The sequence below is a fragment of the Polypterus senegalus genome, chromosome 3 (assembly GCF_016835505.1).
Source record: "Polypterus senegalus isolate Bchr_013 chromosome 3, ASM1683550v1, whole genome shotgun sequence".
NCBI classification, from domain to species: domain Eukaryota; kingdom Metazoa; phylum Chordata; class Cladistia; order Polypteriformes; family Polypteridae; genus Polypterus; species Polypterus senegalus.
The window spans coordinates 216,964,711-218,056,265 of record NC_053156.1 but is presented as its reverse complement, the minus strand read 5'-3'; the positions used below and the strand labels follow the sequence as shown (position 1 = coordinate 218,056,265).

Genomic DNA, 1,091,555 nt, shown 5'->3' with positions numbered 1-1,091,555 from the left:
GTTGTGTCATTTTGTGTCTGGTGTTTAACCTTACGTTTCTCCAAGGATGTACTGTAAATATAAGTTTTATTAGCAAGTCTAAACTGACCTCACATTAGTGAGTGTAAATGTGCACTGTGTGATGAATGGGAGTTTTGACAATTAATGGCTATGAGCTACTGTGGAAAATAAACTAAAATATGACATTATTTTATATAGGAGTTAGTAGTCCTGCAATATGACACCAGAGGTCTGGGTTCAGATCCTACCACAGCCACTTGTGAAGGTTTTTTTTTTGTTGTTGTTCTTTATTTCACTTTATACAATTTCTTGTATTAGGAATTTGTTAGTTTTCACATACCCCTTGGGGTCAGCAATTGTACAGTGCCTCTGGAGCCCAGCAGAGTAGGATCTCTTTTGGCAGTGATGGGGATTCGAGCCAGCAACCTTCAGGATACCAGCACAAATCCTTAGCCTCAGAGCCATCACTCCGCCCTACAGGTACTTCACATCTTAATGGTAAGCAGGTTAAGATGACTGTAATCTGTACATTAGCCTGGACTATTCTATTCTATATAATATAATATAATATAATATAATATAATATAATATAATATAATATAATATAATATAATATAAAGACTGGTGCACTGTCCAGGTCCTGGTTCCAGTTTCTTCAGGAACAGTCTCAGGATAAAGTGGGCTTAGAAAATGGATGGATGGATAATACAATATAATATGTTTATATAGGTTTAAGGAGTCTAAATAATATAACCTGAAAAATAATATATTCCCTTGTTCAATTACAGATAGGCTTTAAATTTCCAATAGAGAAACCAATTACTTTTTCTATGAGTTTTTTCTGCTTTGAATGTAAATTGCAGTGCATGAACAATTAACTTCCTTACTTTTAATTAACTATTGATTGGCTGAATGCTTAACTATGGATTTTTTTGGTCTTTTCAATTGGAGTTTACTCTGATATTGCATTCATCGTGTGTGTTTTTGCTTTCATAAGTAATAGGAAAGGTGCCTGTCAGTGGGATGTCCAGTTTCAGATTAATTCAACCTCATCCCATTCTCCCTAATTTATGCTGTCATTTGTTTAAACCTGTGTAATGTAAAATCCATTTAACTTGTTAGATATCATATTAATTTAATTTAGTCTCATTTTATATAGTATCTTTAATAACAGATGCCAGCCAAATAACTTTACTTGGATTTTAAAGCACATCATCGCTAAAGCAAACTAAGGTTCAAACAACAAAACAGATGTCAGCCCGTGACTTTGCGTTGTGACGTCTGACTCCTTGACAGTCGGACTTTACACTATTTTTCCAGCAACTTTAGTATCAAAACGGCATCCAAAAAAACGTCAAACGTTTTTCTTGGTATTATCTCTTGACACCTCCACCTGTGAATGAGTCCGCCAACTGTTCTCTGAATGTCCATTATGTTCTGCTCTTGATAGGAAATTCACAATTAAATGCAATATTTCAGATAAGGTCTTAGCAGTTTTGTAGCTGTTTTGATTAAGGATATTTAGACTAAAGCCAGTGGCACATTACACAACTTTTAGCCAGGGGGTATGTCAAACTTGATGACTGCAGTTTCTGATCTTGTCACCTGAAGATGTCAGATTACATGACCTGAAATTGAAGAGCACTACTTTTCATACTTGTATATAAAAAATATATACATTCAAGCATAGAGCCCCTTTCTGAATCTGTATTAACCATTATAGGGCTTGTGCTACTGAGATTATATTATCAATACATCTATTATCCTCCAGTATAGGGTACCAATGCATATGATATGATATGATATGATATGATATTTGGTAACACTTTAGTTTAGGTACTACATAAATGACACTACTCTATTACTCATTATTATGTAATATTATGTAGTAAAACTTTAACATATACTTCTTTGGGTCTTCATAACACTTACAAAGTATCAGTAAAGTGTTTATTCATCTCTGCAATTTGCCCTTCTAATAAAACTTCACTTTGAGGTGCTCTGAGGTGGCTTAACTGAGACGCAGCTCTGTTGATATTACATATTTAGTACACCTATGAATCCTTCTTATTAAGTATTATAGAGCATTTGTTAGCATTTCAGTTCATTGATCCAGCATTCTGGGTTTTGAGTCCCATAACTGGTCAGTGTCCTTGTGTCTATGTGGCCTTTCTTCCAGGTATTCCAGATTCCTCCCACATTATCAGGTGCAGGTTACAATATCTGATGATTACTAGTGGACCCCAGTGTGATTGGGAGTGTATGTGTGTGTGTGAACCTTATGATAAGATGGTACCCTGTTAATGTCTGCTTCCTTCCTTACATGCGGTGCTGCAGGGATATGGTCAAGACCCATATTGCCCTGAATTGGATTAAGCAGATTTAACTGTTAAATGATATGTTATATTGTATTATACTTTTAGTCATTATTGGAACCCACTGAATCCTACCTCAGGAGCTTTGGAAATAAGGCAGTAACTACCAGTAGACAGAATGCAACATTTAATTTATGTGTTTAATATTTTCAAACTTTTCCCATACCCAAATATTCCAATAGATGATTTATGTGACCATGTAAGGAGACTCTTCTGCTATTATCAGCTACAAGTAGGGCAGGAACTGTAGGACACACTACAGTAATACATACTGAGTGAATACAGAGCTACCACTTAACCTACTGTGAAAACCTTAGTGATGTGCAAGAAAACCAAAGTATATGGAGGGAACCCAGGCAGACCTTTGTACCCATAACTCTGTGGCTTTGAGACAGCAGTGCAATAAACTGTGTCACCTTTTTTATCCATCAATTTTTTAACCCACTTAAAAAGTTTTAGCCTACTAATATTATATTATATTATATTATATTATATTATATTATATTATATTATATTATTGCCTCGCAGTAAGGAGACCTGGGTTTACTTCCCGGGTCCTCTCTGCGTGAAGTTTGCATGTTTTCCTAGTGTCTGCGTGGGTTTCCTCCAGGTGCTCCGGTTTCATCCCACAGTCCAAGGACATGCAGGTTAGGGGCAATGGCAATTCTAAATTGTACCTAGTGTGTGCTTGGTGTGTGTGTGTGTGTGTGTGCGCGCGCCCTGCGGTGGGCTGGTGCCCTGCCCGGGGTTTGTTTCCTGCCTTGCACCCTGTGTTGGTTGGGATTGGCTCCAGCAGACCCCCGTGACCCTGTATTCGGATTCAGCGGGTTAGAAAATGGATGGATATTATATTATATTATATTATATTATATTATATTATATTATATTATATTATATTATATTATATTATACTAGCAAAATACCTGCGCATCGCAGCGAAGTACTGCCTTAAAATTTTTATTAAGAAGAAAATTAAACCTTTTTAAACTGAGGGAAAATATACCAATAATTATTTGTTAAGGATCTCTTTGTATACCATGTTGTCAGTTCGGCCCGCTGTTTGTAATATGACCAAGCTGTGCACTGAGCTTACTCTTGAGCATGCAACGTACAGTTGGACATGTGAAAAGTAATCTTGTCTCAAATCTCACAGCTTGGATTGCTGCTGTCATAATCGGTTTGAGTTTCATGGTTTGTTTCAATTACGACAATATTTGCAGGACTTGTGCTGAAGTTACATTCGGCATCTGTCAAGCGTTGTAAGCACACAACCGGTTTCATCGATAACATAGCATCACTCTTATAGTGCTCCTGTGTAGTATAATTATCTCCTGTACCATCATCAGTCCACACCTTGAACCTTTCCCAGTCATTCAATACATAAGACACAATGTTCCTCTGGATATTAAGAGTGAGCCTAATATGGCTGTGCAATATGTAACAAAGAGAATGAAAAAGGTAGGTGCCATCTCCGGGCATGGAAACCACTCGGTAAGTGACAGTTCTTTGATCGATGGTGATCACCTCGATAGACATGTTAATGGGGGATGCGGTTGGAATGATAAAAGAAATGGGTACCTGAACAATGTAAAGTAAGTCTAAAATACCTACACAATAACTATAATCGTAATAAATGAACAATAAAACAGCGGAGAAGCCGTGGTTAAAATAAAAAGGCTGTAGTTATCAGCAGGGAGATGTGAATCCCGTGACGAAGCAAGGAAGCGAATGTAGAGACCGGAGCGACGGATGGCCTTATATAGGCAGGCAGCTAACAACGTGGGAGGTGTTGGGATGGGGGACCCAACGCCGCCTCACACGGTGACCGATATATGTACGTAAGTAGGATTCAGTTAGCGCTGGGAACCTGCGTACCAAATTTCTTGAAGATGGGCCCATAAGTAACAAAGACCGTTGGAAAGTTCAATATGGTGGCCGACAGTGGCGTCATACCCCTGAAATAAGTACGTACGTGGGTTTCGGTTAGCGCAGAGAAGCCGCCTACCAAATTTCGTGAAGATGGAGCCATAAATAAGAAAGTTCAACATGGCGGACATTGTCGACCGTTATGACGGTTACGCGTAGAATTTCTAAATGAATCCTGTTTAACTTTTGTAAGTAAGCTGTAAGGAATGAGCCTGCCAAATTTCAGCCTTTTGCCTACACGGGAAGTTGGAGAATTAGTGACGTTGGAAAGTTCAATATGGCGGCCGACAGTGGCGTCATACCACCGAAATAAGTAGGTACATCGGTTTCGGTTAGCGTAGGGAAGCCGCCTACCAAATTTTGTGAAGATGGGGCCATAAATAAGAAAGTTCAACATGGCGAACTTTGTTGACCATTATGACCGTTACGCGTAGAATTTCGAAATGAAACCTGCTGAACCTTTGTAAGTAAGCTGTAAGGAATAAGCCTGGCAAAATTCAGCCTTCTACCTACACGTGAAGTTGGAGAATTAGTGATGAGTGAGTGAGTGAGCGAGTCAGTCAGTGAGGGCTTTGCCTTTTATTAGTATAGACTAGCAAAATACCCACGCTTCGCAGCGGAGAAGTGGTGTGTTAAAGAAGTTATGAAAAAGAAAAGGAAACATTTTAAAAATAACGTAACATCATTGTCAATGTAATTGTTTTGTCACTGTTATGAGTGTTGCTGTCATATATATATATATATATATATATATATACACACACACACAGACACACACACATATAAACATATATACATATACATATATACATATAAACATATCTACATATACACATATCTATATATATATATATACATATACACATCTACATATATATACATATACATATACACATATCAACATATATACACACATACATATACATACATACATACACACATATATATATATATATATACACAGACACATATATACATATATATATACAGATCTACATACATATACATATCTACATATATACACATTATATATACATATCCACATACCCTGTATATATAAACTAGCAGAATACCCACGCTTTGCAGCGGAGAAGTAGTGTGTTAAAGAAGGTACGAAAAAGAAAAGGAAAAATTTTAAAAATAACGTAACATGGTTGTTAATGTAATTGTTTTGTCATTGATATGAGTGTTGTTCTATATATATATATATCTATCTATCTATCTATATATATATATATATATATATATATATATGTTGTTCTCATATCTATCTATATATATATATCTCTATCTATCTATATATATATATTCCCGCGCTTGGCAGCGGAGAAGTAGTGTGTTAAAGAAGGAAAGAGAAAGAAAAGGAAACATTTTGAAAATAACGTAACATGATTGTCAATGTAATTGTTTTGTCACTGTTATGAGTGTCGCTGTGATATATATATATATAGCAAAATACCAAGCGCTTACTAGCGATGTCATGTGTTAAAGAAGTTATGAAAAGAAAAGGAAACATTTTAAAAATAATGTAACATGATTGTCAAAGTAATTGTTTTGTGTATTTGGCGGCAGCGGCACGAAGCTGTTTTTGGTAGCTGCATCAGAAAATGTACCACGACGTCTGACACGCCTCCTTTTTACTGTTTTCTCACAGCTTGGATTGCTGCTGTCATATATACACACACACACACATACATACATACATACATACATACATATATATATTATATATTATATACGCACACATATCTTCATATCTATATATCTATATACATATCTACATATACACACATATATATATATATACATACATACCTATCTACATCATATATACACACACATACATAGATACACACACACAAATTATATATATGTGTGTATGTATGTATGTATGTATGTGTGTATATATATACACATACATATACTTGTGTGTATGTTTGTATGTGTCTATATGTGTGTGTATAGGTTTGGTCACTGAGTGCAAGGGAAAAATAATAAATTATAGTCTATAAGTTATTAAACAGTAAAACATTAACGTTTTAAGAAGTACAGGTACATTGAAATGACATTTTCTATGTGAACGTTCAAATTTGTGCCTCTGGTAATGTGCCTTACCGGCATTTAAAGAAAATTAGTTTTGTGTCCTCTGCAGTGTTAAGAGAAAGGCTTTGGTTTGGGATAAAACGAAAAAAGGTGTAAAGAAAGGAAAGTTGCCTTTTTCTTTTATATAGTATAGAGAGATGTGTTCGCTGACGTTATGATCGCCTTTTGGGCACAGTTGCGGTGGATCTTGTGTAGACTGGTGAGACGTCCCGCCATTAATCGGCTGTGATGGCACTGTCAGTCCTCCACTTCTGTGCGTGTCTTCATAATCCAAGCTGAGGACCTCATAATCGTATACGTGCAAAAGAAAGTGTGAATCGCCTTAATATTATTTTGCCGTGGTGTAGAAAAGGGGTCCCGTGTTTGCACTTGTCTGGGCTATAGCGCAGGGGGAGGATGAAAAAAATTAAAAGTGCTCACTTTGACTTAAGGCAGAAACGCAGTCAGCGTCTCAAAGGCCGGCACAGCTATGCACGCGCGCTGGCTGCTCGACTTTTGCTGGGCAGGAGACCCCAGTTTTTGCAGACACGTTCATGATATCAAAAGTCTCAGTGCTCTTTGGAGGTCATTCATATATATATATATATATATATATCAAAATACCCGCGCCTCGCAGCGGAGAAGTAGTGTGTTAAAGAAGTAATGAAAAGAAAAGGAAACATTTTAATAATAACGTAACATGATTGACATTGTCATGAGTGTTGCTGTCATATATATGCCTGCCTAAATAAGTCACCCTCGCTTTGCTCTTACTTTTTTACCGTTCATTTAATCATGGCTAGTGGCGGAAAAATTATAAAATGGAAGGAGGATGGCTTTACCAAAACAATTATTGATGGCGAATCGATTATTCATAAAGCCTGAATTGGTGATCTGTTTTTCTGTGTTAACCTCATATTTTTTCATACTTCTTCTCAAACTAAGGTGGTAAGAGGGTAAAATGAATCGGGATGCGCTGATCAATGTAATCGGTGTACCAGGAAATCATGTATTGACAAAAGCTCCCCTTTGCTTGTAATGCAAAGTGTGATTAAATGCATTATTTTTTAACACGTTATGGAGCACTTGCGTCGAAGCTTCTCAGCTGTGCTTGTGCTAAGAAAAGGAAAGATTTTAAAAATAACGTAACACGATTGTCAATGTGACCTTTTGTAAGTAGTGCCTGGAGGATTCAGTGTGGAGAAACTCTAGAGACAGCGTGTGTATTAACTTGTGGATTTTTCTGTGAGTATTTGGTGGCAGTCTGACGAAGTTGCTTCGGAAGACGGCTTAGGGCTCATTTATACTTCACGCGACCCGACGCATGCTGCAGCGGACGCTCCTGCTACGCAAGCGTTGAAGTGTTTATACTTGCGCGCGTACTTTACGTAAATCTGGAGGAGTCCACCAGGTGGCAGTGTGAGATATTATCACGGTGAGAACATGTTTGGCTTCTCTGTGTTGTGAATTGCCTAGAACACCTATTAAATTCCGATAACACCTTACCGCAATATCTGTGAAAAGGATGTTTATTGATTAAATCCATCAATCCAGGGATGTGTCCATTCCAACAAGCATTGGGCACGACTGAGAAACAATCCCTGGACGAGGTCTCCGCTCATCGCAAGGTGAATACAAGCACACATACACTAGCGTCATTTTAGCGGCACCAAATCCCCAAATCTGCTTATCTTTGGAAGGAAACCGGAGCACAGTGTGGAATACAAGCAGGAAATACCAGCAACGTAACTCCCTGCGAGACAGCAGTGCTATTGCTCCGCCACCGTGTCACCACCATGTGTGTAATTATTAACAGTATTCATTATTTAAATGAAATTATATGTAAAATGTAACATACACACTTTAATGCATTTCATCATGAAAGTGATATCAAGTATGAATCTAAAGATTCTAAATGTGCAGAGAGTTAGAATATCATACATTTAATTTGTTCTGTGTGGTGATCTATTGCTGCTTGCCGCAGCTGTCAGGTCCAAGAAGCTTGTAGCGATTAAAAACTGGGATGACGTTTACAACGGTCTGCTTTAATGATAAAGTAAACTACGAGGTTAAAGTGGACAATTCGAGATTAAAGCCGAAATTTCCACTTTAATCACAAAATACACGTTTTCACCGTGTCCTTTATTTTTTTCTCAGTGGTTCAAATATAACGCTATACATTATGTTGCTGTTGTTAAGTTGCAAAATAAAAAATTAAAAAGACGACACAAAAGATGGTATGTGAGACTTTTAAAATGTATCGTGTCATTACATTCGGGAACTATCTACATGTGACAGAAAGCCTCTATGCCGATCCTACGGGATGGATGCTTCGATATGGTGAAGCAAAATGCCGACATACAAATGCATTTGTGGTGCTTTTATATTCAAGCGTCACATATTCCCGATCGTAATGACACAATACATTTTAAAAGTCTCAGTGCCGTCTATTTTTTTTTTGTTTTTGTTTTTCTTCAGCGCTCTTTGGGAGCTCTTCCTTCTGTTCTACGTACTCAGGTCACAGCCAGTTCACGTGATTACGTGGGAGCCGTGATGATGTCACACGCAGCTCCGCCCCCCACGGCCATCGAGCTGACGTCCATTGCAGTATATGGAGAAAAATAGGTTCCAGTTATGACCATTACGTGTAAAAGTTCGAAATGAAACCTGCCCAACTTTTGTAAGTAAGCTGTAAGGAATGAGCCTGCCAAATTTCAGCCTTCTACCTAAACAGGAAGTTGGAGAATTAGTGATGAGTCAGTGAGTGAGTCAGTGAGTGAGTGAGTCAGTGAGGGCTTTGCCTTTTATTAGTATATATTATATTATATTATATTATATTATATTATATTATATTATATTATATATTATATTATATTATATTATATTATATATGCTGTGCATGGTTGATTTCTGCCTTGTACCCATTGCTTCAAAAGTAGGCATCATGCCAATATAATATGCATTCTCGGATTAAGTGGGTTTCATGATGCATATTATATTATATTATGTTATCAATCTGGCTTTTAATGTTTGTCTTTAACAATGTTGAAAGACCTTTTATTTAGAGGTAACAGTGCAGGTTTAATTAACTCCATCAGTTTTATTTCCCACTGCTGGCTCAATATGTCAACTTAAACACATCCGGTGTCACCAAATTAAATACTGTATGAAAGCTTGCTTTGAAAGATATGTGACATGATGGCATCTGCATCAACATAATTATATCTTATAGGATGTGTGCAACTTGAATATTGTATAAATAGGGAAAGCCAGTGTTTTGATGGGAGACAACACAATGTGTTGGTACTTTATATATATATACTAGCAGAATACCCGTGCTTCAGCGGAGAAGTAGTGTGTTAAAAAAGTAATGAAAAAGAAAAGGAAACATTTTGAAAATAACGTAACATGATTGTCAATGTAATTGTTTTGTCACTGTTATGAGTGATGAGTGTGGCTGTGATATATATATATATATATACATATATATATACATATATATATATATATACACATATATATACACACACACACATATATACATACATATATACACATACATCCACATATATATACATATATATATATCTACATATACACACGTACATATACATACACACACATAAATTTATATACACACAAATACATATATATATAGATACACACACATATATATATAAACATACAGTATATATACATACATATCTACATATATACATACACACACACACACACACACACACACACAACTATCGTATATGTTTAAGTTCTATTTAAATTATAAATAGAAGGAATTTTTATTTAGTCGACAGAATATTATTCTGGAATAAATCAACTCAAACCTTATAAGTTATAATATTTTGCTCTCCATAAAAATATATCCTGTCTAAATTATACAAGTTAGAAATAAAGTAAACATTAAAAGAACAAACATTCAAATTTCTTTACTCTTATGTAATTTTATATAAAAAATAAACTTAAATTTTAAATATCCCAAAAGATTTTGCTCTCCATAAAAATATATCCTGTCAAAATTTTACAAATTCAAATATGAACATGCTGCATAACAAAACCTGGAAATATAAATAAAATGTGTTCCTTTCAGCAATAACAAATCAAATCATTCAGTTGTCTTTGCTCATATGTCATTTTAGAGCTGGACGCCTGGCATCTTTTTTTGGCAACAGGTTCGTTTCTGTTTGGTGTGAGGTTCTGTGTTGTGGAGATTCTCAAGATGGACTGCAGGTGCTCATCAGTGAGGCGACTCCTGTGTGCTGTTTTGTTAGTCTTCATGACTGAGAAGAGCTTCTCACTCAGATATGTGCTACCAAACATGCACAAGGTTCGAGCCGCATGTAGACGGAGCTGGAGCATTTCTGCGGGAATGGAGTGAATAAACTGTGCGGGCCCTGCTGTATCGTGCTTTGCCTTCAGTGTGCCATTACACTGCAGCTCAATCACCTCCATCTGAATCTGCACAGGTGCAGTTTCCACATCGACAGCAAATGGGTTGTGAAACAACTCAAAATTCTTTTTTTGTTCTTCAAAGTCACCAAAGCGCCGTGCGAACTCAGTGCGCAGTGCGCTCAGTTTATCAGCAAAGTGCGATTTGGGAACACCGTTGTGCCGATTTGGTTCAACATTACTTGGCAACAGGGAAAGTGGGGCAAGTTGCACTGGTGCATTTGTGTCTCCCATAAAAGTAGCTTCACTTGAAATCACTTTGTGATTGTGCACGGGTAAAAATGTCTGCTGAAGTGTCAGATTCTTCTTTAACTCTTCTGCTTTCTGTATCTTGTGCATTGCATTCAGGTCTTTCAGGTTATCTTGATGTTTTGTCTCATAGTGCCGTCTTAGATTAAATTCTGTAATTACAGCGACATTAGCTCCACAAATGAGACACACGGGTTTACCGCCAATGTCAGTAAACATATACTCAGCCTCCCATCGGTTTTTAAAGGCTCTATGTTCAGAATCACCTTTTCTCTCGGCATCATGTGGGTTAGCTTCGCAATAACTTGCAGCATCATAAGCTAGACTTGATTAACGCGGTAAGTGTTCGGCAAGGCAGCTGAAGCGCTGCATTATGGGATCTGTAGTTTATTGTGTTACCAGCGCTTCATATCCCGGGCCATTAATAACAATAATACAGTATATAAAATGATCTCGTGGGCCGGATATAATTACACACGGGCGGATGTGGCCTCATGGGCCTTGAGTTTGACACATATGGACTAAATAGAACTTGAAAAGATATATTTTTTTCAAATGTGATCGTGCAATTCAAATTGAGTTGACGCGCACTACAGTACATCAAACCCGCGTGCTATTGTGGTTTTGCCTGCGTGCCTCAATAAGTCATCCTCCCCTCGCTCTTACTTTTTTACCGTTCATCTAATGAATACACTGAGTATGGTTTTACCAAAACAATCATTGATCGCGAATAAAGTATCCATTATTCATAAAACTTCAATTGGTGATCTGTCTTTCTGCCTTAACCGCATATTTTTTCATACGTCTCAAACCAAGGGGATGCGAGGCTAAAATGTATCTGGGAGTGCACGTACATACTCAGTGTATCCCCTCTCGGGAATCGAACCTCAGAAGCCGGCGCTAGAGGTGAAGCCTCTACTATTGCGCCACGGCATATGGTTTATCTATTTGAGCATAGCAGTGTAATTCAGTTTTTGTTCAGCACTCTTTGGAACTGTTGCTTTTTGTCTGCGCACTGCGTCAGTTCACATGAGCCGCTGAATATGGTTTTATATGTCACTCGCTCGCTTCTAATTGTTTCGCTGCCTTCTTAATTATATAATGCATGTTTTCTTCAGCGCTTTTTGTAGCTTTTCCTAGTTTTCTACGTAATGCGTGATTACGTGGGAGGCAAGATGATGTCACACGAAACTCCACCCCCCATGACTTTCAAGCTCAACTCCATTACAGTAAATGGAGAAAAATAGCTTCTAGTTATGACCATTATACGTAGAATTTCGAAATGAAACCTGCCCAACTTTTGTAATTAAGCTGATAGGAATGAGCCTGCCAATACGGGAAGTTGGAGAATTAGTGATGAGTCAGTCAGTGAGTGAGCGAGTGAGTGAGTGAGTGAGTGAGTCAGTGAGGGCTTTGCCTTTTATTAGTATAGATATATATATATATATTTATCTATACTAATAAAAGGCAAAGCCCTCACTCACTCACTCACTCACTCACTCACTCACTCACTCATCACTAATTCTCCAACTTCCCGTGTGGGTGGAAGGCTGAAATTTGGCAGGTTCATTCCTTACAGCTTCCTTACAAAAGTTGGGCAGATTTTATATCAAAATTCTACGAGTAATGGTCATAACTGGAAGCTGTTTTTCTCCATTTACTGTAATGGAGATGAGCTTGAACGCCGTGGGGGCGGAGTTTCGTGTGACATCATCACGCCTCCCACGCAGTACATAGAAAACCAGGAAGACCTCCAAAAAGCGCTGAAGAAAACATGCATTTTATAATTGAGGAGGCAGCGAAACAATAAGAAGCGAGCGAGTGACATATACTGTACAACCATATTCATGAGTTCTGCTACTTCGGAAACAAAGCACGATGTAAACCTACACTTTAAATTAAGTTCATAGACAGGCTGCGCTGGCGTTTGTAATTTAGTGCCTGCCCATATAAGGCCGTCCGTCAGCGGCCAGCCAATAGCAAACTCCCACTAAATATTCACGGGTGAAGGACTGTGGTTATGGAGAGGAAGATGAGATGGTCAGGGTGGTGTTTGACACAAACTCAGCGAAACTGCGAGAGAAAGTTTTAAGTGCCAGGACTAAGGTAACATTAAATACAGCCATGGACATAGCACGAGATGGCACCAGCACAGCTGGGAACCTTCAATGCATGTACACCGAGCGGCTCACGTGAACTGACGCAGTGCACAGATAAAAGCAACAGTTCCAAAGAGCTGAACAAAACCGAATTACACAATTGAAAAGGCAGCAAAAATATGAAACGTCTGATACATATAAGCATATTCATAAATCCAACTACTGCGGAAACAAAGCACACGTTGGAAAAAGTCAATGTCCCGCTAAAGGAAGACAGTGTAAAAAAAACCCGTGCATGCAGTGTGTCAGGTCTCAGATGAAGAAGAAGACAAGCTGTTTATTGATGCAGTAAGAAACGAATCGATGAATGAAACCTGTTATCTTTACAACGATTGACAAACACGGAATGTAACTTGAACACAACACATCCTACAAATACGAACCTGATTGAAAGAAATAATGATAATCAAATCCTTGATGACAGCAACACTCTAACACTCACAAAACAAATACTGTATATTGACAGTCATGTTACGTTATTTTTAAAATGTTCCCTTTTCTTTTTCTAGCTTTTTTAACACACTACTTCTCCGCTGCGATCTACATACTCAAATAATGGATACTTTATTCGCCATCAATGATTGTTTTGGTAAAGCCATACTCAGTGTATTCATTAGATGAACTGTAAAAAAGTAAGAGTGAGGGGAGGATGACTTATTGAGGCATGCAGGCTGTAGTGCGCGTCAACTCTATCTGAATTGCACGATCACATTTGAAAAAATATATCTTTTCAAGTTCTATTTAGTCCATATGTGTCAAACTCAAGGGCCACGGGCCACATCCGGCCCGCGAGATCATTTTATATACTGTATTATTGTTATTAATGGCCCGTGTATATGAAGCGCTGGTAACACAATAAACTACAGATCCCATAATGCAGCGCTTCAGCTGCCTTGCCGAACACTTACGCGTTAATCAAGTCTAGCTTATGATGCTGCAAGTTTTGCGGCTAGCTCACACGATGCTGAAGAGAAAAGTTGATTCTGAAAATAGAGCCTTTAAAAACCGATGGGAGGCTGAGTATATGTTTACTGAACCCGTGTGTCTCATTTGTGGAGCTAATGTGGCTGTAATTACAGAATTTGATCTAAGACGGCACTATGAGACAAAACATCAGGGTAACCTGAATGCAATGCAGAAGATACAGAAAACAGCATAATTAAATAAGAATCTGACACTTCAGCGGATGTTTTTACCCGTGCACAATCACAAAGTGATTTCAAGTGAAGCTGTTTTTATGGGAGACACAAATGCACCAGTTCACCTTGCCCCACTTTCCCTGTTGCCAAGAAATGTTAAACCAAGTCGTCACTACGGTGTTCCCAAATACACACTTTGCTGATAAACTGAGCGCACTGCGCACTGAGTTTGCACGGCGCACTGAGTTTGCACGGCGCTTTGGTGACTTTGAAGAACAAAAAAAGTCCGTCTACATGCGGCTCAAACCTTGTGCATGTTTGGTAGCACATATCTGTGTAAGAAGCACTTCTCAGTGATAAAGACTAACAAAACAGCACACAGGAGTCGCCTCACTGATGAGCACCTGCAATCCATCCTGAGAATCTCCACAACACAGAACCTCACACCAAACAGAAACGAACCTGTTGCCAAAAAAAGATGCCAGGCGTCCAGCTCTAAAATGACATATGAGCAAAGACAACTGAATGATTTGATTTGTTATTGCTGAAAGGAACACATTTTATTTATATTTCCAGGGTTTGTTATGCAGCATGTTCATATTTGAATTTGTATAATTTTGACAGGATATATTTTTATGGAGAGCAAAATCTTTTGGGATATTTAAAATCTAAGTTTATTTTTTATATAAAATTACATAAGAGTAAAGAAATTTGAATGTTTGTTCTTTTAACGTTTACTTTATTTCTAACTTGTATAATTTAGACAGGATATATTTTTATAGAGAGCAAAATATTATAAGTTGTTTAAGGTTTGAGTTGATTTATTCACGAATAATATTCCTGTCTGTTTTTACCATTCCTACCAAAGATATTTCTGTCGACTAAATAAAAATTCCTTCTATTTAAAATTTAAATAGAACTTGAACAAATACGATAGTTCATAATATCCACGCAGACTTGCACGTAAGAGCGGGAGTCATCCGTTTTAACAAGCAGCGTATTGCACTGATACGAAATAGCTGTGTGTGTATATATGTAGATATGTATGTATATGTATATATATGTTTATATATGTGTTTGTGTATGTATGTATATATATATATGTATATGTATTTGTGTATATATATATGTGTATATGTATAGATATGTATATATATATGTTTATGTGTGTGTGTGTATATATATATATATATATATATATATATATATATATATATATATATGACAACAACACTCATCACTCACAACAGTGACAAAACAATTACATTGACAATCATGTTACGTTATTTTCAAAATGTTTCCTTTTCTTTTTCATTGCTTCTTTAACACACTACTTCTCCGCTGCGAAGCCCGGGTATTTTGCTAGTATACTAATAAAATGCAAAGCCTTCACTGACTGACTGACTGACTGACTGACTGACTGACTGACTAGCTGACTGACTGACTCACTCACTCACTCACTCACTCACTCACTCATCACTAATTTTCCTGTGTAGGTGGAAGGCTGTAATTTGGCAGGCTCATTCCTTTCAGCTTACTTACAAAAGTTAAGCAGGTTTGATATCGAAATTCTACACGTAACGATCATAACGGTCAACAATGTCCGCTATGTTGAACTTTCTTATTTATGGCCACATCTTCACGAAATTTAGTAGGCAGCTTCCCCGCTTTAACCGAAACTGATGTACGTACTTATTTCGGTGGTATGACGCCACTGTCAGCCGCCATATTGAACTTTCCAACGTCACTAATTCTCCAACTTCCCGTGTAGGTAGAAGGCTGAAATTTGGCAGGCTCATTCCTTACAGCTTACTTACAAAACGTAAGCAGGTTTGATATTGAAATTATACACGTAACAGTCATAACGGTCGACAATGTCCGCCATGATGAACTTTCTTATTTATGGCCCCATCATCATGAAATGTGGTAGGTGGGTTCCCTGCGCTAACCGAAACCAATGTACGTACTTATTTCGGTGGTATGACACCACTGTCGGCCTCCATATTGAATTTTCCAACGGTCTTTGTTACTTTTGGGCCCATCTTCAACAAATTTGGTATGTGGGTTCCCAACACTAACTGAATCCTACATACGTACATACATACGTCCATAGCCTGCAGCTCGGTCACTGTGTGAGGCGGCGTTGGTTCCCCCATCCCAATGCCTCCCACGTTATTGGCTGCCTGCCTATATAAGGCCTTCCATTGCTCTGGTCTCTACATTCCCTTCCTTGCTGCGCCACAGGATTCACGTCCCCCTGCTGATAAATGCAGCCTTTTTATTTAATCCACGGTTTCTCCGCTGTTTTATTGTTCGTTTATTACGATTATAGTTATTGTGTAGGTATTTTAGACTTACTTTACATTGTTCAGGTACCCATTACCTTTATCGTTCCAACCGTACCCCCATTAACATGTCTATCGAGGTGATCACCATCGATCAAAGAACTGTCACTTACCGAGTGGTTTCCATGCCCGGAGATGGCACCTGCCTTTTCCATTCTCTTTGTTACATATTGCACGGCCATATCAGGCTCACTCTTGATATCCAGAGGAACATTGTGTCTAATTTATTGAATGACTGGGACAGGTTCAAGGTGTGGACTAATGATGGTACAGGAGCACTATAGAGAGTGAAAAGCTTAAGCCCTTCACTTATGGTTCTGCATGTGAGTTGATGGCTGCCGCTGAATTGTTCGGTTGTCGCTTTCAAGTGTGCCGAAATGGCCAAATATTTTTCACCTTTTGGCCTTTCAACAACCACCTCTTAAACATCTTAGATTCACAGGTGACGATTTCAGTAGTGGACACTTTGATGTTTATGAGTGTTTAAACTCTCAAAAGCTGGATGTGAAGTTATCAGTGAAACCGGTTGTATGCTTACAACAGTTGACAGATGCCGAATGTCACTTCAACACAAGTCCTGCAAATGCTGTCGTAATTGAAACAAACCATCAAACTCAAACCGATTATGACAGCAGCAACTTTTTACATGGCCAACTGTACATTGCATGCTCAAGAGTAAGCTCAGCGCACAGCTTGGTCATATTACAACCGGCGGGCCGAACTGACAATGTGGTATGCAAAGAGATCCTTAACAAATAATTATTTGTATATTTTCCTTCAGTTTTCAAAGGTTTAATTTTCTTCTTAATAAAAATTTAAGGGCAGTACTTCGCCGCTGCGAAGCAGGGGTATGTTGCTAGTTTGTATATATATATATATATATATATATATATATATATATATATATATATACTGTCACACACGCGCATGGGAGGCAGCTAAAGGGCTCGAGTGAAGGCAGTTCTGAGCCATGCCGGGATGTGGCAGAGTGCACTAACTCTCTTTCTCACTTCCCTGTAGACCTAACCCGGGAGGTTCCACCTGTCTCTCTGGACGTCACTTCTGGGACCGAGCCAATGGAGACAGACCTTGGCAGCTCCGGCCCCCCTGATGTCACATCCGGGACTAATCCAATGAATGATGAACACGTGCCCAATCCTTATGACCTCACTTCCTGCCTCCCCTTTAAAAGCCTTCCCTTTTCCCTTCTCTGACAGTCTTGTTTTGGACTCTGTTGTAAGCACTTCAGTGCTGGTATTTGGAAAGAAAACGACTTTTGCAGCCAGGATACCAAATTACATGGGTGGCTGCCCCAAACCTTTTTCTGTCTTTGTCTCGTTTTGTGACAGTGGCGTAGTCGGCAGGATGGAGAAGTCCCAGAAGAGAAGGGGACAGGACCTGCAAAACACCCAGGTGGGAGCGCATCGGGCCGAGTATTCAGGCGGGAGGGTGCCCGTGGTTCGGCGAGACCGGTGCGGGCTCCGCCCCAGCACGCAGAACTAGGCCATCTAGAGAGGCCAGGGAGTGTGCGGGTGGGGCTCACCGAATTGGGCTGCCCTGGAGGGGGGAGACGAGAGGGACTCAGTATGCTCTCTTGGGGGAGAGTGCCTGCCCCCCAGTGAAACCACAGCCCCATTTACCACCTAGGGGTGCCCCAGACTGGCAGGTGAGTGAAATAACAAAGTGGAGGTTGGACCCTGAGAGGCCGACCAGTAAACAAGCCTGGTCCTTATGGGCAAAGTATGGCAGTGGCTACGGCCCTTGGAAAACAAGCCCTACCAGGTCATTGAGCAGGTAGCTTGCTATCTGCTCCTGAAAGCACTTCCCAGGGCTTCACCCAGCCGGTCTGGGGTGCAGTTTACGAACATGTCAGGGCTCATAGAGCTTCTGGAAACACAGAGGGCGGCCTCACACTCTGGGAGAGCAGAACCGTCCTTCTGTCAAACTCAGCCGGGGTATGTCCCAAGACCTAGCCCCTCCCTGTACAACCCGAGCTTGTATCGGCGTCCGCGGCGCCACGGGCACACAAACCGCTTGGAGGCGAGGAGGAATGCAGGTGGAGGGGGAGGAGGGCTTGGTGTGCTCTGACAAACCCGTTGACGGTCCCGCATACAGACGCGTGGTGATCGTTAACGGTTTAAAACTTCCGCTCTGCTCGATTCCGCAGCAACATTTCCATTGTTGCCCGCCGTTTTGTGCTACCGCGACAATGGCTAAAATTCAAGACCAGTATAACCTGTGTCCACGGGGAAACCCGCTGGTACAGGACCGCCGCTTGTGTCATTAGCTACGGAGGGTCAGTCCAGAAAGTAACCGTGGCAATCCTTCCTGATCCTCCACACCCGTGATACTAGGGCGGACTGGTCTGAATTAAAAGCGGTGAGACACATACCACTCCGGGGTTAAGTTGGGCCTCGTTATGGACGGAGATGAACCGTCTCAAGCTGCCTCCACGCCTGTAATCAGCCGGCAGAGAGAGTGAAGCAGCCGTCCTGGCTGACGTGGCAACTCCCGGCCGCCGCAGGCTGACACGCCATCCACCAACGCCGCGGCGAGCGGAGGAAACCACGCCCATTGAGGTCGGCGCTGACCCTCTCTCCGTGTTGCGGTTTCAATTTAAAAGACGCCGGCTTCTTTCAAAGGGAGCAATGGAATGACGACTCCCTGAAGTTTGTAAAAAATGCAGTGGTCCTTGTCAATGGCCAGCGCACTAGTCAGTCGATGCCACAGGGCCCCTACTTTGTGCTAGATAATGACCTCCTTTACCGTGTAGCAATGCATGACGGCCAGGACACGAGGCTGCTGCTAGTGCCGCCCACCTTCCGGCGGCAGGGCTGCGAGCTAGCACACGCCCACCTCCTAGGTGGCCACCTGGGCACCGAAAAAACTCTGGAGCGGATCAAGCCCGTTTTACTGGCCAGGAATTAATGAGGAGGTTCGTCGCTTTGGCGCTTCCTGCCCGGAGTGTCAACTGCGACAAGATTCCTAGGAGGGACCGTGCTCCTCTTGTTCCTATTCCATTGATTGACGTTCCTTCCACAGAATCGGGTCGACCTGGTGGGACCTCTAGAGCCCTCAGCCCGAGGACACAAGTACATTTTAGTCCTCGTGGATTATGCTACACGATACCCGAAGCTGTTCCGTTGCGCCAGCTACCTCTAAAGCCATCGCACGGGAATTACTAGGGTATTCGCGCGGGGATCCCCAAAGAAGTCTTGACAGACCAGGGGACCCCTTCACCTCGGAGACGTTCAAGGAGACTGCCAGATTACTGAAAATAAAGCATTTAAAACCTCGTGTATCATCCTCAAACCGACGGATTAGTAGAGAGGTTTAATCAAACTCTCAAGCAAATGCTGCGTAAGGTGGTCAGCGAGGATGGAAGGAACTGGGATCAGCTCCTCCCCTCGTCCTTTTGCCTATCGGAAGTCCCACAAGCCTCCACGGGTTCTCCCCTTTGAACTACTGTATGGGTGACAACCTCGGGCATATTGGATATTTTGAAAGAAGGCTGGGAAGAAGAGGCTCTTCCCACCACAAACATACTGGAGTATATCGCAGTTACGCGATAGATTTGGAAAGATTCGGCCTGTCCTTAAAAGTCACATGGAGGAGGCTCAAGCAGCACAGGTTCGCTACTACAACCGCTGCACGCCTCTTGGGAGTTCCACCCGGAGATCGGGTCATGGTCCTAGTGCCTACCTCCCACTCTAAGTTGCTTGCCCACTGGCAGGGCCCCTCTGGTTAAGGAGAGGAAGGGACTGGTCGACTATTTGGTGAGTCAACCCAATCGTTGGCCAAAGGAGCGGGTTTATCATGTGAACCTGCTGAAACCGTGGAAGGACAGGGACCCGATCCCTCCTCCGCCAGCCCCGCCACTCTTCGCCACACACACGACCTTAACTTTGGCACAGACTTGAGACCCAGGCAACGGCAGGAGCTGGAAACAGTTATCCGGACCGCTCGAGAGGTAGTCAGTGAACACCCGGAAGGACCTCTCTGATTGAGCACAACATTGTGACAGAGCCCGGGTTGTTGTCCGAGAACGCCTGCACGCCTTCCCGAGGCAAAAAAGGCTGAAGTGGAGCTTGAGATCAAGCGCATGCTGGAACTAGGTGTAATTGAGGAAAGTTATAGTCCCTGGTCCAGCCCCATTGTGCTCGCCGGTAAGCCTGACGGAGTTGGAGGTTCTGCAATGACTTCCGCCGGCTTAACCAAGTCTCCCAATTTGATGCCTATCCAATGCCACGCGTGGACGACCTCCTCGAGAGGCTTGGACAGGCTCAATACCTGACCACACTTGACATGACAAAAGGGTACTGGCAGGTTCCTTTAACGGACTCCGCGAAGGAAAAAACCGCGTTTAGTACCCCTAGCGGACACTGGCAGTATCGTGTCCTTCCATTTGGGTTACACGGGCTCCAGCAACCTTTCAGCGTCTGGTGGACAAAGTGCTTCGGCCTCATAACTCATACAGTGCTGCCTACCTAGATGACGTGGTCATCTATTCCAGCACATGGAAGGAACACCTACAGCATGTCCAAGCGGTATTACGGACACTTGGTGAGGCGGGCTCGGATTAATCCCAAGAAATGTTTCTTTGGATTAAGCGAGGCCAAATATTTAGGCTACCTGGTGGGTCGGGTACCGTAAGGCCACAGTGCTCCAAAATTGATGCCATTCTGAAATGGCCCGTCCATGACCAAGCGGCAGGTCCAAGCCTTTCGGTTAGCGGGTACTACCGCCGGTTTGTACCCGGTTTTGGAGAAGCGCGCCTTGACTGATTTAACAAAGAAGAGGGCCCGAACATTGTGGTATGGACTGCAAAACAGACACTGCATTTGGTGACTTGAAGAAGGCCCTTACGCCCGCACCTATTTTGATGGCACCTAACTTTTCTTTGCCTTTCATCCTCCAGACGGACGCCGGACACAGGCCTGGGAGCCGTGCTGAGCCAAAGTGTCGATGGTGTCAACACCCGCCATGTTCCTGAGCCGGAAACTGTTGGACCGGGAGACCAGGTATGCGCGGTGGAGAGGGAGGCTCTGGCGATTAAATGGGCGATCACTCAGCTGAGGTACTACCTGTTGGGCGGAGTTCACCCTTGTCACGGACCATGCACCTCTACAGTGGATGGCCCTGCACAAGGAGTCGAATCCGCTGGTCACCCGGTGGTTTCTTGACCTGCAGCCGCACAAGTTTTCGCCGCTCATCGCCGGGTGCTCTCCATGCCAACGCTGATGCTCTCTCGGGTTCACGACCTCTCGGTTAGGTCGCCCGACCCGACGGGTCTGGGCTGAGGGGGCCTTGTCACACACGCCGCATGGGAGGCAGCTAAAGGGCTCGAGTGAAGGCAGTTCTGAGCCATGCCGGGATGTGGCAGAGTGCACTAACTCTCTTTCTCACTTCCCTGTAGACCTAACCCGGAGGTTCCACCTGTCTCTCTGGACGTCACTTCTGGGACCGAGCCAATGGAGACAGACCTTGCCAGCTCCGGCCCCTGATGTCACATCCGGGACTAAACCAATGAATGATGAACACGTGCCCAATCCTTATGACCTCACTTCCTGCCTCCCCTTTAAAAGCCTTCCCTTTTCCCTTCTGTGTCAGTCTTGTTTTGGACTCTGTTGTAAGCACTTCAGTGCTGGTATTTGAAAAGAAAAACTTTGCAGCCAGGATACCAAATTACATGGGTGGCTGCCCCAAACCTTTTCTGTCTTTGTCTCGCTTTGTGACAATATATATATATATATATATATATATATATATATATATAATATATATAATATAAAATATATATATAATATATATACAGTCATATGAAAAAGTTTGGGAACAAAATGAATCTGGCTTGTCTAAATGAGCATTTGCATACAACAAGCGACTCTGTTTGTGGCGCGAGTGCAGAAAGGGCTTCTTTCCCATCACCCTGCCATACAGATATTCTTTGTGCAAATTGCGCTGAATTGTAGAACGATGTACAGATACACCATCTGCAGCATGATGTTCTTACAGGTCTTTATAGATGATCTGTGGGTTGTCTGAAGCATTCTCACAATCCTGCACAAATGCCGCTCCTGTATTTTTCTTGGCCTGCCAGGCCTGGGCTTAACAGCAGCTGTGCCTTTGGCCTTCCATTTCCTGATTACATTCCTTACAGCTGAAACTGACAGTTTAAACCACTGAGATAGTTTTTGTAGCCTTCCCCTAAACCATGATACTGAACAGTCTTTGTTTTCAGATCTTTTGAGAGTTGCTTTGAGGATCCCATGCTGTCACTCTTCAGAGGAGAGTCAAAAGGGAGCACAACTTGCAATTGACCACCTTAAATACATTTTCTCATGATTGGACACACCTGTCTTTGAAGTTCAAGGCTTAACGAGATAATCCAACCAATTTGGTGTTGCAAGTAATCAGAATTAAGCAGTTACATGCATTCAAATCAGTAAAATTACAAGGGTATCCAAATTTTTGCACAGCCAGTTTTTCACATTTGATTTAATTTCATACAACTAAATACTGCTTCACTAAAAATCTTTGTTCGGAAAACACCCCAGTAATCAGATGTTCCTAGGAAATGAAAGACGTACCACTGTTATCTTTTTTGTTGAAAGTAGAGTAAATTATTATGCAGGCTGAGAGGGGTTCCCAAACTTTTTCATATGATTTTTTCATATAAATGATATTAGGCCAAGTGAGGTGGAGTATTAACTGAGAAAGTTCATGAAAGCAACAAATAAATATTAAAAACAAACCATTGTAGTCAGAAGTTGTTGTTTATTTCTGCACCTGAAATAATACTTAGCTTCCGTTTCTTCAAATAGCTTCTGTGGGATGGTTTCACTGATGCTATCATCGTAAAAAAAATATCCTTTTATATAAAACAGAGCTGTTAATGTGAGGAGCTATGACAGTGTGTGCCTTTCTGGTTCAAAAGGAATCTAACAAAAAAGTTAGACACCAAAAATTAGGATCCTAGGGTCGTTTTGTAGTATGGTACCTTCCATGCTAAGATGAGTGCACATCACCTAACAACTGACCTCTCCAGTAGACTGTGAACTGACATTCCTTGACATCTCCACCCATTAGCAACTGTTTAGGAACAGGCTTCTCATCAGAAGGCCAGGCCTTAAATGGTGCTGCACAGTTTTAGCATTATCTTACCATCATTTACACTTCATTGTTAAAATAAGGATGGCATGATGGTGCATCCTCACAACTCCAGAGTCCAGTGGGTCACTGTGGGTAGATTGTATGTTTTCCCTCAATTGCATTGTGTCTTTGTGGACCTGGAGAAAGCATATGAAAGGGTGCCTCGAGAGGAGTTGCGGTTTTGTATGAGGAAGTCGGGAGTGGCAGAGAAGTATGTAAGAGTTGTACAGGATATATACGAGGGAAGTGTAACAGTGGTGAGGTCTGTGGTAGGAGTGATGGATGCATTTAAGGTGGAGGTGGGATTACATCAGGGATCAGCTCTGAGTCCTTTCTTTGCAATGGTGATGGACAGGTTGACAGACGAAATTAGACAGGAGACCCCGTGGACTATGATGTTTGCTGATGACATTGTGATCTGTAGCGATAGTAGGGAGCAGGTTGAGGAGACCCTGGAGAGGCGGAGATACGCTCTAGACAGGAGAGGAATGAAGGTCAGTAGGAACAAAACTACATATGTGTAAATGAGAGGGAGGTCAGTGGAATGGTGAGGATGCAGGGAGTAGAGTTGGCAAAGGTGAACTAGTTAAAATACTTGGGTTTAACAGTACAGAGTAACAGGGATTGTGGAAGAGAGGTGAAAAAGAGAGTGCAGGCAGGAATGGAGAAGAGTGTCAGGAGTAATATGTGACAGACAGGTATCAGCAAGAGTGAAAGGGAAGGTCTACAGGATGGTAGTGAGACCAGCTATGTTATATGGGTGGGAGACGGTGGCACTGACCAGAAAGCAGGAGAGCTGGAGGTAGCAGAATTAAAGATGTTAAGATTTGCACTGGGTGTGATGAGGATGGATAGGATTAGAAATGAGTACATTAGAGGGCCTGCTCAAGTTGGACGGTTGGGAGACAAAGTCAGAGAGGCGAGATTCCGTTGGTTTGGACGTGTGCAGAGGAGAGATACTGAGTATATTGGGAGAAGGATGCTAAGGATAGAGCTGGCAGGGAAGAGAAAAAGAGGAAGGCCTAAGAGAAGGTTTATGGATGTGGTGAGAGAGGACATGCAGGTGATGGGTGTAATAGAGGAAGATGTAGGGGACAGAAGGATATGGTAGAAGATGATCCGCTGTGGTGACCCCTAACAGGAGCAGCCAAAAGAAGGAGAAGAAGAAGAAGAAGATGATGGTCTGTGATATTTCAGTTTCCCTCACACACCATAAAATATGCATGTTAGGATAGTTTGACAATCTAAAATGGCCTGGTGTGAGTATGTGCATGAGTGTGGTCTTCAATGGGCCAGTGCCTAATGACATTATTGAAGATGATAATAGATCAATATTAAAATGGAAATAACATGACCTTTATTTACATGAGCCGTCGATTCCTATGATATTTCGACAGTGTAAATACAGTGCATATAAAAAGTATTCACCCCCTTGGAAGTTTGGATCACAGTGGTTTTAATTAGTTTTTTTTTTACACTGATCGACAGAAATGGATTGTGTAATGTCAAAGTGAAAACAGATCTCTACAAAGTGGTCAATAAATATAAAATAAAACAATTTATTGCAGAAATATTCACCTCTTTTGATATGACACACCTAATGCTCCCTAGTGTAGATATTTGGTTTTAGAAGTCACAGAATTAGTTCAATGGAGATCACCTGTCTATAGTCAAGCGGTTTGAGTTGATTGTTGTATACAGTAAATGTACTTTATCTTGAAAGTCCAACTTGTGGTGAGTCAGGATCATGGTCAAACCTACACAATGAAGGCCAAAGGAATGCTCAAGCAACTCTGTGTAAAGGTGTCTGAAAAGCACAAGTCAGGGGAAGGAGACAAGAAAATATCCAAGTCACTGAATATCCCTTGGAGTCCACTTAAATCAATCATTAAGAAAAGGAGACAGTATGGCATAGCTGTAAATCTGCCCAGAGAAGGCTGTCTACAAAAACTGAGCGATCGTGCAAGATGAATACTAGTGTGGGAGGCCACCAAGAGAGCTTTCAGAGTTCTGAAGGAGTTACAAGCTACAGTGGATAACACTGGAGAGACTGTGCAGACAACAATTGTTACCCAGGTGTTTCACCAGTCACAGCTTTATGGGAGAATGGAAAAAGAAAGCCACTGTTATAAAGAAATGCACATGATATCCCTAGGCAGCACATAGTGAGAGGTAAAAAGCTTTCCTGAAGAAGGGGCCTGATTTGCATCAAAAGCTTGCATATTGTAATCTTTTTATTTAGCTAATAAAATGTCATTTTGCTTGACGTCTCACTACATTTATAATGGCTAACATGGTACAACACCCTAGTACTACTAGGCAGCACATGAAAGATTCTGAGGTCAGCTCTCGAAGAAGGTTCTATGGTCTGATGAGAATAAAATTGAGCTTTTTGGCCATTAGAATAAGCGATATGTGCTGCATGTTATCAAAAACACACCATCCCCACAGTGAAGCATGAACCTATAGCAGGCTCTGATAAACTTCTTAGGGTAGAGGATAAAACAAACAGCAACACACAAGGAAACCCTGGAGGAAAACCTGATGCAGTCTGCAAGAAACCTGCACCTTAGGAGAAGATTTGCTTTCCATCAAGACAATGACCTCAAGCATAAAGACACACAGGAATGGCTTAAACTTGGTGAGAAATGGAAAATGGGAAAAGGAAAAAAGGGAAGGAGAAAGGAGGAAGAGAAGAGTTGGTGATAAGAAAGAACTTGGTGTTTTGTGCTTGAATGTTTATTAGCCCACACTATGTTATTCAACATAATACTGTGTGAAGTATTATAATGGTGGCAGTCGTGGAATAATAAGGGGCTCTGAGGCTAGGGATCTGCACTAGCAATCGGAAGGTTGCGGTTCGATTCCCGTAAAGGCAAGGCCCTTAACCTGCAATTGCTGAGTGATGAGTAATGAGAAAAGTGCTATATAAATGCAAAGAATTATTATTATTATTAAACAAATTGATGTTATTGCCCTGGAGTGACTGAGTCAGTGTCCAAATGTCAATCCAATTGGAAATGTATGGCTGGACTTGAAAAGGTTCTTCTCTCACGATCTCCATGCAATTTCAGAAAGCTTGAGCAGTTTTTCAAAGAATGATGGAGAAAACATTGCAGTGTCCGGATGTTCAAAGCTGATAGAAACCTGGCAGATATATACAAAGCTGTTATGGCTTGCAAATGTGCATCTACTTGACTTATGTGATCGATTATTTTTCGTTTTATATTTTTAATTAATTTATGCCATTTTTGCAAAGATCTTTGTTCACTTTGAAATTCAAGAATCTTTTTACGTTGATCTGTGTCAAAAAAGCCAAATTAAATTCACTGTGATTCAATATTGTATAATAATAAAATGTGACAACTTCAGCTAAGGTGAGTTCTTTTTATAGGCACGGTGTAAAAGACAGTTTGAATAAAAAAATTAAGTTTCAATGAAAAAAAATACTGACCTTTCTCACATAGTAAAAACTTTTTTTAAACTGCAGTTAAGCTGCATGTTGCAGCATGCCAACAGAAAGAAAGGTTATCCTTTGACTTACTGCCAGTCAGCGCCCAGCCTAGCCTGTGCCAGTTCACCACAGGCACCTCTTTGGATTTCTTTTTTGTCACACCCTGCTAGTGTCCCTTCACTGCCTGCCACTTTCTAGCGATATGTGGAAGCACCGAAGTGACACGGATGTCTATTGGTTTTCTTCTACAGCTGCCCACAGCTGCCTTACAGCAGCGTCTCTCCTGGAAGACAATGATCACAGGTGCAGCTCATGTTTCCCAAACTGTTTGCGTTATTTTGGTCGCCTCTGTCAGCTTCCTCTAACACTTTTTTTTTTTTACTCCTTGCCCTCACAGCGCGAGGCTGAGTGTTAAAGCTGTCTCCGTTGCTGTGCCATTTCTAATCCCCTCTGTTCCTGCCTTTGTGTCGAAATCCAGCAGGAAGTGTGAGCTGGGCAGACAACAATTAACAAAAGAACTGTGAAGAATACAATTAGCAATCAATAGGAAAAGACAGGCCTTTGTGCCCGGTTACCATAGAGAAGCCAGACAGCCAGGGTTGTGGGATTAGATAGAGACTTTTCTTTCTTTCTTTCTTTCTTTCTTTCTTTCTTTCTTTCTTTCTTTCTTTCTTTCTTTCTTTCTTTCTTTCTTTCTTTCTTTCTTTCTTTCTTTCTTTTCTCCAGAAGTCTTAAGTCCACAAAGCTTTTACTAATCACCTCCCCTATGCAAGCACACACACCTTAAATCCCAACCTTTAGCCTAAAGGCAATTCACATTGTCAGTTGGTCCATTACATATTTCCTCCTTTCATTTTTTTTTCCTGCAGAGGCATGAATTTGTGACATTCAGAACAGAAAAATCATTTCTACACCATAGTCAATTGCACTTCATGCATTCAGGCAAGCAGTCCTTACTTTGTATAGCAGATTTCATATGCAGCATTATTGGTATAATTAGGGTGGAGCCGTGGCTGGATGGAGTGAACTGGATTTAAGCACGTTTGAAAATGTTATCTTTCGTAGTAAGCACCCCCGAAAAATGTCATCTTCATTGTGAGTGCTGTGCTGGGCCCTTACCCAGCCAGGACGCCATAATGGAAGAAATGTATGTAAGAAGGAATAACACAACTGGGATGGGACTGAAATAAAATCCCATATAAAGGGATACATTAATGGATAATGTGGAAGAGGTGGTGCCTTCAGGGCAGTTCCTCCTCCAGTACAGTAGATGGCAGTGCTCCGCTGACGTGGGCCCAGTAAGGATACCCACAGCGATTTATGGGAGTCATAGTTCTGATGGAGTACCTGGGGATTAATAAAGTATCTATCTATCTATCTATCTATCTATCTATCTATCTATCTATCTATCTATCTATCTATCTATCTATCTATCTATCTATCTATCTATCTATCTATCTACCTTGTCGGGGTGCTTGGATGCCACCAGGAGGTGCTACAGAGAGAGGGACTCCCTGCTTCAGGAGGCTTCCATTGAGCGATGCCCCAGTATCAGAAGTACTCCGTGGTCTGATGTAAAAGCAAGTTGTTAGGCCTTCTATGGGGAGTCTGAGTTGGGAGACAGAAGGCAAAGCTCATCTAGAATACAATGTATTCCAAAATTGTGAAAATGGCCTCTGAAAAGTTATTTTCTGAATATTAAAACCTTTATTTTACACCTGGGACTGTTTATTGTGGTGTGTCTGGGGTTTGGGGCTCAGTAGTGCCCCCTGTGTTTTACATCATATACAGTGTTCATAAAAAGTATTCACCCCATGACAGTTATCACATTTTTATTGTTATACAATTCTGTATCTGAGTGGATTTTGTTTTCCTACACTTATTAACACAAAAAAGATTGTTTAATGTCAAAGATACAGTTAATTACATTTCCTTTTTTTCCCTACAACTGGAACACAGGCAGGTGACGTGACTTGCCCATGGTGTCAGTAGTGGGATTTCATCCCACAACCTCAGGCTTTGCAATTGACAGCCTTAACCACTCACTGAGTAGATTGCCATATTAGGAACACCTGCATAGCTTCTTATCAGTGCAATTATCGAATCAGCAAATCATGTGGCAGTAGCAGCATGCATAAAATCATGAAAACACTGATGAAAAGCTTCAGTTTATGTTCAAACACCAGAATGGGTTCTGTGAATGGAATCATATTTTTGATGAGAGTTGCCCAGACTGGTTGGAGCTGAATGAAAGGCTATGGTAACTCACATAACCACTTTGTACAACTGTGGTGAGCAGTAAAGCATCTCAGAATACACAAAATGTTGAATTCAGAGGTGGTTGGGCTACAACAGCAGAAGATCAGGTTGGGTTCCACACCTGTCAGTCAAGAACAGAAAGATGAGGATGTAGTGGGCACTACAGGCTCACCAGGACTGGTCCGATGAATCTTGATTTCTGCTGAGACAAACAGATGACATGATCAGAATTTGAATCCAAACGGCCAACTTGCCTTGAATCAAACGTCCATGCTGAGGTGGTGGTCTGATGGTGTTGGGAATGTTTTCTTGATACACTTCAGGCCTCTTAGCACCAATCAGTCATCACCTGAATGCCACAACCTATTTAAGAATTGTTGCTGACCATGTACATCTCCTCATGGTCACAATTTACCCATCTTCTAATAATTACTTCCAGCATGGTAATGCACAATGCTACAAAACAAAAATCAAACTAAACCGGCTTCACAAACATGCCAATGAGTTCAGTGTTCTTCAATAGCTTTCCCAGTCACCAGATACAAATCCAATAGAACATTTGTGGGATGTGGTAGAATGGGAGATTCACAGCTGACAAATCTGCCTAAATTACATGATGCCATCATGTCAACATCTTAAAGTAATGTTTCTAACATCTTCTGGAATCCATGCAGCGAATAATTGAGGCTGTTTTGAGAGCAAAGGGATTCTTCACCCAGTATTAGTATAGTGTTCCTAAGAATTTGCACAGTGAGTGCATTTTTATGTACAGACCATTTACAGCAAGAGGTTTGTTCAGGTAAACAAAGAGAAGGTGTGGTGGGTACTGAACGTACACCATGAGTTTACAGTCCAACATCTAAAAGAAAGAAGAAGAAGATGGCATTAAAAACTATCGTGCTGTTTAAATTAATGTTTCATTTGTACAAGCTTTTTCAAAAACAACTTCCATGCAGTTGATGTTGTTATATCAAAAGAGTATAAAATATGATGTGAAAGGCCTTTGGTGTTGTAATGTTTTGATGACAAGCACAGATCTCTGCTAAGTTACTCCTCCATACTTTAAAAGGGACGAAGTTCAATGTTTTGTTCAGGCCTAGCTAGAACATTAACCATAATATCCAAGGGGTTCTACGGTGACACTGAGTGTTATGGTCACAGCTCAGTCACTGAACCCCAGCAAGTCCCTCAACGAGTCTTTTTATTCCATTTGTGTCCTTCAAATGAAGCTATAAAAACACAAGGAGGTAATTGATATGATTGCTGGACACCACAAAACTCAAAAAATCCATAGAAACCTTAAGTAGGCCTGACCCTGAAACTCAAGAACAGGCTTACACAAGGCCAAGACTGCAAGTTCAGAAAAGGAGAAGGGAGCCGTATAAGACCCCTGGCTCAATTAACAAAGCAGCAGAGTATCTCAATGATACCGAGAAATGCTCCCCATCTTCTTATGAACTAGAGGAGACTATCTGCCACAGGGAGATCCCAATATTGTCTTCTCCATTTAATTTTTTTTGATAAATGGTGCATTTCCATTTCCTCGATCTTTAGAGAATGCTGTGTTATACTAAGGGGCAATGGCCCCAGATCATCAACTGATTTTATATGTGACCAAGAAAAAGACCCCTTGCCTTCTCGTGTTTCTGTGACAAGTAGCGCCAATTCAACCAATGATGCTCTTTGTTCTTTAAGACACCTTACCTTTTTGATCCTTGGATGTTCCAATTCCACTCTGCGATTGTCTTGCTATTTTATATGATGCTTCTCATCTTCTTGGTCTTTGGAGAAAACTGTATGACCTCAGGCCAAGCTCATCCTCCAGCTCACCTTTGTATGTCTCTTTGTCTCCGTCATGGCCAGGATGGAATCTAGATTATTCCAAAGGCTGAGTTCCTGGATTTCCATGCACAACATGAAAAGCAAATACCAGGATATGAAGGACTGCCTTAGAAAGCTCATACAAGAGTAGTCAGAAAACAAACCAAGGGTTAAAATTCAATCAGAAAGATATTAAAGAAAGAAAAATGAAGTTCAGAAGTTAAATAAATGTAAAGTAGTCTTAACTGCAATTAGAGGAAGTGTGGCATAGTAGTTAGAACTTTGGACTTCAAAACCTGAGGTGGTGGGTTCTGCTACTTAAACTGTGTGGTCATGAGCAAGTCACTTGAGTTTCCTGTGCTCCTATTGGAAAAGCAAAAGAAATATAACCAATTGTATCTCAAATGTTGTAAGTCACCTTGGATAAAGGTGTCAGCCAAATATGCAAATGAAAAATACCCTTCCCTTTACTACAACTAAATTTGGGAAAAGTTTGTTTGTTAGTTTAAAAGCTTGGATGTCAGGTAATGCACACCTCCATCTTAAATAGCATGGCCATGCCATGTCATGTACAACAGCAGCTTAAACTTTTGTGTTTAGAATGGGCATTCTACCAGTGAACAGAATGGATAACACCATTCTACATTTTCACTGTGTCTGGTTTTATTTTTGATCATAATTTTTTAATTTAGATTTTGATCTTCTATTTTTTCTTTATTTTATTGTTATTTTAATGATGTCATCAGCCATTTTCTCTTCATATGTTGTCTCATGGTAATCACCATTATATGTATTTTTGAAGTGATTGTTGTACTAGTGCCATTACTGGCATGTGACAGCGTCATCACTACATGTAGCCAAAATGCCACTACATATGATGTCAGCAGTCTGCCTTACAAAAAATGGTGGCGTGGTGTGCTCATTATACAAAGTCTGGAATAAGCTTCCTCTGTTCTTCGCATTTTGGCAGATGAAAGAATCTTAGGCCCCATCCACACTACTACGTTATCATTTAAAAACACCGATTTTTGTCTTCATTTATGCTGATCATCCACAATACACTGGTGTATTCTTCCGATTAAATAGAATATTTATGAAAATGCTCTCCAAAGCTAGATACTTTGAAAATGTTGGCATACTGTTTCAGTGCAAATGGGTAAATACAAAGATTTCTAAATGCACTCTGAATGGTCCATACTTTATTTCTTCCCTGATTGGATCCTGCTCATTATAACATCTCATTCCCTGTTTAGTTACCCTTCATGGAAGAATATCATATTCTGAGATAGTGTGCATATAAGAATTGCTTTCCATGGCACTTGTTGTGTTGATTACCTGTATGCATCTAAACTGCAGTTTGAGTAATTGTTAGAAACTGTAGTCAAATGACTGCTCACACTGCACAATAGAGTTGGCAGTTGTATATGTGCTCAAACTGCATAAGTATGTTGGGTCGATTGACGTGCCATTACGTGGGTGTTTAGACTATATCTGTATGCTGCACACTCGCTGCATGATGAATTTCAGAATCATAAATGGTGACATCAGATAATTGGCTACAAGAGAGCCTAGTGAAATTCCTGACATGAAAGAAATTCTTTTTGATCCTGCGACAGTCAAATCGTAAAATGCGATCGGTCAATGCAACCACTTTCATAATGCATGTGAAACAATGTGGACAATGAAGTTCTGGAAAACTCAAAAAATCAGTTGACGACTGCAAAACAGGTTTGAAATAAAGCCAAAATTGTACAATGTATGCCCGGTTAAAGACATCTGTACTGTGTACATGCCCGGTATAGGTGGGCAATAGTCTCATATGCATATTGTTGTTTCAAATACTTTTGTAAATGACGTGAAAATGCTAGTGTGGATAGAGATCTTTTTCATTTAAACTAGTAAGGTTTTGACTAGTGCTTCAATTCTTCAACAGCGTTCTTATCTTTTTGTTTTGGATTTGCACACCAGATATTAGACGTTCCATGTTTGTTGAAATGACTCTCCCTCTGTCAGCTTCTTTAATGTCCTAATTTCCGTGTCCCATGTTAAAAATAAAAAATAAATAATTTTTTAGTTTTTCATTAATTTCAAAGAAATTCATAACACCTCTTATTCTTTTTAATGAAAAGAATCACAAGAGCAAACATTGTCAAGATTTCATACCAAAGTCATTACCAAAAGTCTCATCGAACTGTCGACAAGTTCAAAACGTTAACCAGGAAGATATTTTTGTTGCAAGATCTTCACACCAACACTGTTTGTATTACATCTCAGATACCAGGAAGTGTTTAGAGCTGACCTTTATAGCCTTGACCCCAATAGTATAAACAGCACAACACCAGATATCACCCATAGCAACACCAAAGCAACCTGTACAAGAAACCTGCACAAAATGGTAGGGCATCTGAAGTTAAACAAAATGTAATTAAAAATAATGCTAAGAAAATGATTGCACATCTTCAGGAATCCTTCTAGAAGAAAACTAAGGCCAGGATTGAATTCTTCAAGTAATAAAACTCCAGAACACATGTACAGTGGAACCTCGGATAACGAACGTCTCGGAACACGTACAAATCGGGGTACGACCAAAAAGTTTGCCAAACTTTTGCATCTGTTCACGACCACACACTCGGGTGATGAACAAGCCAGTTTCCCTTCGGGTTCGTACGCGCTGATGATTTCCACACATGTTCAGTCTCTCCCTGTACAGTACATTGTTCCCGGTCAGACATGCATCGCGCAGAGGGACTTTACCTCAAAACTAAAATCTCCTCTTCACCCAGCTTCCTGCTCACTTCCTTCATGCCAGAACTCGACTCATGCAAGGTTACTTTTCTTGGTTGTTTATGGTTAGTTTTTGTATAAATTAAGGATTTTTCAAATGTTCATTTTTTTCCCTGTGCTCAAAACTCGTTAAAAAAAAGTGTTTACAGCGAGCGGTTCGTAAGGCTATAGCGTGAACTCTTGCAATGTTCGTTTTCTCTGTTCAAGGTTTTCTCAGTGTTATTGAATGTTTTTACATTTAGTTTACTATTACAGTACACCCCCAAAATTTGCAGGGGTTATGTTCCTAGAGCACCCGTGAATTGTGAAAAAACCACGACTTTTGAATGTGGTTAAAAATGCCTTTTTATAGTTTTTATAGTTTCAACCCTAAATACAGTATGCCTCCAAAGCACTTTAATTTAATTGCAAACTCAGCTTAATACATTACCTAAAAATTACCTTAATACATTACCTAAAAACAGAATGTTAAGGTAAACCCGTCTAATGTACAGTACTGTACTGCTATGTCTCCCGCGGTGCTAGAATGTAAAATACCAATGTTACCGCTATACGTACTGTAATTCATGTAAGCACGTTTTCTTTGGTATGCACTGTCATTTTCTTTGTTATAAGCAGAGTAAATACACAATAATTTCATTTAATTAAAATAAAGTAAAATGTACGGGTATTCACCAATGATGAATGATATTGATGATGATGATGAAGTAGCTTTGCAGTACGATGCACAGGATTTAAAACTCCTCGGGTAGCGCCTCTTCTTCAGGCGCTTCAGGAGGAGTCGATCTTTAAATGGTCTTCTTCTGGTGGGGTTTCGTGCTGGCTTTTCTTTATAGGTTTCAGGAACATTGTGATAGGAAGTAGCTACATTGTCTCCTGTAGCGAACTGCTGATACAATTTCCGTGCTTTCTCACGGATGATGTTACTGTCCAAGGTGATGTTCTTCCTGCAGTCAGTGATCCCCAGTGCCAAGGCAGATTCCATCCTGATGATATTTTTATTCCTTACCTTTTTGGCACTATCACAGAAACTTACAGATACGGTACTCCAGATCACTGCTTCGTTCTTCTTTATGTAGCATACAGTGCTTTCATTAATGCCATAGTGGTGCGCTACTGCAGCATAACTTTTTAGTTCCTGGAGCAAATCCAGTAGTTCAACCTTCTCCTGGAGTGTTTTCAACTTCTTCTGGCGCTTAGGCTCAGTTCCAGAAGCATTAGAAGGTGCAGATCGATTTGATGACATTGTGTGCGTATAAAAATAACAAAACAATAACAAAATGGAAAACACGAGGACACTCAGCTTGAGACACGTCACAAAGCAGCAGTCAATCATCATTAAGGAGAAATGAATAACGCTCTCGGATTGGCTACTTTCACCCTCCCAAACCGCGGTGGTAAACCCACTCACCTAGAGACGCATCACATGCCATGAAAAAAGCCATAAAAAATTGTGGAGGATATTTGCACTTTCCAATAACAATTAATAGTTAGGTTCTAAGAAAAAATCCACGAACGACTGAGTCCGCGAACCCTGAACCATGACTTTGCAGGGGTTTACTGTACACTGTGCATTCTATGATATAATTAACTATTTTGTGCTTAAAAATCTTTAAAAAATATATATTTACATACAGTTTGTACGGTCTGGAATGGATTAATTGTATATACATACAATCCTATGGGGGGAACTTACTTCGGGTCACGACCAAATCGGGTTGTGACCAGAGTTTTGGAATGAATTATGGTGTATTTCTGTATTACACTGTATTATACGCTGTATTATACTTTATTCAGAACACTTAAGGAATTCTCATCAAAGATGTAATGAAAAACATCAATCATAATACATTTTGTTTGCTCCACAAAATTCTTCAACTCTATGGTCTTCACTGTGAGACCCCTGTGATATGATTTAGAGGGTTTGGAAGGTGCTGAGTTAATTTATGCACTTATAGCATTTTGCATTTTTGAATTCATCTTAAGAAGGTTAATATTTTTAATCATTGTATTTAGTTATTATCACACCTCCATTTTGATTGTCATAGGAGTGACCATTTTGTTTAGTGATACTTTCTTGTTTATAGTAACAACATCTTGTTGCCACCTTGTGACAGCGGGAAGTGACTACTTGTGACATTATCACCACTGCAATATAAAGGACAGCAACATGGGTTTTTGATATTTGAGGTTCTGGATTTATTATTCAAACCTTTTTACGGTGTTAGCTACATTAAAAATCTTTCCACGTTTTTCGAGTACAAGTTTGGTTTGACTCCTGAGCTTTTGGCTATAACTCATTTCAGTTTTTTAACCACAAGTTGTCTAATCATTTGCTGATCATTTGTTCACATCTTTTCCCTGCCATTTCTACTAAGGTGAACATTATGGTCCCAGCTAAGCTATTAATTCCTGCCCTGATTAAATCTCCCGTCTCCTCTGCCCCAGTTCCAGTTCAGCCATGCCTGAGGCTTCTAACTTCTTCCCTGAAGAAGATGGCTTGACATAAGGAGTCTATGCTTCCAGGGCTGTCTCAGTTGCTGAGCTTCTTGTTGTCCTTAGGCAAAAGGTCTCTTCTCTCTGTGGTGTGTATGCAGAAGAAACACTGAACTGAGGAGCAGTGCAGAGTGCAACCAATGAATCCAAAGTGGATGGGTCATATTTTGCAGTCTGTGTTTTGGCATTGAATTACACTATTAAACAAATAATGTATTCCTGTAAAGATGGTATAGTGCAGGCACAGTGCATCAGTCATTTCCAAAAATAGAGAACCCTGCTTGGTATTGTGGGTATTGCCTAATTTGTTGGGCTTGTAGTGGCACACAAGACAGCAGATTTAAACTCCAGCATTCTGGACTTAACAGTAAAGTAATTGGCTGAACTGTTGGTCAGCTCTGTACTTCATCTGATAACAAAGGTGTAAATCAGAGTTGAGCTGACCCCTCTGGAAGAACTCCTTCAGATGAAAAAAAAACACCCCAATGAATATTCATTTTAGGCTTGTAACTGCTGACTGAACTGTGGCAGAATGTAACGGACAAAATAACACACCTATAAGCAGACAATGGATCTGTAACTGGAAGCGACCTTGATCCAGCCACCAGAGGTTACACCTCCCTTTAGTACTATTAATCTTTCATCTCTTCTCTCTTTGGGCGAGAAAGCTGATGATCCACTCTCTTTTGGGGAAGCTGGAAACTGTCAATCCATTCTCTTCATGAGGTGAAAGCTGACAATCCGGGGTGAAAAACCACCCACTTTCTGTTGAGCATAAAGCTCACGAACCTTCGTTGACCCAAAAGCTACTCTCCATAGTGCCTTGGAGCTTGATGCCCTGAACTATATATAAGATGCACTCATCCAAGTCAAGCACTATTCCAATGACTGAGCCCAGTCTGAGAAGACTGAGAAGAACCCATTACTTTAAGAAGGTGTCACGCGTGTGTGCATAGGGGACACCTTCAGGGCTTTGGTGATTCTAATTACCAGGGGCTGGCACTGTGTGCTAATGCCTTTTCTCTTCCTACCTGCTGCAGACCAGAAGATTGATGGTTATACCATCAATGACGTAAATTCCGGTGTCTGCCCACCTGGTCCTGCCATTTATTGCCAGAAGAACTAATAAATGGAAGATCTGTCATTTTTGTGCAGTTCATTCTGAAATTTATGCATGAAGAAGACTTCTTCACAATTACGCATGATTTTTTTTTTTTTCTTTTCAAAACCTATAATTATACAGAGTAACTAGGGTGGTGTCCCAAGTCTTTACCTTTGTCGGTCTCTTCTTTTACAAAGAGAACTTGATCATCAACACTCTTGCTCCTATGATGTTCCCATATGAAGTTAGAGAGGACACAGAAAAGAGCCAAATGGTGAGCTAAGGAAGGCAAACCCCACCACACCTCAGACAAAGGATGCACTACCATGCAAGAAGAGACCTGCACTTCCACCCAGAGCAACATAGCATCAGAAATCATAATTGAAATTAGAATTCTAACTAACAATTAAACCATTAGACTATTCTGTGTTGTATATTTGTCTCATCTGTCTTGTGTCCTGTTTTTATATCTATATATTTACAGTTATAATATTTCTTGTCACACGCGGGTGTTTAGGAGGCAGCCAGCAAGCCCTAAGGTGAGCGATACTACAAGAGATAAAGGGTTGATTGTGTGTACTAATGCCTCTCTCTCTCCTTCAACAAAATTAAAGAAGAAAAATCATAACTCCCCCACAATACTTCCGGTTCCGCAAACTTACTACTACCCAACAATCCCATCTCTGAATGCCATTGACGACGTCACTTCCGCCCACCACGTGATGACGTCATGGACAGCTCCAAATAATGAAGTCTCTTCTGGGTCCACCATAATGACGTCACTTTTAGCCCTCCATGGTGAAGTCACTTCTGGCCCTCTATGATGACCTCAATGCGGTTCTGCCCTGATGACATCACTTCTGTCCATCTGTCTGTTAGGATATCATTTCCAGTCTTACTCATTTCCTGCAATGATTTTTCCTATATAAACTTCATGTGCCGATTTCATTTTGTCAGATGCTGTTGTTTTTGATCCATATTGCTTATATTTTCTTCACTTGTCCAACGGACATTATATGGGGTCATTCCCAAACTATTCTTGGAGTTTTCCAGCGTGTTTTATTTATTACATTCTATAATCCCTAAGTTTATCAATAAATTACATTTTTCTGAATCTTAAAGTGAGTGTGCTTCAGATACCTTGGCACAAGTCTAACAGCTAAAGAAAGGTAAAGAAAGTGGGAGGCTAACTGAATTATGTCATTAATTACTGAAACTGACAAAGGCAAAAATTGTAATTAATTAACTGATATATCTATCAATCAATCATTCTCAGATAATACACAATCCTCAAATTATCATAAAAAAGTGTCAAGAAGCCGAACTGGAAACACCATGGTCCAACACTTTAACCACTAGGGCACTCTTACCAAAAAGTAGCAAGATAAAGAAGTCAGCATTAATCTCACTGCTAAAACCTCATTATTTATAGACCCTAATAAAACATCTCAGCTGGGCTTTCATACTGACAAGTGAGCAAGCATGTGTCATGGTGTATTAACACAAGAGGTTTGTTTGATACATTTAGAAACAATTAAAGTGTTTGCAAGCGTCCCACAGTTTACACAGCCTCTCCCCCCAACACCAGCAATGTGTTAATTGGCTTCAAACTTATCTTTGTTTCTAATAAGTGGGACAGCTGCACCATGCGTTGAAATGATGTGCACGCACAAATCAGGAACCCTATAATCTGTACCTGTCTGCCTCAATAGACTCCTGCCAAATCACAGGAAAGAAAAAAAAAATCTTCTCTTTTTGCTCATTCTTTAAATTACGTGCTAGAGGCTTTCCCTCAAAGGCCCAGGTTCAGCCCAATAGAGACAGATGTTCTTATGCCATTTTAGGCTGTAAAGTATGAGGGTTTGGGCAGGGTCTGTGTCTCATCTTGATGCTGATATTTTTTCATCCATGTCATTCAGATGTTTAGTGGACATTAATAATGTTGCAGTTCATGTGCACTAGATGTGTTATACATAGGATGTTACAGGGGTCCAAATGGTATGAGGTGTATTCAGTGGGAAGACCATGGAGACAAAAAGAGGTAGACATAACGTGTCAGCGGATGAATGAGAGATCCTACCATTTTAAAGGAAGAAAAGGAACGCGGAAGACTGTCACACTATAGGCGTTCATTTGGATCTGCTAAGGGGTCTACTTTTGTCTGTTAGTCAAAAGCTGGTGTGGGGGATTATTTGCATCTCACAATTTTGATATGCTGTATATACTCAAGTATAAGTCGGGTCTTGGAACCCAAAAAATTAATCATAAAATCGAACCCTGACTCTTACGCCCATTCAAAAATACGATACTTAATTTTTTTTTTTACATCTTCTTGCCTCCTCCAATCTCACATGATTTTCTCTGACACATCTAATTTTGTTGCAGCAGCGCACTTACCAATTTATTTCACTACTTCAACAACGTTTAATTTAAAACCAGCTTCATATTTTTTTCTGATCAAACGCTCCTTCGTAGATAAGGGATGCTCTTACGATAAAGGTGTATCAGGGTGTGAGACATAAAAAACACAAAACAGTACAAATGTCGCTTCGGAATAGTTTGGGTATTACTGAGTGGTCACGTAGGCACAATACATAGAAAAAAGGCACTGTGCTCCGTGGTTACTCTCTCAGGTGGGTGTTAGCATATCATAATCTCTTGGACCAATAGCGTGGGTTTTCAGCATTTGACTTATGCAACCGATATTATAAAATACTAGAAATTATATGGTAAAATCAAGTCCCGGCTTACCTGCGGAGAACTTATCCACAAGTATATATGGTATTCATTATTGGGTGAATAACCAGTGGCCGACATACTGGCAAGTTTAAAGGGTGAGACAGGAGTAGCTCTAAAACAAATCACCCAAACACCAAAGCCAAATGCTTAGTGCAAAAGTAGAATAAACAAACATTTTATTTATTACAGTCTTTACTTATTATTTGAAAATTCAGGCACATCTTGCTGTGCATCGTCATCTTCCTGCCATAATGTCAGGTGTCATATGGGTCATAGTGTATGTTCATCACGTGCTGAATAATCACACAGTGGCACAGTGACCAGATAAAAACAGAATCTCAAAGGGCAACATGAGGTCATCACCAAAATAGCGTTTAAATAAACATAATCTGAAAATAACGAATAATTCTAATCAATTAACAAGATGAAATTCACAATGACCTTAGTGAATTCCTACCAAATAACCAAAATCTACCTTTGAGAAGCAGAAAGATAAGTAACTTTGCATTATGATATAATTTGTTATTAATTTCTGAAAGGATTTTTGGCATATTTTGTATGGATTCTTTTGTACATATTGTAAGTGTCACACTGGATGGACGGGCATTGCGACCAAAAGAGGAGAGGGTTCCTAACCTGAACAGGAGGCCCCAAATGGACAGATAGACATCCCAGCTGAGAGAGAAGAATGTGGCTTACCCAACCAGGACTCCACAGGTGGATGGATGGACATCCTAGACAAAAGGGAAGGCAAGGGATATTTGTTTCCCATGATGTTAGATAGCAGCGGCCCAGCATATTGGTATCCGGTTGAAAACCACCTGGAAAGCCCGGGAATTGTAGTCCAGAAGCACAGCCCTGCAGATGCCCTCCCTGTTATTCAGGACATCCATGTGACCCGAAAGTGCTTCGAAAAGGCAAAGGCCCTGGCACCAGAAGTATAGTTGGGTCCTCGATAAAAGGGACTGCACTGCCTTGTTCAGGTGAGCCGGAGCTGCGAGTAAGGAAGGTAACAATCGACTGGAGGAGAGCAGTGTGGTAGAGAGAGGAGAGGAGGAGAAAATAAGAGGAGAGACAACTTGTTTTTGGCTTTGTACAAGGTACTTTGTGTAATAAACACCCTTTATTTGAATCCAGGAGTGTCTTGAGTTTAGGGTTTGGGGCTCACTGGCACCCCCTAAACTTCACAATATGTAGGTTTGTCTAGCACAAGGAATCCATGTATGAAATTAGTTTTCAAGTTTAATGAGTAATTAAACCTAAAAAATGTATTTTGTGCTATTACAATGCCATTTTGTTTTGTCTTTGGACAGCACCATTTTGTGGGTCCTGTTGCTCTGTTCCACACTTCTTAATTGATTTCCTGGTTAATTATCCTATTCCTGGGAAGTTTACACTGCAGTTCTTGTTACATGTTCTGGTTTTGGCGACTCTATTTTGATCCTCCTGGTTATGACCTGAGTTTCCATTTTCTGCTTGCGTCTCTTCTTCTGCTCCTACTCCTTTTAAAATGCTAGTGACCCGCCACTAACAGAACACCTTTCTTGTGCTGAATTCCTGATATCATAAAGTTTTAAAGGAAGCTCCAGTAAACAAGCAGTGTTGCTCGAGATCACATTGGTGTTATGGCTGAGAGTTGCTTTAATTATTTTACACATTCCATTGAATTGTTTTTTTTACATATCTCTATGTCTATTTTGGGGCTTCTGAACTCAAGGAATTCAACACTGACCTTTTTCTTCTAGAAGATGTGGTTTACATAATGTAATAGTGTTGATTGGTGCCACCTTTTTAGATTGTTTGCATGGTTGTTGCCTGGGTAATATTACCCAGGATACTCTGGGGGTTTGCTACATGTGACGTCACTGGAGCAAGCGTATAAAGGTCGGAGCATGCATTTCTGGAACATTCGCTATTTGATAATTTTGGGGTTGGTTGGCGATGCTTTCCCTTGTTAACTACAAGTGTTCAGGAGCTTCCTTGATATGTGTACCGATGAGTGTTTGGTTTAGATTCACTGGTTATAAATTCTGCATCTCATCTCCCTGCCTTTCATTATTAAGAAATGCATCTATCTCATTCAGTCAGAGTCAGAATGTGAGCCACAATGTGACCTTTGAGTAATGACCAAAAGAATGAGACTGCAAGTACAAGCTGCCGAAAGGAGCTTTCTCCACAGAGTGGCTGGGCTCTCCCTTAGAGACAGGATGAGAAGGGCAGACATCTGGGAGAGGCTTGAAGAGGAGTCAACTGAGATAGTTCGGACATCTGATACAGATATCTTCTGGATTACTCCCTGTGGAGGTTTTACCAGATGGGTGGACACCTCAGGGATGATCCAGGGCTCAGTGGGAATTATATCTCCCAAATGGCCCAAATACCTTGGGATCCCACCGTATTTGTTGGAAGGTGTGGATGAGGAAAGTGATGGGTGGGCCTCATTGCTAAGACTATTGCCTCTGTAAATAAGTGGTGAAAAATGAATGAATGATTGAATTTTCTGATGGACAAATGAGTGACCTGCTAAACAAGACTGAGAGTAAACAAGCGTTTTGATTTGTTACTTCTGAAACTAAAGATTGTCATAGAAAAATAAAATATCTGAGAAAGGTCTATTGAACTTGAATTTCAACTACAGACACACAGAAGACATCCCATTGCTGCCTGTTTCTGCCTTCTGTTCCATTCATCAGATTACCCACTTAGGCGCTGAGTGGTTTAATGGGTGTCTTTTCAGCTGTTTTTAAGTTAAAACCTTGAACCAGACCCTAAAACCAAGCTAACTATATCTTTTTAGTACCACTGTTTTGTTGTATTTATTTACATTTATTTGCTTAACAGATGGTATTATCTAATGGCCTTACAAAAGAGGTCAAAGTAACTGAGAAAACATTAGTCTGTGGTATTGTTTGGGAACAAGTGTTACAGGGCACGTTACAAAATTGATCATCACAAGTGAAGAGCTCAGAATAAAATGCAAGCTAGCTACACGTTCTTCATTACAAAACCTAACAAAGCCATTATTAGTTACGCAGAAATTCACCAAACAAGAAGGTATTCAAATGTTTCTTAAACACAGTGAGGAAGTCAGTATTTCAAAGGATGGTTGGCAGCTCAGGATTGGAATTTGATGCAACACAGAGGTGGCATCACCAGATGCTGTTCATCAGAAGACCTGAATGGATGAGAAGGAGCATCAGATCTCACAGATGACTCCATATATATAGGTGATGTTCTGTTGACTACCTTGTAGGCATGCATCAATGATCTGAACATAATGCATGATGGTACAAGAAACCAATGTGGTGACATAAAAAGAGTAGTGACATATGCCCACCTTAGCTGATTGAACACTAGATGTGCTTCTGCATTTTGAATCATTTGCTCTGGTATGGTGGCAAATGCTGGTACTCCAAACAGTAGAGAGTTGTGGTAGTCCAGATGTGACAACACCTGGACCAGGAGTTGTGCTCCATACTCTATCAGGTATAGTCTAATCTTGTAGATGTTGTACAGAATAAATCTGCAAGCCAGATGGACAGTTGAAACATGGTCAGTGAAAGATAGCTGGTCATCCAGTCCCCACCCAGTAGTGATCCCTGCTGAACAGAGATGGTGTGCTGAAAAGATGGACAAACTGGGATAACAAGAAGGTTTGTCTTTTCCAGATTGAGCTGGAGATGGTGCTCCTTCATCCAGGTTGCAATTTCAGTGAGACATGCAGAGATTCTAGCTGATAATATGTGATCCTTTGTAGCAGGGGTGTCGAACTCTGGGCCTGGAGGGCCACAGTGGCAGCAGGTTTTCACTCTAACTCTTTTCCTAATCTGTGACCAGTTTTCACTGCTAAGTAACTTCTTTTCCCTTAATTTTAATAGCCCTGTTTTTAAGGATTCAGTCTTCTGAATTGATTTGTTTTATCATTAAATGACAGCCAAACAGAAATAAGATGTGAAACGAGCCAACAGATGACCAGCTAAACTGGGATTTCAAACTCCAACCAGTTTCACTCTAAACAATCTCTTAATGAGAAGCTGATTCTTGCTGTCAATTAAACCCCTTATTTAATTCCATGGCTTATTGCTGCTCTCATTCTGCCACAGCAGACATTTCCAAATCTGTTGATTTTCCCTTTTTTCTAAGAACACTGTCAAAATGTTTTGGTGACCTGAGAGATCAACCTTACTATGACCACCACCTTTCTTGATTTTCAGATATTGTGTGATGGGCACAGGTGAGCTGGTCATGTGGAGGCTTGTTTTGTGTCTCATTATTGTTTGGCTGCTAATTAAGCAAAAAGAGACAACTAAGGGGCCTGAGTCTAATTAATTAAAACTAAGGCAAAAGAAGCTAATTAGCAGCAAAAACTGGTCACTAATGAAGAAGATGGTTAGAATGAAAACCTGCAGCCACCGTGGCCCTCCGGGACTGGAGTTCAATAACAATAAGTACAGCTATGTATCATCGGCATAAAACTGACAAGATAAACCATGAGATTAGAGATGGGTTCTAGTGAGGAGGTGCAAAGAGAGAAGAAACCAGCAGTGATCTTTGGGACACATCCATGCTTGTCTGGTGCACCTTTGACGTCTCTTCTTCTCAGGACACATGGTAGGTTCTGTTCAAGAGTCAAGACAGAAAGCACCTGAGGGCAGTCTTAGTGATCCTAAGGTCAGAGAGGATGACAAGGAAGGTCCAAACCTTTGACCATGTCGCACAGAAGACAAATCTGCAGATATATCTCTGCAGTTGGAATTTGGACAGTGATTTAATAATTTGATTATGCCGGCATTACCATGACACATGTACAAGTGTTGCTCATAAAGTTTTGCACCATATTTTTTACTATTTGTACCTTAATACAGAATTATTTTAACATACTCATAGGATACTTAGATGTAACAATCCTTACTTTTCCCCAGAATTTCCATCAACTTTAACAGTATTATGCAAGTGAGAAACAGGAGCTTGAACCGATCTAAATTATGCACTCACTTTTGCTTCTTCACTTCTACAATAACTTCTCCATCATTTCCAAACCTTCTAATACACACTCCGTTATTGAGAGCTTTTTCTTCAAATGGCATCTCTAAATGCCCCACAGCTGTAAAATTACATTTTGTAATTCTCTGTGAAAGTTCATTACCAATTATTTCTCCACATCCAAAAAATTCAGTAACAGCCCTTTGTTTAAAACACACATTACTGCATGATGCTATTTTGAGGGACAACTGTGCATGTGCTAGGAAACAGATAGCATTTCAAAGTAACCACATTTTAAGTTGCAGGCGTTTCCTGTTAATATTGACTGAAACAAGTGTTGCAAAAATTTTTGGGTAACCCTTATAGTATCCGACAGGATCGAGCTTGTCTCAAAGTCTACTGTTGTCATGTAGACACTTCATCAGCTTCTAAAAGAGACAAATGAAATGTTTGAAACTACATATGGACTTGCTAACGTCTTAAGAGTTTCATCTAAAGCATGAATAAAAAATGTAATTTAGTCATGGTCACATACTGAACTCCTGATACCTCACTGTGACTTCTGAAGCACAGCAAGGAGGGGAGATTTGCTTTATGTCACGTTTCACGGTTTCTTTTGAACCATATGTGTGCTTGGTGTCGCATATGGACACCCACCCCTTTGGCAACTCACAGTCTCTTCCAAAGTACAAGAAGATAAGATTTGACAAGGAGATGAATGACCTACTAATGTCTCGTACACCCTTCTAAAGGATTTGACAAGAATTCCCTGAGATCTTTTGATGCATCACTGAAGTATAGCAATATATTGTAAGAAGATTTGGTTGCTAATGGGCCTACGGAGGTCTCACAGCCTATTCTTGACAATGACATGATGCGTTCAAGGAAATGCTTGAGAGCATTTGGAGCTCTCAGTAATCCTCATAGTCTCCTGTAAGAGTAGCCATAAACTAGGCAATTTTTTCCACATGTTACGACTTAGGAATTTGGATGCCCTTTCATGCTCAATGGCTCATTTGTACTGAGAGTCTGTACTGGATTGGGTGGAGTGGTGGCTCTGAGGCTAAGGATCTGCACTGGTATCCCGAAGGTTGCCAGTTTGAATCCCTGTCACTGCCAAAAGAGATCCTACTCTGCTGGGCCCTTGAGCAAGGCCCTTAACATGCAATTGCTCCAGGGGCGCTGTACAATGGCTGACCCTGCGCTCTGACCCCAAGGGGTATGTGAAAACTAACTAATTCCTAATACAAGAAATTGTATAAGGCGAAATAAAGAACAAAAAAAAAAAAGAGTCAATTGGAGGTAGGATTTCACTATGTGATTTTACAGGCTCACAAAATGGTTGAAGACCTTTTGAACAATCCCACGCATGATGGCTTGGCGAGGTTCATGGCACCTTGAGCAGTTTGATACTGTAAAGAATGATGTGTTTTACTTCATGCTATATGTTGTGTGGCAGATGGCCTTCACTGTATATTCAGGGGGAGCAGCCCTGGATGGTGCAATACCTCCCCCTGGACGATAGATGGCCGCCCCTCTGGGTTGGAGCGGTGCCTCGGTCTCCCGCAGGCCTCCATGGGAATTGGAGTTGGGGGCAGCCCTGTTGGGTTCCGCAGGCACCGCCAGGGGGTGCTGCAGCTGGGACTCCTGAGCCCATATGGGCAGCGTATTCGCTTCACCCGGAATTGCAGCCGGAACTCGGCAATCAACCACCTGGAGCACTTCTGGGTGGACTATAAAAGGGCCCAGCAACCACCACTCAAGGGCCAGAGTCGGAAGGAGGAGGACGAAGCTTGTAGGAGGACTGGTGGAAGAAGAAGTAAGGAGAAGAGTGTGTTTTGGGTGCTTTAGTGGTATTGGGGACTGTGACGGGGAAGATGTGCCCCACAGGTGGAGAAAAATAAAAGTCTATTTATTTTAACATACCTCTTGTGTGAGTCTGTGTCAAGTCAAGTGCCAATATAGCGCCTTTAGTTACAGTGGAGAAACACGCGATCAGTATTTGCGTGATTAACTTGTATCTAATGACAAGCAGACTACGTTCCTTTTTCTAATCTGTTAAAAGTTCAAATTTGCATTAATATCAAGAACTTGTAGCCCCTGTTCAATGTCCCTCAATTTTGCATCTATGAAGATCTAAATTATGATATTTCACTGAAGAATTATCATACAGTGGATGCTTCCCTCATTTCCACAGACATTTCTCAGTGATATTTGCAACTGTATCAGCTTGTATTCATTTCTTGTTGGGTCATTGGGAACTGAAGCACAGGATCAGCTTGCATGACTGTAGATTTAAGTCGTGTAATTTAATTTTTTTTGACATGTTGGAAAACCATCAGGATCTGCAAGCCACTTGGATCAGGTCAATGCCATTACGACCCTTATCAGCCTTCTTCTGCTTTTGTGGCAAGTTGAAAAAAAAATTACTCTGGTGCTTGCAACTTGGGATAAAATCACGTAGTGTACGTTTGCCCTAAAGGAGATGGTGATGTTTTGTTTGGTGTAACACCAAATCTTCATGATGGCTTAAAGTAATTAAGAAATTCTTCAAAGTTTTTCTGCCTTTGCTTTGCTGTTTCGCTTTTAATACAAATAAACTTAAGAAACAAAAGGAAATTAATAACTGCACCAATTTTAAACTTGGCAGCATTTTACTCCTTTCTTGATAAGGTGGTAAATAAAAATAAGTGGTGTCCTGTTCAAAAAAAAGAAAGTTTAAAATAATCAACACCATCCAAGTTAAACCACAGATCTTAAAAAGTGCTGAAAAGTTAAGAACACAGAGATTATTTCAAGAAAGAGGCAAACATCAGTTTATTTTGTTAGGAAATTTTGCTTTTGTGTGCATTTTTGAAAAACCAGCTTCCCCCACCAGCTCCTTCATTTCCCAGACCTCATCACACAATCATGTACTCACCAAACATTTCTTTCAAGCAAAGGAAACCAAAAGCTGAGTAGCTCAACAGCAAAACCACAGTGGCGAAATGGTGAAACTGATATTGGGGCATTTGATGCTCTTCAAAATGTGTTTCTGTATGGCATTCGTGGCAGAGCTTCTTAAATAAACAGATAGCAACCCCAAAAAGTAATTCTCAGATTCCACCATTGCTGACTCATCAGGAGCATTGTGGGATGGATGGACAGCCTGAACCAAAAGTCCAGAGAAAGGTATAGCATTACTCGGTGTTATTTTAGAAAGTGGGCAATTCTTGCATTCTTATCCATAGAAATACATATAAAGATAGAGCATGGATATATATGTGTGTGCGTGTGTGTGTGGCAGGGGGTGAGTGGTGCTCGTGAACATTAGGACAATTTTAACAAGAAAAGGCCATTTGGTCCAACAAAGTTTACCAGTCCTGTTCACCTCATTTTTCCAAAATAATATCAAGTTGAGTTTTGAAGGCTCCATCCATCCATCATCCAGTATCCAACTTGCTATATCCTAACCACAGGGTCACGGGGGTCTGCTGGAACAAATCGCAGCCAACACAGGTTGAAAGGCAGGAAACAAACCCCAGGTGGGGCGCCAGCCCACCGCCTTTGAAGGCCTCTAATTGTTAATTAATTCCATTTGGAAAGGTATTCATGTGAAATTTCAAAAAGGGAGACTCTTATTGGCAGCAAAAGTCTTTACTGAGCTTCCAACCTGTTTCTCAGATATCTTGGACAATGGGACGATTTCTGTTTGTTTGTCAGACTTCTCATGTTCTTATATTTTTAACTTATTTATGTTTGTACATGTCTTCAATCCAACAATTTACTAGTAAATTCCTAGTGTGAAAGGATCTTGTGAATGAAACGTATAGCAGCTTTATAGTTGGAGGTTTATATCTTTTATGGCAAATGTTCCTGATTATTCTTTCACTTTTACAGAACCAGCTGACCGCTTTCCCCTGTATTGTGCTAATATTTTTGAAGAAGATAAACAGGTAGTCCATCCCCTCTCTTTATCTTTTTGGTAAGCTCTTTCATTGCAGTTGTAGAATAGACTATGCTTCTTGTTTGGGTAATGCTTCTAAGTGACTCAACATAAAGAAGAAGTTTAGAGAGAGTCTTCAGGAGACTTTGTATTTTTATATATAAATGTATAACCACCTGGAATTTAACTAAGGTTCACACTGTAGTTTGAATTACTGCCCCGATTTCAGATCACACCCAACATGGTTCTAACTTGGTAAAGAAAATTACTGGCTTTTCTTTCAAAAAATCCACTCCCTAAAAGGGATAGGTGGATTCCATTTTTGTGGCACAGTGAATCAGAGTTGTAATCATGCCTATGGGCACACCCAGAATACTCATCTTTCACTGCCCAGACTGACATATTATCTGAACAACTTAGCACACGGGTTCCAAAAGAAAAGGTCTGCAACTCTCTCTCTTTAAAAATATTTGTAGTCAAACTAAGCAGATGCATTTGGTCAATCCTGGTTAAACATATTAGAATATAATTTTTAATTTTTTTTTTCCCATTTTTTAGGAATGAACAAGCATCAGATCAGATGAGACTTCCACTTTTCTGTATATGCTGCTGAGATATATACAGTGGAGGAAATAATTATTTGACCCCTCACTGATTTTGTAAGTTTGTCCAATGACAAAGAAATGAAAAGTCTCAGAACAGTATCATTTCAATGGTAGGTTTATTTCAACAGTGGCAGATTGCACATCAAAAGGAAAATCGAAAAATAACTTTAAATAAAAGATAGAAATTGATTTGCATTTCATTGAGGGAAATAAGTTTTTGAACCCTCTAACAAAAAAAGACTTAATACTTAGTGGAAAACCCTTGTTTGCAAGCACAGAGGTCAAACGTTTCTTGTAATTGATGACCAAGTTTGCGCACATTTTAGGAGGAATGTTGGTCCACTCCTCTTTGCAGATCATCTCTAAATCCCTAAGGTTTCGAGGCTGTCTCTGTGCTACTCTGAGCTTGAGCTCCCTCCATAGGTTTTCTATTGGATTAAGGTCCGGAGACTGACTAGGCCACTCCATGACCTTAATGTGCTTCTTCTTGAGCCACTCCTTTGTTGCCTTTGCTGTATGTTTTGGGTCATTGTCGTGCTGGAACACCCATCCACGACCCATTTTCAGTTTCCTGGCAGAGGGAAGGAGATTGTCGCTCAGGATTTCACGATACATGGCTCCGTCCATTTTCCCGTTAATGCGATTAAGTTGTCCTGTGCCCTTAGCAGAAAAACACCCCAAAGCAAAATGTTTCCACCCCCATGCTTGACGGTGGGGACGGTGTTTTGGGGGTCATAGGCAGCATTTTTCTTCCTCCAAACACAGCGAGTTGAGTTAATGCCAAAGAGCTGTATTTTGGTCTCATCAGACCACAGCACCTTCTCCCAGTCACTCTCTGAATCATTCAGGTGTTCATTGGCAAACTTCAGACGGGCCTGCACATGTGCCTTCTTGAGCAGGGGACCTTGGCAGCCCTGCAGGATTTTAATCCATTGCGGTGTAATGTGTTTCCAATGGTTTTATTGGTGACTGTGGTCCCTGCTAATTTGAGGTCATTAACTAACTCCTCCCGTGTAGTTCTAGGATTCTTTTTCACCTTTCTCAGAACCATTGACACCCCACGAGGTGAGATCTTGCGTGGAGCCCCAGAGCGAGGTCGATTGATGGTCATTTTGTGCTCCTTCCATTTTCGAACAATCGCACCAACAGTTGTCACCTTCTCTCCCAGCTTCTTGCTAATGGTTTTGTAGCCCATTCCAGCCTTGTGCAGGTCTACAATTTTGTCTCTGACATCCTTGGACAGCTCTTTGGTCTTTCCCATGTTGTAGAGTGTGGAGTCTGCTTGATTGATTGATTCTGTGGACAGGTGTCTTTTATACAGGTGACTAGTTAAGACAGGTGTCCTTAATGAGGGTGAATAATTGAGTAGAAGTGTCTAACCACTCTGTGGGAGCCAGAACTCTTAATGGTTGGTAGGGGTTCAAAAACTTATTTCCCTCAATGAAATGCAAATCAATTTCTATCTTTTATTTAAAGTTATTTTTTCGATTTTCCTTTTGATGTGCAATCTGCCACTGTTGAAATAAACCTACCATTGAAATGATACTGTTCTGAGACTTTTCATTTCTTTGTCATTGGACAAACTTACAAAATCAGTGAGGGGTCAAATAATTATTTCCTCCACTGTAGCAACTTCTCAGACCAGAATAACTGGCTTTGGAAAAAAAAAACAATATTTTGTAGTCTATACAGTATACATACATATACAAGACTCGAGAAATCACAGAAGAGTTGGGGAATGTCCCCGTATAACGTCTGTTGGACAAATTGATCAAAAATAAGTGCCATTGATGATGGAGTGATGAACACAGTGAGTTTTTATAGAAAATAATGGCAGGAAATGATTTTTATAAGAAATTACATCAAATGCAGAGAGTCAGAAATGACATCGTCATAGATGGAACTGGAAGTGACATCATTATGATGGAGCCGGAAGTGGCATCATATGAGAGAGCCAGAAATGGCTTCATTGATGGATTTCAGAGTTAGATGGAAGCCATTTTGGGTGACCAGAAGTGTTGCGGGTGAGTTGTTTGTCTTCTTTGATTCTGTTGACGGAGAGAGAGAGGCATTGGTACATACAATCAACACCTTCATCCCTTCTAATATCACTCACCTTAGGGCTAGATGGCTACTTCCCAAGCACATGTATGTGACAATATGTGTACAGAGGAACCTTGGATTGTGAGCATAATTTGTTCTGGAAATGTGCTTGTAATCCAAAGCACTCGTTTATCAAAGCAAATTTCCCCATAAGAAATAATGGAAACTCAGATGATTCGTTCCACCACCCAAAACTATTCATATAAAAATGATTAATATAAAATACCTCCCTGCATGGGGTTTGCATGTCCTCCCCGTGTCTGCATGGGTTTCCTCCGGGTACTCTGGTTTCCTCCCACAGTCTAAAGACGTGCAGGTTAGGTGTATTGGTGATCATAAATTGTCCCTAGTGTGTGCTTGGTGTGTGTGGGTGTGTGTGCCCTGCGGTGGGCTGGCACCCTGCCCGGGGTTTGTTTCCTGCCTTGCACCCTGTGTTGGCTGGGATTGGCTCCAGCAGACCCCTGTGACCCTGTAGTTAGGATATAACAGGTTGGATAATGGATGGATGGATGATTAATATAAAATGTAAAGTAAAAATGCATAAAACAAATTAACCTGCACTTTACCTTTGAAAAGAATCATGGAAGAGCATCCCAAAGCAACCGCAGGCTCCCAGCACTGTAGCAGTTCGCCATAAAAGCGAATCCGAAAAGATCGCAGACATGCTATAAGCACCTGCCGTTAGTGGGTGATACAAGGAAAATTATAAATGCAGGGCACAGTATTACTTGGCCACTAACCTGAGCATGACCCTGCCTGACTGCTGTGTCTGTGTATAGGAGAGTGGCAGATCACGCTACAATAAATAACTGTGCTGTTCCTATTTCAAGCTGAATAAAGCTGGTGTTGCTAAAGTACTGAGACTCAGCTTCATGTTTTGGGGTGCAAAATAAAGACTCACGCATTAAAACACACTCACGTGGTCACAATGCTATAGAAAACAGTATACGCTCGTATGGATGTCGACAATATGAGTGAGGCACGCCGACTGAGCCCGAGAATGGGAGATGATTACCCACAATCCTGCAGCGAGAGAGAGAAGAACCATAAGCTCAGTCGTGATCACGTGACGCTTAGCAGACAAGGCGTATACATACTACTCGTATCGCAAGACCTCACTCGTTTATCGAGTCAAAATTGATTAATTTTATCTTACAAAACACTCGCAAACCAAGTTACTCGCAATCCAAGGTTTCACTGTATATATATGGACTTTTCACTGCATAGATACCACAGTTGGAGATGTCCAACCATTTTCAGGACCTAGTGGAGCTGAACAGTGTGTCTGAAAACCCTGAGATTATAGAAAGGGTTAAGTAGCCCCAATGGGTCACTTCAAAATCAGGCCCCATAAAGAGCGAAGAATTAAAGAAAACTCCTATATTAGGGAGATTGAAACTCAGGTTGCTTCATTAGCTAAAAGCCTTTTACAGTTTGTTGTCTCCCGAATTAGAGCATGCATGGATTCAGTTGTCATTGCCCATACAGTATTGGAACAAAGGACATATGCAGGGGCAATCTGAAAGATCTGCAATCCAAATTTACACAATTAAGTACAAAACTGAGGTCCAAATCTGATAAGGTGGTCTCCTCTGAAGTTCTTGCTATGGCATGCGCCAGTCCAGGTAAAACTCAAGAGATTAGAAGGTTTTGTGAACAGCTCAGATTTTGGTGTAGGATAGGTAAGGGTATCTATTCTTCCTGAAGTTTACTTACTTGAAAAAGTCAGTAACTGTTACATGGGCTGTATAAGAAGTACTTAGAGATTTGGAAATTGTGTCATCTACTGCAAAAATGAAAAAGGGTGAAATCTAATAAACTGCTGGGGCCAGCTAGCATTTATCGCAGAGTGCCCAAAGAAGTTAGGTGGGGCATGAATAAACCATTGGCATTTATTTTTCAAAAATTTACTGTACATGAGAGAAAATTCTGACATAGAATTTGACTGTTGGTTACTTCTTACATAAATGGTGTGTTTAAAGAATATGAACTACAATTAGATTTAGACCTTCCAAAACTAATATCATATCAATCTGTTATGTACGAAATACTATTTGTGTCTTTTTTAAACTATGTAAAATATGTATTTTATCCGTCTCCATAACTGCTCCTAAGCAGGGTCGCAGAGAAGCTAGAGCCTATCCCAGTAAACACTGGGCAGAAACAGTCCCTGGACAGGCCTCTGGCCCATCACAGGATGAGCACATACTATGGCCAAATTAGCAATGCCAGGTCATTTAACCTGCATGTCTTTGGACTTTGGGAGGAAATCAGAGCACCTAATGGAAACTCACCCAGACACGGGGAGAATATGCAAACTCAACATAGGGAGCACCTTGTTGTGAGGCATTTACCACTGCACTTCTGGAAAAACCTCAGAGAGCTGACAAATGAAGAAGTCTATGACTACCCCAAACGTTAAGCTCAACAGAATGGTCTTTTTATGGAATAGCCAAGCTAAGCAACCACTTGAGGCCCCTTTGTCATTGGACGCACCGACTCCACATAAAGGAGAGTAGTACCGGATCCAGGCTAGTTATACCACTTATGGCAGTGGTTCTCAACCTGTGGGGTGGGCCCCCCTAGTGGGGGCACAAAGTAACAAAAAGGGGGCGCGAAGATGTGAGAAAAAGAAAACAAGAATCAAAAATATGAAAAAAAAACATCTGTTGAAACCAAAACAATTTAACTTAAACTACATGCTGATACTAGAACAATAAATATAGAGTTAGATAAATGTCGATAAAAGTTAAGTAGGTATACTGTAATAAAATATGCATCTACATTTCAAAAAAATGTTAGGGGGGCGCAATTAAAACTGTTATGAAAACTCGGGTCACAAATACTTAAAGGTTCAGAAATGCTGACGTATGGCCCAAAAAACAAGAAACAGTCCAGCTCACCAGCTCCAGAAGGCACCATTGTGTGACTACAGACCTCCATGAGCAGGAGGAAGCAGGGGAGCATGTAAAATACAAAACCATTTATTGCTATTTTCACTAAAAAAAAAAAACAGGCAAAAGTCATAAAGAGAGAAGGCTGGCAAAGCACAGGGAAGGTTTTACCAAACAACACAAAGCTAAATATCTGCATGTCAAATAAAATAGCAGGTAAAAGACTAAAGCTTTAAATCAAAGCAGCCAGAACAAACACCTTTCAAAAGTAGAGTGATATAGCAAAGGACTCTAGATAGACTCTACATTGTATTTCTTTTTCCCTTCCAACTTCCTGTCATGTGATTAAAGTGGGAGGAGTTTGGACAGTTGTCAGCATTCACCTCACCTGCATATGAGGTAGGAGCTGGGAGCACATAGAAAACCACAAGGAGAATAGACAAAGTGCAGTAGGTATCTCATCACACATTCCTCTCTCTTTTAAGGCCATGAGCATCTTTTCAGTGATTTTTCACTTGTAGCCTTCATTTTCATAACCTTAGCTTGGCGGCACTCTAAGAAAAATAAACTTTAGTGTTACTTAGTTTCATTTCTAAGTGCTACATTAGTTTCAGTTTTGATCTATTCTCTGCCGTTGACTTTGATTTTAGATTGCCACAGTGCTTCAGTTTCTCCGTATATTTTTGATCTCCCAGTTTTGACCTTGCCAGGCATTGTCTACGAATCTGGTTCATGTTATTATCATTTAGTCCTTTCACCACTACAGCATCTCAGAAAAGATTCCACCCTACACTGTGAAAATGCTCTCTCACTCTGATTGAAGTCTTTGAAAGCAGCAACCATTGCCTTGTAAATCGCACTGGAATGGGAGCATAGGAGCAGGAGCGAGACATACTTCGAATAAGTTGAATGCATTTCTATTCATTAAAATGATGTTTTCTATTTTAGTACATCCTTGTTTATCATAGTGTCAGAGAGCAAGTTAGAACATCGCCATACTCTGTAAAATACTACTATTACTACTACTACTCATATTTGGCGGTATATTTTTAGAAGGAGAACCATAAACTTCTGAACATGAGAACTGTCAAGATAATGTGACTGGACTGAACATAATTTGACTTTTAAGTATCGAGAGGGTAGAAGCCATCCTCCATACAAGCAGATGACAGTTAGTTCCATTTTCACTCCTGCTTCCATCTGCAATCTCTCTGGCATGGAAGAATGTCTTCCTGTTTTTGTTGCGATGATTCCTGTTGCACTGATCCTTTGAACCACTCGTTAGCGGTACTAAATGTGAAAACTGAGATTCCCAAGTGTATGCGTGTTGTAACTGAGACCTTAATCACAATTTTTTAAGGTCCACGGGATATTTAAAATCCAGGATGTCTTCTCTTTAATTAAGCCTAGGTTTTCGGTTGGACAGGAACTGAACTATTGCTTATTCTATTTCCCCATATAGGGAAGGTGCCAAGGCAAGTACACGTTGTGTAGCAGATGGCGCATAGACACCTGTGTCCTGAGTATTGTTTCCTGCTCGGTTGGTTTAAGGAGAGCCAGTGTTTGTCTTTCATTCTCTGCGTCTGTCTGCCAAGGCCATGCAAGCTCTGTACAGCAAAAATGAAAAGGCTACTCCTCTGCAGTAGAAAAAGAAACAGCAGTAGTGTCCCTAACAAAGTGAGAGCCGAAAATAACCCGCTCACAATCAAACCTGCCAGAGTGTCTATGAGATAATGTCTAATTGAATACACTGAGGCTATTGTACCACTGTCACTAAGTCTATTGTCTGTGCCTTCCATTGGCTCCATGCAATTGTTCTTTGCCATTGTCCTCCCCTGCTCTCACCGTATTGTTATAATTTCATTACTGGGCTTTTGTTCTGTTTTTCTTTTGCTTTTTTTCCCCCCTCCCTCGCTGCCTTTGTTCCTCTTACAGGCGATATGTGTGTGTATTTGTGCTTGAGGCCTTTGTCTGAGGCAGCCTTTCATTCTCTGTATTATTACACACAGAAACTCTGCTGTGCCATTTAGGAAAAGATGCTTCAGGCCGAGAAATGTAAGCGAGGGTGGCTTTGGTGATGACTGGTAGGGAGGGCTGTTGCTGGCAAAAAGGCTAGGGCTCCCCACAGAGGCCAGAAGGCTACATTTCAACAACATTTTGCCCACTGAATTCCCCATTTACAGCTCTCAGTGGGTTAGCAGGACTTGTGTGACTTGAGAGGCTAAACAAGGAGGTTGTACTATGAGGGAGTTTTGCTCGTTCTTGCTAGCCACCCTACTGAATGCTGGTGTTTCCCAATGAATGTAAAGAGCAAAGGATGTAAATTTGTTTGGGAGAGTCCATTCAAGTTAAGAAAAAATGAATGAGTAGAAAGCAAAACGCGAACACCTTGCAGACATTTACAAAAAAATAAGCTATCTATGTGGATTAAGGACATGATCTCACATGTAAGGGGATATGTCACAGTTCATTCAAGTCAAGTCAAGCGGGCTTCATTGTAATACCATCTATATACATACCATGGTACATTATCCAGTAGTATGAAATTACATATCCCAGGGCCACAGTGCAAAACATAGACAATAAATATGACAATGTAACAATACAGATTTGTCGGTAACTTTACATAAGAGAATGTAGAAGAAGAATCAAAATCTGAATAAATCAACTTCATATTGACAAACAGCAATCAGTGAATGCCTTTACATGTGCTTTAATAACCCAGTTATTCATAGAAACCCGATTTCAACAATGCCATATAAACCCTTAATCCGGTTAGAGAAATCTGATTAACGTGTGTAGATTTCTCCAGTAGTCAATCTTTACCATGGTGATGAATCGCCTTTAACCATGGTCAATCAACACTGAAGGATTTTATGGTCTGCAAATGTCTCTGTTAAGCTACAGAGGTGTGCACATGGCTCATCACATCACTCGGCTAGGGATCTGCACCGGCAATTGGAAGGTTGTCCAAAAACGCGAGAAGTGACTCTAGGGCTCTTGAGCAATTGCTTCATTCTGGACATTACATTCATCTGCCTCCAGCCCTGCAAGCAGGTCCTCCAACTTGTAAGAAAAAACTTGGAGATTGGTGACAGGATTGTCACTCCAACCACCGTAAATAAACCTCACGCTGTTCTGGTGTGGTGCTGAGTTGTCACCTGCTGTACTTGGTCCCCAATCCAGGTGGTTTGTAGTGTGGTGGGTGTGACAACGTACTATCAGCTCATGCTCCCAACCTCAGCTGCTTGACATCCTGAAATTTTCCCTCCTAAAGTAAACTTTTTCAAAATAATTCTATCCGACCAGTCTTTGCTTCAAACACTTATCCAGCAACCACAGGTAGATAATGGTGGAAACTTCCTCAAAGGTAAATTTCCTGAGGCTAGTGTTTGGGTGATCAAATCTGTCCTTCTCCTGGCTGAAATAATCTGTCTCAGAATTTCAGAAATTGCTACATTTATGTTGATGAACTAAACGTGCAGTGCTAAGCTCATCAGCACAATCTTGGGTGCAAGGTTGGTGGTAATGTGTTAAAAGTAACGTGTTCATCGATTTTTAATGTTGCTTTGCATCTTTTATTGGGTGTAAGACAAGAATCAACCCTGGGTGCTGATATTTAAAGGGAAGATCCTTGGGCGTTTACTACAGAAAGATGGTACATACCATTTCTTTGTCCTTATATACTAGCTGGCCCAGTCCACAATAAATGGTGAACAGTTGACCTTGCACTTAAATTTGAGAGCTGAAGTGTCATGTAATTGAAGTAAATTCATATGAGTCTAACTGCAGTGCACAATACCTTTAACACCACTCCCAACATAGCTATCCAGGGGCGTCATTTTCAACACTTCCATTTTAAGGTGTTTCTTGCATGCACTAATAAAATGCATTGCATTTTTCATTCCAATAGAGTGTGTACACAGCCAACACTATTGACTAATGAAGGAAATTTTACATAGAAAAAAATGGTAGGGAAATAATCTAGAGTGATAGAGGAACTACTAATGCCATTGTAGCCCACTGACTGTCACACAGAGGGAAGTAACCCAGGTATTACCACGAGGGTCTCAAACTTGGGTCCCGGGAGGCCAGCATGACCTCTTTATAGCTGTTAATGGAATTGGCTATTTATTTACAAGATTTATTCCTGCTCCAGTTTTGCAGCATTAATGAGGGTAGATGACTAGAATGTGTAATGGATTCAACTGAGAATAGTGCACCCTGTGTCATTTTTTTTATTTCCTTTATTAAAAGTTTTCCTTTATTTAGTTAACAGTGTCAGCCCCCATGGGGCTCGGCCGGGCACAGCCCGAAGAGGTAACGTGGGTCCTCCTCCACATGGGCTCACCACCTATGGGAGGGGCCAAGGAGGTTGGGTGCAGTTTGAGTTGGGTGGTGGCCGAAGGCGGGGACCTTGGCGGTCTGATCCTCGGCTACAGAAACTGGCTCTTGGGACGTGGAATGTCACCTCTCTGAAGGGAAGGAGCCTGAGCTAGTGCGTGAGGTCGAGAGGTTCTGGCTAGATATAGTCGGACTCACCTCGACGCACAGCTTGGACTCTGGAACCAATCTCCTTGAGAGGGGCTGGACTCTCTACCACTCTGGAGTTGCCCCGTGAGGCGCGAGCAGGTGTGGGCATACTTATTGCCCCGACTGAGCCTGTGCATTGGGGTTTACCCCGGTGGATGAGAGGGTGGCCTCCCTCCGCCTTCGGGTGGGGGAAGGGTCCTGACTGTTGTTTGTGCGTATGCACCGAACAGCAGTTTGGAGTATCCACCCTTTTTGGAGTCTCTGGAGGGGTGCTAGAGGGCATACCTTCTGGGGATTCCCTCGTTTTGCTGGGAGACTTCAATGCTCACGTGGGCAATGACAGTGAGACCTGGAAGGGCGTGATTGGGAGGAATGGCCCCCCCGATCTGAACCCGAGCGGTGTTTTGTTATTGGACTTCTGTGCTCGTCACGGATTGTCCATAACGAACACCATGTTCAAGCATAAGGGTGTTCATATGTGCACTTGGCACCAGGACACCCTAGGCCTCAGGTCGATGATCGACTTTGTGGTCGTGTCGCCGGACTTGCGCCATATGTCTTGGACACTCGGGTGAAGAGGGGCGAGCTGTCAACTGATCACCACCTGGTGGTGAGTTGGCTTCGATGGTGGGGGAAGATGCCGGTCAGACCTGGTAGGCCCAAGCGTGTTGTGAGGGTCTGCTGGGAACGGCTGGCAGAGTCCCCTGTCAGAAGTAGCTTCAACTCCCACCTCCGGCAGTAACTTCAACCACGGCCCGAGGGAGGTGGGGACATTGAGTCCGAATGGGCCATGTTCCGTGCCTCTATTGTTGAGGCGGCTGACCAGAGCTGTGGCCGCAAGGTGGTCGGTGCCTGTCGTGGCGGCAATCCCCGAACCCGTTGGTGGACACCGGCAGTGAGGGATGCCGTCAAGCTGAAGAAGGAGTCCTATAGGACTTTTTTGTCCTGTGGGTCTCTGGAGGCAGCTGATAGGTACCGCAGGCCAAGCGGAACGCAGCTTTGGTTGTTGCTGAGGCAAAAACTCGGGCATGGGAGGAGTTTGGAGGGCCATGGAGAACGACTTTCGACGGCTTCGAGGAGATTCTGGTCCACCGTCCGGCGTCTCAGGAGGGAAGCAGTGCAGTGTCAACACCGTATATGGTGGGGATGGTGCGCTGCTGTCCTCGACTGACGTTAATGGGTCGGTGGGAGGAGTACTCAAGACCTCCTCAATCCCACTAACATGCCTTCCAATGAGGAAGCAGAGCCTGGGGACTCTGAGGTGGGCTCTCCCATCTCTGGGACTGAAGTCACCGAGGTGGTCAAAAAACTCCTTGGTGGCAGGGCCCCGGGGGTGGATGAGATACGCCCAGAGTTCCTTAAGGCTCTGGATGTTGTAGGACTGTCTTGGTTGACACGTCTCTGCAACATCGCATGGACATCGGGACAGTGCCTCTGGATTGGCAGACCGGGTGGTGGTCCCCTCTTTAAAAAGGGGGACCGGAGGGTGTGTTCCAACTATAGAGGGATCACACTCCTCAGCCTCCCTGGAAAAGTCTATTCGGGGGTTCTGGAGAGGAGGGTCCGTTGATAGTCGAACCTCGGATTCAGGAGGAACAGTGTGGTTTTCGTCCCTGGTCGCGGAACAGTGGACCAGCTCTTCACCCTTAGCAGAGTCCTGGAGGGTGCATGGGAGTTTGCCCGACCAGTCTACATGTGTTTTGTGGACTTGGAAAAGGCATTCGACCGTGTCCCTCGGGGAATCCTGTGGGGGGTGCTCCGGGAGTATGGGGTACCGGACCCCTGATAAGAGCTGTTCGGTCTGTGTACAACCGGTGTCAGAGCCTGGTCCGCCCGTTTCCAGTGAGAGTTGGACTCCGCCAGGGCTGCCCTTTGTCACCGATTCTGTTCATAACTTTTATGGACAGAATTTCTAGGCGCAGCCAGGGTGTTGAAGGGGTCCGGTTTGGTGGACTCAGGATTGGGTCACTGCTTTTGCAGATGATGTTGTCCTGTTTGCTTCATCAGGCCGTGATCTTCAGCTCTCTGGATCGGTTAGCAGCTGAGTGTGAAGCGGCTGGGATGAGAATCAGCACCTCCAAATCCGAGCATGGTCCTCAGCCGGAAAAGGGTGGAGTGCCCTCTCAGGGTTGGGGGAGAGATCCTGCCCCAAGTGGAGGAGTTCAAGTATCTCGGGGTCTTGTTCACGAGTGAGGGAAGAATGGGCGTGAGATCGACAGGCGGATCGGTGCGGCATCCGCAGTGATGCGGCTCTGCATCGGTCTGTCGTGAAAAGGAGCTGAGCCGTAAGGCAAAGCTCTCAATTTACCAGTCGATCTACGCCCTACCCTCACCTATGGTCATGAGCTATGGGTAGTGACCGAAAGAACGAGATCGCAATACAAGCGGCTGAAATGAGTTTCCTCCGCAGGGTGTCTGGGCTTTCCCTTAAAGATAGGGTGAGAAGCTCAGTCATCCGGGAGGGGCTCAGAGTAGAGCCGCTGCTCCTCCGCATCGAGAGGAGTCAGATGAGGTGGCTCGGGCATCTGATCAGGATGCCTCCTGGACGCCTCCCTGGTGAGGTGTTCGGGCACGCCCAACCGGGAGGAGGCCCGGGAAGACCCAGGACACGCTGGAGGGACTATGTCTCCCGGCTGGCCTGGGAACGCCTTTGGGATTCTCCCGAAGAGCTGGAAGAAGTGGCGGGGAGAGGGAAGTCTGGGCCTCTCTGCTTGCTGCTGCCCCTGACCCGACCTCGGATAAGCGGAAGAGAATGGATGGATGGTGTCAGTTTGTTGCCTCAATTATACTGCATTTGGTATTGTATTGTCAAAAATGGAACACCTATTCTTATTATATGCATTGCAAAAACATTCTAATGGATGGCACAATAGCACAATGCAAACATTAATTCGAAATATGCTCAACAGGGTTTGAGAGAGAGAGTGATATATAACACAAAATGCAGTTTTAAATGATGGTTTTATTATTTAGGGAGAAAAAAATCCAAACCTACATGGCCCTGTGTGAAAAGGTAATTGCCCCTTGTTAAAAATCACCTAACTGTGGTGTATCACACCTGAGTTCAATTTCATAGCCACCCCAGGCCTGATTACTGCCACACCTGTTTCAATCAAGAAATCACTTAAATAGGAGCTGCCTGACACAGAGAGTAGACCAAACTATAGAGGATCACACCTCAGCCTCCCTGGAAAAGTCTATTCGGGGTTCTGGAGAGGAGGGTCCGTGGATAGTCGAACCTCGGATTCAGGAGGAACAGTGTGGTTTTCGGCCCTGGTCGCTGAACAGTGGACCAGCTCTTCACCCTTAGCAGAGTCCTGAGGGTGCATGGGAGTTTGCCCGACCGTCTACATGTGTTTTGTGGACTTGGAAAAGGCATTCACCGTGTCCCTCGGGAATCCTGTGGGGGGTGCTCCGGGAGTATGGGGTACCGGACCCCCTGATAAGAGCTGTTCGGAAACTGTACAACCGGTGTCAGAGCCTGGTCCGCCCGTTTCCAGTGAGAGTTGGACTCCGCCAGGGCTGCCCTTTGTCACCGATTCTGTTCATAACTTTTATGGATAGAATTTCTAGGCGCAGCCAGGGTGTTGGAGGGGTCCGGTTTGGTGGACTCAGGATTGGGTCACTGCTTTTGCAGATGATGTTGTCCTGTTTGCTTCATCAGGCCGTGATCTTCAGCTCTCTGGATCGGTTCGCAGCTGAGTGTGAAGCGGCTGGGATGAGAATCAGCACCTCCAAATCCGAGCATGGTCCTCAGCCGAAAAGGGTGGAGTGCCCTCTCAGGGTTGGGGAGAGATCCTGCCCCAAGTGGAGGAGTTCAAGTATCTCGGGGTCTTGTTCACGAGTGAGGGAAGAATGGAGCGTGAGATCGACAGGCGGATCGTGCGGCATCCGCAGTGATGCGGGCTCTGCATCGGTCTGTCGTGGTGAAAAGGAGCTGAGCCGTAAGGCAAAGCTCTCAATTTACCAGTCGATCTACGCCCTACCCTCACCTATGGTCATGAGCTATGGGTAGTGACCGAAAGAACGAGATCGCAAATACAAGCGGCTGAAATGAGTTTCCTCCGCAGGGTGTCTGGGCTTTCCCTTAAAGATAGGGTGAGAAGCTCAGTCATCCGGGAGGGGCTCAGAGAGCCGCTGCTCCTCCGCATCAAGAGGAGTCAGATGAGGTGGCTCGGGCATCTGATCAGGATGCCTCCTGGACGCCTCCCCTGGTGAGGTGTTCCGGCACGCCCAACCGGGAGGAGGCCCGGGAAGACCCAGGACACGCTGGAGGGACTATGTCTCCGGCTGGCCTGGGAACGCCTTTGGGATTCTCCCGAAGAGCTGGAAGAAGTGGCGGGGAGAGGGAAGTCTGGGCCTCTGCTTGCTGCTGCCCCCGACCCGACCTCGGATAAGCGGAAGAGAATGGATGGATGGTGTCAGTTTGTTGCCTCAATTATACTGCATTTGGTATTGTATTGTCAAAAATGGAACACCTATTCTTATTATATGCATTGCAAAAACATTCTAATGGATGGCACAATAGCACAATGCAAACATTAATTCGAAATATGCTCAACAGGGTTTGAGAGAGAGAGTGATATATATATATATATATATATATATATATATATATATATATATATATATATATATATATATATATATATATATATATATATATGTATATATATTGAGGGCGCATCTAGTTGTAATTCCATCCCAAGCAGAGGGTTGGCACTGTTGCCTAATACTTCGCCTCTGTTTCTACAGATTAGATAACCTCCAGTCCATGTGATGCCAGTTCTGAGTTGTTGCCTCCTGGCCTTGCTCCTTCTGGTCTGGTAACCTCTTCAAGGGCAGCACAGCCATTGACTTCTCCTTTTAACCTCTGCCAGACTGGAAGGGCAGGGATCCTCTGGCTCCATTGGCCTCTAGGTGTGGCTTCTCAGAGCTGTGAGGGGAAAAGGAGATAAGATTTTTACAGACAGTGTCCCTTCTCAACTCATTGTAGTACCATATACCTTAGGTAAGTCTAGAAGGTGACCCTTTAACATGTGTGGATATATATGTAGTAAAAGCAAACACAAAGAGCAGATAAAGGATGGTGTTACTACATGTAATCCTGTATATTTTTGAATGGAAAAAAAAATTAAGCAGGAAAAAAGCTGTGTCATAATCGTCACTAGTGACATGATGCCCCACAGAGTTTTGTGGGTTCCATCTTAGAGAGCTCCACTCTAGAAGCAGTTCAAGTGAAAACTGATGTCCTTCCAGTGATGTTGACTTCTATAGCAGATGATGGTGGAATAATAATAATAATAATAATAATAATCAATACTGATGCTCTGTGCAAGAGAGGACAGAGCCGACTATACTTCCTTAGAAGACTGGCATCCTTCAACATCTGCAATAAGATGCTGAAGATGTTCTATCAGACGGTTGTGGCGAGTGCCCTCTTCTACGCGGTGGTGTGCTGGGGAGGCAGCATAAAGAAGAGGGACGCCTCACGCCTGTACAAACTGGTGAGGAAGGCAGGCTCTATTGTAGGCACGGAGCTGAACAGTTTGACATCTGTGGCGGAGCGTCGGGCGCTGAACAAGCTCCTGTCAATAATTGAAAATCCACTGCATCCACTGAACAGTATCATCTCCAGATAGAGGAGCAGCTTCAGCAACAGACTGCTGTCACCGTCCTGCTCCACTGACAGGCTGAGAAGATCATTCCTCCCCCACGCTATGCGACTCTTTAATTCCACCCAAGGTTAAATGTTAGCATTATACAAAGTTATTGTCTGTTTTAACCTGCATTTTTATCACTCTTTAATTTAATATTGTTTATTTTTATCAGTATGCTGCTGCTGGAATATGTGAATTTCCCCTTGAGATTAAAGTATCTATCTATCTATCTATCTATCTATCTATCTATCTATCTATCTATCTATCTATCTATCTATCTATCTATCTATCTATCTATCTAAAAGGAGGGGTAGATGATGAGAAACAGGAAGTGACATCAATTGTCCTCTGGTGAGACCTCCTACATTCTAAGGAAATAGGAATTGCATTAATCTGTGTGTCAAATCAATAGTCTTCTCTGTAAACATTTTAGGCAGACCCAAAAACATGTAACACCCTCATAAACCCATGCATCTCATATACAATATATATATATATATATATATATATATATATATATATATATATATATATATATATATATATATATATATATATATATATATAATGAGGTTATAATGAGGGTAATGTGGGGGTTAGGAGGGTGTTAGTCGTAAAGTTTTATTTATTATGAGGATGTTCTTCTTCTTAAGTGTGCATATGCTGGGTCATGTTCCATGATTTATACACACACAAATTCAACTGGACATACATTTAACTGGAACAATGTACAAGTAAGATTTAAGGCCAGTACTAAAAGTGCCAGAGAGCTGGCTGAATCTTGGCTATCAAACAAAACACTATTAACAGACATTTGGACATGAACCCAGCATATGCAAACTTAAGAAGAAGAACATTCTCATAATAAATAAATCTTTACGACCAACACCATCCTAACCCCACCTCATTATCCTAACCCCCCAACCCCCACCACCTTATTTTGCTATATACTGCCTTTGATTCTTGTATGTCTAATCATTATCCTCTGATGACGGCTCCTGGCAGGAGTTGAAAGCTCAGAAATAAAAAGTACTTTTTGATACGTGATTCATTCTCTCCCTTTGTGGATCTCCAACTACAAATATATATATATATATATATACTAATAAAAGGCAAAGCCCTCACTGACTGACTGACTCACTCACTGACTCATCACTAATTCTCCAACTTCCCGTGTAGGTAGAAGGCTGAAATTTGGCAGGCTCATTCCTTACAGCTTACTTACAAAAGTTGGGCAGGTTTCATTTTGAAATTCTATGTGTAATGGTCATAACTGGAACCTATTTTTTTACATATACTGTAATAGACTGCAGCTCGATGGCCGTGGGAGGCGGAGTTGTGTGTCACATCATCACGCATCCCACATAATTGAGTGCCTGCCCATATAAGGCCGTCCATCAGCGGCAATCCAATACAAACACTGCCGCTAAATATTCACGGGTGAAGGACTGTGCTTATGCAGACGAAGATGAGATGGTCAGGGTGGTGTTTGGCACAAACTCAGCGAAACTGCGAGAGAAACTTTTAAGTGTCGGGACTTAACTAACATTACATACAGCCGTGGACATCACACAAGATGGCACAAGCACAGCTGGGAACCTTCGATGTATGCACACCGAGCGGCTCACGTGAACTGATGCAGTACGCAGACAAAAAGCAACAGTTCCAAAGTTCCACATTACACAATTGAGAAGGCAGCAAAAAAATATGAAGCGTGTGACGCATATAAGCATATTCATAAGTGCAGCTACTGCGGAAACAAAGCACACGGTGGAAAAAGTCAATGTCCAGCTAAACGAAGACAGTGTAAAAAAAAACCCGTGCATGCAGTGTGTCACATCTCAGATAAAGAGGAAGACGAGCTGTTTATTGATGCAGTAAGAAACGAATCGATGAATGAAACCTGTTATCTTTACAACGGTTGACAAACACGGAATGTAACTTGAACACAACACATCGTACAAATACGAACCTGATTGAAAGAAATAATGATAATCAAATCCTTGATGACAGCAACACTCAGTAACACTCACAAAACAATTATATTCACCATCATGTTACGTTACTTTTAAAATGTTCCCTTTTCTTTTTCATAACTTCTTTAACACACTACTTCTTCACTGCGAAGCGCGGGTATATATATATATGTATATATATACCCCGATCTACATACTCTCAAATAGATGAACCACATGCCGTGGCACAATGGAAGAGGCTTTGCCTCTAGCACTGACGTCTGAGGTTTGATTCCTGAGAGGAGGTGCACTGAGTGTGTATGCCTGATGAGCCCAAAATTAGCGAAACACCGGTTATTACTCTTTGCATTATTTGACAGTAAAACTATTTCAATATATATATACACACACACACATACATATATATCAGCGCTTCCCAGTTCATTTTACCCTCGCACCCCCTTGGTTTGAGAAGTATGAAAAAATATGAGGTTAACGCAGAAAGACAGATCACCAATTGAAGCTTTATGAATAATGGATAATTTATTCACCATTAATGATTGTTTTGGTAAAGCCATACTCAGTGTAATCCTCCTTCCATTTTCTAATTTTTTCGTGACTAGCCATGATTAAATGAATGGTAAAAAAGTAAGAGCGAAGCAAAGGTGACTTATTGAGGCAGGCAGGCTCGATGTAGTGCGCGTCAAGTCGATCTAAAATGCGTGATCAGATTCGAAAAAATATATCTTTTCAAGTTCTATTTAGTCGACAGAAATATCTTTGGTTGGAATGTAACTTGAATTTACTCTTTAAATTTCTATGGTGAAGAAAAATTTATGCAATGATGCCTACATTTAACTTACATTCCTACCAAAGATATTTCTGTCGACTAAATAAAAATTACTTATATTTAAAATTTAAATAGAACTTGAACAGATGCGATAGTTCATAATATCCACGCAGACTTGCACGTAAGAGCGGGAGTCATCCATTTTAACAAGCAGCGTATTGCACTGATACGAAATAGCCTGCCCATTTAATTATTTAGGAATGGATAGATAAATTAAGATTTTGTACAAATAATGTTTTTAATTTTTCTTCCTTGATGGATTCTGGCACCCCCAGCAACAGTTGCTCGCACCCCAAAGGGTATATATATATATATATATATATATATATATATATATATATATATATATATATATATATACAGTACAGGCCAAAAGTTTGGACATCCTCATTCAATGTGTTTTCTTTATTTTCATGACCATTTACATTGGTAGATTCCCACTGAAGGCATCAAAACTATGAATGAACACATGTGGAGTTATGTACTTAACAAAAAAAGGTGAAATAACTGAAAACATGTTTTATATTCTAGTTTCTTCAAAATAGCCACCCTTTGCTCTGATTACTGCTTTGCACACTCTTGTCATTCTCTCGATGAGCTTCAACAGGTAGTCACCTGCAATGGTTTTCACTTCACAGGTGTGCCTTATGAGGGTTATTTAGTGGAATTTCTTGCTTTATCAATGTGGTTGGGACCAGCAGTTGTGTTGTGCAGAAGTCAGGTTAGTTGGGCGATCATTTATTTTTCAACAGGACAATGACCCCAAACACACCTCCAGGCTGTGTAAGGGCTATTTGACCAAGAAGGAGAGTGATGGAGTGCTGTAAATGGTCATGAAAATAAAGAAAACACATTGAATGAGGAGGTGTGTCCAAACTTTTGGCCTGTACTGTATATATATATGTATATATATGTTTATATATGTGTGTGTATGTGTATATATATATATGTATTTGTGTGTATATATGTAGATATGTGTATATATATATGTATATATGTATATATGTGGATGTGTGTGTATATATATATGTATATATGTTTGTGTATATATACATATATATGTGTATATATATGTAGATATGTATGTATATGTATATATATGTTGTAAGAAGAGGAGACCAGAGACGTAGAAAGGTTTGGGGCAGCCACCCGTTTAATTGTGGTTTCCCGGCTGCAAAAGTCTTTGAGGCATATTTAAACAGTTGTTACACAACAGAGTCCAAAACAGAACTGCCTGCCTAAGCAAAGGCAGTGAGCTTTATAGCTCAGAGGGCGGAAATGATGTCGTCCTCTGGGCCGAACTGGAAGTGACATCACCCTTGGGGCCGGAACCGGAAGTGACCTCATTCTTGGGGCCGGAACCGGAGGTGGTGTGTCCTTCCTGGAAATGGCGGCTCCTGGTGGGATTTCCCGGGTAAGACCTGCAGAGAACTCAGAAAGAGCGTCAGCGCACTCCCCTGGGCAGATGTATAAACAGTATTGTCTAAGCCCTTCAGCTGCTTCCCATGCACACGCAGTGTGACAAGACTCCCCTCAGCCCAGACCCGTCGGGTCGGGCGACCTGCACCGAGAGGTCGTGGGCCCGGGAGAGGGCATCGGCGTTGGCATGAAGGGACCCCTGTCGATGAACGAGCGATATTTGTACTGCTGCAGGTCAAGAAACCACCTCGTGACCCGCGGATTCACTCCTTGTGAAGGGCCATCCACTTTAAAGGCGCATGATCCGTCACCAGAGTGAACACCGCACCCAAGAGGTAGTACCGCAGCTGCGTCACCGCCATTTGATCGCCAAAGCCTCCTTCTCCACCGCAGCATACTTGGTCTCCCGGTCCAACAGTTTCCGTCTCATGTACATAACAGGGTGTTCAACACCGCCGACGCTTTGGCTCAACACGGCTCCCAAGCCTGTGTCCGGCGTCCGCCTGGAGGACAAAAGGGAGAGAGAAGTTAGGGGAGATTAAGATAGGTGCTGAAGTCAGAGCCCTTTTTAAGTCACTGAATGCAGCCCCCGCTTTATCAGACCATACCACCGTATTAGGAGCTCTTTTCTTTGTCAAGTCGGTCAAGGGCGCCGCTCTCTAGAAACGAGGCACAAACCGGCGGTAGTACCCGCCAAACCGAAAGGATTGGACTTGCCGCTTGGTTTATGGACGGGCCAGGCCATTATGGCTTGCAACTTGGAACACTGTGGCCTCACAGTACCCGCCCACTAGGTAGCCCAAATATTTGGCTTCTCTCAACCCAAGAAACATTTCTTGGGGTTGATGCGAAGCCCGGCCTCTCCCAATGTCCGTAATACTGCTGTGACCTGCTGTATGTGCTCCTTCCAGGTGCTGGAATAGATGACAACGCCATCCAGATAGGCAGCACAGAACGAGTTATGGGGCCGGAGCACTTTGTCCACCAGACGCTGAAAAGTCGCAGGAGCCCGTGTAACCCAAATGGAAGGACACGATACTGCCAGTGTCCGCTAGGAGTGCTAAACGCGGTTTTTCCTTCGGACTCCGTTAAAGGAACCTGCCAGTACCCCTTTGTCATGTCAAGTGTAGTCAAGAATTTGGCTGGTCCCAGTCTCTCGAGGAGGTCGTCCACGCGAGGCATGGGATAAGCATCAAATCGGGAACCTTGGTTGAGCCGACGGAAGTCATTGCAAAACCTCCAACTGCCGTCAGGCTTAGCAATCAAGACGATGGGGCTGGACCAGGGACTACTACTTTCCTCGATCACTCCTAGTGCCAGCATTCGCTGATTTCCAGTTCCACTTCTACTTTGCCTCCGGAGTCTGTAGGGTCGCCACGGACGACACCCCGGTCAGTCACTATGTCGCGCTCAATCAGAGAGGTCCACCTGGTTGTTCACTTACCACCTCTGGGACCGAGCGGATAGCTGCTTCCAGCTCCTGTCTCTGTCTGGGAGATAGCTGTTCACGAAATTAAGGGCACTTACTCGCGAAGAGAGAGCAGGGCTGTCCGGAGGAGGGATCGGGGTCCCTCTCCTTCCACGGTTTCAGCAGGTTTACATGATATATTCGCTCAGCTGGTCGGCGATTGGGCTGTTTCACCAAATAGTCGACCAATCCCTTCCTCTCCTTAATTTCGTAGGGGCCTAGCCAATGTGCGCAGCAGTTTAGAGTGTGAAGTAGGAACCAATACCATGACGCGATCCCCGGTTGGAACTCCCGGAGAGTCGTGCACCACGGTCATACAGGCGGCCTGTGCTGATTGTGCCTCCTCGATATGACTTTTAGTATAGGTCTTATTACATCAAATCTATCGCAAACTGGGCGATATACTCCAAAATGTTAGTGGAGGGCTGTGCCTCCCCTTCCCAGCCCTCTTTAAAATATCTAATAAGCCCCGGGCTGTCTTCCGTATAGTAATTCAAAGGGAGAGAACCCCGTGAGGCTTGAGGGACTTCCGGTAGGCAAAGAGGACAAGGGGGAGGTGTTGGTCCTAATTCCTCCCATCCTTGCTGACTACCTTACGTAGCATTTGCTTGAGAGTTTGATTGAATCTCTCCACTAGCCCATCGGTTTGAGGATGATACACCGAGGTTTTAAATGCTTTATTTTCAGTAACTTGGCAGTCTCCTTGAACGCTTCCGAGGTGAAAGGCGCCTTGGTCCGTCAGGACTTCTCTAGGAATGCCCACGCGTGAAAAGACTCCTACTAGTTCCCGCAATATTTTTAGTGGTAGCCGAGCAATGGAACGGCTTCAGGGAATCGGGTTGCATAATCCACGAGGACGAGTATATATTTATATCCTCGGCTGAGGGCTCCAGGGTCCTACTATATCCACCCCAATCCTGTCAAAGGAACGCCAATAAGGGAAGGGGAATCAGAGGAGCACGGTCCTTCCTAGGAATTTGCCGCAGTTGACACTCCGGCAGGAAATGCAAAAGCGGCGAACCTCCTCATTAATCCCCGGCCAAAAAAAACGGAGCTTAATGCGCTCTAATGTTTTATCGGAGCCGAGATGGCCTCCAAGAAGGTGAGAGTGGGCTAACTCGCAAACCTGCCGCGGTAGGTCCGCTGGACTAGCAACAACTTCCGACCTTCCCCTCATGTTCAGCAACCCGACACAATAATTCATTATCCATGACAAAGTGAGGTCCCTGTGGCATGGGCAAATGCGCGCTTGGCCGTTACGAGAACCACTGCATTCTTTATGTGCTTCAGAGAGTCGCCATTCCACTGTTCTCTTGAAAGAAGCCGGAGTCGCTCTAAACTGAAAGTGCAACTCAGAGAGCGGTCCGGTCTGACCTCAAGGGCGGAGAATCCTCCTCGCTGCCGGGCGCTAGTGGATGACGTAGTAGCCCGCGACGGTCCGGGAGTATCTTCGCACTCTCTTGGCCTACCGCCCCACTCCCTGTCGGCTGATTACACGGTGTGGAAGCAGCTTGAGATGAGTCTTTATCATCTATAACGAGGCCAAAAGCTTTTCGGGAATGCTTTCTAAACTACCGCGTTACTGTCAGACCAGTCCCCCGAGGATTACGGAAACGGAGGATCCGGTGTACCGCCACGTAAGCCAAGGGTTCCTCCGAGACATACGTAACACCGGGCGGTATTGTACGAGCGGATATCTCCGTGTATACATTTTAGACTGGTCTTTTTTTTAATCCATTGTTGCGTAGAATAAAACGGCGAGCAACGACAGACACGCTACTGCCGGAATCAAACAGCGCTGTTATTTATGTCCATTAATAAGAAGCTCCCCGTATGTTTATCCGCCAGGGATTGCTAAGGGCACACAAACAACCCCGCCATTGTCCCCTACGGTCCGCCTTTGTTCCTCGACAGGTCGCAGCCAGACGGCCCGCGACTTCGAACAGGCTCTGGATTGCGTGGAAGGGACTGCTTTAGTAGGACATAGCTCCCGGTAGTCCACAGAGCGGCTGTTCTGCCTCCCAGGTTTCACAGCCGCCTCTGGGTTTGCAAGAGCTGAAGCAGCTCGTCCATAGAATGGAATTCGCCCCAGGCCGGCTGGGCAAATTCCTGGGGTAGCTTTTTAGCAGCAAAAACAGGCCACTTGCTGCACTATTTGTAGGGGTCAACTCAAATGGCCGTAGCCACTCACCCACCTGTTGCCAGAGAGCCATAGCCTGCTCTGACAGCCCTTTGTTTGGGTTAAACTCCCAGTTTATTATTTCTTTCACCTGCCAGCCTGGGGACAACCCATCGTTAACAGGGACCTTGGTCCCGATGGGCAGCTCGGCTTTCCTGCCAAGGAGAGCATACTGAGCCACTCGTGTGTTCCCCAGAAGCCAGCCCACGCCTGTGGGTCCCTCTACCTTCTCCACGAGATGGGTGGTACCCCGGTTATGCTCATGGAGCAGAGCCTGCACCGGCCCTTCCTGACCCTCCGGCACTCCCTGCCCTGAAACTCGCCCCGTACTCACCCACCTGGTTCCATGAAAGTTCGCGGTCCCGGTTCATCGGGACACCATCCTGCCGACTACGCCACTGTAAGAAGAGGAGACCAGAGACGTAGAAAGGTTTGGGGCAGCCACCCGCTTAATGTGGTTTCCCGGCTGCAAAAGTCTTTGAGGCATATTTAAACAGTTGTTACACAACAGAGTCCAAAACAGAACTGCCTGCCTAAGCAAAGGCAGTGAGCTTTATAGCTCAGAGGGCGGAAATGATGTCGTCCTCTGGGCCGAACTGGAAGTGACATCACCCTTGGGGCCGGAACCGAAGTGACCTCATTCTTGGGGCCGGAACCGAGGTGGTGTGTCCTTCCTGGAAATGGCGGCTCCTGGTGGGATTTCCCGGTAAGACCTGCAGAGAACTCAGAAAGAGCTGTCAGTGCACTCTGCCCTGGGCAGATGTATAAACAGTATTGTCTAAGCCCTTCAGCTGCTTCCCATGCACACGTGTGTGACAATGTTTATATATGTGTGTGTGTGTGTGTGCGTGTGTGTATATATTTATATATATATATATATATATATGTAAACAATTACATTGACAATCATGTTACGTTATTTTCAAAATGTTTCCTTTTCTTTTTCATTACTTCTTTAACACACTATCTGCCATATATGTAAGCGGGTATTTACTAGTACATGTATATGTATATATATATATATATATATATATATATATATATATATATATATATATATATATATATATATATATATATATATATATACACAGTATGTATACAGAATATACACACATATCTGCATATATATATGTCTGCCTGTCTGTCTGTGTGTCTGTCCGCTTTTTATGAAAGAACTACTTAATGGATTTAGATCAGGTTTTTTTCAATAATTTCCTTCAACATTCCAGTTGACTTTGTGACTTCTCTCATTGAGCTAAGTATCATAGTTCGGTTGCAGCATAAATTTATTTGCACAAATCCGAGAGACAGGCTGCAAGCTAAGGGGAGGGAGAGGCAGGACCTCGGGAGTAGGGAGCCGGACCTGGCCATCCTCACTCATGTGCCAGCCTCCATTCGAGTCACTCTACCTCTTGCCATGTGTTAAAGCATACCTTGCCTCCACTTATCTAGCGATATCTGTTTGTTCAGACATTATCATCTAGAGATTTGTAAAGAATAACATTTAACGTTTTTGAGAAAGAGATCAGAATTACGTGTGTTTTAGAGGGTACCTGCTGATTGCCAGAGATATCACTTCCACGTGCTCTTCTCCCCATGTGGGGGACGCTCTCTCATCAGAGCTGAACACGATTAGATACAGTGGCAACGTTTGACGTTAGAGCGTACCTACCGTCTGCTTGGCCAGAGATACCTTGCCAACTTTTTACATTTTTGGCAAAAAGATCACAGCTATTTTCTTGCCCCTTTTATAGCAAAACCAAAAATATTGCATATCAAGAGGCCCTCGGATATGAAAGCTATCAATATAAATTCTTCTCAAAACAAATTATTACATTTTTTTTAAATTGCTTTTTCTAATTTGTCCTGTTTCACTACAGCTAATATAATACAATATAAATATACACACTAGTCAAGGCCAGAGCATGCATAATGCTGACTGATTCTATAGTCATATATTGCAGAGGTAACAGCAAATTCCAAAGAATTACCCAGGTCAGAGGATGTGGATCTGAAGTTCTGGAGGTTTTATTTTGGAAAGGAATAGCTTCTTCCATGCTGACATTCATTTCAGTGCACATTTATAATGTATTTGCTTGTACAGAGCTTGCTTTATATGAATATTTACTGTATGCTGAGGCGTGATGCAAAACGCAATATGAATAATACACACAAAGCAGTTAGCCAGTATGTACAACGTATGTGGTATCTGTTGGTATGGAGGCACCACACATACTTGATTACTGACCCAGTAAATGTCAGTCTCATAAAGGAACAGATTTTTACTTTTTACTTGTTTTTCCTTGACTGGCAGTATTTACATTTGGCTCAAGAGCACTCTCTAGAGACCACAAGTGGTATATGTGGTGCTGGACAGATTTACTTACCTACCCAGTACAACTATTGTGTAAAGTAGTAGCTAAGCATCCATATTGTTGTGAGCAGCATTGCCATACTGAGGATCACAAAAATTACAGAGAAGGACTGGAAATTGAAGCAGTAGAGATGTGTCAAAAAATGTGGCTAATGAAATGAGTAGAGTTCAAAACAAAAAAAAAATTTAATGGATAAGCAAACTCCAAAACACTAGATGAGCATCAAAAGTCTGAGAAACAAATCAAGAAAGTCCTGAATACCTAATAAGCTTTTTACTAAATAACATTTTACAGTTATGAAGTGGTTTGATGGTATTCATCCAGAAGCTTGGACTCACGTGAATTTCTTTTTTTTTTTTTTATTAATTTTATTACAATCCATACAAAGCAATCAAGATTTTACAAAAAGAAAAATTGAGTTAAGAACAGATCGATCCCCACCCCTGAGAGAGAGAGCAAGCCAAATAACGTTAAATTTAAGGCTTGTAAACATACCTAATTAAAAAAAAATAAATAAATTCTCTGTGCTTTATGAACTTATTTTAAAATGTTACTGATTAGATCCTGCCATGTTTTGAAAAAGGTCTGTACGGATCCTCTAACTGAGTATTTGATTTTTTCCAATTTCAAATAGTATAACACATCGGTTTCCCACTGACTTAAAAGAGGAGAGTTTGGATTCTTCCAGTTTATCAGAATAAGTCTGCGTGCCAACAGTGTAGTGAATGCAATCACAATTTGTTTGTCTTTCTCCACTTTAAGACCCTCTGGAAGAACCCCAAACACAGCTGTTAATGGGTTAGGAGGGATTGTGAGTCCAAGGCTGTCTGACAGGTAATTAAAAATTTTTGTCCAGAATGATGTTAATTTGGTGCAGGCCCAGAACATGTGACCTGTTGAGGCTGGGACTTGGTTGCAACGTTCGCAGGTTGGATCATGCCCTGGAAACATTTTGGAGAGTTTTAGTCGAGACAGATGTGCTCGATATATAATTTTGAGTTGTATAATTGTATGCTTTGCGCATATGGAGCTCGAGTGAATTCTCTGCATTGCTACTTTCCACTCCTTTTCTGATATATTAATTGAGAGATCTTTTTCCCAGTGTACTCTTGGATCTTTGAAAGGAGGGATTGTAAAATGATTTTATATATTGTAGAGATGGAGTCTAACTCCTTGAAATTGAGCAATAATTTTTCCAGCATGGTTGAGGGTGCAAGATGAGGAAAATCTGGAAGGTTCTGTTTAACAAAGTTCCTGATTTGAAGATAGTGAAAGAAATGTGTAGCTGGAATGTTAAATTTGGAATGTAATTGTTCATAGGATGCAAAGACGTTGTCTATATAAAGATCTCTAAGCAAGTTAATTCCTAATTTTTCCAGATATTAAAACTGCATATGTTTGTGAAGGTTGAAAGAGGTGGTTCTCTTGCAGGGTGCCACAGATAGAAGCTTCTCCGTCTTAAAATGCTTTCTACATTGGTTCCAGATTCTAAGTGAGTGGAGCACAATTGGGTTATTAGTGTATTGCCGATAATGTGTGTTTATTGGAGCACAGAGCAGGGAATACAAAGAAGTACTGCAAGATTTTACTTCTATTGCGGTCCATGCCTGTGTATGTTCTTCTATTTGTGTCCAGGTTCTTATCGCCTGTATATTTGCTGCCCAGTAATAAAACTGGAAGTTAGGTAGAGCCATGCCGCCTTCTGCCTTTTGTCTTTGTAGGGTCGCTTTTGATGTGTGGATGTTTTGAATTCCAAATAAATGAGGTTATTGTTGAATCTAATTGCTTAAAGAATGATTTATTAATGTATATTGGGATGTTTTGAAATAAAAAAAGGAGCTTAGGAAGAATATTCATCTTAACAGTGTTAATTCTTCCAGCTAGTGTGAGATGAAGGGTTGACCATCTATGCAAGTCTTGTTTAGTTTTTTCCATGCAGACTGCGAACTTTTGTTGATAAAGAGCTTTATGTTTACTTGTGATGTTTACCCCTAGGTATTTAAGCTGTTCTGCAATGATAAAAGGTAGGGTGTCTAATCTAATATTATATGCTTGAGAATTCACTGGAAAGAGTACACTTTTATTCAGATTAATTCTGAGACCAGAGATCTTTTGAAATTCTGTGAGTGCTGCTAAGACTGCAGGCACAGAATTTTCTGGGTCCGAAATATACAGTACCATATCATCTGCATATAAGGAGAATTTCTGTTCCAGTCCTTCTCTGATAATCCCCTTTATCTGATCAGTATTTCGACAATGTATTGCCAGTGGTTCAATGGCAATCGCAAACAGCAGTGGTGACAAAGGGCATCCTTGTCTAGTGCCACGTTCTAGTTTGAAGTAGTCTGAGCAAATGTTGTTGATGCAAACTGAAGCTTCTAGGTTAGTATATAGTAATTTAATCCATGCACAAATGTTTGGGCCAAACCCAAACTTCTCCAATGTAGTAAAAAGGTATTTCCATTCAATCATGTTGAATGCTTTTTCTGCATCCAATGATAATAATATTTCTGGGGTGTTTGGTTTAGTTGGTGAGTATATTACATTAAACAGGCGTCGAAGATTTGAAGATAAGTGTCGGCCCCTAATAAATCCAGTTTGGTCTTTCTCCATCCTTCTGGCTATGATTTTAGAGAGTATTTTAACGTCATTATTCAGAAGTGAAATTGGTCTGTATGATGCACATTGTAATAAGTCCTTATTTTGTTTTGGAAAAACAGTGATTAGTGCTTGGCGAAAGGTTTGCGGGAGAGATGTTGCTAATAGGAGTGGAGCTCACGTGAATTTCAATCAATTTGACTGAGAATTTTCATTTGTAAATTAAACTCTTTTTTCACAGTCCTGCCTGAAAAATAAAAAAAAGTATAAACCATTAAAAAATGAAATTTCAAAAACAGAAATGTCAACATTTTGTAAGTTTTTACCCACCCTATTCCACACTTGGTTGAACCACTTCTAACAGCTATTTCAGCATTGGATACGGCTCTGTTCATTTTGCATAATGTGATGTGAGTATGATTAGTCGATTCCTCCTTGTAAAAATGTTCAGACTGGAACGGTGGTGGACAAGAAGTTTTAGGTTTCGCCACAGATATTTGATGGAGTTAAAGTCAGGACTCTAACTGGGACACCCAAGGGCATTCATTCATTTTCTTATTTTTAAACCACTCCATTGTTGCTGTGGCAGTGTGCTTTGGGTCATTGCCCATCTAAAGACAAATTTCCTTCCTACTGCCAGGTTTCTAGCAGAGGGGAGCAGGTTATCTTCCAGGATCTGTCTGTATTGTGGGACCTTCATCTTCTTGTCAGTCCTAACCCGACTATCACTCCTAGCTGTGGAAAAGCATCGCCATGAAATGACGCTCCCACCAGCACCACATTTCAAAGGGGGATAATGTTACCTGGATGATGCGCAGTGATGTGCAAGCCAACAAAACTTTCTTTCAATTTTGCATAATGTTCATGCATAATATTTTGCACGTGTTGTACATTTTGCATAACAGCTGGAGAAATTCTTAGTTTAATATAAGTTTATAGTCTGAGACAATAAAAAGTGAAAATAAATGTAAGGACGGAAAATATTTTCAAGGCATTGTATACAATGAACTCAAAGAATGAAGACCCCTTCACTTTTTTACACTTTGCTATGAGTGCGCTAAAATAATTTAAATTAATTTCCCCCACAGTAAGCAGAAGTGAAAATAAGAATTAGAAAATTTTTGCAAATTTATTAGGAATAAAAACCTGAAATATCACATTGACACAAATCTTCAGAGCATTTGTTATGACACTTGAATTTTTCCTCAGCTGCATCCCATTTTATTGATCATCATTGAGATGTTTCTACACCTTTTTTGGAGTCCACCTGTGGTCAGCTCAATTGGCTGGACATGATTAGGAAAGGGGTGGCATGGTGGTGCAGTGGTAGCTCTGCTGCCTCACAGTTAGGAGACCTGGGTTCGCTTCCCAGGTCCTCCCTGCGTGGAGTTTGCATGTTCTCCCCATGTCTGCATGGGTTTCCTCCAAATGCTCCGGTTTCCTCCCACAGTCCAAAGACATGCAGGTTAGGTGCATTGGTGATCCTCAATTGTCCCTAGTGTGAGTGCCCTGCGGTGGGCTGGCGCCCTGCTTGGGGTTTGTTCCTGCCTTGCGCCCTGTGCTGGCTGTGATTGGTTCCAGCAGACCCCCGTGACCCTGTGTTAGGATATAGCAGGATGGATAATGACTGACTGACATTATATGACAGCCATACTATCCTAAATTTTTCTGATCTTGTCTGATCTCAGAAGCTAAGCAGGCTCGGGGTTGGTTAGTACTTGGATGGGAGACCACCTGGGAATACTGAGTGCTGTAAGCTTGAGGGAATGAATAAAGTATCTATCTATCTATCTATCTATCTATCTATCTATCTATCTATCTATCTATCTATCTATCTATCTATCTATCTATCTATCATGATGGGGCAGTGATAGCACTCTCGGATGTTCCTTGGAGTTTCAATGTTCTTGCCATGTCCATGTGGTTCTCCTCTGGGTTCTTCACTTTCCTCCCACAGTCCAAAGACATGCTAGATAGGTGGACTGGAAATGCTAAATTGGCCCCTGATGAAGTGTGTGTGTGTGTTTGCCCTGCAATGGTCTGGGACCCTGTCCAGGTGTAGTTCTTTTCTTATGCCCAATAACTGCTGGGATAGACTTCAACTGTCCCATGACCCAGCCCTTGATAGGCAGGTTTGGATTATAGATGGAATAAAACGTTTTTGTGTTCTTCAAAGGGTGGCAGAGTGAGTTGCCTCACCGATCCAAATTCCTAGGTTTGAATTTCTCACCTGATCATTGTATGTGTGGCATTTGCATGTTCTCCCAGTGTCTTGATGGTTAGGGTGACTGTGTGTGTGTTTGGGTGGTCCCATCAATGGTCTGGTCCCATTCATTGTTTTTTGGAATAAGCTGCAACTCATGCAGAATCCAGAAGTTTATACAGAGAAGGTCATGCATTTATTCTGTTATGGGCAGGAACTCCATCCAGTGCTGGTTCATACCTTGATATCTGTGGTTCTGGGATAAATTAGGAGAGTTTGAGAACCTTATTTTATGTTGTTCATGTCATTTGTTAATTTATTTTACAGAACGAAAGCTGTAAGCATGCAAAGTAGAAATAATCCAATACTCGACCACAGATTCTTGTTTATTCTATCAATTCTAATCTGTACGTCTTTGGGATGAGAGGGGGACCCCAGAACATCCAGAGAAAGCTTTCCCAGACAAAGGTGTGCAAATCCACCACCCGAGGCTGTAAACAAATCTGGCGGTGCTGCCATTGTGAAATGCAATAAAGAAGTGTAATATTGACGGCGTCTTTAAAGTGACCCTGACTGAAAACATATGGAGGTCTTTGGAGAAGTAAGGCAACAGCGCCAAGAACTGTGTCACCTAAACCGCCCTGTGAGGCACAATAAAGTCTAGAATGTGAGAGGAAAGCGCAACCTTCAAACAGACAATGACCGACAATGGAACTAAACACGGGTCTTTGGGTCTGTATAGCAGCAGTGTGAACCGCAGTGTAGAACCACAAGGCCTCAAACAGCGAGCCTGGCTGGACTGAAGCTGGACAGCAGCACTAACTACTACAAATACACTATAAATAACATGTTGACATGGTGAGAACTAGTACTGCCACCTTCTCCCCCTAACATTTACCTAATTTTTGGGTATCATGGCAGAGTGACAAGCCATTACTGGGATGCAGCAGATTCCAACCTTCCTTTGCCACTGCCCCAGCATAGTGTTACAAGACAAAGAAACACCAGACCCGTGCTGTAAAGTTCATCTGAGGCATTGCCCACCATTCTTTTAGTTAACTTTTCTGGGGTGTAATCTGAAAGAACCAAGTATCTGGCTTTATTGAAAGAGACAGCCACCTGGCTTAAGCCGAGAGAAGCTATTAGAAAGTGCAGCCCCCAGCACAACTGCAAAAGCGGTGCAATATCCAGGAGCCTGCAGAGCAAGAAACCCAAAAGCAGTTTTAAAAGCCACAAGCAGCTTCTCTTCCACACCCTACGTTTGCGGCAGCAGATTAGGAATCTCTTTCTTCTTCTATGAAGGTCTCTCCGTTTCAGCTTCCTCTCTGATAAAGAAAGTTCCTGCCACAGAACTCTTCCTCTCCCCCCCAACCTAACCTAAAGTCTCCCATCCTTGGGTTCATCAAGTCCTATCCCTCCATACCACTGGAGATGCTTATCACACTTCCTCAGCTCAAAGCCTAGCCTCACTGCCAAGGCAAGAAGACTTTCTTTTGGTTTTATTTGCAGAAGAAGCAAAAGGCCCCACAGATGTAAACGTTTTTTTATAAATATATATTTTTTTTCTGCAGATATATAGAAAAAAAGAGTCATATTTAAGTAATTAAATAGAGACGTGTGTGCTCAGAGTCTTTGAATCTCACTTGAAGCTTTGCATTTTGTGGCCCCGTGAATCCTGGCTACTTTAGTGGAAGGTGGCACAGTAGACCACAAGCAGCATTACCATCTTATAGAACACTGGATCCAGGTTCAAGTTTTCAATTTCCTTCATAATTGAGTGAGGTTGCAGCTTACACTGATTGTTTAAAGACGTGTGGCTTGGTTGATTAGTCGATTGATAGTGTGTGGCTTCACAAATTCTAATGAAAAGGAAAAAGATTGATGGACAACTTTTCTAAGTCTCCAAATGAACTCCCACCAGCGCTGCTGCTGTACTGTTTTTCCACCTACATACTGTACACCCAGTGCCAGTGCTCCCTAGGCCAAGCTTATTAGTGCGCCAATCGACTCTTCAGTAGCTAACCTGTCATTTTCTCCCCCTCATGATCTGCGCTCTAAGTGAATGACTAATTCACCTTAATGGTGGCACCAGCCCTGTGCACACCACAAATCAGTAAAATCCTGATAGCCCTGTTCCTCATTTACTGTTACAAATATAACAATACAAGCTTCCCAGAGGGAAAATTCAACAATGGGACGATTCAGAGATAACTTTGTTACCCAAATTTGTTCAAGGGTGATATAATATTGACTTTTACTCTCTTTATATAAAATGAAAAACCAAAAACAAAATCTCTGAATTTGCATAATCCACCCTAATTCGGGGTGTTCATTAGAAATGTAATGGTTCACTTCATGAAGTACAAATACATAATAAACAAGAAAAAGCTGTGTCAGATATTTAAAATATTAACATGTGTGCTTTATTTTAAATGTTTAAGTGATCAAATATTCCCAATTGTAATAGAAATCTGACATTTTTCACCTTTTTATAGAGGTCCATCGAGGGCTAGAGCCCTAGTAAAGAAAAACGACTGCAGTTCCTTTATACCAACAGCAATACGCCTGCATAATACCCCTAATAATACACATAATTTGCATAATACGCCTAATAATAGGCATAATATTCATAATATGACTAATACACATAATATGCCTAATTATATGCATAATATTCATAATACACCTGATAATACGCATAATATGCCTAATAATATGCATAATATGCATAATAGATGGATAGATAGATAGATAGATAGATAGATAGATAGATAGATAGATAGATAGATAGATAGATAGATAGATAGATACTTTATTAATCCCAAGGGGAAATTCACATAATCCAGCAGCAGTATACTGATACAAAGAAACAATATTAAATTAAATAGTAATAAAAATAAAAAAAATTTAAATAAAATTAATGTTAGCATTTACTCCCCTGGGTGGAATTGAAGAGTCGCATAGTGTGGGGGAGGAACGATCTCCTCAGTCTGTCAGTGGAACAGGACAGTGACAAAAGTCTGTCACTGAAGCTACTCCTCTGTCTGGAGATGACACTGTTCAGTGGATGCAGTGGATTATTCATGATTGACAGGAGTTTGCTTAATGCCCGTCGCTCTGCCACAGATGTTAAACTGTCCAACTTTACTCCTACAATAGAGCCTGCCTTCTTAACAAGTTTGTCCAGGCGTGAGGCATCTTTCGTATTTATGCTGCCTCCCCAGCACACCACCACTTAGTAGAGGGCACTCGCCACAACCATCTGGTAGAACATCTGCAGCATCTTACTGCAGATGTTGAAGGATGCCAACCTTCTCAGAAAGTATAGTCTGCTCTGACCTTTCTTACATAGAGCATCAGTATTGGCAGTCCAGTCCAATTTGTCATCCAGCTGCACTCCCAGATATTTAAAGGTCTGCACCCTCTGCACACAGTCACCTCTGATGATCACAGGGTCCATTAGGGGCCTAGGCCTCCTAAAATCCACCACCAGCTCCTTGGTCTTGCTGGTGTTAAGGTGTAAGTGCTTTGAGTCACACCATTTAACAAAGTCTTTGATTAGCTTCCTGTACTCCTCCTCCTGCCCACTCCTGATGCAGCCCACAATAGCAGTGTCATCAGCGAACTTTTCCACGTGGCAGGACTCCGAGTCATATTGGAAGTCTGATGTATATAGATTGAACAGGACCGGAGAAAGTACAGTCCCCTGCGGCGCCCCTGTATTGCTGAACACAATGTCAGACCTGCAGTTCCCAAGACACACATATTGAGGTCTGTCTGTAAGATAGTCCACAATCCATGCCACCAGGTGTGAGTCTACTCCCATCTCAGTCTACTCCCATCTCAGTCAGCTTGTCTCTAAGGAGCAGAGGTTGGATGGTGTTGAAGGCGCTAGAGAAGTCCAAAAGCATAATTCTTACAGCACCACTGCCTCTGTCCAGGAGGGAGAGGGATCGGTGTAGCATATGGATGATGGCATCCTCTGCTCCCACCTACTCCTGGTATGCGAACTGCAGAGGTTCGAGGGCGTGACGGACCTGTGGCCTCAGGTGGTGAAGCAGCAGCCGCTCCATGGTCTTCATCAGATGTGACGTCAGAGCAACAGGCCGGAAGTCATTCAGCTCACTAGGACGTGATACCTTTGGGACAGGGGTGATACAAGATGTTTTCCAAAGCCTTGGGACTCTCCCCTGTTCCAGGCTCAGGTTGAAGATGCGCTGTAGAGGACTCCCCAGTTCCAACGCACATGCCTTCAGCAGTCGTGGCGATACACCATCTGGACCCGCTGCTTTGCTGGCACGAAGTCTTTTCAGCTCTCTGCTCACATGGGCTGCTGTAATTGTTGGTGGGGATGTCTCACCTATGCTGGTATCAGCAGAAGGATGGTTGGAGGATGCAGTACCCCGAGGTGAGAGTGGGTTCATTTGGTTTGCTCTCTCCACGTCTGTCTCGATGGCGGCACCCCGCTTCGAGCTGCAGCCAGTGATAATCTTCATCCCATCTCACACTTCCTTCATGCTGTTGTTCTGCAACTTCTGCTCCAGCTTTCTCCTGTACTGCTCTTTCGCCGCCCTGAGCTGGACTCGAAGTTCCTTCTGCACGCACTTGAGCTCATGCTGATCACCACCTTTAAAAGCCCTTTTCTTCTGGTTCAGAAGGCCCTTGATGTCACTTGTAACCCATGGCTTGTTGTTAGCATAGCAGCATACTGTTCTTACTGGAACTACAATGTCCATACAGAAGTTGATGTAATCAGTTGTGCATTCAATATGCCTAGTAATACACATAATAATACAGTATGAATAATATTCATAATAAACCTAATAATACACATAATATGCTTAATATGCTTAATAATATACATATGCCTAAGAATATGCATAAGATGCATAATATCCTAATAATACACATAATATGCATAATATGCCTAATAATATGCATAATATGCCTAATAATGTGCAAAATATGCATAATACACCTAATAATATGCATAATATTCATAATACGCCTAATAATACGCATAAAACCCACAATACGCCTGCATAATGCCTCACTGGGACTGGAACTGCCAAGTCAGAATTTTTCTCTTTCTTTCTTTCTTTCTTTCTTTCTTTCTTTCTTTCTTTCTTTCTTTCTTTCTAATTTTCTTGCTTTATTGGCATTCTGGTGTGTGTCCAGACTAAAGTGTGTGTGTGTTTATATTTAGTTATTTTTTACTAGGGGGCTTGGCCCCCTGCTCGCTTCACTCGCCCACCCCACTCCCCGCCAACCGGGGCGCGGTACTAACCAGCCACTTCACATCTCTGCCACTCGCGTTGTGACGGGGGTGGGGGCTGAACACACGCTAAGGAGATGCGGTTGGATCAGCTGCTAGCTTAGTCAAGAACTTCTGTTTAAAAGTGTAGCTGAGATTTATTAGAACAACAGTGAATACATAAACTAACTCAGTCAATAAAGAAACCTTCTTTAAAACCGTGCCCATAAATTCAGTGACTTCATGTGTCAAAATTAAATCCAATAAATTAATCAAATTAAAATCCTCACCAATCCATCTTGACATATTTTTTTACCACATCCATTCCTTGTAATGTAGCCCACTGCATCCAGACCTGTGTGTGCCCCACAGACCTGAACTGCCATCTCCCCGCCGCTCATCCAGCTCCTTACTCATCATACGGGTGCCGCTGTGTTGTGGATCTTCCTGACTGCTTATTGTTTCTGCAGCCTTTCTCCACTCATCTTCTCACTACCAATCAGCAAACTTCAGCATAGCCACACCATGGAGCCTCTGCACCAGCCATCAGGCCTGCTCCCTTCTCTATTTCAACAGGGCTGATACTACCTGCCCTGTCTTCCATCCATCCGTTTTCCAACCCACTGAATCTGAACACAGGGGTCTGCTGGAGCCAATCCCAGCCAACACAGGGCACAAGGCAGGGTGCCAACCCACCGCAGGACACACATAAACACACCCACACACCAGGGCCAATTTAGAATCGCCAATCCACCTAACCGGCATGTCTTTGGACTGTGGGAGGAAACCAGAGCGCCCAGAGGAAACCCACGCAGACATGGGGAGAACATGCAAACTCCACACAGGGAGGACCCGGAAAGCGAACCCGGGTCTCCTAACTGCAAGGCAGCAACGCTACCACTGACCCACCGTGCTGCCCCCTGCCCTGTCTTCTGAACTAGAATTACCTTGCACTTAACCGTTCTTGTTTTTTCCTAAACTCCTAAGCACTTATCCCTTCACCTTTACAAGTGCTTTTACTTCACTTTTTCACAATGACAACATACCAAGCAAGGTAAACCAGGCCACTCTCGCCTCATTTATAACCTACTTCAAACATTGACCTGGTCAGCCTTTGAGATTTCTTCTAATGGGCCATGCCTAAGACACCCCTCCTCCAGAAGGCATCGTAACTACATGAATGGACTTCTTCAACTAGATCCACTCAATCAAGAGAATCACTAGATCTCCTTGGAGATTTCTCACCCTATCATAAAACGTGAGTCGAGCAACCTTACACAGAATTTTTGCATCCAAAATTTATATTGTTGGGTAGAGCTTCTGACTGCAGGGCAAGGATGGAGATGCAAAGTAACCAGCAAATCAAATGATTGTCATGAACAAAAAAGACCTGAAGGATCGTCAAACTATTTCTCCATTTCTCAAAAATGTTGTTATTTTAGAGGCATTTTGAATTCAGTGGAGTTTCCCTGCATATTAACACACCTATACCAATAGCCTAGAAGCTTCTGAAAGCCTTTAGAGCAGGCGTCTCCAACACGTCGCTCGCAAGCTACCGGTCGCTTGCAACCCCTTTCCAAGTAGTTTGCCAAAGGGTTAATAAATCCTACATAAATTTGAAAACTTGAGTAGTCAAATAAGGGATGAGCGTTCTTTACAAAAAATCATATCACAATCCACAATTTGAATTGGAATCTATCTTGTCAGTGTGGCATACATTTAAGAGAATATCCAGACTCAAACTCATCAAGACCTAAGAAACACTTTATTTTAAATAACAAACAAAGTTGAATTCAATTGTTCTCTCATTTGTTAGCTAAGCAGAGTTAAGGTACACACCCGAAGCTGGCCTCACTAAAGGCACACTGCATGTTTCTCGGACACGAGCTAATAAATCAGTACCGCAAGCGAACAATGATACGTAGCAAAATGAGAGAAATCGCAAAATCAACCAGAATGTTCAAGCAAATTATAGAAAAAAAACCTGACCTAAATCCATTAAGTAGTTCTCTCGTGAAAAGTGGACAGACATACAGACAGAGAGACAGAGGCTGGATTTTCTATCTTCTTATATAATATGCTACTGAGGCTGTTCGTTTGTCCAGGATTTTAAATCACCTGTAGATCTCAAACCGTTTGAACTATTAACCTGAAATTTGGTAAACATATACAGTGGAACCTCAGGTCACGACCATAATTCGTTCCAAAACTCTGGTCGTAACCCGATTTGGTCGTGACCCAAAGTAATTTCCCCCATAGAATTGTATGTAAATACAATTAATCCGTTCCAGACCGTACAAACTATATGTAAATATATTTTCTTTAAAGATTTTTAAGCACAAAAATAGTTAAATATACCATAGAATGCACAGTGTAATAGTAAACTAAATGTAAAAACATTAAATAACACTGAGACAAACACCCAGGCTCCCTTTTCAGCTGCTCGCTCTCACTCTCGCGCTCACTCACTCACTCTCGCTTTCGCACTCTCTCTCTCTCTCTCTTCTGCACCGGCTTTCTCCTCCTGCTTCCTGCTTTCTCCTGCAACCTCCCGTTCTTTCCTGTTCTCTTCTTTTTCCCTTTAGCCGACTTGCGCTTCTATTTATGAAGAGGCGTGGTAGTCGTGGCAATCAGCAGCTCCTGGGAACAATTACAGATGTGGACCACTTTTCACCTGTGCACTTAGGTGAGAAACGGCCACATCATGAAGTCCTCAGGAACTGCTTCAGCCACACACCACCACGCCCCCTCGGTAAGCCGCGAGTGCGGTGATTATTTATTACTATATAACTGCCCTTTTTGAAGGAAACTGTGAACCCGCCATACCACAGGAGGAAGATGGGTTGAGAGGAGGTTACAGTTTTGAGGGAGAGTCCCTCTGTGTGATGCACCGAGAACAATGTACAGTACAGGGAGAGACTGAACACGTGTGGAAATCATCGACACGTATGAACCGTAAGGGAAATGAAATAGAGCACAAAGAGTTCACAGCGAATGCACAGGGAAAGACTGAACACAAGCAGAAATCATCGGCACGTATGAACCAGAAGGGAAACCGGCTTGTTCGTCAACTGAGTGTGTAGTCGTGAACAGATGCAAAAGTTTGGCAAACTTTTTGGTCGTAACCTGATTTATACGTGTTCAGAGATATTCATGAACCGATGATGATTTTTATTATTCTTTTTATTTTTATTTTATTATATCGTAGAATCAACTGTCGGTGTGCAGCGCATGCGTATGGCCAAATCATTCTTGAGGTAGATTGAAGACTTAAGTGCCAGCTTAAGTGAAAAATTAAGAAAAACGTACTAAGTAATTGCAGGACAAAACAGACTTAATCAGTTTTAATGTAAAAAAGATGCCGACAAAAGAAGAGAAGAAGTGGGCTGCTAGGGTGGAGAAAAGAAGAGCTGCTCAGGAAGCGCATCAACCTCTGAGCAAACGAATGCTAAACGTACAGAGAAAGAAGATGAAAACCATAAGTCAAGTGTACTCACTGCACGTTATCATGCAGTCCGCTGTTACTGGTATTATATATTAGTAAACCTTCACAATACAGTATTGTACATTTAAAGTCTCAACAGCTTTCTCAGCATTTCTGGAGCTTAGTAGAGCCAGATAACTATAAGAATCTTCACCAAGCAGCTCTGAAAATGTCTGCTTTGTTTGGGTCTCCATACCTCTGTGAGTCTGACATGAATGTCATGAAATCAAAGTTCAGAATAAGACTGACAGACGAACATGGAAATGACTCCATAAGAGTGAACCTAAGTGGCTCCACTCCACCATACACCTCTCTTGTTGACTCCATGCAGTGCCAGTCATCTCACTAACTGAAAAACAGATCACACATGCAACTGGACATGTGAAGTGAAACAGCGACATGGAACAAAATAACAAATGAGTAAGTCTTATCTGTGTATTTGGAATTGCATTGTTTTGTTTTGATAGCATTCGTATTTTAATTCAATAGTGTGACATACACTAGAAAGTGCTTACAGACATACAAAATGCACTTGCAGGTGAACTAAATATTTTTTGTGATGTTTTAATCCAAAATGTGAGTTGTGGACATCAAGATTTGGTAAATGTTCAGGCAAAACAAACTTATTCAGGTTGTTTGGGTTGAAATAAGCTATGAGAAGAAACGTTAAAAACATGAGTAGCACTTTTTGTAAAAGTAGCTCTCAGGGGAAAAAAAGTTGGAAACCACTGCTTTAGAGAAGTATTTTTAGTTCAAAGCTAGTTATGCAAAAGCTTCATCACTTCACCATCACCTGCAATAGAGGCATTTTGAATTCAGTGGAGTTTCCCTGCATATTAACACACCTATACCAATAGCCTAGAAGCTTCTGAAAGCCTTTAGAGCAGGCGTCTCCAACACGTCGCTCGCAAGCTACCGGTCGCTTGCAACCCCTTTCCAAGTAGTTTGCCAAAGGGTTAATAAATCCTACATAAATTTGAAAACTTGAGTAGTCAAATAAGGGATGAGCGTTCTTTACAAAAAATCATATCACAATCCACAATTTGAATTGGAATCTATCTTGTCAGTGTGGCATACATTTAAGAGAATATCCAGACTCAAACTCATCAAGACCTAAGAAACACTTTATTTTAAATAACAAACAAAGTTGAATTCAATTGTTCTCTCATTTGTTAGCTAAGCAGAGTTAAGGTACACACCGTTGGCCTCACTAAAGGCACACTGCATGTTTCTCGGACACGAGCTAATAAATCAGTACCGCAGTTTAACAATGATACGTGTAAGCAAAATGAGAGAAATCGCAAAATCAACCAGAATGTTCAAGCAAATTATAGAAAAACCTGACCTAAATCCATTAAGTAGTTCTCTCGTGAAAAGTGGACAGACATACAGACAGAGAGACAGAGGCTGGATTTTCTATCTTCTTATATAATATGCTACTGAGGCTGTTCGTTTGTCCAGGATTTTAAATCACCTGTAGATCTCAAACCGTTTGAACTATTAACCTGAAATTTGGTAAACATATACAGTGGAACCTCAGGTCACGACCATAATTCGTTCCAAAACTCTGGTCGTAACCCGATTTGGTCGTGACCCAAAGTAATTTCCCCCATAGAATTGTATGTAAATACAATTAATCCGTTCCAGACCGTATAAACTATATGTAAATATATTTTCTTTAAAGATTTTTAAGCACAAAAATAGTTAAATATACCATAGAATGCACAGTGTAATAGTAAACTAAATGTAAAAACATTAAATAACACTGAGACAAACACCCAGGCTCCCTTTTCAGCTGCTCGCCTCACTCTCGCGCACTCACTCACTCTCGCTTTCGCTCTCTCTCTCTCTCTCTGCACCGGCTTTCTCCTCCTGCTTCCTGCTTTCTCCTGCAACCTCCCGTTCTTTCCTGTTCTCTTCTTTTTCCCTTTAGCCGACTTGCGCTTCTATTTATGAAGAGGCGTGGTAGTCGTGGCAATCAGCAGCTCCTGGGAACAATTACAGATGTGGACCACTTTTCACCTGTGCACTTAGGTGAGAAACGGCCACATCATGAAGTCCTCAGGAACTGCTTCAGCCACACACCACCACGCCTCGTAAGCCGCGAAAAGCGTGATTATTTATTACTATATAACTGCCCTTTTTGAAGGAAACTGTGAACCCGCCATACCACAGGAGGAAGATGGGTTGAGAGGAGGTTACAGTTTTGAGGGAGAGTCCCTCTGTGTGATGCACCGAGAACAATGTACAGTACAGGGAGAGACTGAACACGTGTGGAAATCATCGACACGTATGAACCGTAAGGGAAATGAAATAGAGCACAAAGAGTTCACAGCGAATGCACAGGGAAAGACTGAACACAAGCAGAAATCATCGGCACGTATGAACCAGAAGGGAAACCGGCTTGTTCGTCAACTGAGTGTGTAGTCGTGAACAGATGCAAAAGTTTGGCAAACTTTTTGGTCGTAACCTGATTTATACGTGTTCAGAGATATTCATGAACCGATGATGATTTTTATTATTCTTTTTATTTTTATTTTATTATATCGTAGAATCAACTGTCGGTGTGCAGCGCATGCGTATGGCCAAATCATTCTTGAGGTAGATTGAAGACTTAAGTGCCAGCTTAAGTGAAAAATTAAGAAAAACGTACTAAGTAATTGCAGGACAAAAACAGACTTAATCAGTTTTAATGTAAAAAAGATGCCGACAAAAGAAGAGAAGAAGTGGGCTGCTAGGGTGGAGAAAAGAAGAGCTGCTCAGGAAGCGCATCAACCTCTGAGCAAACGAATGCTAAACGTACAGAGAAAGAAGATGAAAACCATAAGTCAAGTGTACTCACTGCACGTTATCATGCAGTCCGCTGTTACTGGTATTATATATTAGTAAACCTTCACAATACAGTATTGTACATTTAAAGTCTCAACAGCTTTCTCAGCATTTCTGGAGCTTAGTAGAGCCAGATAACTATAAGAATCTTCACCAAGCAGCTCTGAAAATGTCTGCTTTGTTTGGGTCTCCATACCTCTGTGAGTCTGACATGAATGTCATGAAATCAAAGTTCAGAATAAGACTGACAGACGAACATGGAAATGACTCCATAAGAGTGAACCTAAGTGGCTCCACTCCACCATACACCTCTCTTGTTGACTCCATGCAGTGCCAGTCATCTCACTAACTGAAAAACAGATCACACATGCAACTGGACATGTGAAGTGAAACAGCGACATGGAACAAAATAACAAATGAGTAAGTCTTATCTGTGTATTTGGAATTGCATTGTTTTGTTTTGATAGCATTCGTATTTTAATTCAATAGTGTGACATACACTAGAAAGTGCTTACAGACATACAAAATGCACTTGCAGGTGAACTAAATATTTTTTGTGATGTTTTAATCCAAAATGTGAGTTGTGGACATCAAGATTTGGTAAATGTTCAGGCAAAACAAACTTATTCAGGTTGTTTGGGTTGAAATAAGCTATGAGAAGAAACGTTAAAAACATGAGTAGCACTTTTTGTAAAAGTAGCTCTCAGGGGAAAAAAAGTTGGAAACCACTGCTTTAGAGAGAAAGTATTTTTAGTTCAAAGCTAGTTATGCAAAGCTTCATCACTTCACCATCACCTGCAATGCGATTTCTTCTTTTGTGACTCTCCTGACAGCAAGAATGAGGGTCCTGGCCTGTTTCTCATGGTTGGTTGATGATCTTCTCAGGTGCCTTGTAACAATCCCAGGTTTTGAACATCATTGTCTACTAGTACACACTTCACAAGGTAAAGCATTTCCTCCATGGATAAATGTGTGAAATTCAGATCCTTTAACACCTTCTGACCACAAAAGTCACACAATACGTCTTTATTCATACTTCAGTGCAAACTGATAGACAAGCAGCACCCAGTCACGACTAAGTAATTCTCATACTGACTGTAACTTCAGGAGCAGCAGACCCACCTGATTAAATGTTACAGTGCTGCAAAGTTCAGCAAAATGTCACAAAAAGGCTTATAAATAAGAAAATGTGGATATACTGTGGTAGCAGAGTGGTTAGGGATGATGCCTCATAGCTCTAGGAGACAGAAGTGAAGAAAACCAGGATACCCAGAGAGAAACCCCAACGGAAATAAAGAGTGCAAACTCCACAGAGATGATAACTGGGACAGGATCTGAACCCACTCTCACGTAACACCGAGACAACAGCACTAACCTGTGTGCTACCACGTGGATATGGAGGCATACCCTTTTCAACTTTTTTCTGGAGTCTGAACTTAGCCAGTCAAAGGCATCACAGTCTTATTCTTGGTCTACAGTTTGCTTATTTGCAAAATAAACCAAGAACCTAAACACATTTTAGCTTAATTCACTGTTTATTCCATTCAGAGTTTAGGTCCTCGCTGCTTCATGTTGAGAATGAGCTACACCAGCAATGAACCATTTGTTCTGTGTCTGTCCCATGGTACTGTACTTTGCATTTGATCCAGAGAGACTCTTTAGTCCCATTGTATGAATACTTTCTTCATCCCTGCCTGAAAATACTGGGAAGAGGTCATGCATGAGTGTACAGCTAAGAACTTTTAAAAAAAGATAAAAAAAATATATATATATATATATTATTATTATAATATTATTAAGGTGCCCACACAGCTTGTTGACCTTCATAATAACGTTTTTGATTTGTCTGAGAAGCACTGTAAACTGCAGTACTTTTTATACTGTACACAACAAGTCAATCAACGTCTGCCTCAAAAGAGGACTCTACCAAAGTCTTAGAGTGGCCTGCTATACGAGTCAGAACTTTCAATAATCTTCACTGCTTGCATTGTCATGAAAATAAAAGGTAAGGAGGCTGTGGAGGATCCCTGATATTCATTGACCTGGAGAAACGTTTTCACAGAAATGCCAGCACAGAAAAGGTGGTTGTTGCATCGTTTACAAAAACAGCCAAAAGCTATGGATCGTTAATCATCCTAATTTTGGAAATTACTTTATATACACAAACCCAGCTGATAAACAAGTGTTACCTTGTCTACCAACATCCTGCAACCAAGTGCATTGTCTCAGTAGTGTTGTTATGCACAGCTTACCTCATTGTTGACTACACCTCACACTTGTGCAGCAGTGAATAGTAACTCACTGTAGATAGATAGATAGATAGATAGATAGATAGATAGATAGATACTTTATTAATCCCAAGGGGAAATTCACATAATCCAGCAGCAGTATACTGATACAAAGAAACAATATTAAATTAAATAGTAATAAAAATGAAAAGAATTAAAATAAAATTAATGTTAGCATTTACTCCCCCGGGTGGAATTGAAGAGTCGCATAGTGTGGGGGAGGAACGATCTCTTTAGTCTGTCAGTGGAGCAGGACGGTGACAAAAGTCTGTCACTGAAGCTACTCCTCTGTCTGGAGATGACACTGTTAAGTGGATGCAGTGGATTATTCATGATTGACAGGAGTTTGCTTAGTGCCCGTCGCTCTGCCACAGATGTGAAACTGTCCAACTTTAATCCTACAATGGAGCCTGACTTCTTAACAAGTTTGTCCAGGCGTGAGGCGTCTTTCATCTTTATGCTGCCACCCCAGCACAACACCGCGTAGAAGAGGGCACTCGCCACAACCGTCTGGTAGAACATCTGCAGCATCTTACTGCAGATGTTGAAGGATGCCAACCTTCTCAGAAAGTAAAGTCTGCTCTGAGCTCTCTTACATAGAGCATCAGTATTGGCAGTCCAGTCCAATTTGTCATCCAGCTGCACTCCCAGATATTTATAGGTCTGCACCCTCTGCACACAGTCACCTCTGATGATCACAGGGTCCATGAGGGGCCTAGGCCTCCTAAAATCCACCACCAGCTCCTTGGTCTTGCTGGTGTTAAGGTGTAAGTGGTTTGAGTCGCACCATTTAACAAAGTCTTTGATTAGCTTCCTGTACTCCTCCTCCTGCCCACTCCTGATGCAGCCCACAATAGCAGTGTCATCAGCAAACTTTTGCACGTGGCAGGACTCCGAGTATTCTGTGCTTCAGATGTCTTTACATGTTTATATGATTTGTCTCCCCATATTATGTTATATATACATACATACATTTACATATACATATACAGTATAGGCCAGAAGTTTGGACACACCTCCTCATTCAATGTGTTTTCTTTATTTTCATGACCATTTACAGCACTCCATCACTCTCCTTCTTGGTCAAATAGCCCTTACACAGCCTGGAGGTGTGTTTGGGGTCATTGTCCTGTTGAAAATAAATGATCGTCCAACTAACCTGACTTCTGCACAACACAACTGCTGGTCCCAACCCCATTGATAAAGCAAGAAATTCCACTAAATAACCCTGATAAGGCACAGCTGTGAAGTGAAAACCATTGCAGGTGACTACCTGTTGAAGCTCATCGAGAGAATGCCAAGAGTGTGCAAAGCAGTAATCAGAGCAAAGGGTGGCTATTTTGAAGAAACTAGAATATAAAACATGTTTTCAGTTATTTCACCTTTTTTTGTTAAGTACATAACTCCACATGTGTTCATTCACAGTTTTGATGCCTTCAGTCATGAAAATAAAGAAAACACATTGAATGAGGAGGTGTGTCCAAACTTTTGGCCTGTACTGTATATACATATACACATACACACATACAGGGTATAGAAAAGAATCCCCCGCTTTGAAATATTCCCATTTTTTTTTTTTTTGCTTTACAAAACACACAAACCAATATTGGGCGGCATGGTGGTGCAGTGGTAATGTTGCTGCCTTGCAGTTACGAGACCTGGGTTCGGTTCCTTGGTCCTCCCTGCGTGGAGTTTGCATATTCTCCCCGTGTCGGTTTTCCTCCGGGTACTCCGGTTTCCTCCCACAGTCCAAAGACATGCAGGTTAGGTGGATTGGTGATTCTAAAATTGTCCCTAGTGTGTGCTTGGTGTGAGTGTGTGTGTCCTGCGGTGGGTTGGTGCCATAACCGGGATTGGTTCCTGCCTTGCGTCCTGTGTTGGCTGGGATGGGCTCCAGCAGATCCCTGTGTTCGGATTCAATGGGTTGGAAAATGGATGGACAAACCAATATTTTTTTCCAGCTTTACTTACACAATGTAATCTATCATCCAAGTGAAAGATATCACAGCTACAGTTCAGAAGAATTTTAAAAAACAAAAAACAAGAAATACTGAGATTAATAAACGACCACCCCACTCCTAAACTCAATCAGGTGTAAGTACCCACCATTTCCATTGAAGGCCATGGTTACTGGCTTCCACCTATGATCAATTGTGATTGTGATTAGTGAAGCATAAAAACAGCTGTTCCTGGAGCATTCCCTTGCTTGGTAGTGCAACTAACAGCAAACAGCTGACTATGGGTGGCAAGCCACTTTCAAAAGATCTCAGGGATGGAGTTGTGGACAGACATAAGGCAGGAGATGGATACAAAAAAATCTCAAAGGCTTTATCAATCCCAAGGAGCACAGCAAAGTCCATAATAAAGAAGTGGCAAGTGTTTGGTACTACTAGGACCCTCCCTGGATCCCTCCAAACAGGATGAAAGAGCAAGGAGGAGACTGGTAAGAGAGGCTATCAAGAGGCCAATGGCCACTTTGAAGGAGTTACAGGATTTTATGGCAAAGAGTGGTCATGTGTGCATGTGACAACAATATCACAAGCGCTCCACAATTGTTCAGGAGGGTCACAAGGAAAAGGCCACTTCTCAAGAAAGGCCACATTAAGACTTGTTTGAGCTTTGCCAGAATGCACCATGAAGATTCTGATGCCAAGTGGAAAAAAGGTCTTATGGTCAGATGAGACCAAAATCAAACTATTTGGCCTCAATACCAAATGGTACACCTGGCGGAAATCCAATGCAGCTCATCATCCACAACATACCATACTTACAGTAAAGCATGGAGGTGGCAGCATCCTGTTGTGGGGGTGTTTCTCTGCTGCAGGGCCTGGGGCTTTCGTTAGGGTAGAAGGAAACATGGATGGGGCCAGATACCGTCAAATTCTCTGCCAGAAAGTTGAAGATGGGCAGAATGTTGACCTTTCAACACAACAACGACCCGAAGCACACGGCAAAATTGACCACACAGTGGCTGTAGGAGAAAAAAGTGAATGTCCTCTTGTGGCCCAATCAGAGCCCAGATCGAAATAATAATAATAATAATTCTTTGCATTTATATAGTGATTTTCTCACTACTCAAAGCGCTCAGCAATAGCAGGTTAAGAGCCTTGCTGAAGGCCCATAGAAAATCTGTTGAAAGATTTGAAGATAACAGTCCACCAACGCTCACCATCCAATCCGACTGAACTTGAAGAGTTCTGTAAAGAAGAGGGGGCAAATATTGCTCAATCTAGACCTGCAAAGCTGCATCCCAACAGACTCAAGGCTGTCATTAAAGCAAAAAGTGGTTCAACAAAATATTGACATTGATCCTTTATTAATTTTTTATAATGTTTCTAAACTGTAACTGTGATATGTTTCCCTTGGATGTTATAGGTTGCATTGAGTAAGTAAAGCTGGGAAGAAATATTTTTTTTGTGTGTTTTCATTTAAGGGCTGTAAAGCAAAAAAAAAAAGGGAATATTTTGAAGGGGGTGATTCTTTTCTATACCCACTGTGTGTGTGTGTGTGTATGTATATGTATATATGTATATATATATATATATATATATATATTGTGAACGCTGGCCCCGGCACAGACAGACGGACAGCATATTTTTGCCCAACACACTGTTTATTTACACACTATTTACAAGTTAGAAAAGTCTGCACTCACAACCCCAGCCTTTGGCACTGATTCCCCCAAAGTCCAGGGCCCACAGTCTCTGTGCCTTTGTCCTGGCCGCCTCCGCCCCGCCTCCAGCTCCGCCTGCTTCCTCCCGACTTCCACCAATGACTGGAGGGAGGCGGCCCTTAAATAAGGCTCCCGGATGAGCCCCAGGTGTTCGTCCTTAGCCACGCCCAGCGGGCGGAAGTGTCGGCTGTCTTCCTGGCAGCTCTCCGGTGCCACACAAAGCCCCGCACTTCCTGGTGTGGCGGAAGTGCCGGGCTCCCGGATAATTAGGCACCGGGGCGCCGCCTGGCGGTGGCCACGGGTCCCTACAGGGCTGGGCTTCAAAGCCCTGTACCCGAGGCCCCCTGCCTAACCAGGATGGACGCCCCACTCTGTCTGGAGGAGGCACTCGCCTCCTCCGGTCCTCCAAAGCGCCCCGCCGGGCTCCAGCCCCACCGCAACCACATCGGGATAAACCGGCATCGGGCGCCGCCTGGCGGTGACCACGGGCCCCTACAGGAAGGGCTTCCATGCCTCTACCCGCGGGCCCCAACAGAACCAGGACGGACGCCCCCTCGCGGTCTGGAGGAGGCACAAGCCCTCCTCACGCCCCTAGCCTATGCCCCGCCGGGCTCCAGCCCGCCGGGGCCACAGTGCCCCACCGCTAGCGAGGACACGTGGGTCCAACGGCACAACCCGAAGGGCAGCACGCCCCAGCGAGGGTCCTACTATGTCCCCAGGGTCCAACACGGCACCCTGGGACATCTGTCTTCGCACCCTCGCCAGCGCAAACGCCCCTGTGGTCTGCGCCGCCCGCCTCGCTGTTCCCCAGCGGGTCACCGTGAGGCCTCCCCGGCGTGGAGCACTCCGCCGAGCGCCCGTTCCAGGAGGGCAGGTCCCTGTCGACATCGGCCTCAGCGCCGCGGGCTTCGGCCTGTAAAATAAAGGAACAGAGGGCCAGAAGCACAGCCAGGACACTCACCCCGAAGCCGCCGGTCTCCTCCGTGACGACCGCGTGCTCCTGCCCCTCCGACAGCCCCCAACTTGCCTGCTGAAGTCCTCCGCCGCAGGTTCCATGCCCGTCCCCTGCCGGCTCGGCACCGCCTCGCAGGCAGCTCGCCCAGCCCCCAGGGATCTCCTCTGTCCATCCAGAGGACGGCCCTTCTCCGACGCGCACTCCAGCGCAGCGCGCTCTTCCTATTGGAGGAACCGCATTCACCCTTCGTTCCTCCTTCTTTTCTTGGACGCGCTGACGGTCTGGGTCTGAGCACAGCAAAGCTCAAATCCAGCCCCGCTCTGCGCCCAGGCAGAGCGACAGGAGACAGCTGCAGGCTTGAAGCGCAGGGCGCTAGGACCCAGGGCACTCAGCAGCCCCGATCCTACCAGCCCTTGCGTGTTCGAGCCTCGCCTCGCTAGCCGCCTGCACCGCCAAGATCCGCTGTTGGGAGGTCGCTTACTGGAGCCGGTCGCCCCGTAATCGTCACGGCCATGTTCGGCGAACCCCCACTTGCTCTACGGAACGGCAACACTCACCACTCCCGCCGTGTTCTGCCTGCCTCCGGTTCCAGCGCCGCCCGATCCTCCGCCTCACGCTGTGTGTCTCTCGACGCCGACCGCCATCTCCATCAGCTGCTCACACTGAGCGGCGAGAACACGCAGCAATTCCTCTAAAGACGGCTTGGCGGGCGAAGGACTCCTCCGACACACGCCGAGCCGCTGGTGGAGAGAGAGACAGACGCCGGTGGGCTTACCTGTCCATCAGCTCCACGCACGCCTGCCTCCTCTGGGCAACTCCTCTGGCCCAATCGGGTCTCGGTTTGGCACGAGACTGGCGTTCCTTGGGCCCGCCTCTATCCAATCATCGGCGGGCACGCAAGACACACCGCCAATCCGCGTTTGTCAGCGGGCGGGACCTCCGCCCGCGGCCATCTTGCCTCCCCTGCTCCGAAAGTGCGGAGACGTGCCTCCCTGCGCTGTGGCTGCGGCGATTCCTTGAGCCGCAGCGCTCCGCTTCCGCAGCCTTCTTTGCTGCCGCGCGCGCCGCGCTGCCTACAGCCCGTGGCGCGCCGTGCTCCTGCCACGGACGCGATCCGGTTCGTCCCTCCCTGTAGAAATGAAGGTAAGACCACCCGAGGGGCCGATGAATGCAGGGCAGGGCACTTACCTCCCGGATCCTGCCATGCCGAGGCCCCGCCGTGTGGCCTTCTGTGCTGCCACGCCGCCTGGCTGTCTGTCTCGACAGCGACTGAGCCCGCTGCGCCCGGCGATGTCCGGGTTCTCCTCCTCGCACGGGAAAGTAATTCCGCTGTCCGGTGGCGGTTTCTGGGCGAACGCTCCGCTGGTTGTGCACGGCCGCCGCCGCCAGTGTGTGGGGTCCGCTGCTGCGCCGGGCCGTTCACAGAAATTAATTGTTTGAACTCAGGTCCCTGCCTTGTCCCAGGCGGAGCATCCTGCCGGCTACGCCACTGTGAACGCTGGCCCCGGCACAGACAGACGGACAGCATATTTTTGCCCAACACACTGTTTATTTACACACTATTTACAAGTTAGAAAAGTCTCGTGCACTCACAACCCCAGCTCCCTTGGCACTGATTCCCCAAAGTCCAGGGCCCACAGTCTCTGTGCCTTTGTCCTGGCCGCCTCCCCCCCCGCCTCCAGCTCCGCCTGCTTCCTCCCGACTTCCACCAATGACTGGAGGGAGGCGGCCTCCTATAAGGCTCCCGGATGAGCCCCAGGTGTTCCGTCCTTAGCCACGCCCAGCGTGGCGGAAGTGTCGGCTGTCTTCCTGGCAGCTCTCCGGGTGCCACACAGCCCCGCACTTCCTGGTGTGGCAGAAGTGCCGGGCTCCCGGATAATTAGGCAGCGGGCGCCGCCTGGCGGTGGCCACAGGTCCCTACAGGGCTGGGCTTCAAAGCCCTGTACCCAGGCCCCTGCCTAACCAGGACGGACGCCCCACTCTGTCTGGAGGAGGCACTCGCCTCCTCCGTCCTCCAGCGCCCCGCCGGGCTCCAGCCCCGACCGCAACCACATCGGATAAACCGCATCGGGCGCCGCCTGGCGGTGACCACGGGCCCCTACAGGAAGGGCTTCCATGCCCTCAACCCGTGGCCCCCAACAGAACCAGGACGGACGCCTCATGTCTGGAGGAGGCACAAGCCCTCCTCACGCCCTTCCTACGCCCCGCCGGGCTCCAGCCAGGCGGGGGCCACATATATATATATATATATATATATATATATATACTGTATATATATATATATATATATATATATATATATATATATATATATATATATATATATATATATATATATATATATATATATATATATATATATATATATATATATATATATATATATATATATATATATATATATATATATATATATATATATATATATATATATATACACACACACACATACTTTTTCACATTTTGCTGTGTTGTACTCTTGTACTAATATCACATCCTTCAATATCCCAGAATTAAAAAGCAAAAACAGAATACCAAAAATTCTTGCAAATTTATCTCTCTATTATAATAAAAAAAATCCTTCAATGAGACAAGAATTTTAGGAAGATTTTTTCAAGTCGCGCAAGTTCAGACCTTGGCTATCAGATTTTTTCAAGTTACGCTCTCCTCTCAAACATTTTCAACCACGCACATGGCAATCACACCTCTCATTCGTGTGAATGCTTTTGACAAGCACATTTTCTGCTCTCTCACCTCTTATACATTTTAACGTTTTCCTCACTTGAAATTCTTAATTAAAGAAGACATATTATGTCTAAATCTTATTGAAGATAATCATGAAAGGTTATCAACAGAAAAAATGAGTACACAGGCAATCCTAGCACCGAGAAACAAGGAAATCAAATGAATCAACACCAAAAATGTCGACCGGTTACACTGCAAATTGATTAAATGCATTTCAATAGACTATGCTGAAACAGTTGGTGCTGATCGTGCGGAAGATGAAAACATCAACTTACAATATCCTGAAGAATATCTACAACTGTTAACACCATCCAGTCTTCTACCACATGAATTACTGTAGAAAGAAGAATGTATACAAGAAAGGTAATGTAGTACTGTACATCTTCCGCAGATAACATTACACAACAAAGGAGATCTTGATATGCCATTTGTATTAAAACGTTAACAGTTTTCCATTAGAATAACTTTTGCAAAGACAATTAACACATTTCAGAGCCAAACATTCGAAAAAGTTGTTTTATTTAATAGAAGGATAGAAACAAAATTCAATTACGGGCCGTTATGACTGTGTTTTCACGATGAAAGTCCAAACACAGCATCAAAATTCAATGTGATAGTGAAGAAAATTTTATTCGAAAAATTGTTTTTACTGAAGTTTTACAGTAAAAGTGTAAATGTAAAAAATATTTGTGTGTTAATTTCGAAGCCAAATAGAACAAAATCGTATTACACAACAAATAACTCTAACGCAACATGAAACATAATTTACTTTCAAATTATTACGTTTTACTCTTTTTTAATATGGTTAATTACTTGCTGTAATGTAAAATAGTTCTTATGCATATGTACTGTAACTATTCCCAAGAAAATAGAAATCTTTTTAAATTGTACAACCGCATTCCCACAGAACTGCAAAGGCACGGGGTTGGCGAGCGTAGCAAGCAGGGGGCTAAACCCTCTAGTTTTTTTAAAAAAAAAAAACACATTGTCACAAGTATTCAGACCCTTTGCTATGACACTTGAAATGTGTCTGAAGTGCATCCCGTTTCATTATTCTTGGCTGAGATATTTCTCCACCATCTTTAGATTTCACCTGTGGTCAGTTCAATTGACTGGACACGATAAAGGAAAAGCACCAATTGATCTATAGAAGGTCCCACAGCTGACAATGTATATTAATTAGTCCACAAACCCAGCCATGAGGCTGAAGGAATTTCCTACAGAGCTTACAGACAGGACAGATCAGGGAAAAGCTACAAAAAGGATTTGCAGCATTGAAGGCTCCCAAGAGAACAGTGACTTCCATAATTCTTAAATGGATGAAGTTTGAAACAATCACAACTCTTCCTAGAGCCAACTGCCTAATAATGCATTTTATTTATATAACGCCTTTCCCATGCTCAAGGCACTTACAGAATATAAGAAAGAACGGCAGGGTATACAGTATATAGCATTGTACAAACCAGATAAATAAATAAAGAAGATTACGACAGTGAATTCAGAGAAAAGCCTAACAGACAACACAATTGATGGTCTAGCACACACACAGGTTATATGAGCATCTTGACAGAAAGGTAAACTGAGAGAAGGGTAATAAAGTCAAGTAGAGCTAAAAGCCTTCCTGAACAGATGAGTTTTGAGTTGTTTTTTAAAAGAATTCATGGAGTCAGCTGATCTGATTAATTTCGGTAGGCCATTCCAGAGTCTGGGTGCTATACAGTTGAAGGTCCTGTCACCCATGGAGTTAAGATTAGTGTGGGGCACAACAAGATTGCCAGAATCAGAGGACCTTAGTGGACGGACAGGCACATAGTGATGGAGAAGGTCACTGTTGTAGTTTGGCGTGAGGCTATTTAAGGCTTTGTAGGTTATTAGTAGGATTTCATATTCGATTCTGTAAGACACAGGCAGCCAGTGAAGACGGAGCAGGATGGGTGTGATGTGCTCGCTGCTGCTGGTTCGAGTAAGGAGTCCTGCAGCTGAGTTTTGAATAAGCTAGAGCTGTGATATAAGATTAGAAGGGGCACCTGCCAGTAGCGAGTTACAATAATCAGTGCGGGATGTGATAAAAGCATGGACAAGTTTCTCAGCTTTAGAAAAGAAGAGGAAGGAGCGAACACGTGATATGTTACGGAGGTGAAAGTAAGAAAGTTTACTTATTTTAATGTGATTTATGTAGGCGGAATAGGAGAGGAAGGAATCAAAAATAACACCGAGATTCTTTGCAGTAGAGGCAGGTCTGATGAGATCACCGCCAAGATGGACTGGGAAGGAGCTCATTTTATTAAGTTGCATTTTAGTCCCAATTTGCAGGAGTTCAGTTTTGTTGCAGTTTAATTTTAAAGAGTTCGGCTCCATCCAGGTTTTAATTTCACTAAGGCAGGTTGTGAGCTGAGAAAGCTCTGATGAAGCTCCACTTTTAACATTGAAGTAGAGTTGAGTATCATCTGCATAAACATGATAACCCAGTCCATAGCTACGAATAATATGGCCAAGGGGAAGCATATAAATACAGAAGAGAAGAGGGCCGAGGACAGAGCCCTGTGGAACTCCTTGTGTGACTGGCGCTGAGCTGGATCTGCTGTTGCCAAGACTAACAAACTCTTGCCTATCACTCAGATAGGACTTGAACCACTGGAGGGCAGTGCCAGAGATACCCAGCATGTTCTTCATTCTGGACAGTAGAATGTCATGTCTGACAGTGTCAAATGCTGCACTGAGGTCTAATAGAATTAATATTCTGGTTTGTCCAGAGTTTGCTGCCATATGCAAATCATTGGTTACCCGTAGCAGAGCAGTTTCACAGCTGTGCTGCACACTGAAACCAGACTGAAAGGGTTTCATCAAATTATTAGAGGTTAAGTAATTGGTGAGTTGGGAGGCTACAACACGCTCAAGAACTTTTGACAGGAAAGGTAAGTGGGAAATAGGCCGGAAATTGTTAAGATCGTCAGCATCAAGACCAGACTTTTTTAACATTGAGGTTACAGAAATGATTTTAAAAGTGAGTGGTACAGAGCCAGTGTCAAGGGATGAGTTTATTATTGTTGTAATAGTCGGGATTATGGCACAAAGGCAGGATTTAAGTAGTGTGCTGGGGATGGGGTCCAGTACACAAGTAGTCGGCCTCATCTTACAAAGCAGGTTATTAACAAACGCAGAGGTGACTGGTGAGAACTTGGAGAAGGAGCTGGACGGAGTGGGAAAACAGGGAGAGGTATAAACAGATGATGTATTTATGTTAGTTGAATTATTTAGATCTTTAATTTTGTTACAGAAAAAGTTGAGGAATTCCTCAAAGACTTCAGTAGAAGAGGTAGTTGGGCCAAATGTGGGTTGGAGTAGTTTATTAACTACAGAGAACAAAACTCTTGGGTTATCATGGCCACTTTCTATTATTCTGCCATAGTGCGCGTTCTTAGTTGCAGTTAGTGTTTCTCTGTAAGCTCTTTGGTGGTCAGAGAAAGCCTGGATGTGCACGGTGAGGCCAGTCTTACGTGACATTCTCTCAAGGCGTCGGCCAGCTGCTTTCATAGATCGCAATTCTGAATTATACCAAGGAGCTGAACGTTTAAAGGAAACCTCCTTATGTTTTAAAGGAGCTGTTTTATCTAATGCAGAATGAAGAGCTGAGTTATAGTGGTCAACAAGACTATCTAGTGTTGACGGAATAGGTGCAGACAGTAAACGATCAGAAATGGATCCAGAAAGGATAGAGGGACAAATATTTTTAAGGTTTCTGTAAGAAATTTGTCATTTACAGGTAAGAGGAGATAAAGGCAGTGAGACAGTAAAAAATACTGCTTTATGGTCAGAGAGTCCCAAATCAGTGCTGTAAATGTTGGCAACAGATAGTCCAGAAGTGCAGATCAGATCCAGTATATGACCACCAGAGTGGGTGGGAAAATCAACATGTTGTGTCAAGTCAAAACAGTCCAGTAAGGATAGGAATTCATTTCTCAGTTAAGATGCCTGACCAAACTGAGCAATTAAGAGAGTGAAGGGCCAGAATAAGAATGGTAACCACTAACCTAATGGTCACTCTGTCTGAACTCCAAAGAACCTGTGTAGAGTTTGGAGAAATTTCCAGAAGGACAACTGAAACACTCAGCTACCCTGAACTTTACGGCAGAATGGCCAGATGAAAACATGAAAGCCCAAGTGAGTTTGCAAAAACGCACTTGAAGGAATCTCAGACTATGAGAAATAAGATTATCTAGTCTGATGAAACCAAGATTGAACTGTTTGGCCACATCTCAAAGAGTTAGGTCTGGAGGAAATCAGACTCCACTCATCATCTGTGCAATATCATTCCCACTGTGAAACATGGTGGTGAAATCATGCTGTAGTGTTATTTCTCAGCAATGGAGACTAGACAACGTTGAAAGAAAGCTGAACTGTACAAAGTGCAGAGATATCCTTAATGAAACTCTGCTCCAGAGTGCTCTGGACCTCACACTGGGTCAAAGATTCACCTTCAAACAAGACAATGACTCTCAGCACAAGGCAAAGACAACACAAGACTGGCTTAGGGACAACTCTGTGAGTGTTCTGTGCACATGGACTTGAACCCAATCGAACAATCCTGGAGAGAACTGAAAATACAGTCTCCATGCAAGCTAACAGCGTGAGAGAATCTGCCCAGAACAACGGCAGAAAAACACCAAATCCAGTTGAGCAAAGTTTCACTCCTGGCAGGAATCACTGCCAAAGGTACTTTAACAAAGTAATTGTCTTTTTTATTAATACATTCTGCAAAAAAAAATTCTAAAATGCAGTTTTCATTTTAAGGTATTGAGTACAGCGTGATTGATTTTATTAATCCCATGGTGTTGGGAGGAGAAAAAATGTAAATGGTTTTAAAACCAGGCTGCAACACTTTTAGAATACACTACTCATACACACACTAGATATAAACTTCTCCAAAAAAAAAAAAGGGTAGCTGCCATATGGGGAAATTATATGACTACACACAAAACTGTAGAAGAGAAAAGAAACAGAGATATTAAAACACCCACCTGCTGGCAACTTTTTGCAAGGAGTGGAAGAGTGCAAACAGCAACAGGAAAGATAAGAAAATGGAAGGGAAATCTAATATAACTAAAAACAAAGTTCTAAAATAATCACCATGTTCAAGAAACAGTGAGCCCCAGCATGTCACAGTCCACACAAGAGGAGAAAAGGATGCAGACATAACAGAAAAATGAACGAGCTTGGAACCCGACGATGACCACGTTCTGCTTTTGCTGATTGTGAACAGAGAAATTTACTATAGCAATTTTTCAGGAAATGCTATTTGGAAATGAAACCGTACTAAAGTAACTAAAACTTTAGTGAATTTGTTTAAAAAAAAAAACAATAAAAAAAACAAACACTTCTTGGGTTTAAGTCGGTACAAGAAGTGGGCTTTAGTAGTAATTATGATTAAAAGAACATTTTCAACAAAACAAATTCAATCAGGAGCAGCAGATTATCTAGAAATGGGTAGACAAATTTCAACTTCTGTATTATCGTCACCCGTCCATAATTTCTAATAATTCAATTTCTAAAGCAACCTTGACATAACACTAAATATAAAAGCACTTTTATCAATATATAGAAGGAGGCAAAGCAAGATTGAAACTCCAGGGTCAGTAGTATTCATTCTAGGTTATAAAGAACTGCACCATTTTAAGGACTGGCTGAAATATTCTCTTTTGTTGCCTATATTTTATTGAAATCATTTCTTTATAAAGACATTTTCCTTTTGCCGAATTGAAAATAACTATAAGTGTGTGTTGCTTTGTTAACTGGAGACGGATTCATGAACTTTACTTCACAAAAGCCTATTCCATTTATTAGATGTTTGTTAAGAGCTCTTTCAGTTAATGGAATTAAGATAAAAGAGGTGGGCAAATCAGGACAGATGTATGAAAAAGTACTTCTGCGTGGTGCATTGTTAACACACCTGAATGTTAACATCAGTCACATATTGCCTTTGAAAAGCTTTAGAATTAAAACCATGCAACCTGAAGCTGTATGGCTCCACTGGAGTTCACGTTACAAGAATGGTGACCTTTGATATTACAAGTTTGTCAAAAGAGAGGAGACTGTTCAGTCCATCAAGTTTGCTTGCAATACATGGAGAGCAACCTAGAAAGGCTATCCAGATAAAGACTTTTTTGCTGCTTTACCTTGTACACAATTCATAACCTGCACTTTAAAGAGAGAGGTCAGTAGTATGTTGTGCACTGTAGCAGCCATTTCCAGAAGTTCTCAAACGCTAGTATAATAAATAGTACTCAACACTCATAGCTATGCTTTTCTGAATTAGAGAACATGGTGTGAAGCACCCACACAACTCAGAATTTTCCAATGGCAAACATTGCATAATTTAAAATATACATGAAACTAAACAGAGGAAGATAAAATGATTTACTGGACAAGAGCAATTCCCAAACTAATCAGATAATCCTTAAGGGGAAAAAAAAATTAACATTCAGTAATTTCAACTGATTAACACATAAAACATTTTCTGTGCCTGCAAGAAGTAGTGAATAATAAGGTTCTTTCTTTCTGTATCCACTATATGTGAATTTCCCCTTGGGATGAATAAAGTATCTATATTTTTGCTTTCCAGATTACGTTTAATTACTGTACGGTAACAGGAGATGAATGCACTGAATAGCATCTCTCCAAAAAAATACTGGTGGACATCTTAATTAAAATATGAAGGAAATTTTTTTCCCAAATGTGCTATCCTTACCACTCTGATGGCAAAACAAAAAAAATATGTACATGTACACTGTGTGCACAATTATTAGGCAAGTCGCTAACAATTATTGCAACAAGTACAGTGCTATCAGTCAATCCAAAATGTTAATAAACCTGAAAGTTTTACAAAGGAAATGCGAGTGTGAATATTCTCAGGGGAATACATGTGTGTGCACAATTATTAGTGTGCAGAATTATTACTCAGCTAAAAGAAAAACACAAACATTCCATTTATTTTCATCCGTGAAAGTGAGAATAATAAACAAATAACTTAAAATTTACAAAAGAATTTGACATTTAAAAAAAAATAAAAATAAATCAGTGACCAACATAGTCACCTTTCCTTTTAATAACAAGCATTCCATTCATGGAGTCTGTCTGTTTCTTGATCTATTGACAATCAACTTTTTGTGAAGCAGCAACCACGGCCTCCCAGACACTGTTTGTTCAGCGAGGTGTATTGTTTTCCTTCCCTGTAAATCTCCCGTTTAAGAAGGGCTTTAGGTTAGGTGAGGCAGGGGGCCATGTTGTTATTCTTTAATCTTTAAGGTCTGTACTGGCTAGACACGCAGTGGAGTACTTCAATGCATGTGATGGAGCATTGTCCTGCATAAAAATCATGGTCTTCTTGAAAGATGCAAACGTGTTCCTGTACCACTGCCTGAAAAAAGTGCCTTCATCTTCTAAAAACTGGCAGTAGGTTTGGGAGTTGATTTTGAGTCCATCTTCAACCCGAAAAGGTCCAACTAGCTCATCTTTTAATAATACCAACACCCCACCTCCACCTTGCCGACATCAGAGTTGGAGTGGAGCTCTGTGCCCGTTACTGATCCATCTGGTCCATCAAAAGTCACTCTCATCTCATCAGTCCATTAAACTTTTGAAAAATCGGTCTTCAGATATTTCATGGCCCACTTTTGATGTTTCAACTTGTGTGTCTTGTTCAGTGGTGGTCGGGTTTCAGCCTTTCTTACCTTCGTCATGTCTATTAACACTGAACACCTTGTACAGTGCATCCAGAAAGTATTCACAGCGCATCACTTTTTCCACATTTTGTTATGTTACAGCCTTATTCCAAAATGGATTAAATTAATTTTTTGTGACTACATGCGACACGCAAAAATGTGAAAAAAGTTTTGAGATTTTTGCTAATTTATTAAACATAAAAAAAAATTGAGAAAGCACATGTACATAAGTATTCACAGCCTTTGCCATGAAGCTCAAAATTGTGCTCAGGTGCATCCGGATTCCCCTGATCATCCTTGAGATGTTTCTGCAGCTTCATTGGAGTCCACCTGTGGTAAATTCAGTTGATTGGACATGATTTGTAAAGGCACACACCCGTCTATATAAGGTTCCACAGCTGACAGTTTATGTCAGAGCACAAACCAAGCATGAAGTCAAAGGAATTGTCTGTAGACCTCCAAGACAGGATTGTCTCGAGGCACAAATCTGGGGAAGGTTACAGAGAAATTTCTGCTGCTTTGAAGGGCCCAATGAGCACAGTGGCCTCCATCATCCATAAGTGGAAGAAGGTTGAAACCACCAGGACTCTTCCTAAAGCTGGCCGGCCATCTAAACTGAGCGATCGGGGGAGAAGGGCCTTAGTCAGGGAAATGACCAAGAACCTGATGGTCACTCTGTCAGAGCTCCAGAGGTCCTCTGTAGAGAGAGGAGAACCTTCCAGAAAGACACCCATCTCTGCAGCAATCCACCAATCAGGCCTGCATGGTAGAGTGGCCAGACGGAAGCCACTCCTTAGTAAAAGGCACACGGCAGCCCGCCTGGAGTTTGCCAAAAGGCACTTGAAAGACTCTCAGACCATGAGAAACAATTCTCTGGTCTGATGAGACAAAGATTGAACTCTTTGGTGCGAATTCCAGGCGTCACGTTTGGAGGAAACCAGGAACCGCTCATCACCAGGCCAATACCATCCCTACAGTGAAGCATGGTGGTGGCAGTATTATGCTGTGGGGATGTTTTCAGCGGCAGGAACTGGGAAATTAGTCAGGATAAAGGAAAAGATGACTGCAGCAATGTACAGAGACATCCTGGATGAAAACCTGCTCCAGAGCGCTTTTGACCTCAGACTGGGGCGACAGTTCATCTTTCAGCAGGACAACGACCCTAAGCACACAGCCAAGATATCAAAGGAGTGGCTTCAGGACAACTCTGTGAATGTCCTTGAGTGGCCCAGCCAGAGCCCAGACTTGAATCCGATTGAACATCTCTGGAGAGATCTTAAAATGGCTGTGCACCGACGCTTCCCATCCAACCTGATGGAGCTTGAGAGGTGCTGAAAAGAGGAATGGGCGAAACTGGTCACGGATAGGTGTGCCAAGCTTGTGGCATCATTTTCCAAAAGACTTGGGGCTGTAATTACTGTCAAAGGTGCATCGACAAAGTATTGAACAAAGGCTGTCAATACTTATATACATGTGCTTTCTCAGTTATTTTTAATAAATATGTAAAAACCTCAAGTAAACTTTTTTCACATTGTCATTATGGGGTGTTGTGTAGAATTCTGAGGAAAAAAATTAATTTAATCCATTTTGGAATAAGGCTGTAACATAACAAAATGTGGAAAAAGTGAAGAGGTGTGAATACTTTCTGGATGCACTGTACTTCTGGACACTCCAGGTAGGTTGCAGCTCTGGAATATGACATCACTGGAAGATAATGGGTTCCTGGTAGCTTCATATTTGATTTTTGTCAAATCTTTAGCAGTTCATTTGCATCTTTTTCTCATCACGTTTCTTGCGACCCTGTTGACTATTTGATGTATGATGGTTCTGTGATCACAGCCCAATATCTTAGCAATTTCAAGAGTGGTGCACCCCTCTAAAAGACTTTTTACAATTTTTGACTTTTCAGAGTCAGTTAAATCTCTTTTTTGGCCCATTTTACCGAAGGAAAACAAGCTGCCTAATTATGCACACCTTGATATTGGGTGTTGATCTCCTTAGGCCACACCCTTCCTCATTACACAAATACACATAACCAGATATGCTTAAATTCAATAAGCATTTAAGTTTATACAGTTTGGAGTTGGAATATATAAATAAAAATGGTCAAAATACTCACTTGCCTAATAATTGTACACACAGTGTATGAAAGATGCACACTTTGCCCTAATCAAGTTACATATCAAAATAGTGCAATTATAAAGTTAAAAATGATCAATGACAATTTAAATTAGTTATGTTTTAATATACATAAATGGGACAATATTAGAAAAAGGAAAGTCTGTTCAGTTGGCATCTCTCAAACACACCCCATAACCCCCTAATTGCTTACGAATACACAATGCTCTCTCCTTATTTCTATTCCTCTTCAGTTTTAAGGACAATACTTTAATTCAAGCACCCAAAACAATTTCTGATCTGCATGTTGCAAACAGTAAAGACTAAAGTATACATCACCACCTTGTGGCCAAAATATATTTCTGCAACAAATAAAGATAGACGTGCATTCTTTTGAGAACAAACGTTTTGTGCCTCTCACATAATGCTACAATTCTCATCTTTCAATCCATAACAATGACAGTATGATTTAAAAACTTCCAGTGTTACATTTTTTCAAGAATAAAACAATGCTGCATTTTTTTAGAACTCCTAAACCTAGTGAAAATGTGCACCTTTTTTTTTTTTTGTTTTAAACCATAGAATAACTAAAATTAAAAAAAAAAAAAAAAAAGGAGAACAAATGTTTACTTCTTTTTATGAAATAATTCAACAGTTGTACTATATTTAGTTATTAGTCGGGTGAACATGCCAGATAAAGATCAAGGAAATATTCAAAAATGCTGGTACTGGCTAAAAATACAGTAACTCAAAGTTACTGCTTGGATTTTTATGTAAATCATAAAGCAGTACAAGGAGAATGTACTACAAAACAGGGTAAAGAAAACCAATCAAATGAAGTATTAAAAATAAACCAACATATTGTTTTACTGTCAGACAGAAAACTTAGTCAGGAAAAAAAATATTTCTCTAACAAAGCACTAAATTATCCTAAAACAGGTCCCAAAGAAAAAAAGATTGAAACTAATATCAATCAATAGGCCTTGTAAGTATTCAACATTTCACAATTTGCAGTAAATTATACAAGAGGAGTATGATCCTCATGGACACACAAACACTGGCTTTGATACAGGTTTAATTTGATGCTTGATATTTAAGTAATTGTTGAAACTTCTGTTTGGAATAATACATTGCATTTGTTTGTCTACCTAGACAAAATCTCAAAAGGTTATAGTAAAAAGTAATTTTTTTATTTAAGTGTAAAATTGAACACTCAAAATATCCTACTGTACAAAGCCTCCCCCACAAATCCCACAAAAAAAAAAAAAAACACAAATGCACACAACACTTTCTGCCACTGGATTCACAATTAATATTCTGCATTCAAGGCCCTATAGATTAGTTTGTAACACTCTGTAGAAGGGTGATGTTGTCTCCTTTCAACATGATTCGTCCTGCAAAACAAAACAAGCTTGGTTCAGCATTAAAAAAAAGGAAGCTGACTTTTATATCTTGAAAATACTGTACATAAAATAATGTATATCAACCAGCCCTGTATTTGTGAGAGGGCACATTTTATAACTGAGCATCGTTGTTTTTACCTACGAAAATTCTCTTTTAAGAGGAAATTGTTAAGCTGCAATGTGTCTAGGTTATTTCTTAGTCTATATAGTGGCAAGTTTATAAAAGAAAAAAAAAACCCTGCTTCCTTCAAATTGGCTGTTAAACACAGTTTTAAGTAATTGCAATAGAGGAGACTGAAACAATGATGCTGAAACAAAATGTACGGTAGATATTTTAGTCACATTGTTTTATGCATATAGTTACAAAGAAGTCTTGCAGTGTACATCTGAACCTCTAAATCTATGATAGATAGATTATCTGATTAATTCTGGACATTCCTGTACAGAGGAACTTTAATAATTCAGAACACACAACTTTGTTATCTAATTGATTTGAGGCAATACCAAGCAGTTACTGGGACAAAATATATTTAAAATATACACAACTACTAGGGCTGTCATAATGACTCACCATTTGAATATAATTTGAACTTATTTAAAAACACTTATTTGAAGGCAAAAGCCGATATTAAACTGTAAGAGAACTGTTGTTCGTTTTCCCTGTACTAATTTTGGCACTGGGTTACGCCAGACACAATGCAAAGCTGCAGTACTGTACTTTACTGGTCTGATTATGTATTTCATGTCCATGATTAACCTTTTGGAAATTTTGAATAGTTTTGAATTTTGAATAGTTAGCTTACCACCTTTCAATAGTAAAATGTAAAGTCAGACCCCTTCACGACATAGGGCGTTTTTTTCTATCCCACTGCATTATCAAAGAGCCTCGCTAGCGTCAGACAAAACTCTGCGTTCCACAATTACTCATTTTATGTGACTGCTGGTTTGAGATAGATATAGATATATATAGTGTAATGCCTAAAACAATGAGGTGCAATTAAAAATATTTAGGTCACCTTTATTACAATATTGCTGCATCTGTATAGGAAGAAAAAAAAATGTCAAAAAGCTTTTAATTCTGAATGCTGTGATATTAACTGTATCATGCTGCAGCCTATTGGAAATCTTCAAAATAATAAAACATGTCCAACCTTTGACCTGCCTGCCTTTTACTCTTACTTCGCTCACTATTCTCACTCTGTCATGGTCTTACGAACTGACCCGTATTTATCTTGGACCTTGCCAGAACTGTAAGCCATGAAAAGAAACTTAAATCCATATGAACCTCACATTATAGCATAGTGCTTCGCTACAGTATTAATTCCTCCCCCCCCCCATGGTTTCTCCTCTGCAAAGCATTGCGTGGGTATCGGCTGTATCACTCAGCTGGTGTCCTGGACTACAAACGCACTGGGGCATGTCTTGCTGCTAGCAAGAACAGCTGTGAGGGATAGGAAACTGGGTTAGTGTAGAGTCCTGGGGAAAGCAATTTTTGTGAGGGCACCTCCACAGAAAAAACTGAAGGACGGGGGTCAAGGACAGTGCTTTCTTGCCAAACAAAACAAGCGGTTTTAGACTTGTACACCCAGTCATCAGTGTTACTGTAAACAAGACAGTGGTGAAAATGCTTCCCTTTTATAAGGGGCAGCTGCTCAAGTTTTTAATGGCTCTTGTACTTAAGGAAGAGTTGCCAGAGTACCACTTAAAATTCCCCACCCACTGTTAGGGTTTTTCTTGCTATAGCTTTCTCTACCATAAAAATAAACAAAAAAACCACATAACGTACATGAATGTCCAGAATCGTCAACCCAAGTTTGAATATATTTGAATATTTTTAATTTCAAACCTTGGTATTTGGCCGATTGTACCACCCTAGTACATATATTTATAAATATATAGATGCCACAATTATTGACACTCCTGGTAAAGAAGAAAAACAAGTTGGAGAAAGAAAGAAAAAAAAAAAAATCACCTTTAAATGAATTACAACCTAGTACTGAAAAAAAGATAGAAATCCAACCTGTATTTAAAATAAATGTATACCGAGATAAAATAATCCTTCATCAAGAAATTATTTTTAACAAAACCACAAGTGACACTATTATAGGAACCCCTAGAAATTCATATGAACAAAGTGTAACTGAAGCATTTTTTCATTTAGATCTGACTTGATCACAGAGTGCAGAAACATTCAAACAGTAATCGATGACTTCCTATTTCACTGGGGTATAAATATATGGCCTTCTGCTGTTATGCACCTAAAATCTGGAATAGCCTGCCAATAGGAATTCGCCAGGCTAATACAGTAGAGCAGTTTAAAACACTGCTGAAAACATAGAAAGGTCATGTTAAAGTAATAACACTTCAATTTAATTCTATCCTGATACTCTGTATGTTCAATTTCCTTATAATAACTACTCATGGTGGCTCTAAAATCCGTACTGACCTCTACTCTCTTTTCTGTTTCTTTTTCCGGTTTCAGTAGGTGGTGGTGGCTTGCGTCACCTCCACCTACTCAAAGCTTCATGATGCTCCAACAATGATGGATGGATTAAAAGGCACAACTCTATGTGACCATCATCATCAAGCCCTTCTGTGAGAACCCTAAATCCAAAGAGGATTGTTTCATTTATGTTCAGTAGACCCTGCGTGGAGTTTGCATGTTCTCCCCGTGTCTGTGTGGGTTTCCTCCGGGCGCTCCGGTTTCCTCCCACAATCCAAAGACATGCAGGTTAGGTGGATTGGCGATTCTCAATTGGCCCTAGTGTGTGCTTGGTGTTTGGATGTGTTTGTGTGTGTGTCCTGTGGTGGGTTGGCACCCTGCCCAGGATTGGTTCCTGCCTTGTGCCCTGTGTTGGCTGGGATTGGCTCCAGCAGACCCCCGTGACCCTGTATTCGGATGCAGCGGGTTAGAAAATGGATGAATGGATGGATGTTCAGTAGAATGTCCAGAGGGAACTGGGCGGTCTCATGGTCTGGAATCCCTACGGATTTTATTTTTTCTCCAGCTGTCTGGAGTTTTGTTTTTTCTGTCCCCCCTGGCCATTGAACCTTACTCTTATTCGATGTTAATTAATGTTGATTTATTTTGTTTTCTTATTGTGTCTTTTATTTTTCTATTCTTTATTATGTAAAGCACTTTGAGCTACTGTTTGTATGAAAATGTGCTATATAAATAAATGTTGTTGTAAGGAGGTGCAGAGGCTAAATTCCCTTATTCACTCATCAGCATGGGAAAGATGAGAACACAAAAATGAGGAAAAAAAGTGTAATGACCTCAAAGCAGGGAATGGCAAAAAAAATGCTACTCGCCTGAAAATGGCCATATCTACAGTTAAGGTAATAATGAAAAAGTTGAGTTTAACTGTAACTGTTACCAATTTACGTGGGACAGGACCCAAGTTTATTTTGCCCCCATGCAAAGTGAGTAGGATGGCTTTAAAAAAATATATATATATATATATATATATATAATATATCTATCTATCTATCTATCTTGTAATAGTAATATCTTGGGGTCACCAAGCCTCCATGGAAACAGATTTGGAAGGCATGCCAGAGAAAAAAAACAAACCAACCAAAAAAGCTGTTCTTGTCATTTAACCACAAGCCGCAGAACCAGGAGCTTGCTAAACACTATTGGACTGGAAGTTTGATTTCTCCAACAACAAACTAAAACAGGGTTGTCATTGGATCTTCCAGCAGGACAATGATCCAAAAAGTGTCCAAAATCAAAAAAAAAAAAAAAAAAAAAAATGGATAAAGGAACACAAAATCAAGTTTCTGCCATGCCAGTCTCAGTCCCTGGAACTAAATACCATTCAAAACTTTGGAATGAGCTAAAGAGTAGAGTGGAGGAGAGGACCCAACAGCCTGGATGATACTAAGGAATGGCGTTAGACTCCCTGCTCCATATTTTTCAAATTTATGACCCTGTGTTTGGATTCAGCGGGTTGAAAAATGGATGGATGGATAACATGTTATAGAAAAAGACTCAGGGCTGTTGTATTGGCAAAGGGAGACTGTACAATATATTAAATGCAGGGGTACCAGTATTTGTGGCACACTGGGCTTTTTTAATAATTATTTCTTGAGGGGGATTTTTTTTTTTCTTAGAGCACATTTACTTCACTTAAAGGTTGGATTTCTCTCATAGGACACAGTAGTACAAAAGCAATATTGTTATAAAATACTAGGGACATATTTTATTTGTACAAAACACACATATAAGATATGTTATAGTTTTGCTTCTTTTCAGCTCAAAACTGAAATTACTTATGCATAAAGGTTAATTAGCCGGTTTAATTTCTTTGTTACATGTTACTGACAGTGATGCACAGAATCATATAAATAGAAGACCAAGTTCTTACCAAGTGGTTTCCTTGTTTTTGTTTTCATGTGAACTTCTTCTGCATCATCCAATACTAAATTCATGTATTCATCAAAACCCTACAAATTAACAAATGAACATTAATGTTTAACTCTTGGCTGCAAAAAGAATTCTGCTCTCATCCAACAAGCATATAAACTGCCCATAAAATTTATAAGGTAATTTGCATTTTACTGGCAAAGCTCCCAAGGAAAAAGGGAAGGAATTAGTATTAAAAACAGGTGCTTTTTGGGTGTACCTACCAGGCATAGAACTTCATCACTTTGCATTTACCCTTCAACCAACAGGATTTTGTTATTTCTCACCCTCCACTTCTCTTCCTTCGTATCCTATGGAGTGTAATAAAATGACTTCCAGTTCCCCATCTGCTCTTCTAATCTCTTATGTACTCGGGACTTTGTACCATGCTAAGTTCCCAACCCAGTTTAGGTATTCCCACACTATATTTTTGTTTTAAATGAGCCTTTGGAATTGATGGCTGCAGTGTATTTCCCCACCCCATGGGCACATCTGGGTCTAGAGACATTTATTGATTCTGGCCCCTTCCATTCTATTTACGTTCAAAGCTTCTATTCCTTCTGTCTCATTCTTAAACTACTGACTCAAACTAGTTCGAAGGACATGGTACTCCATTGTCTTGCTCTTCACCCATTGTATAATAGGTTTTACTCCTTAACTTCTGCAAAGAAACCAGTCAATAAACATTATGCTATTTTAGATAAGGCTTCCTACTATCCCATCAACCATCTTGCTGCTCCTCCATTCCCTTGGAATAATATCTAGTCTCCAAAAATCCTAAAGATCAACACATTCAGTTTAAATTTGTACAAGACTTTTATATCTTAACCTCACAAAAGTGTTTTAGCATTGGACTTACTCCTGGCCCTCCTGCACACTATGCTTGTGTCTTCCCTGCAACCTTTATTCACATGTTCTTGGACTGTTCCCCTATAGCTTCTTCATGGTCATTTGTCACTAATTCAATTTCTAAGATTGGGTGTCAAATATGATATGCTTCATGTTTCCTGCTTTTGAATCTATTATCTTTCTCATCTACTGTACACAACGAACTTCTCTCATTAGGCACTGTAGCAGCAAAAAACTCACATTAAAATCACTTGCACAAGCTCAAAAAAAAAAAAAAAAAATCATGCTTTTACAATTTAGTTCTTTAGAAAATCTCAGTGTTCCAAAGCAACATTCAGTGCCACTATCACTAACTAGCTCGTTTGACATGGATTGGATGGACAATTTACTTTTTTTTTTTTTTTCCTTTCTCCTATTCAAAGCAGTGTGCCTTTGTTGTATGATGAGGCTCCTTTTATTACTTCAGATTAGTACTCCAACAGAGAATTTTGCCATTTCAGTGTCTAATAAAAATCTGATCACAAAAAGTAGGTGCTTAACATTTCATCATCAGTTTCGACTTTTAATGTGTGAACTGCATGTTCAATTGAGTGGAGGTCAAGTAACTGACTAGGCCACTGAATAATATTTCACTTCTTTATCTTGAAAAGTGCACGGGTTGCAACATGTTTTGGGTTGCCATGCATCAGTCCTATCAATTTTGCAGCATTTTGCTGAATTTTAAACAAATAACATAGCCCTATACACTTAAGAATTCATCCTGCCGCATGTGTAAGTAGTCATATTATAAATAGACACTACTGACCGAGTTCCACTGGCAGCTATACATGTCCATGTCATAACAGTATGCTTCAGATCATGAGCCCATTGCTTCCCTTCGCTTCCTATTATTCTGATACATACTGAACTTGGCTTATTATGCCCAAAGAATATGCTTCCAAAACTTGACCGGCTTTTCAGATGTTTCGAGGAAAAGTCTAATCTGACCCTAATCTTGAAGTTTAACCAGTGGTTTGCACAGAGTGGTAAACCCTCTGTATTTATTACGTTCATGAAGTGTTCTCTTGATTGTACACATTGACAATGATGTGCACCCCACCTAGAAAGTGTTCTTGACTTGGATAGATGTTGTGAGTGGGGTTATTCTTTACCTAGGATAGACTTCTGCAATCTTTCTGCAAAGTTGTTCTGTGTTCCTTAAGGTTTTTAGGTAGGGATGCTCTGATCAGGTTTTTAAGGCTGATACCGATCACCAATTTCATGTTACTTGATTGGCCGATTCTGCCTTTTTTTCTTAAAACATTTTTAAAAAACCTTTTATGCTATTCTCCTGCATAAATGGACAAATAGAAGCCTTTTGTCCTACACTGAAGTATACTTTTATAATTAAACTATAGACCACCTGTTTTTATTAACAGAATGAAGTTCTGTAGACTTACTGATCAGTGACCATAAAATGCATACTTTAATATGTACAAAAATATATATCTATAATACATACATCATAAGAAAATAAATTGCTTCTCAGAACTACAACCTGTAAAATCAATTATTCTCTAATGTACAGTGCACCCGGAAAGTATGCACAGCGCATCACTTTTTCCACATTTTGTTATGTTACAGCCTTTTTCCAAAATGGATTAAATTAATTTTTTTCCTCAGAATTCTACACAAACACCCCATAATGACAATGTGAAAAAGTTTACTTGAGGTTTTTGCAAATTTATTACAAATAAAAAAAACTGAGAAATCACATGTACATAAGTATTCACAGCTTTTGCTCAATACTTTGTCGATGCACCTTTGGCAGCAATTACAGCCTCAAGTCATTTTGAATATGATGCCACAAGCTTGGCACACCTATACTTGGCCAGTTTCGCCCATTCCTCTTTGAGGCACCTCTCAAGCTCCATCAGGTTGGATGGGAAGCGTCGGTGCACAGCCATTTGAAGATCTCCAGATGTTCAATCAGATTCAAGTCTGGGCTCTGGCTGGGCCACTCAAGGACATTCACAGAGTTGTCCTGAAGCCACTCCTTTGATATCTTGGCTGTGTGCTTAGGGTCGTGTCCTGCTGAAAGATGAACTGTCACCCAAGTCTGAGGTGAAGAGCGCTCTGGAGCAGGTTTTCATCCAGGAGGTGTCTGTACATTGCTGCAGTCATCTTTCCCTTTATCCTGACTAGTCTTCCAGTTCCTGCCGCTGAAAAACATCCCCACAGCATAATATTGCCACCACCATGCTTCACTGTAGGGATGGTATTGGCCTAGTGACAAGCGGTGCCTGGTTTCCTCCAAACGTGACGCCTGGAATGCACACCAAAGAGTTCAATCTTTGTCTCATCAGACCAGAGTATTGTTTCTCATGGTCTGGGAGTCTTTCAAGTGCCTTTTGGCAAACTCCAGGCGGGCTGCTATGTGCCTTTTACTAAGGAGTGGCTTCTGTCTGGCCACTCTACCATACAGGCCTGATTGCTGCAGAGATGGTTGTCCTTCTGGAAGGTTCTCCTCTCTCCAGAGGACCTCTGGAGCTCTGAAAGAGTGACCACTGGGTTCCTGGTCACCTCCCTGACTAAGGCCCTTCTCCCCCGATCGCTCAGTTTAGATGGCCAGCCAGCTCTAGGAAGAGTCCTGGTGGTTTCGAACTTCTTCTTCTTATAGAGGATGGAGGCCACTGTGCTCATTGGGACCTTCAAAGCAGCAGAAATTTTTCTGTAACCTTCCCCAGATTTGTACCTCGAGACAATCCTGTCTCAGAGGTCTACAGACAATTCCTTTGACTTCATGCTTGGTTTGTGTTCTGACATGAACTGTCAACTGTGGGACCTTATATAGACAGGTGTGTGCCTTTCCAATCATGTCCAATCAACTGAATTTACCACAGGTGGACTCCAATGAAGCTGCAGAAACATATCAAGGATGATCAGGGGAAACAGGATGCATGGCAAAGGCTGTGAATACTTATGTACATGTGATTTCACAGTTTTTAAAATTTTTAATAAATTAGCAAAAACCTCAAGTAAACTTTTTTCACGTTGTCATTATGGGGTGTTGTGTGTAGAATTCTGAGGAAAAAAATGAGTTTAATCTATTTTGGAATAAGGCTGTAACATAAAATATGGAAAAACTGATTGATGTGCTGTGAATACTTTCCGGGTGTACTGTACCTATCTGAAACAAGGCTTAATTAAAAACAGTCGTTTTTACCACTTCTAACAAAAATATATACAGATATTCTCATACAATCAATTAATTAATATTGGCAATTAAAAACACTGCTTAAATGTAAACATTCATGCACTTATACATTAATCATTTTACATCATTAATTGCACTACAGCTTTTTCCTGTTAAAATATACATTTACTATATTTATACAGGTGCTTTTTACTTCAGTATATCTAGATATTCGTATTTCTTGAGGTGTAATAAAATATGGATCACCATTTTAATTAAGTACTTGTTTCTTTCCAAAACCTATGCTGTATGACACCGCAACAAATAATAAACATAGTACAAATCTTCAGAAAATGTCTATTGTTTACTGCGCAGCAATTTCAAATTTGTCTTTATCTTTTCTTTGTTAGACATGTAAGCAGCTGCATTTTAAACAAGCTATCTGTCCAAACTCAATTGGTGTCCGTTTCAATTTAACTGTTTAAAATATTTTTTCAAAAAAAAACCTCAGTTTTCTGAAAAGCACACAAAGCAATGGTTTCACATATAAAATCAACAGAAGTTTGTTGCTGTGTGAGGAGGCTGCACCCATTTCGCATCTCTGGCAGAAGCGGCTATGCGGGGGCTGCTCGAAAGCCGGCAAGAGTGTGCGACAGACTGGCTGCCTGGCTGTCTTCACACAGCAGGAGGGCAGCGGTGGCAGTCACAATGCAACGCAATCTGGTTTGTACCTCTTGTCATCATAAATGGCAGTCCTTACACGTTGCAGTAGGTGCATCAGCTACAGGAATGTTGTCAGCACCATGATCAGCTGATGCTAGCACCTCACTTTTTTGTTTTCGATCTCCATCTCCAGATCACTTGCATAAAAATCAATGGCCAGATATCAATGCCATTTTAGAGGTGGTTTGCTCTTTCCTACTCATGCAAGCGCAGAGAAACAAAGTCAGATCGTTTTAGCAAAGACAGTCAAACTGAAACGCTAACAGTGATATTTGTTACCGTTTAAACTTATTACTGTCCTTCACCCGAGTTTCTTTAAAAGCCGACATCCACCCTAAAAGAGTTAAAGGTCTAAATTCCTTAAAGTAGCTTTTCTTGCTGTTTGTCTAGTTCCACAGGGTGACATCTCGGATTACTCCCCCCTAGCCCCCCCCCCAATTTAGTACTCCACTTTCTTTAACACATCAGCTAATATACCAATCGCCTTTTGTTCACTGATAAAACAAGCTCCCACTCGCGGTTTTGTTTATATTGTTGGAACTGTGTTGCAAAAGAAAGGATAAAAAAAAAAAAAGGAATGCTGGCTCAAACACTGCAATACATAAAGGAATACCACAACTAAATTACTGTAAAGTTTAGAAAAACAGGGGCTGAAAAGAATAGCTTGCGAGACCTGTCGTTTTACCGATCAAGTCTTTTTTTTAGTGAAAATCATTCGATTTCGATTAATAGCCAATCGATCGGATCATCCCTGCTTTTTAGGATTATGTTCCTTCTTTTTAAGAGTGAACCAAATTCCTGATTTGGCCATTCCTAATGTCTCTGCTGTCTCTATGAAGGGTTGATTTTTTTTTCCCCCAGCTGCTGGAGAGTTCCCACCAACAGCTTCCAAATGCAAATTCCTCACTTGGAATCAACTCCAGAACTGCTTAGATGTTAATAAAATAAGGAGGGAGCTGCCCACACCTGTCAACATAACCACCAGCGAGTCCACTGTCTAATTACTATTGGTCATTTGGCAAGAAAGGGGAAAACACGTAAGTACTGTAATTCCTAAACCATTCAACCATCCATCCATCCAACCAGTTTAGAGGTAAATACCTTCAAGTCTGCGTTTTCAGCCAACATTCATAATACAGCAACAGTCCTTAGATTACTTCTTAGACAAATACTATTGACTCCTTTTCATATCTCAAATGTGGCAGGAGTGGCACCAAAGCAAATCTACTGGTCTACTATGCAACAGAAAAAAAATGTTTTTGAACGTAATTCTTACTTTTGTTCAAACAGTTGGATTCATGTGTGTACAATACCTAATAAGTAAATAGGCATGCACACGGAGGGCTTTCAATGACTTTGTTACGGAGCTAAATGCATTTTCCTGCCATTGTTGTGGTTCACTGATCAACTTTAAGTGATTCATACATCTTGTCATACTGAAACCAACTCTAAATAATCACTTTAATTCTATATCCTTATGGCAGTCACATCCACCAGGATGAAAATATCTATCAACAAGGCGTGCGGCAACAAAGAATGGTATAACTAGCAAACTGTCATGATGGTCACTATATTTCACTTCAACTGAACATGTGTGTGTGCGATTCTGGAGAAATCTATCAAATGGAAACATCTAGTGATTTCCTTCACTTGTAGAAATGGTGGCAGCTCCCTCTAATTAACATTTAGACACTTGTAGATATTATGACTAAGTTGACTGAAGCTAACCTGTCAGATCCTGACAATGTTCAAATCAAATTATTTTCTTGTTACAATTATTTTTTTAGTTATGTGAATAAGAGTTTAAGATGAAAGAATGGTTGACCTAAAAATAAAAGTAATGTGTTATATGCATTACATGTACACACACATAAGTCCCAATTTCTACACTTTATTCTCTATCATTTTATAGCAGTGTTAAAACTACAAAATGCTGTAGATAAATGTGTGCATTTTACTTACAATGATACATCCTTCTATCCGCATGTTTACTTGCTCATACAGCCACACCTGGATTCTTGATCTCTAGAATGAAAGAAACGTTTGGTTAGTTTTTTTTCCAATCCAATTACTAAATTACTAATTACAAACTATCTTGGTACCCTTATGCTTGTACTATACTCTCCATATGACTTAGTGCATTAAAATTTGCACGTAACCTAACATTTTAGACAAATGACAAACAATGGCAAAAGCTTTAAATTATCATTTTTACTTAATACTAAACTACTTACTAACAAATCTGAAAAGTGAAAGAGGGTTTTTTCCCCCCTGTAATGTTTTTTCATCATGTTATTCTAGGGTATGTTATGCAAAATATAAGCACTTTGTTTTATCCTTCCTACGATTTCATTTGTGTATGGAATAAATACTATAAAAGTTTGACCATTCCAAAGATCAAAACAGTTATTTATGATCAGTATACATAAACACAGCTAAGCCAGATACAGAATTCTGAAAAAAAAAAAAAAAGAAAAGAATATTTCAGCAGAAAAATAAGGACTTTGTACAATCCTTTACTTATGAAAACACAATTTACCTGCATTTCCTCTTATGATCTTTTAGAAAACATCCTTTAGTTTTGACAACAGTTAATTAGAACCTCAAAAAAATGTTATATTTTCAAACAGACTAATAGTCTTCGTCATTCTCACACCTGCTTACTCCAATTCAGAGTAATAATAATAAATTTTATTTATATAGCACCTTTCCTAGAGTAGCAGGGCGCAAGAGCCTATACAGGCAGCACTGAGCAAAATGCAGGAAGAGGGCATGGACATAGTATCAGTTTATCAAAGGGTCACTCACACACATAACTCATAGTTGCACTGGGTCCAAACCTGCATGCTTTGAGAAGACATGGAGGTAACTGGAGTAACCCAGAAGAACACCACAGAGACACATGGAGAACATGCAAACAAGTGCTGGATCTTAATGTAGTATGCAGGTTCTGTACAATGGCAGTTCTAAGCATTGTACACTACTGTGCCACCTAAGCTACAAATATGTTTACTACATTTCAACTATCTGAAATTTCTTAAATATATTCACTTACAGCCTAATTGCTCTTAAAACTACATAAAATTATATTCTGATAGGAAAAAAAGATAAAATAAAACACCTGTTTGTCTCAGTGTATTTTATTTCACATTCTGTAAACTGTTTTGTATTACTCTACTGGTGTAATTTTACCATGTCGAGTCTGGCTTTTGGCTAAATATGAGCGGAAATCTCTACATGCAAAATAAAATAATTATTTTAAGTTAAAAAAAAAGCAGACAAATTATTTGAAAGACTGACTTTATCCACTCAGTTTAAACTACTATAAACATCAGACTGACTAAAGGTATGCCATTTTAAAAATGGCTAAAATATTAACATCAAATTGCTTTTTAAACTATTGGTTTTTTAATACCACTGAAATTTATGAGGCGATCCCCAAATTTCAAAAATGAATTTCAAGCCCTGGAAATGACATTGCACACACCGGCTTTTTGCCATTTTCTCATGAGACCTTGATTGTTACATGAAGAGATGAAGGAGGCAAGGCACATGATCCTAAAACGGTAAGTCAGCTACTTTACTTCATATTTTAGTGATACATATTTACTTTCGGCGACAAAAGCTTGAAACCACAAACACAAGTTTCCTTAAAACACAGAAGGGGCCACAAGTCCCTTGGAGACGTGTGTACAAACAAACTGAACGCTCTTAAAGTCTTTTCAAAGTTATGACGACAAAAAGAGTAATACTTACATTCTGAAGGTACCTGAATATAAGATTCTGAGTAAAAAAAGGTTAAAGAAAAAAAACACTCATAATAAGATCTAAGTGTACAGTTCAAATAATAAGCTATCCATAATAACATATTTATAACCGATTACAATTATTGCAAAAAAAACAGTAGTCGAACATCTCAAATATGTTGATCACTGTTCAAGCCTCTAGGCCACAACTCTCTTTTCCCATTGAAATAATCGGACGGGTTCAACTTTTTTTTAAAAAAACAAAAAGGATACAATGGGCTGCACCATCACTTTTTGCACCTTCTGTCCTTGTCCGCGGTAAGCCATGGTTATAGGATGATAAAGAAACTAACTAGTTCTAGCTTTTCAGAGAGAGGTTCGATAAGCACCCTTTTCTTTTCAGTAGTTACCGCTCGTTCTTTACACGCCGCGTTTAACATTCTATTTCCTTCAAGCAATGACGTCTTTCCTGTTCAGTCGCATGATTGGCATTCTGGGATACTAGAAGTACTTACCTTGTTTTGCAATGGTGAGGCTACGTGCTGATTGGACAGCTTTCGGATTATCCCCACCCTAAATACCGAAAGAAAATAAGAATCAAGTCAGCGGCGGTAGGCGCGTATTGTTTTGAAAACATTGTATGCCCCTCTCTGCTTTTGCATGAATTTTTTATTATCAGTTTGTTATAATATACTCATAAGCAGTGTCATTCCTGGGGTACTACTGTAGCTATTGATTTTCATTTCAACCAGTTAAATAACTAAATGTGCCTTACTTCAAAATTGTAAAATTGTTTAGTTAGTCTTTATATCGTATTTTTCATTCAGAAATACGTGTTTATTTGTTTAAAAAAAGGAAATTTGAATTTTTGCCATATCTTTAAATGTTCCCTTTCTTTTACCATTTTCTTTTAATTCCCCTTTTCCTGTGGAATTTTACTCTTAAGCTTATGCAAATACTGACAGTGGTGGGCAGTACATACACAGGTGCAAATGAAACTAAATGCTACAGGGGAAACAGTTACTTCAGTTTAAAAATCAGTTGTGAGCTAGTTAGAGAAAAGTCTTAATGACCAGAACATAAAATAAAAAAGAGCGAAATCTTAAAGCGGGAAACCGATCAGTAATTAATGTCATGCAAACTTGTGCTTGCTACATTCCCCAAAACATTTTGCAGACCCATTTTGTTATTTCTGGATTGACGCAAAAAAGACAGAAACTTGGAAATAAACATTTTAAATAAAGTTTAAAAGTAGGTGGTGGTTGGGATGAGCACCTGCCGTTAAGGTGGTAAACGGCAACTGAACGTGAAGCCCATTTAGTTTAGCCTTTTATTACTAATTGGCACAAAAATGAATGCAACATTGGAGTAGAGCAGGGGTGTCAAACTCCGGGCCTGGAGGGCCGCAGTGGCTGCAGGTTTTCATTCTGACCCTTTTCCCAATCAGTGACCAGTTCACTGTTAACTTTTTTTCCCCTTCATTTTAATAGCCCTGTTTTTATGGATTCAGTTGTCTGAATTGATTCGTTTCTTCATTAAATGGCAACCAAACAGAAATGTGATGTGAAACGAGCCAACAGATGACCAGTTAAATTGGGCCTACAAACTCTAACCAATTTCACTCCAGCCAATCTCTTAATGAGAAGCCAATTCTTGCTGTTAATTAAACCCATTATTTAATTCCATGGCTTGTTGCTGCTGTCATTCTGCCACAGCAGACTTTTCCAAAACTGCTGATTTTCTGTTTTTTTTTCTAAGAATGCCGTCAATGTTTTGGTGATCTGAGAGATCAACGTTTTAGTGACCATCACCTTTCTTTACTTTCAGATATTGTGCGATGGGCACATGGGAGCTGGTCATGTGGTGGCTCGTTTTGTGTCTCATTATTATTTGGTTGCTAATTAAGGGAAAAGAGACAACTAAGGGGTCTGAGTCAAGTTAATTAAAACTAAAGCAAAAAATGTTAATTAGCAGCAAAAACTAGTCACTAATGAAAAAGATGGTTAGAATGAAAACCTGCAGCCACTTCGGCCCTCCAGGACCAGAGTTCGACACCCGTGGAATAGAGGCTCTGCTTTAGTATTCACTGTGTGTCACTAATCGTCAGTATTTGGATACAAGTAAGGGAGTAAACTCCACAGAAAAACTGATTTTAAAAAGAATATGGTAAAAAAGTTAACATTATAAAGACAAGGCAAAAAATGAAAATGTCTGAGTTTTGTTCATATCTGAATGCAAAACTAACAAAAGAAAAAGACTAAATCCTTAGATCATTTTAAAGTGAGAATAAACCATTTATATATACACTCACTGGCCACTTTAAGTACACCTGTTCAACTGCTTGTCAATGCAAATATCTTAATCAGCCAATCACAAGGCAGCATCTCAATGTATTTAGGGATGTAGACATAGTCACGGCAACCTGCTGAAGTTCAAACCGAGCATCAGAATGGGGAAGAAGGTTAATTTAAGTGACTTTGAATGGTACATGGTTGTTGGTGCCAGGCGGGCTGGTCTGATTACTTTAGAAACTGCCGATCTACTGGGAGTTTTATGCACAGCCATCTCTAGGGTTTTACAAAGAATGGTCTGAAAAAGGGGAAAATATCCAGTGAGCAGCAGCTCTCTGGGCGAAAATGCCTTGCTGATGCCAGAGTTCAGATGAGAATGGCTGCAGAATAGATAGAAAGGCAACAGTAGCTCAAATAACCACTTGTTAAACCTGAGTTGTGCAGAAGAGCATCTCTGAATGCACTACACGTCAAACTTTGAAGCTGATGGACTACATGTAGCAGTCTCAATTTCTGCTGCGACATTCGGCTGGTACAGTAATTTGGTGTCAATAATGTGAAAGCATGGATCCATCCTGCCTTGTATCAATGGTTCAGACTGGTGGTGGTGTAATGGTGTGTGGGATATTTTCTTGACATACTATGGACACCTTATTACCAGTTGAGCAGTGTTTTAAATCCCACAGCCTACATGAGTATTGTGGCTAACCAAGTCCATCCCTTTATGACTGTAGTGTATCCATCTTTTGATGGCTATTTTCAGCAGGAGAATGCACCATGTCACAAAGCTCAAATCATCTCAAATTGGTTTCTTGAACATGACAATGACTTCGTTGTACTTAAATGGCCTGCACAGTCACCAGATCTCCATCCAGTAAAGGGATGTGGTGGAAGGGCAGATTCGCATAATGGAGGTGCAGCCGACAAATCTGCAGCAACTGCTTGTTCTGTTAATATGGACCAAAATCATTGAATGTTTCCAGCATCTTGTTGAATCAATGCCATGAAGAATTATGGCAGTTTTGAAGGCAAAAGGGTGTCCAACCCGGTATTAGCAAGGTGTAACTAATAATAAAGTGGCTAGTGAGTGTACAGTATATGTGAAATTGGTTGGAATGGAGACCCACAGCTTCAGTATTTCTCTAGAACTGAATTTGGGAACTTGAGCATGAAGCATCTTCAGATACAAAATTAAAAAATGTTAAATTATAACTCTTGCATGACTTCTGGAGGTCTAAAACACAAATGTCCCACTTCAGAAAATGTAAATTTTTGCATTCAAAGTTTAGTACATTGTTGTCATCAGGGTGGTATTAGTGGATTTTGTTAGACTCTCACAGCAGTCCAGTGCTTAATGCCTCTAAACTGGCACTGGCAAGATTTATTGCCTGACTGTTTATTGGGACCCAGTCAGTGATTGGTTGCTGCTTTTAAGCAATGCTGCTGGACAGGTTTCTTTAATGTCACACTTTTAGGCATCCTATCTATCCATTCTTCCTGTGAGTAATGTTAGACAAGCTTCAAATAGCGTGCTTAATTATGATTAAAATCATAATGTTGTGAAGAATAAAATGCACCAACCCATCAGAGCACTGCAAAAGTATATGAAAAGAATAATTTCTTCAGTACACTTGCATTATTATACAATTTACTGTACATTTACTTATTTGACATCTTCATTTATGGTAAATTTCAACATCTAAGACACAATTGGTTAAATTTCTTTTGTTTTTCCAACTGGATCTCCGGCAGGTGAAGTGACACTGTCAGTAGTGGAATTTGAACCTACAACTTCAGGGTTTAGAAGTTCAAAGCCTTTTTAGTCTCTGTGTCATGTTCCGTATTCTAAAGCCCAAACCAAGTACTATGGTCTGGTTTAGTTTTTATGAAGCCACATTGAGTTTTAAAATGTGCACTAAGTGATATATAGTAGTGTCAATGTATATTGACATGAGGGCAAAGTAGTTTATTGTTGAATAGTGTAATGGGTCAGATTGTCTCAATGCCTACAATCCAGATCTGGGACAAATAATACAAATTTCCAACAATATCTTTATATATATATTGTCAGGGATGCCAGGGGCCATGACCCGGCCGGGACGCCATGAGGGACGGATGTGGGTCTGCGCCCACCCTGGATCACGTGGGGTCGCCTTCCTGGTTGCTTTGGGGCCACGGGTACAGGGCATGGAAGCTCCACCCTGTAGGGGCTTGTGGTCACCGCCAGGAGGCACCCCAATGCCTTGGGACCTGTTACCCCAGCACTTCTGCCACACCAGGAAGTGCTGGGGAAGAATTAGGACAGCGCCGGAGAGCTGCTGGGAGGACAGCCGGTTCTTCTGCCATGCTGGGCGTGGCTAGAGTAGGAATGCCAGGAACACCTGGGGCTCATCCGGGTCATGTATAAAGGGGCCGTCTCCTTCATTCGAGGCTGGAGTCGGGAGGAGGAAGGACGGCTCAGGAGAGCTATGGAGGCGGCCCAAGAAAGGCATTGTGGCCTTTGGGGTTTGTGTGCACTATTTGGACTGGGTCTGAATGACCAATTGTTGTAAATATATTGTGAATAAACGTGCTTGTGGGTGACATGAAGCGTGTCTGCCTGTCTGTGTCCGGGTCAACTTCCACAATATATATATATAATACGCTACCGTGGCTGTTCGTTTGTCTGTCCTGGATTTTAAATCACCTGTAGCTTGCAAACCGTTTGACCTATTGACCTGAAATTTGGTACACATATAGTATGTGACCTCTACTATCTGCTTTCGGAGTGATGATTGACCTCCAAGGTTATTCCTCTTTTATTTTTATTTTTGTAGAATCAACTCTTGGCAGTGGCCAACAACTACTCTCTCAACTACTCTCTACTAACTTTGCTGTCACTTCCTCTATCTCTTCATATCTTAAGTCTTCAATCTGCCTCAAGAATGATTTAAGTGGCAGCTAGAGTGAAAAATTAAAGAAAATGTACTAAGTATTTGCAACGCAAACACTAACTTAATCAATTTTAACGCATAAAGATGCTGACTAAAGAGAAGAAGCGGGCCAGTAGGGTGGAGAAAAGAGCTGCTCAGGAAGCAGCAAGCACATCAACCTCTGAGCAAACAAATGCTAAATGTACAGAGAGACTATGAAAACTAATGTTTTCTGTTGCCCATTGGCGAGGAGTAAGGGTGCCCTCTATTTGTGAGGTGCGCCTGCTGCTTGCTGCACAGGGAGGAGAGGGGTGAGACGGCGGGATTCTCTGGCTGACTGGAGCGGCATCTAATAACCAGTTCACAAAATAAAACAAAACAAACACAAAAGCACCAGACATTATGATTTAGACTTATGATTTGCACGGTGTTTTCTAAATTCTATCACACCCATATATGCGGGAAGTGAGTGCGAGGGCCCTCGGTGCGCCTGCTTGCTGCTGCTGTGCTGAAGTCTCACACACAACCTATCGAAATTGCTTCCAAATAAAGCACATTTCATTCATAATATTGTCAATCCAAGCCCATTATGGCACAATACATTTTTCCTGGGTTGTGTGAAATCGCAGAAAAAACCCCTATACAAACCGAATCTGCACTAAGGTGTAGGTCTATTAGTTTGCATTGTGGTGATTCTCGGGTTGGGGATGGGTGTTGATACTGGAGTCCAAAATTAACACCGATGGAAGATGGACAAGAAAAGGTCAAAGCCATCAGGTGCTCAGTTTAGAAAAAAGAGAAAAGAGGAGGAGAAACGAGCAAACGATAAAGGTAAGCAGATGTGTCATTGTATAATGGCAGGTATTATGCATGACATGTATCCTGAAACAAGATAACATTAATTAGTAGGGATGGGGAAAACTTCTGTTTACGTTTGTTAGCCACTTGGCTATGATAGTAAACAGTAGACAGACAGTAGACACTGATGTGGATTATTGAATCTTTTGGACTGTGTTCAGCATAATATTAATTAGCCATTAGTTGGAAGAGGTGTATTGTTGATTTGTCTCCTAGTCGCAATGTATGACGAATTATAATGGCTGTTAGCCGTTTGCATACTGTGCTATGCTAAACCGGATGATAGTATTCTGTTGTAGTCTAGCTGACTTAGCAAAAAAATCCCTTACACTATTAGGCTACATTATTTAGGAAAGTTATCTTACTGTGATTACAGAGTAATGCATTGCTTCCAAACACTGATGTTGTGATAGCCTATTCAATATAATGCTTGTTATACATATAATTCTGAATATTTTATAAATTGTGCAAAATGATATGTTTCTTTTAATTATGAAAATGATGCATGCATGTATCAGAGTTTTATATTGGGTTCCTATTCAGGGGCACTTCTGAAATATTTTGGAGCACCCACTGCCACTGCCCAAGATGAGGAGCCATTCACCAGCTTAGCCACATATTTGTCTCCACAAATGTCTGATCCCGAGGATGAAGACCCAATTGCAGCCACTTCAGGTGTGATTGTGTATAGCCTGTGTGTGTTTGTGTGTGTGTGTTGCATAATATTTTGCAAAGACTGTTCGCCACTATGAATGCTGTGTATTCCAAATAACTTGTGTATACCAATGCAAATGTATGCTCATAGAAATGCCTGGAGCTGAACCCCCTGAGGATGAGCTCCTGCCTATGGACCCTGCAAACTGGCCTTCAGATATCACTGACAGCATCTGAATACAGCTGGTTTTCAAAGGACCAAGTAAGGTAGCACCTTTTCCCTAGAAATGAGGGTAATGAAAGAAGTTGCCACCACCAGTATTTTAAGAAAACGCTAGTTAGCGGTGAAAAGATGCCTAGAAGCTGGCTAGTATATTCAGAGAAAAACAGCCTTTTTGCTTCTGCTGCAAGCTGTTTTCTAAAAGACACATCAATTTAACAAGTTCTGGACTGACAGATTGGAAGCATGCAGTTCTCTTCTCACCTCACATGACAATAGTCCTGAACACCATAGCTCCATGAAAGCATGGAAAGAACTGGTAGTGAGGATTAAAAAGATGAAACAATTGACAAACGAGATGGCACTTTGCAGGCTGAGAAAATAAGATGGAGAGCGGTGCTGACTCGTCTCACTATCATTCAATCTCTCACAATAAGAAATTTAGCACTAAGGGGACACACAGAAACATTGTTTTCTCCATCAAATGGCAATTTTCTAAAAGAAGTTGAACTCATGGCAAGGTTTGATCCCATAATGCAAGAGCACATTAACCGTGTCCAGAAAGGCACTTGCAGTCACACCAGCTATTTCGGTCACCATGTACAAAACAAACTCATTGATTTGTTGAGTATCAAGATCACTTCAACAATGGTTGATGATATCAAGCTGGCAAAGTTTTTCTCTATAATTCTAGATTGCAGTCCAGATATTAGCCACACTGAACAGCTGTCAGTTGTGATTCGGATTGTGTCATTACAAGAGAAGCCCCATATTAAGGAGTATTTTATGGGTTTTTGGAAGCTGACGAATCCACAGGGAAACAGGGGAGCTGAAAATTCACTTTGAGGACTACAGAGGTCAGTCATATGACAATGGGGCCAACATGAGGGAAAAAACAAGGGCGTTCAAGCCAGGCTCCTGGAATTGAATCCTAGAGCTCTCTTTGTTCCCTGTGGAGCTCTTGCATTGAATTTGGTTGTGGCTGATGCTGCAAAGGGATTTATTGATGCCACAAGTTACTTTGGGATTTTGTAAAGACTTTACAATTTGTTTTCAGCCTCCACTCAGAGATGGTCCATCCTGAAAAAACATGCTAACATTACACTGAAGATTTGGTCTGAAACAAGGTGGGAAAGTAAGATCAACAGCTTTGAGCCCCTAAGGTACCAAGCATCTGCAGTGAGAGAGGTTTTGATTGAGATGAGAGACCACACCAAAGGCTCAGTCATAAAGATTGAGGCCCAGTCTTTGTCTGAAGAGGTGGGATCATACAGATTCAGCATTTGTACAGTGGTGTGGTGTGACATCCTGAACCAAACCCACCATGTGAGCAAGCTCATGCAGTCTCCCAACAAGCATGTGGATGCAGCTGTCAATCTCCTCAAAAATACAGTGAGAGGTCTCCGCAACTACAGGGAAACAGGCTTTGCATCTGCACAAATGTCAGCCAAGAATGTGTGAGGACATGAACGTAGAGGCTGTTCTGCAACAGAAAAGACAGAGCTCTACAAAGCGGCACTTCTCTTATAAATCATTTGAAGAGCCATTGAGTGATGCCCTAAAGTAGCTGGAGGTGACCTTTTTAATGTTGTTGTTGTGTGATGCTGTAGTGTCTTCCATCCAAGAGATTCACCACATTGGAAAATGTGGGAGAGAAATTTGGAGTACTGACACATTTTCCAAATCTCTTAAATGATGACCTCACTGTAAGGCCCTCAGTGCTACTTTGCTTTTCAGGACCAATCAGGCTTGGATGCCAGAGCTTGCACAGGAGATTAAGAATTTGCCTGACTTACCATCAAAATTTATGACCTCTCTTGAGCTGCTGAACGTTGTGCATGACAGTGAACTCTCAGAAATATACCCAACTTTGTGGACTGCTCTGAGAATTAGTTACTCTACTTGTAACTGTGGCTTCAGCAGAGGGGAACTTTTCAAAACTGAAACTTGTGAAGACATATCTGAGGTCCACTATGTCTTAGGAACGCCTCACTGGCCTTGCCATCATCAGCATCAATCATGCAATTGCTGACCAGAGTTCATATGATGACGTTATTGATGACTTTGCATCAAGGAAGGCAAGAAAGGTCCTGATTTTGATGACAATTATTTCATATCAGTGTGTGTTGTGTGAAGTGCAATCATGTTAATTGTGCAACTTAGGAATGCCTTATTTTAATTGTATCTGCCTTTTATACTTATTTAATATAATAATTGTTATATGTATGACTTATTTTGACTTCTGTGTGTGCTTGTTTTATATTTAAAGTTCTATTTCTTCCAATTTATATGCAAGTTATTATTTATATGTGTAATATATACCCACACACACATACACAGCTATCTATCTAAATTCAGTATGGTTCCAACAACAGTTTTACAATAAAATATGTTAATGTACAATCCTTAATATGTTTTATGTGTCTACACCAGAGAGGATGTTCTACCAGGAACCAAACAGGCTAGGACCGCCCCTGATGTCTGGAATCCTGTGTAGATAAAGCTTTGTATGTATGCAGGGTTAACTGTAAGGGTGCATCCTTCATCGTGAAAATTTGCATTATAATATATATATATATATATATATATATATATATATATCCCTCCGACTCCCACAGCGGCATGCTACGCTACAGCTCTGCCACAAGCATTGAGAAGGGCAGGCTGAACGGTAAGGAGATGCGGTCTGATCAGCTTCTGTCTTTCTGCTGTTGAGCTGCATGTTCTGCTGGTCGCTGTTCATTTAAAAGCCTGTACAGCAGCTGTACTTTTGTCTCACGTGATGTTAGTGTCTCTCCGAAATGTCAATTTGCCTTCCGAGAAGATAACGTGTCGTATCATCTCCTTCCAAGGTTTTTTTTATAATAGAGAAATGTTTATTTATATAAATTAATAGGGCAAATGCTAAACATAACTTTTACAGTCTGCACTGTGAAAAAAGCAGCATTTAAAAGTATGTTAATGATTTTTTTGTTTGTTTGAGAGGCTGTACAAAGTCAAAGTATACCTTTTATTTTTTTTCCCTCCTTTATGTAAACACAGGCTTTGGGAGAATGTCAACAACTTAGATCCTTTGTTTTAAAAAATTCAATCTAGTTTCAATTGACAATGTAGCATATTATGCCTTGGATAAGGGGACTGTTACAGTGTGCATAAAGAAAGTAAATAGCCCCACAGCACTATAGTTCTCCTCAATTTTAACTATGCTTTTAAAGTTGAAGGTCTCTCCTTGCTTTGCCCAAACAAAAGCAACCTCCATGGGCTAAGTAGTTCAGTATTGTCTCCTAAGACGAAAGACATTTCTAAAACTCATGCTCCCGTTTCAAATGGTCCCAGGCAAACAGCTGCTGCATCTGCAACAGTTTTTGGGTGCTGACCGCCAAGCTCCCTATAACACACAGCCCTCACACCAGTCTTAATATTGAGACTTCTAGCCTAGAAGAAGACACTACACAACGATCTTCAGAGATGCAGGGGTTCTTGTTGACATCTTTGATTTTCATCTACTTTGCAACCCTGCCCAGGTTTGTTTCTAGCAAAGTGTCACCTTTCACTTCGGGATGATGCACTGTACATCTGTTCTGGGAATGTAACATGCTTAAAAATGTCAGAATAGCCTTCCACCTAAATATGTATATTCACTGTGGACAAACCACACTTATAAACAGACAATGAACCTGTAACTGGAATAGACTTTAATTTAGTCACCAGATGGTACCCCTTTCTTTAAAAAAATTGGCTCTTTGTTCTGTGGGCTCTCTCTGCAACCTAAAAACTGATCAGCTACTCTTTCTTTGGAGAGTTGGAAGTCAAGTGCCAGTGCCTAAAGTCCAGTTTGAGGCATTACATTAACAAGTAAACCTGGGCCTCTAAATTCTTGCACAGAAAGAATAATGCTTTTTTCCTATGAAGTTGCACAGGATACCATAAAGACCCTTAGAAAAGCACAGCATGAATAAATGACCACTTCTCAAAAAAGGGAGTGCAGTCCAACACAAGTATCCTCCCACTTGAACCTGGAGCAAGAAGAGAAACAACTCCACTGAATATCGGATGCCATCCTTAAAGGTTTAGTTTTGTACAACTATTGATCTGTAACAAGAAAAATTAGAACTCTTAAAAGTAAGCAGCCAGCTTCTTTTGTGTGGTCTGTCTTGTGTATGAAGTCAATGTTGAACATAGTTATTTCTATAATCCTTGTGTTCATCAATAAATGGTATTGTTTCTTTAAATATGTCTGGTTCAGTAACCTTGGTCTAAGTATAATTGACCATAGCTTATCTTCTAGAACAAAAAATGAAAATAATGTAGGAGGCCCTACAAAATTATGTAATTTATCGACATTGCCAAAGGCAAAACTAATAAACTGAAGTTAAAATACAGCGATCCTGCCTTGCAGTGTGAGTGGATGTGAAAAGCCAGTATCACCAGTGGCTGCCTGCACACACGACCTCTCTATCCCCTCCCAAAATAAAACATTAACTCTGTACCACTGTAATGTGCATTCAATAATGAGCCTTTCAAGCTTATTTTTTAATTTTCCTCTTTTTCAGGGCTAGATTACTTTCACATAAAATAATTTCACATTAGCTTTATTATAATACCTCTTTATATATATATATATATATATATATATATACACACACACACACACACACACACACACACACACACACACACACAATTTAAAAGGAGATTTTACTTGCATACAGGACTGGTATAGCATTCTGTTTTTAGTGAAATTATATTTCAGCCATCTGTTCATACATAAAACATTGATCTTGTTCAAAAGGAGCTGCTCTGTACAAAAATTGCCAATTACCTCCATATGAGAATTTGTTAATATTGTACCCCCACATCCCAAGTACTGTACCAAAAGCAGCAAAAATAAAAACATTTTAGCTTTAAAAAAATAGTTTTATTTATATATGATTCAGAATGCACAATAAAACAAGCTGTGTAGAACTGTACAAGAAAACCAAAACAATCCATATGCACACATTACAATAATTCAGGTTGTCTCAGACTTCTGAAATCATAAGGAAAGAATTAAGAGCTTAAAACCTGGCTTAGTATAAGGTCTGTTTCAGCTTGTGTATAGCTCTTCAAGATATTACTTGTATGTATTTCCTTAATCAGCTGCACACAAAAGGATTCTGTAAAGCATTTCTAACTTTCACCTTTTCTTTCTATTAGATTTTGCAGGTGGATTCCCTGAGAAGCTTTAGATTTGATATAGTTTTCTAATAAGACATGTTTCTAAAAAAACATATATACAAAAGTGTGTACATACACACACACACACACAACTTTACAATTTGTAACTTCAATGCATGTTACAGTTAATATTCAACAGGGACCATATGAAACAAAACTACCACAGCATGTTTTACATGACCCAAAAAAGTGACTAATGTAAGTCAAGCATTGTACTTCAACAAAAAGCTAGTGGCTAGTAATGAAGCCTCATACTAAAAAGGGATTGGTCCATAAAATGAGCTACCTAAAATGCTAAGTTTGTTTAATGTCATTACTATACCAGAGAGACTGAAATGCCTCTTTTTAAAACTGTAAATGCATAAACAAACGTAGTGTAACAAATAAAATTAGGCCTAAATCAGAAAAAAAAAATACAACATGGTTAATAACAAACCACAATAACAAATAAATGAATTATTTCACTCACTTAAGAGTAATGTGCTAAATGACCGAGTTTGGAAAAAAAATCTCCAAAACACGACTCCCTTACTTCAAAAGCCTACCGAATTGTATATGTATTTATATGGAAGATGTAAAAGTATTCCTAAATGGGGTGTGAAATCATACACTGATGGAAAAAAAATTGACTTGCAACATCTCCACCCCTTACACCATTCTCCCAAGATTGTCTTAAAAAAAAGGACACCTGATTTTGTTTTTTTTTATCCCTCATTCAAACAAAAAAAAAAAAAAAGAAAAAAGCAGTAGGCTTATTTTATGTATCAAAATGTCTGGTGCCATACCAAGATTACCCCACTGCAACATCTGAAATATTATTCCCTTTGGGAACATAAAATACTAACGTTACAACATTTAATTGGTAAATGTTTACAAAATCAAAATACATGATGCTAAAATTGTAAGCCAAGGCTTCATGGAGCAGTGTCAAAAGATGATTAATTTTAAAAGCCTAAAACAATTAAGGCAGTGCAAATATATACATTCTCATTAAAAAACTGAGAATTTTTTATTTCTTTGTATGTATATTTAACATAGGACTTCTCAAATGAACTGTCACTAGTCAGTTGTAGCACCTCAATTTTTGCTACTTATTCTTATCACCCAAAAATTGGAAAAAGATAAATCCCATTCTGGATGAATTATGGGAGTAAAGATGCACATTTGCTTCAGAGGTTGTTTTCACTTGGGTGTCCAAGTGGCAGCTTCTGCCACTAACTGTTTATTATCTTGGAAAGCTCTAGAAGTAGATCATCCTCTCCCTCTGCTGGGTCTAGCTCAATTTCATCCTCTAGAGGGTCATCGGAGAACTCCTTAATGAACTCTTCAAAGTCATCTACAGCAGCAGGACCCCCTGCCCCAACAGGAACCCGGGAAGAGGCAGAGCTTTGCCTGCGGGTTTTCATCTGGGATGCTGACTTCTGAGAACAGGGGCTGGACATACGAAGAGAAACAACAGCAAAAGTTAGTTTCAGTAAACAATAGCGTATTATAATCCACTCCACCAAAAGAAAAAAGTTCAAGAAGCAAAAACGATGAGGAAATAAGAGTTTTAACAAGCCTTGTTTGGCACGTTCCTTATCTACTGCAAGGCAGGCACATAACAGTCTATTACTGGCAGCAGTTTCCAACAATTTCACCAATTTAAAAACTTTATTTGAAGTGCTAAATCCTCAGCAGTTAAAAAGATTTGACAACTGCAACACACATTTCTCAATATATGAAGCACTGACAGATATGCTTTGGTTGGTATACACTAATGTACTTGTGGGGGAAAAAATTATCCCAGGTCGCTCTTTTTAAAACTGGAAATTTTTAAACATGCAAAATAGCAAAACCTGAATAGCCTATAATCTTCAAATATGCTACAGAAACATTAAGTTATTTTACAAGAGAATATAAAGACAAACTGGTCAGCAAAGTATGCAGAGATATAAATTGTTTCCCAGTGGACAGCTTTAGCTTAACTGAATATTGTAGAAGGTGCTACGTAGCTGGAATGTAGTAGGGCCTTATAAGAGTGCAAGTCCCAACAAGGCAATATAAGTAGCATTGCCACCAAGGTAAAGAACTACAGATTTGTAAGGAGTGCCCCAGCAATAGTAATTAATTAAATTTAATAATAAGCAATGATTAGGTAATTAAATGCCATACACTTATTGTAGAAAAGACCACAACAAACAAGTGCCCTATTCAATGAAGTATGATTGGTGGAAGCAGTGACGGTTCATTACAGTTTCATTAGCTCGCTGCTAGATATTTTTTCAAACAGACAACCTTAGGGTTGGAAATTAAATAAAACAAAAACTCCACAGTGGGTGTAGTAAAGAGTTAACAAAAGAAGCTGCAAAGGAAAAAAACAGCTTTATAAGGCACACAAAACTTAACTTCAAAGTGAATCGTAGGGCATATGAGAACATGAGGGCAACCATTATGAAGGATATTAGGGAGGCAAAAAGACAGCTGGAGAGCAATATATCAGATAAGGAGAATGACTACCCTAAGAGTTTCTTTCAATATTTTTGTAGTAAAATAACAGTGAAGAAAATGAAGTGCTTCAGAAATAGTAAAAGGGAATTAAAAAGATACAGACAGTAAAATAGCAGACATTCTAAACTTGCATTTTTTTGAGGTCTTCACAAGTGAGGAAGTGGAGAACCTCCCAGCGGTAAATGGGACTACTAAAGAGGTACTGTTGGATTTGGAAATTGTAGAGGGAGAAGTACTGCTCAAATTAAATAGACTGAAATCAAACAAATCACCAGGACCAATTATTTACCTTTGAGTTGTTAAGGAGGCTAGCAAGTACATATATAAACCCTAGACACAGTTTTAGAAAGTCACTGCACACTGGAGAGATTCCAAAGGACTGGAAAATGGCAAACATCCTGTTGTATAAAAAGTGTGACCAGGCAGATCCAAGCAACTACAGGCCAGTAAGTTTAACATGCCATGTGCTGCTGAATGTTATCCTTAATAATGTAAGTACAAGAGTTTTTCTGAACAGTCAGCATGGGTTCAGAAGAGGGAGGTCATGTTTTACCAACATGCTGGAATTCTATGAGGAAGCATCAAAAGAATATGATCAAAGTGAAGCATACAATATTATTTATCTTGACTTTCAGAAAGCATTTGATAAGGTGCCACATAAAGAGGTTGGGCATCAAACTAAAAGAAGTTCACGGTGATGTTTTCAGATGGGTACAGAATTGCCTCAGGAGGAAGCAGAGGGTGATGGTGTGAGGAACCCATGGTGTTTCACAGGAGTCACTGCTATGGCAGCTGCTATTTTTAATACTACCTTTATATAATATGATTTAGATAGGAATATAAGTAACAAGCTGGTTAAGTTTCCAGATGATGCCAAGATAGGTGGAATGGCAGATAATTTGGAATCCATTAAATTATTACAGAAGAACCTGGACAGCATACAGGCTTGGGCAGATTTGTGGTAGATTAAAGTTAATATGAGTAAACGTAAAGTATTACACATAGGAAGTAAAAATGTGAGGTTTGAATACACAATGGGAGGTCTGAAAATTGACAGTACACCTTATGAGGAAGATTTAGGAGTGGTAGTGGGCTCTATGCTATCAACTTCCCCAGTAGTGTTCAGAAGCCATCAAGAAAGCAAACAGAATGTTAGGATATATAGCATGATGTGCGGAGTACAAGTCCAAGGAGGTTCTGCTCAAGCTTTACAATACTCTGGTGCGGCGTCTTCTGGAGTACTGTGTGCAGTTTTGGTCTCCAGTGCTAGAAGAGGTCTAGAGAAGAGCAGCTGGGCTAATTTCAGGGCTGAAGGGGATGAATTATGATGGATTAAAAAAACCTGAGCCTTTTCAGTTTAAGCAAAAGAAGATTAAGAGGTGACATGATTGAAGTGTTTAAAATTGTGAAGGGAATTAGTACAGTGGATTGAGACAGTTATTCTAAAATTAGTTCAGCAGGAACACTGGGACACAGTAGGAAACTTGTTAAGGATAAATTTAACACAAAGATTAGAAAGTTTTTATTTACACAGAAAACTATAGACACTTGGAATAAGCTACAAAGTAGCATGGTAGAGAATAAAACTTTAGGAATTTTCAAAACTAGACTTGAGATATATATATATATATATATATTTTTTTTAGAAGAATTATAGGACTGGCAAGCTTTATTGGGCTGAATAGCCTGTTCTTGTCTAGATTGTTCTAATGTTCTATTATTGCAGAGGCACACAGTAAGAGAGGGACATGAGAAACATGTACCCAGTTCAATGAATTGTGATGGGAGGGGACAGTCTATGTATGTATAGATAGAAACGCACACTGAAAATATGAACTGCTTGAGTATGCAGTTAGCTTAGCAGAGGCCAAACTGAAATAATGAGAAGTGACAAAGCACATGTTTGCGTTTACCTTTCTGGAACCCCTGGCTCTCTGGATGCAATTTTCACTGTTTCTGTATGAGCAATCTGTAAAGGAGATATTTTCTGTTGAGGTTCACCCAGCTGTGCTTTTATAACCATGATCTGATGATCTTCAGATGAAACCGAAGAGCCTGGTGCCTGCACAATGCAGCTAGAAGATTCTTTATTTTCCATGGAAGATGCAGCACTGTTAAGAGGCTTGACAGCAGCAATGGCAGAAGGCTGGCTCTCAAGGGATTTGCGTTTTTGAGCGAGTCTCACTGGAGGAGGATTCATTACTGATGGCTTCACATTCAGTTTTGGCCTCACTAAAAAGAGAGAGAAAGAAAAAAAAAAATTTGTCAACCATGCACTCTGCCTAAAGTAAATGCCATAAATATTTTCAGCAGAATTACTGATCTGGTAATTTAATTCAGTGATAAAAGACAAATTTTAAAACATCATCAAGTCGATCAGCATGCAAGATTTTCTTTTGTGAAATAAAATATGAATTATACCTCCCTAAATAAAGGAAAAACTAAATCCGACAATCCAAAGTTAAACACACAAGATATAGAAATATCTTGCACTCCACTGAAAATCTCAGTACTACTTACAACTTTGGTGATAGTCCTACTTGGCTTGTGCCAGTGGAAGATATCATCAGCAATAAACCGCTGATTACATTCATCACTGACAGATGTTACTTTGCCTAATTTGAACCACACGATTATATGAATCTTACATATCACATACTGTACATTGTATATGGATAGGATGTAAATGCATTGTTTACAAATTGCATTTGCACTACAAATTTATGCTTCTTTAGCAGACAGACAAAAATCTGATTCCATTTCCCCATGAAAAATGCAAATTAGTCTGACAACTTCCTCTGTTGTGGAGTAAAAACATGGTAGATGTTGAGAGTTCTGTACACTTCATGCAGGTTTATTGATAATGAAAGTCCACAGAACTAGACAATAGCATATTATCACTGAGAGAAGGACAAGAGAGATGGGGAATGTTTTGTAATGTTGCAGTCAGTCTGGTTGTGTGAAAGAAGTCAAAAGACTGATGGGATAAAACTTCTGCTTGTACTGTTTAAATAACCATGACTGCCAGTACTGCTTCCAAATGCAATCAGTCCTCAGCTATTTGTCGTTTGTGAAAGACTGCAGCTTCTGTCAGCAGCAAAAGACATTCAATTTCAAAAATGTATTCATGTTGAAAAGCATATCACAGTGACATTATGGTATCTTGCCACTAGTGCTAGCTAGCTCTTACACCTTACCAAATCATTTTAAAATAAGCAAACTATCAGTAAGCTAGTGCACAGTTCTGCAGGAAACATCATAAGTTTCCCAGAAGATGAGCTTCCTCAGTGTGATAGTGCAACTAATGGGCCATACGTCCCCACCATTGCCCCTAATGAACTGGACACAGATGGTTACCACCAAAAGTGGTAATCCTTTGTTTTATTCCAGGCTACAACTGAATAGATGAAGGGTGCTATTTGTTGCTTATAGGGCTATAAAATTAGGTAAAACATAAGGTTTGAATATTCCTATTATATATTTAAACTTACGTTAACAATTCTGGATGTTAAACGTACTTTTTTTTTTAGTACTGTATTTTTATAATAGCCGTTGTGGCAAAAGACAGCAAGAACAAATGGCAACAGCAAAAAAAAAAAAAAATCCTGTGGTATGTGGGCATCTGATACTTTAGAGAGGCATCAAAGTCCTTAGCTCCTGCACCTCCATATTTCTTTCAGTCTAGTACTGACGGCTGGATGCGCAAGTCCTTCTCAGGACAGTGAGCTGTTAAAGTAGTCACGGGAAGGAGCTGAAACCCTTATGAGCAAAATATATTGGCACCACACTTTATAACGCTGATTAATATTTTTACATCTATTTTACTCGTGCATCTGCAAAGTGCAAGGAGCTTATGGCAAAGTGCCTTGGGTCACTTTTGTAGCATTCAGCCAGTGACCTGCAATACAAACATATTGCGACGTGTCATGGTGGTGCAAAGACAGCTGTGAGGAATAGGAGGCAGGGCTAAGATGTGGTACAGGGGAAGCACTTTTTGTGAGGGCACAGGAAACCTCCGTAAAAAGAGCTGAGTGACAAAAAAGAGTGATAGTGTTTTCTGTGCCAAAAAGGCACAGGCAGATTGATGAGAACAGTAAGTAAAGTAAAAGAGCAGACAAGAGACGAATAGTTTCATTATTGAAGAGGCATCAAACGGGCAAAGGTAGGGCATCATTTATATCATGCCATTCAGAAAAAAAAGCTGGCTGGCACCTGTGAACTCGCTCAGGAAAGCACGATCATCAAGTCAGGGCACACACAATCTGTCTAATTTTTTTACCCTTTACACAGATGCAGAAATATTTTAATAAAAGTTGGCCTAATCTTTTTTTTTTTTTTTAAATTCCACTTCATTGTTTTAAGCATCATTTTTCAAACCAGCAGTTTTAAAGAGAGATTAATTGTAGAACACAGCATGTTCTTTATAAGTGGGGATTTTGTTGTAATAAAAAAAAAAAAAATCAGCTTTCTAAAAGTTATTTTCCATTTGGTTTAATGAGAAGCATAAAACAGCAGCAAAGGATCTCAGGTTTAAGAGTGAATAGGACCAAAAAATAAATAAAAAATGAAACCCTACAGTTCACATTGAATGTTGCTATTCAAATAAAATTCAAATTTATTATAAACAAGGTTTTATTTGAAGGTAAAAGCTGACATTTGACTGTAAAAGAATAGTTGGTTGTTTTACTTACAATTATTTTGAAACCAAAATTAACAACTCTTTCATGGTATAGATTTGTTTTCTTTTTTCTATCCTATTACTCTGTACTTCAACATACAAGGGTACTTTGAGGCGGGCACTTTTCCAGTGCCACAGAAGTATCATTTTGAATCTGAATCTGTTCCATTCACTCTTAAACCTTAGATTCCTGACTGCTGTTTAATGTTGACATGACCTTCTCATTAAACCAAATGGAAAAAGAAATTATAATTGTGATTTTCCTTTTATTAAACACTTTAAAATCCCTGCTTTTAAGAGACGACACTCTGTGTCCCAAAATGAATCTCCATTTCATGTGCCTCCTATTTTGATACATAATGCCTAAAACAATGATCTGTAATAGAGGGACTACAGTATATCTCCACAAACAACAATGTAATTGGTCCTAGAGGTCAGGGCATTGTGGTCTTGACCAATAAAGGAACTCCCTTTTAGTTTTATATGGGACGTGACAGGAAGGTGGGGAACATTTTTCATTTGTTTTAATTAGCTGCTATGAAAATACAATCCTCAATCATCAGAGATAGGATGCAACATGCCTTACGTATGTTTGCAGTATTAAGATTAGTACTAAAATACTGAATTCAACATCAGTACCAGGTTTTGGACCTCAGTACAGGTACCAAAGCAGTTCCAAAGCAATTAACGGATATACTCCCTGATCCTGCATCAAATGTGCATCAAAGTTCAGGGATGGAGTGGTGGTGTTGCTTCATATCAACAAAGGGAGTTTGATTCCCCAAGTCTACATTGTTTTTGAAGGGGATATTGTGAGGCATTTGGGATATTGGTCCCCCATGAGATTGCGATTGCTTTTAAAGCAAATCAGTCCACTGTGAAATCTCTAGCACATCAAAGCAGACATTTTGCATTTGTATCATACTGTGTACCAAAGGGTGGAGGTGGGGTTAAAAACTAATGTTTACTTCTGGTACTGAAAATACAGAAATGCTGGTAGTGCACCATTTTAAAAATCTGGGTTTTTCTGTACTTTTTCTAGTACTAGTATACTACGTTACCATACATGTTTAACTGGATACTTCAGTCATTAAAATCTCTATGTAGTCTTTATATTTGCTGTGTTACATTATTTTAGTTCATCATAATTCTGTTTTATACAGAATTGGAAATTTTACTTTCTTAAACAAGAAATTTACCTAAACTGTACCGAGATGACCTTTGCACCAACCAGCTCCCTTCTTTTAATAATTCTGAGCTAAGGATTAGCTAAGGATTAGAAATTTCACACAAGACCAGGAGCATAAACACTGCCATACACAAGTATTCAGTCCTTTTCCAAGTTTTCAAATACTGCTAGAATAGAAATTATACCTAATCATCTTGCTCCAGAGAAGCTTTTCTTTAACAGCTTGAAGTTTTCACGAATTAAAGAAATAGTTCTACTACGCTTATGACTGATTTAACATTAGTCTCTGCTAGCGTATTACAACCATGTTTTCAGTACCTAAAAGTCTAGTCACTTTAAGAATGATTGGACACACAAATAAAATAAAGACTAAACAGGACAGCAAGAAGAGTAATAAAAAGGGCAAAGGTTATGGGTACAAAGGTTTTTTTTGCTTTATTTGTTTGTCCATCTATCCATTTTCCCAACCCACTTATCCAAGGCAACAGTGTGTGGCAGATGGAGCCTATCCCTGCAATCAATGGACACAAGGCACCAACACTACCTGGACAGGGTGTCAAAAATTAATTTAATAGACAAGTAATCTGTATCACATTGACCAGAGATTGCCTACAAAAGGAATACTATCAAAATTCAACACCCAAACAAGAATTCATGCAAAGATAATGAGTTTCTCTGGTCAGAATTGCTGCTGATGAATCACTGTATGTGTCATTTGTAGTTTATTTTATTTATTTTTTTTACAGCTATGCGCTGTTGTGAAGAAAGGGGCTGAATGCACCCCAAGAAGATGTAGCCGCTCCCCCAAAACCCCTCTTAAATGGGGATACAATGGGAAACAGCTTTTTTTTTTAACCTTCTCTTTGCTCGATCAGCAGCTGGACAGCTGCTGCTGCCGTGTCACGTGATCTGCATTTCGTGCTGCGCTTAGGACATTTAAAAGCCTGTACAGCAGCTTTCCTTTTGTCTCACTGCCTTGCCTCTCTTCTCTCCCAGACATCCTCAAACGATATTCGATCTCTTTTCACTGTTCCATTATTTCACAAAGTTATATTTTCCGTTTGTTTGCGCTAATGCAATCTTTATTCATTTTTTTGAGACTTTCAAATTTTCCTACTTTCATTATCTCTAAACTGCTCTGCATGTGTATTACAGGACTTACTTCCAAAGGTTGTAAGTATGACGTGACTTGACTGTCTCACAAGACGTGAACGTGTCTCTCTTCAAAGATCATGTCTCATCACAGGAAAAAGTCACGTTGCAATTTTTTTATAATAGAGAGATATGTGGATATCAGATTGGGTTTAAAATACTAAAGAACACCCAAGAGGGAGAACAGTTAGCTTGTGTTTTCAAAACTGTGACTAGATCTTTAACACTAGAATTACCAGAGTCTATGAAAAAACTCACAGATCAGGCCCACCTTAAAACCGTTCGCACCTCTCTGCCAGCGTCCTTTGTCACATAAATGTGCCGATAAAGACAAGCTGCAACCCGCCGGCTTTTCCATCACCCCCACCAACTTAGAACGTGCACGAACTTCTCCCAGCTCATGCCTTGATTGAATATTTAGGAGCGAAGTGCTGGAGTTTTAAAGTGGAAATAATAGATCGTTATTTGGAACACACGTATTCCATGTGTGTTCTGTTACTACAGTAATCTGTATAAACACATTGTTAAAACAGAAACTTTTTCATATTTTAGTAATATTACAAAATGTAGGCATAAACCATAGAATGTGTGAAGCAAGTCCAAAACATCAAATAAACACTTTCACAAAAGGTTCAAGAACAATACAACAGCTTCCATGGCTTAACGGTAAGATTTGCTGACTCAGAGCGCAGCAAGCTTGCTGTGCCTCAGAGACCTGAGTTCGATTCCCCGTTGGAGAAAAAGTGTTTTTTCTTTTTAACTTCAAACGGACATAAAATTTATAAATTGGTATGCATTGTCAGTTGTGTACTTATAACTGTTATTTTTAAGATCCATAACACACAGACAGACAGAGCACTGCGTAATAGAGAGACAGACAGGCAGAGAAGTCACTAGATATATAAATAAATACTGAAAGAAAAAAAGATCAACATGTGCGTTGATCCGGCTGCACAATGCACATGTACTGAAAGAAAAAAGATCAACATGTGCGTTGATCTTGCTGCACTGAATAAGCTCACGTGCTATAACCCCCCCATCTGACTCTAAGTAACAGCACAAGTACATACGCTAAACCATGTTTATGTGTGTACTGTAAAATATTAACAAAAAGAGCAGCTAACTACTGAAAATGGCAAATACAGGAGTGAGTGGGGATCGAACCAGGGACTCTTGATTACACTTGGTTTGTGTCTGTACTTGCGCTGTTACTTAGAGTCAGATTAGAGCGCGTGAGCTTATTCAGTGCAAGATCAATGCACATGTTGATTTTTTTTTTCTTTCAGTACATGTGCCTTCCCTGTTTATTTATATATCTAGTGACTTCTCTGCCTGTCTGTCTCTTTATTACACAGTGCTCTGTCTGTGTGTTATAGATCTTAAAAATAACAGTTATAAGGACACTTGTTCATGTTAATTGCAGTCTCAATTGTTAAAAATTATTTTACAAGGAGCATCCCACATGAAAATATAACGATCTCATTAACTGACAGTGCATACCAACTTATACATTTTATGTCAGTTTGAGGTTAAAAAGAAAAAAAAACACTTTTACCTCCAACAGGGAATCAAACTCGGGTCTCTCAGGCACTGCAAGCCCACTGTGCTCCGAGTCAGCAAATCTTACTGCTAAGCCACGGAAGCTGCTGTATCGTTCTTTAACCTTTTGTAAAAGTGTTTATTTGATGTTTGGACTTCATGCTTCATACATTCTATAGTTTGTGCCTACATTTTGTAACATTTTTTACTAAAATATGAAAAAGTTTCTGTTTTAACAAATCTGATACAGATTACTGTAGAAACGGAACACAAATGAAATGCATGTGTTCTAAATAATGATCTATTATTTCCATTTTAAAACTCCACTTCACTCCCAGATAATCAATCAAGGCATGAGCTGGGAGAAGTTTGTGTACATTCTAAGTCGGTGGGGGCATGGAATAGTCGACTGCTTGCAGTTTGTCTTTATCTGCACATTTACATGACAAAGGGCGCTGGCAGAGAGGTGTGATGGGATTTAAGGTGGGCTGGATCTACGAGTTTCTAGTGTTAATAAAGTATGTGGACCTCTCCAGAGGTTTACTTTCTCCAAGAATGCTGTTAACTGCAGCTTGATTTCTTCATCTGTTGCTAGCTCACCCACACTTAAATTATTACTTACATGGGGGTTTATAACTATATTTATACCCCGTTCTGTGTTTATCATTAGCACTTCACTGTTATTTTTGTAGTTATAGTTATTCTATTATGTTGATATAAATGTGATGTACACTGAGCTTCTATTCAGCAATTTAAGGAGAATTCTTCATTATATGGCAATATTGCAGTGAATTATGACAGAAGCAGCTTTGTGCAGCAGAGATGCTTCAATAGCGGAGATTGGGCATGAGGTTTAAGAGTTAATATCCCTTGAAAGGCATTTTTAAGATTTGTTGTAGAGTAACATTCTGAGAATTATTCATAGGTCTGAATACAATAGTATGGCAATGCAGGAGTCAGATGCACATAAGATTGTCCTATCTCGAGAATTTTAGGTTAACCGTGCAAAAGTGAAATGATTCTAAGCTATTTTTGAAAGCACAGGAAAAAAAAACTACAAGACTTATGATAGCATGTGATTTACCTTTTGGTTTACACTCTGATGCTACTGCTTTAAGCCTTTCCATCTGTGTAATACGCTGAGGTTTGTCTTGATCCTTGCTGGTGCCATTGTCAATTTCTAAACTGGCGAGATTAGACTCCTCACTGTTCTGCACAGAAGCAAGTTGCAATTCAGGACTTTCAGAGTTCTTGCTTGAGGAGGGCTTCTTTAGGTTGACGTTGGGTACCTCTGAAGAATCTTTGGTTTTCTGGTTCTGCTTAAGAAGCACAGGATCAAGTCTCCGTCTCTTGATGGGGCCAGAGACTGTATCATTTGCAGTGTTGGTGGCAGATAAAAGTGTATCACTCTTCATGACAGGGATTGGAGTAGTCTCAGCTTTCTGCATTTCACACCTTTGGACACATGACAGCGTAACAATACCCTTTTTTCCTGGTGTAGGTTCCTCCCTTCCAGAGATTTCTTGAGATTTCCGTAGTCGTTTCTCTCTCATTATTTCCTCGAAGCTTTTGACCTGTACTTTGTCAACTGAAGATGACACCTTCTCATATATACTGGATACCTAAAAACAAACGAGTGGTTAATGGATAGATGTAAAATATATGGTTCTTATATCACCTTCTAGGTCATATTTTAATTGATATTACAAAAATGACATCAAACAACTTTGTTCACTAGATAAACTAAATATGACCGAAAAAGAAAAAAATGAAAATACTTATTTATTCCCTCAGGTGCATTTTAAGACAGGGCTTGAATTTCACATTACAAATAGGGGACCTTTCCCCCAAAATGGCACAATGCCATTGGGGGGATGGGGTTCTCTCTAACTGGAAAATAAATATTGATCCAAATCAATACTAAAAAAATTTCAAACATTGTATCATTGTCACCTAAAATACTGAATACCAATATAATTCAGGATGTTTTTTTCATGCCAGTTCTTCTTTGTTGGGGTTGGTTTATTTGCTGTTTGTGTTTGCATCAATATATGAAGACGACATTAGGTGGTCAACACCACTTATCTCATAACATTTAATGGACAAGACAATTTAATTAAGATATCAAATGCTACACATCTGATGTGTTAATTTTTCAAATCTTGTCAATTTAGGACTATTTCAGAGTTCATAAAATCGTTGTTTGCTCTAATGCTTTCAAGGCACCTTACATAAGTGGCCAAACTTTGCTATTGCTCAAGACTGTATAATAGTCCAATTTGATGCTAATTCAGGATTAAGTGCAGAAATTAACTGCGGACCACATTTAGGTTAATAATGTCTGAAAGGACAAAATTTATTTAATTTTTTTAAACTTACAGGTTCTGTAATTTGCCCAGAAGTCATGTTTTCACATTGTTGTACATTCTTCTCGCTTTTCATAGGTACTAGAAAGAAAAAAAATATAAGCAAGGACTGCAATGTCCAATTCCTTATTTTCTAAGGAAATTATGAAAGCCAAGTTCAAAACAATACTAAGAAGTAACATACCTATAGTCTTGCCAATTCTTAGTATTCGCCTCTTGGTAATGGGTTGAGTTTTCTGATCTTCGCAAGTTACAATTTTTTCTGCATTTCCACCCACAGTGGATGCCTGCAAGCGAGCTGCTTTCTCCTTGCGGATCTCTTCTAGCGTCTTTACTCGAACCTCCTCAGTACATAAAGCACCTTTTTCAATAAATTCAGTTTGGGGAGAAGAGCTTTCACTCTCCCTCTCACTATTTGAGGCCATCAACTCGGCTTGGGAACTTCCAACAATTTTACTGTGTTCTTTGCTGTGTTTCTTAGCATGAAGCATTTCTGAAAAAGTTTTCACTCTATTATTTGGAGAATTTTGGGTTTTCCGCCCAGGAATTTCACCAACTTCGGATGAAGCCTGAGCAGATCTGTTTCGGCTCCCGCTACCCAGTGATTTGGTGGCTTTCTCCAAGAGGATTTCCTCCAATGTTTTCACATGGATTTCACCTTTTGATTTTGCTGGACTGCCATTATCTGTTGAAATGCCTACAGTACAAATCATATTGTGAATGCCAAATGCAAATTGTACACCATTTTCATCCAGAATTAACACAATTTCTTAACTGCTAACCTGTTTCAGCTGTTCTCTCATAAGCTGGTATACCAAGTCGATCTTTGATAGACCTTGAACTTGGACCTGTAAATGAACAAAAATATTTACAAAGCAAATCATTAAAATTGGCTACTATGGTTTTTAGATAAAGAACAGAGGGTACATTTGCAGAAATAAAAAAGCTATAGACATGTAAGTGTTGTGAATGAAGAACAGATGGGCTTAAACTTCACTGTGATTATTTATGGCCCGCTTAAATTGTATGATGCAGTGGCTTGTTTGAAAATAAAAAAAACCACATACCTCCATACAAAGTATCTTGGGATCACTCAGGATCTCTGTCTCTTTAAAATTCCCTTCCACAAGGATAATGACCCTATCAGCAGTGGTTTTGTTAGAAAGGAAGTTATACTAACAGTCCCATGACTAGATGTTTATTGTGATCTACTTTTAACATTCTGTTCAGTTATTAATCAATTTTGTATTTTCAATTATGACAGTTTGGGAAGTTATTTAACCATTGTTCAATTAACTTGACCTTGAACTAAACAATCTTATGAAATTTGCACCGAGAAGTAACTGCCCTGCAGCTTCATAGTCACGCTTTTTTGTTTGTTTGTTTAAATAGAAACATTGTTTTACATAGAAGCAATATTTACGATACTTGTCAGATTGCTGTACTTTTAGAACCTCAACAGACTTCTTTAGCAACTTAAGTGTGTGCATCACAGCTTTGGGAATATTAACTACAAGTGCTAACGCTGCATTAAACACCAAAGCTGCACATCTACAATGCATTACCATTCCAAAGTAGCAGGTAATGCTCAGAACTATACTGTAGGACAAACCATCATGGACAATGAAGCGAACAGAAAATCTTGTTTCACTGCACATTTCAATTTCATTATGAGTCATATTCCAATGTTCTTGCACAGGTACCTGATATACTCTCTAAACACAGTGTATTGCAACATTTACAGTTCAATAAGTTTCTTTCATCCAAGTTTATTAAGAATGTTCTTAATATCTTGCAGTTTCTATGCAAATAGCATGTCAATTTATACTGTGTAAAGGCAGCAGTCTGAAAATGGCATGATGGCAGATTGCTATTGCTCTTTCCACTCAGCTACTGTTACTTGCTCCTAAAGTTGTTTTTTTCTTTTGAGACTCCCGTCAAGAAACAAACAAAAATAATGGTTTTGCAGTTAACTTCAGTCAGTAACAACTCAAAATCACATTGACTTGAGCTTTGATTTCTATGTTCTCCCATGGTTTGTAGTAAACAAATCACTCAAGAAGATGGCCAAATGTATATGTTGATCATACCAGGAATATTCAAAAAAGGTGTTTTACACCATATATGGATAATAACAGGAGATGACAAGGAGTGGTGAAAGGTACCTGCATAAACAAATTTTTAAGCAAACTGTTTTTTGTGCTTATGCCATTTTTCAACATCAAGCATAAGCAACTCTTCTGTATAAAATGTGTGTGTGTATGTATATATATATATATATATATATATATATATATACACATACACACACACTCACACATATACACACACAGTGATCCCTCGCAATATCGCGCTTCGACTTTCGCGGCTTCACTCCATCGCGGATTTTAAATGTAAGCAAGTCTAAATATATATCACGGATTTTTCACTGGTTCATGGATTTCTGCGGACAATGGGTCTTTTAATTTATGGTACATGCTTCCGTTTGTTTGCCCAGTTGATTTCATACAAGGGCTTAGAAGCTACCCAATCAGAGCATGTATTACATATTAACTAAAACTCCTCAATGATATACGATATGCTTCCCGCGCGGTGCTTGATTGTTTGCTTTTCTCTGTCTCTCTCACTCTCTCTGCCTGACGGAGGGGGTGTGAGCAGAGGGGCTGTTTATAGAGAGGCTGTTTGCCTAGAGGATACGGACGCTCCTTTAAAAAATGCTGCTTTATCGCGGTGCTGCGGCATACTTAAAAGCCCAAAAGCACGTATTGATGTTTTGATTGTTTGCTTTTTTTCTCGCTCTTTCTCTCTGACATTCTCTGCTCTTGACGCGCATTCTTTGAAGAGGAAGATATGTTTGCATTTTTTTAATTGTGAGAAAGAACTGTCATCTCTGTCTTGTCATGGAGCACAGTTTAAACTTTTGACTAATGGGTGTTATTTCAGGTCTACAGGGCTCTAATAATGTTAACAGTGCGGGAGAGTTTATAAGGGCTTAAAATATATAAAAATAACTACACAAATATATGGTTTCTACTTTGCGGATTTTCATGTATCGCGGGGGGTTCTGGAACGCAACCCCCGCAATAGAGGAGGGATTACTGTATATTATATATATATATATATATATATATATATATATATATATATATATTTATATACACACACACACACATTCCACTGAACAGATGACCTAACTTTTAATAAAAAATAAAAAAAAAATAAAGTGACAATGGCAATAACAAACAATGTGGAATTTGGAAACTGTAAAGCTACATTAAAGTAGGCAGTGCCTACACTAACAATTACAGAAAAACTGAATTCATATAATTTTTTACAGCTGCAGAACTATAGTACATTAGCTTTAAGTTAGTTTTCTTTTCAAGAGATGAATTACCTGCCCTGCAACGTGCTTTTATTTGACATAATGTACACTTTAGCAACATGATTTTGACTTACTAAGCCAAATATATGTAGTCAAGCAAGTTCATCTTGGATTTAGAAAAATTATATGCATATCAAATTAAAAAAGGTCTGATGCATCTCAGAGTGAATTTGCATAATTATGTAACACCCATTCCATTGTCTAACCCGCTGAATCCGAATAGGGTCACGGGGGTCTGCTGGAGCCAATCCCAGCCAACACAGGGCACAAGGCAGGAACCAATCCTGGGCAGGATGCCAACCCACCGCAGTATGTAACACCTTAAATTTTTTAAACTTCACATAAAAATCCCATACCATCTCAACTCTCTAACAAAAAAAAACAAACAAAAAAAATAAAACAAGACAGACTTCATATCGTTTGATTTCAAATTCCATATATAAAATAATAAATTTCAACTATAGAAAACATTCATACGTTTCCTTTAACAATTTGGAACAAGTTGGCTGTTAAGTTAATCAAAGAAATAGTCAATGGATTGTTTACAAAATAACTGTTATTGGCTGCCCTAGTATTGGTAACAGGTCGTACGGCAGCAACCTACATTTTAGTTGTACTAGCAAAAGAAACACTGTTGACCATCAACAACAGAATCCACCCTGGGGCGGTATACAACAACAGAATCTAGGCCATTACCAATCAATTGTGATTGACAGAAAAAACTTTCAGCAAATAATCAACTACACTATAAAAACATGGCCAAAGAATTGTGGAAACCTGTTCATCACACCTGTATTACCTTGATGGACATTCCATTCTAAAATCCTGGGCATTATCACGGAGTACACCCAACCACCCCCCTGTTGCTATAATAGCCTTCACTCTACTAAGAAGACTTTCCACAAGATTTTGAAATCTCTTGAGTATTTGTGCCCATTCTACCAAAAGAGCATTTGTGAGACTGGCTCACAATCGGCATTCACATTTGTCCCTAAGGTGTTCAGTAGGGTTGAGTTCAGGGCTCTGTGCATGCCACTCAAGTCCCTCCACACCAAATTCATCCAGCCTTGTCATTATGGACCTGACTTTGTGCACAGGGGCACAGTCAGCTTAAACAGAAAATGGCCTTTCCCAAACTCCTGCCACAAACTTCCAAGTGCACAATTCTCTAAAATATCTTGTATGTTGTAGCAATAACAGTAATGTTCAATACAATTAATGAGTTTAGCTCAAACCCTGAAAAACAGGCTTAGACCATTATCCCTCCTCCTACAAACTTTCCTTACAGTCTGCATAGTGCCTACTGTGATGTCCTCCTAGACCCTCCCCTTCAACGGGCTTTACATTCATCAATACGACTACCAAACAATGACGAATTATTCATCACTCCTGAGAACTTGTTTCCACTGTACCAGTCTAATGATGGCCTGTCTTGCACCACTCCTGCTGGTGCATTACATTAAATATAATCATCTTGGACTTGTGTGCAGCTGATCAGCCAAGAAACCCATTTCATGAAACTTCAGCCACACAGTTATTGTGCTGATGTTACATCCAGAGGAAGTTTGGACCTCTGTTGTGTGTAATGGAACAGACAACAGGCAATTTTTATGTGCTATGCGCGCTTCAGCACGACGGTCCCACTCTGTGGTTTTACCTCATCTACCACTGAATGTTTGAGCTGTTTCTGCTTCATAATAATACGACTTACAGTTGACCAGGCAGATCTTGCAGATAGGAAATTTCACATACGGACCTATGGCAAAGGTAGTATCCTATGACAGGCTCATTCTACTGCCAATGTTTGTCAATGGAAATTGCATGGCTATGTGCGTAATTTTATGAACCTGTTAACAAAAGATGCAGCTGAAACACATGAACTCATTCACTTGGACAAAGGGAGTTCCGCTATACGCGTCAGCTTGATGGAGAACTATGAATATCATTGTCACAAGTTCAAATCCTGGATGATATGGCTTTGCTGATCCTCTGAGCTGTGCTATCTATAATTAAGTGTTGCTTACCTGACATGTTATATTTTTATAAATATGTTTAACATGTTGGAAGCTTTATGCTAAAGTATAATGGTAGAAGCCTGTGTGTTATAATGTCAAAAATGTTTAAAGTTATTGTAATAGAGGTTGGGTGAACTATAAATGTTTTTGAAAAATGACCTTGCTGTTCCTTATTTTTGTAGTACCATGATTAATTTGCAGCTGGTTTAATATAATTCTGGTGGTTTGAGTAAGTTTTCTAATTTTCAGCTTTTCAGTCTGCTTAATGAGCATGGACAGAAAATGTAACTCCGCTTCCTCAGTTAAGATGTTAAACTATCAGTTTATACTACAGGTGTTTGTTTAGGGAATTTACTGTTTTTGTGAACAGTGATACTGAAAACCTCCAGTAAGCACATACCTTTTTTAGAAACTGTGCCATCTTCAAGAGGTTCCAGCTTCCGGCCTAGTCTCTCCATGAGACTACGTTTTGGGACTATCTCGGTTTCAGCTGGAAAAACTAAATAAGAAAAGTAAAGTAAATATCAAATCTAAACTCTGATCTCACTGGCCAATCGTATTATCTGACTCAACCAAGTTCCACCATCTAATAAAATCCTTCAGTTGTTTTAAGATATTTTAGACTTGAAAAAGCTTAATTTCATTTTATAATATATGTACAGTTAAATAAGACTTATTGTGTCCACATTTACCTTTTTTGATTACCACACCATCCCCATCAATTTCAGCTTTTCTCTTGCTTAACCGTTGTGCAATGGTGCATTTCACTGGCAGAATTCCTTCTATTGAATGAAAAAAAAAAAAAAAGAAACACTGTCAGAAGGAAGTGCCATTTAAAACTATTACAGATAGATTGTGTGTGTGTGTGTGTATATATATATATATATATATATATATATATATATATATATATATACACACACACACACACACACACACACGTAATGTTTCTGAGGTTAATAACGGATAACCCTCGCCCACCCAACTGCATGCCAACATGGTGCGCCGCACAAATGCACATTTCTCATGTTGTGCCACGTAATTGAGTACGTCACTGCCTTGCTACAAGCTAATGTTTGAAATCTAAAGCCTACCAAAGATAGATAAGATAATACACCTCCCTATCATCTTGACAAAACTCAAATCTTATGTCTTTCTGGTCCACCCTCTTTCTTTTGTGCCCAGCTCATGTTCCACTCTGCTCTGGATAGCATTCCCGCCTTTCCCACTTAAAAGGCACGTGAATTGGGCTTATAGCACAGCTGGAATTAAATTTGGGGGTGGGGAATCATGCAGATGCAAGTTAATCTGTTTGTGACCATTTTTTTTTTCTTTTTACAATACAATCAGAGTTGATCTATTGATATTGTTTTCAAAAAACAACAAAATGATAGATGAACAGATAATGCTTGACCAGAGGTTTGACCTTCCCGCCTAAACGATGTCCTCTTTTTGAGACTTGAAATACCAGTCTGGCTGATATTTGTCAAATACCAAAAATTGTCCAGCAATTTTGTCTTAGTCATTTTTACTTGGTAAACCAACAGCTGACCTTCAGATTTTGCCTGATGCATGTGCAGCCTGTTCATATGTTGTGGCTAGTGTTGCTCATGTGCAGCGCAATTCAAAACAAACAGCAATTTGACTCAACACTTAATAGTTCTTCTGTAATTATTGGCACATACAAATATTATAAATCTACATGTTGATAATTCTAGAAGTATTTAACATTTAGCAAAAAAGCATTCGTTTTGCAGATTTTGAGCAACCAAATGAATAAAGGACATTTGGATAATGCTAACAGAGTAATTCTAGATTTCTCCCACCCCATGGACATTTTTCATATTGTTTGGCATTGTATAGCACTGGCAACCACTAATTTCTGTTATGCTCTACATGAAAATATCCAATTAAAAACTTTTCTCAGCCACCACTACAAAGTACATGGCACAGGTAACATATAATAATAATTTTTAGGTGGAGTATTCCTTAAAATCTTAAATTTTAATAAATAACTCTGACCTTCCTTGGTAAATGAAGAACTCAGGCACACAGTCCTCAAATTCTCTTTCTCCACGGCTGCCTGATGTTTCTCATGACCAGAATTCAAAGAATCCAATCCATCACCTGCAAATTTAGGATAAATAAGCAATAGATACAGTACAGTTTCTTCCCCTTGCAATTATCCCAAATAAGGCTATGAGCATTACGGTTTCAGTAAAAGAAAGGAAATATTGAAAGGATAAAATATTCCAGTTAAAGAAATTAAGTATAAAGAAATAACTGCCAACATAATTATAACTAGTAAAACATAGTTCAAGTAAAATTCCTAAAATGTTTCAAAATGCACACTCCAATCAAGCAAAATACAAAACACAATTAAGGGTAGAACAGAAAGTACCAGTTTTCTTTTGACTCTGTGTCACTGCCTTTTTGAGTCGTAATTCTTCAAGTGTTTTAATACCAAAATTGAAGGTGCTATCTGCAAAAACAAAATAAGAAATTTATTAGATAACCTAACACAACCATGTCTACGAACAACTTTTACTGTTACACCTCTTAATTCAAGGACAAAGACCATATACTCAAACATACCAGCAGTATGATCGCTACAGAACATTGTTTGTGGTGTGCTGTATGTACTGCACCATTCTGGCAAACAAAAGACAAAATGGAAAACATACATTTTACTTCTTTAGGGAACACTGTAAATTAGGAGAGTGTGGTATTTCCCACTTTGCTTTGATATGGGAAGTCCTCTGCTAAAAACTGCAAGCCACTTCTTTCACTGATACACTTCAGCATAAATTAAGTAATCTGGAAGGATGTTTCTGGGTCTCATCCAACAACACATATCACACACAAGTAAATGATATCCAAAAGATGTCTCAGTGTGGCATAGTTTTCCACACATGGATACTGAACACAAAAGCAACAACTCTACTACTGTTAGCACTAACAGACAAAATTTGTAAAAATTAACAACCAAAACGGTTATCCTTGGGTGCACCCAAAAAACTAACAGCAAAATGCCTACTCCTTAACCTGCTACTCAATAATCCATTAAAACCACTAGATTTGTACTCTGCCTGGCATTAACTTCAGATCCATAGCAGGATTCTTACTGCTGAGGGTGTAGCAAAAAGAAATGTTGGAGCAACCCCACTACTCAAGAGCATAATTTAGTAAGGAACATAACTGCAAAAGGCTGTCCAAAATGGAGCTGGATGTTATTGCCGTGAACCTAGACATGATTAAGGACAGCAAGGTGTGCAAGTAATAGAAACCATACCTAAAGCAACACATTAGTCTTGCTGAAAAATGGAGTCAATTTATTCTCAAACGCCCAACACACTTAATTTTCATACTAACAAAAGTGGACCACTGTGTATTGTAAATCCCTTAAGACTATAAAAAAGTACGGCCTACTACCACTAAATGTGAAAACCCAAGAGGTTACTGGTGTTACCTTACTGAAAGTAAAACTGACCTAACCTTCCATTAATTCAAAGCAGTGTCAGTCAAGGAGCTATGTGGAGAGATTAGCAAATATTGATATGCTGGGGAAGAAAAGCAATGGCACAATCAAAGCCCAGACATAGACTTTTATAATGATAAACATAACAGAACTGGAAGGCCAGAACTTTTGCAAGAGTATTTAAAATACAGTCCTGATTGAATGTTTCCTGGAGCTCTTCCTTAAGACTAAAATTTAAAGAAAAAGAACTTGCAACTTTTGAGCCCTTCTCTACAGAAAAAGATCACACCAAGAAAACACAAATGTTTAAAGCTTTTCGTTATTCACCGACGTCTGTAAATACCTGCATACAGTGGTGTCAAAAACTATTTGCCCCTTCCCGATTTCTTATTCTTTTGCATGTTTGTCACACAAAATGTTTCTGATCATCAAACACATTTAACCATTAGTCAAATATAACACAAGTAAACACAAAATGCAGTTTTTAAATGATGGTTTTATTTAGGGAGAAAAAAAAATCCAAACCTACATGGCCCTGTGTGAAAAAGTAATTGTCCCCTGAACCTAATAACTGGTTGGGCCACCCTTAGCAGCAATAACTGCAATCAAGCATTTGCGATAACTTGCAATGAGTCTTTTACAGCGCTCTGGAGGAATTTTGGCCCACTCATCTTTGCAGAATTGTTGTAATTCAGCTTTATTTGAGGGGTTTCTAGCATGAACCGCCTTTTTAAGGTCATGCCATAGCATCTCAGTTGGATTCAGGTCAGGACTTTGACTAGGCCACTCCAAACTCTTCATTTTGTTTTTCTTCAGCCATTCAGAGGTGGATTTGCTGGTGTGTTTTGGGTCATTGTCCTGTTGCAGCACCCAAGATCGCTTCAGCTTGAGTTGACGAACAGATGGCCGGACATTCTCCTTCAGGATTTTTTGGTAGACAGTAGAATTCATGGTTCCATCTATCACAGCAAGCCTTCCAGGTCCTGAAGCAGCAAAACAACCCTAGACCATCATACTACCACCACCATATTTTACTGTTGGTACTGTATGTTCTTTTTCTGAAATGCTGTGTTCCTTTTATGACAGATGTAACAGGACATTTGCCTTCCAAAAAGTTCAACTTTTGTCTCATCAGTCCACAAGGTATTTTCTCAAAAGTCTTGGCAATCATTGAGATGTTTCTTAGCAAAATTGAGACGAGCCCTAATGCTCTTTTTGCTTAACAGTGGTTTGCATCTTGGAAATCTGCCATGCAGGCCGTTTTTGCCCAGTCTCTTTCTTATGGTGGAGTCGTGAACACTGACCTTAATTGAGGCAAGTGAGGCCTGCAGTTCTTTAGACGTTGTCCTGGGGTCTTTTGTGACCTCTCGGATTAGTTGTCTCTGCGCTCTTGGGGTAATTTTGGTCGGCCGGCCACTCCTGGGAAGGTTCACCACTGTTCCATGTTTTTGCCATTTGTGGACAATGGCTCTCACTGTGGTTCGCTGGAGTCCCAATGCTTTAGAAATGGCTTTATAACCTTTACCAGACTGATAGATCTCAATTATTTCTGTTCTCATTTGTTCCTGAATTTCTTTGGATCTTGGCATGATGTCTAGCTTTTGAGGTGCTTTTAGTCTACTTCTCTGTGTCAGGCAGCTCCTATTTAAGTGATTTCTTGATTGAAACAGGTGTGGCAGTAATCAGGCCTGGGGGTGGCTACGGAAATTGAACTCAGGTGTGATACACCACAGTTAGGTTATTTTTAACAGGGGGCAATTACTTTTCACACAGGGCCATGTAGGTTTGGATTTTTTTTCTCCCTAAATAATAAAAACCATCAGTTAAACACTGCATTTTGTGTTTACTTGTGTTATATTTGACTAATGGTTAAATGTGTTTGATGATCAGAAACATTTCGTGACACAAACATGCAAAAGAATAAGAAATCAGGAAGGGGGCAAATAGTTTTTCACACCACTGTATATCCATCTACTATTATCTTAATGTTCTGAATAAGCCATTTTGTATTATTGCCGCAAGCATATTAGCCTGTTTCCCAGCAACTAGCGATGTTCAGATCACAAAACGAAAAGTGAAAAACATATGTAGACTTTCATAAGTTGCCATAAATCATAGTAATCAAAATCCTGGTACATTGTCCTAAATGCTCTTAGATACAGGGAATAAGAAACTTACATTAGCAAAGAGAACGCCACAAAACACACTTTACCTTGTTTTGAATTTCCAATTGACCTTGCTGAAATAAACTGCAACGAATTTGGTGGGTCATCTGATCTTTCCAATCCAGTTTCTCCCTCCTCAGACAACTGATCTGAAAACATACAAAAAAACAGTGTTTTTTCATGGGGAAAATATATATTTTAATCGGTTTCATTGGTGGCCTAAATGTTAAGAATAATTTTCAACAAATTTTAGTATTTACTTAATTCCTTGTTTAATTATATACTTACAACCTGTTCTAAACTCTGTGTAAACATGAGATGACCCGATACCGACTACACTAATTACGTTTCTAAGAAATAATGATGTGAATTGTAAAAAAAAACAAAAAAAAAAAAAAACAAAACAAATTCATAAAATAGTATTCATTTAGGGTACCTGACCTGCAGAGGAGAAGACAATATAACATCCTGCATAACTAAATCTGATGCAAGTATGCTTAACTCAGACATATTTAGCAAAATAGTAAAAGGGTAGAATGGAGTCCTATAACACCTAAGATCTAATTTTAATTACTACTAGGGGGCTTCGCTCGCCAACCCCAATGTTTGGTTTTTATGGATACAACTTTTAAGATTATTTTTTCTTTGAATTGTTGCTATTTCATTAGTTTCACTTTTATTTCAGAACTTCTGTAAAAACAATATTTGGAATCTTTGGAGTCCCAATATGCTGAATCTTTTAAAGGAGGTCAGTGAGACGTGTTTAATGACTCTGTACCATAATTCAGGATGAGTTTATCTGTTTGGAATTTTAGCACAGACAAAACGATCTGCATTATTAGCAGTTGATAATTTTTTTTGCAAAGTAACCTATAAATGCATGTGAGGTAAACTACATTTTTGAAATTCTCTGACTTAAAACTTCAAAGCCTTACAATATTTATATACTTCTGACATATTACCTATGTCCATATATTCGATCTCTATTCGCCTTTTCGTTATTTCTCCAAGTAATAAATTTCTCTTTTTATGCGCTAATGCAATGTTTACTTCCTTTGTTTTGACACTGTCGTTTTTTTCTGCTTTCATATTCTGTATCTTGCCCTGCATGTGTTTCACACCTTTTTTTTTTTTTTTTTTTGAGTCTTTTGAATTCCAGTTTTCATTATCTCTAACCTGCTCTGCATGTGTTTGGCCCCCTTGTTTTTTAACCTCTTTATGACGTTTTACTTTGTTTTCTACTGTCTTATTTCTGACCTCGCTTTGTCCTGCCTTTTTTTTTTGCCCCCCAATGACACCTGGTCCATGGTGATTACTTTCCCTTTTTTGGGTAATAATTTCCATTTGTTTGCGCTACTGTGATCTTTACTTTTTCTATACCTTCTAATTTTCCTGCTTTCATATTCTTTAACTTTCTCCACATGTGAATTGCGCCGTTTTTTTTTTAGCCTTTCGTATTCCACTGCTTTCATAATCTCTACCCTGCTCTGCAAGTGTATAGCGCCAACGTTTGTGAACGTCTTTATGAAGCTCTACTTTGTCTTTTACTGTCTTTTAATTCTGAGCCCAATTTGAACATGTTTTTCTTCAAATTACACTTGTTCCGGGCTGATAATTACTTTCCTTATTTTCTGAATTTTCACCTAGATTATTCGTTCTTTTTTGCTCTTTTTTCTCTCTAATGCTTCTGAGTCTCTTTTCTCCACACTGCTTTCTTTTTCGCTTAGTCGTCGACATTTCATTTATAACGTATTGTCCTTATATGCTTTATATGCGCTGAAACCCTGGATCTGTGTGTGTTCAAATCCTTCACACGACTCAATGTTTTGCTGCCCGTGGTCATATTTGATTTTTGTTGTAAGTAGGGCGTGTCTTGCAAGAATCTCATGTTCTGCGTCATCGCGAGACGGTCCTGGGTCAATCTCTTGGCACAAAGTCTCATGTTTAAGGTCCCCACGAGATGCTCCATGGACATTCTCTTTTGTCTCGCGGGTCTTTTAAGTGTCTTCCGTGATCTTAACGTGAAGATCACGTCTCCCGTCTCTCTCTGCCAGGATTTTTTTTTCTTCTAACCGAGAGACTAGGTTAAATAATACCCCATAAACAAAGAAGAAAAAAAAAAGTAATTTGTCAAAGAAATTGATAAAAATATTTGTATTCTGCTCACGAGTGGCTAGTAATTAAATTGTAAAATCACAATGATTAAACCACCTGTTGTCTCACCCAATGGTCTGCATTATTAATTACAAAACATTAGAAAATCGTGGAAACAGTGTGCAATCACGGGTATCAAGTAGTGCAACAAGACATTTTGGCAATACCACACATTTGTAATACAAATAAAACTATCATTAGTTTGACAGTGCCACAGATTTTTTTTTCACAACATAAAACACCAAAAACAGGGTAGCTGGAAAAATTGTTGTTCGCAAAATGCTAGGAATTTATCAGTAATCAAGTTTTTGCAACAGTCAATGCAGATGGTATAAGTAAAGACAGCATAAACCAATCCACTTTGTTATCGAAATTAATTTTATGGAGGCCTGCACAAATCTGAAGGCTATTCAGACAGCCCTGGGCCCATTCCCTACTAATGTAGTGCACAGCGGGGGAAGAAAAAAAAAATCTATCATGTTCTGATTGACTTACTGCCATTCCAAAATTGGCCAATTTTCACTTCAAACAGTTGTCAATAAATTGGACAATTTCAAAAAAAATTGTTTTTCAACATCTGGTTTTCTAAATTTCATAGTAATTAAGCTGTAGTGCTCCTATATGGGGCATCAGCTGAGTGCTGGGCAGGGTTGTAGGGTCCAGCGGCTGTGGGGCATCTGTTGGTAAACAGAGATTCACTAAACTTGACTTTGCCGATGCTGTGATGTTCAGAGTCAATGAAGGATCTGATCGGGGCTCTCGAGAGACTGCATGAGGGATCAGAGTATCTGGGCTTGCGAGTGTCCTGGATAAAAACCAACATCCAGGCCTTTAATGACCTCTTAGGCAAAGCCATCAGCAGTGTATCTGTTTGCGGAGAGTGTGACCCAAGAATAAGACTGGTCTCCTTTCGGTACTTTATCTCTTTGGAGAATCTTTGGGTACCACTGGTTTCACTTTGAGTTAAATGAGTGGTTGCTGATGGAGTCCCAAATGAGGCATATTACCTGCATTGAGAGGGACCATCAGTTACGGCTCTACAGCCATGTGGCGCGAATCCCCAAGGGTGACCTGGCACTCAGGATCCCCATTGTTGAGGACACAAGCAGCTGGACCAAGCCAAGGGGACACCCACGTAACAACTGGCTGCGGGAGTTAGATGGTCATTTCTGGAGGGTGGGACCGGACTGCATGTCTGCTTGGGGGCTTGTCAACCAGGCTCCCGAGCTGCTTCGTTGTGTGGTGAGTGCGGCAACAATATTGTTAAGAGTGCATGCTCCCCAAGCCTGACCTGACCTGGTGTCATATGAGCAGCTACATAGACTTCAAGAGATCTAAAACACTGGGAATACTGTCCTTTACATTAAGGACAGTGGAATAATAAAGTTGTTAAAAAGGAACCCGAGGAGCCATTCTGTGCATGGAGAGTAATGGAAGAAGTTATCCAGCTAAACTTGCTGTGAAAGTGGGCCTTGCTGGCAAAGCAATTAAAAGAGAAGCTACACTGAGGAGAGACAGCTTGGTCCGCATTGCCGGCAGTAAGTCGAGCCCGTTTCCAATGAGAGTTGGACTCCGCCAGGGCTGCCCTTTGTCACCGATTCTGTTCATAACTTTTATGGACAGAATTTCTAGGCGCAGCCAGGGTGTTAAAGGGGTCCGGTTTGGTGGACTCAGGATTGGGTCACTGCTTTTTGCAGATGATGTTGTCCTGTTTGCTTCATCAGGCCGTGATCTTCAGCTCTCTCTGGAACGGTTCGCAGCTAAGTGTGAAGCGGCTGGAATGAGAATCAGCACCTCTAAGTCCGAGACCATGGTCCTCAGCTGGAAAAGGGTGAAATGCCCTCTCAGGGTTGGGGGAGAGATCCTGCCCCAAGTGAAGGAGTTCAAGTATCTCGGGGTCTTGTTCACGAGTGAGGGAAGAATGGACCGTGAGATCGACAGGCAGATTGGTGCGACATCTGCAGTGATGCGGGCTCTGCATCGGTCTTTCATGGTGAAAAAAGAGCTGAGCCGTAAGGCAAAGCTCTCAATTTACCAGTCGATCTACGTTCCTACCCTCACCTATGGTCATGAGCTATTGGTAGTGACCAAAAGAACAAGATCACTAATACAAGTGGCTGAAATGAGTTTCCTCCGCAGGGTGTCTGGGCTTTCCCTTAAAGGTAGGGTGAGAAGCTCAGTCATCCGGGAGGGGCTCAGAGTAGAGCCGCTACTCCTCCGCATCGAGAGGAGTCAGATGAGGTGGCTCGGGCATCTGATCAGGATGCTTCCTGGACGCCTCCCTGGTGAGGTGTTCCGGGCACGTCCAACCGGGAGGAGGCTCCGGGGAAGACCCAGGACACTCTGGAGGGACTATGTCTCCCGGCTGGCCTGGGAACACCTTGGGATTCTCCCGGAAGAGCTGGAAGAAGTGGCCGGGGAGAGGGAAGTCTCGGCCTCTCTGCTTAAGCTGCTGCCCCCGCAACCCTACCCCGGATAAGCGGAAGAGGATGGATGCTACACTGAGGAGATCAGGCTTTTTTTTTTTTTTTAATTAAAAACGGACATTACTCAAAAGAATATGGACAGTAAACAAGCAACATTTAACTCTTTTAGGGCAAATGTCGACAGGATGGGTTGAGGGAGAATGTCGACAAAAGTCGACATCCAGGAGTAGAGGGCGACAATCAGCTGTTAATGGCGACAAAACTCACTGTTACGTCACAGGCATTCCCTCACTGCTTGGAGGAATGTTAGACTCACTGGCTCTGCATCTAATCCTTGCATATGCGCGAGTTACGGAATGTAAACAAAGGCAAGATGGCATTGACATCTCATAATGGAGTAAAGTGAATGCAGAAAAGAAAATACTCAGCAGACGATGTTTTGTGCATTATCGCCGAGTCGGTTTCGTCTTACTTTAATTCTTATTTATTTAGTCTTTTTTCTCATTCTTCATCATGTAAAGCACTTTGAGCTACATTATTTGTATGAAAATGTGCTATATAAATAAATGTTGTTGCTGATCGGACACCAGCCGATGCCGCCCAAGCCAATCAGCTGCCAGCTGAGCACATTTGCACAGCCGATGCACCTTCGGCAAGGTTCGTGTGGGAGGAATACCCACACATTGATCCGTGGCAGCCAAACTGGCTACCAGACTTCACAAGACAGCATGGCTTGCTGTTGGACACGACATATTACCAGCCGCTGGACTACTGCAGGCTGTTCTCTCCTGAGGCTCCTTTTCAGCTACTGTCAGATAAGACAAACAGGTATGCAGAGCAATTGTTTGAATCGTGGGCTATTCTTGCACTGCATTCTCATTTTTCAAAGTGGAAAACCACAACAAAAGATGAGATGAAGGGCTTTGTGGCATTACAAAGAGAGATGGGACTAGACTGGTGATACAGTAATACTTTAGGGAGCATTGGTCCAAATGTGCTTTGTCCCCTAGTGGCTTTGGACAAGTTATGCCACATGATAGGTACGTGCTGCTGCAAAGTTTTATTCACTTCTGTGATAACCACAAGCAAATCCCAAGGGGTGAGCCAGGCTATAGCCCCATGTATAAAGTTCAGCCACTGCTTGACATTGTGGAATCAACATATAAACAATTTTATCAGCCTGGCTGTGATGTGTCTGTGCATGAATCTATGATAAAATACAAGGGACACATTTTTTTCCGCCAATATATGCCAGACAAGCCCACAAAGTATGGCATAAAGGATTTTGTACTGGCAGAAGCAAACACTGGTTTCTGCCTGAAAATAATTACACATTCAAGAAAGTATTTCTTTCAAAGCGAGAACTGTCAAGTCAGGTAGTGCTTTAGCTGCTTCAGGGCTATGAATACTTGGGTCATGTTGTGTACATGAACAATTCTGGTCATGTATAAAAATTGTCTATGGAGCTACAGAGCAGGGGAATTGGAGCTTGTGGCACAGTGAGGGTGAACAGAAGACACATCCTTCACAGTTGAAGCCAGACAGGCTGACGATGAAAAGAGGTGACATACGGTTTTCATGCGGGCAGAAAACTTGGCATCAGTGGCATGGCATGATGTCAAACGGGTGACTTGTCTCTCTACAGTACACACTAACAATATATGTGAGAAAGTGCAGCAACAGACAATTGAAAAGGAAGCACCAGTGGAACACATATTGTAAGCAGTGCAATGAGGCAAATCCACTGGACTGGTGGAGGAAGCATCATGTACACTTTCCCACTCTAAGTAAGGTGGCAAAAAGTATCTCTGCATACCAGCTACTAGCTCCCCATCAGAGCGGGTTTTCAGTTTGGGCGGAAACATTGTTACATGCCTCAGGTCCTGCCTGAAACCTGAAAAGGTTAACAAGCTCGTGTTTCTTAGTAAGAACAGAGTAAATTCATGTTCATATAGTGACATGACAAGATCGCGAAGATCACCTCATGCAACAGAGTTCTATTTTCATTACAACAATCTGTTGTTTACATTGATAAATTGCACATTAAAATACAGAAGATGCAAGAAATGCACTGTTTAAAATATTATTTACAGTATATATAAAAGAGTTATTTTATTTAGAAGAGATACTGCTTATTTTCTACTTTTAATAAGAAAAACATTGAAAATAATTTATTTTGTTTCCAAAAGTGCAAGTTATTTATTTTTACTTTTTTTATAAGAAGAAAGTGGCTGTTCGTTTTAGGCAATGTGTGCTTTAATTTCAGTTGTTCAACATTGATGTTCAATAAATAATCACAGACAGTAGTGCATTTCCTTCAATTATTTTAAAACCAAGTAATGCACCCTTCATTCAAAAATCTCTCCCTTGTAATATGTGAGCATATTTACTGTACAAAACTTGTCAGTGAACTATGAGGGCAAAAAAATAAAAAAATAATAAATAAAATAATCGCTCATTAATCGTAATCAAGTTAAAATGTTCAATTAATCGAGATTTTGATTTTAGGCCAAATCGCCCAGCCCTAGGAGGACATTTACGATGGTCTGCATTAATGATAAAGTAAACTACGAAGTTAAAGTGGACATTTTGAGATTAAAGCTGAAATTTCCACTTTAATCACAAAATACACGTTTTCACCATGTCCTTTATTTCTTTCCTCAGTGGCTCAAATATAACGCTATACATTATGTTGCTGTTGTTAAGTTGCAAAAATAAAAAAAACGGCACAAACGATGGTATGTGAGACTTTTAAAATGTATCGTGTCATTACGTTCGGGAATATGCGATGCTTGAATATAAAAGCACCACGAATACATCTGTATGTCGGCATTTTGCTTCACCACATCGAAGCATTCATCCCGTAGGATCTGCATAGAGGCTTTCTGTCACATGTAGATAGTAAACAGAGACACTGACGTCACGTTCCGACTTTTAGCACAATGTGCCCCCCGATTTTTTGCTGGTACTGCAACTCACGTACGTGTTGCGTTAATTTCCCGAGTATACCAAAAATAACCAAAAATATCCGCGGCATTTAAGCAGCCATTTGCTGCCCAATCAGACCGGGCTAAAGCTATTACAAAAGCTATTGGGGGGTTTGTTGCTGCAGACATGAGGCCATATTCCGTTGTGCAAAACAAGGGGTTTAAACATATGATACATGTGCTTGAGCCACGCTATGATATTCCGTCGCGCACTCACTTCAGTGACAATATCGTCCCAAATATGTATGAGCAGGAAAAGTCAAAAGTTATGGCTGAACTGTCCCAGGCATCTTCTGTGGCCCTCACTATAGACGGGTGGACCTCCAGGGCAACAGAAAGCTATGTGACCGTGACCGCTGATTACATCACAGCAGAGTGGGAGATATGAAGCCCTGTACTGGCACTTCAGTGCCTATCAAGAGGGTGTTCACAACAGCAGGGGACATAGTTACAGCAAAGAGATCTACAGTTTCCCCAGAAAATGTAGACATCTTTATGTTTTTGAAAAAAAAATTGAAATTATAAGCTCAGGTCTGCTTTGCTTTCTTTCTTCTTTTTTGATGATGTGGACATAAGCTAATTTTTATTTCTCTCTCCATGTTCAAAATAAGAAGGAATGATGCCTTAAATTGCATTTAAAGTTGTTTTTTTAATGTGTCCACATTAAAGGAAATTGTTATCATGCCCTATATTGCACCTTAATTTGTATTTATATAATTGAGTGGAATGAGTCTTGAGTTGAATGTTTTTTAACGAGCAAAAAATACTTAACTAAATAAAAGGAGAGTTAAATTTGTCATCTTTTTTTTTTGATGATCCGAAAATTGATCCGATCCGTGACTTAAAACCGTGATCTGATCCGAACTGTGAGTTTTTTGATCCGACATCAATAAAATTTAGGGCATTCCCTAAATCAACTGTCTGAAGTATCATTAAGAATAAGGAACAAATTGGTGAGCCCAGTAATCGTAAAGGAACTCGTAACCAAGGAAGACACCAACTGCTGATGACAAAAGAATTCTAATTATGGGTAAAGAAAAAGCCCCAAACACCTGTCAAACAGAAACAGACTTCAGGTGCAGATATATCAAGAGACTACTATCCACAGAAGACTTTGTGAACAGTAATACTGTGCCCAAACTACAAGATGAAAACCACAAGTTAGCCAAAGAAATGAAGAAAAAAAAAAAAAAGAAAAACTTTAAAGAGCCTGCATAATTCTCCAAAAAGGTACTGGAGGCAGACAAGGCAAAAACTAACCTGTACCAGAGCCAACTGTAGAAACAAAAAGGAACTGTCCGAGATATAAAGCATACACCTCCTCTGCTTAAACATAGTGATAGAAGTATTATGGGCTTGTTCACCTATGACTGCCACTAGCACACTTCTCTTCATTGATGTAACCTGCTGATAGCAGTTGCACAATGAGTTCTAAGGTGTACAGAAACATCCTATCTGCTCAAGTTCCAGTAAATGCCTCCAAACTCATTTGATGGTGCTTAATCATACAAGATACTGATCCCAAACCTACTGCTAAGGCAACACAGGAGTTTTTCAAAGTTAAAAAATAGAGAATTCTTGAATGGCCAAACAACTCACCAAATTTAAATATTCTGAAGAGAAAACTTAAGGTGAAAAAGCAGGAGCTTAAGATGGCTGTATTAGAGGCTTGGAAGAGCATCACCAGAGAAGATACTCAGCACTTGGTGAGGTCCATGAATCATAGACTTCAAGCAGTCATTGTTGCATATTCCTTGCATGTATAGTAATAAATATGACTGCTTTAATACACCTACCACTGCTATTTCCCAAAAACTATGGTGTTCTGAATTGCAGGGACCATGTATAAAAATTGTCATGTGGTCATTCTACAAGGTGTGGCTAAAGGTATTTGCATATAGTCCGCAATGTGCATTTTAATCACATCTGAATGTGTTTTGTGGAGCAGAGGTATACATCAAGGAAAAACGTGTCTTTGTCCAAAAAATTACTGAGGGCACTGTAAATGATCTCTATACCATGTTTGGGATAGGGCTAGAAATCAAATGGATAATCCCCTAAAAGTAAATCTCGCTAGGTGGGATCTTGGAGATAACCACTGTCCTGTAAACTACCACCTCTAATTCACATCAAAGACTTACTTAATATGAGAACAAGCCAGAGGTGAACAGATGGAACACACAAGACAAGAGCTGCAGCAGAAGAGTGTACACCTTAAAACCGTTAACCACCCAATACCGTTATCTATTTCGTCAAATCGAGCGAGGCAAAAGTTTATAAAATTTATGACAAAAAAAATGCAGGCCACACTTCTTCCTCAACTTTTAAAAGAAATAAACTGCCACACAGTACATTTATTAAAGACAGACAATTGAGTTCTTGATCAAAACATGTGTGTTTTCTCCTGTGGAATTCTGAACTTACAATGCTGATACCTTATAAACATTACTCTGACTATAGATGGGTTTTTGCAGATTACACTGAATACACTTGCATTAGAAGTCTTTTTTGAAAGCCAGAGCATAATAAAAGACACATAACTGGATCTCCAAAGAAAGCAATCAATATACCAATATATTTTTCAGTCCTACAATACTACTTGAAAACAACAGCATAATGGTTCAAACAGGAATACTGTGAAAAGGGGTAATAATGAAAAAAGAAAATGTATACGAACCTATAAATAAATGTACGAACTTAAATTAAAAAAAAAAAAAAAAATGATTACCATCATCATCCTCATCATCATCCACAGGGTTAATGACAACTGGGGGATGAGTAGGACTAGGAACATTCTCGGAATTCTCAGCTTTCATTACCCCACGCAGCTGGGGATTTGGTGGATTTGCAGGTGCAGATGACTGAACTGCAGTTTGGGGGGGTTGCTGCTCTTCCTCTTCTACTTCTTTTTTGGGATGTGCTTTGTAAAACAAAACAAAACATGTATTTTTAATTTGGCATGTCCAGAAAACTTGTTGATACAACTCCATGAAATAATAATAAGGTAATAGGCATCCATCATTGTTTATTTCGTATTTAACAAAAATCAGACTTTGCTTTAGTGTTTTGAGGCAACAGATTTAAAAAAAAAAAAAAAACAAATGAAAATGGCATGAACAAAAATTATAGAACTATTTTGTTGTACAACCTTATCACTGCAAACAACCGATACCTATACCTCTCAATGAGAGTTCAGCACCTGTCAAGTTTCACCTTGAGCAAACTGCTCCAGCTGTGTCACATCTGAAGGGTGCCAGACTGCATGTTTCAGTTCTTTCCATGGATGATCAATAGGATTGAAATCGGTGATCTCAGAAGGCCACATCATAATTATCCAATGGTTTTGTTCTTGGCCATTCTTGGGTGTTTTTAGCAGGGTGTCTCAGGTAATTAACCTGTTGCAAGATCCATGACTTGTGATTGAGGCAGAACTTTTTGACACCGGAGAGTATGTTTCGTTCCAGAATTTCTTGATAGTGCTGAAATTTCATTGTTCCCTGTACAAGCTCAAGGCACCCCATTCCAGAACCAGCAAAGCAGCCAAAAAACAATCAAGCTTCCTTCATGCTTCACAGCTGGTATGGTGTTCTTTTCTTTGAAAACTTCATTTTTTTTTGTATGTCTACATTGAGTAGATTTTAGATGCGCCTTGCCAAAAAGCTCTAGTTTTGTCTTAAAGGATGCACCTTGTCAATATGCATTTTAGTAAATTCCAGTCTGACTGTTTTTCTTTCAACTGTGCAGTCATCCTGTTTCTTCTTCCATTAAGCCCACTGTCATTTAAAAAGCGATGGATGGTACAAACAGGCACTGATGGACCTTGACCATGGAATTCAGCTTGTTATCTCTATGGAAGATGTCTCCAGTTTTTTGTCTACCATGCTCATTATCCTTCTTGGGACCATCTTACTCTTGTGACCACATCCAGGGAGGTTGACTACAGTCCCCTTGGACCTCAAACTTCTTAATATTTGCAACTGTTGTCAAAGGCACAAGCAGCTTGGAGATGGTCTTAACGGCCATTGCCTTTAACAAACATATCTGGTGAAAGGTTTTAGAACACCTCAGTTTTTCTTTTAATCATGTGAACTGCAATGAATGACCTAAAAGGGTGAAAAGGTAAGCAGTAAACTGCAGGAGGTTAAAATTTCAAGTTTAAGGTTAGCAAAAGCTGGAAAAAGGGAATTTTCAAAATATTACAAATGGACCTTATTCAGGGAACAACTATTGGTTACAACCTACAGATATTCTGCAGCAATTAAAGTAAATTAAGCCTTGCAAGTTCCCTCAATTTGCACAGGTGTGCCAACTTCTGTTGATTAAAACCCCGTCTTAAAGCAGAGTTGGAACAGACTGTGTTACTATACCCTCCTGAAGTACAACTTGGACAGTATTACACTGGCATAGAACACATAAACAATGGGAAATTAAAAAAAAAATTACATTTTAGGTCATTCACTACATTTCAACTAATTACACTTTTTAAATTTAAACAAAAAAAAAAAAAAAAGACAAACTGGGGTGTTCTAAAACTTTTGTCAAGCAGTGTACTTGTCTATTTTCTTTCCAGTCTCCTCAGACAACTCTCTCATTTGCTTTCTCTGGTCCATGTTCGTTGTTGGACAAACAAAGATACCAAAGTGACTACTTACCTCCATTTAAATAGGCCGGATAACTGATTGCATAATTGTAGATTTGTCATACCAATTAAAGAAAGCTAGTGTGGAAATGAATGAATAATTGAATTAGAGTGATTTATCTTTTCTAGGGGTACCAACAATGTGTCCAGGGCATCTTGTAGAATAAGCATTAATTTCTCTTTTCACACTTGCGTTACTATCTTGATGACATATCAAACTCATGCAGGTTGGCATGGGACAATTATTCATTTAGTCTCTTTTCATGAGGTATAAAGCATGTTTTCAATGAGCTGTAAGAGTATGAATAAATCTGTCCACATACAAAGCACCAAAGAAAGAAGTAAAGGGCTTTTTAAAAAAAAAAAAATTCATGATTTTTTGCGATTCTGGACTACAATAAGCTGCCAAAAAATTCATATTTTACTTGTGTATAAGCTTGTAGAATATCCAAATTAGGATTTATCTAAATTTAAACTATGTATGTGGAAAGTCATACAGATGGATACAGATTGGATAGAGAAGGGTCAAGACGGCTAACATACCTTTACTTGCAGGAAGAAATTGTCCATTAATAATACGAGGCTTCTCATGGTGAAAAGCACAGTTCACCTTCTGACAACCAGCAGACTGCTTCTCCCAATAGCAGGGGATCTCACTTCGCTTTTTCTGAACACAAGAAAAATGTTTATTTTCCTAGACAGTTTCAACTTTTATAGTAAGAGGTATGCCAAAAGCATACATAAAACATACTACACAATACAATTCTTTAATTGGGCATTCACGATTAATCAGTTATATTTTTACATTAGCAAACATAGCATTTATAATGCATTATATTATCACAACATATTTTTTAGTGCTGCATGTCAAACTCACTTCTATCTCCATGTGCCGAAACTTGCAAACCTTTCTAAAGCAACGTTCTTCTTGCCACAAGGTACATATGGTCTCACTGCCCAATGCAGCAGAGCAGTGACGAAATGGACAGCTGTCACCCTAAAAAGATGAAAAATGCAATTGATCACGTTTCTTCTGGTAATCAAAAATATTACAGCAATTTGTGACTATTTTGATACTTATCTTTAATAATTTCAGATTATAGGATTATATGACCCTTTTTTACTGTGCGATATCGAAGAGATCATAAACTTATAAGACAATATACAAGCAACAGGCAAATGACCTCTCGAGCCATTTAGAAATACACTGAGTATTGCTATTGAGATGACAAAAACAGGAATAAAGGAAAGGAAAAGGATTTTGAGTTCAACTGGTACAAGGCTATCTGTAAATATGGCAATACTTAATAGTGAATTTAACTCTTTTAGGGCTGATGTCGACTTTTGTCAAAAGGAGGAGTTTACAGTGGCAATCAATTGTAAACAGTGACAAAACCAAACTATGTTTTAGTTGGACTCTTGTTGCTAGGAGGAAAGTTAGCTTCATTGGTTTGACCGAGATTTCCGGCGCTCGTGTGAGTAGTAAGGTGCAGGCAACGGCAAAAATGGTACTGACGTAATGGTGAGAGATCAAAGCGAATGGATAAAGCAAAATACTCCGTGGACAACGTTTTGCCTATTATCTCTGAACTGGATTATGAGTTGTCAGACTCCAATTTTGATACAAGAGATCACGACAAACGAGAGGTTCCAGCTTCAGCTGACTGGTCCCCAGCTAATTGTGGTGCTGACAATGTTCACCAGGTAGGTCTGCCACTTAACAATGGTAAGAGGTAGAAAACCAGATTGCAATGCACTGCTACTGTGGCCAGCCACGCGAAGACAGCCTGGCAGCAAGCCTGACGCACATTCTTGGCAAACTGGCAGCCGCAGCATGCGGCAACAGACCTTTTATGTTGGTTTCTGGGTGAAACCATTGCTTTTCAGAAACTATGTTTTTTGGAAAAAAAAAATATTCAGCCCTCAAAGAGTTAATGTGCAAATCCCTGATTAGTGTAAAGGACAATTACTGTCAAAAAAGGGATTACAACAAAAGAAATGAATATTCTCTGTCCAGAACGTATTTCTCAGAGTCTACTAAATAATAATGACTGGGCTTTTTCTAAGGTGAATGCTGCAATTTTGATGAGTGGGTGACATTTCAACCTATATGAGCATTGTACATCTTCTGCATGAACCTAAACTTAACCTAACTAACCTAAACCTTTTTTATTCTAATACAAATCTCAGAACACAGATGTTCTACATATTTTCTATTTAAACTTGCTTTTCATATTAAAAAAAAACCACACACACCAACACAGATAGGATGGTGAGCAGGGGCCAAATCACAGTACTGGCACGCCAGAAGTTGCCTAACCCACCACTGTTATGTAATATTAAATTAAGCATCTCCTCAAATTGATTTTATTGTACCATGATATTTTAAGAACAAAGAAAGCATAAATCATTCAAGAGTTTTCAAAGCCCAATACCTTAGTGCACGTAGAGTAGTAGTAAAAGTAACAATCATTTCCTTGGTTGGACATCACGACTGAGCTTTGGTACAAAATGAATTCCAGGAAATATGAAGATTGCTTGCGGACACTATTTTCTTTAAGGGCTGGCAAGTTTTCTTCTTGAATGACTTCTTAACTTCACCATTAGGCCCTCAGATACCTCCTTTTGGATAAATTTTAAGAGTTATATATATCCATAAAGTCCTACATATTTAGAAATGTATAGAGAAGATGAAATATTGCTAATGCATTAATTTTATAATGAAAAATGAAGTTTAATATATTTACTTAAGCCTCTTTTATTACTGGGTTATTGGGTAGTAACAATTATAGTGGTTATCAAGCAAAAAGGTACAAAACAGCCAGAATGAGATATTAATTCACTGTACAGTACATCAACATTTTGTGATAATGCTCTAATTTACAGAAAATATGCACAAAATGTAGACATTTTTGTACTTAGATTTTGAATATATAAATAATTGAAAACTTTGTAAAAAAAAAAAAAAAAACAATAATAATAATTTGACCATCCTTTTGCCACAATTCAGTTTGCAAGACTTACTTTCTCTCTCATAGAGCAATGTGGTGTTGAAAAAATAAAGACATAAATAAATAATTAAAATTGTCACTTCAAAAATAACCTTAATGTGGCATGAATTCAAACCATAAATGCAATGATTCAGAAAAAAAAAGACTGTGTGCCGTTAACAGCTCTCCTTGCACTTATTTAATTTAAAAGTAAGTTGACCAATGGATTATTAATTTTACTTGAATTATTTAAGAGTAGCCTTAACATTCAAAAACATTAACCACTTATGTCCCACTGTCTAATTATCTGCACTTTGAATTGTCTAAAAAATTGGAAATTATTCTGTCAAATGAGCAAAGTGCTGTTGCTGCTGATTAATGTATAAAATACAAATTGACTTTAGCCCATTCATATAAAATACTGAAGATAACCTTTTAATTTGAACCAAACATGTAACTGAAAAAAGAAGAAATTAAGCATTATTAGTACATACCTGACAAAATACATTGAGATGACAATCCCATTTCAAAGACATTATATAAAAGTTGCTTACTGAAGCAATCGGATGCAAGAAATGAATGTGGAAGTTCAATTTTAAGTAGTCTTATGACTGACGGACAGACTACATACAAGAAGACTACTAGGTTAATCTCCACTTGGTTCAACACATAGAGAATATCACGTTACACACGCAACTAGGCTACACACTGTGCGTTATACTAAAATGGTTCCAAAGTGATTCTACTGAAGAATTAATCAGGAACATTCCTTCCTGCAATTAAGTTGATCACTAACAATAAAAGCTACATGCACACCACAACAATAAATAATCAAGGGTTAAAAACAAATAAATAAATAAATACTGCTTGAATAAACAATTAACATTCTCAGTTACCTGTTTGGGTTCAGTGGGTCCACCCTTTTCAACCCACTTCCAACCAGCTCGTCCTGTGGGCCTGAAGGAACACTCACTCGATGAGTTATATTGACAGAGGCCTTCAAATACTCTTCTATTTTCCCCCACTCCGTCACACTGTGGTGCTGATATAAATCACCAACAAGCTTTCTCTTGCTCATGCATGGCCAGATCTCTAAGCAGCCAAGCAACAAAGGACTTGGAAGAAAAATATGTTCTTTGTATGTATGTTTGTGAGTATGTTGGTGTGTGTTTAAAATGGAGGGTTAAAACTTCACTTTTGTGCTTTTTGTGACAGCACAGTGAAAAAGGCAAGTTTAAAAAAAAAAAAAAAAAAAAATAAAAAAAAATCTCTAAACACAGCCTTCATTAAATGAGTTGTAGGACTGTGTAGAAGAGCGGGAAAAAGGGGGGTGAGGGCTACCAGAAACTTCCAGCAGCCAGACACAAAGAGAAATCAGTTGTCTTCCAAAATATTTTGTAAATAAACATATAATATGATGCCAATCCAATGATCTTCAAGAAGGAAAACAGTTAAGCTTCTTTTACCTAGTGGGGGAAAAAAGAAAAAAAAAAAAAAAAAGGAAAAAAAACAACACTCCCCCTTTCTCAGGATTTTCGGTTAAACACAAAGAAAGTTCCACTGTGAAAGGCAGAAACCAGCAAAATTTAGATTAAACTGGATGGAGTACATTTATAAAACTGTAATAAAACATTAAACATAATTAATATTAAACAATTCTGGACAAGAATTAGCTACCAAAAATGACCATTTTATTATATCATCCCTTTTGAGACAACTCATCTGTGCTTAAGAACAAGCTCAATGGGACAAAGTAAACTCAAACCTAAAAAGTATAGCATAGGCTAATGTACGGAATGAAGTTCTACTTTTCAAGCAAATACTACTATTTCATGCACAGATGTCACTAATTGAGACACAGGAGTGTCTCCTGGTACTATAAAGAGTCTAAAAGCAAATTAATACTGCATTTGTAGGCATCTTTGAGTCTTTGAAAATAAAAGCTGTGATTTATGATCTGTCACAAAAAAACACTTCTACATATAGAAAGCCTCTTCTAATTTGAAAGATGTAGCTTCAAAATGTTCCCAGAATTGTTTTAAAAGTAATGTACAATGATAACTTAATTACACCCAATATGTTTTTTGTAAGCATGTATACAGCTTATTTTCAGTCATACAAAATGTTTACTATTGATCAGTGTTATTAGCCTCCGAATCTTGACAATCAGGTGACAGATGCTTATACATGATGCTCTATATGAAAATGCTGTACTTGCAACCCTGAAAAGAACCAGATTGTAAACTGTAGCCATGAAAAAAAAAGGTTTTCACTGAAAATATGGTCCTCCACAGATTGTTTGTTTTGCTTTCTGAGGACCAAGTATCTGCTGGTAAAACTTTATGAAAACCTAGAATTATCAGTACAAACAGGGGAACCTGAACAATTAAAAGGTTACATTTTTTGGAAAAAGTTAATGCTTACAAGAATGAAAATTATCCTGCTTGTTTTACGCCAGAAATGTGACAATGTTTCCTACTATCCTACAGTAAAACTTGATCAATACACTAAGCATCTTTATCATGTGCTGAAGTGGGCTACCAATGAGACATCTGACAGTCAAGCCCTCTCATTTGGGACCGTTTTATTCTCTTCATAGACTTTATGTACATCCATTAGTGTATCGCTGTACACTTGTCTGTTTTTTTTGTAAAAGCACTCAACTAACAACATTGTTGCCCCTTTGCTTTTACTACCTTTCAACCAGAAAACACAAACACCACAGTACTGTGCAAACATCTTTGGCACACGTTAAAAAAAATCTGAAATGTGCAGATGATTTCAAAAATACTGAAAATGTTCTAAACATCAAAAAGGTACAATAAGGGGCACTTGTTTTGACCACTCTTCGCCTTTAAAGCTGCATCAGTTCTCTTAGCTATCCTGTCATGCAGTTTTAGAAGTAATCTGGCTTGCAGTTTGTTACAAGTGCCTTAGTGAACTTGCCACAATTCTTCTGCACACTTTGGGTGTCACCATTGCTCCGGTCTCTCTTGGGAATCCCAGACAACCTTGTTTAGGGCTCTGTGGAGGCCTTTCCAATTGTCACAGAACTCAATGCTCTTCCAACACCCTAGCCCTCACATTTTTGTGTGTCTCTTGACTTTGTTTCCACTTTGAAGAAGTTTCTTTTTTCCAGTAACTCTCTTGACTTTGCTTCCACTTTGAAAAAGTTTCTTTTTATCATTAATTTGCCCACGAAGACAACTTCTAACAAGACTCCTCTGTACCGTAGATGGGTGTACTTGGGTTCCAGTTGTTTCTGCAAGTTCAGAGCTGATAGCAGTGCTGGACTTTTTCAAATTTAAAAGAGAAGCTAGTTTTATGTATCTCTCATCCAATAAACTCAGTTTCCGTGGCCGACCACTGCGTTTTTGGTCCTCAACCTTGCCAGTGTCATTGTACTTCTTTAAAAGAGCTTGAACAGCGCATCTTGAAACACCTGTCTGCCGTGAAATTTCTGCTTGGGAGACACCTTTCTGATGCAGGTGAACTATCTTGTATCTTGTTGCCATGTTCACTTTTGCCATGGTAAGAATTGATTTGAAGGTTTTTGAACGGATTTGACTTCACATCTGTCACTAATCAGTTTATTTCAAATCAACTCTTTATATCATTGGTCATAAGTAAGGGTTGGTCATCTTTGTTTGATAATGCACTGAGCTACAGGCATAAAAAGTGATAATTTTATCGTCAGAAGTGGTAAAGTTTTTAATGCATTACTTTAACGAAAACTAAATTAACATATTTAATACTTTAGGAGACAAATGTTGGAAAATCTGAAGTTTACTATTTTCTATTGACACACTAATCCATAAGAGGAAAAAAAAAAAGACAGTATTTATTTAAAAAAAAAAAAAAACCCGGTGCCAAAGACGTTTGCACTGTAATGTATGTACAGTTAACATTAAACTACTCAACGATTTCTACTTACGCAATCAAGTAATGCATAGGCTCTTAAACAGTACTCGCTATGCAAGGTTGATACTGTAGGCGAAAACAAACTGGGTTACTAAATTAGAAATTCTAGGAACTTAATGAATACACCTGCATTGCTATATTAATTTCTAAACTTTCGATTTTCAGCCTATTTATATTTCCTTTTTAAAGAGATTTTTTTTTTCAATTTTGGAAACTGGGACGAAATTAGTCAAGAACAGGCCTCGGCTCGTTATACAAAATACGTATACACGGCAGTGATGGGAACAAACACAATTAAGAAAAAAAAAACATCAATCAACTATGAACACAAATATAAGGCACCTTAGATGCATACGTAATTATTACATTTAATGTATCGTTAACCATAACATCAAGAGACAAGGCCCGCCGCCATTTATAGCCGTAACAAGCCCCCTTCAAAATGCGTTAGAGCGGTAAACAATGAAAATAATTGTCATTCTATTCAAAGAACTCGCACTAATTACACTTATTAAATAGCAATAAAGTTACCCGAGTTATTTTTTAATTACTGTAACGCGTGTGTTCCCTCGTGAATATTTGAACAACTCAGTTCCACTCCTTTCCGCTGTCTGACTCGATGTCCTCCCAGAAACTCAATAAAGGCCTGCAAATTGTCAAACACGCATGCGCAGTGTAAAACAGGAAGTGCAATCTGATCTTCTCTTTTGATCGTGTCTGTGGTAGTGAAACGTGTTTGCAGGACACCAAACCAAGTTTTGCTTTTAAGCTAAATGTGCTTTTTTCTCGCGATGCAAAATTATTTTGTATGTAATTTAGAACCTATCAAGGAGACCGAAATGCCCGAAGTCACCAGCTGTTGGTGGCTCCTGTTTTGACAAACAGATTAAACCCCACACTGTCCGTTCTTTTGGGTAGTATGCATCTTAACACAGTCTTGCTAATTTAGGATTACTTAAAAACTCCCAAACCACGCATTTTCGTTTTAGATTGTTATAAACCATTCGTTTCTGTTGAACTTTTTTTTTAGTTAAGATTGCCCCGTGTTTTCAACTTGGTTACAAATGAGTGTTTTCTATTATAAATTTGTTTTAGGTATAGTAATTATTGCGTTTATCTTGCAGGTCAATAACTGCTAGATTTAACGTAGGTTGAATATACATGGGCATTTGTTTTTGCTTTGGCAGAACCCAGCTAGTTCAGCACAGCAAGTAGCTTTAACTGAACAAATTTATGACATTTCAATTCAACTACTTGTGGAGGATAAGGAGCAAGCTGATAGGGTTTTAGATATTATTAAATCCTTCTCATTTGCAACTAGTCAATATCTTAATTTAGATAAGTTTGAATTCCTGTTAAGGGAAATATACATATTATTATCCATACTAATAATATTTTTGTAAAAAGCTGAAATATCTTGGTATCACTGTAATTGTTTTAAAGAGGTAAATAAGTACAACTGCACAGTTAAAATTAAGAAAGCCTCCAGTTTATCAATTGTTATCATGTTAACAATTTGCCTAATTTTGGAAACTACTCCTAACTTTTAACTTTTTTAGTAAAAGTGGGATGTTTTGGAAATGCTGGGTAACAATAAAATCATGAAATAGATGGAATATTTGTTACAAATCTTGCACAATACATGATCAGTCCATTTACGCAGAGAAGCCTACAGCTGAAATGAAAGTGTTTGTAATGTTATGTGTAAAATGCAGCTTTGTAATATTGATGATTTGGGTATATCACTACCAACCCATTTCTCAAGCTTTGCATCAATCTTCCAGCCTTCTTACAAAGTGCAAGGTAATACGTAGATTTATACATTTCTGCAACACTCCACATAAGGTAAATTTTAAAGCAAACTGTGTTTATACAAATCAACACACACACAAAGATCATTGCCCCAAGTGTGGATAAGCACGCAATTGTGAATTGCTACAATTTCAGTCCTTACTTACGTTAACTTGAAGGAGAAACCAGGTGTTAGATATGAAAACATACAACCTGACTGATTCAAATCAGGGTCACAGAGTAAGCTTTGTGTCAGGTGGCTATAGCTTTGGTAGTTGCAATCTTTGTTTTATATTTATAGTATGATGCTTGGGAGAGAAGCAGCAGTCTGTAGGTGGCAAAGTCTGATCAAGTGGACTTCCCTTTGGAAGTTGTTTCTCTCTCTCCTCCTCCTCCTAATGCTTATTTTAAAAACCTTTTAATTTATAGTCTTATTGACTGTGTTATGTAAAATATTGCATCAGTCAAAAATTTTGGACAACTGATAAGTTCCAATGGTATGGTAAATTGTTAATTAAGCTTCTTTTGGCTAGACATGAAACATGCTAATCTTACAAGCATACACACAGGTCACTTTATCTAAGCTTAAACATATACATTCTAAAAAACAGCAACACTTATACTTATTTTCCCAGAATTCTTGTCTATGCCTATTTTACGTACACCGCAGAATTTTATCTACATTCCAAATTTGGCACTCCTGGAGAACTACTTTACACATATTAATAATCTAATGAGGTGTTTTTTTACCTGCCTCCTATTTCAGTTACAGAAATTTTTAATTACATATATGTTAGTTTATGAGCTCTAAAACATAGCTATAGTCTTGATAACACAATATAACAGCCATTATGTAAATAAGTCTAGTCTAGTTGATTATAATGGTGTAATGGTCTTTTAAATTTCTGAGAGAGCTAAGGAAACATCTGCCAACTATGCTGGACCAAATATTGTGGCCAAAAATGTGATCTGAGAGTTGAGGCAGCACAGAGTGAAAAACCACAAAAATACAACAAATGGCCAGAAAATATTAACACATACAAATATAGGTCATTACACTCACAGAGTTGCAATCTTGGAGCACACATTGGTGTGCCATGAAGCAGCAGCATAGGACTGGCTCCTTTCATTGTTTGTGGCTCTGGGAATAGCAGGAACATAAACGTGTCATATGAAAAAGTTTGGGAACACCTCTTAATTCTGTAGATTTTTGGTTATCATTGGCTGAGCTTTCAAAGTAGCAACTTCCTTTTAATTTATGACATGCCTTATGGAAATAGTAGTATTTCAGCAGTGAAATTAAGTTTATTGGATTAACAGAAAATATGCTATATGCATCATAACAAAATTGGACAGGTGCATAAATTTGGGCACCCCAACAGAGATATTACATCAATACTTAGTTGAACCTCCTTTTGCAAATATAACAGCCTCTAGATGCCTCCTATAGCTTTTGATGAGTGTCTGGATTCTGGATAGAGGTATTTTTGACCATTCTTCCATACAAAATCTCTCCAGTTCAGTTAAATTTGATGGCTACCAAGCATGGACAGCCTGCTTCAAATCATCCCATAGATTTTTGATGATATTCAAGTCAGGGGACTGCGACGGCCATTCCAGAACATTGAACTTCTCCCTCTGCGTGAATGCCTTTGTAGATTTCGAACTGTGTTTTGGGTCATTGTCTTGTTGGAATATCCAAGCCCTGCGTAACTTCAACTTTGTGACTGATGCTTGAACATTATCCTGAAGAATTTGTTGATATTGGGTTAAATTCATCTGACCCTCAAATTTAACAAGGGCCTCAGTCCCTGAACTAGCCACACAGCCCCACAGCATGATGGAACCTCCACCAAATTTGACAGTAGGTAGCAGGTGTTTGTCTTGGAATGCGGTGTTCTTCTTCCGCCATGCAAAGCACTTTTTGTTATGACCAAATAACTCAATTTTTGCCTCATCAGTCCAAAGCACATTGTTCCATCTGGCTTGTCTAAATGAGCATTTGCATACAACAAGTGTCTCTGTTTGTGGCGTGAGTGCAGAAAGGGCTTCTTTCTCATCACTATGCCATTACAGATGTTCTTTGTGCAAATTGTCCTGAATTGTAGAACGATGTACAGATACACCATGTGCAGCAAGATGTTCTTGCATATCTTTGAAGGTTATCTGTGGGTTGTCTGTAACCATTTTCACAATCCTGCGCATATGCCCCTCCTGTATTTTTCTTGGCCTGCCAGACCTGGGTTTAACAGCAACAGTGCCTGTGGCCTTCCATTTCCTGATTCCATTCCTTACAGTTGAAACTGACAGTTTAAACCACTGAGATAGCTTTTTGTAGCCTTCCCCTAAACCATGATATTGAACAATCTTTGTTTTCAGATCTTTTGAGAGTTGCTTTGAGGATCCCATACTGTCACACTTTAGAGGAGAGTCAAAGGGAAGCATAACTTGGAATTGACCATCTTAAATACCTTTTTCTCATGATTGGAAACACCTAAGAATTTCAAGGTTTAACAAGCTAATCCAACCAATTTGGTGTTGCAAGTAATCAGTATTGAACAGTTAAATGCACTAAACACTGCTTCACTAAAAATCTTTGTACGGAAAACACCCCAGTACTCAGATGTTCCTAGGAAATTAAAGGCATACAACTGTTATCTTTTTTGTTGAAAGTAGAATAAATTATTATGCAGGCTGAGAGGGGTTTCCAAACTTTTTCATATGACTGTATGTTTGTCTGTGTAGCTACTTAGCACTTTTTCTACATCACAAAGAAGGAAACACCTTAAAAATGGTAATATATATATATTTCATTATTATCAATACTTCACAGTGTCTCCGATATTTTCTTACAGGGTGTGAAGGGCTCCTTCAAGGCATCTTTGGACTTGTAAGTGAAGCACAAGGCTATTAGCTATGTGATGCTGCATGAGAAACTGAAGGTGACAACAGTGGTCAGCGTCAGAATTCATATTCTCATTATAGTCTGCTAATGCTCCCCTCAGATGAAAATACTGCATGTTTTTTATTTTTCTTAACACATGCAGGGTACAAATCCAGCTGGATCAGGCCACTCACGCAAGAGCAGATTGGCAGTGATCTTCCAGTACCCATTCATGACAGAACATCATCAAAGCATCATAAGGCACTGAGAAAAAAAATGTTAAGTGAATTTTCAGGAAAATATTCAGCAAACAAGGTCAGTGACAGATACAGCATGTTCATTACAAAAAATACTTCAACGAATTTCACTGATCAACACAAGTACAAATTAACTTTTAAAAATATCAGAGTATCATCCATCTTCCCATCTTATAAACTCACTGTATCCTGATCAGGGCCACAAGGAAGCTGAAGCCCTTGTGAAATAAAACTGAAAGCTGAAAAAAAGTTTTCAAAATTGAAACTTTACTGGGGTTTGAAGGCACAAACAGAACACCTTGTGTTATCATGAATGCATACTCCCTTAGCTTAAATCATGGTGGTGGCAGGGTTATGTTACTGTGTATGGACTTTTCTTTGCATCATAATTTACAGGTAATACCAAAGACAGAAGACAAAACAGAATGTCTTAATAAAAATCTGCTGCAGTCGGTGACTTGGAATAGTCCTAAATTTCAGTTTGTCAATATGGCAAAATGTAAAGCCAAAAACACAGTAGAGCAGCTTTAAATTATTTTTTTAGAGTACTGTAGATCAGTCAAAAACTCAACTGAAATCTGAATAGCATAAAAGCTTTGAATCATACATTTCAGGTTACACATACTCATTGTCTAGCTCAAGAAGTTTGTGCAGTTTACAATAATGAATGCTTAAAGCTTGCATATTTGTAGTAAATAAAAGACCAAATTTGTATTTTGTAAGAAATACTGAATTATTTGAGAAAGTATTCATGGACTTGGTTACTTTCCTTGATAGGGTTACCCTCAATAGAATCTGTTATCACTTGCTTACCCACCAGTGACCGGAGCAGTCTGGTTTTATGCTTAAGAAGTCTACCATTGACTTCATCCTGGCACTGAGGCTTTCATCTAGTGCAAACATGAGTATTGGCAGTCTTTTGCAGCCTCTGTTGATTTTCATAAAGCTTTGGACTCAGTTGATTGAGCTGCTCTGTGGGACAACCCGAGACTTAATGGGATCCTGCCGAAGTTGTTGGATACCATGCCTGGCCTGTACACTGGTACTGTGAATGATGTGTTGAGTGCAGGCAAAAGCTTTGTCTTTTTCCTAGTTGATTCTGGGGTTCATCAGGGGGTGTTCTTGTTCCTACTCTGTTCAGTGCTTGCATGGACTGGGTTTTGGGCAGGGTTGTGGAGTATCTGAAGGTGAAGAAAGATTCACTGATCTTGACTTTGCCAATGATGATGTGATCTTCATGGAGTCAATGGAGGATCTGATTGGGGCTCTTGAGAGACTGAGTAAGGAGTCTGAATGTCTGCCCTTGTGAGTGTACTGGATAAAAACCAAGATCTAGGCCTTTAATGACCTCTTGGGCACAGCTACCAGAAGTATGTCTGTGTGAGGAGAGAGTGTCGACCTTGGTGAGAGGTTTACTTACCTCGGCAGTGACATTCATGTCTCTGGTGACTCTTCCTATGAAATCAGTAGACAGATTGGGAGAGCATTGGGGGGCTGGTCACATGAGGTCACTGGAAAGGGGTGTGTGGCATTCCTGATATCTATACAAAAGGACAAAGGTCCAAGTATTTAGAGTCCTGGTGCTTCCTGTTTTGCTATATGGTTATGAGATATGAATGCTATCTAGTGACCTGAGATGAAGACCGCACTCCTTCAGTACTGCGTCTCTTCAGAGAATCCTTGGGTTTGACTTGCAGTTGCTCATGGAGTCTCAAGTGAGGCACATTACTTGCATCATGAGGGAGCATCAGTTACAGTACTACGGCCATGTGACGCAATTCCCAGAGGGACCAGGCCAAAGGGACACCCATGTAACACCTGGCTGCGGCAGATAGATGGTCATTTCTGGAGGGTGGGACTGGACCATGTTATCTGCCTGGGGGGTTGCCAACCAGAATCTGGAGGTGTTTCGTTGTGTGGTGGGTGTGGCAAGCACTGTACCACTGCATGCTCCCCTACCTGATCTGACCTGTTACTTTCAATTTACATTTATCTATAGAAGACCAAATATATTCCTGCCAAGCCCCAATGAGATATTGCAAAGAATTATTGATTTGATTACTTTGTTTCATATTTACAGTACAGTTATCTGTAAAATTTTATCACATATTAGTTTTTGTCAACATGAAATACTGAATTTTTCATATCAGGACACAATATAACCTCAAAATGAAAACTAAAAAAACTTTTTTATAGACTAGGAGAGACAAGTCAGACAACCAGGCTGATCTGGCCAGCTAGAGACTAAATGGTTTGCGCATCTTATACAACTGTTTTATAAAGGTCATCTTTGTGTCTCCTTCAATTACATGACTTGATCATTGTATTTTAAGATTCTCTCCACACTTTACATTAAGTACTTTCTAGTAGCCTTCTTGAAACAGGCCATACTTTGATCAACACAGAGCATTTATATGCAAAGCTACAAGGATCTATAAAATGTATACTGTACATGCCAATAGGTCAAATCCCATTGTCACAAAGTGCTCTGGACTGAAAATATAATTTGTTATTCTGAGATTTCATTATAATGGAACATAGGGCAGTATTTTTCACACAGTTGACAACAATGAATGTCAAAGTCAAAGGCAATGTCCATTTTCTTCTTACTAGCATAAATAGCAGCAAGACGTTTCAACTTTTTCTGTAAAATAAATTGCTTTATTTACTTAAACACAGCTCCACGGTGACCACAGCACATATCCTTTAACTTAAAAAAAAACAGAGCACCTTCGGTGATGTTGCCTAATGGACTGACTAGCTCTGTCTGGCTGATGTCTATTCTTTTGTGGGTCACCCTTTTTATTTTAAACCTGGAAATGTTCTGAGTCAGCCTTTTACCTCATTAACCTGGAAAAGTTTTACATAAAATGGTGTTAAACAATTACAGGAAATGAAGGTCACATTAAGTAACAACTGGTAGATGCATAAACTTGTGAGCCCAAAGTTCAAGGACACATTAGATGCAAAAAAACTTGGTGTGCAGGTGTTTATAAGGTAAAATCTCTGCAAATTTATTAAACTTGTTGGAAACTTTTTGAGGTAGCACGAGAGAAGCTCAGCAATCGTAACTTTTGCTGAAGAACGAGCCAAAAATCAATCCTCAATCTGATCAATGTGCTAAGTGAAATCAAACCATACCCTGAGAACCCCAGAAATAAGCAATGGTCTAGCTGCGGTGAGCCTCCAGAACTCCAAAAGTACAGCTGAAGTAAAATATGATTTACAGTTATCCCGCCCCCCCCAGATACGCCCACAATGCCTTCACTTCATACCAACCCTTCTCAAGCTCCGCAGCTACAAGTGTGACAACCATCAACTAAACCAAATGACATAATTTTGCAATATAAGTGGCTGTTAAGTAGAGCTTTTTAAGTAGAGCGATTTTGGGACAAGTACAGAAAAAATATGTGGTGTATTTTGCTGCTTTATTAAGAAAATACACTTTGTTGTAATGAATTTTTCAGGTAAAATGGACTTCATTGTAATGAGGTATTTTTAACATTAGTTCTAGCACTTTTGCCCAGGACCAAAAAAATTGTATGTACTGTATGTATATATAGAAAAATTTAAATATACTTAAAAATATAAAAATATATACAAGATATATACAGCAAATACTGTTAATGTGCAGTGATTTCTCTTTCCATGCCTTTTAACTTATCCCGACTATCCTGATTTCTCATTTTCAAGGAAATGATCTGGTTTTATGCTTGTTTACTACATTCTTTCCTTCCATTTCAGTCCCAGAAATTACAATGATCAAGATAAAGCGGAACAGGATTTATATGGCCAGCTTCTGAATCTAAAACTCAGTGTTTTGAATGTGTTGGTATTTTTTAAAATCATGTTTGTTTACTTCTACCTGCATTTACAATAGCAGTAAGACATGTTTAACAAAATAGTACAGCATGTCAAATCAAATCAGGTATCCAGGGAAAAGACACTGGAGACATCAAATAAAAAAATTATCCTATAATTTTAAAAACCAGATTCTCTTTTGATTCGAGTTATGATTTGCTTACACCTTGTAGATACACACAATAGTTTGACTTATACAACTCTATTGTGAACATGCATATTTTTTAATGACAGTTTCTGTCATCGTAGAACATTTTAACTCTTTATTAACAGAAGAGCTACAGGAAAAGGTATTCCTCTGAATTAATTTTTATCAATGTTGCTCTTCCTTGAAAAAGTGCGTTTTGCTCTCTTCCAGGGAAATCATTAAATTTTTTAGCAGATTGGAACAGTGGGTTTCATCTGATACATACCATAACTTAAGGTAATTTTAATTTTCTTTGTGTTGCCCTTCTGAATGAGCATTATAACATACATCAAATAACACATTCAATGTACATTCTTTTAAAAAAAGTATATTTAACAAACTGTATATAACAATGTAAATGCTAGAGTGAGAGGTGGATCTTAAAACCCACAGTTCATTAAAAAACTTTGACAATAAAACAAATAATTATTGTAGACATGTAAATCTGTCTTGTTGTTTTCAAATGTAAAATAGTACATTTTTCAATAAGATAGATAAGGTATTTTTGCTTCTTTGTCATATTTGTAACATATGTCAACATATTCAGATACAAGTTCTGAAAAGCAGTGAATAAGGCTACTTGCTGTGCTGACCCATTCCTGCACTTACCATGCCACAGTCAACAAGCAACACTCAATGTTACTCAAATATTATGTTTATTATGTAAATAGTGTACTGTAAATATATAAGGAGAAACTTCAGCAAAAACATGCTGGTTATACAAATGAAATAAATCACAGTGCATTAGAAGATGTTGAAATATATTTTTAATTTTACATTTAAATATATAACCTTATTTAATGAAAATAACTGGATGGAAAACTTGAAAACTCAGTATCATTTTAGGAATGCACTGTTTGCACAATATATTAAATGGGATAAACATATCCTTTATAATCCTGATCAAAAATGGAACAAATGGGTTTTATGCGATTGACAATTTAAATAACAGGTTTAACCCACAATAATTAACAGTTTAACTTGAAGGGAACACTAACCAGTTTTATTAAGCACACCATCCATGGATCACTTATATTTAACAAAAAACACCATCAATTTAAGGCTTGTGGCTATGCTCTCTTAAACCAAGGGTAAAGTAAAATGTGCATCAATATAGATTTCCATGGCACACAAACATAGTCCTTGTAGATATAATTTACACCAGGAACGAACTTGAGTATGGATCAACTGCTCTAAAGTAACATAATTCAAAAATACTTTTTTGTCAAAGCAGTAATGTGCCAATGCCCTGCTATCCCCCAACATGCTGAAAGACTATATACATCATTGGCTGATGATTTTTATTATTTTAAAAAGATTTCTCAACAGTATTACATAGACAAGTGCTTAAGTCCATTCATTATGCTTTTCTTCTTTTTCTACATGAAATCATCAGAGTCATTCCCATCCTGTAAAGAGAATAAAAAGCTTAAATAAATAAAAATAAAGGTCTACCATATAATAATGATTCCCTAAATTACCCCATAGCTTTTTGTCACAAAACCAGTCTTGTGTATATTAAAATTAAAGAAAAAATGCTGGAGCACTTAAACCTGTTTATATGAACATAATAACAAAATATTTTAATTTTCATAGACACAATTTACACAAACTATAAACTTTTTTTAAAAAAAGTGAACAAACATCACTCATTAAATTATTCAACCCCATCAAAATATAACAGAAAATTTGTTGTGCCATTAGCCAATCAATAAGTCACATTATCTTGTTTAACAATAAATATCCAACAATACTTATACTGTACATAAACAGTATGAAAATGCTCATACTGTACATAACACGCATAAGAAAAACTAAGCAAAAAAAATCTTTACTTAAATAATCACTACTTTATACTTGTACCTTTGCCAGCAATTTCAGCTTTGGATTTCTTAGAATCAAACCAGAATATAAAAAAATTTGTTTACATTAAAAGAGAGGCTAAGGGCAACATGGATGGAAGTAGCAGCAAATTAAAAAAATAATGGGCTTCACAATGAAGAATGGTCAAACCCACTGAATGTGAATGGAGACAGCTTGGGAATGCACAGTAACCTATATAAAAGACAGACTGAGTACACTTCAGCAAGCTATGCTTTGTTCACTACATGCCATTTACAGAAATGTTCAGATGACTTGTCCATCACAAGCTGCAATATAAAGGAGATGAGTCAAAGTACAGGAAAGTCATGGAGGACTTTGTCTTGTGGTGCACAACCTACAACTCAGCATCAGCAAGACAAAAGAACTGGTGGTGGACTTCCGACATGCCAAGAAGCCTCTGAGACCATTCACCATTCGGGGGAGGATGTGGAAGTGGTTCTGAGCTACAAGTACATGGGGGTTCAAATAAACAAACTTGTCTGGTCTGACAACACAGTGGTACTGTACAAGAAACGTTAGAGCAGACTGTACTTGCTAAGGAGACTCTGGTCTTTTAATGTGTGCAGCAAGTTGTTGGAAATGTTCAACCAGTCCAAAGTAGCCATTGTGGTGTTCTACGCTGCAGTCTCCTGGGAAAGCAACCTAAGCATAAAAGAAGCACAGAGCCTAAACAAATGTATATGGAAAACCTGCTTCATCACAGGGTGAAGCCTGGACATACTGGAAGCTATTGTAGAAAACACAATGATGGCAAAATTGGATGCCATCATGAAATGATTCCTCCATCCCCTCCAGGAGGCACTCTGTTGGAGTACTTTTAGCTACATGGTCATTCCACCACAGTGTACTAAGCAGCACCTCTAGTGGTCTTTTCTGCAAACTTCAATGCTTCCACCCAATGTACTCGTTAAATTTATTTTTATTTATCAATTGATTAATTGATTGGCTGTATTATCTCTACTGTGAGTCTCCTTGTTTTTTATGTTTCTACTGCTGTATTCATTTGAATTTTCCCATAGGAATAAAAATTATCTAACAATAAAAGCAGGGTAACAATTTACAGTGCATCCTGTTCTATGTAAACACGTGATGACAAATTTATATTAACATAGAATATTTATTGTTCAAATAAATTTACACTTTAGAGATAAGAAAGACAGTCGCAATCTACAGCAGTAAACAAGAGGTGATCAAAAGGTTTTCAGCCTGAATCTGAGTTATATTTTGTAGTGCAGAGTTCAAAGATTACCTCATGCATACTAAAACATGTGAATTACAACTTTCTAGCATTTGTGGTTTGTAGTGCTTATTTCATGTTTCAGAACCAATTTAACATAGACCATGAAAACCAAAAAATCAACTATTTTGTTTTTATTGAATTTTCAAGAATTATCTCTCTATTATAATAAAAAAATCTTGGGAAGAGAGACACTTCACCTCCCTTGAGACGAGAGTTTGTGCTAAGAGATTTAACAACGCCCAGGGCTGGAAACAAAAGACAAAGAGTAGATGACAAAGTAGAACGTCAAAGAATTCAAAAACGTTAGTGTGATACACATGCAGAAGTACGAAAATTCGAAAGTCTCAAAAAAATGATAGTAAAGATCGCATTAGGGCAAACAAAAATGCAAACGGAAATTATTACTTGGTGAAATAACGGAACAGAGAAAAGAGATTGAATATATTATTCAGAATTAAACTTTAAATCAGAGACTTGTAGATTGTCTAATTTGTGTTGCCATCAGGGAAAAGTAATGTTTCTTCCCAATGAAAAGGCGTATCTGCGAGAATTAAAAGATTTGTTGTTTGGTGAAAGTGAAATCCTGCAAGAGAAAATTTCAAGACCCGCGAGACAAGACTTTATGCAGAAAGATTTTGAAAAGTCCTGCCCACATCTAAAACATTTACAACCACACACACGGTTCAATCATTTCTTATTTGTGTGAATGCTATTGTCAGACACAGTTCATGTAGAGAGAAAGAAATGATTTTCACTCACGGGCAGTTATATGTTGCGTTGTCATGATGCAATTCCAAGTTTGGCTTTAAACTTTAAGTCGGAGACTTGTAGATCGTCTAATTTGTGTTGCCATCAGGGAAAAGTAGTGTTTCTTCCCAATGAAGAGGCCTATCCGTGAGAATTAAAAGTTTTGTTGTTTGGTGAAAGTGTAATCCACATATGTGAGTGACAGAGACGCGAAGTTGCAGGTGCGTAGTGCACGCAGGGGGGTTGGCGAGCGAAGCCCCCACTACTACTACTACTAATAATAATAGCCCAGTAAAGTCTGAAGCTTTACATTCACATGGTACCAAGTGAGCAATGCCTTATGGCAGCTACCACTATAAGCACTCAATAAATTCATTAATACACAGGAGAAGAAGTAAGAAGTTTAACAATATAAATAGTACTTTTGCAAAAGGAGACATAGGTGCTATGTCTGGCAGTTCTAGCAGCATTGCTAGTTTGGTCACTTATTCCATTAAAGCAATACAGAGAACAATGTGCAGATCAAGATGCGTGAGAAGGTTTTCAACCAGAAAAGAAGCAGTCTGTAAGCACTAACCCTTCAAGCCCAATGCCACATACAGTCACTGAAACTAAAACAATAAGGAAAAGACAACAGTGGACAATTTTTCAATATCAGTAAGGTTCTGATGTGGTCCTATCAATATGCCATTCAGGCCAACACAGAAGCACCAATGACCATAGCCACATACACTTATAACAAGTGTATTAACTTTATAAAGAGATTATGTTTGTTTTGATTACTGGTCAGGCTCAAAATCTTTTGATCTCTTCTTATTCTTCATAGAAAGTTTACATGTTGCTTAGACTGAATGGGGCACATACCTCGTTTGTAGTCATGTTGTCTGATTTCATAAGAGATGAATAACTTCTGCAAAGAAACAAGATAAACATTATTAGGTAATTGCACAGGCTCATGGAATCTAAAGTGCAATAGTAACTATGGCTACAAGTCCTACACTAAAGATTAACATTATGTTTCCAGAGGTACAAAAAGCGCTTTGAAAATAGTAGTGTTTCACAGCAAAAAAAAACACAAACAAACATGAAGCCTTTAAATTGGAAATCAGTGGTTCAAATTAGCAGTGTATACAGTTTACACGTGCAAAAGCAAGTGGCTCAGGAACACTAAACCCATGGAAAGATGCATTTGTCAGTTGACAAGTGGTGGGCTTTTGAAGTGACAACAAAGTTAACATATTATGACTTCACAAGGTTATTTTTGTTCCATTTGTTTACATTACTTTTTATTTATATTGTGTTTTCAACTGCCAATAAATTTTTAGTTTGTTTTATGATGTTTTGCCCTTTATTTTCTCAGAATGATTTCAATTTTGTTTTTATTTTAGCATTTAATGAAAATTAGGAAGTGCATGCTTTGCCTTAACACTAGAATTACCAAAACCTATGAAAAAACTCGTATATCCGTCCCACCTTAAATCCCTTCGCACCTTTCCATCAGTGTCTTTTGTCTTTTAAATGTGTTGATAAGCAGCAAGCAGCCTGTTATCACATTCCCCCACCGCCACACAAAGTTTTCTCAGCTCAAGTCTGTTTACCTGCGTGTCAGTTGCTTGGAGTTGTATGGAGTGAGAAGTCAAGCAAAATGACACCTTTTATAAATACCATATTATTATTTGGAACATATGCATTTCATGTGTGTTCCATGTCTTCAACAATCTATGTAAACACATTGTTAAAACAGAAACATTTTTCATGTTTTAGTAATAACTGACAAAATGTAGACGTGAAGCATATAATGCGTGAAGCCTGAAGTCCAAATATCAAATAAACACTTTCACAAAAGGTACAAATATAACAAAACAAGTGCACCTTTATTCAAGAATATAACTGCAGAAAAAGAATCCGGGTTAGGGTGCGACATTGACACATCTTTAACGTGACTGCTTTGGTGGCGTAACGATAAGAACTGCTGACTGGTAATCAAAAGGTCATGAGTTCGATCCCACATGACTCTCTTTTGAGAACTGAACTGCTCTTATTCTTTCCATTTTAGAATAAAAACATACATTTGATTTGAGTCTGTAACAACCGGTGTAAATGAATGGTATTTGTAAAGGTTAGCGTCGTTTTTTTTATTCAGTTTTATTCTCCCAGTTACGTTCACACTCCCCTCGATCTGACACTGGTGTTTTCACATAAAGACGTGCTATAGCGGAGGTGAACTCAGATGATGACAAGGGTTCTACATCGGAGAAAGAATGCACGTCAGACTTAGAAATATAATTGACATTAATTTATCAAAAAAAGCATGTGTTTTCCACGTTTTCAGCATAAAACTGGGCAATTGGCACATGGATTATGCAAAATGAGTCAGGTGAGATTTTGTTTTCTTTTTTACATGGCCTTTTTTCACATTGTTTGCCATTGTATAGCATTGGTCACTATTGGCTTCTATTCTACTGTAAGTTTTTTTCTCTCCATTCTTCATGTAAACACGACCTTAAAAATCTTTCTTAGCCACCACTACAAAACTACATGGGGTAAGTGACACATAAAAAATATCATTTTTGGGCGTGTTATTCCTTTAACAAAACACTTTTTTTAGTTAACAATAACAACCTTGCAGCCTTACAAAGGTACATTTATTTCTAGTATACATTTAGATAGTCAGTTCAAATGTTCAAAAAATAGATTTTAAATACAAAATGTATTTATATGCCAAAAGTACTGTTAAAGTAAAGAAATGTAAAGTATTCCGAGATGGGAAATTAGTATTATAACAGCTGTGGACTGCCGTTTTCATATTATTCCACAGATTCTTAATGGGGTCTAAGACAGGATTTTGACTGGACAATATGGCAATATTGTCACCTTCCAATCACCAATTGTAAATGTACAGACATTCTAACCATAAATGGCTGTGCTGTGAATGTGGTAAAACATGCTAGCATGCCTCATAAAACAGCCCCATAGATGATCTCATAAAGAATAATAAAATTCAGTGTTGTCACACCAGCACTTTTGCCACCCCACAGAGGTTTGGATAACTAGCATTTAGATCACACTGAAGTAAATGATCAGACTAAGATGGGCCACTCTCTTGTACAAAAACAGTGTGTTTTGCTTTACAAGCTTTACTAGCTTAGGTGGCATATTATGGATGGTGCACCTCATTTCACATTGAAAATAAGAAGCAAACTTTGTTGCGTTCAGTTTAAATGACCTATATGTGTCACACAACCCTCAATCACAAACAGAACACAGGACATTACAAGTTTAAATATACAGTACCAAGAATTTAGTGGGGTTCATTCATGCACAAGACTGAGACCAATATGATCATTTTCTTACCAAAAGCATTAACACAAAAGTCAAGATAACGGAAGGTGATCCCTTAAAACAGTATAAAAAATCTGCTGCCACTAACATGATGACTGATTATCTTTAAAAGACACCTCCACCCAAAAATAATATTTTTAATATGTTACTTACTCCATGTAGTCTGTATTGATGGGCAAAAAAAAAAAAATCTTGTGTTTTTATGCAGAATGAAGATAAATGTATCCGATACAATATAAGTCTATAGTGAGCAATTTTGGATAACAGCAAACACTGTCAAAACATCCATGAAAAAATCACTCATGTCACGTAATCCACACGTGAAGTCATTTGTATGTTCACCAACATGTAATTTTACTGGGACACGGAAAGTTAATGCATTCATTTTTGACATTAATGTGGTCAACTTAACACATTAAAATATTGTCACATCCTGGGCCAAAAACAAAGCAAACGCCTCAGGCAGTGCTTTAGTCAGGGTAGCATTTTTATGTATTTTGTATTTTTAACATTAAGAAACAATAGTACAAATAGCTTAAATGTGTACCTAAAAATTACATACATTCAGTGCCGTATTTATATACTACCTTTAAAATTGTATGAAATATAATTTTAATTTAAAGGTTTAACATTTCATATTACACGTTTCACAATTCAGCAATGACAAAAAAGTTGAATCTAATCTAATGTGAATATGTAGAACTGGTGTTCATTTTCTTTATTTATAAATACTGACATAGGTGCAGGGGAATGTCAGGAAAGGGTTTGGGTTTACAGCAGTCCTGATGCAATGCTAGAGAAAAGTTGCGAAGGTAAAAATTGTGCTCTCTTATCTTCGTTTCATGTTTCTGTAAGAAGATCTAATCAATGTCATATTACATAAATGCTAGATAAGTTATATTTGAGTGGCACTAAAACCAAAATAATTTAGTATCTCTGTATTTAACTCACCAGTCTGTCAGCTAGCTTACAGTGCTGACTGCCTTAATATAATGATAAAATTAAATAAAACAGAACTATAATGATTATCCCCACCTATGATTCAAGTATGCAGAATCTTTGCTAATTTATGCAAAGAACGCAACTTAACCATCTAAGTAACGCACAGTTTTTAAGCGAGATAGCAGCTTCTGAGATGTGTAGGTATAGCAGTGTTTATCAGCCATTGTTCTGTGGGGGCACACTTTTTGTAACCCAAAAATGTCAAGGAACAGCACGATTCTACCAACTATAAAAGCAATAAATCTCTTGGACTAACTAAACTGTCTGAAGAGGCGGGACAATTAAATCAGTCTTCAACTGTACAGATGCATCTTGCGTAATCATTTGAACCGAGAATGATTCAGGCTGTAAAAGTGCTTTCAGTGCTGCTGTACTTTGGAGAAATTATGACTGAGTGTAGGTTTTCACTAATTATGAAATATCCACACTATACAAACAATGAAGACTTTGATGAGAATACCCACCCAGCACTCATAATGAAGAAAATTTGGGAATTAAACTAGAAAACTGTAGTAAAATTTTGGAGAGTTTACATTCCTGACCACTATGTTAGCGTCGATGAAAGTCTCATGGCTTATAAAGGCATACTGTCATGAATGCAGTACGACTTTGATTGATGCTCTGCTGGATCAAGGTTACTGTGTAACCATGAACAATTTTTATACTTTGCCAGAGCTATTTGACCTCTTGCTGCTAGGAAAGACTGACACATGGAACAGTGCATCCTAACTGTAGTGGCATGCCTGATGACTTTATCAGAGCTAAATTACAGTGAGGTGAGCTAGTAGCTTGGCAAAAGGTAATTAATGTACTGAAATGGAAGCACAAGAAAGATATTTGTCGTCTTAGCACTGTACATAATGCAGTTACGGTCACTATACAGACAAAAAGGCAACAAGCATTTTATTAAGCCTTGTGCTGTGGTCATCAACAATAGCATGATGGGCGGCTGGATAGTGTGGATAAAGAATTTACTTTCTATCCTGTTATGCGGAGGCAACAAAAGAAATACTACAAAAAGATATTTCATCATCTGTTGGAACAGTGCATTTGGAATGCATTTGTTTTACACAAACAAGAAGCTGGTGAAAATGTATCTCATGCAAACTTTACATGCCAGCTTGTAGAACAAATCATTGCCGCACATCCACTGTCCACACTACCACTTAAAGAAAGCTGGTTGACACATCACATCGCAGATCAATTCAGAGCATCTTATTGATTATAAACCTTCAACAGAAAAAAAACAGAATCCAATTTGTACTTTGCAGAAAACTGATAAATCTGAAAAGAAAATCCGAAAAGAAACACACTATTATTGTCCCGACTGTGACACTGGATTGTGTTTTTCACTGTACTTTAAGATTTACCACACAAACAACTCATTTTGAGATTATATACTGATTTGGCATCATCAGTAGTATTATTATTAGTTTTGTTTTGGTAATATTGTTCATTTCATACTCATATTTATCAGTACTATTATTATTTGTATCATTACTATACTTTTGAGATTAAAAAAAAAATTCATGCTAAAAAATGCAATGCTTTTTACATGTTTTTTTGGAATAAAATGCAACATTGAGGAGGTTAATGTTTGCTCGTATAAATATAGCTTTTATGATGAATCAATTGAGTATATAAGTAAATTGGTCAGATCACTCCCGAGATGTGGTTTAGTGGGCTTTCTTTCCAAGTTGGACTGTTAGTTGCCTTGTGCTAATTGTAATTGTGACTGAGCGAGCTACTTTTCCACATAATTATCTAAAACCTTTCAGGGACACACATCAGCCCTGTGTTTCACCACATAGTTAGCTGCAGCTTGAAGATAGAACTGGCTGGACTGGGCAGACTATCTGAAAATCAGCATTTAGTCATTCTCACCAAGTTGAAAAGTATCTTTAACAAAGAGTAAGGGTGAGAGTGATTAAATGTTCTGCATGAATGTAACATTTGGGTTAGTTGACAAAATTTTAATCTTTCAACGGAAACTGTAAATAACATATTATAAATCTCAAATATAGCAACTTTCTGCTTTATTACAAATAGTTAATGCTGGATAGATTAGAAGTTAGTTTATAATGAGATTATCTTTTTGAATACTGTATTATTCATTTATTAATCTATCACAGTCCTCATTTTCCAATACAAAAGACAGGAACATTTCTACAATTTCAGGACATATTCAAACACTGCCAGACACTCTGACAGAGACAATTTGAAGAGATCTGTCATCTTATCCTAAACATACATAAATTATAAAGTAAAAGTTATGTTCCAAATGTGCAAAGAAATCTGTGATCATTTTGGGGACAGCCTAGAGAGGATTTAAACCCATCTCTAACGAGCCATGAGACAGCTGCACTAACCACTGTATGGGCTGGGGAGGGGGGAGTGAATATGTGCTGTGGCAGACTGGTTTGTCACGTGTTGTGCACTGTGATGGCATTACAGGTATGCTATGGAAGATCTGAACCACAATGTAAAAAAATTAATAGGAAAACTTTTATCCCCTTATCTGTGGATTTACAGATGGGTCTTTGCAAATGCTGTTGGAATGTACGATTGTGTACTTTGAGTGTGGTGCATTTTGGAAAGCACAAAACTTTTGTTCACAGTTTTATTTTAAATGAAGTCTGGTAGTTAAGTGTTATTTAACTTGCTTCTGTACTTAATACAAAAAGCATCAAAAGTGAATAAATGGCAGGATGCATATAAGTATGTACCAGTTGCAATATTAAATACATTTCTGTACACAACTAAGTTTGAAAAAGTGTATTTCTGTATACATACAGTACTATAAGGTATTTTTTGTGTTTGATATAAACTGCACTTGAAAAAAGTCTACAATACTCTATGCTACAATTTCATAATTTTTCCTAATGTTTTTTGGGTTCTGCTTGAATCAGTCACGTGGCATACAGTGTAATGGGTGAGGTATACAATTAGAAACTGGATTCAGAGTAGCCAATCTCCCATTAAACATTCTTTTGATCTGAACCAGATGATTCCCCATTAAAAATACTGGTGATAGAAACTGGACTCAAAAAATTAAGACTAGTGCATCACTAAACCCGATTTGCTGTTATCCAACATTGGTCATAATTATTTTACACTGTATCAGAAACTTTTTATTTTATCTCCATGCTGCATGAAAACATGAGATTAAAAATTATCTCAGCCATGACTGCAAACTACTTAGAGTGACACAAAAAATAATTTTGGGTGGAGTATTCTTTTAAAACTCTATGACAACACTGCTCACTTATTGTAATTCTTTTAGGAATATTATTTTCCTCCCAAGTACATTTTTTTGCATGATGTGCCACATTTGTATAAATACCTTAATAATATAAGTAAAATCAATTAGAAACTGACAACAGCAGATTCAAATTAAAAACAATAATGATATAAAACACAAAAATATTACATCTTTTTATACAACCTACAGATTGAATAGAGTTCCAACATCATTTACTTCATTCAAGTCAGCTATTAAACAATGAAGCTGAAAGTATCTTATTTTAGTTTGCCATACTGTATACCAATACATTTTAAATACCCAACTTCACAAGAACAAGAGACTGCAATGCTTATTAGTAAAATGTCTAGAACCAGTTACAAATTTAAATGTTGGTACCCAAGTATCTTATTCACTTACATTAACACAGTTGTCAGAGAAAAAGCTGTTAAAACAGTTAGTGCTCACAACTTGCCATTTTATTACTTAATTAACAAGCAGAACATTTTCCCATGATCATTTTATCTCCTTGCTTTAGAAGATGCCTTTACCCAAAAGGACACCTAAAATTCACAGTCCTACAACTACATGAAAACGTGAGGTCCTACATAAGAACTGTCAAGGGATAATTAAGGGGATTAGTGCAACTGCATACATCCAGGAGAGCAGAGGAGGAAGACTTCAAAAATGCTTTGTCAAGAGGAGTGTCATCCAGCAAATCAGTAGACTAAGTGTGGGTGGCTACGTAAAGCCTGTTCGGCCACGTGGAAGTAAGACTTTTATGCCACACTAGTATTAGTTAAAAAATTAACCTACATAACTCATTTCAGTTGAATGAGATGAAGGAGAACAGTTGCTTTTTAATAAAGTACAATATATAGCCACAACAAAGGAATGGATGTTTCACATTTATCATTGGATTCTTATGAATATGGCTACATCACTGTAATCCCACAACTCTTGGTTGATGATCTGGTATTTTAAACATTCATTTATTTTCTGGACCTACTTTCATTTGTAGAGTCATAGATAGCACCTACTCTGTCAGTAAGAAGAATCTGGCTCTTGTTAAGATGCCACACAACCTCCTACACTCACTCAAGGTCAAGTTAAAATAGCCAATCAACACCATGTAAATATGAAAAGCACATGCAGCACATGTAAACTTCCTGTATGCTAAACTGCAGCCCGGAGTCAAATTATAATCTGTGAAGTAATACCATGTTGCTCAAAACATCAATCATCAAATCCCGAAAGGCTTGCATAGTCTCTCACGCAAGATAAGGCAATATACAGTATGCTTGAATGTATATATGCATGAAGAAAATTTATTTTCCTCTCCCTAAATGGAAACTGTAGTAGTTGTGAGGGGAGGGATGGCTGGAATGCCTTCAGCCAAAGAGGAGCAAGGGAGATAGCATACACAGAACATTATCTTCCCTTGACCATCAGGTGGCAGCGCCTCCAGGTTGATGTGGCACCATGAAGATGCCTGCCACTGCTCCAGGAGCCAGAGTTGCGAGGAAGAAGGACAACGGTTGCATGGAGGAGTGGAGGTAGTGAGTGACAAAGAGGGAGAAGAGAAAGATAGAGAATTACAAAGAGTTGATGGCTGTCATACTCAGGGAGCAGCTGTTGCTGTAGCGGATTGGCTTCTTCCGATGGTGTCCAATGTCACTCCTTTCAACAAGCGTATTATGCGACTCACATTACGGCACTCTCTGGGTGCCTTGTCTGTTTTCTCAGTGTATGCACCGACCACAGTGAGTGATGTCTCGACGAGGGTGACATTTTATTCGCATCTACGCTCGGTGGTTGATGGGTGCCCACGAGATGACACTCCTCAGGTCATGGGTGACTTCAATGCAGCCACTGGCACTTACAGGGCTGACTATGAGGACTGTCTTGGGTGGTGAAAGTGGCTCCATGTTCCTTGACTTTGTCAAAGGTCAGGGGCTGCGAATCGCTGGATCCTGGTTCCAACGCCCTGAACCGCACCGTTGGACTTGGTACTCCAATACTGGTGGTACGGTGAAGGAGATCAATCACATCCTCGTGGGCAGATGCTGGAGACTCTTGAAACTGCAGGGTCTACACAGAAGTGCCCAGTTTGTGAATTCTGACCACAGACTTGTTGTTGCTACTTTTAGGATCCAGCTTAGGTCCAGTAGGTTACCACCTACTAGGAAAATGAACCTGGACTTGGCCAGACTCCAAAACCAGGCTGTTTCTAATGAGTTTGCATGCAGTTTGTGTGAGGAACTTTCAGATTTGGGTACAACTGTTGATCCTAATGTGATGTGGGAGACCTTCTGGGACAAGACCCTGAAGATTGCTGAGGGCTGTGTTGGTGTTACCGGTATTCCCAGGAGGTGTTTCATCTTGCAGGGCATCCTGGATATCACTGAGAGGAGTCTCAGCGCACGGCTCAATGGCAACTCTGGTCTGTACTCGGAAATGAGAAGGACGGTTGCGAGGACTCTGAGGGCAGATAAAGAAGCGTTTGCTAGAGGAATCTGTGAGAAAGTGACACATCATCTGTGATCTAGCGACCCACGTCCTACTTACAGAGGAATCAAATCATTACGCACATCTTAATCGGTTCCTCAGAGAGTCGCAGTCAGGGCAGCTGATGGAACAGTCCTTACGGATGACACTGCAGTTGTGACCCGCTGGGCTAGCTACTTTGAGCAGTTGTTCAAAGCTGATACTAGCTAGGACATTGGATATCTCTGGGTCCACAGTCCTTGAGGCTGATCCTCCAATTAGCTGTGAGCCACCAATCTCACTGAGATAGCACAGGTGATTAACCAACTGAGCGGGGGAAAGGCTGCAGGGATTTTTTAAATATATATTTAAAAAATTAAAAATAAAAAATGTTGTCAGTTTATTAACAAACAACTTTAATAGCTTTATATTTCTGTGGGTGTGAAGGGACTGGATGGACACTTAATTTATTCACAATGTGGTAATTAAAATTATCAAAACTTCAACAATATTTAAAAAAAAAAATTAAAATCTAAATAAGATCCTCATGCACAGACAAGTAAAAGACTGCGTAAATTTGGACTGATAATCTTTCCATATAAAAAAATAAGCAGTTATTATTCATAATGAAAAAATAAACATTACGCTAGAGATAATGTCCTGTCTGTTAAGTCTTCATTAGGGGCACATTTGGACACATCTTTCTGGTTAGAGTTCAAGTGAATTACTAAAATCATTGAATGTGCATTGCAATGAACAAAACATTCTGAAAATCACAAACAGACAACAGTAATCAATGGTTGAAGGGAATAACACATGTAAAGGTGATTAATATGAAGCAGTTTCACAGTCTAATTAAAACAAAAAATATCTATGGCATGAAGACATAGTTGTGCTAGTAGTACTTGAAAATGCATTATTTAAATAATTCTCTGTTTTACAAGAGTGTAGATAATTTCTTGTCTTTTGATTAAAAATTTCTTACTAATGGAATACAAGGACACATAATAAGTCTATCTAATAATAGGAGATTATGCTGTAAGGAAGTATTTAAAGTGATTGATTTTATCCACTAGCAATCACTAAGGTACTAGGTACTGTATACAATTTTTCCTCATAAAACTATTGTGAACATCTGTGTATATAAGTAGTATTAATATTGCTAAATGTATATATAACTACTTTTTTCCCAGCTTATAAGCTTGATGTCGGGTGTCCTGTACAGAAAGACCAAGTACAGTTCCTGGTTAAAGGAAAAGGAGAAATTACTAAACTTCAAGCATGTTCTCAATTTTATTTACAGAAAACTGTGGAACTCCTCTAAAGGAATGGCAATGTAAAGACCTTAATTTCCAATGACATACATATTGGACTATACTGCAAATTAACTATAAAACATAACATAGCAAAATATTTATGGAAGCCACTTCAACAGTCGCAGAGGGCTGAAACCTATTCAGGCAGCATTACGCACAAGGCAGGAAAACAGCACTAGACACATCAAAAGTCTTCTTTACAGTCCCATGACAGTGTACACATACCCACACCCAAAATCCTACAGAGGCCAATGGATCCTTTTGACACTTCCATATTTTTTTTTCTGGGAGACGGTGTTAACAGGTAAGTGCTCTTCCAGTTAATTTAAACAAGGGCAGAATTGTGAAAGAAGAACTTTAGTAATTTTTCTATGTTTTAGTGCTCAAATTCTTAATATAACCATCCTTGCCTGAATTTCAAAAGCTTTACTAGTGATGAAACATACTAAAGATAACAGATCCATTAATCAAAAGAAATAAAATAGCACATTTTTATATCCTGTTCCAGCACTTATGTTCGTAGCTTACACTTTACAGTGAGTCTGATTAGTATATAACCTTTACAGGCTGCCTTAAGATTAACAGTGTGCCTATTTTATTTGAAAAAAACAATATTGCATACAATCATGTTGAATTTATACTACAAATGACTTCACAGTCAAAGAAGAAAAGTAGAAAAAAGAAAAAAAAAAGAGGAGAGCAAAGAGTTACCAAAAAATAAGTGAAAATGGTCCTGCCCCCCAATTTGAATGCTTTTTCTAAAATTTTATTAAACCTTGCTGTATTTTATAAAGTTTTAAGCAGATCCTCTAAGCGAGAATTTGATCGTTTCCAATTTCAAATAGTATACTGTAAAGCATAAGTTATCCACTGATTTACAAAAAAGGTGGGTTGGGATTCATCCAGTTATTAAAGGCATATAAGCTATTACAATCAATTTGTTTTTTATAACCGTTCAAAGATTTTTGTCGAAAATGATGTTAATTTGGTACACTCTAAAAACATGTGGCTCAGTTATGCTGGAGCTAAGCTGCAACCCTCGCAGGTTGGATCTTTCTCTGGATACATTTTAAACGAGAGAAATGTGACTGATGAAAGATTTTAAGCTGAATTGTTGAATTGATTTGCACATACAGTATAAAGCTTGAGTGTATTATGTGCATGGCTGCCTTCCACTCCTTTTCTAAGAAATTAAATGAAAGATCCTTTTCCACTGAACCCTATTATTTTTGAAAGGAAGATTATTTGAGGTGTTCTACAGTATATATTGTGGAGATGCTATCTGAGTTTTCAAGATTGATCAGTATTTCTGAATAGAAACAGGGCAGGAGGTATGGAAACTTGAGTAGGTTTCTTTTAGCAAACTTTCTAATTTGAAAGTACTGGAAAAATTGTATTGCTGGGGAGTTACATTTAATGCATAATTAAAATGGAAAAACATAATCTATATACAATTCTCTTTAGTGTTTTAATCCTGGACATTTTCCAAAGATTACATGCTGTGTAGGTTTGAGAGGGTTGAAAAAGATTATAGTGTAGAGCAGCAACAAATAAAAACTACTTTGCCTTGAAGTGCATTCTGATTTGGTTTCATATTCTGAGTGATTGTTGGTGTGCCTTTTTAACAGGAACAACGTTAGTGTTGTACCGGCACATGAATCGACTTTTGAAAGGGCAAATGTTTGTGTCAGAGTTAACATGTGCATGTACCTGACAGAAAACAGCACAGCAAATCCCTTCTCAATGGAACACAACTATACAATGGCACCTACTCCTATTCTAGGAGTGTATGATATGTATAGTCTAAGATAATACCTTAATTGTTGTTTTAACAATGTGCAAGATGAAATTATTGAATATGTCACTCACTTTACAAAAAACAATTAAAAACACGGCCTCAGTGTTCACTGTCTCATATAACCTAACAGGATAGACTACTGCACATGAGTGCACAGTCAGCGCACCACAAGTGAAGCTAGCGTAGCTGCCTAAAACTAAGTGAGCAAACAGCGCCAGAACATAAACAAGCTTGTAATCTATGTCGTTAAATTTAATTGCAAAATTATCTTCACTCCTGTGGAGGTGCCATGGCTTTGAAAAGACTAATGTTGCTTAAAAGATTGCCATCTGCAAACTATGTCATAAATCTTTTTCTGTTCAAGACAGCTTGACAACTAACATAAGAGCATTTGTGAATCACAGTTCCAACCAGTTTTGCTCACACTATTTATTAAGGAAAAAGTAACTTGCAAACATACCCTAAATAGTTTACCAAGTTGCTGCTCATTTCATATTGCTCTTTAGGCCTATACACCACAAAAAAGCAAGATTATCATAGGCAGTGTTGTACAAGTTTACACCTCACAAGAGCTAGCTCAAAGTTCAGTTCACACAGATTAAAATGAATAAATTCACGTTCATAGTTCATCATTTCAAATGTGAACTAGTTCATGGTCAGTTCAATAAGTATTTTTTAAGGAGTGAGAATAAATGACCCATGAGTTTACTTTTTTCAAATCTGCATGCCTTATATTAGGCTATTACATTGTTCTTCAATAAAATACAATTATGAAGACTTTATATATTTAAATACAAGAGAGTTATACCCAGCAACAAATGCATATAACTATATATGCAAATATCCTCTCAGTAAAAAAAGAAATTAAACAGATGCAAGTATACATATAAATTATCGCTCTATTTCCAACTGTGTGACACAAAAATTGCGATTCTGGAACCACCATGTCAGTGAACTAACTTATTACGCTGCTGGTCAAAATTCGTGTCACATATTGCATGTCCAAAAGGATAAATATAAAGTGGTCTTGTGAAGTACATTTTTCTAAAAGTGAAAGCAGAGTTTCACCATGCGCTTGTGTTAGCATGGGGTGCAGCTTAAGCACAAGCAGGCAGACACAGATGGAATGGAGTGCCTATTTGATTTTATGTAATTTTTTCAGAATACAAATAAATGGCAAAAAATTCAAATGAAATACATATTTGAAAAATCCACAGGTTAAGGCAAAACATTTAATCTGGACCTAAACCAGATCCAGAATGTCATATAAAACTGAACTAGCTCACGTTCAAGTTCTTCTCTTGCAAATACGGTATGTTTACCGTTCTTAGAAAAATGAGCTTGTTCAACGAACGCGCTCGTTTGAACTAGTTCATGCACAACACTGGTCGTAGGTCAATGTGAAGAAGTACAAGCAAACATAACTTAGGCATTTTCTCAGTGCATTTTAGTGAGGAAAACAGAAGATAAAAATAACACTTCTGCATGTCAGCCCACATATCGAAGTGTACCCTACAACTACTGGTGGAAAAACCTTAAATATAGATGCACATAAGCCATAAGAAAGCCTGCATTCATTGAGGTGGACAGGTTTCAAAATCATCCTAGTTCAAACCTCTATAGAAGCTTCTTCTGGTGATGATGGAGTAATTCCCTTATCTCTGGTTAACAAGGACACTTCAGCAAACATATGAAAAATAGCAAATATGGGAAAATGCTCATCATGCACAAAAACTTCTAAGTGTAACATATGTAAAATGTTTTCTATATACAGTATGTAGACAGAAAAGGGTAAACAATGTTAATTTCAATAGCAATTACAATGATAGACTCTATTTTAAAACTCTAATAGTTTATTACTTGACAACGTATGAGCCACTCTCCCTCAAGCTAAAAAGAGGTAAGACCAGGTAATCTCTAAATTAATAATGCTCATTCACTAAAGTATAAATGCTATCATAAAACATCTTTATAGAATTACTCTTTGTTACTGGTATTCACGTTTTCTTTTTGCTGCATAAATTATATTTTATATTTGTTTAAAATTATGCTTTGTTATTAGTGATTATTTTAATACAGTATGATCCAAAGTTTAGTTAAATGTATTGCCTATTGTCATATTGTCTATAACTTACTTTTATGTATAAATATTTAATGTTTTGGCAAGTTAGTGCTGATAGTGTTACTATTCTAATGTAGTTTGAATTTATTTGAAAAAAGGTCTTACTGAAAGGCAAAAGCTAACATTCAACTGTAAAACAAAATGTTTGTGTTACCTTGGTCTAACTTTGGCAGCATGCAATGCTGCAGTATTCTGCAGAACTGCAAAATGTTTTTGCACATGCCTTCCACGATTTTGAATGGTTATCCTATTTTCATTAGTACAACACCTTTACCACATAGCTTGGTAAGTTTTTTTTCTTCTATCCTACAGCTCTGTTTTTGATCTAATCTGCTCCAATGTACTGAGAGCAGATTCTAAACATGTCTGCAATATATTAAAAGTATTGTTCTGCATCTAACACATTTTATTCACTCCTAAAACCAAGGTCCTTGAGTGCTGTTTTAGACGTTCTCATTAATGCAAATGGAAAACAAGCAATAAATGTCAGTCTTACATGGCTGCTGACTTAATCCAATGCCTTAAACAGTAAGGCATAATTAAAAACATACACACCACCTTTATTATATTTTTCTGTAACTGTAAAGGAGAAACAAATATTTCATTTAGTTTAAACCCATCAATTCTCCAAGCCATACACTCAACTGGCATCTCACACTATTAACTTCTCAAGATAGTTCACACACTTTTTTGCACCCGCTGCATTTTGTAACTAACACAACCCATGTATCTTGCAGTTTTTTTTTTGTTTAAAAATCTGCTAAATACAGGAAATGCTTAAACATAATTACAACTACACATTTAGTATGTTCTGCTATTTCAATTGTGAGACAGAAATAGAAGAATGGTGTGCTTAAGTAATCATAGGTGATTTTGTGTAGGCTTCAAATGTGCATTATTGGAAATGCCAAGTGTGTCTGGGTTTTCTTTCTTTATGAACATGTCAGTTTCTACACACATAGAATCCTGTTTTTGTGACGGAATGTGTTTTCAAATATTCCTTTTGTTTAAAGTCTGCAGTATTCATTTACGTGTGCTTGAATCAAAAGTGCATCATGCTTTGCAAAGTTACCATGAGAAAAAAAGCAAGAATACTAATAATAGTGTAGCACATTAAGGATTTAGTCTTATTTTCATGGTTTATTTTATGGTTTGCTATCATAACAAGCACTTGTTCACTCAGCCGTCAGTTCTAGATTGAAGACAAGACTTCTGTGCAGATGTTTCTCTTTAATATAATGTACCAACATAAGATTTTGATGACTCATATTTACATAATGATTGCCTGGGTAGCACTATGATTTTTCCTGCTTAGATGGGCTGTTTTTTTCTTGCTGTTGCTATAATAATACAAACCTATATATCACACCCTGAATGTTTAACTCAAGCTCAAATATTTACTTCAAATATTCAAACTTTATGTTTTGGCCTATTTGACAGCCTTATAGGTACTACCCTCTGTGGAGGGAATTTTTTATTTTTTTTTAAAAAAAGTTTAACAGTATTCCACATAACATGTAACCCTATTTTAATGGCTGATTGTTAGCCTTAGCAACTGATGTTTTATGCAAGAAGAGAACCTACAGGACAGTGAGAAACATCTGTGCTTCTCCACCTACCTTAATTCTTCCAGTTCTTTCTTTCTCTTCATTTCTTCTTTTTCTTTTCGTTTCATCTCTTGAATTTGGGCTTTTTTCTCATTTCTCTCTTCTCTGTCTCTGCATTCTTTCTCAGCTGCCAGATCAGGGAAGCGTTCTTCTTTTGTCTTTTCCAACCTGTTTACAATTTCATTTATCTTCTTTTCTACTGCTGTAATCTTTACCTGCAGAGAAAATGCAAAGCACACACTGATGCCAAAATCCATAAAAATCAATGATATTCATGCAATGACATTTGAAATTTATACCAGCAGACATTTTTCTTTTTAACTTAGTTTTATCCAAAGCAAAATAATTTAATCTATATTTTAAATTTGTCTTAAAACAAAACCATAAAACATATCAGAAAATACAGTATTCCCATGGCCACATGATTTCCCTGCTCTCCTCTTGCCTACAGTCAATGTTATATTTGTGCCAGGATCTAAAGTTGAAAGTGATCAACTAGTGGATATGCTAGATAAGCAGCATCCAAATCCCTGAAAGTTTGGCATACTGGGAACACTGCATGTTTTGAGGTTACAGCCAGTCCATTTTGAATCTCCTGACAAAGGAAAAAACACCATACATGCGGAATAGTCCGAAATCCTATCACTTTTGGCAGATTTTTCTGAATTGCTGTAATCAGCATTGATTAAAAGTTCTTCTAGTTTCCCGTTACTCCATAAACCTGATGTGATGAGAGCCAAGTAAACTCGGTGTTAAAGCATTGAGCTGGGCAAACATTAGTAAATGCATATAAATTTAACCAAAACATAGTCTTCTAAGTACCTAAATGTTAGTTACACAGTACTGTTTCTGACAGAATAATCTCTCATGCACAACATCTATAATAGCCATTTGACAAAATAAAAATATTCCACACCACATCAACAAGAAAAGAACATATGCTATGATGCATGTTATGTAGAACATTTTTACAAGCCATGTGTAATGCTCTAACATACATCAGTGTGCTTAAGTGTTTTTCACTTTTATAAAATCATTAGATTCAGAACAAAAAATGCATTAAAAGAGAAAACTCTTTTATTTAAAAACTTTCAAGGGAATATATTGGCTGTTTTTTTTTCTTATTAGTGTTTCAATAACTTTTCATGGGACAGTGGTAAGACAATTTGTGTCCCCCTTTGGAACATTGGTATCACATTTGAAACATTCCAGTAATCATGTATTTCTCCCTCCTTAAATGACTGCTAAAATATATGACTAATAAGGGTTTATAGATGCCTTTTTTCTTTTCTTTCAATAAAACTGGTAAAATCACACTAGGTGCAGGAATTTTATTAAAAACTAGCCTATGTTAGAAAGTCTCTAAAGTGATACTACTTATCATTTATTGTTAAAAGTGTTTTCTAGATACCCCATTATGGCCACTAGGGGGTGCTGAAGCAACCCAAACACAACTCTACAGAAATATGTCTTGGGTTCAAAACTAATACTTTTATTTTACAAAATACATTTAACAGGTTTCCTTTCCATACTGTCAGCACAGCAATATAGTTCTCTCAACTTCTCTCTGGCAAGTGTTGTCCACCTCCTCTCCCAACTCCGACTTCCTGGTTGAAGTGGAAGGCTTTCTTTTAAGCTGCAAAACAAACTTCTTCTGGTACCAACAGGGCAGTCTGATGGGACCACAACTGCCATGCAGCTTTGCAGACATCCATACCGGGCTATACCAAAAGGGATGCTGCCACCCAACATATGGGGTCATGACATGAATATGGGAGGCAGTTTCCCCATTGTCCCTTAAATGTGGTTTCCTGACTGGGAAACAGTCTATTACTTATCCTGGTTGGGATGGTCCATCCAATGTCTCTTTCCTGTATAGTAGCATCTCAGCTGGGTATGTGATTCCCATCTATGGCTGCTGGAATGCCAGTCCTGTTGCTTTTCTCTTCTGTACCATTCATTATGTTGGCCTCCAGGCTAGGTCAGTGAAGGAATTCCATCCCAGTTAGGATGTAGGTCAATCCACTGCACCATAAAGTCTGATCTCTTCAAGTTATAAGTCTTCTTTTTGGGATACATTTGTGTGTTTTCAAAGATTACCTTAAATATTACCATGTTCCTATATTATTACTTAAAGCATCAATAACTTCTGCTTTTTTACTTTGTCTTTATTGTTTGAAAATTTGAGATCCAGAAAGATGTTACTCTGTGTTGTGCTTGAAACAAACTGGTGAGAAAACAGATATTTACCGTTAGAACATTCCAGTTTCTTCTTTTGCATTTCCGGCTGGGGCACCCCAATTAATGTTTGTAAAGTTAAAATCACTTACGATCGCTTTGTCCGCACATCTCTTATTTGACAAAATATTTTGCTATTATCCAAAATTTCAGAAATTGGCAGTGTGTTGCAAACTCCAATAACCAAATCTCTGGCATTCTTCCTTATTGGCTTAACCCAAAGTGATTCTGATATCTTCCACTTTTCCATCTTGTATTTATGGGCATGACTGTTGTTTTTCACATATAGTGGCACACCTCCTCCATTCCTTCCTTGTAAATCTTTCTTGAAGCATATATAGCCACTAATGTCAAAGTTCTCTCCAACACCTGCATTTAGCCACAACCTCTTGATTTCCTACAATATCATAGTCCTAAGTCAATACTGTTGCCTCTCATTTGTGCATTTTATTTTTAATGCTCCTTGCATTGAGGAGTAAACATTTCAGACAAGAAATGCTACTTGTATTTTTGGTCATGTTTTCTTTACATCTGGTTGGCTTTTTTTTATCTGTCTTCATTTCTTCCCAGTCCCCTACAATGTACTTGAAACATTTGAACACTACCTTAAAGATTCCAGATGCTCCTAGAATATTTTCCACTTTCTCCTGCACATGTCTACCATCGCATTAGTAAATAAAATGTTTACAGTGAAGTGCATTACAGTTGCTAGGAAAAAAAATGTTTTAGTTTGCACCATGCCTTATGACTGAATATTACATTTTGTTCATGTGGTGTTGTTTCTTTTCAGATGCAGGATGAATTTTAGAGAGAAAATAACTTATTTGGTTTAGACGTTTATTTTGATTCCAAGTTCCCTGAATTTCTTTCTGCAAGGAATATGCAATGGTCTTTCCAATATCAGTTGTAGGATCAGGCAATGATCTTTCCAATACCATTTGTATAGCTTTTTACAGGAAAACAATGAAATATAAAGTGTCCAGGTTTTCTAATCAGTGTTAAATAATTTCAGTATCATTGGAAGGTTGCCTTTCACAATCATGAGAGGCTGCCATTTCCCCAGACACTTACATCCCTAAACCACAAAACGATGGAACGTTATGGAAAATGCATTAAAAAAAACAAAAAAAAAACCCCAGTGATTCCTAAATTTACTTTGACTTTTATTTTTTAGCAGTTGGTATCTTCAGCGCCAAAATGTCTTTTAAGTGTTGTGAAAAGGAATGGTGAAGGGGTGAATATCTTACCGTCCAAACTTTTTTTAGAATATGTTGCAGGTCTGAAATGCAGGAATGGATGTATATTAACAAGTTAATTTGACCTGGAAAAACATGAAATATATTGGGTTCACACTGTATGCAATGAAATAAAAGTCAATTTAATTTTAGGAATAACTGCATTTTTTATCAGTATTTTCCATACCATCCCAGCCTTTTCTGATTTGGGGTTGTACTTTAAAAAAATATGGTCTTCCAAGAAACTTTCCATGTATATCCACTTTAAAACATGAATATAACAGCAAAACTGGAAAGATTAATTCCATCACAGACTTCTGCCACCCTATTTTTTCAATGGGATATCAGGCCTTTACAAAGACTAGAATCTAAATGAAACCTCTACCTACAACAACGACGCATGACCAATGCAACAAAGATGGTTGGGGGCACTCTGTGATAAGTTTTTACTATTATACAAATAAACGTATTTTTAGACAAATTATAACAATTTCTGACAGCGTAAGTAAGCAACTTTAGCTTACAAGAAACCACAAAACGTTTTGCACAATACAGCATTGAGGGCAATCAGACTACTTCCAATAATAGTCAAGTCTCACTGGAATAGATTTTTGTGAATACACTTGATAAGCACTTATTTAAAATGTGTGAAACCTCAAAGCATGAATCACTACACAGGAACACTCTGTACTTTGAAATGAGCATATTCAGTAAGTATTAAAGCTTTCGATTTATGCTTGGCTTAAAGACTAGTTGACCACAATTGTGTGTTTTTTTATTTTAATAAAACGATTATAGCTTGACTTGGAGCAAGTATTTGAAACAAATGACTGCATACTCCTACTGTGACGAAAACACCTAACCTAAAAACAAATCAATATAACAGAATATGATTGAATGCTGAACACATTAATGTGCCTCAAAAACAAATAATAAACTAAACTATCACTAGGCATTTTTATATGTCAGAAGACAATGCTGTACAATGACTGACTGACTGTGAATTTTTTCAGACAATACAAAAACAAACTCTACAGTTTACAAAATCACTACAATCTTTTGTGCATAACATTTTTCTAGCAACTAGAAAAACTGCTTGTCAGACAAAAATACATAGTAACTAACCTCTTTTTGTACATGAAATCCTATCTGTCCAACATCCATGTCTCCTGTTTTTTTCAAGTTTGTCCATGGTGTATACACAATGTTGATGTTGTTGGTTTTGCAGCCTGTCAAAAATATTAAGATTTACAGAATATTTGTCAATGGCTTATCTAAATTAATAATAAACTTAAAAAACAAACTATACTATTAGTATTTATAACACTGCAAAATTAATGAGCTTTACTGCATAAACTGACTGCAAGCATTTGAACCCCCCACACAAGACAATATCTCTATTTGTAATAAAATGGTAACTATTGTATCTTATTTACTTTAATGAAATAAATTAGAATAGCCATATTAGTACTGCTGCAGTTTAGACAAGCTGTCTCTCCTTACAGAATTAAAATCCATTTTGTTTACAGCTTAGAATACAATACCTTGTATACTGTTGTTCTTTACCAGCTGTGCACAGTCAATCAATACTTCTTTTGGAATATCATCTATTGTTTGCCCCTGCAATAAAGTGTTGAGAAAAGAGCCTAAATTACTGGTATTTTATTAGAATTTAAAATCTTAAAGATTTTAAAATGATTTAAAATAAGTTTTCTTATAAGCTTGACAGTGGAATAACTCAGTAAAGAAAAGTTTTAGAATTCAGGGTTGCCAATTCACTCCCTGGGAAACATGTATGATGATTTAGGACTGTTTAAATTCCAGTCTTTTTCCTCAAAAATTAGGACAAATGAAATTTGTCTATCTGCTTTATTACCAACACACTCCTCTGTACAACTTTGCTGCCATTTTAGCTATTCCTGTTAAGCTTGTCTTTCTTACTAGAAGGGTACTTGTCATTATAAGGCAGAAAAGGGCCTTCCCTCACCTGATCCTATGTGCTGGTGTACTATTTTTTAAAAATATAATCACTAGTACATACAATACCATTTTGTTCAGAAGACTTATTTACTCCTAGACTGAGTTATGCACTAGAACTAGAGTCTGTCTAGCTCTGTAAACTTTCACTGGTCACTTAACATTTTGGGAAGTTCCTAGCCAATATTCTGGGACTGTCCTCCTGTGGTTGCTCTCTAGTTATCTACAGTATTTCCTCATATGGTGCTACTATTCTATGCAGAATGGTTCCTTGATCTCCTCAATTATTACTTTGTTCATATTTATCTTCCTTTTCCTTTTGTATTTTTCATAGATTACTTTTTTCTTTATGTTCAATTTCTGTCAAACTCTTATTAGCCTTGGGTGGAAGAGTCTGGCTAGTACCACTTTTAATGCAAGACTACATTAACTGAGGAATCTTCTCTGTAGATAATAAATAAATAAATAAATAAAGTGAAATCAGTGGCACATCTAGCCCCCTTAACCCCAACAAAGACAGACTGGACATAGGTTTTAGTCCACACAGCACATGGTTTGTTTACAAGTGCACTTTCCAGCACTTGGAAGGTAAAACACCAACACAGTCCCTTTCCTGCCATCTCCTGTCCTCCAAACAGGCTTTGTCCTCTTCCTCCCGACTCCAGCCGTTCAGTCCTGGCAACTGGTCCCTTTTTATAGGGCACCTGGAAGGACTCCAGATGCCCAGTGAACTTCTTCCGGCAGCATTTCCGGGTGTGGAAGTGCTGCCAAACAGGGCCTTGCAAATGTCCATGCACCCCCTGGCAGGGGCAACGGGCTCCAACAGGATTGTGATTCTATGCTCATGACCCGTGGCTCCAATAGAAACCAAGAGGGCTGCCCTCTGTTGGTCTGGGGGAGAAACGGTCTTGGAAATACTCTCTCCTGTGGTCCTTCCATAACCAACCCATCCACCACTATATATAAAAATAAATAATTGTGCTTTTCTATGTTATCCTTTAGCCTATTTGTTTCTCTCTCACTCTCTCTCCTGACTGAAAGGCTGCTTTATAAAAGGGGCACAGTGATGCCTTCTCCCTGCCTCCCAGTTATTTGTGAGGGGTTGGGGGATTTGAGTGTAGGTGGCAGGAAAGACAGCCGGAGAGTTTCTTATATGGTTCATCTTCTTCTTGATACTATGCTGCTTTTCCAATCCAATTTCAATAAAAAAAAATCAGTTAAAAAGAATATGTAGTGGTTGCTAATACCATATGCACTACATATATACAGTACATCCAGAAAGTATTCACAGTGCATCACTTTATCCACATTTTGTTATGTTACAGCCTTATTCCAAAATGGATTAAATTAATTTTTTTCCTCAGAATTCTACACACAACACCCCATAATGACAACGTGAAAAAAATTGAGATTTTTGCAAATTTATTAAAAATAAAAAAATTGAGAAAGCACATGTACATAAGTATTCACAGCCTTTGCCATGAAGCTCAAAACTGAGCTCACGTGAATCCTGTTTCCCCTAATCATCCTTGAGATGTTTCTGCAGCTTAATTGGAGTCCACCTATGGTAAATTCAGTTGATTGGACACGATTTGGAAAGGCACACACCTGTCTATATAAGGTCCCACAGTTGACAGGTCATGTCAGAGCACAAACCAAGCATGAAGTCAAAGGAATTGTCTGTAGACCTCTGAGACAGGATTGTCTCGAGGCACAAATCTGAGGAAGGTTACAGAAAAATTTCTGCTGCTTTGATGGTCCCAATGAGCACCGTGGACTCCATCATCCGTAAGGGGAAGAAGTTTGAAACCACCAGGACTCTTCCTAGAGCTGGCCGGCCATCTAAACTGAGCGAACGGGAGAGAAGGGCCTTAGTCTGGGAGGTGACCAAGAACCCGATGGTCCTCTGTGGAGAGAGGAGAACCTTCCAGAAGGACAAACATCTCTGCAGCAATCCACCAATCAGGCCTGTATGGTAGAGTGGCCAGACGGAAGCCACTCCTTTGTAAAAAGCATATGGCAGCCCGCCTGGAGTTTGCCAAAAGGCACCTGAAGGACTCTCAGACCATGAGAAACAAAATTCTCTGGTCTGATGAGACAAAGATTGAACTCTTTGGTGTGAATGCCAGGCGTCACGTTTGGAGGAAACTAGGCACCGCTCATCACCAGGCCAATACCATCCCTACAGTGAAGCATGGTGGTGGCAGCATCATGCTGTGGGGATGTTTTTCAGCGGCAGGTACTGGGAGACTAGTCAGGATAAAGGGAAAGATGACTGCAGCAATGTACAGAGACATCCTGGATGAAAACCTGCTCCAGAGCGCTCTTGACCTCAGACTGGGGCGACGGTTCATCTTTCAGCAGGACAACGACCCTAAGCACACAGCCAAGATATCAAAGGAGTGGCTTCAGGACAACTCTGTTGAATGTCTTTGAGTGGCCCAGCCAGAGCCCAGACTTGAATCCGATTGAACATCTCTGGAGAGATCTTAAAATGGCCGTGCACCGAATCTTCCCATCCAACCTGATGGAGCTTGAGAGGTGCTGCAAAGAGGAATAGGCGAAACTGACCAAGGATAGGTGTGTGAAGTTTATGGCATCACATTCAAAAAGACTTGAGGCTGTAATTGCTGCCAAAAGTGCATTGACGAAGTATTGAGCAAAGGCTGTGAATACATGTGATTTCTCAGTTTTTTAATTTTTAATAAATTTGCAAAAACCTCAAGTAAACTTTTTTCACGTTGTCATTATGGGGTGTTGTGTGTAGAATTCTGAGGAAAAAAATTAATTGAATCTATTTTGGAATAAGGCTGTAACATAACAAAATGTGGAAAAAGTGATGCGCTGTGAATACTTTCCGGATGCACTGTGTGTGTGTGTGTGTGTGTATATTATATATATATATATATATATATATAAGTAACAGAAAAAAAAATACATTAATTACCAGGTTACATGCAGCACATTTCTTAATTAAGTAATAAGAATACAACCTTAAAACAAAGAATGAACATTGTAGAAACCTCTGACATTATTAAATTAATAAAATACTGGGAGCTTGGTGTCTAGTACTGGATGAGTGATGCATTCTTACCTTATGCAATCTTAAATAAACATGAGCAGAGGACAATTTATCAACATGAAACCTAAAAAGAAAAATATTACAGCTTTAAAAACAAAAACTACACAAAGCTACTTTGAAATAGGATCATTTTTAAAAAGATTGATTTTCTTTTTGTTTTAGCTATATTTATGCACAAAATAAATACTCAATCACTTTAAAAGTGCTAGCAAATAAGTGAGTTGGTCTAAGCCACGATAGTTTCAAGCACAGCCCTAAACCAAACGTCTGTGTAAGCTCTAGTATCAGTGAGCATTTTATGTTTACCAAAATCATTCACACTGTATGAGCACTGGTAAAAATGCCTAGTTTTACTACTTATCTGCTTAATTGAAATAAATTTACCATTTTCTATTTCTCATTTTCAGATTGGAATATTCCATATTAGGGCTTTGAAAAGCTGGCAGAACTGAGCCCTAAGACAGAATCCACCTAAAACTGAGACACACTCACTAACAATTACACTTGTCAATATATCAAAGTCCACAAGCCAACATATCAAACACCTTTAGTGTGTATGAGGTTAATTATTGCACCTAAAGAAAACCTGCACAGAGATAATTACAGCATACATCACAGTGTCTTTGTTGGTATTTGTACCTTGAACTCTTGAATTATTAGATGAACAGTGTGGCATAAAATTTTGCCTCTTAGAAAATGTAAAATGAATCATAATTTCAATGTAGAATAAATGGTTGCACAGCAGTAGTTACCTACCAGATATCTTCAGGCCACCCATATTTAATAAGGTCTTCATCTAAAAAGTAAATTGGAACAGTTTAAAATCAAAATGCTATAAAACAACTATTACCAAACCATTAAAACACTACAAGGAGATCATAGAGACTTCCCTGGGAGCCATACAGAGCTAAGTACACCAGTGCCATTCACCTACAGAAACTGAATTACTTTCACACTTTACAATTAACTTATTTCAAAACAATACTTACACATTCTTATTTGATAAATGATCTGATGTCACATTAAAATTTAAATAACCTTACATTTCACTATTGAAAACCATAGTTTTTCATATCTAAATTGTACAATTAAAAAAGGTCCACTTGCCAAAATGTACCTTTGCCTAATAGTGAACAGTAATTCAAAGAAACTAATCAGGTCATAGGATTGACTTAAGAAATTTAATAAAATGCTCAAATCTCTACTTTGATATAAAACTACAACTGAAACAATTAACTGAAATGTATCACTGCAGGTGTATATTTTAAAGTAGAATCTGACTGCTGTCCAATAGTTAAGAAACATAAGCACCTTGTTTTATGTGCAAATGTAATTTAATAGACTTGCTTTTTCCAATCCACTTCTAGTTGTGAATAATATAGTTTATTTTTTTGAGTTTATAGTAAAGCAAGGCAACATTTGCATTATTACAATTTTACTAGAATATTGTTTGCTACAAATAAATGTTTAATGCAAGTGCAACTACATATATGAACACACTGAAAGAAGACTTGGAAAAGTAAATGTGTTTTTTGGATTATAATGTCATCACACTACACATTTGGAGAATAACAAAACTATATATTTAGAAATTATCATACTGTAGTTTATTGAATGTACCAGATTGTTTCAAGTGTACTTAGATGTATGGTTTTGAGATTCTCTGTGTAATTTAGAAATATACCCATTCATCCACTTACTGAGTCCAATGAACTGATGTTTTTCATTTGAGGGGGAAACACTGAACATGTAATGTAAAATGTGAAATCAATTGTAGAAAGGGAGGCAGTTCATTTCAAGAGTCACTCGCACAACCACATTCACTCATTTTTTTATTCAGCTGTTTTGCAATCCTTGTGTGTGTTTAATGGGGTTTTGTCATTTTAAAACTTCTATGTTTCCTATGTTTCTGTAAAAACTAAATTGGCCCTGGGGACAAATAAAGTACGATCTATTTGAAAAGGTAGCGGTTTTTGAGAAAATCAATATGTGTCATTACTGAAGTGTCTAAACCTTTTTGATGTAACATGATTTCTTTGAAAGAAAATTAGAAATGAGTTCATAAATCAACTGCATTAGGTTTATAATGACTTTACACATCAGATACCTTTTGGATACTTATGTAGAAGGTAGGAGTATAAAAAACAGTATAGATATCTGTGGTTCCTTGGTTATCACTGCAATGTAACATTGGATTCTATTAAAGTAATATATTAGCAATATTTTCTTACTTTATATTAGGGGTAATACACTAATCGCTTTTCCTTTCTCTTTCCATAATTCTAATTTTTTGTATATGTTCCATAAGCACCTCATTTTGCTGTGATGCATTCCATATAAAGTCATACCAGATTGCTGCACAGAACCTAATACAAAAATTAGTATTTCATAACACCTACCAGATAGATATACTGTTAATCAATAACCTTACTGGAAAAGTGATTATTCAAAGACTGTCAGCCTGAATATTATCCATTGAACTGTTGCAAATAACTAGAGTATAACAAATAAAATATTTTTTTGTGTAGAGCTTTGTTTTGACTTGTTTAACATATGGGTAGAAATAGACTAGAAATCTATATGTAAGCTTTATTAACAAAGTGTTTTTTACACATATTTTATACTCTATATAGCTTTTTTTAGTATTGCATCAAGGCATCAAGTGCACAAAACTATTTTTCGTTTAAAGTACATAGCCATCTCTACTAACAGAGAGTGGTACCTGCAAACTGTCTGAAATGTAATCATTTTTGGACTTCCAAAACTGAGTTACAGGCAAAAAGAAGTCGCCAGAATACTTCAACAAGCACACTGATTTTTAAGCCAAATTTTTGAGATGTCATTGCTTGCATTACCAAGAAATTACACATTAAATAAACCAGAAAAAATGATAAATAAGATAAGCCACTAGAGATTAAAAAAAAAGAAGTTTGCCATTTTCCAACATGTGCTTCTTTAAGTCTGGGTTTGGGTTGAGGAGGCCAGAGACCATCTCAGCCCCACTGACCACAAAACAAGTATGAACCACAGACGTGGTGCCCTTCTAAGCACACATACACCCACACTCACTTAAAGAGGTCCAATCAGGTGAACAAATTATAATTTATTACAGGCAAACTAAACTGAGTAATGAAATGTGTTATATTTTATTAAGATGACAAATGTACATTACACATTGGTTAGGAACTAAAGTAGGACACTTACTTTCATATTTGTCTTTCCCCATATAGATCGTGTAAGGAGGTGCCACAACTAAAGTAAAACGAACACAAGTGTATCACAAATGTCTTTCAAAGCTACCAACATATGAACAAAATAAAGTCTTTCACTTTTATTTTAGAATTGGGTTGTATTATATTGCATATACAGCAATAACAACATAAAACAAAACTTGGTGAAAATCTTACGCCGTGAGCCAGATTTTATTTATACAAACATAAAAATATATTACAGACAATAATCATGGTTAAAAAGTACACCTCAACAAACAGTTAAACTATCACATCGCTTTTATAACTGCACCCACTATATACCACTAATACTGTGGTTATTAGTATCGACAATCTCATCTTTATCCTCTTTGCAAGCCATTCCATTACTAACAGATATTTAAAATTAAATGTGGCAAGCCAAGCTGACCAACAGAATTTAGCGAAAATACATTGCTTTTCACGTCAAGCAGAAATTTGAAGTTTTAGATTATGATAAGCCCATGACAATGCTCCAAAAAGTTAAATGCCTGCATACTAGGGTTACATTAAAAAAAATGAAAGTTACAAAGGGTACAAACAAAAAATATGAATATAGAGGTGCCCTCACCATTGCTGGTAAAATAGAAAACCATTATGAGAAAAAGATGGAAAACAAAACACTTATACAAGAACTAATAATTATTGTGAAAACAAGACAAACCGCTCCTGTAAAACTCGTGCAACAACGAACACATTAAAACCGGAAGTAGACCTTCCAATGAAAGGGATGTGATAGTCGCAAAGATCCCTGGGACTTAGAGTTCAACAACGTTAGACGATATAGCCAATACATCATCCAGTCATTCATGCATTTGCTAAATAAGTTTATCCATGGCGCGAATCTGCTGAGCCTGTCCCCAGCTAGCTTAGAGTGCAAAGCTGGAACGACCTCTGCACAGGGCGGCAATCCATTCCAGGTTGAACAGACACCAGGGATCAATTTAGTATCGCCAATCAATCTAACCTGCATGTCTCCTGACTCTAGAATTTACAAGTACTGTTTATTTTATGTGGGTATTTTAGATATATTTCATTTAGGCATACAAGTCTGAAGAATGCAACGCTCGTTATAAGTACCTTGGGTGACTTGACCAGACGTCCCATATTTCCTCGCAGTCTGTTTTTCAGAAAATTATCCCATTTAATTTTTAAAATATAAGAAAAGTGTACCGTTTTTACCATACTGGCTGAACAACATCAACGTGCACGTAACTCCAAGGGGATACGTTCTTCATTTTCAAATAAGTCTAATAACACGGACAGAAACTAAAAGGGGACGAAGTTTGATTGCTTGATTAATAATACGTGTCCTGGTCTGGGGATTTGAAAATCTGGCGAACCTTATATAACCCCGCCATTTCTATTATGTGATACTCTTCTGGTTTCGCTTTCCGCCTCATCCAGTAGTTTTGGTTATTAAACCGCTATCATTAATTTCATTAACACGCTGAAATTAAAGAATAACGAGCAACAGCTCTTAAAATTAAGTATTACAAAGAACAAGTTTATTTGTGTGAAAAATAAGGCAAATTAAAAATAACCTTGCACATTTAAAAAAATATAATAACGCGTCCCCTTCATTTTCATAGCTTACTACCTACACAATTATAATGATATAACAGACTAATGCGCGCCAACCCTGGAAAGTTCTGCCATGACGTTAACTCAGATGCTCTTCCTGGTTTTAGAGGAAGGACAGTCCGATTGGCTAAGAATGAGCCAATAATATATCATTATGTGAAAGTGGACTGTGTTCTACCGCCCAGTTGTTGTTGTCCCTGTGGCGCGCAGTTTGAACAGAAAGTGCAAAAAACCGGGAACAGAGCGGTGTTCTATCTTATGAAAATATAAGAACCGACGAATTACAATCTTAAAGACTGGTAAGAACGTCAATAAAACTAAAAAAAAGAAGATTCAGATGGCATTTTACTAGCCAGTCTTTGCCAGCCTCTGGACTTTTAAATTATTTTGATTCTATCAGTGCGCGTTTATCTGAAGGGAGTATGTCCTTACATTTTAACTGCAATGTGGTATTATATACATCCTATTGACCGGAATGTTTTTATCAGTTTGCATTGCGGTACTCGGTATAACAAGATCGAATATTGTATTGGTGTTAAAATATTCTCATTTGTTAAAAAAAACGCGCCCAATAGCTATTCGGGGGTCTTCTTTAGTTTTGTTAGAAGGGCGGTTGTGATATTCGTGAATAACTCCTGCCCACGTGTTTTGTTTTTTTAAAGCGTTGTGTAACCCCCAAACCATTTTTCGCTTGTTGCCGACTACGAAGAATTTAAGCAAATTGCACAACAATATTTTTTGCTAAAGATACTTGAACATTTTTATCGGGCTTGTCAGTCGATGACAGAAAATCTCATAACGGCAACATTTTAATCACTTTAATGGTTCTGCAGTATTTATGTACGGAATACAAATGACTTAGAATACAATTGTGTTCTCGACCCAGAACTGATAGTAGTGAAAATAGATACGTAATTGATATCCGCCATTGCGGCCTGCTGTAAAGAGGGTAAGAGATACTACACCTTGCATCACTTGGAATACCCATGACCACAAGTGTAACGATGCCTAAATGAGTTTGTAGTTAAAGAATTTCTCGGCAAAGCTACACGACATGTATAGTTAAACGTAGTACACGAACAGGTTATATGCAACTAGCCCAAGCTTATATAGTGGTCCTTGTTTCTGTAGATTTATCTTAACGAGCAACACATTAAGAGCTTATTCGAAGGACTGTAACTTGTGTACAAAGCATACGTTGTAGTGATACGATATTTCTTTAAATCTAAAACGCTTTCGTGATTGCGCTAGTTGCCGTTGGCTTTTTAGAATATAAGGGTAGTTTTACTTTGTATCTTTTGGCACTCAGTACTTATTTAAACGTTTATAATCCAATAATATCAATGACTTTGCTTTCTCTCTGAATCCCTGTTTTCCTGTACAGTATACAGTATGGTTTGGAGAGAGAATTTATTCCAGCAGTGTAAAATGCAAGGCTGGAAGAGACTGAGCCTGATGCAGGCCCGCCACAGGGCATACTAGTAACAGTCAATTTTGAGTTGATTGCTCGTTCACCTGAAGTGAGTTACTTGGGAATATTTTAAACTATGTTTGCTGTAACTCATGTCACAAAGATATTTTTTTAAATTATACATGATATGCCTCATGTATGTATAGTACAAGAAAGCTTTTCTAATGCCTCACCCTAACAGTCCTTTTATCTTTTGCACGGTCTCAAGTTTTCTTTTTGCTTACTCATTCTGGTGTGCATTTGAGGATAGGGATGTCGTTTGTTATATTTATTTATAAGATAGATAAAGTGTTATCCATCTATCTGTAAGTAAATGTGTAAAGCTCTTAAGTATTTTTTTTTTATTAAACTCAGTTGAAATGCAAACTACGTACAGTAATCTCTTCTTTATATTTGTATGTGTTTACATTTCTCTAATAATCTCGGCAATGTTCTGTTTCATACTCCATATCACCATGCATTCAGTATTTATATACTAAACATCATTCTTTTTCTATGACAATAATAGTGACATTTTGTGTATTTAGTATTTATAGTCTTTTTTTTTTAATGCTAAGTGACTGCTCTTTCCTTTTAATGGTATGTTTAATACAATCAATTCAAAATACTAATGTTATTTTTTTCCATTTATATTTTTAAACTTAATATCTTTTTTCAGAATATAGAAACATGTCCTCTTTGGTTACCCCACGGAAAAGGAAACGCAATTTTGTTGAATCAGAGAGGTAGGTCTCCTCTTACGTTTGCAGTATTTGGTATTACTGTATTTACATTTTTAAAGATATTCTTTTAATTGGTAGAGGCATGTGCTACAGCTCTCTTTACAGTATTGTCCAATCCATTGTTGGCAAGTTTCATCCTCCAAATTGTTTTGTGAACCCCATAAGCATTTTAAGTTAAATTAATAGGTTTTTTTTCCCTAATTTAATCCTGTATAACACTAAATTTTGTTTCTCATTTTGTAGCTACATGGAAGGCAATCCAACGAAGAAGCTATTGAAAGATTTTGCATTTCCTCATAGGAAAAAAAAATCTGCTTCAATAAGAAAAAAAGCGTCAAAACTTTCCCATGCAGAAAAGGAAAACTATCCATCCCTATGCCAAATGGCTCTCCCAGACTATCCAATTTCGTCTTATGCCCACTCTGTCTTGACTTCTAGTAACCTATATAAATTTCCTTCTGCTGGCTCTGACAAAGACGATTTAAAAGAGTCTGTAAATACCAGCTCTTTTTACAGTAAAAAATCAAAACAATATTTAACCCCTCTTGACAGAAAGCATCTTAACAAAACTAAGTCCATGTCAAGTGGAGAAGGTGTGGAGGAAAGCAGAATTCCTAATGCCAATAAACCAAACAAAACAAAGAAAGCTAAAAGGACAAGCAACAGAGTTTCTCAAGGTTTGAAATCACAAAAGCCTAAATGTTATAAATTATCTTGCCCAGTTCAGCAGAAGAACATATTAGAACAGGATACATCAAAACAATATTTGCCACCAGGTAATAATCAAAATGAAGTTCAGCTAAAGACATTTTCTAAATTAACCTTTAGTGGTTTGAGTGCTAAGCCTAAGCCCAAGCTTCTAGTGGGAGCTGCCTTTTTTGCAACTGGAAAGAATGCTCGTTTTATGTATAAAAAACCTGTGCAGAAAACCTTCAAACCAAATTTAGGTAACAATAAAAATGCTGAAAAAAGTAATCTAAACCAGTCCTTCAGTTATCTGAGAAATAATGAGAATGAACAACAGCAAAATCAACAGCTACAGTTTCTTCAGAAGCAGAAAGAAAGACTAGATGTAAAGGCTGAAAATGGAGCAAAGAAGGGGCATCTTGACTGTGTAACAAAAAATATCAAAAACCATGAAATAAGTGGACAAAACGTTGTAGATAAAAGTAGCTTGTCAGATGAACATGTGCAGCATGGGAAGACCCTACAATTGGAGAAGGAATCGGATGTATTATCAAAATGTTCTGTCACCCAGCAGCTGAGGATAGTCCTAAAGAAGCTTGATGAAGAATGCCTGTCTAGTTCAAGGAAAGAGAGTGAAATTAAGGTGATAGAATTGTCTTTTTTGTCTGGTTGTGGGCTATAGAAGACTGATTTAACAGATTTAAGCTGGTCATTGAATAGTTTGATAGGATTGGCTTTTTTTCAGAGAAAGTGCATTGCTGAAAACCTTCAGTTACAGCCACATTACACTTGCACTGAGATCATTTCCAGTTGATAGGTGGATGTGAGATGTGGGCAAGGGAAACTTAAAACACAGGTGTGCTTATAAACTGCATTAACAAGACAGCTTGGCTTAAAATCAAACTAGGACCAAGAGAATATGAGGAGGCAATGCCACGTGCTAAAATCTTGATGGGATTTGACTCTATCTGTACATTTTTTTTTTTTTTTTTTTAAGTCAGTACTGTTATGTTACACATTTTTAAAACTGTTTTTGTTGTTTGCAGTGAGTTGTATAACTTAAAATTGGCTTGCTAAGTTAAGTTTCTTTATTTCCTCTTGAGGTATTTTGATCTCCATTCCAGTAAATGTAAAACTAATTGCATTTCATTCTGATATATTAAAATACAAGAAAGTAATTCTAACTACCTTCCAAGAAAGTTTTGAAATTAAAATTTTTGGAAGGCAGGCAAAGAAGTTTGAATTCTTAGGAGAAGAAAAAAATCACTCTATATAAACCACAATTGTTGGAGAGAATCTCTGTTCTTGATAACTATTAGTAAAGTATACTGTACTGTATACATGATTGTATTTCTCCAAAGATTAGTAATACTTTTTTTTTTTTTTTTTTTTTTTCCATATTGTCTCTTGTCACAATTGCAGAAGATAGATATAATAGCAGAGTTGAGGACTTTTGTGTTTATTTTCTTATTTTGATCACTACAAGTTTCTTTGACAGTTAATTTTTATTCTGTACAGGATAATGAAGGCATTATGACACGAGAGTCTGACATAGAGTTTCATAAAGGTATTTTTTTTTGCTTTCAGAATATTTACTGTATAGAGGAAGAATTGTTTTGGACACTGTAAATTTAAGATTGAATTGACTGATAATGAAATTTGGTGAACACTGTGCACTTGCTAATCTTAAGAGCTGATTAGGTTTTGGATAAAGTATAGATAATTCAGCTTTGAGCTTTTTAAAGTTCAAAAATGTTAAAGCTGATATTAAGAACAGCCAAACTACTGCCCAGGAGTACAAAGAATTTGGCTTATACATTTAATACTTTGGAAGAAAGACTTTTGTACTTTGTGAACTTAACTCAAAGTTTGAACTTTGACCTTTTTTGAGTTTTTTAGCACAATAGTCACATCAGCTAAGCTCTAATTACAAATCAGAGTTAGGCAAATTGTAAATCCATATGGTAGTGTGCTGGGCTACTACTTGCAGCTTTTCAAACTTAGTAGTCCAGGTACTCTTTCTGGCAATCTATTATATCGTAGGGTTGGTGTCAACCTGGAAAACCCAGATGGCAACCAGTTATAATAAAGTTTATTTGTAAAGTGTTGCTGTATGCAAGTGCATTGCACTCCATCTTCTACTGCAGTATAAACTCAAGGATGACAATATTTTAATTAACAGATGATAAAAGATTATGTCATGTTGAATCATAGTCATTTTTCAATGTATACAAAAACATTTTAGCAAAATGATCTGAATACTGCATTAGTATTGTCCACTTTAGTGTTCAGGCCTCACTTAGACCCCGGGAATTAGTTTTCCTGTCAAAAACATTACCACTTTGAACTCTGTTATTTTAATGTGCAATGTGCCCTTTAGGGTGTAAAACACCTTTAGTTGAGCACAGCCAGTGATCTGCATATACTGTACATGTACATCAAAATCTACCATGCCTGGACCATCGCAGTGAATAAATAATAAATCCCCTTTTAAAAGTTCTTGTTAGTAAAGATGAGGTTTAGGCCTGAAATGGCATGGTCATACTCTGCAGTGTTTGGCCTAAGAAAGAGGGCGTTTTCAAAACTTCCAGTATACTAGAGAGGGAGGTATTGTTTTCTATTAGGAGCCCAGAGTATATTAATGATGAGATTCTCTAGAAGGGCCTTTTTCAGGTTGTCTGAAGCAAAATCTGTTTGTAATAGTAGTGTAGCCCTCTGATTTCCAAAGGTTAATGACCATTTATTAAGCATTAACTTGTGAATTTGTGACAGGAGCATTTTTAAAATATTCAAACTGTTACATATGTGGTCCATAAGCTGCTGGATGTTTTAGGGAATTTTCTCTGGTGTAATAAGGCCTGTCAGCTGAAAAGAATTACCTGTTCCATTTTTTTAGTCCTAAAATTAGTTTTACAAAGGACCGCTTCTGGATGCTGTCAGAATACAGCAAGGTATGTTTTCTGACTTAGTTCAGATGCTGTCCCCTCTCTGCAGTCATTGCTGCTTTGTGGAGTATCCTCCATATTTAATCAGTTGAATTGTTCTTTCAGCATATTTTTTCTAAAACCCAGCTTGCAATTATGATTATGCTCACTTGTAACTTATTGAAGTAGAAATGAACTGGCTTGCCTTGTCCTTTTTTTAAATCTATCATAAAGTATGTATTCATTATTTATTAACATTTCAGAAAACAATAATGGGTAGCAATTTTTGGAATTCTTCCTAGGCTGTGTCCATTTTAAAGCTAATGCTATTGTTTCACTTGTTTGATTTACAGACTTGCTTTGCAATTTCACTATTTTGCTCAGTAGTCATTGTGTGAGGAGACTCTGGTTACAGCAGTCAGATACACTATAAGAAGTTGCCTTTACAAGCAGTGCCCAGTTAAGATCATACATGAACTCTTTTTTTTAATCCAATAATTTCCAACTCCCACAACCCTGAATTACATTAAGAAAGTTTGATGATACATGTGTGTATTTTGCATTTTAAATATTGAGGAGTGACAATGCATGTTTATAGAAGATGTAAACAATTAAAGTTCAGAAGTTCAATTCCCAGATTATGCATTTGTGCATCTTTCCCCTCTTGATTGTAAATAATTCCCTCATGCATATCTGGTCTGAAAATATTTAAAAACCCAGTTATTTAATCATGTTTCAATACAATAGTGTTTTTACTACTTCAATACACTTTAACCTTTTTATTCTTTCATTCTGTCTGTCTGTTTCTCTCTCTTTTTTTATAAATGTTTTAGTATCACCACAAGCAGCATCTGTTTATCCAATTTTCAGCACTCCGTCATCAGTTCAGAAAAGGTAATATGATCTGGTCTAATGCTGAAGGAAACAATTGTATGACTAATATTTGCAATTTCTCTGGGATTAATAAAGTTTATTTAACCTAAATTCTATCTCCCCCACCCTCCCTGAGTTTCAGAATTGCTTTATGTTGTAAAAATTATAGTATTCTCACTGATGCCTTTCTGCCTATAACCAACGATTTCTTGGTATTTCCATAAGTTATGGCTGTCACATCCCTATATGTTCCAGTCCCTTTCTCTCATAGGCTGAAAATAAAAGGATTTAAAAGAAAAAAATATACCAGGAGAAATCAAACTGGGAAGAGTTTTGAAAACATGTAATATTTAAAAATATTTTGTGAATGGTGATTGTGAAGACTTAGTAACTTACATTCAAGACAGACACAGTCCTACACTGAGCATACTGAAAGTTTCCAATCTATATGACATCCACATTTTATGGATGTAGGCGTTAAAAATGAAATATTGGAAATTTTGGGAAGAATGTATGCCCTGCGTCTGACAATGGGCAGGTTGATATTTAAACCCAGTCTGTCTTAAATTATAATGCTAAAATAAATGTGAAATTAGTATGTACCGGCACCTTTTTTTTAGACTGTATATTTTGGACATTGTTTTGATTTTAAAGTTTGACCCTTTTTTTTGTGGACCATTCAGAGAGAGAATGTTTCTTCTGCTCCAAAATTAATAAGAGGATACCACTGGTCGTCTTGCTTGGTTTTTCTTCTTAAGATACATTTTTGTTTTTTGGAAGCAATGCTGCTCTAGGAAGGAAAAAAACAATGATTTAATTGATATCTTTGATTTGTCTTTTTAAGGAAATGTCAGCCAGGCATTTTGGCTTCACCTGTATTGAACAGCACAACTCCTTTTCCCAAGAGCTCTTTGCTGAAACCAGTAAAACAAACAAAAGCCAAGAAAAAGAAAGATGGGGAACTAGAACCCTCTGATCAACTTGTCATCGTATGTAACTTGTTTCTTTCTTGCTGTATATTCACTACTGCTATTTATTTTATTTATTTATTTATTTATATTCTGACATTGACTGGAGTAGACCCAATTACATGATTTAATTAAATATTTAAGTGACAAGATCTGCGTCATAGAATGTACTACAGTGTACTATGTATTTCTTAACAATGAAATTTCAGTTATCAAGTTGATTTGTTGCAAAGAATACAAATATTAATTTCTTTGAAATATTTCTTGTTCAGATAACTAAACAATTGAATCAATAAAAATAAGAATAATGATGTAATCTAAACCTTCAAGACTATATTTATTGAAATTTTGCACAATTTTTATGATTATAGTAATCAGAATCTCATTTACAATACAATACAATATAAATTGAATGTTCTTCTGTTAACTTTTATTAAGGCATTTTTTTCTATACTGATTAGATCCAATTCATCCTCTTTTCTCAAGACAGTAATAGACATCTTTGTATGACATCTTCAGTTTCTTGGCAATCTGTCACATGTAATACTGCTCATTGTGCATTTTAATTTTGGCCATTTTTGAACTCAGAATTGAACTTTAAGAATACGAGTACCTTGGAACACAAGTGAAGAGAATAACAGGGTTCAACACTGTTAATGCAATTAGAAAGGTTTCTATAATGATCAATTAGCATGTAAACAGGACTAATTAAGGATAAGCTATGGGCATTTACCATTAGGATATTGAAGGAGCTGCTGCTGAAAATGGGGTTTTGTAGCCATATGTAAATAATAAACTAAAAAATAATTTCAAGCATTAATGACTTGGCTGTTTTTTAAATTAATTTAATGGTATCTAGATAAAAAGGTATACATTTCTATCAGAAACACAAATTTTTAGGAGTCTGCAAACATTTAAATGGTGTGTTTTCAATGAACATAATAAGTATACTACAACATGCAAGATAGCATTTTATCACTGTCAGCGTGAATCATCAGGATACCTTTTAGAGCTTGGATTTAAAGGCTGATTGCGATGTTGTGGCTTTGTTATATTATTTATTTAAGAAGTTACAAACATTGAGTAACATTAAACAAAAGATAAAACTGACAAAATTTAAGTTTTTGTTTTTATCAAAATGCTAGAAGAATTTGTTTTTATTGGAAGTTGTAACACATTATAATTTACATTTAGTCAGAGTTGGTACATTTTTACAGACTTCAGTAACTCAGTAATTGCTTCTGACTCTTAATTTGCACTTCACAGCCCTGTTTTTAGTGTCACAAGGGCGACTTACACAATATTAGACAGGTCATTTTAATGTTGCGGGTGACTGCGGTATTTTCATAATTATGTTAGCAGTGATTTATCATTTGCAGTTGCCTTATATTTAGCACTGTTCTAAATAAAAGAACAGGTTGTTAACTTTATGGTAGTAAGGTAAAATTAAAGCATATCTACTTAAGCTGCAATGTATTAGTTATTCTCTTTTGAGTGTTTACCATTCTCTCTCTTCACTGATGGAATGTATATAAAAAATATAACATTTTGGTTGGCTTTGCTTTGCAATATCCACTAAGAATCCACCTCTAGCGCCAATTTTCCTTTAATGGGTAAGAGTATAAGTGTGTCTTTTGCTGTATGCATTTGATTTGATAAATGAAGCTGTGCTTAATCATCCATCCATTATCCAACCCACAATATCCTAACTACAGGGTCACAGGGGGTTTGCTGGAGCCAATCCCAGCCAACACAGTGCTCAAGGCAGGAAACAAACTCCGGGCAGGGCGTGCACACGCACACACCCACACACCAAGCACACACTAGGGACAGTTTAGAATTGCCAATGCACCTAACCTGCATGTATTTGGACTGTGGGAGGAAACCGAAGAACCCGGAGGAAACCCACGCAGACACGGGGAGAACATGCAAACTCCACACAGGGAGGACCCGGGAAGCAAAGCCAGGTCTCCGAACTGTGAGGCAGCAGCGCTACCCACTGCACTACCGTGCTGCCCGCTTAATCATTTAATTTGTCTATATATGCAAACATCATTGCTGAGAACATTTATTGGCTTGAGACCGTAGTTACTAATTCAGTTATTTTAGGCTTTGCATTTATTTGGCATATATAATATTTAATATTAGCTGTGTAAGCTCATGCTGTAAAAAGCCTGGGCTCCTAGAAACCATGGATTCTGGCACTTCAATCAATCAATTGCATTGGTTGTGCGATCGCAGCTAAGCGAGGTTCTCTTTCCTCGGTAGTTTCATTTTGCCATTGTGCTCACCTCGCTTGTGTATTAGTGGCTAAGTGAGTTTCTCTTTTCTCAGTGCTTTTACTTTGATCTTCATGCTGTAGCCTCGCACTTCCGGGCCGGACGGACAGGCACACACACTACCACACACAAATGTTTATATATACGATTATCTTTTATCGAAACCATCCCCTATTTATTTATTTTCCTTTTTTGTAATTGTTTCTGCTCATTACCTGAAGTTAGATTTATGTAATTTTAGGACTTTATGAAGATTAGATGATTATTACTTATTTAAAGTTATTAACTACAGCTTCAATAAAATGTTTTGAATGAATGACCACATTCCATTATTGTGGGGGAAAAAAAATCAACTTAAGAAATTCTAAATTTTAATGTTTTCTTCCCCAGTGTACATAAATACCATTCTCTATGATTAAAGTGCAAAGATGAATTAGTCCTTTTCTTGTCGAAACTAATGTCTATTTTATTTATTTATTTATAAAGGATGCAGGCCAGAAGAATTTCGGTGCTACTATGTGCAGTTCTTGTGGTATGGTGTATACTACTGGCAGTACAGAGGATGAACTGCAGCACACCCAGTATCATCAGAGTATTCTGGATAGAATTAAATTTGTGGTATGTCTCTGTTCATGGGGTTTCGTGGATCCTGTAAAAGTGATCTGTACCAATGAAAATCTTTTTATTTGGGCATCTCAATTATATAGTAATGATGAATCAAAATGCATATTAATTAAATATCTGTATCAGTCGGCTGTAATTTAATCATACTGGTTTTTCATTTGTTTTTAGGGCTGGAAGAAGGAAAGAGTTGTTGCTCAGTACTGGGATGGAAAAATAATTCAAGTCCTGCCTGATGACCCAAAGTATGCTGTTAAAAAGGTACTATTTTATCATCGTGATGAAATATTTTAATTTATAGTATATGGCATAGTAGTGTCACTTAAACGGAAAGCACGTGACTGATGTATATGTTTCTATACAATGCTTGCAAAAGTTTTTAGATTATTGGTCAATATCTGTAATTTTACTGAGTTACAAATCTTATACTGAAATTGTTTTGGTTTTAATAATTTTAAAACTTTTTTGATAAGTATGTCCTCTTGATTATAAAATTATGAGAGCAAATACTAAAGAAAAAAGTGGAAATAAATCATGAACATAGGAAAAAAGATTTTACATTTAAAATTGTTGGTTTTGAATATAGTACCAATTAACAGCAGTAGTTGACCTGAAATTCTGACAGTTTAACAGAGACAATACAAAATATCATTTAAATGATTTGTGGATTGAAGTAATTTTCTTTTTTGTGTGTTGTTGGTTTTTTTTGGTGATCAAATTTTATTGCTGAAAAGAAAAAGAATATTAAAATATCAAAAAGTGATCTTTGGACCAACAACTGTTTTAATATTAAAGAAGCAATTAAGGGTCAACAATCTGAACAGTGGAATAACTCAAATGAACAAGTGTGTTGCTTGAGCAATAATTGCTTCAGTTGGAAAAACATACACTTGTAATTTTGAATTTGAGTTTGTACAAAAACCTGCAACTGCTGTGGCCAATGTTGTCTAGTACTAAGCCAGAGCACCCCTGATGTTAGGTTATCTAGTAATTCAGTCTAAATTGAGATGTATTAAGTGAGTGTGCCCTGCGACGGATTGGCATCCTGTGCAAGGCTGACTCTTACTTTGCACCCAATCTTGAAAAGATACTTTCTTGTTCTTTGCCACTGAGAACTGCATTATGTGATCTCAAGGGAGGTATGGATTTTTGTAATATGAGAAGGTTTGGTGAGAATAGAACACAAAATAGTTTTGACAATTTCTGTTCATGTAATGTGTAATGTTGACATTTGAAGGTCTTAAATCTTTCATCTGCATTTGGATAGCTTCTTACCTTACAGTTCTAATTCTCTTTGGGAACAAATATTTGTAAAAAATTTGGACTCAAGTTTTATTGCTAGAGATATTACTTCAAGGTGGCATTATTATTTATTCCTTTTATAGTTTCAAACATGTCTCTCCACCATTCTCAGCTTATGTAAGATGGAGAAAATTTAGCTAGTATTACATATCATTCAGTCCTAAAATACCTATGTTTTGCTTTTGTTGTGTCTTTCTTATAATGTGAAGAGCAAAAGCGCACTCATCAGACATCTGTGGTTTCATTTATTTATTCTATATATTAAATATAACCTTGCTTGTCACACTCCTGTGATTGTGCTACACCTTTAACTTTATAGATCGATCTATCTATCTATCTATTCATGAGGTATAACGACTATTATGTGATCCTACTTTCTTAATCTACATACTCCTTTTATACTGTATTTGTTACTCTTTATGGATGTTTATTATCCAAAATATAGTTTTACAAGCTATAGTTTGCTTTTACCTCTAGGAAATGCACGTTCAAAAAACCAACTACTGTTCTTAAACAAGTTTAATTGTTTTATTTTGTTTTTTTTTTTTTCCTTCAAAAAGATATCTACATCTGAAATACAAAAATGTATGCAAAGCTGTATTTTACTCAGATACACATTTACATCTTTATATATAATACACTACCGTGGCTGTCCGTTTGTCTGTCCAGGATTTTAAATCATCTGTGGCTCACAAACCGTTTAAACTATTGACCTGAAATTTGGTACACATATACTATTTGATGTCTACTATCCACTTTCAGCATGATGATTGCCCTCCATGGTTATTTCTCTTTCCTAGTTTTATTTTATTTTATTGTAGAATCAACTCTCGGCAGCAGCCAGCAGGGCGGCTGTGCGCCGCATATGTACAGGTGCCATTCTCATCCCTACCCCCTTCGCTGTCACTTCCCCTTCATATCTTAAATCATTCTTGAGGCAGATTGAAGACTTAAATGCCAGCTTAAATTAAAAATTAAGGAAAACGTACGAAGTAATTGCAGCACAAACACTGACTTAATCAGTTTTAACACAAAAAGATGCTAACGAAAGAAGTGAAAAAGTGGACTGCTAGGGTGGAGAAAAGAAGAGCTGCTCGGGAAGCAGCAAGCACATTAACCTCTGAGGAAAGGAATGCTAAATGAGCATTGATAGTTTTCATACTCTTTCTCTGTACAAGTCAAGTATATTTCAAGCTCATTAGTCAAGAAAAACTACTGCTTACTGGGTTTAAGTTTTACTAATGACAATAACAAGCTTAAACATTCCATATTACAAAGTGGCTGATCATAGAAGTGAAGTGAAAAACATTGATCTATAAAATGCTGAAGTTTTGCACAGTGTGTCTGGAGTAACTCAATGCCAAAATTATTGCGGGTAAAACAAACGATATCGGCTTTTGCTTTCAAATGAGATTATTTTTATTTATTTTTTTAAATAAATTTGTATTCTACTCTAATAAGGTTCAATCTGACAGCCTTAGTTAACAGTGCCGTTTGCACTGATTAAAGAATATATGAATGGGCATAAATTGTGGGGGAGGCAACAGAGTTTTTGACAGAAATCTACTATTCCAAATTATTAGACACATTTTTAAAGTGCACACCCTTTCAGCATGACGTGTTTTTAAGGACATCTTACTATACCATTTTCAGCTTTAAACGTGAAGGTCCTTTATGGAGTTATTTTCACATATTACCTTTTGAGCACTTTCAAATGCTTTATCGCAACAGCAATAAAGAAAAACAGAAGTATGTACTGGTGCTATGTCTAATCTCGCCTCACTTTCCCATTATCTTTTGCTGGTGTGGGATTCTAGTGCTGTTTATGGATGGAATGTCAAAGTCCATACATGTCTAACCCCTTTTTAAATAAACAGATCATATTAATTTAAACTAATCATTTAATTTAGGTGTGTTTTTGTTTACTACATAATATTCTAATGCTGTGCCCAAAATTGTATTGTAATACACATCATAAGTAGTCTAAGCCCTCCTTAGGTTTACGTAAGAGACAAAAGGAAAAAACAGTTAAGAACTTTTAGCATAGACAATTATAGAAAGCGACTTTAGAACAAGTTTGATATACAGTATGCACCGCAAAAGAACTATTGCAGGTAATATCTTCTGTCCTTTTAAGTGACAAGTTTTTTGTTAGAGCAAAAGTTATGCCTTCCATTTTCTGTGCTGTAATGGTAAAATAAGTTTTTATTGATATTGTAAATAGCATTCAACAGGTTGTTTTTGTATTTACCTTAATGTTTTTCCAGTAGATAATTTAGGCATGATATAATACATAATAGTAAAAATGTTAATTGTTTGCTAGCAGACATAAACAACAATTGTAAGTAGTTGCTGTTTCCCATGAAATGGTTTAATTATTGAAAATGGAGTAATAACTGGTTTAGGCACTTTTTACCACATTGTTGCTTGGTCACATTTTTGACCAGCTGATTGTAGTAGTATTTAAATTCATTTCACTTGCTAATAAGTTCAACATCCAAATTCCCATGCACATAATGATGTTCTAACAGTAAGGCAAATTAGAAAATATTCTCAAATATGACTCAAATGATGCACTGAAATTAAACTGTTTTTCTCCTAGTAAAGTAAGCTTTATTTATGCATGTGACTTATAAAAAGGATGTAGTTTTAATTTAACAAAACACTATGGTTTTTATTTGTTTAATATTTCCTTTAGTGCTTTAACCACAGAGGTTCCAAAAGAAAAAAAAAACAATAAGCCTTTGGTATTTTTATAAAGATTGTTTAAAACTATTACATTTTTTTTCAGGCTGATGAAATAAGAACACTTGCTGATGAAGAACTTGGGTTCAAACAAGCAACACTCAGTTGCCCTAGCAAAAGCATGACGTACTTGTTTGTGAGTAATGAGAAGACCATTATAGGATGTCTTGTTGCAGAGCAGATCAGACAGGTAATTACTGTAATGAGCAACAGCAAAAGTGCAGTAAACATTTTTTTTTCTCTCCAGTTCTTCAAAGTCCTTTCAAGACAGTCAAAGTTAGGCAGAGTGAAATTGTAGTCAATAAAATTGGCAGTTGGAGAGAGACATTTTTAACAAAAAAAGAAAACTGGAGCTTAAATATATTTATTTGTTTATCTATTTATTTATCTCCTTATTTATTTATTGTTTACCTTTATACTTGTATCTTCAAAAATGAATCAGCTTACCCTTCTAAGATAAGCAAGTTAAAAAAAATGGATGGATTAAAGATTTTTTTACAACTACTATTGACTAAGTGATTTTGTAAATGAATGGTTGTACTGTACTGCTGCCTGTTTTGATAATTTTTTTGGAGAATGCTTATCTTAGAACAATGTAGAGGTGTAAACTATCCTCAGCCCCATAACTTGAGGGCAGTCTAATTCCTATAATATACTCAGACAGACAGTCTCCATTTTGGTATTGAACCTAGTCCTGTTGCTCATACAACACCGAAATTGTCATTTTTCATTAGTGAAATCATTAATCTTGCAAAATGCTTTATGGTTAAATTCACACTTAAAATCCACTTAAAGTCATTCTACATTATGCTTGTGTAATTACACAGCCTTGATGGCTTTTATATTTACAGTTCTGTCTCTCAGATGGTATATATGATTGATTGATATTCTGAGCACATTATATTTCATATTTTTAGGCATTTAGAGTTTTAAATCAACCTGCTGATGCAAATGGTTCCAAGGCAAATGACATCCAGGAGCCTCTTCGAGCCTGGTGTTGCTCAACAAAGCCAGTAAATGCCATCTGTGGAATAAGTAGGATTTGGGTGTTTGGTCTGATGAGACGGAAAGGTATTGCTACCCGCATGGTAAATACACTCAGGTAAATATTCATAACTTGTAAAAATTCTATCTAGTGACTTGCAGTTGATGGCCAGAAAAATGTGTATATTCGACGTTTATGTGAATGGCATGATTGAAACTACACTCAAAATGCATCAGAGAATAAAATGACTGAGATGTACTCTTTTTCTATAATCCCATAAATAATACTGAGAAAAATAAATCCACTAAAAAAATTGCAATTTTGAGTCCACCACAATGTATACAAATTCTTTTAAGACTTCAGAATGGCCATGAAGCATTTCAAAAGCTAGTAATAAATCAAAGGTTAAAGGTGACCTGACAGAGTAATGAACCCTTGGGGAAAAGTAGCATTGAAACTTAAGGGAAATGCCTAGACTTTTGTTGAGTTAACTAGTAGGTCACCTATTGAACAATATTGCTTCTTAGTCACTTGATCTGAATTGTTATGACAGCAATTCACTTCTTTACTGAGTCGGTGATGGTGATGTGCAAGTTGTGATTTTGGGTATGAATTTCAATACAATTTTTAAAAGAAGCTGTAGAATAAGAGAGATGGAATTCTTATCTGGTTCTTTTGCCAATTCCTCTTAAGGCCACTTCTTTGTGAATTTGTGTACTGTATTTCATTAATTGCAGAAATAATTGAACAATGTTTTCCGCATAAAGTAATAAATACGTTCATCACATCTTGAGTGCTGTGAAAAAGAATTTGCCTTTTCCCAGTATAATTGAAAATGTTTTACACTGTGAATGTTTTTCAGATCTTTAACCAAAATCTAATATTAGAAAAGACCATCTTAGTGAAAAAAGCAAATTCCTGTGTAATGTATTTATCTAATGAACAAGTTATTCAGCTGTCACTGTTTGGAAAAAGTAGTTTGCCCTCATTAAATCAATTCACTTAAAGGAGTAATTTGCTAATTGAACAGAGTTGGGCTTGATTATATTAATCCCTGCTCAATATAAAATCTTATTTTGATCCTCATTTCAGTGAAATTGCCAGCACAAACATTCAGCAAGAACATGATGCCACAATCAAGGGAGTTCATAAAACAAGTTGTTTATCTGTCAGTCTAGAAAGGCTTACAAAAAACTTTTCCCAAAAACAAGAATAATTCCAGTAGAGGCTAAAGTTTCAAAATTACTCTGATGGGGGAGTGTCAAAAAATCTTAAAACAGTTTTCTCTTACCTAAGCAAATATCAAGTGTAACCTGACTGGACAAAAATGTGCTTCTCTGGAGAAGTAGCAAGGTGAAACCCATGGTAAACGGGGAGAACATAAATACTACTCTAATTTGTCAGGAAGCACCAGAAAGATTCCCAAATCTATTGGCGAAAATATTCATTAGACAGATGAACCACATGTCGAATATTTTTAAATGACAGGTCTCCCTTTATGTCCAGTGTAAAGCAAACACCGCATTCCACTATAAGAACATTATACCACCATTGTTAGAGTGATGGTGTGGAATGCTTTGCTGCCATTGGATTACTTACTATCATTCTGCTCTGTATTTGAAAATTTAATAAGTCACCTGAAGTATAATTGGGTTGTGCAGCATGTGATAATCCAAAACACAAAAGTATGTCCACATAAGAATGTCTGGAAAGAAGCCTAATATATAAATTTTGGACTTGTAGTCACAGTCCATACCTAAACCCAATAGTAGGGCAATGGCAAGACATGAAACGACGGGTTCATGTTCATAGACCTACCACTGTTTCAGAATTAAAAGTTCTGCATTGAGGAGTGAGGTAAAATTCCTCTACAGTGAAAACATTTAGTTTCAGAAATAGGCAGTAATGGTGGAAACCAGAAAACCAACATCCTTTTTCGTGGCACCATGTTAGTTCGTACTAGCCATCCCCAGCGGTTCTGCCTGCATAGTAGTGAAACAGGGCAAACTGTAAAAATCAATAAACAAACCAGTATCGCTAGCTAAGCCTAGGCAAGAAATACACCAAAACAGAGGTTAAACCGACTTGAACGGAGTCTGGTGCGTGAGTGAGGTGGGCCCTGCCCGGCTCCCTACTCCTGATATCACGATTCTCCCTCCCCTCAGTATGCAGCCTCTGTCTCGGATTAGGCTGAATTTATCGCTCCTGCAAGCGAACTATGATTCTTTGCGCGATGAGAGAAGTGGCAAAATCAACCGGAATGTTCAAACAAATTCTAGAAAAAAGCCAGATCTAAATCCGTTAAGTTGTTCTCTCCTTTGCTAGCTAAGCGGAGGTAAGGTACACACCTCAAGGCTGATGCGTGAGCATTTCCACCTACTGTAGTTCCTAATGTGGGGTCAGGTATCTTTTTTTTCTTCATATATTTTATTACCGGTTAATCCCATTACAAAAATCATAAGCTCATGCTGAGCAGACAATCAAAGGTGTACCTGACCACATTTCTGTTGTAAATGCAGTTATTTCACATTTATTACAATAGAAACAATGTTTGTATAACACTAAGAGATTATTGGATTGCTAACCTATAATTCTAAAATTCGTGGCTGATAAAGTGATAAAGCATTTGATATAATTTTTCATTAAGATTTGCTCAAACATTCTGTGGCTTGAACTAATTTAAAATTTGGAACATTTTTAACCCTTAACTGGATTATCTCTCTCTCTCTCTCTCTAAAGGTTGTATAGGCTTTTTAATTTACAGTATGTACAGTACAAGTCTATTCAAGAATTATATCATTTCAACCTGGATTTCTAGTATTGCAGTATTAGCAGGAGAAAAAAATCTGGCAAAGTAAAAATGCCAAAACTTATTCAGGAACAATATAGTTAAAAAGATACAATTAACATCAAAGAAAAAGAAAATCTGGCTGTTGAAATGAAAAAGCAAGGAATTTGTACACTGAAATAAATAAAATGTGTATATTTTCTTTTAAACTACCACATCTAACATTCTAGTCCTAAAGTGCCTGGCCCCAATGCAGGCTCTATGAAATGCATCACAGTGCGGGCAAAAACCCGTGATGATTGCAGCATAATAAGTCTAAGTTTGGAGAGTTGCACATCTACTTCAAGAGAGGCTGAGTGCCACAAAAGTAGATAGAGATAACAACAACTACTACTACTACAAATGATGTAGCTCAAAGTGCTTTACAGGATGAAAAAAGAGAAAAAAAAGAAAACTAAAAGTAAAATTAGGCAATGCTGATTAACATAGAATAAAAGTAAGGTCCAATGGCCAGGGAGGACAGAAAAAAAAAAAAGAAAACTCCAGACAGCTGGAGAAAAAAAACTAAATCCAATCAATAAAACACAACTCTTAATTATTGAACTGTCTTGTGGTCCACCTAAGTAGCTGCATGTGTGTCTCCCCTTTGCTGATTGGTGTATCATGTAATTTGGGGGCCTGTTATAAGAATTGGCTTATCTCCACAGTCTCCAAAGTTTTTACATGTTCGCCATCCTCCACCTTACACAAATCTCAATTAAGTATTTAAATATCTTTCCCTAACTACTTCCTTAACTATATAAATGTATGCAAACTTCAAAACTTTGCTATGTGTAGAGCACATCATTTAATCATGTTTTATTAAAATAAAATATTTTTTGGTATCTTCTTTATAGTGTTTAAGGCAAACTTTAATTTGCAAATGTTGTTCCAATTCTAAACCACGTTTGTTATGAATCTTGCTCCCTTTACAGAATTTTTTTTTTTTCTAGCAAGTTCTTTGAAATGAATTTTAAAGGCCAAAATGAATATGCATTGTGGTAGTTTAGTATGGTAAAGGAGAAAAATCTTTCTTTCAAAAGCTTTAAACAAAAAAAAAATGATATATAGATATTGAAATTAAAACTGGAGAAATATATTGTACATATTTATGCTTTCTGCCATTGCTGGGTGGGTATATGGCCTTGCGGTTCCAAGCTGAGCACAGTAGATGGTGCAAAACTGTTCTAGGATGGCCGCTTACCACCTTAAGATTCTGGATGCCTGATTTATTCTCCTTATTCACTGTTTTAGTGAACATGTAGCATGTTACCTCTTGTATGTTTAGAACTCTAGTTACGTTAACTATGTTTAATTTGGACAGATCACCATTATGTGATTGCCAAAACTTTGATTAAAAAGACCATATGTGATTATTGGAATAGTACGGTATTTGTTCAGATAACTCGCAAACTGCTTATGTTTCTAAAAATTCAGTTGATGTCAAATGTTTAATTCAGTTTTGTTAGTTTGGACCTCCTGTTTCCTTTTTTATAATAATATTTTTCTTTGTTTCAGAAATACATTTATATATGGATGCCAGTTAAGTACAGAAGAAATTGCCTTTTCAGACCCAACACCAGATGGCAAGCTTTTTGCTACAAAGTACTGTGAAACACCTGAATTTCTAGTTTATAACTTTCTTAGTTAGAATGTATGTGCTAACATTTGTTGCCCCAGAGATGCATTTTCAATAATCCTTGTATTATTTCAATAGTGTTACAAAACTGATGTAGAACTCCTTAATGGCGTTCTTGTCCTGAACTTAGTTATCTGTTAACTTGTATTTCAGACATTTTCAGTCTAGACAGTTATGTTCCATTGATAATGGAAGATAAAACATTAGTATAATCTTTATAAGAGAAATTTTACTAAAGTGAAAAATGATTGATATACATGACAGCCCATACATTGTATGTAATTAACTATTGCAGATTTAACTTTAAGTTCTGCTTATATTGTGCATTTGTAAATTATTCCAGTGTTAATTGATTGTACAGATTGCTCAAGTGGTTGAGGTCTTTGGTGGTTTTATTGCAGTTTTCAAAATGTTTTAATAAAAAGTTATAATGGATATTTTTAAACAAATATACATTTAAGTTTAATTGAAATATAAACTTATAAAGGCTTTATGGGTTACAATTATTTGTTAATAATGACATACTTTGGTTTCACGTAAAACCCTGAAGTTTGAAATTATACCATACATTTATCATTAATATTTAAAAAAAAAAAACATTTTAGTAGTTCTGACAGATTCTGGTTCAGATAAAAATTTTACGCAGATCCTCCTCCCTCTGCTGTTTGTTACCATCGGTGATCATTTCTGTGCGTAGTATTATTTTTGTACTTAACACCTCCTGTATGCAGTAAATGCCACAAGGGGGAATAGTAATCAATTCTCCCGTCAGGAGCCCCCAGTCAGCAATCTAATAATAAATTCAGACATATTAATGAAACGGATACGTCTTCCAAATGATAAAACTTTTGTAAACATTGTGCTTAGAGGGGCATTCCGTTATGAAAACTGATACTCCAGGTCTTCATAGATTTAAGCTGTTTATCAAGCAAAAGTAGTTTCACCTGGTTTTGGCGGGTCATATCATTAAAACTTTGTATGGATCTTTAGAAATACGTTTTTGTTCCAAACTGTATGCCTGCCAAATAAAAAGTATGTTTGCTTTGTGACTTTTGAGTGTATTGTTTAAAATTGCTCGTTCTAGAAGTATTTATACGTATTAATCCAAGTTGTAAGAGAGAGTGGAAATGGAGCAAAACAGGCACTGGAGCCGGAGTGTGTTTTTTTTATATAATAAATAAAGTGGTGACACTGCAGAATATTCTATTAACTCCAGGAAAATGCACTTTGTATTAGTGCCTAAAGAAAACCCTTTGTAGATTTTCACTTTTCTTCCCTTTAGAGCATGCTGTTTATTTATCTAGTATACAGTAACTTTTGTACAGTTGTGTGAAAAGTGCACTTTTTTAACTGAGTTAATCTGGCAGGACATAATCATTTACTCTTCCTCCTCCTCTTCTTGCACCACTTTTCCCAGAGAGGATCGTGGCTGTGGCAGCAGGCTAAGCAGGTCAGCCCAGACTTCCCTGTCCCCCACTACAGATTCCAGGACTTCCTGGGGAATTTCTAGATGGTCCAAGGGAGAGAATTCCTCCAGCATGTCCTAGGTCTGACATCGGCTATCCAGCCTGAAGCTGCTCTGTGTGTGTGTGTCTGCTAGGTGCGTGTTCTTATAACATGTCCAAAGCACCTCATTGGCCTGCTTTTGATGCAATGACTATTCTGAGGCTCTACTGAATTGCTTCTTACCCTATCATGGAGTGTCAGTCTAAAAACCCTGCAAAGAAATCTCTGGTTTTATTGATTTTTATTGTAATTACACAACATTCCATACAAATAGATCATTTTTTTTTACAAAAATAGGATTGAAAACAAATCAACTCCTCCCCTGAGGAAGAGAGCATGGCCACCAGAGTAAAACTTAAAGCTAGTAAAAATAAGTAAATAGATCAATAAGTGAATAAAGATAAATGGAGAAGAAAAAACTACTTCTCCATCTCTCCAGGGCTGAAAAATTGGTTGAACATGAGGTTATTGTAAATGTTAATCTGAGGTTGTATAGGGTGGTCCAGATCTAATTATGCAATTTTCCTTATGCTATAACTTAAGTTTATTACATAGAAAATCAACCAAAAAATTCCAGACCATTGAGAAGTGTGCGAACTGATGACATGAAGAATCGTATCCATGCTGAACTGGAATTGTCCCTGCATAAATCAAAGTCATCCAGACGATCTGGATCTGCATAATTAGATCTGGACCACCCTGTACAATCCTGTGTTTTTTTTTTTGTGAACTGTAATAGCTAAGCTTCCACACATATTATAAGTGAATGCTTTACATGTTTATCATGTAATGTAATTTATAACCTATGAAAATCAAATTTCAATATGAAATATCTTGAAATGATACCACACAGATTAAGAACAGTTTACAGTAAGGGCACATTTATAACCCTATTCTGTTACATTTGAAATGATCCCAAAATAATTTTGTATTAGTTTATCTGATCAGAATAGAGCCATATTACCCTGTGAACATATTGGATGAGATTGTCATCGTCATTTCTTTATTTTGCATTTTAATTTACACTTTTCTAACACAACATAGCAGTTTCAAGTTTTCCATATGCTCTAAAAGCAAATCACTATGTTTACTTAAAATGTTGTTTGACCCTCTTGTCTGTGTAATAATTGCAGCCCATCTTCTGAAGTGATCTATTAATTTGCAATGGGCAGAGTTCTAATGAGAGGTTTACGTGTAATTTTTCTGGGAATGAACACAAAAGAGGACAGAACAGATGAAAACCGCTTTGCTAGTGCACTTCCCACTGTGGTTGAAAAAGGTGACATGAGTCTTCATTTTTGCAGTTCTTCATATAGGTTTTCAGATGACTGAAAAAGTAGAACTCAACATAAAATGTTTTGTAAACTGGGCCAATGTAAACATCACTGTACACTATTACAGTATGCCATGTTTTGTACTAGCTTTCTTTCAAGTTGTTGTCACCATCGGACCACCCTTTGCAGGGAAAAGTAGAGTTAGAAAAAGAGGTGTAAGTAGTGTAAAGTCTCAGAAATTAGCTACGCAAGCTCTCCTACACTCCAGAAACAACACAGAACATATTGCATGTGAGCAGACAAAATGTGTATGCAGGGTCATTCGCCTTTCGGCAGCCCAATGCAAATTGGAATATCAATAATCAATTAGTTTAGCATTTTTTAGTATGATGAAAGCAGAGTTATGAACAAAATTACCATAAATATATTCATGTGCAGTAAATTGTTATATTTGTGCCAACAATACATACTGTAGACTACAAAAAATAAGCTAAAAGGAAGGGTTGTAATAAGTTTAATATCTCACTGTGCTCTGTACAAAAAAATTTTATAAATCCACTAACATGCACAGCTAACACAAGGCCAAATTTAGCACACAGGGGTTCATCCTTCAGAACTGCTAGGCAAGCATTACAAGACAAGAAAGGGACAACTGCAAAATGGGCATTGTACTATTTCTGTGCGTCAGAGTCAGCATGCCATTGGATCTTTTTTTCCTTGTTTGGAATGGCATGATTTACCTAAATGGGGTCACATAGAGAAAGAGTAAAAAGCTTTGGTGCCCGGCGCACCTTTAAAGCCGACGGTTAGATGGGAGATAATGTCATCTGATCCTGAAAATCCTTCTAGCGCAGCAACGAAAATGGCAGACTGTATACATCGAGCTCCTGCTTCGGTAATGGTCTTGTCATGGCTTTCTAGTTTATGCCACGTAAACCGTCATTAAAGAAAGCAAAGTTATTTCTCTGATGTGATTTCTTACCGCCGTATCACTAAGGGAGGGGTATCTCCTTTTAATATTATCTATATACTTTTGGGTAATGTAACATGCCGCAATTACAAAAGAATTTATTCCAACCAGGGAGCTAGTGCCCCCTGCTGGATAGAGAGGTGCAAGTATTACGTGTTTGAAAATGGAAATATGTACCTGTATTTAAGTAAAGCTTATTAGACACAAATACAAAATTAAGATCCTTCTGAGCATTATGACACCATGGAGAATCTGAAAATCCGAGGTTATGCTGTGTGGGTGGTTTGGATTAATTTATGCAAAGCAAACTTATTTTTTGCATTCTTACCCTTAGTATCTATAACCCATAATGTTTTGCTTTTATGTTTATCCATCCATCCATCCATTTTCCAACCTGCTGAATCCGAACACAGGGTCACGGAGATCTGCTGGAGCTAATCCCAGCCAACACAGGGCGCAAGGCAGGAAACAAACCCTGGGCAGGGCACACACTAGGGACAATTTAGGATCGCCAGTGCACCTAACCTGCATGTCTTTGGACTGTGGGAGGAAACCCACACAGACATGGGGAGAACATGCAAACTCCACGCAGGGAGGACCTGGGAAGTGAACCCAGGTCTCTTTACTGCGAGACAGCAGCACTACCAATGCACCACCGTGCTGCCCTGCTTATGTTTATACATTTTGAAAATTAAAAAAAAAAAAAAACTAAAAAGGGGACTACCATTATTTCATTTCATCAAGAAAATTTACAACATGGATATAAAATTTAAATAAAAAACTTTATTTTCCATATTTAAATACATGGTACAAAGAAAACATTCAAATACTTCAAAAGCGCAACTCTGCTTGGAAATACTTTAGAAGTGCACAAGTAAAAATTGCAGGTGCAAACAGCACTACACATAACTGGGGATTTAAACAGTAACATACATTTGAGGGTAGAAAAACAAACACTATTTAAAAACATAGACAAACACTGTCAAATTAATTTAACTGTGGAGTAGTGCATACAGTTATATTTAAACAATAAAATAGTTATACGACTATTACATATTTTCCAGCATCAAATGCAGATGAACAATTAACAGTTTAGATATTGCAGTATATTTAGTGTTATACAGATGGACTAACTGAGATCAGGAACTTCATCCTCCAAGATTTTCACAATCTGGGCTGCAGAAGGACGCATATTTGGATCCTCATTGGTGCATGCCCAAAAGATCTCAATTGCTTTCTGGTAAGACTCATTAAATTCTTCCATGCAGAGAATAGGTCGGGTGCCTAGTGACTCATAATATGCATCTTCATCAAAGTCCTCTTCATCAAAAGTATCTAAGATATGAAAATGGGGGGAGGGACAAATTACAAGGCTACTTAAGGTATATATTTATTTCTCTCATATTTACTAAACTTTCTTAAATCACAAGGTGAGTAAATAGTCACTTTATTTTTTTGCTGTAGCTTACTTTAGTTTCCCTAGACCAAAGCTTGTCTCTGTAAATTGTAGTTTAAAATGTAGCACACAATTGGTTAGATTTGAATATATTTATAGCTTATCATTTTTCACTTCAGAGTTTAAAAAAAAAACAAAAAAAAAAAAAAAAAACAAAACACACATGTAAGAAAGAAAATGCAGATGAGTATGATGTTTGCTGTATATGTGCTGTAAACTGAAAATTCTTGTAAAATATACATGAAAGTTACCTTCATCATTCTCATCATCCCTCTCAAGCATTTGAAGGTGGGGCATACACAGAGTCATCATTTCCCATAATGTTAGTCCGTAAGCAAACACATCAGATTTGTCAGTAATCATACCATCTTCAAGGGCCTCCTTAGGCTTCCATGGTTCAGTTCCAATGTATAATGCGTTTGGATCAGTCACTATAAACAAAGATAAAACAAAGTTATAATTTCAAGTTTGTGACTTTATTCTTCAGTCTAATGCATTTCTAAAAATAAGTACATTTCTTACTTGTTTTATGTGCTCAGAGAAACAGGAAATTAAAGTAAAACATATGCAAATGTCCAGGTATAGAGTCATTATATTACGTTCTTTTGGCCTACATTAATTAATTTCTACAAGGCCTCATCTTTCATTTTTTTAACCTAGCTAACATCACAAAGTAGTAAACAGTTGCATTGCAAGAAGTTATAGGACTATGCCACGTAACAAGCACATAACCACTGCCTATCAAAACATACTGACTGTCTGACACTGAATACAAAAAGGACATGTTTTAAAAGAAAATAACTGAAGCTTATGTCATATTCAGAAATCAGAGAGGACACCAATGACTGATTTATGGTTATGCAACTAAATTATTTTCTTGATGATTCACGAAGAAACTGTGTTCACTGATTTACCTTGCATATTGTCATTTAATTTGAGACAAATTCCAACATCACAAATTTTTATGCTTTCAAAGTCCCCTTTAATCACAATGTTACCAGATTTAATGTCACCATGTAACAATCTCTTCTCATTATGGAGATACTGTTAATAGAAAAAAAAATATGTTAATAAAGTGTACTGTTGTACTGCTATATTTTATGCAAGTAGATGTAAAATTGATAGAATCAGTTTCCGTACAGGAGTTTTAACTATTAACTCCTACAGTAAAATGACGTAAAAACAGTAAAATGTTTATAGAGACGTTTTATAAAGCTCAAGTAAAGCTTTTATCATATCCCAATACTAACACTTCAAAAAGAACACTGCTTTTTAAAATCCACTGACCAAGAACTATGTTAAACATTAAAAAAAATGGCCTTAAGGGAGAACAATATCACAAAGTTGGGTGGGTATGGCAGTATCTCCAGTGTGTATATATCAAGTAAAAAATTAATTCAAGGAAGAAAGTGTGATCACATAAAATACAAATCAAGTAGCAGCAATAAACATTTGTTTATCGTGGAAAACATTTTGACAATGTATACATGCATGCTGATTTAAATACATCCGAGTAATTTACCCAATTAGGACGGAACTCCTATATTATATTTGCTCTTTATAAAGGATAGTTAGATGAAATGTAGGCTTGTTAGGGAGGACTATTTTCTATTGCCATTAGCTAAGCAGGTTTCTTTCTTAAAATGTGCCACAATAGTTGTCTATCAGGTAGGATTGATTTTAACACACTAGCAAAATATAAAGATGAAAATTTTAAAATACTAGAAGATAACTGCAAAATACACTAACCTTCCAATAATTTCAAACTTATGTATCATAACTCTCAGCAAATTGCATTTTTTCTTTCATCCATTTGGGAATGAAGCAGTCAGAATATTTAAATCCAATGTATAAAATCCAATTTATTCTCTTTTACATAGTAGATTTTCAATTTCCATATGCAATTAATTTAAAACTGTTCACAATCAATTTAATTCTATAATATCTGGAAGATTAATCCCAAATCTTAGAATTATGATGTATTTTCTTTGTTTAATTCACTTGTTACCAAAGTCGGAGAACTTTTTTTTTTTTTTTTTTAAAGCTCCAGTAGAGAGCACTGTGAAAAGTGCCATAAAAATACAAGCCTGTATTGTCAGTCTAGTGTTCAAGTGTATGGACCATACAAAACTACTAATGGTTCAGAAAGTATTATAGGATATATAGATCACATAAACATTCAGCAATATGGGTGATAAAAAGCTCTATTCTAGTTTCAGGTCCACTGGAGACTCACCTTTTCCTCAGCAGGCTCTGTACACTTTGGGACCTTTACATACAATAGAAAAAGTCTATACTACGTACAGGTGTAATATGAAGCAACAAAACGCAACCCTTCTCTCTGTTTGCTTTTGATTTTGCAAATACCTCTAAATCCTTCAAGCAAATTTTCTACTTATGCAGTACATTAACAGAATGTAACAATCAATACAGTTTACTAAACATTATGTTGAACGTACCATAAGGCCACGTGCCACATGCAAAGCCACTTGTAAAATAGTAGAGGCAGGAAAAGGACCACCATTTTCTTCCCTTCGCTTCTCTATAAGGTCATTAAGGGAATGCTCTCCACCATACTCCATTGCCAAACATCTGGATCCATCACTAGATGTAGCAAGGGCTCGAAATCCTAATAAATAAATAAAATCCAATGACAATTGCATATGAAATACACCTTTGTGCATCATAATGCACCATTTGGCAGTGCAATTTTGTTATATACAGTGCTGCGCAAAATAATTTGCTTTATTATTTTCTGCATTGCCACACATTTTTCAGAATAGCACAGAGATTCTTTTGGAATTAAGTACCATACAGAGAACAAATAGGGAAGGCATAAGGTAGTGAATGGTCCACGACTCAGTTCAATTAGAGGGATTATACTAGAAACAGCTTTTTAAATACATCAAGTCTGATATACACTCTGCAAAAGGTATAATCTTACTAATAGAGTGAATATGTCAGCACGTTAGTAGGATCAAATGAGTTTCCAAAAAATCTGTAAAAAATGTTAAGTCTAGTGACTTAGAAAGACTGATAGAAAGTTGCTTGATTTTTAGCCTCTGAGACACTGCTCAATGAACATTAGACACATGGTCCAAATAGAAAAAAATTCTTTCCAGAGAGAGAGAGAGAGAGAGAAGCTGGGAGCATGCGCCAGGAGCAGGTAAAAAATAGCTTCCAAAACAAGTTATACGATATATCATGAAATCACCCAAAATCCTGAACTCCTAAATTCTGTATTTTAGCTTAGGCTGAAAATACTTTTTTTTTTTTTTTAAATGTTCCAAGGTTTAGAACTTTGGGGGAAAAAATGCAGTTACTGTATTTCCCACCTAGGCTCATAAGAATTTAGGAGTTAACCTTCTTAAACTCAAAGGAGTAGAAATCAGCTGAAGCCAAGAAATATTTAACATTTGGAATGCCATAGTTGAAGTCTGGATTTAAATCCCATCAATACTTTGTGGCAAGAAACAAGGATATTATGCTTAGAAAACTACAAATGTCACTGAAATGGAGCAGCTTAGCAACTCATTACACAACCCTTAGAAGCTACTTAACCTACCTATGCTCCAATTGTAAAAAATGTATGTAAACACCATCCAACCTCTGCTCCTTAAGGATAAGCTGACTGAGATGGGAGTAGATTCACACCTTGTGGCATGTATCATGGACTCTCTTACAGACAGACCTCAATATGTGCGTCTTGGGAACTGCAGGTCTGACATTGTGTGCAGCAATACAGGGGCGCCGCAGGGGACTGTACTTTCTCCGGTCCTGTTCAATCTATGTACATCAGACTTCCAATATGACTCGGAGTCCTGCCACGTGCAAAAGTTCGCTGAGGACACTGCTATTGTGGGCTGCATCAGGAGAGGGCAGGAGGAGGAGTACAGAAAGTTAATCAAAGACTTTGTTAAATGGTGCGACTCAAACCACTTACACCTTAACACCAGCAAGACCAAAGAGCTGGTGGTGGATTTTAGGAGGCCTAGGCCCCTCATGGACCCTGTGATCATCAGAGGTGACTGTGTGCAGAGGGTGCAGACCTTTAAATATCTGGGAGTGCAGCTGGATGACAAATTGGACTGGACTGCCAATACTGATGCTCTATGTAAGAAAGGTCAGAGCAGACTATACTTTCTGAGAAGGTTGGCATCCTTCAACATCTGCAGTAAGATGCTGCAGATGTTCTACCAGACGGTTGTGGCGAGTGCCCTCTTCTACGCGGTGGTGTGCTGGGGTGGCAGTATAAAGATGAAAGACGCCTCACGCCTGGACAAACTTGTTAAGAAGGCAGGCTCTATTGTAGGAGTAAAGTTGGACAGTTTAACATCTGTGGCAGAGCGACGGGCATTAAGCAAACTCCTGTCAATCATGAATAATCCACTGCATCCACTTAACAGTGTCATCTCCAGACAGAGTAGCTTCAGTGACAGATTTTTGTCACTGTCCTGCTCCACTGACAGACTGAGGAGATCGTTCCTCCCCCACACAATGCGACTCTTCAATTCCACCCGGGGGAGTAAATGCGAACATTAATTTTATTTTAATTCTTTTCATTTTTATTACTATTTAATTTAATATTGTTTCTTTGTATCAGTATACTGCTGCTGGATTATGTGAATTTCCCCTTGGGATTAATAAAGTATCTATCAATAATGTATCCTTTCTTTATAAGTCACCATAAATAAATACATCAGCCAAAGATACAAGTTTATTATATATATATATATTGTGTGTGTGTGTGTGTGTGTGTGTGTGTACGCGTTACATATTCACTTCCAAACCAGATCTCAAATAGTGAACACAGAATTTTTAGTGCTGTAATCCCAATATGTTATTATATGGAAAATGAAATGTAGTATAGAACACATACCAAGGAGCTCGTTCTTAAATAAGTATGGTGATAACAAGTAAACAATAACCTGAAATAAAGAACTTACCAACAATGTTTGGATGTTGCAAAGTTTTTAAAACCTCTGCCTCATCATTTAGCCTTTCCTGGTAGATTTTATCACTTGAACCTGTCATATTGCTATTAATCTTCTTTACTGCCCATGGAGATTGTGTACCTTTGCCTGCGCTATTAAACAAAAACATACAATTTGGTTATCCCATGTGCAAAAGTGATGACCTTTTCAAAATATTTCATTATCATGTAAACTATAAGTAGGCAGCTTGTACAAACATTGAAAAATGATAAGAATTTATAACAGTTCTTAGTAATGATAATTTTGATTTAAAAGAATAATTTAAAGTTAAAACAGTTCTTTTGTAATCGTAGCATCACTGTGTTTTACTGGGTGGAGAATGCATCATAAGCTGCACTCTGCCATTTGTTTTTCTGATGGGCTTAATCTTTTTCTCTCACTCCGTTAACTTTTAATTACACCAAAGCACCCACAAGTAATGGCTTCAGGCTTACTGAGTATCACACATGAGCATGTGTACACACCAGACGGGGCTCCCTAAATTGTAACTACAGTAACTTTGCCCTTTTTAAAATGACTGGATCTAATTACATGCTGTATTCTGATTAGTATATGTTGGGTTTAATTTTATATCAAATTATGTATAAATTTACAACTAAAATATTTTTCTGTAGAAAAATGGAAAAGGAAATCATTTTTGACAAGTCATTTCTGTATTTTAAAGCATGACCAACATAACGGCATGCACTATTTGTTGGTATCTTTTTAAAACTATTTGTGAAACATGCATACAAAATAATGTTTTTGGAAAGACTACCTCTGAAGCAAAAGAAAAATGTTCCTATAGGATTTGTTAAGACTTTACTCAGAAATACAAAAAAATCTTTCAGATGACAATTCAATGTTAAGATTAAAATTGCTTTAATTTATATTTTTATTTTCGACTCCATAAAGCTGAAGTTGCCATTCATAAGGCAAGCCAACATATTTCAAAAGAATCAAAATTGATTCATGAAGACTAGTCGAATGAAAAGAGCTACAGAGTGGAAGATTATCCCACTAATAAAACTTATTTACAGGTAACAACATAATATCAGGAAGTTCACACATACATCCTGCAAAAACCAGCACACATCTTAGCCCACAGATGTTAAAATGTTTGTCATGACTTTACAATTCTTAAGGCTCCCAATGGTAAAGGAAGGCAAGGTAACCTAATTAAAAATACTAAAAACAGCAAAGGAAACTTTAAAATGTCACATAGTAAAAGCAATTGCATGTAATTATTTTAGTACTTGCATTGAATTGAAATTACCAATGCAAGTGATTTTTTTTAATACTTATTCTTTAGTTATTCTGCGACAGTTTTAGATTTGCATTGTAAAGATGAAGGAATGCATACAGTATCTCACAAAAGTGAGTACACCCCTCACATTTTTGTAAATATTTTATTATATCTTTTCATGGGACAACACTGAAGATATGACACCTTCATACATTGTAAAGTAGTCAGTGCACAGCTTGTATAACACTGTAAATTTGCTGTCCCCCTCAAAGTAACTCACACAGCCATTAATGTCTAAACCGCTGGCAACAAAAGTGAGTACACCCCTAAGTGAAAAATGTCTAAATTGAGCCCCAAGTGTCAATATTTTGTGTGGCCACCATCATTTTCCAGCACTGCCTTAATTCTCTTGGGCATGGAGACCTTGTGCTCCTCCACCTTCTGTTTGAAGATGTCCCACAGATACTCAATAGGGTTTAGGTCTGGAGACATACTTGGCCAGTCCAGCACCTTTACCCTCAGTTTGGGGTCGTTATCATGTTGGAATACTACCCTGCGGCCCAGTTTCCGAAAGGAGGGGATCATGCGCTGCTTCAGTAGGACACAGTACATGTTGGCTTTCATGGTTCCCTCAATGAACTGTAGCTCCCCAGTGCTGGCAGCACTCATGCAGCCCCAAACCATGACACTCCCACCACCATGCTTGACTGTAGGCAAGACACACTTGTCTTTGTACTCCTCACCTGGTTGCCGCCACACACGCTCGACACCATCTGATCCAAATAAGTTTATCTTGGTCTCATCAGACCACAGAACATGGTTCCAGTAATCTATGTCCTTAGTCTGCTTGTCTTCAGCAAACTGTTTGTGGGCTTTCTTGTGCATCATCTTTAGAAGTGGCTTCCTTCTGGGATGACAACCATGCAGACCAATTTAATGCAGTGTGCAGCGTATGGTCTGAGTACTGACAGGCTGACACCCCCCACCCCTTCAACCTCTGCAGCAATGAAAATAGACTCATATGTCTATTTTCAAAAGACAGCCTCTGGATATGATGCTGGGCACGTGCACTCAACTTCTTTGGTCGACCATGGCGAGGCCTGTTCCGAGTGGAACCTGTCCTGTTAAACCGCTGTATGGTCTTGGCCACCGTGCTGCAGCTCAGTTTCAGGGTGTTGGCAATCTTCTTATAGCCTAGGCCATCTTTATGTAGAGCAACAATTCTTTTTTTCAGATCCTCAGAGAGTTCTTTGCCATGATGTGCCATGTTGAACTTCCAGTGACCAGTATGAGAGTGTGAGAGCGATAACACCAAATTTAACACACCTGCTCCCCATTCACACCTGAGACCTTGTAACGCTAATGAGTCACATGACACCGGGGTGGGAAAATGGCTAATTGGGCACAATTAGGACATTTTTCACTTAGGCGTGTACTCACTTTTGTTGCCAGCGGTTTAGACATTAATGGCTGTGTGTCGAGTTATTTTGAGGGGACAGGAAATTTACAGTGTCAAACAAGCTGTACACGGACTACTTTACATTGTATCAAAGTGTCATAAAAATGTGAGGGGTGTACTCACTTTAGTGAGATACTGTAGGTCTACACAAACTTATGAAGAACGTTTTGTGTTGTTTTTCCTTCTTTATACTATCATAAACTATCATATTGTAAAGGCTAATAGCCATTATTCTAGTAGCTGCTAAGGCCTACTTTAAAGCAGTAGTTAAATCACAACACTAACAAAGAAACAAACACACCAGATAGACGATTACAACAGAATGTGTATATTACGAAAATGCTTTATCAATGATTTTTAAAATCTGAGAAATAATGTCAAAGCTTTCAAAACTGGTGGAAAAATGCCGATGCCGTCATTAAGATTTTATTAAAGCTGCATATATAAGAAATTATGTGCAAAAGGATACATGACATGCAGTATAAAGGAACCCAATATATTCTGGTAACCTGTACTTTAACATTTATTAAAATAATCCTTTTAGCGACTAATGTGTGTGATAAAAAAAAACCAACACTGTAGTAGGTCATTTGAAGTATTGATTTATTTTACACAATAAGAACATTTCCTTTTTGTAGACTAGTTGTCTCATGGGTTTACTATGCAATATATTCCTAACAGAAAACAAATGCTTGTGATAAGGACTGTGCATTTACAAAATATTTCACTGACCGCTTCATTAAATAGACGCTGACACCAGTTCCATAGCCAAGTTTTTGCATGAAAGGGGAAGCTGGTACAAGAACAGGAGTTCCAAGAGAGCCACCTAAAGATAATTATGAAGAAAGAAAAAAAAAAAAAAAATCACCCTAAAAGTTATGAGAGTTTTACGACTACTTGATTTTATCTTACTAAGTTTCTAGACAAACACAATAATCCATAATTGGTAAAAATAAATAAATAAATAAAAACAAACAAAACAAATATATTTTTACTCACTGTAATATTCTCAAGTCCATTTATCCCAGTTTGGGTTCATGAGGGCCCAAAGCCAACGCATTTCAGATTTCTCACACACACAGACTCGCTCAGAGAGAGTGCTTATAATCTTCAGTTAGTCTAACCTGCACAGCTTTGGGGGCCCCCTCATGCACATGCGTACATTAAACAACTTCAATTTTCAGTTGCAAATTAACACAAACACATTTTGACATTAAAACCAGCATATGCAGGGGAAAACATTGGAACAATGTGCAAACTCCACACAGACAACATGCAGTCAAAGGGCCACTCTTAGTTATTCTGATGTTTACTAATATATCACAATTAGTCCATTTTTATAAAAGAAAACTGTATTTTTATAAAAAGTCAAACACAGGTCAAAACCTAAAATCTAACTGAAACCAAAATATTTGATATTACATACCAGCTCTTAACTTCATATTCTCCTGCTTGCACGGAGTTTTAAAGTTACTGGTTGGCTCCATGAAATTAAAATATTTCAAGCGTCAAATCTCTTGAAAAAATACCTGAAGTAAAATAAACCTAGTAACTATTAAAAAATAAATATGAGTAAAATTGATACATTTAAAACACAAAAGCTTTTGTATTTACATCTAGTCTGATGTTTTATTTAATGTATGTTTTAATCACTGCTTTGTATTCGTTCTCTTTTATTTACATTATACTGTCATTAACTCATGGGAGAGTAAGAATTTCATTTTTGTTCACACAAGGTATTTGAACCAGAACTTAAAGAGGAATACTCACAGCAGATGAGATACATTCAAAGAAACAGATTCTACAATGCCCAGGTAATCACATTATTGCTAATCTTGTATTAGACTAGAGCAGTCACACCACTAAGGCTTAAATTTCGTATTTATTACGTAAAGAGCTCAAGTATTATTCATCTGAAAGGAGGGAAACCATATCACTTGTGCGTTAGTACTTATTTAGTCAATGTGTACATTAGTCTATTACTAAATTTGACCACAAATTTGAAAATGTAATAAAATCATTAGAGCACAAAGGATCGCAACGAAATAGCAGCATTATATTAACAAGTAACATCACATCTCGTTGTGTTGCATTTATGACCAAGCGGATTATGTAATTAGGCTAGGCTGGACGATTTTGTAACCTCTCATTCCCTCCATCTCCTCAGTGCATTAAATCAAATTTGCCATTTAAAAATTTACGATATATCTTTATTAAACTTTCAAAAAATGAATTGCATCGAGCAACATGGTAAAGGTGTATTATTGTCGTTACTCATACATTTTTATTACTGTACTATTTTCACAAATTTTGTGCAGATAAGTATCAGAAGTAGGAAGAATTTAAACAAAATAAAAAACATTAAACATTTTAATGTACAAGCATGTAAACTAGAAGACGAATTTTTTTTTTCTTTTTAAAATAGCGTGTTGCCAGAACTTGGGTGATTTGGGGTAAATAATCTACTGATAATGAAGGGAATGTTGATCCCACTCTACTCTCATGTTGCCATCAAACATCAAAAATAAACGATCTCGACGACATTATCTGCATTTAATAAAGATTTCAAATACTGTACATGTGCTGTACATGACGACAACTTAAACTAAGACTTTTCAATCTCTTTATATAAACCTCTTTATACAAATACAAAACACCGTTACATTTCAGTCGAAAGGACTGATCGGCCTCGTACCTACTTACTGGTTTTATTAAGTTCAACCATACAGACTTCACATGGCAAATTAAAATATTTTTACCAGCCTTTAACACAATTTCCGAATTTTACATTGATCAAAAACAGCAGTGAGGTTTTGCAACAAAATGTCATTAAACATGCGTATAACAATAACATACTCACTTGTAAACTCGACCGAGTAAACACCGCAACGGCAAACGCGCTTAAATTTCAAATAAAAGAGACGTCAACTTAGCAGGCGAGTACGGCGACCGCAAACGGACAAACAGTGCGAACTCACGTCAGTCTCCAACAGACGGCGAAAAGCTCCCTGGAAGGTGAGTTGCTTACATTGATCTCCATCCCCGCGTATCTTTTATCTTTTTTAAGTGGAACAGAGTAGATAAATATTAGCGAATTATAATGCTGTAAACGCTGTATATAGTATTCATCCCGAGCGTGTTTTAAAATCTCACACTCTTTGAACCAGAGAACATCTTACCTGTGTACACTCTGCTATTCAGTAAGCAGCTGGGCTGCAAGTAATGATAACTTTAGTCTCAAGGAATTACATCTTCCATAGCTCTTTCTTTCTTCTTTTTCTTGGGATTGGTTATTACTGCATGCCCATTACTACTAGGATTGGCACATGCTTTGAGTTTTGCTACTCAGTGGGCCACCCTCAGTTAACATTATGTAATTTAAATGTCATGGTTAGCTCATTTTCATAATCTTGATCTGATATGAAGATGCTGGACAGATGGATTAATGAATAAATAGACGTACTTCCTTTCTTGGCTTACTCGTTTCTAATAGCACTCTGCATTTGATTATAATAATAATAATAATAATAAATAATACATTTTATTTATATAGCAACTTTCCCATGCTCAAAGCACTTGATTACTATAGTTCAAATCAGGGCAACATATCCTTTGAGACAATGGTAAGCTTCACACAAAAGTGCTTCTCTTTATTTATGCTTGCAAGACAAAGTGTACCAACAAATTATGATCCCTCCAATGCTCTTGTACACTTATGGCTGCAGCTCAAAACATCCGTCTTCAGTGGATATCTGTCAGAAACTGGCTTGTTCAGTTTGCCTTTATCCAGAAGAGAACATCCTGATGAGCCACCCTTACCTTATAAGACAGAGATAACAAACATGAGAGAGGAGTCTATTGCAGAAGTGCTCTTGTGACACACATACTCCTACACACATAAACTTTATTCCTTCGAATAATGACTTTATTTCTTGATTTTATTAATAATAATAATACATTTTATTTGTATTGTGCTTTATATATTAGCAATCTCAAAGTGCTACAGAGTAAAAACAAAGTAATAAACAAGAGAATCTATAAAATACTTTAACAAAATGTCTTTCTAAAAAGATCAGTTTTTAAGTTTCGTTTAAAAGCATCGGTCAACTGTGGGGCTCTCAGGCAGTCAGGGAGGGCGTTCCACAGCCTTGGCACCACAGATGAAAAAGCCCTATTACCCATGCTGCTGAGCTTGGTTCTAGGGACCTGGAGAGTCTTGGCATGTACAGAGCGGAGGGAGCGCGAGGAAGTATGAGGGGTGAGAAGTTCCTGTAAGTAAAGGGGGGCATGTCAATGAATACACTGATGGGTAAGAAGGGAGACCTTGTACTCTATTCTGAGTGGGACAGGGAGCCAGTGAAGGGTTTTCAGGATGGGAGTGATGTGGTCATACTTTCACACCCTCATCAGGATCCTGGTAGCGCTGTTCTGGATATACTGGAGTCTCTAGATACTCTTGCCAGGAATCCCGATGAGGAGCGCATTACAGTAATCCAGCCTGCAGGAGACAAATGCATGGACGAGCTTCTCTGCATCTGCCAGGGTGAGTGTTGGGCGGAGTTTGGCAATGTTCTTGAGGTGGTAAAAAGATGACTTACAGAGGTGTTTGATGTGGGTGTCAAAGGTGAGTTGAGAGTCCATTTTAACACCCAAATTGGTAACAAATGTGGAAAGAGGAATATTTTGGCCAGAGAAAGTGATACTGGTGAGGGTAGAAGAGCGAAGATGGTGTGGTGTGCCAATTAAGATGGCTTCTGTTTTAGATCTGTTCAGCTGAAGGAAGTTAGGCCTCATCCATGCCTCTGTCTCCTCCAGGCAGGTAGTCAGTGTGGATGTTGGCAGAGGAGCAGTAGAGTAGAGGAGAAAAGCAGTAGAGGAGGTGGGGGTAGTCCTGAGGTAAAGCTGAGTGTCATCGGCATAGCAATAGAAAGATAAACCATGTCTGCTAATGACATTTCCAAAAGGGTGCATGTAAATGGTGTAAAGGATGGGGCCTAGCACAGAGACCTGTGAGACACCACAGGTGACGTTATGGGCGTGAGATTTTGCGCTGCCCAAGGCGACATGCTCAGTTCTACCAGTCAGGTATGATGTGAACCAGTTATAAACATTTCCTGAGAGTCCAATGGTGAATTACAGGCTATGAAGAAGGATGTTGTGGTTTATTGTGTATTATAATTACATTCTTGAGATACTAGTGGGCTACCCTTTTATATCATCTCTTCATTTGCTTATTTTTCAGACCATAAGCATAGCAGTTTCACCTTTATTGTTTATTGTGTCATTCAATTTCTGAAACATTTATTTACAATTTCACTGATAGTAGGGACTCAATGTACTGCTGTTTTCACAGACAGATTTTTCAACCATTTGAAACTAGGTTAATATAATTATGTACCTTAAAATACATTTTCTCATTTTTTGCACCCACTTCTTTATTTCAACGGTTGTAAGAGCTTATTCTGGCACCATCAAAGGTAGGTCAGGAACCCATCTGCAACTGGAGACTAGTTATTTTCAGTTTACATTGATGCCCTTATGTCACAAATGTATTATCAATATTTAACCTAACACACCTGTCTTGAAATATGCGTGTTAATCAGAGAGAAGACACACATCAATATAAGAGATTTTGAGAAATCAGTGGCTTTAAGACCAACACCATGTGAATGGCTTAATCTTTCCATTAGTAGCATATATATTTGCAAGAGTGTAGTATTTATTTATATGTAGGAAATATGTAAAAGCGTGTGTGGGTGTGAGTTTGTACTTGATTGTGTCCTGTAATGAACTGATATCCAGTCCAGTGTTGGTTCAGGATTGGGCAACCCTCAACCCTAGGTTGGAATAAGTGGGTTAGAAGATTGGAGTAGTGGATATATGGTAAAGAGGCACATGATGGATTAGCAACCCATGTATTGCCAGATAATGCTTTATTCTGTCACTGTCTGGATATGCTCTCACACTCCACAACTCAAAACAACATAGGAGTTTAAGTAAGGAATTCATGGAGGCTGAATTTATTTTTTAGGCTTCTGACAAATAAAGCATTAAAAATGTACTGATAATCTTGTGGCTTGAATTGTTAATGAAACACTTAAAATATTTAAATTTGCTGACTTTCCCAATATTTCACCACATTTTAATATTTTCTATAGGTATAATTATTATTACCATAAATTAGATGCTTATTTCCCAGTCCTTGAGACCATACAGTGCTTGTTTTTTTCAAACAGAATCTGTCATCTTATCAAATGCTTTCTGAAAGTCAAGATAAATAATATCATATACTTCTCTTGGATCATATCCTTTCGTTGCTTCCTCATAGAATTTCAGCATGTTGGTAAAACATGACCTCCCTCTTCTGGGCCCATGCTGACTGTCGAGTAAAACCCCCATTTTCTTACCCATAATAATTCCTTTCATTAATTTACCTTTGATGAACATTAAACTTACTGGCCTATAGTTGCTTGGATCTGCCTAGTCACCCTTTTTATATAATGGGATAATATTTGCCATTTTCCAGTCCTTTGGAATTTCCCCTGTGCGTGGTGCTTTACTAAAAATATGCATCAAGGGTTTATACGTACAGTATATGTACTCACTAACCTCCTCAAGAACTCGATGGTAAATGTTATCTCGTCCTACTGATTTGTTTGATTTTCTGCCTATTTAATTTAAGCAGTGCTTCTCCCTTTACAATATCCAAATCACTCAGTACGTCCTTACCGAACCTTCTCAATATTCTCCTGGCAATGTATCAACATAGATGGTTCTGGTTAGAAAATAAGGAATGAGGTTCATTACTCATTCCAGGGTATAATGAAATTTACTGCTTTTTTAAAACCAGTTGTCTTCCATCTCTAATTCCAATATCAGGGATTATTTTATATCAAATTACAGGGCACTGAATACACAAAATCAGCCCCCTCCTATTCCCCCACACCCCCGCTTCCTGGAGGCATTCTACTACTTAAACCAAACACTGTGGGCCTCCTTTTCCTGGCACAGGACATTCTAAACTTGTAGGGAGAACTGTATCCACCCATACTGTGACTCGCCTTACCCCACGCTACAGAGCTCTTTCTGGGCTGTGATTCATCAGCAATAAGAACATGCAGTATATTTCATCAATACAACCAAAAGTATGTATTATTTTCTTTCAAACATTTACATACAGTTACTTTAATTTTCAAAGAATCCATGTTTTTTTTTTTGACACCAAATGAAGGAAAATGTTCCATCTTATTACATTTTGCTACTTATGACTAGGGACTCAAAATTATAAAATAAATGACATCAAAATAATGTGCCATGTGTGTTTTGCATTTGAAGAATGATTCACACTTTCTGCTGAGGCTGCCAAAAAAGTTTGTGTTTTGGATCTAAATTATAATATTATTAAAGCCCCAGAGTGCACAACAATGCCTGAATCAGGGCTTCACAGACAATAAGCTGTAAATAAAAACAGACCTGTAGTAATAGCTTTCCATGTCCTCCGTTGAAAAGTCAATTTCAGATTTTGAAGTTCACACTAATGTTCGAAAAATGAATTTTGTTTTTTTAAAAAAAGCTATGTGATCCTGTTTCAGAGGTTATTAATTAGTTATTTTTTAATGTGACATGGTGGCATAGTGGTGAATGCCAAGCCTCATTCATGCATACTTACCCTGCGTCATGAGTTTCAACCCCACCCTTGATGATGGTCTGTTTTTATTTTGCATGTTTTCCCATATCTTCATTTTCTTTGGAGTAGTCTGGTTTTCCAAGCAAATCCCTAAGATGTGTGTTATAATGATTAGATATTCTACTTTGGTATTAACAGGTATGTGTGTGTATGTGGGTGGCTGCATGAATTGGCCCAATGTTGGACAAGTACCCCTTTCAGAGTTGGATTCTTTCTTGTACCCAAAGCTGTTTGGAGAATGTTGTTATTTTTAATGCTGGTTTAAATAAATAAGCTTGGTATAATCAGATTTTTTGTTTATGATTTCAATCAAATTTTGTTATGTGGCATAACTTTACAGTAGAGTGGTTTGTGGTGGTGCACTGAGTAGCCTCATGGATCCAGTGTTCTGCACTCATACATTTTCCATGATAAGCCTGCATCTGATCAGAGCATCTGTATTAATTTTCCTTTAGCTATTGTGGCTTTCTTCTCATATCCCCAAAGAAATTCAGTTTAGGTCAATTGGCAATTGCAAATTGTGCATGAGTGGCAGCCCATCCTGAGCTAGTTTGTGCCTTGTATCCAGTGCAGCTGCGATAGCCTCTGTCCCCACTCAAAATTAATTGGATTCAGCAGGTTAAAGAATGTAAAGTGGATTTAAAAAATATTCATACCCTTTCACTTTCTTCACAGTTCATTGTGTTGAATAACATTTTAAATGGATAATTTTCCCATTTTTGCCCATCAATCCACACTCAATAATCCATAATTTCAAAGTGAAAACATGTTTTCAGAAAGGTTTGCAAATGTATTAAAAATGGAAAACCCTTTTGACAGCAAGTACAACTTTGAGTTTTCTTGGGTATGTCTCTACAAACCTTACACATGTAAGGATTTGGGCAATTTAAGCCATTCTACCTGGAATGTCCTCTCAATGTCCATTAGATTTGATCACTGGGCCACTCAAGAACAGAGACTTGTCCTGAAGCCACTTAAGTGTTGTCGTGGTTGTATGCTTCAGGTCATTGTCAAACTAAAAGGTATAACCATTGCCCCAGTCTGAGGTTGCATGCACACTGGAGAAGATTTTCCTCAAGGACCTCTCTGTAGTTAGATGTATTCAACCTTCCTACAATTCTAACCAGTCTCCCTGTGCCTGCTTCTGAAAAGCATCACATAGTGTGCTGCTGCCACAACCATGCTTCACCATAGGGATGGTATTAAGCAGGTGATGAGCAGTGCCTGCTCAGACCAGAGTACTTTTTCCACATGCTCTAAGTGTACTTTAAATGCAATTTGGCAAACTCCAAGGGGGCTGTCATATGTGCCTGACTGATGGCATGCTGCTGAGATGGTCGTCATTCTGAATGGTTTCCCTTTCTCAGCAGAGTTACCATTGGGTTCTTGGTCACCTCCCTGACCAAGCACCTTCTTGCCTGGTTACTCAGTTTTTTCCAGACAGCCAACTGTAGGAAGAGTCCTTGTGGTTCCAGACTTCTTCCATTTCACAGTTATTGAGGCCAATGTGCTCCTGAGAATATTAAAATCTTTAGAAATATTTTATTCCTTTGCCCTAATTTATACCTCACCACATTTTAATGTCTGAGCTCTACAGAAAGTTCCTTTGGTCTTCAAGGCTTGTTTTTGCTCCTACATGCAGTGTGAATATTGGGAACTTATATACACAGGCATGTGTCTTTCCAAACGATGTCCACTCACGTCAGTTTGCAATAGGTGGACTCAAATTAAGTTTTAGGCACATGTTAAGAATGATTACAGCAAACAGGATACATCTGCCCATAATTTGGAGTGCCACAACAAAGGATCTAAATAATTATATCAACCAGAGATTTCAGATTTTGGTTTTGAATAAATTTGCTGTTTCTTAAAACATGCTTTTACTTTGTCTTAGTGAGTTATTGAATGTAGATTGATGGGCAAAAATGGCAAATTTAAAATTAAATCTACAACAGAATAAAGCATTCATTAAGAGAAAGGGTCTGAATGCTTTCTGATTACACTGTATGTATTGTCATGCGTGCACATACAAGGACTACCTTCCAGGCTCTGAGAAGGTAAGCAATAACACCTTGGGACGAGACGGGATGCTGGCGCTAACCATTTCTTCTCTCTCAACCATAGTTCAGAGAAGACATCTGAGGATGGCACCTATCCCACAAAGCTAGGAGAACGCTCTGCCCCTTCCACCTGGGACACTTTAAAAAAAAGTGATCCCAGGAAGGATGTGTTCATTTTAGACCTGAACCTCAGTTATGACAGAGCTCAGAGGAAGTGCTGTACCTTTTGGCTGCAAAAACCTTTGTAATTGGAGAGCTGAGAAAACTAGTTCTATTTTTTCCTTTGTCAATGAAATGGGGTTGCACTGCTGGCACCCCAACCTTTCTTTTGGCATCCTTGGTCTGTTCACCTATCCCAGTATCATTATAACTTTGCAGCATGTTGTCTTACATCAGCTCAATTCAGGAAATAAGATATGAAGTAATATAAATTAATACTGTGTAACAAAGGCGCTATATAGGCGCCTGACCCGACACAGATGGACACGGAGGCACATATAAAAACACAAAAGACTTTATTTTTTCTCTTTGGCTGTGGGACACGTCTTCCCCGTGCCACACAGCCCAAACACAGTCCCAAAGTACAAACACAATACCACAACACGCTTTTCTTCTTCTTCTTCTTTTTCTACCACCACTCCTCCTCAAGCTTCGTCTCCTTCCTCCCAACTCTGGCTCCTCGAGTGGCGGTGGCTGGGCCCTTTTATAGCCCACCCGGAAGCGTACCAGGTGTTTGACCACCTGGTGCTAATTGCACTTCCGGGGTGGGGCTGAAGACTCGTCCAGCCGGGCTGTTGGAAGCAGTCAGCCCCCCCTAGTGGCCACCCCGGGCCCAAACCAAGCTGTGGAGGACTCCATCTCCCGATGGAGCCCTGCGGGTGGATGGGGAATCACCGTCGGCCAGGGAGGCTGCCACCAAACATCCCGTTGGAGATATTGGACTGCCCATGGTGGCTCCCCTGGAACATAAGCAGCAGGGGCGTCCCTACCGGACATGGGACCCGGCTGTCTTTCACAGCTGATATATTTGTTTTATGCGGATGTGCAATTATAGAAGGTTTAATCCCATAGAGAATATTCATAGACAATCTTTTTTAATAACGCATTGAGTACAAAAATAATATGGATACAGATTTACTTATTATTGTCATTTTTCACTACTTTTTATGTTCCTCTTTAAACCATGAGCACTATAATGCCCATTAGTAATTCCCATTGTTAGCTTCTTTCTGTTGAGGAATGTAGCCTTGTGATAGACTTAAACATCAAAAATGTACTCCATAATTTAAATGGGCTCAACCAACTTGCTGATGTTCAAACTCATTCAGCTTTTTTAATCACAGTTGAGCACAAGATAGTTTTTACCGGCCTGACTGTAGCTTGTTATATCATAATCTACTTATAACGTATTGACAAATCACAGTCAATTTTCTTTGGTGAAGCAAGCCTAGTCAATTTCAGGTTACACTCTTGTGCACTCCAGGGCAATTTAAAGCTGTAAGGTAATATAACACTCATGCCTTTTAGGAAGTAAGAGAAAGCTGGAGTACCAAAATATAAGGATAATTAGACTCCATTTGGACAAGCCCTGGTTGATACTGTGAGGTTTTCTGTTGGGACACTGTGCCACACATTTAAGTATCTTCCATCCATTATCCAACCCGCTATATCCTAACTACAGGGTCACGGGGGTCTGCTGGAGCCAATCCCAGCCAACACATGGTGCAAGGCAAGAAACCAACCACGGGCAGGGCGTCAGCCCACTACAGATAAGTAACTTTGTTGCCTTTTTTTTTGCAAAAATCTGTGCAGTGTCAATAAAACATACCATAAGGATTAAAAACTGCTTATTAAACAGACTGATTTAAGAAATATTTTGACACTGATGTAACGACATATGCCTGTTCCAACTGACTTGTATTTAAGGGCTAAAGGAGAAATTAAATTCAGCTAATACAGCTATTTTTCTTGTGCTTTATTAAAAAAGATTAGGAAGAATATCCTATGAAGTTAAATTAAAGAAGTGTGCACATTTTAGTTAGAGGCTTATGTAGATCAGTGCATCCTAGATGTGCTAAGCTTGCACGCACAGCAGATTTTACAGAGTTAACTGCTACAGAATGAGTCCTTTATCATTTTAGTTAAATAAAATCTCAGTGAATTATTTGGCTTCTGTGTTTGATCCCCGATGGGTGTTCACAATTTAGAAATATACAGCTAGTTTATATACAATAAATATATGGACTCTAATCATGGTGCAATTCAGTTGACAAGTGAATTGAAATAAGTCATGGTGTGTGTATTTAAATCCTGGCTTTTGAAGTAAAATGTGTCTTGAGTACACCCTATACCCAAATCTACACATGGGAAATGAGTACTGAGTTATCGGAAATTTTTTTTTAAGTTTCACCCCTTCTTGGAATGGTTTCTCATAACAATTACATTAGCATGCCTTTAAGCACATGTGCCACTGTGACCTGTACATTGTTAAGCATCTGTTCTTTATTTAAAGCTTCCTTTGAAGGTTCCCACTGTGTGACTGTTGAACAGATTTACTTTAAACCATACCCTAAAGTTCTTTTTTTGTACATCACACAATTCAAATTGAAAGTTATGTAAAATATCTTTAATAGTGTAGTGTATAGAAGTGCAGAGTTCAAGATTCAGGTAATAATCTGCTTACAGTCTATATAAAATTTGACCGTTCTTCCTGCATCTGTGGGTTAACACTAATTATTCCTCAGAACCCAAAGAAAAGAAGGGTGGGTTGTTTGGTGCCTCTTTATTATTAGACTAGTGTTGTGGAGGACACAATTGACCCTGCAGCGGACGGCCATGGGGCTGATGCTGCATGTGACCTTGTATTGAGCATGTTTGCATAAATGAAGGATGGATGGATGAATGCATAGTAAACCATATATTCTAGCATTTCACCTACGTACCCATCGAACCATATAACTCTCTTTTGGAATAAATAAATAGAGGTGTGACTGGAGTTTACTACAGTCTTCAGTAGTATAAGCCTGGAGGAGATTCTTAATGCAATGCCTATGTTTTAGCTGTCTCTCTACTGCCATCTAGTGTTTCTTCTAATTCATTCCCGGACAAACAAAGATCAAGATCCAAATGAAGATTATATATACAATAGAGATTACTTTTTCTGCCCTTGTAGTAGAAGAAGCAATGTCAGATAATATTTTTAAAGTTAATTGTGCTTTTAAAGATTGTATGTCTGAAGATCACTTTATTTTCTAATTTGTAATAGCATTGATTGTGCATTTTATTTCACATCATAATTGAAGGTTGTAGCTAGTGATATACGAGGGGTGTTCAATTATAAACAGGAGTTTTCATGTTCTGTTCTTATAAATAGAGCAAGGTAGACTTGACTCATTGGACAAACACATGCATATATGAGCTTGTCATTAGTAGTGCTAGCTGCCCTGTGCCCCCCAAAACCCCCCAGCAGGTGTAATCAACATGTCGGAGCAGGTGGTACACAGCAGTGTTGTGCAGCTCATTATCATTCAATTTTTGACAAATGAAGGAGTCATTCCATCTCAGATTTATTCGAGACTTACAAAACAGTTTGGGAATGAGTGTGTCTCTCTCTCTCTCTCAGTCTAGAGTGTATGATTGGTGCAAGTCATTCAGAGAGGGACTATCATCTCTTCAGTCCACTTAAGGAATTTTTAGGAGGGAAGAAATTCAAGCCGAATGAGGAGGTAATTAACGCTGTGCAAGAATGGGTCAACATGCAGTCAAAAGACTTCCACTGTCTGGGGATTAAGAAGCTTCTGAGCACCGAAACAAGTGTATTGCTGTGGCAGGAGACTAAATAGAAACTTCACTTGTGGTAATTTGAATTAATTTAATTTAATGATACCTAAACCACATACACAAGGTCACCCAACACAACTCCAGGTTCAAATTAAAAATTTTTTATTTCCAACCAGCACCTTACCAGCTGTGCACCAGTGAAAATGCTAGCATATAGTTACAGATTCTCTTCTTCCACCTCCATAGTGTCGCCTACCAACTTTGACTCCCCAAGCTGCCAGCTTCTTGTAAACTACCCACAGAATCTGCTTCTGGTGTCATGCCTGGAACACTTGTGGGCTGGGTGGAAATCTGGCATGCAAGGACCCTGACTGGGTTTCATTTCTAGACTCCATTTCCCATGACACCCTGTGGGTGTTGTGATTGAGTTCAGCCCTGAGGAACACTTCCACCTGTCATGTGGGAGGATGAACTGCTCCTGACATACCTGTTTGCCCAATCCATCCATTACAGCCTCCTGACCGGGCAAGAAATCATATTTCATCTCGGCAAGGATTCCTGTCCTTCCTTCATGGTGCTTACAATATATTGTTTTGAACATCTTGCATTCATGAAGGAATCCAGAGGGAAACTGAGAAATAGAAATTATCAAGGGATGGAAAGTATAAAATGAGCAGGCTGAAATCAAAGGGATCAGACTCATAAGACTGTTAAATTAAAACAATTGTCAAAAACATACACTTCAAACCAGAATCAAAACCCAAAAACATGTCAAGAATCTAATACTAACTTCTTTAAATTGCCCATAACTTTCTTTTATTAAAGTCATTTGTTTTTATAGTGAGTAGAATGCACTGGGAGCTTTCAGAGTTCCCACTTGTGATTCTCACCTTGCTATTTCATTGTGTTCACGTGATTTCCAGTCAGATCTTTGAGAGAAATTAAAGATTACTGCTGATTTGGTTCTTGATCCATGCAAAAATCATTTAAAGCATAGTTGTTACTTTAATATAAAGAGTTTAATAAATGTATTAGAGGTATATTGTGTGATACAGTATTCCAATAAAATTTAATCAAAAAAATACCTTTTCTTGTTGACCAAGTTATTTTTAAAATTTTATGTAACTGACTGAGGTGAATGATCAGCATTATGTCACAATGCAGAGAATTCAGGCAACATTGTTTTCTCTAAATAGTCCGCTCAAAGCTTGCACTTTGAAGGGTGTCCATGTGATAGTTCTAATAGGGAAACTTGTATTTCCCATCTGTTCGATAGCATGTCAATGCAGCATTGGATACTAGAAACTGCATGTTGCCATCTTATAGAGCTGAGGAGCAATGCTCTCAATATAATGTTACTGGCAACAAGTTTTTCGACTATAAACAATATGGCTACTGACATAAAAAAATTTCACAAAATGGTGTAACCGGAATAAGAATAAAAAAATATAAACAACCACAAAAAGAAATGTCTCTCTATTGTATAAAAAAATCCTGGGACGAGATGAGACTTTTTCAGAGAGATACTTTCAAGTCCCGGAAGATGAGACTTTGTGCCAAGAGATTTAACCACCCCAGGGGCCAGAAATAGAAGACCAAGAGTAGGTGACAAAGTAGAATGTTTTAAAGAGGTTCCAAAACATTGGCACGATACACATGCAGAGCAGGTTAGAGATAATGAAAGTACTAAAATTCGAAAGTCTCAAAAAACTGATAGTAAAGATCGCATTAGCACAAACAAACAGAAATTATTACTATTACTATTATTATATTGTTTGGATTTAAACTTTAAGTCGGAGACCTGTAGATCGTCTGATTCGTGTTGCCATCAGGAAAAAGTGGTGTTTCTTCCAAATGAAGAGGCGTATCCACGAGAATTAAAAGATTTGTTGTTTGGTGAAAGTAAAATCCACATACAGGAGTAGCAGAGACACAAAGTGGCTGGTGCGTAGCGCAGGCCGGGTGGTTGGCCAGCGAAGTGAGCAGGAGACGAAGACCCCTAGTAAGTTAAAAAAAATAAATAAACAAACTGCACCACAGGTTGCAAAAATCTAGATCCCTGACATATACTGTAAAATCCCATTTTAAAAGTGTAGGTCTGTGTGAACATTCCACCATAAAGGACGAGAAGCTATGAGAAGACATAGATGTGTAGAGGGGACCCCACATATTCCTGGGATGCAGCACTCTGGAGTGCAGCCAAGTTCATGTAAAAAAATGCAGAATAAATATGGGATAATTTAGACTCTCCCAAAATATAATCTTAAAATGATCCACTGAGCACCTTAGTCAAAGACGTGAACACTAGTGATGAGCAAAGACACTGAATTTGCTTTGACTTGAGTCTAACAAAATCATGGAAAGATTAATACAATACAATAGAATACAATTTATTTTTGTATATCCCAACACAACCCACACAAGAAGTGCCGCAATGGGCTTTAACAGGCCCTGCCTCTTTGACAACCCCCCAGCCTTGACTCTCTAAGAGGACAAGGAAAAACTCCCAAAAAACCCTTGTAGGGAAAAAATGGAAGAAACCTTGGGAAAGGCAGTTCAAAAAGAGACCCCTGTCCAGGTAGGTTGAACGTGCAGTGGGTGTCAAAAAGAAGGGGTCCAGTACAATACAATACATAGAACAGAACAGAAGTAATCCTCAATAGAGTATAAAAATAAAAATATTACAAGTACGGAGCAGAATTTAACAGTATAAGATATCACATAATGTGATTTGGACCTAATGAAATTCATGCATTGCATTTAATGGAGAAGGAAGAACTGAATTAGTTTTGAATGGATTATAATGGTGCTGTGGTCTTTTAAGTGTCCCTGAGGCCTAGGAAAAAGTCTGCCAACTATGCTGGATTGACTATTTTAGCCAAATATGTGATCTGAGCTGCAAGGCAGCTGTGCTAACCACTATGCCACTTTGCCTCAAACAACAAGCAGACACAATAAATATAACAAGCAAAATGCAAGAAACAGCCACAAACTAGCAAGAAGTAAAAAATAAGATGGATCATTGCACTCACAGAGTTCCATTCTTGAAGCACACATTGGCTGTGCAATGAACTGGCAGCATGTGGATTGGCTTGATCCATCGTTTAATGCCCAGACACAGCGGGAATCTATTTAGATGTTTAGATGTTCTCCCATCAAGAAGAAAGAAACGCCTTATAAATAGTAAGAATTATATAGTAATAATATTATTGCACAGTGTGTTTTCTGATAAGTGGAGGAGAGAGAAAGGGCTCATTTAAGGCTTGTTTTGAGAAACATGACTAATTTCCATGCATAATTAGCTATGCGGTGCTGCAGCTGCCAGTACACAAGGATAAGTATTATATATCTGGTGGCAGTACTCGTACTACTGCAAGTTTTTGTTTATTTCTTTTTAAAAGCACGCTGGTTCAAAATCTGACAATGTTTCTCAATCTTTGTGGCTTTTGGACCCATATTTACCTTTTATAGTTTCACTGACAACCCACATACAGCAATCAAAGAGCCCTGTGGGTTGAAACGACTGTGAGTTCAACAAATGAGTGGGGATAGAGATGGGAAAAAATATTGCACAGTACCGTGAAATGTTTCAGTGGATGTTTTCAGCACATTTTAATAACTGAGGCGGCATTTATTTTTTTCTCGTTTGCTTGTGACCCAGCAAAGGTTACGTCGGAGATATTCTTACAGTAAGCATTTGTGAAAGTTGTGTGCATGGCTGCTACAGTTCTGTGATATCACGCTTGCATCACAAAGATTCTTGGGGTTCTTGGAAAGAAAAATTTGCTTATGCAAGTCTCAAAGCTAATTTCTAGGAAAGTATTTTACAAACAAGTTCTCCGGAGAACACAGCATACTCACTGAGAAAAACGCTTTGGCGAATTTCTCTGCTTAGCACTATTGAGCACTTTGACAAAACTACAGACCCACAGCTGGGCTTGTCTTGACAACATTTCCCACATGTAGTCTTCTTAAGGGAACGGTTACAAAACCATTTCTAAGAAAAAGGGGCATGATATGAAGGGATTTGATGATATATGACTGGCCTTGAGGTAATATGACATAACACTGTCTCATTTGATGAAACAAATATTTACTTATTGGTTTGAAGGTAGGGACCTAAACCTAAGAAAACTGAACTCACCCACATTATGGAAATATGTTATGGGGATGTAGTATAATGGCAGGGGACCTTTTAGGATAAGAGGACAATCAATGCAATAAAATGCACATAAAGTTTTGAAGAGAACCTGTTTCAGCATGCAAATAATCTTAGACCATGGTGGACATTCATCCTATAAAATGTCAAAATCTTTTAGCAACAGTAAGTTATTTTAGAATGACGAATCACATCAAGCAACAGACAAAATCTCAAGAATTCTTTGAAAATCTCTTTTCAGTGTCTAATTATTCCTTTGTAATTTACCTTGTATTCATATACAGTTTGTTATATTTAATCACTATAAATTGTATCTACATAAACTGAGCATACAGTTTTACAGGTTGTGACAGATAGAGGCGCAATCGCTCCCTTGAACCCCTGTCCACGACTCCAGCACCAGGTAAAAGTCTAAACGAGGACTTTATTAAATTGCCACAGTGCACAAAACACCCTCTCCTCCACAATACTCATAAACAATCACAATAAACACAATAATCCAATCCTCCGACTCCCAGACGCATTGCCACCCTTCCACCCAGCTCAGCTCGTCGTCTGGGTCTGAGTTCCCAAAGTCCTTTTATACCCCCTGACCCGGAAGTGTTCCCAATCCCCAGTCCATGTGATCTTGTATCACTTCCGGGTCAGGTAAAAGTCCTTTTCTTCACCCCAGAAGCACGTCATTCCCCTTGTCCATGTGACTTGGACGTACTTCCGGGGCGTAGGGTAAATAACCGTTGTTCCCCCCTGCAGCATCTCTTAGTGGCCCCCACGGCATCCAGCAGGGCTGTGTATAAAAACTGCATTGTCCATGATGCCCTGCTGGTCCTCGGCGAACCTCCATACTGCAGGGAGGGCTCCACCAGGCGGCTTGGGGGTATTGGCCGGGATAAACAGCCGGCCATACACCACCCACAAGGCAAAGCAAATTTCTATACAGTACAAAGCATATAGAGTGTAACAAGAATTATGCACATATTTATCACTCATTAGTGGTCATCATCCAGCTAGGATTGCACTCAGGCACTCATGCTGTCAGTTGTGAATGCACAAGTATGACCTAGCCGGATTACGCACTGGGCACACTGGAAATATCAGAGTTTTCAGAGTTCTTTATCCATGTTCAGAGCATTCATGTAAATTGCACTAATGCAATAAGAGTATGAAAACAGGCTGCTGGCAATACCCATAGTCCCATGTTCTAATGATTGGAGGGGCCCTAACTATGGTCTTCATCTACTACTGCTTGTCTTTGAGGAACTGCAGTATTGGTCATGGAGTTAATTCTTATTTGGACTTTCGTTTTGAGTATAAAAAGAAAAGGTTTTAGCAGTTGTTTCAGTTATAGGCAGGGACATTGAGACACTTGTGCCTATGGGCCCTTGGAGAGCAAGATCTAGCCACGTGGTTAGCATCCCAGTGATCTAGAGTTTACATTGAGTAGTAAATTAAAACATATGTAAAAGGTTGTTTTAGAATAAGTTACATAGGGTGAGTTAATTTTTTATGGTTACTTAAATAAGACTTTATAATAATTTCAGTGAAATAGGTGCTTAAGCAAAGGTGAGGGAAAGCCAACCTGTCAGTCATGCATGTCTATTATTATTTCTGCTTGAAAAATCATTTTTTGAATAAAAAATTGACAAGATAAATTGTGTAAATTGCACTATCACTTTAGCCGTAAAACTATAACCAAATTATCCTGTAGGGGGCAACAGAGAATTGTTTTGCGCATATTTAGGTACACTGAATATATACATGCACAAAGATGCTGTACATATATACTAACTACAGAAGAGCGCGTGTGCTTTAGCTTTATATGCTTAATGCTACATTAAAACGGGACTCAAATTGGAGATTACGGTACATTATATACTGGTTTGCTATATATTTTAAAGCTTTATAAATATAATATAAACATTTAAAAGGGTGGATTCTTCAGGTTGCAGCTTTCTCTTGGAATCAGTAATCTTTTAAAACAGAACAAATTTAAGTCAACTAGTAACCAAAGTTTAGCCTTGTGTACTATATGAAAACAATGAAATACATTGTGTTTTATAAGCTTTCATAGATCCTAACTGTATACCTAATTAGTTTCAAATGTGCACAGGTATACTGCAGGTAACATTGATGCTGGCTTAATAAATGACATGTGATCACACTGTAGTACAAATAGGGCCTTTTAAGGAATAAATTAGATATCAAGGCACATTAAATAGAATATAAGTACCTTTTTATGTGTCTGCAGCATCAGGAACAGTTAGTCCCTTTTATTTTACTATAATGAACTGAACTGACATACAGTGCCCTTCAGCATGTGAATTATTACCATGGTAATAAAGTCTATGTTATATTATTACGAATTCACTCATACACAATAATGTACAAATTTTAAAAGTTATTAAAGTACAGATGATGTATTGTAAAATTATGCATACACATATACACACTCACTATATATATATATATATATATATATATATATATATATATATATATATATATATATATATATATATATATATATATAGCACCTGCCAAATAATACAAAGAGTACACAACACATTTTTTCTTTTAGCTTCCTCTTTCAAGGATCAAACCTCTGACATTAGTGCCAAAGGCAAAGCCTCAGATGTTGTGCCACGGCAGCTGATTCGCATACTTGAAGAATACCAAATAGGGCAGAACACGTGTCATGTACTCTTTGTGTTATTTGGCAGATACTATATCATATCTATGGTTGCTTCTCGAAACTGAGAGGGCGTGGTGGATGTCTACTGACTGGCAGACTAACCACAAGCATTGCCTGATAGGTAACCACCCAAATATCAGATTGTGATCAGCTCTTTGTGATAGAATAGAATAATTATGTAAAAGTGTTCAGCACAAGATAGAAAAAAGGGAAGACTGGAAGTTGCTAAAATATGATTTTTGAGAATTATTTTGGACACAGTTATGCTAATTTCTCAAAGAAAAGCTATCCACCACAAATGTCTAATTACTCCTCTCAAACTGTAATGTGATAATTTTACCCATTTCTTTCTGGACAAAGTATTTGCATTTCTAAAAAAAAACAAGAAAGTAGAAGCCTTTAGCTCACTCAAAAAACCCTTTGTAAAAAATAAATCTTAATAACTTAAAATAAAACTGACTTAACCAATTGACCACTTTCAAATATTGAGTTGCTAAAGAGTAAAATCATTGTTAGTGTAGCAGCCAGCAGACAAGAGGAATTATTGATCAGGTTGGTCTAACATAATACATGTGTCCATGTCTCTGTATCTTTTGCTTTTCTATGCCCTTTACACTATTATAGAAGTATATGTTGATCAATAAGTAACTGGTTACATTTCGTAATTAGCTGTCTTATATTCATTAAAAGAAGGAAATAACCTACTTATACATAAACTTCTCCATTTTTGCAGGAATGTCAAAGAGATGTGATGAAAAAATCTAAATGTATGTTGGGATACAGTGCTACATTTCATGGCACATGGCATTCTGTTTTTATTTGATTGATGTTAAAGACCTTTTTTCATCTGTAAATCTAATTCCTTTAATTCACCTGACCCATCTGGTATTCAATCATGTAAATATAAATGTAATTTATAAATCCTAGAATGTGATTACAAGAGTTAAACTGTAACATGTTATAGTACTTTGTTGCAGGGAAATGTAATTAGATTACAATAATATGCTACTTTGTACAATATTACAACTCTGATAAAGACAGGATAACAAGAGAAAATGCTGCAAAAACCAGTACTAATAAGAAAACTGATATCATTAATTGGTAAAGCGAAGCTGGGATTTCTGGAGCATATACTGAGGAAGGAGAAGCTTGAACATTTCACAGTGGTAGGAAGGACTGATTGAAAGAAAAGATACAATTATTCTAATTTTAAATAAAAATCACTAAAGGGAGGAATGTCAGACAAAGTGCAGCATTACATAGAAAACGATAAACCTGCAGCCTGTTTTAACTTGCCTAAATGGCAGCCTAGTTGAATTATTTTGTTATCTTGGCCCACCTATATAAGATGCCAGCACTCAGTGTCAGTGTTTGACTACTGTGTACTGGATCTCTTTCTCTGTGTATTTGGTGGGGTGCCTCATGTGGTTGTCTGCCAGAGTACTACACAACAGCACCTTTCACCTTTCTTTTCTCTCTCACTCAGTCTGTCTGTACTCCGTCTATCTTTCACTCTTTCTCCAGACTGTATCTTCTACCTCTTCCAGGTGAGCGGTTGTCCCACTCTTCTATCAATGCTCCTCTTAGTAGACCTCTCTCATACAGGGGACTTTAAACTCCATCTACAGGTTACTCATGTAGTCAAGTATGGCCTTGCATAACAAATGCCAGATTAGATCTCCCTTTAGTTGCTTGCAGTTTACCTGCAACCCTGAGTCTGATCATCTTGAAGACTTGGGCTTTTAAGAAATATATTGAAATCAGTTTTTTGGAATTTCTTTAACAAATTTTTATGTTTGTATGTATGTACAATTTGTTTTTACAGATTATGAATTACTTTAACATCAATCTATAGGGTGGTCCAGATCTAATTATACAATTTTCATTACACTATAACTTATTATGTTTATTACATAGAAAATCACTCAAAAAATCCCGGACCATTGAGAAGTGTGCAAACTGATGACATGAAGAATCATTTTCGCGCCGAACTGGAATCGTCCCCGCATGAATTAAAGTCATCCAGATGATCTGGATCTGCATAATTAGATCTGGACCACCCTGTAGTGATGCCATTTTGTTTTCTGTTTTTCCATTTTGTGCAATGTTTACTTGGCCATGACCATGTTGTTTAGGACTGCTATGCCTGTTGCTTGTCATGTGACATGGTGATCATGTGACCAGCAGCCGTGCTACTTAAATGTGCTGCAGTTCCATGATGAGGTGCTGGATTCAAAGGTGGATCATGAGAAGCCATCAGGATTTAAATCATTTTATGCCTTTTTGTTTCACTGTTTTCATCCTACAATGAAATTGCAGTTGCATTCACTCATATATTACAGTTACCACTGGATTTGTGTTCTTGTGTTCAGACCTGTACCTGTTTGTTTGTGTGATGTTGTCTAGGGTGGGAGCACTTCTTTGTCTGGGGAGCAAACCCAGCTTATCCAGATCTTCACTTACAACTGCAAATTTTACACAACATTCAAGAGACTGCTCCCTGGGGATCTAATTTCATTTTTGGGAAACTGTGGTGTGTCTGAATTTTGTTTTAAGGGATTAACATTTGTCATTATGTGTTTTGTTGGGTTTCTTTTTTTCTCTGTTAGTTAAATAATTACCACCACTGGGGTTATTTGAATGGGTTTCTTCTGCACATTATTTGGTTATGTGTTTCTTTATTCATTATTTATTCAATATATTCTTTATTATTTATTTAATTACTGTGTTACATGTGAGTGGGCGTGAGCTGAGTCAAAGTTGGGGGAGTTCCTGGCATCTGCTAAATAAAATAAAGAAATCACTTTTGTAAGACAATGGAAATTAAATTGCCTCACAGCCACTACAGACCTATGGTGTCATCTCGGCTCACCTGTATAAGATGGTGGCACAGAGCTTCTTACATACATGTATTTAATACCTTTCCTGAAACTCTCAAGAATTCTTCTATTAGTGTTTGTGAAAGCTAAAAGCTGCATCTGGCTTCAGTGTTAATACCTCTTGTTCTCTTGTTTTGACTTTTTTGACAATGGCTTCTGAGTAATGTTTTTGTTTGTTTCTGCTTTGCCATTTTTTGCTGTTTATTTCCTGGTTGCAATCCTCTCTATTTCCTTTTAAATCAAACTCTTATTTTAATAGTTAGTTTCTCAACTACCTGCACTATCTGGGAAACAGCACGGACCTATTCTCTTAAGGTGGTGCATGCCCTCTAAAGGCTAGGACGTAGTGCCATCTTTGGTGTTTCCTACTTGGCTACACTGTCTGTTAATCTTGCCTGTTGCCCTTTAGGGATGATCAGCACACAAACAGCACTTTCTGCTAAGACTTTCTGCATTCCCACTCTGATATACACTAGAAGTTTTCTACTATAAGTGTGTCAATAAAGAGGTGGCCTGACAATTCCAGAAAACAAAAATCAGAAGAGCTAATGAGAGCTGGTTTTATAGTGGTAGAATGGTCACCTGGAGCACGTGACCATACCTAACATTTCACGTGGCCATACTCCCATCAGTGTGTATGCAAGTCACATGGCTAAATCTCATGATGTGGAGGCCATCATTGCTTCCTTTTAACAATGTGACATTGCCAAACAAAATTATTGATAGCAGTGATGTTAGTGTAATAAGTGTATATATTTAATAGTCTACTTTTCTTTCTACTCACATGCACAGCTAACACAAAGCCAGATTTAGAACACAGGAGTTCACCATATAAGAACTGTTAGGCAAGCATTTTAACACAAGACAGGGACAACTGCTAAATGGGCATTGTATGCTATTTCTGTGTCAAACTCAGCATGAAACTGTATCCTCTTTGCCTTGTTTGGATTGGCATGATTCACCTAAGTGGGGGCCTGCATGTGAAGAAAGAGTATAAAGCCTTGAAACATTCCCTGGCACACCTTTGAAGCTGACAGACGGATGGAAGATAACGTCATCGGATCCAGAAAATCCTTCCGATGCAGCAATGAAAATGACTCTACAAATCTCTCTGAACTGGGTTCTTGCCATTGGCTACCTTCGTCTGTTATGCAGCGTAAACCATCATTAAAGAAAGCTAAGTTATTTCTCCTATGTGATTTCTTACTGTCGTATCACTAAGGGAGGGGTATCGTCTTTTTATATTATATCTATATAGTTTTGGGTTATGTAACATGCCGCAATTGCAAAAGAACTCATTCCAACAAGGAAGCTAGCACCATCTGCTGGATACAGTTAGTATGGTCACATGTATAGAGTACTGTACAGTGAAATTATTACTTTTATGTCCAATAGGGCTAGCTGTAACTTTTTTTTCTGCTGTAGGCCAAGGAGAAAATGTTGCTCCCAAATAATGAAATATTGAAGACAATTGCTATGCATAATATTGCAGATTGTAGAGTGGTTTTCCCCTTTGGTGTTTTGCACGAGTCACGCCGATGGGGGGTGGTGGCAGGGAAAACCAGGTGCTGGGCACCAGAGGTCACCCAAAGCCACCCTCTCCCAATGCCAACAGCTTTGTTTATTATAGTTAACAAAATGCCACTCCCAAAAATCTTTGCCACTCTAAGCAACCATGTAGTTTGCCTGTATGGTATAGCCAGCCCTGATGTCCAACCAATATGCAACACAACACGTCACTACTCTCTGCTGCCACAATAAACAAGAATGCCTTAAAATGCTCTGTTGGCTACAAAACCTGACACATATAGTAGCAAGCTTAATAAATTGTTCTCATGTTAAGTAAAATGTTGTCTTCCACTCCAAAAAGGAGACACACTAACACTTTCAGATTAATATGTACTGTATATAGTGGCCACCAAAGAAAGGGGAAAAACCACTTCTGCCGTGCAAATCAAACAAATCATTTTCAAACTGTTCAACTGTTTTTTGTGTAGTTTTATGTCCTTTGGCACTGGATGGATGTCCTGATGTCTAAACTTTGTTTCCTCAATATCCTTTAATGATAAAAGTGGGCTCTTAAAAAGAAAAAAGATTCCTTCAATTTTTCATTAATATTTTTTAAACATGAAATTCACTGTTTATAAAGAAACAGGATAATTCCATCTAAAGAGATAAATGAGTCAATGCTTTTCTTTAATCTGATTAATTCCCTGTCTATGCATATACAGTGGAACCTCGGTTTGCAAGCATAATTTGTTCCAGAAATGTGCTCGCAGTCCAAAGCACTCGTATATCAAAGTGAATTTCCCCATAAGAAATAATGGAAACTCAGATGATTCGTTCCACAACCCAAAACTATTCATATAAAAATAATTAATACATAATATAAAGTAAAAGTACATAAAACAAATGAATCTGCTCTTTACCTCTGAAAAGAATCATGGCTGGTGTGAGTGAGTTTGTAAACTCTTGTGGGATTCCACCCAATGGGACGACACATGGAAGAGCGTCCCAAAGCAATTGCAGTCTCTCAGCGCTATAGAAGCTTGCCATAAAAGTGAATCTGAAAAGATCGTGGACATGCTATAAGTGCTTACCTTCGATGGGTGATACAAGGAACATTATAAATGCACAGGGCACAGTACTACTTGGCAATGACCCTGCCTGACTGCTGTGCCTGTGTATAGGAGAGTGGCAGATCCCGCTACAATAAATAACCACGCTGTTGCTGTTTCAAGATGAATAAAGCTGGTGTTGTTAAAGTACTGAGACTCAGCTTCGTGTTTTGGGGTGCAAGACGGGGACCCACACATCACAGCACACACACCCCCACACACACAGAGTCACAATGCTGTGGTAAACAGTATATGCTCGTACGAATGTTGATTATATGAGTGAGGCACACCGACTCAGACGGAGAATAGGAGACGATTGCCCACGAGAGAGAGAGAGACACACACACACGCACACACACGCATGCACGCGAAAGAGAGAGACACACACACACATGCACGCGAGAGAGAAGAACCATCAGCTCAGTTGTGATCACATGACGCTCATCAGGGAAAGCGTATCCATACAACTCGTATTGCAAGACCTCGCTCTTTTATCAAGTCAAAATTTATTAACAATTTTAGCTCGTCTTGCAAAACACTCGTATACCAAGTTACTCGCAAACCGAGGTTCCACTGTATATTAAATTAATGCACATATACTCATAGATACATGGTAAATCTGTCTATTACAAACCAGACAAATGAAGCTAATCTTTAAAGTAAGGAACATAAGGCAGGATCCAAGTTGTCTGTGAAAGTTAAAAAAATGCATTTTAACTAAATTACCCTACTTACTAATTCCCCTATCATCATTTGATTTTCTGACAAAATGTCCTTAAGCATACTAAATATAACAATTTGAACTTGAATATCTGTGATTATAGTGCTCAGCTGAGCATTCAGAGACCAAGGGGAGCCTAAAGGGTTTTATTTTTATTTTTTATTGATTGAATGCCATTAATAGGCTGGGTGCCTTTACTTATAGCTCTTTGTTGAGTATGTATTAGTTAAAGTTTCAAAGTTTCATAGTTAGTTATTTATTAGTTAAAGCTTCTATCATAGTTAGTTGTAAAATTTTAAAATATCCATTTGTTTCAAACTCATTATAAATGGGGCTATAGAATATATTTATTCACTAAATTTGTAAGCATTGACACCAACAGCATTTTTGTCATATGCGCATGTGAACTACATGGATAATCTGTGTAGTTAACATTTAATAATTGTGATAAATCTACTTCTGAAATAAGAGGCTTCCACAAGAAAAAAGGTTTGGGGACCATCCCCATATAATGTCCGTAGGACAAAGAAAAAGACGTAAACCTCTTTTGTGATCACAAATATAAAACGTATTTGACATTGACAAACAAAATGGAGACGGGAAGTGAGTTGGCAGGAGATGACGTTGAAGCTGTGGGACGGATGCAATGTCATCAAAGGCGGACCGGAATTGATGTGGAAATGGCAATGATGTCATCAGGAGTAGCTGGAAGTAACATCATATGAAGGGCCGGAAGTGACGTCATCTGGGGTTGATGGACGTGATGTTTTTGGCGGCCATCTTTGGAATCCATTAGCGTGTATTTATTTTTCATCCTGTTGTGAAAGGCAGCACTAAGCAACATAACAATAAAGACAAAGATAGGAGAGAGCAGAAATGTCAGGGATAGGCAGGGGACAAAATCAAAAAAGAAATGAAACAAAAGTACCAATGCCTAATAAGCAAAACCATAAACCAAGTTGAAGATAAACATATGAGGTTCTAATTCTTTAAATAATTTTGAATAACTAAACGAAAGACAAAAATTCTCACTATATCCTTTCACTCTAGCTCCCCAAAACACCCAATAGAAATGGGCTTAAGACAGGAATTAAAAGCGAAAGTCTTTATTGTGAGAAACTCTTCCCCAGACGTTTCCCACCACAGCCACAAATATGCACAAGCACAATAAACACTTTAATAAAGCAATAATTTATCTTCTCTCTGTCTTCTCTTGGTCACTGCCTCCTCCTCCACACCTCCCCACAAGCTTTATCCACCTCCTACTGACTCTGGCTTGATGATGTGTGGCAGGCAGCTCCTTGTATTTTAGCCAACCAGGAAGTGCTTTCAATCCTCTGCACATATGGTCTGTAGGGACTCCCCCAATCCTGCACCTCCCCCTGGCAGGCCCTCACAGGACCCAACAGCACTGTCCCTCGGGACTAAAATATTCCAACAGGAACTGCAGGTACCCACGTGGGGATCCAAGCCTGGGGTTGCTGCCATCTAGCATCCTGGTGGAAATAAAGCCCTGTTCAAGCCCTCATCCCTTGTCCTTCCATTCTAAGGGCATTCCACCTGGATAAAGATGGCAGCTGTCCTTCACAATCTACAGTAGAAACTTGAATGTCATGTTAAATATTATTGGTGTGATGACATCACATGCTACACTTCTGCCACTACCATGATGGTTGTAGTGTAGGAATGAGGACCCATCATCAACAACCATGGCTGTGGTCAATAAAAATGAAACAAAATGCTTGGGACAGCTATCAAAAACAATAAACAAAATAGCAGTGTGATTAGTTAAAAAATGATAAAAAATATAAAATGGTTAAAATTACATTATGCATACAGGTTGATTGCAGAAAAAGATTCTCAATGCTCACAAAAACCCACAAAAATTGTAACACTTTGATTTTTAGTGATTAGGCACGACTCATTCTAGCAAACCCTGTTCTACAAGCACATCCTGAGTTCTAAGTAGCTTTTTCTGCCTTAAAAATCAAGCAGGGCTTCAGTCATCAATGCCTGTGTGCTGCCAATTAACTTTGAAGGGAAAATATTAATTCTCTACTAGTTTTCCCCAGCCCCATACTTACAGGAAAACATTATCTGAACTTTGGGGCCTGGAGGTCTTTTGGTCCACCTTTAATACTTTTGCTTACTTAATAATGAAAAAGACAGGCACTCATAAGTCACCTGTATTTTAGTGTTCAATGGGAACATCTTATGATTTCTATGCGGGCACCACTTTTAGAACTGTGATGAGAACAAGTCATTCAACCAAATGAGCTTTTCTATCCTATTGGCTTCAATTGTCTAAAATGACATCAATTTGAGATTTGAAAGTCCCTAAAATCCTACTGTCCACCACACTACTATGTCTGTGTTTCTTTGCAAGAAGAAAAACCTGCTAATATCTGTGTGAAATCTGCCCTTAACTTTCTAACTTTGTTTCCATGTCCTTGTTGAAGAATTTATTTTAAAGTCATACCTGGAATCCACTGCACTTATTCACTTCTTAATTTTAAACACTTTGATTTTGTTACCTCTTAAGCCAGTGGAACATTACATGACCTTTAGTCAGAGGGTTTGTCAAACCTGATAACTGGAACTGTTGCTAATCTTATCATCTGAGGATGTCAGATCACATAGATAGAAATTGCAGGGCGTGACAAATTACAACTTTGTAATGACTTTCCAGCACTATTTCACAATTCCAAAGCACCGCAAGCTTGCTCCTTTTCCTGACAGCCAATAATAATATGATGCCTAACAGCGCTGGTACTGTATGAATGCTTTCTGTTTACAGACAGTTCAGCCACAACCTCAGCTCTTTTTTCTATTGTCGACTCTGTCTTGGCGAGTACAGACAAGCCTCTGTTCTTCATGTGATGTCCAAAACACATCTTATTCCTTGTAGCTGCATTATGTGCGTTGTACCTTTGTCTGATCGTTCATTGGTTTTCAACTCCACCCACTTTGACACCTCCCGCCCAATGGTGTGAGTCACAGACTGGTTGGACTTTGTCACTGAATATTAACTTATTAATCTAATAATTTGAGCTTATTAAAATTAACTAATAATATTAACTTATTAAATTAATAATAACGGAATACACAGTCGTGTAAACAGTTGGTCACAGGAGCACACAGCGACATCCTCTGACTCACTAACATTATGTAAATGGAGTCTGTGACTGAAAATCACTCTCACTATGTAATGGCAGGGCATTTCACTTCTGTTTGCTTAAACTGAAAGAATTCAACTTCTTCAGTCTCTCCTCTTCTCTTCTTCTTGGATCAGCCATAATTTTTCTTTTTTATCAGCCCCTTCCCACTCCTAACAGAGCCTGTTGTCTGTCCACATTGGCATGCAGGTGTACTCTGTCTTCTTAAGGTTTCCTGTAGAACTGTCCTAGTCCTATTAGCTTTGCCTAAATGGTGGCACACATCCCAATTATAAACCACGGCCCATCTAGTGACAGTAGTTACAGCTATCCACACAGACTTTGATAAAGAGTTGGACTGAATTCACATCTCATTTCTTGGTTCTTCTACCTTAACTCATAAGTGTGGAAGTCATGTCTTATCTGACTGGACCTTTAACCTCAGATCAAGCTGAAAGGATGCACTTGAGTAGAAGGAAGGACACTTTCTGCTGTACAGTTTCAGCTGTACTTGACATTTCTGACATTGTATCTATTTCAACACTAAGAAATGTCAGAATGCCAAGAAATCAATAAAATACAGACCTTGCCAGAATGAAACCCAGACACACTATGTGTCGTGGGGTACAAAATCTGTACATTTTGGTTTATATTTTCATTTTATTTTGCTCAAGACAACAGATGAACTACATTCAGGCCAAATCAATGCATGTCTTCTTCACTTTTAAAATACCTGTTCAAGCAAAAGAAGAAGACATGGCAATGGCTCAGGCTATCAATTTCTTTATAACCTTAGAAAGGATGGACATCTAATTATTTTACAACCCGAGAAAGGAAGAAATGCCAACACCTCAGGGAACATCAGAAATGTTTTATTGTTTGGGAAAATGGGCAGTGAATTAATTCATCACATTTACAGCCAGCCAATCAGAACATCTAACAACCACATCTTGCAAAACCCCCTAGAATTTTAGAATAAATATGCTTCGTCTGAAGAGCGACATAGGAGGGAGGAAGAAGAAGGGACGAAGACATCAGGAGTTGAGAACAGAACAACGTCAGAAGAGGGTGCCGGCAACATACGGCCGTTTTCATCTGATCAAACATCTCATGAACAGCTACGAGTACCAGATCACAAGCTGCCTGTGACATAAATCCTTGTCATCTTTACTATTCAGTAAGCTTTTTCTGAAGGCTATATATATCCAGACTTTACTTTCAGACCTATTTTCTATTATTTTTTGTTCTACTGGTATATATTATTCCTGTAATAAATACCATGCTCCTTTTAACTTTCTATGCTTCGTCTTCATGTCTCGAGTAATTGAAGTAATATGGTAGACTTCTTTGAGCACCTGGTGCAGCCGGAGATTTGCCATTACCACTGTGCTGCAAGGTTTATTAAGGCTGAGGGTGAGAGCTCCATCCAATAGTAGGGAACAGTACGTAAAGTAAGGCACTCTTGGCTGATAAATGGCCTATAGTCAAGGATGCTGAGCCTTTGTATGTTTAAATGTATTCTTGGAGACTAAAAGTAATATTTAGGTCTAAGATATCTTTAAACATTGTATGTTGTTTGTGCCAAAAATAAGTAAGTCTCCTGAAGTGATGAGAGAGTGACAGGTTGTGTTATTCCTAAGGCACTTGTGTGGTTTAAAGTTCTAGAGATTAACCAGCTGTGTTTATGTCATTCATAGAGCACTGTTGTGATTAGGGTCTGTGTGTATGTAAGTCTCATAAAGTCCTAGGAGAGTGACAAGTTGTGTTATTCATAAGGCATTTGTGTAGTTTAAAGTGCTAGAGATTAACCAGCTGTGTGTGTGTCATTCATAGGGCACTGTTAAGTTTCTGTGTGTATGCGTATAGCAGTTTATGCATGTGTTAATCTTAAGGTGCAACAGTAGATCAACCCGGGAACGAATCTGATGAGTACACTTACCCCTATGTAAAGGGTAAGTAGAGGGGAATATCACGATAATACACTATGTTACACAGTTTAACTCTGATGGAGAAAGGCTATTTGTTTATACCCCTAATATTCAAGCTGACCAGGATTAACCAAAGTAAATTTAACTGGTGAAAATTTTGGCCTTCAAATGTTTGCACACGCTGACTGAGAAATACATATTGGAGAAAAGATTACAGTTTGCGAAAAAATAATTAAAAGAGCAGAATTCACAGAAAAAGGTCTTGTGGACAGACAAGACAAAGATGAACCTGCATCGGAGTGAGGGCAAGAAGTGTGGAGATAAAAAGGAACTGCCCAAGGTCCATATCACCTCATCTGTTAAACATGGTGGTGAGGGTGGTTATGGCTTGGGCACAGGTATGGAAGCTGCACAATTAATTGTGAGGTGTATAAAAATGTCTGCCCAAGTTCCAGTAAATGCCTCCAAATTCATTTGACAGTGTTTCATCCAACAATATATTGATCCAGGACATACTGCTAAGGGAACACAGGAGTTTTTCAAAGCTAAATAAAGGAAAATTCTTGACAGAGCATCACCAGAAAAGATACTCAATATCTGATGCTGTCTATGAATCACAGACTTTAAGCAGCCATTGCATGTAAGGGATACTCAACAGAGTACAAAATGTAACTGCTTTATTACAGTAACATTTCCTCGATCGCGGGGGTTGCGTTCCAGAACCCCCCGCGATAGGTCAAAATCCGCGAAGTAGAAACCATATGTTTGTATGGTTATTTTTATATATTTTAAGCCCTTATAAACTCTTCCACACTGTTAACATTATTAAAGCCCTCTAGACATGAAGTAACACCCTTTAGTCAAAAGTTTAAACTGTGCTCCATGACAAGACAGAGATGACAGTTCTTTCTCACAATTAAAAGAATGCAAACATATCTTCTCTTCAAAGGAGCGGCGTCAGGAGCAGAGAATGTCAGACAGAGAGAGAGAGAGAGCGTGACAGAAAAGCAAACAATCAAAAAATCAATACGTGCTGTTGGGCTTTTAAGTATGCGCACCGCGATAAAGCAGACGCAAAGAAGGGAGCAATGTGAAGGTAGTCTTTCAGCATTTTTTAGAGTAGCGTCCATATCTGCTAGGCAAACAGCCTCTGTGTAAACAGCCCCTCTGCTCACACCCCCTCCGTCAGGCACGGAGCATGTCAGAGAGAGTAAGAGAGACCGAGAAAAGCAAACAATCAAGCACCGCTTGGGAAGCACATTGTATATCATTGAGGAGTTTTATTTAATACGTAATACATGCTCTGATTGGGTAGCTTCTAAGCCATCCGCCAATAGCGTCCCTTGTATGAAATCAACTGGGGAAACAAACTGAGGAAGCATGTACTTTAAATTAAAAGACCCATTGTCCACAGAAATCCGCGAACCAGCAAAAAATCTGTGATATATATTTAGATATGCTTACATTTAAAATCTGCGATGGAGTGAAGCCGTGAAAGTCGAAGCGCGATATAGCGAGGGCTCACTGTATACCCACCATTGCTTTGTCCTAAAAATTACGGTGCCCAGAAATGGGGGGACCATGCAGAAGAAGTGTTGTAAAGTAAACATGGTGTGACTGAAACGTATGCAAATAATCTTAAATGAAAGTCTATAGTGTACACTTTCATCATGTGTGAATTGTTTGATTTCTAGTTTTAAAGTGTGGAGCTGACAGTTAAATCAAGGAAAAATGTGTCTTTGTCCCATATATAGTCATATGAAAAAGTCTGGGAACCCCTCTTAATTCTTTAAATTTTTGTTTATCATTGGCTAAGCTTTCAAAGTTGCAACTTCCTTTTAATATATGACATTCCTCATGGAAACAGTAGTATTTCAGCCGTGCCATTAAGTTTATTGGATCAACAGAAAATATGCAATATGCATCATAACAAAATTAGACAGGTGCATAAATTTGGGCACCCCAACAGAGATATTACATCAATACTTAGTTGAGCCTCCTTTTGCAAATATAACAGTCTCTAGACGCCTCCTATAGCCTTTGATGAGTGTCTGGATTCTGGATGGAGGTATTTTTGACCATTCTTCCATACAAAATCTCTCCAGTTCAGTTAAATTTGATGGCTGCCGAGCATGGACAGCCTGCTTCAAATCATCCCATAGATTTTCGATGATATTCAAGTCAGGAGACTGTGACAGCCATTCCAGAACATTGTACTTCTCCCTCTTCATGAATGCCTTTGTAGATTTCAAACTGTGTTTTGGGTCATTGAATTGCTGGAATATCCAACCCCTGCGCAACTTTAACTTTGTGACTGATGCTTGAACATTATCCTGAAGAATTTGTTGATATTGGGTTGAATTCATCCTACCCACAACTTTAACAAGCCTGAGCTAGCCACACAGCACCACAGCATGAACCTCCATCAAATTTGACAGTAGTGTTATGTCTGCAATATGTACATTTTACGACAGTGTGTTCTTGTTGGCCGTAAAGTGTTTGGGGTTAGAGGTTGAGTGTCTGGCGGGATTGGTGGTTCGGAAATAAACGCCTTTCTGAGACAAACTGCACCTGTACGCTCTCGTATCGTATGCAACATTTTGGCGACAAGGATGGCTGAATTTTCACTTCCACCACCATCTCCCTTTCTTTCCCTGCCTGGAGAGCCTCCAGTGCCTTGGTCCCGATGGCTGGAGTCTTTTGAAACTTACCTCCTGGCTCTTGACTTGCAAAATGTAAGTGATGCGCGCAAAAGAGCTTTGCTCCTACACTGTCTGGGAACGGAGGGACAGCGCGTGTTTAAGACTTTGGGGAACGCAGCCACATACTCAGCTGCTGTGACTCTCCTGGAGACGCACTTGTCCTGCTCGCAAAGTGTTATTCTCCCCGAATTCTTTTTCGTAAACGACGACAGCAGGCAGGCGAATCGGTTCATAAATACGTGGCCAACTAAAGGGGTTTAGCCAGTTTATGCAAGTTTGGAGACATGCAAGATGAATTTATTAGGGATCAATTGGCTGAGCACACGAACAATCCAAAAGTCCGCGAAAAGCTCTTGCTAGAATCAGATGATTTAAGTCTATCACGGGCAATCCACATTGCATTTCAGATCGAGTCTGCTGCGGAGTTCGCCGCCAAACTCGACACATCTCCTGCATCCTCAGCAGTGACAGGAGACGTGGCTCAAGCACTGCAATTCACAGAAGACTCGGACAACTGCAACGAGGATCCAAGTGTGCAGCTTACGCGACAGCTTCCTCCAAGACCCCAGCGTTTTTGCGGAAATTGTGGCTCTAAATCACACTCCACAAGAGCGCAGAGCTGCCCTGCCAGGGGTCAGATATGTCAGCGCTGCAATAAGGCCAATCACTTCGCGAAAGTTTGGCGTTCCCCTCCGGCATCGTCAAAGCCTGTGACAATTCATAATGTGACATCTAGGCATACATCTTTTAAAACCTGCACAGTAGAACTAGACAGCGTATGTCTTCCGCTTTTGCTAGATACTGGGGCAACAGTGTCTCTGTTAAATCTAAAGACTAAGAAGAAGTTTTTCCCAGATCTCCAGCTATCTGCTCCAGTCACCACTCTTTGTGACTATGCCAGCTCTAAGATTGACATTGTGGGTTCAGTTGAGCTGTCAGTATGCTAAGGTTCTAAGTTTCTTCCGCAATTCACATTTCATGTCTCCCGCCATGGTGCCAACCTCTTAGGCCTGGATCTTTTTAACAGCCTTGGTTTTACCCTTTTACACTAGTGGATCTGTAATTCTTAATGTCTGCTCCCTTGGCAACAGAAGTGGCCATCACTTTTGATGGACTTGGCTGTCTCTCTGCCTTTCATCACCAGCCTTTGCTAGATCTCACTGTGCCTCCTGTCATCCAGCCACCACGCCGCATCCCACTGGCTTTTCGTGACGGGGTATCTGCTGAACTGAAACGCCTCCTAGAGGCTGGAATTATAGAACCTGTTAATGCTGCCCCATGGATTTCCAATTTGGTTGTTGCAAAAAAAAAGTCAGGGGAACTACGAATCTGTGTCGATCAAGGCAGTCATTCCTGACAAATACCCTCTGCCAACATCAGAGGAGCTAACTAAACAATTTTATGGCTCTCGTTTCTTTACAAAGTTAGATCTCCGTCAAGGATATCTGCAGGTGCCACTCCACCCCAGCAGTCGAGACCTGACTGCATTTGTCACTCACATTGGGGTTTTCCGATATACTAGAATGCCATTTGGACTCAGTTCAGGCCCGAGTTGCTTTCAGAAGATAATGTCAACCATCTTGGCAGGGATTCCAGGGGTTGTCATTTATCTTGATGATATAGTTGTGCATGGTCCCACAACCTCTACCCATGATGAGCGTCTCAAAAGAGTGTTTTCAGCTCTGGCCAGGCATAATCTCACTCTTAATGGTGATAAATGTGTGTTTTCTGCACCTTCAATTGAATTTGTGGGTTTCCAACTATCTGCAGATGGTTTAACCCCACTCCAGTCTAACACAGAGGCAATTCAGAGAATTCCAGAGCCCACATCAGTAGCACAGGTTGCTTCATTTTTGGGTATGACTGCATACTATCTACGTTTTCTGCCACAATACTCCTCCACTACTGCACCCTTATGTCAACTTTTGAAGAAAGATGCTCCCTGGGCATGGACTCCAGCCTGCACAGAGGCTTTTCAGTTACTAAAGGCTCAGCTTGTTTCACCGCCTGTGCTGGCACACTTTGACCTCAATAGTTCCACCTTAGTCACTTGTGATGCATCTGGAGTTGCTCTTGGGGCTGTACTGTCTCAGATTCAGGAGGGACTGAGAAACCTGTGGCATTTGCTTCTAGAGCTCTTAGCCCAGGTGAACAGAAATACTCAGTTAGTGAGCGAGAAGCACTGGCATGTATCTGGGCTTGCGAACGGTGGCACATGTATCTGTATGGCCGTGCATTTACACTCAGAACTGACCACCAAGCTCTCACTGCACTGCTTTCTACATCTGGTTCTGGTCACAGGCCACTAAGACTGCACCACTGGTCAGAGCGTCTCCAGCAGTATGATTTTAAACTCCAGTATACTCCCGGGCGTCACAGTGTCGTGGCTGACCTACTCCTCCAGCCATGACTCCCTGCCCTGATTCTGCTGAGCCTGAACTTGTTCAGCTTCTTCACACACCTCTAGAGGCCACAGCGTCACTCCAGAAGCTGCAGCAGGCCTCAGAGCAAGACCCTGTGCTCACTCAGCTTCATACTTTTATCAAGCAGGGGTGGCCTACTCAAGTACCGGCTGAGGTGACGCCATTCCATCGTGTCAAGGATGAACTCACTTGCTGGAATGAAAGCTGTGTTGCTCGTGGTCTCTGCACAGTAGTTCCAAGGTCTCTCCAGGCACGAGTCCTGGCTATGGCACATGAATTTGGGTATTGTCCGTGTTAAGCAACGATGTTGCAACCTTGTGTGGTGGCCAGGGATTGATGCTGATATTGAAGCTCTGGTCAAGGAATGCCCTGCTTGCCTTCTTAGCTGTAAAATGGGTCCTCCATCCACACCCCCATTGCAGCCAGTTCAGTGGCCTGTTAAGCCTTGGGAACACATACAGCTAGACATCTGCGGTGAGTTACATGGCGTTCCACATCATCAGCATTTTCTTATTGTGGCATATGACCTACACTTGAAGTGGCCAGAAGTAGCCTCAGTTGGATCAGTTACAACCAGAGCTGTGATTGAGTTTTTGGAGTCCATTTTTGCTCGCTGGGGGTTGCCAGTGGCTGTTTCAACAGATAATGGTCCACAATTCACTTCTGTTGAATTTACAAGCTTTTTGATGAGTAAAGGAATTCGACACCATCGCATAGCATTCTACCACCCTCAGGCCAATGGGGGGTTAGAGCGTCTAAATAAAACTTTAAAAAATGGCATTAGAGCACATTTGGCAGATGGATGCACATTTCTCTTTGCACTTCTCCAGACATTTCTTCACTATAGAGCTACACAGCACTCAACTACAGGCAGTTCACCTGCAGCTCTTATGATTGGTCGGGAACTTCAGCTTCCACTGGATCGTCTGCGTGCCCAACCAGCTTTGCCCACTGCAATGCATACACACAACAGGGTGTACAAAAGCCAGAATAAAATGAAGCAACATTTTGACAGGTCACGCAGGGTTAAAATGCCAGACATAATTGTATCAGATTGGGTCAGGGTGTGGAGGCCACATCGAGAACATAAGTTGAAATCTTTTTGGTCTTCTCCTTTACAAGTAATAAGCCAACTAGGACCTGCCACATTTTGTCTGGCTGATGGTTCCCGATGGCATGCAAGCCGCCTCCGCAAGGTACCTGCACCACCAGTGCCAAGCTGTGACTCTTCAGGTTTTACGCCAGAGTGGTACGATTCAACTGCAGGATCATTGGTCCCTATGCAGAATGTGGATCCTGAGGTGTTGCAACCTCTGACTGAAACCATCTCCAGACCTGAACGCGTCAGAACTCGGCCAGCCAGATTCAAAGATTTCCTTACTGATTTTCACAGTTAAGCAGACTTTAGAATGACCTTTGGGTTTTGGAAGATGCGCACAAAAAGAAAAAAAAAATACTTCTGTACAATTTCAATTACTTCTGAAAGTTCGAGCCTTATGTTATGTTTTTCTGGGAGTCACTGTATTTGGTGGGGGAGGGGGGAGATGCTATGTCTGCAATATGTACATTTTACGACAGTGTGTTCTTGTTGGCCGTAAAGTGTTTGGGGTTAGAGGTTGAGTGTCTGGCGGGATTGGTGGTTCGGAAATAAACGCCTTTCTGAGAAAAACTGCACCTGTACGCTCTCGTATCGTATGCAACAAGTAGGTAACAGGTGTTTTTTTTGAAATGTGGTGTTTTTCTTCCACCATGCAAAGCGCTTTTTGTTATGACCAAATAACTCAATTTTGGTTCTCAAAGCACTTTGTTCCAAAATGAATCTGGCTTGTCTAAATGAGCATTTGCATACAACAAGCGGCTCTGTTTGTGGCGTGAGTGCAGAAAGGGCTTCTTTCTCATCACCGTGCCATACAGATGTTCTTTGTGCAAATTGTGCTGAATTGTAGAACGATGTACAGATACACCATCCACAGCAAGATGTTCTTGCAGATCTTTGGAGATGATCAATGGTTGTCTGAACCATTCTCACAATCCTGAGCATATGCCACTCCTGTACTTTTCTTGGCCTGCCAGACCTGGGTTTAACAGCAACTGTGCCTGTGGCCTTCCATTTCCTGATTACATTCCTTACAGTTGAAACTAACAATTTAAACCTCTGAGATAGCTTTTTGTAGCCTTCCCCTAAACCATGATACTGAACAATCTTTGTTTTCAGATATTTTGAGAGTTGCTTTGAGGATCCCAGGCTGTCACTCTTCAGAGGAGAGTCAAAGTGAAGCACAACTTGCAGTTGAGTACCTTAAATACTTTCTCATGATTGGACACACCTGTCTATAAAGTTCAAGGCTTAATGAGCTAATCTAACCAATTTGGTGTTGCAAGTAATCAGTATTGAGCAGTTACATGCATTCAAATAAGCAAAATTATAAGGGGAACCAAATTTAACCAAATTTTTCACAGTTGATTTAATTTCCTACAACTAAATTCTGCTTCCCTAAAAATCTTTGTTCGGAAAACACCCCAGAACTCAGATGTTCCTAGGAAATGAAAGGCATACCACTGTTATCTTTTTTGTTGAAAGTAGAATAAATTATTATCCAGGCTGAGAGGGGTTCCCAAACTTTTACATATGACTTTGTGTGTGTGTATATACACACACATATATATATATATATATATATATATATATATATATATATATATATATATATATATATATATATATATATATATATATATATATATATATATATATATATATGGACCCTGCCCAGGATTGGTTCCTGCCTTGTGCCCTGTGTTGGCTGGGATTGGCTCCAGCAGACCCCCGTGACCCTGTATTCGGATTCAGCGGGTTAGACAATGGATGGATGGATATATATATACTAATAAAAGGCAAAGCCCTCACTGACTGACTGGCTGACTGACTCACTCACTCTTTCACTCACTGACTGACTCATCACTAATTCTCCAACATTCCGTGTAGGTGGAAGGCTGATTCCTTACAGCTTACTTACAAAAGTTAGGCAGGTTTCATTTCGAAATTCTACACATAACGGTCATAAATTAAGTTCATAGACAGGCTGCCGCTGGCGTTTGACATGCCTACGACGAATACGATATTCGCGAGATACAAGTTTAATGCGAAGACGCAGGGTATAAAGGAGACTTTTGATCACTTTGTAGCGGAGTTAAAATTGCTGTAACGGAGTTAAAATTGCTGGTGAAGGACTCTGCTTATACAAACGAATAGGAAAGCAGGGTGTAAAGCTTAACTTTAAATTAGGTTCATAGACACGCTGCCACTGGCGTTTGTCATGCCTAAGACGAATACGATATTTGCGAGATAGATTGCACTAGATAGCACAAGCACAAGCTGAGAAGCTTCGATGCATGTACTCCAAGCGGCTTACATGAACTGACTTTGTTCTGGCTTTAACAACTGTGAAATAAACATACATAAACTGGAAGCGTGAGTCTGTGCCTTTTAATAATCTCGAGAGAGAAACATGGTGGCAGTGTAGGTGACAGAACTGTGCCGAAAGTCACGCCAGTTTGCTGTTAAAAGTTCAGGATGCTGAGACGCTCACACGAAAGGAAAATGGAGGGTCTGAGACCGCCTCTGACATTAAGCCTTGATGCTAAAGACCTGGCGAAGTCATGGAGAACATGGAAGGGCGAGTTCAGATTATTCACAGAACTTGCAATGCCGGTGGCAGAGGAAAACACTAAGGTCAGATTATTACGTTATCTTATTGAAGAGAGTGGCAGAGAATTGTGTCAGGCGCTGACCAGTGATGTAAGACCTGATGTGTTAGCCATGAGCTTGATGATACGTAAATTTGATGAACATTACAACCCGAAAATAAACAAAACTGTAGAGAGGTACAGATTTTTTTCAAGAAATCAGGCAAGGGGAGAAAATATAGACAACTACGTCACAGATCTGAGAGTGTTAGCTGGCATATGCAATTTCAGGGAGATTAAAAGTTCCCTTATACGTGACAGAATTGTGTGCAGAAACAGTGATGCAAGTTTAGAGAGGTGCATACAAATATGCAGAGCCACAGAACTGCCGAGGAGAACAGCAGAACAGTCACACGGGGTTCCCTATTCTATACTTCTCCCGGTGCGTCTCTCTAAACCCTTCGTACGGGAACATTATCATAAGGGTTAACAATCCTATTGTTACACCTTCTACGTGCACCCAACCGTCCTTATTACGGAGTCTTCCTTGCTTTACCGCTGGCTGCTTCTTTCCATTCACCTTCCAAGCTCTTTATTTAAACAGTTTTCCTTCTCACTTTTCCGCTCCTTTGCTATCTTCTCCCTTTTCGTTCAAAATATGCGCCTCCTTGCCTTTAGCTATTTGGGTAGTGAACACTTCGATGAATGAAATCTGTTATCTTTACAAGGGTTGACAAACACGGAATGTAACTTTAGCACAACACGTCCTCCAAATACGAACCTGATTGAAAGAAATAATGATAATCAAATCCTTGATGACAGCAACACTCATAACAGTGACAAAACAATTACATTAACAATTTAAAAACGTTGTTTTTAAAATGTTTCCTTTTCTTTTTCATAACTTCTTTAACACACTACTTCTCCACTGCGAAGTGCGGGTATTTTGCTAGTACATATATATATACAGTAGAGTCTCGCTTATCCAACATTCTCTATTATCCGACGTCCCACCACAAAAAAACAAAAACGCATCAAGTTGCCAGCGTGAGTTCATTTTTTCCAGTTACATTTTTCTGTTGTTTTGTTGTAAAACATGATTACAGTGGATTATGTGGCCAGCCCTCTCTGGCCTGTGTGCTTGTGTCTCTTTGGTGCGCGTGTGTGTGTGTGTCTCTCTCTCTCTCTCTCTCTCACGCACGTGTGTGTGTGCGTGTGTCTCTCTTGTGCATGTGTCTGTGCTTGTCTGTTTCTCTCATGCGCGTGCGTGTGTCTCTCTTTCTCTCGCGCGTGTGTGTGTCTCTCTCTCTCTCTCTCTCTCTCTCGCATGTGTGTGTGTGTCTCTTTCTTGTGTGTGTGCGTGTCTCTCTCTCTCTCTCTCTCGCGCGCGTGCGTGTGTCTGTCTGTGTCTCTCTCGTGCTCTCCCTCTTGCTGCACAGGGAATGCACAGGGAGAGACTGAACACTTGCGGAAATCATCGGCACGCACAAACCGAAAGGGAAACTGCTTGTTCCTATACCGAGTGTGTGGTTGTGAACAGAGGCAAAAATTTGGCGAACTTTTTGGTCATAACCTGATTTGTATGTGTTCAGAGACGTTTGTGAACCGAGCCACTGTATTAGGTTTGTAATGTGTAAAATTATAACATAGTTTGACGTTTAATAGGCTTTTTCTTAAAACCTCACATTATCCGACATTTTTTCAAATCCGACGTTCTGCCGGCCCGTTTATGTTGGATAAGCGAGACTCTACTGTATATGTGTATATATACATATATATATATATATATATATATATATATATATATATATATATATATATATATAAAATACCTATATATATATAACTAGCAAAATACCTGCGCTTCACAGCGGAGAAGAAGTGTGTTAAAGAAGTTATGAAAAAGAAAACATTTTAAAAATAACAGTCTCGTTTATACCTCGTGTCTTCTCATTAAGCTTGTATCTCGCGAATATAGTATTCGTCATAGGCATGGCAAACGCTAGCGGCAGCGTGTCTATAAACTTAATTTAAACTTACGGTTTACACCGTGCTTTGTTTCATTAGTAGCTGCACTTATGAATATGCTTGTATGTGTCACTCGCTTCATATTCTTTTGCTGCCTTCTCAATTGTGTAATGCATTTTTTGTTCAGCGCTCTTTGGAGCTCTTCCTTTTTCTCTATGTAATGCATTCATGGTCAGTTCACGTGAGCCGCTCTCTTGTGTGATCTTGCGATGTCCACGACTTTATTTAATGTTAGCTAAGACCCGGCACTTAAAAGTTTCTCGCTACAGCAATTTAAACTCCGTTACAAAGTGATCCAAAGTCTCATTTATACCTCATGTCTTCTCATTAAACTTGTATCTCGCGAATATCGTATTCATCGTAGGCATGACAAACGCTAGCGATAGCGTGTCAATAAACTTAATTTAAACTTACGGTTTACACCGTGCTTTGTTTCCGCAGTAGCTGCACTTATGAATATGCTTGTATGCATCACTCGCTTCATATTCTTTTGCTGCCTTCTCAATTGTGTAATGCGTTTTTTGTTCAGCACTCTTTGGAGCTCTTCCTTGTTCTCTACGTACTGCGTTCACAGTCAGTTTACGTGAGCCGCTCTCTTGTGTGATCTTGTGATGTCCACGGCTTTATTTAATGTTAGCTAAGACCCGGCACTTAAAAGTTTCTCTCGCACTTTCGCTGAGTTTGTACCAAACACTAGACCATCTCATATTTGTTTGCATAAGCACAGTCCTTCAGCTGCGAATATTTACCTTATATGGGCAGACACTCAATTACGTGGGAGGCGTGATGATGCGGGACGCAACTCCGCCTCACACGGCGACCAAGCTGCAGGCTATGGCTGTATTTATGATCGAAAGTAAGTTCCAGTTATGACTGTTACGCGTAGAATTTCGAAATGAAACCTGCCTAACTAAGTAAGCTGTAAGGAATGAGCCTGCCAAATTTCAGCCTTCCACCTACACAGGAAGTTGGAGAATTAGTGATGAGTGAGTGAGTGAGTGAGTGAGTGAGTCAGTCAGTCAGTCAGTCAGTCAGTCAGTCAGTGAGGGCTTTGCCTTTTATTAGTATAGATGTAAAAAAGCCTCACCTCTCATTCGTGTGAATGCTTTTGACAGACACAGTTCTTGCTCTCTCAGCTCTTATAAATTTTTACGCTTTTCTCACTTTAAGTTCCCAATTAAAGAAGACGTATTATGTCCAAATCTTATTGAAGAATTTCATCACAAAGGGTTATCAACAGAAGAAATGAGTACACGGGCAATCCTAGTACTGATAAAGGATGAAGTCAAATGAATTAACGCCAGAAATGACGATCAGATACACAGCAAATTGGTTAAATGCGTATCAATAGACTATGCTGAAACAGTTGCCGGTGACTGTACGAAACATGAAAATATCAACTTATAATATCCAAAAAAATAACTACAACTGTTAACACAGTGCGGTCTTCCTCCGCAAGAAGTACTGTAGAAAGAAGGATATATCCAAGAAAGGTAATGTAGTACATTTTCCACGGCTAACATTACACAACAAAGGAGATCTTGATATGCCATTCATAGTGAAATGTTAACAGTTTCTCATTAGAATAGCTTTTGCAAAGACAATAAATCTCAGAGCCAAACATTCGAAAAAGTCATTTTATTTAATAGAGGGAAAAGAAATGAAATTCAATCACGGGCAGTTATACATTGCGTTGTCACGATGAAAGTCCAAACACAGAACCAAAATTCAATTAAATTACATTTAAAAAATAGTTTTTACTGAAGTTTTACTATAAAAGTTTAAGTTTAAAAAGTATTTGCGTGTTAAGATTAAAGCCAAACAGATCAAAATCATATTACACAACGAATAAATCTAACATAACATGAAACATAATTTACTTCCAAATTATTACATTTTACTCTTTTTTAATATGATTAATTACTCACTGTAATGTAAAATAGCTAGTTCTATTATGCCTATGTAACAATTCCCATGAAAATGAAAATCTGTTTAAATTGTACATTTGCATCCCCATATTATGTGAGCAGTGGAACCGCAAAGTGGCAAGCATGTAGCGCGAGTGAAGCAAGCAGGGGGCAAAGCCCCCTATATATATATATATACTGAACACATTATTAGGAAGACTGGGTAGGGCCTCACTTTGCAGTGTTAGATTGTTTGGAATGATTTTACATGGGTTTGTGCTTGATTGTACCCTGTCATGAAATGGTTTCTCACTTCAAATTTATTCTTGTATTCTTTCCAGTGCTGCAAGAATAGCCCTAGAGTGGATTAAATGGTTTGGAAAATGGAAAGATGGCCATTATCTGGTTTCCAAAAGAATATTTTTTACCTCCTGTCTGATTTACATCATCTCTTTTTCAGGTAATAGGAGCCACTAGGAAAACAAATCCTTTATTGAAGTACAAAGTCATTTATCTGATTTTGTTATTTGAACATTATCACACTTTCCATCATTTATGTAACCTGTTTGTGGTATCTTTGTTTGTTAAAATATTTTAGAATATTTTACCTTTCAATTTATTTGCCATCAGATACTGCATGAATCATATAAATCTGAAAAGATGATGGCAAGCATCTTTGGAGTCGACCTGATCTAGTGGTGTCACAGACCCACTTTGTGCATGCGCACTTGATGTTTCTGCTTTGTTTGTTTGTTTTTTTCTTAGCTGTCTGCACTAATTTATTTAACTCTTTGATCATTCAAGTTAACCAGAAGGTATGCAAGCTAAATTACCTTTAAATACATTTTGGGTGATGAAGGTGAAAGAACAGTTAATGAATATGGTCATTGACTCTTAATTCTAAAAATGGGACTTGGGCAGGAAATGACTCATTTAGAAATTATTTTGCTAAACAAATCTCTGAGCAGCATGGTCAGAGTCGGGGAAGCTGGATAGGCATCCAAATCTGTAAATGCTGAAGCAGTCGGCTGTTGAACTGAATCTAGCAAAGTGAACATCTTATAACTGAGGCAGTGGTGCGCGTCAAAATGTTTAATATAGTTGAGTGTAATGAGCTGGTGGCTCAGCATTTAGCAGCAGTAGCTGTTTGATTTATTTCTGAGTGAATAATTGTCAATGTGTAGTTTTCATGTGCTGTTCATATACTTGTGGGCTTCCTTTGATGGGCTCAATTGTCTTTCTGTGAGCCAAAGGCATACTGTCAGGTAATTTAGCAATTCTTTAATGGTGTGGTACAAATGAACAGTGGCACCCAGTAACAGAGCCGAATCTCATCCATGGCTCAGTTCAGTCCAGTTAGTTTTTGTGTAGTGCAGCCACAGGGTATGGTGACCTCAGGTAACATTTGTTAAACAGAATGCAAATAGTTTGAAGCTGGTTAACATAAATCGAGCCCAGCAAAATCTGTCCAAATATGCTGTTGTAAAAGAAGTAGTCTCAACACACAGAAAAGGTTAGGGGCAGCCACCCGTATATTGTCCCTAGCTGCAAAAGGGTATAGAAAACAAGAATGATGTGCTTAGGTTGAGTTTCAAGATGACCTGATGAGGTTTTGAAAGATGGGGGTTTTATAAGGCCTGAACTGGAAGTGGTGCCTGGCTGAAACCGGAAGTGACATCCGTCTGGGCATAGGGACCGGAAGTAACATCAGTCTGGGTGCCGGAAAACGGATATGACGTTAAATCAGGCAGGTTTTCCCATATTTGGCCTGTAGCAATAACAGTGGTAGGTTTAGTGCCCCCGCCACCCCCTAGCCTGGTGGGTAATTACCTTCACTTGGTCCACTCAGCTCCTTCCTAGTGTAACACTGTCCATTAATTAATTGATGAACTATGGTCAATTTGATAACAGAGGAAGTGGAGTCAGCAACAGCCATCAGTGATTCATAATTATGTGGCAACATTTTCACATTGAGGGATTTTTGCTGTGAGGTGATGTGAAAAATGACAGAATCATTTGCGGAATAATTGCACTAACTGACGAAGAGATTAATAACAGGGTTTAGAGAATGTGCTTATGAAGCTGGGCGCATATAACAGGGATTACAGCATGAGCCTACAGTAGGATAGATAGTCAATGACACATTATAAGTTTCAGTACAGAAGAATTGTATAGCACGTGTAAATTCCATGGTGGACAGATAGGCGTTCCTCTCAAGGCATTCCAGTTTGGTTAGAATTTTTTTCTGGACCCTGCCAACTGGCGGACAGGAAATCCTGCCGACTATGCCAATGTAGCCATAAATGAGCACCACTGAGCCCCAAACCATAAACACAATGGCACCAGAACAATTTTGATCTCAAATAAATGGCTTTATTTGATAACAAGCATCTTTCCAATTGAACATCTGGCAGATCCACACAATACCGTACACAATTAATAAGTTCTGCTCTCCTTCCTTACTCCAAGTGAATTTTGCCCTTTTCAACCATACCTTGGAATGCTTCTAGTACCATCATGTATCGTATTGGAAGCATTTAGAAACCACAGAGGTCCTTCCCCAACAATGCACTCTAATGGCACCCAGGGACCCTGAGAGGGCCACACTTCTAGACTTCAACTCCCATGCAACCCTACAGGTGTCCAATCTGGGTCGTCTTGAGAAGACCACTGCCACCTGTTGTATGGGGGGATGGAACTGCTCCTGACTTCTGGCTTCTGCTGGTCCAGCCCTTATATTCCTCTGGCTCGGGCAAGAAGTCGTTCTTCCTGTCTGCCCTCCATGGCACTTACTTACACATGGTAGTTACTTTATTGTTGGATAACAGGTTCCACACTTCAGGACTCCACATTTAATTCAATATCTTCTCTTGTAGTAATCAAGCTCCCATACAGGCTTGTGTTTCGACTCAGGGTGCAAAGTGACACGACCTTCGAAGACTCTGTGTCAAATGTCTCATTTCTAAACAAATAGCCATCAGACTCATTACAGCTGGTTAGCAAGAGGTCTTCTTTGTAGAAGTGGCCATTTTAAGAGCTTTAAAGTATTTAAAGTCACTCATGCTTAATGTGTCTGCAGTCGGGAGGTGAGTTGTATAATAAATAAACTGGTGAGATAAGGGAAGATAGAGGGAGGGAGAGAAAAAGAAGGTCAGTTTGGAAGTGCAGGAAAGTGGGCCACCCAATCCGGGATACGGGGCTGAACCTCAGTATTGTTAGGCCCAGAGGGGCCACATATTTTTGTTTTATATGCCATTAATTTGCTACTTTGCAAACTCATTCTGTTCATCCCTGCCTTGTGTTTTCTTTACTTAATAGACTTGTACTCTTGTAGTTTCCTTTTCAGTCCACTTCAATGGTGGTAAGGGCATTAAACTCTAAGGAGAGTCGTATTCTTTTGGCATGCTGACATTACATTAATTTCCTGATCTAAATCAGACCATTTAAAAAATGGCTTGTAGCAATGGCTTTATATTAGCCTGTGTCTACATGCAGGTTATTTTGTTTCTTTACAAGATGACCTCTCAGCTGTGGTGTTATTACCACCCTAAAGTCCACTTCAATAATAACCTCCTGTGATTGGTACCCCAAGCGGTTTGGCTCAGTCTGTGTAAACAGATTTTGGCCGTCCATTTTCTATTGAAAGAGAGACGTTTTGCCACTTTTCTTTCAGCTTTTATCTGTAATGGTTATTGCCTCTAACCATGAAGATTGCCATGAATGATTTCTTTTTCCTCTAGCAGAGGTCTAGACAATGAAAATGTCTGCATTCTTCCTGCATATCTCAATGACTAGATCAGGCACGTCATTTATTTAAAACCAGTTCAAATAGAACTGCTGAAACCAATCTCAGCCCATTAGAGCTGGACCTTTGCCTTTTGATACTAACAAGGTTAAGCATTTTGTGTGTTCATTCTTCTTTTACTGGGATCTCACCCAATATTGGAGTGGGTCCTGCTGAACGTGTTTCTAATTTAAACTCAGATGGTTGCAATTTTCATCTTTTCAGATTGCACCTTTACAGTTTCTTTATTCAGCTCTGCACCTGTGTTGGTCTTTAACTTAATGCTCTTGTGTTCAACCTGTCCCATATAAGCACACATACTGTTTATCCCACACAGAGACGCGGTCTACCCTTTCTTCCTTGGAACTTTGATTGTTGACTTATGACTGATCTGGCATTGCGGGTGCAGTCCTTCTTTTGGGATGTTTACAAGATGTTTTGTGTTGCTTGGCATGTGGCTTCTTGCATGGAATGTTTCTGGCACCACTAACTCAGATTCAAGCATGCTGTGTTCTGCATACACCCCAGCACTGAACTGCTGTCTGATGTTTTAATCTTGTCCTGCATGTTTTCAGATTACTATGCTTCACAGTCATTTTGGTCTTTTATTTCATTTTTTAATTTAGATTTTATGTCTTTTAATAATAATAATAACTTATTGTAATATAAATTACAACCATCTGTAACAGCATCTCCTGTGAAAAAAAACTGCAATGTTGGACGGGTGCAGAAGAGCACTTAGGATGAAGAAGACAATAGATAGGTGTCATGATTCAAGTTCTTCTTCTTCTTCTTTCGGCTGCTCCTGTTAGGGGTTGCCACAGCGGATCATCTTCTTCCATATCTTCCTGTCCTCTACATCTTGCTCTGTCACACCCATCACCTGCATGTCATCTCTCACCACATCCATAAACCTTCTCTTAGGCCTTCCACTTTTTCTCTTGCCTGGCAGTTCTATCCTTAGCATTCTTCTCCCAATATACCCAGCATCTCTCCTCTGCACATGTCCAAACCAACACAATCTCGCCTCTCTGACTTTGTCTCCCAACCATCCAATTTGAGCTGACCCTCTAATTTACTCATTTCTAATCGTATCCATCCTCGTCACATCCAATGCAAATCTTACCATCTTTAATTCTGCTACCTCCAGCTCTGTCTCCTGCTTTCTGGTCAGTGCCACCGTCTCCAACCCATATAACATAGCTGGTCTTAACACTGTCCTGTAGACCTTCCCATTCACTCTTGCTGATATCCATCTGTCACAAATCATTCCTGACACTCTTCTCCACCCATTCCACCCTGCCTGCACTCTCTTTTTCACCTCTCTTCCACAATCCCCATTACTCTGTACTGTTAATCCCAAGTATTTAAACTCATCCTCCTTCACCAACTCTACTCCCTGCATCCTCACTATTCCACTGACCTTCTTTTCATTCACGCACATTTATTCTGTCTTGTTCCTACTGACCTTCATTCCTCTCCTCTCTAGAGCATATCTCCATCTGTCTAGGGTCTCCTCAACCTGCTCCCTACTATCGCTACAGATCACAGTGTCATCAACAAACATCATAGTCCACAGGGACTCCTGTCTAATCTTGTCTGTCAACCTGTCCATCACCATTGCAAACAAGAAATGGCTCAGAGCCGATCCCTGATGTAATCCCTCCTCCACCTTGAATGCAGCCATCACTGATTCATGATGGTTTAATTTTATCTTAAGATTATTTACATTATGGTATATGTTCTTTCCTTGCACTTTGGGTGTTACACATGGAGGTTTATTTTTTGTTGTTATTTTTTACATTCTATATTAATAAATATTTTTCATTCTTTTTGTGCTTTCAGTTTGTTTTTTTCACGCACAGCCACTTTAGGAGGTGTTTTGATTACAGTTGGTATGCTCATTACTAGCTGGTAATGCACAAGTTATATCATTGTTGTAAATTGGTATTTTACTTTACAAAAAAATGTGTAAAATACATGTTTTTTGTTCTGAGTTTCAGAAGTCAAAGTTCAGAGTCAGAAGGTGAAGCTCTCGATTTACCAGTCAATATACATCCCTAACCTCACCTATGGTCATGAGCTCTGGGTAATGACTGAATGAATTATTTTACAGGTACAAGAGGCCAAAATGAGCTTTCTCCACAGCGAGGCTTGGCTCTCACTTAGCGATAGGGTGAGAAGTACAGATGTCCAGGAAAGACCCGGACTAGAGCCACAGACCCCCCACATCGAGAGGAGCCAGTTGAGGTGGTTCAGGCATCTGATATGTATGCCTCATGTATACCTCCCTGTAGAGAGAGGTTCTGTGGGTACGGCTAACTAGAAGGAGACCATAGGGAAGAACTACAGCATACTGGGAGGATTATATCTCCCATATGGCCTGGAAACACCTTGGGATCCCACAGTGTGAGCTGCCAAATGTGGCTGCTATAAGACTGTTACCCCCATGGCCCAGTCAGGGATAAGCAGTGGAAAATGAATGAATAAATGAAATTGTAGCCATTCATTTAAAAAAAGAAAGACATTTAATTCCCATCTGAAAGCATGGATGTGTTAGTCTGTTTTTTTTTCTAACGAGTAACTCAATCTGTTTATGCATAAACTGATATAGGCAGTTACAAAATCTATCTATCTATCTATCTATCTATCTATCTATCTATCTATCTATCTATCTATCTATCTATCTATCTATCTTTTTCTTATTAATGTGCAGAGTAGGAGGAGTGTAAAGGGGAGTAGTGGTGGTCTTTGGGTTATAATGAATTGTTAACTTTTTGATTTTCTTATTAATGTGTGGAGTAGGAGGAGTGTAAAGGGGGAGTAGTGGTGGTAGTCTGATATATGCTTTTTTGTTTTATCCTGAATATTGGGCTTGTTTGTCATTTGACTGTGTATATTGTTAATATTTTTCTTTTTATGTTCACAATAAATGTCATTTTAAAAATATCTATCTATCTATCTATCTATCTATCTATCTATCTATCTATCTATCTATCTATCTATCTATCTATCTATTTCTGTTGGTTTAATATTTGATGTGATAAATGTATATTGTCCCTTTAAATGTAGTTCTGTTCTGTTCCTTGTTGTTTTTGGGTGGAGCCTTATGAGGTGTGGCTGCCTTGACATCACTTCTGCTGGCTCCTCCCCCCCCAGCTTGAAAAGTAGCACAGAAGAAAGGAGTCAGTAGTGGTGCATTCTAGTGTGAAGGAGTTTATAGTGAGTTCTGTGTTTGGTATTTTGCTGTAGGATTTTTGGACTTGTTTGCCTTTGATTGCTTCTTTAGGCACATCCTTTTTTTTGTTCTTCAATTGTTATTTCTCTTATCTGTACAAATAAAACATCACTTTATAAAGATTACATTTTGGGATTGTCTTTACAAGCCAGAGGTTTCACAATTTTATCTCCCTTGTAAGACATTTTTGTATTTTCTAGTCTTTTTGAATTTTCAAGGCCAGCTGCCCATTTTAGTTCCTGTTCAGGCTGTAGCGTGCAGGTAAATTTTCTGGGGTAAGCTGGCCTTCAGTGAGCCTTTATTGGGCTAGCATGTGAAAGTTTAGGACTGCCTTTTGTGGAGATTTTTAAAGGCCTCTAAGCATCTACCATGTGTGAAACTTTAAATAACAACCGTGTCTGTTATTGCTTTTCCTGAGAATGTGCAATGAGTTATACAGTATGATTTGCAGAGTTCAAGTCAATGGAGGTTATTCCTAAGGTTCATAATGTATTGATGAGGCAATAAAAAAAACATAGTGGCGCTAGAGAAAGTCCAGAGAAAAGCAACTAACCTGATTCCAGAACTAAAAGGTTTGATGACAAAAGATTGAACCTTTTCAATTTAAGCAAACAGAGAGACATGACCGAAGTATTTAAAATTATGAAGGGAGTTGACTAGTATAGTATATTGAGGCTGTTATTTTAAAATGAGTTCAACAAGAACATGGGGACATAGTTGGAAACTTGTTAAAGGGCAGTTTTTTCACACAGAGAATGACAAACACATGGGTAAGTTACCAAATAGTGTAGTGGACAGTAAGCCAAACTTAATGTTAGTCTGGAGAAACGAGGTGGCTAGGATTGGCGAGCTTTGTTGGACTGAATGGCCTGTTCTCATCAAAAGCTGTGTAATGTTCTAATGCGTGATTTCACAGGAGTGATTGCATAAATGTTGGCGCTTGCATTCCTAAATCATTCGAGATGTGGATAACTTAGTGTAAACATGTTAATTTCTTCCCAGTTAAATAACTTGGAATATTTTGGCATAAAGAATGTTTGGTTTGGTTTGAGTTTTCTTCACATGAACTTTGGCCCGATTTAAAGACTGTGTCTCATCTCTTGATCCATTTTTTAAAAATCTTTCTGCCTCTGCCTAAGAAAGCACACCAGGAAGGAAGAAGGGATTGTGTGTTATAGCGAACTCCCCTTTTTGTTGAATGAAGAGCCCTCACACACAAAATATCTCCTACTTTTAGGAAAAAAAAAAAAAATTATATCAGGAATGGCAACCGACAGAACCTAAGCCTCAATTTGGAGTTTCCAGATGAAATGTACTTTTGTGAATTTATGTTATGGAAGTAAGTAATCACCCAATCAATTTTTCATCAAACACAAAAATAATAGATATTATATTTTAAACAATAATAAACCCCTATAAACAATTCCTATAATCACTATATCTACACAAACCCCTTGAACACTCTAATATATTACCCAGAATTTGGCGCAGCAGTAAAGAAAGCAAAAAAAAAGCCAGAAGGAAAGAAGGAAAAAATGAAAAAGAAGAAGAAATATCCTATTTCTAAACACCCCACATATCTTCTCAATTACATATATCTATATTGCTGCTGGATTATGTGAATTTCCCCTTGTGATTAATAAAGTATCTATCTATCTATCTATCTATCTATCCATCTATCTATCTATCTATCTACACATATATCTAAATAACCAACGGATGCATACATATAATTCCCCCAATTTACCCCAGTCCCTTTTATGTTAACTTTGTCCAAAAGTTTATCTTCACTCGGCCAGGGAAACACTGCAGTAGCACTAGCGACCAATCCTGAGGTGATGCTGCTGAGACTTTTTACTGAACTTATATAACAAGAAGAGATCTCACCGGCTTAGTGTCAGTTCCTTTTGAGGAGGGATGAAAATCCGTCACACCCGGGAGTCTCCGCGCTAGTGTTCGTCCATGGCCGACGTCCGCTTCATTACAGTCAAGACAAGACGTGAACTCCGAAGGTCCTTTTAGGTTTAAAGGAAAACCTATCCGTGCACCCAACAGTCCTTAATCCAGAGTCTGTCTTGAATGCTTTACTGCTTGCAGCTCCTTGCTATACACCTTCTCAGCTCCTTTCCTCTAGTTCACCTTCTACTCCTTCTCGTTTCTTCTTGTTTTTTTTTTTTTCATACGCGCCGCCTTGCCTTTTTAAAGTCATTAACCTTTACGTCACACCAACGTACCGTATGGCAAGGACCCACAGGCGTAGTTTGGCCCCCCAACTCCCCTTAAAGAGATATCCCCAGTAAGTTATTTTATAGGACCCCTCTGAAAGAAGCAAGAGGCGGATCCAGCTAAAAAGTACACAAAAAACATAATATGTGACAATCGTGTGTTAAAGTGGGAGTGGAGATTGCAGAGGGGCCTGGCCCCCAGAGTGTTTACCGTGCTAGAATTTGGTCCTAGGTCACATCTATTTGATAACCCCTAAATTAAAATGTAATGTTTGTAATCTTGTAAGAGCATCTGTTAAATATAAAATAACTAGACATTAAGCTCGTTACAATAATGGGCGCTAGAACAGTAGTGCATAAACATTAGTAGGAACAGTCCATATTAAATGACAAGGAACCTTGTATGTGGCTGTAATATGCGTCACTGTATTGTATGCCTTTAATTTTCTCTCTCAGTAATACTGGTTTGTAGTTCCGTAAAATGCCTGTACTTTTGTCTGACAGTAATACAGTGGAACCTGTGACAGATTTAGGGTTTTCTCAAATCCTTGTACCCTCAGACCACACGTCAGACACCAGGTAAAAGTCCAAAAGATGAATATTTATTATAATAATAAGTGCACAAAGCACCCTCCACTCCCAAATACTCCAATAAACAATACACTATAAACAAATCCTCCAATCTCCCAGACGCTTAGCCACCCTGCCTCCCAACTCAGCTCGTCCGTCTGGGATTTCCCATAGTCCTTTATACTCCTTGACCCGGAAGTGTTTGAGCCCTCAGTCCATGTGATTATCCAGCACTTCCGGGTTGGGAAATTCTCTTTTTCTTCAGCCCGGAAGTATATCATTCCTTCTATTTCCGCAATCGTGAATTAATTCCGGGCTATAAGGAAAATATAAGTCCCTAGGCCTCCCTACAGCGTCCTCCGGTGGCCCCCATGGTATCCAGCAAGGCTGTGGTGAAAGACTCCAAGTTTCCAGGATGCCCTGCTGGAATTCGGGGCCCTTTCATGTTGCAGGGATGGCTCCATCTGGCGGTTTGGGTGTGTTGACTGGGATACACGGCCGGCAATCCCTCATAAACCGAAGAAAATTATCCCCCATAGGATTGTATGTAAATACAATGAATCCGTTCCAGACCGTATGAACTGTATGTAAATATATATTTTTTTAAAGTTTTTAAGCACATATATAGTTAATTATACCATTGAATGCACAGCGTAATAGTAAACTAAATGTAAAAACATTGAATAAAACTGAGAAAACCTTGAACAACAGAGAAAACTAACACTGCAAGAGTTCGCACTATAGCCTTACGACTCGCTCACTAAAAACACTTTTTTTTAAGTTTTTAAGCACAGGGAAAAAAATGAACATTTGAAAAATCCGTAATTTAATAAACAACCAAGAAAAGTAACATTGCAACAATGCATGCGCGCGCCTGTGTGTGTGCCTCTCTTAAGTGCGCGCCTCTGTGTCTGTGTGTGTCTCTTGCCTATGTATGTGTCTGTCTGTCTCTCTCTCTCTCTCTCGCGCCTGTGTGTGTGTGTGTCTCGCACACACCTGTGTGTGTCTGTCTTGTGCGCACCTATGTGTGTGTGTGTCTGTCTCGCACGTGCCTGTGTGTGTGTCTGTCTCGCGCGCGGCTGTATGTGTATGTGTCTGTCTGTCTCGTGCACGCCTGTGTGTGTGTGTCTGTCTCGCGCGCACCTGTGTGTGTGTGTGTCTGTCTCGCGCGCGCCTGTGTGTGTCTGTCTCTTGCATGCCTGTGTGTGTGTGTGTGTGTCTGTCTCTCTCTCTCTCGCTCGCGTGTGTGTGTGTGTGTGTGTGTGTGTGTCTCTCTCGCGCAACGCACCTGTGTGTGTCTCTCTCTCTGCACACACAGGGAATGCACAGGAAGAGACTGAACACGTGCTGCGTGGACCCGCACATGCGCACTTCACCAGAAGACACACACACACGGACACCTGGACGCACACAGGGGTTTTATTAAAGAGGATATGTGGAATTCATTTTAGAACAGAGGCGATGGTGTGACTGTCTACACTCCATATCTGAGTGATCTTCTGGTGGCAGTGTAGACAACACTGTGAAGACAGGACCAGCGGTGGGGTTAGACATGAGCGACATGTGCAGCATCTTGCCTGGGTCGCCTGATCCAAAAAAAAGGTTAAATTATAGGGCGTGCACTTCATAAAGTGTGCAGGATATACATAGAGGGGTACACGCTCTGGAACACTGAGGCAGACAAGATCGTCTAAGTATAATATTATAGACTGCCCACTATGAACCCCACCCAGGGCTTCAACTGGCACTGGAGTGGTCAAAATGGAATACAGTACAGCACAAATGTAATACGTACTGATAAGAACACAATACATATGTGAAAATAAAGCTCCAAAGTTTGTCTGTGTTACTTGCATACTGTAGGTATAATTGTCTTATATATAAACATAAACATCTATGCATGGACGTGTGTGTCTGTCTGTTCGGCCCAGAAGTGAGAGCTGGAGTCGGGGTTAGGGCTCCACCTCTGAGGAAACGCAAGCAAGGCCAGCATGTCGGCAAAACAAAACCTCTGAAGAAAGTCACTCACTTAGTGGCTAATACTGAAGCAAGGCAAGCACATTAGTAAAACAAAACCTCAGAAGAAAGACAAAGTCGCTTAGCTGCTAATACAAAAGCAATGCGAACATGTTGGCAAAATGAAACCTCCGAAGAAAGAGTCACTTGCTCATCTGGTAATGCAGAAGCGTGGCAAGGACATTGGCAAAACAATATCCCTTTTACTTTTCCTCCTGCCACTTATGCACAAGTGAGTCGAGCATGTCGGCAAAAAAACCTCTGAAGAAAGACAAAGTCGCTTAACTGCTAATACACAAGAATGTGAGCACTTCAGCAAAACTAGACCACCTAGGAGAGAGATGCCCAGAGTAGTTCCTTTCAATTACCTGACATCTCTACATTTAATTTCTGTGTGTGACGATTTCAATTGTTTCTAGGACTCCAGGCTTTTTACAGCTAGTATTTTATAAGATTTAGGCCTGGAAAAAATGTCCCAGTCACATTTTATTCTTCCTGAACTGAATGTTAAAATATAAATTATAGTGGAATTAGGCAGAACTCAATAATGTGCGTGCCAAGCGATGTAGAGGCTGGCATTTGACCGCCTTTCAGTATTGTCTCCGGAACGGAAGAGATGAGTCTGTTCAGAGGCTGAAGAATACATATTTAGTTAAAAATTGACTGAACAGCTCGGACAGGACATAAGTTTCTTGGCAGCCCAAGTAAAATATTATGGAAACTGGAAAATGCCTTTTGAGGAATACAATTGCGCCTAAACAATCCTTATTTCTAGAAGCCAATAAAAAATAAAAAACACAGTCTTGTTTTCTGAAAATGTGTAAGAGAAAAAAGATGAAAAAGGTCTAACAAATTCTTAAGTTACTTGCCTCTTAGAAAAAATGAAGTTTATTCCTTATGCCTGCCATGTGAGAGAAAGTACAAGGGAAATAAATACCAAATTGGAAACCTGCATCAGGTGATAATGCCTGTGTTCTTTAAAAAACAGTCTGTTCAAGGATGAAAACAAACTCAGTGGCGTAATTGAATGAAACCCAATAGCTTGTTTTGGTGTCTCTAGAGCCAGGGGTCTTAAAAACATGTTTGAAACCAGCAGACAGGCATTTCTGGGATCATTTGACTTGAACTCAGTCCTCAGAATCATTAGGCTTTTCAATGGAAGTCACTATAAAAGAAATACAAGTGTTTTAGAAACAATACAAAATTTTATTTGTTGTTGACAATACATAAAAAGTAATGTGAATAAAAACATCTCGTCTTTATGGTCTATATTTGCAGTAACATACTAAATTATACAGAGATATTAAAAAAAATCTTGTTTCTTTTGTGGTTTTTTATAAATCAGATTAAATATCTGAAGCAAAGAAAAATTGCTTTGAATAGTTAAACAGAAATATTGAAGTCTTTTAGTGATACAATTTACAGTATAATGCATATTTAATTATCTGCAAACCTTCCATACAGTGAATAATCCAATTCGGATTGATAGAGCTACTTCAAATAAACTCATCACATTTAGGTGTTGTTATACTTTAACATGAAAAAGTTAGACAAATTAGGTAATAATAATTTTACTTTGATTTCTTCAACAACATGGATCTTAAGCATTAAAAACAAAGCTCTTCAGATTGTATGTAATGGCCAAAAAAAAAACTAACACAATCGGTACAATTAAAGAGCACAAAAAATATCTGAAAGACAAGACAATGTCAACTTTTATACGATATATATATATTTTATAGGCAGTGGCGTAGCTAGGGGTGGGTGGAGGGGGCAGTCCGCCCTGGGTGGCACATTTTTGGGGGCGGCAATATTGGTCAAAAGGCTCAGTACAATTCATGTGTAAGCAGCAGGCTTCGGAAAAATATCACTCATGAATAGAAAAAGGTCAAATTCTCTGATCTTTATCCACAAATGCTTCAAAAATAATTTTCAGACTGTCCTTTTGTGACGGCATCAGACAGCAGCAGTTAAAATTTATGAGGCGATAACAAAAATAAACATAAACATTACGGCGGTAATAATTTCTAGGAAGATAAACAACTAATTTACAATTTATAATTTCGTTTCATTATCAATCCGAATGTGTTCTTGCGCACAGAAAACATCCCCACCTATCACTTGTACACTACACTGATTCTGGTTTTCGCAGCTCAATTATATTAAACTAATAATTAGAATACGGCTTATCAGTGCCTTTATACTATATTCTTGTCTAGTTGATGCCTATAAATAATTATATGTGAACATGTATTGCTGTTTCTCTATATATGAATAAATCTATGAAAATGTATCTTAAGTTTTCTCTATACGTCATTTTAATTTTCTATTTAAATAGGTTAACATATTCAGATATGCAGGATGGTAGCAAATTGAAGCACCGGGCCGCTCCGAGCGGCATGAACTCTAGCTACGCCACTGATGAGAGGCAATGCCTGGCTGGTACGAGGGTACCAGGGCACCAAGAAGGCACAGGGAATGGAATGGTCTTTTGTGAGACCTTTAGATGTAAGATAGAAAGCAGAAGGTGCCATGGAAGTCTAATAAGATAGCAGAGAAGTTCCAGGCCGATAAATGACAGAGGGTGCCAAACGTAGGTAATGAGACTGCTTTGCACATTTGACACACTGAACTGCATGGGCTTCGTTCACACTGTAGCTAAAAGTGACTCAGTTTCCATTTTTTGCTCATATCTCATGTATTTTGACAGTTCAAATTAATTTTGCAAGCAATTTAACACTGATATTAGCGTACAGTTATTTTGTCTGGAATGCATCCGTCATGGTTAAAAAAAATAAAAACTTTGTCAGACAAATGCTGACTGCAGAGCTACCTAACATTGGAAATTGACAGCACAAAATGGCAAAGAAGAGAAATAGAAAAGAAAAAAGTCGTAGCTGTTGCTTTGATCGCAGTTATCACTACAGTATCAATTAAACATACAAACCAGTGGGCAGTGAGGAGCCAGAAATGGTTGAAGCAAAATGATGAGTTTTGTGGTACATAGTAGCAGGTTTGACAGCTTCCTTCCGAATGTATAGGGAGATGTTTCATTTCTTATGTTAACATCTCACTGCAAAACTCTGCAAAATACTGGCTTGATATGCGCCATTTCTTTGAGAAATCCTCTAGCCAACTAAGCCGTATTGTCATGCCAAATGCTTATTAAGTCCCCCACCTTGTCTTCTTTCTACTGGCATGCTGAGTTGGCACTGTCTTCCATCCTGATATTCACTACAGAGATATGATTATGGTTACATACTGAGTGATGTAAAATTAGTTAGGGAGTGTAAATATTCAGAAAATTTTGATTCAGGCATTCACAGGACGTATATGACTGTACTGAATTTACAACATGCAAAAAAGGTCAAAGTCCCATCTAAGAAGTGGGGATTCCATGTGGTTTCACACATTAAAAAGCTCAGATCTGCGTCATATAAGTGGAATTGAACTGCAATATGAGTGTAGCCATGAGAACCACTTTTGAGATCAGGTCCTTATAGTGCTACTTAAAGTTTAGAGGCGCAGAAGGAACTCTGACACAAACCTGATCTTCATGTAGCAATAAAAGGACCACCCTGACCCCGAAATTGATTCTGAGGCTTGCCCTGAGGTGAACCAGAGAAAGGCATTAAAGCCACAAAGAAACTGGGGATAGATTGAGTTTAAGGAGGAGAGTTTGGAGGAGAGGCTTACTGGAGGGGGGAGGAAGTCAGGGAGAATTTAGAAAGACAGCACGAGAGAGAAAATGAGGGATAGGAGTCCAAGAATTGAATGAGTTGTGGATAAGTGGTGTAGCACCCCACATTAAACTGATAACCATTCTACTGTCACACATACGCTTTTGCCTCTTTTAAGGTTTTGATACGTCATTTCAGATGCTAGTTTCACATTTGGTTGTGAAATCACAAAGTTCTTTTTCTTTACACAACACCACCTTGGGTCCTGTAACGTAACCACGGTATAAATACGGCACACTGCTTTATCCCTCAGTGGACTCGACAACGTTCAAAGACTTTAGTGATAGTTAGCTTTATTTCCAAGAAGCCTCATTAGGATTCTGTATTTTGATTAAGACTTCATTCAGGCTTTGACTGCTACGTTTAATTTGCCCTTTTGGTTTTCGGGTGCCCTTTCTATTTTCATTGCTTTTCCCTGATCATGTTTTCTTTTGTCTGCCTTATCACCTTTTGTTTCTCTTGTGCTCACAATAACCCCCAGGCACACTGCACATGTACACAGGCCCACAGTGGATAGGATTTTTTTTGGCTTATTGTTTACTTCAAACTGTCAACTCTCTATTGTCATATTCTAGCTTTTTGTGTTTTACAAAATAAACTGACTAATTTAGGTATTTTTGGTTGCTTTAGCACCATTCTGATTACAGACAGACATCTCAGGGATGTCCTCTTCATTACACTCTCAATAAAGATATTTAGCAAATCTGCATTATTCTGTATATTTTCACTACTTATCTTCATATTTATTTTTTATTTCATGCAAAACAATGTAAAACATAAAATTGAATGTCATGTTAGTGGTAAACCTCACAGAGAGCTATCAGCATTTCTGTGTTTAAGGCACATTTTAAGTTAAAATCTCCCTATTGTATATTTTCTGAAAAAACGTATACATGCTATGTGCTCATAGATGCCCACCCTTTTATTAACAGTTCACACAATGCATTAAAATCCATTGATTATGAAGCCTCACCCACTCCACACTCTCCTGTCTAACCCATGCACTCTTGTCATTGATTATGATAAAAACAAAATGTCACATGACATCTTCATTTTAGGCTTTAGCCTGATGCTACCTGGATGAGCTCTGACCCCACCAAACATGGACTGGATGGAGAGGGATTGGATGTGGATGGATGAATGGCTTTTAATGGTATTTCAGACCATCTCAAAAAATGACAATTTGGAATATTTCTGTTACAGAGTAGTACCCAGGCACAAGTTAACAATGTAGTGTCAATGTTAATTGTTTAATTTTTCAGACTTGAGGCCCTTCCTATTGAGGGCCCCCTACTGTATGTGACACTCTACAGCAGGCCAACTATTCAAGTTCTGATGGATTTTTACTTCACACTGAAACTACAGGCCCACAGAGGTGGACGTTTCTCTCACGGATATGTATCATGCAGAGTTTTGTTTTGTTTTCCCCTTCTGCATTGCTGCTAAATATTTTGTATTTGACAGAAGTTTTCTGTGTGCATTATTATGGAGGAACATTTTGGACAAAATTAAATAAATAAACAAATACACAAATATATTGTGAAATGTGATAATCTCTATATTATATAAAAAAATCCTTGGACGAGACAAGACTTTTTGGAGACAAGACTTCTTGGATGGAAGATTTTTTCAAGTTCCAAGAGACAAGACTTTGGCCATGAGATTTAAATGAGTCACGCCCTCCTCTCAACCATATACAACCATGCACATGGTCATCTCAACCTCTCATTTGTGTGAATGCTTTTGTCAGACACACTTCCTACACTCTCAGCTCTTAAAATGTTTTCCTCACTTTAAGTTCCCAATTAAAGAAGATGTATTATGCCCAAATCTTATTGAAGAATTTCATCACGAAGGGTTATCAACAGAAATAATAATGCAGTAAAACAAATTAGTGCCAAAAATGTCGACCGCTTATACAGCAAATTGGTTAAATGCGTATCAATAGACTATTCTGAAACAGTTGGCAGTGATCGTGCAGAAGATGAAAACAACAACTTACAATATCATGAAGAATATCAACAACCGTTAACAATGTCCGGTCTTCCACTGCATGAATTACTGTAGAAAGAAGGATGTATTCAAGAAAGGTAATGTAGTACATCTTCAGGGGATAAAATTAGGCAAGAAATAGGATCTTGATATGCCATTTGTATTAGAACATTAACAGTTTCCCATTAGAATAAAATTTGCAAAGACAATTAACAAATCTCAGAGCCAAACATTTGAAAAGTCATTTTATTTAATAGAGAGAAAGAAACGAAATTCAATCGCGGGCAGTTATACTTCACGTTGATGCATATGTAAAAATTTCCATGAATAGAAAAATCTATTTAAATTGTACATCAGCATCCCCATACATGAGTAGCAGAACCACAAAGAGGCTAACACATAGAGCAGCCCCGGGGGTTGGCAAGCAAAGCGAGCAGGGGGCAAAGCCCCCTAGTATGTAATAAAAAATAATAATTTGTGGGCATACATAATTAACAGTGTTATTAGATATTGTTTTGTTGCTCATTTCTTCATGAATAATTTAGTTATTTCCTTATTTATTTATTTCATTGACATCTCATGCAACATGAAACAAACCTGTTGTGATTAAATACTTTATTTAATTTTACGGTGCTTGCTTATAATGTTTCTGTCAATTTATATATCATTTATGGGCTTTTAATACCCAAGGAATTCATTTTTGAAATTTATTCTGTCAGTCAAGTCTTCCTGAGAAAGTTACTTATTTTTACCGTTATACTACGACACCATTTTGTATTTCTTGTGGACATCACTATATTCTGGAAAAAGCGTTAATAGTTGTCAGGATGATGGTTCCCAGAATTCTCTAAGGTTACACTATGAATGACGTTGTTGATGCACCCATTTAAATATCTGCATGTTTGTTACATTGTATTAGAGTTTGGATAAACTTGTGGTAAATACTTGCAGTTGTTTCTTAATGCTTTTCTGGTTTAAGACTATTTTTCTGAACTGTGAACTACGATTCTTGTTTCAACCTTTTTTTGGTAAAAAATTGGTTTGATTCCTGATATTTGATCCTTGAACGCCTCTGGTTTTTGGCTTTCTCCTAAACAAAAAAAAAAAAAAATCCCTAATTATTTTGGACAGAACAACACCTTGAAATGAAAACTGTCACTTTCACCCATCAAAGTTGAGATAATGGACTCTACAGAGTGCTGTTTTTTTACTGGTGAATTGTAAGTAGAGACGAATTACCCAGTCACAAATATGCAACATGCCTATGAGCCACAGAATACCCAAAGCAAGTGAAGTGAATGCTTACCATGTGTGTCAGTGGCGGACATAAGCAAAAGAAAAAGTCACCCAGATTTACTGTACGAAACAACTACTTTCATTCATGAAGCTGTTAATTCAGGAGTGGGACCCTGAAGCATCTGCTGTAAAGTGGTATTTGACATTCAAAGAGCAACACTTAATTAATAAAAAATGCAGTAGTCGCTAGAGCCCACCCATCAAGATTGGCAGGTAAAAATGACATTTTTCATTTCAAGGAATATTTCATGTTGTGTGCGGTGTCACTAAAATAAATAAATGAAGAAGTAATGAACTAAATACATAAAAAAATAAGTAACAAAACATATTTTATGACACACTTTGTTATTTATGCTCACATATTATTTTGCATTTATTTATATATCATCACATTTCACAAAAAAAGTTATTTGAGTATTTATTTATTTAATGTCGCCCAAAAATTCCTTCATGCATTATTATTTTTGAAACTATTATTAGTTTTTCCTTTGTTAACCTGAACACTAGACAATACGTATTAATGTGACGAGCATTGGATGAATGTTGCTGTGACTGTATGGGGTTTTGGGCTTATGGTGGGCTTAAGACTGACAGGGCATCTTTACTGAAATAGAGGGCTGTTTTTGTGTTCCACCAGGCACACTTACGGGTCTCATAATCATTAAGCTAGATTATGTTGCTCCAACAAGCTGTGTATTTTTCAGCCAAATCCAAAAGTGCAATTGCATTCTTTGTATATTTTAATGTTATTTATTGTACTCACAGGTTTTTCAGTTGAATGAGTAATCGTATTTATTTTATACTGTACTTAGTTATGTTGTATAAATCAACAACCCTTTATAAAATAAAAATTAATAATGATGAATTAGTTAGGATATAGCGGGTTGGATAATGGATGGATGGATGGAATTACTTTTTCCGAAAACCAGTCTCTATTGCCATAGTCTAGTCCCTCTAGGTCTTTCCCTCCTATGCCTGCACTAAACTGGCCTCACACCCGGCCCTCACCCTTCATCTTGTAGGTACTGACTTAGTAAGACAGATCCACATCGCTGTTTCAGGCTGAGCCTGTTCGGGTTATGTGCATAGCCCAGGTGCCAGGTGCTCACCGGTGAACACCTCCTTCAGGCTTGGCTCCAGGAGTGGGTCCCAGTGATCCTATCCCGGTGACGGGGAAATAACTGCCTTTAGTGGAGGAGTTCAAGAATCTGAATGTTGTCCATGAGAGATTAGAAAAGGGAATGTGAGGTCATTGAGTGGATGAGAGTGGCATGTCACCTGTGGTCATGAGCTATGGGTAATGACTGAAAGAATGATGATGAAGGTGCAAGTTGCAGAAGTGAAATTTCTTCACAGGGTGGCTGGGCTGACACTCTGTGTTAGGGTGTGAAGCTCAGTAATTCAGGAAATCTTCAGAGTAGAGTTACTGGTCCTCCACAAGGGTGTGTCCTGAGCAGCTCCCCCAGAGCTACTCTGGGCAAGTAATAATAATAATAATAATTCATTACATTTATATCGAGCTTTTCTCAGTACTCAAAGCGCTATCCACACAGGGAGGAACCGGGAAGCGAACCCACAATCTTCCACAGTCTCCTTACTGCAAAGCAGCAGCACTACCACTCAGACCAGGACACGCTGAAGAGATTAAATCTCTTGATTGTCTTAGGATCATCTGGAAATTCCCCAAAAGAAGAAGACACTGCATTCATATATTGCTTTTCAAGACACTCAAAGTGCTTTACATAGAGAAAGGGGGGCCACTTCAACCAACACCTATGGGCAGCATCCACCGAGGAAGAGCTCGAATCTGTAGCAGGTGACAAGGAAGTCTGAGCTGACCAGCTTGGCCTGCTACCAGCATAACCCTCACCAGGAAAAGTGATTGCAGAAAATGAGTTGAGATGAATTTCCATGAATGAAAATCTTACTGGCCTTTAAAACTAGTTCAGTTTTGTAAGGAATTTTATAATCACTTCACTTACTTAAACCCTAATGATCTTTTTAATGTTGCAATCATAATGCTGTTTTTGTAAGATACAAACTTCAGATTAGTCAAAGGCGCTAAGGACTGTGCCATTGGGCACATTGCAGAAACCTGTCCATCACACTGAAATATTATAAAAAATATCAAAAGCTGTTTCTTGGGCCTGGGTACCTTTGATCAAAAAACAGACAAGTTTACTCCTTACCAAGCAGAAGTTGTAAAGAGGTCAGCATAAATTTGAAGATGAGCCACCATAACCTACCTACTGTACGTTTCTTTCTTTCTTGCTTGTTTGACATTCGAGCCAAGTACTTCAGCTGTCTTTAATGTCTTTTTATGTGAATCTCAGACATGATGTCTGTCTCGAGGTATATTCCCTGAGCTGATACATTGTCCAGGAGGATTTATAAAAACAGTTATAGATCTCTATATGAATTGGTGCTAATCAAGGTTGTCCCAATATTCAGCATTGTAGTAAGGACTACAAATAAATTTGTTTTTAAGAAAATCTAGTAATTATGTAACTTTTTATAATTTGAAAATAAAAATAAGCCTATTAAACAAAATATAGTTTTCAATGCATAACATGGATCAAAGCAGGAAGACTAGAAAGCTCTGGTAATCGATCAATTAAAAAAAAAAAAAACTCCTTGAAAATGCATGAAAAAACTGTCATCATATTCTGGACAATGAAAGAAAAATGGGTAACCTTTTGAAGAAGCACAAAAAAACCAAATACTTCTTGTTTAATCTGATGTATGACTGGTTTTAATCAGAGATTAGTCCTGTCATCCTCTGTTCATTATGGATTGCAGGTGACGCCGGCATCTTCCACGTGTCCACAATTTGTCTTCCCCCAGCCTGCAAATCTGCATTGAACGATTGTGCTTTCTGTTCCGTTGCAGGCAACATCATCCATCCAAATGTAGTCCTTTCCTGAAAAGATAAGACATAAAATGAAGGAGCCTAACTCACAAAAATCCTCAGGTAATGTGACAAAAATATGGCTAACAATGACACATGAACGCAGTATTTACAGTTGTATACTCAGCCATTACACTGCACTGCACACCACTTCCCTCTTGATAGCCATGACATCCCGATCACATTGAAGCAATAACTACAAAAGAACTCCCACCCTCCACCCTGTCTTACCCAGCATCCCTTGTGAGCAGTGCCATTGTGTCATGCATAGCTGTACTGTATATTGTTGTGTGTTTAATCACGGCTGCCATAAAGCAATATGTGTTCAGTACAGTATTCAAGGCAAAGCTTTTATGAATTACTTTGTAAGAAAAGTAATGTATTACATTTACAGGTTCACCTTGGATAATGTAAATTGGGGCACAGATAATCAGAGTTCTACTGTACATAGTATTATAAAATCTTAACTTAAAGAAAAGTTAGTTTAATATGAAAAAAAATACAGAGAAATCCACAATGATGTTTCACATGTAATAGTCTGAAAGAACAATAGCTGTGCTGGCCTGTAATGTTTGCAGAAAAGTCCAGATGTCTGATTTGCTTCTTGCACAATTATTTAGACTGGAGTTTAACATTATCACTCAAGGTTATTTATTTATTTAGGTATTTGGTACACTGTATTAATCCCTGAGGAGAAATGGTCTTTTCTAGAAGTATGTTATTAGTATTATATACATTGCTCTGTTCCTAGATGTACTATTTTGACAAATGTCCTACCCAGACCATTAAAAAAATTTAAATGGCTTGAGGGTAAGCCTTATTTATTACTAGTGTGTGTATATATACAGTACTTTACCAAAAACAGCAAAGTAATTTGAATTCAGACTCAACCACTCTAAACAGAATGCCACCTTCCATTTTTCAATGAATAACTTTTCTAAGTATACCTTTTTATTTTCAGAGTATACTATTTGAACTTGAAGCAGATATTTTCTTTCAGATAACATTTTGTTTTTTCAGTAACAGTTTTTTTGGATTGAGTATTCAGGTCTACTATAGTATAGTAGGCTGTGTTTTCCATTATTTGGTCTTATCCATTATTTATAGTAGTAAAAATACTTACCCATTTGAACATAATGCCCAGATCTGGTTGTTAGAGGATGTGTCATTCTACATACCATATATACTCCCGGATGAGTATTGAGGACTTGATTTTACCGTATAATTTCTGGTATTTTATAATGTCGGTCGTATAAGTCGAATGCAGAAAACACGCTATTGGTCCAAGAGATTATGATATGCTAATGGCACCTGAGAGAGTAATCACGGAGCACACTGCTTTTTTTTGTATGTACTGTATTGTGCATACGTGACCACACGGTAATACCTGAACTATTCCAAAGCGACGTTTGCACTGTTTTGTGTTTTTTGTATCTCACACCCTTGTACACCTTTATCATAAGATAAAGAAGATGATATCTGACAACTTCTTTTTTATGTCGGGCACATTATGCCGGAAATAAAAAAGAAGTCACATATCAAAGTCGCCGTGAAAAGCCGAGTTGTAGCCCACTGTCTGAGTGTCATATGAAAGTTTATTAGGGTACAGAGAAAAAAGGCACACAGTGGGGAAAAAGCATGAAATGTCAACTTCAATCTCGACATTTCCACTTTAATCACGTAGTTTATTTTATCATTAAAGTAGAACATCATAAACTTCATCTTAAAATCGTTTAATTAACCCGTTTCTCAAATCACATCGTAATTAAAGTAGCATGTTAAATGCTTTGTTTTGTATTTGATCTTCTACTCGTATGTGATCTATGTGTGTGAAGCACTACTTGCTTCTTAAACTGGCTCTCTTCCTCCAACTGGACACAGAGTCCATTACATTTGTGATATTACAGCTCTCTGAATAACTAAAATACTGAGATGTATACGTGATATCATTTTTATGATGATAGGAGTTAAAGCACGTTATTAAACATGTGTTTCACTTCGATTAAATAATTTATTGCAGCAGTACTCAGGGGCGGCTCTAGGCTTGTGGTGGCACTGGGCAGAGGAAGAATCCTTCGCCCGCCAATGTCAGTAAGGTAGCTTATGCACAGTGGATGGCCACGTCCGTTGCAGACACTGCATAGCCGCCTCGTGCTAATGACACAAGCGTTTAACTTTTGCCGAAATTTGTCGCTGCGTTTTTAGCTGTGTTGTTATTTTCTCTTTCTGTTTTATATTCAATATATATTGGTGCCGCCCAAGAGTCCTTGCTTTTCTTTCCCCAAGTAACCGATCGCCATACAATCAGCTCTGTAATAGAAGTTAAGCCATCTGTAAGATTAGCGCCGATTCTTCAAAACTTTTAAGGAACATTGAAATATCTTCGTAGTACGTTTAATTATTCTATCCTTAACGACACTCCCAGTGAAGAATATAGATTATTTAAATGAAGTTAAAGTTTTATGTGTATAATTTAATAAACATATTTTGCTGCATTTCACCTTAAAAATGATATCGTCATCATATGTAAATACGCGCTTTATAAAGTGGCCCAGGTTGTGAGATATTATAACTGTAGTGCAAGTTTGCAGTGGGGTGATTGTACTTATAAATACAAACAGTTCTACAAGGTGCACTTGATTGACTGCATTTAAAGTTCTTGGGATTAAACTGTTTCTGAACCGCGAGGTCCGTACAGGAAAGGCTTTAAAACATTTTGCAGTGGCTGAGACAGCGTGTCCTTGAAGCTGTATACCGATAATTCTCTTTCTGATCAGCTGCTGCTGTGATTCACACTCAGATACAGTGATATAAGTACTCCGAGTCGTGTAGTGAGAGTAATAAGGAAAAAGATGATCCGCTGTGGCAACTTCTAACGGGAGGAGCTGAAGGAAGAAGAAGGAGAAGAAGGAGAAGTGAGAATAACAACACTAAAGCAGTTATGGTATTTGGAATACTATGGCTGTTCCCTGGACCATTATATTGTTACAAGTTAATTACAATCAGATGCGTTACACTAATAAACAATATGTGGTTAGTTTCAGTGTATTTATAAAGCCGCGTCAGGAAAATAAGGAGTAACCACACAGGAACAGTAGCACTGCTTTGCGCTGGGTGCCGCCAGTCTGCAAAACCGAGCGGAGAACTTGCGTACGACAAGGTATGAGGTACCGTGGAAAAGTGTGTGGCTTTACGCCAAGTGTAGGTTTTATACATCGCGATTTGAACGTGGAAAAGTTCTTACGCAACATTTCTGTGCGTACGCACCGTTTATATATGAGGCCCCAGGACCTTGGATGGTCTTTGGGTAAACTAGAAGTGCTTGCGATAGGAAGTAATGGCGGGGAAAGGCTTACAAGCCCTATTAACTTACATTGCCTGTGAACTTGAAGTTGGGAAGCAGCAGCGAAACAAGGACTCAACTGACAGGAGGAAGGAAGGTCAGAAGTAAGAGCAGGAATGAATCTGGAAGATTTTGAGCAGGAGAAAAGTGAATGTTAGTTGGTAAGTGAGCCAGCCATCCCACAGTGTAGTCAAGCAGGTGGTTTTGATCAGTTAGGTTTTATTGTTTTACCTTCTGTTTTTTCATAACTTATGTCCTACTGTAATTATGCCTTTATTTATTAAGGAATCACCCTTTTCTGTTTTTTACTTTGGATTCTGTGGTCATAATTTGGGTGTAGTATGACTCTTATATGCCCCATAAAGTCCTAACCTGTGATGGAATAAAAGTAGGTTAAATTAGTATTGTGGACTAATATCCATCCATCCATCCATTATCCAACCTGCTATAACAGGTCACGGGGGTCTGCTGGAGCCAATCCCAGCCAACACAGGGCGCAAGGCAGGAAACAAACCCTGGGCAGGGCGCCAGCCCACCGCAGGTGGAATAATATGGCAAATTATCCTGCTTTTTGTTTTAATTAATAACATTGAAACAGAGACGTGTTATCCTGTGGTGCAAGTATCACCAGCTAGCCACATCTGACCCTCTCTAATAGGAGTACAGAGTATTCCCAGCTGTTTAAAGTTTCATCTTTGCTTTATGCTGTCAGCTGCACAAAACTGCCTTTGTCTTCCTTAAATATCCATCTTTGTTTCCTGCTGAAGTGGTGTTGTTCCAGCTTACCCCAACGTCAAAGTTCAAACAGGCTCTGGCCAAGGTAATCTTCAGAAGGCCAAACCATCAAGTTTGCATTATACCATTGAGCTTTATTTGCCACTGTAGTACAATATTTATTGTGGTCTGCTTACATTCCTTGTGTAACCAAAAGGACAAATACTTTGCCTGGCCTGCATGAAGAGACTGACCATTGCAGCACATGGCTTATCACCAAACAGCCAAAGCCTCCTGATAAACAACCCACTAAGAAATAACGGCAATATCTGCTAGTTAGTCCTAAAGCTCCAGGACTAAAGTGTCTTGAAACTTCAAAGTTATACTTGTACACAAAGTTCACCTTCATAATAAAGTACCTTCATAATAAATAACACTCAACTATATTGTGGTCCTTTTTCATGACATATTCATCTTACCAGGTGTCTGTCTGTCAGGATGTTTGGAAACCAACATGCAAAGAACACTGAATCTGAATCCGATGAAGATAAAGAATTTTATTGACCCATGAGTTCTGGAGTGGAGTTCTCTGTCCTAAAGAGCCACTGCCTGTTCTATCGGTATGAATAATGTTTTTCTGATTCCTGTTTTTAGTTCAACATTACATTCACATTGACTCACGTAGCTAGTGCTTACAAGTGAAGTCAACTTAACTGAGTAAACCTCAGTATGAAGAAGAAGTGTTACAGGACAAGGTTGCAAAACTGATCATAGCAAGTGAAGACTCTAAACCAAACAGAACTACACAAGACAAGTTATTCTTTTCATAAGTACTACAAACCTTTCATCAAATTATTAATTACAAAGATATTTAAGAACAATATAGTCTATAAATGTTTTTCCATTTACTTTCCTTTGCTTAGGACGGCACGGTGGCACAGTGGGTAGCGCTGCTGCCTCGCAGTTAGGAGACCCAGGTTCGCTTCCCAGGTCCACCCTGCATGGAGTTTGCATGTTCTCCTCCGGGTGCTCTGGTTTCCTCCCACAGTTCAAAGACATGCAGGTTAGGTGCATTGGCAATTCTAAATTGTTGCTAGTGCGTGCCCTGAGGTGGGCTGGCACCCTGCCCGTGGTTTGTTTCCTGCCTCGCACCCTGCAGAACTCCGTGACCATGTAGTTAGGATATAGCAGGTTGGATAATAGATGGATTTCTTTGCTTAGCAGACACTTTTATCCAAAGTGACTAAAAACAGAGGTCAACATAACAGAGCAAACATCACTCTAGGGACTGTTAATTGTTACAGGCCAAAGGTACAAAAATGATCTCAAGTGAAGCTTAAAAAACAAAATAGAACCTAGTTACAGTTAGTAGATTACAAAAACTAACAGCTAATATCTGTTAGACAGAATCAGAAATAAACACTTAAACACATGGAAGGAGTCAGCAGCTCAGATGGGAGATGGGCCATTCAATCCACCAGTTCGGAGTTACAGTACACATAAAAAGAGTCTGGACTGAGATAGCAGACCTGAGTGGGCGAGTGGAACCTGACGAGTGTCACATACTGTACATACTGTATGTACCGATCCACTGAATACTCTGTTGACACAGATCAAGTATTTGAACTTCATGTGTGCTGCTACAGTGCGCCAGTGTAGCGACCTGAAAAGAGGAGTGACAAGCACCTCTTTCGGCTGTTTGACTCATCTGCTGTGGCTTAGTAGTACAAGCAGGTAACCTCCCCATGTGTATTTAATCATGTGTGCGTGTATTTAACCCACATAGTAGACATTAAAGAAATTATTACTTCAAGTTGGCCTTTTTGCTGCTTTTCTATAGCATTATTTGAATTGGTTGTCTTCACTTTGTTACTCATGGCCTCAGTTTCTCTCAGCTCTTTTAATAGTCATGCAGTTTACTTTGTTATGGACTTAAGTTTCCAATTTGTGTTGAACATTATGCAAACATTACTGTAATTCTAAATAAAGCATGTGTACTGTCAATCCGAAAGGCTAAAGTGTTTTTAAAAATGTTGTGCCAAACAACTTGGACTCAACTACAGTACTGCTATCTGCAGGACCAGACTGGTTTGCCATCTTTTTAAAGTTTATGCAGAGAACTGTGATTGTTGGCACTGTGGTTTTGTGTTTTGGAAAAATGTTGTAAATGAAATTGGTTGGGAACAAAAACTTTCTTTAAATAGCATTTCTTTAAACAAGTCATTTTAATTTTTAATTCTAACTCTGTTATCTTTGATCAATGAAGGAAATCATCCAATGTACACTCAGCAAAACCCTGTGCATTTTCACTCTCCTGCACTTAACAGATGTTTATTTCAGTTAAGTGAACACTCAGCGTGGCTTTTTCTCCTTTATAAATTTAGACCACCCACGTGAGGTGTGCTGCCAATGACCTTGATCAGAGTATGAAGAGAGCTGTGGGACTCCTGGCCCCGATTTTCAATAATTATTAGCACTCATTACCATACAACCAGTTGCCAAGTCTTTAGTTTGGAAGAGACAAAGAAAATCTGCAGCCAATGCAGCACACCACAGATCAGTCGGAGACAGAGAATCCAGACATTTGACATCTAGACATCTGGACATTTGCTGTGGACATCTGTAGGGAGAAATGCACACTAAAACAACAACAGAATATCAGTGGGGGCAGTTAGCTGCACCTTGTTTATTGAGCTACACATTTCTGGTGACTCGAAGTTGAAACATAGAGATAACATTGAAGGTTGCACAAGAGTGCCTACAAACTGTGATTGTTCATTAGAACTTGTAGTATTACTATTCCATGATGTATGTTTCATTAGTAGCACTGCATAAATTGTATGTTGATGCTACCATAATATCCTTGTATTTGATGTTTTTGTGCCCACACTCCCTGTTTTATCATGTTGTCAGATCACCTGACAGTAAAGGTAATAACTAACCCTTCAAGATGTTTTCCTAATGGAGGATAGGAAGAAATGTCAAAACCAGCTATGTAATTATTACCTGTAAACTCTGACTTGTTTCACTATCTGTATTGTACTCCACATATTCACTCCTAGGGACCTCTCTCTAATGGCAGGCTATGGTGCTGACTGGGACTGTCTTTTATTTCACTCCTTTACTGTAACCCAGTGTTGCCATCAATAGAGGTAAAAAAAAGAAATGGGCAATCTAGTTATTGTCTCACTAGTAATATTCAAACAAAGACACTGACATTATTTTACCAGAAGATTATATTAATTGTCATCAAAAACATTAACAGCAAATATAAGGCGACCAGTAACGGCGTGAATACACTTGACGTGAGCATTCCTAGTTTTCATCCTCTTTCTCTGTACGTTGATCATTCGTTTGCTCAGAGGTTGATGCGCTTGCTGCTTCCTGAGCAGCTCTTCTTTTCTCCACCCTAGCGGCCCGCTGCTTCTCTTCTTTCGTCGATAACTTTTCATGTTAAAACTGATTAAGTTGGTTTTTGTGTTGCAATTACTTAGTACGTTTTCTTTAATTTTCCACTTAAGCTGGCACTTAAGACTTCAATCTGCCTCAAGAATGATTAGCGAAGGTGGTAGGGAATGAGAACGGCGCCCATACGCATGCGCCGCACGGCCACCCTGCTACGCGCTGCCAAGAGTTAATTCTACATTAAAATAATCAAAATAGTAATAAAAAGAATCGCCCCGAAAACGGATAGTAGACGTCACGTAATATATGTGTACCAAATTTCAAATCAATAGGTAAAACGGTTTGGGAGCTACAGGTGATTTCAAATCCTGGACAGACAAACGAACAACCACATGTATTATATAGGAAGATAAAAAGAATCACACAACATGGGTGTCTTAATACCTGGTCCAGTCCAAGTAGGAGTAATAAGAAACATAAGAAATGTGTCAAATGAAGGGAGATTATTCAGTCCATCAATCCCGTTTATTTAGGTAATCACGAAGCTGTCTCAATATCTCATCCAGATACGTATTTCTGAAAGGTTTAACTACATGTCTTGGTAGTTTGTTCCAGATTACCAAAAATCTTTGATTAAAGAAGTGATGCCTGGCTTTAGTCTTAAATGCACTTCCCTTTAATTTCCACCGATGTCCTCGATTACGTGATTCAACCTTAAGCTGAAAGAATGTTGCTGAATCTACTTTATCAATGCCTTTGAGGATTTTAAATACCAGGATTAGGTCCCCAAGCAGTCTCCTCTGCTCGAAGCTGAACAGGTTTAATTCACCAAGTCTATCAGACTGTCAATCAGTCAGCACAAGTCCTGGGATGCACTTAATTCCTCTCCTCTGCAAAACGTGTTGCTATATGTTTCTTGTACTGTGGTGAACAGAACTGCACACAATACTCCACATGCGGTCTTTCTAGTGCATTATATAGTTTCAGCATAACATCAGTTGACTTTTACAAGATGCTGATGACCAATCCAGTCCCAGATGGCTTCTTTTCTTGCAGATTATGGATTCTCAGGCAAAATGAAAAAGAGACAGAGCAAGAAAGAGATATAGAACTCTTTGGCAGTCTCAAATGCATCATGGGACCCCCGTACATCAGCTCCCTGTTTCTTGCTCAAAAATGGTTCCAGAGCGCAGTGAATGCTTCAGACATCATTACCAAAACTTCAAGGTTTATTCTTTGAGATTTGCAGCTAAGTAAGTGAAAATTATATAAAAATAAAAAACCAAAAAACCTCTAAATCCCTGCTTTGTTTTCCAGCTTCCCAAGCATTGCACTTCTGTTCAGCTTGACAAGACTTCAGACAAGCAAAACTCCTTTTACCTGAATTGTTTAAGGTGCTCCCGCCTAATCTTTAATCTAAGTGTAATTTTCTCTTTTTTAAAATATATCACATCCTCTTTTTTGTTACATGTATGCAGTGCAGGTCCTTTCACATACCTATTGCTGTTTTTACTATCTTTAACTATTAACTATTTCAGAGTAATGTAGACAATTTCTTATTGAATCAGAGTTAATGCAAGGTTATACAAATTATGCTCATTTTTTCCTTTACGTTCTTTTTCTACATTATTACATCCAATGGATTTATGTTTTTGGCTCTTTGCATAACCATATACAGTATGAGGTGAGACACAAAAATAACTGGATTGGTAAAAAATATATATTTATTGATGAATTACAGCATTCTAAACATTGTCACCTTCTATATACTCCCCCTCCTGATCTCTACACCACTACATACGTATCTTCCATTGATTGAAACAGTGTTGGAAGTCTTCTTGCTTGAGGCTCTTCAACTGGCTTGCCGTTTCTGTCTTCGCTTCATCCATTGAAGAAAAATGTGTTCCCTTCAGGTCACTTTTGATTTTTGGGAACAAGTAAAAATCACAGGGAGCTAAACTGGGCAAATAGGGAGGATGATCGAGGACAGGAATGTTTTTGTCAGTCAAAATCTGCTTTATGAAAAAAGCATTGTGCGTGGAAGCATTGCCTTGTCTTATCTCGTTGTTCACTTTTTTCACCCGACATTGTCACAGCAACTCGTGTAGCGATTGTTGTGCAAGTACTGACTGGGCTATTCACAGGCTATACTTAGCCAGTCGGCGGTTTGAGAGTGTATGTAGGAGGGGATATAATTCTATGATTCGCATTCAGACAAAATCCAGATGGTTTTCCAGGAAAACCACAAGCCCAGTCCACTTATTTTTGTGTGTCACCTCGTATATGATTTTTATAGGCTAGGTTGTTGTGTGGCCTGCTGGGAAATGTGGTCATTAGAATTCAACAACAAGAGGGCATGGGCTACTGCTTTGTCAGTAGAAATGCCACCACATGTGGAACTGAACAGAATCAAATTGGATTAATCTGTGCGGTGATTGTGGTGATATATTGTAAATGTTCATGGAATTATTTGGATAAAATACGGTAGGTGCAGCTCACAATGCATTTGCCTACAGTTTTTAATTCTGTGTATGTGCACATTTTTCATTTAGTGCCACTTAGTTCATTCAGTATAATAACTGATGTGGTTTCAGAGAGACTGATAATATTACCAAGTGTCTAGAGAAGAAGCAGTGGAACTAAAACTACCTTTGCATAAATGCATTGTTTAATGATCTATTTAATGCTCCCAGAAAGAGTGAAAAACAATAGAACAAAATTAGCCCTTAGTTAACTTCAGTCATTTTTTCCAACAAAAACTACTTGTACCTTTTACCACTGGTACACGAATTGTAGAGCTGAAAAAAATGACATTTTAGGTAGCATAAAAGTTGTGTTATTAACCTTCCTGTAACACAGAAGCTGATAGTCACAGTTACCGCCTATCAACGAGCAGCCAAACCTCAAAGGGATCCAGTGGACAGGAGAATCTACCATACATCGCACCCTACCCAAGGTACGGCATATGAATACATTCATCACATCTGGCAATAAACCAGTGATGGGCAGATAATGTAAGATCTGGGACATGGTGCTGTCCCACAGACTCCCAAGGCCATTGGTCATGACTGTAAGTCTACCATTGAAACAAACTGAAGTGAATCAACTATCTAAATCCAGGAAACTGATACACTGGATGTCCACTACTAGGGGTGTGGGGTTAAGAACAGACAATGAATGGCATATGACATGGTTGAATAAAGAGGCACGAAAAATTGTGAGTTACAGTAAATGGTGAGATAGTGGAATTTGTCACCAATCCTATGTATTAATCTTGTAAATATATTGTTATTTTGCCTACAATTGTTTATTTTTGGCAGTTTTACATTTTTCTGATGCTAACATTCATACACCACCATTTTGTGGGAACTTCTTTTGTTTGGGAACTGTCATTTTATACAACCCCAATTCCAATGAAGTTGGGACGTTGTGTAAAACGTAAATATAAACAGAATACAATGATTTGCAAATCCTTTTCAAACCTATATTCAATTGAATACACTACGAAGACAAGATATCTAATGTTCAAACTGATAAACTTTATTGTTGTTTTGCAAATCTTCATTCATTTTGAATTTGATGCCTGCAACATGTTCCAAAAAAGCTGGGACAGGGGCAGCTAAAGACTGGGACAGTTGAGGAATGTTCAAAAAACACCTGTTTTGAACATTCCACAGGTGAACAGGATAATTGGAAACAGGTGTTTGTAATGATTGGGTATAAAAGGAACATCCTCAAAAGGCTCAGTCGTTCACAAGCAAGGATGGGGCGAGGTTCACAACTTTGTGAACAAGTGCGTGGGCAAACAGTCCAGCAGTTTAAGAACGTTTCTCAACATACAATTGCAAGGAATCTAGGGATTTCATCATCTACTGTCTATAATATCATCAAAAGGTTCAGAGAATCTGAAGAAATCTCTGCATGTAAGCGGCAAGGCCGAATACCAACACTGGATGCCCATGACCTTCGATCCCTCAGGCGGCACTGCATTAAAAACTGACATCATTCTGTAAAGGATGTTACCACATGGGCTCAGGAATACTTCAGAAAACCATTGTCAGTTAACACAGTTCGTCACTACATCTACAAATGAAAGTTAAAACTCTACCATGCAAAGCGAAAGCCATATATCAACAACACCCAGAAACGCCGCTGGCTTCTCTGGGCCTGAGCTCATCTGAGATGGACTGACACAAAGTGGAAAAGTGTTCTCTGGTCTGACGAGTCCACATTTCAAATTGTTTTTGGAAATCATGGACGTCGTGTCCTCCGGGCCAAAGAGGAAAAGGACCATCCAGATTGTTATCAGCTCAAAGTTCAAAAGCTAGCATCTGTGATGGTATAGGGGTGTGTTAGTGCCCATGGCATGGGTAACTTGCACATCTGTGAAGGCACCATTAATGCTGAAAGGTACATACAGGTTTTGGAGCAACGTATGCTGCCATCCAAGAGACGTCTTTTTCAGGGACGTCCCTGCTTATTTCAGCAGGACAATGCAAAGCCACGTTCTGCATGTGTTACAACAGCGTGGCTTTGTAGTAAAAGAGTGTGGGTACTAGACTGGCTTGCCTGCAGTCCAGACCTGTCTCCCATTGAAAATGTGTGGCGCATTATGAAGCGCAAAATACGACAATGGAGACCCCGGACTGAAGTTGTACATCAAGCAAGAATGGGAAAGAATTCCACCTACACAGCTTCAACAATTAGTGTCCTCAGTTCCCAAACGCTTATTGAGTGTTGTTAAAAGGAAAGGTGATATAACACAGTGGTAAGCATGCCCCTGTCCCAGCTTTTTTGGAACGTGTTGCAGGCATCAAATTCAAAATGAGTGAAGATTTGCAAAACAAGTCAGTTTGAACATTAGATATCTTGTCTTCGTAGTGTATTCAATTGAAAAGGATTTGCAAATCATTGTATTCTGTTTTTATTTACGTTTTACACAACGTCCCAACTTCATTGGAATTGGGGTTGTGGTTCAAATGCTTGGATGCCACTTTGTTGTTTGTAGAGACAGCCCCCAGTTTCTAGTCACATGATTTATAGCTTCACTGGGACAGTTGTGATTTTTGAATGAGAATACACATCAGGAACAACTCATTAAAAAGATTATAGTAAATAGTCGCAAACTCCGCTGCTGAAAAGACTCCATCCACAGGTTTTCTTACTGAAAACCAGACCCCCAATTTTCTCTAGTATGTAAACATTAAATGTTTGGGGTTGCTGTGTCCTATTTCTACACACGTATTAGAAAAATCCATAAAGTAACCATGGAAAGAGAAGGAGAGAGAAAAAGTAGCTGAACAGAAGACTTGACACTGCAAGAAAATAGAAAGGTGAAATTGCTGTTATCAATGGTGGGGCTCAATAGCACAAGGTAACTGAATTTAATGATTCATTTGTGTATTATAATTAGTGTGGTGGCAGAAGAGACAGACACACACACAAGTACACCGCCACAGGTACTTGGCTCAACACATATGAGAAGTGCTTATGTTTACTACGATATTTTTCTGTTATTCTGACTATTGAATAACAGTAAATTGAGTTTAGATAGGCATTATGGTCTCCCAATATGCTATATGTTAAAAGGCTGAAACTATATTCTGGCATGACATGTTGGCATTTCCATTTAGACAGTAATATTAACATTTTAGTTTTGTTTAGTCATGCAGTGAGATGTTGGGTATCTCAGATAGAGACGTTATTTGAGCATTTGCATTCTTGACTTTGCAACAGTCTCAATCTTGAATTCCTCATCCTTTAGCAATTTCTTTGTTAGTAAATTGCATTTTTTGATTTTTAGCCTTTCTATTGGACTTTTAGTTTGGTTTAGTGATTTGGTTCTTATTTAGATTCCTGTTAATGACATGTAGCCCTATTTTTGAATACTGTTTTTGAAATACAGGTAGTCCCCAGGTTATGGACATCCGACCTACGACTGGGGCTGCAGCTGCGACACATGCGCCTCAGTAACTGCCGCTCTGTCATCTTCGGCCTGGGGATGCTGCAAGCGGTGGCTGGACGGAGGCTGGAGGGGGGCGATTTCGCTGCCCGCGCAGTGTAGTGTCTCTCGGGTGGCTCCCGGTGGCAAGTGGTTTCACAGCCCACCCACCACACATGGCTGCCTCGTTCATTCTCAGTGGACGGCTGGTAATGCTGCAAGTGTTGGCTAGACGGAGGCTAGAGGGGGGTGATTTCGCTGGTTGTGCAGTGTAATGTCCCTCGGGCGACTCCCGGCGGCAAGTGATTTCACTGCCTGCCCACCACACATGGCTGCCCCGTTCATTCTCGGTGGGCGGCTGGTAATGCTGCAAGCGGTGACCCGGTTGTGGCTGAATGGAGGCCATTGAGGGTGAACGGGGCAGCAGGGGGTAGCATTGTAGTGTTCATCGGATGGCTGCCAATTGAATGGGGGCGATTCGCTACCCGCCTTTGGCTGCACCGTGTTCGTTCTCGGTGGGCAGATGCTGCAGGCAGCATACTGTAGTGGAGGTGACTGTGAGTTGGGCTGGAGATGAACCGCCCGTCGATGCCCCCATTCATTCTCAATAGCAAGCCTGCTTGTACTGTTATGTACATAGCAGGAAGTTGTCTCTTGTCAGTAGATCAGACGTGTTGATGGGTGCCTTCCTGCTGTGATAGCGTGTACAGTGCTGTGCAGAAGAGCTCATCTTAATCTTTTGTCTTCACCCTTCAAGAATGTCTCTGAAACACAAATCTTATGCAAGTGCTGGTGACACAGTAAAGAAGAGAAAAACCATCACCACTGAAAATAAAGTAGAAATAATAAAAGGGTCAGAGAGAGGTGAAACTCCATCATTCATTGGCAGAGCACTTGGTTACATTCGGTCAACAATAGCATTTATAAAAATAATGTGCCTGTTCTGACTTACATACAAATTCAGCTTAAGAACAAACCTACAGTCCCTATCTCGTATGTAACCCGGGGACTGCCTGTATCCTTTTTTGGCTTTGACATTGTTATCTACTCATTTCTATGCATGACACTACATCTGTTTTTTCTGAATAATTTTTGCATTACGGACTAATTGAAATGAACATTATGTACTTCATCATTGTGTCTTCAGTTTAATATAAATAAAAATAAATATACACCACTAAGGAAACAGAGCATAACAAATGGTGAAACAGTATTTGCTTACTGGTAATGGCATTGTTATGACTATCAATTTCTTCCCAAGACAGGAAGTTCTTACACATGAGTCTTCATAAAAAAACTAGACACAATATGTTTTTTTCTCAGGTGTGGCTCCTACATTGGACCAACTTGTATTTCAAATCTTGTTCAAATGCAATTCAGCTCAGTGGAAACTCTAAATTGGCTTTGCAGTAGAAAGTGTCGAGATCTATGCAAATATGCACTTGCATCTTTTTCAGGTTTGGAATCTTCCATTTCTACAAGAATAGTGTCTGTTTTTCAGCAACCAAAGCGTGGATGAACATGATTAAAAGTAGATGGACGTCTGAGTAGTCTGAGCAAATTGGAGTTACGTAGGGAAAAAATGACATTGTTATTTTAAGGATCTGAGCTCACGGGAATGTAAATGACAGAGAGAAGGTATTTGTGTGTTTGGCACTCGAGGAGAATAGCAAATAAAGAGCAACATACTGTGGAGACAGTCCGTTAAAAGACAGGAGTAGAGTCAACAAATCCTGAGAAGGTCTATGTGTACATACCAGGGTTAGCACATGAAGATGATAAACTGCAGGATATTTATTATGAACCTAAAAAGAAATTAATTTAGAAAATAAAACAAGTGATGAGAGACTGACTGCTGTAGATGTCAACAGAGGAGAGTGCAAAGACGTGTGCATTTCTGGTACAGCAGGAAGCAATGAAAACAAAGAAAGACAAGTTCCCTATGTGAAAAATTAGTTTGTGGAAGCAATTATGTACTTTAACATGATTGAAGTTGGATGTACCAAACTGAATAGGTTCATAAATAGTGCTGAAAGTAATATAAAAGGAGTTTGGGGTTGGTCAGGAGTATATATTGATTTTGAAATTATTAAAGTAAAGACATTAATGTTTTTGGTAGAACTGTATTTATTCTAGTTCTTTAAACATTGCTAAGAATAATGCACTGATTTGATTTTACAAAATTCTACTGGATAGCTATCTGGGCCTACAATTTTTCTGTTCTGCAGTGAGTTTATGGCATCTTGTAATTTGGTCAGTTTCACAAGTTTATGAAGCTCTTCTTTATAGAAGAATAGAAGAACAATCATCAAAGCAAAAATATGAAGCAAAAATGAAAATTTAACAATACTAGCTGGCGAATTGTAAACCTGAAATCTAAACAGAACTAAAAATCTAAACACTCTAAATCTTTTAAAGAGAGAATTCACAATCTTGGACAGTGCAACCTAGCATGGCTCTACTGTAGTTTTATACATACATGCCAGTGGTGTAATATGGTACATTTTCCAAGTCAAGACCCCTTGCAACAGTTTGTTGCATTGTGACAACTGTACCACAAAATGGCAGCGCCCATTAGAAAATCAAAATGGTGTTACATCTTTTTACATATATAAAGATAAATAAACTCATTTAGAATGGAATACAAACACAAAAAGAAAGGGAAACCTAGTGCAGAAATATTCAGAGTGACTAGGAAAAATTCAAAATGTCCACAAAAAAATTTGATAAGCCTGAAAAAATTAACACAATCACAACAATAATCCTCTTTACTTCCATCCTTCAATTCTTTAACTATTTTCTTCCCATTCAGTATACTAAAGAACTTGGAAAACTTAGAAATGTATTTATATTTTATACAATGAACACCACCTCAAGACACTTTATTTCCTAAAGGCCACTTTTTCCATCAAAGGCTGGCAGCACAGCGTAAAGGTAGGAATTAATTTTGCCCAGAATGCAGTCCATTCTATCATACACATATACTGTGGTCATACTAGAGCCACCATTTAGCCAAACATGCACATCTTTGGAGATATTAAAACTTACACAAAAATGGAGAGAACATGCAAACTCTACACAGATAATCATATGTGAAACTTTCAAACCCCAGACAGTAATGCCAACTCCTATGACACCAATTATGTAACATATTTTACGTTTATTTTTAACAATTAAAGCTCAGACACATTAAAATAACTTGCTTAAGGGTTGCCATATATACTCGCAGATAAGTTCTCCTGCTGATAAGTTGGGACTTGATTTTACAGTATAATTTCTGGTATTTTATAATGTCGGTCGTATAATTCAAATGTGGAAAACTCATGCTATTGGTCGAAGAGATTATGATATGCTAACACCCACCTGAGAGAGTAACTACGTAACACACTACCTTTTTTTTTCTATGTATTGTGCCTACGTGATCACACGGTAATACTTGAACTATTCCGAAGCGATGTTTGCACTGTTTTGTGTTTTTTGTATCTCACACCCTCATACACCTTTATCGTAAGAGCAGCCCTTATCTACGATGGAGCATTTTATCAGAAGAAAATATGAAGCTGGTTTTAAATTAAACATCATTGAAGTAGCGAAAGAAATTGGTAACAACAAAATTCGATGTGCTTGAGAAACTGATGCAAGATTGGAAAAGGCAAAAAGATGTAAAAAAAATATATATATATATATAAGTGTCACATTTTTGAATGGGCGTATAAGTCAGGGTCTGATTTTATGATCGATTTTTCTGGTTTCAAGACTCGACTTATACACGAGTATATACGGTACTCAGTGAGCCAGAGGTAGGAAAAGAAGCAGTAAACCTCCAACTTGAAGTTCAGCTCCAGCCTAGACCACACTGTTTTCTCCTTACTGACTTGCCAAACTCATAAAAGTTATGAGTGAATTAATTATGAATATTTTTTATCATGATAAACCAATGAATGTACTGTGTTCAAAGAAAAATATAGAATAATAACTTAGTGTACTAAAAGCTTGAGAAGTCCTCCCGTTAGACCACTTTTTTACAATCAAAGGTGGTCCTTTTACAAGCCTTTTTTTTTGTTCTGCCCCTTTTCAGACTTTCCTCAATGTTTGTTAATCATTTTTCACAAGCAATCACTGACAGATCAAAACAGAAAAGCTGTTAAGTCAAAAGGAAAGTGTGTTGCAGTAAGTGAAAAACATTCAAATACACTTTTTATCTTTCTTTTCTGTAATAGTCAATTTGCAGTATAGAAAGCAACCCTATTATTTCACTCTTGTTTGCATCAGTATTGTTTGTTTCTGTCCATTCCATATTTCCTTATTTATCTGCATTTTCTTTATGATTATACACAAACTGATTTATGGAACTGTGACATGTTTCAATGTAAAACCCAGAATCAACTCAGGAGTGAATTTCTTGCAATTTAATATATTTGTTGCTGCGATTAATAAAAATATTGGTTTTCTGCATGTTCCTATAGGTGGAGTGGTGGCTCTGAGGCTAGGGATCTGCACTGGCAATCGGAAGGTTGCCAGTTTGAATCCTGTAAAATGCCAAAAGGGTCTCTGCTCTGTTGGGCCCTTGAGCAAGGCCCTTAACCTGCAATTGCTCTGTCCTGTGTATGACATTAATCTGTATCCGTCCCTGCATGTAGGCCTTCCAACCGGCAGGGAAAAACTTGGGGGTTGCTGGCAGAATTGGCACTCCAGCCACCATAAAAAATAACCTCACACTGTTCCACTCCATCTGAGCTAGTGTGGTGCTGAGGTATCACCCGCTGCATGGCTGCATGGTCCTAATCTGGATCCCGAGTTGGTTTGTCATGTGGTGGGTGCGGCAATGCGCTGTATCAGTGCGTGCTCCTAACCTCTCTCCTCCTGTTAACACATCTGTCAGGTGTCAGACTAGCTTCAAAAAATGTTTGATTAATGATCCAGGATTTATTAAGGATACTAAATCTATTTACATACAATAATATAAAATAAAATAAAGATAAAGGTTTTTCAAAGCAAGAACAGGTTCATATTATTAACTTCACAGAAATACTTGTATGTGTGCAGGCATTTCCTCTGACTTTACCACATCATTGATAATAACACTTTTCTGCTCACATTTACACAGAAGCCCATGGGAGTAATTTATCTTCTCATACTCAAAGGTACAGAATGCCTCTGTGTTAGAATTTCTCTCTGCAGCCTAAATCTCATGTAGGAATTATGCTAATTTCATCTGGAAAGAAAACACTGGTACATATCATTATGCTCAAGAGAATAGCAACACGCTGATCATGGGGTTTCAGGGTTATGTGCTAGTTTTTTCCATGCAGTCACCTCTTTAACTTCAAATCATAAACTGTAACATGACATTAAGTCAAACGTCACGCATCTTTGGCCAATGACTTGTATCCTGCATAACTGTAATAGAAAGCAACCTATTTATTCCTATTTGTTATTTTAAAATTTGTGTGTCTCACATATTAACACAAAACATAATAAATATCTGCATTCCCCATGTCAGGCTAACCAAACACACTTGATGCTGATAAAGGCAGTGTGGTGTAGCAGCTAAGGCACTGGTCCCTAAGCCATAAGGTCAAAATTCAGTTCTTGCCTCTGCTCCACTGTGTGACCTAAGCAAGTCTCTTAATCTTCTCATGTTTGAACTATAAAGGATATTCATAAAGAGTTATAACATATCCATATTTTATAAGTTACCTTGGATTAGAACATTAACCAAATCTACTATACAATAAAAACACTAAGGTCTGTGTGTCCAGTCCTTCAGAGCAATCTGATTGGTCGGTTTGGCTTTCGTGCTGCAACGAAAGAGGAAGTGCAATTGTGAGATGCACATGAAGGAGTATAAGTGTATCAGACACGCTGAGAGAGTCGCCTTCAAAGATGGCAAGAATAAAACCAGATAGAAGATGAGAAAGATGCCTTGCAAATAAAGTGAGTATGCGACGTTGGCTTTACTGGAAGGCACTCAGGAGACAACACATGAGAGGAGAGGCATTCACACACACGTGAATACAGAGAAGAGACGCTGAAGGTACATGTAGGACAAGAAATAACAAATATTTTTAAATTATTCTATTACCCGTCTCCGAAAGGTAACGTGGCTAGTATAAAATAAAATTCCAAGGGGGTATTCATGCTTAGTATTTACAGCATTCTTCCCTACCAGTTAGTCTTTTGAAAACAGTAGGCTTCTAACTCATGCCAACTTTCTAAAGTGAATAACACCTTAAAGGGTAAGTCTGGTACTTTTTAAGTTGAAGTTATTTTTTCACAATCATGGTGTATATTAATTTTCCAAATGAAATTGTAATCTAAAGTGAAGCATATTTTTAAATAAACTAGCTTGCTTTTGTGTTTTATAATGCAGTTAATTGGTACTTGTTCCCCAAATGTAAAATAAATGCTTTAAGCAGGTAAGGGTTCGAAATTAGGAAAGCAAGCCTTCTGCATTTCTGTGGCATGCTGGTGACAACAAAAGTAAGCTGGAAATAATAAATTATATCACAGATTCCTGGTATCATTTTCTCAAAGTAAAGATACATTCCTTATTCACTTATCTGCTCACAGTGGGCATCATGGTGGAGTTTAGACTTCCTTCCTTCCTTCCCTTCACCAAGCTATATTCTGTTTATCATACTTTTGATTCTGTAATTCTGTTTCCTCAGTGGTTATGTTCTGCCATGGCTTGAAATAACAGATAGTTGCATGCTCAGATCATGATTATTTTTTCATAAATGGTGTCTACGCTTTGCCTATTACATTTTGTGCTTTTATTTTACATGGCATATGGAGCACAATTCAAAATGAGTAGCAGTGTCATGAAGAAATGTGAGCATAAGAGTTTAGTTGTACATTTCACACATAACAATAAATCTGAACTGAACTAATTACACTACTCTGGATTTGTAATAAAAAAATTAGTTTTGAAAGAGCCCAGCCACCTGCATGCCGGTCTTTGTATGGCATGTTGTGTGCCTGCACAATAAAAAAAAAAAAAAAAGGCACAGTGTTAGAGCCCAACCTTGATGAAATAGGTTGAAGTGCCACAAGCATATTTATCAAATTTTTTAACACATGATGAGTTACTCTTGATGAGGAAATGGTAATAAAAGATTGGAGTGAATGAGTAAACTCCCTGATACTCACTGAAACCAATCAATCCATAAATAGATGGGGAGCATGTGCAAATTTTATGCAGAACCTGGCTCCGCGACGCAGGAATGACAGCTCTGTGTTACCACTCAGCCTATGCTAAAATGTCTGTATTGAACTTACTAAACTTTAACTTGATTAAAACTAAATGTATACCAATATCATCTGTTCAGTTCTTGTCACTTGAAGGCATGCTACGCGGATGCTCAATAATTCTCTTGCTAGACCACTGAAGCATACACTAGTACTATCGTTTCAGTGGAAGTGAATTATCTTTAAAATAGTGAAAGAATGTGAGTGATTATAAGTGTGACTTTTTTCAGTTATTACTGTCTTGCTGTCTATAGAAAAGAGATAGCAATTCACATCTGGGTATCAAGATTAAGTAATGTCGATAATGGTGCATGGCGATGACTCTCTGAGTTGAATCCACACCCGTGGCCCTGAACGGTTGTTACAAAGGAAGAGGAGCAGTGAAGTGAAGTGTAAATCTCCTTTTAAAATCGGAGAATCTCACTAAAATGTTTTGCTTGTTGCTTTTTTTTTATTATTTTTTTATTAATTTTATTGCAATCCATACAAATCAATCAACTTTTTACAAAAAAAAATTGAGTTAAGGACAAATCGATCCCCACCCCGAAAGAGAGAGCAAGCGAAATGGTGTAAAATTTAAGGCTTGTAAACATACCTAAATTAATAAATTCTCTGTGCTTTATCAGCTTATTTGAACATACAGTATTACTGATTAGATCCTGCCATGTTTTGAAAAAAGTCTGTACGGATCCTCTAACTGAGTATTTGATTTTTTCCAATTTCAAATAGTATAACACATCGGTTTCCCACTGACTTGAAAGTGGAGAGTTTGGGTTCTTCCAGTTTATCAGAATAAGTCTGCGTGCCAACAGTGTAGTGAATGCAATCACAGTTTGTTTGTCTTTCTCCAATTTAAACCCATCTGGAAGAACCCCAAACACAGCTGTTAATGGGTTAGGAGGGATTGTGAGACCAAGGCTGTCTGAGAGGTAATTAAAAATTTTGTCCAGAATAATGTTAATTTGGTGCAGGCCCAGAACATGTGACCCAGTGAGGCTGGGACTTGGTTGCAGCGTTCGCAGGTTGGATCATGCCCTGGAAACATTTTGGAGAGTTTTAGACGAGACAGATGTGCTCGATATATAATTTTGAGTTGTATAATTGTATGCTTTATGCATATGGAGCTCGAGTGAATTCTCTGCATTGCTACTTTCCACTCCTTTTCTGATATATTAATTGAGAGATCTTTTCCCAGTGTCCTCTTGGATCTTTGAAAGGAGGGATTGTAAAATGATTTTATATATTGTAGAGATGGAGTCTAAGTCCTTGAGATTGAGCAATATTTTTCCAGCATGGATGAGGGTGCAAGATGAGGAAAATCTGGAAGGTTCTGTTTAACAAAGTTCCTGATTTGAAGATAGTGAAAGAAATGTGTAGCTGGAATGTTAAATTTGGAATGTAATTGTTCATAGGATGCAAAGACGTTGTCTATATAAAGATCTCTAAGCAAGTTAATTCCAAATTTTTCCAGATATTAAAACTGCATATGTTTGTGAAGGTTGAAAGAGGTGGTTCTCTTGCAGAGGTGCCACAGATAGAAGCTTCTCCGTCTTAAAATGCTTTCTACATTGGTTCCAGATTCTAAGTGAGTGGAGCACAATTGGGTTATTAGTGTATTGCCGATAACGTGTGTTTATTGGAGCACAGAGCAAGGAATACAAAGAAGTACTGCAGGATTTTACTTCTATTGCGGTCCAAGCCTGTGTATGTTCTTCTATTTGTGTCCAGGTTCTTATCGCCTGTATATTTGCTGCCCAGTAATAAAACTGGAAGTTAGGTAGAGCCATGCCGCCTTCTGCCTTTTGTCTTTGTAGGGTCGCTCTTTTGATGCGTGGATGTTTTGAATTCCAAATAAATGAGGTTATTGTTGAATCTAATTGCTTAAAGAATGATTTATTAATGTATATTGGATGTTTTGAAATAAAAAGGAGCTTAGGAAGAATATTCATCTTAACAGTGTTAATTCTTCCAGCTAGTGTGAGATGAAGGGTTGACCATCTATGCAAGTCTTGTTTAATTTTTTCCATGCAGACGAAAATTTTGTTGATAAAGAGCTTTATGTTTACTTGTGATGTTTACCCTAGGTATTTAAACTGTTCTGCAATGATAAAAGGTAGGGTGTCTAATCTAATATTATATGCTTGAGAATTCACTGGAAAAGTACACTTTTATTCAGATTAATTCTGAGACCAGAGATCTTTTGAAATTCTGTGAGTGCTGCTAAGACTGCAGGCACAGAATTTTCTGGGTCCGATATATACAGTACCATATCATCTGCATATAATGAGATTTTCTGTTCCAGTCCTTCTCTGCTAATCCCCTTTATCTGATCAGTATTTCGACAATGTATTGCCAGTGGTTCAATGGCAATTGCAAACAGCAGCGGTGACAAGGGCATCCTTGTCTAGTGCCACGCTCTAGTTTAAAGTAGTCTGAGCAAATGTTGTTTATGCAAACTGAAGCTTCTGGGTTATATAGTAATACAGTATACAGTAATTTAATCCATGCACAAATGTTGGGCCAAACCCAAACTTCTCCAATGTAGTAAAAGGTATTTCCATTCAATCATGTCAATGCTTTTTCTGCATCCAATGATAATAATATTTCTGGGGTGTTTGATTTAGTTGGTGAGTATATTACATTAAACAGGCGTGAAGATTTGAAGATAAGTGTCGGCCCCTAATAAATCCAGTTTGGTCTTGTGATATTACGAGGGGAGCACTTTCTCCATCCTTCTGCTATGATTTTAGAGAGTATTTTAACGTCGTTATTCAGAAGTGAAATTGGTCTGTATGATGCACATTGTAATAAGTCCTTATTTTGTTTTGGAAAACAGTGATTAGTGCTTGGAAAGGTTTGTGGAAGAGATTGGTTATCTCTGGCTTCTGTAAATGTTGCTAATAGGAGGGAGCTAGCTGAGCGGAGAATTTCTTGTAAAATTCTGCAGGGTAGCCATCAGGGCCTGCTGCTTTCCCCCTTGGAGTGACTTTATAGCATCTAGTAATTCTGATAATGCCAGAGGTTTATCAAGTTCCTTCACACTAAAAGCGTCTATTTGTGGTATCTGTAATGTATCCAGAAATGCATTAGATTGTGTATTGTCTTCTTTAAACTCAGTAGTATATAGGGATTTATAGTAGTCTCTGAAAGTGTGCATTATATTTTTGTGTTCGATGATTTTATCTCCGTTCGTGTTAGTGATTACGAGATTGCGCTTCTTGCTTGTGAATTTGTTGAGCTAAAAGCTTATTAGCTTTCTCTCCATGTTCATAGTAATGATGTCTGGATTTGTAAATTAGTTGTTCAGTTTCTTTAGTTGTCAAGAGGTTTAATTCTGAATGTAGAGCCTGCCTCCTCCTATGTAGAGTCTCGCTTGGTAGTCTGGCATGTTCTTCATCTATTTTAGTAATTTCGCTTTTTATCTCTGCTACTTTCTTGGCTTCATTTATTTCTGTGGGAAAGATATGAGATAATCTGTCCTCTTAAGAAGGCCTTAAGAGTTTCCCAGAGTATTCCTGCAGAGATCTCAGGATGTATTTGTCTCTAGAAAGAATTTGATTTGTTTGGATATAAATTCAGTACAATTCTCGTCAGCTAATAGAAGCGGGTTGAGGCGCCATCTGCGGGTGAGTGTATGGGGCTTAGTAATTTTAGCTCCAAGATCATAGGTGCATGGTCAGAAATAACAATAGCATCGTATTTGCAAGATTTAATCTTAGGCAAGAAGTTATTGTCTATAAAGAAGTAATCAATCCTTGAGTAGCAATGATGTACTGGTGAGTAGAAAGAATATGTTCTTGAATTTGGGTTTAAAACCTCCAGGGTCTGATAAGTTGTGATCAGTTATAAACTTTGTAATTATCTTTGCGTGTTAGATGCGTTCCCCTGTGGAGGAAGTCCTATCTAAAAGTGGATTTAGAACACAATTAAAGCCCCCAGCCATTATAACTTTATGAGTGTTCAGATTGGGAATGGATGCAAATAAATTTTGTATAAATTCCTTATCATCAACATTAGGTGCATAAACATTTATCAAAATCATTTTACAGTTAGATAAGTCTCCCATGACCATTACATATCTCCCTTCAGGATCCAATACTACATCTGATGCTACAAATGGTACTGTTCTATGTATGAGAATTCCCACACCTCTAGTTTTCTTTGTAAAACTAGAATGGAACATTTGGCCAGTCCAGTCTTTTGCAGCCGGAACTGATCCTTGCTTAGTAAAAATACTATTTTAGCATTTAGACCTGTTAGGTGAGAGAGTACTTTCTTTCTCTTTAATTCGTGATTCAGGCCTTTAACATTCCAGCTTACAAAGTTAACTGTCCCATCATGGAGACATTGATTCTGAGTTTTTGATGTCATTTTATAGTTTTAACTGGAAGTGAGATTAATTTCCTATTTCCCCTAGAGTTATTGTCATGCAGCCTATTATTATGTTGGTAGTTATAATTATAAAGATTAAGGATAGATTAGGTATAGATCAAGCCTGCTCTCTTTCTCTCCCCTTAACCCCCACCCTCCCTTTTGCCTCCCAAGTGAGGCTAAAACCCACTTCACACAGTCCCAGTCCTCTGACATACCCAGAGACAGAGCACGTCCAAAGCAAAACAAGCCCCATGCAGCGGCGCTTTAGGGTTAAAAATAGAGATATCTATTACCAATATAGTCTAAAAAAGTTTTGCACTTAAAATATATATATATCTTCAGCAATTTTAGTGCATTAAGATAATACACCCAGATAATAAACCCGGGATGGTGTTAAAACTGTGTCCAGAATAAGCATAATAAGTCTTAATGCAGTAATAGCAATAACAATAAACCAAGGGTATGATATTGAACAGTCTGTTTAGGGTAGAGAAAATAATTAGAAAAAAAAAGAAAAAAGAAAAAGTAATAAGCAATAAGCACAATAAAACATAAACAGATAGCGCCCTAGTAATAATGAGAAATAATGAGAATATATGATGATAAAAACCCGTATTTTAAACAAATAGATCAGACAGTAGATTATTAATCCTTGCCATATCATTAACAGCCATGACTCACTATTATGTATCAGAATAGTCCGGGATCAGCTTTCTTAATTCCTTTTCTGCTTCTTCCTTGCTAGCGAAGACATAGAATTGACCCTGCCATTCCACTTTCAGTTTTGCCGGATACAAGAGGCTGTATTTGACGCTGGCTTGCCGCTGTTTAATGTTGTAGAAGGCTGCGCGATTAGTAGCTGTTGCTGGAGAGAAGTCAGGGAAGATACGAATGTGGTTGTTTTCATATATAATCTCTTGCTTGTTTCTGAGGAGTGCCATCACCTCTAGCTTAAATGACAATCTTTCAAAGCGAATAATAAAAGATCTAGGTCTAACGGTATTTGATCCGCGTACACGGTAACGGCTTTCTCCGAATCTGCTTTAAAGTCCTCCCTGATTATTTTGGAAAAAGTTCAGCTGCGAATTTCACAGGGTTTGGACTTTCTCGATTCTCAGGCAGCCCTTCAATTCTGACATTATTCCTTCTGCTTCCATCTTCCAAAGCAACTCTGTCTCCGAGTTTTTTGCATTCGGAGCTGACATTTACTGCTTTTTCTTTGGCACTGGCAGCTAAATATTCTGCTATTTCAATCCGAGTCGTGAGTGTCTCCTTGAGATCCTCCAGTTGATCAGTAAGCATGCTCAGTTTAACCGAGTTCTCCTGAATGTGCTCTTCAATTTTACCCAGCACCTGTCGCAACTCCAGTTGCAGCTCCTATCGCAGTCTTTCATTTGCCCTTACCCTTGCTTTCTCATTTGCCTTCTCGCTTTTCTTTATCTCTTGCATGATCTCAGCGAACATCACCTTCAGTTCAGACAGTTCAATTGTGCTTTCTTGCACAAGCGGCAGGCTCTATTGTAGCCAGTGTCCCCGCTGTTCCCGGCTCGCGTGGAGTAATTGAAACCACGGACTGCAAGGTCTTTTCCAGTTTCAGGTGATTTTCTCCAATCGGCGAGCTATCGAAACCTGCTTCGCTCACGCTCATACATTCGCTCCCCATTTCGCTCTCAGCTGGCGACGATGTGGCAGACCGTGGTCCTGAGGAGTCTGGGCTTTCGTCCATTTGATCCAGGTAAGTCTCTGAAAGGCTGTATCTTGAACTAGGCCTTGCCGATCTTAGCTTGGATGCAGCTTTAGTTTTCGGTTCTTTCGGACACCCTTTCTTGTTGGTCATGTTTATATATGCTTACATATACTATAGCAGTGCCCCTCGGGTTGAATAAGTACAGGATATCTCAGGATAATAAGCAGATAATATGAAAAATAACACTGCTGCTAGCGGAGCTCCACTTCAGACGTCCATCTCTCGCAACAGATGAGACCAGCGCTTTGTTGCTTTTTGTTTCCATCCTAAAATTACATGGATATCCTATTTCTGCAATATGTGTACAATCTCAATAACATGTTAGCCTGAAAAATGGACATATTCTAAATGTTTTAAGGCTTCGTTTAACATTAGTAACCTGGTACCCTTCACTGCCATTATAAACACAAATGTATGCTAATTATTTGTTTAAATACATAAAATAGTCTACACTTAGTCTACCATTACTATGAAGCAATAAGTGTGACTTGAAAAAAGAAACATATCCTTTTTAACCTCAATTTTAAGTTTTTATCTATACATACATAACTTAAACAAGATACAATAACATTCATCCAACAATTATTAAACTCGCTTAGTTCAGTTCAGGGTTGTGGTGGCCTGGAGCCTATCTGGGAAGCACAAGCCACAAAAGAAGGAAAACACTGGAAAGGACATGCATGGGAAACAAGAAGAAGGTTTATATCAGGCTGAGTTGTGTTTTTTTATTAAATAAATTAATTACATATTTAAATACATTTGTTGCACATGAACGTAAGAAATTTAGAGTGCTATTGTGCTTCATCAGCACCAAAATGGTGTGGACTTTATATGAGAGCACAGAGAGTCCTAAATAACCTCAAAAATGCCCACTGCTGGGCTAAACTGTTGTGGACACTAGAGGGCACTGTTGCTCCTCAAACCCAACACAACAGACTCAGGGCACAAGTTAAATGCACAAAGATCTTATTTATTTTAAGGAAAACTCTTCACCACAGCCACAAGTAAGCAACAGGCTCAACAAACTACTGTTCTTCTTTTTCTGTTTCTTTCTTCTCCACTCTTCCCAATAACCTTCGCGCCACTGTGGTTTGTCCCTGTGAGTTCGGTCAAGTCCTCTTATATTATGTCTTATGTTTATGTTAGATGACGTCATTTTGACTCATCATTGGTTGTGTTTAGCAACGTTAAACTTCTAAAAAACAGTTTTTCACTATTTATACACAGTACAGTAATCCTTCGCTATATCGCGCTTCGACTTTTGCGGCTTCACTCTATCGCGGATTTTATATGTAAGCATAACTAAACATATAACGTGGATCTTTTGCTGCTTTGCGGGTTCTGTGGACAATGGGTCTTTTTATTTCCTGTACATGCTTCCTCAGTTGGTTTGCCCAGTTGATTTCATACAAGGGACGCTATTGGCGGATGGCTGAGAAGCTAACCAATCAGAGCACGCAGTTAAGTTCCTGTGTGCTGAATGCAGTGTTAACCAGGAAGTCTCGTCTTGCTCATTCAGCATCAACGTGTTTCGCTGTGTAAAGAGTTAACTTTTGTGCTCTTTTGTGTTTCTTTGTGCATAGTCAAGCCCTTCATTAAGGCTCGAAAATGATCTGCTACTGCTACTGCTTCAGGGTCTGTGCCCAAGCGCCAATGGAAGATGTTAACAAAAAGGTAAACGTTTTGGATTTGTTGAAGGAAGAGAAAAGCTACACCGCTGTAGGATGCCATTACAGCATCAATGAGGCTATGATTCTTTTTATTTAACACTAGAATTACCAGAGCCTACGAAAAAAACTCGTAATTCCGTCCCACCTTAAACTGCTTCTTAAATCCTTCACACCTCTCCGCCAGCCCTTTGTTCTCTAAATGTGCTGATAAAAAGAAGCTAGGAGCAGCCGGCTATTCCATCCCCCCACCAATTTAGAACGTGCACGAACCTCTCTCAGCTCATGCCTTGATTGAGTATCTGGGAGTGAAGTGGAGTTTTAGAGTGAAATAATAGATCGTTGTTTGGAACACACGCATTTCATGTCTGTTCCGTTTCTACAGTAATCTGTGTCAACACATTGTTAAAACAGAAACTTTTTTATATTCTAGTAGTAGATGACAAAATGTAGGCATAAACTATATAATGTATGAAGCCTGAAGTCCAAATAGCAAAGAAACATTTTCACAAGAATAACACAATTGCACTTTTATTCAAACATATAACTGCAGAAAGAAAAAGCCTCCTTAACATGCGACATTGACACCAATTTACTATAACTGACTCAGTGGTTCAATAGATACAGCCCCCGCTTGGGAATCAAGGGGTCACGGGTTTGATCCTGCGCCCCTCCCTTTTGAGAAGTAAACTGTTCTTAGTCTTACTGTTTTAGAAGAAAAACATACATTTGATTTCAGTCTGTAACAGCCGGTGCAATTTATGATCTTTGTAAAGGTTAGCTTTTTTTTTATTCACTTTTCACTCTCTCAGTCGCGCTCAGAATCAATCCATACAACCCCATCTGACACGGCTGTTTTCACTAAAGACGCTATAGCTCTGCAGTGTACCACGATGCATACTAACGCCCCGGTTCTGACACACAAACGCTGGCTGGCTGCCTTCTTCGTATCTCACCGTCACTTGCTTTTCTTTTATTCAGTTTTATTGAGTGTTCCTGCTGTATGCTTTTTCTTTTGCACCCCAGGACATGCAGAAGAAAGAATGGTAAAGACCAACTTCGGCGCTATATGCAATCATCAGACACTCCCCATCTGCCCGTGTCGTTCAAACACAGGAACATATATTGGTGTAAAAGTATAACAAAAGTGCACTTTTATTCAAGTGCACTTTTTCCATCGCCTTTTCCTGTAAGAAGCAGTGTACACACTTCTCTCTATGCTGTGGTTTCTATTACACACCTGAAAGAAAGAGACAATACATATGAACATATCCAGCATACAGCAACATGCGGGACTGGCAGGAACACTCAATAAAACTGAATAAAAAGAAAATCAAGTGACGGTGAGATACGAAGAAGGCAGCTTCACAGCGCTGTGTGTCAGAACCGGGTGGGGGGCGTTAGTATGCATCGTGGTACAGCACAGAGCTATAGCGCGTCTGTATTCTGTTTCTTTTGTACTCCAGGGCACGAGAGGAGAGAATAGTAAAGAGCTGTAAATTCGGGCGCTATATGCAATCATCAGACACTCCCCATCTGCCCGTTGTTTTGTTATACTTTTCAATACTTTTTATACTGCTCAAACTGGCATGCTCAAAAAATACACGTGTAATGCCACGAAAAGTGCACGCAGACACTTCATTTCGCAAACAAAACAAGTGCACTTTTATTCAAAACTACCTGTATAACCGAAGAAAAAAGAAAGCAAGATACAGTAGGCGATTGATACGACATCTTGCATGGTGCAATGCTAAGAAGTGCAGATTTTCATTCCGTGCTATATGAAATCATCACATTCAAATATTAACAGTTCCCACACACCCAAGGACCGTCCTTCCTACATTTACGACACGTGTACTTGTTGCCGTGTACACACCTCTCTGTGCTATGGTTTCTATTACACTGAATGAGCACCTGACACTGTACTTTCTTCCCTGGGGGAAGGTCCCGCATCAGAGAATTTCCAGTTCCTGCATAAATTCACACCCGATCTGACGCTGTTCGTTTTCAAATAATATTGCATTAGTGCGATTATATTTTCACATATATTGTCTCTTTCTTTCAGGTGTGTAATAGAAACCACAGCATAGAGAGAAGTGTGTACACTGCTTCTTACAGGAAAAGGCGATGGAAAAGTGCACTTGAATAAAAGTGCACTTTTGTTATACTTTTACACCAATATATGTTCCTGTGTTTGAGCGACACGGGCAGATGGGGAGTGTCTGATGATTGCATATAACGCCGAAGTTGGTCTTTACCATTCTTTCTTCTGCATGTCCTGGGGTGCAAAAGAAAAAGCATACAGCAGGAACACTCAATAAAACTGAATAAAAAGAAAAGCAAGTGACGGTGAGATACGAAGAAGGCAGCTTCGCCAGCGTTTGTGTGTCAGAACCGGGGGGGCGTTAGTATGCATCGTGGTACACTGCAGAGCTATAGCGCGTCTTTAGTGAAAACAGCCGTGTCAGATGGGGTTGTATGGATTGATTCTGAACGCACTGAGAGAATGAAAAGTGAATAAAAAAAAAAAAGCTAACCTTTACAAAGATCATAAATTGCACCGGCTGTTACAGACTGAAATCAAATGTATGTTTTTCTTCTAAAACAGTAAGACTAAGAACAGTTTACTTCTCAAAAGGGAGGGGTGCAGGATCGAACCCGTGATCCCTTGATTCCCAAGCGGGGGCTGTATCTATTGAACCACTGAGTCAGTTATAGTAAATTGGTGTCAATGTCGCATGTTAAGGCGGCTTTTTCTTTCTGCAGTTATATGTTTGAATAAAAGTGCAATTGTGTTATTCTTGTGAAAATGTTTCTTTGCTATTTGGACTTCAGGCTTCATACATTATATAGTTTATGCCTACATTTTGTCATCTACTACTAGAATATAAAAAAGTTTCTGTTTTAACAATGTGTTGACACAGATTACTGTAGAAACGGAACAGACATGAAATGCGTGTGTTCCAAACAACGATCTATTATTTCACTCTAAAACTCCACTTCACTCCCAGATACTCAATCAAGGCATGAGCTGAGAGAAGTTCGTGCACGTTCTAAATTGGTGGGGGATGGAATAGCCGGCTGCTCCTAGCTTCTTTTATCAGCACATTTAGAGAACAAAGGGCTGGCGGAGAGGTGTGAAGGGATTTAAGAAGCAGTTTAAGGTGGGGCGAATTACGAGTTTTTCGTAGGCTCTGGTAATTCTAGTGTTAAATCCTTCACACCTCTCCGCCAGCGCCCTTTGTCTTCTAAATGTGCTGATAAAGAGAAGCTCGAGCAGCCGGCTATTCCATCCCCACCAATTTAGAACGCGTGCACGAACTTCTCTCAGCTCATGCCTTGATTGAGTATCTGGGAGTGAAGTGGAGTTTTAGAGTGGAAATAATAGATCGTTGTTTGGAACACACACATTTCATGTCTGTTCGTTTCTACAGTAATCTGTGTCAACACATTGTTAAAACAGAAACGTTTTTATATTCTAGTAGTAGATGACAAAATGTAGGCATAAACTATATAATGTATGAAGCCTGAAGTCCAAATAGCAAAGAAACATTTTCACAAGAATAACACAATTGCACTTTTATTCAAAATATAACTGCAGAAACAAAAGCCGCCTTAAACATGTGACATTGACACCAGTTTATTGTAACTGCCTCCGTGGTTCAATAGACTCAGCCCCGCTTGGAATCAAGGTCACGAGTTTGATCCTGCGCCCCTCTGTTTTGAGAAGTAAACTGCTCTTAGTCTTACTGTTTTAAAATAAAAGCATACATTTGATTTCAGTCTGTAACAGCCGGTGCAATTTATGATCCTTGTAAAGGTTAGCTTTTTTTTTAATTCACTTTTCATTCTCTCAGTCGCGTTCAGAATCAATCCATACAACCCCATCTGACACGGCTGTTTTCACTAAAGACGCGCTATAGCTCTGCAGTGTACCACGATGCATACTAACGCCAAACACCCTCAACCTAAAGGCAACCCCGGGTTCGAACACACAAACGCTGGCGAAGCTGCCTTCTTCGTATCTCACCGTCACTTGCTTTTCTTTTTATTCAGTTTTATTGAGTGTTCCTGCCAGTCCCGCATGTTGCTGTATGCTGTTTCTTTTGTACTCCAGGACATGCAGAGGAAAGAATGGTAAAGACCAGTAACTTCGGCGCTATATGCAATCATCAGACACTCCCCATCTGCCCGTGTCGTTCAAACACAGGAACATATATTGGTGTAAAAGTATAACAAAAGTGCACTTTTTCCATCGCCTTTTCCTGTAAGAAGCAATGTACACACTTCTCTCTATGCTGTGGTTTCTATTACACACCTGAAAGAAAGAGACAATACATGTGAAAATATCCAGCATACAGCAACATGCGGGGACTGGCAGGAACACTCAATAAAACTGAATAAAAAGAAAATCAAGTGACGGTGAGATACGAAGAAGGCAGCTTCGCCAGCGCCTGTGTGTCAGAACCGGTGGGGGGCGTTAGTATGCATCGTGGTACAACGCAGAGCTATAGCGCCTGTATTCTGTTTCTTTTGTACTCCAGGGCACGCAGAGGAGAGAATGGTAAAGAGCAGTAAGTTCGGCGCTATATGCAATCATCAGACACTCCCCATCTGCCCGTTGTTTTGTTATACTTTTCAATACTTTTATACTGCTCAAACGGGCATGCTCAAAAAATACACGTGTAATGCCACGAAAAGTGCACGCAGACACTTCATTTCGCAAACAAAACAAGTGCACTTTTATTCAAAACTACCTGTATAACCAAGAAAAAGAAAGCAAGTTACAGTAGGCGATTGATACGACAGCTTGCATGGTGCAATGCTAAGAAGTGCTGATTTTCATTCCGTGCTATATAAAATCATCACATTCAAATATTAACAGTTCCCACACACCCAAGGACCGTCCTTCCTACATTTCACGACACGTGTACTTGTTGCCGTGTACACACCTCTCTGTGCTATGGTTTCTATTACACTGAATGAGCACCTGACACTGTACTTTCTTCCCTGGGGAAGGTCCCGCATCAGAGAATTTCCAGTTCCTGCATAAATTCACACCCGATCTGACACTGTTCGTTTTCAAATAATATTGCATTAGTGCGATTATATTTTCACATATATTGTCTCTTTCTTTCAGGTGTGTAATAGAAACCACAGCATAGAGAGAAGTGTGTACATTGCTTCTTACAGGAAAAGGCGATGGAAAAAGTGCACTTGAATAAAAGTGCACTTTTGTTATACTTTTACACCAATATATGTTCCTGTGTTTGAGCGACACAGGCAGATGGGGAGTGTCTGATGATTGCATATAGCGCGAAGTTACTGGTCTTTACCATTCTTTCCTCTGCATGTCCTGGAGTACAAAAGAAACAGCATACAGCAACATGCGGGACTGGCAGGAACACTCAATAAAACTGAATAAAAAGAAAAGCAAGTGACGGTGAGATACGAAGAAGGCAGCTTCGCCAGCGTTTGTGTGTCAGAACCCGGGGGCTTTAGGTTGAGGGTGTTTGGCGTTAGTATGCATCGTGGTACACTGCAGAGCTATAGCGCGTCTTTAGTGAAAACAGCTGTGTCAGATGGGGTTGTATGGATTGATTCTGAACGCGACTGAGAGAATGAAAAGTGAATTAAAAAAAAAGCTAACCTTTACAAGGATCATAAATTGCACCGGCTGTTACATACTGAAATCAAATGTATGCTTTTATTTTAAAACAGTAAGACTAAGAGCAGTTTACTTCTCAAAACAGAGGGGCGCAGGATCAAACTCGTGACCTTTTGATTCCCAAGCGGGGGCTGAGTCTATTGAGCCACGGAGGCAGTTACAATAAAGTGGTGTCAATGTCACATGTTTAGGCGGCTTTTTGTTTCTGCAGTTATATTTTTGAATAAAAGCGCAATTGTGTTATTCTTGTGAAAATGTTTCTTTGCTATTTGGACTTCAGGCTTCATACATTATATAGTTTATGCCTACCTTTTGTCATCTACTACTAGAATATAAAAAAACGTTTCTGTTTTAACAATGTGTTGACACAGATTACTGTAGAAACGGAACAGACATGAAATGCGTGTGTTCCAAACAACGATCTATTATTTCCACTCTAAAACTCCACTTCACTCCCAGATACTCAATCAAGGCATGAGCTGAGAGAAGTTCGTGCACGTCTAAATTGGTGGGGGGATGGAATAGCCGGCTGCTCCAAGCTTCTCTTTATCAGCACATTTAGAAGACAAAGGGCGCTGGCGGAGAGGTGTGAAGGGATTTAAGAAGCAGTTTAAGGTGGGACGGAATTACGAGTTTTTTCGTAGGCTCTGGTAATTCTAGTGTTAAAAAGTAGGAAAGAAATATAAAATCTACGGCCACAGTGTCCTTTTAAACAGGGTGCAAAACGAGTTGTAAGTGGATGTAATAAGGCAGTAGTCTGGATGGAATCTGCTTTAGGGATTTGGATTGAAGAAGAATAACGGCGGTGCTACACAGTTGCCTGAAGTGGCTCCTTTAGAAGGGCTGTAACTCTCTCCTTTGTTGTGCAGTAAAATTAAACTCATCGTTATCGGACAAGTCATCATGTCATTGTTGGTGAGTAACCATAATTAATTTTCTACTTACAGTACTTAGTACATGTACGTACGTTTAGTGTCACTGTACACACATTTACTGTATACAATTTTTCTTTTAATACTGAAATAGAGCTGAGTATCGTCTGCATAAAAATGATAACCCAGTCCAAAGCTACGAATAATATGGCCAAGTGGAAGCATATAAATACAGAAAAGCAGAAGACTGAGGGCAGAGCCCTGAGGAACTCTTTGTGTGACTGGCGCTGAGCTGGATCTGCTGTTGCCAAGACTAACAAACTCTTGCCTATCAGTCAGATAGGACTTGAACCACTGGAGGGCAGTGCCAGAGATACCCAGCATGTTCTCCATTCTGGACAGTAGAATGTCATGTCTGACAGTGTCAAATGCTGCACTGAGCTCTAACAGAATTAATATGCTGGTTTGCCCAGAGTCTGCTGCCATAAGAAAATCATTGGTCACCTGTAGCAGAGCAGTTTGACAGCTGTGCTGTGCTCTGAAACCAGACTGAAAGGGTTCCATCAAGTTATTAGTGGTTAAGTAATTGGTGAGTTGGGAGGCTACAACACGCTCAAGAACTTTTGACAGAAAAGGTAAGTGGGAAATAGGCCGAAAATTGTTGCGATTTTTTTAACATTGGGGTTACAGAAGTGGTTTTAAAAGTGAGCGGCACAAAGTCAGTGTCGAGGGATGGGTTTATTATTGTTGTAATAGTCGGGATTATGGCATGAAGGCAGGATTTAAGTAGTGTGGTGGGGATGAGGTCCAGTACACAAGTAGTCGGCCTCATCTTACAATGCAGGTCATTAACAAAAGCATATATGACTGGTGACTCAGGTGAGAACTTAGAGATGGAGCTGGATGGAGTGGGAAAACAGGGAAAGACATAAACAGATGATGTATTTATGTTAGTTAAATTATTTAGATCTTTAATTTTGGTACGGAAAAATTGGAGTCATTTCTCACGGACTTCTGTAGAAGAGGTAGTTGGGCCAGATGCGGGTTGAAGTAGTTTATTAACTATCCATCCATCCATCCATTATCCAACCCACTATATCCTAACTATAGGGTCATGTGGGTCTGCCAATCTCAGCCAACACAGGACGCAAGGCAGGAATCAAACCCTGGACATGGTGCCAGCCCACCGCAAATGTATTAACTACAGAGAACAAAACTCTTGGGTTATCCTGGCCACTTTCTATTATTCTCCCATAAAGGGTGTTCTTGGCAGCAGTTAGTGCTTCTCTTCGCTCTTTGGTAGTCAGAGAAAGTCTGGATGTGCACGGTGAGGCCAGTCTTGCGTGACATTCTCTCAAGGCGTTGGCCAGCTGCTTTCATAGATTGCAATTCTGAATTATACCATGGAGCTGAATGCTTAAAGGAAACCTCCTTATGTTTTAAAGGACCTTGATGATGAACATATCTCAAAGACTGAGCCAAGACATCTTGCAGAAAGATCATTTTTTTTCTGCTAGGATCCTTTCAATAGATCATACTTTGTACTCTCCATCCTGTGCTCCATTCTGACATCAAAGCTATCCTAGGAATCTACCAGTAAAGGCACAGGTGACAAAACACAAATAGTTACTGGGTTAAGCATACGTAAACATGACGGCCACACATAAGATATGCTGAGGCTGATTTCACTGAACCATTTAAATACTTGCGTGATGACTTATGAAGGTTCATGACTCTTGCATAACTGTATGGAAGAAGTTTATTAATTTCTAAGGTATCTGTAAAGTAGCTGATGAGTCATGGTGGGGAATTGTTGCGCTCATTTACCACCAGACTTACATGTATGCTCTTCATGTCAAACTTATTGTTATCCACGGTGTGCTGTGGATAATTTGGGGGACACACTTGGTTTGTCTTGGGTTTATTAGACTTTCAAAAACATTAAAGTTTAAATAGCATAAAATCTTTGGAACAATACTGCTTTCCATTTGATGCTAGTTTTTAAGTTTCCATCCACTGTGAAGTTTATGTCACAGATACTATGTGTCTTTGTATTTGAGTAGGTTATGCCATAAAAAAATTAATGTTGAAGTCATTGCTCATCCATCCATCCATCTATCCAATGTTGAATCCACTTAATTTATTCAAAAGGCACATGGTGACCAGTAAGTCTGTGCACAAGGCAGGAAACAACTGTGGACAGGTAACAGTCCATCACAGAGAAGACTCACACGTGCCATAAGAATCTAAACTCACCGGTTAACAGAAGATGTGGGGCATAAAACTATCATACATGGTGAAAAGCAATGCAGACACAGGAAGACACAGCGCCCAGGCCTTGGTTTATATGTACTTTCCTAAAGTTGAGAGCCAGCAATTGGCACAGAGGTAGCGCTGCTGCCTCACAGTAAGTAGATCATGGGTTTACATCTCAGATCCTCCCTGTGTGGACAGTACTTTAAATAGTGAGAAAATCATTATATAAATGTAAAGAATTATTATTATTAATGTTATCCACAGCATGGCCTTGCTATTTACCAAATCTTCATACTTGGTGCTGTTTTATGTGAAACTACAGTTGTGGCCAAAAGTTTTGAGAATGACAAAAGTATTGGTTTTCACAAAGTTTGCTGCTTCAGTGTTTTTAGATCTTTTTCTCAGATGTTTCTATGGCATACTGAAGTAAAATTACAAGCATTTCATAAGTTTCAAAGGCTTTTATTCACAATTACATTTGGTTTATGCAAAGAGTCAATATTTGCAGTGTTAGCCCTTCTTTTTGAAGACCTCTGCAATTCGCCCTGGCAGGCTGTCAATCAACTTCTGGGCCAAATCCTGACTGATGGCAGTCCATTCTTGCATAATCAATTTTTGGAGTTTGTCAGAATTTGTGGGTTTTTGTTTGTCCACCCGTCTCATGAGGATTGACCACAAGTTCTCAATGGGATTAAAGTCTGGGGAGTTATCTGGCCAAGGACCCAAAATTGCAATGTTTTGTGGACGAACAAAACCCCACAGATTCTGACAAAACGATCATTTTACTAATGGTGTTGACAATGTTGTTAAGGTGGATTACATTCTTAATGCTGAGGTAGGCAAACAAACAAATGAAGGCAATTGTGACAAAAGATTAAATAAAGGACTTATAGAAAGTGTCATTTTGATTTTGCCCACTTCAAAACAGTTGAGTTTCCTGAGGCCTCATCCACATGGACCCGGGCACTTCTTAAAACGGGAGTTTTCCTCCTTCATTTTTTAAAAAAAAATTCCATCCACTCGTTCACCGTTTTTAAAAAATCTCCAACTACATGAAAATGAATAAATTCGCTGTGAAAAGCATGAAACAGACATAGATAACAAAGGAAATTTAATTTAGATTATTGTTCATCGCCCTTTTTTTTTCAAATGTGTGTTCAGCATGGAATTTGTGAAAATGTGGGCGTCATGAACACTACCTGGCCTTTTCGTGATGACGTTGTGACGGATAGCCAGTGTCATTACAGGACCAAGGGAGAGACCATATTGGAGTCACTATATTGTCCAAGACACTAGATATCAGACCCCCTGGGTTGTTACAGCACCATGGATCCCCACAGGGCATGTCAGGAGTTGTAGTTTGGAGCAGCCTTGTTGGGCTCCGTGGGTGCCGCCCTGGGGTGCTGCAGGTACAGCTGAGTCATTGGAGGAACCACTTCTGCCACATCTGGAAGGGCAGCTGGAGTAAGGTAGAGAAACACCTGGAGCACTTCTGAGTGCACTATAAAGGAGCTACCTCACCACCAGCTAGCAAGCCAGAGTCAGGAGATGGAGTTTGAGGAGGAAGAAAAGGAGTGTGTTGTATTTGTTGCCGCTTGTGTACTGTGCTGTAAAGTGGGGAGCAAGAGAAAAACGCTTCCCCACCTGGACAAAACATGTGCTATACTGATCTTTTGTTTCAGCCTGTCTGTGTTGGGGTTTGGGGAGCAGTATGCCCCCTGGTGGTCCACAACGTCAATAAATGAGCACTTGTAATTAAAGGTGCCTTGTATGTTAAGAGAAAAACACCCTTTTCTGTTCAAATAATCCACAGAATCTGTGGATTGCTACTTTATTTCTGTATGAGTCCCGGGAAACCCTGCTACAAGTTCCTCTACTTTGGACTCAGTGACAGGTAATTGTATATACACAGGCCCAAGTGGACTGTAATTGTTTCACACACTTGCCTTATTATTTTAGAAACCACCTGTCTTGACAACCCAAAATATGTTTGCTGTCTTGTGTAATCGCCCCTTGCCTGCTAAATAGTAGAGTGTGCACTGACATGCGATCTCATTACAGTTGTCTTTCTTCTGATGTGTGGGTGAAGCAGCTCATTCAAAGACAACAATGATGTCCTTGACAAATGAAAATTCTCTTCATCAACAACCACTTGTCCCACCAACTAGAGGTCTGTGTCGTCTAAGTGTTCAATGTAGCAGTGGCCTCAGTAGTACATTCTGACACCTCTGTTGCTCAATATAGTAATAAAGTAATTGTACATTTAAATGTAAGCATGTTGTCACATACGCGCGATTAGGAAGCAGCCATCAAGTCCAAAGGTGAGTGGTACTTGACGAGGTAGACGGTTGGTTTTGAGCGCTGATATCTCTTTCTCTTTGCCAACAGAAATAAAGAAATAAATGAAGAAATAAACAAGAAAAATAAGAACATTTTTGCCTTATTTCTGGGTTCACAAAATGGCTTCCACAACAATACATGCAACCTCTGTGACGTCACTTCCGGTTCATGCACAGGCTCCTAACTTGCGCTAGCCGGAATGATCATATCACTCCCATTCTGTACACACTGCACTGGCTCCCAGTATTTTATAGAATTCATTTTAAAGTTTTGGTACTTACTTTCAGAGCTTTACATGGACAAGCTCCTGAGTACCTAACCAGTCTGCTCCAATGCCATACAGCTTGCCGGACTCTAAGATCTGGGCAACAGGGTCTTCTCGTTGTCCCACGCACTCGGCTAAAAACCCGTGGGGATCGTGCCTTTCAGTCTGTGGCACCAAGACTATGGAATAGCCTGCCTTGTGGTCTGCGTGGAGTCGAGTCTGTTGATTCTTTTAAAAAACAACTAAAGACATGTCTTTTTAAGCAAGCTTTTAATCAGTGCTGAATAGTTCCAGTTTGTTTATTTATTGTTTTTATTAGTTTTATTTATGTTTTTGTTCAACTGTTTGCATTTATTCTGTATTTGCTGTTCAGTGCTCTGTGACCTTTTGTCTGTGAAGGGCGTTATATAAATAAACTACGATTACTACTACTTCCGGCCATCCCAGATGACATCACTTTTCCGGCCACTTTTGATGACATCACTTCTGGTGAGACCATAATGATGTCACTTGTTATGACGTAATTTCCTCATTTTCTATATAAACGCACTTGAACCAAACAGTCCTTGTCTTGTATGATCAATTTTGATTCATTTTGACTGTTTTTTTTTTCATCTTTGTCCATAGGACAATATGTGGGGTCATTCCCCAAATCTTTTTGAGTCTTCAAAGTCTTTTGTTTTATCACAGTGTAAAAAGTCCTGTTGACAAGGTTAACACCAGCACTACTTTAGCTACGACCGCAGTTACACAAAATTGTTTCATGTAAACAAAACAGATAATGGTACACATACCAACGTCAATCAAAAAAGATACCGCACACACTCTGATGTTACAAGCCAAAAACTCAGTTAAACAGGAAAGATGCAGTTTCCAAACATCTTCACCCTGGAAGAAGTTTTTCAAAAGGTCCATTTTCAGTGACCTAAAACACAGTTTGCATGTGGATGAAAGGCCAAAATGCATGCAAAAAGCTACGTCTTTAAAAATACCCAGGTATGTGTGGACAGGGTCTAAAAAAGATAAGACATGCCTGCCCCTTCTTACAAATTTCTTCTGTGTTGAGATCAAAGTTTAGTCTCTTATCAATGACTGTCCCTAGATGTCTATAGCGCTATCTCCTCTGTGTCTCCTTTAATTGAAGTTGAGAATTGAAGTCCAGAATTCACCCCATCAAGTTAGGGTCCAAATAGAACTGATCAGTTGGCTTATGGGTTGTATTAAAAGCTGACAAGAGATCCACAAATGGCACTCTTGAATGTTTTTTTGATTTTTCCAAATGCTCATATAGTAAATTCAGCAGTGTTACTGTGGCATCCTCCATCCCCACTTTGCTTTGTAGGCAAATTGGTAAGGGTCCAGACAGGTCTGCGTTTTGTTAAGTAGTTGTTTCTTAATTAATTTCTCAAAAGATTTCATGAGATGAGAAGTCAAGGCCACCGATATGAAGTCATTTACTGCTTTGGGGTGTGTGGTTTTTTGCTAATGGAATAATATTTGTCTTTTTCCACAGGCTGAGCACTATGCACAATGGCCAGTTCTGCATACTCATGAAGTCAGCATATTAGGTACCTTGTCCCTGTGTCTGTGTGGGTTCCCTCTGGATACTTCTCCCAGATCTCTATAGATGTAGTTTCTTGACAGACTGGAATCTTACATTTATCCTTTGTGAGTATGGGCTGTGATGGACTGGCAGTCACTCTTACCATGCATCCACTACTGCCCTCTCCAGACTAACCCTGAATCGAACTAAATGGGTTTGAAAATATTATGTTGTCATTCCCAGATCTGTCTAATCTAACATACACCTGGAGCCAATCCCGTTGGCATTCAGAACAAGGACTGAAACAACTCTACACCTCTAAAAATAATGTTTTTTTAACAGCACCGTATGGTTCTTTACTGGGTTGTTTAATTTCTCAAAGAGCCACTGCTTGATAAATAATCATTTCATTTGGGGAAGGGTCCTTTGCATATGAAGATTGGTTATTTGAGCTTTGAAAAACTTTCTAATTTGTAGAAAAAAAAAACCACCCTGAAATCTTTAAGGTATTGTAGGTTGGCTAAGTTTGCAGATGATGCCAGGATAGGTGGATTAGCGCATAATCTAGAATCAACTGAATTATTACAGAGGGTCTTGGAAAGCATACAGGCTAGGTCAGATCGGGGGCATAAGAAGTTTAATATAAGTAAATTTAAAGAATTATATGTAGGAAGTGAAAATGTTAGGTTTGAATACACAATGGGAGGTCTTAAAATTGAAGGTCCACCTTATGAGAAGGATGTAGGAGTTATAGTGGACTCTATGCTATCAACTGCCAGACTGTGCTCAGAAGCCATTAAGAAGGTTAACAGAATGTTATTTTATATAGCACGATGTGTGGAGTACAAGTCCAAGGTTATACTAAATCTTTGAAACACACTGGATAGTCCTCACCTGGACTACTGTGTGCAGATTTAGTCTCCAGGCTACAAAAAAAAAGATGGAGCTAAAAAAAATCTAGAGAAGGGCAACTAAGATGATTTCAGGGCTACAGGGGATTAATTAATGAGGAAAGATTAAAAAAACTGACCCTTTTCAATTAAAGCAAAAGAAGTTTAAGAGAAAGCATGATTGAAGTGTTTAAAATAATGAAATAATGAATAATAATAATACATTTTATTTATATAGCACCTTTCCCATACTAGGTTTTTTATCTTGGTGGAGTAATACATATATATTGCTCTACTTTCCCCTATTGTATTATTAATATGTAGCCTTAGAATGCCTAATCTCACAGATTTACCAATGTTTATAAGGTATTATTGTATATGCCTTATCCCCAACTTCCCTTCTATATCTATAACCTCAGGCAATTAGATGTAGTAAAAAGACAAGCAGGAGTTAAGTTACACATAAAATAATGTATTACTGATAATATTCATAAATAATAACAAAATGCAAAGTACATTTGAATATTGGCAACCATACAACCTGATAAAATGGTGATGTGTAATTCAGGTGGCACACAGACTTGTAGTTACTTAATGTCTCTAGTTAAGGCATCATTGGTGCTCAGTGTTTAGCCACATGTCTGTTCCAAATGGCTGAAGCTGTGCTCTTCATTGTGTTGTCTTCTGTTCATGGTGTGATGGTCTTCTTCAGTTGTTAGCAAGAGAAAGATACTTCTGCATCATCACAGGTTAGCAAGAGAGAGAGAATGTGGTTGAGCAAGCAAATTTATATGTTTTCTGTCCAACCCCCTACAGCCAATAGGATATCATGGTACTGAAAGGCCTCTGAGACAAGCCAATTCCAAACAGCCATATCTCAGACCAATGGGGAAAATAGCACATCTTAACACCTGCAACCCCCCAAGACGTTTGTTAAGCTAACCTGGCTTTATGTGGGGGATGAGAGAAAGACTTTAGCAAAGAAATACTCATCAAACTGGTTTAAGACATATCCCCCAAATCCTGTTGTAAAATTACAAAGAAAAGTCGTAACGGTCAAACACGAATGCCTCTTACCAAAGTAACACTAAATTACATTGCTTCGCCTAAATGACAAATAAAGACATACAAAACATTTATCAAGTTACAGTGGGATGCAAAAGTTTGGGCAACCTTGTTAATAGTCATTATTTTCCTGTATATATCGTTGATTGTTACGATAAAAAATGTCAGTTAAATCTATACTAATAAAAGGCACTGACTGACTCACTGACTCACTGACTGACTCACTGACTCATCACTAATTCTCCAACTTCCCGTGTAGGTAGAAGGCTGAAATTTGGCAGGCTCATTCCTTACAGCTTACTTACAAAAGTTGGGCAGGTTTCATTTCAAAATTCTATGCGTAATGGTCATAAATGGAAGCTATTTTTCTCCATATAATGTAATGGAGTTGAGCTCGATGGCCGTGGGGGGTGGAGTTTCGTGTGACATCATCACGCCTCCCACGTAATCACGTGAACTGACTGTCAACGCATTACGTAGAAAACCGGGAAGAGCTCCAAAAAGCGCTAAAGAAAACATGCATTATACAATTGAGAAGGCAGCAAAACAATAAGAAGCGAGCGAGTGACACATACTGTACAAACATTTTCATGCCTGCAGCTACTTCAGAAACAAAGCACGGTGTAAAACTAAAGTTTAAATTAAGTTCATAGACAGGCTGCCGCTGGCGTTTGTCATGCCCACGGGTAATGCGGGATACAAGTTTAATGAGAGGATGCAGGGTATAAATGACAGTTTTGATCACTTTCTAACTAAGTTCAAATTGCTGGTCAAAGGCTGTGCTTATGCAAATTCCGAGAAACTGTGTTTGTGGGGGGATTGACAGTTAAGGCGGGTGGAGGAGTGACGTCATCCTCCCCCCTCCCATTCACCTCATTTCGCTCTGAGCTGAGCTCCATGGCCAATGCCGTCTTCTGAAGCAACTTCGTCAGACTGCCACCAAATACTCACAGAAAAATCCACAAGTTAATACACATGCTGTCTCTAGAGTTTCTCCACACTGAATCCTCCAGGCACTACTTACAAAAGGTTACATTGACAATCGTGTTACGTTATTTTTAAAATGTTTCCTTTTCTTCTTGATTCATTTTACCCTCGCACCCCCTTGGTTTGAGAAGAAGTATGAAAAAATATGAGGTTAACACAGAAAAACAGATCACCAATTCAAGCTTTATGAATAATCGATTCACCATCAATAATTGTTTTGGTAAAGCCATACTCAGTGTAATCCTCCTTCCATTTTATAATTTTTCCGCCACTAGCCATGATTAAATGAATGGTAAAAAAGTAAGAGCGAAGCGAGGGTGACTTATTCAGGCAGGCATATATATGACAGCAACACTCATGACAATGTCAATCATGTTACGTTATTATTAAAATGTTTCCTTTTCTTTTTCATTACTTCTTTAACACACTACTTCTCCGCTCAGGTAGGCAGGTATTTTGCTATATATATATATGAATGACCTCCAAAGAGCGCTGAGACTTTTGATCATGTGAACGAGTCTGCAAAAAATGGGGTCTCCTGCCTAGTGAAAGTCGAGCAGCCGACTTTATTTGAGGGTTTTCTAGCATGAACCGCCTTTTTAAGGTCATGCCATAGCATCTCAATTGGATTCAGGTCAGGACTTTGACTAGGCAACTCAAAAGTCTTCATTTTGTTTTTCTTCAGCCATTCAGAGGTGGATTTGCTGGTGTGTTTTGGGTCATTGTCCTGTTGCAGCACCCAAGATCGCTTCAGCTTGAGTTGACGAACAGGTGGCCGGACATTCTCCTTCAGGATTTTTGGTAGACAGTAGAATTCATGGTTCCATCTATCACAGCAAGCCTTCCAGGTCCTGAAGCAGCAAAACAACCCCAGACCATCACACTACCACCACCATATTTTACTGTTGGTATGATGTTCTTTTTCTGAAATGCTGTGTTCCTTTTACGCTAAATGTAACGGGACATTTGCCTTCCAAAAAGTTCAACTTTTGTCTCATCAGTCCACAAGGTATTTTCCCAAAAGTCTTGGCAATCATTGAGATGTTTCTTAGCAAAATTGAGACGAGCCCTAATGTTCTTTTTGCTAAACAGTGGTTTGCGTCTTGGAAATATGCCATGCAGGCCATTTTTGCCCAGTCTCTTTCTTATGGTGGAGTCGTGAACACTGACCTTAATTGAGGCAGGTGAGGCCTGCAGTTCTTTAACGTTGTCCTGGGGTCTTTTGTGACCTCTCGGATGAGTCATCTCTGTGCTCTTGGGGTAATTTTGGTCGGCCGGCCACTCCCGGGAAGGTTCACCACTGTTCCATGTTTTGCTATTTGTGGATAATGGCTCTCACTGTGGTTCGCTAGAGTCCCAAAGCTTTAGAAATGGCTTTATAACCTTTACCAGACTGATAGATCTCAATTACTTCTGTTCTCATTTGTTCCTGAATTTCTTTGGATCTTGGCATGATGTCTAGCTTTTGAGCTGCTTTTGGTCTACTTCTTTGTGTCAGGCAGCTCCTATTTAAGTGATTTCTTGATTGAAACAGGTGTGGCAGTAATCAGGCCTGGGGGTGGCTACGGAAATTGAACTCAGGTGTGATACACCACAGTTAGGTTATTTTTTAAAAAGGGGCAATTACTTTTTCACACAGGGCCATGTAGGTTTGGATTTTTTTTCCCTAAATAATAAAACCATCATTTAAAACTGCATTTTGTGTTTACTTGTGTTATATTTGACTAATGGTTAAATGTGTTTGATGATCAGAAACATTTTGTGTGACAAACATGCAAAAGAATAAGAAAGCAGGAAGGGGGCAAATAGTTTTTCACACCACTGTGTGTATATATATATATATATATATATATACACACACACACCTATCTACATTGTATATATATATACACACACACATACATACACACACACACACACACATACATATAATTTGTGTGTGTGTGTATGTATGTATGTATGTGTGTGTATATATGATATAGATAGGTATGTATATATATATATGTGTATATGTAGATATGTATGTATATAGATATGAAGATATGTATGTGTATATATATGTATATATGTATTGACATTGACAATCATGTTACGTTATTTTTTAAATTTTTCCTTTTCTTTTTCATAACTTCTTTAACACACTACTTCTCCACTGCGAAGCGCGGGTATTCTGCTAGTATATCATATAGGAGACACACACAGTGATATTTGAGAAGTGAAATGAAGTTTATTGGATTTACAGAAAGTGTCCAATAATTGTTCAAACAAAATCAGGCAGGTGCATAAATTTGGGCACCACAAAAAAGAAATGAAATCAATATTTAGTAGATCCGCCTTTTGCAGAAATTACAGCCTCTAAACGCTTCCTGTAGGTTCCAATGAGAGTCTGGATTGTGGTTGAAGGTATTTTGGACCATTCCTCTTTACAAAACATCTCTAGTTCATTCAGGTTTGATGGTTTCCGAGCATGGACAGCTCTCTTTAACTCACACCACAGATTTTCAATTATATTCAGGTCTGGGGACTGAGATGGCCATTCCAGAACGTTGTACTTGTTCCTCTGCATGAATGCCTTAGTGGATTTTGAGCAGTGTTTCGGGTCGTTGTCTTGTTGGAAGATCCAGCCCCGGCGCAGCTTCAGCTTTGTCACTGATTCCTGGACATTGGTCTCCAGAATCTGCTGATACTGAGTGGAATCCATGCGTCCCTCAACTTTGACAAGATTCCCAGTCCCTGCACTGGCCACACAGCCCCACAGCATGATGGAACCACCACCATATTTTGCTGTAGGTAGCAGGTGTTTTTCTTGGAATGCTGTGTTCTTTTTCCTCCATGCATAACGACCCTTGTTATGCCCAAATAACTCAATTTTAGTTTCATCAGTCCACAGCACCTTATTCCAAAATGAAGCTGGCTTGTCCAAATGTGCTTGAGCATACCTCAAGCGGCTCTGTTTGTGCTGTGGGTGGAGAAAAGGCTTCCTCTGCATCACTCTGCATACAGCATCTCCTTGTGTAAAGTGCTACGAATGGTTGAACGATGCACAGTGACTCCATCTGCTGCAAGATGATGTTGTAGGTCTTTGGTGCTGGTCTGTGGGTTGACTCTGACTGTTCTCACCATTCATCGCTTCTGTCTATCCGAAATCTTTCTTGGTCTGCCACTTCGAGCCTTAACTTGAACTGAGCCTGTGGTCTTCCATTTCCTCAGTATGTTCCTAACTGTGGAAACAGACAGCTTAAATCTCTGGGACAGCTTTCTGTATCCTTCCCCTAAACCATGATGGTGAACAATCTTTGTCTTCAGGTCATTTGAGAGTTGTTTTGTGACCTCCATGTTGCTACTCTTCAGAGAAAATTAAAAGAGGAGGGAAACTTACAATTGACCCCCTTAAATACTCTTTCTCATTATAGGATTCACCTGTGTATATAGGTCAGGGGTCACTGAGCTTACCAAGCCAATTTGAGTTCCAATACTTAGTTCTAAAAGTTTTGGTTTTGGCCCAAATTTATGCACCTGCCTGATTTTGTTTGAACAATTATTGCACACTTTCTGTAAATCCAATAAACTTTATTTCACTTCTCAAATATCACTGTGTGTGTCTCCTATATGATATATTTAACTGACATTTTTTATCGTAACAACCAACGATTTATACGGGAAAATAATGACTATTAACAAGGTTGCCAAACTTTTGCATCCCACTGTATATGCAAAATCTTACATCACAACATAAATGAATTAGTACAGTGGATCGAGACTGTTATTTTATAATGGGTTCATCAAGAACAAGGGAGCACCATTGGAAACTTGCTAAAGGTAAAATTCTCACAAACATTAGGACGTTTTTCTTTACACAGAGAACCATAGATACTTGGAATAAGCTACCACGTAGTGTGGCAGAAAATAGGACTTTAAAGACTTTAAAAACTAGACTTGATGTTATTTTAGAAGAATTAAGTGGACAGGACTGCTTTGTTGCAAGCTTTGATGGACTGAATGGCCTGTTCTCTTACTACATTGTTCTGAAGGACAGTAACAGGTTAAGAAAAAAAATGACTTAGCCTGTGATACTTACCATACAGTATGCAGCAAGAGCATCTTTGAAATAGTAAACCATCTGTTACCATCTATCCATCCATCCATCCATCCATCCATTATCCAACCCGCTATATCCTAACTACAGGGTCACGGGGGTCTTTTGGAGCCAATGTTACCATCTATGCATGGTTATTTATTGTACAGAGTCTGTTACAGATCTAAATAAATAAAGGTTCCTTCTGGAACCTTCATGTGGGGTCTTTCCTTTGCCATCACTTTGAAGAAACACCCTGGCACCTTTATCTTAAAGAGTGTAGATGAGACATCAGGCATTTGCTAGGCCCACTTATACAAGGAAAGGGGATAGCCAGTGGACATGAAACCCAGAATGCTATATCAGTTAGTTAGCAGTGCTGTAAGCATGTAGCAATCGTAACCGCTATGCTTCACTAACTTTATAGTGATAAATTAACCATGGATTGCATGTCAACCCCAAACTGTCTTCAAACCCCTTTCCACGGTGCCAAAAATTACATCCACTAATAAAAGTGTTTTTTACAGAAATGACCCAGAGAAAAGGTGCAATCCCACAAACTCCCTGGACATATATAGTAAACAAATACCATAAAATGATGTACCCAAAATTATCCCACAATGTCAACTTACTTTATTCTCTTTATAAGATAATCATATGTCCCAATATTTCACTTCTTCAGACATGCCAATCCCAGAATAAAAGATTATCTATTGCTCACTCTGATCCCGATCCCATCCACTGTCTAGTCCATTTCCCCTCAGTGTATCGAGATTCTTCGAAGTGGCCACCCCCAAACTGTATCGGACCTTTGGTGCTCCACAAGAAACAATCCTTTTCCTGGCCTTAGACAGGTCACGTCTTTCCCCTCCGCCATAAAGTTTGGGCTGTTTTTCCTCTCTCTTCCTGCATTTTCGCACTCCTTTTTAATAATGCGTCCGTTTTCATGGCACTCCAGGAAATCACGACAACAGCCCACATATCACAAAGGTCCTCCGTATCCAACCTGCCCATCTTATGCTATAGTTGTGCTCAGACGGAGACAGGATTCACACAGAGAGATAAAGGACAAGCCAGAGCATACATTTATGTAGCAGTGCCACAAGTGGTGCCTCTCAAGTTCATCCTTTTACTACAGAGCATAAGTAACAGATAAGGATATTTTTTAACTCAAAGTGTCTAATTTTGGCAGCTCTTAATTTCAGCAACCACAGAAATGGAATAAAGCCTCAAAAGCTAAAGTCCAAACAAATTGCTGAAACCATTCAACTAAGTGTGAGCCCATTTTAGATTACACTATGAATACAATAAAGTAAAGAAAAGTATTTAATTTACATGTCATTGAGTAATTTCAGCTTCAGGCATTTTCTAATCACATCGAAACAGAACCAGGAGAGCTATTCCCTTGACACTGGATGAGGATCATCTTGGCATACTGCCCTGTACCAGTGTATGCTGTACAGATGAAAAGCCTTCAGAAGAATGATTAACTCTCCAGTATACCTATCCTAAAGACAAACAGGATTTAGGAAAACTATGTATTACTTCATATATCATGATTTGCAGAACATATCAGGTTCCTCTTCTTACTCTCTCATGATCTGTAATGTGAATTGGTGAATATCTATTTCATGTACTTTATAGTATATGACATATTCAGTAGAATGCTTTTGACTGCTCAGGAAAAGTTGGAATAAGCACAGGGATAACATTGCACTGTAGAGGAAATCTCTAAGGAGCAAGGCAGCAAACATATTTTGCATTCTGAGATGTTTGTGTTCCCTTCAATGATTTGAAAACTACACATGCAAATTCCATAGTGATTACAAGTGAAAGTCATAAATTAAGGCAGTAATTGCCACAAGCTGTGTTAATTTATTGTTTTCATTGTCACAACTCCACATAACAGTGTGCAGACCTTTATGAGTAGAATCAGAAGAAACCTTAGTCATTACTGGAAAGGTTCAGTTTGTTTCTTTTTCTGCTTTTCCTGCTAAATTAGGAATATCCAAAGTTTTTTTTTTTTGTATATTACATTTCATTTTGGCACAGAGTCTCAAAAAGCAGCTGCTTTGGGTACGAATAATTTTCTAAATAAAAACAGAAAATTTGAAATTACTGCTATTGTTTAATGTTGTCTCTACCTTCTTTAGTTTATTTTGTTTGGGATATAAGAGAGGTACAAAGTGTGAAATACTGACATTGGCGTGTCTGCTCTTGCTGCTTTTAGTTCTCCGACATTTTCTGCTTGTTTATTCTTTTCATCCTGTGTATTTTCAGACTTCACAATTCGTTTCAAAACTTTCACCTGCTAAACGTTAGTGGCACTGGAACCAGCTAAACTCAGTTAGCTTGGTGAATATTTATTGTTCATTATTTAAACTGAAAGTTCGTGTGGTGCATTGGCTAGCATGAATGTCTCACAGCTCCTGAGCCCTGGGATCAAATCATGGCTCAGTTACTATCTTGAAAGGAGTTTGCATGTTCTTCCCCTGTTCTCGAGCACTGCGGTTTTACTACTTATTTCCCAGTGATTTTCAGTCATAGCCTTCATTTACATAACCTTAGCAAGTTAGAGATGGCTAGTGGTGTGCTCTCTTGAAGGTCTATCATGTAAGGTGACATGCCCATTCACTCACAGTCCATGACTCACTTCCACAAAATCAAACTGGCCCGATTTTCTCTTTAGTCTTAGAGTGGACTCTGTGTGCATGAGGGCTAACAACCAATGAATGCTCATTTAGAAGTGCAATGCATATAATGCAGTGATGAGGAATGAGGAACGCAAGAGTTTTGGAACTCCCAAACAGAAGAGAAGCTCATCTGTCTAATGTATTGTGTTTTACATACCATGACAGATTGGGAAAAAGAAAAAAAGGAGGAAGACTGCAGCAGAGCTCACTGCACTGGTCAACCATTTGTACAGCACTAACTCCATCAAGCAGCAGGCTATTGGTTGTCAGAAAAAGGGGGCGGGCTCAAAGGTATAATAAGCAGTTGTAGAATTTGACATGCCCAACTATTTTCAATGGAAAACTGACAGGGTTCAGCGATGAGATCAGCAACTGCTGTTGGTTGAGTCTGACATGCCCTTTGGCTAGAAGTCGTGTAATGTGACGAGGATAAACTCAGTTGCTAGTTCAGTTCCAACCTGTAACCATTAAGTTATCCTTGATCCACTGGAAATAAAACAAATAATTTGATGTAATTAGCACATAGCTTTCTCAATATTTCCAATATGTAAACAGAGTGAATTTACCAAAATATGTGTAGGATGCAAAAGCACTGAACTATTCACATGTTAAATGGCTTTAATGTCAGAAATCAATTAACATTTTTTACACTAAAAATTTGGACTTAAATTTATGGCATCAATCTAGAATCATTAATGAATTCAACTGTAATTAGGTGAATTTCATATTAATTCCTTTACTTATGGTTGCCTTCATTATTTTTAACATAATTCAGATATTATAACTTAGAGAAGAAGGAACCGTAACACACACCTTCATCACACAGAAAACTCTCCCAACTCATAAATTGAAGATACAAGTTTAAAACTCCACACAGGAATTTTATTTTTTTTTAACTTTTTTTAAAGTAAGTAGATGCCACAGACAGACAGGCATCCTTTTCGTACAATAAGGTTGTAAAACATAATTCATCCTTTTTTGTAATTAGAGTTTAGCTGCTGTGACTATTGTGTTTGAATTTTTTTAACTTTAAAAGCTCAAAGTCATAAATGCGAATATCAGATTTTTTACACTTCTGAGCAGTGGTTTGGCTGGTGTTGTTATCATTGAGAATCTAGAAGGTTGAAACTGTCAGTCAGTCATTTTCCAACCTGCTATATCCTAACACAGGGGTCTGCTGGAGCCAATCCCAGTATGCAAGGCAGGAACAAATCCTGGGCAGGGTGTCCGCCCACTGCAGGGTGTGCACGCGCACACACAAAGCACCATTTAGGATTGCCAATGCACCTAACCTGCATGTCTTTGGACTGAGGGAGGAAACCAGAGCAACCAGAGGAAACCCACGCAGACACGGGGAGAACATGCAAACTCCACGCAGGGAGGACCTGGGAAGTGAACCCGGGTCTCCTAACTACCACTGCGCCACCAAGCCGCCCAGGTTGAAACTGAAAAGTCTGAATTTACCCAAAATGCAATGAACTCTTAACACAAATGCGTTGCATTTGTCCAAAATATTTTATAAAAATCGGTCCATTTGTTCTCAAATTAGTGTCCACAACCACGTCAAAGTGTGTTTTCAAAATATGAAAAAAGTAAATACACTAAAATTTGTAATATATCATGATGTAGTAAGTTAAAATGAACCAGGTTTAAGACATAATAATAATAATAATAATAATAATAATAATAATAATAATAATAATATGCATGTGAAGCTAACTGGTAGCTCTGAGGTATCCTGATGTCAGTTTGTCCGTGTCCTGCATCCATGGTTTGTTCTCACCTTGTGCCCAATGACAGAATTCTGCTCAATGAGCCCCTGGACCGGATTGATTACATCTTAATTTTATTAATAATCTCAACAAAATATAATTTTTTAGCAATAAAAATTTTCAAAAAGCCAGCTCGACTTATTTATTTGTGATTGCTGAATTAAGTGCAAATCCCAATAGATGTTCCAGGGATCTGCATGTAGAAATGTCAAATCCTCCTTATTTTAAAGCAGTGTATAGCCCTTCAAATAGCATTCAATAGCTTAGACTGAAGGGAGATGATCTGTCTAATCGTGATCCAGCCCAGACTTCATACATCTGTCCATTCTCACCTGGTATGTGGTACTTCCCTGAGTGTTCAAGGCAAACTGTTAACACACATACATCTGGATGTCTGATGAATATCTAATTTGGCAGCTGCCACTACTTTTCACTGGTGGTCACTCATCACCAAGGGCTTCATAGAGCAAACTGAGTGCAGTTCACCCTGCAGTGTTCAATCCTTATTGTCAAGGGGCCAAAATCTCTGTCTGCAGAAATGGTACACTGATAGGAGCTTGTGGGCCTCACCTGTGCGCAGGTAAGGAACACTTTGAATTGTCATCTATGCCTGACTGCCTATTGCCGAAAGGCAAGAAATTGTACACAGGAATGGGACGCTGGAATACTTTGCTGCACAAGTTCACATTCACCTGAAGATCACATTTCTTCAATTTGTGAGTCCTTTGAGAAAAGTAAATGCGGCCAAGGAGTATAAGACCTCTGCCAGCTTTCTGCAATGATATCATGCTTTATTCTCCCCCTTTAACATCATTTTTCTCTTGCATCACCTGAACTGTGGACCTTTCGTAGACAATGGAGAACTATATGGTGCTTGAAGGGTCAGAAGAGCAGAAGATGAGTAGGCCTGAATTAATAACTTTAATTCAGTAACTACAAAAGATAAGAGAACCAAACTACCTGGATGACACATAGTGAGAAATAAAAAAAAGGTGAGAAAAACAGGAGTTAGAAGTTAGAAAAGATGACATCCACAAGAAATTCAGAAGGACACAGTGACTCATGGAAATATAGTTAAGAGTCAGTTTAATTATCCCCAGTCCATGCATTGAGTGAATGTATAATGTTTCAGCTTGCTAATATTGTATTCACTGTGCTCATGGAAATTTCTCTTTGGAGTTTTGGGGGAAATACGAGGCAGCTTTTGATCTGTTAACTAATCTGAATAAAAAGCAGTTAAAAATAAATGCTATTTTTGTGAAATATAAAAAAAAACTAAACACATTAAGGGAAAGGTCAATATGATGTCACAACTTTGTTAATTTGGGTAACATCATTTTCTGTGAATTGTCTGCACTGATTCTGTAGTTAGCATGCATACTTGGTTAATACTGTTGTTAGTGCCATCTGAGGCTAAAAAATGACATAAAATGAAATGTCAGATAACATTTGAAACTGTTTGACTGTTTTTAAAGCAGAAATCCCCTCTTTCTTAGGGTGCTAGACATCTTGCTTTCTCACAGCATAAAATATACAGTATTAACAAATAATCATCTGCATTCAAACAACAATTGTGCTGGGCTCACCAATACAGCACCTTATTTTTGACAGAAATAAAAGTGCAATTATTTTAAAAATAACAGTACAGTTTCAGGGGATATTAGTTTTCACACTGATAAGATAAAACCAGTCTGCTTATCTCCTGTTTTCAAACGAAAAGATCTGAATTTATACAAGATGTTGAAGTAAATCTGGAATTAATTGAGGTGTTTGTATTAAAATATAATACTGTAATTCCCAGTATTGTATTGTGCTTTCTGAGAAAGCAATTAAAAGCAGATGGTCTGCAGCCTTCTATAATGTCAGTGCAAAAAAACCTTTTTAAATTTTAATAGCTAATTAATTGCACTTATTTCCTGAAACATATATTATCGGCCAGTTTGGAGGCTTTGTGCATTTGAACTACTGCCTTAGAGTTTATATGCCTGCCCATTTCTGAATGCTTTTTGATTATTCTTATGATTTTGAACATTAATAGTATTATTAGTATTACTTAAAATGCATCATTTTGCTGCAATGTTATTTTGATTCACTATTTCATGGTTATGCTAGTCGGTTTCCTTTACTTTTTCTCTTTGCTCAATAAATTCTTCCTTGAGATTTTCTTATTTTCTGATTTTTCTTTTAGCATTAATTTAATTAATTTAATGTGTTAATTAATTTAATTAACACAAATAATTTTCATTTTGTTTTATATTTACTATGTGTTTTTTGATTTGTTATTTTATTTTACTGATTATTATTGAATTGTCGGTTATGCAATTGTTCGTATAGATGTTATGATTGTTATGGGCTTGGTCCCAGAAATTACATTTTGCAACATCATCATCATGACGATATATAAATGGGAGCCACTGTGAAATTATTGTCCAAGATTGGGGATATTATTATGATCTATAAAAATAAATGTATACATTTTTTACTTATTCTAGCAATTATCTACAACTGTTCTGTATCTAGAATTGGGTTTTGAAGTGCAGAGAATATGAATTTGTGGATGTTTTATTGTGCTTTTTGCTTCCTGACAAGGCTGAATTTTTGTTTATGCTCTACCACGATGCCATTTTCTTTTTGTCACTGGCAGTGAGCATTGTGCTGGCCATTGCCATGGAAATCCATCTCAGAATCTCAGAGATGTGCTTGTTGGTGACATCAAACAAGCGACAGTATACAATAAAGTTCAGTCCCATTAATTACTGGGTATCCAAGCTTGACAGATTATAATCATTTGTTGCCAACTTACGATAACCCTTCTTTTGAATTTGTAGTCATAAATCTCCATTTGATTTTTTACTCTTGTTTTTTAATTGTGTTTTAGGCTGTGAAAAAATATTATTTTTGATTCCCAGTTTTCACCTTGACTTGTATTTTGATTTTCGCGGTCTTGTGATCATTTTCATTTTTTGACCTCTGTTTCTCTTAGGATGAATGAATATTCTCATAAATACATAGTTTGATTTTCCAGGCAAATTATTGCTTTTGGATTCTTTTTTTGTTCTACTTGTTGGCTTAGATGATTGATCTGCTTGATTTTTTGGTTTTAATCCTAGTTTATTGATTACATTTCATCACCTTTTATTTCCTGATTCTTCCTGTTCTCCAGCTGTCTGTCCCAAAACTTTTTGACAAAAGCAGATTTGCTATGCACATGACCAGCACTGTGTGTCCATGTAGCCATCGCACCAAAGATATATAAGATCCAAACTTGTGAACAATTATAACATTTTTCAACAAGTTTCACGAGAATTATTTAGTTAGAGAATAGGATTTTAGTGATGATTAGAGCTTGCACATTCTGTTTTTGACTTTGACTTCTGTCTTAAATTTTAGCTTTGTTTGCTGGAACTTTTTGACATTCTGGAAGGACTCGTGTCTTATTTTTTTCTTTACTCCCCTTTTGGTTTGCTTTATAAAAGTATGTCATCTTCATGTCCTTTTTAGGATTTTTCACAAACTGTCACAATAGTTGTACTGGTCACCTTGTATATTTCCTGCTTAACTTTTCCCTTTTAACCTTAACTTAACTTTTCTAAACAGTACTGCACATTCTAGTTGAATTTGTTGTTTTAAACTGACCTGTTGTAAAATAATTTGTGAATATTCAAGTGTGCCATGTGGTGGGCAGGCATCCCAATTACAATTTGCTCCAACCTTGTGATTAATACAGTGAGGACAGACTCTGAGCTCCTGTAACTGGGCACAGAAATAAGCAAAAATGAATGAATATGGTAGATGAATATTATTCTTGATACATTTTGCATTTACCAAAAGTCTGATGCGTCTGTTACATTATTTTTATACATATGGCTATGATTTTGATCCTGTCATAATACTTTTCCTTTTGTATACTATATATAAGTACCTAAGAAAAAAATGTCTACTTCACTCAAAATCATTAAGCTTCTAGGATTTTACAGGGTTCATATCTGTGCCATGTTTAATTTGGATTAATGATCCTGTTCAAACCCACACATCCTAATGCACAAAACACAGAGAGATCAATAAAAAAGTGGTTAGGTCATGTTGAAAAATATCTAAAAGAAGTTCAAATTTTGACCCCATCAAAAAAACCTTCCCTATATAAATATACAACATGTAGCGAAAGTAAAACACACACAGAGCTATTGTCCACTTTTTATTATGTCCCTGTAGCCCTAAATTTGGATTAAGTGGGTTCAGTAGAAGAACAGATAGATCTCTACTATGGTTAATGTGTTTTAATCACCTTATGAAGGCCAAATGCCTGGCTGACCAACAGAGTGAGGTGGCAGACATGAGTGTATATATAAACATTAATCCATTTTCAAACCCAGTTCACAATTATAAGGGCAAGAGCCGATTCCAATAGACACTGAATATGGACACCGCCCACCAAAGATTTCCCCTAAACTCACATTCACACTTATTCATATAATTGCAAACAATGAACCTAAACTACAATGTACATGCCTTTCGTATGCAGAAGGGAATAAACCTGAGTATCAGAATAAAATGTACCTGAATAGGGGGGAGAAAATTTGTCAGTTCTACAGTCTTGTGTACTTTGTACTAAGAATGAACTTGTCTGTTCTCTTATACTGTCTGTGATCAGTTCTATAAAGTGGGCTGCTGAGAAACAAATCTATTAAGGCTCATATCTGGCTGATTTCAGCTTTGTGTTTGTTCCAAGGCAATACACAAATAAAATGCACTCAGTGATACATCCAGGCCATCAGTCTGTACATCACAAATCTAAATGGACTGATATGCATGGAAACACCATTATGGTAACTTGCGTTCAAATTGATAATAATACGTTAACTAATTAAATCTTTCCCTATCAATGGATGGATCCTGGCTTGTACCCAATACATCCAAGATATCTTCATGTCCTTGTGACCCTGAATCAGCTAAAGGGCATTCAATAATGGATCATAGCAAAAATCGGCAAAAGAGAGTATGTGAAAAACTTGTTTCCATATAAACACTTTTTAAAGTTTTAATTTAACACTGTAAGAGTTCTGGCAATTGGAAGGTTGCCGGTTCGAATCCCGTAAATGCCAAAAGGGACTCTGCTCTGTTGGGCCCTTGAGCAAGGCCCTTAACCTGCAATTGCTAAGTGCTTTGAGTAGTGAGAAAAGTGCTATATAAATGCAAAGAATTATTATTTACAATTGCCAATTTTCTTGTGCGGAATAGATGGAACTAAACCATGTCCTATCTTGTTGAAACAAATAATTTTCCACATGGATTGTTAGTAGACAGTCCAATTTCATGCTTACAGGCAGCAGAGATGGCCTTTACAGTTACATGAAGAGATTTTGTCAGTACATTGTACCTGAATGTCAGAATACAACATGAAATTAGACATCTTGACGTAACTCCACTTATATTAATCAGCTCAACTATCCATGACATTGGCGTAGTTATGTTAGCCATTTAAAACCCAGATTATTCAACTCCTTCTAAATAGAACGGCCCTATTAAAGAAGTAGGAAGGTTAATCAAAAAGTAAAGGCAATTACGCAGTAACCACAACAGATAGAAGCTAATGCAATACAACACATTCACAATGGCTTATGGGTAGTTCAGACACGCACAGCTCAGCACTCTGCTGTTAGTCTAGTTGAAGCCAAGGTCAAATAAACATGGGTGCTCTGCTGTAGGATTGCACCACCATTGAATAACATGCCATAGTGAAATTCCATTGGGCAGACAGAGTGAAACTTGCTGAAATTCACCAAAGTATAGATGTACTCAGTATAGAAATGAAAACAGCACGACTCAATGAAAACATTATGAATGGGTAGAAACAGTTTAAACAGCAAGTATAACCGATGAAGCCTGAGCTGGTCAACAATCAACATCATGCACACAAGCCCACATTGACATGGCAAAGGCCTTGATCAGAGAAGACCGATGGATTGCATTGTCCACTGTTGCTGCACATTTGGATATCAGCTATGGATCTGCACATACCATAGTGCATGAGGACTTGGGGTACTATAAAGTTTGACAAGATGACTACCCAAACAGCTTACTAAATTACTCTGTCTACCCAAAGAAATCTCACTACAATGAGCTATACAGCAGCAGAACGTTCATGTTCATTTGACCTCGGCGTCAGCTAATCTAATGGCAAAGTGTTGTGCTGTGTGTGCTGGAACTACCCATAAGCCAAGTACAGACCTATTGTACATATTACAGTAATATTTATATATTGCTTATATACACATATTAAGTCGAGCAGTTAAAGCCACAAACTCACGGTCAGACTGTGAGGGGGGATATAAAGGAGGAACTAGCAACAATGTGACACTGCCCGTTACGTTAAATCTTCAACTGTAAGACAGCGTCCATGGTCCTTAAAAAGTCAAGTGTTCACTGCATCCCCTCTGCCGCTTGTCTTTTCAGAAGCATATCACACATTTCTTTCTCAGGCTATCTCTTTCAGGGCTGATGTCAACTTTTGTCAAAAGGACAAGTTGATGATGGTAATCGACTGTAAACTGTGAGAAAACCAACTGTTACATTTTAGTTGGGAGTAGATTTATACCTGGTGGCATGGATCATGGACTATCTTACAGACAGACCTCAGTATGTACGTCTCAGGAATTGCAGGTCTGACATTGTGGTCAGCAACACAGGAGCGCTGCAGGGGTCTGTACTTTCTCCGGTCCTGTTCAGCTTATATACATCAGACTTCCAATACAAGTCGGAGTCCTGCCACTTGCAAACGTACGTTGATAACACTGCTGTCGTAGGCTAAATCAGGCGTGGGCAGGAGGAGGAGTATAGAAACCTAATCAAGGACTTTGTTAAATGGTGTGACTCAAACCACATACACCAGAACACCAGCAAAATCAAGGAGCTGGTGGTGGATTTTAGAAGACCCAGGCCCTTCCTGGACCCCATGATCATCAGAGGTAAATGTGTGCATGGGAGTGCAGCTGGATGATAAATTGGACTGGACTGCCAATACTGATGCTCTGTGCCAGAGAGGACAGAGCCGACTATATTTCCTTAGAAGACTGGCGTCCTTCAACATCTGCAATAAGATGCTGCAGATGTTCTATCAGATGGTTGTGGCGAGCGCCCTCTTCTACGCGTTGGTGTGCTGGGTGAGGTAGCATAAAGAAGAAGGACGCCTCATGCCTGGACAAACTGGTGAGGAAGGCAGTTGTATTCTATTGTAGGCATGGAGCTGGACAGTTTGACATCTGTGGCAGAGCGACAGGCCCTGAGAAGGTTCCTGCCAATCATGGAGAATCCACAGCATTCACTGAACAGTATCATCTCCAGACATAGGAGCAGCTTCAGTGACAGACTGAGGAAATAGTTTCTCCCTGTTATACTAAGATTGTTATAATATTAAGAATTGTGTCACTGTATCTGTTTTAGATCTCTTTCAATGTATTTTTCATTCTTTTTCTGTATAACATGCCATGAAGAGCTGAGCCAGCTTTAGCACAGGGTGTCAACTTTCAGAAGTGCTGGGATAGGCAAAGCATAAAGATAGACAAGAACAGCTGTTGTCAGCCCTAAAAGGCCTAAGTGTTATATGATCTGACTGTCTGCTGCTTGGCCTACGTTTGTCTACCTTGTTTGGCATTGTACTGGGGGATATGGACGTGTGGACACAATATAAAAGAACGCTGGAACCTTGCCAAGCTTTGAAGACCTGTGGGAGTGAAAGCGATAGACTCCAACACCACCTCCGTTGTGACAGAAAAAAGCCATTTCTACACGACCAAATCCCCGTGGTTAGAAAAGAAATGTGACTGGTCTTCCCTGTCATTTTAAAGCAACGTAAGCCGCATTAAACAAGCTAAGTATATTCTGTCTTTTCTGTGACTTTGTCGCCGCCTATCGCCGAAAAGAGGGATATCGCCGTTATACTTTATACTTATTTAACTAAAGGGTTATTAAAATGCCGCAATATAAAAGAACATATTTCCACGGAGCTAACACTCCCATCGGAAACACTCCCCCACCCTATGCGACTCTTCAATTCCACCCCCTCAAACGTTAACATTATACAAAATTATTGTCTGTTTTACCTGCATTTTTATCACTCTTTAATTTAATATTGTTTTTTATCTGTATGCTGCTGCTGGAGTATGTGAATTTCCCCTTGGTATTAATAAAGTATCTATCTATCTATCTATCTATCTATCTATCTATCTGTCTATCTATCTATCTATCGAATTGCTAGAAGGAAAGTTAGATTCATTGGTTTGACCGAGATTTCCTGCACTCGTGTGAGTAGCAAGGTGAAAACAATGGCAAAAATAGCACTGACATCTGGCGAGATGTCAAAGCGAATTCATAATGCAAAACACTCTGTGGACGATGTTTTACCTATCATCTCTGATCTAGACTGACTTGTCGGAATCAGATTTCGATACAAGTGATTGAAAATGAATTTGAGGTTCCAGCTTCAGCTGATTGGTCCCCAGCTAATCGTTGTACTGACAATGTTCGCCAGGGAGGACTGCCACTTAACAACACTTAACTTAAAAGGTAGAAACCAGATTGCAATGCACAGTGACTTTGTCCCAGCTACGCAAAGACAGCCTGGCAGCAAGCCTGACGCATATTCTTGGCAAACTGGCAGCCACAGCACGCAGTAACAGATGTTTTATGTTGATTTCTGTGTGAAAACATTGCTTTTCAGAAACAGTTTTTTGGAAAAAATATTCAGCCCTCGAAGAGCTATACTCCTTTTGTTGACTAGAAGGCACTGAAGCCTCCAACATTTCCTCCTTGGGTCAGGTAACGCAGCAGGCCCTTAGGGAATCTGCCTCCTGGTGCCCTGGGGAAACTAACTTGCACCTTTCCAGTTCAAATCTCTAATTTTTGAATGCTGCTACTCTGGAATTTTACTCTTCCAAGGTGACGATCATCTCTTATATGAATATCAGTCAATTTTTTCTTAACCTCCTTCTCCCTTTATCTTAAAAGCTTTCATGATCCCACTTCTAATTCTGCTACAGAAATCCCCCCCTTTTACTGTAGCAGCAATCACAAAATAAATATCTGTGTTATTTCTGTGCAATGGCTCATTACAGATCATCACAGTTTTCAAATATTCACAGCAGCCAATATGCACGACTGCATAGTAACTCTAGGGCTTCAGGGACACTGTAACCATAACAAGTCAGTTGGAGAGGCCACAATTTTCCACATTTTAAGTCATTAAGTAACTTTTAAAGGACTGGGAACTTTTTAATGGCAAGAAGGTGGAAGTACTCTTTTGGTAATAATGAGCCCTGTGGTTGAAGTATTTATAGATGATGAATTATTTGTTATTTAAATTCAAGGAAATAGCTTCTGTTCTGTTCAAGCTATGCAGTGGATTCAGAAAGTACTCAGGCCCCTTTATTCTCTGTACACTTTATTGTGTTGTAGATTGAATTGTAAATGAATGCATTTGATATTTTTGCCCATCAATCTACACTCAGTTACCCATCATGACAAAGTGACAAAATGTTTTCGGAAAAGCTTGTGAAATTATTAAAAATCAAAAACTGAAATCTCTCATTCATGTAAGTATTTAGACCCTTTGGTGAGGCACTTCTAGTTGCTGTCAGGTATGCGTATCCTGTTCGCTTTAATTATCCTTGATATATATCTAGAACTTGATTGGGGTCCAACTGGGCCTAACTGAATTGATCTGACACAGTTTAGAACGGCAAACATGTGTGTACAGAAGGTGCCACAATTCACACTGCATGTCAGGACAAAAACCAACCCATCAAGTCCAAGGAACTCTCTGTAGACTTCCTCTGTGAAACTGTGGTGAGGCATAGATCAGGGCAAGGGTATAAAACCATTTCTAAAGCTTTGAGTGTTCCCAGGAGCACAGTGGCCTTAATAATTGAGTGGCCCAGCAAAGCCCAGATGTAATTTTCACAGATAGTCCAACAGTGGCAGTTTACAGATGTTCCCCATCCAATGTAATGGACCTTGAGAGGATCTGACAGGAAGAATGGGATACACTAACCAAATTCAGGTATGTGAAGCTTGTAGAGACTTACTCAAGAAGACTCAAAGCTGTAACTGCTGCTAAAGGAACTTCTACAAACTATTGAATTAAAGGGTGTGAATTGTTATATGAATGAAAGAGATCTGTTTTGAATTTTCAATCGATTTACACACTTTTATGAGGGACAAAATTTAAAAATTAAATCTGCAACACAATAAAGTCTGAATACTTTTTGATTACACTGTAGCTAAATTGTAATTCCAATTCATCAAAAGCTCAACCATATCTGCCATGTGCTTGTTTCACAGTTTTCTATAAGATGATCTCATTAAACAAAGATAAATACATATATATTGTGGCAGATAGGGGGCGCTGTTGTCCCCTTGAACCCTCAGACCAGACGCCAGATACCAGATAAAAGTCCAAATGTTTGATTTTAATATTTTCAAACGCGCACAAAGCACCTCCACCATATACAATAAATCAATAATCAATGCAATCCACAATAATCACAATAATAATTCCTCCACACCTCCCAGCAGCTCAGTCACCCTTCCTCCCAACTGCTGGGATCTCCCACAGTCCTTTTAAAGTCCTTGACTCGGAAGTGTTTCTCTCTTTCTGTCCATATGACTTTATAACACTTCCTGGTCAGGTAAAACTTCTTTTCTTCAACCCGGAAGTACGTCATTTCCTCTGTCCCAGTGACTAGGACGTACTTCCAGGTTAGATCAGGTTAGATGGAAAATATAAGTCCCTGGACCTCCCTGCAGCATCCCCTGGCGGCTCTCATGTTATCCAGCAGGGCTGTGATGAAAGACTCCAAGTTCCATGATTCCCTGCTGGAATTCGGGGCCCCTCCATGTTGCAGGGATGGCTCCATCTAGCGGCTTGGGGGTATTGGCTGGGATAAACTGCTGGCCATATACCACAATATATACATATATAAACATTTATATATATGTAAAAAGAGAAAGAAAGGAGATATACACACTTATTATGCCAATGTGTCATTATATTACACTTGGAAATTAGCTGTGCACTTTTAAGGCATCTACTTCTGTGTATTGGGCACTGAGCTGATTTTCCGAAAGTGTTACTTCAAGATTCTTTGCGAACTTAGTCAAGTGTGTCAGGCTGTCACATGTTATGTCAGTACTCATGATTTTATTTTACAAGAAGATAACTGTAACCTACAGTTAGGAAATCAATCATTTGTTCTTTTTTTCCAGAACAGGTTTGCAGGAGGCTAGTGGAGCAGCATTGCCTGTAAAGCAGAAACTAACTGTGCAGTGTATGCTCACTGGGATGATTTATAGATACCAGTCATCACATATCTGGAATGCACAGGGAGAACATGTAAACAGCATACAGGCGGTAAAAAAAACAATCGAATTTCCCACCCATATATGAAAGTAATCTGAAGATTATTAATTGTAACACATTTTGAAAGAAAATAAACACCTACTGTTGCATCTAAAAATTCAAACATGAGCATCAGTAGGCTTTGTGCTCAAGGAACTAAGTTACCCAAACTATTCTAGAAAATTTCAGTAATTATTATATCACTCTGATGCTGGGCTTTCTGACCATAAAATAGGTCATTACAATAGCAATTGATGGGAACAATTCATAATTGCAGAATTATAGTATTAGAGGGATTCTCTAGGGTGTCTCTTTCTTTTGCACGTTTTTGTTCAATCAACACATCGTCATCTCACAGGCTTGAGTTTTGAATTGGCTATTTTTCTGTCCAGCCATTTTAGCTGTAAACCATCTTCAAGAAACTGTGACACACAGACAGACACACACTCATCATCGAGAGATCAATATCTTCTATATCAGGGGACCCTAAAACTTTGAGATCCGTCGAAAACAGAAGATTTAAATTTTTGACGAATCTAAAGCCTTTGCTCCTCCCCCATAGACGGTAGGTTAGGATGGGGAAAGGCGCAAAACAATAAAAAAGGTAAGTGAGAAAGCTGAAGACAGAGAAAAAAAACATAATTGTTCAGAATCAAAAAGTCACGCAGCTAATAAAAACTCCAGATGGCATCCTATCAAAATCTGACCTCTAACCCCTGCCTAACACTTGTAATGTAATATACAGTATTTATATCCATTAAACACTAATGGGTTTACAATGTCTGTTACTATACATGACTGGCAGTACATTTTGTCTATGCCAAACACTTTAAAATAACTTTGAGTTTTCTTAAACAGCTTTTTAATATTAAAAAGGCCAGTGCAGTTATTAGTTGTTAATCTCTTACTGGATGTTGCAAAATAAAAGGCCCTAAGGGGCAAGTGAAGTTTTGGTTATTGCTGGAAAGCAGTTGGACACACTTTAAACAATGAATAATCAAGATCACTGCATTTAGAATATTACTTCTTTATTATGTACTTGAATTATCTACTAATGATGGGTATAAAGACTGTAGTATGTGGAGTACATCATCAAGAGTTACTTTAACATTTTTTCATTTTAAATACCATACTTTCTCAAATCTGCCAAATCCAGTTTAGTGTTTCAGGGGTTTGGAGCAGCAATCTGGTATAAGCTGGGAAGCAATTCTGGATGGGGAGCCAAACCACCACATAGGCTATTCACCCACAGGGTCCAGCTTCACTTGCCAATTAACTTAGCCGAAATGTCTTTGGTGAAAGAACTGATCAGGAAATTGGAGTGTCTGTAGAAAAATTTACAGAGACAAGGGAAGAATGTGCAAATTCCACGCAGTGATAGGGACTAATATTTAAACTCAGGATACTATGAGATGACACTAGTAATCAATAAGCATTGCATTTTATTACAAGAAAGGAAGAAAATAGTTAACACAAGCAGATCAAAAGAATCAAAAGTAAATTAGAAGTTTGCAAAATGTTTTAGAATGTAATACAATAGGGGCGGCACAGTGGTAGCGCTGCTGCCTCACAGTTAGGAAACCCGGATTCGCTTCCTGGGTCATTCCTGCGTGGAGTTTGCATGTTCTCCCCGTGTCTGTGTGGGTTTCCTCCGAGTACTCTGGTTTCCTCCCACAGTCCGAAGACATGCAGGTTAGGTGCATTGGCGATTCTAAATTGTCCCGTGTGTGTGTGTGTGCGCCCTGCAGTGGGCTGGCATCCTGCCCGGGGTTTGTTTCCTGCCTTGCACCCTGTGTTGGCTGGGACTGGCTACAGCAGACCCCCATGACCCTGTAGTTAGGATATAGTGGGTTGGATAATAGATGGATGTAATACAATAAGCAAAACTACATAACGTAACATTATATTCTCAAATTCATGCAGCCTGTTTAGCATTATGTTTACCAAAATCCAAAAGCGTTGAACTTTTTTCAAAAACTAAACATTTTCTTTTTTAACAGAAAGATGTAAATACAAAAATGTCACAGTAGGAGAGGTATGTCTAGTGTCCATTGCTGTACTGATGTAGATCTTTGGGTGATATGTTTAGAGAACAATCACCAACATGCATCGGGATTGTTCAAGCAGATGCAAAAGATTTTCTTCAAAATATTTTTTTCTGTTGATTGGACATGACTGGGTAGATTGTCAGTGCCTGACCCACTTGTTTGACATTGCCCATTGTGTTATGGTAGCCTACCACAGCACAAGGCTTAGTGACTTCCACATTACCAGACAGATGTCCTTTTTTATCCTTCCTCTTGATTGAAATACTTTTGCCCATTTGCCATACAGCTATTGCATCACACTACAGCTTGATGCGGCCACATGATTGGAGTCAAATGGCATATCATGGTGGGTTGGTCAAACAATACCGTATTTATCAGTTTTCTTTTGAAGTAAAATCTCAAGCAGTTCATGTGAAGTAAAGAAACGGCTGATTGTTATATAGTAATCTTGGCCAACAAAGGGTCCGGCAGTGACAGCATAGATGATGTAGAGACACCATATCGACTGTACTTGCTATCTCCCTTACCCCATCTACTGGTGTAAAGTATCAAGTTCCAGGTGTACCCAGAGCTTCCTTTGCTCAGCATGTAGAATTTCATATTGAATCGTGCCTGTTTAAATCTGATGTACTGTGTCCACAACAACCTTCCTTTGTAACTTATGAGACTTTCATCAGTATTTACATTATGATTGTGAACATACACACTCTGCACATTTTTCAAGATTGTCTAATACACATCATACAGATTGTAGTTTTAGTGCTGATTGACTTCATCATAGTCACCATTATTAGTAAAATGCAGGTATTTCTTAAAAACTGAAAAACAACACTTACTCATAACTTCCCCAAAATCAGGTGCCAGAAATAACAAATGCGATAACTGGTACCATCTCCAGACTGGTTTACACACTATGCCCAGCAGTATCAGGAGTCTATGTTATCTTCAGTGACTGCAGCAAGCAAATGGTTTCCTGTGACTTTTCTAACACTGCTCAGCCTAGTGGCTTGTTTCATCAACTACTTTCTCCACCAGACTATCATTGACAAATCATAAATAGTCTAGATAATCAGGATCAACAGACATCTTTAGACCAGGCTTACCCACAAACAGGCCAAAAGGAGATGCAGGATTGACAGCAGTAGGATGAAACTGGCACCAAACATAAACACTGAAAACTGCCAAACATTTCAGTTTCACAATCTGTGTTCAACAATCTGATAACCAATTCACATTGTTATCATCATCATTCAATTCAAACAATGGCTCAGCTTCTGTTTGTTCTAAAATTGGCTTTACGAATTGCCATTATGTTTCTCTTTGAAGGCTTCACCACATATATGAATATTAATGATTTACCATAGAGTTACCATAAGTGGTTGAAAGCATAGAATATTCATGATTTTTTGCAGTACAGTGATCCCTCGTTTATCGCAGGAGATAGGTTCCAAGGCCGGCCGCAATAACTGAATTTCCGCGAAGTAGGGACACCATATTTATTTAATACTTTAACGTGTATTTGGATGTTTTTAAACCCTCCCTGTACTGTTTACAACCCACCCTTTTCTCTATTAATAACAGGGACAACTGTTAAGCAATATGAAATTGGTAGATAACTTTACAGTTGCTGTATAGCGAAGTACACATACCTATATATGACGTGATGATGGTGATGAATATGCCGTGCAGTAAAAATGATGACGATGAAGGTGATGATGACTTTTACTGTGCAGCCGATGACTGTATTTTACTTCTCTTCAGACGGCGGTGCCATTTCCTGGGGCATCTCTTCCACGGTTTCCGAAGGTGTATCCATAGTAGTAGTAGGAACTGGCTCTTTTTTGCCGGGCTGCAAAAACATTGTGATCGGCAGCTGCTGCCGCTGCTTCTTTTTCCGGCCGAAGAACAGCTTGTAGGCGGTCATGACGTTGTCGACCTTGTTGCAAAATTGGACCGATCGAACCATATTGTCGTCCCATTCCTGTGACCGTTCTTGCAGATCCTTAGCCAGTCTGCAGCCACAGCCGCGAACTTTCTCCCTTCCTTCAACATAACCAGAAGTTTCACCTTCTCAGCGATCGTCATCATTCTTCGTTGGCGTTTAGGCTCAGCACCAGCCTTGGAAGAAGGAGCACGTTTGGGAGCCATTGCAGGAGGTGAAAATTGAAGCGAAGTTCAACACAAAGAAACCACAAAAAAATCACACACAGTACAGTGTAAAGTAAACCGCTCGGCGAGAAAGCTTGAAGCGAAATGGCCGCGACAGAGAGACAAGGGGAGGAGCTGTGGAATCTGGGCATCAGTCAAAGCACCAATCACGGGCCCAATTAGAAAGCGGGAAGCTGTGATTTGTCGTCTCCCTCCCATGTATCAATCACAGCCCGTGTTTCAACGCACTTAGTCACCGAACTTGTTTTGCTGTTCTTAGACTAGGAAATACTACTACTATATTTAAAAACCCACAAAGTCGTGAATCCACGAAAAGTGAACCGCGAAGTAGCGAGGAATTACTGTACAATGTTATTCCATCCACTATATAGCAACAGAATGCTATCCTGAGAGTTACATCTCACAGCGAACCTGCCTCTGGATTAACCACATTTACACTGAATTCTGAGCCTGTGTTGTCTTTACTTGGTGGTTAGGGTCATTGTCCTGTTGGAAGGTGAACCTTCTAGAGCAGGATTTCATTAAGGAAACAGTATGTCTGTACTTTGCTCCATTCAGCTTTACCTGAACCCTGACTAGTCTCCCAATTCCCGGTGCTGAGAAACAATCCACACCATGATGCTGCTACCACCATGCTTTATTGCTGGAATGATATTGTACAAGTAATGTGGTGCCTGATTTCTTTCAGAGGTGGTGCTTGGAACTGAGGCCAAACAGTACAATCCTGGTTTCTTCTGACCAGCGAAGTAAAACTATTACTTGTTATCTTCTCTGTCTCCTGTATGTTGAGTCCAAGGAGGCTGGGACACCTGATCTCCCTACTAGCTACAGCAAGTGTTTAAGAGGCTTCGGCAATTTTTAGATTCCTGATTTTGATTTTGCAGTTCTTGTTTTGTTTGGATACCCTGTTTGGATTAAGGTACTGGTTTTGATTGGTGTTATGAATTTATTTGATTGGGTTTTGCCTTTTAATGCAAAACTGTTTTTTTCTTGTGTTACCTTATTGTGCACTTTTTAAAAAATGTAAATAAATTCTTTAACTGTTAAAAAAAGTTGGCTTTGCTTGTCCTGGACCAGAGACTTGTAGCTTCTCTGTCGTCCATTCTGTAAATGTATGGGCCTGTGTAGGCCAGAAGCCTGACTTTTGAGTTAAGGGTTAGGTTGTCCAGAGTGAGATCTATTTAGCTTTATTGTTACAGGAATCATAGAAATATTTATCCATCCATTATCCAAGCCGCTATATCCGAACTACAGGGTCATGGGGTCTGCTGGAGCCAATCCCGGCCAACACAGGGTGCAAGGCAGGAAGCAAACCCCAGGCAGGGCACCAGCCCACCGCAGGGTGTGCACACACACACACACCAAGCACACTAGAATCGCCAATGCATCAAACCTGCATGTCTATGGGCGGAAACTGGAGTACCTGGAGGAAACCCACACAGACACGAGGAGAATATGCAAACTCCACACAGGGAGGACCTGGGAAGCGAACCCGGGTCTCCTAACTGCGAGGCAGCAGCGCTACCCACTGTGCCGCCCTCACATATATATATATATATATATGCTACAATTGTTTCTACATTTATTAAGTACAGCATTAGAAAGTAAAATGACTTACTAACATTACTGATGACAAGGGTGTCCACCACCAGATCATACTGTTCAGCTATGGCTTACCACATTTACAAAACGATAAAAGCTTCTTTCTGTTCATATTATGCAAAAATCAGTATTTATGTATAACGTCATAATGAGGAGGCACTTTCCTTTCCAGAATGACATCAAGGAGGACACAATATGCCAAGATGGTGCACTAGTTAAATTATTAAGTACAAAGGATAGGTGAACACAGGGAGATTACAAATTGTGAAATTAATATAATGTAATTGCTATGTTTTTGCTATCTGTTAAGATGTTCCACTCAATAAACCAAGACGAATTAGTTTGATTTGCAATTGGAAACTTAAGGCACCTTGTACTACAAGATGATACTACAAGATGAAGACCATTAAATTTATCTCTACACAAACTGATCTTTTTGTAATTTTTTAAATATTTGTACTGATTTTATTTTAAGCAAATAACATTCCATACAATCAAGCCAAACTTAACAAACCAAAATTCAACCTCCACCCAAGAGAAAGAGAAGACAGCCATCCAGAGCAAACCTTTAAAAGCAGCAAAGAAGGAAGACTATCATTTCCACTGATATAAATGCCTATTCTGAAATGTCATTGATTAGATCCTGACATATTTTAATAAAGCTTTGAACAGATCCTCTATATGAGAATGAGATTTTTTCCAATTTCAAATACTATAGTTTTAAAAATAGTAATTTCAAATAGTATAGTTTTAAGTCAGAGAGTGGGTGGGATTCTTCCAAGCCAGTTTGTTTGTCCTTCTCCACTTTAAGCCCAGCTCATCCGAATGAGTTAGATGTGATTGTGACACAAAGGCTGTCTGATAGGCATTCAAAACTTCATTGCTCCCAGTGGTGTTTGAGCATATCATGACCACTGTTCCAATATGATAAATTTGTGCTTTGCCAGTCCCAATTAAAAAACAAGACTGGATGTAGGGTAGCATTTGTGAAACAATATTGCAATTCGTTGTACTCCTCCAAGCCCACTTTCCCATACAGTGGTTTCTATGTAATGTTCCAACAACTGTCACTTTTAAATCATTACACATACAGTGAAAAAAATGGTCCTACAGTTTGATACGGTAAATCCTCTGCTTTTGCCAAAGGATCTTTTTGTTTTCACCTTGTGTTTAATGTCACTCGTGATAATGTTATATAATACATGAAACAAGGCCACATTTCCTACTGGCAGAATTTTGTATTGCAGTCTGATATAATGATTTTTTTGTCTCATGTCTGTTTAATTGTGACTTATTTCTTATCATTGATGTTTCTTATGGTTAAATTAGTTTTTTAATTTTTGGTGGTGACATCAGTTTACTTTTTTCTTGTATTTTTTTATTTCCTTTGCCACTTTATTCTCTACGTTCAAGTTTATGGTTAAAATCACAGCAGATTTCATTTATCAAGAATTTTTGATGTCAACAAGAAAATGTTTTAAGCAGAAAATATTTTACCCAAAGAAAAAATAATGACACCAACTTTTGTTAATGGTTCTATTAATTTATTAAAATTAGTAAAAGAAACAAAACATCATCAGTTGACTCCGAATGAGTTAAATTAAGGTTTAAAAGTTGATTGTACCTAAAGGCAGCAGAAATTGAGGTCAAGACCAGTGCTTGAAGTGGGCCAGTACTTCCTCCGTGCTAGCAGTTAATGTATGTGTGATGGCATCATTCACAATGCACACCCCATAACCAACTTGTATTCAGAAAAGAAAAATCTGTTCTTTCAACAAGCTTTAACATTTCCAAGGGGGATAAGTTTACATTCCTCCTCTGAAATACTTTCCCTAGATCAGTATGCTTTCATTCCTGTAAGGGGGGAACCAAACCCCTTTACAGGTCAAACAAGTGAACACAGAGCAATTGAAATTCAACTCCAGTCATCCGTTGTGTTGCTCAGTCTTTGGTTCAACATTTCCTTTCATTTGTTTAATAACAAATCCTCTTACCTTGTCCAAATCGTGCAGTTTTATGAACTTCTTTCGCTCCTTTGAAACCCAACATTCTGCAGATAACATCTCCATCTTTTTTGTCCCAGCCATCATCACATACTGTTCCCCAGCTCTTGTCATAAAAAACCTCCACTCGACCTTCATAGGGAGATGATCCATTGACCAACCTTACAACAGCATCGGTGGTACCTGGAAAAACAGAATGTCCAAATGATTGCCAGTTATGACCAAAGCAAATTGTATGAGAAAATATTAGGCCTACATTAAACAATAAATTGAAGTAAGACTTGATATTATGGTTAGATCCCTTATAACTTTGCAACATGCTGAAAAATTATTTCACACTTTTGTTTTTAGTTGACTAGATTACTGTAACGCACTCCTCTCAGGGCTACCCAAAAAAGACATCAATCGGTTGCAACTCAGCTGCCAGAATCTTAACTAGGAAAAGAAAATCCGAACACATCTCTCCAGTTTTAATGTCACTACATTGGTTACCTTTGCATTTAGAATTGACTTTAAAATATTGCTTATGGTTTACAAAGCTGTAAATAATCTCGCTCCATCCTATATTTCAGAAAGCATTTCACCTTACACTCCAAATCGTAACCTTAGATCATCAAATGAGTGTCTGCTTATTATTCCAAGAGCTAAACTTAAAGAAGCGGTGAGGCGGCCTTCTGCTGTTATGCACCTCAAATCTGGAATAGCTTACTGATAGACATTCGCGAGGCTAATACGGAGGAGTATTTTAAAAAACTGCTAAAAACCCATTATTTTAACATGGCTTTCTCATAGCTTCATTTTAGTGTAACCCTAATATTCTGTATATGCATTGAATTATCATTTTTATCATGGCTCCACAATCTGTACTAACCCCTACTTTCTCTGCTGTTCTTTTACCAGTTTTCTGTGGTATGCCACCGCCACCACCTGATCAAAGCCTCGAGCAGTCCCTACATTGATGGATTGAAGGCCAGAGGTCCACATGACCATTATCATCTAATTCCTCCACGCGAAGCCTGAAAACCATGAGGACTGATTGAGATCATTTATGTTAGGTAGAATGCCTAGAGGGAGCTGGGTGGTCTTGTGGCCTGGAACCCCTGCAGATTTTGTTTTTTCCTCCAGCCCTCTGGAGTTTTTTTTTCTTTTCATCAGCCATCGGACCTTACTTTATTCTTTGTTATTTAGTATTGCCTAACCTTATGTTTATATTTCCATATTTTTAGACGCTTTTGTTTCTTCATCTTGTAAAGCACTTTGAGCTACATCATTTGTATGAAAACGTGTTATAGAAATAAATGTTGTTGTGATGATAATTCAACCTACTACACATCGCAACAAAAGTGGAAGCACTACTTGATAGAATTCACAACAAGAAAGTTAATTAGTTAACATTGTAACCCTTTTGGTCATGTTCAAAGATCACACAAAACCTCCTCTTCATTTTTCCAGGCAGTTTTATTTTGACACATCGAAGGCAGGTGACATTGCTGAGTGCAAAGATACAGTATATAGTGAATGGGAGCCTCCCTTGGAAGCTTTGGACATTTTGGTAAATTTATACTTGAGGAATTGGTTTATTGAGTCTCCCTCCTCGATTTTACTGTTAAAGTGTTTTACCAAACACTTTGCACATTGACAACCATTATTCTGGAACTTAAAAATTAAATAATGGTTGTATTCTATCATAATTCATTCTGTTGCCTCATGTGAGAACCTGTCATTTCCATGGCTTGTCCTTTTCAAGTCTGTTGTTATCTTTCTTCTGATCAAAGCCAAGGCACATCTCTTAGTCTCCAGTTGATGTGGCACAAGGGTGTACCCTCACCAACGAGGGTAAGAGGGCTCCAAGGAAGGCTACTCCCTTCACTGAGCAATATAAAGGCAAGCCCACCTAGTGAAATGTCAATTGAGAAAGCAGGAACTCTACCTGACAAGTGAGACATCTGAGAAAAGAAATTTGATAAGAAAGCTCAGAATTTAAAGTGACCCATTCTTCAAGGTCATTGAGACCACAATGTAAATATTAAGAACAATCAAGTGGGCATGGCTAGAATTTTTGAAAACACTTGGTTTTGGGTTTTGGTTTGTAAAGGCTCCCCAAATGAGTAAAATACCTAAATCCTTTACAACAATTTTATGACGGTTATAGAAACTGGAAAATAAACCTGACAACGTGTGATCATAGAAATGTTATCTTCAACATGGAAAAAGACATTAAAACTATTAATCAATACCAAAAGTAAATAAAAAATGTGAAAACACTGCTGTACTCCAGCAGACCTGGCAAGAATATTTGAAGAATTACATATTTTAACTATTCATCCATCTATCCATCCTCTTCCGCTTATCCTGGGTCAGGTCGTGGGGGCAGCAGCTTAAGCAGAGAGGCCCAGACTTCCCTCTCCCCGGCCACTTCTTCCAGCTCTTCCGGGATAATCCCAAGGCGTTCCCAGGCCAGCCGGGAGACATAGTCCCTCCAGCGTGTCCTGGGTCTTCCCCGGGGCCTCCTCCCGGTTGGACGTGCCCAGAATGCCTCACCAGGGAGGCGTCCAGGAGGCATCCTGATCAGATGCCCGAGCCACCTCATCTGACTCCTCTCGATGCAGAGGAGCAGCGGCTCTACTCTGAGCCCCTCCCGGATGACTGAGCTTCTCACCCTATCTTTAAGGGAAAGCTCAGACACCCTGCGGAGGAAACTCATTTCAGCCGCTTGTATTCGCGATCTCATTCTTTCGGTCACTACCCATAGCTCATGACCATAGGTGAGGGTAGGAGCGTAGATCGACTGGTAAATTGAGAGCTTTGCCTTACGGCTCAGCTCCTTTTTTACCACGACAGACCGATGCAGAGCCCGCCTCACTGCGGACGCCGCACCGATCCGCCTGTCGATCTCACGCTCCATTCTTCCCTCACTCGTGAACAAGACCCCGAGATACTTGAACTCCTCCACTTGGGGCAGGATCTCTCCCCCAACCCTGAGAGGGCACTCCACCCTTTTCCGGCTGAGGACCATGCTCTCGGATTTGGAGGTGCTGATTCTCATCCCAGCCGCTTCACACTCAGCTGCGAACCTTTCCAGAGAGAGCTGAAGATCACGGCCTGATGAAGCAAACAGGACAACATCATCTGCAAAAAGCAGTGACCCAATCCTGAGTCCACCAAACCGGACCCCTTCAACACCCTGGCTGCGCCTAGAAATTCTGTCCATAAAAGTTATGAACAGAATCGGTGACAAAGGGCAGCCCTGGCGGAGTCCAACTCTCACTGGAAACGGGCTCGGCTTACTGCCGGCAATGCGGACCAAGCTTTGACACTGGTTGTACAGGGACCGAACAGCTCTTATCAGGGGGTCCGTACCCCATACTCCCGGAGCACCCCCACAGGATTCCCCGAGGGACACGGTCAAATGCCTTTTCCAAGTCCACAAAACACATGTAGACCGGTCGGGCAAACTCCCATGCACCCTCCAGGACTCTGCTAAGGGTGAAGAGCTGGTCCACTGTTCCACGACCAGGACGAAAACCACACTGTTCCTCCTGAATCTGAGGTTCGACTATCCGACGGACCCTCCTCTCCAGAACCCCAAATAGACTTTTCCAGGGAGGCTGAGGAGTGTGATCCCTCTGATATTTTAACTAAAGTATTTTAATTTAAATCAGACTTAATTTATTACAACATTACTTGTGATTATCAGAATAATACAGTGATGGACTGAAACCTCAAATAGGCTTAAATTGGATGTATTATAAAAATATTCATTAATCCTGTGCTTGGCAGATTTCGGAATAAAATATTAGCTCTGTATTAAAGAGTAAGTCAAGTGAGACTCTTTTTAAACACATAACTTGTGGTCTGTGATCAATTTTGTGGTTATGCAAAACAGGGGTTTCTGCGGCAGTGGGGTATATACAAAAATAAAATGATATGAAGAGAAAATAAGCTTTATTTACAGAGATGGTGTACAAACTGGTGCTTTGTCCATTGGCACGTCATATCTACACACAGCTGTTGTAAACACAGCACAGGTAAAGACAGGCGTGTTTCTGTTGAGTTAATGTCCTGGAATTTCAAGGGAAGGCTATGAAAACGTTTCATAGTGCATGAACATATATTATTCACCTTCATTTTCAATAAAGTCTTTAACTCTTTGAGAGCTGAATATTTTTTCCAAAACAACAATGGTTTCACACAGAAATCAACATAAAACATCTGTTGCTGCATGCTGTGGCTGCCAGTTTGCCAAGAATTAGTGGCAGGCTTGCTGCGAGGCTGTCTTTGTGTGGCTGGGAAAGCAGCAGCGGCACTCACGGTCGCAGTGCATTACAATCTGATTTTTTAGTGGCAGTCCTCCCTGGCGAACATTGTCAGTACCATGACTAGATGGGGACCGATCAGCTGAAGCTGGAACTTCACATTCGTTTTCAATCACTTATATCAAAATCTGAGTCTGCCAAGTCATAGTCCAGTTCAGAGATAATAGGCAGGATGTCATCCACGGAGTATTTTGCTTTTTGCATTTGCTTTGATCTCTCGCAAGATGTCAGTGCCATTTTTGCCATTGTGTGCACCTTGCTACTCACGTGAGCGCATGGAAGCTTCTATTGCTTGCACAGTGCAACAGCAGTTTTGAGAGAAACAGTGAAATCAGGAAATAGCACAGGCAGTTCACAATTCAAGCCGGATTCTTAGCTGGGAAGACTAAATAAGTTTAAATAATTAAAGATCAGGATATGTAGTTAGAATGGTGGTTAAAGGACAGAGTAATAAGTTGTAAGCCAAAAAAGAAACATGCAAGCAAAGTAAAAAAAAAAAAAAAAATCACAGCATGTAATTTGTAGTCAGAGGGCAGAAAAAGTTGTCATAACCAGTAAAAGAAATTAAAAATAAGAAAGAAGCTAAAGATTATTAGTTTGTGAATCCAAATCTTGAACTGAACAACCAGGAAATGTAGGATGCTGATTTATATACCATTGTGGTATAATGATGTCATGTGCTGCACACTTCTAGTGGTCAAGTCAAGAAATGGTAAAGCACCAACAAAACCATCCTTAATGGCGGCGCCAATTAAAAAAATAAATTAATGCTGTAGGAGTATGTGAATCATATTTAACACTGGTAAAGACTCATGAAAACAAGTTATGGTGATGAGAATTTTTCTCAGCATTTCCTTGTGGTAATACTCTTTCACGGTGCGAATGATGCCCAAATCCAAAGGCTGAAGAACTGCTGTGCAATTGGGTGGAAGGAATTCAACACGAACATTATCTAAATGCAGAAGCATGTTGTGGGCACCACAGTTATCAATCAGAAGAGGAATCTTCCTTCTGTTCTTCTTCATATTGTGAAGTTTCTGAACTGTTTTGGGACCCCCCAAGGTGCATCCCAAAGTGCGAGAGCAGGGGCAAGCTCACAGCGCCAAGCCGAGATCGCGCTATAAGTGCCCGTCATCGATGCATGATACAAGGAACATTATAAATGCAGGGAACACTATTACTTGGTCATTAACCTGGCCCCGACTCTGCCCATTTGATGTGTGAGTGTATAGGAGAGAACTCCTGCTGCAATAAATAACTGCACTGTTCCTGTTTCAAGTTGAATAGAATGAGACGGGGACTCATGCATCTATCTATCTATCTATCTATCTATCTATCTATCTATCTATCTATCTATCTATCTATCTATCTATCTATCTATCTATCTATCTATCTATCTACTGTGAGGTTTCTGAACTCTTTTAGAGCCCCCCCTCCCCCCCACGGGATGACATGCTGAAGCATGACTGCTGCATCTTTGGAGGATGGATTGCCAATCAAGATCACGCTATAAGCGCCTGTCACCGATGGGTGATGCAAGGAACATTATAAATGCAGGGAACAGTATGACTTGGCCCCTGACCTGGCCCTAACTCTGCCCGTTTGCTGTGTCTGTGTATATGAGAGTGGTAGCTCCACTACAATAAATAACCGTATTGTTCCTATTTCAAGTTGAATAAAGCTAGTTTTGCTAAAGTATTGAGACTCAGCCTCATGTTTTGGGGTGCAAGACAAGGACTCATGAGTCACAATATCCTTGTCAAGTTGTCGCAGCCAGTTTCCCAAAATGTCTTGAGTCATCCAAGCTTGCTGGTTTGCTTTATACTTGCAGGGTGGGAATGTAACACACTTAAAACACTGAGGATCGGTCAACTTGCCAATGACGAGAGGAATAACTTTGCGGCTGCCAGTTGAATTGCTGCAAAGTAGAGCTGTCAACCTTTATTTAATTCACCTTTAAATGCTAAAGTGTGATGCGGTAGCAGCTGGTAGAAGATTCCAGTCTAACTCAGCATTGTAGATGTCTTCAGGCTCATAAGCAGAAATGATTTTCCTGATTTCACCTGCACGCCATTCGTTTGCTTTTTCAATTGGAACTGCAGATTCTTCTACACAGATTGCTTTGGCTTCAATTCTAAAACTATCCTGAAAGTGAGTTAGCCCACCCCAGCTGGCAGTAAAATCTTCGTGGCCCAAGGTTTGGTTTTTTCTTGAATGAGTGGCCCACTAATAGGAATGTTTCTTGAATGAGTATCACTGAACCACATAAAAACTGCTTTTTCAATGTCTTCAAATGCAGCAGTTCACATACGTTTGTGCTGAGGCTCAAGGTTTGCAACCTAAGAGTTTTCTTCTATTTTTGCTTGGTCTTTCATGAAAGTTGACAGTGTCAATGGTGAAATTCTGAATTCACTGCAAATGTCTTTTTTTCTTTTTGCCACAAAAATTTCAAGTTTTTTTTTTTTTAATGTGAACTGTTGTCGTTTTTTCGTGTCTGCCATTTCTATAGGAGAATGACAATGACTTAAATTCCAATGGATGTTTTTCAAATGTTGACGAACAATAAGCAAAATGTATCACTGAAAAAAACAGAAAACAAACAAAAAAAAAAATGACGGGGAAAATTCGAAGAAAGAGAAACATTTACAATGTTCGGGAACCGTTGTGCACAACTGAGCTGTGACCACAGAACTAACTGCTCTGTGGATGTTTCATTCAGGCATTTTTAAGGTCTTTTGGGCACTTTGTTGTAATGAAAGTATCTGCTGAATGTAATTCATAATAATGAGATTTTTATAGACTCTGTCTTATGGGGAAACTGTCTGGACTGTAAAAATACTTTGTTTTAATGAAAAGTTTGTTGTAACGATATTCGTTGTAATGAAATTTTGCCTGTATTACCAAATGATTACATGATCTTCAAAACCCCATGAATTAAATGTAAAGAACTGTTAAAAGTAAAGGTAAACTTGAAAATAATAAAAAATGAAAATCTTAGGTCTGATCATGACACCGTTGCCCAGTTGATGGGGGACTAGACGGCTATGGCCCAGTGAATTTTGATCTATGCTAAGTTAGATATATTTGTTGTCTTTTTTTCTAATATTTTGATCACAAAAAAGGTTATTGGTAGTATCTGTATACTATACCAGTGCTGTCAAAAAAGTACACCACCGAGATAGCATTGAAAATAGGAACTTTCAGTTAGATTTTCAGATAATGAGTGGATTTAATCCCTCAATCTGTGTAAATCATGGACTACCTCAACTGAAAATTATGCACTGCACACATTTCTCTTAAGTCAGATTGCCCACAATATATTCAGGTCTGACCTTACCTAGAAAAGATGTCTTAAAACAACGGCCTTCTTCAGTCACATATGCTGATAATGTCTCCTGCTCAGGCCATATTTGAATACAACCTTTATTTACTTATAAGTCTTGTTTTCACAATAATCTCAAAATTATATCAGCTTTATATGGAATAGCATCCAACTGGACACTACTGCACATTCTGAAGTGTTCATAGATGTGTTGGACAGATGGAAAATGCAAGTTTCAGAGTTGAACATTCCATATGAACACTCTGAGCACTTTGAGTTGGACAATTCAGAGAAAAAAAGGTAACTAATTTATCTGAAAAGTGACATAATGCTGACATTTCACCTTAGTCAATTATATAAAATAAGAAATGTAACCTGATGTGCCAGAAATGCCATTTTTTGGTCAAATTGCATATATTTAATATGTTTGGTTTGTGCTCAATCTCCATAAAAAATACAGTTTATATTAAATTGCTTTTTTATGTAGACCAAATAGCAAATCAACAGCAACCTTGTGTTTCACTGAATAGTCTGTGAACACACTGAAGTGGAAAGGTAGCACCAAACAGTCCGACAGCACATGAATGCAGCATTACACTACACTTCTACCACATCATCTTACTTTGCTCGGTTAGGAGAATCTATTTCACTTTCTAGGGAACAATTCAAAAAATGTTTAGAATCTGGAAGGTGTTTAATCATTGTTGTTCTTAATTAGCTGAACATGCTGAACCATTGCTAACTTTTGAAGATTTCAGTAATTTTAAGTAATGTATTGTAATGAATCTTGAAATCGATACACTTAAAAGGGGCAAGAATTCTTTTCTGAATTAGAAGATGTCAAATACAGTTAGTGTTTTGGGTAAATACTCTTTGACAACTCTAAACATTATATGTGTGTTTCTTGCAATATGCAGTTATCTGGTGTAGAGACGGTTCCTGTCTCGAGTCCAAACAAATGGGGTTGATGGACTGAATGGTCTTGTTTTGTTTGTCAGATTTCGTACGTTCTTATGTTCTTATTTCCAACGCTGCCATGATAGTACAATACAATACAATACAGTTTATTTTTGTATAGCCCAAAATCACACAGGAAGTGCCGCAATGGGCTTTTTAACAGGCCCTGTCTCTTGACAGCCCCCTAGCCTTGACTCTCTAAGAAGACAAGGAAAAACTCCCAAAAAGGAAGTTTGTAGGGAAAAATGGAAGAAACCTTAGAAAAGGCAGTTCAAAGAGAGACCCCTTTCCAGGTAGGCTGGGCGTGCAGTGGGTGTCAAAAGAAGGGGGTCAATACAATACAACACACAGAACAGAACAAATCCTCAATACAGTATAAAAATAAAAATTTTGGAAGTATGGAGCAGAATTCAACAGTAGATGATATCACATAATAAGATTTGGATATTTTTCGAGTCCAGGAGACCTCATCCATCAAGCTACCTCCCCCATTTGGCCATTCCACAGCTGAAACAGTGCTGGGCCAGCCAATCCGAGGAAAGGACCCCTCTTTCCCATGATTCCTGCAATCCTCCATCAGGGATGACTTTACCATAGGCAGGCAAAACAACTTGGCAGTGCCACATTTGAGTACCGAGAAGAGAAACAGAATAGATGAAGTTTAGTATCCAATTATAACTATCATGTTACTTATGTTTTAGTGCTAATGACTGACAACAGAGACGCAGTATGTACAGTTAATCAGCAGCTCTAGTCAGGATATGCTAAACTGAAGTAGTGAGTCTTCAGCCGGGATTTAAAAGCTGAGACCGAAGGGGCATCTCTTATAGAAGCAGGCAGACCATTTCACAGTTTAGGGCCCTGTAACTAAAAGTTCAACCTCCCACTGTTATTTTATTAATCCTTGGAATCATAAGCAGACCGGCATCTTGAGATCTTAATGTGCGCTCTGGTTTGTAAGTCATGATAAGTTCAGACAAGTAAGCCAGACCTTGGCCATTTAATGCTTTATATGTTAAAAGGAGGATTTTGAAATCTGCCCTAAACTTAACCGGGAGCCAGTGTAAGGATTTAAGAACTGGAGTTATGTGTTCATATTTTCTTGTTCTTGTAATAATTCTTGCATCAGCATTTTGGATTAACTGGAGGCTGTATAGAGAACAGTTTGAACAGCCAATGAACACCGCATTGCAGTAGTCAATCCTACTAGAAATAAATGCATGAATTAATTTCTCAGAATCCTGCTTATTTAGAAAGTGCTTTAATTTCCTAGCATTTTTAAGATGGAAGAAACATGTTTTGGACAACTTTGTAATATGCGCTTTAAATGACATGGTAGAATCAAAGAGAACTCCTAGATTGTGGGCTGATTCAGTAAAATTAATGGTGATTCCAAATGAGTTAAATGATGACAGAATATTGTTGTAATCAGTGTCATTCCCTCCAACAATTAACATCTCTGTTGTATCTGTGTTTAAAGACAAGTAGTTCTCATTCATCCACTCCTTTAATTCGCTAACACAAGTAGTTAAAGACATCGGAGAAACTTCATTTGATTTAAATGAAAGGTATAACTGGGTGTCATCTGCATATGAGTGAAAATTAACATTATGTTTCCTAATGAGAGATCCCAGTGGAAGCATGTAAACTGAAAACAGTAAAGGTCCCAGTACTGAGCCCTGCAGGACACCATATTGAACTTCCGTGTATAATGAAGGAGTACTGTCAGCACATTTCTGTACATATTGGAATCGGTTTGATAAATAAGAACTAAACCAAGCGAGCATGGAGCCTGTAAGCCCAACATCATTTTCTAGCCTGTGCAGTAAAATACAGTAGAATGGTTAATGGTGTCAAATGCTGCACTTAAGTCCAACAACATAATTATAATTTCTCTCCCTGTCATTATGAATCTCGGTAAGCAGGTACTGAGATTATTGGGAGAATTCTTTTTAGGATGGCTGTCAGATTTAAACCCTGTCCCATTCTTTTTTTGAGTTAATGCATTCTCATTATTGATGGATACTGTGTTTCTTCATGCTTTCCAAAGACGTGAGTGTTAGGTTGATCTAGTGACTCTAGATTCACCTACTTTTACTGAATGTGCCTTTGGATAGATTTCTCTGTGAAACCAGGAATGTTTCCAGTCCCAGTAGATATGCAGTGTTTCAGTGTCTGAAAAACCTCCGTAAAGGGGTTAAGCATTACACTGCATTTTGTACATGCAAGAAGATGGAAGAACTTAAAAACTCCGCAGAAGAATTAACAGACGTATTCAAAAACTAAGAAACAACTAAACTAGACTAATCTTTTTGGCTTAAGTGAACAATGATTATGACAAAACATGACAGAAGTTTATTATTTTGAACAGAATAAGAAAAGGTAACACCAGCTACTAATTTAAAAATATCAAAGATATTAGGGTTCAACTACAAGTGGATTAAAAGTACATTTCATTAAATTTTAAAACATTTTTTACATAGAACATAGTAGATTGCAATTGAAATGTGGCACTACGATGACTTCCAGATCCATAATATTTCTGAACTGGAAGTAATGAATAGGAATTGACATGTTCTGCAAGGCTGTTCTCAGTCAAACTTATTCTCACTGCATCATCCTAATGCAGACATGGATTAAAGCTATAGCACATTTATAGGATTTGTCTATACTGCTTGTCTTCTAAAGAAATACAAATACCATATGTTACAATGAAGGGAAGGATGACACAAATTGTACATTTGCTGTTACAAGCAAGCCTCTTGTTTACAGTATCTTAAAAGCAGCATGAGAAAAAAATTATGAAAACGATTCCTGTCTGTTTTATGCAAAATGGTAATTGTCAGGATCTTAAACAGCATGTTTGCTTCCAGGAAAGTTTTTAAGAATATTAAAGAAAAAAAAAAAGATCTACCTCCTTGCTATTGTTTCAATGCTAGATTTGCAACTTTGCCATAGTGCACAGTATTCCCACGATTTCTCCCAAAAGCCAGTTTGGACAATATACTAATTTTAAATTCATTTAAATTCGTTTATAATGCCAATGACTTTTTCATGCTCTACACAATGTAATTCTATATCCTCTCAATATACAGTATTCTGCTTATATTATGCAATTACTATGCTTCTTTTATAATTAGATTACATCTATTCTGTTCATTTTGTGTAGGAATTCATAGTGTAAGACTACATGAAACAGACATTAATTACGGTTGTCATATTGAGATGGGCTGATTCTTTTAATCACTCAGTATTCATGGGTAATTTACAGACTTGGTCACTCATTGATTTTGGTAGGATTTACCTGTTACATTTTATTTGCATAATGAGTATGATTGGGTCTAATAGATCTCTTATTACGTTTCATTCAAATTTGAAGCCAACAGATGCTTTAATCTACCTCTTTTCAAGATTTTAATGAATTTACTGTTGCACCATTTTAGGCTGGTAGGAGTTTGTGGGAGTCTTTCTGTGGTGTAGTGGGTCCACGGCTACAAAAGAATGGTGGGTTTTAAATAATCCAATTGGGCCGTGTTAGTCTCCGTGGGTGCGATTGTGCAGCCGTGGGGAGTTGATGGCGTAATTGGGGTGAGTCGCACTTGCATGTGTGGGTGCGATCGTTCTCAATTGCTTAATTGGTTTCCTGCGGTGCGTGATGGAGGCGCTGCACCCACGGAGCAGTATAAGAACAGGCTGGCACAAAGAGGAGGGATAACAGATGAAAAAGAAAAGAGATTGAAGAAAGGCTTGGAGAGCAAGAGTGCATCATGGAGCAGAACCCGCATCGTCACACTTTCTTTATTCATTTTGTTTCATACAGCCACTTCTGTCTTGGTGAAATATTAAAGACTGTTTTCTTCTTTTTATTCTTCTCCTTCTTCACCTATTCCCACTTCTATCTGTGGGTGATGTGCCTGATCAATCTTCTCCATACAGCTTGGTCCCACACCTCCAACCAGTCAGACATTTTCCTTCAGATCTTATTTTACTTCATCAATCTACCTCCACTTTGGCCTCCCTTGCATTCTCTTCCCCTGTGCTTGCATTCCCATCACTCTTTAACGAAAATCAATCACCAGGGGCACTGTTTTTATATCCCATGACTCAACATATCCATAACCAGATCAAAAAAGGCTTAAAGAAGATCCTTGGCACACACCAACTCTAACAGGGATCTTGCCTGTTACCCCAGCACTGCTTTTAACCCAAGTCCTCACTCCCTCACACATATCCTGAACAAACCTGTTCTCTCTCATGCACATCCAGACCACAGTATATGGCACTCGATCACAAGCCTTCTCCAAATCGATAAAAACCATATGCAATCCTTTCTGTACTTCTCAATGCTTCTCTATGAGCTGTCTGAATGCAAAGACTGAATCAGTTGTTCCTCTGGCTGGCAAAAAACCAAACTACTCCTCCCATATTATGATGGTCCCTTCCCTAAGCCTTCTCTTTATAACCTTTTCCCAAATTTTCATTGTGTGTGATATCAACTTTATCCCTCTATAGTTTCCACAATCACTGCTTCTCAACTCCTGTGGTATTCTTTCCTGCAGATAGATCATCTGCATTAGATCCTACAACACATCTATTCTCTCTTCTCCTAAACTCAAACACACAACTGCTGGTATTTCATCTGGTCCTGTTGCCTTTTCATTTTTCATTCTTTTCAGTGCCTCCTTTACTTCCTTCTACCTTACTCTGGGCATTAGCCCTTCATTTAGGATTTCTGTGTTGTTATAGAGTGTCAATGCTATGCTTCTAAGGAGGTTCCTAAAGATTTGTCTTTGCAGTGGGTACCTATTAAAACAGGCGCCCAGGGGGGTCCTCCTTATGTGTTCTGACGCTACACCTTTGCTCTGATGTCATCACCTTGCTCCCATAAAAGATGGCAGAGCACATTACTTTGTCTTTAAACAAACAAAAATATGCTTTGAAATTAATTTTGAAATGTTCTGTATAGGGTGGTCCAGATCTAATTATGCAATTTTCATTATGCTATAACTTATTAAGTTTATTACATAGAAAATCCCCAAAAAAAAAATCCAAAAAATCCCGGACCATTGAGAAGTGTGCAAACTGATGACATGAAGAATCTTCTTCACGCCGAACTGGAATTGTCCCCGCATAAATCAAAGTCATCCAAGTCTGCATAATTAGATCTGGACCACCCTGTACTTTAGTTTTGCATCCTAAAAAAGAGCTTGATTTACTGATTTATGGGTTTTGATGAGCCATTATTCTAATTGTTTCTCGTTTTTCTGTTTACTGACAATTCTGTTTGTTCATTTTATTTATTTCCAGTTATCTCATTTATAGAGCTTGAATATGCACAAAGGGAGGTTCAACGCATCTATTGGGATTTATAAAAGGAAAACTTGATGTGAAAGGTTGCATATATTTACAACAACTCTGATCCATGCGTATGCAACATTTCATACAAACTGGGAAATGACGACACCCTTGATCAAGTAAGGGATATGCAGGCAACCCAGCTAAATGCATAATAGTTCATATCAAAAAGTCGTTATTTAATGTGTGTTGACAAAAACAACAACAGCATTTATTTATATAGCACATTTTCATACAAACAATGTAGCTTAAAGTGCTTTACAGGATGTAGATAGAGAAAAAAACAAAATAAATAATTAAAATTAGGGAACACCAATTAACATAGAATAAAAGTTTGCCTCAAAATAAATTAATTAAAAATAAAATTAATTAAATAATTTGACGTGTCAAATGTGATGAATATGCTGTACAGACGGTATTTTAGTTTACTTTTAAGAGGGCCAATGCTGTGCACTTGCACTGAAGAACTTTTTTGTTTTTTTTGCCACTTTACATCAGCTACATGTTGTGACTTCCCAGGGAAATGGCTGACCAGTCAGGAATATCTCAGCCAAGCTTCACCCCATCAGGCCCACTGTGCTTGAAGCTATTAGCTGACTGAGGAGGCACTACATCCAGTTTTCGTATGGTCTATGTGTACATATATAAAATATAACATATTTTTTCTAGTGCAAAAAGGCAATTTGCCGCAGCATCCAGTTCTCCTTACATAATCGGAGCATTTTACTCCAGTCACATTTCAATAAGGGCACCTAGAGAGAATGAAGCTCTTTTGTTAACTGTACGTTGTTACATTTCATTGAAGCACAAGTCATCTGTGATACCAAGATAAGATTGACATACATACCGTCTCCATGGCCTAGGTCAGATTAATTCATTTTATTTTAAATTAATTTATTTTGAGGCAAACTAGGTTTGGCAGACGTGACATTACTGTGTGTAGTAGGTGGCTTATTGGTAAGGTAAGTGATGGAGTTTTTATATGGCCTGTACTATTCAATGAACAGCAATCATGTATCAGGTGACTCTTCGCTCAGACACTGGCAACTTATGCCTTTCCTGGACCTCAGAATGCAGAGGAGACATGCTATAATGCTGCACATGATCTTGCATACTCAGGTGCGGAAAGCATTCAGATGCTGTTGAACGCAGGTGGCAGGGTCTCGATGCATCATGAGGGAGGCTATTCTATCAGCCAATGAAGCTCTGCAGTATCGAGGCACTTTCATGAATGCATATTTACAAGATGATTGTAAATTGTGCAGAAATGTACATACACAGGTTTTATTATTTTTTTTTTTTAAGTGAATGTATTTTCCTGTTTTTTAGCGTGCGCATGTTTTCACAATCAAATCCACACAAAGTTTTAAAAATGAGGCCCCTGGTGTTGTGCCTCATTAAGCCATGACAATATCTATTATAACTTTTTGTGTAGAGAAATGCTTTCCCTTTTGCATGACATTTACTTTTTCTCAGTTTCCATTGGTGTTCAAGTGTTCATGTTGAAGAACTCATTTTCAAGTAAGAGCTGGCATGCACCATACTAATTCATTTCAAAACTTTGAACATTTCAGTCATGTGATCTCTTTTCTTTCACTTATTCGTTAAGTGTTGTCACACATAAGCGCTTCCACCCCAGAATGAGAGAGTCTTCTGACGCTAACAATCTCTTCTCCTTCCTCCTCTGTAGCCAAGAAGTAATGCCCAAGACGGATGACTGATCCTGCCCCATCACGCAGAGCAAACTCCACCCAGCCCTTTCAGGTCCCAGCTCTATAAAGATGGCCCATTCCCAGAAAGTGGTATCAGATACCGAAGTGACACTAGTGAAGGATGGAGCTCCTGAACACCTACCCAAGTGCTTAAATCTAAGCATATTGCTTTTTTGTTTAGGCCATTTTTTAAAGGGGTTAACAAGATTGGATCCCTCAATTTGTTTGCTTACCTGGCCTACCTTACTGTGGACATAACAATCCGGTAAATCAGAATATTTAGTTTAGATTATCTTTATGAAGTCCTCCAGTTTCTGAATGTATTAATATTAACATTCATTCAGTCCTTGTATGAACTTGATTTTATGGTCACCAAATAATGTGATCTGTACATCTTTGGAATATGCTATGAAACAAATGTATCTAGAGAAAATACACAGCAACACAAGTAGATAAGGTATTGATAAGGAAGAGAAGTGATCCATGGTTGTTGGAGCTGTCGGGCAGCAGTGCGGACCACTTTTGCCATTTCATAAAATTTCCACGATGGAAAGCATGTGTTGCTGCTGCCCGCTATATACAGTGCACATGGACTATATAGAGCTATTTGAGCTATTTAAACATTACATCTTGGAGAACCTTTTCTGCTCCACACACCAAACTATAAACACCTGGATGCAATAGATCGCACAGCTGCATGAAAGGGAAAATAATCACTTCCCACCCTTTCCATGCCTTTCCATGTGTTTATTTTGACTGTGCGCTTTGACTTGGTGTTTACATTCTGCTTTTGTTTAGCCAAGCTTAGTGACAGTGCCTGGTGGTTCTGCTTTATATGGAACACTGACTTCCAGACTTGAAGACAATATGATTGTATGCAGAACAGCGTATTTGCCTTTCATATAAACTTGTAAATGGTCACATGTCACCCTGCATAATTTTTAACAGCTGTCATGTCCTGCTACCTCACTTATATCACAGTTTGTGCCTCACATTTTTATAAGGTAATCATAGATTTTAAATGGAATATTAAAATGTTACACTATGAAGTGGATTCAACAAACGGAAATGAAATTTGAACATCTAATCTATCTCAGAGGTCAACTCTTACCTAAAAAATACCGGCTTCATCTGTCAGATCTTTCTTTTCCGTGTAAATAAATTTCATCTGGGCTAACAGAAAGGGTGAAGGAGTCATCTCTGAAACAACACACACCATCAGGATTATTTCCAGCAAGTCAGAAATGACTTATTTTAGTTCTGGGTTGCAGTCTGTTAATCTTTGCATATCCTTTATAATGTGGCACTGATGTGATCAAAGGAGATACAGCTGGGCCTGTTTATCCTTAAAGAGCAGCCATCAGTAAAGTTTTCATTCAAAGATCAGCTGCAATTGTGTAACAAAGGTGGTCTGATCACACACTCTTTTCTGTACAGTTTTGTATCACTTCTGAAAATCATAAATTACATACAGTATTAGGGCATTTATTTAGATAGCATATTTCACTATAATTATTTGAATACTTTTTAACACATTACCCTCATATAATAGGCAATACAAAACATCTTGCATTCTAACGTCTTTAATTATCATCTGGTTGCAGTTATAAGCATTACTTTACAAACTTATGGCTTTTCAGGACTAGCTGTAAATATATGTTTTGTAGATTTTTATACACATGTTTAACACTAAGCTTTCTTATTTGTCTGTTACCTTGTTTGTTAATGAACATTCATTATTTTTAAAAGCAGCACGGTGGTGTAGTGATCAGTGGTTTCACTCCAGGAAAGTGTGTTGAATCCTGGCCATCTTAATGTCTTCATTTAGCAACTTCTCCTCACATACTGTATGTGTGGGTTTCACTTATGAATACTCTGGTTTTCTTCCCATATCCCACTGTGTTCTGTTAAGCACGGATTCTGATAATGTAGACATTACCACCCCGAGTAAAGAGGGGGTGCTGTTATTAACATTTAATTTTCCATCGGTAGTTCAGAAATTCACTGGCTGGATGACCGACGTCCCAGTTTCCATTTCCACTGCAAAGCCCCACCCTGATATAAAAATCCCAGATCTACCGGAACTGGTTGTTCGTTGATGGAATGGAGTTTGACAAGGATAGATCTGCCCCTTAACGCAACATTTGTTTGCTTAGGAAAAATGCCAACTTTTTGTGCGTTTTCACTTTTCCAAAAATCCTTCTTAAACGGGGATGACTGCCTGATTCACAAATCTTTCTTTCTACCTGATGACTTTCTTACAGTTTTTAAATTGGTGCCATTAAAGTGAGTGAGGGTCTGTGCATAAACACACCTGCATCTTTTTGGGGTTGCTTCCTGCCTTGCACATGATGCTGCTTTGTAAGTTTCTACTGTGCTATGGTCCTGAGTAAGAAGAATAAGGTTTGAAAATGGAAGATTGACTATTTTCTGTGGAAAAAAACATATTCCCTTAATATGCTTTATGAAATGAAAGCTTTTTTATAATTAATGATAAAACTGTGCATGTTTATGCAGGTCACCAATAAATAACTTCCTTGCTGTAAATCAGCTCTAAGATAGCAACCACCATTGTCAGCTCACCTCCATCCACACAATGATATAGTGTGTAGGCCAGGACTCTGGAGCTGTGGGGTAGCAGCACTACCTGTTACACCACCTTGCATCCTTCGGTGGAATTTCAAACATAAATTAAAGGAACCCCCATTTACTTTGTATGTTCCTATCAAAAAATATCATAATAGTTTGCTGGGGAGGCAGCATAAAGAAGAGGGATTCCATAATGCCTGGACAAACTGGTGAGGAAGGCAGGCACTATTGTAGGCACGGAGCTGGACAGTTTGACATCTGTGGTGGAGCGACGGGCGCTGAGCAGACTCCTGTCAATCATGGAGAATCCACTGCATCCACTGAACAGTATCATCTCCAGACAGAGGAGCAGCTTCAGCAACAGACTGCTGTCACTGTCCTGCTCCACTGATAGACTGAGGAGATCATTCCTCCCCAACACTATGCGACTCTTCAATTCCACCCGGGGGGGTAAACGTTAACATTATACAAAGTTATTGACTGTTATACCTTCATTTTTATCACTCTTTAATTTAATATTATTTTTTATCAGTATGCTGCTGCTGGAGTATGTAAATTTCCCCTTGGGATTAATAAAGTATCTATCTATCTATCTATCTATCTATCTATCTATCTATCTATCTATCTATCTATCTATCTATCTATCTATCTATCTATCTATCTATCTATCTATCTATCTATCTAATAGAAGAAGATGACATAATAAAATATGACAATTGACAAACTATTTTTATGATATTATTAGTAGTAAAAAATATATTCATGAGTTTCCCAGAGATATGCAAAAAGTATAAGCTGGACAAGAATTTTACATTTTTTTTGGCGTGGCCATACACTCAATGGAAGGAAGAAATAAAGGAGAAGACAGACACTTGCTGTATCGGACCCAACATAAATCATATCCTTCTACCGAGCCTGCTTTTGCAGTTCCTGTCTCATTCTAAATTTCCACCATAATAACACTCCACTTTCTTTTCGTCTCCCATCTCCAGCTCTTTCTCCACTGGTCTCTGTTTCTCCTTTTACCCAACTAACTTTTTGACACTAATTTTGTCATTGGTAGGATGTGTCTATTAAACTCCACTTGATAATGTTAATTTTAAGAACCAGCCCAGAGCAGGCTTATCAGTTGTCAGGACCGCCAGATCAGAAGTGCACTCTGGGGATCCATGAAAACACTGAACATCTGTAACCTCAATGGTGTCAAAAATTACATAATCTTATGCTGTTGCTCTCTTTATTTTCTGGTATTTTAACCATCTTGACAGATTTCACTATCAACATCATCACTGGCAACAGTACTATTTGCACCATGTGGTAGCAGTTTCACAATGTATGGTGGAGATGTGTGAGAGAAAGCTCAGTTGACATCAACAGAAAGCACCATGCTTTGCATTGCTTACAGCCTGCCCCAGTGCGAACAGTTAACAGAGTTCTCCTTTAGCTCATGCTGATAAAGGATGCTGCTTTTGAGGACATTGTGTCTTTACAGCTAAACACTAGCAGTTGCCGCAGTGAAAATCTGTGATCTGAGATGGCTTGAGGTGTGAGTCCACAGCAATACACTTGGCGTAGATGGCAGGATTTGCAATGTGGATGGGTGTAGTACAGTGGCGGTGTTGAGCAGTACAATGGGGGCTGAGTGAGACAGAGAGCTCACCTGACATCACCAGGATGCTTTGCAATGCTCATAGCCAGCCTTGTGTGAATAGTTAATTGAGATCAAGGAGAATTTTTTTGAGGGATGTTGCAATTCAAGCACTGGCAGTACACTTTGACACTCACATTTCATGAAGTCATTGTGGCTGGGTTATTTAAAGTGAAGCCATAATTCTTGTTTCAAATGAAATGAAAGACTTATCTGCAAGAGAAAGCTAGCTTCCGAAGCAATTCGTTTTGTAAGGTTTACGTTTGAGATCTTCTTCTAGTCCTACTATTCACAAGTTTGTTTTGTCGTTATTCCTGTTTGTCTGACTCTGCCACAGAGTTAATTTCTCTCTCTATTGTTCACAATTTTGTGCGAACTCATAACACTTTATAAGGTCTGATCTTCCACACAATGCCCATATTACTTGTTCACTTTAGCTGGCAGCATATCCCCATCAACTACCAAGTGTTCTGTATGGAGTCTCCCTTACTCATGCCCTAGTTTGCCAACAGTGGTAAACAAAAGAATTTTCTAGTTTTTACTTTCCTCTCTTTGTTTGGCAGTTTTTACACTTGTCCTGTGCCACTTAGATGCCATATATACACATTGGAACCCAGACAATCATCCCCAGTAACATCCATCCATTATCCAACCCACTAAAACCTAACTACAGGGTCACAGGGGTCTGCTGGAGCCAATCCCAGCCAATACAGGGTGCAAGGCAGGAAACAAACCCCAGGCAGGGTGCCAGCCCACCGCAGGGCACAAACACACACACACAAACACCAACACACAAAGCACACACTAGGGACGATTTAGGATCACCAATGTACCTAACCGGCATGTCTTTGGACTATGGGAGGAAACCCATGCAGACACGAGGAGAACATGCAAACTCCACGCAGGGAGGACCCTTGAAGCAAACCCAGGTCTCTTAACTGTGAGGCAGCAGCGCTACCACTGCACCACCGTGCTGCCCTCCCCAGTTACAGTCAGTATAAAATAATATGTAACCCTACACTTACTTCATTTTAAGCCTTTTTTGTAGGGTTACTTTGTGGTATTATTCTCACTTTGCTTTATATTGACTTGATTTTATGTGTCATTTCTTGAAGAATATAAAAATGCTTTCCAAAGCTGTAAATGATCAATTATTTTTTAGGAGGCACATGCAGTCAAAATTTGTACCAACCTTTCCATGAACAAAACCAAAAAGCATAAGAAAGTTATAGTCTGATTTCTTTCCAAAATTTCTATCACTAGCACATCAGAAAATAATATAATTTTTAATAGCTTTGACTAGAGGAAATGGCTAGATTCAAGTGCATTACATCAAATATCAGTTATGTTTTTTTGCAACTTTCAATGTGCAGTATTAACTATTGTGAATAAAGTCAATTATGGACTTTTCAAGCCTTCTGTTAAGTATTTGGTTCGCCATACTTCGGAACTGTATGTAGCCCCTTTAAAAGATACACCTACATGGTACTTAAATGTGAGTGAGCTGTTGTATTCTTTTTGGTTTGATTAACTTCTTCCTCTTCTTTTGGCTGCTCCCATTAGGGGTTGCCACAGCAGATCATCTTCTTCCATATCTTTCCGTCATCTGCATCTTGTTCTGTTACAGCCCTCCTCCTTCTTTTTCGGCCAACAGTAGCCCAATTTCCGCCAGCACCCTGTTGGCTAACAGTACTGGTGGTGGTCGTTGTTAACCCAGGGCTCGACTGATCCGGTATGGAACTTTGTATTGTTGTCCACATATTGATTTGGCAGGATGGTCTTCCTGATGTAACCCTCCCCATTTATCCGGGCTTGGGACCGGCACGAAGAAACACACTGGTTTGTGCAACCCCTGTGGCTGGGTTTGCATCCCTATGGGAAATTTCTGCTACATATAAAGACCACACAAGAACTGTTGCCTTAGCAATTATGAAGTTTCAAAGACAACCAGTAAATCAGATTGCGTTTATAAATCAAAGTTGGATTTTTCTGAATGCTAGTGCTTTTTAATTGAACATTACAGCTCCCAGTGGCATTAGTACCATTAGCTGATCTTTCCCAAATAGTGCCAACAAGAGAGGAGAATCCAAATGTCTACATCTCACAAATACTCAGTAGGTCCGAAATATTAATTAGAATAGTGATTAACAAGAGTGCATCTACAATAAAAGACTCAGTTTCAGTTATCAGACTGCCTGCTTTCTATTAGGATTTATGCGTTCCCTTAGTGTCTGCATGGGCGTGATGGGAGGTAGACCTGTGTGACACATTTTCCCTGAACAAAAGTGCCAAAACAAATGATGTTAAAGAAAAATGGAGCTATGACTTGTTATTAAATGTATTACATTTTTCTGAACTTGATACAGTTTTCTTGGAGTTCTAATCATTTTTGGCAAAGACTTTGAATTTTTGAGAATTTGAGAATAATAATATTTTCTATGTATCTTTCAGGAAACCTTTACTTTTGTTATGTATTTAAGCTAAGGCATATCCTTCTAGGTCATTTCTTGGCACAGATGCCACAAAATGTTGTTAAGGAAAACGGTCTTGAAAGGTGTTGTTATCAGCATGACCATATTTAAAGTGGTGTGCGTGTCCTATGTTGTTTAAGTTTGTGGCCAAAATCCCAAAGCAAAAAACAAAAGTTTTGTGCCGTGTTTCGTTTGATGGATCTCTTGGTATTATAAACTCCAGCTTAAGGTCTCATGTGACTAAGCTTCTTGTTATTCATTTGGATCTGTACTTTTGGTATAGACCTTGGTTTGGCTTTTGACTATGTCTGCGCATTTCTCTCCTGGCCCTTCTTATAAAAATACACTTTGTAGTCACAGTTCTGCTGGTGCAGAACATAAGATAGATAGATAGATAGATAGATAGATAGATAGATAGATAGATAGATAGATAGATAGATAGATAGATAGATAGATACTTTATTAATCCCAAGGGGAAATTCACATACTCCAGCAGCAGCATACTGATAAGGGCTGTCTGTTGTCTATATACAGTAAATAAAGCTATGATTGTCCATCTGTCAGTCTGTATGTCTGAGCATCATTTGAGAATGACTCAAGCAATTTTCACAAAATTTGGTACGTCTTTCTGTCTTTGTCCCCATCACAGTATAGGCTACCTTTTTCTGTCCCCTACTTGACTTTCAGCTTCTTTGAGAAATCTTCCTATGCAACATATTATTTTCTTACATTTTCAATCCGAACTCAAGGATGCATACAAACAAACTGTCGTGAAAGTTTAGTGATAAATTAAAGATAGACCTGCTATAAAAGCAGTGTACATATTGCCTTTGTACTGCCTTATCAACTTCGACAGTTCAACATTTTTGTTCAGGGTACACCATGTCTGGTCTTGCCATTCACATCATATGGAATAAAGTCAGTATGATTTTCTTCTTCTATTTTCTTTTCTATTCATTTTCAAATAATATGCTTTCTAAAAAAAGTGAACCAAGACAAATCCAAGATCTGCCAATGTCAGACAAACGTGTCTGTTGTGGGGCTCTGTAAGCCAAAAACAGCGAAATAATCCATTGAAACTGTGCATTGAAAGTTATACCGTAGCTTTTTCCAGCCAGGCAGTGGAACAGGTCAAATCATTTTCATCATAAGAATATCTCTGATTCTCAGTTTCCCATTTGTGCCCGCTTTGCTGTGACCATAAACAAATTACAAGGTCAGACGCTGAAAACTGCAGGCATTGATTTAAGAACAGATTGTGTAGTTTTATATTGTTTGGCCACAAGTGACGTCAAACAGATCTTTGCTTATACACGCTTCACAACATACAACAACAAATGTTGTTTATAAACTTTTATTCACCTCAGATCACTTTTACATAGCTAACAGCACATTTGTCTTTTCAATTTAATTGTAATATATCTATAAATATAATAATGATATGCAGTATAAAGTGGAAATAGTATTTATTTATTTAATTAAATCAAATCCTATTTACTATTCTGCATTGTAATCTACTTGTCATAGATGGGTAACTCAGCTAGTACAAAATAAACACAAGCAAGGTATAATTAAAGCAATAAAGCACAAAGGAAGAAAAAAGCAGATACTGGTACCCTGAGGCCTAAACACACAGGGTTGATTCACTTTCTATCCAGTCAATGTCTGCCCACACAAATATTGTTGCAAGCACAAAACCACTCTTCCAATCAGATTATTTCTCAGTTAAAGCTCTGACCTCACCACTTCTATCAATTTAAATTCTGTACAAGTAACAATGGAGTAATCCCTGAAACCACTTTTTAGATCAGAAATGCCCTCCAAAAATCCTTATTATCTTTGAATACCGCAATGCATTCCTGGGCTTTGATATCTGGTCAAACGGAAGTGTCTTAGGTCATCTTCCCTTGCCTCTGTATCTCGTGCTTCTTGTTATGTCACCACCTTGCCAAAGTGTGTTTCTTCCTGATACTCTTGTTTCCTCTTACATCCCAAAGATGTGCACGTCAGAGTGCCCATTGTCCTTAAAACTTGCCCCTATATGAGTAAAGGTGTGTGTGACAGGAAGTGTGCCCTTCAGCAGACAGGCATCATTTCCAGGGTTGGCTTCTCTATTTCCCAAATGCCAGTTTCCATATTAGTTAATTAAAAGTGTAAGGTTATAGTTTTAGCACTACACACACAGATGTAATAAAACAATCTTTATCTCTGTGTGATAATTAATTCCATGGGAAGGGTATTATCACTGATTCATTATACTGTTTAATTTTCTTGGTTTTAAAGTAATAAAATGAATTCATTTATATTCAAGTAATAAATTTCTCAAAACTGCTGGGGCCACTCAGTCTGCTTGCTACCTTCTTTACATGCGATGGTAAACCACAAAATTCATATTGCCTCCTATTGTTCATTTGCTGAGTCTCAAATACAATTTGCTAAAAAATGCAAGCAAATGAATACCACCTGCTTTTCAATCGTGATCAAATCCTGGAGGGTTTTACTGCATTCAGTTAATGTCACTGCAGATCACAGAGTCCCTTGGCATTTAGTAACACAAATCTTATAAAACCGTGCCAGCCTGCTGTTATCACTTCATTTTAATTAATTTAGTGAATTTAATAAATACGTATTAACCAATTGTGGTATTTCCTTGAATGCAGTAAATCCCACTGTGTTTGGCTGATCTAACTTGTTTTTTCTCTGGAAGGTAGATTTATAATTTAGAGTCGTAATGTGTGTGAGTGTTGACGTGTGTGTGTTTCCTGCATTCTAACCAATGCTGCTGGGAAAGACTCCAGGGCTGGATTGGATTCACCATTGTGGTACACTATTTCTGTTCATCTAGTTACATACTCTCTTAATATTATTTTATTAAGTGTGCAGTAACTAGTTACTCTGGTGGCAAATAGCTGTCAGTGGTAAAATCACCACCAGAATGGCTCAACAAAGGATAAAGACAGTACCATACTGGCAGGAAAAGAGCAACAGGTAGGCAGGGGCCCTTGGTGGGTTATGAGGATTGCATGGATACTGCATGCCAAAGAAAGGCAAATAGTAAGGACACTAGTACAGAAGTCAGACAATAGCAGTCAGGGGAGAAGCATGTTACTCCAGGATACTTGAGAGTGGGTAACACAGTAGGTGCCAGGTATGCCATAACTCTTTCCATAGAGGGTGAAAGTGAAATTGTGGAGTGCTCCCAAGATGCCACAAAATCTCCTGGTAGCAAATGAGTCAGAAAGGTATTTTTTGTCATAAATGAAGGGAGCAAGCTATCTCTATAGAGAACATAAAGAGAGAGAGAGTAGACCATGAAGCTGGAAGAACCCATGGCTAATAAGAGGGCTCACATCTTCAAATGGGAACAAAGGCCACCAGATGCTGTCCTTTAAGGAGATACCCCTGAACCCACAATTAGACTAAGCTAGGGGGTTAAAGCTATGTTATGGCAGAGTGGTAATGGAGTATGAGAACTGATTAGAGGAAGGATTGTGGGAATGCATGAAGAACAGATAGATAGATAGATAGATAGATAGATAGATAGATAGATAGATAGATAGATAGATAGATAGATAGATAGATAGATAGATAGATAGATAGATAGATAGATAGATAGATAGATAGATAGATAGGGATGCTTGGTAGTTTTGAAGTGGGTACGTGGGTGAGCATCACACTGGTTAAATTAAGTTCAAGAACAGTGTGTGATGACAGTAGGCTTTGTAGTTATTAGTATACTTGCATTCACCTTTTTTGCATGCATTATTAATAATAAAGAGGACATTTTTATTTACTTAGCCTCCTTGGTATTATACCAAGTGTGGAGGTTGACAAGAAAGGTACCCCTGTTCTGTAACATCACCCACCACTTTATTGCAAAAACACCCCTTTATTGCATTGAGATCCAAGGGATCCTCACACATTTTTACTGTTGGAAAGAAAGTTGAAGATTTTTATTAAATTAATTTTTTTTCCCTGAATGTCCTGAGTTTTATATGGCTGTAGAAGCTGATTAATGATATTTTTTTGCTACACTGGCAAACTTGTTACCCACTCAACAAAACAAAAGCATCTTTTTCTACTTTTCCAATGCACCACAACTGTTAATTATAGGACTGTAATGAAAATAAGTCATGTTTACCATACACAATGTGGTGTGAACCATTGCAGTTGTAATAGAATTTATATATGTTTTAATTTTTTTGTTATTTAGGCTTAATTAAAGTAGTTGAACATTAAAATACCGGTATTTGGTTAATTGAGAATAACCACTTGAGTTTGTATCAAAGCATTTAGCAGTTACATTTCAACACAAATTTGGACAAATGAATTATGCTAGTTACGTTGTACCTGTTGACAGAGTTAAATTCCAACATTTTATTGTTTTCATTGTGGGTTTTTTATGCTTATTTGTATGCTTGTATTCACCCTTTTTAATCCATTCTTGTGTGCATTTTCAATAATAAAGACACCACTTTTATGCATTAGCCTTCTTGGCATTATTCTGGGTGTGGGGTCACCAGAAGTATATCCTGTCCTGAGCATTCCCCATATAAAACAAAATCACAGTATGATGTTTGCATTTTCTTTTATTGGTGTGTATGGTGTACATAATATGGTCATTTCCTATGTTATATACTAAATATAATTCTTTTTACCAGGCATGGACTGGGATTAAAGATTGGTACTGAACTTTTTTGCAGACTGGTGCACCTTAGTTGGCTGGACAACAGCCATTCTTGCACCTCTTGAATGCAACTAGAAATAAAATGCGCTATTGATTTGTAAGTAAATTAGTATAGTATACTGATGGTCATAAAAGAATACACTATATTCTTTGTTCTCCTGTTCCTCACTAATTATGCTAAGCCTTTCAGTACACACTGCACCAGTGCATTATATAGTCTGAACATAACGCCTCTTCACTTAATTCAACAGTATTTATTATATAACTTAAGGTTTTCATTGCCGTTTTCATTGCTTCTATACATTGATTAGTTGATGAAAATGTTCCATCAACATAAACACTAAATCAATTTTAGAGGTTGCTTCCTGTATGACAGTGTCTCCCATCTTGTATTTATAATTGATGTTTCTTTTGCCCATGTGTTACACTTGCGCAATTCTATAATAAACTATATTTTCCAGTTGTTTGCCAGTTCTGAATGTTGTCCAGGTCTTTTTGAATTCTTTTTGCTGCTTCCTTAGTGTCTGACATCTTTCCATCTTTAGTGTCATCTTTATAGTTTACTAACTATACCAGAATCAATGGCATTAATATAAATCAGAAACCATAATGGTCCAAGGACAGACCCCTGAGGGACTCCACTGATGACCTCGCTCCATGTGGAGCATTCTTCTCTTATCTGTACTCTTTGTCTCCTGCTGGATAACCAACTGAAGATACAGTCCTGTAGGTTACATCTGATGCCTACAGCTTTTAGTTTCAGAATTAATCTTTGGTGTGGAACTGTATCAAAGGCCTTTTGAAAGTATAGGTAAAGTATGTTGTATGTTTTGTATTTGTTAACTATTTTGGTTGCTTCTTCAAAACAATTTGGTTTGGTAGGACCTTCCTTTATTTTCATTTGGATAATTTTCTACTTTATTTGTTATTATAGTTTCCATAATTTTGCATGGCACAAAAGTAAGGCTTTTTGGTCTGTAATTACCAGGATCCATTTTGTCTCCCTTCTTGAAGATTGGAGTCACGTTTGCTACTTTCCAATCCTCAGGTACTTCTCCTTTCTGAAGTGACTGCTGAAATATGCCTAATAAGGGTTTATAAATGACATCTTTCATTTCTTTCAAAGCAATTGATAAAGTCAGGTCAAGGAGTTTTATTAGTCTTCAATGTATTGATGACTTGAAGCAAATCTGACTCTTCCTTTTTAAAATCTATGAACTCAGAGTTTGTTTTTACTTCTGCATGAGGCATTCCACTTGTTTCTTCCTTTATAAATATTTAGGTGAAATATTTATTCAGTTCATTTGCTATTTCCTTCTCATTTTCAATGGAACATTTTAGATCATTGGCTTCAGTAAACTACAAGAAATAAAATAAAAGACAAATTATTTAACTCTGAGGCTCTCTTGTTAAACAATGTTGTTTTCCTAAATGTCCATCTTACCAATTCACCCTTGTGGCTTCTGCTTAAGGAGTCAAAGTAAATGGCCTGTAGAGCTTACCACTTCTACACTCTCACCCCCTGTAAACATCGGGTTTCACTGCAAATTCAATTTTCATTTTACTCATCACTCCCTGCAGCTATTTAAAAATTGATTCAATGTTTAGTTTTATCATGAAAATGTAAATGAATATGTATATCTTAATTTTGGGATAGAGACATTACTATATTTCAAGTTAATCAATCTATTGATCTGGATTCCAGTGAGTTAAGAAGTCAGCATTTTGAGAACAACAAACAGATAGCAGTATGCAAGATTTAGAGTCAAATCTTAACCTTATCAAGAGACTCTAGTTACTGGTCTGCATAATCATATACACATATTGTTGTCCTCAATGGAGACTCTGCGTGGCTCCATTTAGCTTGGTTACCACTGCTGAACAAATATTATGTAAAGGCCTGTGCTCTCGACTGAATAAATAAGCCCCTTAATTCAGTACAGCTCACCTTAAAGTAGTATAATGTTATCCACTACCATAAGACGAGCCAGGACGTTTCTCTACATGTTTCTGTTCCTTCAGTGACTGAATGTCTGATATATTTTGCTTTGGGACACCCCAGTCCTCAGTATCTTAATGAGAATTTGACACAGTAACAGTATTTGTAAACATGCTCATATAACTACATATATATGCTACTATACAGTAGACTGTATAGCTGCTTCCCATGCTGTAGAATGATTTTTGATATATGAGGAGATATGAAAATAAAAAGGCAGTTGATTTGTGCTTATAAGATAACAAGAACAAAGAAATCATAACTGCCACAAAAAAAAAGCAAATTGCCTAAATGGCAGTATGTTAGAAGGTCAATCATAATGCCAAATCTTTTAGGTACAGATTTGGTATCGAGTGATTTTAACTCTTGTGGAGTACAGCCCGGACACAGACAGGTAGACATGATATTGACCACCACACACATGTTTATTTATAATTATTTATATTCACCAAAGTGAGCACAACCCAGTGCCGCAGCACCAATCACCCCTTTAAATCCAGGCCTCACAGTCCAATGCCTTTCTCTCTGGTCCGCCTCCACTCCTCTCCACCAAGACTTTGTCCTTCTTCCACCTGACTCCAGCCATCGTATGGAGGGAGGCGGCCCCTTTTATACTGTACATGCTCGGGTCCCCAGAGCGGCACGTCCCGCGAGGGCAGGTTCCCAACGAAGCGGGTCCTACTACGTGTCTGGGGTCCGTTCCTGCAACATACAGAAAGACAGGGGCATAGCCACTTCCTTGGACATCACCCAGGCATCCTTCTGAGCCATGCACAGGCAGCGCTCCCCCCTCCAACCGGCACCCTGTGACTTGCCTCTTCGGCACCCCCTCCGTGGGTTCCATGCCCCTCTTTTTAGAGCCGCTCGTGCCCCCATAGCCTCAGCCGACTTCGGGGCACCCCTCTGCCTCCACAGAGGGTGAGCATCCAATGGACGTGAGTGGCCTACCTCACATCCTCCCTTGTCGGAGGAACCGGCATTCCTCCCTCGGTTCCTCACTTTCCTTTGGGATGCCTTGACGGTTTGAGTCTCCTTATGGCAAAGAAAGAGACCCCTTCCCATCTGCATCCCCATAGAATGATGCGAGGCCGCGGCTGACTCGGGGCATAGGGCGCTGGGACCTGGGGCACACAACAGCCCGTGTTCTGCCAGCCCTCTCGCTGTCTCTCCCCTGGTCCTCTCTCTGGTCCACCTCCACTCCTCTCCTCCAAGATTTCGTCCTTCTTCCACCCGACTCCAGCCATCGTATGGAGTGAGCTGGCCCCTTTTATACATGCTCGGATGGGCTCTAGGTGTTTCCCGATACTCCACCGCGGACACTCCCCTCTGTGGCGGAAGTGCCGGCTGCGCACCCGGAAGCACTCTGGGTGTCCCCAGTCTTCTTCCCCCCAGCACTTCCGGGTGTGGCGGAAGTGCTGAGGTCCAGGACTCCAAAGGCACCGGGACGCCCCCTGGCGGTGACCACGGGCCCCTACAGAGTTGAGCTTCAAAGTTCTGTACCCGTGGTCCCCAAAGCAACCAGGGCGGTCGCCCCCACATGGTCTGAGGAAGGAGCAAGCCCTCCTATGGTCCTCCTGGGCGTCCCGGCCGGGTCGCCACCCCAGCCATCTTTGACACTCTAAATGTCATTGTTACAGATTTATAAAAACAAACATACAACAGATGCCCCCACCATAAAGCCATAAACCCCAAATTTATGAAGGATATATGCAAAAGGCATTTTTATTTTTCAGTTAGCTGTTGTAGCTTAATGGACTCCTCCTTTAATCTGTTACTTACCCCGTATTGTTTATAGTGATGGACAAGTAAAATTTTTAATTTTGTGTTTCAATGGAAAAAGGAGACAACTTTTCCTGATATGATGGACTTTATTTGGGTCAGCAGGGGCCAATGCTGAACAAAGAGAGGAGAGGTTAGGAGCACGCACTGATACAGTGCATTGCAGCACCCACCACATGACAAACCAACTCAGGATCCAGATTAGGACCCAAGTGCAGCCATGCAATGGGTGATACCTCAGCACTACACTAGTTCAGTTGGAGAGGAACAGTGTGAGGTTTTTTTTATGGTGGCTGGAGTGCCAATTCTGCCACCAACCCCCAAGTTTTTCCCTGCAGGTTGGAGGATCTACATGCAGGGATGGATGCAGATTAACGTTATATCCAGGACGGAATGCTGAACAAAATGAAACAATATTAATACATTTATGAAAAAAATTTCAAGTTACTTCTGTTGTGTAATCCACATGTCATCATTTCAATAGAGGCAAACTGAATTAACAAGTTAATTAAAAGTGCAGGCTCAGTTATGGGACACACTCTGGACCCCCTGGAGGTAATAGTCTGAATGTAACTGCTAAGTCAGAACGTGCTACTCTTGTTATTTCTCTTTCTTTTCGATTTAACCTCTGGACTCTATCTTTTCATTCTCTCATTCTTTCTACTCGGGCTCCTTTATATTTAAGCAAGCTTAGGCTCCTTACTTACATTCCCCAGAGTGCTAATAATAATAATAATAATAATAAATGCATTTTATTTATATAGCACCTTTCCCATGCTCAAGATGCTTCTGAGAGAACAAGCTGAACCACGAGTGTTAGTACATTCAGGCATGTCCAGCCAATCTCTTCATCCTCACTCTGGAGTCACTCGGCTACGCTACTGTGCACTTATATTCAAACATGAGTCTGCGCGTACTGTTTTTATTTAAAAACTCACACAATGCTATGGACTCCTAAGCACGCTTTATGTCAGACTTAATTTGGACAAAGTAAATTAATGATTGAATGAGTTGAAAGTGAGAATTGGTCCATCCAAGTACTTTCCCCGTGAGGTCCCAATCTTATTTAATATAATCTAGCATAAAATTCTAAAAATATGTTTCAAACAAAAACAAAGTCAACAAAGTTCAGCACCAAATTATAGTAATATATAACACATTTGAATTATGTAAAAAATACAATACAAATTCCTTAATATTTTAGAAATGAATGGATATCTTAAAAGGCATCGTAATTGGACTATTTAGTAATTGCAAACACACATCAACAAGAGAAGTAGAAACAAAAAAGCTGAACCACAAAATAAAATGCAGTGACCTCTATGAAGTTCAAACCACAAAGCTATAAAAAACATCTGGCACTGCAAACACAATGTGAAATATACTTTGAGGTATTTGGTAAACTTATAAAGTACTATTGAGGAGAGTAGTCAAAAACAGAGAAGAAAAAGTCAATAAAAGCAAACAATGGATACATTAGGTACTGCCATGGCTTATTATAGTGTTTGTGAAACAGTACAATAACGGAAATAACTAAAGTACAGGACTTACCAAATCTTGATGTTGTACTACATTTATGAAAATTAGGGAATTGTGATTAAAAATGTGAAAGGCGGGCTCTTCATCCTTAAAGATTTCTTTTTTATTTTTTTCCAGACAACATGAGCAATTTTTAAAATTTGTTTTAGTTTTGTACGATTTGCATGTGAATTTCACTATAAAAAAGATGAAGAATGACCACAGTACATTTTTTCTCACAACAATATAGTGAACTTTATAATGTTACGCAAAAAGTAAGTGTTAATGCCTTGAGGGAAAAGCCAGCAAATTTACAATTATAAAAGGATCAAGAGAAAACAAGTCATAAATCATGTGAAAGTTAATAGTCAAGAATTCAGTCCAATGTTTTGCCAAAGCCTAATCAGTGTGGTGGGTGGCCGGGGCCCTTGCCCAGCCGAGACACCCCTATGATGGAAGGAACGTGGGAGAGGACATATCCAGGGGGCGCCTGGACAGTTCTAGAGCCCTGGACTGCAGCACTTCTGCCACACACGTAAGTGTTGTTGGAAGAGGATCTGGGAGCGCCTGGAGCACTTCCAGCTACATTATAAAAGAGGCTGCCTTGCTCCGTTTGAGGAGCCAGATTTGGGAGGAGGTGGATGAAGTTTGCTGGGAGAGGAGTGGAGGCAGCAGAAGAAGAGAGAAAGAGAGAGAAGAAAGGACTATGTTTGGAGCAAAGAGAAAGTGCTTCCCCACTTGGAATAAAAGGTGTGTGCTGGACAGTATTTGCATCTGCCTGTCTGTGTTGGGTAGGGTGTCTGGTACACCCCCTGGGCATCACATCAGAAATAAAAATTCATAATGAGAAAATAAACTGAAAACTATTTATATTAAAAGTCAAATGTTTATAGGCAAAGCACAGACTACAGGTAAAGTATTTTTATCCAATCTCAGGACTACACAGTGATGACCTTTTATAGCAATGTGCTGATGATGACACACCGTGCATTCCCGGTAGTAAGAATTACAAGTAGAAGATGCAAGTTAATAAAATGGATGATGAAAATAAACACATGTATTTAAATATGTTTCAAATAATTTTTAAAGTGAACAATTAGATTCAGCAAAAAAAAAAGGACGAAGTAAAAAAAAAACATGCATAATGAAATCAGAAAAAAGCAAAAACATAATCCTGCTGTTATGGCCTCCTTGATAAAGAAGCTATCTATTCTAAGAGATTTTTTAGATGTTGAATAAGCACTGAGATTGCCACCATATTTAGATTGTTACTTCTGTGACATCACCAGCACAACGATTGCAGTCATGTGATGATCAAGATGGTGTTATGTAAATAAGGAAAACTAAATTATTGAAATAATTAACTTTGTCAACTCAAAACCGAATGAAGAATAAACATTAGAAATGGAATCCTAATGTGTCAAACCCCAAAATACACAAAACATAGTATAAATATGTCTAATATTGTAATCAGCAGTATGGCAGAAGTGAGATAAGACCTGTGAATCGCTGTTATTGCTAGAAGTATATTTCTGTCCTCACTTAAGTTTACAATCTGTAAGAAGTGACCAAAAAACAGAAACTGCAGCTGCAAGCTGCCTAAATTAGGTTCATAAAATGGCATCCTGTATTTACTTTCTGTGAATGTGTGAAGAATTTAACAGTATTACAGGAGGTTAAAACTCTTTAGATCATGAGCAGGCAGTGGTGGGAGTTTGAGTAATTAGGAAGAGTGACTTCTCAACTTAAATGTCCTCATATTCTGGTACACAGACAAATATAAACCAAGGGGTAGATTTAGGACAATGTGGAGGGATTGCATCCCTTGTCTTGTCATGATTATGAGTTCCACATGTGAGGCCTACAAATTAAGAAACAAAAGCAGGCTAAGACCTTGTCTGAATAGAAGAGGCCCATCCCAAAGCAGCCTGTCCCTACAATGCTACCTGCTGGCTGTGGCCTACACATGTCTAAAAATGGGAAGCTTACTTTAATATTTCAAAACAGCTAAAAAATCCCAGAATTCACAAAAATGCCTTACAATAACATTTTCAAATTGTTGAACTTTATAAATAAAAAACAGAAAATCAATACTCAGAACTAGTGACTAGCATTTCAATTCACTTTATCGATTGGATTCTTTCAAACTACTGTTTAAGTGAATAGATTCAGAGCTCCCCTGATCACATAACAAATCTATAATTTAATATTTTGTTCAGTATTTTGATATACAGTATATCATCGTGTATATACATACAACTGATTTTATATATATATATATATAATTATTTATAAATAATTATATTTGAGTATATAATTGTGTATATTATATACTAGCAAAATACCCGCGCTTCACAGCGGAGAAGTAGTGTGTTAAAGAAGTAATGAAAAAGAAAAGGAAACATTTTAATAATAACGTAACATGATTGACAATGTAATTGTGTTGTCAATGTCATGAGTGTTGCTGTCATATATACACATATATACATATATATATACATATCTACATATACTCACATGCATATACATACATACACACACATATATAAACATATATATACATATACATACATATCTACATATATACATATACACACACACACACACATATATATATATATATATATATATACACTCTTTGGGGTGCGAGCAACTGTTGCTGGGGTGCCAGAATCCATCAAGGAAGAAAAATGAAAAACATTATTTGTACAAAATCTTAATTTATTTATCCATTCCTAAATAATTAAATGGGCAGGCTATTTCGTATCAGTGCAATACGCTGTTTGTTAAAACGGATGACTCCCGCTCTTATGTGCAAGTCTGTGTGGATATTATGAACTATCGTATCTGTTCAAGTTCTATTTAAATTTTAAATAGAAGGAATTTTTATTTAGTCGACAGAAATAACTTTGGTAGGAATGTAAGTTAAATGTAGGCATCATTGCATAAATTTTTCTTCACCATACAAATGTAAAGAGTAAATTCGCCTTACATTCCAACCAAAGATATTTGTGTCGACGAAATAGAACTTGAAAAGATATATTTTTTCGAATGTGATCGCACAATTCGGATCGAGTTGACGCACACCGACGCATCGAGCCCGCGTGCTATTGTGGTTTCGCCTGCGTGCCTCAATAAGTCACCCTCCCCTCGCTCTTACTTTTTTACCGTTCATCTAATGAATACACTGCGTATGGCTTTACCAAAACAATCATTGATGGCGAATAAAGTATCCATTATTCATAAAACTTCAATTGGTGATCTGTCTTTCTGCGTTAACCACATATTTTTTCATACATCTCAAACCAAGGGGATGCGAGGTTAAAATGAATTGGGAAGCGCGCGTACATACTCAGTGCACCCTCTCTCAGGAATCGAACCTTAGACGTCGGCGCTACAGGCGAAGCCTTTACCATTGCGCCACGGCATGTGGTTTGTCCATTTGAGAGTATGTAGATCGGGGTATATATATATACATATATATATATACCCGCGCTTCGCAGCGGAGAAGTAGTGTGTTAAAGAAGTTATGAAAAAGAAAAGGGAATATTTTAAAAATAACGTAACATGATTGTCAATATACAGTAATTGTTTTGTGAGTGTTATGAGTGTTGCTGTCATCAAGGATTTGATTATCATTATTTCTTTCAATCAGGTTCGTATTTGTAGGATGTGTTGTGTTCAAGTTACATTCCGTGTTTGTCAATCGTCGTAAAGATAACAGGTTTCATTCATCGATTCTTTCTTACTACATCAATAAACAGCTCGTCTTCCTCTTTATCTGAGACGTGACACACTGCATGCACAGGTTTTTTTTTACAGTCTTCCTTTAGCGGGACATTGACTTTTTCCACCGTGTGCTTTGTTTCCGCAGTAGCTGCACTTATGAATATGCTTGTATGTATCACACCCTTCATATTTTTTTGCTGCCTTCTCAATTGTGTAATTCGGTTTTTGTTCAGCACTCTTTGGAACTGTTGCTTTTTGTCTGTGCACTCGTCATTTCCGTGAGCGCTCGGTGTACATGCATCGAAGGTTCCCAGCTGTGCTGGTGCCATCTCGTGCGATGTCCACGGCTGTATTTAATGTTAGCTAAAGTGCTAGCACTTAAAAGTTTCTCTTGCAGTTTCACCGAGTTTGTGCCAAACACCACCCTGACCATCTCATCTTCCTCTGCATAAGCACAGTCCTTCACCCGTGAATATTTAGCGGCAGTGTTTCTATTGGATTGCCACTGCCGGACGGCCTTATATGGGCAGGCACTAAATTACGTGGGAGGCGTAACTCCGCCTCCCACGGGCATCGAGCAGAAGTCTATTATAGTATGTGGACAAAAAAAAGGGGTTCCAGTTATGACCATTACGTGTAGAATTTCGAAATGAAACCTGCCCAACTTTTGTAAGTAAGCTGTAAGGAATGAGCCTGCTAAATTTCAGCCTTCTACCTACACGGGAAGTTGGAGAATTAGTGATGAGTGAGTGAGTGAGTGAGTGAGTGAGTGAGTCAGTGAGGGCTTTGCCTTTTATTAGTATAGATTTAGCATGATAATTCACGTGCTATTGTTCTGTTTTTACACGCAAAGCAGGATAAGCATTTAAGATGCTTAATTAAAGTAGGACGTTTTGTTGCAAAATTACAAACAAGAATTGTGTAACTCAATAATTCATTAATGAATGAGAATCATAACACTCATTCTTGGGTAGTGACTTGTTCTCGAATCAAATGAACAAAAATCGTTAGATTGATTCGTGGGAAATGACGTGTTCATGAATTAAATGAGTGAAGAGTCATGATTTAGTCAGCAAAATGAACGAGACTGATGACTTTACACAGGAAAGGCAAGTATGCCCTTTAGCATTCCTGTTGCTACACTAAATTACTTTGTTTGTGATCATGAATCGGGTTCATATGATTCACTGAAAAGATTCGTTCAAAAAGAACAAATTGTTCAGGAATTGCACATCACTATCCACAACTAGGTCAATCTTCCAATTCTAGGTTCTATTTCTGGCTGAGTTATAAAGTCAGAATCACATTGATATCAGAGTGGGCCTGCCTCTTGGTATTCCACCCACAAAGTTCACCTAAAGACATACTGTAGTACATAAATAACATAATAAACAAAATTAAAAGAAATGTCACTAAAATACAAGAAATATCTTAAAACTGACAAAAATAACACTAACACAGAAAAAAAGAAACCTGTCTTGGGAGAATTTGCACATTTCTCAGTGGCAGATGGTAAATGGTGCTGCTGTTAGGGAACTTCATGAAAAAACAAAATTGTTTTTGCCCTTGTGAATATGACAATGTGTCTAAATCGAAATGGATTTTATGTGGGAAAAATTCTAACTTTTGAGATAAAAATATATGGTGTGAGCTCTCCTACTCGCCTAGCTATGTTTAAATTGTAGCACCATGTCAATACTCACTGACACTGAGTGCTAACGGTATTTCACTCTTCACCTCACTCTTTTAAGTAGGTTGCTAGCCTTAGAAGGACAGCTTGCTGTTGCCACACTAGTTGGAATTCATTTGTGACTTTGCTGCTTTTTTAAAGGCTCCATGCAGTTGGCACTCAAGCCGCTAATTTGAGGCTTTCTATATGTTTTAACTTTGAAAACAAAAAAGTAGTTCTTCCTCCTTAGATCTCTTTCCAGTAATACTCCTACAAAAATATTTAGTATTGTCAAAAACAGCAAATACCTCTTTTCTAGTAAGAATTGTCTAACTTGGTTGAAGTTGTTAAAGACATGAAGTCTAGCTCCAAATATTGTTAAAGAACAAACATCAGTATCATACCTTCCACTGCTTATGAACTTATTTTACCAACCACAATTTATCTGAAAACTGTCAGAATTATTTTTGGTCTGGTCAAAGAAGAAAAATAATCGTAACTGTAGTTGTAAAGGATGAATTGATGTCCTATTGAAAGATATGCTACAATTAATATGCTTGAGGCACCCAAATTATGTTAGATGGTCTGTCACTTGAGCAAATATGGACTCCCACAGAGGCCCAAATGTTTTTCTAGGTGGTAATGTTTTATTTGACGACAATCATTTGCCATATAATTTGTAGTACTGTAGTAACTTTCTGTTTTTGTGCATGTGTCTTTATGGCTAATTTGATAATTCTGCATTTCCTATTCTTTTCAGTGCTCTAAGATATAAGGTGGAACGCTGTATAGATAAGGTAATTGTTACTTTTTTGCAGCATACAATTTAAAGTTAACGCTCTTATCTTGCAGGTCCATACTCCAGGGTTTGAATGCCAGGTCCTGATGCTGCCTTTGTGGAGTCTGCATACTCTGAATATGCATTATTCTTGCCCCAGGTTTCCTTCTAATGACATTCTAATGACATGCATGTTGGAAGATTTTTAATGAGTGTTGTTGTGTACCATTATAGTGGACCTGGTGCCCTGTCCAGGGTAGGTTTCTGAGTTTGGCTTTGCACCACCGAATTGAATATTTTGTTACATTAATTCATTGCTGTTGAAGTTTCATTTTAGTTCCTGTAATTACAAACTGCATCCTTGAACTGGTCTGCAGCCATAGTGCAGTGGTGCAGTGGTGGCTGCAGTTTCCATCACACTTGTGAGACAGCCAACTAGGATTTTGTTTACTGTTCACCACAACACCAATCAGCTAGTGGAGACAAGTGGTTGAATGACTGTCTTGCAGCCCAAAGTGATGCTAATGCTTCTGATTAGACTATATTTTCTGATTCTATATAGAGAGTACATGAGAGAGGTAAGGTCAGGATTCTACAAAATCATTGATGGACTAACAAAATTAGTGTTTAGCAAATGAAAATGTCACCTAATCAGAAACAGCCCTAACATCTGGTCAACTGAAATATGCTTTTATGCTACTTCAGTAAACTCCTTTTGGAAGATTTTAGATTCATTCAACCTAATACTCTACAGAGCAAATGTGAAGGAACAGTGGAAGAAATATTATTTCACTACCCTAAATTAAATTCTCTCAACTTGTCCTCAGGACAGGGTTTCATCATGGCTAAAGAAGTTATCATTGATAACTAAGAAACCTAATACTGAGTAGGTGGACATGGTAGTGCACTGACTCTTAAATAAATTGTTTCCAGCTATCTGCTGAGGTGCTGAAAGCTAATGATGTAGAAGGCATTGATACTTATTTTCAGACGTGTACGATTAGGTTGTATTTTCAGGGCTCTCTGAGCACAATTGTTGACTCCTTCTCTCTTTTTGCTTGTTGATTGGATGAAGAACTCTTTGAAGATCGCTTACATCACTTCCTGTCCAAAGCCCAGGAACTCTGCCTCTTCGGCCTCCACTGATATATAACAATGAGACAACCAGGAAGTGGCCATTTATTAAAGAACTTGTAAGTGATGCTGCTCTTCAACAGAAGCAGCCATCTGACTGATGGACGCTGATGGTCCAGATTTGCTTATTTACTTTCTAACAATCATTTTATTTTATTTTTTTCATCAAACATGGATAAGTCATGGAGACTCCCCATATCTCCACCTTTTGTCTTGTTTTACAATATGAACTGGAAAAAAATGTCACACTGCCATTCTACATAGGGAAAGGAAGCTGTTGTGAGCAAAACCATCACCCCTTCTGCATTTAACTTTGACATCTGTTACATCTACTTAGTGAAAATTAAGGATTGCCTTTGCTGAGTAGAAAGAAATAGTGACAGCCACTTTAAATTACCTATGTGTATTATGCTACATATTAAGATGACTTTAGACTCTTATCAACCATGGTACTCAATGGAAATTGCTATTGTCCTTGGGATTTTTCAAGATTATTTTTGACATAATGGAAAAGAATTGCAATGATGTGACCAGCCTGGCCTGTTTTTATAGTATTCTGGTGTATAGCATTTCTGTTTGATCGTTCCCCAATATCTTCTTGGTCAACATTGAGTGCAGTGGCACAATGTTGTTCAGTGAGGTATTAACTGATCAAGTAATGCTGTTTTGCCCCTTGCCGAAATGTTAAATGCCTTTATTTGATCCTTTGAACAGAATTTTATCATCTAAGCCAAGAAATCAACAGCATATCAACAATGCTCCTTACACCTTGTCCACACCAGATGCCTCATGCATAACCGCGTGCATAGAATTTACACTATAACATGACGTAAGCACAAAAGCCGAAATGTGCTTATGTGCAGAAAAATCCAGATGCATAAATCTGTGCATTCGCCAACTTCCGCGTTCTTCCACTCCATAAATCCCAATCAGCGTGAAAAGTAACGCACATGCATGCGCCTTTTGTCCCACCCCGTCTCCTCCCAGAATTACGCCACTTTGAATATGCAAATCAATATAAATAGCCCTTAAGCTCAGGGTTCTGTGAAAAGGCAATGGCAAAAGCAAGAGGGGAAATATAAGAATTTCAGCGAATACCAAGTGGAGGCAAAGAAAAACGTACTAATAGCTGGTTTAAACAGTGGTATAATCAACAAAAGGAAGTTGATCGAGTGACATAGCGTGTTGAAGAAACTTGAAAGCTCAAGTTCACAAAGTCGCACAGTGCCTGAAATAAAAAAGAAGTTGTCACATATCAAAGTCGCCGTGAAAAGGTGAGACATAGCCCACCATCTGAGTGTCATATGCAAGCTTATTAGGGTACAGAGAAAAAAAAAAGGTACCCAGTAGGAAAAAAGCACAAAATGTTAACTTCTATCTCAAAACTTCCACTTTAATCACATAGTTTCTTTTGTCATTAAAGTAGAACATCATAAACTTCATCTTAAAATCGTTTAATTAACTAGTTCCACAAATCCCATCGTAACTAAAGTAGCACATTAAATGCTTTGTTTTGTATTTGATCTTTTGCTCTGTGTCTGTGAATCACTACGTGCTTCCGCTTTCTTTTTCTCCGACTAGACAGAGAATCCATTACATTTGTGATATTACAGCTCTCGGAATAATTAAAATACTGAGATGTATACGTGACATCTTTTTCATGATGATAGGAATTACAGCATGTCATTAAACAGGGGAACATGGTGCGTGATTTTGTGCGACATTTGATGAAATAATTTATTGTAGCAGTACTGTCTCTTTCAAATGTACTAATTTCCAATTCCTGTCCTTACTTTTCTTTCTCCAAATACCCAATTGCCACACAATCAGCTCTGTAATTGATGTTAAGCCATCTGTAAGCTTACAACGACGATTCTTCAAAACTTTTAAGGAACATTGAAATATCTTTGTAGTACATGTTTAATTATTCTATTCATCTATCCTTCTAGTGTCGCGTCAGCCCCAGAAAGAATACAGCACAAGGTAGGATCAATTCATGAACTAGCTAGCGCTGCGGAACCATGTCCTCACATGTTTAATTATTAACAATACAGATTATTTAAATGAAGTTAAAGTTTTATCTATATAATATAATCAACATATTTTGCTGCATTTTATCTTAAAAATGATATTGTCATCATATGTAAATACGCGCTTTATAAAGTGGCCCAGGTTGTGAGATATTATAACTGTAGTGCAAGTTTACAGTGGGGTGATTGTACTTATAGGTACAAACAGTTCTACAAGGAACAATTGATTGAGTGCATTTAAAGTTCTTGGGATTAAACTGTTTTGAACCGCGAGGTCCGTACAGGAAAGTATCTGAAGCTTTTTGCCGTGGCTGGGGCAGCATGTGCTTGATGCTGTATACCGATAATTCTCTTTCCGATCAGCAGCTGCTGTGATTCTCCACTCAGATATAGTGATATAAATACTCCGAGTGGTGCAGTGAGAGTAATATGGAAAAAGAGGATCCGCTGTGGCAACACCTAACGGGAGCTGCTGAAAGAAGAAAAAAAGGTGCAGTGAGAGTAACAATGCTAAAGCAGTTATGGTATTTGGAATAATAAAGAAAATAAAGGAAAATAAAGAGTAACCTCACAGGAACAGTAGCACAGCTTTGACGCAGTCTGCAAAACCGAGCGGAGAACTTGTGTATGACAGGGTATTAGGTACCGTGGAAATGTGTGTGGCTTTACACCAAGTGAAGGTTTTATACATCGTGATTTGAACGTGGAAACGTTCTTACACAACATTTCTGTGCGTACGCATCGTTTATACATGAGGCCCCGGGTATGTATGCTTGTGGTTGGTGGAACTGGATTACAAAGCTTCCTCTACACTATATTACTTGTTGACAGCAGAAATGACACTCAATTGTAAATTATCCTGTGCAAACTAATAAACTGAGAATATGTTAGTCCACTAAAATAAAAAAAACTGGCACACCTTTGTTCATTTGTAAAGAAAGATCTTTAATGCTTATATCTTATCAGCTTCCCTATAACTCATAAAGATGTGAACAAAAACAAAACAAACACCCTCCTATTCATAGTGTCTTTTGATTGCCTCACTTTAGGAAGATGGAGATTTATAATCCGTAATCCTGTTACTGGTTGAATTAGAGTCAAATGACTTCTTTAGAACACACAATAGAAGCAGACCAAGCTAAAGATTTTGGAAGGGCAGCTCGTCCATCAAGAATTATTAAAGTTCTAGAAAAGGACACCAAATGACCTGGTAACCATCTATATGATGTATCTATGACTGTTATGCATTCATGTCAGTATTTTCCAGGTATCCTGGTTTCCTTGTGCATTGTCAAGATGTTAGTGTATGGCTTGTGCAAGGTGACAGTAATTTCGAGAAAAAATGGAATCAGAAAATGCATGGAGAAGTCAAAATTCAGGCAGGGGTCGTAATGTGGAAGACTATAATTAAATAACAAAGCCTGGGATGCATAGCCAAATTTGTGGTCAGAGAAAGAAGTGAAAAGTTATACGTCAAAAAGGATACATTGTAACAACAGTCAAAAAACACAAGACATAAATCATAATTAGAGAGCAGAACAAAATATAACCAGTAAATTCAAAAATTAAGAAAATAAAATGATGCAAGGAGGTTTTGTATATATTTTTTTAATCCGAATTTGGATGATTAGGTACACGAGGTGGTGGCACACTATAGAGACATCATGACACACTGCTTCTGCGAAATGTTTTCCAGCAATGGGACCTTGTGTTCTAGCAGCCATTATCCATTGTGGTGACATCCACAAGGTAAGCAGGATGGTGCCATGAGAGAACAAGAATCGTTTGTTATCAATGTTAAAAACACAAAGAATCAAAAGATGAATATAACCACTAGATGCCTTGGCCTCAGAAACCCAGAAAACCACACTCAAATAGTTTGTAGACACCAAGGAACAGTTGGAAAAAATTAAACGTTAGGTTAGAGCATGGCAGTGTGTGTTATGTTATGTGTCAATTCTGCACTGGCCTGGAGTGACGGTGCACATTTGAGCGCTACAACTGACTTTCATCTCCACCAGCGATGATTTTTTCCCTTTCACCCAATTTTTGAAACACTTCACCCTAAACACAAACAAGAACATGTAGGAATATTATCATCCATCCATCCATTGTCTAAACCGCTGAATCCGAACACAGGGTCACGGGGGTCTGCCGGAGCCAATCCCAGCCAACACAGGGCACAAGACAGGAACCAATCCTGGGCAGGGTGCCAGCCCACCGCAGGACACACACCAAGCACCCACTAGGGCCAATTTAGAATCGCCAATCCACCTAACCTGCATGTCTTTGGATTGTGGGAGGAAACTGGAGCACCCGGAGGAAACCCACGCAGACACGGGGAGAACATGCAAACTCAAGTAAATAAATTAAGTGGATTCATGAAATTAATTTATGGGTATTCAGTATTTATTTACTTAAATCAATATGACACATTTTAAATAAAACTGATCACTGAATTTGCAAAGTCCAAATTATATATTTCTTAAGGTTAATTCTGTCTATGAGTATCTTTGAGCTATAAGTGATAATAATTAATTTAACTAGTAAAAATATAAATAAATATGCAACAATCTCCTGAGAACTGAAAACAAGAAGGAAACTGATATATTCATATGAAATATGCTGGAAACACAAATGTGCCTTGATGCCAAAAACAGATTTTTGCCAGATGACTGCAACTTATATGCTATTCGTCCTGTGCTAATGCAATGGAAATGTAAAATGTAGGTGGGCCTGTTTTGGAAACAGCTGGAGACTGGGGAATGTCATGGGACTGTGAGTTATTTGAATCTATTTAAAAATGATTAGGATGATGTAGGGGGAATTTGGATTGGAAATATTTACACACTATGGATCATGAGCTATAGCATTGGGAAGCTGATGGGAAAGTGAAGATTGATCCTCCCTGACAGATGAAATCTAATCCCAAATGCATGAATTGTATGCAAAATTGGCCCTGCATAACTGAGAATACTTTGTGATATGTTGACATGCTAGCCATTATCAGTCCCTGTGTTGCTTCCCTGAACTCAAGCTTGATGGGAAGGGAAATCAGAAATGAGAAGAATTTAATTCCTAGTTCTGAAGCCACAGATAGGCTTTATAGAAGAGAACTACAGTATCTTTTCTCTTGTCAGTTATGCATGGATTGCTTGAGGATCTTCTGAAGTGTTGCCTGGAACATGAAAACAGGACTGGAAAACCAAATAAAGTGAGATTTTTTAATTATTTATCAAGGCCTTACACATACTCTCAGAATGTGTCTAACAGAGGTGGAGCCATGATGCTGAATAAGGTTGAAGCCTAACATGAAAGCAATTGAACTTACCCAGAGAGGTATATGTCCATAAATTCCCAAGACTAGATATACCTATCTTGAAAGCAATGGTTTCATTTAAATAAATAAACTGAGATGAAATGTAATAAAATTAGCCAGGCACATCCCCATAGTGTGATGCTCATGTGAGCTGACCACATGACTAAGCATCAACTGAATGCTAACTTGGGTCTCCTAACTGTGAGGCAGCAGCTCTACCCACTGAGCCACCAGGCTGCCCTTATAGGTAATATCATTTAGTATTTTTACTATATATTGTGGAAGCCGGCCCAGACACAGACAGGTGGACACGATTGGTTTAACACCCAACACATGTTTATTCATATTTATAAGTGAAACAGCACACAACCCAGTACTTTCATACTCTCATCCCCAAAGTCCAGGCCTCTCAATAATGCCTCTCTTCAGGTCTGCCTCCATTCCTCTCCTCCCGAGCTCTGTCTTTCTTCCTCCCGACTCCAGCCATCAAATAGAGGGAGGTGGACCCCTTTATATCCACCCGGACGTATTCCAGGTGTGCGTCCCTGGTATGGCGGAAGTGACGGCAGTGCACCCAGAAGCACTCTGGGTGTCCCTGGTCTTCTTCTCTCCAGCACTTCCGGGTGTGGCAGAAGTTCTGAGGGTGAGGGCTCCTCAGGCATCTGGGCGTCCCCTGGCGGTGACCACGGGCCCCTATAGGGTTGAGCTTCCATGCACCTTTCCTGTGGTCTCCATAGCCACCAGGGCAGTCACCCCCTCATGGTCTAGACGAGGCGTAATCCCTCCTCCGGTCCATCCGGGCGTCCCAGCTGGGTACCACCCCCAGCCGCTTAGACAGCAGAACAAAATATAACCAGTAAATTCAAAATTTAAGAGAATAAAATGATGCAAGGGGTTTTTATATCTCTATGGCTGTTATGTGCAACCTTTGTTAATATCATTCATTAAAGGCCTGATTTTCTTTTAGCTTTAGCAGGTTATCTTATAAGTTTAAAAATATATACAGTATCTATGCTACTGTTATTCTAGTAGATCTGTAGTTTTAAATAGGCAGGAAGAGACTTGTAAGTCTCTGGTGTGCCCTATGGTGTGTTACATTACATGACTTGAACAATGAAATGTTGGATTTTAGCCTCATGTGGGGATATAAGATGGAGATTGGGGGACAGCAACTAGGTTATCAACTGCTTTTTTCTTTAAATGTATAATTTTCTTGAGATAGTTCAAGTAGTCAGCATTTGAAACTTTTCAATGGCTACTGTATAAGAAAGCATGGCCAATTTTGACTGTTTGACTTCAAAAACAGATGACAAATATCTACCGTATATGAACTCTCAGAAACAAAAGCTGGATAACTTTGAACAAGCACTTGATTTTTTTAAGTTTGAATATCAATGAAAAAACAGTATAAAGCTATATTAATCCTGGTGAACATATTCACATTGTGATAGATAGGAGATGCCACCAAGCCCCAAACTCTGGCCACATGCAACACAAATACAATCACGGGTTTGAAACAGAGGTTTATATTATAAAAATACCTCAAAAATGTTGCTACAAAATGTTGCACAAGCATTTACAAGCATAATTCTTCTTTCTTTCTTTCTTCTCTCTCCGTCCACCTCCCTCCAGAGAGTATTGCCTTCCTTCCCTCCTCCTGACTCTGACTCCACAAGCGACTCCTTTCATCTCAGACTCGGGAGTACTTCCAGTACTAGCACAGGGTCTGTTGGAAGTACTTCGGGTCAGGTCTAATGCCCACAATGTTGGGACTGTAAACCTCTACAGCACCCTGTGGCAGCACCCACGGAACCTAATAGGGCTGTACTCCGTGACTCCAATTCCCAGCATGCCTTGTGGGTATCCGAATGGGTATCTAAGCCAAGCGATGTTGCTGTTCAGCATATTGGGGGAGAAAATATTCAACGGACAACATCTCCCCTGGTCCTCCCACTACACTGGCCTTCCGGTTGAGTAAGGGCTCCTGTACAACCCTGGCTGGGATGTTAGTCCATGTGTGACATCCATTACAACATCTTACTGGGAAGTTAAGGTATTTACAATATGCCTAATATTCTCTCTTTCATCCCCAATACTGGACATAAGCCACAAACTTAAAATGAGTGGAGACTGTAACTGTTGTCACACATGTGTAAGTAGGAGGGAGTTGTATGGACCAAGTGAAGGTAATTCCATGCCAGGCCAGGGGGTGTACTAAACCCTCTTCTGTTGTCTTTACAGACCAAAAATGGGAAAACCTGCTTGATTCACCCTTAAAGACAGCACTTCCAGTTCCAATCGCACAGAAGAATGTCACTTCCGGTTCTGTTATGTCACTTCTGGTCATGGCCTTTAAAGCTGCCATGTTTTGAAGAGTAATTCAGTTCAGTTCGGGACTCAAATCAGTGCACATGAGTGCTCATTCTTTTTGCATCCAAGGACAATATATGGGTGGCTGCCCCAAACCTTTTTGTGTGTGTCAAGGCTGTTCATTTCACACTGTGTATTCAACTCTGCTCTTGACCATCAATCTTCAGAGCACTCAAATAATAATTTTAGATTTCCTCAAGAATCATAAACTGATGGACCCTTTGAGCCAATTCTAGGCAATATTTTTTGCATTAGTGCAAAATACTTAATCAAGAATTTACAAATTTTTATATTTATAACACTTGTTTTGCCTCTGTAGCTATAATGCCATTATTATTTCTAACCATGGTCCTCTTGTCCTAGGACTGCAAATTTAACTCAAATTGGTGACTTAGCCCATTAAATTTAGCAGAAATTTCACAGAAATCCAGTGCTTCTGGAAAACACATAAATCATTATGGAAGCTGGCCCGGACACAGACAGGCGGACACGTTAATGTCATCCAACACACGTTTATTTACACAGTCCATATTTACAATAGTGCACAACAACCCCCAAAAGTCCCCAAAGTCCTGGCCACAACACAGTGCCTTCTTCTCTTTCAGGCCGCCTCCTTGCCTCCTCCAAGACCTTGTCTCCTTCTCTCCCGACTCCGGCCATTGTCTGAAGGGAGGCGGCCCCTTTTATATGCACCTGGATGTGCTCCAGGTGTCCTCCAGTGACCTTCCGCCGACACACCTCTTTGTGGCAGAAACACCGGCTGTGTACCCGGAAGCACTCTGGGTGTCCCCGATCCTCTTCCCCCCAGCACTTCCAGGTGTGGCGGAAGTGCTGAGGTCCAGGGCTCTCTAGGCACAGGGGCGCCCCCTGGCGGTGACCACGGCCCCTACAGGGTAGAGCTTCAAAGGAACCAGGGTGGTCGCCCCCACGTGGTCTGAGGTGAGCATAAGCCCTCTTCCGGTCATCCTAGGTGTCCCGGCCGGTTCGCCACCACAGGCATCTCCAACAGCATATTTAAATTGAAAAAATAATCTCACCTACATCATGACATTTTTGAAGCTGCATAATCCAGACCAGGGTTGCAACAGGAGATGGAAACCTCTCCAAGCTATCATAAAATGCAAGGCAGGAACAAACCCTGGACAGGGCACCAGTCCATCGCAGTTCAAAAATACACACCAAACACACACTAGAACCAATTTATCATCTCCAACTCATGTAACCTGTATGTTTTTGGGCAGTAGTGGGAAACTGGATCACCTGGAGGAAACCCACGCAGACACGAGGAGAACATAATCTCACATATTTCACACAACAACAAACCGCAAACCACCTGGACAAGAGAATTACTGACATTTTAAAAATTGACAATATGCATATGCATAGACTGACAACTTCTACAAAAAAGACTGGCATTACATACAGAATTTAGTCGACTGACCACAAAAAAGGGAGCAACTTAACTTCTCTTGAAATCACGGCTTTCTTGTTATGAACAAGGAGAAAAGAGAAATAAGCTGCTAGCCCAGCAAATGCAAGTCAAAGACGTTCAGAATGCTATTGCAGAATAACTCACATAACTAGAAACAGAGAAATAAGTAACATATTTGAGAAATAATACAAGATGTTTCACACCTTATAATGTTAGAAAAAATTGGGCTCTAACTGGAGATACTTTTGCCAAAATAAAAAATACCACAACTCCAGGCAACATGCACAGACAAGCTGGATAGATGTCTCTCCATGAGCCAGGATTCTGATAAATTCCTACATAACAGGAAAGCTGTAGGCCAAAATGGCTTTTGATAAATTAGACGTATTATTGCTTGCCATGTTCATGGAAACTAGAGACAGTAACCTTTTGCCTAATGTACTATGCCAGGCAGCAATTACTATATTCAACCAAAAAAAATAAAACAAGATTTTTAGAATCCATTGTAAAATACCAATTTCTTTATTGAACGATTAGGATTTATAGAATAGAATAGTAAAAATTCTCCTATCAATAATTTTGCAATATCTAACTGGATTGGTTAAAACAAACTCAAACTCTTCACTAGTATTGAATAATGTATACTTCTGTAGCATCTGGTGTTCCACATCTCAGTATAACTTGGATAATCGAACGAAATATATTAAAGAAGTTATATTACAGATAAGATTTCTCTGAATCCCACATTAATAAAAGTGTAGGTAATTAATTGAACACTTAATGATAACATTAATCAAGTCGTCAACAAATGGATTCACCACCAATCACAAAGAAAAACGGGGGCTTCAAGGCAAGTTATAACTCTAATCAACCCAGTATTGTCAAAAGGATAGGTAATGATTACCCACGCATGGAGGTTGGGAGCATGCATTGATAGTGTGTTGCTGCACCCACCACACGACGAACCATCTGGCTTGGGACCTGAGTGTAGCGGGTGAAACCTGAACACCACACTGGAACAGTGTGAGGTTTTTTATACGGTGGCTGGAACACCAAACCCCAAGTTTTCCCCGTAAGGTGGAGGACCTGCTTATAGGGCTGGATGCTCATTTACGTCATACCCAGGACTAAGCAGTTGCAGGTTAAGGGCCCAACAGTGTGGAATCACTTCTGACACTTACAGGATTCGAACCTGCAACCTTCTGTTTGTCAGCGAAGATCTCTAGTCTCAGAGCCACCATTCCACCCTACCCACTCATAAAACAAAGATAAATATGGGAAATTGGAAATCAGATAACCATCACCACACTCATTATATATTGTATATCATTTGGAATATAGTTCATCAAATAACCAATCCCAGTGTGCAATAAAGCCTTACCAATACATTATTCATAATCAACAAACATTACAACACACAGACATGAGAATTATATTCATGCCACTGTGTAAAATGTCCCGAAACACTCATCACCACTCAAATAGGCTGGAAAGTGTCAGTTCCATCCAATAGACATAGGTTGGCATGACTTTATATCTGGAGCACGACCGTATAATAAAACATCTCCACCTAATTATTGGGATCCCATGTAGTCTACTGGATGATTATGGCAGACCACTGTTATAATTTGACCAGGAGTATAATCTTCAGTGCGTTTTGTAACTTTATTGGTCCTTTTTTGACGGATCTTCTGATCTCAGTATTTAGCCAAAGGTTCTTTAAATTGCAGACTATAACTCCACAAACCAAAAAAAATTATATTATGGACATGTAGCATGTGTAGCTTACACCAATGAAAAGACTGTAGCAGAAGTAGGGTAAAATTTAAAGAAAACATTGAAAATCATGTGATCTAATTAAAATACCAGGCCAGGGCAATGAACTGAAAAATCAAAAAAGCCTTTCTCTTTAGAAGCATGCTATTGAAGTACCCTCCATGGAAGGATGTAGAAAAAATGTAAATTGTAAACTGTAGATCTGAATTGGAATGCTAAAGATCAGCAAAATGTATGTGAACCAGCTGATTACTTCTGACTGCGTTTCTGTGGTGATTCTCACATGTGCACCTCTTGTAGTCTTGACCAGATTGTGCAAAGGACAAATACGAAAAAGGTAATAGAGAAATTGTCACTTGTAATGTTATCTCCTTTAAAGATATTCATGCAACAGCTACATTTCAGGTAGGGGAAATGGCCCATTTTGCTATAACAATGTATCTTGCTTCCACATGTCTGTGGCTGTAAATCAGAGGTATGGACTACTAGATCCCTAATATTTTGACTATGTGAAAATGAAAATAGCGGAGGATCATGAAATAATGAAAGTAAATTCAAAATATCCCAGTGATTTAGGATGTTCCATTGATTGCATTAGAATGTGAAGAATATGTAAGTGAGCAAGTAAGACTAACTGTATTAATGCGACCTCGTGATGACAGCAAAACATGATGGCTGGTTTCCAGCATATTTCAGCAGTTCTAACTGATTTTGATTGATAACCCTTCACCTTGAATCTCTGTATGAAATCCTTAGCACAGGAATGGTATTCACTACTAGTAGAATAAATCTTTCAGTATCTGAAAAATTGTGAGACCAATATTATTAATTAGGGTGTGGATATACTATAATAACTCGTCACATGTAGAAAGGAATTTCTATCTGTAGGTTAATGATAGACTGTGCACATAAAAGTGTCATCTGATCGTCTGATCATCACGTCCAGGAATGAAACATTTTCCTGGATTGCACAAATGACAAAAATGTAGATTGGGATTACAACTGTTAATTGACAAGTGAAACAAACGTAGATCCTGGTGTATACCTATCTGCAGCATGGAGATATTGTTATTGTGCTATCTGTAGAAAAAGCTGGAGTTGAATGGGGCTACATATTCACCTACTTACAGAAATTTGGATTTTTACATAAATTGTGTACATTAATTAAAATAGCATAATCCAGCCTAGAAAATGGAAACAATATAAAGTCAGACTATTTCACTTTAGACCACAGAACCAGTAATGGCTGACCCTAGTCACCAGATTTATTTGCCCTTGCTATCAAACTCCTGTTTATTTGTAGAAATAATCAAGATTCAGGTAACTGTAAAAGAAGGATTTGAACAAAAACTTTCTTTATACAGATGATATGGTGCTTTGCATTAATCATTCATACACTTCACTTCTCTATGTATTTAATGGATTGAAGGAGTTTTATGAACTATAAGGGTTCAAAGTAATCTGAGTAAGAACATATTATATTTCATGTATATCTTTGCACACCATCATAGTCCATATGATCTGTTTAATTCAATTGTCTTGCAGAAGTTCCCGTACTCCAGAATTACAATTACACAATAATTTAAAAACCTATTCAAATTTAATTTTGGCAACCTAAGGGATGGTGTTAACACTAGAATTACCAGAGCCTATGAAAAAACTAGTAGATCCGTTCCACCTTAAAACACTTCGCACCTCTCCGTCAGCATCTTTTGTCCTTTAAATGTGTTGATAAGCAGCAAACTGCAAGCAGCCTGCTATCACATCCCCCACCCCGGACATTTTTCTCAACTCAAGTCTGTTTACCTGCATGTCAGTTGCTTACAGGTGTATAAAGTGAGAAGTCAAGCAAAATGACACCTTTTATAAATACTATAACATTATTTGGAACGCTTACATTTCATGTGTGTTCCGTGTCTACAATGATCTATGTAAACACATTGTTAAAACAGAAACGTTTTTCATGTTTTAGTAATACAGTAATCCCTCCTCGATCGCGGGGGTTGCGTTCCAGAACCGAAAATCCGCGAAGTAGAAATCATATGTTTGTATGGTTATTTTTATATATTTTAAGCCCTTATAAACCCTCCCACACTGATAACATTATTAGAGCCCTCTAGACATGAAATAACACCCTTTAGTCAAAATTTTAAACTGTGCTCCATGACAAGACAGAGATGGTAGTTCTTTCTCACAATTAAAAGAATGCAAACATATCTTCTCTTCAAAGGAGCGGCGTCAGGAGCAGAGAATGTCAGAGAGAGAGAGAGCGTGACAGAAAAGCAAACAATCAAAAAATCAATATGTGCTGTTGGGCGTTTAAGTATGCGCACCGCGATAAAGCAGCTGCAAAGAAGGGAGCAATGTGAAGGTAGTCTTTCAGCATTTTTTAGAGTAGCGTCCGTATCTTCTAGGCAAACAGCCTCTGTGCAAACAGCCATCTGCTCACACCCCCTCCGTCTGGAGCAGAGAATGTCAGAGAGAGTGAGAAAGACCGAGAAAAGCAAACAATCAAGCACCACTCAGGAAGCACATCGTATATCATTGAGGAGTTTTAGTTAATACGTAATACATGCTCTGATTAGGTAGCTTCTAAGCCATCCGCCAATAGCGTGCCTTGTATGAAATCAACTGGGCAAACAAACTGAGGAAGCAGGTACTTTAAATTAAAAGACCCATTGTCTGCAGAAATCCGCGAACCAGCGAAAAATCCATGATATATATTTAGATATGCTTACATTTAAAATCTGTGATGGAGTGAAGCCGCGAAAGTCGAAGCACGATATAGCGAGGGATCACTGTAATTGACAAAATGTAGACATGAAGTGTATAATGTGTGAAGCCTGAATTCCAAATATCAAAGAAACACTTTCACAAAAAGTACAAATATAACAGAACAAATGCGCATTTGTCACCAAAAATTAATCACAAATCTGAAGGATGGATATGGCGCAGCCTAATTTCTAGCTCTACTATTGTGTTACAGTTTATGTTACTATGGAAGGAATCAGAAGAAAATTAAACTGTCTTGGGATGGTTAACTATATGGAAAGGATATGCTGTTCGAACTACTCTCTATGTCCCAGTCACCACTATTTACTGTCATCTAAGCAGAAATTTGATGTTTATACACTTACTCAGAATGCAGTACTCAGAGAGCAGGAGAATTATTAAGGCTATGTTATTACTGAGTCAGTTGCACCTTGGAAAAGCAATCCTATACTGGATTTCCAGCATCCTTAAACCACACAAGTGGTAAGTCGCAGGAGGTACATGATGTTGAGACTTTTAGAGACTTTTTTATTGACAATATCCTTTTACCACCTGTTTCTGAAATATAACCTTTTGTCAACACATTTCTTTTACTACATGCATGTTAAAGGCTTTGCTAAAAGAAATTTGGCTGACAATCTTAATCTTACTTCCATATTTGCTGTGCAGATTATACTAAACATACAGAAAGCATTTTCAAATTATATCAGTTTCACTGCAAATTTCTGTTGTGACTGTTGGCACTGTTCATTGAAGGTACTGACAAACCATTTTTATTAAAAAGAGTGTTCCACATTAAAGGAAAGTCTCTAAAGAGAGGTAAAAACATGGAGAGTAAAGAGATTGATCATCATGATTAAAGGAGGTAATAGTCAACAATAACAGAAAGAGGAGGGCCCCAATCACAGAATTTGTCATCAGCTGACTGTTACTTCTACATCCACCTTTTTAAAAATCTGTTGAGTGCATTCTAGTTTGTGAAGTTTTCTGCCTTGTAAGTATGCTCTTGTAGAAGAGTTAAACCTTCATTTATCAATTCCTAAATCTATTTATACCAATTTATGGTCACATGGAAAAGTAATGCCATGTGTGTGTTTTCGAGAAACTGCAATGAAAGCTGAAATCTAAAAGTTCAGAAACGCTGTTATCAAAAACCAAAGGACTAAAGAATAAACAAAGTCTAAGCAAGAATTAATAAAAGGACAAGATTATCATCCGACCCCAGATGTTAAAACTTCAAACTAAACTGAGAAGTGGAAATCAATGAATCGGTAACCAGAAAACCAGACACTAAGACTAAGGTTGTTTATGTTTTCCAACATCTTAGACAAAAAACTTGAGAGCTTCTTTAAGTTTTACATTGCAGCCTTTGTTCCTCCTCAGAGAAAGCCCTTAGCAGCAGTGCAGTGCGTCCTAGCAACCTACTAACAAAATGCTAAAGTTACAGAGTAGGTAATGTGATGCACTTCAAATTACACAACAAAAATATTTACATTTTTTTTAAATAATTTATACAAAACACATTCAGAAAGTATTCAGACCTCTTAACTTTTTTCGCATTTCCTTCTTTTGTAGCCTTGTGCTGAAATCCTTTCAATTAATTTTTTCCCTCATTGAGCAATGCTCAATACCTCAGAATGACATACCAAAAGCAGGATTTTAGACATTTTTGCAATAATTATCTATCCATCCATTCATACATTATCCAACCTGCTATATCCTAACTACAGGGTCACAGGGGTCCGCTGGAGCCAATCCCGGCCAACACAGGGCGCAAGGCAGGAAACAAACCCTGGGTAGGACGCCAGCCCACTGCAGGGCACACACACACACACACACACACAAACACCCAGAAACCAAGCACACACTAGGAACAATTTAGGTTCACCAATGCACGTAACCTGCATGTCTTTGGACTGTGGGAGGAAACCAGAGCACCCGGAGGAAACCCACGCAGACACGGGAAAAACATGCAAATACAAAATTATTAAAAATAAAAAACTGAAATTTCACACTGACACAAGTATTCTGACCCTTTACTCAGTACTCAGTTGAAGCATCTTTGGCAAAAATTACAGCATGAAGTCTTCTCTGGAGATCTTCTCAAGTTCTCTAAAGTTGGATAGAGAACTTCAGTGGACAGCTGTTTTCGGGTCTCTTCAGAGATGTTCATTTGGGTTCAAATCTAGGCTCTGGCTGGGACACTCATGGACATTCCCATAGTTGTCCCTAAGCCACTCCCATGTTCTCTTTGCTTTGTGCTTAGGGATTAACCTTCACAGCACTGATGATTCTGTACTTTGCTCTTTTCAGCTTTCTCTCGATCCTGAAATCAGTTCCTGGCACAGACTGATGCTGTCACCACTATGTTTCACCACTGGAATGATATTGTGCAGATGAATGAGTGGTGACAGGTTACTTTCAGACATGATTCCTAGAATTGAGGCCAGACAGCTCAATCTCAGTTCCATCAGATCACAGAATTTAGTTTTTCAATTTAAGAGTCTTTTAGGTTCCTCTTTGCAAACTCCAAGTGTACTTTCATGCATCATTTCCTGAGGATAGTTTTCTCTCTGGCCATTCTGCCATAAACCTCAGATCAATGAAGTGTTATAGTAACAGTTATTCTTCTGAAAGTGTCTTGCATCCCCACACAAGTAGCCAGCATGACCATTGAGTTTCTCAGTTACCTTGGGCGGGCAGCTCTAGGAAGAGCCGTGGTTGTTCTAAACTTCTTCCATTTAAGAATTATGGACGCCATTATGCTTAGGGAACTTTCAATGCTGTAGATCATTTTTTGTAGGCTTCCCATTGGTAAGATTTATAAAACTTTTGTACATACAAAAAGAGGATCATAATGTTCATATGCAAAATTCCATGTAAAAGTTAGGATTTTTAAAAGAAAACTTGATGGAAGAACTTTGTATATTTATGGCGACTCTAACCGATACGTACACAACATTTCAGAGAAACTGGGAAATGATGACACCCTTGATCAAGTGGGAAAATGCAGCTGAACCAGCTAAATAACAGATCATTAATAGTATATATCACCAAGCTGTTATTATAATGTGTGTTAACATAACAAACATATTAACCCTTAAAAGTGACAAACGTGGTGTACAGATTTTATTTTAGTTCCCTTTTAAGACAGACAGTGTTAGTAAGGTAAGTGGCTGAACCCTCAGTTTTTCATAAGGCCTGAACAATTCATTGTAACAGCAATCTTGTCATTACATGTGCCAGGTAATAGTCGATATCCGCTCAGATGATGGCACCTTACACCATTCCATGAACCCTAGAATGCAGGGGAGATGCACTACAATGCTGCACGTGCTCAGTTGCAGAGTGCTGCATAGCACTCGCTGGGTCAGGTGGGAGGTTGCACTACCAGCCTTTAAAGTTCTGCAGCATCTGCATATGTATGAGGTTGATTAGCATAGCCCATATATAGTTGTTTCAGGGTGGCTTTCAGATGGGGTTCAAGGCTTGTTCATGTATGCATATTTTCAAGATAATTGGGATTTATTAAGGTAAATTGTGTAGAAATGTGCATATGCCAGATTTAATAAATAATTTTTTTTTGCAATGCTCATTTACCTGTTTTTTGGCATCCACATATTTTCAGCTCAAATCCAAACAACGTTTTATAAAAGAAATCCCAGATCTGTGCCTCGACACAATCCCGTCTCACTTCACTTGAATGTGCAGGCCATACTTGCTCTTGAATGTTACGGACATGCAATCACAGAACATTAGCATCAGCACACATTTATGTTTAGTGGATGTTTAACATCACATTAGATGGAAAGGCCTATAATTGTCTTGCAATTTGTGTGTACTGTACGTCAAATCAGTTTATTACAATAGCTTATGATGCTCCTTGAGTGCTTCTTATTATTTTACCTCACTATGATAGAGAAACACAAACAGAAGAAAATTAAAAGCTGGGACAAGCAAAAGAGGAGGGATTATGGCAATTAACAGGGGGTGCTTTCTAAACCACAAAGTCAGAAAATTAGAAGATGAAGTGAGATGCACACATAAAAAGTTTCAGAAGTCTGAAGACAACAGTTTAGCTTTCTGCCACTCATATTTTCCTACTATTTGTACAGTCAACTCTCTTTGGCCAAATTAAGTTAAATAATTAAGTTATATTTTCCAGCACATCTCACAGACACTAATCTTCACTGAGCTATCATTCAACTGTCTCCAACTATAAAACATTAATCTCTTCTACACCGCATCGGAAAACTCACTAATATGCATAAGCATTTGTTATTTCTGAAAAGTTAATGTTATTTACAAAGCTGTTCAAGTAGAGGGCATTGTTAGCTCTTGATTAAATGCTTTTGGTGGAGTTGGTTGTTAATTGTAAAAAGATGTTCTAGTTTCTCCTTTTTCAATGTTCACCTTCACTGGTGTTTTCTTAGAAAGATTTGATCTCAAAAATGAATAAAGCAATTTCAACTTAATTACCAAGTATGCATGGTAACCAGGTAGCATTTAGGTCCATTTCAAGGAAACGTGTTTAGTTCTTTTTGTACAATCCAAATACCTTGTTGACAATTAGTGTTGTGGCCCTTACTAAAAAAACATTGAAACAGCTATTGGTTGTCCAGGTGATATTCTATCCTCATGTCAATATTATGTGGCTAATTTATACAATGAGGGAAAGACAGCCCATTCACCTGGTTTGTCATCTGCTCTTCAAGTGTCTTGGTGGAGCACTGCATGTTTCCATCCTAGGTTACAACTCTTTCTCCTATATTGGTTGTCCTGCCAGTAGTACCTACTGCCCCCTGGTGGTACCTTTCTTCTAATATCTGTACAGTACACTGACACTACCAGTGGATCACTCCCTGACTTTCTCTCTTTTTTCTGCCTCTCCTTGCCCCTTGCTACCCAGCTTCTGTCTGGTAAGATCTTGCCCACCTTGCAATCCATCACACTTGCATATTCTTGATCCTACAGATAATATAAGAATTTTTAAGAGAGACTATAAGAATATTAATGCACATTTTCAATATACATTAACAGTTCGCTTGATCTTAAACTTGTATCTGGCTTTCTGATCATTAGCTTTAATAGTTCAAATTATTTTTATTCCGTTTCATGAATAAGATAATCATTACTGTTTGTCTGGACCTTGAATCACTCATCACATCTCTAGACCTAATTTTTTTAATAAGCTAGCAGGCCTGGAATGGCCCTTTTTATCTAATTACTTGTTCAGAAGAAATCCTAAGTATTCTAAGAACCCACAACATTAGAATTTGAAAGCACTACAAGACTTAATGAACTGGCAAGTGAATAACAGCTGCATATACAAATAATTATTTTCACACCATTATGTCATTTGATACAACTTGGACAAAATATAATGTAATCCTGGCAAGGTTTCCATAATAATGAATCTGTGACATAACTGAGGTCAAGGAAGAAGGAACTGATCTGCTCTTGCTTTTGTTCTTGTTGTTCTGTATTTCTTCTTTCATTAAATGTAATTCTGACATGTTGGTTGAAACTGTAGTTATCAAACTTAAAATTCAGCTGAATTTTTGGCTCCAAAAACCCAAAGATGTCTCTTTTATGGGTAACATTTCCCGTTTTTTTCCTCTTGTAAGGGAGTGTTTTGCTGGCACAGAACAATAGAAACCCTCGCAGCAGAAAAGGTCCTACACTCGATAGTGTAAAAACAAAGGAATCATTAAGGTGCCGTTTGCCCAGTTTGTTTAAGTCCACTCCAAAAGAGCTTCATGGAAGGGGCAGTAGAATGGGTGAGATGAAAAAAGTTGCAGTCTGGATGAAACATGCACTATTCCCCAGAACTCTAGGAGGCAAGCAACCAAGGCAGTGATGCTTGGTACACTCCTTGTAATGAGAAAAATAAGACAAAATGCCTAAGGTGGAAAAACCTAGTAGATGTTAGAAGGCCCATGGTCCTAGAAATGAACATAATAGGCAAGTGATCAAGCCACCCCACTGGATGAAGAGATGTTTATAACTTATACTGGAGAGTAAGTTTGTTGTTTTGCCTTTTTAAAATTTGCACTCTGAGTTTTCCATGGTCCATGCTGTATGTTGTTCACGATATTATTCCTTTTGACATGTCACAAGTATATATAGAGCAACCCATGATATAATAATTTTGGGTTTTGAGATTTGTTTTGTTTTGATTTCTAGTTTGGGAAAGTCCAAATGGTTATGGTGAAAGATAAGATGACCCTTGCTTATTACCTCAATAATCCTTCTGATCTGTCCAAAAGAAAGACCTTTGAATATTTCTACCACTAGTTACAATAACTTGTCCAATAAGATATTACTTTTGCTATGTTAATCGTAATAAAGACAGACAGAATGGTATGCACTGCTTCTAAAATATTAGGTTACCACCTCCCCACTGTAGGGGGGATGCTCCAACAATGATGGATGGATTAAAAGCCAGAAGTCTACGTGACCATCATCATCAAGTCCTTCTGTGAGAACCCTAAATTCAAAGAGGACTGTTTCATTTATGTTAGGTAGAATGCCCAGAGGGGACTGGGCGGTCTCATGGTCTGGAATCCCTACAGATTTTATTTTTTTCTCCAGCCGTCTGGAGTTTTTTTTTTTTCTGTCCACCCTGGCCATTGGACCTTACTCTTATTCTATGTTAATTAATGTTGACTTATTTTATTTTCTTACTGTGTCTTTTATTTTTCTATTCTTCATCTTGTAAAGCACTTTGTGCTACTTTTTGTATGAAAATGTGCTATATAAATAAATGTTGTTGTTGTTGTAGGTTTACTTTTAGTTTATTGTCTGAAATGAGTAAACATTAAAATATTAAAATACCTTAAGGTAAAGATGTGTTCAGATCACTGAATCCAACCCACTTTTCTCACTCCCCTTCCATATAGTAAATTGTTTAAGTCAATCATGGCCATTATGTATCCACAAGATAATGTGAGATGCCTCAGCCTAATGACTTAACCTTAAACATCTTCTTCACTAAACAGCTGAATATGTCAGAGGGTGTTTTTTGTTAAACTGGTTGTATGGCGTCTATTGGAGAAAACTGATAACTGTTGTCATTATGCTGTATGTTTGACCTAAAGTGTATTTCTGTGAAATTGAATAAAAAAAATTCAATGCAAGTTGCTACTGAAATAAAGTATTTTAAGAGTTACATCTACAATGCACTGTTGTATATGTTGTTTAAACTGTTTTTGAAAGTAACAATTTGAAAGTGTGAATTTCCATAACCGTGCCCTTCTTTGTGTCAGAACTTTTACAACTTTAACCAAATTGCTTCATGGAAAATTTCCATAATAGATGTTTGCGAAGAGCCAGGAATCTACACAGTACTAATTCTTTTCTGGTTCAGTTGCAACAATCTAACCTTCACTTTCAGCTTGTAGTCCATATGGCCCAGAGAGATTCATTGGACCTATTTTGTTTCAAATTTGATTAAACCCTGCTTTTCCACCGCATCATGGGAATTTTGGAGTAATCTGTCATGTATATAAGAAACGCTGTACAGTCACCTCTCAAATGTTCAAATTGTGTTTTATGTTTACAGCTCAAAGCTGTTTAAATATTATTTCACTCAACCATTTTTCCTTTCTGTGTGCTCCTAACTGGGTCATTAGATGTTAAGAGACTTGTTTCCTAAAATGTTTACACTGAATGTGTTACAAGTCAACATTTTCAGTCAAACAATTTATTCTCGTATTTAAAGGCAGCTTGGTATTGTAAATTATTCTGGAATAAGTTCAGTCTGATTAATACCAGTCAATGGGTTATGTTTCCCTTTGCTTTACCTTTCATAGTTTCAAAATAAAATAAAATTAATTGACCACTTTAGGGTTGTTCTGAAATTGTAAGAACTTTGCTTTCCTTTTTTGCAGATTTAGGGGAACATAATTTGATTTGACATATTTTACTCTATTATATTCTTAAGTCTCTTGGTGTTCTTCCAGATGGGTTTAAAGTGAAAAAGGACAAACAAACTGTGATTGCATTCACTACACTTTTGGCATGCAGACTGATTTTGCTAAACTGGAAGAACCCAAACTCTCCTCTTTTAAGTCAGTGGGAAACCGATGTTTTATACTCTTTGAAATTGGAAAAAATCAAATACTCAGTTAGAGGATCTGTACAGATTTTTTTCAAAACATGGCAGGATCTAATCAGTAATATTTTAGAATAAGCTCTTAAAGCACAGAGGAAGCAATTATTTCTGCATTTCCTTTTCTTCTCCATTCATCTCTATTGGCTTATCAAACTCATTAATTTAGGTATGTTTACAAGCCTTAAGTTCTACTCCGTTGGCCATGCTATTTCCCTCAGGGGTGGGGGTTGACTTGTTCTTAATCCTACTTTTTGTAAAAATTGATTGATTTGTATGGAATGATTGCAATAAAATTAATAACATTTCAAAAAAAAAATATATATATATATTCTTAAGTCTGCCCTGGGGTGGGCTGGCGCCCTGCCCGGGGTTTGTTCCTGCCTTGTGCCCTGCGTTGGCTGGGATTGGCTCCAGCAGACCCCCATGGCCCTGTAGTTAGGATATTGCGGGTTAGGAAATGACTGACCAATTGATTGGCTATTCTTAAGTCTGATAGATAGATAGATAGATAGATAGATAGATAGATAGATAGATAGATAGATAGATAGATAGATAGATAGATAGATAGATAGATAGATAGATGCTACTGGAATGATGCAGGTATGTGGTGGCTAGGAAGGAAATAGATAACCAGGAAATGAATAAACTTAAGGGGTGAGAAGGGTACTGTCTAGGATAGGCAAAGATCAGGATACTGAGAGCAGCAAGAAGAACCAATCAACAAAACCAAAACTCAAAGCAAGGAGCAAAGTCAAAGAAACAAAGTAAAGCTTCTATCACTAAATCATTTTAGAGACAAAAAGGAATTACCAGAATAACAAAACAGATGTACATAAAAAATAATTGACACATGTAAATACAATTAAAAACATTTCTAGAAATAAAACATGTATGTTCATGACGCTTACACATTAATGGAAGGTTTTGAGAATGTTAGTGGACCAATCACTATACTCAATTTGACACCATGCAAAAGTCATTAAAAGGAAAATAGAATAGCGGTTTACATAGTACATATACACTTGGTTACAATTTAAAACTATTTATTCTTAATCTGTATAAGAGTTTGGTCTCCATATTACAAAAGGGATTTGACAACTAATTTGAAGATAGTTAACAGAAGAGCTAAAGGACCAATATCAAAAATGCTGGATTTAAGCTGTAAAGTAATACTGATGGGGATGAAAAGTTTTAGGCTACGCAAATCAAGAGAAAACAGAATAATATGTCTGGGAACTGTTTAATGCACCAATAGTAGATTTGGGTTGGGCAATCATTGCAAACCATAACATTCTTAGATGTTAAAAGTGAAGTAAATAACTACTGTATTTTATTGTCAATAATTCAAAATAATAATGAAGAACAAGTGGAGGACCATAATACTCTTATGAAGAATATGTACAAGTATCCAAAATATGCTAGACATTTCAAATTAGAAAAATTCAAAACACAATAACACAACCATAAGACAGTAAAATGACAAAGAGAAAAATAGAATTCATACAGCTAGAAGAGAGTGCTTTTCTTTTATTACCCAACCCTTCATCATACAGCAGTTGCAAAAATTGGATTGATTAACATTATCATTAGAAGTTAATGCACCCAGCACATGAAAAGAAAGGTGTGGGGCAGTGCCACTGGATGATAGCTGATAGCTGTCAAGTCCAGATAAGCCATCTGTGAAAGACTCTTGTTATAATTGATTCCACTTATTTAGCAAACAAGAGAAAGTACTATACAGCAGCACACTATATATACAGTACAGTTGTTCCACTAGGGGGCACTATTGTAGCAACACTCTTTACCTTAAACAATGCCAAGAGGCAAATAAATACAGAAAGTTATAACTAAACACATAAATAGATGAAAAGTGACAAACATTCCCACCAGGGTCCCCAGCCTCTTATAGTATCAAAGGCTGTGTTACTTGTGGGACATCGTTCTGGAGCTCCCTGTACTGTCACTTTGCACACACTCTTCATTCCTTAATTATTTCTTTACCAAACACAACACAAAATATGTCTGGAAATGAAAACTGTCATTATTACCCATTAAAATTGAGGAGATGGGTCACAGCGAATGTTGTTTTTTGATTGGTGGTGGATCCTGCATTTCTATATTTTATATATATATAGTGTATGTACCATAAAACCCCATAACTTTTTTTTTTTACCAAGGGTTAATATGTATAGAACTTCAGACCCTGAAGTTGTGGGTTCAAATCCTGCTTCTTACACTATTACTATGAATAAGTCACTTCACTTGCTTGTGGTCGAACCGGAAAAACAAAGATATGTAACTAGATGTTATAAGACACCTTAGATAAAAGCATCACTCAAATAATAAATAATAATATTATTAGGTCACAGGATTAGATTAGACACATTAGATCAATACCTGCTTTACCTACTGACTCATCTTTAGTTGAAGGTTATTGCAAAACATAATTTTATAGGAAAGTGTAATTTTTTTAATTGAAACTGATAATCAGCTATGCGCCTTTTTTCTAAGTGTTGTGCAGTCCTTACCATGCTGCTCACTCCCCCTCCAAAGCATGAGTTTGGAAGCTGTTATTGTGCCTTTCACTCTTTGGTAATGCATGTGCAACTCCTGGAAATTCCATGGAGAAAATCCCCGTCAGTAGTTGTTTATGTGTTGGTGTTATGTGGCACTCAACACTTCACACTAGCTCAATGTTCGTGTAAGTGTGCTTCATGGGACTTGATATGTCATGGTAGTCTGCTCACTCATTGTTCGTATAAAAGTGCTTTGCTTCACAAGATGAAAGGCAGAATCCATCTTAGAGTGCATGAAGTCAACAGCAAAAAGCATCGCTTACTAACCATTGAGCTTCGCCAAACTTTCTCATTCCATTTTAAAATACGATCACATCTCTTTTCTCCAGGACAGGACAATCCAGGACATTGCCCTATTTGTAGTTGTCTATTAGTGTGGCCTGTCATTTGCATAAAGCAAACTCTCAGCACAGTGCAAAGCATGTACATTAACATAATAGTTACAAATATCAACAAATAGAAAAATGATTGAAAAATAAAAAACGCATGCTGGTTACATTTCTCTTTTTCAATAATGTCAGAAAATTACAATCAAATCAATCAAGAAATTTTTGAGAATTTGGGGCAGTTATTTTTTATTTTGTGTGGGGGAGTTTTACACCTAACTATTCATATATCTAAATGTCCTTTCTTAGAGGATACCTATTGACCTAGATCAACCATCCTGCTACATTTCGATTTTATAACTAAATAGAAAAATGTTACATATACAGTATATATATATATATGTATAAAATATGTGTATATACATAATATATACTCAGCAAAAAAAGAAACGTCCTCTGACTTTCAACTGTTTTTACTTTCAGTAAACTTAATGTGTAAATATTTGTATGAACACTAAAAGAGTCAACACCATAAGACATAAACTAAAAATGTTTCACAATGTGTCCCTGAATGAAGGGAGGCTCAAAATCAAAAGTACCAGTCAGTATCTGGTGTGGCCACCAGCTGCTTGAAGTACTGCAGTGCATCTCCTCCTCATGGACTGGACCAGATTTGTCAGTTCTTGCTGTGAGATGTTACCCCACTCTTCCACCAAGGCACCAAGTCTCTCTAGTGTCCTGCGTTTTTAGAACTGTGACCTTAAATGCCTACTTTCTGTAAGCTGTTAAGGTCTTAACGACCATTCCACAGGTGCATGCTAATTAATTGATTATGGTTAATTGAACATGCATGGAAAACATTGTTTAAACCCTTTACAATGAAGATCTGTAAAGTTATTTGGATTTTTAAAACATTATTGTTGAAATACACAGTCCTGAAAAAGGGATGTTTCTTTTTTGCTGAGTATATATATATATATATATATATATATATATATATATATATATATATACAGGTATATATATATATATATACAGTATATATCTATATATATATATATATATATATATATATATATATATTTTCTTGCATATATTTCTGTACTGTTTTTATTGGCATTCAGGAATCTTGCTTGATGCTTGGGAGCTGCACCAAAATGGTATTTATTGTAAACTAATACAATATACTGTGTATTTTATCTGTTTTTAATTTACTAACAACAGAATAATTATGGGCGACATGGATACATGATTACATCAGTTTTTCTTTCCTACTAACATCTGGGTGCTTTTTTGTTTTAATCCCTTGAAAGAAGGTATGTTTGGAAAGTATACAGATAATAGGAATGAAATAATGAAGGTTCATATTAGTTTTCCATTGCATTATTAACTAATTATGGATTTCCACTGTATATGGTATATTAAATAATTTTCAGAAAAATTCAGTGATGATAGTGGATGGATGAATGCATAATTGTGATTACCAGCATGGAATCTATTAATTTATAACTGTTGGTAATTGTTTATATTTTGGATTACTTACAAAGATGTTAAAATAATTTGTTTCCATTAACACAGTGAAAACTGGCAGAGTGCCTAGCTTCATCAGATCATATTGCAGACATCATATTGGTTTGAATGTGTGTAAACTTAAGACTTACCACGTTCATATCCCAATGAATAGCAGTAATTCTAAATGCATTATAAATTTCTTTGCCATACTTTCATGCTACATATTGCAGGTTAAATGTATTCAAAAATAAATTTTGAATGGTAGCAAAATATTTTCTTTTCTTTGTGTTTACTTGGCATTAGGGTACAGCCACCAAATTATGATGCTATTACTGTGTCACACAAGTTATTGTTACACTCTTTAAATAGTTTTTTCATTGATTGTGCACCTCTATAATGTGCCCTTTTCCCATACTGACATTACCAACCAGGACATGGTGGCGCAGTGGTTAGTACACTTGTTTCACAGTGCCATGAGACTCAGTCTGACTTTTGGCCAGCCACTCTTTTTGACGGATACTTTTTTTTCCCCAGATTCTAAAAACATTTGGATTAGCTTAATCGGTGGCTCTAAATCAGCTCAGTTTAAAGGATTTTGGGTTTGTGCATGTGTGTGCCCCATGATGGGCCGATACCCTACATTTGGTTTAAGTGGGGTGGAAAATGGATGGACAGATGTTCCCAATAATACCTTTCACAAAATAAATGTCAGATTTGGAAATAAACAGTGTGAAAAAGGTTACACTGGGCATTGAAAAAGTGAAATGGTGCCACATTTTATGCAACAACTAGACTGACCCTAACTAAAGAAACTTAATTTTTGATTACTTCAGAAAATACTGTATATCCTTAAATCAGGGTGCTCATGTGGTTTAGTTGAGTTGGGGTGCACTGTACCTTTTAAACGTAATGAACACTCACAGAATATACCCCAAATATACCAAAATATAGGGATAAAACTATTAACGTGTCAAAATATTTAGATGACTCATACTAACACACTAACTAAACATTACTTTGTTACATGTTGCACTCAAGGATGTCTGAGATAAACAATTAACTTATATTACTAAAAACTATTACACAAGCACATTTCAAAAACAGGTGTTTAGAAAAAAAAAAACAGAAAAGAAACATATTTCACTGGAGTTCATATTTTAAAACAATGACGTGAGTTATTGCTTTTCTGTGACCAATTTAGTCTTTAAAACACTTGTATCAACAAACACACGTGCCAGTCTAGCCCCTCTCTTGAACATCTGTTTAAATAGCAGAAAGTTTTAGTGAAGTGTTTTGAAAATGCTTAAACTTGAAGTTGTTGTTTGATTTGGAACAGTCAGCATCATAGTCTACTGTGATCAGATGCCAGAGTCCAAAGGTGTTTTTGGGGCATAGGCAGCACCTACATGGCTCTAGGTAGACATTAGCCACACAGACAATCTCTTACAGAGACACTAGAAATGGCAGAAAAAGAACAACTCAGGATGCCAGTGTGATAACAACATGGGCCGCTAAGACAGTTAGACTGTCCACAGGAGTGAAATCTTGGTGGACTTCAAAGAGGGAGGAAGGGAGAGAAACCTGTTTGGACTGGGAAAGGCAACAAGACCTCAGGTCAACTCAGGCTACTAGAATAGCTCTAGTCTGGTGATTCCCATTGCCAAAAAATGATAATCCAGGGTGCTCAAAGTGTTCCTGGGACTTGACTGGGAATTAACACCTAGGATGATGAGTAAAGTTACAGAATAAATATGGAGTTGTGAGAAGAATTTGAAAAGAAGGTTATACTTTTTCACAGGGGTATCTAGATTTGGGTATCAAAAACAAAGTTGGACACACTGAACACGTTAAAAGTGTATGCATTGTGTATTTTGCATTTTTCTATATGATTTAACATGCATGGGGCACAAGGTATGTTGTTAGTAGTAATGTTATAGATATTTTGATAAGTTTCACTCCCACAAGTTGGATACCATTTATTTCTGTAGAGATAATGGAAGATGGGGATGGGAGGCCGGCCGTCACCTGTCTTGCGTGTATTCTATCTCCAGGTATTTAGACAGATCACTGAAACACAGATAATGAAGTGATGCTTGGAAGGCATAAGCAGTCTGAAAGTACCTATTGCTTCCTTGCAGTGCACCCACTTTTAAAACAGAATATGTTGATAGTGTGAATGTGATTTGAGCAGAATAGAAGTGTGTACAGACGGCTGACATTCTGTCTTTGGTATGGTAACTGAAAATGTTAAAAAATATCCTTGAGCCCTAATATTTGATGTCATACCAGCAGCCATTAAACTGTTAACTCCCATACAAGCATCTGCCTGACCTGTGACTAAAGCTATAATAAGTAAATACCTTGAATATTACCAGAGTGGGGAGGAAAAAAAATCAAAACCAGGCCACACAAAAAAATGTTAATTATTGAAAATAATTTTTAAAAAATGTGAAAGAAATTGTCATTCCAAATTTAAACACAAAACACCTAAAATACAATAACTTCAAGAAATTCTAAAAATTAAATTCAAAATGCAAAACAAACACTAAATCATGTATAAATAATCCAGAAAGCAAAAGCAAGGTCAAAAACAAAGCAAAAAACAAAGAACTAAACAAAAATCAAATGAAATGCTTAACATACCGCAAACCTTACAAATTCAAAAGAGTGCAAGAAGAGAGACAAAAATCTGCCAAAGGAGTGAAAAATCTTTCTATAGTGCTCCAGGTACTAAAAAGATGACTTAACCCTTTAAACTCATTTGATTTAACTGGCTATAACGTGATCACCCTTCACTCAATATTCATGTCCTATCCCTCAAAATAAAGACCAGACATTTCTCTTTCAGAATTAGTTTAGTCATACACCTATGCTGCAGCAAAATTATGCTGCTAAATTCAGTAATATTTATACCAAAAACACTATGAAAGTCATTCTTATTTGCACAGGTGTTAGAATAAGCTTCCAAACTTTAGAAAAGTATCAGTGAATATGTGAAGGTCACCAAGAACAATTGTTTCAACATATCTGCAAGAAATATGCCTAGTTTTACTATTTTGAAGCAGTACAAATATTGAGATTCTTTCTCTTTGCTTTAATTTTTTCAAATAAGTATCCATAGCATATGTATTCGTTATTGACCACTGCCCTACGTATCACTTTGAAGGGCAGATCTTACATGTGTATCCAGGTTACAGTGCCAATACTTGAAAGATTAAAAAACATCTTGACAATAAATAAATAAATAGGGGCGGCACGGTGGCACAGCGGGTAGCGCAGCTGCCTCGCAGTATGGAGAACCAGGTTCGGTTCCCAGGTCCTCCCTGCATGGAGTTTGCATGCTCTCCCCATGTCTACATGGGTTTCCTCAGGGTGCTCCGGTTTCCTCCCACAGTCCAAAGACATGCAGGTTAGGTGCATTGGAGATTCTAAATTGTTCCTAGTGTGTGCTTGATGTGTGCGTGTGCCCTGCAGTGGGCTGGCACCCTACCCAGGGTTTGTTTCCTGCCTTGCACCCTGTTTTGGCTGGAATTGGCTCCAGCAGACCCCCATGACCCTGTAGTTAGGATATATCGGATTGGATAATGAATGGATAAATAAATAAATAAAAAGAATTCTGAAATAAAGTGAACACAGAAAGTGGAATGTGGTGTCATTTGAAAGTTAAAACACCCCTCTCATTTAGTAGACCTCAGTCTGTCCCTTAAAATGTACACAACTGAATTACGATGATCAAGAAAGCCATTTTGGGGCAGGTGTTGCTATGGTACAGTTGCTGAGGGAAGAAAGAAAAACTTTTCAAAGTGGTATTGGGGTATGCAAAATGTGACTTTAATGGCATATCATTATTATTTAACTAAACCAATGTGGGAGTTAATGATTCTATGCAGTTTTTGTAAAATGTTGCATTATTGTTTGGTACCGCCAACCGGTCTTAAAGTAAAATGGGGAGTTTGAAGAGTTAATGCAGTACATGGTGTCTGCTGTCTATTTAAGAGGCATGCTTAACTGCCAATTTAAATAATTAAAAAAAAAAAATCTGTTACTTGCTCCATGTGGTTTTGGAGTGATGGCTGAAGAAAATTATTAATCTGATGTTTTTATTCCTGATAAAATGGGCATCCACATGGAACAACAATGAACAACAGCAAAAAATATCAAAACATTCATAAACAAAATCTTAAATTACCTGTGTCAAATAACCTGCATGTCAGGTATCCACTTAAAATAAAAAGTAATAAAAAATGTATTATCATAATGTCATTCACTATTAGAAGCGAATTCAAGTGGAGTCCTTTTGTGGTTTGCCCCTCAGAGCTGCCTAAGCAGATCACTTCAGTGCAAAACACACCATATTCCAACAAATGGCATAATAACTGCAATGCTCTCTCTTTCTTGTTATTTCCAGTATGGCAAGTCAAAAACATTTAATAATTTTTATCATAGTTATGTTGCTGTTGTCAATCTAAAAATGAGCAGTGCTGACACATATTAACATATTTAGACCAGAAAAAAGGTAGTCTTATGCACATCACCATGGGAGAACCCATAACTGTGTGTGACTGTGATTAATCAGATAGTGAGATTATGTAAAATTGGATGTGGACCCTTTGAAGAATACAAAACTGCAAATGACTGTCATGTGTGAAGGAATGGGTCCATTATACTGTACCTGAACTATAACATGAGATATATTTTTAAATGGACTTTACGCTTCTGTTTGCTGCTGCAATTAATGACTTATAATTGACCACAACTTAGACTTTACTCAGCCCAAAGCTGAGCAGCTGATCTCTTTGTTTAATGATTTAGGCAACCTAAGTCATGTAGATGGAAGCCCAGCAATTAACTACATTGATAAATGATCTGAAAACAACCCATGTTCTGTCCTCTCCATCTCATATTTTTGTGTTTCTTCTCAGTTGTCCCTGCATCTATTTAATTCAACTGAACGCTGAGCCAAGAAATCCTTGCTGCTGAGCACTTTAATGGTGATGTTTCAAGCTTCTGTGGCTTTCTCATGGTGTGTTTCATAATTCAGTTGCAAACGTCTTTTTTGTTTTCATAATAAAAATTCTAAAGTATTTTTGTGTTGTCTGGTTGTTTACTGCCTTGGGTGGGCAGAGGTTGGGGCAGCAGGAATTTGATTAACTTTCCTTGTGTTTAGAAGATATTTAGGGAAGGGCAGAGGGAAATATTAACTATTCAAAAACAAATGAAGAAATAAAATAAATCATAATACAGCACAATGTTTTAAACATTACTTGCTAATTAAAAATGATTGCAGGCAAATTGTAGTGCAAAATAACATCATAATTATGAGAATAATTTACATAGCTTAGTTGAAATATTTTTTTAGTTTGATACCCTTTTTAGAAGGTGCTGGTATGGATAACAAAAAGAAATTCACAGATTCTATTCCTAATTCATTTAGCATGTTTAATGAGTACTTTTCATTTCTCTCTCATATGTTAAGGGTTATTTCAAACTGGACATGAAAATCACTCCCTTTGCCCTTTGTGTCTAAACATATCAAAATCTATTCCAGATGCTTCTCCAAAGAATGCTGTCCTAAATCATTGTGATTTATCATGATGGGACATATTGATGCATTTTCAGTATTATGCAGTGAGCATGCTTAGAAGTTAAACTCTAAAATCCAAGTGCAACACTCCTCAGGTTCTGCAGTCAAATTATGCTCTCCCACCCACGCTGCCCAACCAGTCTTGGCTAGAAATGGTGACATCCATTTACTAGCACAACAGTATCAGGAATGATGGTTGATTGGTATAATATGTATCTGTTGTTTTGTTTCAATGTGTTATTAATTTTTGTGTATTGTTTTGATATTTTATTATTTTCCTTGTTAGTACATTGGTATTTGGTTGTGGCATACATGGCATGATGCCATGAAATGCGGTGCATTTCATCACAATTTTATTTTAAAATATGGTGGTGCTGTCAGAGAAGTGTGAAAAACTTTGACTCAAGCAAAGTAAACTATGAGAACGTTGCACGCAAACAATCAAAACAACCAACAATAACTAGAGAAAATAATTACTGGCTTGATTTATGGTTATGATTCTGGTTAAGTTATCGTAAAGGAATTCTCTTACCACTTTCATGTTGACTTCTAAAAGAAGACTGTAAAAAATGTATCCTGCTTTACTGTTTGTCTCATTGAACACGTTACATGTGTCAGAACTGGGCATGGCTTTGACTGTTCATTATGCCATACTGGTGTTTGGTGTTATAATCAGTCACTGTATCCAGTGGCTGAAGTGAAAAAATGAAGAAAATAACAAGTGGTGGTACTTAAGGTTCTTGTGGAGTCAGCCTGAAGAACGCAATAATGAAATGCATAACTTAGAGTAGCCTGGGTAAGAATGTTTAGGGAGGAATGTGCTTGCAGCATACAGTTCCTAGAGATATGGGCAGGTCAGCATATCCAGTATATTAGTGTTGAGGGGTTGTAAGAATGGCTGGTATGAAAGAAAAAGTGATGATACCCTGAAGAGTAAAACATGGAAGTGCTGGTTGTGCACATTGGTGAGTACTGGATGACTTTAAAATCCAAAACATACTCTTTTCATCTTAAAAATGTTAGAAAATTCAGGCATTTTCTAAATATGCAGGATACTAAGAAATTAATTCATGTATTTATTTCTAATAAGACTAACTACTGCAATGTGGTATTCACTAGCTGTTCAATTCATTCTTTACACAGCTTTCAGTTAATTGAAAATGGTGCTGTAAAAATTACTACAAGAACAAGAAACTACCAACACATAACTCCAGCTCTTAAGTCCTTACACTGGCTTCAGGTTAAGTTTAGGACATTGTGAAAGAAAATTTAATTGCTTGCAAGCTACTAAGGAATAAAAGCTGTTTTATTATAATGGCAGGTTAATCATACAGGCATCTGTCATAAGTCAGGGTGAAGTAAGCTGAACTTGGGTAACTTCCTTTTTAGGAACGCGTCTGTTAGACACGGGAAAGATGAACTTTTCTTCTTTGGGGCTCCTATTGACACGTACACAAAAAAGAAACGGTTGGCCGAATTGATGAAATGAAAGATGCTGTTTCAAAAATAAGGGGGTGGGAGGAAAATTAATATTAAAATCCGATTGAAACCGGAAAACTTTGCTCTTCTCCTTTGCAAAGCATGAATCCAGGTACTCATCTGTGACTGAATAAAGACTGATTGATTGAACTATTCCTGTCATCCTTGTGGGTTACTTTCACAACATATAAAGCCTTAAATGGCCAAGGCCCTACTTATGTATCTGAAGTTTTTATTACTTACAAACCTGGGTGCAAGTTATAGTGCTGGCCTGCTTATTATTCCAAGGATTAATAAAACAACAGTCAGAGCTTGAGTCTTTAGTTATAGAGCCCTGACCCTGTGAAATTGTCTGCCTGCTGCTATAAGAAGAGACCCTTCAGTCTCATTTTTTAAACCCCAGCTTAAGACTCACTACTTCAGTTTAGCATACCTTATGTAGAGCTGCTGATTAGCTGTGCAAAACTGTATCTTTGTTGTCAGTCATTAATACTAAAATATAAGTAACTCAATTTTATAAACTGTTACGAAAGCTTGCCTATTCTGTTTCTCTTATCAGTATCCTCATGGGGCACCTAGTGCCACTGCTCTGCCTGCCATGGAAAAGTCATCTCAAATACAGGAGCTCTGGAATCATCGGGTAGAAGAGTCCTTTCATCTGATTGGCTGGCCCAGCACTGACTCAGATGTAGAGTGATCAATGGGGGGAGGCGGCTTGTTGGATGAGGTCTCCAGGACATCGACTGGGTCTGGCTTGTCTGACTTCTTTTCTACAATCTGCCAGTGATTTTACAATTAACTGATGGGCAGATATTGTTGTTTATTAGTATTGTTAATTAGTTTCTAGTTTGTTTTGGATGTATTTGGACAAATCTCTATCCTTATATGTAATTCTGTATTTAGTGAGTGGTATAATGTATTTTGCCTTAAAAGTTGTTGTGGAAATCTGCATCTGCACTTGGTGAGGTGGGAGATGGGCAAGAATTATTTTGCACTGTTGTCTTGTATTTCTGATGTGGCAATGATAGATTGGCCATCTACCTCTGTGAAGAGGATTACGTGTATTCTGTTTTGTATGTTGAATTGACCCCATTTTTGACATCCATTGCACGCCCAACCTACTTGTAGAGGGATTTCTCTTTGGATTGCCTTTCCCAATTTTTTTTCCTGCAAGATTTTTTTGGGAGTTTTTTTAATTTTGCCTTCTTAGGGAGTCAAGGCTGGGGGCTGTCAAAAACAGGGACTGTTCAAACCCATTCAGGCATTCCTTGTGTGATTTTGGGCTATACAAGAAATAAAATGTTGTTGTTGTTTAAATACTGCAGGAACACAGGAAAATGCGCTGGTATAGAGTACCAAAGGGCAAAAAAAGTGCTGATACAGAGTTCCAGTCAGTACTGGCCCACTTACTGTATCATCCATTTACAACCAAATGCAGATGTCACTACAAGTTTTGAAAGGAGTGTTTCAGAAAGGGTAGATAAGCTTTTATTTGAGCTCACTTGTGATCCTCCTATCATTGTGATCAACACCCAATTTTACTTTAATGGTTTCCAGATATTTTAGCTTGTTAGACAGCGTGTTTTGGCTCCTTGGCTATCTTGCTGTATCTGATCATTGCCTGCTTGACTACTCTCCTTGCCTGCATTTTTCTCTAATTTACAACCTCAAAGATGCTGAAATATTGCCTTGCCACTTACACCACTAAGTGAGCTGCTATGGGTTTATTTACAGAGGAAAGGTGAGGCAAATTTTAAGAATAGTTATCTTCAAGTAAGAAAAAGGTGCACACATGGATCAATAAATAAGGGCAGAACATGCGTAAGCTGGCATGTAACAGAATGTGAGCTGTACTAAATGTCTAAACCTATAAACAAAAGTTAGTGATTGGAGCAATCATAATACCTTTCTTCTGGAACTTAAAACAGCCATGCAGACAAAAAGAGACTCTACAAAGATTTAAAGCAGAAGGTGGCACGGAACTACTTAACTTTCCATTTTACTATTGGGAGGCAAATAAACCTACAATAAAGTTTTGGAAATTGGCAAAAAATATATACTGCTCAAAAGAATTAAAGGAACACTTTTTAATCAGAGCATAGCATAAAGTCAATGAAACTTATGGGATATTAATCTGGTCAGTTAAGTAGCAGAGGGGGTTGTTAATCAGTTTCAGCTGCTGTGGTGTTAGTGAAATTAACAACAGATGCACTAGAGGGGCAAAAAGAGATGACCCCCAAAACAGGAATGGTTTAACAGGTGGAGGCCACTGACCTTTTTCCCTCCTCATCTTTTCTGACTGTTTCTTCACTAGTTTTGCATTTGGCTACAGTCAGTGTCACTACTGGTAGCATGAGGCGATACCTGGACCCTACAGAGGTTGCACAGGTAGTCCAACTTCTCCAGGATGGCACATCAATACGTGTAATTTCCAGAAGGTTTGCTGTGTCTCCCTGCACAGTCTCAAGTGCATGGAGGAGATTCTAGGAGACAAGCAGTTACTCTAGGAGAGCTGGAGAGGGCCATAGAAGGTCCATAACCCATCAGCAGGACCAGTATCTGCTCCTTTGGGCAAAGAGGAACAGGATAAGCACTGCCAGAGCCCTACGAAATGACCTCCAGCAGGCCACTGGTGTGAATGTCTCTGACCAAACAACCAGAAAGACTTCATGAGGGTGACCCAAGGGCCCCATGTCCTCTAATGGGCCCTGAGCTCACTGCCCAGCAGCATGCAGCTCGATTGGCATTCGCCATAGATTACCAGAATTGGCAGATGCACCACTGGTGCCCTGTGCTTTTTACAGATGAGAGCAGGTTCACCCTGAGCACGTGACAGAAGTGAAAGGGTCTGGAGAAGCCATGGAGAACATTATGCTGCCTGTAACATCATTCAGTATGAGCAGTTTGGTGGTGGGTTAATGATTGTCTGGGGAGGCATATCCATGGAGGGTCACACAGACCGCTACAGGCTTGACAAAGGCACCTTGGCTGCCATTAGGTATCAGGATGAAATCCTTGGACCCATTGTCAGACCCTATGCTGGTACAGTGGCTCCTGGTGCACGACAATTCCTGGCCTCATGTGGTGAGAGTATGCAGGCAGTTCCTGGAGGATGAAGGAATTGATACCATTGATTGGCCACCACACTTTCCTGACCTAAATCCAATAGAACACCTCTGGGACATTATGTTTTGGTCAATCCAATGACACCAGGTTGCACCTCAGACTGTCCAGGAGCTCAGTGATGCCCTGGTCCAGATCTGGGAGGAGATCCCCTACAACACCATCTGTCATCTCATTAGAAGCATGCACCGATGTTGTCAGGCATGTATACAAGAACACAAGGGCCATACAAAGTGCTGCGTACAATTCTGAGTTGCTGCAATTAAATTTTGGCAAAATGGACTAGCCTGCCACATAATTTTTTCACTCTGATTTTTGGGGCGTCTTTGAATTCAGGGCTCTGTAGGTTGATCATTTTCATTTCCATCAAACGATGTGGCATCCTTTCGTTCCTAACACATTACCCAGTCTATATCAGTATAGATATTCAGGAGGATTTCTTTTTCCCATTGAGATCTGATGTGTTTTCAAAGTGTTCCTTTAATTTTTTTGAGCAATTTACATGGGCCTGACTTGCAATAGAAAATAAATTTTGTTCTAAATCTCCTTTGTATGACCTGGTCTGTGTTCTAATCAGTACTAACTATCATCAATTTACTGGAACTCCAGTCATCCACCAACTACTTAAAATATAGAACCAATGTAGGACACATTTCAACAAAGGGAAGCTCTTACCTGTTGGTCCTATACATGATACTCACCTTTTTCTGCCTTTTCAGAGCTACTCACTATTAAACCAATGGAAAGGCTAGGGATTGAGACACTTAGATATCTTTATATAGATAATCTATTTGCATCTTATGAACAATTACACCCAGCTACACACTCTTTTCCTATATGCAAATTAGAAATAACACAAAAAAGCAATTTTCCACACATCACACCTATATCTGTCCAATCTACTACTAGTTAATCTTCATGAAAACTGAAGCAACATTACAATACATAAAGGTATTTCAAAGATTCTACTGTTCAATGATCCTAGGGTATGGTGGGAGAGGGAGCTTTAAATTAGTATCTCAGAAAAGAAGTGGAACTCAGCCATAGAGAGAATACACTCTACCATAATTCAACTAAAAATATATCATCAACTACATTTGTCTCATTTAAAATAATCTAAAATACACCTGCGGAATGATCCAATCTGTAAGCGTTGTCCCCTAGTTCCAGCATCATTAAGCCATGTTTTGGGAATGCGTTAAATGAACATAATTTTAGACAAATATCTTTATATACAGTACATATCAGACAGCCTTGTTGTCAAAGTCACTTCTAATTGATTATTGCCAATATAGGCAATAAAGTGCATAGGAATAAATCGATTGTAATATCCTAAACCACCTTACTAGCATGCAGACATTTTTGCCTAAGTGGAGAAATTCCAAACCACCTTTTATAATTCAGTGGGTAGGAGACTTTCTTTTTTATTTCAAATTAGAAAAAATCAAATTCTCTTACAGACAAATAGATAGATAGATAGATAGATAGATAGATAGATAGATAGATAGATAGATAGATAGATAGATAGATAGTTAGTTAGTGAAGAAAAGAAGAGCAAGCACCGCCGCATCCTGCCCTCTAGTGTCCTTGGGGGTACATCATACACTTTTATTGTTTATATGCTTATACTACTGTTTATTATCTTTTTGGGAAACCTAGCTCATAACAGGCCCTGTAGCAGTCCCTGCAACCTTATCGTGACATGTGAGGACTTTTTCAACTAGTGTGATTCTGTCTCTCTCTTTCCTGAAGTACTTTTATTGTATTTTTGGCTGATCTGCTACCTACCTGTTTACCCCCTTACCCTTGTGTGTACAGAGTATATATAAATGTAGACACATATACAGTAGTGGCCAAAAGTCTTGCAAACTTTGCTGTTTCAGCAATTTCTGATTTTTTTTACACTTTTTTATGGAATACTGAAGAACAATTATAAACACTTCATAAGTTTTAAAGGCTTTTATTGGCAAATACATCAAATTTATGTAAAGAGTCAACATTTACAGTGTTGACCCTTCATCTGCATAACCTCATGAAGTTCATCCTGGCATCATGGATGGTGATCCATCCTTGCCTTGTTAGTGCTTGGAGATGATTACAATTTGTGGGCTTCTGCTTGTCCACCAGCTTTTTGAGAATTGACAACTGGTTCTCAATGAGATTACGATCTGGGGAGTTTAATGGTCATGAGTACAAACTTTCAATGTTGTGATCTCCGAGCCACTTCATTATCACTTTTGCCTTGAGAGATGATACTCATAAAGATACACAGATCATCACCAAATTGAACCTGGACTGTTGGGAGAAGTTGCTCTTGGAGGACGTTTTGATACCATTCTTTGTTTATGGCAGTGTTCTTGAGTAGAATTGTGAGAGGGCACACTCTCTTGGATGAGAACAACCCCACACATGGATTGTCTCAGAATGTTTCACTGTTGGCATGACACAGGACTCATAGTAGCATTCACCTTTTCCTTTTCCAGAAAATAGATTTTTTCAGATGTCCCAAACAGTTGAAAGAAGGATTCATCTGAAAAAATAACTTTGCACCAGTCTTCTGCCGTCCAATCCTTGCACTTCCTGCAGAATTTCAGTCTGTCCTTGATGTTTTTCTTGGAAAGAAGTGTCTTCTTTGCTGGACTTCTTGACACAACGCCGTTGTCAAAAAGTCTTTGCCTCACTGTGTGTGCAGACACACTCACACCCTCCTTCTACCAATATTGAGCAAGCTCTGCACTGGTGGCAACACTCTGTAGTTTACTCCTTAGGAGGAGACAGTTCTGGCACTTGCTGGACACTTTTAGCTGATCATTTTGTGCCAGCACCAAAAAAAGTGAAAACGGGTTTTTGTGGTAAAATTAACTTTTTATACAAATAAAGTTCTTTGCAATGAATTAATATGCATCTGATCACTCTGCACAATAATATAAAAACAATGTAAATTGACACCACAAAAACTGAAGCCACAAATTTTGCAAAACACAACATTTGTGTCACTGCCAAAACTTTTGCCCACTACTTTACGTACACACAATTTTCAACCCCATTCAATCCATCTCAGAGTCATGAGGGTGCAGAGCCTATCCCAGCAGCACTGGGCACAAAGCAGGAAACAACTTTAGGCAAGGTGTCAGTCAATTGCAAAACATATAAACTTTTAAAAACTATTATATGATAAGAAACATTAATCAAAATAAACAAAGACAGAATTTCAGTATTACTACTATCTAGTACTAGTGTAAAATGGCAAAGAAAGCATTATATAGAAATCAATGCTGTTATAAACATTATGTTTGTGAGCTGCCATAAAATATGCTGCATTCTCAATGAAACATGTATACAGTTAAAAAAAAACAAATATGTATCATTTCTAAAAAATAATATTGCCTAATGATAGCTTTTAAAGTTCATAAGCTCTGAAAGTAGTTGTCAGAAGCCTGCATCTTGTCACATTTTGCTTGTGGTTGTAAGAAAAGAAAAATTTGATCTGCAATGCTTTCTTACAGACTTTTTGTCTAGATGATCATCTTAGTAATCTACAAACAAAGTTCAAAATATAGAAAATGTCAAAAAATAGAAACTGGCAATCATTTTACTCTATTGCCAATATTTAAAATTATGATAAATGGATTTAATTTAAAAAAAATTAAATAGAGAGCATAATCAAACAAGCACATCATACACCTTGCAGCAGACGTATTGAAAATACAGCCATCTGACCTACTTTGGCTGCAAATTGCTGAATGTTTATAACCCCAAAGCAGTAATCACAGAATGAATCATAAGCTGTAAAAATAAATTATACGATTGAAGCCTTTGCCGAAATAAAGCTGTCTCTGTGGTAAAATCAGTCTAAAAGTAGATATTGGTTAAGATGACAAGGTCAAACAATCAGCAAGTTACCAGCTGACTTCTTTTTCTCCAGTACGTGCTGCTGCTGCTGCTGGCTGTATGTCTCGTTCATTTGTCTTCTTTGTCTGACACTTATGGAAGTGATTAGAGATGACTCGTTTAAACCTCTGTAAATCGTCAAGCCTGAATCTTGACATTTGTTGCCACCTCATTTTTCTTGCAGTGTAAAGATGAAAACAGGTTTCAGCTGTATGATATCATTTCTTTTATAGAATACATTTGTTATTTCAGTTTGCAAAATGACTGTAAGTGTGTAACGGTGCATCGGTTAGCTGCCTCACACCTTCAAGAGAATCACTTCAAATCCTGTCCTAGTTTCTCTCTATGTGGAATATGGTCTTTATCCCAGTGTCAGAATTGTTGTTTCTCTGGGTAGTTTAGTATCTCTCCCACAAATAAAGACAAACATGTTAGGTAAACTGGTGGCTTTAATCTGCCCCAGCATGAATGAGTGTGGGAGAATGCATGAGCGTGCCCTGAAGGTGAGAGGTCAGGCTTTGTTCCTGATGCTGCCTGAGTAAGATATAGGGAATCTGTAATGGGACAGAAAGTTACACAAAATGGCTAATTAAAGTACAGAAAAATAAATAAAGGGATACAGTATATATTTGGAGTAGTATATGTAGACCAGCTATGGACAGGTCAGCAATTTATTTCAGGACAAGCCCAGATTTAAACAATATCATTCATTCATTTTCTACCGCTTATCTGAAGCTGGGTCATGGGGCAACAGTCTTAGAAGTGATACCTATACGTCCCTTTATCCAGCCACACTTGCCAACTCATACAGTGGGATTCCAAAGTGTTCCTAAGCCATTTTGGAGATATAATCCTCCCAGTGTACTCTAGAACTTCTCCGGTGTCTCCTCTCAACTGGTCGTGCCAGTTCACAGGAAGGCATCCAGACCATATCCTTTAGATGTGGAGGGTCAGTGGCTCCACTCTGAACCTCTCCCAGATGTCTGCTGTTCTCACCATATCTCTAAGGGAGAGTCCAGTCACCCTTCAGTGAAACTTCATTTTGGCCACTTGTACCCATTCAGATCTACTGGTAAGTTGAGAGCTTGTCCGTCTGACTCATTTTCTTCTTCACAACTATGGATCAATACAGCAGCTGCAAAGCTATGCTTGCCAACCCAAACCATTTCTCAATCTCACCATCCCAGCTCCCCTCATTCAGGAACAAGACCCTAACATATTTAAATTTCTCCACTTGAGGCAGTAATTCACCTCCCACTTAGAGAGGACAGTCCAACTTTTTCCTACTGAGGACCATGGCCTCAGATTTCGAGATGCTGATCCTGCTTCACACTCGGTTGCAAACTGTTCAATGCATGCTGTAGTTCACAGCCTGAAGAAGCCAACAGGTCTGCGTTATCTGCAAAAAGCAGTGATGCAATTTTAAGGCTACCGAACTGGACGCCATCCTCCCCAGCAGCATCTTTGATAGCCAGTCCATGAACATCACAAACAGTATAGGAGACAAAACACAACCCTGGTGGAGTCCTGCACCCACTGGAAACGGTGCTAAGGCTTTTCCAAGTATGCAGATACAACTCTCACTGTGCTTACACATGGACCAAATAGCCCTTATTAGGGGACCTGGAATCCCATGCTCTTCCAGCTCTCCCCACAGAATCCCTTGAGGAACATGTGGTCATATGCCTTCTCTAAGTCCACAAAACACATGTAAACAGATTGGGCGTCCTCTCATTGGGCCTCCTCAAAAATCCTCATAATAGTAAAGAGCTAGTACTAATTCCACAAATTTACATTGCTCCTCCTGGTTCTCATATTCATTTCAGTTAATTTTTAAATGGCAGTCTGGAGTGAGTACAAGCTCAGATTGCTATAACAAGTTTACAGCTAAATATAAAGTACAAATGTTATTTGATGGAAACACATAAAACAGATTAGGTTATGCAAGGGAGAGTCAAATGAAAACTTTAAAATTGCGATAGAATTTGTAAACACAGTACCATTGTCATGTAGGCTGGCAACATTGCTAGCATTGACATTTGGAGTGTCTATCAAGTGGAAGCACAGCAGAGACAAGCTACATAACATATAGTAGCAGTATAAAAATGGTAGCCCACGTGCACAAATGAGGAGCAGTGTTCTGCTGTCTTCTTTTAGAGCTGTGAAGAGTTGAAACCTGCCGAAATACATCAGTGAATTGATGAGGACTTCAGATTAGAGGTGTCTTGATGCAACATGTCAGTTCTCTGATCCATACTGCCAGTGCAATGGTTGCACTCATCAAGGACCTGCACTTCTAGAGTCTTTCATATTTACCAAACCTGCCAGATCTCGCTCCCAGTGGACCACTTAAAGCAGTGATGGGCAGAAAGACTTTTAAGTCAGATGAAGAAGTGCAGCAGGAGGTGTATATAAATTGTTGTACATGCAACCAAAAGACTATTTTTCTAAAGGAATCTATGCTCTTTGCAAGCAATGGAGGACATGCATCAAACACCATGGAGATAACATAGAAAAAGATACAATTGTATGATACCATTTTGATTCACCCCCATATATACCATGCAGAAGAACAGATTATCAATTAACTGATTAACAGGTCATGACAATATAGGCCATTGAAACTTTTGTTGAGATATGATAACTTGACAATGAAAGAGAAGAAAAAAAAACCTCCAGATATAACACTGTTCTCCAAAAAAATGAAATAAATTTAAACTTGGCTTGGGGTACATAATTTGTTATAGAAAAGGTCAAAGCATTTACCATCTTCACAGATAACTCAATCTACTAACAGATTTGTAAGATGGCTCTAGTACTTGTGGTCAAAAAATCTTCGCAATTTACCAACCATGATAGTTCCTGGATGAATGAAAAGCACTTACCCTTGAGTAGGAGTTAAAAAAGTACAAGAAACTATCTACAAGAAACTACAAGAGGCCTGAGTTCCAGTAGTAGAAATGCTACAAAAGTTCAGAGTTTCTAAAAAATCTCTGGTTACTGAAAAAAATGGAAAAAAAAAATCTGTAGTGGTAAAGCGTCTTGAGTTTCCATTTATCAACACCATTGGTATCTGGGAGGAAAACAGGAGGACGCAGAGAAAAACTCCACACAGACACAGTAATAATGAGCAAGCCCCAAACAGACAGTATGTCAGAGTTTCAAATCAGGCCCTTGGAGTTGTGAGGCTACACTTCTAGGAACTGAACCACCATGTTGCCAGTATGGTATTGTATACAATTTAACCATTTATCTCTCAGTTTCATAACGCTTCCATCCATTCACAAATGAACTCATATAACTCAGTTTGGAGTTATCACCTTCTGAAGCCAATCTCATTAACATTATACCCAAGTCAGGAACCAGACGTGGACAGGGACAGTTTATCACATACTTATTCTTACCAGCCAAGTTTAGAGTACAAGTTTAGAGTACTCAACTAATATAACACACATGACTTAGGACTGCAGATGGGAAAACTAGAGTAACCAGAGGAAATCCCCATGTAGAATAGGAAAAATATGGATACTTCAGACAGACTGAGACCAAAACTTTTGAGCTATGAGGCAGCGATCATATGCATTCCAACACCATGCTACCCATTTCTTTCTTAATCCAGTTTAAGGTGGTGGGAAGGAAGAGTTTCAGTTTCTTAACTCATTTTTTCCAATATAAGGATACTCGATGCTACAGCCTATTTAAGCAACATCAGGTTCCAGACAGGAATCAGTCCTGAATAGGACAGCAGTCCATCACAGGACACACAAATACCCACACATATTGAGCCAGTTTTGCATTTTATTCTAACATTCATTTACCTATGACAGTGAAGAAAATGGAAAACTCAAGTAAAATTCAAGTAGTCTGAGGTAGTGTGGAGAACCCCAGACCCGAAAGGTGACCAAGCCTGGAATTGAATGTGTGTCTTTGGAGCTGTGAGGCAGCAGAGCTACCCACTGTGCCACCAAACTGCTAATGCTGAGAACAAATGAAACAAAATCCTCTAGGCATATTTCAAAGTACACATGTGATTTGTTATTTTAGTAGATGTTTCCTTTTGTTTCTAGTCAGTAATTTCAACAGAAAAATTCAACTGGGATTAGAAAACATTCCTAGAGGATTCATCAGGGTTTCAACAGGAAATCAAAAAAAGAAAAAAAAACTTTATTACGAGATTAGCTAAAGACTTTTATAATTAAAAATAAACAAACTGAAAATCAATGTGCATACATTGATTTTTTATATACTTCATGTCTTCTGCACTGAAAATAAATACATTTTTCAAACCACGAACATTGGTTCATTGCATTGTAAATATTTGCTCATGAATTACAAATGCAAAGTCAAATATTTCAAGCTGTTAAATACTACTTTTCAAAAAGTTTATTTCAGTAAAATTATTTTAAAGCAGTACATTAATTGATGATTTTTGTATTTGTCGTGCAGATGTTGTATATACAAATTGACCAAACAAAAGCTGCATATTTTGAAATCCAATGAATTACAAAATATTTTGTTTATTTTTTTAATGTATGGATACTATTATACTATACTACTATATTGTAGCATAGTATAGTATAGTATAGTATAGTATAGTATAGTATAGTATAGTATAGTATAGTCAAAGCATCATATTGGGGCCATTAGAGTCCTGATGACACTGAAACTTTAAATAAATAAGAAATGATGAGCTGTGATGGGGTGAATGATTTGTTTTATCAATACATTTTGTTATACAATAAAGTTCTATCTATCTATCTATCTGCAGTTGTGCTTGAAAGTTTGTGAACCCTTTAGAATTTTCTATATTTTTGCATAAATATGATCTAAAACATCATCAGATTTTCAATCAAGTCCTAAAAGTAGATAAAGAGAAACCAGTTAAACAAATGAGACAAAAATATTATACTTGGTCATTTATTTATTAAGGAAAATGATCGAATATTACATATTTGTGAGTGGCAAAAGTATGTGAACCTCTATGATTAGCAGTTAGATTGAAGGTGAAATTAGAGTCAGGTGTTTTCGATCAATGGGATGATAATATAAAGAACAGGGATCTATCAAAGTCTGCTCTTCACAACACCTGTTTGTGGAAGTGCATCATGGCATGAACAAAGGAGATTTCTGAGGACCTCAGAAAAAGAGTTGTTTATGTTCATCAGGCTGGAAAAGGTTACAAAACCATCTCTAAAGAGCTTGGACTCCACTAATCCACAGTCAGATAGATTGTGTACAAATGGAGGAAATTCAAGACCATTGTTACCCTCCCCAGGAGTGGTCGACCAACAAAGATCAGTCCAAGAGCAAGACGTGTAATAACCGGCAAGGTCACAAAGGACCCCAGGGTAACTTCTAAGCAACTGAAGGCCTCTCTCACATTGGCTAATGTTAATGGTCATGAGTCCACCATCAGGAGAACACTGAACAACAATGGTGTGCATGGCAGGGTTGCAAGGAGAAAGCCGCTGCTCTCTAAAAAAAATATTGCTGCTCGTCTGCAGTTTGCTAAAGATCACGTGGACAAGCCAGAAGGCTATTGGAAGAATGTTTTGTGGACCGATGAGACCAAAATGGAACTTTTTGGTTTAAATGAAAAGCGTTATGTTTGGAGAAAGGAAAACACTGCAGTCCAGCATAAGAACCTTATCCCGTCTGTGAAACATGGTGGTGGTAGTATCATGGTTTGGGCCTGTTTTGCTGCATCTGGGCCATTGATGGAACAATGAATTTTGAATTATATCAGAGATTTCTAAAGGAAAATGTCAGGACATCTGTCCATGAACTGAATCTCAAGAGAAGGTGGGTCATGCAGCAAGACAATGACCCTAAGCACACAAGTCATTCTACCAAAGAATGGTTAAAGAAGAATAAAGTTAATGTTTTGGAATGGCCAAGTCAAAGTTCTGACCTTAATCCAATCGAAATGTTGTGGAAGGACCTGAAGCGAGCAGTTAATGTGAGGAAACCCAACAACATCCCAGAGTTGAAGCTGTTCTGTTCGGAGGAATGGGCTAAAATTCCTCCAAGCCGGTGTACAGGAATGATCAAAAGTTATGGAAACGTTTAGTTGCAGTTATTGCTGCAAAGGGGGGTCACACCAGGTACTGAAAGCAAAGGTTTACATACTTTTGCCACTCACAAATATGTAATATTTGATCATTTTCCTTAATAAATAAATGACCAAGTATAATATTTTTGTCTCATTTGTTTAACTGGTTTCTTTTTATCTACTGTTAGGACGAATGAAAATCTGATGATGTTTTAGGTCATATTTATGCAGAAATATAGAAAATTCTAAAGGGTTCACAAACTTTCAAGCACAACTCTATCTATCTATCTATCTATCTATCTATCTATCTATCTATCTATCAATCATTTATCTACCTATCTAATATAGTTCCTTTCATATCTATCTATCTGTCTATTTATTTTATTTCTTAATTCTTCTTAGGTAGAATAATCAGCTCAGATACTGCAATTCTAGTCTTTCCATTGCCTATTATTTTATGTAAACTATACTTAGATATAAAAAGAAACTTCAAAGACACCTACAGTGAAAGGGATTTTCATCATGGGCACCATAATTTTATGCTGGTATTTTATGGCTGATACTGATTAGTCTTTTACCAGAAATACTATTGCCATCACAGCAACCCATGACTTCATCACACAACTGTTATAAAACAATGGTATTCTGGTAATATGGGCGCCCAATCTTTCAAACAATTTTTCAACATCTGATTAGTGATAATGGGGGGTAAGGATCTGAGATTGTGTTAGGACTTCCTTGACCAATGAATCTTATTTTGTTAAATGTTTCTGGTTTTGAAACTTGAATTTATGAATGGTACTTCCAGTATTCTTGACCCATGTGTTTTTATAGACCAGTTTTAAGCTTGCTGCTCTAACTACTATTTAATTTTCTGGTCCTTTCCTAAAACTTAGCCTTAAGGCACTCTAAATTTTAATAGTAAGAATATTAGTGTCCAAGCAGGGTTATATACCATTAGAAAAAAGAGTTACTGTATGCTGTCAGATTTACTTCTGCTAACATGAAAGTGTTCAAAAAGATGTCTTTTAAATTTTAATGTTGAAACTAAAATGAATAGATCTATATTGGCTTAATTTAACAGTACTGTAAAAATGTATATATGGAATTAATTTGCCAGTTTACATTTGTGGTTTCATTTGCAATTTGATATATAAATAAATATTCAAGAATTGCATTAAATGTAATGACAACATTTCAATGACCAACAAATGCCAGAGAATACTGAAGTGCAATATATTTAAAATATATTTTTTATATTTTAAATAGTTCTATCACCAATTATCTCACATTTGAATAAGATACCTGTTAAAGCTTCAGTGTTAGGAAATGGCACATACAGAGATGTCATTATGAAAATGCAGTCATTCATAGCCCTGCAACTGACCTATTTATTCATGACTTCACAGTGCACATGTGGATGCTAGCAATGGCAGAGGATGGGTTAAACACAGACAATGGAAATCTGCTCTGTATCAGTCACTGTCCATCTACCTCTTCAGAGTGGAACAAAAAAGAAAAATTGATGAGCTCATTAGAGAGAAACAACCAAACAGAAAGAGGATCTGTAAACGTCTACAGTGGCATCAAAAGTGCAGCTATCAGGATCGGTAATTCAGTATCACTTCCTTTGTTCAAAGCATACAGTAGAAATTTCTTCTTTCTTGATATCTTTTTACATTGTTAATGAATACACTTGTTATTTTTGACACAACCCTTGTACATATACAAAAAGAAACATTTATACACCTACATGATATTTTTCTAATCCTGATATTCTGTGCTAAGTGTTAATTTAACAATTCCAGTTCTAAGCTGCCTTACAGCTCCAGAGTCCAGAGCTGAAATTCCTTTTGTATGGAGTTTGTCCTCTCCTTGTTGGTTTGAGTTTCCTCCTTATACAGGACACCAGTTTTTTTCTGACATCGCAAAATTGTGAGTGTTAGGTTCATTTGTAACAGTAAACTCATGCAGTGTGTAGGACTGCATATGCCCTATCATGGATTGGCACACCATCCAGGGTTTCTTCCTGCTTTGCTACTTTTATATACTTGGAAAGGTCCTCAAATATGTACACTCAGAAAATAACTGAATATAGTTATGAGTTACTAACACCTTTTTATTGTAATGTGACACCTTAAAAGTTCCATACAATAAAGTACAATGCTTTGTACTTACTCCAGATATATTTAAAGTAAATTTAATGTGCTATTTACCCAAGAGCACATACATATCTTGTTTCACTTTACCATCATTATTTTTGTTGTTTTACTATATAGTACATTAATGATAAATGATAACAGCTGGACAATCAAATGCAATCAGAGCAAAGGATGATGTCTGGCTTTGAACTTAATGTTTCCTCTATTGTCTTGCTAAGAGCTATCAGAGTGTGCCAAAAGTCTAACACACTTCCTTAGAAATGCTGCTTGACAACTAAAAAAACCTTTACGAAAGTCTAAATCTAATACTTCTTCTTTCGGCTGCTCCCGTTACGGGTTGCCACAGCGGATCATCCAAAATTGTTGTCCGCATATTGATTTGGCAAAATTGTACACCGGATGCCCTTCCTGAGGTAACCCTCCCCATTTAACCAGGCTTGGGACCAGCATGAAGAAACATACTGGTTTGTACGTCCCCTGTGGCTGGGTTTACATCTAACACTATAAATTCTTAAAAATTGAAGATAGCGCAACATCACTTTTTGTTGATATATTTTATATGACTTAATAAAACAGGACAGCATGGAAGTGTAGCAACTGGACTGGCAGTATGGAGACCAGGGTGTGCATCCCAGGTCCTCCTTGCATATTCTCTTGTTGTCTGCAGGTGCTCCGGATTCCTTTCACCATCCAAAGACATTGTGGACACACCGGGGCACATTAAGCCGCCCTAACCTGGCACAGATAGGCAGAGACACAAGTGCAGCACACAACACACTTTTATTCACAGCTGGGAAGTACTTTTTCCTCACTCTCCGGAGCACAGCAGTACAAAGCACCAAAGTACACTGTTCACAGTCCTTTTTTTCTCTTCATTTCTCTCTCTCTGTCCTTCCGCCTCCACTTCTCTTCATCCTTCTTCCTCCAGATTCTGGCCCCCTGAGTACTGGTGACTGGTTCCTTTTATAGGACAACCAGAAGCACTCCAGGTGTCCAACGACCTCCTTTCAGAAGCACTTCTGGGTGTGGCAGAAGTGTTGCCAAAAAGGGCTCAGCAAATGTCCAGGAGACCCCTGGTGGTGACCACAGGCCCCAGCATGGTTGAGCTTCCATGCTCCAAACTCGTGGCTCCACCGCAAACCTTGGGGGCAGCCCTCTAGCATTCCAGGGAAGATAATGTCCTGGACAAGCCCTCTCTCCCTTTCCTTCCATTGTTGAGGCGTTCCGGCCAGTAAGGGCCCTGGCCGTCCATCACGCTATGCAGGTTAGGTAAATTGGCAACACTAAGTTGAACATAATGATGTATTTGGTGTGTGTGTGTTCACTTTATGATGGATTGGCACCCAGACCAGGGTTTGTTTCTTCCTTACATCCTCTGCAAGCCGGGATAGGCTCCAGCCCTCAATTACCCAGGGATAGATCAAGTGGGTTTGAAAATGACTTTTAATAAACCTTGCCCACTACCATCGCACAATACTCTTCATAAAATCCACAAGACTTTGAAATACAGAAGGTAATATACAGAGTTTTCAAAGTTTAGCACATGAGGCACATTGAACACAATCTACAGTATGTCAGAATAAAGAAAATAAAAATAGGAAACAGAAGGCTCACTGGCATGTACATACAGATCCAGTGTTCTTTTAAAGATTATACATTTTTTAAATTATAATTATTTCTAATAATTATTTTAATTGTTTTTCCATAAGCAATGTATGGAAGAGTACAATGGCTGATAAATAGATTTAGAGTTCTGCATTCAAATGCCATGTTTTACGTATGGAGTTTATACATTATTCTGTGTGTTCGCATGTTTTTCTCCCACACCTTTGAACCCGTGTACACACAAACAGACTAAAAAATAGCAAATTCCCATCTGCCATTAACTTTCTGAACTCTGAATCTCCTGAGTCCCTATAAGCTATATTGGTAATGTGCAATATACTAATGTAATACAATATATAATATGTAATGTACTATTCATTAACAGGTGCAATAACAATTTATGCTGCTGTACTTTGAGCAATAATAATTTTTTTCTGGTTACTTGATCACTTAATACTGTATACGACATATTTGGAAGTATTTGACTTTTCTTTAAATGCACCTTGTGGCTGTCACAAAAAGTAATTTCGTTGTGTTACACCAGCATTTCTCACGTTTCTCAGCTTTTAAGTATTTGCGACCCGAGTTTTCATAACAGTTTTAATCGCACCCAACTAATGTTTTATTGAAAGGAGTCCACTAATACCAATTTGTTCTTTTTTAATTAATGATATATCATAGATGCATATTTTATTATACCTACTTAACTTTTATCGACTTTTATCTAACTCTATATTTATTTTTCTAGTATCAGAATGTAGTTTAAGTTAATTTGTTTTGGTTTCAATACATATTTTTTCATAGTTTTGATTCTTATTTTCTTTTTTTCACATCTTCGCACCCCCTTTTTGTTACTTTGTGCCCACCCCACAGTTTGAGAACCACTGTGCTACACAATGACAATAAAGTGCTTGAACTTGCTTGAAGATGTTCATGTTAGATTAACTTGTATTTCTATATAGGCCATGTGTGAGGAGGGGTCGAGTGATGATGCGACACCCTGTCTAGCCACCAGGATTGGCTTCATCTTCCCTTCACTGAAGGGAGAATGACGTATAAAAATGCATGCTTACATAATACGAGACACATTCAAAAGATTTCGGCACTTTTATATTTTCGTAGGAAATGGTGAAGGTGGGAGGAGTAGTAATTGGGCAATAAAAAGTTGGTATGATGCCGGGAAAATTGCATCGCAAACGAAGGCGACTGTGTAGAAAAGTGATGTCATTTGTTTTTGAAATTCTTAATAAACAGAGTTAAAAAAAGTGCGGAAACATTTTGAACATCCCTTAATATATTTATTGCTCCATTTGAAGAATGGCAAAATGCAACATTAATTAATTGACATGAAATGGACAAACATTACAAGAAACTCTTACCATTTTTGCTTTTTTCTGCTCTGTCTCCCTTGTCTCCTTTGTCTCCCTTTTCTCCTGAGGAGATAAAAACAAGCACACATAAGTTGTGTTCTTTCAATACAGAGTAACGATACAGTATGCTTTAACCAAGAAAAAGAGTTGAGTTGTTAACATTCATCCTTGTAACAGTCGAGCAAATGAAAGGAGACGCAGGAGCCCTGAGTCAAGTCAATCAGCTGCTTACTTCTGCAAAGGGAACTTAATAGTTCAACATAGCAAAGCAGTTTGAAAAAAAGAATGAGTTAAAGGTGTTTTGAATCAGCAGAAAATAAGATGACTTATGCCATTTTTATGATCAGTTTCAGTCAGTTTACCAGTAAGAGGTCATTGTCTAACTAAAACACTCTAATCCAAGATAAAAGGAAATTATAATAAATTTAATTTGTCGGCATAGTGCCTTATTTCACCATACTTTCTTCTTGCTTTAGGAAGCCATGCATTCCAGCAATTTTAAGGTTCCCATTTTCATCTTCCCTTCCTTGACATACATCTGTTTAAAGACTTCCTAACACAATTCTGCGACCCCAACACTGTGATAACAGTTACATTCTAGAATTAAACTAGCATGAACTCGCATTAGTAGTTATAGGCGGGCGGCAACTGTCAAAATCGCAATTAAAGCTGTCAATCATAATGATTAATGACTTTTAAGCCCTCTGACGTCATACCGGAAGTCCCGCCCCGATGACACAAGATCAGAAGTCCCGTCACCTCCTGATGACGTTATGTCGGAATTCCCCGGCGCCAGATTGGTTCAGGCCTTCCCGTCCCCGCCCAGACTCCTCCTTGAACCCGCCCCTTGCCCCTGATTGGTTCATTAACCTGTCAACGGTCCGTTTGATGGATGTCTGCCCCCTCGTTGAACCCACCCCGCACCTGCCGGGTGAAATAAACTGTCAACGGTCCGTTTGATTAATGTCTGACCGCTGTTTAAATCCGCTTCGCCCCCCTCTTCCAAAAGACAAGCCCAGGCGTGTTACAGCCTTTACCTCGACAAGCTCAGACATGCCCGGGGCCTGTCCTGAACAGCTCAGACATGCCCGGGGTCTGCCTCGTCCGCCGCCCTTTCTCTAGCACAAGCCCAGACATGCCAGGGTCCTGTCCTGACCAGATCAGACAAGCCCAGTCGCCCCAGCACCGATCCTAGGACGATGGACGGCCTCCCCACACTGCCCAGTCACCCAGACTTCCCAGTCCCCCACACTAAACATAGGCTCCCCAGACTTCCCGGCCAGTTCTGAAACGAGGCGGAATAAAACAGCCCAGCATTTTCTAAAGACTCTGACCGGGAAAAAATGGAATCTAGGACCGAGGTCCCAACGTTCCAGCCTAGGCGATTTACCTTATAGCCTGTCCTGCTTTAGGTAAGAACCCTGTATCTATTATTTAAAATATCTATCTCAACTTTGATTCATCTAAACCAAGCTGCCTGTCCTGAAAATCTTATAGAGAATTCTACAGAGAGAAAAAACTGGCATAAGGGTGAGACATGCTCTTAGTCCCGCTGACAGCCCCATGAGAGCATTACTCAGTCAGCTTTAGCAAACCCTGCGACCAGGCCTGTGCTCTCTGCACAGAGAAAAGGTCAAATCAGCTTTTGCCGTCCCCTCCCGATAGCCCAGAAATACGGCGGTCCAGCGTTTGTATAAGTTATCAACTCGCTGACCGACTGCAGCTGTGTATCTTCACACTTAAGTTGCACAACGCCGCAGGCCAATAAAGGAATTCTTTTGAGGCACTTTTCAAATGGCGGTGTCATTTTTCATGTCTTTCCATCTTCGTTCCTCAGGCCTTGATAAGCGCCGGCATGTTGGGATGGCCCCCAGCCCCTTCACGATAGCTTCAGGTACACAGAGCTCCAGCGCTTGCATAAACTGTCAAGTCCCTGAACAAATGGTGCTATGTGTTGTAATCTCCTACACAAAATGCCCCGAGAAATTGCAGGAAAATTTCAGGCATTTTTGAAAAATTTGATCATCGCACGGAGTTTTAAGATCAACCTGTAGCCGGGTCACTCACGAGATGGCACCAGCATGTGTTCAGATCTAAACAGACCCCTAAGATATGACGCAAAATATGGCATTTCTCTACTCGAAATGCTCAGAATACCTTTTCAGACTGTTGGATAAACTGACTGTAAATGGACCGGCAGATGGACAAATCTGTGATTAGAAATGACTGTTCAAACTTGAAAAAAGTGCTGCGCCGTGCTATATAATAGCCCGTAAAAGTAGAACACATTATCACCATTTTGGAAACCTCTAAGAAAAGACGAGATAGACATCAAAGACGGTTTGTCTGTATTTTAACGTTACTGTGTTATTCTGTAATGGATAAAATCCGATATTAACATACTTCATACTGACTATCTTTGCAGAAGCTGTTGTCCCTGGGGATCACGGTAAGACTTATTTTGATGATTATGATGAATATGATTCCCTATGCATAACTATTATACGCTAAAGGCTCGTGTATTAAAAATTTAAAGTCTGATTCTTTATGTTTTTTCTGTTTAGATGTCTATATCGACACTGATTCAAGAAATGGTAAATTATTTTTTACAATTTTGCTTAAAATGTGCATGGTTTGATTATCTGCGCATGGGCGATTTTGATTCGGGGACGACGCACACGCTTAAGGATAGCGCTCACAGTCCAGTGCGCATGGGTGATTTTGACTCCGGTCGGGCACGAGCTAGAGGATAGCGCGCACAGCCTTAGACTAACGCTCCTAACCCATTGCCGAGTAAAATGTAGTTTATTTTAATGCAAACTATTAACTCAATCCGTTATTTAACAGTCTTTAAATATATAGGCCTTAATTATCCGTATAAGGTGTATGTGTCAGCGCCTATTGACAATACTTTAGGCCGAGTGTACCGGTCTACATGAATCATGTTTTATTTCAAAAATAACTTACGTCTGAATCCTTTAATTATTTTTCTAGAAATTTATATTCAAATAGATTCTTCCGGTCATTTTGATGATACAGGTAAGAATATATTTTTTTTTAAATCAATAAATTGTTTACAAATTTCCTACCGTCAGTTGTCTGAACGTTCATGCCTAGTGTTTACAAAGTTCCAAAGTGTGCAGCTTGTTCGTGCTTTCATTGTAAATTAAAATGTAATTATTTTCACTCAGAATTGTCGTGCCCAAAGTCCCCAGGGTTTTTAGACGATCCGTGTGTATTGTTGAATCCTAGGGTAAATGAATATTATAACATGTTCATGTATTTATCAGGGCCGTTTGTCTAATCTGAAAAAAAGTTTGTGTCCATTTTACTGTATGGAGTACACGTACAATTTGTTAAAATGTATTGGGTTGTTACAATTAGCCTAGCATCTGCGAGAGTTTGTCTAGCTACCATAAAAGATTTTTTTTTTTTATAGTGCCGTACTTCTATAGGTCTGAACTGGGAGTGAAAAGCCGGGTTGACGCATAATAAAACCTACACAGTTTATCATCAAACTGCATCTGTGTGTGTTTGTGTGTGTGTTTGCTGTTATTTTAAAGAGTATATGCAATTTGTTTGAGCTACGCCAGGCCGCGGATTCCGGGAATGTTATTTAAAACAACTTTGGCATTTTGAATGCGTGTGTGTGTGTGTGTGACCTGTTATTTTAAAGAACGTATACATTTTCTTTTTTGTAGACGAAAATCCTTTACAGAACAAAACAGTTTCTTAAAGGGATTCCCCAGAGTTAATCAGCCTCAGTGAGTGTCATTTTCAGTTTTATCCAAGAAACGCATAGGGTTCAGTCGTATCTCTAGGTCTTTAACTTTTTTTTTTCAGGCTCCCTGGGTATTTTAACTCAGTTGTTGAATGGATCAGAAAATCTAAACCAGTACCGTAACTGGAGAACTCAGCAAACACCGCACCCGTCTGAGGTCAGCTACCTGCCTTCGTCTAGGTCCTGCGCCAGCCGACGACGGATTTCTCCCAGCCCCTATGACAGCCTCAGATGGTGTTTATCCCGCCGGGGGTCCCGATTGCCCACAACGACTCACTCTGACCTCGCCTCTCGTTATTCCCTTAGGCCTGAACACGATCAGAGGCATCGAGAAAGGCTGCAAGAGCTGACTGAAATCCTTGGCCTGTTAGTGGATCTTTTTGTAGAATTAGAGGGTCCTATGTACAATTCCGTACCTGATATGTGCAGATTTTTGATGTATATGCATGCTTTTTACACGGTTCTAACCCGAAATTAAAGGATAGGTGTTACTGTATATGACTTTTTTTGTTTTATTTGTTTGCATGAAAATAACATCGACTGCAAATCACTATTATTATTATTATACTCTGTGATTATAACTGTCACCTTTGATTAAATTTAGTTCAAGCCTGAAAAAACTCCGATAGCTGCTTTTACACGGTTCTAACCCGAAATTAAAGGAAAGTTGTTATATGACTTTTTTTTTTTTATTTTTTGCATGAAAAATAACATCGACTGCAAATCAATATTATTATACTCTGTGATTATAACTATTAACATTGATTAAATTTAGGTCATGCCTGAAAATGGGTCTAGCGAAAGCAACGACAGCAGCGGTGACAGAAGTGACAGCAATGACGGTGACCGCAACGTCGTTGATACAGACAGTGAGCGTTAATATCCTGTCTGGCGTAAAGGTAGGAAAAGACCGTCCAGTGAAAACCTGAGACTATTAAAAGAGATGTCTGATAACCTAGAATATTCTATAAAACCCCCAAAATACCCACCCCTCCACGATCTCCTGAAATTGTTCAATCACCATTCCCCGTGACACAACCAATCGACAATTTTGACCTGATTGACAACGCTCTTCAGGTTCTAAATTCTGATGAAATAGCCGTAGTTAACGATCTGCTGGAGCTTTTGAAGAATACCTCTTCTGAGGCCAGAACGTCTTCATCCCCTTCACCAGCGCCTGATACCCTAGACACGAATGTAATATCCCCACAACCTTCTACCTCACGTACAACGTGTACATCACCTACCTCAAGGCCCAGTAATGCCCTTGTTCATCACATCACCCTGACATCCTCAGACGGGATCGGGAGTGACTAATTTGTCCCGGGTAAACTCGAGTCTCGAAACCAACTCTCCACAACTTTCTACCTCGCATACGGAGAATCATTTGTCTCCAGAGCTGTCAGTAAGCTTGAACTAAATTTAATCAAAGGTGACAGTTATAATCACAGAGTATAATAATAATAATAGTGATTTGCAGTCGATGTTATTTTCATGCAAAAAAATAAAACAAAAAAAAAGTCATATAACACCTATCCTTTAATTTCGGGTTAGAACCGTGTAAAAAGCATGCATATACATCAAATATCTGCACATATCAGGTACGGAATTGTACATAGGACCCTCTAATTCTACAAAAAGATCCACTAACAGGCCAAGGACTTCAGTCAGCTCTTGCAGCCTTTCTCGATGCCTCTGCTCGTGTTCAGGCCTAAGGGAATAACGAGAGGCAAGGTCAGAGTGAGTCGTTGTGGGCGATCGGGACCCCTGGCGGGATAAACGCTGTCTGAGGCTGTCATAGAGGCTGGGAGAAATCCGTCGTCGGCTGGCGCAGGACCTAGACGGGCAGGTAGCTGACCTCAGACGGGCGGTGTTTGCGGAGTCCGCCAGTTACGGTACTGGTTTAGATTTTCTGATTCATTCAACAACTGAGTTAAAATACCCAGGGAGCCTGAAAAAAAAAAGTTAAAGACCTAGAGATACGTCTGAACCCTATGCGTTTCTTGGATAAAACTGAAAATGACACTCACTGAGGCTGATTAACTCTGGGGAATCCCTTTGAGAAACTGTTTCGTTCTGTAAAGGATTTTCGTCTACAAAAAAGAAAATGTATACGTTCTTTAAAATAACAGGTCACACACGCACACACATGCATTCAAAATGCCAAAGTTGTTTTAAATAACATTCCCGAATCCGGCCTGGCGTAGCTCAAACAAATTGCATATACTCTTTAAAATAACAGCAAACACACACACAAACACACACAGATGCAGTTTGATGATAAACTGTGTAGGTTTTATTATGCGTCAACCCGGCTTTTCACTCCCAGTTCAGACCTATAGAAGTACGGCACTATAAAAAAAAAAAATCTTTTATGGTAGCTAGACAAACTCTCGCAGATGCTAGGCTAATTGTAACAACCCAATACATTTTAACAAATTGTACGTGTACTCCATACAGTAAAATGGACACAAACTTTTTTTCAGATTAGACAAACGGCCCTGATAAATACATGAACATGTTATAATATTTATTTACCCTAGGATTCAACAATAGACACGGATCGTCTAAAAACCCTGGGGACTTTGGGCATGACAATTCTGAATGAAAATAATTACATTTTAATTTACAATAAAAGCGCGAACAAGCTGCACACTTTGGAACTTTGTAAACACTAGGCATGAACGTTCAGACAACTGACGGTAGGAAATTTGTAAACAATTTATTGATTTTAAAAAAAAATATATTCTTACCTGTATCATCAAAATGACCGGAAGAATCTATTTGAATATAAATTTCTAGAAAAATAATTAAAGGATTCAGACGTAAGTTATTTTTGAAATAAAACATGATTCATGTAGACCGGTACACTCGGCCTAAAGTATTGTCAATAGGCGCTGACACATACCTTATATGGATAATTAAGACCTATATATTTAAAGACTGTTAAATAACGGATTGAACTAATAGTTTGCATTAAAATAAACTACATTTTACTCGGCGATGGGTTAGGAGCGTTAGTCTAAGGCTGCGCGCGCTATCCTCTAGCTCGTGCCCGACCGGAGTCAAAATCACCCATGCGCACTGGACTGTGAGCGCTATCCTTTAAGCGTGTGCCCGAATCAAAATCGCCCATGCGCAGATAATCAAACTCTTCGAAGATAATCAAACCATGCACATTTTAAGCAAAACTGTAAAAAATAATTTACCATTTCTTGAATCAGTGTCGATATAGACATCTAAACAGAAAAAACATAAAGAATCAGACTTTAAATTTTTAATACACGAGCCTTTAGCGCGTATAATAGTTATGCATAGGGAATCATATTCATCATAATCATCAAAATAAGTCTTACCGCGATCCCCAGGGACAACAGCTTCTGCAAAGATAGTCAGTATGAAGTATGTTAATATCGGATTTTATCCATTACAAAATAACACAGTAACGTTAAAATACAGACAAACCGTCTTTGATGTCCATCTCGTCTTTTCTTAGAGGTTTCCAAAATGGTGATAATGTGTTCTACTTTTACGGGCTATTATATAGCACGGCGCAGCACTTTTTTCAAGTTTGAACAGTCATTTCTAATCACAGATTTGTCCATCTGCCGGTCCATTTACGCGGTCAGTTTATCCAACAGTCTGAAAAGGTATTCTGAGCATTTCGAGTAGAGAAATGCCATATTTTGCGTCATATCTTAGGGGTCTGTTTAGATCTGAACACATGCTGGTGCCATCTCGTGAGTGACCCGGCTACAGGTTGATCTTAAAACTCCGTGCGATGATCAAATTTTTCAAAAATGCCTGAAATTTTCCTGCAATTTCTCGGGGCATTTTGTGTAGAAGATTACAACACATAGCACCATCCGTTCAGGGACTTGACAGTTTATGCAAGCGCTGGAGCTCTGTGTACCTGAAGCTATCGGGAGGGGCTGGGGGCCATCCCAACATGCCGGCGCTTATCAAGACCTGAGGAACGAAGATGAAAAGACATGAAAAATGACACCGCCATTTGAAAAGTGCCTCAAAAGAATTCCTTTATCGGCCTGCGGCGTTGTGCAACTTAAGTGTGAAGATACACAGCTGCAGTCGGTCAGCGAGTTGATAGCTTATACAAACGCTGGACCGCCGTATATCTGGGCTATCGGGAGGGGACGGCAAAAGCTGATTTGACCTTTTCTCTGTGCAGAGAGCACGGGCCTGGTCGCAGGGTTTGCTAAAGCTGACTGAGTAATGGGGCTGTCAGCGGGACTAAGAGCATGTCTCACCCTTATGCCAGTTTTTTCTCTCTGTAGAATTCTCTATAAGATTTTCAGGACAGGCAGCTTGGTTTAGATGAATCAAAGTTGAGATAGATATTTTAAATAATAGATACAGGGTTCTTACCTAAAGCAGGACAGGCTATAAGGTAAATCGCCTAGGCTGGAACGTTGGGACCTCGGTCCTAGATTCCATTTTTTCCCTGTCAGAGTCTTTAGAAAATGCTGGGCTGTTTTATTCCGCCTCGTTTCAGAACTGGCCGGGAAGTCTGGGGAGCCTATGTTTAAATGTGTCCTGACTCAGGCCATGTCTTTGATCTCACAGTTTGTTATCTGTGTGTGAGATGGATAAAAAGCAGCTTGACTTAGTTTGAAGCCAAGATGAGTTTTAATTCCTGGCTTGCATGCTCATCTTAAAATCGTAGATAGAACAAAATGCTTGGCTTTTTAGGCTTTCGGCAGGGAAGTGTGGGGGACTGGGAAGTCTGGGTGACTGGGCAGTGTGGGCTGCCTCGGACCCAGGGGCCAGGCCCTCCGTCAGATTGGGAATGTCCTCGGATCGGTGCTGGGGCGACTTTGGGCTTGTCTGATCTGGTCAGGACAGGCCCCTGGCATGTCTGGGCTTGTGCTAGAGAAAGGGCGGGGGATGAGGCAGACCCTGGGCATGTCTGAACTGTTCAGGATAGGCCCCGGGCATGTCTGAGCTTGTCGAGGTAAAGGCTGTAACACGCCCGGGCTTGTATTTTGGGAGAGGGGGACGGAGCGGGTTCAAACAGCGGTCAGACATCCATCAAACGGACTGTTGACAGTTTATTTCACCCGGCAGGTGCGGGGAGGGTTCAACCAGCGGTCAGGCATCCATCAAAGGGACCATTGACAGTTTATTGAACCAATCAGGGGCAAGGGGCAGGTTCAAGGAGGAGTCTGGGCGGGGATGGGAAGCCCTGAACAAATTCGGCGCCGGGGAATTTCGACGTGACGTCATCAGGAGGCGAAGGGGCGGGACTTCCGGTCTTGCGTCATCGGGGTGGGACTTCCGGTATGATGTCAGAGGGGCGGGACTTAAAAGTCATTAATCATTATGATTGACAGCTCTAATTGCGATTTTGACACTTGCACATTAGCAATGTGGCCACTTATTTGTAATCTGTACATACAGTACTGTAACTCCAGGTCCAAATAATTGTGGACAATTATAAATTAGATTTTGCATGCACTAAACAAGAGTGTAATGGTGGGAATTTGACCTGAGCATAATTTCCATCTAGGGTTTCTTCTGTGTGATGCTTTGCACAGTTTCCTGTTGGTTTGAATGATATTTAATCTAATTGATGTTTTAGTCAGGATGCACAGTGGCAGACGCTGCTGTTGAGTCCTGCGTCCAGAACCCTGGCATTTTCAATGTCTTTGTGGAATCAGCATTTTCTCCTGGCACACCAACAAAAAGCAAGCAGGAAAAGTGGCAGATATCCACAGAAAAAAATGTATGTAGTGATAAATGCGCTCAATATGGTCTAAACATTTAAGGTAAGGTAACCTGCGTTATAGTGTCTCTCTTACATTTATAGTATACATAAAAATATAATTTTAATTATGATATTTAAGCCTTTTGTGAACTCTAAACTTTTTACTCACTGGAAAGATATTTTAAATAAAAATTATAAAAATGAAAACAGAAAACAGGCAAAAGAAATAACTTAAAAGTGAATACATGTATGGCACATTAGATGCTGTGAACATTTTTCCTACATGCACCAAATGCCATTGGTGAGCCTCAGTTGTGCCAGTGGTTTTCCTTTATTTTCACTTTGAGTTTGTTGTTTTTTCTTCTGTATGCCAAAAATCAATTAAATGTGACACCTAAATTTTGTTGTCTGTTGTAGACATTTTCCTTTTGCAGGATTGGTCTGCTGGGATTAGGGGATTGGGTTGGCTGACAGATGGATATTGTTTTGAAATTACAGAAACCTATACACACATGCGCGCACACACATATATAAATATACAGTATATACAGTGTCACAAATGTGTGCATGGGAGGAAGCTTAAAGGCTTGAAAGGAGGTGATTCCATGCCAAACCAGTGGATGGCAGTGTGCGTTAATCCTCTCTTTTTTGTCCCTGCAGACCAAACACAGGAAATTCTGCGTAGGCTCAGTGACGTCACTTTACGGGACCGATGATGTCACTTCTGTACCCGGGCCCGATGACGTCACTTCCCCTGCCTAACTTTAAAAGCTGTCATATTCATATGTCAATAAGTTCTGTTTTGGACTCAAATCTGTAACAAGCTTGGATTTATTTTTTTGTTTTGCCTATTTTTGCAGCCATATTTCAAGTACATGGGAGGCTGCCCCATACATTTTTCTGTGTCAAGGCATATTCTTTCCATAACAGTCATGCATGAGTGCCAGAAGATCGCCTTCTGGGCACACCTAAGGTATGTAGTACTACCACCCAGGCACAAGAAGAGGCAAAATTGGCAACAGTTTTGTCTCCTCTTTCATTCACAGCCTCAAGAAACTGCCCCTTGAGGGCAACAGAGCCAAAGAAAATCCATCCCTTCTGGTTTGTTCGTATTAAGAAGGGAGACCTTCCTGGAAGGTGGTGTCTTATTTGGACCTTATAACGCTAGATGGAGCATCTTTAAGAACATCAGCAGAGCAGTTTAAAAGGCATCAAGTGCACAACTGTTGTAGTGCCATTGTTTTTGTTTTGCTCTTTGTTGTTCAAATTAAGCAGGGTTTTGCCCGCTTGGCACCCCAACTGTTTCTGGACTCACCCTGCTATTATATACATACAGTATATGATAAAAGCTGAAATTCGGTATTTTTGCCTCATGCCTTTATTTGCACAGTGAATTGTTAACACGGTTCTGAATGAATAGCAAAACAACCTTAATTTCTCTATCAGAAAAGGTATAATTACAATAACTGTGCATAGCACATTATATTTATATCATAAATTTTGCATAATTAGTAGAGGCATCTCATACATTAGAAATGTTGAGAGGCAAATAAAAAGATTTTTTGTCTTATTTGCTGAGCTTTACTGCATACTGGCAAAATTAATAGAATAATAGAAAGGGTTTCAAAACCAACTAAAATCTAAAGGTGTCAAAACTAGGAAGTGATCTAGTAAAAACATCAACCTCAAGGCTTAACATTGTCATTGAATGAGAGTTTGTGTTTGCATGTATGCACTATTATGGTTTTGCATTCCATCCAGGACTGCTTTCTGCCTTACATTCATTGTTTTCCATTGTCTTGACAAAATGAAAGAAGATGGATGGAAGTACAGTAGTGTTCCTATTCTGGTGGATTGCTGCTTATTTAGTAACTACTAGAAAGTTCACTTAGGGTTTTCTCCTTTAAAAATGTTTTATAAAAGCATTCCTAAATGAACAAATTGTTCATGGCACTGAATTTAGGATAACAGAATAACTACAAAAATCCCAGTGCTATGAAAAAGTGTTTCCCATTTGATTTTCTGCACTATGATGTATTATTCACATTATGTATTATCACATCTTTAACCAAGTCATGAATTAGATCAGTAGTTTCAAATCCCAGTCTTGGGGGACCCCCTGTAACTTTGAGTCTTTGTTGCAACACATTTCACAATCAGTGCATCATTCTTACCTTTAACTGATCTCATTGTTTAGTGAGCTGTCAATTTTTTTCTTAAACTCTACGACATTCTGGAAAATGCGTATTTTTCCCAGAACTTTAAATTAGGGTTAGGCTTAGGGTAGGCGTTTTTGCAACACACCTTTTAAATAAACACTTTCTGTAGAGCTTGCTCCATGAATTGTATCCATATGCAGACAACACCAAATGCTAAAGGGCAGCAACTTTTTTCAGTGTTGTGATCACTTGCCCACTCCTTAGCAAGAAAAGCTTCTTAATGAGTAGTGAATATGGCAGCAAAGTCATTACTCCACCTTAGCATTCAATGCTGTTTGTGCCTGTGCCTGCACTTCCCGATGCTTCACCAAAGAGCCTTCACACATGGTCACTATTCAGGGAGTGGATGTGAAAGAGGTGCACCGCTTTAAGTGCTTGGGGTCCACATTATTGACAAGAACGGACTGGTCTTGGAAAACAGGGGAACTATATAAGAAATGGCAGAGCAGGCTCTTTTTTGAGGAGATTGCATTTCTTTTAAGGTGGTTAGTGACACGCTTTACATCTTCCATAAGTCTGTGATAGACAGCTTTCTACACCATGGTGGGCTAAGCCAGTAACATCACTTCAAGAGAAGCCCGCCGAATCAACAAGCTGATTAAGAATGCAGGTACAGTTATAGGATGCGATCTGGACCCACTAGAGGTTGTAGCAAAGGAGAGCATGAAGGCAAAACTGATGGCCATTGTAAATACTGCTGCACATCTTCTCCAGCACACACTATGATTTGCACTTTTAGCCAGTGAATTTGTCATAGGTGTATCCATAAACTCTACTGGGGCTCCTTCATACATAGAGAAATATGCCTTATAATGTGTAACTGCGACTGCTCTCTTATCATTAGCCAAGCCACAAGTTTTTTCCCTTAATTTTTATAATTGTGTGTGTAAGGGACGCTGTAGTTTGTTAAAATATTTCCAGTTGGTTCAAATACAATTCTATCTATCTATCTATCTATCTATCTATCTATCTATCTATCTATCTATCTATCTATCTATCTATCTATCTATCTATCTATCTACAGAAAAAAGATTAATTATAAAACAGAAGTTTTTAAAGTAATGCCAAAGAAGACAGAATTTATGATTTTCCTAGAAATAATTAAACAATGTAATTAAACAATGAGTTCAAAGTATAAATGATTTCCTGATTGTGGAATTGATTATAATAAAAATCTACAGCCATGCAAGTACTTCACGACTAAACCTGAAAAGCCCCATTTTAGATAAAAGAAGCCAGAGGTTAACAAATAGCAAATGGTTCAAACCTGTTTCGTTTATTTAGTAAAGAAAGTTATCCTTACCCAGTGACCTCAATAAAAAAGTAATGTTCCCTTTGGTCTCTGTAACCTGTTGCAGTGCATTTAGCATTGAAAACAAGCAAAACTTTCTATTAGTTATTATTCAGTCTTTCTTTCCTAGTGCTGTGTAGTAATCTCGGTCCACTCTTGATAAAAACTGTTTCAATTCAATGATATGTGTATTAACAACCATAAACTTCTCATCACAGGTACTGTCACAATATCTGAATTCTTTTTCAAAGCTTAAAGTTTAATTTTCATCAACGATTCACATGTAGATTTGCTTATGAATTTTTTATCAACGTCTTGCTGAATACTTCAAGACAGATGACCTGACATTCTCCTGAAAAATCATCTAAAGCTATCATCTATCTATCTATCTATCTATCTATCTATCTATCTATCTATCTATCTATCTATCTATCTATCTATCTATCTATCTATCTATCTATCTATCTATCCAGGTAGGTTGGGCGTGCACTGGGTGTCAAAAAGAAGGCGGTCAAACAGAACAGAACAAATCCTCAATACAGTATACAAATAAAAATTTTAGAAGTACGTAGCAGAATTTAACAGTAGATGATATCACATAATAAGATTTTGATATGGTGTACTACCACCATACTTGATGGTATTTTTGAGTATAATGGCAGAGTTTTGTTTCACATTCACTTTCACAAAATTACCCCAAAAATCTTCAATTGCAAACCACTGTCTCCTTCCTTGGCCACCCTGATTTTCATTTTCCATGAATTCTCCATGTATTCTTATCTGCCTGGTGCACTGCTTGTCTTCACGTTTACACTGCTGCTTCCAGCTTGTATGCCTCATTTGGGATCAGAGGTAACCATCTGTGCTCATTGTCCTCAACTCTATAAGCTGATATAAGCCAGTTTCCTTCCCGAGGCTTGTTGGCAGCTACCCAGGCCAATGGATTTTAGGAGAGGAGAAGAGCATCTGAAGTGCTTGCAGATAAGTGCTCTCTAGCTGCATCACCTCTCCACCCTCTGAATTAGAATCAGCTTTGGTATACCCTTGCACATGTAAAAAAAGGTTGCAAATGAGATGAAAATATATTAGATATTCACACAAATTTCACATGTGGTGAAACGGTATTGATTTTGTAAAGTGAAATTCAAAGTTGCAAATTGTTTTGGTCATCACTACTTGACAGAGGGTGTGAAGGTGTTACTGTGAAAGACAAATTTACATTTTCTCCAGATACTGTATAACAGGCCCAAACTGGCCAAAACACTTCTCTTTAGATTCACCTGTATGTAGAATATTATTTGTTAACTATGGACACTTAACAAGTTGTATTTTCTCAGTTCTCAGTATGTAACACTTTCTGTCTTGCTGCTCTGCCATGGGTCCTATTTTCTCCTGAGGACTTTCCAATGTGGGCTCATAAACATTTACCTAAGCTTAGTCAAAAGAGGACTGTGGGTCCTTAGATAGTTTTTTATTTTGTTTTTGACTTCTTACTAAATTTTATGCCTTATAATTTGAAGACGTACTGTATGTCTCCCAAACTTTATTTGTGTGGACAACACATCTCTGACTATGATTCAGTGGAGCTCCAGAGTTTTAGAAATGCCTTTGTACTTCCTGCTATTCTGAGAAACATTAGCATTTTTTTTTCTGGAAATAAAATAATCAGACTTGATTAAGTGCTAAAAGCATTTAAATAACTCACTGTAATAAAAACAAGGGATGGATTTGCCATCAGAACTATGGTGGGATATGCTGTGTAGCCATTGATGGTGAAGCCTACTTTGAGAGAGTCATACTGCATGCTCAGTGCACCTCTCCAATCACATAATCCTACTATCTTCCAGTCTTTACCCCATCACCCCGGTCTAACTACCTTATCAAAGCAAAAAGCAAAAAGGAGGAAAGTGTGAGATGCAGATGAAAGAAGAGATGGAGAAAACATCTTTAAAAAATGAAAGGGCAGGGCTAAAAAAATAAGGAAAAATAAAATTGAATTACTCAAACAAAGGATAAAAACACCATGAAAATGAGTGATATTTATGAGTGGGGACTCCTGCGGGGTTAGAGTGTAGAAGCGGTCAGTTCTGTTTATGAAGCTGTGCAAGCTATGTCAGTTTATTACTATGATCAAATTACTTTTTAAGCAATAAAAGCAATGATGAATAATAATTGGAAAGTTAAGGAACATAGTGTTAATGTCTGGTGGTAAACAAGACCACGTCATAGTTAGAAGACTTCTGATTTTTATTTCTTTCAGTTTAAAGTGGCCAATGATCTAACTATTTCTTGCTTTATTTTACAAGGACACCAACTTTCAAACACATGTGGAACGGAGTTAGTCAGTAATCAGTGATCATACGTTTAGTCAGGACTAACACCTAACTTTACGCATGTGTTATATATTCACACATTTTATATTTTTGACAAGGTTCAGCAAAGTTCACATCTGCAGAACACCAGAGCATAGTTAGTGAGAGACAGGAGGACAAAGCAGAAAGAGTTAGAGGGACATAGCAGCATCTGTACAGCCTTATGTGTGCATGCACTGAAGAACACACAAGGATCCCAGTCCATCCCTGGTTACCCCTTGAGCAAGGGTTTCATTGACTAGAGATGCAAAATTTGCATTGCAAAGGGGGCTGCCATTGACCCTGGATGAAACCCCAACAAACACTCTCGATTTACAGCAGTAGCATCGCAGGTGGTGCATGGCCCATCCTGAAAGACCACACCAACACCTGCTCTAATGATCATTCTTGATTTTACCAAAGAGGAAAAGCACTGACAATCTGGCTTGATTCATCTTATGCTCTGATGCTCTTAATAATATCCAGCTAAACAGCTCCAGAGCATCATTGAAGTTTTTGACCGCAGTTTCTTTGTGAAAGTAAGATTAGGGTGATTTAAGTTTAGGGGTAAGTGTTATAAAGGTTAGAAGTGAGTGTGGTTAGATTGTAGTATATACAATTTAAATTGGGAGTAGCTTAAAGTTAAGGGTTTGTGTGGTTAGCATGTAGTATAGATGTGAGGTATTGTCACTTCTGCCATGAAACTGCTGCTCATTATATTGAGTAGCTTCAGCCAAGAGTCTGCAGTCAAAAACTGAGGTGACGTATTGTTCTGCAGTTGGATGCCTCTTTGATGCTCTGCTGACCACCCCAATCCCCTGCCTTTGATGATTGCACTCAATTCACCAAGCAGGACCACTCCATCCCCCCTCCCACTAAGACAATTGTCCCAGTGTGTTACAAACACACTGGCATGTGAAAACCTGGGTTGTGACACTACAAAGTTTGTGAAGGACTGACTTATTCAAACCTAAGAATTTTATATTTGAATTCTACACCAAATGGATGAAAACTTATCAAATTTCAGTCTTTTTTCTTCTCAGACTCTTCTATATTTCACTACTACAATCAACAAAGAGGTGGGCCCTAATTCACTATGAAAAATATTGTAGTGATACAGGAAATAAGAGAGTGCAAATACTTTTTCTATCACTCTCTTCATTAGTCCTAACAAATTATCAGACATGAATGCTTTTCAGAATTTGTAAAGTCATGTTTTAATTTGCACATTTTTGAAGTCTCAAAGGTGATACAGTATATTCAAAATATTGCTTTATTTGCATTATATCAGGCATGCCAAACTCACTATCATTGGTGGGCCGCTTCGACTGCCATACGTGCATCAGTGGGCCGCACTGTAACAAATACTATTATACTATTATACAAAGTTACTATAGCTTTCTTTTTTTACTTTTTTTTTACTTTACTAAGTTTACTTCAAAGTTTATATTATAAAATGAGCAGATGCAGAACATGCAAAATGCCCCCTGACCTACACTAATTTTACAAACTCAAAATCACAAAAATGTGTTAATAAACAACTCACCAACTTCTCGTGTCCACTTCAGATCTTCAGCTGTAGTCTGCACTAACTGTTCATTACAATACTAGCACAAAATTACATAAAACTAGAGCAAAAAATATGTGAAAATATGTGAGCTATTACTACTCGTGATGGTCAGCTCTACCCAGTGGCCAGTCTCAGCAGCCCAGCCAGTAGTGTAACCTACCAGGCTGCTGTAGCCTAGCACTTCATTTGTGATGTTGCAGCTCATTAACTTTGGTCAAGGCTCTTTGGGGCAGTGTCATGCCTAGGGTATCAAGGAGCTGACGCCGCAGCTACAACTATACTAGCAGATGATGTTTCCGGTACCGTAATGCCATGGGAAAACATGCTTTTGTCAGAAGGTGGAAGTAAGAAAAGTCAATAAGTAACACAGAAGATGCAGAATGATTCAATCACAAACAATAGTAATCATTTTGTACAAGTTTAGTGCTAACTAGGATCTGTCATGTGGGCTGCACAGATTTCTGCTGTGGGCTGCATGCAGCCCCCGGGTCACATGTTTGAAATGCCTGCTTTATGTAACCCAGTAAATACATTTTTCTTGAAGACTCAGATAGCATCTCTACAATTTAGAAAAATATTTATTTTCAAAAACCACAGAGTACATTGGGGAAAGGATCTGTCACTTAATTATTTCAGAAAAGGAGTGGAAGGCAGCCATGCACAGAATATACTCGAGCTCCATTGTATGTGCCAATCATTCAGTCATTCAACTTAAAATCTTTTATTGAGTGCATTTATCTTATTTAAAATTGTCCAAAATGTTTCCAAGGCAAGATTCAACCCGTGAACGTTGCAATTGAGCTCTAGCTTCTCTGGGTCATAATTTCTGGGTGTGCACCAAATTATCAACATTATGGACAAAAATCTTTGCATGTCTCACAGACAGCCTTGGTGTCACAATCACCCATTAACAGCTGTGTTTCTTTGTATTCCTAGATGGCCTAAAAGTGGAGAAGGACAAACAAACTGTTTCCTTTACTACACTACTGGCATGACTTATCTTGCACAAATGGAAGAATCCTACCCCATCACTCTCAAGTCAGTGGTCATGTTCTATACTACTTGAAATTGGAAAAAATCTAATTCTCACATAGAGAATGTGTTCAAAACTTTTTTAAGAATAAGGGTTTAGAATAAGCTTCCATTTCTGGGAAAAGGATACTTTTCTTTTCTTGCTCTTTTTATAGAGTAGCTTCAGTTGCACTGTGAGTTGGGTGGTGGCCGAAGGCAGAGACCTTGGTGGTCCAATCCTCGGCTACAGAAGCTGGCTCTAGGCACATGGAATGTCACCTCTCTGAAGGGGAAGGAGCCTGAGCTAGTGCGCAAGGTCGAGAGGTTCCGGCTAGATATAGTCGGGCTGACTTTGATGCACAGCTTGGACTGTGGAACCAATCTCCTTGAGAGGGGCTGGACTCTCTACCACTCTGGAGTTGCCCCTGCTGAGAGGCAGGGAGGTGTGATTGGGAGGAATGAGCCCCCCGATCTGAACCTGAGCGGTGTTTTGTTATTGGACTTCTGTGCTCATCACAGATTATCCATAACGAACACCATGTTCAAGCATGAGGTGTTCATACTGTATGTGCACTTGGCACCAGGACACCCTAGGCCTCAGTTCGATGATCGACTTTGTGGTCGTGTCGTTGGACTTGCGACCACATGTCTTGGACACTCGGGTGAATAGAGGGGCGGAGCTGTCAACTGATCACCACCTGGTGGTGAGTAGGATTCGATGGTGGGAGAGGATGCTGGTCAGGCCTGGTAGGCCCAAACGTGTTGTGAGGGTCTGCTGGGAACGTCTGGCAGAGTCCCCTGTCAGAAGTAGCTTCAACTCACAATTCCGGCAGAACTTCGACCACGTCCCGAGGGAGGTGGGGGACTTTGAGTCCGAATGGGCCATGTTCCGTGCCTCTATTGTTGAGGTGGCTGTCCAGAGCTGTGGCCGTAAGGTGGTTGGTGCCTGTCGTGGCGGCAATCCCCAAACCCGTTGGTGGACACCGGCGGTGAGGGTATGCCGTCAAGCTGAAGAAGGAGTCCTACCGGACCCCTTTGTCCTGTGGGACTCTAGAGGCAGCTAATATGTACCGGCAGGCCAAGCGGAATGCAGCTTTGGTGGTTGCTGAGGCAAAAACTTGGGTGTGGTAGGAGTTGGGGCTTTGAGGAGATTCTGGTCTGGAGTCTCAGGAGGGGGAAGCAGTGCAGTGTCAACACTGTATACGATGGGGATGGTGCACTGCTGACTTCGACTCGGGACGTTGTGGGTCGGTGGGGGGAGTATTTCGAAAACCTTCTCAAACCCACTAACATGCCTTCCAATAAGGAAGCAGAGCCTGGGGACTCGGAGGTGGGCTCCCCCATCTCTGGGACTGAGGTCACCGAAGTGATCAAAAAACTCCTTGGTGGCAGGGCCCCGGGGCTGGATGAGATATGCCCGGAGTTTCTCAAGGCTCTGGATGTTGTAGGACTGTCTTGGTTGACACGTCTCTGCAACATTGCATGGACATCGGGGACAGTGCCTCTGGATTGGCAGACTTGGTGGTGGTCCCCCTCTTTAAGAATGGGGACCAGAGGGTGTGTTCCAACTACAGAGGGATCATACTCCTCAGCCTCCTTGGAAAAGTCTATTCGGGGGTTCTGGAGAGGAGGGTCCATCGGATAGTCAAACCTCAGATTCAGGAGGAACAGTGTGGTTTTCGTCCTGGTCACAGAACAGTGGACCAGCTCTACACCCTTAGCAGGGTCCTGGGGGGTGCATGGGAGTTTGCCCAACCAGTCTACATGTGTTTTGTGGACTTGGAAAAAGTGTTCGACCGTGTCCCTTGGGGAATCCTGTGGGGGGGTGCTCTGGGAGTATGGGGTACTGGACCCCCTGATAAGGGCTGTTCGGTCCCTGTACAACCAGTATCAAAGCTTGGTCCGCATTGCTGACAGTAAGTCAAACCCATTTCCAGTGAGAGTTGAACTCCGCCAGGGCTGCCCTTTGTCACCGATTCTGTTCATAACTTTTATGGACAGAATTTCTAGGCGCAGCCAGGGTGTTGAGGGGGTCCAGTTTAGTGGACTCAGGATTGGGTCACTGCTTTTTGCAGATGATGTTGTCTTGTTTGCTTCATCAAGCCGTGATCTTCAGCTCTCTCTGAATCAGTTCGCAGCTGAGTGTGAAGCATCGGGGTTGGGAATCAGCACCTCTAAATCCGAGACCATAGTCCTCAGCCGGAAAAGGGTGGAGTGCCCTCTCAGGGTTGGGAGCGAGATCCTGCCCCAATTGGAAGTGTTCAAGTATCTAGGGGTCTTGTTCACAAGTGAAAAAAGAATGGAGCGTGAGATCAACAGGCAGATCGGTGCAGCGTCCGCAGTCTGTCATGGTGAAAAAGGAGCTGAGCCATAAGGCAAAGCACTCAGTTTACCAGTTGATCTACGTTCCTACCCTTACCTATGGTCATGAGCTATGGGTAGTGACCGAAAGAACGAGATCGCGAATACACTGAAATGAGTTTCCTCCACAGGGTGTCTGGGCTTTCCCTTAAAGATCGGGTGAGAAGTTCAGTCATCCGGGAGGGGCTCAGAGTAGAGCCGCTGCTCCTCCGCATCAAGAGGAGTCAGATGATGTGGCTTTGGCATATGATCAGAATGCCTCCTGGACGCCTCCCTGGCAAGGTGTTCTGGGCACGCCCAACCGGGAGGAGGCCCCAGGGAAGACCCAGGATACTCTGGAGGGACTATGTCTCCCGGCTGGCTAGGGAATGCCTTGGGATTCCCCCAGAAGAGCTAGAAGAAGTGGCTAGGGAGAGGGAAGTCTGGGCATCTCTGCTCAAGCTGTATCTCTGCTCAAGCTGTTGCCCCGCAACCTGACTTCGGTTGCTGGCTCCTCTCTCTTTCTCTTGGGTGGAGTTGAATTTTACTTTCATTTGTTAAATTTGACTTGACTGTATGGAATGTTATCTATTTGTAATTAAAATCAATAAAAAGAGAAGCAGGTCCTTTTATGCTGTGAGCAATAGAAGAATTCCTAGAGAGACTGTTAATATGCAATACACAGCAGAGCACTTCCTAGTGATGTCGTCTGAGCTCTGTCTCTGACTCAGCACTCATCTTCTGCACACCACTGCTACTCCACTGCGATGTCAGGGATACCCAGTAAGTGACTTTCATGACATGACACATGTGACTAATTCACAAATTACTTAAAATGACAATGTAGCTTCAGAAGTTTATAGTTAGTGTACTGGGCTAATAAGTTTAGTCTGCTTTAAAAGAATATATTGAACTGAATTGTCATTAATAAAATTGTAGATGTAAGACATAATTTACTTAAATAATTTTTCCTTTATATTGGTAATTGCTTTCATAGCAGACAAGTGAGTTCAAAGTTTTTACACTATTCCTACCCTTCAGTGTCTTACATTTAAAATGAAAACTAAAGTACGCAGTGGCAAACAATTGGTCTGATCCCCATACCCTGTCTAATTCCTATGTCCTGTGAGGAATTATAGTGCTCTGCTTCTTCTGCACAAAATCAGATTGTATCAGAGAAAGTCCAAAAATAGTAAAAGAAAAACAAGTTACTCTTTTCAATATAAATACACTCAATTTAGAGAAAGGGAATGGCAAATGATGAAGGAAAAAGGGTTGTTTATCCAGCAAGAGCATTAAGATTACAATTAATTATGCTGTGAAGATCATTTTCAAGCTATTAAGGCAAAGGGGTACTGCATAATCAAAGTGGTGTTTTTATTGGAAAGAAGGGAGCAGGATAACCTAAGTGTATGGTTCAAATAAAAAACTATTTTGTATTTTCTGTAATTCAGAACAACTACGGTGCCAGCAGACAGGAGCAAGACAGGAGTCTCTCTTTTTTTTGTAGTGCCAGTCAGCCATAATGACTAAAAATAAGGACTCTATAATAGAATGTATTAATTCAAACCATTTTATTTAAGTTGTTTCAATGGCGCCACAGGTTTGGAGCATGGAAGCTCAACACAGCTGGGCCCTGTGGGCACTGCCAGGTGGATCCTGGACATTACAGCATTTGCTGAACCCTGTTTGGCAACACTTCCCACACCCAGCAGTGCTTCCGGAAGAAGCTTGTTGGGCACCTGGAGTTCTTCCGAGTGTCCTTTAAAAATTGGCCGGTCGCCAGAAGTCAACGGCCAGAGTCAGGAGGAAGAGGACAAAGCCTGAGGAGGATTGGAGGCGGAAGGACTGGTGGCAAAAAAAGGGACTGTGAAGGTCTGTGTGCCTTCTGTACTGTGAGCAATAACGTGCTCAACTGTTACTAAATCATGTGCTGACAGCACTAAACTCGTCTCTGTGCCTGTCTGTGTCGGGTAAGGATGCCTGTACGCACCTTAAGCTTCACATCTTAAAGCCCCTGTTTCAGTGTTTGCAATTTTCTGGGTTTCCTTTCATATACATATAAACATAATAAGGTTTTAGGACAATTGATGGATTAATGGACTGTGAGATATTGAAGGTTAAAATAATAGAATGCAACAATATAGTCCGTCTTGAGAGGCGGTGTTATTTCTCAAGAATTATAAATAACAATGCTAGTAATTCCCAGAGTCTTATTCTCTACAGATGATTGTTTGCTAAATCCAGGTCACTCAAAGGAATTCCCCCAAAATACTTCCAGTGAAACTTGTGAGTCTTTTGCTGTATTTTTTAATCAAAAAATTAATGATATTAGAAATAATATAGTACATCTCCCCAATATTGATTGTCTTAAACCCCAGTACTCTATTATAAACAAATTTAATTCTTTCACCAGGATAGATTTACCTGATTTATATAAAATAATTTCTCAACTGAGACCCTCCACCTGTGTCCTTGACACAATACCAACAAATTTTTTCAAAGAGGTGTCGAGCGTGTTAATTGATAATATTCTTGACATAATAAATTCGTCATTAGATACTAGGGTCTTCCCAGACTGTCTTAAGACTGCTGTAGTTAAACCCCTGCTGAAGAAAAATAATCTTGACTCCTCTGCTTTTGAAAATTTTAGACCTATTTCTAACCTACCTTTCTTAAGTAAAATTCTAGAGAAGGCAGTCATTATGCAGCTTAATGATCAACTCAATAAACATGCCATTCTTTATAAGTTTCAGTCGGGCTTTAGAACAAATCACAGTACAGAAACTGCACTCGTTAAAGTAGTAAATGACTTGCGGGTAAATGCAGACAGAGGCCGTTTATCTGTTCTCATCCTCTTAGATCTGAGTGCTGCATTTGATACCACTGATCATAATATTCTTAGAAATCGCCTTAGTCATGGGGTGGGCCTCTCTTTTACATACTTCCATTAGGTCAGATTATCTTGGGGCATAATGTGAGCTACCATAGCTATGCTGATCACATACACCTGTATTTATTAATAGCGCCTGATAACCCCGACTCTCTTGATTCACGGACTCAATGTCTCACTTGTGTTTCCGAATGGATGAGTAGTAATTTTCTAAAACTAAATAAAGAGAAAACAGAAATTTTAGTGATTAGCAATAATGGATATAATGAGGTTATTAGAAACTAGCAAAATACCCACGCTTCGCAGCGGTGAAGTACTGCCTTAAAATTTTTATTAAGAAGAAAATTAAACCTTTTTAAACTGAGGGAAAATATACCAATAATTATTTGTTAAGGATCTCTTTGTATACCACATTGTGAGTTCAGCCCTCCGGTTGTAATATGACCAAGATGTGCACTGAGCTTACTCTTGAGCATGCAACGTACAGTTGGCCATGTGAACAGTAATCTTGTTTCAAATCTCACAGCTTGGATTGCTGCTGTCATAATCGGTTTGAGTTTCATGGTTTGTTTCTATGACGACAGTATTTGTAGGACTTGTGTTGAAGAGACATTCGGCATCTGTCAAGCGTTTTAAGCATACAACCGGTTTCATCGATAACTTCACATCCAGCTTTTGAGAGTTTAAATATTCATAAACATCAAAGTGTCCACTACTGAAATCGTCACCTGTCAATCTAAGATGTTTAAGAGGCATTGGCAGTTGTCAAAATGTGTAAAATATTTGGCCATTTCGGTACACTTGAAAGCGACAACCGAACAATTCAGCGGCAGCCATCGACTCACATGCAGAAGCATAGGTGAAGGGCTTAAGCATTTCACTCTTATAGTGCTCCTGTGTAGAATAATTATCTCCTGTACCGTCATCAGTCCACACCTTGAACCTGTCCCAGTCATTCAACACATAAGACATAATGTTCCTCCGGATATCAAGAGTGAGCCTAATATGGCCGTGCAATATGTAACAAAGAGAATGGAAAAGGTAGGTGCCATCTCCGGGCATGGAAACCACTCGGTAAGTGACAGTTCTTTGATAGATGGTGATCACCTCGATAGACATATTAATGGGGGTACGGTTGGAATGATAAAGGAAATGGGTACCTGAACAATGTAAAGTAAGTCTAAAATACCTAATAATAATAATAAAAATAACTATAATCATAATAAATGAACAATAAAACAGCGGAGAAGCCGTGGATTAAATAAAAAGGCTGTAGTTATCAGCAGAGAGACGTGAATCCTGTGGCGAAGCAAGGAATGGAATGTAGAGACTGGAGCGACTGACAGCCTTATATAGGCAGGCAGCCAACAACGTGGGAGACGTTGGGATGGGGGACCCAACGCTGCCTGACACAGTGACCGAGCTGCAGGCTATGGACGTATATATGTACGTAAGTAGGATTCAGTTAGCGTTGGGAACCCGCGTACCAAAATTCTTGAAGATGGGCCCATAAGTAACAAAGACCATTGAAAAGTTCAATATGGCGACCGACAGTGGCATCATACCACCGAAATAAGTACCAAATTTCAGCCTTCTACCTACACGGGAAGTTGGAGAATTAGTGACGTTGGAAAGTTCAATATGGCGGCTGACACAAGCGTTATACCACCGAAATAAGTACATACATTGGTTTCGGTTAGCGCAGGGAAGCTGCCTACCAAATTCCGTGAAGATGGGGCCATGAATAAGAAAATTCAACATGGCGGACGTTGTCGACCGTTATGACCGTTACGTGTAGAATTTCGAAATGAAACCTGCTTAACTTTTGTAAGTGAGCTGTAAGGAATAAGCCTGCCAAATTTCAGCCTTCTACCTACACAGGAAATTGGAGAATTAGTGATGAGTGAGTGAGTGAGTGAGTGAGTGAGTGAGTGAGTGAGTGAGTGAGTGAGTGAGTGAGTGAGTTAGTGAGTGAGTGAGTGAGTGTGTGAGTGAGGGCTTTGCCTTTTATTAGTATAGATAAAGTCAAGAAGGAGGTAAAGAATTTAGGGGTAATTATTGACTCTGACCTGAATTTTAAATCACATATTAATCATATTAATTACTAGGACACTTAAGAAATATAGCAAAAGTTAGACCTCTTAGAACATTGCAGATGCTGAAAAATTAGTTCACGCTTTAGTTTTTAGTCATCTAGATTACTGTAATGCACTCCTCTCAGGACTACGCAAAAAATAAATAATTTGATTGCAACGAGTGCAGAATGCAGCTGCTAGAATCTTAACTTGGAAACGAAAATCCGAGCACATTACCCCAGTTTTGATGTCACTACATTGGTTACCTGTGTCATTTGGAATTGACTTTAAAATACTGCTTATGGTTTACAAAGCCTTAAATAATATCGCTCCATCTTATATTTTGGAATGTCTTACACCTTATACTCCAAATCGTAACCTTAGATCTTTAAATGAGTGTCTGCTTAGAATTCCAAGAGCTAAACTTAAAAGAAATGGTGAGGCGGCCTTCTGCTGTTATGCACCTAAAATCTGGAATAGCTTGCCAATAGGAATTCGTCAGGCTAATACAGTAGAGCACTTTAAAACACTGCTGAAAACACATTACTTTAATATGGCTTTCTCATAGCTTCATCTTAGTTAAATTCTGATGCTCTGTATATTCAATTAATTATCATTATTATTCATGGTGGCTCTAAAATTCATACTAACCCCTGCTTTCTGTTCTATTTCCAGTTTTCTGTGGTGGCGATCTGTGCCACCACCACCTAATCAAAGTACCGTGCTGTCCCTATATTGATGGATTAAAGGCCAAAAGTCAACATGACCATCATCATCAAATTCTCCCATGAGAACCCTGAATACAATGAGGACTGATTGAGGTCATTTATGTTACAGAGAATGCCTAGAGGCGGCTGGGCGGTCTCATGGCCTGGAACCCCTGCAGATTTTATTTTTTTCTTCAGCTGTCTGGAGTTTTTTTTTCTTTTTTCTGTCCTCCCTGTCCATCGGACCTTACTGTTATTCTATGTTAATTAGTTTTCCCTAATTTTAATTATTTGTTTAGTCTTTTTTCTCTTTCTTCATCATGTAATTTCAGCTACATTGTTTTTATGAAAATGTGCTATATAAATAAATGTTGTTGTTGTTGTTGTTAAAATCTGAAATAAAAAACAAAATTTTTTATATTTTTCAACAGTAATGACACATTTGATTTTTAATTGAAACTCATGTTGAAATATTCATGTGCAAAAAGCCTTACTGCTTTCTTTGCAAACCCTAAAACAACAAACTTAAACATGACCCATATAACCATTGTGCTAGCTAAGTTAGAATAAAGACAGATCAGGGATGGCTAAAGTGTCAAATGCATGTGATATTTCATGTTGGATGGAGCCTTGCAGAAAGATCTTATCCTACATGACATTATTTGGTTTGTGGTTGCTTTATGATGAATTGTGCCAGACCGTTTTTGGTTCTGTGCCAAGAAAAGCAAGGTTCGCTACACTACATGAAATCTGAAACAGCTGTGAGACCAGTCGTTTACATCACGCAGCAAAGTCTGTACAAGAAACAGGCTCCTGATTAAAGTTTCTGCCTACCACATAGAGGCAAACACAAACACGCACAGTTAATCAATAAGAGCAAAAGGCAACTCAAGAAATCATAGCTCTGAAGCAGTCATTTATTTCCTCAATTAACTTTTAACTTCTAGGATGTACAACAATAGCTCATACCGTTTTTAATTCATTTTAATTGATCACATCTGCTGACACTAATTATATTTCTCATAATTCAAGCAGCCATCTATATACCTATTTATCCCAGATGGAGTAATGGAGGAATCAAAGCCTAGCCTTCAGCAATACAAGCAAAGTAGGATCTAGTTCTGAATGAGACGCTAGTCAAGGATAATGTGCAAGCAAAAAGTTATATGTCTTGGTTGTGTAAATGTGTACATCCTTTATAATGAGGGTTGTAAATGTATTCAAATTTAAGGAGTTATATTGGACATCTGAAGCGGCCTTGTACTAGACCTGACTTGAATCCTATATAACATTTATGAAATTAATTGAAATACGCAGTCTGAAGAAGGCATCCTTTAAACCTGACACAGCTAGAGCTCAAGAAGCGCCAAATTACCTGTTGTCTTACTGAGAGCTACAGGAATTGCTTTTTGGCAGTGATTGCCTCCAAAGGTTGTGTAGCAAAATTTTAGGTTAAGGATTCTGTTGGATCAAATTCTAAGCAAAGTCTGATTTTGGTTAAATATGGAAAATCAATGATCAGTGTCGGTCTCTTTTGTCAGTTTCGTGTGGACATGACTAAATATATATATATATATATATGGTTGATCAGCCAGTCGACAAACATCGGTTATATCAAGTAAGTGAACCAGCCACTGTATCGCAATGTCAGAGGCTGAAGTCTGAGGTTCAATCCCCGTAAGTGGAAGCAAAGGTACGTACACCTGATGAGCCCCAGTGAGGGTAAAACACATGTTGTGTACTCTTTGTGTTGTTTGGCAGGTACTGTATCACATATCTATACTGTATATACAGTATATATATATTGTGACAGATTAGGGTTTTCTCGCACCCTTGTACCCTCAGACCACACGTCAGACACCAGATAAAAAGTCCAATTATTATTTATTATAATAATAATGTGCACAAAGCACGCTCCTCTCCACAATACTCTAAAAACAAATAAACAATAACCAATCCTCCAAACTCCCAGACACTTAGCCACCCTGCCTCCCAACTCAGCTCGTCTGTCTGGGATCTCCCACAGTCCTTTATACTCCTCGACCTGGAAGCGTTTCACCCTCTCTGTCCATATGACCTTGAACACTTCCGGGTCAGATAAAAAATCCTTTTTTCTTCACCCAGGAAGCACATCGTTCTCTTTGTCCATGTGACTATGATGTACTTCCTGGGCGTAAGGCAAATAGTCTCTGGGCCTCCCTGCAGTGATTCCTGGCGGCCCCCATGGTATCCAGCAGGGCTGTGAATAAAGACTCCAATATCCATAATGCCCTGCTGGTCTTCGTGGCACCTCCATACTGCAGGGAGGGGTCCACCTAGCGGCGTAGGGGTATTGGCCGGGATGAACAGCCAGCCATACATCACAATATATATGTAAAATATATGTATTTGTACACACATCCACACCCACTGATGAGCCAAAACATTAATGAGCACTCTCATATGAGGTGAATGACGTCGATTATCTTGTAACAACGATGCATGTCAAGGTCAGAGACATTAAATATTAAGTTGACATTTGTCGACATGTTGAATGAAAAATATATGGACATATATAAAGAATAAGTGACTTTGATAAGGACAGAATTGTTACGGCAAGATGAGTAGGTCAGGGAAACTCTCAAACAACAAGCCTTGTGGGATACTCACGGTCAGTTGTGATGAGTATCTATTGACAGTAGTCTTAGGAAGGGAAAAAGAATTGTCCAATAATTTGTTTACTTGTAATGATATCCCATTTTTATCTGTATATGACAATAAAACTTGAAACTTGAAACCACAAGCTGCTGACAGGAGTTTGGGTGGCTAAGACTCAGCACTTCAACAGGTAAATTAAGGCTACCCCATTTGGAATGAACCAACAAATTGGCTACAGTGACACAAATCAGAGATAATTTTAATGATGATTATGATACTTTTATGTCACGACACAACACACTGAGCCCTGCTACATATGGGACTGAGTGGTCGCAGGCCACTAACCCTTGTCACCATCGAAAGTGCCTACAATAGGTGCACAAGCATTGGAACTAGACCTTGGATCAAAGGAAGAATACCACCTGATTAATTTATCTGATTTTTGTTGCGCCGTGTGGACAGCCACAGATGAACACAGTTGTAGTGTGGAATAGCACAACCCCTAAACAGATGTTACATAATGTGAGTTGGAGAGTCAGTAATGGAATCCATTTCTACCTTTCCTCAACACTGGTTTCTCATGATGAGTATTTTGCGAGTTTGGGAAGAGCAGGGTGACTTGGTTTTTGATTATGTGCCCCAACTGCTGGTCCAGTGACCTTGGTTAAGTCTCTGTGTGGAGTTAGCACTTTCTCCTTCAGTTCAAATGTTTTACTTGATACAGTACTAGCATTCCAACACAGGTTTTAATGTGCCTTTTGGGATAAAAAAAATAAACAGATGGATTTTGATTTTGGAACTTTTACTTAGCATTTTTCATGCTTTAGTTTTTGCTTTTGGAACATCCCCAAATGACAATTCATATATTACCCTTTAAGAAAGTTCTTAATCTTTAGTATCTGGTAGTATAAGGAAATGCTTTAGAGAAGAGATCACTACAGAATGATAATCATGGTATTCTCTTGAAAAGCTTAGTTGAAATTGGACACTTCACCCATAAGGACTCTATCCTGGTTTTATATGTTAACATTAATGACATTTATATTTAGCAAACTGAGGTAATGTCAGAATTTAATTGTGTCTGGCCCCTGGCCAAGATCATATAAGCTGTTCTGCTTAAAGCACTGCAACAATTTTAGGTAATGGTTTGGACTATTTTCAAAACATTTCAATTATTTCAAATATAACTATTATATTTTTGTGCTATGTGAAAATATGGCAAGTATACTGTCTAGCTAATTGTTTAGAACATTATTCAGGATACTGATATGTGATTTTTGTTTATCCCAGACACCTTACTTTGTATCATTGGGTCACAATCACTTATAAATAAAATATACTTAAATGGCTAAAATATACAGACTATAATTAGATTTTGAATTAAAGTACGCTCTCCCCCAGGGGTGCCTAAACAAACTTTTAAAATAAAGTTGATTCCATTATAGGAAAGCATATTAAAATGTTACCATTGAAATGTTTGATCATTAGAATTAAAGCCATTAGTTAATCACATTAGATTAACTTCAGAATAAGATCTCTGTTTAGTTCGAAAACCAAAGAAAGTGGATGGCTATTAAATATTAATTCAGTTAATGCAAAGCATTAATAATTGATAAGAAAATAATTTAAAGAAGCCTGCGGTGGGCTGGCGCCCTGCCCGGGGTTTGTTTTCTGCCTTGTGCTCCGTGTTGGCTGGGATTGGCTCCAGCAGACCCCTGTGACCCTGTAGTTAGGATATAGCGGGTTGGATACTGAATGGATGGATGGATTTAAAGAAGCTATGGATCTACCATCATAGAGTTCAGGGTGTGCGCCCATGGGCCTGTGATGCCAAGGGGCCTTTCCATCTTGCAGAACCCCCAAACCCGCCCAGTTACCTGATGAAACGATGAACTGAAATTACCAAGGGGGACCATACAATGTACTCCTACACCTCCACTCACAAACAATCAAGTACCTGTGTGCTGTTCTAGCTAAAGGTTGAAGTTAGAGAGACTTAGGGCTCATTTATACTTCACGCGACGCGACGCATGCTGCAGCGGACGCTCCTGCTACGCAAGCGTTGTAGTGTTTATACTTGCGCGCGTTCTTTACGTAAATCTGGAGGAATCCACCAGGTGGCAGTGCGAGATATTATCGTGGTGAGAACATGTTTGGCTTCTCTGTGTTGTGAATTGCCTAGAACACCTATTAAATTCCGATAACACCTTACCGCAATATCTGTGAAAAGGATGTTTATTGATTAAATCCATAAATCCAGGGATGTATGTGTCCGTTCCAGGAAGCATTGGGCACGAGTGAGAAACAGTCCCTTGACGAGGCCTCAGCTCATCGCAAGGTGAATACAAGCACACACATACAGTACACTAGCGTCATTTTAGCGGCACCAAATTCCCAAATCTGCATATCTTTGGAAGGAAACCGGAGCACAGTGTGGAATACAAGCAGGAAATACCAGCAACATAACTCCCTGCGAGACAGCAGTGCTATTGCTCCGCCACCATGACACCCCCATGTGTGTATTTATTAACAGTATTCATTATTTAAACGAAATTATATGTAAAATGTAACATACACATTTTAATGCATTTCATCATGAAAGTGATATCAAGTATAAATCTAAAGATTCTAAATTTGCAGAGAGTTGGAATATCATACATTTAATTTGTTCTGTTTGGCGATCTATTGCTGCGTCACATATTCCCGATCGTAATGACACGATACATTTTAAAAGTCTCACATACCATCTTTTGTGCCATCTATTTTTTGTTTTACTTTACCTGCTGTCAGGTCCAACAAGCTCGCAGCGATTAAAAACTGGGATGACGTTTACGACCGTCTGCTTTAATGATAAAGTAAACTACGAGGTTAAAGTGGACATTTCGAGATTAAAGCCGAAATTTCCACTATAATTACAAAATACACATTTTCACCGTGTCCTTTATTTTTTTCTCAGTGGCTCAAATATAACGCTATACATTATGTTGCTGTTGTTAAGTTGCAAAAATTAAAACATAAAAAATATAAATGACACGATACATTTTAAAAGTCTCACATACCATCTTTTGTGCCGTCTATTTTTTTTTTTTTGCAACTTCACATCGACTACATAATGTACAGCACTGTATTTGAGCCATTCATCAAACAGCAAAGTGCGCACATCGATCCCCGAAGGATCTCCATAGAGGCTTGCTGTCACATGTAGATAGTAAACAGAGACTCTGACGTCACATTCTGACTTTTAGCAAACTGCGCCCCCCGACTTTTTGCTGGTACTGCAACTCGCGCACGTGTCGGGTTAATTTCTGAGGACCTGCTCAGAGGACGCGTGAAATGAACGCTGGGAACGCGTGGCAGCCATGATGCGGACGCGTACGCGTTCTGAGCGTGAAGTATAAATGAGCCCTTAAGATTCGCAACCTCTAGTGGTGGAATTCAGCATTCCTTTGTTTGAGAAGCAGCCTGTCTCACCGTGATGATCTCATAAAGCTGTGCCCAGAGAGTAAACACAAAATAGAGAGCACATGTTTGTATCACTTCCTACTTTGAGCGTTCAGTTTGGCTTCGGAAGGCATTGTCGGTATGTAGAGATGTTTAATTCTCTGTATTGATACATGTTTGTGAAACGTTGAGTATTTTAAAGTTATTTAAGGAGGTATTTCAAGGTTAAAAGGTTCCAGCAACTTGCCGCTGTTATCCGAGTGTTCGCTGCATTGTAGAAGTACTTGGGAGCGTACTTTTTTATACTTTAGCAGCTTTGCCAGGGTGCACAGATAATGTTGTCATTCAAGTGAATGTTATTTATTTATTCTTTATATGTTTGCAAGGAATAAGTAATTCTGTCATTAAGTTTATTATTTGAGTTTGTACGTAAGAATTTCTTACTATATTGTATTTACGATTTATTTGTAGTTTTACCCTATTCCAACTGGCTTCAGTAAAGAAAGCAAACTGGAAACTCTTGTCTGTGTGGTCATTGGAAGGGAGTTTATCTGACTGTCAACTCAGGCAAGGCGCTTGAGGCAGAGGGCAGGACAACCTGCAAGCCTAAATCAAGACTGGGTAACCACAATTTGTGAAACGATCAGATGTCCACACTCTGAAATTAATTGTTAAAAGTGAATTAAATGAATTGTTAAAAATCATCCAGGGGTCTGTGGTGATCTTAATCCAACCTTGTTGTTATATTAAGTGACAGGAAAAGGAAGAGAGATGTTCTGTGAATAATATAGGAAATGACAATTTTTCTAGCCACGAGGGGCACTGCCAGATATAAATAAGTTTTACACAGCCTTGAACTGGAGTCTCTGGGAAACTCCTACTAGTATGTCAGCAATCGGTCAAGTTGCTATAGGGCAGTAGTTTTTGGGTCTCACCAAGATGTTGAGACGGACAGTGTATCTGTAACTCCATATGTTCCTAACTATGGTGGTTAGTACTTCTGCATGACATTCAGGAAAGTGATTCCTGGGGTATGCCTTGAAGTAGTCATTAACCAGGGCTTAATAGCTCCTTTTGGCCATAGGTTAGGTGGACTTCAGTTTGGACGTGAATAATTGGCATGAGCTCAACAGAAGGGAAAAAGGAAGAGGCCAGGTTGCACAGGAGGTGTTTAATGAATTATTTAGAGGAAAGTTAACAAGGAATTTGTGGGTGTTTATGTGGAAAACTGGGCCAGCCATCTTTATTGGTAGCTATCATCACTGTTTGGTAATGGTAACCTCTGTGGAGCATGTTCTTTTGTGATTTGCACTCTTCTGCATTTTGTATTCTTCCTGCTGTATATCTCATTTATAAAGATTCAGATACCAAAAGAACCACCAGCTCCCCTGCCAACATGCTTCCATTTAAACCTGTGTTTAAACATCATCAAGTATCTGTGTTAATAAATTGTTTTGAAATAAATGAGCAAGAAGGGGGGGACTAATAGACACAAAATGCATTTACATTGCATTCTCAGAAAATGAAAAACCTACAATGAGATAAAGATTTGTATTGGAAGAATGAATGTGTCAACAGCCATGTAATTAAATGCCAAATTTCATTATCTACTAGGCCTGGCTTCTAAATATGAAAATGGCTGGACAGAAAACCTGCAGACATTGCAGAGCTCCAGGATAAGAGTTGAGTTCCCTGATCTAAAGGGTCAGTATCCTTATCATTCTTTTTCAGTCCATCTATTAATTCATATTCTGAGTTTAATTCTTCCAGGAAAGATTACTAGAAGGTCAAAGCTACTTGGGCTGTAATAAGGCCAAGACAGGAACCAACAATACTGACTCAAATTGTAACACAATATTTTGATAGAGATGGACCAAAAAATGAGACATAGTGAAAATGCATGCAGAGATTGATGCTGAAAATCAAACTTTCATAAAGGAAAAAACAAAACCTAGAAATCATTAAAATTAATATCACTGTCTTCTAGGTAAATATATCCACAAAGCTTGGATGAAAACTTTTCTGCCTGTTCAGACCTTTAAACCCCTTGCAGTATAAACATCAGAAGAGGCAACCTCAACAACCAAACATCTGGCTACTAGGAGCCACATCTTGGCAATGGGATTTGTGAACTGGCAGTACCCATGACAAAATCAAAATGATGGTGCCTATAACAAAAATTGAAATTGCATCACAAACAGTTTAAGATATATTTAACAAAATGAAATAACGTCTGTGCAAAATGAATAAGATGTTTGGAATATACATAGTCTAAAACATCTAAACAACTGCAAATAGCTTAAATGAAAGCTAAGAAACATTAACAGCAAAATGGAATCACAGCACAAACCATTGTGCCCACTCATGCACTCAAAAGAAGTCACTCATACTCTCCATATTTAATGTCCAATATGCCTAATATGCACATCTCTGGGTTGTGTGAGACACCCATAAGAAGCTTATGTGAAAAGAAAAGCTGGAAACTCTGAGAGAAATTAAACTGAAGTGGCAAGAAGAGGAAGACGTGGTAAGCACAGTTCTGCATACTTTCAAAGTCAAAGATTTTAGTATTTTGCATTCATTGCCCTGTGTAATAAATGGTATTTTATTTTACATGTCTTAATGTTTTTTATTTTATTTCACTGAATCAGTGTAGTTACACATTATTAGGCCAACTTCAAAACCAATTTTGAATAATCCTTGTGCTGGAAGGCCACAATGGTTGTAGGCTTGTGTTCTACCTAACTTCTTCATCTGAAACAGATATTAATGGTTTAAAGATAAACACACATCCAGCCACTGATTGAGTTGATTAGTTGTTTTCTTCCTTGTTATTTGCAATACATGGCGAATTGGCTTTCTCCTGATGGGATATTATCTGAACCTCCACCTATGTTTTATTCATCTGCTGACTTCTTCACCTGGATGCCAGTGTTCACCTGTATTAATGCATTCACGTTTGTTGTCAATTGAAGCCTTTGGTTAATGTCTTTTTATCACTATTGGACTCATTTGATTTTATCCAGCATAATATGCCAACTCACTATCTCGGTCACACACTCTTGATCTCATTCTTACACGTGATATTTCAGTTAATAATATTGATTTATGCAATGTTTCTTTTACTGATCACTTTTCTGTAAGAATGGATTTGAACATTACTGTAGATGTCCCTACTACTAATTGTGCTTCATGCTGCTCTCGCTTTTTAAATTCTTCTATTATATCCGATTTTAAAACCATATTCTCTAGTCTCGATGTGCATGTCCAATATGATGGTATCGATGATTCTGTCTTAGAATTTAATTATTCTTGTAAAACGGTTTTAGACTCAATTGGTCCACTCAAGATACGCTGTAATAAGGGAAGACCTGCTCCCTGGCTAAATTAAACTACGCGATCGCTGTGCCGCGCCTGTCAAACTGCTGAACGGCATTGGAAAAAAGATGGACTGATTGTTTCAAAACAGATTTTTAGGACTTCTCTATTCAACTTCCAGGTTGCAGTTAAGAAATCTAAACATGATTTCTTCGCTGATTTAGTATCCCGTCATTCTAAAAATCCTAGGGTTTTATTTAATTCAATTAATGCGCCCATTCACCATCATTCTGTGATGGGATTAAATAGCACTGTTCTTTCATGTGAGCAGTTTCTTTCATTCTTTGTCAGTAAAATTGATAAAATTCGCTGTGGTATTGTTCCAACTGGCTATGAACTTCATACTGTTAATCATAGGTATTGTCTTGGAATCTTTTGATCTTGTCTCACTTTCACAGTTAAAAAGAACTGTTGACACCCTTAAACCAGCTCTCAGTCCTGTTGATATTGTACCACCACGCCTCGTAGTGGAAGCCTTTGATGTTTTGGGTCCATTTTTACTAGCCATTATCAATGGTTCTATTAGTGAGAAGGTTGTGCCCTCATTTTTTAAACATGCTGCGGTAAGTCCCTGTCTAAAAAAGGCAGAATTAGATCCTGGAGTTTTGGCCAATTTTTGCCCGATTTCCCAATTGCCATTTCTGGCTAAAATATTAGAAAGAATTATTTATAATCAACTGGTTGATCACCTTAACTCCAATAATTTATTTGAGATCTACCAGTCTGGCTTTAGGTGTTATTATGGTGTTGAGACGGCCCTCCTTAAAGAATTCAATGACATCTCTATTATTACTGACTTTGGTGGCGCTGCAGTCCTTGTCCTCCTGGACCTGAGTGCTGCCTTTGACACTATTGACCATGAGATATTGCTGTTGCTGCCTGAACATCTTGTTGGGCTTAAAGGGGCTGCTCTTAACTGGTTCAGGTCATATCTAACTGGTAGCAACTTTTCAGTGACTTTAAATTCCTCTTTTTTGTCTATTGCTCCTCTTAAATGTGGTGTTCCTCAGGGATTCATTTTGGGTCCTATTTTATTCTCTGCAGTGCATCTGGAAAGTATTCACAGCACATCACTTTTTCCACATTTTGTTATGTTGCAAATTTATTAAAAAAAAAACAAAAAAACTGAGAAATCCCATGTAAATAAGTATTCACAGCCTTTGCCATGAAGCTCAAAATTGGGCTCAGGTGCATCCTGTTTCCCCTGATCATCCTTGAGATGTTTCTGCAGCTTAATTGGAGTCCACCTGTGGTAAATTCAGTTGATAAGGTCCCACAGTTGACAGTTCATGTCAGAGAACAAACCAAGCATGAAGTCAAAGGAATTGTCTGTAGATCTCTGAGACAGGATTGTCTCAAGGCACAAATCTGGGGAAGGTTACAGAAACATTTCTGCTGCTTTGACGGTCCCAATGAGCACAGTGGCCTCCATCATCCGTAAGTAGAAGAAGTTTGAAACCACCAGGACTCTTCCTACAGCTGGCCGGCCATCTAAACTGAGCAATCGGGGAAGAAGGGCCTTAGTCAGGGAGGTGACCAAGAACCCGATGGTCACTCTGTCAGAGCTCCAGAGGTCCTCTGTGGTTAGAGGAGAACCTTCCAGAAGGACAACCATCTCTGCAGCAATCCACCAATCAGACCTGTATGGTAGAGTGGCCAGATGGAAGCCACTCCTTAGTAAAAGGCACATGGCAGCCTGCCTGGAGTTTACCAAAAGGCAACTGAAGAACTCTTAGACCATGACATGAAATTCTCTGGTCTGATGAGACAAAGATTGAACTCTTTGGTGTGAATGCCAGGTGTCACGTTTGGAGGAAACCAGGCACTGCTCATCACCAGGCCAATACCATCCCTACAGTGAAGCATGGCGGTGGCAGCATCATGCTGTGGGGGATATTTTTCAGCGACAGGAACTGGGAGACTAGTCGGGATAAAGAGAAAGATGACTGCAGCAATGTACAGAGACATCCTGGATGAAAACCTGCTCCAGAGCGCTCTTGACCTCAGACTGGGGTGACGGTTCATCTTTCAGCAAGACAACGACCCTAAGCACACAGCCAAGATATCAAAGGAGTGGCTTCAGGACAACTCTGTGAATGTCCTTGAGTGGCCCAGCCAGAGCCCAGACTTGAATCTGATTGAACATCTCTGGAGAGATCTTAAAATGGCTGTGTACCGACGCTTCCCATCCAACCTGATGGAGCTTGAGAGGTGCTGCAAAGAGGAATGGGCGAAACTGGCCAAGGACAGGTGTGCCAAGCTTGTGGCATTATATTCAAAAAGTCTTGAGGCTGTAATTGCTGCCAAAGGTGCATCGACAAAGTATTGAGCAAAGGCTGTGAATACTTATGTACATGTGATTTCTCAGTTTTTTTATTTTTAATAAATTTGCAAAAACATCAAGTAAACTTTTTTCACGTTGTCATTATGGGGTGTTGTGTGTAGAATTCTGAGGAAAAAATGAATTTAATCCATTTTGGAATAAGGCTGTAACATAGCAAAATGTGGAAAAAGTGATGTGCTGTGAATACTTTCCGGATGCACTGTATATACCTTCACCCTATTGGAGCTATTTTTAGGAAATTTAACATTTCTTTTCACTGCTATGCTGATGATACACAGGTTTATATTCCCGTCTGCAACTCTGCAATAAATCAACTGCACAACTGTCTTTCTGAACTAAGATCCTGGATGGCTAATAATTTTCTTGATCTGAATCAAAATAAAATTGAGGTGCTTATAGTGGGCCCATCAGCTAAAGCCCAAATTGGTCTTAGACTTCTCGGCTCTTTCTCTGGCTTTTGCAAACCTCAAGCAAGCAATCTTGATTTTATTTTTGACAGTAACCTCTCTTTTGAGGAACAGGTTAATTCTTTAGTCAAGAGTTGCTTTTTCCAGCTTCATCTATTAGGTAAGATCAACCCTTTTTTATCTTCTAGGGATCTTGAGAAAGCCACTCATGCTTTTATCTTTTCTCGCCTTGATTACTGCAACTCGCTGTATTCTGGGATTAGCAAATCCCTGATACGCAAGTTACAGTTGGTCCAGAATGCTGCCGTTCGATTTCTGGTTGGGGCAAAAAAGTCTGATTCTGTTTCTCCAATATTAGCTTCTTTACACTCTCTACCTGTCAGTTTTTGAATTGATTTTAAAACCTTGTTGCTAGTTTTTAAATCTTTACATGGGCCTGCCTATTTATCTGAATTATGTGCTTTACACCAGCCATCCAGAGTGCTTAGATCTTCTAGTCAGTTGTCTCTCGTTGTCCCTCGTACCAAGTGTAAAACTAAGGGGGACAGGGCTTTTACAGCTGCTGCTCCTCGCCGGTGGAACTCTTTACCTCATCTCATAAAGGAGTCATCTACAATTGAACTGTTCAAAACAAGATTAAAGACTCATTTCTATTCGCTTGCATTCCATGATCATCAGTAATACTGATTGTTTCCTCATTGTGATTATATAACATTACTTGTATTTATTATTTATTTTGTTTATGTTCCTATATTTTATTTCTATTTATGTTATTTATGTTAATTGTATGTTTTTCTTTTATTCTAATATTGTAAAGCACTTTGGCCACAGCATTCCTATGTTGTTTTAAATATGCTATATAAATAAATTTGACATTAACATTGACATAAAAAATACAATAAAAAACTAAATTCTTGGCAATTAAGTGAATAAAAAGTGAAACAAAAGCTACATAATTAATAAATTCCTGTACCCTACAAAACCATGGCAACAATAACTTTCTGAATTTCAACCAGAAGTAAATGTCAAATTATTATTAATTTGTGAGACAGAAGACAGAGATGAAATGAGTCTCCACATTAAACAGGAAGTTTACTTTAAAACAGCATTAAATTTAAGATGTATTTGAAGTTCTATGCCCAGGATTGCCTACTCCTTCTAGAATGTGTGTCATAGTCTACCATGGTATGTTTAACTTTGGCAAAAAATTGCTAAGTTTTCTGTGATCAACATTTATTGAAAAAAAACAACATACATAAAAATATACACTGAGTAGTGACAACATTAGAATCACCCCCATAAGGTGTGATTAGGATCGTGTGTAGTCTGCGGCAACAGAGAAATCTGGCTGCACTGTGTGTTCTGACACCTTCTTCTCATGGCCAGCATTAAGTTTTTCAGCAATTTGTACTGCAGCAGCTCTTATGTGGGACTGGAAACAGACTGGTTATCCTTCGCTCCCCACACACATAAATAATCCTTGAGTGCCCATAACCCTGTTGCCGGATCACCAGTAGTCTTTCCTTGGACCATATTTGGTAAGTAATGACCACTGCAAACCGGGAACACTCTACAAGACAAGATGCTCTGACCCAGTCATCTAACCATCGCAATTACGCCTAAATCAGAGTCACGCAGAACCTTACACTTGCCCATTTTTCCTGCTTCCAAAACCTCACCTTCAAGAACATAAACCTATTTTTTTAAATGACAAGTGATTGACTCAGGGCTTTTTCTGACACTGGTTAGTTTGTGGTATAAATTTATTCTAATGTTATCATCACAAGTATTGTCATTATTTTATTAAATTAAGTTTCATATATTAAACTGTATAGTTTGCTTATGTTAAAAAATCCCAGTTTAACACTCATCAAACTATTTCTATAGTGAAAGTCTTTCAGTCATATCATTTACTCAAATAACATTCAGAATGGTTTTTGAAATGGAAATCTTGTTCTCATTTCCAAATTGCATGCAACTGCTCTGGCAATGGTTTAATGAAATCCTTTACAAATGGACAGGATGCAAATGGGGTATTTGTATATAAACACAGCAGGCTGCTGTAGCACAATGTATGTTGGCTGAATTTTGAGAGGAACAAAAACAATCGGCTTGGCTCACTGTGTCTCTTACAACAATAAGACTATGTAAGAAAGATATACCTTTTGATCCTTTAGCTCCAGTTAGACCTGGCAGTCCATCAAGGCCTGGATTCCCCTTTGCTCCATTAGGTCCTGGGTACCCTCGCTCACCTGGCAATCCTAAATGAAACCAAAAATTTCACTTTAATATCTTGGGTTAAACTTTTTCTATGCAAATATCTACTAGGTTTATGGAAAATGTTTTTTTTTTATCAAACGTTTGCAATATCTTATACTTTTGATAGTTTGGCAACCTAATAAAAAAAATCCATTCATCATCACAGACAAGTATGGGGTCTGACTGCTACAGATGTAAATTAGCTTGGAGAGATTCTGGGAAAACGTATATCAGTGACAACTCAAGGGAGCTTTTGTGTTTGTGCTGAGCACTAGCTAGGCTGTGGAGATGCTCATAGACTGGAAATGTGCCTCAGTGGGGCATCCCTTACTTGCTCACCTAGTTGGTGAATACTTTCTGTGTGTGTCTCTTCTACTTTCTGTGTCTTGCTGAGCTGCTTTGTTCCCCCCAGGGTGTGCCTGTTATCAAATATTTAAGACAACATTCAAAATTAAGAAATGAAAAGACCAGCCTATTTCCTAAACCCTGATGTAGCCTGGTCTGATTTGCAAATTGTCTATAAAACACTGATTTAAAGAGCCTTCTGACAGTGCCCACCTTTCGAGGTGGCTATTTATATGTTGATACTGTCTCTGTTCCTGACTCCCATTTTTCCTCTTTTTGGTTAACCCTTTTCTTTATTTACCTTTAATTGTTTCCCTGTGTCTTGTTTTCTTGCTTAATCCACTTTTAAAACTGGAAGGCGATTTTAGTTTGATTCTCTCAGGTGCTGCTGCAATTAGAAATGCAGTCACCTGCAGGGATTGTAGGGCTTGCCTTTGCCACAATTCCTAGCTGAGGTATCTTGTCTTATTGGCCCTGTCCAAATTTTTCTCCCAGAATGATGTTAACTGGACTTTTCATCTCCCGCTCCACTTTTTCAGCTGGCCAGCTTTTCTATCAGGATGACTTCAGGTACAACATAGCAAATGTTTATGGACCAATGCATTCATTGAAATAAACAAATTGATATTTTACCAAATACATTTGTATAAATAAGTATGTGTTTTGTTGCTCCATTGTTATGTCAGTGCCTTGTCGTTGTTCATGTGGAATTTGCACATTTACCCAGTGCCTATGAGGGTGTTTCTCTGGTTTTTTCAGCTTTACACCACATCACAAAGATGTACAGTTAGTTTAAATGGCGACTCAAAACTGGCTCTGTGTGTGTGTGTGTGTGTGAGGTGATCTATTAATTGACTGGAACCCTTTGGTTTCTGTCTCCTACCTGATTCTGCAGGAATAGACTTCGCCCTCTGCCAAACTAAACTGGATTAAGCAGGTTTAGATAGTATATTATATTATGTGAAAAGTTTTATTTCTATATTTTATTATGTTATATTAAATTAATATTACACTAATATACCATATTAACATATTTAATGTTATATTAAATTATTTCTTAAACATTGTCACAAATAATAACCATTTTGAATTCCTGTGTGATTTCACACAGGCCATTTTTCCTTACAAATGGAGGACTGGAGACATTGTTCAGACTGTCAGCTGTTTTTACTTCTGAAAAACCCAGGCACATTTTGATTTTCTTTTTTTCGTTTTGGCAAAAATGTGTTGTAGATCAAAAAGTGATTTGTATTGCTGCATTTTAGAATTATTTAGTTTTTCCATAATGTTTTACCAGTGCTCTTCTGTTATTAACTGGCATGTTGGTTACGATTGCAAGGACGGACCACAAAAAATTCTGGCTATATCTGCTATCTAAAAGCTTGGATACTCTGTAATGCATGCTGCCATCTTTTATAATGGTGGAATGGTAACATCACAAACCACACCCAAGTGATGTCACATGGCTCACACGTGTGATCAGCAAAAGGATCATTACCATCAACAATATACTGTAGCCGTCACCATGAAAATCAACCATAAAACTGGTGAAGATTATAAAAATATCACTAAAACAAAATAGTGTTTAAATGATGTCAAAGAAATGATGACATAAAATAGATGACACAATAAGTAAATAGAAACAAAAATGCTAAAAAATGTATTTTTAATACCCAGAAAACATTTCTTGATGCTTGTTTGTTTTACCATTGTACTGTTTAGTTGCCATCTTCCTTTTTGCCTGCTCTTTAGGAACTAGTTTTGTTAGGCAGGTACTCATATCTCTTAAGAGAAGGACAAATAAGTAAAGCAGGTCTTTTTTGACTAATAAGAAGCTCATTTATCTGTTGGGCTAGTTAGGGAATCTGTAATGGTGATACACCACAAACTGTACTTTTTCAATGTTATTCTGTAAACCTTTGCTGTTAGTGTTAGTGTAGCACAGTGATCTAAAATTTAGGAAATTCAAAATATAATTAGCAGAGTAAGAAAAAATGTAAACCAATATAAAATTTGCTTATCAGAAATTGGGTCATGCATAAAGGGACATGCCATGTCAATATTTTTGCTCCTTCACTACTGTAAAACAAAATGGGTAGACGTAACATTTAACTTCACAAACGAGGTAAATTGTGCCTCCATGAATTGTGCTTCAATCAAAATAACTTAAATGCAACAAACCTCGCAATCCAGGTAAACCAGGGGCACCAGTCATCCCTAAGGGTCCATTGTCTCCCTTGTCACCTTTTGGTCCTGGAGGCCCTGCAATGAAGAACAAAGATTTTGCAGATTTGTGTTAGATGAACAAAGATTAACTCAAGGAATAGCAGATATCAAAACTCTTTATAAGTGTTTCTTAATTCTTGCCCTGGAGGACAACTGTAGATGTGTCTTTGAATAACTGTACATGGCTTGCTTCTTATATCATTTTAATGTAATATGTATTACATTTTGATTAGTGTACAGTTTTAATTTTAGTGAAACTTTTTCAAAATATTGTGTCACCCTACCTTATTGTACCACTCAGGCCTTAACTGTTTTTTTCCCTAAATGATCTATTAAAGGAGCTATTCAATCACAGCACATTTGGATTTTAAACTGATTGCTCCATTATTGCTGATTCTACTGCATCTGCATGTTGTTAATGGGTAGCTGGTTTAGAAAAAAAGTAAGCAACTAAGGGCTCAGAATCATAATATGAATGTGTAGCAGTGCTACTAAGTAAGAACTTCATCTCCCAGCAGTCCTTACAGGGGCTGCTAGGGTCAAAGCTGGTCAAAGGAGGTTAAAAGGAGGACAGGGGGCAAATGGAAGAAAAAAAGTTTGTTTTGTTTTGGTGCGTTGTGTGTTGCGTTTATCTGTCGTGCTGCCTGCTGTTATTTGAACCTTAATTAATCATTATGTCCTGGACTGTAATCGTTTGTTGGGGTCTGGATCGTCTGTCTACCTGTGCATTGAGGACTGTGTTGGGATTCATTGGTTTTCCGGAAGAGTGAAGCGCTCCTGAACCATCCATCCGATTTCATCCTTTCAGTAACTACTGGTAGGACTGTGTTTTCTTTCACCCTTTCAACATACAGATCTCTGGACTTAACTTCATCACCCCTCATGTCACCCGGTTTGGTTTACAAGGACTTTGCTGTGTGGTGTTTGTGTTGATAAAAATGTAATATCGCCGAAGGGGTCAGGGGTGGTATTATTGTTTTCATTTAGTTGATTTCATTTCATTATATTCTTAATTGTTTACTTTTCCCAGTGTGCTTTGTTGGGTCTTTTGTGTGTGTGTGTGTGGGTCGATCCAAGGCTGGGGACGTCCCTGGGATCTCCTCTACTAAAATAAATAAATCACCGTCACCCTTGATGGTGTGAATCTTAGCGACCCCTGACCGCTACAAATGTCTAGTAAACATATTTGATAATAACAAAAACAACAGAGATAACACAGTAGCTAGTACTACCCAGAGATGTTCAGATGAAATGTGGGATCCAAACTCGCCTTGTAGATGTGCACATTAGTGAGTCCTATGGTGGAGTGGCATACTGTCCAGGACCGTTTCCTGCCTTATGCCCAATGCTGCCAGCATTGGCTCCTCTATCCTGACAGCACTGCCAGCCTGAAGTGGGTCTTGATATGTTATATTATGTGAGACTAAAATTAAAACATTCATTCAGAGAAGTTAAATCTTCATTATGTGTAATTTATAAACTTGCAAAAAGAAAATTGATACAAAACTATAAATAATTAACTAATATTGAAATTCATTTTATTTAGAACTCAGAATAAAATAAGCAGCCACTACATGTCCTTGGGATAAGGGTTACAAAACAGTAGTCTGAACAAATAAATGGATACAGAATGATTTGCGCTCTTGTATAGCTCATCAGCATCTTATTTTAAAAATAGTAAATTAATAATTTTTACTTTATTTTGTATTCATCTTTAAAAAAACTGTATTAATGATACTCGCATTCCTCATCTTTCGTTTATCAATGTACACATTAACTAATCATACTTGAATGTTAAGATATCTTTAGCCCATATCAGTCTAAAGGTCAGACTTCTTTAACAGTTGCATGTGATAACAAGAAAATTTCACACTGTATACATTCATTCTTTTATGAAAACAATAAAAACTGTTTGTACATTAGCATTGACCTCATGTAGAGTTCTGTGTTCAGTTCTGGTTGCTACGACCATACCAGCTCCCAGTGAAAACAGCAGCTAAATCCATCCCTGGACTAAAGGACATGGATTACTCAGCATAGCCAAGGTAACCAATCCTCATTAGCTTGGAACAGTGGAGGCAAGCTTAAGGTACTGTATAATCTTGACCCTCAAAACTCTCAAAGGCATTAATAAAGTCGACTGAATTGAATTTCTTCCATTAAAATTATGAATACTGTAATGCGTTCCAGACAGGAATTGGAAGCATCTCACAAAAACATCTCAATAGTACATTACTAGAACTTAACTTATGATAGAATGAAATGGGATTGATGGACAGAGGGATCCCCTCATGGCTATAACGTTTTCTGATATGTATGTTTTAAACGAAAAAGGTATTATGGATATGAAAATAAATTTCTGTGATCTACACTTACACATAAAAGATATTTCAAACTAGTGTTGCAGTCCCTTCACCCCGCAAACTTATTTGTGCTATTCCCTTCTCTCTCCCTCTTTCTTATATGTGTCTTTGCTTGTCAGTCACTTCAGTTTGATGCTTTCACAGATTTGCCTCATGGGAAACAATAATAATATTTTTGTACCATAAAAACAAAAGTTCTCTGTGAGGCATCAATGGCATTGTTTCAGATTGCATACTACTGCAATAAACAGTACACTAAATAAAGGGCATCACACGATAGAATTCATGCTTGGATGAACTCAGCTAATTTTACTACACAATCATATGGTGACCCAATGTGGGTAACAATCCATCTTTCAAGAGAGGCCAGTCTAGAGACATGAAAGAAAAAAAGGATGAACATGAAAATGTGTTTAATGATCATGTGTAAGAGTAATGAGTTCAATATGTTTCACTGTCTGTTAGGAGATTTGTAGGTAATTACTGTATCTTGTGGCCAATAATCTATGGAGCTATTTTAACCTTTATGAATTATATAGTAATGTTGCACTGTCACTAGAAATTAAGCTAGCTTGGTTGGTGGTATGTAAGAAAGATAGCTGGAAATCTTACACATATTAAAATGATGAAAATCCAGTAGAGGAAGGTCTATGAATTAATTGGCAAGATTCCACACATGGGAGTACACTGGAGCAATCAGATTGAAAATGCCACGCATGTGCACCAGGGGTCTTGTAGTCTCTTTCCTGCCTCTGACGATGTGGGACAAGACTGGGTGTTCGTGCTAAATGTCTCTGCTTTTCTACCTGCAGCTCAAAGAAGTCACCGAGAGATGGCAACTGACCCGGCCACAGTGCCCATAGCAGGCCCTGCCCCTTCTGGTCAGGCTCTATAAAACCACCTGGTCCCCAGAGAATGGTATCTGCATTTGGGCCCAGAACCTGACCTGGAGCAAGCACTTTCATGTTGGTATAGCTTCCATGCGATTGAAGGCAATTCTGTTTATTGGGCTGAAATATTGTCAATTGTTGGAGCTACTGTGACCAGTTTTTGCTTTCCTTTACTTTATTAAACGTCCTCTGGTCACATATTAAACAGCTCACTAATTATTGATTGAATCTCTTTCTTTGTTCATAAACTCACTTTGATCCTTATGCGAGCACAAAAAATATATAATAAGATATAATTTTTGAAGAAAATACTGTACATGCAATTGAAAGACTTCTAAAATTAAAATACTGGTGAGTGTAGGGACAGGGAAAACTCATTCTAAAAGTATAAATGGAGCTGCTTTACAAAATCAATCTACCACTACTAAAGTTATGGTGAACCACTGGAGGAAAACTGGCTACAGAATCCTTTAAAATCTGCAAATATGGCTTCTTAGGAACTGGCATTGGATGAAGAAGCACTGCTGGACAACAGTGATTTGATTTTCCATCCATCCATTATCCAACCTGCTATATCCCAACTACAGGGTCACGGAAGTCTGCTGGAGCCAATCCCAGCCAACACAGGGCGCAAGGCAGGAAACAAACCCGCAGGTGACTTGATTTTGCTCTGCTGAATTATGCAAAAGCTTCCATATATTCTTAAACATCTTATCTAAAGCAGGGCACACAAATAATGCAATAAATTCTCTGTGTCTTTGAATTCCTGGATATCTTGCCATCATTTCAATCATGACTCCAGAACAGTAACTGTGATTTAAATGTATCTGATACAAACAATAATCTCACTGGTTATAAGTTTGAAGAATGCTTAGTTCTTTAAGTCCTTTTCACATTTTTTTGTCAAAGACATTATCTGGATCAGCAGCACCTCCAAGACTGAGAAACTCCTTGCAAATTAAGTACCCAATGACACAGTAAACCTTTATTTTCATAGTGCCTTGATAAAGCATCTGTCTTACTTGTTATTACTACCTGGGTGAAATTAAATTCTAAAATTGAATCTCTACTCTCAGTAGTAATGCCATTTTTAAATAAGAGATTTTTATGATCAACATATATGATACTGTAAATAGTATTTTAATGCTGTCCAGGCAGTGACTCCATTATTGTTAACTAAGTTTTATTCCATGACATGTAACACTTTATTTACCATATTGGAACTTTCTTTTCCAAGAGTCAATTTCAAAAAGAAATGCGTATAAGGGTGCAGTTTCTTTATGTCTGAAAAGCTTTGCAATTGAACAGCCCTTACTCCAAAAATTTGACGTGTCAACCTCAATTTCAAATTGTACTGAACAGTCAGGATGTTGTAATTCAAGAACAGATAAGACAATATTGTTTAATTTAATAAAGGCTTGCTGGGCTTGGACTGATCAAAGAAATGGTGAATTAAATTTCTTTGTTAAAGTGGTGATTGTTTAAAATAGATTACTAAAAACATAATTCCTGTAGTGGTTAGTGAATTCAGTAAATCCTTGGACTTGGTTAACAGATGTTGGCGCTGGCATTTCAAAAAAGCCAATACTTCTAATAGATCCATAATTATAGCTTTATCGGAAGTATCGTTATCCAGAAAATGAATATGAATATGACAAAAAATGTATTATGACATAGTCATTTTAAGACTTCACACACATGATCAATGCGTTCAGCTACATTACAAGAAAAGATACAAATGGTGTTAATGTAAACAAAAACAAAGACTCTTTAAGCATCTAGAAAACAGTAATTGACAAACTTCAGGAATGCTGTGGCGTGTTAATTAAACTTTAGGGATTACTAAATATTCATACTGTAATTAAATTCCATAGTAGATAAAGCAGACAGAAGATTTATGAAGATGGCCGATAATTCTTAATTGTAATGTTATTTAACACTACAAGGGCAATGACGCCCATCCTTTTTCTCATTAAACAAATCCAGCATCACATGGACTGCGATGCTGGCAAATAAATAAATGCATTTGCCAAACTGAACCTTCCACAGCCTAAGCTTTTTGCTTCAATAGTGGATATAATGTAGGTAATAACATTCCGGGGTAATAGATTAGTTTTGCAACAACAACAATTTATTTCTTTTATAGCCCAAAAATTTAACAGGCCTTGTTTTTGAGAGATCCCAGCCTTAACTCCCTAAGTAGACAAGAAAAAAACTTCCATAAAAAAAAAACCCTGTATGGAAAAAAAAAAAACCCTGTATGGAAAAAAAATTTAAGACGTCTTGGGAAAGGCACTTCAGAGAAAGACCCGCTTCCAGGAAGGTTGGGCATGCAATGGATGGCAAAAAATAGGGTAAATACAACACACTAAACAGATCACAAGTAATGCTCTTCACAGAGCTAGATGGCCAATCTATCATTGCCGCCTCAGAAATACAATATAATAGTACAAAAAACAAGGCAAGATGCAACAATAGATTATACCACTTACTAAATGCAGAGCACAATGATACTCTCGGTGAAGTGACAATTCTAAAGTTCCCCATCATCTTAGTAATGTGACACAATGGCAGAATTTATACGGTTGAATCAGTACATGTGTATTGAATCTTTGTCTTGGCAATTTGATTCTGATGGTAAGTAAGTGAGGTTTACGGTATATTGAGCAGGGTTGTGTGTAATCAAGCCTCACTACGTTCATTCAATCCTATATCTGAGTTGATTTATCTAGGAGGCAAACACTTTTTAACACAATGGCAGTTCATGTTTGGTAAAACTGTTCATTCAATAACTGAAATAGTCAGTCAGTCAGTCATTTTCCAACCCGCTATATCCTAACACATGGTCACGGGGGTCTGCTGGAGTCAATGGGGAAAAAAGATTTTCTGGTCTAATGAGACAAAACTTGAACTATCTAGGCAGAACTCCATGAACTATGTTTGGGAAAGACCTGTCACTGCTCATCACGTGTCTAATACCATCCCAATGGTAAAGCATGGTGGTGGCATGCTGTGGGTTACTTCTTAGCAGAAGGGACAGGGAGACTAGTCAGCACTAAGGGAAGGATGAAAGCTGCTAAACATAAAGAGGTCATTAAAGAAAATCAGCAGCAGTGTACACAACACCAGGCTGGAGTGATGGTTAACCTTTCTGCACAACAACGACCCAAAGCATACAGCCAATGCAACGCTGGTGTTTCTTCTGGACCTGACTAATTTCAAGTGATCCATCCAAAGCCCCATAGAACATATGTGGAGAGACAGCATCTCCTAGAAGGGTAAAGCAATTTTTTTCTTGATAGCATCCATTTTGGCCACTCTCCTCTTTTCACAACAGCTTCCAGTGTATCCAGGGCTTGCCCTGTTGTGGAGTAGACTTTCCTAATAAGTTTATTTAGTTTACAGATGCTTTCCATCCAGTCTAACAAAGCTTGAGAGGATCTTCCAGGAGGAATAGGACAAACTACCAAAGTCCTGGGGCCTCATGCATAACGGCGTGCGTAGAATTCACATTATAACATGGCATAAGCACAAAAGCAGAAATGTGCTTACGCACAAAAAAATCCAGATGCATAAATCTGTGCGTTCGCCCACTTCCACGTTCTTCCGCTACATAAATCCCGGTTAGTGTGAAAAGTAACACATGTGCACGCGCCTCTTATCCTGGCCTAATTCCTCGCAGAATTATGCCTCTTTGAATATGCAAATCAATATAAATAGCCCTTAAGCTCAGCATTCTGTGAAAAGGCAATGGCCAAAGTACGGGGGGTAATAGAAGAAGTTCAGCGAATACCGAGTGGAGGCACGGAAAAACATACTATTTGTTGGTTTAAACAGTGGTATAAACAACAAAAGGAAGTTGACCAAGTGACATAGAGTGTCGGAGAAACTCGAAAGCTCAAGTTCACAAAGTCGCACAGTGCCCGAAATAAAACAGAAGTTGTCAGATATCAAAGTCGCAGTGAAAAGGTGAGTTGTAGCCCACCGCCTGAGTGTCATATGAAAGCTTATTAGGGTACAGAGAAAAAATAGGCACACAGTGGGGAAAAAAGCACAAAATTTCAACTTTAATCTCAAAATTTCCACTTTAATCACGTAGTTTATTTTGTCATTAAAGTAGAACATCATAAACCTTATCTTAAAATCATTTAATTTACTAGTTTCTCAAATCCCATCGTAACTAAAGTGCTTTGTTTTGTATTTGATCTTCTATGCGCTCTATGTGTGTGAATCACTACGTGTTTCCGGGTTTTCTCTTCCTCCAACTAGACACAGAATCCATTACATTCGTAATATTACTGCTCTCTGAATAATTAAAATACTGAGATGTGTACTTGATATCATTTTCATGATGATAGGAGTTAAAGCATGTTATTAAACATGGGAACACGGTGGCGCAGTGATTGTGCGCGACTTTCGATGAAATAATTTATTGCAGCAGTACTGTCTCTTTCAAATGTACTAACCCCCAATTCCTGTCCTTACTTTGCTTTCTCCAAATACCCAATTGCCACACAACCAGCTCTGTAATAGATGTTAAGCCATATGTAAGCTTAGAATGCTGATTCTTCAAAATTTTTAAGGAACATTGAAATATCTTCATAGTACATGTTTAATTATTCTATCCTTCCAGTGTCACGGCAGTCCCAGAAAGCATACAGCGCGAGGCAGGAACAATCAGTGAACTAGCGCAGCGACACCGTGTCCTCACATGTTTAATTATTAACAATATAGATTATTTAAGTGAAGTTAAAGTTTTATCTGTATAATATGTGGAGCCGACCCGGACACAGACAGGCGGACATGTTGTTACTCACCACCACACGTTTATTATTTACAAATATTTACAAAGTTAGGTGTCACTCAGACACAGAATAAAGTGCACAAACCCCCAACACACACAGTCCTGGCCACACAATGCCTTTCTTCGGGCCGCTTCCACTCTCTCTAGTGCCTTGTCCTTCTTCCACCCGAATCCAGCCCTTAATGAAGGGAGACGGCCCCTTTTATGTGCTCCTGGATGAGCTGCAGGTGCTTCCCGGCATTCCCCTCCTGGACACGCCCCAGTGTGGCGGAAATGCCGGCTGTTCTCCCGGAAGCTCTCCGGGTGTCCCTCTTCTTCCCAGCACTTCCTGGTGTGGCGGAAGTGCTGAGGTCCAGGGTCCCCAAGGCATTGGGGCGCCCCCTGGCGGTGACCACGGGTCCCTACAGGGTTGGGCTTCCAACCCCTCTACCCGTGGCCCCCAAAGCAACCAGGATGGCGGCCCCCACGTGATCCCAGATGGGTGCACGCCCACTTCCGGTCCCTGAAGGTGTCCCGGCCGGGTCGTCACCCCTGGCATCCCTGACAAATATAATGAACATATTTTGCTGCATTTCAGCTTAAAAATGATATCGTCATCATATGTAAATACCCGCTTTATAAAGTGGCTCAGGTTGTGCAATATTATAACTGTAGTGCAAATTTACAGCGAGGTGATTGTACTTATAAGTACAAAGCATTCTGCAAGGAGCACTTGATGGATTGATTGAGTGCGTTTATAGTTCTTGCGATGAAACTCTTTCTGAACCGCAAGGTCTGTACAGGAAAGGTTTTGAAGCATTTGCCATATGAGAAGCAGTTCAAATAGGCAGCATGGCTGAGTCAGCGTGTGCTTGATGCTGTATACTGATAATTCTCTTTCTGATCAGCTGCTCCGAGAGGTGCAGTGAGAGTAATATGGAAAAAGTTGATCTGCTGTGGCAACCCCTAACGGGAGCGGCTGAAATAGAAAAAGAGGGTGCAGTGAGAGTAAAGCAGCTATGGTATTTAGAATAGTTTGGCCATTCTGTGGACCATTATATTGTTACAGGTTAATTACAATCAGACGCATTAAACTAGTAAACAATATGCAGTGTAACAGATAGGGGGCTCTGTCGTCCACTTGAACCCTCAGATCAGACACCAGACACCAGATAAAAGTCCAATAAATAATTTTATTTGGACTATACAGTGCACAAAGCACCCTCCACTCCACAATACTCATAAACAATAAACAGTACAATCACAATAATCAATCCTCCACTCTCCCAGACGCGTTGTCATTCTGCCACCCGACTCAGCTCAACCCTGGGATCTCTCACAGTCCTGTTTAAAGTCCTTGACCCGGAAGTGTTTCTCTCTGTCTGTCCATGTGACTGGTAAAACTTCCGGGTCAAATAAAAACTCCCTTTCTTCAACCCAGAAGTATGTCATTTTCCCTGTTCACGTGCCTGGGATGTATTCCCTGCAGCGTCCTCTGCCGGCCCCCATGGTATCCAGCAGGGCTGTGAATAAACACTCCAATGTCCAGGATGCCCTGCTGGAATTCGGGGCACCTCTATGCTACAGGAAGGGCTCCATCTGGCGGCCTGGGGGTATTGGCTGGGATGAATGGCTGGCCATATACCACAGCGGTTAATTTCAGTGTATTTATAAAGCTGCATCAGGGATGTGGATCAAAATAAGAAAGGGTAACCACACGTGAACAGTAGCACTGCTTTGATGCTGGGTGCCGCCAGTCTGCAAAACCGAGCGCAGAACTTGCGTACGCCAGGGTATGAGCTAATGTGGAAATGTGCGTGGCTTTATGCCAAGTTTAGGTTTTATACATCATGATTTGAACATGGAAACGGGCTTATGCAACATTTTTGTGCGAACATGAGGCCCCAGGTGCGTAGAGCTTGTAGAGACTTACTTAAGAAGACACAATGCTGTAATTGCTGCCCTCAGGGCTTCAAAAAGTACTGAATTAAGGGTCTGAATATGAATGAGAGATTTCAGTTTTTGATTTTAAAATAAATTTGAAAACCTTTCTGAAGACATGTTTTCACTATATTTTATTATTTTTTAGGATGCTATAATGAAAGTTCGACAAATTGATGGATTTACTGAACACATACAGGACGCAGCAGTTCACATCTTCTCCAAGATCCTCATGTAGCCACCATGCAACAGCAAAATTCTTTCACAGAATATGCACATATTTTTTCACTCAAAGTGTGACATTTATTAACATGAATGTTTGCATTAAAAACTGCGTAAATCTGTTAGCCCTCACACTGTGTGCAATCACATTTCCAAGCAGAACACTGGAGTCACTTGGCAGAAACTGAAAATTATTAACCTTTCCTGCCCTTATTGGAAATGTTCATCAGTTTTTTGTTACCAGAGCCTACAAGTCACAAAATGTTCTTGACAAAAAAAATCATTATTTTAATATGAATTTTAAATGTTCACATTTCTTTTAGACATCAACACCCTCTTACAACCAATTACCTTGTATTGTTGATGACTTTGCTATAGGTCAATAACTCAAAACCTACACCTGTGAATGCACTGACAGGCCAAGAGATCATTTTAAATAGCAAGGGAAGATGTGTGTACCCAGGACATCACTTTTCTCTATCACTTCTTCCCTCACCTACTTTCACATAAGTCAAAGTTCAGTTAAATTCTGTGTTGGGCCCTTTCCTGTTTTCCTTATATACCACCATGCTAGGTTGTCCTATGGCTTCTCATATTATTACACTCCAAATAATACTGCTGAACCTTTTGTTTCGTTTATGTGAGAGGACACTGTCAAGCCACTGCAGCTGCTTCAAAATTGCATGATAATGTCTTTTGTGGATCACTCCACTGGTTCCTGGTAGCAGCATACATCAAGTCCAAGTCATTGAAGTTTGCCTATAGAGCACTCAGTGGCTAAGCACCTACTTATCTGGAGGCTGTTATTAGATCTTTCATGCTCACTCGGGTCTACTAATGAATGGTGTCTGGTGATACCACCGTCATGTGTTATCAAATTGTGTTAACACTTTATTTTAGGTACTACAAAAATGCATCTATTATTCCTTTACTCTTATGCAACAAAACCTTAAAAAAAAGGCTTGCTTTGGTGTTAATTATACTTATAAAGCATCAGTAAAGTGGTTATTCATCATATGTGCAGCATTGTGTATTAAGAGCCTGTGATATGCTGGGAAATTTACTTAGGAATATATATACTCAGCAAAAAAAGAAACGTCCCTTTTTCAGGACTGTGTATTTCAACAATAATGTTTTAAAAATCCAAATAACTTTACAGATCTTCATTGTAAAGGGTTTAAACAATGTTTTCCATGCATGTTCAATTAACCATAATCAATTAATTAACATGCACCTGTGGAATGGTCGTTAAGACCTTAACAGCTTACAGAAAGTAGGCATTTAAGGTCACAGTTCTAAAAACGCAGGACACTAAAGAGACTTGTCTACCGACTGTGAAAAACACCCAAAGAAAGATGCCCAGGGTCCCTGCTCATCTGCGTGAATGTGCATTAGGCATGCTGCAGGGAGGCATGAGGACTGCTGGTGTGGCTAGGGCAATAAATTGCCATGTCCGCACTGTGTGACGCCTAAGACAGCGCTACAGGGAGACAGGAAGGGCAACTGATCATCCTCGCAGTGGAAGACCTCGTGTAACAACACCTGCACAGGATCGGTACATCCGAATATCACACCTGCGTGACAGGTACAGGATGGCCACAACAACTGCCCGAGTCACACCAGGAACACACAATCCTTCCATCAATGCATCAGTGCAGACTGTCCGCAATAGGCTGAGAGAGGCTGGACTGAGGGCTTGTTAGGCCTGTTGTAAGGCAGGTCCTTACCAGACATCACCAGCAACAACGCCGCCTATGGGCACAAACCCACCTTCGCTGGACCAGACAGGAGTGGCAAAAAGTGCTCTTCACTGATGAGTCACGGTTTTGTCTCACCAGGGGTGATGGACGGATTCGTGTTTATCGTTGAAGGAATTGAGCACGTCTGGGACCTGTTGGATCGCAGGGTGAGGGCTAGGGCCATTCCCCAGAAATGTCCAGGAACTTGCAGGTGCCTTGGTGGAAGAGTGGAGTAACATCTCACAGCAAGAACTGACAAATCTGGTCCAGTCCATGAGGAGGAGATACACCGCAGTACTTCAAGCAGCTGGTGGCCACACCAGATACTGACTGGTACTTTTGATTTTGAGCCTCCCTTCATTCAGGGACACATTGTGAAACATTTTTAGTTTATGTCTTATGGTGTTGACTCTTTTAGTGTTCATACAAATATTTACACATTAAGTTTACTGAAAGTAAAAACAGTTGAAAGTCAGAGGACGTTTCTTTTTTTTGCTGAGTATAGATCTTATACTGAAGTATGCAATATCAAGAGAAATATGTCTCACTTAAACCACGTACTGTATGACCATTCCAAGTTGGCGTTATTTCTGTAGGCTAAATAGCATGGATGAATAAACTATTGATGCTTTGTAAATGAGATTAACTCCAAAAAAGCCGTTAGTCATGTCTTGCTACATAACAGTATATGAGTAACAGATCAATTTTTTACAGTAATTTAATTAATGTTTTCCCCAAATTTCAATCCAGAATTTTTTCATACCGTAGTTCCTCATTGGTGGAAAGAGTTCCCCACCTTTACACAAACTATTGACTCCCTCACTATGCTTAAGGAAAAGCTGAACAACACCTTCCAAAATGTTAATTTTTTACATTAGGTTTTTTTGCAGGTAATATGAGTTTAATCAGTTTAACTGATTTCTTACTAATAGGGTTTAAAGCAAATGCTACTTTTTCTAGTCAATTTTGCAGCGTTTATTTGTTAATCTGATTTATAGGTTGCTTTGGATAAAAGCATCTGCTAAATGACTACATGTAACATGTAAACTCAGCTGCTTACTCATGATGGCCCACCCAGTAAAATGTACTTGGTAATCTACAGTTTGACAGCCAATGCCACTTCTTTGAGAACACACATGCCAAAGTTTAAAAATATATACTTCATTTAAACACACACTCAGTTTGCTCATTCTGGGATAATAAATAATGCTTGATTGAAGTCAAAGTAAACATTATTTGAGCATTTAACATAAAACTGAGCAACCTGCATTATTTTAAACAAATGATAATGCTATACACTCCAAAACTATAGCAAAGGTCACGAAAAAATAGAAATGTAAGGAGGCAGGACCCATAAGTTAGGGGAAAGAAAATGAAAAATAATTAATGACATAAAAAGTAGGCAGCACTAAAGAACAAACACTGTAAATGGTACAGGAGAGATAATAGACTAGGCAAGGGAACAAGTGGACCAGAAGGAAGGATCAAAGCCTACACTTTAAGGCACAATGTGTACAGTACAGACTGCAATGCACTCTGGGGAGTGTATAGCAGGCCAAAGGATTAAAAAAAAAAGAGGGAGTCTAGATGGTAAGGATTCACTGTGTGCCTATGAGGATGTCCAAACTGCTGGCTAGACATTTATTTTATATAGCACCATTGCATTGTTAACACCATTTAAGTTAATATATACTATAATTATTTTCACATTTCTACAATGGAAGACCTTTCAGTTGAAATAATTTGGGCTATAGAACAGTCCATTTCAGGGTACTTCACAGTTACACCCATATTTATTTTTACCAGGAAAGTTCAGAGCTGCCAATTAATGTAATAAACATGTGTTTGTGATGTAGGATTCCAAAGTACCAGAAACAAATACCAGTCAGACATGGGGAGAACATGTAAACTCCACACATACTGTGAACAGGCTGCTGCTCAGACAACGTATGCATGGCGTAACATTCATATGTCTTTGCCAACTAAGTTAACTGATATGAAAGTTGGAGCATATTACATTTTTTGTTTACTTCGTTCAAGAGTTAAATATTGCATTTTTATTTTTAAATATTTTAGTAGCAATGAATCATAATAAAAAAATAATGACAGAGTACAATGAAATTACATGTGTTAGCAGACTACATTAGGCTTGTGGTGAGTCAGGTGCTTTCATACACAGAAGTCTGTAATTCAAGTGATGTAAAAATAGCATTGATTGATGTGTGTTACTGGGTTGAGGGTCTGTGACTATTTGTTGCTCAGTTGTCTTAAACATAACATTATTGAAAGTATACCCAAAAGAGTATCTAATAATTAGCAGTTGAAAAATAACTATTAGTACAAAATGACCAATGCTACCATAAAATCAGTATGAATATGAAAGGAATATGAAAGGAGAAGAAGAACTGAAATAGGCTACCAATCTAGCTTTTAATATTAGTTTAAAAAGGTTTTTTGTTAAAAAGTTAGAACTTGGAAAGGATCTGATTTATAGCATAATGGGAATACAAAAGGTGACAGTAATCTTAAAAGATTTGAATCCCTGTCTGAAGAAATAAAGAAGCAAAAGTGGCACTTAGGGTACAAATAAACCATAATGTGCACTCAGTCTGTTGTGTGTTATACCGCTAAGTAATCAGCACAGTGCAAACTGTAATCCTGCCCTGTCCCCGTTGCATGTTGAATGGCTCCGATCATCTTCTTGCAGATCAACTGAAGTCTCATTTACAGGGAAATCTGTAGGATTTCTTACCTCCCGATGTGATTGTTGCCCTCTATTCAGATAAAAAGATGAGGAGCGGAGTTTCGCGTGACTGTATGTAAAATCTGTAGAACACGGTTCTATCTGAGTATCTTGAATAAAACATTTACCATTGATCAGGGTCTATTTTGAATATGATGAGCGAGAAGATAAGGGTCTGACCACAACTGTCTGTGTATATCTGGGACTGAAAGACGGAGGATGTGTGCCAGATATGAGGGGCTTCAGTCTCTAAAGCCACCCACATCCTGATGCCACTGTCCACTTCTAAAAACTTGTTTTATGTTTATAACAATTAGGGCAACTGCACCTTTCCTGTGTTATTAATTAGTTAAAACCATTTAGTTACAAGTTAATAATGTTGGTTCTTTACAATAATAATCTACAGATAATATTTTTCAGTCAATTCAGTTTAATATAAATGCTTACATAATTGCTTTCCCCTTCAATTTTTTCCATTTAAATGACTTTTTTTTACTTAAATGGTTCACTTACCTAAAGCAGTAGGATAAGAGCCCTGCTATGTGAGCTGTCTACATCTTATTCACTTGCACAAAGTGTTTGAGCAGCTTTTCAGACAAGTAAAAGATGAAGACATACAAAATATACAAACTGATAGTAAGTGCTTTCAAGGTAAAATTGAAACAGTAAACAACTTGTAGTTAAAGTCGCACAAAACGTTTTCTCTGTTTTAAAGATGGTCACGTTCGCAAACTCGCTATTGCTTTTCAGTGGGAGATTTTGAAATTTTAGAACGTTGTACAACGAGATATCTCAATGAAAATCGATCTGCATTAATACATTTCTTTGAAAATAACTAAGTGTGCCACATTTCAACAAAACTGCTTCATGCAGACAAACAGACATGACTATGGCAATAGGTGCCTCGCGCATTATACGCAAATGCACCTCACAATGTAATAATATTCTTTAACACAAGAAGGAGATCATTTTTAAAATAAGATTTTATTTATACCTATTTTATACAGTAATATGTGGCAAACTTTTTTTGCAGCACCAGAGTGTTGTGTCTGATAAGTAAAAAAGTAAAAGTCCAAATATGAAAATAATAAGAAGCCAGGACAAAAATGAAAGATCTGAATCAGCAGACAATAACTTGAGGTTTGGCTTACATTTGTGCTGAAGAAATGCACTTTCATTAACAGAAATAAACTAAAAACAAAACAACAGGCAAAAGGTTTCCAATTTAATTAAAGTAAAGCACAATAAACTTAGTGCTATAATGAAAATATGCCTTGAAAACCTATGTCTATCTATTCTTGAAATATGTAAAACATCTAAATGCAATGATAAATTCACACAGATTTGCAGATTAACACTATATATTTTCACCTAGAGACAGCAAATTTATTAGCATTACAAATAACAGAATGCTGATCTCTTCAAAAATAAAAATGAAAACATGAACAGAAATGTGTTGCTCTAAACACTTAATGACTGTTAAAAACAATAAAAGATTACAGTAAACAATTTTGACATTTTCATACCCTGTACAATTTCTTAGTCACATTCTTGGTAGTGATTTATAAATATAAAAAAGAAATGATCTTTTAGTTCCAAACTCTAGAGAACATTGTTTACGCCCTACACTTAACTAAAAACCTAAACAAATTCAAAACGAAACCAGATCCTCAACAAAGGCCTGTTCTAACAAATGGTTACATATTAAATTTAAGCAATATAATCTCAGAGAGGTCAAATTAAATGTTCTTGGTGGTGATTTATGAATACAAAAAAAAGGTCCTTTAGTCCAAAACTTTAGAGTACTTTTTTTACACCCAGCACTTAACTAACAACCATCTGTTAAAACCTTAACATGCAGAAATTTGGCTGCACTACAGTACTGGGAGAGCTCTTGTATGAACTGGGAACCACTTCATTCCTACTGCTGATGCTGGTTCTTTCTTTGAGTTACTTCTTCTTGAACTGCATGCTGCCTTCAATACGGTTTATCCTAACAATCTGATGAAGCACACAAAAAACAACATACTGTATTGGTTGTGCTACTCCTCTGTGCACCAATTCCTGCCTCAGTTCAAACATTCATTTTCTCAAAGTCTCTTCTGCCTCTCTCCTATATTCATTCATGATACTCAAGAACCACTTCATCCAGTTCTGTTCACTACCAAGAGTACTTGTTCTTACTGAGATATGGTTGCAAAACTGCCTAGTTCTTCATTCAATAAATCATCTTAAATATTAGGCTGTGAAGAGTATTATTTAATTTGTAAGGAAATCTAAAAGCAGCTTTTTACTACTGATGCCAAAATCAAATCTATAATTTAGGCCAACATAGAGTGAAAATAAACTCAAATTCAAAATAAGCTCAGATCCTCAATTACAAATTGTTTCATATTAAGCCACAGTGCTATGGTGTCAATGAGGCTGACTGAAAGATTGAGGCAGTGAAATGAATAAATTAAGGGTTTGGCAAAACAGAGTTAAAAAAACAAGAAAGGGTAAAAATACTGTATCATGAAAACAAAATAATTCCAAAAGAACAATTCAGAAACACTTAACAATAAGCAGAAGTACAAATACGTTGTCTAAAATGTTCTAACACTAAAAGCCTTTTTGCTTTGACTAACACTATCAAGAAGGTAGAGAGATGTGAGAATAACCTCCAAAACTCAGATATCAAGATGTGTGCACCACCACCTTTTATAGTGTCACACATGTGTGCATGGGAGGCAGCTAAAGGGCTTGAGTAAGGACAGTTCCGAGACATACCGGGATGTGGCAGAGTGTACCGACTCTTTTTCTCCCTTTCCTGCAGACCATTCCACCTGGCCCTCTTGACGTCACTTCCGGGTCCAAACCTATGGAAGGAGACCCTGCCAGCTCCGGCCCCTGTGATGTCATGTCCGGGCTCGAGCCTATGGTTGAAGACCTTCATGAGCCCGACCCCTTTGATCTCACTTCCTGTCTTCCCCTTTAAAAGCCTCCACCTTTTCCCTATTCCCTCAGTTCTGTTTTGGACTCTGTTTTGTGCACAACAAGTGCTATCATTACTCTCAATTTGCAGCCAGGAAACCAAATACACGGGTGGCTGCCCCAAGCCTTGCCATGGCATTTTGTAGCTTTTATGACAATACGTAGAACAATGGAGACTGTTAACTAGTATAGTGATACTAAACAATTTGGCAGCAGCCATACAGATAAAGTCAAAATGTGTTCTTTTCTGAATAATGCTACAATGCAAAAGTCCAAAAGTTTCAAATCCTTGATTACAACAGAAACTATAGACCAATCAGTGGTTTTAATGTTGTGGCTGATCGTTGTGCACATAAAATCTGAATTACAGGCTGGGAGAACCTTGAATAACAACACAGCTGCACAACTAATTTGCCAAATATTTTTACAAGATATGAAAAGTGAGGTACTTATGCATTGACCTTTGGTTACACTGAAAAGCACCTTAGAAAGTCCTAAATTGATCTCTACCATTTGCTATTTCAAACTGACTGATAGGACATACCATTTGCCCTATTTATTAGCAATAAGGTGGAAAGAGACACCATCGTCAAATGTTTTATAGTACTGATTGTAATCGGAATATAAGTTCAATATGTCACTGTGCTCTGTGCAAATATTTTAAATCTGCTTTTCTTTTCTTCTCACATGTACAGCTAACACAAAGCCAGATTTAGTACAGGGGTCCAGCATTTAGAACTGCTAGGCAAGTATCTTAAGACAAGACAAGTTAAGGACAACTGCGAAATGGGCATTGTACTATTTCTGTGTATCAGAGTCAGCATGACATTGGATCTTTTTACCTTGTTTGAAATGGCATGATTTACCTAAGTGGGGGCCTGCACATGGAGTTAAGAGTATAAAGCCTTGGAACATTGCCCGGCACACCTCTGAAGCCGACGGACAGATGGGAGATAATGTCATTCGATCTTGAAAATCCTTCCAATGCAGCGACAAAAATGGCAGACTCTACACTTCGGGCCCCCACTACCTGAATGGTCTTGTCATGGCTTCCTCGTCTTTAATGCCACGTAAACCATAATTAAAGCTAAGTTATTTCTCCTATATGATATTTTACAGCCGTATCACTAAGGGAGGGGTATCGCCTTTTTATATTATATCTATATAGTTTTGGGTTATGTAACATGCAGCAATTACAAAAGAACTTATTCCAGTGCAGTCTGTTGGATTTTTACAACATCTTAAAGGTCTTGGTCATAATTATTTGTTAAATTTGATTATCATCCCATGGAGCTGATAACCAACTTGTGGTTTTTTCCTGTTAATGAAAACATTTTAGATTCTTACTTCGTTAGGCTTTGCTGATAAATGCTTATTTAGCAAAAGTAATGATAAGAGATCTAAGTAACTGCATTACTTGTAGGCTTAATATGCTTCTGAGAACCTCAAGACTATATAATGAGCATTCAATGTTATGTAAGAAAATTTGGATACAAGCCATTGATTAAATCTTCCTGACGTTAGTTGAACAGACATGAAAACTTCTTTGCATTTATACTTAGTACTTATCTGTTACCTTAAATATGATTCTAAAAAGTTGTTGTTGGATGAACACCCTTCAAGTGTTAACCCTAAATCAAATGCAGTCATGGCCTTCATGTAGTTTGAACACATTTTCTTACAAAAAGGATTCGGTCTAACATATTTACCTTGATCACAAGTCCTTTTGATTGAAAGAGTCTGAAGACATGGTGCGTTATGCTGAGTGTGTAAGAAAGGATCAGACTGACTTACATCTTAATATATATAAGTAAATAGAAGCACACAGAGGCTTACAGTACAAATAAAAACAGTCAAGGATCACAGGGTTTCTCCACTCTTTAGTAATCAGGAAGAACAGGAAAGTCTTGAAAATTCTGAGAAATGTAGATACTGCAATATGTCTTCTCTTTGGAGTAAAAATCCCAAGCCATGGCATTAAAACACCCGAAACCTGGGAAATGATGAGTAAACTTAAGGTTGTCAAAAAAGATCAAAAGAATCCAGTCTTTCTGGCTCTGCCTCAGAGGTTTACAAAAAACAGACCACAGTGAGAACAGAGAGAAATACTAACCAAAAGTCTTAATTTATAATAAAATCAAAATAAACCAGTCAGTGTAGAATTAAAAAAAATATATATATCGGTCACTCAATGAGGATTAAAACATCTCAGACAGACCTCAAATGAGTGCAAAGTTAGAAGGGTAATGACTGGTACTATTGATTTATTATACATAAACAATATGAATAGGGACATAAATAACAAGATGGTTATGTTTGTAGATAATACCAAACTAGGAAGAATGGCAGATAATCTGGAATCAACCAAATTATTACAGAGGGACATGGGCAGGATACAGACTTGGGAAGATTGTGGAAAATAAAGCTTGACTTAAGTAAATGTAAGGTATTAAACTTAGGAAGTAAAAATGTTAGATTGAATAGGCAATCGGAGGAGTCATAGTGGACTCATTACTATCTACATTTAGACAGTGTACAGAAACCATTGAGATGGCTAAGAGGATGTTACGTTATATAGCATGATGTTTAGAGCACAAGTCAAAGGAGGGTATGCTAAGGTTTAAAATGCACTGGTGATGCCTCATGTGGCGTGAAGTTTGCAGTTTAGGTCTCAGGCCAAAGTAGAGCCAGAAAAAAATCAGAGAAGTGTGACTAGGCTCATTCCAGGACTGCAAGATTTGAGTTACAAACAAAGATTAAAGGAGATCAATCTTTTCAGTATAACTAAATAAAGAGCAAGGGGTAACACTATTTACGTTTTTAAAATTGTGAAAGAAACTACCACAGGGTTCCCATCCATTACTATACAAGCACACAGTAACACAGATGAAAAGCTCTTAAGGGTAAATTTTGTTCAGACGTTAGAAAGTTTATATTTACAGTACAACAAGTTGGAATAATGTAATGTATTAATTAGATACTATTTTAGATACATTAGGTGGATAAGATAGGTATGCTTTGTTGAGTGAAAAGCCTGTTGTCATCAAAATTGTTCCAATGTTCTACAAAAATGTAATGAATGTATATACTGTAGTAATAGGACAGAAGGAGCTCCTGAAGCAGTCCAGTGACACCAAAACAGCCTGAGGTTGTGTTGAAGTACAAGGAGAACACAAAGTTAAAGACAGTAGGAAAGCAAGAAAATTAAGACTTCTCTAGACTTATCTGAATGGCTGTTGAAACTCTTTGTCAATCATAAGACAGCTTGCCTCCTCTCCATCATAGTACCTGATCAAAGCACTCTCCGTTCTCTCTCTAGACTCAGGCTTCTCCTCCTCCTAATTCTTTGCTCAGTTGCTTCTGGCTGTGAGAAAGCTTTAAATCTCATTCAAGGATTATTTTCAAACCCACACCAGAAAAACACCTAATTCTTTCTGTGACTCTACATTTGCCCCCAGGATCACCTGGCTAGAACATCCTCTGGCCATCTTTTGCGTAACTGCAAACCCAAGCCTTTTGTTGTGTTTACATGGCTAAGTCTTAGATTCAGCCTGCATGCTACCTGTTCTATTAAAAGTGCAGTATGGTTCCATACATTCCCTTTTGGGTCAAGTGTCATCTATTTTTCCTCACTCTCTCTCTCTTGATCCACTGAGCATTATATTCTTCGACTCAAGCTGCACAACTTTTTCTCTCTTATTCTGTTTGAGGGGAAAAAGCATGAACTTTTTACATGATTATTGAAAGAATGTGTACATTTAAACAACTGCCAATCACAATCCTCTGCTGGCACTAGAGTGTAAAAGTAGGAGTCACAAGCTGGACCTGATATATTGGCACCAGCCTTTTATTTATAAATAATGTTATTGTTATTGTAACTGGATAAAACAGTTCTGAGTCCCAGGGGGCAGCAGCCTATCGTTGTAGCACTAGACATGTGGCAGGAACCGACTGTAGACTTAAAATAATGTTATGTCTCAAAACAAGACAAAAAATAATAAAGTAAATTGAAACCACGGCGCCATCAATAAAAAGCCTTCACTTAAATTCATGCAGCTAGAAATGAACTGGGGAAAAGCACACCATGTAATTAAGGTACACAGCAGTATGACAGCACAATCTACTACTGTCACCAGTTGATTTTAAAAATAAATCACAAAATACATTATTATTACAGTTAGGAATTTTTATTATCCAAGATTAATAGGTTTACAGGGTCAATATTGTCATGTGTAGAGAGTGGCACAGTGCAGAATATTTTTAACAATAATACAGTATAATAATATAATGTAACATACTGTATAATAAAAATGCCTTACTGCTTTAGTACATTAAATGTTTGAAAAGTGTCCTTATTTCGGGACACCAAGCTGAATACATATGCACAGTATATATATATTGTCACGCATGGGCATCGGAGGACTCCTCTACGGGCCAGGGAAAGGTAAACAATAGCCCGCCGAGACGAGAGGGGGGGCTGTCGCTGACGTTGTCCTGCTCTTCCTCTTCCCCAACAGCTCTGAGAAGCCGCCCTGCAAGGGCATTTAACACCGCTCCTTCCGGATAGTGCCAGTATAAAGGAAGAACCGACAAAGAGAAGGGCGGCTTCTGCCGGGATACCGGAACGAGCTGAACACCAGATCCTGTGACGCTGTGAGAACATTATTATTGGGAAAGAAGTCCCTGTACGTGAGAGTGCTGAACCTCTATTTTTCGTTATTTTGCTGACTTTGTTCGTCTCGCGGCGATTAAATAGGACAACCCGGTTGGTGTCCCAATGTTCCTACTGTGGTAGTCTGTCCTTCCACCGCCCGACCACAATATATCTATCTATCTATATATATATATATATATATATATATATATATATATATACAGTATATATGTTAACCAACAGGAGGTGCATTGTAAATTGCACTGCTTTTATGATTCCTGTACCAAATGCCACATACTGTGACATAGCAATTGGACAGGCACATGGCACTGCAAATGCTAATACTGCATATATCAAACAGAGTTTAACTGCTGAATAGATAGAATTCAGCTGATTCACCTAAATAAAAGGACAAGTGTCTGTGAGTGTATCTGCATATCTTTGTGCCCATCTGGTTGCTGTGTCTCTGTTATATCTCATTTGGGATCAATGACCAATGCTACAATCAATGCTATTTGTGATGCACCATCTTTTGGTGTTGTGTCCTAATGCCCTTTCTCTTCCTTCCTCTGCAGACAAGAAGACTGACTGTTATAACACAGATGATGTCACTTCTGGTGTTCATGCACATGGACCCACTGCTTCTTGCTAGAAAGACTAAAGGCCAATTCAGAACTCACGTTTAAAAAGATGTCCCGATAATAATTGCAATTTTGTTATTTACCTTCAATTATATGGGGTCACCAGGGGAAATCCCCAACTCTTTATAGTAGCCTGTCTGGTCATATATATATATATATATATATATATATATACAGGTATATCTATTATATAAAAAAAGTCACACGAGACGAGATCAGCTCGGAGAGACACTTTGACGTCATGCGGGACTAGACATTACAACCTTAGGAAGCAAGACCTGTGAGATGGTGACTTTTGCACATCACGCCCTACTTATAAACAATTTAAAACAAGTTCACGGACATCTAACCTCGCAGTTGTTGGAATGCTTTCAGCTCTTAAAAATGTTATATATTCTAGATGGCACGTGAACGACTAAGCGAAGAAGAAAGAGAAGCGCGTTGAAAAGAAACACACAAGCGTTGGAGAGAAAAGAAGGCAAAAAAGGATGCACAAGAGAACAATTATAATCTATGTGCAAATTCAGAAAATAAGGAAAGAATAATCAGCCCGGACCAAGAGGAACTGGTAAAAGCTCGTAGGTCAAATCCGGGTCAGAAATAAAAGACTTCATAATGACGTTCAAAAACGATACACATGCTGAGCAGGTTACAGAATATGAAAGCAGTGGAAATCGAAAGCCTCAAAAAATACGTTGGCGCGATACACATGCACAGCAAGTTAAAGAATATGAAAGTAAAAATTTTCAAAAGTATCAAAAAAAGATAATAAAGATCGCATTAGCACAAACAAACAGAAATTATTACTCTGTGAAATAACAGATCAGTAAAAAGAGATTGAATATATGGACATAGGTGATATTTCAGAAGTATGTAGATATTGTAAGGCTTTAAAGCAACAACTGGCTTAAAGGACATCTGCTGTACAGGCTTTTTTTCCACGCAGGCGCCATGGAATAGCTCATTCACTAAAATATAAACTAAATTGTATATCCAGTTAACCAAAGCCGGGGGTTAGGGAGCGAAGCGAGCAGGGGGCAGAGCCCCTTGTGTGTATATATATATATATATATATATATATATATATATATATATATATATATACTGTATACTAACTGTGTGAGCCCATGCAGTAAAAAGCCTAGGCTCCTCGAAACTATTGAAATTGTCAGAAAAAAAAAAATGCAGAGCCGGCGGTTTCATTTTGTGGACTTGTTTGCATCGCTTGTGTATTAGCAGCTAAGCCAGTTTATCTTTCTTCAGCGGTTTCACTTTGGGGTCGGAGTTGCTTTCTTTCAGCTTCATGCTGTAGCCTCACACTTCTTTCTTCTTCTAACTCAATAACTTGGGGCCACCCATTGCCGGCTCTTTGAGCTTCATGCTGTAGCATCGCACCTCTGGGCCGGACAGACAGACACATACACTTCTCTAAATAGATGTTCATTAACTGTATAATGTAAATAAATATATATATATATATACACAGATATGTACTGTATACAGATGATGCCTGTGTAAATGGTGATCTATAATTCCAGCAGGTGTTATCTATTTTATTTTGGCAAAACCCGTCTGTTATTAATTACAACATGTGGTAGGTTGCTGTGCTGCTAAGCCTTGACTGTGCCATCTTAGTGATGCTCTTACTTGTTGTAGCCAGTCGGTCTTCATCTCAATATATACTGTTTAGAACTCAACTAGTAATAATTCTTAGCAACAGATTGGCTTGTTGACTCAAATTAAGCAAGTCTTTCATGTTCTGAGGTTCCTTAATGCTGCCTTCATTTTCTCTTTACAGAAGACAGCTTTAATCAACAAGTTCCTTCAAGTGGAAAACAGCCCTTTTATTTCAAGCTGGAGAAAACTGGCTGCCAGTAACAGTGTTACAGTCTGACATATGTCCAGCAAGATTTTTCTTTTCCACATCACATAGATGTTAATATCAAGACTAGTGTAGAAAATGTAGTTTTGGGATTTGCAGTTGTTCAGAAAAAAACAGAACAGACATATTAAAATGTATCTTCACTTCATTTCTGATAAGGCATTTTATTTTATATATATACTCAGAACAAAAACACTCTTTAAGAAAATAAGAAATAAAATCAAAACATTGCATAACATTCTCAAAGTCATTCAATCCAACTCCAAGTCATGACGACTGGAACCTTCCCCATCCACATCAGGAACCAGCATGAGAAAAGGCATCAGTACATTGCCAAAGTGTAGATCCCTAGGCACTCCACCCATTGGACTTGCATTAGGCTCAAGATAAAATAACCTACTAAATATGAATGCATAAAAGTTAAAGGATGACTAGCAGTTTGCTATTCATACACACTCTATCACCCATTCTTCTTTTGAATAATTTGGAAGTTGAGCCAGCCTTAGATAATATTTATGACTTTCAGAATTATATGTGGCTATATGAATTGAAGAAAGCAAAGGAGACAAGCAGCAGGTACTTCATTTTGGGGTGGTTGTATGCACCATATGACATGACCACATTATGTTCAAGTTCAAACCACCAATTCCCTGTTACGTATTGTGTTGTTAAGGAAAGGTAGTTTTTATTATTATTATTTTTATTATTATTATTATCATTATTATTATTATTTGCCTGACAAATTTATTCAAGCCACAACACGGCATTTGAGAGATACACTTTTTTTTTGTATTTCCAACTGGAACACAGTCAGGTGAAGTGACAAAGGGTTAATAGCGAAATCTGAACCTATAAGCTCAGGGTCCACTATGTCTCACTGGCTGCCAGTTCAGTATTCCTTTTGTACCTTACACAAACAGTGTATCAAAGCATAGTTGAAACATTTCAAATGAACAAAGTCTGTAAATACATTACAGTATATCCATTTGTTCACCAGTGAAGGGATCACTAAGACAGCATATTATGGAAAAACATGGGAATGCAGTATTTTTGATTGTTGGGTATGGGAATGTATCCACAAACTGATCAAACTTGTTTTTAGGGTGTTAATAACCTACTAATGACACACGGAAGTTGGGAAGTTGAAGAGTTAAAAGATAATACTGCAATGGGTTTGATGAAAATAGGAGATAGAAGTTAAAAAGGGAATAACGGGATGACTTGGAATATAATGAAAGATCCATGGATGTTGGTATTCAGAGGTACTCCATAATTTCTATAAACAACACTGCCACTTTATCTGGAAAAACACTCAAATATACATCAGTCATTTCCACTGTTGGCTTCAGATTTGTTCCCCTTTTTTCTGGTTTAAAATTATGAATCTGTTATTGTGTATTTTGTACAGTATAATACATGTTTTTTTTTTTAAATAAATGCCTCTTAGGAAAAGTTTAAGTTCATTTATAACCATAAATTAACAAAATCATTCTAGCAGCCAAAGACTTATTTCAGTACTTACTGTATATATATTAAGTATTTCTAGTAGAAAATATATTACTCAAGGTTGGAAATTTGTAGTCAGGGTCTATTTTTAAACACATTTGCACCACAAAGAAATCTTTTCAAAATACATGTACACTTTGAAAATATACTCTCCTAAAAGAACTTAAGACAATAAAAGAAACTGTGAGAGAAGTTTCTACAATCATTTGATTTAGAAAGTTGGTAACGAAAAATTACATATTTCATTCCTGTCCTTACAACATGCAAAAGTTTGCTGACTCCCTGCTATTGTGGGCTGCATCAGGAGTGGGTGGGAGGAGGAGTATAGGAAGCTAATAAAGGACTTTGTTAAATGGTGCGACTCAAACCACTTACACCTGAACACCAGCAAGACCAGGGAACTGGTGGTGGATTTTAGGAGGCCCAGGCCCCTCATGGACCCCGTGATCATCAGAGGAGACTGTGTGCAGAGGGTGCAGACCTATAAATACCTGGGATTGTAGCTGGATGATAAATTGGATTGGATTGCCAATACCGATGCTCTGTGTAAGAAAGGTCAGAGCCGACTATACTTCCTTAGAAGGCCGTCGTCCTTCAACATCTGCAATAAGATGCTGCAGATGTTCTACCAGACGGTTGTGGCGAGTGCCCTCTTCTACGCAGTGGTGTGCTGGGGAGGCAGCATAAAGAAGGGCACCTCACGCTTGGACAAACTGGTGAGGAAGGCAGGCTCTATTGTAGGCACGGAGCTGGACAGTTTGACATCCGTGGCAGAGTGACGGGCACTGAGCAGGCTCCTGTCAATCATGGAGAATCCACTGCATCCACTAAACAGTGTCATCTCCAAGCAGTGGAGCAGCTTCAGCGACACACTGCTGTCACTGTCCTGCTCCACTGACAGTCTGAGGAGATTGTATCTCCCCCAAACTATGTGAATCTTCAATTCCACCCAGGGGGTGTAAACGTTAACATTATTCAAAGTTATTGTCTGTTTTTACCTGCATTTTTATTACTCTTTAATTTAATATTTTTTTTTGTATCAGTATGCTGCTGCTGGATTATGTGATTATGTGGATTATGTGGATTATCTATCTATCTATTTAAACTGAACACAATCTTGCCTAAATGATGCACTGTGAAAGGCCACCTTCCAGAGAACACTTTGTCACAGGCTGAATGTAAAGAGTCCAAAACACTATACAGAATAATAAAATGTGTTATTTACAATCGTACACTAATACCTAAGCAGCATACACGCTAAACACTTCTTTGAACTGGCTATTTTTTAAATTACTTTGGCCAGTGATTTATATTCAGTCATGCAGTTAACTCACAAAGTCATATTTGCACGTTCACAAGAGTTCTAAATTGTGAGGGGCACCTCAATTTCATTCCATTATTCCTGTGAGAATTACTCTGTTTTAAGACCTAATCAGCTGTTACTAAGTATGCTGTCATTAACAGCATAGTTATCAATGGCTGATTAATAACTAGCAGTCTCTCATGAATAGATAAGAGTGATGTCTATGCCAATTCTTAATACTTTCTTAAATTTGTGCCCCCCTTGTGACATTTATGATTACAATTTTCACAAATTATTTATCAGTTCTATCCACTTTTCCATTTTCTGAACATGCAATACAGGGTTATGAGGAGGCGAAGCTTATCAATGCTAGGTCCCTTTGCAGGGCACACTCACACAACCATTCATAACAGACCAATTCAGCAATGTCCTTTATTCATGTTCTTAACTTGTTTAGTCCAATACATGCATGTAGGGAACATGCAGCCTGTCATGGCAGAATCAGGCATTAATTGCTGACTAGGCACACTTACATAAACACTTGTACCTCCTCATAGGTGTACCAAGTAATCTAACCTGACTGACTTTAAGAAGTGGCACTGAGCTGCAATACTTGTTTTGGAAAAAATGCGCAGCAGCAGTGGCCTTCTTTCTTAAGGATAATGGTTAGTAGATGGCATTTTACTGGGCTTGGTGATTCCTTGTAGAACCATTGATTGACAAAGAACCACTTACATATAGGAAGAGTTCTTTGCATATGGGTTTTGAAAAAGTTCAAAATATGTGGAAAAAACATAAATCTTTCATGTCTAGCAAGATTCTAAGATTACGAAAACCTGGATTTTGTCTGTGTTATTATATGCAGCAACAGCCCTTTTAAAATCAGTAACCTATTAGTATTTCACAAATCTGTTACCATTTATTCATTTCTTATGCTACCTGTTATGGATCTAAATAAATAAAGTATCTTTCTGGAACCATTATGTGGTTGGTTTGTTTGGGAACCAAAAAATTGTTCCCCTATGGCATCAGGCTGAAGACAGGGCCATCTTAATGCATGAGCACGCTGGGCAGTTGTCCGGGGGCCCCATAAGCATAGGGGCCCCATGCTAATTTATGTATGCTGTGACTTGCTGAGTGGTTGTGTAGGTAGGGGCCCCAGTGCAAATGCTTTGCCTATAATGCTGTTAAGACAGCCCTGGCTGAAGAACCATATTAGATCCTTAATTTTTAAGAGTGTAGGCAGGATTTCAGAATTACTAGACACTATAAACTCACTTCAGAGTGGGAAAGCACCAGGTCCTGATGAACACCTTGCTGAATTAATAAAAAATTCAAATAAGTTAGCTCCCCTTTTATCTATACTAATAAAAGGCAAAGCCCTCACTCACTCACTCACTCACTAACTCACTCATTCACTGACTCACTCACTCACTCACTCACTCACTAATTCTCCAACTTCCCGTGTAGGTAGAAGGCTGAAATTTGGCAGGCTTATTCCTTACAGCGTACATAAAAAAGTTAAGCAGGTTTCATTTCGAAATTCTACACGTAACCGTCATAATGGTCGACAACGTCCGCAATGTTGAACTTTCTTATTTATGGCCCCATCTTCACGAAATTTGGTAGGCGGCTTCCCTGCGCTAACGGAAAACCGATGTACGTACTTATTTCGATGGTATGACACCACTGTCGGCCGCCATATTGAAGTTACCAATGTCACTAATTCTCCAACTTCCCGTGTAGGTTGAAGGCTGAAATTTGGCAGGCTCATTCCTTACAGCTTACTTACAAAAGTTAAGCAGGTTTCATTCGACATTCTACGCGTAACGGTCATAACGGTCAACAACGTCTGCCATGTTGAACTTTCTTATTCATCGCCCCATCTTCACGCAATTTGGAAGGCGGCTTCCCTGCGCTAACCGAAACCAATGTACGTACTTATTTCGGTGGTATGACGCCACTGTCAGCTGCCATATTGAAGTTTCCAATGTCACTAATTCTCCAACTTCCCGTGTAGGTGGAAGGCTGAAATTTGGTACTTATTTCGGTAGTATGATGGCACTGTCGGCCACCATATTGAACTTTTCAACGGTAGTAGTATAGGAGCGTCACTATTATACATCATCAGATTTTGACAGGTGTATGTCCCGCCCCCCTGGCATTTCCGGTACCCACCATATGCCACCTAGTTAATGGTCATTTCCCCCCGCGGTCTGATCTCTGCCTGTTGTTGGGTGCGCTGTTTGACCGGCATCGGACCTTTTGTCAGTCGTGCGCAAGGAAAATGGTCGGCCGATCTTAGCCTTGATGCTAAAACTGGGGCTGATCATCTTTGTGATCCGAGACGGACCTTTGGGAGCCTGTAAGGTGTCATAAAAGGTAAGTCATCAATGGGGCGGAGCAGACATCCTGCTCCTATCTGCTTGCAGCGCTCGGGGGTGTGTACAGAGAGTACAGAGAGCGTGATTGACAGATCCCGGCGAGAGGATGTACAAGAAAACTTTAGAGAGAATCTATGACACACCCAAGGAACCTGGCAGTACAGCCCAAAACACCCCTTGAGCATCCGTTACCTCACCCACCTTGTAAAACCATGCCCTTTATAAAGCAAGGCATATGCCCAAGTGTTTAAAACAATAACTTTCAGAGTGGATGTACAAGGAAAGGTTTAAGAGGAATCTAGGACACATCCAGGGAAAAAAACCTGGCAGTGCGTCCCAAACACACCCATGGGTATAGCGTTACTTTGCCCACCATGTAAAAAACCATGCCCTTTATAAAGCAAGGCATATGGTAGATGCCCAAGTGTTTAAAACAATAACTTTCAGAGTGGATGTACAAGGAAAAAGGTTTTAGAGAGAGTCTATGACACACCCAAGGAACCTGGCAGTACAGCCCAAAACACCTCTTGAGCATCCCGTTACCTTGCCCACCTTGTAAAACCATGCCCTTTATAAAGCAAGGCATATTTCAGATACCAAAAGTGATTTAAAACAACAAGTTTTATTCAATGATTCAAAAAAAGATGCCAAAGTGTCTTAAAAACAACAAATTTTATTGAAGCAAAATTCCAAACATAGCAAAATAAGATCTGGTCTTCACTTTGAGTTACAAATTGTTTGCTATACATTAAAATTGTTTAAACTATGACTAAAAGCAGGAGAAACAGCCGTAAAATAATCACACAAGCTTAATTGTATAAAGATTTGCAATTCACTTGAAAAGAAAAAAACACAAGAAAATGTATACATATAGGGTGCAAAATGAAAATTCAAAACCTGGTCCAACAGTGAGTCGGTAATACACCTAAAATAAAAATGTTTAAGCCAGCAAATATACTTTATATATTTATATTTCACTAAATTATGCAAACCTATTTTCTGTTTGGAACAGAGCCGACCACATAAAGCTGGTCTTCACAGGCTGAATCAGTTTTGCATATCCATCAATGGGTCTCTCTCCTGCTCAAATTCAGCTATAACATCATCCACATCAATCTTGATAGCTTTACGAAAACAAGGGAGATTGTACATTTTAACAAAGCACGCACACAGGACACAAATCTATCTTTTCTAGCCCTTTTGAGCATAAATAAGCTATGTCTATATGCAATAATTGGTTATATTACAAAATGTGTCCATCTGGTATGCATTTTTTCTCTTGACATTCCATACATTTTTCCACTAAATGTTCAACAGAGCTAAACACATAAGCCCAAATGACTGAGCGACCAATATGGTCATAATGAATCTTTATTAGATATAATAAAAGGAGAAAACCTTCTATAGGTTGCATTACGTGTCACGCTGGGCAGGGACCTGGTTTTCCTTGTTCTAGCTGCCGAGTCTTGGTTCCTCTGACAACAGAAACAAAACACAAACAGTTAGCCGACAGAAAATATAACTCAAACAGATCTTGTTTAGCATGGATAATGCAATTTGCTTAGGTTTCTGTAAATTAATGTTGGTTTTAAAAAAATAACAGTAATGGTGATTAGAGACAAGTTCAAAAGTTGCTGTCTGAATCTTGGACTTTGTTGCATGGTCTTTTGTATAAGCGAAAGTGTTTACTTCAGCAACAAACTGCTTCAGACAGTTTAGTATGAATTTTACTCGGTTTCACAATTCTTAAGCCACACAAGGCTTTAACCAAATAAAACACCGTGTGTATTAATCTTTAAATACTGATCTGTCGACAGATGCTGGAAACACAAGGGTGTATTTCCTCAGGATCACATTCTAGTAAAAGACAAGTGTGCCCATCCTGAGATTCGAACCCAAACGGCATGCTAAACAAGACCCAGTTAATACATCTTACACAGGTGCAGAACACGTAAGCTACAACAGACTTTACATAATGCTTCATTAAAATCAATCCGGCTCTGTGACTGCGATGGCTGACAAGTGTTTGAGAAAATACACAGGTCTTGAGACTTCCGCCTTGAAGTTGAACAATCTTTCACACTGTGCTTAAATACGTCACTGGCCATCGTCACTCTATGGGGGAAAAAAGAAAAGAAATGTCAAGCAAAAAACGTGTTGGAATGGATGAGTGAACAATACACTTACAGTATGCACAAACAAGCACAGCTGAGGTTCAAGAGAAACAGAACAATTGTTTCAATGATCAATTACCAGTAGCAAGTAGATTTAGCAGAGATGTCTTATTACTCAAAATTCAATGATGGATATAAAATTTATCCTCACTTGTATCAATGTGCTCTCAAAATATGCTTGGGCTGTGTAAATAAAAGGCCAAGACAGTTTCTCTGGGTTTTAGTTTGATCTTTAGACAGAGTCGAGTTCCTAAAAAGCTACATACAGGCCAAGGCAAAAAAATTTATAACACATTGGTACAAAACTTCTAAGACAGAACAATATTGTACATTTGTACATTTGTCACGAACAGCGATGTAAAGGCCAGCATAGTAAAACGGTTCAAAAGCACCTTAAAATCCAAAATGTGGAAATATTTTACATATGCCAATACTTTTCGGTATATAGATGTCCGTCAGACGTTCTGCAGAGTTATAACCACAGTTTACACACCACGATTAAAACAAGACCTGTAGATGTGACTCCTGAAAATGCCCCGAGTGTTTGGAAAACAATCTATGGTAGGGCGGGCAAAGAAAATCTACTCCGTGCACTTTGAAAATAGGTGATCATGTCCGAGTTTCAAAATTAAAAAGTGTATTCGAAAAGGCTATGAGCAGTGGTTTATAGATGAGATATTTATTATCGTTGACTCTTTTAAAATGAATCAAACCTGTCTATAAACTAAGGTTACCCAGGTGATGAAATTAAAGAGAGATTTTATGCAGAAGAGTTACAAAAATAAAGCCCGATGCTAACCAGGTGTATACCGCATCCAGAAAATTCTAACCACTCACGGGCAGGCGTGGTAGAAACAAGCATGTGTTGGCAAAATGGCTTGGTTGGGACAAGAAATTTAACAGTTGGGTCAAGACTTCAGAAGTGAAAGACAAGGAGTTGAGAAACCAAGAAAAAATGTCTAAAGTCAGAAGTGCATTTTATATAACACTGCTGAGTAATTCATCGGCCAGAACTTTTCCCAACACAACAGCATCATTAACCATTCAGGTAGCCAAGACAATAAAACAGCCCAGAGACTGGAAAGTGGCACTGGTGGAACTGACTTACCCACAAATGTTCAATTCCATCACCCAGGAAGCACCATTTACACTAATGAATGAGGAAACAAGAGAGTATGAAGTGACAGACCCAGAGACAGGATGTACCAGAAGGTTTCAGAGAGAGAATCTATTACACACCCAAGGAAACTGGCAGTGCAGCCCAAACACACCATGGGCATCCCATTACCTCAGCCACCTTCCAAACCATACCCTTTATAAAGCAAATCATAAAGTAAACACCAAGGTGTCTTAAAAACAATAACTTTATTGTATATTTCAAGGACACACACAGTTTGCATCCTTTACCTCATGATCTAACCCAACCCATCTGTTATAACAGGATACATAAAGGGAGAGAAAAAAGGATATCAAAGTATCTTAAAACAACAAGTTTATTGAAGCAAAATTCCAAACATAGCAATTAACACGTAGTCTTTGCTTTCAGAGTTACACACTGTGTGCTATACATTATATATATTTTTTACATGTATGAATAAAGCAGGAGAAACAGCAGGAAAATATTCACTGATACATACAGTATATGATGTGGGCATCATAAATGTTTATGTTGGTGTAATGCACTCCTAGACAATAATGTTTTGTACTGTATGTTGCAAACTTCATTGAAAAGATTCCTTGAGCATTCTGTTCATAAATTTGTCAAAAGAGACTTTGGGTAAATTACAGTATGAAACTGCTTAGGAAAATTATACAAACAAGCTTGTGTGAATGAGATCAGTAACCCATTTGAAAAGAAACAAAAACACAATTGTATACAAGTATGAGAACACAATCTAATTGCAAACCAGGTCCAAACCTATCAGTGAACCAATAATACCCCTAAATAAAAGTGTTTAATTCAGCACATGTTTAATATATTTGTATTTCACCAAATTATGCAAGCCTATTTTCTCTGTTTGGAACAGAGCCGACCACTAAAAGATGGTCCTCACAGGCTGAATCAGTTGTGCATAAGCATCAACGGGTATCTCTCCCTGCTCAAACACCGACAGAACATCATCCTGCACCTTTCTCTTGACAGATTTAAGAAAACAGGGAGATTACACATTTTGAGCATAGCACAGACACAGGACACAAGTCTAGCCTTTCTACCCCTTTGGAGCATAAATAAGCTAGGTCTATAAGCCCAAGAACGTTTTTAGACAGGCATAGATCCAAATTACCTGTTTAGATTTCTCTGGTTCATGTTCTACCGACTGGTTATCTTCTATAATGATGACACCGGTCTCTGCTTTAGCGGTATGTTTTGTTGTTGCAGAATCCATGTTTTGCTTCTTTCTAGTAAAAGAAAACAGATAATGGTGTGTCTCGGGATGGACCAGCAAGCTCCAATGCCACGAGGGACCAGCGAGAACGCTCGACTGGCCAAGCGACACAGGGACACGGGTAAGCTGGGATCGGCAAGATCCGATGCCGCGACGGACCAGCGAGGGCACTCGCCTGTCCAAGCGACACAGGGACTATGGTTAGCGTAGCCAGTTAAAACCTTGCAAAAGTGGTGGACTCAGCCAACCAACTTAAGCTCGGTCAAAGGAATTGTTAGCTGTAAAACAAGCGTTGGTGTCTCCTTTCTGACTTGGACAGCGGTGGACTCAGCCGACCTGCTAGGTCTCTGTCATAAGGAGATGGCTACCAGTGCTTGGTTTTAATCAAAGGAGAGACAGAAAATAAAAGGAGAGGAAAAAGAAAGAAAGAAAGAAAGAAAGAAAGAAAGAAAGAAAGAAAGAAAGAAAGAAAGAAAACACAGCACAACTTACCCAATTCTTATTACTGAGGAGCCCGGGCCTTTGGGTCCAAATATCTGTACTTAAATATGCTTTTGGGCGAGGCTTTTACAACGCTGGGGCCAATCAAAACGTTTTAAGAAAAGATTTTTTAAGATAACCCGCCAACATATTTTTAACCAATCAACAAACACATGCCGCATGTTAAGCTAGCCAATGGAATTACACCATGCTGGTTCGGGCGTGTGCTGAGTGCATCCAGCGCTTCCCAAATTCAGAACCGACAATCAGGATACACACCAGGCAGCTGTGATGTGAATGGTCTCATATGGCTAAAAGGCAATATGGCGCGACTGAATAAATGTGTGAACTGGTCTGTCAATGAAAACGGTGTTAGCATATGAATTTAACAGTAACAGACAAAATCTTTGTAATACTGCACATGCAATGGTGGCGCACTCTAACCCAGGAGATCTGGTTTTGCGATTGGGGACGAGAGCAAAAATAAGACGGATCTATCTATCTATCTATCTATCTATCTATCTATATTATCATGATTAAAATATGAATGTGTGTTATTCTAACATAGCCCCATAAACAATTAGTAAAAAAAAATGGAATGCTTTTCTTGTCATTCTTAATAAACACAATTTAATTTATAATACGCCTAGAAGTTGGTAAGACACGCTAGGGCTAATGGTTTTGTAAATAAATAAAAATCCGGTAACGCTTTAATATTTATATATAAGTCATGAATGTGTGTACACGTTTAATTAGTCTTTTCATTCCTGGCATGATTAACTTGTACCTTTAAAAGAAGAAAATGCATTATTTTGGTGCATAGCACCCATTTATTAAGTAACTAGGATATGTTAAGAAAAAGAAGCAGCGTTGCTACTCTCTGTATTGGCCCGTGGCGCATGTATAGAGCTGTCGCTTTCTAAATCAGCACATCGGGGTTCGCACCTGGACAGTACAATATGACATTGACTCTTAAAATGTGTATGTTATTATGACCTTACATTAGGCCTACGGTGTGTCATTCTTTTATAGACACATAAATGAAAAGGTAAAATGGAATTCTTTTGTCGTTATTCTTAATACGCGCAATTTAATTTATGATAGGCCTAGAAGTTGGTAAGTCACGCTGGGGCAGACGGTCTTGTAAATAAATAAATAAATAAAAACCCGGTAACGCGTTAATATTTATGTATATATAGGTCATGATGGTGTGCACGTGTAATTTGACTTTTTATCCCTGGCATGATTAACTTGTGCCTTAAAATAAGAATAAGAAGAAAAAATGAACCAGAGCAGCGCATGCGTGTGTTGTCCGGTGGCGCACCCGTAGAGCTGTCACTTTCTTAAGATAGGGGATCTGGGTTCGAGTCCGGGCAGACAACAAAAGTAAAACATTGACTTTTCAAATGTGTATATGATTATGCATTACTGTATGTTATTCTATTATAGCCAAGTAAACTAAGTGGTCAAATGGAATTCTAGCAGGAGTTTGAAATGAGTAATAGATTTTTACTCGAAGGCAGATAGGAAGAGCATGCCAAATTTTAGGGGCCATCACACTGAAAGTTCTGCCACCCATAGTTACAAACCTGTATTTAGCTACGGTGAGTAAATTAGCGTCACGATGATCTTAAATCCTCACCCAGGGTAATCCGAAACACGTTTCTAACGGTTCAAAATCCTTATAAATAATTTTTCTTTACAAAAAGTAACACTCGTCAGGGGGACACTGGAATCTGTTGCTGCTCTTTAAGATGAGGCGAGTGTAGAGGGCCTTGTTGGAACATTCTAGATGTACTCTATTACATAAAATGAAATGATAAAATTCATTGGAATATACGTTTCATCGTCTGTCTATAAGTGATAACGGTGGAACATTCCAGAGGTATTACATATAATAAATGATGCAATTTAATTGTAGCACCTGTTTTACAGTTATGTTTCACCATGTGTCCATAAACGATAACAGCTGATTACGTCATGTTTGGTGGTTATTGGTCTATTATATATAACATGGACGGAATTACACATTAAATATTTTATGCATTTTGCATTATGGAGCATTATGGCTCGCTTCTTAGATTCGGATGAAACTGATGATCACCTTTCCGATTGCCACAGAATTAAGATTTGTATATTATATATTCATGCATAATTAGTGAAAAAAACTTACTTTGTCCCGGTCTGGAGATTGCTCCCGAAGGATATAATGCTATTTGTATGTACAAAAGTGGATATCTTTTGGTTTTCTTCACTTAAGGATATAAACTCGTGAAATCGTAGTAATATATTTTTCTCCAGCGCACACCTTGCAATATAAAAGTGTTGCAAACACAATCTTATTCGCTGTTATACAATACTAACACGTACATCCGTTCACTCAGCTCGCCGATGGGCCCCAATAATCACACACGCCCATCCTCTTTTTCTACCGTGTGCCCATTTGTGAGGCCCTTGGCCAGCAAGGGTCTTATCGCTGCGGTCCATTGAGCTCAAGCAATGAACAGTGGCCCTGGACTGAACACAGGCCCCACTGCTTGTTGGTTGAACAAATACTTACAGCATCCAGATCGGTTTTAATAATGAAAGGATTCGTTAAACAACCAATGTTTATTTATTTATTTATTTATTTATTTATTTTGTTTTGTTTTGTTTTCGTACCTGGGATCTGTCATACTAATAATGTCGTTAAGACGTGTAAGGGTTCCTTTATGGTGCTCTTTTTCGGCGAGACAGTCATCAATAGAGATTCAAGCAATTTCTCACGTGCTGAAAATCCTGGTAAGAAATATTGTGGCGGTATTTTTAAAATTGACTTTGTACATACAAATAGCATTATATCCCTTCGGGAGCAATCTCCAGACCGGGACAAAGTAAGTTTTTTTTTTCACTAATTATGCATGAATATATAATATACAAATCTTAATTCTGTGGCAATCGGAAAGGTGATCATCAGTTTCATCCGAATCTAAGAAGCGAGCCATAATGCTCCATAATGCAAAATGCATAAAATATTTAATGTGTAATTCCGTCCATGTTATATATAATAGACCAATAACCACCAAACATGACGTAATCAGCTGTTATCGTTTATGGACACATGGTGAAACATAACTGTAAAACAGGTGCTACAATTAAATTGCATCATTTATTATATGTAATACCTCTGGAATGTTCCACCGTTATCACTTATAGACAGACGATGAAACGTATATTCCAATGAATTTTATCATTTCATTTTATGTAATAGAGTACATCTAGAATGTTCCAACAAGGCCCTCTACACTCGCCTCATCTTAAAGAGCAGCAACAGATTCCAGTGTCCCCCTGACGAGTGTTACTTTTGTAAAGAAAAATTATTTATAAGGATTTTGAACCGTTAGAAACGTGTTTCGGATTACCCTGGGTGAGGATTTAAGATCATCGTGACGCTAATTTACTCACCGTAGCTAAATACAGGTTTGTAACTATGGGTGGCAGAACTTTCAGTGTGATGGCCCCTAAAATTTGGCATGCTCTTCCTATCTGCCTTCGAGTAAAAATCTATTACTCATTTCAAACTCCTGCTAGAATTCCATTTGACCACTTAGTTTACTTGGCTATAATAGAATAACATACAGTAATGCATAATCATATACACATTTGAAAAGTCAATGTTTTACTTTTGTTGTCTGCCCGGACTCGAACCCAGATCCCCTATCTTAAGAAAGTGACAGCTCTACGGGTGCGCCACCGGACAACACACGCATGCGCTGCTCTGGTTCATTTTTTCTTCTTATTCTTATTTTAAGGCACAAGTTAATCATGCCAGGGATAAAAAGTCAAATTACACGTGCACACCATCATGACCTATATATACATAAATATTAACGCGTTACCGGGTTTTTATTTATTTATTTATTTACAAGACCGTCTGCCCCAGCGTGACTTACCAACTTCTAGGCCTATCATAAATTAAATTGCGCGTATTAAGAATAACGACAAAAGAATTCCATTTTACCTTTTCATTTATGTGTCTATAAAAGAATGACACACCGTAGGCCTAATGTAAGGTCATAATAACATACACATTTTAAGAGTCAATGTCATATTGTACTGTCCAGGTGCGAACCCCGATGTGCTGATTTAGAAAGCGACAGCTCTATACATGCGCCACGGGCCAATACAGAGAGTAGCAACGCTGCTTCTTTTTCCTTAACATATCCTAGTTACTTAATAAATGGGTGCTATGCACCAAAATAATGCATTTTCTTCTTTTAAAGGTACAAGTTAATCATGCCAGGGATGAAAAGACTAATTAAACGTGTACACACATTCATGACTTATATATAAATATTAAAGCGTTACGGATTTTTATTTATTTACAAAACCATTAGCCCTAGCGTGTCTTACCAACTTCTAGGCGTATTATAAATTAAATTGTGTTTATTAAGAATGACAAGAAAAGCATTCCATTTTTTTTTACTAATTGTTTATGGGGCTATGTTAGAATAACACACATTCATATTTTAATCATGATAATATAGATAGATAGATAGATAGATAGATAGATAGATAGATCCGTCTTATTTTTGCTCTCGTCCCCAATCGCAAAACCAGATCTCCTGGGTTAGAGTGCGCCACCATTGCATGTGCAGTATTACAAAGATTTTGTCTGTTACTGTTAAATTCATATGCTAACACCGTTTTCATTGACAGACCAGTTCACACATTTATTCAGTCGCGCCATATTGCCTTTTAGCCATATGAGACCATTCACATCACAGCTGCCTGGTGTGTATCCTGATTGTCGGTTCTGAATTTGGGAAGCGCTGGATGCACTCAGCACACGCCCGAACCAGCATGGTGTAATTCCATTGGCTAGCTTAACATGCGGCATGTGTTTGTTGATTGGTTAAAAATATGTTGGCGGGTTATCTTAAAAAATCTTTTCTTAAAACGTTTTGATTGGCCCCAGCGTTGTAAAAGCCTCGCCCAAAAGCATATTTAAGTACAGATATTTGGACCCAAAGGCCCGGCTCCTCAGTAATAAGAATTGGGTAAGTTGTGCTGTGTTTTCTTTCTTTCTTTCTTTCTTTCTTTCTTTCTTTCTTTCTTTCTTTTTCCTCTCCTTTTATTTTCTGTCTCTCCTTTGATTAAAACCAAGCACTGGTAGCCATCTCCTTATGACAGAGACCTAGCAGGTCGGCTGAGTCCACCGCTGTCCAAGTCAGAAAGGAGACACCAACGCTTGTTTTACAGCTAACAATTCCTTTGACCGAGCTTAAGTTGGTTGGCTGAGTCCACCACTTTTGCAAGGTTTTAACTGGCTACGCTAACCATAGTCCCTGTGTCGCTTGGACAGGCGAGTGCCCTCGCTGGTCCGTCGCGGCATCGGATCTTGCCGATCCCAGCTTACCCGTGTCCCTGTGTCGCTTGGCCAGTCGAGCGTTCTCGCTGGTCCCTCGTGGCATTGGAGCTTGCTGGTCCATCCCGAGACACACCATTATCTGTTTTCTTTTACTAGAAAGAAGCAAAACATGGATTCTGCAACAACAAAACATACCGCTAAAGCAGAGACCGGTGTCATCATTATAGAAGATAACCAGTCGGTAGAACATGAACCAGAGAAATCTAAACAGGTAATTTGGATCTATGCCTGTCTAAAAACGTTCTTGGGCTTATAGACCTAGCTTATTTATGCTCCAAAGGGGTAGAAAGGCTAGACTTGTGTCCTGTGTCTGTGCTATGCTAAAATGTGTAATCTCCCTGTTTTCTTAAATCTGTCAAGAGAAAGGTGCAGGATGATGTTCTGTCGGTGTTTGAGCAGGGAGAGATACCCGTTGATGCTTATGCACAACTGATTCAGCCTGTGAGGACCATCTTTTAGTGGTCGGCTCTGTTCCAAACAGAGAAAATAGGCTTGCATAATTTGGTGAAATACAAATATATTAAACATGTGCTGAATTAAACACTTTTATTTAGGGGTATTATTGGTTCACTGATAGGTTTGGACCTGGTTTGCAATTAGATTGTGTTCTCATACTTGTATACAATTGTGTTTTTGTTTCTTTTCAAATGGGTTACTGATCTCATTCACACAAGCTTGTTTGTATAATTTTCCTAAGCAGTTTCATACTGTAATTTACCCAAAGTCTCTTTTGACAAATTTATGAACAGAATGCTCAAGGAATCTTTTCAATGAAGTTTGCAACATACAGTACAAAACATTATTGTCTAGGAGTGCATTACACCAACATAAACATTTATGATGCCCACATCATATACTGTATGTATCAGTGAATATTTTCCTGCTGTTTCTCCTGCTTTATTCATACATGTAAAAAATATATATAATGTATAGCACACAGTGTGTAACTCTGAAAGCAAAGACTACGTGTTAATTGCTATGTTTGGAATTTTGCTTCAATAAACTTGTTGTTTTAAGATACTTTGATATCCTTTTTTCTCTCCCTTTATGTATCCTGTTATAACAGATGGGTTGGGTTAGATCATGAGGTAAAGGATGCAAACTGTGTGTGTCCTTGAAATATACAATAAAGTTATTGTTTTTAAGACACCTTGGTGTTTACTTTATGATTTGCTTTATAAAGGGTATGGTTTGGAAGGTGGCTGAGGTAATGGGATGCCCATGGTGTGTTTGGGCTGCACTGCCAGTTTCCTTGGGTGTGTAATAGATTCTCTCTCTGAAACCTTCTGGTACATCCTGTCTCTGGGTCTGTCACTTCATACTCTCTTGTTTCCTCATTCATTAGTGTAAATGGTGCTTCCTGGGTGATGGAATTGAACATTTGTGGGTAAGTCAGTTCCACCAGTGCCACTTTCCAGTCTCTGGGCTGTTTTATTGTCTTGGCTACCTGAATGGTTAATGATGCTGTTGTGTTGGGAAAAGTTCTGGCGATGAATTACTCAGCAGTGTTATATAAAATGCACTTCTGACTTTAGACATTTTTCTTGGTTTCTCAACTCCTTGTCTTTCACTTCTGAAGTCTTGACCCAACTGTTAAATTTCTTGTCCCAACCAAGCCATTTTGCCAACACATGCTTGTTTCTACCACGCCTGCCCGTGAGTGGTTAGAATTTTCTGGATGCGGTATACACCTGGTTAGCATCGGGCTTTATTTTTGTAACTCTTCTGCATAAAATCTCTCTTTAATTTCATCACCTGGGTAACCTTAGTTTATAGACAGGTTTGATTCATTTTAAAAGAGTCAACGATAATAAATATCTCATCTATAAACCACTGCTCATAGCCTTTTCGAATACACTTTTTAATTTTGAAACTCGGACATGATCACCTATTTTCAAAGTGCACGGAGTAGATTTTCTTTGCCCGCCCTACCATAGATTGTTTTCCAAACACTCGGGCATTTTCAGGAGTCACATCTACAGGTCTTGTTTTAATCGTGGTGTGTAAACTGTGGTTATAACTCTGCAGAACGCCTGACGGGACATCTATATACCGAAAAGTATTGGCATATGTAAAATATTTCCACATTTTGGATTTTAAGGTGCTTTTGAACCGTTTTACTATGCTGGCCTTTACATCGCTGTTCGTGACAAATGTACAAATGTACAATATTGTTCTGTCTTAGAAGTTTTGTACCAATGTGTTATAAATTTTTTTGCCTTGGCCTGTATGTAGCTTTTTAGGAACTCGACTCTGTCTAAAGATCAAACTAAAACCCAGAGAAACTGTCTTGGCCTTTTATTTACACAGCCCAAGCATATTTTGAGAGCACATTGATACAAGTGAGGATAAATTTTATATCCATCATTGAATTTTGAGTAATAAGACATCTCTGCTAAATCTACTTGCTACTGGTAATTGATCATTGAAACAATTGTTCTGTTTCTCTTGAACCTCAGCTGTGCTTGTTTGTGCATACTGTAAGTGTATTGTTCACTCATCCATTCCAACACGTTTTTTGCTTGACATTTCTTTTCTTTTTTTCCCCCATAGAGTGACGATGGCCAGTGACGTATTTAAGCACAGTGTGAAAGATTGTTCAACTTCAAGGCGGAAGTCTCAAGACCTGTGTATTTTCTCAAACACTTGTCAGCCATCGCAGTCACAGAGCCGGATTGATTTTAATGAAGCATTATGTAAAGTCTGTTGTAGCTTACGTGTTCTGCACCTGTGTAAGATGTATTAACTGGGTCTTGTTTAGCATGCCGTTTGGGTTCGAATCTCAGGATGGGCACACTTGTCTTTTACTAGAATGTGATCCTGAGGAAATACACCCTTGTGTTTCCAGCATCTGTCGACAGATCAGTATTTAAAGATTAATACACACGGTGTTTTATTTGGTTAAAGCCTTGTGTGGCTTAAGAATTGTGAAACCGAGTAAAATTCATACTAAACTGTCTGAAGCAGTTTGTTGCTGAAGTAAACACTTTCGCTTATACAAAAGACCATGCAACAAAGTCCAAGATTCGGACAGCAGCTTTTGAACTTGTCTCTAATCACCATTACTGTTATTTTTTAAAACCAACATTAATTTACAGAAACCTAAGCAAATTGCATTATCCATGCTAAACAAGATCTGTTTGAGTTATATTTTCTGTCGGCTAACTGTTTGTGTTTTGTTTCTGTTGTCAGAGGAACCAAGACTCGGCAGCTAGAACAAGGAAAACCAGGTCCCTGCCCAGCGTGACACGTAATGCAACCTATAGAAGGTTTTCTCCTTTTATTATATCTAATAAAGATTCATTATGACCATATTGGTCGCTCAGTCATTTGGGCTTATGTGTTTAGCTCTGTTGAACATTTAGTGGAAAAATGTATGGAATGTCAAGAGAAAAAATGCATACCAGATGGACACATTTTGTAATATAACCAATTATTGCATATAGACATAGCTTATTTATGCTCAAAAGGGCTAGAAAAGATAGATTTGTGTCCTGTGTGCGTGCTTTGTTAAAATGTACAATCTCCCTTGTTTTCGTAAAGCTATCAAGATTGATGTGGATGATGTTATAGCTGAATTTGAGCAGGAGAGAGACCCATTGATGGATATGCAAAACTGATTCAGCCTGTGAAGACCAGCTTTATGTGGTCGGCTCTGTTCCAAACAGAAAATAGGTTTGCATAATTTAGTGAAATATAAATATATAAAGTATATTTGCTGGCTTAAACATTTTTATTTTAGGTGTATTACCGACTCACTGTTGGACCAGGTTTTGAATTTTCATTTATGCACCCTATATGTATACATTTTCTTGTGTTTTTTTCTTTTCAAGTGAATTGCAAATCTTTATACAATTAAGCTTGTGTGATTATTTTACGGCTGTTTCTCCTGCTTTTAGTCATAGTTTAAACAATTTTAATGTATAGCAAACAATTTGTAACTCAAAGTGAAGACCAGATCTTATTTTGCTATGTTTGGAATTTTGCTTCAATAAAATTTGTTGTTTTTAAGACACTTTGGCATCTTTTTTGAATCATTGAATAAAACTTGTTGTTTTAAATCACTTTTGGTATCTGAAATATGCCTTGCTTTATAAAGGGCATGGTTTTACAAGGTGGGCAAGGTAACGGATGCTCAAGAGGTGTTTTGGGCTGTACTGCCAGGTTCCTTGGGTGTGTCATAGACTCTCTCTAAAACCTTTTTCCTTGTACATCCACTCTGAAAGTTATTGTTTTAAACACTTGGGCATCTACCATATGCCTTGCTTTATAAAGGGCATGGTTTTTTACATGGTGGGCAAAGTAACGCTATACCCATGGGTGTGTTTGGGACGCACTGCCAGGTTTTTTTCCCTGGATGTGTCCTAGATTCCTCTTAAACCTTTCCTTGTACATCCACTCTGAAAGTTATTGTTTTAAACACTTGGGCATATGCCTTGCTTTATAAAGGGCATGGTTTTACAAGGTGGGTGAGGTAACGGGATGCTCAAGGGGTGTTTTGGGCTGTACTGCCAGGTTCCTTGGGTGTGTCATAGATTCTCTCTAAAGTTTTCTTGTACATCCTCTCGCCGGGATCTGTCAATCACGCTCTCTGTACTCTCTGTACACACCCCCGAGCGCTGCAAGCAGATAGGAGCAGGATGTCTGCTCCGCCCCATTGATGACTTACCTTTTATGACACCTTACAGGCTCCCAAAGGTCCGTCTCGGATCACAAAGATGATCAGCCCCAGTTTTAGCATCAAGGCTAAGATCGGCCGACCATTTTCCTTGCGCACGACTGACAAAAGGTCCGATGCCGGTCAAACAGCGCACCCAACAACAGGCAGAGATCAGACCGCGGGGGGAAATGACCATTAACTAGGTGGCATATGGTGGGTACCGGAAATGCCAGGGGGGCGGGACATACACCTGTCAAAATCTGATGATGTATAATAGTGACGCTCCTATACTACTAACGGTCTTTGTTACTTATGGGCCCATCTTCAAGAAATTTGGTACGCAGGTTCCCAACGCTAACTGAATCCTACTTATGTACATATATACGTCCATAGACTGCCGCTCGGTCACCGTGTGAGTCGGCGTTGGGTCCCCCATCCCAAAGCCTCCCACGTTGTTGGCTGCCTGCCTATATAAGGCCGTCCGTCGCTCCAGTCTCCAGTTCTCCAGTTATTGTTTAGGTATTTTAGACTTACTTTACATTGTTCAGGTACCCATTTCCTTTATCATTCCAACCGTAACCCCATTAACATGTCTATCGAGGTGATCACCATCAATCAAAGACCTGTCACTTACTGAGTGGTTTCCATGCCCGGAGATGGTACCTACCTTTTCCATTCTCTTTGTTACATATTGCACGGCCATATCAGGCTCACTCTTGATATCCGGAGGAACATTGTGTCTTCAATCCAAAGAGGACTGTTTCATTTATGTTAGGTAGAATGCCCAGAGGGGACTGGGCGGTATCATGGTCTGGAATCCCTACAGATTTTATTTTTTCTCCAGCCGTCTGGAGTTTTTTTGTTTTTTCTGTCCCCTGGCCATTGAACCTTTACTCTTATTCGATGTTAATGTTGATTTATTTTGTTTTATAATTGTGTCTTTCATTTTTATATTCTTTAATATGTAAAGCACTTTGAGCTACTATTTGTATGAAAATGAGCTATATAAATAAATGTTGTTGTTGTTGTTGTTGTGTATTGAATGACTGGGACAGGTTCAAGGTGTGGACTGATGACGGTACAGGAGATAATTATACTACACAGGAGCACTATAAGAGTGAACTGCTTAAGCCCTTCACCTATGCTTCTGCATGTGAGTTGATGGCTGCCGCTGAATTGTTCGGTTGTCGCTTTCAAGTGTACCGAAATGGCCAAATATTTTAAACCTTTCGACAACCGCCAATGCCTCTTAAACATCTTAGATTCACAGGTGACGATTTCAGTAGTGGACACTTTGATGTTTATGAATGTTTAAACTCTCAAAAGCTGGATGTGAAGTTATTGATGAAACCGGTTATATACTTACAAAGCTTGACAGATGCTGAATGTCTCTTCAACACGAGTCCTACAAATACTGTCGTAATTGAAACAAACCATGAAACTCAAACCGATTATGACAGCAGCAATCCAAGCTGTGAGATTTGAAACAAGATTACTGTTCACATGGTCAACTGTACGTTGCATGCTCAAGAGTAAGCTCAGCGCACAGCTTGGTCATATTACAACCGGAGGGCCGAACTCACAATGTGGTATACAAAGAGATCCTTAACAAATAATTATTGGTATATTTTCCCTCAGTTTAAAAAGGTTTAATTTTCTTCTTAATAAAAATTTTAAGGCAGTACTTCGCCGCTGCGAAGCGCGGGTATTTTGCTCGTTAGTAATATGTATTGAAGCCAGAGACAACAAAATTCTACCTCAAACTTTTCGTCAAGCATTAATCACCATTTTTCCTAAGAAAAATAAGGACTTATTACAATGAGCATCATACAAACCAATCTCAGTTCTGAATAATGTTAAGATACTCTCCAAAGATCTAGCTAGAAGGATTGAGAAAGTGCTCCCTTCAGAAATATCACAAGACCAAACCGGATTTATTAAAGGCAGACACTTAGCTTACAATCTTCAGTGCCAATTTAATGTAATATATTCACCCATAAAGTCTAACACTCCAGAGATCTTATTATCTTTGGATGCAGAAAAAGTATTTGATATTGTTGAAAGGGACTGTGTATTCACCACATTGCATAAATTTGGGTTTGGCTCGAACAAATGTGTAAGGATCAAACTACTGTGTACCAATCCAGAAGCTTCAGTTTGTATTAACAACATTATTTCAGACTACTTCAAACTTGAACATGGTAGTACACAAGGATGCTCCCTGTCATCACTACTGTTTGCAATCACCAATAATCCATTGGCTGTTTACTTTCAAAATACTTCTGAGATAAAGGGGATTATCAGAGATGGACTTGACCAGAAAATATCACTATACGCAGATTATATGGTACTAAAGTCTTAATAGCACTAACAGAATTTCAGATGGGAAATGGACTCAAAATTAATTTGAATAAAAGTGTGCTTTTCCCAGTAAACTCTCTAGCACACAACATTAGATTGAACACATTCCCTTTTATCATCGTAGATCATTTTAAATACCTAGGGGTAAACATCACAAGTAAACATAAAGCAGTGGCATGGCTCTACCTGACTTTCAATTTTATTATTGGGTGGCATACATACAAGCTATAAAAACCTGGACATTGACAAAAATAGATGAACACAATAGAAATAAAATCCTACAGTACTTCTTTATATTCCTTGCTTTGTACACCAGTAAATACAAAGCATCATCAATATACTAACAACCCAATTGTCCTTCATTCACTCAGATTATGGAAACAATGTAGGAAGCACTTCAAATTAGAGAAGTTTTTATCTGTGGCACCTCTACACGATAACCACTTTCTTCCACCCTTTCAAACGTACACAGTTTTTAATGTTTGGAAAACATATGGGATTAAATCACTTTGTACAGTGATTTGTGCCTAATGTTTTTGCATCCAATGAACAATCACACTCCAAATTTAGCTTCCCATCAATACAAGTTTTTCCACTATCTACAAATTAAAAAAATTTGCTAAACAAAATCTGTCCAATTTTCCTCACCTCCCACCTATTTCTATTCCAGAAGAAACATTGGTCAGTCCTAAAGTCCCAGACAGCATTTCTATAATATATATATAAACATTTAAAAGTCCCTTCCTTTTAAAAATCCCAGAATACAGTGGGAAAAGGATCTCTTAATCAACATTTCAGAAAAGGAGTGGAAGGCAGCCATGCACAGAATTCATATAAGCTCCATATGCTCAAAACATTCAGATATTCAACTTAAAATCTATTATCGAGCACATCTGTCTCATTTAAAATTGTCCAAAATGTTTCCAGGGCAAGATCCAACTTACAAACTTTGCAATTGAGATCTAGCCTCATTGGGCCACATGTTTTTGGCTTGTACGAAATTAACATCATTCTGGACAAAAATTTTAAATGCCTATCAGACAGCCTTGGTGTTACAATCCTTCCTAATCCATTAATGACTGTGTCTGATGTATTCCCAGATGTGCTTGAAGTGGAGAAGGACAAACAAACTGTAATTGCCTTTACTTCACTATTAGCACGTAGATTTATCTCGCTCAACTGGAAGAATCCTAGCCCACCTGTTTTAAGTCAGGGGGCAACTGATGTTAAATGATATTTGAAATTGGCAAAAAAATCTAATTCTCACTTAGAGGATCTGTTCAAAACTTTTTTAAAACCTGGCAGGTTCTAATTAATAACATTTTAGAATAAGCATTTATATTAGGGAGAAGGACTCTTTACTACACTGAAAGTTTTACTCTGGCTGTTGGCCTTCCTCTCTTTCTCATGGATGGGGGTTTAATTGAATTTAGTTTTGTTGGGTTTGATTTGATTGTATGGAATGTTACATGCTTTTAATAAATTCAATAAAAGATAAGATAGGATTTGAACTTAAGCTCTAGAACTATTATGTTAAAGACGTTAAAGATTATTATTTAGCTTTAATTATATTGGTTTTATTTGCTTTAAATAATTTATTTTGATTACATTTTTTAAATAATTTGATACATATTCACAGTTTCAGTTTCACGCAGTTTCACAGGCTGCATATTTTAGTTTCATAATAAGTGGGTCATTTTATCTCTAATTAATCTCATTGCTTAATCATCTGTCTTTTTTCTTTCTTACTATGTATTTAGAAAACAGAAGCAGTGTTAGATTCAAATTCATATGAAATTAAGACATATTTATATTGTTGTCATAGTTTTAAGTTCTCCAGTCTCTTTTTCTGTAGTGTCTGCTTACTTAATTGTATCATAATTATGACAATAACTACCAAGTCGAGCAGACACCCAGGCAAATGACAGAACAGTTTCATCACCATCAATATCATAATTTTCAATTTGCTGATCTGGGTGTTCAGGTTATTTAAACTGTTATTTAGTAGTGTGGACTATGGCTGGCCTGTCATCCCGGTCAATGCCCCCAGGTCTCCAGGTGGAGCTCTCCCTGCAGCCTGGAGGTGCCCCAAATGCCAGCAGAGAATTCTGGACATTGGAGTTTTCATCAACAGACCTGCTGGATACCACAGGGGCCCCTAAAGGATGCTGCAGGGAAGCCCAAGGATTGCTTTGTGCCCTAAAATCCAGAAGTACATCTAAGTCACAGCGACAAGGGAAATGACATACTTTCGGGATGAAGAAGAGTACTTTTGATCTGACCTGGAAGTGATAGGAAGTCACATGGACTGAAGGATTGGAAACACTTCCGGGTCAGGCAATATAAAAGGACTATGGGAGATCCCAGACGTCGAGCTGAGCTGGGTGGATGGGTGGCAACGCGTCTGGGAGAGTGGAGGATTATTGATTATTGTATTGTGTTTAATTAATGAGTATTGTGGAGAGGAGGGTGCTTTGTGCACTGTTTACTAATAATAAAGTCAATATTTGGACTTTTACCTGGTGTCTGGCGACTGATCTGAGGGTTCAAGGGGACAACAGCGCCCCCTATCTGTCATAGTAGTTATAGTGCTACTGCATTTGATCCTGAAAGACATCCAACCCTTCATTGATGTGTTTTGTTTAATGTGCCGCAAAATAAGAATATAACACATTTTATAAACAACAGGAGACCACTAAGTTACACTGTGTCTGAGTTAGTGATGGGAACTCCGGCTCTTTTCAAAGCTTCAGCTTTTTTGGATCGGCTCCCTTTAAAGAACCGGCTCTTATGGCTCCCGAATGGCTCTTCGTTTAGTATCACGTAGATGCTTATATTTCAGCCTAATTAAGCAATTATGAATGGTTTGTGTATAAGCAAATTCTTATTCATTGTTTTCAGACATTATGTATTTTTATGCATTATTTCCATTACAAAAAATACACTGTTACTATTGTTTAACATTTTAATAAAAGCTTTAAATGAACAACTTAACACAAAACCACAGCAAACAAATAAAGGCCAAACTCAACAACAACACAACATTATGACTCTTTGAATAAATGTTTTTGGGCCAGGAACATACATGGGGTTTAAGGCCTGTACAAAAGTTGTAAATCCAATGTCCTCCACAATGGAAAATGGTTGAAAGTTGCTAGCTATCATTTTAGCCAGCTCCTCATCGACACTTTATTTGTTTGTGTGGTGTCATTTGTTTTGGAATAAATGTGCTTATTTTGGTTTAAACTGAAGACCATGTTATACCTGCAGTTTTCGGTAAGACAGTGGATGCTGCAGCAGAAGTACTTGTCTCTTTTCCAGGGTCAGTGGATGGCAGGAGAGAGGGCACGCTCTCCTCCAGTTGCACGGATGGGTGGGTGGATCTTATAGCCTATGTCTGTGCAGGTTTGTTATTGACCCTACTCTAACGGATATTTTCATATTACAAATTCTGCACTTAGGTTTGCAGTCTCCAGTATCACTGAAATGCAGCCAGATGCCGCTTCTTTTTCGGCTTTCACTCATTTCTTTACTCTGCTTTTTTTTTCTTCACAATGCGCTTGCATTTAAATCTGGCTCCTCGTCTGTCATATCGACAGGTACACAGAGCGACAGTGTCGCTCTGTGTACCTGGCCTGTACCAACACTCGCTGTCTTCGTAGCATCTGTCCCCCTTCCTTCTTTCACATAGTGGTACGATCCTAGTCCAATGTGTCGTTTGTGAATGAGCCGGTGTTCTGACGATTTGTCGTACTTTGTCGAAGTATCCTACCGTAGTTTATTGTAAGTCGTAACATTAAACTTATAACGTTATACCATGTCATCATTTAACATGTTGTATTTAGAAGTCGTCTATCAAATTTATGGAAATGTTAACATTTCTCAATTTATTATATATGCATCACAGCCTGATGCAAAGATTTCACAAGACGGTCATTACTCGTGCATGGATACAATGGCCTGTACAAGATTAAAAGTCACACATGCAAAATATACAACTTATAAAATGTTGACAATAAATACCTATGCAGTAAACTGTAATAAATGCATTAATGTAGTAAGGCTAAGTTGCGTAATTTTGGTCTGCGCATGCGTAGTATCAATGAGTAGATCATTTCGATGGGTAGGATGTTTCGTTATAACACCCGGCATTATGAGCCAATGTTCTGTGTGCCCATATAAATAAAGTCCTGCCCCTGCCGAATGGATTTTCAGCAGAGCTGAGAAGGAGCGGCTGAAGCTTCGGCTCTGCTCGACGGGCATCGGCTCCTCTCGTTCTCTTCAAAGCATTGGCTCTTAGAGCCGGCTCGTTCGCGAATGACGCATAACTAGTCTGAGTACTACTGAGAGAATTAAAAGTTAACCAGGAGATGGTAAATGAAGATAGACGTAGTCAGAGAAGGCAAAAGGTCAAAACTAGAAAATCAAAAACTGAAGCAGGCAAAATCCAAAAGGACTTGACACTAATCAATAGTGCAAAGCAAAGTCAATACAGAAGCACAAACCTAGCACTAAGGCATACTTAGAAAAGATGCTAACTATAATAAGAGAACTTTTTGCACACTGTGTATCCACCAGGGGATAACAAATTTTGTGAGAGTCAAGTATTTATAGCATCACCTTCATGACGTCATCAACAGGACAACTGCAGTTGTATAGCAGTTCTAATCTACATGGCATAAATAAAAATAAAACTAAATCAAAATGAAAAATAAACTTCGACATTGGAAGCCTCGCATTAAAAAAGCAACAAATACACAAAAACACGTGAATGAAAACAAGTTAATATAAAATCAGTCTATTAAGATCATTTGATTACATTTTTTTTTCAGAATGATAAACCTTTGTTTTAAAAATGTAATCAATGCTTTATTATTTCTGAAAAATAATCTTAATGAAAAAAAAACTAAAATGCACTGTAGTATACTATAAAAAGACCAGCTGGCCAATTGGCTGTTTCTTTTCCTAGGGATTAAGAGGCCTCCATTGTTTTAATTTCTTTTATTTTATCAATTTGATTACGTTCCACTTTTGCTTTCCTCTTCTTCATTGCCGGTTGGTATTCTTCAGTTTATTTTACTTTACATTATCGTATATTGTATATTATCATCAATACTAGACTCAAGAATTTAAAAAACTGCAAGATGTGAGAATAAAGGCAAATCTACTATATATGTATTTATATTTGTCACATATTCAACATCTAGTGTACAGTGTTGTGTGTGTTTTTTTATATACAGTATATTTTAAATTATGCAGTACGGCTCCCTGAATTTGTGTTAATGACATGCTTGCTTTAAAAGAATAAAATAAAATTGCAGAGGAACTTTTACACACTTCCATGTATTCTGCACATTCAAATTCTCTCATGTAAGCTCAAGTGACACTTTTTTGTTTTTACTTAATAGATTTTACATTTTACGTAAAGCAGACTTATTGAATGTAAAACTGAATAAAAATGCAGATAATCATTTGCTTTCTCTGTTTTTCCTCTTTGATAATTTTACTGCTATATAGTTAAAAAAAAGACAATTATTGTCAGGTCAATGTCTTTGTCATCTTTAAATTATCTTTTCTTCATTTCAGTTAAAAAAAATAAGATTCCATAAAATCAAGTTGAACTTATACAATGAAGAAAAAAACACTCTATATTCAATAAAGTTGAACTTAATAAAATCTTACAATTTTCTAAAGTTAAATATGTCATTTCTATAATATTACAAGCTTTAAGAAAAACCACTAACAGCTGTAAGTTTAATTATAAACTAAACTAAGTTCTGGTCATATATCCTTTTGGATGATAAGAAAATCTTTAAACTCTGAAGGAGGATGAGACACCAAATGCAAATTTGAACTTGTTTGATTTGAGAATTACAGGAAACAATCCACACTCTTTAACTTTCAAATTAAATAAGTGATGAGTTCCAAACTTGTAATTGGGGGAATGCTAACTGCTTTTAATAAAGTCTGGAAATGAAAGCATCTGAGTGTGTGAATACATCAAGGAGCAATCTGCTTTTTGCCTTGGGTCTCCAGGAAACAGATAACTGCGGAACATTGTTCTTGGTGGAGCTAAAGAAGACCAAGCCAATAAAAAAAAAACTTTTATCCTTGAAGTAATTATTAGGCAAGAGTGAAGTAATGCAGACTGACATTTATTTGAGCTGTCTAAATATGCGCTGTTACTAGTTTGGAAGGATTGAGGGCAGGAGCTATTTTTGCCATTTCTTTTAAGTGCTAATAAAGAGCTTTACAAGAGCATTTACAATAAACAGCATAGATACATAACGTGTTTAATGACTCAGTTTTACATAATTATGTAATCATTCATTCTGGCTAGCATGGTTGCGCCTGATGTAGTTCATATGAAGTCCACACGCTCTCCCTATGTCTGTGAAGGGTTTCTTCCAGGTATTTGGGTTTTTCTCCCACAGCCCAAATTTATTCATGTTAGGTTGATTGGTGACTTTAAATTGGCCCATGTGATTGAAGTATGTTTTTCTGTTTGTTCTCTGTAAAGGAGTGGCATCCTGTCCAGAGCTATTTTCTGCCTTGCACCTATTACCTCTGGGAAAGACCTCAGTCCTCTGCAACCATACATTAGATCAGGGATTCCCAAACTCGGTCCTGGGGACTGACTGTGGCTGCAGGTTTTTGTTCCAACCAGCTTCATAATCAGTGACAATAACTGATAACACTGATCTCATTTAATTAGTTGTTTTTTTTTCTCTTATTCTACATTCAGAAAAGCTTGGCAACCTTATTTTTACATTTAGAAGACATTTAGAAATACTTCTGCTTTTGCATTAGATTTAAATGCTTAACTGTCTTTTGTTGATTTCATTATATTTTGCCCTTTCTCTGTGCAGTTTTCCTCCTTCATTGTATCTTATTAATGACAATTAAAAATGAACAGAGCAGACAACCAGGCAAACAACACTGAATAATCAAAGGCAGCAACTACTTTAGCATCAGACCCTCTAATTAGTAAATAATGGTTTAATTAAACAAGTAGAATGAAAATCAAGATGAAAATATTGCTAAAAAGAAAAAAAATGATTCCCATATAGTTGCTTGGTACATTTTAATACAGTGCTACCTCGGTATACGTCCTTAATCCGTTCCAGATCCTTTGACTTATACCAAACAGGACGTATACCAAACTAATTTTTTGGATAAGAAATAAAGGTCGTATACCAAGAAAAATTTTTCATGTCCAAACAGGACGTATTCCAAGTTGGACTTATTCCAAAGCGGACATATACCGAGATACCACTGTATATATATTGTGGTCTATGGCCGGCTTGTCATCCCGGCCAATAACCTCTGGCCACCAGGTGGAGCTGTCCCTGCAGCATGGAGGTGCCCCGGATATCAGCAGGGAGTCATGGACAATGGAGTTTTGCTCTACAGCCCTGCTGGATACTCCAGGGGCCAACAGAGGACGCTGCAGGGAGGCCCAGAGAGTCATATGTGCCCTATAACCCGGAAGTACATCCTAGGCAAAGCGACAGGGGAAGTGGTGTACTTCCAGGATAAAGAAGAGGACTTTTTATCTGACCTGGAAGTGATAAGAAGTCACATGGACTGAAGGATTGGAAACACTTCTGGGTCAGGCAATATAAAGGACTGTGGGAAATCCCCAGACGGAGAGCTGAGCTGGGTGGAAGGGTTGCAACGTGTCTGGGAGTAGTGGATTGATTATTGATTTGTATCGTGGAGAATTTAATGAGTATTGTGGAGAGGAAGGTGCTTGTGCACTACATTATAGTTCAAATAAATATTTATTGGACTTTTACCTGGTGTCTATTGTCCAAGGGTTCAAGGGAGTAATAGCACCCTCTACCTGTCACAGTGGCATAGCCAGCAGGATACTCTGGCCGTCTATTGGAAGAGGACCTGTACAAACAAATTTCTGTGGACAGAGAACCCTAAGAGGACAGCGTTGAGACATGCAGAAATTTTGCAAATTCTTTCTCATCACCCTGCCATACAGATGTTCTTTGTACAAATTGCGCTGAATTGTAGAGCGATGTACAGATACACCATCTGCAGCAAGATGTTCTTGCTGGTCTTTGGAGGTGATCTGTGGGTTGTCCGTAACCATTCTCACAATCATGCGCATATGCTGCTCCTGTATTTTTCTTGGCTTGCCAGTCCTGGGTTTAACAGCAGCTGTGCCTGTGGCCTTCCATTTCCTGATTACATTCCTTACAGTTGAAACTGACAGTTTAAACCTCTAAGATAGCTTTATGTAGCCTTCCCCTAAACCATGACACTGAACAATCTCTGTTTTCAGATCTTTTGAGAGTTGCTTTGAGGATCCCATGCTGTCACTCTTCAGATGAGAGTCAAAGGGAGGCACAACTTGCAATTGACCACCTTAAATACCTTTTCTCATGATTGGACACACCTGTCTATGAAGTTCAAGGCTTAACGAGCTAATCTAACCAATTTGGCGTTGCAAGTAATCAGTATTGAGCAGTGACATGCATTCAAATCAGCAAAATTACAAGGGGACCCAAATTTTTGCACAGACAGTTTTTCACAATTGATTTAATTTCATACAACTAAATACTGCTTCACTAAAAATCTTTGTTCAGAAAACAACCCAGTACTCAGATGTTCCTAGGAAATGAAAGACATACCATTGTTATCTTTTTTGTTGAAAGTAGAGTAAATTATTATGCAGGCTGACAGGGGTTCCCAAACTTTTCTGTATATATGTGTGTGTATATATATATTGTGACAGATAGGGGGTGCTATTGTCCCCTTGAACCCTCAGAGCACAAGTCAGACACCAGGTAAAAGTCCAAGAAATGAATTTATAATTTCCATAATGCACAAAGCACCTCCACTATACTGTACTTCCAATAATAAACAATAATCACAATAAACAATTCAATCTTCCACTCCCAGCAGCTCAGTCACCCTTCCTCCCAACTCGGCTCAGCCTGCTGGTGTTTCCCAAAGTCCTTTTATATTTCTTGACCCAGAAGTGCTTCTATTCCTCAGTCCATGTGATTTCACAGCACTTCCGGGTCAGATGAAAACTCCTTTTCTTCAGCCCGGAAGTACTTCGTTTCTTCCGTCCCCGTCACTAGGGAGTACTTCCGGGCTATATGGAAAATAGAACTTTCTGTTCTTCCCTGCAGCGTCCCCTGGCGGCCCCCATGGTATCCATCAGGGCTGTGAAGTAAAACTCCAAGGTCCATGATGCCCTGCTGGAATTCGGGGCCCCTCCATGTTGCAGGGAGGACTCCATCTAGCGGTGTGGGGGTATTGGCCGGGATAAACTGTCGGCCATATATCACTATATATATATATGGTCACAAGCGTGTGCATGGAAGACAGTTTAAGGGTTCAGGTGATGGTAATTCTCCACTTATCCAGGGCTTTGGTACTGTGTGATAACATTCTTTCTGTTCCTCCCTCTGTAGACTGGAAGATTGACAGCTCTCCTAAACCAAATTCATTTCTGGTTTCCATTTGCCTGGACCTGCCTTTTCCTGCCTACCTGCCATATAACAGGAAGACCCACCATCTTGGGCAGTCCTTTTCATGAGACTCACGTCTGAAAATATTTTGTGCATTTTTCACACATATTCTTTGCTTTTTGCATTTCCTCAATTATACAGGGTTTGCCTAAGGGTGCCCTAACACTCTAATGGTTTCTGTTTTGTTTTTACAACATATAGTATATATAGAAAAAAGCATATAGTATGCTGAGATGGTCAAAAGGTTCAGTATTATTCAGCAAAACATGACAGATTAGAAAAATATTGTCTAGTCTGCTGAATCGGTTCTACAATTTCTGCACGTGTCAGAATTTGGTCCAGATTTATAGATCCATCCTGCCTTGTGTCAGTATAATAGTTTGGAGAACTGTTTTTCTTGTACATTTTAGTCCTCCTAAGTCAAATTCAACATAATGTAAATTCCGCATTACATCTAAAAATTGACACCTACAATGTGCATTCTCTTAAAGGCACCACCCACCCTTTTCAAAATCGATGCGTAATATATCATGTCACAAAGCACCTGTGATTTCAAACTGGATCAACAAACATGTTAGTGATTTCAGTTTGCTACAGTGATGTGCAAAGCCCGCAGATCTCAATCCAACAGAGCACCATTGTGATTAGATATGGAATGTGTGGCAAGAAAATCTGTTGGAATTGCATCAAGCTTCAAGGCCTAGAATCTCACAGGATCTGTACCAGCAATTTGTGTAATCCAGGCCTTAAAGAATTCAGGCTGTTTTGGAGGCAACAGTGAATCCTGCCTGGTATTTAATGGGTGTATCAAGTTAAAAAAAAGAATTTTACATTTTTAGGCAATTCTCTTTTGGCTAACAACATTCAGATGTACTAAATAACGACTTGTCTTAAGCAAATGATATCTGCATGTCTATAGTGTGCTGTGGTATGTCATTCAAACTTACCAGGTGTTTCATGAAAATGCTGATAAAAGCATTACTTAATGATGTTCTCTGCTTTCTGTGGACATCAAAGGTGGGCATGCAAGTGTCATTACAGAGGCCTTGTTTTGGTGTTTCAGCATAGCATTGACCTAAATTCTGTATTTAGCTGCATATTATGCACTGGACAGTCATTTTATCAAAGAAGTTAGCTAAAATATTGAAACGCATACAATTATTAAGTGATAAGCTGTGCCAACTGCAGCCATTATATGTAAGAATGATAGTCGTGTATATTACGTAAGTATTATGTGGGCAGTCAAATATATATATACAATTTACAATATACTGAATATATTCACGTTCACTAGGTGTGTTTTGAAAATGCTGTTGACCTAAAACCAACCTACTACTGTACAAGCTTTGCTAGTGATTGTCATTTCAGATTACATTATACTAGGCTCATTTACATATTTGAAGCTGTCTAAAGTCCTTGAAAGCTGACAATTACATATTATAAAAATACGCCTCTTGATTTTATGAGCATCATATGTGCCTATGGCAGTCTCATGCATTTTTATTCTACTGGCTTTCAAGAATTACAGTTCAGAGCCGGCCTTAGGGTGAAGCGAACGAAGCGACCGCTTTGGGCCCACAGCTGGAGGGGGCCCACTGCACCCAAGGTTTTTTTCCTGTGATGCGACGCTGCTGTGGAGGGCCCAATGGAGCAACAGACTCCTTCACTCCAACCTCTATTACTAATTTTTTTATATATATAATTCACGGTCAACATATTCCATCACCTAATTCCTCCACATGGACATCTCCACTCGGCACTGCAATCTTCATTACGCTTCACTCACGCCTGTTGCCGCCTCCACGGCTCATCTGTGCCTCTGTCCTCAGTAGGCGGCCACTTGCGCTTCAGTCAGGGCCGCTCCGCCGCACTGCATTCTCCACAGAGCATAAAAGGGGCCCTTCTCTTCGTAAAGCCATCACTTTCCTTCATATCAATATATTTCCATTTTGTTAGAAAGAACATCTTGTAGATAGTAGCTAGGCCTTGCCGAATTTCCACAGTTTGAAATTATTGTATTCCAAATGTCTTCAGTTCCACCGGCAAAGAAATTTAAATCAGGTGCTCAAAAACGTAAAGAAAAAGCAGCGAAAGATGAATTCTTCGCTACCCAAAAAGGCGCTTTGCAGCGCCTCCTAACAAAAACGGTTAGCTCTAGCAGCAGCCGCAGCACTAGCACCAGGACTGAACTTCCATTAGTCGAAAATACCGCAACGCCGTCCAAGCCCCACAAACCTGTATCCAACTCCAAGGAGTCAGAAGCTAATGACGTTAAGAATGACATGGACATGGGTTTTTCGTCAGGTTCAGCAACGTTGCCAGCTGTTTCGGTTTCTAACCAGAAAGATGAAGATCACGATGAGGCTGATAATGATTTTGATTCCTTTAGTTGGGGAGATCCAGGTTTGTGGGGTGCAGCAATCACGGACAAAGAACGTGTCTTCCTAGTCCAAAAGGGGCCCTTTCGCAAAACCGGGATTCAATATCCGACGAATGATGATGGGCGCCATTTTTCTGATTCCTTTTATTCCCGAAAATTACCAAATGGGGAATTTGTTGACAGGCCCTGGCTTGTTTACTCAAAGAACAAAAATGCAGTTTTTTGTTTCTGCTGCAAGTTATTCTCGAATGTCCAGATCAAATTGACTACTGATGGTTGCGGTGATTGGAGAAATTTGTCCCGAGACGTGTGCAGTCACGAAATATCTGCCAACCATATACGTGCCTTTAAGGATTGGTTGGAACTTCAGAATCGCTTGAAGGCAGGATGTACCATTGATAAGCGTGCACAAGAACTTCTGCTAACAGAAATTGAGCATTGGCGCAATGTATTAACAAGAATTATTGCTATTATTCAGTTTCTGGGTGGAAGAAACCTGGCGTTTCAAGGTTCTAGCAATCGTATATTTGCCCCGCATAATGGCAATATTCTTGGATTAGTGGAATTGTTAGCCAAATTTGATCCGTGCAGGCAAGAGCATGTTCGAAGGATTACAGACAATGAAATCCACGATCATTATCTGGGCAAAAATGTGCAAAATGAAATAATTCAGTTGATGGGTAATGCTACGTTAGAGAAAATAATTTCCCATATTCATAAGGCCAAGTATTTCTTAATCATTCTTGACTGCACTCCTGATATAAGCCATGAAGAGCAGATGATGATGATAATAAGGATCGTTCATATTGATGGCTCCTCAGTGGAAGTTCGAGAATATTTTGTAGGGTACATAGCCGTTGATGATAGCACTGGCTCACAGACCAATGCTTATGGATGCTCTCGGAGTTGAAATTGGACCTAGGTAACTGTAGGGGACAGGGATATGATAACGGTTCCAATATGAAAGGCAAACACAGTGGCGTTCAAAAATGAATACTGGATAAAAATCCACGAGCATTCTACATCCCATGCGGTTGTCATAGCCTTAATTTCCTTGTGGGAGACATGGCTAAATCGTCACCAACTGCCATGTCGCTTTTTGGAATGTTACATCAGATCTATTTGCTGTTTAGTGCTTCTACAGTACGCTGGCAGATTCTGGAGAGGCACATCAATAATTTCACTCTGAAGCGCATTTGTGACACTAGATGGGAATGTAGGATTGTGAGTGTTAAAGCTGTCAGATTCCAAATAGGCTCTGTGTATGACGCGCTGGTAGATGTTTCTGAAGATTCTAAAGATCCTAAGGCTAGAACTGAAGCTGCTGCATTAGCCAAGCAGCTGAAAAATTGTCCATTTCTTGTTTCCTTAGCGATTTGGTACGACATTCTTTCACAGATCAATGTAGCCAGCAAAATTTTGCAAAATGAAAATATGCACTATGATGTTGCTCTCAAATGCATCAACAGTGTCTCTGACTATTTGGTTTCGTTCAGAGAAAATGGACTAGAATTAGCAGAAGCTACAGCTAGAGAGCTCGCTAATGAATGGAGATGCCTTCCAAGGATGTCGCATTTTCTGCAGTAACCAGTTTACGAAGGAGACAAACAAAGCGCCATTTCGATTATGAAGTCTGGGATGAGTTAATAACTGATGCAAAGGAAAAGTTTAGCACAGAATTCTTTCTTGTCCTTCTGGATCAAGCAATCATGTCCATGAATGAGAGGTTTGATCAAATGAAACAGCATTTTGACAATTTTGGATTTCTGCACAATCCATGGATGATAATACCTTGATGAAATACTCTATGGACTTGAAAATTGCATTAACTGACTCAAAGAATAATGAATCAGACATTGATCCACACGCACTATGCAGTGAAATTTGCATGTTTGCCAATTTAGTTCCTAGCAACTCAACAGCCATGCAAGCACTGGAATATCTGTATGAGAAGGAGTTAGCAACTGCCAAGCCTAATGTTGCTGTGGCTCTCAGAATAGCATTGATTGTGCCTACAACAGTATCTTTGGCGGAGAGGAGTTCTTCAAAACTCAAGCTTATCAAAAATTACTTGCGAAGCTCCATGAGCCACGAACGTCTGAATAGTCTGGCATTGATTTCAATTGAGCAAGAGATAGTCGAATCTCTTGATTATTCTGAACTTATTCATGAGTTTGACAGTGCCAATGTTCGAAAAGTGTCTTTTGTGTGAAATAGGTTTCAATATCTGCTGGTAAGTTATTTTATACGGAAATCTGAATATCTCGAAAGTATGAAAACAAGCTTTAAAACCGAATAAAAATGTAAAAACAAAATAATGTGGATCTCATCTTCATAAAATAAAAAGAATATATAAAAAATATAAAAAGCAAATAAAAATGTGCTTAGCCTAGCTATTTACCTCCAAGTGCTGCCTGGTGGAAACAGCAAAAGCTGGCTAAAATGTAGCTATATATGTTAATGTATCGTCACTAAAGACATTTATGCGGGCCCACTCCGACTTTCATCACTCATACCCTTCACTTAGGGCCTTGAACGACAGTCTGCGCTGATAGCCTGCAAATCTGGCTCCTGTCAGTGTGTTACGGTTACAGTTGTCAGTGTCAAACAGAAATCGTCAAAAAGTGATGGTTGTAGATGCCGGTTAAACGCATTTCTGCAGCTCAGAATGCAAGAAATCGCTTGGCGACCAGAGCTCTGCCCCGGACTCCCTAGTTCTAGTGTTTATTGCAGTTAATGTATTGTTAGTGCCCAAGAAACTGTTAATTTGATCCTTGAGATACATTTCATCTTTTTGAGTCAGTGATGTACTCTCAAATCCTGCATGTCTGCATGCTGCAAGGACTTTCCTCACTTCTGTACTACTGAGACATCACCCTGTGTTTCATTTCTGCTTCACTGACATGACTGTACTGTATATTTGATGCCAGGAAAGAGTTGGCTTGCCCTGTGCTCCACTGTACAAGTGCCAGTGCAGTTCATTAGGATATTCTGTTTAGTTTTACAGATAAACTGGAATATTCCCAAAAAAGGAAAGGCCACATTAACCTCCCACTTGGCTATAGTGCAATCATTTGTATTTTTGGCTTCTTCCTTACAATTGACACAGTAAATCATTAACTGTTTTCCTGGTGGCTGTCTCCCTGATTATTATACTGTATTTGTTATTTGAATTTGTAAAACAATGTAATTACATTTTGTTTATAGAGCATAATGCCGGGCTACTTAAAATATTTTGTTCATAGAATAATAAAATGTAGAAGAAGACATCTGACCTGGAGACATCAACACATCTGATATGTCAACTACAGGATTATAAAAATGTTCTAAGTATATGTTTTGTGACATTTTTTATTTTGGCTTGTGTTTTAGGAAAAATATATGTTTTTTCTTCACACAGACAACTGCAGACACTTCAACCAAGTAGTGTGGTGGACTACAGGACTTTTGGGACATTCAAAGCTAGACTTGATTTTATTTTGGAAGAATTAAGTGGATATGACTGGCAAGCTTTGTTGGGCTGAATGGCCAATTCTCATCTACATTGTTCTAATGTTCAGTCTGTTGTTCTTTATGCATTATCCCAGGTTCTCATTCATTAACCCGTTGATTAACCAATTGTACTTCTCTGCACATTATATGAACCAACATGTCACCATTATGCTTAGTGCTGTCTCACAATGCTCTTGTGTGACTCACGGTTTATATAAAATATTATACTTCTGGGTTACTGAACAAGTCATGGTTGCCTTTTTCTTCACAAATCTGGTAGACACGTTCAAGGAGTCTGATTGATTGGGTCAAATGTTTCATTGAATGTGTCCCTAATTAAGGTATAACATTCATCACTATTGTAAAATACCACCTGACCATTCTGAATGACGTACAGGAAAGTGAACCACTTTAGGTAAGGCAATCTCTTGTCAGCTCCTCTATGGGCATGCATGCTATGTTCGTGTGTGTTATTTGAACTGTATTGAGCCTTGCTAGAGTACAACATCACCTGATCCACTCTCACCTCCTTGATACTTTAAGTATTTTACCTCAATTGCTTCAAAGCAATCCAACAGCTCTCATGTTGTGGCCTGTTTTTTTTTCTATTACTTCAATATCAGCCTAAGCCAAGATGCAGATTTTTGTTTCAAACACTTTGTTCATTCAATTTCAGTTGTGCCCTACTGTTGATTCTTGATAGATTTATGAGCATATTCAGCCATTACCTTTCCTTCTCTCATTTCTTTATACTTCCATCCATGCATCCATCCATCCCGCTATATCCTAACTTACAGGGTCACAGGGGTCTGCTGGAGCCAATCCCAGCCAACACAGGGCGCAAGGCAGGAAACAAACCCCGGGCATGGTGCCAGCCCACCATAGGGCGCGCGTACACACGCACACACACACACACACACACCAAGCACACACTAGGGACAATTTAGAATTGCCAATGCACCTAACCTGCATGTCTTTGGACTATGGGAGGAAACCAGAGTACCCGGAGGAAAGCCTTGCAGAACCCGGGTCTCCTAACTGCAAGGCGGCAGCTCTACCCACTGCGCCACCGTGCCACCCCTACTTTATACTTATGTTATTAAAATGATTGTTTTCTAAGTTGTAACTTTTATTAAGTTAGTTGGTTTACTGTTGGTTACCTGTGTATTTATGCTTCATTGTTAAATGACATCAGATTGAAAAAAAAGATAAAATAACTAAAACAAAACCTAGAATGTTAAAAAAAACTATTTCTGAGATGGCAAACTGAGGACAATGGCAGATTGCCTAATTAAATGTGAACAAAGTACTTTGAAAGAAAGCTTACATCAACTGTGGTTTATCTGCATTTGGCGTAAGAGCTTCCATTCATCCATCCACAGATTAATTCATTAAAAACATAACATGGCATTTCTCAAAACTGCTTAATCCAATTCAGGATCACAGAAGACTGGAGCCTATCCCATCAGCACAGGGTGCAAGGCATGAAACTATCTTGGACAAGGTGCCAGTCCATCACAGGGCCCAGTCATAGACCTACCCCACTTGTACACAACAATTTTGGAATCACCAGTTGACCTAAACTTCACATCTTTGATAATAAAGAAGGAAAACCCATACCAACATGGAAAGAATATGTAAACTGCATACAGATATTGACCAGATGTATGACTGACATTCAGGATTTTGGAATAGTGAGACAGTAGCATTAACAGAGCACCATCGTTCTCTCCATTCTATTGACAATTGTTTTAGCTTAACCCATTTCTGTGTCACATGGTACATCTCTACATTTATCACTACCTCAGATACCTTAAATTAGAATCAGGTACACCAGATCAGAAGAAAATTATTAGAATATCATTAGAGAGGAAACTGGAGGAACCTGACGTCAACCTCAGACATTTATTTTAATTTACTCTTTGCAGTTGAATTGTGTGTTATCACCATATCTAGACTGAAAGAGATCTCCAAATCCTTCAGAAAGAAGGTTAGAGATGCCTATAAGTCTAGGATGAATTTGAAAATTTGAAATCAAACATTCCATTGTCTGGAAGATTATTACATTAATGTAACATTAGAAAAAGGCTGCACAAATTAGATCAACATGGGAGGCATGTTAGGAGGAAAACTTTGCTACCAGAAACAACATCACAGGTAGACTACAGTTTGCCCAGGAACACATAGATAAAGACCAAGACTTCTAGAACAATGCAATAGAAGGCAGCATAAATTCTTCACTGTACTCCAGGGTGCTTGAAGATAATGTGAGATCATTTCTCAGAATATTGAAGCTCAATCAAAAGTGGACCTTGCAACATGACAATGACCTTAAATATACCAGTAAATCTACTAAGGAACAGCTGAAAAGAATGAAATGGAGACCTATGGAATGGCCAAGTCAATGCCTGAATCCGAACCCCATCAAGTATTTTGAAACAGGCTGTGCATGCAAGGAAGCTCTCAAACATCTGCAAGTATTCTGCATGGAGGAGGGGGAGAAAACTTTCTCCCAGTCGATGCTATAGACTGGTAGACATAGGAAATAATTACTTGAGGTTTTTTCTGCTAAATTGATCGATACTAGCTATTAGAGCTAAGGGTGGACTTAACTTTTTCCACAGATGGAAATGGTGTCTGTTAATTTTGAATACATTGCAAAGTCAAATTTTCAATGTTGTTTTTTTATTCATCTTTAATGACACTGTTTAAATGAGGATCACACTTTGATATGGCCACATATGTTAAAAAAAGAAAAAGAGGGTGTACTTACTTTTTCATATGACTGTATTTATCTTTGGGAGGGAATAAAAATTGAAATACCTAAAGAGAAACCCACAGACACATGGAATACATGCAAACTTCACAGAGATTGTGACTTGGAAGGGATTCAAAACATTGCAGTCTCTTGGAGCTGCAATCCTGCAATGCTAACAACAGTGCCATCATGCCACACACATTTAGATAGAAATAGATACTAAATAAAACTGAGTGTTGTTGACTTTAAATTTTCTTACATATAAGCATCTATGCGTGGAAGTGTGCGTGTCTGTTCAGATCGGAAGTGAGAGGTGGAGTCATGGTAAGGGCTCCGCCTCCAAGGAAACAGAAAAGTCGTTTAGCAGCTAATTAACACAAGCAAGGCAAGCACGTCAGCAAAACGAAACATCACAGGAAAGACAAAGTCACTTAGCTGCTAACATCGGCAAAACGGTATCCCTTTTACTTTTTCTCCTGTCGCTAATGCACAAGCAATGCAAGCATATTGGCAAAATGAACCCTCGTAGGTGAGAGACACCCAGAATAGTTCCTTTCAATTATGTGACATCTCTACAATTCAGTTTTTTTCTGATGATTTCAATAGTTTCTAGGGTCCTGGGCTTTTTTCAGCACGGGCTTGCACAGCTAGTATAGTATAAACCTGATGGCAAAAGTGCTAAAAGTACTGCAAATCTGACACCTAGGGAAATCTAAAAATACTGACTATAAGCCAAATGCTCATGTTATTGCAAGGACTATTTTTCCTTGTGACATCAGTCCAAACCAATCTGATACACTGGCTGCATATGTTTGCATTTAGCAATGAATCTGACACATTCGGATGACAAGTCCAGTGAAACATTCCAAAGAGGGAGAGCAGAGTAAATGATCTTTACATCACAGATATTCTGCTTTATATGGAACACACATGTTGCCCAACTTCAATGAGCCCAGACACTTAAAAAGTAAAGAAAGCACCATGCAGTTTTCAAAATCCTTTCTGTGTTTATTTACTTTGGCTTTCTTCTGCATCAAACAGTCCAGCTGAGAAGATAATTTATGAAGAAAGAAAGAAAGAAAGAAAGAAAGAAAGAAAGAAAGAAAGAAACTTGTACAAATAAAAATGCTTGACAACTACTTGTTGTTGCATTTCCACGAAGAGCAAGCTTGATGTTGAGATTTCTTCTTCAGGCAGATATCTTCTGTCGCGAACCAGTGTTTGACTAGTGTTAAACATGTTTTAAGACAAAGAAAATATAATGGATTACCATGCAGGAAATTGTGGCCTAGGATAATCATATAGATCAGCAACATCCTAAAGAGATAGAAAAGTGCAATTCACTAATGTTATCCTGAAGGTGAGAAAGAGGCCAAAGGGGTTGACACGTGGCTGGAACAACTCCTGGCCAAAAGAATATGGTATATGGTCCCAGGACGTGAGGAATTTGACTATATTGACTCTGTGAACGTTCAGACTGGTAGAAGCTGTGTTTATTACTCTCCAGCCCACTTGGATGCAACACCTAGTCCTGGAACAGACAGATTGGAACAGTTATGCACTTTTAAAGAGAGGAATTCTGGGAGCTACCAAGAGACCGGGTTTTATAAATGCTACAGAAGGCTTAGGGATTGAATGATGACTGAGCAGTCAACAGACACTGTTGTGTTGTCCTATGACTTTACAGACCATCTGCTTATTTTGAAATTAATTTCAGACTTCAGAAGATGCGACCTTAGGGGCAAGTTCACAGTTGAAATTTGTATGGAAGGACTTATTGTCAGGAAGGTTAGGGCGACAGTGTAACAAAGAAGGCGAGACAAATGGGTTAAAGAGAACTGTTTATTGGTGGCAGTGGAAAAAGGGAAAAGACCCAACAGAAAGGGTTCAAAACCATAACCATCCAGAAAAGCCCAAATAGGAGCAGGGTTTGTTTCACTGCTATTTGTGTTAAATAACCTAACATTTCTCCATTGTATACTTTAGTTGACTGCTGATATTTTATATGTGTGTGTGTGTGTGTACTTTGTCACATGTGTGATTAGGGGATAGTTTCAGGGTTCACGTAACAATGACACAGTAATTCCAGTCTAAGCCTTGCTCAGGTGGTGCTGTCATTCTTATGCTTTTTCCTTACCCATCCTCAGGAAAATAGATTGTCAGTACAAAGAGCTGAATGTCATTTCCACCGATAACTCAGCCTCATCTTCTCAAAGATTTCATAAGAACCTGCACTACCAAGACAGATGCATTAAGTGAACTGATGAGATGTCATTGACAGCATGAAGCCGATGCACAGCTTATTGCTCATTTTTGTTTCTTTTTTAAAAAAATAAACCAATAGAATACATATGAATCACCATCCATGCCCCAAGCTTTTCTCTTCACCTCATTTTTGTTACATATATGTTTATAAATATGTATAATATGTGCATGCACTGATAATTGTGGCCTCTTGTTGACCAATATTCTGGATTTGGAGGGCCATTATGAGAGCACCCCCTAAAGTTACAAAAGTTTTGCTTATATTCTCCCTGTTCTTATCCATTTATTTTCTGAACTGTCTGATTCATATGGTGAGTCCAAGCCTATTTAGCATCAAGACAGAAAGAAACCATCACAAGGAACACCAAAATACACCCATACACCCTCACAGAAATTCATTTTTTTGGGCCAATTATGCTCAGATTTATTGCTTAGGGAAATAAACCAAAACTAGCCAACCCACGGCGTACCATACGCCGCATAATCAGGCCGGTTTTTTAATAATTTTTAAGCACAGGGAGAAAATTTAACATCTGCAAAATCGATAATGTAATAAATCAGCAAGAAAAGCAACATTGTAACAATGCACGGAATGAACCAACACACAATCGTCCATGCGGCGTAGCGAGGTGTGTACAAAGTGCAGGAGCATCTAAGAAGACGCATGCTTGTCACGGATGCAAATTGCTGTATGTAGCGTGTAAAACACTTTGCTATGCTGCACGCGGTCGTGCGTCGTAACCGAAAACTCGTTTTTTAAAGACTGCGCACTTCATTGTGTTTTAACCTCAGTTGTAAAGGAATGTTTTAATGATCCCATGGGATACCCCTCGCAAACAGTTTTACACGCTGCATATGTCGATTCACCTCCGCGAGAAACATGCCTCTATTAACAGTCAACGTGTGGGAGGGGGGTGTATACAAATGGTAGGGACGAAAACAGTGGGAGCGTATGAGTCACATTTAGTGGCAATTCCACGATTTGTAGCCCGAATGGGGTTCAACGGCTTACCGACGCCTAGACACACGCTCAATCTCATGCATAATTATTTATTGAATGGTAAACACTTCTGGAAAGACACGGTTGTCTAAAACAGGTTAGTGTGAGAATACAACAGTAAGTCAATGAAAAGATGGAACTCTGGAGAGAGCAAAATACAACACAATAGTGAACCCGCGGCATAACAAACACCGTATAATTATTTATTGATGGTTGAACACTTCTGGAAAGACACAGGGAGACCCCTCGCAAACTGTTCTACACGCCGCATACAGCGATTCACATCTGCGACAAACAAACTGTTTTACACATTGCATACAGCGAATCACATCCGCGACATGATTTTTCTTAGATGGTCCTGTCGCGTCCACCCTCGCACTCGAAGCATACACACTGCCTGCTCATGAGCCTGGTCGCAAGCCACGTCCTGCCTCGTTCTCGAAGCATACACACCGCCTGGTCATGTGTCCGCTCGCAAGAGAAACTCACGGAGAGCCGCCCACCAGCTGCCTGTGTGTGTGCCCCTGTCTGTCTCTGGCGCGGCTTTCTCTTGCGCTGCCTCTGTGTGAACCGGTCAGGCACAGAGAAGGTCAGCTGCTGACAGAGCGTCTCGACTGTTGCAGGGCCTGTATTGGTGAAGCAGGTGAGACGGTAATGAAACAGAGGCACAGGGCTTATTGGTTTTTAAAGACTGATTCCTTCATTGTGCTTTAACCTCAGTTTTAAAGGATTGTTTTAAGGATCCCATGGGATACCCCTCGCAAACCGTTTCACACGCTGCATATGGCGATTCACCTCTGCGAGAAACATGCCTCTATGAACAGTCAAAGTAGCTCGGAGGTACATGACATTAACCTGACCTGCACTGCATGTGGCCTCTACGACAGACGAACATAAATGACACCATTTTTTCGGTGTCGTCGCATCCGAGTTGGTGGGCGTGGCCCTGCGAGTTGTCGTCGTATCCAATGGTCTTGGAGTTGGTGGGCGTGGCTCCTTCCTGTGTGCGCCATAGGTGTCTCACTTGTCGGCGGCTTAGTGAATCCACGCCCCTTCCAGCGTGCTTTTCATGGTTGTCTTGCCTTAGTGAATTATATATATAGATACTGTACCTTCAAAAAATATATATGTAGAGGTAGAATATACAGATTCCATAAAGGTAAGGCTTGGATAAGAACCCTGGTCTCTGTAACTTTTCAGTACCACTGAGCCATTTATACCATATCTACAATATTTTTTGTTTAATTCAGATTAAAAATTGACTTTGATTTGTAAGTACAACTTACCCTCTGCTAAGGTTAGATTTTTCAGAATTATTGATTGCTCCCAGTCTTTAAGTCTTAAGTCTTCCATGACAGTGTTCAACGTGGTTACCTCATTTTTTAACTGTTCTTCCATTTTTACTTGGGCCAGTCTTATCACTGTGGTATCTGTTGTAACATTAGTTATTTGCAGCTGGAGGTCCTGAATTTTTATGTGATGTGTACCAATGTCCTGAGTGAATGTCCGATTTACTGAGTTCATGGTTCCACACACTTCAGCTAATTTGTCCTTGAGTTCATAGACTTGACTGGCTGTATTTTTTAATAATATCTCATGTTCCTGCATGGAGAATCTTGTCCTTTCTAAGTCATCCACAAATCGATTGGAGTTCCTCTTGGTAGTCTCGTTCATACCCTTGAAGATATCCCCCATTTCTATTACAGACATAGCAGTTTTTTCTGATGTGGTCTGCACTGTTTGGACATTTGCCTCAAGTCTCTGAACCACCTGGTTTAACTGTAGCAGTGTGTCTGTATGGTTCTGAAATAGGCCTTCCAGTTTCCAGATGTTCTCCATTACATCTGTCTTAAAAGAGAGCTGAGACAGGGCACTCTTTAAGTCTCTGAAGTTTTCATTCAGACGTGTAACATTCTCCTTTAATGTTGCGAAGCTCTCTGATGACATCTCTGGCCTGGATACTGAAAAAAGAGGAACCAAGAGATCAGATTTAACAACATGTCACTTACAAGAAGAAGAACCTGATAGTCAACATAACATGTATTTTCTATTATTTGTTCCCAACAAATCATACAAATGCTACGACTTTTCTGAACAACTTTATTTTTCTTACTAAAAACCATATTCTATAGTTGCATTTTCAATGTGCAGTGTAGCATTTTGTTTTTTTTATACAAAATGTCACATTAGGGCAAGAAGGTTAATTAAAGCAATGCATATAGAGTTATAGATAGTGAGTTTTGTTTACATTCTCCATTTTGATGAATAACTAGCCGTGCCCAAAGAAATCTTGAAACCACATCTTCCACCACTCGCGTCATTTGTTATACTATTGACAGTTTCAGCCTGTGCCTTGTTTTTTGGTCTTCATCTTTTAATAAATGGAGTTCCCTGCAGCCAAATCAATTACAGAGTAGGAGTCTGTCAGTCTCAATGCGGTCTACAAGATGCTGAACAATTAACCCTCAAGCCTATTTGATGTACAGTGTCTTAGGATAAGTCGTGTTGCTTTATTATTTGTCCCAAATCATCCTCAGGCTATAACAGCAAATATTGTTTATGTCCAGATACACTAAACAATGTATGATTATTTTTTATAACTATAGTAATATTTTGACAAAGGCGTGAGTGTAAAGTCAATTGGTCAATCTAAATTGACTGTGGGCATGTCCTGTGAGGAACTGGCTCCCTGGTATGTCTTGTGCCCAAAGTCTCAGAGACATTTATTGTTTACTGGTGACTCTTAACTGGGTGAGCAAGTCAGAAGATTAACAGATGGAAATTTCTCTAATTGGATTGGTGACAGGACACACCTCACACCTTGGCCTAAATAGAAGATTAAAGCTCCAGCATGGATACACAGGTACAACAAACAGGACATAGGAACATAAAACATAGGAAAATAAAAAGGAACAAAAATGAACCACAAATTTTCTCTGTTAACATAAATTAAAATCTTGCTGTTTTGTCTGTCGGGTTGAACTTTCCTCTGCAGTGGCTGGTAAAAGGCGTTTTATTGCTCTACAGCACAATTGGATGCAGCAACGTGTCTTGGAGCAGATGGAGTAGTCTGGTAGTCTAGGAGCTGCCAAGAGACTTGGTTTTTTAAAGGCTACAGAAAGCTTAGAGGGTGGAATGATTTCTGGGGAGTCAGATGGCACTGTTGTGTTGTCCTTAGACTGAAAAGACCAATCATTTTTACTGGAATTAATTTTAGGTTTCAGAGGATGTGACCCTTGGGACAAGACCAATGAGCTTAGAGTTGTAAGGTGTGTGGAAGGACTCACCATGAGGAGAGTTAGGGAGACTGTGTAAGAAAGAAAGAGGGATAAATGGGTAAACAGAATTGTTAATTGGTGGCAGTGGAAAAGGGTGAAAAGACAATAGAAAGAGTTCAAGAACCATCTGGAAAAGCCCAAAAATGAGCAGGGCAAGTTTCCTACTATATACTGTATGTGCTTAACAAACTAAATTTGATAATTCCTCCATTGTATGTTTTAGTTGACTCTGTATTACCATGTGTGTGTGTGTGTGTACATACAGTATATACTGTATATATTGATCCATGATGAAGGGGAACACTTAATCATGACAGTCCAACACCAAGTCAATTAAGCTTCAGGGATGTCAGTCTGTCTGTATAAGTCGATCTATGGCCACCACCTGTATATCCATTCCCTTTTTTAGGGTTATCTTGCTGTTGCCTCTCCAGTATACCAGTAGTCACTTTCATTTGCACCAAAGCAGGTGAAGCTGATTTACAATCGCTTATGCTTCCTAACTGGACAGATTGATATCTGTGCAGGTTGTGACTAAAATGAAAAAAGAAAATCTCATAAAAGGAATGTATTGTTGGTTTGTTTTTCCAAGTGGCAGAGGTTGAATATATGAACCAGAAACCATAACTTCAAAACTACCAGGGTCGATCAATCAAACAAACTTTCATGATGTGTCAAAACATGAATCGTAGTCGAGCAAGTGCTGTAATCAGGATTTTTTTTTCAGCAAGAGAGAGAAAGAGACTTTTTTTCTTGGTAAAGTTCCAAGAAAAAAGAGAAATAGAAAAGAATTTGGATTGTGCTTGTGTTGGGATCACTATTATCAAAGAAAACCACGTTAAGATATATTATTGTAATAAACCTTTTATTTGAACCATGACATTGTCACCGTGGTTGTGTCTTGAGTTTTGGGTTCTGCAATGCCCCCTACAGATCACACAAGACACTCGACTGGTTACAATTCAATTTCCAATGTCTTATTTAGAACATTACAACAATCACAATGTGAACAGACCATTCAGCTTAATATTGCTCTTGAATGTCTCTGTTTACCTAAATCCTAAAAAAAAAAAAATAAAGTTTTGTACTAAACGAACGGCTAGTACCCTTTTCTATTATCGTGATGCAAATTGGATTTTCATTTTTAAGATTAGGCACCCAAACGGGACATTAACATTAGGGACCGATAGGTAACAATGTTCCACCCCCACTAACTTTAAGGCTAGCATTTGTGGTTGGGGTAGGTTGGTCTAATAATTTAAACTCCAAAAATGAAGCAACCAGGCCGGCGGCCCCACCGATTTGCGCGACGATAATAGTGATGTCCGTTTAGTACACAAGTACCTAAAGTTTTAAAGCACACCAAAAGTACTCCTATTTACCACACTATCACTTGATTCTCTGCAGAAGGAAAACCTCTGAAATTTACCCTTAACCAGTTTCCATTTGTGTCCATATAACACAAAGTAAACACTTTGCAGCAGCTAGACTGTTGAATTTATCCACACGCAAACACCCTCTCTACAGCATATCATGAACTTACCTTTAACCTCTGTTTTAATGTCTAATATTCTAATATTCCTAACATATCAATAGAATGTATCACAACTCCTCTTAATCCAATTCAGGGTCACATTGAGGCTGGTGACCTATCCTGGCAAAGCCACATTTTCTTTTTTGAAAATTTCACTCTAGTGAAATTCTCTTAAATCTTCATTGGAATGTCTGGAAGATATTAAAATGCAAATATCACTAAGAAACAGAGATTGTGTGGTTTGGACATTCTAATCTTACTTGTACACCATAAATTAATTTTTGCCCTTTGACAACCTAATGTAAATCCTTCGCAATAAATGTTGGTATGATTTTTGATAATACCCTCAAACTAGATAAACAAATTAATTCCATTGTTAAAGTCTGTTTCTATCAGCTCATAGGCCAGGTTATAGCTAAGGCCAATTCCTTTCTTTCTGTACATGATTTTGAAACACTAATTCATGCATTTGTCTCTTATCAGTCATCCCTTTCTTGACTTTAGCTAGTCCAAAACACAGCTGCTAGGCTTCTAACTAGCACACAAAAACAAAATCCCATTACACCACTCTAAGCTTCCCTTCACTTGTTTCCTCTTCACTATAGGATTGAGTTTAAAATACTACTGCTTGGTTCAGCTCTGGTTTATCCTACTGATCTTTTACACCTTTACTCTCCTTCACGATCACTGAGGTCCTCTGACTAGAAGTTACTGGTTGTGCCGAAATCTAGACTTAAGTTTACATGGGACTGCGCTTTTCCAGTAGCTGTCCCTAAGCTTTGAAATGGTCTACCTTTTTACATTAGGTCAGCACCAACTTTAGGCACTTTTAAATCCTGATTGAAAGTCTGTCTTTTTGCCTTAGCTTTTTAAACAATTGTACGTGTGCATTTATTTTTGGTCTATTTATTTGCTGCTGTGGTATATGGCCAGCCAGTCATCCCAGCCAATACCCCCACGCCGCCAGATGGAGCCCTTCCTGTGGTGTAGAGATGCCCCGAATTCCAGCAGGGCATCATGGACATTGGAGTTTTCCTTCCTATCTCTGCTAGATACCCTGGGGTTTACCAGAGGACGCTGCAGGGAGGCTCAAGGATTGTTTCCAGAAAAAGAGAAGAAGAGGACTTTTGATCTGACCCGGAAGTGATAGGAAGTCTCATGGACTGAAGGATTGGAAACACTTCCGGGTCAGGCAATATAAAAGGACTATGGGAGATCCCAGACAGATGAGCTGAGTCGGGTGGCAGGGTGACAATGCGTCTAGGAGAGTGGAGGATTGATTTATTGTATTATTGTAATTGCTTATGAGTATTGTGGAGAGGAGGGTGCTTTGTGCACATTATTATTATAATAAAGTCAACTTTTGGACTTTTATCTGGTGTCTGGCGTCTGGTCTGAGGATTCACGGGGACGACAGCACCCCCTATCTGTCACACTGCACAGAAAGTATATATAAATAATTTATGGAAGCTGTACAGCACTTTGGTCAACTTTTGATGTTTTTAAACATGCTCTATAAATAAAATTGAATTGACTTGGAAAGTTTGTATCTTGTATCTAGTGTACTGTATTTTTTTCTTTACAACGACAGTAGTTTCACAAAATGAATTCAGCATGCTGCCACTACAACCCTCACAAATAGACAGAAAGTTTGTTGTCAATGTTTACCTGTTGTTGGGTGTTGTATGGAACTCAGTTTGAAATATTAAATAAAGGATAACTTAAAGTTACTTTCACATCAATGTAAACATTCATATTTGTAAATGAATTGTAAAATGTTGGCCAGCATGGTGGTCCAAAATCTAATGCTTATAGGTCTGGAGTCCTAGGTTTGATTTCTGGCCTGGCTACTGTCTATGTGGGGTATGTTATTGTTAAGTGTAAGGGATTTAAGACATTTTATTGAGGTCTACACAATAAAGACTGTAAGTGGGAAATAAGGCCACCATAGGACCTTACAAGACAGAGCAGTAGGTAAATTCACATTCTAAAGTTTACTTTTTCATACAGTAGGGAATATAGTTTCTTGTAGTGTTTATAAAATCAGTGCTAATCATTACTGAACGTAATGTACTTTCTCTACTAATAAGGTCATAGTGTAACATGTTGCCTTTATCCTATTTTTTGGCTCAGCCAAGACCACATCTGATAAGCTTGTTATGCAATAAAAGACACATGTCTTTAGACTAGATAGTAGAGCCGGAATTTTGGGATTCAATGTGGTTAAGCAAATCTTAATAAGTGGTTGGGTTGGCTTGCAAAATTAGATGGTTCAGACCAAAACCACATCTAGATACATCCAAAATGAAACCACTGACTTGAGTCAAGAATTACTGGATACAGCCTCCCTCTGTTATTGAGCAACTATAAGATTTACTTTTTGAATTATTTGCTTTAGTCTCAGAAAGAGCTTTTTAATATGAACTAGCCAACCCGCGGCGTACCATACGCCGCATAATCAGGCCGGTTTTTTAATAATTTTTAAGCACAGGGAGAAAATGTAACATTTGCAAAATCGGTAATGTAATAAATCAGCAAGAAAAGCAACATTGTAACAATGCACGGAACGAACCAACACACAATCGTCCGTGCGGCGTTGCGAGGTGTGTACAAAGTGCAGGAGCATCTATGAAGACGCATGTTTGTCGCGGATGCGAATTGCTGTATGTAGCGTGTACAACACTTTGCTATGCTGCACGCGTCGTCGCGTCGTAACCGAAAACTCGTTTTTTAAAGACTGCTCACTTCATTGTGTTTTAACCTCAGTTGTAAAGGAATGTTTTAATGATCCCATGGGATACCCCTCGCAAACAGTTTTACACGCCACATATGGCGATTCACCTCCGCGAGAAACATGCCTCTATTAACAGTCAACGTGTGGGAGGGGGGTGTGTACAAAGGGTAGGGACGAAAACAGTGGGAGCGTATGAGTTGCACTTAGTGGCAATTCCACGATTTCCAACCCGAATGGGGTTCAACGGCTTACCCACGCCTAGACACACGCTCAATCTCATGCATAATTATTTATTGAATGGTAAACACTTCTGGAAAGACACGGTTGTCTAAAACAGGTTAGTGTGAGAATACAACAGTAAGTGAATGAAAAGATGGAACTCTGGAGAGAGCAAAATACAACACAATAGTGAACCCGTGGCATAACAAACGCCGCATAATTATTTATTGATGGTTGAACACTTCTGGAAAGACACAGGGACACCCCTCGCAAACTGTTCTACACGCCGTATACAGCGATTCACATCTGCGACAAACAAACTGTTTTACACACTGCATACAGCGAATCACATCCGCGACATGATTTTTCCTAGATGGTCCTGTCGCGTCCACCCTCGCACTCGAAGCATACACACCGCCTGGTCATGTGTCCGCTCGCAAGAGAAACTCACGGAGAGCAGCCCACCAGCTGCCTGTGTGTGTGCCCCTGTCTGTCTCTGGCACGGCTTTCTCTTGCGCTGCCTTTGTGTGAACCGGTCAGGCACAGAGAAGGTCAGCTGCTGACAGAGCGTCTCGACTGTTGCAGGGCCTGCATTGGTAAAGCAGGTGAGACGGTAATGAAACAGAGGCACAGGGCTTATTGGTTTTTAAAGACTGATTCCTTCATTGTGCTTTAACCTCAGTTTTAAAGGATTGTTTTAAGGATCCCATGGGATACCCCTCTCAAACCGTTTTACACGCTGCATATGGCGATTCACCTCCGTGAGAAACATGCCTCTATGAACAGTCAACGTCGCTCGGAGGTGCATGTGGCCACTACTACTGACGAATAAAAATTATGCTGTTTTTTCTGTGTTGTCGTGTCCAGAGTTGGTGGGCGTGGCTCTGCAAGTTGTCGTCGTATCCAATGGTCTTGGAGTTGGTGGGCGTGGCTCCTTCCTGCATGCGCCATAGGGGTCTTACTTGTCGGCGGCATAGTCAATCCACGCCCCTTCCGGCATGCTTTCCATGGGTGTCTTGCCTTAGTGAATTATATATATAGATTAACTTGAAGACTCAGACCCCTTAATTGTTTCTTTTTCCTTAATTAGCAGCCAAACAATAATGAGATACAAAATGAGCCAAAACAACTGGTGTCTATCATATAATATCTGAAAATTAAGAACAATGAAGGTCTCAGGAATGTTGGTCTGCTCAGGTCCCGAAAACATTTTAACAGAAAAGAGAAAATCAACAATTTTGGAAATGTCTGCTAATGGTGTAGAGAACAGAACGAGAACAGCAACAAGCTATGGAATTAAAGAACAAGTTTAATTAACAACAAGAAGCGGCACCTCATTAAGCAGCTGGTTTGAGTGAATTGGTTGGAGTTTGAGGCCCTGACTTAGCTGGTCTTCTGTTGGCTCCCTCACTTCACATTTCATTTCTGTTTGGGTGCCATTTAAAGAAAGATATGAAGAAATTCAGAGGAACAATGAAAAAATTCAGGGGGATAGATCTTAAAAAAGTAGTTAAATTAATATGAATTCACAAGAAGTTAATTAGAAGCACAATCAAGGCACTTATTAAAAAAAAGGGTTAGAATGAAAACCTATAGCCACGGTGGTACTCCAGGACCGGACTTGGCGACCCCTAATTTAGAACAAGGGTGGTCAACTCTGGTCTTGGAGATCCACAGTGGTTCCAGGTTTTCATTCTAATTGTTTTCTTCATTAGTGACTAGTTTTTGCTACTAATTAACTTCATTTCATTTATTTGCTATTTAAGACTCAGACCCTTTATATCAGGGCTGAGCAATGTTGGCACCGGAGGGCCACTGTGACGTTTGGTGTTTGTTCCAGCCCAATTGCTTCATGAAGAATCATTCATTGTTGATGAAGCACTTATTGACATCCTTCTGCTTCATTTTAGTTGTCTCGATTATTAAGATTTTGAACCTTTAACTGCTTATTTTAGTCTTAAAGCTTTGAGGCTTTCTTTCTATTTGTGCTGAAAAAGATTCAAAGTGTTGAAGCCTCAGCCACAGTATGAACAGCGACATCTGGTGGTTAACTGAGGTCAAGGCAAGCTCTCAAGAGCGCAAGTGAAGCAGCACTCACTGTTTCAGTCTCATGTCACCAGTAAAAGGTCAGAAAAGTCTGTGTTCATTTTATTCTGCTAAGGTCCTTGTCCATTTATACTATTTAACTTCTGAATGCCATTTTCCGCTGTTAGTTGCCATCTGTCACCAAAGCCCTCCAAATCTCTCTCTTCTCACAACCCAACATTATTGAAAGAGAATGATGCATTTTATATAGGCTACCTGTTAAGTTAGTGCCAAAGCAGTCAAACCAACAAAACGCTATCAAACCAATAAAGTGTGCTGTGAAGCACTGATGACTTTAGAAGATTCAAATGTTATGGGTCACGTGACAGCAGTGTTTTGACACAAGCTCAGACACAGTGATCCGGCTCACTACGCTTAAGATTGACTGACACAAGCTTCAACACTTTGGTATCATTTTCCCATCTTAAACAGCTGTATTCCATCTGTATTCATAGTGTTAACCGCTCCTTATTAGCAATAAGATAGAAATGACAAAGAAGCCAGCAGTTCTACATCTAGCTTGTCTCCATTTCCACCCATGTGTATTTATCATTCACTATTTGGTTTCATTAAATACTCAGAAGGAAACTGAAGAGAAAGTGAAGAGCTGAAAATTACTCCTCTGCTTTAAGCTTCAGATCACTTGGATGATACATGTTACATTAGAAAAGAGACAAATCTATGACTTAAGAGTGAAATGCCACAGTAGAGTTAAAACACTAACAAGCCATGAAATTAGATAAGATCTGCTATTGTTAAGGACTTGGCTTCTAATTAAGCAACTGGGTTGGAACAAAAACCTGCAGCCACTGCGGCTCTCCAGGATTGAAGGTGGCCATCCCTGATTTGGGACAAGGGTGTTCAACTCCGATCCCGGAGGGCCACAATTGTTGCAGGTTTTCCTTCCTGCCACTTTCTCAATCAGTGACTAAGTCCTGCCATTAATTGACTTCTTTTCCCTTTGTTTTAATAACCATGTTTTGTTCAGATGTAGCCCTCTGAATTGCTTCTTTTTCAATTAAAAGTCAGCCAAACAAAAATTGAATGTCAACTGAGCAAACAGATGACCAGCAAAGCCAAATGGCTTCAAACTCCAATTAATTTCACTCCAACCTGTTTCGTAATTAGAAGCCGTTATTTAATATTTAACTTCATAGCTTATTGTTGCTTTCATTTTGCCACATTAGACATTTCTAAAACTGTTGATTTTATTTTTTCTAAGAGCATTGTCAAAATATTTTGTGGACCTGAGCAGATCAACATCACTAAGAACTTCACCTGTTTCATGATGTTCACATGTTCACTGGTCATACATTGTCTTGTTTTGTATCTCATTGTAGTTTGACTACTAATTAAATAATGAATAAACAATTAAGGGAGCTGAGTCTTAAAAAGCAAGTCAATTAAAATTAAGGCAAAATAAGTTAATTAACAGCAAAAATTAGTCACTAATTAAGAAAAGAGTTAGAATGAGAACCTGCAGCCACTGCGGCCCTTTTGGATTGGAGTTGGTCACTCTGATTTAGAATTACTAATCAACCTGACGTATAACTTTGGAATGTGAGAAGAAACGTAAATGAACATAAATATGCCAAGGTTCAAGTGAAAACACTGCCCAAAATAGAATGAGTCAGTGGAAGTCCATACTCTTAGGGTTAAAGGGCAAGTGAGAGTTAGACACCCGTCTTCCTGCCCTTCCAAGCTGTCATCCAGATTTGCACTGTGACTATAATGTGGCTTTCTGTCTCAGTCTCTATGAGATCTATAACAGAAATGTTCAGAATACTGTGCCATCTTGATGCCATATTTGCAAATGAAATTTCTTTATCCCAAATTAATATATTATAGTGTACCAGTAACGGTGCAGTGAATACACTTGACTTGAGCATTCATAGTTTTCATCCTCTTTCTCTGTACGCTCAGAGGTTGATGCGCTTGCTGCTTTTTGAGCAGCTCTTCTTTTCTCCACCCTGGCAACCCGCTTCCTCTCTTCTTTCGTCGGCACCTTTTCGTGTTAAAACTGATTAAATCAGTGTTTGTGTTGTAATTACTTAGTACAATTTTTTTCATTTTTCACTTAAGCTGGCACTTAAGTCTTCATTCTGCCTCAAGAATGATTTAAGATATGAAGAGGTAGGGGAAGTGACAGCAAAGGTGGCAGGGAATGAGAATGGCGCCCATACACATGCCCCGCACGGCCGCCTAGCTGGCCGCTGCAGAAAGTTGACTCTACAATAAAATAAAATAAAAATAAAAAGAAGAATAACCTTGGAGGTCAATCATAACCCCGAAAGTGGATAGTAGACGTCACGTAGTATATATATATATATATATACTAGATTTCAGGTCAATAGTTCAAACGGTTTGCAAGCTACAGGTGATTTAACATCCTGGACAGACAAACAAACAGCCACGGTAGCGTATTATATATAAAGAGAGTCAAACTTTCAATACCTTTCATTTTTAATTGTGGATGCACAAGTCTAGTCATTGGTAAATATACCTAAAGACTAACTTCAGCATAAAAATTGTCTTAATTATACAGCACTGTGACCATGAATTAGGATTAGTGGGTCAGAGAATGACAGGATATCACATACTGCATTATAGAAGAGTACAGTGTGGTCTCGTGTTTAGATATTTGGACAAGAACTTAGAAGCTGGCCATTTGATTCTTCCATGTGTCTTACACTGTAACCTTGAGCAAATCATATAACTTTCTTGTGAACAATTGCATGAAATCTCACTATTTGTAAAGCACCTTGGGTGTTATATTATAGAAAGGTGCCACATAAGATAAAGTCTTCTGTAAACAGAAAAAAACTACACATGTAATTGATTTTCTTTCTTTCTTTGATTCAAACCCTATGCTAATCGGACTTGCATGAAGCTGTTATTATAAAGGTCAGAACAGTGGTGCAGTGGTTGGAGCTGCTGACTCATGAATCTAATATCCTGATTTTGCATCCCAAACTTTGCCAGTGTCTGTGTGGGTTTATCCACTGGAAACTCGGATAGTCTTCCACAGCATCAAAGGCATATGTATTAGGATGGTTGTTGATTTCAGATTGGTTCCATGTGAGTGTGGCTGGATATATGTAAAGGCATGAAGATGAACAAGCACCTATTCCAAGGGACGGTATCTGCGTTGTATCAGTACTGCTGGGATAGATTCTGGTCCCCTGTGATCCAGCATTGGATTAAACAAATTAATTAAGAAATGAAATACTTAATTTTCAGGAAATGAGAAGATATCACTGTTTTTCTTCATAAATGTAGTAAGTCTGTGATATTTACAATAAATAGTCTTCAATGACTGTACAATAGTAAAGAGAAACATTAAACAGAATACTGGTTAAATGATTAATATAAACATTGTTTAATTCTAAGAAAAGGATGTCTTAAATTTTAAACCAGAAATTTTAAACCACTATGTTGATATAGTTTACCCAAACAAAGTGTTAATAATATGAATTACAAGTATGTAATTAAAGCGTTAGCTCCTGTAATATTATTTTGTACATTAGAGTGCATATATGGGTTAAATGGAGATAATGTTTCTTCTTTTACTGGAGGATTTCTAAGGTTTATTACCATGTTCTCTGTAAGTGAGTTCAGGTGGTGTGCGCCCAATAATAATACTAATGTGGCTTGCTCTCCAGGTTGCACAACACTTCCCATTCCCTGCACTTATTCAACATTCTGAGCTGTCAGGACAAATATTTTTTGCCATTTTTTTTATGTTTATAAAGAAGAAGTTAAAAAAAGTATGCTCAGGTTTCAAGAATGTGTTTCTTTCATGTGATGCAAACAACACTCTTTACGCCAAGAGTCTAAATGTGTTTCTGGGATAAGCTACTTAAAAGGCAATAAAGTTGTATGACTCATAAAATGAAATTCAGTTTTATTTGTTACTGTACATAATTTAATTTAAGTGTTCTGAAATTCTTGTTTAAGCATTCTTAAAAGCAAAAATAATCAATTTATGGGTAATTTTTAACAATAAACTGAATGGTGCAGCAGTTAGTGCGGCAAGTCCAAAAGGCTGAATCCCTATTTGGCCATTGGTACATGGAGTCTGCATGTTCTCCTTGCATCTTTGTGATTTTTATGTTCAAGTATGTTGTTGCATCTCCTTATATAAACTGCTCAAAAAAATAAAGGGACACTTTGAAAATACATCAGATCTCAATGGGAAAAAAATCCAACTGGATATCTATACTGATATAGACTGGGTAATGTGTTAGGAACGAAAGGATGCCACATCGTTTGATGGAAATGAAAATTTTCAACCTACAGAGGGCTGAATTCAAAGACACCCCACAACCAAAGTGATAAAATGATGTAGCAGGCTAGTCTATTTTGACGATATTTCATTGCAGCAACTCCAAATCGTATTCAGTAGATTGTATGTCCCCCTTGTGATTGTATGCATGCCTGATAACATCGGGGGGGGGAACGTCGGGTTGGTTAGTTGGCCATGCATGCTCCTGAGGAGACAACGGATGATATCCTGGGGGATCTCCTCCCAGATCTGGACCAAAGCATCACTGAGCTTCTGGACAGTCAGAGGTGAAACCTGGCAGAGTTGGATGGACCGAAACATAATGTCCCAGAGGTGTTCTATTTGATTTAGGTCAGGCAAGCGTGGGGGCCAGGCAATGGTATCATTTCCTTCATTCTCCAGGAATTGCCTGCATACTCTCGCCACATGAGGCCGGGCATTGTTGTGCACCATTAGGAACCCAGGACCCACTGCACCAGCATAGGGTCTGACAATGGGTCCAAGGATTTCATCCCGATTTCTAATGGCAGTCAAGGTGCTGTTGCCTAGCCTCCATGGATATGCCTCCCCAGACCATCACTAACCCACCACCAAACTGGTCATGCTGAACATTGCTACAGGCAGCATAATGTAGTCAACAGCTTCTCTAGGTCCTTTCACGTCTGTCACATGTGCTCAGGGTGAACCTACTCTCATATGTGAAAAGCACAAGGCGCCAGTGGTGGACCTGCCACTTCTGGTGTTCTATGGTAAACGTCAGTCGAGCTCCACGGTGCCAGACAGTGAGCACAGGGCCCACTAGAGTACTTCAGGCCCTCACGCCACCCTCATGAAGTCTGTTTCTGATTGTTTGGTCAGAGACATTCACACCAGTGGCCTGCTGGAGGCCATTTTATAGGGCTCTGGCAGTGCTCACCCTGTTTCTCTTTGACCAAAGGAGCAGATACCAGTCCTGATGATGGGTTAAGGACCTTCTACAGCCCTGTCTAGCTCTCCTAGAGTAACTGCCTGTCTCCTGCCTGTTCTCATCCTGGAGAAGTTGTACTACCTGTGCAGCCTCTGTAGGGTCCAGGGATCGTCTCATGCTGTAGTGACACTGACCATAGCCAAATGCAAAACTAGTGGAAAAACAGTCAGAAAAAATGAGGAAGGAATAATGTCAGTGGCCTCCACCTGTTAAAACATTCCTGTTTTGGAGCTTGTCTCATTGCTGCCCCTCTAATGTACCTGATGTCAATGTCATTAACACCAAAGCAGCTGAAATGGATTAACAATCCCCTCTGCTATGTAACTGACCAGATTAATATCCCAGAAGTTCAATTGACTTGATGCTGAACTCTGATTAAAAAGTGTTTCTTTAATTTTTTTGAGCAGTATATATTGATGACATATATATCTGGAAACTCCACTTTGATGTGTTTGATTGTTTCCTCTGATGAATTAGTGTTCCATCCAGAGTCGATTCATGCTTTATAGTAATGTTCTAACTAGTGTGTTTTCTCTGGAACAATATCGCACATAAATAACGTAAATGTTTGTATTTACTGCATCACCATTATGTTTTTGTTGGTGCTGCAGTTCCTAGAAGTCATTCTGCATGACATCATGAACCTAATGTTTTATAAGTTGTTGCCACAAGTTATGTGACATCCAAAATTGTGGACAGATTTTGTGTGTCTACTCTAATAGTTTACTCTGGTATTTTAACTCCTGGCTAGGCTTCTTTTGACTTTGCATTTTGATTAGCAATTTGGTTTTGTCAAATACTGTTTTGTCTTCCTGATTCTGACCAACAGCTATTTACTAGACTCACATTGATCTTCTAGTCCTTTATCCTTGCCAAGTGGTCCTGCGACTATTCTATCTGCTGGCAGAACAGATCTTTCTCTGGGTGTTCTCATTTTCCTCCACTTCCCAAAGACATGCATGTCAGGTAAATTAGTGACCCAATATTGGTGAAGTTTGAGTTAGTGTGGGTATATGTGTGAGTGGAACATCTAATGGACTGATGACCCATCCAGGATTAGTTCTTGTCCTAAGGGTACATCTCCATCAGTGCTATGAACTGGATTAATCAGGTTGCAAAATAAATGGATTTATGTTCACCTTATGTCAGGCAGTCATTTTTTAAACTGTTTAGTCCTGAACAGGTCTGTGAGGGATGCTGGAGCCTGTCTCAGCTAGCATAGGGCACAAGGCAAGAACAAACCCTGGACAGGGCGCCAGTTTATCATAGTCACTTTATGTTATTTTTGTAATAATTCCCAGGCACTTGTGCTACATCAGCATAGTAAATTGGATGTTCATGGCTTAATTACTAGGCCAGTACATAAAATCAATATAAACTGATAGAGAAAACAGTTGAAAAATCAGGCCTCAAAATAGGGAAAGAGGATTAACTTATTGGTGTTCCCAGATGGGCTCTGCTTAGGCAGGGGAAAGACTGAGCAACACTTCTAACAGAGGATAATGAAAATTAAAAGAATAACTTCATCAGGTTTGATAACTGTTCTGATTAACATACCAGAACATAGCAATGGATGAAAGAAAGCTATATAAACAAAGAGGAGATGAATTAGCTGTTTAACAGAACAATTCAGTGAAGGCAAAATCAACAAAAATATGCTGTGCCAAAGTCAGACAACAATGTGGACAAGTCTGTGGCTTGGTACAGAGTGCTGCTGTTTGAATTGCAGCTTCATAGTTGCCAACCTTAACAGCAAGGATCTATGAGGAAACACAAAACAGAGATGTGCCTGACTCCATTTAAAACATGAAGTGCTTTAGAGATTGGTGACATGCTATGAAAACTCAGACAAAAACACACATTTTAAGTAGGTGTATCTGAAAGAAATCTTGCAGATGTTGCAGGAAACCCACAAGTTCCACATATACAGTAATATCAGAAGAAGACACAAAGCTTTCTGGATATTTGCTTTGTTTATCCATACGGCTAATCCATGCCCAAATGGCTATCACATTGGTAAATACAGAAAAAGCCAGATCAGTGATATTGTTTCCCTCATCTTTGAAATATTCCCTTTTAGGACAACCAGACACAGGAATCAAAATATTGTGGCATTCATACCTTACAGTATACATATATTATCTAGAAGTTAATTTCTATATTATTGATGTGCCTGTGGTTACTGATAGTAAGAGATTTCCACTTGGCAGCACTTTTCGTACCAGGATGAAGGTCACTTGGATCTTCAATAGACCTTCTTGTAATGTCTATGGCCAAAATTCAACTCCTTACCACAAGGTTTATACCATGATAAGCTGATAACATGTGAGGTAACATGTAAGCACTTTGAGCTACTGTTTGTATGAAAATGTGCAATATAAATAAATGTTGTTGAGTACAGTACAGTAGTTTGAGTTTCTTTTTTAATTTTATTATTTTTAAATAAAAGCAAATAACAATCCATACAATCAAATCAAACTTAACCAAACCAAAATTCAAGCCCTACCCAAAAGAAAGAAAGAGAGGAGAGCCAGTCAACAAAACTCTTTGAAGCAGCAAGGAATAAGAAAATCCTTTTCCCTGATATAGATTATTCTAAAATATTACTGCTTAGATCCTGCCATATTTTAAAAATGTTTTCAGCAGATCCTCTGAGGGAGAATATGATTTTTTCAATTTCAGATAGTTTAGGACATCAGTTACCTGCAGACTTAAAGCTGGTGGGTGGGGATTCTTTCAGTTGAGTAAGATAAGTCCAGGTGCTAGTAGTTTGTCCTTCTCTACTGTAAGCCCATCTGGGAGTACATTGAACACAGCTGTTAAACAGCTGTTTGGAGTGATTGTGACACAAACACTGTCTGGTAGGCATTCAAAGATTTTTGTCCAAAATTATGTTAACTTATTATTATATTATTATTATACTTATTATTATTATTATGCTGGTGGTGGTCGGAAGGATTGGTGGCGCCAGTGTTCGGCAGCCTCACTTCTGTCAGTGTGCCCCAGGGCAGCTATGGCTACATAGTAGCTTATCATCACCAGCGTATGAAAGTGTGTGTGAATGGGTGAATGACTCTTGTGTTGTAAAGCGCCTAGGGGGGTTCTTGAACTCTAGTTAGGCGCTATATCAAATACAGGCCATTTACCATTTTACCATTTAACTTGGTGCACTCCCAAAACATGTGGCTCAGTGAGGCTGGAGCTCGATTGCAACATTCACAGGTTGACTCTTACCCTGGAAACATTTTGGATAGTTTTAATCAAGATAAATGCACTCAATAGAAAATTTTAACTTGAATGATTGAGGGCTTTGTGCATATGGAACTAGAGTGTATTCTGTGCATGGCTGCCTTCCATTCCTTTTCTGAAATGTTAAGTGAAAGGTCTTTTATGTAAAACACAATTAAAGTCTCTGGTCAATATAATTTTATGAGTGTTTACATTGGGAATAGATGTGAATAATTTTTGAATGAAATCTCTATCATCTACTTTATGTAAATATTTATCAGAATCACTTTAGTATTAGATAAATTGCCCATCACCAAGACATATTGCCCTTCAGGATCACATATCATGTCTGATGCTAAAAATTGGATAGTGTTGTGTATTAAGATTACCACACCAAAAGTTTTCTATGTATCGCCAGAATTAAAACATTTAGGCAATCTAATCCCTTTGCGACTGAAATGGATTTTTACTTATTTTGTGAGTCTCCTGTTAAAACATTCAAACCTGTTAAATGAGTGAATATTTTCTTTCTCTTTAATTCATGATTATGACCTTTGGCATTCCAGCTCACAAAGTTCACTGTTTGGTGAGAAAAAGATTGTGTATGATCTTTTGTTGACATTTTGTAGTCTTACAGTTAGGTCCATAAATATTTGGACAGACACAACTTTTTTCTAATTTTGGTTCTGTACATTACCACAATGAATTTTAAATGAAACAATGAGGTTAAAGTGCAGACTTTCAGCTTTAATTCAGTAGGTGAACAAAACGATTCCATAAAAATGTGAGGAAACTAAAGCATTTTTTTAACACAATTCCTTCATTTCAGGGGCTAAAAGGTAATTGGACAAATTAAATAACAGCAAATAAAATGTTCATTTCTAATACTTGATTGAAAACCCTTTGCTGGCAATGACAGCCTGAAGTCTTGAACTCATGGACATCACCAGATGCTGGGTTTCCTCCTTTTTAATGCTCTGCCAGGCCTTTACTGCAGCATCTTTCAGTTGCTGTTTGTTTGTGAGCCTTTCTGTTTTAGTCTTCAACAAGTGAAATGCATGCTCAATTGGGTTAAGATCAGATGACTGACTTGGCCATTCAAGAATTCTCCACTTCTTTGCTTTAATAAACTCCTGGGTTGCTTTGGCTGTATGTTTTGGGTCATTGTCCATCTGTATCATGAAACGCCACCCAATCAATTTGACTGCATTTAGCTGGATTTGAGCAGACAGTATGTCTCTGAACACCTCAGAATTCATTCGGCTGCTTCTGTCCTGTGTCACATCATCAATAGACACTAGTGTCCCAGTGCCACTGGTAGCCATGCACGCCCAAGCCATCACACTGCCTCCACTGTGTTTTACAGATGATGTGGTATGCTTTGGATAATGAGCTGTTCCACGCCTTCTCCATACTTTTTTCTTGCCATCATTCTGGTAGAGGTTTCATCTGTCCAAAGAATGTTTTTCCAGAACTGTGCTGGCTCTTTTAGATGTTCTTTAGCAAAGTTCAGTCTAGCATTTCTATTCTTGAGGCTTATGAGTGGCTTGCACCTTGCAGCGCACCCTCTGTATTTACTTTCATGCAGTCTTCTCTTTATGGTAGACTTGGATATCGATACGCCTACCCCCTGGAGAGTGTTGTTCACTTGGTTTACTGTTGTGAACGGGTTTCTCTTCACCATGGAAATGATTCTGCGATCATCCACCACTGTTGTCTTCCGTGGACGTCCAGGTATTTTTGCGTTGCTGAGTTCACCAGTGCTTGCTTTCTTTCTCAGGATGTACCAAACTGTACATTTTGCCACTCTAATTGCCAATATTGTGGCAATTTCTCGGATGGGTTTTTTCTGTTTTCGCAGCTTAAGGATGGCTTCTTTCACTTGCATTGAGAGCTCCCTTGACCACATTTTGTCTGTTCACAGCAAAATCTTCCACATGCAAGCACCACACCTCAAATCAACTCCAGGCCTTTTATCTACTTAACTGATAATGACATAATGACGGACTTACTCACACCTGCCCATGAAATAGCCTTTGAGTCAATTGTCCAATTACTTGAATCTCTGAAATTAAGGGATTGTATTAAAAAAATGCTTTAGTTGCCTCATATTTTTATGCAATCATTTTATTCACCCCACTGAATTAAAGCTGAAAGTCTTCACTTCAACTGCATCTGAGTTGTTTCATTTAAAATTTATTGTGGTAATGTACAAAACCAAAATTAGGAAAAAGTTGTCTCTATCCAAATATTTATGGACCTAACTGTACATTAAGGCAGTACTGTATATTATTACATATGGTAGCTTTGACCTAGATTTCATATTAATGCCTGGTGTTATGGCTATGAAGCCCATTGTTGTGTTGGCATTAATGGTTGTTGGGGTAGAAAGCATAAATAAAAAATAGCAAAGCTCTTGTTCTCTCTCCCTCTCTCTCTCTCTCTCCAACACCAAACTGTCCCATTTTGCTTCCCCAAGTGTGGGAGACCACACTTCACAAAGTCCTAAACCTCTGACATGCCAAGACAGACAGAGCATGTCCAGAACAAAATTAACCCCAAAGCAGTGGTGTAGAAAAAGTTAAATTTGAGGTATGTTGAAAGTACAGTCCCAATACATTAACCCTAGAGTATGATGTTGAACGGTTCTCATGGAGACTGCAATAACATATACAGTACATTCCAAATTCAATAAATCAAGGATATGAAGTGAAAAAAAACCCTGTAAATAGTTAGTTACGTTGTAGTTGCCAAGAAGTACAAATATTCATTGAAAGAGATTTCAATATAATTGTTCTATAAAATGTATGAATATTTATTAGATGATAATTCATAAAATATGGGAGGTTCCTATAACCCCCGTGAATAGAATTGAGTTGGTATTTTCCTGTCATTTCTTAACAGTTATGAGTAAACAATGTTCTCCAGTAAGTGTTTAGCCTTGCCTTGTGTAAGTTACAGAGGCATACGGTTTTTTAACCGTGTCCTTATACGCGTTCTTGTTTGTGCTCGTGTTCGTGCTTATGCACGTGACTGTGCCAGGGCGCATGTCTATGTGCCAACGGGCTAAGGGCCTTTTGAGTGTGAAGTAACTCGTAAAATAAAAGAGTTTTGAACCCTATGTTTAAAGCATACAGAAGAAGAAATAAATAACCTTTAAATACAGAAATAACCAAAGCTTCTTAAGAAAAACTAAGTTTATAGAAGATACATTTTTCCTTTTTTTTGCCTTTATTTCTATGTGTGTAACTATTTTTTCTTTTTATTCTTGTATGGATTATTTTCCTTTAACTTTCACTAAATATTTTTAAAACGAACTTTTGGACTGAGAGATTTCTTTGACACGCGTCTTACCCGTGCCTGACTTTGCCTTATTCAAAGGCGGCTACAATAATATAATAATTGGAAACAAAAGGGAAAGGAATGAGAAAAGGAAATAGAATGTATAGTTATGGCAAATGTTAGATTACAAATGGTTCAAGTTGCAGGTTGCAAGCAGAATCTTCTTTGCTTTGTCAGAACATGGTATGGCTTATGCTTGTGTTTCAAAAGGATGCCAGGATCAGACTGCTTAGCTATGTTTCTGTTTCATTTGGAGAGCTAAAAATGTAAAACTGACATTCAAAATTCACTTTTAATTTGACAGGGTACAAATTGTATTTGATATCAGCACGGTGTACATGTTGTTTAACACTGTAGTATGCAGCATGTTTAGCAGCTGTTGCAGGAGAGAAATCTAGGAAAATATGAATACACTAGACATTAAGCCCGTTACAATAACAGGCGCTAGAGCAGTACTTCATAAACATTAGTAGGAACAGTCCATATTAAATGGCAAGGTACCTTGTATGTGGCTGTAATATGTGTCCCTGTATTGTGTGCCTTTAATTTTCTCTCGCAGTAATACTGGTTTGTATTTCCATAAAATGCCAGTAATTTTCTGTGACAGTGGAACCTCGGTTCACGACCGTAATTCGTTCCAAAATCAAACCAAAGCAATTTCCCCCATAGGATTATATGTAAATACAATTAATCCGTTCCAGACCGTACGAACTGTAACTGTAAATATATATTATTTTACGTTTTTAAGCACAAAAATAGTTAATTATACCATAGAATGCACAGCGTAATAGTAAACTAAATGTAAAAACATTGAATAACACTGAGAAAACCTTGAACAACAGAGAAAAGTAACACTGCAAGAGTTCGAACACTTTTTTTTAATGGGTTTTAAGCACAGGGGATAAAACGAACATTTGAAAAATTCTTAATTTAATAAACAACCAAGAAAAGTAACATTGCAACAATACACGCATGTGCCTGTGTGTGTGTGTGTGTGTGTCTCTAGCGCGCCTGTGTGTGTCTCTCTCTCTCACGTGCCTGTGTGTTTCTCTCGTGTGTGTGTGTGTGTGTGTCTCTAGCGCGCCTATGTGTGTGTGTGTCTCTCTCTTGCACGCCTGTATGTGTGTCTCTCTCTTGCGCACGTGCCTGTGTGTGTGTGTCTCTCTCTCTCTTTCATGCACAGGGAATGCACAGGGAGAGACTGAAAATGTGCTGCCCCGCGAATACGCACTTCACCAGAAGACACACACACGGACAACTGGACACACACAAGGGTTTTATTAAAGAGGATTCACTTTCAAATATAATCTCCTCCTTGTCTGAGTTTCAACAGTTGACTCTTGCTTGGTTCCTGGGAAAGTAGCTCACTCCTAATGTTACAAAAAACAAATTATCAATGAGTAGATTTACGGATTGAATGTTTACATTTTCCCCATATCCATGAGTGGATCAGGAACACATTGGTTAGCATTGATACCGCACAGTTCCATTGATCCAGGTTCAGTTCCAGGCCTGGTTATTCTTGGTGTGTTGAGTCTGTGTATTCTTCCTATGTTTTCATGAGACCTTTCTGCCTCACAAATAACAGACACTCGTGTTAAAGGAATTAGTGATTCCATATTAGCTCTGAATATTATTTGAGTGTACTCTGATATTAACTGGTGGCTCAGCCATAGTTTGTCCCTTTCCTGAGGCCTAAGTTACTAGCACTGGTTTTGGCAAAATAAAAAAATGGATGAATAAGTAAAATTCCTCAATGGTTTCAAGTTTTTCCAGCTTAATATGAGAGCTATTTTGAATACTGAAGCAGTTTATAAATGGACTTTATTGGCAAATCTAAATTTAGCCCTAATTATAAGATAATTTCTGGCTACCCTGTTGAGTAGGCAACTGCCTTTGTAATTAAGCTCAGTGAGGTGTAATGTTTCATTTTGCCTTCCTCATAATTATCTCTCCCAACATACAGTATAAGACACACATATTGGACTTGTGAATAAAGAAACTATCTATTCATTCATTGGGCAGGCTGTGCCTTAATGAGGTAATTGTTTGCACCTCGGGGTGCTACACAATCTTGACATAAATGCATAAGAGAGTAAAACGACGTCCAATGAGCTATATGGCATTCTTAGCCTGTCACATTCTCAAGGGTAAGCAGTATTTCACTGAATGGAACTTCTATCATTTTGGCCCATTATGTGCTCTTAGATCTCCTCATCATGAATGAAAAGCTGTTTTTCCTGCCTGATCAGGCTCAGTTCAAGTTCATGGCACCATAGCCACAAAGGGTCATTCTCAAACTCAAGTTTAATTACAATTCCATACATTCCACTGACATCAAGGGGACAGCTACTAGGTCATTATTTTGAAACCATCTTTAATTACTTTATCTAAAACAACAAATAAGCCCATGGCCTACATACAGCTTTAGAATTTCAGAATATGTTTCCTGGCCTTGGGCCAGCAGCAGAGTACTGCTGAAGCTTACAGGATAAAGCTGCATTCAGGCAATGCATTGGTTCCAAAGGCTGTAAGACCTAACATGCTATTATACATGGTCATTAACAATAGCAGAACAAAAACAAATACTGACTATCTAAAGGCATTTGCACACAGTGTGGTCTGGTGATCCATAATTTAAACTTGAAACTGTAAGGTCAGTCAGTAACTAAGTGTCATGTGAACATTTAGCCATGGCTGGCTCTAGGCTAAGGCTGAACAGGCACTGATCTAGGGTTGTGGCGACTTGCAGGGAACTTGAACTTCCAAAAATATTTGTTCATTTTAGTGTTGTTTTGATGACATTTTTCTGTATAGATAGATAGATAGATAGATAGATAGATAGATAGATAGATAGATAGATAGATAGATAGATAGATAGATAGATAGATAGATAGATAGACACTATTGTCTGAACACACACAGAATGAGTAAAAAGGACAAAAAGAAAAGAAATTTAAAAGACTATATATCCGTTTACCGGATATACAATATAATAAAAAAAATTTTTTGTATAGCCCAAAATCACACATGAAGTGCCGCAATGGGCTTTAACAGGCCCTACCTTCTGATAGCCCCCCAGCCTTGACCCTTTAAGAAGACCAGAAAAAACTCCCAAAAAAAACTCTTGTAGGGAAAAAATTGAAGAAACCTTGGGAAAAGCAGTTCAAAGAGAGATCCTTTTCCAGGTAGGTTGGGCATGCAGTGGATGTCAAAAAGAAGGGGGTCAATACAATACAGTACAATACATAGAACAGAATAAATCCTCAATACAGTATAAAAATAACAATTCTAGAAGTACGGAGTAGAATTTCACATTAGAACATATCACATAATATGATTTGGATTTGTTTAGAGTCCTGGAGACCCCATTCATCAAGCTGCCTCTCCCATTTGGCCATTCCACATCTGAAATAGCGCTAATCTGATGAAAGGACCCCTCTTTCCCACGATTCCTGTGATCCTCCATCAGGGATGACTTTACCTTTGGCAGGCAATATACATTTTAAAGAGTTTGTTATATACTGTCGAAATACTGATCACATAGAAAAAATATTGCTCAAACTCAAGGACTCAGACACCATCTCTGCAATATATAAAATCATTTTACAGTTCCTCCCTTTCAAAGATCCAAGAGGACACTGGGAAAAAGATTTCTCAATTAATATATCAGAAAAGGAGTGGAAAGTAGCAATGCAGAGAATTCACTCGAGCTCCATATGCGCAAAGCATACAATTATTCAACTCAAAATTATATATCGAGCACATCTGTCTCGTCTAAAACTCTCCAAAATGTTTCCAGGGCAAAATCCATCCTACGAATGTTGCAATCAAGTCCCAGCCTCACTGGGTCACATGTTCTGGGCCTGCACCAAATTAACATCATTCTGGACCAAAATTTTTAATTAACTTTCAGACAGCCTTGGACTCACAATCCCTCCTAACCCATTAACAGCTGTGTTTGGGGTTCTTCCAGATGGGTTTAAAGCTAAGAAAGACAAACAAACTGTGATTGCATTCACTACACTCTTGGCACGTAGACTTATTCTGCTAAACTGGAAAAACCAAAAGTCTCCTCTTTTAAGTCAGTGGGAAAACGATGTTTTATACTATTTGAAATGGAAAAATTGGAAAAAATCAAATACTCAGTTAGAGGATCTGTACAGATTTTTTTCAAAACATGGCAGGATCTAATCAGTAATATTTTAAAATAAGCTCTTAAAGCACAGAAGAAGCAATTATTTCTGTATTTCTTTTTCTTCTCCATTCATCTCTATTGGCTTATCAAACTTATTAATTTAGGTATGTTTACAAGCCTTAAATTTTACTCTGTTGGCCTTGCTCTCTCTTTCGGGGTGGGGGTCGACTTGTTCTCAATCCTACTTTTTGTAAAAATTGATTGATTTGTATGGAATGATTGCAATAAAATTAATAAAATTTAAAAAAAAGAGTTTGTTATTTTCTTGGGAATTGTTACATATGCATTATTTTCAACTTTACTTCAAAATTTTTTTAAAAACAATACTTGTCCTTTATTTTCAGCCCCATGCGTGGTTACATCTCTTCCTGCCAGACGTATAACGCTGCTCGCATTGTGAAGGGGAGGGGCAGCTGAACGCATGCTAAGAATATGCCGTCACATCATCTGCTGTCTTCCTGCAGCTGGCAAGCTGCACGTTTTGCTTGTCTCGTTTTGCTTGTTTCAAGAGCTGTGAGCACATGATGCTTGTCTGACAGCTGCAATCCAATAACTGCTAGGTTAGATGTCTGTGGACTTGTTTTAAATGATGGCTCACTGCCTGGTCTCGCGTGACATTCAAAAAACAATACTTGTCCCTTTAATTACGGCCTCGGTCTTGGTTAAAATCTTTCTTGCAGGATGTATAATGCTGCTCGCGCGTGGTGTTGGGAGTGGAGGGGGATTGCAAGTAGGGAGCTGTTGTGCTGCCCTTCGATCTTTTTAAAGCCTTTACAGCCACTGTTCTTTTTCCTACTTTGTGTCTCTGTTGCTTGCGTTGTGATCGCTTCTCTGTGATCATAAATATACACCTGACCGAATTGTGTTTTCTTTGAAATTAAACTTGTCATTGCTTAAACTGTTGCGGGTCCACAGATTCTCATAGTGTACAGTATGTTCCATTATTGTGTAAATCTACGTTTTGTGCATTAAATGATGTGCACTGAGACACCTGTATCTGTGTGTGCTGCTTCCCTTTACACTACTGTTTGTTTTGTTTTTTTGGCCCATTCTCTTTCGTCTCACAGTTCTTTTATTTGTCTTTCGTGATCTAAACTTGAAGATCACATATCGTCTACTAGTTATTCATTGCACAGGATTTTTTTTATAATAGAGAGAAAATTTTAAAAGAAAGAAAATTTCTGATGTGGTAGTCACAGTCACATTTAGGCATTCTGCAGATGTATTGCTGTTGGTATAAAGGAGCCTCAGTAGCGTTTCTTGACACTCTTCTGCAGAATAATTCCTTGCCTGATAGTACTCAGTGTTAGTGTGTCAGAGAGAGGATGTGCAGAAATATTCATAATGACACTCAAATTTGTTTTAACACTCTCCTTTTCTACAAATTCCAGGAGATGTGAAGGATGTCACCACCAACATTAAAGGAACACAGTCTCCTAAAAACAGAGTCTGCTCTGCCCTTTCTTAAATAGCTCCTCTTTGTTCTGAGACCAGTCTAACCTGTCATTAATGTGGACGTCCAAGAACTTGTAGCAGTGCCCTCCCTGAATAGTGACGGGGTACTGAGGCTCTTTGGTACAGCGAAGGTCAATAACCAGTTCCTTGGTTTTGCTGATGTTAAGATGTAGATAATTTTCTTTGCACCAAACAAATTTCTCCACCAGACTCCTATACTGTGTCTCATCCCCCTTATCAATACACCCCATAAATGCAGAATCATCTGAGATTTTCTGACCCAGTGCTATGTTTATAGTCTGTAGTGTACAGAATGAAATGGAACTGGAAACTTGTGGTGCTCCAATTTTGCTCACTTTCATTTCAGAGGCACAGTCTTGGAGTCTCACTAACTGCAGTCTGCCAGGCAGAAAGTCCATAATCCAGGAGACTATAGGCTCATACACCTGTATATCTCTAAGTTTACCACTTAACAGGGATGGCTGCATGATACTGAAGGCACTGAAAAATTTTAAAAATAAATCCTCACAGTGCTGCCAGCTGGTGTCCAGGCGAGAGAGAATAAGACTTGTGGGGGAAATAGATAATTGCATCCTTCACTCTAATCTTTGTCCGATAGGAAAACTGCAGTGGGTCCAGGTGGTCTACCACAAGAGTATTCATATTATCCAGGGCCCTCCTCTCAAAGGAAATCATGATGTGAGATGTAAATGCCAGTGGTCTGTAATCACCAGGTGAAGAGGCGTCTGCCTTCTTTGTAACAGGAACAATGTGGGATGTTTTCCACCACAGTGGTTCTTTCTGAAGCCTTAGGGACAGTTTAAACGGGTGACTGAGGACACCACAAAGTTGGTCAGCAGAAGTTTTAAGAAGTCAAAGACTATTATTACTCTCTTCTTGTAAATCTATACTGGAAGAAAAAATATTTTCTAAAGAATTCATTGCTAAGATATGCAAAAACAGGTTTTCTTTTTGTTTTTCTCTCTCCTGCACAATAGCAAACGTAATTAAAAAAACTGATATTGCAGAAGCACCATGAGGCTCTTCGGACTGGCTCTAGGGTGCTGTAATGGAATTTATAAAACCACTCATCTATGCACGCATCAGTTTCCACTCCATCCGATCCTTGACACTCCTGTTATATTACACAATTGAAGGGCTAGGGAAATGGAATACTTTCACATCTCTCTCCAGATATTTTGATTTGTAAAAAATATATGAATTGTCATATCCAGCAATTGCAATCACAGACGTGCACTACAATAATTACCTGAATTTTTAAAAGCTGGTGAGTATTGTGGAATTTAGCCCGGCTACAGACAGACACTGAGACACACAAGACCCAAAAACACACACGGTTTTATTCTCTTTCTTGCCTTTTTACACAACACTGCACACAGTGCAGAGATCTCCCACAATAGCTCAATCCTTTTCACCTCTATTCTTTTCTTCTTCTCTATTCTTTCACCGCCTTCACTCCTCTCTTGCAAGCTCTGTCCTCTGCCTGGACTCTGGCTCCCCATATGGAGTGAGGTGGCCCCTTTTATGTTGCACCTGAATGTGCTCTGGGTGTTTCCAGATGCTCTTCCAGGGTTCCGGAATTGTCCAGGCCCCCCTGATGGTGACCACAGTCCCCAACAGGGTTGACCTTTCAAGCTCTAAGCCCTTGTTCCTGACGTGCTCCAGGGGGGTCAATTCTCGTGTTCCGTGGGAGGTATTGTCCCCAATATGTCGCCTTCCCGATCCTTGCATCACAGGGGAATCCTGGTAGGGTAAGCTCCCTGGTCGTCTGCCACAGTAGGTAGATAATTGTGATAATTTGTGTGATGTAATACACAAACTTGTGAATAATTGGGTCAGTATGCTGATGCACGGACAGCATATGTAAGAACATAAATTATATGTTAAATAGTGCTCAAACTGAAATATATGAATGCTGTCCAGAGACACAACGCTAAAGTTATATAAAATGCATATTTAAGAATTGCTACTCACAAAGTCTAAGCCGTTCTGTCGCTGTCCCCAGATGGCGTATTGATGAAGCTAATGCAAATTTTTTTACTGCCAACTCATTGAAGTATCTTCAAGATTATAGATGTGATTAAAAGTTTAAAAACATTAAATGGGAGGCAGAAAAAAATTGCAATGGAATTAGAAATTAAAAAAGAGTTTGAAAGAAGAACTATTAGGAGCCTTTGATGGCAAAGGGGCCTTACAGAAATAATCCCCCCACTCTCAATTGATAAACTATTTGAGTATCCACAAACCAAAATGACTAAGATAGACCTCCCCCTGTTTGATAAAACAATTGAGTAACCACAAGTTGAAATAACTAAACCTCGGTTAATGAAACAGCCAAGGAGGACCATTGATGATGAAGCCACCTAGTCTTGTGCCGAAATCAAGTGAGAAATGCTACACTGCTTTAAACAACCAGATGTTAGCAGGATGATTGACTCTCCGTTAAGGAGCTAAGTCACCTAGGAGAAAAGTAATGCTTCCATTTTTTTCCAACAATTTTTAGGTATGAACTTAATTTAAGTAATCTTAATGAGTCGGGGATGGTTGTGGTGTGCTCTCTTGACAGTCACTCAAGTGATGTGACATACCTAGTGGCTCAGTTTAACCAGATTATAACTCTATCCGAAAAAATCAAACAGGTTTGAGTTTGTTTTAAGTCCAGGACAGACTGCATTTGCATGAGACCTGGCAACCACTGAGGACTCGCCTAGAATTGTAATGCATATTAGGAATGCAGGTGTTTTGAACCTTGCAAACGGAATATTGTCTCATCTGTCTGATGTTTTGTGTTTTAATTACCACAACAGAATGGTAAATGGAAAGACAGGAGCAGGGATTTGTGCTCTACTCACCATACCCGTAAAAAACTTTTCCATGAGATTGGCTGTGACTGGCAGCATGCTATCACAAGCTTGTGATGGTTGAATATTTGAAAATGTGGTGGAATTTGTTGCACAGTCATGTAATTTGACACCCTTAGCTTCTTAAATTGAAATACTCAGGCGACAACATCAGCAACTGCATTCGTCAAGTCTGACAGCCTCACTGACTAGATGTCATGAAATGTGACATCATCTTATTATGCAATCCACCGCCACTTTCCTGTCTGGTAATAAAAAGGAATGCATAGAAAACACAAATTTGCTGACTTTTCCCTTTTGCCATATCACTTGTTCAGTTAAGCTCTCAGGTTCTGAAACGTTACAGAAAAAAAAACAAAAAAACTTGACATAAACCTTATGACTAATGGAATGTCCCTAAATTAAATAAGCAGATTTGGAAAATGAATTAATATTGTACCAGAATTGGAGTGTGCAGTACTGTGCCTGGATGATTAGCAGTGGTGGCTTATTATGAGTTTAAAAATCTTTTAATGACCATTGGGAATGGAGCATGAATAACGACAAATAATTGACTTTAACTAGAGTTCCTGTCTTCTCTATTTTTTTGCTCATGAATTATTGTCAGCTGCCAAGTTACAAATACTCATCCTCACACCCTGTAGAGGGAACACCTTGTACAAAATTATATCATAAACTCGTAAAAGTCTAGGATTATCCAGTTTATTTTATTTAATTTCAAATTGTACAACATTATTTTAGACCTAGAAGAATCACGTTTATTTTATTTAGTTTCATGGCCAGGAGAAACTGGAGCAAAGTTCACTGGAAATAACCTTATGATTTGATGAATGGAGCTGTTGCCAAAAAATGCATTGTATTTTACCAAACGTTTAATGCCAACATCACTTTAAAGATTACAAAAAATAATATATCTGATATTCTACGTAAGGATTCATCATTGCGCTTTACTGCTGATTTCAACTGTTTTTTTATTTTATGCAGTTTTTCTGAAATATTTACTAGTACAAATGAAATAAAAAAATTATTGGAGCTATGAGTATTTTCAGAAATTAACACAAATGTCACAGGCAGGACTGTGATAGCAAATTCACAAAAAACAGACATGTGGATAACAAAGATATTATATAAACCAAATTAGAAAAAAATAATGAAAAAATGCCATTTATCATTATTATAAGGCATTCAAAATGCTCATGCCAGAGTACTTTCATGGAAGAAATTTGATATAAATAACCGGGTGGTAGAAACGTGGTCAACATAATGAGCCAGGGTAGAATATTAAAATTTCTAGCCAATCTTTTGTAAATCCTAATCACTAACCAAAAATCAAAGTTCAAAAAACATGAAGTAGAGGAATAAAAAGTCAGTAAGTGTAGAAACAAAACTAGTGGTTTTTTACATGGTGATTTACATTACCATTGCACATTATGACAACAGAGATCGCTTTCTCCCAGAAGCTCATGGGAGAGTCACTATAACCGCAAAACTGAGAAAATGATGGCACATAGGCTAAAAAAAAAAACTACTTTTTTTTGAAGAAATATAAAAACTCAACAATCTGGAAGGGATGTAATTAACATATCTTCTCCAGGAAAGGAATAATAAATTAACTAAATTACAAATCACGGCAACTCAGATCAAATTCAATGTTGGCATCACCACTTCAACAGGCTTATTGTCAGTCGAAGGAGGACACAGGGTCACGGGGGTCTGCTGGAGTCAATCCCAGCCAACACACGGTGCAAGGCAGGAAACAAACCCCGGGCAAGGCGCCAGCCCACCGCAGGGCACACACATACACACCCACCACACACTAGGGACAATTTAGAACCACCAATGCACCTAACCTACATGTCTTTGGACTGTGGGAGGAAATCGGAGCACCCGGAGGAAACTCACACAAACACGGGGAGATCATGCAAACTCCATGCAAGAAGGACCCGGAAAGCGAACCCATGTCTCCTTACTGCAAGGCAGCAGCGCTAACACTGTGCCACTGTGCCGCCCGCTTATTGTTTCATATTGAACTTATTTTCAAAACTCTCTTGCTAACTTACAAAGCTATTGAACAAAAAAGCCAATGCAGCAGCTAACCGCAGCCTTCATGTAAACCATATCTTCATATCTTTAGTAAGACGGATCTGTTCTGGTTAGCACTTGCTAAGAAGTGTCCAAGTTCTCTACTGACAAGGCCACAAGCGGACATTGTTTTTCCTGACTCAGCTAGATGTGTTAGAAACTTGAAGGTTGAATGCCAGGAGGTATTGGCCATATCATGTGTGGTAGATGATGTATATAATGGAAGAAGAGCAAAGCTGGCTGACAACCATATTTTAAAAACTCCTCCTTCACTGGATGTAGAACTGTGATAGAAATAGCATGCCAAACGTGTCCGCATTTTAGTAATATAATGTGGTCATGTCAGTGTAACAAGCAGCATTAAAACTAACATTCTTTGTTAAAAGGCATCCAATGTAATTGGACTTTTCTCCACGATGCAGGATAAAGCAAAACTGCTTCTTATTGTAACAGTGTCAGCATAACAGCTGGAAGATTTTTGGTAGTACTTTATAAAAACTTTCATTAATAAGTCATAAACTGACATTTAACGTGATGTTTAACAGATTATTAATTCATGCACAGTCAAATTATTACAAATATCATTAAACATGGACTCATATATTAATAACACTTTCATTAAAGAGTTGTTAACAAAAATTGTATAATCCTTCTTTGAATTGTTACAAATTATTTATTCATTTATTTTATTGTAGATCTTTTCCTGTATCTATTCTGACGTTAAAAGTATTTGTCCTTTATAAAAGTATGTAAATGTTAATTTCATGAAAGCCATGGGAGCTGTTATAAAATGTTACCAGCTTTTCTAAATTTCAGAGTTCACATTTCAGCTGCAAATATAAAAGATTTTGGAGTATTTCACTTCCTACTTGTGCTAGTTCGCCATTCCTTTTCTCAACTTTCTCCTTTTCTTCAACAGAGAATTGTTGTCTGTCTCTCTTTCTATTACAACTCATTGATTGTTTAAAGTTTTATACTAGCAAGTGTCACACACATGTGATTGGGAGGTAGCTAAAGGGCCCGAATAATAATAGTACCAGACCAGGGGCTGACCAGCTGCACTGACTTTCTCTCTCTATCCTCTGCAGACCATCTACGGGAAATCCCGCCAGGTTCTGGCACCATTGATGACATCACTTCAGGTACAGGCGCCATTGATGACAGCATGTCCGGGGTATCGGCGCTATTGATGATGTTGCTTCCAGTCCCAAAGATGTCATTTCTGACTCCGATGGCATCACTTCTGGTTCAGGTCCCGACAATGTCACTTCCTGAACTCAAATCAGTTCTGTTTTGGACTCGGACTTGTGAACATCTCACAATAATTTACCCTTTTGCAGCCATAGCATATTATACAGGTTGCTGCCCCAAACCATTTTGATGTCTTTTGGTCGTTTTTGTGACACAAGTCACTAAAGTCCTGCAAAAAACAGAGGCAACAGCCTTTATCCTGTACTGTACTTCAGAGTACAAATAAGGTCTCACCTAACGTGTCAGTGAATTGCTTTTAATTCCCTCATAAACGCCCATTCACGTAAACTGAGCCTACCCAACAATAAGGTAAAATTGCCTAAAAGAATAAAAACTAATATTATTTAAAACAATCTTGTAAAATCAAAGACCATGCGCACAACTGAAGACTTTTCCTACCCTTCTAACACATGTTTCACATATTTGCACAGTAACCTCACATTGTTCACAGCACTCTAAATGTGTTCTCAGTTTCATCTCAGTTTGTTAGTCTTTTACACAAAAATGTAAGCATGACTATAACTGTAAACTGTTACTTAGCCTTCTCTAATCTGATGGCCACTAATATACTACCACACTCATGAGAGAGACACCAGAAATACATAAGCGCCTTGGAAGGCAAGGATGAAAGGATTTAAAAATTTTATCAAACTTCCAAGTACAAACTTATATCATTTTAGAGAATGCCCAGGTGGCTGGTTGGCCTAAGTCAAGAACATCTGTGACTGTGTCTGACTTCAACCATAACTTATAGAGTAGGTTTACTTTTTCCAGGAGTGCTTCTGACTTGTCCTCACAGGTGGCGCAGTGGTAGTGCTGCTGCTTTGCAGTAAGGAGACTGTGGAAGATTGTGGGTTCGCTTCCTGGTACCTCCCTGTGTGGATAGCGCTTTGAGTACTGAGAAAAGCGCTATATAAATGTAATGAATTATTATTATTATTAGAATTTTATTTTCATCCCCTCTTTTGTCAACTGGCCATAATGAAAATGTAAGCCTGTGGCACCAATCGGCACATCTGACCATTGTTATGTGGTCAATGGTGCCAAAGTATATAAGTCCCAAACAATTTTAAAAATGCCTACTAGAGGGGGAAACATCTTCAAAAACCCCAGCTAGTAACAAACATGGCCACAGAGAATGTTTATAAATAAAATATGTACTAATATAAAATTGCTCTTTAATAACAAGAAGCTCTTTAGAGCACAAAAGGCATAAGAGGAATTACCTGAAAGGCAAAGGCAACCCAAAGAAAACAAATGGCCAATACAAAATCCAAGGTGAAGTCAAAAAACAGCACAGGTTCAAAAATACAAAGTACACTCAGAAAATCACAGTAATACTGAAGAGAACTCACTACACCATGAACGCATTAAAACGAACCGCAAGGAACTGTGAGTCGCTCCCTCCATTATAGGGCAGAGGTCAATTCCTTGCGGTAATGGACAGGAGGCCCCACCCTTTGGGCACCACTGACAAAATGCATGGAACATAACACAACATAGAGAACAAAGCAGATAATTGCCAAAAGTAACATTAACATAAATAAATGACACAAAAATGAAGAAAATGAAAAAAAAAAACAATGAACTGAACCCCCTGACTAAAATATAACAACCATAATCAGATCTATCTCCCTCCCACCAACAAGCCTGTTATAGACATCTTTACTGTTTACAAGTGAAAATTTTCTTTGATCTGGTCAACAACATAAAAAAGCATATTACTATACATGCATAAAATAAAAATGAATGACTTATTTTTATACATAAAAACAGAAATCTATATTAGGTACTTATTTCAACAAAATTGAATTCGGACTTTTTAAAAGTTGTATTACAGTTGGTTAAACCTACTTCTACAGCTATTTGTTTTAAATATTAGTAGCAAGTATCGACTCCCAGAATGTAACATTTGCAAACAGCTATTCAAGCAGCGTGTTTGGTTCTCTATAATCTAATTGCTTTTCTTTTAGCTCTTTTGCTATACAATTGTTGAAGTTCTAATTGTGATTGTCAACTAATAGCAGACCCTAATTTGATTACCGTATTTACGCGTGTAGCACGCGCACATTTTTTCCCGAAAATTAGCATTAGAAAATCAGGTGCATGTCATACACGAGGAAATGTAATTCTGTAATGTTTACTTTTTCTGCTTGGGCTCGCTCGCTTGCTCGAACACTTGCGCTTTCTCTCTCGCTCACTTGCTTACCAACTCACACTCTCTCTCGCTCGCTTCTGTATGTACTCACGCTCTCTCTCTCGCTCGCTTGTTCGTGCACTCGCACTCTCTCTCTCTCGCTCGCTTGCTCGCTCACTCGCGCTCCCTCTCGCTCCCTCTCGCTCGACAGCACTCTCTCTCTCTCTAAACACTTCCTATACAATCACAACACGCGGCGTACACGGGGCAAAACTTTTTTCGCGATTTTCTTTGTAAAAATTAGGGTGCGCATCTTACACGAGGGCGCTTGGTACACGAGTAAATACGGTATTTTTAAGTTTCATTTTGTTAGTCACAAACAGACCACCCACACCAGACCAGGAATGAAAAAAATCAGTATACTCTCAATACGGCATATGTAGTAGTTCCGTAGAATGCTAGTTGAAATGTTAATATTTCTCAGGCTTCTTAATAGATTGTGCTGTTGGCATTTTTTGTAAATGTATTGCACGTTGCCATTAGAGTACAACCTATTATCCAATATTGTTCTCAAGTATTTTAAGATACCAACTTTCTTAACTTGTTCTCCCATTAGGACCAGTGCTTGTATTGATCAAGCCTTTTTCCTAATGTCAGTGAGCAGCTCTTTAGTCTTCCTTACATTTACTTGAAGGTTCTTCACCTTGCATCACCTTTGCATGCCCTTGGCCTCTTACTCGAAATGTGGCACATTGTTAGATTTGTCAGTCAATGCCATATCATCTTGACAGCTAAACAATTGCTGTCAGAACCTCTCAAGGTGTTAGTAAAGATAGAGAAGAGTATAGTGACAATCACTTATGGAGCTCTTATTGATGTATGATGGACTGCTGAAATACAACTGTCCACTTAACAAACTGATCCCTGGTAAGGAGAAAGACTATAATTCATAAGGTGAGATAAGGGCCCAAATGTACCTCCTGTAATTCATTGCAGAGGATATCAGCCTTCATGCAGTTAAAGGCTGAAGTAAAGTCAATAAATTGTATTCTCACAAAGGACCATGGTTTCTCCAAATATGGATAATGGGTATGACGAATATCATGGGTATGACGAATCCACCAGTAATTTCACCAAGAGTGAAGCAATGGCCATTGGACAATAGTCATTTAATTGCACTTTTTTTGTCACCACGATAATGAGGAAATGGAACCTGGAGGCTGAAATGGCTCTTAATGACTATTTCCAAGAGATAGACAGGGAAATGTTGTGCAACTCTCATGGGGACGGTACTGAGGGACTTCAATGTCAACACTAATATACACAGTGTGGAGCTTCCCAAACAACAAGCACTGGATTACTAAGGACCTGAAAAGTCACTTGACTGATAAAAAGAGAGTTTTAGAACTGTTAAGAAAGAGGTTCTGAAGGGTATATAGAATGGTGGAGAAAAAGCTGAGTGAAGGGAAGGAAGCTTACCAAGCTATAATGGAAAACAAACTCATTCAGAATAATGTGAAAGATATTTGCAGTGGACTGTTTCAAGCAATTCAGGGCTCCAGTCCTGGAATAAAATGTGGACAAATTTAAATACTTCTTAACCGTCAGAGATGCATCAACAACTCCCTGTATGTATTTTAGTCCTTCTACTTTAACTGGTATGGTCAGTGATCAGTGATCTTCATTAGTATGGGCTGTCTATAACTGATGACCAAGTCACAAGACAACTGAGGAGGCTAGAGACAAGAAAACCTGTGGGACTGGATGGATTCAGTCTTTGAGTTCTTAATGTGTGTGCTAAATAACTTTGTGGCATCCTGTTCAGCCTGTCACTGAGGTTCCAGAAAGTGCTGCCGCTATGGAACACATCCCATATTGTTCCATTTCCAAAGAAGGCAGGTAACTTTTCCTCTAATGACTACAGACCAGTGGCACTTATATCCTACAGTCCTTCATGAGGCTGGTCCTGTACTATATGAGTCCTCCTGTGAAAGACCCATTGGACCCACTGCAATTTGCCTACCGGACAAAGACTGGAGTAAAAGATGAAAATATCTAACTTCTACACAAGGGTTATCCCCATCTGGACAAAGCTGACCACATTGTGAGTATTAGTTTATTTGATTTGTCAAATGCTTTCAGTGTCATGTAGCCATGCGTGTTATGGGGTAAGTTCAGGGATATGCACGTGGTTGACCCTTTGGTGTCCTGGATAACAGACTATTTCACAAGCCAATTGCAATTTATCAGGCTTATGGATTGTGCCTCTGGTTCTGAGCAACACTAAAGCACCCAAAGGAACATTCCCATCACCTTTTCAGCCTGTACATCTCTGACTATAAATAAAACATCTGGTCATATCACTTGCAGAAATTTTCAGATGTTCTTATTGGGTGTATCGATAAGAGGGATGAGAGAGTATAGGAATCACGTGGAATTCTGGTTACTTGATACTAAAGTAATTGTCTGCAACTGAACATTAGCAAAACCAAGGAACTGGTTATTGATCTTCACTACATCAAAATACCTGTAAGCCTTCTCTATTCAGGTAGAAGATCTGGATCTAGTACACAGCTACATAGAACGTGGGGGTCAACATCAGAAAGGGAGAGAGCAGATTCTATTTTCTTAGAAGACTGTGCTCCTTTAATGTGGTAGTGACATGCTTTATATGTTCTTTACCTCTGTGATAGCCAAAACAATTTTCTACACTGCAATGTGTTGAGCTGGTAATATCACTTCAAGGAAGGACACAAAATCAACACACTCATCGAGAAGGCAGGCTGAGTTACAGGACACCCTCTCAGTCCACTAGAAATAGTTGCTTAGGAGAGAATAGAGATAAAACTAATTGCGATTATGAATGATATTGGGCATCTTCATGATTCCATTTGTACTTTTAGGTAAAAAATTATTCTGCAGAAGAGTGACAAAAAAACGCTACTGGGGCTCCTTTATACCAACAGCACTAGTCCTACATAATGCATCAGTGTAAGTGTGACTGCTCTCTTGTCATTTGGCAAGTCAGACGTTTTCAGTTTTGTAATTCTTATGTATTTAAGGGGAAGACTGTTGATATTGTTAAGATATATTTCTGTATTTCTTGAGTTCCTGTAAAATTTACATTTTCAACTGGAATTAAAGCACTACCTCTATCTATGAATCAATTATGAAAATAATGGACTCATACTGTCACAATTTGTTTATGTGAAGTCTGTTTTACTATGTGTTTAATGTGTATTTAGCAGAAACTGCACTAACACGGGTTGTAAATGACATTCCTCTAATGAAGGAAACTCCACTGTAATTATGCTGTTAGACTTAAGTGCAGCATTTGACACCATTGACCATTTTATTTTACTGCACAGGCTAGAAAACGATGTTGGGCTTACAGGCCCCGTGCTCGCTTGGTTTAGTTCTTATTTATCAAATCGATTCCAATATGTACAGAAATGTGCAGACAGTACTCCATCATTATACACAGAAGTTCAATATGGTGTCCCACAGGGCTCAGTACTGGGACCTTTACTGTTTTCACTTTACATGCTTCCACTGGGATCTCTCATTAGGGAACATAATGTTAATTTTCACTCGTATGCAGATGACACCAAGTTATACTTTTCATTTAAATCAAATTAAGTTTCTCCGATGTTGTCTTTAATTAGTTGTGTTAGTGAATTAAAGGAGTGGATGAATGAGAACTACTTGTCTTTGAATACGGATAAAACAGAGATGTTAATTGTTGGAGGGAATGACGCTGATCACAGCAATATTTTGTTATCATTTAACTCAGTTGGAATCCCCATTAATTTTACTGAATCAGCCCGCAATCTAGGAGTTATCTTTGATTCTAGCATGTCATTTAAAGCACATATTACAAAGTTGTCCAAAACATGTTTCTTCCATCTTAAAAATGTTAGGAAATTAAGGCGCTTTCTAAATAAACAGGATTCTGAGAAATTAATTCATGCATTTATCTCTAGTAGGATTGACTACTGAAATGCGGTGTTCACTGGCTGTTCAAACTGTTCTCTATACAGCCACCAGTTAATCCAAAATGTGGCTGCAAGAATTATTACAAGAACAAGAAAATATGAGCACATAACTCCAGTTCTTAAATCCTTACACTGGCTTCCGGTTAAATTTAGGGCAGATTTCAAAATCCTCCTTTTAACATATAAAGCATTAAATGGCCAAGGTCCGGCTTACTTGTCTGAACTTATCATGACTTACAAACCAGAGCGCACATTAAGATCTCAAAATGCCGGTCTGCTTAGGATTCCAAGGATTAATAAAATAACAGTGGGAGGTCGAGCTTTTAGTTACAGGGCCCCTAAACTGTGGAATGGTCTTCCTGCTTCTATAAGAGATGCCCCTTCAGTCTCAGCCTTTAAATCCCGGCTGAAGACTCACTACTTCAGTTTAGCATATCCTGACTAGAGCTGCTGATTAACTGTACATACTGCATCTCTGTTGTTAGTCATTAGCACTAAAACATAAGTAACATGATTGTTATAATTTGTTACTAACCCTCACCTATTCTGTTTCTGTTCTCAGTACTCAAATGTGGCAATTGGTGCTACGGCCCGCCTGACAAGTTGTTTGCCTGCCTGTGGTAAAGTCATCCCTGATGGAGGATCACAGGAATCATGGGAAAAAGGGGTCCTTTCATTGGATTGGCTGGCCGAGCAACGTTTCAGCCGTGGAATGGCCAAATGGGGAGGCAGCTTGATGGATGAGGTCTCCGGGACTCTAAAAATATCCAAATCTCTGGGTATGTCAGAGGACTGGGACTGCGTGAAGTGGGTTTTAGCCTCATCTGGGGAGGCAAAAAGGGAGGGTGGGGGGTTAAGGGGGGAAGAGAAAGAGAGCAGGCTTGATCTATATCTAATCTATCATCTCAATCTTTATAATTATAACTATCAACGTAATAATAAGCTGCATGGCAACAACTCTTGGGGAATAGGAAATTAAGACCTAAACTATTTCACTTCCAGTTAAGACTATAAATGACATCAAAAACTCAGAATCAGTGTCTCCATGATGGGACAGTTAACTTCGTAAGCTGGAATGTTAAAGGCCTGAATCACGAATTAAAGAGAAAGAAAGTACTTTCTCACCTAACAGGTCTAAATGCTAAAATAGTATTTTTACAGGAAACCCACTTACTAAGTAAGGATCAGTTCCGGCTGCAAAAAGACTGGACTGGCCAAATGTTCCATTCTAGTTTTACAAAGAAAACTAGAGGGGTGGGAATTCTCATACATAGAACAGTACCATTTGTAGCATCAGATGTAGTATTGGATCCTGAAGGGAGATATGTGATGGTCATGGGAGACTTATCTAACTGTAAAATGATTTTGATAAATGTTTATGCACCTAATGTTGATGATAAGGAATTTATACAAAATTTATTTGCATCCATTCCCAATCTGAACACTCATAAACTTATAATGGCTGGGGACTTTAATTGTGTTCTAAATCCACTTTTAGATAAGACTTCCTCCACAGGGGAACGCAACTAACACCGCAAAGATAATTACAAAGTTTATAACTGATCACAACTTATCAGATCCCTGGAGGTTTTTAAACCCAAATTCAAGAACATATTCTTTCTACTCACCAGTACATCATTGCTACTCAAGGATTGATTACTTCTTTATAGATAATAACTTCTTGCCTAAGATTAAATCTTGTAAATACGATGCTATTGTTATTTCAGACCATGCTCCGATGATCTTGGAGCTGAAATTACTAAGCCCCATACACTCACCCCAGAGATGGCGCTCAATCCGCTTCTATTAGCTGACGAGAATTGTACTGAATTTATATCCAAACAAATTGAATTCTTTCTAGAGACAAATACATCCCCTGAGATCTCTGCAGGAATACTCTGGGAAACTCTTAAGGCCTTCTTAAGAGGACAGATTATCTCATATCTTTCCCACAGAAATAAATCCGAAGCGAAGAAAGTAGCAGAGATAAAAAGCGAAATTACTAAAATAGATGAAGAACATGCCAGACTACCAAGCGAGACTCTACATAAGAGGAGGCAGGCTCTACATTCAGAATTAAACCTCTTGACAACTAAAGAAACCGAACAACTAATTTACAAATCCAGACATCATTATTATGAACATGGAGAAAGCTAATAAGCTTTTAGCGCAACAAATTCACAAGCAAGATGTATGCAACGCAATCTCGTAATTACTAACACGAATGGAGATAAAATCATCGAACACAAAAATATAATGTACACTTTTAGAGACTACTATAAATCCCTATATACTACTGAGTTTAAAGAAGACAATATACAATCTAATGCATTTCTGGATAAATTACAGATACCACAAATTGACGCTTTTAGTGTGGAGGAACTCGATAAACCTCTGTCATTATCAGAATTACTGGATGCTATAAAGTCACTCCAAGGTGGAAAAGCAGCAGGCCCTGACGGCTACCCTGCAGAGTTTTACAAGAAATTCTCCGCTCAGCTAGCTCCCTCCTATTAGCAACATTTACAGAAGCCAGAGATAACCAATCTCTTCCACAAACCTTTCGCCAAGCACTAATCACTGTCTTTCCAAAACAAAATAAGGACTTATTACAATGTGCATCATACAGACCAATTTCACTTCTGAATAACGACGTTAAAATACTCTCTAAAATCATAGCTAGAAGGATGGAGAAAGTGCTCCCTCGTAATATCACAAGACCAAACTGGATTTATTAGGGGCCGACACTTATCTTCAAATCTTCGACGCCTGTTTAATGTAATATACTCACCAACTAAATCAAACACCCCAGAAATATTATTATCATTGGATGCAGAAAAAGCATTCGACATGATTGAATGGAAATACCTTTTACTATTTTGGAGAAGTTTGGGTTTGGCCCGAACATTTGTGCATGGATTAAATTACTGTATACTAACCCAGAAGCTTCAGTTTGCATCAATAACATTTGCTCAGACTACTTTAAACTAGAGCGGTGGCACAAGACAAGGATGCCCTTTGTCACCACTGCTGTTTGCAATTGCCATTGAACCACTGGCAATACATTGTCGAAATACTGATCAGATAAAGGGGATTAGCAGAGAAGGACTGGAACAGAAAATCTCATTATATGCAGATGACATGGTACTGTATATATCGGACCCAGAAAATTCTGTGCCTGCAGTCTTAGCAGCACTCACAGAATTTCAAAAGCTCTCTGGTCTCAGAATTAATCTGAATAAAAGTGTACTCTTTCCGTGAATTCGCAAGCATATAATATTAGATTAGACACCCTTCCTTTTATCTTTGCAGAACAGTTTAAATACCTCGGGGTAAACATCACAAGTAAACATAAAGCTCTTTATCAACAAAATTTCGTGTCTGCATGGAAAAAATTAAACAAGACTTGCATAGATGGTCAACCCTTCATCTCACACTAGCTGGAAGAATTAACACTGTTAAGATGAATATTCTTCCTAAGCTCCTTTTTATTTCAAAACATACCAATATACATTAATAAATCGTTCTTTAAGCAATTAGATTCAACAATAACCTCATTTATTTGGAATTCTAAACATCCACGCATCAAAAGAGCGACCCTACAAAGACAAAAGGCAGAAGGTGGCATGGCTCTACCTAACTTCCAGTTTTATTACTGGGCAAATATACAGTCGATAAGAACCTGGACACAAATAGAAGAACATACACAGGCATGGACCGCAATAGAAGTAAAATCCTGCAGTACTTCTTTGTATTCCTTGCTCTGCTCCAATAAACACACGTTATCGGCAATACACTAATAACCCAATTGTGCTCCACTCACTTAGAATCTGGAACCAATGTAGAAAGCATTTTAAGACGGAGAAGCTTCTTTCTGTGGCACCCTGCAAAAGAACCACCTCTTTCAACCCTCACAAACATATGCAGTTTTAATATCTGGAAAAATTTGGAATTAACTTGCTTAGAGATCTTTATATAGACAACGTCTTTGCATCCTATGAACAATTACATTCCAAATTTAACATTCCAGCTACAAATTTCTTTCACTATCTTCAAATCAGGAACTTTGTTAAACAGAACCTTCCAGATTTTCCTCATCTTGCACCCTCATCCACGCTGGAAAAATTATTGCTCAATTTCAAGGAGTTAGACTCCATCTCTACAATATATAAAATCCTTTTACAATCCCTTCCTTTCAAAGATCCAAGAGGACACTGGGAAAATGACCTCTCAATTAATATATCAGAAAAGGAGTGGAAAGTAGCAATGCAGAGAATTCACTCAAGCTCCATATGCAAAGCATACAATTATACAACTCAAAATTATATATCGAGCACATCTGTCTCGACTAAAACTCTCAAAATGTTTCCAGGGCATGATCCAACCTGCGAACGTTGCAACCAAGCCCCAGCCTCACTGGGTCACATGTTCTGGGCCTGCACCAAATTAACATTATTCTGGACAAAAATTTTTAATTACCTCTCAGACAGTCTTGGACTCACAATCCCTCCTAACCCATTAACAGCTGTGTTTGGGGTTCTTCCAGAGGGTCTTAAAGTGGAGAAAGACAAACAAATTGTGATTGCATTCACTACACTGTTGGCACGCAGACTTATTCTGATAAACTGGAAGAACCCAAACTCTCCTCTTTAAGTCAGTGGGAAACTGATGTGTTATATTATTTAAAATTGGAAAAATTTAAATACTCAGTTAGAGGATCTGTGCAGACTTTTTTCAAAACATGGCAGGATCTAATCAGTAATATTTTGAAATGAGTTTATAAAGCACAGAGAATTTGTTGATTTAGGTATTTTTTACAAGCCTTAAATTTTACACCATTTGGCTTGCTCTCTCTCTCAAGGGTGGGGATCGATTTGTTCTTAGCATAATTCTTTTTTTTTTGTAAAAACTTGATTGCTATGTATTGATTGTAATAAAATTAATAAATAAAAAAAAAAAAAATATCCAAATCTTATTATGTGATATCATCTACTGTTAAATTCTGCTCCGTACTTCTAAAATCTTTATTATTATGCTGTATTAAGGATTTGTTCTGTTCTGTGTATTGTGTTGTATTGACCCCCTTCTTTTGACACCCACTGCACGCCCAACCTACCTGGAAAGGGGTCTCTCTTTGAATTACCTTTCCCAAGGTTTCTTCCATTTTTCCCAACAAGGTTTTTTTTTGGGAGTTTTTCCTTGTCTTCTCAGAGAGTCAAGGCTGGGGGGCTGTCAAGAGGCAGGGCCTGTTAAAAAGCCCATTGCGGCACTTCCTGTGTGATTTTGGGCTATACAAAAATAAACTGTATTGTATTGTATTGTATTGTATTTCTATGTATGTACATCATGTAATATGTAGCTGTAAACATTGTCATGGTGCTCTGAGCCTGCATTCAGTGAAGAACACTACATAAAAATAAACTGAATTTAATTAAATTTTTAAAAGATTCAAAAATGAAAAGATGTTCTCATGCTGTTCAGTTAGCTATATTATTATTTTATGTGAAAAAGGGAAGTCTCCCATTTATGTACTGTAAGCCCAATTTACTTTTTTAATTAAAAAGTGTCTAGGTAAAGGGCTTTATCAGATTTATACTTCATTTAAAATGTATTTATTTACATATATAGTTTTTAAGGGATGGAAGAGATTATTGACTGTGCTGTGAATCTTATCAAATGTTGCCCCCACAGTCCCACCCTCAACTGAATACACAACAAAACTGTTTGGATGCGATATCCACCATCTGCAGCCTCGATGATTAGCACTACAGATAGCCATAGGTGTAGCACTTCATTGGAAATGGCATGCATATTAAACATTTTATTAATATTACAAACATGAAAGAAGCTAAACATCTGGACTTCTTTCAAGCATGTTGTGAAAGATGTTGGATAGTTGACAACTTCTTTTTTTCTACAAGAAGAAAGAGACTGCTGACTTAGAATCCTTTTCAAACTACTGAAGAGGAGAAATATAAAAGCCATATGAATAGTTAAATTTCAATTCTTTGAGATCCTATTATACGTCAGGCCAATGTTACAGTTTATTACAGCCATGTCACGTATGCACTGTGCTGGATAGTGATACACTTCAGTAAAAGTCAGACAAATTAATAATGGCTGTTAGTTTGCTGTATATTGGCCATATCTAATGGCAATGATATTTGTGACAAATATGGTACATTGCAGAATTAGCATTGCAAGTAATAGTAAAGTCATTTTTATTTCTTTTCTGAAATTTACAGGTTTCCAGTTGTTTTTGTAATGGGGTAGAAAAGTAAGAAATTGTATTTACCTACTCTATACTGAATGAGTAAGAAATTCTTAATTTAATTTGTTAAAGAGAGTTGGAACAAAAAATGGTCTCCAAACAAACACACTGTGATATGCAATATATGATTAATTTACATTACTATTTTAATATACATTACAAATGTTGGAATACATCTGGAAAGTTAATTTCCCTAATCTAGCATCACAGCAGGAGCATGGGTTCTGGTATAATAAAAGTCAGATTGTTGGAAGGATTTTCTCACCTATTATTGAAACATGTCCAGACATTAAAACAACGACTGGGATACTGCCAAATTGTAACTCTGATAAAATTCTTCATTTTTTTTTAAAATGTGATAAGGAAATCTAATCATTAAAAAAAAACAGTAAACAGTGACAGTAAAAGCTCAGGAACATTTGGAGTGTTCATATCCATTCTGTATGTTTTGATGACTTGCAAAGAAACGCCTTTGCTGCTTTCTGCCAATAATTGAACTCCATGATTAAAAAACGTTGGCATCTTGTCAGCTGTTTACACAGCATGTGGTTGCAGGAATTTCCTGTCGAAACATAACTGAATATAATAATTGTTTGAAAATGTTGATATTGGGAAAATTACATATCAAATCATAATTAGTAAGCTACAAAATTTCCAAAAGTTTCTAGAAACATCCATCCATCCATTTTCTAACCCGCTGAATCCGAATACAGGGTCACGGGGGTCTGCTGGAGCCAATCCCAGCCAACACAGGGCACAAGGCAGGAACCAATCCTGGGCAGGGTGCCAACCCACCGCAGGACACACACACCCCAAGCACAGACTAGGGCCAATTTAGCATCGCCAATCCACCTAACCGGCATGTCTTTGGGTTGTGGGAGGAAACCGGAGCGCCCGGAGGAAACCCACACAGACACGGGGAGAACATGCAAACTCCACGCAGGGAGGACCCGGGAAGCGAACCCAGGTCTCCTAACTGCGAGGCAGCAGCGCTACCACTGCGCCACCGTGCCACCTAGAAACATCCATGTATTTACTAAATCAATTTAATTCAACTAGGAAAGCTGGAAATTCTTCCAGCAGAATCCAATGAAATCCAACAGCAATATCAGGATGGGGTGCTGATCTGTTGAAGGGGGTGTTCAAGCAGAGTCACACACTAATTAATTTCAGGCTAGTTAACAGACACCTGTCACGTTGTGACGCATGAAGAAAATAAGAGAATTCTGAAAACAGCTTACACAGACCAAAGTACAAAAATACTTAAGAAACAGACACAGATTCAAGCCAAGTCTTGAGCTGAAGCTTCCTGAAAGTGTAAGGCAGCAGCGCTAAACACTACACTGCAAACATAAATGGAAAATACATTTTAAATGTATTAAAACATATATAAATGTAACATAAAAACTATGAAGATGATCATGCAAAGTTAAATAATATTAATTTCTTTTTACATAAGTCTATACATGTACTGCCAAAATGTCCTAGTTTTAATAAACGGTGTTGATGAGTTTGGTAATTCATCAACTCATGGATTACAAGACTTTTGTATTTCAATAGGTCATTCAACTCGTAAGAACATACAGAGTAGTGATGAACAAAACTGGCAAGGTTCGATACACAGCTTCACAAAGCTGACCTTAAAATTTGTTTTGCAAAAACCGAAACTCACTAAAGAATTTTGGGGGTTTTAAAGGCAAAGTAAAATTCCATATTGTGTACATATCTGTGTTTTCCCCAGTACAAAACTTACTACATAGAAAGTCACAACTGCCAGCCCCCATCACCTAGTATCCACCTTATCTTAGTTGAGGATTTTTTTACTCTAGAGCTCTTAAAATACAATTTGAAAAATACACACTTGTAGAACTAATATATGAAACTCTTCCAGATATGAATTAAATGGCTTTCTTCTTTTATGAATAGCATGAACTGAGAGAGAAAAAAAATTATTTTGTGAAACTAAGGGTTTTGCTTATCATTAATAGAGTATATAATGTGTGTACCTACATACAGAGAGTACGGAAAGTATTCAGACCCCCTTCAATTTTTTACTCTTTGTTATATTGCTGCCATTTGCTAAAATCATTTAAATTAATTTTTTCCCTCATTAATGTACACACATAATTGTTGCAGATTTATTAAAAAAGAAAAACTGAAATATCACATGGTCCTAAGTATTCAGACCTTCTGCTCAGTATTTAGTAGAAGCACCCTTTTGAGCTAATACAGCCATGAGTCTTCTTGGGAAAGATGCAACAAGTTTTTCACACCTGGATTTGGGGATCCTCTGCCATTCCTCCTTGATGATCCTCTCCAGTCCTGTCAGGTTGGATGGTAAACGTTGGTGGACAGCCATTTTTAGGTCTCTCCAGAGATGCTCAATTGGGTTTAAGTCAGTTTCATCAGACCAGAGAATCTTATTTCTCACCATCTCAGAGTCCTTCAGGTGTCTTTTAGCAAACTGCAAGATAGAACTTTTTGGCCTTAATTGTAAGCGGTATGTGTGGAGACAACCAGGCACTGCTCATCACTTGTCCAATACAGTCCCCACAGTGAAGCATCGCAGTGGCAGCATCATGCTGTGGGGGTGTTTTTCAGCTGCAGGGACAGGACGACTGGTTGCAATCGAGGGAAAGATGAATGCGGCCAAGTACAGGGATATCCTGGACAAAAACCTTCTCCAGAGTGGTAAAGACCTCAGACTGGGTTTACCTTCCAACAAGACAATGATCCTAAGCACACAGCTAAAATGACGAAGGAGTGGCTTCACAACAACTCTGTGACTGTTCTTGAATGGCCCAGCCAGAGCCCTGACTTAAACCCAATTAAGCATCTCTGGAGATACCTAAAAATGGCTGTCCACCAACATTTACCATCCAACCTGACAGAACTGGAGAGGATCTGCAAGGAGGAATGGCAGAGGATCCCCAAATCCAGGTGTGAAAAACTTGTTGCATCTTTCCCAAGAAGACTCATGGCTGTATTAGCTCAAAAGGGCGCTTCTACTAAATACTGAGCAAAGGGTCTAAATACTTAGGACCATGTGATATTTCAGGTTTTCTTTTTTAATAAATCTGCAACAATTTCAAAAATTATTTTTTTTTGTCTGTCAATATGGGGTGCTGTGTGTACATTAATGAGGGAAAAAAATAATTTAAATGATTTTAGCAAATGGCTACAATATAACAAAGAGTAGAAAACTGAAGGGGGTCTGAATACTTTCTGTACCCACTGTATATTGTACATTAGGGTTAGAATTCTAGGGGTATCACAATATGATATTACCATTCCATTAAGGTTTAATGAAGTAGTAATATATATTTTATATTAAGTATTGATTCTGAAATATTTTTCAATTTATTTCCCTTTAAATGTGAGGTACGAGTTAACTCGTATGTCATAAAACCTGTGAAGTCATGACATACAATAAAACTTTGCTTCTGCGTTTGCTTCAGTTCTGTACTTCAGTGCTGCCACCTAGTGGATATCCATAGAATTTTTTTTAGTGGCAAAAGCTTGCAGAAACTACAGTCTATACCTGCATCGTCGCAAAAAAATATAAAACTGCTGATGTGTTGAAACAACTAGAATTGTTGCAAGATTAACATTTGGATGATAATGATACCGATTGAGATAGTAGCAATCAACTGGAGGATGTGGAACCTGTAGGCTCTGGTACTGATGTGAACAGCTACCTTGAAGGTGTATTTTCATCACAAGGTGTCTGACTTGTCACAACTGTCAGGACAGTACTACATGGACCTATTGATGCACACTGGCTGCTAACTAAATGTGTTGTGTGCAACAAACATGAACAGTGCAAAGAAACCTGTTAAATTTAGGAGCAAATGTGCTGCTAAGTCTGCTATCTGTGCGGTGCTTCAAGGATTCTTATTCAAATGGAGACTTTTAGTAATGTTGCTGGTAAAAATAAAGTAACTACTTCTTTATATTTTTGAAATGGTTACTGCTGATGTAAAAACCATTGCTTTCTAATACATTTTTAAAAGCTTTAATAGAGTTCATTATCATAGCCATATACTGAAGCATCCTGGTAATAAATTGTCCCACAGTCATTCTTTTAAAGTTGCCATTATATCTATATGGACAAAAAATTGTCTATTTATTACACTGTAATAAGAAAAGTCTTCTGTCAATTCATCCCACTTTTTCAACTATGGTAATGGATTTCAAGTATCTGAACAATCTCCTCAGTAACCCTGGGAATACTCATTAACAGTACATAACAAGGCCATTGGTACATCATTTATATATAGCTAAGGGCACACCTGAGACTTTTGTAGTAGGGATGTCTTCAGAATTAAGTATGGATGATCTGAAAATTTTATATTTAATACATGCATTTGTTTAAAATGCTAGATTAAAATTAATGGGACTATGTGCATGAATGTTTACATTTGTTTATTTGGGCAACGCCTTTGTTCAAAGCAACTTACAAGATTTGAGATAAAATTGGTTACACTTCATTTCTTTTCCAATTGGAGTACAGGCAGGGCAAGTAGCAAGATTTGAACCTAAAACTTCAGGGTTTGAAGTCCAAAGGCTTAACCACTACACCACCTGGCCTCCTTGTTTCTATATAAAGTTCTTGATACTAGGACATCATTAAATTGATGTTTTTATACGAAACAGTTTATTAAATTTCCATACATTTCTAAAGTCATGGTAATGATTTCATTAAGAGTTCAAAGCTAATAAAACTTTAGAGGAATGAATCACAGCCCATTCTTTTTTTGTATAACTCTTTTTTATTTGTTTGTATTGCTTCATTGCTCCTCAGGTCAGATGTATACTTTTTGTGGTGATCAGAACAGAGGCAAACAAGGCACCTGCAGGACTCTTAGGTGAATGTGAGAAATCATTTAGCAAATGGAAACTGCAGCAGCAACCCCACAAGGACAGAGAGAGATCGAAAATTCACCATTTCTGAATTCTGGTGTGACAGACTGCTAACAACAATTGTATGATGGTAGTAAAACCTGAGGTTGCATGTGGAGAAGAGCAGGTCTTAGTAAGCAAGAGATCACAATACTTCCTAGTTTATAGGTAGTTCCACATTCCCTTTAAATGCGAGGCTGAGAGCGACTTAAAGGGAGTCTGACATTTCATGTCCAGCTGCTAAGGGACAGAGCACAGTCACTGATTAGAAAGAGTGGCATTGTAGTGCCTCTTTATGAAAACACCTGTGAAAGCTGTCTTTGAGAGTTAGTCTTTAACGGTTACAACAACAAAAACATTTATTTCCATAACATATTTTCATACAGGACGTAGATCAAAGGGCTGCAGGGGCACTATAAGACACCATAGACAAGTCTAGCTTGCTGTCTTTGGCGCAAAAGAAGACCACACCATGACTCTGGAGGAGTGTTTCTTACACTTGGAAGGTGAAACTATTACACCAGACAAACAGGACAGTAAAACAGAAGGCCAAAAGGAGGGTGGAGCTTTTTTGTTTTGGGTCCATTGATTGGTTATTTTCCATTCTGTGACCCTCTCCTCTATGTTTCAAATAAAAACAAATCTTTTTCATATTTCAACCCATTGGGATTATGGCTGTTGAGAGAGATGCTCATTTTTTGTATAAGTAATATATAATTGATAAACACTGGCCTTCCAGTGTTGTAGTTTTTTATTCATACAGCTAGAAATTTCTTTTATAGTGGTAATGGTGGCTGTTCCAGTATGTGCGTCTCAGGAACTGCAGGTCTGACATTGTGGTCAGCAACACAGGAACGCCACAGGGGACTGTGCTTTTTCCAGTCCTGTTCAGCTTATATACATCGGACTTCCAATACAACTCGGAGTCCTGCTATGTGCAGAAGTTCACTGACAATACTGCTATCGTGGGCTACATCAGGAGTGGGCAGGAGGAGGAGTATAGGAACCTAATCAAGGACTTTGTTAAATGGTGCGACTCAAACCACTTACACCTGAACACCAGCAAAACCAAGGAGATGGTGTTGGATTTTAGGAGGCCCAGGCCCCTCATGGACCCCATGATCACCAGAGGTGACTGTGTGCAAAGGGTACAGACCTATAAATACCTGGGAGTGCAGCTGGATGATAAATTGGACTGGACTGACAATACTGATGGTCTGTGCAAGAGATACTTCCTCAGAAGGCTGGTGTCTTTCAACATCTGCAATAAGATGCAGCAGATGTTCTATCAGATGGTTGTGGCGATCGCCCTCTTCTACACGGTGGTGTGCTGGGGAGGCAACACAAAAAAGAGGGACGCCTCACACCTGGACAAACTGGCGAAGAAGGCAGGCTCTACTGTAGGCACGGAGCTAGACAGTTTGACATCTGTGGCAGAGCGATGGGCGCTGAGCAGACTCCTGTCAATCATGGAGAATCCACCGCATCCACTGAACAGTATCATCTCCAGACAGAGGAGCAGCTTCAGCAACAGACTGCTGTCACTGTCCTGCTCCACTGACAGGCTGAGGAGATTGTTTCTCCCCCACACTATGCGACTTTAACATTATACAAAGTTATTGTCTGTTATACCTGCATTTTTATCACTTTTTAATTTAATATTGTTTTTTATCAGTATGCTGTTGCTGGAGTATGTGAATTTCCCCTTGGAATTAATAAAGTATCTATCTATCTATCTATCTATCTATCTATCTATCTATCTATCTATCTATCTGTTCCAGAATAGAATTGATGACCTGCAAACAACTATTCAGGTAAGCCAAAGGAAATTGAAAATTGGAACAAATTTCGTGAAAAGTGGTGACAGTTTAATATAGAAATTATGGTTGATTAGGATTTAGTTGTGAGTGTAGTTTAAAGAGTCAAATCAAGGTATTTTCCCCTAAAGGCCATCTTTGCTATGCCTAATTTGGAATGACAAAACATTTTCATTATTTAATGTTAAGTCAATGAGTAATGGATATGACACCTAATAAGTAATCCGAAAAAGATAATAAAAACAAATCTTTCATGGTATATTCCTTAGAATGGTTTAAAAAAAACATTTCTCATAGTAATGAGACAGTTCTACAAAAGATCAGAAGTTAGAAACACCCAACATGGAACTTTAGTATATTCAGAGCAACTGAAACTTTTTATCATCACTTGGTAAAATGGAATTTTATATTTACAAAAGAGCGGGTAAAAAATGAGGAGTGAAAGAATTGTAAAAACGCTTATTCAAAGGGTTTTAGAGATCGTGAAACAAACGGAAAAGGGAGGAAAATATTACAGAAATCAAATTAAGATAAAGGAAGTGATACATAAACATGACAAAGAAAAAAAAATGAGCCAGATAAATAACAGTGTGATGTCTTTTATTACTTATTCTTTTCACAAAGTGCAGAGATAGTTTTTATATTGTGACCGATGCTTTCAGGATTATCAAAGATCCTCAACTAGAATAAGCATGTTTGGAAAACGAATAAATAAATGCTGAGACTAGAATTTAAAATGGTAAGTGTTTCATAATGGTGTGTCCCATGTGCTGGAATAAGAAGGCTAAATGCGATTGATTTTAAGAATACAATAAATAGTAAAAGAGTAATGTGAGATGTCTCTGGTGTGAGACATTTCAGTGGTCAGTGATTGAAACAAATTTAGACATGCTTTGAAAGTAGATAATGACAGGTTTTGATCAGAAAGAGAGGAAGAGAGAGATGATGCTGTGGAAATTATGCGTTTTGGCACAATGTTTCCAAAACAGACTGAGTGAGAGGCATCTTTAAGGACACAAAAATCTAATTGGTTTTCTTCTTCTTTATGCAATCCCATAAACATAAACATGACAATGGAGAGTTTACACAGATGTCAACTTTTTTTAAAGTCTTCTTCTTCTTCTTTTGCCTGTTCCCATTAGGGGTTGCCACAGCGGATCATCTTCTTCCATATCTTTCCATATCTTGAGGATCAGTTTCCATATCAGAAATATTGGTTGGAAGGTCTTGCTAAATGGATGACTGTTTCTGGAAGCACAACTGAACGGCCTGCCTTGGACCCAGACTACAGGCTGAAGATTGAGTGTGTCATAAGATACATCATGAATGTAATGTTGCTTTTAGAGTGGCTCTGTTTTTTTACTAGCATTAGTAATGTTAGAAACTGGTCTTTTTTTTCTTTTGAGACATTTTTTTATTTTTTTAGAGAGTTGTTTTTGTGAGAGTTGCTGTAAGAGTGATTTGTTAGGTATTATGGTTAAGTTAAATTGATAGAAATGCTTTCTTAGTTATGGTTTATCGGGTGGTGGATAGAGCGACATGCTATCAGCGCATGCTCCCAACCTCTATGTTAAAATGTTTGATTAAATATTAATGCATTGTCTATGGGAAGTTCTATTATAACCTAGAAATGGAATATTCTAATTATTTCTTTTCCCTCTGACTACAGATTAGTTCCAGTTTATGATCTGCCTTGCGCCTGGTAAGGAATGGAGGGCAAACAGTTTTCAAAGTGCAATTATCGTATTGACAATTTTGAATGTGCCCTTACATACAGAACATACTGAATGTATTAAGCAAAGCATATGTAAGCTTGCCATAGCGAAATAACAAAACCTTTAATTATAGAAAGTAACTGAAATTTAACTAGAAAAAGCTAAGTTTGTAGAAGAAACATTTTTTTTCCTTTTGTGCCTTTTCTTCCATACGTGTAATAACTTTTTTCTCTATTTTTGTGTGAAGTGTTTTGTTTTGAATTTTCTTTAAACCTTTTTAAAACGAACTTTAATGGACTGAGAGATTTCTTTTGTTATGTGTTTGACTCATGCTGGATCCTACCTTGCCAACTCAGTAGCTGCTTGATTTTAGGAACCTGGGAAAGATGCAGCTACAGTTGCATTTATAAGAAATTTAGGAATATTTGTTAATTTTTAATTACAATTATTCCAATACAATTAGGTGAATAAACTCCACAGAAAAAGGAAAATAATAAAAAATGACAAATAATATATATATATATAAAGACTTTTGAAAACCATGCTTATATTAAGTTAAAAAGTGTACTAAAAAGTAAAAAAAAAATTTTAACTTAATATAAGCATGGTTTTTAAAAAATATTTTTTATATATATGTATTATTTCCAACCTTTTAGTCTTGGGTTAGTTTTAGTATAATTTTGGAATCAATATTTTGACACTTCCTTTAATATTTCTGTCTGTTACTAGCGCCATCTATTGGTGAAATTTTTAACTATTCTTCATATGAAAATTTCATTTCTTAATTAACATGGATTAATTGATCAATTAGTGAAACTGATTATTGATTCGGGTGGCATGGTGGCGCTGTGGGTAGCGCTGCTGCTTCACAGTTAAGGGACCTGGGTTCGCTTCCCGGGTCCTCCCTGCGTGGAGTTTGCATATTCTGAGTTGATTTCCTCCGGGCGCTCCGGTTTACTCCCACAGTCCAAAGACATGCAGGTTATGTGGACTGGCGATTCTAAATTGGCCCTAGTGTGTGGGTGTGTTTGTGTGTGTCCTGTGGTGGGTTGGCACCCTGCCCAGGATTAGTTCCTGCTTTGTGCCCTGTGTTGGCTGGGATTGGCTCCAGCAGACCCCCGTGACCCTGTAGTTAGAATTCAGTGGGTTGGAAAATGGATGGATGGATTATTGATTCATGTATTGTCATCGGAAGTGAGTAAGTGTGCAAAATTTCAAGTCATTTGGACAATAGGAAGTGGGTTAAATATCAATTACAAGATTTGTATCAGACAACAAACAGGTGAAGTTAAAATAAGCGTGGTAATAATAATAATAATAATAATAAAAAGAGCTACAAATGTAAAACTATGGCAAAATATAAGTAAAACAGATAAAGTACAGGGATATCTTTAACATGTTGTCTTCCACAGTGAACAAAGGTAAATTTGTTACTTATGCCAATGTAAAATCAGGGGCTTATTTTAAAATACTAAATGAACGCATTTTGTTATTAAGTAAAGCTCACATAAAAATGTATTTTCTACAAATAAAAATCTCTTTGAGTTACATTGTAGTTGGCACACAGAACTGAAAATTTGGTGTTCACACCACCTGCATGATAACTCGGCTGGGTTTAACAAGTTAGATCTTGCGCAGCTTCTTATAATGCTACAGTTTCCATTTGCTAATCATTGAGAGATATTCAGATAGATGTAACTGTACATATGCAAATTATTTTTTATGAAAAATAAATGTTATTCGAAATCACTGTATCTGAGTGTGGAATCACAGCTCTACAGCAGCTGATCTGAAAGAGAATTATCGGTATACAGCATCAAGCACACGCTGCCTCAGCTATGCTGTCTATTGAACTGTTCTCATATGGCAAACGTTCCTCGCGGTTCAGAAACAGTTTCATCCCAAGAACTATAAACACACTCAATCAGTCCATCAATTGCTCCTTGTAGAACGCTTTGTACTTATAAGTACAATTACCTCACTGTAAACTTGAGATACAGTTATAATATTGCACAACTTGAACAACTTTATAAAGTGTGTATTAACATATGACGATATCATTTTTAAGATGAAATGCAGCAAAATGTGTTTATTATATTATACACATAAAACTTTAAATTAATTTAAATGATCTATATTGTTAATAATTAAACATGTGAGGACACTTTGCCGCAGCGTTAGCAACAAGGTGGTGCTCCGTTCACGGATTGTTCTTGCCTCGCGCTGTATTCTTGCTGGGGCTGACGCGATACTGGAAGGATAGATGGATAGAATAATTAAACGTATACTACAAAGATATTTCAGTGTTCCTTAAAAGTTTTGAAGAATCAGTTCTAAGCTTACAGATGGCTTAATGTCTATTACAGAGCTGATTGTGTGGCGATTGGGATGATCGGGAAGATGAAGTTTATGATGTTCTACTTTAATGACAAAATAAACTACGTGATTAAAGTGGAAATTTACAGATTAAAGTTGACATTTTGTGCTTTTTTCCCACTGTGTGCCTATTTTTTTTTTTTCTCTGTACCCTAATAAGCTTTTATATAACACTCAGATGGTGGGCTACAATTCACCTTTTCACGGCGACTTTGATATCTGACAACTTCTTTTTTATTTCGGGCACTGTGCGACTTTGTCTCTCTATGTCTCTTGATCAGCTTCCTTTTGTTGTTTATACCACTGTTTAAACCAACAAATACTGTAGTATGTTTTTCCTTGCCTCCACTTGGTATTTGTTGAAATTCTTCTATTTCCCCCCATGCTTTTGCCTTTGCCTTTTCACAGAACGCTGAGCTGAAGGGCTATTTATATTGATTTGCATATTCAAAGAGGTGTAATTCTGGGAGGAGTGCATGTGCGTTACTTTTCACGCTGACCGGGATTTATGGAGCGGAAGAACGTGTAAGTTGGCAAACACTCAGATTTATGCATCTGGATTTTTTTTGTGCATACAAACATTTCCGCTTTTGTCCTTACACCATGTTTTAGTGTGAATTCTATGCACGGCATTATGCATGAGGCCCCAGGGGCACAAAATGGCACCAATAGAGAGAATGAGAATAAACAATGCAGACTTGAGCATCTCTGTATACACCCCAAACATTCCTGCAAGAAGAAATCTTCCATCCAGATGTTATAACAACTGAAAATTGAAAATTATGAAACAAGAGGAAAAGTGGAATAAGACCATCTGTGGGCCAAGTAGATGCAAAAGGAGAAGACAGAGGTAAGTCCAGATGGCAAGAGGCATAAGTAGGAAACTACCCATGGAGACTGCACAAAAAAGAAACAAACAAAGGTAAGGGAGCAAGGACCTGTAAGATAATGACAATAATGTTCCATTCTGTAACCAAGGTACCCTAATAAGCACCATAATTCCTTTGACTCAGGCAAATCAAATCTTAACAGAGAAATAACAAGGGTACATAAAAATAAGAATAGCAAAATTAATTTATGATGCTTCCCAGAACAACGAAAAAAGTAATATTGTTAAAAGGCTAGACAAAACTTCAGTCAGAGTTAAAGCTAATGGACAATGGAAACTTATTTTATGAGAAGCTACAGCTGTACAGTACAAGAAATTAAACAAATTATCCACATAGTGTGGTTAACTGGATTATTGAATAAGCAAAGAAATATTAAGTCAGTGAAAAAAAAACAATATGAGTGCCAGATAACAGGAAGTGCAGGCATCCTTGAAAATGGACAACAGAAGTAAGGACAAAAGTAAAAGAAAGCTAGCGCGGGAGAAGCAAAAAAAAGAATGTGCTGGATTAGTGGGGAGGTAACTGAAGAAGGACTCACAGAAGAAATGTGAGCAACTGAAACAAGGTCAGAAGAAGAGAAAAGGAAGAAGTGGGAATGAGGAAAGAGGAACCCAAGCGACTTTAACTAGAAAAATAAGATTCAAAATAGTAAGCATTGGGTAGACTGAATGAAGAACAAAACAGCAGCTTGTAAAAGTGGAGCTTCATGGAAACCAAATCAGTCTAATCCAGTGGTTTCCAATCCCAGTCCTGTGGGATTGATGCAGCTGCAGATTTTTATTCTAACCATTTTTGCAATCTGTGAGTGATTTAACCCATAATTCGTCTCATTGTTTGATTCTTCTCTTATTCTGCATTTAGAAAACAGCAGTTTGAGATTTACATTTCAAAGAAATTTGTGAATATGCGTTCATTGTTAATTGACTCACTCGCAATATTATAATCCAATGAAGGAAATACATGTCACAAAACAAATAAATTAATAAAAAAAAATTACAAATGTGAGTTAAGAATTTTAGCAAAAATAAGAATATAACTGAGATGGGCTACCTTTGCTCTTACCAGGATCATTCTACCATGATTTGTTCAGCAAGAAGCTGATTGTTAGAGTTGGTAAAGCACATTTTAAAGGTGATTGACAGGTAGTAAGAGATGATGGTGGGGCAGTGAGAACATGGAACACTTGGAGCTTACAGTTACAGAGTTACAGAATGAGGATAATCTATTGATGGTTTTAATTGGTGACCTCTAGTGTTGGTTTGATTATTAGATTGCAGCCGGACTTACTGGGCAATAAAAATTCCAACAGTTGAATGAGTTGGAGCAGAGAACATGGCTACCAATTAATGGAAATAGGAGGAGGACTTTTAAGAGATGTCAAACAATATGGAGAAGTGGACTGGGGAGTGAATAAATACATGGAGACAAGAAAAAAAAACCCAAGTATGACTGAGATTGGATACCATTGGTCTAACCAAGATCACTTTACATGATTTGTTCAGGGTGCAGCTGGCTGCTGTAATATATAATTGGTTAATTAGGTTTTTACAGGTGATTGATCAGTAGTAAGAGGTGGTGGGAGTGCGGCGGTGAGAACATGGAACTCTTGAAGTGTGAGGTGAATAATGAGCAAAACCTATTGATGATTTGAGTTGATGACTTCAAGTGTTGATTTGATAAAGAGATTGCAGCAGGTTTTCCCTGGGTAATGAATATTCCAACAACTGAGGACACCTAAAAAGGTGAATGAGACAGAGCAGAAAACAGGTGGAATTTTAGGAGATGTCAACCAATATGGAGGTAAAGACTGGAGGACAATAAATTGATGGAGACAAGAGTGGTGGATAAGCAAAAAGTCAGAAACATTATTAAAGCTATGGTCAGAACAGGCTATGAAAGGCCTTTTACCAGTACTGTCCAAGCAGCCTCAAAAGAACTACCGTATATACTCGTGTGTAAGTCGGTTCTTGAAACCCAAAAAATCGATCATAAAATCAGACCTTAACTTATACGCCCGTTCAAAAATACGACACTTAAAATTTTTTTTACATTTTTTTGCCTCCTCCAATCTCAAACCAGTTTCTCAGACACATTGAATTTTGTTACAGCAGTGCAATTACCAATTTTTTTCACCTCGTCAATGACTTTTAATTTAAAACCAGCTTCATATTTTCTTCTCATCAAACGTTCCATCGTAGATAAGGGATGCTTTTCGATAAAGGTGTATGAGGGTGTGAGATACAAAAAAAACATGAAACAGTGCAAACATCAATTCGGAATAGTGCGGGTATTACCGTGTGGTCACATGGGCACAATACATAGTAAAAAGGCAGTGTGCTCTGTGCTTACTCTTTCAGGTGGCCATTAGCAGATCATAATCTCTTGGATAATAGCGTGAGTTTTCCGCATTCGACTTATACGATCGACATTATGAAATACCCAAAATTATATGGTAAAATCATGCCCCGACTTATATGTGGGAGAACTTATAAGCGAGTATATACATTAGAATAGAATGACTAAAATTACTCAATAGTTAAACAGCAAAATACTCATACAGAACTTGTAATAAAGCCTCCTAAATGCAGGATTAGAAATAGAGATACCATACGTGTAAAATGATTACCATGCACTTGAAAGAGGAGTACACAAAAGAGCAACAGTATACGATTAATGCAGAAAACAGAATGATGCAGTTGATCCACTTATACAAAGCAAGAAAAGAATCCACATTGCTCCTGCTTGATCTGAGGTTAGGCTATAAGCCAGTGCCTCTGTTCCAGTAGACCCAAAAAAACCTTCCTAGGGATGCCGAGTACTGTGATCCAATATTAATTTGTCTCTACCCCCTTATTCTCATTTTTAAAATGAAAAGTGCCACCCGAGCATGTACAGTAACTCCTAGTTAGAGAACTGGACAGACAGTACCTGACAACTGATATTAGGCTTAACTGCCTTTTCTCAGAAAAGAAAAAGTTCATGTGCCCTTACATGAAAGACATCTGAAAATTTATTTTGATATACAATTCTTAAAACCAGCTTTTATTTTTTTGTGTTGGTAAAGCAACATATCTGACTCTGTGGTAATTTGTAGAAGTTTAGAAGTGTATAATACTCATAAAAGCTTTCAATTTGTTTCAAACACATCAGCTTATTATAGAAACTGAAAAAAGTCTCCTGGTTAAGGATCAAACACTATTAGGAAAAATATTAGGGTAATATAGCCCAGCTGTGGTTGAATCTTAGCATGGTCACTATATGTTGAGAGTTTACACATTCTCCTGGTGTCTGCATAGATATTCCCACTTGGTGATCTAGTCAACTGACAACTATAAATTGGTGTGAGTCCAACCCAGCAAGTAATTCAGCATTGGTATTGTGTTTGATGCTGTTGATGTAGGCATTTAAATAGTAGTCAGGCCTAAAAAGCCAATACAGTCACAACTGTTACATGTAGGTTGTCAAGTGGAATTTTAGGGTGAATATTGGGATTTGTAGGAATGGCAACAAATTCCACAATGAACTAAAACTATTTTTGCTGCTTTTTCACTGGGTGGGCAGATGACCCTTCTATCACACACTTGAGACTGTCAAAGTCTAGAGATGCTATACCTCTGTGGTGGAAAATGAAATAAGGGCAACAGGATGACCAACTATTGTCTAGACCAGGGTGAGCAACATTAGTCCTGGAATGCTGCAATGGTTGGTGGGTTTTGTTCCAACCAATTGCTTAATGAAAAGTCAATTATTACTGATGAAGCACTCATTGCACAAACAACATTTTTATGCTTCATTTTAGTTCACTGGTTTGTTAAGATTTCCCACCCATAATTACTTATTTTAGTGTTAATCAGCTATAGTCACTATTTCAATTGCTCCTTATTACCATTACAATGAAGATCCCCATGTAGTGTATTTTCATTTACTCCTGTTTGTATCAATCATGAATTATTTGGTTTAACAAAATATTTAGGAGGAAACTGAGGAGAAAAAAGTGAAGGACTGTGAATTGCTCATCCATTTTGGTTTCCAATTATTTGGATGATATCATTGGAAAGAAAAGCATCTATGATATAAGACATTGCAGAGATAAAACACTAACAAGTCATGATATTAAGTAAGATCAATTACTGGTAAGGCTTGCTTTCTTATTATGTAACCAGTTTGGAACGAAAACCTACAGCCACTTTGGCATTCCAGGAATGATGTTGCTAGATGACTCCCTGCACCTTGTAAGAATGGGCAAGAGACCTACTTTCATTTAAAGGGCCAGGCACTTCTTGGGTGTTTATGACTAAAGGGACACCTGTGACCTCCAGAGGGAACTCTAAGGTGGCAGCTTCAGAAGTTACATTGGCCATATGTATGCATTGGGCCATAAACCTTTTGAATTCAAAGTCTCAAACTAGAAAAATGAAGAAAGGCCAGAAAGTATAGCTGAAAAAACAGGAGGTATCCCCCACATTAGTCAGGGGTTAAAACCTGCTTACTTGTTATTTGTTACTTTGCATTCTTTTTGTGTTTTTGTTACTTTATAATAATAATTAAAGCAACATCCTTTTGGTAATGCTTTGGTCTAGTTGGACTTTAGGTTGACTTGTGATTGCCCAATGAATTGATTAAAGAAAACAGATTAACAACTAGTTATGAATGAAAGCTAACAGAATCAGTAATCCCTGTAACATATTTGGTATTGGTGAACTATTTATTCAATAATTCTATAATTTTCTAAACCTACATATCCCAGAGCAGCGTAGCTGAGCTTATCCCACCAGCATTGAATGCAAGGCCTGAGCCAGAATAGAAAAGATATATTTAATCATAATACAGTACATCAATTGAGAATACGGTAGTTGTAGTAGTTGCAGCATTGTCACATGCACAGTGACTTATTGTATATGCCAAAAAAATTTACAACTTTGCATCAACAATCAATCAAACATGAACATCTTATGATTTGGGAAGAAAATTTGCAGCCAGAAACGCTTTTTTATTGTATTCTGTTTTTGACTTGTCTATTCTGTTTCTTTTCTCGTTATCTGGATGTGGCACTTGGTACCATGACTGTACTGCCAGGCTGCTCTGCTGCATTTGAAAAAGTCATCTTGGATAAAGGAGCATTTGAATTATCAGATGGAAAGATTCTCTCATCACTTTGGACAGCCAGCACAGACTTCACAATAGAAAACCCAGGAACAATTAGGCAGTCATTTGTCTGACGTCTCCAGAAATGTGACTTTATTTTTCACTTTCTCTTGTTTCAGTTTTGTTCTCCACCATTGTCAACAGGCTATAGTTCATCAATTATTTAATGGACAGATATTGTTGGTTTTGATTTATGTATAATCAGTTTCTACCTTGTTCTTTGTGTGTTTTAACAAATCTGTATTTATATGTGTACTTGTTCTGTATTTAGTAATTATTATAATCTGTACTCATATTTTAACCGAGAATTGTTCACAGTGCTCTGCACCTACTCTCAGTTAAGAGTGCAATACCAAAAATAAGTTGTATGGTATTGTCTTATGAGATGGCATTAAAGCAGGTTCTTTGTGGCTCATCTTTATTTCGGTATGGCTTGTATGTGTGGAATGGAGTACTTGTAGAGTGGCATCGCTCAGGGCAGCACCCTGCATTGGCAGCTAATAGGTAGAAATAAAGGAAAGGACAGCTGGTTAATCTTTACGGCTATTTCTACTAAATCTGAATTTTGATGTCAGAAACAATATAAAAAGTATCAGCTAATTTGTCTTACTTTACTCATTTGAATAATATTCTTAAAATTGTGTTTACGACAGACACGGGATGGTTAGGTGAACTATGGGAAACAGTACAGTATTTTAGACATAGACAAGGCTGGTCAGAGATTTATTATATTTTAGTGAGACTACATCATTCCAGGGCTGAAAAAAGGACACCACCACCGGAGGCATTAGGTTATATACAAGGAGAAAGTGTGTTGGAATTAATTATTGTATGGGCACAGACATAATAGACTGGTAAACAGGGAAAGAGAAGTTGTAAGTTGTTTCCCAAGTTGATAGATGACAGCCAGGTGGTCCAGCAAAATGCTGCATACTAAATAGATAGATAGACCATCTAGGGGCTACCACAAGGGTCTGGCCCTTTAAGCAGGAGGTAGGCATCGGTGCTACACGAATGCATAGGGCTGCGAGAGGAAGTTCTAGGGAGACGGCCCCAGAACTTCCATAGAATGTACCTGAGTCAGAAGTAGTTCAATGGATTAACCCATTAAGTGTAATGTTAGGAGTTGTGGGCAAGACCTGGACTGATATGAGGGAGGGAGGCCATGCTCTGGGTGTGGGTGTATGGCTGTTTGGTGGGGGATAGGGGACAGAGGGGTGAGAGGCTGGGTAAGTATTTGGACATAAAAAAAGAACATTGAGGTTGGTAAATGGATGTGATAGCCCACTGGGTAGATATGGTACAGGACCTGTATTAGGCAGAACAATAGTGGCTTGTTGTTTTTCTTCTGTTTACCTTCTACATCAGTTCACCTTTTGTTCGTGCCCCCAATAACGTGTTAATAAACATTGCACAAAAAATCTATATACTGTATATATAAAAGTCAATGTGTGTATGTATGTATGTGTGTTCCAGCAACCCTTCCGAATGGCTGGAGAGATTTTCATGGAACTTGGTACACATGTTTCTCAATGGTCAACTAAAAATACTGTATGTTGAAATAAGCCCTTATCCCATCCCCTTCTGGGTAGGGTGGGGGTTGATCTTGCTGTCTTGTATGCATGTTATCATCCAGTTTACACTCGAAACTACCACCAGAGGGTGAACTGGAAGTGACTGCCAGCATTCTTTATGTTTGAGCAACACAGCGCCCTTGTTGCTTTTGAAATTAACTAGAGTTCTACGCGTGCAAGTGTGTGTCTGTCTGGCCTGGAAGTGAGATGTAAAGTCGGGGTAAGGGCTCCAGCTCCAAGGATATGCAAGCAAGGCCAGCACACCGGCAAAAGGAAACCTCCTAAGAAAGACAGTCGCTTAGCTGCTAATGCACAAATGATGCAAGCATGTCAGCAACACAAATCTTCATGGCAGAGAGATGCCCAGAGAAGTTCTGACGATTTCAATACTTTTCTAGGATCCCGTGCTTTTAACAGCACGGGCTTACACAGTTAGTATTCCGGTTACGAGAGTCAACTGGATGATAAAATACACACAAGACTGTGAGACAAGCACATTAGTGAGTCTTCATTGTTTGTTAATTTATTTTTTTTTTATTTAATTTTTTTTTTAAACTTGTGGGATTTTTTAAATTATTTTTTTCTCAAACAATTAAACAAAAAAACTTTATTTTCCTCCCGGGCAATGCTGGGTATTTCAGCTAGTATAATATAATATAAAGTGTTTAGTGGTATGGCATGTATTTTACCAAGCCACAAAAAATTGCTTTTCCACTCAGCTCTATTACTGTGGGTAACCATTGAAGCAACCTGCTACTATAACTTATAATAACTTGTTATTTTAATAAAAAAATTACAGAATTCAGAAAAATCATTATTTGGTGTTTGAAGGCATTATTGTTTCTCTTTTATGAATTTGTATTTATTAATGAAATATTTTTTGAGACACCCTGTACCCACAGCAGTAAGCCTTTGTACAACTTTCTGTAAGTTTCCTGTTTAGGACTTATTGTTCCCTAACACTAACCGACACCAAGTGTGAAGTCTGCCTCTATTAAAATAAACAGTTGGAATGACTATTTCCTTGTCATTTGAAAATACAGTACCTCTATTCTGGAAGAAACGTAAAACCTTCATTTAGTGTTTTTTGTATTGTAGAGCATTGTAGCATATATAATGTGCTGAGACCTGGTTTTCAACAGACAGCAGAATTATGGCCTATAGCAGCAAGAGGTAGATTCAATTGGTTTCAGTGGACACTAAAATACACTTGTGGTTAGTTGTATATGTTTCCCTCTTGTGTTTCATTCAGATATGGCAAGCCAAATTAACATTTAGAGATATCTCAAAATGAATTTTGGATATCTTAAAATGTAATTTACTTTTTAAGATATCTGAAACTCGCTTTGAGATATCTTAAAATAATTTCCTTTACATTTTAAGATATCTGCAATACATTTTGAGATATCTCAAATGTATTTCAAGATATCTCAAATACAGTTTCAGATATCTCAAAATAATTGTGTCTGCATTTCAAGATATCTCAAATGAATTTTCAGATATCTTAAATTGACCTTTCATGCATTTTAAGATATCTTAAATGCATTTCAAGATATCTCAAAATCATTTCCTGTAAAATTGCCTATTATTTCAATGGGACTACTTGTTTATTATAAGATATCTTAAAATGTATTTGAGATATCTTGAAATGTGCAGGAAGTCATTTTAAGATATCTTGAAATGTATTTGAGATATCTGAAAATGGACAGGAAGCTGTTTTAAGATATCTGGAAATGTATTTGAGATATCTTAAATTGTATTGTAGATATCTGAAAATGCTATTGAGATATCTTGAAATAATTGAGTGTCCTTTTAAAGATATCTTAAAATGCATTTTAGATATCTTCAAATACAATTTGAGATATCTTGAAATACATTGTTAGATATCTGAAATGTAGCAGAGACCCATTTTAAGATATCATGAAATTAATTTTAGATATCTAAAAATGTATTTCAGATATCTGAAAAAAATGAATTTCAAGATATCTTGAATGCTTTTTAAGATATCTAAATTATATTTCGAGATATCTCAAAATAACTTCCTTCTCATTTCAAGATATCTCAAATTCATTTTGAGATATCTCAAAATAGACAGGAAGTCCCATTGAAAGAATAGGAAATGTTACAGGAAGTGATTTTGAGATATCTCAAAATGTATTTGAGATATCTTGAAATGCACAGGAAGTTATTTTAAGATATCTTGAAATGTATTTGCGATATCTCAAAATGCACAGGAACGTATTTCAAGATATCTCGAATTGCATTAAAGATATCTTAAAATGCATTTCAGATATTTCAAAATGTACGGCATATCATTTCAAGATATCTTGAAATCTATTTAAGATATCATAAAATGCTTTTTAGATATCTTAAAATAGATGCATTTTTAGATATCTGTAAGTCAATTTGAGATATCTAAAATGCATTTCCAGATATCTTAAAATCCATTTTGAGATATCTCTAAATGTTAATTCGGCTTGCCATATTCAGAGGCATAAGGTTAAAGAGTGATAAAGGAAAGGAGTCAAAAATTAACTTGCCATTATATGATGAGCTATGAATAGCGCTGTGGGCCAGTGGTTAGCACTGCTGCCTCACAGCTCAAGGGACATTAGTTAGAATCCTGACCTTGTAGCTGTTTTAGTAGAATTTCCATTTTCTCCTTTTAGCCGCACAACTTCCTTCCTGGTTTCTGCTTCTACTCATAATGCCAACCAAAACATACTAAGTTGACTGGCATCTCTGAATTGGCCTTGTATGGCTGTTCTTTGTAATGGAGTCCTGCACTTTGTTTGATACATTTTTTGTAGCAGGGACATTTTTCACTTTTTTTTAATAATTATATCGAAATGTCTTAATCCAGTTTAGAGTCATGGCAGCACTGGAGTGGATTGACTACAAACCAGAGACCAACCCCAGATGGGGTATCCATCCAATGCAATGCTTTCTGATTTACACATTCCTATACACACACAGGACAAATTGTAAGTGAAGTTAACAAATACTCCACTGAGATGTGGGAAGATGTTTAAAGTAAACTAAAAAGGGATCTAAGGAACAATCAAAAGAAAACTTGTGTAAAAATGGATACAAAAGACTAGTATATACAAATCATTCCATATCAGATATCAAAAATGGTATGGAGTTTCAAATAAATATACTGCATAACAACAGCAGTTAGCATGCTTAAAATATCGATAACCGCAACTCACAAGTTATCCGTACATCATTAACTTAAATTGAAATATATTGCACTGTGTAATGCTTAGAACGCCAAAACAGTGCTACCACCTGGTGGGCATGAGTGTCACTACAATTCAAAAAAGCAAGGAAAACAAGGTGCTTCACTCATTTGCATGAACAAAAAACATTAAAATGAGATTACAGTGTATACACCACATTCCAGGGATATATGTACTCATAGAAATGAAAATGAAATGAATTAACAAGAATTTTACATAGGGTATAACTCACAGAGTTGAAAGAGCAGAGTAGAAAGAGTAATTTTAGAAACGAGTCAGCTTTAACCAGCTAATGGAATTACTGTAAAGCAATTTATACAAAAAACAATAGGCTTAAATGCAAAGAAGACAAATATGTACAGTAGAAGAAAAAAAATAAGACAGCAAAGTAGGTAGTGCCACCCAGGGGTCTGTATTTAATTATTTCTACCCTAGTCATTTCTTATATGAAATCTGCATGTTCTCTTGGCATCCATGATCCTTTTTTTAGAACTTGAATATATGCATCCTAAAAATACACGTTAGGCTAATTGATAACTGTAAATTAGCCCTGGTAAGGCATGACGACACAGTGGGAAATGCTGCTGTCACACACATCCAGTGTCTTATGACTGAATCCTGTGGCCAAATGTTGTCTGGATGCCATTTGCATGTTCTCCCTGCAAATGGAGATTTCCTCTCATGTCTCTAACAACATACTGTATGTGAATTTGGTCCTGTATGAGTGTGAGTACAGATGTGTATGTGTGTTTGTCTGTGTGTATTTGAGAAAAAAGCAGTCCTGTCCGCGGCTCTTTCCTGCCTTGCCTCTGATGTTGTTAGGATACTCTGGCCCAATCTGACCCTAAATTTAATTAAACAAGTTTGAGTTTAAATTAGTCCTATATTTTTGTTTAAATTAGTTTGAGTGCATGTTTATGTGCCATGTAATGTACTGGCAGGCCTTTCAAGACTGGTTCCTGCCTTGTTTTTGGCTGACAGGTTCCCACTCCATCAAAGTATTCAGCTGCTGAGAGCAGGTTCCTAAATGATATCAAAATTGTAACATCTATACTCTTTCACTACTGAATAGCCTAACTGCATTTAATTAACAACTAATGCATTAATTTGAGAAATATTCAGTTATTCTACTTAGCTATACAGTTTTTATCTAAAGCAACTTACAAATCTGAAATGCACAGAAATGTCTGCAGGTGGCTGTGATCAGTTAAGAGTCTTGGTCGGGGTCTTGCAGGGAGTCTGTGGTGTCAGCTTACAGTTTAACATTTTATTCAGTAGGATACACTGTCTATAGAGCTAAAAGGAAATTTACATAGTATATTAAATGCATGATTATCTATGTCTGAAAAATAAGCTAGTAATTAGTCAGATTTGGATCCCAGTTTCCAATTACACAGTCATGGGAGCTGGGGTCTGCCTGCAGCATACAAACTCAAGGATAGAAGCCAACCATAGACAAATTGTCCATCATTTTGCAAGATCATACATCCATCCATCCCTTACCCAACCCGCTATATCCTAACTACAGGGTCACGGGGGTCTGCTGGAGCCAATCCCAGCCAACGCAGGGCGCAAGGCAAGAAACAAACCCTGGGCAGGGCGCCAGTCCACCGTAGAAGTTCATACATTCTTTGCCATATTATGAAAATGTCTATTACAGAGGCAATGATCTGTCTTGCTATAACTAAAAAGGTGATTTGGTGTTAATAAGGACAAATCTAATAAATTCTGCTGGCCACAAACCAAACCAGTAACTAATGTGATTTTTGATTGATATTGTCATTGACATACTTCTGTGCATCATTGGTCTTCACATTACTTTGTATCTCACAAAGAATAACACTACAGTGATTTGTATCGCAGACTTTCATCTTTTTCAGGTTAGTGTCTCACTGTTGAACCATATACTGTAATTGGCTTTCAACAACAGCAGTCACTGTAGTCCTACAATGAGACAAACTAGTAAACATTAATGAGTGTTAATCATTCACTTCAACGGATCCCCTAATTTTTTTTTTTTTTTGCTGTTAAGAGTTTCTAAGGAAATTAAAGCAGTATGTGCCTCATTTATGATTCCCAATTTGTGAATAAAATCAAATTCAAATAACTCAACAAATGCAATATATCTCAAAGTATGCTTGATGTTAAATAATTATTTTAATTACCAGACTAAAATTCATAACTGCAGTCTTTCAGCAATTCATTTAGCTAATTTATCAATCTTCTAACAAATATTATTGTTGAAGGCAAATGTGACCAATTAACTATAATCATTTGTACATACATACAAAGACTTGCCAAACAGAAACAATTATTGTATAGTGGCACTGCTAAACATTATGCACATGTGCTTAAAGATTGTGAAAGAAAATAGAAGAATGTTTGATTGGTTGCCAACAGAAATTCTTTAGACCCTACTTACTGGTCCAAAACACGCAAGCAAGAAAAAGTATTAATAGTCTCATACTGCCCCAACATATGCACAGTATAAGCTCCATCCACCCTGGGTTTTTAACGCTATAAGATCGTTGGAACAAGAAATTGGAAATGGTTTGGGATATACCAGGCCTTTCTAAACCATACACTTCTAGGGGTTCTAAAGAACATTGCCCAGTTTAAGGAATTGTCCAGAAGGTAATTGATTTCCATAGGCAGAATTGAATACAAATGATGGGAAACAGCTGAAGTGCCCAATAAAGTCAGTCAGAAGGCTATAATAGAGACTGAAATTTTCCTTTTTAGTGCTGACAACAGCAGTAGAAGATATCCTGAGGTAAATCTGGGCGTACCTCATGAAGAAAGTGGTCATGATGTACTTGGGTGAAACGTAGACATTTTGCCGATCAGTATGCCACTGTGATGATGGCGGTTCTACTCCATGCTCCCATTCAGCTTCTGGGAGCTCTTGAACCCGACACCAATCAGTAATGTCACCGATGAGCTGAACAGTGAGGCACAACAATGAAGCAAGGGGATGGAGCAAAAAGTACAAAGTGCTTTTATTAAAATCAACAAACAAAAACAAAGTTCAAAATACTGCAGTGCTTCAAAAATAATTCATTAAATAAATAATCCGATAAAACGAGTGAACTAGTGGAGGATAAAAACACAATGAATAAATCCTTTAAAACAACGAAGTTAAAATAACAGCTGGAAGCAGTCTTTTAAAACACAAAGTCCGGTGCATCCTTCTTTAACCTGGCAACTGCCCTGCTTCTCCCTTCCAGGCCCCACAACATGGGAGTCGCCCTACCAGCATATGCAGATCCGTCAATACTGGTCCGGTGGCCCTCCGATCCCCAGCTACATCGGGCTCCAGCCAGACCGTGACTTGGGTTTCTTCCCCCCCAGAGGCCAGGGCGCTTACACTGGGGCTCAACATGCCCAAAGCCTCCACGACTCCGCTCTTTTAGACGGCTAGTCATCTCCACTGCTCCTCCCAATTGCTCAGATGGAGCGACCGCTTCAATCTTCCCCCTCCAAGAGTTGGCCACACTCCTCCTGGGCTCTCATACCACATGTCAGCCTTTGCTCAATTGAGCCTGCTGTCGGTCGCTCTTACACTCGCATTGGCTCCCCACTTCTCCAGCCTTCTTCTCCCTTAACCTCCAATTTTATTCTAATCTATTCTCCTAGCCACCTCGTGCTTCTATTTATTACGGGGATGTGGATCAAATGTGGCAATTAGCAGCGCACGGCACCAATTATGGATGCGGACCTGTGCACTTAAGTGAGGACCGTCTGCTTCACGCATCACCTGGGAACCGCTCCGGTCACACATACCATGCCCCCTATCTAAGCCGTGGGATTATTTATTTAAAAAGTGGCCTTTTTGACTTGAGCTGTGGACCTGCTACACCAGGCATGTCAAACACGCGGCCCGCACAACAGATCCTAGTTAGCACTAAAGTTGTACAAAATGATTACTATCGTTTATGATTGAATCATTCTGCATCTTCGGCGTTACTTATTGACTTTTCTTACTTCTGTCTTCTGACAAAAGCACGTTTTCCCATAGCATTACGGTACCGGAAACGTCATCTGCTAGTATAGTTGCAGCCGCGAAGTCACAACTGAAGTGCTAGGCTGCGGTCTGCAGCCCACTACCAGGACGCGAGAGAACTGTTAGCAACGGAGACTTGCTTAGTGAAGGGCTACAGCAAAAAGGCTGCCCCCTTCACTGAGGACACTTTTCAGAACGATAGGCGGACGGGGCTTTGCAGGAGCGCAGAAAGAGGAGAGAGACCGCGGTGAGAGAGTATTACAACAAAGTATTTTTATGTTTCTGACAATTTCCCCATATGACACGAGTCCACAGAAATCTCGTTACTACAAAGTACATTCAGCAGCAGATACTTTCATTACAACAAAGTGACCTTGAAATGCTTGAATGAATCATCCACAGAGCAGTTAGTTCTGTGGTCACAGCTGAGTTGTGGACATTTGCACAACAATCCCCAAACAGAAACACTGTAAAAAATATTCTTTCTTCAAACTTTCCTCGTACTGTTTTTTGCTGTTTTTGTTTTGTGTGGTTTTAAGTGATACCTTTTCCTTATTGCTCGTCAACATTTGAAAAACATCCATTAGAATTTAACTCATTATCCCCCTTCTATAGAAAAGGCATACTTGTTATATGCAAAAAAGAAGAAAAATCTCCGTTTTCAAACGTATGCGATCTTCTGCATTTGAAGACGCCGAAAAAGCCGTTTTTATGTGGTTGCAATGATGCTTGTTCAAGAAACATTCCTATTAATGCGGCACTCATTCAAGAATATATGAGGTTTTTAAACTCTCTTGGGACCCGGTGTTCTGACGATTTGTCCAACTTTGTTGAAGTATCCTACCGTAGTTAACAATCTCTTCCCACTTTTTTCCATAGCTTAAAAAAGCAAAATAAACAAGTTCTAATTAGCACATTAAATTAACAGCTTATTACACACTATGTCAACAAAAGCAACAGATTACTTGGCATGAATGGTATTTACACCGTATATGTTACACCCATCCGTTTATTGTAAGTCGTAACATTAAACTTATAACGTTATACCATGTCATCATTTAAAATGTTGTATTTTGAAGTCGTCTATCAAATTTATGGAAATGTTAACATTTCTCAATTTATTCTATTTGCATCATTTTGGTCTGCGCATGCGTAGTATCAGTGAGTAGATCATTTCGATGGGTAGGATGTTTCGTAAGAACACCAGACAAACAATATCACACGCGGCAATAGCGTTTTGGGGGGAGGGGTCCCTGATCCCAGATCCCTGATCCCTGATCCCAAAAGAGTTCAGAAACCTCACAATATGAAGAAGAAGAAGAAAAGGATGATTTGGCTTCTGATTGATAACTGTTTTGACCACAACATGCTTCTGCACTTAGATAATGTTCACATTGAATTCCTCCCACCCAATTAATTGCACGGCAGTGCTTTAGCCATTGGATTTGGGCATCATTCGCACCCTGAAAATGTATTATCGCAAGGAAATGCTGAGAAAAATTCTCGTCAGCATAACTTGTAGACAGGAGAAGATTAAACTAAGCGAAAGAAGCTATTGAAGCTGCTTCCATTTCTAACATCCTATCTTTGTGATGCACGTTTTCTGCAGTGACAGGAACCAAAACGAGATTATGGAGTAGACTGAACATAAGCAACACACTTTGCGTGTCACTGTCTTCCATCCTCCCCAGATGTGATCGTCTGGTTGCAGGAAAACAAGCTCAGGGCTCTCACAGATTCTGCATTATGGTAAGCTGTATAATTTCTATTACTAAATTATAACTTAATAATAATAGAAATGTAATGTAAATTGTGTATAAAACTGCCCTACAAACCCGCCCATAATCACCCCATAAACTCCAACCTCCAACAACCCACCGGTCCCTGGAAAAATTTGCTTCTAGTAAAGTGGTCCTTGGTGTCAAACAGGTTGCGGACCACTGGGCTACACTACTGGCTGGGTTGCTGAGACTGGCCACTGGGCAGAACTGACGATCACGAGTAGTAATCATGGGCGCCGGCAGGGGGGTGCAAGTAGGTGCACGTGCACCCTCCTAGCTTTTGAAAAACAAGGAAATGGAGAAAAAAAATAAATCTTTCAATAATAAGAAAAAACGCGAAAAAATAGTTTTTATTTTAAATTTTTAAATTACAATTAGACGTTTACATTTTACAACTATACATAAACAATCATTCACTTTACAGCTAGATCTCTTTTTACGCCGGTGTATAGTTCCGATTTATGGGAGAACAGTACGCTTTAGAGAAAAATATTTATCATAAAAGTTGTAGAACTTATCAATGTCTACAATTTTTATTTGAAATATTTTTCTCTAAAGTGTACTGTTCTCCCAGAAATCGAACTATTAACAGCGTAAAAGAGGTCTAGCTGTATGTAAGTGCTTACAAAATTACATTAAAAACTTAAGGAAAAAAGCACTACCTATGCCACTGAATACATCAATAACATTTTTAACTATATTCCAGTGATCATATGATAACAAAAAAAAGTCGATGATTTTTTGTCAGAAAATTAAAAATTAGGTCATGCCTTAAGTGGTTAATCTATCTATGCAAAAACTGACTGCTCTGTACTGTTCAGAGATAGCGACTGTATTGGCAGGTATTTAATGGGCACATACATATACAAAAAAAGTTTTTGTTGGGGGGCGTAGAAAGAAAAAAATCTCTTTATGCACCCCCCTGAATTAAATCCTGGCGGCGGTAATGGTAGTAATAGCTTGCATATTTTCACGTTTTTTTTTTTTGCTCTAGTTTTATGTAATTTTGTGCTAGTATTGTAACAAACAGTTAGTGCAGACTACAGCTGAAGATCTGAAGTGGACGCGAGAAGTCCATGAGTTGTTTATTAACATATTTTTGTGATTTTCAGTTTGTAAAATTAGTGTAGGTCAGGTGGCTTTTTGCATATCGGCTTATTTTACAATATAAACTTTGAAGTAAACTTAGTAAAGTCAAATTTGATTTTCGGAGGATTTGTTTTTCAACATGTACGGTATTACTGAGCAATGAATTCAGTGAGCGTTTTTGCGATTTCAGTTCACACGAACAGGACTTTGTGCTGTTTACGTCACCATACTCTTACAACGCTGAGAATGCGCCTGAGAATATCCAAATGGAATTGATTGAATTGCAGTCAGATTCAATTCTGAAGGCAAAATACAACAAAGTTGGTGTGCCAGGCTTGTATGCTTACCTGCCACCCTCGTATGTGCAGATCCATAAGTTGGCATCAAGAGTACTGTCTATGTTTGGAAGCACTTACCTTTGTGAACAATTGTTTTCCTTAGTGAAAGCTACCAAAACCCCACATCGCTCAAGACTTACTGTCGAGCACCTTTCATCCCTCATAAAAGTTGCAGCTGCACAAGATTTCAAGCCTGATATTGACAAACTGGTTACTAACAAGAGATGCCAAGTGTCGGGACAAAAGAAATAGATCTCACACAGTAAGACTCCTATATAAGCAATGAATATAATATAATGAATATAATATAATAATAATATAAGGACCTAGCTAAGAGGCTAAGACTCTAATTGTATGCTGTTGTACGGAGATTGTATGAAAATAAATTGCTTTTCTTTAAACTTTAAGTGTTACATTTTTTAAAGATTTCAGTATTGGAAAGAAAGCTACAGTAACTTTGTATAATAGTACAGTATTAGTATTTGTTACAGTGCGGCCCGCTGACGCACATATGGCAGTCGAAGCGGCCCACCAATGGCAGTGAGTTTGACATGCCTGCTGTACACCACAGCCACATGTCAGCAATGCAGAATTAAAAAAACGACAGGCAGTCTGCAAGCTACTATGAATGATTGTTCCTCTAAGGCTCATACATTGTATGGTCTTATGGGCCACATTCATACTAATAACCTGTGCCGAATTCAAGAGGGCATTCAACTGCCAATGGTGTCATTTCTATTCTGTGGTGGAAATTTCAACTTTTATTATTTTTTATTTAATTTTTCTTTATTTTATACTATTTGGGGTTTGAGTGATTATAATGATGTAATCATTCCTCCATTTTGAATTTTGCTTTCTACCAAACAAGGATGCATGTCTATGTGCATGTGGAGTCATGCAGGCATCGTAGACTTTAAATTAATACTACACAAAAAAATGAACATTTTTTTTATCTGATACTTACACCATGTGGTTTATAGCTACACCTGAGAAAAAACTTTTATTCTCATGTTTTCATGTGGAACAGAGGTAACAAAGTTTCTGATATGGTGAACTTTACAGGCTTCAATGCAGAACAACTGCAAACAGCATAAAAAAATCCATGACAAAAAAATCTCAAAATACTTATGTTGCATAATCCACATGTCATGTAATCAGTTTAGTTGTATGTATGTTCACAAACATACTAAATGCATTGTAATTTTGCTAAAGAATTGTCAAATAAACCACTTCAGGAAAGCTTTCTCATGATCCAAAGTGAAGAATGCTCAAATGATGGACAGCTTTTGAAATGAAGACCTTCTTCCCATCATCATCAATTGGTCAAGATGCCTGCCTAGTAATAAACACATTCATTGGCTAACGAAGCATTTAATGTCATATCAACATTGAAGATGGTGATCTGAAAAAGGAGTACAATTAGAGATTAAAAATGAATTAAAACATTATCAGGTGAAAAGTATGCATCAGATTTGATCATATCTGTGGTGTTCTAACAAGCAAAGGCTAAATATACTGACACAGTTTTATAAAGTATCAATGAGAAACCTGGAAATGTGGCACTGTGGCTTAACAACCAATGAGTGAGATGCTAGGCAGGTGTTAAGTTCAAAAGCTCAATCAAATTGAAAGAGTTTCTCTTTTGTGCACAGGGGGATTCTCGGGATACCTGACCTGTGAATTATGTGACCAAAGTAATTTGAGATTTTTTTTTCATGGATATTTCAAGCTCATTTGCTGTTCTTCAGTGTCCCACATTGATGCCCATTATCAGGAACTTTGTTGTCTCTGTTCTTCATGAAAACATAAGATTAAAAATGTTTCTCCTCCAACATTACAAATAGGGTAAAAAATAACTAAAACAATATCATTTTTGGTGCAATAATCCTTTGAAGACTGAGCCTCATGCCCTGTCATTATCTAGACTTTGTTTGCAATGGAAGAACATTCATTATCAATGGAAACCCATTTTCTCTGTCTTTTTAACCTTTGAGTTTGACATAGGTTTGCTTCTATCTTTGAATTTACTTAGCTCTACAGAAGATATGATGAATTGCTTAACAGATATAGTATCTAGATGTGTGCATTGTGCTATGTTTTTTTTTTGCAAGTTACCAGTCACTGTGGCCAGCACACATTATTGTAGTAAACTAAACCTTTTGAACCCTGCCCTCCCCAGCATTTTGTCACTATAACACTATCCATCCATCCATTTTCTAACCCGCTGAATCCGAACACAGGGTCACGGGGGTCTGCTGGAGCCAATCCCAGCCAACACAGGGCACAAGGCAGGAACCAATCCCGGGCAGGGTGCCAACCCACCGCAGGACATACATAAACACAACCACACACCAGGGCCAATTTAGAATCGCCAGTCCACCTAACCTGCATGTCTTTGAACTGTGGGAGGAAACTCACGCAGACACGGGGAGAACATGCAAACTCCACGCAGAGAGGACCCGGGAAGTGAACCTGGGTCTCCTAACTGTGAGGCAGCTGCGCTACCACTGCGCCACCGTGTCTCCCATAACACTATCCTCCCCAGCAATTTTCAACAATTTTGAAAGCCAGTCTGATTAATAAAAGAAATATATGATGATAAGCCACACTGTTATAACAACAGATTGATATTATACAATAATCTATATCACTTTCAGTCTAGCAGTTTTCATCATTTTCTAAAGTTTATTATAGGGACCTAAAACGATTTTTAGTTCCACAAACAATGCACAAGAACACTTCACATGATTTTCATCATCTTCCAATCAATCCGCTCAGGTTCTCCTCTTCCCTGTGGGGTTCTTGTTTCTGGCACCAAGTGCCCAAACTCACTCGGTGCGGCCCAGCTTGCACTGGGGACAGTGACAGGTAGGGAGTTTGACAGGGGTGGTAAACCTGTCCCACCGTAACGCAGATGTCCTAAGATGAGCTCAAGGACGAAAGAAACCTCCTGTGGAGCAGAAAGGCAGAAGCTCTCTCTTTGCGCACACCACACAAAGCATCTATTGTTTTGAGCTGCTCCCATGCTAATTTTTCTTACCAGAAAAAACAAAACTGACCTGCAGCTAAAAATGCAGAAGAGTAACATTTGTAAGTAGCGTAACAGCCTAACTAGACAGCGGTATATTATGATCATATTCTAATATAGCGAAGGCCAGTATTCAGGCAGAGGTGTAGGAGCCTTTCATTAATATGTCATTAATATGTCTCTATGGCTGCAAGATTTACAGAGTACAGTAGCTTAACAGTAGCAAAGCATAACATATATGATTAGGCCATTATTTAGGCCAGCAAGGTTATGACAATAGATAGATGGGCCATAATACCGACCTTTCAGGTATATATGGCTATGCAGCTGGCACAAAAATGATACTGCCAGGTTGAAAGGGTTAAAGTTGTTAAAAATGACTTGTGCTCAACAATGAGATAGATAGATAGATTATTAATCCCAAGGGGAAATTCACATACTCCAGCAGCAACATACCGATAAAAACAATATTAAAGAGTGATAAAAATGCAGGTATAACAGACAATAACTTTGTATGATGTTAACATTTATTCCCCCGGGTGGAACTGAAGAGTTGCATAGTGTGGGGGAGGAACTATCTTCTCAGTCTATCACTGAAGCTGCTCCTCTGTCTGGAGATGATACTGTCCAGTGGATGCAGTGGATTCTCCATGATTGATAGGAACCTGCTCAGTGCCCGTCACTTTGCCATGGATGTTAAACTGTCCAGCTCTGTGCCTACAATAGAGCCTGCCTTTCTCACCAGTTTGTCCAGGCATGAGGCGTCCCTCTTCTTTATGCTGCCTCCCCAGCACACTAGTGTCTAGAAGACGGCACTCGCCACAACCGTCTGGTAGAACATCTGCAGCATCTTATTGCAGATGTTGAAGGATGCCAGCCTTCTAAGGAAGTATAGTCGGCTCTGTTCTCTCTTGCACAGAGCATCAGTATTGGCAGTCCAGTCCAATTTATCATGCAATGTACCAAGAAAGATGAAACAATATTATAATCCTGTCCATTGAAAGAAGGCTTGTATGAGAAGTGAATTTTGTGGATATCTTCTTATATAATAGGCTACCATGGCTGTTCGTTTGTCTATCCAGGACTTTAAATCACCAGTAGCTCGCAAAATCATTTGACCTATTGACCTGAAATTTGGTACACATATACTACGTGATGTCTACTATCAACTTTCAGGGTGATGATTGACCTCCCAGGTTATTCCTGTTTTTATTTTTATTTTACTTTGTTGTATAATCAACACTCGGCAGCAGCCAGCAGGGTGGCCATGTGGCGCATGTGTACGGGCACTGTTCTCATCCCTACCACCTTTGTCGTCACTTCCCCTACATCTTCGTATCTTAAATTATTCTTGATGCAGATTGAAGACTGAAGTACCATCTTAAGTGAAAAAATAAAGAAAATATACTAAGTAATTGCACCACAAACACTGACTTAATCAGTTTTAATGCGAAAAGATGCCGACAAAAGACGAGAAGAAGCAATCATCTACAGTGGAGAAAAGAAGAGCTACTCAGGAAGCAGCAAGAGCATCAACCTCTGAGCAAACGAATGCTAAACGTACATAGAAAGAGTATGAAAACTAGGAATGCTCAAGTCAAGTGTATTCACTGCACGTTATCGTACAGTGCGCTGTAACTGGTTAATAATAATAACCATGAAAGGGTCGGAGGTTGATTCTGTAAACATTATGCAGTAAGATAGGACCCGTTATTTACTACATTTATTTTTTCATGGTGTTATAGGATATTTTATTGAATTTGGTTTGATGTGTTACAAAATAATGATAATGTTTTGTTAAGTAACACTTTATTAAATGACCCTTATATTGTAAGGCTGAGATTGAGGTGGGTCTCATAAGGACGGCAACCCTCCCTGCTTCTGTGCACACCAGGACTATTACAGCAGGGCAGTTAAATTTTTTGAAATTAACTATTGTCATAGCACATTTTCATACTATCAAAGGTGGTGTTTCTTTACTAGTTAATGACTGCTAATTTTGTAGAACTAATCAGTAACTTTAACAAATTTCCTTTTAGATCAACACCAGCTCAGTTCTAAAAGCTTGAGTATTCACTAGATCATGGCTCCAGCTAACATTGGCCATTGTTCATTGTCACCAGATCTGATGACATAATCAGACTCACTGTTTGACAGCACCTTTCTACAACCTACAAAGTCTTGCTAGAATCTGATTTCTTGGTTTTGTCTTTAATAAAAAACACCCTGCCTCTCTTTAATTGTGCCTTGAATTGATGACTGCCATTCACTCCCAGTTGTACAGTAAGTATTCACAGATGACACTAGGTTAAAAAGGCAGATCTGTTCAAAACTTTTTTAAAACCTGACAGTATCAAATCAATACAATTTTAGAATACGCATTTATATTGGGGAAAAAAATTTTCTCCCCCTTTTTTTTTCTACTCATGAAGTTTTACTCGGGCTGATGGCCTTACCCTCTTTTTCATGAGTGGGTGTTGATCTGAACTTTGTTTTATCAAGTTTGACTTGCTTGTAGGGAATGTTATTTGCTTTTAATAAATTCAATAAAATGTTAAAATAAATAAATAGATAAAAATGCAGAAGGCCAAGTTTTGAGACTAGCCATATAGTGAGAAGTCAAGCAAAATTACACCTTTTATTGGCTAACTAAATACATTACAATATGCAAGCTTTCGAGGCCTGAAGAAGGGGCTGAGTAGTTTTAGTTTTGTCTATGTACAGTATATTGGTTGCCTTTGTTATATTCCATGCTTTCTGCGGGTAGTCCCCCAAGATGCCACCCACCAATCACCCACAGGAACTGCCCTCTGCCCTGTAGGATCTCCCACAGTTTCTAGTGGTTAATTTCAAACATGCCTGGAAGTGACAAGTTTAATTGTGTTTTGTGTTGTGCTTGTGCATTTGGACTTTTGACTTTCATGCTTTGTGTTTGACTACATTTCTGAATTACTCTACTGTAACTTGTCTGCACTGGATAGCCTTAGTATTTTTGGGATAACTCCTTTGCTGCTTGTATTTCATTCATTGTTCATTCATTGTTGTTAAAGCGTATTCTTTGAAACTAAACTTTTTATATTATAAAATTCGGCGCTTACCCTTATTACTAGCTGGGGTCTGATGGTAATATTAATTTCTAGCGGGCATTTATTGGAAGTGATTTTGGAACTTATTGGGATTTATGAGCTTTGGGACCCCTAGTTCACGACAACGGGGGCAGTCACTTGATCCTACAACAACAATCAAAGGCCAATGTAGAATCAAAAAACCAAAATAGCATGATCTGCTGTGTACTTTGAGTCTTAACAGCTCATTTTCAAAAGGAACTTCTCCATCTTGAGAGATGTTTGCTGGATTTCTTGTCATCTTTGTATGGGAGTGGTTTCAAGGTGGTCTTTGGACATACAAACTGAAGGTGCACCATGGCTTATTTTGACAGAAACACAAATTGCACCTTTGAAACATGAAGCTCTCACTGTTGGCATACAAGGAAATATACATCCATATAAAGTAAATGGACTGCCCTTTTTGTCTGAAGAAAACTATACTGGAATTTGCTTTAGGGCTGTGTTAAGGGCAGTGGCAAATAAAGACAAAAGAGAGACTGGATAGGGAGGTTTTTGAAAAAGAAGTGCAAACTAAAATTTCATTATAAAATGTTTTTGTTGTTATTTGTGAAGTAGATATCAATCAGGTTAAAAGCTCAGTTGATATTCTATAAATTTTGAGTGTCACTGTCCCATTTGAACAATAATGCATTGGCTACCTTGAACTCTCTATCGGTCCTGAAAGCACCCTGTTACTCTTCAGACTATGACTTCATATTTTCTGTCCAATGTATTTTGATGATTTAGTCTTTTCACCATTTCTTCTTGTTTGTTCATGTCAAGTATTACCACTTAACTTTCAAATGGAAAACTAAACAGGCCTGAGGAAGCGCATGATCCAAACCTAGGAATAAGACATGATGTGCTGAGAACAATCACACATCAACTACATTTTCACTTTGGTGCATTCCATTCAAAATCACTTTAATCCCACATCTAACAATATTTATTAATACAAGTAACTTCAAGTAGGTGACTTTTAGCACTACATTTATATCAGGCAGCTGCAAGGTTCAATGCTTTTTATTTCTTTCACATATAGTGTCCCACTGCCTTGATTTTGAGATCACCAAAAAATTTCAAAGAGTATTTTTTTTCTCAGTTTACTCTACCACCTTTACTCTACTACCATGTAATGAGCAAAGCACAAAGTACATGATCCCACCGGAGCACAAGTAATTAGGGATGCTTTTCAAAATAAATAATGGGAAGTTAATGAGGCATGGCAAAATTGATTGCAAATAGTATCGAAGATACCTTAAAACTATTTTGTTATTGTTTTGTCTTTAAAATTATGTTATTAACAGAAAAAATTTAGAACTGTATTTGTAAAAAAAAGTATCATGCAGTGTCAAATATAGCAAAATTAGAAGGGCAGTGAGCTACAATTATTTAAACCATTTCAAAAAAGTCAAATGATTAACTAACATTTATAAAAAAAAAATCACATGACATGTCCTGCTATCTTGCATACACACTTAGCAAAGGGGCCTCTCCAACCTAACAAATAGACAGCATGAGTTTGGTAAACTCTGCAGAACTCTGCTTTGAAACTTGTAACTTATGGCCATCCATCAACTTCCTGTGCTTTTCAGATTCCAAAGCAGTAGTACAGAAAATTATTAAATGCATACAAAGGTGCCTGCTTACTCCAAACTGTTACAACTAAACCACAAATGCAATTGTTGAGTGCAGCATAGAGAAATTTAGAATATAGTGCTTGCAATTTTCAATATAAGGTCTGCTCTGCTAAGAACAGGGGGAAATGTAATTAGCTAAAAACAAATGTCCTAGTCAGTACACAAAAGATAAAAGAGAAGGAGATAAGTAAACACAGATTGTGGCTTTTAAGCACTTCCAATTCCAAAAACTCTAGGGGATAATATATAACCACAGGAATGGAGGGCCACCTTATGACAAATGGCATAATAAGGATCAATGTTTCTTCACGCCTAAACATTTATACTGACAACCAAGACAAATGATGCATGCTAGGAACATGAAAAGGACCTGGAGCAATACCGGGTCGAATGTCTTTCCTTTTGAAAACTTTAATTGCCTACTACGATAAGTAACTAGAGCTATTAAGAAGCAAACCAGTCTGTTCTTTCACTCTTTCTCATATGATCTTATTTTGTTTTCTCTATAATTCCAATGGTTATTTGCTTTTTCTTTATGATAATACACAAATTGGTTTATGGAAATGTAAAATGTATCCATATCGTTTACACTTGACTACAATGATCCTGTATACCACGGTTTCTTAAACTATGGGCTTTGCAGCCTTTGTCAATTTTTGTATGGTGTTCATCTCAGTTGATTAAGGTGCCCTGTGGGATGTCCTGAGACTTTGTGGGATCCCCCCCACCCCCCCAAAGTTGCTGAATGTCATGACTGGCCTGTACATTGGTCCTGTGAATGCTATGCAGAGTGGAGGCAGAACCTCTGCACTTTTCCCAGTTGATTCTGGGGTTCGTCAGGGGTGTATTCTTGATCCTACTCTGTTCAATGCTTGCATGGACTGGGTGATTGGCAGGGTCATGGGGTCCAGTGGCTGTGGGGTATCTGTTGGTGAAGAAAGACTCACTGATCTTGACTTTGCTGATGATGCTGTGAGTCAACGGAGGCTCTGATCAGGTCTCTTGAGAGAATGAGTGAGGAGTCTGAGTGTCTATGAATAACAACCAAAATCCAGGCCTTTAATGACCTCTTGGGCACAGCCATCAGCAGTGTGTTTGTCTGCGGAGAGAGTGTCGACCACATCAAGAGGTTTACTTACCTCGGCAGCAACATTCAATAAAGTTAGTAGATTGATTAGGAGAGTCATGAGGTCCCTGGAAAGGGTTGAGTGGCGTTCCTGATATTTTTGCAAAAGGACGAAAGTCTAAGTCTTTAGAGTCCTGGTACTTCCTGTTTTGCTATATGGTTGCAAGACAAGGACACTATCTAGTAACCTGAGATGAACACTGGACTGGTGGTTTGACTTTGTTTCAAACAAGCAGTTGCTCACGGAGTCCCAAATGAGGCACATTACCTGCATTGTGAGGGAGTGTCAGGTACAGCACTATGGTCATGTGGTGCGATTCCCCAATCATGATCCAGCGTTGAGGACCCAAGCAGCTGGACTAGGACAAGGGTGATGCCCACATAACCCCTGGCTACAGCAAATAGATGGTCATTACTGGAGGGTGGGACTGACTGGGAGGTTGCTAACCAGGATCCCAAGCTGTTTTGTTGTATGGTGGGTGCAGCAACACACTGTATCAGTGCATGCTTCCCAAACTGACCCTGACCTGATACAAAAACAGCAACATCCAAAGACAACTTGATATCCAGCATCACTGGAACATAAAACATATTTTATTCAAATCACAACTTTAAAAGAAGTTATGGTCTTCCTGTTGACTTTGCAGAGAGCCAAGAATAGCTTGATCTTTATATGTGCTACTTTGTACAATTCCACACACAAAATCAAACATTCTGTTACGCAGGTACTGGCAAAACTTGGCTCATCCTGAAGATACAGTGGACTTGCAACTGTTAATGACGTATTATGGTACAAAGATTTTTTTTTTCTTTTGGATAATTTGAAAACATCTCAATCCTATAGAGGAACCAGGTAGACAATCCAAAAAAAACTTTCTCATGTTAGAATTTCAAAATTAAATGCCAAACTCTGCATACAATTATACTTAAGTTTAAACACTTAAAAAGACTAATGGGTAAGTCACTAACTATTCCTTATTTAAACGATTTGAGTTAATTAAGAAACATACATACTCCACATTTAAAAACAAAGAAGATAGTGTGGTTGTTTTGTGTAAAATTAAAAATAGAAACCACTTTCAAAAGTCTTCATGTTAAAAGATACCTAACGTAATTTAGCCCTTGTTTCTCAATAAGCATTGCCATGAAATGGCATAATTAACAACAGCAAAACTGCAGGATTCCTTTAGAATCCTTCTGGCCATTTTGTTATGCTTAAAATTTGCATTTTGATGGAGAAGACCTTTGAAGTACTTCATGTGAAATGCAATGCTAAGCATGTTAATGCAACCATGCCCTAATCTCATTCTTTGTCCTCCCCTTACTGTACATATGGTTTTTGCTCAGCAGTGATTGAACTTCTGACCCCACTGGCTTAAGTAAAATAACCTGAACGTTGCTCTACCAAACTCCATAGATTTACTTGTGCACCCTTTCTGAAAATCCCACAAAGAAATGCATTCAGGAAACATTAACTCACCTCGGTATTTCACATAGAAATGTAATCAACTTCTACTGGTAGCTAACTGAGCGATGTTAAAGACAAAAATAAGTGGTTTGTTTCAATATATGAGTTTATTAAGGAACAGTTGTCATTTCCTCTCCTCTGGTATCAAAGTACTTAGTGTCTTTATGTACTCATTATGTAATTGGTAAAGCTTATAATTTCATTTTACCTGACAACTTGTCATTGAGCTCTGTGACTGCATTTAATGAAGAGTAATACACAAAATAAAATATTTTTTAATAATTTTGCAAAGTAATCTCTGTTGAAATTGTAATTATTCACAGCATTCAGAAAGAAAGGAGAAAGTGCCACAAGCCAAAACTGAACTTTATATTGCATTAACTTGATTCTAAAATATCATCTCTGTGTAGAACCACTATTTTATAGTAGTAATTTTTTCTGGGTGGATGTTACACTTTTACGATATATTGATATGTGTACTGTATTACAATATTTTTTTTACATTAGACATTTCTGGCAATAAAGATTTTGGATTCATTTAGCAAGGACAAAAAACAGTTTAATACTGGATGGGAAAACCAAAAGTAGGGTCTGAATAAAATTTACCAGGTATTAGTCATAAAATTAATGCTAATGATAATCTTGGAATAGGAATATTCTATATTATATTTGGAATCAGATTGTGATCACCATATACAGTATTCAGTTTGAATCTAATCAAACTGGAGCTTAAAAAAATGTAAATTTAAATCTTTTATAGTTTGAATTAAAATAAGCTTAATATAAGGTGTTGCCTAATGGATCCTTCATCCCATATATGAATTCTGTGCCCAGCTACTATCCATATTGACCTTTCATGTTCTCCTCGTGTCTCTATGGGCTTTCCCCACATCCTCAAATGCACTCACGTTAGCTTAACTGCGACTCCAAAGTGGCCCTGTGTGAGTTTGGGAGTACATGAGTTGACCATTTTCTGGACTGGCACCTTCTCCAGGGCTGGTTCCTATCTTACGGAAAATGCTACCAGGACAGGTTTGAGACCTCCTGCAAACCTCAGTTTCAAAAAGTAATTTTGAATAAATAGGGACAAAATACAGGGTGAATTACTATTTAAAATGTGGCATCAATACCTAATTTTTAATACAAATCAAATTTAGTGGGATGTTAGCTGAATAGCAAAACAAAAATAAGCAGGATCTTGTGTCTGCATACAAAAATGATACAAAAATGAGAATTAAAAGGAAATAACCCCATTTCAAATTTAATTTTCAAAAATGTTCACATTCTTTGCTTGATCATTCTTTTGGAAACTCCAAGGAAGTGTGCTATTTCTTTGACCCTTTCACCATGAAGCAGACAAAGCAAAATAGGATTTTAGAAGTTTTTGCAATTTTAATTAAAAATATAAAAATTGAATTTTCACATTGACACAAGTATTCAGATCCATTGAAGCACCTTTGGCAGAGATTAGAGCCAGGAGGCTTCTTGGGTATGACATGACAAGCTTTGCACACCTGGAATGGTATTACACAGTTGACACGTGGTGCCTGACTTCCTCAAGACAAAAAGCTAATCTTGTTTTCATCAGACCAGAGAATCTTGTTTCTCATAGTCCGAGAGCCCTTTAGTGCTGTGTTGCAACCTCCAAATAGACTTCCATGTGTCTTATACTGACAAGGGACTTCTTTCTGGACACTCTGTCACAAAGCCCAGATTAGTGGAGTGTTGACTTGATGGCTATCTATCTGGAAGCTTCCTCCCATCTTCATGTTCTGTGTAGATCAGCCATTTGTGACTATTTGATTCTTGGTCACATCTCTTATCATGACAATTTCTCTCATGATTATTCAGTATGGCCTGGTGGCCAGTTCTAGTAAAAGCCATGGCTGCTTCAAATTTCATCCAATTAAGAATTATGAAGGTAACTGTGTTCTTGAGAACCTTTAATGCTGCAGGAAATTTTGCAGCCTTCACCAGATCTGTGCTTGGGATGCACCTGAGGCAAATCTCAATTGTCATAGTATAGAGTATGAATACTTTCTCAGTCTACTCTGGGTGAGACCAATTTAGAATCTCTGTTTACCCTCATGTTCATATCTTTAGGATGTGGAAGGAGCCCACGATTACCTAGAGAAAAACCCACAAAAAATAGAGAAGGACATATAAATTGCACACAAGCTATGACTAGACCAGGAATTGAACTCAGTGTCCTGGAGCTGTGAGGCAGATGAGCATACCACTGCTTCATTTTTCTTCCCTTACATAAACTCATTTAATCAAATAACAAGTAATAATCTTTAATAACTATGATTCATTTTTATCATAAATTTCAGTTGCAGCCTTAAATACAGTATACTTTGGTTAATTACTGTTATCATGCATGCATCAGACAGTATTGTCTCTGGTCCACCCACAGCTCTGAAAAGACACCCAATGAGGGAAACTGACTGTGCTGATTTTGGTTCAAGGACTATAAGACAGAGACACTTCCAGAAGGTGTTGGGAAGAGCAGACCACTGGACGGAGCACTGACCACCCTTCAGAGCTACTTAATCATATATGTGGAGACACTTCAGCCTAATATTTGTTTCTTTATTGCACTGTCATGCATTTCATTTGCTTTGCCAGCACCATTATTAAATGGGACAACTTGCTTGGTAGCCTTACATTTATTTTGGACTTGTGTGTTCCCTCGTGCTCTACACTCTACAGAATGTCATTTGTTATTTTGAGACTTTTCTACATTTCTGTTGTAAGGCTATGCTGTCAATTGCAATTGCATCATTCCTGAAAAATAACAGTTGACTTTAATGATTGGTCTGCGCAATCACATTGTATAAAATATATCAAAAGAGCTGAACATAATTGGACAAGATGCCCTGCACTACCTAAATAGAAAAAATAAATGCAATAAGAGCTGCCACATCTTCCGGAAACAGTGGAGTAATCCAAAAAACCTTCCTGTTCAATATCTTCAGAGGCTGAAGCCCTCCATATTGAAGCATACCTCTCTATAAAATATTTCTCTGTTTATAAAGCACTCTGTAAGAAAGCTGTTGTTGTTTTAATAATTGTTAAGTATGATTGATTATTTATGGTAAGTTTTGTGCAGCTTCTTTAGAAAGGAAAGAAAATATAAAAGTTTTGGAGATGGTCAGTCACAGATGTAATTTTACTTTTGCTCATTGTTTTACTATTCTTCTGATGACTTTTGAGTTTAATGAATGCATGTATGTGGACTTAATTATGTGGAAGTGTGTAAGCTACCTCAGAATGTCCGTTCATCCATTATCAAACCCACAGTATAATAAGGATAAAATGAAAAGAGACACATTGTAATTAATATTCAGATGACATAATTTGGATTTTGCAATGGAATCCCAAATCTGATTTTAAATGAATGAATAATTTATGAGTATCTAGGAGTCTTAGCCGTCCATTTCGTTCACTCACTAATAAAAATGCACATTGGAATGTACCCAATTTTAAAAATACCCCTGTATGACTTTCTTACTGTCAAATTTAATGAAAACCATAAAGTAATTCTTGTTTCACAAAACAGTTTTGTTCTTTTTGCATATGTCAAATGTTGCCGTAAGTCAAAGAGATCATAATAAGGTTTGTCAAAGCAGCGTTCAAATCAGCAACAGCTGATGTGTAATAGCAGGGGTGTCTGCAGTTGGTTGCAAATGAGACACAACCATGGTGACTAGCTGGCAAAGCGCTTCAGGACAAGCCTTTGCTTTAACTTTAGAAAACAAAAGAAAATGTGTTTTCCTTCCCCCAGTTACCCAAACTATTCTCAATCAAAACTGTAACTCTTCCTGTTATACTTCCCAAACCAAATGTCCAGGCCTGGGTTGTGGTAAACCATAAACCATCCTGATAGCACTGGGCTATAAGAAGGACCACTTACTGGATGGAAGGCCAGTGCAGTACACAAGTTCGCTAAATGGACGGATATTAACAGATTTGTCTAAACAGGCTTTGTAAAATTGGACCAGCTAGGCAATGAAACACAGGCTTAGACTTCCATGTCTAATCTGGTATGTTTGCAGGCACTCTGAATGAAAATAAATACTACATAGAAATAGATTTATAGACAATAATATTAAGTACTTCTTTTTCTAAAGCTTTTCTAACTTCATGTTGGTATTTGACCAACCTTCTCGATTCTCTTCTGTTGTACATTTTCTCACCTGACATCACTTTCTCTTTACACAGCCCATCCTTTCTCCTTGGCCATCCACTTCTACTCCATCGTGTCACCTCCATATCCATGATTCTACTCCCTACATTTTTTAACTCTTTTCTCATGACATGTCTGTACCACTTCAACCTTCTTTCCTAATATTTATGATTTCCCCAACTTTAAATGTACCTCCGATTCTCTCTTTCCTGATCTTATCAAGCTTTGTTACTTCCCAAATTCATCTCTGCATCCTCATTTCAGTAGGATCCAGTTTCCTTTCATGCACCTTTTTAACTACCCAGGAAAAATATGAGAGATATGCAAAGAAAAAAGTTAAGTACAGAAGAATAAAGAAATTCAAATAATGTAAACATGTCTATGGAATACATCTGTCCATTCACTGCACCTGTGCAATTCAGTTATAGGGCTATAAAGGACACAAAATCTACCACATTGACTTTGGGTGCCATACCCAACAGCCATACTTGAACAAAAGTCAATTTACTTTTCTGAAAAGTGGCTCAAGTGTAAGCAAACGGCTCAAGTGTAAGCAAGTTGAAGTTTTAAAGTATCTGCTATTAATTGTACTTAAATATCAAATACAAGTGAATGTGGGATCTCTCAGTATTTTATATGTAGTAAAGAAAAAGGTCTTACAAACTTAAAATAATTAAGTCTACCTTCGTTTTGCATGTGAATTGTATTACTATCACTAAAGCATGTGCTAAGAACCTGCAATTTGAAGCAGTGACATTCTGTGTGAGCAGACATCTTAATGATAACATCTTAATTCAGAGGGGTAGGTGCTAATAGGAGAGGCATAAAGGAGCTAATCTGAGCTAAGACATTCTTGAAAATACCTACTTAAAATGATTTTTGGAATGTGAACACCTAATTACAATTAATTTAAATGAAAAACATTTTTAAGCAACTCTGGGCCCCAAAAATGACCCTCATAACACTGCAGTACATGAAAATTGACAAATTTAGTTTAATAATAATAATAGTCATTGCCCTTTGTTAATTAATGTTCAAAAAAGTATTTCACCTAGACTTTATCACATCTAGTTTCACATTGAAAGGAATGGTCTTTCTGTGTTTATTGGGCTTCTCCAACCTTTTTCATGATCTATTTTGGAGCCTATTGTCCAGCATAATGCAGGAAGACAAGTGAGCAAAACACGTGACAAGGTGAGTGAAACACTGCACATGAACACACAAACACACTTCTCTGAACCCAGCAATGCTCGGCAATCTGCCATTGAGGGTACTATCTGAATGCAGCAGCATCAGCAGTGGAAACCTCTGAGTCTGGGATTGTGTGTCTCCTATGTCCAACCTCATCCCAAGCATCCAGCCCCACCATGTTCTGCAGGCCACAGTATGGTGTACTTTGAGAGACTGCGTAGATCAAGTGTTAGCGAAAGTGACACACATTTGAAAATTGCTCCTGATTCTTTGCATACCGAATATATATGGAAGATGTTGGGGAAACCAATATTATAGATGCCTAAATAAGTAAAAGATTCTTAATATTTATGTGACCCTTTCATTTTCAGGTTTAATATTGCAAGAACAAATGTATCTACCTACATATCCATCCATCCATTATTCAACCCGCTACATCCTAACTACAGGGTCACGGGGGTCTGCTGGAGCCAATCCCAGCCAACACAGGTCGCAAGGCAGGAAACAAACCCCGGGCAGGGCGCCAGCCCACCACAGCTACCTACATATATCACAGTAAAATTAACCATTTACATTTAAAAATGTAGTGAAGTAAAAGTAACAGTAGACATAAAATGTTATACTCAAGTAGAAATATTCTCAAAATATACTCAAATACAGCAATGGAGTATGAAGTATTGAAGCAATGACGTATTGTCACATTATTTACACTATACAACACTTTTGGGTGCATGGCAGGAATCAACCCTGGAAGTGTAAGCGCTTCCATGGTCAGTCAGATAAATATGGCCCAAATGTATAACTTCTTAACTTTAACAAACCTACATTATCATCAGGGCAGACGTTACACAGTTAGACTCCCCCTCTACACAGAGTGATTCATGTGACTACAGATAAATCGTAACACCCTAATCCAACGTGGGACAGGTTGTTCTATCAAATTAGGCAGCTGTAGTAAGGAATTTCAGAGCTAAACGTACTAAGCGCTGTCTCATTGGGATCACTCAACAGCACGCTAATGCACTAGACAATGTCGCTGCCAAGGAGCACTTGGCCTCCCGCCTCACTCTATCTTTATATGGTAAAAACAGATATAAGCAGGTAATGCGGTGTGGTGGCCAAGACATGTGACTTTAATGTCTAAGGTTGCCAGTTCAATTCCCACATGTGACTGTAATCAGGTCCCTGAATCTGTATGTGTTACATTTGTAACAAATACAGGCTTAAGGGGTCATTATTGTCTTGAGTACTGCTGAAATTCTTAATGTCATGAACTAATCAGCATGCAATATGTAATTACTCTAGCCTGAAAATTCTGTCCTTCTAATTTGAAAAAATCTCAGAATATATTTAACACAGAGAAATAGATCCCAAAGGCACTATATAGAAAACTTTGACAATAATACATTTAAATAAGTAGTGACTGAGGGTGGTCTCATTTAGAGATCAGAACAACAGACCTGTCCTAGATTTTAGCAAGACTTTCATGAGTGTGCATGTACACCCTGGCTAGGCTGCTCCTCTTATTTTTTTCACTCGGCAGGCTTTTTTCTTCACAACAGCATTTCACAATCACTCAGGCTCAATGGGGCTTAAAAAAATGTAAAATGGTGATCTACAATACTGTAGTAGAATGGGATTATTGGTGTTGTTGCCACAGAATCAGGAAGCAATTTATTACCAGACACATCCACTAACACACCCATATCTGGCCAGTACAGAGTTCCAGGATGTATCTACAACATATGTCTGTAGCAGGCAGCAAAGCTCACAAAGAAGGAGACAGAACATGTAGACTCCACCCAGACAGAGATCAGACCAAGACTGGGACTTAACAGCACTACAGTAGGCTCTGTGCTCTGTTGTAATGTTTCTCTCCTCCTGACTCTAACTTCGAAGAGATTTTGGCTAGAAGGTATCATTATCCTCCATTTTGGACCTGTTTCAGGGACCTTTATGAAACCTATTGCAGGTGCAGGAATGCGTCCTAATAGGTCATGAATCCCTCTCCATTGAGTGCCCTTTTGCTGCACCAGATCTCCCTTTACTCCTGCTGTCCTGCCCCAAACTTTTGCTTAATATGAAACACAGGACTCCCCCCATCCTTCATGGATGGTCACTGCTTTGCAGATTGTGGTCAGGGGTAATCCTTATTGTCTCCATTTTATCTTTCCTAACATTTTTGTGCTCTGCTTACTTAAAATAAAGCTCATCCACATTGGGATGTCTGTGGATCCCCATTTCTAAAAGTCTGATATCTCTTTTTTGTTGTTGACCTGTTTTACTGGAACAATATGAGTTTGCCACATAAACATATTACGAGAAACCCACTGCTCCCAGACAGCTACTTCCATGTACTATTCTTGTAGTGGGCACTTTTCCACAGACAATTTCAGATCAAGCTCTTAGTGTTTATCCTTTTTCCTACTTGTTGTACCCATAGCACTGTTTTGCCAGGCTAGGGTCTATTGGTATATCAACAGGAGAGGCAATTTTCCAAAACTAGACACGTCTCAAGTTTTGGTATTAGAAAGATCACTAATCGTTTCCCCCAGATTTCACCAAGGATACTGTCACGTCTGGTATCTACACCACCTGAGCTATTTGGTATTACCTGGAAAATCCTGCAGAACTGATATATGAGAATGATTAAAAAAATTAAATATATATTGTTGCTTACTGTATATATTAAATTTGACTACACTGCAAAACATGGCATATGCAGTGCCTATAAAAAGTATTTACCCCTTGGAAGTTTTCATACTTTATGTTAATTGAATCACAGTGGATTTAATTTGGATTTTATGATATTGTTCAAATGAAAAAAGACTCTATAAAGTCAAAGTGAAACCAGATTTCTGCAAAATTATCTAACTTAATTACAAATGTAAAACACAAAATAATTGATCACATAAAGGATTCACCCATTTATACTGTGTGAAGGGGCAAAAAAAAAAATGAAAAGGTGGGAGGCCAACCAAGCCACCCCATTTAATGTCAAAGTCCAAACAAAATAACTAAAATAGGCACTCGGTGGCACAAGAACAGTAAAGAGGCATGCTAACTGACTTATTACCCTACTCAGCTTTTATACTTTTCAGACTCTATCAATCTGGTCAAATTCAGGACTGTCCGATATGCAGGAGGACTGCTTGTCATCTGATCCCATTCCTTCTGGGGATGTTGGTACCTATAGGGTGGGACTGCAAGGGTTACAGTTTCTGGGAGGGGCTAAGTTTTCCTAACTGGGCGGTTTCTTGGCACTGCAAAGGGAAAAAGAGATGATACCGATCGCATTGGCACCCCCTCTTACCCGGGAGTGGTATTGCAAGCATCAACAGAGTCCAATAGTGAGATTCTCAGGCACCCATGATGCGTGACAACTGAATTAAACACCTAAATCATCACTTTTGCAGTCAGTTGGTTTTAGGTGTCGCAAAATTAGTTCAATCGAGATGACCTCTTTGTAGTCAAGGGGTTTCACTTGATTGTAGTATAAATGCACCTTATCTGGGAGGTCCAACTTGTAGTCAGTCAGTCAGTATAGTGACCAAACTTACACAATGATAGCAAAACAACAGTGCAATGAACTTTATAAAATGGTGCTTGAAAATCACAAGTCAGGGAATGGAGACAAGAAAATATCAAAGCTGCTGAATATCCCTTAAAGCCCAGTTAAATCAATTATTAAGAAATAGAAAGAATATGGCAGAGGTTTTAAATTGTGTAGAGCAGGTCATCCACAAAATACAAATGATCATACAAAAAGATGAGAGAGGCCAGCAGGAGATCTAAGATAACTTTGCTGAAGTTACAAGCTACAGAGACTAAGGTTAGATAGACTGTGAACACAATAGCTGATGCCCAGGTTCTTCACCAGTCGGAGCTTTATGTTAGAGTGGCAAAGCAACTGTTAAAAAAATGAACATTTACTCAGTCGGTTACTGAGTGTTTTAATGAGATCAAAGCCTAATGGCAGAGAGCTTTCTTCAGCTTAATGAACACAAAAGTGAGCTGATTGTTTTGGGAATATTGATAAAGTCAAAAATGTATATTTAGGCGTTGTAAGTATCATACCCAACTCGGCTGTTAAGAGTCTGTTTTTTTTTCTTGAATTGGAGCTCAAATTTGTCAGTCAGATAAACAAACAGTTTTTATTATCATAATTTCTAAGTAGAAGTCATCGCTCTCTTTGCAGGACTAAGAGACATTCATGCCGTTATTACTTTCAGATTATTACAATGAACTTTAGTTAAATGTTAATCTGTCTGCATTATGGCAGTTATGAAAGTGCAGAACACAGCTGCTAGGATGCTCACTGCTACTAAGAAGAGGCATTGTTTTCAGCCATGCTCCTTTTGCTTCCTGTGGGGTACAGAATTCAGTTTAAGATTTTGCTCTTAGTTTACAAAGTTCTGCACAGTCTGGCTCCCTGTTATCTCACAGAGCTATTTTGTCCTGCAAACCTCATGGTCTATATGGTCTTCAAGACAATCACCTTTGACTATTCCATGTTTTTGTTATATATATATATATAGGGATGCTGGTAGTTCTTTAAAGCCTAAGAGAAGCCTTAAGTGCATCCCATCACTGAAAACAACGAAGAACAGAGAAGGCGGTGCGTACCCACAATACTTTTTTAAGGAAGAAATGTAAAAATGTGTGTACAAGACATTTTTCATTGCTCTCTCGTCTCTTTAAGATTAAACAAAAATATCAGAATAACATTCATTCACAAGAGAAAGATGTTTTATTGCACATAATGTATCAATTTAACTTTGTCATAGGTATGTATGTAAATGAAAAACAACTTATATATAGGCTTCTCTGCCATCCGCGGTCTCAGGCATCAGTGGTAGGTCTTCAGAAGGAACACCTGTGGATACGGAAGTTCTACTGTATTGCGTTCTATATTTGTAATTAATTTAGATCAATTTGCTGAGATCTGTTTTCACTTTGACATTAACAAGACTTTTTCTCTTGATCAGTGACAAAAATGTCAGATTAAATCCATTGTGATTCAATACTGTATTACAATAAAATATGAAAAGTTCCAAGGGAGAGAATACTCTTTATAGGCACTGTACAAGTTTAGAATAAATTCAGATTTCCCTTTTTTAACACTTGAATTTGCTGTATAAAGCTGTCTTGGAAACGTTCAAAAAGCTCTAGGTTAATAACTAATGCATAAAGTGACTGACACTGATATTTAGTAATTAATTTCTTGATTAAATAGTGTGAAGGCAAGGGGGCGTCAGACAGCCCAAACACCAAACAAGAACACACCAAGACAGTCCCAGGATCAAATAAAGGATGTTTAATACACAAGCAAAAAACACAAGTCGTCTTTCCATCCTCTCTCTCTCTCATCATGGCACTGCTTTCCTCCAGTCGAGTGTTGCCTTCCTTCCTCCCAGCTCCAACTCACCTGGACAAGGCAGAACGGTGCTTTTATCGAGGACCCAGGGGTACTTCCAGTGCCAGAACTGTTGCCTGTTGGAAGTTCTTCAGGGTTACATGGAAGTTCCACATAACAGGGACTACCTGTCCCTGCAGTGCCCTCTTGCAACATCCACAGACTGCAATTCCTGGCATTTCCTGCTGGTTCACAAATGGGTGCCAATATCGAGGGATGCTGTCATCTAGCGAATGGGAGGAATAAACATCCCCCATAGACAGTCTTTCCCTCACCTCCCGTTCTGTCCTGGCCAGGGATGGTGCTACACATAGTTTTGGTAGGGAAGTCTGTCCCTTCATCTGAGGCTTCCCATCTGGGTAAGGAACCACCTTCTAAATATGTTGGGATGTTCATTCATGCATTTGGGGAGCTTTTTCCAGGTATGACATCCTTTCTTCTCTCTGCCGGGATGCCTTTCTGTCCACTCGGGTATTTCCACACAGGTAAGCGATCTTTCCATCTCCTTGCCGGGATGCCCATCCATCCCATGAGCTACCTACAATAGCTAACACCTGAAATCAAACTCTTCTCAATACATATGTAAACATAAATATACAGCAGATCTCTGTCTTGAACCATTTTATGGATAAATTATTATAAAATAAATCATTCTTTATGTGACTCTTGGGTCAGGCACTTTTTCAGGCAAAAGTACTAAATTTGGATGAAAATGTTCAAAGTCAGCTGGGGCCTCTAGCAGCAAGAAGACAACATTTTGGGTTAAAAATAAAAACCACGACCTCCTCTAGTCAAAAAAGCATCCTTTAATAGGTATCAATTCAAGGACAAAGAAGCATATTGAAAAAAAAATGTTAAAATTGCATAGATTTTCATGGTTGGCACTGATCACATGTTTGACACCCATTTCCCTATTTTAGAATAAATGTCACATGGATGAAAGAAACAGTGGCAGTAAATTCAAGGATGAAAACGAGTTATGGATGCTCTTAAATTAAAAGCAGAACACACAAGTCACTTTTTATTATTATCAAAACACTAATGTCTAGTAGTCTTTCATTAATTTGATATTCCCTATCATTCTTTGCTTTCATCCAGCACTAGACTGTACAGTACCCTTTCCTGAATTTGCATCCAGGTCATGGTTAAAGATTTTCTTTCATAATTTTACTCTAGCAAATAACTAGGAATACAAAAAGGTGACACTACCTTATAGAAAGCAAATTCTGATTCAGGATTCAGATTTTAAATGTCATATTTTCATTATTCAACCCATGCATATAAACACATTTCAAGGCTAATGCAATGTTTGGGCACTTTGAAAACATTTTAATCATGAAATATTGATGTAAATTATTATGATATTTCACTGAAACTCTACTATGTCTAAAGAGTCCACTTTTGCAGTAATGTGATCAGTTCTGATCATAGTGTTACAAAAAGACGTAATTAGAAGCTTCTTTAGACCAAAAGGCTTGTCCTAATCTGAAAGATTAAAGGAACCAACATGACAGAATTTTGGACAGAGAAGGATACGTGGGGAACTAATCCAGATCTATAAATTTCTCAAAGGTATTAATAAAGTTGAACCCACCGAATTATTTCAGTTAAACAGTGAATCATATAATCAAAGAGTCATAGTGTCCATGAGGTTTTTGTGTATCTGATATGTTTGAAAAGAAATATTAGAACAACTTAGCCATCAGCTGACTATATAGGGTGGTACAGATCTAATTACGCAATTTTTATTACACTATTGAACTGATTAAGTTTATTACATAGAGAATTCACAAAAAAATATTTTTATTGCCGATAGATGGCAGTACCTGCCCTGCATTCCAAAATGGCAGGGAGACAGTTGTCAGTCGAACAGCGGGTGCGATGTGTTCGCTTTTTCATAATTGCATAATTAGATCTGGACCACCTTGTACAAACTTAATGAAAACCTTGAAATAGCATGATAATTGCTCTTTTTTAATACATTTTAATGTTCTATGTAAACCAGGCACTAGGGCCATCCTGTACCAACTCTCTCATGGTATAAAACACAATCTACCTTTATAAAAGGAAAAGTGCCTTTGTATTCAACTGGTTGTTATGGTTAAGAAGAAAAAAAAAATTAATATACAAATCATGTAGAAAAAGGGTAAAAAAAATCAAAAATGATAACAGAAATACCAAATAAGGTTCTAAAAATAAGAAAATTGGTACTATGGACCTATTCTGTTGTCCAGTAATATATGTCACCAAGAGGGGCATGGTAGTGACTTTCTTGCACCCGCTCTAGGATTAATAGCTGTAATGCTAATCAGTGAAAACTTTGAATGGTGGGCAATGGATGAGTGAAAATAATAATCAATCCACGTGAAATATTGGGAAGCTAAAGCCCAGACACCACCAGGCTAGAGTCAATAAACTAGGCCAATGTGGTAGCAGCCACCACTGCATTTTCAGAGCAAAACACTTCAACTATAAGAGTGATCAGTTTGATGAATGAAGCCTAGAAGAAGTGGTGAAACGAGATGGCTCTACCTGAAGACGAAAAGGCCACCATGAGGGAAAGGGATTGGGTGTACATTATTACACCAGACCGAATGGACAACCCACATATCAAATAAAATACATGAGGACTACTGTATGTTGATTATTTAGCTAATTTATACAGAAACATATCTGTCTGTAAAGCAACAGAAATCAGGAAGAGACTCTGAATCCAACAGAAAATGAAAACAAGAAAGCGGTTAAATAAGCCCTGCTAAAGGTAATATAAGCACGGTTTTCTAAAAACAATCTGCTTCACTTTCTAGTAATTTAGAGCAGTGCAGAAATCCCCACTAGCTGTGTGCTTCACTTTTATTTTTCTTCTGGTGAATATGTAGCAGCCACACTGTAATAACCGCATGCTGTATGCTTCACTTCTGCACCTACTGAACATTTCAGCTTCCCTGGTTTTCTTTTAATAAACACATACAGTGCATGGCAACGGCTCTTTTACTACAATGCACCGTGTGTTTCACTTAAGCTCATGGCTGTCCCTTTCACTTATTATCTCGCATTAGTAAAAGGAAAATTAAATGAATATTGTTTGTATTAATGACCATTGGGATTTAATTAAAATCAATTTAGTAAAGGAAGAGTGGATTTAGCAATATTTTCCTTGCGGTTGAATTAGGATGCTTGAAAGTAGCTTAGTGATTTTAATAGTAAAGGATTTTGAATATACAGTATAAATGTAGTCACACTAAATTTGTTGAGAGCATTTTATGCATTTTAATGCACTCCTCACATTAAATATATATATCAAATGCAGAAACTGCCTTTTGCACTTTTTCAATAAGTAGCTTAAAAGGTGATGTGCTTGACACTTCTAGTATCTCATGTTTCTCTTTCTTTAATAAAATGTGACTTTTGCTTTAGAAAAAGACAATTTCCTATGCAAAATTAAGCTTAGGGATTTATACTAGCATTGCATAACTAAAAACAGACATCTGGTGAAATGAGAACTGGTGCACTCTCTTAAAGAAACGGTAACAATTAATTTGAAGACTAAAACTGCGGCAGCACAGTGGTGCAGTGGTAGCGCTGCTGCCTCACAGGAAAGAGACCAGAATTTCACATTTTGGGCCGTCCCTGTGTGGAGTTTGGAAGTTCTCCCCGTGTTAGCATGAATATATTATGGGTGATTTGGTTGCCTTCCACTGTTTGAAGACATGTAGGTTAGGCAAACTGGTGTTGCTAAATTGGCCCCAGTGTGTGTGTTCACCCTGCGATGGACAGATGCCCCATCCAGGGTCTGTTCTTGCCTTGTGCCCTATACTAGCTGGGATAGGCTCCTGCAGCCCTGGTCTGGATTAAATGGGTGGAAAAATGACATGACATGACAATATTGAAAATAAGCTGCTCCACTCGTGTAAACGCACAAGCCAGTAAATAGAAACAGCACATGATGAGACCTAATTCATATTCTTTATTCTGATCTCTGCCCAATCAGTGTATTCAAAAATAGATATATTGTATATACAGCATAAATGCCCATACACTCCCATATTTCCCCATCGCGATGTTTACAATGTGATATCTTCATCACTTTTCAATCAATGATCGTAGCCATTTTATCAGATGTAAAAGTAAGAATGATTTTACATGATTGTAACCTTTTTCCTACCCTGTATAAAAAAATACATTGTTAATTGTTACAGAAACAATTGTCAAATTTCACAGTATTTTAATGTTATTCCAAATAACTCATATTTTCTTGTATAAAAACAGTGTTGAACTGCAATTTAACATTTTCTTTGTCATTTAACAGATTTTATTTGTCACTATACAAAACAAAGATATCCACTTTTTAATTAATCATACCAGTTTTACTTATACATGTAGTTTTATTTGGCAATTCAGGTAGTTTTATATAATAAAAACTATTCAAAAAATAAACATAAAAATGATAAACTGTAAAAACAATTGTTAAAATATTATTAAAAAGAACAGCAGCAGATGGTGCCAACCAAAAACCTTAAAATTACAATCATTTACCATATTCAAAAAACATAAAATATCCCTAAAATGACAGTCGTTTTTATTACAGCATTAAGAGGCTGAAGATTGTTAATCACAGATTCTCAAGTTAAATGTCTATATAAATCATGGGTTTCACATGTTAAAAAGTAATATTTTAAATCAATACCATCCATCCATCCTCTTCCGCTTATCCGAGGTCGGGTCGCGGGGCAGCAGCAAGCAGAGGCCCAGACTTCCCTCTCCCGGCCACTTCTTCCAGCTCTTCTGGGAGAATCCCAAGGCGTTCCCATGCCAGCCGGGAGACATAGTCCCTCCAGCGTGTCCTGGGTCTTCCCCGGGGCCTCCTCCTGGTTGGACGTGCCCGGAACACCTCACCAGGGAGGCATCCAGGAGGCATCCTGATTAGATGCCCGAGCCACCTCATCTGACTCCTTGAATGTAGATAACTCGTAAAAACATCGCTTAAGTGATCTTACCATCACCCAAACATTTTTGCCAGACCATAGAGAGTATTTTTACTAATGAATTTATGTATTGCAGTTTAGGAAACACTAAGTTTTAAATTTGTCTTCACTTCAGTTAACTCTCGGCCATTGCCACAAGATTCCAAATCAGTGATGAGAATGCATAGAATATTAAAAGATCCGGCAGCAGGAAACATAAGACTGGCACATTTTGTAAAGTTGTGCAGCACTTTAATTGTAAATAAGAAAGTTTTAAATGAACATGTATCAGTTTCAGTGACCTGTAGCTTAGTGTTGTTATAATTGGGAAACATAATAAAAAAAGTAATATGTAATACATTAAAACTTGTCTACTTTAACACAAAAGATAAGTAATTCCAAACAGAATATCAAAATCATACTATAGTTTTGCAAGTATACATATGTTAGAATAAATACCATGGTGCAGGTATGGCCACTTTACCCCGATCACAGGTCCCCAGGTAAATTAATGCGGTAGGACCCCTGTTTCGACAGCAAAACAGAAACATACACAGACATCAGAAACACTGTGGGCCCTGTGCAAGCTAAGTGGGTTTGGAAAATCGATGGACAGAAAACGTAAGGAGCATTCTAGAATATTTTAAAAATTTCTGGTAGTAGTGTTACATGTTTAAAATCAGTTTTTATCTAAATAAACAGGTAGAATTATGAATGTGATTTGTAGATATAAATGTATTTGTAATATTTTTTCATAGATTTACTATCAATTTATTTTAATAGATTGATACAATACGTCTGAATTCTTTTGGAATTTCATACTAATTTAAAATATTAAAACTTTTTAATATGTGAAAATCATGTTTTTAAACAGATATTTATTTTATTTTGCCACATAGAAATTACTGTGATTTAAGGTGTATTCTATGTTTGTTTATTTTGTTTTTGTTTTTTTAAATGTGGCAAATTATGATCATTTTAAGGTTTTAGACTTAGGTTGGCACCCATTGCTGCTGTACATTTTACTTTTACTTTTTGTTTTTATCACTCTACAGCAGAATGACAGGCCTGGGAATGGTGCCATTCAGTGTTCTGAGTATAACAACTGCCCACTTTCAATATATTGCTTCTCAAATGAAAACTGAGTTATATTCTATCCATCCATCCATCCATTATCCAACCCGCTATATCCTAACTACAGGGTCACGGGGGTCTCAGCCAACACAGGGCGCAAGGCAGGAAACAAACCCCGGGTGGGACGCCAGCCCACCACAGGGCACACACACACACACCAAGCACACACGAGGGACAATTTAGGATCACCAATGCACCTAACCTGCATGCTTTGGACTGTGGGAGGAAACCCACGCAGACATGGGGAGAACATGCAAACTCCACGCAGGGAGGACCCGTGAAGCGAACCCAGGTCTCCTAACTGCGAGGCAGCAGCGCTACCACTGTGTCATCATGCCGCCGAGTTATATTCTTAACTTTTTCTTAATTTTTTTTTTTTGTAATCCTTTGTACAGAGCATATTCCTGGTTACTAATATGACAGAAATGAATTGTTGCCTGTTGCCTCGCAGTTAGGAGACCCAGGTTTGCTTCCTGGATCCTCCCTGCGTGGAGTTTGCATGTTCTCCCCGTGTCTGCATGGGTTTCCTCCAGGTGCTCCGGTTTCCTCCCACAGTCCAAAGACATGCAGGTTAGGTGCATTGGCGGTCCTAAATTGCCCTTAGTGTGCGCTTGGTGTGTGTGTGTGCGCCCTGCAGTGGGCTGGCACCCTGCCCGGGATTTGTTCCTGCCTTGAGCCCTGTGCTGGCTGGGTTTGGCTCCAGCAGGCCCCCGTGACCCTGTGTTAGGATATAGCAGGTTGGAGAATGACTGACTGACATAATAAAATCACGGTAAATAATAATTGATACTACATTATACATTTAATTATTTGCAGTTTTATTTTATGTAAAGTTACATGTGAGGTCGGTCACCTAACTGATGGGATGGCATTAGCAGCCATTCAGGATTCATATGGATTAAGTCTCAAAATGTTGGTCTGTAAATGATGGGCAAACTACAGATTAAGAAATTATTCTGACCCTTTCAAGTTCTGCACACTTTATTGTGTTGTGGATTTCATTCTAAATGTATAAATTTGCCATTGAAGTGAAATCATGTTTTCCGAAACGTTTCCAAGACCTTTTTGACTTTATCTAAACTGAACTTTAACTAAATCGACTTAATGGTCCTTTCAAAATGTAACTGTGTAGTGCTTAAGCAGGATGTTTTGTTTTGTCTTTCAAGTATTCTATAATATTCCCAACTTTGTATAACTGTAATGTGGTGGTCTTCAAAAAACAATTTTTAATAGATGTCCATTTACTATTAAAATACTGGAGATTTATAAACAACACTGACCGCACTGGATTTCATTCAATATGACTAAAAACATAAGAAATTTGACTCACCAAATCTTTCCAAAAAGTACTTTACTGAAAAAGCTTTACAGGAGACAGAAGCTTCCCAGAAGCAATTATGTTCACAAGGACAACTCATAGTACAGTAATTCAAAACTATGGAAAACTAATTTTACTTTGACAGCTTCAGCAAACAAATGAACACATTTATACTTAGACCAACTACAATTACTTGCAGGCAGTGAATGAATAACTACTTTAGCTGATATTTTCCACAGCTGAAATCATTGATTGTCATAGTGTTTAGGGAAACGTATATATTGTTGATTAACCTGTTGCTTTAAATAAACCCAAATGTTCAGCCTCTTAACTTTTTCAGATCTCTAATTGTACATACCTTCAGTTCAGTGATGTCTCTTTTCTTGAGGTTTCATAACCACACATTAAACGTTGGTTTATTTTGTTTTGGAAACATCATGTGGCTCACCATGGTGTATGTTTGGTATAAAGAGAAGGCTATCTGTTCTCGCTCTTCAATTGTGGATGCTTGTCTGCTTTGTATTACCTCATAGCTGCTTCACAAGTCCAACCTCTAAACCTGTACGTCTCGCCTTGGCCATTAATGTTGGATAATACGATGCTTGTAATAATAATTAATTGTGCGCATGGAAAGTGAGCGCGTATATGTTTGCACATATGTCAGAATAGTGCACACGTTCGGCTGTTGTGATTTCAAGACTTAAAAAATAAAGAGCGTTCTAGCAAGTGAGAAACTGTGTACTTTGTAGACACAACATTTAACATGGCCATTGACGTGTTGAAACCCTCCACGTAGCAAGCATTCTTCCTCAGTGCCAGTGCATGTTTTTTCTTCATATTTCACAATAATGCTTCTAGACTTTGAGATTTTTAGTGCTTGAAAATTTAAGGTCCAAAAAAATCCTTCGATAGACAACCTGAGAAGGAAAACTCATATTTACATATGCTTAAGTAGTAAATATTAAAAGACCCAGGAATTTAACTGGTTTAACTTATTCAGGTGTAATGGGGACATCCAGCAATTTGCTGCATCAATTGTATCGACACACAAAGCTGAAATCCCAAATAAAAGATCCAAAAAGACGCACAAAATGAAATGAACCACTAGTTTAGGGTTTTTTCATGTAAAAGAAAATTAGATTAGCAAACAGCAATGGTGGAGAGTTTGTGGATGTATTTATAGTATTTATTATTTTGTGTAATATACTTAAATCACAAGGACCCATTTGAGATAAAAACAAGATTAATGTTCAGAAACTGAGAAAAAGCAGAGTCAAGCTCAAAACAAGAAAGGAAAAGAAGACATTTGTTATTGCAGTTTAGCTGAAAGCTACACTTCCGCAAGACGTGTACTATGCACCACACACACCAGCTTCACAACGGCCAGATCAGTAGTATGCAGGCTTAACAATTTTTTGATTTTTTTCATATTTTGATTTCAAATGAGAGGAGCCCCCTAATTTTACATCGATTTAATTTCTAGACAATTATAAAAAGTTACCTAAGAAAATTAAGCTCTGCTAAATGCTCATGCAAAATTTTCATTTGTCATTACCAAAAATGTAAATGAGGATGTCATGATGACGTGTACTGCATACATTGTTCAAACATACACAAAATTCTAAGAAGCTATGTCTCCACCTGAGCAATCTCCTAAATATTATACAAGACTTTCCTTCATCATTGCCCCCAATATCTAAAGACTGCTTAATCTTCATGAACATCACCATGCTGCTGATGCTAATTAGTGTATTTTGTTCATAGGTATGCTACTTTGCAAAATTATTGGAATTATGTTAGGCCTCTACTTGGGAAATTACCAGGCTGACTTTGTTGGGTTTTCAGACCTGGCTTTGTTCACACAAGAATTCGACCCACAAATTAACTGTTGGAACAGCCCACGTATTTGAAAAGGGTCCCGGATGGTTCCGATGACAAATCTAAGTGGTGTAAAATTTATCACTGTTTACGGTTTGTAGGTGATTCACCATAAAAAATAAAAACGAACAGACAATGAGCATTGTGTCAACTTAAGCAATGAGTTGTTAACACTAATTATACAGCATTCTTTTTTGTCTGATCTTAAAAATTACAAATCTTTAGCTTGCAAACGTACTCTCAGCATAAAATACTCAGGAAGGGATACCAATTCACAGTTTTCATACTGCCTCTTGCCAAGCAAGACTTATCACACGGCAACTTGCAGAACAAATAATGAGATTTCAGGGTAAAATTGCACCAAATATACATAAAGTTTCTTTAACAGCCCAACATATTTTTGAGAAATCCATTGAACATGGTATTAGGAGTAATAGACTCCACATAAGGGCTGCTGCCTCGCAGTAAAGAGACCTGAGTTCGTTCCCTGGGTCCTCCCTGCGTGGAGTTTGCATGTTCTCCCCGTGTCTGCGTGGGTTTCCTCCCACAGTCCAGAGACATGCAGGTTGCATTGGTGATCCCAAATTGTCCCTGGTGTGTGGATGTGTGTGTGTGTGCCCTGTGGTGGGCTGGTGCCCTGCCCTGGGTTTGTTCCTGCCTTGCACCCTGTGCTGGCTGGGATTGGCTCCAGCAGACCCCGTGACCCTGTGTTCGGATTCAGCAGGTTGGAAAATGGATGGATGGGTGGATTAAGGGAGTTGGATAGTATAGTGTAGTGTTACAAATCTAACACAAAATTTAACACTATACAAAGAGTACTTTTAACACTCCGTAGGGCAAAACCAAATATAATCTGAGACAGAGTTAAATTTAACACTTAAAGAGTTAATTTAACACTGACAAAATTTACTGTGTAGACCTGCAAAAGTACATGTATGTTGGCAACCCTTATTTAAGAGGAAAACTGAATCAAAGCAGCATTGGTAGCCTGCTGGTAATTCACTGCAGCAATTGGGTGTTGGAAAATAAATGAGCAAAGTGCATGTCTTGTTTACATAAAAATACTAGTGTTGTGCTAAAAAGAGTACCATAATTTTAATATCCATCCATCCATTATCCAACCCACTATATCCTAACTACAGGGTCACGGGGGTCTGCTGGAGCCAATGCCAGCCAACACAGGGCGCAAGGCAGGAAACAATCCCTGGGTGGGGTGCCAGCCCACTGCAGTAATGTTAATATGGAGAACTGATAATTCAACTCTGAATGAACCAACTAATCTTGTTTTATTTTACCAGACCATACACATGTTAAGAGACATCTTTCTGTGCTATCACACTATAACTGCCTGCAATGTGGTTACTACTAAGTGACATTTTACAACATGCTATAGCCGCTTCAGTGACTGCAAAATTATAATTTGAAAACTTGATTATCTTGTTACCACCACCCATAAAACTACATCTGGACAAGAGAATGCAGCTGTGACTTGTGGAACTTGGAAAAATTGAAAAAGCTTTCACAGATGTTGAGTTAACAAAAACATGCCACTGATAAGGTGGAAGAAGTTACAGGTCATGAAGAAATAAAAAAGGTTGTTAGAGAACTGCTGAGCTAAGTAGTAATTATCAAGCGATACTGCAGTTAGAACAGGAGACATTTTAGCAGAGGACTGTTTGACCTTTTTGTTCTATGATCTATAGAAAAAAAATTCTCATCAATTACACTCCAGTAATTCATATTACCTAGTTACAGTGATGCCATTCTGAATCAAGAAACAAAGCTGTTGGTCTCTGATAACCATGGATTATCAGACTTGGACTTCTCCATGAGTAACCCGATTATGTGGCCATGTAAACCAGGGGTGTCCAACTCCGGTTCTGGTGGGCCACAGTGGCTGCATGGTGTCATTCTAACCTTTTTCCTAATCAGTAAGTAGTTTTCACTGCTAACTCATTCATTTTCCCTTTATTTTAATAGCCCTGTTTTTAAAGATTCAGTTCTTTGAATTGATTTGTTTCTTCATTAAATGGTAGCCAAACAGAAACAAGATATGAAATGAGCCAATAGAAGACCATCTAAATTGAAATGTCAAACCCCAGCCAATTTCACTCCAACCAGTTTCTTAAAGAGAAGCCAATTCTTGTTGTTAATTAAAACCGTTATTGAATATCATGACTTGTTGCTGCTCTCATTCTGCCACAGCAGACTGTTAAGTTTCCAAGATGTATTGGTGACTTCAGCAGACCAACATGACCGAGACCTTCATCTTTCTTTATTTTCAGGTTAACTGATCTCATAATTGTTTGGCTGCTCGTTAAGGAAAAAGAAACAACTAAGGGTCTGAGTCACGTCAGCTAAAACAAAGGCAAAACAAGTTAATCAGCGGCAAAAATGGTTCACTAATTAACAATATGGTTAGAATGGAAATCTACAGCCACTGCAGCCCACCAGGACTGGAGTTGGACACCCCTGGTTGACCGAGTTACACTTAAAGATTTTGTAGTCAGCACAAGCACCCAGTCTTTCAGAAGCCATAGGTAGAAAACAGTGGAAGCATCCACAAAGATACATTTCCTGAATTAAATACTTGAGTGATTGCACTGTTCCTTCTCCTGTTTGAAATATACTGTCTCAATATTTCAGAATTCACTAAATTTATATTGATTAACTGAACGTATAGGGTTCAGCTCAGCAGCACACAATCTTAGGAGCAGTTCTGAGTTTAAAAGCAATGTGAATTACAAAGATTAATTACTTTTTAAAAAGTAATGAGTAACTTAATGTAATACAGGGTGGTCCAGATCTAATTATGCAATTTTCATTATGCTATATCTTATTAAGTTTATTACTCCGAGCCTGTATCCAACTGAATGGAGGACAAGTGGGACATTACATGGAAAATCAGTGAATTAATTCAATGTAAGTTCATTTTCGAGATATTTTGAACAATTCTTTTGTCTTGCATTTTTTTCCTGCATTGCATTAAAAGTTGCATAATTAGATCTGGACCACCCTATTCTTATTTTATTGAAGTTAAAATATCTGTGATGTTATTATTTCAGCAGCACTGAGTGTAAAGGTAGTTGCAAAAATACCGCTATGCCACAATTTAGCAGGGCTCAATCGTACAGCCAAGCAGAAAAGAGTGTTCTGTATGCAATCCTGTAACTAAAACCTATAAATAGAGTGTCAGTTTAGTTTAATCCAGCTATCTGCTATAAATATACTAGCCATGCCATGCAGCTTTGTCTGCGTATTAGTGAAACAGGACAGCGAGGAGGGCCCGGCCCAGCTCTCTACTCCTGACATCACTCTTCCCCCTTCCTTCGGCCCACAGCCTTTGTCTGGGATTAGCACAAATAAGTCGCTCCTGCAAGCGAATTCTGATTCTTAGTGCAATGAGAGAAGTCACAAAATCAACCGGAATGTTCAAGCAAATTAAAGAAAAAAAAAAAAAGATCTAAATCCGCTAAGTACTTCTCTCGTTCATTAACTAAGTGTTGTTAAGGTTATGCCCCCGAGGCAGACATGTGAGTGAGGAGGGCCTCACCCCCCTCCCCACAGCCCAATGAGTCTCTCTCAGATTTGTGCTAATAAATCAGTACCGCAAGCAAACTATGATACTTAGCACGATGAGAAAGTTGCAAAATCAACAGAATGTTCAAGCAAATTATAGAAAAAAAAGACCTAAATCCATTAAGTTGTTATTTCATGAAAAGCAGACAGACATACAAACGAGTCTAAAAAAATATAAGAAATTTCGTTTTTGGACCACGATATTTTTAAAACCGTTTCTTAGAGAGCACCTATGGGCCAAGGGTAACCTACATTCCAAATTTCAAGTCCCAAGTCTTCAAGGTTCGAGAGATTTCATGATGAGTGAGTCAGTGGTATTTGGCTTTCATCTATATAGATTGAAATTGCGTGACTGGATGACGCAGTGGCCAGTGTTCATACCTCAAATCATTGTTGAGGATGTAAAAAGAGGATCGATATTATTAACTTGATAACACATGAAGGACTAAACCTATATATAAAACACAAGAAAATGATCACATTTGGCTGCATTTCTGGTCAGTTACATGAAGGGTCATATATGGGGTTAGGATTTAATAACAAATGATGGTGAATCAAAAATGCAGGTCTTCATACAAAAGAAGAAACAGTAACACAAAAGTAATGCAGTGCTTGTAACGCATTCAATTTTCTAATAAGTAACTATGTAATATACTATTTTTTTAAAGAAATGAGTAATGTAATTAAGTTACTTTTAAAAGTAATGTTCCCAACACTGTACAGGAGACACAGGCTCCATGCTTGTTTTCAGATTCACAGTGTTGTTGATGATGTTTTATCAGTTTTAGCACTATTTTTTTTTTTTACAATGTTATGCTTTTTTCCCAAAGGAGAATTCCAGAAGCATACTTGCACCCAGGTTTTGGATACTCCTCATGTCCTGGATTTGTCTGTACAGTACATGTAAACACACTCACTGAGTCACCTTTTGACAAAACTAATATAGAACATCTACCTATGGTTGTGAGATTTTTTAGTGTTAGGGCTTTTAAGGAAGAGCTGTGTTGTTTGCTCCCCATATACTGACACACAAATCATGTTGATGGATTGACCCAGTTCTTTGAAAACAAGTCCTTGGACATTGACAAGATTATGTCTCTTCTCTCTGATGGAGTTCTGTCCATGGTTGGACAACACAATTGCTTGGAAAGCAAACTAGCTGCTGTTAACCCAGCACTAATGGCATTTAAATGCTTCATTCATAAGTTAATGTTGTGTGCAAAATTGTGTTGGATAAAACATTTCATTGATACATTGATAAGACTTGTACATTATTACCTCTTCACATCCCTGCTGTGAAAATTCACAGCAGAATTTCAGAAACCGTTGCTGCAAAATGATGTGGGTAGCTTAGCAAAGGCTAAGTGTCAGAAAATGTGTGCAAGCTACAAGATAAACATTGGTCTCTTTTGGGCAGCATGCAGAGCCAAAATGTTTTGAATGACAGAAAAGAAATGACATATGTATCACGTATCGGCTTAATTTTCAACTGTTATTCGAAAGCACATTGTTTTGGAAATACAAGTATACAAGGCTTTCCACATTCTTCTTAAAGTTGGTCATGTTTTAATGAAATCTACAAGAAAGAAAGTTTCTGCAGCATGACAGTGGCAGAAACATTGCAACAAAAACAAAGCATGAGTTGATTCCTTGATGTGCACATTCATAGAAAAAGTGATAAGGAATGGCTGGGGAGTTTCACTTTCTGACCTTCTCTTTTTATAACAGTAAATCTGTGACTAATGAGATAAAAAGGCTCCCGCCATCCCTAAGTGAAGTACTTCTTCAACTGGAAATCTTAGAAATGTCACAAACCATTTTGCTTAATGAGCAACACAAGGATATTAATGTGGGTGAGCTCCACATAAATCTGGTTATTTAATTCAAATATTCAAGAGTGACTGCAATGATGCTTCTCAAAATATTTTTTCCACTGAAAGAAATATAAAAAACTAGGACAAGAACAGACTCTCCAAAGTACACCTCAGTCAGTGCTTTTTCATCAGTACAATAGAACATGGCACCATGTTCAGGTCTCTTGTTTTCAACCTGCCATTGTCACTTCTCTCAATGAATGATAAGTAAAGTCAAATTACTACAGTTAAACCTACCTAAGTAATTTACAAATAATTATAATAATTAATAACAATAATACAGCAGTTGCATAAAAAACGACTGTATAATAAATAGAAAAGAATATGAGGCTCATGCATTGGAGCTTGACTTTGCATTGTTGAGGAAAAAAAATTGCGGCTCCATGACCTAGAGGAATAACTAGATGTTCCTGGGAGGCAGTTCAGAACAGAAAATTCAAAAGACATAAAAGATGACTTCCCCATTCCAGTGTCATGTCTTCAAAAGAATATAAAGGTGGTGCTGTACATGCAGAAGGGTAACTCACAAACAGACACCAAATATGACAGAACATGCTCTGAGGTTTGAGAGATTCCTCATCTTGATAACTAAAAATGAGAAGGCTTCCTCTTTTTCATTAAGATATTGTAAAGTTAAACTCAGTACGGGTTCAAACATTTTGGCTGTCTGGACTTTTCATGGAGATCTTTTTACATCCCAGTAACCGCTAGGAGGCAGAAAGGCCTGGATGCCACTATAGTATTAAGTTCACATTTACCCCAATGGTATTCTAGGCTTGCCTAAGGAGTGAATCCAAATGACCACTCCTGCCATTGCTCCTTGAACTCAGAGTTAGAAAGAAGCAGCTTAAAGGCAATCACTAATGAAGGATGATTAGGTTCTGATGGTAAAAGAGCAGAGGTGCAAATAGAGAGAGGCCAGGATCCTAATGATCCAATAATCAATCTTGTTTACACTTACAGAACAGTTATTTGTTTACAGTTTACACTCTCCTCTTCTGTTTATTCAACACCAATAGTTTTCACTCACTTAAATACTGGTGTGTGAGGCCCGTATTAGTTTCAGAGTGTTATTGTAATGTAAATGTTATGTCACAATAAGGTCAGATAAAATGCATGAAAGATGATTAAAAGGACCAGGAATTAAATAGTAAAGGTCAAAAGCGCAGTCTGAATCCTATTAACCAGAACCAGAACAAAGTCAAAATTTATTACTAGAAATTTCTTAAGTATAAGTACTACGAAGAAGCAAAGTAACATGCAGAGACTATAGAAGGAATCCCTAATTTTGGACAATTGGATGTGCGTGACACTGTCCTTTATATCATTGCAACAATGATGTCATACATTGATTAGTTCCAGTTGTTGTATAATTGCAACCATGTTAACATTCATATACAAAGGAGCACCAAATGTTGCTGCCCACAGAAAACAAAATGGTGTCACGTAATAACACAAAAACAAGAATAATTTTGCCAAAATGGAGCCTAAAGTAAAAAGCAATGACAGAAGCAAATGTCCTACCAAAAACACCCTAAACAGACAAAATAATACATGTGGAAATTGCAAAAAAAAAAAAGTAATGATAAAATTAATAAAATAAGAAAAAAAGATAACAGTTACTCCTATTAAGGTTTGATTTGGTTTGACTTTCTAGAGATTGAAACTAAATTCCAGCAATTACCTGTAATCAGGAAACCAATGATGCTGAATGTGACAAGGATATATAAAGCCACAATAGCGTACTTGATTGCAGATATTGAATTGAGATGAGAACAGCAATTATGTTCATTCCTTCTCCGGTTGGAAGAACCTACGGAAAAAGATTAACATTTTTTTCTCTTTTTCCATTTTTCAATGAATCTGCTATAGGCAAGGTGATGTGATAGATTTAAAAGATAATACACATTATTGCACTTTCAACTAAAATACTACATTTATGTAACTCAGAAGTTAAAATTGAAAAAGCAGTAAATTTATAGTGTTAATATTAAAATACACATACTCTGCCAAATGCTTTACACAATTTTAAAAATGAATTTCACAAATTATCAACAATATTACAAATTCAAAAGCCTATTATACAAGTATTACACCATATTTTTCTCAGTTTCTTAAATTTAGAATTGCAATGCATCTCTGATGGGTGGTTGTGTCCTCATGATGACCTTCATAGGTCATCACATCAAACATTCAGTTAACTGTTGTCAAGGGACGTCATGTGTTTTTGGGTGCGCCTTGCTTTATGGCATTTCAGAGGATGGAGACTCTGATGTTTGATCATAGACTTGTTTGGGTGGGCAAGAGAGAAAGAGAGAGAGTATGTGTGAGAGGCTTCTTAAAGGATGGGAGAAAAAATATGTTTCATTTTCTTTATTCTGTGGCCGCACTGTTATTCTGAAAGAATACTGGTAGTATTCAAAGTTCAAATGAGGAAACACAAAATTCTATTAAAATGATAAAAATTTTAAATTATCACTTTTTCTTTCTCTTTCAAGAAAATCAATACAAGTTTTTTTCTTTATAATTACAAAGACAATGTAATTTTAATCAGTCATTAAATTTTGCAAGATGGAATACAAAATACTGTGAGTGTGGCCCGGGAAAGCAGACTGCAGGAGACAACCAAGAAAGACTGGGGTACCAGTCAAATATGCAAATATGCATTTGGAGCTCTGTTCTGGGCAAGTGTCAATAAAACTTCTGACGGCACCTTCCGGGAGAGGGACGGCTTTATATGGCTAGAACAGAAAGGGGCGGGGTCAACTCTGGGCATTGAGCCGGGGTTAGGTACTGTTGTTGAGCATTCTTTCCTGGCTATAGAGGAAGAAGAAGATAATATTAGCCTTAGCACCCCCTCTTATCCCAGAGTGGAAATACACACCTCACCAGAGCCAGGAAGGTGGTCTGTAGGCACGACAAAGTCAAAAGAAAAAAGTACTACCATATCTCATCTCCTTCAAGTCAGAGTTGATTTTGCTGCAGAAGTCCCAGTTATATTTCAAGAATCAATCTAAGTTGAAAATAAATTGAGTTAGCCATGTTTTCAGTCACACTATGGTAAGAAGACCAAAGGAGTGGGTATTTTGTTGAATAAAGCAATCTCTTTTGTAACTACAAAAGAAATATTCCTTTTTGTGGCAGTGCATCACAGTTATTCACAAACTGATTGTTCTTGTTTTATCAACTTTCAGTCATCTATCTAATCTTGCAATTATGTACTCAATGTTATGTCTGACCAGGTGCCTCTTATTTTGGAATTCAGAATATTAAGCATGACTAATCTTACCAGCACATACTGAAAATTGGGAAATTTGTTTGTCTGTTTAATTTTTTTGTGTGCTTGGAATATGTTTTTTTAGTTTAGGAGAGTTTTATATTTTGAAATTTAATCTACCATGAATCAATAAGAATTTTATTTCTTAGTTTGAACAAAGGTTTTAGACTTGATTTCAAACTGTGTTGGATTTCGGTGACCCTCTCCCTGTAAGGGTATTTGCTTATAGTTTTGTTGCAAGTTTTCCATTCTGAGGGTCTGCTCCCCATAAGCCAGCAGGTGAGACTTGGGACCTGGTTACATTAAGTATTCCTCTTCAAGTTGGATCATTGAGGATCCTGGCCTGTTCTCCAGCCAATGTGGAGACCATTGTGAAGATAATGGAGGAGAATTCCCCCATTATTGACCTCCTATTTTAAATAAAAATGTTACTTTCTTTTGCAGGCCTGATCTGACTCTTTGACAAATACTGTATATATTTTTGTATCTTGATACCATACCCCCTACCTGACCCCTTTGGACCTTTAGCTCACAGTCCTAGCTTTATTTTTGTCCTCTTTCTAGTTTTGACCACAAAAATAATAAACATCTGCGTTGAAAGACAGTTCATCCTTTAATAAACCCAATGTCTTTGGGTTTCACAGATCAATAATTTACCTTTATGTCTAATTGAAATAATTTTTAATTAGCTTTCATTTTCTTCTTCTTCCTTTTCTTATTCCCTTGGTTTGCACTATGATATTTACATTTAAAGAAACAGAAATTCAAAGATGTACATTTTTTGCCAAAACTTTATTTTAACATGTTCATTATAATTCACCATTTTGTGTGGAGTGTTTTCTCTTAAATAAATCCAAATACTGACACTGAGTTAAAGGAAAGTAGCTACGTCAGTTACTGGTCTTAGCCCATAAGACAATTATACTACTCAAAGGTTAATCTTTAATGGCTCATTAGACTTCACAGAGATTCTTATTTATGTTTTGTTTAAGAATCAACTTTGTCACAGATGTTTCTCCTAAAATTCCTTAGGAGAAACAGATTTAAACAAAAATGAGACACAAGATACATCTAAGGTAAAAGGAGTCAACATTGAGAATTTGGTTATATTTTGTCTTGTCTTGTTTTAATCTCTTTGAAGACTTCATATATTTTATTCATTATTGGACTGCTTTTTTCCAAAGTGTCTTACAACATTTGAGACATGATCAGTAATATTTCTTTTGTTTTTCCAGTTGGAGCACAAGCAGATGAAATGACTTGCTTATTGTCACACATTGGTGTCAGTATTGGGATTTAAATCCACAACCTCAGGGTCTGAAGCCAACAGTTTTAACCACTATGCCACACTGCCTGCCTTTTTTCAAAATGAGTATGACCTAATTATAGTATAGCAATATAAATTAGAGCAACTAACAGTATTATTCAGAAGCAAGGACTACAGCTTTGTAACCATCTAGATATATAATCAACCAAGTCGCCCGACCATGGGGTATGCACGACAGAGCCTCGCCCGCCAACTCTAACCGTAATCCCACACCCACCCTCGCTCTCAAGGCATGCGCACTGCCTGCTCATGTGTCCGCCCCCAACACCTCACCAAACACATGTTTATACGCTGCATACAGTGATTCCCATCCGCGACAAACATGCTTCTTCTTAGATGGTCCTGCAGGAACAGGGGAAACCTTTGTCTACAAAACCCTAAATCATACCATTAGAGCTAGGAAGCTAGGAACATCGTCCTGCTTCCACCTCAAAAGCGGTCCCGCCCACACACAGCTGACACTGCATTTCTCGATTCCTATTTGTCCTCTTCCAAACCCCTCCCCATGCTGCCAGCGGCTCTTCTTCAAAACTGGTCCTGTCCCACACGCAGCTGACACAGGATTTCTCGTCAAGCTGCTCAAGTATGCTTACAAAATAAAGCAAACTCTACATGCAGCGAAAATTTACTTCTCCATCTAGATTCCATGCTCAGAACCATCAAACCCTTCGCTAAATCATACAAACACATGCAAAAAATCGCTCAGTCCAGTCCAACAGCATCTGTACGAATGCTTTTCAAGGAAAACCCTAGGCAGGATTTATGACGATACAATGCCCTGACATGTCACACCAATGTTGCAGCGATTTTCATCGGAGAAGATGGCAAACCGCCTGCCGAAAGGGACATTTGCATCTGTCCCATAGGCAACTCCTGTAAACACATTTCCTCGCTCAATATGAATTGCGATCCTATGGTTTACCCACTTTTATTCCCTTACGGAGACATTGGCTGGCACAAAAATTTACAACATGTTCCCGATAAAAGAACCACCAAGCGAAGAAGGCTTACTCAATGTCAATTTTACACGTACAGATTAACTATTAGCAATACATTTAGTATTTTGCACTGACCCTGTAGTTAGGATATAGCAGATTGGATAATGGATGGATGGATGGATGATCAAATGCACTTAAGTAGCCACTTAATTAGGGACATTTAACATGTTGATTTGGACCCTGAATGTGTCATAGAAACTGCTGAAATTCATCAAAGAATGAACTCAGTAAGGTGTTAAAAACGCAGCACAAAAATGCTGACATGTTTAAACGCTAATGTCTCCTAAAGATGCTGCAATTTAACAAAGGTCTAATATGAACATCTTGTTCCATGACATCCCATAGATATTCAAGGTCAGTGACTAGGATGGTAAACTGACCTCACTATCATGTTCTAGGAAAATTGCCAAGCGCTGCAGCATTACCTTGCTGAATTCATCTCAGATTTTCTGCGGCTATAAAGGCATGTGCCTAATAAGCACTGATGTCCAGATATCCTACAACATTTAAATATTGCTTTGTTCTTCAGTCGTTTAAACCACAGTCAATGTGAATTTTCATTCCTACCTGCTTTTTCAATTAGAAGCTTGGTCATTTAACTCTTTTAAGAATGAAAGCTATGTGCATGTAATCCCTCATTTTTTTTCTTTTATGATTATCAAAACAGTTTTTTTGGGACGATTACTCATATATATTGGCCACCTCCTTATTTTCACTAGATTTCAAACTGGATTAACTGATTCTTTTCCCTTAGCTTGCCAGCCTCTTAACAATTGCATCCTTGTCAGATCATCATCTGTCTATCAAACACCTCTTAATCTCACTGTACTACACATATGAGGCGGTCACAGACTGAGCAGTTAGTTATATAGCATACCGCACACAGAGTAGAGTAAGGCATGACTGACAGGGTGCCATTTAATTTTCTGAATACACAACTAAATAATGGCTTTTATTTTTATAGCACATACAAACAGTGCCAAAAACTTTCAAACAAATGTATAAAGTTATTTAATTTGGTAATGGGCCACTTTCTACTACCCAAAGTGCTTGCAGACATTATGGCAAAGAATGTGCTAATATCTGGAATTCTGCTAGAGGAATATGGCGCCATTCTTTAACAACAAAGTCAAGAAACTTAAAACTGCAAGTCTTTTTCAGGCACTGGTTCAGAATGTCTCATTAATTCTCATTTGGGTTCAGATTTAGTGTGCAGAGGCCACAGCATATGAACAACCCCATCCTCATTTTCAGCAAACCTTTGGGTTACCAGTTATGCACTATAGTTAGAAACTACCCACCTCAACAGGAAAGGAAAATGAAAGGAAATGAAGCTGATCATTCATGATATGGGCATGTAACATGTCCAGTGGAACAAAATTAAAGGGAAAATGACTAGGGGCCTCATGCATAATGCCATGCATAGAATTCGCACTATAACATGACGTAAGCACAAAAGCCGAAATGTGCTTACGCACAGAAAAATCCAGATGCAGGAATCTGTGCGTACTCCAACTTCCACGTTCTTCTGCTACATAAATCCCGGTCAGTGTGAAAAGTAATGCTCGTGCACGCGCCTGCTGTCCTGCCCCAATTCCTCCCAGAATTACGTCTCTTTGAATATGCAAATCAATATAAATAGCCCTTAAACTCAGCGTTCTGTGAAAAGAAAATGGGAAAAGCATGGGGGAAAATAGAAGAATTTCAGCGAATACCAAGTGGAGGCAAAGGAAAAACATACTATTTGTTGATTTAAACAGTGGTATAAACAACAAAAGGAAGCTGATCGAGTGACATAGCGTGTCGGAGAAACTCGAAAGCTCAAGTTTACAAAGTCCCACAGTGCCAAAATAAAAAAGAAGTCACATATCAAAGTCGCCGTGAAAAGGCGAGTTGTAGCCCACCGTCTGAGTGTCATATGAAAGCTTATTAGGGTACAGACAAAAAAAAATAGACACACAGTGGCTTTACCACTACTAAATTTACTAGTTTCTCAAATCCCATCATAACTAAAGTAGCATGTTAAATGATTTGTTTTGTATTTGATCTTCAATGTGCTTTATGTGTATGAATCACTACGTGCTTCCATTCTTTCTCTTTCTCCAACAGGACACAGAATCCATTACATTCGTGATATTACAGCTCTCTGAATAATTAAAATACTGAGATGTATACGTCATATCATTTTCATGATGATTGGAATGAAAGCATGTTATTAAACATGGGAACACGATGGTGCAGTGATTGTTCATGTCTCACACAAGATGCTGCTGCGCCATGTGCAACCTTCGATGAAATAATTTATTGCAGTAGTACTGTCTCTTTCAGACGTACTAACCTCCAATTCCTGTCCTTACTTGTCTTTCCCCAAATACCCAATTGCCACACAATCAGCTCTGTAATAGACGTTTAGCCATCTGTAAGCTTAGAACGACTATTCTTCAAATCTTTTAAGGAACACTGAAATATCTTAATAGTACATGTTTAATTAATCTATCCTTCTACCCTTCCAGTGTCACGTCAGCCTCAGTAAATATAAAGGCAGGAACAATACATGAACTTGCTAGCGCTGCGGCACTGTGTCCTCACATGTTTAATTATTAACAATACAGATTATTTAAATGAAGTTAGTTTTATCTGTATAATATAATCAACATATTTTGCTGCATTTCATCTTAAAAATTATATTGTCATCATATGTAAATACGCGCTTTATGAAGTGGCGCAGGTTTTGCAATATTATAACTGCAGTGCAAGTTTACAGTGAGGCAATTGTACTTATAAGTACAAACAGTTCTACAAGGAGCAATTGATTGAGTGTGTTTATAGTTCTTGGGATGAAACTGTTTCTGAACCGCAAGGTCCACACAGGAAAGGCTTTGAAACGTTTTGCTGTGGCTAAGGCAGCGTGTGCTTGATGCTGTATACCGATAATTCTCTTTCCAATCAGCTGCTGCTGTGATTCCCCACTCAGATACAGTGATATAAATACTCCTAGTGGTGCAGTGAGAGTAATATGGAGTTGCTGTGGCAACTCCTAATGGGAGCAGCTGAAAAAGGAAGAGGAAGAAGGAATTGCAGTGGGAGTAACAACGCTAAAGCAGTTATGGTATTTGAAATACTATGGCTATTCCCTGGAACATTATATTGTTGCTGTTAATTACAATCAGATGCATTAAACTAATAAACAATATGTGGTTAATTTCAGTGTATTTATAAACCACACAGGAACAGTAGCACTGCTTTGACGCTAGGTGCCGCCAATCTGCAAAACCAAGCGGAAAACTTGTGTACGACAGGGTAAGACGTACTGTGGAAATGTGCGTGGCTTTACGGCAAGTTTAGGTTTTATACATCATGATTTGAACGTGGAAACATTCTTACGCAACATTTCTGTGCGTACGCACCGTTTATACATGAGACCCCAGGAGATGGAACAAAATTACGTAAAAGGTAAAACAAAAAAGGAACAGGCAGAGGTCTACAAATAAAAACAACAAAGGGAACATCAGACAATTAAATCTAAAATACAAAACTAGCAACGAAGAAAAAGAAAACAAGCAAGTTAGAAAATGGTGTAACATTCATGTGCTCCTGGAGACCTCAGGTAAATGTTTTAAAAGTTGGCGCTTTTTTCATTTTTGATCTTCATCAAACAGACTTATATTACATGTTTGCTAGTTTAGTAAAATTATTCATATTACAAAATAATGGTGATAATAGAATTCAATTAAATATATTAGTAAAGTAGGAAAAATACATGTTTTTAATAGCAGTTTACAAAATAATGTCCACAGAACCTTGTAGTGACTACAAAACCTCATGAGATGTCAGAATTTCAGTTCTTGAAGTGTTGTTAATTAGATTAGATTAGATTAGATTAGATTTATTAATCCCATGGGGAAATTGAAATGCAGAAGAAAAACAAAAAAACAAGGATACCGACTCACAGGACAAACCATACAGCGAATCAATCAACTCATACATACATACATACATACATACATACATACATACATTGTCCATAATCACGCACTCACGAACCCCAGTGCCTCTTGCACCGAATCCCCCAAAGTCCAGGGCCCACAGTCTCTGTGCCTTTCTTCCTGGCCACCTCCTGTCCGCTCTCCAGCTCAGTCCTTCTGCCTCCCGACTTCCACCAATGACTGGAGGGGCCCCTAAATAATGCCCCGGATGAGCCCCAGGTGCTTCCGCCGTCCTTGGCCACGCCCAGCGTGGCGGAAGTGTCGGCTGCCTTCCTGGCAGCTCTCCGGGCGCCACACAATGTCTTACCCCCGGCACTTCCTGGTGTGGCGGAAGTGTCGGTTCCCGGGATAATCAGGCACCGGGGCGCCGCCTGGCGGTGGCCACGGGTCCCTACAGGGCTGGGCTTCAAAGCCCTGTACCTGAGGGCCCCTGCCTAACCAGGACGGACGCCCCCACTCTGTCTGGAGGAGGCACTCGCCCTCCTCCGGTCCTCAAGCGTCCCGGCCGGGCTCCTGCCCCGACCGGCAACCGCACGGGATAAACCGGCATCGGGGCGCCGCCTGGTGGTGACCACGGGCCCCTGGCATACATACATACATACATACATACATACATACATACATACATAAAAAAACTTAATCAGTATATTGGGTGGAAGCACTGAATTGCCTGATAGCAGTGGGCAGAAAAGAACCCCAGCAGAGCTTCTTACCACATCGTGGTGGAATGAGCTTGTGGCTAAAATGGCTCCAATATAGTGCATACTGGAGGGGAGGGAGGGAATTTTTCATGATGGCACCCAATTTTGCCATCATCCTCTGCTGTTGATTGTGGATTGTTTATGGCTACTTGTAGTTCATATTTCTTAAACATGATATAAAAAAACTACCAGATGGTGAATGGATCACATTGGATAACAGGTCATCTTAGCACTTTGTCAATAAAATTAAAGTGTTACAGAAATATTGAATTATTATAACCTGCATTTAATACAGTTGCAGGGTCTTCTTTTCAGTGTAAAATAAAGATGCCTATATAGTTTTTGTTCCATCTATGCTTACAGAGCAACATTTTTCATAATTCACTTCCTCCTGCATTAACTTCAAGGTAAGTGACATTTTTGCTTTATTTACTTATACAGTTAACTTACTTCAAGCAGCAGAAGTGAGCTAGTAGGGCAGATTCATGCAGGTCACTGACAGCACTTGTAGAAAATACATTTCAGACACAAGCCATTTCCACGTACATGACCCTCCTGAGCGGCTAACGTATTAGTAAAAGTATGCAAAAAAATGTAATTATACTTATTATCAATGCAAGTTATGTTGTTTTAATATTTTCACTATTTCCATATTATTTAAAGTTGCTATACCTGTTGTTTTGCACTTGGCAAACACAAGCCAGGTTACCTCTGGCATCATGGCAGCCATGCTATACAAGATGCTAGTGCTCAGCTCACCACATCCAAGCTTTAGATTGAAATTCAACCTCTTAAGGTGAAGACATTCGTTTTTATTGTTAGTGGAAAGAATTTTTACTTTTGGACATGACCTCTCTCATTACTTTGTCTTTGGTTGCATGTTTTAATCCTGTTGCAGACTCTGACTTTTATGTCAAGATTGTGTTAATTAACGAAATTCACCAAATACTTTAGCTGTCCATAATGAGAATAATATGAAACTATTTCATTGTTCTTCACAGATTCCTTGTACATTGTGACCTCATTGCTGGATCAAGCATGTTATGCTCCTCAATATAGCACTAATGGGGTAGTGTCAGGGACAGCCACCTGAGTATATAATGCTATCCCATGCAACACAGGCTCTGTGGATGATAGGCACTCAGGAGATATAGAGAGAGATAAAGGACTCAGAGGATTGTGGAGTATAATATACATGGTGGCGCCGTGGTTTGCACTGATGCTCACAGTTCAGGCCCCATTTTTTGGCTTCTTGGAATCAATAAAGTAACTGAATATCTGTTAGGTGATTGTTTTGAAATCATAAAGTAATGAACACTAGACCCATCAATAAAACACTGCACTAGAGATAAGTATGTTGATATCATAAAAACAATGCATTTCTTGTACTGAAGTCATGGTACAAAAATGTCTCATAAACATGCATTTTAAGTTCTTCACATATGGTTTTAATTTTTAACTTGGAAGATGATGAAATGTAAGATCACAAGCAAATCCAGTTTTCTTTGCAAAATTCTGAAGGATAGACTCGTCAAAAGGTCTACACAAATTCACCCAAGGGTTTTTCACAACAAATTTGGTGGGTTCAGGAGTGACACTATTTTTCCAGAACGCCATATGGCCTGGCATAGACCAACTTTTTTTCCCTACCCACCATTAACCTTTGTAAGGCCAGCGTGACATCACAGAGCTATAGCAGCCATGTTGGATGGAATGTCACCACCCAGTTTACGCTACTTGTCCAAATTATGTCTTGAATGTACAGAACTTTCATACATACATACTGTAAGTATACTTTGCCTGATTAGCTTTGCATATGCGTGTATAATTTATGCTGTATACATAGTTGCATAATATCACTACCCAAATGGTACTTCTGATGGATTTTCAGCTAAAAAAAAAGCTTTCAGTATTTTCATTTGAGGGATACTTTACTTGACCATTATGAGAATTTTATGAAAATACTTTATTGTTCTGCATAGATTCATTATACATTGCTTCCTCACTGCCAGATTAGGTATGTTATGCTCCTTGATATAGCACAGATTGGGTAATGACATGAACAAAGAGTATGTAACGCTGGTCACTTGTAGCACAGGTCTACAAGTGTTAGTTAGTCATAGTGATTGGATCTCAGGAGAAGGAAAAAGATAAAGGACTCGGAGTATTGTGGATAATTTCATCTGAGGGAGGCATGGTGGTGCAGTGGTTAGCACTGTTGCCCACAGCTCTTGTCACTTGTTTGGCCATAATAAGCATTTCAGCGTAGTTCACACTTAAACACTTAAAAGATCATTGCACCATTAGAATCCGCTCAGTTTGTCCTTTCCCATTGACTTCAATGCATTTCACCGAATTTGTGTAATTCCTGAACACTTCTGTGCTTTGCCAAACCCAAGGCAAAGTTAATTCAGCAGGGTTCATTTATCAGTAGTCATGACAAAAACCAGTACTTGTGACCTTTCACTTAAGGCCTAACTTGTACTGTTTAAGCACCGACCATCTGACCATAGCTTCAGACTTATCTTTTGAGACTTAATAAAAGAACCTATATATAAGTATTCCACTTTTCTATTACTTGTATATGTATTCTATGTACATGTATTTTGATTGTGTCCTATCTACAGTACTATTTTTGGTATGTCATTTATTCATTCTTATTATCTATTTCTAATTTTTCTTTTTCTTGCAACTTTTTCTTTGACATCTTCTAAAGCACTTTGAGTTACATTCTTTGCACTCTGTGCTATAAAAATAAATGTTGTTGCTGTAGTTATATTGTTATCACCCAGTCAATTTTCTAAAATCACTCTTCTTGTGTTACCCCATACATACATTTGACATACAATAGTCAAGTGTTTCCACAATTCTGCCTCTAACTTTAGATTATGGTCTCTTATACTTGCTGCTTAAGTGTTCAGTCATGAATATTTACATTTGAGCAAATCAAAATAATGAATTTTAAACATGATTCTGTTTTCAAATCTACTGTTGCACCTTAATAATTCCATTTGTTACTTATTTTTTACATTAGTTGCAGTAGACAGTATTACATTTTCCACAAAACAACATTTTTTGAGATGACAATAATTAAATTGTAAAGGCACTATGGCATATTTAATTATTTATCTTACAATTTCACCTTGACCTAACTATTTCTGTGTAGTTTTTTTGTGTTCACTACTATAACGCTGCAGTTTCCGCTTGGAATCAATAAATTCATTGAGTAATTGCTAGTTGATTATTTTGCAGCCACAAAGTAATGAACATTTGACCAATCAATAAAACATAGATATGTTGATATTATAAAAACAACACATTTCTTCTGCTGAAGGAGTTGTATAAAAATAACTTATAAGCATGCATTTTAACTTCTTCACACATGGTTTTAATTTTTTTCTTGGAAGATGATGTAATGTAAGAGCATAAGCAAATCCAATTTGCTTTGCCTAGTTTTGGAGGATAGACTCGTCAAAAGGTCTGTATAAACTACGAAGAGACAGAAGAGAAGGGGGGTGGCACAGCTGTTTGCAGAGTGGGAGAGAAAAGGCAACACTCCGCTGATGTGTAATTAGATTCATGTGAGCCTAAACTTGGGGAAAAAAGTATAAATTGGCACAAGAAATTCAACTCTTTGTCATGAACTATGTATAGTGCTAACTAGCATCAAATGGTCTTTGGCTGAAGATACTTGTTGAAAACACTTAATTAATCTGTTAACTCAACTATTTATAGTAAACATTTGTCCCAGTTACAATAAGTGCAGTGTTTTTAAAAAATGCTTTATTCCAAAGTTTTATAATGTGTTCTATCTATCTATCTATCTATCTATCTATCTATCTATCTATCTATCTACAAGCTTTGGAAATTAGAGAAACAGGAGATAATTTGTAGTGGTACATGTCTGGTCACAGTGGTCTTTCCAGGAAGATATAAAATGCTAATATAAACTCAGATTCACATTCAGCTTCTAGTAAGTTTACATGTTTATACTGTATATGTAACATATTTAATTTTCAGAAAAATATTTAAAAATACAAGGCTGATGCAGTATCTCTAGTGAGCATTAGAGTTTTTGATTCTTGATTGAGCAGATGTCTGCCTGGAGTTGCCATTTTCCCTGCTTGTGTCTGGATTCATCACAGAGCCCAGTGATGTAGAATCACGTAAACACAAGACACCAATTTGAGCCAATATGGATGGTTGTATAGTGCACTTCCATCTGAACAGAGCAGGTTCTTGCCTTGCACCCACTTATATCAAGGTAAGCTGTTCATACACACAACCATATTTTAAAAATACATCAACTTTGGCTAAAAAAACTTTAAATACTTCTTTCCTGATTTATTGAATTTACAGAATGAGTAAGTTTCGTATAGTTTATATAAGCAAAAAAAAAACCAAAACAAAAAAAATGACATAGTGAAAATACACAAGACTACGGCACTAATTCTTAAATTCTAGACAACATTGTAAAGTATAAAAGCATTACACCACATTTGTATTTATTAAGGCAGCTAATAATCTGCACTGTTTTCCCACTGGAGTGATGTGTAATGAAAAAGGAAGAAAAAAAAGAAATATCCCCCAGACTAAATAAACACTGATAATGTAGGAGGAGGGACTGGACTGCAAAGGCTTAAAACAACTGTCAAGTCAGAAGCTCAGAGATTCACTTGAGAGGCCAAACACTGACTGCACCACTGGCTACAGGTCGAGATCAGGTCAGGGAACGGAAAACAGAAAAGCAAACACCAGCAAGAAGGAACAATGAAGCACTGAATTTCAATTAAACGAGGCTCTCTTATGGCTCCGCCTTTCACTTGCTACTACTGTTTGCTTCACAGTGTCTGCCAATATGTCTTCATCCACTAAAGGATTCTTTTCATTGAGCCTCTTGTCTGTTAAGTACTGCTATCATGAAATGATCAAAGCAATTTTGTGAGCGGAGAAGAAAAATGTTCAAAGATTAACAAAATGGGCCTAATAATTATTCTTTTGTACATTTTCTTGGAACTTAAGATGCTAAACTTGTGATCCAAAGCTGTCGACTGCACTACTGTGCCATCTTTATTATAATATAATATAAGGTAGCACAGTGGATAGCCTGGGTTTCTGATTTGGTTATCTTTAGGATACTCCATTATTCTTCTCACATCTCAAAGATGTGTATGTTAGGCTAAATGTCAATTTGTGTACGAGTGGGCCCTGCACTGTCTTTGTTCATGTTGTTGCTGAGATAGACTCTGTCTCTCCCTGTAAATTTCAAACTTGATTAAGCAGGAATTAGGACATTATGAAATATCATTGGGTAGGTCAGTATTAGTGCTGTCATCACATCACTCTGCCATTATAGGTTTGAATTTAACACTCATTTAATATCTTAAGAGTTTATACATTCCCTCCATATCTGCAAAGGTTTTTCTTTGCGTTCTCCTAATTTCTCCCACAGCTCAAAAGATGGGATTATAAATTTACCCTCTAGTAGGTTTAAGCATATGAATGCTCTGTAAATAACTCAAATTTCATTCAAGCTTTTTAAAAATTTACTCACTTTACTCCCACAGTGTAACCGGGTTTAAGACTGTATTTATTGAGTATGTTTTTACACAATGTCAGGTAATTTGAGTTTTTTATTTAGGGAAAAATAATTATATTCTAATAATTGCCAAATGCCAAAAAAAAAAAAATAGCCACATTTGTATGTGTACTGCAATTTGCACAAAAACCAGAGTGCAAAACATGTTAAAACTAAATAAGAAATGATTTGCAAACAAGAGCAAAGGAATATTTAATGATACAGACTGGGGTTAAACATAAAGTTTATTAGTATTAGGTAAGACGCTATGTTTAGTGATATACAGTAAGTATGTATGAGCTGTGGTATGGAAACTTTCAGGTGCCAAATGGCACCCTATTGTAAATCCAAGTTGAGCCATTAAGAAGGCCAACAGAATGTTAGGTTATATAGCACAATGTGTGAAGTACAAGTCGAAGTTATGCTGAACATTTACAATATACTGGTGAGGCCTCATCTGGAGGACTGAGTGCAGTTTTGGTCTCCAGGCTACAAAAAAGACATAATGGCACTACAAAAAGTCCAAAGAAGAGTGACTAGGCTGATTCCAGGGCTACAGGGGAAGAACTGTGAAGAAATATTGAAAAGAGCTAAGCCTTTTCAGTTTAAGCAAAAGAAGAATAAGAGGAGACAGGATTGAACTGTTTAAAATTATGAAGGGAATTAGTACAATGGATCGAGACTGTTGTGTTAAAATGAGTTCATCAAGAGCATTGGGACACAGTTTGGAAACTTGTTAAGGGTAAATTTTGCACAAAAATTAAGATATTTCTCTTTACTATAGACACATGGAATAAGTTACCAAGTAGCAGACAGTAGAACTTTAGGGAGCTTTTTAACTAGATAGGACTGGTAAGCTTTGTTGGGCTGAATAGTGTGTACTCATATAGATTGTTCTAACGTTCAAGCATTATACAAGTATTCCTTCAAAAAAGTGATGATCCACAAATGACTGTAATTGCTGCAATTTGCCAACACATGACTGCCAATTGCTTAGACTGTAACTATGTAAGGTCCAATCCAAAATAATCTTAAGCAACGCTAAAGCCCATGTTGTATATACATTTTTATGACTAAGTTTGCTCATGTGGAATGATAACAACACCAGAATTAACTGTAGGCAACATCCATCCATCCATCCATTTTCCAACCCGCTGAATCCGAACACAGGGTCACGGGGGTCTGCTGGAGCCAGTCCCAGCCAACACAGGGCACAAGGCAGGAAACAAAGCCCGGGCAGGGCGCCAGCCCACCGCAACTATACTGGTTCATTCCTGATCTTGTGTAGACAGTCGTCTTTACAGTTTTGAATTGATTTAATGCATCTAAGATGCAAATCAGTAAATTATTGAATAACGGTGTCCAGGACTGAATATGGGAGTGTGCCAGTTAAACTGCATCAATAGTGTGTGTATGGAGGGATTTTATGGCTGGCTCAAAAGTACTTACTCTATGGGAATTTCACCCAAGGTCAAGCCTTTTTGCTGAACCATGCCTCAGTTCTGTTAATTCAAGATTAACAGGTAATAATTTATTGTGTACATCATAATGTGTTTCAGCTACAGGGACTTTCCATGAAAAGAAAGCACTCTTGATATTCACCAACACAAAGGACAAATGCATCAGCTTCTACCTTCAAAGGAAAATAATCATCTGTGCACAACAGCATTGCTTACTGTCTAAGTTTTAGCGTAAAACATAAAAGCAAATTACTGCTCAGTTCTAAAACTTAGTTATAGTCCTAGATACTGTTTGGACTTTTTGGTAACATTTTCTTGAGTACGGCTTTTCTTAGTTTTTTGCCTTAGTTCATCAATCGTTTTATCTCCTTACTTTTGCCTCCAGTTCAGTTAACGACTTTTCTTCTCATCTCAACCCCCTCTTTATTTCGCATATTCATTCTGACAATATATAACTTTGCACACATCCAGTACTGGCTCTAGCATATAGGTAAATTAGGCGGTCACCTAAGGTATCCAGGTTTTTTGGGGAACAATATTTTGTATACCATAATGGACATAGCAAGTGGCACTGGAAGGTTCAGGCTTCCGGTTAATATATTTACCCAATCTGACTTGTGCAAAACCCCAAGGAGGTTTGATAACCATGCACGAGTGTGAAACTCTTAAGGCCCCTTTTTCCCTCATGTCAGATTTTACATGCATGCCCGACTGTTGTAAAACACCTAAGGGGACCCACCCGTCTTTTTGAAATGATCATTCTGAAGGACTGTGTCATGAAACTTTAAAGAGGTCGCCCCTCACTCTTTAATTAGACATCTACACACAACTCACGTAAATCTCCACAATGGACTCACTTTTCAGTCTGACCACAGTGCATGAGTGCATAACCACTGATTTTGTGTGCAACCTTTTTACTTTTGCATAAGGCAGCAATCGGCAAGAGCTGGCATTGCACACATCTCTGTCTTTCATGATTCATTACAACTAGAATTTCCAAATGTTTTCACTATGAATAAGTAGAAATTCTGAATTTTGGCAATACTGAATATGAAACTTGATTAATTTTGACTTGGATGGTAAGGAGTTTGTAGGCAACACTTTTCCTTTAGGCCCCAGTTTGTGCAATTATGAACTTATAAAAACTCAACTGTACATTAAACCCTGCTTTAGATCGCCCTTCTTCAATGCAAATTTTATTTCTAAACCTGGCTCAGCAAGTTTACTTTTTTTAACTTTATCATATACATAGTACAGAGAAAGTATAGTAACCGTGAAAAAATTCGACCTTGAGATTTTGATGAATCTTGACATTTTAGACCTTCCTGAGTCCAAAAATGCCATTTTTGAAATGATGTCTGACTGTCTGTAAACGGTGCAACTCAAAAACACTTTGATCTAGGTCAACGAGATTTTATACACCTTCTTTATTTCAAAATTAAGGAATTCTACCACCTTTTGGACTACTACTAGCAACTGGAAGTGGTACTTTAACTGGATACTTTTCCAAATTTTCAAGTAAACTATGTTTATGATTACAGATAGATGATTCAAATTTTGTTTAGATATTTATAATGATCAAAAGCAAACACATATGAAATTTGAGAAAAATTACTCATTTGGAGGTAGTATTTTATTTAAACAACCATCCAAATTTTTTGTATCATGGAAATATATTGTAAATGTGTACACAATATTAAAAATTATATTCAATATAACACATATTCGTTCAATAATTATTATTAATTTTATTTTAATTTATACAGCATCAGTTTAACAATAACGTGTAAACATTGAACATGCCATGTATATATAAAGATGCAATGGCAACAATAAGCTGCTACGTCCCTGTCGTGTCCCTGGTAATACATTTAATTTTATGATTTTTTTTCTTTATTTCTACCATCATTATCATAATTAATTGAAGTTAAATGCAGTTTTACCTTCAGCAATTTATTGCAACAAATATTATATAATACTAACACTTTTTCTATGTTTTTAGGCAACTATAACTCTTTTTACTTTGCACGTAATCTAGGTAATGCATATGTAATCATGAAAAAATTCCTCCACTGTTTTCAACCTCCCTAAGTGCGAAAAAATGTTATTTTAATGTAAATAAAATGTAAAAAATAGAGATAAATGATTGTGTATTGATATTATCTATTAGTAATGATGAGAAAAAAAGGCATATAATATTTGAGAAATATTGCATGACTAGAAGTGGTTCTGAAGCCCTTTTCTTCTATCTCAGTATATGAGAAACTTGAGGGGAGCACACTTCCGATTTTTTTAATTCAGTCTCATGGAGGATTCTCTGACCATATTGAAGACAATATTTTCTCTCTTAAATTAATACATATTCTTTAAAATGATTTACAATCCTCTGTCACATTTTGAAACTGTGAAACCATTGTAATCTCTAGATTTTGTTATTCCTGTTTGAACTTACAGTATGAAGCATTACTAATTAAACTCTCAATTGATAATTTAATGCAGCACTGTTAGCAGATCCACATTTTATTACATTTATCTCCACATAAATTAATGTTAACTAAAATACCGGCAAAGATATTTGTTAGATCTCTCAGGGGAACACTTCATAAGCATATTAGAGTGTCAAAACAATTTCACATAAAATGAAAATACATACTAACGCAAAATAATGAATTAGTCAAAACTCCAAAATTTATAATGAATAGGCAATCTCACCACTGAACTTCACAAAAAGACTTTACAAACAGAATTCATTTAATTCACCACAAGAGAAGCAGAGCAACTATTACTTGAAATCATCCAGCCATCCATCTATTATCCAACCCACTATATACTAACACAGGGTCACGGAGGTCTGCTGGAGCCAATCCCAGCCAACACAGGGCGCAAGGCAGGAACAAATCTCGGGCAGGGCGCCAGCCCACCACAGGGTGCACACACACACACACACAGCACACACTAGGGACAATTTATTTCGCCAACACACCTAACCTGCATGTCTTTGGACTGTGGGAGGAAACCAGAAATCCACGCAGACACGGGGAGAACATGCAAACTCCACGCAGGAAAGACCCAGGAAGTGAACCCAGGTCTCCACTGCGCCACCATGCCGCCTACTTAAAATCATGTAATTTTTATTACGAACATGAAGAAAGATTAATAAAAAGGTTGCCCATGAAATTCATTAGAAAGAAATTAAAAGTGTTAGCACATTTCGGTGTCTTATATGTCTGTAGTACTAGGATGTTGTACCGTGCTAGTCATTATGGATGTAATGCGAAGTCAAGCAAAATGACAGCCAATAACGTGTTATTTTGCTTCACTTCTCACTAAATGTTACCACAGAAATCAACAATACAAAGTGGAGGAATTTTATACTCATCAGAATACAAGGGAAATGGTGATTTTTTTTTTTTATTAATATGAAACACCACAACTGAGCAAAATTTCCATTAATCGCCAATTACAGGTTTTATGAAGAAGTTCTTGCAAATAATATAGCAGAAGTATCTCCTTCTATTATTTCACAAGATTAAAATGAATTTGTCAAAGGCAGACAATTACTTTTATATATCCAGCTTCATAGCAACAGAGCTTCTTTAGGTTGTGTAATCTTTGAATGCTGAAAAACGTCATATAGAGTTACTTTTTAAAGTATTTTCAGACTGAAAGGAATCAGACAGACATGCTTTTGCTTGGTTAGATATGGAGAGGAAATCCTGCCATAATGTATCTACAGTATGTATGTATGTATGCCAGTTACCATTAATTACCACCAGCTAAATAAAATTTAGTGCTTCGTGGATCACATGGAATGTGGTACCAATGCAGGAGATACTCAGAGTCACAGATGTTAGTGTCAATCACTCCTTTACTGGTCAATCATTTATTCAACCACTAGTCCTTCAGTACACATCATTTAATACAAGGAATGATATGCTTGGTTCTGGAAGCTTTAGAACTTTTTAAACTGACAATATTTTTGCATTCTTTAACCAACTAAGCTTCAATAATAACCCTTCATTAAAACTTCTTTTTTTTTTTTTACTAAATGGAGGTTTGATCTATACTAATAAAAGGCAAAGCCCTCACTCACTCACTCACTCACTCACTCACTAATTGTCCAACTTCCAGTGTAGGTAGAAGGCTGAAATTTGGCAGGCTCATTCCTTACAGCTTACTTACAAAAGTTGGGCAGGTTTCATTTTGAAATTCTACGCGTAACGGGCATAACTGGAACCTATTTTTCTCCATATACTGTAATGGACTTTAGCTCGATGGCCGTGGGGGGCGGAGCTGCGTGTCACATCATCACACCTCCCACATAATCACGTGAACTGACTGGGAACGCAGTACATAGAAAAGAAGGAAGAGCTCCCAAAGAGCGCTGAAGAAAAACACCAAATGCTTTATTCGCGAGATACAAGTTTAATGAGAAGACACGAGGTATAAACAAGACTTTGGATCACTTTGTAACAGAGTTAAAATTGCTGTAGCGAGAAACTTTTAAGTGCCGGGTGTTAGCTAACATTAAATAAAGCCGTGGACATCGCAACATCACACAAGAGAGCAGCTCACGTGAACTGACTGAACGCAGTACGAGTGATCACTTCCATGCATCAAACCTGTTCAAAAAACACATTACACAATTGACAAGTTAGGAAAAGAATATGCTCTGAGCTGAGCTCCACAGCTAACGCGTCTTGCGGAAGCAACTTCGTCACGCTGCCACCAAATACTCATAGAAAAATCTACAACTTAATACACACGCTGTCTCTAGAGTTTCTCCACACTCAATGTATTCCTCGCATCACCGTTATACCCTCTGATCTCCCATTTCAATTCAGATGCCTCCAATTTCCAGTAAGGCTCTGCTGCGCGATGACAAGTAATAAGTCTCAGGGACAGACCCTACAAAAGGTTGACATTGATTTCAGGCAAGATTGCTTTTCTCCTGGACAACTATACATTGCATTCTCAAGAGTGAGCTCACGTAGCTTTGTCATATTACAACCGGAGTGCAGCGAGAAACTTTTAAGTGCCGGGTCTTAGCTAACAGTAAATAAAGCCGGTGACATCACAACATCACACAAGAGAGCAGCTCACGTGAACTAATCGAATGCAGTACAAGTGATCACTTCCATGCATCAAACCTGTTCAAAAAATGCATTACACAATTGACAAGGTGGGAAAAGAATATGCTCGAACTGCGGAGAACCCGTGGATTAAATAAAAAGGCAGCTTCCTTGGCAAAGCAAGGAAAACGGATGGCTTTATATGTCGTTCGTTTATAAAACAGCGTAGAAACTGTGTAAAGGCTGCTTCACAAAAACAGCGGATAAAACAGCGCTGTGTAAAGGCTATATATGAGCAGGCAATCGGCTAAAGAAGGGAATCAATAAATATCTATAATCGTAATAAACGAACACAAAATAGCGTACAAGCCGCGGATTAAATAAAGGAAATGGGTACCTGAACAGTAAAGTAAGTCTCAAATAGCTACACAATAACTACAGTATAACAATCGTAATAAACGAACAATAAAACAGTACAGAACCGTGAAGCAAGGTGTAACGATGGCCTTATATGGCATTCGTTTTTAAAGCAGCGGAGAAGCTGTGTGAAGGCAGCTACACAAAAAAACAGCAGAGCACCACACTCTGAATGTATTCCTCGCATCACCGTTATACCCTCTGATCTACCATTTCAATTCAAATGCCTCAAATTTCCAGTAAGGCTCTGCTTCGCGATGACAATAAGTCTCATTGACACACCCTACAAAAGGTTGCCATTGATTTGAGGTAACATTGCTTTTCTCCTGGACAACTGTACATTGCATTCTCAAAAGTAATCTCAGTGCACAGCTTGGTCATATTACAACCAGACTGCTGAACTGACAACATGGTATACAAAGAGATCCTTAACAGATAGTTATTGGTATATTTTCCCTCAGTTTAAAATGTTTTCTTTTCTTCTTAATAAAAATTGAAAAGCAGTTCTTTGTCGCTGCGAAGCGCGGGGTTTTGCTATATACAGTATACAGTACATATATGTAGATATATATATATATATGTATGTGTATATATATATATATATGTAGATATGTATATATATGTAGATCTGTATATATATATGTGGATATGTGTCTGTGTGTGTATATATATATATATATATATGTGTGTGTGTATGTATGTATGTATATGTATGTGTATATATATGTAGATGTGTACATGTATATATATATATAGATATGTGTATGTGTAGATATGTTTATATGTACAGTGGTGTGAAAAACTATTTGCCCCCTTCCTGATTTCTTATTCTTTTGCATGTTTGTCACACAAAATGTTTCTGATCATCAAACACATTTAACCATTAGTCAAATATAACACAAGTAAACACAAAATGCAGTTTTTAAATGATGGTTTTTATTATTTAGGGAGAAAAAAAAATCCAAACCTACATGGCCCTGTGTGAAAAAGTAATTGCCCCCTAAACCTAATAACTGGTTGGGCCACCCTTAGCAGCAATAACTGCAATCAAGCGTTTGTGATAACTTGCAATGAGTCTTTTACAGCACTCTGGAAGAATTTTGGCCCACTCATCTTTGCAGAATTGTTGTAATTCAGCTTTACTTGACGGTTTTCTAGCATGAACCGCCTTTTTAAGGTCATGCCATAGCATCTCAATTGGATTCAGGTCAGGACTTTGACTAGGCCACTCCAAAGTCTTCATTTTGTTTTTCTTCAGCCATTCAGCGGTGGATTTGCTGGTGTGTTTTGGGTCATTGTCCTGTTGCAGCACCCAAGATCGCTTCAGTGTGAGTTGACGAACAGATGGCCGGACATTCTCCTTCAGGATTTTTTGGTAGACAGTAGAATTCATGGTTCCATCTATCACAGCAAGCCTTCCAGGTCCTGAAGCAGCAAAACAACCCAGACCATCACACTACCACCACCATATTTTACTGTTGGTATGATGTTCTTTTCTGAAATGCTGTGTTCCTTTTACGCCAGATGCAACGGGACATTTGCCTTCCAAAAAGTTCAACTTTTGTCTCATCAGTCCACAAGGTATTTTCCCAAAAGTCTTGGCAATCATTGAGATGTTTCTTAGCAAAATTGAGATAGATCTCAATTACTTCTGTTCTCATTTGTTCCTGAATTTCTTTGGATCTTGGCATGATGTCTAGCTTTTGAGGTGCTTTTGGACTACTTCTCTGTGTCAGGCAGCTCCTATTGAAGTGATTTCTTGATTGAAACAGGTGTGGCAGTAATCAGGCCTGGGGGTGGCTACGGAAATTGAACTCAGGTGTGATACACCACAGTTAGGTGATTTTTGAACAAGGGGCAATTACTTTTCACGCGGGCCATGTAGGTTTGGATTTTTTCTCCTAAATAATAAAAACCATCATTTAAAAACTGCATTTTGTGTTTACTTGTGTTATATTTGACTAATGGTTAAATGTGTTTGATGATCAGAAACATTTTGTGTGACAAACATGCAAAAGAATAAGAAATCAGGAAGGGGGCAAATAGTTTTTCACACCACTGTATATATGTTTATATGTGTGTGTGTGTATATATATATATATATATATATATATATATATATATATATATATATATATATGACAGCAACACTCATAACAGTGACAAAACAATTACATTGACAATCATGTTACGTTATTTTTAAAATGTTTCCTTTTCTTTTTCATAACTTCTTTAACACACTACTTCTCCACTGCGAAGCGCGGGTATTTTGCTAGTATTTTGATAAAAGAAACCTGACCATCTTTCTTAATTTACCCTCACTGTGCAATGTGTAGTTTCTAAAAGCAACAAAAATATAGGAAGTACTTAAACATTATAACAGTGCCTTCAACAAAGTGCAACCCCAAAGGTTCTTTCCATTTCCATTTCCATCTCTGAGCACAATATAATGTGTCAAACATGGTCTAACTAAACTCAGAAATATATATCATGCACATCTGTTTCAAGTCAGACTATCCTAAATGTATACCTGTGAACAATGTCAGCATTCACCTGCTTCTCTGGGTGATATATTTTGGGAATGTCACATGCTCAGACCTTTTGGTATAAAATCTTTGTTTGTATGTCAGAGTGTTTTAAGTTAACGGTAATAAAAATCTATTACCTGATGAGACTTTACTGCTTAATGAACAGTCGATTGTGATAACCTTTCTTTAAACTTCATTACCATCTGAGATTAGAAATATTGAATCATTTTCACTTTTCAAATCTAAACTTAAAACTCATTTGTTTAAGACTGCTTTTTCTCTTTAATTACAATTGCTCTGTCTGATTTTAATTTTTGTATTTTAGTTTTGTTTATAATGTGTGTTTTATCTATTGTTTGGTGTCCTTGAGTGTTTAGAAAGGCACTAATGAATAAATAAAATGTATTATTATTATTATTAATACTAGCGCAATGTCCCATCCTGCTCAAATGGAAGAATTATAAACTACCTACAATGATACAATAAGAAAGTGATGTTCTCTCTTATTTAAAACTCTCAAACCTGCTTATTCCAATTCAGGATGGATGCCAGGGCTCATCGTAGGGACCACTCATATAAACACACACAGAAAGAGGTCAATACTGAGTCACCAATTAACACAGCATGTGTCAATGTGTGTGTACAGAAAACATATGCAGACACATGGAGATCATGCAAACTCCACATAGACAATATCTGGCGTGGGATATTAACCAAAGATATTGGATCTGCGTGGCAGCATTTCTACCCACCGAGACACTTTCTCGTACAAAATTATGGAAGCTATAATTAAAAGTAATTTAGTAGATTAATTTTATGAAAATTCTAAATTAAATATTAGCCAGTATTGATTCATGAGATTCTACCAAACTAGGAAACCAGAGTAGTAGAAAAATGCCATGCATTTGATTTAGATAGATAGATAGATAGATAGATAGATAGATAGATAGATAGATAGATAGATAGATAGATAGATAGATAGATAGATAGATAGATAGATAGATACTTTATTAATCCCAAGGGGAAATTCACATAATCCAGCAGCAGTATACTGATAAAAAAACAGAGTAAAAAGTGAAGTAGTAAAAAGTGAAGTAGAACAATGAAAAGTTTCTAAAACCTGAAATAAAAAGGACTATAGACAATATTGATGGTGTTACTGAAAATTTGCAAAATTAAAAAGTCAAATATGTAAATACTTACAAATAACTTTGCAGTTGGGACTTTCTGGAGTTGAATTGAATGTGCACTCTTCGGAAGCTCGTAATATTTACAGGTATAGTTGCAGAACCCTTAGATGGAGGCAAACTACTGAAGATATTTACATATATGTCTTCCAAGGGTCTGTTTAGTGATGGGATAGATAGATAGATAGATAGATAGATAGATAGATAGATAGATAGATAGATAGATAGATAGATAGATAGATAGATAGATAGATAGATAGATAGATAGATAGATACTTTATTAATCCCAAGGGGAAATTCACATAATCCAGCAGCAGTATACTGATACAAAGAAACAATATTAAATTAAATACAGTGGTGTGAAAAACTATTTGCCCCCTTCCTGATTTCTTATTCTTTTGCATGTTTGTCACACAAAATGTTTCTGATCATCAAACACATTTAACCATTAGTCAAATATAACACAAGTAAACACAAAATGCAGTTTTTAAATGATGTTTTTTATTATTTAGGGAGAAAAAATCCAAACCTACATGGCCCTGTGTGAAAAAGTAGTTGCCCCCTTGTTAAAAAATAACCTAACTGTGGTGTATCACACCTGAGTTCAATTTCCGTAGCCACCCCAGGCCTGATTACTGCCACACCTGTTTCAATCAAGAAATCACTTAAATAGGAGCTGCCTGACACAGAGAAGTAGACCAAAAGCACCTCAAACGCTAGACATCATGCCAAGATCCAAAGAAATTCAGGAACAAATGAGAACAGAAGTAATTGAGATCTATCAGTCTGGTAAAGGTTATAAAGCCATTTCTAAAGCTTTGGGACTCCAGCGAACCACAGTGAGAGCCATTATCCACAAATGGCAAAAACATGGAACAGTGGTGAACCTTCCCAGGAGTGGCCGGCCGACCAAAATTACCCCAAGAGCGCAGAGACGACTCATCCGAGAGGTCACAAAAGACCCCAGGACAACGTCTAAAGAACTGCAGGCCTCACTTGCCTCAATTAAGGTCAGTGTTCACGACTACACCATAAGAAAGAGACTGGGCAAAAACGGCCTGCATGGCAGATTTCCAAGACGCAAACCACTGTTAAGCAAAAGAACATTAGGGCTTGTCTCAATTTTGCTAAGAAACATTTCAATGATTGCCAAGACTTTTGGGAAAATACCTTGTGGACTGATGAGACAAAAGTTGAACTTTTGGAAGGCAAATGTCCGTTACATCTGGCGTAAAAGGAACACAGCATTTCAGAAAAAGAATATCATACCAACAGTAAAATATGGTGTTGGTAGTGTGATGGTCTGGGGTTGTTTTGCTGCTTCAGGACCTGGAAGGCTTGCTGTGATAGATGGAACCATGAATTCTACTGTCTACCAAAAATCCTGAAGGAGAATGTCCGCCATCTGTTCGTCAACTCAAGCTGAAGCGATCTTGGGTGCTGCAACAGGACAATGACCCAAAACACACCAGCAAATCCACCTCTGAATGGCTGAAGAAAACAAAATGAAGACTTTGGAGTGGCCTAGTCAAAGTCCTGACCTGAGTCCAATTGAGATGCTATGGCATGACCTTAAAAAGGCGGTTCATGCTAGAGAACTCTCAAATAAAGCTGAATTACAACAATTCTGCAAAGATGAGTGGGCCAAAATTCCTCCAGAGCGCTGTAAAAGGCTCATTGCAAGTTATCGCAAACGCTTGATTGCAGTTATTGCTGCTAAGGGTGGCCCAACCAGTTAATAGGTTCAGGGGCAATTACTTTTTCACACAGGGCCATGTAGGTTTGGATTTTTTTCTCCTAAATAATAAAACCATCATTTAAAAACTGCATTTTGTGTTTACTTGTGTTATATTTGACTAATGGTTAAATGTGTTTGATGATCAGAAACATTTTGTGTGACAAACATTCAAAAGAATAAAAAATCAGGAAGGGGGCAAATAGTTTTTCACACCACTGTAGTAATAAAAATGCATGTAAAAGCAGACAATAATTTTGAATAATGTTAGCATTTACTCCCCCAGGTGGAATTGAAGAGTCACATAGTGTGGGGGAGGAACGATCTCCTCAGTCTGTCAGTGGAGCAGGACAGTGACAAAAGTCTGTCACTGAAGCCACTCCTCTGCCTGGAGATGACACTGTTCAGTGGATGCAGTGGATTCTTCATGATTGACATGAGTTTGCTTAATGCCCGTTGCTCTGCTACAGATGTTAAACTGTCCAGCTTCATTTCTACAATACAGCCTGCCTTCTTAACAAGTTTGTCCAGGCGTGAGGGATCCTTCATCTTTATGCTGCCTCCCCAGCACACCACTGCGTAGAAGAGGGCACTCGCCACAACCGTCTGATAGAACATCTGCAGCATCTTATTGCAGATGTTGAAGGACACCAACCTTCTCAGAAAGTATAGTCGGCTCTGACCTTTCTTACACAGAGCATCAGTATTGGCAGTCCAGTCCAATTTGTCATCCAGCTGCACTCCCAGATATTTATAGGTCTGCACCCTCTGCACACAGTCTCCTCTGATGATCACGGGGTCCATGAGGGGCCTGGGCCTCCTAAAATCTACCACCAGTTCCTTGGTCTTGCTGGTGTTCAGGTGTAAGTGGTTTGAGTCGCACCATTTAACAAAGTCTTTGATTAGCTTCTTGCACTCCTCCTCCTGCCCACTCCTGATGCAGCCCACAATAGCAGTGTCATCAGCGAACTTTTGCATGTGGCAGGACTCCGAGTCATATTGGAAGTCTGATGTATATAGGCTGAACAGGACCGGAGAAAGTACAGTCCCCTATGGTGCTCCTGTGTTGTTGACCACAATGTCAGACCTGTAGTTTACTTAGACTTTCTCAAAAAACTATGATATGGATGTGCACTAAAGAATAATTTTAAAACTATAAGGCATGAGCATCAACTGAAATGTAAAAAACTGAATTTTATTAATCAGCAAGAACAAAAATTAAAAATAATATGAGAATCTTTTACATGGAATGAGGTAATAATTGGATTCTCCCTTTGGAGTCTGTCTTTGGACCGTTACTTTTTGTAATTTCTATTAGTAACATATGGTAGGAATTAGTTAGAAAACTTATGAAATTCACAGATGACAACAAAATTGGACTGATAGCAAACAATGAGGCAACAGAAAAAACTGTTTAAAAAGACTGGGTAATATTTAAAACTGAACCAACACTTGGAATATGCAGTTTAATGTGGACAAGTGCAAAGTGCTACAGGCAAGTAAAACAAACATCAACTCTGAATACATGATGGATGATAGTGAACTGCGAGAATCAGCTGCTGAAAAGAATTTACAGTTTCACACCGATACAACATTCTTATCATCTAGGCAATTTACAAAAACTTGTAAACAGGCAAATAAAATGTTACGCTCTATTGTAAAAACTGTTGGATATAAACCAAGTGGCCTGCTTGGACTGTAAAAGACAGTAGCAAGACCACATCTGTAGTTCTGTGTGCAGTTCTTGTCACCCCATTACAAAAATGACATTGCATCACATAAAGCTGTGCAGAGGAGAGTAGCCAATTACATCTCAGGACTGAAGGGCATGTCTTACCCTGATAGGGTCAGAGAATTAAAACTCTTTAAACTTGAGCAATGCTAAAAGTGTGCAGATAAAGTTAAGGAATTTTGCATTTCGTAAGGCATTGATAAAATTCTTTCAGCTAAAGGAGTGAATCACAGAAGCATTTCCTTGCATAAAATGTCATATGAATCTAGAAAAAACTACCATTCATGTAGTTGAAGCTGAAACCTTGACAACTTTTGAGAAAGGTATCTGGATGATATTTGAGAATGACTTTACTATGAGCTAACTAAACAAGCTCGAAGTACTGAACAACTTATGTTCCTACTTTTTAAAATTTAACGTTGAGTCAAACCAAGTAATTAGAATTATTGTTATTTTCTCATCCCCAAAATTGAAAGAGTATAAATTATTTGGGGGAAATAATCTGGATCAGAATCTGGAGTGTACACCAAAGTGAGAATATCTCTTAAGCCAGAAAGAATTTAGAATCTTCAATGGGGTATGTGCTGGGGTCAAAATGAAAATTCAAGCAATGAAATTCTTAGTTTGGCCAATGTCACATTTCAGCCAGCATTTCGCCCCTGGCTGAAGTTCATAGTTATGTTTTTTGATCTATTTTGTCCATTTTTGAGTCATTTATTTATGTTAATGATTCTTTTGTTTACTATGTTGTAGTATTATTTGTTTTTTATCTGTGACTATAAAATGCCTTGGTTATGTCCCATGTGTCTTGTGAGTGGTCCCGCAAGAGGTGGGGCCACCTGCCAATCACCACCAGGAACTTTCCTTCACCCTATAAATCCAGAGGGTCTCCCATAGTTCCTGGATTTTTGAACCTGTGCTCTGTTTTTGAGTTTGCCTTGGGATTCTATATTGGGATTGTGTTCACTGAAGGTTATGTTGCCTTCTCAGGCAATTCCTTTTACACTCTAAGGAGCGTCTTGTATTACAGAGCATTTTTGTTTCATTTTATAAAGATTCTTCTAGGCCCTTTTGTATCTAGCTAGGGTTTGAATGGTAATCCTTCCCAAGAAGGCAATTTTTGAAAGTATTTAATGAGCTTATGTGCTTTTGGGAGTGTAAGACAGCCAGCAGCATTGTGTAGCGGTCGCGGTGCCTAGACATTGTCTTGACTGCTTTTGTATTTGAGTAAATAAAGAAAAGAAAAAAAAAAGTTTGTTTCCAGGTTTATATGGTGGCCACAATTTTGTGGCTACCTTTGCACAGTCATGGCCTTGTTATATACAGTTACTATGCCTGTTGCATTTCACATGATGTATTGTATTATCAGGCCCCACCTAGAAAAGATGGCAACACATAGCTTCTGGTGTCCAAGTATTGAGTATCTATACATACTGTATAAAAGACAAAGCCCTCACTGATTCATCACTAATTCTCCCATTTTCCATGTAGTTGGGAAGCTGAAATTTCACATGCTCATTCCTTGCAGTGTACTTACAAAAGTTAGGTATGTTTCATGTCCTATTGCAACACCCAAGGGGGGTAAACGGGTGTACCCCGTAAACTGTATATATAGATAGGGGAAACCCCTCCTTAGTATTTCTGTGACTTCCAATATACGTAGGAAGCCCAAATTTCCCATGCTCATCCTTTACATGGTACTTACAAACATTAAGTATGTTTCATTTCGTGTCATGCCTCGTAACAAACTTTCGAAAATAACATCCTCTTTTTGACGGTTCTCACCATGATGCCATAAAGAACTTTTGGAACTGACTTCTCCTTTTGGTGGTTTCATTCCTTATTTCCATTAACAGGCGATTTATTTCACGGCAGTGACGCACAAGGGCCACACCCGGTCCCCCTTCCTTTTTCTGCACGTCCGCTGTCAACACGCCTACCAGGTGGTTAGCTCCCTGCCTGTATACATTAACGACATCCTGCGCTCATGTGCCTCCTCACTCGCTTCCTTACTTTCCTCAGTTGTTCGTCATTCTCACTGTTCCCATCTTCTTTACTCCACTGCTTCAAACCTGTTATTGTTCACCTTCCTTCACGTCTTCCTGCTGGTGACTCCTGCCTTTTCGTTTACTCCACCACTTCAAGGCTGATATTGTTGGGTTTCCTTACTTTGTCACGTCTCCCTCCTTGTGACTCCTGCCTTTTCTTTTACTCAACCGCTTCAAGGCTGTCATTATTGGGCTTCCTTACTAGCTCACGTACCTGGTGCTGACTTCTGCTTTTCATTCAGATTTTCATTTTTCAGATTGCGCCTGCCTCTTTCATTCTCTCTCTTACTTACTGCATGGCCATATCAGTCTCAGCCTTGATATCTGCAGAGACATTGTGTTTTATGTACTGAATGACTGGGACAGGTTCAAGGTGTGGACTGATGACGGTACAGGAGACAATTATACTACACAGGACCACTATAGCAGTGAAATGCTTAAGCTCTCAACCTATGGTTTTGCATGTGAACTGATAGCTGCTGCAGAATTGTTTCATTATCGCTTTCAAGTAAACAATCTCTGTCTCCTGGTGAATACCTTACAAACCCTTATTGAAAATGTTTACACTAGCCTACGAAATCTGCATGAAAAGGACGTCTCATGGTAGAGGGAGAGAGCTATTCTAACACCAAAAAATGACATGACTTCACATATAAACACCATTTTACTTCACCAACTAACTTCTGAAACAAAAACATATGTCTGTCGACTCTGTTGCAGAACTAGTAGAAGAGGTGCACTACCTGGTAGAGTTTCTTCACACTCTTAATCCTCCGGGCTTGCCTCTGCATACTCTACTTTTGAAGGTCAGCGCACAAATCATGGAACTATGACACTTACAACCACCAAAACTTTGTAACGGCACCAGGCTTCAGATCAAATCTCTGCATGAGAACTTCATTGAGGCAACTGTCTTCACTGGAACTGGCTCAGGGGAGACTGTATTTATTCCTCGCATCCCTCTCATACCCTCTGACCTAAATAAAATATTTAAAATAAATCACAGGGCCAGACTTTAAAAAAGATCGGCATTGACTTGACACATGCTCAAGAGTAAGCTCGGCAGACAGCTTGGCCATTTTACAGCCAGAGGGCAGAACTGTAAATGTCATTTACGAAGAGATCCTTACATCCTAAAAATGTGCAATTCTCACACACAACATTTACAAACATAAATTAAAACTCTTTACAATCATCAAATTCACTCTCAATACTAAAATATGCCTATGACAATTACATTGACAATCATGTTACGTTATTTTTAAAATGTTTCCTTTTCTTTTTTATAAATTCTTTAACACACTACTTCTCCACTGCGAACCACGGGTATTTTGCTAGTCCTTAAATAATTATCTTAGTTAATTCTAGTTATATGTAATCTACTATGGTTATTTCAAAACTTTTGGATTTGCACTCTCTCATCAATTTACATTTGCCTGCCCCAAGTCTTAGTTTTTGCCTCTTCTTTAATTATTCATGTCTCATGGTTGCATAATTCTTAAACTGCATTCCACCAATGTCTCTGGAAATACAACGAGAAATGGAGACACCCATAGGTATTGAAATTAATAGAAATGAATATGCCCTTCCCCAGGAGATGGTCAAACAGGCAAGAAGAAAATAAAACAAACCAAAAAAAGCTTGAACTTCTTCCTAAGAGATCGTACTCAGTGCAGAACTTCCAGGTCTCTACATTAATACACCGAGCTGTGAGTAAGCGCCTCACTCCATAACCTTTTAAAACAACTTTACCATATTTTTATTTAGTTCTTTGAAAGTACAGTCACTTTAATAAAAAGAAAAAATACACGTTTCTTAGTTGTTTGTTCTCCAAGGTGCACACAGGGAACAGCAGTGTGTTGTTGGGTTTGATGTGGACACTATGTTGAGTCTTTCTCTTTAACAGGGCCTCAGGTGGAGATGCATGCCTGCTGCTTATCATGCTTCAGCTCATTATTTTTTAGGTGCAGCAGTCGGGTTTAGAAAAAATGACTGGCATGTAAAGGGCACTGGCAGCAGGTGAACACGGCAGACGTTGGATGTGGGATACAGCAAGGAGTCGAATATTTGTGTATGCATGTGGCAGGGCATGTGACCGAGGAGAGGGCGGTGGTAGACTTGTAGACTTGGATCAGGTGATATTTGACCCGGGATAAAGGATGATCTATTTGCCAGCCTGAGTTCAGTTTAAGAGAAGGTCAGCTACATTCATTTTAATACATGCAGGGCTAAAACCACAAATTGTTAAAACCTAGGAAACAGTTTTTTTTGGATAGAGAAAGCAGGCAAGGAAAGTTTTTTTCTTTCTTTAAATTTAAGGGCTGATTACTTCAACTCTGTGAGAAACAGATTGATTTTTTTAGGATTTTTATTTCTTTCTTTTTATGGGTTTATGCCTTAGAACAATCTAGACGAGAACAGGCCCAGCAAAGCTCTTCTGTCCTACCCACTTAACTCTTCTAAAATAAGAACAAGTCGAGTTTTGAAAGTCCTTAAAGTCCTACTGTCTACTACTGTACCTGGTAACTTATTCAATGTGTCTATAGTTTTCTGTGTAAAAAAAAACTTCCCAATGATTGTTCAAAATTTACCGTTAACAAGTTTTCAACTGCGTCCCTGTGTTCCTAATGAACTCATTTTAGAATAACAGTCTCTATCCACTGTACTAATTCTCTTCATAATTTTAAACACTTCAATCATGTCACCTCTTAATCTTCTTTTTGCTTACACTGAAAAGGCTCAGCTGTTCTAATCTTCATAATTCATCCCCTGTAGCTCTGGAATCAGCTTAGTCGCTCTTCTCTGGCCCTTTTCTTGCACTGCTATGTCCTTTTTGTAGCCTGGAGACCAAAACTGCACACAGTACTCCAGATGAGGACTGACCAGTTCGGTGTAAAGTTTGAGCAGACCCTCCTCAGACTGGTACTCCACACATCATGATATATATCCTAACCACATTATGGTGGTTGTAAGTTTTTTTCTGCTTTTGATATCCATTCTTTTTTCTCCTTATTTATTTATTAAAATATGTTTGCATTTTTGATATTGCATTTATGGAATCTTTTCAGAGTTTTGCAATAAATACTCTGTTTTACTTACTGCACCTACTGTGTCTGCTTCCCTGATTGTCACACTGACTCTGAGTCCTGATACTCAATGTCACTGAGTTCCTGCTGAAGCTGAAGATGAAAACTCAGGAGCATGACAAAATTAAAAACAAAAGCAAACCACTTTAGAAGAGGGGGAACTAACCTTTTTTTGCTATGTGGGTTTATAATAAGGGCATCTATGAAGATGCCACATGTATTCCAGCACTGTAACATGTACCCTTAAAAATACAAAAAAAAGAAAAAAAAAACAAAAGACCAAGATTTGGAAAATAATTGTTAGAATGATGAAAGCTAGGCAAACGCACCCATAACCTTGAACAACCTTACAGTGAGGGAAAAAATAACCACAGAACAACACTCTGCATCTTTTGGTGCTTGGATCTTCAACCTGTAAAAATAAGCTATATGTATGGAAAAGATTTCATTGCTATTTCTCTGGTGTTATTTTCAAATAAATGTTTACAAATAAAGAGAATCTTTGCACAAAGTAACATTTTTCTGAGCAATTGTTATGAATACATGTTGGTATCACAGGGCAGTTGATAAGAACATACGACCATAAAAGTAGATGCATTATAATTGCAATTTGAGAATAATGAGCATGAACTATTCCTGATTATATTTGTTATATATTTTGTTATAATTTTCTAACTTCCTCTGGCCCTTTGGGGGGTTTCAGTTTTTTGTTTTAGAGCTTAGCTTTTTGGCTGTTAAATATTTTCATTTCATTTTTGAGAATTCGTTAGGGGTGTGTCCTTTGAGGCTGTGAACTGTCAATCAAAATGTGATGGTATAAAAGTTAACTGTGAGGTCATGTCCATATTTGATTTCACAGATTCTAAATAATAAAAACAAATCCTTGCTTTCTCTTTGTATACTTATCTGCTGGCTGATACCTTTGTTTTGATATTTTTGACTGTTTGTGTCATGATTTCATTTTCATTGCTATATTCTTGATCTCCTGGTATTTGACCTGCTTCTGTCTTTTGGTCACGTCTTTTCTCCTGGGGACCTTATAAAACCCTTCATGCATTCCTGCAAAGCTTGATAATATTATTTGTCTAGAAACATTTCTAGGAGGAGTATCTTTGTGAGATCAGGATTATTTTATCGTTTTACTTAATCATGCTTGTGAGAACATCATGGTTCCTAAAAATGCACCCTCTGGTTTGCAGTTCCTCCTTGAGTCAATGAAAGATGTGTTGCACTTGGAGGACTGTTTCTTTACTGGTGGTCATACAGGTATCTAAAGGGCCCATGAGTTTATTGCAAGATATTTTTGGTGACCAGCTATAAAACCAGATATTAAAGAATATGTTAAGTCATGTTAAATATGTAATAGAAGCAAAACCCTCCTAGATATTCAGTAGATGTTATACAACCTATTCTATCACCAAACAGACCCTTGGAAGACATATATGTAAAGATCATCAGTAGTTTGCCTCCATCTAAGGGTTCTGCCACTATACCTGTAAATATTACGAGCTTCTGAAGAGTGCACATTCAATTCAACTCTAGAAAGTCCCAACTGCAATGTTATTTGTAAATATTTACATATTTGACTTTTTAATTTTGCAAATTTTCGGTAACACCATCAATTTTGTCTATAGTCCTTTTTATTTCAGGTTTTAGAAACCTTTCATTGTTGAAAATTAGGAAATCATTTGAATGACTGAATGATTGAATGAATCACTTTTTACTCTCACCTTAAAGGTAATTGGCTAACGCAACAGGTCAACCAAAACCCAGAAAAGTGTATTGTACAATCAGTTCCACCCAATCTGATTGGTATGATTTATTAGGCTTAGCTGAGTTCTTGAAGATTATACTGCAAACCTCTGTCCTCAACTGAGTGCATTCATGCGGTTTTAACCCTTCACTTTTAGACTTGTGCACTAGTAATCTAATTATCTGTTCCCAGTCAAATAGAATATTCAGGTAAACTTAAAGAAGAATTAACACAGTCACTTAAAATTAGCTGATGGTGGGAACCTCTGCCAAAAAGTTCTCAGATAGAAACAGTTGAATCATTTCAAGATCAAGCAAAAAGTGTGGCTCACTATAAGAAACATCCGCGCATCACTTCTCTCCCGCAAATTAGGTCCTTGCACATATATTATAATAAAACAAGTAGGAAAAGTTTCATAAACTTACTTTGCAGAGCTTGTCTGACATCTCCTGCTTCTCAATTGAAACCTGAAGTTACTGGTCCTTTCATTTGTGTGACTACTCCTCCACCATTAGATATGATGGAAACTTATAATACGAGGGCCAATATATTTTGGATTCAAAAAGATTAGGCTCTTGGATTTACTTCTTAGTCCACTTGAATGACTATGGACCTGAGGAACATTTTTTGTGTTGCAGTGCTGCATAAGTTGGTGATGACAGCTCACAGTGTTTAAAATCAGTATCTACATGGCCAAGGCCAAGGCCAGGAGTTTTCTATTAGCTCAGGATGATAAAAGACTGCTTCTATATAGTGCTGTAATCCAGATGTTCTGGGTTCAAGGCAATACGCTTGGCTTAGTCATCAGCCTTTTGAACGATAGAGAGATGGAGTGTGACGTGGTGATGCTCAGCAGTATGGTAGGGACTGAGTAGAGAGCTCAGTTGATGTCACCAGGTAGCATTCTGCTTGCAGTTGTCCATGAAGAGTATCTATGCATCCAAGACTTGGGAGTCTCCTGTTAGCACAAGCTAATATGAGACATTGTAATCCAGTTGCAAGTTTGCGGCTGGCCACCAGCAGTTACGACAAATCTGTGAACTGAGATGGCTTGTCATATGAATCCACGTCTTTGTGACTTGGGGGCTTCAGGTAGACTTGAGGTCTACTTTAATGACACAATAATCCATGGGATTAAAGTGTAAATTTTGAGATTAAAGCCGAAATGTCCACATTGATCACAAAATACAGTAGATCTTTTCACTGTGTCCCGAATTTTTTTTTTTTTTGTGTGGCTCAAATATGCTGTTGTACATTCTGATGCTGTTGTGAAGGTGCAAGAAAAAAAAAAAAATGCACAGAAGATAGTATGTGAGACCTTTAAAATGTATTGCGACATTACGATGGGGAATATGCAATGTTTGAATATAAAAGCACCACAAATGCATTTGTATGTCAGCATTTTGCTTGTCAACATTGAACCCTTCATCAAACATCAAAGCACACACATTGACCCTGTAGGATAATAATAACAATTCATTACATTTATATAGCGCTTTTGACAGTACTCAAAGCGCAATCCACACAGGGAGGAACCGGGAAGCGAACCCACAATCTTCCACAGTCTCCTTACTGCAAAGCAGCAGCACTACCACTGCGCCACCTGGGATCTGCAAAGTGGCTTGCTGTCTCATTTTGATAGTAAACAGAAACTCTGACGTCACGTTCCAAATTGAGCACGCTGCACCCCCTGATTTTTTGCTGGTCACTTGTATCCCATTCATTTCTGAGGACGTGCTCAGATAATGTATCAAATGAATGCTGGGAGCGAGTTGCAGCCATGATACGCGCACGTACGCATCTGAGCATGAAGTATAAACCGGCCCTTAAGCTGAAAGAATGTTGCTGCATCTGCTTTATCAACACCTTTGAGGATTTTAAATACATGGATTAGGCCCCCGTGCAGTCTCCTCTGCTTGAGACTAAACAGGTTTAATTCTCTGAGTCTGTCAGAGTAGTAATTATCTTTGAGTCTAGGGATGCACTTGGCTGCTCTCCTCTGCACAGCTTTGGGTGTTGCTATGTCTTTCTTGTACTGTGTTGACCAGAACTGCACACAATACTCCAGATGTGGTCTTAACACTGCATTATATAGTTGGAGCATAATGTCCCTTGACTTCAGATCAATAGTTTTAATCATATAACCTAACATTTCATTTGCATTTTGTATTGCTTCTGTATATTTGTTTAGTCGAAGAAAATGTTGCGTCAACATATACCTGTCACTTCTTTTCATAGGTTGCTTCCTGTATGACAGTACCTCCCATCTTGTATTTATAACTGATGCTCCTTTGCCTATGTATACTACTTTGCACTTTTCTACATCAAACTGCATTTTCCAAGTGTTCGCTCAGTTTTGAAGGTTGTCCAGGTCTTTATAAATTCTTTTTGCTGTCTCCTCAGTGTCTGCCATCCTTCCAATTTTAGTGTCATCTATGAATGTCTCTCACTCCTTCATACCCCAGCTCCCTCTCCCTCTCCTTATCTTACCCTTCACTTCCAACTTCTCCCACTGTCCTTCAACTTCCCAAAGGTTCTCTGATGAGTGCTCACCTGTCTTGTCTGGGTCTTTGGACACACCTATCCATCTCAGTAGCCAATCAGCTACTACAGTATGTTAATATCACATATAAATTAGGCATCTACTTTATATGATGTTACTTTAATATTGTTGTACTTTTGTTGCTGTTAACTATTCCGGACTTTGCTGATATTCTCATTAGTTACAAGGACTTCTGAAAGGTCCATTAGTCTAAATTATTATCCAGTTTTGCCAAATAATTATTTTAGTCTCTTTCTTAATTTTTTGGTTTTATATTTATTAATAATATTATTTTTCATTTATAAAGTTTGTATTGGTGCTTATTGTGATTCATATGAAATAATAAGAACCCAGGTTTCTGTAACATTATTTTAAGAGTGCCATAATAAAGAAGGCTATTATTTTAAACTGTGCATAGGCAGTGCATTGGCTGACATGCCTCCTGATACTTCTGTGGGCCCAGGTTTAAACCCCTGCCCAGTTACTTTTCTCCCATTTGTGTACACTCTGATGTCCTCTTACATCCCAAACATGTACAATTTTGACTAAATGACAAATTTTAAGTGGCCCAGAATGAATAAGTATGGCCTGGTTTCTGAGTGTTTTCCACAACAGACTGGAGACCAGATATTGAGGTTGGTTCCGTCATTACATTTTATGCTATTCAGATATGTTCTGGCATCCAGAAAAATTGGTAATTAAAAATAATCTTTATTAATCTAAAGCTATCCAAGATATTCATAACGACTAAACATGGTATTTGATTGTTGGTTCTATTTATATGCTAAATATTATTTCTTCTTGAATTCCCTATTCTAAAATAGTAGTGAGTCGAATGCAATTTTAATGTTACTTAACTTGTCTAATCCTGTTTAGAATCATGGGATAAAACAGAATCAGCCCATCAAAAGTACTTATTGTCTTATTATGGGCTAAACAGAGCTGTCTTATTTCATGCTCCTTCTGCTAAAAAATCTCAAGTTTGTTATTTTTTTGCTCCTGATGTATGAAATGTTTTGAGGTGTTCTTGAACAGCTTAGAGGAAAAAATGTCATCAACGTATTGGCAGATATTGTTATAATACTGGCTTCTAATGACTCCCCAGACAATCCCAGCAAACGGCCTTACTGGTGTTTCATTTTTATACAAAAGCCTTGCTTTTCATACATAAAAACCTTATACTGGTCTGCTTAAGAGATGCCACTTAAATGAAGTAAGACTCCCCAGATCCAATTTATTGTTTTCATATTTAACACAGAACATTCTGTCTTTCATGGTCAGATCTTGGCTGCAAGTGGTAAAAATACAAAAAGAAAAAAAACATGGGATTAATTTAATTGACCCAGCTAGACTGTAAGTATAACCGAGTGACGTTCTGTTTATAGACATTTCTTAAATTTATGAGATCAGTCACTTGGAGTTGCTGGTTGAAAGAGTTGCCGGTAAAGTTTCAAGTTCACACTGGTGGCAGCATACACTGTAATTTTTATTTTATTATAGTGCTGAATTTCTTTATTTTACACTGTACTATATTTTTATTTGGTCTGTAATGAGCCCTGTCGTTGTGTACTGTATGATGATAATGTTTTATATAAAATATTGATTGAGTAATCAGAAGGGGTTCTTGAGGTCCAGATGAACCAAGTGAGCAAAAGATAAACAAAAAGGAGCTTATATTAACAAAATACTACAAGTGATAACATATAACCTTTATGTAATATTTTTTTTGTTTCACAGGTGGGGCTAAGTTCCCCCTAGGCTTCATGGGTAATATGGTTCTTTAACTGGAGATTCAAGACATAATATATTACACCTTGCACTCCCATCTATTCAGTATGGTGGGTAACCCACTTGCCCACCACCCCACCGCACTAAACTACTCAGTGAGGACCACAACAGCACTTCACCTTTGTTTATATGTTTTCTGGTGTGTAAGAGTTAATCCTAGTTGGTTAAAGTTACTGTTAAATTCACAGAGCTGACAGGATCTAATCAGTAACATTTTAGATTAAGTTCTTAAAGCACCGAGGAAGCAGATTCTCTTCCAATTTCTTTTTCTTCTCCAATTATCTTTATTCGCTTATTAAACTCATCAATTAACTTATTTTTACTAGCTTTAAGTTTTACTGTGTTGGCCATGCTCTCTTTCTCAGGGGTGGGTGTTGATTTGTTTTCAATCCTATATTTTGTAAAAATGTATCTATTTGTATGGAATGATTACAATAAAATCAATAAAATATAAAAATAAATAAATACATTTGCAGATTTGATTAACGAGGATAAAATATTAGCTTTATAGAGCTATATAGATAATGTTGAGTTCTGTTTATCTCTTGTAAGTTAACATGTTATTGAAACATTGATAATACTCTGATGTAACAACAGAATGATGGCAGTAAGTTTGAAAGATGGAATGATGAAAAGACAGTTTACTTGAAAAAGGAAAATTACACAGATACACGTTTTTTTGATTGTACGAGCACACGTATGTGATATCACATGTTGTACTTCAGGGTTAAAGAATACAGTAACTTAATAAAACATAAATAAGATTCTTATAGCCTTCCAGTTGATAGCAAACAAATTTTGTGTACCCTTTGGTTTTTTTATTATTCATTTTTAGCATTAGTTTTTGGCATTATTTTAAAAGTGTTAATTTTCCTTATTTTATTTACATTATCTGATATTCGTATTAGTTACTACAACATCTGAAATGTCCATTAATCTAAATTACAATCCAATGTTGCCAAATAATTATTTTAGTCTTTTTTGTATTTTTTTTCTTTTGGTTTTATATTTATTAATAATGCCATTTGTAGTTTGTAAAATTCTTTCTAAAGGTGCTTATTAGATAGATAGATAGATAGATAGATAGATAGATAGATAGATAGATAGATAGATAGATAGATAGATAGATAGATAGATAGATAGATACTTTATTAATCCCAAGGGGAAATTCACATATTATGAATCATGTTAAACATGCTTGGCTGATAATAAGAGTAAAGGTTTCTATAACATTTTTTTAAGAATGCTATCATTTTAAACTGTGCAAAGGCAACGCAATGGCTGACACAATGGCCTCACCACACTAACTTAAAGAAACATAACTAAGATTTTTCTAGCCTTTGAATAAATAGCAGATGGATTTTGTGGGGTTTTTTTTGTAATGGGAAATTAATTTTTAGCATTAGTTTTTAGATTTGGCATTGCTTTAATGTTATTGTTAATCCATCCATCCATTACCCACCCGCTATATCCTAACTACAGGGTCACAAGGGTCTGCTGGAGCCAATCCCAGCCAACACAGGGTGTAAGGCCCACCGCAGTGTTAATGTTAATTTTCATTGTAATTTTATTTTCCTTTGTTTACACAATGCCATGTTGGTTTCTGTCCCGTGACTGCGATCATTGCATTTAATGACATTCTTGGATGTGATGGTATAAATATGGCAGTGTTCACACACTGCTTTATCCTTTGATGGTTAAAACTTTCTTTGTTTTTTTTTCATTAGCTTAGCTCTCAAGACAAGTAGTGAGGTTTCATTTTAGGTTCTACTGCTAAAACCTTGATGCTTGGTTTCATGCTTTTATGGTTTTGACCCTTTGTCTATCTACCTACTGTACATGCTGTTCCAGTGCTTTGTTAGTATCTCATAGTCTGTTTTTTCTCTCTCAGAATAACCATTAAGAACTAACACTAGCCTTAACAACATACTATGACTGTGAAAAAATAATTTGGACTTTTCCTTTACAAGTTGAGTTCAACTGCAAGTTTCCTTCCACATTCCAAGAACTCTAAGCTGACCTGGTGTATGTGAGGCTTGGCAGGAAACTGGAATAAATACAGAAATGCCCTTAAGGGCACAGGGGAACGTATTAAGTCTGCTAATATATCAATGAGATGAAATTTTAATCCAGATCTGTGCAGCTGTTAGTCAGCAGAAATATATTCACAGTACCAATAATAACACCTTACAGCTTTGTTTTATTACACTTTGTACACCGTCTAAGATTACCATATAACTAGATGTTTGTGCATCACATCCAGGCTTTCTTTACTGAACCCCCAAGGTCAAGGGTTTCATATGGAGTTAAATCTAAATAAATGCAACCCAATTTAACTTTTCTTAATTAGGTGATAAATTCAAGCTAGGGTCTGCAGGAAATAAACTGATCAAGCTCTTCAAGGATGCTAATCAGTAAATTATTTTTTACAGGTGTGACACACGTGCGTTTGAGAGTCAATCAAAGGGGCTAAAAAACACCAATTCCACGCCAGGCTGAGGGGCAGCGGCTTGCACTTAATCTCTCTCTTTTCTGTTTTTCGTCACTTCTTGTCCTGCTCTGATGACATCACTTCCCTTGAGTCACTTTATAAACTCGCCATCATCCCTACCAAGACAGTTCTGCTTTGGACTTGAACTTATGCACAACCACTCCAACTTAAGCCCTTTTTGCAGCCAGGGAAGGTATACAGTTGGCTGCCCCAAACCTTTGTTGTGTGTCTAATTGTTTATTTCACACGGGAAAAAGGCAGAAAGAAAATTTAGAATTTACCATTAGTCATCATAACTTATGTCATGTTAGCCATACCGTGGAATTTGAAATGTGCTTCACTAAAAAAACAGAACAAACAAAGGAGGATAAGATATGAAAAATAGACTCTTTTACTGTCTTCAGCCGCTAAATAAGTAATTTTAGCACTGTAAGACATTTGATAGCAACATGTGCATATGGATACTGCAGAGAAAATGGAAAAACACAGAGAGTAGTAATGGGATCTGCAGCTCACACCATAATCCAAACATAGAGAGGCCTTTAGCAGCTAAAGATGAAGTTAAGTGACAGCCAGTTTGCCTAATAGATAGATAGATAGATAGATAGATAGATAGATAGATAGATAGATAGATAGATAGATAGATAGATAGATAGATAGATAGATAGATAGATAGATAGATAGATAGATAGATAGATAGATAAACTTTATTTGTCAAGGAGAAATTTGGCTTTTTACAGAAGCTCTTTAAATAAATAAATAAAAAGGTATATATGTAATGCTTTAATACTCATTGTGGGCGTTCACCTACCAGCAAATCATTCTTTAACGCCAAATAAAGGAGTTCAATCAGACAGAAGAAACTACTTGTAGGTGTTATGGACACCCCTTTCTCTTTAATGAGTCTATTGACTTTAATTTTATTATGATGTGCTTCATTCATGAAAGGCTATGGGGCTGTGGGCTTATAAAATTATTGACACCAGAGCCCATGATAGCCTAGTGCCACCACTGCCTTTATACATGGCTAACATCTTGTTGCAGATTTCTGTAGACAATAGAATATTGCAAAGCTACAGCATACTACTGGTGGTACAGATATGTCTGCTGTCTCACACCTCCAGCAACCTTCAGATGTTTTTTTTTATTTTCCTGTGACCACAGTGGCATTTATCTAAGTATTCCTATTTTCATCCCCCAAAAATAGGCATGTTAGACTTTAAATTGAACTAGAGTAAGTGTAGGTGGGTTTGTGGGGGTGTCCTGCAATTAACTGATACACCCCCCAGTGTTGGTATGTTCTTTGCATCGTATTATCTCTGGCTTCTTGCTCTGATGAAGAAAATAGAATTATTAAATATTGGAAGGATGGAAACAAAAATGTATGTTGATGACAAAAGATAACTAGTCATGGAAATGGATGATTAAACTCCTGTAAATACCAACACACAATAATGATATGTCATTCCACAAGTCATATGATGAGCTTATTCTTCTAAAAATACTAACACCAAATATTTAAGTGTGATAATGGCTTTGCTTGCTACCCAGGTAAAATACATCCCATGTCACAGCAGGAGCAGCATACAAATTGCAAAGAAACATTGAAAACATTTTATTTTAATGAAGTTCCTTTTCATAGTCAAGGCATCTGACAGGTAGAAGTCAAAATTAACTAGAAATGTTTACATCACAGTAAGTGATGAGAACTGAAGGCAACAACTGCATCATGAGATCCACTCCATGCATAGAAACGGGTAGTTAAGTGACGCTAAATTATGTAAGGTCATTCATTGAATTTTACTCAGGTTACCTTTGGTCAAATGATCTATGTAACCAGCAAAATAATCTGCCCAAAAGCAGCTTATCCTTCATCTATTTCTAGTGTCTTTTTGTTACATTATATAGTTTCTTTTTAACTGTTATATACTGTCTTTCCTATCTATTATATAACGACTTTCATATGTATCTTTAGTATATTTATTCTTCTATCTGGCAGTATTTACTTATTGGTTCTTTACAAAGTTAAGTTTTCTGATTTTGTTGTAGAAGTATTTATTATAATTATTAAAAGCATTTAATTTTATGGAACTCTATTTAATTTAAAATTTATACCAACAGTACAATGTTGAAATAAAAAATGTTTACTCCATGGATACATACCAGTCAGGTATTTTTCATCCTTAATAAGAACACAGATAGTCTTACTCTTGTGGTCCACGGTGTTTTTTTGTCCATATGTGCCAATAAGTGTGCTTTTATTCTTGGTTAAAATGTCTATATGTGATGCCTGCAACTATAATCTATGAGATCTTGGAGTTGTGCCATGGTAGTGAACCATTTCCGCATAAATAATTCAGTAATGCCAAGGTATGCTAAAACCTATCCAGTTTTAAATCATTTAAAGCAGCTGGCTTATCCGTTCTAGTGCTTTAGCAAACTATGTAGGAGAACCAAAGGCAACTATACAGTCTGTTTAGGAAAAGGGGCTTCTCTTCTAAGTGTCTTAGGCACATTTATGCAGCAAAATATTGAGATACTTCAGGTAAGGCAGACAGATGTTTTGATTTAATTCTCACTAATATCACTCCCAGAGAGTGATGATGTGTTGCATTTTGATTAACACACTCAAGTAATACCTTTAATGCATGTTGTATAAACCTATCACCTATTAAAACTTTCACATTTTTATGAATTAATAATAATTATTGTCCAACCATTATCAGATCCACTTAATCTAGTTCAGGGTCCATTGCCTATATTAGCAGCACAGATACAAGGCAAGAACCAGTTCTGGATTGGGTGTCACACCATCGGAGAACACATTCATGCACACAACCAATCTTGTCCAATTGACATGTGGTTACAAAACCGGACTCCCCTAAAGCAAAACCCATGCATCCACACAAAAAACAGACTTGGAATCAACTGAGATCTCTGAAGCTGTGAGGCAGCTGTGTTTACCACTTGTCAAAGAAATCAAGGAGTTGAAGGAGCCATCCATGAGTTGGGATAGACTATTGCCTGGATGGAAAACTAAAGTTAAACACTGCTGGAATGGTCCTCCATTACAATCAGGTGTAACAGAAGGATTCACTGTGCTCTGGCCACAATTAAAGGAGTTTCGTCTTTTAAGGAGATAGCTTTATGTATCTCAAAGAGCTGTGAATAATTTAGAACCAATTGCTGGTCAACTGGGCGTGACCATAGATGTGCTCATGGAGGGTCCTTTTTAAGTACTGCCAATTACATACCAAGGTGAGCTTAGAGTCAAATGTGGAAAAGAGGCCAAGGCTCATCCAAAACGCAGAAGGAGTATGAGGTCAAGGACAAAGCAAGAGTTAAGGTACAAGGTAGGATCATGAAAGTTAAGGGTTCAAAAGTTAGCTAAACCAGAGTGAAGCTAATTATGTCATTAAGTGCTCTTTTTTCCTTTTCCATTTGCTATTGTGATTCTTCCCAACCTAATTAAACCTTCTTCTGTTTAGATGTCACCTGGGACCTCATGCATAACGCAGTGCGTAGAATTCACACTAAAACATGGCGTATGAACAAAAGCAAAAATGTTTGTACTCACAAAAAAATCCAGATGCATAAAGCTGTGCGTTTCGCAACTTCCACGTTCTTCCGCTCCATAAATCCTGGTCAGCATGAAAAGTAACGCACACACACACGCCTGCTACCACACCCCAACTCCTCCCAGAATTATGCCTCTTTGAATATGCAAATCAATATAAATAGCCCTTAAGCTCAGTGTTCTGTGAAAAGGCAATGGCAAAAGCACGGGGGAAAATAGAAGAATTTCAGCAAATAACAAGTAGAGGCATGAAAAAACGTACTATTTGTTGGTTTTAACAGTGGTATAAACAACAAAAGGAAGTTGATCGAATGGCATAGAGTGCTGGAGAAACCTCGAAAGCTCAAGTTCACAAAGTAGCACAGTGCCCAAAATAAAAAACGCCTAGTTTAGGTTTTATACATCGTGATTAGAACGTGAAAACGGGAGTATGCAACATTTTGTGTGTATGCACCATTTATACATGAGGCCCCTGGTTTCTTAGCATTTTGTTGAGTTTGGGACTATTCAAGAATATCCCTAGCCGTTCATACACTGCCCCACAATGGTCAAAATGAAAGAGTAAAGTGATACCTTAACCAGCCAAAAGGGAGCAGAATAATATGAAACCTTCTTAATAAGATTCTGTATTTTAGGAACAAACAACAACTCAGAAAAGAGGAAGATGAGGAGAAATTAGGACATTAGTGTGAATCGGAAAAGAGCAAAGTTAAGTCTAAAATGAAGACTGGTGAAGACTGTGGACCATACAGAAGCAGTAGTGATGTTAGATCTTGAGTGTGATGAAGGGAAACATGCCACACTGAACTAAAATCAAATACTAATCAAAAAATTGAAAAGAAACCAATTAACATATTATTAGAATGGCATAATCAATATGTACGTGCTGGTGGATCATGGGAAAAAATATGAATTATTTATCACAAGCAAAACATACACATCTGCTTGATGAAAAGCTATACATGTTTAAATACACGCATACTGTATATACATTTTCACGCATGCGTATCTGTGGATCACCCTTTCAGGCTCATCTGAAGCAGGTACTACCACCTGGGGTCGAGAGGGGGCACTTGTGTTAACTTTCTCCTCTTTTGTTTCCTCTGCAGCGCCGAGAGAAAGGTGAATCTCGTTAACTCAGCCAGATGACTTTCCTTATTTTGTGTTTGTTTTTGCTGTTTGTACTAGTATGCATAGAGGCCCTTTATTATTACATTTTTGTGACTGAATTAAACAAGGACAACTGGGTTGGTACCCCAACTTATCTGTGGGAACCTGCATTGCCTTATTTGACCACAATAAACATCAACAAACCTCCTTAATTCAAGTTGGAGTTTCAGAAGAAACAATCTTATCCTGGCCACATTGTATGAAATGCAAGAAATAATTCTGGCCCAGGGGCCGTTACAATCCACACATGCAAATGCTCACATTAATCTATCACCAATTACCCTGTATGGCTCTGGAAATGTGCAATAAAAACCAGAATGCCCAATGGAATATTCATAAAGACATGAAATTATCCAAACTGAATACAGATAACAGCTAGGAGCAGGATTTGAACCCAGTCTCCTTGGTTCATGAGGCAATTGTAACACTCCACCACGCCATTTTAAGACATAAATACTAGTAGCATAATGAATGAGTTGCAACAAACCATTCATGGAAAAGCTAATCCCCTCTTTTTCAAGACAACTACAATACAAATGGCACTATACTTACTTTCTTCACACAGATTCAGTTTCGACAGGTTTCTGCAGTTCATTTCTTCTAGTCCATCCTCATAGATTGATCCATTTTCTTGCTCACTGTATGAGCGAAGGCACAATGCCTTATTCTCCATTATCTATCAGAGGAAAGAAAGATTCAGAAAATAAAGAAGTCAGGGTACTTTTTCTGATACAGCCTGCCCTATTTCAATTAAATTCTTGAGGAGTTATACATGAAGTGATTTTTACAGATGTCACAAAGGTCTAACACCTCATAACTAAGCACCCATGTTCAACTTCAGACTTCTTTATTTTCACTCAGCCTTCTACCAGATGGTGACTCTGAGTCCACATATTTAAACCAATAATGCACACACATTTCTGTCTTCTGTTATATGATATGTATGACATTATACACAAAACAAAAAGCAGACAAAGATGGCAGAGTGAACGACAGACCAATCCTCTTCTGTCATATTCCCTGCATGCCAGTGCTGTTATATACATAAATAATTACTTGAAAGTGTGACTAAATAAGTATGTTTCTATCCTTATTTAGGAGACAGAGCAAAACAGGGCCTCTTTGACATGAGTTGATAGATTACCCTGAAGTTAGAAGCAAAATAATCCACCACCTGTTTTTTGGTGTATTTTTTAAAAGTAACTGGCATCTGGTGAATAAAGTGATCCTACTGTTGCATTATGAATGAAGGCGTGAATGTAAGTTGAAATCAGGGGATTTTCAGGAACTGCAGCTAATGAACAGCATTTAAACATCAGTCTGGAAACAGATTGGACATTCAGTGGATTGACGCCAATGTTGGATTCATTTATGGCTGACAAATGACTTGGGTCAGGGGTTGTCTAAACAGCCTGAAGATACCATATGGTGCTGCCTCCTGGTGGCTCCAGCTGCCACACCGACCCCCAGCCATAAATCCTTGAAAAGCCTTCACACCAATGAAATCACTTAACCTATAGTCAGGGATATGCGATATGCCAGGTCACTAGAATGCTTCCCTTAATCCGGTGAACACCAGAAGGGGCACAAGTTGAACACCATTACGCTAATGCCCACCTAGTGGATTACAGATGGTTGCTAATTCACATTACAAAATGTTTCATTAATAACTCCTTCATCTCTTAGTGTCCATTTAGCATTTTTACAGTATTTCACCAAAACAGTGCATTATAATTTGATAACTTATGCAATGTTATCTTTTTATATTGTCAACAAAAAACAAAAAAAAGTAAAAGATAATACACCAAAGAAGACGATCTAACACAACTATGTGATTAGGAAATGAAGAGGAACGTCAAAAGAAGACCAGTTTTAAAATCTGAGAATAGTTAGGCTGATCCACACAAATTAGTCTTTCTCTCCAATTTCAGATAATCTTGCACATTCATAAGGGATTGCAAAATAAAGCATAGCATAGAGCAGGGGTCGCCAACTCCAGTCCTGCAGGTTTTCATACTAACCCTTTTCTTAATGACTGACCTGTTTTTCCTACTAATTAACTTCTTTTGAACTAATTTTTATTGAATTTCTCTTGAAGACACCTTAATTGTTTCTTTTTCCTTAATTAGCAGTCAAACAATAATGCGATATAAAATGAGCCAGAACAACTGGTGTCCATCATACAATATCTGAAAATAAAGAAAGATGATGGTCTCAGAAATTTTGATCTGCTCAGGTCCACAAAACATTTTAACAGTGCTCTTAGAAAGACAAATGAAATAGAAAGACAATTTCAGAAATGTCTGCTAATGCACCACGAGAGCAGCAACAAGCCACGAAATTAAAGAACAAGTTTAATTAACAACAAGAATTGGCACCTCATTAAGCAGCTGCTTGGAGTGAAATTGGTTGGAGTTTGAGGCCCTGACTTAGCTGGTCTTCTGTTGGCTCACTCACTTCACATTTCATTTCTGTTTGGGTGCCATTTAAGGAAAGAAATGAAGCAACTCAGAGGAATGATGAAGAAATTCAGGGGAACAAATCTTAAAAACAAGTCAATTAAAATGAATTCACAAGAAGTTAACAAGCAGCACAAACAGGGTATTCATTAAAAAAAAGGGTTAGGATGAAAACATGCAGCAACAGTGGTCCTTGCCTTTGAACACAATTAGCCAACAAGCTAATAAATGTAAATATAAGAGATATTATAAATGCCTTCTCTTATCAATAAGATATCTAATTTGATTAACAAACATGGGTTTGGTCGGCACCCTAAAAAGTTTCTATTCCCAACCCAAACCCTAACCTCTCATGTCCCTGTCTGTTGTCGTCTAACTTTCATTGCACTGCATGACTTACTGGCAAGGCACATACACACAAGGCCTTGGCTTTCTCAACTTTGCAACAGCCCATGGAGAGCTAGCCTCCTTTAGCGTTTCCGTTTCTTCTCCTGTTTTTTGACCATTGACATTCTCTTTGGATTTTTGTTTTGTTTTGTCTTGTGATTTTCATTTTCTTCTCTGGATTTTTTTTTCTTTTTTTTTTTACAATGTGCTTTTGAATACTGCTTTTTGGATTAACATTTTTGGATGCCAGTTTCTATGGCAGTTTATCCTAATGATGTGGACTACTCCAAAACAGTGAAATGTGCAATTTCACACCCCCCAAAAAATGTAACAGGGCTGTAGACCTCAAGCCCCAAAGCTGAACTGAAAAATTCGGGCTGCCAATGCCCATACATTAGCCAAGGTATGCCTACTGAAACTGTAGGGTAGAGAGCCTACTGAAGAAACCCAAAATCAGGGTAGTGGTGAAACACACAAGAACATTTCACATAATCAAGAAATAATATTATTATCTAGAATGTTGTTTCTGTATAAGTAATTACATTGAGCATATAATGAAAAATAAAAATAAATTTGAATATGATGACTAAGATGGGTTTACTATAAAAATTTTAATAATACGTTATTGAGGTGAGTTTACTACTTACAGTATTTTTTTATTTTTAGCTTGGTGATGGGATATATTGCCCCACATACCTATAATGCAACACCACTGATTAAAATGTTTGTTTCCTTTAATAATGACTAGCAGAATACCCGCGCTTCGCAGCGGAGAAGTAGTGTGTTAAAGAAGTAATGAAAAAGAAAAGGAAAGAAAAGGAAACATTTTTATACATATATATATACTGTACATATGTACATATACACACATACATATACATACACACATACATACATACATACACACATACACATATATATATACATACACAAACATATATAAACATATATATACATATACATTTGTACATATCTACATATATACATATACACACACACACACACACACACATATATATATATATATATATATATATATATATATATATATACACACTCTTTGGGGTTCGAGCAACTGTTGGTGGGGGTACCAGAATCCATCAAGGAAGAAAAATGAAAAACATTATTTGTACAAAATCTTAATTTATTTATCCATTCCTAAATAATTAAATGGGCAGGCTATTTCGTATCAGTGCAATACGCTGTTTGTTAAAACGGATGACTCCCGCTCTTACATGCAAGTCTGCGTGGATATTATGAACTATCGTATCTGTTCAAGTTCTATTTAAATTTTAAATAGAAGGAATTTTTATTTAGTCGACAGAAATGTCTTTGGAATGTAAGTTAAATGTAGGCATCATTGCATAAATCTTTCTTCACCATAAAAATGTAAAGAGTAAATCCGGCTTACATTCCAAACAAAGATATTTGTGTCGACTAAATAGAACTTGAAAAGATATATTTTTTCGAATGTGTTCGCGCAATTCAGATCGAGTTGACGCACACCGACGCATCGAGCCCGCGTGCTATTGTGGTTTCGCCTGTGTGCCTCAATAAGTCACCCTCCCCTCGCTCCTACTTTTTTACCGTTCATCTAATGAATACACTGAGTATGGCTTTACCAAAAAAATCATTGATCCCGAATAAAGTATCCATTAATCATAAAGCTTCAATTGGTGATCTGTCTTTCTGCGTTAACCGCATATTTTTTCATACGTCTCAAACCAAGGGGATGCGAAGGTAAAATGAATCGGGAAGCGCACGTACATACTCAGTGCACCCCCTCTCGGGAATCGAACCTCGAACGTCGGCTAGAGGCAAAGCCTCTACCATTGCGCCATGGCGTGTGGTTTCTCTATTTGAGAGTATGTAGATCGGGGTATATATATACATACAGGTATATATATATATATACAGTGGTGTGAAAAACTATTTGCCCCCTTCCTGATTTCTTATTCTTTTGCATGTTTGTCACACAAAATGTTTCTGATCATCAAACACATTTAACCATTAGTCAAATATAACACAAGTAAACACAAAATGCAGTTTTTAAATGATGTTTTTATTATTTAGGGAGAAAAAATCCAAACCTACATGGCCCTGTGTGAAAAAGTAGTTGCCCCTTGTTAAAAAATCACCTAACTGTGGTGTATCACACCTGAGTTCAATTTCCGCAGCCACCCCAGGCCTGATTACTGCCACACCTGTTTCAATCAAGAAATCACTTAAATAGGAGCTGCCTGACACAGAGAAGTAGACCAAAAGCACCTCAAAAGCTAGACATCATGCCAAGATCCAAAGAAATTCAGGAACAAATGAGAACAGAAGTAATTGAGATCTATCAGTCTGGTAAAGGTTATAAAGCCATTTCTAAAGCTTTGGAACTCCAGCGAACCACAGTGAGAGCCATTATCCACAAATGGCAAAAACATGGAACAGTGGTGAACCTTCCCAGGAGTGGCCGGCCGACCAAAATTACCCCAAGAGCGCAGAGACGACTCATTCAAGAGGTCACAAAAGACCCCAGGACAATGTCTAATGAACTACAGGCCTCACTTGCCTCGATTAAGGTCAGTGTTCACGACTCCACCATAAGAAAGAGACTGGGCAAAAGCGGCCTGCATGGCAGATTTCAAGGCGCAAACCACTGTTAGGCAAAAGAACATTAGGGCTCGTCTCAATTTTGCTAAGAAACATCTCAATGATTGCCAAGACTTTTGGAAAATACCTTGTGGACTGATGAGACAAAAGTTGAACTTTTTGGAAGGCAAATGTCCCGTTACATCTGGCGTAAAAGGAACACAGCATTTCAGAAAAAGAATATCATACCAACAGTAAAATATGGTGTTGGTAGTGTGATGGTCTGGGGTTGTTTTGCTGCTTCAGGACCTGGAAGGCTTGCTGTGATAGATGGAACCATGAATTCTACTGTCTACCAAAAATCCTGAAGGAGAATGTCCGGCCATCTGTTCGTCAACTCAAGCTGAAGCGATCTTGGGTGCTGCAACAGGACAATGACCCAAAACACACCAGCAAATCCACCTCTGAATGGCTGAAGAAAAACAAAATGAAGACTTTGGAGTGGCCTAGTCAAAGTCCTGACCTGAGTCCAATTGAGATGCTATGGCATGACCTTAAAAAGGCGGTTCATGCTAGAGAACTCTCAAATAAACATGAATTACAACAATTCTGCAAAGATGAGTGGGCCAAAATTCCTCCAGAGCGCTGTAAAAGGCTCATTGCAAGTTATCGCAAACGCTTGATTGCAGTTATTGCTGCTAAGGGTGGCCCAACCAGTTAATAGGTTCAGGGGGCAATTACTTGTTCACACAGGGCCATGTAGGTTTGGATTTTTTATTCTCCCTAAATAATAAAAACCATCATTTAAAAACTGCATTTTGTGCTTACTTGTGTTATTATATTTGACTAATGGTTAAATGTGTTTGATGATCAGAAACATTTTGTGTGACAAACATTCAAAAGAATAAAAAATCAGGAAGGGGGCAAATAGTTTTTCACACCACTGTATACCTGCGCTTCTCAACGGAGAAGTAGTGTGTTAAAGAAGTTATGAAAAAGAAAAGGGAACATTTTAAAAATAACGTAACATGATTGTCAATATACAGTAATTGTTTTGTGAGTGTTATGACTGTTGCTGTCATCAAGGATTTGATTATCATTATTTCTTTCAATCAGGTTCGTATTTGTAGGATGTGTTGTGTTCAAGTTACATTCCGTGTTTGTCAATCGTTGTAAAGATAACAGGTTTCATTCATCGATTCGTTTCTTACTGCATCAATAAACAGCTCATCTTCCTCTTTATCTGAGACATGACACACTGCATGCACGGGTTTTTTTTTTACACTGTCTTCCTTTAGCGGGACATTGACTTTTTCCACCGTGTGCTTTGTTTCCGCAGTAGCTGCACTTATGAATATGCTTGCATGTGTCACACGCTTTATATTTTTTTGCTGCCTTCTCAATTGTGTAATTCGGTTTTTGTTCAGCACTCTTTGGAACTGTTGCTTTTTGTCTGTGCACTGTGTCAGTTCACGTGAGCCGCTCGGTGTACATACATCAAAGGTTTCCAGCTGTGCTGGTGCCATCTCGTGCGATGTCCACGGCTGTATTTAATGTTAGCTAAGACCCGGCATTTAAAAGTTTCTCTCGCAGTTTCGCCGAGTTTGTGCCAAACACCACCCTGACCATCTCATCTTCCTCTGCATAAGCACAGTCCTTCACCCGTGAATATTTAGTGGCAGTGTTTCTATTGGATTGCCGCTGACGGACGGCCTTATATGGGCAGGCACTAAATTACGTGGGAGGCGTAACTCCGCCTCCCACGGGCATCGAGCAGAAGTCTATTATAGTATATGGACGAAAAAATAGGTTCCAGTTATGACCATTACGCGTAGAATTTCGAAATGAAACCTGCCCAACTTTTGTAAGTAAGCTGTAAGGAATGAGCCTGCTAAATGTCAGCCTTCAACCTACACGGGAAGTTGGAGAATTAGTGATGAGTCAGTCAGTCAGTGAGTGAGTGAGTGATTGAGTCAGTGAGGGCTTTGCCTTTTATTAGTATAGATAGATAGATAGATAGATAGATAGATAGATAGATAGATAGATAGATAGATAGATAGATAGATAGATAGATAAGCAGAAGTCAGCTATCATCAACTACTTTTAAACTAGATTGTCAAAAATGATACATTTCGATTTACATTAAACAGTTTGAATGGTGGTAACCATTTTTTACAAAACATATATAATTATTGTTAAATGCATGATAGAAATCACTGAAATCACTGTGAGTCTGAATAAACCAGAAGATGATTCGCAACATAGTCTGAAAAAGAAGAATGTCTAAACCATGAAGACATAGACATTGTGAGGATCAAAACAAAAGGGCAGATACAAAATTGTAAAATGAGAAATGAAATGGGGTGAAAACTAAGTTCAGCTTTTTTCACTCTAGGCCTAGTTGGGAATAAAACAAATTAATATTAAGGGCGAGTGCTGCGCATCTCATGGTTGTACCGTGGCTTGCTCACATGTCAGTGAAGTGATCCCTATTTATGCTTTAAAGTGCCTGGATACCTATGTGTCCCCCTTTTATAACCATTGCTCCGTGTATATTGCCTTACTCTTTGGATTGCCACAAAGCAACCTGCGAGATTGGAGAAAGCTTGAGAAGAGATTGTGAGAGGAAACAACAGCGTCGTGAAGATGAGACGCACTGTGAACGGACAGAAGCAGAAATGCTCCTACGCCACCACATTCGGACAGTGATTCCGAGTAGGCCGTTCATATCGAATCAATATCCAAGGGTTTTCTTTTGTAATTTTGTTTCCCTTATAAAAAATCATAATGCTGTGGGACGAAGGGCCCAGTTCACAACTGGCAGCCGCGTTTAAACAGGGAGCCCTTCACAGACAACTTTAACACGCACAACGTAGTTGGGCGCACAGGGCCAGTATATGTGTTTATATATATATATATATATATATATATATATATATTATATATACCGGTATATATATATATTTAAAGGTAACTTAAGAACATTTGCTAGGATTGTAGTGCAGTGGTGCAATTGTTTGAGCTACTAATGATTCTGCACAGTCTCTTTGTCCTTATACACCTAATGCTATGCTTTCCACTAATTGATATCAAATGTATCCCAGGTTAATTGTCATCTTTAAAATGGCCCATACGTGAGTCACAGGACTGGCATCTCACCAGAGTTGGTTACAGTCTTGTATCACATACTGCTGGTAAACCATTCCACCTCCGATCAACCGTGTAATGGGAAAAGCAGGATCAGAAAACAGATGGATCATTGAGTGGCTAGTTTGTCATTAACATGCTTTACAAATACACTTAAGCATGTAAGATAGTCACTGGCAAGCTTTATGAAAACTGGAAGACAATGATCATCTAACAATGTGGGTTATTAAGTCAAATAAAGATAATGGGCCAGATACTGTCAAGCAAATGGTTAGAATTTGACCACTGTAAAACTGGACAATATTTCCCTTCCAAAAATTATAAATTAAAATTTGATGAATTTGTAAAAACAAATCTAGCACATTTCTACAATCTAAATGAAAGGTGTCTTCCTGATCCAGTGTTTTATTTTGTTTTTTAGGAAAGAAAAAGGTGTTACAGTGGTGAAGTAGTGGTAAGGAGACCAGGGTTCACATCCCAGGTCCCCCCTGGGTAGAATTTCCATGTTCTCCTTGTGTCCCTGTGGGTTTGCTCCCACTGTCCAAAGGCATGCAGGTTAGCAGAACTGGCAGAGCTAAATAGGCCCGAGTGTGTTTTTGGTGTGTGTTTGTGTGTGTGTGTGTGTATTCATCCTGGTGAACTGGTGCCTTGTCTCCAGCAGACCCTCACAACCCTGGTCTGAATTAAGCAGGTTAGAAAATGACAGGACATTTTAGAAAAAACACACATTTTTGTGCTATAACCATATACAAGTAAATTAGTTTTAAAAATTGCAGAATATTAAAGGATTTTTTTCTTAAGCAGTGACAGAGTCTAGGTCTATACTACTCTTTATTACAAAAGTATTGTTCCAGTAGAACACTTGGCTATATCTTTTGATATCCTTGTGATTTTCTGCACAGTGTTGCGTTTTATATAGCAGCTTTATCAGAAGATAATTTTTTGCAGTCTAAATTTGTAAAATATACTATTCTTTCTATTTTGAATCCACTGAATCAGGATTGCAGAGACCTACCTACATCATTAAAAAGTCTATCATACACAAAAAACAATAAAATAGTTTAGCAAATTAAAAACAGAAAGCCCATTTCTGATTTGCTTGCACCCTTCACATGTGCAGTTAGGAGGATGCTAAGTCTTTAGAGACAAGTGGAAACGCAAAGTTTAACTGTACTGTGCACAGAAATGAACTCAAATGTTTGAAAGAGGTTTGCCCTGGTGAGACCATAGCAATTTCCTGTAATTCCTGTTAAAATGTGAATTATTTTTTTATAAATAATATGCTTCACTCCAGTTAAAATGAAGTAAAATCAAATAAACTCATAATTTTCTTATACAAAGTCATAACCTGCTGTAGGTGCCAGGGAGGAAGGACAGGCATCCTGGCCAGGTTAAATGATGGATTCTTACCTGGCCAGGAGGCCATAATGGATTGCCTGGGTGAATGGGCATACTGGGAGAAGTTTATTCTCCCACAAAATAGGTGGCAGTGTTCCTCAGGCCTGAACCAAGTTGGCATGGAAGTTGGAGTCCGGAAATGCAGCCCTGTTGTGATCTTTGGGAAACACTAAAGGGTGCTGCCGGGGGAGGACTGCCCTGTTTCTGCATTACCCGGAAGTGATCCAGACAACAGGCATGATACCGGAAGCATTTCCTGTTTACAGGAAAAAAACTACAGCCTTGCGTATTTCAGTCAGGAGTCAGAAGGCAGCGGTCAACACTCTTGGAGGTGAAACAAGAGAATGTATGTTTGTATATTGGAAAGAAGGCATTTGAGGAGAATAAATATCTTTTATTTGAACATGAATTTGGTTTGGGCATTATTGTGTCTGTGGTTTGGGTCTCTGTGACACCTCCTTGTGGTTATACTGCTGTGCTATAGCGGGCTCATGGCTCCAAAGGAATGGCCAATTTTTAATAAATAATCTGTTTGGTCATGTCAGTCTCCATGGGCGCCCTCACGCAACTGTGAGGACTTGATGTGGTAATTGGGGCAAGACACATCTGCACGTGTGGGTGCTATCACTCTCAATTGCTTCATCGGCTTCCAGCGGTGCGTGATTGAGGTGCTGCACCCACAGAGCTGTATAAGTACGTGCCGGCAAAGGATCAAGGGAGGAAACAAACAAGAGAAACAAAGGGAGGTAGAGTGAGAGTGCGGCATTGGGGCAAATAGAGAGAGAGAGAGAGAGAAAGAGAGAACGAGCCATCCAGCCTGCTGAAGAGAGACGAGAGAGAAGGCAGCACGGTCAGGGGTCCCACGACGGAGCTAGGGAATGAAGCTCTAGGGACCTATCGTACACGTCTATTGTGCTGAGGAGTGGGAGCGATCCAGGTGGCGTCCTATCTAGGGATCCGAGAAGCGCCGACTACATGAGTGAGAACGATGACGAGAGGACAATCGACTCCAAGTGGTTTGGCAGACGGCGATAGAAGCAACAAAGATGGGGGTCTGGATTGAAAGGACAGTGGCTGCTGAAATCTCTCCAGATGAACAAGCGAAGGGTGAGCTCATATGACCCAGTGATTAGTCCCATTTTTTAGTCTCGTTTTAGCCTGGTTTTAAACATTTGAATTTTTCACTGTTTTTATGAATTATTTATTAATGAACTTTGAGAACTGCACTTTGGACACTGTTTTGATTTTTTTTTTATTTAATAAAAGCACTTTGCACCATCCTGTTGCTTACCATGTGTTTTGTCCCCATCTGTCAGCTCATTCAGTTGACGTGATCGACCGTGTTAGGCTCAAAAGTCTCCCAAACCAGGAACAGGGAGCATGGAGCAGAACCCACACCGTCACAGCTGTATGGATTTTCAGAGTACTTCAATCCAGTTTAGATTCTACACATTTGAAGGGTACTCATCTTAAACTGTAAGATGTGCATGTAGACTATGTCAGTGATACAAGACTGATTTATTCACTACATCAAGTCAGTCACTACTACTCCAGAGAAATTATACACCAGAATTCTAAAACATAACTCAAAGCAATGGATGAACATCATATTCAGGAGAATAACTGCAGATTCCATTCTACAGTAGTGATGGAGCAGTGGAAAACCATTGTCCCTTGCATTAAAATGCCAAACCGAGGTATACTGAAAAAGATTTGCGATCAAATTATTTGGGATACCTTTTGGACTATGCTGCAAGTATATGGGAACTTCAAGACTACTGTGCCCACTTACACCCTTTCTGAATTCTGAGGGGTGTGTCCATTTTTTTCCTTATGGGAATCAAATAAAAATGGTTGTAACAAAATTTCACCAAAATTTCATTCTCCCACGATGTATTTTCATGGAGTGCATGTGAAGGAACAGTCAAGGTTTTGGAGGAATCCATTTAGATGATATTGATGTGACCTGATTCTAATTTTTCCACTTATCTGACACAGATCAAATACTTGTGTAAACACTGGAAAACCACCACAGATTTAAGCCACATTCATACATGGTACTGAATTCCGTTTCAGTTCCGATCATCCATATCCAAACCGAATTTAAACAGTCAGACTGGATTTTTGCTCAAAGCTGTGGTTTGATTACATTATTTTGTGCATCATGTGACACTGTCAAAAGACAGAGTGGAATGTTAAGAGACAAATGCACATTTATTCAAGTATTATTTATTTCATTCAAAGTTCTCCTGCCACTAGAATTTATCAAAACAGCTAACAATATAGTCCACCACCAAGCTTAACTCCTGATGTAGATCTATAAATGTATACTGTATCTTGTCTAGTTCCTCCTGTGCTGAGTCACCACATTTAGAAAATGAGCTATGAGCTAAGATCATCATCATAAAGAAACATGCAAAGATCTGTGTTTATGCCTTACCTGCATCATTATGAACAACAGACACATTCTACGCAAGTTGAATGGCATCACTTGTGTGCACCTAGGGGACAACTGAAGGGCTCTAGTGAGTGTAATTCTATTGCTGCTCAGGGGCTGGCACTGTCTCCTAATGCCTTCTCTCTTCCCCCCTTTGCAGACTGGATAATTGATGGCTATAACATCTATGACGACACTTCCGGTGTCAATCCACCTGGACCTGCCTCATCCCACCAGAAAGACCCAAAGCTATCTTTCTGTTCTGAACTCGCTTCTGCAAAGACTATTCTGCAATAATTGAGTGTATTTTTATTATTTTTCAATGCCAGGTATACAAAGTGACCAGGCTTGTACCCCAACTCTTTGTCGTTGTCGCCTGTTTCTCTGACAATGGGCATGTGAGTATTAGGACCATGTCTACACCATGTAATGTACACAGCAAAGACATCACATTGTATTTCTTCACCAGTTCTGATTCAGGCATGGTGACCTGCGTAAGCACAGTCCTTGAGGCCTAATGTTTATTTCAATTCTCTTGTTGAATGGTTTAGTACTAGTGGAGTTTACAACCAAGCTTGAAGTGGTGAAGTCAAGAATTAAAATTTCCAAACTTGAAACAATGTTTGTTTCACAAAAAAAGGATGTATCCTGTAGGTAAAGCTAAAATAGCTGTGATAAAGTGTACAACTTGAAGTGTATCAGAATTTGCTCAATTAAATCACTTAGAGATCTGTACATAGACAACGTCTTTGCATCCTATGAACAACACTCCAAATTTAACTTTCCAGCAACACATTTCTTTCACTACCTTTAAATTAGAAACTTTGTTAAACAAAACCTGCCCGATTTTCCTCACCTCCCACCTACCTCTATGCCGTAAAAAATATTGATCAGTCCTGAGGACTCAGACAGCATCTCCATAATATATAAAACCATTTTACAGTTCTGTCCCTTTCAAAGATCCAAGAGGACAGTGGGAAAAGGATCTCTCACTCAACATCTCAGAAAAGGAGTGGAAGGTACCAATGCACAGAATTAACTCGAGCTCCATAAGCAAAAAGCATTCAATAATTCAACTTAAAAATTATATATCAAGCACATCTGTCTTGTGTAAAATTGCCCAAAATGTTTCCAGGGCAAGATCTAATGTGTGAACGTTGCAATCAAGTTCCAGCCTCACTGGGCCACACGTTCTGGGGGTGCACCAAATTAACATCATTCTGGACCAAAATCTTTAAATGCTTTTCAGACAGCCTTGGTGTTACAATCCCTCCTAACCCATTAACAGCTGCGTTTAGTGTCCTCCCAGATGGGCTTAAGGTGGAGAAGGACAAACAAACTGTGATTGCCTTTACTTCACTATTGGCACATAGTCTTATCTTGCTGAACTGGAAGAATCCTAACTCTTCTGTTCTAAGTCAGTGGGTAACTGATGTTATATGCTACTTGAAATTGGAAAAAATAACTACGAAGATCTGTAGAAAGCTTTTTTAAAACCTGGCAGGATCTAATAAATAATATTTTAGAATAAGCATTTTAATTGAGGAAGCAGATTCTCTCCACGTTTTTTAATCTATTAATTTTTATTAATTTACGGTATTAATTTATCTATTTACTTATTTTTACTAGTTTAAAGTTTTACTCTGCTGGTCTAACTCTCTTTCTTGTGAATGGGGGTTGATTTGTTACAAACCTAGTTTTGTAAAACTTGACTTATTTGTATGGAATGTTATTTGATTTCAATAAAATCAATAAAATCCAAAAAAACAAATTGTAATGTAGATTGCCAGATTGTCCAATGAACTGCAGATAGTGTACTCTGCAGTGAAAAGATAAACCCTTGAATGAAGTTCTCTTCCATGAAGAATCTGGAGACTGTTTCTGGTGAAATGAAAGATTGGTGTTTTCTGATCAACCAGTTGGCTCCATACACATCACCAGGAAAGCAGTATACACAATGAGATAAAACGAGACATCTTAAAGTTTCAACCTCGTAAGTTACTATCCTGTTAATTATTTTCGGGCCAAGACCTTATTCACATAAAGTTTATACTACAACACCAAACCTTACATATTTCCATGCTATGTAAGATAGATAGGGGCAGTCACTCCACAAAAATAACTAATCAAATACTTTTATTAGGTTCTGTCATTTATAGTTTCCAGAGATGTGACAGTCTAGCCACATGAAAGTTATTGTTCCCCTTTAACTAGGCCTAAATATTTTTTTATGTGGATGTACATCAAAAGAATCACAGGTGGTAGACCAGTGTCACTTATTTATGAGGCACCCGGTGGATCAAACTAATGTCTATGTCCTGGATGAAATAAAGCCCTTCCCAGAGTCTCCTACAATTGAACTTGCAGGGGAGCTTCTTCTGTAAAAGAGCATCGCTGCAGCTAAGAGAAGCAGTATATTTATTTTTCTCCCACACTCCCTCCTATGATTCAGAACAGTTTAGCGACCACTTACTGGAAGTGGCAGTTCATCTGAAGAGCAAGGCCCTACAAGTTAAAATTAAAAAATGAGAAAGTGTTAAAACAAAGTCCTTACATATACAAAATGATTAATGACTGTGAGGAAAATTAGCTTTCCTTTCTAAGGCCGAGGGGGTCAATAACTTATAATCTCCACAGAGATTTCAGGGAGAACATTTCATAGCATATTACACCTTATCAGGAAATTTAACTACTTTGGTTGCTTCTTTTTACAAACTGGACATCTGAATGAAAAGGGGGTGACTTGGGGGGAAAGCCTGTCTTTGATTAGCGGGCACCATAACTTCATTTTGAAGAAACGCCGGGGTGAATAATTGGATTGGGTTGCCAGGAAGCAGCATGGAAGCTGAAAATGTAGACATCATTAAAGAGAGGTCTGGCTTATTGTTAACTGTGACTTTTTAATCTGGGGCACCCGGAGGTGTTGATTGTGTTCTAAATCTGCAATTAAAGGGGTACAAAGAAGCTTGTAGAAACACAATAATATGGTCCATAATATAACATATCCTTCTACTATTATATTTAAATTCAAGGGTATTCTCTTTAACATCTGCTCTCCGCATCTGTCAAGCAGTAAACATCACAAAACCAAAGCTGAAGAACCAGCTCAAATGAGCTTGAACTGAATTCATGCTTTATTGCCCTGTAGTACAAGCCTCTTTCTGTAAATAGTTCTTTTATGTCTGGCTCCATATTCGCGCTGATGAGCTTTCATTGTGAGCTCCTCCATAACCACCACCCCCCCAAAATATGCAGACAACTGGGCAACAGCCTCTTCCAGTTTCTTAATCTTTTCGCCACAGGGTTTCAGCATCACTTACTTTTTTGGATTTAAGAAAATCAGTCGGCATGAATGATTCCGATTTTATCATTAAAAAAAACAGCAGAGCAAAGTTCAGCTCCATGTTCCTCATTATATGAAAAAATCCTAAGTTTTTGACAGGAGTTACATTCCTTAAACGTTAAAGGAACAATTTCTCTATAGGAGTTGAGCGAAGATGCATTCAGTTTTTATATTCTTTCTTTTGATTTATTGAATATATATGATCAAAAGATTAATTTAACAAGTTTTAACCAGAAGCTCAGTATGAGGGTTTGTGGATGTGTGCACAGTGCTGTATAAAGTTCCCAACAACTATAATTAAGTAAGAGTAGAGATAGCTTTCTGGAAAGTGACGCCAGTAAAAGTAAAATTTGCTCACAAGAAAACTACTCAAGTAGAAGTTTTCAAGTTTCTGATATTACTTAGGTAAATTAGGATCTCTTCATGTTATACATACTGTAGGTAATTAAAAAAAGTTCTCACAAACCTAAAATACTTCAGCCTACATCTGTCTATGTTTGAGTTTTATTGCAATCACCAAAGTATGAGCTAAGTAACTGCAACTTGAAGCCGTGACATTCATTGTGAGCAGTATCCTAATTTAGTGGAGGCTCACCTAAGGTATGTGGTACCACCCCAGGACAAGAGGGGGCACTGCCACTAATAGTCTTGTCTCGTTTTTCCCCTCAAAGTACTGAGAAACTACCCCTTGATGACAACAGTGGAAAAAAAGCCTCACCCCTTCCCGCCTGCCCAGTATAAAGGGGAGATGTTCCCGGAAGGTGGCGTCTCATTTGAACCTGAGAGCTTGACTTTCACGGACAACACCAGACAAGCACTATCTAAGAATGCCAACTGTGGGAAAAAGGAGGCAATAAGCCAACCACTTATTGTAGCGCCATCATGCATGTGTTTTCATTTACTTTTCTTTTGTTTGGTGTCTGCCCGGTTGGCACCAGCTATTTTGAAACTTGCTCTGGTCCATCACTCATCCTGCTATAAGGCTTCACCACAAGAAGGAGCTAATACATTCCTAAAAACCCATTTCGAAAGAAATATTTCATAATTTAAATACAATTAATTGAAATGGAAAACATTTTTAGGCATTCCCTGGCCCCAAAAATGGACCCATTAATAATACCAAATTACATGAAAATTGACAGAATTAGTTTAATAATAACATTAGTCATCAAGGAAAAACCCTAATAAGATATTCCCCTTCACTAAATGATGTTTAATAAAGCACTTTATCACTTCAAGTTTCATACTCAAACGAATGGCCTTTCGTTTTATTTCTTTGGCTTTATGAGTTGTTGTAAAGTCTGTTTTGGATCTGTGATGCTCAAAGCAATGTGGGAAGACATGTGAGTAACACATGTGTAAAGGTGAGTGAACCACAGCACGTGAACACACTAGTACACCTCTCAGCAGCATACTGATCTAGCTCTGCTCTGTTTGGCACGCTGATGTGAGGAGAAAACATTTTAGCTTCAGCTGTGAAAATATCTCAGACTAGAGACTGTGCATCACTGACATGAAGCCCCGCCCTCAAACATCCAAACCCACCCCTTGCACGGGCCATGGCTTGGTGTACTTGGAATGTCCATACAGATGATCGTCTGTTAGCACCAGTAGCACACATTTCATTCTTCATACAAGGGGGTACCCAAAAATAACCAGAATCTGTAATTGGTGCGCAATCTAGACTTAGTTGCAAATTTCAAATTTTTTGTGTAGCATACTTACAGTATTTTGCGGCAGTCTGCCAAGCGGGCGTTGTTTTGTATTGGTACTATAACATTCCATGTGGGTTTTTCTTGGTGCTTATTAAACATGTTCTGCGATTTTTGTAAAGGGTGATCATAAAGAACAGTGAGTCTACGTTAAATTTTGTTTTCTCTTAGGGAAAACAGCTGCTGAAACTGTAGTGATATTTGAAACTGCTTTTAAAGAGGAAGTTTTAAGTGAAACACAGGTGGTTTTCACATTTCAGTCGAAGGGAAATGTCACTTGAAGACCAACCAAGGTCTGGCCGACCTTCCATAAATAGGAATGATGAAAATCTTGAAAAAGTTTGCAACGCAATTTACGAAGATCGTCGTCAGACTGTTGAAGAGATTTCTGAATTCACTTGGGTGTCTTGGAGTTCTTGCCACCCACCATCCTTACTCGCTTGATCTTGCTCCGTACGACTTTTTCTTGTTCCCGCATATGAAAAAATAATTCAAAGGAAAGCATTTTTGTACTGTGAAGGAATTCAAAGAAAAATCGCTGCAGGCATTGCACAATGTTCCTCTTCAGCAATTCCAAAAATGTTTCCACCAGTGGGAAAACCATTGGAACAAGTGCATTCATTCACATGGAGAGTAATTTGAAGGAGATTAAAGTTTCAGTAAGTAAAAATTATTAAAACGATTTTTTTTTTCAATTCCAGTTATTTTTGGCTACTCCCTCATATACATAAATTTTGCTAAAGTGGTTGAAGCCTGTATTTTAGATAATTGATAACTGAGTGTGCATTTCTGTAGCCCTTTCGTTTTCTGGTTTAAAATTGCAGTAACAAATGTTTCCATCCAAACATTTAAGAGTAAAACCAGCCATTTGCATTTGAAATTGGAGTTAAGTAAAAGTTGGCCAAAAATGTTATATTCAAGTAAAGTAGAAATATTCTCAAAACATATTCAAGTACAATCATAAAGTATTTTTTACTACACAACAATGTGTGTACTTAAGTGTGTCCTGCATTGGACTAGCCAAAAACTTATGGGACTATCATTGGTAAGACACTGCCCATGGCACTGCACCCTGCTCTGTTTCACATCCTCACATGGAGAGGCAGGGTGTGAACCTAGCAGGTTATTATTCCTGTTACTGGCACACAGCTCCTGGCTGCCATGGAAGTTATCTACCATAATACCACACCTAGCATCATCACTGATGCTTAAAATCTGGTACAAGAATAAATTCATTATTCGTGACCAAGATAAAAACTCTTGTCAGATAAAACATGCATTCTTTCTCCACTTTTCCAATTCTCTCGTTACTCACTCTGGCTTTTTGGTTAACGATTAGGCTTTGGTGTTTAGGATTTGGTCTTTACGGTTTTGACTCATTTCTGCTTTGACAACCTTCTGGTTCTCTTCTCGCCACTGGGCTGCATAGTTGCCTCCTGGTATTCTCTGGTCACATGATACTTGGATACAGCAGCATGCTTACTGGATAAAACACATTTTTATTTTATGGACATCATCTATAGTTGTGGCAGCTATAAGGGAAAAACTCTGCTGTCAGTGCTGGATAAGGTTCTTGCTAGGGTCCGTGATCACTTGCTCACCAACCAGTGACCGCAGCATTCTGGTTTTATGCCTAAGAAGTCTACCATCGATCACATCTTGGTAATAAGGGTTCTCATCGAGTGCAAATGTGAATATCAGTAGAGTTTCTTTGCAGACTTTGTCAATTTTCTTAAAGCGTTCAACTCAGTTGATCGAGCTGCCCTGCTTGACATCCTTAGACTTTGCGGGATCCCCATGAAGTTGCTGGATATAATGGCTGCCCTATACACTGGTACTGTGAGTGAAGGCAGAACCTCTGTGTTTCTCCCAGTTGATTCTGGAGTTTGTCAGGGGTGTGTTCTTGCTCCTACTCTGTTCAATACTTGCATGGACTGGGTGTTGGGCAGGGTTGTGGGGTCCAGTGGCCGTGGGGCATCTGCTAGTGAAGAAAGATTCACTGATCTTGACTTTTCCAACAATGCAGTGATCTTCACAAAGTCAATGGAGGCTCTGATCAGGGATCTCAAGAGACTGAGCTCGGAGTATGAGTGTCTGGACCTTTAATGACCTCTTTGGCACAGCTATCAGTAGTGTGCCTGTCTCCGGAGAGAGAATGTCAACCTTGTCAAGAGGTTTACTTAACTCAGCAGTGACATTCATGTCTCTGGTGACTCTTCCTATGAAGTCAGTAGACGGATTGGGAGAACAGGTGGGGTCATTAGGTTACTGGAAAGTAGTGTGTGACGCTCCCGATATCTTTGCAAAAGGACGAAGTTCCAAGTCTTTAGAGTCCTGGGGCCTCATGTATAACGCCGTGCGTAAAAATTCGCACTATAACATGGCATAAGCACAAAAGCCGAAATGTGCCTACGCACAGAAAAATCCAGATGCAGGAATCTGTGCGTACTCCCACTTCCACGTTCTTCTGCTACATAAATCCCGATCAGTGTGAAAACTAACGCTCGTGCACGCGCATTTTGTAACGCCCCAACTCCACCCAGAATTACGCCTCTTTGAATATGCAAATCAATATAAATCGCCCTTAAGCGCAGCCTTCTATGAAAAGACAATGGGAAAAGCATGGGGGAAAATATAAGAATTTCAGCAAATACCAAGTGGAGGCAAAGGAAAAACATACTATTTGTTTAAATAAACCGTGGTATAATCAACAAAATGAAGTTGATCGAGTGACATAGCGTGTTGGAGAAACTTGAAAGCTCACATTCACAAAATCGCACAGTGCCGGAAATAAAAAAGAAGTCACATATCAAAGTCGCCGTGAAAAGCCGAGTTGTAAGCCCACTGTCTGAGTGTCATATGAAAGTTTATTAGGGTACAGAGAAAAAAGGCACACAGTGGGGAAAAGCACGAAATGTCAACTTCAATCTCGACATTTCCACTTTAATCACGTAGTTTATTTTGTCATTAAAGTAGAACATCATAAACTTCATCTTAAAATCGTTTAATTAACCAGTTTCTCAAATCACATTGTAATTAAAGTAGCACGTTAAATGCTTTGTTTTGTATTTGATCTTCTATGTGCTCTGTGTGTGTGAATCACTACTTGCTTCTTAAACCGGCTCTCTTCCTCCAACTGGACACAGAATCCATTACATTTGTGATATTACAGCTCTCTGAATAACTAAAATACTGAGATGTATACGTGATATCATTTTTATGATGATAGGAGTTAAAGCACGTTATTAAACATGTGTTTCACTTCGATGAAATAATTTATTGCAGCAGTACTCAGGGGCGACTCGAGGCTTGTGGTGGCACTGGGCAGAGGAAGAATCGGTGGCTCCTTCGCCCGCCAATGTCAGTAAGGCAGCTTATGCACGGTGGATGGCCATGTCCATTGCAGACACTGCATAGCCGCCTCGTGCTCATGACACAAGCATTTAACTTTTGCCGAAATTTGTCGCTGCGTTTTTAGCTGTGTTGTTATTTTCTCTTCTGTTTTATATTCAATATATATTGGCGTAGCCGTCACTGCAGTCAGTGCTTTTCTTTCCCCAAGTAACCGATCGCCATACAATCAGCTCTGTAATAGAAGTCAAGCCATCTGTAAGCTTAGCGCCGATTCTTCAAAACGTTTAAAGAACATTGAAATGTCTTCGTAGTATATGTTTAATTATTCTATCCTTAACGACACTCCCAATGAAGAATATAGATTATTTAAATGAAGTTAAAGTTTTATCTGTATAATTTAATAAACATATTTTGCTGCATTTCACCTTAAAAATGATATCGTCATCATATGTAAATACGCTTTATAAAGTGGCTCAGGTTGTACGATATTATAACTGTAGTGCAAGTTTACAGTGGGGTGATTGTACTTATAAGTACAAACAGTTCTACAAGGTGCAATTGATTGAGTGCATTTAAAGTTCTTGGGATTAAACTGTTTCTGAACCGCGAGGTCCGTACAGGAAAGGCTTTAAAACGTTTTGCAGTGGCTGAGACAGCGTGTGCCTTGAAGCTGTATACCGATAATTCTCTTTCCAATCAGCTGCTGCTGTGATTCACACTCAGATACAGTGATATAAATACTCCGAGTGGTGCAGTGAGAGTAATATGGAAAAAGATGATCCGCTGTGGCAACTCCTAACGGGAGGAGCTGAAAGAAGAAGAAGGAGAAGTGAGAGTAACAACACTAAAGCAGTTATGGTATTTGGAATACTATGGCTGTTCCCTAGACCATTATATTGTTACAAGTTAATTACAATCAGATGCGTTACACTAATAAACAATATGCGGTTAGTTTCAGTGTATTTATAAAGCCGCGTCAGGAAAATAATGAGTAACCACACAGAAACAGTACCATTGCTTTGACGCTGGGTGCCGCCAGTCTGCAAAACCGAGTGGAGAACTTGCGTACGACAAGGCATGAGGTACCGTGGAAAAGTGCGTGCCTTTACGCCAAGTGCAGGTTTTATACATCGCGATTTGAACGTGGAAAAGTTCTTACGCAACATTTCTGTGCGTACGCACCGTTTTTATACATGAGGCCCCTGGTGCCTACTGTTTTGCTGTATGGTTGTGAGACATGGATGCTACCCAGTGACCTGAGACGAAGAGTGGATTCCTTTGGTACTGTGTCTCTTGGGAGAATCCTTGGGTACCGCTGGTATGATTTTATGTCAAATGAGCCGATGCTCACGGAGTCTCGAATGAGACACTAAGGCCATGTGGCATGATTCCCAGAGGGTGATCTGGCTCACAGAATCTTCATTGTTGAGAACCTGAGCGGCAGGACTGGGCCAAGGGGACATCCACATGACACCTGGCTGCGACAGATAGAGGATCATTTCCTATGGATGGGACTAGACCGCATATCTACCTGAGGGGTTGCCACCTGTTTCATGTGGTGGGTGCAGCCACAAGCTGTACCAGTATATGCTCCGACATCATCTATGGGGACAGCACACAATTAAATAAGCTAACCTGAATAGGACTAACAACACATACTCCCTTTGTGCACTCTTGAGCCTGAAAAGGACTCTCCTCCAGACCCTACTATCTTACCAAGCCCAAAGTGGCTCTTCCTAGAAAAGACTATTTGCTATTTATGGTAATATTAAATATACAGAACCATAATAACTTCCACACAGCACAATGATTCCATAGCACATCACACACACAAGAAAAGAAACTCAAAGATAATAAAGAAACAATAATAATACATGTTATTTATATAACACCATTCCCATGCTTAAGAATATGGCAGATGCAGGGGATGCAATGTGTGCAACTGCAACCAGGTCTTGATCTAAGAAGGCCTACGAGCAGCTTAGGTTTAAGTAAAAGAGGGAGCAATCATCTGTAGTATAAATATCCTTGACATTGTATGTGGGATATGTTTTAACTAACAAGTATATACGTTTTAAAATAAAATGCAGTTATCTACTGGAAAGCACTGGTGTGTGAATGATTTTTCAATTGGTCATTTTAGGCACGTTCCATCCAGAGTAGGTAACGACTGTTGCTTAATACATCAGTACATGACCTATGCCCAATAGGATCAGAATAACAGACTACCTTACTTTGTAGTTACTGTATGTTTGTCAGTGTGCGGCTTTTGAAAAAGACGATGCAAAGGCATAAGTCGGGTAGTCAGAAACACAAATAACAGAAATGAAAATTAGAAAAGACACAAAAGAGTGAACAGTTTCTGTGTTAAGTGCCAAAATCAGTCAACAGACAATGATTCCCAGGGTAGCACCCCCCCTATCCAGTACATCAACTGAACCAGCTCATCATGTTTTTTGTGATCAAATATTTATTGAGGCTTAAATTACATTAACCAGAAATTGAAATAATGTGAAAAAAAACAAGATTTTTGAAAAATAAACAGTCAAAAGAAAACAGTTATAATTGCAGTAATAACAATAAAAATGCAACCTCACCATAACCCAACAAAATGTACCCTGTTAACAAAGTATAAAGAAAATGGCGTGGAAAAAAGCCCAGGTGGGAAACCCAGCCCAAACATTAGACCCCACCAAGCCAGGATTTAAGAAGCAGGAAAAGGTGAGCAACAGAGATCCAGTTCTGCAGAATTTCCACTAGAGCTTGCCACTTTGTAAGATATGAAGCAGATGATGCATTCATCACCGCTTCAAGTAAGATTGAAAAATTGGGCCTGCCAAGATGCAAATTACAGAAGATCAGATTTCCAGCAAGAACCTAAAAAGCCTTTGTAGCTATTGTGCCAGCCTCCACTGGACAGAAGTAAGAGAAAGAGAGAGAGAGAGAAAGAAAGAGATGAGAGGTCCAGTAAAAGAAAAAAATGAAGAAGGGAAGGGATACTAAAGTGAAAAAGTGTTGAGAGAAACTTTGTGACAGACAACCACAAAACTGAGACTCGTGTGACACTCCCAAAACATATTCAAAAAAATACCTGGGATGCTTGTCTGGCAGAAGGGACAATGGAGATCAATAGACGGACCCATGGTCAAATGGTTTGTGGGAGTACAATAAGTGCAATGCACAATCCTAAATTGAATGTTTTAAAGATTGGGGTTCTTAGAAGAAAATAAAATTACTATTTAAAATAGATTTCCAAGAAAGTGGGAGTTAAGTGGATGCAGTGGAGGACCTCCATTTTTGGGGCCCCTTTGCAACCAGCAATGAGGTCTTGGCTAACCACCAAGATCTTATTCAATAGGGTTGTTCCATGACGGATCACCACAATTTTTTTATATATATATATATATATATATATATATATATATATATATATATATATATATATAGTGGAATATGGCCGGTCAGCCATCCCAGCCAATACCCCCAGGCTTCCAGGTGGAGCCCTCCCTGCAGCATGGAGGTGCCCCGAATGCCAGCAGGGAATCATGGACATTGGAGTTTTCCTTTACAGCCCTGCTGGATACCTTGGGGGCCAACAAAGGACGCTGCAGGGAGGCCCAGAGACTCTTACGTGCCCTATAACCTGGAAGTACGTTTTAGTCACAGCGGCAGAGGAAATTACGTACTTCCGGGATGAAGAAGAGGACTTTTGATCTGATCCGGAAGTGATAGGAAGTCACATGGACTGTGGGTACGGAAACACTTCCGAGTCAGGGAATATAAAGGACTGGGAAAGATCCCAGACTTACGAGCTGAGTCGGGTGGCAGAGGGACAACGCGTCTGGGACTTGAGGATTGATTATTGTGTATTGTAGTGATTAATGATTATTGTGGAGAGGAGGGCGCTTTGTGCACGTTATTGTTCAAATAAATTCATAATTTGGACTTTTATCTGGTGTCTGGCGTCTAGTCTGAGGGTTCAAGGGGACGACAGTGCCCCCTATCTGTCACTATATATATATATATATATATATATAGATAGATACACACACACACTATTTGTCTGGGCTTTAAAACTCCTTCTCATACAGCAGAGACCCAAAATGTTTAAGCAATGTGGACTAAAGTTACTTCTGAGGCCTCTCCAGAGCTGGGGGAACTGAAAGCTTAAGCTTCATTAGTTTCAAAGTAGATCCACCCCTGAGGAAAGGTCCTGCTGCCAAACAGAGAGAATTGGTTAAAGCTGATAAGAGGCCTTGCACAGATGAGCATACAGAGATGCTACAGATCTTGAGGTAGAGAATAGAGAGTTCCAGAAATTAGAAAGTGGATGGGTGGGAAGAGCAAAAGATTGGGAATTATTGCAGGTTTTGAGAACAGACCATAGTTGTCAATAAAGGGAAAAGGAAGAGGATGGGATTCCAAATTTGGATCTCAGGGATTGGAATGTCTGGAGTCAAGCATCATTCAAAATGTCACAAACAGCTGAATTGCCCAAGGCAGCCCATGAGGGAAAAGAAATGGGATGACCTTCTATACAAAAACCAGGGCTATTAATGATGGCAGTATGGGAGTGCCATCTGGGGAGGGAACATAAACGTTTTTCAACCATGCACCACAAATACAGCATATTGGAAACTAAAGATCCCAAAATGTTAGCACAAGATTTCAGCTTTATTGTTGTGAAGGGGAGAAGATAAAGGAGGTCTAGGGGCAACTAATACTGGCAACAAAGGCACGGGGATTATCAGGAGATATCAGCCAGCTCCAAACTAGGTGCAGAACAAAAGGCCAATAGTACAATTCAACATTTGGTAAAGAGACTTTGTCCTCTGATTTATCACAAATTAATTTAGAAGAAAATTTAACTAAGATTATCTTTTAATGCCATAAATAAGCAATAAACATTTTTTGTGAAGGGACGAGAGGCAGCATAAAATTGTAATTATGAAATTAATGGAACAAAAAACAGCAGAAAAGATGACCTTGTAGTGATTGAATCCTTAACACTATTAAAGTTCCAGTAATAATTAGAGATTACAGCATTTTGTCCAGTAAGGACTATGTCAAAAACCAAATATTTAATAGAGCTAGTCACAAGAATTGATTCAATGAAGGAGCATTGACTAGGGGAAGCGCAGAATAAGCTCTTCATTTTTAATAACCAACAATGGATATAGATTTTACTTTCCTGAAAAACCATTGTTTCACGCCACCTGATTATTTTTACAAGGTGAGCACTCATACCGTGCCCAGTCCATTGGTTAGTTATTGGTTAAAATGGTTAGTCCATTCCAGACCTAGAATTACCATTTTGATTTTTTTAACTTTTTTTGCAGGTAACTTGGGACAGTAGAGGGTGTCTTTACTCAGGGTTTTTCTAAAAACATGATCATTTAAGCTACAGGGTAAGCCCATGAATTTTCTTTGTAAATGACTAATAGTCTAAGAAGTATCAATTTCAGTATATTATTATCTACTATATAATAAAACAATAAGGTTTATGTGTCTAGTCCCTCAGAGCAACCTGATTGATCAGTTTGGCTTTGGTGACGCGATGACAGAGAAAGTGTGATTACAAGACGCACGAGGAGGAGTACGGGTGCAGGCTGAGAGAGTCCCATTCAAAGAGAGCAAGTATAAAACTGGAAAGACATCTCGCAAATAACAACAGAGTCTGAGAAGCCAACAATATGGGAACACACTCAAGAAATGGAAAGCATGTGAAGAGATGTTCAGACACAAGCAAATACAGAGGAAAGGCCCCGAAAGTACATATTTTTAAATTATGTCCACAGGTACTATGGCTAGTAATATATAAATATTCCTATTGCTCCATAAAAGCACTGGCATGTTGGTGGGCTGACTTTTGTGTTTACGTGCATCCTGGCCTAGGATGTGAATTTCAAGAAAGTAGGGTTCTACTAAAAAAGCATGAGGAAGAGTGTTGAAATTGAATGCCATTCATTCTGTGACATTTTGCAAGGACTAAACAGTATAGACAAATAATTTGAAACAAAAAGCACAGAGATTCAGAAACAAGCAAGAATTTCAAAAATGTGGTCCAGCTGCAGAAATTGGAATTCTATCAGGATGTGGTTATTCACTCTGAGTTCTTTCATTTGAACGGCTATTCTCCGCCAGTCCCACTGTCAATTCCCTGGGGTCAAGACTACTGGTTGTCAGTCTTCTTCAATCATTGATCTGAGGACGCATTCAGCAAAATCCCTTAGGATTAGTGAGACAATATTAGGGTCACATATTGTTTTCTAGGACGTCAGTGCCACAAGATTACAATGAATAGCGTATAGTTGTTTTTGGTTCAGCTACTTCTCCATAAAGGACAATGAAAACAAATAACTTTTTTAAATGGCAGATTCTAGTCCACATTGTATTAGCCTAATATAATGACTGGTGCTAAAACACAACAAAATGAATGGAAGAAATACTGGGCGCAACTTAAGTATCTACTTCTTCTCTAGTGCAGTGTTAGGTCAGTTTAAAGGAAAACAATTTTCTTATTTTCCTAAAATGTTTGTTCCATTTTCTGGACCTATTTATTCCAGTTTTTAAGGACACAGAGGACTGAAGCCTAACCTGACAACATCAAGTAAAAGGCATGAAAAGAACGGGGATAAGGTTCCAGTCCACAGCAGCACACTCTCACACATAGGTCCACAGAGACATCCATTAACTTAACCCGCTTGTCCATGGAATGGGGAGTCCCCAGTGCAGACTCCACCAAGACAGGATCTGAATCCAGGAATCTAAACCTGCGAGACAGTAGTTCTAACCCACTGTGCTACCCTGACTGCCATCGTAGCATTTTATTCCCTATCATAGGCACGTCAACTTCAAGAAGATGGATGAAGATTTTAATAAACGTTTACTGAACTTTTGACTTCAATAATATAATAATTTGAAATGGAGGGGTGGGGAATTCCACGCTTTTGGGGCCAAATATTTTAACAGAGCATCTGGCTGACCTAGGATAACTTGGCTGTGGATCCTATTACATTGACAGATCCAGCTGTAATAGAAGTAATGCTAATTCAAAAGACAGGGCAAAAATGAAAAAAGCACTTTTGTTAATTTGAAAGGGGAAGCTAAAACAAGAAGACCGTCTATCACAGAAATACAGTACAATAACAACATTGATAAGTTCAAATAGCTAAAAAATATTTTAAAAACTATATAATGAAAGCTTGTAAATACTTGATGTACAATAGAATATTACAGATCTACTGTGCTGCCACCTAGTGTATAATTACCTTATTTACAACTTTGTCATGCTGAACACCGGCACTGATGAACACTGCAGTGAACAACATACTGTAACACCACAAAGATGTACTAATTAAAGTGTTTGTAAGTAAATGCCTTGATTTTTATACGCACATATATCCTAATTTTCAAATGTATTACATGAAAATATTTTGAAGCTGAGGTCTTTTTCATTTGAAAGATAGCTGTTCTAATTTTAAAGAAACAGAAACATCACTGGTTAGTCTTGCACGAATGATTAATGTATATAAGAAGAATTTTCCTAATAAACAATCATTTTGTTTATATTTTAGGCATTTGTATCATCAAGTAAAAGAAGCAAAGGTGCGACTGGAATTTGCAGAACTTGTTACAGTAAGTAATCACTTTTAATCATTGTCTCAGTAGTGACTGCAATGATATTTTATGCAATTCCACTCTTTCTATTATCAAGCATTTTTTTTGTGAATTTTCATGTTCTTGTTATTTATAAAGTTTGCCCAATGTCACCATCTTAGTGACTGTAGTTAAATATACAGTGGTGTGAAAAACTATTTGCCCCCTTCCTGATTTCTTATTCTTTTGCATGTTTGTCACACAAAATGTTTCTGATCATCAAACACATTTAACCATTAGTCAAATATAACACAAGTAAACACAAAATGCAGTTTTTAAATGATGGTTTTTATTATTTAGGGAGAAAAAAATCCAAACCTACATGGCCCTGTGTGAAAAAGTAATTGCCCCTTGTTAAAAAATAACCTAACTGTGGTGTATCACACCTGAGTTCAATTTCTGTAGCCACCCCCAGGCCTGATTACTGCCACACCTGTTTCAATCAAGAAATCACTTAAATAGGAGCTGCCTGACACAGAGAAGTAGACCAAAAGCACCTCAAAAGCTAGACATCATGCCAAGATCCAAAGAAATTCAGGAACAAATGAGAACAGAAGTAATTGAGATCTATTAGTCTGGTAAAGGTTATAAAGCCATTTCTAAAGCTTTGGGACTCCAGCAAACCACAGTGACAGCCATTATCCACAAATGGCAAAAACATGGAACAGTGGTGAACCTTCCCAGGAGTGGCCGGCCGACCAAAATTACCCCAAGAGCGCAGAGACGACTCATCCGAGAGGTCACAAAAGACCCCAGGACAACGTCTAAAGGACTGCAGGCCTCACTTGCCTCAATTAAGGTCAGTGTTCACGACTCCACCATAAGAAAGAGACTGGGCAAAAACGGCCTGCATGGCAGATTTCCAAGACGCAAACCACTGTTAAGCAAAAAGAACATTAGGGTTCGTCTCAATTTTGCTAAGAAACATCTCAGTGATTGCCAAGACTTTTGGGAAAATACCTTGTGGACTGATGAGACAAAAGTTGAACTTTTTGGAAGGCAAATGTCCCGTTACATCTGGCGTAAAAGGAACACAGCATTTCAGAAAAAGAACATCATACCAACAGTAAAATATGGTGGTGGTAGTGTGATGGTCTGGGGTTGTTTTGCTGCTTCAGGACCTGGAAGGCTTGCTGTGATAGATGGAACCATGAATTCTACTGTCTACCAAAAATCCTGAAGGAGAATGTCCGGCCATCTGTTCGTCAACTCAAGCTGAAGCGATCTTGGGTGCTGCAACAGGACAATGACCCAAAACACACCAGCAAATCCACCTCTGAATGGCTGAAGAAAAACAAAATGAAGACTTTGGAGTGGCCTAGTCAAAGTCCTGACCTGAATCCAATTGAGATGCTATGGCATGACCTTAAAAAGGCGGTTCATGCTAGAAAACCCTCCAATAAAGCTGAATTACAACAATGAGTGGGCCAAAATTCCTCCAGAGCGCTTGATTGCAGTTATTGCTGCTAAGGGTGGCCCAACCAGTTATTAGGTTCAGGGGGCAATTACTTTTTCACACAGGTTTGGATTTTGTTTTCTCACTAAATAATAAAAACCATCATTTAAAAACTGCATTTTGTGTTTACTTGTGTTATATTTGACTAATGGTTAAATGTGTTTGATGATCAGAAACATTTTGTGTGACAAACATGCAAAAGAATAAGAAATCAGGAAGGGGGCAAATAGTTTTTCACACCACTGTAACTAAAATAGTAAGCTTTTTACAGAGCTTATTTACCACAATTACTGTTAAATAAAGCTAAATTCTTCTGGTTATTTTATCCATTCTGCATATTAATATTTTAAACAGGATAGGTTATTATTTTCTTCATCATCAGCTGTTATAGTGTGAGGAGTCTGAACATTTTTATTGTATTTATTAGTATGGATCTTGATATGTTTTGGGTTAGAAAGAAACAAAGTATTAAACAAATCCAATGATTTTTGGTGTTTGAAAATTATTATTTTTGTTTCACCAAACATTTGTTCCCCATAATATTAGTGTAATGGGCTAGAATTCAGTATTCTAAAGAAAATTACATTTCTGTGTGGTGCTTAGTGTAATTTGATTAAGTATCTCATCCACACACAATATGGTGATAACAGAACTGTCTGCTTCCTTTGAAAGTTAACGAGTTCTGGGGACATTGGTTTCTAATCAAGTACTTTTTGATAGTTGGCCACAATACCATTGTTGAACCAAAGTGAATGTGTTTACACCATTTGTTCTAGAGGAGGAAACTGGCTTGCACCATTGTATCACTGATTGCCATGTTGATCTATGCAGAAACTGAAGCATATACATATTTCTGGTAAAAGGATAAAAAAGGAGAACAGAGAAGTATGGTCTGAGACTTGGGACTGCTGCCTGTTTCTTTTATGCTTTTGACCAAATCGCTGTGGCTACATCCTGTAGCAACAGTGAATTGTACCTGGCCCAGGTTCCCCTAGGCCTGAGGCTGGTAACACACACATTTATTTCTTTGATTAAAAAGTTTCCTGATGTACAACAAACCTTTGATGCCACTAAAGAAATTTATAATTAAACCCTTGTCTCATGACATCCCAATGTGCCTTTGTGTTTTGAAGTCAGCATTGATGCAGATCATCTCTACCTTTGTTTCTCTTGAAAAAAATCGGGAGTGGTCTCCCCTAGACTTTCTCGTATACTCAGATATGGGGATGCAGATTTGAGGAGTAAACCGCATGACAATGATTACATTTTTATCCATCCATTATCCAACCCGCTATATCCTAACCAATGTTCCCTCTAAGGAGTAGCATATAGTGAGCAAAAAACATTGTTTATGAGCGACATTTTGTTTAAGCCAAAAATTTATGAGCACCAATTTTCGCAATAAGTACAAGTGACGCCGTCGGAATGAGCGATCGTGCGGGAAGTATGAGCGACGCTCTAAATTTGTGTGAGCGATTGCTCACGCGCTCAGCTTAGAGGGAACATTGATCCTAACACAGGGTCATGGGGGTCTGCTGCAGCCAATCCCAGCCAGCGCAGAGCGCAAGGCAAGAAGCAAACCCTGGGCAGGGCGCCAGCCCACCGCAGGGCACACACACACACACACACATACACCAAGCACACACTAGGGACAATTTAGAATCGCCAACGTGGAGAGCACTTTGAGTAGTGAGGAAATATAAATTGTAAATAAAATATTATCATTATAAATTAGTTGTCTCCGGACTGCCCATTACGCAGATCCTTTTTGCCTCATTTTTGTGCCTTTCACCATTTTGTGTTTTTTTCTTGTTTTTAAAATTAATATTCTTTTTTAAAATGATTATGCTTTGGCCTTTTCTTTACAAAATTTTTATTGTTTATAGTTTCTCTCTCTTGAAGTGCATTTTTGGTAGATTTGGAACATTTAGGATATTTATGAAACTTTTTCTTTTTTGAGGCCTTTGTAGGCCCAAATCTGCAATGGAGTTAGGAGGTCAAGCTGCAAGGGGTAAGGCCTATTCTACACAGGCTAGTGAAGGCCCTGGTCTTGTTATGGTTCTTTTTCAGGTCCCTGTACCCTTTTGCAATGTGGGCTTCACTCATATTACAACAATAGGATTATGCTTTTCTGGTGAACACACTTTTCATTTGGTGGGCCATCCTGATATCAATAAGACATTCAAATTAACCAAAAGGTATTTCTGGTGGCCAGAAATTAATCAAGACATCAAAGAATGACTACAAGGTTGTGATGTATGTTGCAGGGCAAAGTTTGCTTTGTTGCTACAAATTCTTCCTCCTCCTTCTCATCTATGGAAGGAGATCACCAACGAGTTCATTTTGGATCTGTCTTCTTCCTTGTTGTCATTTACAGGTTTTCCTTGAGTGATCATTTCATGCCCCTGATGAAATTACCAATTGCTAAGGATCTGGTATAGATTTTTATTTGAGACGTTTTAGATTACATGGTTTTCCAAACATTCATTGTTTCAGATCATGGATCCTTAGTAAAATAAACTTTTGGACACCATCTCAAGTATATCAGGCAGGCTGAAATAAAACAATTAGAATCTGGAAATGTTTCGACATTGGTTTGTCAATAATTTTTCAGGGTAATTGAATATACTGTACATTTTAGTTTTTTGCACAATGTTCTCAAAATATTTCATATAATTCCACTATCAAAATATCTCATGCAGTTTATGACTTATTCTGTTCATCATTGCCTTACTGAACATTTGAGGAAATTGTCTGAGATTTGGAGACTGGGTTAGGGTGCATTTGTTGACAAAAAGATCTTCAGCCAAACACTATTGCAACCTTTAAAGGAAGGCTTCCCTAAAATATACTGTAGAACTGGTGCTGCTCTATTCCAGTAGATTTACTGTCAGTCAACTTCCTTCTCCACCAATTCATGTTGCTGATGAACAGAAATATTCACATCTTAGGGTGGCTTATGTTATAATTTGAACTTTTTGCACATTTTCATCATTATTATGTTAAGAACATTTATACTATTTAGAATGCCCAGTGGAGGCTCGGTGGTCATTTGGCCTACAACCCCTACAGATTTTTTTTTTCTCCAGCTTAACTGGAAATCTTTTTTTATCATTTTTTCTATCTATCCTGGCCAACAGACTTTATCACCGGAACTTCATTTAGAGACTTTAAAAAAATTCTATATTAAAGGGTTCTAGTTCTCATAATTTTATATCTATCTTATGTAAGTGTGCATAATGTATTTTGTATACTATTTATGCATTATTTTTATTCTTATTTTAATTTTTTTCCTTACATGTAACTACATCTTTAATGTCATTTGTTAAAAAATGGGCTATAAAAAAACGTTTTTATGAATTTTCATGATTTTGTTGGTATTTATTGTTATTTTATTAAAAATATTGAACATCTTGTTTTGCTCACCATTTTAGGTTTCTTGGAGGCAACTATATTGTTTCAACAAGTTGGACCTGTTGCTGTCACATGGCCAGATGTGACGTGCTACATAACATTATAGGGTTTCTGTTACAGAATGACAGTATTCAGCATCTTCAAGAATTCCATGATGGATCAAAAAAAAAGATCAGTAAAGTTCTTCAGTTAGTTAGTAAAAAGAAACTTCAAGTTAGGTGCCCAGAGTGAATTTCTGAGCACAATCATATTTTTGACAATTTGGTATTCTGACTTTAGGTATCCTAACCATGTTGCATCCTCCACTTGTTTGTCACATATACAACACTTTACAACATTGTCATCCCTTTGTTCCCTCTTGCTTAGTGGGGTTCTCCATGCCTGTTAATGACATGCAGTTCTCATGAAGGATAACCGTGGATGGGCAATAAATGGACACACAGGTCTGATATGGGGATGTGACAGGAGGAATCACATTTGTGAGCATATTCTAAATTCAGAAGGCCTCATAAAATCAACATATAGTAGCTATGGATGGCTTCCAATAAGCTATCATACAGAGTGAAACTTATGGGGAGACAAGAGACCTGAGTCTTCCTCAATCAAACATGAACACATCAAAAAGCAAAAGAATAAAAACAAGCATAAAAGCCTTACAGCACATTTCAAAGTACTTCTTTACGACAAGTATATCCAGAGGTGTGAGCAGAACATCATGTGTGGGTGGGCATTTGGCTTGTCTGGGGGGGCAAAAAATATCCATCCATCCCCATTTTTGTAGGGAGGGTCAAATAATAATAACAACATAGTTTTATATAACATTTAAAGGCAGAAATTGAGGCATAAATCATAACCTATTGTTCAATAAAATTAACAGAGGCAATGGAACATTGTATTATTATTTTTTGTGAACAAATATAGAACTACATCTACAAGGTAAATATCAATAAAGTCAAATGTATACAACATATGAGAGCAAGAACAGAAACGTGGCTCATTGCAGTCATTAGGGAGGCTATAGGATATCAGTTTCCAGTGTTTAACCTGGAGATAATCTACAGGACCAGTCTGCAGTTACTCTTGGCAAATTCTGAAATAAATTCATTCATGTCTAGGTGATCTGTGATGTTTTTCTCATGTGCCAGAATGACTAAATTTCTCTTCCTTGAATGCAGCATTGTTCGGCGGAGTGGAGTGAGAATGTGGTTCAAAGTAGAGAAAGAGCTTTCACATGCAGTTGAAGACACACTAATGATGGGGTGGATGGATGGATGGATATTTTTTGCCCCAAACAATCCAAATGCCCACCCGCACATGATGTTCTGGTCACAGCTCTGCCAACACGGGCACAGAGCTGGAGGATTGTGTAGGCTTATCTACATCATTTGGAGTTTCAGTTACCGACGTGGGTGCGCTGTGCTGCGTGTCTGCTTTTTAATAAGCCACCTGTGCATAGCCTTTGGTGTTACCAACCAGAAAGTAAAAGAAGAATGGAACGTATACGCTGTTTTAATTAGAGAATGCAGTCAACAGGTTCAAAACGTGCTGCAAAATGTGCGGTGAAGTAAACTGTGAGCAGCACGGTGCCTGTCTAATCGGAAAGCAACTCAGTTTTGAAAATCAAATGTTATTCTTCTTCAGAGTTTTCACTGAACAGACAGAGCATTTCGCAGGGTGGGCACAGCTTGACTCTTGGGGGGCAGTGCCCACCCCAGCACCCCCGTGGTCACGCCTTCGAGTATATCTAAATATAAATACATAAACTTTCTTATAATCTAAAATGCAGACTCTACCATTATCCAGAGCTGGTTGAGGTAATATGGAGATCAGATGTACTTTCTCATGATTAGTGATTTGGCTGATTTATGGTATCTTTGAAAATCAACATGGAAAACCACAAAAATGAAAAATACAAACAAAACCCACAACATACAGATAAACAGATAATTCAATTTATGAGAAAAATCTCACAAGATGTAGCTTTATAATCTGAGAGGTCAATTTTATAACTTTAGATAAAGGAATTTCAGAAAAAGTCAGAACTATAACGTCTATTATTTATTTAATTTGGAGCTGGTAGCATAAGTGGTGGTTTTTGAAAATAGCATTATTTACATTACAGCAATATTCCTCATCTGTCCACGTGGTGAAAACTTATTGCAAGGGGTCAAACTCAAGGCCCATTGGACCTTTTTAAAGTGGCCTTTATTTATAAATATTCAGAACATTTTACATATGGCCTACAATGACCGGTAGTTTTCTCAGAGAAAACCTTTAATGTGAGCTTCATACTTAGATTGCTTCTTAATGTACTATAGCCAGATGACAAATGGCTTTAAAATACAGTATGACTACTCACAATTACCTACAGAGTGCACTGTAGTAGTGAGAATGGAAACTGGCTGCTCATAATGAACCAACATGATAAAGTGAATATAAAAGTTGTCATACCACATGCTAAAGATGTGTCAGCCTCGTGAAACAAATGGTAGCTCAGCTTCACACACATTGCTGCTCTCCATCCTTCCTTAGCGTACTTGCACTGCTGCCATCATCCTACACCAGGGGAGGGTAATGTCGGTCCTGGAGGGCCGCAGTGGCTGCAGGTTTTGGCTGCAACCCAGTTGCTTAATTAAAAACCAATCCATGCCATTCTCAGATGTTATTTAATTTTATGGCTTGTTAGTTTGCAATGTTAGATTCTTATATCGTAGATTTTTTTTTTCCTTCCACCCATATCATCCAAATGGTTTGAAGCCTAAAACAGATCATTTTCAGTCTGTCACATTTTTCTCAGGTGTTTAATTAAACCAGATAGTACCTGATGAATCCACGCAGGTATAATCAGAAACAAGTTAGATGGAGAACTGCTGGCTCATTTGTATCTTATTGCTAATAAGGAGCCATTAAAAACAGTGAATGTAGCTGTTTAAGGGTGAAATAAGCAATTAAGGGTGCAGAACCTTAACAAGCGAGACCACCAAAATGAAGCAGATAAATGTCATTTGAGCAAGAAGTGCTTCATCAGCAAAAATTGACTTTTCATTAATAAACCGGGTTGGAATAAAAACTTGCAGCCACTGAAGCCCTCCAAGACCATCATTGCCCACCCCTGCCCTACACAATTCTTTTGTCATCTCTGCAGACTTCATTATTGTATGTGGATAGAAAATGCATTTGCATTTCCACTAAAGTTAAACATGATCACTATACAGTATGTTCTTGACCTGAATGTGGTCTGTGTGCTCTATCACCAAAGCATTTATGCCATGTTTATCAATGTCATCAAGTGCCAATCTGACTATGATGTATTTTTAAGCAGGTATAAATGAATGTATTGTACTTTAAAAACTAATTTCTTTTCTTGGGTTGACCAGACTCCCAAAGAGTGCGTTCTCCTGGTGGCAGAAAGAGGAAGTCCTGGAATGTGATTACTGCAAATATTCATAATAAGCAGCAGAGGACCAAAGGCCACTTATGCCGAGGTAATGGGGCCCTTGGCCTTAGATTAATCACCCGCAAAGGATGGGAATGAGTCAAAGACATAAAGCAAGCCTCGAAAATGGATGGTCTAACTAGTTAAGAACACTGGCAAAGAAAATTTTAAGAAAACATCAAAGAAGCAGCTAGAAAGACAGGGATGAAGTGAAGATCCTGGCAAAAGATAAGAAAAATATAATCATTGGCTCAAGACCACAACACTGCAAATTATAATAGAAGATAAAGTAAATACAGTTAGGTCCATAAATATTTGGACAGAGACAATTTTTTTCTAATTTTGCTTCTGTACATTACCACAATGAATTTTAAATGAAACAACTCAGATGCAGTTGAAGTGCAGACGTTCAGCTTTAATTCAGTGGGGTGAACAAAAAGATTGCATAAAAATGTGAGGCAACTAAAGCATTTTTTTAACACAATCCCTTCATTTCAGGGGCTCAAAAGTAATTGGACAATTGACTCAAGGGCTATTTCATGGGCAGGTGTGAGCAAGTCCGTCGTTATGTTATTATCAATTAAGCCCAGGGTGGGCAAACTCAGTCCTGGAGGGCCGCAGTGGCTGCAGGTTTTTGTTCCAACCCAGTTGCTTAATTAGAAAATAATCCTTGCCAATAATTTAATTTCATGACTTGTTAGCGCTTTAAATCTGCCATGTCAGGTCATTCTCATATCCTAGATTTTTTTTCCTTTCTAAGGATATTGTCCAAATTATTTGAAGTCTAAAATTGAAGAGTAATTTTCAGCCCTTTACTTTTTTTTCTTCACTTTCCTTCTAATTATTTAATTAAACCAAAGAGTGCACATTAAATGCACACAGGTGTAAATGGAAACTACGTCAATGGAGAAAAGCTAGTTTCTTTTGTCACTTGCATCTTATTGCTAATAAGGAGCTAGTAAAAACCAAGAATACAGCTGTTTAAGACTAAAATAGGCAACAAGGGTTCAAAATATTAATGAGCAAGACAACTAAAATGGAGAAGTGTTACTTGAGCAATAAGTGCTTCTGATTAAGTAACTGGGTTGGAACAAAAACCTGCAGCCACTGCGGCCCTCCAGGATTGACTTTTCCCACCCCTGAATTAAGCAGTTAAAAGGCCTGGAGTTGATTTCAGGTGTGGTGCTTGCATGTGGAAGATTTTGCTGTGAACAGACAACATGCGGTCAAAGGAGCTCTCCATGCAGGTGAAAGAAACCATCCTTAAGCTGTGAAAACAGAAAAAACCCATCCGAGAAATTGCTACAATATTACGAGTGGCAAAATCTACAGTTTAGTACATCCTGAGAAATAAAGCAAGCACTGGTGAACTCAGCAACGCAAAAAGACCTGGACGTCCACAGAAGACAACAGTGGTGGATGATCACAGAATCATTTCCATGGTGAAGAGAAACCACTTCACAACAGCCAACCAACTGAACAACACTCTCCAGGGTGTTGGCGTATCGATATCCAAGTCTACCATAAAAAGAAGACTGTATGAAAGTAAATACAGATGGTGCACTGCAAGGTGCAAGCCACTCATAAGCCTCAAGAATAGAAAGTCCAGATTGGACTTTGCTAAAGAACATCTAAAAAAGCCAGCACAGTTCTGGAAAAACATTCTTTGGACAGATGAAACCAAGTTCAACTTCTACCAGAATGATGGCAAGAAAAAAGTATGGAGAAGGCGTGGAACAGCTCATTATCCAAAGCATACCACATCATCTGTAAAACACGGTGGAGGCAGTGTGATGACTTGGGTGTGCATGGCTGGGACACTAGTGTTTATTGATGATGTGACACAGGACAGAAGCAGCTGAATGAATTCTGAGGTGTTCAGAGGCATACTGTCTGCTCAAATCCAGCTAAATGCAGTCAAATTGTTTGGGTGGCGTTTCATGATACAGATGGACAATGACCCAAAACATACAGCCAAAGCAACCCAGGAGTTTTGTTAAAGCAAAGAAGTGAAAATTCTTGAATGGCCAAGTCAGTCACCTGATCTTAACCCAATTGAGCATACATTTCACTGGTTGAAGACTAAACTTCGGACAGAAAGGCCCACAAACAAACAGCAACTGAAAGCCACTGCAGTAAAGGCCTGACAGAGCATTAAAAAGGAGGAAACCCAGCATCTGGTGATGTCCATGAGTTCAAGACTACAGGCTGTCATTGCCATAAAAGGGTTTTCAACCAAGTATTAGAAATGAACATATTATTTCCAGTTATTTAATTTGTCCAATTACTTTTGAGCTCCTGAAATGAGTGGACTGTGCTAAAAAATGCTTTAGTTGCCTCACATTTTTATGCAATCTTTTCGTTCAACCCACTGAATTAAAGCTGAACGTCTGCACTTCAACTGCATCTGAGTTGTTTCATTTAAAATTCATTGTGGTAATGTACAGAACCAAAATTAGAAAAAAAGTTGTCACTGTCCAAATATTTATGGACCTAACTGTATGTTAGCACAAATTCTCACAAGTCCAGACTGCCACTCACTCACTTCTATGCAGCAAAGTAATTTTTTCCCTCAGTGCTGATTTCTGTCCCATAGATTCTGGTAGATTTGTGAAATTCAAGAAAAGGTGACGAAAAGGGAAGACAGTTTCAAGAGAGCCATGAGGCAGAATATACATTTGTGATGAACCGAGTGGTGTAAAGAAAATGAAAAGATGGCAGTATCATTTCATTATCATTTTTGACATCCCTGTCTTATTATTAAGTTAACAGTTTTATTTGACAATTAAATGGTATTTAGGTTTATTAATGGTCTCAAGTTATCAAATTACATTGACTGTGTGAATTATTAATTATGTTTGATTCATTACTTGTTTCCATTTGTTAGCTTCTTCATCGAAGTGTATTATTTCACAGTGTTTTGAGATATAGCTGGCTAGTTAATATATTAATTGCTTTTCATTCATTCATTCATGCTTATTTATCTTCTTCTTTCGGCTGTTCCTGTTAGGGGTTGGCACAGCGGATTTCTTTTTCCATATCTTCCTGTCCTCTATATCTTGCTCTGTTACACCCACCACACACATGTTCTCTCTCGACACATTCATAAACCTTCTCTTAGGAGCACTTTAAAACAACAGGAGTTGAACCCAAAGTGCTGTACAAACCATATACTGTACCAGGTAACACAATAAAGCAAGAATTTAAATAGCAATAAATAATACAAATAACAGACAATTGTAAAATTAGGACAAAAGGTGATCAGACAGCTCTCAAACTGAGTTATAAACCAGGGAATAAAAGCAAATTTTTAGATCAGATTTCAAAACAGGCAGTGAAGAGGCCATCCTAATATTCAGGGGTCAACCGTTCCACAGTTTTGGAGCCAAGACAGAGGAAGTCAGGTCTATTCTCTGTTTCAGCCTAGCCGTTCAAGCAGTCAGCAAAAGCAGATCAGCAGACCTAAGAGATTTCACTGGGGAGTTTGGAATAATCAGGTCATTAAGGTAGGAGGGAGCCAATCCTTTTATAGCTTTGAAAGTAAAGATGCAAACCTTAAAATTTATCCTAAACTGTATTGGAAGCCAATGGAGGGATGCAAGTATTGGGGTGATTTGGTCATGCTTCTTACTGCCTGTTAAGAGGCTGACATACTACAACGTTCTGTACCAGCTGAAGGCAGGAGAAGGAAGCCCGACTGACCCTAGAACACAAGGAATGATAGTAACTGAGCAGCGATGAGTTAAAAGATGTTCTCAAAATCATTAAATAATAAAAAACAAGGGCTTGACTTTAGATAAATGTCTTAGTTGCTAAAGGCTTGACTTTACTACTGAGCTAATTTGATTGTCCATTTTAAAATCGTCATCCATAATCACAGAGTTTAAACTTTAAATAGAGGATTCTGAATTTATCTTAGGTCAGTAAAAATCTTTTACAAAGTGCAGTAAAATAATGAAGGGCAATGTGTACAAACAGTGCAAGATTCTTATCTTTGTACAGCAAAATCTACCGAAGCAGTTTTGTTCAATACCAATAGGCTTGTAGCATTTTCCAGTGTAATACTTTTTGATTGAGTAATTAATGTTTGAGTTGTTTTTGGATTTATAAACTCACATCCGGTTACACAGACTTCACTTGGAAGGTGGTCAAGTCATGAATGTCTAAAATATGTAAGCTTACTGAAAACTTATACATACTAAGGCATATGGGGTTATCTCAGTAGAGCAAAATCTAACTGAGCAATCTTGCTCTAAATCATCTGGCTTTTGGCATTTTGTAATGCTAATAAATATGCCAGGGTTCTTTCATATTGAACCATTTGCTTTTTGAGTTATCATGTCCAAATGTCCATTAAAAGGAATGCAATACAAACTGAAACACACACATCACTTTGAAGGTGGTCAATTCAAATACTTCTTCTCTATGTAAATGTGGTCAGAGCAGGCTCAATCATATGGGCAAACTAGGTGGTCATCTAGGAAAGCAAAGGTTTTGGGTGGGTTTGGGTTCATATCCAATCTTTGTAACGCACACAAAAATCCAAGCTGGACAAGCTCTTCGATTAAATGCTCATTTATATAACACAAAACTCTAAGGGTTCCCTCCACCAACCCACTCTTTCATGTGATTGCCTTCAGAACTGTGTGGGTTTTGGTGGGACATTTTCATCTTGGTCTAGGGCAGCTAAAAACTAAAGTCAGCCCTGGCTAGGGTATAATGAGAAAAAGTAAACACAAGGGGTCCTAAATTATTCTAATTTTCAACTTTTTTTTACGGAATGAAGTTCAGATCCCAGACAAACTTGCCTCCAATTCTGTAAACTCCAGTTTTGGAATTATGCTAAGCAGAACGATCCCAGCAGCACTGAGCAGAAAGCAGAAGGTAACAGTGGAAAAACTGTGTTCCTCACACCAGCAAATCAATCCAACATACAGGAAACCATGCCAACCCTAGTGGAATGTGCAGATCCCATACACATCCTGACTGGAATTTAAACCCAAGACTTTGAAGAAATGAAACACCAGCCCTATGTACTGCACCATCATATTGTCCATCAAGATACATTAACTGTATTTTAAAATGGCAGGATAAACACTTTAATAAGTCTTTAAAAATATCTCCATTCTAAACTCCAACATTGTTAAATATAATTCTTAAATAATAATTATAAATGTATTCCATGCAGGACAAAAATATTTCTTATTCCAGAAAGAAACTGTAGCAATTTGTCGTTGTTCTTACTTTTGATTTTTTCACTGTTGTAAAATCAAATAAGAGAATTTGCTTTGTGGTGTTTTCTTTGTTTTTCCAGTTTTCATTGCTCAACAGGCTTGCGTGTTCTGTTTTTACCTTGCAGCCACATTAAAGGCCCTGTATGAACTATATGATCCCAAAATTACATTTGAAGATTGATAATTTCAGTTTTATTTGCAACATTGCCAGGTGGAGTGAACATGTTGATACCAACATGTTTTAATTTACTGGAAAATGATGACTAGGAACATAAAACAATCCACTACCTACAGTACAGTGCCTTCAGGCACAGGGTCAGAGGAGGAGATCTCCCAAGTTGGCACCTCCATCGAAGCTGATTTTTCCATGGAGCTCTGCCATTAAAGTGCTGACTAGGCCCTTAGAGATCTGACAAAACAGTCATGCTGCGAGGTGGCATTGACAGTTTGTATCTCTTAACAGCTAATAGCAAATGATAGTATAAGCACCTCTAATGAAATGGAAAGCAACAACTTAAGTTTCCGACTGTTTCTAAACTATCGGCTAATGATATTATAAACATTTTAATGAGCTGAGGGACCATACAGGAAGCCTTGGTGAGCCAGTCGATTCAGTATCACTGCAATAATATAAATTTTGGTATTAGCAGTTACTGAGTATTTCCAATGAGGTAATATATAAGGAAATTATTACATTTGTATCCTGGGCTTAGTTTAAAACTCTAACAGAGACAATAAAAAAGGGTGTCACCTAATAAAATAAGAGAACATGGGAAAGATGATATCTAAATAAAATTTAAATATATGTAGAGATTTTTTAGGGTAGATTCTTTAGTATAGTTTTTCTGTGATCCCAAAACTTTCTTCTAATACCAGCTTCCCTACCTATTAACAAATGCATGAAATTCCTCTTGCTTGCTTTAGCAGTCTTTAGAGACAAATTGACAATGGGACCTTTGTAGGGAGTTGGGGATCTGTGTGCAGCCATCATATTTGTCAATAGTTGGGTAAACAGCAACACTTGCCCTTTAGCCTTCTCACTTACTTAATTTTGTACCACAGAGCTACTGTAACTTTAGTCATACACAGCCTCTACCTACAGGACACCGTACTGACAAGATAACAAACAACATATTAAAAAAGGACTAGATAGATAGATAGATTTGAACTCATACCAGAATGACTTATAAGGCATGAAAATTAAAAAGAAGGAAAAGTTCTTACTTGGCAGTCACAATCCCACTGGGGCATTATGCAGACGTATTGCTGTTGATATAAAGGAGCCCCAGTGATGTTTCTTGACACAGTTCTGCTGAATAAGTCTTTGGCTGAAAGTCCTCAGTGTTAGCATGTCAGAGAGAGGATGTGCAGCATTATTCATAATGGCACTTTTGTTTTGATTTTCTACTTTTCTACAACCACCAGGGGGTTCAGAGTGTGTCCCATAACTGACCTTGTTGATTCGGTGGTCCTCTCTTGAAGTGATGTTACCAACCCAGCACACCACAGTTTACAAAATCGCACTGGCCATCACAGAGTTATAGAGGAGGTGAAGGATGTCACTTCCCACATTAAAGGAACACATCCTTCTAAGAAAGGGTCTGCTCTGCCCGTTCTTATATAGTTCCTCTGTGTTCCAAGCAAGGTTATTATAGTGAACGAAAACTAAAATTAAAACTGAAACTATTGTTAAAAAAAACATTTTTGTAAACTGATATAAAACAAGTAACAAAACCAAAAGTAAACAAAACTATTAAAGTAGCTAGAAAGACTAACTGAAATAATAATTTACTAAAAATATTTTTAGTTTTTGTTTTTGAATGAATACTCTTGTTGTTAGTCTTTAACCCTTGTAACTTTTAACTGTAAAACAGAAAGACATCCAACATGAGCTGCCCTCATATATTTACCCAGTGATTGGCGGCTTGTGTCGGAGGGCGGGTGTTCATACAGCATTTGTAGGGCCCTATGGAATCCATTTTATTTTATAACAAATTCTGTTTTATTTATTTATTTGATTTATTTGAAACAGGTTTCACCGTTTTTCCTTGATTCAGATTTTGGGTGTTTACGTTTTTTTTTTACTGTAAGAAAGTAGTAACAGCTTCAACAAAACAAACAATAATGAAATTACAGTAGAGTCTTATCCGACATAAACAAGCCGACAGAACGTCGGATAAGCGAAAATGTCGGATAATGGGAGGTGTTAAGAAAAAGCCTATTAAACATCAAACTATGTTATAATTTTACACATTACGAACCTAATACTGTGGAACCTCGGTTCACAAACGTCTCTGGTTCAACAAATCGGGTTATGACCAAAAAGTTCGCCAAACTTTTGCATCTGTTCATGACCACACACTAGGTATACGAACGAGCCAGTTTCCCTTTTGGTTTGTGCGCGCCGAAGATTTCCGCACGTGTTCAGTCTCTCCCTGTGCATTTCTTGTGCAGCAAGAGAGGGAAAGCGCGAGAGAGACACAGACAGACACACGCGCGTGCATGCATGCATGCGAGAAAGAGACACATGCGTGCACACACACACACACGGGAGAGACACACGCGTACATAGTCGCGACAGAGACACACAGGCGCGCTCACGCACGCACGCACACACACGAGAGAGACACAGGCGCACGCACGCACACGAGAGAGAGACACAGACACGCATACACACACGTGAGAGAGAGAGAGAGAGACACAGGCGCACACACACGGCAGTTTGGGCTGGCCACATAATCCACTGTAATCATGTTTTACAACAAAACAGAAAAATTTAACTGAAAAAAATGAACTACGCTCACGCTCGCAACTTGCAGTTCTTGTTGCCAATTGATGCGTTTTTTTGCGGTGGGACGTCTGATAATACAGAATGTTGAATAAGCGAGACTCTACTGTACCTTTAATGAAACAGCACACTAGCACAACTGAACCTTATTTTTGCAGTTTCATTCGTCAGATAGAAGCCCAGATCCTCCACGATGTTTTATGCTGAGATTGCAGCAGGACAATGAGTGCCCTCCAGAATTGTAAGGCCGGGTTTATACTTCACACGATGCAACGCATGCTGCAGCAGACGCTCCTGCTACGCAAGAGTTTTACTGTTTATACTTGCATGCTTACTTTACATAAATCTGGAAGAATCCACCAGGTGGCAGTGCGAGATATCATCACAGTGAGAACAGGTTCGGCTTCGCTGTGTTGTGAATTGCCTGGAATACCCATTAAATTCTGATGACACCTTACCACAATATCTCTGAAAAGAATGTTTAAATCGATCAATCCAGGGATATGCCCATTCCAGCAAGCATTGGGCATGAGGCAGAAACAATCCCTAGACAGGGCATCAGCTTACTGCAAGGTGAATACAAGCACTCACATACACTGGCGTCATTTTAGTGTCACCAAAATCTGCATATCTTTGGAAGGAAACCGGAACACATTGTGGAAAACCAGCAGGAAAACATGTAAACTCCAAGCAGGGAATACTTGCGATGTGACTCACTATGAGACAGCAGTGCTACCCCTCCGGCACCATGTCACCCCAATGTGTGTAATTATTAACAGTATTCATTATTTAACCAAAATTAACAATTTATCTGTAAAATGTAACATACATACTTTAATGCATTTCATCATGAAAGTGATATCAAGTATAAATCTAAAGATTCTAAATTTGCAGAGTGTTGGAATATCATACATTTAATGTGTTCTGTGTGGTGATGTATTGCTGCTTGCTGCTGCTGTCAGGTCAGGAAGAGGTCCAAGAAGCTCATAGCGATTAAAAATTGGGATGATGTTTACGACGGTCTGCTTTAATGATAAAGTAAACTACAAAGTTAAAGTGGACAATTCGAGATTAAAGCCGAAATTTCCACTTTAATCACAAAATACATCGTTTCACCCATGTCCTTAATTTCTTTCTCTGTGGCTCAAATACAGCGCTGTACATTATGTTGCTGTTGTGAAGTTGCAAAAAAAGACAGCACAAAAGATGGTATGTGAGACTTTTAAAATGTATTGTATCATTACGATTGGGAATATGCGACGCTTGAATATAAAAGCACTAGGAATGCATCCGTGTGTCGGCATTTTGCTTCACCACATCGAACCATTAATGAAACATTGAAACATGCACACTGAACCTAGCGGCTCTCTGTCACATGTAGATAGTAAACAGAGACTCTGACATCACGTTCTGACTTTTATTACACTGTGACCCCCGACTTTTTGCTGGTACTGCAACTCGCACACGCGTCAAGTGAATGCTGGGAATGTGTGGCAGCCAAGATGCGTGTGCGTAAGCATTCTGAGCGTAAAGTATAAACGAGCCCTAACAGCTGTTAGTAGTTTGCATCCTTCTGAGTTGAAGGTTAATTTCACTTTCAGAAAAAAGACCTGCTTTTAAGAGCTCATTGCATCTGAGGAGAGGCCTGCTCTTCTGCCCAGGTTTGTAGGTGCTGAGTTTATAATGGAAGAGTCAAATGTGGACATTGCGTGCACCGTCACCACGAAGCAGAACATTTATTAGATTTCGAAACATCGGATAGAGGCACGACTGAATTTCTATGAAGAATTGCGTTCGCTTGAAAAACAACAAACTAGAAAATAGTATCTGAATGATAGAACTACAGATTATTCAATCGTTTAATTTATTGGGAAATTTTGTAACAGACACCCATTCAGTCTCTAAATTCCGCACATTTCCATTTTTAAACCTAAAATCCATTTTTAACTGTTAATTCCGTCCATGTTTTCCACATCGTGGAAATCATAGGGCCCTACATTTGAGGTGACAGAGCAAGCTGAACACGGGCATGTAAAGCGTGTGAAATAGAAAGTGATTTACGTGGTGCCTTTTTTGTGCTTGGAGTATATAAAGATGTAATTCAGACGCCTGACATCGGAATGTGCTGGTCAACAAAACTTTTACCATATGGACAGAAAAATCACGAATGAGTAACGTTTCAGTTTATTTCTCTAGTGACTGCTTTTTGTTGACAGTAATTCACCTGCCACTTTGCACAAGGTACTTTACCTGAACACATACTCAAATTTTTTTTTTTTATTCATGCAGCTGAAGAGTCCGATTTATATAACTTTTTATTTTACAAAAATTGTTCAATATATTATTAATTTGAATTGATTTGTTGTTGATGGTTCTTTAATGTACATAATATAAAATAATGCAGTTTACTCCTCAAATATCCATCCCCATATCTGAGTATACGAGAAAGTCTAGGGGAGACCACTGTCTGGCAGTTGACACTATTACTCATAAACTGTACTTTTGATTTTCAGACCTCCAACTGTGTATTCAAACTTAACATTTTTACTTCCTATTTGCAATACTTTATATTTACTCACATTAAATTGCATCTCCCACTAATCTGCCCAAGCCTGTATGCTGTCCAAGTCCCTCTGTAATTTAACGGATTCTAGATTATCTGCAAATCCACCTAGCTTGTTATCACCTGCAAACCTTAACCATCTTGTTGTTTATATTTCTACCCAAATCATTTTCATATATTAAAAATAGCAGAAGCCCCAACACTCCTCCCTACACCACTCTTTATTTCACCCAGCTCTGATAGGAATTAGAGGGTTATGGTACAAGGAACCCTATGTTTTAGCCAACTCTGCACCCATTTGCACACTACACTTTGAACACCCACTTCTTTTAGTTTGATTCCCAACTTCCAAAGTTACACCTTGTCAAATGCTTTTACATACATTAATTCTGCATATACATATGTGTCAATTAGTATTTAAATGAAAATGTCTAGTGAGGAAAAAAAAACAACGCAGGAATCATTTCCTGTCATATACAGACATTATATTGCGGGTGTTCTGATAGTACAATCCCTGCTTTGCCAATTATGATGACAATCTTGGTGATCTCAATTCTTAAGATGCATTGGAGAAAGAAAAGAAACATAAAACATCACAGTGGAAGGCAGTCATGCACACAATTCTCTCAAGCTTCATATGCATAAAGCATACAATTATTCAACTTAAAATCTTTTATTGAGAACATCTGTCTCATTTAATATTGTCCAAAATGTTTCCAGGGCAAGATCCAACATGCGAATGTTGCAATCAAGCTCCAGATTTATTGGGTCATATGTTTTGGGCATGCACCAAATTAACCAATTTTGAACAAACGTTTTTAAATGCCTTTCGTACAGCCTTGGTGTAACAAACTCTCCTAACCCATTAATAGCTGTGTTTGGTATACTTCCAGATGGGCTTTTCTGTCCCCCCTGGCCATTGAACCTTACTCTTATTCGATGTTAATTAATGTTGATTTATTTTGTTTTTCTTATTGTGTCTTTTATTTTTCTATTCTTTATTATGTAAAGCACTTTGAGCTACTGTTTGTATGAAAATGTGCTATATAAATAAATGTTGTTGTTAAAGTGGAGAAGGATGAACAAACTGTAATTGCCTTTACTTCACTGTTGGCACGAAGACTTATCTTGCTCAACTGGAAGAATCCTAGCCCCCCTCTTTTAAGTGAGTGGGTAACTGATATTATATACTCTTTGAAATTGGAAAAAATCAAATTGTCACTTAGAAGATCTGTACAAAACGTTTTTTAAAACCTGACAGGATCTAATCAACAACATTTTAGAATAAGCACTTACATTGGGGAAAAGGATTTTCTTCCCCTTTTTAATTTTTTTTTTCCTACTCTGAAAGTTTTACTCTGTCTGTTGGCCTAGCTCTCTTTGTCATGGGTGGGGGTTGATTTACACTTAATTTTGTCAAGTTTGAGTTGTTTGTATGGTATGTTACTTGCTTTTAATCAATTTAAAAAAATAAATAAATAAATAAAACAGAGAGAATTTACAAAAATTAAGGAAGAGAAAGTGTGGTTGTTTGTTAATGGTTGGGCAGGGGGTTCTGGTGTAGTAAGATTTTCCTCACCATAATGTTTTGGTGTGTCTTTGTATAGAAAATACTCAGCTTCCACATTGTTACAAAATATTCTGCATTCCCCCGCAGTGATGTAAATGAGAGGCACAAATGGAATTGATTTTACTGTTATTAGACAGATTACTTGAGTGACACAGCTGCAGAAAAGAACACAGGTAAACATGGAAGTGTGAACAACGATTTAGGGAGTTCTATGCCTTATTTTCTATAGAGCAGAGAGCCATATGTCTTATTTTCTTGTAATTTTTGCGAAACCCTGTGCAAATGGAAACTTTCACTCATCACTGTATGAGTAAGAGTCGTCAGAGGTTCAGTTTTTCTGTCTTGAAAAAATTGCCACTGTCTTAAATATATAATGTTGGGTAGACTATGCATGGCAAAGAAACAATTAAAGAATAAGTGATGGAAGACATGAAGCTGAAACTGCCACTTTCAGCCAAATGGAATATTAATCTACTGCCATAAAGAAGGACATTCCCTGAATGACTTAATAAAATGAACATTGACTCTTGACTCTGGTTTGATCATTCATTCCAATCAAACAAGAGACTTTCTCCACATACTTTCTTTGCCTAGTTGCCTCACTTCCTTCAGCTCTTTACTAGTGCCGTGGTATAAATCATGCAACAGACTCAAGATGTTTTTACTTGCCAGAACCGATATGATCACACTGATAATGCATAATAAATAATGCAATGAATTAAACAAATGTAAGAATCATCTTGTACTCTGAATACTTGATAATTAGGTAGTGATATAAAGGACAGGACTACCAGGGGAGTGAGTCAGTGTGTTTACATGCACACATATAATCAGGTTAAGGGTAATAAGCCAATAAAGGCAGAAACCTGGTTTCTTAATAACCCGTATTTACATATGCAAATCATCATTTGGAGTTCTCCCTTGTCAAAATGCTTCAACATTCATTAAACTGCACAAAAAAAAGAGTTAAACATCATCAATGACCATCATGAATTTGAGAATAACCATATTACCTGTGATAGTTTTTCTTAGGTTTTATTAATATGTTTAGTCAAACTGATACTTTATTTATACTGTACATTTTTTTTTTTGCCAGATTGCACACAACACATTCATTCCTTCTTGGCTGTATAATTGAATCCTGAAAAGGACCCGGTACATGTACTTCTCACTTTAGATCCAGTGCTGTTGGAAAAATAAAAGCGTAGGTGATTTTACTTCAACGAGGTAATTATGGTGCTAGGTTAATCGTTATGTGACAGATTTTTTAACATGTTACAATACTGTTCTCAGGACTGTGTTGCTGAGTTTAGCACTGTACATTTAGCTCATCAACATAAATTTAGCTATTTCTGAAATACTGAGACAGATTATTTCGGCTAGGAGAAAGAATAATGTAATTGCCTGAACAGTTGCCTCTGGAAATGCATTTTGTGGATATTTCTACCCTTGGTGCAAGCTGAAAGAGAGGAACAGACAAGTTCAGACTACAAACTCCTTAACAGTAACCCGGTTAAGGGTTTACATTGCCAAGTAATTCGATTATTCATGGAGAGAGCTGCCTCTGTTAAGCAGGTTTCTCAGAGACTAATAACACAATTTCTCTAAATTAAATAAGGATTTATATGGCATTTTAGAAGTCGGGTCTTTGTGAATAATGTAAACACGCTAAATGAGACAATTAGGTCCACCTCCAAGGGTAGTTTGTCTCCAACGGCAAAACAACATGGTGTTTTAAACATTTGTAAGCACTTTTCAAAGCCTCCAAAACATCTCCTGGTTCTTGCTTTGCTTTCTTTTCTTTTCTTCTCTTCATTCTGGAATTAGCAATGACAAAAACAGAGGCGTTGGCTTTTGAGTGACACAGGAGTCCCAAAGGTTGCTGGATTTGGTACAAACATGAAAATGATGGATTTTTCTTATTCCAAAATAACAGAGAGAACTTCTTTTCTCTGTCCAAGTTCAATGTACTCACCTATGGAGAGTGTTAGAGACACAAACTTACATGGGGGACTAGTAAGACTCACCATGCAGAAGGCTTAGCCAAGAACATATAATTGGCCAATAAAAACAATTTTGCTTCTCATTGTAATAAATGAGAGCTCCATCAACTGGTAATCATATTTGTACCACCTTGCAGATCAAGTCATGGACTACATGCAAATTATGAGACAAATATAAAATATAAAAGCCTTGTTGTCAGAGTAAAAGCCTTAGAATTTCAGCAGCCAGAGAATTTCAATCAGTTTATCCTTATTTCTGGCAGTGGGTTAGTTTAATAAACTCTTAAAATTTTTCATGAACTAGTTGAACTCTCACTTCAAATTTAACTTTCAATTTACTTTCATTATATTGAAGAAGATACAGATGGAGTGTAGTCTTAATTATTTCTCCTCCAAGAGTGTGCACTCTATACCGATGGCCTGCAAATTGATGCCAGACTTCTTATAACTATTCATTGTGTTCCTTTTCAGTGATTAACTGGATGCCTTAATAATGTATCTATAAAAACAGTGGGAAATGGCTACACCGTGTGGACATGCCAAACTGCAATATCAAGACTGACATGATATTAAACATTACACATTTTTTTTTCTTTTTCATTTAAAATTACTTAAATCATTTTCATTTATGGGTACCCTTTTTCACATTATATACTAAGATGAAATCAATTTATTTTACAAAAGGTTCTACAATTATTGTTTATCCTCCATTCACTTAAAATGTTGATGTATCTCAATCAGTTTTTATGAGCTATCATTAAAGCTATACTTGCATCCTTCATAAAAAAAACTGGCTTGGCAGTGGATCTGGTCATGGGCCTTAAAACTGCAATCCCATCAGCAGTTATGCACATCTTAGGTCAGTGTACAGGCAAGTAACATTTTCAAAAAAGCTCATTTAGAAGACAACATCTTCCAAGTATTACGACCCAGAAAACATTATTAGCTTTTCAAAAATAACATTTACATGTTATGTCCATAGCCTCTTCTCTAAAGCAGTCAACCTGGTCAATCAAATATTCAATATATCAACTTCCTGCCTCAAATTTAACTTTCAGTTTCACATACCCCTTATTGATGGCATTAGAGGTGGACTGTACTCTTAATTATCAAAAACATATAATAACCATAATTTCTTGGGAATTGTATATTATATCATCTTATGGTTGTCTATCTGATCCAACCTGTCTGCTTTGCTCCCTAGCCCATTCAATCTTTTCTGGTGGTCAATCACGTTTGAGTCATTAGCATGGCTGCTGTGCCAAGGAAGACGAATAGTCTATCTAGTAGTGTATACACTCCTCAGTAGCTGTCTGAAAGTAATGGTACCATGACCAGGTGATGAAGGTGTTCGCTGAACCCATCATCAGCAACTATACACAAAATGAGCACTGACACCCATCAAGATGGATCACTGTCGTCATCAGAACAGGGAAGAGGATTTAGCCACAATCAATGACATCACCTTTGCTGCTGGCAATAGCTTAAAACTGGAAGCTGAATGTTGGCCTAATAAGGCAGCTTAAGTTTGCTGATATTACATTGATAAATTTCAGGCCAGATACTGTCATTTAGTTTTGGTTGAACTTCATAATTCCAGGCAAGACCAGATAGAGGAGGTATGTGAGAGAAGAAGAGCCAAGTATGCAGACTTGGTGCTTAAATAACATATGAACAGTTGGATTACATGGTGTGTGAAATAGGCTGTATGGCTGGACTCCTATGTGGAAGCAAAGCCATGGTGCTCTGCAGAGAATCCCTGCTGAGTAATTGGGTTGGAGCAGGGCCTGGGATTGAAGTCTCTCAGGCATCCAAGAAGCACTGAGGGAGTGTGATGGGATGACGTAGGTTTGGCTCCGTGCAACCAGACTAAGGCCTGAAGAGGCAGATATACTGTAGGACACAAGTCGGGAGAGAGCAACTGAAGCTGTCAGCCTCTTCTCCAGCTGATAAGACCTGCTGGGGTAAGTGTGAGGAGCTATTAACAGGTTAATAATCTCTGCTAGTTTTCCGAAAGGATTTTAATAATTTATTTAAAAATTATTTTTTTTTTTTTAGCATGCACATGAGCAATAGATTTTATCATTATTTATTAATTTGGATTTCCACTGTTTGAACTTTGGGGTTTTGAACCTTGGAATGGATTTATAGAAACAAAACAACTTTGTAGCATGTTGCACCATCTCTCTTGTGTAAGTGTCCTCATTGCACTGGCTCATCTCAGTTTAGAAGCACAATATTTTTAACATAATTTTAAACCTTCAATCCAGTGTTGGGTGCTGGTTCATTGTTAGGAATACTCATTCCATCAAACCAATGTGGTGTTCCAATCAAAACACCTTGGGTCAGTGAGAGGACACCCACATAAACATGCAGCAAGTATGCAAACTCCACACCGACAGCTGCCAGCAGGAAACTGAGGTGAGGTTTAAGGGCTCCAGTACTGTGCTATGTGTCATTACACTCCCAGAATACGTACATTAAGAATAATAATGATGTTTTGTACCAGACAGACAAGGTAGATAAGAAAAGGGGTAAATGAAAGGCAGACAGACAGCAAAGGTACTCTAAGATAGATAGATAGATAGATAGATAGATAGATAGATAGATAGATAGATAGATAGATAGATAGATAGATAGATAGATATTTACTAATCTTCCTGGGGGGATTAACTTGTTCCACCAGCAGCTCGGAGCTTAAATTCAGTACAAAACAAACTGCAAACAATTACTCTGATGCAAGACTCCAGACTACACATACACACCCACAATATGCTCAGCAAGATATGTAATGTTTACTCTCCATAATGAAATATCAACCATATTTAGATGTGGTGTCTGTTATAATTTGTTAGGATGAAGAGTGGCAGAAAACGATAAGGCATTACATGGTATCAACTCTTAGCACTATGCACTGGACCTAAGTGGTGACTAAAGTTGCCCAAAAGCAACTCCTCATGGAGTGAATGGGTCACATTGATCATGGTGACCTCTAATTTATCCATCATTCTCTTTTCTGCTACTTCTCCAATAAGTGGAATCTAGCAGTTTGTGAAGCATTCCGCTCATTACCCCATCTACTGATTTTTTCATTATTTTAAAAAGAAATATTTCTAATGCCCCATTCATTGGCATAATGGACATCAGGGCTTTAGTTGAAACTAGCAATTGGTTTGAATTCAGTGAGTCCAGAGGACATCATACTATCCACAACAACCAACTTGTTTTATTATAGTTCCATTACAGCATTGCAAAATTCTTAACACCAACACCATCTCATAAGTTCTCATCAACCTAAGCCTCAGAATGGCACAGAACATTCCTGGTTGTGTTACTGTCCTATTAGTTTTGGAATATCACTGCTAAAGAAGTGCAGTGGAGTTGGATATGCTAAAGATGTAAAGGCGTAGAGCAGCTCTTGTTGTGTTGTCCTATTGATTGGTGTACAGCAACTGGCCTCTTTGTGAATGCTTCTCTGTTCTACCCATCTAGTCTGACAGTCAGAGCAGACTCTGCCATCAGTTGTCACTAGAGTGAACCATCAAGCAAATCTCATACAATGCAGACATGAAACACATGCTGAAGCTGACCTTCAAAATGTCTGTGTAAAAAGCTTCTTTAACAACTGTCCAAAATCTATGGTAAATTCACATGAAATGTGCAAGTATGACTTTTTGCTTTGTATTTAGACAACTTGTTTAATGTTTTAACCCTATGCAAATGGACGAAGGTCCAAGTTTTTAGAGTCCTGGAGCCTCATGTATAACGCCGTGCGTAGAACTCGCACTATAACATGGCGTAAGCACAAAAGCCGAAATGTGCTTACGCACAGAAAAATCCAGATGCAGGAATCTGTGCGTACTCCAACTTCCACGTTCTTCCGCTACATAAATCCCGATCAGCGTGAAAACTAACGCTCGTGCACGCGCATTTTGTAACGCCCCAAATCCTCCCAGAATTACGCCTCTTTGAATATGCAAATCAATATAAATCGCCCTTAAGCGCAGCCTTCTGTGAAAAGACAATGGGAAAAGCACGGGGAAAATATAGGAATTTCAGCGAATACCAAGTGGAGGCAAAGGAAAAACATACTATTTGTTCAAATAAACCGTGGTATAATCAACAAAATGAAGTTGATCGAGTGACATAGCGTGTTGGAGAAACTTGAAAGCTCACATTCACAAAATCGCACAGTGCCGGAAATAAAAAAGAAGTCACATATCAAAGTTGCCGTGAAAAGAAGAGTTGTAAGCCCACTGTCTGAGTGTCATATGAAAGTTATTAGGGTACAGAGAAAAAAGGCACACGGTGGGGAAAAAGCACGAAATGTCAACTTCAATCTCGACATTTCCACTTTAATCACGTAGTTTATTTTGTCATTTAGTAGAACATTATAAACTTCATCTTAAAATCGTTTAATTAACCAGTTTCTCAAATCACATCGTAATTAAAGTAGCACGTTAAATGCTTTGTTTTGTATTTGATCTTCTACTCGTATGTGCTCTGTGTGTGTGAATCACTACTTGCTTCTTAAACTGGCTCTCTTCCTCCAACTGGACACAGAGTCCATTACATTCGTGATATTACAGCTCTCTGAATAACTAAAATACTGAGATGTATACGTGATGTCATTTTCATGATGATAGGAGCTAAAGCACATTATTAAACATGTGTTTCATGAGCCTCGTGCTCATGACAAGCATTTATCTTTTGTCGAAATTTGTCGCTGCGTTTTTAGCTGTGTTGTTATTTTCTCTTTCTGTTTTATATTCAATATATATTGGCGTGCCGCCCCAAGAGTCCTTGCTTTTCTTTCCCCAAGTAACCGATCGCCACACAATCAGCTCTGTAATAGACGTTAAGCCATCTGTAAGCTTAGCGCCGATTCTTCAAAACGTTTAAGAACATTGAAATATCTTCGTAGTACATGTTTAATTATTCTATCCTTCACGACACTCCCAGTGAAGAATATAGATTATTTAAATGAAGTTAAAGTTTTATGTGTATAATTTAACAAACATATTTTGCTGCATTTCACCTTAAAATGATATCGTCATCATATGTAAATACGCGCTTTATAAAGTGGCCCAGGTTGTGAGATATTATAACTGTAGTGCAAGTTTACAGTGGGGTGATTGTACTTATAAGTACAAACAGTTCTACAAGGAGCAATTGATTGAGTGCATTTAAAGTTCTTGGGATTAAACTGAGGTCCGTACAGGAAAGGCTTTAAAACGTTTTGCAGTGGCTGACACAGCGTGTACTTAAAGCTGTATACCGATAATTCTCTTTCCGATCAGCTGCTGCTGTGATTCACACTCAGATACAGTGATATAAATACTCCGAGTCGTGCAGTGAGAGTAATATGGAAAAAGATGATCCGCTGTGGCAACTCCTAACGGGAGGAGCTGAAAGAAGAAGAAGAAGAAGAAGGTGCAGTGAGAGTAACAACGCTAAAGCAGTTATGGTATTTTGAATACTATGGCTGTTCCCTGACCATTATATTGTTACGAGTTAATTACAATCAGATGCATTACACTAATAAACAATATGCGGTTAGTTTCAGTGTATTTATAAAGCCGCGTCATGAAAATAATGAGTAATCACACCGGAAAAGTAGCATTGCTTTGACGCTGGGTGCCGCCAGTTTGCAAAACCGAGCGGAGAACTTGCGTACGACAAAGCATGAGGTACCGTGGAAAAGTGCGTGGCTTTACGCCAAGTGTAGGTTTTATACATCGCGATTTGAACGTGGAAAAGTTCTTACGCAACATTTCTGTGCGTACGCACCGTTTATACATGAGGCCCCTGGTGCTTCCCGTCTTACTATATGGTTGCGAGACCTGGTTGCTATCCAGTGACCCAAGATGAAGACTGGGCTCCTTCGATTTGATTTTGTGTCAAATGAGCAGTTGCTCCCAGAGTCCTGAATGATGCATGTGGCACAATTCCCCGAGGGTGATCTGGCTTGCAGGATCCTCATTGTTGAGGACCCGAGTGGCTGGACCAGGACAAGAGGATGCCTATGTAACACCTGGCTGCAGCAGATAGAGGGTCATTTCTGGATGGTGGGACTGGATCACGTGTCTGCCTGGGGGCTTGCCAACCAGGATCCTGAGCTGTTTCGTTGTGCGGTGGGTGCGGTAATGCTCTATACCTTTGCATGCTCCCCAACCTGACCTGACCAATACAGACTAAGATTCTCTCTCATCTCCTGGTTATTTTGCTGATAAAAAAAATCCTACTTTCTCCCTTAACATGACAGAAGAGGTTTGTAAGTTAAGAATTACTTAGTTCTACCTGTGACAAGCCATTACGAAAGAGAAACTGTATCTATCTATCCTATGTGATTGCTGAAAATAAGCAGCAAAATACAAAAATAAGATGCAAAATACACCATGAAGATAATATGGAATAAACATGAGATTCACACAGACCCAGCAAAACTGATTTTTTTTAAATATACTTATGTATTGAGGCAATTTTGTCACATCACAATATCCTAGGCAGAATTTCAGTGACAGAAACAAGTGCAAAGATAAAGGTGAAAACCAAGAAAAACATAATGAGTACAACCCAAATTATATCAATATTCTTGTACCCCCTGGCAATCCCCCCTGAAAACATATGTGTAACTTGCAACAAATTCTGAGGATCTCACATTTGGTGTCATTGGGTATTTTTGGACTCACACCTATGTGAGCAGGCTGGTGATGATGAGAATAAGTCATCAATTAAATCAATAAAAAGGAGCACACATTCACATTTTATGCAATATACACACCTTTGCGGAAAGTTTCCGTTAAAAACATGTGTGTTCTTCAGTTAATCAGTGACTATTTTTAACTCCACATGCGTTAGTGTGAGAAATAGCCCTTTATTGGAATAGAACCTTTCCAAAAATGGTTCCTCCCTTTCACATAATGTTGCCAGAGCAAGCTCAGGTTCCCCTGGTCATAAAAGTGGATTAACAGGTTTCCAAAAAAAAAACGGGTGGTTGGAAATTCTACTAACATCATTTTTATTCATATCCTGGAGTAAAAATATTTCTCATTGGAGTGAAATATAAGGAATGTCTGTTATGTGAGAAACTATCCTTATACTCCTCATTCAAACTTTATATATTTTTCAAATACACTCAATTCAATGGCAGGATCATTATGGAGTGGTGCCTATCTTAACAACAATTGGTGCAAGTAGAACCCAACCCTGGATTGTACGCCATTCTGTCACAGGTTATGCCGCCATTTACCCAACTTTCAAGCTGCCAATCAGAACAAGCCATGGATGGCATGCCAGTTCAATACTAGGCATGTTTCTACACTAGATACTCTTAATCCCAAAAAGCTAGTGCCTATCTTGGCAGCATTAGGCTGAAGGCTGAAACCAACTCTAATAAAGGTGCCAGCCCACCACAGAGCACACTCACACATACACCCTCACCGTAAAAGTGTAATTACCTGAAAGTAATACAGTGCATCCGGAAAGTAATCACAGCGCATCACTTTTTCCAAATTTTGTTATGTTACAGCCTTATTCCAAAATGGATTAAACTCATTTTTTTCCTCAGAATTCTACACGTAACACCCCATAATGACAACGTGAAAAAAGTTTACTTAAAAAACTATTATTAAAAATAAAAAAATTGAGAAAGCACATGTACATAAGTATAATGTGGAAAAAGTGATGCGCTGTTAATACTTTCCGGATGCACTGTAAGTATATCTTCATTTTATGGAAGATATTATGATTACTGTGCCCTGTATGCTTTAACTTCACGCTAAGGGAAAGTCAATAAATTAGGTGCCCTCTCAGTTCTCTTTCCATATAGATGGAGGGTTTCTTGGTCTTAGTGTACTGCTCATTAGTACACCAGTTTTTTACCAACTGCTCAGTTGTGTCACGGTTAAACACTCACAAAGGGATATTGTTCCACGTATCACTCATTTGTCAATTTGAAGAAGCCTATATGTCTACAGATTTCCTGAATCAAAAAATGTGTGTTTTTTTATGAATATTGGATGTCTACTCTCCAACAAGCACACAGATAACAAAACTAAAAACATGGAATGCTAGCAATGCAGTGCAAAATAAAATGGCAAAGGAGAACAACACTATAAGACAAGTACAAGAATGTGACCACTGCACTTACTGAGGATTACATGACAAACTAGCAACATGTCAACAAAAGTAGAACAGGGGTTGATAAGGTTAGGATAGATAGAGCAGAATGATGAAAGCTTAACAGTCCTAGAGTCTACAAGAGGCACCAGAGTATTCATAGACTGAGAGCAGCTTGGAGATCAAGGCAACCTTATTTCACATTTTGGGAGCAGAAAACCAGAAACTCTGCACATTTTTAGTTCTTATCCTCACAGATTGTGGAAGGAGGTTCTTCTGAGCTTACCAAAGCTTGTATATTCAGATAGTTTCTTGCAAGACATGTTCCACTTTCATTCCTCTATAACAGATAGTTTTGAAAGAAAGTACTAGATTAATAGATTTTGTTACTGCATGTATCAACTTTTGATTAAACAGAATAAGTTACTTGCAAGAGTGTCAGACAGATAGATAATAAAGGAGCTAAATAAAAAGTAAATAAATATGAAAGGAGCCATATAAAAGATAAATAAATAGACATGACAGACATAAAAAGGTCTACAAGATAGATGGGTAAGAGTCACAGTTCACATTACTTTCTTGTGCAAGCACACAGGCAACCATTGAAAATGCAATTTAGAGCTCTCAAGGTCTATATATGTTTTGCTTTTCATTCAGGAAGGAGCTTGTAGTTCACCAGCCTAGACATGCTCACAAAAGGTACACATTTCGTATCAGTGGAGTACTCTAACCAGCTGATGGTCCACAACTCTTGGTCTCCTACGGAGCCCATAGTAGTCATAATAGATTTATACACCAAAAGGAAACAATTAGAACTGTAATATAAACAATTATATACCCATAGTATTGATGTGAATAATTACAATATATTTATTAACTTTACCAACATACACAGTGTGAACAAATATTTCTTGTAACAACCTGGCATCCATTCCAGAGTTTGTTTCTGCCTTGTTCTTAGTACTACACAGGATTCTGAAATGGAGAAAGGGATGGCAAGAGGGTTGGAGAACTTTTAATTGCTAAAGATATTAATGATTTTGAGAAGGAGAGGAGAGGTTGGGAACATGCACTAATACAACACATTGGATCAGATAATTATTAGAAACACAACTTATGTTAATCAAATTATTTGAAACTTATGTTGATTTTTTAGAAATATATACTCAACATCGCAGGAAGGATGAACAATATTGCTTTGAAAATAACTGAAAAATCTTCATGTCTAATGTGTGTATTGATCTGTATTTCTTCAAATATCCATTCATGTATCTAAAAAGGGGAAAGTGTAATATGTATGAGCTACTCATAGATTGATTATATACTTTATTAAAAATATAATTTTCTAATTAGTAGATGTGAGACAGACATAAAAAGGAGCTACTCGGATAGATAATAAAGGGGCTATATAAACGATAGACTGATAGACAGACAGATTCAGTTAGTGTATGTCAGGATATCAATCTAAAAATTCGGGCTCTGTATGTTGGTGAAGTGTTGCACACAGTCTATGCGCTCTTCTCACAGACTTGGACTTTTGCAATGACTAGTGACACTTCTTCAGATGTCAAGAGAATTTCGCATACGAAGCACAATTAATTTGAGACGCCCGCGTTGAACCCATATAGACATTGCTCATCTAATTTTTACATGACTTGGAAATCGATAAGCGTCCTGGATTTAAACAAAACCGACTAAGTTTTTCTCATTTGACATTAATTCAACAGCTGTAGCCCTAATCTTACTTCACTTCGTGAAAGTACTGCAGCAGCTGCAATTCTGATTTAAGTACCGAGCCGTTCCTCTTACCTTGTGTAAGTGAAGGCAGACAGATATCCACTGTTGTCTTGTCACTTCAACACAGCATAGCGCTGCACCTCCGCAAATCAAACTTTCTTTTGCCGCACTGAACTCAGCCAGTGACAGAAGTGCACTTTGAGCGACTCTTCTTCCGCCCCCAGGGAGGCTAAGTTTTCATACCCGTTATTTCCTCTGAACGAGCGATAAGTGGAGTGTATTTAAGTTTTGTCGCGTTGAAGAGCTTACACGAAGTGTGTGGGTAGGTTTATGTGGCTTTATTCTGCATGGGACGTCCAGGTCTCAACACCTTAGACTGGTGTATTCTCATGTCCAGTATGTCTACTGCTGTCTCCTATAATTAAACTTTTATGCATATCACATTGTTGGACCCAGCATTTCTAAGGCTAAGCATTCAGTCCTGGGCAAAAACGAATTATTCGGGACTGACCCTTCACTGATTTATTGGACAAAAGCGCCCCCTTGCGTTTTCCCTTTTTAAACTAAAAGACTAAAATAAATTACTACAGAAGGTATCAGAATGTTGAGCATTATAAAGCATTTTATGGGATACTGAAAACGCCGGGGCTTCGTAGTTACATGTACGAACAAGTTACGTTTTGAACTTAAGTATTAATGTATTTTCATGAGGGACCTTCCGTCTAACATACATTACCGGTGAGTGCCAAAGACACTCGAGTAACTAAAAATAAATTCACCCAGCCATTAGGGGACTCCCCACACAGCTACCGGTAGTTTGCTTCGGACCGGGAAGGAATTCGTAAATGTTTATTTGGGGCTGCAAAAAACCGCCACACCGCTGCGGATTCCGATGATCAATGTAACGTATTGATAAGCCTGTTAAGTTTGTTTAAACTGCTTTCATATAGTACGTCTGTGGGGCTGGGAGAACGGACTGGCAATAAGAAAGGCTCTCGACTCCACGAGTCACTAATTCTCTTGCAGAAAGAACGAACAATTTCATCCGAGATCTCCCTACACAAGTTTATACCGAGTACCTACACTTCAGTGCCATCTTGTGTTTGCCAAAGAGCGCACGTCCATGTAGCTTCAGTGAGGTCCGAGCAAATGCAACACTCACATAGGTTTGCTTTTCTAGAAAAAACGTGATCTTTAAACAAACGTCTTTAGAAGTTTGCCTTTAAATTGAGTTGGATCCCAAATTTTCACTGTATCAAAGCTGCGGCGTAAACTCTTTAAAAATAACGCCTCTGTAATTGCATTTTACTGGATTGTATTGATACTCGATGAATTATTGCTTGACGAAGCAGTACAAGGCAAAGTACAATCAATAAATAAATCCAATCTGTTAAGGGGCTACTGAAGTTGGTTCTTTGAACTTTCAAAAAGGCCCTAATGTGAACAAAATATACTCCTTTAATGTGTAGTAGGCGGGATTCTAAAAGATTGACAACCTGAAGATCATTCCGGGGGTCCACTGTGGCTGCCAGCTTTTGTTCCAACTTGTTTCATAATCAGGGAGTCATTTCCCTTTAAACGATTTCATTGTTAGTTTTTTTTTTTCTTGTTCTACATTTGTAAAAGTGCAACAACATGAAATCTGCATTTATAAACACTGCAAATATTTTTTTTTGTGGATAGTGTCCCATTAATTATATCCTAAAATGAAACAGGCTGCAGCTACTGGATTATTACACTGTTCGATAAATCATGGTTTAAATAACCAAAACATCTGAAATACTGGAATGAAAATCCCGACGAATGATAAATTATAATTACTAAATTATTCATATAAATGCTTGCAATATTCAAAAACAATATTTTTTTAATATTCAGACTGATACCAAGACAAAGATAGGGGAAAATGCGTACTTACGATTAGAATCAACTTAAAGAACAATGTTTTTTTGGAAGAAATAAGTGGATAGGACTGGCGAGCTTTGTTGGGCTGAATGGCCTGTTCTCGTCTAGAGTGTTCTAATGTTCTAACCTGCAGCCACAACAGGCACCAAAGCAACTCTGAATCATGGGTCTCCCACTTAGTCCCTAGATGGACATAGTGCCTGTAGGTTCTCACTGCAGACACTTTCCTAATTAAAAAAACATTACATTAAATGAGAAATATGAGGTATCGAAATTAAGTCTCAGAGAAAAAAAACAACAAAACATTCATCCATCGTTTTGCTACTGAAGGGCCCACACGTTCAGGACATCGTCCTATACAGGTTCTTGGAGCAGTGCTGGTTTGTAGCATCCATCCATTATCAAACCCTCTAACAGTTCCTCTCTTATTAGTTGTGTAACATAAAGACATCCATCCAACATGTGGTGCATACATTTCTATTAGACCTGTACGTTTTTCAATGTAAAGTACATCATGCAAAGATATATAAAAATTAAATTTTAATTTTGCATTTATTATGCCAACAAACTGATCAGAAAATCAATCAACGAAAAAGTCTTTTTCTGGGTCAACTGCAAAAACTGAAACGCAGGTGTTCATTATGTATTCACAGACCAGCTGCCAACCATTTCATACTCTTACTTTCTTGGGTTTCCCTGCCCATTACCGTCATACTCTTTATTATTACAAGATTCACATGGAGGCCTCAGCAGGGCATGTTTTCCTACTGAAAGGAAGTACAGTAATTTGTCCTGTAATGAACCTGTAAATCAGAAAGAGCAATGTGGACTCAAAAATGCACTAATGATCCTTTTCCACTTAATCAATATGGAAGCCGGCACCCTGTGTATTTATTTTAAGCAAGAAATCTTAGTTACTCGTACAGCAACTACTGTACATCAAACTTAGGACAGTCATGTGTGTATACTTACCCTAGAAAGCAGATGCAGAGGTCATTACTGTGGTGCTAATTGAACAACTTCAGTTTGTTAAACTCTTGGTTTGTCATTGTTTTTGCTCAGTACATTTTAACACCACACACGACGAATTTCTGCAAAAATCTTTAACATTCTACTGTATGACGCTGCATTACAAAATTAAGTTTCCATGTTTCCTTAAATACAATGATTGCTAATATTTTGTCTTCAACTCAGTACAATTGCTATTACATTTTGCATAAGAAGCAGATATTGCCCAAGACAAATTCAAACAAATGAAGCCCAAGTTTAAAAATTAAATACCAAGCAATGCTTTGACTTCAGGCTCATCACATGCATAAAAACACTACCTGTAACTTGTAAAAGAAAAAACTTATGAACACCACTACAGCTTTTACAGGCTACAACAAATTCCAAATATAAAGGCAAGGCAGAAATCACTGAAATGTGAAAGCTCGTTTAAAGAAGCTTTGAAACATAATTTCATAGAAACAAAAGATGGTAATAGTGGAAAAGTGGCATGAATGTTCACCTTGGACACATAGAGGAGGAAGGTTTTGTCAATTATGTCAAAGTGTACTTTGTATGTCTGGAGAAAGTTTATAACTGCATAGAGTGTGGTTTTGAAATGGGTAATGTGACCTCATGTTGGGATTCATGTTTAGATGCTGAAAGGTATTTAGCCCCCAACATCTGCAAATGAGTTTCAACTATACTAAAGTACCAATGGAAGTCCATGGAAAATGCATCATAGATTCCCCGTCTGTAACCAACATGGACAGCATACATCAAGAAACAGCAAAAGGTCTGCAGTGTAACCAGTAGTTTAATCTCTTTTCTTAATGCTACTGGCATCATTCAAGTGCGGTCTCTAGCACATAGCAGAGAAGTTGCAAGAAAGGTCTCAAATAATCATGGTTCTTATTTAGAAAACCACAACTCACTTTCTACCTGAGACAGCTGCAACTGATGGAGAAGTTTAATACTGTGTTTTTTGTTCGCAAATAAGGATTGAGGTGATAATTTGATTGCTCAATGGAATAGTGCAATAGTGACTATACTTGAGCTACTAATGCTCAATGGAGTAGTGCAACAGTGACTGTACTTGAGCTATTAAACATATAATTACATTGGAGAGGGAGCCAAGTCCCGGAAAAATCATCCACTTTTGCAACTTAAACTAATGTATGTGCACATTTATGTCACAAGCAGTAGGCACTGTCAGTATAATCTATCATTTAGGTTTTTATGTGGGACTGACAGACTTAATATTCTAACAGTTCAGGAGGACCTCACAGCAATCACTGCTACTCCACCAGAATGGTGGTTGGGAACATTCCACTTGTGATGATTTGAGTGTTCAGCAAGGAAATTTCCTTGAGAAGATTGTTTGACATGATCTGCTATGAGGAGACCCTGGACACAATGAAGGATTCCCCTCTCCTGGATGGCTTGGGAGTACCCTATATTTCCTTAAAATGCAGATAGTTTCTAATTCAGTCTTTTACCCACACAATGCTCTGCAAGCTGCCTAAAAATGACTGAATGGTGTACAGGTAATAAGTGATACTTACATTTAGTTTCAAATATCTGTATCACAATGTGTGTTAATGTGTCATGCACATCAATTGACTTTCTAGTCTACCAGAAAATTTGATGTACCTTTATAAGCAAAGCTTCTGATTTAGTTTGAAAATTGTTAGAAAGAGCAATTAGATTAAAAATGAGGAATCATACCATCAAGTCTACTGTTTGTCATTGAGAATGTACCATCTATGTTTAGATGCAAGGGGTGAAAACACTTGAATCCAGGCTCTGTTATTTTCTTTCTACATGTAATCATATATAGTCATAGCCAAAAGTTTTGAGAATGACACAAGTATTGGTTTTCACAAACTTTGCTGCTTCAGTGTTTTTAGATTTTTTGTCAGATGTTACTATGGCATACTGAAGTATAATTACAAGTATTTCATAAGTTTCACAATTACATTACATTTATGCAAAGAGTCAATATTTGCAGTGTTGGCCCTTCTTTTTGAAGACCTCTGCAATTCGCCCTGGCAGGCTGTCAATCAACTTCTGGGACAAATCCTGACTGATGGCAGTCCATTCTTGCATAATAAATGTTTGGAGTTTGTCAGAAATTGTGGGTTTTTGTTTGTCCACCCGCCTCATGAGGATTGACTACAAGTTCTCAATGGGATTAAAGTCTGGGAAGTTTCCTGGCCACGGACTCAAAATTGTGATGTTTTGTTCCCCAAGCCACTTAGTTATCACTTTTGTCTTAAGGCACGATGCTCCATATGCTGAAAAAGGCACTGTTCATCACCAAATTGTTCTTGGATGGTTGGAAGAAGTTGCTCTCGGAGGATGTTTTGGTACAATTCTTTATTTATGGCCATTTTCTTAGGCAAAAATGGGAGTCCATTCCTCGGCTGGGAAGCAACCCCCACATGAATGCTCTCAGCATGCTTTACTGTTGGCATGACACAGGACTGATGATAGTGCTTACCTTTTTTTCTCTCCAGACAATCTTCTATCCAGATGTCCGAAACAATCGGAAAAGTGGATTCAGAGAAAATAACTACCCCAGTCTTCAGCCGTCCAATCCCTGTACCTTGTGCAGAATATTAGCCTGTCCCTGATGTTTTTCTTAGAGAAAAGCGGCTTCTTTGCTGCCCTACTTGACACCAGGCCATCCTCCAAAAGTCTTTGCCTCACTGTGTGCATAGATGCAGTCACACCTGCCTGCTGCCATCCCTGAGCAAGTTCTGCACTGGTGGTGCCCAGATCCCACTGCTGAATTAACTTTAGGAGATGGTCCTTGCACTTGCTGGACTTTCTTGGGTGCCCTGAAGCCTTCTTCAAAACAGCAGTGGAAATGTTTTTTTGGGATTAAGTTTATTTTCATGAGAAAGAGGGACTTTGCAATTAATCTGATCACTCCTAATAACATTCTGGAGTATATGCAAATTGCCATCATAAAAACTGAGGCAGCAAACTTTGTGAAAAGTAATATTTGTGTCATTCTCAAAACGCTTGGCCAACACTGTACAAATAATTGGGGTCATACTACAGTGGCACAGGTGCATTAACAACACTGGATATTGGTATGCTCAGAGAATAGCTGTGGTGTAAATAAAATGAAAAAACCATACAAAAGATACTTTCCATTTTATAAAACAAAATTCTGAAGTAATCCTTGAGGGGCAAACCATCGCACTTCAAGAACCATACCAGATAGCAGTAAGGGTAACTCTTGTTGCTTAGTAAATGATATGCCTAGCACAGAAAATTACTTAAACACATCTCTTATGCACACACAATCATTATTTTTGCAATATATGCAAATTAAATTATATTTTACATTTTCTCTTCATTTGTTTATAATAGTACCTACATTTAATCAAATTGTTCTACATATTAACTTCTCTACTATAATTGTACCATTATTTACATTGTTATTCATTAACAGCAATACTGTACATCAGGGGTGCCCACACTTTTTCGGCTTGCAAGCTACTTTTAAAATGACCAGGTCGAAATGATCTATATATACACACACACATTGAGTATACTTTATACAGTATTTGGATATTAATAATCTTCATGTGGGAAAAGGCTGACTCGCATAAATAAGAAGAGCCGAATAAGGAGTCAAGGAGCTTATGAATTCAGCCAAGTGAAAAATGACAGCTGTCCGATTAACTGCAATTTTAATTTCCTCTCCTTTTTCTTTCTCAGATTGCTTTTCGGAAGGAAGTCAGTTTTGTAGTTTTTATGAACAGTTTCGAAAGTGCCTTTCCACATTTTCCTTCTTTGGAATAGCAATGATAGATTGACAGATCAGACAAAACGCACTTCGATTGTGACACTGTGAGAAAAAAAAAAATCCTCTTCCAATTCCACATTCAGCCCATACCCTCCCCAAACATTTTTTTTTTTAATCCCTTCTTTAGTCGATATAAATTGGAAGCCTAACTAGATCATAGCCTGAGTTTTGCAGTAGCTTGCACGTTTGATCGTGCATGCGGGATGACCAGTGTTTTAGAAGAAAATAGATCTCAGACTGGCCACCCTGTATGTTAATCAAGTGAAAAAATGCCATAGGGAAGATATATAGACTTAACGTTTAAAAAAATTTTTTTTTGAAAGCAACGCGATCTACCTGCACTACCTTTGTGATCTACCGATCGATTGCGATCGACGCATTGGGCACCCCTGCTGTACATTATGAATTTTACTTTTTTTTTTTTTTTTTACAAGTATCCAGATGCACTCTTTACTACATTCAATGTTTCAGTCCCTGAAACTGAAAAGCAACTATAGTATTATAACAATGAGAGACAGGCAACTTTCTAACCATTAAAAACTTATGGATCTGAAAATTAGGTTGGAGCACCTTTTTATTTGTAAGTTTCAATCAATCATTTTTACCTGAATACTAAAATTTACAAATAGAGAAAGCAAAAATCTGTTGCATTTACTAAAGAACTGAAAAATATATACTGTACCATATTTAAATAACTAGCTTACTAGCTTACTAGCTTAGCTGTGGCATTATAAAATTAAAATTGAAAGACAGACACCAGGACAACAACAAAAAAAGAAAAAAAAAAAGCAGAATAAAAAATAAACACAAAATGACAGAACCAGAAACATCTGTATACAGAATTGGGAATGTTGCATTTGAGGTTTACCTTGACCGGCTTATACCAAATCCCCCCAATGTCCTTTTTCCAATTATTGATAATGTAGTAATCATTTAATTGTTTCTGCTTTCCTAAAAGGAACAACAATCTTCTTTTCACAGTGGCTATTAAGCATTAAATGGGACTTTATCCAAATATAAGAAAAAATGTTTGTAATAGAGTGTGTAAATATGAAATATTGTAAACAATTCCTGTAAGCCATTTGTTAAAACTGACCAAAATATGTAGTGCTTCTCATCAGAAATAGGTAACAGTCAGAAACAGCTTTTCTCTAATTAGATATTATAAGTAGACAATCTAAAAGACTGGAAATTGTCTATTAAAAAATACATATCTGGTATAATTTCTCCCAAAATCACTTTTACTTGTAGGAATGAGTATGACAGATTACATTTCATTGATATACTGTTTGGTCTGCAGCAATTAGAAATAGTTAACTGTACTGTATACTGGGAAAAAAAAAAAGAACTTAAATGACACTTAAAATCCGTTAATTATGGTGGGATGAAACTCAACATAAATTTGGTAATATCTTAAAATGTATTAAAAAAAATAAAGCACATATAAATAAAATGAAATTAACTAAAGTTGTACAAACTCCCACTGTCTAACTGTGCTATACTGGGAAATCCTTATTTGAAAGTATTTTTATTTTGCAAGTACTGTATGTCTACATTTACCTTCTGCTGTTACACCTTTTGAACTGGTGTTTGACTGAATGCAGTTTTTTTCATTCTCTTCTTCATTCGACTACGGGCATAAACTCGTAAGAAGAGTGCTAAGAAGACAATCACCACGCCTAGACCACCAAATAATGTGATAGTGTGACCATAGATAAAACAAGACAGAAGAATGGCAATGGCCTGTCGTAATGTCATTATGATGGTAAAAACAGCAGCACCAAACTGGCTAATTGTGTAGAAAATGAATAGCTGGCCACAAGCCGAGCAGACAGAAAGAAGCAATGCGTGGAACGTGAACTCCGAGTGACGACTCATGAATTTGACAGATTCAAAAAAAGCACCCTGTTCCAGAAGAGAACCAACAGTGAAAAGGCAAGAGAAGAGGTTGACTCCAAACATCATTTGCACAGAAGACATCTTGTACTTAAAAAGGTTATCTTGCCAATTGGAAGTGAAGCTATCAAATGCGATGTAACCAGTGAGAATGATGAGGCCAGAAAAGGTAGTGACTTTGGATGGGTGCTTATTTGTTTCACTGAAAAGCAAAAACATACTGACTCCTACTGAAATTAAGACTGCTGTAAAGTACTCCCAATATTCATAGCTCTTCCGAGATACAATCTTTCCCATCAGCATTACGGGGATGACTTTTGATGCCTTTGCCAGTACTTGTGTTGGAAAACTGATGTATTTAAGAGCTTCATACTGACACCAGCTGCTCAAGATGTTAGAGAGAGAGGCAAATGAATATTTGTACATGGGTGCTCCATGTCGAGGCTGCTTGGTGAAGGCACAGTAGACACCAGCTACAGTTAATGCCAAAATGCGGTTCATAAAAACCAAAAACTGGGAATCCTTAAATTTTTCTCCAAGGTCAGTCTCAGTGGTTCCATATGTTCTCGTCATGACACGTTCTTGTAAGACACCCCATGTCAAATAGGAAATCTGAAAGAAAAAACTGCAGCAGTAAATAGAGGCAGCATAGACATCATAATGAAATTATGAAAATAATGTCATGTTATCACATCTCAGGTATTATCATCCTTATCCAAAAGTAGGATGCAAAGCAGAATCCAACCTTCTACAGAGCACCAGTTCATTACTGGACACACTGACACACACCAGATTAATCTACTAGGTGGGCCATTTATATGGATACACCTTAATAAAATGGGAATGGTTGGTGATATTAACTTCCTGTTTGTGACACATTAGTATATGTGAGGGGGGAAACTTTTCAAGATGGGTGGCGACCATGGTGGCCATTTTGAAGTCGGACATTTTGGATCCAACTTTTGTTTTTTCAATAGGAAGAGGGTCATGTGACACATCAAACTTATTGGGAATTTCACAAGAAAAACAATGGTGTGTTTGGTTTTAACGTAACTTTATTCTTTCATTAGTTATTTACAAGTTTCTCTTTGTTTACAGCCATTGACATGTCGCAGAGGTTAACACGTGAGGAGCGGATAGAAATTGTGTTGATGTCTGGTGAACGCAGTAACCAGGTCATTGCAGCAGATTTCAATGCAAGACACCATACGAGACCACCCATCTCCCATGCTAGTTAGCAAACTGCTTGCTAAGTTTCGTGAAACTGGTTCAGTGTTGGATTTGCCAAAATGTGGACGCATGAAAACTGTCACTAATGAAGAAACATCAGTGGCTGTCCTAGCTTCATTCAGCAAGAGCCCACAGCGTAGCACTCGCCGCATGTCACTGGAGAGTGGCATTAGCTACTCACAAATGGCACCCTTACAAACTCCAGCTACTGCAGCATCTCAACGAGGATGACCCAGATTGGCGCACTGAATTTGCAGAATGGGCAAAACAAAAGTTGGAACAGGACCCTCAGTTTACGCAGAAGATTTTGTTCAGTGATGAGGCAAACTTTTATGTGAATGGTGAAGTTAACAAACAAAACCATCGCTATTGGTCTGACACTAACCCACATTGGATAGATCCCTCCAAGACTGTTGGAACAAAAAATTGATGGTATGGTGTGGTATATGGGGTACAAAGATAGTGGGGCCATTCTTCATCAATGGAAACCTCAAGGCCACTGGATATGCGAAATTGCTACATGATGATGTGTTTCCCTCTTTATGCACTGAAGCTGGCACGTTCCCTGAGTTTTTCCAGCAAGATGGTGCACCACCACATTATGGGTGTCAGGTCCGAGCATTCCTAGATGAACAGTTTCCTGGAAAGTGGATTGGTCGTCGTGGGCCAGTTGAATGGCCCCCAAGTTCTCCCGATCGGACCCCTTTAGACTTTTATCTTTGGGGTCATCTGAAGGCAATTGTCTATGCTGTGAAGATACGAGATGTGCAGCACCTGAAACTACGGATACTGGAAGCCTGTGCTAGCATTTCTCCTGCGGTGTTGCTATCAGTGTGTGAAGAGTGGGAGAAGAGGGTTGCATTGACAATCCAACACAATGGGCAGCACATTGAACACATTTTATAAGTGGTCAGAAACTTGTAAATAACTCATGAAAGAATAATGTTACGTTAAAACCAAGCACACCATTGTTTTTCTTGTGAAATTCCCAATAAGTCTGATGTGTCACATGACCCTCTTCCTATTGAAAAAACAAAAGTTGGATCCAAAATGGCCGACTTCAAAATGGCCACCATGGTCACCACCCATCTTGAAAAGTTTCCCCCCTCACATATACTAATGTGCCACAAACAGGAAGTTAATATCACCAACCATTCCCATTTTATTAAGGTGTATCCATATAAATGGCCCACCCTGTAGAATAGACACAGAACCCAATACAGTTTTTTTATGTGTGGTAAAAACTGAAGTACTTAAGCAAAACCCAAACACAAAATGTAAAATACAGTGATAAGGCAAGGGTTCAAACAACCCAGTCTCTTTTAGCTATGAAGCAGCTATGCTAACACCAACATTTCACTTCGACCATAAATGTATGCTTTCGCATCCTTTGCTATTTATTTGTGCTTTACATCATCTCAGGAAATAGGCACATCTTAATATCAAATTTCACTAATTTTAGGAAGAATTAATTTATCTGGCAATTTATCATTGTAGTTTAAACTAGATTTTGTATTAAGTGGACTTTTCTCACATTATTTGAAAAAGCTATATCTATATTATGTTGTACAACACTGCTGTACTCACAATAGATCCTCTCAAGTAATGTACTTTAATTTTGTCAGCAATGTTTGCTTCCCAGATAAAGATCTTAATTATTTGGTCTCACACTGGGGAAATTCTCCTGCTCTAGGAAGAGTCAGGTTGGATCTTTGGCATTTACATTCTGCAAACTACTACTTATCTCCCAGAAAAAAAAAATATATATTTTAAAATATTTCTTTCTTAGTATGTTTTTGCAATTAAAGAAGCTATCTTGAGAACTTGGGGTAGAACAGCAGCGTTGACATGCACTATAAACATTGTGGCATTATACAGACATATCAATAAACTGATGAGATCCCACAGAAACCTCAAAATTATAATGGGATTGCTACAGCTCATTTCTAAAACAAAAATAATCTATATAATTTTCAAAAACAATTTCTGGACTGTGTATCACAGGATATAGTCACACAACCATTCACTCTCAATGGACAAATTTAGAGTAATACGTTAAAATACTGTTAACACATTCATCAAAAAAACTGAGCAGGCTCTGGTATAATGTACAAATCCTAGGCTAATATTAAAAATACCCGCCTCCTGGTGATATCCAGCAGTGGCATCAACAAAACGCTGAATGTAATGACAAATAGAATAAATACAAATCTTAGGTATATAAATAAATATGTAAAAATAAAATATTAAAAAAAAAGAAGTTGTTTTTTTTTTTTTTCCTAAGTGTAAAAAATTGTAGGTGTTACTAAAGCCTGGAATGTTCCTGATAGGCAGTGCTCATTTTGGCAGTGCCCAAAAGACGTTCCTATATACTACTTATTTCTTGACAACAGTGACTTATAAGTATATAACCCAGCCTAATATGTTGCACTTTAGGAAGAATCTGAAATGTTGATGGAGTATTCTTCATGCTAATGGTATATGAGAGGACAAGTTTTCACTATCAGTGGAAAAAAAATTCAACCTATCTGTATAAAGAAAATGCACTGCATCAACAAGCAAGCAATAAATGCTTATGATTTGCAGATAGAAAGAGAAGTGCCGATACATACGTCTAGTAGATGACACCAGTGCTCAAACAGTGATAAGTAATGCACCTACAGGACATAGCCAACCTATTATTATAAAAAGAACAGCAGAGATAGTCACTTTAATCAAGAGTAAAGTTTGCTATGTTTTTCTCTACCTTATGGGGAAAAAAAATCAAGACAAAAAGGAACCGACACCTGAACCAGATCTAGAGAACCACAGGGAAAAATTCAATGTGCTACTGAAATCAAAATAGTACAGACAGGATGACCCACTTTGCATTCACTATGTTTAACATTGGATTAACTTGGCTGGTGCCCATTCAATACTCTGGACTCAATCCAGTCTATTTCAGGATCAGTAAATGACAGAGCAAAAATTACTATAAAAGTGAACACAAATTATACATTCAGAATAAGGCATCAGCAAAAGAAATTTACTTGTGAAGATTAATTACTACAATATTTTGTGGGACTGATATTTTGTGTACTAGAGACTGAAAAACAAACTAAATTTTAGACTTACACAATTCAACAACTTTTAAACATCTACTGTCAAACTCACTTTATGAGTTCATTCATGCAAAACAAATGCAGTTACCTGTAAGCCTACAGCACAAAACAGAAGTTTAAGTGCCTGCTTCATGGAGGATGATTCTGTTGTTTCATTTTTAAAGGTTGAAGACAGTTCTTCTTGGTTAGATAGCTTGGGATCACTTCCAAAAATGCAATTTTTGATAACAGGAAAGCAAATACCACTACCTAGAATAACAAAAAAAAAAAAAAAACAGGCAAAAAAATAGCTTAAGACCAGAAAATTAATTGCACTGGCAAAACAAAGTATAAATGATTCCATTACCAGAAAAGAGAATGTCTTAATATTGATCTTGATACTGATTTATGACATTCATCCTTAATAAATTAGCTTTATATCTTGGAGTAACTGTCAAACTTAGGAACTAGTGCAAATGTGAAAAGTTTAAAATATCTTGCTTAATAATAATATGTTTGCTACAGTTGCCAACCCAGTTAAGATTTTGCAACCAATATCCTGAGGCTTTGGACACTTTGCAAGGTCAATTTTACACTCTAAACTTCAACATAATATACTTGAAAATTAACATTACAAGTTTGGAAGGTTAATTTCAAAAACGGCAGCCCAACACTCAAATACTATCCAAAAACATAATGACAATTTGCAATCAATTCCATTTATCATTCAAGTATTGCATGTGCTGAACTTTTCAAGTGTAAGTAAGGCTAGTACAATTTGAACCACAGTGAAATTTATGTCTGCGGTGGGCTGGCCCCCTTCCTGGGGTTTATTTCCTGCCTTGCACCCTCTGTCGGCTGGGAATGGCTCCAGCAGACCCCGTGACCCTGTAGTTAGGATATAGCGGGTTGGATAATGGATGGATGAAATTTATGTAGAGATGCAATGGAGCGAAACATACTAAATCATGGGCCAAAGAAAGTTCTTCAGACAAATTAATTCAACCAGCAGAATGTTGCTCTGTGTCAAATCAAAAGGAGCAAATGCAAGTATAACAAGGTTTTTCAGATATCCCTCACCCTTGGTTTACAGACACAGCACCATTCCAAACTCTGCAAATTCCCTTTATTTGTACAGTTCCTCTGGCATAAAACCAACACAAAAAAAAAAGAAAAACCCTCCACTGCTACTTTTCTCAAATTCTTCTTTCTTATTTGTAACTGACTTTATTCCCAGTCTAAAGAAGGAAAATCTTTATTTGCAATTACTTTGCAGGCAGCACTATAGACCCATCTCTTTTCTCCTTTAAAACTCTGCACTTATCCCACTGTTCTCTTTAAAACTTCTTAATATTGATAAGGTTCTCATTTAAAAAAATAATAAAAACACACACACACATCATACTTTTCACGATTTTTTAAACCACTCCATTATAAAAGATATATTTCTGACTAACTGAATACTTCAGAGTAGAGTTTAAATTGGAATTGTACGAATAGTTAGCCTTACTGATAGTATTGGCCACTGATGGCATAAAAATGCAGCATGGGGCATTAACATGTTTCACTGTTCACTATTTTGCATGAGTAGGGTTTGAACGATTTAGGGCTGCAACATCTCCAATATGAAAAACATGGTAAACCTCACATTTTAGCACATCCAATAGTGAATCTTCAAATCAGAGTGTCTCATTAATGAGACCATACCATATAGTATCAAATTTGGTCCTGAAACTGATATAATGGTTGATACATTGATATACCCAAGAACACTCAAATACTATATTTAACTTTGATACTGAAACAGCTTTCTCACATTAATGACAAGAGTTTAGCTGTTTACAAAAAGACTACTGAAAAATAAATTATGGAATTTACACAAAAATATGAATAGATGCAGGTAAACGGTAAAAATAAAAATCAATCTGGCAAAAAATGTTTAATAGTTCTTCATAAAAATTAAGTGATCGATTTTACTGAAATATATCAATACAATATAATAGATCAGAAATAATCAAGCAATTATTTTACATTGTACTATTACATTATTCAATTAAATTTAAAATAAGTTTAACTATGTGTTAAAATCCCGCTACTGACACCATGTGACCATGAGCAAGTCACTTGACCTGCCTGTGCTCCAATTGGAAAACCAAAAGAAATTTAACCAAATGTGTCATAAATGTTGCTAAGTCACCTTGGAGCCAAGCAAGTAAACGTAAAATGTATATACAAATTGTTTAAACACTTGGTAAATAGAACAGTCAACTTATTGCGCGGATCAGACTCAAGCTTCGCATTCTTGAGTTTGCCAAAGATCAGTTTCAGCAGTGCAATTAAAAAAGAAAAAAAGACCATATCCTACAGAATGGCAATAAACATTAATCTTAAAGTCTTATAGACAGCACCAAAAAAAAAAGAAACAAACAAGGACGAGGTCAGTCAAAAAAAAAAAAAAAATTACTAAAAAGTACATTTGATATGCAAGAAAAATATACACCTAAATGGAATTTAATATCAGATAATTAGAAATGGTGTTTTCTATTTGGCTACACAAAAACATCTATTACAGGTAAATATAACAAGCAAGTCATTTATTTTAAGCATGGTTTGATTTTATTAATTAATTTATTAAACCTGGTCCATCCAATTTCAGGATCAAAGGGTACCAAAAGAAAACATTGATGGAGAGCCTGTCCATCGTAGCATATTTGTCATGGAAAAGTGAATTATGGTAAGAACTTCATACCTCTATAAACAGTACAAAAAGGTACAAAATGCTGACTTTCAAAGTTTTAATCATTCTACAATATAAAAATATTCTTAAAAGAACAAAATCACAAAAAAAGATAGATGCCTGTATTAATATTTGTAGATAACAGGAATATACACTATCAGTAAAGATAATAAGATTGGCCTATTAAAAACAACACGCTTTAGTCCAGATAAAGTTTTGTAGCTCACAGCTTGTTTTTGATTTTACTTAACTGTGAGTTAAAAATCCTTACCTGGACGCACATCTTGTTTTTATGGGGCCATCTCATCACCCTGAAATGAAGTGAACAAGAGTGCACATAAATAATCTAAAATGAAACAGATACTGTATTTACAAAGCACTAAACGTGTTTAAGTTAAACTGAATCAAAAGCAGATAAAATTGAATGAAACAATGTCAAAAAGATAACTAAAATAGCAAAAAGGTGACAGCAGCTTAACAGATCCCCAATCATGTTTGGGTAATTTATTTTTGTTTCTATACATTAATACTTAAAAGATTTTTTTTTCAATTTCTGAGCTTGTTAAACGAGGTAAATGTAATGTGTACAGTATGTCCTTTGCGGCACAGGCATTCACTAACTTCCATCCAATTTTGACCAATTTGATGTTCCTTTATTTAAAGCTCATTAGCTACACTAACAAAAATGGCAATCTGTCCAATATAATTTAATTTAAATAATTTAAAAGAAAGTTTAGCATTATATGCTTGCATTTCTCCACGTGGTTTAGATTGGACTCTTCTGTTTATTCTCTACCATACTACATTCCAACTGCTTCTCTGATTGACTGCAATGCATAAAAAGAAGGTTATAAGAGCTCAACTCCACTGTGCATCTTGCTCTTGAAAGCTTTTACTCCTCAAGATTTAGAAAACATTATCAACTGTTACTCAGTAACATGAACTGGAAGATTTGTTTTGTTAATGGTAGAATGCAAATCGATTTGTAACTTGCAAATTTCACATGATCTTTATAATGTGACCCATGTCCATGCGCTCTATTTGAATTTTGCTACCAAGAACAAAAGACTTGAAATTTTTAAGCAAGTCTTACAGAGTCCATTTAGTTTACGAGCTCAAGGAATATAAAGAACAAACATTAATATTAAAGCTAGTGCAAGAGTTTGGATCATTTTAATAGTGTAGGTATTTATGCAACTACTGACAGGCACTGAAAATGCAAAAATCCTGATAACTGAACAACTTGGAACTAAAGCTTCAAAGAAAAAAAATCTGAATGTGTTACGGTGTACAAAAATGTGCAGTTTGCAAAACATTTCAGTTTTACACCAGGTTTCAGCCATCAGTGCTAATATGTTGAGGTATTTATAAATTGAAAGAAAACAGTGATTATGTACTATATATATATATATATATATATATACATATATACACATATATATATATACATATATACACATATATATATATATATACATATATATATACATATATACACATATATATATATATACACATATATATATATATATATATATATATATATATATATATATATATATATATATATATATATATATATATATATATATATATATATATATATATATATATATATATATATATATATATATATATATATGTGTATATATATATATATATATATATATATATATATATATATATATATATATATATATATATATATATATATATATATATATATATATATATATATATATATATATATATATATATATATATATATATATATATATATATATATATATGTATATATATATATATATATATATGTATGTATATATATATATATGTGTGTATATATATATATATATATATATATATATATATATATATATATATATATATATATGTAGTTGTATATACACACACATATATATATATATACATACACACATATACATATATACATACACACACACAGTGGTGTGAAAAACTATTTGCCCCCTTCCCGATTTCTTATTCTTTTGCATTATGTCAAATATAACACAAGTAAACACAAAATGCAGTTTTTAAATGATGGTTTTTATTATTTAGGGAGAAAAAAAATCCAAACCTACATGGCCCTGTGTGAAAAGTAATTGCCCCCTGAACCTAATAACTGGTTGGGCCACCCTTAGCAGCAATAACTGCAATCAAGCGTTTGCAATAACTTGCAATGAGTCTTTTACAGCACTCTGGAGGAATTTTGGCCCACTCATCTTTGCAGAATTGTTGTAATTCAGCTTTATTTGAGGGGTTTCTAGCATGAACCGCCTATTTGAGGTCATGCCATAGCATCTCAATTGGATTCAGGTCAGGACTTTGACTAGGCCACTCCAAAGTCTTCATTTTGTTTTTCTTCAGCCATTCAGAGGTGGATTTGCTGGTGTGTTTTGGGTCATTGTCCTGTTACAGCACCCAAGATCGCTTCAGCTTGAGTTGACGAACAGATGGCGGACATTCTCCTTCAGGATTTTTGGTAGACAGTAGAATTCATGGTTCCATCTATCACAGCAAGCCTTCCAGGTCCTGAAGCAGCAAAACAACCCCAGACCATCACACTACCACCACCATATTTTACTGTTGGTATGATGTTCTTTTTCTGAAATGCTGTGTTCCTTTTACGCCAGATGTAACGAGACATTTGCCTTCCAAAAAGTTCAACTTTTGTCTCATCAGTCCACAAGGTATTTTCCCAAAAGTCTTGGCAATCACCGAGATGGTTCTTAGCAAAATTGAGACGAGCCCCAATGTTCTTTTTGCTTAACAGTGGTTTGCGTCTTGGAAATCTGCCATGCAGGCCGTTTTGCCCAGTCTCTTTCTTATGGTGGAGTCGTGAACACTGACCTTAATTGAGGCAAGTGAGGCCTGCAGTCCTTTAGACGTTGTCCTGGGGTCTTTTGTGACCTCTCGGATGAGTCGTTTCTGCGTTCTTGGGGTAATTTTGGTCGGGCGGCCACTCTTGGGAAGGTTCACCACTGTTCCATGTTTTTGCCATTTGTGGATAATGGTTCTCACTGTGGTTCGCTGGAGTCTCAAAGCTTTAGAAATGGCTTTATAACCTTTACCAGACTGATAGATCTCAATTACTTCTGTTCTCATTTGTTCCTGAATTTCTTTGGATCTTGGCATGATGTCTAGCTTTTGAGGTGCTTTTGGTCTACTTCTCTGTGTCAGACAGCTCCTATTTAAGTGATTTCTTGATTGAAACAGGTGTGGCAGTAATCAGGCCTGGGGGTGGCTATGGAAATTGAACTCAGGTGTGATACACCACAGTTAGGTTATTTTATAACAAGGGGCAATTACTTTTTCACACAGGGCCATGTAGGTTTGGATTTTTTCTCCCTAAATAATAAAAACCATCATTTAAAAACTGCATTATGTGTTTACTTGTGTTATATTTGACTAATGGTTAAATGTGTTTGATGATCAGAAACAAACATGCAAAAGAATAAGAAATCAGGAAGGGGGCAAATAGTTTTTCACACCACTATATATATATATATATATATATATATATATATATATATATATATATATATATATATATATATATATATATATATATAAAAATACACTGATCTACCTAATATTGAATTGATCTGGAGGATTTGAAGGCCAAGTCAACACCTTGAACTCACTGTCATGTTCCTTAAACCATTCCTGAACAATTTTTGCAGTGTGGCCGGGTGCTTTATCCTGATAATCAGCAAATATCATTCCCATAAAGGGGTGTATGTGGTCTACAACAATCTTTAGGTAGGTGGAATGTGTCAAAGTAACATCCACATGAATGCCAGTGCCCAAGGTTTCCGAGCAACACACTTCCTCCACCAGCCTGCCCACTTCCCATAGAGCATCCTGTTCCCAATTCTGATGTACATGCATCTGGCCATCCCAATTATCTAAAAGAAAATGTGATTTATCAGACCAGGCCACCCTCTTCCACTGTTCCATTTCAGCTGTCACAATCTGGCTCTTGTCACTTATACTTGCCCACTTTCCCTGCCTCTAACACATCACCTTCAAGAACAGACAGACAGGCAAGCTGACTCATTCACTCCCTCACCAAAAATATTTACCATTTAGATAAAAAGCTGAAATCTGGTGCGTGGGAAAACATCCTGGTCAGTAGGTATCCACTATCAATAGTTAGGAGTAAACTTCTCCCACAATACAAAATCTAAATATCCCAAAATCTATGACTATTCTGACTGAAATTTGGTAATATTATGTTAAAAAAAAAAAAAAAAAAAAAAGACAATTAGCCAGCCTGCTTTGTTTATTTGTTAATATTTATTAATATCTTGCTAATGTAAATTATTTACGCTTCACTGACAGCATGGTTTATGCAAATGAAGAACAGAGCAGAAGCAACTGACTGACCGACTGAACAGCAGCACCACTAACCAATAGGGTGGACAGACAAGTCAAAAAGGGGTGGTGCCCTGGACAAGAAAAAAGAGACATCACATTTGTTGTGAACAGTGAGGTGGAAATTGAAGGAAAAAGTATGGTGAAACTCAAGAAAGATGCAAAGATCAATGCTTACTTAACAAGCATACTAAAAATCTCCCGTGAGGGAGAGAAAAGTAGAGGTGGAAAGGGCTTCCTCTAATCTAAGAGAAACCTTGACCAATGCAGTGGCATCAGGCAGGGGTTTCAAAGGCTTAAACCTCTGATCTTTTTCTCAATTATGTATGTTGCCGGTAACAATCAATGGTTGTAAGCCCCAATCTGTTTATCCATCATATATAACATAGCCCCTATCACGAATGTATGTGAAAGCCCAAAAAGACCCCTATGTAGAACCAGATGCAATAATCAGAGTGGGCCTAAAGCCTGATATCAGCAAATCCTAGAAATGCCCCAGAAATGATGTTGTCAATTTAAAGTTAACAGGTCCCCACGAGCTACTCCATTGTAATATAAATTTGCATCTATGGACTTTAAAAAGAAAAACCACCCACCACACCCTCTGAAATAGTTTATATTTACATATGAGCCTGCATAATTTAAACCGGGATGCCTCATCCTTCAACTCTAAAAAAAATGTGTTTTTGCATCTGCAGACTTTAAAATGGACCACATACAAATGACAGAAAAGAGGAAAAGAGAAAATTGAGTGAATGACTTAAACAAATGAAAATCATAATTTATACATTGCTATTGATCCTATCATTCAAGTCTTTGTAACAGCATAAGATTTCAGATTCTAGGGTTTCTTGGAAATCTGATTGAAACTATAATTTTTACAGGATATCCTATTATTAGAAATTATATTTATACCTAGAATTCCCATTATTCTCATTGATTATATGATTCAAATCTTAAACAATACACTTTCTTGTAAAATTGTGCTTTGCAATGACCATTATGAAATCTAGGGGGTCACTGGGCCAGATCAACCCAGACACAATGGCACCAAAGCAGTAAAATTTAAAATTAATTAAAACAAGAACCTTAATGGGTTCCTTCTTCCAGTACAGAATACAGATCAATATACGTGTTGTTGTCCTTCTACGCCTAAGCAAGCCATGTCGACCTCCTCCCTACTCTAACTCTCCTATTGAGGCGAGGCAGTTTCTTTTGTGTTAGACCTGGGAGTACTTTTGGTGCCACAGAGTTACACGGTGGAAGAACTTCTGCCTCATGTGGAAGCTCCATGAAACAGGTAGATCTTCTCCTGGCAGCACCTCTGCAAAATCCAAGGACCCCAACAGAGCTGTCCACCCAAACTATGATTCCCATGCAACCCTGAAGTTGTCCAAATTGGAACTATGCAAGAGGAGCACTGGTACCTATCTTACTAAGAGAAGAACTGTCTTGGATAGGGATTCTTCCCCGATCCATCCATTGTTTCTTAATTTCAAATTGAAAAAGGAACCATCACGGCTGGATTGTGCCTCAATCCCAGTCGGGATACCAGTCCATACACTATGACATTCACACCATCAACAAAAGCCAAGTGGCTTGGGAAAAGCAGGAACTGATCAGGAATGTTTTACTAATGAACAACTGTGCATGTCCAGTGACCTAATTTATATTATTAATTATTTATTATTTGAATGACAAATTTTTTCAAGATGACTTACAAGATCTATGATACAATTAGTTACATTCAGTTGGTTTTTCTAATTGGAACATAGGCAGATGAAGTGACTTGCTTATGGTCACACAGTGTCATTACCAGGATCTGAATCTGCAACATCAGTGCTTGAAGTCCTAGGTCCAAAGCCTTAATCACCATATTACAATGCCTGCAAATAATATTAGCCCTTTATGAAAAAAAACTATAAATATTGTATAAAGAAAAGTACTTCGTTACATAGTACTCTTGATACACTTGAACAACCGACAGCACTATAACAGAGGCCCATTATCTTATAAAATTTTCTGGGAAAAGCTGGGTAACACAGCAAGTATATATCTCATTACTATAGTTTAACATCACTTTGTGAAAGATAATGAAAGTACTTTATACCAGTAATCTCATATGGCATAGAAAATGTAGAAAGCCACATTTTCTTATAATATCTGGAGAACAAATGGGGTTGAATAAATATACTGTAGGCTTTAATCATATAGACATTCTAAATTCTAAATGTCTTTAGGTCTATGCTTATGGAAAACCTAGTCAATCCTAACCATATATTGTATACTTTTCTTCATTACATATATTTTTTTTTTAATCAATTCGAGTGATTTTTAGCAACACCATCATAATGAAATGCCCATCAGTGCAACGATGCAGTTTGCTTATAAAAGCAACAATTTTTTGGCATTATACTGATACCTAGTTGAATCCAAAATGCCATAAGTCCAACTTTAACCAACAGCTGCAAAACATAACCAAAACATGAGCATTACTCAACAATATTTCTAGGTTGATACAGTATAAGGTTTTAATGTGCATTTCTATCTCAACGTCAAATGTACAGAAGTTATGAGTGGCCAAAGATCCAATCTTGTACTCATTTGACAAACTGGGTTTTTTTTTTTTAAAAAAATGTATTACCTAATTTGTGAAACTCAATAACATTCATCTTTTTTGACTTATCAGTTCTTAGTCTATCTTTTGGTTGATTGTTGGCCAAAGGTTCTCATGTTTTTTCCTAATTTTTAATACAATACTACCCCTGATTAACAAAAACCCTGAGAATAATATTCTGGAATTGGTTCCTAGTGCAATAGACGTATGCAATATAAAATAAGTAGTGCCACTGAATGATTATCTCCCATGCACTAGGGATAGACGTTTGAAGCATGTAGCAGAGCATTCCCGTCCATGGAAATGAATAAGAAATCTTCTAAGAACAATTTAGACATTTAAAAAGAATGATACATACATTTAACTAAACCTATAAAAAAACTAATTGCCCCCTTTCTTAATTTACAGTACTTGATTGTAAATTTTTCACGCTGAATGTTTTCAGGTCTCCCAACATACAAAATAACAAAAGATAAAGGACACCATATTGAGCAAATAACACTTTAATTATAAAATTTAATCACTGAACTATACAGAGAACCAGAGACACATGGAATCAATTAGCAAGTAGACTGGTGGAGAGAAGGTCTTTAGGTGCCTTCAAAACTCATCTTCAAGTTGTTTTGGAGATTGTGTATAGTACTGGAAAGTTATGTTGAGCTGAACAGTGTGTTCTCTTCATAATTTTAGTAATGTTCCTAGTGTTCATAGGCTTAGAAAAGTTGCTTTCCATGGAATTTGTTGTGTTGCTTACTTTTTTGCATCTAAATTGCCTTTTGTCCAGTTTTAATGCGGCATATGCTAACACTAGTATTACTGTGGGTTGTAATTATTACTAGCATTTTAATTTCTTTTATACCATATGTATTATGAATATTTTGTGTGCATGTTTAATTAGTTAAAAGAGTATGTATTTTAAGGGTATTGTATTTATTCCAGTATTTATTTTTTATAATCATCTGAACAATATGTTTACAATATTAAATCAGAATAAAAACATTTATCACCACAATTATATTGAAAATTTATATTTTTATATATATTATTTCTGCAATGATGTGAGCAAGAGTTCACTCTTCTAACTACAATATATAACAAAACATAAAACAAAAGAGTAAAACATAAACAGTGTGGAAAAAACACTTTTCTGCAGTAAAACATAACCAACTTAATTATGTTACTTAAATTGCTCTAACAGTGGCCCAAAAAAGAAAAGTAGCTTTAAAAAAAAAACTCTGAAATTGCTTCACCAGAATTACCAGGGATGAGTTTAGAATTGCAATGCAAAAATGTAAGCCTGACCACATCTTCTTGGTTAAGGCTGGCTCTCTTTTTGGAAGTTATGTTGCCTAAAACTGAAAAGAGATGGTTAGATGGTGTTGAGGTAACAATGATCTATAGGCAGGTCTTTACAAGGCTGGCCAGAGTGGGGTATCTAGCCTGATTAGTCTTCCCCCAATGTAATGGATTTTCTTCTTTGGCAACTCTTTTCTCTCCAAAGTAGGCCAGGATCTCATTCTTTAAAACCTTCCCATAGATTTCTTCAGCTTCCAAATCTCTTGTCTTCTTCAATGCTGTTTCCCGAGCCAAGGAGTAAGTCAAGAAAAGTGACAGTGATGGCAGTTGTAGGTCCAGCAGCTGTATTACAGGTAAAGGTACTGGCAGCACAGATATTGACTGACACTGTTGGTGATCCCATTTTTCTTTTCACTTCAAATGCCTCCTGTGTTGGCACTTTAGCTTGCAGATGGAACAATTGCTCAGGTGTCGGACACATCACTTGTAGCAGGGCTACATAGTAATAGTGTTATCAATGTTAGTACTAAGTGCCATTTTGTTTCTATCATCCCGTTTGCTGTTTATGAGTGCGTCAGTAAACGTCGTCCCCATAAATACAGGGGGGGTGGATGATGGAAAGAGACCACAGCCCCAAGATGGAAAGCACCTGTTTTCAATCACAATCAAGTACAACCAGCTCATCACTATATAAGCAATCAGGAGGGAACAGAGAGAGGAGAGGAGAAAGATGGAGATTACACTTTGCAAGTACAAACCAAGTGTACCTGCTGTTTACCACATCGCGCTTTGGACCCAGTTTGTTTTCATTCTGCAGGACTTACTTCAATTCCCTTATCACCAGAGACCCCGGGGTCGGATTACATCATCCACCACACACTGAGGATTCACAGTGAGGTTGTTCCATTTGTTCCGGGAAATACAAACAAATCACATATCTGTTGACCAGTCATCCGCATTTAGGACAGTTATATACTCGGACTCAAGTTCACAATCATTCATTCCGTATTCATTCATTGTTGTTATTCGTTATATGTTACAGGGACAAGGAAGGGTTTTGTTATTGTATATATGGTGTTGTTAGATTGGTGGAGGGATATACATATTTATATATACACTTATTTTCGTGTGTGAAATTTGTATTTTTTGTTATTATTTCATTTAATATAATGAATTACTTAATTTTACATATCTGCTTTTGTGTGCCTATATTTAATCCGTCGATTGTGGGGAAAATTGTATTTGTTAGAGGTATGGTTTGATATAGAAGATTTAATCTCAGTAATTTACCCAGGCCACAGGTCTTGGAGATGTAGCTGCCGGCTGGGTAAAGGGTCTGCCATTACACAGTTGTCTAAATAATGGGTCCAGTGCAGTAGCAAGGACTACTATGTCTGGTGCTAGTCTAAAAATATGGCCTTCTTCCTCCATTGTTGCTGCAGCTGCTCCATTGTAGTGACTTGGAAAGCCTGCACTGCACTTGACTCAAACACAAATCCATTATGGATTTCACGAGCTCCGATACAAGTTGGGGTATTAAAGAAAATTGCATGGTATTTCTTGCCACTTATAAAAACAGTGGCACATTCAACTGATTTTTAAGAGCAGTGAAAAGCTCTTCAAGCAGGCTCCATTGCTTAGCTTGTACTTCTTTCTCTGTGTAACAGTAAGGTGATACAGTGTTGCAGTTATGGGTCACCTTTGCTCAACCACTCTACTAATGAAGTACAGTAGAATGTTCTGTTCCATCATGTTATTGCAACCTGTACAAGTTTGTGCTCAAGTGTTCCCATCTGTAGCTGTTTTGCTTTTAGCTTGGTGGAGGGCTTACTCACTATTCTTAAAATGTTCCACAAGGCAGCGTGCTGCTTTAAAAAAGGACTCTATGTTTTAGTTCAAAATTAATTACCGTCTGTAAAGTGTCGCCAGTGCAGCATATAGAGAACCATCCATGCCTATCTTCCAAGATGTTTGCAGCAGCAACAATATTGGCACCAGCATCATGCACAACAACAAGTTTGCTGGAAGGAATTTCAAACCTGCATACAATCTCCTTCATCCAGTCAACGATGTTGGATGCTTTATGTCTTTGCTCCAGCATGGTGGTAAGGCAGATTGACTTCATGTTCCAGTGTTATCCAATAAAATGGCATGATACACCAAGATAGGCTACAGTTGCCAGATTTGTCCATATATTGATGGTGATTGCAGGTTTCCTGTTGGTAGCTTCAATTCAAGTCATCACTTGCTGAAATATTTTCTTTTATCTCCTCTCCATCAGTTTATTAATATGTATAATTTAAGGGACAGTAAGACCTAGATTGAGTATGCAAATCATTCCTTTAAAATTTTCCATTTTTGACTGCACAAACTCATCTTTTCTCTGGGTCTGGAGGATTTTTTGCTAAGAATCTGTACACATCTGGCTATCACTGTGTGCTTTTATTATTGGATTGTCTAGGTGCAAGGAATCATACTTCAGACAAACGGTCTTTCAATGAGTGAATGTTTTCTTGTCTAGTGCAGCACAGTGGAAGCGTACAGGGCAGCACAGTTAAACAATTCTGGTGGCAGGGTAGTCATTGATGAGAGGGTCCACAAGAAAGGACTGAAGTTGAAATTTACATCAGGTGGATGTTAGTGTTCCCTTGCATGAAAACATTGTGTGGCTTCAACAGTTCATCAGTAACACTGTGTTGAGTATATATGCACAGAAAGATATTATATACTACACACATTTGACTAACTGATGCTAAATAAGGACTATGCATCTGTTCTGACTTACCTACAAATTCAACTTAATGACAGACATAGAAATGGATCTCGTTCATACCTGGGCACTGCCTGCATTTGAAACTGACCGATTTCAAATAATACATCTACACCATAACTACCAATTCAACAATAGCCCTAAAGTTGTGTTTAAGGTCACTTTCACACTCGCAAAGCGTAATAATTAAACCAAGTTAATGTCAGTAGCGCAAAGACTACAACCTGTTTCAAATTATCCATTATTTCTATTCCATGGTTTATAACAAATTTACATAATAAGTGCATGCACTCATATGGCAAAATCACTTAAAGTCTGAAAGCAAACATGTGCAGCACTGGTGGAGCAGAAGACAGCTTAGTTTACCAGAGACTGCTCCCAAGTTTAAGTGTGAAGGCACTCTAATAAACAGTGGGATATTAGCTTACCGTGTTGAAGGCACACCTTCACTCCCTCCCATGTGCTTTCTCTTCAGGTGCCATGCCAATTCTGCATTGCATATTTTACAACCATTTTTAGAAGATCTGAACACAAAGTGCTCCCATACTTTAGACATTTTAAGTCACAATTTTGGACTTTTGTTCCCCTCCATCTCTGCCATACTGAAATGCACTGCTGCCAAATGTGATGATGTAATGTAAAGCATGTGATGTTACCAATCTAACTATTCAACAATGAAAATTGTTGGCAACAAATTTGATAATTTAATTTGTTGATTGGTTGTTGCTGCTCTAATGGAGTCAAGTAATCTAGCATTTTAAAAGGTCCTCTATGTAATGCTGTTTGCAATGACCTTCAATTTCTTCCTGTAACCATCATTCTTCTGGTTTCTTTTAAAAACTATACATACTATTGGACAAAATTGTTGTGACAGATTGTCCTATTTTAAGTAATGTGCCAAGTCAGTGCTTTAAAGTAATATGCGTGTATTAAGAAGGGAAGGTAGGAAGAAATCAATGCTGATTGAAAGAGCACTGATCAAATAGAAAGTTGCCTTTATAACCATACTACTGTGATTGGAAGCAGTTTAACGCTCAAAGAGAAGGATATTCCAGCACAACAAATTCTGCTGATGAACGTTTTAACTCACTATTTATGAAACAATACTAAATCACCTGCACACGAAGAAACAAAATTGGACAATTCATATTATTGACATAAGCTGGTCCATATCTCATCTTTTGGCTAAAAATTGTACATTTCTGGATTTAGAGTGCCTCCCATCCAATAACATCAATAGCACTATAGAGAGATGGTGGAGGGCAATTAGTTATAAACAGCTACTGAAAACCTGACAACCATCAGATTGAAAATAAACAACCCTAAGTAGAAAAGGTAGATAGCACTGTTTTCCTAACAAAGGAGTAAACAGATGAAACTACTACACAATTATTAATTTTTTTTTTTACTGAAGCTGTTTTACCATTTGCTGTGTTAAGTCAGTTTAGAAATTACTGGAAAAAAGCAGACCCCTCTCATTGAGCTGTACTATAATTAGGTAAATAAGAAGGCCAACCCCCATTGAATCTAAGAGATCTCTCAATTTAGATACACTTTTGAACAATCTAGACAAGAACAGGCCAATCAAAGCTCAATAAAGCTCATCACTCCTATCCACTTAACTCTTCCAAAATAACATCAAGTTAATTTTGAAACTCCCTAAAGTCCTACTGTCTAAAACTAGTTGGTAACTTATTCCAATGCTCTAGCTGTTTGTGTAAAATTTACTCGTAAAAGTTTCCAACTGTGACCCTGTGCTCTTGGTGAGCTGATTTTAAATAGCTTCAATTCACTGTACTAATTCCTTTCATTATTTAAAACACTTCAATCATATCACCTATTAAACCTCCTTTTGCTTAAATTGAAAATGCTCAGCTCCTTTAATCTTTTAATCATAAGTCATACCCTATAGCCCTGGAATCAGCCTTACTGCTCTTCTCGGGCCTTTTTCTAGGACTACTATGTCCTTTTTGTAGCCCAGACTCAGTACTCCAGCTGAGGTTTAACCAGTGTGTTACAAATCTTCAACATAAATTCCTTTGATATGTAATGTACAGTATATATCGTGGTATAAAACCTTACATTTTGCTAGCCTTCTTAATAGCTTCTGAATGATGTCCAGGACAACTCCTAAATTGTTCTCATAAGGTATACTTTAAATTTTCAGACCTCCCATTCGGCATTCAAAACAAACATTTTTACTTCCTATCTGAAACACTTCATATTTACTTACATTAAATTTCATCTGAAACAAATCTGCCCAAGCCTTTGTATGCTGGTCAAGTCCCTCTGTAATGATTCAGTGGATTCTAGATTATATATCAATTCACCTAGCTTGGTATCATCTGCAATTAAACCAGCTTGCTATTTATATTCCTATCCAAATCATATATCTTATACATATGTTTTAAAAATAGCAACTGTCCAAGGGCAGGCCCCTATGGAACACCACTGTTAACAGCAGCCAATTCTGATAAGGTTCATATGACCATAACCCTCTGCTTTCCGAGTCTGAGCCAATTTTGCACCAATTTACACACTACATCACTCCCACTTCTTTTAATGTGATGCCCAACCTCTCATGTGGCACTTTATTAAATGCTTTTTGACATCAAGATAAATAATATCATACGCACCACTCTAATTGTATCTATGCTTTCTCATAGAATTCCAGCATGTTAGCAAAACATGACCTCCCTCTTCTGAACCAATGTTGACCTTTAGACTGAAAGTTGGCATTACCAAGAACATAAATCGACAAAGGTATAAGAGAGAAATGGTGGTACCATAAAAATTACAAAAAATTACTATTTTCGCTGATGTTATTGAAGGAGACATTTGGGGAAACTTCATACAATACATATATTCGATTTTTGATGTATTTCAATGCTTCTTAACAACAAAGTTAACCAAATGGAATAATAAAATTAATCTGAACTTAAACAATATGCAACTGTAATATTTATTACAAGCATGGCAGTATGACCATAGAAGGAACTACTGTCAAAAATGATCAGATGCTTTAAAAATGACACACAAAATGCTATCAAGGCTTAACATTTTCTGGCAACATGCCAGACTTCTAGACAAGACTGATTTATACACAAAAATTTCACCGCTCACTTTATTAAAGCGACAACAGCCAACAATACTTTTTTTTTTTTTTTTTTTTGGGAACTATAGGGCAATAGTATTTTATAATTACCAATGCTATTAAGCATTGCACTTCAGCGTGTTAACTTATAACATCCAATCGAAAGTTTCAGGTTCAACAATTTTTCTTACTTTAATCCTTGTTTTATGTATAAAAAAAGTAAATACCTGAAGTTAACTTTTCTTGCTTAAATTTTGAATGCCCAAGCGAAACAGGTCTCACGAGTCCCCCACCCTTTTGCCTTTCTTTAAAAAGCTTGCCAAAGTATGCAATTCAAGCTATTCCACTTATTACTGACTTGTCTTAATCGCTTACGGCGATGTAACAAGTATGATCAAAGTAATACAAAGGATTAAAACCACAGCACTGGGTTTGTTCCCAAGTAAAGCTGAATAGAAGTTATTTATAAAATGTAAAAGTCTAAATATGTGAAAAAAGGTCAAAGGAAATTTCACAAGGTACAAACATGATTTTTTCCATTAGTGTTACTACCCATTATGACTATGTTTGTGCACGTTTGAAAGCAAGCTGTACACACAAACAACTTTAGATATCTACAGATTTATGAAAATCAGTACTTTCCATTCTTAATATAAAGAAAAAAAATCTAGTTTGTTTGTGCAGGCCTTATGTTTTAGATAATGTATATAAATAAGGAAAACTCCACCAGTTCCCAAAAATCAGGCAATGGGTTTAGGTTAAGGTAACTACAGTAATATACACTGAAAATGAGATGCTGTATTTGAGCACAGTGCACTAGGGTGAGAATAGGGGACTCTTCAAAGAGCATAGCTTCACCTAAAGAAATTTGTATCCTGTATTATATTGCATCATTTACTTTAATACAGGCTGCCCTAGCCCACTATTTATTTACATGTACTGTTCCTATTTTTTGTTATGCACTAAAACTACAGAAGGCTGAAATAAAAAGGAAGCACAGCAGTGTCTTTACATACAGTGTATTCGGAAAGTATTCACAGCGAATCACTTTTTCCACATTTTGTTATGTTACAGTCTTATTCCAAAATGGATTAAATTCATTTTTTCCTCAGAATTTTACACACAACACCCCATAATGACAACGTGAAAAAAGTTTTACTTGAGATTTTTGCAAACTTATTAAAAATAAAAAAAATGAGAAAGCACATTTACATAAGTATTTACAGCCTTTGCCATGAAGCTCAAAATTGAGCTCAGGTGCATCCTGTTTCCCCTGATCATCCTTGAGATGTTTCTGCAGCTTAATTGGTAAATTCAGTTGATTGGACATGATTTGGAAAGGCACACACCTGTCTATATAAGGTCCCACAGTTGACAGTTCATGTCAGAGCACAAACCAAGCGTGAAGTCAAAGGAAATGTCTGTAGACCTCCGAGACAGGATTGTCTCGAGGCACAAATCTGGGGAAGGTTACAGAAAAATTTCTGCTGCTTTGAAGCTCCCAATGAGCACAATGGCCTCCATCATCAGTGGAAGAAGTTCGAAACCACCAGGACTCTTCCTAGAGCTGGCCGTCCATCTAAACTGAGCGATCAGGGGAGAAGGGCATAATTCAGGGAGGTGACCAAGAACCCGATGGTCACTCTGTCAGAACTCCAGAGGTCCTCTGTGGAGAGAGGAGAACTTTCCAGATGCACAACCATCTCTGCAGCAATCCACCAATCAGGCCTGTATGGTAGAGTGGCCAGACGGAAGCCACTCCTTAGTAAAAGGCACATGGCAGCCCGCCTGGAGTTTGCCAAAAGGCACCTGAAGGACTCTCACACCATGAGAAACAAAATTCTCTGGTCTGATGAGACAAAGATTGAACTCTTTGGTGTGAATGCCAGGCGTCACGTTTGAAGGAAACCAGACACCGCTCATCACCAGGCCAATACCATCCCTACAGTGAAGCATGGTGGTGGAAGCATCATGCTGTGGAGATGTTTTTCAGCTGCAGGAACTGGGAGACTAGTCAGGATAACGGGAAAGATGACTGCAGCAATGTACAGAGACATTTTGGATGAAAACCAGCTCCAAAGCGCTCTTGACCTCAGACTGGGGCAACGGTTCATCTTACAGCAGGACAACGACCCTAAGCACACAGCCAAGATATCAAAGGAGTGGCTTCAGGACAACTCTGTGAATGTCCTTGAGTGGCCCAGCCAGAGCCCAGACATGAATCCGATTGAACATATCTGGAGAAATCTTAAAATGGCTGTGCACGGACGCTTCCCATCCAACCTGATGGAGCTTGAGAGGTGCTGCAAAGAGGAATGGGCAAAACTGGCCAAGGATAGGTGTGCCAAGCTTGTGGCATCATATTCAAAAAGACTTGAGGCTGTAATTGCTGCCAAAGGTGCATCGACAAAGTATTGAGCAAAGGCTGTGAATAGTTATGTACATGTGCTTTCTCTGTTTTTTTATTTTTAATAAACTTGCAAAAACCTCAAGTAAACTTTTTTCATGTTGCCATTATGGGGTGTTGTATGTAGAATTCTGAGGAAAAAAATGAATTTAATCCATTTTGGAATAAGGCTGTAACATAACAAAATGTGGAAAAAGTGATGCGCTGTGAATACTTTCTGGATGCACTGTATGGCTAACAGAATCTGTAAACTCTGTAAACTAAAGTCAGAAATTAAACCCAGGACTCAGGAGCCACGAGTCCGCAGCAATAACTTCTGTATAGCCCTGTTCCCCCCCATTTCTTATATGTCAAGAAAATAAAATATACAGTGTTCCCTTATTGGCAGTACTTAAGGAAATCTATAAAAAGTTCTTGTACTTTATCTAGAAACAGGGCTGAAATTATTCCATACATCTTCTGAAACTATTAATCCCTTAACAACTTCTATAGTGAGAACAATGAACACATATTATCAAAATGAAGTTAACTTGTTTAGTTTTTATTGTAGGACTGTTGAGGATTTACTGTTTGATACAAATAATCCAGAATGTGGTAGCAGTATTGCCACACGTGCATTAGTACCACATAAATGGCAGATGTGGAAGAGAGCAACATCAAATAAAAACTCAGACCATGTCTGATGATGGATTCTGTCAAATATAATTTGTTGTATTTCACATTCATGTATGGGGTATGGGTTTCTTTTGTGCCTTTTTCAATATAAAAAAAAAAAAAGCTACACTGAAGTGTGCGTGAAAGAGTTTGCGTCTGTCTGTGTTTGTGTACCTTAAACATTTTTTCCTTTTAATTCTATCTGTATTGCTATTAAAGGTGAAAAAACAAATACAATAAACACAGAGAATGAAGATTTACATATACAAAGTTGCCAACTAAAAGATGCACTTATATGGTGTCATCTTGTCTACTACTTGAGCTTTATGTTGCCAAAGGACACAAACATATCAAACAAAAATTCCAGAAAGAAACAGCAAGACTCATTGGTCTAAACCAGTCAAAATCAAATATATTCAGCCTAAGGTAAATGGAACCCTGAGAACAAGTAATAAACAAGCTGGGTTCAAAACTGTACATAGTTTTGATTTCATACAAATAATACATACAATGCCAGTTTAAGATATAAATGAAAGACAAATTTTGTCTTTTTAATGATCTGTTATTTCTAAAAATCAAATTTAAGGTCTGTAGTAGTAGGGTTTTATACCATGTTAACCATCACGGATGCAATGAGAAGTCAAGCAAAATGACACCTTTTATTGGCTAACTAAAAAGATGACAATATGCAAGCTGTTAAGGCAGCTCAGGACCCTTCTTCAAGCAAAATGTATTCAATTATTTACTTATGTCCAATCTACATGTTCAGTTATTACATGCAAAAATTCAACTAGGTACTACATTTAATTATATTTAGAATATATAAAATCTTAATGTACTGTACAATTAAAATATTTTAATATATTTGGAATAATGTTTTCTCACCTGTTTCCAAGTAGTTTATTTTCTTAAAGTACTGGATTAAAATGTAGCCAGGAATTATGATTGTAGCATAGCCACCAAGATTTAGAAAAAATTTTAAAATCCAGCTATCACTCCAGGATCCCTGCTGCAAGGTTTCCTCTTCTGCAGACTGCACCATTGGAAGGATCATTACAAACAACACAGGCCACAGCCTAAAAAGAAATGGGAATTTACATTTTTAACACAACTTCAGTTTTTAAAACCAATAAACACTGTGCTTCATATTTTGGTTTGTATAAATAAAAACTAAAAAAATGTACATATGAATTAAGAAATGAATAACTGGACATCTATAGGCTAGCTGGGTATGCCCTAAGCCTCTGGGTGGTTCATCATATGGAGGGTGCAGCAATACGCTGTAAAATCAGCATATGCTCCCAACCTCTCTCTCTATCTCCCATATATATATATATATATATATATATATATATATATATATATATATATATATATATATATATATATATATATATATATATATATATATATAATTGGAATAGGCAAGTCACATATTTAATGGATGGGATCAATGGAACAGGAAAGTGTCTCACTGCTCCCAGTAATTCACGTTACAAACATATTGCCAATTCTACTGCCTCTTTCTTTGTGCTGCCACAAACATATTGTTGAGTGAAATGGTGAAGGTAAACTGTTTAGCATCACAAAAAGAATGAATACAACGGGATATGGTAATAATAGTACCTTATAAACCTGTGAAAAGTAATAAAAAAATATCAACATAATGATAAATCCAATCAATTTTTCCTGCTGGTTAATTATTTCAGCTGATGTTCATCAGATATATCCAGGGGTTACAGAAAGAAAAATTCCAGAGACTGAAACTTTAGGTCTGGTTTATTATAAAAACAGCAATGACCAAAACAACATGAAAATTAACTTCTGTATTACATAAAAAATTAACATATTTCAATTGCATATTTCAGGTGTTTCATTTTGATATAACATCATTGGCATATAAATATAACTGGTGTAAAATAAAATAAAGTTGCAAAGTTTTCAGTTTGTAAACAATAAATTTAAAGAGCTTCTGTTCATTGTAAAAGGAATAACAATAAACAAATGAGTGTAACATAATTGAAGAAAACAACTGTAACACTTATTATTGAAAAAAACAAATTCAGTAATGTAAATAGCGGCAAAGTTAAGCAACATTTATTTTGTTTAACAAATTAAGTGCATTGTCTATTATTTTCTCTCTTTTATGACTGTATATATAAAAAACCTCCAGCTGATCTAAACAGTTAATCTTCAAAGCATATTTCAGTCCTCTGACTATTTTCTTACACAAGTGAGTGAGTAGCTGAGTAATTGTGAAACACAGTTCATGTTCAGCAATAACTGGCAATCAATAATTTTTGTTGTTATGTACAGCTTTGCACTGATGCAGGTGCAAATATGGTCATTGACACTACAGGCAATACTGATATAAACTGGAGAGGATAAACAGCTGCCCTGTACAACTGATCAGTGTCATGCTGTAACAGTACCAACTTCCCACTCTAACTGCTTTATTCACTTGCAATTGAGCAGACTGAAAATACAAGCTTCCTAGTGGGATATTTCACATAAATGCTCCCTATAAAGTGGGAACTCTCAGTGAAACAACTGATAGAAAACTGTGGTACCCAAATTCAGAGTTTTGAAATATATATATATATATACATACACACACACACACACACACAGTGGGTACGGAAAGTATTCAGACCCCCTTCAATTTTTCACTCTGTTACATTGCAGCCATTTGCCAAAATCATTTAAATTAATTTTTTCCCTCATTAATGTACACACAGCACCCCATATTGACAGACAAAAAAAAAGAATTTTTGAAATTGTTGCAGATTTATTAAAAAAGAAAACTGAAATATCACATGGTCCTAATTTTTCAGACCCTTTGCTCAGTATTTAGTAGAAGCACCCTTTTCAGCTAATACAGCCATGAGTCTTCTTGGGAAAGATGCAACAAGTTTTTCACACCTGGATTTGGGGATCCTCTGCCATTCCTCCTTGCAGATCCTCTCCAGTTCTGTCAGGTTGGATGGTAAACGTTGGTGGACAGCCATTTTTAGGTCTCTCCAGAGATGCTCGATTGGGTTTAAGTCAGGGCTCTGGCTTGGCCATTCAAGAACAGTCACAGAGTGGTTGTGAAGCCACTCCTTCGTTATTTTAGCTGTGTGCTTAGGGTCATTGTTCAGTGATGAGCAGTGCCTGGTTGTCTCCACACATACCGCTTAGAATTAAGGCCAAAAAGTGAGAATCTTATTTCTCACCATCTCAGAGTCCTTCAGGTGTCTTTTAGCAAACTTCATGTGGGCTGTCATGTGTCTTGCCTCTCCTCAGTGTGTGGAGACAACCAGGCACTGCTCATCACTTGTCCAATACAGTCGACACAGTGAAGCATGGCGGTGGCAGCATCATGCTGTGGGGGTGTTTTTCAGCTGCAGGGACAGGACGACTGGTTGCAATCGAGGGAAAAGATGAATGCGGCCAAGTACAGGGATATCCTGGACAAAAAACTTCTCCAGATTGCTAAGGACCTCAGACTGGGCCGAAGGTTTACCTTCCAACAAGACAATGACCCTAAGCACACAGCTAAAATAACAAAGGAGTGGCTTCACAACCACTCTGTGACTGTTCTTGAATGGCCAAGCCAGAGCCCTGACTTAAACCCAATTGAGCATCTCTGGAGAGCCCTAAAAATGGCTGTCCACCAACGTTTACCATCCAACCTGACAGAACTGGAGAGGATCTGCAAGGAGGAATGGCAGAGGATCCGCAAATCCAGGTGTGAAAAACTTGTTGCATCTTTCCCAAGAAGACTCATGGCTGTATTAGCTCAAAAGGGTGCTTCTACTAAATACTGAGCAAAGGGTCTGAAAACTTAGGACCATGTGATATTTCAGTTTTTCTTTTTTAATAAATCTGCAACAATTTCAAAAATTCTTTTTTTTGTCTGTCAATATGGGGTGCTGTGTGTGCATTAATGAGGGAAAAAATTAATTTAAATGATTTTAGCAAATGGCTGCAATGTAACAAAGAGTGAAAAATTGAAGGGGGTCTGAATACTTTCCGTACCCACTGTGTGTATATATATATAAATATAAATATAAAAATCAGGTAAGTCAGAAATTAAAATTCGACCACAAATCATTCTGGACTTACGAGATACAAGCCTAATGTGTTTAGTTTACTTGTGTAACTTCATGATGTGCACAGCAAACAGCAAACAGCAAAACAGCAATCTTTCACGTCAAATTCTGGTTGGACTGCTGAACGCAACAATACTGGACGGTCACAAACAAGAACTTTGAAATTTCCCCACAGGCATTTTGCCAGAAAACTTTAAGCCCCAAGGAACAAATCTTAAGGAAACAAAGAAGTTAATTTGTACCAGATGCTGATGACCAAGAAGGTAACACCATGTCTAAACATTTTTATTTGTTTACAACTTTCACTGGTGAATTACATAAATACATCAGACACAGAATACATTGAATACAAATCTTATGCCTGAGCTCACACCTCTCTGTTCAAATAGTAAAGTCTGGTATTTTTATACTCAATGTCATTTGTTTACAATCATGGTATATACTGTATTAATTTGGCATATGAGGTTATAGTCAGGGAAGCAGAACAGCATTGACCCTTGGGGTATGGCCATGTGGACGTGTCACTTAAGTCAAAATACCAAGATATTTTACACTATCAAGTACTTTACATTTTCCAATTCTGCACAAATATTGCCTTTCAGCGATGTTAGGTATGAACAGTACGCTGCATTGCGATAATGTGAAAGCAATGTGGAAAAGAGACATATTGTACTTTTTGCTCTTTTCGTTCCAGAACATACCAAACAAAAACACATCCATCCATCCTCTTCCGCTTATCTGAGATCGGGTCGCGGGGGCAGCAGCTTGAGTAGAGATGCCCAGACTTCCCTCTCCTAGGCCACTTCTTCTAGCTCTTTCAGGGGAATCCCGAGGTGTTCCCAGGCCAGCCGGGAGACTTAGTTCCTCCAGCGTGTCCTGGGTCTCCCCCGGTTGGACGTGCCCGGAACACCTCACCAGGGAGGCGTCCAGATCAGATGCCCAAGCCACCTCACCTGACTCCTCTCGATGCGGAGCAGCGGAACTCCCGGATGACTGAGCTTTTCACCCTATCTTTAAGGGAAAGCCCAGACACCCTGCGGAGGAAACTCATTTCAGCCGCTTGTATTCGCAATCTCCTTCTTTCGGTCACTACCCACAGCTCATGACCATAGGTGAGGGTAGGAACGTAGATCGACTGGTAAATTGATAGCTTTGCCTTACGGGCTCAGCTCCTTTTTCACTACGACATACCGATGCAGAGCCCTCATCACTGAGGACACCGCACCGATCCGCCTGTCGATCTCACGCTCCATTCGTCCCTCACTTGTGAACAAAAACACATAACCCCTTTAATTATAAAACAGGTAAAAAAAATACAATTGTCTACTTTATTATGAAAAGCTCTACACCTAGGTTGAGGTCAAGCAGGTATGGCTTCCTCTCTCTTTCACTAACCTACCACCCCCTCTACCCTTAAACATTTGCTGTGGCTCACTTCCAAGTTTGCGACACAGGAAAATCATCATAATGACAAAAAAAAAACCTCCCAAAATTAGACAAGAATTTGCTGATATACATTAACTCAATAAAAATAAAAATCAGCAAAATAACTGCCATTTCTAACAGAAAGAAGTACTGTTTAAGCTCCAAATGCGAAGCATACAACATTAAGAGACTGGTACCACATTACAAATAAAAACTGTACAGTAGAAGTTCTGTGGCTCCAAATATCAAAACGTTGGACATGACACCATTCCGGCTATCAAGTCCTTATACATTAAAAAGCACTATATTTTGGTTGTAAACAGTAAACAGTCAAGCAGCAGACAACAGCAGGCTGGTACTTCCTTAGAATTAAGAAAACTAAAACTGTGCCCAAGCAAACTTGAGTGTCGCTTGGCTTGACACAAATGTGGTCTATGAGATTCATTTCTAGCACTTCTGCCATGGGGGAAAAAAAAATTTTGCAAGTGATTGTAAAAATATAAGAAATGTTGCTCCAAAAATCTAAGAACATGTCTGCCACAAACCATTCCCTACAAACAAAGAAAACTGCATCATGTTCTGACTATGGCAGATTGTAATCTCTGACTGGCAAACATTCACACCAAGGTGTGAAATTAGTCCTTGGATTCATTGAAAAATCATTAGACCACTCAGAACATAAATGTCTTCAACATTCTAAAGAGGATTAGAACAGCTCATCAATTATAAGCCAAGCAGGACATCATTTTCACTGCATATGTAAGTGATTTATGATTTTTCCAGATGAGCAAGAAAAAGCAATGTACCCACAACACAGTGCAAGTTACAACAAATTTTCATTAGGCAGTGAAAACTCATAAGGTTATTACCCCATATAGTGCCATTAAAGGGGAGGGGGGATCATTCTACAACAAAAACTGATTGCGAGAGATAATTGAAATTCTATTTCAGAAAAGTTATTACAGTGGTGCAGTGGGTAGCGCTGCTGCCTCGCAGTAAGGAGACCCAAGTTTGCTTCCCGGGTCCTCCCTGCATGGAGTTTGCATGTTCTCCCCGTGTCTGCATTGGTTTCCTCTGGGTGCTCCGGTTTCCTCCCACAGTGCAAAGACATACAGGTTAGGTGCATTGGCGATCCTAAATTGTCCCTAGTGTGTGTGCCCTGCGGTAGGCTGGCGCCCTCCCTGGGGTTTGTTCCTGCCTTGCTCCCTGTGCTGGCTGGGATTGGCTCCAGCAGACCCCTTGTGACCCTGAGTTAGGATATAGCAGGTTGGAAAATGACCGACTGACTTATAACTATTATATTCAAAAATCCCAAAAATGCAAAGTTTCTTATTTAAATGTGTAGAAGTGACTTAAATGTTATAAAAGTAGATTATACATCTTTGAAACGTCTTGCCAGATGGAAGGGTTATAAAATACTACAAGTTATAAAAATGACCCAACGAAGACAAATTATTCACAAGGGAGGAGAACATGGCTAAAAGTGTAAAAATGTGAATTGCCAACAGTGCAAATGCAATAAAACATTATCATTTAAGATGTCCCTGTTCAGATATCCACCCTTTCTTTTATAGAACATGTTTAAGACAATTTTAGGGTTGCAAGCATTCCTACACTTTTTATATGATACCAGTAACTGCGCACTGCACAATACACTTGATTTGAGCATTCATAGTTTTCAGACTCTTTCTCTGTACAATCATTTGCTCAGAGTTTGATGCTCTTGCTGCTTCCTGAGCAGCTCTTCTTTTCTCCACCTTGACGGTCTGCTTCTTCTCTTTTTTCCCCCCATCTCCATCTTTTCGCGTTAAACTGATTAAATCAGTGTTTGCGTTGCAATTACTTAGCATGTTTTCCTTAATTTTTCACTTAAGCTGGCACTTGAGGAAGATTAAAGATTTAAGAATGATTTAAGATATGAAGAGGTAGGGGAAGTGATGGCGAAGGTGGTAGAGATGAGAACGGCGCCTGTACGCATGTACCACACAGGCTGCCGACAGCTGATTCTATAATAAAATAAAATAACAATAAAAAGAGGAATAACCTTGGCGGTCAATCATCACCCCGAACGCAGGCAGTGGAGGTCACGTAGTAGATGTGTACAAAATTTCAGGTCAATAGTTCAAACGGTTTGCAAGCTACAGTTGATTTAAAATCCTGGACAGACAAACAAAAAGACACTGTGGCATATTATACTGTATAAGAAGATTTTATAATGAACTAACAACATGTAATTTTATACATTACTTTTAATAAACTTTTTAATGTATATATAATTTACCATTTTTAGAATTGGAATTAAGTTTGATCTAATTTCCCTTCAAAACTCTTTTATATACACATATTCAAACATAAATATAGTTCCTAGCAAATAAAGGGTATCCCAAAAAATGTATACACACTTTCAATAATTATAAATACAATGCTTATTAAGACAGCACTGCAACTGGTGCAATTTACTTGAACTTAAGGCAAGAATCTGTCATGCCACACATTCAAGAGGAGTTTTATTTCCAGCAGGACGAAGCACCAAGCACCTCCCTACTACCATCATGATGTGAGGGCCTACCTTAACTAAAGTCTGCCAAACAACTGGATTGAGTGAAGAGGTAGTCCTAATTACATAATTACATAACATTCACTGCCTGAGTCACGATTGGGGTTAACACCAAGGAGGTTAAGGATGTTTTTGTTTTGTTATTTATTTATTTATTTTTGGCTATTACGGGCCAAGTCCACCAGGCTTGTTCTACTAAGACAAACAGAACTTGATTCACAATAAATATGTGCTTATTATTCAGTTGCAAACATGGCAAAGGTATACAAATAAAGCTATATGTCTTGACTGACAAGAAATTCTTGCCTATTTTCAACAAGGGATGAAGCAACGTCCTGAGGCCCACAAAAGTCCAACCTCACCAAATAGTTAACTATATGAATAGCTTAGTATGTGTATGTGTGTATATATATATATAAAAATAAAAAACACTGCAAAGAGGCTTTGCATTTAATAGTGCAAGGGGACCGATGGACTAGCACCCTATCCAAGGATTGTCCCTACCATGTGTTCATTGGCTGCTGGTCCACCATCCAGTCCTGGATAAGCATATTAAGAAAATTAATGGATTATCAGTGGCAAAATATCACAGATGGAGGTACATCAGACTGCAAGTCAATAGACTCCATGTTAAGAGTTCTGTATTCTGTCATTTAAACTGATTACCTTATGAAATCAATACCAATGCCATCTTGCACTATCCTGTATCTTTTTTACATAATGATCATGAAATAATATGCAGAGGAATGATTAACAAAACTACACAAGTGACCTCAAAAACATTTGTTTATTACTATTAAAAGTAGCTCTTATACCATACAATTTTCTAAGCCTCTTTAAATCTGAGCAGGGTTGCCAGGGACTGGAGCCTATCCCAATAAGCATTGGCCACAAGGCAGGATCAATCCTTGGATAGGGTGTCCATCCAAGGGCGAACACACTCACTCACTCACTAGGGCATTTTAGTGTCTCCAATCCAACTAACCTGCATGTCTTTTGACTGTTGGAAGAAACTCACAGACATAGTGAGAGCATGCAAACTCCAAAGCTCTTCTCTTAGTCACACTGTTCAGCCTTTACTACTATCCATTTCTTATGTATTAAGACATGCATTTACTTGGTGGTATTTTATTATTTGGAAGGATAAAATCTTTTGATTTCCTTTGACTTTTCAATTAACATCTTATGTATTCTGTCATTTAAATTGATTACCTTATGAAATCAATACTCAATGCCATCTTGCACTATGCTGCAATGCTCTTTTTTAGTTCATATGGCTACCTACCTACTGCACAAATATTTAATTCAGAGTTTTAAATTATCACACCCATACATAAGATTGGCATTAGTAAATTTCTATTTTTCTTTGTACTATCAAGTTCAACTGTGTTAATCACTCAATAAGAAAAATGAAAGCACATACATACATACATATATATATATATAAAAAATACACATCTAATAAACAGAAGGCTTTCTTTAAACATATTCACACACTCCAAAGACCAGAAATCAAAACATACAGTGCTTTTTACAGTTTAAGCTGTCTCTAATTCAAAGACGTTTTGACAATCTAGCACATTTGGACAGAATCATAAACATGGAGTTTAAAGCTCTCATGTCTATAAACATGCACTTCTGGAAACATATGGCGTTGCACAAGAAAACAAACTATATTAAGCAGTACTGACTCATAACAACAATATTTGGATTTCTACATATTAATTTAGCTAGCTACTAAAGTAAGTGACTTAAGACCTGTGTGCATACTGGGTCCGCGCACAAACTCAACTTTTAAACTGTGCTTTTTGTCCAAAGTGCAGAATAACATATTAGTCATTATAAGGTATTCGTCCACTTCTGTAATTTGGATAGAAGAAATGAACATGCCTAAGCAAGGCGGTTACAAATTGCAGGGCTTTCTGTTCCTCTTCTTTTCTTTTACTGTAGACAAGGGGCATATTCATTCCCCGCTTAATCCAATTCTATAACGGAGGGAAATCGGAGTCCGACCCTCACTACCAGGTACAAAAAGGGAACCATTCCCGGAAGGGGCGCCACATTTACCTTACAATTTTTTCAATGAACAACATATGTTTTTACAAAGTGAAGTATAGTCTCGACTGAGAATTTTCCGTGATTTAAGCAGAAACAATAATAAGGGACTTAGTAAGATTACTTTAATGCGTAAAACATAACTCACGGTAACCAAGCATCCAAAATAAAGTTGAAATATTACTAGGAACATACCTCCACTTCCATAATAATGTGCGTTTCATTCCTGTTTTTATATCTTTGCTGGTCATATCTGTGATTTAGCTTGTTGTCTTGGTGCGGGGAAAGTGAAAATATTGCTAAACATTTACTATTTTAGTTACAGGGAAAAGAAAAGAAAAAAAAAGCTACGTCGCTGTGCAGACCAACATCTCACTTTTCCCGATTCCGCGATTCCATCCTCCTGCTCGCCTTTTTTTTTCACGAACAGGAAATTCAGGTGGCAGTGCCAACAAGTAGCACGCGAAGCGGAGCTTTAGCGGGATGAAAACGAGCGAAACAATTCCACTATCGCCATCTGCTGGTAGGAGGGAGAGAATGTTCTCGCTGAAGCGTTAACGTGCCTTTCCTCTTTCAACTGAATTTGTTCATTGATTTCGTGACAGAGAGAATGACCCAACCTAACCCTCAAAGCGAGGAATTACCATGAAAGGAGCGCCGGAACAGCGCAGAGCAGACAAACCAATACAAGGCCAATTTATAGTGGGAAGTACGGAAAATGCAAACTCCAAATAAATATTGTCCAGGTGAGGATTAGAATACAGGATTCTGGATGTCCGGGTGTCATCTTCTTGTTTTTTTTTCTTCTTTTTTTCACTAACACAAAGTAACAGAATGTTGCATGGCTAACAATTGTTTCCAAAAATGCCTTTATGATTTATAATCTTAACAGGTGGAATTCTGTAGGTAACTGCTACGGAGTGAATACTACTTCAAGTTCTTAAGCAAGTTTACCTTAGTGAAACCTAAGCAAAATATTAATATATATAATATATATTAATATTTTTATTATATCACATACTAGGATAAATAAACCATTGTAAACTCTGTAGCTGTACTGGAGCAAAAACCTGAAAGTCACAGCAACAATAATTAGATTCAGAAACTTTGAAAATGATGTAAGTGAGAACATTTCTGTTTGTCATAACTAACACTGAAGAAGCCTACTGCTTCTAAGACAAAATGTCCCATTTCTAGGTAGTGGTGCCCTTTTAACTTTTTGCCTGTGAGCAGTTAGGAAAGTTTGATGTGGTTGAGTTAGTCAGATCTCCAGGCCCTGTGGTGAACAGATGACACCGCCAAGAAATCTGACTTGTGCTGCACCTCAGAGGGCTTTCCAGCCGTAATCGTTTTGAGATATTTAACAACCTTCATTTTTACACACTCAATCTTGATCAGAGTAAAGGTTAAAATTCTGACCCAGTCACTGAGCAGCTGGACTTTTCAAGATCTACCTGTGGTTTTGTTTAGCTCCTTCAGTTTCTCTTCCATATTCCAATCACACAGATGTTGGCCTAACTGGCAACTGTAAATTGTCTCCATGTGTGTATAAGCATGTCCCAAATGGGGGCTGGTGCTCCAACAAAAGTCAGTTCCTGCTCCTGTGAGAGGCCCTAGCTTTCTGTTACCATTATGTGAGTAACCAGGTATAGAAAATACATATTTGAACATAGCAACTAGAAATTTGAAACGAATATTGAAGGTGAGCTATACAGGTAAAATAAAGGAATAACTTATCTTCAAGTATAGTATGATGCCAAGATAGTAAGGTACAATAAAAGAAAGAAAAAACAAAATGCATAGTTTGTGTCATAATGTGTGGAATCTCAACACATAGCATGTCTAATATAATTCTTACCTGATTTGGAACATACTTCTAATGTTTATTGTTGTTTGTAGAATTCAGCATTTTATACTGTAGTTCATTTGCAGTACCTAATAAAAGTATTCACCCCATTTTTACATTTCACATTTTACTATTATGCAACATTGCATCATTGTAGATTTAATGTGGCTTTTTGTGACACTCATTAACAGAAAAAGACTTTATATCAAAATGAAAACACATTTCTGCAAAATAATCTAAATTAATTACAGATATTAAACATTAAATAATTAAGTATTCACTCTCTTTAATATGACACACCTAAATCATCAGTGGTGCAGCCAATTGACTTTAGAAACCACATAATTAGTTCAGTGGAGACCACCTATCTGTAGTCAGGGGGTTTCAGTTGATTGTCATATAAATGTACCTCATCTGGAAGGTCCAACTTGTGGTGAGTTAGTATTGCTGCCTAACCTATGCAATGAAGGCACACTCCAAGCAACTCTTTGAAACGTTCATGGAAACGTACAAGTCAGGGGAAGGAGACATGAAAATATTCAAGTCACAGAATATTCCTTGGAGTCCAGTTAAGCCAATCTTTAAGACATGGAAAGAGCAGCCCATCCACAAAAGAAAATGCACATGACATCTTGCCTAGAGTTTGTCAAAAGGCACATAGGAGACACTGAAGTTAGTTAGAAGAAGGATGTCTTGATAAGACCAAAACTGACCATACTGGACGGTGCCAGTACATTGCAGTACTGTATAATACACTCACACACACTGACTAGGGCCAATTTAGTGACATCAGTCCACCTAACTGCATGCTTTTGGAATGTAGGTGGAAAAAGGGCCATCTTAACAATATTATAGAACCCCTGGCAAAGCAGCGCACTGGGGCCCCTACCTACACAACCACTCAGCAAGTCACAACATACAAAGATTAGCATGGTCCCCCTATGCTCGTGGGGTCCACGGGCAACTGCCCAGCATGCCCATGCATTAAGACGGCCCTGGGTGGAAACCAGAACACCTGGAAGAAACCCATACTGACAGGCAGAGAACATGCAATATCCATGCAGGGAGGATCCAGGACACAAACCCTGGTCTCCTTACTGTAAGGCAAAAGCACTGCCACCATGCAGCATATTTATTTATTTACTATATCGGTGAAATGTTTTAGAACACATTGTTTTTTTCTGTTTTTTAAGGAAGTGTACACAGTTAAATGTCTTAATGTTTCATGAAATCAAGCATAGAACAAATAAACAATGACAACTAAAATAGGTCAAAGAATCATTAAGTGTTCAAAACTTTCTTCAGAATTTTGATTCATCAAAGTAGCCACCTTTTGCTTATATACGAGCCAAACTATGGTAACCCTTTTGATTCAGAATGCAAGTCACCAACTCTGCCTGCAGCAAAAGAACCCCAGACCATCACACTTCCTCCTCTATGTTTGACAGTTGGTGTCACACACTGAGAAACCATCCTTTTACCAACTCGATGGTGTTCAAACACCCTGCGTGATGAACTGAAGCCTGAACCGAATATTTTGAATTTTAATTCTTCAGTTCATAAGACTTTCTTCCAGTCTGTAGTAGTCCACCACCAGTATTTCAAGGCCCTATTTTGTCCTTTAAGGAATGGCTTCCTTACTGTCTCTTGCACCTGTCAAACCAGCAGCACAAATTCTCCTCTTCACAGTAGAAACTGAGACTTCCTTTTCTCGACCACTGTTAAGCTGTGCTTGAAGCTGTTGTGCTGTGACGTTCCTAACACACAAGCTGCTGAGCCTCAGAAACCTGTCTCCTGATCGGACGTTTGACTTTGGGTCTGCTGGATCTCTTCCTGTCAGAGTTTCTTCCAGTTACCAATTGCCTTTGGATTGTGTAGGACACCATGCTCACTGACACTAGCTGGAATATGCAATTATCATGCATTTCAGCAGCAGATAATAGCATCTTTCCTTAAAGTACTGCTTACAGGGATTTTATATTTTGAGTTTGTGATGCAAAACCCATCCCAGCTGACTTAGGTGTGTTTTACTGCTTTCATTGCCTTCATTCATCCCAACTGACTGGAAAACAGAACTTGTCGTCACTGGAAAGGGAGGGGTGATCGCCTGGATTACGACAGCTACAGGGTGATAACACTGTTCTCGGTGCAGGGTAAGGTCCTTGCTAGGGTCATGCTCAATAGGATACATGATTACTTGCACACCTACCAGTGACTGGAACAGTTTGGTTTTACACTTAGGAAATCTAACATCAACCACATCCTGGCACTGAGGGTTCTCATGGAGTGTAAACACAAATATCAGCAGAGTTTCTTTGCAGCCATCAATTCAGTAGATCAAGCTGACCTGTGCGACATCCTGAGACTTTGCAGGATCCCCCCAAAATTGTTGGATATCATTGGCCGGCCTGTACACTGGTACTATGAGTGTTATTCAGAGTGGAGGCAGAAGCTCTGCGTTTTCCCCAGTTGATTCTGGAGATCATCAAAGGTGTGTTTCTTACACCTACTCTGTTTGATGCTTGCATGGACAAGGTGTTGGGCAGAGTCGTGGGGTTCAGCGGCTGTGGGGCATCTGTTAGTGAAGAAAGATTCACTGATCTTGACTTTACTGAAGAAGCTGTGATCTGAGAGACTGAGCAAGGAATCTGAGTATCTGGGCTTGCAAGTGTCCTGGATAAAAAACAACATTCAGACCTTTAATAACCTCTTGGGTACAGCCATCAGCAGTGTGTCTGTCTGAAGGGAGAATGTTGACCTTGTTGAGAGGTTTACTTAACTCGGCAGCGAGTTTCAAGTCTCTGGTGACTCTTTCTATGAAGTCAGTAGATGGACAGGGAGAACATGGGGGGGGGGGTCATGAGGTCACTTAAAAATGGTGTGTGGCACTCCCAATATCTCTGCAAAAGGACGAATGTTCAAGTCTTTAGAGTCCTGGTGTTTCCTGTTTTGTTATGTGGTTGAGAGACATGGACCCTATCAAATGACCTGAGATGAAGAATGGACTACTTCGGTATCGTGTCTCTTTGGAGAATCCTTGAGTACTGCTAATTTGACTTTGTGTCAAATGAGCGGTTGCTGATGGACTCCCAAATGAGGCATGTTATCTGCATTGTGAGGGAGCATCAGTTATGGCTCTACGTCCATGTGGTGCAATTCCCCGAAGGTGATCTGGCTTGCAGGATCCTCATGGTTGAGGACCCGAGCAGCTGGACCAGGCCAAGGGGACGCCCATGTAACACCTGGCTGTGGAAGATGGATAGTCCCAAGATGTGGGACTGGACCATGTGTCTGCCTCGGGGGTTGCCAACCATGGTCTCAAGCTGTTTTGTCGTGTGGTGGGTGTTGCAATACACTGTACCAGTGCATGCTCCACAACTTGACCTGACCTGGGGCCTCATGCATAACGCCGTGAGTAGAACTCACACTATAATATGACGTAAGCACAAAAGCTGAAATGTGCTTATCCACAGAAAAATCCAGATGCAAGAATCTGTGTGTTTGCCAACTTCCATGTTCTTCCGCTACATAAATCCCGGTCAGCGTGAAAAGTAACGCTCGTGCATGTGCCTGCTGTCCTGCCCCAATTCCTCCCAGAATTACGTCTCTTTGAATATGCAAATCAATATAAATAGCCCTTAAGCTCAACGTTCTGTGAAAAGACAATAGGAAAAGCAAGAAGGAAAATGGAAGAATTTCAGCGAATACCAAGTGGAGGCAAGGAAAAAGGTACTATTTGGTGGTTTAAACAGTGGTATAAACAACAAAAGGAAGCTGATCGAGTGACATAGCATGTCGGAGAAACTCGAAAGCTCAAGTTCACAAAGTCGCACAGTGCCCGAAATAAAAAAGAACTTGTCAGATATCAAAGTTGCCATGAAAAGGCGAGTCGTAGCCCACCGTCTGAGTGTCATATGAAAGCTTATTAGGGTACAGAGAAAAAAAGGCACACAGTGGGGAAAAGGCACAAAATGTCAACTTCAATCTTGAAATTTCCACTTTAATCACGTTGTTTATTTTGTCATTAAAGAAGAACATCATAAATTTCATCTTAAAATCATTTAATTAACCAGTTTCTCAAATCACATCGTAATTAAAGTAGCACGTTAAATGCTTTGTTTTGTATTTGTTCTTCTATGTGCTCTATGTGTGTGAATCACTGTGTGCTTCTTAAACCGTCTCTCTTCCTCCGACAGGTCACAGAATCCATTACATTCGTGATATTACAGCTCTCTGAATAACTAAAATACTGAGATGTATACATGATATCATTTTCATGATAATAGGAGTTAAAGCACGTTATTAAACATGGGTTTCACGGTGGTGCAGTGATTGTGCGCGACCTTCAATGAAATAATTTATTGCAGCAGTACTCAGGGGCGGCTCTAGGCTCGTGGTGGCCCTGGGCAGAGAAAAAATCAGTGGCCCCTTCGCCCACCAATGTCAATATGGTATCTTATGCACGGTGGATGGCCACGTCCGTTGCGGACACTGCATAGCCGCCTCCTGGACACAAGCGTTTAACTTTTGCCGAAATTTTCCACAGAGTTTTTAACTGTGTTGTTATTTTCTCTTTCTTTTTTATATTCAATATATATTGGCGTGGCGGCCCCTGGGATTTGGCGGCCCTTTGCAGATGCACAGTTTGCACATGCCTAAGGCCGCCCCTGCAGTACTGTCTCTTTCAAAAGTACTAACCTCCAATTCCTGTCCTTACTTTTCTTTCTCCAAGTAACCGATCGCCACACAATCAGCTCTGTGATGGACGTTAAGCCATCTGTAAGCTTATAACGCTGATTCTTCAGTCCCAGTGATGCATACAGTGTGCAGCAGGAACAATCTGTAAGCGGAGCGCCAGATCCTTGCTAGCGTAGCGACACCGTGTCCTTTAATTATTAACAATATAGATTATTTAAATAAAGTTAAAGTTTTATCTGTATAATATAATAAACATATTTTGCTGCATTTCATCTTAAAAATGATATCGTCATCATATGTAAATACACTGTTTATAAAGTGGCTCAGGCTGTGCAATATTATAACTGTACTGCAAGTTTACAGTGAGGTAACTGTACTAATAAGTACTAACAGTTCTACAAGGAGCAGTTGATGGACTGATTGAGTGCATTTAGAGTTCTTGGGATGAAACTCTTTCTGAACCGTGAAGTCCGTACAAGAAAGGTTTGAAGCGTTTGTCATATGAGAAGCAGTTCAAATAGGAAGCATTGCTGAGGCAGTGTGTGCTTGATGCTGTATACCGATAATTCTCTTTCCGATCAGCTGCTCCGAGTGGTGCAGTGAGAGTAATATGGAAAAAGATGATCTGCTGTGGCAACCCCTAACGGGAGCAGCTGAAAGAAGAAGAAGAAAGTGCAGTGAGAATAACAATGATAAAGCAGCTGTTATATTTAGAATGGTTTGACCATTCCGTGGACCATTATATTGTTACTGGTTAATGACAATCAGATGCATTAAACTAATAAACGATATGCGGTTCATTTCAGTGTATTTATAAAGCGGCATCAGGAAAAGAAAGGATAACCACACAGGAACAGCAGCATTGCTTTGACGCTGGGTGCCGCCAGTCTGCAAAACCGAGCGGAGAACTTGCGTACGACAGGGTATGAGATACTGTGGAAATGTGCGTGGCTTTACACCAAGTTTAGGTTTTATACATCGCGATTTGAACGTGGAAATATTCTTACGCAACATTTCTGTGCATATGCACCGTTTATATATGAGGCCCCTGATGTGATGCAAAACCAGATTCATAGTAAATTGATTATAGTTAATAATGACTGGAATGTAACACAATATATAAAGAAAAATCTGAGAAATGTTTTTTCCTTCAAGGCTAACCAAGCACTGCTGTATTTCCTTCTGATCCCTTCTGTAATGTCAAAGTACAAACATTCACAGTCCACTGATAAAACTGTAAATTAGGCACAACACATTTTAATTTGCACTGAGAACCATAGACACATGGACTAAATGACCAAGTAGTGTGGTGGACAGTAAAACTCTAGAGACTTCAAAATTTGACTTGACTTGATGTTATTTTGGAGGAATTAACTCTTTGAGGGCTGAATATTTTTCCCAAAGACAGTTTATGAAAAGCAATGGTTTCACACAGAAATCAGCATAAAATGTCTGTTACTGCATGCTGTGGCTGCCTGTTTGCCAAGAATGTGTAGCAGGCTTGCTGCCAGGCTGTCTTCACGTGGCTGGGGGAGCAGCAGCCGTCATGGTCGCAGTGCATTGCAATCTGGTTTCTACCTCTTATCATTGTTAAGTGCCAGTCCTACCTAGTGAACATTGTCAGTACCACAATTAGCTGGGGGACCATTCAGCTGAAGCTGGAACCTCACATTCATTTTCGATCACTTGTATTAAAATCGGAATCTGACAAGTCACAGTCCAGTTCAGAGATAATAATAGGCAAAACGTCATCCGCGGAGTATTTTGCTTTACGCATTTGCTTTGAACTCTCGCCAGATGTCAGTCCCATTTTGGCTGTTGTTTGCAGCTTGCTATTCATGCGAGTGCAGGAATCTTGGTCAAACCAATGAATCTAACTTTCTTTCTAGCAACAAGAGACCAACTAAAACATAACAGTTGGTTTTGTCACCTTTTACAGTCCATTACCATTGTCAACTCCTCCTTTTGACAAAAGTCAACATCAGCCCTGAAAGAGTTAAATAGATAGGATTGGTATTACTGTGTCTGTGGTTTGGGGCTCAGTAGTGCCCCCTAATGGTTATGATTGACTTAGTCAGCAGGATTTCTGCCAATCTGCTTGGCAGGGACCAGCAAAGATTTTTTTATTGTAATCAAAAGCATAGACACAGCAACACAACTAACACAATTTCTGGTTAAAATAAAACCCATTCTTCATACAAACACCAGTGAAATATACCATTCACAATCCTCCTTCCTGCTCCAAGAGAGCATTGCCCACTCTCTCATGACTCTGACTTAATTTAAGTGAGGTAGCAGGATTTCTTTTAAACTAAACCTGGAACTGCTTCCAATATCCTGTCCAAGTCATCTGAAGCACATTTGGGTCATGTGGAAACTCACATGCCACCCAGTGGATGTCCTGATTGGGTTTAGACCTGAGGAACACTGCCACTTCTCATGTGGGGGAATAAAACTTCTCCGGTAAGTCCGTTCACCTAATCTATCCATTATGGCCTCCTGGCCAGGTATGAATCCTTTGCTTATCTCGGTCAGCATGCCTGCCCTATCCAGGCTTGGTTTCCACCTTGTGACCCTGAACTAGGTAAACGACTTAGAAGAAGATTTAATTAATTTTGATAATATTACTAATTTGTACCAAGTTTCTCACTCATCTAAGGTACAAACTCGATCACTAAGCCACTTGATAACTTGGTGGCATTGTGGTTAGTGCTGCTGTGTATCTGAAGATTCGTGTACTGCCAGCTTGGAATTTGTTTTCCCATGTCTACTTGTTGTTTTTTTTTAACATACTGTAGTTTTCATCCGACATACCAAAAATATGTATGTTAGGTTAGTTGTTAGCTCTAGATACACTGCTCTCCATAATGTTTTGGAAAAAGACACATTTTTCCTTAGTTTACCTCTCTGCTCCACATTTTACAATTACAAACCAAACAATTCAGATGAAATTAAAGTGCAAATTGCAAACTTTAATTTAATAGTATTTGCATATATTTTGGTCACACCATATAGACAATACAACAGTTTTTAAGTTTGCTCTTTAACATATGGAATGCATGCTCAGTTGTATTTAAATTGAGTGACTGGCTTGGCCATTTAAGAATTTTCTTTTTTTTTTCCTTGAAAAACTCCTGTGTTACCTTAGTAGTATATTTGGGATTGTTATCTTATTGGAGGATGAAGCACCATCCAATGACTTTGGAAACATTTACTTGTACTTCAGTAGATAAGATTGTCACACACGTGCGTGTAAGAGGCAGCTAAAGGCCCTATGTAATAGTAATTCCATGACAGACCAGGACGAGGCGGGGTGCATTAACTGTCTCTCTCGATTTATTGCAGACCACTCTCGGGAAATCCCACCAGGTTCCAGACCCAGAGATGATGTCACTTCTGTTTCCGGGCCCAGAGACAACATCTCTTTTGGTTCCGGCCCTAGAGATGACGTCTCTTTCTTAACCAGCCTTTAAAGCTGCCATCTTAACTCAAAGACTTGAGTTCTGTTTTGGACTCTGACTTGTGAACATATCACAATTATTTAAACGCATTTTGCAGTCAAGGAATATTATACCAGTGGTTGCCCCAAATCTTCATGTCGTCTTTTGGTCATTATTCTGACAGATGTTTCTATACTGTCCACCTCAGAACACATTGTGTAACCCATCAATGAAGATAACTGTGCCAGTAACTGTGGCAACCATACAAGCCTAAGCCAAACACTGCCCCCCGGCCCTGCCATGTTCATCAGATGAGGTGGTATGGACCTTGGGCAGTTCCTTTTTGTATCCACACTTTGCTCTTTCCATCACTCTAATACAGGTTCATCTTTGGCTCATCTGTCCACAAGACCTTTTCCAGAATTCTACTGGCTCTTTTAAGTACTTTTTTCACAAACTGTAATCTGGCTATCCTGTTTTTGTGACTAACTAGTGGTTTGCTTATTGCAGTATGGCCTCTGTATTTCTGTTCATGAAGTCTTCTACTGATAGTAGTCTCTAACACATACATATCTGCATCCTAAAAACTGTTTCTGATCTGACTTTTCTTTACCAAAGTGAGGAGACTTCTGTCATCAGCAGTGCAGTGCTTCCTTGGCCTTTCACTCCCTTTCTGATTACTAAGTTCACCAGTGTGTCCTTTCTTCTTAATGATATTCCAGACAGTTCATTTAAGTAATCCTAAGGTTTTACCAGTGTCTCTAATGGCTGTATTCTTGTTCTCCAGCCTTTTAATGACTTATTTGACTTTCATTGGTACAGCTCTTGTCCTCAGGTTGAACAATGGCAACTACTGACTCTAGATAGTATGGAGGTAGGAGCAAGCCTAGGTATCTCATGCCTGTACTAATGAAGCAATGAAATATTGAGTAATCACAAACACCTGTGACAGCAATTGTCCCAAACATTATGGTGCCCTGAAATGGGCAACCATGTAAAAACAGTGTTGCAGTTTCTACATAGTGAGAAAGCCTGCAACATGCACTTTAATCATGTCTGAATTGTTTGATATGTATTTTTAAACTATGAACCTGAGGGCTGCATAAAGCAAAAATGTGTCTTTGTCCCAAACATCACGTAGGGCAGTGTAGATAGTTAATACTTAATTTGTCAAAAAGGGAAATTTAGCTTTTTCAGAAGCTCAGTGTCAATAATAACTCCCCTATAACGCACACAAGAATTACAAAAAAGAAAGAAAAACCTCTGACTTGACTAATGAAAAGAGAGCAGTCACAGTGAGGCATTATAATGATTTATTGATGTATTAATGAAGTATGAAGGACCCTCTCTGTTTCTAGACACACTTCTGCTGAATGAGTTGTTGGATGAAAGTCCTCTGTGTTGGTGTGTCAGAGAGTGGATATGCAGAATTGTTCATAATGGCACTCAGATTTGTCTTCATTCTCGCCTCTGCTACTACCTCCAAGGGGTTGATAGGGCATCCCATAATTGAACCTGCCTTCCTAATCAGCTTGTTGGTTCAGTTGGCCTCTCTTGAAGTGATATTAACAGTCCAGCACACCACAGCATACAAAAATCACACAAGCCATCCCAGAGTTAAAGAGCATGTAAAGCAGGGGTGCCCAATGTGTAGATCGCGTTGCATTCAAAAAAAAATTTTTTAGATGTTAGTCTATCATATATCCTCCCTATGGCATTTGCCACTTGATTGACATATATTGCGGCCAGTCTGTGATCTCTTTTCATCTCACACACTGGTCATCCCGCACACAAAATCAAACGCGCAAACTACTGCAAAACTCCGGCTGTGATCTAGTTAGACTTCCAATTTATATCAACCAAAGAAGGGATTTAAAAAAAAAATGTTTGGGGTGGGTATGGGCTGGATGTGGAATTGGAAGAGGATTCTTTTCCTCACAATATCACAATAGAAGTGCATTTGTCTGACATCCGAGGTTCGATCCCCGATGACGGGTGCAGTGGAGTGTGTACGCCTGATGAGCCCAAAATAGGGCGAAACACGTGTCGCGTACTCTTTGCATTATTTGACAGTTAACTATGTAACATTTTATGATCTGCTTCTCGCAACTGAGAGGGCACCCGTGGTGGATGTCTGCCGACTTGCAAACCACCCATACCATCAGATTGTGATTCAGACTTCGAATGCTATATATATATATATATATATATATATATATATATATATATATATACACACATATACAGGTGCTGGTCATAAAATTAGAATATCATGACAAAGTTGATTTATTTCAGTAATTCCATTTAAAAAGTGAAACTTGTATATTAGATTCATTCATTACACACAGACTGATGTATTTCAAATGTTTATTTCTTTTAATTTTGATGATTAAAACTGACAACTAATGAAAGTCCCAAATTCAGTATCTCAGAAAATTAGAATATCAATTAAGACCAATGCAAAAAAAGGATTTTTAGAAATGTTGGCCAACTGAAAGGTACGAACATGAAAAGTATGAGCATGTACAGCACTCAATATTTAGTTGGGGCTCCTTTGGCCTGGATTACTGCAGCAATGCGGCGTGGTATGGAGTCGATCAGTCTGTGGCACTGCTCAGGTGTTATGAGAGCCCATGTTGCTTTGATAGTGGCCTTCAGCTCTTCTGAATTGTTGGGTCTGGCGTATTGCATCTTCCTCTTCACAATACCCCATAGATTTTCTATGGAGTTAAGGTCAGGCGATTTTGCTGGCCAATCAAGAACAGGAATACCATGGTTTTTAAACCAGGTTCTGGTAGCTTTGGCACTTTGTGCAGGTGCCAGGTCCTGTTGGAAAATGAAATCTGCATCTCCATAAAGTTCATCAGCAGCAGGAAGTATGAAGTGCTCTAAAACTTCCTGGTAGACGGCTGCGTTGACCTTGGACCTCAAAAAACACAATGGACCAGCACCAGCAGATGACAAGGCACCCCAAACCATCACTGACTGTGGAAACTTTACACTGGACCTCAAGCAACGTGGATTCTGTACCTCTCTTCTCTTCCTCCTGACTCTGGGACCTTGATTTCCAAAGGAAATGCAAAATTTACTTCCATCAGAGAACATAACTTTGGACCACTCAGCAGCAGTTTTGTCTTTAGTCCAAGCGAGACGCTTCTGACGCTGTCTCTTGTTCAAGAGTGACTTGACAAAAGGAATGTGACAGCTGAAACCCATGTCTTGCATACATCTGTGCGTGGTGGTTCTTGAAGCACTGACTCCAGCTGCAGTCCACTCTTTTTGAACCTCCCCCACATTTTTGAATGGGTTTTGCTTCACAATCCTCTCCAGGGTGCAGTAATCCCTATTGCTTGTACACTTTTTTTTCTACCACATCTTGTCCTTCCCTTCGCCTCTCTATTAATGTGCTTGGACACAGAGCTCAGTGAACAGCCAGCCTCTTTAGCAATGACCTTTTGTGTCTTGCCCTCCTTGTGCTAGGTGTCAATGGTCATCTTTTGGACAACTGTCAAGTTAGCAGTCTTCCCCATGATTGTGTAGCCTACAGAACTAAACTGAGAGACCATTTAAAGGCTTTTGCAGGTGTTTTGAGTTAATTAGCTGATTAGAGTGTGGCACCAGGTGTCTTCAATATTGAACCTTTTTACAATATTCTAATTTTCCGAGATACTGAATTTGGGACTTTCATTAGTTGTCAGTGATAATCATCAAAATTAAAAGAAATAAACATTTGAAATACATCAGTCTGTGTGTACTGAATGAATCTAATATACAAGTTTCACTTTTTACATGGAATTACTGAAATAAATCAACTTTGTCATGATATTCTAATTCTATCACCGGCACCTGTGTATATATATATATATATATATATATATATATATATATATATATATATATATATATATATATATTATATATATATATAATTTTTAATGTAGGTAGATCATTTTGACCTGGTCATTTTAAAAGTAGCTCGCAAGCCGAAAAAGTGTGGGCACCCCTGATGTAAAGGAAGTCACTATCTACAGTACATTCACTGACGTGTGCTTTGCAAACGCAAGAGCTTGTTGAGAGTTTTTTGTCTGTTCTGTGGTATGAGATGTAAATAAACAAATACATTTTGCTCTTAAAAACTTGGGTTTTGGTTGCCGCTAAGAAACCGTGTGGGAATTTTGAAAGATGTTTTCTCTTTAGAAGGTTTTTTTTTTTGCTTTTTTTTTCGCTCGCACAAGAGCAAAAGTAGCTGGGTGTTTGGAGGTGCGCTTGGAAAAATTACTTATACTTGTACATATGCTTGTTCTTATTATCTGTATTTGAATTAGCTTCGAGGAGGTAGGGAAGAGACCAGCAGTAACTGATATCGGCATTTATAAGCGAATAACTGCGTCGTCGTTACAGCGATTCCTTATAAGGTTTACTGTAAAGGAAAAGTAAAAAAGGCCGCGGCTGTGGTGTGCAGCCGGAGTTAAGACGCCGATCAGGCACAAGAGGCTGTAGGAGCAGATAAGGTAGTAAAGTTTATTAATTTGTTTATTTTAGATTAAACAGTCCTTAGCGGTCCAGAGGTAGAACAGTTAAGCGGGCGACAGCTTAAGGGTTCATTAATACAGGGAATACAAACAGTGCGAGTGGAGAGCTTATAAGTAAGGGGAGCGCAAAGTTAGGAGAAGAGACAGAGAAAAGTAAAGTTAACCTCATAGGCAAACAGCAGGCAGCTGAAAGGGAGAACAGTACAGGAGCTTAAGGGGAAAAGGTGTAAAATATCTGTAGCAGATCTTAGTGTTACCATTTAAGTTAATACAGGAGAAAGTAGGGTGAAATGACACCTTTTATTGGCTATCTAAATAGATTACAAATGCAAGCTTTGGATGGAGGCACCTAAGGCCAATTGTCTGATGAAGGGGCCTTAGCTGCCTCGAAAGCTTGCATTTGTAATCTATTTAGATAGCCAATAAAAGGTGTCATTTCACCCTACTTTCTCCTGTAGCAATCTATGGCTAACACGGTACAACACTCTATATTTAAGTTAAATTATTTTAATTTTAAGAGAAAAAAAAAGTTAAGGCAGTTTTTACTAATCCCACATCAAATTTTAAGTTGCAAAGGAAAAAAACTGCTTCATAAGGCATATAAGACTAATGAGTGCAAAGTGAATCGTAGCGCATATGAGAACATGAGGGCAACCATTAAGAAGGATATCAGAGAGGCTAAAAGACAGTTGGAGAGGAATATAGCAGATAAGGCGAAAGAAGACCCTAAGAGATTCTTTCAGTATTTTAGTAAAAGAACAGTTAAGGAGGACGTCAAGTGCATCAGAAATAGTAAAGGGGAATTCAAAGATACAGACAGTGAAATAGCGGATGCCCTAAACTTACATTTTTCTGAGGTGTTTACAAGTGAACAAGTGGATAACCTCCCAGAGGTAAACGCAACTACTAAGGAGGTACTGAGGGATTTGGAAATTGTAGAGGGAGAAGTGCTGCTCAGATTAAATAAGCTGAAATCAAACAAATCACCAGGCCAAGATAATATTTATCCTTGAGTTCTTAAGGAGGCTAGTGAGTACATATATAAACCCTTGACACATATTTTTAGGAAGTCATTGTGCACTGGAGAGATTCCGAAGGACTGGAAAATGGCAAATATCATCCCATTATATAAAAAGGGTGACAGGGCAGATCCAAACAACTATAGGCCAGTAAGCTTAACATGAACCACAGGAAAATTAATGGAAGGAATTATTAAGGATAAGATTGAGCAACACGTGGCAAGGACAGGAGTTATTCTGAACAGTCAGCATGGGTTCAGAAGAGGGAGGTCGTGTTTTACTAACATGCTGGAAATCTATGAGGAGACAACAAAAGGATACGATCAAAGTGGAGCTTATGATATTATTCATCTGGACTTTCAGAAAGCATTTGATAAGGTGCCACATGAGAGGTTGGGCATCAAACTAAAAGTAGTGGGAGTCCAGGGTGATGTTTTTAGATGGGTGCAGAATTGGCTCAGACACAGGAAGCAGAGGGTGATGGTGCGAGGAACTTCATCAGAACTGGCCGATTTTAAGAGTGGTGTTCCACAGGAGTCAGTGCTAGTGCTGCAGCTATTTTTAATATATATAAATGATTTAGATAGGAATATAAGTAACAAACTGGTTAAGTTTGCAGGTGATACCAAGATAGGTGGATTAGCAGATAATTTGGAATCCGTTATATCATTACAGAAGGACTTGGATAGCATACAGGCTTGGGCAGATTTGTGGCAGATGAAATTTAATGTCAGTAAATGTAAAGTATTACACATAGGAAGTAAAAATTAGGTTTGAATACACAATGGGTGGTGGGAAAATCAAGAGTAAACCTTATGAGAAAGATTTAGGAGTCATAGTGGACTCTAAGCTATCGACTTCCCGACAGTGTTCAGAAGCCATTAAGAAGACTAACAGAATGTTAGGTTATATAGCACGATCTGTGGAGTACAAGTCCAAGGAGGTTATGCTCAACCTTTATAATGCACTGGTGAGGTCTCATTTTGAGTACTGTAGTGCAGTTTTGGTCTCCAGGCTATAAAAAGGACATAGCAGCACTAGAAAAGGTCCAGAGAAGAGCAACTAGGCTGATTTCATTGCTACAGGGGTTGAATTATGAGGAAAGATTAAAAGAGCCGAGCCTTTACAGTTTAAACAAAAGAAGCTTAAAAGGTGACATGACTGAAGTGTTTAAAATTATGAAGGGAATTCGTACAGTGGATCAAAACTGTTATTTTAAAATGAGTTCATGAAGAACACTGGGACACAGTTGGAAACTTGTTAAGGGTAAATTTTGCACAAACATTAGGAAGTTTTTCTTTACACAAAGAACGATAGACACTTGGAATAAGCTACCAAGTAGTGTGGTAGACAGTAAGACGTTAGGGACTTTCAAAACTCGACTCGACGTTTTTTAGGAAGAAATAAGTGGATAGGACTGGCGAGCTTTGTTGGGCTGAATGGCCTGTTCTCATCTGGAGTGTTCTAATGTTCTAAAGTATTAGCATGGGAGTGCCTGAGTATACCCTGTAATAGATCGATGTCCCATAAGGGGTCTGTTCTTGCCTTGCACCTGAGTATCTGCTACTGTCCCTTTTAACTCTGGATTGGATTGCACAACTTTGGAAATACAGTGGTGTGAAAAACTATTTGCCCCTTCCTGATTTCTTATTCTTTTGCATGTTTGTCACACAAAATGTTTCTGATCATCAAACACATTTAACCATTAGTCAAATATAACACAAGTAAACACAAAATGCAGTTTTTAAATGATGGTTTTATTATTTGGGAGAAAAAAATCCAAACCTACATGGCCCTGTGTGAAAAAGTAATTGCCCCTGAACCTAATAACTGGTTGGGCCACCCTTAGCAGCAATAACTGCAATCAAGCGTTTGCAATAACTTGCAATGAGTCTTTACAGCACTCTGGAGGAATTTTGGCCCACTCATCTTTGCAGAATTGTTGTAATTCAGCTTTATTTGAGGGTTTTCTAGCATGAACCGCCTTTTAAGGTCATGCCATAGCATCTCAATTGGATTCAGGTCAGGACTTTGACTAGGCCACTCCAAAGTCTTCATTTTGTTTTTCTTCAGCCATTCAGAGGTGGATTTGCTGGTGTGTTTTATGTCATTGTCCTGTTGCAGCACCCAAGATCGCTTCAGCTTGAGTTGACGAACAGATGGCGGACATTCTCCTTCAGGATTTTTGGTAGACAGTAGAATTCATGGTTCTATCTATCACAGCAAGCCTTCCAGGTCCTGAAGCAGCAAAACAACCCCAGACCATCACACTACCACCACCATATTTTACTGTTGGTATGATGTTCTTTTCTGAAATGCTGTGTTCCTTTTATGCCAGATGTAACGGGACATTTGCCTTCCAAAAAGTTCAACTTTTGTCTCATCAGTCCACAAGGTATTTTCCCAAAAGTCTTGGCAATCATTGAGATGTTTCTCAGCAAAATTGAGACGAGCCCTAATGTTCTTTATGCTTAACAGTGGTTTGCGTCTTGGAAATCTGCCATGCAGGCCGTTTTTGCCCAGTCTCTTTCTTATGGTGGAGTCGTGAACACTGACCTTAATTGAGGCAAGTGAGGCCTGCAGTTCTTTAGACGTTGTCCTGGGGTCTTTGTGACCTCTCAGATGAGTCGTCTCTGCGCTCTTGGGGTAATTTTGGTCGGCCGGCCACTCCTGGGAAGGTTCACCACTGTTCCATGTTTTGCCATTTGTGGATAATGGCTGTCACTGTGGTTCGATGGAGTCCCAAAGCTTTAGAAATGGCTTTATAACCTTTACCAGACTGATAGATCTCAATTACTTCTGTTCTCATTTGTTCCTGAATTTCTTTGGATCTTGGCATGATGTCTAGCTTTTGAGGTGCTTTTGTTCTACTTCTCTGTGTCAGGCAGCTCCTATTTAAGTGATTTCTTGATTGAAAAGGTGTGGCAGTAATCAGGCCTGGGGGTGGCTATGGAAATTGAACTCAGGTGTGATACACCACAGTTAGGTTATTTTTTACAAGGGGCAATTACGTTTCACACAGGGCCATGTAGGTTTGGATTTTGTTTCTCCCTAAATAATAAAAACCATCATTTAAAAACTGCATTTTGTGTTTACTTGTGTTATATTTGACTAAAGGTTAAATGTGTTTGATGATCAGAAACATTTTGTGTGACAAACATGCAAAAGAATAAGAAATCAGGAAGGGGCAAATAGTTTTTCACACCACTGTATGTTTTTAGACTTTTTATAAATTAGTACTTATTAAAAGTAAACTACACTCTGCAAATTGCTCACCTTTCATTTGACCCAAAGAGCAGCCACACCCACTATAGTTTCTTTCTTCTTGTTTAATCCCAGTGCCTCTCTCCTCTTGTGAATTTGGAAGCAGAGAGTTTCCCGATTACTGAAATGCAGCATTTGTATGATGTCAGATTTATTGGGGTGAAATTTCAAACTATGCTTCAGCAATGTTTTTATTAAAGAAAATATCTGGGTTCAAATTGCATTTTAATGATCAACTACACTTCTATCAATTGTAAGAGAGCAGTGCAGCATTGTACTAGAAGCAAGGTAAGAGGTTTTTAAATGTTTTTTTTTAATAGACAAAGAAAGAAAAGCACAGCAGAAATGGGTGAAATCTCTTCTTTTGTTCTTTTTCTGGACAAAAAGTTGATTAACGAAGGCTTTTTACAGATTTAGCATGTGTGACCTTTGGGGACTTTCTCAGACTCCCGAACCCAAGACACACTTGCATCAGATGCAGTCCCAGGTTCAAATAAGCCTTTTAGTGTTCTTTTCTTTAAACAGCCTTCTTTACCACAGTATAATTAATTCAGTGTAATTTAATCGACTGCATTTATTTCTTTCTTTCTTTCATCTCCCACTCATTAGCTGGTCAAGAGTCCTGCCTTTAGTTAAAATAGTGGCTCCCATGAGGTTTTATTTTTATGTGTTTGAGATGCACTGATTATTTTCAAAGAATATATTTAATACTATTCCTGCAAAAAGGCATGTGTTTTGCGTGGTTTATACATACAACTGAATAACTGAAATGTGGATTATGCAACATAAATTAAGTGATTTTTTTTTTTCATGGACATCGTTTTCCATTGAACAGCATTAGTAACTATTGGTTGATATTGTATTGTAAACTTTTTTCTCTCCATTTTGCATAAAAACATGAGATTAAAACCTTTTCTTGGCCACTTGGGGTAAGTAACATATAAAAAAATATTACTTTTGGGTGGAGTATGCCTTAAGCCAAAATTAAAGTAAAACAGAAAATTACAAAGAAAAACCAACAGAAAAAAACAAATGTTTTCTTTGTGCTGCTTATTGTGTACTACATAAGAAATAGCACAACTGCATCTACCGTGACTATTGAGTGATGTCGTAGTAACTTATATCGTGATGCCTGTAAACATTGCAGCCAATATTTACATCTACTGTATAAAGCCGATGTTGCATGTGTGTCTCAATAGGGGAGCCTGCATTCCATGATAAACTACTATGAAAGCAAAAAATGTTGTTCCCTGATTTTTTTTGTTCCCTTTAGTATTTGAGACGAGCCTATAAGTGAAACACCTTGAGCTGCACTGACCAGGCCATCCCATCCACTGCAGCTTCTTCCAAACACCACCTGAGGAATTCCCAGATGCTCAACAGGCCAACTGAAAGACACAATACTTCTGGGATGCACTAGGTCTGCTGCCAGTGGACCATGCCCTGTACAACATTTGTGTAAGGCCCAAGGAGGTATTCTAACTACATGCCCAAATCACTTTAACTAACTCCTCTTGATCCTCTTCATATGGTGGTTCTACTCCAAGCTTTTCACCCTCTCATAGAGAGTGAGCCCAGCAATCCAATACACGAACCTCATTTCTGCCATTTGTACATGTGAACATATTCTATCAATCACTACCTAAATCTTGTAACAATGGTGAGAATGGGGTTTAGATTGACTGGTAAATTAAAATCTTCATCCTAGGACCTAATTTCCACTTTATAATGATGCTAATAGTGAGAAGTCAAGTAAAATGACATCTTTTAAATGGACCAAGGTTGACCTCAGGCCAACCCAGGAGAACATCCTTTGGAGCCACAACTCAGTACAAACCTATCTTTGACATAAGAAGATACAGGTATATGATATAGAAAATAATAAGCACAGTGCTAATAGAAAATTAACGATGGAGATAACTTGGATAGGGCCCATCACAAAAAAAGTATATTTAATCTCATTAGAACAAGGGCAGGTCTTGGTGTCAGCCTAAAACAAATTAGTATTGATGGCCAGTGCATTCTGAGCACCCATAAGACTGAGAACACCTAGCTCATTATTGCAGCAGTGTGATCAGAGCTTATGGGGACTTTGTTTTCCCTAACCTAACTAAAAAAGAGTACAATATGCAAGCTTTCGAGGCAACTCAGGCCCCTTCTTCAGGCAAGATGTAAAACAGAAACTGGAGTTCCCTATGTTTATATAGACACCAGGACAAGTAACAACATTGGTAAATCTTTAAGTGAGAATGTAAAAAATGAATAGACCTCTTCAGTCTAAGATTCATTTAGTAAGAGAAGAGAACAAGATATAGTCAAGACCTTTGGATAAGATAACTGTCCAACAAAGTCTCTTGAAGTTTCTGATGAGCTTTTCAGTACAATGTGGGTCTGTAGACAGGTTGTTTGTGACCGTCCGAGAGATCCAAACAATCCTTATATCAAACCATAAAACTCTTGTCTTTATTCAAATCATGTTGTAATGTGTTACATTTTAGCAGGGGTTTAACTTTCCATTCTTTTCTCTCTTGCTGTGTTCTGAAGTTGCCCATAAGCACTGTGACTTTAAAGTCCCTCTCACAGTGTCCATGGCTGTTGAAGTGGGCCACTACATGAACATCTGTGTTGCCATGTTTAATGTGGAATCTGTGTAAATTCATTCTCTTGTGGAGAAAGAAGAAAAGACGAAAAACATGTGCTCAAATTTATAATACAGGCCGTGTAATTTTACCACACTGCCGACTAGAACATCGCATAAAGGGATCATTTTCCTCCAGATCATCTAATGTAGTCTACCTCATTCTCTGTATGAAATGTCCTGACACTGCACTCTATGTGGGTAAAACTGGACAAACACTCCGCCAGAGAATGAATTTACACAGGTTCCGCATCAAGCATGGCAACACAGATGTTCCTGTAGCAGCCCACTTCAACAGCCATGGACACTGTGAGAGGGACTTTAAAGTCAAAGTGCTTATGGACAACTTCAGAACACAGCAAGAGAGAAAAGAATGGGAAGTTAAAGTCATGCTAAAATTGAATACATCACTACATGATTTGAATAGAGACAAGAGTTTTATGACCAGATTTGAGGATTGTTTGCATCTCTCGGATTTAGACAACCTGTCTACAGACCCACATTGTACTGAAAAATTCATCAGAAACTTCAAAAGACTTTGTTGGACAGTTATCTTATCCAAAGATCTTGACTATATGTTGTTCTCCTCTCTTGCTAAATGAATCTTAGCCTGAAGAGGTCTATTCATTTTTTACATTTAAGATTTCTCACTTGAAGATTTACCAATGTTGTTTCTTGTCCTGGTGTCTATATAAACACAGGGAACTCCAGTACTGTATTACAAGAAGACACCTGAGTTACCTCGAAAGCTTGCATATTGCAATCTTTTTTAGTTAGCCAATAAAAGGTGTCATTTTACTTGACTTCTCACGACATTCATAATGGCTAACACAGTACAACACCCTAGTACTAATGATGCTAATGTAAAACATCTGCAGAAGTGCTGCTCTGACTTGTTGCTCAATCTCATAATCAACTCTTCCCTCCATAAAGGCAGTTTACAAGTGCGGAGATTAAGTACAATTGGTGCACAGCCAGATTAAATAACTTGCTCATGGCCAGCAGCTAAGTTAGAAACAAGTGCTGAACCTGTAATGTTTGGTTTTAAATCATGTTTTTGCCATGACATTACACTGCCTGTCACCTATTTGAAAGCCATGGCCTGAAATCAGATGCTTTAAGTGTGGATCACCAGAGATTTGGAATACAGTGTATGAGTTAACATCTCCACCCACACCGGTTGGACTCCTTCACACTTTCTTTGAAGAGTTTAATTTCACTGCTTTTCCCTCCTTTTAGTTTCTTCTGTTTCACTCCTCACAAAGCAGCTACCTGCATTCTCATATTTCTTGTGAACAAAAAACAAATTTCCCAGCAGATATGGCATAACACCCAAAACAACAAAGGATGTGTTTTAGATTATATAAAGAACCTAAAGAAACACACCCAGGGCTTTACTTTCTATGTTTAAGTACAAAATGAACAAGAAAATGCACATGTAGATGCACCTGTAAAAGACAAATTAATAGTCAGTAGCTCAGAGTACAGCCGGACTGAATATTTAAAGACAGAAGCATAAAAGTAAAACCATTACAACACAATAGTGGACTTGCACTTTTTTTACACACTAATAATTACTGAACCTGCAAACAATCCTGTGCAGCACAGAGCAACCTGGGTGACACCTAGGAAAATGTGTTCTTGGGTAGGAAAAACTACTAATGACTAAATTATTCATATTCAGTAAATACATATTCATCAATCCATTTTCTACCCCCTGATCTTGTTCAAGGTTGTAGCAGAAGTGGGCACAAGTTAGGAATCAATACTGGAGGAGGCACCAGTCACATTTTCACATACATTATGTCATCAGGTGTTGTCCTCTACCCGAGGATTGACCATCATGGTTCTCCATCTTATTTGGTGTTCAGCTAGCCTCTTTATTCCTCCATAGTTTTGTTTTACTCCTGATCATTCCCTGATTTCATCTAGTCACATTCTTCTTGGTCCTCCTTTGCTTTTTTATGACCATACTTACCTCTAAGACAGGGGTGGCGAACTCCAGGCCTGGAGGGCCGCAGTGGCTGCAGGTTTTCATTCTAACCCTTTTCTTCATCAGTGACAAGTTTTCACTGCTGATTAACTTTTTCCCCATCACTTTAATAGCCCTGTTAGAAGAGTTCAGCCCTCTGAATTGATTCCTTTCTTTATTAAATGACAGCCAAGCAGAAATGAGATGTTAAACGAGCTAACAGATCACCAGCTAAACTGGGGCTTCAAACTCCAACCAATTAAACTCCAATCACTTTCTTAATGAGAAGCCAATTCTTGCTGTTAATTAAACCCGTTATTTTATTCCATGGCTTGTTGCTGCTCTCATTCTGCCACAGCACACATTTCCAAATCTGTTGTTTTTCTGTTCTTTCAGATTTTGTGTGATGGGCACAGGGGAGCTGGTCATGTGGTGGGTTGTATTGTGTCTCATTATTGTTTGGCTGCTAATTAAAGAAAAAGAAACAACAATGGGGCCTGAGTCAAGTTAATTAAAAGAAGTAATCAGCAGCAAAAAACGGTCACTAATTAAGATGGTAAAAATGAAAACCTACAACCACTGCGGCACTCGAAGGCCTGGAGTTTGCCACCCCTGCTGTAAGACGTTCAAAACCAAACTTCCAGCCAATTCTCTCACCACATTTTTCATCTTTCATTGCGTGAAATCTACTTGTGGATATTTTTTGTTTTCATTCTGAGTAATATCACTTTGTCACTTTGTTTATCCATCTTATTCATAGGATTCTTCTGTAGCACCGTTGTTAGAAAGCATCTATTTTCCTTTTTCAGATCTTTAGTTAGAGCCCATGTTTTACACCTTTAAACCAAAATCGAGAAAATGTCACACTCCAGCAATTTCTTTTAAAGATCAAGTTTCAATCCTCTTTTCATTAGTTCTTTATATTTCCAAAAATCATTGTTGGCCATTCCTATATGAGTTCTTACTTTACTTGCATATTTGTCATTTTATTTTATCCAGGTTCTCAAGAATTTGTACTCATTAACCTGCTCCAGTTGCATTCCTCTGGCCACAATCTGATAGGATGTTCCTGTGATTTTAGAGATTATCGTTACTTTGGTCTTCTTTACATTTAATTCCTTTCCATATTCCCTTCTTTCTCAATTACAGTGGGATGCAAAAATTTGGGCAACCTTGTTAATAGTCATTATTTTCCTGTATAAATCGTTGGTTGTTACGATAAAAAATGTCAGTTAAATATATCATATATGAGACACACACAGTGATATTTGAGAAGTGAAATGAAGTTTATTGGATTTACAGAAAGTGTGCAATAATTGTTCAAACAAAATCAGGCATGTGCATAAATTTGGGCACCGTTGTCATTTTATTGATTCCAAAACTTTTAGAACTAATTATTGGAACTCAAATTGGATTGGTAAGCTCAGTGACCCCTGACCTACATACACAGGTGAATACTATAATGAGAAAGAGTATTTAAGGGGGTCAATTGTAAGTTTCCCTCCTCCTTTAATTTTCTCTGAAGAGTAGCAACATGGGGTTCACAAAACAACTTTCAAATGACCTGAAGACAAAGATTGTTCACCATCATGGTTTAGGGGAAGGATAAAGAAAGCTGTCTGTTTCCACAGTTAGGAACTTATTGAGGAAATGGAAGACCACAGGCTCAGTTCAAGTTAAGGCTCGAAGTGGCAGACCAAGAAAGATTTCGGATAGACAGAAGCGAAATGGTGAGAACAGTCAGAGTCAACCCACAGACCAGCACCAAAGACCTACAACATCATCTTGCAGCAGATGGAGTCACTGTGCATCGTTCAACCATTCGGCGCACTTTACACAAGGAGATGCTGTATGCGAGAGTGATGCAGAGGAAGCCTTTTCTCCACCCACAGCACAAACAGAGCCGCTTGAGGTATGCTCAAGCACATTTGGACAAGCCAGCTTCATTTTGGAATAAGGTGCTGTGGACTGATGAAACTAAAATTGAGTTATTTGGGCATAACAAGGGGCGTTATGCATGGAGGAAAAAGAACACAGCATTCCAAGAAAAACACCTGCTACCTACAGTAAAATATGGTGGTGGTTCCATCATGCTGTGGGGCTGTGTGGCCAGTGCAGGGACTGGGAATCTTGTCAAAGTTGAGGGACACATGGATTCCAGTCAGTATCAGCAGATTCTGGAGACCAATGTCCAGGAATCAGTGACAAAGCTGAAGCTGCGCCAGGGCTGGATCTTTCAACAAGACAACGACCCGAAACACTGCTCAAAATCCACTAAGGCATTCATGCAGAGGAACAAGTACAACGTTCTGGAATGGCCATCTCAGTCCCAGACCTGAATATAATTGAAAATCTGTGGTGTGAGTTAAAGAGAGCTGTCCATGCTCGGAAGCCATCAAACCTGAATGAACTAGAGATGTTTTGTAAAGAAGAATGGTCCAAAATACCTTCAACCACAATCCAGACTCTCATTGGAACCTACAGGAAGCGTTTAGAGGCTGTAATTTCTGCAAAAGGCGGATCTACTAAATATTGATTTCATTTCTTTTTTGTGGTGCCCAAATGTATGCACCTGCCTGATTTTGTTTGAACAATTATTGTACACTTTCTGTAAATCCAATAAACTTCACTTCACTTCTCAAATATCACTGTGTGTGTCTCCTATATGATATATTTAACTGACATTTTTTATTCTAACAACCAATGATTTTTACAGGAAAATAATGACTATTAACAAGGTTGCCCAAACATTTGCATTCCACTGTATATTGTCAATTTGTTTCTGTAGGTCCAGTACTGTGATATCTTCATATCTTCCATTGGTTAATGTGTGTGCTTCAATGTTTATTCCTTTATTCTTCTCCAGTGCAGCTGTTAATAAATAATATATAACTATTTATATAAATTGAACAATATAGGTGACAAAATACATTTTTATGGCAACATATCTTAAGTTTCCATTTGCAATTGTAATGCTGTTCTCACACCCATCCACATTCGCTAGCTCCCTAGTTGGAATAAGTTCTTTTGTAATTGCAGCGTTTTAAGTAACCAAAACTATATAGATATGATATTAAAAGGTGATATCTCTCCCATAGTGATACAGTGGTAAAAATCACATAAGAGAAAATAACTTAGCTTTCTTTGCTGATGATTTACGCGGCATTACAGTGGGGAAGCCAATAGCAAGAAAATACCAAGGTGGGATCTTGATCTATACAGTCTGCCATTTTTCGTCGCTGCGCTGGAAGGCTTTTCAAGATTTCAGGATGACGTTATCACCGATCCGTCCGTTGGCTTCAAAGTGTTTGACTGCTGTCCAAGTCTTTTTATACTGTCTTCTCCACGTGCAGGCCCTTATTTAGGTAAATAGTCCATTTCCTAACAAGGAAAGAAGATTTTGTGCCGACTGTTAACAGAGGACAAAATAGTATACGCCTGTCTTTAGGCTGACTATACATTCCTCCAGCTGTCTTTATCTTGTCCTATGCTTGGCCCAGCACTTCTAAATGCCAAGAGGCCCTGTGTGCTACCTTTGGCTTGGCCTGTACATGTGAATGGATTTATAAAATAATTTTTGTACAGAGCACAGTGACATTAAACTTATATTCTTATTACAACATTGAGTTTAGAGCTCTCAATTCATCTAACGTACATGTCTGGGTCTAGGACTGGGACTTGTAATGCAGGGCGCTGGGGCGTCAAACCCTTAAATATTTTAAAACTCTCCTTATATTAGTTAGGTCATGTGAAATAATCATGAAGAAATGTGTTTATTTGCACAACATCCCTGGCACCAACGCATGTCAGCATCTATTAAAAATTGGTTTTGACTTGTGTTTGTTTCATTTCTGTGTGAAAAAAAAATGTCTGTGTGAAGACCTGTATTTCAGGAGTGAATGATGCTGGCCAAATGAAAGCTAATGCAAGTCCTTCATCTTTTGGCAAGCAGATGACAAGAGGCTGCCCTTTAATTAATTGCTTTCAGATTTTTCCAGAGACGCAGCTCTCTGTGCCCCAAACATACCCACACTTATTGGCTGCAAATTAGTATTGTTTTAGTTTTTTTTTAATCTAATGTGATTGGGCAATCATTGATGCACTATGTCATGTTGATATCAATGGTTCACAGTTAACTCCTGTTTTTAATGTTATGTAACTGCAGATGAGCAAGAATGGCTTATGACAAACAAAGTTGGCTAGCTGGGTATGGTGTAAGTAATACCTTATATTATTTTCCCTGTTTGGTGTTTCAAAGTGTTGATACCAAAGTGTTGTGGACATTGACAGGATATAAGATCTAAAACATCTTTCTGAAAAATGCAAACTGCATCTAGACAATAGCATGAGGCAAAATGTTTTTGGTAGGCTTAGTACTGCTGAACTGCTAGATGAAGACTACAGGATTGACTTTAGGAGGCACAACGAAGAGGTGACCAAACATCGACACATCCTGTCCAGAATTTTGTGGAGCATTTGCATTGGCTTTGTGTGGCCATGATGAGAGCAAGAGCTCCAATAAGCCGAAAGTGATCACATCTCTAAACCATGCATTAAAAAAGTTGAGAATGCTGTAGTGCCTAAACCTGTAATGTAACAACAGTTGCCTCAATAGCAAAGGGCCTTCTTTTACTATCCATTTTACAGCTCCTGCCACTATAAGCATTCAAAATACCCACAATGAGTAATTAGAGAAGCAATTCAACGGTGTGCTAAGTAATGTTATTTATTTCATAAAATAGAAAATAAATATTAATAAATACAAAAAAGCACAATTATATGCATACAATGTAACAATAGACTTGGTATGTTGTGATTCAGGTCATTTGTTATTCTTGCAAGCATTTCAAAATCAGTCTTTGATGCTCTTTTTCAATGCTGCCTTTTTTCATTTTTATGTTGTGCAGATAAAGAGAACTACTCTGGCATCTGAAAATGTGAACACACCTGTGTGTCTTAACAACTGGTCGATTGCTAAGATCAGGTCAGGTCAGGTTGGGGAGCATGCACTGGTACAGCAGGTTGATGCACCCACCACATGACGAAACAGCTCGGGATCCTGGTTGGCAACACTCCAGGCAGGCACGTGGTTCAATCCCACCCTCCAGGAATGACCATCTATCTGTCGTCAACCAGGTGTTACATGGGAGTCCCCTTGGCCTGGTTCAGCCGCACGGGTCCTCAACAATGAGGATCCTGCGAGCTGGACCACCGTCGGGGAATCATGCCACATGGGTATAGTGCCATAACTGACACTCCCTCACAATGCAGGTAATGTGCCTCATTCGGGACTCTGTGAGAAACCACTCATTTAACACAAAGTCAAACCAGCAGTACCTAAGGATTCTCCAAAGAGACACAATAGCAAAGGAGTCCAGTCTTTGTCTGCAAAAAATAATGAAGACAGTGGCCTTGAGCAGTGTTACAGACCGGCCCACAATATCCAATAAATTATAATAAATGGAATTTCTGAAATCCTCTGAGAATTATTTCTAGTATCATAATACTAACATTATTATATTTATGGCTGATCCGATGATGTATTAACATAATTCTTATTGTACTGTAGTACCAAACACAGTCCTGTATAATAATTACAAAACATGCAAAGATTCTGTCTTTTCTTTTTATACATTGTGTGTTTTATTCCCTTAGTATCCTTTAGTACTTGGCCTACTGTTTGTTAAGGTCATGCAGGTTAAGAAGGTTAATGTGAGCGAGAGCTCAAGAGAAAGAAAAACATTCACTTGACAATGTTTCACCGTAGGCCAATATTGGCATCTATAGTTTGGGTGCTATCAGGCCAGTTCATTTTGTTTATTTGTTTATTTGGGTTTTTTTTTTTTTGCATCATCATAGGGTCATATTTTTAGTTTTCTTCTTATAATAGCCAAGAAGGATAGATTTTTACTTTTAACGGCTGGGTCTTTGAATTTGCACGTGTGCACCATCTAGTGTTGTGTGCATTACTGAGCAGGGTTTTATTATTAATAATAATAATAATAATAATAATAATAATAATACATTTTATTTATATAGCACCTTTCCCATGCTCAAGGCACAGAATATAAGAAAGAATGGCAGGGTATACAGTATATAGCATTGTACTAAACCAGATAAATAAATACAGAAGATTACGACAGTGAATTCAGAGAAAAGCCTAACAGACAACATAATTGATGGTCTAGCACACACACATACAGGTTACATGAGCATCTTGACAGAGAGGTAAACTGAGAGAAGGGTAATAAAGTCAAGTAGAGCTAAAAGCCTTCCTGAACAGATGAGTTTTGAGTTGTTTTTTTAAAAGAATTCATAGAGTCAGCTGACCTGATTAATTTCGGTAGGCCATTCCAGAGTCTGGGTGCTATACAGCTGAAGGTCCTGTCACCCATGGAGTGTAGATTAGTGTGGGGCACAACAAGATTACCAGAATCAGAGGACCTTAGTGGACGGACAGGTACATAGTGATGGAGAAGGTCACTGATGTAATTTGGCGCAAGGCTATTTAAGGCTTTGTAGGTTATTAGTAGGATTTTATATTCGATTCTGTAAGACACAGGCAGCCAGTGAAGACGGAGCAGGATGGGTGTGATGTGCTCGCTGCTGCTGGTTCGAGTAAGGACTCTTGCAACTGAGTTTTGAATAAGCTGGAGCTGTGATATAAGATTAGAAGGGGCACCTGCCAGCAGCGAGTTACAATAATCAATGCGGGATGTGATAAAAGCATGGACAAGTTTCTCAGCTTTAGAAAAGAAGAGGAAGGAGCGAACACGTGATATGTTATGGAGGTGAAAGTAAGAATGTTTCTTAATGTGATTTATGTGGGCGGAATAGGAGAGGAAGGAATCAAAAATAACACCGAGATTCTTTGCAGTAGAGGCAGGTCTGGTGAGATCACCGCCAAAATGGACTGGGAAGGAGCTCATTTTATTAAGTTGCATTTTAGTCCCAATTTGCAGGAGTTCAGTTTTGTTGCAGTTTAATTTTAAAGAGTTCGGCTCCATCCAGGTTTTAATTTCACTAAGGCAGGTTGTGAGCTGAGAAAGCTCTGATGAAGCTCCACTTTTAACATTGAAGTAGAGTTGAGTATCATCTGCATAAAAATGATAACCCAGTCCATAGCTACGAATAATATGGCCAAGGGGAAGCATATAAATACAGAAGAGAAGAGGGCCGAGGACAGAGCCCTGTGGAACTCCTTGTGTGACTGGTACCGAGCTGGATCTGCTGTTGCCAAGACTAACAAACGCTTGCCTATCAGTCAGATAGGACTTGAACCACTGGAGGGCAGTGCCAGAGATACCCAGCATGTTCTTCATTCTGGACAGTAGAATGTCATGTCTGACAGTGTCAAATGCTGCACTGAGGTCTAATAGAATTAATATGTTGGTTTGTCCAGAGTTTGCTGCCATATGCAAATCATTGGTTACCCGTAGCAGAGCAGTTTCACAGCTGTGCTGCACCCTGAAACCAGACTGAAAGGGTTTCATCAAATTATTAGAGGTTAAGTAATTGGTGAGTTGGGAGGCTACAACACGCTCAAGAACTTTTGACAGGAAAGGTAAGTGGGAAATAGGCCGGAAATTGTTAAGATCGTCAGCATCAAGACCAGACTTTTTTAACATTGGGGTTACAGAAATGATTTTAAAGGTGAGCGGTACAGAGCCAGTGTCAAGGGATGAGTTTATTATTGTTGTAATAGTCGGGATTATGGCACAAAGGCAGGATTTAAGTAGTGTGCTGGGGATGGGGTCCAGTACACAAGTAGTCGGCCTCATCTTACAAAGCAGGTTATTAACAAACGCAGAGGTGACTGGTGAGAACTTGGAGAAGGAGCTGGACGGAGTGGGAAAACAGGGAGAGGTATAAACAGATGATGTATTTATGTTAGTTGAATTATTTAGATCTTTAATTTTGTTGCAGAAAAAGTTGAGGAATTCCTCAAAGACTTCAGTAGAAGAGGTAGTTGGGCCAAATGTGGGTTGGAGTAGTTTATTAACTACAGAGAATAAAACCCTTGGGTTATCATGGCCACTTTCTATTATTCTGCCATAGTGCGCGTTCTTAGTTGCAGTTAGTGTTTCTCTGTAAGCTCTTTGGTGGTCAGAGAAAGCCTGGATGTGCACGGTGAGGCCAGTCTTACGTGACATTCTCTCAAGGCGTCGGCCAGCTGGTTTCATAGATCGCAATTCTGAGTTATACCAAGGAGCTGAACATTATTAGAGGATCCCCCTCGTTCAGCTGCTTATATTCAAGTTCTAAAAACCATCTTATCAGGTTAAAATTTTATTTGCTGTCCTAGTTTCATATGTGCTCACCCACCAACAAATTTCTGGCTATGCTACTACTACTACTACTAATTTCTCTATTATATTAAAAAGGTTTTCCGTTGTGTCCGCGTTATTCAGCCTTGACCACTCCCCTCCACTCCACTCACCCAATCATTACTCTACTGCACACATACCACCCCTTGACACTCTGAGTTCTAACTCACCCTTCAACGTAGTTGGTTATAATGGCAAGTCAGGAAAAAAATTATCTATTCAAGAATGTCGAATTTTAGATTGTAATTGAAAAAGAGTGACAGGAGCTGATAATGAACAAAAAACTGCTGCATATAATAAAAATCAAGAAACAAATACAATCTTCCAATAAACGAAAAGTAGAAAATATTTCAAACAATATGCATACATCAAAGCAAAAAAGCAGTGTTTATGTAATGTCAGTTAGAGGATAAAGTAATTCATAATATTGTTTTTGATGAGGCGTTAATGTTGTTACATTTTTTATTTTTTTATTATATTTTACTTTTCTACTTCTGCTTTTACTTTTTTTTACTTTTACTTTGTTTTATTATTCATTGGTATTTCAAATAGACAGTTGTAGTAAAATACTCAAGTAATTGATTTTCTTTTGTGGCAAAGACTCTATATAGGCGTCAATCCGACACAGACTGACAACGGAGGCACATAAAAACGAACAAAAAGATTTATTTTTTTCAGCAGGGGGCCACGTCTTCCCTGTGTCCCTCAGCCCTAACACAGTCCCAAAACACTTAATAGCAGAAAGCAAAACACCACCACAAAGCACTCTTCTTTCTCCTCCACGACGACAGCGACGACAACGCCGACAGCGGCGGCTGCTTACTCTGGCACCTGTAGTGGTGACTGTCGATTCCTTTTATAGCCCACCCGGAAGTGCTGCAGGTGCTCGTTAACCTACTTCTGGCTGCACCTCTGGGTGTGGCTGCGTTCCCGCCCAGACAGACTTGTTAGGCCATGCAGCTCCCCCGGTGGTGGCCACAGAACCCAACAGGAATGAGCTCTGGTGTTCCAAAATATTGGCCTTGATGCAACCCAGGACGGCTGCCACCAAGTGTTCCGGGGGACGTAGTGTGCATTCCATGGTTCTTCCCCCAGATCCAGTGTCAAAGGGGCATCCCGACCGGGCATTGGTCCCAGCCATCTGCCACACTGTCTATAATAGCTAAAAATCAAACCGTGTTCCTCCTGTGCCCCCATACTCTTCTATATACCATCTCTTTAAATACAATCGCTTTCTCTCACTGAGCTGCGCCCCAACGCCTTTCCAGCAGCTCACCATAAGATAACATGTATCCAGTGTCCCCCCAGGGTAGGTGAGCAAAGCGAGCCCCCTAGTAATAATAATAATTATTTACTTTTATATAGCGCTTTTCTCACTATTCAAAATGGTCTGTGTGTAGGCAACATTACAATTTATGGATGTGTCTTTCTACTTCTTGTGAGCTATGAAGTGCTGCTTTAGTTTGTCTCTTCAAAAACTGCATCCCCACCCAGATTTTTTTCACCAGCCGCCATTAGTTCCCTAGTTTTTTGAACCAAGGATGGGAAGTAGCAAGGAAAAGGATGCAATATAACATAACACAGCACAAAGTGGAAGCTACTAGAAGACCAAAGCATAACTCATTGCTGGCAACCATCACTGTTTCAAGCCATTCTGAGACCCTAATCATTGGGGCCTATGTAATGGATGGTAGGCATGGGCTGGCATCCCTGCCAGGATGGTTCAAGGCTTTTTATCTGGCCAGGAGACCCATGCTAATGACTAGGCAAGAAGACAGGCAGATTGTTCCCTGCCATGGGCATGAGAGGATGCCAACACATAGGTGGATATGCTAGTGTCCTGGTGAGGCTTCACCAAAGGTCCTTACCCAACCTGCCTAGTCTATTTGCTCAACTGAACTGATAGATGGCAGCATCCCTGTGCTGCACGGTACACAAGCAGACACTCACGGGACATGTTAGGAATTGTAGTCCCGCAGGGTAGCCCTGTTTGGATTCCTTGGGTGCTGCCAGGGGAGAGCTGTAGGAATTAGTGATCCCTACTTTGTGGGGCTTCCATCTAACTCTAAAGTGCTTCCTGCAAACAATGTCTTATCACTAGAAACAATCTTGGGTCTTATGGAGTCTCAGATAAATTGAATTATTGCTAAAATACTTTGTCATAGTTTGCGGATACTGAATGATTTATAACGCTACAGCATGTTTTTAAAATAGATTTTTCAGCAACTCCCTCCCCTCCTCTAATTTTGATTTTTAGGCTTTGAGGGGGTCTAAAGTGTAAATTAGAGGTCCCAGAGCGGCATTAAAAAAAATCCAATGTGTATTAAGTGTCTCATAGCATCAGATTTTTGACGCTTGTGGGAAATTTTTAGTTTTGAAATAAAACGAGCCTGTTCTTTGCTTGATAATCTGTCAGGACAAGGTTGGTTAGACATTTGAAAACTCTTCTCAGCACTGCCACAAGGCTCCCTTGTTTAAAGTGTTTTACACAGCATATTTTAACTACTGGAACCCTTGCTGGGGTTAAATCGGTCAGCTGCTTGAATCAAAGCTCTGTTTAACGGTTGGTATGTAATGGCCTCACTTATTCACATATTTCATACGCACATTAAATACATGATATTTTCCAAAAACACGTTATTGTTTTTATGAAAAGTAGCCATCCACTCATTTTCTGAGCCTGTTTTTATTTTTAGAGACTCAGAAAGATAGCATTGGAAGACAGACCATGACAGGGCCTACTTCAGTGTGGCCTGTTAACCCAATCTGGAAATGCTAAGCCAGTGTGCTAAAAAACAAAAGTCGACGCCACAAGATGAAGGATGGACTGGCCAACCTAAACACCAGCCAGCCTTGCACCCCCCGTTAGTTGCCTAACGTTAACTTCACTAACGTGTTTGAATGTTGATGTCCTTGTAAAATAAAGCATAGGACTGTTTAGATAACTGGCTGCGTTATGTTCTGCCAGAGCTGGCAAAAAACTGGCAGGGCACAAGAACAATGAAATATAGGACCGGACGATGAAATCAATGTAAAAATTTTTACAAAAGCCAAAAACCAAAAAGCCTGACAACTATATGACTAAAGCCCATTAAGTGATGAAAAGTTAAAGGTTGAATTCGCTAGCCAAAAAGTCAAGACCCAAAATGTCAAAGAAATAAGAACTAATGAAAGGTTTTTAGAATTTATCCAAGAGTTTAAACAAAGACTGTCACGTGATATCAATTTATAATGAATTCAGAACTTATTTAGATTCCTTCACTTTCTATTGGTTTATTTAATTTTAAATTGGTAGAGTTTCAATTTTTTCCCATTATCCCATTATTCTACACTCACTAACCCATAATGACAAGGTGAAGCATGTTTTCAGAAAGGTTTTCACATTGATTGAAAATTTAAAAACTAATCCATCCATCCATTATCCAACCCGCTATATCCCAGCCAACACAGGGCGCAAGGCAGGAAACAAACCCCGGGCAGGGTGCCAACCCACCGCAGGGCACACACACAATCACCCACAAACCAAGCACACACTAGGGACAATTTAGAACCACCAATGCACCTAACCTGCATATCTTTGGACTGCGGGAGGAAACCCATGCAGATACGGGGAGAACATGCAAACTCCACGCAGGGAGGACCGGGAAGCAAACCCAGTCTCCTAACTACGAGGCAACAGCGCTACCACTGCTCCACCATGCCGCCTCTAAATTTAAAAACTGAAATCTTTTATTCATACAAGTATTCAGACCCTTAATTCATTACTTTGTAGAAGACCCTTAAGCAGCAATTACAGCTTTGACTTTTCTTGCGCAAGTCCCTATGAGCTTTACACATCTGGATTTGGACAGTTTATCCCATTCTTCCTCTCAGATCCCCACAACCTCCATTAGATTGGGTGGGAAGTGTCTGTAAACTGCCATCTTCAGGTCTCTCAGATGTTCTGTGGGGTTTAGGTCCCACTGCCAATGCAACATTCTCTTGGTTTTATTCTGTAGGTCATTTTCAAGCTGAAAGATGAACCATTGCTCCATTCGGAGGTGGTGAAAACTTTGAAGCAGGTTTTCTTCATGGACCTATTTGGAGTTGACTGCATTTATCCTTTTCTCAATTCTGACTGGTCTTCCCAACCCTGCTGCTGAGAAATACCCCCATAGCATGATGCTGCTTCTTCCATACATCACCGTAGGGATGGTATTAGTCAGGTGATGACAAGTGTCTGATTCCCCAGCAAACACAGTGAAAGAGTTCAAGTTTTGTCTCATCAAACCAGAGAATCTTTTCCTCATTGCTCCCAGTGTCTTTTAAATGCTGTTTGACAAACTCCAAGCAGAAGTTAGCAACTCTGCCATAAACTCCTGATTGATGGAGTGCGGCCGAGATGGTCGTCATTCCAACAGGTTCTTCTTTCTCAGCAGAGTATCCTGAAGTGCTGTTAGAGTGACCATTGGATTCTTGGTAACCTCCCTGGCCAACTCTAGGAAGAGTCCTGGTAGTTCCAAACTTCCTCCATTTCACATTTACTAAGGCTACTGTGCCCCAGGAAACATTCAAAGCTTTAGAAAGGGTTTTATACCCTGGCCCTGATCTATGCATCCCCACAATTTGATCACAGAGGTTCTTTGAACTTCATAACTTCTTTTTTTTTTTTGTCTGGACATGCAGTGTGAATTGTGATATCATAAATACCCATGGGTGTGTCTTTCTAAATGACGTCCAATCAATTCAATTTGCCACAGGTGGACTCCAATCAAGTTCTCGATACAGTGCAACGTCAATTAAGGTAATCAGGAGGCACCCGACCACAATCTGGAGAGCCACAGCAAATTGTCTAAATACTTATATGAATGAGAGATTTCAGTTTTGGATGTTTAAAAAACTAGGGGGTTTTGTCCCCTGCTCACTTCGCTCGCTAACCCTGGGCCTGCTCTAAGCGCTAGCCTCTTTGTGGTTCTGCCACTCATGTATGGGGATGCGGATGTACAATTAAAACAGATTTTTATTTTCATGGGAATTGTTACATATGCATCAATGCGACATATAACTGCCTGTGATTGAATTTCGTTTCTTTCTCTCTATTAAATAAAACGACTTTTTCAAATCTTTGGCTCTGAGATTTGTTAATTGCCTTTACAAAAGCTATTCTAACGGGAAACTGTTAACGTTGTATATACGAATGGCATATCAAGATCTCCTTTGTTGTCTAATGTTACCCACTGAAGATGTACTACATTACCGTTCTTGGATACATCCTTCTTTCTACCTTAATTCGTGCGGAGGAAGACTGGATGGTGTTAACGGTTGTAGATATTCTTCGGGATATTACATCTTCCACATGATCACCACTAACTGTTTCAGCATAGTCTATTGATGCACATTTAACCAATTTGCAGTGTAACCGATTGACATTTTTGCCGTTAATTCGTTTGACTGCATCGTTTTTCGCTGCTAGGATTGCCTGTGTGCTGATTTTTTTCTGTTGATAACCCTTCAGGATGAAATTCATCAATAGGATTTGGAAATAATACGTATTCTTTAATTGGAAACTTAAAGTGAGGAAAATGTTAAAATTTATAAAAGCTGAGAGAGCCGAAAATGTGCCTGTCAAAAGCATTCACACAAATGAGGGGAGTAATGTAAAGTAGTGTTTGAGAGGAGAGTGTGACTTAAAACAATCTCTTGGCCAAAGTCTCAACTCATGGGACTTCAAAAAAAATCTTTCAAAAAGTCTCGTCCCAGTTTTTTGTATATAAAGAAGCTCTGACTGTTGCAAAGTTATGATTTTCAAAACTCAGAATACTGTAAAGCATGAGTGGGCAGATTCAGTCCTGGAGGGCCGCAGTGGTTGCAGGTTTTTGTTCTAATCCAGTTGCTTAATTAGAAAGCACTCCTTGTCAGTTATTTAATTTCATGGCTTGTTAGTGCTTTAACTTTGTCATATCATATAGATTTTCTTCCCCTTTCTAAGGATATCATCCAAATGATTTGAAGGCTAAAATGGGTGAGTAATTCTCAGTCATTCACTTTTTTCTCTTCACTGTGCTTTCAAGTATTTAATCAAACCTACAGTTAGGTCTATAAATATTTGGACAGAGACAACTTTTTTCTAATTTTGGTTCTGTACATTACCACAATGAATTTTAAATGAAACAACTCAGATGCAGTTGAAGTGCAGACGTTCAGCTTTAATTCAGTTGGTTGAACAAAAAGATTGCATAAAAATGTCAGACAACTAAAGCATTTTTTTAGCACAATCCCTTCATTTCAGGAGCTCAAAAGTAATTGGACAAATTAAATAACTGGAAATAATATGTTCATTTCTAATACTTGGTTGAAAACCCTTTTATGGCAATGACAGCCTGAAGTCTTGAACTCATGGACATCACCAGATGCTGGGTTTCCTCCTTTTAATGCTCTGCCAGGCCTTATAGATAGATAGATAGATAGATAAATAGATACTTTATTAATCCCAAGGGTATATTCACATAATCTAGCAGCAGTATACTGATACAAAGAAACAATATTAAATTAAATAGTAATAAAAATGAAAAATGAAAAAAATAAAAATAAAAAAGCAGACAATAACTGAGTAATGTTAGCATTTACTCCCCCGGGTGGAATTGAAGAGTCGCATAGTGTGGGGGAGGAACGATCTCCTCTGTCTGTCAGTGGAGCAGGACGGTGACAAAAGTCTGTCACTGAAGCTACTCCTCTGCCTGGAGATGACACTGTTCAGTGGATGCAGTGGATTCTTCATGATTGACAGGAGTTTGCTTAGTGCCCGTCGCTCTGCCACAGATGTTAAACTGTCCAGCTTTATTCCTACAATAGAGCCTGCCATCTTAACAAGTTTGTCCAGGCGCGGGCGTCTTTCATCTTTATGCTGCCTCCCAGCACACCACCGCGTAGAAGAGGGCACTCGCCACAACCGTCTGGTAGAACATCTGCAGCATCTTACTGCAGATGTTGAAGGATGCCAACCTTCTCAGAAAGTATAGTCTGCTCTGACCTTTCTTACATAGAGCATCAGTATTGGCAGTCCAGTCCAATTTGTCATCCAGCTGCACTCCCAGATATTTATAGGTCTGCACCCTCTGCACACAGTCACCTCTGATGATCACTGGGTCCATGAGGGGCCTAGGCCTCCTAAAATCCACCACCAGCTCCTTGGTCTTGTTGGTGTTAAGATGTAAGTGGTTTGAGTCGCACCATTTAACAAAGTCTTTGATTAGCTTCCTGTACTCCTCCTCCTGCCCACTCCTGATGCAGCCCACAATAGCAGTGTCATCAGCGAACTTTTGCACGTGGCAGGACTCCGAGTCGTATTGGAAGTCTGATGTATATAGATTGAACAGGATTGGAGAAAGTACAGTCCCCTATGGCGCTCCTGTGTTGCTGACCACAATGTCAGACCTGCAGTTCCCAAGACGCACATATTGAGGTCTGTCTGTAAGATAGTCCACAATCCATGCCACCAGGTGTGAGTCTACTCCCATCTCAGTCAGCTTGTCTCTAAGGAGCAGAGGTTGGATGGCGTTGAAGGCGCTAGAGAAGTCCAAAAACATAATTCTTACAGCACCACTGCCTCTGACCAGGTGGGAGAGGGATCGGTGTAGCATATAGATGATGGCATCCTCCGCTCCCACCTTCTCCTGGTATGCGAACTGCAGAGGGTCGAGGGCGTGGCGGACTGCAGCTGCTTTCAGTTGCTGTTTGTTTGTGGGCCTTTCTGTCTGAAGTTTAGTCTTCAACAAGTGAAATGTATGCTCAATTGGGTTAAGATCAGGTGACTGGCCATTCAAGAATTTTCCACTTCTTTGCTTTAATAAACTCCTGGGTTGCTTTGGCTGTATGTTTTGGGTCATTGTCCATCTGTATCATGAAATGCCACCCAATCAATTTGACTGCATTTAGCTGGATTTGAGCAGACAGTATGTCTCTGAACACCTCAGAATTCATTCGGCTGCTTCTGTCCTGTGTCACATCATCAATAAACACTAGTGTCCCAGTGCCACTGGCAGCCATGCACGTCCAAGCCATCACACTGCCTCCATCGTGTTTTACAGAAGATGTGGTATGCTTTTGATGTGGAAGCTGTTCCACGCCTTCTCCATACTTTTTTCTTTCCATCATTCTGGTAGAGGTTGATCTTGGTTTCATCTGTCCAAAGAATGTTTTTTCCAGAATTGTGCTGGCTTCTTTAGATGTTCTTTAGCAAAGTCCAATCTAGCCTTTCTATTCTTGAGGCTTATGAGTGGCTTACGCCTTGCAGTGCACCCTCTGTATTTACTTTCATGCAGTCTTCTTTTTATGGTAGACTTGGATATCGATACACCTACCCCCTGGAGAGTGTTGTTCACTTGGTTTACTGTTGTGAAGGGGTTTCTCTTCACCATGGAAATGATTCTGCGATCATCCACCACTGTTGTCTTCTGTGGATGTCCAGGTCTTTTTGTTTTGCTGAGTTCACCAGTGCTTGCTTTCTTTCTCAAGATGTACCAAACTGTAGATTTTGCCACTCGTAATATTGTAGCAATTTCTCAGATGGGTTTTTTCTGTTTTCGCAGCTTAAGGATGGCTTCTTTCACCTGCATGGAGAGCTCCTTTGACTGCATGTTGTCTGTTCACAGCAAAATCTTCCACATGCAAGCACCACACCTCAAATCAACTCCAGGCCTTTTATCTACTTAATTAATAATGATATAACGACGGACTTGCTCACACCTGCCCATGAAATAGCCTTTGAGTCAATTGTCCAATTACTTTTGAGCCCCTGAAATGAAGGGATTGTGTTAAAAAAATGCTTTAGTTGCCTCACATTTTTATGCAATTGTTTTGTTCACCCACTGAATTAAAGCTGAAAGTCTGCACTTGAACTGCATCGGAGTTGTTTCATTTAAAATTCATTGTGGTAATGTACAGAACCAAAATTAGAAAAAAGATGTCTCTGTCCAAATATTTATGGACCTAACTGTAATAGTGCATGATAAATACACATGGGTGTAAATGGTAACAAGCTAAACAGAGAAATTCTGGTTTCTTTTGTCATTTGCTTCATATTGCTAATAAGAAGCAATTAAAAACCAAGACTACAGTAGTTTAAGACTAAAATAGGCAATAAGGATTCAAAATCTTAACGAGCGAGACAACTAAAGTGAAGCAGAAGTGTTACTTTAGCAATAAGTTCTTATTATTAAGCAATTAGGTTGGAACAAAACCTGCAGCCACTGCGGCCCTCCAGGACTGAATCTGCCCACCCCTGCTGTAGACCGTGACTGCCATGGAACAGTGGGCCTTGGTAAGACAACTGAGATCTACTGAGAAAGAGATGTTTCGGTTGTATTGGAGCTCTTAAAATAATTCCAAAAAACTACAAGAATACAATAAGCATCCATTTATTGATTCCTTTGAGGGAGGCAATATGTAATCCTCTTCAGGAAGGTCCTTGATACCGAGCTAGTACTCCTCCTGGTCCAATATGCCTTCACTCTGACACTGACTTCACATTGTCTAATCTCTTTTTTATACACTTCTGTCTTTGTTTTGTTTGTAGTAATGGATGAGAGAAATTTTTAATTTCATGTTTACATGTAGAGAGAGGAGAGAAAAAAAAGTTTATGATATAATGAAACCCAATGGTGACCAGTGCTGTACAATGTCAAACAATGTGAATGCTGGAGAAATTCTCCATCTGTGGTAAAGTTGGCCAACCAAACCCCAGACTTAAAACATGTGTAAAGAGACTTGAAGATGGCAGTTTACAGACACATCCAATTCAGTCTGTCTGAGCTTGAGAGGAGCTTTCAGGAAGAACAGGATAAACTGCTCAATTCCAGGTGTGTAACGTTTGTAGAGGTTTAACCAAGAAGACTCAAAGCCGTAATTGCTGCCAAAGGGGCTTCTACAAAGTAGTGAATTAAGGGTCTGAATACTTATATGAATAAAAGATTTCAGTTTTTAAATTTAGGGGTGGCATGGTGGCACACTGCTGCCTCACAGTAAGGAGACCGGGTTCACTTCCCGGGTCCTCCCTGCGTGGAGTTTGCATGTTCTCCCCGTGTCTGCATGGGTTTCCTCCCACAGTCTAAAGATATGCAGGTTAGGTGCATTGGTGATTTTAAATTGTCCCTAGTCTGTGTGTGTGTGTGCCCTGCCTGGAGTTTGTTTCCTGCCTTGAGCCCTGTGTTGGCTGGGATTGGCTCCAGCAGACCCCTGTGACTCTGTAGTTAGGATATAGCGGGTTGGATAATGGATGGATGGATACTTATATGAATAAGAAATTTCAGTTTTTAAATTTAGGGGCGGCATGGTGGCGCAGTGGTAGTACTGCTGCCTCGCAGTTAGGAGACCGGGTTTGCTTCCCGGGTCCTCCCTGCGAGGAGTTTGCATGTTCTCCCCGTGTCTGCATGGGTTTCCTCAAAGTACTCCGGTTTCTTCCCACAGTCCAAAGATATGCAGGTTAGGTGCATTGGTGATTCTAAATTGTCCCTAGTGTGTGCTTGGTTTGTGGGTGATTGTGTGTGCGCCCTGCGGTGGGTTGGCACCCTGCCGGGGGTTTGTTTTCTGCCTTGCACCCTGTGTTGACTGGGATTGGCTCCAGCAGACCACCATGACCCTGTAGTTAGGATATAGCGGGTTGGATAATGGATGGATGGATTAGTTTTTAAATTTTTAATCAATGTGAAAACATTGATGGGTTAGTGAGTGTAGAATAATGGCAAAAAAGTGAAACTCTACAAATTTATTGATAGTCATAATTGATAGGCAAAAATGGAAATTATCAATTGTGGACCACCAGGAGGCATGCCAGCCACCCTACCCGACACAGACAGGCATGGACACAAGTGCTGGTGCAACACACTTTTATTTTTCACTAGAGACTGGGAGCCTGATCGAATTGGGCTACAAATTCTACGTTTGTGAAATCCATACTTTCTCTGCAAAGATTTTTTTTTTTATTTCTTTATTAATTTTATTGCAAAACATACAAATCAATCAAGTTTTTACAAAAAGAAAAATTGAGTTAAGGACAGATCAATCTCCACCCCTGAGAGAGAGCAAGCCAAACGGCGTGCAATTTAAGGCTTGTAAACATACCTAAATCTAAAAAATACCTCTAAATTAATAAATTCTCTGTGCTTTATGAACTTATTTTAAAATATTACTGATTAGATCCTGCCATGTTTTGAAAAAAGTCTGTACGGATCCTCTAACTGAGTATTTGATTTTTCCAATTTCAAATAATATAACACATCAGTTTCCCACTGACTTAAAAGAGGAGAGTTTGGGTTCTTCCAGTTTATCAGAATAAGTCTGCGTGCCAACAGTGTAGTGAATGCAATCACAATTTGTTTGTCTTTCTCCACCTTAAGACCCTCTGGAAGAACCCCAAACACAGCTGTTAATGGGTTAGGAGGGATTGTGAGACCAAGACTGTCTGAAGGTAATTAAAAATTTTGTTCCAGAATAATGTTAATTTGGTGCAGGCCCAGAACATGTGACCCAGTGAGGCTGGAACTAGTTTGCAACGTTCGCAGGTTGGATCATGCCCTGGAAACATTTTGAGAGTTTTAGTCGAGACAGATGTGCTCGATATATAATTTTGAGTTGTATAATTGTATGCTTTGCGCATATGGAGCTCGAGTGAATTCTCTGCATTGCTACTTTCCACTCCTTTTCTGATATATTAATTGAGAGATCTTTTCCCAGTGTCCTCTTGGATCTTTGAAAGGAGGGATTGTAAAATGATTTTATATATTGTAGAGATGGAGTCTAAGTCCTTGAGATTGAGCAATATTTTTCCAGCATGGATGAGGGTGCAAGATGAGGAAAATCTGGAAGGTTCTGTTTAACAAAGTTCCTGATTTGAAGATAGTGAAAGAAATGTGTAGCTGGAATGTTAAATTTGGAATGTAATTGTTCATAGGATGCAAAGACGTTGTCTATATAAAGATCTCTAAGCAAGTTAATTCCAAATTTTTCCAGATATTAAAACTGCATATGTTTGTGAAGGTTGAAAGAGGTGGTTCTCTTGCAGAGGTGCCACAGATAGAAGCTTCTCCGTCTTAAAATGCTTTCTACATTGGTTCCAGATTCTAAGTGAGTGGAGCACAATTGGGTTATTAGTGTATTGCCGATAACGTGTGTTTATTGGAGCACAGAGCAAGGAATACAAAGAAGTACTGCAGGATTTTACTTCTATTGCGGTCCATGCCTGTGTATGTTCTTCTATTTGTGTCCAGGTTCTTATCGACTGTATATTTGCTGCCCAGTAATAAAACTGGAAGTTAGGTAGAGCCATGCCGCCTTCTGCCTTTTGTCTTTGTAGGGTCGCTCTTTTGATGCGTGGATGTTTTGAATTCCAAATAAATGAGGTTATTGTTGAATCTAATTGCTTAAAGAATGATTTATTAATGTATATTGGATGTTTTGAAATAAAAAGGAGCTTAGGAAGAATATTCATCTTAACAGTGTTAATTCTTCCAGCTAGTGTGAGATGAAGGGTTGACCATCTATGCAAGTCTTGTTTAATTTTTTCCATGCAGACGCGAAATTTTGTTGATAAAGAGCTTTATGTTTACTTGTGATGTTTACCCCAGGTATTTAAACTGTTCTGCAATGATAAAAGGTAGGGTGTCTAATCTAATATTATATGCTTGAGAATTCACTGGAAAGAGTACACTTTTATTCAGATTAATTCTGAGACCAGAGATCTTTTGAAATTCTGTGAGTGCTGCTAAGACTGCAGGCACAGAATTTTCTGGGTCCGATATATACAGTACCATGTCATCTGCATATAATGAGATTTTCTGTTCCAGTCCTTCTCTGCTAATCCCCTTTATCTGATCAGTATTTCGACAATGTATTGCCAGTGGTTCAATGGCAATTGCAAACAGCAGCGTGACAAGGGCATCCTTGTCTTGTGCCACGCTCTAGTTTAAAGTAGTCTGAGCAAATGTTGTTGATGCAAACTGAAGCTTCTGGGTTAGTATACAGTAATTTAATCCATGCACAAATGTTCGGGCCAAACCCAAACTTCTCCAATGTAGTAAAAGGTATTTCCATTCAATCATGTCGAATGCTTTTTCTGCATCCAATGATAATAATATTTCTGGGGTGTTTGATTTAGTTGGTGAGTATATTACATTAAACAGGCGTAAGATTTGAAGATAAGTGTCGGCCCCTAATAAATCCAGTTTGGTCTTGTGATATTACGAGGGGAGCACTTTCTCCATCCTTCTGGCTATGATTTTAGAGAGTATTTTAACGTCGTTATTCAGAAGTGAAATTGGTCTTTATGATGCACATTGTAATAAGTCCTTATTTTGTTTTGGAAAGACAGTGATTAGTGCTTGGCGAAAGGTTTGTGGAAGAGATTGGTTATCTCTGGCTTCTGTAAATGTTGCTAATAGGAGGAGAGCTAGCTGAGCGGAGAATTTCTTGTAAAACTCTGCAGGGTAGCCATCAGGGCCTGCTGCTTTTCCACCTTGGAGTGACTTTATAGCATCTAGTAATTCTGATAATGCCAGAGGTTTATCAAGTTCCTCCACACTAAAAGCGTCTATTTGTGGTATCTGTAATGTATCCAGAAATGCATTAGATTGTGTATTGTCTTCTTTAAACTCAGTAGTATATAGGGATTTATAGTAGTCTCTGAAAGTGTGCATTATATTTTTGTGTTCGATGATTTTATCTCCGTTAGTTAGTGATTACGAGATTGCGTTGCACTTCTTGCTTGTGAATTTGTTGAGCTAAAAGCTTATTAGCTTTCTCTCCATGTTCATAGTAATGATGTCTGGATTTGTAAATTAGTTGTTCAGTTTCTTTAGTTGTCAAGAGGTTTAATTCTGAATGTAGAGCCTGCCTCCTCCTATGTAGAGTCTCGCTTGGTAGTCTGGCATGTTCTTCATCTATTTTAGTAATTTCGCTTTTTATCTCTGCTACTTTCTTGGCTTCGGATTTATTTCTGTGGGAAAGATATGAGATAATCTGTCCTCTTAAGAAGGCCTTAAGAGTTTCCCAGAGTATTCCTGCAGAGATCTCGGGTGATGTATTTGTCTCTAGAAAGAATTTGATTTGTTTGGATATAAATTCCGTACAATTCTCGTCAGCTTATAGAAGCGGGTTGAGGCCATCTGGGGGAGTGTATGGGGCTTAGTAATTTTAGCTCCAAGATCATAGGTGCATGGTCCGAAATAACAATAGCATCGTATTTACAAGATTTAATCTTAGGCAAGAAGTTATTGTCTATAAAGAAATAATCAATCCTTGAGTAGAAAGAATATGTTCTTGAATTTGGGTTTAAAACCTCCAGGGGTCTGATAAGTTGTGATCAGTTATAAACTTTGTAATTATCTTTGCGGTGTTAGATGCCGTTCCCCCTGTGGAGGAAGTCCTATCTAAAAGTGGATTTAGAACACAATTAAAGTCCCCAGCCATTATAACTTTATGAGTGTTCAGATTGGGAATGGATGCAAATAAATTTTGTATAAATTCCTTATCATCAACATTAGGTGCATAAACATTTATCAAAATCATTTTACAGTTAGATAAGTCTCCCATGACCATTACATATCTCCCTTCAGGATCCAATACTACATCTGATGCTACAAATGGTACTGTTCTATGTATGAGAATTCCCACACCTCTAGTTTTCTTCGTAAAACTAGAATGGAACATTTGGCCAGTCCAGTCTTTTTGCAGCCGGAACTGATCCTTGCTTATTAAGTGGGTTTCCTGTAAAAATACTATTTTAGCATTTAGACCTGTTAGGTGAGAAGTACTTTCTTTCTCTTTAATTGTGATTCAGGCCTTTAACATTCCAGCTTACAAGTTAACTGTCCCATCATGGAGACACTGATTCTGAGTTTTTGATGTCATTTTATAGTCTTAACTGGAAGTGAAATAGTTTAGGTCTTAATTTCCTATTTCCCCTAGAGTTGTTGCCATGCAGCTTATTATTACGTTGATAGTTATAATTATAAAGATTAAGAGGATAGATTAGGTATAGATCAAGCCTGCTCTCTTTCTCTCCCCCTCCCTTTTTGCCTCCCCAAGTGAGGCTAAAACCCACTTCACACAGTCCCAGTCCTCTGACATACCCAGAGACAGAGCACGTCCAAAGCAAACAAGCCCCATGCAGCGCTTTAGGGTTAAAAGATAGAGATATCTGTTACCAATATAGTCTTTAAAAAAAAAAAAAAAAATTTTGCACTTAAAATATATATATAGTCTTCAGCAATTTTAGTGCATTAAGATGATACACCCAGATAATAAACCCGGGATGGTGTTAAAATGTGTCCAGAATAAGCATAACAAGTCTTAATGCAGTAATAGCAATAACAATAAACCAAGGGTATGATATTGAACAGTCTCGTTTAGGGTAGAGATGAAATAATTAGAAAAAAAAAAAAAAAAAAAAAGAAAAGTAATTAAGCACAATAAAACATAAACAGATAGCGCCTAGTAATACTAAGTAATAATGAGAATATATGCTGATAAAACCCGTATTTTAAAACAAATAGATCAGACAGTAGATTATTAATCCTTGCTTTATCATTAACGCCATGACTCACTATTATGTATCAGAATAGTCCGGGATCAGCTTTCTTAATTCCTTTTCTGCTTCTTCCTTGCTAGCGAAGACATAGAATTGACCCTGCCATTCCACTTTTAGTTTTGCGGATACAAGAGGCTGTATTTGACTGGCTTGCCGTAACCGCTGTTTAATGTTGTAGAAGGCTGCGTTTAGTAGCTGTTGCTGAAGAGAAGTCAGGAAAGATACTAATGTGGTTATTTTCATATATAATATCTTCCTTGTTTCTGAGGAGTGCCATCACCTCTAGCTTAAATGATAATCTTTCAAAGCGAATAATAAAAGATCTGGGTCTAACGGTGTTTGATCCGTGTACACGGTAAGCCGCTGCTATCTCAGATTCTGCTTTAAAGTCGTCCCCGATTATTTTAGAAAAAAGTTCAGCTGTGAATTTCACAGGGTTTGAACTTTCTCGATTCTCAGGCAGACCTTCAATTCTGACATTATACCTTCTACTCCCATCTTCCAAAGCAGCCAGTCTGTCTCGAGTTTTTGCATTGAGCTGACATTTACTGCTTTTCTTCGGCACTGGCAGCTAAATTTTCGCCATTTCAATCCGAGTCGTGAGTGTCTCCTTGAGATCCTCCAATTGATCAGTAAGCGTGCTCAGTTTAACGAGTTCTCCTGAATGTGCTCTTCAATTTTACCCAGCACCTGTCGCAGCTCAAGTTGCATCTCCTGTCGCAGCCTTTCATTTGCCTGTCGCAGCCATTCATTTGCCTGTTTCAACTCCTGTCTCAGTTTCTCATTTGCCTTCTCGCTTTTCTTTATATCTTGCATGAGCTCAGTGAACATCACCTGCAGTTTAGACATTTCAATTGTACTTTCTTGTACCGTAGATGAAGCGGCAGGCTCTACTGTAGCTGGTGTCCCCGCTGCTCCCGGCTCACGTGGAGTAATTGAAGCCGCGGGCTGCAAGGCCTTTTCCAGTTTCAGATGATCTTCTCCGATCGGCGAGCTATCGAGATCTGCACTCACGATCGTATATTTGCTCCCCAGAATTATTTGTTTTTTTTAAGTCCTTGAAATGATTTTGTTATCATGGCACTGATTTGTGCTTAAAATTGACCTTTTCGGCTTATGTAATGAAGAGCTTCCTGTTTAAACGAGGCTGCGAGACGTGAACTCAGCTCTTCGGTGGACCTCATTTGAATTGTTTCCGGCAAACAAATTTTCAAAACAAACCGTATTTTACGACTCTAATCAAAGTTAGAGTAATAATTATGTTGCCGTGGTCATTTTAGATCTGAGATCGGCTAAAATTTAAACAATGACTGTTAATACCCAGCCGTTATTACTCAGTTTGCCAATAGATGTCAGAAGGACGGATGCCAAACCCGAAATGCCCAAAGATAGATTTCGACATACCAAGCAAATGGCGGTACGTTCTAAATTACTTACGGTTCCGGAGCTGTCGAAGGGTTTAAGTCAGTCGATGATGTTAGTCCTGGAAAGTACGCCCCACCAAACCAACGTTCCAAAAACCAACCGAGCTTACTGTTATCTGCTCGAACCAACATCGACTTAATATACTCGGCCGTCCAGTGGCATCACTGAAGCATTCTAACATTCTGAGCCAATCATGCAATACTGCGTCCGTGTTTGCCACGTTATGTTCTAACCACAGAGGCAGAGTCCCATTGCATGGTTCTAACTTGTATTGAGTCGAGGTATTGACGTGAACACCATACATACGGATAGTATCAAATTATATATAAGGATGTGGGATTAGATTCCCACATCTTCCCACCCTTACTGCACACTGTCCTTTCCTTACCACCACTGCTCCTCCAGCAGGCTTTGTCTTCTTCCACCCGACTCTGGCCCCCGAAGTAGTGACTGCTGACTTCTTTTATAAGGCAACTGGAAGTGCTCCAGGTGCTCATTGACCAGCTTCCGACCCGAAAGTGCTGCAACACAGGGCTCCAGCCAAGTCCAAGCGTCCTCTGGTGGTGGCCATGGGCCCCAGCAGGGTGAAGTTTCCAAGCTCCAAACCTGTGGCCGTACAGCAAGCCAGGGCAGCTTCCCTCTAGTGTCCCGGGGCAGGTAGTGCCCAGAACACAGTCTCTCCTGCAGTCCTTCCGCTACAAGGGCGTCGAGTCTGAGTAACTTCTGAATTCACTATAAGTTAATATGAAAATTCCAGTTTTGTTTTTGAATAAATTTGTGAACCTTTCCGTAATGTTGTCACTTTGTCATTACAGGTTATTGAGTGTAAATTGACTGGCAAAAATGGTAAATTTAACCATCCATCCATCCATTATCCAACCTGCTATATCCAAACTACAGGGCCACGGGAGTCTGCTGGAGCCAGTCCCAACCAACACAGGGCGCAAGGCAGGTAACAAACCCCATGCAGGGCACAAACACACACACACACACACACACACTAGGGACAATTTAGGATCTCCAGTGCACCTAACCTGCAAGACTTTGGACTGTGGGAGGAAATCCATGCAGACACGGGGAGAACATGCAAACTCCAAGCAGGGAAGACCCGGGAAACAAACTGTGCTGCTGTGCTGCCTCAAATTTAACCATTTAAAACTAAATCTACAAAGCCAAAAAGAAAGCAAAGGGATCGGATTTCTTTATGAATCCACTGCATTTTGCATTTTTTTCTGGCCAGCACCACATCAAGTTACTCCTTGTAATCCTCGCCGTGTCACTATAATTATGAATACGCAATTAGCCTTGAGGAGCTCTTGCTTCCTTATTCCATTTTCTGCAAAACCTGCAGAAAAATCAGGAACATAAAAGAGAATACAGGAAGTTATCTTTCTAGAGGAAATGACAACAGTTACTGGCACAAAATGAACTTAAAGGTGAACATATTACACTTTGAAAATCCACAATGTGAAAGAAAAATGTCTCAGCCAAAGTCGAGCGTGGCATTCTAATTCCACTCTCGAGGTTGTTGCTTATCTCACTGCTCACCAGTATACCCATTTCAATTCTTGTGCCAGAAATATGAAAACAAATTTGAAATGTTATGTAATATTAAATGTGGTATCAATTAATCTGATCTTTCTAACCGTTTCATTAAATTCTCAACCTACTGCCAAACTCTTTTTTTGGTGCATTTTGAAATTCTCTTTTTAGGGTTAGGATTACTTTTATGTTAATCAGCACCTCATCATCAGTACATTTATTCAATATGTCCAACTTACAAGCTCTAAGTTCAAAATGTTTTTTGTGTTCGTACAAACCTTCAGATGATTCCAAATGTTGACTCCACTTGCCATCTGAGGTCAGACACCATAATGAAGTGCCCTGGTGGTGCAGTGGTTAGTTCTGCAGCTTCATAGATCTATTGTCCTGGGCTTAAATCCTGCTTCAGATGGTTAGTCATGTAGAGATTTAATGTTCTCCCTACTTCTGTATGGCTTTTTCTGAGGGTGCTCAAGTTTTTTTCTCACATCTACTGGTTCTAAATTGCCCCTCTTCATAGTGAATGCAAGGTGGGATCCTGCAGAAGGCAGGCTGAAACCTCTGTCACACACCAAGACTTACTCAGCAATTTTGATTTGCTGACATATTTATAATTTTAGTGAGTCAGGAACAGTCATGGGGCACTCCCTCGTCCTCCAGTCACGTACTTTGACATCACCAGTGACTCAGTGTCCTATAGTGTAAAATCCATCCATTATCCAAACTGTTATATTCTAACTAGAGGGTCACGGGGGTCTGCTGGAGCCAATCCCAGCCAACACAGGGTACAAAGCAGGAAACAAACCCCGGGCAGGGCGCCAGTCCACCGCAGCGTAAAATCAGTATACAGTATTTGGAAATCACAGACTGCTTATATTAAAAGTTTTAATTTTGCTCAAATGCACAAAGATGAAGTGAATTTACAAAAGTCTTAGATAGGTATTTAACCATGAAAGCATCCTCTCTTATATATTCCTTCTGTTTCATATCAATATTTTATAACTTTAGTGCATCTGTTTCAATCGTTTTATAACTTAATGGTAGAGTGTGATGAATGGTCCGTGGTGAAGGGCGACTTCTTAAATAAATAATTGCTGCTCAAAAAGTGCAAGCTGCACAATAAGGAAGAATCTCAGGTTAACAGTTATTAATAATATATTGCAGGTACGAGGTGAGACACAAAAATGACTGGATTGGTAAAAAAAAAAAAAAGATATATTTATTGATAAATTACAGCATTCTAAATTCTATATACTCCCCCTCCTGATCTCTACACCACTCCATACGTATCTTCCATCGATTGAAACAGAGCTAGAAGTCTTCTTGATTGAGGCTCTTCAACAGGCTTTCCGTTTCTGTCTTCACTTCATCCACTGATGAAAAATGTGTTCCCTTTGATTTTCGGGAACAAGTAAAAATCACAGGGAGTTAAATCAGGGAAACAGGGAGGATGATCGAGGACAGGAATGTTTTTGTCAGTCAAAATCTGCTTTACGGAAAAAGCATTGTGTGCAGGAGCGTTTTCTTGGTGAAGCCCCCCTTGACCTGGGCATTGAACGTCTTCCACATTTTCTTGTCCTTCCTTGAAATGTTTGTGCCACTTAAAAACTTGTGTGTGAGGCAAACTGTTATCACCATACACTGGTTTTATCATTTCATAAGTTTCTGCGGCCATTTTGTTCAATTTTGCAAGAAATTTGGTGTTGATTCGCTGTTTGATTTTTTCACCCGACATTATAGCGGTAACTCATGTAGCGATTGTTGTGCAAGTACTGACTGGGCTATTCACAGGATATACCTAGCTGGCTGGCGGTTTGAAAGGGTGTGTAGGAGTGGATATACAGTAGTTCTATGATTCATGTCCGGCCGGCCGACCTCCAGACGGTTTTCCACGACAGCTCCAAGCTCCCAGTCCAGTTATTTTTGTGTCTCACCTCGTAAATAATACAATTGTCCTCCATAACCGTTCACCAAGCTGTTTTCCGATAGGAGGCGCTAGCTCCTTAGAAATATGTTCTTTTTCAATTGCGGTGTCTTTAACCTGAATTTAAATAATTATAAATTAAAGAGGCGACATCCCTCTCTTAGTGATACAGCGGTGAAAAATCACATAAGAGAAAAAATAACGTAGCTTTGTTTGATATCAGCTTACGCTGCATATAAGATGAGGGAAGCGAATAGCAAGACTCACTCAAAGGGTGGGTGCCTGGCGTTTAGAGTATGTCATCATCGTCGCGGCGTAGGAAGGATTTTCAGGACTGAATGACGTAGTCTTCGACCCGTCCGTCGGCTTCCAACGTGTTTGGCTACTGTCCATGTCTTTTATACTGTTTTCTCCATTTGCAGACCCCCATGTAGGTAAATAGTCCAATTCCAAACAAGGAAAGAAGATTTTGTGCTGACTTTTAACAGACGAAAAAAAATAGTATACACCAGTCTTTAGGCTGACTGTACATTCCCTTAGCAGTCTTTGTCTATCTTGTCCTATGCTTGGTCTAGCAATTCCAAATGCTGAGTCCCTTTGTACTAAATCTGGCTCAGCTGTGCATGTAAAAAGAAAAACAGATTTAAAGTGACTGCACAGAGACAGTGACATTAAACTTGATATTCTTATCATATAATACAAGCTGAGAGACCTGGGACTGAACAGCCGCCTGTGTGTGCCTGGGTTTTCAACTTTCTCACTGGGTGACCACAAGTAATGGGAGTTGGTAGTTGTACCTTCAGCCCCATCACACTCAATATGGGAGCGCCACAAGGCTGTGTACTCAGCCCTCTACACTTACGACTGTGTGGTCACACAAGCCTCCAACTCTGTCATCAAATTTGCTGATGACACAGTGGTGCTGGACTTCATCTCCAACAATGATGAGGAAGTGGAGGACCTAGAATTGTGGTGTCAGAAAAACTGCCTCCAACTGAATGTCACCAAAACTAAAGAGTTGGTGGTGGACTTTGGTAGTAGACAGCAGTGGTTCTACACCCCTCTCAACATCAACGGGATTACAGTGTAGATGGTGAGCAACTTCAGATATCTGGGCCGTCACATCACAGAGGATGTGACATGGACAGATCATATTCAAGCCCAGTCCAAAAAGGCGAGGCAGAGTCTTTACCGTCAGACAGTTGACGAAGCTTCGGGTATCTTCAGTGATCCTAAAGACTTTTTACTCTAGTGCTAGAGAAAGTGCCTTGACTCAGAACATCACCTCCTGGTTTGGGAACAGCTGTGCATGAAACATTAAGGAACTACAGGGAGAGATCAGGGCAGCGGAATGCTGTGATTTCTCAGTTTTTTTATTTTTAATAAATTTGCAAAAACCTCAAGTAAACTTTTTTCACGTTGTCATTATGGGGTGTTGTGTGTAGAATTCAGATGAAAAAAACTAATTTAATCCATTTTGGAATAAGGCTGTAACATAACAAAATGTGGAAAAAGTGATGCGCTGTGAATACTTTCCAGATACACTGTACAGATGGAAGTATCACATCAAATCAGGGAACTGCACAAAGCCCACACCTTTATTTTAAGTGACGATACACATTCTTAGTCTGCTCTATTTTGTGTTCATAAAAACGCTTTCAGATCACTTTGTTTTATCTGAAACCTCCTGTATCACCAGTCCAAGAAAAAAACCCCAGATTATGATTTGTCTTGATGTTTAATTATGTAAGACAGCCAGCTTTTTGGGGTTCACCCCTTTTTTGCCCCTCTAGACTCAAAAATGACAAAATCCCGAAGAACCCATTAGAAAGTACACCCTATACAAACAATCTGAAACGCCCAAAGTCGGTCGCCCAATAACAACATTGCAAGTATCATCAATCACGATATTAAACCGTCACCAGCCGAAATCGAATGAGAAGCGCAAGATCGGGAGTCATGGAGGAAACTTGTTCTTGGCTGCAGGTACTCTGTCTAATGTCAGAAGCAATAAGCAGCCGACCGATGATGAGGTAAAAACAAACCCTATTATTTTGTGCAGGAAATTACTCATGGTAAAGAGAAAACCAAGAGGTTTCTTCAGGCAAAAATGATCAGAGGGATTTGAAGCTGTGTCATGTCACATCAGTCAAGCCCAGGGGTTCATTCCCTAATGGGATAGGAGTTGGTTAAAGATCACAAAACTTCATAAAAAAAAAAGGGCAATTGGTAATTTAGGCATGTGGAGTGTCAGTTTATGCTATTTTGGGGTTGCTGAATTATGAATATGATAATTTGATTTTTATTGGTGGTCCTAGCCCTCTAAGAGCCACTCACAGTAGGTAAAAAAAAAAAAAAAGACAAATTGCAAACATATACATGTGGGGTATCGTTTTGGATTACTGCAACGTCAAAGATTACAAATATGATATTAGTTTTAATTTTTTATCCTTTACTAGGCATCTAGCCCTTTATGGATCTCTAGCAAAGGATGAAAAATGAAAGATTTCTATTGCAATCAAGAATATTTAGACTTCAAACATCTGCACTTAGACTTATGACCAGTTGCTTTTATTTCATACATCATGAAGACCTTTGAGAAGCTGGTCCTAAAACAGGTTTCAGAACATCTTGCTCCTCTGCTACTTTGTCTATCAGACACAGACAAGTGTGGAGGATGCTCAGATTTACACGTGCCACAGATTCTACTCCCACTTGGATAGACCAGCACAACAGTCAAGATAATATTCTTTGATTTTTCTAGTGCCTTTAACATCATTCTGCCTTACTGACTGGGTAAAACACTCAAGACTAATCATTTTAATGCCCCCACAATCTCCTGGATCACAGACTGTCAGCAATGGTGTTGTGTAATATTGTCTCCCTTTCTGTTTACCTTCTACACAATGGACCTTCAGTACAGTATCAGTGCTTATTACCTACAGATGTTCTCAGATGACTCCTCCATCACAGGCTGCATTAATAATAGAGTTAAGTTGGAGTATAGGAGGCTTGTGCAGGACTTCATCTAGTGGTGCAAGAAGAACCACCTGCAACTCAGCATCAACAAGACAGATTAGTTGCTGGTGGCTTTCCACCGTGTCAAACAGCTTCTGAGACCAGTCACCATTCAGGGGGAGGACATGGAAATGGCGCAGAGTCACAAGTACCTGGGGATTCACATAAACAACAAACTGGACTGGTATGACAACACATTGGCAACTGTACAAGAAGGGCCAGAATTGACTACACTTCCTGAGGAGACTCCGGTCATTTGATGTATGCAGCAAGCTGCAGGTGTTGTTTTACCAGTCAGGAGTAGCCAGTGCGTTGTTCTACAATGTGGTTCCTTGAGGAAGCTATTTGAGTTTAAAAGACATAAAATGCCTGAATAAACTTATCAGGAAAACCTGCTCCATCACAGGGCTAACCCTGGACATGCTGGAAGCTGTTGTCGAAAAGAGGATGATGGCAAAACTGGATGCCATCATGAAAAATCCCATGCATCCTGGTTACTTTCTGTACACTTTACTGTGTTGTAAATGTAATCTTAAATGGATGAATTTGTCATTTTTACCCATCAGTCTACACTCAACAGCCCATAATAACAAAGTAAAAACATATGTTTAGAAAGATTCACAAATGTATTAAAAATTGAAAACTTAAATCTCTTATTCATGTAAGTATTCAGAAGCCCCTTTGGCAGCAATTACAGTTTTGAGCCATCAGGGTTAAGTCTCTACAAGCTTTGCATACCTGGATTTGGAAAGTGTATTCTATTCTTCCTATCAGATCCTCTTAGGCTCCATTAGATTAGATGAGAAGTGGCTGTAAACTACCATTTTCAGGTCTCTCCACACACATGTTCAATGGGGTTTAAAGAAATACTCCACCCCAAAATTATATTTTGTATACCATTGGCCGAGAAAAACTTTCAATACATACTGGAGATTCAAACTCAACAGAGCCCTGCAATGACCAGTTCTGAAGAAAAAAAAATCTGTAGTAATTTATATCACATAATCCACATATCCGTTACCCATATGTATGGCCAAAATTCCTAAAATATTCTTCCTTCCTAAAAACTCAGCACTGAAGAAAAACAAAAACGGTGTCTTTCCACAATGCTGTGTGTAATGGCAAATGAATTGAATTGAAGGGGAGAGACAGATCTCTTTGAGAGTGACCATTGAGTTCTTGGTCACTTCCCTTGACAAAAAGTTCTTCTTGCCAGGCTAACCCAGTTTGGCTGAACAGCCAACTCTAGGAAAAGTCCTGTTGGTTCCAAACTTTTTCTATTTCATGTTTATTGAGGATGCTGTGCTCCTGGGAACACTCAAAGCTTTAGGAATGGTTTGACCCCCTATGCCCTGATCTATGCCTCACCTCAAATGTATCATGTAGGTCTTAAGAGAGCTCTTCTGTCGTCCTGACATATACTGTGAGTTGTGGGACTTTACAAAAGCACACACCTGTGTATATAAAGTATATCCAATCACTTCGGTTTGCCACAGGTGGACTCCATTGAAGTTCTAGGGACATCTAAAGGGTACATAAAGCAAACAGGATGCACCTGACCACAGTCTGGAGTGTGACAGCAAAGCGTCTGAATACTTACATAAATGAGTGATTTCAGTTTTTAATTTTAATAAACTACCAAACCTTTTGGAAAACATGTTTTCACTTTGTCATTATGGGTTACGGTGTATAGGTTAATGGGCAAAAATGGCTACATTATCTATTTAAAATTAAATCTAATACACATAGTGTGCAGAATATGAAGGGGTCTGAATACTTCCTAAATCCATTGTATGTCCTTCTAATCTCTGTTCTAACTACAAAAATTCTATTATGTGTCTTATTTGACCCAACAAACCTATAAATGATTGAAAAAGGATGAAACATGTCAGTAAATAAAATGTTATCATGTTTTCTAAATTAAAATTAAATTGTGGCCAGGATATGATGCTATGGGGCACTGGGTGACCTTCGATCTGCAGTTTATCTTTAATGGAAAATAAATTGTGGGTGCTGTATAATTTATGATTTCATTAATATTTGGCCTGTTTCTTTTTCACCTTGACATTAAAGGGTCAAACACAATAAAAACAGGTATAAAATGAGTTAGATGCTGAAAAATATCAATTTTAATCATCTTAAAAAAGAAGAAAATGGAATTTAGATAAGCCTACAAATTTGCATTACATTTAGCTGTCATTTTTTAACCAGTTCAATTTTACTAATGGCAGCAGTTATATATATATATATATATATATATATATATATATATATAGATATATATATAAACTATATATATAGATATATATATATATTTATTTATTTATTTTTCTTTTTAAATCTCACTTATAAACTCTGGAAATAACATTCAGCAATCAGGATATCATACCTCCTTACACACATTCTATGGTCAACTCAGCCCTCACCAGAATTGAACAGGGAACTGAAAAGGAAATTTGATTATTTTTGTTTTTACACTTTGCATACACAAACACAAAATAATCTGCATATATACAGTTAGATTTTTGAGAAAATAAGCTATTTGGACCATATATTTTACTTTTATATGCCATCTTTCCTTAAACAGAGCTATTTGATTACCACAATAAAGCTGAAGGATTTTAGTAATTTGATTTTGTATATATTTGAATCAGAATAAATCTTATATAAAATTATAGGGTCACCATAATTATTGCTTCTTAATTTTTAACAAAGTCATTCCCCAAAGAAATCAACTCTAAATGAAGTATCAAATTTGAGATATTCTGCACAATGGTCTTGGATGGGTTTAGGTTCAATCTGCTCGTAGTAAATGTTGCGCATTGTACAACTGTACAAACTGAAAAACACTGTCAGGTTAGGAGCGCTTTTGTGGCTCAGTAAATTCACAGCTGCTAGAAAAGGAGATAAAATTTGTCAAAACATATCACAATTACACTACATATTTATATATTAAAACATAAACAAAAATGCCCAGAGGGAACCTGCAGAAAATTAAGTGATGTGTCTATAGTTTGCTCCACATTCCTGTCCTTAGGCACAAAACATAAAGACTGTAAATCTTTTTCTCTGCCAGGAACTGCTGCAGACATCCCATCAGTGACAGATCCAGCTGAAACTGAGTTCTCCTTTAAAAAAAAAAGCAGCACAAACAGTGTCCAGTCTCATCACGTCTTCAATATGTCCAGAAAGTACCAATACTCTCAAAGTGCCCAAACAGGAAAAAAGAATCTACAAAGTCCATAAAAAGGCCAAACATTCCATGACTCCAGTAAGAAGCATGTGCTAACTCTTTCTGGCAAAACACAATAAACAATCCAGGAACTCTTGAGGAAATTATAATAAAAAGTGTGAAAAATATAAATATTTCTGCATGTGAAAAGTCCAAGCCCCTCCAGAGGTTTATTCAGTTAGCAGCTGTTGAAGGAGGCTCTTTTGCTGTGATTGTGGAGTTTGTGTACCTGTAGCACCTTTCTGCACACCAATAGCTCCAGACTGGTTCATGTAGGGATCGCTACCAACCAAGTTGACAGTGCATTGGACATCTGCAAATACTTGAACCTGTTGTACCTAGGGAGAAAAAAAAGATCACAAGTAATGATACCCATGAAGTCACAAATAATGTTGTAAATCAGAAAAACAAAACAAAAAACACCAAATAATTAAAACTCAATACTCACCTGATCATTACACATTGGACTCACAGCTGCCATGGTTCCATTACCCATCCCAACCGCTGTCACCATTGGTGGCATTGAACCGACATTTGTGGAACCTCCAGCCATTGAAACGGTAATGCTCATGTTATTATATACGCCAGGTTGTTGGAAAGTATTGGATGGGTTCTGCACAGCTTGGTGAAATATACTGTAAAAAAAATTGTGATACTCTAAATGCATGTTTTTTTGTCTCAAATTAACACGAAGAACAGCTTCCTAGGAATATGTTTCACATTATGGTGATTCATTTTTTGTTCCCTGTTAGCATAACACTGTGAGTTTTATGTGGATCCATTCATTGTACAATCGTTGCTTTACTGGTTTTTCATGCCAAGCCATATGACCATTTTACTACTATGTGCAAGACAGCATTTAGTGGCCCAAGGAAAGCCTTACCAGCTCAGGTCCAACTCATCTTGGGTTAGCCTGGCAGCCATCACAAAGCCTGTCACTATAGAAAGTAGTTGCTACCATTCTATACCTGTCCACTGACGGACTTCCTTTTGCTTTGAAAACTCTCAGTGACAACTTTAACAGTGCAAGATTCCTTAAAGCACTTCTAATAAAAGGACTGGCTGGCAGCACAGTATGGTACAGGATGATTAGTAGGTCACAGAAATTAAAATGTAATCCCAGATGAATAGAGACACTACGAATATTTAAGTCAATGCATGACTTTATTATTATTAATTGTTGTTGAATGCTTAAGGTCTGCTTAATAAATAAAAAATATGTATTAGATGCAGTTTGGCTAGTACCCCAGGGTGACAGCTACACTATAACCTACTCGGTTGAGACATGATGTGTTTTTTGCCCCCTTCCAGTTTAATGGAAAGAACCATTTTAGCAAGTAAACACTTCCTTGAATTGCTGCCTAAAGCTTCAGTGTAATAACAAACATTTTTAAGGATCAGGAATATTACTGTTGGAAAAAGTTGAATCAATATAAAAATACAAAGATTGCTTAAGTATTTAACACTTTAGAAGCAGAAACAACTGTTGACTGTTCATTCTTATGCCAACACAATCTTTACATGCTTAAACTGTCCAGTCTTTTCTTAAAAATTTGCTTAAGTTCTATGAAGATGAAAGTGGAGTGTCACTAAACCGGTCTTTTCACAAGTTTCCAATTTGATCCTAGTTTAGGCTACACTAAAAAGTTCATCTTATTGTTTTAAAGGCACTTTGTTTTTCCTTTGGCTGAATGTTTGATGAAGCTGTTCTTTTACATCCATTATAAACCCCCTTTAGCATTTTACTTGAGAATGAGTATTTGGTTTTACAATGGGTAATTACCATTAACCCTAGTAATGTGTAAATGCAAATAATGGCATCAAAGCTGTAGGTGATAATACTCTGCCACTAAAGGGGGTGGCACTCTACGATAATGCCTTCTCTTTCTCTACCTCTGCAGACCAGAAGGTTGACAGCTTTTCCACCGCTGATGTTACTTCCAATGGCTGTCCATCAGGACCCACCTCCTCCTATTGGAAATAGACTTAACCGGAAGAAGCAACATCTTTGGTCGTGGTATCTAGACTCTCAGCTGAATATGAGGAGGAGAAACTGCTGTGTGTGTGAAACTGCTCTGCTACAGGTAACCAATGATTTGCTTATGGCAGCAGACTCTGGACAAACCAGCATATTAATTCTATTAGACGTTAGTGCAGCATTTGACACTGTCAGACATGACATTCTACTGTCCAGAATGGAGAACATGCTGGGTATCTCTGGCACTGCCCTCCAGTGATTCTAGTCCTATCTGAGTGACAGGCAAAAGTTTGTTAGTCTTGGCAACAGCAGATCCAGCTCAGCGCCAGTCACACAAGGAGTTCCTCAGGGATCTGTCCTCGGCCCTCTTCTCTTTTGTATTTATATGCTTCCCCTTGGCCATATTATTCGTAGCTATGGACTGGGCTTTTATTTTTATGCAGATGATACTCAACTCTACTTCAATGTTAAAAGTGGAACTTCACCAGAGCTTCCTCAGTTCACAACCTTCCTTACTGAAATTAAAACCTGGATGCAGCAGAACTCTTTAAAATTAAATTGCAACAAAACTGAACTCCTGCAAAATTGGGACTAAAATGCAGCTTAATAAAATGAGCTCCTTCCCAGTCCTTGGCGGTGATCTCATCACACCTGCCTCCACTGCAAAGAATCTTGGTGTCATTTTTGATTCCTCCCTTTCTTATTCCACCCACATAAATCACATTAAGAAACATTCTTACTTTCACCTCCGTAACATATCACGTGTTCACTCTTTCCTCTCCTTTTCTAATGCTGAGAAACTTGTCCATGCTTTTATCACATCCTGCATCGATTATTGTAACTCGCTGCTGGCAGGTGCCCCTTCTAATCTTATATCACAACTCCAGCTTATTCAAAACTCAGCTGCAAGAGTCCTTACTCGAACCAGCAGCAGCGAGCACATCACACCCACCTGCTCCGTCTTCACTGGCTCCCTGTGTCTTACAGAATTGAATATAAAATCCTACTAATAACCTACAAAGCCTTAAATAACCTTGCGCCAAACTACGTCAGTGATCTTCTCCATCACTATGTGCCTGTCCGTCCACTAAGGTCCTCTGATTCTGGTAATCTTGTTGTGCCCCACACTAATCTACACTCCATGGGTGACAGGACCTTCAGCTGTATAGCACCCAGACTCTGAAATGGCCTACCGAAATTAATCAGGTCAGCTGACTCCATGAATTCTTTTAAAAAACAACTTAAAACTCATCTAGCTCTACTTGACTTTATTACCCTTCTCTCAGTTTACCTCTCTGTCAAGATGCTCATATAACCTGTGTGTGTGTGCTAGACCATCAATTGTGTTGTCTGTTAGGCTTTTCTCTGAATTTACTGTCTTAATCTTCTTTATTTATTTATTTGGTTTGTACAATGCTATATACCCTGCCGTTCTCTCTTAAACTCTGTGAAGTGCCTTGAGCATGGGAAAGGCGCTATATAAATAAAATGTATTATTATTATTGGAGGCAGGCACCGCTATAGCTCATTGCCGCACCCACCACATAACGATCCCAAATTAGGACTCAAGCACCTCAGCACCACACTAGTTTGGATAGACTGGCATAGATGCCACTTGATGCTTAACCTGTGTTATATTTCTCTTTTTGAGACTTCAGTTATATGGGGTTTGCCTACGGATGCCCCAAAACTTCTCACTGTCTTTTCTTTGTTGTTACAACATACGTACATCTTTTTAATAATGTGATCTCATTCAATAATGCAATATGGTGTGTTAGTACCATCTGCATTTGGGGTTTATACGTTAATTGGGGAGATGCTTGGGGAATATTAATAATTAGCTACTTAATCATTTCACTATAAAATTGCATGTGCAATTTTTATATCTTCTGTATTAAACAAATATGTTAAAGTTACATAGCTGAATTATCAATGTTTTAATGAAGTAAGAAAATATTTTTTTATATTGGAATGTTGCTTAAAATGACAGGTTGAACAGGAGTCCTCATTGTGTTTTCCTCATGATTCAAATAAACCATTTGCAAAACATGGAGGAATTAGGTGAAGAACACATACAACCTTACCAGTTTGGTGGTACTCTGGTTTTATTCTCAATAAAATGGGTGAACTGAAGAACATAAATGAAGCAATCTGGACACTATGCATGAAGGCAGTTGTTGCAGAAGGTGGTCAGTTGCAAGTATATTGCCCAATTGAATATGCAGAATTTCCCTACTCAAAGAACATTGTTACGTCATGCAAAGGAGGCAAGCAGTCAAACGATGCTGCTTTTTGCTAATGGTACAAAACATAAATGAGAGAATGTAAGCTGGAAACAGTGTACTATAGCAGCAGCATGCTGTTTAAGCAAAACAAAATGGTCTCTTTTCACACTGAAGTAAAAATCGTTTTCAAAGAGATGTTGAGGATGACACGCAAGTTTCTTAAAGTGTAACAACATGGTAGACAAAATATATTAAGAATGTAATACAAAACTGTGAGTCACTGTACTGTACTTATCTATTAAGACATAAAAAACACCTTTCAAAATAATCTATGGACAACATCAACTATATAAAACAGCCTTATAAGCTATGTGTTACTATACATTGTACATGGTGTTATAGAGCTAAATCAACTGTTCTTTATAATAATACTAGCAGAATACTCGCTCTTCGCAGTGGAGAAGTAGTGTGTTAAAGAAGTTATGAAAAAGAAAAGGAAACATTTTAAAAATAACGTAAGAGAATTGTTAATGTAATTGTTTTGTCATTGATATGAGTGTTGTTGTCATATCTATCTATATATATATATATATATATATAAAAAATACCAGCTTAGCAGCGGAGAAGTAAAAAGAAAAGGAAACATTTTAATAATAACGTAACATGATTGACAATGTAACTGTTTTGTCATTGTCATGAGTGTTGCTGGCATATATATATATATATAAAGATATACATATATATATATATATATATACACATCATATATATATACACATATATATATATATATATATATATATATATATATACACATATATATATATATACACACACATACATATATATATATACACATATACATATCTACATATATACTGTATATACACATATATATACAAATCTACATATATATATCTACATATATATATTAGGGTGGGACTCGATTAAAAAAATTAATCCAATTAATTAGAGACTGTGTAAGAATTAATCTTGATTAATCGTATGTAATCGCACAAGTAAATTTGCCCCAAATCGCAAATGTTTTTTTTTAATTTAAAAGGGTTTTAGTGGGCGACAGAATCAAATAATAGACATGGACATGAATATTGTAAAATTGGGCAGACTTAAAAATAAAGTGGTAGTTTAAGTACTTTAAGTACATTTTCAGAATGGTATTGTCTTTAAATAATAATAACCAAAATTTCAACATAAAGTGCAGTTTTTCTTCTTAAAAAAATAAGTCAGAAACATAAAAGGTAATTTGACCAACTTAATCTTTAAACTCTGAGTAACCTCAGCCAAAATTATTTTGTACATTAGACTAAAACAGTGTGATCATTGAACATTTTGTAATTAGATGTAATTAGAATTACTAACGGTCACGGAAGTCCAATGATCCCCAGTAAGAGCCACAAAGTCCGCTTTCTGTAATGCATCTTATTTTGCTTGCTTTTCAGTGTGCACAAAACCATGCTTTTATCAAGGCTTCGCTCGGGTAGTCTTTTGAAATGAAATTTTGCTCCAATCAGTCGTAGGAACGCGCTTTATTCCGACTCTAACATTTTTGTAGCTGTGATGTGTGCATCAGTGTAATCGATGTACCAGGAAATCATGCATTGACAAAAGTTCCCCTTTGCTTGGAATTGAAAGTGTGATTAAATGCGTTATTTTTTTTAACGTGTTATGGAGTACATGCATCGAAGCTTCTCAGCTGTGCTTGTGCTAAGAAAAGTAAACATTTTAAAAATAACGTAACATGATTCTGTTAACCGCATATTTTTTCATACGTCCCAAACCAAGGAGATGCTAGGGTAAAATGAAACGGGAAGCGCATGCGTACATACTCAGTGCATCCCTTCTTGGGAATCGAACCTCGGATGTCGGTGCTAGAGGCGAAGCCTCTACAATTGCGCCACGGCGTGTGGCTTGTCTATTGGAGAGTATGTAGATCAAGGTATAAACAGTATATACCTGTATATATTCGCAGCGGAGAAGTAGTGTGTTAAAGAAGTTATGAAAAAGAAAAGGGAACATTTTAAAAATAACGTAACATGATTGTCAATATACAGTACAATAATTGTTTTTTGAGTGTTATTGAGTGTTGCTGTCATCAAGGATTTGATTATCATTATATCTTTCAATCAGGGTCGTATTCGTAGGATGCGTTGTGTTCAAGTTACATTCCGTGTTTGTCAATCGTTGTAAAGATAAGAGGTTTCATTCATCAATTCGTTTCTTACTGCATCAATAAACAGCTCGTCTTCCTTTTAAATCTGTGATGTGACAAACTGCATGCACGGGTTTTTTTTTACACTGTCTTCGTTTAGCGGGACATTGACTTTTTCCACCGTGTGCTTTGTTTCCGCAGTAGCTGCACTTATGAATATGCTTGTATGTATCAGACGCTTCATATTTTTTTGCTGCCTTCTCAATTGTGTAATTCGGTTTTTGTTTAGCACTCTTTGGAACTGTTGCTTTTTGTCTGTGCACTGCGTCAGTTCACGTGAGCCGCTTGGTGGTCTCGCATCGAAGGTTCCCAGCTGTGCTGGTGCCATCTCGTGTGATGTCCATGGCTGTATGTAATGTTAGTTATGACCCGGCACTTAAAAGTTTCTCTCGCAGTTTCTCTGAGTTTGTGCCAAACACCACCCTGACCATCTCATCTTCCTCTGCATAAGCACAGTCCGTCACCCGTGAATATTTAGCGGCAGTGTTTCTATTGGATTGCCACTGACGGACGGCCTTATACGGGCAGGCACTAAATTACAAACGCCAGCGGCAGCCTGTCTATGAACTTAATTTAAACTTTAGGGTTACACCATGCTTTGTTTCCGAAGTAGCAGCACTCATGAATATGGTTGTATATGTCAGTCGCTCGCTTCTTATTGTTTCGTTGCCTTCTCAATTATATAATGCATGTTTTGTTCAGTGCTTTTTTGAGCTCTTCCTGGTTTTCTACACACTGCGTTGACAGTCAGTTCACGTGATTACGTGGGAGGCGTGATGATGTCACACGAAACTCCACCCCCCAGCTCAACTCCATTACAGTATATGGAGAAAAATAGCTTCCAGTTATGACCATTACGCGTAGAATTTCGAAATGAAACCTGCCCAACTTCTGTAAGTAAGCTGTAAGGAATGAGCCTGCCAAAGTTCAGCCTTCTACCTACACGGGAACTTGGAGAATTAGTGATGAGTCAGTGAGTGAGTCAGTGAGGGCTTTGCCTTTTATTAGTATAGATTTTCTTTTACTTTGTTGGTTGTTTCATTTAAAATGTTAATATAGAATGCTAGTTTATTTTTACAAATCATGCTGTCTTTCTTAGTCTGAAGCATGCTCTTTAGCCAATGAAGAATCCCCACAAGGACAAGTGCCTACCTTTCTGAGCCCTGTTACAAAAAATATAATAACTTCAAGAAAAAGAAAAGTCAGCTTGAATTCAAGTGTACTTGCTGAGCTGTGCTGTTACCAAGCGATTCACAGTGGCCTCTTACGACAGAACTGCCATCAACTATGGGATTTATTGCAAAACTGTACTGAGTGGTAAATTATTTACCTTTTGCGCCTGTATGCAGCATTCACACTATACAATACACAATATAGATGCAGGTTAGCAAAGTAACACAACAAATGCTATGGAAAGCAACTCTTCTAATGCCTGCTATGTTGGAATATGGGTTTCTTCCTTTTAACCAATCAGGGAATCAGATGTAATAAGCAGAATCCAATCAGGGAAGGGCCACATAATAAGAACAAATCAGTGCACAGCTAGATCCTGCATTTTCAAAAAGCCCAGCTCTTGCACTTCCACAATGAAATGCTGAACCAGCATTTTTAGAAGTGTATATTTCTATAGAGCATTTTCAGAAGTCTCAATTTTCAGGGGTTAAAAAGGTAAAAACGGATACTAATGCCTGTGTTTCTCAATATAAATGCGTTATCATGACCATATGCAACTACTCTGCCTGCAAGTAGTTATCTTTAAAGTAAAGCTGTCATCTCTTGGCTAGAAAAGTTTGTGTGTCTACCAACTACAATGTAAAATATTTTTTCTTTGGATGGGAACTGTGTTTCTAGTTGGAATGTTGCTCAAGACAACTGATTAGCTGCCATCAGCCTCATGTTTAGCAACATGTTTTGCTCTATACCACACACACACACCCACACAGAGTGATTTCTTCTAATTGCTGGACATTGTTTTTCCTTCTAAGTGCTGCTGATATGATTGGGTACTGCAGTCTACCTTTACAAGCAGTCTAGCTTTGTTTATGGTAATGCTTTGCATTTGTACTACAATTATATTTTCATCATAATGTTAAGCTGTTTGCAATGAACCTTGCCAGCCTTTCACTTTAAATGCTATCACAAAATGATCTAGGTTTATCATATTTAATTTTCGCTGATGGCTATTCTAGTTCTAAATGTAAAATGATCTGACATGTAGCTGAAATATTGTTTTCAAGTGTCAATTAAAAAAACAAAATGTCTCAAAGTAAATCTTTATTAGACAATGCAACAAGGCAAATAAATTTCCCACTGCAGATTTAAACATACAGTAAGACTTCTGTTAACCAACAGGGCCAAAGAAAAAAAAAGTTCCAGTACCTACCCATTACTGTACTGTAGTACTACTGCTGTGCAGTACACTGTGAGATATGCACATTGGAAAAACTCTCCTTTGTGCTAGCGTGTAGTGTTCTTCCCCAGCACCATGTGTAATGGCGCATTTTGAACTAACAGTGTCAGTTACGTACGTTTAGTTTTAATAGCTTTGTAGCTTTCCTTTTTTTTTTTTTAAATTAATTTATTTGGACGATAAATGTAAGTGTATGGTGTTGGAAATGTCACAAAAAACTGAAGTTATTAAACGATTAAGAAACGACAAAAATGCCTCAAGTATTGCTTCAATTTATGCAGTAGGAACAGCAGCAGTGAACGATATAAAGCGTGATGCCGACAAAACTGAAAAATGTGTCGAAAATAGAAACCAAGAACAGTGCTATTCTGTTTTAATGTTAATGTTCTTCTGTAGTGTAATTTTCTTTTTAAATTGTGTTTTGTTAATATATTATGATGTGCATGGGCTGTGGGGGAGTAAGTGATAAGACTGGGTGAAGGGCTTCTTTTCTGTAAGGGGTGGATGCGCCTCTTATGAGATGAGTGACAAGAGAAGTTAGGAAAAAAAGGAAGGTGTGGCAGAAGGAAGTTTTGAAAAGGGAGTCTAAAGGCAATAAGCAGTAGTGTTGCAGTTTACAGTAGAGAAAGGCAGAACGCGAGAGGCAGGAGATAATCTGATTGGTAGTGACAGCTTTCTTTTATTGTTTTGAAGGTGTGCTCTGCAACCCAGATAACAGATTATAGGACAGAGCACCATTTGCTACAGAATGAAGACTCCAAGTAAAACATACAAAACTCTAGTACCTCGGAGTTATGTTTGCTTATTATGTTGGTCATTACAATATTAAATTAATTAATTAACTCTGTTAATACTATATATTTTTAATACTGTATAGTTTTGTAAATAAATAAGACTATTTGCTAAACTAATCTATTGTATATCATTTTTAAAGTAGCTGTTCTATTAACCATCTTTTCTCTTATCCGTCACGGCCTTGGTCATGATCTCGGTGGATAATCAAGGTTTTATTGCATACATATTGTAATAGACAGCATGCAGGTACTGCCATCCCGGGCAGGGTCGAACAGAGATCCCTACCCGGCAAAGAAGCCACTGCAATGGAATTACTGGAGAAGATGAGGGCAGGGCATGCTGGGCTCTGTAGTCCCACTAGGTAGCCATACTGGATTCCTTGAAGGCCGCTGGGAGTGTTGAAGGATTTCACAATACTTACATTTTGGGACTTCAGACTGACCTAAAAATACGTCCATGGGGCTATGCCATTACACTGGAAATACTCCTGGGTCTAACATAAAAGGAGCTGCTCAATTTCATCCAGGAGGTCAAAGTCAGTCTAAAGAGGACAAAGCTTGCCTGAAGGAGTGTGTTTGATTTATGTCCCTTTTGAAGCCTTTGTGCAATGTATTTGTAAGAATAGACCTTTTATTTAAACCAGAATTTGTGTATGGAGCTTTGGGTGCTACAACACCCAAGTCCCAAAAGGATATACCCTGAAGGATGTACTTCTGGGTCAATTAGAAGTCACAAAAATTAGGGATTGTGAATCCCTTCAGCTCCCCCTGGTGGCCCCTACGGAACCCAACAGGGCTGCTCTATGGGAAATCCTAAACCTGAGAGGCTGCCACCCAGTGTACTGGGGGAGAGATTAATCAGCAATCTTAATCTCCTCCCATCCTTCTATTGCAGTAGCCTCCTGGCCAGATAAGGATCCCTGTTGGCTATTACAATATATTAGGGCTGCAATGATTAGTTGACATAATCGACGACGTCAACTACAAAAAATCGTTGACGCAGATTTTTTATTGTTGATGCATCATAAACAGAACCTTCAATAGAGGCTCCAGTCACAAAGAACCACATTGGTTTTTATAACTGCAATGCACTACATGAATGTCTGGGGGCAGTATCGTTTGTTATTGTTTGTCAAGACGCATACAGTCCTACCAACGCAAGCATCCTGGAGCTGTGATGCCACCGTCTCTCGAGAGGAGGGGTTTTAGTGAGTAAAGTTCATGTCACGTGTTAACGTTGATGTTTGTACTATAATGTGTATATCAAGGTTTCGAAAATGATAGTTAACCCTTAAACCAACACATACTTGAAGGTTAATGCACCCCTGGACGCCAAATACTTTTTAGCTGCACTTTTTAAGAAAAGATCACAATTCACAAAGAAAATGTGAAATTTTAACGGAACACTCATGTTTTTCATGCAAAGAGCATCACAATTACTGCAACACTGATCATTTTACACACTGCAAATGAACTGTAAAAACTATAACAAAAAAAAACTACTGCAACAATCTATTACTATATGTTCAATATGCCGCTGAAGTCATTGATGAAATTCAGTATATCACTGAGCCAACTGCACTGAACTTGAACTGGCTGCATGCAAACACACAGGGGTAAATGATGATGATGATTGCAGGCTCGGCTAGTGCAACGGCTGAATCCCAGAGACAGTGTTCCTGCAGTTCTGCCGGGGCCAGCAGTGGTCGTGAGCTGGCTGCTCAACGAATATACGGCACTGACTGATCAGCTCTGGTGTGCTGGCAAATTGCACTGAGAAACAACTTTAGCCGGTTGCGGAATTGTGAATTATGTCGCTGAATATATGTATATATGTCGGCTTCAGTGTGCTTCCAAATTGCACTGGAAACCGACTCTAGCTGGTTGCGGCATTCAATAAATGTACTTTTCCGAATATACTCGGCTCCGGTGTGCTGGCAGTAATTACCTTGTTACATATTTTAGTCCACAGTTTTTTTTTATTTTGACATAATATAGTACATGATATGATAAACTACAACACTTTTCTTTCAGAGTGTGATGATTATAACATCTTTCTCTGTCTGCAAAATCATTCTTATTTATTCCTGCTACCTCTTCTTCCTCTGAGCGTCTCTTCTCAGCAGCTGGGAACATTGTCTCAAAGAAGAGAGCCAGCCTCACACCAGAGCACGTCAAAATGCTCACGTTCCTGCACTGCAATCAGGAATATATGGACTGAATCTTTTATAAACTGTACATTATTGTTTTATTTTATTTGAATTGAAGCTTTATTTAAACGTTTGGACTTTAAGACACACCAGTGGCCATTTTTGGTTAAGTTAAATGCACTTTTTGTGTTTAAAGACTATGTGCACTTTAGTTTGTATTGTTGAATGTATTTCTTTTTTATTGTGATGGTTACACTAATATAAAAATATCTGATTATTTTCAAATTCATATGTTTCACTGGTTGTTATTTTACCTTGATTATTATTAATTTTAATTGTGTTAATGCAGAGACATCAGGGTGACATTTACAGGTGGACAGACTTAAGCAGATTAGGTAAGACCCCCACAACAGGATGTACAACCACAGGTCGCAGGTATCAAAATAGTCAGGAATGAAATAATCGTGACTAATCGAAAAAAAATTGAACATTTAGTCGACTACCAAATTAATCATTAGTTGTAGCCCTACAATATATACTGTATAATATATACAGTGCAAAGTTCACTAACTCTTTCACTTACTCATTAACAAAAAGACTATTTCCTATTTATTTTAAAAGCTGAAATTTGGCAAGATTGCACATCTAGGCCAGTAGGTATCCTCTAAAAAGTAAATTTTAATATAGCAATATTTTGGGGTAAACCCCCCTTAACAGAAAAATAAAACAAAATCTCAAAAATGCCTTGATGGATTTGATTGAAATATGGTGACATTATAGAAAAAGAAAATCAGCCAACATATTTGCCTCTGAATTTTTTATTTGTCGATATTTATAAATATTATTCCAATCTACATACTCTGTGCTGCGCTAACAGGGGGTTTTATGCAAACAAAAGATGTAGTAGAAGAAGACTAACACCAGCACTAACCAAAAGGGTGGACTGAAGACCGAGGAAGAGGCTGTGAACAGACATAATCAAGTTTGGTGTCTACTGTCAGGTATGAAATGGAAAGAGAAGCTTTGGCAAAGCTCAAGGAAGACATGAAGCTTAATGGTTAAAAAGTGTCCTATAAAGCTCCATGAGGGTGCCAGCCGCTGTGGGTGCAAGTGTAGGTATTGTTTAGTTAGAAGCAAAAAGGCAGGGAGAAAATGTTGCTACCCAATCTGTGCTAGAAGTAGAGGCAGTAGTGGCATCTTCAGATCCCATACAAACAAAATAAAAACAAGTTTAAACATAACACATGCCCAATGAGCTACTCCACTGTAATACATATTCTTCTATACTGACACTGAAAGAGGACCCCAATCCTACCCTCCAAACTATTCTATTTTCACTATTTACCACCCACTTCTCCCGAAATTTCTTTACATACTGTGAACAGCCAGCTACAAAGAAAACACACCTTTAACCAGAGTAAACGTTTACCCATACAGGATCAGCTGCACTCAATAAAAGCCAGTTAACTTACTCAATATTTTGTTCTTTATACTGTGCAGACTCCCCATGGCTCCACCCCCTTCAAATGAATGCTTCCAATAAAGATGCCTTTAAGTTCTTTTTAATTTGAAGGAACCGCTGATGGAGCAAATTTAACCTGAAGGAACCGCTGATGGAACAAAACAACTGAGAAGTTTTCAAGTTTGCTATGTGTTTAAATAAATCTCTAATAAAAAAAGTTACAAATTTCTTTATCAAGTGACAGATTAGAAGTCTCCTTGCCCAGTTCTCTCCTGGCTGACTTTTTTGTGCAACTCTGAAGTCCAAACGTGACAGTATAATTTGCATCTGAAGGCTTCAAAGGGGTATTCCCTGACTGTATAAACATGCCTACAAACCACAGAAACAGCAATTATTTTCTTCCATTTCAAGCACTATGGAAAACACTCCAAAAAATCCAGTTCATTTCATGGGTTGCCTGAAAGTGCAGCCTGTAAATGTTATTGTTGTTTGTAATAGATTAAAGTAAAACACCATTCAGTGCTAGCATTTTACTGCTTGTGTATGGATATAGCAAAAATAAATAAAAAGCTTGAACATACAACTGACAAAAAACACGAAAAGAAACACTTCAGTGATTGACAAACTTGAAATTTGTAAATAATAACAATAAATGTTTAAATTTCACATTATTCCTACTGATTACCCATTTCAAATAAAAAATATATACCTTCTTGTAAAATTGTGTTTTGCAGTGCCATAAACAAAAGCAAAGTCATGAGGAAAAGAATAAATTCATTTAATGCAAGAATGTTTTACTCATGTGTAACTATAGCATGTTCAAAAACTACAAATATTATGTATATAAAAGCATTTAGTTTTTTAGTGCCATCAATTAATCTGATGTGTCAGAAGTACTATAAAGCTAAGGCCCACTGTCTAATGAAACTTCCCAAGTGAAGCTGGGTAACACAGTTAATCATATACTGTAACCAGTAAGATTAGGTGGTTTAAATTGTTAACATATATTATCAACCAATGTTTAACTAGAAGCATCTTTAGTCTCAAAATGAGATGTTTCTGATCCAATGTAGATATAACTGAAAAATATGGCCTATTAATCATATAGATGCCACATGACAAGCCTGGATATTTAATTATGGGTTAAAGAACCCACTAAATCTCTCACACGAGACTGAATAAGCCACCACATAGTGGGCTTGTCTATTGTGCTTATTGTGAATCCTGACTTTAAAACATATGGGATGAATGATTCAAATATGAAAAAGAAGCTGAAAATTTCACTGTAAATTATATAATCAAATACAATATGAAATCAAATTATGAAAAACGTACTTATTTTTACAGTTTCAAGCAATGTTAAAATTAAAAAAGACTAATTAATCTTAAGGTACTGAGTGGACATCAAAATTGTTGATATGAAAGGAAATTAGATTAAAAAAATTACAATCGACTCATGAATTAGTCAGCTAAGTAGTAATTTGATAGACTTGGAACACTTACTTGTTATCCATGTGGCCATGCTGCCAGTTTTTTAGGTCAGGTGTCTGATAACCAGAAGAAACCTGCGTTTGCTGAAGGAGGGAATTTTGTGCAGAGGAAAGATGAGTTGACAGCAAGGGGCTGTTTGGGCTGACTGAAGGTGGAAAAGGAGGTTCATCTTGCTGAGTAATTCCTGAAGAACAAAAAACAATGTATCATTAGTTCAGCCATGAAAAACCTAGCGCTTTGGAATTAAAGGATATGAAGTATGAAATCTCACAAAAAACTACATTAAACTCAGAAAAAAACATTAATAACAACTGGTATTTCTTTTTCATGTAATCAAATCTAAGCTATTTTACCTAGCTAAGTGTTCAAAGAAAATAAATGAGGAAACTATACAGGGCTTCATGTCACATATTCAGTTCATTTTCTGATTAACCTTACATGTGTGTTTTTGGGATGTGGTTGGGAAAAAAGTATCTGCAGAAAAACCCACACAAACACATCAAGAACTTTTAATCCCCACACAGAAGGTAAATTGGCAAGTTGAAATTGACCTTGTATATGTGTTTGATAGTTCCCTACAATGGACTGGCACCCCATTATAAGGTAATTGCTGCTGCTAGGCTAGGTAAGGGCTTCCCACAAACCAAAATGGGTCAAAAGGGTAAAACAAATGTATGGGTGGATGGAAATTTTATACTATCAAACAATAACAAGATCTGGTACAAGAGTGAAAATCACTGAACCACTAATGGAAGTTGTTCTTGCTGAAAAGAACAGATTTTCTTTATTGTAATAAAATTCAACTGCACGATGACAATTGGAAACCAGTTTGCCGTGACATTTTCTGAATATTTGTTTATTTTGTGATCAAATATTTCTTAAATATAATGCAACAAAAATTAATGCAAATCAAAAACGAACATCAAAAACACCTGTACATTCAGAAACACCCTCCAACCCTCCCCACCACCAAACACCAAGTAGCAGAATGCAGGCATGCACATAAAAAAATTTAAAAAAACCTCTGTAAGTATCAAGTTACAGCTCCTAACAAAGTGAGTGCAAACAAGGTGTACACAGGATTATGAATTACAAATACTGGCGCTGGTTGCACCATTATAGCAGCAGATAAATCACAAAGCCAAAGTACGTATAAAGTGGATTTAAAGAACTAAAAAATATGAGAGTCAGGAAATTCCCAGTACAAAACTGGGATTAACTTGGTAGCAACTGCGCCCAAAGATAAAAGTCTGGAAAAGAGGTAAGAGAATGTGAAGAAAAGAATAAAGGGCATATTGCAGGAGAGGACAGAAGAGGCAAGCGGTTTGAGGTAGCCTTTGAATTTAAAGCCTTAAGTAGTGCAAAAGACTTTCATTTGAGAAGGCAGAGAATAAGAAAAAGGTTTTAAATAGGGTGAAAGGAGAGAGGAAAAAGCAGAGAAATACTACAAAACCTGATAACAGACCGAGATAACAGAGGATGAAACAGAAATTAAAAATATCACCAAGAGTAATGATGCCACACTCCTTCCAGCTCAGGAATGAGATACTTCCTCTATTGAGACTGGGATTATTAAAGAAGGAAGTGTGTGAATAAAGACTTGGGAAGTGACCTACAAACAGAATATATGGGAAAGCTTTAGAACTGAAATACAACCTTAGTTACTCAGTGGAAAATTCAGTCATAATAGTTCTTTGATGCAGAACACCAGGCGTGCTTTGAACAAAAAAACTTGACAATGACTTTTAGAAACACCCAAATTCTTCAACAAAGAAGGGCTTCATCTTGCCTGGTTAGGATGTTACAAATCTAGAAAATGCTTACAAATTTATTGCACTGTTTACAGGCTCAAGTGCTCCAAAATCAGAACTAGAACAGAAGATAGTGTTATATCTGAAAGCTTAAAAGGTTTTAAATATAACATTAGTGAGGCACAGCAATGAAGCGTAGCGGTTAGCACAATAGCCTCATAACTTCATAACACACAATCTCTTTCGGTATGTGTGTGGTTTTCTGCGAGTGTGTCTTGTGGTTCATATCTGGTTTCCACTGTGTGTCTACTGATGACAGCACAGGCGCTGGCTCCTGGTATATCTGAACTGGATAAGTGGATTAATAAATGGATGAAGATGGATTGATGAGGATGGATGGATAGATGGATGAATAGATGAAAGAAAAACAATGACCATTACAACTTCCATCTCTTTTACACAACAATAAGTGAGTCTAAGCTAACTTTCAGAGGTAGCTCTTAAAAGCTGTCAAACAAAACAGGACAATTTCTAAGAAAAATCTGTAAACATGAAAGACAATAGTGAGCAATGCAATTAAGATCACTGAGGACCATATTCAAAAAGTGGAGGCAGAGAAGACAGTAACTGCCTATATTAGAAAATGAAGAATACACAAAAAAAAAAAATCAAACACTATCCTCCTTTTTGCACAGATTGGGCTCAGTATAACAGGGTCTCACTAATGTCATCACATGTAAGCTTATGGTTACTGAATAAATACTGAAAATATGGCATCAGACCTCTGCAAAAATGATGGGAGTAAACTGAAAGCACATCTAACTATGTGATCAAAACTCTGAAAAAATTAATTTTATGCAAAGATGCACCACTTCAACAGCAATGTGGTAAAGGTTAGGACTATATTCATAAGTAATCACAAATTAATTTTAGACTGAAATCAGACTGATCAAATTGTTCAGTATATAAATAGTTAAGAGAGAAGTACATCTGAAGTTTTAACTCTTCTTTACAATCACCGGCTTCTCACTCACCATTTCCTCCAAACTGTTGGAAAAGGTTCTGTTGCACTGTGTTTCCAAGTTGCCCTGCAACATTTCCCATCATGTTCCTGTTAGCCATGGGTGCCCGTATTGAAAGTGGGGATTCCAGAGAACCTCCCATTTGTGAGAATATGTTGGGTGAGCCCTGTGGGTTACCAAGGCCAGTATTATAACCTGAGGGAAGTTGTTGATGTGGTGGCGGTGGTGGAGTTGGTTGTTGAATCTGCTTCAGTGCAACCCTGGGTAGCTGCCCGATTCCAATGGGATTGTTTAATGATCCCGGGGCTTGCAGTGGACTGCTGTTCAGAACCTCCTGTCGTACAGACAATGCTTTCTGTTGCAAAAGCTGCCGTTGTCTGTGTTGGAAACTATACAGCTCCCGCTGTCGTTGTGCCAGCATTTGGGCATTAATGGGCGGCTATGAAATGAGGCAGAGAATTAAATTATGAAAATGAAATTATGATAGTCATTCTAAATACAAACTACTTTAGTTGCATTTCTGCAATAATTGTTTTCCATAAATCTGCTATATTGATTGTTAAATAATTAATCTGTTTTTTAATTACACATCAACAGTATATTTACAGACTAAACACTACCTTTAGAAATACTCACACGTGTAGTTAACTGTGGTTGCATTCCTTGACGCCCTTCAATAGCTGGTCCACCAAATGAACTCATTACTGCCTGCCTGTTTTGATGCATCAGCTATGTTTGTTCACATAAAGAGAGAAAACAATAAAGAATCAGAATAATTCTTAGTGTTCATTTAAAGACTCAGTGATTAACATTAACAACATTTACCGTATATACTCGCGGACAAGTTCTCTCGCGGATATGTCGGGACTTGATTTTACAGTATAATTTCTAGTATTTTATAATATCAGTCATGTAAGTCAAATGCGAAAAACTTATGCTATTGATCCAAGAGATTATGACATGCTAACGCCCACCTGAGAGAGTAACCACAGGGCACACTGCCTTTTTTTTCTGTGTGGGTGCGGCAATGCTCTGTGTCAGCACATGCTCCTAACCTCACTCTCTATTGTGCTTATGTGACCACACAGTAATACCCAAACTATTCTGAAGCAACATTTGCACTGATTTGTGTTTTTTGTATCTCATACATCTTTATTGTAAAGGCATCCCTTATCTATGATGGAGCATTCGATCAGAAGAAAATATGAAGCTGATTTTAAATTAAATTAAATTAATTTCATTAATGTAGCAAAAGTAATTGGTAACTGCGCTGCTGCAACAAAATTCGATGCATTTGAGAAACTGATGTGAGATTGGAGGAGGCAAGAAGATATTAAAAAAAAAAAAATTTAAGTGTCGCATTTTTGAACGGGCGTATAAGTTGGGGTCTGATTTTATGATAAATCTTTCGGGTTTCAAGACCCGACTTATACGTGAGTATATACAGTAATAATTTTGTAATATTTTGTATTTATTGCTCTAAATGCAGCTGGGCAGTTTTTATTTATTTATTCTCAGCCTAGTCATTGACAATACCCATAGATTTATTTTTGTCTGTTTTGTTTAATAATCTGTAATGAAAAACTCATAGTAAGTGTGTACATACCAGCAGACTATACAGGTGAAAGAGAACCACATGTTCAAGATCATCAACACTCAGTGTACATTTCTTTTTCATTTACCGCTGACTTCAAAAATATATTTATTTCCCCAAAACTGCAACATGCTAATAACAAACAACATAAAATAGCCTTTAGTATATTACACTATTGTTATTGCTCTTCCTATTCAATGTTCTTTTTAAAATATGCAATAAATATTTAAGTTTAGTGATTCTTCATTTTGAATGAACTTTTTATACTGTGTTCACAATGTGGAAAGCACCTACTGCAAATGGATAAGGTTTTATATGGATAAGGTAAGCTTAGCTACTAAGCTTACAGGGTGTTCCTTAAGTCTGGAATAATAGAGAAAAATAGCGAATTCATGTATTTTTATCTTTACAGGCCCGAGATGAAGGGGGGATAAATTCCAGATAATTATTATCCGAGGAATAAGTTGTTTTCTGTGAAGAAAATAAATGTTTGTTGAAAAAAACTTTATATTGCAATTTTTAATTTAATGTAATATTATTTGCACATTACAGTGTTTACTTTTATTGCCCAAAAATTAATGTCACTTTTTGACAGAGTATCACACACTGTAGGCAAGCTTCATATCTGGGTATCACACCTGTTTTGCAAAATACTGTACTACTTTTGTATTAAACCTAATGTGAAAGCAGTAAAATTGGGCAAGTCAAATGATATGAACTGTGCAGCACAGCAAATATTAGCGAGGACATCAAGACTGCAATACAAATAGCCACTCAATTTAATATTGCTACTATAACAAGTTTTCCTAATGTTAAATAAGTACACATATTATCAAACTTAAATTATGCAGAGACAGCTGACCACATTATATGGTTAACAAAATGTGAACACAGGCAAACTAAAGTATAAACAGCTACATTAATTAGACCTGCATGTATTGGTCGAGTTGTGTATATGAGTGTGTCCTGAGATGGATTGGCACTCCCACTGGTACTGTTTTTTTCTTTGCACCTGGTGTTACCCATGCATGTTACATGCTCCAGCTCCTTCATACCTTGACTTTGGGTTATGCTGCTTCAGAAAACGGAAGTCATGGTGAAGCTCTCTTACTTACTGCAATGATGTAAGATCTGATATTCAGATACTGTATTACCTCAACCATTAATTCAGTCCAGTTATCCATTTTTAGGTCTCAGGGAGCTGGTGTCTACCCTTGCAGTGTTTGGCACAGGGTGGGAACCAACCACGTACAAGGTGTCAGCCTATCACATCAATACAAGTCAATTTTTGTTTAGGGTCTAATTTTTTTATAATACCAATTTTTATATGCAATAATCACAAGGTTTAAGATTTACTTTGTCCCATTGTACTTAATAAGTACAAGAAAAACTTGACATAAGCTTTTTTTCTACTTGAATTCTTATTTAGTAACTAAAGTACTGCATTTGAGAGAAAAAAAAAACCTAATAAATACAGATTAGATTAGAGAATGTCTGCTCCTATAGTATGTTAAAATACGTTTTGGCAATTTCAGGTAAAGGATTTGATGCTGACGTCACTAATTAATAATACCTTGTTGTGCTACATGACCACAATTTTCCTTGGTTTCTAGAGAAGGTGCAAGTTATCTGTTCAAATAATGTGCAATAAAATCACCCTGGTTGGTTTTTATTCATTAATTTAATCCAGTGGATGCAGGAAGTAAATTAAATAGCTCTCATGATTGAAATCTAAGTTCAAGAGATTATTTGTCAGCCATTACATTTAAATATAGAATGGACTTCAATTAAGATTTTAGATTAAAAGAAAAAACATTGCTTTATTGTCATACCTGCTGCTGTCCCTGGATCCTTTGTTGGAGCTGAAGCCGAAGCTGATTAGGCATACTAGGTGCTCTGGCGATGACAGGTCGTGGGGGTACTCCAACTGTCCCAAGCATACCTGCCCTTGGGGTTCCAAAACCAGCACTCTGTTGTTGACTTAGATCAGAAATGAATCGGGGAGACCCAGTATGAAACTGAGTAGGATAACTTGTGGGCTTTGAATCAATGAGTACAGGGACTGAAGAAGTGAGCTGAGATGGCAAATGATCTGGCACTGAGCTTATACAGCCACCCTGAAAGAAAATGACCAATTTTGAGAACAGAAACAGGATCAGTTTTCTAACAATTTAACTGGAATAGTTTTAAATTAATATGGCATAAAAAGTATTAATCAGAGGCTAAAGCAAAACACAGTTAATGAGGATACAAACAATTGACAGATAGCTACTTAAATTTTTAAGGCTCAAATATCTAATATTTCATCAGAACATTCTTTAAGAGAAAATGTATTGGATGTAACAAAATAAATGAATGTACTAAAATAAAAATACTTTTGAAAATGCATAATTTTCATGTATCCATAAACAGTATCTCTTACTATTACAAGAAGCAGTTTAAACATTCACTACCCAAGCAGTTACTTGGTATTTTGGCAAATTACTATATGCAATGATTGTGCAGCTGACTATTTGATAGTATGTTTATCAACTTTAATTGCACTATGGCACATGACTTTTAAGAACTATTCTGATTTATGCAATAATGTGTAGTAATTCAAAATAAAGTACATATGACAATAAAAAGGGCAAAGTCGACATTGGTCAAGTGTGATAAAATAAATTTAAAAGTACAGTGTGGATCATAAAGATCTCCCACATTTTGAAGGGGTATAAAAAATGAATGAAGCTATCTAAAAATTGTATATATTTCTGAAAAGTACATAAAAAACTGTTTTGTTTCAATAGGTTTTAAAAATCATATCAGGCAAATGGCTACCATCGCTGGCAATACATTGCTGAAGATGTTCCTGGAAGTTCTCCATCACTCTCCAGGTCATCTCAGGCGGAATGGCGTTAATTTCCTGTCTGATCCTTTCCTTCAAATCCTCAAGAGATCGAGGATGATGTTTGAAAACCTTTTCCTTTAGGTATCCCCAAAGGAAAAAGACACATGGGCTTAAATCTGGTGGCCATCACATCTCCCCTTAAAGAGATTAAATGCCCAAGGAACATTTCCCTCAACACTCGGAATGAACGTCATGCTGTGTGAGCTGTGGTCAGGTCCTGTTGAAACCACAAATGTTCTATATCCACATTGTCCAGTTTGGGGTGCAGAAAGGTCTCCAACATTTCAACGTACCAGTTGGAGGTCACAGTTACTGTTGTACCACCTTCCTCAAAATAGTATGGGTCGATCAAACCAAAGTCGTCAACTGCACACCAAACAATTACACGAGGAGTGTGGAACAGTCGTTTGTGGAGTTCATGTGGATTATTTTCAGCCCAGTAGTGAAAATTCTGCTTGTTTATGGCTCCACTGATAAGGAAGTGAGCCTCATCGCTACTTAGTGGAAAAGCTGCAGCAGGACCCTGTTCAAGAATTTCCGCACTTAAGGTTGTCTGCAGTTGGCATGATCTCTAATTCTTGAGCCAACATCATTTTGTAAAGATGCAGTTTTAATTCGGCATGCAGAATCCTCCTCAAACTCCGACTTGATATCCTCAGTCCCATGCATGTTTACGAGCGGAACGCCTTGGCGATTGCTGAATGGATGCTCTTACTGCTTCCACATTTTCTGACATTCTAACGGTCCTAGGTCTGCCAGGTGATTTCCTTTTCAGTATGGACCCAGTTGCCCAAAGGTTAGAAATCCATAGCAAAATCGTTTTCTGATTGGGTATAGAAGACTTTAGACTGAGCATGAAGCGTGTACTGAACACTCTCTTGAGTCACTATCACAGAACAGATGCGTCACTATCACAGAACAGTTGCTCACATAATATGCTTAGACAACAAAACCCCAATGTTCACCAGTCCAGCTCATGATGGGTACTGAAAGTTGTAGAGCCTAACCTACCGAATTAGACCTACCCCACCTCTCTACTCCCACTATCTTTATTTTATGCCCCACCATATACCTTCAGAAATAAAGTTTTTTTTACCAACTTTCCTTATTTTAAAAACTAAAACAAATGCTTTTGCTATACTCATTTTTTTCTAATATCTTTCAGAAGATGGAATTGACAATATTGGAAACAGAATTTAATAAAAAACAAACAAAAACACACTTTGCATTGATAGTGACTGATTGAGTCTAAATGCATCTGAAATCCTTGTCCTATGCTCCCAAAGTGCATTTCCATGAAGAAACTGTACCATGTGTTCCATATAACAGTGTAAAAGAACTGCTGGGAGACACAGATCTGTGGAGTACTCATGGGAGTTTAAAACAAATAACAGAGCCATGCAGTTCATGTACAAACTCTGACAACTTTTAAAAAGTATCATGGTGAGATGCAGGAGCAACGTAGAAATCAGGTGACCAAATAAGGTAAATGTACCGAGTAGAAAAGAAGTCAAATTTCATATAAAAAGTGGAAGTATCTAGAGGAAACAAACTGCTGCAAAATGCTCCAAATGCAGACACTACTGTGGCCTACAGCAAGCCATTCTTGACAAAAGCCATACAAATACATTTGAACAATGTTAATAAAATGAATATGTTAATAAATAAGTGTATCTTTAAAAAAAAGAAAAAAAAAATGTCATAAAGCAAATAACGAATAAGCCAAATGCTCCAAAGTATTTGTAGTGGCCCACCTGAACAAGCTTGTCTATCCCTAAAGCTCTATCCAGTTCTACCAGCTCACTCTCATCTGTCCCACTGAGAAAAGATACAAGTTCTTCAAGGAGAGCCTTTTCATCATTTCTGCCTTCGGGGGTGGTAGGGGGACAAAGCAGTTCATCCAGGGGAGATGTATGGCACAATCTATAGAGACATTATAACATTATGAATATATTTACATTCTTATTAAAACTTTCTTCTAACATTTAAAGAGAAAAGCCAAGCAAAATGACACCTTTTATTGGCTAACTAAAAAGATTACAATATGCAAGCTTTCGAGGCAACTCAGGCCCCTTCTTCAGGCTGAAGAAGGGGCCTGAGTTGCCTCGAAAGCTTGCATATTGTAATCTTTTTAGTTAGCCAATAAAAGGTGTCATTTTGCTTGGCTTTTCTCTACATTCATAATGGCTAACACGGTACAACAACCTAGTACTTCTAACATTTAAAATATTTATGCTACAAAGGAAGATAACTGAAGAATAATCAATAATTTTTGTTGAATTTCTCAATGTTTTTTATTTGAAACAAAATGTGATGAGGCTTTGCTTGACTTTTTAAACAACAGAATGCTAAAATATTAATTTCCAGTTATCACTCTTATATCAATTACATTGGTACTCAGCCTAATAATAGTGTAAGCCCAGAATTTTCAAATGGTGTGAATGTTGTACATAATTTACAGCATGAGCTCAAGCACGTGCAGAAGTAACTCCGAGTTCAGTTCAGGGCAGCGAAGGAGCAGTACAGGAGAAAGCTGGAGAAAAAGTTGCAGAATAACAGCATGAAGAAAGTGTGGGATGGGGTGAAGATCATCACTGGCTGCAGCTCGAAGCAGGGTGCATCCATCGAGAGAGACAGGGAGAAAGCAAACCTGATGAACAACTTTTTAAGCAGGTTTGACCACCCTAACCCACTCTCACCTCAGAGTACTGCATCCGCCACCCATCCTTCTGCTGATACCAGCATAGGAAAGAGTCCCCCCCCCACCCACAATTACAGCAGCCAAGGTAAGCAGAGAGCTGAGGAGACTTCGTGCAAGCAAAGCTGTGGGTCCAGATGAAGTATCACCATGACTGTTGAAGGCCTGTGCGTTGGAGCTGGGGAGTTCTCTACTGTGCAGGTTCAACCTGAGCCTGGAACAGGGGAGAGACCCGAGGCTTTGGAAAACATCTTGCATCACCCCAGTCCCAAAGGTATCACGTACTGGTGAGCTGAATGACTTCAGGCCTTTCACACTGAGGTCACATGTGATGAAGATCATGAAGTGGCTGCTGCTTCACCACTTGAGGCCACAGGTACGCCACGCCCTCGATCCTCTGCATTTTGCATACCAGGAGAAGGTGGGAGCGGAGGATTCCAACATCTACATGCTAAACCAATCCCTCTCCCACTTGGACAGAGGCAGTGGTGCAGTATGAATTATGTTTCTGGACTTCTCTAGCACCTTCAACACCATCCCAACCTCTGCTCCTTAGGGACAAGCTGACAGAGACGGGTGCAGATTCATACCAGGTGGCATGGATCGTGGACTATCTTACAGACAGACCTCAGTATGTGCGTCTCGGGAAATTCAGGTCTGACATTGCGGTCAGCAGCACAGGAGTGCCGCAGGGGACTGTGCTTTCTCTGGTCCTGTTCAGCCTATATACATTGGACTTCCAATACAACTTGGAGTCCTGCCATGTGCAAAAGTTCGCTGACGACCCTGCTATTGTGGGCTGCATCAGGAGTGGGCAGGAGGAGGAGTATAGGAACCTAATCAAGAAATTTGTTAAATGGTGCGAACCACCTACGACTGAACACCAGCAAAACCAAAGAGCTGGTGGTGGATTTTAGGAGGCCCAGGCCTCTCCTGGACCCCGTGATTATCAGAGGTGACTGTGTGCAGAGAGTGCAGACCTATAAATACCTGGGAGTGCAGCTGGATGATAAATTGGACTGGACTGCCAATACTGATTCTCTGTGCAAGAAAGGACAGAGCCGACTATATTTCCTTATAAGGCTGGTGTCCTTCAACATCTGCAATAAGATCCTGCAGATGTTCTATCAGATGATTGTGGCAAGTGCCCTCTTCTACGCAGTGGTGTGCTGGGGAGGCAGCATAAAGAAGAGGGACACCTTACGCCTGGACAAACTGGTGAGGAAGGCAGGCTCTACTGTAGGCATGGAGCTAGACAGTTTGACATCTGTGGCAGAGCGACGGGCAGTGAGCAGGCTCCTATCAATCATGGAGAATCCACTGCATCCACTGAACAGTATCATCTCCAGACAGAGAAGCAGCTTCAGCGACAGACTACTGTCACAGTCCTGCTCCACTGACAGACTAAGGAGATTGTTCTTCCCCCACACTATGTGACTCTTCAATCCAACCAGGGGGGTAAATGTTAACATACAATGCTATTGTCCGTTATACCTGTCTCACACTCTCCACCTTGTATTTTTTAACTTGCACTGCATTTTTATCACTCTTTAATTAATATTGTTTTTATCAGTATGCTGCTGCTGGAGTATGTGAATTTCCCCTTGGGGATTAATAAAGTACTGTACAGTCAGATATAATTGTCTTTGCAGTTAAAAAAAAAATCTATTCCTAATAAAATAAGTATGCCCAGTGCTACATTGTTTTCATAATTTTAGTTTAGTGATGTTAAATGGGCATAAGAACAAAAACAAAGCACACAACATTATGTTTTGTTTTCAGTTCAGTTTTTGGGGCAGAAAATCCAGCTTTATGCATAAAAACATTTAAAGAGCAATACAGTGTTTGTTTCAGACAGTACCAAACTACAAATAAACATAAAAATAACGGTAAACATTTACTGAACAGTTTGGCCCCCATTCAATATTATTAGACAATGGAATACATTTAATTTTATTTAAGACTAAAGTCCTTAGCATTGCCAGTTTCATTTTCAAGAACCAAACCCATGATAATACAATACAAAGGATGTGGTGTTGGGAGACAACTAGGTTTTAGAGTAGGTAGTGCATTCAATTCTTAAAATCATTCTATTGAATGCAAGGTTTAATTAAATGCATACAAATCTTTACAAATCATTGACACAGTACATTGTGGTTTCATCAGATACACCTCTAAAAAGTAAATCAAAACAATTATTTCTTATGAAATAATCACTCAGAGATATTGAAATACTCACAAGGTAATATTTCAGAATATTTAATTAAATGGGGACAAGATTTAATAATTTTTCTCTGATTCTAGAAACATTTGAATTGTTCCTTATATAGTTAATTTATTCTTTTCTAATTTTAAGTAAAATAGGACATAACTTGATCATTGTATTTTAGTAGGTGTGTTAGGATTCTTCTTAGGAACAGCAAGACTCCAGAAGATTTATTCTAGGAGAAGTAGCTGGCTCTAAGAAGGTATATGCAGGATGGAAATTTCTTATAGTGGTTATAAAATATTTTTGTTGTATAAATTATTCTTCTGATGCCACATGTACTAGAAATTTACTTGTAAATTCCTTTGATAAGCTGCATGTATATTGTGTGTATTCATTTTGGTTTCTCCCAGACTCCATAATAATAGTTTACTTAACATATAAAAGGATTTGGTTAACAACTTGCCAGACATGTTAACAAATGTGAAATGCTTTGTGTATTGTCTACATTTGTAATGAAATGAAAATAATACAAGTAGTTTAATAATCTGTTAAGTTACTTACTCTTTAGAAATATTAATATTATCTTGAGAAATTGTGGTTATGTTTGTTTCAAAAGGCACTGTGTCCGCAGAAAACTGCTGATCTTTTAACACCTCTACATTTGAAGAAGCTGTTACAAAAAAAAAAATTAATCATTATTTATCCAAAGTAAAAGTTGCAAACAAATATTTTTTAAATTAGGACAAAGGCACAAAACTGAATAAATTACAATAAACAATTTTTAACTCAATGCTATCCATCTATTGAGCAGTTACTGTACCTCCTTTAATTGAGAAAGAGTTTATCAGCCTCTCAAATTGGCTAATGTTGTTCAAATGATGAAACATGTCTGCTTGAATCTTTGTTTGCCCTGGAGAGCTACAGATTTCAAAAGGGGAATGATTTTTTGTATCAGGGCTCATGCTGAAAACTGTGGGCAGAAAAAAAAATATTGACCATACAAATACATCACAAATTCATAAACAGTATACAGTAATTGAACCTGGGGCCAACATCCCCGTTTTCTTTTATACTACTATACATATTAAACAGAGTAACAAACATTGCTTACAAACATTGTAAAGTCGCCAATGATTTATAAATATTTTGATTTAGAATCATATCCTTACCTTTAATTGCCAAAACCAATTTCATAGTTATGAAAACAAGAATCTATTCTGGCAGCATCAGGTATTAACAAAAGGAGGGAACCAACATTAGACAGTGGTCCACTCCATTGTAGAGTGCATTCACAATGTCCAAAGTAAATACATCAAAATACCCGAACACACGCCTTAAGATTGTGGGGAAGAAATCTGAATTATGCAAAGAAAATTCCAAGCTGACACAGGGAGAACACTAAAACTTAAACACAGTGACCAGTTTATGATTTCAATAGATGGTATTACCACAGACTTGGATGAGTGTGTCGAATGTGTCTTAGTACATTATGCTCCACACTGCAGGAACTGTGGTATTTAACAGACAATGAAATTACCACCACTCACACATTGCAACAGAATGCTTTGTGAATCTCTGTTGGTTGGCACTTATAAAAGAAAGATCTGACCTCTGTCACCACTATAAGCTAAACTAAACCAAAAGGATAGAGAAAATAAATGAATAAATCAGCTTGTAAAGGAAAACAAAAATATGCAACAATTATGGGGAAAGAATGTTGCTTCATTATTGTTAAATTTTATTTCCCATATTTTATACATACTGAGGAAATCGTGCCTCATATCCAAAATATTTACAGTATAACTTTGGTAGCTTCTCAGTTAGTATATCTGGTGTCTCACAGAAGAGGGAACAAGTGTACTTAAGATTTACTAATGATATTGAATACTGAACTGAAATTAAGTAAACGTATGTGGGCATAGGAATTAGACTTCTCCAAATGCTTGAGTGCACAGTGGAGGGTTAAAAACCGACCTGGTGGATTTGCAGACAAACTGTTGTAGATCCAGCAGGTGAGGTATCAAGTTCTTGAGGTGTTTAAATTCTAGATGCTTAAAGGCCATTAAACACACAAAAGACAACAGGCAACAGGTCAGTCATTGTCAAAGGCAAGATATTTTTTTACATTTTTTAAGTTAATGTTGTAAAACTTGAGGGAATTACTTCACAGGAAGTGAAGTATTATGAGTTGTGGTAAACTAAGAGACTAGTTGATCAGTGAGAGGTAAAGCTGAATAACTGTCTCTGGGCCTGTGGGACGTGGAATGTCACCTCTCTGAAGGGGAAGGAGCCTGAGCTAGTGCGCGAGGTTGGAGCTTGTTCATTGGGGTTCACCCCGGTAGACGAGAGGGTAGCCTCCCTCCACGTTCGAGTGGGAGGACGGGTCCTAACTGTTGTTTGCATGGAAGTGCCGAACAGCAGTCTGGAGTACCCCCCCTTTTTGGAGTCCCTGGAGGGGGTGCTAGAGGGCACACCTGCTGGGAGATTTCAGTGCTGACGTGGCCAATGACAGTGAGACTTGGAAGGGCGTGAATGGGAGGAATGCCCCCACCCTCAATTCCCCAATCTGAACCCGAGTAGTGTTTTGTTATTGGACTTCTGTGCTCGCCACGGATTGTCCATAATAAACACCATGCTCAGGCATAGGGGTGTCCATATGTGCACCTGGCACCAGGACACCCCAGGCCTCAGTTCGATGATCGACTTCATGGTCATGTCATTTGGACTTGTAGCCACATGTCCTGGACACTCGGGCGAAGAGAAGGATGGAGCTATTAACTGATAACTACCTGGTGGTGAGTTGGCTTCGATGGTGGGGGAGGATGCTGGTAGGCCCAAATGTGAGGGTGTGCTGTGAACATCTGGCAGAGTGCCCTGTCAGAAGTAGCTTCAACTCCCATCTCCGGCAGAACTTCGACCACGTCCCAAGGGAGGTGCGGAACATTTGAGTCTGAATAGACCATGTTCCGTGCCTCTATTGCTGATCGGAGCTATGGCCGTAAGGTGGTTGGTGCCTGTCGTGGCGGCAATCCCCGAACCCGTTGGTGGACACCGGCGGTGAGGGAATGCCGTCAAGCTGAAGAAGGAGTCATACAGGACCCTTTTGTCCTATGGGACTCCAGAGGCGGCTAACTGGTGCCGCAGGCCAAGCGGAATGCGGCTTTGGTGGTGGCTGAGGCAAAAACTCGGGCGTGGGAGGAGTTTGGGGAGGCCATGGAGAACGACTTCCGGATGGCTTAGAGGAGATTCTGGTCCACCATCCAGTGTCTCATTAGGGGGAAGCAGTGCAGTGTCAACACTGTATATGGTAGGGATGGTGTGCTGCTGACCTAAACTCGGGACGTTGTGGGTTAGTGGAGGTAGTACTTTGAAGACTTCCTCTATCCCACTAACATGTCTTCCAATGAGGAAGCAGAGCCTGAGGACTCAGAGGTGAGCTCTCCCATATCTGGGACTGAGGTCACTGAGGTGGTCACAAAACTCCTTGGTGGCAGGGCCCTGGGGGTGGATGAAATACGCCCAGAGTTCCTCAAGGCTCTGGATGTTGTAGGCCTGTCTTGGTTGACAGGCCTCTGCAACATTGCATAGACATTGGGGACAGTGCCTCTGGATTGGCAGATGGTGGTGGTCCCCCTCTTTAAGAAGGGGGACCGGAGGGTGTATTCCAACTACTGAGGGCTAACACTCCTCAGCCTCCTTGGAAAAGTCTATTCAGGAGTCCTGGAGAGAAGGGTGTGTCAGATAGTTGAACGTTGGATTCAGGAGGAACAGTGTGGTTTTCATCTTAATCGCGGAACAGTGGACCAGCTCTACACTCTTGGCAGAGTCCTGGAGGGTGCATATGAGTTTGCCCAACCAGTCTACATGTGTTTTGTGGACTTGGAAAAGGCATTCGACTGTGTCCCTCGGGGAATCCTGTATGGGGTGATCCGGGAGTATGGGGTATCATACCCCTGACAAGGGCTGTTCGGTCCCTGTACAACCGGCATCAGAGCTTGGTCCGCATTGCCGACAGTAAGTTGAACCAGTTTCCAATGAGAGTTGGACTCTACCAGGGCTGCCCTTTGTCACCAATTCTGTTCATAACTTTTATGGACAGAATTTCTAGGCGCAGCCAGGGCATTGAGGGGGTCCGGTTTGGTGGGCTCAGGATTGGGTCACTGCTTTTTGCAGATGCTGTTGTCCTGTTTGCTTCATCAGGCCATGATCTTCAGCTCTCTCTGGATCGGTTCGCAGCCGAGTGTGAAGCAGCTGGGATGGGAATCAGCACCTCCAAATCCGAGACCATGGTTCTCAGCCGGAAAAGGGTGGAGTGCCCTCTCAGGATTGGGAGCGAGATCCTGCCCCAAGTGGAGGAGTTCAAGTATCTAGGGGTCTTGTTCACAAGTTAGAGAAGAATAGAGCGGGAGATCGACAGACGGATTGGTGTGGCGTCCGCAGTGATGCAGGCTCTGCATCGGTCTGTTGTGGTGAAAAAGGAGCTAAGCCGAAAAGCAAAGCACTGAATTTACCAGTCGATCTATGTTCCTACCCTCACCTATGGTCATGAGCTATGGGTAGTGACAGAAAGAACGACATCGCGAATGCAGTCGGCTGAAATGAGTTTCCTCTGCAGGGGTGTCTGGGCTTTCCCTTAAAGATAGGGGGAGAAGCTCTGTCATCCGGGAGGAGCTCAGAGTAGAGCCACTGCTCCTCCGCATCGAGAGGAGTCAGATGAGGTGGCTCAGGTATCTGATCAGGATGCCTCCTGGACGCCTCCCTCATCTAACCAGGAGGAGGCCCCGAAGACGACCCAGGATACGCTGGAGGGACTGTGTCTCTCGGCTGGCCTGGGAACGCCTCGAAATTCCCCCAGAAGAGCTAGTAGAAGTGGCCAGGGAGAGGGAAGTCTGGGCATCTCTGCTCAAGCTGCTGCACCCTCAACCTGATCTCGGATAAGCAGAAGAGGATGGATGGATAGGCCTGTGGATAAAGTAGTATTTTATTTTGTAAAGATAAATCCCATTTCATCACTTGAATTAGAGAGAAGGAGTAGACAAGAGTAGACAACAAAAGAGAAAGAGGAGTCCTCCATATTTGGTTCTTCAAGGTGAGTGCTAAACTGGTTACATTTATCTGGGAAACTTAAGTGATCATACTTTAACACTAGAATCCCTGGAGCCTACGAAAAAAGTCGGAATGCCGGGCCACCTTAAATTCCTTCGCACCTCTTCATTAGCCTCTTTTTTTGCAAATGTGTCAATCAGCACAAACAGCAAGCAGCCTGCTATCCCTTCCCCCACCAATGCAGCTAAAGTTCTTCCAGCTCAAGTCTGTTTATCTCGGAGTGAGGTAGGGTAAATAATACCCTGCATTTACACACATGGACATGGAACACACATGAAATGTATGTATTTCAAATAATAATATATTATTTACCCTATACAATTTTAGGCACCTCAATCCGAGATATACAGACCTGAGCTGGGAGAACTTCAGTTGTGTTGGTGGGGGATGGGATAGCAGACTTCTTGCTGACTGTGCTGATCGACACATTTGCAAAACAAAGACACTGATGAAGAAGTGCGAAAGAATTTAAGGTGGCCCTGCATTATGACTTTTTTCGTAGGCTTCAGGGATTCTAGTGTTAAGGTGATGGAGTGTTTTTTGTTCTATTGTAATGTTTGTTCCTCCAGACTGTTCTGGGGCAGTTAGTAGACGTTTTTTTTTTTTTTTCTACTGTAGTTGCTCTTGGGTTCCCAGACTACAGAGTAGACTTTATGCTTGACATGAATATATGCAGTCTGGTCACCCTTAATAATGGCCTGTAAACATTTTATAGAAAGAGGCAAGTTATTTCTGTAATGCACAAGTTGTAAAGTTATGCAATCTAGAGAAATCTTTTAGTGTGAAATACTCACTGTTAGCATTGCTTTGATTGTTCACACTGTTCATCTGTGACTCTTGCTTTATACTGACACCTTCAGGAATGTCTCTGTCAGCTGACTGAGATGTAGACTGTCTTCTTGGTAATGATGTCCTTGTACCATCCAAAGCTGGCAGAAAGGAATTCAATGCATCCATTTGACCTGCATGCTAAATAATAAACAGAACATTGTTACACATTTTGTTCTATTAACAGGATTCTATGTCTGTATGTAGGATAATCAAAAAAATCAGTCTACTGTAGTATTAATGCATATTATTTACATTTAGATTTGATATTTTAGACAAACGCACAAAAAATAGAAACCTGGTATTTACATAAACTTTGATCTGGAAGTTTTAATACAGTAAGAAAAAGTGTAAACATAAATTGAAAATGTAGGCAACATAATATACATTATATATATATATATATATATATATATATATATACATTATATATATATATATATATATATATATATATATATATATATATAGTACAGGCCAAAAGTTTGGACACACCTCCTCATTCAATGTGTTTTCTTTATTTTCATGACTGAAGGCATCAAAACTATGAATGAACACATGTGGAGTTATGTACTTAACAAAAAAAGGTGAAATAACTGAAAACATGTTTTATATTCTAGTTTCTTCAAAATAGCCACCCTTTGCTCTGATTACTGCTTTGCACACTCTTGGCATTCTCTCAATGAGCTTCAACAGGTAGTCACCTGCAATGGTTTTCACTTCACAGGTGTGCCTTATCAGGGTTATTTAGTGGAATTTCTTGCTTTATCAATGGGGTTGGGACCAGCAGTTGTGTTGTGCAGAAGTCAGGCTAGTTGGGCGATCATTTATTTTTCAACAGGACAATGACCCCAAGAAGGAGAGTGATGGAGTGCTGTAAATGGTCATGAAAATAAAGAAAACACATTGAATGAGGAAGTGTGTCCAAACTTTTGGCCTGTACTGTATATATATAATTGGGTCTTTCAAAAAACATTTAAATCACAAATAGTTCAAATATTACTAATTATATAGGACTTTTACATAAGAAATTATCTACAGTATGTGGGGAGCTTTCTTTTTTTCAAGATAACAATAACTGATTTGTGGAGTTGAAATATTTTTACTTGTTGAAAAGGAAGGCAGAAAGGGAACATAGCATGGATTTTTTAATATTGTTAGATGTGAGAGAATGCAAATTTTTCCCACACATTTTTCACCAAGCTCAGTTCGTCATGTCAGACACTTTGTAAGATGAGCACAGACAAAGAAACTACATTATAAATGTGGTTTCGCTACAAAGATTTTTCTTTCCTTGAAAGACTAACCAAAACAGTAAAGGACATGGAGGCCCAATGTGGTGCAATACAGGAGACCAGTGAAATAATAAGCTTTCTCAGATTAAGAATAACATACAAAAATGTTTAATATTGTGAAATATAAATATATACTCAATCAAAACATACCTATATACACTAATCAGCCACACCACCGAGAGGTGAAGTGAATACCATTGTCTAGCTCATTATAATGACAACTGTCGGGTTAAGACATATTATACAGCAAAAGAACAGTTTTTGAAGGTAATGTATGGAAGCAGGTAAAATAGTCAAGTGTAAAGATCTGAGTGACAAGGGTCAAACTGTGATGGCTAGATGACTGGGTCAGAGCATCTCCAAACACTGAAAGTGTTATAGGATTTTCTCTTTATGGTTAGGACTTACCAAAATGAAGGAGAACCGGTGAAACAGCAACAGAGTCATGAATGTCATTCAATGTCATGAATGCTTATTAATGCACGCGAGGAGAGAAGGCTATCCTGCCTGGTCTGATCTTACAAAAATGTTACTGTAGCACAAACTGTAAAAAAAAACTTAATGCTGCCCATGAGAGGCATCAGAACACATTGTGGATCCAGTCTGCTGCATAACCGCAGACCAGTCAGAGTGCCCATGCCGACTCCTGACCATTCCCCCTAAAAGTACCTATAATGGGCATATCTGAGTCAGAAGTGAACCATGGAGAAATGGTAGGTGGTGACCTGGTCTACTGAATCACATTTTCTTTTAGGCACTATGGGAAGAAGGCAAACTGGCCAAGGCAATCCTCCGCTGGGAAATGTTGGCTCCTAACATTCATGTGGATGTTTGACACGTACCGCCTACCTACAAATTGTTGCAGATCATACACACACATTCATGGCAAGGGTATTTCTTTATGGCAGTGGCCCCTTTCAGTTGGATAATGTGTTCTACCATGCTCTTCCATACAAAAATTGTTCAGGAGTGGTTTGAGGAACAGGACAAAGAGTTCAAGGTGCTGACTTGACTTTCAAATTCCCCAGATATCAGTCCAATCAAACAAAAATCAAAGTAATGTATGTGGAATTTATGCTTAAGAAAAGTGAACACAACAATAAAATAGGCACACAGTAAACAAGATGCAGTGAAACTAACAATGTGCATTCAAGTCAACCCTGCGATGGAATGGTGTCCATTCCAGGATTTGTTCCTGCCTTGAATCAATTGTTTACTGAAACAGGTTCCAGGTTCCCTACAACTCCACTCTGGATAAACAGGTATAGAAAATGGATGGAAGGATGTACACTTAACTTTTTCTGTGCATGACTTTATGCCAAAAAGATAATGCTTCCTTAGTATTGTAAAAAAAAAAAAAAAAAAGTATATATTTTTTAATAAAAACAATGCCCATAGAGTGTTCCTTTAACAAGCTTGACACGCTGAATAAATAAATGTTAATTAATTTAAAATGGAGTGGCACAGTTGTTATCCGAGTTACAGCAGACTCGGGTCAAATACTGGTAGTTTGCATTTCTTTCTCTATGTTTTACCCCTAGTTTTCCAGAAATATCTTAAAATGTATCTTAAAAGTGTACTGGCAAAAGGAAACTGACCGGCTATAATCCAACACCCAAACCAAGGTTGCTTCTTGCTTTGTGATAATGTTGTTTAGATACTTTTTGATTTAACCCTGTATAATGAACTGCAAATAGTATGCTACATTATTTTCAAATGGAATGACTTTAACAGGACTATAAGTGACAAGTTTAGTCCCAGTGTTTCAGTTTCTTTGAAACATAAGAAAAAGGCTGTGCAACTCATAAATTGTATGTTAGAAACTCCATTTTAGCCTTGACAGGTGATCTGATGTTTGCAAACTATATTACTTTAGGTTTGCTCAACAAAAATACCACAAGAAAATAGACAAGACAGATAGTTATCATAAATGCATACTGATACAAGATTTAGCATGTTTTAGTTATTACCTGATGACTAGGTTCCCTTTTTATTTCTTCCTTGACCATCTTACTTGGAGAGGTTGAATCAATACGGGATGGAGGTGCAATTCTGCTGGATAGTTCTGAAGAAGTCAAGCTGTCCAATTCATCATCATCATCATCATCTTTATCAAGAAGGTATCGTAGTAGCTGATGGTCATGCCCTTCTTTGCTGTTATGGTGACAGTTTGCCAATTCCTGCTTTATTGGCACTCCTGAATCCTTACTGTTGGCTTCATCTTCTACAGAATGCAGTTGATTTACTGACTCTGTAGGGCTGCTTTCTTGCAGCAAACGATGCAGTATTTTATGACGTTCTGTAAGGGAACTGTGTGAGGCTGGACAATGGGCAGGAGAGGATTTGCTAGCAGCACTCTGCATCTCTAGTCCTTTTTGTGAATCTGTTTCTTGGCCTCTGTCACTGTTCTCTGGCAGATGTGAAAACTTAGAGCTACTGAAAGGTTGGGGAGTTTTACTCCTTCCATCCACAGAACACTCTAATTCTGACAAAGATGTTGATGGGACTTCTGTTAATTTATTCAGTGTAAGGGTAATCTGCCCAGGGGAACTGTGAACTGGGGTACCCACTGATGTCTGGTTTTGCCTTTGCGGAGTTGTTGAATGTAGTGATAAACTGAGAGGTGAGCCGGTTACTTCTCCTAAAGGCCCAAGTTGGCCTGAATGCTGCCTAGTGATGGTATTTCCTCCACTGCCAGCACTAGGGCTACACACAGCACTCACAGGAGAGTGCATGTTAGATGTATAGGGAGAAAAAGGGTTTCCAGGTACAAGTCCAGGACTTCCACGGGGTGGTCGAGGTGACATGAAAGGAGATGAGGTTGCTGCTAAAGGACTTCCCAGAGGAGAAGGACTGTTCATTGGTTGGTTAACAACCCGATTTGTCACTGGAGAGACGTAGTTTCCTGAAGGATTGGTGGAGGTACCTGATCCACCATTGATTCCATTGTTGTTACAATTGCTGGTGTGCATGCTTGAGTCTGGTATATGGCTGGTTTCACTTCCTGGCTGTACATAACTGGCATTGGAATGAGTAGTATGGGTTGGAGAAGGCTGGTTTTGAGCTTGGGAACTTTTCTCATGCATAGGTGGGAGGCACATATTAGTGTTTTCCTGAGTATTAAGAGTGCTGTGTTCCCTGTAATCAAAGTAAAAACATTAAAAATGAGAAGATTATTTTGCATAGTCAACAACACACAAACTCCTGATGTATTTTAGTTGATACCATGAAACAGGAAAAGTCAAAAAGTTCTAAATGTAGGTAGTAATTTAAATGCATTTTCAGATTCTACCACAAATAATTTCTGAAGTAAATATGACTACTTGTCATTAGCTAAAAAGAGTCCTCCACAATACTGAAATTATATACCTAACAATGTAAGACGTGCACCATCAGTCTTAAGTTTTAAAGGAAGACTGAATTCTCATTACTTCACAAAAGCATATTCTAGTTAGAGATGCCTTTGTGAGTGTTCACTCTGTTTACTTCTGACTGTAATTGTGATGATTATCAAGATTTCTAAGTTCTAACTTTTCCCAATTCTTTTGCTCTCTTTCGGTTCCTTTAGTGAAATTTAGTGTTGAAGTTACTATGATACAGTTTTACCTAATAACCTTGGAACAGGATCTCAGAGTGAAGAAAGGATAGTGGAATTAATAGTGAAGAACAACAGTAGCAGACCACTGTAAGACTCCATAAAAATTATTTCATTCCACAACTGTTATCAACACTTTGCATTAAATTACCACCCAAAAAAGCCTTTCCAACATGAGCATTTCAAAAGGTAAAAAACTACAGTATATCACTCAGTGCCAACAATATATTTAATATACCTGTTTAATACCTGGTAGGCTACCCTTCTGACTCCCGAATCAACAAGGTGTTTGAAACATTTTCTTAGCATTTTGGTCCATGCTCACCAAAAAGCATTGAGCAGTTTGTGCAGATCTATTGACCATATACTCATGCTGCAAACTTACCATTTTAATAGGTGTGGCCTTTCTGTTAGCTAAAATGAGCCTGGACTTTCTACTCTTACCTTTCGCATCCAATAAAGCGGTTTCTGAATGATGTTAAGTAAGTCAACTGTAAGTTGTCATAACCAACCTAAAGTATTGGTTGAAAAACAATCAAATATTTTTAGCATGTATGTATGCTTTAAATATTTAGAGGAATCTACAGGGTGGTCCAGATGTAATTATGCAGATCCAGATCGTCTGGATGACTTTGATTTATGCGGGGACGATTACAGTTCGGCGCGGAGACGATTCTTCATGTCGTCAGTTCATACACTTCTCGATGGTCCGGGATTTTTCAGGTCATTTTCTATGTAATAAACTTAGTAAGTTATAGCGTAATGAAAATGGCATAATTAGACCTGGACCACCCGATATATTAAAGGCTGTTTGAAACAGCAGGCTATTTAAACTAACAAGTAGGTATACCTTATAATGTGAATGTTCTTAATGTATACATTGAATAGGGTTTTGTATTTTTCTTTCTTAAGCAGCTTTATTTTTTGCTGCCTAAAAAAGGCAGAGAATGTTCTGTAACCTTCCAGCCTCCAGACTTTACAAATGCTTTAATACAAGCTATGTATAAAATTATTCTTTGTGTCATCATTTTTTTTTTTGGTTACACTTGCAAGTGAAACCACTTTTCCACAGCATGATTCCCAGCATTTATGGAGATAATGCTCCCTGTTGAACACAAACCGTTAAGCACAAATAAGCTTTAGAAATATTTTTAGACATCTTCTTGGTATTTCAAGAAACTTAAATTCCAGTTAAATAAACTGGATGCATCCAGATTATGTTCTCAGTGCTTTCTGTTTTATAATGCTAAAACAGTGGTGGACTTTAAATATTGCTTCTCCTTTTCATCTCAAACATCTTGCATTTTTTTCATCTCTCACATGTCTTATTTTCTAAAATAATAAGCCTCAGTTTATGAACCGTCTGCACTGACACTTTGTAAAGCAGTATATTCCAACTCCAGCTTAAATACATGCAACTCCCAACTCTGGAATATGCCAGATACAATTGGCCATGAATAAAACATTCCTGTCGCAGATCAATTTCTGCTTTTCTTAGTGACGACCTTGGCTTTTGTTTATGGCCACCGCAAAATACAATTTTACAGTAAACTGTATTCTATTTAGTTGAAACAGGTAATTAGTAGAAATAATAGGAATTGTTGGTATAAATGGAATTTCTCCCTGTAGCACATTCTATAAAAATGGTAGCTTCAATCAGATTTGAATGTAACTCCTTAATGTGTAATCTTGTACTGTACCAAAGTCTGGGAAGGTTTAGATCAAAAGCAATATACACTGAATCATGTTTTTCTTTAACTTATTATATGTAGTATTGACATGGTGCATGCAATGACCTGAACATTTTAATAGGGGTGCACAAATATGACTAACTTAATAACTGACAATTATTGCCTTTGATATTATAACTGATTATTAATTTCAATTTACCGCATAATGAAAAATGCACCATTTCTTGACAACTTTATATACTGTATTCTCGCTACACACAGCACAATGCAGCCATCATTGGGCAGGGAAACACTTAAGAATTAATATTAAATTGATAAGTGCTTGATTAGTTAATAATTAATTCTTCTTTTTAAAATCTTGAATTATAGATACAGCACACTTATAAAATCTGCATCACTATTTTTAATTTTGTTTTGTTTTTGCAAAAGTTTTTGCAAAATTAATGTTCCTTTTGAAAAAACAGTCATCACTAAAATGTGGGAAAATGTCAAATTAGGGTTCTGCTGAATTAAAAAAACAGAGGTTTCATGTTTATGTAAAAATTAAAGTACATGATAAAATATTAAATGACAATATCAGAAGATTAAGAAGTTAATGTAAACACAACCTCATAGCAACATATTGATACATGCTGCTGCCAGACTCATTCCTTGAGCTGTAGCATTATTATACTTGAGGGAAATAAAAGCCATACTCATTTGAAGAAGCAGCACTGCAAGTATTTGCTTTCAGCGTATTGTATATTCCACATCAATATAATGAACCATTACCATTACAGGCATGCTTTCATAGTTCTGCTCAATCACAGATTGGTCATGGTTACATAAAGTACTACTTCATTCATATACATTTTGAATTTTCTGTGACATTTAGAATAAAGTGAATGCAATGCAACTTTAGAAGAATAACTGCCGGAGAGGATGACTTCTCTTACCCTGACTGTTGATCATTTTTTAAAACCATTGTTACACACAGTTTTAATTGGAACCTTGTCTTTTGATAAACAATGCATGATAACTACTGTTATCTGATTTTACGTTTCACAGCTTACTGTATGCAGGCATGCGTTAGTGTAAACAGGTAATTATAGTTATCTGTGTTGCAGACATAATATTACTGGAACTAAGTGCTTCTTGCTTAACTTTCAAGCACTCTTCATACAAGACTATGTGGTTGAATTTTAGATGGCTGTATAAATGTTTGTCTGCAGTGGATTAGAAGTTTGCACTGTACACTTTTGAAGAAGAATTTTTTTTTTTACAGATGATTGTCTTAATTTTGGTATTTAAATGTCTAAAAGTGTTAGATGATCTAGGTTCATTATTACTAATTCTTCTCAGCTTTTCTAAAAGCTCCTGAAAACAGAAACAAAATACACTCACATTTTTTAAAAGATGATGTCTGGGATCAGACAAGTAAAAATTATCAATTAATTTATCATTTAGCAAGTAGTTAGTCCTATGATGTGACTGCCTCTGTATATGTAAAGCAGTGCTTGACGTGGATATATACAGATGCCAGTATCCTACAGTATGTGTTACACTGATGTATTGCTGTTAAGAGCGAGAAGCACAGAGCAGTAGGTTTAATGAGTATGACTTAATTTCTGTGGTTCCTTTATTACAAATTCAAGTGCCAATATCTAAGACCAATGTTTCTCATTTGCAGCATAGAGATTGCTAAACGGTTCAGTTGGTGGAGTCACCATGTCCAAAGGTAAAATAAATAAAACATTTATCAACAAACAAAAAAACCAAAAACATGCCAACTAATTTTTTTTCATCTATAATATCACCAAACTTCAATCAAATCTATCAAGGCATTTTTGAGGTTTTGGGGTATTTAGCTTTTCCATGGGGAGTTGGGGTAAATATTGATGTATTGAAATGTCCTTTCTTAGTGGATACCTAATACCCTAGTTGCACCATTTTGGAAAATTTCAGCTTTTTAACTAAGCAGGAAATAGTGCTTTTGTTGATGAGTGAGTATATAGATTCAAAAAATTAGAAGAGCCACTACATTTCAGTAAAGATAGTCTAGTCTAAGAAAGAAAAAAAGAAGGCAGGAAGGAAGGAAGAAAGAATTTGTAAAGCAGACAGCAGCACATATTGTTCTTGAAAAGGAAAACCTGGGCACCTGGAACAGAAATTAATCATAAACAGCCCTCTTTTTGCTTTAAAAAATATTCTTCATTGCAAACCAAGTCCTGTTAACATTGACATTTCCATACCTGTGGATAGTGTGAACGCCCATGATAAAAGGCTGTGCATCTAGCTTGGAAGGGCAGTATAATTTACACCGAGTCTGAGCACTTAAAAGAGTGCCATCACTCAGTGAGAACCTGTAGATTGGACTGCTGGCTGTACCACGGGTCATTACTGCAAAAAAATTAACAAAAGAAAATTTAAAATACAAGAAAAAAAACAAAAATATGATGAAGATTTAGTAAAGCCAAAGTGGATATAATAAAATATCTGCACAAACTATATTAAATAGTTTAGCTAAATACACCATAGCAATTCATAATGTATGAATCAACACATACATTTCACATAAAGAACATCCTAACTAAAACATTACAAGCTTGATTTTTATTTTGGTTACTTTAGATGCACAGGTTTGTGAAATACATTTTGCAATTCTACAATATGGAGGACTTTGTGGCATGTTTTTCTGTCAACTCAGACCCCATGCACTTTGAGATATGGAAAATTCCCTTTTCTTCCCAAAAATTATGCAACCAAATATATTTAAAACAAATACTTTGACAGGACTCTTGACCAATAAATGATGGGAGAGGCGGATTTTCAATTCAAATGTACACTAGTATGGAAATGCATCTTTCAGGTTCATCTTGTACACCAAGTTTTCTGGAAGTATCAATAATATTTAACAAAAAATGCTTAGCAGACATATGGACTATGTTAGGGGTCTCAAACTCCTGGACCACGGCCCACTAGTGTGTCGCAGCCGTCTGACAGCCAGGCCACGAGAGAACTGCCGGCAATGGAGACTCACTCAGTGAAGGGCTATAGCAAATTGGCAGACCCCTTCACTGAGGACACTTTTCAGAACGCTTGGCGGGCAGAGCTTTGCAGTGCCACAGAGAGAGGAGAGAGACCGAGGTGAGAGAGTATTACAACAAAGTATTTTTATGGTCCCGTCAGTTTCCCCATATGACACGAGTCTATAGAAATCTCGTTACTACGAAGTACATTCAGCAGATACTTTCGTTACAATGAAGAGAATAAAATGCTTGAAAGAATCATCCACAGAACAGTTAGATCGGTGGTCGCAGCTCAGTTGTTCACAACGATCCCCAAAGAGAAACATTGAAAAAAATTTTCTTTCTTCGAAATTTCCTTGTACTGTTTTTTTGCTGTTTTTGTTTTCTGTGGTTTTCAGTGATACCTTTTGCTCATTGCTTGTCAACCTTTGAAAAACATCCATTGGAATTTAACTCATTGTCACCCTCCTATAGAAATGGCAGACACGAAAAAACAATAACAGTGTTAATGTTTGTGATGTGCAATCTGATGGAATGACAAATGCAATGCATATGTCTTTGTTATACGCAAAAAAAGAAGAAAAATCTCCGATTGCAAACATATGCGAACTGCTGCATTTGAAGACAGTTTTTATGTGGTTCAGTGATGCTCATTCAAGACACATTCCTATTAATGCGGCACTCATTCAAGAAAATGTGAGGTTTCTAAACTCTCTTGGGACCTCCGTCAACGGGACAACACGCCGAAGCGCATCCCGAAGTGCGATCACCACGTCTGTTTAAGACTGTTTATCTGTTGCCGGGGCAACAGCAGGCTCACAGCTCTACTGCGAAGCAATCACACTTCAGGACACACTTCAGCGTGATGTTCCCGTTGGGTGGGGGGATCCCAAAAGAGTTCAGAAACCTCACAATATGAACAGGCATACAGAGACTATTGGGCACCCCACCTTTACCTACTCTGCAGACGCAGTATCCAGCCAGGCTGGAGGAGTGCTGGAGGAGCCTGAGGAGGAAAATCTGAGGCAGCGGTGGAGCAGCAGCACATGGGACAGAGGCAGAAGATACCCATTGTTCAAGTTGGCAGATAAAGTGGCTGCATTCAAAGCCAAACTTGATTTATGGGGCCGACAAGTGAACATTGGGATTTTTGATATGTTTCAAACGTTAGCAGAGGTTGTTAAAGATACCAAGCCAGGGCCTTCTTTCTCCCAGCTGGTGTATGATCACCTATCTCAGCTTTCAATAGAGTTTGAGCATTATTCCCAACCACAAAAGACCCCCGAAATGGGAAAAAATGGATCTGTGACCCAATTGTGAATAAGCCAGGTGAATCAACTTTGTCTGTGCTTGAAGAGGATGAACTGCTTGAGGTTGTAAATGATGGTGGCCTTAAAAGTATGTAACTTCAAATCTCCATACGTTTTGGATTGAAGTCAAGGCGGAATATCCTGAGGTTGCCACAAAAGCACTGAAAAGTCTGCTTCCATTTCCAACAACCTATCTTTGTAAGGCAGTGCTTTCTGCAGTGACAGCAACCAAAATGAGATTTTGGAGTAGACTGAACATAAGCAACACACTTTGTGTGTCACTGTCTTCCATTGTCCCCAAATGGGATCATCTGGTTGCAGGAACACAAGTTCAGGGCTCCCACTGATTCTGCATTACAGAAAGCTGTATACTCTCTATTACGATATTATAACTTAATAATAATAGAAATGTAATGTAATGTACCGATCTGAACCCGAGCAGTGTTTTGTTATTGGACTTTTGTGCTTGTCATGGATTGTCCATAACGAACACCATGTTCAAGCATAGGGGTGTTCATATGTGCACTTGGGAACCAGGACACCCTAGGCCTCAGTTTGATGATCGACTTTATGGTCGTGTCATCGGACCTGCGGCCACATGTCGTGGACACTCAGGTGAAGAGAGGGGCGGAGCTGTCAACTGACCACCACCCGGTGGTGAGTAGGCTTCGATGGTGGGGAAGGATGCCGGTCAGGCCTGGTAGGCCCAAACGTTTTGTGAGGGTCTCCTGGCAATGTCTAGCAGAGTCCCCTGTCAGAAGTAGCTTCAACTCCCAACTCTGGCAGAACTTCAACCACATCCCAAGGGAGGTGGAGGACATTGAGTCTGAGGCCCCCGGGAAGACCCAGGACACACTGGAGGGACTAAGTCTCTCGGATGGCCTGGGAACGCCTCAGGATTCCCCTGGAAAAGCTAGAAGTGGCGGCAGGGGAGAGGTAAGTCTGGGTATCTCTGCTCAAGCTGCTGCCCTCTCGACCCGATCTCAGCTAAGCGGAAGAGGATGGATGGATGGACGGATGGATGGAAATGTAATGTAAATTGTGTATAAAACTGCCCTACGAACCCACCCCGAATCCTCAACCCTGCCTCCCCACCGGTCCTTGGAAAAATGTGCTTCTAGTAAAGTGGTCCTTGGTGTCAAAAAGGTTGGGGACCACTGAACTATGTAATACAAGTTATATGAGAATTAAAAAAAAAAAAAATTCATTAACGTTTTTCACATCAGTTGCCATTGGATAATCATTTTATCATAAACTACTTTCTCTTGTTCTGCATGACAGTAAGAGATTAAACATTTTCCCAGTCACTTTTATAAACTACTGGAGGTAAGTAACATATAAAAAATATATAACTTGGGGGTATTTCTTTAAGCTGTAATTATGTACAGCAGTCTTGTATTTAATTAAGCTGTAATAAACATACTTCACACAAATCTGATGTTGGAAATAGTACTAATTAATGTTGACTTATTTTTATTTTTTATTGTGTCTTCTATTTTTCTATTCTTCATTTTGTAAAGCACTTTGAGCTACATTTTTTTGTATGAAAATGTGCTATATAAATAAATGTTGTTGTTGTTATACACTTTCCACAATAAAATGCCATAAAGGGTTGATTCAGAACTATTTAATGCAATGTTATTAAATATTTGATATGACCAAAACAAGTACAAGAAATTTTCAAACTACTTTCTCATCTAAAAATGGTGCATGTGAATGAATGAAACTGAATAAAATGTGATATGTAAATGTAAATAATTCATCAGTAATTTTGTGAACTATAAGAATCTGCATTCAGCTTGAGTTTTAAGACTTGAAGATTTATTTGTTCATTTAGAACTGGGAATGACCTTTAAATAGGGTAAACTGGTTTGAAATTGGTTATTTCTTTTATGAAATCTACTACCATCATAAATGGTCTTTATTGTGGGGTTTCATTTTAAATAAAGCATACTACATCTTTGAATTAGCACAATTTCACAATAAAAAGGAAGAAAAAACTTGTTTGATAAAACCTGTTGATCAAAAGTTGTACATAATACTCCACTGAATGTGTATTGAAAATGCAGATCTTAAACAAATTAAGGAAAATACCCACTGTCTATTTTAAATTTACATATGTCTTATTTGGTGATCTTTTCATGTTGTAACTGTTTCTCTCCAGGTAATTTCCTCCTAAAATCTTCAGTCAGTCAGTCATTGTCCAACCCGCTATATCCTAACACAGGGTCACAGGGGTCTGCTGGAGCCATTCCCAGCCAGCACAGGGTGTAAGGCAGGAACAAATCCCGGGCAGGGCGCCAGCCCACCATAGTAAAATCTTCATGATATGCAAAATTAACTGTCAACTCTAAATTGGCCCAATATTACCGAGTGCAAGTATGCACATGAATGTGCCCTGTGATAAACTGGCACTCTGTTCAGGACTGATCCCTGATTTCAACCTAGTTACTACTGGAATAGCATCTGGCTACCACAATCCTAAAATGCATTAAGTTTTAATAGATCATTATAATAAATTAGGGATGATATGTATTTCAGTGTATACTGTTAAAAGACTGTTGTCATGTAGAGGGCTATTGCTCCATTGAACCCACTATGGCCAAATAATACTTAACTAGGCTAGTAATACAAGTTAAATGATGATGTACGGATGTAAAAATGTATAATGTAGTTAACACGTAAGATAATAATCCAAGTACTTCAGACGTACATATGGGTTGTGTGATGATCCTAAATGCTCATTATCATTTTGTTAGGGAAACTACAATTGCATATGCAGTTGTGGTTTTAAAGGCTAAGATGCTATTGTGATTCAATAGCACGTGTTAGTTTCCCAATGCAATTAAGGTCAAAATTCTACAGTGTGTTGAAGATAAATTTCTTTCAATTCAAACAACAGCATTAAGTGCTAAAACGTAGTGTGCACATAGTTTTACGTTTTCATATGCAACAAATATAGTCAATAATTAGCCCATACCTGTGTAGACATGTATGATTCTTTCTAAATAAATTTAAATATAAACATAATTTGCATATATGATACAATTTATATTTTAGCTATTAATAGGAAAATGTCTTACTTAATGCAAACATTGTATAATGATATCTTTTAAGCTGTGAGACAAGTATAATTCAAAAGTAAACATACAAAAGAACAAGCCAAAATATTCTGATTACATAGTGGGAAGTGGCAGACGTCTATTATAATTAATTTGTTTACCGAAATAACTTCTCTAAATAATATTTGAATAAGATGACAAAAAAGTTACCACACACTGATGCTTGCTGTAAGCTTTAACATTAGACTACTTTCAGAATATTCCCTCACAGTTTTTGGCACAATTCTTATAATTAAGCCACATGGACATAGCTGAATATCCAGGAACTCAGCAACAGACAAAAGTGTAGCCTAAATAGTACTGTTCTATGTTGGACTAAAATTCAAAGTTTATAAAAATAGCTGAGAGATATTTTATGGTAATGTGCAAGTGTTTTGTCTATGGTGACAGTTTTTGGACTGTGTTTTTATGTTTGCAATTGGGTATTAATTAACAGAATCTATTCTTCAGGGAAGTGTGTGCCTTCTACAAAAAACAACAGACTTAATCAATATCCTAAATTCTACTGATTTATTGGAAAGTAAAAAGTAATAAAAAATGTAATAACTACTGCATATAAACAGTAGTCTTTTGAAACACAGATTTAAAAGTAAAAAAGGAAATTTACTAACCTGTTTGTCAGACTATTAACAGGCTGTATTTAAAGGTGCCAGAAGGTTCTATAGCAAAGACCATCTAGTTACCTTTTCATTTTTAAAATCTCTGATATAGCTTTATTGGACTGATTGGAAATGAAAAGGAAAGTAATTCCTAATAATGAATAACTGGATATTAGATGTTTTAGTGAGGTTCAAATTACTATGAAAATGTTGTGCTACTTGTTGAATCAGATATACATTATCAAACAGGACATAAGGGTGGGTATGGGGTACAACTATTTAAAGTGTTAGATGCAAAACTGGCCTATGTGAAACCAGGGTAGACAGAGGTGGAGAGTGTATAGAGTTACATGTAGAGAAGTAAGACTATGTTGTTCCCCCCCTCACATTGTGATTATCTCTAAACAACCAGCTCCTGCATTGAACCTGTTACTACAAGACCCACAATTTTAACCACAGAAACTCTCTCCTCATATACCATGAAAAAAGCACAGTGAATATGTTTCAGATTTACTGGATGCTAAATAAAAACATTAATGTACTTAATACTGATTCTTGTTCTGCTTACAGAAATGTAAAATTACACAATTACCTCAAAAGTATTAAAGCCAAATCAGTTACAATGAATAAGCAGCAGCTGTAATGAGCTATACTCTATTTTAATAAAAAGAAAAACAATGTGCTTTTATTATAATACAATTATTAGAAGTACTGTATGTTTAGAAACAAGTATTATTAATTTTTTTCCCTCATCAAAAACATGTCGAAATATTAGCATTTGCTTCATGTATAGTATATGTTGCAACCTCCTTACATACAAATAACTGCCCAAAACATTTTCCACTATTTAATAAGGTATGTTTAAAACTAGTAGTTCTTTCACATGAAGTATCGAAAAATTTCAGGGCTGGCCAGAGAAGGAATTTACTATACTTTGTTTACAGAGATCAGGACAACTTGATAGTCCCTGGGTTAATAGCTTTTACACATAATGATTCAGCTAGGGGTTGTAGATGGCAAGGTTGCATATTCTGATTGTTTCACTTAATGTAGTATGTCTACTTGTTGTTTCTGTACAACATAATGTAATTTTGCTGCATGTATGATGTTTCTGCACTACCAGGAATAGCAACAAAAATATTCAATTGTGTTGGAATGAATGATAAAAACAAACTGAAGTTAAGGGAATTGAAGACACTGTCACTACCTAAAAATACAGCACAGCAAACGGATCCTGGACTGAAAAAAAATATAAACCCATTAAAAAAGGTCATAAGTGACAAACTTTATATTGAGCAGTCAGTATTTTGTAATCATGGAAAGGTATAAAAACAACCAAAACACTATACTGTTAAGAAAATGCATATATTTCTTCTAAAAATGTTATAGATTTAAATTTGTATATTAACTTAACAAAACTAAATTTGTATATTAACTTAACAAAACCCAACCTTCTTGCAAAAGTTGCTTGGCATAAGATGGTTCCTTGCCCTGAGGCTGGAAGAAGGCGTATATACATTTTCTGACGAGGTCTTCCCAGCCAACACGTCCAGTGGCTCGTAGTGCAGTTGTCTCAATGGAAATAATTTTCCCTGAAAACAAATCAAATACAGGACAAATTATTTAATCTGAAAATCTCTATTTCCCAGCTCATATTATTATAACTACTAGAGTAAAAGAAAACTTCTTAATTGTTTTAAAGCACAATTATGATTCTCTTTATAACATGTAATACATAAGTGATCTAGCAAGACCTCTAGTAAAATACTGGTAAGCAAACCAATATCTCAGTTTATTTGTGCTTTCCAGACTTGCAACTTTAGTTGTGTCAGGTCTTTGTGAAGAATGATTAAGATATCAGCTACAGGAAACTGCAAGTTATAGTATGACGTGTCAGTACTGTTGTTTTTATAGCTTGATTATTAATCTGGTTACATTATTTACCTGAACATAATTTAACCTTTATTAACTTGTGATATTGTGCTGCCTAAAAACTGTGGCTTTTTTCACCAGCCCACAAATGGTTATTTAATATAGCTAAGCCCATACATATAAACATACAATTCAAACCTATTCTATCAGTTTTCAGGAAGTTATATCAATCTTAATATGCCCTGACAACATTAAAGTGAATAATTTCTCCTTGGTAAAATGGAAAACACAAACTTTTATTAGAAAATTTGCCTTAAACTAGGGGTAATTGTTAATCAAAGTATTCTACTGTATATACCCTAGAGTAAAATACATTTTCAGATTTGCAGGTTTCATCATCTTGTTCACCAAACAAATCAAAAAACAAAAATAAGCACAATAAATGCAGAAAATCAGACTGGAGGCAAAAAAAAAAAAATGAAGGTACTAGTTAACAGTTTCACATATCTATTTAAAAACATTTTTTAAAACTTAATATGTGCCACGTGGAACTTTAAGAGTGTCCGCAATGCACTGGGACAAAAATAAGTTACTATAAGAAATTATACTAAATAATATAAAAATCAAAATTTAGAGGTAAGGGAAGACAAAAAAAGTAAATCAATAAAGAAGAAACAGATATATTATTTTTTACATCATTAACTCCCCTTACTAAGTTAGTGTCTGCTTTGTATTCTCTCCTTTGTAGTTTCTCCCTTTTGTCTTTCTCTGTGTACAAAATCTTACTAATTCACTATAAACGTGCATTATTTTGCAAAGACTGCCTGCTGTGGTTACTGATACCATACACGTGCATGCTCTGGTTGACTAGTGACAGCCAGTAAGGAAGAAGTTAAGTACAAACATAGCATGCAATTAAGTGACAAGAGCTAAACAGAGGTTATGATATACATTTAGTCCTGCATGTTTTTAGATGTAAATTTAATCTGCCCAGTTTAAGGTCACAGGAAGTCAGTAATTACTGCAGCAGCACTGGATGTAAGGCAGGAAGAAAACGTGGTAGACGGTATACTGCTCTTTGTAGGGCTTAATCACATAACCAATTAGAAAAGAGTGTGGTGAATGCAATGCAGTAACAGAACCCTATGAATAAAGTATCAGTTCAGTTTTAATCCAGTTAATTGCTACTGATATTGTGAAACAGTGTGATTTGGTGGGGCAGTGAACAGTGCTCATACCTCAAATCTTCAGGTGCTTGGAATGGAGATGGAAAATGTGGATGGATATTATTTATTTCATATCACATTAAAGGACTAAACACATTTTTTATTTAAAAAGTATTACTGAAACATTTCCAGTACTCAGTGTTAAAATAGCTAATCATATGCAGTTAGGCACACTCACTAACACCAATCAATGCACAAATGGAAGGGGCCCAATGCACAACCTGGTATTGTTAGGCAGGAATGGAATGTTAGCTCTGCCTCTGCTAAAACATCTGTACTAATCTTACTAAATTTAAACTTGATTAAAAGTAAATGTATATCTTTAACTTTTGTTCTGTTTTTCTTGCCTGATGGCGTTATCACCAGCAGGCAATATCTTGGTAAAATAACACAATTATTGCAAAACTTTTGTGAAATAATGCAATAACCATTGCAAAATGGCACTATAATGTTGCAAAATGAAGCAATACATCTTTTTGAGTGATGGGAATAAGCTTCTGTTAGGTTATTTTTAATTTCTTGTAATTGAAATATTATGGATATTGGATCACATACTTTCTGCTTTGCCTGTGGGTATATTTTTTCTAGTACTGTCTTTCAAGCATACTTCTTGGTTTTGTCCCTCTGTTTATTCTTTCGGGTTAGCTTCAAGTTTCTTTCTTTCTGTATCTTTAAGGTTTTTTTTTTCTTATAACTACTCATCTCTAGTACATACACTTTCACTTATGTCATTCTATTTTGAAAAGAAAATGAAAGTAACCTGCTAATAGACTACATACTCATACCTAGAAGAAAGTAACTGGGGTAATTAAGGTATAGTATCTACGAGAAAAAGACCCTTGACTAAAGGCTCATGGACTGCCAGAAACCAAGCTCTTTCTTACTCTTTACTACCCTGCAATGCCAAATAAATTGTACTGTCTGAATGGGCCTCATTATACAGGTTTAGATCGTTTCTACAGTTTGGTGGCTAGTTCATACTCTGTCCTGGAATTACTTCTGGGGTATCTCTCAGAGATACTTCCAAGGTCAAAAATGCTTACAAGAACTGTTGTTGCCTACCCCCTGAAATTCCTTGTGGTAGCATCAGCAAATATTTCAATGGCCAAGGACCCTTAGTGGGCCTGGCATTGCCTATGTATATTGTGCTGGCACTTATAGGTTTTGGAAGAACTCTCTTCATTTCCTTTCAAATAAATGAATGTTTTCAGAGTTTTCAAGTTTAATTACTTTTTGGACAATTATAAACAAAGTCACATTCATATATAGAATTACTTGCCAATACACTTTCAAAAGATACTTCATCGCATTTTCAAATTGTTGACTATATCGGGTCTTTTATAGTAACACTGGGCACAACACAGAAACAAATAATTGCTAATACAGTTTGTTGTCTATCCATCCATCCATTATCCAATCCGTTATATCATAACTACAGGGTTACGGGGGTCTGCTGGATCCAATCCCAGCCAATACAGGGCGCAAGGCAGGAAACAAACCCCGGGCACGGCACCAGCCCACCGCAGGGCACAAGCACACACACAGCACACACTAGGGACAATTTCAGATTGCCAATGCACCTAATCTGCATGTCTTTAGACTGTGGGAGGAAACCGGAGCACCCAGAGGAAACTCACACAGACACGGGGAGAACATGCAAACTCCACACAGGGAGGACCTGGGAAGTGAACCCCGTCTCCTAACTGTGAGGCTGCAGCGCTACCATTGCGCCACCATGCCGTCTACAGTTTGTTGCCTCTAGTATAAAAGAACATTATAAATTGACATGCAACAGTATCGTTACAGAGTTACACTGCATTAAATAGTCTATTTTTGACAGAAAATGTCCTGAGGAGCAGTGAGATATGACAGCTGGCCAGTGGCTATATAGCCAACTAACTACTGCACTGATACTAGCTAGCTACTTTTGAGGGTTGGGGGGGAGATGCATTAGCTTCCACTTTGGCCACTTATACTTCCTCTAATTCCCTTGGTCAATCAAAATGTACAAAATGCAGGTGTCATGTTGCTTGACTTCAGATTGCATCCACAATGGCTAACATGGTAAAACACCCTACTACATGTCCTAAAATTACAATTTTATCAAGAAATTATGCATTTTTCGCATTATGTAGAGCTACTGCATGACTACATCCTAGCAAAGATACAAAAACTTAAAATTAGTAATTTTCAAGATATCCACCCTGAATGCTGACTCTTATGTACAATCATAACTTCTGAAAAAAATATTCCTATCTTCTTTAGTCAAGTGATACTGTGTTTGCCTTGTTACGGGATTCAAGTTTATTTTTTGGTCCAGTCTGGTCTAGTACTTATTCCCATATTCTTCAAAAATTGTCTGTCTGTCCTGTGTCCAGTGATAACTGCTGTTGGAATATTTAATTTAACCAAAACTTTTGCAGTCCACTCTCTTTAGTCATGGCCTTATTGATTTGTAAAATTTCTACACAAGCTGTTTTTGAGACACATAACATATTTAAATATACATGTATGCACACATGGTGGCACATGCACACACATACTCAAGGAAACTTATAAGTGAATTTAGCTGATAGCTTGTATGCCCTACCAGACTATGTGCTTGATGACGAAGAGAAAAAAACTCAACACACATGCGCACATCTATAAAAATCAACAGGGACAGAGGCTTTAAGCCAGTCCTGTAACAATTTATCTATTTATGTAGCTTGTTTATTTTCTTTCACTCAATATGTTTAATTTCAAATTAAATATATTTACGTTTTTCATTTAATTCAATATACTGTTTATTTCACTCTATATTTATTTATATACAGAATAAATATTATTATCCTGTGGTAACATTAAAGTGAAATTTATATGAAGTATTTTATCAAGGTTCCAGCCAAATGGCCTTCTCTGTCAGATACAAATGAGTATATGAAACCGTAAAATCTTTGGTTTCAACTGAATTTCAATTAATTTTCACCCCTCTACTTCCATGTTTATATTTATTAAAGAAGCAAACTAATTTTGTAATGGAGCAATATACAGCAGCCATCCTTAACAGTGAGGAAGAGTACTGCACATTATGGGCTTTCTCCCCATTTTCGATCATTTTTTGCTTTAATGTGCACATGTAGGCAGTTTAATTATTAGCTGGAGCAGGAGAACGCCTGCTTATAATTCCTAGGATCCTAAGTACATAATTAAACTGTGCTGTCTAAGGATGCATTTGGTATTGAGGAATGGGAGGTGACCCTCACCAATCTCTCAGAAAAAACAGGACATGTAACAGAATTTAACTGGCAGCATACAGTATGCAGACATGAAATACCCTTTGTTGTGGGAAAGCAGCTCTATAAGTAGCTGTCTTAAAGAAAAAGAACCTGTTTTTTGTAATTCTCAGCATCCACATTACGTGTTCCAGTTGTGTCGTCTCAAGAAATACAGTTGCTGGCAGGGGAAGTAATGCTTATGCTGGCAGGGGAAGAAATGCTCTTAACAATCCCTCAGCAAAAGTAGATTGTCTCTGTTGGATCAATTAACAGTTTGTGGAGGCTTTTTGTGAAATGATCATTTCTAGGGCTGAGTGATATTAACTGAAATTGCAATTATTGTGACCAAAATGTGATATTCAATATTTCTTGATATGTTCTCAAAACACCTTAAAGATTGAAGATCAGCACTATATAGACATGCAGGTACACATTTTATATACAAAGTCTGAAACCTGGTACATTTTGTACATTTTCTGACAACAATACGAAATATTAGCAAAGGGAAGTTTTATTTCATTAATATTTTATTTTCCAATGACTAATCTCTGCTCACAAAGTAATATGGATGTATGTTTGAATTTCTGCAATAATCTTAAAAGATTTATATGTTGCAAGACAAAACTTGAGAGGGTCACGTGGGTAGTCAGACGTGGCGGGGATACATGGAGCCAGCTATAAAACAAGTTTAAATGAGCTGCTAAGATGAATACATACACACTGTTTTTAAAGAGCACTTCAACTGCAGATCTTCACTGCCAAAGACCATCCTGAATTAGTGGCCACCAGAGAGCTTCAGATGTGCTCTCAGAGCCAAGGTGGCTAGAGTGAGGCAAGCCTGGTGGTGTGTGCACAGGCATTGGGACAAAGACTTGTGTGGCATATTAAGCTGCTGAATACTTTTTTCAGGGTTAATTACCACCAGCTAAATCTATTCCTCCATCTCCTATACTGTATTCATAAATGTTAATTCAACATGAATGCACTTTATGCTGATTATCTATTATTGTAATTGAGAAGCCTAATTCACCTGCTACACAAAAATATAAACTCAAAATGATAACCCAATACCTGATACTCAAACACTAAACAATTAACATAAAAACCTCACAAAGGCTGCTGTTTTTATTCATGCTTGTGATGCTTAAGAAATTGAGACATTGTTAGATGTATGGATGAGGATTTATACTGCATGGACATTGGAGTTCTGGTGTGTGGTGACATACTGATGAGTGTAGTTGTCTGACTGTTATCTGGGGAAAAACCAAACCAATTGCAAACAGCAGCACTAACCCTACCTGTTCTAAACTCATACTCTCTTTATTGCATGCTTATCACCACCAGTCAACATCAGCAGAGTTAACATAGTCAAGTTGAGAAAGAGAGTTGGAGATTTTAAGAATTTTATTTAAAATTCAAAAGAAGCTGTGGATAATTAAATAAAAATGTTTTTTCTTTGCACATTTATTTTTTAATATTAAATCAAATTAAAAATTGTATATATTGCACAGCACATACATTATGCCTACTCCAATTCTGTGAGGTATGTCACTATCAAAAAATAGTATTTTAACCTTAAGGTCAACATACTATACACACAAGTGGTTCATTTTAGTTTATTTATGTTTTATGATTTAAAGTACTGTAATATTTCTTCACATAGGCTTGAAATTATTTTCTGTAAACTAAGTAATAAAGCTTTATGCATTTTTGATGAGATTTCCTTTAATGGTCATTTTCAGTGCAAGTTCTGAATATATACAGAATCAAGTTATGAATGTCAGGAGGAATGAAACTTTGTTATCATCCTGAGGCCATCTGTACTCTTGAGCAAGTGTTATTAACAAACTAATGTCTCTGCCATATGTTGATTAAAACATAAATCTCACAACTGCAAATGTCACAAACCTGACATATTGACTAGATGACAGAACTGCTCTTTAAAGTGTATGATTACAAAACCAGCTTTAAAAAGTTTGAGTAAATGATAATATCCCAAGTAATCTTGATATTCATTAATTTATGTGACGATGTTATAATAATTCTTGAATTTTTATTTTTTAGTACTGATTTTAAGTACAGTAGTGTTTATTCTGAACAGAAAATGTAAGGGATTAAATTAAGCATTTTCACAGCAGATAAATCACGTAGTCCATGATGATCATATCATTTTCTAAAAATTCTATACTGAAACTCAAAAAGGTTGGCAAAATTTTCATCCATTTTATTGTTGTCTCCTCTGCCACAAAATTAAATATGAGACCTGTGGAGATTAACGAGCTTACCGCACCCCTTTCAGTACTTCATCTTTAGTTAAAACCATATCAAAGTTACCACTTTAGTATCCTTCAGTATACATTTATATGAGTAATAAGACTAGTAGTACAGTTAAATATACAGGTGTTCAGGAATCAAACTTGCATACTTTCCAATTTTTTTCAGGTTCATACTGACTTCTAAAAGAAAAATCAAACAAAGTGCTGGGAAGCAGAAAAAAAATGACTTTGTCAGCAAGTTAATTTACTAATTAAACAAGTGCTGGCTCACTTCTTCATTGATCACCTCTCTGTTCATGTAGCCTGTGCAAGGTTAGGCTATGAAGCTACATATACAAAAATATGTACAGCCCACTAAATATGATTTCTCCCAATTTTGTTTACTTATTTATTTACACAACACACTTTTTACCTATCATTTTTATAATTGGAAAGGTAGAAAGGAAAATAATATCCTAATTGTTGCAACTTATTAACAGTAACTGGGAGAATAAATGGTGAAATTTTATAATTTTCTTCTCTATACCCAACATGGATCAGTATGATCAGCCAGTTACAGTGGGTTTGTTGTCATTTGTACTGCAGACAGTGATGTACTAAATGTTAAACGTTTGCTTTGCTTTAAAATAGTGTATAGTGATGATAGTAATAAAGATATTAGCCATGGATAATCTGACAAGCAAACTTGTTTTAATAATGATTTCCTAATAAAATACCAGAAATAAAAATAATTAATTTGCACTTTTGCACAGAGAAACAAGGAGCAACCAAATCCCCTAGGCTATAAGCCTTTGCTGGCTCAGTTTCTGATGGTACTAACTACTGAAAAATTTGAGAACTCTGTAGAAGACCACAGATAACAGCAGGCTACAGTAATCTGTTTTTCTTCAGAAACTGAGATTTTTACAAAAAAGGCTTTAAACCATTTATGGGAATAACGCATCAAAGTATATACAGCACCATATACTTAATGGAAGGTGTCTCGTATAAAGTTATTTGTAGGAAATGGCTTGAGATTAAACAAGGGGTAAGTCTACATATTTTCCAAAAGGTAAAACACAAAAAAATTATAAATCACCTCTTACCTGTTGGGTCTTGTTTAGTGACAAAAGAATCAGATCTCTGAGGCACACGACAAGCAATACAGATGAGGCAAGAGTCCAGGTCTATAAAGATAAAGTATAATAAAATACATCTCTAAATTTTCATTTCACTATAATGATAAAATTATGTAATGTATAAAATACCTTAACTAAACCATCTAAATCAAACTTAACTGGTCATAACATTTATAATTTTAGAATGGACTGATAACTAACTAAACAATGACTCTAGCTAACTAACTAACTAAAGTAAATAATAACATTCAAAAAGCAAGATAAAAGCAAAATAACATTTTATAATACTTGTTAGTGTTCATATTCATGTATTTAAATATCAATTTTAAAAATAAAATTAAAAACACTATCAACCAAGCTATTAATTTATTTGTATATAAAAAGGCTATAAAATACTTATAAGCAAGAGTTTTAAACTTTACATAAGGATATTAAACACCATATGAGAATTACTTTACATTGGAAGACAAGGTCTTTTCAATTGTAAGCAAAGCACCAAACTGGACAGACCTGAAGGCTAAGTGAAAGATCTTTTATATGACCAAGAACAAGCAATAAAAATGGCCATTTAAAGCAAACATATTGTTAATTTGTCTAATTTCTGTGAACAATATTTGAATAGAAGAAAAAAAGCAACCACCAAAGACAGCTGCTTTTCTTCAAATCAAGTCACATGGACATATTGTAGATTAAGAGCCAAAACTCAGCAACAGACAAGGAAGTCACCCATCTTTCTGTTTCCACTGTTGGAGTAGAGACAAATGCTCTGATGATGATGATGATAAGTAAGTTGTCTCGAGAGCTCCTTGCATGTGTGGTTAAATTAACACTAAGAGTCAAACTATATTCTTCTAAAGTTTAAGTGTGTCCTTTGCTTGGCACTGAGAAGCAAGTGTTTGTTGGCTGTATGTGGATCGGTATTTAAGTATACATAAAAAAATATTTTTCAGTGAGCATGTATCCCAAGAAAAATAAAGCTACAATGATACGTGTTAGTTACTGAAGAACACTGATATGCAAAAAAGGTTTAAGGAATGCAAAATGATCAGAAATGCTCTTGAAAAGAGCATCTTCAAACAACATTCTGTTTGATCTATTAAAAATGGAAGCAAAAGCATCACTTATTTAACAACTAAAAAAAAATATGCATTAGTTTCCTATGTTGAAAAAACTGCCGTGCAGGCAATAGGCATTATGACACCCAAAAAAAAAAAAAATGCATTCAAAAAAGCTTTCAGAGAAATGACAAAAAAATAAGTAAACACAACTGTATAAAGGATCACATACTGTAGCACTGATGAATGAACAATCTGCAGCAAAACACAGAATGGGGTTTTCAGCAGCGTAAAAATATATAAGTATTGGATTATTTTGGAAAGAACAACAGAACAAACTGAGACACACAATCTTGTTTTATTCCAGATAATTTCAAAAATTATTATACCACATATCTTAGGGGTTTTTTTTTTTTAAATACAATCTATCAAATAATGTGTAAAATACCACATATTATACCACCTAGCTAGTAATATGTATTAATATCATATTTAGTATACTATTAGGTTTATTTCTGTTTTTAGCTGATGACTAATGATGCTCTTACAAGTACAGCAATTAGTCAACAAAGCATAGGGAAAACAGTGCTGAGTGCTATAGTCTACTAACAACAAGGTTTACTGATGGCCAAGCCAGCTGTTTTACAGGATCCTGGGAGGATACCCTCCCTCTCTGCAATGATCTTTCTCATGAACACTTCCATGTGGAATATGCTTTGGACATGCAATATTTACAGGCTGTGGTTACCATAAAAGCATGTATAAGGGATGCTCTACAAATCCTATTCACATCTCTCTCTTTTTCCCCCAACCCCTAGACTACTTACTTTATGGACATTTTTTCAAAAATAATTCTATCCTTTGTATGTTTGCAAAGCATGTATGAGCAGCATATTCTAAATACTGGTTCTGTCCTGAAAATATGATTAATATATCATACGATAAACTGAAATTGCTATTTTCTGCATTCTCCTGAATAACATGTTTCAATCTATAGCTTATAAAGTGTCATTCTTGAACAGCCTTTACTTCACTTAGGTATGAGGCAATGGCATTTTAAATATTTATGTATTCACTAATTTAATGGGATACTCAAAGAAGTACTTAAAAACTTCATAAGGAAAAATAATCCTTTCATAATTAATTTTATCTCTCAAGTCAGGAAATGTAGTTTTTAAAAAGGCATTTGATTACTTAGTTAATTGTGCAAATCCAAGTTGGGACAGCAGTTCTTGTACATCTGGTGAGCTTTCATACTGTATCTAGAATGAGGCACACTTACTGTGAATTTGCTCTTTAAGAAATGTTTACAAGAGATATTAAGGCAGGCAGAAAATCACAAAAGAAAGGGTATTCTTCGCTAGTTTTTAATGCTGACCTAGAACAGCATAATGTTATGTTGGGGGTTACTCCAGGGATAGTCTGTGTCCAAAATTATAGGAAAGAGAATGTTTCATTTGTTCATTGATAAGCTTCAAGCTTCACAGGTCATATAATTTAGGACAGCTTATTTACTAATTACTATGCAGGTGTATAGATTACACTCACCCTCATCCTCTTCTCTGACGGGCTTCGGTTGGGATGCAGTAAAGCACTGCATGATTTCATATCTCTGACGAGCTTCTTGATTTTCAGAGTCAGCCTCATCTGGAGGCCGTACCAGCATTCGGCAACTGAAATAATGGCTATTTTTGGGAACACCGTTCACTGTGAGTAGAAAAACAGTATTCAGTTATAAAAAGTGTGAAGGGCAGCGAAGTGAAAGCAAAACCGAGTTAAATTGGCTATATAAAAAGTCTTACAAATCCATCAGTATATACAAGTTATTAAAGGACAGTCCAGTACTATACAGTATATCAGAAAACTATTAGAATCACAAGAGAACAGTAAAAGCAGAGAGCAGAAAAGATTTTCATTAGCTCAACTTTTTTTGTTTTATGTCTCTTAATTTTTCTTTTACATTATGTGTGTTGTTATAAGGATCCAAAAAAAACTCTATAAGAAAAGTAAGGACATCACATGTCCAAATACTTAGCATGAGACAACTGACTACTCTTTTAGTATAACATTTTTTTTTATTCTCCCATCCTGGCTTTTCCCATGATCATTCATTTCTCTCTTGACCTATTCACAGATGGGTTTAACTTCCTATCTTTCCAACCCTTTGTCTATATCCTTCTTAAGAAAGTGCTACACCTGAAACATAAAATATTTCTACATTTAAACTCTTTTCAACAAACTGCAGGTGATATCTGTTCAAACTCCCTAAGTTGTCTGTACTGAGATCTTCAAAAATTGAAATGCCTTTTGCTGTTTTTAGTATGCCAATGATAACCTCTAGTGTTTTTATTAGAGAAAGGGAATGCACTGTAGATGGCACCAGCAGCTAGGGTGCTTCAGCGTAAGAAGCTGAGTAAGAAGCTCAACTGTCTCAGTAGCTTTTGAAGAAACATCCAAGGTAAATCATTTGTGTTAGCAGTAAATATGAAGCCTGCTGTTTACTGTGCACTGCAAACATAGATGACTTTTTTGTTTTGACATATTTAACTACAATTTTCCTTCCTCCAGCCCTCATCAAAATATTAAATAAGGATGCATCATAACAGCCTACTTGTTATTACTTAAAAAATTAGCTAAAAGTCAATAATTTGTATTAAAATTTCCACTCCTGGATTCATTATATTATAGACTATTTTATATAACAAAAAATATGTTTCCTTTAATAGCTTTTCATTGCCTCACACTGTCTTAAGATTTTTTTTCCCACTCTTCCTTGAAAAGCTGCTTCAGCTCAGAGATGTTTGACAGCTTTTCAGTATGCAAAAAGATTTTTTTAGTTATTCTCTTGTAAATTTGCCTTCAGGATCACTAGTCTATTGGGTGATTCTTCTTTTTTAGTTCCGTGTCAGGTGTTTTCTTTTAGATTATATACCTAAGCAAAGAGAAAAGCAAGCTGTAATTCCCACTTCCTGCGCAGCACTGGCTGACGATTGGTATGAGACAATTAGCAATACAGCCAAACTCCCACTTTTATTCACTTGTTCTAAACAATTTACTGGGAATTTGTTCTGTTTCATTCAAGTGCTGTTTTCCAGTTATCTTGGGTAGTAATGGTTTCCAAGGAAAAGATATGCTCTCTTGTCTATTCCTCCATGAATATCATTCTTAATGAATATTCCTCATTATTACTTTTTAACTTTTGAAATTTAGATTGGCATAAGAAACTTGTAGACATCATGATTTTTAGGATCCTTTTATAATTGTAGGAGTATAATATGGTCTAGACATGTTAAAATGCTTTTATGATAGCCACTACCAACGAAACTGGCAATGGTTTGTGTCTTTTCCATTTATTTTCCATATATTGAATGATGGACTAAGTATTGTTTGTAATCTTTGCCTAAATTTAATTTTGTTTTTTATCTAAAAATGATCAAGCTCATTTGTATATACTTCGGTGCATCTCTTAACCAAGATGACAGAATGATGTACTCTAGTTGTTGGATTGTTTTTATTAAAGAGACAACAAAAAAGTTGAGATTTTGTGTTGATTAACCGATTACGTTATGTGTATACCATATTATATAGGACTTATGTAGGACTTAGCAATGATCAAACACTTCTAAATATTTTAAGCCATATACTCTTTATAACTTTAGAGGCTGTAAAAATGTACAATATCTTGCAAAAATAAAACAAAAGGTTCAACTTCCTTCATATAATGGATTACTTAAAGTAATGCAGTGAAAAATATTTCAAGCATCTGCAGTGTCTAAAGTAAAGTTTTTAATAAACATCAATAATAAAACTAAAGAATAATGATAGAGATAATTAGAATATCACCTGATATTATTACTAAAATGAGAAAAAAGACCAACATGGATTTAGAACACCTAATACTTCACAAAAATCAGTTATTTCTTTTCCCTTAACTGAGATTCCTAGTGTCATACCTAAGCTCTTAGGGAGAAGTTTTCTTACAAATTCGCTGTGATCTCCCACATGCAGCATGCTGTAAACACTGGAGTTCATCAGCTCTTCCTGACGGTAGCCAAGATAATTTGTCACATTTTCTGAGACAAAAACAATTCGTCCCTCACCATTGACAACAAAGAAAAAACCATCTAGTGCCTGAAAAAGGAAAAAAGTGGGCATAAGATGCTTGCAATAAATAAAAGGTTTACTGCATGTATAAATGAGATAATAAGTAATAAAATTTAAAAGAGTGACATGTGAAACTAAAGTGACTCAGAAAACAGTACAGTTATTAATTTTTTTGTAAAATAATACGAAATGTTTTAAGTGTCACAGAGTTTCTGCAAAATAAGGAATACATATTTTACCTCCAGTAACACTGGACCAACAGACAGCTTATCAATCACGTCCTGGCTACTGGATGAGATATCAGGCTTCTGAACATCAGTATCCTTATAAGTAATGGCAGCAGCTTTCTCTAAAGATAAATAAAAGAATAATACTGTTAGCTACAGAGCTACATGCAGGCTGGTATACAAGTGTGTACTATACATAAGAAAACACTCATAAACGATCACAATCATACAGTTTCAGTATACTTACATTATTGTATTTTTAAGTGTAATGTATAATATGCAATAATAGTTTGCAAAACAGTCAATAGCACCTACATTTTAGCCAACCTTACAGTTATTTTTGATATTTCCAACAGAAAGAAAGAAAGAAAGAAAGAAAGAAAGAAAGAAAGAAAGAAAGAAATTTGACCATTTTAATATAACTTCAAAGAGAAAGCTATACATTTTAAGTGTATGTCTGGTTGAACAATGTCATTATCTGTTATTCAAATGTGAAAAAAAAAAATACACAACGCAGAAATAGCCCTGCATTTGTTTTGCTAATTGTTAGTCATTTATGATACAGACTCCTTTAATATCATTATCTTAATGATAGTGTATATACCCTTTGTGAATATGTTTTGTATCAAATAAAGCTGAAAAAGGGGAAAAGTCAGCTTTACTACCAAACCAGACTTTAAAGTTGGAAACAAATTTCAAGTAAGTACTACTGTATTACTATCCTGGTTGGGTGTTTTGCTTTAATCTGCACTTTACGAAAGCAAGGCTGATTGTCGTAACCATGCAATAAGAACAGAACATAAACATACTGCCCATTATAAACAACTGAGAATAGAAATTAAAATAAAATGTCTCAGACTGTTTTCAAAACATTTTCAGTAATTGTTTTATCATACACTATAAAGGAAAATGTGCAATAATCTAACAACTGTCCAGCTGTGTTGACTTTGTGTCGAACAAACAGTTACTTACGGAGTACAGAATGAAGCACATTGCCTGCATTGTGAGGGAGCATCAGTTATGGCACTACGGCCATGTGGTGCAATACCCCAAGGGCAATCCAGTTTACATAAATCTCATTGTTGAGGACCTGAGTGGTTGGACCAGGCCAAGGAGAAGCCCATGTAACACATGGCTATGGCAGATAGATGGTTATTTCCAAGGGGTGGGAATGTATAAACCGACATTTACAGTATTTCATCTAAAATATACCACGAGCTAGATACAACCTTTGAGTGTCCTAGGAATGTCCTATACTTGAAACATTTTGAGCTATACTTCTCGGACAACCTGGATTGAAATCTTTCTTAATGCCTTATGTTTCACTGGAGTGTGGGTCATATCAGCATTAATTTAAGAGAGTGTCACAACAGGTGGAGAGGTAGAACTGAGAAAGTAAGGCGTAGATGAATGGGAAACACAAACAGGTGAAGATATGGTTTTGACGAGGAATCCATTTTGAGCCCACTCCTTTTGTATTAGTAATGGAGATAGTTACTAGCGAAGTTTGCAAAGGATTGCCATTGGAGCTCTTGTATGCCAACCATCTTGTTTTGATGAAGCAGGTTTCATAATGAAAGGCCTCAAGGTTAATAAAGGAAAGGCCAGTGTCTTTTCTTTACCTTGGCCGTGCAGCATGTGGTAAAGGAGTTGACAGAAATTCAATTGAATCCACAATTTGTCAAAAATGGAAGCTAAAAGGTGCAGGTGGGTGAATAGTAGTTTATGTTTGTAAAAGGTGTGAAAACAGTGTGCAAATTGATGAGGAAGCAAGTGTAAATTTAGATAATAACAGCCATAGAGTTTTTTAAAGAAAAGTAGGGAAGTTCTGCTAGTTAGGTAACATGCTGAGTGCAGACAGAAGTTCAAGCACATCAGGGTTAGTGGTGCAAGGAATTAATTCTGCAACTGTCACCCATATGACTTATGGTTATGGTTATATGGTTTAAGGAGTAGTATGTTCTTTAGGAGTGAGACATGGTAGATGAAGGTGAAATAGGCAGTAAAATTGAAAAATTAGAGACAAGTATGATCAGGTGAGTGTTGAGAATGTCACGGAGTGAGAGGAAGATGAATGCTGAGTTTAGAGAAAGATGGTATGTCATTCATAGGTGATGTGCTGAAGAGGTTTGGGCACATGGAGCGAAAGACAGAGGAATGTTGGGTTAAGAAGTACACCAAGATGTTAGGGGTACGAGGACAAGTGGAAACCCAAAAACATGGTTGGAGGCAATGTCAGGTGATATGAAAAGAATAGCTCTTCCCCAAAGGATGGCCAAGATTGTGACCATAAACAGTAGAGAGAATATAGTTAGCTACTCTGTGTAGACTTAAAAAAAACGGTTATTAAACGGATGATGGTGCCTGAAGTACCCTCACTGTTCACCTCATTAACTCTGCATCGCGGTGATGCAATAGTTAATATATTAGGTATCATATCATTATCAGTCTAACTTGAGCTTAAAAATAGCATCATTAGCAGAGCAGCACAAATTTTAATGCCAGTGTGCATTTTTGGAAAAAGTGACTCAAAACATTTCTAAGGCAGTTTTTGGCTTGAAAGTGTCTTGGTTTTTACTTGTTACAGCTGTAGCTGGAACTGATTGTGTTGAGATTCCTCACTCTCCTTGTGTATGTGTTAGTTTTCATCATGGTATTCCCAAGTTATTTAGAACATCCCAAAGACACGCAGATTAGGTTATGGACAACTTAAATATTTACACTATATTTCATCCTCCTCAACCATACTTAGCATTTAATTTATAGAAAATAATTTATGGAAAAGGAATTAAGATACTTAGAGATCTTTACATAGACAACATATTTGTATTTTAATATCAGTTAAAAATCTTCAAATTTATTTTTCCATCTATACACTTATTTTTCCAATAAAAAGATTTAAAAACTGGTTAAAAGAAACCTACTCAACTTTCTACATCTCATACCTGTGTTTATCCCAGAGGCTATGCTGGTTCATCTTGATGAAGACCCACACAGTATTCCAACAATATATAAAAATATTTCAAAGAACCTACCCTTCAAAGATCCTAGGGAGTGGTGGAAAATGGATCTATCAATTAGCATTTCAGAAAAGAAGTAGAACAGAGCCATGCACAGAATACACTCTAGTTCTACATATGCCAAGCATTTCATAATTTACCAAAAAGCTATCACTGGTCACATTTACAGAACCCTTCACAATTGTCGACACCTCTAATAAAGATGAATAAAAAGAGTTGTAAAAGATCACATTTTGGTGAAGTACCTTAATCTTCCACTACAAAATGAGAGATCTCTATTCCTTAAATAAAGTAGATATATTGTCTATTAGATAATATTACTGTGTTAGCACAAGACATGGCTAAAAGTATAATATAAAGACATTAGTTTGTGTACTATAAAGCAGTGAAGTTCAATGCATTAAGATTATGATTAAAGATTAAACTGCACCTAAAACCTTGGTGTTGCTAAAAACTAGCTGGAAGATTTGATAAAAAAATATACCATCTGCACAAGTATGCACAAATGTACAGTGTCTCTGTTTGTCAATAATATAGTAAGTTAATAGTAGTGTCCTGTTATATTCAAATCACTCACCTTGTTCTCGCCTCTTCATCTGCTGAACCTGGTGTAGTGTGCTCTTTAAGATTCTGCACTTATCTGGTTTGACATTCAGCCTGTCAATGTCAGCAATATTTGCAGACAGGAGTTCAACCAGCTCCTCAACATAACGGCTTTCCTGCTCCCTCCTCCGTTTTTCTGCACTGTCACAAAAAAGATATATAGGTAATTTATAACACGTTTTACACTGCCATACTGTTACAGCTGCTTTTTTTCTATGCTATATAAAGAAAAATACTCAAGTTCTATTGCACAAATAAACCCTTTAACCTACCATTAGTACACAATAATGTATAGATCCTACTGAATTCAAAGCATTTTTTTTGTATTTGAATATTTGTCTATCTATTAATAGTAATAAATATTCTCTTTATAACATGTGATTACAAATCAAATTCTGCAGGAAAATGTAGTTAATTGCAGTGTATAATTTAAAAAATGTATCTCACATTAAACGGAACAGGCTACTGCACCTATTCAGTAGATGTTATTTATATATAAAAAAAAAAACCTTTTCAACTCAGTCTAAGTCACAAGGGGCTGAAATCTATCCTGGCATTATATTGCTCACATCTTTCTCAAGACTCATTCATGTATCATATGACGGAATTTTCTGGTTACTCAGTTGGTTCTAAAACACAATATGAAAATATATAAAGTATTTTGCTCCACATAAATTAGATTCACACAAAACCAGTCAAATACATTAAGAATAGATTAATCTGGGGATGCCTTTTGGAGCATTGTGTTGTCAGCATATGTTCCTTAGTCTGAAATGGATTTCTTTAACTCTAGTACTCTAGTTCTCCTCCCACATCTCTAAAGTCATGCATGTCGACAAGGCTCCAGCCACACCATAACCCTAAATTGGATTAAACAAGTTTGTGAATGCTATTTTATGCTAAATTATTTAACAAACATATGCATATTCAAGTTAACTTAACAGTGGCTACATTGAGAACCTTCCAATTTCATCAAATTAAAATATAATGCAGTTATTAAAAAAAAAAAAAATCTTTCAATACTAAAGTTGAAACCCTAAAACCCACTTCCCATTATCACTCTTAGGCCTTGTTCACACGGGCGTTAAAATTGAGCGTTTTTTTGCGTTCCTCTCGTCCGGTGAGCGCGGATCAAGCGCCGAGTGTTTTCTACACGTAGGAGTCAATGAGAGTGTTCACACGGGCTTTGGTGACGGCGCTTGTCCGCGCGCGCTTATACGGCATCAAAAACGCTGCATGCAGCTTTTCTTGGCGCTCAAACCCAACGAACGCAAGGAAACCGCTTCTAGTTCGTTTTCTTCGCGTTTATTTTACGCTTTGGAGGAGAGGGGGGGGCATTTCAGTGCATAACACCGGTGTAAGCGCACACTCGACTACTGTTTCCTTACCTCAAAGTGACAAGTAGTCTCTTCGCTAACACCAAGTCGCATATTGTTGATCGGCGTAATGTGGCATTGCACCAGCTGCAGCAGACAATCAAAAGTGGAAACCGACATCCGACAGTAATTAAAAACTTGCGCGAAATTTTCGATTTCTTCATAAAGCACAAAAACTTCCTTTAACCCAACGCAGCAGTCAGAGGATGAACCCAGTAGCGCGGCGATTTTATCTCTCCCTACGCCAGACATTACGAGTATTTTTAAAACAAGAAGATTAATATCTAACATAGCAAAATGGTCCATATTGAAAGGAGGCACCTCAAATAAAACGACAAGGGCTTTCATATCCAGTTCCCGACACTGCCTCCACAGGTTAACACACAAACTACAATTTGGGCTGCAGGCTGGCGTTAGACAGAGACAAATGAACGGCGGTGTAGAAGTCAATCGATCGCCACCACAAAATGCAACATAAACGTCTAGGACGTTCAGAGCAAGTTCGTTTATCCAAAAACTTAACGCCCGTGTGAACAAGGCCTAACTCAAGCTGTAAACCCCTTTTCTAATTTATACAATGTTCTACAATGTACCGGTAAGTCAAATTCTGGCTGAAAGCGACAGGACCATTTCCAAAGTTATATTTGTGAAAGTGTCTGCATATCTGAAACATACATAGTCCATGCATCAATCACCCAACTGCAATTTATATCTACATGTACCTTTTTCATTACAATACTGGAACACTAGATTTTGAACAATATCAGTTCAAGTGAAGGTTCAGCTAACTGAATACAATTTAAATTTTCTTTTCCTAAACAAGATTTCTTTGAAAGTTGCACGACCAGGCAGGCCAGAATTTTCTTTTTCCCAATCAGTGGAGTTTAGAGTGGATTAACTTGTGCAAAAACAAAGTCATTTCTCTATGTGCGTTAACTGCAGCAGATGAGATGAATAGAATACCAGAATACAATTTTTTTGCTAACTAAAAAGGTCACGTCGCATGCAAAGCTACGCTAAACAAATACTTAAAAATTCTACATGACCATTTATCTTTTCTGTTTTTTTGCAAACTTCACTTCAAGTGAATTAAACAATTTCTGGCCACATAATAGAATAAAAAATGCATTCAATAATCAAGTCAAAACAAGTTGGGGAGCATGCACTAGTACAGTGTGTTGCCGTACCCACTACACGACAAAACAATTCGGGATCCCAGTTTGCAACCCCGGGCAAACACGTGGTCCAGTCGCACCCTCCGGAAATTACCCTCTATCTGCTGCAGCCAGGTGTTACGTGGGCGACCCCTTGGCCTGGTCCAGCCACTCGGGTCCCCAACAATGAGGATCTTATGAGCCGGATCACGCTCTGCGAAACGCGCCACATGGCTGTAGTGCTATAACTGACACTACCTCACAATTCAGGTAATGTGCCTCATTCGGGACTCCATGAGCATCCAACGGTACCCAAGGATTTTCTGGAAAGACAGAGTACCAAAAGAGTCCAGTCTTCGTCTCAGGTCACTGGATAGTGTCCATGTCTCGCAACCTTATAGCAAAACAGGAAGCACCAGGACTTTAAAGACTTGGACCTCCGTCCTTTTGCACAGCTATCTGGAGCGCCACACACCCCATTCCAGCGACCTCATGACCCCCCGATGCTCTCCCAATCCGTATACTGACTTCATAGGAAGAGTCACCAGAGACATGAATGTCACTGCCAAGGTAAGTAAACCTCTCAACAAGGTTGACACTCTCTCCACAAACAGACACACTGCTGATGGCTGTGCCCAAGAGGTCATTAAAGGCCTGGATCTTGTTTTTTATCCAGGATACTCGCAAGCCCAGACACTCAGACTCCTCGCTCAGTCTCTCAAGTGCCCCGATCAGAGCCTCCATTGACTCCGTGAAGATCACAGCATCGTCAGTAAAGTCAAGATCCATGAATCTTTCTTCACCAACAGATTCCCCACAGCCACTGGACCCCAAGAACTTGCCCAACACCCAGTCCATACAAGCTTTGAACAGAGTAGGAGCAAGAACACACCCCTGACGAACACCAGAATCAACTGGGAAAATCGTAGAAGTCCTGCCTCCACTCTGCACAGCACTCACAGTACCAGTGTACAGGCCGGCCATGATATCCATCAACCTCGAGGATCCCGCGAACCCTCAGGATGTCCCACACGCAGCTCGATCAACTGAGTTGAGCGCTTTGCGAAAATCGACAAAGGCTGCAAGGAAACTCTGCCGATATTTGCGTCTGCGCTCCATGAGAACCCTCAGTGCCAGGATGTGGTCAATGGTAGACTGTTCCAGTCACTGGTAGGTGAGCAAGTGATCACGGATCCTTTTGAGGACCACCCTAGCAAGGACCTTACCCGGCACCGAAAGCAGTGTTATCCCCCTGTAGTTCCTGCAATCCAGGCGATCACCCTTCCCTTTCCAGATTGGGATGACAAGTCCCGTTTTCCGGTCAGTTGGGATGATGCAAGTCTCCCAAATGGAAGCAAATATTGCTTGCAATGCCAGGAGGACAGCCTTACCACAAGCCTGGAGAAGTTCACCCCAGATATCACAGATCCCTGCAGCCTTCTAAATCCCCCCCAACATATGTGCTCAAAAGGAGAAAAATTTAAATCCCAAAAAAGCTAAAACCGTTGTTGGCAGTAGTTGGTGGATAGTAGGTAGGTGAAAATAGCATAAACAATTTACTTTACAGGTATCTCCTTAGAAACAATGTTTTCAATTATGCATTTTAATATATACAAGAGGTTTCATTTAATGTCCTTTGTGAGTTACCCTTAGAGCCTGAAAAAACAATTTGGCATTTCCAGAAGGCATTATTTTCTCAATCAAACACCACCACAATTACCAAAACGCATACAGTAAAGATGATGCTGCCTCCTTCTCAGTGTGTTTAGTCAGTGTGATACTGATTGTATTTTTTTTTTCTTGTCCTTGCTGCATGGGTTCTGTTTCTTTTCTTTATTAAATTAAAAGACAAATATCGTACACATAAGCAATGAGTATCATATTATAATGGCACCATACGTAATAATAGCAGCAAGGTCAATGGCAGAAGCAAGTGCACTACAGAAGGTGGGAGTACATAATGTTTTGACCAGGTAGACCATTATGTAAATTAGTCAACTGCTTTAAGTGCCTGTTAAAGGAAAGCACTTATAAACCAGGTGCTCTCTCACCAAGACTAAGCAACCTATTCTTTTCACAACAGCGAGTTAAAATCATAAGAGATAAGCTATTTTCTATTAGATCTCCATCTGTTGGCATGGTACTTTGCTACATTATGGTTGTTGTGTTTGAAAATTTAAGATTATTCTGCATAATACTGTGGCTGCAAATCAGCTTAATGGAAAACAGTGACAGTTGTACCTTTAATGAAGGCAAAATTCATCTTTAAGGTGTGTTTTGGTTACTACTATTAACTACTGAAGTGCCCATGCTAATTTTAATGGACTTCTGTATTATTTTAGGGACTCCATTATTTTTTTCCTTCTAAAATTACTGGTGATTACCCTTTTTCAATTGGCAGAGTTCACCTTGGGAGGGGGTTTTCAGGAAAGCGTCTTCTTTTGGCTGCTCCTGTTAGGGGTTGCTAAAGCAGATCATCTTCTTCCATATCTTTCTGTCCTCTGCATCTTGCTCTGTTACATCCACCACCTGCATGTCTTCTCTCACCACATCCATAAACCTCCTCTTAGGTCTTCCTCTTTTCTTCGTGGAAGTTCCATCTTTAGCACCGTTTTCCCAATACATCCAGTATCTCTCCCCTGGGCATGTCCAAACCCAATGCAATCTCACCTGACTTTGTCTACAAACTGTCCAACCTTAGCTGACCCTCTCATGTACTCATTTCTAATCCTGTCCATCCTCGTCACACCCAATGCAAATCTTAACATCTTTAATGCCACCTCCAGCTCTGTCTCCTGTTTTTTGGTCAGTGCCGTTTCCAACCCATATAACATAGCTGGTCTATAGACCGTCCCCCTCCATCTTGCTGATACCAGTCTGTCACAAATCACTCCTGACACTGTATTGTTGATCCCAGGTATTTAAACTCTTCCACATTCGCCAACTGTGCTCCCTGTATCCTTACCATTCCTCTTTCCTCCATCTTATTTACACAAATGTATTCTGTCTTGTTTCTACTGACCTTTATTGCTCTCCTCTCTAGAGCATATCCCAATCTCTCCGAGGTCTCCATAACATGCTCTCTACTCTCACTACAGATTACAGTGTCATCAGCAAACATCATAGTCCACAGGGAATCCTTTCTAATCTTGTCTGTGAACCTGTTAATCACCATTACAAATAAGAAAGGGCTCAGAGGCAATCCCTGATGTGATCTCACCTCCATCTTGAATGCATCCGTCACTCCTATAAGCAGACCTCATCACTGTCACTCTTCCCTCATAAATATCCTGTACAACTCGTCATATAATACTACAACTCTTCTCTAGGCACCCTGTCATATGATTTCTGAAAGTCCACAAAGACATAATGCAACTCCTTCTGGCCTTCTCTAAAGTTCTTCATCAACACCCTCAGAGCAAACATCATGAACATTTTCTGCACCCAACTCATCAATTCCTTCTTTCAATGAAAGCTATACAATATCATTACAAAATATATTCTCAAGCATTCGCAGTGCGGATTGTCATTTTATCTCAGGCAGCTGCAACATGTATAATTGCCATTTTTATTGTGTTTCCTTTCTTCAACTTTTTAACTATCCCCATATTACTCAAAACCCCAATCTAAAATATCTGCCATCCGAGTTTGGCTTTGGTGACACAACTGTCTTTGACAGGTAATGCTACTAGTTTTTTTATTAAAAAGGACTGAAATAGTTTTTAAAGTACAGGTAGTCCCCAGGTTACGGACATTCGACCTACGAACGAGGCTGCAGCTGCGACGCATGCGCCTCAGTAACTGCCGCTCCGCCGTCTTTGGCCTGGGGACGCTGCAAGTGGTGGCTGGACGGAGGCTGGAGGGGGGCAATTTAGCTTCCCTTCGCAGTGTAGTGTCCCTCGGGCGGCTCCCAGCGGCAAGCGGTTTCACTGCCCGCCCATAACACACGGGTGCCCTGTTCGTTCTCGGTGGGCAGCTGGTAATGCTGCAAACGGTGGCTGGATGGAGGCTGGAGGGGAGTGATTACGTTGCTCGCACAGTGTAGTGTCCCTCGGGCGGCTCCCAGCGGAAAGCGGTTTCACTGCCCACCACCCACCACCCATGCCTGCCCTATTCGTTCTCGGTGGGTGGCTGGTAATGCTGCAAGCGGTGACCTGGTTGTGGCTAAACGGAGGCCATAGAGGGTAAACGGGGCGGCGGGGGGGTAGCATTATAGTGTGCATTGAATGGCTGCCTATTGAATGGGGGCGATTCACTACCCGCCTTTGGCCGCACCGTGTTCGTTCTCGATGGGCAGACGCTGCAGGCAATAAACTGTAGTGGAGGTGACTATGAGGTGAGCTGGTGATGAACCACCCGTCGATGCCCCCATTCATTCTCAATAGCAAGGCTGCTTGTACTGTTATGTACATAGCAGGAAGTGGTCTCTTGTCAGTACATGAGATGCACTTGGGTACAGTCAGTCAACAATAGCATTTGTTAAATTTATTTACCAGTTCCAACTTACATACAAATTCAACTTAAGTACAAACCTACAGTCCCTATCTCGTATGTAACCCGGGGACTGCCTGTATTCAAATTTTGTTATGTCATCTAAGCATGTTTGGTTAAACACCAAATCTCGGGAAGACTTGACTTATTGACTGCATTCAGTGCACTTACATTCTCCAAATGGTACACCAGCAGCAGTTTGAGTCTTTGTCACCCTCAGAATTGTCACTCATCAGTAATATAAACTGTCTGTAACAGGTTCATATCCTCTGACTTGCCTTTGGAACCTAAACATGTATTTAAGAGACATAAAATGTTTCCAAATTAGGCAAATTTCATCCATATTGAGTATAGGCTCCATCTGGTATGATTTTTATTATTTGTTGAGACAGATGCTACATCTGAAGACAGTGCCTCTCCTATTACTACAACTTGACACAGCAGTTTCAACTTTTTAAAGTAACTGAACCAACCATGACTACAATTTTTGGCTGCCTTATCACCCCCTTCAATTGCATGTGCTTTTATTTACTCAGACAGTAAAAACACCTCCTTTCATATAAGACGGAATTTGAGGGTCAAGTGCTTGCTTCTCCACTGTTCGAATTGTTTCAATAAAACTTTTTAAGTGTCTCTGTGTTGAAGTGCCAAAGTGCTCATGGTGGAGGGGAAAACAGCAGTGTCAGCTGTTTTGTGGATTTTTTTCTTTAAGATTATATATGATGCGTATTGTAAGACAAATTAAACACAAACATCACATCTATGCTGCAATGTGATTTATTCAGACATTTTATCACATCCATTTCCATATTCAACAGAGTAGTTTTCTACTCTTTAATAATTTTTTCAAACTCAATTGAAACATTTTTTTTAGTGGAACCATGATATACAAGACAGTGTACTGTGGTGACAACAAAGAGTTTCAATAATCACTGCTTCTCAAACAACAAACATTAAATACCCACTGGTTAAAGAATTGGAAATATTTATGGTGTTGAGAAATTTCAAAATAGATAGTATGCAAACAGCCTACTTTATGTAACTGCCAAGAAACACACAGTAATATCAAAGTGAAAGACAAATTGGGTTGTTTGAAAAGCTGTATATTAAAAAGTAAAAAAATCAAGAAAGGAAAATACAAGTAGGTCTTCAACTCTTCTTACACAAACTAAAGCCTATAAAATAGAATTACACAGAGCAGAAACCACTAAACTCTGTAACACTAAATAAAATTTTCATAAGAACTGAAGCCTTTAAAGTGTAAGACGTGTACACAATTGTTATCGAGCTTAGAAGTAAAGAACCTTATAATTTAGTAAAAGAGTTTTAAAAAAAGAAAAATCTGCAAAACATTTATACAGCTAGATTGGACACATCTGCCACATCTTTTTTAATTTCAGATTTATCTGTGCAGATGCATTGCACTTTGCTCTTCCATCACAAAGATAGAAATACCCTGTACATGGTAATAATAATAAGAACAATAGCAAAAGATTAATTTCACAAGGCCTCATGTGTTTTCTGTCTCTGGGAGAGATCAGAAAATGCCTTGTTAATATCTTTCATTATTATTAATTCACAGAGTTTAAGGTTTGCTTGGATTTGTCGTTTTATTGCGCCCCCTTCTCTTGTGTGGAATTGGTGCACAACTGCCACGACTACAAGATCGGTTTGCACTATGAACATCAATGAGATGGCCAATCAATAACCTAAAGATTAGAACTCTGTAAGCACAATGGCGTGTAATACCATACCAAAAACAAAATCAGTATTACTCTCCTGCTTATGAATAGTTTTGCTTAAAACCAACATGTGAAATAAACTTTATGGCTTTTCCTTTGCTTGTCCACGGTAACATCACTTCTGAATGTGACAGACGAAGTAGAATCTGCACACGTTTTAAGGAAAGTTAATCCACAACTTGCCCTTACACTAATATTTTTATACTTTTTAATTGCTAACTTTAGACTACTTTTGCAAGGTAAGTAATTATTATGTAATTAAAATGTTAACCTGAAAATGACTATGTTATTTAAAAAAAAAAATCATAAATGTATGGTCATTTATTTTTTTCATAACGTTGATATGCTCATTTTAAAAACAAGGTATAAACACATGCTTTTTCTTTGATACAATGTTTATCTATTTACCTTTTTCTTATTATCAATCGAGATGTTAACTGTTAACTAAAACTGAGATATGAACTGTTACAGTCCTAGTTGCTATACAGTATATAAACTATAAAAAGATGTGTACTTATATGAGGCATGCCTGTGCAATCCATAAGACTTACATTTGTCCTGAGGTGTTACAAGGCGAACCTTTCCTCCTGCGGGACTCTGAGGTCATGATGTCATGGGCATTGTCCCCTGTTCCACTCATGTTGAGTTACAGTAAACCTAAAAAGAAAAAAAAAAATAAGAAACTGAATGATGTTGCTCATCTGTAATATATACATTCATTTCTATTTAAACTTCTTTATCTGGTAGGCTTTAATCATTGCCTTTCCCTTATGCAAGAATTTCATATATCTTTATATATAATATGCTACTGTCACTGTTCGTTTATCTGTCCAGGATTTTAAACCACCTGTAGCTCACAAACCATTTGACCGGAAATTTGGGGTGATGATTGACCTCCCTGGTTATTCATCTTTTTATTTTATTGCAGAATCAACTCTGGGCTGTGCGGTGCATGCGTACAGGCACCATTCTCATCCATACTACCTTCACCGTCACTTCCCCTACCTCTTCATATCTTAAATCATTCTTGAGGCAGATTGAAGACTTAAGTGCCAGCTTAAGTGAAAAATTAAGAAAAATGTACTAAGTACAGTAATTGCAACACAAAACACTGACTTAATCAGTTTTAACGTGAAAACATGCTGATGAAAGAAGAGAAGTGGGCCGCTAGGGTGGAGAAAAGAAGAGCTGCTCCGGAAGCAGCAAGTACATCAACCTCTGAGCAAACAAATGCTAAACGTACAAACAATGAGGATGAATACTAGGAATGCTCAAGTCAAGTGTATTCACTGCATGTTATAGTGCAGTGCACTGTTACAGGTTACAGTATAATTAGAATGAATGGAACCAAGCAAAGGGTAACAATACTGACATGAGTATACAGAAAATTAACTGAGCAGTATTACTAACACACTGTAATATATAATATTTTAGGATGAATCTGAATAGGAGGAGAAGCACTTGGTGGCAAAGGCTGAATTGTTGACTGTTCAAGCCAATGCCAGTGTCACAAAAGAATGGCCCTCAATTATGTTATCAAATGAGTAAACTACTCAGTACACTTTCTTTTACATTATCAGTAAATACCTGCAAAAATATTTACCAACAAGCTTTCTTTCATTTAAAAATTCCCAGACAGGGTGTTTTAGTGGCTGAGACTGTAATCTTGCTGATTTGATCACCACCTCTGACACATTAAGCATCTTTAAGCACCTTAAGAAGTTAGAAGTACATGTTCATAAATTTACCATAACTATGTGCTTTAAAATATCTTGGGATGCTAATCACCAGTGAAAACTTCTTAATATAAAGGCTTGCTTGTTGAGCTGCCAAATACGTGTGAAAAGGTGTTTACTCAAAATATTGTTTACTATAAATTAATTACAACTTTTAATTTTATTTAAACTACAAAAAGCAATAGCTTCTCTTTTAATATGCAAAAAAAATGTATAAATACTCCACCATTTCTCAATATATTCTATGTCTGATAACTTTGAAAAACAGGCACATCACAAAGATTAATGAAAGCTTAATAAGATTCTCCTGACCAATCATGACAAACTTCACCGTAGGTACTGTGAGAAGGCATCCAGTGCTCTCAAGCTGCAGTTATGTTGCTATAAGCTTGGGGTTCTCATCCAGGGTGGTATCCCAAATTATGATTTATTGTAGAAAAAAGGGTTCACTACTTTTCTTTTTTTAACTTGTGCATGTAGACCTTTTCAGAAAGAGCATCATTTTTAGGGAAGCAGTATTTTGCTAACTGCTACACTCACTTAACAAATATCTCTAGTAGTTTTCTAACAGATATTCTAAATTCTAATACTGAAAATCTTAAACATTCAGAAATGTTTTCACTTTCAAGTTGTTGTGAGTCTGTGAGTCCAATAAGGTAAAATATAGATACTTATACCAGCATGAATTTGTATATATGAAGATTAGATATAGATATATGGTTGACGTAGATATACAACTGCCTCCAACCACTGGTAAAGGGGAGTAAAAAGGGTTGTTTAAAAAAAATAAATAAAAAATAAATCACCTTTTGGTGATTTACCTTAATTCTGCAAAAAAAAAAATTAGGGAAACAAAACCACATGTGCCACGATTACTGGCACCTCTAGAAATTCTTACAAAGTGTAACAGAAGACATTTACATCTGAAATTTTTTAAGTTGATCAGTCTGTGTAGAAACATTCAAGCAGTAGTCCATACCTTCCTGTTTCATTGGGATATAAGTATAAGGTGGCAAAGAGGCCACATTCCTTTATTCATTCATCAAAATCGGAAAGATAAGAGAACACAAAATTCAAACGAGCGAAAAGTGTGTTGACTAAGCCAGAGAATGGCTGCAAGATAGCCAAGTTTCATTCACAATTATGAAACTCTTAAGATTTCTCTCAGTCATTAGTCTCAAATTTGTCTTGCAACATTTGATGTGGTGATGCTTAATTTCAGGAAAGAATCAACAGTCACATTACTAATATTTAATGAAGAATGTACTCAACTAATCCTTAACTAATCCATATAGTATCTGCTATTTCACACACAGTCATTCATCAATACTCCATTGAAATTTGCCTCACATGTGCAACATTTTATTCTGTCCTCAATGTCAAGGGCAGGCCACACTTCTTCTTTAGGAGTCCTCTTTTCACAACAGAATTCTGCAGACCATGTTTGTACTGCATTATAAGAACAGGACTGATTCTGGTAACCAATGACTAGGAAAACTTAGAATGTCCTGGTGTACTATCCTTAATGCTAGTGTTGTTTTCTAGTGTTAGAAAATCAACCTGGGCACAATAATTGATTTTGTGGTTTTAAAAATTCATGTTGACTTGAAGAAAACCCATGCAAACATTGTCCACGGTTATATTTTAAATGCATTGTAATACATTACTCAAGAACACTGAGATACATACACAACTATCCCACACCCCAGCATGGGGCGCTCGACAACTCCCTAAATGTGCTGCTGAAACTGTTAAAACAGGCAGGAATTGGATGTTCACTGGCAGTTGGCAGGCTCACAGTATAATGTGTGTATCACCTGATGGTAATGAGGTGAACATTTAAACCAGCCACTGACCTGGATATGCTCACTTTCTGTAGTCTCTGCTTCTCAAGAAACCGGCTTGATGAAGGAGGCTATCTGTTCTTTTAATCTGAAGGAAGGAGCTAATGCAGGACTACCAACAACATCGCTGATTGTTTGCTATGTTTATGTGTGTGGGAGTGTCAGCTCTCCTTTGAATAAATGCTGAGACTGCTCAGTCTTCACTACAAAAAAAGCTGATTTTCTCAGAAACCTGGACTCACTTCCTTTTATTTTGTGCAAGTCAGTGAAAAAAGCAGCACAACATGGGCATTTCTCTCAGCATTGGCCCACTTACTGCCCTTTCTTTACAAGCTCCACTGAATAATCTACTGGATTGCCCATTTATGTCACTTTGTTTACTTGGAATTTGTCACACTCGAGAAGGGTACTGCAGCAGACACTGTGGACGGCTGTAGGGGTGGAATAATTATCAATAAAGTTTGACTTCAGCTCTACTTGTAGAGGTCTGGAAGTCTATAGCTGGATACTATCAGCATATCAAACATGATCATTGCATAGGGGACTGGGGGAGGTCTTTTGGGATCGGCCTCGGTCAACCTACAAAGCCACTGCTGTGAATCAAACACAACTGTCAAAGTAGGCAGGGGGCGGATGTCCACAGCCCACCTATAATGCCATCATGGTGAATCAGAGTTTGTGGGTTTGTCATTTGCAGCTTAAAGGTGGGGAAATGCTGCATTAGGCGACATAGGGGACTGCCTGGGGTGCCACTTAAGAAAATTAAGAGGTGCATGCTCCGGACAATGAGAAGCACCAATGATGTAACTCAAGTAGTGATTACTCCAGAAATGTACACTGAAAAGCAGTTTTTTGTACCTAAAAGGATGTGTGCCATGGACACCAAGGGGGACTACCAACTCACAAATAAACCCTCCCACCATCCTGGAAGTCTAGTAATACTGACTGCTACATGCTATGGACAAAGAGGGGAACAAATCCTTGGGGTCCATATGGGTTTTGTTTTACTTTACAGAAAAAGTCGGAGCTTCTTGCTGCCATTCATGCTGGCAAAAAGAAAACTTTTTTTTTTGCCATCATGTTTCACATTCTGCAGCCAGTTTTGTCATCAGGCGGATTGGTGGCTCCGAGGCTAGGGATCTACACTGGCAATTGGAAGGTTGCCGATTCAAAGCAAACTCTGCATGCAGTGAAAATTTACTTCTCCATCTAGATTCAATGCTTAGAACCATCAACCCCTTCGCTAAAATATACAAACACATGCATGAAATTGCTCAGTCCAATCCAACAGCATCTGTACGAATGGTTTTCAAGGAAAACCCTAGGCAGGATTTACTATGATATAATGCCCCGACATGTGACACCAATGTTGTAGCGATTTTCATCAGAGAAGATGGCGAACCGCCTGCCGAAAGGGACATTTGCATCTATCCTATAGGCAACTCCGGTAAACAGATATCCACGCTCAATATGAATTGTGATCCTACGGTTTACCCACTTTTATTCCCTTGCAGAGACATTGGCTGGCATAAATATTTACAACATGTTCCCAATAAAAGAACCGCCACGCGAATAAGGCTTACTCAATGCCAATTTTACGCATACAGATTAGCAATGAGGAATACATTTAGTATTTTGCACTCCAATGGCAAACTATTCCAACAGTACGTATTAGATGTGTATGTTAAAACAGAGGGCGTGCGTCTCAGCTATCTCAGATTACATCAACAAGATCTGCACGTGGAACAAACGACTATCAGACACACTGCAAGCAAACGCTGAAAATAACAATGTACGTGAAAGCAAAATGATCATATCATCGTCCACATTTACAGGAAGTCCAAGATACATGCAACAAAACTATCAGGATGCCATGGCCATAGTATGTAAATTCAGAAAGCCTCATTTATTTATCACTTTCACATATAATCCTGCTTGGCTGGAAATTTTACATGCACTGTTGGATACCCAAAGACCAGAGCACAGACCTGATATTATAGTACGGGTCTTTTGGATTAAGCTGCAGGAATTACTTAGACACATTCTACAACAACATCTTTTTGGGGTTATTGATTATATTTAAGTAGTCGAATTTCAGAAGCGCGGCCTTCATTATGCCCACATGCTGTTTACTCTTCGCAATAATTCTAACAACCACGGTCAGTTGTACGTGGCGTTGTCTAGGGTTAGATTTGTCGTCGTCTCCACCAAAACACCTATTCACAACTGCGTCTTTCAAGAAGTATTTATTTCTTCTTGATCTCTGAATTCCTTTATCACCATTTTCTGTTCCTATTCTTACACCGCTATATGCTACGGCGGGTGTTGGCTAGTGTACATTTTATATATATATATATATATATATATATATATATATATATATATATATATATATATATATATATATATATATATATATATATATATATATATATATATATATATATACACACACAGTTAGTGTTAAAAAATGCTTTAGTTGCCTCACATTTTAATGCAATCGTTTTGTTCACCTCACTGAATTAGAGCTGAAAGTCTGCACTTCAACTGCATCTGAGTTGTTTCATTTAAAATTCATTGTGATAATGTACAGAACCAAAATTAGAAAAAGGTTGTCTCTGTCCAAATATTTATGGACCTATATATATATATATATATATATATATATATATATATATATATATATATATATACATACATACATACATGCAGTATATATACATACATATATATATATACATATAATATATGTGTATATATATATATTTATATGTGTATATATATAATATATACATATAAAATATATATATATACATCCATCAATCCATTTTCCAACCCGCTGAATCCGAACACAGGGTCATGGGGGTCTGCTGGAGCCAATCCCAGCCAACACAGGGCATAAGGCAGGAACCAATCCTGGGCAGGGTGCCAACCCACCGCAGGACACACACAAACACACCCACACACCAAGCACACACTAGGGTCAATTTAGCATCGCCAATCCACCTAACCGGCATGTCTTTGGACTGTGGGAGGAAACCGGAGTGCCCGGAGGAAACCCACGCAGACACAGGGAGAACATGCAAACGAACCCGGGTCTCCTAACTGCAGGGCAGCAGCCACCCATATATGCACACACACACATATATATATATATATATATATATATATATATATATATATATATATATATATATATATATATATATATATATATATATATATATATATATATATATATACAGTGGTGCTTGAAAGTTTGTGAAGCCTTTAGAATTTTCTATATTTCTGCATAAATATTACCTAAAACATCATCAGATGTTCACTCAAGTCCTAAAAGTAGATAAAGAGAAACCAGTTAAAAACAAATGAGACAAAAATATTATACTTGGTCATTTATTTATTGAGAAAAATGATCGAATATTACATATTTGTGAGTGGCAAAAGTATGTGAACCTCTAGGATTAGCAGTTAGTTTGAAGGTGAAATTAGAGTCAGGTGTTTTCAATCAATGGGATGATAATCAGGTGTGAGTGGGCACCCTGTGTTATTTAAAGAACAGGGATCTATCAAAGTCTGCTCTTCACAACACGTTTGTGGAAGTGTATCGTGGCACGAACAAAGGAGATTTCTGAGGACCTCAGAAAAAGAGTTTTTGATGCTCATCAGGCTGGAAAAGGTTAGAAAACCATCTCTAAAGAGTTTGGATTCCACAAATCCACAGTCAGACAGACTGTGTACAAATGGAGGAAATTCAAGACTATTGTTACCCTCCCCAGTGGTCGACCAACAAAGATCACTCTAAGAGCAAGGCGTGTAATAGTCGGCGAGGTCACAAAGGACCCCGGGGTAACTTCTAAGCAACTGATGGCCTCTCTCACATTGGCTAATGTTCAAGTTCATGAGTCCACCATCAGGAGAAAACTGAACAACAATGGTGGGCATGACAGGGTTGCAAGGAGAAAGCCACTGCTCTCCAAAAAAAACATTGCTGCTCGTCTACAGTTTGCTAAAGATCACGTGGACAAACCAGAAGGCTATTGGAAGAATGTTGTGTGGACGGATGAGACCAAAATAGAACTTTTTGGTTTAAATGAAAACACTGCAGTCCAGCATAAGAACCTTATCCCATCTGTGAAACATGGTGGTGGTAATATCATGGTTTGGGCCTGTTTTGCTGCATCTGGGCCAGGACAGCTTGCCTTCATTGATGGAGCAATGAATTATGAATTATATCAGAGAATTCTAAACGAAAATGTCAGGACATCTGTCCATGAACTGAATCTCAAGAGAAGGTGGGTCATGCAGCAAAACAACGACCCTAAACACACAAGTCGTTCTACCAAAGAATGGTTAAAGAAGAATAAAGTTAATGTTTTGGAATGGCCAAGTCAAAGTCCTGAACTTAATCCAATCGAAATGTTGTGGAAGGGCCTGAAGCAAGCAGTTAATGTGAGGAAACCCACCAACATCCCAGAGTTGAAGCTGTTCTGTACAGAGAAATGGGCTAAAATTCCTCCAAGCCGGTGTGCAGGAATGATCAAAAGTTACCATAAACGTTAAGTTGCAGTTATTGCTGCAAAGGGGGGGTCACACCAGATACTGAAAGCAAAGGTTCACAAATTTTTAATATTCAATCATTTCCTTAATAAATAAATGACAAAGTATACTATTTTTGTCTCATTTGTTTAACTGGTTTCTCTTTATTTACTTTTAGGATTTATACAGAAATATAGAAAATTCTAAAGGGTTCACAAACTTTCAAGCACCACTGTATATATACACACATACATACACACATATGTGTGTGTGTGTGTGTTGGTCTTAAAAACATTGTGTTATTTTGTGTGATATTGTGTGTAATTTTGTGTATTATATAAACTATACACACAGATATCGGAATTGAACTTAATATATATTATGCCGGAATAAATTGAATCGAAAAGAATCCTAATTCTTATAAGCATTTGAATCAATCACTAACAAAATGTAGAAAGGATGTGACCTGATAAAATTCAAAAATTAGATTCAGATCAACATATACCCGTTAAAGCAAAAGTGTTTGGACTGGATTCAAAATATTATTTTTTTAAATTTGGTAACCTTGTGTTTGAAGAAACTATAATAAAGATTTGTTTGGATCTTTCATTAATGAGACTTTTTAGAAGAGACAGGTAAGTGAGAGGTGTGCACTAATTTTCACGTTCTTTCAATTTAGTTGATGAAATATATAATATACATACTTGTACAATGTCAGGTAACCAAGAAGAAATCTAAACCTGGGCAATACTAATGAACAGTGATGAGTGAACCCAGCTGAATTTGCTTCACCTTGAGTTTGGCAAGATCACTGAAGTGTCCGTGAACTTTGCTGAACTCTGTCAAATGCACTGTAGTCAATAGGGAAGGAGGAACTGAACTTGTTTTGACTAGGTTTTTAATGGTGCAATGAATTTTTAATTGTCCCCAAGTACTAAGGAAAAGTCTGCGAACTATGCTGGACAGATTATCGTGGCCAAAAATGTGATCAGAGCCGTGAGGCAACAATACTAATTACTGCATTAAACAAACAACGGAAGACGCAGAATGAACAAACACCACAAAACAACAAACAACAAATGGCCACAAACTAGCGATAAGAAAATAAAATATAGATCATTGTGCTCACAGAGTTCAAGTCTTAAGGCACACATTGGCCAGGCCACAAAGTGATGGGGTGGGACTGGCATGTTCTGTTGTGTAAAGTTGTGGCTCTGGGCACAGAAGTAATGTCTTTTTGCTTCATCTGTGCAGATGCTTTGCACTTTTTTCATTCATGAAGAAGAAAGGCCTTGTAAACAGTAATACTGTAAATGTTTTGTTTTTATTATTTCACAGAATGTCATGAGTCTTCTGATGAGGGGAAAGCTCATTTAAGGCTTATTTTGAGATTATTGATTGGCACATGGCTAATTTACAACAACAAAAAAATGTGGGATAGAAATTTGCCAGTGTTTCTCAACTGTGTAGCTTCAGAAGCCATTTTTACCTTTTTAAGTTCACCGAGGAGATGATATTGTTATTTTTTTAAATAAAAAAGGACTATCCGCACACACATTTTTAATGTAATTTCAAAGCTTTTTACAACTAGAGAGATTGCTATTTTAGTTTGCTAGAAAACCTACAGAATGTTTGTCTTTTACACATAAGTGACAGATTAACTAGTTAAAGAGCCTACCAGGTCAATTGGGGGAGCTACATGGTGGAGTGTGGGAAAGAAAATATACAGACTTCAGAAAGTATACCTATTCACCAGAATAAACTGCTCAGCAGAGTGTCTGTCTGCTTACGTAAACGTTTTCCTCTATATTATACAGTCTGAATATAATAAAGAATGAGCGTGCATTAACTTTAGGCAAGTAAACAGCAAAACGGTTTCATTGTTGAATTTATAATAGTGAAATAATAGTTGAAACAGTAAATTGTAGTGGTTTATGATGATGGTATTTAACAAAAGAATGCAAAGTGGGTAATTAAAGCTATTGCATGTTGTAAAGGAAAAAGCGTGAGCAGATCTGTGCAAGAAAGAGCCTCAAGGCCTCTGTAGAATCTTCTCTGTGTGTTTTTTTCCCCTGATGCATTAAATGATAAAAAGAGGCAGAAATACAGTTGCCCAAATGTTGTACTGCATTCTAATCGGTTGTCAATTACTAATAAGTAAATCATAAAACATTAGTATGTTTCTCTCTCCTCTTTTTGCCCTCACAAAATGCAGTGCACCTAAGATTTTTGCTCCCAGAAATAATAAAAGGATGTCAGACAATGGAAGCGTGTTATAGGAAAGCTGGGTTTAGCGGTTTTTCCTTTCTTACTTGTCAGAGCAGACAATGGTGGTATTTATAGTATCTGTTAATTGATAGTGGCCAGTGTTATTTGCATATCTATTACTATTCTTATATTCAAAGGAATGCAATATTAGCATGACCTTATTATAGAAGATCAAATTTAACTACTGTTAAAGAACAAGTAAGTTTGTTGACTGCATTTGCTTAAAGGTGGTTTAATTGTTACCAATTATAATTTTTTTTTATGTAGTGTGTTTTTGTTTATGTAGTGTATTTGTAGACCAGAATAAACCACCCAGAAGTGCTGATCAATACAATAATGTGGTGTTTGTCTCTTTATTTTGCAGTTGGCCATGTTTGCTGCGATACTTTGGGGCAGCGCTGGTTTGTACACTGCCCTGGTAAAGAATTAAAATAAAGGTTAATAAAATGGATCATGTATCCTATATACTGCATGCTACACTAAAAGTATTCTGAGAAATAACATCACTCGCATTTTCTCAATCAAGAAATGTTACATTTTAAATGCTTGGGCTAAAAACGACTTTATTCAGAGACAACATCTTCTCATAAGCACGGAAACTATGGATAAAGGACACTAAACACCTTTACTCATATTTTCTCACTTTAACACAACAGACTGCAAGCTTGATAATTAGTGCATCCATGTGTGAGTGTTTTGGGGGAATGAGCAGTAAGTAGTGTGGTTATACTATAGGGACAGTTTTTTTTCTGAAATAGGAATATTAGGATCATTTGGTATCCTTGATCACTGATCCAATATTCAGAATTAGCCAACCAGCTTCAACTTTCTCTACACAAACATATATAAATCTAAATTTACCTTCTTATTCTTGAGTGTTATTATTTGTTGCTCCTTAAATGAAAACTAGCCAATAAGGTATAATAAAAATCACCATGCTGCCTGCAACTAATGATAAGCAACCACTATCTGGTAAGATAAATCAGTAACCTGCACACAGAGTTCAAAATTTTGGACTCACCCAGGAATTTCCATGATTTTGATAGATATTTATACCTTTTTATCAAGGTTCCATTAAATGATTTAAAAAACAACCAACTGACATTTAAACATAATTTAGTAAGAAAGAGTTAAAAGAGTTTACCATTAGGACACTGAATTAATGACTGGGAAACTGCAGTTTTGTGGCTTTGCGGTCATATTATAAATGATTCATTTCAAGCAATAATACCCATTTGCAACATTAGCAATGCCTTGGCTATACCTGTAAATCAATGAAATGCTACCTTGGTAAAAAGTATTGATTTTTACTGACAAAGTACCAAAAAACCCAATTTTTAAAATGGTATAGTACCAGCATTCTGTTAATTTCTTTACCTCAAGTAAATAATACATTTTCAGGAACCTCACATTTGGTTGTTTATTAGCTTGATCATAACTACTCAATGATTAATTATATAGACATTACTTTTATCTTAATTTTTTATGGATTTTTCTGTGCGACTGTCTGACAGAGCAGGGAGGTTGATGTGAAAATTGGGGGGGTTGGGTCGTTAGTTATCCATTATCAGCTTCAGTACTGTTTTGAGATAAATATAGTGTTGTATACACATGAAAATAAAGGGAAGGTTTTGGTTGTGACACAACTAGCCTCATTATTGTTTCCTTTAAAATGGAGGAGGACTCCCCGTAAGACTAATGACATCACTTTTGTTTCTGCCCCGTCCATTACACCCTATATCAGTACTCCAACCAGAGAGGAAGTCATTATTTAGTCTAGAATCCTCTCTCCACAAGCACACAACCCTTTTCAAAGAGATAAAACATGGCTGTGGTGACTCCAGGGGCTTTCGTTGTATCTTTAATATTAATATTTATCCATTTTCATCATGGACATTTAAGAGAGGCTTTCCTCTCTTCTGTTCACAATATTTACAGTACATAGGTTTTTAGACTGGTTTAGATACACATGTTTACAAAACACTTTTTATTTTGTCATGGTTTAATAGATCACACCGACTATTTCCACCTACCTTTATTTTTCTCTCTCCTCTTTTTTCTCAGAAGCTGACTTTTGTATATACAAAAAAAAACTTTCAATTTACTTTATTGTTATTTGTCGCCACTGTTGAAAATCTGATTAATTGTTTTCCTTTTATAAAACATTTAGGTAAACATTGCACTAAAGATATCACAATACCAGGATTTCTGTATTCAATACCAATACCAGTGAAACTGTACAATACTCGATACCAGAAATCCATTCAATGGATAGTACCTACATTATAGAAATTAACAAAAAAAATGGAAGTGCCTAAAATACCAAAACACCACATAATATACATAAACACACACGCACACACAAACAGTAAATGCATACATCCTCTTTAATAAAACCCGTGTGCGTTCAGGTGTCCGTGTGTGTGTGTGTGTGTGTGTCTTCTGGTAAAGTGCGCATGCGCGGGCCATGCCATGCATCGCGCCGTGCTCTGCCCATGCGCACGGCACCGTGGACGCACACGCACTGGAAGCTGGACACACAGTGAATGGCCTAGCCACTGCCGCGCATGATAAGAAATAAAGGACAACATTGCTGGGGAGAGTGCCGATTGGGTAGTCGCGGCCGCGCATATAAATTCCGTTGCTGGGGAGACGCCACACATACAATAATCAGCTGCACGCCAGCACAAATTAAAATACTTGCTGGGGAACTAAACAGTACTTGCTGGGGAGATGCCACGGGCACGATTATCAGCTACGCGCCACACATTAAATCAGTTGCTGGGGACACTCTGCTGATTGCCCAATGTTGAGACAGAAAATAAAGTCATATTTACGGACAACAAAGCTACTATTACTGTCAGAGAAAATTGCAGGTATTTTACGGAAATAAAAACCAGTATTACTGCGAAAGAAAATTAAAGACATACAATACAGTGACGCATATTACAGCCACATGCCAGTATTACTGTAAGAGAAAATATTACAGACGTATCTACTAACAACATGCCACCCATAAAAAAAGGACATGTCAAGTAGAACAAAAGACACAGACAATCAAATCCTATATAAGCAACATCTCCTGGAAGAACGGTCAGCTTAACAAGTAAACAACAAAAGAAAGGCTGAAAGACAAAGAAAAATACGAGCAAATAGATTGATTGAAGAAAAAGAAAATGACCGCCAGAAAAACGCTAAAAGAGAAAGACTCAGAAGAGCAAACCTTAGAAAAAGTTGTCATTTACTTGCCAGAACCAGTATTCATCCACGGTCACTTATATATTACATTATCAAGAGTTAGACGTTTTCCAGATGTTGTTGTCAAGGTTGTAGATGGTCCTGATCAAGGCAAACTGTTGCCAAACTCAGACAGAATATTTACAAGAAATGTTGTTTGTAATGAAATTTTATAGAAACATTTCATGAGGTAAAAAAATAGAAAATATTTCCTAAATATCTTCTTCATATATTGTGTCATACAGATTGTTATTTTACACTAAGACAATATTAATTATACTTACTGTGTTGTCATATACGTTTCTATTTTATTTTTATTATTATTTTACTTTAAGCTTCTTGAAAAAATATTTTTGACAAAAAAAAAATTAAGACAAGAAACAGAATGAGGTCAAGGTCCCTTGCCATTTAATATAGACTGTTCATACTAATGTTTATGCACTACTATTCTAGCGCCCGTTAGTTTAATGGGCTTAATGTCTAGTTTTATTACATTAGACACTGCAGCAGAATATATATATATATATATACACAGAATAAATAAATATATAGCTTAATAAATAAATACTAACAGTGACAACACCTTTAAACTTCTGCCATATCTATCTATCAAGCAGTTACCCAAGTATCATTTAAGTAAACAAATATTGTCATTCATAAATATGAAAATATAGTGACATGCAAAAGTTTGGTCACTCTTGCTTAAAATGTCTGTTACTGTGAATAGTTAAGTGAGCAGAAGATGAACTGATCACCAAAAGGCATAAAAGTTAAAGATAACATATTTCTTTAATATTTTAAGCAAGAGTAAATTTTTATTTCCATCATTCACATGTACAAAATACCAGAAAATGAAAAGGGCCTGAAGCAAAAGTTTGGGCACCCAACATGGTCAGTAACCCTGTCGGCACGTATCACAGCTTGTAAATGCTTTTTGTAGCCAGCTAATAGTCTTGCATTTATTACATGGGGTACTCTCAACCCATTCATCCTTACCAAAGGCTTCTCATTCTGGAAGATTGTTGGGCTTTCTTGCATGCACTGCTCTTTTGAAATCTATCCAGCGATTTTTTAATGATGTTAAGGTTGGGGGACTGTGAGGGCTATGGCAAAACCGTCAGCTTATGCCTCTTGAGGTATTCCACTATAGATTTTGAGGTGTATTTTGGATCCTTATCTTGTTTAGGATCCAAAGGTGGCTCTGAGGCTAAGGATCTGCGCTAGTATCCCAAAGGTTGCCGGTTGGAATCCCCATCACTGCCAAAAGAGATCCTACTCTGCTGGGCCCTTGAGCAAGGCCCATAACCTGCAATTGCTCCAGTGCTGCTATACAATGGCTGACCCTGCGCTCTGACCCCAAGGGGTAAGCGAAAACTAGCAAATTCCTAATACAAGAAATTGTATAAGGCGAAAAAAAAAACAGTTTTTAGCTTCAACTTTTTTACAGATGCGATGTTTAATTCCAGAATTTGCTAGTATTTATTTGAATCCATCCAATTACATGTTCCCTGTGCCACTGGCAGCAACACAAGCCAAAAGCATGACAGATCCACCCCTATACTTAAATAGTTGGAGAGATGTTCATTTCCTGGAATTGGGTACCCTTTTCTTTCCAAATATACCTTTGCACATTGTGGCCAAAAAGTTCTATTTTGATTTCATCACTCCACAGGACTTGTTTCCAAAATGTATCAGACTTGTTTAGATGTTCATTTGCAAACTGAATTTTGTGGCCAAGATGCAGGAAAGGCTTTCTTCTGCCGACTCTACTATGAAGGTCATATTTGTTCAGGTGTCACTGCACAGTAGAACAGTGCACCACCACTCCAGAGTCTGCTAAATCTTCCTGAAGGTCTTTTGCCATCAAAGAGGGATTTTTATTTGCCTTTCTGGCAATCCAACAAGCAGTTTTTTCAGAAAGTTTACTTGGTCTTCCAAACCTCAACTTGACCTCTACTGTTCCTGTTAACTGCCACTTATTAATAACATTACGAACTGAGGAAACAGCTAACTAAAACATTTTGCTACCTTTTTGTAGCCTTCTCCTGCTTTGTGTGCATCAATTATATAAAATTTTCAGAGTGCTAGGCAGCTGCTTTGAGGAGCCCATGGCTGCTGATTGTTCAGACGACTTTTTGGGAGTCAGAAAACGTATGCTTTGCAATTTGCATCACCTTTGGTTTCCACACTATGACTGTGAACAAGCCATAGTCCTAACGAGCTAATTAAGGTCCGAGACCTTGGTAAAAGTTATAGGAGACCTCAGATATTTTGGGGTGCCTAAACATTTGCATGGTGCTCCTTTCCCTTTTCTTTACTGTACAACTGTACTAAACAAAAACAATACACTAATCTTGCATAAAATACTGAAAAAAATACGTAACCTTCAACTTTTTGCCTTTTGATGATCAGTTCATTTTCTGCTCAATTAACTATTTATTGTAACAGACATTTTAAGCAAGGTTGCCAACACTTTTGCATGCCACTGTACAGTGCAGGATTTGAACTTTAATGTGGGGCAGAGACGGGGATCCCCCTAGTGGTTTATAAAGAATGGTATCATCATGAAACTACCTGATTTATCTTAGTACGTGCACATTCTAAACTTACTGATATTTTTATGTCCAGTAACTGAAAAACACTTCTTAAAATCCATACTAAATATAAAAATTCAAACAATTATTAAATATGTGCAGCTGAAGCAGTGAATTCCAAGATGATTTAGGATATTTCCATTTAAGCAAACTTTTTAAAAGCATGTTGTTATGAAACCAACTTTAAAGTCTGGTTTATTAGTGAACCACTCTGACAAGTTTATAACATTTGCTATTGTAAGATTTTATACTTGCAGAATTAGCTGGTTCAAAATATTACTGCAGAGTAACATTTAACGTATGAGTCATCATTCCACTTTCATATGTCAAAAAATCATAGTACAGTACTTTAATTTTTCAAATCTGTCCCTCCTTTTTTTCTTAAACATTTGTCAAAATTTAAAAGCTTCCTGCTTGAATGAAAATTTGTCAGTTTTACAATAATCCTTTATTTCACAGCTTGTTAAACAGCCTTTGTTTTGATGTTTTGAAAGGTTCTTATGCAAGTGATCACATTTTTTATTGTTTATGCTTGTGTATGAATCCATTAATTAGAGAATTACTTGGGCTGTTGTTACCTGTACTCAAAAAATGAATAACTGTGAGACAACCAACATACATTCAACATACCATTTAAATATATGATGTGTACGGGTTATATTAATGATTAGCAGTTTGCCTTCAAACAGTAATGAAGGGCACAAATTCAGTGCCTGCAGGTTTGTATCTAACAATGAAGTATGCTGTTTTATTTGTCCTACTGAGCATTTTGCCGATTATGTTTCTCTGTTAACACAGTACACTTCTTATAAATAGGGATATGTGCCTTGTCCTATGAAGATACATTTTATTTGATATTAACAAATGGAATAACTCATGTGATCGTTAGTGTAGGCAAGTCAAACGGGCACTTTATTCATTTATTGCTTCGATGTTTACTTGCTGCAACTGTTATTTGCGCTGGCAATCCTTCCACATTCCACACTCCTATATTCGTAGTAACTGTAGATGTGTTTGAGGTATTCTGCCTCAATCCATGACACATTATACAGCATGTGAACTGAATGGATGCTTGGACTGATGGACATTTGTTGAAGTGCTCTTTACAATCAAGAGAATGAATGCTCTGGACTTCATAGGACACTATTAAAAAGATAAGATTAATCACTTTTATCTCCTCTTACAAATATGTGACAATACAAGTTAAACAATTACACCTTATTTTATTGGTAATGTTAATTTGCTTTCAAAGCTTGCACAAATCTGTTTCTGAACTAATACCATAATGGGGTTAAAGTGGCAATAACACAAGTCTGTGTGTGTGTTTTTTTTATTTTTATTTTTAATAACAAGTAGCGTGAACAGAAATCATTTAAAGACATGACTTTTGCCGTTTTTCTTTTTGGCATGTGTTGATGTAGTGCTCACTATTATGATACCTTTTTATATGCAGTTTTTACTCACATTTTCTCATGTATTATTGTGCCTTACACAGTAGTCCATCTAGTTGGAGTAACACAGGAGTACAGTGCCGACTTTCTCAATAATACCAACACTGTACCGTTACATTTTCAGAACTTTAGTACTGAATTTGTACCTAAGTATCATTTTTTGTTGCACCTCCACTTTTTACAGTACGGTAGTATATTGGTGGTTGGAATTCAAAAATACAACATTTTGGAGTAATATTACGATTTTTTAATATTTTTTTCATATAGTGATAATTACCATAAAAATTTCTTAAATACTATGATAGAATTTTAAAGACATTTGCCCATCCCTAATTGGTCATCTTGCAGAGCCAAGAATTTTTCTATTGGTGTAACTTTCAAAATGTCTCACATAATCTGGCCTTGTGACACTTACTTGGAAGGATCCAGCACTTTTTCCTGTTACACTGGCTATTATTGCTGACCTTCTGCTATACAAGACAGTAAATTTATACCCTTTTTTGATTGGCATTTCAAATTGTCAGTACACAAAAGTGGTGTTTTATGGGTTAGCCGTGTCACAATACTCAATCAAGCATGAAAAGATGTGCCTAAACTGTACAATGACTCACCCCATAAAACAGGACACATGTAAGCCCTTACTGAAAGTTTTTCTTAATGGTAGCTAGGAATGGACAAACAGGGAACATAGTAAAGTATTATCCTACATGCAACAGTTACTCCATGCAGCCACAGGAATGGCCAGCTAAGCTTGGATCTACATTGATTACACACGGCCATTTCCTAGATTCTCATTCCAAGAGGATATACTGTATGCGATAATTTTCTTGTAATACAGTTATCAGCCACTTATGCCATACTTTAGTTACACATCTGATGCTATTCTTTTGACAGTGGCAAAACGTTTAAGTCTGCTAAATTCCAAATGTTCACTAATAAAAATGGCATACAGCATATGACAATGGCCTCATACATACACTCTAAAGAAAAGCAAATATTATAGACAGAAAAGTCAGACAGCTCTGAAGAGAATCATAGCTGGAATCTAGCAAACATGTTTACCAGATTTTTACTTGATAAGCACAATAAACCTTTAAACAATACACTCAGCTCTTCCACCAGAAACGTCTCTATGTACTTACTACTGAATAGTCAAGTGATGACTGTGTTTAATCAATTTAATTCAGAATTCCAAGCTGACATGAACCTAAAGCAAAGGGAACTGGTGGAAAAGCACGGAGACATACAGTAAGCAAGTAAGCTGTTTTAGTCATTGCTTTTCAGTCTATGCATGTAATTTTGTTAGGGAAGCACAATGTGTACCAGCAGTAGTGGAAGATGGGAGTGGCTCAATACTCTACCATGTTCAAAAAGAATATATCCATTTGTGATACTGACCAGCTTCAAGAATGGTCAACAGGTGTAGGGCCTATGTTCTGACATATAGTCTATACCACAGTCTACAGGAATGTCTATGCAGCCTCCTTCTGGCTTGGAGATAAAGGCTCCCCACAAATCATTTGCAGTCCAAGGTATTATGATAGCACCCAATCCAAAGACTGGTAAACATGAAGATACTCACAACTTGCAGTTTGTCATAGACATCATAGAACCATTGTTAGGGCAAAACTTACTGATGAATGGCTAAAATGGTACATATACAGTTAGGTCCATAAATATTTGGACAGAGAAAACTTTTTTCTAATTTTGGTTCTGTACATTACCACAATGAATTTTAAATAAAACAACTCAGATGCAGTTGAAGTGCAGACTTTCAGCTTTAATTCAGTGGGGTGAACAAAATGATTGCATAAAAATGTGAGGCAACTAAAGCATTTTTTTAACACAATCCCTTCATTTCAGGGATCAAGGAGCTCTCCATGCAGGTGAAAGAAGCCATCCTTAAGCTGCAAAAACACAAAAAACCCATCTGAGAAATTGCTACAATATTACGAGTGGCAAAATTTACAGTTTGGTACATCCTGAGAAATAAAGCAAGCACTGGTGAACTCAGCAACGCAAAAAGACCTGGACGTCCACGGAAGACAGCAGTGGTGGATGATTGCAGAATCATTTCCATGGTGAAGAGAAACCCCTTCACAACAGCCAACCAAGTGAACAACACTCTCCAAGGGGGTAGGCGTATCGATATCCAAGTCTACCATAAAGCGAAGACTGCATGAAAATAAATACAGAGGGTGCACTGCAAGACGCAAGCCACTCATAAGCCTCAAGAATAGAAAGGCTAGATTGGACTTTGCTAAAGAACATCTAAAGAAGCCAGCACAATTCTGGAAAAAACATTCTTTGGACAGATGAAACCAAGATCAACCTCTACCAGAATGATGGCAAGAAAAAAGTATGGAGAAGGCATAGAACAGCTCATTATCCAAAGCATATACCACATCATCTGTAAAACAAGGTGGAGGCAGTGTGATGGCTTGGGCGTGCATGGCTGCCAGTGGCACTGGGACACTAGTGTTTATTGATGATTAGCAGAATACCCGCGCTTCGCAGCGGAGAAGTAGTGTGTTAAAGAAGGTATGAAAAGAAAAGGAAAAATTTTAAAAATAACGTAACATGATTGTTAATGTAATTGTTTTGTCATTGATATGAGTGTTGTTGTCATATCTATCTATTCATATAAATATATATATATAAATATATATATATATATATATAAATATATATATATATATATATATAATATATATATATATATATATATATATATATATATATATATATATATATATATATATATATATATATATATATATATACACACACACGGACAAAATTGTTGGTACCCTTCAGTCAATGAAAGAAAAACTCAAATTGGTCACAGAAATAACTTTAATCTGACAAAAGTAATAATAAATAAAAATTCTATGAAATTTAACCAATGAAAGTCAGACATTGATTTTCAACCATGCTTCAACAGAATTATTTAAAAAATAAACTCATGAAACAGGCCTGGACAAAATGATGGTACCCCTAACTTAATATTTTGTTGCACAACCTTTTGAGGCAATCACTGCAATCAAACGATTCCTGTAACTGTCAATGAGACTTCTGCACTTCTCAGCAGGTATTTTGGCCCACTCCTCATGAGCAAACTGCTCCAGTTGTCTCAGGTTTGAAGGGTGCCTTTTCCAGACGGCATGTTTCAGCTCTTTCCAAAGATGCTCAATAGGATTGAGGTCAGGGCTCATAGAAGGCCACTTTAGAATAGTCCAATGTTTTCCTCTTAGCCATTCTTGGGTGTTTTAGCTGTGTGTTTTGGGTCATTGTCCTGTTGCAAGACCCATGACCTGCGACTGAGACCAAGCTTTCTGACACTGGCCAGCACATTTCTCTCTAGAATCCCTTGATAGTCTTGAGATTTCATTGTACCCTGCACAGATTCAAGACACCCTGTGCCAGATGCAGCAAAGCAGCCCCAGAACATAACAGAGCCTCCTCCATGTTTCACAGAAGGGACAGTGTTCTTTTCTTGATATGCTTCATTTTTCCGTCTGTGAACATAGAGCTGATGTGCCTTGGCAAAAAGTTCAATTTTTGTCTCATCTGTCCATAGGACATTCTCCCAGAATCTTTGTGGCTTGTCCACATGTAGTTTGGCAAATTCCAGTCTGGCTTTTTTATGATTTGTTTTCAACAATGGTGTCCTCCTTGGTCGTCTCCCATGAAGTCCACTTTGGCTCAAACAACGACGGATGGTGCGATCTGACACTGATGTTCCTTGAGCTTGAAGTTCACCTTGGATCTCTTTAGAAGTTTTTCTGGGCTCTTTTGTTACCATTCGTATTATCCGTCTCTTTGATTTGTCATCAATTTTCCTCCTGAGGCCACGTCCAGGGAGGTTGGCTACAGTCCCATGGATCTTAAATTTCTGAATAATATGTGCAACTGTAGTCACCGGAACATCAAGCTGCTTGAGATGGTCTTATAGCCTTTACCTTTGACATGCTTGTCTATAATTTTCTTTCTAATCTCCTGAGACAACTCTTTCCTTCGCTTCCTCTGGTCCATGTTGAGTGTGGTACACACCATGTCACCAAACAACACAGTGACTACCTGGAGCCCTATATATAGGTCCACTGACTGATTACAAGATTGTAGACACCTGTGATGCTAATTAGTGGACACACCTTGGATTAACATGTCCCTTTGGTCACATTATTTTCAGTCTTTTTCTAGGGGTACCATCAGTTTTTTTTTTTTATTAATTCTGTTGAAGCATGGTTGAAAAGCAATGTCTGACTTTTATTAGTTAAATTTCATAGAATTTTTATTTATTATTACTTTTGTCAGATTAAAGTTATTTCTGTGACCGTTTTGAGTTTTTCTTTCATTGACTGAAGGGTACCAACAATTTTGTCCACGTGTGTGTATATGTATATATATATATATATATATATATATATATATATATATATATATATATATATATATATATATATATATATATATATATATATATATATATCAAAATACCCGCAGGCAGCGAGAAGTAATGTGTTAAAGAAGGAAAGAGAAAGAAAAGGAAACATTTTGAAAATAACGTAACATGATTGTCAATGTAATTGTTTTGTCACTGTTATGAGTGTCGCTGTGATATATATATATATAGCAAAATAGCGCATAGCGATGTCATGTGTTAAAGAAGTTATGAAAAAGAAAAGGAAACATTTTAAAAATAATGTAACATGATTGTCAAAGTAATTGTTTTGTGTATTTGGTGGCAGCATCAAAGTTATTTTCGTCTAGCTGCATCAGAAAATGTACCATGACGTCTGACACGCCTCCTTTTTACTGTTTTCTCACAGCTTGGATTGCTGCTGTCATACACACACACACACATACATACCTATCTACATCATATATACACACACATACATACACACACACAAATTATATATATGTGTGTATGTATGTGTGTGTGTATATATATATATATATATATATATATATATATATATATATATATATATATATATATATATATATATATACACACATATACTTGTGTGTATGTTTGTATGTGTCTATATGTGTGTGTATAGCTTTGGTCACTGAGTGCAAGGGAAAAATAATAAAATATAGTCTATAAGTTATTAAACAGTAAAACATTAACGTTTTAAGAAGTACAGGTACATTGAGCTGCGGTGGGTTGGCACCCTGCCCAGGATTGGTTCCTGCCTTGTGCCCTGTGTTGGCTGGGATTGGCTCCAGCAGACCCCCGTGACCATGTATTCGGATTCAGCGGGTTAGAAAATGGATGGATGGAGGTACATTGAGCACTACTGGAGTGGTTGTGGGTAAACTACATTTTAAAGACTGTGTAACACAACAGGTAAGTAACTAACAGCAGCTAAAATGTATATGGATCATCTCGGTAGTAGATCCCTTTTGAAAGGCGCTACACGACGGCTGTGGTATAGAAATTACATTTTCTATGTGAACGTTCAAATTTGTGCCTCTGGTAATGTGCCTTACCGGCATTTAAAGAAAATTAGTTTTGTGTCCTCTGCAGTGTTAAGAGAGAAAGGCTTTGGTTTGGGATAAAAGTAAAAAGGTGTAAAGAAAGGAAAGTTGCCTTTTTCTTTTATATAGTATAGAGAGATGTGTTCGCTGGACGTTATGATTGCCTTTTGGGGACAGTCATGTGGGTCTTGTGTAGACTGGTGAGACGTCCCGCCATTAATGGGCTGTGATGGCACTGTCAGTCCTTCACTCCTGTGCGTATCTTCATAATCCGAGCTGAGGACCTCATAATCGTGATATCGTGCAAAAGAAAGTGTGAATCGCCTTAATATTATTTTGCCGTGGTGTATAAAAGGGGTCCCGTGTTTGCACTTGTCTGGGCTATAGCGCAGGGGGAGGAAGAAAAAAATTAAAAGTGCTCACTTTGACTTAAGGCAGAAGCGCAGTCAGCGTCTCAAAGGCCGGCACAGCTATGCACGCGCTGGCTGCTCGACTTTTGCTGGGCAGGAGACCCCAGTTTTGTACACACGCTCATGATATCAAAAGTCTCAGCTCTTTGGAGGTAATTCATATATTATATATATAGCAAAATACCTCGCCTCGCAGCGGAGAAGTAGTGTGTTAAAGAAGTAATGAAAAAGAAAAGGAAACCTTTTAATAATAACGTAACATTCGCTTTGCTCTTACTTTGTTACCGTTCATTTAATCATGGCTAGTGGCGGAAAAATTATAAAATGGAAGGAGGATGGCTTTACCAAAACAATTATTGATGGCGAATCGATTATTCATAAAGCTTGAATTGGTGATCTGTTTTTCTGTGTTAACCTCATATTTTTTCATACTTCTTCTCAAACTAAGGTGGTGCGAGGGTAAAATGAATCGGGGTGCGCTGATCAATGTAATCGTGTACCAGGAAATCATGCATTGACAAAAGCTCCCTTTGCTTGTAATGCAAAGTGTGATTAAATGCATTATTTTTACGCGTTATGGAGCACATGCATCAAAGCTTCTCAGCTGTGCTTGTGCTAAGAAAAGGAAAGATTTTAAAAATAACGCAACACTATTGTCAATGTAACCTTTTTAAAGTAGTGCCTGGAGGATTCAGTGTGAAGAAACTCTAGAGACAGAGTGTGTATTAACTTGTGGATTTTTCTGTGAGTATTTAGTGGCAGCGTCATAAAGTTGCTTCTGCAAGACTGCGTTAGCCGCGGAGCTCAGCTCAGAGCGAAATGAGGTGGGAGGGGAGATGATGACGTGACTCCCCCACCCGCCTTAACTGTCAATCCCCCACAAACACAGTCTCTCGGAATTTGCATAAGCACACCCCTTCACCTGCAATTTTAACTTAGTTACAAAGTGATCAAAACTCTCGTTTATATCCTGCGTCCTCTCATTAAACTTGTATCCCGCATTCCCGTGGGCATGTGAAACGCCAGCGGTAGCCTGTCTATGAACTTAATTTAAAGTTTAGGTTTACACCTTGCTTTCTTTCCGAGGTAGCAACACTCATGAATATGGTAGTATATGTCACTCGCTCGCTTCTTATTGTTTCGCTGCCTTCTCAATTATATAATGCATGTTTTCTTAAGCGCTTTTTGGAGGTCTTCCTGGTTTTCTACGCACTGCGTTGGCAGTCAGTTCACGTGATTACGTGGGAGGCGTGAAGATGTCACACGAAACTCCGCCCCCCCACGTCATTGCAGCTCAACTCCATTACAGTTAATGGAGAAAAATACCTTCCAGTTATGACCATTAGGCGTAGAATTTCGAAATGAAACCTGCCCAACTTTTGTAAGTAAGCTGTAAGGAATGAGCCTGCCAAATTTCAGCCTTCTACCTACACGGGAAGTTGGAGAATTAGTGATGAGTCAGTGAGTGAGTGAGTGAGTGAGTGAGTGAGGGCTTTGCCTTTTATTAGTATAGATGTGACACAGGACAGAAGCAGCTGAATGAATTCTGAGGTGTTCAGAGGCATACTGTCTGCTCAAATCCAGCTAAATGCAGTCAAATTGATTGGGTGGCGTTTCATGATACAGATGGACAATGACCCAAAACATACAGCCAAAGCAACCCAGGAGTTTTATTAAAGCAAAGAAGTGGAAAATTCTTGAATGGCCAAGTCAGTCACCTGATCTTAACCAAAATGAGCATACATTTCACTTGTTAACGACTAAACTTCGGACAGAAAGGCCCACAAACAATTAGCAACTGAAAGCCGCTGCAGTAAAGGCCTGACAGAGCATTAAAAAAGGAGGAAACCCAGCATCTGGTGATGTCCATGAGTTCTAGACTTCAGGCTGTCATTGCCAGCAAAGGGTTTTCAACCAAGTATTAGAAATGAACATTTTATTTCCATTTATTTAATTTGTCCAATTACTTTTGAGCCCCTGAAATGAAGGGATTGTGTTAAAAAAATGCTTTAGTTGCCGCACATTTTTATGCAGTCATTTTGTTCTACCCACTGAATTAAAGTTGAAAGTCTGCACTTCAACTGCATCTTAGTTGTTTCATTTAAAATTCATTGTGGTAATGTATAGAACCAAAATTAGAAAAAAGTTGTCTCTGTCCAAATATTTATGGACCTAACTGTAGCTGTTGCAAATTCTGGGGTACTGTCATAGTTTATACTGCTAATGACTGGCACTTCTGTTGCAGTTGATGTTCTGGCAGTAAATTAGGGGACAGATTTTTTATAATGAAAGGCCTAATAAACAATTACAATGTTATATGAAAGTATGTATTCATACATTAGTTCATTTAAAGGGTTAACTCAAGATTCACCCCTTTTCTGTCTTTATTTGCAAACTTAATAGAGCTAAAACCCTAAATCTACCAAGGTTTTCATAACAAAGTTGGGAAACACTGCTGGTAAAAAAAAAGAAATAAGGAGGGACAAAAACAGTGTTTTGTATACTGTAGCTAAGATGACACCATATTATTCTAAACTTTAATCAATATTCCATTTATCACAGCAGTTTGGGGAACTTTCAGAATATTTAAATAAAGGATTTATATTTCAAACCAGTTGTCTCTAGGACCACAGGTTCTTGAATGGTGAAGATGAATGCCTTGTCCCCAGAAAAAAAAAAAAACAAACTTTTAATCTAGGCACAGTAAATGAAACAATCTCAGACTGTTAACAACTTGACAATAGGTCAATTCATCCATGCTACAAGAAAATAAAGGATTAAGATTCTAGGTACCTTAATTAGTTTTCTTTTAGAGTTACTCAAACAGAAAGAATGAGAAAATCCAGATATAGCATTTTAAATATAAATAGGCAGGTGGACAATTTCTAAGAAAATTACCAAGAATGGCCTATGACAATGACCAGTAATTTTTACTTGCATGTAATTCAGAGCTTTAAAATTCTATGCTCGGACAACATAAACAACAAAGAACACATGAATTAAGACATACATTATCCTCTCTAAGGCACAAATTTCAACAGACCTACTCATTAGTCAACTGGGGACACCACAAAAGAGAAACTGTCATCATAAACACATATAGAAACCATAGAGACAGATAGGTACTCATTATTCTAATAGGCCTTATATTATGTTTTTGCTTTATGTTCTGTATATTAGAGTATGCACTTATTTTATTACAAGATACATTAAATATGAAGAAAATCACTACTATTTATTCTTATTCCCAGCTTCTATTTTTTTGTTTCAGTTCATAGCACTGTGCTTGTAACTTAGTGTCAAAAATGATCATTCCATTAATTGGTTTCTAAATTAAAAAAAGAGCAAAACTTGCATAAATAGGAATAATATAAGTTTTGTTCTCAGAAACTAAATGCTTTGTTTAATGTTGTATCAGATAGAACATTAAACAGAACATTTGCTGTATTATTGTAAATCAGTCCTAGCTAGTATATTGCTATTATTGGGAAATATAAATGGGCACTTGAATTCTTTATTGGATATCTTGTCTCAAACTCTTTTTGGCATGAAAATAAATGTACATCAGAAACCAGTATATAAAACATTGCCTGGGCAATAATAAAAATCAAAAGGCGGTAATCTTTAAATGTTATCATACTGATGTTTTCATAAATATCAACAAAGCAGAGCTTTCCAAAAAGCCTGGAAAATGAACTCTAAACAAACTAAATTTCAGTTTTTGAAACAACACAAATCTGTCCTTTTTGTCATACTTTGCCATCATGTAATTCAGTTTCCCATACTGCAATTATAATTCCTCCCACATTCTAAATAAATCAGTTTTAAGATAACAAATACTTGAAACACTATGGATTAATTCAAACAATGTCCAAAATGACCTACCTTTTAAAATGTCCTACTTGAGCTGCAAACAAATTAATTACATATTTTACTTTCACATATAGTTGTGAAGCTCATGTGGTAACTCACCTGTATGATGGTCCAATTTGAAGAACATTTAGAGTCCCGGGGGTGAGGGTGAGGTATGGTGGTAGAGGGGAATTGAAATAATACTCAAAATACTTAGTTGTTATTGACTACGGAACCATTTCTTCTATAGTCAACACAGTCCAGGCACAAGGAAACATTGGAGAAAATTGCCTGAGGAAAAAAAATGAAAATTTCACTGCTAAGGCTTGACATAGATATATGACTAAAATAGATGGATCAAAAAGGTTAATATAGTTTATGTTTGGAATTCCACATTGAAAGCACACAGTCTCAAGCTACCAACGTGTATTTATATGAGCTTTCAGACCTTTTTCAACTTTTGTGTCAAGCCAGTCTTTAAGATAGTCAGCAGTAATCTCATAGTTTTCCTCTGACATCACAGAACAGCCCAGCTTCAGAAAAGGAATCCTGGCCCAACCCCACATTCATTGTTCCTGTGACTAGCCCAAGTAAAAGAATGCCGAGGATGAAGATTTTAGGTAATTAATTACCCGAGGATAGCAATAGGGTGTGGGATGCAAATAAGCTCAAGCAGTTCCCTGTGTTTTATTTTATTATTGAAATTCTTCTCTGTATATTTTGTTGTATTTACGTATAATTTACACTGAAACCAAGGTAAATTAAACAAAAAAAATATATATATATATATCAAACTCCACATTTCTGCCATTACAAACCCATGCTCAATACCCAGACATGATTACCACTTAGCACAGTGGCATCATCTCAACTGATCACAGGCCTATGTGAAATTGAAAGGACAAATTGTACAATTGTAAAATCAATTAAGATTCCATTGTGCCATATGATGCAGCACTGGTGCATTTACTTTCATTCACTACAGAGTGCCAACACCTTTTTCATGGTTATTTGAAGCTGAAGCAGAAAACACACACTGAGAAATGATGCTGAAACAAACCATACCATACCAAAACACTTAAGCATGCCCTAGACACCAAACCATCTTGAATACTTTTTGCATTCCAAACATAAGCAATACTAGAATTGTGAGTTGAGGTGCACAGTATACAGTTAGAAACAAAACACAAATAGAAATGTGTCAACTGGTAGACATTTTTGGATATCATTTTTAACACAGTTAAGAACATCTTAGTTACTGTTGCAAAAAAGACAGTGTTTCTAGAGTGGAGTGGGCTGACACAGTGTGCATCAAGCTTCAAACACACAACCACCCATCCACAACTCCTGCCCCTCCCCAGAAATGTTTACAATCACAACTTCAGACTTTGCAAGGTGACTGTGGAAGAAGGAAGCTTACGGTTATTTGTTCTACTTCAAACACTGATGATAATAATAAAGATAACAAAGTAGCCCTGGATTAACCATTAAGCAAAATAAATACATTCTTTGGGTATCAAAAGAAATGGTCAACTAGAATGTTTTAAAAAAAAGTAATAAAAAAATTTAAGTATAAATAAATGTAAAAGTACGCCACAATAAGCATTACTTACATTTCTTTTGACCTATGTATATTGAAATGCTGTATATCTTCAAAGTTAGAAAGCAATGGTGCAACACCCTAGTACTATAAAGCAATGATATGAAAGACATTTTGTTTCATAAAATATGTTTCATCATTAGTATGTATGCCCTGCGGTGGCCTAGCGCCCTGCCCAGGGTTTGTTCCTGCCTTGCGCCCTGTGTTGGCTGGGATCGGCTCCAGCAGAACCCTGTGTTAGGATATAGAGGGTTGGGAAATGACTGACTGACTGACTGACATTAGTATATATTTTTTTAAAAACTGGCTACCAATATTGATTTCTGTAGAAAGCAGATTTTGAAAATCTGTCGTATGGCAAGTGTGAAAGCTTTTGGTAGTAAGCTTTTTTATGTAATGTAAATCTTATTCTGATAGCTTTTGCAGAAGCAGGATTAAGTCAATGTAGATCTATATTTTCTTTGGTTTGTCTTAATATATCTTCATTATCATAAAGAAGTTTTGAAATACTATATTAAAGTCTAGTTAGCTTTGCTTGATTTAGTTCAACCAAAGGAACTGGGAAGAATAACTGATTTTTTTTTTAATGTTAATCTTGTTTCTTTTTTTTTGTATTTATAGTCTATACAGTATGCATTATCAAAGATTCTGTGTCTTTTTAAACGTATGCGCAATACATGTTTACTTCTTGCTCAGTCATTCTCGTTTTTTATATTGTACAATTAAAACATTATATATATAAAATATCAATCCCCGCGAGGGGATGCAGTGGAGTGTGTACGCCTGATGAGCTCAAATAAGGGCGAAACACGTGTCACATACTCTTATACTTATATATATATATATATATATATATATATATATATACAGTATGTATATAATGAATATAAATTATTTAGATTAGCTGGCTAAATTTATTTTAAAAAGATTTACTTACCCTGGAATTTTGACCCTTTCTTTCAGTTTATCCTTCTGTCCAGGTGCTCAGGATGGTGAGTATTTGTATCACAAATTCTATTTCTTGTTCAGGGTTTTCTTGTAGTATGTGTATACTTGTATATTATTGTGGTTTAACGCCAGTTGTTCTAATTCAAAGCTTTGTGTTTCTTGTACTTATGCTTTATTTAGTGTTTATGCTGATATTATGCTGCATATTTGATCTGTTTTTTGCTTTATCTCTCTTACTCATTCTGAAATTCTCTGAAGCGCATTAAGCATGGGAAAGGTGCTACATAAATAAAATGTATAATAATATTATTACTATTACTTTATTTGATGAAAATTGACTTAATGAAAAAGAAACATCACAGTAAAACTATCCATTGTTGACTTATAAAATCAGGTCAACAGAAATACCTAAACTGGATTAAATCTGAAAAGTATACGCATCTAGATTATAGCATAATATTTATCATTATCATGATCATTTTTAACTATATCGTGATGTAAGTTTTTGGCCAGACCACCCATTCCTATTTGTGAGGTGCACGCATTCAATCCTAAGTAGTATCTCTTGGAAATAACCCATAGTTTTTTCAGCTAGCTAGACGAAAAACAGACAACCCTACCCCCCATAATGAAACTATGCCTACTTACAAACTTGGTATTAAGTAGAATATTTAACATTGGAAATATTGTTGGCGAAGTCTCATGACTTATGAGCACATACTTGATCAATAGAATCACAGTCACTCACACAAAAAAGTCAACTTCTATGACTCAGCTGTGCAAGGATGAATCTCATAATGAAGATGACATTTTTCCATGTGGAAACTAGAGCTAATTCCTTAAAATAACTGAGTGAAATCTGCATAAACTACAGGTGTACTGCTTTTAAACCATCACTGTTGTCCGTTTACTAATTGCATATTTGCATAAATGACTACTGTTCTTATGGTGGACATTAGGAAATTTAAAGGCAGAGCTCAAGAATGTAGCTTTTACTCAGTGTGCTCACTTCTCATATTCATTGATTTCCTCTCAGCTATTTTTTTGTTTCAGCTACCAACAAGCTTTTACAAATATTTCTTACCTATATCTTTTCATTCAGCCCAAACCCTTTCTTATCTTAAACCATAGTTATTTAGGTGTTTGTTACTTTAAAATGTGCATGTTTTTTTACTTTGATTCATTCTCTTCTTGATGTTTTGTCTTCTTTTCACTGTCTCTCACTTCTACATTCAGTCTTCATTGTCATTTTCGTGTTTTGAGACACAAATCAAGTTTATGTGGTAGATGTTTTAGGATGAAAACTGCACACCAGATGCTTGACAGCAAATTCAACCTAACAAATTAAGTTCAATATGATGTGGGGCGTTTTCCCTTTTTTTTTTTTTATTAAGTTTACTTTATGTTTTGTGGTTCACACATGAACTTCCCATATTTGTGTACATTTCTCATTTCTGATTCTCTAAAACCCCAAACTGTATGGGTTTTCTCATTTTTAAATTCAACTTATTTAACATACTGCATAAACTAATAAAAAAAATGTTTCATATTTTAAATTATTTATTTTTTATAAAAGGTCCAAAACTCAGAGGGCAAGTACTTTGTGGTATTTGGTTTGTTAACTCAATCTACTACAGTATTTGTTTATATTACAGCTGGCCGCTTAAACCACTGTGTCTTGTCCAAAGTTGGCAGTTCTGATGTCTTGGCCAGAAAAATACATCATATTGTGGTCATACAGAAACAACTTCTCTGGCACTCTGGCAGTTTACAGAAACAACTTCTCTGGCACTCTGGCAGTTTACATGTGTATCTTTAGGTTATATAGTGGCCAAGAGACAATATCATTTTGATGAAGAGTATAAAGAAACTTGAGTAAATTAGTCTTATAAGCTTCAACTTCTTTGAAGTGGAGAAAGTTTTTTCATTCTTTATTCATGAAAATATTCAATGCAAAGCAGATGAAGAAGCAAACGGTAAACAAGAAAAGTGGAAGTTTGCAATGTTTTCCAGTGGTACAGCAAGATATAAAATGGTCTCATAAAATAAGAGGGAAACAAAACAAATTCAAGCAGCATTTAAGAAAAGCATCCAAAAGTTCTTAAAAGCTACTGATTGCACTTTAATACCGTCACTTCAAAGCTGCCAACATAGGATTTAGTGTTCTTGTGCCAGTGATTATGGCTACCAGCTGCTGCCTTAACTAAGCCTAATCCAATTGGGACTGATGCACTTGTTCAAAAATTACTTCAATAGGGAATCATAATCCCTATTGCTCACCTGGATATATCTATTGTACTTGCAAGTCGTATGCCATTCTTGCCTCATCTCTCTACAGCTGCATCCCACATCAGATGCAAAGCCCTGGTGTTGCCTTACTGAACCACCTGGAGATCTAATCTCAAGAACCTCCTAACCCCCTTCCCCATCATACGAATGAGTAAATGGTCTATCTGCAATATGTACCTAGCTCACCTGAACTTACACAAAAAGATTAAAACAGTATATGTAGTTTAGACCACACATGTTTAATACAATGTTTGTCTCTTTACTTGCAATATTTGCAACACAAACAAATCTAATACAATGCAAAAAGAATATCACAAAAAATTAAATGATACCATTTACAATTGATGCAGTTGATTATAGCTTTATAAATGCCATAGAATTAGGTCAAATGAACCAGTAGAAAATGAGTGCATAGTTTTTGTTTAATTTTTAATTACCTTACACCATTCACTGTTGAATTTCTATTATGTTTTCTTTTGCTTTAACCTTTCACAAAACAAAAGCACAAATACACACTAAAAACTGCAATTTTACCTGATAATTGATGACAGTGTTAAGACAGCTCAAAACCAACCAACACTGTGAAATTTACAACAGCTTTGTAATCTAGGCATCTACAGTATTTCTTAAACAATAAGACAAATTCATACTTTAAATTTGTATGTTAAGATTCCAGTAAATGAGCACTAAAAATTCATGTTGCGAAATATGCTCTTGCCATAAATATTGCTCAATCAGAATTTAAATGTCAAACAGTGAAAGCCAAAAACTCTGTGCATAAAACATTTTTTAACATTTACCATTAAATTAAAATGGCAAAAGCAGAAATTCACACAGACGCAGGGAGAACATGCAAACTCCAAGCAGGGTGGACCTGGGACACAAGCCCTGGTTTCCTTACTGCAAGGCAGCACTGCTACCACTGCACCACAAATATTCTTAAGATGTGACTTTAAAACCTTCATAAAATGTGTTTATGACTGGCAGAGGCTCTGCTTCAGTGTATTAATTAGTTAATAAAATGCTTAAAAGAAAATCAATGAAGCTTCTGGTGTCTACAATCCAAAAAATGGATAATAAACCCATTAGCTTTTCTATACAGATTCTTCATGAAATAAAATGTTATGCGTCTTTGTCTTTTTGATATATTTAACATTGTAGTGGGCAAATCATATTTAATTAAACATGTTACTCACAAATTTTCTTTATAATCTTGTTCAGGTAATCATATGTTAAACAGAGATGGAATAATATGTGTTTCTTATTCAATTCAATTAATGAATGACAGCTGGTTCATAAAAATTTTTCATAATAATATTCTGAATCACGTAAAATACGGGGCTTAAATTTTATCATAATTATGAAAATCACACATCTTAATTATAAATCTCATACATTTTAACTCTGCAAAGTGAGAAAATTCCACTACTCTTTTAAAAAAAAAATTCTGCTATTGCCAGTTTTATCCAGTAATAATGTTTGGTGCATGCTCCAAATTATATTGTAAATTATCAGTTAGGAACCTGGACTATATAAAATCTATCTAGATAAGCATTACTTAAATTATGGATCATAGACATGTCTATGATGGGTTACAATAGATAGATAGATAGATAGATAGATACTTTATTATGACTGTCTAGTAAAATTAGCCGAGTGCATCCTAGAGCAAATTCTGCATCGTGTGTTATACCACCTGCAGCACAAAAATATAATACGTATTACACATCTCACATCTGAAAACCTGGTAAACCTAGCAGATAATCAAACTAAGAAGAATGACACAGATAATGCTATGAAGTGAAGAGACAACAGCGTTAGACTGAAATGTCAAAATGAAATTAAATCCTGGACAAGTACAGTATGTGATAATTTTCAAGGAGTTACAAAGGGTGAGGGAATAGCCGAGAGTATATACAATATATACCTGTTGTACCATAGCTGTGTTGCGCGATAAAAGCAATTTCACTGGCCATAAACAACTGTGCTTCATTGTATGTCCAACATTGGCATTAAACTGTTGTCCAAATTATATAGCAAGAGTTATCCGGTTAACCATATAATATACAAATAGTGTATATATTACTGTTAATGTGTGAAATTAGGCATTGTGCAGAACACCTAGGAAATCTATAGAATGCTGAAAATGTGAGGTCAAAGTATGAATACGATTAAAATTTCAGATATTTCCTAGGCATTCTAGGTAATTCTAAAAGACAAAATCGGCAAGTCATTCTGTATACCAAGAGTTCCCAAACTTTTTTCGCCCGCAGACCCCTGTACCAAAAACTTCTAAAACTGTCGACGCCCTAGTCATTTACTTTACTTAATCAAATTAATATATTTGTACAGTACTCGATAATAAATATTTCACTAGATATGAAACTTTTCATTTTAATCATTTGTAATTAAAGATTGAAAAAGATAAAAGGACTACAGAATATGGCATTATCTTGTGCAACATTTAATATCAAAACCTGCACTAACGAAAATTAAAGCAAAAAAAATATGAGCAGTTTTTTTTTTACAATTTTGACATTTATGAAATAAATATGTAAATGGAAAATAAGTAGAAATATTCCAAGCTGTACTGTCAGCATTTCTTTTTTAGTTCAGTCATATTATGATCTGAAGAAATAAAAACTTCTTAACAATTTCGACAGCCCCGTGATAAAAAAAAACCAATAATGTACTTACTTGAAACAGAACATTTTTGTTCAAACTCAAATAAACTGTGTCCTCTGATTTTATTTTTCGTAGTACTGCTCCTCAATAAATAATTATATTCAAAGTTCAAATCACAAATAAGTGCATGTCACATCAAACGAACCAATTTATAGTGTTTTATGAAAGCATGACCGTACAAGATTGATGGATATTTGATATTAGCAGAATCTGTCGTCTCATTCCACTGCGAGCAAGTGCGGACATGCAATGTTTTTTTTATGTCAGCACTTGCTTTGATACGTTCGATAAGACAATGAACAGACATGTTTGTGCTACATGTATTTTCATGCATTCTTATGTGTGATTCTTTTAATGACACATTTTATCTTTTCGTTCGCAAGTTTGGTATGTAATGTGTTTTTATCAAAAAAGTGTTTTTTTGAATTATTATACTTCTTAATTAGGTACCTATTGGAACCATAGATATTTTGAAGTAACAAACAAATAGCAGTAGTAAGGGGGTCTATTTTTGCTGTTGTCGACCCCCAAATTTTTTACTGAAACTATCGACCCCTAGAAAGTCCAAATCGACCCCAGAGGGTCGATATCGACCACTTTGGGAACTCTTGTTGTATACCCTAGGTATTTATATACAAAGCCTAGGGAAAGTATATACCATATTAAAGTAACATTGACATTTCATGCTTTGCCTAGAAGCGTCACACATTCTATAGAATGCCTAGGCTTTCAATACAATACCTGCTTTTCACACATTGGCAGTAACATATACCTTTTTGGGTATAATTTAGCAATTTAGCTATTTTTTAAACACTCTATTAATTGAATTATTAAATTGATAATGATAAACTATTTGCAAAGTCATTTAGAAAAATGTATTGTTAATGGTGAAGCTCATTTAGAAAATGTTACTTAAAGCAAACAAAAACATATTATTTAAGACAAGCAAAATAAGCTGTATCAATTTATTTTTTAACTACTTCATTCCCTAACTGGTGCCATGAGTCAACTGAATAAGTTAACTGACCTTCCATAATATCACTTCAAAAATTATCATATCCTCACACCCCAAGAGTTTCTTTCTTGCAGCTTTACTAGAGCTTGCAATAAGCATTTCCATTGGCAGCGATATACCATAGGAATCTATTCCTGTTTTGAATTACAATAGTTGTTTAGGTTCAAGCCCCAGGTGCTCTCTGCATGGAGTTTGCATGTTCTCCCCGTTTTCTTGTGGGTTTCATCCAGTTGTTCTAGTTTCCTCCCACATTCTAAAGACATGCAGGTTAGTCTGATCGCCAGTGGCAAAATGGTTGCACTCTGAGTGTTCACCCTCCAATGGACTGGTACCATGTGTGTGGATTGTTCCTGCTTTGTACCCAATGATGCTGGGATAGGCTCCAGCTGACCCACAAACCCTGCTCTAATTAATCGGGTTTGGAACATGAGTAAAAGGAGTATTGTTTTAACACTTTGTTTTGTCACTTTAGTAATATTTGTAGCTGTGTTTTTTACAGGTCCTCAAAACTGAGCAGCTGCTGAGTTGGCAAGGTAGGATCCAAACGTGTAACAAGAAATTTCTCAGTCCAATAAAGTTCATTTTAAAAAGGTTTAGTAAAAATTTAAAAAGAAACCTATCACAAAAAAATTCAGAAAAAAGTTTACACACGCAGAATAAAAAGGCAAAAAAGGAAAAAAGTTTTCTTTTCTCTATTTACAATCTTAGCTTCTCATGTTAAACTTCATTTACTTTCTATACTTAAAGGATGTACTATTTCTCAAAATCAAACTTACATAGGATTCACTTAGTATATACGATACAAAACTGTCCACCATGCCTTACCAACTGGCAAGATAGATCATAAACTAGAATTAGTCTGTTGTCAGAGGCACAAAAAAAATTAAATATTCCATTTACAATTTAGCTTGTGAGGGTTATAACAGAAACTCCCAGGGACTATGCACTAATATATAGGCTTAAATTTTAATTCCCCTATGCCACTACTAAAAGTATTACGGTAACAAAGGATTTTTTTACTCAGTAGACTATTTTAGATGCAAAAATAAAGCAAGAAATGAGAAAGGGTATGCTACTCTCCAGAACTTTCTCAATAACCTGCTAGTGTACTAAAAAATAAAAAGGACTAGTGAAAAAAACTTAACACTTATAAATGCAGATTTTTAAATTGTAATAAACAATACACATTTATGATGTATGCATCACTGGAATTTTGTCAGTGAATGCCAGGTACACTCTTTTTACTCTTTTGCTGTACATTTAATATTATAAATCAGTTCTACAAGTTTTCTGAAGGGCTGCATACAATTTGCAACTGAAAAGTCACTTTACAAAACTTTGTGGATTCATTTATAATATAATTTATAAGTATAATTTTCTAAATCACATTTTATTGCAATTTTTGTTTTTATGAAAGGTTTGATCACTGTTAGTCTAGAAGTTTATAATTTATTTTATACAAATAGTGTAATTCAGCATATATCTGAACAAGGTGCTTTTCTAGCAAGATACAGTAGCTATCATTCATACTCAACAGGACATAACAGTATTCTCAGATCTGCTGTGTCCAGTTCAGGGTCACGTGGGATCCCAGCTATATTGAGGAAAAGGGATCAAATACACGGCAGGGTGCATGCACACGTGCGCGCACACACACACACACACACACACACATCACTCCCCAGAAAGATTCCAATATTATACTCTGGCAAACAAAACTTCCAGGTTTAGCCTGGGTCTCTGTATCCCTGTTCAGGGTGAAATTCCTTAGATTTAATTAAAGCTTTCACGAGGGTCACTTACTAATGGTTCTTTCTGTGGCCCTTCTTTTTGAACAATTTTCCATTAACAGGAGCACATTTTCTCCAGACATAAAGAGTATGTTACAGTTACTAATAGAATCACACACATCAGCCATCCTGGGGAAGACTATGTTGGGGAACTGGAATGGAGAACCCATGCAATTGTTGAACCTAATGTTTAGATTTTGGAGGAGCAATGTGAATTGCACCTTTTCTGTGGAACAGTGGATCACCTCTTTGTTGCTGTAAAGTTACTTGAGGAATCGTGGAAGTTTGCATATTTCCTGTCTACATCTATGTTGTGGACCTTAAAAATGTTCACGACCAGACTTTGCACATAATGTTGTTCTTTTCACCTTGACAGACTGTGACATTTGATGTGCAATGGTTCACAGCTAAGTGTAATGTGGCTGGTATGACAATTAGCACCTTCAAATCTAGGGATTTAGTCCTCTCCTGGAAAAAAAAAGTGGCAAGTAAGAAGTACAGCTGTCATATTAAATACTGCTATTCAAATATCATTTGAATTTATTTAAAATTCAAAGACAAATGCTTATACTTACCTGTAAAAGAACATTTGTTTGTTTAACCTGCGCTAACGTTGGCACGGAGTTACTCCAAATGGACTATGCAAAGCTGCACTATTTTAAAGATCTGTCTCTGCACTTCACTTCCACATTTAGCCTAATTTTGAATGGTGAGCTTATCTTTATTAGTAAAAGAAACTTATGGCCAGACCCATTTACAGTGTAGTCCAGTTCAATATTTTCTTTCTTTCACCACTGCTTTGATCTAAAAGTATATTCAGAACATTTTTTTACAATGCATCCAAGGTGCTCTGAAAGTATTACTCTGCATCTGACCTAGGGCTGAGCATGATGGAAAAAAAAGTCTTATCATGATAGTTTTTGTCATATCAGTCCATCAATATATATTGATATAAATCAAATCACTATTTCTGTCAAGCTTAAAGGTTCATAATTACTAAGTGAGATGTGAAGATATCATTAGGTTAATTTTGGTTTAAATATTTATTTTCTGTCAGAAGTTGAAGAGCACTATACGACGGTATTTCAAGTAAATAAAATAGGTATATACAGTATAATAAACTAAAATCTTACTTCTGACCAATCAAAAGCTTCAAGTCTTACAGGAGTACACAAACAAACTAAATTCTGTGGTCAATTCCAAATTAATAGGTAATACAAAATAAAAAACTCTCAAATCTGACCAGTCAAAAGATCAAGTTTTGTAGGAAAGCACACTAATTTTGTTGGTCAACTCCAAATAAATATAATAAAATCTTAATTATAAAATGCTAAAATCTTAAATCTAAAACTAAACTCTTAAAGCTTTCAAGATTTAAAGGAGAACACGATGTAAAGTCTTTGGTCAGTTCCAAATAAAGTAGGTATTAATACAAAATAAAATCTTAAATCTTGTATAGATTCAATCTATTTACATGGTTGGAAAATACACGGACAAATAAATAGACAAAACATTCTGTATATATCCTCAATACAAATTCAAGCAGCTTTCAAATATAAACAAAGGAGAACATATATAAAATTGACATATTCACTCAATTGTGGTCAGCTTATGCTCCAAGGTGAGTTTGTACACACTACTACCAACTGCCCTTGCTTTGGTGAGCCCATGGATTTCAGCTGGGCGAAGGGAGAGAAGTACTGTTTATTTGCTCATCCATTATCTTTACCCAGGGATAAGGTGGTGGTAGTAAATGGGTACATAATTGACTCTAGCAGCAACATTTCTGTTGTTGCTCACTGATATGCACTTTCATAACAATGGGAAAGAGGCATGATCAGTTTGACCTGTATCCACAGGGAAACCTGCTTGTACACGACCAGCCGATGTATTATCACCCTTTAGAACATAACCAAGAAAATCTGGATGGCTGTAATGTGCAATCCACTCTATCCGGTGATTCTTGGGTACAACTGGTCAGAAAATATAAGCAAAGGTACAATCAACACCTCTAAAAAGACACTAGACCTGGTAAATGATGGAGAAAACCCGTCAGACAAGTTGTTCCAACGCCACATATACAACCAGAGGGAAGATATGTTAATACAGCCACCCAGTGGGAGGAGGGTGACATAACTGTGTCTCTGTCTGATAATGTAATTGAGGTGGAGGACGCAACAACAAGGTACATAATTCCACTCCTTGAGGTCACCTCAGATCCTCTTTAAGAATTACATTTTCAATTTAGGCAAACTCCACGCTCCTTTAAATGGAAACAACGGAAAGATGATTCCTTTAAACATACTGGACAACAAGGCAATAATTCAGTGTTGCTGCACTTGCTTGGATTTGGCATTGTAATGTCTTGCATTGTGTGTACTCTAAAGGATAGACCTGTCTCAGCTGGTACAAAAGATTAGTAGTATTACCGGTCTTTGTGGGAATGTGCTTTCAACACAATTTGCAGTGCATGCTACCCAGCTTCCTGTCAGACTTTAAATAGCTAAAATATCTCCACAATACCGAATTCCTCAGACCATTCTTTTCAATAATGTCCATTGTGGTGTCTTCTTCAGTAATGCAGATTTTTTTTTTTAGTTTTCATAAACAATTTCTTTCACCATTTTCTCTTTTATTTCACTCCCACTCCTGATGTACGGGGGTGCACTATAGAGTTAAATTACTGCCAAAAGTGACATATTTTGAAAGCACACGTGACATTTTGAGCACATTTTACATGTGCAAGTTAACTCCATAGTGCATGGTTGTTGCAGCTCAGCACGTGCACTGCTGCCAGCTGTTATGTTTCACGCTGGGTGTGTCAACCTAACCTGACATGGCTGTAACTCTGTTCTAGCCACATGATTGGTTCGGCACGAAGCTATTCTCATTAACATTGGCTGGCTTTACGTGTTGTCTGTCAAACCATGGATGGAATGAGTTCTACCGAGTTTCTATCGACCATGTCTTATATTTCTATCAAGGAAAAGTTATTTCACCATTTAACTATTTTTATCATTTTATTGCCAAGCCCTAATTTGATCCTGTTCCAAATCTCTAGTAAACCTGTGGTTCATAACTACTGTTTAATGCTAAGTCCTCCTCATTAAACAAATGGAAAATAATTTATAATCCTGATTTCCCCACTTTAAAGAATATTGTTAATATGTTGTGTCCTACTATTAATCTATTTCATATGTGGCTGCTGATTTGATACATAAACACCTAAAACAATGAGGTGTAATTAGAAATATTCAGGCCACCATTATTAAAATATTGCTGCATATGTAAAGGAGAAAAAAAGTAGATTGAGCAGACCATGACAATTACATAAACCACAATGGAGCAGTACCCTGCCACTACCCACCTGACATTTCCAAAATATTAAAAGTAATCCTCCTTCAACCTGCCTGCCTCTTGCTTGCTCTTTTACTCTTAGTATTCTCACCAAGTCTATGTCTTACTAAATAACCCCTATTCCTCAAACTACTCTTCCTGTTTGCCACACTCTAGCTGTTTGCAAATAGTTTGCTTGTCCCAGGGTGACAGTTCAAGCAGTAAAGCATTTAAAGATAAAACACATTACTGCATTTGAAAACGCCAGACACATGTGCACTGCACTGCTCTTTAGCCCTCATCTGTCTATTTCACAAGGTCTCTGCTACATAAATGTTACAAGCAGGAATAAAAACAGCAGCCTTTGTGTGTGTGTGAATTATTAAATGTTTGTGGATCAATTATGGGGAAAACCGCATTACTGACCATTTATATTCATTTGAGTTTGTATTTTCATAGCAAGTGAACTGGTCTTCCTAATAATAGTGGGAAAGTCTGTCCTGAATAATTTAAAGTTATGGTGTTGCTTTGTCCCATTTAATAATCTTTGTCTTAGTTTACTTACCATACTTTTTGTTTTGCCACCTTGAAATGTGTAACTTGTAATGGTTTCTCAGTTGTGTGCATCAATGATCACTTAGAATTATACACAGTTTAAAAAAAAAACTATTCTAAAAGATTAGCTAATGTCTTTATAATGTTTATGATGTTTATCTTTAGTTATATATTACCTTTCAAATGCAAATTATTTTGCTATTGGTTTAGTTGTTAGACTTAAATTCTGTTTCAATTGATTGATCATTTTTTTGAAAAACGATTTAACTTTACCTGTCAAACCACTGTAAAGATACTGTTCTATATTCATAGTTTGGAGTAATTTAATTGATCTGTATCATTATTTGTTTCAGAACACACAAACAAATAAATAAATGCCATCAGACTTAAGAACTGGATTTCCTTGACATTTAGAAAATAGGTAGTAAAAAGATGAGATATACTGCCATCCTCTGTGACCTAGATGGGACCCCGACACCAACTCAACCCTGAAGGTGTCCATTTACGCAGGTACTCATTGCAACAACAAAACTGCTGGATGCCTCTTGAATCACAGCATTAACACACTACAACAAAACTGTCTAAAACCCACCCAAAGCAGGGTGCCAATCTCTGTTATGAGAGTATTTGTGATGAACATTACTTTTTTAGTAACGTTAAACATAATCAGCTCTGTTTTCATAAATCAAAAGAAGCTTTACATGTCTGAAACCAAAAAACAAAAATAATAAACAAACAAAGGAAAAAAAGAAGAGACAGGAAGATGATTAGTAGTAGAAGCTTGACTTAACTAAGTATGCTCAAGTAAGAAGTCAAAACTTAGACCCTTGGCTACCAGGGGCCTCATGTATAACGCCGTGCGTAGAACTCGCACTATAACATGGCGTAAGAACAAAGGCCGAAATGTGCTTACGCACAGAAAAATCCAGATGCAGGAATCTGTGCGTACTCCAACTTCCATGTTCTTCCGCTACATAAATCTCGATCAGTGTGAAAACCAACGCTCGTGCACGAGCTTCATGTAACGCCCCAACTCCACCCAGAATTATGCTTCTTTGAATATTCAAATCAATATAAAATCGCCCTTAAGCTCAGCATTCTGTGAAAAGAGAATGGGAAAAGCACGGGGGAAAAAAATAAGAATTTCAGCGAATACCAAGTGGAGGCAAAGGAAAAACATACTATTTGTTCAAATAAACCGTGGTATAATCAACAAAAGGAAGTTGATCAAGTGACATAGCGTGTTGGAGAAACTAGAAAGCTCATGTTCACAAAATCGCACAGTGCCGGAAATAAAAAAGAAATTACATATCAAAGTCGCCGTGAAAAGGCGAGTTGTAGCCCACTGTCTGAGTGTCATATGAAAGCTTATTAGGATACAGAGAAAAAAAGGCACACAGTGGGGAAAAAGCACGAAATGTCAACTTCAATCTCGACATTTCCACTTTAATCACGTAGTTTATTTTGTCATTAAAGTAGAACATCATAAACTTCATCTTAAAATCATTTAATTAACCAGTTTCTCAAATCACATCGTAATTAAAGTAGCACGTTAAATGCTTTGTTTTGTATTTGATCCTCTATGTGCTCTGTGTGTGTGAATCACTACTTGCTTCTTAAACCGGCTCTCTTCCTCCAACTGGACACAGAATCCATTACATTCGTGATATTACAGCTCTCTGAATAACTAAAATACTGAGATGTATACGTGATATCATTTTATGATGATAGGAGTTAAAGCACGTTATTAAACATGTGTTTCACTTGATGAAATAATTTATTGCAGCAGTACTCAGGGGCTCTAGGCTTGTGGTGGCACTGGGCAGAGAAGAATCGGTGGCTCCTTCGCCCGCCAATGTCAGTAAGGCAGCTTATGCACGGTGGATGGCCACGTCCTTTGCAGACACTGCATAGCCGACTCGTGCTCATGACACAAGCATTTAACTTTTGCCAAAATTTGTCGCTGCGTTTTTAGCTGTGTTGGTATTTTCTCTTTCTGTTTTATATTCAATATATATTGGCGTAGCCGCCACTGCAGTCCTTGCTTTTCTTTCTCCAAGTAACCGATCGCCACACAACCAGCTCTGTAATAGAAGTTAAGCCATCTGTAAGCTTAGCGCCGATTCTTCAAAACGTTTAAGGAACATTGAAATATCTTCGCAGTACATGTTTAATTATTCTATCCTTCACGACACTCCCAGTGAAGTATATAGATTATTTAAATGAAGTTAAAGTTTTATCTGTATAATTTAATAAACATATTTTGCTGCATTTCACCTTAAAAATGATATCGTCATCATATGTAAATACGCGCTTTATAAAGTGGCTCAGGTTGTGCGATATTATAACTATAGTGCAAGTTTACAGTGGGGTGATTGTACTTATAAGTACAAACAGTTCTACAAGGTGCAATTGATTGAGTGCATTTAAAGTTCTTGGGATGAAACTGTTTCTGAACCGCGAGGTCCGTACAGGAAAGGCTTTAAAACATTTTGCAGTGGCTGAGACAGCGTGTCCTTGAAGCTGTATACCGATAATTCTCTTTCCGATCAGCTGCTGCTGTGATTCATGCTCACATACAGGGATATAAATACTCAGAGTGGTGCAGAGTAATATGGAAAAAGATGATCAGGTGTGGCAACTTCTAACAGGAGCAGCTGAAGGAAGAAGAAGAAGGTGCAGTGACAGTAACAACGCTATAGCAGTTATGGTATTTGGAATACTATGGCTGTTCCCTGGACCATTATATTGTTACAAGTTAATTACAATCAGATGCGTTACAATAATAAACAATATGCGGTTAGTTTCAGTGTATTTATAAAGCCGCGTCAGGAAAATAAGGTGTAACCACACAGGAACAGTAGCATTGGTTTGATGTTGGGTGCCGCCAGTCTGCAAAACCGAGCGGAGAACTTGCGTATGACAAGGTATGAGTTACCGTGGAAAAGTGCGTGGCTTTACGCCAAGTGTAGGTTTTATACATCGCGATTTGAACATGGAAAAGTTCTTACGCAACATTTCTGTGCGTACGCACCGTTTATACATGAGGCCCCAGGTCACCAGTTCGGACCCAGAACTAATTATAAGCACTCAGCAGCACACCTGTTGAGGCTGCGAAGAACAAAGGGATCATAACTGACAATTCAATAGTGCAAAATGTTTTGAGTTTTAAATTATGATAATCCAATACTTAAAAGTAAATGCTTCCCAGGAGCCAAGGTGCTTAATATTGAAGTTAAATTGGAAATAAGGTAGCGGTTGTCCAAACTTTACTGACCATGCATCTATATCTGCCCAAGTAACATGCCGACTACATTTACAGTGAAAAGCTGCTGGGCCTCTATGGAAAAGTATGTACAGGTAGTCCCCAAGTTATGGACATCTGACCTACGACTTTACAAACGGGGCCGCAGCTGCAACGCATGTGCCTCAGTAACTGCCGCTCCATTATCTTCGGCCAGGGGACGCTGCAAGCGGTGGCTGGACAGAGGCTAGAGGGGGGTGATTTCGCTGCTCAAGCAGTGTAGTGTCCCTTGAGCGGCTCCCAGCAGCAAGCAGTGACCCATGGTCCATAGTCACGGGGGCCACAGGTATCGCTCGTGTGCAGGACAGAGGCTTGACGGGGCGGTTCGCTGCATGCTCACCACACCGCCGCAGTTACTGCCTCTGAGTGGACAGAGGCTGGATGGAGCCGAGGGGGTGTTTCATTGCCTGCCCACCACACACGCCTGCCCAGTTTGTTCTCGGTGGGCGGCTGGTGATGCTGTAAGCGGTGACCCAGTTGTGGCTGAATGGAGGCCATTGAGGGTGAACGGTGCGGCAGGGGGTAGTACTGTAGTGTGCCTCGGGTGGCTGCCTGTTGAATGGAGGTGGTGGGGGGTGATTCACTACCTGCCTTTGGCCCCACCCTTTTCGCTCTCGGTGGACTGACGCTGCAGGCAGCAAACTGTAGTGGAGGTGACTGTGTGGTGGACAGTTGGTGAACCACCCTTCACAGCCCCCATTCATTCTTAAAAGCAAGGCTGCTTGTACTGTTACATACATAGCAGGAAGTTGTCTATCGTTCAGTACATCAGTTGTGCGGATGACAGGTACCTTCCTGCTGTGATAGCGTGTACAGCGCTGTGCAGAAGAGCTCATCTTAACCTTTTTTCTTCACCCTTCAACAATGTCTCTGAAACACAAATCTGATGCAGTGCTGGTGATATAGTAAAGAAGAGAAAAACCATCATCATGGAAAATAAAGTAGAAATAATAAAAACATCAGAGAGAGGTGAAACTCCATCATTTATTGGCAGAGCACTTGGTTACAGTCGGTCAACAATACCATTTATTAAAATAATGTGCCTGTTCTGACTTACATACAAATTCAACTTAAGAACAAACCTACAGTCCCTATCTTGTACGTAACCCGGGAACTGCCTGTATATAAGAAAGCATGCAGAAACATAGAATTGTTAACCTAAGTTTGAATACATTCTAATATTTACTTATTTTTAATTTTGATATTCAAACATTATTTTCTGACAAATTTCACAGCCCTAGTAAGGACATTGGGAAAAAGAAAGCATAAGAGATAGGAGGTAAGAGAGCGTTGTCTATTGTGATATTCACAGCTGGGAACAGGAGAAAGTCATACTATCTGAGGGACAGGTCAGCAACAAATACAGTGGAACCAGCTGGAGTTTGGTTTCTTTCATGTTTATTTTGTGCTCTCCCTTTGCTCTTCTCTTTTCAACATTTGCCAAGTGGTTTTCAAATCCATGTTTCTTTTGTTTCCTCCTAACATGTTAGTACAGAAGGTAACTGCCTTGAAGTTCTTTGTGTGATATCTGCATGTTAATATTTTATGCTTTTTAAACTGACTTCAGGTTTGTTTTAAAACTATTCTACTTCCAGGTAATGTACAGGCAGTAGCCTTTAAAAGAGGCTCTGTGTCCTCGCTCTGTTTTGTTTTCTCTCTAGTTTCTGATAAACCATTTTTTAACAATTATTAATGTTAAGATTAGATGTTATTTGGCATCTGGTTTGTCAATATGAATGCATAAATGGATTTTTAAATTGATGATATGCTGCTGTCATTGCAAAACCCAAGCATCAGCTTGTCTCAACTGCCCTTTGAACAAGATGCAGACTTGAAAGATGAATGACCCTAAGCACAAAGCAAAGACGACACAACAGTGGGTTGGGGTCACCTCTGTGAATGTTTATGAGTGGCCCAACTAGAGCTCAGACTTAAGCCCAATCTAACATCTCTTGAGACAATCTGCATTGAAGAATGGCAGAAAATTCCTAAATCCAGATGTGTGAAGCTTGTCCTGTCATACCAAAGATTTCAGACTGTAAATCACTGCCAAAGGTGCTTCAACACAGTACCGAGTCTGAACTGCAGGTCTGAATACTTGTGATAATGTGATATTTCAGTTTTTTTGTTTTTAGAAACTACTAAAAATCTTATTTTCAGTTTCTCATCCTGGGGTTTTGAGTGTTGTGTGTAGTGGGAAAAAAATAATGTCATTGATTTTAGCATTAGACTGGAACATAACAAAGTATGTAAAAAGTATGCTTTGTGAAGGCACTGTAAATGTAGGTGAAATACTAAAGCCTTTTTAAATGTAAGCTTGAACTCTCAATTTTTTTCCATTCCATATTGAACATTTCATTTGTGTTTCATGATCTGTAGCAAACAGTGCAAGTATTGGTATTTTTTTACATTACTCATTTTCAGAAAGTTTAAAAAAGAATAAAGATTAGTATATTTTACTATTAAATGTCAGTGCATAAACACATGTAAACATAGTGTGAAGGATGGCCGGCCATTTATCCCGGCCAATACCCCCAAGCCGCCAGGTGGAGCCCTCCTTGCAGCATGGAGGTCCCCAGAAGACAAGCAGGGCATCATGGACAATGGAGTTTTTATGCAAAGCCCTGCTGGATGCCGTGGGGGCCACAGGAGGGAGCTGCAGGGAGGACCGAGGGCTTCTTCGTGCCCTGTGACCCGGAGGTTCGTCATAGGAAGAGCGGCGGACTTCCGGGTTGAAGAAAGGACTATTTACCCTGACCCGGAAGGAATAAGGACTTGTGGACTGTTGGGCAGAAACACCTCCGGGTCAGGGAGTATAAAAGGACTATAGGAACTCCCAGACAATGAGCTGAGCTGGGTGGAAGGGTGGCAACGTGTCTGGGAACTGGAGGATTGATTATTATTGATTTATTGGTTATTTATATGAGTATTGTGGTGGAGAGTGTGCTTTGTGCACTGTGGAAGAAAAATAAAGTCAACATTTGGACTTTTACCTGGTGTCTGGAGTCGTGGACAGGGGTTCAAGGGAGCGAGAGCGCCCCCTATCGTTCACAATAGATAAATACTTTATTAATCCCAAGGGGAAATTCACATAATCCAACAGCAGTATACTGATACAAAAAAAAATATTAAATTAAAGAGTAATAAAAAATGCATGTAAAAGCAGAATAACTTGAGTAATGTTAGCATTTACTCCCCCGGGTGGAATTGAAGAGTCGCATAGTGTGGGGGAGGAACGATCTCCTCAGTCTGTCAGTGGAGCAAGACAATGACAAGTCTGTCACTGAAGCTACTCCTCTACCTGGAGATGACACTGTTCAGTGGATGCAGTGGATTCTTCATGATTGACAGGATTTTGCTTAATGCCCATCGCTCTGCTACAGATGTTAAACTGTCCAACTTTACTCCTACAATAGAGCCTGCTTTCTTAACAACTTTGTCCAGGCGTGAGGCGTCCTTCATCTTTATGCTGCCTCCCCAGCACACCACCCCGTAGAAGAGGGCACTCACCACAACCGTCTGGTAGAACATCTGCAGCATCTTATTGCAGATGTTGAAGGACGCCAACATACAAAGGTTTTCAAACCTGCTTAACCAAATTTAAAACGTCTGCATGGAACATAGGTTACAACCTTTGATAAGGTGCAAGTTTTTAAATGACAGTGATTAGGGATACTCTGATCAATCGGCTGCAGATCTAAAATTGTCTTTTTTTTTTTTTTTTTTAGTGAAAATCAAAGACTTGATCAAACAAAACTAAAGTCAATTCAACGACCATCCATGAGAAAGAGAGGAATGCCAACAGCCAGAGTAAAACTGAGAGTAGTAAAGAGGGAAAGGAGTCATTCTCCCTAATATAAATTCTTATTCAAAATGTTATTGATTAGATCCTGCCAGGTTTTAAAAAAGGTTTTGAACAGATCCTCTAAGTGAGAATTTGATTTTTTTCAAATTTCAAAGAGTATATAACATCAGTTACCAACTGACTTAAAAGAGGTGGGCTAGGATTCTTCTAGCGGAGCAAGATAAGTCTAAGTGCTAACAGTGAAGTAAAGGCAATTACAATTTGTCCTTCTCCACTTTAAGCCCATCTGGAAGTACAACAAACACAGGCATTAATGGATTACGGCTGTCTAATAGGCATTTAAAAGTTTTTTGTCTACAATGATGTTAATTTGGTACACACACAAAACATATGGCCTAGTGAAACTGGAGCTTGATTGCAATGTTTGCAGGTTGGATCTTTCCCTGGAAACATTTTTGACAATTTTAAACAAGATGGATGTTCTTGATAAAACATTTTAAGTTGAATAATTGCATGTTTTGTGCATATGGAGGCATATAGAGCTAGAGTGAATTCTGTGCATGGCTGCTTTCCAGTCCTTTTCTGTAATGTTGAGTGAGAGATCCTTTCCCACAGTACTCTGGGATCTTTGAAAGGAAGGGAAATTAAAATGTTTTTATATACTACAGAAATGCTGTCTGAGTCCTTAAGACTGATCAATATTTCATCCAAAACAGAAGTAGGTGGGAGGTAAGGAAAGTTGGGCAAATTTTGTTTAGCAAAGTTTCTAATTTGGAGGTAGCAGAATTATTGTGTTGTCAATGGAAAGATACATTTGAATTTGGAGCATAATTGTAGAGAGTCCAACCCCTCTCAAGGAGATTGGTTCCAGAGTCCAAGCTGTGCGTCGAGCTGAGTCTGACTATATCTAGCCGGAACCTCTCGACCTCGCGCACTAGCTCAGGCTCCTTCCCCCTTCAGAGAGGCGACATTCCACATCCCAAGAGCTAGTTTCTGTAGCCAAGGATCAGACCGCCAAGGTCCCCGCCTTCGGCCAAAAGTCTGCTGCTTTTAGCAGATGATGTTGTCCCGTTTGCTTCATCAGGCCATGATCTTCAGCTCTCTCTGGAACAGTTCGCAGCTGAGTGCGACGTGGCTGGGATGAGAATCAGCACCTCCAAATCCGAGACCATGGTCCTCAGCCGGAAAAGGGTGGAGTGCAATCTCAGGGTTGAGGGAGAGATCCTGCCCCCAAGTGGAGGAGTTCAAGTATCTCAGGGTCTTGTTCACGAGTGAGGGAAGAATGAACCGTGAGATCGACAGGTGGATCGGTGCAGCATCCGCAGTGATGCGAGCTCTGCATCGGTCTGTCGTGGTGAAAAAAGCTGAGCCGTAAGGCAAAGCTCTCAATTTATCAGTCGATCTACGTTCCTACCCTCACCTATGGTCATGAGCTATGGGTAGTGACCGAAAGAACAAGATCGCGAATACAAGTGGCTGAAATGAGTTTCATCTGCAGGGTGTCTGGGCTTTCCCTTAAAGATAGGGTGAAAAGCTCAGTCATCCGGGAGGGGCTCAGAGTAAAGCCGCTACTCCTCCGCATCGAGAGGAGTCAGATTGGGTGGCTCGGGCATCTGATCAGGATGCCTCCTGGATACCTCCCTGGTGAGATGTTCCGGGCACATCCAACCGGGAGGAGGCCCCGGGGAAGACCCAGGACACGCTGGAGGGACTATATCTCCCGGCTGGCCTGGGAACACCTTGGGATTCTCCCGGGACAGCTGGAAAAAGTGGCCGGGGAGAAGGAAGCCTGGGCCTCTCTGCTTAAGCTGCTGCCCCCGCAACCCGACCCCGGATAAGTGGAAGAGGATGGATGCCATAATTGTACATAGGATGCAAATACATTATTTATATACAAATCTCTAAATGACTTAATCCCATACGTTTTACAAACATTAAAAACTGTGTAAGTTTGAAAGGGTGGAAGAATGTGGTTATCAGGTAGAGGTGCCACAGATAAAATCTTGTCTGTCTTGATGTACTTCCTACATTGGTTCCATATTCCGAGTGAATGAAGCACAATTGGTTTGTTATTATATTGAGGATAACTTGTAATTACTGGGGTACAAAGCAGGGAATATAAAGAAGTACTGCAGATAACCATCTTTTTGGAAAAAAATCTAATTCTTGCTTGTTCAAAACTTTCTTAAAACCTGGCAGAATCTAATCAAATACATTTTAGAATAAACACTTAAAATGGGGGGAAAGGATTTTCTCACCCTTTTTTTCTTAAAGTTTTACTCTGGCTGTTGGCAATGCTCTTTTTCTCATGGGTGGAGGCCGATTTGAATTATGTTTTGCCAAATTTAAATGGCTTGTATGGAATGTTACTTGCTTTTAATAGATTAAATAAATTGTTCAAAAAAAAAAAAAGGGGGGGGCATGGTCAGAGATAACAACAGCGTCATACTTGCAAGAAATATTAAATTCTTGAGTAACAATGATATAGTGGTGATAAGAAGGAATATGCTCTTAAGTATGGATTTAGAAATCTCCATGGGTCTGATAAGTTATGATCAATTAAAAACTGTGATTATTTTTGCAGTGTTAGATGTTATCACTCCTAAAGCTGAAGACCTATCCAGGTCTAGATTTAAAACAAAATTAAAGCCATTATACTTTTATGGGTGTTCAAATTAGGAATGGATGAAGTCTCTCATCATCCACATTGGGTGCGTAGATATTTATCAAAATCTCTTTTCAATTAAACAAATTATCCATTGCCATCACATATCACCCTTCATGATCAACTACTACATCTGATACTACAAATGAAATTGTTCTATGAATTAGGATTCCAATAACTCTAATTTCCTTTGTATAGCCAGAAGAAAAAAAAATAATATTACAGCTTGTAATTATGAGAAGCATTTTATTTTCTTTTATGCTATATATATTATGGATAAATATTTTGTACATATTTTATTAAAGTATGCATTTTAAAACTAGAATCCCTGATGCCTATGAAAAATGTCGTAATACCAGGCCACCTTAAAATTCCTTCGCACCTCTTCATCAGCGTAATTGTTTTGCAAATGTGTCACTCAGCACAAGAAGCAAACAACCTGCTATCCCATCCCCCACCGACAGAGCTGAAGTGAGACGCAAAGTTCTCCCAGCTCAAGTCTGTTTATCTGGGTGTGAGGTGCCTTGAATTGAATACGATAAATAATATATTGTTGTTTTCCAATACATACATTTCATGTGTATTCAGTGTCGAAAACAATCTGGGTAAATTCAGGATGACAGGAAATGCGAAGCATGAAATGTTAAACACATAATATACTACATAAAAAAAATAACATACTATGGCAGCTAATGTGGAAGTGGAAATAAATGGGTCTCCAAATGGACTGCTTTTAATTTTGAGTAAAAACAATTTTATCTTGGGATCTGTCATAACAGAAACATACAATGGATTAGAACTATACTTGAAGTAATCAATATCTGACAAAACAATGATGATGCACTGATGTAAATCTAAATGTGTATGATTGTATGATTCAGGGTGGTCTGCATTGACCTGGTTTTCTATGCAGTGTTGATTTCTGCCTTGTGCTAGATGTTTTCTCAGTTCATGTTGACCAAGTCATAGAAAACAAGTTTAACTTCCCCAATATACTGTAGTAGTGCTTGTCACAGATCACTCATACACAAAGCACACATTTCCATCTATAGTACAGAGACAAACAGTAATACTGATTAACAAAAGAACAGTAAGTTAAATGTGGATGTCTTTGTACAAACCCACACACATTACTTCTGATTCCTGTATATTTAATTCTTCTTGAAGGACACTATCCTCCCCACAATCACAGAAATATGTGAATGGGCTATTTGGCACAACTGTCTATCAGGTTTCATAGCAGGGTGATCACCCTGTCTTAGAAACACATCCCAAGCAAGTTTAATGTTATGAAGTGATTCGACTTGTCTTTGAATTATGCAGGTAATTATAGTTTCTTAAATAAACATCAATATGACAAGGACACCTTCGCCAGACTGACAGTCAACTTTGCAATATTTTGCCAAATTGGAGAAGAATCCAATACTTTTAAATAGAAATTAATTAGAAATCACAGTTCAATATAATGGCAATATGTTCTTTAAAAGAAACTTAATTAAATGCTTATATACTATAATTGTATATTATAGGCTTGTTCATGCTTTGATCTATATAAAAAGAATTAACAAAGAAAACAGAAACAATCGGTCTTTATTATATACAGTGATCCCTCCTTGATCGCAGGGGTTGCGTTCCAGAATGGTGAAAACCATATGTTTAAATTGTTATTTTTATATATTTTAAGCCCTTATAAATTCTCCCACACTCTTATAAACATTTCCAGCACAGTTATACAGCATAAACGCTTTATATTCTCTTAGATATTAGGTAAGATTCATTGAAATTATATATGTAAACACACTGTAAACCATAAATGTCATTTTAAAGATATTGAGCGTCTCCGATATCACATATGTTACAGCCATTATGATAGACAGGCCACCAGCAATAAATACGTACAATGCAAGAAAAATTGTATACGGTAAAATGTGTGCACAGTTACACTAAACGTACGTACATGTACTAAGTATGTAGAAAATTAGTTATGGGTACTCACCAACAATGACACGACGACTTGTCCGATAACGATGAGTTTAATTTTAACAAAGGAGACAGTTACAGCTCTTCTAAAGGAGCCTCTTTAGGCGACTGTGTAGCACCGCCGTTGTCGCCTGGAGTTTCTTCTTCCACTGAAGGTATACTAGGCAGTGTTTTGCGAGTAAGGAACACTGTGATAGGCAGTTGCTGGTGCTGCTTTTTCATTTATGTAAGGAGGTTTTTATACACTTCCGTGGCATCGTCAAGAGCATTTCTAAATTGTAAAGAACTAATCATTTGCGGGTCCCATTCCTCAACCAATATCTGGAGATCTTTTGCAATATGTAGAATGGTCGCGAGACGCTCAAGAGTTAGGCTGGCGTCTTCTTCCTGTGCTGGGTTCTCTTGTTCCTTATCTTCCTCGCTTGCTGACTTGGTCATCTCGGCCAAATCTTCGTCACTCAGCGTCTCGGAGTGGGCATCGAGCAGCTCATTGACGAAACTTAACTCTTTATGCAGCAAAACACGTTGATGCTGAATGAGTAAGACAAGATTTCCTGGTTAACGCAAAGCAAAATTGAATTCTGCACTCCGTCACTGAGCCAATCAGCACCCAGGAACTTAACCACTTGCTCTGATAGGGTAGCTTCTCAGCCATCCGCCAATAGCATCCCTTGTATGAAATCAACTGGGCAAAGTAACTGAGGAAGCATGTACCAGAAGTAAAATAACCCACTGTGCACAGAAACCTGCGAAAAATCTGCAATATATATTTAAATATGCTTACATATAAAATCCGCGATAGAGTGAAGCTGCGAAAGTCGAAGCGCGATATAGCGAGGGATTACTGTATAGGGCCAACAACAGCATGCACTATTACAAGACTCATCAGAAGGCATTCATAATTAACACAAACTGATTGGTACAATTAAGAAACAAAACAAAGAAACAAAAAAAGCAAATACATATAAAACTAAAACTCCAGCACCAAGAGATGTAAGGAGAATTCTGGAAGATGCTTCAAGTATATGTAACAAACCAAAAGTATACAAAGATATACAAATCTGCATGAGTAAAACGCAACAGCTCTGCAGTGAGGAACAATGTAAAAGACAAATTAAAGAACAATCTAACAAATTATGAGCAGGGCTTTTAAAGCTAGCAGTTCAAATTAGTGTACTATGTATGTTATTGTAGTGACAGTTTTGTATCAGTAAATAGTAGGGTTGTTGAAATCTGTAAATTAACCTTTAGAGCATTGCAATTTTTCTCAAAAAAAACATGTAGAAAGCGTTGCAGTTTTTGGCTTGAAAAATGCAATTTTTCTTTCTACTGTAAAATGTGTAAAACAGTAAATGTACAAAGTCAGAAGTGTAAAAAGTACAATAATGACGATACTGTATATACTGTACTGTCAAAATATGTCTTTTGTGTGGTATATCTTTGAATAAGAAACCTCTATGGCCATTTACCCAACACTGTTCATCATAATGGTTTATCTCAATTCTTTCCATCACATCATCATCAAGAGAGAACTTCAAGTAAGTAAATGGATCTTGGCTGTCAACCTTCACTTATACTCATGGCTGCTCCACAAAACCAAAATAAGGTGGTTCTGGTTATTTGAAGTGGGGTTAACAGAATCCCAAATGTGAACCGCACTTTCAGATTCATTAGAATCACTTTTGGTTTCACTCTCCGTTTCAAGTTTCCTTCCTGAAAACAGATTCACTTTGTCATCACTGCTGATGAGTGGCCCCTCAACATCACTGTTCATATCACTGTCAAGAGCATTCACCACCTGGGATGCTGAAAAAAGTTTCATATCAGATGCCATTACGAGGCTAGGACAAGACACATCTACACAGTTACCTGTGTAATGCTCAAGCCCGACACATAAGACACATCATATCACTGTCAAGAGTGTGCAACACCTGTGTTACTGAAAAATGTTTCTTATGAGATGACATTATTAGGCTAGGAGAAGACACAGCTACACCGTTGCCCAGGTAACACTCGGGCCTGACACTTACATAAGACGCACCTATACCATTGCCTGAGTAATGTTGTTAAAGCTTTTACAGCCCAAGTGACACTCAGGTCTAACACTATGGAGGTTAAAGACCTGTAATTAGAAAGCTATAAGTGAAAATACAATAACCAGTCTTCTTTAGGAGAAGAAAAGTAAACCTGGCAGTGCTAAACATTTTTATTTAAAACTACAAAATGACAACCATGTTAAACCTTTTAAATTACCTTGGACATTTGTATAGGTTTTAAAATGTAGAATAATATATAAAAAATCTATAATTGCATGTAATCCATAGGCAAGCCAAGACAATTCTATATCATACTCAAACTGACAACACAATGCATATATGGTGTGCTGCCAATGTCTTCCACCAAACTTCTCACATTGTTTCTATAAGCATGACAAGTATGCATTTTATGATTGAGTTTACATTTCCACATTCATAAGCAGGGCTTTCAGTCAAGCAAATGAAAGCAAGTTACCCAAAAAAAACAAATATGTAGTCTTTTATACCGATCTTCAGTGTCTCCTCACCTTCTCAACACAATGATAAGAGTAGACATTTTTTTTGTCCAGAACTGGCTCTGGCTGTATACAGTATTTATCAATATAATACATTGACGCTGAAGTATATAATCATTCAATATTCCTGGTAAAAATAAACCTCCAAAGCGTTCATGGTCCTCCTGCAAAAAGGCATTACAGTGAAACATATTTTTATAGCAGTATAAAAAAAAGACAAAAAAAAGTTAAGAGCACTCTGTGCATCATAGGAAACATAAAAATGGGTAACTACAGCAGCATCTTTGTTATGTGCAGTCCAATAACACTGCTGCGTGTAGCACATTCACATGTTGAACGCTGTTGCTCTATTATCATTGGCTAGAAATGGCTGTGTGAGCCAGGGTGATTCATTTGGAGAATGTAACATGTGTAGGCTACATCTAAAGAGAATGTAGTCAGTTTTAATTTTTTCTTACACAGGCTTTGAAAATATATGCATATAACATTGTCAAAGTTAAAAATGTATAAAAAAATAAGTCCTCTCTTTTTATAATTGTACAACAAAATGGTATTGTCATCATTTTCTGTGGCGTGGAGCACGAACGTTTCACTGCAAACTCCCATGCCTCAAAGTGAAATCCCATAAGAAACTAATGCATGACTTTATAACAGTATGGGTCTCAACCTGCAACAATCACAATAAAGTTACAATCATGCTAGCACATGTCAAACTCTTAAAATTCTTATTCAGTGACGAAAGTGACCAAAACACACCTTTACCAATCTCAAAGAACACACTGTTACACCAATCACTAATCAAAATTTTGCCCTATATACACCCAAGAACCCAGCAGCAAAGTTGCCCCTCCTTTTTATATAAACAAGTACAGTGGAACCTCGACCCGAACTAATTTCCCCAATAGGACTGTAACAAAATACAATTAATCCGTTCCAGACCATACGAATTGTATGTAAATATTTTTTTTTTTTAAGATTTATAGAAAAATAGTTAATTATACCATAGAATACACAGTGTAATAGCAAAATAAATGTAAAAACATGGAATAACAATGAAAAGACCTTGAACAGAGAAAACTAACATTACAAGAGTTCACGCTGTATACAGCCTTACGAGCCACTTGCTGTAAACACTTTTTTTTTTAATGAGTTTTAAGCACAGGGAAAAAAATGAAAATTTAAAAAATCCTTAATTTATACAAATACTAACCATAAACCACCAAGAAAACTAACATTGCAAGAGTTAATGCTACAGCCTTATGAACCGCTGTGAAAAACCTTGAACAACAGAGAAAACTAACATTGCAAGAGTTCATGCTACACCCTTACGAACCGCTCGCTGTAAACACTTTTTTTTGATGTGTTTTAAGCACAAGGAAAAAATTTAAATATGAAAAATCCTTAATTTATACAAAAACTAACCATAAACAACCAAGAAAACTAACCTTGCAGCAAATCGCCATGAATCTTCCGGCTTTCTTGCAGAACATCGCCTCGCTTATGCTATCCTGTGCAAGTTGCTTCTCATTCAACCACACCAGCAACAGTTTTTCTACCTCTTCCAGCACTTGAGGCCTCTGCTTGGTTAACACTGTAACTCCTTTTGCAACATCAGCTGCTTTAATGGCCTCTTTCTGCTTCAGAATAATCGAAATCGTAGATTTTGACTTCTTGTACTTGGCGGCAAGATCAGTAATACGAACGCCATGCTCATACTTTTCAATAATTTCTTTCTTTAATTCAATTTCAATTTTTTTCTATCCTTTCTTCTCACCAACATTACCATTCTTCACTTGCTTAGGGACCATGGTTAATTGCAAAATTAACGCAAAAGCACACGAAATAAAGCAAAAAGAGTTCACAGTGAATGCACGCACATCTGACCGAGAACAATGTACAGGGAAAGACTGAACATGTGTGGAAATCATCAGAGCGTACAAACCGGATGGTAAACTGGCTCGTTCATCACCAGAGTGTGTGGTCGTGAACAAATGCAAAAGTTTGGCAAACTTTTTGGTCATAACCCAATTTGTACGTGTTCTGAGACATTTGTGACCCGAGGTTCGACTGTATCTGCATTAGGCAAGTGCTATCACTAGGTCTTGGGTTCAGCTTCCACTTCACAGACAGGCTCCTTATTGCTTGGGGTGCAGCTTGTAAGAAAGGGTTAACAATTCTTCTACTCTTTTTGGTAGGACACTAATGCTGGACTTTACCAGCAGAAGACAGCCTTTTACAGATTTGGGTGTGAGGTGCTGCACCACTTACTCATTACCTTTCAGCAGACATACTTTGCGCTAGTAACACACGACTGCCAGATGAAACTTCAAAGACTTTCAACTTTAAAACCGACATTACATTTACAAATCTACAAAACTTCCACTTAGAAAGTGTCTCAAATTTAATGACTGCAGTGAATGCCTCAAGAGGATAGTAAAACTATGCAATAAGGATTTACAGTAGGTAAATAATAAAGATTTCCTCACACACTGGCTCCAAGTTTCCTATTATGCTGCCCAAATATTGCAAGATCAATTCACTGAAACAGCCCATACCGAGCATGTTGAGGTCAATCACAATGTTGTTAGCCTATTTTTTTTTTTAAATTAACAGACATCTGTGCTCACCCCAAAGTTCAACAAGCCTCTCCTGTATTTGCACAGCCCAAAACAATGGCATTCCTTCCTTTTTTGAAACCATTTTTGTTTTTCACCGTTTGTGGCCATTATGTGCAATGAAATTCCAGTTATGTGTTTATTCAACTTTCCCACAACAGTTTAACCCTGCAACTGGTGAATCACTAGGATAAAAAAATCAAACCACTTTGATTTTGTTGTAATGAGTTACAGAGTGACAGGACTTTGTTGCGAGGGACTTTACACTACACAAGTATGGTTACAGGCACATTTGGTGACTGCCGACAAAGTGATGTAATTTTCATAAGATCGTAAGTTTTTCCTAAGATCTTGCAAACGAATGAATGAAAATCTTTGTGACCTTGGCTTAACTGTAGAAAAAGATGGAGGCCCATAAATATCTGGGAATTGTTGGGGGTGACAGATTACATGACTGCTTCATGAATTTTCAGCAATTTCAAATTTCCAAATTACTGCTGGCTACCACATCTTGACATGCTTCTTGACAGCACCAGTAGCCATCCAATTGTTATTGAGAGTTTAGTCGCCAAGTTTTTTTTCTTTTTCCTTTGTCCACTATTTCATGGTACAACAAACATGAGACATCAAAAAGGCAAGCCTCTCCGATTTTTCTAGTTTACTTGCAGTTACATTGCAGGAACTGTACTTCTAGGTAAGTTCTTGTTGGTTGTCAGGTCTTGGTCACACAGATGCTTATCCCTATAACTTTGTACAAAATCAAACCTGACCGCTATGGCCGAATCACTGGAAATGCCATACTACTAGATCAGCAGTTAAGGTCACACATTCTGACTTCCTAAGACTATTTAAATGAAGGTTAAGACTGAAAATTGATGGAAAAGCCATGTAATGTGACACGAGCTTAGGTTTCATTCCTTTTTTGCACTTTTGGGGTCAGGACTAAGACTGCTTGTAAGCTAAATCCAGCAAATGAATTTGCATATGTGTTTCTACTTGTTGTGATGCATAGGGTGAAAATAAGAATCATTATCACATTTTTACTATGGATAAACCTTTAGCTTTCCAGGGTTATTCCTCCAAATATAGTAGAAAAGGAAATCTTCATTTAGACTTATAGCAGCTGGCTCTTAGCCACACATAACCTCCTAACTGTAAGACATTATACACACACACAAAATAAACACTCCTTCACAGATGAGTTTTGGGAGAAGAAATGACAGCTACATCCACATACCAAGAAACTCATAAACAAAGCAGATTGGTTAACTGTCTAATAATTTAAAAAACTAGCAAAAGTATTTAAAAATCTGGAGACATAATCAGGGCTTCAATTTCCAAGAATTGTGTCAATTATTATTTAATAATAAGTATTAGATGGTTTAGCAAAATAAAGTGGGGAAAATCCTCCTGTTCTTTCAAGGTGAAAAAAAGACTTTTGTTATTGCCAATCACATTATGGAATTAGTTCATATATAAAAATACATGATTTGTGCATAATCTGAGTTGCAATCATTTAACACAGAGTATCATGCTTTTGAATGTGGTAGTTAGAATAGCGAGAATAAACCTAAAACAAGCAAAAGTGCAATTCCTTGATAAAATAATTGCTGCAAACTCTTTAGAGTCACAGTATTCAATGTCCAAAATTAGTCTGCAATCTAAAAATACTAATGTCAGCCATATTTTTTTTATTTTTGCCTGTTTACATAGTGGTATATAGCATATTTCACTACTGTTGTTAGAGGCAACTAGCAACAGTGGAATAGCTAAATTTCACATTAGTCAACAATTTACCACAAGGATTCATTTATTATTGCTTCAATTACAGCAGTGTATTTATCCAAACAGTTTAATAAAGCAAAAAGATCCTTTCATTCCCTCAAGACTGTTGAAAGGGTGAGCAACGCTAATACACGCTACAAGCTATAAAAATCTATGTATATGTATATCATAATGTATATGTATTAACCTTGTTTCTCGGAGACTAATATTATGGTTTCTCTAATCAGATTATGGGTTTACTTCGTATTTTAGAAGCCAGATTTATGTGAATAACTGACTTATTAAAGCGCCTGTAAATGCACTCAGTGTTTTGAAAACTTTTACACTGACCACTGAGCTTATAATGCTACTTTGAAGCATAAGGAAGCAAGAATGTCACATTAACTGATACTTCTGTACTAAGTTAATACCAAAATTCAGAAAATTTTTACCTTATCAGCAGTACACAGTGAAAGTCAGTACTGCACTCATGCATGACTGAAAGAAGACAATTTGCTTTGGAAGACACAATAATATGCGTAAAAAACATCATTTGTAAATGGCTCACAATGGTGATCATACACCACTTATTATTATATTATTATGTAGTTAGTTTAGAAATAGAATTGAGGGTGTTTTGATATTTGACCAATCAGGTGTGTACTAGTGTGTAACTGCAGAGTAACAAATTTGAAAAAGGAGATGAAAATGGCAAGGTTAATCATGTTTTAATACAAGTGCCCTAAACAGTCCTAATAAAGATAGAGAGATTTTGCATTCTTTACCCCAATTGAAATTATATGTTTACAGATACCATACAAGTATACATTCATTTTCAAACTACTACATATAGTCAAAAATCACAGGGTTAGTTTACTTCACACACATCCACAATTACATCTACAGGACTAATATAAAGTTATCTGGTTATCCAAGATGTTTGGAATTTAGAAGAAACTGCATAGTGTGAGTGCCAACACTCATAACAAGTAAAAATCGAGGCAACTTTCAAAACAAAGTTGTTTTTGTGGCTTGTCTATAGCAACAATTCATTTTCTGTGTCAATGCTTCAAAGTACATCTCTATTAAAACGACATGTACTATGTTAGCAGAAACGTGTAATCACCAAGATAGGCAAAACATCATACTGTACAACATACACTGCTTAATGCAAATATGTAAGCACTCAATTTTTGTCATTTATTTAGTTTTTGATGGAAACTAATGTTCATAAATATAACCTTCAAAATGTGACAAACATTGTAAACAAATGTATTAAAAGCACAAATGTTATATAAATATCGAGAATTTACTTAAGTGCATTGAGCATGGGAAAGTGGCTAAATATACAAATTGTATTATTATTATTATTACCCATCCATCCATCAATTATCCAACCCGCTATATCCTAACTACAGGGTCACGGGGGTCTGCCAAAGCCAATCCCAGCCAACACCGGGTGCAAGGCAGGAAACAAACCCTGGGCAGGACACCAGCCTACAACAGGGCACACATACACATAGACCAAGCACACACTAGGGACAATTTAGAATCGCCAATGCACCTAACCCGCATGTCTTTGGACTGTTGGAGGAAAACCGGAGTACCTGGAGGAAACCCACATAGACACGGGGAGAACATGCAAACTCCACACAGGAAGGACCTGGGAAGCGAACCCGGGTCTCCTAACTGCGAGGCAGTAGCGCTACCGTGCCGCCACAGATCAATATCAGTAAAGTTAAATATTATTCTGTATGAGGTATTTTTTAAACCTGCTAGTGTTGCAAACATAAATCTTACATTGCAAAATGTTAAAGCATAACAGAGTGATTATCTGACAAAACAGATTTTAAAAGGATGTATTTAGAAAAAACAGCTTTAAACTGTTTTAAAAGAACATATCCTGAATAATCCTTGAAATTACTAATTACACAGTGCAGACATAATGATGTTTGAATTTTTACTTTTAATATTGATTTTAAGCATAATTGCTCAGTTTCAGGAAAGAAATGTCAGAGAATAAATTTAGAATGTGCACTTGGTGAGACATAGTTGTAGTCCACACAACACGGTAGTTCTTGATGATATCATTCTTTATTAAACCCCATGATGAAATTCCCATTGTGGGAATGCCAGCATCTATTACAAACTGACATTCAAGCCTTAAATTATAATTTGATATTTATAATTATCAATCCTAGTATACCTAAATGACAAATAGGTACACACACTACATTTCCAAAAGTATTGGCACATCCCTCCAAATCACTGAATTCAGGTGTTCCAATCACTTCCATGGCCACAGGTGTATAACCTCAAGTACCCAGGCATGCAGACTGCTTCTACAAACATTTGTGAAAGAATGGGTCATTTTTGGTACCGTGATAGGATGCCACCTGTACAATACTGCAAGTCCATTCATGAAATTTCCTTGTTACTAAATATTCCACAGTCAACTGTTAGTGGATTATAACTAAGTGGAAGCAATTGGGAACAGCAACTCAGCCACAAAGTGGTAGGCCATGAAAAAAATCACAGAGCAGGGACAGCGCATGCTGAGGTGCACAGTGTGCAGAAGTCGCCAACTTTCTGCAGAGTCAATAGCTACAGACCTCCAAAAGCTCATGAACAGTGTGTACACAGCTTCATGGAGCAGCTGCGTCCAAGCCTTACATCACCAAGTGCAATGCAAAGTGTTGGATGCAGTGGTGTAAAGCACACCGCCACTAGACTCTAGGGCAGTGGAGACGTGTCATCTGGAGTGATGAATCACGCTTCTCTGCCTGGCAATCTATTGGACAAGTCTGGCGGCTGCCAGAAGAATGATGCTTGCCTGACTGCATTGTGCCAAGTGTAAAGTTTGGTGGAGGGGTCATTATGGTGTGGTGTTGTTTTTCAGGGGTTGGGCTAGGCCCCTTACTTCCAGTGAAAGGAACTCTTAATGCTTCAGCATAAAAGCCATTTTGGACAATTTCATGCTCCCAACTTTGTGGGAACAGTTTGGGATTGGCCCCTTCCTGTTCCAACATGACTTCACACCAGTGCACAAAGCAAGGTCTATAAAGAAATGGATGAGCGAGTTTGGTGTGGAGGAAATTGACTGGCCTGCACAGAGCCCTGACCTCAACCCGATAGAACACCTTTGGGATGAATTAGAGCAGAGTCCGTGAGCCAGGCTTTCTCGTCCAACATTAGTGCCTGACCTCACAAATGCTCTCCTGGAAGAATGGTCAAAAATTCCCATAAACACACTCCTAAACCTTGTGGAAAGCCTTCCCATAAGAGTTGAAACTGTTATAGCTGCAAAAAGTGGGCCAACTCCATATTAAAGCCTATGCATTAAGACTGGGATGTCTTTAAAATTCATATTTGTGTAAAGGCAGGCATCCCAATACTTTTGGTAATATAGTGTACTTCATTGGGTAAATACCAGCACTAGGCACAGGATGAGAAACAGCTCTGTCTAGGGAACCAGCCAATAACAAACCTCACTCATGCACACACCCAAAAACACATTGGCCCAATCTGCAATTGCCAGTTCACCTGACGTGCACATCTTTCGGAAAGTGGAACAAAAACTGGAGTACCTATGAGAAAACCCAAGAACACGAGAAATGCCACACAAACTACAACTAGGTGTGAAATTTTAAATGAGGATGCTCGATTGGTGAAGTAGTACTATAGTTCTCCCCACTGAACCTCTATGCTGCCCAAAACACCAGTTTATAATTAACACAGTCTGCTGCCATTACAAATTACCCACTTCTCCCTACAGTACAGCATAGCAGTGTGTATCAACTGATAAATCAAACTAAGATTGTACTGAACCCCAGTTCATCACACAGCACAGACATACACATGCACACACAGCTAATATATAGTAACCACTTAATGGAACATACATCTGTTTGAAAGGTAGATGGAAACTGCAACAATTAATAATGGATCAGTAGTAATTAGTTATTGATTAGTAGTACTTTTCTCACTACTTAAAGGCGTTTTATATATAGAGTGGGAAGCCACTTTAAGCACAACCAATGTGTAGAACCTACCTAGATGATTTGATGATAGACATTTTTGTGCCAGTGTGCTCACAACATTAGGTGGTGAAGGGGTGAGAAGTATAGTAACCAATTAGACACACGGGATGATTAGACAGCAAGAATGGAAGAGGCCTTAATGAGCAAGTTAACCAGGACATCGGAATACACTCTGCTCTTTTTGAAGGATCCCCAGGGATTTTTTATGACTACAGAGAATCAAGACCTAGGTTTTACAACTCATTCAAAGGATGTCACCATTTTTTACAGCTCAGTGTTCACATAACTCCAGTAGTACATTGAAATCCACACACAGACCACAGGGTAAACAGAAATGATTAGTATTTATTCTTCTGCTTGCTGTAGGCACAGCTGATAACTCAATTTATGTTCTATTTCATAGTCCCACTTCCAACCCCACTGTGTAATCTTTTATAAAGCTAAAATGAGTAACAATAAGTATAATTTTAATTATAATTTCCATGCTTAAGGAACAAAACAAACATGTAGTTGTGAAAAATTAAAATAAAGTAAAATGTAATTCAACTACCACTCTAGGTCTTACCCATGCGATATGGAAGTAGAATAACGTCTCGTGTTTAATAAAAAGTGACTAAAGGGGATTGGTATCAGGAAGGACATCAGGCTTTGAGTTCTGCTCCAATATTCTCTTGATGACACAATAAAGTGAGCTACATGGTATGTATGGAGTAGAGCCCACAGTAGCCTTGCTACTGTATGTTACAGAAACAGAACAGAAGGTTGGGAAACCCAGCCAAATGTCAAATGAAGGAAGCCTGAATTATGATGGTCTTGGACCTGATTTACTGTGAAAGGGATGAGAAGGTGCTGTAGTTGAGTAATAGGTGTAAAGGAGACAGTACAAGGATTGTTACTTGGAATACTAGGAATATGACATGGAAATTGGAAAAAGTGTTGGAAATGCAGAAAAACAGTGTAGGAGAATAGATGCCTACAGGAGATGAAATGTACATGTTTTTCTTAGCATGAGAGGTGCGATGGCAACTCAGAAGTTGGTGTACTTTTGTCTGAAAAATACATGGACAAAGTGTAAGTAAACATCCCATATAAGCAAGATGTAGGTGTTAAGAGAATTCTTATCTGATAAATAAGCATTTGCCCTACTGTTTTGCAGAAGCATTAAAGAGAAACAAGCCTCAGGACAAATTAATGGGGGCACCTCAGTGGATGGCGACTGCCCATGGTTGGTTACTTGAATAGGCAAATTAGAGGCAGATGGTTATGAGGGAACCCATTGGCACCTTAGCTTTAGTACCAGAAATACTGAGGATGACAAGATTCTATTGTTTGGTGATGCAATGGAAGTGTTTGTGGGCAAAACTATATTTAAGAAGAATCAAAATAAGTCGATGACATATAAATCTGTAACAGCACAACAGACTACTTTTTGGTGAGGACAGCTGATCATTACATGGTGAAAAATGTTAGGGTGAACCCTGAAAGTTGTGTATCACTGCATCACTTGGTTGTAGGGGACCTCATAGCTAAGAGTGATAAAGAAAAGTTAGGCTAAAATCTTCAAGAAAAAATGAGAAAAGTGTGAGAAGTAAGTATATTAAAATACTGGAAGCAGAGGTTTCAGAATCATCAGGTGTGAATGGCAAGTAGGAAGCAATGAAGAATGTCTGGCTGAAAACAACCAAACAAGTTTGCATTTTGACAAAATAGACACAGAGATAGATACCATTTTGACAAAATAGACACAGAGATAGATACAAGAAAACCTGGTGTTGGAAAGCTGAAGTAATGATGGCAATTTAGAAACAAGTTTGAAAATGTTATGCATGAAATAGGACTGGGAGAGCTATTCAATTATGACAAATAACAGGGAATAACAGAAGTTAAAGGCAAACTTTACTACAGTGAGCGACAATTTCAAATATCAGAAAAATGTGGTGGTACTTTGATAGAAAAATAAAGGGTGGCCAGATTTTCAAAGTCCCAAATCAGGATACTTTTGGTGTTCATATGTGCAGTCCTAAATATATTGTGAAGATGCTTGTTTTGGCAAAGCGATCGTTTTATTAGATGGGCAGCCGGGACATTGATATTCTTCAGTTATTTATTGGGACACATAGCCTGAAATCAGGACTGTCCCTGACATGAAAACATCTGGTCACCATAGTAGATTATAGTCAGTCATTATAAACTGCAGATAATGGACCTATGAGGTTAGTTTAGTGTAAGGTAAACACTGAGTAAATGTTTATTTGCTCTGTGAACAATGGCTTACATGCCACAGGGTACTTCATTCGTGTCCAGATAACCTTTTGTTTTCTGTGCCTGAATTTCAGACTGTTACGGTCAGGAAAATCATCTAACTTAAATGATCTAGATGGACTGAGGTGCTGATGCAATACTTCTCTACTGTTTTGTGCTTAAGCCTCTGGGAGACTTGATAAAGTAGAAACAACTTACTGATGTATAGGTTTCCCTATGCACCCCAACTCAGCTTGCCAAAGAAGGATCACTGTCCCGCACATGCGTGCAAGCACCCAGGTACAGTGACTTCCTACCAATTCACACTGTTTGCCTGTGTTTAGTTAACTTGTATTGTGGTTCTCTTTGCCATCAGCAGTGGCTAACAGAGGTAAAAAAGATGAAAATATGCAAGTTAGTGTAACTGCTATCAAAGTATTGAAACAGTAAACTAGCTTAAGTCACATGGTACAGTTCTCCAATTTAAGACAGACAAGATCACAAATTCAAAAACACTTTTCAATGAAAGATTTTAAAATTTTAAAACCATGTACAGCATGATGTGTTCAAGATATCTAAATATAAATTGAACGGTCTTGACAAATCTCCTTGAAGGGTAAAAGTGTGCCACATTTCAACAAAAGTGGACCACAAGCGGCCACGTTGTTTCATATCGAGTGATAGACAAACAAACAGACATGTGCTATTGCAATAGGTGCTCCACAGATTATATATGAACACAACTAGAAAACAGGGGGTGCTATAAGAGAGAGAGATTGAAAACAAAGGCAGAACATGACAGGGTGATCTAAAAGAAAATCATGTGAAATGCTAAGAAAAGAAGCTGGGGTATAAGAAGCTAAGAGATGAGAGTGTGCAAATAAGCTGCTGAATAAAGCAAAGAAAGAAACATGTTGGAAAACAAAGACCGGTTTAGTAGGTGTGAATAGCTTAATAAAATGCTGAAGGGAGCATCATGACTGACTAACAGAATTAAGGATACTTGAACAATTAAATGGAGAAGTAGGCAGGAAAAAAATGAATAACGAAGTTAAATGGTGAAAAAATAGAACGGCAGAGCTGTAAGTTTTTAAAAATCAAAGTTGCAAAAAGTACTTAAAAGATGAAGCTAGGTTAAGCAGTGGTGCAAACTGGAATGGTATTGTAAATTTTGAAGGTAGAGAAAGGTCTTGGATTTGAAAAATTGACAGACCTGTGCAACATGATTGTAGAAGGAGGAAGGATTCTTGAACACTGGAAAAGAAGGGTGTTCATTCCATTATATAAAGGAAATGGTGGTCCACTAGAGCGTATATCATATTCAGCAATTCAACATTTGGTGCAAGTAATGAAAGTGGCTAAGATAATGCCACAGAAAGGAATCGATGATTAAATTAAACTTAGTGGACTGGAACCCTATCTAGGACTGTTTTCTACCCTTCTCCTACTGCTGCCAGCAGGATATTTGAATCACCAGCAAAACTTCACCACCCACTTTTATTATAATGACCCCAGTTCTGAATGAAAATCACTCCTGGGTCACTCCTGATGTGTTTGAAAATCATTCCTGAAAATCAGTTATGAATAAAATCACAGCTGGACTAATGGACATATGTGGATGGATGGCTTCTAATTTCCGATAACTAAACAAAAACAAAATATAAGCTTTACTTCAGTTCAAGAAACCTAAATGAATCTTGCTCTGCCTTGGATCATTTATTCATCCCTTCATCTTATCTTACCAGATTGAAGCTAAACATAATAACAGTTTTGAATCCAACTAAGTTTTATTATATACTTAACAGAGGTAATAGAAGTGTTGTGTGATAAACAGGTAGAAAGGAGACAACAGTAGAAATCTGTCAACCGGAAGAATGTTTTGTATGTAGTTTAGCATATCAGGAAGCTACAATCATTACTTGCCGCCAAAGTGACACACATCTGGCAGCACAACTGTGGAGACGGTAAAAGGAGGTGAAGAATGAACAGTTGGTTTTCTTTATGAAAAAGGAAGGATCAACAAAACATGGTATACGATTAAGAAAGGGATACCCTTTATTAAAAAAAATATACGATTTGAATACAGCTATACTGAAATGTGTATGTACTAAATCACTTAAACATACTCACACATATTGTATATCACTACACAAATGCAAATTACTGCCTCAGTCTCTTCCAAACAATTATCACCTATAATCGCTTTAAATGTTACAATATGTTGTAAGAAAAATACAATAATCTGAAAACTACCGGTGCTCCAGTTATTTCAGTTTTCTAAAAAAACTACATAAACACACTCTGTCCAATGGCAGCAAAAGCATTCAGTTACTTATGTACAATGTATGTTTGCTTATTAACAGGAATGGATCCCCATCAGTATTAAATAGGAAAATGAGGCATGTCAATTTGTAGACAAAAAGCATACCAGTTGCTTCTCACACTACTCTTCCTGTTGCAATATCTTTTACTCAACACTATGTGCGATCATTTTTAATTTTTTTAGAATATAAAGCAAATATTAACAACTGATAATTGATTTTTAGATCTTCTGATTCAATCCCGTCAGTCAACATGGCAGAAATCTTCAAATATCCATAGCTCCAACTGCTTGATTCTTGGAAAAACTAATGTACATCTGTGGATCCTGTTCCATGGAACACTCTTTCTAAACATAACCATTAGGTTATCAGTTCCTAATATTCAGATCATACATCTCTTAAATTTAAATATGCTATTCCCTTATATAATTATTTTCCAGACTAAATACAAAGTTTGGTTCTTTTTAGCTACATTCGATCATGTATTATTAATTGACTGCAATTTATTGATTCCAGTATACCTGCAGGTAATTTCCACATTTTAACAATCTTTTGCCAATATTTTTGGATTTTAAATTATATTGTTATAAATCTTGTTCTCCCAAATTGTTGTTTACTATGTACCTGTTACTTGTGGTGGTGCATACTATTAAAAGTATAGGGTAAAATCATTTTTCATTAGTAGATGTGGTTATCTTTTAAAATTTAAATATAATTTCAATCAATACAAAGGCTTGCAAATCTCTGTCTGCAATTAGGCCTTTCCATTAAATCACTTACTATCAATTTATCTCATTTAATCAATTCACTTTAAATAGTAAGGAACAATGTATTTAAAGGTTGTCTGTCTGAATCACAAAGCCAAATTCATTGCAGAGATACTTTTTAATGAGTGCAAAACTCTCTGTAAAATGCTTACTCAGGGCTCTAACATAGTTCTTCAAAATTTGTGAAAATCAAGGTACCTCAGGAAACACGTCTCCTGCATATCTACTGAATTTCAAGCACAATCACAAGGACACAATAAGCTGAGCTTTACAAAGCAAACAAAATTACAATGTAACATGAAATATATTAACCAAAATGTACAATAAAATCTCAAAAACAAAAAGGAAAACAGATTAAAAATGTTGCATGAAGTCAGCAAGCATACTTATCAGATTTTAATATCAAAGACAACCATAAAAAAAGTTCTACAAAGTTACCATATGAAATTAAATACACAACATATGACCTCACTCTGGTCTTATCATGGTATATCTATGATAACAGCAATTCTTTGCATTTAGCATCAAATAGCAAGCAATCTTAGTCTGCACATTTTTCTCACTAGACACGAGCATGGGAAGCAAAATAAATGAATATGAAATAGTACAAATAACTGTACAATTACCCGAACCAATGTTCCTATTAAAGCTGAAAATGGAAAAAGTGTGTTTTGGCCACTTTACAGGGGAGGGCATGAAAGAGTCAACCAGTATAACCCATTGTCTCTAAAAAAAGTCTTCCTTCTTCTTTCGGCTTCTCCAGTTAGGGGTCACCACAGCAGATCATCTTCTTCCATATCTTTCTGTCCTTTGCATCTTGTTCTATTACACCCATCCCATGTCCTCTCTCACCACATCCACAAACCTTCGCTTAGGCCTTCCTCTTTTCCTCTTCCCTGGCAGCTCTATCCTAAGCATCCTTCTCCCAATATACCCAGCAACCCTCCTCTGCACATGTCCAAACCAATGCAATCTCGCCTCTCTGACTTTGTCTCCCAACCGTTCAACTTGAGCTGACCCTATAATGTACTCATTTCTAATCCTGTTCATCCTCGTCACACCCAATGTAAATCTTAGCATCTTTAACTCTGCCACCTCCAGCTCTGTCTCCTGCTATCTGGTCAGTGCCACCGTCTCCCACCCATATAACATAGCTGGTCTCACTACTGTCCTGTAGACCTTCCCTTTCACTCTTGCTGATAACCGTCTGTCAAAAATTACTCCTGACACTCTTCTCCACCCATTCCACCCGGTCTGCACTCTCTTTTTCACCTCTCTTCCACAATCCCCATTACTCTGTACTGTTAATCCCAAGTATTTAAACTCATCCACCTTCGCCAACTCTACTCCCTGCATCCTCACCATTCCACTGACCTCCCTCACATTTACACACATGTATTCTATCTTGTTCCTACTGACCTTCATTCCTCTCCTCTCTAGAGCATATCTCCACCTCTCCAGGTTCTCGTCAACCTGCTCCCTATTATTGATACAGATCACAATGTCATCAGCAAACATCATAGTCCACGGGGACTCCTGTCTAATCTCATCTGTCAACCTGTCCATCACCATTGCAAATAAGAAAGGGCTCAGAGCGGATCCCTGATGCATTCAAGTTAGAGGTGGGATTACATCTGTCCCTCCTACCGCAGACCTCACCACTGTAACACTTTCCTCGTACATATCCTGTACAACTGTTACGTACTTCTCTGCCACTCCCGAATTACTCATACAATACCACAGCTCCTCTTGAGGCACCCTGTCATATGCTTTCTCCAGGTCCACAAAGATGCAATGCAACTCCTTCTGGCCTTCTCTAAACTTCTCCATCAACCTCCTCGGAGCAAACATTGCGTCTGCGGTGCTCTTTCTTGGCATGAAACCAAACTGCTGCTCACTAATCATTACCTCACTTCTTAACCTAGCTTCCACTGCTCTTTCCCATAACTTCATGCTGTGGCTCATCAATTTTATTCCCCTGTAGTTAACTGCAGTCCTGCACATTCCCCTTATTTTTAAATATCGGAACCAGTACACTTCTTCTTCACTCCTCAGGTATCCTCTCACTTTCCAAGATTCCATTAAACAATCTGGTTAAAAACGTCACTGCCATCTCTCCTAAACACCTCCATGCTTCCATAGGTATGTCATCTGGACCAACGGCCTTTCCATTTTTCATCCTCTTCATAACTGTCCTTACTTCCTCCTTGCTAATCCGTTGCTCTTCCTGATTCACTATCTCCACATCATCCAACCTCTTCTCTCTCTCGTTCTCTTCATTCATCAGCCTCTCAAAGTACTCTTTCCATCTGCTCAACACACTCTCCTCGCTTGTGAGTATGTTTCCATCCTTATCCTTTATCACCCTAACCTGCTGCACATCTTTCCCAGCTCGGTCCCTCTGTCTAGCCAATCGGTACAGGTCCTTTACTACCTCCTTAGTGTCCAACCTGTCATACAACTCATCATACGCCTTTTCTTTAGCCTTCACCACCTTTCTCTTCACCTTGCGCCTTATCTCCTTGTACTCTTGTGTACTTTCTGCATCTCTCTGACTATCACACTTCTTTGCCATTTTCTTCCTCTGTATACTCTCCTGCATTTCCTCATTCTACCACCAGGGTTCCTTTTCCTCCTTCCTCTTTCCAGATGTCACGCCAAGCACCCTTCTTGCTGTCACCCTTACTACATCTGCTGTAGTTTCCCAGCTGTCTGGTAACTCTTCTCTGCCACCCAGTGCCTGCCTCACCTCCTCCCCAAACTCAACCTTGCAGTCTTCCTTTTTCAACTTCAACCATTTGATCCTTGGCTCTGCCCTCACTCTCTTCCTCTTCTTGATCTCCAATGTCATCCTACAGACCACCATCCTATGCTGCTTAACTACACTTTCCCCTGCCACCACTTTGCAGTCTTCAATCTCCTTCAGATCAACTGTTCTGCATAGGATGTAATCTACCTGTGTGCATCTTCCTCCACTATTGTACGTAACCCTATGTTCCTCCCTCTTCTTAAAATACATATTCACCACAGCCATGTCCATCCTTTTGGCAAAATCCACTATCCTCTGACCTTCTTCATTCCTCTCCTTGACACCATACCTACTCATCACCTCCTCGCTCCACTGTTCCCTTCACCAATATGCCCATTGAAATCCACTCCAATCACCACTTTCTGTCCCTTGGGTACACTGTTCATCACTTCATCTAACTCACTCCAAAAATCTTCTTTCTCACCCATTGCACACCCAACTTGCAGTGCATATGCACTAACAACATTCATCATCACACCTCCAATTTCCAGCTTCATAAATCTACCCAAAAATCAAATACGGATGCCCTCAAATGTTTTCAGATCTGTGCTAGTGATGAAAACCTCTTGCCTAATCATGTTATTTGTTTGCCTATCTCTGCATTTAAAATAAAACAGCGCTGTGAGTTAAGCATTACCCAAAATATTAACGTTCACACTTGTTACTTCTGTGATCACGGTTTTATCAAGATCACGTTAGGACAATTCACATTTAGCTCATTTGTGCGTTTTTTGTTTTTTTTTTTCTCTCTCTCAATAGTGTGTATAGTAACTACGTTTTTGATGACTGTGTTAAAACTCCAGACAAACTCAAACTCAGTTTCTATACATCTATCCTTTTCTTAACCCACTTTATATGGTGGCTTTGACCTAAAGACTATACTGACAGCATTTTAAACAAGGAAGCAACAAGTTCTGGATGATACACCAGTAGTTTGGAAAAGAGCCTAGGGTGGATTGTTAAACAGTATTCACCTTTCTTGTAATATTTCAGCAATGTTGATGCAAAAGGAAGTGAGCTTTACAAGAATGCAGAAGTAAGCCAGCAAAGGGAACTCTGCTCTCTTTAAAATAGGTAGAACTCTTTTGTTACATTAAAGAAAAGTACATAAAATCGTTCAATTTATTTCAGCCCATAATTCATACACAAATAACTAGTCTTAGTTTCTACAACTTATAAAATAAGCTCAATAATTAAAAGGTAGGTTGATGTTTATGAGTGCTGAAAATTAAACTGTATCACTTTACCTCACTCAGTCAGAGAAACACAACTTGAGTCACACTATGCTAACAGTGGATTGATGGAAAATCAAAATAATTAAATAAATAAATCACACTCAAGAAGCAACAAAATTAAGCTAACCATAATACATGTTCTGACTAAAAAAATTTACTGGAACAAGGAACTGCATCATTATAGGAGTGCTTATTTCTAAATTTTATTTAAAAGTTTAGTAAACAGCAACATTAGATAGATAGACAGACAGAACATTTTTTGTTCCTGGTGTAAAAATGAATTGTTCTAATTAAAAACATCAGCCAAATGTTGCTTGCTTTTCACTACACCATGAGATTTTCGGGTTAGTTTAAAATGCAATACAAAAGCATATTGCATTTTAATTAAAGTCTGTAGAATGCATGCCTTAGCTAAAAGCAAACTAAACATACTGCAGTTTTCTTGCTGGTTGCTTTTAGTGTATTGCACTTTGATTCAAGAGCATGCATTAATCATGCCAAACCTGAATGTAATTAAATGATCAATCACCATCAAAAGATGGGGCAAGTGGCATCAACAGATGTGGAAGAAGTATTCCAGTCACAACGGTGTTCATCCAGCCCTAAAAACAACTAATGAGGAATTGATAAGGCTAGGAATCTGCAATCTCATTGAATAGGTGGAAGTTGGCTATGTAAATGATAGTATCATTCTCTTCTGTGTTTGACTAGTTGCTGGAAAGGGCCAGTGTAAAAGAAGCAGTAACAGGAGAAGAAATTCAAACTGCTATGATAACATCCTTAGAACACATTCAACAGCTAATATCCCGAACAGCTGCAGCATACAAATTATGTAGATGAAAAACCAGGGTGCCTGTACACCAATATTGCCCCAAATATGGTTTGTAAATACCTACAAAAGAGGATTACTGTACAGTACTGGTTATTGCTATACTATTTGACATACTGGTCAGGACAATCAGATGAAGAATGGAACAATATGAAATAAAACAAGCATAACACATATCGGTTTTCCAGTGAGACTTAAAACATACTTCTCACCATTCTGGATAATTATTCCACATTGATGAAACTTACGCTTACCACCCAAACACAGAAACGTTTGGGAGTAAAATTCCAGTCATCACATCTGTTGACACCCCTTGCCAATGATTGATCACTGGATTGCATTTACTTTTGGCATGATCAACTTGTGGTCATGAATTTAGATTCAATAAGCTAGGAGCAGCCCCAAGCGAAACGCAATATGTTTGCTTTTGGTTATGGCACAATCCACAGACATAAATTAATAAACAAAATGCCTTTGTATTGCATTTTAAACTAACACAAAAATTGTGGCTGTACTGAAAGATAACTGATCATTAAATATAAGTTGTTAATTATTGCACTATTGCACAGTGCCAGAATTAAGTACATGTTCATATGCACTGCACTGCAGTCTGGTTAACACGTTGGTATGCATTGAAATTTGGCATGTATAATCTTCCATTTTATACAACCGTACTGGCGTTGGTATTAAGGAGCCCTAGATGTGTTCTTTGACGCGCCTCTGTCAAGTTATTCGTTGTCTGAAAGTACTTACTGGTATTGTGTCACAGAGAAAATGTTCAGCATTGTTTGTAATAGCTTTCAGTTTTGTTTTCATTCTACCCTTCAACACTGCCTCCAAGGGGTTGAAAATGTGTTCCATAAGTGAGCCTGACTTTTTTATTAGCTTCTTGATTCGGTAGGCCTCTTTTGAAGTGATGTCCCCAGCGCAATACCATGCAGCACAGAAAACCGCAATCACAATCACAGCATTGCAGAATATGTACAGGATGTCGCTACCCTCAAAAGGGGTGCACTCTCCTATGGAAAAAGAACCTGCTCTGTCTTTATTTACATAGATCCTCTTTGCTGCAAAACCAGTCCAACCAGTCACTGACATAGACCCCCGGAGCACTCATGGCAATACACCACCTTAATATTCACTCCCTGAGTAACCGGGCATAAAAGTTCTTTGGTATGGCGAAAGTCAATATCCAGTTGGTTTTGCTGATGTTAAGTTTCAAATATTTCTTTTTGAAACAAGAAACAAAGTCCTCCACCTGTGTCCTATACTCAGTCTCATTCCCTTTGCCAATACACTCCATTAGTGCAGAATCATCAGATAATTTCTGCAACCAGTGACTATAGGCAAACATTTCCACGCGTAAGCGATTACTCTTTAACCGGCCAGATTCACACGACCTACTGGATCAATTATTTTTCATTCATAATAAAAACAAATTAGAACACGTTATATGGCCCTCCCCCTCCAGTAAACGAACGCAGGGGAATGCCCAAGGGGTCACATGTACGAGCACCTCCAATTCAAAGCGCACTTCACCACCACGATCCTCAATCTCGGTCTTTGGGCAACGCCCACTTTCCTACTGGAAATCCTTCGTTGCAGACACTGGACACATGCTTACGTAACCCGTCGGATAAGTTACTACAGTTTGCATGGCGCTAGACTGCATGTCAATCACAAGCGCGCGCTCGTCATCTCCACCTATCTACAGCCAGCCCCACTCCACCCCTTCGTAGCCACGCCCCACGTCGTTGCTTTGTCATCTGATCGCGCGCTGCAGGCAGGCTGGCCTCAGATCTGGAAGCCAGTCGGGTTACTTCGCTGCAAATCAAGTGAAGTTACGCCCTCTCTAAAAGCTGCGAAGAGTGCACGCTTTTTTTTCCCCCGAATGTTTGAGCTGACTGAGCGTTTTCACCCGGGGCTCACTGCGTCAATATTTTGTAAGCGTTTTGCTTTTCGTTCTGAATTTACTTTACGCAGCCTAAGAGAAACTTCATGTATTTTAAAACCTGGCATTTTTTGTCACATGGTGATTTCTTTCCTCTAAAATTAGAGCACCGATGGAGTGAGGAAAGGCAATACAGTACTTCGAAACAAGCCCCGAAATGCATCCTTATTTAGTGCACTGCAGATGAATACAATTTCAAGCCTATACGAAATACGTTGAGGAAACGACAAGCCTTACTAAAATGCCTGGAATGTACTGGAATAAAATTCCCAGCGGTGAATTAATAACAGTCGAATATCCAGATCACGCCAAATTAATTTCAGTTCGTTTTAATTAAAAGGAAATTACAAAATCGTAATGCCTCTCGCTGAAAAGTGACATTCGTATATAAATATGAATTTTGAAAGTCACAAATGAATGGTGATGCGCAGCAGCCTTAACGCTTCCTGCACAGTCACTGTTTCAGTAAAACAGGTGAAACAAACAAGTTGCAATCGAAACTGCCAACATAACAAGCATATTGGGACCACGTCTAGTCGCAAACGTGCTTCAAGTACATTTCTCCCTTTCAGTTTCCAAAGCACGCACAGAGATGGCTCACTCACCCTTTTGCTCAGCCCCACACGTGTTCATATCTTGAACGTAGCTGCAGAAATTTTTATCGTCATACGATTTTCTGCCGTGAATGATGTCTACTTGCTAAACTTGCAGCATCGTGCCATGTTGAAATGTCTGACAAGCAATACAATGTGCCTTAGAAAGCCTTCGATGCTTCGCGGGTTCTTCTTGAGGGGGAAAAACATTTAAGACACAAGTTCAACACACCTGCCGCGTGAAAACAGAATAGATGCGACTGCAGTGCATGCTAAATTGAAAACTAACAGCAAATCCAGCAGTTCCACATAGCAGTTTAGGCTTTCTGATTACCACCAGCTCTTAAGAGATCCCTCCCCCTACGATTTCTCCGCAGTCATTTGCGCATTTTCATCCGATCAGTAAGTGACAGTTTTTCGCTGCATAATGCACATGAAAATTCACTCACCAGATGCCCTCCGTCAGAGCCAGGCTTTTGTCGGAGGTGTTACCAATACAACTTCACTTCTGTAGAGATGACAGTTCGTCTCCCGAGTGTCGCTCCACAAGCATGTATAAGAAAAATGACAATCCGCTTGCAACATATGCTTCGCTGTCAAGAGGCGTGCTCGTTCTAACACTCCTCACGCACTAAAGAAAAGTCAACCCAGAAAATTACTAATGCAAAACAAATCTAATATTTTCAAAAATACTTCTACAATGATTTTCGTTCGTCCGCCATTTTCATCCTCCGCACAAACAACAAACACAAACAACGCGGGGACGCGCACGCAGACGCGTCCACGCACGCGCGCTCTAAGTCCAAAGTTGGCATTTCCGGCTCCCGAGTACGACCTACATTTTTGATGTGCCAAAATGTGAGAGGCGTGCATTGAGATTTGCTTGCCTACTCGAATGTTTGCTTTCATTTTTTAGATCGTGTGGCACTGAACTGCAGCAGTTCCCAATTTTTTAAACATATTTATTACAGGAAGTATACTTTTTCCTTACAGTTAGAATTTTACACTACACTGAGTTAGCGTATGATAAGCAGCAAAAAAATGATTACGTATATATGTAAATGCAGTGTAATTAAACACTTTCTTTAGCAACTAAAATGAAAATAGTGTTTAGTCTTATTTATTTTTGGCTACGCAGTATCCTTTTATTCCACTTTTTAATATGCACATAACTAGTTCTGTGTGTTGGAAAGTGAAAGAACAGTTATAGAGCTTTTTTTGAATTACTTTAACAATTCATTATGAATTTTGCCCAGTATAATGTAGTTGTAGGAGCTGAACTTGTTTTGTACAATAAACAACAGCGAGAAATGCTGTAGAGTTTAGAAAATGTGTAACTTGCACAATTAATTTGTATTTCTCATATACAGTGCACTATGCTGGTTTTTCCACTTGTACCTGGAAATAGAAGAACTAAGTAAAGGCCATTCCTTTACTTTTTCCTTTAAAAATCCTGGAACTTCTTTTGAAATATTATAGGCTGTCTGGCCACTGGGCTGTACAGGGCTGTATTGACAATATGGTCACTGTTTAATGCAATTTAAGCTGAAGTTATTATGTAAGCATCTTAACTGTAGTTTTAATATGGCTTTCATTGACTAATGTGGGCACTTTTTAACAGAGCTTTTCAAGTCAGTTTTTTGCTTTGAGCAGTACTCAGCTTTTTGCACAAAATAAAGTTTCAAGTGTATTTAGATTAAAGAGAACCTAGAGCAAGTGTAAGGAATGATGCAACAACTGGAAGAATTTGCAACACAATAATTGATGCTGTATCCACCATTTTGGATTACGAAGGCAAATATGTATCATTTACATTTAATATAAATAATGTAAAGGTAAGATTTCCTTTACTATTCTTGCATACATTGGAAAAATGTCTAGATATGGAGTGTAGATGTGCTGTTTGTGGAAAAAAGGTCTACTAGGTTTAAAAGATGCTCATCCAATTCAATAAATGTTTTTGCGTTTTATACAAATTAGACTATCAAGAAGACTTGACTGAGGTTCAAGAGAGGTCATAATTTTGAAAAGTCAGTACATGTTAAGCAAAAGAAGAACAGTTACAGAAGTAAATGTGCATGGGACTAAAGAGCAGTAATCAGCTCTTTTACAACTGGTGCTTTAGAGTTGGTTTTCTTCCACTGGGTTAGGGAAATGTAATAATGAGAATCTCAGTCCCTTCACCAATGTGGCTGTAACAGAATAAAAAAAAACTATACATTTTGCACTTGAATATTAGGTGACAAAATGTACATGACATTATGTGACATGTTAATGAGACATTCAGAATATTGGGGTGAAACTTTGCCTCAATGATTATGGACATCATGATGCAAAGCTGAAAATTAAAATACCTCATTATGCAGCAGGACTGCACAATGGTTTAATTAGCACCTCTGTCTCATGGATCCAGCGTTTTAGATTTAAATCCTATATGCAGTCAATGTCCATTTGGCCTATTCATTTGTACGTTTTTTTTGTGTCAATATAGATTTTTTTCCAGGTACTCTGGCTTTCCTCCTACATCCTCAAAGATGTGCATTTTAGTTTAAATTGCATTTTTAAATTGGCAGTGAGTATGCATCAGTGGACCATGTGATAGACTGGTGTTTTTGTTTACCACTTTATAGTCAGTGTTGCTGGGATAGGCTATAGCTTCCACAACTAAGAATTGTAACTTATACATGTATGTTTTTATGTATTGTAAAAGAACAGAAGAGAAACACATTTTATAAATTCCTTCTTACTTTAAATGCTCTGTGTGGTTAAGGTTTCAATAAATGCTTAATCTACCATAGGGCAGCAATGCATCTATGCACCAGGACTTTCATAGTGACACCTGACTTAAGTCACCTGTCTTGAAATTCCTTTCATCATAAGACCCAATGGGCTATTGCAAATAAGCTGAACACAATATTCCAGTTTAGGAATGGGGTGAAAGCCTACAGACATATAAATATTATATCTAGAGCAGGAGCTGGCAAAAATGGATGTCAGCCAGTAGTGTATTTTGAATGTTTTGTTGTAGTTAGATGGAAAAGACACCCTTCCTGATTAAAAGGAATTAAATCCTGTTTGGTAAAGCTCAATTCTGCTGTGGAGTTTTGTTTATTTACTTAATTTGTATTTTGTCTATTACTCTTCCTCTGCTTGTGTGTGGCTTTACATGTTGCCTCCTTTTGAAGAAAATGTGATTGTGTAAGTTGTCTGTAACCAAGTCATTAAAATGTTGCCTGTAAGAACAAGTGATATACAGCATGTAGTGGTGAAAAACTACACTGCATGTAAAGGTGTGTGTTCTTCAGTATATTTGTATTAATGGATATTTGACCTTCATTTTAGCTATACTGATAGATAAAGACTGTTTCATTTATCAAGTAACATTTAATGGTGTTGTCTGTAATAATTTTTTAACAAAAAAGTCAGAAATCCAACTGGTAGCTGTGGAAAAACAAGTACACTCTTTCATTAAAAAGTTAATGTTGCCCCCTTTGACAGTAGGTTTTTTTACTGTAATTGTCTTTAAGTCTTTTTTATCCACTTGGAACGATTTTTGCTCACTCGTCTTTATAAAACACCTTCAGCTGAGTGATGTTTGAGGTCTTTCTTGCATGTAGTGCTCACTTCAAGCTCTCCCACAGCATTTATGTAAAGATAAGAGTGACTCTTTAACTTGGCTATTCCATAAACCTCAACTGTACAATAAATATATATATACAGAGTATTTTGCAATAGTTTCCAGATTTTTCCTGCAGTGCCAAATTGCATGCACATTTGCTAACATAATATTTAATTCAATATTTATTAAATATATAAATATACATTTGTAAGGATAAGTTAATTATAGAAAATGTCCATAAAGTCTAAAGAAAGGAGTAATTTAAATATTTAAACTGGTACAGTCAGTGCTATGTTAAGACATCATAAAATACAGTTCTTTTTGTCTAACTTTCCACCAACTTTGTATGGTGCCTTTTGCCTTTCCCTCAGCTAGATTTGTTCATGCTGTGGGAAACTACATGTACTGTAATTATGTAAAGATTTTAGATAGATAGATAGATAGATAGATAGATAGATAGATAGATAGATAGATAGATAGATAGATAGATAGATAGATAGATAGATAGATAGCCAATATTTATTTTATTTGTCCTCAAGGTGAAACTAAGACTTATAGAATTTATAGAAGATCAGGAAAATAAAAAATTTTATTGCTGCCAAGATAAGTAAACCTCTCAACAAGGATGACATTCTCTGCAGACAGCCACACTCACAAGCCCAGACACTCAGGCTTCTTGCCACTTGAGAGCCCTGATCAGAGCCTCCATTGACTCCGTGAAGATCACATAATCGTTGGCAAAGTCAAGATCAGTGAATCTTTCTTTACCAAAAGATGCACCACAACTGCTGGACCCCACAATTCTGCCCAACACCCAGTCTATGTAAGCATTAAACAGAGTAGGAACAAGAACACTCCCCTGACAAACACCAGAATCAAATGGGAAAAATGCAGAGGTTCTGCATCCACTCTACACAGCACTTACAGTACCAGTGTACAGTCCGGCCATGATATCAAGTAACTTTGGGGGATCCTTCGAAGTCTCCAGATGTCCCATAGGGCAGCTCGATCATCTGAGTCGAACGCTATATGAAAACTGACAAAGGGTGCAAAGAAACTCTGACAGTATTTGTGTTTGCGCTCCATGAAAACCCTCAGTGCCAGGATGTGGTCTATGGTAGACTTCTTAAGAGTAAAACCAGACTGCTCCAGTTGCTGGTAGGTGAATAAATGATCACAGATCCTACTGAGGATGACTCTAGCAAGGACCTTACCCAGCACCAAGATCAGTATTATCCCCCTGTAGTTGCCACAATCCAGGCGATCACCCTTCCCTTTTCAGATAGGGATGACAAGTCTTGTTTACCAGTCAGTTAGGATGACACCTGTCTCCAAAATGGAAACAAAGATTGCTTGCAATGTAACAAGGAGAGCCTTACCACCAGCCTGGTGAACTTCGCTCCGGATATCACAGATCCCAGCTGCCTTCCATACCCTCAGCTGGTTCACCTCCTGTGCAATCTCAGTGAGACTGGGTGGTTCACAGCTAATTGGAGGATCAGCCTCAAGAACCATAGACTCAGAAATGTCCAACATCTTAGCCAGAGGATCAGCTTTAATCAGCTGCTAAAAGTAGCCAGCCCAGCAGGTCACAATTCCAATGTCATCTGTAAGAACCATTCCATCATCTGCCCTGCCCTGCCCATCTATCTATCTAATCTATGAAATTAATGTATAAAAACAACTTCCCAAAATTCTGCATAACAGTGCAGATCATGCCAACTAATCCAGCTGATAATTAAAAATGTTGGAGCTCTTGTAAATGCCAATCCTTTGTCTAGGGATAAATGGAAAGTCTCAGTCCCTGACTTCTTCAGACCCAAAGAATAGTGTGAGATTAGGAAATGCCTCATAGCCCCCGTGAAGAAAAGTGTAGCTGATTAAATCCATCAAATGCATGCATGGGCATTGGGTGTAAAGTTTTTTCTGGCTATTTCAGGATTTGAGGCACATCATCAATGAGGTGTGAGAAGGATGAACCAGACAAAAATTCAGAAGGTCCAAGAAAAAGAAAGAAGTGAAAATTAAGGTGTTTGGCTAGGCTTTATTTAGCTGAAGGAGGAAGGGAAAACAAGGCCAGGTTAGAGCACATAAAAGAAAAGAAAAAGGATAGAAAAGCCTTCGCCCCAACAGTCTGCTTGGAAGTCTTTAGCTAATTAGGCAAGTACATTTTATTTCTGTTGTTTTAAAGAGATAATTTAGTAATTTTCACTTATGGTGTTCTGTTAAGGATGTGTTCAGGTTTTTTAAGGAAAGTTAAAATCAGTTCCAACTTTTTAAACAAAATATATATAAGCACTAGCAGTTGCTACATTTTCAGATAAAGTGCAATTCAATGATCACCAATAATATGTAGTGAAATTATACATAGTGTAAAGAGGAAACATGAAAACTGGATTAAGACTGTTTGTGTTGTAATTTCTGATTCAGACTATGTGAATGAAGGAGAAAAAGGAATAGCTCACATCTATCTAAATTGGATCAGGAGAAAAGCACACAATACTAAATGCAAAAATTGTAATGAACTCTGATAAACTTACTGAGTTCATATGCACATAATACTAAAAGCCAGTAAACCAATAATGATAACGAAAAAGACGAGGTTCAGTCTAGCTCTCCTTCAAGGACTGGCAGGAGATAGGGAGAGGAATTGCAAAATCTGTACCCAGCAGCATCTCTGAACAGGAACAAGAGAAATAAATGGAAGAATGAGTAAGGGAAAGGCCCACCATGGGCAAAACCAAAACCAGCTCAGCAAGTATATCATCTATAAAATCCTGAAAGAATTGAGCTGACATATAAATACAATCTAAAATTGGCATGAATAAAAATAAGATGTATTATAAACTACAAATACTAGAGACCCAGTTCTAAAAGAATAACATTTGATAACAAATGCAAAATTAAGGGATAGGATGTAAGGCTGCCAGGTCTCCAATTCCCCACAATCCTGAAATGGATAAGTGTGATTAGAACATGGATAAATGTAGTTTTGATATAATCATACTAGATAAATTGGCCATTTTGAATCTAGAGCTAAAGGGCAGTTACATATAATGTACAGTATATATAGTAATATATATACTATAATATAAAAATAATAGGCTTGAGCTATTACAAAGATTAACTTTTCAAATTTAATGAAGTATGAATACATACTAGGAGCTGGTAAAGAACTGAAATATTAGGAAAATGTTAGGAGTAATATAAACAGTGGATTAACTTAATGGATTGTTATTTTTACTGAATGAGATGGTCTATTAAAATATAAAAATAAATGTTATTTCAAGCAGAAAAAGGAAAGAAATGAAATGTATGGAAGAAATTAAACCTTTCAAAACCCAGAAAAAAATAATTAAAAAGTAATTAAAGTTTAGAAATTAAGGAATGAGGAATGTGGTTGAACATATTTGCTAAGTTAAAAACTGTATATAAAAATAAAAAAGGTTGGTTGGAAAAAGACTAAGGGAAATGAAACATTCTTCCACACATGTATTGTCACACTCATTCGACACAGATCAGAGAGGGCTGAAGACTTTCTTGGCAACCTTGACATGAGGTAGTAACCAACCCTGATGAGACCCCAATGAAAACAAAAAATGAACCTATGTTTTTACTAAAAAAAATAAATTGTCAAAAAAAGTAATAGTAACACATTTAAAAGGCCAAGAAAGTAGACAATAATAAATAAAGTAAAATTGTACTATATTTATACCAATGTTACTAAGGAAATAAATGTGAAAAGCCAAAATAATTTCTAAAGAAAATTTAAATTAAAGTGAGGAAAATCCAAATAAAAAACTAAGGAGTAAAATAACCAAATCACAAATAAAAGAAGCTTTAAGAAAATGTTAAGCAACAATTTGCAAAAAAGAATAAGCCCGCCAGCAAAGTTTTCTATTAGCTTCGGAAATCTCATTAAATAAGACATAATAAAAGTTTTAATAGAAATTGCACAAGAAAATCTCAGAATTATCTGAAAATAGACAAATAAATGTACAAAAAAAGACAATGTCAGGAAAGTAAAAGGCTGAAGATCTTGCTCTGCTAGATACATCTAGGGCAGTAAGAAGCCACTAAGAAAGGGCATTTCAATATATCAATATTTAGGGGTAACCCTCCTCCCACAATAGAAAAACTAAATACCCCCAAATGTCAAAAATGCTTTGACAGATTTGACTGAAATGTGGTGACATTATAAAGTATCAAGTATGAGGGTGTCAGTAAATTGCAAGGTGAATACACACACACACCACCAGGGCCAAATTAGCCGACTCTGGACTGTGGGAGGAAACCAGAGTAGAGACACCAGGAGAACATGCAAACTCCACACAGTGAGCACCTTATTACCTGCATGTGCTAATCATATCAATACTCTTATTAATGAGCTCAACAACGTTCCCTTGAAATTTCTGTCTTCCATATCTGAAATAATTACCTTGTAAAAGTGAACTTTTAGAAAATGTCCAGTAATATGCGTTTGTGTGTGTGTGTACTTATGATACATAGAATTCTCAGCAACCTAATTAGTGAACAGGTCAAAACAATCAATTTGAAGGAAATTATTACCAGATTCAAAAAGATGAAATCAAGAAAAACAAGCAGTTTTGAATTTCAAGCACCTGTATTTTTATAATCGAAAAGAACTTTATACACATTAATTGAATTTTAAAACTAGTATTATCTTTGTAAAACAAAGTTACTAAACAATTAACAGTTTTATTAATTTATTATATTTATATATTTATCTGTGTTTGCACATTTTGTAAATAAAATGTACATTAATTTATCTAATATCTATGGTAAAATGCTAGTTTTCTTTGACATCATTTACCAAGAAATGTGAAATTCATCAAAACAAATATGTCTCTGTAATCCATAGAAAATGCAGATGTAAGTGTGAGTCTACGTATCAGTTCATAATCCAATTAACATATGTAGAATGTTATATAGGCAATATTATGCAATCAAACGGCCTGGAAAAGAGCAGAAGGATTCTGGAAATAAGTGAATGACCAATGTTGAAAATGTCAGTCAGGCAGTCATTTCCCAACCCACTATATCCTAACTACAGGGTTATGGGAGTCTCCTGGAGCCAATCCCAGCCAACACAGGGTGCAAGGCAGGAACAAATCCTGGGCAGGGCGCCAGCCCACCGCAGGGTACACACACACACACCCACACAACAAGCATACACTAGGGACAATTTAGGATTGCCAATGCACCTAACCTGCATGTCTTTGGACTGTGGGAGGAAACCAGAGCACCTGAAGGAAACCCACACAGACATGGGGAGAACTTGCAAACTCCAGCCGGGAAGCAAACCCAGGTCTCCTTACTGTGAGGCAGCAGCACTACCACTGTGCCACCGTACCACCCATGTTGAAAATGTGAACATTACAATTCAAACTAAAATGCGTTATCTAGTCAATGGAATACTGACTGAATTTCTCTATGTTGCTAGGGAGATAAGTTACATCATCTTGATTAATGTTTATTTAATTCAGGAACGGAAATGATTCACTCACTACTAACATTCTAATTAATGACTCATTCTGACCCCAGAATGCAGTTGACTTAATCAAGGGAACATCAGAACAAACAAACTTCAATCAGCATGTTGGATTTGTGGACACAACAAGCTGGACTTGCTCTGTTTGAATATCTGTGCCTTAAAATGTAAACCTGCAGTACAATTGAGCAGATCTGACCATTTCTTACATTCCCCTACAGCAGCAGCTCTCTTGTTCAAGTCAGGAGTTCTTATCTTCTTATGTTTAGACGGGGTGTTTTTTGTTATAATATTATATATTTATATATTGTAGAAGACCAGCCTGGCTACAGACAGACACTAAGACACAATGTCCGAAAACACACCACGTTTTATTTTTTCTTGGCACAGCACAATGCACACAGTGCACAAACCCCACAATAATGTTCGCTCCTTTTCTCTCAGTCCTCTCTCTTTCCTGCCGCCTCCAATCCTCTCCTGCAAGCTCTGTCCTCTGCCTCCTGTCTCCGACTCCCCGAATGGAGTGAGGCGGCCTCTTTTATACCACACCTGGTAGTGCTCCAAGTGTTCCTCGATCAAGTTCTGGGAGCACTTCCAGGTGTGGCGGAAGTGCTGCAGACCACAGTTCCAGAACTGTCCGGTGGTAGCCACTGGCCCCCGCAGGGTTGTGCTTCTAAGCTCCAGTCCCATGGCCACGATGTAAACCAGGATGTTGCCCTATCGCGTCCCGGGGGAGGTACTGCTGGTGATATGTCCACTTCTCAAAAGGGCATCCTGACTATCACTATATACTGTATATACTGTATATATATTTCTTGAGCTTCTGTAAAGTGTTAACTTCCCATTTTGGACAATTAAAATCTATCTATCTATCTATCTATCTATCTATCTATCTATCTATCTATCTATCTATCTATCTATCTATCTATCTAAGCAAAACAACAGTAATCCTGCATTTCTGAAACTCTTATGTCATAGATCGGATCATACAATGGCAGCGGTCATTTACAGTGTCAAAATGCTAGACCTGGCCCTGATGATTAATAATTATTTGACTGATGGCTTTTACCCAAAGTAACTTGCAACATTTGAGATACAAGTGGTTGTATTTCTTGTGCTTTTCCAATTGGAGCACAGGGAGGTGAAGTGACTTAATCATGGTCACAACAGTTAGTGTATTGAAAACAAGGTGAAGTGAACTGGCCAGATGGCAGATTGCCAGTGCAGAAAGGCTGGCACAGGACTGTGACAGGACACAGAATGGCTGAGAGACAGAGAGGACCTGTACTGGCAGTGAGGACCTGAACAGAATTTATAATGGATTTATAGTTTTTGTTAGTGTTTTCTTCTAATGTTAAGCACAAACAAAGTGAATTAAGAAATTTTAAATGTGTGTGTTCTAAGACACCTGCCATACCTAATTGATGACATTATATGCAGAATTGGGTGAATATCTGTGTGGAACGTGAAAGAAAGAATAAACAGAGGAATAAAATATAAAAACCGTATATAAGTTGGCACATGCACCATGCAGCTGTCATGCTGGGTCTAATTCTATCACATACTTGGAAGAGAACAAAAAGATTAGTCAACTGAGAATATTTTTCAGATGACACTAAAAAATATGATTTTATGAAGGAAAAAAGGTAGAAAAATTGCAGAAATATAAGTAAGGAAACTAAGGTAAGACTAAATTTTCAGTATTTCAGTATTTTCAGTGCATTTCAGTACCTCACAAGAAAACTAGCTACATACACCAAAGTGCAAAGTAAAGTAAAATTGTAATGCTTTAAAAAAATCTTCTTTTACACTATGCTAAATATGAGTCATAATATTTAATTTGTGTGGTTATTGTGTTTATTTCAGTGTGGCTTGATTTTAGAATTTTTGTATAATGGCTTTTAACTTTTTTTGTAAAAGTAACTTTTATTTACACATTACAAATTGCAATTGTGGGCTCAGAGCTCAAATAGGAAAGCCAACATTTCAGTAATCAACATGTTCTGTAACTGAAATCTCAAGCAGGTACAAATGACCTCATTAGGACATTGATATATACAGTATAAGGAAGTTTTCCAAGATTGTTGAATTTGGAACTAAATAAAATTCTGGGATGTATACAAAGATTGTCTGGAATTCTGGGAAAATAAGCAAAAAATTGTTAAAGTATGCTATTGCTTATCAGAATTTAGAAAATATAGAATATATATTCTTATAAGAATATATGAAATGGGGGCTTTAGACTTTAAGATTAACATGTTTTATTTTTAGCTAAAAGTAACGTAATGAAAAGTCAACAAGACCATGGGAGCTTGTCAGCTGTTCCAAATTTTTGACTGAAGCAATATCTTACAGAAGGCAGTCAGTAAAACAATATGAATTCAAAGGATTTTTAAAGTATTTCAAGAGACAGAAATGACTGCTAGAGAGAAAATATCCTGGTGAGATTTTGCCCATCCACTCCAAAGCATATCATAATATCATACTTAGCTTAAGAAAATAAAGACTATAACAACCAAAGTTTCAGCCACCTGATATGAAGCTTGCTGTGTGACCATGACTTGAATCATTCAGGTTGTATATTTTCATATGACATTTACACCTGGTTTCTCCTTCAAATAAACATGTTATAGTTGAAATTGAGTATGGGTATTAATTTGCTGAAATTGTCCTGACATTACGCAATGATTAATATGATTGTTAATGAAATTAACTGTGTCCATTTGGGTTATGTTGTTTTAGGGGTAGCAATTAGCCCTTTGGTTCTGTTAAATTGTGTAACCCTTTCAAAGGTAGCCACCAGGATACAATAACCCGAAAGGAGTAGCACTTGGCTTTTGGCAGCAATCCCTTGGCCCCTGTAAAGGTGTTGCTTTGTTTTGAAGCTAAGATCACCAACCTAGGCCAGCAAGAGTGAAAGGGAAAGTCTACAGGGCAGGAGTGATATATGGATTGGAGACGGTGGCACTAAGCAGAAAGCATGAGACAGAGCTGGAGGTGAAAGAGTTAAAGATGGACAGGATTAGAAATGAGTACATTAGAGGGTCAGCTCAAGTTGGACAGTTGGGAGACAAAGTCAGAGAGGCGAGATTGCGTTGGTTTGGACATGTGCAGAGGAGAGATACTGGGTATATTGGGAGAAGGATGCTAAGGATAGAGATGCCAGGAAAAAGGAAAAGAGGAAGGCCTAAGAGAAGGTTTATGGATGTGGTGAGAGAGGACATGCAGGTGATGGGTGTGACAGAGCAAGATGCAGAAGACAGGACAATATGGAAGAAGATGATCTGCTGAGACAACCCTTAACGGGAGTAGCCAAAAGAAGAAGAAGAAGAGATATGAGTGATGTGGGGTAGACATGTAAATCAAGGCTAATAATTTAGGCATTAACAATATAAAATGAACCTTAAAGGTTAAAGTACCTCTTTGTGGACACTTATACACCACAACACAATAAATTGTATTTATTTTGAGTAAAACCTAAGACATCATAAGATCTGCTTAATCTTGTGTTAGCATTACTATCTTAAAGTGCTTAGGCTCCAGTCTAGAAAGCAGGAATTATTTTCTCAGTGTTGTCCTAAGGTTCTTCTTTGGACTCTCCCAACAAGAGAATGTTCCAAGTGACTAGCAACTTCTCTAAGGTGATTCACTCCTAAGTTGCCTGTTGCTACTAAAGTGGGCTGCAGCTCCTTATGATCTTGAAGGTGTTTAGGAAAATGATGGAATTACAGAACTTAAAGTGGCAGCAATGATTCCTTTCAATGTGTCTGGATTGAACTGTTATAGTTCAGTGAGGACTCTCTCCCTGGTCATCTCTGGTTTTATTTTTCCTTTTGTTTTTTTTTTTTGTTGATTACCTTTGATTATCTTATATATAAACGTCTACCCGTGGAAGTGTGTGTGTCTGTCCAGCCCGGAAGTGAGAGGTGGAGTCGGGGTAAGGGGTCCACCTCCGAGGAAACATAAAACTCACTTAGCTGCTAATAACAAAAGCGGGGCCACCACATCAGCAAAACGAAACTTGAGAAGAAAGACAAAGTCGCTTAGCCGCTAACATCGGCAAAATGGTATCCCTATTACTTTTCCTCCCACCGCTAATGCACAAGCTATGCAAGCACGTCGGGCAAAACAAATCCTCCTAGGAGAGAAACGCCTAGAGTAGTTTCTTTCAATTACCTGACGTCTCTACATTTCAATTTTTTTATCTGATGATTTCAATAGTTTCTATGACCCCAAGCTTTTTACAGCACGGGCTTACACAGCTAGTGTTTCTTTATTAATGTATTTGTTAACTCCTGTTGTTATTTTTATATAATGTGCTTTAGTTTTCAAATTATTGTGTCATTTTTATGTATTTTTTTCTTTCAGTTATCATACTTGTCTTTTAGATTTTGACCACCATTGGCCTCTGTAAAGGCCTCAGATGCCACTGGAGCATGGGCACCTGCACATGTTGTTAGGTTTATGTTGGATATCTCTTGAAGATCTTGCTAGTTTTGCTTTAGTGTTAATTATCTCTTTTTATTAACTTCTCTGATTTACCCTAATTTGGTAGGGCTCATACCCGCATATAAATCCATTATCTAGTGGCTTCCAGTCACCACCAGGACCATGCAGGAATGGATAACGGAGGCTGAGGAGGCTCTGAACTATCACTAGCAGAGGAAGGAGATAAATAGAGAGCAAGTAAACTGAACCAGATGTGCAACATGTTTGACTCATTGTTGTCAGTATAGCCCTCCTCCAACACTGCTATCCTCTGTGCACAAGCTGAGGAGTTTCCGGAATTCCAACTGCCATCTGTACTCTGCACGATCTTTCTTTACAATGACATCACACCTGTGGTCTCCAACCCCCTTCGACTCACTTTGTGCCTCTGTTGATCAAGTGAGGAGAAAAGTTGGAAAATTCTGCATCAGCAAAGCTTTAGGGCCAGATGGAATCAGCACCAGGATGCTGAAAGCATGTGCCAGCCAGCTCCACAGTGTCCTTCAGAACCCATTCACCCTTTTCGTAAAATTTACAGAAGGTTCCCCAACTGTGGAAAACATCCCATATGGTCCCAATGCCAAAGAAATGGCATTCTAGTGATTCCAAAGACTTCTTGCCAGTTGGTCTTACTTCATATATCATGAAGACCTTCGAGAGGCTAGTCTTAAAACAGCTACTACCCCTAGTTTCAGAACATCTGGATCCTCTGTGGTTTGCCCTTTAGACACATATAGGTGTGGAGGAAGTTCTGATCTACATGCTCCACAGAGCCTACTCCTACTTGGATAAAGCCAGTACCATAGTCAGGATAATGTTCTTTGATTTTTTCATTGCCTTTAACACCATTCTGCCTCATTGACTAGGGAAAAAGCTTAAGGCTTTTAATCCTGATGCCCCCACAGTCTCCTAGATCACGGACAGCCTGAACAACAAACAGCAGTTTGTGTGGCTGAGGGCACGTGTGTCAGAAATTGTGGTGTGTAATACTGGAGCACCTTAGGAAATTGTCCTGTCTCTCTTCCTGTTTACCCTCCACACAACAAATGTCCAGTACAATACCAACACTTGCCATCTACAGAAATTTTCAAATGAGTCCTCCATTATAGGCTGAATTAATAATGTAGATGAGTCAGAGTACAAGAAGGTTGTGGAGGAATGCATTTTGTAGTGCAGGGAAAACAACTCAACATCAGCAAGGCAATATAGCTGGTGGTGGATGTCTTGCGTGCCAAGGAGCCTGTGGGACTGTTCACCATTCAGGGTGAGGACGTGAAAGTGGTACCGGGAGTTTCACATAAACAACAACCTGGACTGATCTGACAACGCAGTGGCACTGTACAAGAAAAGCCAGAATACACTGTATTTCCCAAGGAGACTCTGGCCTTTTGATGTATGCAGCAAGCTGTTGGAAATGTTTTGTCAGTCCATTGTAGCCAGTGTGGTGTTCTATATTGCAGTTTCCCGGGGAAGCAACTTGAGCTGAATAGAAGCACAATGCCTGAACAAACTTATCAGAAAAGCCTGCTCAATCACAAGGCAAAGCTTGGATACACTGGAAGCTGTTGTGGAAAAGAGGATGGAGGAATAATTGGATGCCATCATGAAATCCAGGCCTTTAATGACCTCTTGGGCACAGCCATCAGCAGTGTGTCTGTTTGCGGAGAGAGTGTCGACCTTGGCAGTGACATACATATCTCTGGTGACTCTTCCTATGAAGTCAGTAGATGGATTGGGAGAACATGGGGGTCATGAGGTCACTGGAAAGGGGTGTGTGGTGCTCTCGATAGCTATGCAAAAGGACGAAGGTCCAAGTCTTTAGAGTCCTGGTGCTTCCTGTCTTGCTATATGGTTGTGAGACATGGACGCTATCCAGTGACCTGAGATGAAGACTGGACTCCTCTGGTATTGTGTTTCCCCGGAAAATCCTTGAGTACTGCTGGTTTGACTTTGTGTCAAATGAGCGGTTGGTCATGGAGTCCCGAATGAGGCACATTACCTGCATTATGAGGGAGCATCAGTTAATAATAATAATAATATATTTTATGTAATAGGCTCCTTTCTTATCACACAAGGTCACCTTACAATAAAGTTAATCAACAATTAATAAAATAAAAACAAGAAAATGATAAATCACAAACCAATAATTAGCAAAAAAACAAATATGACAGGCAGTAACAGTGTAGAATTCACAATTGATATGCCAGCTTGAAAAGATAAGTTTTGAGGTTAAACTGTGGTATTAAATCAAGCTGACGATTATGAGAGGAAAGAGAATTCCAGAGTTGAGGAGCACTATGAGAGAATGCTCGAGCTCCAATAGCACAGAGTTTGATGTGTGGTACAGAAAGTAGAGCTGCAGATGAAGATCTGAGTAAGCGAGAGTGAGTGTAAATCTGGAGGAGATCAGTGAGGTAGGGAGGAGCAAGGTTGTGGAGAGCTTTAAATGTTAAGAGCAGTATTTTGTATTGTATTCTGTAATTAACAGGGAGCCAGTGAAATTGAGAGAGAATAGGTGTAATATGTTCAGTGGATTTAGAACAGGTTATTATCCTGGCAGCAGAATTTTGATTAAGTTGTAAGCGATGAATAAGTTTTTGTAGAATGGCAGATAGAATATCCATCCATACATTTTCCAACCCACTGAATCCGAACACAGGGTCATGGGGGTCTGCTGGAGCCAATCCCAGCCAACACAGGGCACAAGGCAGGAACCAATCCCAGGCAGGGTGCCAACCCACCGCAAGACACACACAAACACACCCACACACCAAGCACACACCAGGGCCAATTTAGAATCACCAATCCACCTAGCCTGCATGTCTTTGGACTTTGGGAGGTAACCGGAGCGCCCGGAGGAAACCCACGCAGACACGGGGAGAACATGCAAACTCCACGCAGGGAGGACCCGGGAAGCGAACCCAGGTCTCCATACTGCGAGGCAGCAGCGCTACCGTGCTGCCCCAGATAGAATAGCGTTACAGTAATCTATACGTGAGGTGACTAGGGCATTAACCAATACTTCAGTACTGTGCTGGGTAAGAACAGGGCGAAGTCTAGAAATATTTCAGAGATGGAAGAAGGCAGTCTGAGAAATGGGAAATAAGAGAGAGTACTGTCAAGAATAACGCCCAGGCTCTTAACTTGGGAAGAGATGTTTGTGTTAATATTGTTGATTAAAACAGAAGAATGGTTAACCTTAGCAAGTGTAGATTTAGAGCCAATGAGGAGGACCTCAGTTTTATTGCTGTTTAGTTGGAGAAAATTATGAGTCATCCATTTCTTTATGTCTTGGAGACATGCCATAAGGGCATCTGGAGGGAAAACAGAAGTGGATTTAGTGGATAGATATAGTTGTGTGTCATCAGCATAGCAATGAAACTTAATACCATGGTGCCGGAAGATATTACCTATTGGGAAGATATAAATGAGAAAAAGAAGCGGCCCCAAAACAGAACCCTGCGGAACTCCCTGAGTGACGACTGCGTTCTGAGATTTAAAGCCCTTTATTTGAACAAATTGCTTCCTATCAGTGAGGTAGGAAGAAAACCACTGGAGGACAAAGTCACAGACTCCAAAACTAGCTTGACATTTCAAAAGTACTGTATCTGATGAGATATGATGTCAAATGCAGAGCTGAGGTCAAGAAGCACAAAAATTGATAAAAGTCTCGTGTCAGCTGCCCAGAGAAGATCATTTGTGATTTTTTTTTTATTATTAATTTTATTGCAATCTATACAAAGCAATCAAGTTTTTACAAAAAGAAAAATTGAGTTAAGAACAGATCGATCCCCACCCCTGAGAGAGAGAGCAAGCCAAACGGCGTAAAATTTAAGGCTATTAAACATACCTAAATTAATAAATTCTCTGTGCTTCATGACCTTATTTTAAAATGTTACTGATTAGATCCTGCCATGTTTTGAAAAAAGTCTGTACGGATCCTCTAACCGAGTATTTGATTTTTTCCAATTTCAAATAATATAACACATCAGTTTCCCACTGACTTAAAAGAGGAGAGTTTGGATTCTTTCAGTTTATCAGAATAAGTCTGCGTGCCAAGAGTGTAGTGAATGCAATCACAATTTGTTTGTCTTTCTCCACTTTAAACCCATCTGGAAGAACCCCAAACACAGCTGTTAATGGGTTAGGAGGGATTGTGAGTCCAAGGCTGTCTGAAAGGTAATTAAAAATTTTGTTCCAGAATGATGTTAATTTGGTGCAGGCCCAGAACATGTGACCCAGTGAGGCTGGGACTTGGTTGCAACGTTTGCAGGTTGGATCATGCCCTGGAAACACTTTGGAGAGTTTTAGTCGAGACAGATGTGCTCGATATATAATTTTGAGTTGTATAATTGTATGCTTTGCGCATATGGAGCTCGAGTGAATTCTCTGCATTGCTACTTTCCACTCCTTTTCTGATATATTAATTGAGAGATCTTTTTCCCAGTGTCCTCTTGGATATTTGAAAGGGAAGGATTGTAAAATGATTTTATATATTGTAGAGATGGAGTCTAAGTCCTTGAGATTGAGCAATATTTTTCCAGTATAGATGAGGGTGCAAGATGAGGAAAATCTGGAAGGTTCTGTTTAACAAAGTTCCTGATTTGAAGATAGTGAAAGAAATGTGTAGCTGGAATGTCAATCATTTGTGATTTTGACCAGGGCAGTTTCTGTGCTGTGTTTAGGGCGAAACCCAGATTGAAACTGTTCAAAAAGGTTATTTTTCAAAAGGTGGGACTGGAGTTGGATGGCAACTATCTTTTCAAGAATTTTGGATATAAATGTAACATTTGAAGTAGGCTGATAATTTTTAAGGATATTTTGGTCTAAACCAGGTTTTTTCAGAATTGGAGTAACTGAGGCTGTTTTTAGTGAGAGGGGGGCCGTGCCTGTAGTAAGGGAAGAGTTAACTATAGTAGTTATCATGGGGGAAATATGTGACAGACAAGACTTAACAAAGCTTGTAGGTATTGGATCTAATTGGCATATGGAAGAATTTGATTTTTCTAAAAACTCCAAGATATTATTTTCAGCTGGTAGACTGAAATCTGAGAATAGGGTGGTTGGTAAGGGGACATGGGTGATAGTGGAGAGTATGTCATTTTCTACAGAAATAGAGGAGGCAAGTTGCTGGTGGATTTTTTCAGTTTTTGAGTTGAAGAAATCCAAAAAAGTACAGCAGTATTTAACAGAGAGGTTATAGTGAGTGGCACTTTCTGATGGTGTAATTAGCCTTTTCATTGTAGAAAAAAGAGCTCTAGTATTATTCCCTCCTGTATTGATAATGTTAGAATAATATACAGCTTTGACAGCTGAGAGAGCATTTTTGTATTTCAACATGTGATCTGAGTACATTTCCTTGTGTACAACAAGACCCGTCTTTTTAGCTAGGCACTCCAACTGTCGGCCCGAGGCTGTGAGCTGACGGAGTTTAGATGTAAACCAGGGAGCAGTGCGAATAAATCAGACAGTCTGCGTTTTTAAGGGGGCTAGTGTATCAAAGGCAGAGGACAGAGCAGCATTGTAATGGTCTGTTAATTCCGGTGGTATGATAGTGGAAGGAGAAACAGACTGGGATTGCAATAAATGTATATAGGTCTCTGGGTTTACATGCTTGACATTACGAAATGAAATTACAC

The 1,091,555-nt window shown here is 38.3% G+C and overlaps 8 protein-coding genes and 2 pseudogenes across 18 annotated transcripts; 2 read left to right on the top strand and 8 right to left on the bottom strand.

Moving 5' to 3' along the window:
• The first annotated feature begins 79,736 nt into the window (after positions 1–79,736).
• Positions 79,737–79,855, top strand: LOC120526985 (annotated as a pseudogene).
• Positions 79,856–111,469: 31,614 nt separating this feature from the next.
• Positions 111,470–126,106, bottom strand: snrpe (small nuclear ribonucleoprotein polypeptide E). Its single transcript, XM_039748480.1, has 5 exons — positions 125,941–126,106; positions 125,678–125,704; positions 123,884–123,946; positions 117,137–117,215; positions 111,470–112,757 (listed from the first exon to the last, which is right to left on the bottom strand). The coding sequence occupies exons 1-5, from the start codon at positions 125,992–125,994 to the stop codon at positions 112,702–112,704; spliced, it is 279 nt and encodes a 92-aa protein (XP_039604414.1). The 5' UTR covers positions 125,995–126,106; the 3' UTR covers positions 111,470–112,701.
• Positions 126,107–137,498: 11,392 nt separating this feature from the next.
• Positions 137,499–182,024, bottom strand: zc3h11a (zinc finger CCCH-type containing 11A). Of its 3 annotated transcripts, none has more exons than XM_039748479.1 (17): positions 181,922–182,021; positions 178,366–178,426; positions 176,915–177,101; positions 175,357–175,476; positions 175,023–175,146; positions 172,569–172,760; positions 162,321–162,422; positions 159,032–159,112; positions 158,653–158,757; positions 157,323–157,412; positions 157,031–157,129; positions 152,016–152,081; positions 151,418–151,930; positions 151,247–151,314; positions 149,952–150,489; positions 142,223–142,541; positions 137,499–139,253 (listed from the first exon to the last, which is right to left on the bottom strand). In XM_039748479.1, the coding sequence occupies exons 3-17, from the start codon at positions 176,966–176,968 to the stop codon at positions 139,034–139,036; spliced, it is 2,691 nt and encodes an 896-aa protein (XP_039604413.1). In that variant the 5' UTR covers positions 176,969–177,101; positions 178,366–178,426; positions 181,922–182,021; the 3' UTR covers positions 137,499–139,033. The 3 variants fall into 3 exon arrangements, with proteins under 3 accessions (XP_039604413.1, XP_039604412.1, XP_039604411.1); XM_039748478.1 differs by having other exon boundaries at positions 178,366–179,029; positions 181,922–182,017; XM_039748477.1 differs by having other exon boundaries at positions 178,366–182,024.
• Positions 182,025–191,120: 9,096 nt separating this feature from the next.
• On the bottom strand, positions 191,121–224,376 carry ccdc25 (coiled-coil domain containing 25). Of its 3 annotated transcripts, none has more exons than XM_039748476.1 (9): positions 224,017–224,376; positions 222,893–222,940; positions 220,445–220,484; positions 219,701–219,752; positions 216,174–216,249; positions 215,755–215,858; positions 211,169–211,371; positions 195,106–195,151; positions 191,121–191,779 (listed from the first exon to the last, which is right to left on the bottom strand). In XM_039748476.1, the coding sequence occupies exons 2-9, from the start codon at positions 222,912–222,914 to the stop codon at positions 191,750–191,752; spliced, it is 573 nt and encodes a 190-aa protein (XP_039604410.1). In that variant the 5' UTR covers positions 222,915–222,940; positions 224,017–224,376; the 3' UTR covers positions 191,121–191,749. The 3 variants fall into 3 exon arrangements, with proteins under 3 accessions (XP_039604410.1, XP_039604408.1, XP_039604409.1); XM_039748474.1 differs by lacking the exon at positions 224,017–224,376 and adding an exon at positions 223,508–223,674; XM_039748475.1 differs by lacking the exons at positions 222,893–222,940; positions 224,017–224,376 and adding an exon at positions 223,508–223,675.
• Positions 224,377–224,616: 240 nt separating this feature from the next.
• esco2 (establishment of sister chromatid cohesion N-acetyltransferase 2) lies at positions 224,617–245,612 on the top strand. Of its 3 annotated transcripts, none has more exons than XM_039748471.1 (11): positions 224,617–224,819; positions 226,650–226,716; positions 226,957–228,043; positions 228,919–228,967; positions 231,158–231,218; positions 232,042–232,186; positions 234,931–235,062; positions 235,237–235,326; positions 239,159–239,302; positions 240,030–240,214; positions 244,443–245,612. In XM_039748471.1, the coding sequence occupies exons 2-11, from the start codon at positions 226,661–226,663 to the stop codon at positions 244,573–244,575; spliced, it is 2,082 nt and encodes a 693-aa protein (XP_039604405.1). In that variant the 5' UTR covers positions 224,617–224,819; positions 226,650–226,660; the 3' UTR covers positions 244,576–245,612. The 3 variants fall into 3 exon arrangements, with proteins under 3 accessions (XP_039604405.1, XP_039604407.1, XP_039604406.1); XM_039748473.1 differs by lacking the exon at positions 224,617–224,819 and adding an exon at positions 225,217–225,469; XM_039748472.1 differs by lacking the exon at positions 224,617–224,819 and adding an exon at positions 225,930–226,040.
• A 3,464-nt stretch (positions 245,613–249,076) lies between these two features.
• Positions 249,077–260,411, bottom strand: pbk (PDZ binding kinase). Of its 2 annotated transcripts, XM_039748468.1 has the most exons (8): positions 260,308–260,411; positions 258,874–258,976; positions 258,180–258,273; positions 254,716–254,855; positions 252,229–252,398; positions 250,684–250,813; positions 250,021–250,200; positions 249,077–249,648 (listed from the first exon to the last, which is right to left on the bottom strand). In XM_039748468.1, the coding sequence occupies exons 2-8, from the start codon at positions 258,932–258,934 to the stop codon at positions 249,443–249,445; spliced, it is 981 nt and encodes a 326-aa protein (XP_039604402.1). In that variant the 5' UTR covers positions 258,935–258,976; positions 260,308–260,411; the 3' UTR covers positions 249,077–249,442. The 2 variants fall into 2 exon arrangements, with proteins under 2 accessions (XP_039604402.1, XP_039604403.1); XM_039748469.1 differs by lacking the exon at positions 260,308–260,411 and having other exon boundaries at positions 258,874–258,992.
• Positions 260,412–322,280: 61,869 nt separating this feature from the next.
• On the bottom strand, positions 322,281–823,551 carry scara5 (scavenger receptor class A, member 5 (putative)). The gene is made up of 9 exons (XM_039748467.1): positions 818,821–823,551; positions 758,503–758,626; positions 711,182–711,310; positions 600,057–600,731; positions 529,838–529,918; positions 527,215–527,313; positions 486,892–486,945; positions 395,716–395,907; positions 322,281–323,654 (listed from the first exon to the last, which is right to left on the bottom strand). The coding sequence occupies exons 2-9, from the start codon at positions 758,621–758,623 to the stop codon at positions 323,521–323,523; spliced, it is 1,485 nt and encodes a 494-aa protein (XP_039604401.1). The 5' UTR covers positions 758,624–758,626; positions 818,821–823,551; the 3' UTR covers positions 322,281–323,520.
• Positions 823,552–826,377: 2,826 nt separating this feature from the next.
• slc35b2 (solute carrier family 35 member B2) lies at positions 826,378–862,232 on the bottom strand. Of its 2 annotated transcripts, none has more exons than XM_039748465.1 (4): positions 861,969–862,232; positions 852,528–852,718; positions 831,779–831,939; positions 826,378–827,971 (listed from the first exon to the last, which is right to left on the bottom strand). In XM_039748465.1, the coding sequence occupies exons 1-4, from the start codon at positions 862,022–862,024 to the stop codon at positions 827,033–827,035; spliced, it is 1,347 nt and encodes a 448-aa protein (XP_039604399.1). In that variant the 5' UTR covers positions 862,025–862,232; the 3' UTR covers positions 826,378–827,032. The 2 variants fall into 2 exon arrangements, with proteins under 2 accessions (XP_039604399.1, XP_039604400.1); XM_039748466.1 differs by lacking the exon at positions 861,969–862,232 and adding an exon at positions 834,678–834,717 and having other exon boundaries at positions 852,528–852,610.
• Positions 862,233–891,459: 29,227 nt separating this feature from the next.
• Positions 891,460–897,543, bottom strand: LOC120526651 (annotated as a pseudogene).
• Positions 897,544–919,083: 21,540 nt separating this feature from the next.
• On the bottom strand, positions 919,084–1,073,051 carry ncoa1 (nuclear receptor coactivator 1). Of its 3 annotated transcripts, none has more exons than XM_039748462.1 (21): positions 1,072,747–1,073,051; positions 1,022,730–1,022,900; positions 995,740–995,845; positions 986,400–986,566; positions 982,815–982,924; positions 982,425–982,602; positions 980,020–980,178; positions 977,384–977,464; positions 969,119–969,259; positions 961,860–962,007; positions 956,313–957,480; positions 953,014–953,188; positions 947,934–948,083; positions 947,675–947,783; positions 943,961–944,129; positions 941,149–941,433; positions 938,359–938,451; positions 937,735–938,161; positions 934,962–935,133; positions 920,658–920,844; positions 919,084–920,547 (listed from the first exon to the last, which is right to left on the bottom strand). In XM_039748462.1, exons 3-21 carry the CDS (start codon positions 995,826–995,828, stop codon positions 920,380–920,382), a joined length of 4,176 nt encoding a protein of 1,391 aa, XP_039604396.1. In that variant the 5' UTR covers positions 995,829–995,845; positions 1,022,730–1,022,900; positions 1,072,747–1,073,051; the 3' UTR covers positions 919,084–920,379. The 3 variants fall into 3 exon arrangements, with proteins under 3 accessions (XP_039604396.1, XP_039604397.1, XP_039604398.1); XM_039748463.1 differs by lacking the exon at positions 1,072,747–1,073,051 and adding an exon at positions 1,072,310–1,072,500; XM_039748464.1 differs by lacking the exon at positions 1,022,730–1,022,900.
• Positions 1,073,052–1,091,555: the final 18,504 nt, after the last annotated feature.

What these genes read in the sequence shown, in the direction of transcription:
- pbk (XM_039748468.1), bottom strand. Translation starts at nt 258,934, where the DNA reads ATGGAGCCAACCAGTAACTTTAAAACTCCGTGCAAGCAGGAGAATATG. An exon ending in GAATATGAAGTTAAGAGCTG is followed by an intron (nt 258,274 to 258,873) that starts GTATGTAATATC and finishes AATTATCTTTAG; the next exon opens with GTGGCTCTCTTGGAACTCCT. An exon ending in GCAACATCCAAACATTGTTG is followed by an intron (nt 252,399 to 254,715) that starts GTAAGTTCTTTA and finishes TTTATTTATTAG; the next exon opens with GATTTCGAGCCCTTGCTACA.
- ccdc25 (XM_039748474.1), bottom strand. Translation starts at nt 223,532, where the DNA reads ATGGTTTTCTATTTTACCAGCAATG. An exon ending in AAAGAACAACAGTATACAAG is followed by an intron (nt 215,859 to 216,173) that starts GTATTGTATTCT and finishes TATTTTTGACAG; the next exon opens with GCTGCAAAACCAACAACATC. An exon ending in GATTTCATGTACAAAAAGAG is followed by an intron (nt 211,372 to 215,754) that starts GTTAGTTACTAT and finishes TTTTCTCTGCAG; the next exon opens with GTAAAGATTACAGCAGTAGA.
- slc35b2 (XM_039748465.1), bottom strand. Translation starts at nt 862,024, where the DNA reads ATGACCAGCAAAGATATAAAAACAGGAATGAAACGCACATTATTATGG. An exon ending in ACATTATTATGGAAGTGGAG is followed by an intron (nt 852,719 to 861,968) that starts GTATGTTCCTAG and finishes ATTTCTTTTTAG; the next exon opens with GCTGTGGCCTGTGTTGTTTG. An exon ending in AATAAACTACTTGGAAACAG is followed by an intron (nt 831,940 to 852,527) that starts GTGAGAAAACAT and finishes TTGTTATTCTAG; the next exon opens with GTAGTGGTATTTGCTTTCCT.
- zc3h11a (XM_039748477.1), bottom strand. Translation starts at nt 176,968, where the DNA reads ATGTCCAACCAAGGAAATGATTGTTACTTTTACTACTACTCTACGTGC. An exon ending in CTGGGCAAATTACAGAACCT is followed by an intron (nt 150,490 to 151,246) that starts GTAAGTTTAAAA and finishes GTTTGTTTTTAG; the next exon opens with GTATCCAGTATATATGAGAA. An exon ending in ATCAGAGTGTAAACCAAAAG is followed by an intron (nt 142,542 to 149,951) that starts GTAAATCACATG and finishes CTCTCTTTTTAG; the next exon opens with TGAGGCCAAAACTGAATGTG.
- snrpe (XM_039748480.1), bottom strand. Translation starts at nt 125,994, where the DNA reads ATGGCTTACCGCGGACAAGGACAGAAGGTGCAAAAAGTGATGGTGCAG. An exon ending in GGATAGAAGGATGTATCATT is followed by an intron (nt 117,216 to 123,883) that starts GTAAGTAAAATG and finishes GTTAATTTGTAG; the next exon opens with GGTTTTGATGAATACATGAA. An exon ending in AAAAACAAGGAAACCACTTG is followed by an intron (nt 112,758 to 117,136) that starts GTAAGAACTTGG and finishes TTTGTTTTGCAG; the next exon opens with GACGAATCATGTTGAAAGGA.
- ncoa1 (XM_039748462.1), bottom strand. Translation starts at nt 995,828, where the DNA reads ATGAGTGGAACAGGGGACAATGCCCATGACATCATGACCTCAGAGTCC. An exon ending in GATGAAGAGGCGAGAACAAG is followed by an intron (nt 982,925 to 986,399) that starts GTGAGTGATTTG and finishes ATTTATCTTTAG; the next exon opens with AGAAAGCTGCTGCCATTACT. An exon ending in ACTTCTCCCTAAGAGCTTAG is followed by an intron (nt 980,179 to 982,424) that starts GTATGACACTAG and finishes TTCTACTCACAG; the next exon opens with TGAACGGTGTTCCCAAAAAT.
- scara5 (XM_039748467.1), bottom strand. Translation starts at nt 758,623, where the DNA reads ATGGAGAATAAGGCATTGTGCCTTCGCTCATACAGTGAGCAAGAAAAT. An exon ending in ACTGAATCTGTGTGAAGAAA is followed by an intron (nt 711,311 to 758,502) that starts GTAAGTATAGTG and finishes CTTTTTCCGTAG; the next exon opens with GTTCTTCCAACCGGAGAAGG. An exon ending in AAATCTAACCTTAGCAGAGG is followed by an intron (nt 529,919 to 600,056) that starts GTAAGTTGTACT and finishes TCTTCATTGCAG; the next exon opens with GGCCTCCAGGACCAAAAGGT.
- esco2 (XM_039748471.1), top strand. Translation starts at nt 226,661, where the DNA reads ATGTCCTCTTTGGTTACCCCACGGAAAAGGAAACGCAATTTTGTTGAA. An exon ending in TGGATAGAATTAAATTTGTG is followed by an intron (nt 235,063 to 235,236) that starts GTATGTCTCTGT and finishes ATTTGTTTTTAG; the next exon opens with GGCTGGAAGAAGGAAAGAGT. An exon ending in CGCATGGTAAATACACTCAG is followed by an intron (nt 240,215 to 244,442) that starts GTAAATATTCAT and finishes TCTTTGTTTCAG; the next exon opens with AAATACATTTATATATGGAT.